Source organism: Schistocerca cancellata, chromosome 2 (assembly GCF_023864275.1).
Source record: "Schistocerca cancellata isolate TAMUIC-IGC-003103 chromosome 2, iqSchCanc2.1, whole genome shotgun sequence".
Lineage (NCBI taxonomy): Eukaryota > Metazoa > Arthropoda > Insecta > Orthoptera > Acrididae > Schistocerca > Schistocerca cancellata.
The window spans coordinates 444805986-445959418 of record NC_064627.1 but is presented as its reverse complement, the minus strand read 5'-3'; the positions used below and the strand labels follow the sequence as shown (position 1 = coordinate 445959418).

Below are 1153433 nucleotides of genomic sequence, written 5' to 3'. Positions count from 1 at the left end.
ATAGACAGCAATGTTCAGTGGTTTCGGAGTTTAGGACGTCAATTGATATCTTACTTTCTCTATCTACGTACTGGATGTTGCATGCAAATCTTTCTGTAGATTTCATGAATGGAGAATCCCAGACCGAGGCACTGCCTGAGAAGTTTGTTTTGCACCGCGAAGCGAAGTCCTATTCAGCACTTCAGAGCGACCGGTACTGGGAGATACCGTGCGGCCGAGCGTGTAAGCCGCTCACCACTGCATTGGCTGAGTCTTGCGTATCGCCTGCGGTGGATCCCATGGATCCCAGAGCGATCACCGTGTCATACTTCGTATTACATGTGGTCCAGTAGCTTCCCAGTAAATCAGATAACGTTACGGTAGAACACTTCAGTTCATATGTCTCTCTGGGCTTAGCGGGCTGGTGTAGCAATGCGCAGATTGTTTTAAAAAAGATGTTTATTTTCATGTTGGAAAGTCCTTCCCGGAAGCGAGGGTTATGAGATGGCGAGCACTCTGTGTAACCGTGAGAAACAACGAGAGCGAAGTCTTCATTCGGAATAATCCGGGCAGTTTGTTGAAAATTTAGGTTAACATTGCAAACGCGGAAAGTGTTGACTTATTTATAGTCATGCCATAGAGCAGAGTTTTATAAAAGCGTTTGACTGGCGCACCGAAAGTAGCACAGACACAGAAGGGAGATGTAATAACTAGGAATAACACGATAAATATATCACCAATCTACGGTTTATTGACACACCACTGACACAAATAATTCTGTTACCGAGCGCCAAGTTGCTGCTCGGTGCGGAGCTGTAATAGTGGTGGATACCACAGGAGAGCAGGTCTGGAGACGGAGGAGGAGACTTATTCACTGGGTGGACTTCCTCTCCACTAGGCAACGAGAACACTTCTCTGCTGGACGCCGAATGTAACACCACTGCCGAGAGCGGAGCAGAGCACTTCCTCACCGAGTGCCGATGAGGGATGGCTTCCTTCCTGCCAGCAACAATCAGCGGCAAATCGTGACTTCTGCTTCACGGTGTGTAGAGTTTAGTAAGATGACGAGAGCTCAGACAAACGAGTGAGGAAACGCAGACGTTATTGATAGGCGCGACGTTAGGATTGAGCAGTTGTTTCGGACCTTGTTAGTTCGTAGAGAGTTAGAAGGCACATTCAGCTTATTTCTTCATGAAGTTGGATAACCAACTTTCTGGTGTAATCACTGAGCAGGTACAGCGAATTTGTATAGATGTTTTACGAGACGTACCTCTCTTTTATTCCGGTTTTTGTCAAGACTTTTCTATCAACAATCATTTAGCTTTTGTACTTGTGGGTTTCAGTCATCAGTCAGACTGTACGATTAAATTCATGTCACTGTTTTCTAATAATATGTAATAAATTATTTTGATTTGGAGTCCTGTTTAATTTGGTAATTAGATCGTCTTCCTGTCACTAATTAAATGTGTTACTAGATGGTCAACCAGCGTCTCATGTTTCATTAGAGCCATTTATAGAATAATTCAGCTAATTTACAAGGACCTATGGACATGTAGTCTTATCACAGCCAACCAACCACCATGCTAATGTATCAACAGTCAGTACTGATGATGATGATGTTTGATTTGTGGGGCGCTCAACTGCGAGGTCAGCAGCACCCATACAAAGTCCCCATTGTTACACAGCCCAATTCTTGTACATAGTTCAGTCTAACCATTGTCACGAATGATGATGATGATGATGAAATGATAGGACAACACAAATACCCAGTCCCCCAACAGTCAGTAACCTCATAGTATTGTTGTCCCCATCTGATAAATCGCTTTATCCATTGAGGCCATTGCAGGCCCTATGAACCCGGCTTGGTGCACACCCTATGAGGTCTCCTTGGCAACAGGTACCCCTGACGTTGGTTAGAAGACGAAATTCTGGTGCGGATTTTGACAGCTCATTTAACTAAATACTCCTTTTGTTCGTTCTTTACGGAGAGCAGATTGGTCAGTAATGACCCATTGTGGAGTCAGAGACTTTTCAGCCAAATATCAAATGAGCTGTAGTGGGTCGTAGGTGTCCCAATTGAAAATATAAGAAAGGGGAAGGAGAGGGTTTCCTGTTCTGTATTTCCCTTACAACGAAAGAAAACTTCCCGAACAGGGAGAGGGTAACTATTTTCTCTTGCGTGTGGGCCAATATAGCCTGGACAAAAATATGAAAGCCTAGAACATCTCTTTTGTTTCCGTGCGCTTTTTTCTGTCACGTATTGAAGAAAACGATACTCACATGAAATTAATGACACAATCCAACAGAATCAAAAACGTTACTTTGTGCTTAATCTAAATCTAATAGTTTATAGTCATCTGTTTTTATAAACAGAAATGAAATATGGAGTTGGCATGGATATATTTTTCAAAAAACTTAATTTTTTTACATTTCCAATTTGATTCAAAACTAAAGTCTCACTTGACATTGTGAATGGCATCCTATAAGTTACTCTGAATAACAATTTGATAATATCTGTAAAACAACTAATTGCATATTAATGTTTATGGATGTAAGGCGACATTGTTAAACAACACTGTACTGCGACTTCTTCTATCTTTGTACTTCTCCAAATCAGCAGTTGTTAAGTAACTGTTATGGAGTAGTACTAGTTGTCATGCAGTTGGCGAGAGAATTAGTTACGGGGGAGTGATTATGAGTTGTTCTGTTCAAATGAGTTCATCGTACCACAATGGAGACCGTTTTGTCACATTATATTGATATATGAGACGAAGAAAAGAAAGAGAATAGCGAAGAAACGGAAGCCAGCAGTATTCGAATTTTAAGAGCAAACCTGATCGTACCACCTAGCCAGTTAACGTTTCCAGCGAGCCATGTTTTCAATGATCCACATTATTGACGAAGATATACGAGAATCAGATGAGTACATTTTAGTGTTAAGTATTATTTCGAACTTTCTTCTTGCTTCACAGACTTAGTGTTATTATACCTAAGAAAGCACCCATGAAGAACAATTGGTATTTTAGAAGCTACAGAGGGGAAGTTCATAATAGTATGCACATAAAGATCGACATGTGCAGGTTCCCCTGTCGCTGCCTGTCGCAGGCTGTACTCGATTGTAAAATTACGACAGACAATCACGGATTCATACTACTGGACACGCTTATATATAGAGCACAGTAAAGGGAGAATGAAGTCTTTCCCGCATTTATTTACTTTTGCTTCATCAGTAGTCTGACTAGTTTATGCGGCCCGCCATGAATTCCTCTATGGCGCTAACCTCTTCATCTCAGAGCAGCATACGCAGCCTACATTCACAATTATTTGTTGGATGTATTCCAGTCTCTGTCTTCCCCCTCTACTGCTCCCTCAAGTACCATGGAGGTTACCCTTGATATCTTAAGACATGCCCTGTCACCCTGTCCCTTCTTCTTCTTCTTAGTGTTTTCCATATGGACATTCCTGCGCCTATTCTTTGAGAACCTCCACATTTCTTATTTTTACAGTACACCAGATTTTCAACACTTTTCTGTAACATCACATCTTAAACGCTTCAGTTCTTTCCTGTTCCGAATTTCCCACTGTCCATGATACATCACAATACAGGGTGAGTCACCTAACGTTACCGCTGGATATATTTCGTAAACCACATCAAATACTGACGAGCCGATTCCACAGACCGAACGTGAGGAGAGGGGCTAGTGTAATTTATTTTATTTATTGATATTTCTTTGTTTGCAACTTGTTTCGGGTCGCCCCCCCCCCCCCCCTACCCGTATTCTCCTGAATGGCACACAGTGGCCTATTCCTCTTTCCTCGGATAATAAACCATTGCATGGCAGGCATTTCAAAATGGCTCTGAGCACTATGGGACTTAAGGGAGGGCGTATTATACGAAGTAGAGGCGACATTTACAGTTTTTTTTTTTTCATTTATAGCTGAAATCAAGCGTTGATTTTAACAACTGGAAAACTTATTGTGTCAGTATTACACATGAAGTGGTGCAGCTGACCCAATTACTCTGAAATTTGCAATATTAATGTTTTGGTTATGGATTATACATTTGACCAGGCGAAACAGTAGTAATCACTTTGAAAGACTGCCAGTTCATTCATTTTACAGGCGACAGGATTACTGTTCTTCAGTGAATTCCTGTATTTGCTACAATGCAACGCATTTAGTTACCAGTTTCCCTAGAAGCAGAAGACAGAATGTCAAACTTCTTGCAGATTAAACTTGTCTGCCGGACCGGGACTCGAACCCGTGGCCTTAGCTTTTCGCGGGCAAGTGCTCTGCTGGCTAAGCACCAAAATCACGACTCACGACCAGGCCTCACAACTATACTTCTGACAGCACCCCCATCTCCTGTCTTCTAGGGCTTTGCCAGCGATAGGCAAATGTCCTGGGTTCAAGTCGTCGTCCGGCACACAGTTTTAATGTGCCAGGAAGTTTCGAACTAGCGCACATTGGGCTGCAGAGTGAAAAGTTCATTCTGACAAAATATCGGTCCGACTGGAAGTTTTCTCACGGCTCCTCAACAGTGACAAATGTTTTGTTCTGTGTTTATATGAAATGACATCCATTTCTATCCATTACGTCAGTTTATACATAAAATAAGCGTTTATGTCTCACGACTTTAGCTTTATTGAATAGAGATACCGAAAAATATCAAGATAGGAAGGATAACATATTAAAAACCACTGATAATAGAGAAAACTTTTGGCATTAACATACTGTCGCCTTAAAATCTCCGTCATTGAACGAGATTTAGATCTGAAGAGCAATGTTTTTTTATGAGTGAAAATTTGAAAACTCGCATTTATCATTGTTTTTTTGCACGTAACCTATATGTATCCAAAAAAGGTATACTAGTGCCACAGAATTATGCTGCATTACTGGAAAAAATAATGAGACAAATTAGAAAACAAATAATTTATCAGGAACGTTTTAAGTGCCGTACGAGAAAACTGACTGCTTCAGAGTTGAGCTAAGAAAGAATTTATTTCAGGTGCCGCTAATAATCAAGCATTACGTTTTATTTGTGATAATACAATTGCAGAAATACAGCGGTAATGTTTTAACTAGTGGAACTGTAGTTAGTCAACAAGAAGCAAGTATTTCTCATCTCTCTCTCTCTCTCTCTCTCTCTCCCTCCCTCCCTCTCTCTCTCCCTTTAAAATCTTTGAGTACTGACTTCTGTTTCTTACACAACTCCATTCTTAGGATCAGACGCTGAAAGTTTACTGTAAAACTTTCAGTGCTGGTAAGAAAGAAATTGTAACATAGCGAACGGTTCATCTGATTTGCAACTGATAAACATGGTTGGTCTTTTAGATGAAATCTGCCACAGCATAAATCAAACACGTTCTTTCCTCTTTTCAATACGTTTCCAGTTTCCCATTCTTCAGTTTTAGAGCAAAAAATTTAATAGTTCTTTGAGATTGACGATTATGAATCATTTTAACCACAGTGCATTTATAACAATGTTTCAACATCATTTTTAAAATGGAAGAAGGCAGTTTTGTGCATCGGAATTACATGGAATGGGAATGTGGGTTTAGCTGGCTGAAAAATCTTGTGGAACAAAGACTTGGACTCAAGGCAGTTGGAACTCCAGAGGGAAACACTGCTTGCCACAAAGAGCATGCACCATAGAGTAATGAATGTTTGAAACATTTTCTTGGTGATTTGCCACTTGTGACAAGTCTTGCTATTGTTCTTCTTCATCTTTTTCTTGTGCCTTTGACCCTCATCGGTGTAGAGTAGGCATGGTTATTAACGAATTTGGCGTGATTATTTTAAGAGAATGGCATAATGCCCTTCATGTAACGAGCCCATTCCCACCTCCCTCATTGCTTCCTGCAAGGTTTATATACACCACAACCTTCTGAGTGTAGTGTTATTCATGAGAAAGTGTGCTAAATTTTTTTCTAAGTTTTCGTTTTATAAACACCTTTACCTTGCTGTAATTTATTTTATTTGTTCCCGACGTGTTTTGTCTTTTACATTAAGGTATCTTCAGTGTTTTTATGTGCGATATTTGTTGGTTTCAAACAGTTCACGTCCTAATTTTTACAAAAACAATCCAGAAATATCGCATATTGAATAAAACTGTATCACTTCAACAAGATAAAGGCGTTTAAATTTATAAAATGAGTCTTTATGTACTTGATCACGATAATTGACACCCAAGAAAACTTCATTCTTCCTACATGTTTGCGAATCGTATATTTGAGGCAGGACTTCGATACCAGCACAGTATTCACCTAGAAATCATATCCAAACTCGCCGGGACACCGACCCTTGTCGTTAATCCACCCAGCGGGTTTGATCTGGGGTCTGCGAACAGCGCGTTAATACGCAGTGCTATCCGTGTGGGTTACTTATAACAACACTAGGGATTTGGAACACAGTACTGAGAACACAACAGCACTATTTACAATGTTCGATATTTCCACTCTCCATATGATGACCCTTAACATTCAATTCGTAATATATAGACAAAAATAAATACTCTCAAACAGAAGACTATTCGCATCTGCTTGGTAACTCCTTAGCCTCAGCCAGTAAATTCCGTAACTTCGTTTCGAAAGGTGTGTTAGGAAATGTTGAGTTTGTGAAACAACTTTACCTATGGTTCGATGCGAGCAAGCGCCGCAGAAGATTCCAGCACTGACATAAAGAAAGTTTTACTGGAAGCAGTACAGTTTAAATGAAATAAACAGAAGACACCACCAGTCAGCTGATCGAAATGTTGGTTTCAATTCAATTCACCTGCGGTCTGTATTTATTTATATATTATGTTACAATATGTTCCAAAACGACGCGCACAAAAACGGGATTTTTCAGGGGTCATACCTCTTATCCTATCGGTGATAGAAACGTGGGGTGAAGTGTTTTGAATAGCCCTGGGGCTAGGGACCATTTGTATACACAAAAGAAGGATCGTCTTACTGTAATTGACCTACAGTACAGGGCCGGTTTTCGAATATTACACACTTCCTCCAGCTTAGAAAAATGGAAAAAACAGGTTGGTTATTTTTGCCTTAGATGCAGTTTACGGCGCGTCTTAAAGGGCTTATGGAAGCACCGCATAGTTCCTGGTCGGTTCCTGAGAAAACCCGAAACAAGCGTTTTTCACAATTTTTTCGCCGTCAGCAGCAGATATCTAAATAACTATCCGCCGCAAACTGCTCTGTTTTAACGGTATTATTATCCATGGATTTATCTGGACGTGCCATCTTCCGTTTACAAAAATATTTATCCGATATCCAGAAACAAACAAAAAACATGGTTTTTGGGTATCAAATCTAGTCATGGATTTGAAGATGGCTATTGTGCAGCAGATAGCTGTAATTTTTACAATATATTCCTAGGATTCCGATCTCGAACAACCATGAAAATTTTCTTGATATTTTATATCCTTTTTCGAGATACAGAGGTTCAACGTTATTCTGCTTTTACAGGTAAAATCCGGTGTCAGACAAAAACGTAGTTTATGAAGTGACGTAGCACGGGAAATATGCTATAAAGTGTCTCCGTCATCATCTGAAAACCCCATGGTGTAGTACTGAAGCACATACAAAATGTTTCTGCACATAAAATCCCGTCTAAGATGTGAAATTATATAGCTCACGTTATTTCAATTTCACATAAATAAACTATCAAAATTTTACTGACCAATACATTTCTTTTCATATGTGTAACATGCCCTGCTGTAGCAGGTAAAAGAATGGAACCAGAGGGAAGAAGCTGCTATCACAGCACAAAAGAGACGAATATGCTTCTCTTCTATAAAAGACTCTGACTGAGAAGTCAGCTGCCTCATTCTACTGTCCCTATCACCTATAAAAATTTTCCAGAGTATTTTGGTATGCGAACATATTCGCGCTTTTATGCTGGTAGAGTAGGAGACAGCGGCAGTGGGAAAGGGACGGATAACTTATAAATACTGTAAGATAGTAGACAACGGTCGTGTTGTAGGAGGACTGAAGGAGCCAATGGCAATATGAGAGAAAGACAGGGCAGTGGAAGTTACACTACTGGCCATTAAAATTGCTAGACCAAGAAGAAATTCAGATGATAAACGGGTATTCATTGGACAAATATATTATACTAGAATTGATATGTGATTACATTTTCACGCAGTTTGGGTGCATAGATCCTGACAAATCAGTACCCAGAAGAACCACCTCAGGCTGTCATAACGGCCTTGATACGCCTGGGCATTGAGTCAAACAGAGCTTGGATGGCGTGTGCAGGTACAGCTGCCCATGCAGCTTCAAGACGATACCACAGTTCATCAAGAGTAGTGACTGGCGTATTGTGGCGAGCCAGTTGCTCGGCCAGCATTGACCAAACGTTTTCAGTTGGTGAAAAATCTGGAGAATGTGCTGGCCAGGGCAGCAGTCGAACATTTTCTGTATCCAGAAAGGGCCGTACAGGGCCAGCAACGTGCGGTCGTGCATTATCCTGCTGAAATGTAGGGTTTCGCTGGGATCGAATGAAGGGTAGAGCCACGGGTCGTAACACATCTAAAATGTAACGTCCACCGTTCAAAAGTGCCGTCAATGCGAACAAGAGGTGACCTAGACGTGTAACCAATGGCACCCCATACCATCACGCCGGGTGATACGCCAGTATGGCGAAGACGAATACACGCTTCCAATGTGGTTTCACCACGATGTCGCCAAACACGGGTGCGACCATCATGATGCTGTAAACAGGACCTAGTTTCATCCGAAAAAATGACGTTTTGTCATTCGTGCAACGAGGTTCGTCGTTGAGTACACCATCGCAGGCGCTCCAGTCTGTGTTGCAGCGTCAAGGGTAACAGCAGCCACGGTCTCCGAGCTGATAGTCCTTGCTGCAGTAAATGTCGTCGAACTGTTCGTGCAGATTGTTGTTGTCTTGCAAATGTCACCATCTGTTGACTCAGGGATCGAGACGTGGCTGCACGATCCGATACAGCCATGCGGTTAACATGCCTGTCATCTCTACTGCTAGTGACACGAAGCCGTTGGGATCCAGCACGGCGTTACGTATTACCCTCCTGAACCCACCGATTCCAAATTCTACCAACAGTCATTGTGTCTCGACCAAAGCGAGCAGCAATGTCGCGATACGGTAAACCTCAATCGCGATAGGCTACAATCCGACCTTTATCAAAGTCGGAAACGTGATGGTACGCATTTCTCTTCGTTACACGAGGCATCACAACAACGTTTCACCAGGGAGCACCGGTCAACTGCTGTTTGTGTATGAGAAATCGGTTGGAAACTTTCCTCATGTCAGCACAATGTAGGTGTCGCCACCGGAACCAACCTTGTGTGAATGCTCTGAAAAGCTAATCATTTGCATATCACAGGATCTTCTTCCTGTAGGTTAAATTTCGCGTCTGTAGCATGTCATCTTCGTGGGGTAGCAATTTTAATGGCCAGTTGTGTAGTTGACAGTGACAGAATACTGCTAGGCAAAGAGTGAAGGTGATTGTGCCAGTGAGAGAGCAATAAAGAGAGGGAGAAAGTTGAACTGGGTGAGAGCTAGCGATAATGAGAACAGAATGTATGAGCATGACAACAGGGAAGACAGAGACAGTGACACTGAGAAGAGGCAGCAGAAGTAGGAAGGAACGAATAAGATAGTAGCAGTAAGAGAGCGCAAGAGGGAGACTGACTGTGAGAGGAGCATTAGTAGTAGGACAGAACGAAGGTGACTGTAGCTGCGACAGGAGAGAGAGACGCAAAGAGATAATGAAAGTGAGTTGGGCTGAATGAGTGAGTGAGAATGGGCAGATAAGAGTGGGTGGGTAGTAATGACTTACGACGGTGGGCTAGTGGATACGAGAGAGTTATAGTTAGGGGAGTTTGAGGGAGTAAGAAAAAAATGTTAAAATGTGTGTGAATTCCTAAGGGCTCGAACTGCTGAGGTCATCTGTCCCTAGACTTACACACTACTTACACTAACTTAAATTATGCTAAGGACAACATACGTACACCCATGCCCAATGAAGGACTCGAACCTCCGGTGGGAGGGGCGCCACAATCCGTGACATGGCGCCTCATACCGCTCGGCCATTCCACGCAGCGTGGGAGTTAGCGTTGAGTTGCATGTTAAAATGAGCGTGAGTGTGTTCGATTACCAAAATTTTTTGGATAACTTTTAATGGTGCCGAGGAAGGTAGAATGAGGTAACTGGTATCCCACTTTTCGGTCTGCCTTATTAACAGGAACATAATGGCTTTTTTTTGTGCTCCGACAGGAGCATTTTTCCGCTGGTATCGTCTACGGTGTAAGGCGGGTAGCGTGTCGCAGTCAGAAGGCGCGAGTTGTCAGGAGAGACAGGTGTTTAATGAGACAGAGCAGACAGAGTTCAGCGCCTCGCGGAGCAGGGCCTGAGCCGCGGCGGCACGCCCACGCTGCGGCTGCTGCCGGCGTCCCCACCAGCCGCCGTGCGCGGCGAGCCCTCCGTGTAGACCAGCCGCCGCACCGACACCGAGTACAGCCACGCGCTGTCCCTCGCCGACAGGCCGCGCTCCTGCCGCACGCAAAGCGCGCTCTCGCAAATTAACAACACAATTCGGAAATGCAGGTCCTTACAAGTGATAATTACTTAATACTTTTCAAATGTTATTCACTTAACCCGATCAGATTAGGGACTTCGGGCCTCTCTTACATTGGACCAGTTTTTTTTTTTTTTTCTTTTTTTTTTTTTTTACGAGGGCGTTCAATAAGTGAGTAACACTTTTTCTTCTCAGCCAGTTTCGATTGAAAACATTCGGAATTTGTTAACAGATAACGTGGAGTCCTACTTCAGCCCGCTGGCGGCGGCATATGTAGCTTTCAAAACAGCGTCTGTAATGGTGGCGCGTAGCATTCAGATAGGTCTTACTGATTACCAGAGCAATACAGATATTCATAGGTGCTTGCAGATTCTCTACGGAGACATAGCAGTGAACAAGAGCACGGTAAGTCGTTGGGCGAGGCGTCTGTCATCATCGCATCGAGGTCCCGCAATTCTGTCCGATCTCCCGCGTGCCGGCCGGCCTCACACTGCTGTGACTCCTGCGAAGTTGGAACCTGCGGACACTCTCATTCGAGGTGATCGACGGATCACAATCAAACACCTCGCTGCGCAACTGGACGTCTCTGTTGGTAGTGCTGACACAGTCGTCCATTAGTTGGGGTTCTCAAAGGGCCGTGCGTGCTGCCTTCCTATTGTTGGAGTCACGAACAATGACGGTCGGGTTTAGGCTTGTTCTCCGCACCTATTCACGCGTTCTCCAACAGCCTATGAGCGTTCAGTAGTGTTCTCAGCGCTCCGCTGTGAATGCCGTAGCTAATTCGAGCATTAAATGTGATCGTAGTAAGTTGTTTAGTGAATTTCGATTCAATCAGTTGCGAGTTGACATCGCTGATTGTGGTGGTAAGTGATAAATTCTGCATAAGCAAGCGAGAGATATAATTTGCAGGATATACGCTCTCCTCAAGAGGAAAGCACGCGCATGCGCGTATCGTAACTGCCGCTTGAAATCGTCAACAATGCAACCCCTTTCCGTGCCTCAACATGCGCGAAACGCCAGCGTTCGTCGATCGGACTACAGCTACCTAACAGAAGACTATAAAGAGCAAAGAACAACCACCTGTGGGGTATTTCTTGTGCGTTAAAAGAGGCGGACCGTGACAAGTTTGGTCGAACATCGTGACAGACGATGAAACAAGTGTTCGTAGTTTTGAACCGGAAACAAAACGGCAATCCATGGAGTGGCGACACAACCACCTATTCTCCGAAGAAAATTTTAAAACCTCACCCTCAGCAGATAAAGTCTTGGCGGCGGTGTTCTGGAACTCTGAAAGGGTTATGTCCTTCCTAATGGTGCAACGATCAACTCTGAAGTGTACTGTGATACCCTCAGGAGACTGAAGAATAACTTCAACAACTTCGCGTCCCCCCCCCCTCCCCCCACCCCAGTAGCTGAATGGTCAACGTGACCGATTGTCAATGCTCTGGGCTCGGGTTCGATTCCCGGCTGGGACGGGTAATTTTCTCCGCCCAGCGACTGGGTGCTGTGCTATCATCATCCTATCATACTCATCGACTGCAGGTCGCCGAAGTAGCGTCCGATTGAAAAACCGACACCCGGTGAACGGGCTACCCGACAGGAGGCCCTAGCCATACGATTAAACTACAAAAAAAAATCTTCGTCACTGCAAGAATGCAAACAAATTTCTCATCCAGAATGAAATTTTCACTCTGCAGCGCAGTGTGCGCTGATATAAAACTTCCTGGCAGATTAAATCTGTGAGCCGGACCGAGACTCGAACGCGGGACCTTTGCCTTTCGCGGGCAAGTGCTCTACCATCTGAGCTACCCAAGCACGAGTCACGACCCGTCCTCACAGCTTTAATTCCGCCAGTTCTGCAAACATCCCCCAGGCTGTAGCAAAGCCATGTCTCCGCAATATCCTTTCTTCCAGGAGTGCTAGTTCTGCAAGCTTCGCAGAAGAGCTTCTGTTGAAGTTTGGAAGGCAGGAGACGAGGTACTGGCAGAATTAAACATGTGAGGACGGGCCGTGAGTCGTGCTTGGGTAGCTCAGATGGTAGAGCAGTTGCCCGCGAAAGGCAAAGGTTCCGAGTTCGAGTCTCGGTCCGGCGCACTGTTTTAATCTTCCAGGAACTTTCAAATTTCTCCTCCGTGACAAAGTAAGGCCTCACACGAGTCTGCGCACCTGATGGAACCTCACATAACATCACGGGATTCTTCTTCCTCATCCAGTCTAGAGTCCGTATCTCGCGCCTTCCGACTTCCATCTGTTCGGCCCATTGAAGAACGCACTCCGCGGGAAGCAGTACATGGATGATTGGGAGGTTGTTGATGCAGCAGGACGTTGGCTCCGACGTCGACCAGTAGAGTGGCACAGTGCAGGCATACAGGCTACCGCACGTGTTGAAAAAGAGGGTTTTCAAGCAAAAACACTAGGGAATAGTATTGTATGCTGGAATTCTCAATAAAACCAACCTGCTTTCAGAAAAAAAATGTGTTGCTTTAATTATAGGACGCCCCTCGTACGTAGGAACATCAGATAGTATGTTAAACATTCCGCCCCAAGCCAAGACCATTGTGCCACAAGACTAGCGCATTGTCAGTATAAAATACATGGTCCGGATTTCCAGTTCTGCTTCGGTACGAATAAAAATTGCATTACATTGCTGGTGTGAAATGGTATCGTGCTCCAAAGTTGATGCACGCAGGTCAGTTCACTTCTTATGGGAAAAACGTCTAAGAGATTAACTGTGATATTCTTGTGGTGTATGGACCAAATGCAATGTCGCACCTAGGTACAGTGAAACTATGCCAACAATTTGACCAAGTCCGCACAGACATGAGTGATGCTGATCGGGGAGTCCGGATCTTCGACCATGCGATATCCTTCTTTTCCACGAGCGGAAAGAACATCTGAAGGGAGAGAGATTTTCCAAGGACGACGAAGTTCACACGGCGGTTCTAAAATGTCTCCGTGACCGAGGAGCGGATTTCGATCTTCGAGGAACTGAATGACTTGTAGAGCTTTCCGACCGTCGTTTATAGAGACTTGGTAATTATGTTGAAAAATAGTCTCATGTACCTGTGTCACTTCGAAGTGTAGTGCAGCACCCAATAAATGTTACTTGGCCTACCACAACACTGTGTAACTTATTTTTTGATGATCCCTTCTATAAGTGTGGTCAACAAATAGTACACTTGAAAAATCAGAAAAACTTTGAAAAGTGAACTGTATGACGGCAGACCATCATGGAAATCGACACCTGCGCCATGTCCATCACCAAACACAATGCACGCATCTTGAATTGGAAGTTTTAGAGCTAGATAATACGGCCAGGAAAACAAGAAAATTCATGACAATTCTCCATGCACTTCATCGCTGCAATGACGTCGACAGGTTGTACTTACCCAGAAAAGCTGACAATAGAGGACTCTTGCAAGTGAGGCAGACTGTGGAACACGAAAAGCATATACTGGCGGGCTGTATGAAAGATATCCAAGAATCAGCTCTCATTTATATCAATAACGGAAAGCATACCAAAATACAATAAACTAAAAATAAATACCGGAAATTTTCACTCCAATAGTGGTCTGATTCCCTGTTAAATAAAGCACTGCATGCGCAGTTTACGAAGAAGATCGAAGGCAAAATAGATAACTATAAGACTTGGCCTTAGCTGATCAACGGAGGGCTAAAGAAGGAAACTGAAGAAATGATTTTTGCTCTACAGGAACAAGCCATCAGAAATAACGTCATCAAAGTCTGAATCGAGAAATGAGCGAAAAACCTAAAGTGCAGGCTCTGGAAAGAAGTTGACAATATAATTGAACATATCTTGAGGTACCACAAAAAGATCGCTCGCACCGATTACAAGCAGAGGCACAATGTTGTGGCACGAATGATCCATTGCAACGAAAACGAACATACGAAATTAGTTTGGACTTCTGCTTCAGACAAATCGAATAGTGGAATATAATACACCAGATCTGGCAATTGTGGAGGAAAAAACACTGCTTATCGACGTTAGGGGTAGCAGAATACAGGAAAAACAACTTGAAAAATTTACCGGTTACAAGGACTTCAAACTCGAACAACACCAACTCTGACGGAAAGCGAAAGTAGTTCTAGGCGCAGTGCGAGCAGTGCTGAAAGATCTTGAGGACTTGAAAACCGTTGACACTGATAAAATATACATCTGCCAGATACAAAAAGCCACTTTACTGGGGTCCGCACTAATTATTCTTTGACAAAACACGCTGTCCTACACAGCTGGGAAATGTCTAACAAGTCATAAAACAAGAAATCCAGCTTAGTGATCTCTTTTGCTGTGTTTACTGTTGTCATAATATTAATATTAATAGCGACAGTAGCATGTATAAAACGTATTTGCACGTGTACAACAGTGATATATTCTGAGAGAGAGAGTCCTGTGGGAGATAAATTTAGGCAGACTGCACCAGCTGAAAGCTTTGGTGAAAGAGTTTGATCTGTTTGGAAGGATGAGTATTTGTTTATAATTGAATAACTAGTGCGTACAGGAACAAAGGCAGACATCGTTGTTGCTGTAATAGATATATCACTGGTGGTCTTTCGAAAGTGGAGATGTCATTCCATTCTTCAGTACAATGATGAACATTATTCCAGAGACGGGTTTTTGCTACTAAAAAGGACTTCGAGAAAGCGTTGGAGTGGTGCAGTGAGACAGAAAGGATTTTAACTGTGATGGGAACGAGTGTTTCTGCTGTGTTGCTCAGGCAAGACCGTTAAAGTTGAGGAGAGATATGACGGACTAGATACACCGCCCGCCCAAAAAGTCCCGTGACTGCTTTTATTCCTGGCTTATAAGCGATATCAGCCGCCCAGCAATTACAGTGACAGCTTAAAGTAACAATAGTAAGCAACAGGCGTGCATTCGACCAGTGAGTATTGAGCAGGCAGTGTTAAGTAGTGAACGTGCGGCCGTAGCGTATTAACGTTGATCTGTCACAAATCGCAGTTGGGAGCACCTCTACATCAAGTGATCAAAGCTTTCTTCAGAATGTTTGGTAGGAGAGAAGAGCGAGTGGAAAGTTCGTACAGAACACCTTGATTCTCGAGCAAAAACAACGACGCGTGGACGCCTGCCGCTGAAATGCAAAACGAAGACAATCCTTTTCTGAGAAAAGCCATGACGGTTGATGAGACGTGCCGTTATCAATACGAACCTACTATAAAACGAGAAAGTGATGAAATTCTTACGAAGGGTCAAAGTTTTGATGACACAAACATTCCAGCAATGTGACACTCGAGGAGAACATCACCCCAAATAATGACTTTGCTGACAGTTACATAGTCGTATTAACTTTCTGTGTGTTGTACTCAAGTGGCGGGAGGGAATGTAGAGCACAAAGCTTACATCTTAAATTTTCTCTTTTTTTTACTCATCCAGTCTCGAAACCTTTTCGGCTGACGGAGTACGTTGATAATATGGCAGAGAAGACAGGGTATATGCAAATCTCTGCGCTTGTCTGCACGTAGCTAGGATAGCTGTGCACAAGATGGTGGAATCTGGTCAAAAAGTAAACACCACAGGTATATAGTACACAGGCGCTAAACACCAATTCCAAGCGCAGTGAGACCTCTGAGACAGGCCTCGCAGAATAACATCGCTATAATCAATAATTGGTATTTGTACAATATTCTTTTTGGGGGGCAAAAAAATTGGAGCTCTTGATGTTTTCGTAGGGCATGGAAAATGCTTATGTTTTCATACAAATTTTAGCTATGTGGTAAGCCTAGTTAACGAAAAATGGTTCAAATGGCTCTGAGCACTATGGGACTCAACTGCTGTGGTCATAAGTCCCCTAGAACTTAGAACTACTTAAACCTAACTAACCTAAAGACAGCACACAACACCCAGCCATCACGAGGCAGAGAAAATCCCTGACCCCGCCGGGAATCGAACCCGGGAACCCGGGCGTGGGAAGCGAGAACGCTATCGCACGACCACGAGATGCGGGCCCTAGTTTACGTTTTTATCTGTAATTATCCCACGGCTCTGTGCTGAGGGAGAGAAATTGATATATGTTCCATTTAGGATTAAAGATGGTAGGGACTTCCGATATTTCGGGCTAATAAGCTCAGGACAATCAACCAGCACTGCTTAGTTTTCGGATGGGCTGCACTTTACTCTATGCCCGTTTTGATAGTGAACACGGCTCAAACCTAAAATTCTCGATAATTCTCTTCTAGTTTATTGGTTTTACACTTAAATATAAATGGAGGTCATCAGTATACATAAGATATTTACAGTAAATTCTACGTAATTTACACATTTCTATGGTCAGCAGCATTTAAGATTTATTAGTAGTGTACGTTATCAAATACAGGCGTATTCAAATTATGGACCCAGTTTAATCAAGTTTTATTTCGTGAAAAATAAACTGCATATGAATAATCTACACTATCTGATCAAAACTATGTGGAGGCCCCTAGGTGATGAAGAACTGACCACTGGATGACAGAGAAACGGGCCCGCGTGTATAAAGGGAGGCAGGAAGTATTGTGTTGTCAGTAGAGAAACAGCAACATGATTGGTCGGTCAGGATAGGTCAGTGATATCGAACAAGGATTGGGTTCACCTGAGTAATAGGTCCTTCAGTGACTTTTCAGTCTTCTAAAGCTATCCGAGTTGCCTTTTGGAGATGGGGCTGTGAAGTGGGAACTCGAGGGAACAACAACAGCTAAACAAAGACCAGTCAAGACCTCATGTGCAGTAGGTCAGGGACGGTCGGGAATTGCGGAGGTTGTAAAAAATCGCATGAAATTAGCGTAAGGAATCACTCGCGTGCAAAATGCAAAAGTACTATCAGCAGTCAAGCTAGTACAATGACTTTGGGTATGGAGTTGAAAAGGATAGATGATAGTAGTCGAACAGCTCCTCATAAGCCAAACATTTCTCTGGTCACTGCTAAGCGATGCTTGAGGTGGTGTAAGAGCGACGGCATTCTACAGTAGCGACCGAGCGGGGCGGCGCAGTGGTTAGCACACTGGACTCGCTTTCGGGAGGACGACGGTTCCAACCCATCTCCGGCCATCCTGATTTAGGTTTTCCGTGATTTCCCTAAATCGTTTCAGGCAAATGCCGGGATGGTTCCTTTGGCAGGGCACGGCCGATTTCCTTCCCAATCCTTCCCTAATCCGAGCTTCCGCTCCGTCTCTAATGACCTCGTTGTCGACAGGACGTTAAAAACTAATCTCCTCCTCCTGGACAATAGCTGACTGCAAACGAGTAATTTTGAGTTACGAATCATACACTGAGCGCCGAAGAAACTGGTGTAGACATGCGTATTCAAATATAGACATATGTAAATAGGCGGAATACGGCGCTGCGGTCGGCAGCATCTATATGAGACAACAAGTGTCTGGCGCTGTTGTTACATCGCTTACTGCTGCTACAATGGCAGGTTATCAAGATTTAAGTGGATCTGAACGTGGTGTAACAGTCGGCGCACGAGCGATGCTACCTCTCCGAGGTAGCGATGAAGTGGGGATTTTCCCGTACGACCATTTCACGAGTGTATCGTGAATATCAAGAATCTGGTAAAACATCAAGTCTCCGGCATCGCTGCGGCTGGAAAAATATCCTGGAAAACGGGAACAACTACTTCCGAAGAGAATTGTTCAACTTGACAGAAGTGCAACCCTTCCCCAAATTGCTGCAGATTTCAAAGCTGGGCCATTAACAAGTGTCACCGTGCGAACGATTCAACGAAACATCATCGATATGGGCTTTCGGAGCCGAAGGCCCACTAGTGTACCTTTGATATCTGCACGACACAAAGCTCTACGCCTCACCTGGGCCCGTCAACACCGACATTGGACTGCTGGTGTCTGGAAACATGTTGCCTGGTCAGAACAGTCTCGTTTCATATTGTATCGAGCGGATGAACGTGTACGGATATGGAGAAAAAAAATGGTTCAAATGGTTCTGAGCACTATGGGACTTAACTGCTGAGGTCATCAGTCCCCTAGAACTTAGAACTACTTAAACCTAACTAACCTAAGGACATCAAACACATCCATGCCCGAGGCAGGATTCGAACCTGCGACGGTAGCAGCAGTGCGATTCCGAACTGAAGCGCCTAGAACCGCTCGGCCACACGGGCCGGCGAAATTCGTCGGCCTCCTTCAAACTGGGCCGGCGGGAGCGACCACAAATGGGGGAAAGCACTTTTCGCCATTTTCAAAATCAAGTCTTTCGATTGCTGAAAGAGAGATCGTGCGAGGAAACTTCCAGAATGTACCGGAAGCTCCTTGTCCTCATGGAACTGAGGCCACAAGCCACTTGTGTTTTGCCAGTTCCTCTGATGGGCTTAGTGTATCGCGTTATGTAGTGGGCTTGGAGCTTGGCCGTATTTGGCCCCACCAAAAGATTTTTGCTCTGGACTCAGCGTCCGCCGGTAGCGGTTAAGCTCTTGACGAGAGGACGCTCTTCTTCCAGACATGTCTGAGCACACACGTTTCTGCTATAGCGTAGATCTCAGTGTTAATCTGGGTTGATATTTATGAGTTATCTCGCATTCAAATCTGTTGGCATCAGCGCCACCAGGAGTAGGGAGTGATTCACTGTATTCACTTTGACAATCGTTGGTGTAATTTAATCATTTCCTGTGACGTTTTAGATCGACCACGTGAGTCTTGTGTTAGCCACGAACCACCCCTGTGGCCATATCAGGAAGTCAGCGGCGAGTTTTGTACTGCCTTCTTTGGACCACGGGTGCCCAGTATTTTAGCTTTCCTGAGTCACCCTGGAAGAAGTCGAGTATTTTGGGGCGCACATAATACACTTAACACTATTAAAAGTAGTTCCAGGTTGAAAATATTCAGTTTATCATAATTATACATAAACGGAATCTTATGGATTGTTTTCCACGGTCGTGTGATAAACTATCACTTCTTGGGTCGCACTGGGACTTGCACTGGACTGTATGCGACCCGCGAGCCACTGCTGTTTTAAACAGTCAAACGTGTTTCGGATTGTGGAGGACTCACACTGTCGAGCGAACCTGTACTTGTGCTAACACTGGATCAGTTGCCTCGTGGTCACGGGTCGCTGTCATTACAGCGGCAATTCAAGTAATTAAAGTGAGCCATGGATTGCCCATTTAAAGAACTTTCCCCGTACCAAATAGTTTATTGACGGCATTATTGAAGTCAGATAGAGTTCGCGACGTTATCGTCTGTTTTCTTAGTTTCTGTCTGTGCCAGTTCCTTAGGTTGAGTGCTTGTCCGCTTTACTACCACAAATCAGATCGAATCTCACGTATAACGAGACTATCCCGCGCTGACGTCTCACATCCGAAACTTTAAACGCGTGTTGAACGTAAGGGACTGTAGTAGGTAACTGATGTTTAACATGTGTGACGAAAAATGTTGAATTTCTGTAATAAATCATTAGTCAATCGTACACGAATTAATTATCATGTTAGTTCATTTCATATTCCTCTCCATCATAGGGTACCCAACCGTTATTGGTGATCTATCAAAGAAAATGCACGCCGAATAAGAATCGTCACTGCGTGGTTATACTGGCTCTTAGCATTTCAACTACATGAGTTTATTTCTTTTGTCAAACAGGTTTAAGAGAGAAGTGTTAGGCCAAATATCTCATTTTAATCAGTCATGACTCAGTGCAACCATTAAATAGGCATTGAACTATTCAGCCACAGCAAGTGAAATATTGCTTTGAGCGCTAACTTATCTAAATCCCTCCTCCGCATGCACTGTACGTAACAGCCGACGCTGCGGGAATCGTGTAGATAAGTAGTAGACAACAATATAGCAATCCTGTTCAGTGCTACCGTCGTTATGACGTGGTCCCCTTATTATGCTCAAGAAAACGTTAAATGCGAAGGATATGAAGACATTTTACAGAACTGCATACTGTAGAGAAACAGTTCGAAGACTATATCTGTTCGCATAAGCATGACAATACACGCTGTCATAAAGCAGCAGCTATGAGGCAATAAAAAAAAATTTTTTCAGGCAACTGTTAACATGTATGATGAACACACTGCCGTCTTGTGAATCAATTTATTCCCGATCAGTTTCAGTTATAAGATCATTTTCATAGTGCTACACATAAAACAAAAGCAACAAAAAATAATGAATTTCGAAATCGAGATACAATTTCACAGGAAATCGCAATGGAAGAGATTTTAAATACTCGCGAAAAATATCTATTACAAAGGCAACATCACTTGCAAATGATAGGAAGACTATTAAATGATCTGAAAAACAGAAGAACACAAGTACTCAGCATTACGGCACTGACTCAGACAAATAGACTACTGACAGTCCAGGTTAGAAGTGTTATCTAGGAGGTCACAAAGCTGATCTGAAGATCATATGGCCAAATACGAAGAAGAAAGCGAAGTACAACATAACATCTTCACAAAGAAGTATACGATCAGTGGAAAATGAGCTATTAATCGAACGTGGATTGTAATTATATACAGTTTTTTATACATCATTTTATCTACATGTCGAAATAAGTGCCGACAACATGTTTTACTCAAGTAAATCTGTAGAAATAGTATCAGCCATAATATAAAATTTGGTTCTGATTCTACAACTATGCATGTCTATTAAAAGGAAAAAATACTAGGACATGTGATCCAGCATATACCACATGGTATTGAAATTTTCTCAAATAGTAAAACCAAACACTCATGTAGTGTAAATTCTAGATGATAAACTATGTATATTATTATGTCCCTGCACAAAATAGTTCGACTATGCAGAAAAGATCATGAAGATTAAATAACAAAAATGGCTGAAATGTCAAGTCCTTAAAATCTCCGATTGCGATTTCCTGTGTAAACTGTATTTCGATTTCGAAGTTCGCTATTTTTTGTTGATTTCGTTTTATGTGTACAGCTCTGTGAAAATGGTCTTGACGGAAATCGATCGTGAATAACATGATTTATAGGACACATTGTGTTCATCACGCATTTCAACAAACGTGAGGCAGCGGTTAGTGGACAACATTCCTGGAATGGACTGGGCTGTCCAGAGTCCCGATCTGAATACAATGGAAGACCATTGGACTAATTTAGAACGCCAGCTTCACTTCAGGCCCCAGCGTACTACATAACTATATTCCCTGGTTTCGACTCTAGGGGGACAATGGACTCCATTTCTCCACAGGCATTCAGACGCCTCACTGAAAGTGTACCCGGCAGAGTTGAAGACATCAGAAAGGCAAAGTATGGAAAACGCCACGTTAATGTCCACTAGTAAGTGTGTGTGGATACTTTTCATAGGATGATATAAATACAGAGAGGAACAGGAGCTTCTAAAATTTACAAACACAGGTTATAACTGTTTAGTGTGTCCCTTATCTGACGCACAGCAAACATCTAAACGGTAGCAGAACTCGTTCAACGTGCGAAGGATTATTTCTTCTGTTACTGAGATCAGCACAGCAGTCATACGGTTCCGCCACAGTTGTTGAGAGAACTGCCTCTTCTACGAAGCCCCACAAGGAAAAGTAAGTTGACGTGCGACCAGGGGATCTTTGTGGTCAGTGCCATCAAGTCCCAGTGGGGGCACCTCCAACCTGCTGGGAAATGAAGTCTTGTCAGTCTTCCGAAATTTAAGGAAAAACCGTTGTTCATACATATCCAGGTACTTTATTCCACTAACAGTTCCCTCCACAAGAAAGAATGGCGTACAAAGATTGTTTTGCGATAAGGTACAGTATAAGTTACGTTTTGGCTTCGATAAATCACTTTCATGTTGCAGCCCTTCACAGGGACTTTGCAGACACAACATGAGGACACTGTATATTCACCTTCCCATTAACGTGGAAGGTCGTTTCGACTCTAAAAATTAATCGCAGGAGAAACGTGTCATATTTCATCTTTATTCACATCTCATCTCAAAATTCAATACCCTTTTCTTTATTGTTTCCAGCAAGAAGATAAACAGGATGTAAGCGGTAAGGTTCGCACAGAAAATGCCACCTCAAAACTCGCCAAAAATTTAGTTGAGTTGTTCCAAGATTTCTACTAGGGCTGTTGCTTAACTTACTTGGGGTGCACACAAAGTTCTCTATAATCTAGTTCTCGTCTGACACACGTGCTAAGCCCACGCTTCATCCTTTGCGGAGGCAGCCAGTTTGTTGAAATGGATTAAAAAGCAACTGACGGTTTCTCTAGTTGCTTTTATTTCAACTATTTATACTTCATTCTTTGCCACTAGTCTCCGGGTCGCAGCTCTATTCTCAAGCGCTGACTCTTGCAATCTGCGAAGTTGCCGAGTTAACAACCAGGCATCACAGCAGGCAACAGTTAGTCTAGAACTGAGAAAGAGGTTGCGACCCCGAAACAAGTTGCAAACAAAGAAATATCAATAAATAAAATAAAAGCAATAAAGTGTAGGTCTGTAATTGTACTTAAATAAACTTTTAAGCTGTTGCATTGTTCAACGGGCAGCTAAGAATGTTAGGTCCATAATCGCTTCACTTGGACACTTCGTCGATACCTTCGACGCCCGTGACTGGATACGGTCAGCTATCGCTACCCCTAGTGAATTGCGAGCCTACAATACTAGAGCGCGCATCTGCACGCCACATCTTAGAGCCCCTTCCCTACATCTTTTACGGATGATTTTCTCACACAGACCACACAGATTCTTTATAACAGACTTTACAATGTATTTAAATAATTCATAAAAAGTGTTCTTTACTTACTTGCGTGTCTTTAATGTTTCGGCTTCAGCAGGATCTATACCGACAGCCTTACCTTGGCCTACGTTCCCCCTCCCCAACGGCTCCCCTCCTCTCATCCTCACCCTTCCCCTACCCTCCCTACCTTCCTCCTCTCCACACTATAATCAGAGAACAGATAGTAAAACAAATGAATGGCTTCATCAAAAGCAAGAAAACTCATATAAACAAACAAGAAGATTTCTTAAAGTTCATCTCGTTGTACCCAATTACCTGCATGTAGAAACATGTAATTGCACACCAGTATTCAGGTTTAGTGCCTATTATCTGTACATCTGACACAGAGGAAATATATATATATATATATATATATATATATATATATATATATATATATATATATATATATCGATGACTATAATATAGGATCATTTCGTATACAGTACAATAAAAAATATATAATGTTAATTACCAAATTGTGTTTTCTATACTAAATGACATTCTTATCAAAATGAAGTCTTTATAATGTTAAAACTGATGTGGATCTAGAAAATATAGAACCCTGTGGGCGTCTAAAACCTAACATACCCGTGCCTATGTGATCACCATAGGGTCCATTACTCGTCTTACGTCTGTGGTACAAAGGCTATCGTGTGTATATGTTATATCAGTTCCACTCTAACGACCATACTTGTGGGTCATATGGGATGCTACTGTCTTAGGATGGGAAGGTGGAGCTGGTGGCCACGACAGAGTTTTTTTATTGCAGGTCTTCTTTTATCCATGAGATATCTAGATACATCTGTGACATGCAGTCACTATATGAACTACCTGACAAAAATAGACTCAGGCACTCAGAACACATGGTCGGACGTCACTTTAACTTCGTCCACATACACTCCATTGGCGGGTATGTAAATGATCAGAGATGCAGTTCTCTGTGATGGGCAGAACGACCACCAGAGTGTATTCATGTTGTTTATCTTTAATGTTGTTATCAGGCCTGGTATAATATATAAGGGAAGTGAACGCCGTCAGGTATAGAGTGGCCACTGTGAAGAACACAGAGAGCCCCATCTTTGAATGAGACAGCATTCTCAGCACCTGACAAAGTTTGAAAGCGGCTTCATTGTGGGCCTCCATTCAACCAGATGGTCAAATAATGGAACATCTAGAGGTGTGAGGCATTCGTGTGCGACAGTAACCCGATGATGGATTGCATGTCAATGTATACTTGAGGTCAAGGTTCAGGTCGAGCATGTTTGACCACCAGAAGGAAAGATCACCATGTTATATGCACCAGGCATATCGTAACTCCTTCACGTCTGCACCCGGCATCTGATGACAAATAATGGACTCCCTGTAACGTAGTGTGTCATCCAACACTGTAGATCATAGACTAGCAGCACCAAGACTAGGGAATTACCGTCCCGTGCATAGGATGCGTTAACACAACACAAACGGCTGTGTTTGGAGTGGTGCTGTGCCCAGAAAGCTTGGATTTCTGATGAATGGCATCACATTGTGTTCAGTGGCGAATCGTGTTTCTACACAGTCCCAGATGTTGAGCTCCATAACTCGTTCTGCCACTCCAAGTGCCATCTTTGTTATCTTGCAAACTGGACAGGTTATCTTTTCTAGTATGGCCTGCTCCATAATGGGAATATTGCGTGTGCAGAACAGGACTTACCAGATCCATTGTGAATGCAGTTAGTGATGAGCGTCTGTTGAGAGCGGATGTGCTAGGTAGCCTGGAGACACCATAGTGAATGGAAGTGTGTCTCGGCCAGCCAAGCACTGCAGCAGGCAGACGTGTGTAATTTATGACGCACTAAGGAATAGCATCTTGCTTAATACTGCATTAAGTATTTTTATGTAACAAACTGTTTTTCTTCTTATCGTTGTGGAATGGAAATAAGGGGAAGGCAGTGAGCCCTTTCCTACTATACACTCAAAGCTTAAATGTACCAATGCTTGACCAGAGACCTGCAAGTCAAATGCATACATTGGATGATAGTCATTGGTGACTTCTGTGGTGACGGGGGTAGAGGCCCCTTTCTTTCGATGTTTTGGCGGTGCACAGGACTGTTACTCCTGAAATTATGTTGTGGTGAACCATTGGGTATGACTTCAAATTCACGACTGATAGTGATTGAGCGATCTCTGATGGAACAACGGTATATTATGGACATACTCCGTCCTTGTGTCTTAGCTCTCACAGTATTGTGGCGTCATTTTTCTACAGAACATTTCTTGTTCACACAAGGCATACGGGGTGCGACAATAAAGTAATGAGACTGATTTTCTTTGCAAGATGTGGCAACCCTGCAGGCTTGCGTAGGCACAATATCTTTGACCTTGGTTTATAAGCTGCTTCTAGGCAAAGCAAAACCTCATTTTGAAGAGGAGGTTATGTCAAGAGCTCAAAGGGAACATCCAGACCAAATAAAGCTCGCATGTCAAAGTCAAAAGTGAAATGCATGTTTGTGTGTTTCTTTGATTCCAAGGGAATTGTTCATAAAGAGTGGGTGCCTCCTGGACAAACAGTTAACCAATATAACTACAAAGAAATTTTAGTGAGACTTTGTAAAAGAGTTCTTCGCGTCCATGCCAATATTGCTGATAATTGGATTCTGCATCACGATAATGCGCCATCCCATACTGCTCTGACAGTACAGCAACTTTTAACCTCAAAACAAATTTCAGTACTACCTCAGGCAGCTTATTCACCAGATATCGCTCCATGCGACTTTTTTCTATTTCCAAGAGTCAAAACAGCGGTCAAGGGACACCATTTTCAAACAACACAAGATGTCCAAAAAGCTGTGACGTGAGTTTTGGAGGATATTACAGAAGATGAGTTCCATAAATGTTACCATCAATATCAGAAGCGCTGGAAAATGTGTGTGCAATCAGAAGGGAACTACTTTGAAGGAGACAACACTAAACTTGACTAAAATGGTAAGCAACACTTTTTTTCACATCAGTCTCATTACGTTATTGTCACACCTGCATGTCTCGGTGAGTTGTTTGCGTGATGTTGAGGTACTCCTATGGCCAGTGAGGTATCCAGATTTGTCCTGATAGAACGTATGTGGGACCAGCTCGGACGTCTATGTTGTCCCAGAACCATATTCAAGATATCAAGGATCTGTTACAACAGTTGTGGGACCAGCTCGGACGTCTATGTTGTCCCAGAACCATATTCAAGATATCAAGGACCTGTTACAACAGTTGTGGGCAGCTTGTCTCAAGAGAGGATAGAACGGCTTTACGAAACCCTTCCCAACTGACTCAGTGCACACTTCCAGGCCAGATGGCGTGCAACATTATACTGATAAGTGGGCTCGTAAGTTTGATTTCGTTTCCCCCTTCCCTCCTGGCGCACTTCACTTCTTTTGTAATGCGAGAACAAGTCGTGATACGTCGAATGCATACGATAAGTTTTGTGATTTTTACCCTTCAATTTATTGTTTTCCATGCCACTCTTTCTGTCTTCTGCCCACCTTATTTCACTACAGGTGACATGATTTTAGTATTTTTATAACACTGTCCATTTCATGTCCATGTGAGGATCGATAGAGATACTCAAAGTACCCTCCGCCACAAACCGTCAGGTGGCTTGCGGAGTATGGATGTAGATGTAGATGTAGATATGTACGATAATATGTCTATTTTCCTTCAGGTGGGCATAATACAACAGACAGTTTGGAGTTTTATCCATTCCTTTGTCCAGTTGATATATTTCACTATATTATACTCCATGTTTCTTTAGAATTGAGGAATTTACTACGATAAACTCCTTCCACCACTCTTATTTGGACTACTGTACCTTTTAAGGATGCATTAATACAACTTGGCTGAGAGTGATGGGGGATCCAACAATCTCTATGCTTCGCCGTAAATGATTTGAATGTGAATGTACTGCTTTTTGCACACACGATTCTCTTCAGGGTTACTGCACTTTTTCGTATGTTTAGTATCTAAATAGCATTGAAGTTAAATATTGATTTCATGTACCTTATGATGCATCTTTAGGTTGTAAACTGGTTGTACTAATAAAGGATTATTCAACAGCTGCTGTGGTTTTGTTTAACAATAATTTATACTTACATCTGTGACTGCCCACAGCATAAAGTGTGTTGTGATAACGTTACTAGTTTTAGGCTCCTGATCTACGTTATAAGCGATCTCTTTATGCAATAAATTGTACTATTTGGTATTGATAAGTTGATAACCCTGCCATAAAACATAAAACCATTAGCATTAATCTTTTCTTTCAGTATGTTATTATTAGTTAAGAGTACTAACAATTAAGTCAATAAAGAAAAAACTTCAGGAAAGAGGAGGAATAACTATAAAAGTTGATTGAAGTAACACTGTAGTATTGATGAAGATATAGGAATATATAAAAAAAATGAAATATCATAAAAAGTATGTTGAAGGACTAAAGTCAGAGCCTACTATTAGATTACAACTGAAACTGAAACAATATCAAAATTAAAAAAAAAAAAAAAGGATTCACAAAAACAAACAAAACATAACAGAAAAATCAGCAGTACCAACGGTCAGATGCTTGTCCAAAATACATGAAGACAATAGTCCCATGAGACTGATTAGTTTCAAGAATGCTTCCACATGTCATATTGCAAAGTCGGGACACTAACACTTAACTGAATATCACAAAATAGAAGACAATAGAAGTATATGAAACTCGTTAACATTAGTCTACAAACTACAAGAGACACATCTCAACAACTGGAAAACTGATTTTCTTTGATGTCCACCACGTTTACAGTTTAATCCCCCTTTGTGGCTCAATTAGCAAAGAACAACTGAAAGGAAGCCAGAAAATGTCCAGTACCATTATAGAAGAACTGATACAAATAACAAAAGTTGTCACCAAGCATAACTAAATTCAGTTTAACAGTTCATTCTATTTATGAAGGGAAGCATCCTAAAGGGAAGCCCAGTCTCGCATACTAATTGGCATCTTAATGAATCACACTGAAAACAGGGTTTTTGCAATAAGTGGAGTAAAAAGAATAGTCTTATACTACCATATATATCTGGACAATCTCGCATACCTTAGAGAGGAACAAGAATGTGTATAAAGATCACACATGCAGAAATGGAACACACACAATAACATTCCATTATTACATTCACCATGGAAATGAGAATGTAAGAAACACACTAACAAGACTTCAGAATTACAAAGCCCATTAACAGACACAGCTTCAACACATTCAAAAATAAACATAGCATTCATCAGACACAATGTAGACCACCTCTAAGCAAAAGTCATTAATAAGAAGACCTGAACATTATCTGCAATATAGCACTAAAGAATGGATACAACAGCAGGATAGTACACAAGACACACAACACCATTAGAATAAGATAGAAACAGAAGATTAGTAAAAATAAAAATAAGCCAGATATACTGACACATAACTGTAACACAAAACGCACACTGACCCCAGAAAACTCATTCCACAATACAAACACAAAATGGCGTAGCATAACATAGCACTGCCATCTCACACATAAAATCAGTAAATCTTCAAAAACAGTAGACAAATAGCAAAATACAAAAGGAGGTTAAAACTACGACTGCGACAGTTTTAAAGTTGAATAGAATAGTAGTTCTTAGGTACATGGCATTACTGTACCTTGGAGCAGTTCTTCATGTTTGGAAAAACCTTACTTTTCCAAAGCAATTTTTGTAATTTCACAAAAAGACAACAGTGTACATAAAGTGAATACTGTAGTTTGAAAACAGAACAAGAAAATATATTAAACTTCTATTACAGAGCTGGCTAGAGGTGAAAGCCTGAAAGTTTTGCAAGGTGCAACACTTTCCCCTACATACAAGAACACTGAAGACAATAATGCACCCATTGCACATATACAGGACATCTAACAAAGGAAACACACGACAAAAAGAGATAAGAATGAATATGGCAATCTTACGCAATATAACGAAAGAAAGGAAGTGCTCACTATTCATGAAGAGTATTTCACATATAGGACTATAAAGGAAAAATAAAAATATGCTAAAAAAGTATATGTCACATTTGGTGATGGTGCAGCCCATGTGCAAAATGGCACCAATGATTCCTTCAATGCACATGTGCAGCCTGTATATCTACAATACGAGAAAAGAGAGGTGTGCTAGTTTGAACATGTCAACAATTCCTGACTTGTTCTAAGGTCTTGCTGACTAAGCTGACTTAACACTGTCCCCATAACGTTACTGAAGTGAGGAGGGCTGTGGAGGGGCGATATATATGCTTAATTGGCAATATCTCTGACAAGTCAAGAGTTGTTGATGTGCTCAAATCTACACATGTATTATTTTTCAAATAACAGAGAAGAAATCAGTTTTGAAGGTGGTGGGTTGAAAGTACCTTGCAGTTTTTGCATTAATGCTAAGGGGCTTTTTTACACTCCTGGATAGAAATGAAGAAGGGGAGAGAGAGGAAGAGTGATGTAGGGGCAAGGCTTAGGTAGGAGGATGTGTCTTGGGAGCGGTGTGAACACATCATGTATTTCCCTTGAATGTTGGCAGTCCAATGGCCAAAGTGCAAATATTATCGAAAGTCGTCATTGCATTCATATAGGCAATTAACTATGATGTGAGTACATGAGGAACATATATGTCAATATCACAGCAACCAGCAGATATCATCTGCATACTGAAAAATTCAAGGGTGAAAGGAAAGTCGAATATGATTATACTCTATTTCAAAATTATTTTAGGCAATACTAGAGAAAGTATTCCAATCTTTAAATTGGTAAGAGAATAAATAATTCGTCTTAATGGAACTTACTTGAAGTATCTTTGTTATGCTGATGACACTGTACTGTTTGCCGCTAATGCAGATAAACTTCAACAGCAAATGGAAGGAATCTAATAAAAAAACTTAGGAAATAAGTTGAAAATCAGTGAGAATAATGTTAAAAAGAAGTATGAAAAGAAAATAGTGCATATCCATACAAATTATCAAAAATAATGCATGTATATATGCATGAACGTTTGTTCCACATATCCCCCTAAACCACTGGACTGAACTCAACCAAATTTGCTACACACGCCACTTACTGTATAATAAGGATCACTGTTAATACAAGAACCACGTGCCTGTGAAAGGGGTAGAGATTCGGGTGAAAAATAAGTGTAACACACGACGTACAAATACCCAGAGTTTATTCATCCAATATCTGACGAAGACAGCACGTAGTGACTTGAAATAAACTTTACACATGATTTCAAACCTTTACGAAACTTTTTGTTGCTGACAGTCCCCACAAAATGATGAAAAGAAAGATTATCGCTTATTATATTTTTGCATTTCATGCAGTAAAAGTGCCACATAAGACACGCCATTTTAAGCTGTTACCTGGTTGATACTAACTCTATCTGCATCACCTTTCATGGAAACTATCCACAAACACTGGTGAATATACCTACAAAATTACATCATAGTACGACACAGTTCAGGAGACTGACGTTCTAATCACTGAGATGTGTGGAAACGAAACAACAGGGCGAAATTCGCTAGAGATACAGGTGAGCTACATGTGTGTGAAATATTTTATATATGTGAGACATTTACACACATGGGCAAAGTCATGGGTAACAAGCACCTCCTAAGCCTACAGATATATTTCAACCAAATTTGGTACACATACTACTACTGTCTGGAAATAAATACCGTGGGGGTAAAATGCAGCGACCTCCTATTGGGGTAGTGGTGACAACATAAAGAGATTAAGGGGTAGAAAGAGAAGATTTTAACTGTTTTAAAGGAAAAGTTAATTTCTATCCTGATTTATCAAAAACAAAAGTGTTGGGAAGTTAGTTACAGAAGAACGAGTTTGCTGTATGAACAAAGTTAACTGCTTCTGCGAGCAGCAATCAATATCTCTGGTTACATTTAAGAGGTAGTTGGCAATTTTCTTTGTAAATACTGAGTTTTACGGAGTTCTCTTTTAACTTGTGGGAAATTAATGTGTTCAAAATTTTTGAAGTGCATTTTAATTTGAAACACGCGAAAATATTAACAAAATATTTTAAAAACTAATTTTGATTTCGGTACAACTATTTTCACAGTACTGTTTATGTGTGCTTCATAGCGAATACATGCAGGCTACGAACTGAATCCTACAGTAAGAAACTCATTAAAAGAGCTAAATAATAGAAGACTGTACCAGTCTTCTGCTGCTCTCCTTGTCGGGTACCAGAAATACGCTCGCCTAAGAAATAACCGGCGTGATTAATTCGTATGTACACACACAACGAAGGAGAAGAATAGGAACACCAAACTGTCAGGTGTAGTAAGTCAAAAAGTGCCATAACTGTTTGTAACCTAAAAGTTCAGTGTCTAATACGTAAAACTAAATAATATGCACATAAGTATGTACATATCATGCCACTGATGTTCCCTTTTATAACGTTACACGTATTTAGACGAGTTATTCGGCTGCATGAAACTGGTACGAGATAAGGTGAATTTGTTGTACGGCTGAACACTAACACGCCCAGGGTAGAGGGCGTGCCATGGCTGATCTGGCTAGGTGACTGGTAGTGGCCAGTCGTGAACGAGGATTGGCAGCATGACTAGAAATGGAGAAAATCGCGGAATGCGCCGCTGGACAACGATAGTTCACTCAGCAGAATGCAGAATGCAACAGCAATGGTGGGCTCTGAGACAAGATGAAATATGGCTTCTTACAGCTCTCTGAAATTCGACAGTAATTGACAGACAAATATTTAAGCAAATCTGAATACGTTTGAGATCTCAGAAAAATGAGGTACATTCAGTGATACAGCGATATTTTCAATACCTATAAAACAACAAATGTTAGTAATGTACAGTGACGACATTTTCACCATGAACCTCTGAACTAACAACTTTTAAACACTTCACGCGCTTTCAACAGAATGTATTTCAGATTGTAGCATTTTTTTATATCTTTTCGTTATTTAAATATTTGTCTGAACATCATATTCTCCACAAAAAAGGACTTTTTGCTTCTATTTTCATTATACAAATGTATGTATGAACATTATGTTTTCCACAAAAACGTAGAACGCAGCATGAATACCTCATTTTGTCATACTTGTGTATTTAATTAATGTATATGTAACTATTTTTGCCAGATATTTATTTAACTATTGACTAAAATTGCTAATATAAAATCATGGTAATTTAAGAAGTGGTCAATAGCGTGTGTTAGCAGACGCCACCATTGTAAAGAGTGCCAGAAGACACTTATATCAAGCAGATATAAATTATTGTTTACACAGTATTTAGCGACAACGAACTGTGATTTAAAGTGAGTGCACTTGAGCAACAATACTGGCTTATTTATTTATGAACAAACCTTTATTTGTAATTTATTGTGAATGATCTGAGTGTCACTGAATGCTTACAAGATTTCGTTTATTTAAATACTGTTGCACTACATTAGTTTAGACCGGGAAGTGGTCAACTTGAGTCAAAACATGTCTGTAGAACTTAAGTACGATGTATTTTTGGTGGGGACAACCTTCAGGCAATGGAAAGGCAGACAGTGGCGAAAGACTACGGGAGTCAACTGGAGACTGAGACTCTTCGAGTGAAAAGCTCGAGGGAGTGGTTCTATACTTTACGTTGAGAATTGGTTTAAGGCAGACCTGCCTGTGGTAGCGTGTGATATTCAGTCGTGTCAGTGATAGACTCTTGGCAGTCAACGGCCGTGACGTTACTTTAATTTCTGAAGGGACTTTATATTACGAGAGGTCTGAATGTGCTCTGGTGTCGGACTCTAAGTTTTCCTGTTGCACTATGGAACTGAGAATAGACAGAGTATGAGTTTCTACTCTTTATCTCGTGTGTATCGATTTGTAAATCATCATATTGAACTCTGAACTATCATGAACTGGTGAATATTTTGAGTATTGTGATCATGAAACAGATTCAGTTTTCGCATGTCTTTGATGACTATTTAATCTGGGGATTCTACCACCATTCTTGTAATGCTCTCGACACAGCTTTACTGCATGTGATAAGGATATTTTCTGTCTGTATTTTAAGTGGATATAGTAGGACCACTTTTCGTTTATTTGAGATGTCCTTTCTTGAATATATACTATCCAACATAATCGTCTGTCGTCAACAACAATTAAAAACGTTAGAATGCAACCCTTTTTATTAAATTATTCATTTATCTTTTATTTAATATTTCTGCGTATTTCATTAATTCGAAATTCGAGCCAATACATAGACTATATGACTGCAAGATCACAGCTACAGGTTATTATTTGCTGCGAGTTAGCTGCTGGGAATGAAATCAGACGTGCGCATCTCGACCCTATGACTAAATCAAGCTATTCTTTTTAGAACAGATCCGTGCATAGCCCAACTACCCACCTAGAATTCCGAACGAGGGACTATTTGACCTCTGCAATATTCTACCCAAGATGTTGCCACCGTCATTTAACCACACAGAAGAGCTGCAACGTCTTGGGAAAAATAACGGCTCTGGTTTCCCCTTACTTTCAGTCGTTCACAGTACCATGACAGCAAGGCCATTTCAGTTGATGTTACAAGGTCAGATTAGTCAATCATCCAGAATGTTGCCTCTCTTCAGGAACCACATGTTTGTCTGACCTTTCCGCTGGTACCCCTCAGTTGTGATTACACGTATGGTACGGCTACCTGTACCGTTGATACACCCCACACGGCAAGATCCGTTGTTCGCGGGGGGACAACTGCTATATTACATCAATTACAGAGAAGCATACTAATGGCCACACCCCATTGGTTCAAATGGCTCTGAGCACTATGGGACTAAACTTCTGAGGTCATCAGTCCCATAAAACTTAGAACTACTAAAACCTAACTAACTTAAGAACATCACATACATCCATGCCCGAGGCAGGATTCGAACCTGCGACCGTAGCGGTCACGCGGTTCCAGCTCCTTTAACCGCTTGGCCACACCGGCTGGCCGACAGCAGTCGTCAGCTTCGCCAGTGGCTGAATCTTGACATCTGTTTGCAGGTGGCGGATAGAGAGGTTACGTGACCGTGAAGTATTGAAGTCGCAGCGCCGTGAAAACAGTCTCATTAGCATCGCAGTGCTAAGAGGAAGGTGGCGACCCAACAGTTTCTAGTCGCCGAAGAGCGTGTCGCAGTCAGAATTGTGCTCGTTTCGTGGAAGTCGGCAGACATCTGCCGGCTGTTGTCTGAGATACACGGACAGGACATTATAACAGACCGCGTAGCCAAAAAATAACTTAGTGAGCTCAAGGAACGGAAACAATCATTACGATAGCTGGATTGTTCAATATTATAGCAAAAACTGTGAGTTCTCTGCATTTTTCGCCCTTTCCTTTCAACCACAGAACTCTCTGCGTTCCCGTAGCGTGAGTCGTCATACGGAATAACAGACACAGACATACACAGGTTTGTGCCTATTATTTTTTGACTCAACGTGACATAAAAATTACTATTTGTAGCATAGAACGTATTTACAATAAATGGGAATCATGAAGAATCACTTTTAACAAACCTCTCAAGAGTACTGAGTATATAATGCAATCTTACTAGTTTTATGAACTTCCGGAGTGACACCAAGAAAGTGCAATCGTAATTTATCCTTCCAGATCCTCTTGTTGTGGCTGATTGTAATAAGTTAGCAAAGTACAGTTTATTAGGCGAGATTGCAGAATTTGTTACTACATTACAATAGATGATTGAACAAAGGTGATGAGCCTATCGAACAGTCGACTGCAGCAACTGAGCCACTCTCTCTTACTGTCAATTTTCTTGTCTCATTTTATCGCTACTCTAAAAATGCTTTCTGGCTGCACATGAGTGATCAGTAACATAAAATTTTTCTCTCGGTTTGATATCATCTCATTATATTCTCAATGAAATTTTGTGTTCTCTCTCTGTTTTGTAGCACACTACTGCTGACTACTGGCGTTTATACGGCTCACGCGAGAAACAAATTTTCATTTCGCTTAAAGCGCAACATATTGTTTTAGAACCTCATTCCCCGATTGCGATTTTTATTCAGAGAAGTATGTCATAATCCTTATGTGTAGGTCATCTGTTATAATGAGGTACTCGTAATTTTTTTTCCGCAAAATTACTCTCAAGTTTGTCACCGATGGCTCCTTTCTTTTTCGGCAAATGTTAGCGAATTTGATGCGATTTCCCCAGTTGGCTCTCCAGAATGTTGCCAGCACTCTAAAAGCCCAGGTGACGCTGTGCAAAAAGTGGAATGATATCTTGTCAGACCAGGTAAACATTTATGGGTTAGCTTAAAAACAGTAGTGGTTTGAATTTCTGCCAGGAGGCAATACAACGCAGAGGTGCCTAATGGGTAGTAGAGTGGACAGCGCCCATAGGGACTTCCATGTCCGAAACAGAAGCCAACTACGCTTTAGTCACGAGGTATACTGGCTGAAAGAACTAAACTTGAACTATTTTGGAAGCTGTAGGGACGAACACATTGTTCACCTGCGTGAGTTGCGCGTTTTTGCGACTGCCGTGGGGTGAGGAAAGGTGACGGTAGTTTTCTGGCACTTACACTTCTCCTAAAAAGTTCACAAGAAACGGCTAAGTTATGTGTGAGGCACATAACTGAGAGAGAGGTAGTGGTTACAAATCTTTTTCCCAGGGGGCCTGTGCGAAAGAGACAGTTGTAGTGAGTTAAAGATGCTTTAGCGAAATGTATGATTTACAGCACAACTGGGCGCTACAAGCAGATCAGTTCATTGCCTTTTCGAACCAGAATCATTGTGCAATATACAAGTATCTGTTGTACAGACCCTATTTATTTTCGTTGAGCTAAATTTGTGAAAGTGCTTGCGTGTGTATATCTATTCAACTTCAACAAGTCAGATAGCGTCTCCAAATTATTTTTTCTGGGGCATAAGAATTATACATTTTGCGTATCTCGAAAGTGACATGACTAGATCATCACTACTTATGGGAGCAGTATTTGATTTTTGTACCACAAATACGTCTTCCAACCTACAATTTCCATAATGGACTCAGTTTGACAGGTAAGAGAGTCCACATGTTTCTTCAGGTATGTCATGTCGAGCTGAAGCCGCTGATTGATGAGAAGATCCCGTAGAAGTGCCAGCCTGCGAGAGTGCTTCATACGCTATTCGAAATGGGCCTAAACACTTTCCTTGGGTAATTTTACCATGGTTTGGGAACAGAGTCATGCAATAGTTTTTCAGTGGAAGTTCCACCATTTGACTGTATAGCTCGTTTATTCTACTGTACAATAATGCATTTGTTTACAATACGTGTTTACAGTGGCCATGAAAGGTGACAATTTTATGGCAATATTCCATTGAATGTATAGTTCGTATATTCTACTGTACAATAATGTTTCGGCCTTTGGCCCTTTTCAGGTACAAAAAAATGGTTCAAATGGCTCTGAGCACTATACGACCCAACTTCTGAGGTCATCAGTCGCCTAGAACTAAGAACTAATTAAACCTAACTAACCTAAGGACATCACACACATCCATACCCGAGGCAGAATTCGAACCTGCGACCGTAGCGGTCGCTCGGCTCCAGACTGTAGCGCCCAGAACCGCACGGCCACTTCGGCCGGCGCTTTTCAGGTACCACGTCGAAAAAAAGATATAGGTAGAGTTGGTGGTCCAGATTGCTGTACACTTCGGTACCTCTAATACCCAGTAGCACGTCATCTTGCATTTATACATGCCTGTATTCGTCGTGGCACACTTTCCACAAGTTCATCAAGGCACTGTTGGTCCAGATTGTCCCCCTCCTCAACGGCGATTCGGCGTAGATCCCTCAGAGTGGTTGGTGGGTAACGTCCTCCATAAACACCCATTTTCAATCTATTCCAGGCATGTTCGATAGGGTTTATGTCTGGAGAACATGCTGGCCACTCTAGTCGAGCGATGTCATTATCCTGAAGGAAGTCATTCTCAAGATGTGCACAATGGGGACGCCAATATGCTGCCGATATGGTTGCATCATCGGTCGGAGGATGGCATTCACGTATCGTACAGCCGTTACGGCGCCTTCCATGACCACTAGCGGCGTACGTCGGCCCCACATAATGCCACGCCAAGACATAAGGGAACCTCCACCTCGCTGCACTCACTGGACAGTGTGTCTAAGGCGTTCAGCCTAACCGGTTGCTTTCAAACACGTCTCCGACAATTGTCTGGCTGAAGTCATATGCGACACTCATCGGTGAGGAGAACGTGATGCCATTCCTGAGCAGTCCATTCGGCATGTTGTTGGGCCCATCTGTACCGCGCTGCATGGTGGTTTGGTTGCAAAGATGGGCCTCGCCATGGACTTCGGGAGTAAAGTTGTGCATCATGCAGACTATTGCGCACAGTTTGAGTCGTAACATAACGTCCTGTGGCTGCACGAAAAGCATTATTCAACATGGTGGCGTTGCTGTCAGGGTTCCTCCGAGCCATAATCCGTAGGTAGCGGTCATCCACTGCAACAGTAGCTGTTGGTCGGCCTGAGCGAGGCATGTCATCGGCAGATCATGTCTCTCTGTATCTCCTCCATGTCCGAACAGTTTCGCTTTGGTTCACTCCCAGACGCCTGGACACTTCCCTTGTTGAGAGCCCCTCCTGGCACAAAGTAACAATGCGGACATGATCGAACGGCGGCATTCACCGCCTAGGCATGGTTGAACTACAGACAACACGAGCCGTGTACCTCCTTCCCGGTGGAGTAACTGGAACTGATCGGCTGTCGGTCCGCTCCGTCTAATAGGCGCTGCTCATGCATGGTTGTTTACATCTCTGGGTGCGTTTAGTGACATTTCTGAACAGTCAAAGGGACTGTGTCTGTGATACAACTTCCACAGTCAGCGTCTGTCTTCAGGAGTTCTGGGAACTGGGGTGATACAAAACTTATATATATATATATATATATATATATATATATATATATATAATGCATGAAAGTGCAAAATGCAGTGGATCAGAAAAGTGTATCATTAAAAAGGTACAATGTAGAATCAGATTTTTTTAATTTAAAATTTAAAAAAATATTATTAAGATATTCAGAAAGTGTCTTGTCTGGCAGAAACAAAACAAACATATTTGACATACGTTGAATAACTATCCCATAAAATGGTCACCAAGAACTGTCTACAAGTGCAGGCACCATTATCTCAAGCCACACTGTCGAATTTGCTATTTGATGTAAGCCAAAGATAAACAACTGCAGGCTGTAGGTGTATGTGGCGTACTCTGTGGTTACTCGAGGGAAGCCATGAAGGTACTAAACAGGAGCTACATAAATTGAATAAGGTTCATGGTGACTGTAAATACATAGTGTAAACAAATACACTTATGCCAGGAAATTTAACCATAGTAGGAAGGGACGGTTATATATCTCGTACTACTTGGAATATGCGATATAATCATGTCTTAGTACATCACAGGTCTGCTGTAAAGCAACATGATGGAGCTACGTGTCGTCGTGCATTGTGAAGTGGACCAATGGATTGTATACAATCGTTCCATGAAAGAGTCTACGGATGTTCACCACACAAACGTTCCATACTACAAATGCAACAGTATATTTCACAGCAGCTGTGCACATAGTTGTATCGGTCAAAATGTAAGATGTGGAAGCAAAGAAAGGGAGGACGGAAGGGAGGATAATGGAAGCCGTGGCGGGAGGGGGGAGTACGGAATAGGTGGTAGAAGGAAGAGTAATGAGATATAGGTGCAGTTCTGACGGGGTGGAGGGAGTGCAGCGAGGAGATGTAGCAGAATAAAAAAAATATAAATGAATATGCGTATAATAGAGTGGGCATGGGGTACTAGGGATGAAGGGGACAAGGAGGGGAAAGGGAAGGGGAAAGTAGGGGGGCAGTAGGGAGATGTAGCAAAATATAGTAACGTAAATGAATATAGGGATACGAGGGTAGGGGTGGAGGGAGATGGTAAAGGAGAACATGATAAGATGGGAGAATAGCTGAGTGAGATGGGGGAGGAAAGGCAAGGGGACAAGAACTGTACAGTCAAGTGGCGGAACTTTCATTTAAAATCTTTCTTTGAGACTGAGGTGGAGTGATTTAGTGGGTCAGTCACAGTACGATGGTGTCCTTGACGGTTCGTCAAACCAGGAACAACTGCGTGCAGCACTTTAAACATGACTGTTGTCAACTCGGGAGACAAGACTTGCCACAGCAAACATATCATGAAGATTTAGAAGAAAACACAATATTTGGCGGCCAAAAACTTTAAACAAACATCTTGGTTAATCATTACGCACTAAAATTGTGTTTTATTCAGTTGCTGTCAGACGGTCCATAAGTAAAAATTATCAATATACCGTAATATTGCACGCAACTGAGGAAGACAGGACTACAAAAATCTTGGTTAATGTTCAAGGGAACTTGAATGAGTGGGCCCAAGTCATGGAACGGAAACCTCGCCAAAACATTACACTTTTTCCTCTGTACTGAACCACATGCTCGAGACGCTGTATGTTAAACGCCTCATTGGGTTTCATCATCTGAAAAGGAGCAAATTCTCCAGGCTACACTCCTCCAGTCAGTTACTATCCAGTTTTTGTGTTGTTCGGTTCACTGAAGACGTGCAGGTTTTTGAATATTTTGCGAGGTTCGCACTTCCAAATGTTCATGGACACAGTTCCTTTCACTCAGAAAATGGACGAGATGAACCCACTTTTACTAACATCAGCAATTGCTGTCGGATTTTAAACCGATTGTGGTTGAATATTTTTACGTCCTCCGTTCTTACGCTGTGTTACGGGGCTGCGAGCAGTACACCATCCCTCGTACACAAGTAAGATAGTCCCATTTGATACACCAACAAATCGGACAACTTTATTGACATCGTGATTTTTATTTTATTTACTTTACACGTCTAGCTCTGTAGGACCAAATTGAGGAGCAAATCTCCAAGGTCGTGGAACGCTTCAGTACATGAAATTACAACATAAAAGTAATAACAGATGTAATAAAATGTTTATGAACCCAAAAAAAGACAAACCCTAAGTTTATGAAAACGAAATCAATAATGTAACATAGGAATCGGCTTAATTTTTCAAGGAACTCCTCGACAGAATAGAAGGAGTGATCCACGAAGTAACTCTCCAGTTTCGATTTGAACGCGCGTGGATTACTACTAAGATCTTTGAATTCTTATGGTAACTTGTTGAAAATGGATGCAGCATTATACTGCACATCTTCCTGCACAAGAGTCCAGGAAGTGTGATCCAAATGCAGATTGGATTCCTGTCTAGTATTAACTGAGTGAAAGCTATTAATTCTTGGAAATAAACTGGTACTGTAAAGAAGAAACGACAGTAAAGACTATATACAGGGTGATGCAGAATTTGCGCACTCGGGCTTCGCAGCGCGACTCTTCACATGCAAGCGAAAAAAAAGCGAAAAACTGAAGGTTGCCACATTTTTGACACTAATTTTAAGTGAGTATGTAATGATAAAAATACTGAGAAGTCACTTTTACGTTAAGTTTGTCTTTAAATTTTGAAAAAGGCAATCGAGTAATGATTTGAAATTATCCACTTAAACTGTATGGTAGTATTGAACTTCGTTACGTGAACAATGGCTTTCAGAGACCTCAACATAACGTCATCAAAGAAATTTAGAGAAAGGCAAGCACTTTTTACTTTGCAGTTACTTAATTTTCAAATTGTATTTCATATTATTGTCTGAACAACTGAGCCTTTTTTACTGACTTGAATAGAATTAAATACTAGAATACGTACCAAACCAAACAGCCATGCGCTCCAAGCTATATGTAAAATAAATAAAGCTTCCGCACTCTTAATTTCTGAATTCTCTTTAGATTTGGATTTTGTCCAGTGATAGATTCTCAAACTTCGGTTAGCATACAAGGAAAAAAGGGAACAAGGACCTTGCTTGGTAACAACGTCTGGGGGCAATAAGGACACAATCACCCTGAATTTAACTGATTATTATTTAAATAAAGTTCATTAATCAAATAACATTCAGTTGTGCTGCTGGGATAGCTGTTAATACTTTCTACCAATGAACAGTCTTGCTTCAGTGCTGTGCGTGCGACGAAACTCAGAGCCGACGACAAATCTGTGTTGCTGGAACTGCTGCTGTTGTTGAAGACGGTAGCATCTTGTGGCGCCACAGTTAATTGCAAGAACGGGTAATCGTAATTAATACAGCGTCTTCCGCCCGTCCACTGTCCTTCCTCCTGCTACTAGTCTAGCCGGCGCGCAGACATGATGGTACACTCTACTGCGAGAGTATTAACACCACACTTCCGCACACTACAAGCGCTGGAACCCGTCTCCTCCTACTCTACGCGCTCTCTGCGCAACAACCCCCTACCCAAAGATTTTACAACGCACAAGCACTGCTATTATCGTTGCTAGTCGATGCAAATAACAATTCCTTTGGCTTTTTCCCAGAGCTTATAAGTTTCACAGTAAAACACAGATAAATACAATAAAACGTCATCAGACTTCTACCTAAATGTACACATACAGTGAAGCAATGTCCTTACTTATTAAAAGAAAGCATTTAAATTACAAATATTTACATACAATTAAAAAAATTATATATCGGTAGCAGGTACCATGCATCCTGCATTTTTGGTGTTACAAACTGTCTACTTCTTATTTGTCTAACCACGTATTTGTAATGTTGAGCGTTACAAAATGATGTAAATTTAGGATACATGTGACCTAAGAAACGTTCTATATTACAGTATGAAATGTCAGAATGAAATTAGCAAATAAAAAAATGCGCCCCAATCGAGGATCGAACCATCGACTTCCTGCATGCTATCCCAAAACTATATCCACTGCACCAACTGCACAGCAAGTCTAATATGTCCTGATAGAGGTATTTACCATAAATATGGTTACAGAGTTGCCAGATCGCCACTCTTTAACGTCCTTTTTTGCCTCATGTACTCGCGAGACGAAATTTTGTGAGGGACCTGTGAGGGATCTCGGTTCACCTGTATAGTGCGAGGCCAGTGTCAGAATACCGAGAATATCATAGCTCCTTCCTGCGCCTTTCTTACTGCACTAATTCAGTACACGCTACCGGTACAGAAACAGCGCTTCACTTTCATGAAATGCGTCAGAGGCCGAGGGTGACACGAGCGCCTGGTACTAGTTCTACAGCATCTTCATTGCTCCAAACCGATCAGCGTACTACTTTAAGAGGATGAGTAATATTTTGTCCTGTGAACTTGTTTGGCTACTTTTAGACTCTCGACCTGCTTAAACATTAGCGTGAGATATTTTCCGGAGAGAGTCAACGAAGTTCTCATTAACATCTGTATGTAGCTAAGGGGGGAAACCAATCTCTGTTTCACTTCCTGAACAGTGGTCGTATATGGGGGTGTGCAACACGTCTCATCTACATCTACATCTACACTCCTGGAAATGGAAAAAAGAACACATTGACACCGGTGTGTCAGACCCACCATACTTGCTCCGGACACTGCGAGAGGGCTGTACAAGCAATGATCACACGCACGGCACAGCGGACACACCAGGAACCGCGGTGTTGGCCGTCGAATGGCGCTAGCTGCGCAGCATTTGTGCACCGCCGCCGTCAGTGTCAGCCACTTTGCCGTGGCATACGGAGCTCCATCGCAGTCTTTAACACTGGTAGCATGCCGCGACAGCGTGGACGTGAACCGTATGTGCAGTTGACGGACTTTGAGCGAGGGCGTATAGTGGGCATGCGGGAGGCCGGGTGGACGTACCGCCGAATTGCTCAACACGTGGGGCGTGAGGTCTCCACAGTACATCGATATTGTCGCCAGTGGTCGGCTGAAGGTGCACGTGCCCGTCGACCTGGGACCGGACTGCAGCGACGCACGGATGCACGCCAAGACCGTAGGATCCTACGCAGTGCCGTAGGGGACCGCACCGCCACTTCCCAGCAAATTAGGGACACTGTTGCTCCTGGGGTATCGGCGAGGACCATTCGCAACCGTCTCCATGAAGCTGGGCTACGGTCCCGCACACCGTTAGGCCGTCTTCCGCTCACGCCCCAACATCGTGCAGCCCGCCTCCAGTGGTGTCGCGACAGGCGTGAATGGAGGGACGAATGGAGACGTGTCGTCTTCAGCGATGAGAGTCACTTCTGCCTTGGTGCCAATGATGGTCGTATGCGTGTTTGGCGCCGTGCAGGTGAGCGCCACAATCAGGACTGCATACGACCGAGGCACACAGGGCCAACACCCGGCATCATGGTGTGGGGAGCGATCTCCTACACTGGCCGTACACCACTGGTGATCGTCGAGGGGACACTGAATAGTGCACGGTACATCCAAACCGTCATCGAACCCATCGTTCTACCATTCCTAGACCGGCAAGGGAACTTGCTGTTCCAACAGGACAATGCACGTCCGCATGTATCCCGTGCCACCCAACGTGCTCTAGAAGGTGTAAGTTAACTACCCTGGCCAGCAAGATCTCCGGATCTGTCCCCCATTGAGCATGTTTGGGACTGGATGAAGCGTCGTCTCACGCGGTCTGCACGTCCAGCACGAACGCTGGTCCAACTGAGGCGCCAGGTGGAAATGGCATGGCAAGCCGTTCCACAGGACTACATCCAGCATCTCTACGATCGTCTCCATGGGAGAATAGCAGCCTGCATTGCTGCGAAAGGTAGATATACACTGTACTAGTGCCGACATTGTGCATGCTCTGTTGCCTGTGTCTATGTGCCTGTGGTTCTGTCAGTGTGATCATGTGATGTATCTGACCCCAGGAATGTGTCAATAAAGTTTCCCCTTCCTGGGACAGTGAATTCACGGTGTTCTTATTTCAATTTCCAGGTGTGTACATCACACTCCGCAACCCAACAAGTGGTGTGTGGCGGAGGTTACTTCCAGTACCAGTAACTAATCCCTCCTACCCTGTTCGAATCACGAGTGGCGCATGGGATAAATGACTGTCGGTAAATCTCTGTATTTCTCGAATTTTCTCGTCGTGATCATTTCACGAGACGTATGTAGGGAGAAATAATAAGTCGTCCTGTTCTTCTCGGAAAGTACACACTCGAAATTTCAATAGCAAACCTCCTCTCCGTTCGATGCACAATGCTTCTCTTGTAACGTCTGCCGCTGGAGTTTGTTGAGCGTTTCCGTAAAAACGCTCTCGCGCCGACTAAACGATCCTGTGACGAAACACGCCACTCTTCGTTGGATCTTCTCCGTCTCCTCTATCACTCCTATCTGGTAAGGTTCTCAGATTGATGAACAATAATCAAGAATCGGCCGAACAAGCGTCTTGTAATAATTGTAATCCACTTCCTCCGCCGATGCGTTACATTTCCTAAAGATTCGTCCTATGAATGTGTCAGGCATTTGTTTTCCTACTATTTCTTTTATGTAGTCATTCCAAAAAATGGCTCTGAGCACTATGGGACTTAACTTCTGAGGTCATCAGTCCCCTAGAACTTAGAACTACTTAAACCTAACTAACCTAAGGACATGACACACATCCATGCCCGAGGCAGGATTCAAACCTGCGACCGTAGCAGTCGCGCGGTGTGTGCCAAAAAATGAAATCGCCAACAGAAATGTAAGTAAACGTATTAATATATTACCTAATCATGCTATTCACATAATGTACACACTGTAACAGATTTATCCTTCCACACAGGTTTATTTTTCTATTCTTAACCCCACTGGCACACACAGCTGATGTACATAACCTATCAGCTGATGTATAAGTAACTGTATAATGCACCTGATGATGGCAGCGTGCTGCCGAAACGCATTGTGCTAGTAAAATTTTAGTAAAAAGTAACTGCAGCAGTATAAATTATTCCACATAATCTCATAATATAGTAGCAGATCTCAAACAACAACCATATAACATGGATAAATTTAAATTCAGTATTTACAGCAGAACTCTTCGCCCTGTATCAGGCCACGGAGTACATCCGACGACACGGACTTTTCAATTGCGTCCTCTGCTCAGACTCACTCAGCGCCCTTCAAGGTCTATGTGTGCTGTACACCGCCCATCCCTTAGTGCAGCGGATCCAGGAAAATTGTCACTTGCTCAGTCTCGGTGGAGCCAGTGTGATGTTTCTGTGGGTTCCTGGTCATGTTGGTCTGCCAGGAAACGAGGCTGCTCACGCTGCTGCCATGCTGCAGTCTTCGTACCTCAGCCCTCTAATTACTATACTCCCTCTGATGATATCCGTGTTGCCGTCTGTCAAGAGGTGACGTTCCTTTGGCATCGCCAATGATCCATCCTTCAGGAGAATAAGCTCCGGCTTATTAAGCCTCTCCCAGCGGCTTGGACGACCACCTCTCGGCACCCCCGCTGAGAGGAGGTCATCTTAACTAGGCTGCGTATTGTGCACTGCCTTTTTATGCATCGTCGTTTGATAAGTGGCGCTACCCCAGCACTTTGTACACATTTCGCCTAAGTCATAAATGTCCGCCACTTCCTGACGGAATGCCCATTTTTTTAACCGTTTACGTTCGCGCTTGGGTTTTCTGTCTGTGTTATCGGCCATTTTAGCAAATGACGCGCGGGCTTCGACCGCACTTTACTTTTTATCCTCCAATTTAATTTTTAGTTTTGGACCTCGGTTTCTGTATGGTGTCTTTTTATCCATTTCTTCATGTCCCTGTTTTTAGCTGTCTTCTCTAATGTCACTTGGGACTGACATATAGTCGTTTTTTTTTTTTTTTATCCCTCGTGTTCTATAGTTCTGACTTGGGCGCGTATGACCCCAGTTGTTTTTTGTGCCCTAAAGCAAAATGAAACAACAACCTCGGACAGCTCTTGATGAACCTCCTATCGGCTATTCGTATCTTTATTTCCCTCCTATTATGGGCTACGTACTCCTGGAGAAAGATCAATGTTTGTTTTCTTCAAACGATGTATTGTCGGTGCTTTAGGGGACAAGTCAGAACATTTCGGTGAGTTGTTTGAAAACCAAATAAACCGTTCCCGATAAACGCTGACAATTTCTAAAAGCGAGTCACAGCATTAAATGGACGGAGGGGTAGTAGGATTTTCACTTCACATCGTTCCGCTATAAATTTCGTGAGATTTATTTGCTGTGCCGAAAAAATTTACTAAGATTTTCTTTGACTTGCTTACGTTGAGTGGGGAGAGAAGGTAGCATCCCTAGGACTGTTACTTTCGTAGCAGTACCCCTAGGACTGTTACTTTCGTAGTTACATCTTTATCAGGGGTTGACTTCTCGTTGCGAACCCTTTAAGCCCTACCGAGCGAGGTGGCGCAGTGGTTAGCACACAGCACTCGCATTTGGGAGGACTACAGTTGAAACCTCATCCGGCCATCCAGATTTGGGTTTTCCACGATTTCTCTAAACCGCTCCAGGAAAATGACAGGATGGTTCTTTTGAAGAGGGCACGGCAGATTTCCTTCCCCCTCCTTTCGTAATCAGAGTTTCTCCTCCGACACTAGTGACTGTGCTGTCGACGGGACGTTAAACTTTAAGCTTCCTTTCTTCAAACCATAACTCCAGCAGTAAGTTTTAACGCTTCACTTTTCTTGAAAGCACAGACCTGACCGGACGCCTTAAGTCGGTACTTTAAACACCGGGTAATGAGGCAACCACGCGTAGAGAAGAGAGAGATTCCTCTGGAGCAGCAGGTCGCTGGCCGACACCTGATAGCGTTGCCGCGCGCCCGCCGCCGCCTCGCAAGTCAGTGTTCTGAAGGGTCCGCTCAGCCGCCGGTGCACGCCGCCAACTTTCGCCATGGCTCACGTCTAAAATGAGACTCTGCATGAGGTGGGGTGAGGTCCGACCTGTGAGGGAGAACATGTAGCTCTCGAATTCCTTGCCGTGTTGACGCCAAAGGCAATTGATTATCAGATAGCTTTCCAATAATGCTCGACTGAAGCCGCGATTTTGTCGCGAAAAAAGTGTGTGTGTGTGAGAGAGAGTGTGTGTGTGTGCGTGTGTATGTGTGGGTACTAAGCTGGTATGCTGCTGACGCTGTAGCATACAGGGAAGCGTGGTTGAGTGACTTAGACGATACGTGAGGACTTAAACACAATTTCTATTTGATGCGATGAGTGATAGCTTGCTCTAATTGTAGAAAAATGTAAGTTAACGCAGTTGAGTAGGAAAAGCAGCCACGTAGTACTCGGATACAGTATTAGTGGTGCGCTGTTTGACATAGTAACGTCGATTAAATATGGAGGTGTAACGTTACAAGATAGACACGAAGCCCACGCCTGCTGCAGTAGTACAAGTTTATATGCCAACTAGCTCTGCAGATGATGAACAAATTGATGAAATGTGTGATGAGATAAAAGAAATTATTCAGGTAGTGAAGGGAGACGAAAACTTAATAGTCATGGGTCACTGGAATTCGACAGCAGGAAAAGGGAGAGAAGGAAACGTAGTAGGTGAATATGGATTGGGGCTAAGAAATGAAAGAGGAAGTCGCCTGGTAGAATTTTGCACAGAGCATAACTTAATCATAGCTAACACTTGGTTCAAGAATCATAAAAGAAGGTTGTATACGTGGAAGAGGCCTGGAGACACTCAAAGGTTTCAGATAGATTATCTACTGGTAGGACAGAGATTTAGGAACCAGGTTTTAAATTGTAAGACATTTCCAGGGGCAGATGTGGACTCTGACCACAATCTATTGGTTATGAACTGTAGATTAAAACTGAAGAAACTGCAAAAAGGTGGGAATTTAAGGAGATGGGACCTGGATAAACTGACTAAACCAGAGGTTGTACAGAGTTTCAGGGAGAGCATAAGGTAACAATTGACATGAATGGGGGAAAGAAATACAGTAGAACAAGAATGGGTAGCTTTGAGGAATGAATTAGTGAAGCCAGCAGGGGATCAAGTAGGTAAAAAGACGAGGGCTAGTAGAAATCCTTGGGTAACAGAAGAGATACTGAATTTAATTGATGAAAGGAGAAAATACAAAAATGCAGTAAGTGAAGCAGGCAAAAAGGAATACAAACGTGTCAAAAATGAGATCAACAGGAAGTGCAAAATGGCTAAAGAGGGATGGCTAGAGGACAAATGTAAGGATGTAGAGACTTATTTCACGAGGGGTAAGATAGATACTGCCTACAGGAAAATTAAAGAGACCTTTGGAGAAAAGAGAACCACTTGCAAGAATATCCAGAGCTCAGATGGAAACCCAGTTCTAAGCAAAGAAGGAAAAGCAGAAAGGTGGAAGGAGTATATAGAGGGTCTATACAGGGGCGATGTTCTTGAGAACAATATTATGCAAGTGGAAGAGGAGGTAGATGAAGATGAAGTGGGAGATATGATACTGCGTGAAGAGTTTGACAGAGCACTGAAAGACATAAGTCGAAACAAGGCCCCAGGAGTAGACAACATTCCATTAGAACTACTGACAGCCTTGGGAGAGCCAGTCCTGACAAAACTCTACCATCTGGTGGGCAAGATGTATGAGACAGGCGAAATTCCCTCAGACTTCAAGAAGAATATAATAATTCCAATCCCAAAGAAAGCAGGTGTTGACAGATGCGAAAATTACCGAACTATCAGTTTAATAAGTCACAGCTGCAAAATACTAATGCGAATTCTTTACCGACGAATGGAAGAACTGGTAGAAGCCGGCCTCGGGGACGATCAGTTTGGATTCCGTAGAAATGTTGGAACACGTGAGGCAATACTGACCATACGACTTATCTTAGAAGAAAGATTAAGGAAAGGCAAACCTACGTTTCTAGCATTTTTAGACTTAGAGAAAGCTTTTGACAATGTTGACTGGAATACTCTCTTTCAAGTGCTGAAGGTGGCAGGGGTAAAATACAGGGAGCGAAAGGCTATTTACAATTTGTACAGAAACCAGATGGCAGTTAAAAGAGTCGAGGGACATGAAAGGGAAGCAGTGGTTGGCAAAGGAGTGAGACAGGGTTGTAGCCTCTCCCCCATGTTGTTCAATCTCTATATTGAGCAAGCACTAAAGGAAACAAAAGAAAAGTTCGGAGTAGATATTAAAATTCATGGAGAAGAAATAAAAACTTTGGGGTTCGCCGATGACATTGTAATTCTGTCAGAGACAGCAATAGACTTGGAAGAGCAGTTGAACGGAACGGACAGTGTCTTGAAAGGAGGATATAAGATGTACATCAACAAAAGCAAAACAAGGATAATGGAATGTAATCGAATTAATTAGATTAGGAAATTAGACACTTAAAGTAGTAATGGAGTTTTGCTATTTGGGGAGCAAAATAACTGATGATGGTCGAAGTAGAGAGGATATAAAATGTAGACTGGCAATGGCAAGGAAAGCGTTTCTGAAGAAGAGAAATTTGTTAACATCGAGTATTGATTTAAGTGTTTCGAAAGTATTTGTATGGAGTGTAGTCATGTATGGAAGTGAAACGTGGACGATAAATAGTTTAGACAAAAAGAGAATAGAAGCTTTGGAAATGTGGTGCTACAGAAGAATGCTGAAGACATAACTAATGAGGAGGTATTGAATAGAATTGGGGAGAAGAGGAGTTTGTGGTACAACTTGACTAGAAGAAGGGATTGGTTGGTGGGACATGTTCTGAGGCATCAAGGGATCACCAATTTAGTACTGGAGGGCAGTGTGGAGGGTAAAAATCGTAGAGGGAGACCAAGAGATGAGTACACTAAGCAGATTCAGAAGGATGTAGGCTGCAGGAGGTACTGGAAGATGAAGAAGCGTGCACAGGATAGAGTAGCATGGAAGCCGAAAGGATGGCGATAATTTTAGGAATATGTAGTTTATCTCAAAGGAGACCACATATAAAACACTAGTACGACCAATGCCTGAGTGCAGCTCGAGTATTTGGAATCGCAGGTCGGACTAGAAGAAATCGATGCAGCTCAGAGGCGGACTGCTAGAACTGTCATCGGTAGGTTCGATCAACACGCGAGTATTACAGTAACGCTTCCAGAACTCAAGTGGGAATCCCTAGATAGAACACGTTCTTTTCACGAAACACTAGTCACAAGCCGCTGGATTCATTGCTGAGCTTCATGACTCCATCAACCAAGGGTCTCCATCCCGGACAGTTGCAGGCTTCTCATAGAGCCTGCTGAAGGCGTAGACCAGATCTCTTGATTTGATCTGTGCACCTGCTCGCTGCTCTTACCCTCAATCTTCCTTCCATGATTATTTTCTCTACACTTTCCCCATCTCTTCTCAGAATAGGGCCAAGAACTAGTGAATGCTTGGTTGACGCGGGAAGAAAGGCTCCTGAGGATAGTGAGTTCCTCAATAATGGACACATTTGTTCTTCTTTCAGTCCATTGATTTTGTGAAACACTATTGAGAGAAATTTAGAGTGTCGACATTTGCGGCTGCCGCCGACATACATGTCGCAAAAGGGTCATGGAGACAAAATAAGAGAAACTAGGTCCCGTACGGAGGTATATGGACGGTCGTTATTCCCTTGTTCCATTTGCGAGTGGGAAAAGAGGAATGGCAGGTAGTGGTACAAGGTACCCTGCACCACGCATCATACTGTGGCTTGAGGAGTATATATGTGTATGTAAACATGACTAATAGCGAAAATTCACAGGCGTGAAGCTATACTACGAGGGTTGACTGAAAAGTAATGCCTCCACCTTCGTAACTCTTTAACAGTTGGCGGCATTGGTATATGGCAGGTACTGGCCTATTCCGTAGCCTCTTCTCTATAGCTCGAGCTGGCGGGAAGCCTTAGCATTGAACGGTTGTGTTGTTACAGTGTAAAGTATGGAACTCTGCACATACGGTCGGTCAATGCTATTTAAGCAACGTGCAGTCACTGAATTCTTGATGGCAGAAAGTGCCACCCCAAAGCAGATTCATCAGAGAATGAAAGCAGTTTGTGGTGATTGTGTTGATGTGAATACTGTGCATCGTTGGGCGAGTAAGTTTAAAGATGTTGAAGCGGGATCATCTGACCTGCATGACAAACAGAGAGTTGGACGTCCTGTGACAGCAACCACAGAGTTTCACAAGCAAAATGTTGACATGTTGATTCAGGACTATCGTCGTATCATTCAGAGAGAAATAGCAAGCACAGTCGGCATTTCACAAGAGCGTGCGGGTCACATTATTGCTTTGCTTGGTTATCAGAAGTTCTATGCACGACGGGTATCCCGGATGCTGACACCTGAAATGAAAGCGCACAGACTTGAAATTTGCCAGGAACTCTTCTCCCGTTACGAAAATGAAGGTGACGCCTTTCTCTATTCAATTGTGACAGGAGATGCTTCTGATGAAGACGTTGCGAGAACTGTGAGACTGTGGTTGCGGAAACAGAGTGTCGGCTTCTTCCGTAACGGCTTCAGGAAACTTGTTCATCGTTGAGAGAAATGTATCCAATTGGCTAGTTATTTGTGAAAAAGTGAATATTGGTAATTAAAGATCACATTTTAAGCATTATTTCTGGGTTTGATTTATTAAAATATTCCCGTCAAAACCCAATTAACGAACTTGGAGGCGTTTAACCCTCGTAGGAAAGACGGCAAAACGTTCCAGTAAATGTAGGTCCACAGAGGCTTCGTTTGTGAGATAATTGCGAATGTGCTGTTACGAAACGCCACTGACCTCAGCATGAAATATTGTCGTAGTCATTACAAGAATATTTGAACTGCAGATTCTCTCGAGCCCTTGAGCATATCCATTACTGCACTGGTGGGGTCCTTTCTCATCGGCAGCGACTCCTTGAGCAGTTTGCAAGCTCTCGCCCAGTGCTAAACTCGCCAACCATTAGTCATTGCGATCCAGGATTCCCTGTATGCCCTTGAACAGTGCGGACCTTCGTCTGGACCCCGGGCCGCATCAGGAGATCGGGGAATGAACTCGTCGATAGCCACGCCTAACTGCCTACCAGTGAACCGACTCTTGAGATCGGTATTCCGGAAATTACGCCGTCAAGTTTTAGATGCCTGGAATACGGAATGGCTTACAAACTACAGGTGATACAGGAGACTACGATTCTGTGGAGGTCCTCCATGCAGACTTCTCACAAGGACTCTACCGTCGTTTGCTGGTTCCGCATCGCCCATACTTGGCTGACTCATGGTCATCCGCTCCGTAGCGAAGACCTACCCCACTCTCGTTGTGGCTCCCGTTTGACAGTGGTCTTCATTTAGCTGGACTGTCCCAACATAGCCACCCTGCGACAGAATCTTAATCTTCCTGACTCGCAACCCCTGGTGTTAGGAGACGATGCCCTAGCGGCTGAATTAGTTTTACGTTTTATTACAGAAGTGGTCATTTACCATTCTCTTTCAGGGAGGGCCATTTAACCTTATCGGCCCTTTGACAGGTTGGCAGATTACTCTGTTGTCTCCTTTGTACAGACCGAGCTACAGCGGTCTGGACTTGGTGGTCCATCCGGGTCCTCACCCCACCTGCCCTTTTACTCTTCTCTTCCCTCCTCCCATTCTCGTGTGATCTCCTAGACTTAGTCGGCTTCTGCCTCTCTGTGCTTGTCTTGCTCTGAACGTGTTGCTAGTCTTTTCCAAGCAATCTCGGAGTACAGTACCTCTGGTAAGTGTCAGGGGCTTCCGGCTGGTACATAGATGGGGAGCACTGCTTGCCTTTCTTTCTCTATCTGGCTTTCTGCTTTTTGTTCCTTATCTCAGCTTCGCTGACGTTGGTAGCCCTTGGGATTTTCTTCCCATGGATTTTGCGCCGTAGGCTATCTCCAGTCTACCGTCACATAGTCTGTTCGAGGACAAAGGGTCTGATGGCCCAGTAGTTTGGTCCCTTTAAGCATCCAACCGACGAGCCAAATGTGGTACATGCATGATGCGGCACCGATACATTTTTCTGCTGATGTAAGAAGAAATCTCACGCTTCGATATAATCGAAGGTGTGTCAGTCGAGCAATGTGTGTAGCTTGGTTTCCATCTGCCCTCAATCCACTGGAATTTTCCATCCGGATAATCTCAGACGAGAAGAATGCAGCATTCACGTTTATATGGTTGAAGAACTGCAGCAGCAAGCTGTACAGTCTTGCCAAGATTTACGAAATGATCCAGCAGTATTGGAATGAACTGTAACTCATTGAAGAAACCAGTGCATAGTTCCATCCAAATACGAGGACAACGTGTGGAGTACGTCCTTCAACGCGTGCGAATGTAAATTGTAACATGTAATACGCTCAAGAAGTGCTGTATTTCTTGCTAAGGTAGGTCATGGATGACATGAGTCATATTAGACGGGGCTTAATCGAAAATTTTACATTTCAAGCACATTTTCACTAACAAGGGCAACGGAAATGGTTGTAACAGAGATTCGGCTAACCTCAAGGATTTCAGCGATAAGTTTTTAAGCCTTAGCGGCCAACACGCAGTAGTGATTTTTGCAGGTAAAAACTTCGTGCCGTACAGTTGTTCGATTCCGGTTCGCTACCTTCTGCCCTCCATGCGCTAGCAACTGGGCTTCCCCAGCACACCTAACAATCCTACTCAAAGAATGTTAATGCAGCACATAGTGAGAGATTTCTGTGGAATTTGACAGATAATGAAGGCAACCAGTGGCATGTTCAAGCTTTCCATCGATTCGTGAAGCGTGCTGGGATAGCTCAGGAGCACACTACCCACGAAAGCTAGGAATCAGAATAATATTCGCAAACCAGAACAGTTTTCAATAATCACAAAATCATAATCCCAGCACATACTTCGTTAAGGAGTGAAAAAGGAAAACATCATCTCTACTGGAGTCGCCAATAGCAGAGACTTCCGGTCGTGCTTCGAGCGCAAAGCGAGGGCCGGAGGCAGGTCGAGTTTGCAGGCTCCTGCTGCGCTTTCCGTGCAGATTAGTGGCTGGCCAGGAGGCCTTGGCGGCTGCTTGATAAGGAGGCCCATACGCAAAACTGCCCTACCGCCTGACCGTAGCGCAGGCGTGCGAAGCGGGTGACCTTCAAGCGAAAACTCGTGACTGCTGATACTAAAAAGGCTTAGTTTTATTTTGATGTCTTCGATTTAAACATTTGGTACATGAGAAGTACACTTAACATTATTTTTTTGTTTCCGAAAATCACACACAGATGCACAGAAGGGAAGCAGGCGGACTGTCTTAGATTGTCACGTAACTAAGGCAATGACGGCGATAGCTTATCCTGCCATATGAGACTGTTCAGAGGTTTAGTCGTGTGAATCTGTACTTTATTAGTAAAAGGACATACACAGACAAATTTCAGTCAGTAATAACACCAGGAACCCCTCCACCCTCCAATTATTTAAAGAACCTATGAATGAAATAGCTTTAAACGTCTCATGACTTTACAAATGTGTTGATATCGGGGTGGCAATCATTGAAATAAAGGAGTTTTTCGTTACGATAGATCTTCTCATGAAATTTCAATGACAATCTTTATCCTCCGAGTGCGAAAATATTTTATTGGTGCCCTAGGGAGAAATGATGATTGTAATAAAATAAGAAGAATCAGAGTTCGCATGGAAAGATTTAAGTGTTTGTTTTTCCCGAGAGTGGAAAAGTAGAGAAATAGCTCGAAAGTAGTTCGAGGAACCCTCTGCCAGGTACTTGGTTGCGAGTTGCAGAATAATGATGTCAATGTAGATATAACATGAAATATGTGTATTCTGCGTGCCGTGGGTTACTCTGCCATAAGATATATACACCGTTTCTAACTTAAAATGCTTCACTCATTATGTTAAAGTTATAACGTAATATTATACCTCTTAAGCATTTGATTACAACAGTCGTTTAAATTTTTGAAATCAATCATTAATTATTTGGAATGCTGAAAATCTTATTTTGCGGATCCTGGAAACCATTAGGCAGACAGTCGGCAACTGGGGCTGGGTGAAGGTTTTAGTCGTTTACTAACATACGTTCCGAGGCGGTTTAGTGGAAGTTCAGTAGTATGTCACTTATAAGGCGGTTCTTAAAATACCTATGATTTTGGTGTGGCGAACACAAGTATTTGGCTATTTGCAGTTCACGTCTCATGTTATTTAAATCTTGGTACAACACACAGATACAACATGCCTTAGGAAGCAACGTGTATAACATGTATAACGTAACTACATCTACACGTTACTCCGCAAGCCACCTGACTGTGTGGCGAAGGATATGCTACCACTAACCGATCCCTCCCATTCCAGTTCCACTCGAAAGTGGCACGTGGGAAGAATGATTGCCGGTGACCCTCTGTATTGGCTCCAATTTTCCATATTTTCTCGTCGTAGTCTTTTCGAGAGATGCACATGGGAGGAAGTAATATGTTGTCTCACTCTTCCCGGAAAGTGCTGTCTCAAAATGTCAATAGTAAACCTCTCCGTGTGACGCACAATAGCTCTCTTGCGACGTCTGTCAGTGGAGTTTGTTGAACATCTCGGTAACGCTCTCGCGCCTACTAAACGATCCCGTGACGAAACGCGCCATTCTTCGTTGGATTTTCTCTATCTCTTCTATCAGTATTACCTGGTAAGGATCGCAGATTGAATAACAGTACTCAAAAATCAATCGAACAAGCGTCTTATAAGCCACTTGGTTCGTGGATTAGCTACATTTCCTTAAGGTTTTTGATCTGAATACCAGTATGGCATCTAACAAAATTATAAACAGCCGACCAGTTGCAACGGACAAAGAAATTCCTTACCTAGGTTTCGACAAATATAAATTTATCTTCTTCGGAAGGTAGCAATTTGCTACCTTCTGAAGAAGATAAATTTATATTTGTCGAAACCTAGGTAAGGAATTTCTTTGTCCGTTGCAACTGGTCGGCTGTTTATAATTTTATTACGTGAAACCGTTGCTGTTGTGCAGCTATGTTTAAAATATTGAAGTATGGCATCTGCTTTTTCTATTATTTGTTTTATGTGCTCATTCCACTGAAGGTCGCTCTTGACAGTTACTCCAAGATATTTTACGACATATACTATTTCCTGAAACTTTTCATCAATAGTGCAGTTATACAATAGTCGATTTCTTTTCCTGCGTACGCGCAATGTGTTACATTTATCTAAGTTCAGGATCAAAGGCCAGGACCTCCTTCCTTCATCAATCCTCTATAGGGTATTCTGAAAATCCATAATGTCTTCTGGCGTTACTACTTTCTTATAGACAACCGCACAGTCTGCGAACAGTCTTAATGAGTTTGTCATCAAGTGAAGAGATGAATATTTGATCCATTGCACTAACAACCTTCTTTTTTCCGTCTTTATGAGTTATGTATCACCAAAGAAATTGTGAAAGCTCCTTCTCGTTTGAAAAATGCAAGGGAAATATCCATGTTTAATGCCTCCATTCGACTAAAGGGTCAGAAACATTTTCTTACACCCTCGCTCCATAGTAAATTGCAGAGCGGTTATCAGCTGATGTAAGACAGCAGTGCGTAGTCTGACGATCAGTAACGGTACACCATAGCATCAACTCCCTTGCTTGCTATTTTTGAGTATGGATGTGTTCTCCACTACCGTTATTCGTACCACCAGACATCAGGTCGATCACGTCACAATTCTGAGTCATTATATATTCAATAAGATATGCAGTATATTTGATCTTGCTCTGGAAAAGCTTTTAGAAAGCGTCGCCTACTTCCATTTGCTTCGAAGGGCGTAATGGAAAGATGTGCCAGACATGAAAGGATAAAATTACAGTAAATTTCTTTTCAATAATTGAAAGAGACATGTACCTTGTATGCAGTGAGAAATTTGCTAATAGCATGGAATTCCAGCACATTTTTCTCTCCTCGCGGAGAGGCTTCATGCAGTATACGCTCCGGCCTAAAGGTTTTTAAACCCTAATTCAATGTGAAAGGTTCAAGTATATGGGGGAAAGAAATACCACACGGTACAACAAGTTCACATCAAACGCCTCAAAGTTATGCAGAACCTTTAATATCCTGACGCCGTTTCTGATATAACTATCGATTTAAATTGCAAAATTTATTCACAGTGTCGAAAATAGAAATCTGCATTAAAGATATTTTTTCATGATATTCAGTTGACGATGATTTGGGTGAGGGAACTAGAAGATACAAAGATAGGTAAGGAACTTTTATTAAGGGCTTGTCAATGCTGCATTTTTACTATGGCAAGTATAGAGAAGAAATTGACTTCTCTAAATATGCAACAAGAAAGTGGGAAATACACTACTGGCCATTAAAATTGCTACACCAAGAAGAAATGCAGATGATAAACGGGTATTTATTGGACAAATATATTATACTATAACTGATACGTGATTACATTTTCACGCAATTTGGGTGCATAGATCCTGAGAAATCAGTACCCAGAACAACCACCTCTGGCCGTAATAACGGCATTGATACGCCTGGGCATTGAGTCAAACAGAGCTAGGATGGCGTGTACATGTACAGCTGCCCATGCAGCTTCAACAAGATACCACAGTTCATCAAGAGTAGTGACTGGCGTATTGTGACGAGCCAGTTGCTCGGCCACCATTGACCAGACGTTTTCAATTGGTGAGAGATCTGGAGAATGTGCTATCCAGGGCAGCAGTCGAACATCCAGAAAGGCCCGTACAGGACCTGCAACATGCGGTCGTGCATTATCCTACTGAAATGTTGGGTTTCGCAGGGATCGAATGAAGAGTAGAGCCACAGGTCGTAACACATCTGAAATGTAACGTCCACTGTTCAAAGTGCCGTCAATGCGAACAAGAGGTGACCGAAACGTGTAACCAATGGCACCCCTTACCATCACGCCGGGTGATACGCCAGTATGGCAATGACGAATACACGCTTCCAATGTGCGTTCACCGCGATGTCGCTAAACACGGATGCGACCATTATGATGCTGTAAACAGAAGCTGGATTCATCATAAAAAATGACGTTTTGCCATTCGTGCACCCAGGTTCGTCGTTGAATACACCATCACAGGCGCTCCTGTCTGTGATGCAGCGTCAAGGGTAACCGCAGCCATGAGGATAAGATGCCTGTCATCTCGACTGCTAGTGATACGAGGCCGTTAGGATCCAGCACGGCGTTCCGTATTACCCTCCTGAACCCACCGATTCCATATTCTGCTAACAGTCATTGGATCTCGACCAACGCGAGCAGCAATGTCGCGATACGATAAATCGCAATCGCGATAGTCTACCATCCGACCTTTATCAAAGTCGGAAACGTGATGGTACGCATTTCTCCTCCTTACACGGGGCATCACAACAACGTTTCACCAGGCAACGCCGGCCAACTGCTGTTTGTGTATGAGAAATCGGTTGGAAACTTTCCTCATGTCAGCACGTTGTAGGCGTCGCCACCGGCGCCAACCTTGTGTGAATGCTCTGAAAAGCTAATCATTTGCATATCACAGCATCTTCTTCCTGTCGGTTAAATTTCGCGTCTGTAGCACGTCATCTTCGTGGTGTATCAGTTTTAATGGCCAGTAGTGTAAACGTACAGAGCCACAAAGGAGCATTAAGAAACTCAACTCATTGATATGGCAATGTCATGTACTAATAAAGATGCGAGTGTTCTAAAGTTAAGCGTGTTCACTAAAATAATAAAATGCAAAGAGGACGGTGATCATTTACAGTAAATAACCATCGAGATTTACCCAGTCGAGTGTGCAATTTCCCTGTGTGAAGGGTGTAGTCAGATGGTAAAGTTGACGTTATTTTGACCTTTTTGCAACGCGCAAAGCTTGGACTCCTTGAAGCAGGTTACACATAGGAAGCAAACACATCAAAATGAACCGACCAGACAATGTTTTGCACCAACAGCGTATTGGCGAAGGTATGTGGGTTTAGATTTAAGGAGAGCAAGGAATTAAAGAATAAGCCACTAAGGAAATAACTTTACTGCGAAATAAAAAAAACGATTGCCAAAATAAAGGCAAGCCTTTGATTGCACATCTTTGCACGCCTGTGAAATCAATATCCACTGCTGGGCAATATTCAGTACCGTGTTGCTGCACCTCGTGCATTGTAACACGCTTGGCGTGCTGCCCACTCGAGCGTGGAGACAGTGCTACTTCAGCCTGTTAGGCTATTCCATGATGGATCTCCTGAGGGCATTCTTACGTGAAGAGTGTTCCTACGACAAAGCACGGCAAGAGTCAGCTCGTGGCAAGCATACCCAGTCGGGTTTATGTCACCAGATACCGCATAAATTCCATTTTGTTCGTTCCTGTCAAGTGGTTCAAATGGCTCTAAGCACTATGGGACTTAACATCTCAGGTCATCAGTCCGCTAGACTTAGAACTACTTAAACCTAACTAACCTAAGGACATCGCACACATCTATGCCCGAGGCAGGATTCGAACCTACGACCGTAGCGGGAGAGCGGTTCCGGACTGAACGTTCTTGTCATTTGGGTAAAGGTGAACACGACGTGGGCACGATATGCTCGTGCATTACTCCCTTGAAAGACGAAGTCATCGACTTTAGAGCTTGACAGTAGGGTAGAGTATCCTTTCACGATACTGCATAGCTCTCACATTACCGTCAATACCAATGACAGGCGTCCGACATCTGTAGATGATATCAACCCAATACATGACTGGCCTACATCTCTTCTGAATACTTGGGACTGCATGCCCAAGACGTGTTTTGGCACCTGGCTGCCTCCACGCTCGTCTACAATAATCATCAGTCTTCAGACATATACTCCACTCGTTGGTGAAGGGAATCTGACCGTGTTCCTCCATGTTCTTATTGTTCCACGTTCTTATCGAGCCACGTTACATTCTAAGTGTTCCCAGCCCACCTCTTTTGCACTGAGAGGGTGGGGGGATGGTGGAGGGCTGTACTGGTAACGGACGGCTAGAAGCCAAATGGATAGTGCTAATGTGGTTGTGTACTATCTGCATAATCACAGCCCTTTCGGTTGCCTGAAAAGGCAGTGCGTAGTTCTGTTGCGTACCCTTGGAGTACCTGAGAGCCATCATTTGCAACTAGAAGTCGTCAGCTATTGTTGTTCGCCTCGAGCGACGGCTAAGGGACAGCTGTTAAATTTTTAGCGTCTCATACGGGCAGCTGAATGTCGAGTAACATTAGTGCTGTAAGCGAATTCGGTGGACTTCTTCCCATGCTGTCAACCCTTCTAACCGTAAAGTAATGATGCGTGCCAGATCTAAGCTTGAAATAACCCTCCGGTGCTCGTTGACGGCCTAAGGAATGTGCACAAACAGTAGTGTGCCATTACAGGTTGGAGATACAGTGCACTCTACTGTACTGCAATTTCAGATTCAAATTTGCTTTAGCTTAACTAAACAAGTAACTGAATGTAGCGATTTCCTATGGTCAATGTATTCAGGAAAAGCTCTCAAATTAAACAAGCACAAATTGTGCAAGTGATGAGGGTTCTGCCAAACTTTTTTTGAGCAGGTTATTTCCTGCATCGCAGCTGTAACGAACATACTGTACTGTCTAAAGCTGAATGACCCGAGGCATTAGACTAATGTGTCGCTTAGATTCTTACATGTTGGTCAGGGAAACAAAAAGGGTACAATGGCTCCCAAAATAATTTTTACTACCATCCCTAAGAAATGAAATTTAAAGAGCAATAGCACCAATCCCAAAATAACAGCAGCGGAGCCTCCAGGCTATTTTGCTCCAACGAATGACAAGCTGATGCATCTGAAGATGATACGGATCCCGAAGTTTGCGTCAGTGTCTTCGGATATGTGGTGTGGTGTCACGCGAAGTCCACTCGCGAACATGGCCAGAATCAACATAATCTCCGATATTAATGGCGCGTAAATCAAGTACGTGCACTATTACTCCACTGACTAGCTAGGAAAAAATCAGCAGCAGACACAGATCAGAATACTGCGCTCATACATCTACAAAACAGTCTTAATAAAAGTCGTCAGTGTAGCTAATATCTGTATGTGTCAAAAAGTCATTGCTCCAAATCAATGATAAATGCACTGTAGCGTTATAACTGCTTTGAGAAAGATTCTGAGATTCCACCACCATTCTCAGTATGTCACATAGAACGGCTTTCCCATCTAGGCGGCTGACCCTCTACGCGTTATCCCAGCCAACAGTTACATACGATTTTTACGTTTCTTTTCATGGTGCTATTCCTGAATCATAGACGACTGAAAGATTTCATGGGATTGCGTAACAAGGAGGAACTTCTATGTGAATGACGGCAAATGCTATGTACTCTGAAACATTTTCTGAGTATTTTTATTTTTGATGAGCCGCTTCACCCAGTATAGGCCATTTTCAGATCTGCTTACCTAAAACTTGTCGCAGCAGCTGTTGCGTGTCGTCAAACCAACAACTTTCGTACACGATATACACGAACAAATTTTAACTTCTCATTCACATCTTATTTTCACTACTGTCGAATCATTTTCGTTTCAGGGTACGTAATGCACTGCCTATTGAGGATCACTTTACTATAGTCTCACATGGTATGCTGCTCTCTGTATCAGATACTCGCCAAATATTTCTTGGGAAAATCTCGCTGACTCGACCAGGAGTGTACCATTTCAGACCTTCCTTTTTCGCTTAAGAGGCGCTACAAAACTGTTCAACGCCTTATGAATACAGAAAGGAATAATGGTAAATACGTAATTCATAATGATATGTGGTTTGTAATTATTTCCTTCAGTAGGTTTAGAAATCTTCTCAGATGGAGTAACAAACCATGGCCTTTTTGGTGGGCTGTGTGTGCACTCTTAATTTGACAACTGGAAATGCCAATGGTTCTGCCATGATGGCAAGATCGTTGCCGGTTCTCACCCAACCATCGAAGTCAAGCACAGTCGGACCCAGCTAGTATTTGGATGGGTGACCACATGGGAAAACCAGGCGCCGTTGGCTCCGGGGCATGTAGTCGATGAAGTGACTCCAACTGAAAGACTTCCACCAAGCTGTTACGCCATATGACATTAGTATTATTACCAGTGGAACCTGAATTATAGACTCCGCACAATTACTCCAAGCTGTTAGGGAAGCAACAGCCAGTTAATGAGAAGTCCTGTCTACATGAACAATTTTAATACAACGGAAATGCAGTAGTTACCTCAGAGGCTGTCTGCTAACAACTGATTTGTCTTAACAGTTGTACACACCAACGGCGCATTGCTAACATAAGTTTTTTAAATTATATACACGTTTGGCTGTCCTCGTAAAAGAACCAGGACCTCTTCTATCGAAGACTTGCAACGTTCCACTGTAACTCCCCACAGTACTAGACAACTGAAAGTGTTGATCACTACCCACCAGCCGGCCGTTGTGGCCGAGCGGTTCTAGGCGCTTCGGTCAGGAACCGCGCGACCGCTACGGTCGCAGGTTCAAATCCTGCCTCGGGCATGGATGTGTGTGATGTCCTTAGGTTATTTAGGTTTAAGTAGTTCTAAGTTCTAGGGGACTGATGACCTCAGATGTTAAGTCGCATAGTGCTCAGAACCATTTGAACCATTTGAACTATCCACCATTGGGACGCTTGTGTTCACCACACTTGTACACAGATATTACTGGTCACAACCCGTTGGACAGGAAATATATTCCCGATTACGCACAAATTTTGGGGCATATTGAAGCAGTGTCTCAAAGATTTTGACCAATTTGTTCTCTAAATACAGACGGAGAGACGTGAAAGAAGAGGAGAGAGATGATGATGATGATGATGACAATGATAACGATTATGGCGATGATGGTGAATTTACGGCTATCTACAGCTTGCTCATCAGCGCGTTATCTGCATATAAAATAAATACACATATGATGTCGAGATCTACGGAATCCTGGAGCCACTGGAGCAGGTTAGGAGCCATCAAAGCAGAAAGTTTTTCATCTGCTCTGACCATCAGTGCTCTGAAATCTTCACAAGTGTATTCAGTACAAAAATTTATTCATACTGGTAGGATAGGAGTGGGTATACTAAAACAATGGGCTCAATGTCCTCCTGTAAACAAACCAGTCACTTGGCTTTGCATCCTTATCTAAACAAACAGGTGTAATTTTTGACACTAATTTAAACGAATTGCTCACTTGCTCTCTTACGTTTATTTAGGATCTAATTAATTATCCACAACTATTACCTTAGTGGCCATAATTTATGATCCAAGATGGCCACCAAGCAGTCCACTTGCACTCTTAGCTTTATGGAAATTTGATTAATCACAAAATTTTTTAGTATAATCTTAATTCACATAATTTATGGTCCAAAAACTGGCGTCCACACCATCACTTGTGTCTTGCGTTCCTCTGATGCCCTGGCCCCTCCCACCATCACCACTCTGCAGGGGAACCAGCGTCAAGAGCTGGACCTAGCATTCACGATCTGTATGCCAGTCGATCAACAGCAGCAGCAGTAGCTAATTCAGTTGATACTGGGAACTTCTTTTTCGTAATTTGCAGCAGAGTATTGCATCTAATGGAATTTCTACAATCATACCAATCTATGACGCCCTCCACCCCTTGCTGTTTATAGTTTTGGGACATTTTGTTGGAATTTTGCCGATTTTCTCACAGTATTTCAAATACCCGATTTTCCATCCTAAGACACACACAATATACGAGACTTTAAATGTTCAACAATTAGCAAAGTGTGACATTTGAACAAAATACACCGATATCCTGCCTCAGAAAATTTCTGCAATGTATTATTTAACAACAAATACACTCCTGCTACTTACCTTCTGCAAGCACACCAATGTTTGCTTTTTGCAACTCTGGGACAACTCGTTACAATTTTGTCGTTTTTTTTGCAGTATTCCGAAGACACATGGGTAAATAAGTTATTTTAAATGTTAAAAAATTACCAAAGTGCGATATTTAAACAAATGACACCAATACCCTGTATTAAACCGTTTCTGCAATGCAATATTACTAAGAAATACGCTCTTGCTACAGACTACCTCTATGTTTCACAGCAAGGAATTTATCCCTGTACTATTAGTGTGTTGAAAAACAGTGATGTCACTATCACCACACCTAAGAGAAATATGACACTATAAGATTATGCTGGACTTGATAGGGTGGGGGCGGGGAGCGAGGGGGGTATTAAATCTCTATTTAAAAGCCATAAAATGCTGGATGTCTCCCCAGCAGAACACTCGCCCCGTCTCTGTGCAGCATTCGTCAGCAGCCACAGCCAGTGCTGCTGCCATCGCACAGTCCTGTTGTTAATTGCAACCCGAGGTGCGCAGCCAGCGCCTCTGAGACGAGGTGTTGTGGTCCGATGGTGTCCCACATGTGCTCGTTTGAAGACAGATATAGTGATCGAGCAAGCCAAGGCAAAATGTCGACACTCTGTAGGGCATACCGTGTTACAACAGCGGTGTATGGGTGCGCATTATTCTGTTGGAAAATACCCCCTGGAATGCTGTTATGAATGGCTGCAAAATAGGTCGAATCGCCAGACTGGCGTACAGATTTGTAGTCAGGGTGCGTGGGATATTCACGAGAGTGCTCCTGCTGTCATACGAAATCTCACCCCAGACCATAACTTCAGGTGTAGGTACAGTGTGTCTGGCATGCATACAGATTGGTTGCAGGCCCTCATCTGGCCTCCTTTTAACCAACACGTGGCCATCATTGGCACCGAGTTAGTACCAGCCTTCCTCGGAAAACACAACAGATCTCCACCATGCCCTCCAAAGGGCTCTCGCTTGACACCACTGAAGCCGCAAAAGGCAGTGGTTTGCGGTCAGTGGAGTACACGCCACAGGACGTCTGGCTTGTTGCTGCCCTTCAAATAATAAATCTGTAACAGTTCGTTGTATCACTGTGGTGCCAGTTGCTGCTCAGATAGTTATTGCAGATGCAGTACGATATGTCAGAGCCATACGCCAAACACGAAGCCGGCTGCTGTGGTCGAGCGGTTCTAGGCGCTTCAGTCCGGCGCCGCGCGGCTGCTAGGTTGCAGGTTTGAATCCTGCCTCGGGCTTGGATGTTTCTGATGTCCTTAGGTTAATTAGGTTTAAGTAGTTCTAAGTATGGGGTACTGAGAGCCATTTGAACCATTTTTGAGCCGAACAGGGTAGTGCGATGTTGCCGTCCGGAGCCCGATCTTAGCCGGCCGGGATGGCCGAGTGGTTCTAGGCGCTACAGTCTGGAACCGCGAGACCACCACAGTCGCAGGTTCGAATCCTGCCTCGGGTATGGATGTGTGTGATGTTCTTAGGTTAGATAGGTTTAGTAATTCTAAGTTCCAGGGGACTGGTGACCTCAGAAGCTAATCCCCATAGCGCTCAGAGTCATTTGAACCATTTGAGCCAGAGCTTTTTGCTGCCGTACATTCTCGTTAACCACCGCTGCCAGCAATCATGTTCAGCGGCTATATTCCTGTCAAGTCTTTCTGCAATATAGCACAAGGAATATCGAGAGTTCCGTCGCCCTGTTACACGAAATCGTTCAAACGCAGTGAGTTGTTGATAATGGCGTCTTTGTCGCCTTGAAGACATTCCTGGCTAACAATAACTTACCACGCCCAGCCTCAAAGCTAACTAACGCTTATGAGTGTTACAGCGCGTATTTAAAGCAAACCAAATTTTCATTGTCATAGTGGCGCTACTAGCGCCACTCTTATGCGACCGTCGTCAAATCTGAATAGACATCAACTTCCATATTTAGAAACACGCCTACCAACTTTCGTTCATGTCGCACAACTTCTTCTTGGTATAGTTATCTTTTTTCCGTCAATTCATATCCTCTAGGAATCCGATAATGACTATACGGTACCACTTGGAAATACCTTAACATAGTTTGCCTTCTAGACAACGTCTCTGCACAGGCTCTCCCTCGTTCCATCACACAGACGTACACTGAAGAGTCTAACAAATTGGTACACTTGCCAAGTATCGTGTAGGGCCCCAGCGAGCACGCGGAAGTGCCACAACACAGCGTGGCATCGACTCAACTAATGTCTGAAATAATGCTGGAGGGAAATGACACCATGAATCCTGCAGGGCTGCCTGTAAATCTGTAAGAGTACGAGGGTGTGCAGATCTCTTTTGAACAGCCAGTTGCAAGGCATCCCAGACACGCTCAATATTGTTCATATCTGGGGAGTTTGGTGTTTAAACTCAGAAGCCACTCTGTAGCAGTTCTGGACGTGGGGGGTCGTATTGTCCTGCTGTAATTACCCAAGTCTGTCGGAATGCAGAATGGACATGAATGGATGCAGGTGATCTGACAGGATGCTTACGTACATGTCACCTGTCAAGAGTCGTTTCTAGACGTATCAGGGGTCCCACATCACTCCAGCTGCACACGCCCATCATTACAGAGTCTCCACCAGCTTGAACAGTCCCATACTGACATGCAGGGTCCATGGATCCATGAGGTTGTCTATAAACCCGTACACGTCCATCCACTCGATGCAATTTGAAACGAGATTCGTCCGAGCAGGCAACATGTTTCTCGTCATCAACAGTCCAGCGTCGGTGTTGACGGCCCCATGCTTGGCGTAAAGCTTTGTGTCTTGCAGTCGTCAAGGATACACGAGCGGGCCTTCGAAAGCCCATATCGATGATGTTTCGTTGAATGGTTCACACGCTGACATTTGTTGATGGACCAGCATTGAAATCTGCAGCAATTTGCGGAAGGGTTGTACTTCTGTCACGTTGAACGATTCTCGTCAGTCGTTGTTGGTCCCGTTATTGCAGGATCCTTTTCTGGCCGCAGCCATGTCGAATATTTCATGTTTTACAGGATTCCTGATATTCACGGTACACTCGTGAAATGGTAGTATGGGAGAATCCCCCCTTCACAGCTACCTGGAGGTGCTATGTGCCATCGCTCATGCGCGGACTATAACACCACGTTAAAGCTCAGTCAAATCTTGATAACGTGGCATCGTAGCAGCAGTAACCGATCTAACAACTGCGCCAGACACTTGTTGCCTTATATAGGCGTTGCTGACCGCAGCGCCGTATTCTGCCTGTTTACATATCTCTGCCTATACCAGTTTCTTTGGCGCTTCATTGTATTTTCTGCTGCATAAAGACCTGTGCAGTAACAATTTTTAGCGACTGGATGATCAGGTACGACTATCCGAGGCCAGGAATGTCCATAGTGCGGCAGAGTGCACGTGCGAAACTGTAGAAACCTTCCTGCCATTATTTACAAGTTCAGTTTTATGTTATAGTGCTATTCTCCTCTTAGGTTAGCTGATAGTAACGTCATCGTTTTTTTAACACACTACTGTTGTAGAGATAAGTTTCTTACAGTGAAACAAAGAGTTGGTATTTAGCAAGAGAGCATTTGTTGTTAAATGTGGCATAGCAAAGATTGTTTAACATCGGATGTCAGTGTAAGTTGTAAAAATATCAAATTGTGCCTAATTGTGAAATTTTTAAAGTATCGTATTTACATGTGTCTTAGAATGGAAACGTGGATATTTGAAGTACTGTGAGTAAATTGGTAAAGCTGCAACAAATTGCCCCAAAACTATAAATAGCTGTGGGGGGAGGAGGTCAGACGTTGGTGTGTTCGCCAAAGTGCCATTGAGCACAATACTCTGTAGCAAATCACAAAACTGAAGTGGCAAATATCACGTGAATTTGCTGCTAGTGATTGACCGACGTACAGAGCACAAATGCTACGTGCACTTCTTGTTGCTGGGCACCCTGTAGAGGCTTGTGGTTATGGGGGGGGGGGGGGGTGTGCACTGCAACTGGTCAGGTGTGTGAGAATATGAATCACGGCGCCTCGTGGCCGTAGTTAGAACTGGACGGTGGCGCTCTGACGCATGGGGGGGGGGGGGGGGGAGAGAGCAAGAGGGAGAGCACCAACAGTAACACACCACACAAGTGGTGGAGGGGAGGCTGCCAATTTTTAATCATAAATTATAGTAATTAAAATTAGAATAAAAGCGTTTTCTCATAAATTAGAATTGCAAGTGGACTACTTGGTGGCCATATTGGATCATAAATTATAATCATTAAGATGTTAGTTGCAGATCAATAATTCGATGCTAAGTAAATAAAACTAAGTGCGCAAGTGAGTTGTATGTTTACATCATGGCCATAAATTATGCCAGTTTATTTATATAATAATGTTAGGCCAAGTGGCTGGCTTGTTTACATAAGAAGAATGGGACCATTGTTCTTGTATGGCGACGTCTCCCTTGTTATAATGTCCAAGATGCCTTACATGAGATATGAAACCAGGGCAAGGTGGTGGTGTTCCCTTGGGTACTGGGACATGTAGGGATAATGCGAAATGATACAGCTGACAAAGCAGTCAAAGAAGTCGATACAGGTGTCGCTGTGATTCAGCATGCAAACCCCTACACTCTGTCATCTCATTCCCAGTGAGAAGGCTCGTGTTCCAGAAAGAGAACAGGTGACAGAGTCGTAAACAACAAACTGCAGTCAACCAGTGTGTGGTTATAATTAAACTTTTCCTATATAACATGTTATAACACAAATACTAATTACCGTACGAGTACCAAACTTGGCAGCATTAATGTCAAGGGACTGAGAAAGAGAAATAATGCAGAATAAATTCAACTGAAACACTTTTAATGTTCTGCTACAGTGAATCATATCGTTACATACCGGTACCGTTACTGCTACAAAAGGGGCTCAGTATGGCGCCCATCAGTGTCCAGAAGAGTCTGAAAGTGCAGGTTTGCATTCTGCACGGCAGAATGAAGCACGTCAGTAGGTATGCTGCCTTCCTCTCTTGATAGGCTGCGCTTGAGATCAGCAGATGTATGAATGTTCCCCTGGTAAACCCTGCTCTTCAGGTAACCCCACAGCCAGAAATCACAGAGAGCGAGAGCAGGTGATCGTGCCGGCCAAGCATTTGGAAACGATCGGCTGATAATTCCACCGTTTCCAAATGCGTTTCGGAGAAGCAGGTGAACTTCACGAGCGGTGTACGGTGGGACACAATGTTGCATGAAAGCTTTTGAGTTTAATGTGTCTCTCTCCTGTAGGGCGGGTATGACGTGCTGGCGAAGCACGTCACAGTAACGCTGGCCAGTCACACTGTGCGTCTTTGGTCCTTGAGCGCCTGCCTGTTCAAAAAATAATGGGCCAATGATGAACGTAATCGTGAAGCCACACCATTCGGTGACACGTTCACCACGCAGTGGACTTCATGCACAATGACTGGACGTGAAGATCCCCACACCTGGCAAATCTGTGTGTTCATCTCACGCATCAGGGAAAAATGAGCTTCGTCTGTCCATAGGATGGTCCAGCCCTTGTCAACTTCAATTCTTGCGTGGAAGTGGAGAGCGAAGTCAACATGTCGTTGTGCGTCCTTTGGGGCTGCTGTACGATATGGATCTTGCACGGATACCATTCGAGAATGGTTCGAAGCTCCCTCCGTACAGTGGACCACGGGATGTGGTGATACAGCACGCGCAGTGCCTGACGATGGGAGTTGCAAGCAGCGTTGTCTGCCACAGCAACAGTGATTTCATCAACCACCTGTGCTGCAACCGGTCGTCGGCCTCTTCCCAGAGCGACACCCTGTTATCCAGCTGATTCGATCTTCTTCATCATCCTCCGCACAGCAGGTGGAGAAAGATGACGCTTCCGTAATCCTTTCTTCTGGGGTATTCTCGAAGTGCAGCTGCAGCATTACTGTTATTTTGACAACAGAGCTTCACCAGTAATACCCTGTTCCTTTTGTCCAAGCTTATGCTGACACTTCAATAAGTGCACTGCAACTGGTCAGGTGTGTGAGAATATGAATCACAATGACTCATCACGGCGCCTCGTGGCCGTAGTTAGAACTGGACGGTGGCGCTCTGACGCATGGAAATCATACACCCCATACTCTGGAAATTAATACTACCAAGTTTAGTACTCGTACGGTGATCAGTTACCGTGTTATAACGTGTTAAATAGGAAAAGTTTGATTATAACCACTTGTTATTTTACCTACATTAGTTTCATGTGCTGCTAAAAGGGCAAGACTTAGCTTGGCTGGAGGCCTGTGCACCATCCTAGCTGCCAATGGGGATTGTTTGAGAAAAATTTTAAAATTTTGTGGCGTGTTGTGCTCCTGTTACAAAATTGGGGGAGAATGTCAATGAATTCTGAGAGGAAGCTTCGGCCCTTGATTTTTATTAGGTGATCGACCATCTGCATGTAGGAGGTAGTTTTAGCTGTTTTATTCAGCTGAATCTCGTTCCATTAACCCATAAGCGCACGCGCGTATTTTTATGACGTTTCTACACGTGTGGGGTACTTTTTAGACCAGTTAGAGAAAAAAGTACTTTCATGAAACAGTTAAAAAACTGGAATGTACGGTACACAAAACATACAATTATATTTAATGACTTTTTAAGATGTAAACACTGACACCTCATAACGACAAAAATTAAATTTCACGAAGAAGGTAGATTCTGGAGATACTGGCTTTCATGTCTTAATCAGAATCATAACTCATACATTCTTTGCAAACAGAAAATTAATATTCTTTACATATTAACCTACAACATGTAGTTTTCGTTTTCTGGTCCTTTTTCTGGGAACATACCACTTCTCCGAGAAGACAGTCTAGCTTTCTTCTTTGTGGCCTTTTCCACTTCAGTGATGGACCTCACAGCAGATTTGATAAGATATGGCCAGTGTTTCAGAGTGGTGCAGACTTTTTCCACAGAATGCCATCCCTCTCTTTGTTGCTTTCTTTAGATATTGCAGCCACGTCCTCTGAATCATCACTATCTGCCACTTGCTTAGTTTTTTATCACTATCTGAAATGTGGTGATTTGCTCCTTCAGACTCATTATTTAACTCATATTCATTTGTACAATGTTCTACATAGGGTGTCATGTCTTTATCATGTTGGAATCTGCAACCTATTCCTAAAGTTGAGGGGCTACAGTGGCTACGTTATCACAGGTACTCAATAAGACAATGTGTGAAACCGGGGAACTTAGACGTTGTTACAAAGACAGTTGGTTGAAATGTATGTGGATGGTCACAGCTGTAGAATTTATCTAATAATGTTACCAACGTATCAAAGCTAGAGCGAGGTATAATTTACACGACATGTGTGCTTACTGGTGAAGTTGTTGTTGTCTTCAGTCCTGAGACTGGTTTGATGCAGCTCTCCATGCTACTCTATCCTGTGCAAGCTTCTTCGTCTCCCAGTGTCTACTGCAACCTATATCCTTCTGAATCTGCTTAGCGTATTCATCTCTTGGTCTCCCTCTACGATTTTTACCCTCCACGCTGCCCTCCAGTACTAAATTGGTGATCCCTTGATGCCTCAGAACATGTCCTACCAACCGATCACATCTTCTAGTCAAGTTGTGCCACAGACTGCTCTTCTCCCCATTAGTTATGTGATCTACACATATAATCTTCAGCATTCTTCTGTAGCACCACATTTCTAAAGCTTCTATTCTGTTCTTATGCAAACTATGTGTCGTCCATGTTTCACTTCCATACATGGCTACACTCCATACAAACACTTACAGAAACGACTTCCTGACACTTAAATCTATACTCTTCTTCTTTCTCTTCTTCAGAAACGCTTTCCTTGCCATTGCCAGTCTACATTTTATATCATCTCTACTTCAACCATTATCAGTTATTTTGCTCCCCAAATAGCAAAACTCCTTTATTACTTCAAGTGTCTCATATCCTAATCTAATTCCCTCAGCATCACCCGACTTAATTCGACTACATTCCATTATCCTCGTTTTGCTTTTGTTGATGTTCATCTTATATCCTCCTTTCAAGACACTGTCCATTCCATTCAACTCTTCCAAGTCCTTTGCTTTCTCTGACAGAATTACAATGTCATCGGCGAACCTCAAACTTTTTATTTCTTCTCCATGGGTTTTAATTCCTACTCCGAATTTTTCTTTTGTTTCCTTCACTGCTTGCTCAATATAGAGATTGAATAACATCGGGAGAGGCTACAATCCTGTCTCACTCCTTTGCCAACCACTGCTTCCCTTTCATGTCCCTCGACTCTTATAACTGCCATCTGGTTTCTGTACAAATTGTAAATAGCCTTTCGCTCCCTGTATTTTACCCCTGCCACCTTCAGAATTGTCAAAAGCTTTCTCTAAGTCTACAAATGCTAGAAACGTAGGTTTGCCTTTTCTTAGTCTATTTTCTGGTTAAGCAGCATCTAAAATTAGGTACAGGTACGCTTTGGTAGCTGTGCGGTCAGTACAGTATGCTGCTAAAGGGGCCAGGGTCGGAGATTTTCTCCACAAGGGACTGGGTGTTGTGTTGTACCTGCTTTCGTATCGTCGTAACTGACAAGAAAATCGACTCCAATGCGCTATCGTATCATCTTTCCATTACTAAGATGGCTGAATGGGCACGATACGGAAGCCAATAAACAGCACCAAAACAAAACAAAAGGTCGGACACCGTACACTCTCCTTGAACTACGAGAGAGAGACGGAGAGAGAGAGAGAGAGAGAGAGAGAGAGAGAGAGAGAGAGGTGAAAAGAGGAGTGTGTATACCTTGTGGATCAGGTGCATGTCGCTCCGTATTTCGTCGATTCGGTGCCTGGTGAGAGCGCAGGTGCGCAGCAGCCGGCGAGCGGTGTGCACGTAGAGCAGGACGGCTGGCGCCAGTATGGGCAGCAGCGCCAGCAGGATGGTGAGTGGCGGCACCTGCTGCGTCGACGGCGCCTGTGTCAGTGGCGCCAGCTCAGGAGCGCCCAAGAGCCGCGAACCGAGCAGCGCCAGCGCGCACGACACCATGCCCAGCAGCTGCTGCTCCGGCCACTGCGACACCGTCCGCCACCTGCGCAACCGCCCCCCAAAATGCAGGGTCGATAGGACACAGCGTGTTGTTCTCAATGGAGAGACGTCTACAGACGTTAAAGTAACCTCTGGCGTTCCACAGGGGAGTGTTATGGGACCACTGCTTTTCACAATATATATAAATTACCTAGTAGATAGTGTCGGAGGTTCCATGCGGCTTTTCGCGGATGATGCTGCAGTATACAGAGAAGTTGCAGCATTAGAAAATTGCAGCGAAATGCAGGAAGATCTGCAGTGGATAGGCACTTGGTGCACGGAGTGGCAACTGACGCTTAACATACACAAATGTAATGTATTGCGAATACATAGAAAGAGGGATCCTTTATTGTATGATTATATGATAGCGGAACAAACACTGGTAGCAGTTACTTCTGTAAAATATCTGGGAGTATGCGTACGGAACGATTTGAAGTGGAATGATCATATAAAATTAATTGTTGGTAAGGCGTGTGCCAGGCTGAGATTCATTGGGATAGTTCTCAGAAATTTAGTCCATCAACAAAGGAGGTAGCTTACAAAACACTCGTTCGACCTATACTTGAGTATTGCTCATCAGTGTGGGATCCGTACCAGATCGGGTTGACAGAGGAGATAGAGAAGATCCAAAGAAGAGCGGCGCGTTTCGTCACAGGGTTATTTGGTAAGCGTGATAGCGTTACGGAGATGTTTAGAAAACTCAAGTGGTAGACTCTGCAAGAGAGGCGCTCTGCATCGCGGTGTAGGTGTAGCTTGCTGTCCTGGTTTCGAGAGGGTGCGTTTCTGGATGAGGTATCGAATATATTGATTCCCCCTACTTATACCTCCCGAGGAGATCACGAATGTAAAATCAGAGAGATTCGAGCGCGCACGGAGGCTTTCTGGCAGTCGTTCTTCCTGCGAACCATACGCGACTAGAACAGGAAAGGGAGGTAATGACAGTGGCACGTAAAGTGCCCTCCGCCACACACCGTTGTGTGGCTTGCGGAGTATAAATGTAGATGTAGATGTATACGACGAGTCGATGAGTTCTTTCCCCATTTGAGGGGAAGACTTCAAACTAAGTGAGGGGTATGATCCATTTTCTTACTCCCTGTAAATGAACAGACATCGTCGTCCATTTAATGGTTACAGTGACGGTGTATAAACTGGAATGATGGTCCATATTGTTCAGCACTACATTCACTTCAGAGATCTCGCCAGCACGAAAGATCTGAAACAGAAGATGAAGCAGGGAAAACCTCATACCGATCAAATCAAAGTGACACAAGTTAAACGAAATGATCGAGAAAGTATGCAGGGGACGGTAGATGAGAGAAGAATAACACTGAATTTCCATAAAGAAAAAAACTTAAGTTAGTTCGCGATGGAGAGTTGCATGCGTGGGGTAATGAGCGTCGGGGAGGGCTAGGAGTTACCTTCTTTGGACTCTGGGGCAGTGTTCCGCAACTTGTTGCTGCACAAAGACAAGAGGTATATGGAAACTCGCAATTGTTGCATTACAAGTCCGTACTGGAATCACAGAGCCAGCCTCAACTGGAAGAACAGTACGTGGTGAAAGCAGCGCTAAGTGGTACAATGAGAACGTATTGCTGACCAGTGGAAACTTTGATACAATGTATAATGCTCCAAACGGTCTCAACTGGGTGGGGGGAGTGGGAGGGGGGAGGGGGGGGTGGGAAGAGATTGGGCCACCTTGCTGGTCAAGGTAGAGTTTGGCAAGCACGAAGACAAGCAGTAGAAACTCTCGCCTTGTGCGTGTGGGGATTATTTTGATGAAATGTAACCCAGGAAGACTAGTAACGAAGGACAACAAAACGGGGCGTAGGATACCGTCGACGTACCGCTGTGCTGTAAGGGTACCGAAGATGAGAACCAAAAGAGTCCTGCTGTGAAATGGAATGACACTTCAGACCATCAGTCCTGGTTATCGTGTCGTATGGTGGGCAACTGTAAGGTTGGTATCCCACTGGCGTTCGGGTTTATCAAGAAACGTCTTCACTGATTCTCGGAGCTGAATTCGAAGTGGGACTCATCAGTGAAGACAATTCTACTCCAGTCAATGAGATTCCATGCCGAATGTGCCCGACATTACTGCAGACGACCTTGTTAGTGCACAGAGGTTAATGATAGTGAGCGCAAGATGTGTCGTGATCTCAGCTCCCTTTCTGTGAGCCGCCTTTGATGGTCCCTGTGGTCACTGAATCACCAGCTGTGCGTCTTATCGATAATAATAATGAATGCAGGGCTCGGGGTGCCTCTGTGACGATTGCTCGGTCCTCACGTTCTGTCTTCTCTCTAGGTCCACCGATTCCTTCTTCAGATGTGTTCGCTTATGGTTTGCCCATTCGTGCCAACATCGTCGAATAGTGGCATCGGTCTTATTCAAATGTCGAGCGATTCATCAACTGTTCCAACCGGCTTCTTTGAGCCTAAATACACGTCGTCTCTCAAATGCTGACATCTGCGTATATTGGCTATGAACTCTTCACGGTTATCAGCCGAGTGGCTTCATCTTCTAGTAGAAACGTTTCAATGGATTGCGTTCCATCATCTTCAGGCGAAGTGTCGGGATGCTGTCTGTCGCGCGCCTTTGATGCCGCTGGACCGCTATCAGAGGCTCTAAGGGTACCGCGGATGAGAACCAGGAGGGTCCTGCTATGAAATGGAATGACACTTCAGAGCATCAGTCCTGGTTGTCGGATCGTATGGCGGGCGACTGTAAGGTTGGTATCCCACTGGCGTTCGGGGTTTTTCAAGAAACGTCTTCGCTGCTCGTCGGAGCTGAATTCGAAGCGGGACTCATCAGTGAAGACAATTCTACTCCAGTCAATGAGATTCCATGCCGAATGTGCCCGACATTACTGCATACGACCTTGTTAGTGAACAGAGGTTAATGGTAGCGGCCCAGCGGCTACAAAGGCGAGCGACAAACAGAATCCCGACACTTCGCCTGAATGTGATGGATACGCAATCCGTTGAAACGTTGCGACTAGGAGACAATGCCACTCGGCCGATAAACCGTGAAGATTTCATAGTTGAAATACGCCGAGAAAGCCTGCAATCCCATATTTGCGTATATTGTTCACGCACCTGTCAGCGAGGCATAGTTACTGTTCAACAGAGTAAACAGAACGAAATTCGCAAAGACTTCATGCGCTGGTATCGACATATCCCTGCTTACTTTCCATCCCAGTAGTACGGTAAAATTGCGCTGCAGCATCACACATTCATCCATCGGCTGCCAAAGTTTACAATTTTGCATTTTACATCGATACTTGTAGGAATATCAATTTGTGACCAATTTGCATAACTCCTTCGTAGTGCGTCTTTTATTTGTCTTAGAGTGTTGTTTCTCAAGAGATGCTGGGTTGGCATAATTGTCAATGGATCTAACATGACGTCTTTGTAAACTTTCCTGAATGTCAAAATTGCAAAGTAACGTAGATGGTTTGCAATAAATGTCATACTTGTACGATACGTACTACGTAATTTGATATGCAGATGATTAGCGTTTATGTGCAACCGCATAAAGTAGGTTGGAGCAATGCCATTTGGGTTGTGTGTATAAAGAAAGATTACTCAGCTGATTTCTCAGCCAGATATTACATGTGAATGTGACTTGCTTATGACAAGATTGTATTATGTTTCCAATATTTCCAATTTCACAGCGGCAGGATTATTCTAGAATGAAGAACTTGCCCGCGAAAGGCAAAGGTCCCGAGTTCGAGTCTCGGTCCGGTACACAGTTTCAATCTGCCAGGAAGTTTCATGGCAGGATTATTATTCGATGACATTGGTGCTCACCTTGGCCGGAATCACATGAATGTCATTTTGAAATGGAATCGATGGGTTCAGGAAGGCCATACTCAATGCCCTGCAGTACCTTAATGGATCAGCACGATTAGCGGTCGAGAGGACGTAGATATTATTTGCTCGGCCGTACAGAATCGTACAGCCACATCATTAACCTTGAGTTGGGAAACGGGCTGTTAGTAGCAGTGGTGACCACTGTCGCAGCTTGCCTTGGTCCGACAGTAGAGAGAGAGGTGTGCCGGTAGTGCTGCGCTGTGCGGTATGAGTTGCACCACGTCGTCCTTTGATGAATCATCGTAATATGGGCCCAGCACCTAACTTGACTGTCGTACCTTGACAGGGTGTTCAGCTGTTGTCCGGGCCAGCACATTCTCCGTATCTGTCACCCATTGAACACATCTGGTTATTGGTTGACGAGAGATGGACCTGCCACCATTCCCCAGTCACTGTGATTGATGAAATCAGCCGTAGACTTGAAGCAGCATGAAATGACGAACTTTCACCTCTCATCGTAGCTGCGTTCGACTCGATGCCCAGCCAGGCTAGAACCATTGTGACTACCAGAGGTGGCTGTTCTGCGTACCAAATTTCGTGCCCGTCATAAACCTCCAATGACATACAAATAAGTAAACTTTCGGTATTTGTTATCCCTCCCAGCGTTGCTGTTTTAATGGCTAGCGGCGTAGTGGTAGACGCCTGTGGAGGAATCAGCACCTCGTAGCCATGTTTAAATTTAGAAGAAGACAGAGTAAAACCATAGATTCATTTTCTTGTCACTCAAAAGTTAGGCACTATGCATATGCAGTGTTGATTGACAGACAGGCTAAATACACTCCTGGAAATTGAAATAAGAACACCGTGAATTCATTGTCCCAGGAAGGGGAAACTTTATTGACACATTCCTGGGGTCAGATACATCACATGATCACACTGACAGAACCACAGGCACATAGACACAGGCAACAGAGCATGCACAATGTCGGCACTAGTACAGTGTATATCCACCTTTCGCAGCAATGCAGGCTGCTATTCTCCCATGGAGACGATCGTAGAGATGCTGGATGTAGTCCTGTGGAACGGCTTGCCATGCCATTTCCACCTGGCGCCTCAGTTGGACCAGCGTTCGTGCTGGACGTGCAGATCGCGTGAGACGACGCTTCATCCAGTCCCAAACATGCTCAATGGGGGACAGATCCGGAGATCTTGCTGGCCAGGGTAGTTGACTTACACCTTCTAGAGCACGTTGGGTGGCACGGGATACATGCGGACGTGCATTGTCCTGTTGGAACAGCAAGTTCCCTTGCCGGTCTAGGAATGGTAGAACGAGGGGTTTGATGACGGTTTGGATGTACCGTGCACTATTCAGTGTCCCCTCGACGATCACCAGTGGTGTACGGCCAGTGTAGGAGATCGCTCCCCACACCATGATGCCGGGTGTTGGCCCTGTGTGCCTCGGTCGTATGCAGTCCTGATTGTGGCGCTCACCTGCACGGCGCCAAACACGCATACGACCATCATTGGCACCAAGGCAGAAGCGACTCTCATCGCTGAAGACGACACGTCTCCATTCGTCCCTCCATTCACGCCTGTCGCGACACCACTGGAGGCGGGCTGCACGATGTTGGGGCGTGAGCGGAAGACGGCCTAACGGTGTGCGGGACCGTAGCCCAGCTTCATGGAGACGGTTGCGAATGGTCCTCGCCGATACCCCAGGAGCAACAGTGTCCCTAATTTGCTGGGAAGTGGCGGTGCGGTCCCCTACGGCACTGCGTAGGATCCTACGGTCTTGGCGTGCATCCGTGCGTCGCTGCGGTCCGGTCCCAGGTCGACGGGCACGTGCACCTTCCGCCGACCACTGGCGACAACATCGATGTACTGTGGAGACCTCACGCCCCACGTGTTGAGCAATTCGGCGGTACGTCCACCCGGCCTCCCGCATGCCCACTATACGCCCTCGCTCGAAGTCCGTCAACTGCACATACGGTTCACGTCCACGCTGTCGCGGCATGCTACCAGTGTTAAAGACTGCGATGGAGCTCCGTATGCCACGGCAAACTGGCTGACACTGACGGCGGCGGTGCACAAATGCTGCGCAGCTAGCGCCATTCGACGGCCAACACCGCGGTTCCTGGTGTGTCCGCTGTGCCGTGCGTGTGATCATTGCTTGTACAGCCCTCTCGCAGTGTCCGGAGCAAGTATGGTGGGTCTGACACACCGGTTTCAATGTGTTCTTTTTTCCATTTCCAGGAGTGTACACTCAAAGACCTGAAAAAAACAACTGACCGTGAAGGAATTATCCGGATGGGACGAAAATCGCCAGATGTGATGTACATACACAGATAAACAAATGATTACAGTTTCATAAAAAAATTGATGATTTATTCAAATGAGAGAGCTTCGCAATCTGAACAAGTCAATAACATGTTGGTCCATCTCTATCCCTTATGGAAACAGTTATTCGGTTTTGCACTGATTGACAAAGTTTTCGAATCTCCTCCTGAGGGATATCGCGCCAAATACTAATAGACTGGCGCGTTAGATTGTCACCAACCCGAGCTGGCTGGAAGGCCCTGTCCATAAGGCTCCAAACGTCCTCAGTTGGGGAAGATCCGTAGACCTTGCTGGCCAGAATGGGGTTTGGCAAGCACTAAGACAAATGGTAGAAACTCTCACCGTGTGCGTGCGGGCATTATTTTGCGGAAGTGTCAGCCCAGGATGGCTTGCCATGAGGGACAACAAAACGGGGTGTAGAATATCTTCAACGTATGGCTGTGTGGTAAGAGTGCCTCGGATGACAAAGGGATCCTGTTATGAAAAGAAATGGAATCCCCAACTATCACTCATCGCTGTAAGGTCACAAAGCGGGCGACAGTCAGGTTGCATTCTATCGCTGTGTCCAATACATTTTCAGCCCTGAAACTCATTGACTGGAGTAGAACTATCTTCACTGATGAGAACCGAATTGAATCCCGATGACCAGCGAAGCCATGTCTGGAGACGTCCTGGAGAGTGGTGGGATACCAATAACATTGTCGCCCGTAATACGGCCCGACAACCAAGAGTGATTGTCTGGAGTGCCATTTCTTTTGAGAGCTTGTTCCCTTTGGTTGTCATCCGTGACAGTGCTTACATTTTAGCAAAATAATGACCGCCCGCACACGGTGAGGGTTTCTACTGCTTGTCTTTGTGCTTGTCAAACCCCACCTTGACCTGCAAGATTGCCGGATCTCTCCCCAATTGAGAACGTTTGGAATACACTCCTGGAAATGGAAAAAAGAACACATTGACACCGGTGTGTCAGACCCACCATACTTGCTCCGGACACTGCGAGAGGGCTGTACAAGCAATGATCACACGCACGGCACAGCGGACACGCCAGGAACCGCGGTGTTGGCCGTCGAATGGCGCTAGCTGCGCAGCATTTGTGCACCGCCGCCGTCAGTGTCAGCCAGTTTGCCGTGGCATACGGAGCTCCATCGCAGTCTTTAACACTGGTAGCATGCCGCGACAGCGTGGACGTGAACCGTATGTGCAGTTGACGGACTTTGAGCGAGGGCGTATAGTGGGCATGCGGGAGGCCGGGTGGACGTACCGCCGAATTGCTCAACACGTGAGACGTGAGGTCTCCACAGTACATCGATGTTGTCGCCAGTGGTCGGCGGAAGGTGCACGTGCCCGTCGACCTGGGACCGGACCGCAGCGACGCACGGATGCACGCCAAGACCGTAGGATCCTACGCAGTGCCGTAGGGGACCGCACCGCCACTTCCCAGCAAATTAGGGACACTGTTGCTCCTGGGGTATCGGCGAGGACCATTCGCAACCGTCTCCATGAAGCTGGGCTACGGTCCCGCACACCGTTAGGCCGTCTTCCGCTCACGCCCCAACATCGTGCAGCCCGCCTCCAGTGGTGTCGCGACAGGCGTGAATGGAGGGACGAATGGAGACGTGTCGTCTTCAGCGATGAGAGTCGCTTCTGCCTTGGTGCCAATGATGGTCGTATGCGTGTTTGGCGCCGTGCAGGTGAGCGCCACAATCAGGACTGCATACGACCGAGGCACACAGGGCCAACACCCGGCATCATGGTGTGGGGAGCGATCTCCTACACTGGCCGTACATCACTGGTGATCGTCGAGGGGACACTGAATAGTGCACGGTACATCCAAACCGTCATCGAACCCATCGTTCTACCATTCCTAGACCGGCAAGGGAACTTGCTGTTCCAACAGGACAATGCACGTCCGCATGTATCCCGTGCCACCCAACGTGCTCTAGAAGGTGTAAGTCAACTACCCTGGCCAGCAAGATCTCCGGATCTGTCCCCCATTGAGCATGTTTGGGACTGGATGAAGCGTCGTCTCACGCGGTCTGCTCGTCCAGCACGAACGCTGGTCCAACTGAGGCGCCAGGTGGAAATGGCATGGCAAGCCGTTCCACAGGACTACATCCAGCATCTCTACGATCGTCTCCATGGGAGAATAGCAGCCTGCATTGCTGCGAAAGGTGGATATACACTGTACTAGTGCTGACATTGTGCATGCTCTGTTGCCTGTGTCTATGTGCCTGTGGTTCTGTCAGTGTGATCATGTGATGTATCTGACCCCAGGAATGTGTCAATAAAGTTTCCCCTTCCTGGGACAATGAATTCACGGTGTTCTTATTTCAATTTCCAGGAGTGTATTATTGACGGGGATCTCCAAACTGCTTGGAATTTTGACGATCTAACTCGTCCATTGCACAAAATTTGGCACGGTATCGCCCAGGAGGACATCCAACAACTGTGTCAATTAATGCCAAGCAGAATAATTGGTTGCGTATTGGCCAGAGGTAGACCAACAAGTTGCTGACTTGCTCAGTTTGTGAAGGTCTTTCTGTTGAACAAATAATCCAATTTTTCTGAAACTGTAATGATTTGTTTGCCTATACATGTATATCACAACTGTCGATTTCCGTCCCGTTCGGATAATTCCTTCGTGGTGCATCTTTTTTTGTCTATGAGTGTATTTAAAAAATCTAGTGTGAGTAAAGGATAATGTTCTGACACTGATGCCCTCCAGGGGGCCGCTTGTTTTCGGAAAGTCCTGCTCTTTCAAAGGCTGGAGTTGTGGTCCAGAGAGGCTGGCGGACCTGCACATCAAGTGTGTAGGAGGAACTACGATGTCACAGTTGCAACACATTGTGGCAGCTGGGTCGGGTCGAGTGGTCGGGTGTATGGACTGCACCTTTTAGCAGCACTTCTCAAATCAGTAATAGAGCGACGCACACAAAGCATAAAGTAAACCTGATGAAATCCTCTCGTGTGTGCCACATGTTTCTCGTGTCTCTTTTGCCGCAACATTTCGACAACGGCATTATCGCCAGGTACTAAATCCCCCAGAAAGCTGCTCATATGCGATAATTACCATGTGATTCTGCCTTGCAAGGGACCTGCAGTCGGTTTTGTGTACACTGGCCATTCACAGGTGTAGATTGTGAGGCTCCCACAAGCTTGCTCACTTCGTTGACAACTATTCCTCTCCTTGTCGAAGATGGATTGTTTCATCATTAATATCCCCGGTAGCAGAGTGGTCAGCGCGACAGAATGTCAATCCTACGGACCAGAGTTCGATTCCCGGCTGGGTCGGAGGTTTTCTCCACTCAGGGACTGGGTGTTGTGTTGTCCTAATCATCATCATTTCATCCCCATCGACGTGCAAGTTGCCGAAGTGACGTGAAATCGAAAGACTTGCACCCGGCGAACACTCTATCCGACGGGAGGTCCTAGTCACACGACATTTATTTATCATTAGTATAATTTGATAATAGCTTGGGTGCAGTTCATTAAGCACAATGGATTGAGATGTGGCTTTTAGCATGTTATATCCTTTCTCGAAAGCTGTTATTGAATTACTGGAGCAAAATCGTGCTACGAGTTTCGAATAAACCTTCTACTTTCGTGAATGTTTCAACCTTGGATGATATTCCCTGTTTGTGAATTACTGTAGAATATTCTGCCGACATAAGAACGTAAAATTCAGTACACTACCTAGCTACCTTTCAAATACTTCCTTTGACCACACCTTGTAGGCCCACTTCCACGGCTGAGGCGCTTGCACGCACACGAAAACAAGCGACAGTAAAACTCAGCGTTGAGTCCAGAGATACTTAATCGCGCATTGTCGCACTTGAAAGAGGTTGTGTTTGGACTTTTATCAATGGAGATGTACCAACAGTGACCTCAGAGTCTGAACTGCCCAGTTTTATTTGGGCGAAGAGCATTTTCACGGACGGCGGCTGGCAACCTGGAAGACTAAGAGCTGATGTTTCTGAGATCATGCTTGCTTTCGCTCTTTCGCTGATTTTGAGGCAGCATATGAGAACATGCCGAGCCTGTAGCTTTTGTATTCGTGCAGTTTTCTGCCAACCCGATAACATTGCCCTAGACTGAAGGTGTTTGTTGCAGGATTTTTGTTGCTCTGTAATCGACGGAGCACTCAATAGCGTACTGAGGCGGAGTGCTACAAATTCGGAACTTAACGTGAGGCTAAGACATCTTTTGGGCTTTCACGGAGATTGCTTTTGTCGTCCTGTAAGTATTCTACGCACTTCATTCTGTACTTCTTCATATACCCTCTGCTGATTTCCGCTGAAATCGCCGATGCGTACTGAAGATATGCCTTTCAATTTTCCTGTCCTTCTTCTCAGTTTTGCGTGGTAGCTTTATGCCGAAACACTCTTTCTGCCTGATGATAGGAATATATATGCCTGTGGAAGACATATCACAGATGAAGTAATTCAGAGGGAACAGTCTCGTCGTCTGACAGGCCCCTCAGGACGCCATTCTCCTCAGACGAATGTTGACAGTTCTTGTCAGTATGTGTACCCTTGCGATATACTCGATATCCGAGTGACCTATCTCACCTGCACCTCACCGTAACGTCCAGCAAGAGTTAGGATGTTCCGAGGCTTGTGGTCATGTAAAGAATGTGACGTACAAGTAACGGCAGCCATAAGTAGGTTTGTCTGAGGATGATTGCAACTCTGCTTCCACAAAACGTTCCATAAGGAAAGCAGCCTTGACTGTTCCCTCAGATTATTAGATATACTGCCCCTTGTACAGGAAGTATGTTGATGCTAGTATGTACTTGTACATGGCCATCACTGCAAAGTCTAACCTTTCAATAATAAGTTCTAATGACTCCTTCAATTAGATTTTGATGAACAAGGAAACTGCTGTGTGGGTTTCTGTGGTTTATAGTCCACTGAGACCTTTATTGTAGTCCACAGAGTGGCGTAGGTGTAGGATCCGACAATGAACTATGTACACTGGAACTAAGAAGGTGATCTGTTTCATGACCATCGAAAACTGTAGACTTGGTGACATAACTGGTGCCGTTTCAAATCAGATATCCAACCAATTTATCCGTAAAAAGCTACAAGTTCACATGAGTAAAGCTCGTACAAGGCAAGGAAGGCGTATTTAAAAGCATGAGCGAACATCTGAAACATCTTGGCTATACTGAAATGCTGTAGCAGCTAGTCTCACTAAACATCTGCTGTGTTGTGCTACATAAACTGCAATCAGTCCGGCTCGCACCTCTCATGGAAGGGAAGGACCTTGATACATAGGTGTGGCTCAAACTCGCACAGTCCTGCGCTGATCAGATTTTGAGCGTCACAGCAAATTATCCTTGGATTCGAAAACAAACTCATTACTCTCGCATGCATTTCAAAATTAAATGCTGACGATGAATGTCATAGGATATTTACCGAAACTTGATTAAATAGATTTTAACTTTTTTCAGATAGTCGAACAATTACTTCCCAGTCAGCGTTCTATTATTCTAATTATCAACAAGAAGAGTAATTTTATGTAACATCTATGTTAATGATGAGTGGAGGTCGTTCTTTACACGGATTGTATAGCTGTGGCTAGTCACAGCTCTAACTTTGAATTAGAGGAAGATAAGCTCAATAAACTAGTTAGAGACTTAACTGAAAGCTACAGACTAAACACTTTCACCCCAAAACTAACGCAAAGAGAAGTTCGTGATTTCCACGAGGGCAACCATGAGTCCAAAATTAAGCCTAATTTCAGATGGTTTCCAACAGAACTTCATCTGATTAAGAACCTCCGATACACTGACGTAGTTACTGGGCAGAAGCAATACCGTGAGAATGAAAGAGAAAACATGTGCACAAAATTGTTCACCTTTTATTTTATCTGACTAGTGCATCAAAGCAACTTTCTGGTCTTTCCTGTGCTAATCATCTGAATACTATAAGTGCTCATTATGGGATAACATTTACAATGCTAAAAATATGAATCCCTCATTCAATAAGCGCTTACAATGATCAATGTCATCCATTGCAGTACAAAAAATACAGTCGACGTACAGAGTGTAAGAATAATTTACTTAGATTCACAAGCTCTCTAAGAATAGACGTAAGAAAATAAGCATGATGACGAGAAGAAACAAGAAGAAGCTCAACTTCACACGCATCGAGAACCATAGTCTATCTAGAAAAGTATAAACAGATTACGCATAGGAATTACTGGTGCGGAGGTGAATTTTTTGTAGTGAGCGCTTCTGCAACCAAGAGATGACAAATAGTGTTGTTTGGTACTTAGGAAACTATGTTTCGATGTTCTTTGATATGTGACACTCGATAAAAAGATTCATCTAGGCAGATATAGCAGACGTCTATGATGGAAGGTTTTCATTTCTCTTTATAGCTAATAGTTCGCTTGTAATTGTAGTACTTAAGTGTATATTATAAAAGAAGGCCACTGAAGCAACCATGGTAGTTATTTATTCTACGCGATGGACAAGCTGATCTAGCGCTCGAGATTGTACTCAGAATTAACATAAAAATAAAACCTATGAGCTTTAATATGAGATTAATTTCTTATATTAAAATGGAACAAGATTTAAAATGTATTTCAAGCGATGGAAAAAAAGGAGGAAGCTTTAAATGATTTTCTGGAAATAGGCTACGTAAAAATTAGGAAAAAAGTTTCACTTTAATTTCATTCCATCTGCTTCTGAACCTGAATCTGAATTCTGGGCCGCGGCTTCGGATATGTAGCGTACTAGAATGAATTGTTCCTCCCCCCGCCCCTCAACAAATGCCTATCATATTCAGTTTACGGATAGTTGCAACTAGGGCAATTGTCTTTGTGCGTACAAATAACTCACTATTTCTGCAATTACCGTCTGTACGGCACCTCTAGTGGCTAATGCCACTGATCAAAATAGAGTACAAACAGATGCCAAGAGGTAGAATAAAGCGAGTGTTAGCGAGCAGTTACTGAGGCAAATGCAAAATACAAAAAAATATCTATAATTCATGTCCTGGAGATCTCTGTACAGCCAGTAAATACTTCGAATACCTTGATCTAGCAAGTACAGAGCACAAGGTTCGTTGCAGAGAACACTAGACATCAGTCTCAACATTAGAACTGTACAGTTGAACTGCATTGTCTGAGGCACACTGCGGTCACGAAATACTGTTGTTGTTTGTTTTGGTCTTCAGCCCTGAGACTGGTTTGATGCAGCTCTCCATGCTACTCTATCCTGTGCAAGCTTCTTCATCTCCCAGTACCTACTGCAACCTACATCCTTCTGAATCTGTTTAGTGTATTCATCTCTTGGTCTCCCTCTACGATTTTTACCCTCCACGCTGCCCTCCAATACTAAATTGGTGATGCCTCGATGCTTCAGAATAGGCCTACCAACTGATTCCTTCTTCTAGTCAGGTTGTGCCACAAATTTATCTTCTCTCCAATTCTATTCAATACCTCTTCATTAGTTATGTGATCTACCCATCTAATCTTCAGCATTCTTCTACATTTCGAAATCTTCTATTCTCTTCTTGTCCAAACTATTTATCGTCCATGTTTCACTTCCATACACGGCTACACTCCATACAAGTACTTTCAGAAACGACTTCCTGACATTTAAATCTATACTCGATGTTAACAATTTTTTCTTCTTCGGAAGCAATTTCCTTGTCATTGCCAGTCTACATTTTAGATCCTCTCTACTTCGACCATCATCCGTTTTTTGCTCCCCAAATAGCAAAACTCCTTTACTACTTTAAGTGTCTCATTTCCTAATCTAATTCCCTCAGCATCACCCGACTTAATTCGACTACATTATCATCGTTTTGCTTTTGTTGATGTTCATCTTATATCCTCCTTTCAAGACACTGTCCATTCCGTTCAACTACTCTTCGAAGTCCTTTGCTGTCTCTGACAGAGTTACAATGTCATCGGCAAACCTCAAAGTTTTTATTTCTTCTCCATAGATTTTAATACCTACTCCGAATTTTTCTTTTGTTTCCTTTACTGCTTGCTCAATACACAGATTAAATAGCATCGGGGAGAGGTCACAACCCTGTCTCACTCCCTTCCCAACCGCTGCTTCCCTTTCATGTCCCTCGACTCTTATAACTGCCATCTGGTTTCTGTACAAATTGTAAATAGCCTTTCGCTCCCTGTATTTTACCCCTGCCACCATCAGAATTTGAAAGAGAGTATTCCAGTCAACACGGTCAAAAGCTTTCTCTAAGTCTACAAATGCTAGAAACGTAGGTTTGCCTTTCCTTAATCTATTTTCTAAGATAAGTCGTAGGGTCAGTATTGCCTCACGTGTTCCAATATTTCTACGGAATCCAAACTGATCTTCCCCGAAGTCGGCTTCTACCAGTTTTTCCATTCGTCTGCAAAGAATTCGCGTTAGTATTTAGCAGCTGTGACTTATTAAACTGATAGTTCGGTAATTTTCACATCTGTCAACACCTGCTTTCTTTGGGATTGGAATTATTATATTCTTCTTCAAGTCTGAAGGAATTTCGCCTGTCTCATACATTTTGCTCACCAGATGGTATAGTTTTGTCAGTACTGACTCTCCCAAGGCTGTCAGTAGTTCTAATGGAATGTTGTCTACTCCCAGAGCCTTATTTCGAGTTAGGTCTTTCAGTGCTCTGTCAAACTCTTCACGCAGTATCATATCTCCCATTTCATCTTCATCTACATCCTCTTCCATTTCCATAATATTGTCCTCAAGTACATCGCCCTTGTGCAGACCCTCTATATACTCCTTCCACCTTTCTGCTTTCCGCCGGCCGGCGTGGCCGAGCGGTTCTAGGTGCTTTAGTCTGGATCCGCGCGACCGCTACGGTCACAGGTTCGGTTCGGATCCTGCCTTGGACATGGATGTGTGTCGTGTCCTTAGGTTAGTTAGGTTTAAGTAGTTCTAAGTTCAAGGGGCTGATGACCTCCGATGTTAAGTCCCATAGTGGTCAGAGCCATTGAACCATTTTTCTGCTTTCCCTTCTTTGCTTAGAACTGGGTTTCCATCTTAGCTCTTGATATTCATACAAGTGGTTCTCTTTTCTCCAAAGGTCTCTCTAATTTTCCTGTAGGCAGTATGTATCTTACCCCTAGTGAGATAAGCCTCTACATCCTTACATTTGTCCTCTAGCCATCCCTGTTTAGCGATTTTGCACTTCCTGTCGATCTCATTTTTGAGACGTTTGTATTCCTTTTTGTCTCCTTCATTTACTGCATTTTTGTATTTTCTCCTTTCATCAATTAAATTCATTATCTCTTCTCTTACCCAAGGATTTCTACTACCCCTCGTCTTTTTACCTATTTGATTCTCTGCTGCCTTCACTATTTCATCCCTCAAAGCTACCCATTCTTCTTCTACTGTATTTCTTTCCCCCATTCCTGTCAATTGTTCCCTTATGTTCTCCCTGTAACTCTGTACAACCTCTGGTTCATTCAGTTTATCCAGGTCCCATCTCCTTAAATTCCCACCTTTTTGCAGTTTCTTTAGTTTTAATCTACAGTTCATAACCAATAGATTGTGGTCAGAGTCCACATCTGCCCCTGGAAATGCCTTACAATTTAAAACCTGGTTGCTAAAACCCTGTCTTACCATTATATAATCTATCTGATACCTTTTAGCATCTCCAGGGTTCTTCCATGAGTACAACCTTCTTTCATGATTCTTGAACCAAGTGTTAGCTATGATTAAGTTATGCTCTGTGCAAAATTCTACAAGGCGGCTTCCTCTTTCATTTCTTAGCCCCAATCCATATTCACCTGCTATGTTTCCTTCTCTCCCTTTTCCTATTATCGAATTCCAGTCACCCATGACCACTAAATTTTCGCCACCTTTCACTACCTGAATAATTTTTTTTACCTCATCATACATTTCATCAATTTCTTCGTCATCTGCAGATTTAGTTGGCATATAAACTTGTACTACTGTAGTAGGCGTGGGTTTCGTGTCTGTCTTGGCCACAATAATGCGTTCACTATGCTGTTTGTAGTAGGTCACCCGCAGTCCTATTTTTTATTTATTATTAAACCTACTCCTGCATTACCCCTATCTGATTTTGTATTTATAATCCTGTATTCACCTGACCAAAAGTCTTGTTCCTCCTGCCACCGAACTTCACTAATTCCCACTATATCTAATTCTTACCTATCCATTTCCCTTTTTAAATTTTCTAGCCTACCTGCCCGATTAAGGGATTTGACATTCCACGCTCCGATCCGTAGAACGGCAGTTTTCTTTCTCCTGATAACGACGTCCTCTTGAGTAGTCCCGGCCCGGATATCCAAATGGGGGACTATTTTACCTCCGGAATATTTTACACAAGAGGACGCCATCATCATTTAACCATACAGAAAAGCTGCATGCCCTCGGGAAAAATTACGGCTGTAGTTTCCCCTTGCTTTCAGCCGTTCGCAGTACCATAACAGAAATACCTTTTTGGTTAGTGTTACAAGGCCAGATGAGTCAATCATCCAGACTGGTGCCCCTGCAACTACTGAAAAGGCTGCTGCCCCTCTTCAGGGACCACACGTTTGTCTGGCCTCTCAACAGATACCCCTCCGTTGTGGTTGCACCTACGGGACGGCTATCTGTATCATTGAGGCACGCAAGCCTCCCCACCAACGGCAAGGTCCATGGTTCATGGAGGGGCACGAAATACAAGGCCGTTCTAAATAATGTCCTCTCATTAACCGGCTAAGCTGTTTGTAATACGAACACTGGACACAAGATAAGAATCATATTCCCATTGTACTCTCTACTCTTGTTCTTCGTCGTAAAGGTTAATATCGATCTGATAGCTAGCTCACTATATGGTATGCACGAACACCTGTCAGATAATACTGAAAAAGGAACTTGCCACGGTTTGTTTCAGCGAAATCACACAATTACAAATACGTATAATGCGGCTACATCAGTTCACTCATCTTGTTTGTACGCGAGGATGTGCTGGAAAATAATGTTTCCGAATTGTTTACGTGAAAAGTCTTAAAACCTTTTTTATAAAGCAAATGTTATTAACATTCTACATATTTATCCTTCAGGCTTACGTATTTGCAATCCTCTGCCGCTAGAGGGCCCCGAATTGCAGTGTGTTACAGGGCGGTGTGTAACGTAACTATGTCGGTGCGTGAGAAACAGCGTGCTGTGATCGAGTTTCGAATTCGAAGAGATCTTCCACACATAGAGCATCCTGTCCTTCAGTATGATAATACCAGACCACACAAGAGCGCTGCGACATCTGCAACAGTCAGACTCTTTCGGTTCATTGTCGTCTATCATCCTACATACAGTCTTCACTAGTCCCCCATACAGTTTTCATCTGTTTCCAAAACTTAAGAAACACGTTCGATGACTTCACTTTGATAGTGATGAACTGGTTCAAACAAAGGTAAGCTTGTGGTTCCGGCAACAAAGCCAAACATTCTACAGTGATGGTATCAATAAACTGGTCTCTCGTTGGGAGAAATGTCTTCGTCGCCAGGATGACTATGTTGAGAAATAAATATGTAGACATAAAGAATAATGAAGTAGTATGTTAATAGGGTTTGTTTTATTTGAAAAGCTTTTAAGATTTTTCACATAAAAAATTCGGAGGGATTATTTTACCTCACGCCCTCGTACATCAATGACAGAACGTCTACACAGTAAAAAATATCATATATGAGGAGACCGGAAACGACTACGTAAAACATAAGGGAGACCGTAAATAATATAGGCCATTGGTTTAATCTAAGTGTTAATTTAGAGTTCCGCGTGTATATGGATTTTTATAACCGTTTCGATGTTTCTTTGTGGTGGCCTCGTTATTATCTGAGTAGCTTACGATAAAATACACGAAAAAAAATTCTTTACGAGTTTTTTCTTGCCCACAGAAGTTCTTTCCTAAAGGAACAAAAACTTCGCTACAACGAAACAAGAGTAACTGGAAGTCCGGAGGAATTTTGTTTGTAGTGCCTTAATCCCCAAGAATTTCGCTACGTAGTAAAAGGACCAGAACAATTAAAAGTTCTACAGAAGATAAAATAACTTTGCATTCATCATTTGAAGACCTTTGTCATGTACTGTGTTATGCAGAAAGAGCTACTGGTATAAGAAGCATACTAACGCACATTGTGTGTTAGATAATGCACTCTAAGGCGATCTGTTGTTAAAGACGTGATGCCCTTTCCAAATTCAATCATTGTGGTTTCTTGTCCGTTTTTGGCGAATTACTGACTTCTGTACCACTGCACAGCCGCTGCTGGTTTAATATAGGTCCTGAGTTTCTTTTAGGTCTTAGGCAATAATGTACAGAGTTTCCCGACTACAGATCAGCATCTGCTAAGTTTCCCAACAACTGGATACATTATCTCGTTTCTGGTTTTCGATCATTTTGGAAAATTTTCGAGCCATCGCCACAAGCGATTCTTCAACAAATCTACTGTCGATACATTCCACAATGAGTCCCAGCCTACAGCTGGTATGATGCCTTTGCTCGGAAAATATCCAACGAAGTTGACACACAAGAAAACAAGCTGTTTCATGACGATACACCCAGAAACTCTCAGTGTTCATCATTTTTTTTTCTGGGAGTCTGTTCACATACACCATCGTATCAGAATGATCGGAATACGCTCTATGGAGACTTTCAAAAAGTGGGAAATTATCGTGGGCTATTGTCTCCCAGTCCTCGTGTAGGATATCGGAATCTGTTCTAGTGATTCGCGACAGTTAATATGAATAACTGTGTGGCTTCTTGCTCATGTTTTCTTGGTTTCTGTTAGATATAAGAACACCGAAGCCAAACCGTTACACAAGAAGAAATCAACTTGCCGAGACATGTAACAAACACTATTTTATGCAACACTGCATTGCATTTTCTCTGTAATTCCGCAATCTCGTGATCAGTTATAATCTCAAAGCGGAAATTACAAAGGAAAAATTAAAGTCTAGAAGTCTGGAAGAAAAAGAAAAAGAAGAGTTTCAAAGAAAGACAGGAAGAACATCCAAAATCCAAAACACAGTGTACGGAGGAGCGTTATGCCCAGCTGTGTGGCCATATTCATCTATCTCACGCTGCATCGAAAGAGAAACAAAGAGAGAGCGAGAGAAACAGACAGACGTGCCTACTGTTGTGAATACATATAACTGCAGTATTCTTACCGACTGGTATAAAATTCTAGAAAGGCCTACCTGTTGTCTGATAGCACTCTGCAATAAAACGTGTCATGACTGTCTTAAATTAAAACAAAATATAAATAAATACTTCAGCAAAGTGCAAAAATACTCCAAGCTAATAATATTAAATGTAGAGTCGATAGCTAGCCAGACAGTGGAATGTTGTTCTACATTACGCCTGTTTATGAAACAGAGCAACTGGCTACTTAGGGGCACCAGTTCAGTGGAGCGTGGTACATATGTAGTCACGCTAACAGCGGATCGTCAAGATACGAACTTCACGTGAAAAGCGACTCCTTATGCTCATCCATGGCCGTTCAACAGGCACACACACTCACAGAGACTCTACAGCGCTCGCATATCTCTTGACTAAATCCTGGCTCTCGGAAGATTTCATCCGGATCTTCTACCGGATAGCCATATCCTCTTTTTATTTATTTGTTTATTTAACCTGACCTGATTAGAGCCACCAGGGCCTCCTTACATCGGATCAACGTTTCATGCCTACAGTACCTTTCTTCACACCATAATTACCTAAGAAATGACAATTTTAATATGACAAATGGTATTAAAATGATTTGAGAATCTATTTTCACAAAGTGAGTAAATAATACTTGTTATGAACTAATAAAGTTAATACAGACAGTTCTTGTGGTACTGCTGTTGCTGCCACTTATAGTGATAATAATAATAATAATAATAATAATAATAGTAATACATATAATAATAATAATGACAATAATAGCAATAATGACTAGCAGAAATAAAAAGAATTTGTATGTTTACAAAATACATGCTTTCTGATAGAGCGAGTTCTGGGAAAGGAAATTTAAGGAGACTGCACCAACTGAGAATACAGGCAAATGAGAAAGATCTGGCTGAAAAGAAGGATGTACAAGGATAACGAGTGCTTACAGGGACAATGGTAATCATTATTGTTGCTCTAATAGATATGTCATTAGCTGTCTTCTGAAGCTGGAGACGTTATTCATTTCTTTAACATGCTGCGGGAGGTTATTCCTGAGTCTGGTTTCTGCTACTGAGAAGGACTTAGAGAAAGTGGCTGAACGATGGAGTGGGACAGAAAGGGTTTTTCTCCGATGGGAACCGGTGTTTAATGTCGAGGAGAGATGGAAACAGTGTACGTTGATAACACAGTAGAGAAGTCAGAGGGTATGGAAATCTCTGCTTTTGTCTGCACGCAGCCAGGAATAGCCATGCAGATGATTGTGAAATATGGAAAGGGTCGAACATCACAGAGATGACGAAGACAAAGACTCATAGCCAGTTCCAGGCACAGTGAGTTTTCCTGTGAAAGACCTTCAAGAAACATCACTACAATCAATAATTCGATGTAAAGTAGGCATGGAGAGATGTTGATGCCTTCTTGACATTGCAGTTACATTATCAGTCCAATTTAGATTTTTGCTTTATTATTATTCCTAGGCTGTTTACTGAAGGAGAGAATTTGATATTTGTCCCATTTAGTATTAAAGATGGTAGAGACTCCCTTCGTGCTAAATGAGCCTAGAATGACCAACCAGTAGAGCTTGGATTTTGGATCGGTTGAGCTTTAACCCTATACCCTGCCCCATTTTGACAGTGCACACAAGTCGGTATTGAACTTATCTATAGCTATGTTCAGGTGTACTGGTTTTGCATTTAGATGCGACTGGAGGTCATCAGCGTACATATGGTATTTGCAGGAAAACAAACTGATGGTACATCATTTACGCACAATGAAAAGAGTATAGGACCTAATACTGAACCCTGGGGACACCCGATACTGCCTGCCTCCATTGTGACTTTATGCTGCCGAACACGAAAGGTTGTTGGCGAGACGTCAGATATGAGCGAAACCTTTCCACCGTACTTGGCGAGAAATTTAGGCTGCTAAGTTTGGCAAGTAAATTGTCGAAGTCGACAGTGACAAAGGCTTTGCTGAAGTCTAAGAAGCACTTGATAGTCGCGTCTTGTGCGTCCATGGTACGTTTCAGATCATCTGTTACCTTTTTTTAAAGCAGAAGTTGTATTTCGATGTTTAAGGTAACCTGATTGGCATTCGTCTAATAGGGTGTTTGTGGTTAGGTAGTTTGTTAGCTCGTTGTGGACTATATTCTAAGGCCTTGGACAGTATACAAATAGGTTGGTAGTCAGAGGGTGCTGAGTCAACGTCGTTTTTATGAATTGGTTTAACCAGTCCCTGTTTCCACGCCTCAGGGAAAACATATGTGGTTAATGAGCGGTTGAAGATATCTGTTATAATGGGCAGTAGTGGGTCAATAACAAGCTAAATCATTTGCACTGTGATGCCATCGTGTCGGTAGGTGATAATCTGATACACAGTATTGCACGTAATTTACTTTAAATGGAATTTTTCGTGGCTGTAGTCATTTACCTCCAGGAAGTAATCAATGAGTCTGTGTTCTGATTGTGACTCAACTGTGAATGAAGTAATGTGAAGTACCTATTCAGTTCTTTGGCTGGGACAATTGGACCAACTGCAGCTTTTACTTTGCCTATACCATGACGACGTAGGTTTTTCCACACGACAGCTGGTCTGTTTCTGTTGTCGGTTAACGTAAGGGCATGCCTAAGTTTTGCGTTTATCACAGCTTTACTGACTGTTCTGCTCCTGCTTGTAAGCAGTATGATTTTGCTAAGCAAAATTTCGATGATTGATCTAATCGTCATCTCACAACCGATACTCATACATGTGCTTATTACCGATGATGATGATGATGATGTTTGGTTTGCGGGGCGCTCAACTGCGTGGTTATCAGCGCCCGTACAAATTCCCAACCTTTGCTCAGTCCAATTTCGCCACTTTCCTGGATGATGATGAAATGATGAGGACAACACAAACACCCAGTCATCTCGAGGCAGGTGAAAATCCCTGACCCCGCCGGGAATCGAACCCGGGACCCCGTGCTCGGGAAGCGAGAACGCTACCGTGAGACCACGAGCGGCGGACTTGCTTACTACCTGGCTCCGATAAAGACCACGTGCAAAATTTATGCTGTCAGTCGTTGGAATGTTACACAGAGTAACGGAATAGTCTGTTCGGGTGGATATATATATTTATAAATTCTGTCAGTTACATAGGGAAAATGCCAGAAATCAGGTTCCAGTACTGTGTTTGATATCAGTATTAGATGATTTTGACAACCGCACCATAAACGTTATAAACGTGCCAGTTTTCATAAAATCGTTATCACGCAAGTCAAAAGTAACTGGAGTGGTCAGTTTGTCAAAGAAAACCAATAGAACCCGAACGGGATGCTGTGTTATGCACTTACATGCAGGAAGTTACTGTGCGATGCTACTGGGAAGAATGGTTCATGCCCTCACGTAAGTTAGGGTCCACCTGCACTTTGTCTTCCACATTTGCTCAGTACCCCAGGAGACCTTTTCCACGTACTGAACTTCTAACGGCTGTTTTTGCACCTTCAGAATAATTTTTGTACCCTCAGACACGTCCTTGGTACTGGTGGTCTCCAAAAAGAATTGCGAATTATCAGAACCCTGGTCCAAATCACTGAGAAACGATATTGCGCCGCGCCGGCCGCGGTGGTCTCGCGGTTCTAGGCGCGCAGTCCGGAACAGCGCGACTGCTACGGTCGCAGGTTCGAATCCTGCCTCGGGCATGGATGTGTGTGATGTCCTTAGGTTAGTTAGGTTTAAGTAGTTCTAAGTCCTAGGGGACTGATGACCACAGCTGTTAAGTCCCATAGTGCTCAGAGCCATTTGATATTGCGCCGCCTCTTATGACCGAGCGACGTAGCGAAACGTATTTGGAAGGATGGTGGTTCAAATCCTCATCCAGCCATTCAGTTTTCTGCGATTTCTTTTGTTAATCGCTTAAAACAAATGTCTAACCCATTGGTTTGGAAGGACAGGGACGATTTCCTGCCGGTTCTCCTTTCCGAGCTGGGGCTCCGTCTCTACTGACCTCTTCATTGACGGGACGTTGAAACCTAATAACCTAATCTTCCTTCCTTTCTTTTTTATCTTACGCGAAAAAAATCTACAGACAACTGTTAACAGATAGAACTGAACATCTTTTACGCTGTATATAAAAGAATATACTTCATCTTGACGAACTTTTCTGAGGAGAGTCTGGAATGAAGAAAGAATGATGATGATGATGTTTGGTTTGTGGGGCGCTCAACTGCGTGGTTATCAGCGCCCGTACAATTTCCCAACCTTTGCTCAGTCCAATTTCGCCACTTTCCTGGATGATGATGAAATGATAAGGACAACACAAACACCCAGTCATCTCGAGGCAGGTGAAAATCCCTGACCCCGCCGGGAATCGAACCCGGGACCCCGTGCTCGGGAAGCGAGAACGCTACCGCGAGACCACGAGCGGCGGACTGAAGAAAGAAGAAGGTGAAGAAGAAGTCTACATTTTTAATTAGGAGGGGGATAAAATACTGGAAATATTTAGGTCAGAAGACACCAAGATATCTAATACTCTTCGAATGGTGACTAAGCAGTCTCAACTCTAGTGAAGAATGGCCTGCTTTTATTTATCAAAGTCATGTCATACCATGAAATTGTATGCAAACTGTTGATTCCGCATCCTCTATTTTTGACAGTTCTGTCTCAATATGCAAGCTTGGTGTGGAAGAGAGTGCAATTAGAAAATGCCTCATATCCCCAAGTGTCATTGTAGCATTTATGTGAATCATATTACAAGACATTAAAGTTCGGACCAACACATTAAACATGAAACACCAGTACAGTCTCTATATCCCACTTATTTTATTTCATAAGATTTGTTGATAGTTAATTTTTATGGATGTTGAGATGACACATTCTCACACTTTCTCCATCCACATCTACACATAGTGCGCCAGCCACCCTATGGCAAGTGGCGGAGTCATATTCTTTCCTCTTCCATTCGCAAGTAGAGCGACGGAAAAACGACTCTCTATATGTCTCTGCACGAACCCTTACGCGGTATGTATTGTGAAGTGCAAATGAACAGTTAGAGCGCATACAGAATCAGTATGCGCTGTAACTGTTCGTTTGAACTTCACAATACGTATATATTTCTGACATTGTTTTTGTATTGTTGGAAGTACAGTTTTGACTATCGGGCTCGATGATTTGAAAATGGGCCCCGGCCCGAAAGTAGTCATCGAGTAAATAAAAAAAGTGAAATTTGCAACTTTGGCTAGTTTCTCGTTGTAATGATTAATAGAAATTATTGACTTGCAATTATTGCAGCGTGCTGAAAGTTCGTAAATACTAGCTACAGTGTATGGTTGTAAACGATCAGAAAACTGATAAATAATTACAGGAACGTGAGCACTGATACAAGAAGCAAATGATTAAGAAATCTCGTCTACGTTTCAGCTACTTTTAAAGCTGACTTTAAGGTAAATTTTTTAGCACATCCCTACAACTAGCGATAAGATTTTGGGCTATTCTCTACCTTTCCAGCTGTTGTTCTCCCGTAATTCTAACGGATTTTCTCTCTCTGTACCTTCGACTGTGTCTTAGACTCTCATTGTGCCACCAGTTTTTCCTCTTTCTCATCTTAGCTTTTGGCAAGATGATCAGACCAGTGCGATTTAGGTGACTTTGACCTTTCTAGAACGCTGCCGAGGTTTGTGACACACTGTAATCTGTTTTCTATAGACTTACGGGCATCTTGGATCTGACTAATTGATGTTACCCAATAGCTTACCATCGTATTTTGTTGCGACGTTAGATTTCAGGTCGCATATTACCCCTTATAACATATTTTACGAGTAGTTCAAGGTAGATGTACTCGTTACAATTCCAGAGCCATATTGTCACTGTAAACATCTCCCCACGCGGTCCATTTGTTGTACATTATATTAACTTTCGAAATGTTCAAGATGGGGATAACTGACCTGGATTTGCAGACAATAGCGCTAAAAACTGGAATTCTTCATTGTCGTTAGCTAATAACCCAAAACCGTCCTGAATTCTCAAATTGTTGAGCTTTTTTCTGTTGTCTCTTACTCCCCTACTATCCCAGTTCGCATAGAACAAAGTTGATAACAGGTTACGTGAGATGTAATCATCAAATCGCGGAGAGCTCCTTCTACGTGGAAGTCTTTCGCCCGTTCGCTGATTCTAAAAGAGGCTGAGGATGTTGCACAGTAATCTTATATAACTTGTCTCAAGACCATGCTCGCATAAGGTTTGAAAGATTAAAATATAATGGACTGAATCGAATGTCTTTTTACAATAGACAGATGTTACACAGAACCTATAAGCCAATTCGAAACCTACTTGCTCTGTGGCCTGTGCTGAAGCAAGAATGGTTAAGATGAACCTAGTGAAAAGTTCATAAATTACAAAGCGAAGACTGATACAGCGATACTTTCAGGTTTTGGGATACTTCCTAATTATGCTTGTATAATTACATATTTCTTGATAGAGGAGTAGATTGAGTCACAGCATTTGAGCTGATTGTTATTTAATTTTCCGAATCTCAAGATTCATAGTATCAAAAGAGGTCATTGTAGCCAGGGACAGTTCCCATTCTCACATTGTCTACTTAAACAGCCCTTCAGTGGAAGTATGTCAAACTCTGACAGCATCATACATGTAAGGGAAGATCAGTCCTTCCCCTATTTTCTCTTATCGTTTGCTATAGTACGCTCTGACGAAGTTCAGCATTTTCTCCTTCTAAATACTACGAGTGTTACCTCCCTTCATTCTTTGCCTGCTTTTAAAAATCTACTTCTAGCTGTCTTTTAGTTTGTCTCCTTCTCTAGGTTCGCCCTTATAAAGACTGCATTGTACTTCTAAATAACACATTTCATTTGTTTACCCACTCGCAGAGTGGAAATACTCTTTAACTTCGTCATGACTTTAATTTATCATTTTCCTTATTTGTTTTAATATTATCTCTCGCGAGTCGAGTCCTTGCATACAGATCATCTGCGAGAGCCTTCCTGCTTGTTTTGTGTACTTACAACTGTGAACTTTGCAGCAATATTGCACTCTCGCGACAGAAATTTTGTATGTCATGGCAAGTATAAAAGTAAAGCGATTAAATAAGCGAGTAATCCTGTTGACGTACGGTTTGGTTCGAGTCAGAAGTGTAAGTACTGTATACGATTCAGTCCCACAAGGGCAGATAGTGGGAAAGGAAGGAATGCCGCTAAGTCGAGAAGAGATCCTTCTATACAGTTCCGGTTAGCTGTTAGTCGGCAGATGTATTGGAAGGCCTCTCTGAACTCTACCGTCCGTTCAATCGCTGCACTTCCTCTAATTCATCTTCAAATCTAGCACTACTATCTGAACAGCATAGCAGAAATATCCGTTCTCAACACACGAAAATACCACTATGTAACATAATCATCTTTTCTAAATCATTATTTGGACCATGAACATGACTTTGGAAAGACATTCCTCAAAATGTCAGATAAATAAAATTAGTATTCAGCTTCACACACTTGTCTACAGCTGCAGCCAATCGCTCCCTCCGTCCACAACCACGATATTTCCCGTCTCACTTGTCTACAGAGCTTTGTCACTGCCAGGAGAAGAGTCGGGGAGGGGGATGACCTCTCATGCAACCCCTTCAACTGTGTTCTGGAGAAAATCGTCAGAGAATGAACTTCCACATTGGCACCAGAAGCAGGACTGAAACTTGGATACAGGAAAGACAATCTTACCGTACCCTGTCCAGCCTTTGCTGATGATCTCACCCTATTGGCCAATAGTATGGAGGAGGCTACTCACCAGCTACAGAGCCTCTACAATATTGTGACAAAAACCAATTTGAGCGTCGACATACAGAAGACTGAGTTCATCACCAGTATCAAGCAGGCTTCTTCTACAGTCCCACTAGGAAACAATATTGTCTGTAAAGTTCCTGCAGTCAAGTACTTGGGAGAATGAATCTCAGCAAGCGAGAGCGAAACCTTGACAATAGACACCAGATGCACCAAGTTAGAGAGGGCCTATCACTCCTGTAAGAACATCTGTACCTCCAAGTACCTATCCAAGAAAATAAAGCTGAAGTACTACAACTCGGTAGTAAAGCCCTCTGCACTCTAAGCCTCTGAGTACCTCTTGATGAATCGAAAGAGCCCACTCAGGAAACTAGAACTTAAAGAGAGGAACATGCTGAGGAGAATACTAGGACCCATAAGAGAGGAAGACGGTACCTACAGAATCAGGCACAATAACGAGCTCTATGAACATCAGGAAGACATAGTCACATGTATAAGGAAAAGACGACTGACATTTTATGGGCACATGATCCACCTGAATCAACCCAGGCTCACCAATAGGATCCTCACAGTGACAAGTAGGGGAAAGCTGTCCAAAGCCAAGTGGATCACCTCTGTTAAATCAGACTTAAAGAAACTGCAGATCCCAGTAAAGACAACCGAGAACCAAACTAAGTACCGACAGGCCATCCTGCAGGGAGTCTTCCCATTGTCTCTCACAAGCAAGAAGTGTACAGGCACCACCAGACCTAAGTAGATGGATGAGAGGAAGGAGGCTCACAGCCAGAAGATGAAGGCATACTGGGCCAAGATAAAGCAGAGGCCCTGTGGCCCCTAGTAGGCCGAAACGAATTGAAAAAAAGCATTCTTGATCTTTATAGTGAATTCCTCTTTAGGCTAACAGCAATCGAGTGAAGTCCTTCTGCTCTGCTCTGGCGACGGTCAACAAACTGATAGTGGTATAGAAAAATTATTTTATAATCATGACAAATATATTCGTGTCTCTAAGTCACCAAAGTTCCTTCCACCCAGAGATAGAATGGGCTATCCCGGAATACTGGAACTCAACGCCGTATCTCATACACTTTTACTTGATTTAAGGTAATTGAAGCTCAATCATCAAGTCTCGTTTACTAGTGCACTCATGACACGTAAAATAAATTTTAGAATCAATGAGATGCAAAATTTCGATTGAATAGTAGAGTACTGGACGACAGAGACTACTCTACGAAGGCGAATACGTTCTTTGTATACTGTACGTACATGCAGAATCAACATCATTCTGTCCTTATCACCACTTAACACGTACGAACGATTATACCAGTTTTCTTGCTTAAGAAATTCGAAATGAACACCAATTAACTCTTTAAAACTACATTCTGAAACGACACAATGAAAACGGAGCAAAAGATAAATTATGGTACAACATGAACGAAATTTCAAAAGCAGATGTTCGTCCTGGCGTCCATTCACGAATGGTAGCGAAAGAACATCGGGCATTAATAATAATAAACGGAAAAGAGGAACAGTGTTCGATTGTGGAAACAAAAATTACTAGCAACTGAAAAGAAAATATAAAATATTGCCACAGACACGTACAATATTGCATCGCCAACCTGTGCTCAAATACTGAAACCTCAGATTCGTTTTTGTCTTAAGTGACAAAGTAAAAATTAATTAAGGAAAAGAAAAACAACAAGGGAATCAATACTGTATCGCCAACGCCACATTAACTGCGTCATACAAGACGTCGTAAATTATGAGATCGACGTCGCTGTTTTGACTGGAGTCATCAGTAAAAACGGCCTCTTGTATCGAATAATTAATATGGATAGAACGTTGCATCGTAAAAGCGCAATGGGAAAGAGCTCTGTATTTAAAAATCTATTAAGCACAGTAATAGACTTAGATATATATATACATAGTGCAACTGTGGTTGCATAAGATCAAAATGTTTCTTACTGACAGTTCAAATGTTCAAATGTGTGTGAAATCTTATGGGACTTAACAGCTAAGGTCATCAGTCCCTAAGCTTACACACTACTTAACCTACATTATCCTAAGGACAAACACACACACCCATGCCCGAGGGAGGACTCGAACCTCCGCCGGGACCAGCCGCACAGCCCATTACTGCAGCGCCTCAGACAGCTCGGCTAATCCCGCGCGGCTTACTGACAGTAGAATGAACCATGTTTCATTGTATTTGGTCAAGTAAAGTTCCCTTCTGGCTGGCTAGCGAACTCATCAATAATTAATGGCTCTAAGCAGTGCGCACTAACTGAAATAAAAGGGGTTTTAACTTCAGACGTACGGAAACTGTTGATAGAGATTACTTAAGAATTTTGCTTCCTTACCATTCGAGAACGCGTAGGATTTTCCGTGAGGTAATGCATCCCTCCTTCAGGTCTTCGTCTTTCATGTTGTAGAAGTTATTCCCTTGAGATTTTGAAACAGAAAATCGTTTTGGGCTGACGTTGCAAAGTAGCAGCTTTGGGGCTCTTAAAAGGAAGCCTCCACGTACTGATATTAAAATGATTGTCCCGTCATCCATATAATATTTTCTCAAGTAGTCGTAGCGAACTACGTACAACGCGATTTCATTTCGTAAACAATTGTCTTGTCACATGTCACTTTGTAGATGCACTAAACAGCTAAGTTATGGAAACAAAGAAGCATAGTTCATAAACATTATCTTTGTTTACTCCTTGGGCACTATTCGCTTACGTCGGAGATAATATGCTTACATTTGTGCACAAGGCAGTGGTGTAGCATTCTTAAAAAAAGAAAAAAATTACTTCATCTGTTCCGTCACATTTCGTAAGCCTTTTAAAAATCAAAGCTTCACAATCAAGACCTCCTTTTCAAGGCTACTAAAATAGCTGCAGTGTGCAAATACCCAACGACATACAATTTTAAGGCTAAAATCTATCGAGCAGGAGATTTATAACCAAACTTAAGCATCATCATTGCGCCCCAAAGTGAGCATGAGCAGTTAAATGGGAGTTTTATTCCATGGCCAGTCTATCATCTCAAATATTTGCATTCTTAACGACAATATTCGATAGTTACGTCGACAATATGTTAGGAGATAGTCCCGTTGTTTTCAGACGACAGTAAACGTATTCGAGAAATAGGCCCCCTAGCTTCGATAGCTCCGATATTGCGTTCAACAATAAACTAAAGCAACCGACTCTACACAGTTCTATAAGATATGTCTTAGGGAGTACTGAAATGCTACAAAGCCGATGAAGGCAGCAGAAGATATCAGGTAACCACACGTAAAGCTTATAGAATGAGTAGTAGCTTACAATATTTACTGCAATAAGATGTGTGTAAAATGCAGAAATACGTGTAGATGTTAAGAAAGATAAGACAAGAGTGCAGTACTGTTCTTTTTCATGTTTCACCTTTGAAGAAGAGCTGGGAACACAAATACTACAAGGCAAGAAAACAATGAAAAAATTCAATAGTGCTATAATTTTCCGCTGGAGATCATAAGATCTTTAGAAGAAACATTAGGCAAAAAAATTAAATTACTTGCTGAAAAAATCCGCTGAACGATAAGGAAAAACAAAATAGTATTAAGAGCTGTACAAATGATAACAAGTCACTCCATTTTGAAAATCTATACTAATGTAAACAAAAGAATTCTGACACCGAAATCATGTACATAAATTTGAAGTGTCATCCATTGTCCAAAAGATTATGTCCAGCTGTGGCTTCCAGTCCTGACTTAAGGATGTACCAAAAGATGAGAAAACTTTGAGACAAGCGCCAGAGATGTTGTTTCTACTCAGATTACAAGAAGCAATTTCCGTAAAGACGTGTAAGTGTAGGTGGTGGTGGTGGTTAGTGTTTAACGTCCTGTCGACAACGAGGTCATTAGAGACGGAGCGCAAGCTCGGGTTAGGGAAGGATTGGGAAGGAAATCGGCCGTGCCCTTTCAAAGGAACCATCCCGGCATTGGCCTGAAACGATTTAGGGAGACGTGTAAGTGTGAGGAACGTTTCTACAGTTAATCTGTTTTGTGAACTACCAGTCTCCGTTGCAACACTTCCGCGTGTCAATAGTCTTCTTATTTATTTATTCATGCGTAAAGATCACGATCTCGTACAAACGTTTCTGAATAATACTGCCATTAGCGATCTCGAATGCGGACACGGGCACTCTACTTACTAGATTGCTGAAAGAATGAAACGTCAACCCTACAGACACAGTGTAATAAGCTGACTACGCGAATCGTATGAATAATTATTCAACGTGTAGGAGATTCTTTTCATTACATTCCCCTCCACATCGATCACATTCAGTTAGTAGGTGTTTCTGCTGTAATGAACTGCTCGCCTGCTAAAATGTGATCATTCTTCAAAGCCCTGTCCCATAGCCCCTTTTTCTGAACCTGGGAAATTTTTTCAGCTATTACAACGAAACACAACCGTGCATACGCGAGACGAGCAGGAATCGCTATATTATGCCACAGTTGGTACTTCACAGCCGCTCGAAGTGTCGAATTAATTGATTTTGCTGTCTGTATGGCTACCGTGGCTATATCAAATAACACAGCCTAGAAAAAATCAATATAAATTAATTATTGCAGGATTTATTTTGTTGATATCTATTTAAACACAACAGGTCGCGCCATTTGGATGCAAAACATTAATAGTAAACTACTCTCGAACTTCATGAGCGAACAGAATCTGATAAGTCAGAGCTTAAGATTATCACAGTGTGTAAGTGTTTACAGTTCAAATTTGAAAAATTAACTAAAAACCAAATGCTATCAGACGCCAGAGCGCAAACTTCATGTGGTCGGAGTTAAATCAGTGACGTAATTCAAAAGGTGTGACAAATTTGGACACGCCGGCCGCGGTGGTCTAGCTGTTCTAGGCGCTCAGTCCGGAGCCGCGCGACTGCTACGGTCGCAGGTTCGAATCCTGCCTTGGGCATGAGTGTGTGTGATGCCCTTAGGTTAGTTAGGTTTAAGTAGTTCTAAGTTCTAGGGGACTGATGACCATAGATGTTAAGTCCCATAGTGCTCAGAGCCATTTGAACCAAATTTGGACACATTTCACTGTAAAGGCTCATTTTCGGCTTTATGGGCAGGAAACTGGAATTTTTCTACGTAGTCCTCAGTGCTGTTAGAAATCTGATCTTAAGTAATGAATGTGTCTTGACGATCTTTCTGTATGAATGACATATTATACGAAGAATAAACTTAATGAACATATTTCCTTTCGGTCAATAAGGCCATTTCAAGTAAACTGATGTTGCATAATCAAACAAGGAAAGGGCCATAGTTACTGAACAAATCTGTACCTTAAAGGAATTATTCGAAACGACGTAGAGAGAAAAGACACTCACACTCAGTTCGTGGTTAAAGTATAGGAGCTCAACGTGTTCGCAGGATAGGACAATTTTGTAAAATAGCGAAATAAGCTAATACAAATGCTGAAAATTTTTTTCCATGTTTTGGTATAAAGGATATCAAAAGAAAATTTCGCCCTGTTGGGAATTTCGTGGCAGTCGAGAACGTTTATATACTTGCAGAGTTCGAAATTAGATTCAAATAACGGTTCGGTTTGACAGGGAGCCGAAAAAGGGTTGGAAATTCTTTCATTATACACTTCTGGTAGCAGTTTCATAGAATGATGAATATGCATACTTTTAAACATTTTCTGCAGGAAGCAGTGGAATATTCTACTTAATTATTTTCATAGACCTAACTATGGCAGAAAGATATAATGATGTATTTTTCCATTTAAAGTACCAGCTTGCAAAATCCAGAGCCACTCTGCTGAATGAGTATCAACCAGAACTCTTATACTGCTTCACCTTATATGTTCGATAACATGCCAGCGCAACAATGCGTGCAGTCCACATACTTCAGAGAGATATAACAGATAATTTAAAATATTAGTTTTGTTACAGATTTTTACGGGTCGTCGCATTTATTCTGCTTGCATTCTGCGTTGGCTTAATAAACGTTTTTTATGACATCATTTAGTTCCCAATCAAACGAAGCAAAAAGTATAGCCGAAAGAACATGCTGATTTCCCAGGCGTATTTCCGCAGTGCGGTTCAAAGATGTAATACTCAAGGAAATTCATACACCACTGTAACTGACGTAGAATAAGGCGACATGCATCACAAGTAAGTTAAAAGTGGACCAAATCGACAAAGAATAATGCATCATCGTCTGTCGTGCAATTGTGAGAATATCGTCTCTGGTATAAGGTACGCGAACAGTGCACTCGGAATAAAAGATAGCATACATTATTTTTTTATTTTGCTTGGAATTTGGCACAAGACGGCTATACACATTACAACTACAATACTTTTCAAACAGTTGTAGCAGACTTCGTTAGTTGATCTACCTGTTCCCTGTAATTCCGTAAGAAGGGATCCAAATGAAATTGATTACCTTAGAAGAGGAGTTTGTGGCACAACTTGATTAGAAGAAGGGATCGATTGGAGACCAAGAGATGAATACACCCAGCAGATTCAGAAGGATGTAGGTTGCAGTAGGTACTGGGAGATGAAGAGGCTTGCACAGGATAGAGTAGCATGGAGAACTGCATCAAACCAGTCTCAGGACTGAAGACCACAACAACAACAACAACACTTTTTTTTCACCACCGGTAGGCACGTCTTTGCCTATCGATAGGGATGTGGCGGTCGGTGAGCTGCGTGTATAACTGGGAAGTCGGCGGCGGCAACCGGGGTGGAGTGACAACAAACAATTGCGGCCTGTATGTGGGGCAGGACGTAACCGAACGTGTGCGTAACAGGTGGGGCTAAGGTAGTCAGTGTTCTGTGACTGACACTGAAACCTTCAGTGAGTACTGTGGTTACGTCGGTGGAGACTGAGGCACTGCCTTCAGAGAGGGACGAGGCCCGCATAGCATGGACGTAATGGTATGTTTCTTTTTATGGAACGTACTAGAAGGGAGCTGCTTCCCGTTCTGTAGTACGAGTCAAAGGAATATTACACCGAAGAGCCAAAGAAACTGGTACACCTGCCGAATATCGTGTAGGGCCGCCGCGAGCGCGCAAAAGTGCCGCAACACAACGTGACATCGACTCGACTAAAGTCTGAAGTAGTGCTAGGGGAACTGACACCAAATACTGCAGGGTTGGTTGGTTGGTTTTGGGAAGCAGACCAGACAGCGTGGTCATCGGTCTCATCGGATTAGGGAAGGAAGTCGGCCGTGCCCTTTCAGAGGAACCATCCCGGCATTTGCCTGGAGTGATTTAGGGAAATCACGGAAAACCTAAATCAGGATGGCCGGACGCGGGATTGAACCGTCGTCCTCCCGAATGCGATTCCAGTGTCTGACCACTGCGCCACCTCGCTCGGTGCTAAATACTGCAGGGCTGTCCGTAATTCCGTAAGAGTAGGAGGGATGGAGATCTCTTCTGAACAGCACGTTGAAATGCATCCCCGTTATGCTCAATAATGTTCATGTCTGGGAAGTTTGGTGGTCAGCGTAATTATTTAAACTCAGAAGAGTGTTCCTGGAGCCACGCTGTAGGAGTTCTGGACACATGGGGTGTCGCATTGTCCTACTGGGATTCCCCAAGTCTGCCGGAATGCACAATGGACGTGAATGAATGCAGGTGATCAGACAGGATCTTTACGTACGTGTCCCCTGTCAGAGTCGTATCTAGACGTATCTGGGGTCCCATATCACTCCAACTACACGCGTCCCACACCATTACAGAGCCTTCACCAGTTCGAATAGTCCCCTGCTGACATACAGGGTCCATGGATTCATGAGGTTGTCTCCATAACCGTACACGTCCATCCGCTCGATATAATTCGAAAGGGGACTCGTTCGACCAGGCAACATGTTTCCAGTCACATCAACAGACCAATGTCGGTGTTGACGGGCCCCGGCGAGGCTTAAAGCTTTGTGTCGTGCAGTCGTCAATGGTACACGAGTGGGCCCATATCGATGATGTATCGTTGAATGGTTCGCATGCTGGCACTTGTTGTTGGGTCAACATTGAAATCTGCAGCAATTAGCGGAAGGGTTACACTTCTGTGAGTCTGAACGATTCTCTTCAGTCGTTGTTGGTCCCGTTATTACAGGATCTTTTTCTGGCCACGGCGATGTCGGTGATTCGATGTTTTACCGGATTCCTGATATTCACAGTACAATTGTGAAATGGAAGTAGGGAAAAATCCCTTATTCATCGCCACCTCGGAGATGCTGTGTCCCGTCGCTTGTGAACCGACTATAACACCACGTTCAAACTCGCCTAAACCTTGATAACCTGCCATTGTCGCAGCAGCAACCGATCTATCAACTGCGCCAGCCACTTATTGTCTTTTATAGGCGTTGCCGACCGTAGCGCCGTATTATGCCTCTTTACATATCTTTGTATTTGAATACACATGCCTATACCAGATTCTTTGGCACTTCAGTATATCTGGTAGGCCTTCTTAGTAATTCCGTATGGAATGGAATTTCCTGCTCTGAATTGCCATCATTCATTGTTTGTTGTCACGGTTTTGCCGCAAACTTATGTTCGGTAAAGTTGGTCCTTGCCTTGTAGCTCCCTAAGCAATATACACTCCTAGAAATTGAAATAAGAACACCGTGAATTCATTGTCCCAGGAAGGGGAAACTTTATTGACACATTTCTGGGGTCAGATACATCACATGATCACACTGACAGAACCACAGGCACATAGACACAGGCAACAGAGCATGCACAATGTCGGCACTAATACAGTGTATATTCACCTTTCGCAGCAATGCAGGCTGCTATTCTCCCATGGAGACGATCGTAGAGATGCTGGATGTAGTCCTGTGGAACGGCTTGCCATGCCATTTCCACCTGGCGCCTCAGTTGGACCAGCGTTCGTGCTGCACGTGCAGACCGCGTGAGACGACGCTTCATCCAGTCCCAAACATGCTCAATGGGGGACAGATCCGGAGATCTTGCTGGCCAGGGTAGTTGACTTACACCTTCTAGAGCACGTTGGGTGGCACGGGATACATGCGGACGTGCATTGTCCTGTTGGAACAGCAAGTTCCCTTGCCGGTCTAGGAATGGTAGAACGATGGGTTCGATGACGGTTTGGATGTACCGTGCACTATTCAGTGTCCCCTCGACGATCACCAGTGGTGTACGGCCAGTGTAGGAGATCGCTCCCCACACCATGATGCCGGGTGTTGGCCCTGTGTGCCTCGGTCGTATGCAGTCCTGATTGTGGCGCTCACCTGCACGGCGCCAAACACGCATACGACCATCATTGGCACCAAGGCAGAAGCGACTCTCATCGCTGAAGACGACACGTCTCCATTCGTCCCTCCATTCACGCCTGTCGCGACACCACTGGAGGCGGGCTGCACGATGTTGGGGCGTGAGCGGAAGACGGCCTAACGGTGTGCGGGACCGTAGCCCAGCTTCATGGAGACGGTTGCGAATGGTCCTCGCCGATACCCCAGGAGCAACAGTGTCCCTAATTTTCTGGGAAGTGGCGGTGCGGTCCCCTACGGCACTGCGTAGGATCCTACGTTCTTGGCGTGCATCCGTGCGTCGCTGCGGTCCGGTCCCAGGTCGACGGGCACGTGCACCTTCCGCCGACCACTGGCGACAACATCGATGTACTGTGGAGACCTCACGCCCCACGTGTTGAGCAATTCGGCGGTACGTCCACCCGGCCTCCCGCATGCCCACTATACGCCCTCGCTCAAAGTCCGTCAACTGCACATACGGTTCACGTCCACGCTGTCGCGGCATGCTACCAGTGTTAAAGACTGCGATGGAGCTCCGTATGCCACGGCAAACTGGCTGACACTGACGGCGGCGGTGCACAAATGCTGCGCAGCTAGCGCCATTCGACGGCCAACACCGCGGTTCCTGGTGTGTCCGCTGTGCCGTGCGTGTGATCATTGCTTGTACAGCCCTCTCGCAGTGTCCGGAGCAAGTATGGTGGGTCTGACACACCGGTGTCAATGTGTTCTTTTTTCCATTTCCAGGAGTGTAGAACTCACGTAACGGAACAGACGTTATTGGTGGTTGCCTATCGGGTTAGTGCGTATGCTATGACGCGAATGTACAGTTCTCAGTACGGTGATGTGGGGACTGGATTATAGTGCGTTTCTGGCATCAAATCATTTTCAGCCTGCTGTGCAGTGTTAACTCTTATCATCGTACCTCACGTGGATTTTTCCGTATCTTTCTGGGCAGCAAGAGTTGTATCGTATAGCATCTGTGTTTCAGATAAGCCTATGGTATCTACCTGGTGTCTGTGTGTACTGTGGACAGAAAGGCTCGAACAAGTATATGAGTGGAAATATACCACGCTGGTGATGTAAGATGCAATTGCATGAGTCATTACGCCGATGTTTGCAAGCTACTTAAATATTTGTTTTGTATCTTGATGATCTTTGTGTCCAATATTAATGAGCTTTTAAATTTATTAATGACTGAATTAGACTGTAGTTTTGGATTTTAATAATGCTATTGTTTGTTTCAGATTTTAGTAATGCTAATACTGGTATTGAGGGAAAATTTTCAAATAAGAATGTAGAGGGCACTCTGTAGGAAACTATAATACAGAGATATGTTTATATAGAACGACGGAAGTACATGAAAGGTTTACTCTAAAATCTGTGTGTGAATAATTCTGAGCTGTCCTCGTTTTAGAGTCATACATGTCCTGTTAGTATTAGGGAGTTGTTATCAATGTGAAATGTGGGATAAATTTTATGTCTGGAAATAAATGATAGGGAACCCGTGTGGTGTTTAAGTGGAGTAGAAGCATCATGAACTTCGCCTTACTGTAACGGCTTATTGCTCGTAAAATCTCCTGCTTCGGAACTTAATGGTATTATATTTTCTATGAAGATCTTGTTATGTTGAGTTTGGTAACACACTAGATAAATGTAACATTAATGTTTTAATAAATATCTCTCCGCTCCCATTTCTCATTTTATGAGTTTAATTTGAGTAGTTGAAGCTCCACGGTACAAATTGTACCCTTTTTTTACTACTGCCTCTGCTGTGAAAACGGAGGAGGGATCTGGGAGGACAGATTGTTTGAACTGTGGTAGTTGTGTAAGCACAAAAAAGCACAACCTATTGATCCATTGGGTACTATTTTGAGCTGCCTGTAGATATTACTAATGCCTTACATGGAACTTCGAAATCATTGTCACAAAACTACGAAGAATGTAATATCAAACTGCAATACTTAGTCGTAATATTGTCTAATTGGCAACTGAATGGGAATTCAAATAGTATAGATATGGTGCAGATATGTCATTGAAGCTCATAAAATAGTGTCTGCTCTGAATAATGAGGGCCATGTAGTTAATTGGCTTTATGGTTCATAATGGTGGTGTGATTCACTGATTGAAACTGATGGAGGAGTTTGTGTACAATATGATTTGAGTCTTGCATCTTCCGTAGAAGGAAAAGTGCCTTTTACACTGCTTCAGTGACAAAAGGTGGGAATTTAAGGAGATGGGACCTGGATAAACTGACTAAACCAGAGGTTGTACAGAGTTACAGTGAGAGCATAAGGGAACAATTGACAGGTATGGGGGAAAGAAATACAGTAGAAGAAGAATGGGTAGCTCTGAGGGATGAAGTAGTGAAGGCAGCAGAGAATCAAATAGGTAAAAAGACGAGGGCTAGTAGAAATCCTTGGGTAACAGAAGAAATATTGAATTTAATTGATGAAAGGAGAAAATATAAAAACGCAGTAAATGAAACAGGCAAAAAGGTATACAAACGTCTCAAAAATGAGTTCGACAGGAAGTGCAAAATGGCTAAGCAGGGATGGCTAGAGGACAAATGTAAGGATGTAGAGGCTTATCTCACTAGGGGCAAGATAGATACTGCCTACAGGAAAATTAAAGAGACCTTTGGAGAAAAGAGAGCCACTTGTATGAATATGAAGAGTTCAGATGGAAACCCAGTTCTTAGCAAAGAAGGGGAAGCAGAAAGGTGGAAGGAGTATATAAAGGGTCTATACAAGGGCGATGTACTTGAGGACAATATTATGGAAATGGAAGAGGATGTAGATGAAGATGAAATGGGAGAAATAATACTGCGTGAAGAGTTTGACAGAGCACTGAAAGACCTAAGTCGAAACAAGGCCCCGCGAGTAGACAACATTCCATTGGAACTACTGACGGCCTTGCGAGAGCCAGTCTTGACAACACTCTACCATCTGGTGAGCAAGATGTATGAGACAGGTGAAATACCCTAAGACTTCAAGAAGAATATAATAATTCCAATCCCAAAGAAATCAGGTGTTGACAGATGCGAAAATTACCGAACTATCAGTTTAATAAGTCACAGCTGCTAAATACTAACGCGAATTCTTTACAGACAAATGGAAAAACTGGTAGAAGCCGACTTCGGGGAAGATCAGTTTGGATTCCGTAGAAATGTTGGAACACGTGATGCAATACTGACCCTACGACTTATCTTAGTAGATTAAGGAAAGGCAAACCTACTTTTCTAGCATTTGTAGACTTAGAGAAAGCTTTTGACAATGTTGACTGGAATACTCTCTTTCAAATTCTGAAGGTGGCAGGGGTAAAATACAGGGAGCGAAAGGCTATTTACAATTTGTACAGAAACCAGATGGCAGTTATAAGAGTCGAGGGGCATGAAAGGGAAGCAGCGGTTGGGAAGGGAGTGAGGCAGGGTTGTAGCCTCTCCCCGATGTTATTCAATCTCTATATTGAGCAAGCAGTGAAGGAAACAAAAGAAAAATTCGGAGTAGGAATTAAAATCCATGGAGAAGAAATAAAAAGTTTGAGGTTCGCCGATGACATTGTAATTCTGTCAGAGACAGCAAATGACTTGGAAGAGCAGTTGAACGGAATGGACAGTGTCTTGAAAGGAGGATATAAGATGAACATCAACAAAAGCAAAATGAGGATAATGGAATGTGGTCGAATTAAGTCGGGTGATGCTGAGGGAATTAGATTAGGAAATGAGACACTTAAAGTAGTAAAGGAGTTTTGCTATTTGGGGAGCAAAAAACTGATGATGGTCGAAGTAGAGAGGATATAAAATGTAGACTGGCTATGGCAAGGAAAGCGTTTCTGAAGAAGAGAAATTTGTTAACAGCGAGTATAGATTTAAATGTCAGGAAGCCATTTCTGAAAGTACTTGTATGGAGTGTAGCCACGTATGGAAGTGAAACATGGACGATAAATAGTTTGGACAAGAAGAGAATAGAAGCTATCGAAATGTGGTGCTACAGAAGAATGCTGAAGATTAGATGGGTAGATCACGTAACTAATGAGAAGGTATTGAATAAATTGGCGAGAAGAGGAGTTTGTGGCACAACTTGACAAGAAGAAGGGACCGGTTGGTAGGACATGTTCTGAGGCATCAAGGGATCACAAATTTAGCATTGGAGGGCAGCGTGGAGGGTAAAAATCGTAGAGGGAGACCAAGAGATAAATACATTAAGCAGATTCGGAAGGATTTAGGTTGCAGTAGGTACTGGGAGATGAAGGAGCTTGCACAGGATAGAGTAGCATGGAGAGCTGCATCAAACCAGTCTCAGGACTGAAGACCACAACAGCAACAACAGCTGACAACGTATTTATTGGTGCAGATCGCATTTCTCCGATACATTTTGTAACACCTCGGTTCAGTTTACAGCGATAAAAGCTATAGAAAGAATAATTTAAAAATTAAGAATAGAGTTTTTAGAAGGGAAATAGTGTAGAAACAGAGTTCAGTAATTACAGATCAAAGTTATAGTATATCAGGAAGCACTTTAACGTCTAAGTACAGCAAAGCCACGTTAGCTCCGTTATGGAAAAGGCAGTGACGTTAAACTCTTGTGATGAAAAACCTATAAAAAGGCCTGATCGTCATTATTGCCGCCCTTTTTTCCTTGATTGTTTCGTTAAAGGACGGGGAACCCATGTCAGTCAGCGAGACAATAATTAGATTGGACTTTATCGTGTTAAGATTCACGATAAACTGTTAGAATATTACGGAGATTAAAAGTGATGTAGTGTACGATCTCTGACTGTTGGTAGCAACGGAGTATTAAGGGGATTTTAGGACTTTAGTGGTAGATTGGAAATTTACGGACATATAGACGACAGGAACTCAAATTATCTGCTGATACGAGTGAATTCAGAGGTACCGGTATTCAGATATTAACGTGTGGACTTTTGAAAGTGTCGTGTGCCGTTAGTTGCGAATCTGGACGTAGAGCGCGTGCATATCGGCATTTGCGGACTATTTAGATTCATCCAGGCTACGAACCTTTTAAATAGGCCATCATTCATCACCATCTTAATCCTTGAATACAGAGTGAACGTGAAATACAAGAGTGTTGTACTTATTTCATTTACCTAATCAGTGAAGGTTTTACGGAACCAAAGCTATTCAGCAGTAAGTCAGCAGCATCTAGCGGAAAGCGTAGGCATTAACTAACACGCTAACTGAAGTGAACGTTGCGTGTTTTACGGACTGCTTAAGATGAACTTTTGTGACTCTTTGACGTCCCCACTCCCTCCGAAAGGTGGCGCAAGCTGTCTTAATCATAAAAGGGGAGAGTTTTAACCGGGTAAATTACTAAATAAAAGCGATATTTACAAGACTCGCAGTCATAGCAAAACAGAAGGCCCGCACCTCATCGGAGAGTCGTCGCTGTCACGTCGGGAAGTAAAGCCGGAAAACCTACCGACGATACGTATCTACGAGCAGTCGTCGACGTGAAGTACCTAAAAAGGGAGCTAGAAGAGAGTTGGAGATGCTTCAATTTCCATAAACAAAGGTATAAACAACTATCGAGTCTACACAGAGCTTTTGTTGATCCATTGGCATAAAGGAAACTTCATTACTGCATCACTGACCTAATCAGAGCCCTGTATAAAATCAATAACATAGAGGAATGTGCTGGCCACCAAGTACCACATGAGTGCTAAAAGTAATCAGTTAAACTTGGGTTACACGATAACTCAGTCAAATCTAAAGGCCGTAAATTCAACAATATACCTAGGAACTACAATTACAAACAGCTTAAATTGGAAGAAACACATAGAAAATGTTCTGGGGAAGGCTCACCAAAGACTGCGTTTTTTTGGCAGGACACTTAGAAAATGTAGCAGATCTACTAGCGAGACTGCCTACACTACGCTTGTCCGTCCTCTTTTAGAATACTGCTGCGTGGTGTGGGATCCTTACCAGGTAGGATTGACGGAGTGCATCGAAAAAGTTCGTATTATGTTGAAATAGGGGAGAGAGTGTCACTGAAATGATACAGGATTTGGGGCGGACATCGTTAAAACAAAGGGGTTTTTTGTTGCGGCGGAATCTTCTGACGGAATTCCAATCACCAACTTTCTCCTCCGAATGCGAAAATATTTTGTTGACACCGATCCACATAGTGAGAAACGATCACGATGATACAATAATAGAAATCAGAGCTCGTACGGAAAGATATAGACGTTCGTTCTTTCCGCGTACTATACGAGATAGGAATAATAGAGAATTGAAGGTGCTTCGACGAACTGTCTGCCAGGCACTTAAATGTGCTTTACAGAGTATCCATGTAGATGTAGATGTAGCAGCTACTGAACTCGTAACATTCAAGGACGGTTCTACTTTATTAATATGTATTCGATGTGGCTAATCTATGTGAAACACGTGTCTAAAATCAAGTCCAAAAATTTCGAGACGGTTGAACTGGAAGATTTATTTTGCCCAACAGAATCAAATTTATCTATATTGCATTCGTTGTTTCGCAAAGCGGACAGCAGAGGGTTTTTTTCTGTTATTGAAAGGGCATGTACACTGATCCACCGAGCTAATTCTGGACTGCTTGATCTGATAAATATCTAGTTTGGGTAGCCTTTAGTCTACAGTAGATACGCTAATTTCGTCAGAATACTGAAGAATTTTGATTGACGGAGAAAAAATGTTTCTAGATCTGAGATATACATAATGTAAAACAAACTGCTTAAAAATGGGCACTTGGAGTAATCTTTTTCGTACAGTTCGTGGACTGTATAGTTCATTATTGTCGTACAAGTATCTGATGTAATTTAAAATGATGCGAGTCTTGAAACAAAACTGGAAGGAATGTCCATATTTAATAATTTTTGGAGTAGAAGTGGGAGTAATACACTGTCGTAAGCCCAAAAAGTATATGCAGACAGCGTTATGTGAATTTGATTTTTCTTGAAGTTGATAAACTGGAGAAGCTGTCAAACGTTTCTTTACGCTTGCGACAACCAAACTGAGATTCTGTAATTTCCTCGATTCAAGCTAGGATTCTAGTCTTTTCTTATCATCCGTTCAAATTTTTTACTGCTGCTATAAGATAATAACACAGCGGGTCTCAATGATTTTTCGTTGAGACGATTAGCGTTGGGATTTTCTATTGGTAGCATGATTTCCATTGACCAATCAGAACTCAGTTCTTATTACATCCATATCCACATCACCCATATCCTTAATAAAATTATAAATGTGAAATTAACTCGGTTAAGTTTTCACGACTAAGCCACTGAACCGATTTCCATGAAATATGATATAGAGATACTGTAGCTTGAACCCCGAGGAAGAACATAGGCTGCTTTAGAAAGAGGGTAGTACAAGATTTTAATTGATTTCAAGAATTTTACGCCAATTATATAAAATATTTACTCTTAAAAAAACTATTTACTCTTCGACTTTTGAGTTTTATCTGTGTGAAAATGCTTTCATTAGTGGACTAGCTGAGAAACCCAGCATAGTCTGGATATTTATTAATAGTTGTGCACGAGACTTCGTGTACGTGGAATTTATTTTTGACTTATAAAACCTCTTTGTATACTACATTTAAAGTAGTATATTGGGTACAAGAATGAAGAGCTTGGCTGATACACTAACATGGGAAAGAGCCACAACTGGTCGTTCCAGCCCCGATCGACAATATTTCCGAACCGGGTCAAAAGCTTGATAGTGACACCCCCCCCCCCCTCGAGCCTATGAGATAGGATACTAAAAATTTAAAAAAAATCGATTTTTCAAAAATGTATCCATTTTGTAGAGTATATCTTTCTGAAGTGTTTGATATATAAAACGTGTGTGTTCGAGGAAAAGTAAGATGTGTTACTCGGTGTTAAATGTGCCAAAGTGCAGTTCCACGTCTCTTCACACAACTGAAACTATTGAGTGAAACTACTGAGTCTTTTTACTTATTTTTATCATTTGAAACACTGACCTACAGAATTTTCCCTGACAATGACAACTCAAACTTAACCTATTCATTTATAACCCACAAATACAAGCCCACCGCAACCTGACTGCTCTACAATGATAATATGACTTCAAATAATTAACACAAGATAAATGGCTCTGAATTGCAAGAAATCCTAGCAATAACCCATACTTTTCATGAATCACTTACTTCACAGAAAATCTTCATAACACGAACTACAGCAATTACAGCAAGCAGCAACTACAGCCACCTAAATAAAAATATTCTAACTACTATAGACTCTAACTACTAGGAGGCATATGGTCAGCAAAAGAAAGATTTTTTGAAGAGCAAACAACGTATTTAGAAGATTTTACCTTATTCATATGACATCCAGTTCCAAAAATTATAGCCGGCCGGGGCGGCCGAGAGGTTCTAGGCGCTACAGTCTGAAACCGCGCGACCGCTACGGCCGCGGGTTCGTATCCTGCCTCGGGCATGGCTGTGTGTGACGTCCTTAGGTTAGTTAGGTTTAATTAGTTCTAAGTTCTAGGGGACCGATGACCTCAGACGTTAAGTCCCATAGTGCTCAGAGCCATTTTTGAACCAAAAATTATATAGTAGTAAATAATTCCACTACCGAAACATTACCAACTACATCCTTCCTCATTTTACAATACATGTCCTACCAACACTGAGTCTCCACTAAGAAAATCAAGTCCAAACCCTTTTCTATCTGCTCGCTAACTGCTAGTCCATCCAACCGCAGAATCTCTTGCCGACGGTGCAGAGCGCTCTCAGCGATATTAATACAGTCTATGGCGATGCCAACATACGAACGTAGAAACAGGCTATTTAAATAGCCCCCTGCTCCCATCAAAAAATTTGGCAAACTGTTTTGGGCAGTGGCCAAGACTAAGTTGTTAATATTTTTTATATTAGCGATATCAAATAGATCAGATGCACACAAATGTTAAGTAATATGCTGTTGTTCAATAAAGTAAAAATTCTCCTCACAGTCCCTAAAGACAGTCCTAATAATTCATCAGAAGAGAAGTTTACACCAGTTTTATGCACAAAGGCTGGGCAATATACACTCCTGGAAATTGAAATAAGAACACCGTGAATTCATTGTCCCAGGAAGGGGAAACTTTATTGACACATTCCTGGGGTCAGATACATCACATGATCACACTGACAGAACCACAGGCACATAGACACAGGCAACAGAGCATGCACAATGTCGGCACTAGTACAGTGTATATCCACCTTTCGCAGCAATGCATTTATTACCCACAATATGCAAGCCCAACGCAATCTGACTACCATACAGTGACAACATGACTTCAAATAATTAACACAAAAGAATGGTCCTGAATTGCAAGAAATCCTATCAATAATCCATACTTTTTTAAGTCACTTACCTCACAGAAAATCTTCATAACACGAACTACAGCAATTACAGCAAGCAGCAACTACAGCCACCTAAATAAAAATATTGTAACTGCTGTACACTCTAACTACTAGGAGGCATACGGTTAGCAAAAGAAAGATTTTGTTGAAGAGCAAACAACGTATTTAGAAGATTTTACATTATTCATGTGACATTCAGTTCCAAAAATTATGTAGTTGTCAATGATTCCACTACCCAAACATTACCAGCTTCATCCTTCCTCATTTTACAATGCATGTCCTACCAACACTGAGTCTCCACTAAGAAAATCATGTCCAAATCCTTCTCTATCCGCTCGGTAACTGCTGGTCCGTCCAGCCATAAAATCTCTTGTCGAGGGCGCAGAGCGCTGTCAGCGATATTAATACAGTCTTTAGCGCTGTTAACATACAAACATACAAACAGGCTACCTAAACAGCATGCTTCTGTTGCACGTCACTGTATTTCGCTCTGTGGAATTCCAATGCGTTTATTTTGTAGCGGAAGCCATCAAACATATACTCAGGAGAGTGGATTATGTCCTGTGGTGGCTCTCCTGCTCCCAGTCGGCCGATCTGACATCCTAATCCCCTTAAAAAAAACTCACAATTAATACTGGGTGGGATTATTTGTCACCAGGAGAATTACAAGTCTCCAGAAAATTTGCACTCATTATTGCCTATTATCTAATAACTTTCGCGTGACATAAAATTAATCATAGGAAACATAACACCAGCAAAGGACAAGAGACAGGCAAGAGACAGGCATCAAAGTTCGTCAAACGTCTTGCTACATGAAACATCAAAATATCGTTGTCTTATACTGAAAAGGCTGTTATTAAGAATAGTACCCAAGACTGGTGTGGTCTCTGGATTTGATTTCGTCTATTTGTCACTGCCTGCTAGATACAACAAAAAGAAGTAGGCCTTTCTAATATTACAGCAATTATAACACACTCCAAATAAACGATTCTGTTCTGGCACAAATGGCCATTTTTATGTACTTCATTTACATAAATAACACGACAGAATATAATTCACGAAGTACCAGTATCAAATGGCTATTAGACCTACTACAAGCAAAAAGTTTTACGTTAGGAAATAGTTTCACACTTCATTCAGACGCTCTTGTTTCTCAAGCATGAGATCCAAAAGTAGTTTTACGAAATTTTTATATAAATTGTTAATCGTCATATTCTTCCATATAATTTGTATGATGTCCCCGTTTCTTCTCTTCCCTCGTTATAACAGACAATCTTGTGATCACTAATTCCGTAATTTTTCCTGACATTGTGAAAACTTATTCTCTGGTTAACTTCACTAACCCTGTCAGAATCACAAGTTGTTATCCCGCGTTTATTTTCCGGTTAGGCTTTATTACATGTTTGTGCGACGCGTTTTCCGTGCTATTCCGAAAATAGAACTTAAAGCGCCTGCTAAGCGGTGAGTGTACAACTGGTAGCGTAGCGATCTGGATAAATTGTCAGTCAAAATTTAATTTTCTTGGACACATCGAGAAGATAATACGTAATCTTTCTTACCTGTTATTTCTGTTGGTCTTTTATTTCCACTCTGGTGGCCTGAATCTACGAATTTTGCTAGTAATTATGACAACGTTGATCTTTCGCACACGCAATCAGCCGTATAAACAAACAGCGATTGGCGTGTCTCCCCCCCCCCCCCCCCCCCCCCGCTTTCGGGTTTATTCGGCTCAGCCAGTACAGCTCCGTCCCCTTTTGTCTGCGGGAAAGTTCTTTATTTCTAGATGTGATGGGGTTTCCCCTGGCAGAGACAACATGCATTCAAAAATCAACTTACGATTCGTTCAGAAAACAACTTAGAATGTGTTTAAAAATGTTCAAAAACCAACTAGGATGCGTTTTAAAATCATATGAATAATCGATTTACCAATGTGCACTGGATGCTAGACGCGTTGTGAAACAAAGTTTTTTCTTCAAGAATATGAATTTGGCGCCCCCTGAAATTGCCGCCCGTTGCAGATACCCCGGTTTGCCGCCCCCTGCCCCCCCGCTCTCGCCCCTCGGCCATAGATCCGGGCCTGAGTCGTGCGAAAAGCAGCAGCTACCACCACTAAGGTCCATGCCCACAATACGCAGCATCTGACCTTGTGCTTTGTTTTTGGTCGTGGCATAAGATAAGCTCACAGCAAAATGTACACAAAATGGTGAACTGTTACAAATAAATGATATCCGTGATATAAAAACTAGCTTGCCTCAGTCACTTAATTTCACGGCTATGATATTAAATTGGACAGAAGTAATTCTAAGCCTCATCAAGTGAAAGGTTTTGAAGAGTGAAGTAATGCACGACGTTCTCCATTAGAGTTACGTCGCGCCACGCTTTTAGAAGGGGTTTCCAAAGAGCGAGTTAAAGCGTGATGTTCTCGCGCTGCAGCAAGTCTCACCTCACAAACTACAATGGATTCTTGAGACCCAGTGGTCCTCAGTCTCTTAACCATTCTGGTGTACTCAGAACGACTCGACCTTTTTCTATACATTTTTAATTGTAAACAAAAGGAAATCAAAATGTAATTAGTAGGCACCCAGCTCACAAAGCAAACCAAATAAATCCGTTATTCCTAGCAAAGAATATAAGTAAAAGGTATGGAAAGAAGCAAAGGTATGTCATTAAGTTTTTAATACACAAAGCGAAATCAATAAATGTGTATATCTTAGCCAAGTAACTTCAGTGTTAGTTTGTGTTCGTGAAGAAAAGATTGTGGTGCATAATTCGGTCACTGACGTGATCTTCCAAAAATACTTCTGTGACTGAGATAAAATAAAATTTTTCTACGAAAGAAATCAAATATAAAAAAACTCGTGGAAAGAAGCAAATCAGTATCGTTAGGTTTATAATACATAAATTAAAATCAGTAAATCCGTACATCCTTACCAAATAAATTCGCTGTTTGTATTCATACTTCTATGATTGACACAAACTTTCGAAAATACATCTGTCACTGAATTAAAAAAGGACTGACGGCGCCATTTATTGGTTCACTGGTGTACTATGCCGTGATGATTAAACAAACTATTAAGCTGAGCAGAGAATTTTAGCTAAAACTTTAAATTACTATATGCTTTCTTCCATGATCCGATTCTGATTAAATAAGTACCTATGAGACACCCCATGAGTAATCATGGGACATTAGCGTGTTCCAACAAATACGAGAGTTGTAGATAAAATTTTAAATCACAATATCTTTATTACTGTGATCTGATTCTGGTCACTTAAAGCCCATACGTTGCCCCAAGCAACGTTCAAGTTAGTAGTAGTACTAGTAGTAGCAGCTTTAGTTATCTGTAGATCTCTTTTTACAAGTATGTAGGACATGTCAGATCATTCACAAGTTTAAAATAATTTAAAATAAGTTAATTCGTATACACATACTTTTTCTAATTAGAGACAATCATTAGATTTACTCCTGGTATACAATACTTTTCTTACTGCACATACTATACACACATTGTTTCATAATACTACACTCACTACACACACAAACACACATACACTGGTGATCTCTGGGCCACTTTCTGTACCACAACGTCCGATTTGCTATCCTGAAAAACTGAGTCAGTATCTCTCTATAATGAGTGAGATGTTGAGCTCAGAAAGAAGAAGAGGTGTTAGCATTGTGCTAAGCATAACTTGGGGGTAAGTATTTACAGAAAAGAAAAAAGAAGGGGAAAAACATAATGTGAAGGTGTTATGTGGATTATTGGATGTTCTATAATCATTATTATTATTTATTTGTATAACTTTTTTTTATAAAATCCGTACTCTGTTTTAGCTAAGTAATCCTTCAATGTATAAAATATATTGCATAACAGGTACTTTTTAGCTACCTCTTTAAATAAGTGTATTTTTGCAATTTCTTTTATCTCTATTGGTAATTTATTGTACAGTTTTATTCCTTGGTAGAAAATGCTGTTTTGAGTTTTATGTTTATTTTTTCTTGGTGAATGTAAGTTGAGTCTATCTCTTGTTGCATTGTCATGGACAGAGCTGTTTGTGCAGTAATTACCAATATTATTTTTGATGTGTGTAACTGATTGGAAATGTATTTACATGGAGCAGTTAAAATCTCCAGTGTTTTGAACAGATCTTTACAATGAGCTCGAATAGTATTTTTGGTTATTACTCTTACGGCTCTTTTCTGGAGTTTGAAAATTGTGTTCATATTTCGTGCATTTGTTCCCCAAAAAAGAATGCCATAGCTAAGAACTGAGTGTACATATGAATTATATGTAACTAAAAGACACTCCATGTTACACACTGATGATAGAATTCTAAGGGTATAAAATGATGATGACATTCCGTTTGCAAGTACCTTTATGTGTTCACACCACTTCCACTGAGAATCAATATTCGTTCCTAGAAATTTTGCATTTTCTTACACAGTCTTTAGAGATGGGATCTACATTTAATTAAAATTGTCATTTTTCATCTTCAAACTGAAATTTGTGGCATTAGTTTTCTTTATGTTCAATGTCACTTATTGTTTATTGACCAATCACAAACTTCTTTGAGAGTTTCATCTGATTTCTGTGCAAGGCATTCTCTTGTTTTCTCAGTGTCTAGAACATTTCTGTCATCATTGAAGAGAATTTTTTCACCATGAATAACACTGTCAAGTCAGTGATGTATATCAGGAATGGTATTGGTTCTAATATGCTACCTTGTGGAACACCTGTATTAATATATTTTGGTTCTGATAATTGTTTTACTAAAAGCTTAGATCTATTTGAAGTATGTATTATCTCTGCTCTGTGTACCCTATCTTCTAGATGTGATCGAAACCAGTCATTAGCTACCTCTCTTATTCCAAATGCTTCTAATTTATTTATTAGAATCTTGTGATCGACTGTATCAAACGCCTTAGAGAGATCCAAAAATATGCCTGTGGCACAGTCATCTTTATCAAGAGCATCAAGTACAACTTTCGTGAATTCTGCTGCGGCTGACTCTGTATTTTTGCCACTTCAGAAACGAAACTGTGATTCGCTTAAAAGATTGTATTTATTTAGGTAACTCATTAATCTGTCTTTCATAATTGCTTCCATTATTTTTGAGAATGGTGACAGCTGGTAATCTTCTATGTCTTCTGCATTACCTTTCTTAAGCAAAGGTACAACTCTTGCCTGTTTTAACTGCTCTGGAAATGTCCCCGGTGTGAAGGATTCATTTATATATTTGTTAAAGGGCCTTGTATAACTCCTATGCTTTGTTTCAATACACACATTGGTACTTCATCTAAGCCTACTGACATTTATTTTTTATTTTTTGAACAGTTTTATTGACTTAATTTTCTGTGGTTGGAAGTACCATCATTGTATTTAGTACAACATTACTTACAGGTGTTATATCTGTTTTGGGGAATGTTTGCTGTAATTTCTCTGCAATAGTTGAAAAATGCTCGTTAACGTAGTTTGCTAAGTGTTGTGGATCATCTATTTCTTTAACCCCCTCCCTAAGCAGCATGTTATTCTGCATTTGTTTGCCTCTCCCCATTTCCTTTTTTATAACATCCCAGACTCCTTTGCTTTTATTCTCTGCATTAAATGTAACTCTGTCATTGCCTTTTTTGCAGCAATCAGCACATTCCTACAGACTTTTTTTATCTATGATAGAAATTTAAGAATTCTGTATCACTGTGCATCTTTTTTATGGAACTGAGGTGTTTAAGTGTTTCGGAGGACTTCTTAATACCTGCTGTTATCCATCTGTTTTTGCGAGATGTTGATACAGACACGCATACTTTTGGAAATGCCTTTTCAAAATTCAATTTAAATAACGTGGAGAATTTAGAGAATTTCATATCACGTTGGTTTCCTTATATACTTCATCCCAGCTTTGTTTTGCTAATTCTTTTGAAAAATTATTTATTTTGATTTCTGATGGATATCGTTTGTAGGATTGTAGTTTAGGGAATGGTTCAATGCCTGATTTTACTGTTGTTATTTGACACAGATGGTCTGATAGTCCGAGATCTTTTACAGCTACATCACATTTTTCCTGTCCATATTTGAGGCCATATGGTCAATTACTGGTTCAGTCATTGTAGTAATCCCTGTTGCACCATTGACCAACAGGGACTTGCCAAAACTTTGAAGAATATTTATGAAGGTGCTGCTGGATTCATTTCTGATACTAGTGTTGATGTTTATGTCCCCACACAGAATTATGTTGACCTTTGTACTTGAGATTTTATCTAGAACTTCTGTTAGTTTATTGTTAAAAGTCTCCACATTAGCACTGGGAGATCTATATACACACAAAATGATTAATTCTTGGTGATATCAAGCCCTGTTAATTCAAAAGCTGATATTTCATAATTTTTGTCTTCACTTACTGTACTGATGTCATGTCTTGATGGGAACTGTGTTCCTTTTCTGATATAAATGCATGATCCTCCACCCCTTGAAGGGGTTGCCCTTTCATACAATGATAATGCTACATGTTGGATTTTTGTGTCTCTACACCAAAGCTCAGTAACACAAACTACTGTGCAATTCAAAGATTGGAGCTCAGCTTCTAATGGTTGTATTTTATTTTTTATTTGTTGCGTGTTTTGATGAAGGATTGTTAAGTCTGTGAAATGCCCCATGTTACGCTTTCCAATGGTTTGTTTTTCTATGTGACATCTGGTATGCGTGATATGTGAAGTGTTAAAATCTGTCTTTTGAGTGTTTCAGTACTTTTAAAACTGCTGGAGATACTCTTTAGGCAGGGGAACTTGTTTTCTGGATTTGTCCTAAAAAAGACTTGCTTTTCCTATCCATAACAACAACTATTTGACCATGTGTGGCCAGAGATCAACCCCCTATACTTTCATGAATCAGCTGTACCAATCTTCCCTTCCCAGTTCTGTTTAGGTGTAGGCCATGCCTAGTGAAACCCCGTTGTTGATAGTCCCGCCGGGCACCAGAGAAACATGAGCAAAGTTGGCTGTCCTCAGAGCTATCCCTAAACCCACATTGATTCGCCTCGCAGCTCCATCAAGGTATGTTCGATTATGACGCCGAAACAACTCAATGAAGTGTACATTGGTGCCATGAGTCGGGGAAGCTATCTTAACCAGCTCACCACATATGTCATATGCCCCAACCCTGTCCAAACTGTTTCCCACCCCACACACTATCACCACATGATCCTCTGTTGTAAAGTACTTACAGAAAGACCCTAAGTCCTCCATCACATGACTTAGCCCTACATTTGGCTTGAAGATAGTGGTGGCCTGGTACGCTGCCCCTAAACGTTCCTGTAACTGATGGCCTACACCTCACCTATGGCTACTACCTAGCAGCAGCTCTTTCTTCTTGCTAACACTTTGTACATTACTAGGCTTATTGGCCTCGGTTGAAGTGTGCTGCGCATTTCCTGCTGATACTGATACTGATTTGGTGTTGATGATAAAACTGTCAGATCGCGTTCTCTTTCTTCCTATTCTCCTACCAGCTGCCAGTTCCCAACCACCCTCCTACCTTCTATCTCGCTTGATCATTATCAGTCCCTTCCTTACTTTCTCCAACTGTGCCTAAAGGGCACAGATTTTCCTTTGCTGTTCCCCAATCAAAATGTTCCTAATGCATACTGTGCAGCTCCAGGAGAGAGCCTCTTCTGTTCTTCCAAATTCTCCCCACTGCATCCCCCCCCCCTCCCAGTGAAAATATTTCCTACAAGATTGGTAACAAATCCCTCTACTCACTACCCTATAACAGCTCCCACATTGCCAGTGAAAACGCACGGAAATTTATCTAGTAGTTTTGGAGAGTATCGCGTTCAAACAGAGAAAGAGCCAGGCATGACAGTGTTAGATAAAATTTTAAATCACGATTTTTTTTTCCTTCTGTGATCCAGTTTTGACTACATGAGGTATATACGTTACCCCAAGCTACTCTCAAGTCGTCTGTGAGAACGGCAGGAATAATTGTCAAGGCATTTAGGAGATTAGTGTGGTCAGACAGACACAACAGTTTTACAGTATTGTTTATTAGTACAGATGTAGATAGAGTTATATATATTCTACTTATACGATTCAACATAATATAATGCTTACATAATCCTCAACCTGTTGAATTCAGACTTCCATTCTAATATTATTGAATGCTATAGTAACTCTGCTGGTAATGTTTTCACGACTAAATCACTGCACCGAATTCACTGAAATTTAGTATGCAGGTGGCTTGTATACGGGGAAGACCATCGTCAACTTTATAAAGTAAAACAAAGAGAAGTTGACACCTAAAAGAACGAAACAGGGATTGGAACATCTTTCTTACTTCAGTGAATATAAGTCATGTTACAAAATTAGTACATTCGTTGCATAATGAATATATTGTATAATGTATAAGCTACTTCGGTAGCATCATGCATAGAAACGCACTCCTGTTTGTGATCCTTCCCATATACGGCTCTGTAGTGACTCTGCACATGTGCTACCATGGCGAGCGTTGGTGAGATGTGATGGGGTGGGGGGATGGGGCGCATATCACGGGCTATGCTTATGCAAAAATGTAGACATATGAGGGCAGCTGACGTTATTGCATGTACAATTATTGACTTCCTCACCATCACTTATCACAACTGAACTACTGATATGTGAGTGGAGCTGCAGGGAACGGCTAGTTATCATAGCTGAGTAAATACCTTTGACTTATTTTAGACATTTTATGTATTATAGGGTAATGCATGGTGTCCATCATTGGGGAAGAATCTGCAGTTGCATTTAGTACTTTCTGCAGTTCTGCATACTTAAATGGTTGACATAAAAGGTGATTTTGGTAACCAGCAGTTGAACTATGCTTTGTTCTTTCAAAAACTCTGGTGTTCAGTGCCATGACAACAGGTAGTGTAACAACACAATAGCTCTTGTACTTTATTTGCATTCTCTATATTAATATTTCTAGGATCATACTTCTTTTATACTCCAGATTCGTATTGCAAACATTATGGTTCTGATGTCTTGGATGACGATCAGTTTGACTTTGTGAAAGGTAAAAGCACCACCAGTGAGGAGGTTCTGAAGTTGCGTTTATAATGGAAGCAAAACTAAAGAAAAGCAAGAGACGTTCATAGGACTTATCACCCTGGAAAAAGTGTTTGACAATGTAAAATGGTGCAAGATGTTCGAAATACCAAGGAAAATAGAGATAAGCTACAGGGAAAGATGGGTAATGTACAATACGTAGAAGTGTCAAGAGGGAACAATAAGAGTGGAAGCCCAAGAAGAAGTGCTCGCATTAAGAAGGGTATAAGACTGGGATGCAGGCTTTGGTGCCCACTGTTCAATCTATATATCGAAGAAACAATGACGGAAATAAAAGAAAGATTGAAGAGTGGAATTCAAATCCAAGGTGAAAGGACAGCAAGATAAAATTAGCTGATGACATTGTTGTCCTCTGTGAAAGTGAAGAGGAACTACAGATTGTGTTGAATGGAATGGACAGTCTAATGAGTACAGAATATGGATTGAGAGTACATCGAAAAAAGACAAAAGTAATGAGAAGTAGGAGACATGAGAACAGCGAAAATCTTAACATCAGGACTGGTGATCCCCCCTTTCAGACTTCGCAGAAGTTCTCCCGCATACATTGCGGAGCTAGAACTCCTGGAAAAAAGGGGACTGCAGAGAAATAGCTTAGCCACAGCGTAGAAAATTGATTCCAGTGATGGTTAAACGGAAGAGTGACGGCACTGTGAGACATTCTGTCTATCGCAAGCCCACTCACACTGATTTGTATTTGCATTCTTCAAGTTGCCATCGCCCATCCCACACCATGGGTGTACTTAAAACCCTTGTACACAGGGCACGCACAGTGTCGGATGCAAAGAATTTGCCTAAGGAACTGACACATTTGAGGACGGTGTTCAGAGACAATGGGTACTCGACCCTGAAAATTAACAGGGCCTTCTCAACTAGAGCCAGGAACCGGGAAGGGGATAAAGAGGAGGCCGTGCCAGCCAAGTCCCTAGCTTTTCTTCCCTTTGTCGGAAATATCTCCTTCAAGATAGCAAGGATTCTTAATCATTTTAATGTGAAAGTGGTTTTTCGTCCGCCTTCTAAGATTTTGGATTTGCTGGGATCGATGAAGGTTGATTTGTTACTGCGGCAGGCGGGAATTTACAAAATACCGTGTCAATGTGGTATGGCCTATATAGGACAGACAACGCGTACAGTGGAAGAGCGTTGTACAGAACATCAACGTTGCACTCGCCTACTGAAACCCAGTAAGTCTGCAGTTGCGGAACATTGTATTTCTAACGGACATTCAATGGAGTACGACAAAACTTCGATTTTGGCCACTGCAACAACTTTTTAGGACTCCATTATCAAAGAATCAGTTGAAATACGCATTGCGGGAAATACTATGAACCGTGACACTGGTTACCAATTGAATAACGCATGGAATCCCGTCATCTCCGAAATTTGCTCGAGACAAAGACGCCAGAAAACTTCGATAGCTGCGGCCAACGACAATACCGACGGCAGCTGAGTACTGCAGTTCCACCAGCGAGGGCGCTGCCGCTGAGCGGTGTGGCCCTACTGTCAACGCGACTGAAACGCATGCACGGCAGTACTATCAGCGCACTATATAAGCTGGAGCGGAGAATGTCTTCGTCATCTCCGGCGGTACCTCGCAATGAGTACTGCCCTTCGATTCGTGCCTGTCACTAATCGAAGTGTTAGGGTTGCAGGTGCCAGCAACAGCAGCAGCAGCGGTCCAGCCAGCCAGCAGCAGCAGTCCAGCCAGCAACAGCATCAGCAGCAGCAGCAGCAGCAGCGGCCCTGGCCCCGTCCGCGGCAGCAGCAGCTGCGGCATTCCTGCCAGCCGTCGCCAGCGCCAGCAGCTTGGGACTCGGGTCCTCGTCTTCGTCCATCTTCGTCCGTCCCCAGTTTTTTCCTCTCTTTTTCGTCCTGTACTGTTTTAGTTCATCCCTGTCGTCATGTCAGCCCCCACCACCACTGCCACTACTACCACCACTGCCAAAGTGTATACTTCGCCCTCCGCCGCCACCACCACCATTTCATGGTGTGCCCAGTCGCCCCCCCTCTTTCCATCCCTCCTCTTCTAACTCTCCCTTCGCTCTCGCTCTTTGTCGCCCCATCCCCAGCTTCTTCCCCCCGCTCCTCTACCTCTGATCCTTTCCCCCCACTCCCCCAGCCTGTCACTGCAGCTCCAGCTAGGGTGGTGGCCCTCGCCGCCTCTTCCGTCTTTCACCTAAAAATGTATGCCACCTACTCCCACAACCAGGCCCATTTCACCTTCTCCCGTCTCGACACCCTCGTCTAAATCCTTGTCATAATGCGACAGCACCGTATCCTGTTCAGCAACATCTATCCCCTTCCCGCCAACAAGAACCTCTTCATGCACACCCTTGCCAGCCACCGCATGGATGACTTCCTCCTCAATGAAACCTTTCTTCATCCCCACCGCACCCTCCACACTTCGCCCTACTTCCTTCAATGCTCCGATAATCCCTTCCCAATAGCGCGTGGCGCAGTTGCCATTCATCGCCACTGCCAAATCCCTGTTCGGCTCCAACCTCTCCTTCCGACCCCACCGAACACCTGATCCTTAGTCTCTTCTTTCCTGGCCTTACCATCCCCTGCGCCACCATCTATGTCCGCCCTAAGACCCCTATTCCTTTTGACTTTCTCTCCCACATTGACCCTACCTTCTCCTCCTACGTGATCGCCGCCGACCTCAACATCCATAGTCGTTCCGCCATCCAGTTACGGTGGTGGCATCGGTTCCTCTCCTCCCTCCAAGGCGACCTCGTCCCCATTCCGCAGCACACCCGCTCCGAATCCAACTCCACTCCTGATGTCGTCCTCTACTCCCCTAACCTCGTTGGCCGCATAACAGTGGATGTCCTGGACCCTATTGGTAGTGACCATCTCCCTGTCCTCCTCACCATTTCAGACGGCCGTCGCCCCCGTCCCGACCCCCATCATGACCCTCCCCCAAAGTACGTCCATGATTATTCCCGTGCCGATTAGAATGTTTACCAGGATTCCGTCTCCACCCAGGTCGAAGGCCACCCCTTCACTTACCACCACCCTGACGATGTTACCCATGCCGCCTCCTTTCTCCAGCAGACCTTGTCTGAGGCCGTGCAGGCCCACGTCCCTTCTATCACCATCCACCCCCACTGTCCTACATTACCCCCACAGGCCGTCCTCCTCCTCCGTGAATCCCGCCGTCTCTACCGTGCATTCCTCCGCACGCGTGATCCGGACACACTACGATGCCACTGGCAACTCCAGAGAACAAATCCGTAACTTGCTCACGGCTAAGAAACGCCGGGACTGGTGACAGACATGCACCCGTTTAAACGCTACCCTTCCTATCAACTCGTCCACGTATTGGTCCGCATTCCGCTGCCTTACCAGATCTAAGCCCACCCCCTACTATCCTCTCCTTCATGACAACCAACCCTTCCCTGACGCCATTAGTAAGGCCAATCACTTTGCCTCCTACCTCTCTGATGTCTTTACCATTCCTGACGATTCCCAGTTCGATTACTCCCGCTTCCCAGATGTCCGCGATCGAACTGACACTTCTGTTCCTCCCCTTGCACCTGGTTTCCGGTACTTGGACAACATTGCACACACAGTACTCAATGACCCTATCACTACACAGGATCTCATCACTATACTCCGCACGAAACGCAACACCGCTCCTGGTCACGATCGTGTCACCTATCGTCACCTTCATGAAGCTCCTGCCTCTTTCCCCTCCACACTGGCCAGGCTCTACAATGTAGTCCTGTCCACCGGCTACTACCCCGACCTGTGGAAAACCTTCCGTATCCTAATGTTCCTTAAACCCGGTAAACCGCCATCCGCTGTCTCCTCCTACCGTCCCATCAGCCTTACCTTGGTCTTCAGCAAGGTCCTGGAATCCATTCTCACCCGATGCATCCACCAGCATCTCCGCCAGCACCGCCTCCTCCTGTTACCCAGTGTGGCTTTAGGCCGTCCTTCTCTTCTGATGACCTTCTCCTTCACGTCACTCATCTCCTCTCTGAACAGCTTAATTCCCGTCATTCCGCTATCTTCCTCTCCCTTGACATTGAACGAGCCTATGACCGCGTGTGGCATTCCGGTCGCCTCTTCAAGCTCCCAACCTTCGCCCTTCCTATTAACTACGTCCGTCTGATCGGCTCCTTTCTTTCCCACCGTCCTTCCTACGTCACCATCCACAACATGGATCCCTACACCTTTTTCCCCTCCGCCGGTGTGCCCCACGGTTCCGTCCTCTCCCCTCTTCTGAACCTCTTGTATACGTCGGACATGCCGCCGCCTTCATCCCCCATTCACCTTCTCCAGTACGCCGATGACACTGCCTTCCTTGCCCTTGCCCCCACCCTGCAGCGCTCCCAACACCTTCTCCAATCGCATCTTGACCGGTTCACCACTTGGTGCAACCAGTGGTTGCTTAAGGTCAATCCTGCCAAATCCCAGGCGATCATAGTAGGCAAAACCACTCCTCCCTTCCGCCTCCTCGATTTCTACATCACCATCTATGGCCGTCCTATCGCCCTCAACCCCACCCTTAAGTACCTTGGTGTCACCCCTGACCGTCGCCTTGCCTTGACCCCCCACCTCCGGATGATCCAGGCCAAGGCACGCTGCCGCCTCTGTCTCCTCAAACTCCTCTCCAGCCGAACTTGGGGTCTGGACCCCTCTACCATCCTCCATACCTATAAATCCCTCATTCACCCTATCCTTTGCTATTCCCACACTGCCTGGATCTCTGCTCCCCCTACCTTTTACAAATCCCTTCAGATCCTGGAATGCCATGATCTTCGCCTCGCCTATCGCATCCGTCTCCCCTCCACCACGTGAATGCTGTATGACCTAATTCCCTTCCCCCTCCTCCTCCTTTTCCTCGAATGGATACGGATCCTCTACACCTCCCGCAAACTCGATCCTCCTCACCCGCTGGTCTCTCCCATCCTCTCCCGCCCCTGTCCGCTGCCGCGCCTGTGCTTCCATGTCCCACCTGCTCTCCATCTCTCCACTCTCCACACCCTTTCCCAAGGTGGCTTCCGCCAGCTCCCCCTCCCTGATGATGCCCTCCTCCCCTCCATATACCCCTCCTACCAACTTTGATCCTCCCTCCCTCTTCCTGTGTTTGTTTCCTTTGGGCACCCTCTCTTCCCTCTCTCCCTTCTCTCCCCCTTCCCTCCCTCCTCCCTTTCTCCCCACTCCTCCCCCGGGTTTCCCCTACCCCCGTCTCTCTACTCCTCCTCCTCTCTCCTCTGCCATTGGCATCTTTGCTCTCCCCTCTCCCTCCCCCTCACCCTTCTTCCCCTCTTGGCAGATCCTCGGACTCGCACACGTTACGTTGACATTCGCGCGCCGGAGATCATCGCCATCAGTGGCTCGTGTGTGTGCCGTCGTGTTTTATGTTCAGTGATCACGGTCACGCTCCATCGTTCCCATGTGTCATCGCAATCATCAATATTTGTGCGTCGTGTCAACAGCTTGTGGTGTGATTTCTCGTCGAGTGTGAACGGCTCCATGTTTTGTATTTTATGTCTACTGTTTTTTACCCACCATTCTGTCATTTCTGAGTATTCTTTCTGTCTTTTATCATTGTCTCCTCTAAGGCTGAAGAGCGGCGTAGAATGCTGCTGCCAGCCTATCTGTTGTATGTGCAGGTATAAAATAACAACAAAGAAAAAAAAAGTCTTCGTCAGTCCTCGTTCGGCTCACCTGAAGATGGCTGGCAGTTGTCCAGCCGAAATATCCTGCAATGAAGTTTACGACGATCGGCTGCAAGCCCGAAATCTTTTTGAACAGTTGATTCGCCGGGAAATTTTCAAATTTTACATGATTCCATTGATTTTAGCTCTGCAGAGGAGTGTGCACTGACTTGAAAGATCGCAGCAGATTAAAACTGTGCCGGATGGGGACTCGGGAGTTTTATCTTCTACCAGCTGAGCTATCCGAGCATAGTTTTGATTTGTCTGAAAGTTTCAGTGGTGGAAGTCTCGTTACGTTTGTGAAATGTGGGAGGTGGGTGTCACCTCTACTGAGTGTAGGAGTGAAGTCGAGGGCGCTCTGTGGCGGAGATGATGTGTGAAAGAACTTCATCTTGTAAAGTTGGGAATGGTCCACAATAGTCGTTAAAGCTCTCAAGTACTAGTAAATACGTTACAGTGTGGGTGCGAGGAATTCTAATCAGTTTTTCCTGTGTTTGCAGGCCAGAGATGCCTAGGACTTTGCAACTTTCATTTAAAATTGATAAACAGCGTTTGTTGTGACCGAAACTTGAAGTGTTTCGCTTTTGATATGACTCTCGTCCTATCTATGAACTGCTGTCCTTTTGCCTTTGAAGAGATCTGTGCGAAAATTGAAAGGAAGTAATTGGTTGCATCGTATCGATATCGACTGTTAGAGAAATATGCCGTCCCCTTCAGCTGTCAGATCTCGGAATCTTTCTGAATGCAGCTGAACTGCTACAAGGCATTTATGTTTCGTATTAAAATAGTAACTGTTTCATCTCCGTCTGGAGGATCAAAGGGACGCTTGGCTTTCGTATTAAAATTGTTTCTGAAATGTAGGAGTGTAGAAAAATGATCCAGGCCCGCAGATGAGGGTTTTCTTCACTAAGGAGGTGTGCAGTTCCTCTCATAACTTACCCCACGCTCGGAGCATTGCCAAGAGTGCATAGATTACGTCCATGAACACGCGAGAGAGCTCTAAAGCTCTAGGCCATTTGCAAGGACGAGTAAGTGGAACGTTTCGAACTCTCATTGAAGTAGTTGTTACTCACTTTTTTCTCTCTTAAATCGATTTTTTAGCTTTTAATTGCTGTGTTCCAGATTTCACGCTATTACCACTACATCTGTTAATACACTGAAGAGCCAAAGAAACTGGCACACACACAGTGCCTCCACCAGCTTGAACAGTCTCCTGCTGACACGCAAGGTCCATGGATTCATGAGGTTGTCTCCATAGCCGCATACGTCCATCCGCTCGATGATGATGATGATGGTGATGTTTGGTTTGTGGGGCGCTCAACTGCGTGGTTATCAGCGCCCGTATAATTTCTCAACCTTTGCGCAGTCCAATTTCGCCACTTTCCTGGATGATGATGAAATGATGAGGACAACACAAACACCCAGTCATCTCGAGGCAGGTGAAAATCCCTGACCCCGCCGGGAATCGAACCCGGGACCCCGTGCTCGGGAAGCGAGAACGCTACCGCGAGACCACGAGCGGCGGACCATCCGCTCGATACAATTTGAAACGGGACTTGTCCGACCAGACAACATGTTCCCAGTCATCAACAGTCGCCAACAGTGGCGGGCGAGCGGTTCTAGGAGCTTCAGTCCGGAACCGCGCGACTGCTGCAGTCGCAGGTTCGAATCCTGCCTCTGGTATGGATGTGTGTGACGTACTTATGTTAGTTAGGTTTAAGTAGTTCTAAGTTCTAGGGGACTGATGACCTGAGATGTTAAGTCCCATAATGCTCAGAGCCATTTGAACCATCAACAGTCCAATGTCGGTGTTGACGAGCCCAGGTGAGGCGTGAAGCTTTGTGTCGTGCAGTCGTCAAGAGTACACGAGTGTGCCCATATCGATAATGTTTCGTTGAATGGTTCGCATGCTGACACATGTTGATGGGCCAAAATTGAAATCTGTAGCAATTTGCGGAAGGGTTGCACTTCTGTCACGCAGAACGATTTTCTTCGGTCGTCGTTGGTCCCGTTCTTGCAGTATCTTTTTTCCGACCGCAGCGATGTCGAAGAACTGATATTTTAACGGGTTCCTGATATTCACGGCACACTCGTGAAATGGTAGTACAGGAAAATCCCCACTTCATCGCTAAATCGGAGATGCCGTGTTCCATCGCTCGTTCGTCAACTGTAACACTACGCTCAGACTCACTTATATCTTGATAACCTACCATTGTAGCAGCACTAACGGATTTAAAAACTGCACTAGACACTTGTTATCTTATATAGGCGTTGCCGACCGCAGCACCGTATTCTGCCTGTTTACCTATCTCTGCGCTTCAGTGTAGTATCTGACTCTGTGAAATACTGTTTAACTTGTTTCTGGCTGTTTAATTCTGACGTCCAGTTGACGCATGGGTATTTTTGACGGTCTTTTACAAACACCTATGAGACACTTTGTCAGGTACGTCTGCTGTGACTAACATTCAACAGTGCTTAAAATTGTATCTCGCCCTTGTCCCGACTTAAGTAAATCTACAATTCTGTGTAGCTTTGTCGCGACGGCAACATCCCAGTCCCGCACGTGTGTTACTTACCATTGCTTCATTCGCCTAAAGTGGTTAGGGAAGGCACAGAAAATATAAATCTGCATTTTCAGCTGGGGAATGAACGCCAGCTCCACATCTCTTCCTGAAGTAACAGTGTTCACAGCAGCCACACAGAGAGAAAGAATTACATGCTGAAATAACGTGGCTCAGCATCTAACAACTGGACATGTTGAATGTGTTGAATAAATCAGTTATTGATTATTCTACCAGTCATACACTGTTGTGATAATGTTAAGTTCCAATATTGTCATTAATACATACTGCCTGAGAAACAAAGTGAAGCGTTCAGAAAGGGAAGAGGAAACGAAATAAAACTTCACAGGTTGAGAGGGTATGTGATCTATTTCATTCATTACAAAATGGAGTCAAATTTACAAGGAATTTCACAGTATGAACTCACTTATCAAAATGACGCTGCCACCCCTCTGAGGAAGGAAAATATATTTGCTTAACAAGAGTGATAGGGCACAAATCGCAGAATATCTGAGTGACCACCATCAAACGTTCATTTCTGAGGAAGAGGATGTGGAACAAAAATGGAAAAAAATTCAGAAACATCGTCCAGTACGCCTTAGATAAGTTCGTACCGACTAAGGTCCAAAGCGAGGGGAAAGATCCACCGTGGTATAACAATCATGTACGAAAGGTACTACGGAAACAAAGAAAGCTTCATCATAGGTTTAAGAGTAGTCGAATCATAGCTGATAAGGAAAAGCTGAACGAAGCGAAAAAGAGCGTAAAGAGAGCAATGAGAGAAGCATTCAACGAATTCGAACATAAAACATTGGCAAACAATCTAAACAAGAACCCTAAAAAGTTTTGGTCATATGTAAAATCGGTAAGCGGATCTAAATCCCCTATTCAGTCACTCGTTGACCACGATGGCACCGAAACAGAGGACGACCGAAGAAAGGCAGAAATACTGAATTCAGTGTTCCGAAACTGTTTCACTGCGGAAAATCGTAACACGGTCCCTGACTTCAGCCGTCGCACGGACGCCAAAATGGAAAATATTGAAATAAACGATATCGGAATTGAAAAACAACTGCTATCACTTAGTAGCGGAAAAGCATCCGGACCAGACGAGATACCCTTAAGATTCTACAGTGATTATGCTAAAGAACTTGCCCCCTTTCTATCAGCAATTTATCGTAGATCGCTGGAAGAACGTAAAGTACCTAGCGACTGGAAGAAAGCGCAGGTCGTTCCCATTTTCAAGAAGGGTCATAAATCAGATGCGAATAATTATAGGCCTATTTCGCTTACGTCAATCTGTTGTAGAATAATGGAACATGTTTTGTGTTCTCGTATTATGACGTTCTTAGATAATACAAATCTCCTTCATCATAACCAACATGGATTCCGCAAACAGAGATCATGTGAAACTCAGCTCGCCCTATTTGCCCAAGAAATTCACAGTGCCGTAGACACTGGCGAGCAGATTGATGCCGTATTCCTGGACTTCAGGAAGGCATTTGATACGGTTCCGCACTTACGTTTAGTGAAAAAAATACGAGCTTACGGAATATCGGACCAGGTTTGTGATTGGATTCAGGATTTCCTAGAAGAAAGAACACAACATGTCATTCTTAACGGTTCAAAATCTGCAGATGTAGAGGTAATTTCGGGAGTACCGCAAGGAAGCGTGATAGGACCTTTATTGTTTACAATATACATAAATGACTTAGTTGACAACATCGGTAGCTCCGTGAGGCTATTTTCAGATGACACGGTTGTCTACAAGAAAGTAGCAACTTCAGAAGACTCGTACGTACTCCAGGAAGACCTGCAGAGGATTAATGCATGGTGCGACAGCTGGCAGCTTTCCCTAAACGTAGATAAATGTAATATAATGCGCATACATAGGGGCAGAAATCCATTCCAGTACGATTATGCCATAGGTGGTAAATCATTGGAAGCGGTAACGACCGTAAAATACTTAGGAGTTACTATCCGGAGCGATCTGAAGTGGAATGATCACATAAAACAAATAGTGGGAAAAGCAGGCGCCAGGTTGAGATTCATAGGAAGAATTCTAAGAAAATGTGACTCATCGACGAAAGAAGTAGCTTACAAAACGCTTGTTCGTCCGATTCTTGAGTATTGCTCATCAGTATGGGACCCTTACCAGGTTGGATTAATAGAAGAGATAGACATGATCCAGCGAAAAGCAGCGCGATTCGTCATGGGGACATTTAGTCAGCGCGAGAGCGTTACGGAGATGCTGAACAAGCTCCAGTGGCGGACACTTCAAGAAAGGCGTTACGCAATACGGAGAAGTTTATTATCGAAATTACGAGAGAGCACATTCCGGGAAGAGATGGGCAACATATTACTACCGCCCACATATATCTCGCGTAATGATCACAACGAAAAGATCCGAGAAATTAGAGCAAATACGGAGACTTACAAGCAGTCGTTCTTCCCACGCACAATTCGTGAATGGAACAGGGAAGGGGGGATCAGATAGTGGTACAATAAGTACCCTCCGCCACACACCGTAAGGTGGCTCGCGGAGTATAGATGTAGATGTAGATGTATGCATGCACTGATTCGGCTGAGTAGGGTGTCATAAAGCCGTTGTATTCTCCCCAGGAACCCACAACCGTTGTAACTGGTCCCTGATATCCTGATACTGGCATTGGGACTGAGTGGACCTCCGAGCTGGTCCTACACTTGTTCTGCAGGAGACAGATCTGGGTATTCGGCTGGCCAAAGGAGTCTCTTAAAATCTCCCAGGCAGTTCACAGGGACGCGTGTCATATATGGACGAGCGTTGTCCTTTTGTAAAATTGCACCACTATACTGTCACATCAGAGGCAACACACGAGGACATAGGATGTCCGTTGAACCGTTAGAGTTCCCTCAGTCACCACCAACCATTACCTGAAGTCATACTCGATGGCTCCCCACACCATGACGCCAGGAGAAACACCGGTGTGCATCTCCAAAACATTGGAAGAATGAGACGTGCGCCGGCCGCTGTAACCGAGCGGTTAACCGCGCTGCTGCTACCGTCGCAGGTTCGACTCCTGCCTCGGGCATGGATGTGTGTGATGTCCTTAGGTTACTTAGGTTCAAGTAGTTCTAAGTCTAGGAAACTGATGACCTCAGATGTTAAGTCCCATAGTGCTTAGAGCCATTTGAAACATTTTAGAATGCGTCGCCATTTATCGGCAGCCTGTATTTCGTATCATTGCACCACGCCTAACACAGCTATCTCGTTGTGGTGTTGACGACAGCTTATGCATGGGGCTGTAATTTCCTAGGCCGGTTGGCGCTAGTGTCAGACCAATGGCGCGGGACGACACATGTAACTATACGGCTCTGTAGGCTAGCCAATCGGCAGCCTAGAATTTGTAGAAGGTGAGGCGAATTTTCTTGCGAAGCTGTGTGGCCCCAGGGCCGATAGAACGACGCGGACGGGCGGTCCGCCAAGGAGTAAAGGTCCGGATGTGAGGAAAATCCAGAAGCTGGGAATCTGGATGGCTATTACTCGCATGTTCCCTGTGCAGGAGATGCTCTAGGAAATGGTGGAGTGTCACTAAATTTAAAGATGGCTAAGTTACAGCTCTTTGAGGTTCGCAGTAACTCAGACTTTAGCGCGAATCTGAATACATCTGCGATCTCCGAAAAACGAAGCACATCAGAAATGGCTCTAAGCACTACAGGACTTAACATCAGAGGTCATCAGTCCCCTAGACTTAGAACTACTTAAACCTAACTAACCTCAGGACATCACAACACATCCATGCCCGAGGCAGGATTCGAACCTGCGACCGTAGCAGCAGCGCGGTTCCGGACTGAAGCGCCTATAACCGCTCGATCACTCGGCCGGCTACGAATCACATCGAAAGACACGATAATATCTCAATATTTTTAAAACTTCAGAAGTTAAAATTTCACAGTAAATAAACATTTACACAATGAGCCTCCGAATTAACAGCTTTTAATCGCTTCTTGCGATTTCAGCAAACGGTATCCCAGATGATAGCATTGTACTATAGCTATCGTCCCTGAAAGCTATTTATCTTTATCTATTTTATTTATTGATTTACGACGCCTTTGACACCGCTTTCATTCTGCAAATGTTTGTCAGAACGTCCTATTCTCCACATTTACACAGTAAATCAATACAGCGTCAGTACCTCATATTTTGTCATACTTGTGTATTTATTTACTGAACAGTTTAGTATTTTACCAGTCACTTTTTTTAAAATACTGATCGCATGTGCTATCAAAAAACTGTACTAATCTAAAACTGGTCAATCGCATGCGTTAGCGGACGTCACAATTGAAGAGAGAAATAAAAGATGCTTCTGTTAAGAACGCATAAATAATTGTTAAATAATGTTTAGTGATAATCTGTAGTCTTTTAACATTAGTGCGCCTACATATGAATGCTTGTAAATTTATTTATGGACAAACCTTTATTTATGATTATTGTAAATTATTTGAGTGTGACACAATGTTTTCAATATTTCTTTTTTTAAATGTTGTTGTAACATACTAGTTTAGTCTGAGAAGTCGTCATATTGAATCAAATCGTATCTGTAGAGCTTGGTGGGGATGGGCTTCAGCCAGCGAGAGTTGGACGGTGGCGGAACACTGCTGGAGTGAAGTGGGGACGGAGACTTCTCCAGTGGAGCACTCGAGACAGTGATTCTGGACACTTGGTATCTAGTGCTGGAACAAGGGAGGCTGCCTATGGTAACGTGCGTGATTCAGTGGTGTACGTGATTGCTTATTGGCAGTAAGCGGGCGCTACAATACTCTTAACTTTTGAAGGGACTTCAACTCATGACAGATCTGAAAGCGCTCCGCTTATATTACGGAACTGAGGACAGACAGAGTATGGTTTACTATTCTTTGTATCGCTTGTGTTAAGTTGTGAGTCATCCTGCTGAAGTCTGAACTGTTTTGAACTGATAAATATACTGCGCTCATGAAATGGACTTAGTTTTCACGAGTCTTTGATGACTGTTTAGTTTGGAGATTTTGCTGTCATTCTTGCATCACTCTCGACGTAATTTTACTGCATTTGACAAAAGTATTTTCTGTCTGTATTTTAACTGAATATAGTAGGACCACATACTGTTTATTTGAGATGTCCTTTCTTGAATAAACATTATTCAACGTAATTCTGTGGCCTACATCAACTACAGTCGTTAGAATAGAACCCTTGTCATTAAATTATTTGTTTAAATCATTATTCGCAGTAAATTAGCAGTGGGGCATGAAAGCAGTCGCCGGCCGTTAACCACGCTGCTGCTACCGTCGCAGGTTCGAATCCTGCCTCGGGCATGGATGTGTGTGCTATCCTTAGTTTAGTTAAGTTTAAGTAGTTCCAAGTCTAGGGGACTGATGACCTCAGATGTTAAGTCCCATAGTGCTCAGAGCCAATTGAACCATGAAAGCAGACGTGCGTGGCTCGAAACCATGACTACATCGAGGTGTTCTTTTCAAACAGAGCCGTGCATAGCCCCAGTACCTAAAGCACCAGTAACTGCAGGTAAAGACGCAACTGGTTTGCTCGTATGAGATGCTGTGTGGAAGAGTAACTTCTCAAGCAGTAATCTTTCGGTACTGCAGCACACAGAATGTTGCAGGGAGTCCACTGCTTGTCCACGAATGGCAGACACAAATGTAGCGGCGTTACGATGTGCTTCGTGCACAATACAACGATCCTCCCTTGCAGCGGTCACATGTGCACGACTAAAAACTTGACGACTAGTATGCCTGCCCTGACATTCCCATGCAGTCCAACGTCGGACCACTGTCACATTCGAATGCCCCGTCAATATAGATATTGCATGATTCGACCAGCTGACCAAATGGAGGCCCACAATGAGGTACGTTTCAAATTCTGGTGCCGATAAAGCTTTCCCACACGGCTACGCGGCATCTCCGTGTCCTTCACATTTATCACCCAATAACTGACGCTTTTCACGCCCCTTATATACCCTGGCAGGACTCATAACAACAATGAATACAAACTACCTTCATACGTTCTAGTTGTCAACGAAAATTGCCGTTATACAGTCACCTACGAGGAGCCTTCAATAAGTAATGCAGCACATTTTTTTTTTCTTAGAGCAGTTTTTTTTCTTTCAGTATTCCAATACACCATATTATTACCAACTATTTTGGCTACAAATCCAATCTTTCAGCCTCATCTCCTTTCAACACGACGGCCTTACTCCACCTTACTGGGAGAGCCGTTACACCCACACGGTACTATTCTACTGATCGACGTCGAAGCCAGCGTTTTACTACATCAATAACTTCCCCATCATCCCCGTACTGCTTCCCGTGGAGTGCATCTCTCATTGGGCCAAACAGATGGAAGTCGGAAGACGCGAGATCTGGGCTGTAGAATGGGTGAGGAAGAACAGTCCAATGTAGTTTTGTGAGGTTCTCTGGGGTGCACAAACTTGTATAAGATCTTCCATTGCCATGAAGAAGGAGAAACTCGTTTGCATTTTTGTGGTGACGAACACGCTGAAAGCGTTTCTTCAATTTCCTGAGGGTGCCACAATACCTTTTACAACTGATTGTTGCACCATGAGGGAGGACATAAAACAAAATAACCTCTTCAGAGTCCCAGAAGACCGCCGCCATAACTTCACTGGCTGAGGATGTGGCTCTGAAATTTTTCTTCGGAGGAGGGGCAGTGTGGCGCCAGTTCCAAGTGATGAACCCATGTTTCATCGCCTGTGACGATGTTCGACAAAAAATTTTCATCATCAGTCTCGGAGTGCGCAAGAAATTCCGTACAGATGATGCTGCGTTTCTCTGTATGATCTCCTATTAGGTGGCGAGGAACGTAGGGAACACACACTTTTGGATATCCCGACTGGTGGACGAGTGTGTGAGCACTATCAACGGAGACGTCCAGTTGAGCAGTGAGGTGTTCGATTGTGATCCGTCGATCACCTCGAAGGACAGTGTCCGCACGTCCCAACATTGCAGAACTCACAGTTGTGCAAGGCCGGCCAGCACGCGAGAGATCGGAGAGGTTTATGTGACGCCCACAGACCATCGCCCAATGACTCACCGTGCTTTTGTACACTGCCAGGTCACGTAGACATTCTGTAAGAACCTACGAATATCTTCGATGCTTTGCTTTCCGCCAAAAGAAACTCGATGGCTGGTTTCTGCTTGGAACGCACCTCCGTTACCTGTCGAATAATCATGAAACTGTAGGGCAGAAGAGAGAATATTCCACGATGTCCCACAGAAAATTCCGCATTTTTGCATGTGGAACTTTCCGAGGAAAAAAGTGTCACATCAATTACCGAACGTCGCTCGTCCATACACACATGAGGTGTGTACATGTACACTACTCGCCATTAAAATTGCTACACCAAGAAGAAATGCAGATGATAAACGGGTATTCATTGGACAAATATATTATACCAGAACTGACATGTGATTACATTTTCACGCAGTTTGGGTGCATAGATCCTGACAAATCAGTACCCAGAACAACCACCTCTGGCCGTAATAAAGTCCTTAATACGCCTGGGCATTGAGTCAAACAGAGCTTGGATGGCGTGTACAGATACAGCTGCCCATGGAGCTTCAACACGATACCACAGTTCATCAACAGCAGTGACTGGCGTATTGTGACGAGCCAGTTGCTCGGCCACCATTGACCAGGCGTTTTCAATTGGTTAGAGATTTGGCGAATGTACTGGACAGGGCAGCAGTCGAACATTTTCTGTATCCAGAAAGGCCCGTACAGGACCTGCAACATGCGGTCCTGCATTATCCTGCTGAAATGTAGGGTTTCGCAGAGATCGAATGAAGGGTAGCGCCACGGGTCGTAACACATCTGAAATGTAACTTCCACTGTTCAAAGTGCCGTTAATGCGAACAAGAGGTGACCGAGACGTGTAACCAGTGGCACCCCATACCATCACGCCGGGTGATACGCCAGTATGGCGATGACGAATACACGCTTGCAGTGTGCGTTCACCGCGATGTCGCCAAATACGGATGCGACCATCATGATGCTGTAAACAGAACCTGGATTCATGATGTTTTGCCGTTCGTCCACCCAGGTTCGTCGTTGAATACATTATCGCAGGCGCTCCTGTCTGTGATGCAGCGTCAAGGGTAGCCGCAGCCATGGTCTCCGAGCTGATAGTCCATGCTGCTTCAAACATCGTCGAACTGTTCGTGCAGATGGTTGTTGTCTTGCAAACTTCCCCATCTGTTGACTCAGGGATCGAGACGTGGCTGCACGATCCGTTACAGCCGTGCGGATAAGATGCCTGTCATCTCGACTGCTAGTGATATGAGGCCGTTGGGATCCAGCACGGCGTTCCGTATAACGCTCCTGAACCCACCGATTCCATATTCTGCTAACAGTCGTTGGATCTCGACCAATGCGAGCAGCAATGTCGCGATACGATAAACCGCAATCGCGACAGGCTACAATCCGACCTTTATCAAAGACGGAAACGTGATGGTACACATTTCTCCTCCTTACACGAGGCGCCACAACGTTTCACGAGGCAACGCCGGTCAACTGCTGTTTGTGTATGTGAAATCGGTTGGAAACTTTCCTCATGTCAGCACGTTGTAGGTGTCGCCACCGGCGCCAACCTTGTGTGAATGCTGTGAAAAGCTAATCATTTGCATGTCACAGCATTTTCTTCCCGTCGGTTAAATTTCGCGTCTATAGCACGTCATCTTCGTGGTGTAGCAATTTTAATGGCCAGTAGTGTATGAAGGTTACACTGACATTCGATCACGTCCTATTGCTGCACCAGTTTCTTTGTGAGGCAGTGTATTTGTTATTGTTACTTAGAGTTAGCACATCATACCTGACAGGTATATATTTAATTAGATAACGAGACTGGGTATTATAGTACGCAGTGTATTGCCTCAATGGCAAAGCGAAGACGCAGGTACGATATACGCGCGTTTGCGACCTGAGGAGAGGGGGCTATGGAGAAGAATAGACAGAGGGGTGAGTGGCAGCGGCACCTGTTGGTAGGCCTGTGAGACAGGCCTACACAATGTGCAGAGGCGAGGCGATACGATACGTGCGTCTGTGTGAAGGCGAGCCGCGCCGGGAAGCGGCCGAGCCGGCAGGCGGCCCTTATCGCGACAGCCGGCGCAGCCAGGCGGCCCAGGAAATTAGCAGAGCTCGCGACGCGGTCGCAGCCTGCTGCCGTGACAGTTCTGCGCGAACGGAACGGGCCGCCATTCAATGTGAGGCCTTTCACGGAGGCATTCACCACGCAAAACGTATCAGGTCTCATGCTGTTTGGTTCACTACTTGTCAGCTCCTGATGGATGTCCGTGTTTAGTATTGTGTAGTATTTGCGGCACTTAAGTAGAACGTACTGAGGCTATATTTTGGGATTGCTTAGTCCATCTATAGTGCACATCGATATTTGACACAATGAAAATGTGACACATGACGTCATATGTCCACAAAGAGAGATACAGCAGAATACTGATATTGCTGTATTTATTTTCCTTATTTTCCTTTTACATACAGCTTCGCTCACTTACGTGCTCCACACATTACAGCAAAAATCTGGTCCTCCCTTTTCCCTGTGTTCATTCTTCCTCTCCTGCCTCTCTGTCCCCTCATCCTCCCATTTCTATCGCTCTCTCTCTTGCTTGCAGCTTTTTGTCCCTCTTCTCTGTCCACTTTCGCCGATTATATCTCCCTTCCCCTCTCTCTGTCCATGTTTACCCTCTCTCTTTGTACATCTCCTCCTCCTCGTCGCCTCTCTGACCATCTCTTCCTCCCCTCTCTACCTGTCCACCCGTCTGCCGCTTATATCGCTCCTCTTTGAGACATCACCCTAATCATCTCCCCCTGATTACATCTCCCTATGCATCTCCTTGACCCTTCCTCTCCCTATCCATCTCCTCCTGGCCCTGTCCCTGTCCATCTCCTCCTTCCTCTTTCCTCGCCCCTCTCCCTAACGATCTCCTGTGCTCCACTCTCCCTCTCCACTTCCTCCTCCTCTCTCTGCCCCCTCCTGTTCCCCTCCCCCTATCCCTCCCTTCATTGTAACCCCTCTCTCTCCCTCTCCTCCTGCTTCCCCCTCTCTGTCCATCTCCTTCTTCTCCCTCTATCCCCTCCACTATTTATCTCAAGTTCCTCCAGCTGCACCCATCAACAGGTGTAAACTGCCCTGCAGAAAGGTCAATGAAGCAGGCCGCTATCACTCCAGCACAACATGTCTATCATGCCAGGCAGTCTGCATGTCAGGAGCTGAAAAACAGTTCCTTGCCCCTGATGTATAGGCAGTATTTCACCTATTGTGCAGGGCAGCCTAAATGGCAGTAGTGGAAAACCATGTTTCCCAAATCTCTCCTCCTGTTTGATCTAGGTGGTTATAAACCCCACACTGTCGATACTCATGAAGCCTGCTGTTTCTGTGCCAGCTTTGGTTGTAACCAATCCTGGGGTTCTGTTGGAGATCCCAGACATACACATGCACATACACACATGTGCATGGACACACATATATGCACATACATGTGCACACATGCAGACACATGTACACATGCAGATTGTCAATTGCCTGATTGATATATAACACTTTTCTGAAAATCGACTGCTTTTCCTTTTTCCCATTTCATTGATTCATCCATTGACGTGTTGTTATTCTGTCTTATCCATGGAGGCACTTAGGTATCAATGGTGAAATGTTGTGCTTAGCTCTTTGGTGTTGCAGTTAGCTGGATGCATGGTATGTCTCATTTTTTCTTTGGTTTGTGACAACCAACCAGCACTTCCCATGAGCATTCGTTTTGAACTATGTCATGGCGTGAACTCCAGTTACTCTACTATCTCTCTTGGTTCCGCTCAGCTACCCGAACGTTGGCTGTTGTGTTCATTTCACGTTTACATAAATCTGTTTGGTGACATTGATATATGCTTTTGGCTTTAATAATGCAGTGCAGATATAATTGGCTGCTTTCATATAGTGTAAGCTTAACATTCCAAAGTATTAGTTACGATTACTGAATCTTTTAGTTTTACGTGCCATTCGAAAGTAGAACATAGTTTTTTGTGAATGGGTTTGAGTCATGTGCCCGTGTGGGCTTGTATATACATGTATTCTACAGCCATTCATGACCTTACTAGACACTAAAACCCCTCTCATTCAGTAACATGTCAATTCGATTGTTTGGCATCATTATTTTATGTATCCTGTAAAGTGATACGTTTCTTTTGTACTTAGTCTCAATTTCGATACCGATAAACGAGCTTCAACGTACAGCCGATTACTCTGTGGAAGGACTGGTTTTCTAATACGGCGATTCTCAAATTCTTTTGGCCCTGGAACGCTTTTCAAACAATAAATATTTTCCAGAGCCATAAAACACGAAAAACCTGGTTTTATGTTCATTCTGCAATTATAATCATTTAATGAAGATCAGTCAAAAATATAGGTACATTATACACTGCAGGCTTCTACGGAAATACACAAAAAACGCTGTTTGATTTCACTGTAAATTGATAAAGGTGTTTCCATTTAAAGGGAAGTTCGAAAATTTTATTTTCGACCAACTGTTTACTGCCAGGCTGGATGGAAGAGAATTGAAGACACATGTTAGATTCAGCATCCAGTCTGTTCGAGCACTTTGTCTTTGTGGTTGCATATGCTGAGAATCCCACTTCACCCAAGTATGTTGTTGGGAATGTGAGAAGAACAGTCAGAGCCTGTGTGGCAAGTTGTGGATATTCATCACTCTCTCTGCACCAAAAATCAAGTGGCATTGTTCGGAACAATGATTCCACGTTGAATCTGATACCATTTCTAAAACTGATTCGCAAGTTTCGTTTGACGTTTCCAGTTTTGTATTCTGTTCTTCAGGAAAATATGTCTTAAAAATTTGCATATATCATGGATAATTGGACTAATTCATCAAATACTTCATTTGATAATTCTGCTGCGTCCCCGACGAACACAGTGCTAAAAAACTTTCTAGTTCTCTCTTATCTACACAAACAATCCAAAAATCCATATTTCTGAGGGCATATATGTTGTTGTGTATGAATGCAGAGTCTCGCGGCGATAACATTGAATACAATGTCCTGGGGTTTCCATCCGCGTCTATTGCTTAAAACTACTCGAGCTTTCGGCCAAGCACTCCTTGGCCATTGTCAAGTGTTAATGACTGCCAGTGGGCTGTTGGTGTGCCCTTATATGCGCTAGCTGCCGGCTGTGACGTCACTGGTGCCCATGACATTGCCATATATGGCCAAAAGCTCGTGTAGTTTTAAGCAATTGACGTGGTTGGAAACCCGAGAACATTTTATTCACATATGTTGTTAGTTTTGAAAACTATTATCTCTTTTGGTAAAGATAGATTTAAAGCGTTTATTTTTCCTAATACATCTACCAAGGAACTAGTCTGAACAACCAAGTCACATCGCCGGCCGGAGTGGCCGAACGGTTCTAGGCGCTACAGTCTGGAACCGAGCGACCGCTACGGTCGCAGGTTCGAATCCTGCCCCGAGCATAGATGTGTGTGATGTCCTTAAGTTAGTTAGGTTTAAGTAGTTCTATGGGACTGATGACCTCAGAAGTTAAGTCCCATAGTGCTCAGAGCCAAGTCACATCGCTCAACCGGTCTTTTAATTTAAACGAAATGTCAGTTAGAAAATTTTGTAATTCAGCTTTTATTGAGTATAATCTTGTTAAGGTCTTACCCAGATAATTTTTGCAATAGAACATTGCACAATAACATTGACTGCTTCCCAACCCCAGAGATACCATGGTTAAATAGATGTGTAGTATAAAAGTCCTCTGTCTACTTCTCAATTGTATTTTGTTTAAAGACGGTGCCGCAACAACTACTACTCTCATTCTTCTCCTGGCGCTTCTCTTGACAGCGCGTCAGGCACATGGGCTCATTTTTTACTGCATATCTTATGATATTACAATCCTGGTGAGATGCATATTGGAATTATGTATTACTTTTAAGCATTCCTTGTCCTAAACTGCTTTCTAAATCTTTTTGCAGCAATTTTTCGGAGAACTTGAACCAAACCGACGCCGTCACTGATCAGCCGCTATTGTAGCAGCCTTACGCAACTGCATACCGCATAATCAGTGTAAGAACGTGCCTTCACTTTGAATTTGTGTTAATAACTCCGATGTCTTTTGTTACGAAGGCAAGACAGGCGATATATTTTTTTTATTTACTTGTCACTATCACGCATCATCTTATTAATTACAGACCGACAGTTGCTGCTCACGCCGATTTCATGACTGCTCCCAACATTGATATAATTGCACTTTCTCTATTTGATCAATTATACATTTACGATCAACGTTTAAAATCTAATAACACAGGAAAAGAGCGATTGTACTCTCTAGTGTCGCTGTAGTGTTTTGTGTCTGCTCTCATAATCTTGACAAGTAGTTGAAAACAATCAATTCTAAAGAGAGAGTATTTAACGTAAGTGATTAATTTTACTGCTTCATCAAGAATCATTGTCACTTTTGGCGACATCTTCTTTACTGCGACTGTTCATCTATGTAGGTTACGATGGCTGAAACTACAGTTTTCAGCTTTGCTCTGTATTAGTGATACCTGTACTGCTGGTTTATCAGTCATAATACAATAGCTCCAATCGAGATTGTTTATTTCAAGAATACTATTCGCTTCGCCCGCTTGTGAAATGAGTTAACTGACGAAATAAGATAGTTCTACATTCACAGTTTTTCACTTCTTAATAAGTGTTCTTTCTTACGTATAAAAAATTCTTCATTCTTGTCTTTGCAGTAAGAGCATATGTTTGTAAATGTCGGTGCATCTTAGCAAGTACCATGGAACTATTCGAAAATAGCTTGCTACATAAAATGCAGAGAGAATCAACAGATCCGAGATCGGTGTAAGATTTGTCACACTTTTTTTCTTTAACCTTTAGTGACGCGTCAGATATCTTATTTCTTCAAACCGCGGGGCTTGAAACCGTTAAACAACGTTTTAGAATCTTATAGTCTTGGTCGGAATCTTGGAGCTTGATGCCGCATCTTCCGGATGAACCATCTTTGAACTTTCGATGCAAGGTTTTGTTACTACTTCGTTACACCAATGCTCTATTCTATCTTCTTAAAATCAACAATTTATTTTTACAATATAGCAAAAATAGAATAATATATTTGTTTTGTAAATAAAAATATTTTCCCTTGCTGTACGCGTTTCGCCTTTTTTCACTTTAAGGCATCATCAGTGGGTCTGTTCTTCACGTTTTTAGTTGCCAACTGTGGTTCCTCTCATCTAGTAACACACTGGAGGTCGCGCTAGCTCTCTATTTACGAAACATAAGTATGCTTTTATCTTTAGAACTTTTTTCTTCCCACTTTTTATTTTGTTTATCCTTGTTGTTGTGATGCACTATCAGTCTTATGTCACTAACATGGACATTTAATCGTTTGATCGAAAACAGTAACTTAAAGACGTAACTACGTTTATTTCGCTGTGTATCGCATAGTGTTTGGTTTGTTTACGAACTATGTCACTGAAGATGCTTTGAAGTGAAAAAAGGCGACACGCGTCAGAGAGAATAAAATACTGTGCAGCAAGAGAAGGCTTTTTTATTTACAAAGCAAATATTTCTGTGCTTGCTGCGGAATATGGCAGCGCAAACAAACTTGGTGTAGAACAATATCGCCAGGAGATACTGAATTTTACAGCTGTAGTCAGTATCAAACACGGATCGAACATACTGCAGTCTGAGAGAAGTGTGTAGATTCACCTTGCCGTATTGAACTGCACGTTGCAATCACGAACTCGAGAGGAAACTGTACTCTGTGCTGCGCGGTGCGGGTTTTTATAGCCCCGGGCGATGAAGGACGGACGACGAAGCGACGAGATCCTCCGAGACGGTGCAATATGTTTGCAGATGAGAGGGAGTGAGAGAGAGAGAGAGAGAGAGAGAGAGAGAGAGAGATGCATAGAGCATAGTGGAATGTTGATGTGACAACGCCCAGTGTGTGTGTGTGTGTGTGTGTGTGTGAGAGAGAGAGAGAGAGAGAGAGAGAGAGTGAGTGAGAGGATGAGGAGGGGGCGGGGTAGGAAGCATCAGTACGACCGCTGGGTACGTGTGTAAAAACAAGTTTCGAGTCGCCACATACCTATTCATAAAAGCTAAATTCTTTTGTTTGTAGTTTTTAATGGTAGCATCAGTGTAGATATATTACGCTAATTGTCGCCAAAATTTCGGCTATTACGCTCTGAGAGAAAAAACAACTTTTGTGAAACCAATATTATATGATATTTATAAAAGTTGTTTTTCTCAGTGTGTGACATGACTTAATGTGGTTTGTTCTTTAGGTTGATATTTTGGCAGAACTCTCGCAAAGGCTTCGTGCAGCTCCAGGACTCCGCAGAGCACACTTTGAGTATCGCTATTCTAATTGAGTAAGTTATTAGCAAACCTGATACTTATATGCCTGTTTTCCTCCGAAATTTAACGTTGTTTTTTTCCGCAATTACATGCTTATGTATAAGCGGCAATTAAATGAAAACTAGACAGTTGGAAAAGGTAAACTTTTTATTGTTTCTAAAGTTCCTAATCGCCATATCTGTTAATATATTTATCCCACTGTGAGACAAGATGGTCAATGCTTTCGTGGAAAAATGCGGTATTCTCCGATTCTGGCCTCCTTGCGTTTCAATTTTTGCAAGTTTCTCAGATATTTGTGCGAAAAGTTTCAGCGCCGATATTTACAAACATTATATCAATGTACTCTTCTTTTCTAGTTTTCGAATGCCGTAAAAAGTAGGCCTATATCGTTTCATTTTTTTCTGTATCTGTGTTGACGCAAGAATTGAAAGGGTTACGCATACAACAGAATTACGCGTGCACTCGTATTTGCAGAAAATCTAAGTTTCATTCAGTAAATAAAAGGATTGTTATATAAATTATTTGGATAAGTGACAGTCTCGCAGTGGGCTGACGAATCGAAATTCTTGGTGTGACGGATATTTTACGCATTTTCGATTTCAGTGTCGAACGTATGTTCGTTATTTTGATGACGTCATTAGTCAACTGTGCAACCAGTAGGTTCAGTATTTTCCTATTCATTTTCTTATGTGATTCGCAATGACACCGTGTCTCTCCACAACATAGATGAATTTCGTAATTCATCTAGCTGTGCTAGATTAGTCGAGCATAGGACATCATTTAAATAGTGTGCAGACACGAAGTCAAGGGTCATTCGGAAGGTTAGAGATCGTTGTCAACACCAGTTTTAAATACGCTACATAAAGTTTTAGCACGACAGACTAAAAAGAAGTTCCGAGAAACCAACTCAGAATTAATGAAATTGCTTTTATAGGACACTAGCTGGAGTACCCGGCTTCGCTCAGGGAGTTGATACGAGAATGTGTGGTAGTTCCAATAACAGGATAAACTTTAAAGTATGAGAGGAAAAAAAAGATTGAAAACGACATTCTAACTAGTAACAATATTTGTTTATAAACAACATTTTTTATTTGTTATCGGGGATATATATCAACAAATTTTTCGAATTTCCTACTCGAGAATACGTATAGCTGATCATGATCATGAGAAAAGCAGGAATTTTTGAGACTGATGCCGCAATATTTTTAAAGTTTGTCCTTGCGCTTTGTTACTTGTAAAAAGATAGGCTAATCTGATTGAGAATTGCAGTCTTTTAATTTTGAATGGGAGTTCAGTAGAGATCAGTGTGTAAGTAGGCTGTTTATGGTTTCTTTAATGTAAGTAGGCAGTTTATGTTTCTTATTGGCAACGTTACGTAGCGCTTTGTACGAAAATCACTGGCTGTGCTGTGTGCAGTCTGTGGCTAGTTTGCATTGTTGTCTGCCATTGTAGAGGGGCAGCTGGATGTTAACAGCGCGTAGCATTGCGCAGTTGGAGGTGAGCCGCCAGCAGTGGTGGATGTGGGGAGAGAGATGGCGGAGTTTTGAAAAATGTCATGAACTGCTGTATATATTATGAATATTGAGGTAAATACATTGTTTGTTCTCTATTAGAATCTTTCATTTGCTAAGACTATCAGTAGTTAGTGCCTTCCGTAGTTGGCAGTAGTGGTGCTCGCTGTATTGCAGTAGTTCGAGTAATGAAGATTTTTGTGAGGTAAGTGATTTTTGAAAGGTATAGTTTAATGTTACTCAGGGCCATTCCTTTGTAGGGATTTTTGATAGTCAGATTGCGTTGCGCTAAAATAATATTGTGTGTCAGGTTAAGCACAGTCTTGTATAAATTGTTCTAAGGGGACGTTTCATATGTATAAGTTGTTCTAAGGGGACGTTTCATATGTCGACCCTTAGCCTAGGATACCACACTGGAATCTTCTGATTTTTTCTTGTAGTTTGTGTATTTAGTGTAGCTTTTGTTTATTGCTAGTGCGTAATTGTAGAGAGAATCTCCTTTGTAGTTGTAGTCTTTCATTGTTGTACTGTAAAACAGTTGTGGCATGCATGTAGATTTGCACCAAGTATTTCGCAGCTGCAATTAACTAGATATTATTTTCAGTGCTATATTAATGTGTTCTCTTATTTTTGCTATTCAAATTGTGCTTTTCTGTGTTATCGTGTGAAATATTGTGACAATAATGGCGTGTGAAAAACGTAACACTCGGCTCCAAAGTAAACTAAGAAATGACAGTGAAGACGAAAGCAGTGTGTTGGCCCCACCATGTAATGAGTTAACTAATGTTCAAAGTAGTAATTTGGTAACTGTGCATAGGGAAATGGAGCGGGCGTCAAACAATGGCGTAGACAGTCAAACAGGTAGTGAACAGGGAAGCATTATCGATCGATCGGTCGGCAACAGCTCGCCTCAGGAATCCGAAATGATAGGGCACAATTTTGCAAATACTGTAGATTCAGGTTTTGCGTCCTCACCGTTTTCTCAAAAAAGTCAAGACACATTTTCAGCTTGTCAAAATGTGAATGTTGCCGGTGCAAATGCACTGCCGAAAAGAGTAGAGGAACAGATTCCAGACACTAATGCATTGTTATTACAACTAATGCAACAAATGGAACAAAATCAGAGACAAACACAGCAACAGTTAGACACAATGGGACAAAATCTTCAAAAGTTAGACACAATGGAACAAAATCAGAGACAAACACAGCAAAAGCTGCAAAAGTTAGACACAATGGAACAAAATCAGAGACAAACACAGCAAAAGCTTCAAAAGTTAGACACAATGGAACAAAATCAGAGACAAACACAGCAAAAGCTTCAAAAGTTAGACACCACACTTGAACAAACACGGGAAGATTTAACTACTGAGTTACATAACATCGAATCGAAATGTCAAAAGGTCTGTAATGACGTAAAAACACAAATTTGTGAGCATTTCCAACCTATTTTTTCGCGGCATGAAAATGCATTACAGAATCACGAAGCAGCCATAAAAGAACTGCAAACTATTGTTCATGAAAATCATGAGACCTTGCAAGCTAAAATGGACTCAGTTGCATCTACCGATTCGGTTACGCAACTTGCAAAAACTCAGGAAAACTTAAAGGACACAGTAGAAAGACACATGGAGGAAATTAGTTCATTATCAGAGAAAGTAGCCGAACTTTCGGATCAGGTCACTAACTTATCTACAAAGGTAGATGATGATCTGAATGACACAAGACCCGTAGCCTTCACTGACACAGAAGAGTATGAACAAATAAGAAAATTCAAACAAAATCAGAATCAAATTAATACGCAATACAAAAGAGAAATGCGGGAAGTACAAGATCAGCTGACACAGGTAATACAAGAATTACGTATTTCAGAGGACACTCGCGCCCCAATAAGGGAAGAGGGACATAGAAATACGGAACAGCCACAAAATAATAACACAGGGCATTTCGGTAATTATGAAAGAAATTGGCAAGGTACACCGAATTTTGAGATGGAACCGCCGACACGACGTAACAATGACCGATATGCTACTCGCCGACACGATGATTTTGACTATAAGCTGTTCATTACTACACGTAAATTCAAAACGTTTAAGAATTCTGCCAACGACATTCATCCACAAGCGTGGCTCCATCAATTCTCTCATTGTTTCCCTCCCAACTGGTCATTGGAGCACAGGTTAGAATTTATGTGTGGCTACTTAGAGAATGAACCAGCTGTAAGAATGCGATCGGTCATTCACGATTGCCACAGTGAAGGAGAATTTTACCATGCCTTCCTTTCAGCATATTGGTCTCAAGCCACACAAGACCGCGTAAAACATAGCATCATAATGATGAAACACTTCGAACAATCTGAATTTTCCAGTCTTGTGAAATATTTTGAAGACATGTTGCACAAGAATCAATACCTGTCAAACCCATACAGCCCCTCAGAACTCATCCGCATTTGCTTAATCAAACTGCCCGAAAATTTGAGACATATTATTTTAGCAGAACGTTGCAAAGACGACATTGAAGCTTTTCAGGGACTGTTACAAGAAATAGAAATTGACACAGACAGTCGCGGGATGCGAAAACAGGAAAACAATCACTACAGGTCACATCCGTCACAATTCCGTGACGACAGAAACGATAACTGGACGCGACAAGGCTATTCTCACCACATAAATCGTGACCAAAATAGACACCACCCGTATGACAACCGTTGGCAGAGTAGTAATAATTACAGGGAAAGATCACCTCTCCGCAATAATGACTATCACAGAGACAATCAGAGAAACAGACAATATGGGAACCAAAATAATTATTATCAAGGGAGACAGAATAACTTTAGACGCAACGGTCCAGCACGCAGTTACGATTCAGGGAGAAATTCTCCACCACATGACCGACAAGAAAGAAACTATCGAATCTACCGACATGACGACAGACGATATGATCGTAATGACAGACCTGAATTGCATCAGAACTGGCGAAATTTAAACAGAGCAGAGCACTCTCATCACGATGAATTTGTAGAAGTTAGGTCTCCAAATCCCAATAACGACGCGCGCCAACAAAGAGAAAATAGGTAATGACTCACTCCACTGGCAGCCACAATACGTACTTATGAAACTGACGACGCAGCTGCCGTAGCTAGTAATTACGTAAAAATGGAAGACATTAGGGACATCTTACTCCAGGAACACGACGTAAAACATAACAACATTGCATATCCTGTGATTCACATTACTGTAAATGACCTATAATTTACGGCAGTACTTGACTCTGGCAGTCCCATTTCAGTAATTAGTGAAACAGCTTTTAGCAAATGCAACAAATCGAACGATTGCCCCACACTTCCGTTACGTAAGATTAAATTACAAGGTGCAATCTTTGGAAAAAGTGTAGATGTACGCCAACAAACCAACTTAGAATTCTTTTGCCAAAGCCACAGCTTCTCTATGAACTTTCTTATTGTTCCATTATTGTCGACGGAAATTATACTGGGAGTAGACTTTTTGAATGAATACAAAGCAATTTTAAGCTTTCACGATGCTGAAATAAGTTTAGAGAAAGAAGGTAAGTCAATAGCTTTGAAATTTGAAGACTGGTTCTCAAACCATGATGAGGAAATTAATCGGCTTTACCTTCTGTTAGATAACAGTTCGGAATTTTCTACGGAACTAGACACTAACAATCACTCTGCAAGTACTGACAGGGATGACATCGACGGCATATTTGAAATTAATGAGTTAATTCAGAATAAAATTCAAACAATTGAGAATTGTAATGACACTGACAGGCAGGACCTTTTTGAGACTTTACAAGCACATTCCACAGTTTTTACTCACAAAACAGGAACAATCAAAGGATTTCAATACCAATTTCGTGTTCGTGAGCATACTAAATTTTGTGTTAGACCATACATAATTCCGGCGCATTATAGGGACCGTGTTAGAACAGAAATACAATCTATGCTTAATGAGGGCATTATTGAGCCTGCAGTAAGCTCATACAACAACCCATTACATGTTGTTGAGAAGAAAAATGGATCGATCAGACTTGTCTTAGATTCGAGACAAATCAATACTATCATCATTCCTGAAACAGACAGGCTGCAGACGATGGAAGAACTTCTTCAAAATTTTAATGGTGTAAAAGTGTTGTCTTCCATTGATCTCAGATCCAGCTTTTATCAGATCGAACTTCATCCAGAATGCAGAAAATACACAGCTTTCCTTTGTTTCGGCGTTTGTTATCAGTTTCGGAAACTTCCTTTTGGTTTGGACATTTCTTCGGCAGCATTCATTCGCGGGTTAAATTCCATATTACCTAAAGTTCTTAAAACGTCACATCACCTTATATGTGGACGATATCCTAATAGCAGAAGCTTCATGGGAACAACATAACCGCATCTTCGACAGTTTGTTACGTATTTTTGCAGAATCTGGAATTACAGTTAACTTGAAAAAGTCTGAATTCGGTAGGTCAAAGGTGAAGTTTTTGGGACATATTATTTCTTCTGAAGGCATTCAGCCGGATCCTGAAAAGTTAGAAGCAATCAGAGCCATTCCTGTTCCATCCACAAAAAGACAAGTCCGCAGTTTTCTAGGTCTTGTAAATTTTTACCGTCGTTTTCGGAATATGCAAATTCTTGTTACACCAAAACTTTGTTCTCTCACTGGAAAAAATACTATTTGGAACTGGGACGAACAAGCACAGTTGGAATTCAATTCTTTGAAAGAAGCGTTACTTCACGCGCCAATACTAGCTCATCCAGATCTGTCACAAGATTTCTGCCTTAGCACGGATTCTTCTAAAGTCGGTCTTGGTGCCCATTTATTTCAAGAAGCCATAGAAAATGACACTACCATTCAGAAAACCATTGCTTTTGCTAGCCGAGTGCTAACAAAATCTGAAAAAAATTATTCCGTTACTGAATTAGAAGCTTTAGCTATCGTTTGGGCATTTAACAAATTCCGTTGCTTTCTTTCTGGTAAGCACGTAAAAGTATACAGTGATCATCGTGCATTACAATTTCTTATGTCTTCAAAATTAAATCATGACAGGCTAAAACGTTGGGCATTGTTTCTGCAAGAATTCCGCTTCACAATAGTCTACATTCCCGGCAAGGAGAACATTGTTGCGGACGCGCTGTCACGCGCACCGGCTGGGCTTGAGAAAAGTAACACAGAAGGCAACCTCGAGAAAAATTTCAGTATTCTTTACATTCAGAAAGTCGCCTTTGAAAACTTCATCACCACATCTTTAAAGGACATTGCTCATGAACAAGATAAAGATCCGATTTGGAAAGACATCAAAAGTAAATGGCATGAAAAGACACACACTCAGATTCGGCATTATTACCTGGTTAGGAACAACATACTGTTCAAACGCTGCACTGTTGATGACAAGCTATGGGTACTTTGCATTCCAGACGATTTTGTTAATAAGCTCATTTGGTACATTCATTTCAGCTACGCACATTTTGGTCCACGAAAATGTTATCATATTCTTCGAATGACTTGTTATTTTAACAATATGGAAAAGAGAATTCGAAGAGTCTTGTCTATTTGTAAACTTTGTCAAAAGGCGAAACCATCTACTGTCTCCCATCGTGCTCCGCTGTTTCCTATCATTCCTTCTAAATTAAAAGAATTTGCTGCTGTTGATCTCTTGGGACCGCTTGTCAGAACATCTAATGGATTTGCGTACGTTCTAGTCGCTGTTGAACTTACTTCAAAATTTGTTTCTTTCACTCCGTTACGTAAAGCCACTGGACGGTCTGTATCCAACGCCTTTGTTAAAAATTTCTTACGTGAAGTTGGACACGTTAGTTAAGTCATTTCAGATAACGGACCGCAATTCAGATCTGCTGTTTGGTCACGCATGCTTCGGAATCATAAAATCAAACCTGTTTTTATTTCATTGTATTCACCACATTGTAACCCGTCTGAACGGATTATGAAAGAAATCAATAAGCTTTGCAGACTTTATTGTCACAGAAAGCATCAGCATTGGGACAGATATTTACACTTATTTCAAAATGTGCTGAATGAAATGCCTCATGATTCCACTGCTTTACCACCTACTCTTGTACTGAAGAATGTAGAACCTCCGAACAGAATCAGAGAGCTTGTACCTTTCCCGAATACACGGAAACTTCGACACAAAGACATAATTGATTTGGCTCTTAAAAATATAAAATCTGCAGCAGACAAAAGGAGAAAACATAACGGTAAAGCAAATGCAAAGAAATTATGTATTGGTCAGAAAGTTCTCATTAAAGCTCATTCATTGTCACATAAGAAGAAACACTTGAGTCACAAATTCTTTCTAGTTTACAATGGACCTTACAGAATCCGACGTATACCACATGATAATTGCGTTGAGGTTGAAACTCTGCGTACTAGGAAGAGTAAAGGTTTACACCACATTTCTCATGTAAAACCATTTATTGACAGATAATCTGCTTTTTAACTTAGTCTTTGCAATTTTCACTTCACGCTACTTGTACAATTTGTCACACTGAGAAACTGTTAACATGCAACTATGTTTTAAAGCTAACTAACCATCCAGTCAAGAACATAGGTAACTTAGACAAGTAATTGCGAATGCATTGTTATTGCGAACAGACGACACAGTGTTGTTATTTATACATTCCTCCTTGTTAGTTGCACGATTACGTAACGAATATACGGCTTACATACTTAGAACATATACCAGCACTGCTAATGAAATTTTCATGCAACATTTTGGTTTGCTTGAGAGTGGATTCTGGATTTGAGGTGCTTTCTGTGAAATGCCAGATGACACAGTGGTTAGTTTATGTGACAGCTACACGATTTTATCACGACGCTGCTAATACGTGACAATTTACAATGTTGCTTTTGCGGTGTATCTGTTTTATATCTGCACAGTTTTTTCTGAATTCTTCTATAAAGTGAGACATGTTTTAGTGGTGACTTTTGTGGTATAGCTACAAGGAAACAGCCTTTTCTGTAGCACAACAATACGTTACAGCACAGTACTTTCTTCATCACGGCAATAAGCGTAATAAGTATGATATCTATACGCAAAGCATTTCACTTTTGTGTATCATGAGGTAAGTACATTGACTTCTGCAGAACTTAGCTTTCGGAGGACAATAACTACGACACTCCCCAGAGATTATCTTACAGCAAGACGCACATTTAGCGCTACAGGACATGTATTTGAGTGATTAATTTTATACGTAAAACATTTATTTTTAGAGATTTTTGAATTACAAAGAAAGTTTTTCGTGATACATTTCATTCCATTGCTGTAAGCTATAATACCTGAGGATACAATTACAATAATCCTCAGGGGGGTACACGTTTACTTTGTGTATCATGTGTTTGGCAAGCACAAGGAGCCCTAGCTAATATGGTATTTGCTTATACAATTTAACACATCGGTACCATATTTCTCTAACACATAAATTACACAGCTATCTGATCATTTAACAGAGAAACAAACATCTTTTTTACTACGTCAGTGACACATGTTTACGCAATTACAGAGTTGGATTACTTCACACTTAAGAAATTGTATTTTGTCTGTACTTTTTGCACTGTTCATATTTTTTTTTGGAACCATTGTGATACTATGAGAGCTTTGAATGATGTATTTGGTATGGGATCATGATTTTTAAAGAACGTTTGAGGTAGATGACACTTTTGACATGAGCAGAGAATTTTTTTAGATTCTGAAATTATTGCAGAAAGCTACGACGTTTTTGAGATTTGACTGAGGTGTTATGATGTTACTATTACGACGACGATGTGTATTATGCTGCTGAGGTATGTTTATGATCAATAAGCTAATGCTATATGAGTTATTTGATTATGCTACGTATGTTATGATGAAATATTGAAGAAGTGTTGACGAATAAGGTAAAGAATAATGAATAGAAGTTAGGGACTCTTGACTTGTGAAAAAGGATGTTGGAAACCGAGAATCGTACTTTAAGAGTTATGAAATGTGTGTAAATGCGTGAATGTATCACAATGCCGGCGAAAATTTTTTGGACACTGTTATATTCATAAGATTTTGTTTCTACAGATTTGTAACGCAAATTCTTGACCTGTGAAGACTGTCACTGTAGCGGAAACTGCTGTCGTAAATATTTCCGTAAGAAAGTTAATTGACCACCTGCACGTGCGTCGTCGGGACACAGCTGTGTCAAACACCTGGAGAACAAGCCATTAGGGTGTGCCTTTCATCGCTAATGCGACACCCTCGTTGCTTGAAAACATATGATTTTTGTAATGCGTTGTGGGCACACAGCTGTGTCAAACACCTGGAGAACAAGCCATTAGGGTGTGCCTTTCATCGCTAATGCGACACCCTCGTTACTTAAAAACATATGATTACTCGCACTTTGTGCTAATTATTGAAATGCTTATGAATTGATGGGAAATATTCATACATCTGCACACCTGATTATGACAAGTGTCTTTCTCCGAGAGTTGAGTGCTACTGACTTACGAAATGCCACATGACTATTGAATGATATTTTTATGCTTTGCTTTTCATAGTTGCTTATTTCATTTAATATCTGGTTTCCAGCTGTGTTGCAGCATTAGTTTTATAAAATAAACTTAGATGCATTTGCTAATGTGAACTCTTTCTGTCAACAGATCTATTAAATAATTATTTTATGATCCACATTCTTTAAAAAAGGAGCACTTGGAAAGGAAAGAACAATAAGAAGGAACTAGTAACAGTAACACATAATTTTCTTTTCAAGTACATGGTAATATTTTTTTACAATCAGTTGTTATGGTGCACCACTTTAATTACATAGACATTAAGATGTGAATAGACATTTCCCTTGTCTGCATTGTTGTTTTTACTGTAATATTTTTTCTGCTTGAGCTATGTCATGTCTAGGTATAAGTTGCTGCTGTTTGCCAGGCATAGTGTTATTGAATTTGACTTTTGCTAATTTCTTAATGCTGCTTGCTTCGCAAATCTGCGTTTTTTTTCATTGCTGCTTATATTAACTGTGTTATGTGATGCTGCATTGCCTCGTCCCTTGGTATATATATCTGAGCTCAGTAGATTTAAGTTAGCTTAAGAGGGGGTAGACTATATAAAAAACTGACTATGGAGAATAGGTAAAGAATGCATTGCGAAGTTATATGAAAAAGATTTGGGCCCCAATGAGTATTGTACGATCAGAAATAATTAGTTTGAAAGAAATATGAATAGAATACAGGAAGGAGGTATAAATAGGACTTTTGGGAATAATGATGAACGAAGGGAGATCTCCATGCAAAATACTGCAGTAAAACAAACCCTGTCCTTTCCTTTTGTGTCATCCCTCTATATGTTTGTGTACCCTTGTGTATTTGTGTTTTTCCTGTCTTTATGTGTTGATGTGTTTATGTGCTGATGAGAGCTATGTTGTAGAATTTTTCTAATACTCTTATTTTCTTTGTAAAGATGCTTAGACATTATTTATTCTGTTTTGTTTTAATGCTCATGTGTGATGTTGACGTTTCAAAAGTGATTCTGATCTTTTATTTTTGTACTCATGTCATCATTCCTGTAACACTGATGTATATGTTTATTTCTATTCTTTTGTAAAGCCTGTACTACAAATGTTATCTGTATTGTTATGTTTTTAATGATGTATTTTGTACCTTTGTTACTGTATTCTTCTGCTATAAAATTGTAATTGACACCGGTTCATCTAATTAAGTAACTTGTACGTTACATTTCACTGCACACATTTCTGATGGTCATAGTATATGGACAATATGTGAGAAGTAGGGACTGTTAGTGTTTGCACGTGTGTTGATAATTCAGCAAGAGACTGGATAACAGCATTGCTGGTTCAAAGGACAATTCCAAAAACTACGTGAGTTTACAAGTGGTGGTTTATGGACTTGCTATTCTGTCTGCAAGCCTTCTAATGACAATTCCAAAAACTTTGTGCGTGCACAAGTGGTGGTTTATGGACTTGCTATATTATCTGCAAGACTCTTCAATGGTGATTGTGCACCTGCACAGTCACAACAGATGGCTGCTGGCCATCTCTACATGGACTACAGTGGGTCTGCATCTTTGATGGCCCACCAATACAATTATTTCTACAAGGACTGCAGTGGGTCTGCCCCTCTGGTGGCCCACCAATACCACAATCTCTACCAGGACTTCAGTGGATCTACTCTGTGATGACCTACCTACCAATATTCATCAACTTCGACTGACTCTGCTGTGGGTTTGCTCTGTTGTGGCCCATTACCTGTCAGCATGTCAAGAGTCAGCACTGTCTTTGCGTTGGAAGGACAACACTACTTCTTCAAGACTGCATGGAAATCCACTACTTCCGTGTGCATTGTCTTTTACTGCTCAGACTTTAAGAAAAGAAATGGCAGTTTTACTCTGATGAATGATCAGGACTGTCTTCATTGACTGTGAGAAAATTTTAGCTGTAGACCAACATTGTATTAATAAGTGTGTGCATTTGATATCTTTGTTATTGTAATTATGAAAAATTTTTACAAATCATTATTGGCCACTGGCCAAAAAAATTTGTAAAATTTTTTGTGGGGAGCATGGGGGCTATGTAAGTAGGCTGTTTATGGTTTCTTTAATGTAAGTAGGCAGTTTATGTTTCTTATTGGCAACGTTACGTAGCGCTTTGTACGAAAATCACTGGCTGTGCTGTGTGCAGTCTGTGGCTAGTTTGCATTGTTGTCTGCCATTGTAGAGGGGCAGCTGGATGTTAACAGCGCGTAGCATTGCGCAGTTGGAGGTGAGCCGCCAGCAGTGGTGGATGTGGGGAGAGAGATGGCGGAGTTTTGAAAAATGTCATGAACTGCTGTATATATTATGAATATTGAGGTAAATACATTGTTTGTTCTCTATTAGAATCTTTCATTTGCTAAGACTATCAGTAGTTAGTGCCTTTCGTAGTTTTAATCTTTTATTTAGCTGGCAGTAGTGGTGCTCGCTGTATTGCAGTAGTTCGAGTAATGAAGATTTTTGTGAGGTAAGTGATTTTTGAAAGGTATAGTTTAATGTTACTCAGGGCCATTCCTTTGTAGGGATTTTTGATAGTCAGATTGCGTTGCGCTAAAATAATATTGTGTGTCAGGTTAAGCACAGTCTTGTATAAATTGTTCTAAGGGGACGTTTCATATGTATAAGTTGCTCTAAGGGGACGTTTCAAATAGTATAAATTGTGTGTATCCTCTGTACTTTCAGTCACAAGTTCGGCTTCGATGAAGTTATTGGACAGCTGTTTGACGATCATCCTTGTTCCGTTAGATAGTTCTGATGAGTTGATATTTCCGAGTAGTGTGATCGGAGATCCGATTTTAAGTCGAAAGCAGCGTAATGGTATTTCTGGTACTTGCACATAGCTTAGAAATTCTGTAGGGAAGTTCACAAGTTCTTCAACTTTACCATCGTGTCGATCGATTCTCTCTACGCCTGGAATTTTATTTTGAATTTTAAAGTGGATATCGTCGACAATATTATTTTTAGTTGCCAAACTTGCCCTTTCAAATAGCCGGTCCGGATTGATGTAGTTGGATGTATTTGGATAAATTTGGTCGATCAGTTCGTTTGCAGCGGTGGCTGTGTTGCAGAAATCGCTGTTGATTCTAATGAGGCCAGCCGTCTGGTCAGTGGGATATGTGCCCTCGCCTATTTGTAAAAGCTGTTGTGCAAAATGTGCTGTTGTTTCGTCTTTCGATGGTTCAATCCTCATAGTTTTTGTTACTCAGAGTATATGCATGTGTGGCCAGATCTGCTGGTGTTGACTTGGGGATAACTGGAAGTGTTTGTCGAAAATCTCCTGAAGGTATTGCGAGGTGCCGGGGCTAGCAGCGTATTTAACACTAAATTCTTCTAGAATCTTCATATGGAAATTATGCTCTAAGCCCCCCTTTTCTAACTCGACTTTTGCTGTTGCACATAGATTAAGAAGAAACGCGAACTGACTGTAATCGACCCTGAAAGTGGAGTAGAAAAGAGTTTGGCACCTGCAATAAATTAATTTGATAGAAATTAATTTGATAAAGGAAAGTTTCATTTACGTAGTGAGAAATGAAAGGGTTGCTCTACCGGTCAACAGAATGAAAGTTCTGTCCAAAATAACAATTTGATTTATTATGACATAACTCAAAATAATAAACAAAACACATGAAACATTTACAATACGTCAAATTGGATACTCAAGTAAATGCTGTGAGGGTGAAGTTGTCCATAAACTAGATTGTCACATTTATGACCAAGCGGTATGTGGAGCCAATTCCTTGCAACTCAAATCTTAAGAGAAACACCCAGCCAACCCAACATTAATTGCTGCTACAGCAGTGAGAACTCAGACAGTGAACACCCAAGACAGAAACACGTTAGAAAAGACGGGAACAGGCGCGCTCTGCTGAGCTCTGATTGTCACGTAGCTAAATTCCCTAATCTGCCGATTCTGCGGACATACATTACCAAGCTGTCTTCTTAACTGCAAGGACACGATCTGGAATACCGGAAGCGATGGCTGGTTGCTTCGACGTCCCGTCGTGGCGATGATAATGTCGCGAGTATAGCCCGAAACAAATTATCCTGATCTGGTTGTTCCAGACTAAAGACATCCTAGTAACACAAATGCGCCTCTGAGGGAGACGAAGAAGGCTCGCTACACAATCACTGACGGTACAGTGATTGATTTTAACAAGCGAAGTGACACAGTAACTCCGATACAATCAACTTTAGCCAAAACTGCTCAAGACGGACAACATAGGCCGCTTGTACGCCGCACGCTCAATTGCCAACTGTACTCGGAAAGTTACGTTGAAGGCGAAACTTCAGCAACTTCGTCAAACAGTTACAATTAAATGAAAGTATCTTAGACAGCCAACAGAAGGCAGGCGGTCCAGAGCAGCGAGAGCTCAGTTGTGTAACCTACTCCGACCGAAAGGCGAGAGCCAACTCACTCAAGAGCAGACGTACAGGCCGAACACAGAACATACCGTCCCCATGACAGTGGCCGTGGTTAAACGTGCCAATCAGCAACTCGAAAACCGACGGAAAATTCCACTCTATTGCCGAAGCACTACTATTCCACCAATGGAGATACTTGGCGCCAATTTCTGCGCCGATTTAACTACGTGACGGAGCTATCCGCTGAGCAAGCCAATCACAGTTATGATTTTGCAGAAAACGCGGGAATTTGCCCGCCAAGACTGCCTGGGAACACAAGGCATTGCAACCCTTCGCTGGTAGCACGTCAGAAAGTGTTTTCACTAAGTTTCTGCGAAGTAACGAAATCTCTAGTCCGAGCCGCTCCTTCAGGCCCCTGTGGGCGTGTCGTCCCCGGCTTATGACAATGTCGACGTCGGGACAGCAGCCACTTGACCCCTCACACCCGTCGGCATAACCCTTTCAAGATCAGCAGAACCCTCCTGTCACCGGACCACCCGGGTGACGAGAGACGCTGCGTGGGGAGTCCGTGTGTGAAGCTATAGCAACTTTTCACCACATGCAATTAGAGAGGAAAATATTCATATCTTCTGAGTTCTCAATACTAGCCTTGTAATGACCATACTCGACTATACTTCCCCAAATCGAATTACTCAGAGTAAGATAGAAATATGAGAGGGGGCTCATGCCACCTCTGAGTTTGAATAGAGCTCGTCCCATCACTCCAGTTTCCATGTCTTATAATGTTCAGTCCATAGCTTCGGGCAATTTTTTATGTGACATTGCACAACCGTCCCAGAAGACAATTTTAGCCTGCTTTAGAAGTTCATCTCGTCCAGCTGCTCTTCAAATTTTACATACCTGGAATTGTTCAAAAATGGTTCAAATGGCTCTGAGCACTATGGGACTTAACAGCTGTGGTCATCAGTCCCCTAGAACTACTTAAACCTAACTAACCTAAGGACATCACACATATCCATGCCCGAGGCAGGATTCGAATGTGACCGTAGCAGTCGCGCGGTTTCGGGCTGAAGAGCCTAGAACCGCTCGGGCACCTCGGCCGGATTTCCTTCAGCAGTAGGTTTATTAGAAGCTTTTTCTCGATGCCGCCTGGTGCGTCCAAGTAAATAATTCCGCCAGTGTTGTTGTCGGTTAGGTCCATGATAAAGTTGTAATTTTCCTTTTGTTTGTCTTGAGGAATGGTTTGTTGTGAGCAGTGTATTGAAGTAGTTCGTTGATGTTTTAGCTTTTCTCCTTTGAAATTTCGAAGTTTAGCTCACTGATGGCATCTTTTCGTGGTGCTTACATCCCAAGTTGTACTAAAGTCTGGTTGCTTATTGCTAAACATTTATTTTCCAGGCGAATGGCTGTTTCATTGAAGAAGTCGCCGTTGTATCTGTGGTCAGTTAAGGATGAACTTGTCGGATTTGGTGCAGTATGTTATCACTCATACTCTCTTTGAAGGAGTCCCATAGCTGTTTTGGGTTCGATGGGTTACATGTTGTTAGAATTATGGCGAAAAAATCTCTCATTTGTTCAGCTGACGCTGTGAGTGAGGATTCTTGTAGTGTTAATTTCCAGTGGTTGTCGTTTTCCAGTAGCCCTAAGCGTTGGTATGCTGCTCTGTACGTCTGGCACAGGTAACCGTCAACAGTCTTGAGATTTGTGGAACTTGGTCCCCGTATTTCATGTAGCAACATCCGGAGATAGAAACATTCGGCGTTATTCGGCTGTACAGTGTATACTCGGCCTAGTGCACCAGTTTTCATGATTCCTGAATGATCTTTTAATGGAATCCTTGTCTTCGTTGTTGAAAGATTTTTCGGTAGGGATGTCAACATATAGCAATGTTTTCGCCAATGGATCTTTTTGAAACAGTTGATAAAAAGTTTTTGAAGCCATTTTGACTATTTTTCGAGCTGTTAATGTTTTGTTTTGAGGTGGTTCGCTTGCAGTTATTCTGGCGGCGTCTTTTGTGAAGTAAACTCTCTGTTCATTCTCCAAATGTACTACTAGTTGTTGCACAGTTATTCGCGTTCGAGTGTGGGAAAACCGAAAATCCACTATTGATGTATTTTCCCATATGAACATTTCGCTGTTACCGTATTGTTCGCTGTTTTTGTCTATTTGAAATACTGCAACGTCACTGCCTTTGTTCACAAGCTTACAGACTGGATTTCACTGAATTGCAGTAGTCTACGTTTATACGTGCTTGAAGCATTTTGTAAAGTAGTTATCTATTTCCAGTTCGTTGCTGCCTCGTATTCGTACTTTTGCTGTGAAGCCACCGTTTTTGGGTGATCGTCTTTTGTATTTGGGATAGCAGTCAATTCCTGTTTGTGTGTCGTCCAAGTATGGTTCAAATGGCTCCAAGCACTATGGGACTTAACATCTGAGGTCATCAGTCCCCTAGACTTAGAACTACTTAAACCTAACTAACCTAAGGACATCACGTACGTCCATGCCCGAGGCAGGATTCAAACCTGCGGCCGTAGCTGCAGCGCGGTTCCGGACTGAAGCGCCTAGGACCGCTCGGCCACAGCGCCCGACGACCAAGTATGTTTTTGGGTATTTTTTTGTACATTTTCCATCACTCAAACATGCCAAATTGGGGTTTAATGGCCCCCTATGGTCCATGATTCATGTTATTCACTATTATGTCGTATAGTTTCGGATCTCCTTGTGGATTGGGAAATTCAGCTTAGATGATTTTGCCTACATCCGTTGGATGAAAATCTGTTGTGTAGCCATATGACATTGCTTGAATGAGGGAGTTCTCGTTTTAGCCATTCGATTATATACATCCAGCATCTAACGATTTTGTGATGAATTCCATAAATCTTATTTGGTTTTGTCTTAAAACTCGGGCTATTGTGTCGTGTCGATGCATGATGGCTTGTCGGCATCTTTGTTTTCTGGCCATGACAGGTTGCAAGTGAATCTTATGAGGGGATCAGGTCGTCTAGATTTTCTTATGTAGGTGACGGAACTTGTGTATCCGTGCTTGTGTCTCGGAGTTTCTATGCATGACGAAGATCATACATTGTTCCATTGTCACCATTATCCCAATGTCGTCAATTTTTCCGTCATTTATGTCTTGCGTCTCGAAGATGATGTATTCCTACGTGCTTAGTTCCTTATGATTCAGTCTTATGTAAAATATCCATTCCGCTACTATTTTTCCATGCATATCTACCAGGAATTGTTGGAACAAACGGCGAATGTTGAGAATGTGATTATCTCATTGTCTCTGATCACTTAGTGGTAAGCGTAGAACGATTTGGAAGTGATTTTTTTTTATTCTTTCTGTGTCTATTTCAGGTTGGATTTGTTTCACAGTAAACTGATACCTGTTCTTTTCGTGTAGAAATATTATTATTTGAGGAAATAATTTGAACGGTGTGTGTGTCTGCAATGCATTGTAGACCTTCTCTTCTTTGTTTTACAATAATATCATGCTTGTGTTTTCGTTGTTCACAATTACAGTGCCGATTTCGTCTATCTGATATGAATTAAATCATCGTTCGTATTCTCCATGTGGTCTTTTGTCTGTTAGAATTATAACTTTATTGTCATCAGAAATCATTCCGTTTAGTGCTGTTTTGAATATGTGAATCAGTTGACTGTATTCGTGTAAGATCCATTGTACATCTCGGACTACTTCTCATCTCAATCTAATGATATTTGTGCATCGTTGATCGTATTGGGGATTCGTTTCTGAGTTTCAGCGGCATGCACATTGTACACTTGCTTTTACAGTACATATTAATTAAATACAATGTTGCGTATTCATAGACTGAAAGACCCGTTCCGCATAATAACGCGATTGCAGAACAGTCACTGGAGCAATAACAATCATAAAAATCTAGGAGTATGAACACAGAGCAATTTAAAGTGGAATGACCGTGCAAAACTTATCGCTGGTAAGGTAGATGCCAGACTGAGATTCATTAGAAGAACCCTCAGATAATGTAGTCCATCAGCAAATGAGGTACTGTATAAAATAGCCGTTTCGCCAATACTTGAATACTGTTTGTCAATACTGATCCTTACCAGACAGGATTGATAGAGGAAATACAAAAGATCAAAAGAAGAGTTGCACGTTTCGTTATAGGTTCATTTAATAAGCGCGAAAGCGTCACGGAAATACTCAGCTAATTCCGGTGGTAGGTGCTGCAAGAGAGGCGTTCTGTATCATGATGTGGTTTACTGTTAGATTTCCGACAGCGTATGTTCTTGGAAGGGTCAAACAATATAGTACTTCCTCTTACACCTCACAAAACGACCATGAAGATGAAATCAGAGAGATTCTAACAAACACGAAAGCTTAGCTTCAGTCGCTCTTCCCGCAACCATCGAACCATTCGCGACTCGAATAGGAAAAGTCAGGAGTGACATGTTATACGAAGGACTCTCCATCATGCACCGTGAGGTTGGTTGCAGAGTATAGATGTAGATGTATGAGAATACCATTGACACGCAATATAAGTATTCAACTGAAGTACAGTTTGGTCAACTGCAGTTCGGTGCGACTGATATCAGGTGTCTCGTTACCGAAGACAGTGTTCTTCGCCCTGGGTCTGATGCAGTGGATGGTACTGTGTGAAGTATTGCTTGTCCGTTGTCTGTGGGTCGAGCGAGCTGACCCGCCTGAACTCCCAGTGGCGAATCCCCGGCAGAAGCGTTGCAACTGGGACATCGCCTCCCACGGCGCCTCTGCAGCTGAAGGCTGACCAGTGGGCGAGCGGAACAAGGGACTGCACCAGGTCGTCGTTCATCTCACGGGGCACCGGCCACTCTGTGCGAAACGCTCTCGGTTGCTCGAAACGGCCGCACTCCGTAATAGGAGGCGGTTCGTGTTGCAACGTTGCTTGCCTAAGAGTACACACGTCACTCGACACGGTCTTGCGCCATTTGAACAAAGATAGCACAGCTGCTACATCGGTAACGTCCACGATATTTTATGCGAAGGCAGCGAAGTCGAATAAAAGCTCATAGTTGCGTGGGTGTCAGATCTCATCTGATTTATGATTATTTTCACCACTTTTTAGGCCATCAAGTATCTGGCATCTTGGAATTAAACTTTCAGACTACTTTCGCGAAGAAAATTCTGCATGAACCGACGGGCGCTTTTTTTCTGAGATTTCACTTAGATTTTAGCATCAAACCAGCATGAAGTCCGTTGTCCTACCTCCTATTCTAGTGTGTGTACAGCAGAGAGCTAACTCTTTGGTGTTCTGGTTTACGCCAGCTCAGAATTCTTCATGAGTGTACACTAACTGCATCTTTGCCATGTAGGCAGTTTTTTGCTCCATGTATTTTTCGATAAGACGATGTTGAAAAGAATCGGTGGAAAACGTTTTTCAACGTGCAATATGTAAATTCTGTTTCGATGTTGTCAGCACCGTTAAGTTTTTATCATATCTTGAAATCTTTGGTTACCAGCGTAAACCGTAGGCCTGAATCACAGTTCCAGGGATCCAGCAAAGCGAAATGAACATCGGCGTGTCGTTGCGATGTAGCGGATTGATACCTAGAGTACAGTTATCATTTCTTTTAAAGTGAATTCAAGTGAGCACGTCAAAACAGGCCTTTCGTTGTTCTGCTAGGAATCTGAATCTCCCCTCTATCATTGTCAGGTTATGAAATCGCCATAGCGAGATAAGTTTGGTCACAAGCTGGGTTACACAAGGTAACTGACGACAAATTGCAGCCCCAGGTGGTAGAGATATTTATCTCTGCGTTGCGGCCAGATAACTGAAACAGGGTACCAGAGAGGCCACTGCAGTCAAGGCGTCGGATCAGACGTAAGAAACTGGCTGCGAACAAACAATTCGTGATTCAGAGGTCCGGTCTGCGTGCCGCATTTTAGTCGGTACCGTTACACAGTTCGCCTTTGATCACATCGCACTGACGTAAATTGGCAACTTCGCCACTGTAAGACCTGTCTTATTTCCAGATTAGTCAATATTTTACTCGACGCAAGGTGACAGGTATGTGCCTTCATTGGAACGCTGGAGTGATTGCTACATGCACTTCCTGGCAGATTAAAACTGTGTACCCGACCGAGACTCGAACTCGGGACCTTTGCCTTTCGCGGGCAAGTGCTCTACCATCTGAGCTACCGAAGCACGACTCACGCCCGTTCCTCACACCTTTACTTCTGCCAGTATCTCGTCTCCTACCTTCCAAACTTTACAGAAGCTCTCCTGCGAACCTGCAGAACTAGCACTCCTGAAAGAAAGGATACTGCGGAGACATGGCTTAGCCACAGCCTGGGGGATGCTTCCAGAATGAGATTTTCACTCTGCACCCGAGTGTGCGCTGATATGAAAGTTCCTGGCAGATTAAAACTGTGTGCCGGACCGAGACTCGAACTCTGGACCTTTGCCTTTCGCGGACAAGCGCTCTATCAACTGAGCTACCCAAGCACGACTCACGCCCCGTCCTCACAGCTTTACTTCTGCCAGTATCTCATCTCCTACCTTCCAAACTTTACTGAAGCTCTCCTGCGAACCCTGCAGAACTAACACACGCTTGCCTGCGAAAGGCAAAGGTCCCGAGTTCGAGTCTCGGTCCGGCACACAGTTTTAATCTGCCAGGAAGTTCCAAGTTATGCGCTCTTGAGCAGCTGGATTAGAGGCATGTACCTGGCAGCGTCTAGAATCTCCTATCTCCCTGATGGCTGCGCTGACACGTCATGGCGTGAACTTCAGAGGACGCCGAATGAATTCAGGATCCATTCTGATTCTTGACGGAACAACTTCCGATCACGGCTCACAGGTATTTGTCGGAGCTCATGTATCTCACTCAATAATATTTTCCATGTGCCCCAGGAGAGGTGACATGACCATGGAGTGTTTCTTAGTTCGAGAGTGATGTGGTGATAAATTGACTTCCTGAGAGTACAGGTCACAGAGAAAGTGTTGTACACAGAGAAACGGATGTACACGATCGACCAGAAGGTTCGCTTATCGTTCGCTAGCAAGAACCTAGGGCAGACGTATCATCCCATCGCAGTACACTAGAACACAGCCCTCCTGCCTGAACAGCGATCCGTTGTTAATCGTGATGTATCGCTCGTATAGTCTGTCTTTTGCATGTAAAACTCTTCAATTATTGTCACAAAAGTTCCCTATGAATCACAGGTATCATGCTGTGCTAAACAACGCAGGGAATATGAAAACAAATTACCGAAGCGCTCGAGTAAAGCAATTGAACTCTGTTGAAAACTCTTCTGCGTCCAGTTAGTTTTCAACAGTATTTATGTTTCATAATCCGTTGAAAAAATGAACAAGAATTTAGTAACGTTTCGTTGTGTAATCTGTGTGTAACGAATAACGGCGTATTTGGTGGCATATGAGTATCTAATCATTTATTATTATTCAGTCTATTATGACGTACTTTCCGAAGCGTCTTCCACTAATTATTGTAAACAGTACATACTTTTAAGAAGTATTGTTGGTTTCAAATGGAGTTTTAGGGAAGTCTAATTCACTGCCTTTGCCGTTTCTTCAAGTGTGTTTCTTCTCCAGTCCTGTCAGTTTTCTCTAGTATTGGAGAAATACCAGGTGCTTATAATTAAACTGCAGCTACTCACGGAAGTCCAGTGTGGGTTGTAATTATCGTATGACATTAAAACTTGGTAGATATGCTTATACGTCAATGCGGAACCGATTAACGCACGAAAAAAATTGGTTCCAATTTTGGCCACAAGGTGCAAATATGGCGCTCTACAACAACTCGTTGATGGTTAATAATCTGTGGTGGTTAATAACAAAATCAACATTTTGTCTTCTAGGTTTGATCTTTTCCGCCCATGTCCCGCTCCCAATCCATTACATATGGGATCGTTTCTATGCGTCGTTCTTACATTCACAGTGCCAGATTTTCACCTGGTGGCCAACACTCAAACAAATTCTTTTCCAGAGTTAGTCGATTCCGGATTAACTCATTGGAATGTCTACCATATCTGCCATACGTTAATTATAGCGATATAAACTGACGGACATGGAGAATGTAAGACTACCAAAACTTTGGCCGAACGCTACCAATTTGGTACCCCAGTATTTCCAAGCTTTTGGATTTCGTTGATTAAAATTTCAATCTTATACTATCTTATTTTCAGTAGAGAAAAATGCCATTGTTACAGATGAAAAAATGTGTGAGTAAATGATGGCTACTGGGCGTGTCTTATATTACTGGAATGTTTCAGATAGCGATTGCAACACAGTAAGCCTTGAGGTCGTGCTAACACAACTTACACCTTCTTTCGGTGTTTGAGAAAGTTCCAATCACAGGCAGCAGGAACATGGGAGCATCATATTGATATATCGCACAGACAGTTGGCTTTAGTGACGATATGGACTCTTGACAACAGAACGGCAAGAAGAGTAGTTACGTGTTCTTCCAGAAGGACTGCACCAAAAGAAGGTCTTAGCATTGCTCGTCCGGCTGTGATGAATAAACGGGTGACAAAAGCAGATGTCGGGACACAGATTATTAACAAGGTGCCATCATGAACCGCCGTGAACAGATTACTGGAAGCTGGGTTGAAATCTCTAGTTGACCTGTGTTGTTTATCGCTGACACCGTACCACAGAGATACACTTGCCTGTTGCAGTCAGTCAGAATCATGTGGGATACTGGGAGGCTTTCTGTGGTATACAGTCAAGAGCCTCGCTTCCGTCTGTGTCAGTTAGTTCGAACTGATAGTGCCCATAGTCGACCAAAGGAAGCAGCGATAGCCGCGCGAAGTGGCCGCGCGGTTAGAGGCGCCATGTCACGGATTGCGCGATCGCGCGGCCTCTCCCGCCGGAGGTTCGAGTCCTCCCTCGGCCATGGGCGTGTGTATTGTTCTCAGCATAAGTTAGTTTAAGTAGTGTGTAAGTCTAGTCACCGATGACCTCAGCAGTTTGGTCCCCTAGGAATTCACACACATTTGAACATTTTCGAAGCAGCTATTTTCGAGAATCATATGACTCCTGGAACTGTGGTGTGGGAGCCTATATGTTATGACGACAAGACTGTATCGGTAGAAGCTCGCCAGTATGTGATAAGAACGCTAATCCCTATTGTCATACCCTTTATGGCCACGGAACCAAATGGAATATTCCAGTATGATAATGCAAGATACCAGAATGCAGTTCACACCACAGGCGAGTTTAGGGATGTTTCGATCACTTACTAGCCTTCCGCTCCCCAGATTGTCACACATAGGGCGTGTGATGTGATGGGAAAACGCATACTTTCATATCAGCTTCCAAACCTTCAAGAACTGGCACAGTATGCGTTTCAGACATGTCAAGAAATTCCACAAGATGACATTTTCAGGCTGTCTGCAACCGTGCCACAATGAACAGAAAAGTGAACTGATTTCAGTGATAGTCATGTCTCATACTAATGTTGGTGATGCACACGGAATGAAGATATCCAAAAAGTTTGATACATACCAAACTGGTGTTTCATGGTTCAATAATTTCCACTTTCATCAATGTAACTGAGGCACGAACAATAACCACTGATTATTGTAAGTTTGATTTGAGAAGTATTCTGCCATCATATCATTTTGTATTACTCTTGACTGTTTCGTTTTGTTTTTAATACAATTACTATTTGTATATCTGTGCTTCGACGTTTATCAACGAAACTGGATGGTTGATTCACTTGCTCTTAATCGGCGAAAGAAACGTAACCTTAGTTAACGACCTCGATGTATGTACTTGATCACCAAGCAAACAGGAGGCGACTCTTTGTCAATGGCGAATCATCATAGTTCGAAAGTACTCTTTGTAATCAACCAATGATCGAGGCTTCAATTATTAGATACGTTTATATTGCACAGCAGTGGTTAACAATTTATGAGCAACACTCGTCAATATTCTGTTCTTGTTAGTACGATTACTAAGGCATCAGAATATTTGACGAATGTTAAGAGAAAAAATATGCTTCATTTATTCACTATAGCAGGAATTTTCCAATGTGGACAGACTTTAACGGAACGTTTTGAGGAATTTCTGTGGGTAGTCCCTCCAGAGCCCCTCTTAAAACTGGTAACACTAAGAAGCTTTCCTATATGTTACATGCACTTTATTAGCAGGTTAAATACGTGGCTTCGCGTTGCGTACCTCACGCCACCATTCAGATAACGTATTACACCACTATACTAAGCTTAATCTAAAATTCGTGACGTCAGCGGTATGACAGTCTGTGGGATCTTGCTGATTTTTTACATCTGATGTCTGTGGAGTAGTTGTTTCTTAATTCTTGACGAACGGAATATTACTGCCTATTGCAAAATTTATGTTTGTAAAATTTCTACTTGTTGGCTATAGCTTTCATGCTACATTTTGTCACGTTTCACTCACCTGTCATTATTGTTGCGTATTGGTATTTAAGTCCTTTAAGTTCTCCCTGATAAGGTCTGCATTTATTTGTACCTTTCTCGAGGCCGAAAATCTCTGTATGAATCAGCATGCATTCCGCAAACAACGATCGTATTGGACTGAGCTCCCTCTGTTCTTCCAGGAGACCCAGAAGGCAGAGGCTACCGGCGCCGAGGCTGATACCCTGTTCCTTGACTTCCGGGATGCGTAGATACAGTTTCGCACTGTCGCCTAATGAGCCAAATACGAGGTTATGGAACATCAGAGTAACTTTGCGACTGGACTGAGGAGCTTCTAGCAAGTAGAAAACACCAGGTAATGCGCTTCTGCCTTGAGCAAACACAATTTTCATACTTTTACTACCCATAAATATTTCGGAGAAGTATCTTCATCTTCAGTGGGTTTTATTTATTGTATGTTGAACAATATACAAAGAATGTATGCATTATGATATTTACCAGTTTTTTATATTGGCAACACGGCTATAATTACTGCCTTCCAGTATGTCATCTGCAGTTATTTAAGTGTTTATCAATGATTTTAACGTAATTTCTATTTTTTAGACCAAAAGTGATATTACCGATTGTTTATTTTTATTTTTCCTGTTGCACTATTGTCAATATAGCATGTTGTTTTGTAAACAAAAATACTCTATTTTCTCTCCGACTAGCGTTTTTTAGGTTAGAGTACAATTTTTCAAAAACTGTGTTGAAATGTATGCTGATTATGATTAGGCTTAGTGAAATGTTGACAGGGGAGGGGGAGAAGCCTATATATGTAAATATGTGTACTTACTTTCAGAAGATCTCCCGTTTTCGCCCTTCTCCACTCAAACACCCTGTAAAAGCACGAAAACGCAGCAAGTACATCCGGCCATGTGTTCTGAGTGCTTCTCTTCTTTTGGCAGGGACTGTATGTACACTACAGTCACGGATTATAGTGTCAGTATGCCTTGTAAAGTCTCGAGTCACGATTTAGGCGACAAAAGGTAACGTCTGCAATTCTGATTGACTGAAATCGTTATTGAGGCTTAGATCTTTAGAACAGTTACTTTTTATCTGGTTATTTTATATGTAAAGAGTTCAGTTGACGCATTCAGCTTGGCGCCAGACCAAGTACTATAATACGATATTGCAGTGCTGTGTTATTCTGATTACGACGTAAAGCTCCTTTGGACATGCGTACATGCATGTTCGAAGGAACTTTGCGTCGTAATCAGCATAACACAGGCACTGCAATATAGTATTTATCTGCGGATAGGGGGTAGGCGACTTTCAAGTACAACGTCTGACCTGTACGGGAACATACATAATGGATGTGCATGTACAGGTCGTAGACGCCTGGTCGCAGACGTATGGAAGTTTGGTTCTGGCCGTGAGACATGCACGGATAGCCAAGTGGTAAGGCGACCTCTCGCGATCAGTGGTAAATCCGGGTTCGAGCCCGGCCCGGCACAAATTTTCGTTGTCGTCATTCCATCCATATTTGATGGCAGGGCTAATTCGCAATTGCGAATTCATTTCATGTATTAAGTACTATACCCACTTAAAAGCCGGCCGCGGTGGTCTAGCGGTTCTAGGCGCTCAGTCCGGAACCGCGCGACTGTTACGGTCGCAGGTTCGAATCCTGCCTCGGGCATGGATGTGTGTGACGTCCTTAGGTTAGTTAGGTTTAATTAGTTCTAAGTTCTAGGGGACTGATGACCACAGATGTTAAGTCCCATAGTGCTCAGAGCCATTTGAACCAACCCAATTAAAACGTACTATTTTGTGCGTACAGTCCGCATCTCGTGGTCGTGCGGTAGCGTTCTCGCTTCCCACGCCCCGGTTCCCGGGTTCGATTCCCGGCGGGGTCTGGGATTTTCTCTGCCTCGTGATGGCTGGGTGTTGTGTGCTGTCCTTAGGTTAGTTAGGTTTAAGTAGTTCTAAGTTCTAGGGGACTGATGGCCATAAATGTTAAGTCTCATAGTGCTAGGAGCCATTTGAACCATTTTGTGCGTACAGACCTTAAAGAGGTGATGGGGATGTGATACAGGAACGTTGGATATCTGGCAACGTAATATTATTTTAGGTTCAAATGGCTCTAAGCACTATGGGACTTAACATCTGAGGTCATCAGTCCCCTAGACTTAAACCTAACTAATCTAAAGACATCACATACATCCATGCCCGAGGCAGGATTCGAACCTGCGACGGTAGCAGCAGCGCGATTCCGGACTGAAGTGGCTAGAACCGCTCGGCCACAGCGGCCGGCCATTATTGTACGTGAGTACATACAGTGGACCGACAAGAAGTATGGAAGCACCGCAAGAAATATACGATTGATCACAAATTCAGATGCCATCTAACTATGCAGGTTGCGATGCTATATCTGACCACGTACGGCACCTGTGCAGTGCCCTCAATACGTTGCAAGTGTCACTCGCGATTAGATCAATCTTCTACGTAGTTGAGAGTTCTTTATGTCGGAGCTAAGTGAATTCGAATATGGGCAAGTTGTTGTTGATCGTATGGTTAGTGCCTTCAAAACCATGATAGCCGATGTGTTTGGTGTTTCGAGACGCACTGTATCGAAGATTTATACCACATGCAGTGAAAGAGGAAAAGTGTCACTCGCGATTAGATCAATCTTCTACGTAGTTGAGAGTTCTTTATGTCAGAGCTAAGTGAATTCGAATATGGGCAAGTTGTTGTTGATCGTATGGTTAGTGCCTTCATAACCACGATAGCCGATGTGTTTGGTGTTTCGAGACGCACTGTATCGAAGATTTATACCACATGCAGTGAAAGAGGAAAAACATCATCCGTTAAGTAACAGCGCGGACGAAAGTGTGTACTGATCGCGACAGATAGTCATCACTGCACTGAAGAGAACGGTGATGAAAAATAAGACGACAATTGCGGAAGTCACTGCAAAATTGAATGTCGTACTCGCGAGCTCTATCAGCACCAAAACAGCATGAAGGAAGCTCCATAAACAGGGAATTTCATGGTGAGCTGGAATTCCAAAATCACTTGTCAATAAAACTTTTATCCTTTATGGATGAGGATTACTGCGACTGTGATGAATAAAGATTTCTTGAAATTACTGCAACCAGTCACCTTTTGTTTTGTTCTTCAGTTTTTATTATCCCATAACCGGTTTCGAACTGCCTAGCGGTTCATGATCAGATGGTACATGTTTATTGGTTGTCTGCAGCAGTGTGGGAGTCGTGTAGCTGTGGCAAGTTGTATAAACGAAACATGTAAGCGCCGAGTGTAGCGAGAGTGCACATTATGAGATAGATTTTGATGCGTTACTTACAGTTACCAGTATCCGTTGATTGGTTGTTGGTGCACACAGTATTCTGGAAAACATATTGAATGTTTTCAAGTGACGTTAACTTTAATGCTCTTTGCATACTTAGCCACAGGTAACACGTTCCACGTGCTTTATAAAAAACGTATATAAACCGAGGAGTATAGCTAAAGTTATGTCAAAGAGTTTGTGATAGTGCAGAGAGACTCTTTGTTCTGCTCTTATAAGACTATACAATGGGACAATCACTGAAATAGAAAGCTTAGCTGAGTAACTTAATAATAAACATCCCAAAATACAATTTACAGCTGAACACCAAACACAACGAGAAATCAATTTTCTTGACCTAAATATAGCCTGTTATAACAACAGACATAACTTCTAATAGAAAACTTACCACATCAGATGTCATTATAAATAACACTTCATGCCACCAAAACCAACACATATTAGCATTTTTTTAGACCAGCTCTCAACCGTGTAAACAATGTTCACGCTGAACCTGATGTAAAAACCAAAGAGTTAAACATTTTAAAAACAATAGCCTACAACAATGCTCATGAGCCATTCTTAGTTGAGAAATCTAATGAAAAGATAAAAACCAACCAAACAGCATCAACAACGCAGCCCACAATACCAGAAGAAACTAAATATATCTCCATGCCATTCCTCGATAACATCTCATACCAACTTGCGAAACTTTTAAACCATACAAAAGTCATAATAAGTTGCCATACAACCAATAAAATACAAAACAAAATAGTTCATAACACTAATACCAACAAAATACAAAACAAAATAGTTCATAACACTAATACCAACAAAATACAAAACAAAATAGTTCATAAGACTAAAACAGCCAAGCCACCTTTTCACAAATCTGGTATATACAAATTAACCTGCGACTGCTGCTCCTGCTACTACGATCCAAGAACACAGAGATCCACTACGTTTAAAAAATTTAAGTAAACCTAGTTTTGCAACCGACCTAGCACAAAACAATCATTCAGAACAAATATCAAAACAAATCCCCATATTCTACACTGTGCAGACAAATAAAAATGGAAAAATGGACCTCCTGGAACAATTAGAGATTTTCGTGCATAGCAATAAGTCGCCCCACACCATTTTAAATGAATAAAAAGACTTGGCAAATAACGCATTTTCCAGAATTTTAAAGAATCATTAATTGAAAAATTAAATAACTAAAACAAAAAGACCTTCCCCTCTCCACACCCCCCCTCTCTCTCTCTCTTTTTCTCTGTTCCACACTGGCACACCAACTTAGCTCTCTCTCTCTCCTTCTAGTGTACACACACACACACACAAAACCTCCTCCTTTCACACATTATTATTACGAGGGCTATTGATAAATTAGGGAACGTTTTGGCATTAAAAAAAACTAAGTACAAGAAATACATTTTATTATATACTAGCAGCTTTCCTCGGCGTTTGTTTTGAACTGCTCTTCTAAGGCTGCGCAAAGTTTGACAGTACCGGGCAGAATTTATGGTTGCTCCACATTCGAGAAAATCAATAAGAAGCACACCTTGCCTATCCCAAAACACTGTTGCCATCAATTTCCTTGCTGACAAGGTTTGCGAACATTTTCGTGGGGTTTTTGGGAGGGGGGGGGGCCTTGTGTGCCCCCACTCCATGGACTGTAATTTTGTCTCGTAATTGACATGTTTCACCCAAGTCTCGTCACCGGTTACGATTCTATCCAGTAATGAATTACCATGTTGAAATGTCAACGTTGCCCTCATTTGCTGTTCTTTATGGCGCTCTGTAAGCATTTAGGGCACCTATCGTGCAGAAAATTTGTGTTAGGTTAGCTTTTGAGTGACAATTTCAAACAACAAAGTCCGTGAAACTTGTGGAAAAGAAAGCGAAAGCTCCGATATAGTGAAGCGACGGTTTTCACGAATAGTTTCGTCAACTTTAACGACAAGATCGTCAGTCACCGTGCTCGAGCGTCCACTCTTCTCTTCATCATGAACGTTGGTTCGGCCATTTTTAAACCGAATGCACCGTTTCCGGACGGAACATTCAGTTTATCACGTTGTTTCCGTACACTTCGCACAGTTCACGATAAATTCCTATTAGGTTTTAGGTTTTTTGCCAACAAAATCCGTATCCCAGACCGCACCTCACAACTGGCGGGATTTTCGACTGCACCACACATTACAAATTAGAATACCGAAAAATGTCTGCACCGTAGTCGAAACACCCTTGCAAACATGTGGGCGGACATCGCCTTGCAACAGAATTGTATCGTCCGTCAACCAGCTGATCATTGACTTTCTGGAACACGGCGCCAATGTTATCGTCCAGAGGCACGTGGACACTTTGCGAAAACTGAAGTACGCCAAGTCCGGACGCCCAGGTATTTTGAAGGACAGCATCATTATGTTGGGGTATAATGTCCTCCCATGTGTTGCCAAAGTTGTTTCGACTATGCTAGGCAGTCCCTACACATCCTCCATGCAGTCCCGATTCATCTCCAAGCGGTTTTCATGTTTTTGGAGCCGTGAAGAAAGTCATTGGTGGCCGTCAATTCATCGTCATGAGCCGTTGAAAAATTGATTTCCTACGTAGTTAAAAGGTGCAGTGGACAGATAGCTATAAAATTAGAGAAGCATTATTGACATTAGACAGCTTGTTCAGTGACGTGCTTGTCTCCGTAACGCATAAATGTATTATGATTCGAATAAAATATTCAAAATTTTTGAAATGAAGAAATTCAATTTTGTGCTCATCTAGGAGTCACAACTACCCTTTTTTCGCCGTTTCATGTTTTCTCATGTTGGATTCCAGAAATTTGTAGCTTGTTTTGTTTTCCCGGTTTCGGAAGAACTGAAATGAAATAACTGAGATAAATGAGTTCTCGCTGTCTTCCCTACCATCAGATTAGAAGACCGTCACTGACGATCTGCTGCTTTCTGGACCGTGATGGTGTCACTTTCTTCCATCTTCTTCTTCTGGTGGTGCCGCCATTTCGATTGCTGATTGAAATTGATTCGTTAAAGAAGAGAACCGAGGGAAGGCTACAGACCAGTATCAGACAGCTAAACGCAAAGCATATATGTCGTCGTATGAAACGAAAGGTAGTCTCAATAAAAGTAGATGGTAAATAGTCAGTCCACAATTTTGGACAAGACAGGCAGTCTCGTTGTGGGACAAGCCAGAAGTACATGGAAAGACATAAAATACGGACAAAGATATCGATAACTATTCTAGACCCTAGAAAGAATTTGATGCAGCTTCCTAAAGAGGGACTCAAGGATACGAATCACAAATTAAGGTAAAGAGCCACGAGAAGAAACGCGCTGCGGGCACGCGGACAGGGTCAGCACGACAAAGATTACCGGTTTAACATTGATAAAACCGTGAGGTTCATCTTTCGCACTGGAAACCGAATAATCAGACCTCAGACACGGTCTGCTTTGCTATGAGTGTTCTGCCGCTAATGACTTGATAAAAACTGAGCGTAACGAAGCACGGTTGCTTCCAAGGTGTTGGAAACGAGCAGACGAATCGCAAACCGTATGTTTCTAAAAGAGCAACAGGTCCGTGCTGTAGCATCAGTGGGGGCGGGAATTCCGACGGCCGCTTAGGCTTCCATCCGAGGAGCTTTTCCGTCCCGCCCACTTGCAGGCCGGCGCTACTGGGGTTGCACCAGGCGTCCGGCCGTCGGAGAGGCCGGTGACCTTGCGCGCAACCGTTGCCTTGGCGTGGATGGTCGAAACCAATGGCCACTGGAATTCCCGCAGTTTTACGCCATTTTGAGGAATTTATGAATTGTCTGATGGGTGAACCTACAATTTCTTCGTCCCCACAATTTGATAGTCCTGCGATCAGGCACCCTATCTCTGGTTAGAGAAGGTTTTTTTTTAAATACCTAACCAAGCGAATTATACTAATTCGTCTTTTTAATAAAAGGATATGCTGCTCTGTGCCTACCACCATTGAACTCGTAATTGCATCAGCAACCCGAATATGTGACTGATAGCAAGCAGTTTTTCTACTCCCTCTTTGTAGTGGGTCTGGACCGCCATAGAGACTTCGACACGTGTTGTAAACGTCTCTGGAAAGTTTATGTATTACAAACTGAGAGAATGGTTTCAGTACCGTACAGAGGATATGAGTGATATTAGACAGAACATGAAAAAATTCTCGAATCTGCTCGAAATGTCTCGTGAAGACAACGGAATGCTCCTTTGTTTTTATTTCTTTTATTTATTTATTATTTTTTTTTTGGCAGTTGGTAGCTACCACACCACATCTAAGCCACAGACAGTAAATGGAACCTTCTCTGTGCGCCGAAGATTGCACGAAGGAGGTGGCTCACTGCATACAGATCCCTGATCTTCATGTAAAAGGGGCCAAATGCTGCAAACATCAAATCTTAAAAACACTGATGAAACGATTCTCCCATATAAATGCCGTTTCCAAGTGCGGAATGAATTGGCTACCATTTGTTTTCCTTGAAAGCTGACTATGTAAGTAGGCTGTTCAGGTTTTTATGTTGGTAACGCCACGTGGCGCTCTATATGAAAATCACTGACTGTGCTGCCGGCCGGTGTGGCCGCGCGGTTCTAAGCGCTTCAGTTTGGAACCGCGTGTCCGCTACGCTCGCAGGTTCGAATCCTGCCTCGGGCATGGATGTGTGTGATGTCCTTAGGTTAGTTAGGTTTAAGTAGTTCTGAGTTCTAGGGGACTGATGACCTCAGAAGTCAAGTCCCATAGTGCTCAGAGCCATTTGAACCATTTGAACTGACTGTGCTGTGTGAATTCTGTGGCTGGTTGTCATTGTTGGAATAGCCGCTATTGTAGTGTTGGGCAGTTGGATGTGAACAGCGCGTGGCGTTGCGCAGTTGGAGATGAGCCGCCAGCAGTGGTGGATGTGGGGAGCATGGGGGTTACGTAAGTAGGCTGTTTACGTTTTTATGTTGGTAACGCCACGTAGCGCTCTATATGAAAATCACTGACTGTGCCGTGTGAAGTCTGTGGCTGGTTGGCATTGTTGGAATAGTCGCTATTGTAGTGTTGGGGCCGGCCGAAGTGGCCGTGCGGTTAAAGGCGCTGCAGTCTGGAACCGCAAGACCGCTACGGTCGCAGGTTCGAATCCTGCCTCGGGCATGGATGTTTGTGATGTCCTTAGGTTAGTTAGGTTTAACTAGTTCTGAGTTCTAGGGGACTAATGACCTCAGCAGTTGAGTCCCATAGTGCTCAGAGCCATTTTTTTGCAGTGTTGGGCAGTTGGATGTGAACAGCGCGTAGCGTTGCGCAGTTGGAGGTGAGCCGCCAGCAGTGGTGGATGTGGGGAGAGAGATGGCGGAGTTTTGAGGGCGGATGATCTGGACGCGTGTCCATCAGAGAGTGAATTTGTAATACTGGATATATGAACTGATATATATACTATGACTTTTGAATAATATTAAGGTAAATACATTGTTTGTTCTCTATCGGCTCTTAGCACTATGGGACTTAACATCTTAGGTCATCAGTCCCCCAGAACTTAGAACTACTTAAACCTAACTAATCTAAGGACATCACACACATCCATGCCCGAGGCAGGATTCGAACCTGCGACCGTAGCAGTCCCGCGGTTCCCGACTGCAGTGCCTAGAACCGCACGGCCACCGCAGCCGGCTGTTCTCTATCAAAATCTTTCATTTGCTAGCTATGCCTATCAGTAGTTGGTGACTTCAGTAGTTAGAATCTTTTATGTAGCTGGCAGTATTGGCGCTCGCTGTATTGCAGTAGTTCGAGTAACGAAGATTTTTGTGAGGTAAGTGATTCATGAAAGGTATAGGTTATTGTTAGTCAGGGCCATTATTTTGTAGGGGTTATTGAAAGTCAGATTGCGTTGTGCTAAAAATATTGTATGTTAGTTTAGTGATGATCAGAATAAGTGAAGAGAGAAATGTCTGAGTACGTTCAGTTTTGCTCATCTGCTTGAAAATCAAATAACGTATGAGGTTTATCAGCACAGTAATTCATAATTTTTTTAAGGAGACGTTTCAACTATTGTATTGATAGTGGAAATTGCTGCAATAAATCTATCAGCCTGTTGCAAATAGCTTGTCTGAGATGGTCAATGTACTCAGGCACTGTTTACTCTCGCAGTTGTTACTTCGCCTCCATGAACCATTGACCTAAAAGCTACATGCAGCCAAGTTAAATTTGTGTGTATGGAGGAAGGTGGTAGGGATGGGAGACAATGGCAGGTATGGGTGCTGTTTGCGCCGAAGCAGTGTCAGTGAACCAAACCTGGACTGAGATAGATTATGCGTGGGGATACAAGATTGGACGGTTATTTAGATTCAGTCGTAAGTAGACTGATAGCTCTCGACTCAGTGGTAAAATATTAGAAAACATCAGTTGTTTTCGAAAGGACTTATTTGTAATACGCTTGTAGAATTATGCTTCAGTATGCTAAAATTGGGAAATCCTCACTAGGTTGGATACACCAAGTTACAGTTTGATGCGGTAAGATTAAAAATCGGGGTCGCAGTTATGACTGTTATAGTGGTAAGGTTATTTTTCCAGACGATTTTTATTTAAGCCCATTACTGTGCTGGTTAACGAGAGCTAAATTACAAGAAATCAGTTAAATTATTACTAACTTCCACGCTCTGGATTGGAGGCAATCTCACGTAGGCTAATGTTTAAATAAATAAAGTTCTTTTTCCAAGCAAGGAAGGTGCCACAACAGTCTCGGAATTTCAGTAGTTAACATCTCAGTGATACACACAACTCCTCTCTTGTAGCATCTGCAACTGGGGATTGAAGGGCATCTTCTCCATGCCGTCGTTCTTGCTAAACACATCCGTGATGAGAAGCGTAGCTCTTTTCTAGATCTTGTTATTTCCTCTTTTTTTCTCTCCTGTATTAATGTCAGTCGGTAGAAAGACAGTCTCGTGAGCTCTTCTTTCCTGAGCCAGTTGCACTTCCTTATTATTCTTCCAGCGTATGTTAATTTCGCATTTGCCGCTTCTACAACCTGTTTTATGTGATTGTTCCAGATACTCATCGCACTGGACATACAGGTTTATTACAAATGATTGAAGCGATTTCACAGCTCTACAATAACTTTATTATTTGAGATATTTTCACAATGTTTTGTACACACATACAAAAACTCAAAAAGTTTTTTTAGGCATTCACAAATGTTCGATATGTGGCCCTTTAGTGATTCAGCAGACATCAAGCCTATAATCAAGTTCCTCCCACACTCGGCGCAGCATGTCCCCATCAATGAGTTCGAAAGCATCGTTGATGCGAGCTCGCAGTTCTGGCACGTTTCTTGGTTGAGGAGGTTTAAAGAGCGTGGAGGCCATGACATGAATTGCCGATCATGATCTCCACCACGACCGATCCATCGGTTTTCCAATCTCCTGTTTAAGAAATGCCGAACATCATGATGGAAGTGCGGTGGAGCACCATCCTGTTGAAAGATGAAGTCGGCGCTGTCGGTCTCCAGTTCTGGCACGAGCCAATTTTCCGCGGGCTACGCGTGAAACTTGCCCGCACGCGTTCAATCGTTTCTTCGCTCACTGCAGGCCGACCCGTTGATTTCCCCTTACAGAGGCATCCAGAAGCTTTAAACTGCGCATACCATCGCCGAACAGAGTTAGCAGTTGGTGGATCTTTGTTGAACTTCGTCCTGAAGTGTCGTTGCACTGTTATGACTGACTGATGTGAGTGCATTTCAAGCATGACATACGCTTTCTCGGCTTCTGTCGCCATTTTGTCTCACTGCGTTCTCGAGCGCTCTGACAGCAGAAACCTGAAGTGCGGCTTCAGCCGACCAAAACTTTATGAGTTTTTCTACGTATCTGTAGTGTGTCGTGACCATATGTCAATGAATGGGGCTACAGTGAATTTATGAAATCGCTTCAATCATTTGTAATAGCCCTGTATATATAGGTAATTTACGGTGTCAGTTATTCCTATTAGCCAATCATCAATTGTGTAACGGAAAAATAACTGTTTCTGCCTAGTTATGCGTGGTACTATACAGTTGTGCACAATCACGATCGCTTGACAACGCCATCAATCGTCCAACCTCTGCAGGCCTTGCCGCATTTCTCTAAAATTTTCCTTACACATTAGACTCTCGCTAATCCGGCCATTCCTTGCTCACATGGGTGCCGATTACCGGAAGTGCCGGATTATGAGAGTGTCTTAAATTTAGTGTAAGCACATAGGGATTATACTCTACTAAATCCAAAGATACATTTATCTACTCTGTGTGGCAGTTGGTCACACTATTATGAAGAGTGCTTGACGCGCTGTGTGTAAACATGCACACTGCGCGCTGAGGCGCTCAGTCTTGGCTTGGCAGCCGTTGAGAATGGAGCTCCCGTTGGATGTTACCGCCAAATACGAGTTGCGCTCAGTTATTCGGTGTTTGAACGCAAAGGGCACTGCGCCGATTGAAATCCGTCGAAAACTCATGGAAGTGTATGGTGAGTCGTGCATGGATGTCAAAAATGTTCGTAAGTGGTGTAGAGAGTTTGCAGCTGGTCGGACCGAAATTCACGACGAACAAAGGTGTGGGATACCGTCAATTTCTGAGGAGACAGTGTTGAAGGTTGAGCAAAGCGTGCGTGAAGATCGACGGATCACCCTGGATGATCTCTGCACGTTGGTTCCTGAGGTTTCCCGAAGCACCGCTCGCAGAATTTTAACGGAAACATTGAACTACCGGAAGGTGTGCGCAAGATGGGTGCCACGCATACTAACAGAGGACCACATGAGGCAACGAGTTGATGCTTCCTGCGCATTTCTTCACCGCCTTGCAGCCGAATAGGACAGCTTTCTGGACTCAATTGCCACGGGTGACGAAACCTAGGCATACCACTTTACACCTGAGACCAAGCAACAATCACGCCAGAGGCGGCATCCTTCTTCGCCAAAGCCGCGGAAATCCAAACAAACACAGTCTGCCGGTAAAGTCGTGACAACCGTTTTTTGGGATCGTAAACGGGTATTGTTGGTCGACTTTTTGCCCACTGGGACCAGGTACTGTGAGTCTCCGAAAATACTCAAACGGGCAATTCAGAAGCGGAGAAGAGGAATGTTGAGCAAGGGCGTACACATTCTCCATGACAACGCTCGCCCACACATCGCTCGGCAAACCGTTGCTCTCCTGCAACTGTTTCAGTGGAACATCTGTCACCCAGCCACCCTATAGTCCTGACTTGGCACACAGTGACTATCACCTGTTCCCTAAGTTAAAAGTACATTTAGTCGGAAAGCCATTCAGCTCCGACGACGAGGTGAAAGAAGAGGTTCATAACTTTCTGAACAGCATGGCGGCGAGCTAGTATGACATGGGCATACAAAAACTGCCAAGGTGTCTACAAGAATGCATCGACAGAAATGGTGATTGTCGAAAAATAGCTAAATGTTCACGCTGTAAACTGATGTAAACCATTGTAGAAATAAACAGGTCTATGTACTTATAAAAAAAAAGGGAGACCTTACTTTTGGGATTACTCTCGTACGTAGAAAACTTAGTCCTTCGTGTGTGCATTACGATAGTATCACTCACTATGAAATATGTCCCAAATTTTTAGTTGTCGCAATGAGGATACGTGGCAGGAGGACGTCTTATCACAAATGGCTGTACAAGCATTACATCGGTACTGCGTGCTTCTGATTGTTGTATAATGTACTCCACGGAGATGTCTGTAGCTTCAGAACCAGCAGAGTGAGATATTTTCATTTTATCTCCCATATCCTCTTCTTCACTTTCGTTATAACATTCCCGTACGCTTTTGATTATCTCTTCATCTGTCAGAGTTTAGTCATCAATAGTTGCTCGTGTAACACCGTACTCAACGCCAATGGTTTTCTGCGAAGAATCTCAGTACAACTTATCTCTAATTTCGATGTTCTGCTTGTGATCTAGCATAACTTGTGTCCTTCTAGAAGCCATGATATTGAACCACAAGGCAAGCCACAATTTCAAACATGTAAAGCATTATTTAACATTCTAATTAACTAATAACATTGTTGCACACGAGAATTCATCGCGGTATGCGTCATCGATTGGAGGCTGGATGTGGGCCGGGTTACTGAGAGGCCGCACTACTAAGGGCCAGATTGGTGAGAGTTCAGCGTGCACTGCACTACACTACACCGACTACGAACAGCCTCACGAATCTTCTCTCATTATTTATGGTCTAATGGTAGCGTCATTACGTAGTAATCAAAAAGTGCTTAGTCGTGGTTAGAACCTCGCAACATCAACGATGGCGGCCAAAGACTTCCGGCATAAGAAGTCCCCTTCGTTCTGTCAACGGTCCTGTCAAAGAGGGCGGAGAAGCGGAAAAAGATTCAGGGCGCTCTCTGCCCTTGGAGTGGGAAACTGCCTCTGAAACGAGGAAGAATCAGCAATGATCAATGGCGTGAGGACGCAGAAGGCAGTGAAAACCACTGAATTAAGAAACAAAAGAAACAAAACAGAAGGTGTATCCACAGGAATTGTGGTCTGTAATTGAAAAAGTGTCATGATTATCTCTCCGGACTAATCCCCCATTCGGATCTCCGGAAGGGGACTGCCAAGGGGGAAGATACCATGAGAAAAAATTTAATAACCAACGAAAGGGTAACGTTCTACGAATCGGGTCGTGAGTGTCAGGAGTTTGAACGTTGTAGGGAAGCTAGAAAATCTGAAAAGGGAAATTGAGAGGCTGAATACAGATGTAGTGGGCGTCAGTGAAGTGAAATGAGAAGAAGACAAGGATTTCTGGTCAGACTAGTACATGGCAATATCAGCAGCAGCAGAATATGGTATGAGGGGAATAGCATTCGTTATGAATAGGAAGGTAGGTCAGAGAGTGAATTACTGTGAACAGTTCAGTGACAGGGTTGTTCTCGTCAGAATCGACAGCAAACCAATGCGGACAACAATACTTCAAGTATACATGCCAACGCCGCAAGCAGAGGATGAAGAAATAGAGACAGTAGGCTACTTGAGAATACTGGACGGGTAATTCAGTATGTAAAGAAAGATGAAAATCTAATAGTCATGGGGGGTCGAAGTGCGGCTGTGGGGGAGGGAGTAGAAGAAAGTGTTGCAGGAGAATATGGGCTTGGTAGGAGGAACGAGAGAGGAGAAAGACTAGTTGAGTTCTACAATAAATATCATTTAATAATACCGAGAACTTTGTTCAAGAATCACAAGAGGAGGAGGTATAGTCTGAAAAGGCTTGGAGATACAGGAAGATTTCAGTTAGATTACATCACAGTCAGGCAGAGAGTCTGAAATCAGATATTGCACTGTAAGGCGTACCCAGCAGCAGATACAAACTCAGATCACAATTTAGTAATGATGAAGAGTTTAAGAGAGTATCCAGGAAGGATCAGATGGGATAAAAAAGTACTAACGAATGAATAAATACACTTGAAGTTCTCTGAGGCTATAGATAGTGCAATAATGAATAGTTCAGTAGGAAGTTCAGTTGAAGAGGAGTGGATATCTCTAAAAAGAGAAATGACAGAAGTTGGGAAGAAAAACGTAAATACAACGAAGGTACCTGTGAAGGAACCGTAAATAACAGAAGAAATGCTTCAGTTGATCGACGAAAGAAGCAACTACAAAAATGTGCAGGGAAATTCATGAATACAGATATACAAGTCACTTAGTATTGAAATAAATAGGAACTGCAGGGAAGCTAAGGTGAAATGTTTGCACGGAAAATGTGAAGAAATCAAAAAAGAAATGATTGTCGGTAGGACTGTCTCAGCATATACACTCCTGGAAATTGAAATAAGAACACCGTGAATTCATTGTCCCAGGAAGGGGAAACTTTATTGACACATTCCTGGGGTCAGATACATCACATCATCACACTGACAGAACCACAGGCACATAGACACAGGCAACAGAGCATGCACAATGTCGGCACTAGTACAATGTATATCCACCTTTCGCAGCAATGCAGGCTGCTATTCTCCCATGGAGACGATCGTAGAGATGCTGGATGTAGTCCTGTGGAACGGCTTGCCATGCCATTTCCACCTGGCGCCTCAGTTGGACCAGCGTTCGTGCTGGACGTGCAGACCGCGTGAGACGACGCTTCATCCAGTCCCAAACATGCTCAATGGGGGACAGATCCGGAGATCTTGCTGGCCAGGGTAGTTGACTTACACCTTCTAGAGCACGTTGGGTGGCACGGGATACATGCGGACGTGCATTGTCCTGTTGGAACAGCAAGTTCCCTTGGTAGAACGATGGGTTCGATGACGGTTTGGATGTACCGTGCACTATTCAGTGTCCCCTCGACGATCACCAGTGGTGTACGGCCTGTGTAGGAGATCGCTCCCCACACCATGATGTCGGGTGTTGGCCCTGTGTGCCTCGGTCGTATGCAGTCCTGATTGTGGCGCTCACCTGCACGGCGCCAAACACGCATACGACCATCATTGGCACCGAGGCAGAAGCGACTCTCTTCGCTGAAGACGACACGTCTCCATTCGTCCCTCCATTCACGCCTGTCGCGACACCACTGGAGGCGGGCTGCACGATGTTGGGGCGTGAGCGGAAGACGGCCTAACGGTGTGCGGGACCGTAGCCCAGCTTCATGGAGACGGTTGCGAATGGTCCTCGCCGATACCCCAGGAGCAACAGTGTCCCTAATTTGCTGGGAAGTGGCGGTGCGGTCCCCTACGGCACTGCGTAGGATCCTACGGTCTTGGCGTGCATCCGTGCGTCGCTGCGGTCCGGTCCCAGGTCGACGGGCACGTGCACCTTCCGCCGACCACTGGCGACAACATCGATGTACTGTGGAGACCTCACGCCCCACTTGTTGAGCAATTCGGCGTTATGTCCACCCGGCCTCCCGCATGCCCACTATACGCCCTCGCTCAAAGTCCGTCAACTGCACATACGGTTCACGTCCACGCTGTCGCGGCATGCTACCAGTGTTAAAGACTGCGATGGAGCTCCGTATGCCACGGCAAACTGGCTGACACTGACGGCGGCGGTGCACAAATGCTGCGCAGCTAGCGCCATTCGACGGCCAACACCGCGGTTCCTGGTGTGTCCGCTGTGCCGTGCGTGTGATCATTGCTTGTACAGCCGTCTCGCAGTGTCCGGAGCAAGTATGGTGGGTCTGACACACCGGTGTCGATGTGTTCTTTTTTCCATTTCCAGGAGTGTAGAAAAGTTAAAAGACCCTTCAGTGGAATTTAAAGCAAAGGTAGTAACGTTAAGAGCGCAATGGGATTCCACTATTAAATGCAGAGGAAGTACGTTGAAGGCCTCTGTGAAGGGTAGGACTTGTCTAATGACATGACAGAAGAAGAAACAGGAGTCGACAGAGGAGAAATAGGAGAGGCAGTATTAGAATTGGAATTTAAAAGAGCTTGGGACGACTTAGACCTAATAGGGCAGAAGGGATGGATAAGATTCCATCGGAATCTGTAAAATCATTGGGGAAAGTGGTAACAAAGCGGGTACTCACTTTCGTATGTACACTTTAAGAGACTGGTGATATACCACCAGACTTTCAGAAAATGATCCACACAATTCCGAAGATAGCAAGAGCCGACAAGTACAAGAATTACCGTACAAATACCGCACAACAGCTCAGGCATCCTAGTTTCTGACAAGAATACTATACAGGAGAATGGGACTGAAAACCGACGATCTGTTTGATGACGATCAGTTTGGCCTTAGGAAAGGTAAAGACACCAGAGAGTCAGTTCTGAAGCTGTGGTTGATAATGGAAGAAAGACTGGAGAGAAATCAAGACACGTTCATCGGATTTGTCAACCTGGAAAAAGCGTTCGACAATGTCAAACTGTGCAAGATGTTAAATTCTAAGAAAAATAGCGGTAAGCTATAGGGAAAAGCTCGTAATATACACTGTGAGCAAGAACGAAGAGGGAACGAAAAGCGTGGGAGGCCAAGAACGAAGTGCTCGGATGAAAAAGGGTGCGAGACCGTGATGTAGCCTTACGCCCCCTACGATTCAGTCTGCACAGCGAAGGAGTAATAATGGAAATAAAAGAAAGGTTCAAGAGTGGAGCTGAAATTCAGGTGGACGGATATCAATGATAAGATTCGGTGACGACATTGCAGTCCTGCTTGAAAGTGAAGAAGAATTGCAGTTTGTATTCAATGGAATGAACCGTCTAATGAGTACAGAATATGCACTGAGAGTAAATCAAAGAAGAAAGAAAGCAATGAAAAGTAGCGGAAAGGAGAACAGTGAGGAAATTTACATCAAAATTGGGGATCTCGAAGTAGACGAAGTTAAGGAATTCTGCTACCTAGGTCTCAAAATAAACCATGATAGATGGAGCAAAGAAGACATAAAAAGCAGGGTAGCATTGGCAAGAAGGGCATTCGTGGCCAAGATAAGTCTCCTAGTATCATACATAAGCATTTATTTGAGGAAGAAATTTCTGGAAATGTACGTACGTTTGGAGCACAGCATTGTGTGGTAGTGAAACATGGACTGCGGGAAATCAGAACAGAAGAGAGTCGCACCATTTGAAATGTGGTGCTACGGAAGAATGTTGAAAATTAGGTGGACTGATTAGTTAAGGAATAAGGGGGTTTTCCGCTAAATCGGCGAGGAAAAGAATATGTGGAAAACACTGACAAGAAGAAGGAACAGGACGATAGAGCATCTGTTAAGATATCACAGGTTAACTTCTATGGTAGTAGATGGAGCTGTAGCGGGTAAAAACGTAAGGGAAGACAGAGACTGGAGTACATCTAACAAATAATTGAGGACGTGGATTGCAACTGCCACTCAGATGAAAAGGCTGGAATTCATACCGTGCCGCATCAAACCAGTCAGAAGACTGATATTTCTCTATGGTGGCCCTATATTTGTAATACTGCTTTTTCGTTCATTCGAAATTATTTTGACGTCTGACAAATATGACAATTTCTCTCCGTTAGAAAGACATGCTGCGTTTTGTCTACTTTAATCTCCTCAATGTGGTCATAAAGTTGGACCGATATTCCATGAGCTCATATTTTATTCACGTAATCAGCAGTTTTCGTTTGTAGCTTAGTAGTAAAAGACACACTTCGTGTCGTAACAGTCTAGTGAATGCACCTCCTGTAGAAGGTGGGTATATATCAAACCACAGGTGTTGGAAGGGTACCGCAGAACAAGGAGAGGGCCCTTTCTGTTGCGCTTGACATAAGGTTACCTTTGACGTTGTTTTAATAAATAAGCTGGAGTCTTAGTAATAATTTGTAAATGCTGTGCACCCTTACATGTAAAATTCTCATGTGATGTCACATGTTTTTGCTTTTTGTTATTAGTTGGTTTTCTGTCGATGGTAGGTACGCAATAGCAGGTCAAGTAATACCAACTATAAAAAGCATAAGGAAAGGGTGTTGGTGGCCGCCGACAATTGTTCGCAGAGAGGTTGAGTTACTTAGAGCTGCCGGCGTTTCTGTACTTAGCTGTGGAGTCATGGAAAAGAGTTGTGCCGGCATACACCTTGATGATTTGATTAATACCTGAACAGAGCATAGTAAACTCGACTGAAAAATAAAGTTTTTCAGTGGTGTCGGAAACAGACATTTGACTCAGAATCTCGTGAAAAATTAGTGATTCCTTGTGACACGCAGTCTATTGGGCTTTACTTTGAATCTTGTTGAGGCACTGGATTATCAACGAGCCAATAAAATAACGCCATGCCCCTAAATGTTAGTCTTCTTATACTAGAATCTTCAGTATTCAAATTATTATAAAACCATCATTGATTTGACGAGAAGCAATAGGAGGAGGAATTCCACAGATCGCAAGGGACGTCATGACTTTTGGTTTGGTCCAGGCCGCAAATATAAGTTAAGAATTTTATTTATAAAGCTTGCATCTGTCTATCAAATGTTACTGTTATTGCTTTATTCAATATGTGTCTCGCCTTTACTGCATTAAGCGTTGGTGTACTAATCTTTATTACACATCACACCTGACAACTTTTTCACATGGGTGGAGACTGTAGTCACTGAAATGACGAGTCCGTTAGCTTAAGATACGTGGGTTCACAATCTGCAGCAACACAGACAACACGTCGTCCAAGGATATCGCAACTGGCATTGTTGAGTCGCAACAGCAACTTACATCCTATTGTTCTTAAGTAATGCCCCAATGGACGTCCACGACGAACTTCTGCTGACGGACATATCTGACAAGACAGGAGTAGCAACTTCCCAAGGCATGCGAAGTTCTTGGGAGCTGTGAAAGTTGCCTGACTAATAGGGGCGCTATATTCTTACGTGTTGCACTCAGCTGCTTCTCAGATTCTTGTAATACTGCCCTTTTCTTTTCGATGATGCGCGTGTTCCAGTTCCTGTCAGTTCAAACCTCAATTTGGCCTTCTGCAACCAGTAGTAGTTAGCGAAGGCGCGTAGCACAGCTCACTGTAGCAACACAACATAAGGTTTTGCCACCGCTTCAGTCGTTATGCACACCAGTAGGCTTAGAAGTTCGACCACCATAGCCGAGTCCTCCATTTCCTCTTCTTCTTTCTGCCCATCTCCTCCACACTTTTTCTGACCATCCCCTCGTCCTCCATCTCCTCCCCCTCTCTCTGTCCATCTCCTCCTCTCCCTTTCTCTGTATCCACCTCCTACTCCCACCTCTGCCTGTGCTTCTCCTAATGCCTCCTTTCACTGTGCATCTCATCCTTCCCCAAACTCACTATTCATCTCCTCCTTTCCCCATCTATCTGCTCAGCTGCACCCATCCTCACATCTACCCCTACCGCCCTTGGAAAGTATTCTGATACTACCTGGCCAACACGCCACTCAGGTCAGCCTAGATGTCAGGCATTACCAACACTTTTTCACCCCCGCTCCCACCCCTGCTATCGGCGGTAGATGGTACTTACCCCTACAGTATTTCTTTGCACACAGTAAGTAGTATGAGTACCAAGTTTCGTTGAAATCGATCTTGTTGTGTAGGAGATATGGGACACATATATGCACACACACACACACACACAGACACACACACACACACACACACACACACACTCACACACACACGTACGCTCCCTCCTCCCCTCCCCCCCCCCTCCCCCCCCCACACATAACTTTAGTAGCGAATAAGAGAATTTTGTTGATATCTCCAGTTCTGCTTGTTTTGTGGTGTCATTTTGGGAACTTTTATCATGTGTCTTCTATAACATAAATAATGTGCGTAGTGAACGATAATTCAGTGTGAATAAAATGGCTGCTGTCGTGTTTAATAAAAGCCTGCAGTATCATAAACAAAGTAAGTGTGCAAATCGCTTCTCATCTATGTTTCTGAATATGAAGGATTCCTTAAAAGTCAAAAAGTCGAAGTTATTCATTGTTTAACGCAAACCCCGAAAATTTCTTGGCTCTTTGTACATTCTCGAGATGTTAAAATACATCTAGAGAAAAACATAGATTGTAATTTTGGCCACAGTCCAAAATTACGGTCATTGATTTATGTAAGTTTTCTTTTAACACAGTATCTTTGATCTTGATAGTGCTTTTCAATTTGTAACTGAAACCTTTCTCATCTACTTTTTCCTTGCCATAAAAGTATTTCTCATTACAGTATCATGCCTTAACACCAGTACAAGTAAACAGCTTACGTTCGAGTTGGTTTCTTATGTTTGATGTGTTTGCCATCGATAGCTCTTCAGTAACAAGGAAATTTCAGACTACACTACAATTTTACAGGGAATTTTGAAAGTAATTGTTATTTTAATTTCTTCAAGTATCTTTTGAATTATTCACTTTGAGTAAGTGTTTAACAACAGAATTTCGGTAATTTTTCTAACAATACCTGTTGATTATTGGACTTCGTATTGCCGCGAACTAAAAAGAAAGTCTTTATTAAAAATACCGACGAATTATCGAAGTTGACTATATCCACATCTGCATCAGTACAATAAGGAAACATGGTTTATCGGATAAAGTAATTCTTATTGTGTAGTGTGACTGAAACTCCTCTCGATTCAATCCACAAACGGAGCGTAGAACAAACATACGTTCATTTTTGTTATTAATATCACTTAACACGCTGTGGTCGGACACCAGCGAAATACTGATAGGTCCAGTTTTGTTTTTTCTCTGCCCTCGTAAGATGTTATGGCTAAGTTACAAGCATGCGCCAGTTCACGTTTTCCAAATCTCCCATCAAATTCTGCCAGGAGGCAGACTGGCCTGTGACCACCCTCGCTGCCCTTCGTCTATACGCACTACATCCGCTAGCAAAAAAATTAAATGAGAATTAGCATTTCCAAAGAATAACTGTTTGGCTTAATTTCACGAAGTGATATAAAAACTACACAGCAGGCAGAGGAACAAAAAATAAGTGGTCACATTTACACATAAATTGATCTTAAAATAAACCGTTGATCACGAAACTGAGAATGCAATACATTCTCCCAATAAAATTACGGGCACAACCAACCTTTAAAAATATCAATGATAACTGCAACAGGCATTGCCTGGCGCAGTTATGAACACATCAGCCCAGAATGAATATAATCCAAAGACTGGCTACCACACAGATATATCCTTATTGTTTCTCGTAAAAGAACATCCGCAGGTGTGTTCTGTAGTGTCTCTTGTTGCATGGTGACTGCTCCGCGTCTCCACCCTTTCCGCGTTAATCTCTCGATACGCGGTAATGCGTGACGGCTCTGGCGTTCATTGCAGCAGACATGCAACTGATTTTGTCAAAGTTGTTAATCAAAAGATTAAGCACCTCGTTGAACAGACCGCTCACGTTGTAGTGGGACGCGAAATTGAAGCGTCACCCATCCACCAGTGTCAGCCCAGTTTGCAGGTGAATATAAGTTTAATTTAGTTTTGTTTATGTATTTTTTGTAATATTTGTAATAGCTGTGAATTATCTAAAGTTTTTGTATTTATTTTTTATGTGTCATGTACGGAGAGAGCGGCGCAACGAACGGAGACAGAAAATTGCTGGCCACTATACGTTGCGGGTCGACAGCCAAAGAGCAACAGAAGATTCTGAAACCGAGTTGTTGCGTCGTGCTTCTAAAAATTGAAAATGAATTTTTTTGTAATGTTTTGTACAACAATGATATCATAGGAAGTTTAATCTTATTGAAAATGTCAGTCCTATCTTGTCAAAGCTCAGGTTCACGTCTGTATGTAGGAAGATAATAAACTAGTGGATGCTACTAAAGTTGAAATACGTGTTCCGAGGATTTATTTATGAAGAATTATGTGAATGAATTAATAATATATTTGACAAGATTATTGAATTTTGACTGCGTTCATCGCGACTTTGAACCTCAAAAGTTTATTCAATGTGGTTCTAATATCGATTAAATCAGATAACGTGTATCAATATAATTTCTGAGGAGAAACAAACGACATCTAAAATTGAAAAAGTTTACGCAAACCAATTGACCCGAGTGACGTAATTCTGCGCTTACGACTCAAATGATGTTTTACAGTTTCGTTCAAGAACCATTCTGAGACAATTTAAAAAGAATATAAATAATTTTGAAGTGGGTTGTAACTGACGTAGGTGACGAAGTCTGCCTCATGTTCATATGTCGAAAGAAAATCATTTATAAAAAAAACTTACGTCGTTACACTACACCGTGGCGACCTTAAAAACAGGACTTGTGTGCAACTAAGGCACACAGGTACGAAACAATTAAAACAACAAGAGTCCTTCGGAAGTCAACGAGAGTCTTCGTGGAGCCTTTACCAGCCAGCGGCGACTTCGCGGGTGTGGGCAGCTGACGGAGCGCAGCCAAGCAGTACGGTCACGCAGTTATTCTACGAGAAGGCGCGTCTGTTGGGCAGCAGCTGAACGCTGCAAACCCCGACAACCTTTTTCTCCTAAACTAACAGGCCCAGTACGTCAGCTGGGGGGCGTTCCTCCGGCTGGTATTAGAGGTGTTGCTGAGGGCTTCGCCTGTCAACGGTGGGCCGGGCGTGGTTGCAGCCAGTGACGTCTCCGGTGTTCGACTCAGCGTCCTGCCGGTTGCGGAAGCGGGGTCGCAGCATCTCAGCGGCTGCATCGACGGCTGTTACTTCTGCAGCCCATAGCAGCACACTGATGACCGAGAACTACAAACTACAATATTAGTGTTCGGTGAGTTTGTTTCAAGTTGGAAGTGGAGTGTTGTACATAGGGAGTGTGCTTTTACAGGATTGTTGATTACAAGTCTGCGTGTGTAACTAGTTAATATCTTACAATAATGTCGGGAAGTGAAATGTCAGACGAAGAGCAATCTATGTCCGATAGGAGCATGAGGTCCCTTTTTAGGGCGATCGCTAAATTGAAACAATCTAACGAAGAATCTACTGCTAGATTAAAAGAGGAATTAAAACAGTCTAACGAAGAATCTATTGCTAGATTAAAACAGTCTAACGAAGAATCTATTGCTAGATTAAAACAGTCTAACGAAGAATCTACTGCTAGATTAAAACAGTCTAATGAAGAATCTACTGCTAGATTAAAAGAGGAACTAAAACAGGAATTAAAACAGTCTAACGAAGAATCTACTGCTAGAATAAAAGAGGAACTAAAACAGGAATTAAAACAGTCTAACGAGGAATCTACTGCTAGATTAAAAGGGGAGCTAAAAAAATCTACAGATAGGTTACAGGAATATCTTAATGAAACCAGTCGAGAATTAAGTGATAAAATAGAGGCTTCTAAAGTTGAAATGCAGGAAAAACTAGTAGGACTTAGTAATAAGATTGCTGATAATTGTAAAAGGTTAGAAGAACATATCCAGGAATCGCGTGAGGAAAAAGCTCGCATGCGAAATGATATTACTGACTTAACCAAGAGACTAGATAATGTCAATGTCTTAGTTGTAAATGAAATAGAGAAAAATAACGATAAGTTACGAGATGAATTTTCTGTGCAAACAGAAACTGTTCGTAGAGAATTATTAGCATCTATTAAAGAGGTTTCTACCAGACCTGTAGAGATTTCTTCAATAGATAATGTAGAATTAGAGACACTAACTCATCGAGTAGAAAAAGATCATACTGAAATAGAAAACATGAAATATTTAAGTACCGAAATATGCAGTAACCTTGAGACTTCCAAAGATAATAACATTGATGAAGGTACAGAGCGTTCACATCGTGAACACAGTGAAGAATCGATATTAGCTAATCGCGTATCCGATACAGAAATGCAAATACAGGAAATTACTAAACGGTTGCAGGAATTAGATAATAATGAAAACATTTCAAGTAGTAGAAGTAATAACGTAATCAGAGACAACAGTCGCATCGTGTTTGCTAGCTCGGACGACAACAATACGAATAAAGAAATCACGGCAAGCCAATCCGATGCAACTCCGTCTCTGCAATCTAAACAAAATCCAACTATGTCTTTCGCAGAATGTTGGAATGATATAACGACAAATTCAAATGTTGCAAATCGATTTCCTGTATTCAAACCAGGAGGCGAACTTCACCCTATAATCTTTATAAAAGCTTTTGAAACTTCATTATCTCCTAAATGGAGTAATGAAAAACGGATTCAATTTGTAATAGGACATTTAGAAGCAGAATGGGCAGTACTGCATAGAACTGAATTTAGGGACTGCGATGATTTTGTTAAGCAGTTTAAACAAAATTATTGGTCAAGAGGAAAACAACAACACTTAACTTTAGAGTTTTTAGACCCTCCTCCATATTCTAGACGGTGTAGAGGTTATATGAATTATTTCAAATGGCATTTAAACCGTGCTAAATTAATTGGAGAACCAATTATTGAAAGTCATCTAATACGAGTCCTAATTAGTGGATTACCGTATTATGTAAAGGAAAGAAAAATGTTATTCTACGAATTATCCATCCGAACGAGAAAAGGAGATCGTGTATTAGTACGATCTCATCCTAAAAGTTCGAAGATAAATAAGGAATGTAGAAAATTCTTCTTTATCTTTGAAGGTCCATAAATTGTACATAAGATTGTACATCCGAAAGCGTTACTTCTTATGGAACCTTCATCAGGTGTAATTAAAGGATTATATAGTGTTGATCAAATGAAACCCTTCATTCCTAAATAAGTTAATATTTAGTATATGTTACAAATGGAAGAGCGTTCATAGTTTATTCATGTGAAGTTTTTCGTGATAGTTACGTGTTATTTTACAGAAATAACAGAAAGTTTAAACAAGTGTTCTACAATAATCTACCGGTACTTCAGAAGGAGAAAGATAACTAAAAGGGGATTTATATGGAAGAAATTTTGTTATTAGGTCAGAAGGAATTTTGTATATTTTATATTTACTCGGATAGTAGGAACTAAAGGGGATGGTTAATAATTTTAGGGACCATGGGCGTCCAGAGCTATATGGCTCACGAGAACATAGCAGAGTGCCTTTAATAGAGATTTGTAAAAGTGTTAATATAGAACACACCAAACGGGGCTCTCTCGCTTGGTTCTCCTAAATAAATTGCCATTACCCAACATAAATTGATCTTAAAATAAACCGTTGATCACGAAACTGAGAATGCAATACATTCTCCCAATAAAATTACGGGCACAACCAACCTTTAAAAATATCAATGATAACTGCAACAGGCATTGCCTGGCGCAGTTATGAACACATCAGCCCAGAATGAATATAATCCAAAGACTGGCTACCACACAGATATATCCTTATTGTTTCTCGTAAAAGAACATCCGCAGGTGTGTTCTGCAGTGTCTCTTGTTGCATGGTGACTGCTCCGCGTCTCCACCCTTTCCGCGTTAATCTCTCGATACGCGGTAATGCGTGACGGCTCTGGCGTTCATTGCAGCCGACATGCAACTGATTTTGTCAAAGTTGTTAATCAAAAGATTAAGCACCTCGTTGAACAGACCGCTCACGTTGTAGTGGGACGCGAAATTGAAGCGTCACCCATCCACCAGTGTCAGCCCAGTTTGCAGGTGAATATAAGTTTAATTTAGTTTTGTTTATGTATTTTTTGTAATATTTGTAATAGCTGTGAATTATCTAAAGTTTTTGTATTTATTTTTTATGTGTCATGTACGGAGAGAGCGGCGCAACGAACGGAGACAGCATCTTCGCTGCCGGGACCAGAGAGAAAATTGCTGGCCACTATACGTTGCGGGTCGACAGCCAAAGAGCAACAAAAGATTCTGAAACCGAGTTGTTGCGTCGTGCTTCTAAAAATTGAAAATGAATTTTTTTGTAATGTTTTGTACAACAATGATATCATAGGAAGTTTAATCTTATTGAAAATGTCAGTCCTATCTTGTCAAAGCTCAGGTTGACATCTGTAAGTAGGAAGATGATAAACTAGTGGATGCTACTAGAGTTGAAATACGTGTTCCGAGGATTTATTTATGAAGAATTATGTGAATGAATTAATAATATATTTGACAAGATTATTGAATTTTGACTGCGTTCATCGCGACTTTGAATCTCAAAAGTTTATTCAAAGTGGTTCTAATATCGATTAAATCAGATAACGTGTATCAATATAAATTCTGAGGAGAAACAAACGACATCTAAAATTGAAAAAGTTTACGCAAACCAATTGACCCGAGTGACGCAATTCTGCGCATACGACTCAAATGATGTTTTACAGTTTCGTTCAAGAACCATTCTGAGACAATTTAAAAAGAATATAAATAATTTTGAAGTGGGTTGTAACTGACGTAGGTGACGAAGTCTGCACTTGGTCATATGTCGAAAGAAAATCATTTATAAAAAAACTTACGTCGTTACACTACAACGTACCAAAGAACCTTAGTAGATATCCTACTCTAACAGACACCGTATGGAAGTCCATCATTGGTCTCCAAGATAAGAGCAAAGGTTGCTCATGGATAATCTATACGGAACAAGATGTATCTATGGAAGTTGTCAAATGTAACTGACATCTTTCACAATTTACTTGTATTTCCATTTTCATTTGTAGCAGCATTAGCTAGTTACCCAGTGTTGGATGGTTGCTTACCAGTTCCAGCCCTGAATAAGTTAGGAAAAGTATTTCTCTCAGAGGCGAGGCCAAACTCTAAATTCATTTATCCAAAATAGTTTCACCGAGGAAATTCGCACCTTAACAGGTAGTATCTATAGCGGAAATAGAGGAGATTCAGTGCACACCAGTCCGTTTAGTCACAGGCTCATTTAATAAGCTCACGGAGACTTTTGTGCAACTCCAGTGGCATACGCTACTAAGTGTTGCACATCAGGGTGAGGTTTAATGTTAAAATTCTGAGAGTGCACGTTTCTAAAAAAAAGTCAAAAAATTGTTGCGTAGTCCTACGTAAATATGGCGAGAAGAGCAAATTAGATTCGAGCTCACATGGAGTCCTACCAACAATTGTTCTTCCTGCGTGTCAGTCATGACTGAAACAAGAAAGGTAGCTAGGAGGAGTATAGTTGCAGATGTCTACAGAGTAAAAATGGAAATTACTTTTTGAGCAGTATAAATACGGCTGAAGTGACGTGTCAGTCAAGTGGTGGACCGGCACGTCTTACATATCATTGGTATTGATTCACTTTACCGTAATCCGCATCATGTTTCAACAGATTGATGAGTATCTAATGCTAATAATATGGGTGATGTCGGTGAATGCAAAGCATCGGTGAATGCAAAGCACAAGCCGCTAATACATCTCTTAATTTGCCTCTACCTCTGTAGTTAATTGCGTGTCCCGTATTTACTGTGCAGTCTGATAGGGACTTGGACGGGCCTCACGGTAGGAGGGGACACGGGCCGCTAGCGGCCAGCTCCCGGAGTTCCCTAGGGAGAATATCCGGTTTCCATCAGCGAAGCCATGTGGACCAGGGACGATAACACAGACACTGAGCGTCGGGTAGGAGTTTACATGACCTACATAGTCTGTCTCGGCACCGGCGGGGCACAAGAAGTCAGGATTCCACACTCAATTGCCCATGTTGGTCATCCTTGTCACTGCCAAAAAAGGACCAGGATAATGAACCGTATTGCATGTTTGGCCAGTGCAGAAAAAATTACTTTTACAAGGCGATCTCTCTGTTCCAAAACTAGCTTGGCGGAATGTTGATTTTCGTTGGTATGCATTTCCTAGAAAGCTGGAGGGTGTCAGGCGGATCAGGAGATATTCATCTCTGCTTTCTCGTGGAAACTCGGCCGCTGTTTATTATTGACACTTTTTTCGTCTTCCCTTGTGAGGGAAGGAAGTGCGACAGCTGGACGCCACCCCACATGGAGTGAAAAATTCTGTTCTTGCAAGGCGGGAAGATAGCTGAAAAAGTATCTGTAAGCTGGAGTTTAAGAAGACATTTTCTAGGAATTTCAGAGATTGGAAAACAGCTCATTTGGTGACGTAAAAGGATATTTGATAAGTGGCAGTATGGAGCTCAGTTTTCTCAGAGTTGTATATGCGGGAATGCTGCTTATTGGATAACTTATAAAATGTTTGCTGGGTGGGGTGTTAAACTACTGGTTACAAATATGTCATAGACCAATGTTTAGCAGACTATCTCTTTGGAGTTCTTTTGCATGTCTTTTGTGCAGAACAGAGAGGAAAGATATAATTTTTGGGCGCTCTGGGTGGACATGCGGAAGCGGACGCTTGAGCTTTGGAGACGTGGACAAGTGGAAGCTCCGACATCAGAGACACTGTAGAAGGCATATTTGCATCTGTGAGGGTCAGCCTATCACATGGTACCTGAATACTAGACTGGCAGCAGGCCACGCGGTATGCAGAAATTGACTTTCCGCCTCATCAACTGTGCTGAGATTATCTTACAGCACAGGCTACTCGGGCAGGAAAAGAGATAGGTGTCTTTCGGTCCATTGCTTCTAAACTTGATTAGCCACAATGATGTAACACGTGGTCGGGGATTAACGGGCTCATCCATGATCGAGAAAAATTTATTTGCATGTGGATTTCACGAGTCTTTTTGGAATGATGGGGCCAATTACTGTACACCCGTCTACGGTTAGAAATTAGTCTGTTGAGATGTCAGTCATTACCATCCCTGTTGTTCCTTGCAGGCTTCGCCAAATCAACCTAGCTCCGATTTAAGTTCGTTTAGATGTTCATAATTGGTAGTTCATCTCACTTTGTATGTTATTGCTCTTTTTAATGTGTAATTATTGATTTCTTATGATTTCTTGTTTATGTGTGTGCTTATAAAGGGTAATTGTAATCAATTTTGTTGAAATTGGGTCAAAACTTTTAATTCGGTAGTTAGATAAATCCTCTTCTAATTACATCTACATTTACATGGCTGCTCTGCAATTCACACTTAAGTGCCTGGCAGAGGGTTCATCGAACCATTTTCATAATACTTCTCTATCATTCCACTCTCGAATGGCGCATGGGAAGAAAGAACTCCTAAATCTTTCCGTTCGAGCTCTGATTTCTCTTATTTTATTATGATGATCATTTCTCCCTACGTAGGTGGGTGTCAACAAAACATTTTCGCGTTCGGAGGAGAAAGTTGGTGATTGAAATTTCGTAAATAGATATCGCCGCAAAGAAAACCGCCTTTGCTTCAGTGACTGCCACCCCAACTCGCGTATAATATCAGTGACAGTCTCACCCCTATTGCGCGATAACACGAAACAAGTTGCCCTTCTTTGCAATATTTGATGTCATCCGTCAGTCCTACCTGGTAAGGATCGCACACCGCGCAGGAATATTCAGCAGAGGACGGACAAGTGTAATGTAGGCTGTGTGTTTAGTGGGTCTGTCGCATCTTCTAAGTGTTCGGCCAACACAGCGCAGTCCTTGTTTCGCCTTCCCCACAACATTATCTATGTGGTCTTTACAATTTAAGTTGCTCGTAATTGTAATTCCTAGGTATTTAGTCGAATTGACAGCCCTTAGATTTGTGCGATTTATCGTATACCCAAAATTTATCGATTTTCTTTTAGTATCCATGTGGATGACCTCGCACTTTTCTTTGTTTAGTGCCAATTGCCACTTTTCGTACCATACAGAAATTCTCTCTAGATCATTTGGTTATTGGAATTGATCGTTTGATGATTTTACTTGACCGTAAATTATAGCGTCATCTGCAAACAGTCTAAGGGGGCTGCTAATTACTTAAAACTGTAATGCTCTTTTTTATGAACCAATACCCTGAACTCATTCACTAGGTCCACTCCATATCGTTCAGCCGACTGCACGACAGGTGGAGCGGTATATCTCGCGGTTGCCTCAGCTGGTGCAGATTATTATAACAGCCAAAAGGCATACATAATATTTTTATTCAATAAATTTATTGTATAATATAGCGTAATATATCCACTGCTCAGTACTTAGTAGACTGCTCCTGTAATTTATTGCAGATTCTGGAGAATGGAAGCCTCTCTGGATATTCGATGCGTCTAAGATAAGAATGAAATACTAAAGGAATGAGTGATATCCACGAGATTGATATTGTTTAGTCCTCTGCCTTTCCTGTTAACACTGTCACTTCAATTAAACTGCCCATCACCTTCTTTTCCCACAGCCTTATGCACTGCAAATTTTTGCAGGTTGAATTTCTCCAGCAAAATAATCGTAGATCCTACTTTGAGTAAAACGCGATGTGATTGCTCTTGAGTAAGATGAAACAAGTTTATGATCTCTGGTCTACGATTATGTAATCTGCATCTTCTACGTCACACGACGTGTCGGAATTCGAAAACGGCAGTATCGTGGCTATTTGACATTGAGAAAGGAAATGTCTGCACAGATGATATTCCCACGCGGACAGGTCGGCAACGTTTGGAGCAACACTGACTGCCAGCAGTTCGCATCTTTTATTTATCGATCTTAAATGTAAGAATCTTGTTTATTTTAGAAAAAAAAATTTTCGGATTCGTGATATGTCCGAAACTTATAAGATGTCATAACCTCTTCTGTCTTCATAAATTCCTATCTTCATAAATCTCTAATTTTAAGATTTTCATTTCTTAATTACTTTTAAGTTTTAAGTATTTAAAGCTGCAATATTGTTAATCCTTTACAAAAATAAGAAATTACAAATAAGTATTATATTCTGTAGATTAGATTAGATTAAATTTACTTTCATTCCAACTGATCCGTAGTGAGGAGGTCCTCCAGGATGTAGAACATGGCAGAAACACAATAATACATGACAAATATTTACAGCTCAAACAAATAAGCTATTGTACCATTCCACAGGTCCGAAGTGGAATGATCGTCATTTTTTAATGAAGAGTATAAGAAAGAACCATTTTACAAATACTAATGCACTGAATTTAAAATAAAAAAAGTATTTTTGTTTATTTACAAGGTAATAAAGGTGTAATACAACTACTATAATACTTATTTACAATGAACGCATTACCGCACTGAAATGGTGCCGAAGTTAGTTTGTACTTACACACACGCACACACACACACACACATACACACACATACACACACACACACACACACACACACACACACACACACACACTTTTTTTTACAATGAACACATTACTGCACTGAAATTGTGCAGAAGTTATATTGTACAAACACAAATCAGTTGGTTTTATTGAGAAATGCATCAATGGAGTAGAAGGAGTTGGCCACCAATAAATCCTTTAGGCTTCTTTTAAACTGAATTTCATTGGTTGTTAAGCTTTTTATGGCTGCTGGCAAGTTATTGAAATTGTGTGTTCCTGAATAATTCTCACATTTTTGTACAAGACTAAGTGAGTTTAAATCCTTGTGAAGATTATTCTTATTTCTAGTATTGATTCCATGAATTGAGCCGTTGGTTTGAAAAAATGATATATTTTTAATGACAAATTTCATTAAGGAATAAATATATTGGGAAGCAGTAGTTAGTATCCTTAGTTCCCTAAACAGGCTTCTGCAGGATGTTCTTGAGTTCACACCACGTATAACTCTTACTGCTCGTTTTTGTGCCCGGAAAACTTTACCATGACTTGATGAATTACCCAAAAAAATAATCCCATATGACATTATGAAATAAAAGTAAGCATAGTATGCCAGCTTTTTCATGTACAGTTTCGTATTGTGAAAGTACGACCTGTCTTACTAATAAGGTGGCAGGTCATTTGTAAATGGCAGCAAATAAATAAATAAAAATGACAGCACGTCGGCCACTGTCTCGTTTTCAGTTCTGGTGGCAGCAGAGAGAGGCGCGCCGCAGTAGTGCGGCCAGCCACGTCACTGGACACAGGAGAGCTGCCATGACGTATTTTCAGACGAGTCCCAGTTTAGCATACGGCGGACGTATCCGTGTCTGGAGGTACTGGGGAGAGAGGACGTTTCCAATTTGCAACTGTCATCGTCATAAGATCCTAGCACCTGGTGTAGGGATATGGAGTGTCATTAGGTAGACAACAAAATCGCCACCGGTTTAGCAACTAATAATTTGGACAGCGATCGTTACATTTTTTACGTGTTAAAGCCGAAGAATGTGCCGTATGTTCGAGATCTCTATTCACTATATTTCAACAAAATAACACATTATCAAGTTTTGCCCATGCTGTGCTGACCTAGACAAAGATACAATGTTAGTGTGTTGCCCAAGCCAGGACAGACTCTAGATTTATCATCCATTGAAAACATATGATCATAAATTTCTGAGAGATTGGAACGTCGCACCCATCAGCCACTACAACTGATGTATTCTCACAGAGAGCTGAAGCACCATGCAGTGACATACCTGTATCCAAGTCCAGTTTGAAACTGTGACGAGCCGGGTGAGGAACACTAATGCAGACAGATGATGTAGCTCTATGCACTATATTTCACATCTTCTATACCAGTGATAGGCAAGAATTCGGCTCACGACAACGGCTCTGGCTCGTGTACCGTAGCTGTGCCTGGCTGCACGCTTCCCCCACCACCAAACCATGCTGTCTGGGCCTGAGGAGCGGAAAGAGGGGAAACTGCGAACGTGGAACATTTAAACGGCAATGCAGCCATACTGCATACCATCTGATCTCCTATCTTTCAAGAGCGCCGCTGACATGCAAAACAAATTTTCAGTATTATTTATTTTTTGTGCACTGCACAAATAATGCAATTTTAATTTGGTACAAACTGACTGCCATACATACAGACGCAGACAGTCTCACAGATTTTCGTACTCAGGTTGTCACGTAATTGTTATCAAGTTTCATAACCGAAGAAAGCCAATCACACACGCACGTTGATAGAGATATTTTACTGCGTTTGCAACGCCCTTATGGCGACGTGGAAACTGTGCCTGAGAAAAACAATGTAAACCTCCTGGACAGTTTTAACGTAAAAAGATTTTTCTTTTAAACAAGAATGACTTTGTAGATCAATCAATTCCATCTGCAAATTCACAGGGACACTTTGACCTGAAATGACACACGGTCTCCAGAACAGGGATAATTTAGAAGACTATCCTTGTAATCCTTTCAAGGCCACAATAAATTCTGCAAACCTCGTGATTTCATTAACGCCATTGAGCTTAGATAAACGGACGATGTTCTTTATCAGAATTTGTCCCTTCCAAAATGCGATTTTTTTTAAATGCCTTCCCATCAAAACAGAAAGAAGTTGTTTCTCATGTTGCAATGTCTCACAGTGAACGACGTTCACTGAAGTCCACTTAAAATACGGGGTCTGCAATCGACTTCAGAAGTTCTAATTTTCGTTCGTGCTCTTCTTAATCCTTCATAAATTGAACAATAGTGGGTTTCAAATCGAATAATCTTTCCAGGAATGCCTCATGATTTAACCGACGTACTTTTATATCGTAAGAAGTTTCTAAGCGATTCGTTCCATTCCATCAACAACTGTTCTGACTCACAATTCAAAAACACGTGCAACTTCAGACAATTTACTATTTGTATCACAAATTTCTTCACGTGGTCCATGCCTGCGAATTTAGCACAAACTGCTTCTTGATACACAAAACTATGAATCCTATCTGTCGATCGTTGTAATTTTTGCTCTTTCTGCGTCAACTAAACCTTTAAATTCTTTCTCCATGGTACTGTAATATTGTTTCATAGCAAATTTGCGGTACCCGACGCTTATTTGACTCCATGCTGAAAATTCTCATCCCACTCTTCTGTAATTCCCATTAATTTTTGAAGGATGGTGAAGATGGTTAACTAGACTGCCTCTATTTGAGCAAACAGCCACTGGACCTGTGAAAGTCCTTCATACCACGAACAAATAGCGAATGGTAAATAGCGCTGACTCCAGGATTCTGACGAACTGAAGAAAGTCGTGCCGCACCACACTGCTAAATGACATGTCGCGCTGTGCCGAGTACTTCCGGGAACGAGCGAAGACAAGACAGGCCGAGCGTCAGCCAAACGCAGTCCGCACTTCTGGCTCGTGTGGAGTTTGCCAAGTCGTGGTCGCTCCTGTTCTATACCCAAAACCGACAAATTTATTCGTGCATTCTCCGTACTATGCTGTATATGCACAATAAGTAAAGCCAGCAGTATATTTATCGTACAGTGAAGAGCCAAACAAACTGGTACACCTACCTAATACCTTGTGGGGCCCCCGCGAGCACGCAGAAGTGCCGCAACATGACGTGGCATGGACTCGACTAATACCTCAACAAGTGCTGGAGGGAACCGACACCACGAATCCTGTAGAGCCATCCAAAAATCCATAAGAGTACGAGGGGGTGGAGATCTCTTCTGAACAGCAGGTTTCAAGGCACCCCAGATATCCTCAATAATGTTCATATCTGGCAAGTTTGGTGGCCAGCGGAAGTGTTTAAACTCGGAAGAGTGTTCCTGGAGCCACTCTGTAGCAATTCTGGACATGTGGGGTGTCCTGCTGGAATTGCCTAAGTCAGCCGGAATGCTCAGTGGACATGAATGGTTGTAGGTGATCAGATAGGACGCTTACGTACGTGTCACCTGTCAGAGTCGTTTCTAGACGTATCAAGAGTCCCTTACCACTCCGATTGCACTCGCCCCGCACCATTGCAGAGCCTCCACCAGCTTGAACATTCCCCTGCTGACATGTAGGGTACATGGATTCACGAGGTTGTCTCCATATCCGTACACCTCAATCCACTCGATACAATTTGAAACGAGACTCGTCCGACGAGGCATCATGTTTCCAGTCATCAATGTCGGTGTTGACGGGCCCAGGCGAGGCTTAAAGCTTTGTGTTGTACAGTCATCAAGGGTACACGAGTGGGCCTTCTGCACCGAAAGCTCATATTGATAACGTTTCGTTGAATGGTTCACACGCTTACACTTTTCGATGGCCCGGCATTGAAATTTGCAGCAATTTGCGGAAGGGTTGCACTTCTGTCACGTTGAACGATTCTCTTCAGTCGTCGTTGGTACTGTTCTTGCAATATCTTTTTCCAGCCGTAGCTCCGTCGGAGATTTGATGTTTCACCGGATTCCTGATATTCGCGGTACACTCGTGAAATCCCCACTTTATCGGTACCTCGGAGATGCTGTGTCCCATCGCTCGTAATCCGACTATAACACCACGTTCAAACTCACTTAAATATTGATAACCTACCATTGTAGCAGCAGTAACCGATGTAACAACTGCGTCAGACACTTGTCTCTTACAGGTGTTGCCGACAGCTGCGCCGTATTCTGCCTCTTTACGTATCTCTGTGTTTCAATCCGCATGCCTATACCAGTTTCTTTGGCGCTTCAGTGTATGAATTTATTAAAACTGCTTCAGGCGTTCCAGAGTTATGATTACATGCTACCCTTTCTCATTCTACGCTCTCCCCTCATCTCGAATTTACGAGGTTTGATGTCTGTCACTAGGTCACCTTTTCAGTAGATAACCTGAGTTTGCACGCTCAAGGATTGCAACCAAAATTCCTCGCAATGATTTAAAAGCATTCAGGGTACTAGATGGCGCCCAGTATGTCCACACCTGTCATATCAATGTAGACCTACATGCCTTCCCTGCCGAAGGGATGGAGTAGCACCAGGACTTTAGCCGCTGCAACTTCGAAGTTTTGTAGCATCGTTGTAAGCCGTTTCCAGCCACAAATCCCCGTCATCTATTTGTTCCCCAAGATACACTTTACAGCCCTTCAAAGTTTATTGGTAACGTCTGAAACGTCCCTTTCGCCCGTTCTCCGAGCTTTCGCGGTGTCCCACGACGTTATACGTGCAATCGCAGTCTGGATCCGCTCACTCGACACAAGCCACGAGGTTGTTGCCGTGCGCCCGTCTAGCACCACCAATTTAATATACACTCATGGAAATTGAAATAAGAACACCGTGAATTCATTGTCCCACGAAGGGGAAACTTTATTGACACATTCCTGGGGTCAGATACATCACATGATCACACTGACAGAACCACAGGCACATAGACACAGGCAACAGAGCATGCACAATGTCGGCACTAGTACAGTGTATATCCACCTTTCGCAGCAATTCAGGCTGCTATTCTCCCATGGAGACGATCGTAGAGATGCTGGATGTAGTCCCGTGGAACGGCTTGCCATGCCATTTCCACCTGGCGCCTCAGTTGGACCAGCGTTCGTGCTGGACGTGCAGACCGCGTGAGACGACGCTTCATCCAGTCCCAAACATGCTCAATGGGGGACAGATCCGGAGATCTTGCTGGCCAGGGTAGTTGACTTACACCTTCTAGAGCACGTTGGGTGGCACGGGATACATGCGGACGTGCATTGTCCTGTTGGAACAGCAAGTTCCCTTGCCGGTCTAGGAATGGTAGAACGATGGCTTCGATGACGGTTTGGATGTACCGTGCACTATTCAGTGTCCCCTCGACGATCACCAGTGGTGTACGGCCTGTGTAGGAGATCGCTCCCCACACCATGATGTCGGGTGTTGGCCCTGTGTGCCTCGGTCGTATGCAGTCCTGATTGTGGCGCTCACCTGCACGGCGCCAAACACGCATACGACCATCATTGGCACCGAGGCAGAAGCGACTCTCATCGCTGAAGACGACACGTCTCCATTCGTCCCTCCATTCACGCCTGTCGCGACACCACTGGAGGCGGGCTGCACGATGTTGGGGCGTGAGCGGAAGACGGCCTAACGATGTGCGGGACCGTAGCCCAGCTTCATGGAGACGGTTGCGACTGGTCCTCGCCGATACCCCAGGAGCAACAGTGTCCCTAATTTGCTGGGAAGTGGCGGTGCGGTACCCTACGGCACTGCGTAGGATCCTACGGTCTTGGCGTGCATCCGTGCGTCGCTGCGGTCCGGTCCCAGGTCGACGGGCACGTGCACCTTCCGCCGACCACTGGCGACAACATCGATGTACTGTGGAGACCTCACGCCCCACGTGTTGAGCAATTCGGCGGTACGTCCACCCGGCCTCCCGCATGCCCACTATACGCCCTCGCTCAAAGTCCGTCAACTGCACATACGGTTCACGTCCACGCTGTCGCGGCATGCTACCAGTGTTAAAGACTGCGATGGAGCTCCGTATGCCACGGCAAACTGGCTGACACTGACGGCGGCGGTGCACAAATGCTGCGCAGCTAGCGCCATTCGACGGCCAACACCACGGTTCCTGGTGTGTCCGCTGTGCCGTGCGTGTGATCATTGCTTGTACAGCCCTCTCGCAGTGTCCGGAGCAAGTATGGTGGGTCTGACACACCGGTGTCAATGTGTTCTTTTTTCCATTTCCAGGAGTGTAGCTGAATGCAGCCTGGTCGGAGTAGTCTAGTTGCGCGCCGCTTTGGTGCCGCTGGTGTCGCGCTATTGGAAAGCGTTGCATTCAGTTTCGTTAAAGGAGAGCCGCGGGACGGGCACACCGGGCACTGCCACGTGGCTTGTGTCGCCACAGCTGCTGCACTGAAATCACACTTTTTGCGATGTGCAGCGAGAGACACAAATTACGCCACGTACTGCACGGAAAGTTTACTCGTAAATGTTTATTTGCGAACCCAGATTAATCCTTTGCACTGCTGTTCGGGTCCCGAGAGACAAGGTTAAAATCATCACCACTCCTAACTCAATAATTATGTGCCATGTACCAATCTAACTACTTTCAGAAAGGTTCCAAGGATTTATCACTACACAGAAAAACGTACACGGCTAACAGATCGTACCCATGTCTTAAATCAACAGGGAGCCAAGTAAAAAAGGAAAAGAAAAAGAAAAAAACTTTTGAGATTTCCTCATAAACCAGTGGAATTTGTTGACTACAATTAAACCTCACGAAGACTGCTTCATTCATAGAAAACAACTTCTAGGCAACTACTGGATCCCTGATCTCATTTGGGAGCCCTGACTCGTCCAGATGACTTGAAATAGCTCTTTCAGAGTTGCACGCCCGAGCACGGGAACATATTTTGGGATTCTTGAAGGTTTTACGTTTTTTTGTAAAGTACCTTGATTGATCTCTAAGGATCATTGACCAGCGACTAAAGAATTACACCTCCAGACATTATTCCAGACGACACATTACCTGCCACCCACAGGGACTGGACAAAAATGTGCAAACACCGTGAGAAACGCATGTTTGAACATAAACGTTGATGCTAACCAAACCTGCAGGTTGTGCTGTTGTATTTGACGACGAACGGCACCTGTGCAGTGTCCGTAGTACGTTACAAGAGTCAGTCGTGATCACAACACTGATCTGCATTATGTGGAAGCTAAGTGACTTCGAACGTCGTCAAATTGTTGGTGTTTCTGAGGTGGGTGCTTCTATAACCAAATTAAACCGATGTGTTTGGTGTATCAAGAGGCACCGTATCCAAGATTTATATCACAAACGGGGAAAAAAGAAAAACATGTAAGTAGGCTGTTTAGGCTTTTATGTTGGTAACGCCACGTAGCGCTCTGTATGAAAATCACTGACTGCGCTGTGTGCAGTCTGCGGCTGGTTGGACTCATTGTCGAAATATTCACTAGTGTAGTGTTGGGCAGTTGGATATGATCAGCGCGTAGCGTTGGGCAGTTGGAAGTGAGCCGTCAGCAGTGGTGGATGTGGAGAGAGAGATGCCACAGTTTTGAGAAGTTACTATAAGCGGACGATCTGGACGCGTGTCCACCAGAAAATGGAAATTAGTAAAGATGGATGTCACGAATTGATATATATGATGACTTTTGAACATTATTAAGGTAAATACATTGTCTGTTCTCTATCAAAATCTTTCATTTGCTAACTATGGCTATCAGTAGTTAGTGCCTTCAGTAGTTAAGAGTCTTTTATTTAGCTGGCAGTATTGGCGCTCGCTGTATTGCAGCAGTTCGAGTAACGAAGATTTTTCTGAGGTAAGTGATTCATGAAAGGTATAGGTTATTGTTAGTCAGGGCCATTCTTTTGTAGCGATTTTTGAAAATTCCGTTGCGCTAAACATATTGTGTGTCGGTTTAGTGATGATCAAAATAAATAAAGAGAAAACTGTTTGAGTGCGTTGAGTTTTGCTCAGCTGTTTGAAAATCAAACGACGTAGAAGTTTAGCAGCACAGTTATTCATAATTTTTCGAAGGGGACGTTACAAACATTAATCGTTAAGTGACAAAGCGTACGAAAGTGTGTGCTGAGTGATCGTGACAGACGGTGACTGAAGAGAATAGTGACCACAGGCGTAAAAGTCACTGCAGAACTGAATGTTGCACTCGCGAACGCTCTCAGCACCAAAGTAGCACGAAGAAAGCTCCGTAAGCAGGGAATTGCAGGACCAGCTGGAAATCCAAAACCACACATCAGCGCTGTAGGTGCCATTAAGAGGAAAATGTGGTGCCGAATGCATAAAACCTGCCCTGTGAAGCAATGAAAGAGTCATTCGGTAGGATGAATTTTACTTTACATTGTTTCCAACATGTGGCCAATTTAACGTCCCAGGAGTGAAATATGGCGGGAGTTCGGTGATGCTTTGGCAGCCATATCGTAGTATTCCATTGGCTCCTTGGGTGCTTTGCAAGATCACATTACTGCCAAGGATTATGTGACCATTTTGGCAGACCAGGCCCATCCCATGGATTCCCCAGCGGTGATGCTGTGCTCCAATATGAAAGGGCCCCTGCTCGCTCAGCTCACGTCGTCCAGGACTGGTTTTGAGAGCAGGAGGACGAATTGCCGCATCTCCCTCGGCCGCCAAAGTCGCCATACTTCAGTAGTATTGAGCTATTGTGGTGTACTTTGGAGAGAAAGGTGCGTGATCGCTATCGACCTCCACCATCGTTACCTCAACTTGCCACTGTTTAACAGGAACGATAGTATAAGATTCCCTTGGAAACCATGCAGGACCTGTACATATACACTCCTGGAAATGGAAAAAAGAACACATTGACACCGGTGTGTCAGACCCACCATACTTGCTCCGGACACTGCGAGAGGGCCGTACAAGCAATGATCACACGCACGGCACAGCGGACACACCAGGAACCGCGGTGTTGGCCGTCGAATGGCGCTAGCTGCGCAGCATTTGTGCACCGCCGCCGTCAGTGTCAGCCAGTTTGCCGTGGCATACGGAGCTCCATCGCAGTCTTTAACACTGGTAGCATGCCGCGACAGCGTGGACGTGAACCGTATGTGCAGTTGACGGACTTTGAGCGAGGGCGTATAGTGGGCATGCGGGAGGCCGGGTGGACGTACCGCCGAATTGCTCAACACGTGGGGCGTGAGGTCTCCACAGTACATCGATGTTGTCGCCAGTGGTCGGCGGAAGGTGCACGTGCCCGTCGACCTGGGACCGGACCGCAGCGACGCACGGATGCACGCCAAGACCGTAGGATCCTACGCAGTGCCGTAGGGGACCGCACCGCCACTTCCCAGCAAATTAGGGACACTGTTGCTCCTGGGGTATCGGCGAGGACCATTCGCAACCGTCTCCATGAAGCTGGGCTACGGTCCCGCACACCGTTAGGCCGTCTTCCGCTCACGCCCCAACATCGTGCAGCCCGCCTCCAGTGGTGTCGCGACAGGCGTGAATGGAGGGACGAATGGAAACGTGTCGTCTTCAGCGATGAGAGTCGCTTCTGCCTTGGTGCCAATGATGGTCGTATGCGTGTTTGGCGCCGTGCAGGTGAGCGCCACAATCAGGACTGCATACGACCGAGGCACACAGGGCCAACACCCGGCATCATGGTGTGGGGAGCGATCTCCTACACTGGCCGTACACCACTGGTGATCGTGGAGGGGACACTGAATAGTGCACGGTACATCCAAACCGTCATCGAACCCATCGTTCTACCATTCCTAGACCGGCAAGGGAACTTGCTGTTCCAACAGGTCAATGCACGTCCGCATGTATCCCGTGCCACCCAACGTGCTCTAGAAGGTGTAAGTCAACTACCCTGGCCAGCAAGATCTCCGGATCTGTCCCCCATTGAGCATGTTTGGGACTGGATGAAGCGTCGTCTCACGCGGTCTGCACGTCCAGCACGAACGCTGGTCCAACTGAGGCGCCAGGTGGAAATGGCATGGCAAGCCGTTCCACGGGACTACATCCAGCATCTCTACGATCGTCTCCATGGGAGAATAGCAGCCTGAATTGCTGCGAAAGGTGGATATACACTGTACTAGTGCCGACATTGTGCATGCTCTGTTGCCTGTGTCTATGTGCCTGTGGTTCTGTCAGTGTGATCATGTGATGTATCTGACCCCAGGAATGTGTCAATAAAGTTTCCCCTTCCTGGGACAATGAATTCACGGTGTTCTTATTTCAATTTCCAGGAGTGTACATTACAAGACTACTAGATGTTGTTTTGAGCGCGAACAGGCTTCCTGCACTGTATTAGGTATAGTAATGTCTTGTATTATTGCTGTTTCCATATTTTTGTCCAACAGCCGTACATCCAGGAGAGCAGTCGGCTGACTCCTCGATTTCTCGAATCCCAAGCATCTTCACGAAATGCTTTTAACCTTCAGCCCTTTCTGTCAGTCGACCCCCGGGAACACAACTCAGGGCATTGCCATGGGTCATTCAATTCTCCCAATAACAGTTTTCTCCAACAAGGAGCTGCTTTTTGCTAGGGCTCTGATCCGTCTACCTAAGGAACTCAGTGTGATCGATGCATAATCATACGCCACCTTCGGGCACTGGAGCAGATGAGCTGATTACTCACTTCTCATTTCCTCATCCGCTTTTCACTCTTTATAATGTGGGTGCTCAGTAGTTAAAAAAGTAGTTCAGAATATGCAGGACACTCTGCTCCACCTAAAAGGGCTGGCGAAGGAGATGTCATTCTGCGGGTACCAGGGCGCTTGGATATTAGGGGAAACTAATTAGCAGATGTAGTAGCCAAGGACGTGTACAGGCATAATCAGACAGTTCTGTATGGCATCCCCTAGATACTGGCTTACTTTTAAGCTACACAGTCACGGTTGTATAGGAAGAAGAGAGATGGGAAGTGACGGACAGTCAGCTACGTTTATTAAAAACAACAGCGGGGATGATACTTACATCCTAGCAGCCACACAGACGAGATGTTTTTCTCACACGTCTCTTATGACACATGGCCTCTTGCTCCAGCGGAAGATCTTCCAGTGTGTGGTGCTCGTGGCGTATAGATCACAGTGCATCTAATGTTGTCTGACTGTGTTTTTTTTATTTTTTATTCAGACATGAGGACAGCGGCGAATTTACCTGCAGATTTGCCCAGTATTTTAGATAAAAATGAAATTAATGTGGTACAGGTTTTAAGACTGTGTGACATGTCCGGTCCTCTCCCTAGAGAACAGTTTCTGTTGCGTTGTTATCAGGTTAACAAGCTCATTTCTGCTTTTTCTAAGTGAACAGTTAGCCACATGTCCCCGTATCATTATTTCAGTTTTCTTTTTGTATTATCAATCTTTCATTACCAGTTCAGACAATCTGATCGTACGCCTCGATAGCTGAGTGATAAAAAAAAATTAAAAAAAGTTATCAGCGCGACGGAATGCCATGCTAAGGGGCCCGGGTTCGATTCCCGGGTAGCTCGGAGATTTTTCTCTGCTCAGGGACTGGGTGTTATCTTTTATCATCATCATCTCGTCCCCATCGACGCGCCAGTCGCTGAAGTGGCATCAACTAAAAAGACTTGCACCACGCGACCGGTCTACCCGACGGGACGCCCTAGCCACACGACATTTCATTTCCTTACCATCTGATCAAATTTCCTGTATCTTAAAGGATGTGTAATAGTGTGATTGTGTGGGTGAACACGAGTAAGACTGCGAGAAAATGAGTGTAATTTTATGTAAGACTATCTTTCACTTCTTTTTAATATTTTAGATATTTTAACCACTTTCGTTTTTACTGATTTCAGTAGGGGCGCTGGCTGAACATTTCAGCATTGAACGGCGCTAAACCAATAACTCACTAAGTTGTTTCCAACACGTGCTGGTAAACGATCACCATGAACGGAAACGCTTTCTCCCTTAATCCTGACCAAAACCCATTTACAAGTACTACAAAATGTCCGACGAATCGTGTCCAGACATAACAAAAGCCCCTGCATCCCTGATACCGGAAACCAATCAGATGTTCACATTATCGAAAAGGAGAGGCGATGGGCGTGGCCACGAAAGATATGTTACACGTTTCGGTGCACGCTCGATGCAGACAAGATAAAAGGTGGAAGTTACTTCTAAATGTCCTTACGCACCTGCATGCGTTTAAAAATTCGTCCCTTTTTGCTGATATGTCGTGAGTGAAGAAGCAGTTTTGGAAATGAATTACGTTGTAAACTTTACTGACAGTTAATTACTTTTCATTACCATTTTTAAGTAAAGGCTTAGAATTTGAAATTTTTTAGGGATCAGTCTGTTGACTTGCCTGATGAGGCCTGCCACGAATTTCTCACTTCAACCAAACTCTTCGTCTCAGAGAGGAGGCATACATTGCAGTCTTAGTCTTGATCTCTTCCACAAGTACCATTGGAGTTATTCCTTGATGTTAAAGACACATCCTATCATTCTCTCCTGTCTTCTTTTCACTATTTTCCTCACATTCCTTTCCGCGACGATTCTGCAGAGATCCCCCTCACTCTTTATTTTATCAGTCTACCTAATTTTCAAAAGCTTTGTATAGCAACATACCTCAACGCTTCGATTCGTTTTTTTTTTTTTTTACGTTTTTCCCATAATCCACGACGCACTTCCATACAAGTGAATATTTTCAAAACTTTCTTCCTCGAATTACGGTTGATGTTTGAAACTGCTAGGCTTATTTTGACCTTCGCCATTGTTAGGCCGCTTTTATGTCCTCTTTGCTTCGTTCACCATGTACTATTTTGCTTCGAAAATAGCAGAACTTGATTACCGAGTAGTAATAATTAAAGTGCAGCTGCTCACGGTAATCGAGTGTTGGCTGTAATCATGGCATGCCAGCGAAACTTGGTAGAAATGTAATGCGTTAGTGGCTAACAGACTTATGCTGGGAAAAAAATAGTTCCAATTTTGGCCACCAGGTGCAAATCTGGCGCTGTGAATGCAAGAGATGTTTCAATATGTATTAGGTTAGAAACGGTATGTGACCAGAAAAGGTCAAATAAGTACGAAAGGCATAATGTGGATTATTATAACTGTCACTTACACAATTGGTTCAATATGAGCAACGAAGACGGCAACGAGATGTGCATCCGTAAAATTACTTGATCAACTGTTGCTGACAGCAGTTACGATGGAATGTCAGCAATGTATTCCTGTATACTGGCGTCCAGATCAGGTAGAGAGCGAACGTGTCTCTGGTAGACGCGTTGTTTCAGACATCCAAAGAGCCAAAAGTCACTTGGATTCAGATCTTGTAGGCTGAGCATCTGGAAAGGCTCTGGAGATAAAACGTTCGTAGAAAATTGCTTTAAGCAAATCTTTCACTGGTAGAGCGACATGACGTACTGCCCTATCTTGCTTGCAGACAACGGTTTCCGTACAGTTGAGTTCTTCCAAAGTTGGAATCACATGATAACGTGCAAACGTCACGGTCACCTAACTGGCCCTCTGGACCAAGAATAGAGGTGCTTCTAAATCCGCACCACACAGTCACATATGGTGAGTATAATGGCTCTTCGTGCACAACAAGCGGTGTAGCAGTGCGCCAGATTCGGTAGTTCTGTGTATTCACTGCACCCTGTAGTGAAAATGTGCCTCGTCACTCCGTAGAACATTGTCCAGCCACATGTCATAAACTTCGATCATTGCCAGAAACCGAAAAGCAAATTCAGGACATTGTTACGGATCACATGCTGCACCGTCTGGATCTTATATGGGCTCGAAGGTAAAACAGAGCGCAAAACTTTCCGTGCTGTTGACCATAGGACGGACAGTTGTCGTGACACCGGATGAGGACTAGCTCTGACCAGGGTGTGGTATTGATAGTTCCGATGCCACAGCGTAGTTGCACGCTCGTAGGTTGGCACTGCGAGAGCGGACGAACTACGCAGACCACAGCGCCCTCTAGCCGACGCTGTGGAACTCAACGTGCGCAGCTCTGCTTTCTCCCCAGTTGATTAAGAGCAGACGACCTAGCAACTTAGCTTCTACTTGTAGAGGGGGCTAGCCAGTATAGACTTTGCCTTTGCAACTTCTAGTAAATGTTAGCTCTGACACATGAACGACTTTGCACCTACGTGCTCATCTATACCAAAAGTTAAGTAATGTGTTTGTATATGTTTATATACTATTAAAGGTGCATAACTTTACTTGCAGTATCGAAGTGCTTTACCTCACCTGCTCCTACTCACTTCCTTCATTCGGCCTATTTTACAGATCTCAGAAGCAGACCACGTGCCGCTTCAAAAAATGGTTCAAATGGCTCTGAGCACTATGGGACTTAACTTCTGAGGTCATCAGTCCCCTAAGAACTACTTAAGCCTAACTAACCTAAGGACATCACAGATCCATGCCCGAGGCAGGATTCGAACCTGCGACCGTAGCGGTCGCGCGGTTCCAGACTGTAGCGCCTAGAACCGCTCGGGCACTCCGGCCGGTGTGCCGCCTTCCAGGCGGGATACAAAACGGGGCACACGTTATCTGGTCAGCTACAGCAACAGCAACCTCGTCAGTAACTTCCACCAGGATAGGACGCCTTCCTCTTCCAGGTACCACACGAGGCTCACGAGCGTTTTCGGATTTCGCTATCATCGTCTTTAAAAGGTTTAATGACATCGGGCGTCTCCTCAGCCTTTCAGTCGCTGATACTCCCTCAACGCATCACTGTAATGGCTGCCGTTCAAATAAAACAGTTTCACTAATGGCGCACGTTCTCTTTTCTCGATAACCGTACTGTTCACTCACGTTATGACTTGAAAAATGACAGCATGGCTGTCATACCGCCGTAAAAACAGTACACAGCGCCAACCTGGTGGCGAGCGAGGTGGCGCAGTGGTTAGCACACTGGACTCGCATTCGGGAGGACGACGGTTCACTCCCGTCTCCGGTCATCCTGATGTAGGTTTTCCGTGATTTCCCTAAATCGCTTCAGGCAAATGCCGGGATGGTTCCTTTGAAATGGCACGACCGATTTCCTTCCCCATCCTTCCCTCACCCGAGCTTGCGCTCCGTCTCTAATGACCTCGTTGTCGACGGGACGTTAAACACTAATATCCTCCTCCTCCTCCTCCTCCAACCTGGTGGCCAAAACAGGAACTAACTTGTTTTCTGACGCAAATCGGTTCCACTTTAACCCATTAGCACATCTACCAAGTTTCGCTGCATGCGATGATCCAGCCCACACTGGATCTCCATGAGTGTCTCCACTTCAATTATAACCACATCTACTTTGTGGTCCCTAATTTACAAAACTTTGTAAGAGTTTATAGATGTTAAGTTAATCGATAATCTCATTTCTGATACTCCTCATTTCTTTCTTCTCTCTTAGGTTTACTATCAGTTCATGATCACTAGAGTGTTCATCCCATACAACGGGTCCTGCAATTATTCCTAACTTTCACTGAGGCTGGCAATATAGTTAGCGAATCTTATCATTTTAATCCCAGTCCTGAAACGTCCTTCAATTTTGGTCATCGCTTCTTCGGTGTCTACACTGAAAAGTTATTGAGAGGGTTATAACATGAATTTACGTTGTGCACTGAGAAGAGAAATGTCCGGGACGCAGCCTCGCCTGCCACGCCCATAGTAGCAGCGAAAGCGCATGCAGCGCAGCGAACAGCGGGCGTACAAGCCGGACGCATGCTGCCGTCCGTGTCATTGCAGCCGGCACCCCGCCGCTCTCTCACGTAGCCGCTACGCACTGAAGTGACAAATGTCACGGCATACCTCCTAATATCGCGTCGGACCTCCTTTCGCACGTCACAGTGCAGCAACTCAACGTGGCATGGACTCAAGTCGTTGGAAGTCGCCGGCGGAAATATTGAGTCATGTTGTCTCTCTAGCTGTTCACAGTTCCGAATGTTCGATGAGATTCAAGTCGGGCGATCTGGGTAGCCAAATCAATCGCTCGAATTGTCCAGTGTGGTCTTCAAACCAGGCGCGGTCCGATGACATGTCACATTGTCACAGGAACATGAAGTCGATGAATGGTTGCAAATTGTGTACAAGTAGCCGAACATTATTTGCAGTCAATGCTCGGTTCACGTGGAGCAGAAGTCTCAGTCCATTCCGAGTAAACATAGCCCACAGCATTATGGAGCCACCACTAGCTTGTACAGCGCCTGGTTCACTATTTGGGTGCATGGTTTCTTGCAGTCTGCGTTACACTCGAACCCTACCATCAGCAACTGAAATCATGACTCATCTGTCCAAGCCACGGTTTTCTAGTCGTCTAGAGTCCAACCGATATGTTTACGTGCCCAGGAGAGGCGCTGCAGGTGATGTGTTGTCAGCAAAGGCACTCGCGTCAGTCGTCTGCTGCCATAGCCTATTAACCTCAAATTTCGGCGCACTGCCCTAACTGGTATGTTCGCCCTACGTCCCACATTGATTTCTGCGGTTATTTCACCCATTCTTCCTTCTCTGTCATCACTAACAACTCTACGCAAACGCCGCTGCTCTCGGTCGTTAAGTGAAGTGAACAAAGTAAGAGCATATGGACTATCAGACCATTTGTGTGATTGGATTGAGGAGTTCCTAGATAACAGGACGCAGCATGTTATTCTCAATGGAGAGAAGTCTTCCGAAGTAAGAGTAATTTCAGGTGTGCCGCAGGGGAGTGTCATAGGACCGTTGCTATTCACAATATACATAAATGACCTGGTGGATGACATCGGAAGTTCACTGAGGCTTTTTGCAGATGATGCTGTGGTGTATCGAGAGGTTGTAACAATGGAAAATTGTACTGAAATGCAGGAGGATCTGCAGCGGATTGACGCATGGTGCAGGGAATGGCAACTGAATCTCAATGTAGACAAGTGTAATGTGCTGCGAATACACAGAAAGATAGATCCTTTATCATTTAGCTACAAAATAGCAGGTCAGCAACTGGAAGCAGTTAATACCATAAATTATCTGGGAGTACGCATTAGGAGTGATTTAAAATGGAATGATCATATAATGTTGATCGTCGGTAAAGCGGATGCCAGACTGAGATTCATTGGAAGAATCCTAAGGAAATGCAATCCGAAAACAAAGGAAGTAGGTTACAGTACGCTTGTTCGCCGACTGCTTGAATACTGCTCAGCAGTGTGGGATCCGTACCAGATAGGGTTGATAGAAGATATAGAGAAGATCCAACGGAGAGCAGCGCGCTTCGTTACAGGATCATTTAGTAATCGCGAAAGCGTTACGGAGATGATAGATAAACTCCAGTGGAAGACTCTGCAGGAGAGACGCTCAGTAGCTCGGTACGGGCTTTTGTCAAAGTTTCGAGAACATACCTTCACCGAAGAGTCAAGCAGTATATTGCTCCCTCCTACGTATATCTCGCGAAGAGACCATGAGGATAAAATCAGAGAGATTAGAGCCCACACAGAGGCATACCGACAATCCTTCTTTCCACGAACAATACGAGACTGGAATAGAAGGGAGAACCGATAGAGGTACTGAAGGTACCCTCCGCCACACACCGTCAGGTGGCTTGCGGAGTATGGATGTAGATGTAGATGTAGAAGGGCGTCGGCCACTGCGTTGTCCGTGGTGAGAGGTAATTTGGTGTTCTCGGGACACACCTGACGCTGTGGACCTCGGAATATTGAAATGTCCCAGGCGTCTAGCTCCAGTCGAACACCTTTTCACGTGACTCAGCTGAGTACAAATGACAGCTCCTCAAATGGACAGTCCTTTTATACCTTGTATACGCGATGCTACTGCCACCTGTAAATGTGCACCTTGCTATCCCACGGCTTTTGCCGCCGCAGTGCGTAGTACCTGTCCTGCCGTGCGCTGTGCTGCTCGGTTCCCCAGTGTCCTGTCCCGCGGCCTGCCGGCTCGCTTTCGCAACTCGCCTGGCGGCAGCCGCACTTGCCCTGCCCGACCGTGCACCTACACAGGCACCACACGCCCAATTTCGTCACACCTCCTCACTGCTCTCATTTGCTACGGTGGCTGCCGGAGCAGCCCTCATATACAATTCGTCACACCTCGTTTCTTTTTTTTTCCTGTGTGTTTTATCTTTTCACTGATTTGACATCGCTTGCCATCCTGGTGGCAGCGACGGTGGGGAGGCGAACTACACCGAAATTACTGACAGATGGCTGATAATATTTTCGGCATGTAACAAGCCTCACCTGGAGAGATGACGAAGACCCTCTCGCTCAGTTTCGAAGAAATTTATTACTTTTCACAGTGTATATACGATTGAAGACGAAGATAGGAGACAGAAAGTATATGAGGATACTGAACGGGTAATTCAGTATGTAAAGTGAAATGAAAATCTAATAGTCTTGGGGAACTGGAATGCGGTTGTAGGGGAAGGAGCGGAAGAAATGGTAGCGGGAAATATGTGCTTGGTAGCAGAAATGAGACAGGAGAAAAACTAATTGAGTTATACAGTAAATTTCAGCTAGTAATAGCGAATACTCTGTTAAAAAATCACAAAGCAGGGGGGGGGGGGAGAGGTATACTTGGAAAAGAACAGGATGTGTGGGAAAATTTCAGTTAGATTATATCGTAATCAGGCAGAAATTTCGAAATTAGATTTTGGGCCTTAAGGCGTACCCCGGAGCAGATGTAAACTCAGATCACAATTTGGGTAATGATGAAGAGCGGCCGGCCGAAGTGGCCGCGCGGATCTGGCGCTGCAGTCTGGAACCGCGAGACCGCTACGGTCGCAGGTTCGAATCCTGCCTCGGGCATGGATGTGTGTGATGTCCTTAGGTTAGTTAGCTTTAAGTAGTTCTAAGTTCTAGGGGACTGATGACCTCAGCAGTTGAGTCCCATAGTGCTCAGAGCCATTTGAACCATTTTTTTGATGAAGAGCAGACTGAAGTTCAAGAGACTAGTCAGGAGGAGTCAGTGTGCAAAGAAGTGGGATACGGAAGTACTGAAGAATGAAGAGATATACTTGGAGTTATCTGAGACTGTAGATATTCCGATAAGGAAGTTCAGATAAAGAGGAATGGGCGTCTCTAGAAAGGACACGCACAGAAGTTTGGAATGAAATACACAGGCATAAGGAAGGTAATTCCGAAGAAATCACAGGTGAAAAAAAAAATACTTCAGTTGATCGACGAAAGAAAGAAGTACGAAAATATTCAGGGAAATTCAGGAATAGAGAACTACAAGTCACTTAGGAATTAAACGAATACGAAGTGCTGGGAAGCTAAAGCCGCCGGAACACGAGACGAGGAAGCTTACGTTGACATACATGCAGATGGGATAGTCAATGTCACGAGAGACAGCCCGCTGACACACAGTATTAGCTGATTAATGTGATTTTGCGCTCTCAGCGTTCTCCAGCGGCAGTTATCGGCTTTATTTGGCTCGCAAACCATACAGCTTGTTCACGAAAATGAGAACGCGAAGAATTCCTATGTTAGCTCTATTAAAACGCACCTTTCCCCCATTGCCCATATGCTAGTCACATTGTTTCTGTCTGTGGTATACATAAATAAAAATTTCAGTGTCTGTGAACGTACAATAAGACAAAAATGAAAGATACATGTCCATTCAGTAGGGACAGCAGCTTTTACAAGTTCATCACACTGAACAAACTCACTGTGGATAGAGAGTGCACTTATATTTATACAAGATCATATTTTACAGAAATTATATCTATTAATTACACAGGAAAGTCCCACAACCATTTATAAAATGTGAAGGTGAAAAAATAATTACATTTAACAAGATGCGAACCCTCTAATATTCTATCCTTAATTCTGTAAAGCCGCGCCTCAATCTGCTACGCTGTGCTGAATCACTATCGTTGATCATCTCATGTTGTATGTTACTGGCCTTTAAAGGCTTTAATCGCCGAAATGTTATTGTTTTGCATTTAATTACAACAAATACTAACAAGAATGGCACATTTTCATGAATCTTCAAGGGGTCGTTGCCTTAAAATGACTAACTCTCATAAACCTGAGTTATAACGCGAAAATATCTAAAGATGAAAATTTTTTTACCGCCTACATGACACTTCTTTTAATTTTATTACCACAAAACGAGACATGCGTTGTGCTGGTGCTTAGAAACGGCATATATTCATAGGGCGTAACGAATAAAAAGAAACCCACGAACGTGGGCTTCTTCTGAACACGAAAAACAGCATTTTGCTTTCTGCTTGTGACGTAGGGAGCCTTCTTACTTCCTACTGGTTCTACTTTACGTGACACATTACCGAAATATCGCAGAACATACTTTGTTTCACGTGACGTAACGGCTTCTAAAAGTGAAATAGCAGGAAGTGACGTCACAAAACTCGTAGAGCGACACCTCAGCGTTAGCTTACTCGTCCCGTGTGCCTACGGCTTAAGTAAATCGAAAAAAAAAGATTGTCGGAAGGACTGACACTGCATACAGAAAAGTGAAAACAACTTTTGGTGAAATTAAAAGCGAGGGCTGTAACATTAAGAGTGCAATTGGAATTCCACCGTTAAATGCAGAGGAGAGAGCGGCCGGGTGAAAAGAGTACATTGAAGTCCTCTATGAGGGGGATAAATTGTCTGGTGACGTGATGGAAGAAGAAACAGAAGTCGACTGGAAAGAAATGGGGGACCCAGTGTTAGAGTCAGAATTTAAAAGAGCTTTCGGAGACTTGAGATCAAATAAAGCAGAAGGAATGGATAACATTTCTAAAGTCATAGGGAAAGTGACAACTAAAAGACTTTAACGTTGGTTTGCAGAATGTATGAGACTGGCGAAATACCGTGAGACTTCCGGAAAAACATCATCCACAAAATTCCGAAAACAGCAAGAGCCAACAAGTGCGAGGATTATCGCACAATCAGCTTAATATCTCATGCACCCAAGTTGCTGACACGAATAATATATAGAAGAATGGAAAAGAAAACTGAGGATCTGATAGATGACGATCAGCTTCGCTGTAGCAAAGGTAAAAAGTATCAGAGGGGCTGTTCCGACGTTGCTGTTGATAATGGAAGCGGGAATGAAGAAAAATCGAGGCAAGTTCATGGGATCTGTCGACATGGAAAAGTATTCTACCAGGACAAATGGTGCAAGACGTCCGAAATTCTGAGGGAAATAGGAGTAAGTTACAGGGAAAGACTTAATATACAACATATAGAAGAACCAAGAGGGAACAATAAGAGTGGAAAGCTAGAAACGAAATGCTCGGATTAAAAACGATGTAACATAGGGATGTAGTCTTTCGCCCCTCAACCTATACATCGAAGAAGCAATGACGAAAATAAAACAAAGGTGAAAGGATGTCAGTGATAATATTCGCAGATGACATTGCTAACGTTAGTGAAAGTGCAGGATAATTACAGGATCTGTTGAAAGGAATAAACAGTCTATTCAGTATAGAATATGGACAGAGAGTAATTCGAAGAAAGTCGAAAGTAATTAGAAGTAGAAGATAGGACAACATCCAGAAACTTAACATTAGAATTGGTGATTACGCTGTAGACGAAGACAAGGAATTCTGCTGCCTAGGCAGCAAAATAATCTGTGATGGACGGAGCAAGGAGAACATAAAAAGTAGTCTAGTACTGGCAAAAAGGGCATTCCTAGCCAAATGAAGTCTACTAGTATCAAACATAGGGCTTAATTTGAGGATGAAATTACTGAGAACGTATGTTTGGAGCACAGCATTGTATGGTAGTGAAACATGGACCTTAGGAAAACCGGAACAGAAGAGAATCTATGCATTTGAGGTGTGATACTACAGAAGACTGTAGACTGGCAATGGCAAGGAAAGCGTTTCTGAAGAAGAGAAATTTGTTAACATCGAGTATAGATTTAAGTGTCAGGAAGTCGTTTCTGAAAGTATTTATATGGAGTGTAGCCATGTATGGAAGTGAAACATGGACAATAAATAGTTTGGACAAGAAGAGAATAGAATCTTTCGAAATGTGGTGCTACAGAAGAATGCTGAAGATTAGATGGGTAGATCACATGACTAATGAGGAAGTATTGAATAGGATTGGGGAGAAGAGAAGTTTGTGGCACAACTTGACCAGAAGAAGGGATCGGTTGATAGGACATGTTCTGAGGCATCAAGGGATCACCAATTTAGTATTGGAGGGCAGCGTGGAGGGTAAAAATCGTAGGGGGAGACCAAGAGATGAATACACTAAGCAGATTCAGAAGGATGTAGGTTGCATTAGGTACTGGGAGATGAAGAAGCTTGCACAGGATAGAGTAGCATGGAGAGCTGCATCAAACCAGTCTCAGGACTGAAGACTACAACAACAACAACTACAGAAGAGAGTTGAAAATTAGCTGGAGTGGTAAGGTAAGCAATAAGGAGGTTCTCCGCAGAATCGATGAGGATAGGAACATATAGAATAGACTGACACTAAGAAGAGATAGGATGTTAGTACATCTGCTAATACATCAGGGCCGGACGCAGTAGCCGAGCGGTTCTAGGAGCTTCAGTCCGGAACCGCGCTGCTGCTACGGTCGCAGGTTCGAATCCTGCCTCGGGCATGGATGTGTGTGATGTCCTTAGGTTAGTTAGGTTTAAGTAGTTCTAAGTTCTAGGGGACTGATGACCTTATGTTAAGTCCCGTAGTGCTCAGAGCCATCTGAACCAATATATCAGGGAATAACTTTCATGTTATTAAAGGGAGATGTAGAGGGTAAAAACTGTAGAGGAAGATAGAGATGAAAAGATATCCAGCAAATAATTAAGGACGTAGGTCGCAAGTGCTACTTTGAGATGAAGAGGTTGGCACAGTAAAGGTATTTTTGGTGAACCACATCAAAGAAGTCAGAATTCTGATAACTACCTACTGGATAAAATCGGAAGTTCCAGAAGGAGTTTCGCGGATATTGCTCTTTTATACAGAGAAGCCGAACCTCTGGAAATATATAGCGAAGTTTAGGAAGACCTACGGGTGATCGAGGATTGATGCAGCCATTTTCAACGTAAACAAATGCAATGTATTGCTCATAAATAGGCAGAAACACCCATTAAAGTATGATTATACGATCGCAGAACTATCACTGGAAGTAGTCACATCTATTAAATACTAGAGTGTGCGTACCAAGAGACTTAACGTGGAAGGACCACATAAAACTAATCGCAGGTAAAGGAGATGTAGGTTAAAATTCACTGGAAGAATCCTCAGGAAGTGTAGGACACCCACAAAGCAGGGAGCGTCCAAAACTCAAGTTCGACCAATGCTTGAATATTACTCATCAGTCTGGGATCCGTACCAGATGTAATTGACAGAGGAAACAGAGAAGTCCAAAGAACAGCATGGCGTTTGGTTCATTTTCATTTAGCAAGAGCTAACGCTTCACGAGATGCTCATGCAGCTCCAGTCGCAGACGCTGCAAGAGAAGCGTTGTGCTTCATGGTGTGGGTTAATGTCAACATTCTGAGAGTCTACGTTCCTGGAAGAGTCAGCCAATACATTGCTTCCTCCTTCGTGTATCCCAAGAAAAGGCCATGAAGGTAAAATTAGATACATTCGAGCTCACACACAGGTTTACCAAAAATTGTTTTTCTTACAGACCATTCGTGACTGGAACAGGAAAATGGTAAAACGACAGTGGTACACAAAGGACCCTCCTCCAAAAGTCTTAAATTGGGTTGTGAAGTATAGATGTAGATATAGAGAGACACATAACCAGCACAGATTAGCCGGCCGGTGTGGCCGTGCGGTTAAAGGCGCTTCAGTCTGGAACCGCGTGACCGCTACGGTCGCAGGTTCGAATCCTGCCTCGGGCATGGATGTGTGTGATGCCCTTAGGTTAGTTAGGTTTAATTAGTTCTAAGTTCTAGGCGACTGATGACCTCAGAAGTTACGTCGCATAGTGCTCAGAGCCATTTGAACCATTTGAACCAGCACAGATTCAGAAAACATCGTTCTTGTGAAACACAACTGACACTCTGACACATGAAGTAATGACTACCATGGACAAAAGTTGATTCCACATTTCTAGATATCCAGAAGGCTTTTGACATCTTTCTTCACAAGCGGTTTCTAATCAAACGACAGACCTCGGCAATATCGTCTTAGCTATGTGACTGGATTCGTGATTTACTCTTAGAAAGGTCACAGTCGGAAATAATTGGCGGGATGTCATCTAGTGCAAACGATATTTTGGGTTACCCAAGGAAGCATTATACGCTATTTGCTGTTCTTTATATAGAGACCATTTAACAGACAATACGAGTAAACCTCTTTGACTGTTAGTAGAGCACGCTGTAGCTTACCGTCTAGCAAATTCATCAGACGATGAAAAACGAATACGAAATGATTTAGACAAGAATATGGATGGTGCGAAAAGACTACTCTGAACTGTCTTGCACATGAGTTCTAAAAGACCTCCTGTAAATTTCGGCTATACTAAAATGACACAAATTTAAGGGTTGCCGATTCAACTAAATACTTAGGGACTGCAATTACGAACAACTTAAATTGGAAACATAACATAGGAAATGTTGAAGAGAAGGCCAATTTAAGACTGCCTTTACTCTTCTCCAACTTCTTGCGGGGTATTGTTGCGCGGCTTGGGAAGCTTACTAGATAGGATTCACGGCAAACATTGAAACAATTCAAAGGACAGTTCGTGTTTTATTATAGCGAAATAGGGCAGAGACAGTTACCTGTTCGATAACTGAGTTGGAATGAATCAACAAAACAGGCGTTTTTCGTAGCAGCAAGATATTTTCACGAAATTTCAGTCATCAATTTTCTCCTCCGAATGTAAAATATGTCGTTGACTGTCAGATATGTCGTAATAAAATAAATCATTGCTGACAGAGGAAGATACAGGTGTTCATCAAGTTACATTCCCTTAGGAATGTATTTCCATTGGGACATGTACTGAAACTATGAAATAGTGCACTGATTACGGCTAGGCAGTAACCTAAATCGATATTTGCTTTAATGTAAACTGAAAGGCAAGGACGACTGATTGCTTTGCTCCATCATTTTGAAAAGTACTGATGTTTGTTTTTCCTACGAGCTACTCTAGGATGAATCAGTCGAGAAATAGTCTGAGTGTGAATCGGCTGAGTGTGAATCGGCTGAGTGTGAATCGCAAAGTAACCATGTAGACGTAGATGAAGAACTACGCTTGCACGCTGTGTTTTAGTGCACTGTTATTGGAAGACAGCTTGTTCTCAAGCAACATATTTCCTTAAAATAGTCTTCGGCATTTAAAATGTTCGCTGGCCGAAGTGGCCGACAGGTTATAGACGCTACAGTCTGGAACCGCGCGACCGCTACGGTTGCAGGTTCGAATCCTGCCTCAGGCATGGATGTGTGTGATGTCCTTAGGTTAGTTAGGTTTAACTAGTTCTAAGTTCTAGGCGACTGATGACCTCAGAAGTTAAGTCCCACAGTGCTCAGAGCCATTTGAGCCATTTGATTTAAAATGTTCACATAATTCTGTATCCTATGTTATATTGCGAGGGAAAGGAAAGGGCACACGATATACAACTAAAGTACGAGTAAAACGCAAGTCGTCAGATAAGCTCATTGGACTTGTTACGAGGCACCCTTAAAAGAACAAGCTGATCGCTTTTTACTGATTTAGGTGAAAAACGGTTCCAGCTGGTCGTATGACTCCATCACTCGTAAATCATGGCAGCAAAGTTGCATTTACACTGTCCAGTCAAATTAATTTGACCATCTGTCAAAGCCTGAATAGCCACATTTTGCAGCGCAGACCGCTATCAGGCGTGCAGGAAGAGAGCTAGTGAGGTTCTGGAAGGTACCGACAGGGATTTGGAGCCGTTACGACTCTAATGCCACTTCCGGCAACGCTAAGTTTCTCTGTTGAGGAGCCACGGCGCAAACAGCCCATTCGAGGTGGACCCACAGATATTCAATTGGATTTAAACCCGGGGAGTTTGGTGACCAAGAGAGTATGATAAACTCACCCTGGTGCTCTTCGAACCACGCACGTCCAACGCAAGCTGCGTAACACGTTCCATTGTCCTGCTGGTAGACGACATTCTGGCGAGGATAAACAAACTGCATGTAGGGGTTGACATGGTCCGCACGGATAGATGCATACTTGTGTTGCTCCATTGTGCCTTCCAGAATGACGAGATCACTCGAAAACTTTCCACAGACCATAACGCTTCCTCCTCAAGCCTGGACCCTCCCGACGACTGTTGCACGGTGTTTCCTTTCAGACATTCTACGCCGAAGGAGCATGAAACGTGATTCATCTGAAAAAGCCACCAGTCGCCACTTGGTGAACATCCAGTGGCGGTACTGGCGTGCAAATTGCAGCCTTCGTCCGATGAACAGCAGTCAGCATGGGTCCACGAACCAAGCGCCTGCTGCAGAGGCCCATAAGCAGCAGTCTTCAAACCCAGCTGACATAATCTGCCTCTCGGAACATCATGTGACCACTGGTATAGAACTTTTAAGTGTTACAGGGTTTGGGTTAGCATCTCACTTTTGTAGATCAGAAATGGAGAAAGGAGGAGTTGCCACATTCATCAGGAACTGTCATAAATTTAAGAACATAGACATTCATAAGTTTTGCCTAGAACAGCATATGGAAACATGTGCAACAGAATTAGATTTTCACAAAAAATCTTTCATAATATTAAGTGTATATCGAGCACCTGCAGGTAACTTTAATCTGTTTGTAAACCACCTTGAAGCTGTACTGGCCCATCTAACAACCAAAAACAAAGAAATAGTGGTTGCTGGTGATTTCAATGTAGATTTCCTTAAAGACTCTCCCAATAAGAACTTATTTGAGTTAGTAACACTATCATTCAACTTAATTCCCACAGTAAAGTTCCCCACTAGGATAGCCACTTGCTCACAAACAGCCATTGATAATATCGTTATAGAAAAGTCCAATGAACAAAATTATATTACATAACCAATAGTCAATGGCCTCTCAGACCATGACATGCAGTTCCTTCTGTTAAATGTTAATACTGAACAGGATATAAAATCTGTTAAATCTGAGCTCAAGAGGGTAATCAGTAAGCCAAAAATTGATTATTTTAGGACACTCCTCAGAGACATTCACTGGACTGATGTTTACAGTGCTAATGGCATGAATGAAAAATATAACATTTTTGCTAATAAAGTGCTTACCTTATTTGAACACTGCTTTCCCCCAAAACTTACCAAGGTTAGAGCAAAGTCTACAAAGAAGCCATGGATTACTCGAGGAATAGGGGTATCTTGTAAAACAAAAAGAAAACTGTATCTGTCAATCCGAAACATTTCCAATGTTGATGCTATAGCACATTATAAGAAATACTGCAAAATATTAAAGACTGTAATACGGATGTCAAAGCAAATATATTACAAGGAAAAGATAGTCATATCAGATAACAAAATAAAGACAATATGGGATATAGTGAAGGAGGAGACCGGTAGAACCAGACATGAAGAGGAACAAATAGCATTAAGAGTAAATGATACATTGGTGACAGATGTGTATAGTGTTGCAGAACTTTTTAACAAACATTTTATAACTGTTACTGAAAAGATGGGGTTGTCAGGTTCGGTAGATGCTGCTATGGATTACCTTAGACCAGACATTTCGAGTAACTTCCATAATATGAATTTGACCCTCACTACCCCAACAGAAATAATGTCCATCATAAAATCTTTAAAATCAAAAACATCTAGTGGGTATGATGAAATATCAACAAAGTTAATTAAAGAATGTGATTCTGAGCTAAGTAACATATTAAGCTATCTGTGTAACCAGTCGTTTATCAGTGGAATATTTCCTGAATGGCTGAAATATGCTGAAGTTAAGCCACTGTTTAAGAAGGGAGATAAAGAAATAGCATCAAATTTCCGTCCAATTTCACTGTTGCCAGCATTCTCAAAAATTTTCGAAAAAGTAATGTACAGTCGTCTTTATAACCATCTTATCTCAAATAACATACTGTCAAAGTCACAGTTTGGATTTCTAAAAGGTTCTGATATTGAGAAGGCTATCTTCACTTACAGTGAAAATGTGCTTAATTCATTAGACAAAAAATTGCAGGCAACTGGTATATTTTGTGATCTGTCAAAGGCATTTGACTGTGTAAATCACAATATCCTTTTAAGTAAACTAGAATATTATAGTGTAACAGAAAATGCTGCAAAATGGTTCAAATTTTATATCTCTGGCAGGAAACAAAGGGTGTTATTAGGAAAGAGAAATGTATCAAGCTATCAGGCATCATCCAAATGGGAACTAATTACATGTGGGGTCCCACAAGGTTCCATTTTGGGGCCCTTACTTTTCCTTGTGTATATCAATGACCTTTCATCAGTAACATTACCAGATGCCAAGTTTGTTTTGTTTGCCAATGATACAAACATTGCAATAAATAGCAAATCAAGTGTAGTCTTAGAAAGATCAGCCAATAAAATATTTGTGGACATTAATCACTGGTTCCTAGCCAAGTCTTTGTCACTAAACTTTGAAAAAACACACTACATGCAGTTCATAACTTGTAAGGGGTGTCCCATGAGTATATGTCTAACATACGATGACAAAAAGATAGAAGAAGTGGACAGTGTTAAATTCTTGGGATTACAGCTTGATAATAAATTCAACTGGGAGGAACACACCACAGAACTGCTGAAGCGTCTTAACAAATCTCTGTTTGCAATGCGAATTTTGTCAGACATAGGGGATATAAAAATGAAAAAGCTGGCATACTATGCTTACTTTCATTCCATAATGTCATATGGGTTTAATTTTTTTGGGGTAATTCATCAAGCCAAGCTAAAGTTTTCCGGGCACAAAAACGTGCAGTAAGAATTATATGTGGTGTGAACTCAAGAACATCCTGCAGAAGCCTGTTTAGGGAACTAGGGATACTAACTACAGCTTCCCAATATATTTATTCCTTAATGAAATTTGTCATTAAAAATATATCACTTTTTCAAACCAACAGCTCAATTCATGGAATCAATACTAGAAATAAGAATAATCTTCACAAGGATTTAAAGTCACTTAGTCTTGTACAAAAAGGTGTGCATTATTCAGGAACACACATTTTCAATAACTTGCCAGCAGCCATAAAATGCTTAACAACCAATGAAATTCAGTTTAAGAGAAGCCTAAAGGATTTATTGGTGGCCAACTCCTTCTACTCCATTGATGAATTTCTTAGTAAAACCAACTGATTTGTATATAAGTACAACATAACTTCTGCACAATTTCAGTGCAGTAATGTGTTCACTGAAAATTTGTGTGTCTGTGTCTGTGTGTGTGTGTGTGTGTGTGTGTGTGTGTGTGTGTGTGTGTGTGTGTGTGGTTGTGTGTAAGTATAATCTAACTTCTGCACCATTTCAGTGCAGTAATGTGTTCATTGTAAATAAGTATTACAGTAGTTGTATTACATGTTTATTACCTTATAAATAAATAAAAAACTTTTTTATTTTAAATTCAGTGCGTTAGTATTTGTAAAATGCCTCTTAGTGTTCATTAAAAAATGACGATCATTCCACTTGGGACCTGTGGAATGGTACATTAGCTTATTTGTTTTAGTTGTAAATATTTGTCATGTATTGTTGTTTTTCTGACATGTTCCACATCCTGGAGGTCCTCCTCACTACGGATCAACTGGAATGAAAGTAAATCTAATCTAATCTAATCAACGTTCGCTGAATGGTTGTTGATCAGACACTGTTGATAGTCCTTTGGTTCATTTTGGGAGTCAGTTGCTCAACAGCTGCACATCTGTTCTCTCGTACACATCTCTGCAGCCGTCGTCCACCCCTCTCATCTGTGGCCCGTGGTGCACCACAGGTAACTCGGCTCATTTTGGATAGCGCCATTTTGCCATGCACGGTATACTTCAACCACGACGGCATGCGATCAGTTTACGAACTTAACCGTTTCGGAAATGCATCCACCTGTGGCCCGAAAGCCAGTCATCATGTCCTTTTGGATGTCAGATAAATCGCGCCGTTTCCACATTGCAACAACGACTGCACCCTTTTCCGTGTCCCTCGGACACGTTTTGTACGTCCTTCACTGCTAGTGGTGCCACCAGCTGTCTGTGAATGGTTGCTGCCCGTTGACGGCGAAGAAAGGCGGTGGTCACATTAATGTGACTCGACTGTGTATATGCTTGTCGTCCGTATGGAATAAGTAGAGTAAGAGCAGCAGGCGTGGAGACGTGATACAGTTGCAGAAATGAGCTATCGGGTTTGGAAGTACCCATGACACTGAATGTTGTTGTTAAATTGTTGGTGTATCAACGCGGAGACGCTTATATCACAGTGTACTGAAGGTGGAGTTCAGGCCAGGAAGAGTGATATGGTGTTTCTGCGTGTTTATTGTACCACGACGTAAGGCCACTCATTCTGATTACCGTGAGCATAAACCAGAATGTTTACACGCAATTCTCGGTGACAAAGTGTTGCCCTTTTTTCATCTTCGTGATGAGTATGTTGTAGACGCTTGTCTTCCAAGATGACAACAGCCGTGTCAACGCATACGGAACACACAAGCACCTTACTGCACCTGACTAGCCCGCTAAATCACACCATTTTAATTCAATAAAAAGTCCGGCATTACTTGCAAGAGCATGTGGAACATAACAATCTACAACCTCGTAATTTTTTAGCAACCATCAGTATGTGGATTCACCTGGATACGGCACAACAAATGAAACCTGTGGGCGCTATTCCTCTCCGAACTGCGGCCATTACGATGGTCAGACGCAGTGATACACAGTGTTATCATGATGTTTCCTGAAATGTGGTTGTTATTGTTGTTGTTGTTGTCTTCACTCTGAAGTCTGGTTTGATGCAGATCTCATGCTACTCTATCCTGTGCAAGCGTCTTGATCTCCGTATAACTTCTGCAATCTTCATCCTTCTGAATCTGCTTAGTGTGTTCCCCTCCACGATTTTTACCCTCACACTTTCCTCCAATACTAAGTTGGTGATTCCTTGACGTCTCAGAATATGTCGCATCAAGCGATCCTTTCTTTCAGTCAAGTTGTGCCACAATTCTATTCTGTACCTCCTCGTTCTTTACGTGATCCACCCATCTAATCTTCATCATTCTTCTGTGGCACTATGTTTCAGAAGCTTCTGTTCTCTTCTTATCTAAACTCTTCATCGTCCATGATTCACTTCCACATGTGGCTACACTCCAGACAAGCATCTTCAGAAAAGACTTCCTAACACTTAAGTCTATATTCGATGTTAACAAAATTCTTTATTTCAGAGATGCTTTTCTTGGCACTGCCAATATTTTATGTCCGCTCTACTTTGGTCATCATTAGTTACTTTGCTGTCCAAATAACAAAACTCATCTACCACTTTAAGTGTCTCATTTCCCAATCTAATTCCATGAGAATTGCGTGATTTAATTCGAGTACATTCCATTGCCCTTTGTTTTGCTTTTGTTAATGTTCATCTTTTATCCTCCTTTCAAGACCCTCTCCATTCCCTTCAACTGCTCTTTCAAGTCCTTTGCTGTCTCATAGAATTACAATATCATCGGCAAACATCAAATATGTTATTTATTCTTTCTGGACGTTAATTTCTACTCCATATTGTTTCTTTGTTTTTTCTTTGTTTTACTGTACTTCTTGCTCAATGCACACTAGGCCACAATTTGTCTCACTCCCTTGTCAACCACTCTCTCCTTCTCACATTCCTCCACTGTTACACCTGACCTCAGGCTTCTGTACAAGTTGCAAATTTGCCTTTCGCTCCCTTTATTTTACTCCTGCTACCTACAGAACTTCGAAGAGAGTATTCCAGTAATCATTGTCAAAAGCTTTCTCTACGTATACTAATGCTATAAACTTGGGTTTGCTTTTCCTTAACTCGATTTCTGAAATAAGACGCACATTGTGATCTGGCTCCCACCTCTGCTTACCAGTTATATACGGAAGTTGCTCGATGTAATTGTTCTAGGTTGCTGTTAGGATCATTGCAACTAAAGATGTGGACCGATGGAATTTTGAAATGTAAACCACATATTATGATCTGATAATAGCTCTATGCTATGTAATTGATTAAAATTCCCGGACTTGTTTGCCAAATGACTCCAGATTCAGGTTGTACAATAAGGGAAAAAAAGATATAGAAAATCTGTAATAAATTCACGCCAATAGCGGACTGGTGTCACGTGGAAATGTTATGTCTCTCCCACAAAAGACCGAAGAATGAAACTATTAATAGTGGTGGTGGTGATTAGTGTTTAACGTCCCGTCGACAACGAGGTCATTAGAGACGGAGCGCAAGCTCGGGTTAGGGAAGGATTGGGAAGGAAATCGGCCGTGCCCTTTCAAAGGAACCATCCCGGCATTTGCCTGAAGCGATTTAGGGAAATCACGGAAAACCTAAATCAGGACGGCTGGAGACGGGATTGAACCGTCGTCCTCCCGAATGCGAGTCCAGTGTGCTAACCACTGCGCCACCTCGCCCGGTGAAACTATTAATATATTGGTAGTTAGCATAAATGTGTGGACTGGCATGACAAGAAAGTAGTCGAACGCGTTTTTCCTGAGGATTAACGTAACGTATTGTAATTTATGCAGAGCTACAGAACACGATGCTTACGTGAGAGGGGGAGGGCAAAAGACAAAATCGAACAGCCAGGATCTCTTTGCTGCCCTCAAAAAATTGAAGTCGGCGCCTTTGTTTATTAGTACAGATAATGTGAATGTTAACATGTGGACTCTTTGTTCCGGTATCATTACACATAAGTTTACACAAAAAATAATTTTTTGATAGTGGTATTAAAGGATCAGTATTGCCTCGCGTGCTCCTAAATTTCTCCGGAATCTAAACTGATCTTCTCCGAGGTAGGCTTCTACTGGTTTTTCTATTCTTCTGTAAGGAAACTGTGATAGTATTTTTCAACCATGACTTATTAAACAGATCGTTCGGTAACTTTCACACCTGTCAGCAACTGCTTTGTTTGGAATTGGAATAATTATTACTATATTCTTATCACTATACTCTTGGTGTCAGAGTATTTCGCCTTTTACATGCATCTTGCACACCAGATGGTAGATTTTTTCATGGCTGGCTCTTCCAACGCTATCAGTAGTTCTGACGGAATGTCGTTTATTCCAGGGACCTTGTTTCGACTTAGGTCTTTCAGTGCTGTGTCAAATTCTTCTCGCAGTATCATGTCTCCCTCTCATCTTCATCTACGTCCTCGTCCATTTCTATAATATTGTTTTCAAATTCATCTCCCTTGTATAGACCTTCTATTAGCTCTTTCCATCTTTCAGGTTTCCATTCTTATTGTTGCTTACTACTGTTATTTTTCCGTTCTTCCACTGTCGAAAGCAAGAATGTGGACCTACAATAATTTCTCGTATATTATCAAGAAGCAGAATTCTATTCTTCTTCTTCTTCTTCTTCTTCAAGTCTTCTTTTGCATTTTCACAGGACCAATCACCGACAACAAAGTCTTTGAGATGAGGATGTTCCACCCACCGTGCCATTATACTAACTACGCCAGGCACTGACAAGTAGTTGGCATATGTATAAAAAGATACGCTTGTAAGGACGGTAATAGTATGTGTACCAACTATAGCTCCGTCACTTAACCAACTGAACTATATTGGCTGCATAGAGGAATCGGCTATGCACATATTACCCGTGAAGAGTAACTTTATCATTAGTTTTGTCAATGACTGTTTTTTCCATTCTTCTGTAATTAAATTGTGATAGTATTTTGCAACCATGACTTATTAAACAGCTCGTTTGGTAACTTTCGCACCTGTCAGCAACTGCTTTCTTTGGAATTGTCTGCTGCTGCTGCATCATTATACATGTAACACTGAAAAAGAATGATATTAATAAGCATAATACTTAGACTATAATGAGAGAGGTGTGAAAAAAACACAAACACAGTTTGAGATTATATATACATATATTATTTATTTAAATATCATACATCGGATGCAATATTTCGAAAAATCATCAGACCCATTCTTTATCTTCTTCTTCGCACCCGTACAGTATTTCCCAAACAAAGCTTTTTGATATGCAATAAATTCCGCGTGATCTCCCTCAAGACAATGGACGCCTCACAATACTGGGGTACACGCGCACATTTAATCTGTTTCTCTTTTGGTTCAGCATTCATATGCAAACAAAGGTACTGCTCCAATTCATCAACATGTACACTACGCACACGGAGGAAGTTTACATCATTGTATGCAGAGTCTATGCTTGGCAACCAACGACTCAATCTCCGTAACGCAAGGCGTAGCGCAGTATCCAGATCGTATAATTTCCTAACTGAGGCGTGCCATAGATAAGCACGCTCGTCACCTGATTTCACACTAAGTGCAGAGTCATCATACACGGTTATAATAGTGTCACACCAGTTAAGGAGAACGTCTGGGAGGGGTACCGGTTGGATAATATTCTGTAGTATTCTGCTGATTGATGTAGCGCTCTGCACGACATATTTCATCCCAGTCGAACTCAGACACAGGCACTTTAACACCCTTCGACGCATTTTAAGTTTCTTTTCTCGCACTCAAACCCCAGTCATGATGTACTTCTATACCCTCATTTACACGTTTCGTTCCACTGGGAATTAAATTGTACGTAGAACCGAAAAGCAAGGGTACTCTCGATGCCTTCTTATCCACAGCATTTGCACTTTGTGCCTGCACTATTACAGGGATGTTCTGCTGATATGGGGCGTTTTGTCGGCAACCAGTACTGTCCTCCATCTTGCTGTTGTTTAGGACCACCAGCAGCATTCAATATGTTGGGAGCAGACTGCTTATCCTCATTACACAAATCGATGAGTGGGACAGACAACAACAGCTTGTCCTGCTGCACCAAGTGGGCTATACGCGCTACAGGATTCCACGTGGTCGCTACAGGTTCAGACGTGCTGGAGGCTGTTGCTGCCGCAGGTCCAGAGGTCGGTGTAGGTCTCGACAAGATGGCAGCCAAGATTGCTACAGGTCCGAACGCAGTTGAGGTCGACATGTTGGCGCTCGACCCTGCGGCCATGGATGCGTTGATGGCTACTGCTGAACAAAGACGACGAAGCATTACATATGGACCAAGAAGCAAAAACAACCAATAATAATAATAATAATGCTAACGACAGGCAAAGATGTGATAGGGGCTACTTACTGTTCCGTTTCTTCCTGTTCTGCAGGGCTGTGTGGATTGTGACTGCTGTTGACACTTCCTGGCTCTTCTTCTTCTTCTTCTTCTGCTGCTGCTGCTGCTACTGCTGGCTGACTGAGCGAGACAAAGGTCCCAGAGCTGCTGAGCCTGCCCTATACCCCCTCCAATGACTTTTCAAGATACCACCATCCTAAAGGCTGAAGTCTAACATGTAACTGTGTAAGGTAGCAGTATTTTGCACCTTACTGTAATATAATTGTGGTGTCACCGCCAGACACCACACTTGCTAGGTGGTAGCTTTAAATCGGCCGCGGTCCATTAGTATACGTCGGACCCGCGTGTCGCCACTGTGAGTGATCGCAGACCGAGCGCCACCACACGGCAGGTCTAGAGAGACGGACTAGGACTCGTCCCAGTTGTACGACGACTTTGCTAGCGACTACACTGACGAAGCCTTTCTCTCATTTGCAGAGAGACAGTTAGAATAGCCTTCAGCTAAGTCCATGGCTACGACCTAGCAAGGCGCCATTAAGCATTTCAAGAGAGAGTCTCACTTGTATCATCAAGAATGCTGTATACAAATGATGGATTAAAGTTAAGTATTCCAGCAGCTACGTACTTTTCTTATAGCATTCATTACGTATCCTGTTCCAGACCTCACGCCAGTCTGCGTTAGATTATAGCGTGCATTTCGGCCTCCTCTAACTACAAGGTGTTGGCACATATGCCAACACATCAATAATAATTGTTGCAAAGACCCGTTAGATATCGGTTATTATGTTTTTTATCAGGCAATCAGCCTATTGAAATTAATATAGGGAGTATCAGACAGCATAAGACGCGTATTAACTTTAAGAAATTCGCATGTTGCATGAAGTCGGGGTTCAGGTGATATTTTCACGGAGTTTGGCTGGAGCGGACGAGCGGCACTGCTCAAAGGCAGGACAGAGGGGTGCGGAGGCTTACAACCGACCATTACGAGTCGGCATGCGAAAGCGTCCCACTGGGGGAGACGCGCCGCCGTAGCAGGTAGGCACGCATTTTGCGCGGACAACAGAGGCAGGCCTTCGAGGGACGGCGCCTCGTTGGCGCTGGGCGTTACGCCGACGCCACTATGTCGAGTTGTGCTGGCGCCTAAGGGAGCCTTCCCACGAATCTTAACGTTTTCTGGGGCTTTCTAAGAAACGCGGTTAAGCTAGTGCAATGACCTTTTCCCGCGCGAGGGCGAACAGAGAGACACGATTGGTGGGTTCAATTTTGAACGGAGTTTCATTTTGTTCCAGAACATTCTAGGCGCAGTAAGGCGCAGAATGTTTTAATTGACTGGAAGAAGCCAGGAAATAATAGTGGGAGCGAACTGTGCTGGTCTAGAGCCACGGGATTGGCCAGCTCGAAAAATAGCGTGGGGGTGCTGATTTTTGCAGAGGGAAGCTTTTGGAGCTGTTGTCGAAGAGAAGCGTCTCAGCTCCTGTAGCGAGCGGACGTCGTGCTTTCGGCTCTGTTGTAGGAGAGTAAATTCTTTTCAGTGTGCTGTGCAGAACTTTGAATAAGTCTGCCAGCTGCAACTGAAACTAGTATTTAGTTAGGGGTACTGTCATGTTTTACTTTAGAGACAGGCTGATTCCGCTAATTACGGTTGAGAATACTGTCTCACCGGAAGCAGACAGGAGCAGAGCAATTTCCTTGAGCCACACTTTATTAAACACGTTACTGGATTCCGCCTTTGGGCTAGTGAGTCCCGTCTTAACGAGTGCGAGACGAATGGAAAGAAAGCAGAATTAGCTTTTGAATAGGAGTTTACGAACAGGAAGCCTGTTCGCGAAAATAAATTCATTTTGTTCCAACTGAGGCTCCTCGACGACGCAGACGCCATCGACAGCTTGCAGACCTGTCCACGACGCTGCATTTGGTAACATGATACTCAGTTTCGGCATTTAATCCGATATTACACACGCCTGTGATTACCAGAGCTCAGTTTTCCAGCCACGCTCTTATTGAGAATTTGTTAATTGCAGTAGGTTTATTGATTGGCGACTCCATGTTGTCTTGTTCACTACGACCAGATAACAGGTATACTTGAAAAAAGAGACAGCATTGGTCTATGTGATTGCCGTAAGCTTAGTGACAACAGTGCATCCTAATTTAAGTTATACAATATAGCACTGAAGATGGTCACTCAGTGACAGAAAATCGATTTTGCGATAGTAAAAAGTATACGACCAATGCTGTCTCTTTTTTCAAGTATGCAGTAGGTTTGTCTGACTTATTTTATGCCGTCTGACAAGGGGAGAGAGTAGAAAACAACGAGTACAGATGCGTTATCCGACCTTAAGAGTTAGTTTTGGAATTTAAGGGCCATTGCCATTACTAGCTTAATTTTATCATTTATAAATGTATGTCATTGTTCAGTTTGATGTCAGGAAGATTGTTGTTCAATAAATGTGTTCAGTGCTATCCTTGTTTGTTTAGTAGTGATCAGTTCCCTGAACACTATTTAGTTATTAAATATTAATCAAAATTAGTGAAGGGGCAGTTTTAATTAACAGGTTGGGTCTCACAACAGGCCTTCAGCCAGAGCCAATGACCCAATCCAGTAGGCAAAGTTAATAAGTAAAAGCATTCTTGTTAAACCCCCCCAACATTTGACTGACCCGCATACGGTCCCTTATCTTCATTTTATTGAAAGAAACCCCTTTCAACTGTATTAAGGGTTCCTATTGGTTCTCACCATTTTTCCCGAGACCGACATCTTGGATTATGTCACGGGAGGGATGTCAGTGCCTTCTGGTGGTGGTACTGTGTATTAGGTCAATTGAGCACCCTGGATGGGGCTACTGCCTATGACAACTCAAATTGTTTAAATAAACAATGAATGCAAAATAGACTTATGTCCATCCTACCCAGCACAGACTGAGTCCTTTTCCTGCCAATTCCAAGGAATGACTGAGGTTAGTGGATGTATCCCAATTGAGCTATTTTCCCGCCAAAATTTTCCTGCAACTTCCTTAGGTTAGTGGAGGTAGCCCAAGTGACCTTTTTTCCACAAAAATTTGAACTTCCCGCCTTTTCTTGGGGATGGGTGGATGAGAATTGAGGGGGAATGGGAGGGTCGTTAGGTTATTGGAGGTAGCCTAATTGACCTTTTTTCCGGCCAAAATTTGAACTTTCCACCATGACGTCATTGCGACGTTGCCACATCGCCGCCATCTTGGAACCGCTATCTTGAATAAATTTCGCAACAATGCAATGTGGGATGGTACGAACTTTGTCCCACTACTAATAGCACATACTTAAGGGAGAAATGAATGAGAGGGCAGAATATTGTGGAATCTAGAACCTACCTCTTTTTTGTTCCCACTTTACAATTTTTAGCTTACACTCCAATTAAAAGTGAATTAACAAAAACTAATTGTCCATTAATTAATGAATAATGAAATAAGTATTTTTAATTAAGTACATAACTTCTGGAATGACCTCCATTTATAAAAATTTCGGTCAGATTTCGCTGAACATACGAACGAAATTCAATGTGCAAAAGAAACAGCTGACCGCTTCTAACACTGGGATTCAATAAACCCAACATTAATCTAATTAACCTACTGCACGGAACTTCTTAACTCTGAGCTTTTACATTTATGACCACTTTTTCGGGGTTCTGACCCAATTTGCAACGCTACCAACAGTATTGCGAAATGATAAACCACAGTTTCCTTAAGTGACGATTCTACCACAGTCGAATTGCGAAAGTTGTGTTGCAGACATTCCTCCTTCATACACGAGGCATAATAGTATCTACTCACAAATAACCAACATTCAAATCTGGTTTAGTAGTAGTAGTAGCAGCAGCAGCAGCTTTATTCATCTGTAGATCTCTTTTTACAAGGATATAGGACATTTCAAAGTATTTACAAATTTAGATCAATTTAAAATAAGCTAATTCGTGTAAACATATATTTACAGACTTCTAGTTAGAGACAATCATTAGATTTGCTCCTGGTATACGATACATTTCTTACAAATAACTTATTAAATAATGTAGTCCCACATTGTTCACTCATATCTCACTATCAGTCACTGCACACACTATACACACATTGTTTCATAACACTTCACTCACTACACACACACAAACACACAAACACACACACACACAAACACACACACACACACGCACGCACGCACACACACACACACACACACTGGTGATCTCTGGGCTATTTTCTGTACCGCAACTTCCCATTTGCTTTCCTGAAAAACTGAGTCAGCATCCGTCCATAATGAGTGAGATGTTGAGGTCAGAAAGAGGAAGAGGTGTTAGCATGGTGCTATGCATAGCTTAGGGGTAAGTATTTCTAGAAAGGAAAAAAGAAAGAAAAAACATAAATGGTAGGTGTTACGTGCAACGTTGGATATTTTATAGTCATTGTTATTATTATTTATTTGTATAACATTTGTTTGTCAAACCCCTACTCTGTTTTAGCTAACTAATCCTTCAATGTATAAAACGTATTGCATAACAGGCAGTTTTAAGTTGCCTTTTTAAATAAGTGTATTTTTGCAATTTCTTTAATCTCTTTTGGTAATTTATTGTACAGTTTCATTCCTTGCTAGAAAATGCTGTTTTGAGTTTTATATTTATTTTTTTCTTGGTAAATGTAAGTTGAGTCTATCTCTTGTTGCATGGTCATGGACAGAGCTATTTATGCAGTAATTACCAATGTTATTTTTGATGTGTACAACTGACTGGTAATTGTATTCACATGGAGCAGTTAAAATCCCCAGTGTTTTGAACAAACCTTTACAATGAGCTCGAATAGTATTTTTGCTTATTATTCTTATGGCTCTTTTCTGGAGTTTGAAAATTGTGTACATATTTTATGCATTTGTTCCCCAAAAAGAATGCCATTGCTAAGAATTGAGTCTACACATCAATAATATGTAACTAAAAGACACTGCATGTTACACACTGATGATAGGATTCTAAGGGCATAACATGCTGATGACATTTTGTTTGCAAGTACCTTTGTGTGTTCACACTACTTCAACTGATAATCAATATTCATTCCTAGAAATTTTGCATTTCTTACATAGTCTACAGAGGTGCTGTCTACATTTAATTTAACATTGTCATTTTTCCTCTTCAAACTGAAATTCATGGCATTACTTTTCTTTATGTCCAATGTCACTTTATTACTTATTGACCAATCATAAACTTCCTTGAGAGTTTCATCTGATTTCTCAGCAAGGAGTTCTCTTGTTTTCTCAGTGACTATAATATTGCTGTTATCGGCGAAGAGGATTTTTCCCCATGATTAATAGTACTGGGACAGTCATTAATGTATATCAGGAACAGTATTGGTCCTAATATGCTACCTTATGGAACTCCTATATTGATGTATTTTCGTTCTGATAGGTGTTTTACTAAATGTTTGGATCTATTTGAAGTATGTGTTACCTCTACTCTTTCTGAACGAGAAATACTCAACTTTCCTTAAATACAATATTCAGATAAATTACTCGTACATACTTCACGCGGTTGCGCTGACAAGTTAGTCTTTTGCGTATCCAAACGCGCAGTACTTTCACGGCAGTTTCACGTTTGTTGCGTGCCGCCTCCGTGGTGTTCCAGGTTAAATGGCCAGCAATGTATGAGAAGGGAGATTAAATCAAGAAGTGCTGGTTGCGTGGTGTACTGTAGGTTGTCATGACTGCTAAGCGTGCGGTGGACTGTTAGCAGCGCTGGCAGTGAGCGGCGTGTGCCCGTGTGCACGGTACGGGTGCGGGCGCCCGTCTCAGCTCGCGTGATGGCAATAGCCACTGGGACACGCGACGCCAGCCAGACTCACGCCACGTCATCGCCGCACTCAAGCCAGGCCATTCTCATGACTCACCCTATCTGTTACTGCTGGACGCAGTCACCTGTGCAGCCTTTACCCGTGTTCTTTCATTTTACGATGTACACGATTTTTGACATTCTGTCTGACCACACGCGTCACGGCCCCGGACGGAACGCTAAAAATTATAATGGAGTAGAAAAACCTGGGAAGGTATCAGTTTCGAAGAAAATGGGCTGTAGGGATCATTTGCAATACAATAACCACAATGTTGGAAGAAGTTAATGTCATGTTTAGATCCTACACAGAGAATAATTTACAGAAAAGAACTATGCACGACATCACCCACAATTCACCTAAATTTAACCAGTCACAACCATAAAATACACTCTAAAACAAAAAAACAAAAACAAAAGAAAAACTTACCACGAAGGAGTTACGCGAATAGGATGGAAATCGTTCGACCTGTCTACATGTACAGACAAACTAGACATCACAATTTCAGAAAAATTGGATGATTTATTCAAGAAAAAGAGCTTCACATATTGAGCAAGTCAGTAAGGCTTTTTTATCTCAGTACTGCCATTAGACTGTTGTTTATTTACAGTGTTACATTTACGCTTACACAATCATGACTTCGGCTAGTGCCATTATCAAGTGTTTTAAGTGTTATAAATTGCCTAAAATGGCACACTGTCGTATTAAGATGCACTAATAGACACAGTGTCTAAGAGTCGATGTATCTGGCAGAGCCTATTGCTTTGTTTCCTTACTGAGTACACCATCTTGACTATACGACAGTATCCCATCATAGGCAATTCAGCGGGCCGGATTGGCCGTGCGGTTCTAGGCGATACAGTCTGGAACCGCGAGACAGCAACGGTCGCAGGTTCGAATCCTGCCTCGGGCATGGATGTGTGTGATGTCTTTAGGTTAGTTAGGTTCAAGTAGTTCTAAGTTCTAGGAGACTGATGACCTTAGAAGCTGAGTCCCATAGTGCTCAGAGCCATTTGAACCATTAGGCAATTCATAACACTTAAAACACTTGATAATGGCACTTTGAAGCCCAAATCATGTTTTTGTAAGTGTAAATGTAACACTGTAAATAAACAACAGTCTAATGGCGGTACTGACTTTAAAGAAGTATATTCTGACTGTGGACCCACATTATGGAAAAGTTATTAAAAATCAGTAAGGCGTTGGTTCATCTCTGGCCTTTATGCAAGCAGTTATTCGGCTTGGCATTGCTTGTCAGAGTTGTCGCATGTCCTCCTGAGGGATATCGTGCCAAATTCTGCCCATTTGGCGCGTCAGATCGTCAAAATCCCGAGCTGGTGGGAGAACTCTGTCGATAATACTCCAAACGTTCTGACTTGGGGAGACATCCGGCAACCTCGCTGCCCAAGGTAGGATTTCACAAGCACGCAGACAAGCAGTATGAACTCTCGCCGTGTGCGAGCAGACAGTATCTTGCAGAAATATAACGCCAAGATGGCTTGCATGAAGGGTAACAGCCGGCCGATGTGACCGAGCGGTTCTAGGCGTTTTGCTGTGGAACCGCGCGACCGCTACGGTCGCAGGTTCGAATCCTGCCTCGGGCATGGATGTGTGTGGTGTCCTTAGTTAGGTTTAAGTAGTTCTAGGGGACTGATGACCTCAGATGTTAAGTCCTATAGCGCTCAGTGCCATTTGAACCATTTTTGAAGGGCAAAATAATGGGGCATAGAATATCGTCGATGCACGACTGTGCTGTAAGGGTGCCGCGGATGACAACCAAAGACAACGTGCTATGAAAACAAATGGCAACCCAGACCATCAGCACTGGTTGTTGGACCGTATTGGTCGACAGACAGGGTGTTATCCCACCGTTGTCCGTGGCGTCTCCAGATTCTTCTTCGCTGATCATCGGGACTCACTTCGAAGCAAGAGTCGTCGCTGGAGACAGCTCTACCCCAACAATGAGATTCTAGGCCGATGACGTGTCTGGAGACATCCCGGGCGGTGGTGTGATATCAACTTGACTGCCGCCCGCCATAGAGCCGGCCAACCAGTAGTGAAGGTCTGGCGTGCCATTTGTTTTCATTGCAGGACACCATTGGTTGTCATTCGCGCCACCCTTGCACCACAGTCGTGCGTCGACAATTTTCTAAGGCCTGTTATGTTGCCATTCATGATAAGCCATCCTGGGCGTCCACTTCTGCAAAGTAGCCTGCCAGCACACAACAACGGTTGCTAACGCTTGTCTTCGTTCTTGTCATACCCTACTTTGGAAGCAAGGTCGCCAGACCTTTACCAAACTGACAAAGTTTGGAACGTTATGAACAGGGACTACCAACCACCTCGGGATTCTGACGACATAACGCGCCAATTGGACCAAATTTGAGACGATAACCCTCTGGAGGACATCCAACAACTCTGTCAATCAAAGTAAAACCGAATAACTACTTGCATAATGGCCGGAAGTGGACCAACGCGTCATTGACTTGCTCAGATTGTGCAGCTCTTTCTCTTGAATAAATCATTCATTCTTTCTGAAATTATATAATCTCCCACTTTCCGTCCCATTCGGATAATTCTTCGTTGTGCGTCGTTTCTCTCTCTCTCTCTCTCTCTCTCTCTCTCTCTCTTCTTTTCTTACAGTGTATCATCTGCGAGCAACAGAAGTTACTGTGCATAGGAGAACTGAAAACATATTTCCGAACATATCTCGTGGACTTGAAGTATACCATCCCAGAAATCTAGTAGTAACATGCTAGACGTTGTCCGCAGCTCGTGGTCGTGCGGTAACGTTCTCGCATCCCATGCCCGGGTTCCCGGGTTCGATTCCCGGCGGGTCACGGATTTTCTCTGCCTCGTGATGACTGGGTGTTGTGTGCTGTCCTTCGGTTAGTTAGGTTTTAGTAGTTCTAAGTTCTAGGGGACTGATGACCATAGATGTTAAGTCCCATAGTGCTCAGAGCCATTTTTTTTGGTAGACGTTGGTTCATTGCTGACGATAGCATTTGCTGCTGAGAATATCATCAAAAACCTGGATCATGAGCAGTTCGAGGTTCTTGAAATTTTCGTATATTACACCAAAAATAAAAGAAATTTGCTCGATTAGCTGAAAGAACGAGTACAGTTTTTCTTAGTCATAGTAACTCCAACTACTATCTGTTGCACGCATCCTTAAAGCTAATGCCTTAACGGAAAAATGAGCGTTAGAGTTGGATGTGGGAATACCGCATTGCTGTCTTGTCAAAGATCCTGATGGACACTGTTTGTTGTTATCCTCTCCCAACCAGCTACGGAGTATCAAGTGTGCATCGTTGTCGTGTGGATGCGAGATCTGCTTGTACAGTGTGGCGTGGCCGGCCGGGTGGCCAAGCGGTTCTAGGCGCTACAGTCTGGAACACAAGTTAAGTCCCATAGTGCTCAGAGCCATTTGAACCATTTTTTGAACAGTGTGGCGTGGTGCAGTGTTGCATATGCGGAATGGAGAGGATGTAACTTGAAGAAGAATGTCAGCTCACATAACACTGAGTGGTCCTCGGAGCTTAGCGACTCCATATGACGGACGCGTTACCATTTACCCAGAGTCTGGCGATGAGGAATAAATACTGACACCTGTACCTCCCAATCAAACACTGGCAGTGAAAATCTCTTACACCCTTACACCACCAGGGTTTGAAACCGATACGTCAATGTCGAACGTCACCGCATAAGCTTGCATTATCGATATATTGATTATTATTACTTTGGAACAGTCTAATCACAACTGAATTAAACACACTTTTGTGCCATACGTGTATCGCCTTTATTTATAAGGCATCTTATGTGGCAGAGTGTTCAGGTGCTACTGCCGCGAAGCGTGAAAACGGAATTTAAAATAGCAGTCATCAGGAGAAGAACGCTTGTAAAAAAAGGAACAAGAACACAACGTGTAGATCAACATTCACGAAATCTGCCACTGAACATGCCCTGCAAAGAATAAAGGCGAAACGCGTAAGGCACAATCATTGTATTTTGTTCACCTATGATTAGACCGTTTGAAATGTTTCTTATAATTCTTTTTTTCTCTGGTTTCTCGTCGTTTAATTAATGATGTGATTCAGTGTAATAAGATAAAGATTTTCATTTATAAATTAAAACCATATAGTGTAAGACAATATTCGGTGAAGATCCGAAGAACATATCTGATACATCGATACTTCTAGAAACTGTACAGGTGGTGAAGGTAAAGCCACTGAAAAGTTCTGTTTATTAGTCATCTTCTTGTTAACTTATGTCTTGTTCGGGGAAGCTCAAGCTAAGCAGACGTAAGTTAGGTAACCTCTTAAATGTAAATCACTTATATCTATATATTTTGTCGAGTCCATCCTTAATCTGAACCACCACCCTGTCGCCTTATCAGTTATTCAGTTTACTTTGTGATTTATATATGTTTCAGACGATGGAGAGTAGACTGAAGTTTAAGAAACTAGTCAAGAAGAATCAATGCGCAAAGAAGTGGGTTTCAGGAGAACGAAGAAATGGAAGGAATGAAGACATACACTTGAAGTTCTCTGAAGCTCTAGACACTGCTATAATTAATAGCTCATTAGGGAGTTCAGTTGAAGAGGAATGAACATCTCTAACAAGGGCAATCACAGAAACATAGAAGCAAGGGAGATAACTGCGAAGAAACCATGGGAACACAAGAGATAATGATGAGGACAACACAACACCGAGTCACGAGGGGAGAAAATCTCCAACCCTGCCGGGTATCGAACCCGGGCTCGCTTGCGTAGAAGGCAAGCACGTTACCACCCAGTTAAGCAGGCGGACATTAATGAGAGAATGCTAGAGAAATGAGAGAATTAAAGTTTTGCAACACATTACCTGCGTTTGACCACATAACATTCGTCTTCTGTATTCGAAAAAAAACTTAAAAAATTTCACGTACATTCCACACAGATTTAACATGTTTATTGCAGTACTACTCTCCTATGTTACAGTGATGTAGTGGAGTACTGTATTCTCAACTATTTTCATTTACATAGATTGCAGATACAAAATGAGAAATTAAAAAATTGCGTAGAAGAGTAACAGTTAACAATTTTAGTTTTTCATTCTTACATATTTGACACAAGATTCGACAATCTTATTGACATACAGTGTGACTCAAAACATTCGTTACAGTTTACTGCTGCTGTTCGTAAGAGTGTGATTTGTAATTGTGGCTCCAAAAAGCGTTGGACAGTAATTAGAAAATAAAAATTTCTGACTCAGGACGGAATATTATTAATTTACATATAATTTACATATATTAATTTACATATAACACTCATCCAAAATATCTAAAATCGTTGAGGAAGTTGCAATCAAACAGTTATTCAAGTTGGTATGTAGTATCTACGAGCCTGGAGGTATACCATCTGACCTTTGGAAAAATTTCATCCACACAATCCCGAAGATATCTAAGGCAGAAATGTAAGATAATTATCGAACAATCAGCTTAACATCTCAAGCATTCAAACTGCTGACAAGAATAATATAGAGAAGAATGAAAGCAAATCGAGGACTAGTTAGAAAGGACAATGAGTTTTGCTTCCGGAAATCTAAAGGTAGGGGCATTTTCTAGACTTACGAACAATCACGGAGCTTTCATTGGATTTTTCGACCTAGAACAAGCGTTTGGCAATGTAAAATGATGCAGATGTTCAAAATTCTGAGAACAAGCTATAGGGAAAGAGAGATAATGTACAATATGTACGAAAACCATGAGGGAACAATAAGAATGGAAGACCAAGATCTAAGTGCTCGATTTAATGGCTGAATGGCAAATGTGAAGAAATCGAAAAAGAAATGATTGTCGGAAGAACTGACGTAACGTAAAGTCAAAGCAGCCTTCGGTTAAATTAAAAACAGTGGCGGTAACGTTAAGACTGCAATGGGAATGCCACTCTTAAATGCAGAGGAGAGAGTTGCTAGGCGGAAAGAGTACATGAAAGACCTTTATCAGGGGGAGGTCTTGTGCGATGAAGAAGAAGAAACAGGAGTCGATAGGGAAGAGGTGGGGGGGTCCCGTATTGGGATGAAAATTTAAAAGATCATTGAACAATTTAAGATCAAATAAGGCAGGATGGATAGATAACATTCAATCGGAATTTCTAAAATCTTTTGGGAAATCGGCAACATAACGGCTATTCACGTTGGTGTGTAGAATGTATGTGACTGGTGAAATACCATCACTTTTTCGGAGAAACGTCATCCACACAAGTCCGGAAACAGCAAGAGCCGACAAGGGAGAGAACTATCGCACAATCGGCTTAACAGTTCGTGGTCCTAAGTTGCTGGCAAGAATAATTAATAGAACAATGGAAAAGAAAGTTGAAGAGCTGTTAGGTGGTGACCAGTTTGGCTTTAGGAACGGTAAACGCACCAGAGAGGTAATTTTGGTGTTGTGGTTGATAATGGAGGCAAAACTAAAGAAAAATCAGGACACGTTCACAGGATTTGTCGACCTGAAAAAAGCGTTCGACAATACTAAATGGTGCAACACGTTTGAAATTCTGAGAAAAATGGGGTTAAGATATGGGGATAGACTGCTAATATACAGGGTTATTACAAATGATTGAAGCGATTTCACAGCTCTACAATAACTTTATTATTTGAGATATTTTCACAATGCTTTGCACACACATACAAAAACTCAAAAAGTTTTTTTAGGCATTCACAAATGTTCGATATGTGCCCCTTTAGTGATTCGGCAGACATCAAGCCGATAATCAAGTTCCTCCCACACTTGGCGCAGCATGTCCCCATCAATGAGATCGAAAGCATCGTTGATGCGAGCTCGCATTTCTGGCACGTTTCTTGGTAGAGGAGGTTTAAACACTGAATCTTTCACATAACCCCACAGAAAGAAATCGCATGGGGTTAAGTCGGGAAAGCATGGAGGCCATGACATGAATTGCTGATCATGATCTCCACCACGACCGATCCATCGGTTTTCAAATCTCCTGTTTAAGAAATGCCGAACATCATGATGGAAGTGCGGTGGAGCACCATCCTGTTGAAAGATGACGTCGGCGCCGTCGGTCTCCAGTTGTGGCATGAGCCAATTTTCCAGCATGTCCAGATACACGTGTTCAACCGTTTCTTCGCTCACTGCAGGCCGACCCGTTGATTTCCCCTTACAGAGGAATCCAGAAGCTTTAAACTGCGCATACCATCGCCGAATGGAGTTAGCAGTTGGTGGATCTTTGTTGAACTTCGTCCTGAAGTGTCGTTGCACTGTTATGACTGACTGATGTGAGTGCATTTCAAGCACGACATACGCTTTCTCGGCTCCTGTCGCCATTTTGTCTCACTGCGCTCTCGAGCGCTCTGGCGGCAGAAACCTGAAGTGCGGCTTCAGCCGAACAAAACTTTATGAGTTTTTTTACGTATCTGTAGTGTGTCGTGACTATATGTCAATGAATGGAACTACAGTGAATTTATGAAATCGCTTCAATCATTTGTAATAGCCCTGTACAATATACACATAAGTCAAGACAGAATAATGAAAGTGGACGACCAAGAACGAAGTGCTCGGATTAAAACGGGTGTACGACAGTCTCTCATCATTATTCTTCAGTCTATACATCGAAGTAGCTATAATGGAAATAAAAGATTTCAGTAGTGGGATTAAAATCAAAGGGAAAAGGATATCAATGATTAGGTTCGCTGATGACATTGCTATCGCCAGTGAGAGTGAAGAAGTATTACAGGAACTACTGGACGGAATGAACAGTCTAATGAGTACAAAATATGGATCGAGAGTAAATCGATGAAAGATGAAGGTAAATAGAAGTAGCAGAAACGAGATTTGCAACGAATTTAACATCAAAATTGGGGACCTCATAGTTACGAAATTCTGCGCCTTGCAAGCAAAATAACATATGATGGACGAAGTAAGGAGGACATAAAAAACGGACTGTCACAGGCAAAAGGGGCGTACCAGGGTAAGAGAAGTTTAGTAGCAAACATAGGCCTTAATCCGACGAAAAAGCTTCTGAGAACGAACGTTTGGAGCGCAGTATTGCCTGGTAGTGAATCATGGGCTGTGGGGAAATCGAACAAGAAGAGAATCGAAGCGTATGAGATGTGGTAGTGTGGAAACGCGCTGAAAATTAGGCGGACTCTTAAGATAAGGAATGAGGAGGAAAAAAATGTGAGTACAAATGTCCTATGACATTGTTGGGACGGATATCGTGAGGGCACGGTTCAGATGCCGTCGGAAAGGGTGCGTTCTCTCCGAGCACATTAGAACCTTTACATGCGGATATGTGAAATTTGTGTCGAATGCGCAGTTGTAAAGTGTACTCGTATGTGGGTGAATGTATGCGTGTATAATGTAGTGTTACATTTGTATTGTATGATTACTGCGAGAGAATTCCCCATCCGAGGGACTGATCACTTTCATCAGTGTCATACACCTTCTGTTCATGAGACACTGGAGAGAGGTTTGCGATTTAATTGATGGCACTGAACCAACGACTGGCGATCAGGAACTTTTCGCCAGAATCTCTCCTCCCCTTACTGTTCAAATACTGGAAGGGCAGATAACATCGTGAGATATTGTGTATTTTCCAACATTTACCAGGGCCGCACAAAATTCATACTGTATCGCAAATTTTAAACTGAATTTGTGCTTCTTGGTAATTTTTAGAAAAGGTATTCTCGTTCAAAAACAAACGTTCCGTAACTGAATTGTGTACTTTTGTCGTAAAAAGCATATTTTTCGGACGATTACGAGCGTTGTGCTCAACGTATCTCGTCGTAAATTCTGAGCTACAGCCGTGTATCCTGTGAATTTTGGCATCAAGACCATATCAGAAAATCGTTCCCTCTCATTTAAGTGTGTGTTAATGGAATATTTTCACTGTTTTCCCCTCTTTGACATGTTACTTGTAAGTCAGTTTTTTTTTAAATTTTACGATCGCGACATAAACTTAGTAGTTACGAACTGCAGCGTTGTAGATTGTATATTGTACATATTATAAGTGTCATACTGCGTTCTATTTAGTGTCCCGCTTCAACATCTTGTGTCGTATATTAAATGTGTTGGCGACACATGAGCCTATTAGTGAGCAGAAACTCGACAAAAGTTCGAGACGCACAGTTAGCTTCAGGGAATCAACAAGTTGAATCCTAGTTATGCCCTTGTTATTTGCACAGACAGCTGTCTTAGGTAATGTAACGTCAGATCTTAATGGAACTTTGTTTCCTGTTATCGTAAAAGTTCTACAACTGCATTTACATCCATACTCTGCAAACCACAGCGAAATGCATATCAGACGGTACATCACATTGTACCAGTTGTTAGTGTTTCTTCCCGTTCGATTCACGTATGGAGCGCCGGAAGAATGATGGTTTGGATGCATCTGTGGGTGACGTAATTATTCTAATCTTGTAGTCCCGATACCTATGTGAGCGATACGTAGGGGGTTGTAGTATATTCGTAGACTCATCATTTAAAGCTGGTTCTTGAATCTTTGTTAGTAGTCCTTCTTCTATCTTCAAGAGAATGCCAGTTCAATTTCCTCAGCATCACTATAACACTCTCCCACGGGTCAAACAAACTTATGACCATTCGTGCTGCCGTTCTCTGTTTACGTTCAACAGCCCGTGTTCATCCTGTCTGCTAAGAGTCCCACACACCTGAGTAATATTCTAGAATGACTCGCAGAAGTAATTTGTTAGCAATCTCCTTTCTAGACTGATTGCACTTTCATAGTATTCTAGCAATAAACCTAGTTTACTCACAACTGAGCTATGTGAGCATTCCATGTCATATAGCTAAATATTTTACATCCAGATACTTATACGAGTTGGCCGATTTCAACTGTGTCTCATTGATATTACAGTCATAGAATATTAAGTTTTTTTTTTATTTTGTGGCGTTCACAATTTTACATTTCAGAACATTTAAAGCAAGTGGCCACTCTTTGGACCGCTTTGAAATCTTATCAAGACCTGATTGAATATTTATGCAGGTTCTTTCAAACAGTACTTCGTTATAGATAACTGCATCATCTGCAGGAAGTGTGAGGTTACTCTTAATAATGTCCACAGGATCCTTAATATACAGTATAAACAGCAAGGGCCCAAATACACTTTCCTGGGACGCACTTGAATTTACTTCTACGTTGACTCCCCATCCAAGATGACATGCTATGTCCTTCCTACCAAAACGTTGTCTATCCAGTAACGAATTTCACTGGATATCCATATGACGGAACTTTTAACGATATGCATATGTGAGGTACTGAGTCCAATACTTTTCGGAAATAAAAAAATACTGCGTCTACTTGACTGCCTTGATCCAAAGTTTTCAGTATGTCACGCGAGAAAAGTGGGAGTTCGGTTTCACGTGATCGATGTTTTCGGAATCCTGCTGATTGGTATTAATTAGGTCATTCTTTTCTAAGTACCTCGCAATGTTTTACGAGATTCTAAATAGATGTCAGGGATATTGTACGGTAATTCTGTGAATCAATTCTACTACCCTTCATGTAGACGGGTATTACTTGTGCTTCCTTCCAACAACTGAGCACTGATTTTTGTTCAAGGGATCTACGACAGATTACCGTTAGAAGAAGGGCTAACTCAACCGAAAATTCACTACAGAATCTGACTGGGATTTCATGGGGCCCTGGAGCTTTGTTCAAGTTCAATGATTTCAGCTATTTCTCGACACCACTGACACTAATAGTGATTTCATTCATCTTTTCAGTGGTACGAGGATTCAACTGCGCCATTCTCATGGGTTTTCCTTTGTAAAGGAAGTTTCTTAAAAGAAAACAATATGTTAAGATAATTTAATGTTAATTGTTTAATGTTCAGACAAACATTGTACCAGTCAGAATGCGGATGCTCGGTGAATGATGTCGCACACAGGATGAGTTAGTTACCGTTCATAAGTAACTCTAAATAGTTGTGACTGATGTTACGTAACTGGGAGTATTATCCCAAATACTGACAATTACGCACCAGAAATACAAAAAGTATCTCAATTACTATACTCTCCTTAAAGACTGTCTCATTTGCAGTAAGTCCTGGACCTATCACCGCTTAGCTGTGGATGGAGTGTCAGCCATGTCAGTGGTAAGGCTGGTGACCCTGTACAGGGAAGGCATGGTCCAAGGACAGTCATAATCGTCAGTTGTTCAAACGAACGGAGAACAGTGATACCCTTTGGGAAACTTGCAACAGAGGATGGGAAGAATCGCCTTGTGCACTGTGTGTGTATGTCTGGAAGCATACATTTCTCAACTTCTTCAACCGGTTTTTGAAAATACGGAAAGGAAGGTGGAGTTGAGGGGATTGGTAAGGGGAGTCAGGTGTTACTGAAGAAGGTGGCATAACTTAGGAGATTGTTAGTGTCAATAAAATTCACCAACAGCCGTGTAACTTTATTGCGACGGCTACCAATTTAAGCATAAGGGTGTACAAAGCAAGCTTACAGAAAGTGACGGGTAATTATAATGCCGCTTAAAGCTTAAAAATGAAAGTAGTGGCGTGAAACCAAACCTCTGTGTACTTCCAACACAATAGACTAAAACATGTGTACATATTTGTTAGTCACAAATTATTTAACCCCACAGATTTACAAGAGAACATGTAAATATCTTAAAAAGATCAAAACAAGACAGTAAACAATCAAGAGCTCCGTTGAAACAAAGCTTGTTTTTTGATATAAAAAAATCCTATAAAATTCTTATAGATAAGGGAATCCCTACCAATCTCCATTTGAAGTCAAATGTCACACAGTAACCAATGAAGTACAATAGTACGCATATTTACAGCCTAGTCACTACACAGATAATTAGTTCTCGCAGCATCGAAAAACAACTTGACCCAAAACCCAACGGCAGTAAACATATTAAGAGAAAAATATCATGCAAAGAGAACGCTAAGAATATTCACAAATACCTTGTGGACCTAGGTTACACAACAAATCGAAATGAAAAGATATGGTTTGATTTCATTTATATCACTTAATAGGTCGGCGTTACTACAGTGAAACAAACCAACAAGGATCTCAAATCCTACTTAACCAAGGCGAGCCCTCCAAGTTCTCAGCCGACAATGTCATACTATTTCGTTAGGGTAGTGCCTTACACTACCAGTAGCCGTCACAATAAAATAAAATACCATCTTAAATTACACGGCTGTTGGTGAATGTTATTGACATTGGCAATTATTTAACCAGCCGATGTCCCCCATCCATGATGGACCAACAGAGATTGAATTAGGAGAGGTGTGGGACATGATGACATACGTTTGCTCCCGCTCCTGCCTGTAGGCAACCCGACGGTCGAAGAATAAATTCGGTAAAATGAGTTCTTAACTTTTCTCCTTTCAGTTTATATTCTATGAATCACTGGAGTCATATATGTCAATCGTATTTGTGTCCCACTTCTACTACCCTTCTCGAAGATGGGTGTGACTTGTGCTTCCTTCCACACAGTGCCACCGTATCCTTTCAACAAATCCGTGCCATGCAGTTAATAGAAGGGCTAACTCAGCGGCAAATTCTGGACGGAATCACAAATATTCCATCAATTTTTTTAACGTCACTGACACTCCTCTCTGTATTATTCATCTTTTCAGAGGAGTGAGGATTAAACAAACGCAGCACTCCTGGATATTCTTTTGAAAACAGAATCTACATTTCTGCTTTTGCTTCACCATTCTCAGTTTCAGTTCCCATGTCATAAGTCTCTCTGGAAATCAATAATGGTGCCACTGACAGTCTTTAAATATGACTGGAATTCCCTTGGATTTTCTGAAAGGTTACCGATAGGATTCTCCACATTAGTACTTGAAACCATCACGTTTTACAATCAAACGGGTTTCATTCAGCATATCTCAATTTGTAACATTTTGCTTTGTTTTACTCCCATTGTGCAGTAGTCGCTAATTTTGGAAGTTTCTTTAGACGGTACACCATGGAACGTGCCTCCCGACCTGGGTGGTGGATAGCTTAATCTACAGAAACCAAACTGGATCGCAGCATCTCGACCGTAAGGGTTGGGTCTAGCAAGCTGCAACAACTGCAGCAGCTCGCAATCGCCTGACAGTGATCAGTCCGGTTTCCAGTTGCTTATGAACAAATAACTCATCCCGTTCCCCATGGTACTCGGAGTGCAGGACCATTGTGGCAAGTGAAATGTTCACCAGACAGTTAGAAAAAAATAGCTAGATGGACTTATGCCGGACTGAACCAACCAGAGATTTTCATATTTTTAGTCTGCAGTGGCAGATGATGTTGAAAATCGTAAATATTCAAGTCGCAAACCGAAAGAAAACTATGGTTACACAATGAGTGATATTTTCCAATCTTGCTCTTCTGGCGTATGTCAGATCCACAGCTATTTCTGGTTCGAAGATAAACTATATACAGCGACAAGGTGGCGGATAAAGTCGTAGTCGAAAGATCGCATGAGTCAAATGACGATGACACTGTACTAATAGCGAATACATGCCATCCTAGGGTCAACCAGTTAGAGAAGGTACGTTCTCTACTTAAAACTGCATATTCTTGATTAAAAAGGGTGTAAAATGTTTTCTAAATGTTCAGTAGTTAAGGTCGTACGCGAAAGTGAACTAACTGTATATGGGTGTCCTATGATACCACCTAGGGAGCAAAGTGAGAACTAAGTAGTGGAATACATTCGATTACCCTTACAGATACTTTCTTATGTGATTACTAAAGCAGTGGGACATCGTAAACGTTAGGAATGTAGCTGGCCCACTGTAGCATATGTCAAGACACCAACAAAAACTGACATATTTTAAACAAAAACCAACTTGACAAGACACCTAAAAATTTGAAAATTTCGCAGATGTAAACTAATAAATAGAACTGCATCGTCGGCAGACTGACCTTTCGATAGTAACAAGGCTGAAAAAAAAAGAACAGAAGCAATGAAGGGTGAAAAGACTACTGTCGTCTGAGCTACAAAAGACGAATCCACTCCCAAATGTTCCCACTGGTGTTACACACCGCAACGTCAGCTTTCTCCCTCCAGTTTGGAGTAGACATGATTTGGTTATATCCAAAGATAATGATGATGATGATGTTTGGATTGTGGGGCGCTCAACTGCGCGGTTATCAGCGCCCGTACAAATTGGCTCTGAGCACTATGGGACTCAACTGCTGTGGTCATAAGTCCCCTAGAACTTAGAACTACTTAAACCTAACTAACCTAAGAACAGCACACAACACCCAGCCATCACGAGGCAGAGAAAATCCCTGACCCCGCCGGGAATCGAACCCGGGAACCCGGGCGTGGGAAGCGAGAACGCTACCGCACGACCACGAGATGCGGGCCCGTACAAATTCCCAACCTTTTCTCAGCCCAATCTTGCCACTTGCATGAATGATGATGAAATGATGAGGACAACACACACACCTAGTCATCTCGAGGCAGGTGAAAATCCCTGACCACGCTGGGAATCGAACTCGGGACCCCGTGCTCGTGAAGTGAGAACGCGACCGCGAGACCACGAGCTGCGGACTATATCCAAAGAAACTACGTGATTTTGACATGAGGGATTAGGGGCTTACAGTCTGACAAGATAAGATTATGTCGTCTGAAGTACTTAAATGCCGAACCTGCTAAAGAAACTACAGTGCTTTGATCAGACTCCTGTGGTTGTCAAAATGGAAATTTCAGACTTGTAACGATTCTTATCTGAATAGTTCAAGAGCCTACTCATCACATCAAAGCGATCACTCAAAGATTTTTGATCACAGGCCACCGTTATCAGCCCAGTTACACCGATTTCGATCACACTGAGAGCAAGCTGCAATGTATCTAAAACAGGAAAGAAGCTGACGCATGATAGACTGTAGCTTTTGGATGAGCACGAGACGCATCACAGTGAGTGAAAATCAGCCACATGTAATGTACACAAACACCCACAATGATGTTGTGAAATACTGTGAAGTGAATTTCACTAAACTTCAAGTACCCTGGAGAAAAGACCCTAGAGTCAATATATGCTTCATTTCCCCTCTGCCAATCAGAGGGATGATCAGGCATGTCAGTAGTTCAGTGCATATCCTCAAAGCTATTTTTACAATGTACAAGACATATTCTCTTAATAGTCCTTTGTCGAATAAAATGCGACTGTTTTAGGGTAACATTTTGTGATGAGACCGTGTCGTTCAATTTTCTTTGCACCTGGCCTGTAATGTGTTTGATTCGCTTGAAAACAAAATAAATAACAGTGAACATGTGTTATGAGTCTGTTGAATGTTATTTACTATCCAGTTCTGCGATTGAACTGTAAAGAGGAATATCTCGAAACATGCAAGTTGTTGTTGTTTCACTCTAGTATATGACACTCCAGCCTTAAATCGCCCTCGTTCACACTCTTTAAAGTTAAGAGACTTTCGCGCAATAACGATTAGTATTCCGTTAAAGAACTGAAGCTGCAACGCCCAAGAAAATGGTTTATGTTACAACTGTAGTTGACGGGCGAAATTAAAGAGAACACAATATATGCATACGCTGGACACAATATTGTCACAGCAGTCGATTCAGTAAGAGGTATTGTGCCAAAATAATATATTCTGCAACACTTCCTTCGAAAAATCTGCCCAACGATTGGAAAAGGGTGGGAATAAGGCACTTATCAAGTAGATAACTACGCTGAAATTAACGGGAAATGATTTTCCCGACAAGATAATGGTGCTAAATTTGGCATGAAACACAAGTATAGCTCAAAATCTTCGATTACTCCGAAATACTTTACGAATAACACTTTTAAGCTTTCGAAGATTCTCAGAAATATACATTTCCTCACGTAGACATACAATGAAATTGGAACAATTGTCTGAGCCTGGCTACTGCTGCCAAAATTTGTAGGAAGCATAGTAGAGACTAAAAGTGATTATATAGTCCGAATAGTCCGGCACTAGCAAACGTATGAAAACACCCAATATACGACTATCAAGAGATACATTCATATTGATAAAACTTATAAAATATAAGGGAGAAACGACGCTACCAACACGTATAGTTCGCAAGTAAAATATTACAGTTTGGAATGTCGAAGCGAAGATTCCGGACACACGTGGTCTCTTTCGATTGTCTAGGAAAAACCAGAAATTTTCTTTCTTACCCATGATCAGTGCATGTAAGGAACTAATGAGGACCTACTAATCCTTTCAGATTCTTTACTAATTTTATGTTCTTGAAAAACCTTGCTGGGCCATATAGTTGGTTTCTTTTCGGCCTTCCAAGCACTTAAATCATGCTTCTGGAGAATGGTAAAACGTTCTTTATCCTTATATTGTCCAATTCGTATGTTTCCAGAAGGTAAATATTGGATTTTTTTTTGTTTTCTCGTCCAGTTTGTGACAGTGTCTAGCAACAGTCTTAATTAAGTCATCGTTTCTCAGCATATAGTAACTTCCTAACTATCTCCCCATTTAACAACTTTTATAGCACCAATATTTGAAGCCTGAAAACTGCTGCTCATTTCTTTAGCTTAAAAATCTCCGATGCAAAACGACTGGAGCGAAATTACTCTTAAAAATGGTTGAAATCTTACGGCTTTCGTCGATTTCACAAAATTTAAGTTAAAGCTCTTTTCGTGAACTTCAATTTCTATATATTTTTTGTTATATTTCGTATTTATATGTTTAAAATGAAATGAAGTATCATGAACAAATCGTGAAGAAAATAGCACAAATAAACAATGAAGTTATGAGGTAGTTGCTGAGTGATTTGTGTTGGTCAGTTGAAGATGACTGTAGGAACAGAAAAAATATATATAAACAGAAATATAGAAACGTCTGGAGCGCCTGTAGTGTGGAGTTTTCAAAACCAAGCAACTGATGCGTGTGAAAATTAACGATCAATGTGTATTATTACTATTGACTTTCAATACAAAAACCATTGAAGGCCTTAATTTTGCCGGCCGAAGTGGCCGCGCGGTTCTGGCGCTGCAGTCTGGAACCGCGAGACCGTTACGGTCGCAGGTTCGAATCCTGCCTCGGGCATGGATGTGTGTGATGTCCTTGGGTTAGTTAGGTTTAACTAGTTCTAAGTTCTAGGGGACTAATGACCTCAGCAGTTGAGTCCCATACTGCTCAGAGCCATTTGAACCATTTGAACCTTAATTTTGATCACTGCGTAATGTAGGAATGCGCATTGGGAATTACTAGCAGAAATATGATGAGAAACAAATGGAATAGGGAATAGACTAGTGTGAAAGACGTAAGTATAACTTTCGTGAAAATGAAGTAGAGTAAGCAGGATATATAGTTGTGTAAGAAGTAATAGAAGGACCAAGGAATTTCTTTGTTGAATCTCAAAAGATTGGGAGCTGCCAAAATGTTGACCTAAAGGAACATAACCTCCATATAATTGAAATAGTCAGCTGGATGTATAGACTGTGTAAGAGACAGTACATGGGGCAAGGAACTTCTTTGCTGAATCTCAAGAGATGGGGAACGGCCAAAATGTTCACCTAAATTAAGACGATAAACAGAAAAACTGCGTCATACATTTGTGTACTGTCGAGAGAGGGAGATAAATAAATCACACAGCTAAAAAATTGTAGTAAAATGCATCAACATAAGCTTAAGGTTGATAATTGTGAACTGGTTGGTACTTAAAACCAATCTAGCATACTGCGCATGAATAGAGGGAGACGCTTATTATCTTCTTCACTGCACAAGTGTTGACCACTACCTGGAAACAGCTGCATCAGTTAAATATACGCGAGTCTGCATACGAAGAGATTTTAAGTGGCATTACCACATCAAACGGTTCGTAGGAAAGGGAAATGCCAAACTGAGATTCATTGGAAAAATCCTCAGGAACTGTAGACCATCCACAAACGAGAGTAGCTTACGATACCGTCGTTCGACCGGTGGTTGTGTACTGCTATTTAATCTAGCGCATTTACCACGTAGCAATGATACAGGAAAAGATGCGAAGAAGAGTAGAGTGTATCGTCAACGGTTCTCTTGCAAGAGCGCAAGCTGGTTTTAAAAGTTTCTAAACTATATACAAAAATGCCCTCAATTACTGTTTTTAATATTCCTGTTTTGCTGTCAGCTCTTTTGTGCTTTTACGCATTCTAGAATCTTTGTCTCGTTTGTCGGAATTTGTAACTATTACATTGTTCTTCTAGCACTAAATCTTCATTTATTCCATCATCTACCAGGTATTCCGTTATAGTGATGTTTGTTTTTAGGTTTCACATTTATATACTATTGTATCAATATGTTTTATATCCTCATACTTTTGAATGAGATCAGTTCTTCATCTGCAAATTGGAGTGATGATTATTATCTATTAATTTTTCTTCCAAAGTTGTAGAGATTGTTTTGTGTATAGTTCACATAATGTAGCTTAAAGGAAGTATTCCCAGCGTAATGATTTTGCGGCTTGGAATCTAGGTGATAAATAATTTTCCAGTTTAAATTTTTAACGCATGAGTTTTGTGTAATATTTGGACTGTCTTGATTATTTTTGGATTTCTACCGCTCGTTATAAAGATTTTTACAAATTGGCTACAGGTACACTGCCATAGGCTTTTTCTGTGTCTTCTCTATATTTACAAACACAATATATATCACAAGGAAAACCTGGAAATCAGCGGTTCAGGTCGTGCTTATAATTTTTTAAACTGTGCTAGCAAAATTAAAAAGCATTTCCACTTGCAAAGATTAACTTTACTCCAAACTGGCTTCAGATGTGCTGTATTTCTAATGATGGTCATAAAGGGTTTACTAGAGCACAGAAACAAAGAAAATTTGTTTATTAATTTGGAGGCTGAACATATGTCTATATGTTTTTGTAATGGAATTTGAGATGAGCTAGAAATGAGCTCGCACTACCATCGTATTTACATTAGTCTCGTTTACTAGCTAACCGCAGGGACAGTGCCAGGTAAGAACTATCGCTATCAGGTTTTTGGATTTCCTTCATTTCCGACAAATGACTGAATCACACTGTTGGCATAGGTTTCAGGGATTTCGCCGACACTGTGGGCTTCTAGGTGATGTTGACTCTGAGTTACTTCCCAGATTAAAGGAACGCTAGAATTTAATGTTCCACCGTCGACATGACTATCTGTAACGCAATACGAAAGACACTTAACGGGAATGACGAAGAAAATCAGCCTTTTCTTAGAATTTTCTAGGCATTCACTTAGGGTGATTTAAGGAAAACACAGTACCACTGGAACATAGAGCGTAAATTTATAAGAGTTGCCATTTGTAACACTACTACACCAGACACATGTTCTTTAATCAAGTACATGTAATAAATATTTTTACTCGGTTGATTAAGGTATTTAAAACAATATTGTAAAAGATAATCGTCGAAAATTAATTATATTTTTGTATAATGCTATGCAAGCATTATAGTAATTTTACTGGGGCATACGTAGGGTTTATACACAATATTAGTAATGTAATATTAGGGATGGGAAACCAGGATGGAAGACCCTCTGCAATAGGTACGTGTATGGATGACAAAGGAAAAGCATGAGTGGGGTCAAGCCCTACACAATGAGTCGAGATATAACTGCCGAGCAATACAGGCAGTCATGTGCTAACTGTCAGCCACTAAAGTTTGTATTTTGAGCTGCCAGTTCATAAATTAATTCAGCGACATCGTGCTGTCACATACACTCCTGGAAATGGAAAAAAGAACACATTAACACCGGTGTGTCAGACCCACCATGCTTGCTCCGGACACTGCGAGAGGGCTGTACAAGCAATTATCACACGCACGGCACAGCGGACACACCAGGAACCGCGGTGTTGGCCGTCGAATGGCGCTAGCTGCGCAGCATTTGTGCACCGCCGCGGTCAGTGTCAGCCAGTTTGCCGTGGCATACGGAGCTCCATCGCAGTCTTTAACACTGGTAGCATGCCGCAACAGCGTGGACGTGAACCGTATGTGCAGTTGACGGACTTTGAGCGAGGGCGTATAGTGGGCATGCGGGAGGCCGGGTGGACGTACCGCCGAATTGCTCAACACGTGGGGCGTGAGGTCTCCACAGTACATCGATGTTGTCGCCAGTGGTCGGCGGAAGGTGCACGTGCCCGTCGACCTGGGACCGGACCGCAGCGACGCACGGATGCACGCCAAGACCGTAGGATCCTACGCAGTGCCGTAGGGGACCGCACCGCCACTTCCCAGCAAATTAGGGACACTGTTGCTCCTGGGGTATCGGCGAGGACCATTCGCAACCGTCTCCATGAAGCTGGGCTACGGTCCCGCACACTGTTAGGCCGTCTTCCGCTCACGCCCCAACATCGTGCAGCCCGCCTCCAGTGGTGTCGCGACAGGCGTGAATGGAGGGACGAATGGAGACGTGTCGTCTTCAGCGGTGAGAGTCGCTTCTGCCTTGGTGCCAATGATGGTCGTATGCGTGTTTGGCGCCGTGCAGGTGAGCGCCACAATCAGGACTGCATACGACCGAGGCACACAGGGCCAACACCCGGCATCATGGTGTGGGGAGCGATCTCCTACACTGGCCGTACACCACTGGTGATCGTCGAGGGGACACTGAATAGTGCACGGTACATCCAAACCGTCATCGAACCCATCGTTCTACCATTCCTAGATCGGCAAGGGAACTTGCTGTTCCAACAGGACAATGCACGTCCGCATGTATCCCGTGCCACCCAGCGTGCTCTAGAAGGTGTAAGTCAACTACCCTGTCCAGCAAGATCTCCGGATCTGTCCCCCATTGAGCATGTTTGGGACTGGATGAAGCGTCGTCTCACGCGGTCTGCACGTCCAGCACGAACGCTGGTCCAACTAAGGCGCCAGGTGGAAATGGCATGGCAAGCCGTTCCGCAGGACTACATCCAGCATCTCTACGATCGTCTCCATGGGAGAATAGCAGCCTGCATTGCTGCGAAAGGTGGATATACACTGTGCTAGTGCCGACATTGTGCATGCTCTGTTGTCTGTGTCTATGTGCCTGTGGTTCTGTCAGTGTGATCATGTGATGTATCTGACCCCAGGAATGTGTCAGTAAAGTTTCCCCTTCCTGGGACAATGAATTCACGGTGTTCTTATTTCAATTTCCAGGAGTGTATTACGTGTCAATGGTAAGAGGAAATGTCTTTGGAGCAGCGAAGCTGAAACAAACCTTTGGATGGAAGTTATTGTGCGTAAATGTTCTAGGAATGAGGTACTCTGTGGTATGTTGTGAGACGTTTCAGTAACAAGAAGATCTAATGTTATGTGGAGTAAGAGTTCTGTTTGAGAGCTATCAATGCTAATGCGTTAAATGTAAATGCTATTTTGGCCGAGCGGTTAAAGGCGCTACAGTCTGGAACCGCACGACCGCTACGGTCGCAGGTTCGAATCCTGCCTCGGGCATGGATGTGTGTGATGTCCTTAGGTTAGTTAGGTTTAAGTAGTTCTAAGTTCTAGGGGACTTATGACCACAGCAGTTGAGTCCCATAGTGCTCAGAGCCATTTGCACCATTTGTAAATGCTATTTATTATGAATTGCGCTTGACGCAATCTTTTACACAAGCTTCAGACAAAGTAAGAAATGAACTTATATTTACATGGATCAGTCTTTTATTTTACTATATTACCGAATAATATGTGAAATTGCTGTTTAAACACTAACACATGTCGCGTCACCTTGGATAGATTCCTGATCCGCATCCTCCGATCTCAAGCTTGGCATCATTACAAAAATGATTCCTTATTAAAGATTCCTTATTAAAGCCCCATATTAAAAATTTGAGGGTAATATAAAAACAATTGCTATTCAAAAAACGGTGCAGTAAAGTAAATGATTTAGGGCCCTTCAGCTGTGTTAAGAGTAGACACTTACTTTTTCTTGCAATTAGTAAATAAATAATTTGTTTAAAAACTCTATGAAAAGTATTTTAAAGTTAAATTTAAAATTCGTTTTATGTGTGCTGCATCTTTCATGGTTATTCTATGCAGTATGTTCTTAGCAATGTTACTATTAACGTTGTTAAGTTCCTTTGCAAACTTACTTAGTGTTTAAAGGAAATGTACTGAACTGATCGGATAATAAATAGTACACGTTACTTTCAGGAAGTAGGTTTCTCTTTGAATCTTCATTGTAGTTCTGATTACTTCAGTAGTGATAATCTGTGGAAACGACTACATTTTTAGGTATTACATCAGTCGTCTTTCTTCGAGGAAATGCGATGTGCTGATTTTCAAACTGTCAGCGTGACGAGTGCTAGGTATGCCGATGTGTTACAGAAACACATCGTTCGCTAGCCTGGCAGATAAACACCTACTGGAAGGTACGACTTTTATGCAGGATGGAGCTCCACCTCGTATTTCTACACATGTGGAAGATCTCCTACTCACATCGATCGCTTAGGATCGCGTACTGAGCCGCCACTGCCGTCGTGCTTGGCCTCTCGAGTTCCCAGACATCAGTCCCTGCGATTACTTCGTACCGCCGTAGCCCTCAGTGGTTCACAACCCCACAACAGGCCACAGCAGCCCACCCACCCCACCGCTGCCCCACACCGAACCCAGTTGTTGTAGGGTTACCTGAAGTCGCAAATCTACCACGAGCGTCCGACCCCATCAGGGATGCTAAAAGGCAACAGCTGAGCGCAATTTCTCACCATACCTACTGATATGCTGTGCAGTGCAGTTCACAACATCGCCTCTCGAATACAGGTATCATTGATGAATGACGGCAAATGTGTTGGGCATTTGTTACAAAGAACGTTGTCTTTGCTAGAAATAAATGCTAAATATTGCTTTTATATAATATGAAACGCCATCTGTTGGTCATTTTGTGCCATTCTTTGGTGTCAATAAAACCCCACGTCGTCTCAAGCATGAATGTCAATATTTATTCTCTACTTAAATTATTCCGTGAAGTATTGAATTTTGAAATGCGTATTCTGTTCTATTTTTCTTTTTACGTTCTTGCTTGATAAAGAAATTAGATTGATTGAATTGAAAATGCTCCATGACTTTTAACTGTGAAATCGTAAATGAAAGTTAATGAAATTCTTTTCCAGTAGACATCATCAAACAAATATGAAATAAACTTTCTAGGAAATTTAATAGTAAACGTTCTCTGTTGTATCTTCTTCTCGGTGAAAATTTTACCTCTTCTTTCTGCTTTGATGGTCATCTCCAATACAGCCGCTGTAGAAATTGCTAGTTGTTGACCTCGTCGCCTAATGAAAGAAACTTATATTTCGACTCGGTGAGATGAACAGTTTGTCAAATAAACAGACAATAACTGTGTTTTAAAATGGTTCAAATGGCTCTGAGCACTATGGGACTTAACTGCTGAGGTCATCAGTCCCCTAGAACTTAGAACTACTTAAACCTAACTAACCTAAGGACATCACACACATCCATGCCCGAGGCAGGATTCGAACCTGCGACCGTAACGGTCGCGGAGTTCCAGACTGTAGCGCCTAGAACCGCTCGGCCGCCCCGGCCGGCAACTGTGTTTTACTTCACTTTTATATTAATGCAAAATCCAATCTGTTAGAACAGGAAGAACAATAAAACTGTTTGCGTCCTCTTTTCATCAAGACGCATCACAAATATTAACGGACTTTTGGGTCACCCAGTCACGGTCAAACTGTTGTGTACAGGTAAAGACTTGGACACAATTTCCACAGGCTGTAATGAGTGGCAGCTCTCTTTAAAGGCCGGTTAATACGCAGATAATGCCTATAACAAAGAGCCTGAACCCGATTATGTCCGATTACAAATCAGTGTTGAACTTATTATACAAATCAGTCCGTGGAAGTATGTATGGCTAATATTAACAAAGAAGCGATATGAGATGGGACGATCATGTACAGCCACTAGTAGGGAAAGGTAATGGAAGACAGATTTGGAAGGTTTCGGGAATAGCGCAGTGGATCGTGTAAATGAAATCGCATACAAGACGTCAGTGCCGCCGATTCTAGAGTACTGTTCCATTGTAGGCGCAACAACGGACAGCGAACGAATTCTGATACATGCTGCTCGGTTCGTAACTGGTAAGTATAGCCCGTCGAAAATGTAACGGTGTCAACGGCCATGCTCAGGTGGATACACCGTTTTTTGTCAGATTACTGAAGGTAACCACCGTAGGGCGTAGAGCAGTATTTGTACAGTTGACCGTCCGGGTACACCGCGAGCCGTTGAAAATTTTCTCATTGCCTTTGCGACATTTGGCAGGAGGGATGGTGGCGCAAAGTCTTTTTGAACAGCAGTCTTTCCACCAATGTACTGGATTCAATTCCAAACCTCTCCGCAGTGTATCAAGAAGTGTGGGCAAGCAAGGTTGTAGATGGCTACGTGCCGGCACTCTCTTCTCTCATCATCTCAAACACGGACATTACGCTACACTTCACACACAAGCGCAACATTCACGTGAAGTTAACACATATACTTACGTAAACAGCTCTCGTACTGTACGAAGGCAAGGCGCCTGTGGGCTCGAGGTATAGAAAAACCTTTCCAATTTCTCCAAGACATTCATGCCATACAATACTTTACTAGTTAACAGAAAAGCTTGCGTAAGTCAGGTCATTGGAAGTCGATGTAGGTCTCCGCTGACCATGTTGGATACATTTACGAAACCTGTACTCAAATGAAACTGTGCGCTATTATGTTGTCACTATCGTGTAGGGATCATGAGATTAAGTTAAGAGAGATTAGGGAACGTATAGGGGCATCGAAGCTCACAGGACACGGAGTTAGTCACCCCAGCGCGCGTGCACATATGAACTGTTAAGCCTTTACACATGGCGCAGAGATCGATTCACGTGCTGAAGCGCTCGCGCATTGCCTCTACGTGAGCATAAGGCAGCAGCGATCAGTGAGACATTTATGTTTCGAGCGGACATGGTGCTTAAACATGAGTAAATGTAAGGACGTGACGAAGTGGCAAATAGGGCAATCGTGTGTGGCCGTGCCCACAGCCATGCGGTGTGTGAAGTTATTGGATTTGTCGGTGTTCCGCGAAGGTGTCTAGATGCAGGGGTGTAACACATGTGGCTACGAAACACGTCATAATTGTGGTTGGAAAATGATTTTGACTGAGAGGTACTGGAGACGCGTTTCACGGTTTCCAAACCCAACAGGAATTGCTGCAGGCAGTGAATGAAGATCCATGCAGACTTGTTAGCCAGAGAACGTTGCGACGGGAGGTGCATGCAATGAACGTATGGAGTCGGTTACTTCGCAATAGGCCATTGCTCACACAGGCACATAACGACGACAACAGCAAAGTTAATCGTGCTGGAAGAATATGCGGCTAGTTTTCTGAACACTCCCCCACCCTATTACAGCTTGATTGGTCAGAACAATCACCTGATTTGAATCGTCATAGGAAGACGGTGGGATGCGTTGGAAGAGCAGATAAAAGGCCGACATGAGCGTACCCGCAACCTGGTGGAGCTGCGCGATCACATTCTCAGCGACTGGCATAGCCTGGATGAGATGTGCTTGCACAAGCTTGTGGACTGACCTCCTAATAGAATCAAGACGATTATCAAGCCCACTGGCGAAATTACACGGTATTAAATTATGACTGTGGTGATTTCTCTAGGGGTGACTAATTTTTTCTGTGGTTAGCTTAGACAATAATTTTACTCTTGCTCAAGAAGCGGATGGAATTAAAAAGAAAACGACAATACTGATACGGCGTACATTCCGCCATATACTATACAGTGGCTCAATTGGACGCTACAGCGCGAATACTTGCATGCTAAGAACACAAAAATGTCTGTAATAAAATTTCATCTTGTGTATATTTTTGCTAGAAAATGACAATTTGTGATCACTACAAGTGCATGCAAGGCCTGTAGCTGTGTGCTGTCCTTTAGTGCAGTGGGTAGAGTTTTCGTTGAAGCACTAGAGTTCCACAGTTAGTCTCCCAGTCTAGGTGGAATATTTTTGTTTTCAAATTTTAGATTGCATGATATGGTATCTCGACTTTTTAATTGTTACAGAACAGTTACAGCACATCTTATACAAAACACTTGCAGCTATTTAATACCAACACAGAGATCTGAGTACAAACGGTTGTACTGTTTCATTTTTAAAGACGCATGACGAAGCTATATTCAGACGTAAGGATAACTTGGATCCCAAAACGTTGGTGGACTGGTTGAGTGAGCGAAGGTATCATGCGTTTCCCACAAACTATGTGCCTGAAGCTCTAGAAAAAAATGGTTCAAATGGCTCTGAGCCCTATGGGACTTAACTTCTGAGGTCATCAGTCCCCTAGAACTTAGAACTACTTAAACCTAACTAACCTAAGGACATCACACACAGCCATGCCAGAGGCAGGATTCGAACCTGCGACCGTAGCAGCAGCGCGGTTCCGGACTGAAGCGCCTAGAACCGCTCGGCCACGGTGGCCGGCCTGGACTGGCATTCAGGAGGACGGCGATTCAGATCCCCCTTTGCCCAACCAGGTTTGGGTTTTCCGTGAATCCCCCCTCCGATTACTTGAGACAAACGTCGGGATGGTTCCTTTGAAAAGAATATGGCTGATTTCCTTACCCATCTTTCTCCTACCCAGCATCACGCTGTCTCTAATGACCTCGTCATAAATGGGTCGTGAAGCCATAATCTTGCATCTTTGTTTCTGACCGGATCGATCCTAAGGAGACCTACACCGTTGCAATGTCCATACTCTCAGACTGGACTCATTTAGGCGGTGCATTAAGTATTTCTAGTAATTTATATTGAATCGCAAAATGCTAAGATTATGATTTTAACAGCTATTGATAAACATCGTTCGTTGCATTTCTTAATTTTACGAATTATGTTTGTCAGAGGCTTAAGGACGTCAATAAATAGATTGTTTCTTGCCTGTCAGACCAACGTGTTGTATTTTGTGCCTTTAGGGTTACACTGGAAGTACTAACGGAACAAGTTTTTAAATTCTACCACAGCAGCATACTGTGAGCAGAAAATATGCGGATTTTTCAGCTGTTTCAAAATACTGGGATGTTTCTTCGTTGGCGTCTCCGGCGCCTGAAATTGATACACCGTCATAGACTTGGACTTACATCTTGTCCATTTCGTTCCATGTGTTCAGTTAAGGGATGCTCGTATCCAAATGGAGGCTGATCTTTGATCTGGGTAAAGGAGATATATGATTCACATATCTTTACGCCATAATGATTTTCAAAACAAGTTTTTGTTATTATTACATAGCGAAGGACTTCGCTTGACTGGTCGATTTTACCAATTTTTTCCAAGGACAACTTATCTTCCAAGGCATTGCCCGGGACGTTCCGGTCGAGTTACGCTCATCTGTTGTGGCTAGGTGATTGTTTTTCCGCATATCCTCTTAGAGTAAACAACGTATCGCGACGTGACGTAGTTCGCAACAATACAGGCGTCTCTGCAGCGGCCAACGCCGTTGCTTAGCGTCAGTTTTGAGTCGAGACGACTGGCGAGCAACTTTGATGTATCTGTCCCCAGTCAGCGGAACGTTAGGAAGACGGTGAAACACAGTAACAGCACGCAGCGAAGATAGCAGTTAGAAGGTAAGCCAGCAACAAACATCTGAGTTCCACCAATTCCGTGTCATCGAAAATATAGGCGTTAAATTAAATGCAACCTTCTGCGCACGCGTGTACGTTTAATGAATATGGAGCTTTTCGACACTGCGGCTATACTGAGGGTAATTTGATTTTAAAAAACAGTCCTCCAGACAATTTATTAATGTTTGTCTGAGGTAGTTTGTGTTACAGAAGTGTAAATGTTATAAATCCTGTAATTAAAGGAAAATCAAAATCATGCAAATTATACACGCTCTTACGAATTGATCTCTGTATTCTCTAGTACATTGTTCGACAAGTGGAGTGTGTCACCTTGGTGTATTGAAACAAACTTTTCCCATGCGCATATCATGTGCAATAATACATTTTTACAAAAATTTCTAACGTTTATAGACGAACTACAAACATTAAGATGCATGTTTGTCAGCAAACTGTTATGGCTCTTATTTTACGGGCATCTTATAAAATGTATGAAATGTGATTTGAAATTTTTGTTTCCGCTTACATGTAATGAAACAAGTTGCGTCTGCTATCGTATTTGTCAGCCGCGGTGGCCTAGCGGTTCTAGGCGCTACCGTCTGGAACCGCGCGACCGCTACGGTCGCAGGTTCGATTCCTACATGGATGAGTGTGATGTCCTTAGGTTAGTTAGGTTTAAGTAGTTCTAAGTTCTAGGGCACTGATGACCTTCGAAGTTAAGTCCCATAGTGCTCAGAGCCATTTGAACCATTATTTTGCTATCATATTTTCGTCAGTGCAGTTCGTATCCTCTACCCCAGTACAGTGCGTCCACATTTTATTGGTTTTTCGTCTCCCTAGTACAGAATAGGCAGAGACCGCTGGAATTCGAGCTGCTTGTAGGTTGATTCTTCTGCCTACCAACACTGGCGGTCAAGTGGCGCTCTGGCACTCTACTCAACACTCCTGTTTCCAGTCGCTATCAGTCTCAAGTTTCAATATTGTGTGCAAAGAACATCTTAATTGAACACATCAATAAATTTAAACTATTTCAAATTCAAATATGTAGGAAGCTTCTGTCATCCTTAAGTCCGCGAGTTACGTCTGCTGTCGTTTAGAAGTACACAGACGCACTGAACACAGCAGCATCTATTAGCTAAAGTTGACGAAATAATTCATATATCTTTATGTCAGAATGATTTCCAAATCCTACATTGATTACGTTAACACAGTGACGGACTTCGCTCTACTGATTTTACTAATTTTTACATTCTAATTTTTCCATGTAATTTTTTCATCTCTTTGCACGATTCGGACGCCAACGGTCCCTCAGTCTCAGGGGTCACTGGGCAGTGTCCCGGATGCCCCAGCTTAGTTACGCGAATGTGTGCGACGGATTTTACCACAGCATTCCCAGGAAATGAATCAGTCATGGATGTTCTGTTTTACGGCCTCCCCGTTCGCCTGGACTAAATCCCCCGGTTTCCTTTGTAGGGACACTAATTTTACTCTGCCGCTGAATATGAAAGAAATGGTAGCCATTTCCATCTCCTCTAGTAACTATGGATTCATCTCAGGCTGAAAAGACCTTAAAGAACCACGATCCAGCTAGTCGCTCAATATTTGGAGACACAGGGAGATCGCCGCGCGGGATTGGCCGAGCGGTCTAAGGCGCTGCAGTATGGACTGTGCGGCTAGTCCCGGCGGAGGTTCGAGTCCTCCTTCGGGCATGGGTGTGTGTGTTCGTCCTTAGGATAGTTTAGGTTAAATAGTGTGTAAGCTTAGGGACCGATGACCTTAGGAGTTAAGTCCCATAAGATTTCACACACATTTTTTGAACCAAGGGAGATCGCCTTGAGCATCTGTCCTGAAGACTATGTATGTTTTGTGAAGTACATGCTGTCAATGATAGTGTGTTCATAATTTTACGCCGGCCGAAGTGGCCGTGCGGTTAAAGGCGCTGCAGTCTGGAACCGCAAGACCGCTACGGTCGCAGGTTCGAATCCTGCCTCGGGCATGGCTGTTTGTGATGTCCTTAGGTTAGTTAGGTTTAACTAGTTCTAAGTTCTAGGGGACTAATGACCTCAGCAGTTGAGTCCCATAGTGCTCAGAGCCATTTGAACCATAATTTTACAACTTGCCGCTCTTACTGAGTGTAGTATGTATGTTTAACTTCTCCACATATACAAGTTTTGTAGCTATTTATGTCCTATGACAGGTAATGTATTTTAAATGACTATTATTTTTCTTGAATATTTTCGACACACTTGGCCTATGATAATTACGTTCACCGCTCAAAAACCTATAGTTGTGGCATACATGTTGTGTAAGAAATAGCGTATACTACAGCATTATTGAGCAGATCAAAATTAGAAAATATTTACACCTAGGCCGGGAATCTAACTCTTGCACTAAAGTATTCTAACGCAGAACTCTGCTCGCTACACTAACTTTGCTTTTAATTTTATTATCATTTTTTTTGGTCGTCCATCGTCACCAAAATCGCCTTCATTGGCGCCGGCCTCTTCCGTTATCATAGACCTTCCTTTATCTTTCCATATAGATTGTTGACAAGTAGCAGGTGGTTATAATTAAAGTACAGCTACTCATTGAGCTCCAGTGTAATTATGGCATCACAGCGAAACTTGATAGATATGCTAATGCGTTAAAGAGGCACCGATTTACGCTTGATAAAAATTAATTTTGGCCACCAGCGACAAATCTGGCGCTGTTAGTGGAAGAAAGACGTATAGAAATACTTCCATTTGTAATGGATTAGGAACGTGATGTGGGCAGAAAAGGTCAAACAACTGAAAAGCGCATAATATTGATTTTATTATTAACCACCACTTACCGGATTTGATCAATATGGGCACCACAGACGTCGACGAGACGCTGTATGCGTAAAACGAAGTGATCAACAGTTGTTCGTTGTTTTGAATAGGAGCAACGTGTTCTTGTATATTGGGCTTCAGATCACATCAGATAGAGGCCGAACGTGTCCCTGGTGAACGCGTACTTTTACATATCCCCAGAGCCAAATGTCATATGGATTCAGGTGATCTTGCAGGCCACGCACGTAGAAAACCTCTGGAGATTACAGGTTCACAGAAGGTTGCATTAAGCAGGTCTTTCACTGGGCGAGCTACGTGAGTTGTTGGCTCATATTGCATGAAAAGTCCACCCCGATAGCTGAATGGATGCCGGCACGGTAGCTCAGTGTGTTCGGTCAGAGAGCTGGTTGGCCTCAGTAATAAAAAAGAACTGAGTGGAAGGGTCAACAAACGAACTTTAGCGGATGTCATGTGACTTCCGCAACGACCAAAGACAATGATAAAAAAAAAAGGTCATCGTGACGGACTGCGCTCAGGGACTGGGTGTTGTGTTGTCTTCATCATCATTTTATCCCCATCCGCCCAATGTGGCGTCGATTGTAATAAGACCTGCACCAAGGCGGCCGGACCTGCCCCGCAACGTGCCTCCCGTCCAATGACGCCAAACGCTCATTTCCATTTCCATTGCATGAAAACAGTGGTTTCCATACAGTTGCGCTCTTCCAAGGCAGGAATCGCATGTTGTACAAGGAGGAGCCGATCACGTGCAGACTTCGCAGTACACGTTACGGGCCCTCTGGGTGTATTTTCCTCAAAGAATAACACGGACAATAAAAGTGCTTGCGAATCCACACCATACAGTGACATACTGCGTGTGCATTGGCTCTTCGTGCACAACACTCGGTTATACGGTACTCCAAATTCGACACTTCTGTGTATTCACTGCACTCAGTAGTGTCAAATGTGCCTCGTCCTTCCATAGACTATTTCCCGGCCACATTTCAACAACTTCCATCCTTGCCAGAAACCAAAGAACAAAATCATTCTGCATACCATGAAGTTTCAGTTGCAGCAGTGTCTGGATCTCGTACGGGTACCAATGCAAAATAGACCGCAAAATTTACCGTACTGTTGACCATTGGATAGACAATTCTCTGATACAGTACGCGCACTAGCACGATCCAGGGGACGTGCTGCATGGTCAGTTACAACAACAGCAACCTCATCAATAACTTCCTTCGGGACATGAAGCCTTCCTCTGCCAGATGCCACATCAAGCTGGCTGCGTTTTCGAATTTCATTATCATCTTATTTAAACCATTTAATGACAGCGCGCCTCTTCTCAGACCTCTCAGTCGCCGATACTCTCTCACTGCTACTTTGTAATTGCTGTCGTTCACAAAAACAGATTTACGAAGAGCGCAAGGTCTCTCTTCTCGATAGCCATACTGTTCACTCAGGTCAAATGACAGCGTGAGTGTCATAAGTCATATGAACAGTATACAGCGGCAAATTTGTGCCTGGTGTCTAAAACTGGAACTAATTGTTTTTCCAGTGCAAGTCGGTTCCTCATTAAAGCATTAGCATATCTACGAAGTTTTGCTACCATACGATGATTACAGCCTACATCTACATCTACATCTACATCTACATTTATACTCCGCAAACCACCAACGGTGTGTGGCGGAGGGCACTTTACGTGCCACTGTCATTACCTCCCTTTCCTGTTCCAGTCGCGTATGGTTCGCGGGAAGAACGACTGCCGCAAAGCTTCCGTGCGCGCTCGAATCTCTCTAATTTTACATTCGTAATCTCCTCTGGAGGTATAAGTAGGGGGAAGCAATATATTCGATACCTCGTCCAGAAACGCACCCTCTCGAAACCTGGACAGCAAGCTACACCGCGATGCAGAGCGCCTCTCTTGCACAGTCTGCTACGTGAGTTTGCTAAACATCTCCGTAACGCTATCACGCTTTCCAAATAACCCTGTGACGAAAGGCGCCGCTCTTCTTTGGATCTTCTCTATCTCTTCCGTCAACCCGATCTGGTACGGATCCCACACTGATGAACAATACTCAAGTATAGGTCGAACGAGTGTTTTGTAAGCCACCTCCTTTCTTGACGGACTACATTTTCTAAGGACTCTCCCAATGAATCTCAACTTGGCACCCGCCTTACCAACAATTAATTTTATATGATCATTCCACTTCAAATCGTTCCGCACGCATACTCCCAGATATTTTACAGAAGTAACTGCTACCAGCGTTTGTTCCGCTATCATATAATCATACAGTAAAGGATCCTTATTTCTATGGACCTCTGGACCTCCGTGAGTAGCTACACATCTGCCATTTTCCACCAGTGTTGACGAGAGTAATTGTTCGTGATTTGAGCCTGTTGAAATTCGAGAACTCTTCTCTTAAAATGAGACAAAATAACGCTTACGTATATTATCGTTAGTAAGCTGAGTTCTTGAAACTGTAGGAAGAGGTCGGTTGGTTGGTTGATTTGGGGTAGGGAACCAAACAGCGAGGTCATCGGTCCCATCGGATTAGGGAAGGATGTCGGCCGTGCCCTTTCAAAGGAACCATCCCGGCATTCGCATGAAGGGTCTTAGGGAAAACACGGAAAACCTAAATCAGGATGGCTGTACGCGGGTTTCAACCGTCGTCCTCCCCAATGCGCGGCCAATGTGCGCCACCTCGCTCGGTGTAGAAACCGGACTGGGATATTGGGTGTAGGGGACAGGCAGGTGGGCAGCTCGGCTACACAGTGTTGAATGAAGACACTTCTCCTGAGTATGACTTCAGTGTCGCCAAAGTGCCTTTCAGTGATGTCCATCTTCTACCGAAAATATGCACAAGATGAATTTTTTTTTTTTTCTAGAGACATTTTCGTACTGTTAGTATACAAGGAATCACGCTGTGCATTTTTATTTACTCTACGTATGTGGGCGTAGGTGATAAAATTAAATGTAAATAATAAATTAACAACATTATTACTCGTTGCCGCAAATGCATTTAATCTCCTATGTAGTCTTTCCTCTTGCGTATTTTACATACAGATTGCGATGGCCATATTCAACAAAGTAGCCATGACTATAGTTCAGGACAGTTCTTTTCCTGTTTAGACAAGGTGAAAATAATGACGCAAATGCCTAACCCGTTCCCCCTCCGCCTTACCTTTTCATCTGTGCAACCCTTAACTTGCAGAGGTCCAGACTTAAAGCGTTTGGTGTGAACATTTCGCTCTGGCGTTCAGTGTGTAAGGATTTGACTGTCTTGGGTCCTCATAGACCTACCGAAAGGCGAGTAACTTGCCCTTTGCTTTCATAGCATAACATTCTAAATTCCTTCTTAACAGCTTTGTCCCATTATTTTGAGCACATTCAATTTGAGCATTTTTCCTCATTCTGAGAGTCCAACTAGGGGCACACATCGAATGCCCTCGTGCATCAACACTATCAAGTACGTGGCGCTGTCACCGTCACCTGGGCTACGCACTGCGTGTTGTTGTTCGCTTCTGCGCTATGACGTCAGCAGGTTGTGGGCGTCCTTCGCCGGCGTGCGTCACGGCATACCTAAGATCGGCGCAGTGGTCTCTCCTCACTGGTGGTTCCACGTTGCAAACGTCTAATCAAGCACTGAATCCCTTCCGTATGCTATGCACTAAATTCTAAATTCACTGAATGGCATAGCCCAGGTACCACTATGTAATATTCTGGTTTGATGTTCTCCTTTCTTTCCATTTAACTGGGCTGATTTACTTTCCTTAGATATTTGTTCTTCCACGAAATTTAGTACTATGTAACCTTAAATCGAGTCTCACGTGTTTCTGACCATTTCCGTAAATTTCTTTCTGTAGGATTTCTGTCTCTGATGTATACTATATATCTTTTTGCTATCATTTCTACAGCCATTCTAGCTATTGGCGGGTTTGATTTTAGGAAAGTAGTCGAGAGTAAATACATTGCAGCCACAAAACAAAATAAGAAGTTTTATTGTTTTTACATATTGTTAGTGCCTCATAATGACAGATCACTTAAAAACGGAGGCAGGCTATAAAATTACGTTTTTAATTAAGACTGAGCAACAGAAGCATAAATTTAAATCCTACCCCAGAACGCTTGTATCACACGAAATATAAAATTTATACTAAATTTCCGCCTCAGTTAATGAGTTCAAAGTGGAACCAAGGCAACATCTTGTTTGAGGAAGTGACTCAGATATTTGATGTCCAAAAATCTTGCCGTTGATATAATCGGTAGGATAGAAACCACTTGGTGCCTCAATGTACGACAGCTAGGTAGTCGCCTCTGGCGATCCACTGTCGAGGAGCAGTTTCTGTAAAGTAGCTTCTGAAATATAGATGGACACACAGTGGGTGGAAATAAAGTAGTTTAACTCTTTTTGCATGTGTAAAAAATTTTATGTTTATAGTGATGTTCCAAAGAGCAGCTATCCATAAACTCTGTTAGCACCAATGGCAACAAACACATTACGCTTTAATGAGCCTCTTCCATATTCTACAACTAAATAAGGCTCGTTTCACCCCATAGACAAAAACTGCTTCGTTCTATAAATAAATAAAAAACGAAACAAAGCTTTGTTTCTCCGTATAACAGGATTGTAGAACGTTATTAACATTTCGTGTGCGGTCGTTGCCAAATAATGCAACAGACTAGTGGCTTGAATAATTCGAATACTATACTTGCTCAACCACTGAGTATGTGATTCCTCTGTGCAGTCACGTCTCATATTCGTGCCACGTTTGCATCAGCTGTCTGCTACAAATGCTTGTCCGGTCTTCAATTTGTGACAAAAGAGGTCTTTGTTTATGTGGTGTCTCTACAAACGCTGTAGTTGAATAACAGACTCACTCTGGCAAAAGATGAAAGGCGAAACAATTTCCCTTGTGATGGTACCGTTCCGCTGAAATTTGGGAACAGTCGTAACAGACAACATTATTCATTACATCCACTGTGGAAGATGAACTGCAACTCCGATTTGAATTGGCGGCTTATGGAACTACAATATGCAAGCATTCGCTTTTAAAATAGAATGCGATGTATTGTGCTACTGATTGCCTCATCTTCCGGTGTAGCTATTAGAGCATCTTTATTTTTAGCATGTGGACCGAGGCACTAAGGTCATTGTCCTCGCAGGAAGACAACGAATATTTAGGCATACGTTAGCGAAATGTGGACGAAACTAAAACATTACCTGACGTCTGGGTGCCTCGTGGGTAACAAGATATCATGCAATGTAAAAACTGTGTTTACTGTATTGTATTATACTGCTCGCGATTTATTTTTTTGTAGATTATTTTATGTTTCTCAAGGAACCACAATTAGTCACTTTGGGTGGCTTGGTAATCCAGTTTTTTAGCCACCTATTGAACGGAAGATTTCCCTTGCAGCTTAAACAAAATATAGAATCAATAAATTAGATTGGCCTAATGCAATTCAAGCAACGAGAATCACACACTGGTATACCCAATAGTACTTTTAAATTGTTCAGAGCCAATGTACGTTTACGTCAAGTAATTACCAGAAATCCTGTGCATCAAAAGCAAAACTGTGAGGTTTTCACCACGGGTACCATGAAACAGCCAGCCTCAAAGGGAAAAGGCCGGCCGGAGTGGCCGAGCTGTTCTAGGCGCTACAGTCTGGAACCGAGCGACCGCCACGGTCGCAGGTTCGAATCCTGCCTCGGGCATGGTTGTGATGTCCTTAGGTTAGTTAGGTTTAAGTAGTTCGAAGTTCGTAGTCTCAGATGTTAAGTCCCATAGTGCTTAGAGCCATTTTTGAACCATGTTCCAAATCGTTTACCTTATCCTAGCGGTTCTTATAGGGCGGTCCCAGACTGCAGCGCCTAGAACCGCTCGGCCACACCGGCCGGCTTCCGGACTGAAGCGCCTAGAACTGCTCGGCCACAGCGGCCGGCTTGGAACATGGAATATTCGTAGTTTCTATAAAATAGGTGCCTCAAACAGTCTAATCAATGAGATCGAAAGATAGAGGATGGATTTAATCGCTTTACAGAAGCTCTTTGTGAGGATACTGACAGCCCTTGAATCCGAAAAGTATACAATCTTTTATGGAAGCTGTGAGACAGGACACAAATCGGGTCTGGGATTTTGTGTAAAGCTCTATCTGTGTGTGTGTCTCGGTTTTCGTCACTTGCTCTTAGAATATCAGTATTAATAATAGGCACGAAGATATGTAAAATGTCTTTTGAGAACTACTATACATCCACAGAAGAAAGCACATCCGAAGTTAAGGATGAATTAGAGGTAGGCGAGGATGCCATCCCGAATAGCAATTTTAAAGTCCTACTGGGCGATATTATTACTACAGTGGGAAGAGAAGAGGTATTCCATTCCACAAGTGTGAGAAACAGTTTTCATTAACTCATCAACAACGGCATAAGGTCATAAACTTTCAAACATCGAAACGGGTAAAGAAATGGAAATGATCGTATGGCGTCAGTGGCCGTGAGTTCCCAGACGGTAAGTTCGGCCGCCAAGTGCAAGTCTTATTAAGTGCGACGCCACGCTGGGCGACCTGCGCGTCGGTAATGGGGATGAAGTGATGATGAGGACAGCACAACACCCAGACCCAGAGGGGGAAAATCTTCCTCCCCACCCGGGTTATCGAACCCGGGCCCCCGTGCTTGGTAGTCCAACGCAGTGACCATTCAGCTAATGGTGCGGACATCGAAACGGGTGTTCATCAACAACAAAAATTTCCAACGGAAGGATATACGGGGTGATTATAAATAAAGGTCCAGCTTCAAAACACTGTAAAAAACGAAAAACAACTCAAAATGACGTCAGATTTAGACGGAGTGTTATGGGAAAAAGGTAATGAAAAGAAAAAAAAATCACGAAACTTTACCACTTGGTGGCGCCGTCAGTGGCAGAATGTGCAAAATAAAAGAAGCGGGGTACGCGGCTGTTCCTCAGTTTGCGCTTGAGGTACTCGGCATGACTGTCTCAATGCAGGATCGCATGCTGCTGGTAAAGCTCTTTTACAAGAAATGTGACGGCGCCAGTGGCTTTCCAGAAGTTGCGGACACTTAAGGGTATGAAACATGGTATTGGTCCGAAGTCTGCCGAGGGTCTGGAGAAACTGGTTACGAAATTCTAAAAGACTTTAAAAATAAAGTGTTCTCTGTTTTGAAGGTGATCTTTCTCCTTCGTCTTGGTATATAATGAAACGGAACGTAATTTTCTCGGGAACGAGAGTTTAAGTATTCTGTAACGAGTGCAAAAGCAAATGGACAAACTACTTACAGTCTCAGGTGAATGTTACAATGAGTTTTGAAACAGAACGTAGAAAATAACCTTGCTCACATGAAACGCATTTGCAAAGTATCTCGCCTGAATAAGTCTGAAAAACCATGTAACGTATAATTACACAAAGACTGTGCAAGTACGCAACCATCTCACCATAATCTTGGACGATGTCTCTCCCATGTGCCCATTCCAGCATCTCAAGACAAGTGTCTATACCAACCAACTAGGTGCGTCCCAGCAGGAAAAAAGAGTGTTCACGGAAGTAGGTGGAAGGGAAGTGTGTCTTCTTTGTCAGCAAGCCATGCCAAGCAATTCTATTGGCTGCCTTATCTCAGATTTTAAGTGACTTGCTTAAGACATACCTTTGGGGTCCTCAACCAAAGATAAAGTTAATCAAACAGACGGAAGATTGACTATATGTTCTTTGAGACATGCATGTGTTTATCGTGTCTAAATCGCTTTCGCAATTGACAGTCCAGTGTTGGACTTTAATAATGATATTTCTTTTATTTTTTGGTGTAATGTCGGCCGTTTTATTGTAAAGAACGTGCTCTATTCTTGACTGCATTTTTGAGACTTTCTACGTTCTCTCCCATTTGTCTTTTTCACTTATTTGTATTTGAAGTCACTTCCGGACTACTTTAGCTGACCAGAACTGGGGAGTGGGTACAATCAGTGTAAACTTAGCACATGGAAAGTATGAGTTTCGTTTATCCAGAATAGGCGAGAGAACACCAAGCGATATTCACTGCCATGTGTATTCTGGGAGCGCTGGGAGTCCATCGTGGATGTTTTCAGTAGTTTTTGTCTCAGTCACTGGAGGTAGTTTCCTCATCATGGTATTTGCTTCAGTGCTGCTCTATCTGACATAATAACCCGTCTCTTATGAAATCGATGTCGATGGGATGTTAAACAGAGACCTTTCCTTTTTAGTTCTTAAGGTTTCTGGGACAATATGACATTAAGACTTCATAAAATAGCTGCTGAAAGCTTGAATTAATTCTCGCTGTTGTCAAAAAGAGAGCAGTAACTGTACTAGTGCAGCATAGTGGACTGCGATACGAGACCTATTGTACAGCAGAAACATTAGGCTTTCAGATATGTGTGTGACTTTCGAGAGAGGTGAAAATAACATAACTGTTTAGTGCCTTAGCGTATGTCGGGGTTTGTACCTAACAATACAACATTTGCGCGAAGTGCTACTCTGCTGCTTTCATCTTAGGAAATCTGTTGCGGAAAGTCATCGTTTGTTAGTGGAAGCATATGGAGAACATGCTCTGTCTGAAACAACTTACAGAGACTGACTTCGACGATTCAGAGACAACGATTTGGAGGTGACTGACAAAATGCGTCCTGGTCAGTGTGGTGTCCTATGAGCTTCTTCAACCAAGTTAATGGAAGAATACTGAACGCTAAGAAGCACCATTACTCAATTTGAATCGCTCGATAAAGACAAACGCCCGCTCTATGCTCACAGATATGACAATAATTCTGATTCGTGTCAATGCCAAACCACATGACCTTGAAAGAATTTCGATAAGATGTCTTACCCTATCCACCACATTCACCAGATATCGCCCGTTCCGATTACTATTTATTTCTACATCTACATCTACATCCATACTCCGCAAGCCATCTGACGGTGTGTGGCGGAGGGTACCTTCAGTACCACTATCGGTTCTCCCTTCTATTCCAGTCTCGTATTGTTCGTGGAAAGAAGGATTGTCGGTATGCCTCTGTGTGGGCTCTAATCTCTCTGATTTTATCCTCAAGGTCTCTTCGCGAGATATACGTAGGAGGGAGCAATATACTGCTTGACTCTTCGGTGAAGGTATGTTCTCGAAACTTTGACAAAAGCCCATACCGAGCTACTGAGCGTCCCTCCTGCAGAGTCTTCCACTGGAGTTTATCTATCATCTCCGTAACGCTTTCGCGATTACTAAATGATCCTGTAACGAAGCGTGCTGCTCTCCGTTGGATCTTCTCTATGTCTTGTATCAACCCTATCTGGTACGGATCCCACACTGCTGAGCAGTATTCAAGCAGTGGGTGAACAAGCGTACTGTAACCTACTTCCTTTGTTTTCGGATTGCATTTCCTTAGGATTCTTCCAATGAATCTCAGTCCGGCATCTGCTTTACCGACGATCAACATTATATGATCATTCCATTTTAAATCACTCCTAATGCGTACTCCCAGATAATTTTTGGTATTAACTGCTTCCAGTTGCTGACCTGCTATTTTGTAGCTAAATGATAAAGGATCTATCTTTCTGTGTATTCGCAGCACATTACACTTGTCTACATTGAGATTCAATTGCCATTCCCTGCACCATGCGTCAATTCGCTGCAGATCCTCCTGCATTTCAGTACAATTTTCCATTGTTACAACCTCTCGATACACCACAGCATCATCTGCAAAAAGCCTCAGTGAACTTCTGATGTCATCCACCAGGTCATTTATGTATATTGTTAATAGCAACGGTCCTGTGACACTCCCCTGCGGCACACCTGAAATCACTCTTACTTCGGAAGACTTCTCCCCATTGAGAATAACATGCTGCGTCCTGTTATCTAGGAACTCCTCAATCCAATCACACAATTGGTCTGATAGTCCATATGCTCTTACTTTGTTCATTAAACGACTGTGGGGAACTGTATCGAACGCCTTGCGGAAGTCAAGAAACACGGCATCTACCTGTGAACCCGTGTCTATGGCCCTCTGAGTCTCGTGGACGAATAGCGCGAGCTGGGTTTCACATGACCGCCTTTTTCCTGATTCCTACAGAGTAGATTTCTAGTCTCCAGAAAAGTCATTATACTCGAACATATTTCGGTGCATGCAGCATGGACTTGTCGCACAGCCCTTCACATCTTTTAAGGATCTGGACAAGTAGCTCTATGGGTGGATCATCTCAAAAGAAATTGAATTTTTTTATCGTGGAATCCATTTGTTACCTAGTAAGAGGAAAAAGGTTGTGGCTGCCGACGGACGCTACTTTCCGTCAAGATTCCTAAACCACTCTATAAAGGTAGAAACGTGCTTGCTGTCCAACAAACGGCTAGTATTAATTCAGGTACCCATACTTGTGACTGTAATTTTGTTTAGACTCAGTTCTTTTCGCTTCTCTTTCTACAAATGATAGTCGTCAGCACTGTTTCTGTATGCCTTGAGCTGACAGTACCAAAGTTCAGATGAACGCTCAGGAGTCTGTGGAGAGATGTAGTGCGACGTCTTTCGGAACTTCGCCCCGACAGGAAGCGGAGAACTGCGGTCTCCGGCGGGCCTGTCAGCATCCTGTGACACTGTGCAAGTGTGTGCTGGTACGTGTGACCCAGTTTTAGACTTCTCTTGCGATCGAATTTCCTGCAAACTCTCAGTATTTTTCGAGTTGTTAAGGGTGATAACTTTTTTCTGGAGCAGAAATTGACGACAAATTAAAGCAAAAAATTAATATTAAATCTCCGACAGCCGGCCGGAGTGGCCGAGCGGTTAAAGGCGCTACAGTCTGGAACCGCACGACCGCTACGGTCGCAGGTTCGAATCCTGCCTCGGGCATGGATGTGTGTGATGTCCTTAGGTTAGTTAGGTTTAAGCAGTTCTAAGTTCTAGGGGACTTATGACCACAGCAGTTGAGTCCCATAGTGCTCAGAGCCATTTGAACCAATCTCCGACATTTGATGCCCAGCCAGGAAACAACATTTCTGAGAATCGTGTTTCAGTAGCCACGTCAGTTAGGTTGTGCTACTCCTTAGTGATTAGGCTGTGTAATTATTGTTTTCGTATCACCTGGTATTACACCAATAATTGTAAACACCGGCCAACCACGTTCTGCTTCTAAAATTGTATGACGTAGACAAGTAAGCTGATTGTAACCCAAGTATAGGTATTTAAACGGTTTATACTCTACACTTGAGAATCGCTGCACTGCCAGAACTACGTAATAGGGAACAACATGAAATCAAAGTCTGGTTTAATCCAAACAATGACACCTAATGCCGCAAATAAACATCATTCAAGAAGTTAAGTTTTTCGTCGTTAGCAGGCACATATCTGTAGTCGTGGTACACAATCAAATTCCAGACTTTTTATTCGCTAAGTCTCACTTAAGTAGCTCCTCAGTTGACGTTCAGAGGTGGAGTGCACCCTATTCCAGTCCTCTCGATAACAACAAAATCCTCGACAGAACACTTGTCCTTCGCATGGCAGTCGGACACACTGACCGCTCAGCTAAGTGGGTGAATTGTGTTGTTTTAAACTGCAGTAAAGCCCGACGGTAAAAGTCCATTCTTCGACGACATTTTCAATGTACAGATGTACACAGTTCTCAGTTTCGTTATAACTTCAGACAGAAAAGTTTTAGCTCAGGCCAGAATTACAAGTGAAAGTCATCACCAATGGACATTAGTGGCAGGACACACGTGTAAACTCAGCTGGCGACACCTGGTGATTGGCTTCAGAGCCTCAGCCTGCTGCCAAAGTGTAACTGTTCTAACGGACAAGTCCACGACATCTTACAGTAATTTTCTATTCGTGACATATGTTGCTTCCTACATACATTCCAGTCTAAATTCTTCATGTTTCTAAATTTGTTTTGTTATTGTTATTTCTCTGGTAACTATGATGCTAAAAGGTACGGAATGGGTGAAACCCTGGTCCGATGTAAGAAAGGGCGTGATGGACCTAATCAGATCAGGTAAGTGAATAAATAAATTATCTGATACATGGCTTGGAACAGCGTTTCTAAATTCTTTCTGACATATTCCTTAGACGTGATTTACCCAGACGCATTATGAATCGCCTTACGTTGCACTGTAACGCCGTTATACTGAAGCCTCATTAGTGACGCATTACTTGACTTTCATTTCTTGGTCTTGAAGTGTCGCGGTTACGCCGTTTCCGTTTCCTTACTAATGAGCCTTTTCGGTTGTTCCCGAGTGAACAGGATGGTGCGAAGCAGGTGAACTGCTAAGACCGCCAAAAGGACACTTTAATGTCCGAATTATTTTCTGTAATGCTACCTCCTTCGTACCGGTGAGGATTTTATGTTAATTTTCAAGTAAGAATGTGAAATATTAACTAAGGAAAGGCGCATCACATCGGCGACTTCAGGAGAATGGCAGTAACATATATAAATGTGGACTTGAGAGTGGATGAAATGACTGATTATTAAATTCTCCTTTTGCATGATTTTATTCTCATGTGATATCTTTGTTTATCATGTTGTTGAAGCATCAGGCTCAGAAATCGTCGTTAGTAAGCGGCAAGCTTGGTGACATAAACCGTGTTATTGTTAAAGTTTAATGCAAAGAAATTGTCTGCATAATAAGGATAATGGTGATGGGACAAAGTTTAAGACGTGGACTGTAGGTTCAACGATAGCGAGCTATGGCGCGCGATAGTTGCATCACCAAACCAATCACTTCCAACGTATTTAAAAGGGTGCAAAAATAACAAATTAATAATTAGTGAGCAACAGGAACAGACTCAGACATATTTAAGACACAAATGAACTATTACTTCACAGTACACTGAGGTGACAAAAGTCATGGGATAGCGGTATGCTCATATACGGATGGCAGTAGTGCCGCGTACACATGGTATAAAAGGAGCAGTGCAGAGGCGGAACTGTCATTTGTACTCATGCGTTTCACATGAAAAGGTTTCCGGCGTTTATGGCCGCGCGGCGGGATTAACAGACTTTGAACGCGGAATGGTAGTTGGAGCTAGACGCATGGGACCTAGACGCATGGGATATTCCATTTTCGAAATCGTTGGCGACTTCAATATTCTACAGTGTCAAGAGTGTGGCGAGAGTACCAAATTTTAGGCATTTCCTCTCACTGCGGACAAAAGAGTAGCCGACAGCCTTCACTTAACTACCGAGAACAGCGGGCTTTCCGTAGAGTTGTCAGTGCTAACAGACAAGTAACATTGCGTGAAATAACCGAAGAAATCAGTGTGGGACGTACGGCGAACGTATCCGTTAGGACAGTGTGGTGACATTTGGCGTTAATGGGCTGTAGGAGCAGACGATTGACGCGAGTGCCGTTACTAACAGCACATCGCCTGCAGCACCTTCCTGGGCTCGGAACCACATCGGTGCGACCCCAGACGACTAGAAAACCGCGGTCTGGTCAGATGAGTCCAAATTTCAGTTGGTGAGAGCTGATGGTAGGGTTCGAGAGTGGTGCAGACCCCACGAACCCATAAGCCCAAGTTGTCAAGAAGGCACTATGCAAGCTGAAAGTGGCTCCATAACGGTGTTGATTGTGTTTACGTGGAATGGTTTGGGTACTCTTGTCCAACTGAACCTCCTGAGGACCATTTGCAGCCATTCATGGAATTCATGTTCCCAAACAACGATGCAATTTTTGTGGATAACAATGCACCATGTCACTGGGCCACAATTCTTCACGACCGGTTTGAAGAACGACGTTCTGGACAGTTCTAGCGAATGATTTGGCCATCCAGATCACCCAGTATGAATCCCTTCGAACATTTATGGGATGTAATCGAGAGGTCAGATCGTGCACAAAATCTTGCACAGACAACAGTTCCGCACTTCTGGACGGCAGCGTGGCTCAGTATTTCTGCAGGGGACTTCCAACAACTTGTAAAGTCCATGCCTCGTCGAGTTGCTGAACTACGCCGGAAAAAAGTAGGTCCGACACGTTATTAGAAGGCATCCCGTGACTTTTGTCACCTCAGTGAAACATACACAACTGATACACTACGTAACCTTCTAGTAGCGAAGCCTAAGTAAGAAGCAGGAAGAAGACGGCTATCTGCGTATCCAATATATTAAGAGATCACAGTAAAAATTCGCATAGATATTAATTATGAGATTCAGATAAAGTCTGTATGACGAACTACTATTTTCATCGCTGATTTCTTTTGTATGCAAAGATTTATTTCAATGCTACTTCAGAGAAGGCCGTGAATTCAAGAAATTTCTTTCTACGTTTGCTGGAAAAATGACGACCAAGTAGCTTCTGTCGAATGATAACACAGATATATGCCACTATTTTTTATCATAGACACCAAGTCTCTGTGAAGAAAGGTCGGATCTTTCTGCCAATTGTTGAATCCACTCCTTGGTAACGGAGAACTTCAGAACACCTGTGTGAACATTCTCATCGTTGGAAAATCTCTTCCTTTCCAATGTTCTTTCAGTTTACCGAAGAGACAGAAATCGCCTTGATCACTCGCATCACCCACGTCTGCATGGCCTTGGTTAAATTCTTGCTGTCGGACGCCACGTTGCATTTACTCCATATACTGCCAGAATTTCACAGTGACTCAGTGAGCAATTTAGACTTTAGGCTACAAGAATAGTACCGTCTCGCGTACAATGGAGTACGTTTCCTGTTGCCCTCCATTTAACTCGCATACTACGGTGCACCTGTTATCCGTATCGCAACCGACCTCTCTGGAAAAATAGGGAACATTTACTCTCTGCAAGAGAGGCGCTCTGCATCGCGGTGTAGCTTGCTGTCCAGATTTCGAGAGGGTGCGTTTCCGGATGAGGTATCGAATATATTACTTCCCCCTACTTATACCTCCCGAGGAGATCACGAATGTAAAATTAGAGAGATTCGAGCGCACACGGAGGCTTTCCGGCAGTCGTTCTTCCCGCGAACCATACGCGACTGGAACAGCAAAGGGAGGTAATGACAGTGGCACGTAAAGTGCCCTCCGCCACACACCGTTGGGTGGCTTGCGGAGTATAAATGTAGATGTACATGTTCTTAGAACGCTGTACTTTAGTTATGCAATGGTCTTAGCGGGGGATGACAAGTGTGACTTACGTTCAGAAATCGTTAAGCATTAATAAACATTTTGCGATCTACGAGAGAAACAGATTCAGGACATCATAACGAGGAAAGTTTGTTACTAATTGAAGATGGTGAATCATACAATTAAAGTGAATATAAATTAGAAGTTAAAAGAGAGTAACAGGTGATGAGTCAGAATACTCAAGAGTAATGATGCGCCACTCGCTGTCAGAGAAACCACAGTGAAGTGCATGGAAACGGGTATGTCCCATTCTACCAATTATTAGAGCTATGGCCGAGCGGTTCTAGGCGCTACAGTACGGAACCGTGCGACCGCTACGGTCGCAGGTTTGAATCCTGCCTCGGGCATGGATGTGTGTGATGTCCTTAGGTTAGTTGGGTTTAAGTAGTTCTAAGTTGTAGGCGACTGATGACCTCAGAAGTTAAGTCCCATAGTGCTCAGAGACATTTGAACCATTTGATTAGAGCTATCTTCTGTTCAATTCGCGAATGAATTGCGAGAAGAATGATTGTTTAAATACCTCTGGGCGTGCTGTAATTAAGCCGATATTGTCTTTGCGATCCATGTGCTAGCGATACGTATGGATTCTTAGACTCAACACTGAAAGTTTGTTCTGGAAAGTTTCTAAGTAGGTTTTCTCGGGATGGTTTTGGGTCTATCTCCAGGGATCTGCCAGTTCACCAGTTCAGTTGTTTCAGCATCTTCATCACACTCTCCCATAGGTCGAACAGACCATTCGTCCTGCCCACCTTTGTATCCTTTCAATATACCCTGTTAGTCTTACTTGGTACAGGTCCCACACACAAGAGCGATATTCTAGGATGGGTCACACGAGAGATTTGTAATCAGTCTCCTTGGTAGCCTGAGTACACATTCACCAAAAAATCGAAGTCTGATACCTGCATTACCCACGGCTGAACTTTTGTGATTGTTCCATTTCAAATACCTTCAAAGTGTTACACACAAGCATTTATATGAATTTACAGATTCCATCTGTGGCTCGTTGATACTTTAATTATAGGATAGTACATTTTTTTTCGTTTTTTGAAGTGTACAATCTTTTAAATCAAGTTACCAATCTTTACACCACTTTGAAATCTCATCAAGGTCCGTGAATATTTGTGCATCTTTTTCATACAGTATTTCATCACAGATAACTGCATCATCTGCAAAAAGTCTGAGGTTACCATTAACATTGTCTGAAAGATCATTAATATGCATCACGAATAGCAAGTGCTCCAACAAACTTCTCTGGGGCACATCTGAAATTACTTATATACGTGTCAATTACTCTCTTTCCAAAATGACATGCTGCGTCCTCCCTAAAAAAAAAAAAAAAAAAAAAAAAATCCTCAATCCAGTCACAAATTTAACTTGATACGCTATGCAGTCGGACGTTTCATAACAAGCATAAGTGTGGTACTGAGTCAAATGCTTTTCAGAAATTGAGAAATTATGCATACATATAACTGCCTTGATGTGTGTCTTTCAGCATGTCGTGTGAGAAAGGTACGAGTTGGATTTCTCATGACCGTTGTTTTCATAGTACATGCTGATTGGCATGGAGGAGAAGCCATTTTGTTCAAGATGTCTCATTACGTTTGAGCTCAGAATATACTGACGAAAAGAAAATCGCAACACCAAGAAGGAGCTGTGCAACATAAACAAAAGTTATAAGACGTGTTTCGACATCTGAAAGATGTCTATTCAAATTTCACCAGTCGCTTAAGAATGGCGCTAGTAGCGCCACTCCGAAGATGCAAACCAGGTGTGCTTTAAATACACGCTGTACCTTGAGACTGGACGTGGTGAGTTGATGTCAGTCGAGAACCCCTTTAAGGACACAAAGACGCCATATCAACACCTCAATGAATCTGAACGAGGTCCTATAATAGCGCTACAAGAATCTGGATGTTCCTTCTGCGATACTGCAGAAAGACGTGGCAGGAATGTAGCCACCTGGCTCCTGTGGTCACGAGAGAGCATCGTCGCCAAAAGACCGGGCTCCGGATGGCCAGGTGCTACTACCGAGAGACCGTCGTGTCGGGCGTGTAGCTCTGGCGCATCGTATTGCACCTGCAGCAGTAATTTTAACAGCAGTTGGCACTACAGTGACACAACGAACTGTTACAAATCGGTTACTTCAAGGACAGCTCCGAGTCAGACACTCTGTAGAATGCATTCCACTGACACCAAACCACCACCATCTGGGACGTCAATGGTGTCAAGCGAGAGCTCGTTGGATGGCAGGATGGAGGTCTGGCGTGTTGTCCGATGAAAGGTTGTCTGCCAGTGATGGCCGTTTTTGGTTAGATGGAGGCCAGCTGAGGGCCTACAACCAACTTGTCATCTTAGACCCACTGGACCTACACCTGGAGTTATGGTCTGGGGTGCGACATCGTATGACAGCAGGAGCACTCTTGTGGTTATCCCATGCATCCTAACTGCAGATTTGTATTCCAGTCTGGTGATCGACCTGTTCTGCTGTCATTTATGAACAGCATTCCAGGGGACGTTTTCCAACAGGATAACACTCACCCACATACAGCTCTTGTTGCCCAACATGCTATACAGAGTGTCAACATGTTACCTTGGCCTGCTCGATCACCAGATCTCTCTCCAGTCGATCACATATGTGGCATCATCGGACGACAGCTACAGCGACAATCATAACCGACATTAACAGTCTCTGTATTGACCGGCCAAGTGCAACAGGCATAGAACTCCATCCTACAAACTAACATCCGGCACCTGTACAGCACAATGCATGCACGTTTGCATTCTTGCGTTAATCAATGTAGTGGTTACATCGGTTATTAATGTACCAGCATTTCACATCTGCAATGGCTTATCCCCCACTTACATTAACCGATCGTGTAATGTTAATCACTTAAATATGTTACATAAACAAATACATTCTCGAAATTTCGTGATACTGCATTAATTAGTTTTTGTGTTGCGATTTTTTTTCGGTCTGTGTATGTTCTACGATTTTACAACAAATGGTCGTCGAGGATACTGGACAGGAGTTGTGTGGGTCATTGCCGCTGTCCGTCCTGTAGACTGGTTTCATCTGTGCTTCCTTACAACAACTGAGCGCCGTTTTTTGTTCGACGGATCTATGATAGGCTATAGCTAAAAGAAGAGCTAATTCAGCGCAAATTCGGCATACAATCTGATAGCGGTTCTATTGGGCGAAGGAACTTTGTTCTGTTTTAGTGATTTCGGCTGTTTCTCAACACCCCTGACCCTAATATCAATTTCACTCCCCTTTTAAATGGTGTGAAAATTAAATTGGAGTAATACTTCTGAGTTTTCCATTGTAAAGGAACGTTTGAAGACGGAGTTAAGCATTTCTGGTTTTGCCTTGCCACCCTCGACGTCCGTTCCTTTCTCGTCTGTGAGTGGCTATACACTAACTTTGGCGCTGTTAACAGACTTTATATACGACCAGAATTCTCTGAAAGGTCTCTAGACAATATTCCGCTACGGTAGTTATCGAACGCTTCACACGTTGTTCTCTTGACAACCAAATGCGCATCATTCATCACCTCTCTATCTGTAGCCCTATGCTATGTTTTACAAAAATGTTCAAATGTGTGCGAAATCCTATGGGACTTAATTGCTAAGGTCATCAGTCCCTAAGCTTACACACTACTTAACCTAAATTATCCTAAGGACAAACACACACACACCCATGCTCAAGGGAGGACTCGAACCTCCGCCGGGACCTATGTTTTACACCTATTATGCAGTACACTCTGTTTCTTTCGAAATTTCTTTACAGTGTGACCCTCAGAGATATCATGTTTAACTATATATGAAGGTAGTATCTGTTCCCGAAAGAACAGATACCATTGATGACCGTGCAGTTTCTCTAGAATGAAATGATAATTAAGTCGACACCCTAGCTGCATGTCCCCAATGATGTATATCAACGCCTGTTTCGCAGCTAGGGTGTCGACTTAATTATCATTTCATTCTAGAGAAGCTGCACGGTCATAAATGGCATCTGTTCTTTTGGGAACAGATACTACCTTCATATGTAGTTAAAATATGGCTACCCGGCCATTGACCTATTTGTGCGAACGCACACGCTATGCCCCAACTCGTACGAGACTTACAAGGGAACCTTCCCATAGCACCTCCCTCAGATTTAGTTATAATTTGGCACAGTGGACAGGCCTTGAAAAACTGAACTCAGATCAGTCGAGAAAACAGGAAGAGGTTGTGTGGAACTATGAAAAAATAAGTAAAATATACAAACTGAGTAGCCCATGGGCAACATAGGCAACATCAAGGATGATGTGGGCACTGGAGCGCCGTGGTCCCGTGGTTAGCATGAGCAGCTGCGGAACAAGAGGTCCTTGGTTCAAGTTTTCCCTCCAGTAAAAAGTTTAAATTTTTATTTTCAGACAGTTATCAGAGTTCAGGCACTCACACACAATCAATTTCGCTGTCCAAAATTCCAAGACATGTTAAGATTTGCTTGGACATATGCAGGATTTAACGGTCTACACACGGAAAAATTTGAAAACGTTAAAAACATATGTTTTGACAGAGCACAGGGAAAACAGTGCGACTGTGAAACTGTTGCATTCATTTGTTGCAGTTTATGTGACACACTCTTATGTTTTCATCACTTTTTTGGGAGTGATTATCACATCCACAAGAAAACCTAAACCGGGCAAGGTAGAAGAATCTTTTTACCCATTCGCCAAGTGTGCAAGTTAGGCGGGTCGACAACATATTCCTGTCATGTGACCCACATGCCGTCACCAGTATCGTATAGAATATATCAGACGTGTTTTCCCGGATCAAATGTTTTCGGTTCCCATTGGAGAGGCACGTCCTTTCGTCTACTAATCGCACGGTTTTGCGGTGCGGTCGCAAAACACAGACACTAAACTTATTACAGTGAACATAGACGTCAATGAACGAACGGACAGATCACGATGGGGAGGTTCCCTTGTTAGTAGACTAATCTGCCACGAGCAATGAGTGTGATGGGCAAACAGCCGTCACGGCAGCTCAGCGTGTTCGATCAGAGTGCTGCTACCCTATGTAATAAAAAAAAAAAAAAAAAAAAAAACCTGAGTGAACGGATCAACGGAGAACCTGACCGGGTGTCATCGAATGTCCGCCCCGAACGAATTCAGCGAACAATATAGAACAAAATGAGGTCAAAGACAAAAAAAAAAAGATGGATAGAGCGTCTGCCATGTCCGAGTTCAAGTCCCGGTCGGGGCACACATTTTCAATACCTCCCTAATGATGTATATTAACGCCTGAAACTTCCTGGCAGATTGAAACTATGTGCCGGACCGAGACTCGAACTCGGGACCTTTGCCTGGCGGAAGTAAAACTGTGAGAACGGGGCGTGAGTCGTGTCTGGGTAGCTCAGTTGGTAGAGCACTTGCTCGGTCCGGCACACAGTTTTATTCTGCCAGGAAGCTTCAAAGAAATGCAATTTACAAAACTGAGAACTATCCAGAACTGTCATTTAACAGCAGTGAACTTTGTAACTTTGAAGAACAACTAGTTAAAGAATAATGCCTAACAGTAATGGAGTAAAAGCATAATTTAAATGAATACTGACTAAATAATACTGTATAATAGTACATTTCTTATGTTTTGTGTACACTGCAAACTCTTCTCACATTTGGAAATTACGTAACAGTGCAGTGTAAAATTATTTATTCTTCGCCAAGTGAAAAATTATGAGCTTTACAGAAATAATGTACTATAACAGAAAATAAGTATTTATGAAAATTTGCATTTCTAAAATCAGTTAAGTTCGCATTACAGTGAGTAACGCAAAACTACCCATTATGCGAATTGTTTGCAAACATCAACTTTTACGTGCATGTGTTCTGTACAAATTATTCTGCTGGTTTTCTGTTTAACTTTAATTCATAGTATTAACTGAGTTTTTACATATGAGTACGAGTCAGTGGCTTCGGTTCTGCAATTCAATGATTAGTTCATAATTATAAATAATCAATAATCGTAAAATAATTTTTGCCCACATTTGCACAAACTATTTCTTACTTTTACCTCCTTCGTCAAAATTTCTTTCGATCGTTATCGAGCGAAAGTAGTCGCGCAGTAATGGTTGTCTGTAACTGCACGTCCACTTATCCGGACTTTCATTATTTTTAGAAAAAGATGCCTTTGCCAAATAACAGAAATGTTAGGCGTACGTGTCATTCAAAAATCCTAATTAACCGGAAGTGTAGGTTCCTGAAGTGCAACTCGCTGCCACCCGTTCTGCAGTCACCAAACTACAAACTGTCTGTTGTGATCTGTCGGTATGACGCTCCCATGTCCCTGATGTCAATGATTCGACCTTTCTCGAAGTCTGAAGCATCTCGAAAAGCTGCATCTGCATTTCCTCTGGACATGCTTTTTGCGACCTCTGCCGGAAAAGTTCCAGTAACGTAAATTCGATCGCTTACGTTCACAAGCACACTTTTGTTGCTTCACTAAAATGTGTACGAAGATTTACATCAGTTATCAGTGCTAGAGAACAGAAATATGCTTTGACTGAACAAGGATGGTGATGGAAAGTGATCGAAGCATTTTCAAAGGAAAGATCGCAGTATAGCTAGGCAATTTACAAAAATCGTAAGGAAACTGTATCTGGAGGGACAGGTGAAGATTTTAAAATAATTCTTCTCATACCAGGGCCAAGTCTCAATCGCTGAGCCTCCTGCACTGACCGTGGCCTCTGAAGGGTACACTGATGAGCAGTTTCGAGTGTGTCTGCTACCAGCCAATGTATTACGTGTCGGCTTCCGTATTTTGTTTACCTGATAATTCGGGTAATTCTTAGATATGTTATGCAGGTGGACAGCCCGCCAGCAATAGCTTAAAGCGTAGTTTTCCTAGGTCGGCGGACGAGAATTGCTGTACCTTCCGGCTGTCACCACATCATTAGGGAACGTACAAACAAGTGACCTGAGATTTTCTGTCGAGTCAGCTAATGAATACGACGACTAGTGGAAGACTCCAGCTAGAGGAAAACTACAGTTCAAGAAGGCCTTCTGCTGCCTCGAATGAAACAAAGTGGATCCTTGTTTGCAGAATTGCCGCCCGTCGCTACTTCATTTCCAGACCCGTAGTCGCCACTCATTGCCTCTGCACTTTGAAATAATATCTTGCATTTTTAACGAATATGTCCTGCGAATTGCACAACGGTTATTAAACACTGATCTTGCTTAGTAATAAAGTGTTTTGTCAGCCTGAAGTGCGTTTCTCACTTCTCACACGATTTATTGGGTCGATAATAACTCAGTACCTGAGACGATATTGATTACGTCAATACAAGTTTAAGTTTCGCTGTTTTGTGGAAATTTATTAATATTCCACTTATAGGAGCAGGGTTCAAGTGAAAATGGTTCAAATGGCTCTGAGCTCTATGGGACTTAACATCTATGGTCATCAGTCCCCTAGAACTTAGAACTACTTAAACCTAACTAACCTAAGGACATCACACAACACCCAGCCATCACGAGGCAGAGAAAATCCCTGACCCCGCCCGGAATCGAACCCGGGAACCCGGGCGCGGGAAGCGAGAATGCTACCGCACGACCACGAGCTGCGGGCTCAAGTGAAAATAAAGTAATTTACATTCTCCATAACACCCAACGCTCTCGCATACCACGCTCCCTATTTAATGCTCACATATCAACTCATTACTACACTATTCGGTGTAACACTGAAAGTTCTTGAAGTGAAACTGCTATATCAAGGTCATACTTTGCTATGTTTCGATTCGATAGTTTGATATCTCTGAGACAACTATGAAGAACTAGTATTGCTTCCTGCAAAAACTGGATTCACGCCAATGGAGACACGCCTGTTTTCTGAGAAAACCCTGTAAACCTTTCTTGTAATCAGAACACTTAAAAGATGAACTAAGAAAAATATAATGAAACATAATTTTCTCTTGTAATGTCTACTTCAAGTCAAATGCTAATAATCAGAAACGTTTCGAGCTTGTGTCATGAATACTGGTAGAGGAAAGGAGTCAAGTGTAACTTCCACGATCAGGAATCAGAATCATTCAGCCATATTTTTTTTAAACAGCTTTCATATAACATGTGTCTGGATGTAACTTAAGCGTTAATGATACCATTCACTGTTATTTCTACGATTTTTTCTCTGTTAATGACATGATTCCAAGTTTAATGGTGACCAACGGAAAAATGCTCCTATCGAAGCACCAGAAGTGTGAATATATTCCCGTTTATTTGAAAGACTCTGACCACAAACCGAGCGAGTTGACGCAGTAGTTACCACACTGGACTCGCATTCGGGAGGACGATAGTTCATACCTACGTCCGGCTATCCTGATTTAAGTTTTCCGTGATTTCCCTAAATCGCTTCAGGCAAATGCCGGGATGGTTCCTATGAAAGGACACGGCCGACTTCCTTCCCCATCCTTCACTAATCCGATGGGAGCGATGATCTCGTTGTTTGGTGTGTGGTCCCCCCCCCCCCTTTCCTCTTTCCCCCCCTCCCCTCCCGCCGCCGAATCAACAAACCATCTGAATAAAAATGGGGTACCAGTTGTCTCATTCTACCTTCCCAAGCACCTTTAAAAATTTTCCGAAATATTTTGGCGTTCGAACATATTCTCGCCTTTATTAACGTGCAACTCACCTCAAACTCCAATAACTTCTCCTAACGGTAACTTTCTCACAACCACTTGTTCGTGCTGTAAGTCACTCATGCCCATCCACTCCCAGTTGCCCTTTCTCACTCACTGATTCACTCCAACTGGTCGTCATTATCTCTTTGTGTCCCTCTGTCATTGTGTCCTGTGTCGCAGCCGCAGTCCTCTTCGTTCTGTCGAACTACTAAAATCCCCTCTCATTGTCACTGTCTCCCTCTTGCTCTGTTTTGCTGTTATATCTCATTCCTTCCTTACTACTACTACTGTCTCTTATTATTATCGTTAGCTATCTCTTCCTCGTTGTCATTGTCCTATATGCTGTCTACCATTATCACAGGTTCTCACCCATCCCCCCCCCTACTCTTTTCCTAGCACTTTTCCGTCACTGTCGACTATGTCCCATTACCATTGCGTCCCTCTCATTCTCTCACACTGCCAGTGTCTCCGCTCTTTCGGTAACGACTGTCTATTATCTTCCAGAAGACAACTTTTCCGTTTCTTCGCCATTACACAGTCTTCTTCTCTCTCAGCATAAAAAAGAGCGAGTATGTTCGCAGTCCAAAATTTTGCTGGAAATTTTTTAAAAGTGCTGAGGAAGTAAACTGAGGCATCTGGTACCCCATTTCGCAGTCTGAATCTTAGAGGAGGAACATATCCGAATTTTTTTACTCGGATAGGAGTATTTTTCCGCTGGTTCCCTTATTTTCCCTGCTGCAGCAGGGCATGTAACTCATGCAAAAGAAATGTACTGGTCAGTAACATTTTGGTAGTTTACTTATGTGAAACTGAAGTAATTCATAACTAATTTTACACCTCTAACACTATTTTACGTGCACAAAAATTTTGCTCGTGCTTCAGTACTAGAACATGGGATTCCCAGATGAGAACGGAGACACCTTACAGCATGTTTCTCCGTGCTACGTCACTTTACTAATTAAATTTTCGCCTCACACTGAAGTTACGTGCGTAGTTTACGTATACAAGTAGGGTAACTTTCAGCCTCTGTCTCGGAAACTGATTGAAGTATGAAGAAATTTTTCAAAGTTATTCGAGACTGGGATCTTAGAAAAACATCGAAAAAATTACAGCCATTTGTTGTGCATACACGTCATGCAATCATCAGCTGGGTTTTGGACTGCTGGTGACAGTGAAAACATAGAAAAAAAAACTTTTAAAGTTTTCGGAATATTCGTCCATGAATTGGTAGTGCCTCTGCAAGTCCCATTAAGCCCATCGTAGACCAAACGATTTGCTACATTTATCTCAGCAAGATGAAGTGTGCAATATGTCTACTTTGGCCCTGTGCTGTGTGATAGTGCCACTAAGACGATCCTTCCGTTGGGTATACAAATGGTCCAAGCCCAAGGGCTATCCAAAATACTTGACCCTACCTTTTCATGACCAATAGAACCCGGAGAATGAGGCGTTTTTATGCGTGACGTTTTGGAATATTACATCTGGCTGAGGGGTTCATAGGTCCTAGGAGACAAATAATATTTCACCTTCAATAGGACCGTGGTCGGCGTAGTAGTGTGTACAAACCAGCCTCTACGATGACTGGGCTGGTGTTTGATCTGGACTCCTATAAGCCTTTGTTTTTACCAGGCGGGTAATGTGGAATAACCATCACATTAAATTATTTCAGAATGAAAACATTCAGGCATTTGTACAGTGAAAAAAAAATCAGTGAAATTTTTCCAAACGTCCCCGCTTCCATATGCATTGTCTTAAATTTTCAGACTCGACGTTTTTCTATAATAATTCAGCTAAATTCCAAAACCTTAGAAACTATGTTAAAAATGATAGAATCGCTATCTGATTCATTTACATTTATTAGAGGATTTAACACATAGTAAAAGTATTTGCAACTTACACGAGAAAGCCGGTTTTTGATAAAAGTTTCTTTGTTGGTTTTAATGCAACAGTGAGATATTTTGAAGTAAGAATTTAAGAATGATTAATGGGTACATTCAGGTACGAGCATTACTCGTATATCTGAACATAAATTATTAATTAGTCAGGTGCCCATTATAGATCATCTTCTTCCCCTTGGTATTTATTCTGTATCTTTACGGCGTCGGCATGATTGGGATTTGGCAATCTCAAAGTCAAAAAACCCTTTCTTGTCACTCCCCCCCCCCCCGCCCCCCCCGCCTCACCCCCTCTGCCTACATGGGACGGATTATGTTTACCCTAACTGCCTGCACCTAGCGTTATCGTATGTGAATGTACACGAATGTTTTGCAAATACTTGCGAAGCCTGTAACTGAAGCGAAACTTGGATACTAGCCCGATATTCACCTAGTCGGATTTGGAAAACAGCCTAAAAACCACATCCAGGCTGGCTGGAACACCGACCCTCGTCGTTAATCTACCAGGCAGATTCGATCGGGGGCCAACACGCGTCCCCGAATCCTAACAACGATATGCTAACGGGTGCGGCCATCAGGGTGCGTAAGTACCTATTATAGACAAGCATTACAAATTTAGTGTACTTTGACGCAGCCGTATAGCCTACGTACTGATACAACACTTATGTCAGCCGTAGGGCTCCTAATTATGAGATCATTGGAAAAAATTGGAAATTAGTGGACCAAACTGCTGAGGTCATCGGTCCCTAGGCTTACACACTGCTTAATCTAACTTAAACTAACTTACGCTAAGGACAACACACACACACACACACACACACACACACACACACATTCCCAAGGGAGGACTCGAACCTCCGACGGGGGGAGCCGCGCGAACCGTGGCAAGGCGCCCTATACCACACGGCTACCCCGCGCGGCCAAGAGATCATTGTTCAACATGGCTGTTCTATCATAAATTTTTCCCTCAGTCACCAGTAGAAATAAGAAAAAAGGAAAGTAAAATGCAGTTTAACGACCCGTTGCAAACGAGGCCACTAAACACGGAGAATAAGTTGAATTCGAGAAAGGATATATCATCGTCAAATGATGCAACCCGTTATTTTAAAAATAGTCTACATTCCAGCACATCATATATTATTTCAAAAAGGAATTAACCGTTTCAGACGTAAGTAAAGTACACCAGTTGCACTCTTTTTAACACAGTTTTATAAATTATCTCGGCTGAAACACTTACGTATGTCATTTTAATTCTTTTTTATGTGTTAATATATGTTGAATGGCATATGAGTAGTTACTTACATGCCCACCAAGGGATTAGCTTTTATGTGCATGATGGTCCTCACTCAGATTTGTTGACAATGTGGTTTTCTCGACGTACTTGGAAGCGAACCATTGCTTCCTCCTTTTGGTATGACAGTACTGTATTTTATACGATTTAATGTTGCCTATATACAAACGGCTTTATTTTTAACTTTTAGCTTATTTTCATTGTTGTCCATCTTATAAACCTAATGACAGCTGGAGATGGACGACACTGGCAATATCTTGTTGAAATTATATGTGACTGTATGAGAAAGCAAACTGGTTTTATAGTTCGTTACCTCAATCGGTAAATGGGGGACTCTTACAGGCTCGCTTTGTTGTCTGTGCGTCTGTCTGTCTGTCTGTCTGTCTGTCTGTCCGTCTGTCCAGCTGTTCAGAGCTATTTCTCTCAGAAAGGAGTAGATGTATCTAGTTGAAATTTATGTCACATACTAGGTCCCTTGGCGGTATAAAACATCTAAACTTGTAAGTCAATGCACTCAAAAGATACGGCCATTCATGTCACATATTTTGAAACTAGAAAATCCGCTCATCAAATCCTACAGGGTACTTTCTGTTTGCCTAGGATCATGAAATTTGGCAGTAGACAAGTTTTGACAGTACAAGTAGAGGAAAAATCCTGACATTCTTAATTTACAATTACTTCACACAGAAGACTGCTTTCTCTCAGGAACGGATGGGCACAACAAATTCAAGTTTATGTCACATATCATCGTCCACGTCCCTTCAGCGGCGTAAAACATTTAAGCTTCTACATCACAGCCAATCAAAGGTACTGCTGTGTCACATATTCTGGCACTCGCAGACCCACTCATCAAACCCTACGGGATACTTCCCGTTGACATACAAGCTTGAAATTTGGCAAGAAGCTATGTTTCATAGACAAGTAAAGAAAAAGACAGTAAATTTGTTAAACCGTAATTTTATCAGATAAAAAATATCTTTTTGACATTAGAACATATACTGCATTCATAATCTACATCTACATCTACATTTATACTCCGCAAGCCACCCAACGGTGTGTGGCGGAGGGCACTTTACATGCCACTGTCATTACCTCCCTTTCCTGTCCCAGTCGCGTATGGGTCGCGGGAAGAACGACTGCCGGAAAGCCTCCGTGGGCGCTCGAATCTCTCTAATTTTACATTCGTGATCTCTTCTGGAAGTATAAGTAGAGGAAGCAATATATTCGATACCTCATCCAGAAAAGCACCCTCTCGAAACCTGGACAGCAAGCTACACCGCGATGCATAGCGCCTCTCTTGCCATTTGAGTTTGCTAAACATCTCCGTAACGCTATCATGCTTACCAAATAACCCTGTGCCGAAACGCGCCGCTCTTCTTTGGATCTTCTCTATCTCCTCCGTCAACCCGATCTGGTACGGATCCCACACTGATGAGCAATACTCAAGTTTAGGTCGAACGAGTGTTCTGTAAGCCACCTCCTTTGTTGATGGACTACATTTTCTAAGGACTCTCCCAATGAATCTCAACCTGGCACTCGCCTTACCAACAATTAATTTTATATGATCATTCCACTTCAAATCGTTTCGTACACATACTCCCAGATATTCTACAGAAGTAACTGCTACCAGTGTTTGTTCCGCTATCATATAGTCATACAACAAAGGATCCTTCTTTCTATGTATTCGCAATACATTACATTTGTCTATGTTAAGGATCCGTTGCCACTCCCTGCACCAAGTGCCTAGCCGCTGCTGCTCACATTCATAATAGAAAAATATTACAGCATGTAAAAGTAATATATAAGTTGCAGTCACGATTTAACGCCATCGGCCTTGGCGCAGTGCTAACCCCGATTCCCGTCAGAACACCGCAGTTAAGCGCTGTCGGGCTTGGCTGACACTTGGACGAGTTACTGTCCGGGACTGCAGAGTGCTGTTGGCAAGTGGGGTGCACTCAGTCCTTGTGAGGCCAACTGAGAAGTCGCTTCATTGAGAAGTAACGGCTCTATGTTACAAAAACTGACGACGGCCCCGAGAGCAATGTGCTGACTACATGCCCCTCCATATACTCATGCCGTGATGTCTATAGGCCGAGGATGACATGGCGGTCGGCCGGTTCCGTGGGGCCTTCCGATGCCAGTTCGGTAAGAGTTCAGTTCAGTCATGTTTTAGTAAAGAAATAAAATATATCGTATTAAATCTTCTCTCTCTGCATATATAATCTGAAGTCACCTGCTCGCTTCTTAGAATTCCCGGAATTAGAATTTTGCCGGGAATTCTAAGAAGCGAGCAGGTGACTTCAGATTATATATGCAGAGAGAGAAGATTTAATACGATATATATATATATATATATATATATATATATATATATATATATATATATATATATATATATATATATATATAGGGTGTTACAAAAAGGTACGGCCAAACTTTCAGGAAACATTCCTCACACACAAAGAAAGAAAATATGTTATGTGGACATGTGGCCGGAAACGCTTACTTCCATGTTAGAGCTCATTTTATTACTTCTCTTCAAATCACATTAATCATGGAATGGAAACACACAGCAACAGAACGTACCAGCGTGACTTCAAACACTTTGTTACAGGAAATTTTCAAAATGTCCTCCGTTAGCGAGGATACATGTATCCACCCTCCGTCGCATGGAATCCCTGATTCGCTGATGCAGCCCTGGAGGATGGAGTATTGTATCACAGCCGACCACAATACGAGCACGAAGAGTCTCTACATTTGATACCTGGGTTGCGTAGACAAGAGCTTTCAAATGCTCCCATAAATGAAAGTCGAGAGGGTTGAGGTCAGGAGAGCGTGGAGGCCATGGAATTGGTCCGCCTCTACCAATCCATCGGTCACTGAATCTGTTGTTGAGAAGCGTATGAACACTTCGACTGAAATGTACAGGACCTGCATCGTGCATGAACCACATGTTGTGTCGTACTTGTAAAGGCACATGTTCTAGCAGCACAGGTAGAGTATCCCGTATGAAATCATGATAACGTGCTTGAGCGTAGGTGGAAGAACTTGGGGCCCAATCAAGACATCACCAACAATGCCTTGATGCTAGTGCTGTAGAGCAATGAGTCGCATGTCAACACAAGCACTGAAGTCAACATTACCTTCCTTCAATTGGGCCAAATGGCGGTGAATCGAGGAGGTACAGTACTTACTGACGGAACTAAAATATATATATATATACTTACTTACTTATCGCGAACGGACCCAGAAGGATCACGCAAAGCTTTCTGACGTCGTTTCTTCCATACTTCTTTCATTAGTTCTCCATGTTTTCTTTTTCTTTCTTCTGTCCATTTTGTTCCTGGTCTCTTTAGTGCTTCCTTCTCCGACAATACAATCCACTTTTCCACCTTATTTCTAAAAGTTTTTCTATCTTTGACATCTTTAAGTTCAGTATTTGCTTTTTGTAAATCTAATTTTACTTGGCTAATCCATGGTGTTGTTGATTTGACTTTTTCTATGTAAGTGAGAATTCTGTTGGTGAGTCGTGTGGGGGGAAGTCTAGTGACATGTCCATAAAATTTTAATCTTCGCCTTCTTATGTCTGCTGCCAGGTTTGATATAGTTTCTGTGGTTCTTCTTGATTGTATCCGGTATCCTTCTTCTGTTAATTTTGGACCTAAAATCTTTCTCATAATTTTGCGTTCTTCTTTTAGTATTTTTTCTAAGTCACATTTTGTGTGGAGTGTGAGCGTTTCACTAGCATATAGTGCTGCTGGCTTAATTACTGCGCAGTAGTGTCTGATTTTTGTGTTCGAGGAGATGCATTTTTTATTGTATATTTCATGTGTCATACCATATGCTCTCTTCATTTTCTGTTGTCTGATCTTCTGTGCAACTTTCTCTCCTCCGGTTGGCTCCAAAATTTCACCTAGGTATTTAAAATGTTTTACTCTATTTATTTTTCCATATTTTGTGTTCAAACTGTGTATATGGAATTTCGTACAGAAAAATTCTGTCTTTTGAAACGAAATTTGTAAACCTACTTTATCCGCGCATTCCTTAAGGATCTCTATTTGTTTGGTGGCGATTTCTTCATCATCTGCAAGTATGGCCAAGTCGTCCGCGAATGCTAAAGAAGATACCTGCACGTTGTCTTTGTTTCTACCAAGATGGATTGGTTTCCAGTAGGATTGATTTTTTAATTCTTTTTCCCATTCCTTAATGACTCTATCCAGGACTATATTAAACAGAAGTGGAGATAGCCCGTCACCTTGACGTACTCCAGTTTTTATGAGAAAAGGTTCAGAGATTTCTCCCCTGAATTTAACTTTAGATACAGTGTCTGTCAGTGATTCTTTGATAAGCCTTAGTGTTTTGGAGTCAAGTCCAAGTTCCTCTAAAATGTTAAACAAAGATTGCCGGTCAATTGAGTCATAGGCTTTCTTAAAAATCTACAAATGTACAAATTATGGGGGCATTTCTAATTGCTTTGTGTTTTAATATTGTCTTTAAATTAAATATTTGTTCTATGCATGAGCGACCGGGGCGGAAGCCTGCTTGATAATCACCAATTTGGCGTTCCAGCTGCTCTTGTGTTCTTTTCAGCAGGCATGTTGAGAGAATTTTGTAGGTGACTTGTAAAAGTGAGATTCCCCTGTAGTTATTGACATTTGTTCTGTCTCCTTTTTTATGTAACGGGTGAATAAGGGCACATTTCCAATCCTCTGGTAATTTTTCTGTTTCCCATATTTTTGTTATTATTTTTGTGAGCTCTTGCAACGTCTTTGGTCCTAGGTTTTTTAATAGCTCTGCAACAATGCCATCTTCGCCAGATGTTCTATTATTTTTTAAGTTTTTAATGTGACATTTGATTTCTTCCTGTGTTGGTGGTAATGAATCCGGTTGAGCGTTGGCACTGATTTCTTTGGGAAACCTTAAACTAGGTTCTGGGCAATTTAGTAGGTTAGAAAAATATTGAGCCAATACTTGACAGTTTTCCTGGTTTGTTAGGGCTAATTTACCATCTGGTTTTCTGAAACATAAATTTTGAGGGATATATCCTCGTATTTTATCTGCGAGAGTTCTGTAGAAGTCTCTTGTATTATAGTTTTGGAAATTTTCTTCTATGGCATCCAGTTGTGCCTTTGTGTACTTCCTTTTTGCTTGCCTAATAGATTTTGAAACCTGTTTTCTAACCTCGTTAAATAAATGTAGACTTTCTTGTGATTTTTTACTGTTATATTCTTGAAATGCCTTTTTTCTCCTTTCCAACGCATTTTCACAGTCTGAATCCCACCAAGGGTGTTTGAATATCTTTTTCAAGGGAATAGTTTCCTTAGCTATTCGCGTGATTTTAGAATGAAATTCTTCCCATGTGTTTGCCTTTTCCTTCTCCCATTCATAATTAAGCTTGTTCAGAACCCTCAGTGCGCGAGTCCACTCGTACATGGCCAATTTGATTAAAAAAACATATTAACTGTCACTGTTGACTCCCGTGTGACTGCAAACGTTGCTCTTTATACCCAAGCATTTGCGTAAAGTAATTTAGGGACACCACGTAAAACCAAAATTTGGACGACTGAGTGAGGATTCAGTCATAGAGAAATGTGTGTTCTGTTTACGTCTGGAAGGTAATTTTGTGCACCGATACCGTCCGGTATGCGACTACTGGGAAAAGGTAGAACGACCAGAGGGAAGCTTTGTGGCTTTGAAACTGACTGGAGCGGCCGGTGGGGCCACGGTTCAAGACGCAAGGGGGGGGGGGGGGGGTTCCCCAGTGTACCGGGTTAGCAGGTAAGGGAGGCGCTTCAAGGTCGAAGCACCCTCCACCTGGGGCTCACAGTGGAAGCAGCACTAGCAGGGACAGTTTCAATAACAGCACTGGAGCGTTTCCTATACAAAACTTTTTGTGTTAGTATTTAGAAATCCGCCAACCGCGGAAGAAAATATGTGTTTGATTAGTAAATTCCTGTTATATCAACAGAGCGGGAATATTTAGTTAAAAATCTACACTCGGAAACTTCTTAGGGAAAATCTCATGTTTGGAGTCCTAAAAATTCTAAATAAACGCCGTTTCTCACTTAAACCATACACTCTCTGGCCAAAAGAATTCGGATACCCCTGCGTAACGCGAAATTGACCATCAGATTTTACGGAAGTCGGACCCGCCACTATAAAAGGAGACGGGAGTGTTGTGTTGTCAATACAGAAGCAGTAGCAGGAGGATGGGTCGGTCACGGGAACTCAATGAGTTCTAACGTGGACGAGTCACTGGATGTCACCTGACTAACAGATTTATTTGTGACATTTCAACCCTTCTAAAACTGGCCTAGCCGACTGTCGATCACGTGACTGTGAAGTGGAAAAGCGAAGGAACAACCAAATCTGAATCAAGACCAGGCAGCTTCTTGTACTCGCGGATAAGAACCGTCGAGCACTGCGGAGGGTGATTGTAAACAATGATTTGAAATCAGTGGAAGGAACCACTCGTGAGTTCCAAAGTGTTGCCAGCAGTCCAGCTAACATAATGAATGTACGTTGGGGATTAGAATGAATGGGCGTTGGGGATTAGAAAGAATGGGGTACGAAGGTCGAGCAGTTTCTTGTAAGCCACACATTTCATGATGCTAAGCGACGCTTGAGGTGGTGTCCACTGGACAGTAGATAACCGTAAACGAGTGATATGGAATGATGAATCAGATTATACCCTGTGGTAATCCGATGGAAGGTTTGGGTCGGGGGATTGCCTGGAGAACCTTATCTCCCATCATGTGTAATGCCAACTGAAGTATAGAAGGAAGTGCTGTTGCGCTATGAAAGTGTTTCTCATGGTTGTCTTGTGATCCCATTCTTGTGCTTACCAAAACGAGAAATGCGAAAGGTCATGAATACATTATACAACATTGTGTGCTGCGTACAGTGAAGGAACAGTTCCGAGACATTATTGTTTCCAGTCAGCATGGCAATGCACGCTGTGATAAAGCAAAACCTGTGACGCAAGTTTTGTGGGCAATAGCATTCCTGCCATGGGCAGGCCTGCCCAGAGTCCAACCTGATTCCAGTGTAACACCTTTAGGATGAGTTAGAACACAAACTTCACTCCGGACTCCATTGTTCTTCCTCTGGCTTCGGCTCTTACGGAAGAAGTGTCTGCCTTTCCTGCAAAGAAATTTAGACACCACATTGAAAGTGTCCACAACAGAGTTCAAGCCTACATAAAAGTGAAGGTTGGACACGCCGCACATTAATGTCTGATAATAGGAGTCCGGTACTTTTGATAAGACAGTGCGTATCGTGTGGACATAGGAGGCGGGAGAGACTTAACAGGGCAAGAAAACGGTCACCAACTTAAGGAAACTGAAATATACTGAGCGAAAGCTCGGACGCCGAACGTAAGCTAATTGATCATTGTGTTTTCCTGCCAACAATGTTTGTTTGTATATTTCTTCAACTTATTATTCCCTTTTCACATTCATAGGCCTATATCAAACACATATTATTGTTTCCATCTTGACTTTCTTTTGTAATCACCTCCTCTTTTGTCGTGTTGACTTTCATTCTATCCTGTTATTTCTTGTCTTCTAATAAATTAGTCGCAGTAGTTTCTTTTATTTTGCATTACCATTGCTGACAAGGTTTCTACAATACTTCCGACTGAAGCTCACAATCAGTGTCACACACATATTACATTACTATAGTCTACCAGTGTGCCTTTATCGCTACTGCAGACATCCTCGCTTTTGTCATCACATTACCTAAATTTTTCCGTAATTGTACTTGTGTAAATCCCACCGATTCCTATTCGTTTTTTAGCTAAACTTTGCTGACTCTCTCTGCAGGCGATCTAATACAAGCATAATGATCTCATTTGGTCGTGTATCAAACAGCATGTTGGTTGCTTTTGTTAACGTAAACAGAGGCAATGGAAGACGAGGGTCTGTTAAACAGAAGGCAAGAAGATACACACGCCAGTCGAGAGTGGTGCATTGTGATTTAGCCCTGATTTTCTCGGTGGTGGAAATAGAAAACAGCAGGAATGTAACCACAAGAATGAGTTACTCTTAAATCTTAGCTGTGCAAAAGCTCAGAAGTTTCTAAGAATTAGGTGGAACGCAAAAACATTTGTTTATTCCTTGTGTAGCTTATAGCTCTTTCGATTAGTTCCATGCTTTCCACCGCTTCTTACCTTGCACTAATGTTTTCGTCTCACCTTACGAAACAGCACAATGATTAAGAGACATAGATTGGCATACATTTGACATGAACTGAATTTAAATCCTTATACGGCTATCCAGATTTGGGGGGTGGGTTCTTCACGAAGATTTATATCTAGATTCGGACTTTCGATTAAAATCTACGTTTACCACTATGCTGTCGCGCTTCCTGTACAAATCTGTGTCAAAACGACCTGCTCTCCAATGTATATTTTCTTCTACCGGTCTGTGTTGTTTATAATGCCAGGGAAAATTTAATTTCCTTAGATTCTTCCAGTGAGTCTCACTCTTCATTTCCTTTAATAAGTTTTACGTTGTCGCTTCAGGCTCACATTCCTCGATATTTTACGACTGTTTCTGTTACCACTAACTGAACACCTCCAATCGTTTGAGAAACAATAAATTTTTCATCTATTTATGCATATTATAGCAGCTGATTTTCGGTGCTTCTGGGCAACATTTGTACCCTAATTACCCGTAATGCGCTACAACTCATTGTGTTAATGGTTCACTACCACTTCCTGCACCAAGCACCAACCATCTGTAAGTCTTCTTGCATATCGCGGCGATTTATCAGAGAGACAACTCACATGTATACAATAGCAACATTGGAGAACAGCCTCGCGAAGTTTTCGATGTTATTCACCTTATCATTTATGTATACAGAAAATAATAACGGCTCCATAACAATTTTATGACGCCGTTTTCACAAATGACATTTCGTCCCGGTGCTGAGCTGCATTTCTTCACTTCAACAACAACTGGATAGCACAGCTATTACCTACTAACCTTCCATCAATCACAGTCAATACCAACAATTCGGAATCCAGAAACAAGTCGCACGGTTACTCTCACCATACGTATAACGTCTCCAAATGAAACCAGAGAAGCTGACGGATGTTGAAAACAATTCGTTTTTCCTTGTGGCTAGAAAATACTACTACAGAAGAAGAAATAACAAACAACGAACTGTGCGTACAGAAAGTAACCTACCTGAGCATCCAGTTCAACAATTCTGGACGTAGCCTCATTTGGCGAGAGATACGATCTCGTACTGCACCCAGAAAAATGGTCAAAAGTGACCGTTTTGGTGGTCCACGTGTTAGGCGTAATGTTGCATGGACATACTGACCTCCAAGTGTTTGGGGTAGACGGAACACTCACTGGTCAACGTCATTCTGATACTTGTCTCCTTCCCCATCTGCATCTTTTCAGGTGTGCATCGGGCCCCGACTTCATTTTTATGGATGGCAATACACAACCGCTTAGAATAGCGCAAGTAGATGAGTTCTTGGTTCGAGAAGACATTCGGTGAATGGACTTAAATCTCACTGGGCGCTTGTGGGATGCCCTGGGAGCCATACTGCAGCAACGTCCACATGCACCAACGACCGTCTGCAGCTGTCAGCTCCGCTGGTGGAGGAGAGGAACCTCCCACCACAAGAACTGCTCACCAGTCTCGAGGACAGCGCGGGACCAAACAGAAGAGCTAACGTTGCCATCCGTGGAGGTCACACACTCTGTTAAGAACCGTGTCCCGCCTGTTGTAATGTTCACGGGACTGTCCTGAACTACGGTGACTTCAGTGTAATTATCGTCTTTGTAGTGTACTATTGCAAGTCTACATTACTTCAAGGGGAGGTCGAGCACATACTACAACACACACACAAATTATTAATATATTAAAACTTGAACATGGCAAATTTTGGAAATAATTATTCTCCTCGCCGATGACGTGTACTTTATACTGACACTAACAAGTATAAGTTCAGCTCTTCCTTCATTGCAGAGTGATAGTTTCACATCAGAGTACAATTGTCTATAAATGAATAACTGTTCTATTAGCACGCTGCCGGATCTGTACTAAGAAGACACCGTCATCATAAGAGATGATTACAAGTTTTCGCTGAATACATAGTGACTGGACTGAACGGCATCCCGCTCGGGCGTGAATAACTTCCCGGCTGCGGCGTATGGAAACAAAAGGGGACGTGTCTGCGCCGATGTCTCTGATTCGTCATTGGTGTGTCTGGCAGACAGTCTTTACTTGCGGTGCCGTTGGGAGGTACCAACTTTTGCTTGAGGCCTCGCTTTGAGGACGACGCCACAATCGTTAGTTAACAACGTCATTTCTAGGCGTCTCACTGTGAGTTTCTTTCAGTTACCTTCTGTACTATAGTGCAGCAGTTCAATCTGTGGAAACTTTCATCGAGCTACATTGCTTAGCAGTGACATAATATGCGAAAGTTACTTTCGTCCTTAGGTTTTGCGCCGCTGTGTATTAATTCACATTTTCAGTGGCATGAGAAATAAATTGGGGCAGTTCTCCTGTGTAATTTTGGCAAGCATTTCAGCTTTTGTTTGTTCCCTCATTTTCAGTTCTTGTTTCGTCCGTCAGGTCTGGACACTAACTTTGGTACTACTATCAGCCTGTACATTCGACCGTAATTTCTTTGGGTTTGTGTGAAAGGCCTTCCGACAATAACTTGCTACGGTATCTTCGTGCATTGCTTCCTTGATAGCTAAAAGCGTTTCATTCGGTATCTCTGCTGTGGTATATCGAGAGGTTGTAACAATGAAAAATTGTACTGAAATGAAATGCAGGAGGATCTGCAGCGAATTGACGCATGGTGCAGGGAATGGCAATTGAATCTCAATATAGACAAGTGTAATGTGCTGCGAATACATAGAAAGATAGATCCCTTATCATTTAGCTACAAAATAGCAGGTCAGCAACTGGAAGCAGTTAATTCCATAAATTATCTGGGAGTACGCATTAGGAGTGATTTAAAATGGAATGATCATATAAAGTTGATCGTCGGTAAAGCAGATGCCAGACTGAGATTCATTGGAAGAATCCTAAGGAAACGCAATCCGAAAACAAAGGAAGTAGGTTACAGTACGCTTGTTCACCCACTGCTTGAATACTGCTCAGCAGTGTGGGATCCGTACCAGATAGGGTTGATAGAAGAGATAGAGAAGATCCAACGGGGAGCAGCACGCTTCGTTACAGGATCATTTAGGAATCGCGAAAGCGTTACGGAGATGACAGATAAACTCCAGTGGAAGTCTCTGCAGGAGAGACGCTCAGTAGCTCGGTACGGGCTTTTGTTGAAGTTTCGAGAACATACCTTCACCGAAGAGTCCAGCAATATATTGCTCCCTCCTACGTATATCTCGCGAAGAGACCATGAGGATAAAATCAGAGATTAGAGCCCACACAGAAGCATACCGACAATCCTTCTTTCCACGAACAATACGAGACTGGAATAGATGGGAGAACCGATAGAGGTACTCAAGGTACCCTCCGCCACACACCGTCAGGTGGCTTGCGGAGTATGGATGTAGAGATCTATAACCCTCTGCTTTGTTTCACACTTATTATGCGTTTCTTTAGGGGTTTCTTCACAGCGACTGTCACGGAGAGTCCGTCCCATCACGAACTGTTCTACTGGATTCGTATCAATCCAGTGCATGCTCATATATTCTTTTAAATTTGAGCCATAGTTCGTCTTCATACTCCTGTTCTGAGTTAAAGGTTTCAATTTACTCACTGAGGTACATGTTACAGAGTTTCTCTAGCAAATAAATCTTTCTGTTTCTTTTAGTTGCCCTTTCTACTTTGGAAATCGTGTATGCTACAAGTGCCTCCTGGTCATTGATACCAGCTTCGATGCAGACAACTTCAAAGAGGTCATGCCTATTTGTTACCATGAGGTCCAATATATTTCCATCACGAGAGGGCATCCGAACTGTCTTTTCTAACTAGTTTTCAGAAAAGGTATTTACTAATGTTCGACAGCATTTGTTATCACGGTTACCAGCAACAGACAGAGCGAGATGGCGCAGTGGTTAGCACACTATACTCGCATTTGGAAGGATGTCGATTCAAACCCGCGTCCGGCCATCGCGATTTAGGTTTTCCGTGATTGCCCTAAATCGCTTCAGGCAAATGCCGTGATGGTTCCTTTGAAAAGGCTCGACCGACTTTCTCTCCATCCCTCCCTAATCCGTTGGGACCGATGATCTCGCTGTTTGGTCCCCTCCCGAGAATCACCCAACCAACCTTACCGGCAACAGAAGTGTAATTATTCGAGTGATAGAATGTTGGATGATTAAAGTATCCTCCGATGATTACAATATGGCTGGGGAACTTACGTACTTGCGAAGTGAGGTTTTCTCTCTGTTTTACTGTGACGCATACCCTGCTAATTTTGTTTAGCACCTGCTCACTTAGTTTCTTGTTTCTTCATTTAGTTACAGCTTGCCCTAACTTTTCGCTTTGGAAAGCGTTCTTCTGGGTACAGAAGGTCGTTTAAATGTTATCATTACTCAGTAAATCTTAAGTAGGCGGCTTTCAAGCGTAATTCTCCGTCGTCTGAAAGAAGAACATATCTCCTGAAGTGCTGTGACGTGCTATTCGACAATTTTCGAAAAAATGTAAGTATGATACCCATTTTGTGTGATTATTTTGGCACTAGTTTCGTAGGTACAACAGAGGAAGCAGTGCATGATCAGAAAGCCCGTCGAGCGCACACATTAAATTTATTGTATGCAAATCCAAAGATTCAATCTGCGTTAGCGATACGTATTTTAGTTAATAGCACTAATTCTTGAGAATTATTTTCCTTTAATTGGGAGCCTTTTTTTCGTACTGTTGAAAATATTTTGCTTCATTCTTTTCTCTAGAGGTATTTAATAAGCTTCACTTTCATTTCCTTGTTAAAATTTCATTAACGTAACGCTTCTAGCAGTTGAGCATTAAAAACATCAAAGGAACGCCGTGCGGCAGCGAAGCGGCATGGCGCTCCGCAGTCGCCGACCGAGCGGCCCGCTGACACCTGTTTCCCCACGGACTCGCCCGAGCGTTTCCGACTCAGCACGAAGCAGCGTCCAGTCGGCTGCGAGCGCGGTTGTTGGGTAGTCTTGTCGCAACTAGCGTGCGGTTAGGTTGTGCTGTCGGATCCGTCTGTGACGTGTGTGTTTGTGCGAGTGTTCTGTTCCGTTTGTCAACGACGATGCTGAGGCTGCTGCTCCGGGATAGTGCATCACTACGGCGCCTCCGGTATGACTGAGGGGTAAGTGCTGATGATTACGAGCGGCAACTGGAGCCGTGAAAAGGTGCGCGGTACCTGTAAGACACTTGATGGCTCAAGTTTCTCTGGAGACCACGGGACCGCTGGTCTTGCAGTAGGGAGCTAGGTCTATTCGGAATCTTGTAGGTGTTCTGGACGACACTCGGGAAGTTGATTTGCTCTAGAAAAGTATTTCCGACTTTTCGTAGATTCCTGTTTGCTGAATCGCTCCCGGAAATCGTGTGATGTCTCAGCGTCTTCTTGTACATGAAAGAAAAGACAATACGATTGTTTACCCGATAGTGTGATCCGTGCTGGTGGGGTAAGAAAAGGTGACGAACGCTGTGTTAACGTTTCCGTTATGAATTCGCGATAATTTAATGTGTTGAGCATAAGGCTGTGCATTAATTTTGTCGTCTGATCTAGTAGATACGCTGATTCAAATGATTGTGCCGGATAAAGAAACTTTAGAAGCACTTTAAACGTAAGGAAAACGAATTGACGGGCGTAAACAGAGCTGTGAAGCTGTGTGATTTATGCACATGGAAGACAGAGATTTGTGGCTTTGTAAGAGAAATCAAAGACAAGTTGTTCCTACCATTATCTGTATACGAGGTCGTTGTTTACGAACGCCAAAAGATATTGACCTATATTCGCCTGTCTGGAACGGAATGTTTCTACTCTTCGTATTGGGTCTTATCAGTGTTGAACGTTCGTGCCGTTTCAAAACTTCGTGCCGAAACGGAGTTATTCTTCTGAACGAGAGGAATAAATGACGCGTTGGAGTGTAGAGTTGGTAACGAATACTTGTACTGATGAGTGCTTGACAGGTGAAATCTTTCGATTTTTCGTAATAGGTTGTAAATATGGTTCAGGGACGTCGCAATAAAGTTTTATCAACGTGGTATTTTGACGTAAATTGTCGGCTTGACATTCTGGAGACACGTTTTGTTTTTTTATCCACTAGCTGCTACGCGATGGATTTTAAATATTGTTTACTTTTGTTGGATGCCTGAGCGTATGCGCAGCCTGTAATAGTATCCAGAGTTGTGCAATGAGCTTATTGTGTAAACGTATAAACCGCCGATTACGCAACTGAATGCAATTTTCGTGAGCCTAGAAAAAGTGCATGTTGCCAGTGTGTAGCAAATTACTGGCGTGTATTTCAAGGGTGACGGTGGTTCTGTGCAGAGTCTGTGATACGTATTTATTGATTTACGAAAATGATGCATTTCTGTCAATGAAAATATTTGTAGTAATCATAAAAGTAAACGGTTAGACGAGTGATACTGTAGGGTTTACCATGTCCTCGCAGGTACACCATTGTTTTCGGAGCTCAGCACTGGCCCCGACATTTTCCCCGTAGGTGGCTGTTGGCGGCAGCAGCAGGTGTCTGATTGCTCCCTGCCCTGTGCCGTGTTCTCCGCGCGGTCCCTCAGACTCGGAGGGACGGACGTCCTTGCGCGGCCTAGCGCCACACGGCACGCCCAGCCGCCCACGCACTCGGCTCGCCCGGGGTGGCGTAGGCTGGCCTCGCTGCGCTACCTGCCCTGCGAGCGAGCAAAGTTATTCAGCTTCATTTCAGGCGGGAGGACTGTACGGAAATGCGTCAGTCGCACACATCCGCAGTGTAGAGGCCACGATGTACAGTGTATGATGAAGGGGATGAAGTGCACTTCGCTGTCGCCGCCTCTTACGTTGCGTGCTGAAGTTGGCAAATCCTTTGACATTGATCGTTGCCAATCGGGTAATACTAGACGGTAGCCAATGAGCATCACTGAATCTAATGATTTCTTTCATCTACGTCTATACCCTGCGAACTAGTGTGAAGTGAATGGCAGAGGGTACGTCCCACTGTACCAATTATTAGGGCTTTTTTCCGTTCGATTCACGTATGGAGCGCGGGAATAATGATTGTTTAATGCCTTCGTGCGTGCTGTAATTAATACACACTACCGCTCATTAATTTCAAAACACCCTGGTATTTCAGATTTACAGCACAAATCAAACGTTATTTCTCGCAAAATACAATTATATTAACTTCCACTATATAATACAATCACAATAATATTTTACTTTCATCAAAGAATCCTCCTTTGGGTTTAATGACTGCCTCACAAACTCGAGGCATACGGTAAATCATATTTGTAGGTATCGTGAATCTATGAGATTCCGCACATCCTTAACAAAATTCCAGAGATGTTCGTTGCTGGATATATTAACTTCCCTACTACGTCTGTCCACTTCATCCCAGACCATTTCAATGAGGTTACAATCGGGACTTTCGGACGGCCGTACCAAACCATTCAGTACTTTCTATTTTTTCTTTAATGCAATGTAGTTCGTACAGTATGCCGACCGATGTTTTGGGTCATTACGCTGTTGTAAGGTGAACCCTTCCCCTATTAAGCGCAATACACTTCGTACTGAAGTATGTGGTGGTACTCCATCCATCCATACACCTTTCCATGCATTTTAAAATATCAACTCCATCTCCGGCAAAACATCCCCAAACCATAATAGAACCTCCACCGTGTTTAACTGTAGGTAGAAAACACTGCTGGTCTTCTTTCCCCTACAAATCGGCGAACGAATATTCTCCTTCTGGTTCCAAAAATCTCGAACTTAGATTCATCCGTGAATAACACGTTCGTCCACTCTTCCGATGCCCAGTTACGATGTTTTCTAGTCCATTCAAGTCTCTTCTGTTTATTTATGTGCCTTGGGAGTTTTCTTGCTGTGACACATCGTTTCAAGACGGCTTCAGTCAGTCTTCTTTTTACTGTTGCAACAGGTATTATCTTGTTCATTTTTACCAGTTCTGCACGAATTTGGGGCGCTGTTTTGAATCTATTTCTCTTACTGATACTTCTGATATATTTATCATCACTTTTAGTTGTTTTACGAGATCGTTCTGGTCGCGGTATGTCCTTATTACTAAGTGTTCTCTTCTGGCGGTGACTGGTGTATTGCACTCCGCCCATAGACACACTACACAGTTTCGCAATTTGGCGAATAGATAAACCTGCTTGGCTAAGTGCTACAATTGCAGCACGTTTTTCTATGGGTATCTCCACTCGAGGAGCCGTGCTAGCGTTGTGCACATTTAAATGTCACGAAGGAACTGACTTGCAGAAACCACATGTTATGTATCGTAGCAATGCTTGCCGTTCGCTGCGGACATCACATCACTACAAGGAAAAACACAGGTGGACCAAATGCGGCATCCGTTGGCAATAAGGTGAACAAACATATCAGATAGGTACATAACGTTTATGTACACAACATTGTTTGTTGGGTACTATTGTATCTCGATTACCACAAACAAAAATCACGAAATGTGTAAAACTGTTGTACTGTTCCTTTCTACCTCAACCGTACCCACGGTATTAAACCTTATATACGGAGAACTAGATGTCATTTATTGGGAGTATTGAAATTAATGAGCGGTAGTGTAATCTTATTCGCACGATCCCTGTGTGAGCGAGACGTTGGGGTTTCTTGAAATTTTGTAAGTAGGCTTTCTGTGGATAGTTTACGTCTATCTTCAAGAGTCTCCCACTTCAGTTTCTTCAGCATTTTTGTGACACTCTCCCACGGGTCAAACGAACCTGGGACCTAGCGTGCTGTCATTCAACATCCTCTGTTAGTCCCATTTGGTGGGAACGGGTAACACGAGTGATTTGTAAGTAGCCTCCTTTTGTAGAATGTTTACGTTTCCCTAATATTCTGTGAATAAACCGAAGTCTACCACATGCTTTACCCACTACAGAGCCTATGTAATCATTCCATTTCAAATCCCTGCATATTGTTACACGCAGATATCCGTATGAGTTTGCAGACTCCAATTGTGACTCGCTAATATTCACAGGATACTACGTTTTTTCGTTTTGTGAAGTGTACAGTCTTACATTTCTGAACATTTAAACCAAGCTACAATCTTTGCATCACTTAGAAATCTTATCAGGATCTGACTGAATACTTATAGCAGCTTCTTTCAGAGACCGCTGCACTATAGACAACTGGATCCTCTGCAAAAAGTCTAAAGTTACTATTAAATTGTCCGCAAGGTCATTAATAAACGCAAACAGCAAGGCTCCTAACACACTTCCTTCTGGCACATCCGAAGTTCCTTCTGCATCTGTCGATGACTATCCACCCAAGATTACATGCTGCGTCTTACTACCAAAAAATGCTCAATCCCGTTACGAATTTCACTTGATACCCCATATGGTCGCACTTTGGACAAAAAAGCGTAGATGTGGTACGGGATTGAATGCTTCTCGCTAATGTAAAGGATACTGGACGGTGGTTTTGGTGAGCACTTCCATACTTCATGTAGACGAATGTGATCAGTGCTTCCTTTCAACTGCTGCGCACGTTTTTTTTTGTTCGAAGCATCTACAATAGATTATATTCAGAAGAAGGGTTAATTCAGCCGCAAATTCAGTACAGAATCTGATAGGAATTCCATCTGACCCTGGAGCTTTGTTCAGTCGTTACGCAACGTGTCACCTGCACGCAAGGCAACAGCCGTCGACATTTATAAGCACGTTTTTACCGGCGAAGAGTTCTAAAATTATGTACCACCTTCAGATAGGCGATCAGATTCAAACGCAAATGCTTCTTTACTACATTTCCTTTCTCTTTCTTATCTCTTACGGTGTATTTTGGGGCTCATCTGTGCAGTCACCAAGAGCCTAAATCTTAGTTGTTTGATGTGCCTTCAGTAGATGACGTTCCAATGCCACGCAGTGAACTTTCTCGATGTTTTCGTTTCTTTTTGCAGTTTTCGCACGTTCTTCAATTGAATTGTTTTCAAAAGCATTACAGCACGTTTTATTCCAGTTACTCATTTGTTTACTGTAAAATGAAGTGACATGAACCTTCATCATGTCTTAGCCAGATTCCATCGCAATAATGCATCCAGATCCAACCATGTTCTGATGGCTATTCCAGTTTATGCATTTGAACGAAACATGTACAGCACTAAAAAACCATACGAACACAATTATGCACGTTAATGGATTCTTCCATTTCTTCTTAGTAGAACAGTTTCATGCTAAATGGTGCAAATGAAAAAAATTGTGTTCTGTTTGAATAATATTTATTGCAAACTGGTTTTCAGTCTAACAGTTCATCAAGTAATATTACCTGAGATGGATTAATAAGGTGAAAACCCTTTTTAACAAATAAATATTATAGGAACGAAACATAATTTGCTTTTCGCCCTTTGAAGAAAATTATTCTGAAGGTCCGCGTCGTTTGCATTATTACTCACGATGTACCATGTCACATCAGAGTCAGACTTGTAATTTTTTTTACCATAACCTCCTAATTACAGAAACTAGATCGTTAGACACACAAGGTTTTCCGTTTCTTAATGATCCCAGTGTGTCTTATCGCCTATTCTCCTGCGGTAAATACTTCTAGAGCCTTTGTTGCGGTACGTGTTGGAAATCTAAATAATAGAGCGTTCTTGTGCGCTTTGTCGAATGTCCCTCAATGCTCTCATGCCAATGAAATAAAATCCTGAAACGTGGGCCACAAGAGTATCTTGTGAGATTACCTTCCACATACCAGGTCCCCCTTCCCTGAATGCGTTTCATGTACGACATCGCGATATTCACTTTCCTACGGATTGTTTAAGGCGTGATAGCTGTCGTATGACTAATGGATGAAATTATTTTGGTTCTGTTGAGTTTTTCACACTTCGTCTGCCACTGGCCAGGTTCACAGATTACTATAATGTAGTTTTCTAACGTTCGTATTCCTAATTTCTAATCTTGGCTGTATATTCCAATTGAAAGGCAAATGGGACTATGTCATAGGAAGAAGCCCAAATGTTATTTTCTTAGAAGTAGATTATAAGGGTGTAAACCGTGCGACGATCAATTCCTGAGACCAAATGCAGTCATGGTGTTGTGTTTGTTCCCAAGATTCGCCTCGACGCCTGCAGAATTTATTATTAGACGCTAAGAGAGATGTAATATTCATGAAAGTTTAGCATGGCGCAGACCTTAAAAGTTCTTATAAGTCTTTTAAAATATATCGTTATTATTAATTTATTCTCATAGAATGATGATAAATCACTGCTTGCAATCACTTTATAAGCCGTGCGCATCCCAGCAACAGAGTGTGCCTTCATTATATTTTTTTAAGACAAATTGCACTTCTAAACATTGTTTTCTTGGACCTAAATGCTGTCGATAAATTTTGTGGCCATAACGTCTCACCTGGTACCGCTACAAGTAGAAGCATTGTCCATGTTGTAAATTACCCATCTTACTCACATGCTCCATTTTTCTTCATTTCATTTACTATAATTCCTCCTTTTTAAAAAAAACACTATCTATAATCACAACTGCTTAACTCACCTACTTAATATCACTCTTATCGTATCTGTTTGTAACTTAGGACACAAGTAGATTTTGCAGTGATGAGGACATAGAAGCGTGTGCTTGTGAATTAATGCTGAAAAACAGTTCACTTTTAATTGTAACAGTGTATAGATCCCCACTGGGAAATTTTGGATTATTTATGAGGAACCAGGATTCCTTACTGTGCTGTGTGTCAGACATCAGCAAGCAGTTAATAGTCTGTGGTGACTTCAGTGTAGATTTTCTAAAGGATTCTGATAGGACAAATTGTCTGGAAACTTTATTTGGATCCTGCAATTTGCTCTCAGTAGTTAACTTCCCAACACGGGTGGATAAAGACAGTAGGTCCCTAATTGATAATGAGTTCTTGGATGAGGCACAAAGCAAGAAAATAACTGTTTATCCAGTAACAGATGCTCTCTCTGACCATGATGCACAGTTGGTCAGGATACATGACATAGTGCCTTAGAGTGTGGATACACCTAGTGGAAGTCAGTCGGAACCATTAATGACTACAGGGAAAATGATTTTAAGAGTAGTTTACAAGAAACAACCTGGGATGAAATTTATAAAGAACCAAATGCCGATATAAAATTCAATCTGTTCCTTGATAAATTAATATCAGTATTTGAAAATGGCTTTTTGCATAAGCCAATCAGACGGGACATTAAACAGCCACGTAGAAAACCATGGATCACTAATGGGGTTGAGGTATCTTGTGAAAGGAAAAGGGAAATGTATCTTTTGGCAAGAATAAGCAGAGACCCTGCTTTAGTTGCGCACTACAAAAACTACTCAAAATTACTAACAAAGGTTATTAAATAATCAAGACTTACGCACATATTGTCAGAAATCAGTACGTCTGACAACAGAGCTTAGGCAATATGGAATATAGTGAAGCAAGAGACAGGACAACTAACCACACAAGATGACACCATTACTACTGAATTGAATGGAAGGGTTATAAATGACAAGTAAAAGGCAGGAAATGTATTTAATAATCATTTCTTAAACCTAGTAAAAAGCACAGGGACCAGCAATTCAAGAGAAAGATCACACCAGTATGTTGAAGTAACTCCCACAAAATTACATCATATGAATGTACCACCAACTTCTACTTCTGAAATTAAGAGGCTTATACATTCTCTCAAGAGTAAAAGCTCTCCTGGTTTTAGTGGTGTTTCCAGTTGAGTGATAAAGATTTGTTCCCATATAATAAGTCCGGTATTGTCCGAAATACGTAATGCATCTTTAACTCGAGGCATTATTCCAGAGAGACTAAAACATGCCATTGTTAAAGCCCTCTTTAAGAAAGATGACGAGAGAGACGTCAGTAACAACCGATCTATTTCACTGCTGACATAATTTCCCAAAATTTTTGAGAAGGTGATATATTCTAGAATAGTGTCTCATCTTAGCAACAAAAATATCCTCAGAAAAATCACAGTTTGGGTTTCAGAAGGGTTGCTCTACTGAGAACGCCAGTTACATGTTCACACACCAGATATTACAAACATTAAATAACAAAATAGCATCGGCAGGTATTTTCTGTGACCTATCCAAGGCATTTGATTCTGTGAATCATACTATACTACTAGATACATTGAAGTTTTATGGGATTGATTCTATAGCTAACCAATGGATCATGTCATATCTAACCAAAAGAATGCAGAAAGTTGTACATAGTAGTAATTCAACCAGCATAATCCAGAGACATAATTCTGACTCAGGAGAAATCACCTATGGGCTTCCCCAAGGCTCAATCTCAGGTCCAGTACTGTTTCTCATGTATGTAAATGATCTACCATCTAATGTACAACAAGCAGAATTAGTTCTTTTTGCAGATGACACCAGTGTGGTAATCACTCCCGGTATACATACAGGAATGGAACAAAGTTCTCAAAAGTATCATTGACTGGTTTTCTGCGAATGGTCTCGTCCTGAACTTAACAAAGACGCATCATATTCAGTTCTGCACCTCCAGGGGTACTGCACAAGTGATAAGTGTAACACATGGTGATGAAATAATACATATGGTAGAAACTTCAAAATTCTGTGGTGTCAATATTGATGAGAAATTAAATTGGAAAAAAATTTGGAACTCCTAAAACAACTTAGTTCAACCACATTTGCACTTAGAACCATAGCAAATCAGTAGGCTGACATATTTTACTTATTTTCTTTCAGTAATGTCATATGGAATAGTGTTCTGGGGTAACTCATCTTTAAGAAAGAAGGTCTTCATTGCTCAGAAACGTGCTGTAAGGATAATATGTGTGCTCACCCGCGATCATCTTATAGACATCTGTTTAAGGAGTTGGGCATTCTGACAACGGCTTCACAGTATATTTATTCCCGCGTGAAGTTTGTTGTAAATAATCCAAACAGTTCAAAAGAAACAATGAGGTACATAATTACAATACTAGAGGAAAAATGACATTCATTACTCGAGATTAAGATTGTCTTTAGCACAGAAAGGGGTGCACAACGCTGCAACAAAAAGTTTTGACCACTTAACCCAGTGATGTAAGATGTAAAACAGACAGCAATATAAAATTTGAAAATAAATTGAAAAAGTTGCTCCTTGACAACTCCTATTCCGTAGAAGAATTTCTATGTTTGTAACGTGTGAAAGTTGGTGGGTAGGAATTGCTAACTTAATATGTATATCTTGTTTTTATTTCGGGGAAAAATAATTATATGCTGATGTTTAAAGGACAAATAGATGTACAAATTAATTTGCAATATGAATGTAAAATAACTCGTTCCACATCATGACGATTTATTGTGCAAATTGATCCATGGAACAACTAATTAACTAACTAACTATTAAAGGCGAGATTATTTTGTTCAGCCACATCTCTGGAATATGTCACGTATATTACAATTGTAATTTGTCTGTAGTTCATTAGTTAATGTGTCAGATATTTTATCTTAGTTAAGTAACTTACATAGCATTTACACTGAAGTAATCACCCTCGTTTTATTCCTAATCCTTAGATTAACATTTTTCATCTCTGGAAACGGAAATACTATGTAGATGCTCTGTTTTAAAATCTTTGATCCAACAAAATTTCTCTGCACCACATGCATATATTTTTACCTGCTGATGGCGTAACAGCCGAAAACCGGTTCGTGTGACAAATAATACAGTAGAATATTGCACCAGTGTTGTGTGTGTTTCATTCATAATTATCCTACTATATTACTTTGGTACGAGTACCATGGACAGCTCTTGATGTACCTCCTATCGGCTATTTGTATCACTGTTTCCCTCGTATTACGGGCTACGTACTGCTTGAGAAAGAACAATGTTTGTTTTCTTCCAACGATGTATTGTCTGTGCTATAGGGGAAAGGTCAGAAAATTTCTGTGTGTGTGGTTTCAGAAGCAAATACACCGTTCCCGATAAACGCTGACAAATTCTGCAGGCGAGTGACAAAGGGATTGATACTTCACATCGTTCCACTATAAATTCCTTGAGAAATCTGCTGTGCCGAAATAATCTACTAAGATTTTCTTTGACTTGCTTGCGTTAAGTGGGGAGAGAAAGTAGCATCCCTAGGACAGTTACTTTGGTAGATACATCTTTCTCAGGGGTTGACTTCTCCTTGCGAACCCTTTAAGCCCTACCGAGCGAGGTGGCGCAGTGGTTAGCACACAGCACTCGCATTTGGGAGAACTACAGTTGAAACCTCATCCGGCCATCCAGATTTGGGTTTTCCGTGATTTCCCTAAACCGCTCCAGGAAAATGCCAGGATGGTTCTTTTGAAGAGGGCACGGCCGATTTCCTTCCCCCTCCTTTCGTAATCCGAGTTTCTCCTACGACACTAGTGACTGTGCTGTCGACGGGACGTTAAACTTTGTTTCCTTTCTTCAAGCTCTAACTCCAGCAGTAAGTTTTAACGCTTCATTTTTCTTGAAAGCACAGACCTGACCGGACGCATTAAGTCGGTACTTTAAACACCGGGTAATGAGGCAACCACGCGTAGAGAAGAGAGAGATTCCTCTGGAGCAGCAGGTCGCTGGCCGACACCTGATAGCGTTGCCGCGCGCCCGCCGCCGCCTCGCAAGTGTGTTCTGAAGGGTCCGCTCAGCCGCCGGTGCAGGCCGCCAACTTTCGCCATGGCTCATGTCTAAAATGAGACTCTGCATGAGGTGGGGTGAGGTCCGACCTGTGAGGGAGAACATGCAGCTCTAGAATTCCATGAGGTGTTGACGCCAAGGGCGATTATCATATAGTTTTCCAATAATGCTCGACTGAAGCTGTCAGTTTGTGCCGAAAAAGGGTGTGTGTGTGTGTGTGTGTGTGTGTGTGTGTGTGTGTGTGTGTGTGTGTGTACACAAACTTAGTTGGTATGCAGATGACGCTGCACTATGCAAGAAAACATCGTTTAGTGACTGTTAGACGATACATGAGGACTTAAACACAATTTCTATTTGACGTGATGAGTGGTAGCTAGCTCTAATTGTAGAAAAATGTAAGTTAACGCAACTGGGTAGGAAAAGCAACCACGTAATATTCGAATACAGTATTAGTTGTGCGCTGACGTAGTAACGTCGATTAAATATCGAGGCGTAACGTTGCAAAGTGGTATGAAATGGGACGAGCGTCCTAAAGCTGGTAGTATGGAAGCCGAAAGGATGGCGATAATTTTAGGAGTGAGAAGCTCATCTAAAAGGAGAACACATATACAACACTTGTACGACCAGTGCCTAGTGCAGCTCGAGTATTTGGAATCCTCGCAAGGTCAGTCTAAAAGAAGACATCGATGCAGTTCAGAGGCGGACTGCTAGATCTGTGTTGCCAGTAGGCTCGATCAACAGGCGAGTATTACGGAGATGCTTCCAGAACTCAAGTGGGAATACATAGATAGAACACGTTTCGCGAAACGCTTGTCACAAGCTGTTGGACTCACTGCTGAGCTTCGTGACCCCATGAACCAAGAATCTCCGTCCAGGACGGTTGCCAGCTTCTTAGAGCCTGCTGAAGACATTGACCAGACCTCTTGATTTGATCAACCAACCTGCTCGCTGCTCTTACCCTCAGTCTTCCTTCCGTGAATATTTTCTCTAGGTTTTCTCCATCTCTTCTCAGAATACGGCCAAATAGAAAGCCTACTGAAAGAAATTTAGAAAACCGACATTATCGGCTGCCGCCAACATAAATTTCGCGTAAGAACCATCAAGAGAAATTAATGCTCGTACGGAGATATATATAGTGATTATCCCCTTGTTCCACTTGCGAGTGAGACCCAAGGGATTGACAAGTAGTTGTACAAGGTATCCACCGCCACACACCAAATAATGGCTTGCACAGTATGTATGTAAATAATTAATAGCGAAAGCTCACAGGCGTGAAACTATACTGTGATAGATGCCAAAACGTTCCAGTAAACAGAGGTCTGCAGAGGTATCGTTTGTGAGATAATTGCGAATGTGCTGTTAGGAAACGCCACTGACTTCAGCATGAAATATTGTCGTAGCCAATGCAAATACATTTGAAGTGCAGATTTTTGGATTAAGTTTGCTTTTAATTAGTTTTTCTTTTCATCTACGGCCGGACGGCTGTTGTGTTTCCACTGATCTCTAGCATGTCCGTTCTTGAAATGATGCGTCCTTTCTCATCTGCAGCGACTCCTTGAGCAGTTAGCAAGCTCTCGCCCAGTGCTAACCTCGCCAACCATGGGTCATTGCTGTCCAGGATTCCCTGTATTCTCTTGGAGAGTGTGGACGCTCAGCGACCTTCGTCCGGACCTTGGGCCACGTCGGGATCCCGGGGAATGAACTCGCCGATAGCCTGGCCAAACTGGACACCAGTGAACCGACTCTTCAGATCGGTATTCCGGAAACAGACGTCCGATCGGCATTACGCTGACAAGTTTTAGGTCCCTGGAAAACGGAGTGGCTCACTATGACTTCACCAAACTAACTACGGGTGATAAAGGAAATTAGGAATCTGAAGAGGTCCTCTATGCAGGCCTCTCCAGGACTCTACCTTCCCTTGCCGGCTTCGCATCGACCATACTTGGCTGACACTGGTCGTCTCCTCCGTAGTGAGGACCCACTGCTCTGTCGTTGTGGCGCCCCTTTGACGGCGGTCCACATTTTGCTGGACTGTCCCAGTCTAGCCGCCGTGCGGAGGACTCGTAATACCGTTGACTCGCTACGCCCGGTTTCAGGTGTCGACTCCCCCGCGGCTGACTTTTTTTTCACGTTTTATTAGTGAAGCTGGCTTTTAGCATTCTTTTTAAGGGAGGGGCCATTTAACCTTATCGGCGCATTGAGGGATTGGCAGAATATCTGTTGCCTCCTCTGCACAGACCGAGCTACAATTGTCTGGGCTTAGTGGCCCTCACCCTACCTGCTCTTTCAATCTTCTCCCTCCACCCTCAGTTAGACTTGGACGTCATTTGTCTCTCTGTGCTGGTCTTGCCCTGTCCGTGTTGCTAGTCTTTCCAAGGCAATTTCGGAGTACCTCTGGTGAGCGGCGGGGGCTTCCGGCTGCTCCCTAGATGGTGCACAGTCCTTGTCTTTCTTCCTCTATCTGGCATTCTTCTTTTTGTCCCGTATCTAGCTTCGTTGACATTGGTAGACCTTAGGATTTTCTTCCCCTGGGTTTTACGCGGTAGGCTATCATTAATCTAGCGTCACATATTCTGTTAGAGGACAAAGGGTCTGATGGTCTATCAGTTTGCTCCCTTTGAGCATCCAACCAACGAACCAATCATCTACTGCCAGTGGTTGGGAAATGTGGTACATGCATGATAGGGCACCGATACTTTCTGCTGCTGATGTAAAAAGAAATCTCGCGCTTCGATATAATCAAAGATGGGTGGACAGAGCAATTTGTGTAGCTTGCTTTCCATATGATCTCAGTCCACTGTTTTTTTCTGACAGGATAATCTCAGACGAGAATACTCACGTTGATACGGTTGAAGAACTGCAGCAGCAAGCTGCACAGTCTTGCAAAGATTTACAAAATGATCCAGCAGTATTGGAATAAATTCGTAACACATTGAAGAAACCAGTGCATGGTTCCATCCAAATACAAGGACAACGCATGAAGCACGTCCTTCAACGCGTGCGAATGTAAATTGTAACATGTAATACGCTGAAGAAGTGCTGTACTTCTTGCTGCGGTAGGTCATGGCTGACATGAGTCAAATTAGACGAGGCTTAATCGAAAAGTTTACATTTCAAGCACATTTTCACTAACAAGGACAACGGAAATCGTTGTAACAGAGGCTCGGCTAACCACAATGACTTCAGCGATAAGTTTTTAAGCCTTAGCGACCAACACGCAATAGTAATTTTTGCAGATAAAAACTTCGTGGCGTACAGGTGTTCGATTCCGGTTCGCTACCTTCTGTTCTCAATGCGCTAGCAACTGGGCTTCCCCAGCACACCTAACAATCCTACTCAAAGGATGTTAATGCAGCACATAGTGTTTTCTGTGGAGCTCGACAGGTAATGAAGGAACCAGAGGCATGTTCAAGCTTTCGTGAAGCGTGCTCGGATAGCTCAGTTAGGAGCACACTACCCACGGAAGTTAGGGTTCAGAATACTATTCGCAATCCAGCACAGTTTTAACTAGACACGCAATCGTAATCCAAGCACATACTCCGCTAAGGAGTGAAAAAGAAAAACATCACTTCTACTGGATCGCCAATAGCAGAGACTTCCAGTCGTGCTTCTAGCAGAATGCGAGGGACGGAGACAGCGCGAGTGAGCAGGCTCTAGATAAGTGGCTGGTCAGGAGGCCTTGGCGGCTGCTTGATAAGGAGGCCCATGTACAGAGCTGACCTCCCGCCTGACCGTAGCGCAGGCGAGCGAAGCGGGTGACCTTCACGCAAAAACTCGTGCTACTGCTGATACTAAAAAGTCTGTTTTTATTTTGATGTCTTCGATTTAAACATTTGGTACATGCGAAGTACATTTAACGTTATTTTCATGTTTTCGAAAATTACACAGTTGCACAGAAGAGAAGCACACGAACTGTCTCAGATTGTCGTGTAACCAGCGCAATGACGGCGGTGGCGTATCCTGCCATACGATACTGTCCAGAGGTTTCGTCGTGTGAATCTCTATTTTATTAGTGAAAGGACATTCATAGACAAATTTCAGTTAGTAATAACAACAGTAACCCCTCTACCCTCCAATTCTTTAAAGAATCGTTCTCCAATGGATAAAAGCAGCTTCAAACGTTTCATGAATTTACAAATGAGATATGTTAAAAATATGACGTTCAGCATTTAAGCAAGAAAAAGTTTAGAAAATGTTTGAAATTATATGGAAAATTTGTTCTAAGTTGCTAAGTATTCTCCTTCTCAAATACTGGACGAATATCGCGAAACTGGGCAGTGTGTGCAACGGATATGATACGTGAATCGGGATGGCAATCATTGAAACAAATCCATTTGTCGTTGCATTAGATCTTCTCATGAAATTTTAATCACCAACTTTCTCCTTCGAATGCGAAAATATTTTGTTGGCGCCCTAGGGAGAAATGATGATTGTAATAAAGTAAGAAAAATCAGAGCTCGCACGGAAAGATTTAAGCGTTCGTTTTTCCCGAGCGCTTGTCGAGAGCGGAACGGTAAAGAAATAGCTAGAAAGTGGTTCGAGGAACTATTTGCCAGGCACTTGATCGTGAGTTGAAGAGTAATGAAGTAGATGTAACATATAATCTGTGTAATTTGCGTCCCCTGAGTTACGCTGCCTTCAGATATATACACAGTTTCTAACTTAAACCGCTTCACTCAGTGTGTTAAAGCTATAACGTAAGATTATACCTCTTACGCATTTGATTATAACAGCAGTTTATTTTTTTAACTCAGTCATTAATTATTTGAAATAGTGAAAATCTAATTTTGTGGCCCCTGGAAACCGTTAGGCAGGCGGTCTGCAACTGGGGCCGGGTGAAGGTTTCAGGCATTTACTAATATACATTCCGAGGCGGTTTAGTGGAAGTTGAGTAGTAATGGCACTTGTAAGGTGGTTCTTAAAATACCTATGGTTTTGGTGTGGCGAACACACATATTTGGTTATTTGCAGTTCACGTCGCATGTTATTTAAATTTTAATAAAACACACAGATACAACATACCTTAGAAAGCAACATGGGTAACAGTACATCACGGATAATGCCTCCCCTCTTCCAGAAGTCGTAACTACATCTACACGTTACTCCGAAAGCCACCCCACTGTTTGGAGGGGGATATGCTACCCCTAACTGATCCTCCTATCTCTGTTCCACTCCAATGTGGCACGTGGGAAGAATGATTGCCGGTAAGCCTCGGTATTGGCTCTAATTTTCGATATTTTCTCGTCGTAGTCTTTTCGGGACTTGCACATGGGAGGAAGTAATATGTTGTCTCACTCTTCCCGGAAAGTGCTGTCTCAAAATGTCAATAGTAATCCTCTCCGTGTGACGCACAATACCTCTCTTGCGACGTCTGTCAGTGGAGTTTGTTGAGCATCTCTGTAACGCTCTCGCACCGACTGAACGATCCCGTGACGAAACGCGCCATTCTTCGTTGGATTTTCTCCCTCCCTCCCTCCCTCCCAATCACTCCTATCTGGTAAGGTTCTCAGACTGACGAACAATATTCAAGAATCGGCCAGACAAGCGCCTTGTAATTGTAAGCTACTTCCTTCGTGGATGCGTTACATTTCCTTAAAATTCGTCCTGTGATCTGTCAGACATTTGTTTTCCTACTATTTGTTTTACGTGGTCATTCCATTTAACGTAACTCTCCCGGCATTAGTCGTAGTGTTAGATACTATTCTCTGCAACTTGTCATCAATAGTATAGTTATACAGTAGTGCATATCTTCTCCTATGTATGCGCAATGTGTTACATCAACTTATGTTTAGTGTTATGGGTTGGCAGGAGAGCCAACACCGGTATACTAGAGGAAGCCGAAAGGCACGCGTTTTAGCTCACGCAGGCTGGCGCGAGGTCTGTAACAGGACAAGGAAATTAGACTTTAGAAAAACGGACGTAGCTGGTGGAATACTTAACTTTAATCCATAAATGGTGAACGTCGCTCTTGACGGTACATTATTCATAATCTCAATAGTAACTGGTAATGGCGCCTTGCTAGGACGTATCAAATGACGTAGCTGAAGGCTATGCTAACTATCGTCTCGGCAAATGAGAGCGTATTTTGTCAGTGAACCATCGCTAGCAAAGTCGGTTGTACAACTGGGGCGAGTGCTAGGAAGTCTCTAGACCTGCCGTGTGGCGGCGCTCGGTCTGCAATCACTGATAGTGGCGACACGCGGGTCCGGCGTATACTAACGGACCGCGGCCGATTTAAAAGCTACCACCTAGCAAGTGTGGTGTTGGCGGTGACACCACATTTTGGATCATGTGCCAGAATCCTCACCATTCATCACTCTGCAGGTCATTTTGGAACTCGATACTGTCTTCTGACGTTGCTACTTTCTTATAGAAAACCGCGTCATCTGCGAACAGCCTTAAAGATCTTCCGACACTTTCTAACAGATCGTTTACATACATTGTAAACAGTAAAGGTCCTACCACACTTCCGTGGGGTACTCCGGAAATTACCTTTACACCTATGTTCTTCCGTTAAGAGGGACGTGTTGAGTTCAAGTAAATCGTGTATCCAGTCGCAAACGTGGTCCGATATTTGGTAAGCTCGCATTTCTTTCACTAAGCGACAGTGCGAGACGGTGTCAAATGCTTTACTGAAGTCGAGAAACAAGGCATCAACCCGAGGGCCCTTGTTAAACGTTATGGATCACATGGAGAAACAGAGCGGCCTGAGTTTCGCAATATCTCTGTTTGCAGAATCCGTGCTGATTCTTATAGAGGTGATTACCGTGCTTATCCCTGTGGCACTGTGACAGTATCTGAGCCCCTTCAACTAATTAACTGGAGATACAAATACATCTCGGAACCAGAATAGCCAAGGGCGAGCGCCTCGTACACAGAGACACGAGACGGAGGCTGGGCTTAAAGCGCCCTCGCTCGCGTTCCCTGCCATTTTCAAAGGACGGAAGGGTAGAGTTCAACAGCCCAGCGACACTGAGGTAACTGCAGTTGCGTCACTGCCTCAGATGGACCAACGTGCGTCAGGGCATCGGACTTGACCTTGTTTAACGAAGCGTTCAGAGATCGGTCTTGCGTGATTTACAGGAACCACGGAACACTTAGATAAGATGATTGGACGTTTTCCCGGATAACAAGCTACTGTATTAAACACTACCCCATTGCATTCGGGACTGCCGTTAGCCAACAGTAGTCTCGCCAAGCTTGATGCTTCTGGTCAGTACAGTACACCAATGAATGGGTTCGAGTCTGCGCTTAATTTTAATCCTTAAACACTGTTTTTTTACAGGAAGGATTATGGGAGCACGTGCAGGTAGAAAGACTTATTCCTTTGAGTACTCCATCTTTATGTAGTTGGCAGATTGGTCCAGAATTTAGCCTCGAAAATTGTTTCAGTATGGAAATAGTTTCACTTTTTGACAAATATTTCTGAAGTGCTTGGTTAAATAATCACCGCTGGTAGACATTCTCCAGATAGTCTGTCGATGCGGAAAGGAAAATACAGTACGCTGCCGTGTTTCGGAAGGAAACCTGTGCGCACTCAAATAAGTGTAAATGAAAAATGGAAAACTATGTATAAGCGTCTACATCCGTGTTATTCACTGACACGGAGACGCATATTAAAATGAAGAGAAACAAACGAGGCCGAGGATTATTCCACCTCAGGCCGAGTTAATAAGCACAGCTGCCGTTTCCCTCCAGTGCGCGTTAGTACACAAGAGTCAATGTCAGTTTGTTTTACGTTTTTAATAACGTCGTGTTTACGGAAATGGTACTCTTCGACACGTTCTTGAACAGGCCTTGAGGAGAGGAAGTGCATGATCGAATAAAAATGCAGTGAGCAATTTCAAAAAGACTTACTGTTGTTCATATCTTTGTAAAAAAATCAAGTTACAAAGGGAGTCGTACTGTTTAATGCCCTGGTAGCTAAACATCATTTGCTTAAGACATTTTTTTTCTGCCTCTGCTCACAAAGAATGCTCCAAACGTTTTTTGGTGCTGTTGAACCATAATCAGTGGGCTTGCTTTGTTTACTGTAAAGATAATTTACTTCCATAAAGAATGAATGCATTCATAAATTTCACTGTCTCCAGAGTGAAATTTTCCCTCTGCAGCGGGGCGTGCGCTGATATGAAACTTCCTGTCAGGTTGAAACTGTGTGCCGGACCGAGACTCCAGAGCGAGACATTTGTCTATCCCGGGCAGATGGTGCAATGACTGAGCTACCCAAGCACGGCCCACGATCCGTCCTCACAGCTTTACTTCCGCCAGAACCTCGTCTCTTATCTTTCAAACTTCACAGAAATCCTCCTGCGAAACTTGCAAGACTAGCACTGCTGGAAGAAAGGATACTGCGGGGATATGGCTTAGCCACAGCCTGAGGGATGTTTCCCAGGATGAAATTTTCGTTCTGCAGCGGAGTGTGAGGTTTGTTGAATCTGTCGGTAGAGCACTTGCCCGCGAAAGGCAAATGTCCCGAGTTCGCGCCTCGATCCTGCACACAGTTTTAATCTGTCTAGAAGTTCCTGGTTTTTATGGAGCAGTAGTAGTTTGTCTGCAATACGTCATTTAAAAATAAGAATGAATTTCCGTTAACGTGCTTCCCATAATTAAAATCGTATGCTAAATTCAGGCGTCACTAGGCAGTGATCCGCCCTAAAGTCTTACACTCAGCAGAAACTCATAATCTAAGAAGAACATGACTAATTACGATACTAGAACTAGTGGAACAGTAGATTCTCAGGAGGCTATTGGGACCTCGAAGGACAGAAGATGTTCATCTCACGAGAAGAGCGAACCCAGAATTCTATACCAAGATAGAATCTCGGACATCATCGCGGAAAAGAGGAGCTTGTTCTTCGTACACTTCCTTAGAATAGACTAGGCAAGTCTAACAGCAAATAACACAATTTCTAGTGAACGAGAGAACCAAAGTACGTTGGATCCAAGAGAGAAAAATGGATCTAGAACAAAAGGGAGTACAGCATCCAGAGATATGCAGGAGCATGATGATTAAATAAAAAATTCAGGCTTTCACATGTTCCGAGGACAGAAATAGACCCAGAACAAAATGTAATTGGACAGAAGAGCGAAGAAGATTGCAAAGTATGAGAATGGAAGAATATCGGACAAGGAGAAAGAACAGAAGAATCGAAGCTGACGCGAATTAACATGTGATCCTCAGAGGGCCAAAACGAGCAGATCAACAACAACTCAGTTTTGGTGGAGTTATTTTCTTTCATACTATAAATTATAGTTTCCCGCTCATTTTTCCCGACCTGCTACAAAATGGCGATTTATTCTCAGACTTAGCGATTATTTTTGTGAATTTTGTTCCTTATAAGTTGTTTAGGTTAAAGCTTTATGAGTGCTACAAGTGAGCGGAAAAGTTAGTTGTGATTCGGGCTAAGTCTGTTTCGGGTAATTTTGTCGTAGAGAGTAGTACTTCTCAAAGTGAAGATCACACACTGTTGCAATGTTTCGTCGGCGTTAATCTATTTCAAATTATTTTCTTTCGACAAATAAGGTACGAGCAAACGAAACATTTTTTTTTCATTTCTTCCGACAGTAAATAGATTTAATGTGAGTACAGAAGGACAAAGTTTCGAGAGTTGTCGTTTACGATCATGCCAGTGGTGATCTGCAGAAACTGCCGTCGAAAACAATAAGGTTCATTAGCGAACACAACGTGAGACTTTTAGATTTATTTTTGTTTTGTGGAAAACATAATTTTCCTCGCAAGGATAATAATGATTAGCGGAGGAACTTTTTTCCAAACCTCCGGGATGCTGCAGTTAATGCGACACCTGATGACTCTGGTAGTTTTCCGCGGAACTTAACCGTGGGTGAGAGCTCTGGTGCCGCGCAACAGGTCACTCGGGCGAAGCCGAAGGCCACACTGATAACAGCCGTTTAGGAATAAACAGGAATCTGCTTTCTCTCCTGTGGATTGCCGACAAGAAATTAATACTTTTTATTCAAGTCAGGCGTATAATTTAAACCCTTTCACAAAGTCCAGCTAAGCTAAATAGCTTAGGGATGAATGTTTCACACTTGACTATTACAGTTGTCCACTCATATTTATTATTGTGCAAGCGGTGAATTTTTAAGCCGTGTGGTAGACTGGACTTCTGTGTGGTCTTCTTTGGAACTCCTACCGTTGGAAATTTGCAGGAGCGAAGAAGGCGGAGGTGGTATATTTTGTGACGTTCGAACCAGGATTGCTCGATTCAAGATTAAATGTTGGAAGATCATTTCTCATTTATTTATGTGTGTATGGTGTCTGTTCTTTCGGGCACGTCCGACAGAACAGACTCCACACGTACAGGGTGTTTGGAAATTCCCGTTACGAACTTCTAGGACTTGAAGAGGAGCGTGAGAGTACATAATATTTTGAACAGGAACCCATTACCGGGTTTGAAGACATGTTTGCTTGGTAGGTATGCAACAGGTAGTCGTGGGGGAGGGGGGGGGAGCGGTGGTTACACCAGATCGGCTGTTGTCATCTGAAGTCTGTCCTACGTCTCTAACTTGGTTCAAGCGTCATTCACGTGTCTGTGAGAGCTAGAGCAACATGGCTGAGTACACGTTTGGAGAATACAGCGACATGATCCTTCCGAATGACTAAGCTCACAGTAATAGAAAAGCTGCTCGTAGCCTTAATCAGGATCTTTATCTACGTCAGATTCCTTCGCGTACCCTTTTCGCCACAATTATGCAACGGCTTCGAGAAAGGGTACTTTCATCATCATCATCATCACGCGTGACTGTGGCGCTCCAACGAGACGCCGCACACCCGAAGTAAATGTAAATGTCGTGTGACTAGGGCATTCCGTCGGGAAGACCGTTAGCCGGATGCAAGTCTTTCGATTTGACGCCACTTCGGCGACTTGCGCGTCGATGGGGATGAAATGATGATGATTGGGACAGCACAACACCAAGTCCCTGAGGGGAATCGAACCCGAGCCCTTAGGATTGACGTTCTGTCGCGCTGACCACTCAGCTACACACCCGAAGTGGAAGAGTCCGTACTGTATCACGTCGAAGAGAACCCGTCAACGAGTACACAAGCAGTTCCTTTGGCTGTTAATGATTGGAGCTGTAAAAGAAGTCATGGTGACGCGTAATAAATTATTTGTTGAAGTGGTTGAGTTACGAATATGTTTTCAGACGTTACCGTTTCCGGACATGTGTTGGATTTCAAAATATTATCTACTCACTCCCCTCCACAAGTCGTAGAAGTTTCTAACGGAAAATTCCGAAAACCGTATATATATGCGGCTTCACGGCAAATAAAGAAACCTTAATTGCGGTTGCAATTGCGGTTGCACTCTTCGTTCTGCCTCTTGTGGGAATCAGGTGAGGCTGCGAGCAATGAGAATGATGGACAGGGGACGCTACGTACGTAGTGCGCGCCAAGTGGGAATTTGGGTTGGTCGGGAAGCGAGCTGGGATTACAGATCTGCTTAAAGCGACTGCTCGCGATAAGCGGGAAATCCAGGTTCGGGGCCCAGTTTGGCGCAAATTCTCACTTGTCACCACTGGATTTGTTTCAGTGCCCTGTTGCAGCTGGTGTCGAAATTTCTCTTTCGTCATTACACAATTACTTCGTTCTGATTTTCTAATACAGCCATAAATTACTCTAAAACTAAGTAGACTTTTCAGTCGTGTAAATACTTTGATTCGCCATATAACCGGGGAAAGAAATTCTGGGCTCCTACAGGTGAGGAAGACGTTAGCCGAAGACTAAAGCAGAACTGGCGGAGTATTAACGTAAGAGCAGTCTTACGTTGGCACTGCGACTTGGAGGACTCGTAATTATTTAACGACAGCGTCTTTTGCCTCTCGAGCCAGCGCTGCTTACGAAGCAAAAACAGGCGCAGGTATTTGCAGAAGTTTTGCGCTGGCGGCGCAAGCGTGCCGGGCTTGTCAAGAGCCCCCCCGCCCCCCCCTCCCCCCCCCCCCAAGTCGGTGGCTCTCATTATGTAAACCGGCGAGGGATTTCCCGCGCGGCTGGATCGAATTCGCGGCAACTGCGGCGTGTCTCCCACAGTACACGCTTCATGGCTTGGAAACCACCGGGACAAATCACTAAGGAATGCTCCCTTGCCCGCATTGAAAGCTCTCCTGCTATCGGAACGTCATGTGCTGCTAATTTAATTCATAAGATACACAAGATGGCGTAAATATACACTCCTGGAAATTGAAATAAGAACACCGTGAATTCATTGTCCCAGGAAGGGGAAACTTTATTGACACATTCCTGGGGTCAGATACATCACATGATCACACTGACAGAACCACAGGCACATAGACACAGGCAACAGAGCATGCACAATGTCGGCACTAGTACAGTGTATATCCACCTTTCGCCGCAATGCAGGCTGCTATTCTCCCATGGAGACGATCGTAGAGATGCTGGATGTAGTCCTGTGGAACGGCTTGCCATGCCATTTCCACCTGGCGCCTCAGTTGGACCAGCGTTCGTGCTGGACGTGCAGACCGCGTGAGACGACGCTTCATCCAGTCCCAAACATGCTCAATGGGGGACAGATCCGGAGATCTTGCTGGCCAGGGTAGTTGACTTACACCTTCTAGAGCACGTTGGGTGGCACGGGATACATGCGGACGTGCATTGTCCTGTTGGAACAGCAAGTTCCCTTGCCGGTCTAGGAATGGTAGAACGATGGGTTCGATGACGGTTTGGATGTACCGTGCACTATTCAGTGTCCCCTCGACGATCACCAGTGGTGTACGGCCAGTGTAGGAGATCGCTCCCCACACCATGATGCCGGGTGTTGGCCCTGTGTGCCTCGGTCGTATGCAGTCCTGATTGTGGCGCTCACCTGCACGGCGCCAAACACGCATACGACCATCATTGGCACCAAGGCAGAAGCGACTCTCATCGCTGAAGACGACACGTCTCCATTCGTCCCTCCATTCACGCCTGTCGCGACACCACTGGAGGCGGGCTGCACGATGTTGGGGCGTGAGCGGAAGACGGCCTAACGGTGTGCGGGACCGTAGCCCAGCTTCATGGAGACGGTTGCGAATGGTCCTCGCCGATACCCCAGGAGCAACAGTGTCCCTAATTTGCTGGGAAGTGGCGGTGCGGTCCCCTGCGGCACTGCGTAGGATCCTACGGTCTTGGCGTGCATCCGTGCGTCGCTGCGGTCCGGTCCCAGGTCGACGGGCACGTGCACCTTCCGCCGACCACTGGCGACAACATCGATGTACTGTGGAGACCTCACGCCCCACGTGTTGAGCAATTCGGCGGTACGTCCACCCGGCCTCCCGCATGCCCACTATACGCCCTCGCTCAAAGTCCGTCAACTGCACATACGGTTCACGTCCACGCTGTCGCGGCATGCTACCAGTGTTAAAGACTGCGATGGAGCTCCGTATGCCACGGCAAACTGGCTGACACTGACGGCGGCGGTGCACAAATGCTGCGCAGCTAGCGCCATTCGACGGCCAACACCGCGGTTCCTGGTGTGTCCGCTGTGCCGTGCGTGTGATCATTGCTTGTACAGCCCTCTCGCAGTGTCCAGAGCAAGTATGGTGGGTCTGACACACCGGTGTCAATGTGTTCTTTTTTCCATTTCCAGGAGTGTACATGCGTTCCAGCGGCCTTTAGTTCAAATTCAAGCCGAGGGAATGGTTGCGCGCAGGGACACCGACCCTTCCCGCGGTCAGATATCTGGCGCTGCCCCCAGGAACGCCAACCCGTGCGTGGGAGCGCCGGACTGGATTGCGGCGGAGAGGCTAAGCGATAATCGGCTTGTCCGCTCGCCAGTCAAGTTCTCTGCAGCGGTCCTTTTACTCTCGGAGGAAGCACACAATGTGTGGTGTCCGAAGTAACAATACTGCTGCGATACGTCCTCTCGGCCTCATTTCGTTGCAGTTCTTGGTAACTTTGACTTGATGATCAGCAGTAGCGCGGTAGTTGCCGCCGTATTCGCAATACGTGTGTTTGTTTCCATCATCTTACAAGCAACCAGGCACGGATAAGTTCAACTATAACCGAGACGTTCGCGGTAGAATTGCTCGTAGCACAGCCTTCCGTGACTAAGCTGTAAACAAGTGATCTGCACCGCGAGGAATTTGCTTCACTGTATCTACAGTGGGTGCTGTAGCGTTAACCTCTCTCGCACTGCCCCTGTGTGCTCGCGACAAGTGAGTAATCATGGCTCCTTACATTCATTTGTGATTTGAATCCCGGAGATTGTTTGTAATCTCTGACACAGTACTCGTTGAAGCCTGTGCTATGCTAAGTGAGCGGGATTCACCTTATGAGAAAGGATTTTCGCATAGATATCGACCGCGTGTACCTGCATGGTGGCAAATCAGACTTACATCCACTCTGTAATAACAATGATACGTCAGGTAAGTTCCAAATGCAATCCAGAATGGGTCAAAAGCAGACCAGAAGATGCTACCAATGTGACAATAATACGGTCGCCAGCCTAATTAGGCATTAACTGAGTTTCTTCCCCGTACAAGTTGGTATATATTCATGCAAAACAAGAAGTTGTAACACTGCATAACATAGTAGAATTTTGGAACCAGAAAATCTATTGAACTGATAGTGTCACGTTCAGTACTGATATGGAAAATCATGAATACATAACACTACACTATAATGTTTACTACAAAACTTTATACTGTCTATTAATCTGATTAATATCGGGCATAAGTTACCCTAGAAATTGTACTTTCATGCCACACACAAAATGTCAATTTTGATAAAGATAAAACACTGATAAATTTTTACTTTTATATTGACTTTAACTTTTGCAGGTCAAACCAATTTAGAACACTTCAGAATTCAAATGAATGAAGAGAGGACCCATAAACCGTTATGATCGCTGTATTTAAAAAAAAAATGCTTACTGAATTTATTATTCATTCAAGATTTCCAGTATATAAGTTACTACTCTTTTCATCTTATTTACTGCTCATTTAAATGCCTTTAAATCTGTCTCGAAATAATAAACTTCATTACTATATCAATACTAAAAATATCTTTCGACTTCGTTAGACCTTCGCTATTCATTTACCGGTTCATTAACAAAACATTTCTTTAAACACGATTCTAATGTAGCTAGTTCTGCAAACAATTATTATTAATACAATTTTTAATTTTCATTTCGGGACACTCGGATTGCACAACGTTTGGAAAGGACCCTGTCTAGGTTAGTTGTGAGCATAATTAAATGATGGAAAAGTTCTGGAAAAATTTGTTATTATTGCACCAAACAAACACAGTTCACTCTCTGATCGATACGAATACAGTACTTAAAGTTTCAACCTGCTAGTACCGATGCGGCGGTTGGCGGGCGGCAAGGTGGTGAGGCGCAGAGCACATATACAACCACAGCTATGGCTCTTGACGTATCGGCACAAAGGAAGTACTTACATGTACAATAGAACAGAGTCGTTGTTACATGTTCTCTAATTTACTCCATAAGTAATCTCCTTAGGGACTAGAGTAGTTACCATTAGTTTGTTGTGTTTCATGTCCATCCATTCAAGAAGGTGCTCTGATAAGGATGATAAGAAAAAAATTTATTTCGTAAGGAAAAACACTTCACCCTGCTTCTCGACATAGTCTTATTTAAACAATATACCCTTGGTCAAGCGAGCCTCCAACTTTCTCATCCAGTCGGAAAAATAGGTTCTGTCATGCACCGCAAATGTCCCTTCTTCATCTGATGAAAATTTCTTCCGAGCAATCCAAAATTTCAAGTTACGAAACAGTAATAAATTACTTGTGGGCTAAGCCGGGTGAATAGAGTGGATGACGAACAAATTCAAAACGCAGTTCGTTTTCGCCATTTTTATCGCTGATGCGTGCGATGGTGCATTATCCTGATGAAAGAGCGTTTGTTGCGTACTTGCCTTGGTCTTTCTTCAGCGAACTCAAGTTTCAGGCAATTCAACAATGAACATGACAGGGTCCAGCTACGCTTTTGACTATTTTCAAGTATTCTGAGTGTTACTTCTTGGGTATCCCAAAAGACAGTGGCCCTCACCTGAGCAGCTCACAGAATGGTCTGTGCCTTCTTTGGCGCATTTTCATCAGCCTTTGTCCATTGTTTTATCTGTCGTTTTGACTCTGGTCTCTAATGATGGATTCAGATTTCATCAACAGTCACAAATCGGCGCAAAAAGTCTTGCAGACTGCGATTTAGCACCACCAAACGCTGTACTGAAATTTTCCGGGCGCGTTTTTGGTAGACTGCTAGCAATCGCGGCAGTCAGCTCGTACACTGCTTCTTCGTGCCCAATTCTCTGTGCAGCATATTATGAGTTCTCTCATTTGATATACCTACGATCCCGGCAATCTCACGAATTTTTATTCGGCGATCTTGCATTACCATGTAATGGATTTTATCAGGTTTTTCCATTGTGATCACCTCAGTTGTATGGCCGGAGCGCACTTAGTCTTCACTGCTTGTCCGACCACGTTTAAATTAATTAATCCAAAAGTGAAAGTTCTTCAGTGATGGTGCTGACTCCACGTGAACTTCAACCAATTCTGTTTTTTATTTGTGCGGCAGTCAAATCCTACAAATGAAAGATGATTAATAACAGTACGTGACTCGCTTTTCTCGGTTTTCAATCGTAATCGACACATTTACTAGCTCAGCGGGTGTCAACGATGAACTGTACCCTTGAAATTCTGTATACAATCCTTGGGATAATGAAGTTGCAACAAAAATGCTTTATTCTTTCATGGAAATTTATCAGAGTTATCAAACCATACTCTTTTAGGTGGCCCACAACAAGCCTGCGGAGCGCCTGTGTAGACCAAATTTGCTGAGTGAGTGTCGAGTTCCTACCTTTTCTGTAAAGAGACTGCGTCTTATTTCTGTGTGTTTTCAGAATATACCCGGTTTTACCTTAGCGCTCTCACTGATACTGGTCTCTAGTCTCCTCCTGTTCCCTTCATTAATCAATTAATTTTAATCGGCTATCAAAATCCCTGCTGGACGTGAAGGACCCAGATGCCATCAGGGTCCAGGTAGTAGGAGAGAGAGAGAGAGAGAGAGAGAGAGAGAGAGAGAGAGAGAGAGACGGATTGCTCCTTTCAAATTGCTGCATGAGCGTAGTCCAACTTAATCAGGGTTCACCTGAGAAGACTGTCTGCGGAACGGCACCTGCCCGGTAAATGGACGCACTGCAATGGCGCGGGGGGTAGATTTCTCAAAGGATGCCGTTATTAGTAAATGAAGTCGCCAGGTACAACTGTGGCGTGAACTGACCAGTCGGCCAGGAACTAATGCACACACTGAAAAATTTGCTACGAGGAAATATACTAGGGGCGTTCGATAAGTAACGCAACACACTTTTTTCTTGAAAGCACGTTATTGTATTGACGAAGCCAGTACACCGTATTATTCCCACTCTTTTGGTTCCAAACTCCATTTTTGCATAAAATGCAACGGCCATTCGCCAACTTATTGGGAAGGCCTGTATACCCATATACTACCACTCTACCGGTCGACGCTGAAGCCAACTTCTTGCTGCATCAATAACCTCACACCGTCAACCACATACTGCTTCTCGCAAATTGCATCCTTCATTGGGTCAAACAAATGGAAGTCGGAAAATGCGAGATCTATGCTGTTGGACGGATGAGGAAGAACAGTCCAATGAAGTTTTGTGAGCTGCTCTCATGTGCGTAGTATTGTGTGAGGCCTTGCGTTGTCATGGACAAGGAGAATTCATTTGAATTTTTGTGACGACGAACACGCTGAAGTGGTTTTTTCAATTTCCTGAAGGTAGCACACTACACGTCCGAGCTGATCGTTGCACCATGAGGGAGAACATCAAACAGAGTAACCACTTCGGAATACCAGAGGACCTTACCAGTAGACTGTGCGACTTTGAACTTGCTGTTTGAAGAAGAGGTAGTGTGACGCCGCTTCGTGGATTGCGGTTTGGTTTTCGGTTCAAAGTGACGAACCCACGTTCCATCGCCTGTGTCCGATGTTCAACAAAAAGTTGTCAGGATGAGCCTCGTAACGCGCAAGCATTTCCTCACAGATGGTCCTCCGTTGCTCTTTATGGTCCCCTGTTAAGCGGCGGAAAGCCCTGCAGGTGCACATCTTTGAGTACCCCAAATGGTGGGCAAGTTTGCAAGCACTGGCAACAGAGATCACCTCGAATGAGTGCGTCTGCAGTCGGAGCTGCGTGCGGCCGGCCGGCCGGCACGCAGGCGATCGGGCAGGTTTGCGCGACCTTGTCGCGATTATGACAACGCCCCGCCCAAAGACTCGCCTTGCTTTTGTTCATTGTCAGGTCTCCGTGAAAACTGCAAGCGTTTATGAATATCTGCGATGCTCTGGCTTTCCGTCAAAAGCAAAACTCAGTGACAGCTCTCAGCTTGGAATGCACGTCTGTTACAGACGCCATACTGAAGGCTACATGTAGCGCCGCCACCTGTCGGAATTCCATGAAAACATTGCGACTGGAGCAGGAATATTCGGCGATGTCCCACGGCAAATACTGCGGTTTTTCAACACAAATTGGCCGACAAAAAGAACTGTTGTTTCACTTATTGAACGGTCCTCGTAGGATCTTTTACGGCTAGGACACGTTTCAGAGGCATATACAGCGCCCAATACGCGTTCAGGTCCCAAGTGTAAGTGCTGACAAATAAAGAGCACTACGCTAAGCAAGAGGAAACAAATTTTACAATTTCGCTTGAGGTCTACCAGAATAATGTTGAAGTCACAGGGGTATTTGCATTCAGCAGCAGATGGTAAATACGAGGATAAATCGAGTGAGTGGCACCACAAGAAGTTGAGAGACGTCGTTTGGATGATAAATGCTGTGAATGAGTCGCTCACAGCCTGATTTCTTACATTCCTCTGCCTCCACGGTTTTACTCTGCCCTAAAGATGCCTGCAAATTGAGTTTGAGCGGAAGTAACGCGGCCATTAGTTTTCCCAGGAGTGGCGAGCAGCGCACAGTCCCGTCTTTGTTCTGGCGGCCGTGACTCACGTCTGCGAGTTGCTTTGCTTGAGAACCGCCTGCTGCCAACCGTGCGCCGGAAAATATCAGCGTTGCAGTCATGCTGGCTTCTCACATTTGCCATATGACTTACGAAACTGATTGCGTCTTGCCTAGTTACTTCAAGCTTGCTGGTTCTTCCTGATGACTGACGGATGTGATCGTTCTCTTTGTAAGAACAAAATTTACACATTCTGTCGAGCTGCAGTTTTGTGAAAAACAAAAAGGGCCAGCACCTGTCTCACAGGTAGGTGTCGCGCCTGTCTTTGATGTGAGCAGCCAGAGCAAGCAGGTAATGGCAATCGACCGCTGCGTTTCTTAGCTTTCGCAATGCAGCCGCGGAGTGCGTACCTTTCACAGTGCTCTTTCAACTGACCAGTCACGAGCTGAACCGGGAACAAACGCTCCTGTAAAAGTATGTGAGAATTCTGCGTTTGTGTTGGCATAAGGGAAACGCCCAGCGGGTTACCTGGACACCTCATACTTATGCAGTTCCCCAACAGGTAGATTAAACCTTTCGTCGGCAGTCGACGTAGATATCATCAGCGTCGAAAAATAACGCAGTTGTGTGCTGCTTAGTGTAACTGTACTGTACGAAGAAGTTTCTTTCATCAGATCGTCATCAACAGTTTTTGACTACAAAACCTCTTAGTTTCCGTGCTATGGGGCAGTCTGTACTGACTTCTATTTCATTTGTGTGTAAGCGTTGTTTCCTGCAAGATTACGAATTGCTTGACACGTGTGTTAACGTTTTCGAGAATATGTCCTGGTATGCGTCGATCTAGAGTTGTACATGGAGTACCATGGCGGCTGCTGCTACTGCACTTGTGTAAGCGTGCTGAAATTATTGCACGTTTAACCTGGGCAGTCGATAGATCGACATGACTACTTTCATAGTTTACACACTCACGTGACTTAAACCCATTGGATTTCACTGAGATGGGGGCACGTCGAAATAACAATTTATTCAGTAATCTTCTTGGGGTTTTTTCGTGTTTCATTTAACAATATGTATGTTTTTGGCTAGGGTTGCCTTTATTCAATAACTGCAAGTGATGAAGAAGCCTTTTTTTCAAGAGTTGTTATCCGGCGTTTCAAGCGTATATAGGACTCACTTTGGCCGTGAGATCAAACTTGTATGCAGGCGAAAATGGAGCCTTTGAATACTTTCAGTGACGCGTTGAGAAAAAGCACTTAACGACAGCTTGCTTTGACTGTTATTTTTTGCGCGACACTACGACAATACGGAAACAAAGCATTTCCTCTTATTATCGCATCAGGAATCCAGTTCTAACCTATGATCAGAAATCTTAACGTTCAAATGGCTCTGAGCACTATGGGACTAAACATATGTGGTCATCAGTCCCCTAGAACTTAGAACTACTTAAACCTAACTAACCTAAGGACATCACACACATCCATGCCCGAGGCAGGATTCGAACCTGCGACCGTAGCAGTCGCGCGGTTTCGGACTGAGCGCCTAGAACCGCTAGACCACCGCGGCCGGCTCTTAACATTCACAATTGCGTAAAAGCCTCTTACATAGTTATCCACGCGCTATTGTTATCTACACTCATTCACCTTGCTCTTTCATATTTTCCGCCATCTACCCCCCCCCCCCCCCCTCCGCCCCGTTTCAGCGGACAGTTCTCGTAGTTTTTCATATCTCTTGGGATCAAACAATAAGACATATGGTTCAACTACATTACGTTCGTTTCTTTACATGTCCAGCCTATCTGCATTTCCCTTACGGTCCTGGGAGCGTCTTTCACTCCAGTCTGATCCATGATTTTTGTTTTCCTATTTCGCTGTAAATTTACCGACGTAGTTCACTCTATTGCCCTCTGAGCAAACAAGAGTTATCGAATGGCCTTCTCATCAAAATTCTGTGATTCAGTGTCGTCCTGTGTCAAAAATGTTAACGCACGCTAAACGGTTTTCTTTCCAGACACACAGAAAGCTTAGTTTTGAAAACCCTATGTAGCGTACCAACGGTTCTGCAGGCCATTTTCATAACTTTATTAATTTATGAGGGCCGGTCACTAGAAAACCGAACTGTCACCACAAGGGGACCAATGGAATGGTGACTGTGAGAAGTAATCACATGCGTTAAGACTTCTACTCGTCTGGGAGACGAGGCGATCCACTCGTAGAACGCTGTCGACCGCCGACGTATCCACAACCGCACCCACTCTTGCACCTCCTCGTACGACTAAAACCGACATCGCATGTCTTTCTTCAGGTCGTCAAAGATGTGACAGTTACGCGTGGAAACATCAGTGCTGTATGGAGAACGTTTGCAGTGTTTCCCAACCCAATCGATGAAGCGTAGCCTTCGTCCGATGGGCAGTGTGGGGACGGCCGTTATCGCGCAACAGGATGATTCCACCCGACAGCATTCCTGAGCGGTTTGGCTTCATGGCGCCTCGCAGTTTCTGCAAATTGCCCGTAGATTGTGGTCAGACGCTCGAGGAACTTGACGAGCAGAGGGTCCACTGCGATCGAAGGAGGTGGTCATCATGACCTTAGCGGAACTAGTGTGAACAGTTTTGGATTTGTGTGACGGGAGAAATACGCGACGTTTCCATTGCTGGCCTTGCCATTTGCCCTCGGGCTCGAAATGGTTGCACCACGTTTCGTGCCCTGTGACGACACACGACAGAAACGCCTACCCTTCCTTGTGGTAACGCAGGAAACATGACTTAGACTTGACGCACTTCTGTCCTTCCGTCAGGTGATGCCACACACACTAAACGAAAATTTTGCGGTAATGCAATTAATGATGGCATGCACAAGACCATGGCTAATGCCGACCTGAACGCAAATTTCATTCTTCGTCATTCGCTGGTCTCCCCGAATAAGGCCATCAATCCGCCCCACCACATCAGGGGTAATGGCTCGACGGACCCGTCCTGCGCGCGGATCTCCTTGCAGTGATGATGTGCGGCCCTACGGGAATCTCCTCTGCCACTCGTGCACAGGCGTCAGGGACGTGCAGTGCTCACTGTACACGGTGGCGATGAATTTCGCGTACTCCAGCACCCATAGCCATCAGAAAACGAACCGCAGCTCTGCGCTCCTCTTTGCTTGCCTCCATGTCAACAGCTGGACGAACATACTAGACCAGTCCGCCAGCAACCAAGCTCATAATCCAATAACTGCGCCACCTGTGATGTGGCGCTACGCCGTTCCCCTGACAAAGCGGTGACAGTATCGGTACATAACAATAGCTTAACTACATCTCCTAATTCGGTTTAAACTAATTAACATCAAGGGGACTACTCGTACCTGAAGTATTTCGAAGTTTTATTACAAGTTGGGGTTAAACCCCCTCCTTAAAAGTTTCAATGAGTATAGTAGCTTAAGTATGTAACTGTAGCGTTGAGCACGAAACGTAAATATTCCAGTCTTAATTATTAATAATCGCGGTAGGTGTCAGGAAATTACGAATCTGAGTCTGAACCGCATTACGCGCGTATTTCTTAAGTACACTTACTGGCCATTAAAATTGCTACACCACGAAGATGACGTGCTACAGACACGAAATTTAACCGACAGGAAGAAGATGATGTGATATGCAAATGATTAGCGTTCCAAAGTATTCACACAAGGTTGGCGCCGGTGGCGACACGTACAACGTGCTGACATGAGGAAAGTTTCCAACCGATTTCTCACACACAAACAGCCGTTGACCGGCGTTGCCTCGTGAAACGTTGTTGTGATGCCTCGTGTAAGGCGGAGAAATGCGTACCATCACATTTCCGACTTTGATAAAGGTCGTATTGTAGCCTATCGCGACTACGGTTTACGTATCGCGACATTGCTGCTCGCGTTGGTCGAGATCCAATGACTGTTAGCAGAATATGGGTTTGGTGGATTCAGGAGGGTAATACGGAATGCCGTGTGGATCCCAATGGCCCCGTATCACTAGCAGTCGAGATGACAGGCATCTTACCCGCATGGCTGTAACGGATCGTGCAGCCACGTCTCGATCCCTGACTCAACAGATGGGGACGTTTGCAAGACAACAACCATATGCACGAACAGTTCGACGACGTTCGCAGCAGCATGGACTATCAGCTCGGAGACCATGGCTGCAGTTACACTTGACGCCGCATCACAGACAGGAGCGCCTGCGATGGGGTACTCAACGATGAACTTGGGTGCACAAATGGCAAAACGTAATTTTTTCGGATGAATCCAGGTTCTGTTTACAGCATCATGATGGTCGCATCCGTGTTTGGCGACATCGCGATGAACGCACATTGGAAGCGTGTATTCGTCATCGCCATACTGGCGCATCACCCGGCTTGATGGTATGGGGTGCCATTGGTTACACGTCTGGCTCACCTCTTGTTCGCAGTGACGGCACTTTGAACAGTGGACGTTACATTTCAGATGTGTTACGACCCATGGCTCTAGCCTTCATTCAATCCCTACGAAACTATACATTTCAGCAGGATAATGCAAGACCGCATGTTGCAAGTCCTGTACGGGCCTTTCTGGATACAGAAAATGTTCGACTGTTGCCCTGGCCAGCACATTCTCCACATGTCTCACCAACTGAAAATGTCTGGTCAATGGTGGCCGAGAAACTGGCTCGTCACAGTACGCCAGTCACTACTCTTGATGAACTGTAGTATCGTGTTGAAGCTGCGTCGGCAGGTGTACCTGTACAAGCCATCCAAGCTCTGTTTGACTCAATGACCAGGTCTATCAAGGCCGTTATTACGGTCAGAGGTGGTTGTTCTGCATACTACTTTCTCAGGATCTATGCACCCAAATTGCGTGGAAATGTAATCTCATATCAGTTCTAGTATAATATATCTGCCAATGAATACCCGTTTATCATCTGCATTTCTTCTTGGTGTAGCAATTTTAATGGCCAGGAGTGTATTTCCGAGACACGGGGGCTGTTTGGATCTGCACATACGTTGTATAACCAGGCATCTTATCACAAACAAGAGATCTTATCACAAACAACAAGGAAGGTAGCGCTGGCCAAAAAAGTGCTACATTCTCTCATGAATACCAGCACAGTTGTTAACTGCTATCTACTGCCCTCTGCTTTCGGTGATTACTGCTTCAACGTATGCGACTGATGTTACCTCGTGTACGCCACGCGCCTGAGAGTCTCGCGGGGTTGAGGCAAGCAGAGCGGGACTGTGGTGTCGCGCGCGAGCTGCGGCTGACAGCCGGCGGTGCCTTTCGGTTCCTGGCGCTGCGGAGAAAGCGTAACGGAAACTTGGCGCCTGTCTCCGGCGTGTCTTCCTGTTCCGACAGCCCCGGAAACCGAACCAAATGCTTTGCATTCGTATCGAATTGGTGCTGCACCAGAGCTAGCGGAGGAAGTTACTTGCAGGGAAGCAGCGTTTTATGTGCCGTGCTAAGTTACACACAGCTTTATGGTAAAATCAAGTTAGTGTATTGTTATTCTTCGAATAACGTAGATCAGTTATTGTTTATCATTACTCTTGAGAATAGTCAATTGACATTCATTGTGCCATGTACAAAGAAGTTTTGTGCAAATGGACATTTAAAAGTAAAACTGACAACTATAAATGTACAGAGTATGCAGGCAGCAAAATAGCCATAATTTGTTCACACAACAGCATTAGACCGACTGTACGATGTATCTCCAACATTTAAATTGCATCATTCCAAAATAATTCTTACAAGTTTCACTATTAAGCCATAACTAATATGATAAATGATAACCACAGATTTCACAATGATTCATACATAATTACTCTCCATTGTAAATTTAAGGGCAAATAACTGTTTCTACCAACATTAGGGTGAAACAATTTTGCCAAAAAGCATTCAGCAGAGGCGCAAAAAATCGAAATCAGCCCGCATCTCGTGGTCGTGCGGTAGCGTTCTCGCTTCCCACGCCCGGGTTCCCGGGTTCGATTCCCGGCGGGGTCAGGGATTTTCTCTGCCTCGTGATGGCTGGGTGTTGTGTGCTGTCCTTAGTTAGGTTTAAGTAGTTCTAAGTTCTAGGGGACTGATGACCATAGATGTTAAGTCCCATAGTGCTCAGAGGCATTTGAACCATTTGAATCGAAATCAACTTCTGCAATTTTGTTATGTTACAAGAAATACTACTGCAACGTAGCATAAAGAGATTTTTACAGCAGTCTTAATTGTTTTATCCAGTATCACATGCATGTAATAAATTTCTTCCGCTGTTACTTAGAGGTATAAACGAACAGCAGAAAGAATATTAAGTAACAACAATTCAGTGCGCGTAATAGCAGCATCTTCTTTTTCTTCATTCAAGCAAGTTACCGCTTATAAATTTCAAAGCAAAGTAACAACCACAATAGAAAGAGAAATGCAAAATTTCGCCCATTATCAGGCAATGATGAGAATCTCTGAATAATGTTTAATATCTACTGAAAATGACAGAGCTGCGTCTTTTACAAGTCTGAGCTTAAAAGGATGAAAGAACTAAAAAAATTGGATAATGTCGTCATACACACTGCCTAACAAATGTGAAGCACCAGGAAGACGTGATCGGATGTCAACGTTATTTCGTACATGTGCTCACTACCGGCGGGTCTGTTGACCTTTCGAGCTGCAATTCTCTGTGACAAACAAAACGACCTCCAGAGTTGATCACTGTTACCCACGTTTAGTATTGTTACAAGGCCTGGTAGGATACACACGGTCCAGTCACAGTAATTACCGCCGCCTGTGTTCGACGTCAACGTGCAGTAATCAGTCACAGGTGGCAGCACTGGCAGTGGAGGGTCCATAAAGCGCGTCGGGGGACGCGCATCATACTGCAGTCGTTGTCGTAATGCGAAAACGGAGCGGTTTATGTAATTTCCAGAAGGGCATCATCATTGGCATTGGAGCCAAGGGTGGAAGCAGTTCCGAACCGGATAAATCTGTAAATTGTTCGCGTGCCGCCGTGGTTAAAGAGTACCGTGCATGGCAAAATGGTGCTATCGAAAACAGAACTAAAACCGAGGCAACTGTGATGCACCAGGGCCATACATGACAGCGGCCAGCGACGGTTATGGAGATGTGTACCGGCGAATAGACGTGCAACTCTTCAGCAGATGACCGCCCGAGGGAACCAAGGGGGTACCAACAGTGTCTCCTCAAAAAACCTTCCAGCAAAACTTGCTGCTTATGGGCCCCCGCACCGGGCGTCTAGTTGGTGCACCCACGCTGACTGCTGATCATCGGCAACGGAGGCTGGAACTTGCACGCAAAAACCGCAACTAATAGTCCATTGAGTGGCGACAGAGCGTCTCTTCAGATGAATCACGTTGTATGCCCCATCGGACAAATGGTCGTTGGCGCCTACTGCTCGAAATGTGTGAAAGGAAACACTGTGGAACAATCGTCGGAAGGGTCCAGGCCAGAGGTGGTAGTGATTTGTTTTCGTGGCATTCCCTCGGTGATTTCGTGATTCTACAAGGCACAATGAATCAACAGAAGTAAGCATCCATCCTTGGAGACCATGTCCACCCCTACATGCGGTTTGTTTTACGTCTCCACGATGGCATCTACCAGCTGGCCAATGCAACATATCGCACTGTACGTGCGTGGTTCGAAGGGCACCAGGATGAGTTTACCGTACTCCCTTGGCCAAAATCCATCGAGAGTTTGTGGAACCAACTCGAACGGGCTCTACGCGCAATGGAACCTCAACCGAGAAGGCTAGCGCAGCTGGACACGCCACAGGTGTCCGCATCCCTGTTGGTACCTTCCAGAACCTCACTGACAATCTTCCTCCACGTCTCGCAGCGATCTGCAAAAGGTTGTTATTCAGCATTTTGACAGAGTGTCTCATTAACGAGACTGGACAGTGTGTAACAGGTGTGAAAAGCGTCAAATGCGTACTGATCAGTGTGAACGACACGGAGATGCGGCGTACTCCTGTGAGGCAACGTTATCAGCACCTCACAGTTAGAAAGCGTCGATATTGTGGGTCTCCATTTGGCCGACTGTTCGAATCGTGCAAGATCTACCATTGTGGGTCGCTTTATTGTGACAGTGGCCTGCGTCGGAAAGTGACGGCAGGCATACTTGTCGCAAGGTTCTAGTCTGACCACCACAAGGGAGGCACGTAATGTAATCTCTGCACCATTTACGTCATTGGTCGGAGACTGGCAGCAGTCTGACAAGGGAATTACCACGCCATTGCGAAGGCTGCCTCTAACACGACAACACAAACGATTGAGTTTGGAGTGGTTCCGTGACCGGAAAGCATACACTGTTATGAATGCTGTCGCATTGAGTTCAGCGGCGAATGGTAATTCTGCAGCGCCCTAGATAATCATCATTGGCGAGTATGGCGGTGACTTGGGGAGGGGTGCCTCGTTTTTCCAACGTTCTGGAGAGGCACAGAGGTGTCTCTCCTGCCGTCACGGTGTGGGGAACCATCCGATGTGATTGCAGGTTACGGGCAGTAGCGACGGAGGGGACTGTGACGACACATCGATGCATCACATACATCTTGTGTCCGCACCTGTTACCTCACAAGCGACAGTATCGTGGTGTCGTTATCAACGTACAATGCTCGGCCACGTACGGCACGTGTGTCTATGAAATGTCCGCGTGATGTTGAAGTACACTCGTGGCCAGCAGGTACCAGGTATATTCCCGATAGAAGATGGGTGACACCAGCTCGGACGTCAACTCCGTCCCAGTGGTAATATCTGTGGGCCAGCTTACCTCGGGAAAGGATACACCGGCTTATGACATCCCTCCCAACCGTGTCAGTGCGTGCATCCAGACTAGTGGAGGTTCAACTTCATACTGAGAAATGGGCTTATACTGCAGAGTTCTTTGTAAATTTGATTATATTTTACAAATACTGAAATAATATCACGCTCCGTCTTCTCCTTGAACTTTCGATTCGTTCATTCGTTCCACCTTCCCTTGTGGGTGCTTCCTTTTTTTTTGTCATACAGCGGGTTTATTCGGTTTATCATCGGTATTTTTCATCACGGCATCATGGGTAATATGATTTAAAATTCTGTGTGCGATGTAGTATACTAGTTTTTTATGACGTACTTAAATGCGGAATTACATTGTCATACTCTTGTGTAGCAGATTTGCTCTCAGTTTCCTTTTTTTCATCCTGATATTCTTAAGTCCTTAACTTCCCATTCAATATCCTGTAGTGACCGAAGTCACGTTACTAGTAGCACGAATCAAGAACGGACTTGAACAGCAGTGGAAGGTGATAAGTTTACCATGTGAACACAGACTTCATGCATAAATCACTGTATACAGTGATGTTACCTGTTTCTGAATGAAAGAGAATCCAGTAAATACATCCCATGAGTTTCAGGTGCACAAACAGCGTGATACCAGACACAAAGACGGAAGAACATAGTTGGTGTCTCCGCTTTATTGCGCCGTAAAGACCAAATGAGTCAGATGCAAGCGGTTCAGTATCTGGACGCTGCACGCACAGTCGTAGTAGCCACGTCCCATGTTCTGGCCGAGCGTCCCATACAGGACAAGCAGAGAGTGCACACCGTGATGTACGAGGAGATGTCAACAAGTAAGTTACACGTTGTTATGGCAGGCCAAGTAACTTCTATTGAACGCTGCGCTACAAGACAGTGGCGCAGACACGTCACATTATATTTCAACGTAGTCATCTAGTCTCTGTAAACGACGGAAGGAACATGTACCAATCCTTCAGTTCCTCAACGATAGAAATGTTGCTTTGGTCACGGAGCCATTAAAGAAGCCCCGTGTTGAGTGTTGAAAAATTTCTCCCCCTCCCTTCCTCCTTACTTGTTTTTGCAGCTTGCAGAAAAGATGGACATCACATCTAAAAAAGATCTGGATTTTTCGAACAGCATCACCCACATGTGTACGGACTTAGCCAAATTGTTGGAACCGTTTCACTGCTGCTGAACGCAACATTGCATTTGGGCCAAATACCGCCAGAATTACACGGCGAATCTTTGTAAAATTTGGACGTTTTGCCCACGAAAATCTTAGTCTCGCGTATTTCAGCTTTGGAATGCGTTTCCATTCGGCACGGTATTTCAATCGCGCACTGTGGTGCTCCTGTTACCCGTACCGCAGTCCACTGTCTCTGAAGGAATCCGGAACATATACTCGCTTCTGACAAAGCACCATCTCGTTGCACGATGGTCTTAGTGTGGGACGACGCGTGTAACATACTTTTGAAGTTCATGTTCGATAATGGTGGACGTACCGTGTTATGGCTGGAGGTGGTAACTCGTAGTGCACCCAGGAACATTGCCAAAAGTGATGGTTTTGGTCCAGGTGTTACGGTGTGGGAAGATATACCATTGCATGGGCGTATTGACCTCCTAATCATTGAACACGACGCACTCATTGGTCAACGTTTTTATAACACTGTACTCGTTGCCCATGTGTATCTTTTTGTGCATGCATTTGGCATTTACTTCATTTTTTATGGATAGCATCAAATAGCGCAGGTGGAGCAGCTCCTGAAACCAGTACATATTCGACGAATGGACAGGCCTGTCCGTTCCCTCGACTTAGATCGCGCCGAGTACATACGTGATGTGTTGGGGAGATGCGGTGCAGCACGTCGATATGCATCAGCGACCGTCCAGGAGTTGCCAGGCGCTCTGGTAGAGGAATTGGACGCCCTACCGCAAGAAATCCATACGAACTTTATAGACAGCGTCTTTGCAGAGTATACGGTGCCGTCCATGCTAATTACACACCCTATTAAGAAATATGCCCCACCTCGTGTAATGTCCAGCGAACCATAATAAATCGCCGTGACTTCAGTGTAATTATTGTCGTTGAATAAAAGTGTCATTTATGTTGTTATAACTGCGTATTTCCTTGAGATACCGTATGTATTATACTGTAGAAGCTCTTTCTTCGTATGGTTCAGGAGTCATCAGACTATGGTACTCGGCAGAGACACATCATGCGGAAGTTAAGTTCAGCCTTAAGTTTTGTGCACCAGTGCACTTTGACAAAGGGCCGCGATGGGAGTTTACACCCAATCTGTCGGGAACGCCTTTGTCTTTTAGTACGCCACATTTTCTTTTTAGGTGTCTTTCTTAAATTTTTTATGTCTGAGTCTGGCTTTTTACCCCTCTGATATTTTTCTGTGAGCCAATTTTGCTCATTTAGTCGGTCATCATTGAGTCTCCGTCTTATTGCTATATCTGAAATGTTTAAACCACCATAGTTTTGATCTCACTGTTTTACATGCCCTGTGCCGGCATTCTGCCATTTGTCGTACGTTATGCGGATATGAATTGGGCCGCACCGATCAAATAGACTTTATAGTGTATCAGCACGATTTGGTAATTGTGTGATACTAATCTGACTGAGGCGATGACACGAAAACGGCGGGAGAATATTGTCCAAAGACATTTGTTTCTTGTCTGTGTCCGTAAAGACTGCACGTAAACGTGCGCAGTGCTGACGCGCTACTGAGGCAGGATTGCGTGTGGCAACCGAGCGGTGGCCGGTAGTCGGGCGATATCGCCGTCTGGAGAGCCGTCTGGGCGGAAATTTCCGGCGGACGATAACGCCCGGCCCGGCCCGGCCGATGAGCGCACCGGGTGTGCTGCTATTGTAGTTTTCCTGCTCGGCTTCTCCAGCAACATTCTGGCGTTCAATCCCTGGTCGACAGTTGGTTCTCGCTACCTTCTTACTGCAGCTGCGGCCACCGTGTCTTATACTGCACATCTCAGATTTGCGTGCTTCTCCACATGTCGTTAAACGAAACAGCATGCAATGCGAAAAATTATGTTCCACTATTGTTATACCTTTTGGCTGGGATAAAATAGTAGTGGCAATGGGCATCACAGTTTGTATAGAAAAGAAAGTGTTAAACCCGACAACTGAATACGGGAAACTTTAATTCGGCATCAGGCGAATGTATAACATCTACATCACTGCTCTGCATTTCACACTCAAGTGTTTGCCAGAGGTTTCATCGAACCACCTTCAAGCTATTCTCTACTGATCCATTCTCGAAGAGCGCGCAGCAAAAACGAACACTTTAATCTTTCTGCGTGAGCACTGATTTATTTCATTATGAGGATCATAACGTAACAGGGCGCCAACAAAATGATTTCACACTATGAGGAAAAAGTTATTGATTGAAATTTCATGAGAAGACCCTACAGCAACGACAAACGCTTTTGTTTTAGTGGTAGCCACTCCAATTCACGTATTACATCCGTGGCACTCTTGCCCTTCTTTTGAACTTTTCTTTGTTCTCCGTCAATCCTATCTGATGCGGATCTCATACAAATAGAGTGTAAGCACTGTATTTAGCAGGTCTGTTACGTTTTCTAAGTGTTCAGGGAATAAATCTGTCTTTGGCTTCCTTTTAGTACGCATGTGGATGTCTTCAGACATTTTAGTCAATTACCATTTTTCGTACCATACAGATATCTTGTCTGAATCACTTTGAAATTGTTTTTTGATCATCTGATGACTTTATAAGACGGCAAATGGTAGCATCATTCGCAAAGAGGGCCTAAAACACTTCCTTGAGGAACACCAGATATTGCTTCTGTTTTACTCGACGTTTTTCCATCAGCTACTACGAACTGTTACCTTTCTGACAGAAAATCACGAACCCAGTTGGATCGCTGAGAAGATACTCCATCGGTACGCTATGTGATTAGAAGTCGTTTGTAAGGAACGATGTCAAAAGCCTTCTAGAAATCTGTCGATAGTACTCATTACGTCGTGAGAATAAAGAGCTAGTTCTGTTCCACAAGAACGATATTTTCTGAATCCATGTTGGCTGTTTATCAATAAATCTTTATCTTCGAGGTAATTCATAATTTTTGAACACAGTATGTGTTCCAGAATCTTACTACAAATCGACTTTAGGGATAAGGTTCAGTAATTCAGCGGATTGCGGATTACTCTTATTTTTTCTTGGCTATTGGTGTGACCTGTGCAACTTTCCAGTCTTCAGGTACGGATCTTTTGACGAGAGAGTGGCTTTCGACGAGCGAGTGGTTGTATATAGTTGCTATGTGTAGAGTTATTGTATCAGCGTACTCTGAAACGGACCGTACTCGTCTATAATCTGGACCCAAGGCCTTGCCTCTATTAAATGATTTAAGCTGTTCGTTACATCGAGGATATTTTCTTCTAAGTCTAAGCGTGAGTAGTACATCCACAACTACTTCTGGAATTACCTCGTGCTTGATCAGTCAAGCTTCTGCGACAGCTCTGAGACGTAAACCGACCGACCGGTGGTGTAAGACAATGGACTCGCATTCGAGAGGAGGGCGCTCCAAATCCTCGTAAAGGCATCCAGATCCAGGTCGTCCGGATTTTCACCTAATCACTAAAGATAAATAACGGGATAATTTCTTCTCCGTCCTTCCCCAATCTGAGCTTGTGCTGTCTGTTACATCCTCCGTCGATGCGCCGTTAAATCTCTACTTCCCATCTTGCCTTCAGGAATATTGCTATAAGAGGTCCATGTTTGAATATTTCATTAGTAGTGTAGCGCTTGACACAGTCACGTCGATTAAATATTTGGGCGCAACATTGCAGAGCGATGTGAGGTGGGACAAGCATGTAATGGCAGTTGTGGGGAAGGCGGATAGTCGTGTTCGGTTCATTGGTAGAATTTTGGGAAGATGTGGTTCATCTGTAAAGGAGACCGCTAATGAAACACTAATACGCATGTCATTCTCAATGGAGAGAAGTCTTCCGAAGTAAGAGTGATTTCACGTGTCGTAGGACCATTGCTATTCACAATATACATAAATGACCTTGTGGATGACATCGGAAGTTCACTGAGGCTTTTTGCGGATGATGCTGGGGTTTATCGAGAGGTTGTAACAATGGAAAATTGTACTGAAATGCAGGAGGATCTGCAGCGAATTGACGCATGGTGCAGGGAATGGCAATTGAATCTCAATGTAGACAAGTGTAATGTGCTGCGAATACATAGAAAGAAAGATCCCTTACCATTTAGCTACAATATAGCAGGTCAGCAACTGGAAGCAGTTAATTCCATAAATTATCTGGGAGTACGCATTAGGAGTGATTTAAAATAGAATGATCATATAAAGTTGATCTTTGGTAAAGCAGATGCCAGACTGAGATTCATTGGAAGAATCCTAAGGAAATGCAATCCGAAAACAAAGGAAGTAGGTTACAGTACGCTTGTTAGCCGACTGCTTGAATACTGCTCAGCAGTGTGGGATCCGTACCAGATAGGGTTGATAGAAGAGATAGAGAAGATCCAACGGACAGCAGCGTGCTTCGTTACAGGATCATTTAGTAATCGCGAAAGCGTTACGGAGATGATAGATAAACTCCAGTGGAAGACTCTGCAGGAGAGACGCTCAGTAGCTTGGTATGGGCTTTGGTTGAAGTCGAGGAGTCGAGCAGTATATTGCTCCCTCCTACGTATATCTCGCGAAGAGACCATGAGGATAAAATCAGAGAGATTAGAGACCACACAGAAGCATACCGACAATACTTCTTTCCACGAGCAATACGAGACTGGAATGGAAGGGAGAACCGATAGTGGTACTCAAGGTACTTTCCGCCACACACCGTCAGGTGGCTTGCGGAGTATCGGTGTAGATGTAGATGTACGACTTATTCCTGAGTACTGCTCGAGCATTTGGGATCCCTATCAGGTCGGATTGAGGGAGGACATAGAAGCAATTCAGAGGCGGGCTGCTAGATTTGTTACTGGTAGGTTTAGTCATCACGCGAGTGTTACGGAAATGCTTCAGGAACTCGGGTGCGAGTCTCTAGAGGAAAGGAGGCGTTCTTTTCGTGAATCGCTATTGAGGAAATTTAGAGAACCAGCATTTGAGGCTGACTGCAGTACAATTTTACTGCCACCAATTTATATTTTAGGAAAGAGCACAACGATAAGTGAGATTAGGGCTCGTACAGAGGCATATAGGAAATCATTTTTCCCTCGTTCTGTTTGGGAGTGGAACAGGGAGAGAGGATGCTAGTTGTGGTACGAGGTACCCTCCGCCACGTACCGTATGGTGGATTGCGGAGTATGTATGTAGATGTAGACCACTACCACCTTGTGATGGTACTTGAATTACGCAACCATTACGGCACCTCAACTCAACCTCTCGATACCAGCAATATTCTACTGTGTTTCTGCAAAGTAGTTGACATATTTCTGAGACAACATTCAGATTTGATTTCATTAATGTAGAGATACTTTGATGCAATGATATTATTCCTGTGTGTATTCTTTCTTTTGTCAGTATGATCTTTGACGCACTTGTAACTCTGATTTTTGGGCGCGTAAGCGATTATTAGTGAGTTGTTAGAGTGTCAGACCTTGAGAAGGTCAAGTCTTGGACGTCATGTTGAAAAGACGTATATTGTAGTCAGCTTATAAAATGTGAACTTCAACAGTGAGGAAGATGTTTTCAATTATGTTTTGTATTGTGAAGTGATGTTTTGTGTGTTACGTGATATGGCAACAAAAGCAAAATTCGGAGTGCTGATTATTTTTTTTACATCACCATTGTGCTAACTTTCGAAGTTTTAATCTTCAAGAATGGTTTGTGAAACACATCTATAAAACTTTAGAATATAGCAGAATAAACCAAGGCCTCTTTGCATCCGAGCTTGGAATCATCACCACCTAGATTCTCGACGATTGAGCCATGATTTTACAACGAGACAAGCGTGAGAAACACGAAAATATGAGTGCCTAATTTATTCATTATTACATGAAATGTCTTTATTAACTGTGCTCTAATGACACCTGCCACATAATAACTTTGTTGTTGCCCGAAAATGCAGTATTTAGCAGCGTGAGCAACACCACAGTCATTATTAAATTTTGACCCTTGTTGTGGTGGGGTTGTTAGAACCACCACCACCACCACCACCACCACCACCACCACAACAACAACATGCAAAAGTTTGACTGTCTTTTGGTAACCCCAGTGACAACTGTCCAGGGTTTCTAGTGCCTTGGTCACAAGAGGTAGCGAGGGTGTTTATTGTGCCAAAGGTATTGATAGACGGCAGTGTGAGGCTGAGCACTTCCGACTGCACACCGCGAGGCCAGCCGGCAGGCCGGTGAGGCCCGCAGTGGCTCTGGCGGCGGCGGCGCTGTTGGCTGGCGTGGGGCGCTGACCCTCCGCAGCTGGCCGCGACCTCCGCGCCGCCACGCGCCTCAGCCGCCGCCGCCTGCAGGCATCCGGCCTGCCTGCGAGCCACCGCGCGTGGCGGCGGGCCAGTGGCGAGCGCTGTCCGAGGCTCACGTGTCCGCCTCGCGTCGGCACGCCTGTCCTGTACGCGTCACTCCCACCTCCGGTATGCGACGCGCTGCTCACCGTTCCGTCCCACTGATGTTGCGGTAAATCTGCAATATTCTTGCAAAGTGTCTGCACCGAGCATGTGCATTCGTATCAGATTTAAGTAGCGCGGTACTAAAGCCGCTTTTTCACGAGTGTCTTGTCTCGATCGACTGCTCACTAGGGATGGCGGTTGTTGCTGAAACAACCGGTTTTCGATAATAACCGCTCGGTCTGAGGCGCCTTGTCACGGTTCGCGCGACTCTCCCCGTCGCAGGTTCGAGACCTCCCCCTGGCACGTGTGTGTTGTCCTTAGCACAAGTTAGTTAATGTTGGATTAAGTAGTGTATAAGCCTAGGGATCGATGACCTCAGCAGTTTGGTCCCATAGGAACAACTCCAGATTAATATGAGTGTGTTACAACCGCTCAAAATAAACTGTTTATGAAATAACCGATTTTTCGTTTTCGTTGTTTTTATTTCAACAATAGACGTACACAGCGCACACAGATTTTAAACCTCTAAGATTCTCTCACACTTTTGTTATATGTATCAAGATACAATCACTCAAAATGCACTACTGGCCATTAAAATTACTACACCACGAAGATGACGTGCTACAGACGCGAAACTTAACCAACAGGAAGAAGATCCTGTGATACGCAAATGATTAGCTTTTCAGAGCATTCACAAAAGGCTGACTCCGGTGGCGACGCCTACAACGCGCTGACATGAGGAAAGTTTCCAACCAATTTCTCATACACAAACAGCAGTTGACCGGCGTTGCCTGGTGAAACGTTGTTGTGATGCCTCGTGTAAGGAGCAGAAATGAGTACCATCACGTTTCCGACTTTGATAAAGGTCGGATTGTAACCTATCGCGATTGCGGTTTATCGTATCGCGACATTGCTGCTCGTGTTGGTCGAGACCCAATGACTGTTAGCAGAATATGGAATCGGTGGTTTCAGGAGGGTAATACGGAACGCCGCGCTGGATCTCAACGGCCTTGTATCACTAGCAGTCGAGATGACAGGCATCTTATCCGCATGGCTGTAGCGCATCGTGCAACCACGTCTCGATCCCTGAGTCAACAGATGGGGACGTTTGCAAGACGACAGCCATCAGCACGAACAGTTCGACGACGTTTGCAGCAGCATGGACTATCAGCTCGGAGGCAATGGCTGCAGTTACCCTTGACGCTGCATCACAGACAGGAGCGCCTGCGATGGTGTACTCAACGACGAACCTGGGTGCACGAATGGCAAAACGACATTTTTGCGGATGAATCCAGGTTCTGTTTACAGCATCATGATGGTCGCATCCGTGTTGGGCGACATCGCGGTGAACACACATTGGAAGCGTGTATTCGTCACGGCCATACTGGCACATCACCCGGCGTGATGGTATGGGGTGCCATTGGTTACACGTCTCAGTAACTTCTTGTTTGCATTGACGGCACTTTGAACAGTGGACTCTACATTTCATATGTGTTACGACCCGTGACTCTTTCCTTCATTCGATCCCTGCGAAACCCTACATTTCAGCTGGATAATGCACGACCGCATGTTGCAAGTCCTGTACGGGCCTTTCTGGATACAGAAAATGTTCGACTGCTGCCATGGCCAGCACATTCTCCAGATATCTCACCAATTGAAAACGTCTGTTCAATGGTGGCCGAGCAACTGGCTCGTCACAATACGCCAGTCACTACTCTTGATGAACTGTGGTATCGTGTTGAAGCTGCATGGCTAGGTACTGATTTCTCAGGATCTATACACCCCAATTGCGTGAAAATGTAATCACATGTCAGTTCTAGTATAATATATTTGTTCAGTGAATACCCGTTTATCATCTGCATTTCTTCTTGGTGTAGCAATTTTAATGGCCAATAGTGTATTAAGTAAAAAGGGAAATATAAGAAAATTTAATCCAGCCACCGTTCACTGCTATTGTCGAAAAGTAATCAGCGATTGAACGTTACAAACAGTTCACCAGTATTATCGTACTGATTCTAACTTTTTAAATCTCTGCTTAAGAATCGTACGAATAGTCACTGATAGAGAATGAGCACTACTGTTGGAGGACTCTATAGTTCGTGTGTTTTCGAGGATTACAGGCAGATAAAGGTATGTTATATAGGCGCAGGCAGCAGATCAGCTATTTTCTTTTTATTCAAGCTTTGAATGAATTGGTAAGTTTTTTATTTATTTTTGTTGTTATAACTTCATTTCTCTCTTAGTAGTTCATAGAAATGACAGAGAAATAATAAGCTTTTGTGTAAAATTTGTAGCGACAGGAGCACTGGCAGACCTTATCTCGACCTTTTCTGGGAACAGATTGCACTGTGCGCAATTTACAGGAAACCAGTCTCGGTCAACTCTTGAGTTTACTAGCTCCAAACTACTCCGTCAAATTGCCCACATTCAGGCCTTCTAATCATCCAGCTTCCAAAACAGTGTGTATTCACTTTTACTGGCGAGTTCCTATCACCAATAATAGAGCGTTCGTGGAAGGTACTGCTACTTCTTGCTACGATGCTTCGTAAGTTTATTTTTAACACACTATTCCTAAAGTACCGTGAACAGCAAGATTGGCTAACACCAAAGTATTGTGGAGAATAAACAGGCACCGAGAAAAGTAAACAACGTCTAAAAGCAGTAATACAAAATCAGTGAAAAAGCTCTTGATCGCGATTATTATTTTGTTAAAACGACAGGTTCCGGCCTGTGCTTAGACCCTCTTCAGGCAGCACCATCAGCTGAAGTTGACGATGCGTGGAACAGTCGGTTAACCTCAGTCGCTGAAACTGCTAAGCCCAGGCCGAAACCAGTCGATTTGATAAAATAACCATCGCGATCAAGACTGGTTTTTTTCACTGATTTTATATAAATTACAAGATCGCTGTTTTCCCAATAATGTTACCAAAAATTTTAAAAGTAGTTAAGTTGTATACCTAGGACATTTCTTACACAATACCAAATATATACTCCTACAGTTGACAATAGAAGGAAAGATCCAGGCTAAAAGAACAAAAGGGCGGAGAAGTATATCTTGGTTAGATAACATAAAGGAATGGGCAAGATTACCTACTACTACTGCCGCTGCTGCTGCTGCTGCTGCTGCTGCTGTTCATAGGATAAAGATACACCGTGCGATTGTCAAAATCCATTAATGGATGAGAAGAATTGTGACATGTACTGAAAAAGACCTGCTGTCATGGCAGAGCCCCTAATAGGGTGGACCGCTACCACATCCTGTTTCGGATTACAGAAAGCCCGACCCTTCGTTTCTACACTAGAGAAAGCTCCCTTCTCCTCGGTACCGGAAACTTGTTCTGGAGTCTACAGCAACGGAGGACGCATCCCACCGGTGCGATCTGACACGCTACGTCACAGGTTCTGTGGAACTGTACACTGAAAGGAATTACCCACGTTTTGCATAGAGTCCATAGTGTCTGTGCATAGATTTATACAACCTCATCTCTTGTTGTTGTAATTCTTTGCAATGCAGCAAACACTCTTCACGCCAGTTTCTGGTGGGCTAAAGTAGCAACTGCCTGCGGACACTCTCATCCTTCCCCCTTCCCACCACACACGCCCCCCCCCCCCCCCCCCCGGCCTTCTCAGTATAGTGAGCAAAACTACTACCTACTATAATTGATAATGAAAAGAAAAAGAGCATGATGCACCTCAGTAATTTATTAGTTAATTATTATGTTACTTTTAATAGTTAATCTTTTTATTCAGTGCATATTTGATAGGAGGAATAATCATTTCGCTCAGCGGGTATAGTTAACCTCTAGGCAGAACGCCTAAAGGCAATGACAAAAAAATGAGTTCACCGAACACTAGATAAAAATGTTTCTGGAGGGAAGAGGTTTCTTCTCCGGTAGAGGAATACAGGCTGACACGGTCTCCATACAGCAGGAATTGTGTGATCGTGTTGTTGATAAAAAAAACACAAAGAAACGCTATAACGTTGCATATGCACGCACTGAATGCAGATCACACACACACACACACACACACACACACACACACACACACACACACACACACACACACAGAGAGAGAGAGAGAGAGAGAGAGAGAGAGAGAGAGAGAGAGAGAGAGAGAGAAATGAATGGAAGGACAGAAAGTACCGTATATGGAATTATTTTGAGTAGGGCAGCTGCTGTTGCCACTAGAGTGACGTTCGTACTCCCTCGCAGAGTGTAAAGTGCGATATACGTGGCGCAGCTCATTAAAACTTCATTGGAAGACATAGTACTCTCATTTTTGTAAAATAAACACTAAAAATCATGTTCGAAAAGAAATCTCTCAAAACAAGAAGCTGGAAGTTTCTTCTAAGGCAAATGCAGCCATCGGCAGGTAACAAGCAGTCTATAACCTTAGGAAGTTCTCACGCACGCTTAATTAATTCTTCATCGTTTCTTGAAGTTTGTAAAGCTTGCTCCACCCCACACCACTCGACTGTACGCGCCTGGAACTTCTGCTCGCAGTTAGGCAGTCATTTTTCACACAATATAGCACGTTATCCACGACGGCAGATGTGAAACTTACTGCAAGTTACTGCGTAGAGGGACGAAGCTGTTCATCTTGGCGCACGTTTGCAACCCATTCGAAAACCACATGAATTATAAAACATAATGTTTTTTATTCGTTTCAGCTTTTAATTATTTTGAATTCAAATAAGGATTGCAGAAGGAGACCACAAACAGTTACAATATTTTTGTATGCGCTCTGTGTTTTTTGAACACGTTGTTTACGCCAGCACTGTGCTCCACTAATTGAGATTTTACTCTTCTTGTAACCGTATTACTTTGGAGAAAGTTCGAAGAGTGATGATGGGAGAAATGAACGTAATTAGTATTTGGCCAACAAATACAAGAAAGCTAATGGGGCACAATTTCTTATCCCTCAATAAGCTTCATTGCCCTCACTTAAACCGCGAACAGTATTCCGAATCGTATAGTGTGCTGCACTTCTTCACTGTTGCTAGATAAGAGTAGGCTGAGTAGCTGGGATGGGATTTGACCCTGTGCTTCCTTTTCGCTTTATTCCCGTCCCTAACTCAAATTCTACACTTGAAACGGTCATTGCATATATATATATATATATTAGTGTGTGTGTGTGTGTGTGTGTGTGTGTGTGTGTGTGTGTGTGTGTGTGTGTACGAAGTAAATATTCCATAATTCGAACCGGGAACAGCTGGCAACATGAGTAACGTAGAAGTAAATATCCTCGGAGTAGTGAAGCAACTTAAATCTCTTAATAAAAGCAAGTCTTCTGGTCCAAACTGTAAACCAATTAGGTTCCTTTCGGAGTATGCTGATGCATTAGCTCCATACTTAACAATCATATACAACCATTCGCTCGACGAAAGATCCGTACCCAAAGACTGGAACGTTGCACAGGTCACACCAATATTCAAGAAAGGTAGTAGGGGGTAATCCACTAAATTACAGGCCCATATCGTTAACGTCGATATGCAGCAGGATTTTAGAGCATATATTGTGTTCGAACATTATGAATTACCTCGAAGAAAATGGTCTATTCACACACAGTCAACATGAGTTTAGAAAACATAGTTCCTGTGAAACACAACTAGCTCTTTATTCACATGAAGTGCTGAGTGCTATTGACAAGGGATTTCAGATCGATTCCGTATTTCTGGATTTCCGGAAGGCTTTTGATACTGTACCACACAAGCGGCTCGTAGTGAAAGTGCGTGCTTATGGAATATCGTCTCAGTTATGTGACTGGATTTGTGATTTCCTGTCAGAGAGGTCACAGTTCGTAGTAATTGACGGAAAGTCATCGAGTAAAATAGAAGTGATTTCTGGCGTTTGCCAAGGTAGTGTCATAGGCTCTTTGCTGTTCCTTATCTATATAAACTATTTGCGAGACAATCTGAGCAGGCGTCTTCGGTTGTTTGCAGATGGCGCTGTCGTTTATCGAGTAATAAAGTCATCATAAGATCAAAACAAGCTGAAAAAAGATTTAGAAAAAATTTCTGAATGGGCGAAAAGTGGCAGTTGACCCTAAATAACGAAAAGTGTGAGGTCATCCACATGAGTGCTAAAAGGAACTAGTTAAACTGCGGTTACACGATAAATCAGTCTAATCCAAAAGCAGTAAATTTAACTAAATACCTAGGTATTACAATAACGAACAACTTAAATTGGAAGAAATACATGGAAAATGTTGTCAGGACACTTAGAAAATGTAACAGGTCTACTAAGGAGACTGCCTACGCTACGCTTGTCCGTCCTCTTTTAGAATACTGCTGCGTGGGATTCTTACCAGATAGGACTGACGAAGTACATCGAAAAAATTCAAAGAAAGGCAGCACGTTTTGTATTATCGCGAAATATGGGAGAGAGTGTCACAGAGATGATACAGGATTTGGGATGGACATCATTAAAAGAAAGTCGGTTTTCGTTGCGACGGAATCTTCTCACGAAATTCCAATCACCAGCTTTCTAGTCAGAATGCGAAAATATTTTGTTAACACCGACCTACATAGGGAGGAACGATCACCAAGATAAAATAAGGGAAATCAGAGCTCGTACGGAAAGATACAGGTGTTCATTCTTTCCGAGCGCTATACGAGATTGGAATAATAGAGAATTGTGAATGTGGTTTGATGAACCCTCTGCCAGGCACTTAAATGTGATTTGCAGAGTATCCGTGTAGATGTATATGTTGGAGCAGAATAAGTGTGGCAGCTGCATAGACGTGGGTTCTAAATTAATAGTTTGTGTATTTTTTACAGACAGAATAAATTTAAAAAAAGTGAAAATCCGGTTCTGTTTATTACATTCAATAACATAAGTGCATGAAGAGTATATTGAAAAGGCTCTGATTGTGACATTTCCACATTTGAATACTACCTGTATGTTCAACGACCATGTAGGGAAACGGGGAGAGAACTGAGCTGTTCTCGTATAGGTATATTAAGTTTAAAAACTGTGTGTGTGTGTGTGTGTGTGTGTGTGTGTGTGTGTGTGTGTGTGTGTGTGTGTGTGTGTACAAACAGGATGATGTATTGTAGAATTTCGTGTAAGAGCGGAAGAGCGGCGCGTTTCGTAATAGCATCGTTTACTCGGCGCAAAAGCGTTACGGAGGTGATCAACAAACTCGAGTAGTAGGCACTGCAAGAGCGGTCCTGTGCATTGCAGAGAGGATTACTGTTGAAATTCCTAGTGAGTACGTTCCAAGAGGATTTGGGAACATTGTTTCGTCTCTCAAAATAACCATGACGAGAAATTACATATCATACAGAGGTTTGCAGACAATAGTTCTTCCAAAGTAATAATTGCGAATGGAACAGGAAAAGGGGCCTGAGAGGCAATGGTGCCAAAAGAACCATTCCCATACACCGTAAGATTGCTTGCGGATTGTTGATGTAGATGTAGAAAGTGTTTTTGTTCGACGGCTAAGTATTTTTCTCTTACTGTCGGGAACCAGTGACGGGTGGAGTTCCGCGCCAGTGCGGTGTTAAACTAAACAAACTCAGAAGAAAAACTTCAAAGAGCCAGGATCGCTAATAAAACATTTCGATAACCGGCTTCGGTAAGACTGCATCACCATCTTCGAATAATATGCTCTACAAATTCACATAATATTCTCCGTGTGTACTGTGTATCGTGTCACATCGCGAATATCCATGTGAAGATCATGGAAATTGCTAGCTATCGGCAGGTCAGATTTAAAATAAACAATATGTCTAAACACAAGGATAATACGCCGATTACAAGTGCTCGTGCTCACACAACACCTGACTACAGGCTCCGTTAGGAATATGAGATGTTGAATTAAATGCGCGATGGCCAGCAACTGAATGCCCTAGGGGTCCAAATTCTTAGAATGCAGGGGGGGACCAAATTCTTACTGATGGTCGTTGAAAACTACACTTTATAGACTGGAAACCCATCGTTGTCTTCTCACGACACAGGGCTGTACGAGTACGTCGCACCTCACTTGTTCCTTTGGCTGATCCCGGCGCCGCACGGACCGCCAAGACAACACAAAGGCGACGGACCGCCACAGTCCCCTGCTGCTGTCGTGAGGGGTGCCGATGTCCCGTTACGTGTCCTTGGCAGTGCTTAGACCTACCTGCTAGCAGATATCACTAAGGTGACAACCACCTTCAAAAAGGTCGAATGTAACGGCCTAATACAACGTTAGCTGCAGCTGGTTTGCAGCCATTACTACGCCAATGTGAGTTCCTGAGTTTATAGTTTCTCTGATAAATGCATGGAATTCAAGAATAATTCCCGTCAACTTCTCTTAGCTTTAGACAAGTCTATAAAGCTTTATTTTAGTAGCGTCATCAGTTTTTGACTATCATGCTTATCTTCAGACGGCTAACTTGTCAGATTACAGTACTGTCAGCAGTATGTCGTCGTCCGCTCCTGCCCTGAAAGAGAATATTTGATCATTTACTGCCACTTCATATGTTGTATGGACAGCAAAAACGTGCTAATGCGTGTGAATCTGATAAATATAAATTGAAATAGATACACACAGTGGACAGCGTTTCGTTCTGCTTCGGTTCTTACGCGTCTTTGCGAAGACGTACAAAGCGTTGCAATGTAAACAGCGCACATATTCTAAACAGAACTCTGACACACAGTCTTAATAATTCTCGTTTCAGCTGCATGCTCAGACGTGTGCTTTGCATTCGATGTTTTTGTTTAATATGCAAAGACTATCCACTAAACAAAGATATCACTCATTTCCCAATAAGCAAAGTTGTAAACTACCTTACGCCAAACAAAGAATGTGTATGGGAAATCCAGCACCTCGAGAACAGAAAAATATTTTCTCTATAAGAGTGAACTTCGTATTTAAGCACTACAGGGCAAGTTGTTTTAATGTCTTTCTTTTTTGTAGTAAGTGTCGGTGAAATACTGAGAAAACATGATAGTCGTCCGATGATATTTTTCCGTTATCAAATGCAGGCGCATATTTTTGCTATCCACACGATATATAAATCGGCGCCAAATCTTCCAATATTCTTGTACATGGTGTTGACGAATACACAGTTTCAGAAAACTGCGACTGTTGCAAATATACCTGAAGAAAAAAACTGAATAATTCACCTCACCGTAACTAAATCCGGGCCTGAGTCCAGTCAGGCAGCAGTGAAGAGTTCTTGCACAGATTTCAAATTAATTCGTACGAAAAATCCTCGCTGACGTCTGGCTATGGACGAAACTAGGTAGTCATACTGAAATAAACCATTCATTAAAACCTGTTGCCGGTTCTCTTTAGGGAATACATTGCTGCAAATAGAAAAGTTATCCATCTGAAGATGGGTACAGTAGTCCAAAACAGGCAGTGACGTTTAAATAAAGCTTTTTAAAAGTAGTTGCGGCTGGTCGAATTCATCATCAGCTCGCAGTTTGCTCAGATTCTTTCTCTTACTAAACGTCTTTCTCTCTTTCTTAACAGAAGTTGCCGTCAGAGTACCTGTTTGATTACTGTGTCCTGCACCATCCGGCATCGTGACTGGCTAATTTAAGAGTTACGTCAATAACTGTCAACTGCAATTGTCAACTAAGCTTCTCTTCGCTTGCACGTCGGAATAAATGTTAAATGGCCCTAATGCGTACCGCCAACTTAACTGGGAGCTTATACAGCTATTCTCGGGACCCTTCTCGCTGGTGGCGTGTCTTAACGATTTATGTATAAAATTGTATTCGTCCATAGGAAGACTTAGTTCGAGTTTTTCGGGCGTGTTTTTGCTTGGGGCACATGGAAATCAGTGCTAATGGGATGTGAAATGTGAGGCCTGCGTGCATTTGTACCATGTGTACTGTTCGTCGCTACATACAGCTCTGTCGCATTTGATCTGTAATTATGAGATGCAGAAGAAACTGCAAATACTACAGTTGGTAGACTGAGTTGGGACGATTTGTCTTCTTAGGTTATCAGCTTAAAATAGAGAAATGGCCACATAAATAACTGCAAAATAGTTGACTTCATCCATGTTCGACAGCACAAATGGTTTTTCCCTTTCAGTTTATAGACTGTAAAGCCCATAAACATTATGAAATGGTGATCGTAATAAATAAATAAATAAAATACAATAAATTCAGGCCTAGTGTAAATCACGTAGAGGTGTTTCTTGTTTACCATCGGCTTGTGTATTATCTGTATGGAAAGATGCGGTTGTGTGGAAAAATAAAGGTGCTCTACGGATAATATTGGTGCATTGTTTGTGAGGTTTACTAGCTGTTTGTAGGTCGAAATACTGCAAGAACAACGTTCTTCATGTTGTCTTCACACATTCACATACCCTTCTAATCCGTTAAGCCGTTATTTGTGAACGAGCATTTTATTCCTTGAATTACAGCCATATGTAGATAATCAGTATAGACCACAAATATATAGTGTTTTGATAGTTCAGGAGTACCATCTGTCTTTTTGTCTATATGTAGATGTTAAATGGCCTTACTTAAAGTAGTCAAAATATCCCCAGTTTCATTATACTTTGCAGAAGAAGAACTGTAACACTAAAGTAGCTCCAATGGCATACTCATAGTATAGCCTTAGGCCTTGAAACTCGCTACACAATGAAAAGTAACAAAACAACATAACAGTACACATTAAATGTGATATGAGTGCCAATTACGCAAATAAAAGCTTTCGTTGCTGTAACGTGTAAATGATCTTACAAATAATTCGTGTTCGATAAAACGGGGAATCAGACACCAAGTCTTAAATTAAACTACGTATAATTCTTTTGCTGTTGTGTGGCAGATGCGTTTTATGTTACATTTTAAAATATCGTTAGGTCTTTGAACGCAATACTGCGTTGCGTCTTGTCTGATTATTTGTACGCATTTTTTTCCCACGTGAAGTGACGGTCGCGTAATTTTTTCAGTTTTCTTAGATGATTTGCTTTGTAATATAAGCAAAACTGTTTTTTCTATTACGTTAAAAGAGTACCTAATACAGTACTGAACCCTTTTCAAGAAAAAAAAGGAAATAACTGTGTGGAAACGAAACCTAATAAGACGGAAAGATCATAATGACGATCAAAGAGATTTCCTTACATTATTTTCAAGTTATCAGAGGTTTTGCAGCGCTATTTATTTCGGCATTGAAGGGAGATGGGACGCACTCTCTACCGAAGTGACACGTTAAGTATCACACGGCGCCACCTTCTTCATTTTGTTTTACGGACGCGTCCTCAGATTTCGAGATCGAAAGTGAATCTGAAACCACATTCGTAGACAAGAACCTTCCGTGGAGCTCCGACTTGCCGGTGACCTCAGAGCCTTTCTTCATGTCACACTGTTCAGAAGTGTTTGTGGAACGTGTTTTTAATTAAGTGTACGGGGTTCGTTTATATTACTCTCGGGTGTCCAGCAGGATGCAGTCGACTACGTACCTAGTGCTCACGTTCAAGTGATACCTGTAGAGTGAGCGTATTCTTTCCCAGTCTTTTTCCCTTAGAGGGTTCCCATATCACCCTACTGTCGTGTTGCTGGCACGTGGTGTTCCTCCACCCCCCTAACAACAAGGACGCGTGCGGCTTAGGGTGGAGTGGTGAATGCCGGGAGCGAACTACGCTCACTCAATTGTGCTGCCGCCCCCGTCGGCCACGGAAGTTGTTCCCAGCCGATGTCGTGACATATGTTGGTCGAGAGCTTCGTACCAAGCCTTTTTGAATGAGGCTACTGTCTTCGATGATCAGGCCGTAGCTGCAGAATCTTAGTCTTCGTAACATTAAATGCTGTTTCCACCCACCTCTGATAAAAAGTGTACAATATTAACTATGGTGAATGGTAACATGGGGCTCCATAAACAGAGTTTTTACCGTATTCCATGCAAATGTCGTAAGGCATGCAGTCTAAGAAAGGTGCAACGAGCAGAGGAGGCACTTCTGAACTTAATCAGTCCACGAAGTCCGCGGCTGCAGAACATTGCGTGGCTGCAGGGGACTCAATGAAATACGTACAAACAGAAATTCGTTTCACGACCGTCTTCTAAAGGACGTTATTGAAATAAGACTGGCCGACGGCCTCATCTTCAGGTGTCTTCACTCGCAGTGAAGCGTGGTCGCCAACTGAAGTCACAACGTCGACAGAGAGCGATTTTTGCGCCCGACGAGGATGTCAGATGCGCTGAGGGACGGTAGTTAGATCCCAGCGTTCGGCGATCACGCCCCTCCCGCTCCCCCTCCCCCTCCCCACCTCCACCACTACTCAACCATACGGACGTGCGGCTGGGTAGTGAGGATAGGAGTGGGCAGCGATAAAAGCATAAAGGAGGCGCTACGTAGCGAAGATGCTCATTCTTCAGGTATCACCTGTAAGATGATGGCAAGTTACGCTGTCGAAGTAACGTGTTTCGTAAGCGACTGCACCGGGTTGGATACCCGAGAAGAATATCAACATTTGATTCGCAGGGAAAGCTTAAGATAATGCTATGTTTCATAGGACAGACGTGAAACTAGGTATATTATGAATTGTATCTTCTGTCTTACACGAGGAAGCATGAGTGGGTAGCGACTGCGTGATAAAAGGTTTACTGTTTGATCAACTGCGCGAGAACAGGTCCAGCATCACCTCGCGAATCGATCGACTGGTTATCGGCGCGCCAGTTTTTATTAGCTATTCAGTAAAGTTTGTACTGAACTGTTGGTAGCACTACATTAGTCACTTTCTCCGAATGCTTTGCTCTCTGTGCCAACTCCTACACATCGTACGTGACAAGTAAGTTAGTAATGAATTGTAATTTTGAAAATGTAATTTTCTGGCCAAAAGGTCTATTTTTCAGCCACTATTTTTTTTTATTTAATGGTTTTCCGGCCGTGCCCATTCAGCCATCTTAATAGGTAATATCAGTTATGACGATACGAGCGTAAAGACAACACCCAGCTCCCGGATAAAAAATGGTGCAAATGGCACTGAGTGCTATGGGACTTAACTGCTGAGGTCATCAGTCCCCTAGAACTTAGAACTACTTAAACCTAACGAACCTAAGGACATCACACACAACCATGCCCGAGGCACGATTGGAACCTGCTACCGTAGCGGCCGCACGGTTCCAGACTGAAGCGCCTAGAACCGCTCGGCCACTCTGCCCGGCACCCAGCCCCCGAGCGGAGATGATCTCCGACCCTGCCGGGAAACCAGCCAGGGCGCCTTCACCTAGCAGTGTGCCACGCTGACCGCGCAGCTACCTGTGTTTCAGCCATTATTGCATATTTATCTGATTACGAACTTCACAATCTGGGTTTCCGACCGAAATTTCGAACACTATAAGTTCTGGAAGAAGAACAACCAAGCTTTCGGCATTACTTTTCACAGTGCCCATATCATTTTGTCGACACTGTCGTTAAAACTCAGACCATCACCAACATTAACATGAGTGATACACGAAGGCCTCCTTGATCTAACAACAAGCGCGAAAAACATGTGCAGTATTTGCAGGAATTGATTTCAAAGTACAGAAATGGAACTATAACAAGTCTTCACTTTTTAAAAAAGTGTTTATTATTATTATCATAAGGAATGAAAGTAGTTTTTGTTCTTTCACGAGTTCCCCATAACGGAAATGAGTATTTCATCAAACCAGACCTATGACCGGTGCTATAAACCTACGTCTCTCAAAATGTGGAGGAAAGTGCTGTAGGGTCAGCTTCACTTCTGTTTTCCTCCGCCTGCAATTGACTTGTCTCAAAAATTGACACGCATTTGACCTTTTTAGAAAAGTGACGGCGTGCGCATTTGATCACTTCAAGAACGGGTAAAATTTTGGAACTGCGTACAGTGGGGATCACCCAGAAAAAATCAGTGCACGCGTATCTTCCTTCGTCTTCACAGCTGAAACCGAAATTGTTTCTCAGCCTGGAAGCTGTATTTTCTGTACAAACCCATGGACATGGCTCAGTGCTATCCATTCCGATTCTCCTATGAGCGTCCGTGAGATTTTTTTAGAGATTTTTTTTAAACAACAGGGCTGTCATAAATGTGCGTCTCAAGCCTTTTCCACATGTCCTCGATGGGAATGGCTTCTGACTTATAACTGGCCATCCGCATCCGGAATGGCTTACCTTTTGCAAGACAATTGTGCATCAAGGCACTGTCGCGCATGAGGGGGGATTCAGGTGCATTACCGGGTGCAGCATTCATCACTTCATCTAACGGAACCTGCTTGAAGCACTCGCCGGCTTCAAGACAATCACGAACAACGGGAAGCTTCAAACGGACGTCAACATTAATTCCACCGATAACATAACCGAACCTTGCCCGAATGTGCCTGTTCCATGACAAGATTTGGCATGTACGCTTCACATCACTCCTCCAGACACCACGCACACGGAAAGTTTGTCTGATCTGTGAAAAACTCTGTTTCCAGTAGTGAAGTTGCAGGGGGGCGCAGATGATGAAATCGTCGTCCATGGACGGGCATTAGGACGAGATGTTGGGGTCCTAAGTTTTTTTCTCGTAACTGGTGCCTTATTGGAGACAGTGGTCCATCTGGTATCTTGTGGAGGTCTCCTGCGGTAACGGTTCGGAGGCGCAATGCAAATATCAATCATATGCGGCTGTTAGGCATCGAAGAGCTCGTCCTACCGACGTTATGATGTGACTTGTCTCATAGTCGAGGGGTGAGGGCACTGAATACTTAGACTACGCGACGACAGGCTCACCCTTGCTGGGCCGGACTACATTTGCTGTTTGTTTACTATTAAAATGCAAAATTGCATGTGATAGGTTTCATATATTGTCCACAATAACTACAGTTTGCCTAACTCGTTCAACCACACTGACCCTGTGTTCATTTTGGTTTGTGGCGTCACTTGAGGCTATAATGCATATCTAAACTTACAGAGCACATGGTTCCTACGACGGTGGATGCTACGAGGTAAGGCCATTGGCACCTGTAGGTAACATACCATACAATAATTTCAAAAGCGTGTCAGCTAATTCTCTCGTAGATTTAATCACGTAATAAGTGAATCATTTACAGTGACGGGGAAGTGAGAATTGATGGTAGCATTTATTGACTTCAGTTTTTGTTCGTTCAACGATTCAGTAACTTAGATTTACAGAAATATCTGACACGGAAGGGCACCAATAGGCTTGTCTATTTCCTACGCAAATGAAGAAACCTTCTTCCCAGTCTCATGTTGTCATGAAAATACTCATTTATTTAAATTACTCAAGAGGAGTTGCTAGCTGTACGTTTTGTCAAGTGGGCGTGGGGCAGAGATGATCATCTGAAACCGGAGATCCTGCAGGATGCTCAGCCAGCGACATACAGTGTGGACAAAACAAAATTGCCCCAGATAATATTTCACGTACCATGAGACAGGCACCAAAGTACATAATCCATATTCGGGGTAGATGATGCAAGTTTGATTGCTTATCGTAATTTGCGTGAAATGTTACCGGGGCCAGTTTTATTCTGAATACGCTATACAAGATCGCACTAACGACTAGGTGCGTAGCTTCAGTCTGTATGTTGGTGACTACATGACTAACAACGGGCTCGATAGTGATGGTCTTCTCTTTAGGCCTTCAACCATCAGGTTGCTCAGCACTACCTCGCCACGAATTTCTGTCTTCGGCCTACTGCTTAAGAGTGGTGTAGGTAGTGCATGTGGTACCATCCGTCATGTGGTTGGTGTATCCCAGTCTGTCTCCTTTTTGTGTTCTTCCCCTCTACTGTCCATGCAGTGATACTTCTAATGACACCATTATATTTCAGCAGATGGCCGCCCCATGTGTTCCTAATGTTTTGGATAAGCTGAAAAAGACATGGAGTCCCTTCCTCCACTCTGTAGAGCACCTCTTCATTTGTTACCCTATCTGCCCAAGATATCTTCAGCTTTCTGCAATAGAATCACATTTCGAAGGTTATCATTTTGTGTTTTTTGTTGCTTCGAGTGTCCATACTTCACTTCCGTACACTCAAATGTCTTTATCAGGTCTTATCTAAGATGTTCGTCTATGTAAGTGGCTATAAATGGTTCCTTCTCGTGTTAAAAGCAGCTTTTCCCCGGTGGATTCGGCTTGCAATATCCTTCCTTGATATTCGAGCTGATGTAGTTCTGTTGCCTAGGTAGGCGAAGGATTGGGCGGTCTCCAGTCGCTCATTGTCATGTGAGCTTTGGGCAACGATGTTTTGCCTACTCACAACTATGGTTTTAGTTTTACTAATTTTCACAGCCTAGGAAGAGCTGAGGTGTGGTTTCCAACTCGGCCAGCATCTGAGTGTTTCGCGTCTTCACTTAATGTTAGATATCATCATCAAATCTCAACATATCAGTTCTCCTGGTATGTCATAAAGTCCAGAGGCTTTTTATGTTGCAGAACTCCTAGCTGTTGCGGTTTTCTTCCGTTAGTCTATTTTTGTAACGTTGGCCACTGCTGCTGCATCAGGCGAAAATGGAGCGGCGTAAAGTGTTATTTGGGGCAGACAAAAGCTGATATGTTGACTATTCTTCTAATCAAGAGTTCGAGTGTTGCAGAATTTCGTTTACAGTGAGCACTCACTCAGTGTAAAAATTGAGAATTGTAGATAAAAGAGGCAACGGATGTCTACTGACGTAAAACACACACGTTTTGCTTTACAAGTTTATGCGGCAGTGGCAGTGGAGCCATGTACAGGGTGAGGGCGTGGTGCGACGGTGTGCGGTTTCACTGCTGGCGAGAGGTCGCCGCTCTCGGCGGCTGTCGCTCTCTGTGAAGAATGCGGCTCTGCAGAGGAGGAAAGTGTGCCGCCAAGCGCTGCTCGCTCGCATATTGCAGGCGGTGGGGAGGCGACAACGCGAAGCAAGCACGCCAGTCTCACGGCCTCGGCGGCTAGCGTGACCGACGAAAGCGATCCTTCTTTCCTTCCCGTGTCGCTCTTTCCCTTACGCTAATCGTTTCGGGCGAATCCTCTACGGAGAGATCGTAGGAGGAGCTAAAACGGCAGCTGCATTGTCACGCGAGCCTCCGATCTGACGTGGGGTAGAGAAACGCCAGGACGGCGCGCCCTGTAAACCACTGACAGTAGACCTTCCCTTTATATTCTCAGCCTAGCGGCAGTTACCGGTTTATCCGGCTTCTAACTGGTTCATCATTGACGAGACAAAGACGTCTGTGCTTCGATGCTACTAGGTAGAGCATGCAGAATAAAAACTTTCAGCGATGCTTACGCCACGTCTAGCGACAAGTGAAAAGCGTATCTGTGTAAAGTAGCAGACGATTCTTTCTCTAAATTCAGCGTATGCGAGGATACATACTGTCACATTAAGCAACCAGCGTTGACGGGTCGGTCTCAGGAACACCCTATAAACTACACTACTGGCCATTGAAATTGCTACACCACGAATATGACGTGCTGCAGACGCGAAATTTAACCGACAGAAAGCAGAAGCTGTGATATGCAAATGATTAGCTTGTCACAGCATTCACACAAGGTTGGCGCCGGTGGCGACACCTACAACGTGCTGACATGAGGAAAGTTTCCAACCGATTTCTCATACACAAACAGCAGTTGACCGGCGTTGCCTGGTGAAACGTTGTTGTGCTGCCTCGTGTAAGGAGGAGAAATGCGTACCATCACGTTTCCGACTTTGATAAAGGTCGGATTGTAGCCTATCGCGATTGCGGTTTATCGTATCGCAACATTGCTGCTCGCGTTGGTCGAGATCCAATGACTGTTAGCAGAATATGGAATCGGTGGGTTCAGGAGGGCAGTACGGAATGCCGTGCTGGATCCCAACGGCCTCGTATCACTAGCAGTCGAGATGACAGGCATCTTATCCGCATGGCTGTAACGGATCGTGCAGCCACGTCTCGGTCCCTGAGTCAACACATGGGGACGTTTGCAAGACAACAACCATCTGCACGAACAGTTCGACGATGTTTGCAGCAGCATGGACTATCAGCTCGGAGACGATGTCTGCGGTTACCCCTGACGCTGCATCACAGACAGGAGCGCCTGCGATGGTGTACTCAACGACGAACCTGGGTGCACATATGGCAAAACGTCATTTTCTCGGATGAATCCAGGTTCTGTTTACAGCACCATGATGATCGCACCCGTGTCTGGCTACACCGCGGTGAACGCACCCTGGAAGCGTGAATTCGTCATCGCCATACTGGCGTATCACCCGGCGTGATGGTATGGGGTGCCATTGGTTACACGTCTCGGTCATCATTCAATCCCTGCGAAACCGTACATTTCAGCAGGATAATGCAACGACCGCATGTTGCAGGTCCTGTACGGGCGTTTCTGGATACAGAAAATGTTCGACTGCTGCCCTGGCCAGCACATTCTAAAGATCTCTCACCAATTGAAAACGTCTGGTCAATGGTGGCCGAGCAATTGGCTCGTAACAATACGCCAGTCACTACTCTTGATGAACTGTGGTATCGTGTTGAAGCAATATGGGTAGCTGTACCTGTACACGCCATACAACCTCTGTTTGACTCAATACCCAGGCCGTTATTACGGCCAGAGTTTCCGGGTACTGATTTCTCAGGATCTAAGCACCCAAATTGCGTGAAAATGTAATCACATGTCAGTTCTAGTATAATATATTTGTCCAATGAATACCCGTTTATCATCTGCATTTCTTCTTGGTGTAGCAATTTTAATGGCCAGTAGTGTATACAGGGTGATTCAGCTGCCCCTACCACTGTCGTTTTATGCAATCCACAATGCTGTACCTGGCCTTGAATAACCACGCGCAAATTTGCATCATTATTCTCCTGCTCGCAAGACGCGAAATATTAGTTCTACAGAAAAAATTATCATGACCTTATTGTACGAAATTTTAGATAAATTTTGTACTGGGATACGTTTTCTCTGGAGTCCACGGTTTTCGAGTTAAAGAACCGTACAAAATTGACCTTCAAACACACCGCCACGCTCATACTCATCCGTCAGTAGACAGGATTTTTAGTGTGTTGTCCGTGGCACATCATAAAAATTTCCGACTACATGAACTGTTCCCGATATTCGACCTTTCGTCATCTCTATTAACTGGGCTATTTCATTAATATCATTAATTTAAACGTGCGATGAGGGTTATGTAATCAAAACGACTTCTCTAAACGTTGCGCAAAAACTAATTATGCTGAAAATTCGACTCAAACTTTTCCCTTATGGGCACGGTAGTTTCGTAGCCAGAAGGGCTGACGAATACAACGATGTAATTGTTTATTTTGCGCTATTAAAATTCACAGAATTGTTAGGTAGAAACGTCAGTTTTAAATTTTGTAAGTACTAGACTAAGCCGGTGGCGCAATAACGCCAGTCATCGAAGAGAAAGAAAAGCTCGAATGTGGGAAATAATTTCTGCAGTCACAAATTTTTGTACAATGGTAGGAGGATGGGCCATCCCATGAGCAACGTCCTGGAGATTCTGCCACTAGGGGCCTAAGTGTGAGAGTGAGTGTGTTGGGGGGGGTGTGTGTGTGGGGGGGGGGGGGGTGTGAAGGTCACTTTTGTACGATTTTCTTGAATAACTAGAAAACTGCAGCATCTACCAAAATCGTATCCTGGCACAAAATTTAATTGCATTAAACTTCCTACAAAAAGGGCACAGTTCTTTTTTCTGTTGGATTAATAGTAGTTAGCGCGTAGCGATGGAGGGACTGTGAAAATATCGCGCGTAGTTTTTGAAGGCCAGATGTAAAATTGAGGGTTGCACAAAACGACAACGGTAGGGGCAGATGAATCGTACAGCCTGTCTCTTGTGACTGCCGATATCCACGTGCAACTTCAGTCGCAAAATATGCACACTAATTTCTATTAAAGATAGTTTCGGCGTGGTACTCACATAACGTTTTGCTTTGCCGTTAGTGTTGCCGCTGTGCTCTGTGGTTGTTCCTGTCGTGATTACAGCCATGGAAATGTGTAGGTGGACATCATGTGTTTATGCACTTCCGAAGCGCAAGTAAAGTGCTTCGCTTCACCACATAATTTTGCTCTAAAAATGCTTTAATTAGAGTGGTCTCGGAATCAGATACCTCCTATCTGTGGCGCACACATCTACATCTAGCCAAAGGTTTTCAATGACGTTAGCCGTCCATAGGCATGAAATGAATCGATTGGAACAGGTGAAAACGTGTGCTGGGCGGGGACTCGAACCCGAATCTCCCACTTAAACGAGCACTCGGCTTAACTACATCGGCCATCCGCGCACACTTCCCATCCGACCCAAATTCCCAGCCTGTTACACACTACTAACTATCCATGAATTACTCACTCGCCATTTCGACTTCTCGCAAGAGATCGAGCTTGGTGTGCAACTACACTGAAAGAATGGATCTTTGATCGTCTCACTTTATTGCTGTATCTATATATCTGGTGTCTGTTCTTTCGCATATGTATATTCTTTCGGACACGCGATATTCTTGTGCATACAGCACCGATACCTGTAGAAATACTGCGTGTACTTGCTGAAGCACTATGTTCGGTCATCTAACTGATGTCTTCTTCTAGAGGTTCTGTTCATTTGCACTACGGGCTGAAATACAACTGCTGGGCCACTGCATCAGTTAAACGAGATTTAGCACAAACACAAGTAAACACTCTTGAATCTGGTGTACTCGACGGTTTTTAAACCGTCTGCGGTGTTATCTACAAGTTAAAAAAAGCGCATAAAAAATACTGTATCGGCATACACAGCATTTGTAAATACGAGCAGCCTGCTTAAACGATACGGTAGAGTTGGCCAGCAGACCAAAATTGCCGGCCGCGGTGGCCGTGCGGTTCTAGTCGCTTCAGTCCGGAACCGCAGGACTGCTACGGTCGCAGGTTCGAATCCTGCCTCGGGCATGGATGTGTGTGACGTCCTTAGGTTAGTTAGGTTTAAGTAGTTATAAGTTCTAGGGGACTGACGACCTAAGATGTTAAGTCCGATAGTGCTCAGAGCCATTTTTTGAGACCAAAATCGCAATTCTTTCAAAACAAATGACTATCGGTAACTAAACTCATATAAACGGGATAAACAATGAGTGACATGAAAACTTACCTCTGTACCCAGTAAAAATTGGTACATGTACGGAATGTTTTATTGGAATTAGTCTATACTAGTATCACCACCTAAAATATTAAGTGTTCCTCCTGAAACGCGCTGCATGTACCATTCCACATTATTTACTGGTTACGCAAGTCTGGAGCGGTCCTAAACGGGCCTCCCTAAGCTGAATAGGCGGCCGTTGTGGCCGAGCGGTTCTAGGCGCTTCAGCCCGGAACAGCGCTGCTGCTACGGTCGCAGGATGTGTGTGATGTCCTTAGGTTGTTAGGTAGTTCTCAGTCTAGGGGAATGATGACCTCAGATTTTAAGTCGCATAGTGGTCAGAGCCATTTGAAACGTTTTAAGCCGAACACCTCGAAGCCTTCCGGCATGCGGGCGTGTCTGGCATCACGCCCATTGGCGGTCGGACGGATAGATCTTCTGCTGTTTAGTCTGCCGGCCTCTTGGAGTGAGTCACGAGCAATCAAGTGGTGACGTCATGCTGGCGATCTTGCGGCAGCCTCCGGGAAGTCTCGCATTGGCTAGCCGCGCCTCGTGCTACCTAGACAGTTTTGGAACGCCGCGGCGCGTGGCATCCCTGACTCAGCGCAGTGAAATACTAAACTGGATTAACGAGAACAGTTCTATCTACGTATGACGCTGAAATATAAGACCTCAATAAAACATGATTTGACAATAGAGTTTTACCTGGGTGGCGTTGGCAGCACGACGATGTTGTAAGCAGGCTGTTTAGGTTTTTATGTTGGTAACGCCACGTAGCGCTGTGTGTGAAAATCACTGACTGTGCTGTATGCAGACTGTGGCTGGTTGGCATTGTTGGAATATTTGCTATTGTAGTGTTCGGCAGTTGGATGTGAACAGCGCGTAGCGTTGCCCAGTTTCAGGTGAGCCGCCAGCAGTGGTGGATATGGGCAGAGAGATGGCAGAGTTTTGAGAGCGGACGATCTGGACGTGTGTCTGCCAGAAAAAGGAAATTTGTAAGACTGGATGTCTTGAACTGACTTTTGAACACTATTAAGGTAAATACATCGTTTGTTCTCCATCAAAATCTTTCATTTGCTAACTATGCCTTTCAGTAGTTAGTGCCTTCAGTAGTTAGAATCTTTTATTTAGCTGGCAGTATTGGCGATCGCTGTATTGCAATAGTTCCAGTAACGATGATTTTTGTGAGGTAAGTGATTCATGAAAGGTAAAGGTTATTGTTAGTCAGGGCCATTCTTTTGTAGCGATTATTGAAAAGTCAGATTGCGTTGCGCTAAAAATATTGTGTGTCAGTTTAGTATTGACCAGAATAAGTAAAGAGAGAAATCTTCGAGTACGTTCAGTTTGGCTCAGCTGTTTGAAAGTCAGATAACGTAGAGGTTTTCCAGCACTGTCATTTATAAAAAAAATTTTCTAAGGGGACGTTTCAATGTTCATACCTGAGCCCGAATTAGGCGTCGCACACATTTCTTGTTGTGCGTTTGTTTCGAACATCGGTCGGTTTCGTCGACCTTCTCGTTTCAGGCCTGTGGGATGGCCACTGAGATCTCAGTGAAAATGAATGAACCGACTCAACTGGCAATGTGGTTAAGTCAGTTGTTTTATAATTTACATAAGCTGTGGTTTAGTATATGTTTGTTGTCTTTATAACTGTAACCTAAAAAAGTTTTTAGCCAATTTCCCTCAACCGTCCGCAGCTAAGGTTTTCCTCTCTTTCATTTCTCAATTCAGTTACGCCATTTTCTTTTCCCCTGTCTTCATTAATTGTGTTCTAGCATGTTTCTCTACCTCTCTCGCCCTTTCTTCAGGGCCTGTTCGAGAACATCTTTCCACACAAGCAACTTACTGTTTGCCGCTCTGCCTTCTCACACTTTACCCACGTACACCTTGACCCGTGTCTGTTTCCGCCACTAATTTTGGTACGCGCTGCATACAAATTCACATTTGGGAGTCCTGGGCGCCCCCAAGCGGCCACTTCCGTAGTTCGGGATTTACACCGGCTTTGCCTTCCTCTTACTCAACTGCTGACGGAGCCTGTAGTTTAAACTACTTGACCGTAAATGATTTGTTGTACTACCTTGCATGATCGAATGTCCATTACTTTTTGCTCTGTTGCTATTTTTTACGTCATAGTTAGCTCTAAATGGAGCTGTCTGTTAGATATAAGAGCAGATCAAATATGACATACTTGTTCAACGAAAGAACAACAAAATACGTGGAATGGTTAATAATATATAGGAGGACGCCTTATGGTCCAAATTTCGCCAGGATAACTAAATCGATAAATAAAATATTTCAATGCTGTTTGTATCATACGTAAGAATAACTGTTTAACCGAAGAGTGTTGTTATGAAACTCACGCATCACGAGACAAATTATCTATAGTTAAGCAACAGTTACTTCTTTGCGAACCATGAAGATGCCTAAAACAATTGGGTGAAAACTGTAACAAAAATTCAGTTTCTAAAGACGAGTAAGACTTAATTCGCGAATAAATGGTTCACTCGAGTTCCTGCTGAGTCATATTTGTCAGTCTGGACGACTTTCTACGTCAGGGGATATTTCAGTAGACCTTTACGTACTGCAATTAGCCCGCCTGAAGTACCTAATGGCCTACTGAAATATCCTCTGACGTAGGAAGTCGTCTAAAGCTCGTGGCTGACAAATCCGGTGCAGCAAGAATTCAAGTGAACAATTTGTTCAAGAACGTCTCTGGAAAAAAAAAAAGAAAAAAAAGCTGCGTTCTCAGTAGTTCCTTGTGTCTCAATGATAAGCAGCACCTTTACAACGGCCACAGCGGATTCCCTACACCATGTCTCGTGCATCCTATATTAATGACCACGACGGCGACTGAACTTTACCCTCCCTCCCCTAATAAATTGAGTGCCTCACTTGCCGTGGAGCCACCCTTCCTCTTTATTAGATTTTCCAACGCGCTTATTCCGATAGGCTCATTAATTATGTTGTCTTACGAACTCGAACTTGCAGCCTGCACCAGACTACAAGTTTTGAGATACTTCATTACACGATTATACTGTAAATATGAATCCGCAGAGGTAACATATTACCTGAAACAATTGGCCGTGAATCGAGCCAGTGTAAAACAGCGGTTCCGTGGCAATACGGGAATGGAGACCCAAGTTTCCTTGATTTCTGCCTTGGAAAGTGTCCTTTACAGTACCTTGATTATATGTTTATCGTATAGTAGTACAAAGTGAACTACAGCTAACATCCAAGAAATTCATAATTTTACATAATAAATAGAATTAAATAACTAAACCTACAAAATATTATCTAAATTCTGTATCCATTCAAGGGCTTTCTCTGTCACTTTAAAGAAATCTTTCAGATAATCAGGGTAAGCTGGACTGCTACAGTTCGAAATACGTCGTGGTAATTCCATGCCGACTGGTCTTGTCCCAGCCCTTACGAGAGTCTGATATTCCTCATGGGCAGTATTATTCCACGTTTCAGACAATTTTTACTAAAGTTGAAATCCGCTGCTTCCATTGATTGTGGCTATAGAGTAGCGGACTGTCCGCATTTTAATCGGCTCATTTTAAGTACAGGCACATTTGAGTGGCTTAGGAGCTGAGGAATTTAATTAATTTTTCATACTCCTTCAGAAGGGCTTTCTGTCTTCGAAGATCTGAACGCGCTATGTGGCTTAGATTAATGAAGCACCGAAACGAGCAGAAATTCTACTGAGCCTTTTCCTACTGCAATTATTTTCGACTGACCTTGGAAAATCAGTTGGATATATCCAGCTTCATGAGGGTATCCTACGTACAGTGCTCGATTTCTACAACCTTTCTAAAATCAAAATCACTTGAAAAATCGTAAAGCGCCATGGTTGCATCCAGAAGAAGACTGTCTAGTCAACAAGTTTAACATAATGCGATGAACGTGTATTGATCCAGATAAGCAAAACATGTCGGCCTTCAAGATAATGACATATTCGGGTAATCGAGGTTCTTCCAAAATTTTCCAGATGTATTCCTCACCATTCCGGCTCCCTTCCCAAATCTGAAGGAGAAAAGACTGACCACCCTAGTTAAACACCTACTGTGGTAGATGGTCTTCACACACGTTTCACATATGAAATCTGGATCACGGCCGCAGACTCACACCTTACAAGGCGTCAAGTTTTCGACAGGCGGGCACTTAGGATAATTACGAATGCTCCTTTGTATAATAAAAACGCCACTATCGGGCAAAGCTAAATATTCCTCTACTGCTTCCATGCACAAAATGTTTGTTTATTACACGTAATTGTCAACTTTTTCTGGTTTCGACCGCTAAAAGGTCATCTTCACATCAGTCATGTGATGCTGCAGCTCGTTCAGCACATCGTAACACTTTAAGGAGCCCCTGTTGTCAAACAGTTTTGTTCGGTAGGGGATGGAAACGAACCTGCTCACTACAAAAAGATGGAGTCGACAGCGGGGAGACAACAGATTTCATTTCCACGTAACATTCGTTGCTCGTGAACTACGTCGCAAAATCGTGAAACGTCTTCAACAGGTTAGTGACAAAAGAAGCAATGCACGGAATGATAAACGTTGTTGCAGTGTATATTGCATATAACACCCCTGTGACCGAATTTCCCGATTTGCAAACGAGACCGAGAACTTTGTTAGTAGAAATTCCAAGCGGAAAACATGGGAAAGGTAGTTTTCTGACGTGTACAGTATAACAGAGACCTTAACAGTACCTCAGTCGACAGTCTTTAAGATATAATTGAAATAAAAGTAATTCAGTGACTGTTTCCTCCGTAATTCGAGAGCATATAGCCTCTAAAGCAACGGTTACGTTCCTTCACGCTTGTTCTGTGCGAAGGTTACGGGATTCTCGTGCGCTATTCTTACTCAAATCAGTGAAGGGATAAATATATCGCAGCAGTTCGTAAGCAGATGTGAATCATTGAGCTACGAACGATACGCACAGGCGGTAGTTCCGCTTAGAAATTCTCAAAGTATATTCCGACCTACCCTGTTGGTTCCAGCTGGATACTGCATCGAAGCATTTCCCCAGAACAAACAGCAATAATAAGACCCGTTTATCTGTTGCTGGGAACCATTTCTTAAGTTTTGCGACTGTAGTACACAAAATAAAAGTATCAATAAAGGTTAGCAGGAGTACTGGGAGAAGATTTAATGTTTCCCTGTATCAGCTAAGGAATGACTGATCGGTGAGTGCCTTTTAAGAAACTCTGGCAAAAAAATATAGCAAATTAATGTTGATGCCTCGTTAAGCTTCTATATGAAACCAAGCCAGAGATGAAGACTCGCGCATCCCCTGCTCTTGTACCTTTCAGACTCTCAACGGTTTTGGAGATGCTACTACTACCTACTTTATTAATTACGAACTACACTGAAGCTAAATGTATACCAGTGGAAAGAAATGGTGCGTGCCTTTTAACGAAACATGAAGGTCCCACTGCAGCGTGAATCTGTGTATGTGTTCAAGGTTTCATTGGCAAACAAATTTGCTTTGATAATTGTGGAGCATGTTTCCAAATTGACCTAGGACGAAATTTTACTTCCGCTGTGGGTGTATGAAAAAATGAACTGAAAAGTGTCAAAAGACCAAGCACGCAAGGGACATGACTCAGCACGGTGATAAGAGTAGTGTGAACGTTATCAAATGGCTGCGTAGCTTTTCAAAAGCGTGTCAGACAAATATAAACTAGTTTAGTTTCGCCGTAGTTCTCTACAGTGTATCAACAGCCCTCGTTCCTCCAATTTGCATGTCCGGTATGTTCACCCTCAAGGGTATGTAACGTGAAGAAGTAGGTTCACAAAAATTATAGCAAGATGAGGAACATTAAGGAAATGTTTAAAAAATCATAATGCTTTACATTTTTCCCAAGGGAGCTTTATTGTGTGGCCGTAAATGGTAAAACATTTTTCTGAAAATGTCTTTCTCAGCCATACTACTGATTTATTTATCTTGATCTAAGGTTAAGCTCTGCTTCCGGGCTTGCAGAAAATAAAAGTGAATTAAAAAGGATCCACCTTCTAGCAAGAACACACAAAACCACATATAACAGAAATCGGCCGCGAGTCTAACTTAATACAGCATGTCATCCACAACACAGGGATGATAGAGCAACGTCTGACTTTAATTTTTGTTTAAAGTATAATCTTTTAAACTGTGTATACCGGTAAAACAGTGATATATGGCCTTTTTTACGCTTAGCGTTTCTGTAGTTGACCAGTCCTGAGCTGTAATTTATTTTTATTTGCTCGGTAAATGTGTTATTATTTTTGTGTTTATAAAAACCTGTGGACATCGGTAAAATTTCGTGAGTTTTGGCCAGGAAGACTCTTCACTGTGCTTTGTTATTTATGGATGTCGTGTTTACTTAAGTTTTCTCGTGCTCGTTGATGAATTCTAGATGTTACTATGTTGCTGTGGCTTATAGACACATTTGATTGCACATTATCATTTCAGATACGCTCTTGACAGTCGTTTGTTTCACTGTTTTGTTTCCAATTGGCTGTCCTGTTGCGTAAGTGTGTTAAATGATCTGATGCAGAGAGCTGTTTGATCACTGATGAATCTTTTTGCCCTGTATTATAGCATTTTAAACTTCGTGATTTTCTGCTGTTGTTAATACGTGGCACGGATGATTATCCTGTTTCTAGATCTGGAGCTCTCTTTCTACGCTACTAGGATCTCCATCTACATCTGTATACATGCTACACAGGCCACCGTATGTTGCATTTATCGCTATAATCCTTCCATCCGACCTGGTGCAGATCCCAAACACTAGCACAGTACTAAACAATGGGTCGCACTTGTGACCTGTATGCGGTCTCTTTAACAGGTGAACCACACATTCTTAAAATTGTCCCAGTAAACTACAATATTTACACGCTTGTTCCATTTCGTATTGGTTTGAAACGTTAGGCCTAGATATTTGATCGACGAAACTGTGTTAACCAACACACTACTAATGCTGTGGGATGACGAGTGTCTTCAAAATATGGAGGCAGTGCTATTTCTTGTCATGCAATTTCGGTTGTTAACCTTAAACACTTGGAGCCACTTTAATTGGATCGTAGCTTCCTTCAAAACTTCTTATTCACACCTTTTCCTCTTAATTCTTGAAGTAATAATTTACCTCTCATAACATTTCTACTTCTCACCTCGGATAGACACTCATTCCTCATAAATTTTCACCTGTATTCAGTATAATTCTGTACCATTCCACATTCTGCCCATCTCTTCCTGTGACGCTCTCATTTCCAGCACGACAATGTCCAACGAATATATTATTCTTTCCAAGGATAGAAAATCGTTCGCTTGGAATGAGCGAAGAAAGTTTTGATCCTTTTTTTCCCCTCAAACAGCTCATGAACCGATACCAGTGCCTAGATGTGTGCAGTACCAGTACCGACACAACCGCGGTGGATCTCCCCCGGCCAGCGTTCGGCAGCCGCCGTGTCACGCTGTGATGGAGGCCGGGCGGCAGCTGCGCCGCCATGCACGCACCATCGCTCGCGGATTGGAGCGGAAAAAGTAGGAGGGGGTGGGGAGGGGAGGAGGATGATTCGGTGGCTGAAGGAGGGGGGAGAGACGTGCTCACAGTCCGCTTGCTACGAGCACGCACTCAACCAAATAGCTCAACTAATGCGCGTACCGTGCAGCAGATCACAATATGTACCCAGATCAAAATGAAGCGACATATGCACTTTGCTGATTCTGTTTCATTTGTAACACAATGAAGAATAATTCCCCTCTTTAAGCGCTTTTTGCACGAGCAACTTTCTTGCCTCAATCACCTACTCATGGCAAGTAAGTCTACCCCAGCACGGGATCATAGTTTCGATTCTTGACAGGGGGAAGTCACAGTTTGCAGCTGTTTCCTCCCTCTTCCCTCCTTGTTTCCGCAAATCTAACGTGCTGTCACCCACATTTCTAAGGTGCCACAGATGCCTACCAGTATTGTAATCATAACAGTAGCCAGTATAAAAATTTGCGGTTCAAAGAAATACAGCACTTGAAAACGTTATGTCCAAAAATTTGCGAAGTACATGTCACATGTACTTGATTTAATAACTATAATAGTAACAAACTCTCACCTATTGCCTATACTAACATATAAAGCCTTGTTGTGCCATGCAAATCTGTGGTTCCGATTTCTTTCTTCTGCCTTTCAGTCTTTCAACTGTTGTCTGAATAGTGGATGTGAGGTTATTAGGGACTGTCCCTCTTACAAAAGAGTCGGAATATCGTAACTACGAATGATGATAGATTTTATTAATGCCTATAGCTAGAGATGTTCTTGACACAAAGACATATGATCAGTTCTCCACAATGTTGAAAGCTGAAAAAATGGAAAAAATATCTTCAAAAATTTAAAAACGTCAACATTCACTGGCTAGAGTAGATATGGACATACAGAAGTATCAAATAATATTTAAAGGGCCTCACCCTTTGTCCCTTGCATGTTTTTGCTGAAAGCCAAATAACATTTTTCACATTCGATAGAACTGACCGTTTCATCTACTTACTCTCTTCTTTATGCACAATGGAGGGTTTTTTCCCTTTGTCCACGTCTTGTAAGACTTAAATACAATTTTGCTTTCGGGTATTTGGCTTTTTTTTTTTTTAGGAAAAACGATATAATCCTCATACGACATTTGGAACGTGTCAAAAAGTCAGAGCAAACAATAAAATAACGATTCAAAGATGAAAAAGCACAAAATGCATTACTATAACACGAGTGAGGGTGGCGAGAAATTGTCAGCCGACGATAGCAGATGATGTCATTGTCCCTCGTTCCTGTGCATGCACGTTCAGAATTTTGGCGCTCTACATTCGCCATGTTGATCACTCGCGGCGTGGCTGGCGGCTCATCTTGCACAATTGTGGTGATGCGTCCCCAGCACTAGAAGTTCAATTTGATCTGAAAGTGGCTCGTGTAAAACAAGCTTTAAATAGCCCCGACTCCCAGCTGTACACTTGGCAGTCTGCACCAGAACAAACTGTCTAACTGTACTTCCAACCCGCTAATTGACTGTGCAGGTCTCATCCATGGGCGAGCTGCGTGTTGAGCAATGTGGGTTTGCGACTGATGTCCTGCTCATCCCAGGAGTGCGTCCTCTGGATACGAACTCAGTACGGTCTTCTTCGACACAACGATGTTAATGTCCCGTCGATGCAAAGGTCGTTAGCCACTATACACAAACTGGGCATGGACAAGGATAGCGAACGATAACAGCTATGTCATTATGTGGAAGCGTTCCATGTATTCACAAATTTCAGATGTGCGATGTACCTACCACTCCACACAGTGATGTGATAGGTAAGGATAAGTTGGAAAACATGCAAACGATAAAGTTGCACTAGTTATACCAAATCACCATATTAATTTCCTAATGATGAGTGCGTAACGCTCTGACGATGCGATAGCATCGACGAACATGTTTAGTGCAAAACTTTTTTTATTTTCCACAGCTGATTTTCTGACTTTTAACACTACCGGAAATCCAGAGATTTGTACGTAGATAATTCTGTGTAAATTGGCATGCTCTTGTCTAATGCTCCAATCAACCACAATGCTAAGGTGATTTTCAAAAATTGTTTTTTATAGTAAAACAAAAATGTCCTTAAGTAACGTAACACGAGGGAAGAGTTAATGTCTGCAGATAGGTCAGTAGTGCGTGGTCAAAGATATGGCTAGTCTCCCATTTCCATGACTACTTCAATATTTTGTAGTTTGTTCCTGTTATCCTTCTGTTTCACCTGCTATAGGCACTAAAGAAACGCACGTTCCGTTTTTTGTGGTAGTGTTGCAATGACACAGCGTAACGCACACTAGTCTAACGCAGTTTTTCCCGCTTTTGGGGCCTTCAGTTGCAGGGGGAACCCTTGAGCCAATGGGTCAGACGTGACTGCTGGCACGCGTGTAGTCACTTAATAGTCATTATGACGTCGTCCATGACGAGACAGAAGCCGTTTTCCAACGCTCCCATCTGCAGAATGCCACGTCAGGTGATTATCTAAATTTTACTTTCAGATGCCACGTCGTTACGGAGCAGAGTCCGTCGCCTGCGGCCTAACATCTACTGTCCCTCACCACTGCACCGCCCCCCCCCCCCCCCATCTACCATTCTTTCCACGTGACTCTGCAACAGGAACAACGCATGTACACGTGTTACCCGCCGGTCGCCATGACGCTGACTCGTACAAGTTTGGAATTCATTAAAGCTTCGTACCTTACGCCGAGATCCTGCACAACTGGGAACAATATACTCATCTACTGCATACAAGAGTTTATACTTTGTGATATGTGCTGAATCAATCGTCGTCTTGTCTTCGCTGACAGTAGGCCCTTTGCCTTTCCCTATATCTTCCTGGCTTGGCCTGTAGTCGCATGACGACGATTCGGTAATAAGTACGAATATATTGTTACGGCGATGCGAGCGCCATCTGGCAGTATTAATACACGTAAGGAGAAAAGCAAAGTTGGTACCACTTTGCACAAAAAAATGCAGGAAAAAAGTAGATGTTTCCGTCTATCTCTGAACTCTAGATAGGGTGACGCAAGGGAATTTGCACCACTGATACTGTATGTTTGAAGTTGTCGCCAATGCTTATGAAGGGCAGTAAATGAGATTAACCTGTCATGTTCGAATTATACATCTGTTTATACTTGTGGTGGAATGACTAGTGTGTGTTAAGACAGAAGTTACTGTTTATTACGTTTTGATAATAAGGCAGGAAAAAACTACTCTCCATCGTATTCTAACACTTTAACGATATTTAAGAATCCGGATCAGTTAGAGTACAAATCGTGCACCAAGGGTCCCGTACAAAATTTAATTTTTTATATATATATATATATATATATATATATATATATATATATATATGCCGGGAAATGAGAATTTCGATGATTTTTGTCTGTTGCCGATGTTGGTGCTGTCAAGATATCAAAATACGTGACATAAATGGCGTGTCCTACGATTGTATTAGCGTAGCTTAATTTTTTTACACCGACAAGGGACCGTAGACCTTAATATGTAACATAAATTTCAACTTCATGCGTATAATCGTTCTTGAGAAAAAGGCATCTTAACAGACGAACGGACAGACAGATGAATAACAAATGACAAAGAAATACATTTTTCGTGTGATGTAACTACAAATTAACAATTTTCGGATTTTTTTACCTTTAGTTCTATTGTGAAATCTCGCTTCATGCCAAATTTCATGGGAAGTGCCAGAAGGGCTTTGATTAGTGGTTTTGCAAGTCTCAAAATAAGTGACATAAATGGCAGTAACTTTTGATTGCATTCACGTAGAAACTTGAATTTTTTGCGTCTTAAAGGGACCATAGACGTTTACTGTGACATCAATTTCAACTTGAACGTGTACAAATTCCTCGGAAAAAAGGTTGTTAACAGTCGAACAGACAGAAGGACTGCAAAGTCATCTTATAAGGGTTCCGTTTTTATGGACTGAGGTAGGAAACCCTAAAAACGATATATTTACTACTAAAGACGCAAGTTTTATTTCGACAAAAATGCTTCTTGTCATATGGAAGACATAAATGCCTTTGGGTGGCATACAGACTGCGCTGCATGTTTGCGTGTGCCAGATAGCGGCGCTTTTCTAGAAATAAATGTTAAATGATGTAGCAGCTTTGAGGGAAAGTCGTTTGATGAAAAATAAATTGTGCGCTGAACAAATAGCATTTGATGACAAGATGATCTTAAGTGTACGTTGTTCTTAAACCTTACGAAACATTGCTGCAATTGTTGCTGAATTTCGTGACTTATGGATACTTGAAAGAACATCGAATAAAACGAATAAATATGCTATATACATCTGAAAATCACATAACAAAGTCGTATTAGTTCCACTAGAATTGCTTTCGTGCCATAGAGATACACTATGTGATCAAAAGCATCCGTACACCTGGCTGAAAATGACTTACACGTTCGTGGCAACCTCGATCGGTAGTGCTGGAATTCAGTATGGTGTTGGCCCACCCTTAGCCTTGGTGACAGCTTCCACTCTCGCAGGCATACGTTCAATCCGGTGCTGGAAGGTTTCTTGGGGAATGGCAGCCCATTCTTCACGCAGTGCTGCACTGAGGAGAGGTACCGATGTCGGTCGGTGAGGCCTGGCACGAAGTCGGCGTTCCAAAACATCCCAGAGGTGTTCTATGGGATTCAGGTCAGGACTCTGTGCAGGCCATTCCATTACAGGGATGTTACTGTCGTGTAACCACTCCGCCACAGGCCGTGCAATATGAACAGGTGCTCGATCGTGTTAAAAGATGCAATCGCCATCACCAAATTGCTCTTCAACAGTGGGAAGCAAGAAGGTGCTTAAAACATCAGCGTAGGCCTGTGCTGTAATAGTGCCAAGCAAACCAACAAGGCGTGCAAGCCCTCTCCATGAATAACACGACCACATCATAACACCACCGCCTCCGAATTATATTGTTGCTACCACACACGCTGGCAGATGACGTTCACCGGGCGTTCGCCATACCCACACCCTGCCATCGCATCGCCACATTGTGTACCCTGATTCGTCAATCCACACAACGTTTTTCCTCTGTTCAATCGTCCAATGTTTACGCTCCTTACACCAAACGATGCGTCGTTTGGCATTTACTGGCGTGATGTGTGGCTTATGAGCAGCCGCTCGACCACGAAATCTAGGTTTTCTCACCTCCCGCCTAACTGTCATAGTACTTGCAGTGGATTCTGATGGAGTTTGGAATTCCTGTGTGATCGTCTGTATAGTTGTCTGCCTATTACACATTACGACCCTCTTCAACTGTCGGCTGTCTCCGTCAGTCAACATACGAGGTCGGCCTGTATGCTTTTATGCTGTACGTGTCTCTCTACATTTCCACTTCACTATCACATCGGAAACAGTTGAGCTAGGGACGTTTGGGAGTGTGGAAATCTCGCGTACAGACGTACGACACAACTGACATCGAATCACTTGACCACGTTCGAAGCCCATGAGTTCCGCAGAGTCCCCAATCTGCTCTCTCACGATATCTAATGACTGCTGAGGTTGCTAATATTGAGTACCTGGCAGTAGGTGGCAGAAAAATGCTCCTAATAGGAAAATCGTACGTGTTTGGGGGTGTCGGGATACTTTTGATCACATAGTTGTTCCTAAAAGAGCAGACAAAATGCAGACGTGTTAGAAATGGGAGCGGAATCGGCGTTTTCCACTAGTACGCGAAGTACACTGAAAAATTGGAAATGTGATGTACTACTAGAACGGTTAATAATTTAATATGCGGACTGATAAGTTGACTGATTGCCTAAAGAGGTCTGAAGTACAGCTTTTGTATGCTTTAATTTCACTGGAGTATGCTCGAATGACTAATTAGTCACTGTCAACAGCAAACCTGCTGCTGTTTCGTCAAAGTGAGTGAGTACTAAACTATACTCTCCCAAAACCTATATGTCCGCTCTAGCCTATGACAGGTGACTTAGTTCCAATCATTCATGCACAGATTAACACTTGCATGTAGCAGGGTCAAACATAAAATCACAGTTATATTTATACAACTATTTAGATCGATAAACTGCTTCTCCATTTTAACTGAATGGCTCTGCATGATTGTAACGAGAGCAGGTTTTATATAGAAAATTTACAGATTTAGAAACTGTTACGAATTATTGAATATATAGGGCGATCTGTATGTGGAAGTGATGATGTTACAGAAACGGTAACTTGAGTTGTCTGTCGTAAGATCAGCTGCGGTGTGCGGAAACATGCCTGTTAAATTCAGCTCCATTAATACATTTATAGCGAAATAAAATCATCACATATATTGTTTATTATTGAAAATACGCTTTGTTATTTAATTTCGGAGAAAAGCTGTCTCACACTACTAATCCGATCGGACACGTGACTTCGGGAAATACGTTCATGAGGAGAACGCGGCAAGCGCCTTACCCCCATTTCCCGGAAGCTCGCCCAGTGGAAGAGGAGTTAGAATAAGGGAACACGTGTCTCGGCTCATCAGTAGATACTAGACCGCCTGTGAGAAAACGACGGTCAGAGTTTTATTTCTAACTGAGATGCTTTTTAGCGCGCCATTAGTTCGTCCGAAGTGGTAGCACAGCAGGTAGCGTCGCAGCTTCACACTCACACGCCGCGGGTTCGAAACCCCGATAATTGTTTTTATTTTTTCATGTATCTACGATGTCGGTAGAAGGTTAGTACTCGAATGTTTCATATTGAGATAAGGGATACAAGGCCGTTATATTAATTGTAAGGTTACAAGTTTCTTTCAAAATAAGTGTCAAACAGTATGAGATTTTCACTCTGCAGCGGAGTGTGCGCTAATATGAAACTTTCTAGCAGATTAAAACTGTGTGCCAGACCGAGACTCGAACTCGGGACCTTTCCTTTTGAATGCTTGGGAGCTCATATGGTGGAGCACTTGCCCGCGAAAGGCGAAGGTCCCGATTTCGAGCCTCGGTCCGGCTTACAGCTTTAATTTGCCAGGACGTTTCAAGTGTCAAACATTTATTGTATAACACATGTGCTTATAGTCATTTCCAGGGGTTACAATCTACTTAAATTCCATATTTTTATGTTTCATTCGTATGTTGATTCATTGTTTCGCACATTAGTGTAGTAATCTTCTACAGACATGGGTAGATAAACGAGAAACATAAAAAACATAATAAAATAAAAAGTGTATCGGGCTGTCGGAAATAATTACCGATGGATAGGGAGAGACACGTGTTCGCTTATTTTGACCCCTCTCCCACAGAGCGAAGTTTCTGGGAAATCATATTACGGCATTTGCCGTGATCTCATCAGTGAACGTCTGCAGGGAATTAGCAGGCTTCAAAGGAAGGAGGATGTCCTTTGCGTGTCAAATGCGTAATAAAGGATTTTGAGCTGCTTGCTTCAGAAAGGATTCCATAGCCAACCATTCCGAATCACTTCTGGCCGTCGGTCTCTCTCTCTCTCTCTCTCTCACACACACACACACACACACACACACACACACACACACACACAAACCGGCACAATTCCTTTTCCCTCAGGCTGTGCACCGCGGCACGTTTTAGGAGAATCGTACGGTAAACAGCGATAACAGGGCCCCCACTGACCGCAGTTCCGCGTTGTACCGCCTCTGCAGTGGTGAGTCGGCTGCAGATCAGCTCCAGCTCCAGCTACGGCTCCACAGTGTACGCTGTATAGCGCTAGCAGCCCGCTGACCTTCGCTGTAGCTCAGTGTCTGGAGTCTGATTTCAGAAAGACCTCCGCTCCGCCCACCTGGACACAGGGCGCTGCAGCACAGACTCGGCGTCACCACCAAACCGAGCCCTGCCACGGGAGCGTTTTCACACCTGCATTCTATGAAGTTTCTTTCCAAATGTTTCTCCGGAAAGGGACATGGACCAACATTTCATATTCTGCACGATTATTACAAATCTACAATGGCTTTATTTTTTACATAACATTGCGGAGCTTTACAGTCCGTCAGTTTCACAATATATGTGAGGCAAGCGTTGATGTGCTTCGTAATATTTTCGTATTTTATTTGTAACAATATCTTCCGAAGAATAGACAATATTTGCCATTGGCGTTATTACGCCGATCAGTCAGAACTTTACGACCACTGCCCCCCCCCCCCCCCCCCGCGACGTCGGATGCTGCCTGATGGCGTTGCGGACACGTGACGCGGTAACAAAAGTTTGTAAGCGCAACAGACACGGACGCGGGATTACCCTAGCGAAGATATGGGCTGCAAATTGTGAAATCGAGATAATCGACTTTGACGAAGTCCTGTGAAACGAGTATCTCGAAATGTGGAAACTGGTCGAATGTTCACGTGCTACTGTCGTGAGCGTCTACGGAAAGAGATTGAAGGATAGTGAAGTACCACTAGGCGCTAAATGTTTGGACGCACACGACTATTCACACAGCGTGGGGTTTGGGGGCTTTTCTACTCTTCAAAGCAGGGTAGGTGGTGATCTGTGGCATCTCTGCCGAAAGAGCGCTGGTGCACGCACAAGTGTTTCGGGGCAGACCGTTCATCGTACATTGTTCAACATCGAGCGCCACAGCAGACCACCCCCACTGTTGACATGTTGACCTAACGATATCGTCAATTCTGATTGCAGTTTGTACAGGACCATCGGCACTCGACTGTCGATCAATGGAAACATGTCGGCTCTTCGGGTGAATCGCGTTTTCGCTACTCTAGGTCGACGTTTGGCTTCACAAACGCCGTCATCGATGTGAACGGCGGCTCGAAACGTGCAGCGCGCCACGAACGCAGGGTGGTGGATGCCGTATTATGCCATGGGAGACATTCCCGTGCGCTTGCATGGGACCTGTGGTAGTACTCGAAGACACGCTAACGGCTGCGAACCACCTGCATCCTTTCATGCTTATGTCATCCCCGACGGCGTTTCCATTTTTCGGCAGTATGATTGTCCGTGTTTGGGAGCCAGAACCGTGCTACAATCATTTGAGGAGCATTATAGTGAACACACGTTGATGCGTCTGATGTAAATCCTAAGGAACCCATCCGAGGTCGCTACGGGCATCATCGCCACGTACGCAGATCAGCGGCCTGTTATTTATCCCAATTACATGACCTGTGGGTAAACAAACATACCAACAAACTGCCGGATCCCTGATACGAAGAATCGGTGATGTATTTCGTTCTAAAGACGGACAAACAAGCTATTCAGCAGGTGGTCATAATGTTTTCGCTCATCAATGTATGTGATCAAAGGGCAAATGTTTATCTTTGTTATTTAAATGGCCTAAGGCCCAAATTGTACATTAGTACGAAGAAGCACTAAAATAAAATCAGGCTGAACGTATCATGGAGTCACTAAAAAGACTCGTAGCAACACTGTAAAGATTTATATGTGTTGAGAAATGGCAGCTTTGTTCGAAATACCTGCCATAATGAGCGTTTTTGGATGCCTGAACACATGAGTGGTTTGTTTCCCTTTGACTGCAGAAGTTGTGTTACGAGCGGATGACGGCACAGTCAGTCTGCTGCGAGAGAGGGCACAGAGTGGTCGGTGGCTGAGGAACCGTTCAAATGGTTCAAATGGCTCTGAGCACTATGCGACTTAACTTTTGAGGTCATCAGTCGCCTAGAATTTAGAACTAATTAAACCTAACTAACCTAAGGACATCACACACATCCATCCCCGAGGCAGGATTCGAACCTGCGACCGTAGCGGTCTCTCGGTTCCGGACTGTAGCGCCTAGAACCGCACGGCCACTCCGGCCGGCCTGAGGAACCGTAACGGAGGACGTGTCGAATAGAGGATGATTTACGCCGAGGAAACCAAATGCAGAAATTTTGAGCCATGCTGCCTCTATAGCCGACCATAATTACGAAAGTGTTGCAGTATAGGATTTTGTGCACGAAATGACCTCTCGATTATGTCCCGTCAGTGTTCGATGGATGGCCAAATCACTCTCTCAAAGTGTCCAGAATGTTCTTCAAACCAGTCGTGAACTATTGTGGACCGATGACATTGCGCATTGTCATCCAGAAAAATTCCATCGTAGTTTGGAACCTGAAGTCCATGAGCTGCTGCAAATGATCCCCTGGTACCCAAACAAAACCATTTAAACACAGTGATCGATTCAGGTGGACCCGAGGACCAAGTCCGTTCTGTATAAATACAACCCACATCAGTATAGAGCCACCAGCAGCTTGCACAGTGCCTTGTTAAAAACTAGGGTCCGTGTCTTCTGGGGTCTGAGCCACACTCTAACCCTACCAGCAGGTCTGATCAACTGAAATCGGGACTCAGCTGAGCAGGCTACTCTTTTTCAACTGTCTAGAGTCCAACCGATATCGTCTAAATCCCAGGAGAGGCGCTACAGGCAATGTCGTGCTATTAGCAAAGGCATTCTCGTCGGTCGTCTGCCCATTAACACCATATTCCCCAGCACTGTCCTAACCGATTCATCATACATCCACATAGATATTTGTGATTATTTCACCTAGCATTGCTTGTCTTTTCGCACTGACAACAGTACGCAAACGTCGCTGCTCTTGGTCGTTAAATGAAGGCCGTGGACCACTGCGTTGTCCGTGGTGAGGGGTAATGCCTGAAATTTGGTATTCTTGGCACTGTGGATCTCGGAATAATGAATTCCCTAACGATTTCCGTAATGCAATGTTCTATGCGTCTAGCTCCAACTACCATTCCGAGTTGAAAGTCCGGTAATACCCGTCGTACGGCCACTATTACGTAGGAAACCTTTTCACATAAATCACCTGAGTACAAATGACACCTCTGTCAGTGCACAGCCCTTTTATACCTTCTGTAGGCGATACCAACGCCATTTGTATCTGTGCATGTCGCTATCCCATGACTTGTCATAGCAGTGTATATTTGAGATGCTCCCCAATATAACTGATGAGAGACTATAGTTTTTTGAGATGCTCTCATGGAGTGAGTGCACTTTTGAAAATGGTAACATAAACAGTGTTCCTCTTTGCTGCAAGTGCTCCTCACCAGTTATTGTAGTGTAAAGATTGCATTACGATCAACAATATTTACATTTGGTATACATGGCGACGTTTTCAGAGGTCTAGTAACTATTCTTCACCCTCCATCTCCAGGTAAAGATACCTTATAATACAAGCAAAGGGTAAATTTCCGATAACTTTAGTACTGTTTGCCTGAATCAGTTTTCACTGTTTATGACAATGCTAAGGAAAGATCATAATTATATAGTAAAGATTCACTTCTGTGCCATTACAGAGCTTCAGATACAATTTCAATTTAAAGTAATGTTTTGATTCATTTACCAACATTTCTATATGTTTCTCCTCATAGTTTAAAAGTAAATCTTGTCAAAACTGTACTGCCACACCTTGCTCTATTGCGTGGACAGCTAGCTGCTTTTGGGGAAGATAGCAAAAATCCCATTTGAAAGCAGCTTAAAGTAAAGAAAAAGGCAATTAGCCGCGCAGTGGCTCCAGGAACATGCAGTTCGTCATTTCGTATTATGCTGTAAAGCAGAACAGAGACGAGTTGCCCGTTACGCAGGAAAGAATCAGTCGTAGAGCGTAAACGAACTTCGTGAGGTGGTATAAGGAAAGCTTATTCATTTGTAAATTTTCAAGTCAGTCAGTAGGTGGATTTTCTAGCAAGACACAGATACAGTACGTGACAGGTAGTATGCTGCGATTGTTTGAGTAGAAAGCCATTCTGTGTATTATTAATTTCCATTATTCGTATTTAATTTCATTTACAGATGGTCAGGTTAAGTTTAGAATTACTGGCATGACACGCATGTAATGTGATACACACAATTAAGTTCGTATTCTAAAGCAGTGTAGAAAAGACTGTTCTAGATCGGAATACGTGTGTGAGACTGTAATCTGAATTTAGAGCACTTGCTTTCACGTTGCTGGTAATACAATGAGGCACTGCATTCATAAACGTAAAAATAAGTTATTCCATAATGTCTACAAGGTTTACAGTAAAGGTAATAAGAAACATTGGCCGGCCGCGGTGGTCTAGTGGTTCTAGGCGCGCAGTCCGGAACCGCGGGACTGCTACGGTCGCAGGTTCGAATCCTGCCTCGGGCATGGATGTGTGTGACGTCCTTAGGTTAGTTAGGTTTAAGTAGTTCTAAGTTCTAGGGGACTGATGACCACAGAAGTTAAGTCCCATAGTGCTCAGAGCCATTTGAACCATTTTTGAAGAAACGTTGTTAAAGTGTTTTGTCACATACCGATTCCAAGTTCAAGCAGATTAATTTCACATTATATCCAGGACCAAAGAAAATTTTCGTATCAGTATGTTCCGAAGTTCCTGTTGATGGAAGCTCGTTGTCTCGGTAGAGCCACAGTCAAAGGTGGCAGAGACGTTCGAGTTTCTCTCATAAAGTTTGAGGCAAACGTCGCTTCTATCTATGGCACTTTAGAGTGGAGGGAGATGGACATGGTGGGAGTTTCGTATCGTTGTCACGACCATGGTATTTTTAGGGATTCATTAACATGTAGTTGAAAGTGAAGCAGAGCGTCTTACTGTTGGTAAATAAAGCCCAGACTATTGTCCCTGGCTACGGCATGAGTCGGATTTGCTGCATCTCCAAATACACCTTTTCTATAATCTCTTCTGTGAAAAAATTGTAGACCCCGACGTTAAACAGTTAATAGGCGTCGACTACATTGAGCTTTGGCGAGTAATGAGCGTGCCGTTATTTACGGGGTTCTGTGTGCCGCCGATTTGCACGTTGTGTTTGTTCATTGTACTACTCTAAAACAATTCTAAAAACTATTTTGTGATAAAAGCCACTCTCTTCCACACACTGCTCCATTCGCATAACTGATCCAAAGTGATTCACTTTGTCCTTGTGTGCTAAAAATTGTAGCAGTTGCTGGTAGTAAGGTTTCTGCTTCAGTCATTTCTACAATTTCAATATTTTGTTGATGTAGGTGCAGCAACTCTTCAATTTCATGAAGAGTTTATTGCATACGTCACAGATGCAGTACATATGTGACTAGTTTCGGACCGACTAGTTCATTCCCAAGCCTGACCTACTGATGCTCACTGACAGTTTCCGATCTCAACGACACACTTCCAAAATTGGCAGTACACACATAACACAGTGACGATGGACAAATGTCGCAGCATACATATACTCACAATACAAGTCAAAATCAGTTTGAGTATATGTACATTGTGAGATTTATCGACTGTCACTGTCTGATGACGCATGTCTTGCCACTTTTAGATGGTTGCTATTAAGATTAGGTGACTGTGACAGATTTGTAATAAACTCTTAGTCATTTCTGTGAGCTCGTACAAACCGCTGTTGGCTGTGCAAGTTTTCAGTTGTCTGCCCGCTCTGTTGGTCGGATTCTGCGGTCTCCGAGGAGAAAGGCGAGTACAGGCTGAGCCGTGCTTCCGTCACAGTAGGCCGGCCACGTGGTTTCCCCTCCCAGAGCCGGCCTGCGGAACTGAACTGTGTAGGCCGTCGCCGAGTGCAGGCGGCCCTCGCTGCGTCTTCGTGAGACCTCATTGTGAAGTGTCGTTACATTGCTGTAAAATAAGTCGGATGAAAATCAGACGCAACAGTTTCCCGGTGCCTGTTATAATCTTCAGTAACAGCTATAGGTTCTATTCTGAAAGGAAGAAACCAGAAAAAGATGCAACAAAAAATTTTTTTAATTGGTAGTAATCTTCTGCAGTTTTACGTCGAAAAATACTGTTATTGGAAGCTTCAGCATTTGCAATAATTTGTAATTGCTGATATCTGTGATACTGGAAATCACATTAAATGTAGTCACGGGTTGTAGCACAGTCAGTCACGCTGTGTAGCGAACTGGCAAGAGTTGCATGTACGCATAACGAAATTCTAACTCAGATCCACTGTTCAGGGAAATGCTTGCAGTGACTGGGACGGAGGAGAGATAACCGGCGTGTTAAATCACAAAGTGTAATGAGTAAAGACACCACAGTCGTTCAGGCATTACTGAGTGTTTTTTGATTGCTCTAGGAGACGGCTGATAGGAACTACAGTATCAAACAGTAGTTCAATTTACTGAAATAATGATAAAAATGTTTGCTTACCTTACTACAACCTATGCCACAAGAATGAGTGGAATATTTGCAACTGTATCTGCACATTCATATTACTTGATGCACACAATTACGAACATTTCTCTTGAAGTACAAGTTCAACATTTATGAAAGCACTGTTCCACCTAAGAGTGGAATAGGACTGTTGCCCTAACTAGATGACGCTGACTGCTTCACCGGAGATGACGAACTGACGCCGACCGAGTCGATGCTCGGTTCCACACTGAGCTCTGTACGATGGCGTTGCGGTGCTGAGAAAGAGGGAGTGCCTTCATTCGTCGTTGTGGATTGCAGCGAGACGTCGCTAATGTCTGTGGTATCGATGCCTGTTGCGAATTTTTTTTGGTACCTCGATCTTTGTAAAATACCGCACAGAGTTCCAAGCTAACGGCATGTGTACAACAAAACGACCAGCGTAGTTTCCGAAAACACCAATCATGATAAAGATCCGTGGACATAAGTAACTAGGCGAATTCGGTTTTTCTACAGTTATAACTTATTTATTTAGTACTGTACAGGCGTCGGCTGAAGAGAATAAGACAGTGTAGGATATGCTGCCGGGTTTACAACTCGATTGACAATTTCTCGCCAGTTAGTTTGTAGAGAGTCATCGGAACATAACACAGCAGTAGTATCTGGTGAACCACGGAGAATGTATGTAAGGTAACTGTTCTGCGTGAAGTACGTTAACGATTTAGCGGGTTCTGTTACTTTCGATCTCACAAAGTACTCGATACTGCGTTTATCGGAGAGGAAGTGTTTTTCGATTAAAAGTTTGGCAACATACCGTTAGATAACAAAAAAGCATCAGTTTAGTATCAACTTTTCCAAACAAAATATTATTAATGTGTATAAATCTCACGTTGTACACTTCACCAAACTGTAAACATAAAAATATCCTACTACATGGTTAAGAAATAACATCTGCAGACTGTCATGTTATCCATGGAAGGTATCCATGCGAGCCTTAGATATCGTTTTTTATTTGATCTTTTTAAATTCACTGAATTGGTGTACTGTCACTCGCATATTGTTCGTTCTGCATCACGTCTTATTTATAGCAAATGGTGTTCGACACACGTCACCTCTCGGCACAAAGAAAAACATCAGACAGTATCTGTTGAGAGATATCAATGAACTCTTTGGAGCAAATGAAGTGTCGTCTTACGGCTGCAAGGCTTCTTTACTATATGCGTCCTCTTATGTCCTGAATACATGTGTTTTTACGTCCTGAATTACGTGGAATCATTGACACTTAACGCTACTTCTTATCTGTTTCATATTGGCTAAGTCAGACTTCGCGATCATCCAGTTGCGATTAATTTACTGACTGTGCTCGCTGCTGTGGTATTGTTTTAAGCATTGTTGTCTGTATATGCCAAACTTCAATTTCTTAGCGAATTTGTACCTTGGTGTCAAATCGGCTTACAGATTCAGGTTGCTTCTTTGCCGCCCCCAGGAAACACTCCTCCAACTGAATGTGCGCCTATTTTCTACGTTAAGCTGAGAGACAGCCGACGAGGATCGTTCAGGTGTGGCATTGCTTTTCCCGAAAAACCAAGGAGCGCCGTCTAACGCATATTTCTATTCGTCCGCAGCTTATGGTCGTGCGGTAGCGTTCTCGCTTCCCGCGCCCGGGTTGGGTTCCCGGCGGGGTCAGGGATTTTCTCTGCCTCGTGATGACTGGGTGTCGTGTGCTGTCCTTAGGTTAGTTAGGTTTAAGTAGTTCTAAGTTCTAGGGGACTGATGACCATAGATGTTAAGTCCCATAGTGCTCAGAGCCATTTGCATAGTTCTATTCGATCGGGTCACTCGGCATCACGGTGTGCTCTACAGTGCTGGGTCAAAATATCTGTTGCGTCTCACATTGCCGGCGTAGTCACTTATAAATGATCGCATCACATGTTGCAGGTCAACTGATTTCTTAAGTGCATCGTTGCGTACCTGTTAATTCCCAGTGCAATGGCACCGTTCGATTGTCTCAGAACGTACAGTCAGTCCAGTGACTTAATACGTCTCCTGACAGCGTATGTTTTTTTAACTGGGAGCCTTTCAGCTCGCATCTGTGTCACGCTATGAGTCACGGTTACGTGTCATAAGCGGAAGAAATGCGTTCCTCAGTCCCAGCTCACGCTTATTTGAGAATGCTGTAGTAGGAGTCACATGTGGCGCAAATTACGTGCACCTTGTATAGGTACATAAAGGAAAAGCCCCGACACGCTAGGATAAAAGGTATTACCAAGGACAATAAACACTAGCGCGGCCAGTGCAAGCGTCGGCAAAGAGAGATTTTGCTACGCCGGAAGGCGAAAGGCAAATGATGGAAACTGTTTTTTTTTTTTTACAGTTGTCAGGTAGACTCTGTCTTTAGTTCTCATGGCGAGAAGATGTATTGCTTGTGATACAGTATGTTGTCTGAACAATAATTTTATGAAAATATGAAGTCTGAGAGTTCGTTTTTGTGCAAAACCACGAAAGTTTTCTTTTCTTCCCCGCATTATCCCAATGTCATGTCACTGTAGCTTCCTGCATTAGAAGAGGAAGTGCGATTAAGAATCATAACACACGGTCAAGAATGAGAACTAATTATGGCGGAAGAAAAACCATTTAACCAACTTGTGTAAATCTCAACAGCAAAACCAATACATGAATCAATGTAAGTTAAAAGTGAAAGACATTGCATTCACTTAAAAATCTATAAGGGATAAAAATTATAAAAAGTGCGAAAAAATAAATTTGTTTATTTATTTTATATTTTTATATAAATTTTCATTGCTGTGGAGAAAGAAAAAAAGAAAGTTGGAAATTAAGATTATTTAATATTTCTCCATTTATTTGAGCCATTAGCTACGAAGGAAGTCCTGATTCCCGGAAAGAGCAACATACTTCACGTTAATGATAAACAATCCTGAAGGAGTGGAGAGTGATGAGAGGGGAGACAAGTAACTTTAAAACTGGGAAAAACGCAGTAGCCGAAGCAGTGAAGGAATTTTCCTATCAAGAAACTAAGAGTGGACCAAGTGGTTTTGTATTGTGTGCTTTTGACAGTTCTTTTCGAAGAACCCAGGAGGTCTCTAATCTTAATACAGTATTAGTAATCGACCAGCATATAACTAACTATGTGCCATGTCACATGCCAAGAGAGACAGTGGAGAAGTCTGAGGGTTGACAAAAAACGTCGGCACAGGGCTTGAAGATCGGGAACCAACCGTCACCGCGTCTCCCTCCCTTGCCAGACGACTGGTGGTGGTGGTGGTGGTGGTGGTGGTGGTGGTGGTGGTGGTGGTTGACGCGTTATTCGTCTCATTGTATTTTACTTTTACTTTATCCTTTTTATTTCAAAGAAGGATAACACATCATTTTAAGACGGTGAACCATCTGTCTATTAAAACTGGGGCCGGTGTCTGACATGGGCAACGACCGGATGTTAATGTCCCAATCATTTGTAGCAGCTTTTGCATGAAATGACTACAAGATACATTAAAACGATCGGCATTTAATCTCAGGACTACTGACTGCTGTTAGCACAGACCCATTAATGACTGGGCGCAATATGCGTTCGCTCATTACGTCCCTTCACAATGATCTACCGACTTCGCCAGCCTGTAGAATATTGCATAATAGGAAGTCTTGTAAATACCCGAACTGGGAGTAAGTAGAGTCCAAATAATGACAGTAGTTCTAAACTGATATCACATTTAATTATTTTAATCTGCAAACGATATATTTTAAACACAACTTCCGTAGTATGTCTGTTCCGTACGACAGACTCCCGGAGAAAAGCCGAAACAAAAGTGAGATCGCGCTCTTACATAAAAGCAAGAGAGAATTTTTCTTTGTTTTGTTCTAGCTACAGGCCATTTCAGTATCGCTAATCATCGATAAATTTCTATCACGATGTCACAATTCTAACGATACCACATTAGACTAAATAACTAGACATTGTGACTGATCTTTCATTCTTAGTTCAAAAGGAAACATTTCATGGTAGTGATGTCCTCCATCATCAGTGTTCGAAGCGCCGTCGTACTGGCGTCCGTTAGCGAACTCGGATAAAATTCAGAATTGATAGGAGGCTTTTAAGAAGAGAAGCATAGAAGCTACTACTTCAAAAAGAAAGAAAAATCGCTTAATCTGTTCTTTGAATTTTAATGTATAGGTTTCCAATTATCATCGAAGTATTTGATTGCAGACTAGTTTTACTGTAGTAGAAAGGAATTGCTTGGCCGCAGCCTACACTAACATTACACATCAAACGTCAGATGAATTCGCAGCTGCGAATAAGGACTACCAACCTGTAGAATGGAATGACGACGGTGAAAAGATGTGTGGGACCAGGACTTAAAACCGGATTTCCCGCTTACCGCGAGCGGTCGCCTTAGGGTTTGTCTATCCGTGTACGACTCACGGCCAGTCCCAAACGTCCAAAAGTCGTCAACCATGCGTCAGCAGGCACTACAATTTACAATCGTATATACTAACATTGTCCTGCCGATTATTTCCACAGCAAAAGGAAAAGCATTGTTGAACTCCTAAGCATAATGTGTTGTTATAAATACACCGCGGCTGTAAATAAATGACTGTTAAAGGGGTGAAACAACCGGGAAGTGTTGACCGGGACGGCTGCTCGGCTAACGCCCGAGCGACTGCTGTCGCGGCCTCGAGCTGTGCTGTGCTGCAGCTGCTGGAAGGTATTTCGCACGCTACACACACGCGCCACGCAATAGCCTACTGGGAAGAGAAAACCGCGCGGGGCCTTCGGCGCTGCCAATGCCAGTCTCTGGCTCCAGGAAATCACAATCCCAAGGGCGCACGCATTACTTGGACAATGCGTAATGCACGATCCCGCCAGAAACTTGAATTCGCGACTTTATGTGCAAACAAAATTTAACCCATATGTACGTATCTCTCACTGCCAGAAATCCTCAGAAAAGACTCCTGTTTTCCTCATCTACAGTTGATTTCGTCCCAATTCTCCTCCGTCTTACAGGACTAGTTCATCCCCCTCTTCAACTTTTCATCAACTGGTATTAGTCAGGTGCCAACTTCGTAATGTCTAACAGCCTTATTCCAGTAAAATTTATGTAAGTTTTGTTTTGTCACTATATACCTCAGTATCTTGTTAACGAGACTTAAACATCTCAGCCTCGACATGTCGTCAGAGCTGAAGCCGTCAGGAGATGAACAGAAAACATCGAAGAGCCCTCCCTCGTGTTTTGTACCCCGAAACGAGAGGAACTTGCTCGGAAACACTTTAGTTGCATATTATTGTAATTAATAAACAATTGTTTCCTACTTCATTTGGTAAGGATTTTCCACAGCTTAAGTTCGCTTAAGAGGTCCCACATTCATCAGTAGTTCTGCTAACATCTCTCGAAGCATAATCGGTCTCTGGCAGTTATACGTCATTTCGAACTTTCGGTATTCACATACACCCTTTCAGTCCCCCGGTTAACGGTATCTGCATGGATTTGGCTGACTGTCCGTTGGAACCGTATTGGTCCGACTAGTTGAACGGCCGTGTAAACCCGCACGCTGCCGACGAATCTCACATCTTGTGGCATTGGCACGCGTCCACTGCAGACGGCCGGCTGACGGACGAATCCCAGTAAAAATAGGATTGATCGGACGTTGTCGGACATACTCGGCGTAAGCGAGCACCTGTTGCTTTTGTCTGGGTGTGTTTCGCTCTTAATTACTAACTACGGACGTAAAGAACCTTGTCAGTCTATGAATGAGAACAGGTCCGGAACATGCAAGACAAGACGTATCACCACCACGACTTAGTGAGGAAGTTGCCTGAAAATTGGACAGGCGCGTGTGTGTGGAAGGTAAGTGGAAACGCTTGTGACAATTTAGCAAATAAAAACATAATTCTGTGCGATCAGATTTATTGAATGTTTGTTAGGTGACGCACTGTGTAAATGCAGTAAGACTGTTCAAAAATTCTAGAAACTATATTTAAAATCAAAATTGAAAAGAACGCCTTAAACCACAAGTTCACGCTATATAACTAGTATCCTCTAAAGTAATCAAACTGCGTTCATTCGTACGCTTTCCCCGAGCAAAAAAAGTCATAAGTTTTTCTCGAATGAAATGGAATGCACTGCACTGCACTGACACCACAGTTCTCGCCGACAGAAGCGCATCTTTTTATCGACTGTGTTAGCTGGAAAGTGAATACAGCTGCTGGTCCTTCCCCTTCCTTGTCAGTTTCGTGTTGAATAACGAACATATACAGTATATTAGAGTACAATGTCAACGTTGTCAGGCGTATCGTTTTCAATGCTTTTTTTTTTAGCAATCTCCATTAACTAGTTTTTACTCCAAAAGCATATTCTATCACTTGTTGAGTCTTGGAAAGACACCTGCTGAAAGTAGTTTGCATTGGTCCAAGTTTCGACGTTGGGAATTGTTTCATCACGTAAGTATTCAGGTCTGTTGCTTTGCCTCGCGACTGAGTGGCCCCCGGCCGTGTGTCTGATGTTCCTCGGCCGCAATGGACGAGCATCGGTCGGCCGTAGTCGTACGACCATACGGACTACCTGTTAATCGGATGGAAGCACCCCCCGCCCCTCCCTCAAGGCTATTATAGCATACCTATTTCAGTGTCCCTTAAAGCCTGTGCGAGCAGCAGTCTGTGTTGTGATCAGCCGGAGTACCACCCTCTGCTGCCCCTGCTACAGCCCTCACAAAAGCCCAGCCGCCCCCCCCCCTCTCTCTCTCTCTCTCTCTCTCTCTCTCTCTCTCTCTCTCTCTCTCTCTGTGTGTGTGTGTGTGTGTGTGTGTGTGTGTGTGTGTGTGTGTGTGTGTGTGTGTGTGAGTGTGTGTGTGTGAGAGAGAGAGAGAGAGAGAGAGAGAGGGGGGGGGGGGGGATATCGTCGCAGAACCTTCTCGCTGTGCAAGATGCGCTCTTGCCGCACGCAGAAGTGGCTGCTTTTGCTTCACGGGGCGTCAACGTCTCTTCAGCTGCGCTTAGGTGAAGGTTGGTGAGGGGAGGGGGGAGGGAACGGTGGAATGGAGGGAAAGTGGGGCGGGGCTGTTCGAGGCTGTTGACTGCTTACTCGGAGAAAGAAGAGGTAGCGCAGCCACACCGCACTTGCTCACTTTCGTTACCGACGTGACATACTTTATCTTAAAAAACAAAACCGGACACCTGTTTTCTACTTCGGGCACTTCCACGATGCGCTCTGACGTGATTTTCCCACCGAGTGAGGGGGCGCAGTGGGTCAGACAAAAGAATCACGTTGAAAAGGAGAGGGATTTTTCTATCCGGCCATCCCGATTTAGGTTCATCTGAATCGATTAAGGTGAGTGAGGGGACTGCTCTTTTGAAAAAAAAAAAGCGCACATTTATTTCCCTGTACAAGAGTAGTTTGTTGAGTCTTGTAAAAAAGAAAGAAAAAAGGTTTGTATCGTAAACAAGTTACCTTGCTTTTTGACCTAGTCTCTTTTGGGGGGACATACACTTAGTCCAGCGATTATCCAGAATTTTCATCCCATCGGGACAATAGGATCTGTCAAACTTCGCAAAATACTCGTTCACGGCATTTTATGAAAATTTCTTCCCAGGAAGCCAAAGTTTCAGGTTAGGAAGTAGGACGGAGTCACTTGGGGCTTAAGTGTTGGGAATAGCGTGGATGAGGAACCACTCCGAAGCCCAATTCATGTACTTTCGCAGTGACCATCACCTGACAAGCTGACACAATGATTTTTGCCTTCTGGTGTGTAACGATGGATTGAGGTTTCATGACAGCCACAAATCGCTGCAAAAAGTCTCGCGAGTTGCGATTAAACATCGCCAGACGTTGTGCTGAACTGTTGTGCCTGATGTGTTTTTGGTCGATTGTGAGCAATCGCGGCACCCACCTCGCAAAAAACTCCTTAGTAGGCGGTATTCTCCGCGCGGGATGTAATGGACTCGCTCAGTTGAGATGCCCGCGGTCTCATCAGTCTCGAGAATTTTTACTCAGCCGTCTTGCATTACCGTATCACGGATTTTGTCAATGGTTTCCGTTGTGGTGATCTCAACTGGACGGCCGGAGAGTGCTTCGTCTTCGGTGCTTGTCCGATCACGTTTAAATTCTGGTCTTCAACGATGGTGCGGAATTAACGTGAACTTCATCCACTTGTGTGTTGTTCTGTGCCACAGTCCCTCCCATCAAATGTTCAATGACTTGGCCTTCCTCATTTCGCCCTCCCTGTCTAACCATCCCCCCCCCTCCCCCCTTCGTCGCCAGACGTCAACTCCTAGTGTTCCTCCCTTCCTTTCCGTTTCACCCACACGAGATTCTCGAACAACGAGACTGATAGACAACTTCCTAAGAAAGACATTACAGAATCCAGTCCGTATTTAGTTTTTCGAATTTATTATCCTTGAGAGATTTTGAAAGTTTTTATGTCAATTTCAGATGGTACTCGTTTGGTTGCAAGCTACTTCTATAAAATAGGAACTTTTTTCTATCGTTTCTCACAGCTCCTTGTTTTTCCTTGCCAGCATGGGTACGTGAACTTAATAATGTGAAGTACTTTTTGACGTGACGGAATGTATGAAATTCTTCTACACCCTTGCAATTGTTTCTCCTCGCAGACATTTGTGATTTTACTCACGGTTGTGAGCTGTTTTCCCGTCAGTTTGTCTATCTGTCGGCGCTTGCTCTGGAGCCATAACCCAAAATACGACCGTACAGGGTGATGCAATGAAATTGAATTTGATTATGTGTCAAATGGAATCGGTACGACCACGCGAAAATAGGACTAAAATTGTTGCAATGACAATTACGCATTTTAGATACGCTGGTTTGCTAGTATTTCACTGAACAATCTACATCTTTAATGCTACTGTTTCTATATATATAGTACTCCATCACCACTAAATTTGTCTTGTGTCGTTCCTTTTACTTATTTCGTTAGCTCAGAGTATTTTCCTCTCGATTTTTTGGGAAACGAAGTTGCAGATGCCAGAGAGGATGAGTTAGACTGGTACTAAAAGTTCAAGACATATCACATACTTACACATCATTAACACAGAATAAATAAGAGAAAATGAAGGACGAACATATTCACAAATACTGTAATAAATGTACAGCAATGAAAAGAAAAGTTTCTAGTCTATATCATTATTATTGCTGCTACACAGCTCTCTTTTATATTTTTTTACCCTATTTTGTTCTCATGCTATCACACAAGCGTTTCAATCTGCTGTATTTTTAATGTTTTCTTTACAATAAGTTTCATGACAAACTAAAACTATTTCGTCGGCTACTTGTCTAAGGTAAGGCAGAATTATTCGAACTTAAATTTCGCACTGGAGGAATCTACACGTCCGCATGTCAAATACTGTCGTCCGTATCCTATCGCCCGCCACCTGTGCTAGCTTAATGGGTTTTATCGCAGTTCAGGTCTACGTTAAATTGGTAGTTTAGTTTTTTATGTGCATTTTATGTTCGCGTGTACCTTCTTCGTGTCTAACACATTCCCGCTTTCCTCATAAAGTCTGCACTTTATATTTCTCTCAGCTACCACAGTTCTGACGCGACTACAGAACTTAAGTCCTGCCATGTGGTACTGCAAATATTGTTCGCCATTACCGAGCTCTGTGATTACTCAGAAGTACACCGTCTTTCTTGTTCGTCTATTTGGCGGCTCAGTTTCTTCTGGCGCGAACGCGTATCGAAGAGGCCATCTGGAGCTTTGGGAATAACAAAGTGCTACTGGTTAGACCGCGGCAGCAGCAATTCACTGTGTGTGTGTGTGTGTGTGTGTGTGTGTGTGTGTGTGTGTGTCCGTCGTTTGGTTAATGGCCCCCTATCTCTAACGTGCATGCCAGTCACGTAGCTGAGGAAACACTATGCGGCCCTCGGTGTTATTGCTTTTAGAGAGACACGAACAGATCATGAGGTAGACTCATGTTGTAAGAACGTCACGTGCACAAGCAATCGATACAGGTATGTGTTTAATACGTTCATTGGATCCAGGTCCACTGTAAAATGTTGCTGCATACGGGAAGACTTTGTCAGCTTAGTTCCTGAGGGACTCTGCGTCGAATTGATGGCAAGTCTGCCGTGTTCCCATGACTGCTTGCCTACCATGATACTTGTGTACCTGCGAAGTATCGTGTTGGAATACAATGCATTGGTGTGTCAACGGAAAAACCTACAACCCACTGGCCTAGAGCCTTGAAATAGTTCAAAATGAATGCCGAATTAGTACGTGAATTGTCATAGACTCAGTCTATAATGGATGCATAAGAATTGCTAGTAGTCAGGTTATTGGCTAGTAGTCAGATTATTGGAAAATTCTTATCTTGTGCTACAGTGAGGGCCACGTATGGGTAGATGACTGCTATATCTCTGCTTACAATCTGCTGCTGGTATAATACTGGAAAGACGTCATTACTGTAGGTCGGCATCACTAACTGCTAATCGTTGGGAGTTGCCTTAGAAGTACTGTTCTTCGAATACATTCAGGACCTCTGTATCATGGTGACATGTTTTCTATCTTCCAGTTGCTTTTTTAACACCACAGATCTTACGAGAGCAAGGAAAAAATCCCTTGGTCTGATAGCGTGTTAGGAAAATGAATGCACTTTGTGTCAAGTTTTTCCATGTTTGTAGTGCGTTTTAGAACTATTGTAATTGTTATTTCGTCTCTTGCGTTAAGCAGTGCACTCACATCTCGTTTTCAGTAAAAAAATCCCCATATTAGCGATATTTTTCATAAAATAGCGAGAACCTTGAGGAGAAGTTCGTTTCCACATGTGCCAATGGACAGCACTCAATCCATACGGCACCCATGTAGAACATTTTTTCTCAGAGTTATTTCCTTATGCAAAATGTACTTTATCATTTCTTTTCTATGACTGTGATGTCAGCCCTGCCATACTCCTTTAATAGGTCAGTAGATTATTGTTCTCTTTCTCGGTGTTCTCATTTCTAGCTGTGGCTTAGGAACGTCCTCCACGTGGATGATATAATTCGATTTATTAACTGTCGAAAGCGAAGCCACGCTCTTCTAAAAAGTCTTCACCAACTTCAGACAGGCTCCGTCGATTATAAGTCGTTCTAAACAAAGGGTTTTATGATGCTTTCTGTGAAAATTTATCCGTCTCAACTGAACACGGGGAGGTCTATTTTAATAATCCATACAAGTAACAGTAATCTGCAGGTCAAGTTGACACTTAATAAACCTTATTTTTACGTTATGTACAACCGTGGTAAATGCAGAATTTCATTCTAATTAACGACGAAAACATTTCCCCTTGCCGTACTACAGGTTAGTTCGTTGACTTAATATTTGACAAACTGACCTATGGAGCAATGTCGTCCAGGTCTTGTACAGTACATTTCTTTCAGGCTTCAGTACTCATACATCTGTGAATTGAAGCCTTCTTTGTGTTAAGCTCTCATGGTAGGTAGCTCGTACGTAATATCTTTGTGTACTGTATTTGTCAGGAAGTAGCAAGCTCAGAGGTGCAGTAAATTTTCGTTGAGAGGTGGGTCGGGAGATCCGATAGTGATCATTGCGAGTCAAAGAACTGTGGACGTCTCTTACAACACAATTAGTTAGAAGTGATATTTACGTAGTTTCTGTGCAGTTATTCTCCACTTTCTCCCATATTTATTCAGTTAGCTTACTGGTTTTGACTGACTGTACCACCTTGAGTAATAGTTGTCAGATGTAGATATAGCTTGTGTGGTAATTATTGTGAGTTCTGTTTGTTTCTCCCCTATAAATGTATAAACTAACCCAAATGGACGATAATGTGTAGCGTTGTTAATTATATTGATGAGCAGCCTGTCGTCACAACTCGGTTCTCAAAATTAAGTACATTCTGGCTTTTTTAAAAGTGCAAAAAAGGTTGATATTTCCATTATCAGAATGAAATTATTATTAATATTCGCAACCGTTCTTCATAAATTGTTCCTGAAATATGTTTACCATATGGATAAGAATACTCCACATATTCATCTTAGACAGCATCAGTGCTTTTGTGTGTCGTATTCTTTTTGTACGCCTCTTGACCCTTTCATAAGCAGTAGATGAACACAAAGTTTTCAATTAACTGGATGTCTTTCTTAGCCATGTTGCTGTATGTAAGCTTGCTCCCTATGCACAGAGCAAGTTAAAATACTGTGTATATGTGGCAAACAGAGACGAATAGAAATCATACAGTAATCTCCAGTCTACAAGACAGTAAAATTTATAAAAATTGTTTGTGATACTAAAGATTTTATATTGAGATGTGGAGAGGCAAGGGGAGCGGTTGCAAGTGGTCTTAGTTCCACTTCTTTGCACTTTTTACTTTCTCTTCAATTAATAGAACTATAGCTGGTACCATAAGATAATGAAAGATTCACCTAAGGCAAGGTCTCAGCACTTCCGCAGAGAAGGGGAAAAATGAGGTCAGAGTGAGACGTATTCTGATTAAACGAGATGGGTTAGTGGCTGATATCCGTAACTTCGGCCACCTGAATTGTGTACGGCATTTGGTTGGTTTCAGCGTCCACGCCTCAATGCAACAAAGGAAATCCAGTGAATGTTAAAAGCTGATTTATGCAAGTTTTCAGGCGTCACTTCAGTTGTTAAACATTCTGTGTTGGCACAATCAATGATTTAAGGTAGTCGATTCTGTCACGAAATCTTGTGTGTCACTGGCGAAAAGATGTAATATTTGACAGCATCCTAAAATAAGGTCTACATATTGGTCAGAAACGGTTTGAAAAACTAGTAAAAGGCTGTTCCACAGTAGGTTATGCAGAGGAATAATTATCAATAAAAATATCCGATTCGTTGCGCCGCCGTTGTGCATGCAAATTCAAGGCGCCCCCCCCCCCCCCCCCCCCCAGATATGGCATCTCCAAACGTGTCCTCGTTTGATTTCCAGAAACCGAACAAGAGAACTATACAAAAATTGAACGTGGGGCGATAGTAAGGACCGAATCCGAGCCAAAGGCTGAGCAGCCTCCTGGGCCATCCTCTAAGCTATGAGAATAGCTGACACTAATTGTATCGGGCAGGCTGCGTGAATTATGGCGCGCATCTGCCTAATTGGCTAACTTCAATGTTAATTAACTCGGAAAAGACGCAACTTATGGAATTTTTCTTCAGTAATTACTTTCCAGCACAACCTGCCCTACAAAGCCCTTAAAACTTTTTCAGACTGTTTCCGACTACCCTATACAATTCCAATACTGGAGATATACAGGGTGTTACAAAAAGGTACGGCCAAACTTTCAGGAAACATTCATCACACACAAATAAAGAAAATATGTTATGTGGACATGTGTCCGGAAACGCTTAATTTCCATTTTAGAGCTCATTTTAGTTTCGTCAGTATGTACTGTACTTCTTCGGTGCTTGTGTTGACATGCGACTCATTGATCTACAGTACTAGCAACAAGCACATCAGTACGTAGCATCAACAGGTTAGTGTTCATCACGAACGTGGTTTTGCAGTCAGTGCAATGTTTACAAATGCGGAGTTGGCAGATGCCCATTTGATGTATGGATTAGCACGGGGCAATAGCCGTGGCGCGGTACGTTTGTATCGAGACAGATTTCCAGAACGAAGGTGTCCCGACAGGAAGACGTTCGAAGCAACTGATCGGCGTCTTAGGGAGCACGGAACATTCCAGCCTATGACTCGCGACTGGGGAAGACCTAGAACGACGAGGACACCTGCAGTGGACGAGGCAATTCTTCGTGCAGTTGACGATAACCCTAATGTCAGCGTCAGAGAAGTTGCTGCTGTACAAGTTAAAGTTGACCACGTCACTGTATGGAGAGTGCTACGGGAGAACCAGTTGTTTCCGTACCATGTAGTGCGTGTGCAGGCACTATCAGCAGCTGATTGGCCTCCACGGGTACACTTCTGCGAATGGTTCATCCAACAATGTGTCAATCCTCATTTGAGTGCAAATGTTCTCTTTACGGATGAGGCTTCATTCCAACGTGATCAAATTGTAAATTTTCACAATCAACATGTGTGGGCTGACGAGAATCCGCACGCAATTGTGCAATCACGTCATCAACACAGATTATCTGTGAACGTTAGGGCAGGCATTGTTGGTGATGTCTTGATTGGGCCCCATGTTCTTCCACCTACGCTCAATGGAGCACGTTATCATGATTTCATACGGGATACTCTACCTATGCTGCTAGAACATGTGCCTTTACAAGTTCGACACAACATGTGGTTCATGCACGATGGAGCTCCTGCACGTTTCAGTCGAAGTGTTCGTACGCTTCTCAACAACAGATTCGGTGACCGATGGATCGGTAGAGGCGGACCAATTCCATGGTCTCCACGCTCTCCTGACCTCAACCCTCTTGACTTTCATTTATGGAGGCATTTGAAAGCTCTTGTCTATGCAACCCCGGTACCAAATGTAGAGACTCTTCGTGCTCGTATTGTGTATGGCGGTGATACAATACGCCATTCTCCAGGGCTGCATCAGCGCATCAGGGATTCCATACGACGGAGCGTGGATGCATGTATCCTCGCTAACGGAGGACATTTTGAACATTTCCTGTAACAAAGTGTTTGAAGTCACGCTGGTACGTTCTGTTGCTGTGTGTTTCCATTCCATGATTAATGTGATTTGAAGAGAAATAATAAAATGAGCACTAACATGGAAAGTAAGCGTTTCTGGACACATGTCCACATAACATATTTTCTTTGTGTGTGAGGAATGTTTCCCGAAAGTTTGGCCGTACCTTTTTGTAACACCCTGTACATGGCTTTAAATCAGTTGGACGTACACTTGGATTTCAAAGCAAGTAGAATTAAAACTTTTCGTTGTTACTGTAGTACGTTTTTCTAGTGGGATTTGTCACACAACAGCTCACAGTCCAACAAACTGATGGTGTTAAATTGATAGTGCGTGTCTGACTTTGCCGTGACTTCGCCAAAATTTCTCCTGCCTTTGGGTCTACGCAGTAACTTGTTTCCCGTTTCTCTGAAACCAAAATGAGCGATAACGTACTCACAGGAATATCTAGGCTCGTTGTGAATCTCCTGAACAGCAGACGTTCAGGTCGTCGATTCCCACAGGGCTGTGGTGTCGCCTGGCCTGGTGCCCTTCACGTGTGCCAGAGGACAGCAGTCACCGGCGAGGCAGGAAGGGCAATTTTGACGTTCTCAGGCGCTTGCAAGGATTTTCGCACGGGCCTCCCATCAGGCGACTTGTTAAAGAGCGCCAGCGTGGGAAAGTGTTCTGCCCTTTCTCACTGTGCATTTTGTTTTTGGAAACAAAACGAGAAAAAAGTTCGTCTCTCACACAGAGCTCTGTGGAAAATGATTTAGTGATATAACCACGGAGCTTAGAGGGGCACACATGGTATGTAAAATAAAACACCCAAGAATGAGGTAGCCTTCGTCACATGAGATCACACAGGATTCGTGCCAGTAAGATTACTTTACGCGATGCACACTGCGAAACATCAATACTTTTCACAGTGACATAAATTTTAGAAGGTCGACACCACCGGTGACAATGAGTATATGAAACAGCCATAAGAAGCATATACTGTTTTACTGAGGTGCGTGTTATGGCTTCTGAATTGCAATGTAGTGGGTAAAAACTACACTAGTGGCCAGTAAAATTGCTACACCAAGAAGAAATGCAGATGATAAACGCGTATTCATTGGACAAATATATTTTACTAAAACTGACATGTGATTACATTTTCACGCAATTTGAGTACATACATACTGAGAAATCAGTACCCAGAACAACCACCTCTGGCCGTAATAACGGCATTGATACGCCTGGGCATTGAGTCAAACACAGCTTGGATAGTGTGTACAGGTATAGCGGCCCATGAAGCTTCAACACGATACCACAGTTCATCAAGAGTAGTGACTGGCGTATTGTGACGAGCCAGTTCCTCGGCCACCATTGACCAGACGTTTTCAATTAGTGAGATATTTGGAGAATGTGCTGGCCAGGGCAGCAGTCGAACATTTTCTGTATCCAGAAAGGCCCGTACAGGACCTGTAACATGCGGCAGTGCATTATCCTGCTGAAATGTAGGGTTTCGCAGGGATCGAATGAAGGGTAGAGCCACGGGTCGTAACACATCTGAAATTTAACGTCCACTGTTCAAAGTGCCGTCAATGCGAACAAGAGGTGACCGAGACGTGTAACCAATGGCACCCCATACCATCACGTCGGGTGATAGCCAGTATGGCGATGACTAATACACGCTTCCAATGTGCGTTCACCGCGATGCCGCCAAACACGGATGCGACCATCATGATGCTGTAAATAGAACCCGGATTCATCGGAAAAAATGACGTTTTGCCATTCGTGTACCCAGGTTCGTCGTTGAGTACACCATCGCAGGCGCCATTGGGTAACAGCAGCCATGGTCTCCGAGCTGATAGTCCATGCTGCTGCAAACGTCCCCACCTGTTGACTCAGGGATCGAGACGTGGCTGCACGATCCGTTACAGCCATGCGGATAAGATGCCTGTCATCTCGACTGCTAGTGATAAGAGGCCGTTGAGATCCAGCACGGCGTTCCGTATGACCCTCCTGAACCCACCGATTCCATATTCTGCTAACAGTCATTGGATCTCGAGCAACGCCAGCAGCAATGTCGCGACACTATAAACCGCAATCGCGATAGGCTACAATCCGACCTTTATCAAAGTCGGAAACGTGATGGGGCGCATTTCTCCTCCTTACACAAGGCATCACAACAACGTTTCTCCAGGCAACGCCGGTCAACTGATGTTTGTGTATGAGAAATCGATTGGAAACTTTCCTCGTGTCAGCACGTTGTAGGTGTCGCCACCAGCGCCAACCCTATGTGAATGCTCTGAAAAGCTAATCATTTGCATATCACAGCATCTTTTTCCCGTCGGTTAAATTTCGCGTCTGTAGCGCGTCATCTTCGTGGTGTAGCAATTTTAATGGCCAGTAGTGTAAATTTCAGAAGCGATCGTAATCGGAAAAAAATAGTAAATAGTCGTAGCCCTCTTTGTCGTTCGGCTTCACCTGAATGTTGGTGGCTCGTGCTTCGACTGGTTGCATAAAAACTGCTTACGGATAAGTGCATTACTATTCAAACCGAGCGATGAGCAGCGAACAAAGGCGATATCTAACAACGTGGCAGGGCTTCTTGGTGTGTGGTCGGCCCTTCCAGACAGGCGGTTAGGCGGCAGACGGCTCAGTAGACGGCTGCTGCGGTCGGGCTGACCTCGAGACACGCGGCACGCGATCCGTGGTCTCTGGTTTGGTGTGCGCCTAAGGGACTGGCACTGCAGAGCCCAGAGCCATTAGATGCTGGATTACAAGCGACACATGTCTGGACGCACAGCAGAAGGGTGTGTTCCTGTTCACTGACGCATTAGTGATGGTAGTAAACCGTGCAGGGCGAGCCACATGCCTTGAACTGCACTGAAGCGCCAAAGGAACTGATACAGGCATACATATTCAAATACAGAGATGTGTAAACAGGCAGAATACGGCGCTGCGGTAGGTAACGCCTGTATAAGACAACAAGTGTCTGGCGCAGTTGTTGGATCGGTTACTGCTACTACAATGGCTGGTCATCAAGATTTAAGTGAGTTTGAACGTGGTGCTACAGTCAGCGCACGAGCGATGGAATTCAGCGATTCCGAGGTAGCCATGAAGTGGTGATTTCCCGTACGACCCCTTCACAATTGTACCGTGAATATCAGGAATCCGGTAAAAACATCGAATCTCCGACATCGCTATGGCCGGAAAAAGTTCCTGCAAGAATGGGACCAACGGCGACTGAAGAGAATCGCTCAACGTGGCAGAAGTGCACTCTTCTGCAAATTGCTCCATATTTCAATGCTGGACCATTAAAAAGTGTCAGCGTGTGAACCATTAAACGAAACGTCATCGATATGGGCTTTCTGAGCCGAAGGCCCACTGGTGTACGCTTGATAACTGCACGGCACAACGCTGTACGCATCGCCTGAGCCCGTCAACACCGACATTGGGCTGTTGATGACTGGCAACATGTTGCCTGGTCGGACGAGTCTCGTTTCAAATTGTTACGAGCGGATGGACGTGTACGAGTATGGAGACAACTTCACGAATCCATGGACTCTGCATGTCGGCAGAGTACTGTACAAACTGGTGGAGGCTCTGTAATGATGGGGGCGTGTGCAGTTGGTGTGATATGGGACTCCTGATACGTCTAGATACGACGCTGACAGATGACACGTACGTAAGCACCCTGTCTGACCACCTGCATCCATTCATTGTGCATTTCATCGGACATGGGCTATTCCAGCAGGAAAATGCGATACCCTTCATGTCTAGAAATGCTACAGAGTGGCTCTTGAAACACTCTTCTGAGTTTAAACGCTTCCGCTGGCCACCATGCAGGAACATTATTGAGCATATCTGGGATGCCTTGCAACGTGCTGTTCAGACGAGATCGCCACTCCGTGGTACTCTTACAGATTTGTGGACAGCTCTGCAGGATTTATGGTGTCAGTTCCCGCCAGCACTACTTCAGACATTAGTCGAGTCCATGCCACGTCATGTTGCGGCACTTCTGCGTGCTCGCGGGGGCCCTAAACGAATTAGGCAGTTGTACCAGTTTCTTTGGCTCTTCAGTGTACTTGAGTAGGTCATAATTTCCTTCGAAACTTCGTAGAAAGTTGTTTCAATGACCTCAGAAGCCCTGGGAGATTCAAAAGTATCGCCCATTCTTGGCACGTTAATTGTTGTTTCTGCGCATGAGGTTCTTCGTCCGTTATAATGCCGCTCTTGCTCGGCTTGTGTTGGTTCGTTCGTAGCCTCGTCCGTCACGGTTTGTGAAGTCTTAAGTCCGCTTGCTTAGCTGAGTGGTAACGTGTTTGCCTATAATACCGCGGGCGCGAGTTCGATTCCCGGCCGGGTTGGATATTTTCTCTGTCGGTGGACTGAGTGTTGTGTTGTCCACATCATCATCACAGACACGCAAGTCGGCCAGTGTGGCGTCACCTGAAATAAGACTTCCAACCCGGGGCCGAAATTACGCAGATACGACCAAAACTGCCAGTGTTTTTTTAAAAAAAGTGTGTAGTTCGTGAAGCGCGAACAAGCACATTAGTGATTCGTTTGCAGTCTTTAGCTGGCAGAAACATGTCGTACACACTTTGACAGCGGCTTTGTACTGTGAAAACATATAGGAAGACAGACTCAACGGTTACAACACAACGGGCATTACGTAGAGAATTCAACGTGCGCGATGTTCCAACATAGGCAACGATTTCATCGGTTGTAGGGAAGCTGGAGACATCTGGAGTACTGAACAGTGACACGGGTAAACATAGATAAACACTGGGTGCAGAGGGTACTGATAAAGTTGGAAGACGCTCGGAGAACTGTGCACGCAAATCGTTTCGTCGACTGAGCCATGAGACGGGTATTTCATATGGCACATGTCAGAGCTGGAAAGAAATCCGCATCGCGACCATGCAGAGTGCACATGATGAAAGCGCTGCAAGACACAGGTTGTGAGAAAAGAATGCGTTACTGTCTATGGCTTCAGGTGTTTCTTGTTAAACGCCCATACATTCTCTCCATAACTTGGTTTACAGCGTTGGTCTGAGAGAGTGTGTAGTTCGTGACGCGCGAACAAGCAAATTAGTGATTCGTTTACAGTCTTTAGCTGGCAGAAACACGTGGTACACAGTTTTCAGAGCGGGTTTGTACTGCGAAAACATGTAGGAAGACATGCATGTATCTTATGTAAATTGAAGGAGGAGGGGGGAGAAAGGAAAGAAAAGGAAAGTGACTAGTGATTTCATTGGCATCGCGACTTAAAGCGGAATCAGCGGCAACGGGTGAAATTGTGTGCCGGACCGGGATTCGAACACAGGATCTCCTGTGTACTAGGAAGTTGCGTTAATCACTTGCGCCACCAGCACACAGTGTTTATTCCAAATGCGCGGTCTATTTGGCACGCTTCTCGGCCGACTCTCACTTCCACGTAGCGCCACCTGTCCGCAGTATCTATGTCCCCCATGTTAGCTACTCGGATATTACGACAGGAGATCAGATGTACTTGTGCATCCGCACTGAAGGAGGTCGATTCGTTGCCCACCGAGGCGAATCAATTATATATGAATGCGTAGTGTCCTTTCGGACGTATTATCCACGAATGACCACCGCACGATGAAAAGGCTGGAGTGTGCTACGTGGTGTCAGCTTCCAGGATTGTTGTCACAATTTTCTTCTGATACGATCGTAGATACTACAGTTTATATGGGCAGCTTCAGTAAATTTGTGGAGCACCTGGACGCCGCCGAACTCACAGAATGTTATTTCCAACAAGGTTGAGCCACGTGTCACACGTCTAAAGCCTCCATACAACTAATAACCAGTTTCTTCGGTGACCGAGTAATTTCAAAAAATTTGCGTCCTCTCCCGATCACCTTACCTAACCCTCCCCCCCCCCCCCCCCCCAACCCACCCCGGATTTTTTTTTTTTCTTGTAGAGATGGAATGGGTGATATCATACTGCGTGAAGAGTTTGACAGAGCACTAAAAGACCTAACATAAGTCGAAAGAAGGCCCCAGGAGTTGACAACATTGCATTAGAACTACTGTACCACCTGGTGAGCAAGACGTATGAGACGGGCGAAATACCCTCAGACTTCAAGAAGAATATAATAATTCCAATCACAAAGAAAGCAGGTGTTGACAGATGTGAAAATTATCGAACTATCAGTTTAATAAGTCACGGCTGCAAAAAACTAACACGAATTGTTTGCAGACGAATGGAAAAACTTGTAGAAGCCGACCTCGGGGAAGATCGGTTTGCATTTCGTATTTAACATTAAACGCATGCGACTCTATCAAGTGTTTGACGCACTATTGCAGGATTTTATCTGTAGATCGAGTCTGTGTCAGTAATGATATTAAAAAAACTGCGGTGATCTTGGCGGTGTTAATTTGAATAAAACACTGAGTTTACTCTGGTAAGCCGATGAATAAATTTCTGGATCTCGGGCCAGAGCTTTGGGTTTATGTCCACGATCTATCAGCGTCCTCTTGGCTCGCCCGCACGGGGGTTGTATGGCGTCGATTTGTCTCGTGTCGTCCGTCGAAGATGGAGCTACAAGTGAAGTACAGGGTGAGGCAGTGAAACGGCACGATTTTGTAAAACCACCAAAGATTTATTTACAAGTAAAATCATAATAGTTGAACATGGATCTCAAGTACAAGAGTGGAAATTAAAGATTTAACTTAAAAACAATCATTTTTTAAATATGGTGTCAGTGAGGTGTCGTCCTTGGTTTTGCACACATTGTCTAAGCCTGAGATGAAATTGTCCCATGACGTTTCGTAGCATCTGTACTGGAATGTTGTTAATTTCCTGTCGAATTCGCTCCTTCAGGTCTTCTTTTGTTCTTGGTGGATTTTCCTGGAAGACTTTGCACTTGAGGTAGCCCCAAAGAAAAAAGTCTGGTGCCGTCAGATCTGGTGAATGGGCAGGCCAGGGGAAATCGCCATTCCTGCTGATTAGACGTCGTGGATATGCAAGTCTGAGCAATTCCATTGAGACATTAGCAGTATGGCTTGTTGCACCATCTTGCTGGAAGAGTGTTTCAGCATCTGGATCATGTCGATCAATTCCAGGCAGACCAAAAATGGTCAACATGTCAGCATAACGTCCAGAGTTTACCGTCACTGTGTTGCCATCTTCATCTTCAAAAAAATAGGGCCCCACGATTCCACGAGATGACATTGCGCACCAGACTGTTACTTTTTCAGAATGGGAAGGTTTTTCATGAAGTTCGTGCGGGTTATCTGAGGGCCAATGTCTGAAGTTTTGCTTATTTACGTACCCACTAAGATGAAAGTGGGCTTCATCACTCATCCATAAGTTATGCACTCTTTCTTCATTTCGTTCAATAACGTTAAGCATTGACTGGCAAAAGCGTATACGGTTATTGTAGTCATTACGTTTAAGGGCTTGCACTACCTGAATTTTGTATGGATGATAGTGAAGGTCACTCTTCAAAATCCGTCTTACTGATCGATTGCTGAGACCAAGTTCTGCGCTGTGCCGTCTCGCGGATTTTCGCGGACTTCGTCCCAACGCTTCGCGCACACGATTAATGTTCTTGGTTGTCCGGATTGTTTTTGTGCTGCCGCCTCTTTTCTTTGTTGTGCTAGCAGTAGCTTCAAAGGTTTTAACCCAAAGGAGAATGGCTTTCCTTGATGGCACGGGAGCCCGTGGCGGCAGGTTGAATTCACGACGAAAGGCGCGTTGAGCACCAACCACACTATCCGCGTTTTTGTAATATGCCTTTACGGCATATGCACGTTGCGCACTCGACCAACGCTCCATGGCTACTGAAACTTCCACCATTCTAGACGCCCAAGGTCACTTCCCCCACTCTCGCAACCCCCCTCCGCGCCCGACAACCACTATCGAAATCGTGCCGTTTCACTGCCTCACCCTGTATTACATACGTTAGACGGACTGGCGCGGCCAGATATTCCGGCATTTAGCATCCATAATTTTCACGTTATTCACCTTTGCAATTGAGAGGAGTTTCAGCGTGGATTTGACTCATCGTGAATGGCTCGCCTGGAAGGCAAGTGACGATATTTTTTTACCTGTTCGGCTCAAGTTGGAGAGTTCTCTTTGTACACGTTGATGAAATGAGGTTCTCGAACGACAAATTTAGAAATGGGCGAATAAACTAAAAACACCTGTTTAAAAATCCAGCGAGTAATGTGTAAATACCCTTTGGTTGCAATTAAATCAATGTAAACAAATAATGGCATTGGTAAGTCCCACTTAAATTCAGTATTGCATTCGAAACTTCACTAAGAAATGAAATGAATGGACCATTAAAACTTGGCAACTAGTTTTTTTGAAAGCAATGAAATAAGAAACATTCACTACAGCTTCACAATTTTCTTGAAGTAAAATACTCTAAGAGGCAGTCATACCTTGTCAAGGACATGCTTTGGATGACTAGTTCCACTGTCTTCACCAACACTGTCCCAACTGCTGCTGTCTATGCATAGGGTTTCCCCGGAGGAATGGTCATTATTCAGGGATATAACGGGAACGATCATTCGAAGCAAAAGAGTCTTGTAAAGATGGGCTCTAAAATGTATACCTGAGGAGTTATGAGCACTCGTTCAGTGGAAGCGATGTGTTCCACAGCAGCGAAGATGAGTAAGTCCTCATAACTATTAAAGTGCGCGCTTTAGAGGCCATGTTTACTGTACATTTTTTTTCACATTTTGGTCCGTACGACCACGTCGTAAAATATGGAAAGCAAAGAGCCTGCAGTAGAAGAAATTTGTTTCACAGTATCGAAAACGATAAAGGGCTCACAGTTCTCAAGGTATGCGGTTTAGAATCCATGTTCACTGGACTGATTTGCTTCCAACGATCGTTTCTGTCTTATCCCTGAATACTGACCACTCCTCCTGGGACAGCCGGAATAAATACTTCAAATTGTAGTAAGGCAGTCACCTTCATAGTCCCAAATAAGCGCCACGCTTTGTATCTCCTGTTTCAAACAGCTCTGGACCACGTAATTGCTCGCGGACAACTGTAATAATTCCAGAAGTCAACATATCGCACCCTAGCAAGAACAGTGACACAGCTCAAAAATGCAGTACTTGATAAAAATCGACCTAAATAATTCTGTAAAGCTTATACTGAAATAATAAAAGCTTCCTTTAAATTTCAAGTAAGTAGTTTTGGCAGTAAATTAGATTATAGTCTATACAGCAGTAAAATGGACATGTAAATCTGTACTCGAATGTAGGGTGTTATCAGGTAATTAATAAATCTTCGAGTTGTCACTTTCCTTGATTTTCTAATTTTTTTTTTGTTATGACCTCTCGTCTAATACTTTTGCCACTTTTTTACCCCAAATAATATATTTTTTATCTGTAATATAATACGACATCCTAACCTCCATCAGACAAAATAAAAAATGAAAAACAAATTGCAGTATACAAATACAAAATCCAGCATTGTAATTTATGAAACTTAATTTAACAAGGAACATCAGTTAGGTGCGATTCAAGGAACATAATTTACGAAAACATAGAATCGTAAGTAGGCTTATGTAATATAGGAATGCTTTCCGCCGAGAAGAGGGATTCAATATGAACATTCTCTATAGCAGAAATTTCCATTTTTTTTCTTAAGCGTTGCAACGTACGAAATTTCATAATATTTACAACAGCTGTAATGGCCAAAACTGTGTCCGTTTCTTCTAGAATGCAAGCGGAAAGAACATTTTAATGTTATATGCAGACACTATATAAACACAGACATTGTAATAATCAGTGATACTGAAAATTGCATTCAAAGTACCTACGCACGCAAAGTTTGACAACTTCGAATTTGTCACTCTCCTTGAACGACCCATGCAGAAATGTCAGTAGCAAAGCTGAAGTGATACGGTTGCTGCTGTGGCGGATCATGAAGTAGCCTACAACAAACTGACCCAAGTGCCCTGAAGTGGACAAATAACGAGATACAAATGTGAAGTTTTCGTGCACGTTGGGGCAATGTCAAAATCCCAAAAATTGCCGATTTTTGACTGTAGTCACTTTTCCTGCCGGCGTGCGATACGTTAATGTTCGTTCAAATAAAGTGGTTTCCTAAAAATGTCGAAATTGACACTCCTAAAGAGAAAAGCCATCGTGCGGAAATCAAAACGGTCCAGCAGTTTTAGGTAAACGAGAGAGCGAAATGAGTGCTATGTCGCAATGCCGCTGTCCCATTTGTGTGTGTGTGTGTGTGTGTGTGTGTGTGTGTGTGTGTGTGTGTGTGCGCTCTCTCTCTCTCTCTCTCTCTCTCTCTCTCTCTCGAAGGAAAGAAGCGATTATTGCTGATGAGGAAAAGTTCAGGCCACTGCGATTCTCTGACACAGTGCCGAGTGTGGCGATGTTCACTGACCTCTAGTGATCGCCACTGAGCGCAAAAAAGAGAGAGAGAGAGTGAACTTCACTGTCTTACGTGACAGGCTGAAGTTCATCGTGCATTCTGCTCTTGCCCCTATTTCTCTGCGTAATTTTTCTACGACTTTCTTCCCGGTTGTTTTTCCTGTTCTCTTTCCGCTTAATCGAGATCTCGCGCTGAGGCCTCTGTTTACCTCGAAGCTATGTTCGTACTTGCGTAGCACTTTCGATAGCAAATAAACCTATGCTGGAGTTGGAAATCTCTTACCCCATTTCCGAGTAACGTATGCTAGGTTCTGTCTTACAACCTGCGTAAATTTTTGTCGCTTTCTCTGGCAAACAAATGTAGAGCCAGTCCGATATTTGCTCAAATAGAGTTTGAAAAGTCACCTAGACACGATTGCGTAATTCGCTGCTCACATCCAATGACACACTTCTGTGTTGTCAGCATTACGCTGCCGGGAAGATAAAACATTCGATGCACAATCGTAGCAATGACTCATTGCAAACATTCTGTACACGCTACATTTGTTTGTTTTACCATCGTCACAGAACATTATAATCTGTCGCTAATACTTAACGTATTTTCTGTCCAAAAGTTCCTTTCCGCAGCACACTTCACGAAGTTTTCATTCCCGATTTGAGCAGGTAAATCTAAGTGCCCGCCTCGACCTTTCCGTAACTTAATATCGTGCTCTGATTCATTGCGTCAGAGGATGCATAATTTTTGGTAACATGGGTTCTAATCTGTTAGTCAAAAGATGTGGTGTCTGTGTCTGAAGTAAGAGAGAAGCACTGGCCCCAACTAGAGAGCGCAGAATCTCAGAGTGCCCACAGCATTTTGCAGACACCAAACCAAAGGAAAAACCGTAAACCTAGATCCAGTGTCCCCATTAGTATATACACCAAATTTATTCCGCAAATGACCATATGGAGGCATTCATTCGATTCACTATAACGAAGCAATTGCTTTCCTGGCATGTCCATGGCAGCAGGATATTGCCATATACGAAAGTCAAATAAGTGCAGCATTGGATTCACGTAACGTCAGATTTCGTTTAATGGCGGTAAGTTCCACATTAGTTAGCGAAGCAGCGCAGGTGCAACATGTTTCTAAGCATGATAGAAACGGCGGTGTGCGCTACTAATGTACGTGTGGCGCTTTGCGATGCTGCCCGTTGTTTTCAGTAGTCATATTTGTTTTGCCTAAAGACTGTGTAAAATAAGATCGTGTAAAATAAGCGTTGCTGCTGCGTTGTCTGGGAAGTCGCCTGTTGAAATCTAACATTTTATTCTAAAAGTAAGTGCCGTGATGATGATCATTTCGTAACGGTACGGTCTTACTCTGACGTACTGTTACGTAAGGATCATGATTTTTCAGTGGGTCCTACACTCACACAAAAACGAATAGGTGAGCTGTGTGATAACTTGAAGCCTTCCAAGATGATAATGCCCCTGCCCTTGTGAATGATTTAACGTGCGTGAAGATAAAATAACACGTCTTTCTTCGCTTCCACATTATTCATATTAGAATGTTCTAGTGCCGCTGCTGAATAGATTATGAAATCAATTACGTGTATGTGACAATATCTCACTAGCAACTCGACAGGAGTTTGCGAGAGGATGTGCCAATTCCTTCTTTGACGGTGTCAATTTTGTGGTAATATTGGAGCAGGAATTGTGAGCATTTGACATTAAAAAATTCATTCGAGGGAAAAAAGATTATGCAAATTTTTTTCCCACCTTTGTGATAATTTTCCCGTACTTATCTACTGTACCTGTTAGAATGAAAGTTTATTCATGGTCTGTGTTCACAATCAAAAATGAAAACGTCTGACCCTTTTATTTCATTATTAGCAACAGTGCACCTTACAGTACCACATGTCTTTATCTTACTACAGTGGTTCTGCAGTACAGCCAATTATCTTAAGAGATTGATAGCGTTATGGTACTTTCAGCTAATTTTAATTAAGAGTCAAGCTTTACCCAGTAAGCATAACAGAAACTTTGCTTCCAACGTAACCATCCAAGGATGGAATTTAAAGTTTGTTTAGCTCTACATGTTCAACTGAAACCTTCGTCTTCAGCTAATTTAATCAATAACCGCGCTCTTTAGTAGGACAAGCCATGAGCTCGGGAAATCTAGTTTAAATGCAGACACTTCGGCGCACTCGTCGCTCTGACTGGCTGTCGTTTTGCGACTGTAGCTCCAAACAATGATACCTCCGACTTTTCTGGAAAATTTCGCTTGAGTCGATGTTTCTTCCCCTGATCTGACCGTTCAGGTTATTTTCTCCATCCTGTGTTGTTGTTATCAGAATGGGACTGACAGTTTTGGATGCTAGAATCGGCCCACCAAAATACTAGGTGTGTGTGTGTGTGTGTGTTTGTGTGTGTGTGTGTGTTTGTGTGTGTGTGTGTGTTTGTGTGTGTGTGTGTGTTTGTGTGTGTGTGTGTGTTTGTGTGTGTTTGTGTGTGTTTGTGTGTGTGTGTTTGTGTGTGTGTGTTTGTGTGTGTTTGTGTGTGTGTTTGTGTGTTTGTGTGTGTGTTTGTGTGTTTGTTTGTGTGTGTGTTTGTTTGTGTGTGTGTGTGTTTGTTTGTGTGTGTGTGTGTTTGTTTGTGTGTGTGTGTGTTTGTTTGTGTGTGTGTGTGTTTGTTTGTGTGTGTGTGTGTGTGTGTGTGTGTGTGTGTTTATTTTTATTAAACAGAACATTTTTGTCGGTGATACATTTTCCTAGATAATCCAGAAGAAATAAACAGGGTAATAAAATGTGGGACATTGGAATTTTAGAAGGATACAAGGAACAAACACTGATAATTCTCTCCCTCCGTGTGTCCATATGTTTGTTTGCTTCCTTGTTTGTTTGTAATTAATACAAATGTACAGCTTTATCTCGATCGTGATGAAATTTTGCACACTTCATCTTCAAGACAAGAGGAAGATCAGTGGCCACATAAGATTTCGCTATATGCCTAAAACGTATATGCATGTAATTTGTAAAGGGGAAAGGTTGTTGCAAAAATTGTTGTTACCAAAAATCTCGAAAGGTTTTCGACCGATTTACTTCGAAGTTCTTGGCCGATTTACTGTAGTGGACTGACAAGACAGCCAGTCCACAGTGACGGGTAACCGAAAGGCACGCGTTTAATTCACGCAGGCTTGCTTAAGTCTGAAACAGGATACGTAATGAATGCTATAAAGAAAAGTACGTAACTGCTGGAATACTTAACTTTAATCCATCATTTGTATACAGCATTCTGGATGATACAAGTGAGACTCTCTCTAGAAATGGTTAATGGCGCCTTGCTAGGTCGTAGCCATGGACTTAGCTGAATGCTATTCTAAATATCTCTCGGCAAATGAGAGAAAGGCTTCGTCAGTGTAGTCGCTAGCAAAGTCGTCCGTACAACTGGGCCGAGTCCTAGTACGTCTCTCCAGACCTGCCGTGTGGTGGCGCTCGGTCTGCAATTACTGACAGTGGCGACACGCGGGTCCGACATGTACTAATGGACCGCGGCCGATTTAAAGCTACCACCTAGCAAGTGTGGTGTCTGGCGGTGACACCAATTTACCACAAATTTCTACACTCAGATAAGGCAATGAAGAAAACGAATGTAAAATTAAATGCCTAACGAAAGAAATATATCGTGGTAAACTGACAGTAATTCCTATCACAGCGGCAATACCCGTCTTGCACACACTATTTAAAGATATAAGAAATCCACAATTTTGTATTATATTTTACTTAAAATGAACACTTCATGGAATTTAAAAATTTTATTTTCAAAAAATAATATACGTACTTTTTTCTCAAAAACTGTTGCTATTTCTAAAAAAATTCTATGTAATCTCTTTATATATAGTAAGCGTCCCCTATGAAGTTTTTTTCAGTACATGGAACAGGAAAATTTTAATATTTTTTAATTGTAATTCTGTAAGCGTTATATAACATTTATGCAAAATTCCATGCACTTTACTCCATTTCTCAGCTAACATTCAGAGTTTCAAAATTTACTCTTGCGACAACATTTATTGGGTTTATACAAACAAGTGTACAAAATTTCATAATTCTAGCTTTCATAGATTCGGAGAAAAAGATAGCAAACTTTAAGAAACGCCATTTTTCAGGAAATGCAATTTAAAGCTCAACCCAAGGTTTTTTCTTATGTCATCTCGTCAGAACGTTCCATATTTGTACTCAGGGTCCTCTTTCTCTCCAAGGCTTCCCTTCTGGTTTCAAGTTTCTTGCCTTATTTCCTTTACCAACTCTTCAACTGACTCTTCAGCTGCAGAGAGGCACTGTAAATCTATTTTTCTCAAGATGTCTCGATTGAAATTTCATACCTTAAACCCCATTTTATGTAATAAGTTCATCCTCCATATGTTCTCATCATTAAATATAACAATCTCATCATAACTTCCAATTTTGATAAGCAGAGCAGATTAAAATACGGTTTTAGGGCATAGTTTAGAGACTCATTTGGATTCTGGGTTTTGCCGTGAATTAACTTTATTAGTTCAGTATCGCCCAGAAACGTATAAGCTGGCTTGACAAAATCCAGAATACAGTTTGGAAGCCTCCCCGTGTGAACGTAGGAGTTGTTATCCGTCTGAACTCGTAGATATTTACACCAGCTAATGTGGCCCGGATGGTGAATGAGATGTTCGTCTATTGACACCATGTGGAAATGTGAAGCTCATACTGCATTTTTCATGTCGCTTGCACTGGATAGGTTCTGGCGTAATTGAGTGATGAAAGAGTCAACACTTGCATAAATCTCCGTTTGTAACACGGGCAAAAAAAAGGAATGCTTCTTTATAAACAAAGCAGCTAGTTTTTTATTGTTTCTAAGATAAGGAACAGAGTCACAGCCGGTCTGGGTGGCTGAGCGGTTCTAGGCGCTACAGTCTGGAACCGTGCGACCGCTATGGTCGCAGATTCGAATCCTGCCTCGGGCATGGATGTGTATGATGCCCTTAGGTTAGTTAGGTTTAAGTAGTTTTAAGTTATAGGCGACTGATGACCTCAGATGTTAAGTCCCATAGTGCTTAGAGCCATTTGAAAAGAAATACGGTATTTCTTTCCCTTGCCCTTGAACTACGTAAAGTTGGTTCCATAACCAAGAATTTCACTATACACAGAATAAAACTAAACACAACAGTTATTGTTCACTCACAAATGCAGTAGCACAACTCACATTTTTCTGTTCTGCACTTCAAACAAACGGCGAGTTACGAAAGCAAACGCCACTGTGATCTGTTGGCCAAACTTGGAACTACGTGATGCGATGCCAAACTGTATCATTGAAGCATTGGGCAGCTCAAAAAAAGCCAGAAATACCTAATGATGCCATTTGGCATCGCAGACGCAGAAAGGGTTAAGCGAGCTAGTATTAAAGAGTTGCTTCAAAAAAGGGGCGTAGCACGATGGTCGCGTCACACATTAAATTATTTTTCAGGCACTTCGGATGTGATTTTACCATTGTCCATGTGTTCTACTAATAAATAAAAAATAAACGGAAAATTAACATTTTTCGTCAGTTTCATGAACGCCCCCCCCCCCCCCTCCTTTAAGTATTTGCACAATACGATTATTATCTAACATACCATTCGCTCCCATAACATAACAAAGTTGACAAGAAGTGTTAGCGGACGGAACAGGAGACAGCAGCAGCAGCTGGTGGCTGTTTTTACGTGTAGTTCCGCAGGTATGCCCGCCACGCAGGTGGCAGGGCGGCTATCAAGTCTTGCGTCCGGAGTGTTGTTTTCGCGTCGCCGTGGTTCACGGCCGCTCCGCACTGCTTGCGCAAGACTGCCACTGCCGCCGCCGCCGCCGCCTCTAGCCTTCACCTTGGCGCTCCGTCTCCGTCTGGCCGCCGTCGCGGCTGTTCCGTACCCACCCACCTGTCTGCCCTCGCTCCTGCTTGCGACAGCAGCTAACGAAATCCTCTTGTTTTACAGGACGCGAGCCACACAACTGGCGCCAGTACCTAACAACCACGGCCGGAGCGACATCATCCTGCACTAGCGTGAGTACCGCAGCTCTCCACTCCTCTGTTACCACGTCCCGATACTCTGACTGGCTCGTCTTTTCCCACTGTGCAGCTGACTGAGCTCGTGTATCGTTATGTTCTGTGTTACAAGTGCCATTAAATGTAGAAAGACCATCAAAAAACTACACAGTAATATTAAGTCGGGCTCTGCAGCGTCTTCTAGACCTAAAGAAAAGTTAAAGCCTTTTGTCTCAAAAGTGAAATTCATCAGTTTAATAAGAGACAGTTGATTTCTTGTCCAACCATTCATTCCAGCTCCTGCCTTTGCACGATAGAAATACCACGGCTCTTCCAAACCTTCGTCAGTGAGCAGGCCAGACGAGTCCGTCTCCTCCGACACATCATTATTGTTTCCAGAATGAATTTTCAATCTGCAGAGGGATGTGCGGTGATCTGAGCGTTAAAACTGACCGGGGCTCGAACCTGGTACCTTTCCATCCCGCGAGTCAACACTCAAGCCACTGACGAGAACAAAGCAAGCGTCATAACACGGTTTTCCCGATACTCTCCTCAGTGGAAGAGGGGCCAAAATATGCGAACACGGGTCTCAGCTTATCCGTAGATACTCGACCGTTCCTGAGGACACTGCAAAGTTTTCGACGTACCTTAAATGCCTTTTAGCGAGCGATAATCTCGGTCCAGGTGGTGGTTCACTGGCTAGCGTCGTGACGTCTAACTTTTGCGCCCCGTGTTCGAAAACCGATCAATGTTCTGTTTTTTGTTTATCTGCCCATGTCGTTAGAAGGTTAGTACTGGAATATTTCTTACCAAGTTAGGAGATAAATGGGCATTATATTAATTGTAAAATTACATCTTGCTTTCAGAAAAAAGTGTCATACAATTATCATGCAATATAAACGTGTGTGTATGGTATTTTTCAGAGGTTACAATCTTTTAAAATTATCATATATACTTTTATTGTGAAACCCAGTTGTAATTTTGCAATTAACATAATGTCCTTTTGCAATTAACATAATGTCCTTGTATGCCCTAGCGTGATAAGAAGCATTCATATAGTAATCTGTTACGGACATAGGTGGTGGTGGGTTGGTGGTGGTGTCGCATACTCCGTGACAGAGCGTAGGAGAACGATGCGGGAGACCGGCACCGCCGTACTAGGCAAGGTCCTAACGGAGGTGGTTTAACATTGCCTTCCTCCGACCGTAATGGGGATGAATGGATGATGATGATGATGATGATGATGATGATGATGATGATGATGAAGACGACACAACATCCAGTCATCTCGAGGCAGGTGAAAATCCCTGACCCCGCCGGGAATCGAACCCGGGACCCCATGCTCGGAAAGCGAGAACGCTAACGCGAGACCACGAGCTGCGGACAACGGACATATGTAGAAATAAATAAATAAAAACAATAATCGTGTTTCTAACACGGGGCACGAAAGTTAGAAGTCGTGATGGTAGCCACTTGCCACCATTTCGGCTGACGTCATCGAGCGTAAAAGGCATAGAAATTACGTCGAAACCCTAGACCGTTTTTTCCTCAGATACGGTCGAGTGTCTATGGATAAGTCGAGACAAGTGTTCACTTATTTTGACTAATCTTCCATTGAGCAAAGGTTCTGGAAACTGGGTTACGGCACGTGCCATGTTTGGCTCGTTAGCCACCCAAGCGCGGCTCACGACTCGCTCTCACTGCTTCACTACCGCCAGTACCTCATCTCCTACTTCCCAACTTCATAGACGTTCTTCTGCACACGCAGCAGCAGAGTGAAAAATCACTCTGGAAACAATCGTCCAAGATGCGGCTATGTCGTGTCTCCACAGTATCCTTTCTTCCAGGAGTGTTAGTGGCGCAAGATATGGAGGAGAACTAGCCTGAAGTTTGGAAGGTAGGAGATGAGGTAGTGGCGGCAGTAAGGCTGTGAAGGCGGGTCGTGGGTTGTGCTCAGATAGTTTGATCGGTAGAGCGCTTGCCCGCGAAAGGGAAAGATTCCAGATTCGAGTCCCAGCACGACACCCAGTTTCAATCTGCCAGGAAAACTCGTATCATCACTGACTTACGAACTTCTTTGTAAAAGCTTTGTTGCTGTTCAGCTTATGCTGCATATGCTTAGCTTAACATAACATATAAATAAGTACAACCAATGAAATTAGATCTTCTCAGCTTTAACTTCCACGGGTGGTAATAAATATTACTTAAAGCTTTTTATTTCTTTATCCATACTGCTGTATTTATGGTTTCCAAGTTTGACTGCAGTCAATTTCGAAAGCACAAGGCTCTATCAGGAATCGATTCACGGTTCATCCACAAAAATATCACTAGAACTTGAGGAAACTGAATATCCGTGTATCAACTTGTACGAAACCAACTGAATTAAAAGGCCCAACTAAAAGTAGCCTTTTTGCTTCTATTGAAATTAAATTGGAAAATATTGAATACAACTGGTTTGACGTAGAAATAAGAAGGGAATAAACAGGACTTAGTTTGCGCCGTAGAACTTTTCGTAGCTGACGTCCTCAACATCTTACACCACAGTCAATGTTAGTACTTCGACCACAGACGATTTTTACACTTTAATGCACACTTACCAAGATTTGTGTAAATGGATCTCTCAGTCCTCAAGAGATTGTTAGACTTAATGGCAAAGTGTAATGAACTAAATTACTTGCCCATTCTTAAAGTGCCCTTGCGCACAGCAAAGGCAAATACTCTTATAGGGCAACGAGTTACATAAAACATATGTAGCGACCATGTTTATTACAATTTAGGCAAGATCACTTATAAGTTGAATGGTATGAAATTTTCACTACACAAGATGTGAACAAATGGGAATTTTGAAAAAAAAAAATTCATATCTGTGCTGCATATTTACAGTTCTCGGGCCTCTTCGAAAGACCGCATGTTCAGTTTGCGCGATAAGAGAAAAAAAGATATTGAAAATTAGTAACAAAATCTCGCCAAAGCCAGACCTGTGTCACGTCGAAATGTTTCTATCCCACAAAGAGGTGAAAACTGGAACTAGCAGTACAATGATTATCAAAATAAAAGTGTGGACTGATATTGTAATAAACTATTTGAACACATTTTGGATAAAAGTTAGTTCAGTATATCAGAAATTAAGAGCTACAGAGAACGATGATTACATGAGGCGATCAGCATAGTAAAAGACAAAAGCGAACTGCTGGGCATCTCTTAGCTGCTTTTGAAAAAAACTGAAGACCGCACCCTCGTTTATTTGTACGTATAGTATAGATATTGACATATGGTCTCTTTGATCCTCAATCAAAATACACGTTTCTTTACACAAGCATACATAAAAATTTACAACCAAAAAATAATTTTTGGTGAAGGGGTCCTAAGCTTCTTCCTTGAAATACTCAACAGCGCCAAAGTATTGTGCATATTACGATATTACGTAAGTGATTTGAAGATAAAAAGAAACAGGGAAGTGTTTCAAGCTCTCGATGTTTTAGATATCCATTCTAAAGCTTTTCTTTCAAATTGCTGTACATTTTAAGCCATCGATGTGGATGGTATTTATTTTATACTAACTAAAGATATTATTGCGCTGTAATACGGTAGCCGCGGCGTAATCCGGCTGTACAGACGTTGCGGAGGGATTCTATCGTACAACGAAAACTGGGAAGCGTTTTGTGGAATAACTGGAACGGCGCGCCGAGTTCTCCTTTCAGTGCTCCCCGGCTGACAAGCAGAAACTTCTGTCCCGCGGGAGAGATTACATCTGAGCCGCGGACAGCCCGCTTGAAGGTGAGTGGCTGGGGGGGGGGGGGGGGGGGGGTTCCGCACACGTGCTGGAACTGTCGCCGGCTACCGCCTCTCCATACTACAAGAAACAGTCAAGCGTTCAGAAAGTACGTGGTGCAGGCTAAGTCTAAATCGTCATAGTTGGCACTGACAGTCGCACAGTCGAGTGCTAAGTTAAAAGACTAATAACATGTTCTCCAATTAAAAATGCGGAGTTGTAATACGCTGCTAAATTTCTTTCGCGCTCAAAGCACTTTTCGAATCGAATGAATCGAAGTATTCATTATTAGGGCTCTGCGTAGATGCAGATAATCGCAGTAGAATTAACTAAATGGATAAAAGACTATTTCCTCTTCCTTTCCCGTTTCTCTACGGGTTCGGCATTTTTATTAAGGGTTGAGGGAATCTTGTGAGAACTGGAGGCCTGATCCCCTTCCTGACATCACACTCCTATGTTGGCACAGTGTGTTGTAAAGTATTCATGAGGATACGTCAAGTATAATGCCCTAAAGATGCAAATTATTACCCTCAAATATTACAAAGTGGATTCCTGAATATAATTCTTCCCACGGGAAAGATATACCAGCATTAACAAACATGGTGAACTTCAGTCCGTGCTCAGTATCTTCAGCGTAACTGGAGGCAAATTGCTCATCTGTCGTCCTGTAAAATGTAGCTGTCGTCAAAATTAATTTCTTCCCAGCTGGCCGCAGGCTCTGACGTGCATGCAGTAAACAGTGCATAACGAAGTAGCAAATTTCAGTGCTATTGAAACTGAAATTTCGTAATACTGGGATGCCACTGGATTTTATGTTCATAGAAAGAAAAAAAATTAAGGTAAAGATTCTGAGATCAACTCTGACTATTTATGGCAAAGCTTTCGGAAGACTATCATTTCTAGAGGGCCGCAAAAGACACTATAAAAATCTCCACACGGGCTTAGAATTCACACAGTATTAACACAAGCTGGCACAAGAACACCATCCGAGGCAGCTCTAACAAATTATTACGTCTTAACGCGAGATTACGTTTTACAGGTGGATTCACGTATTGCCTTCTTCGAAAATGCTCGTAGACTTGTAATGAGCTATCGTTTTTCGGTGTTATGATCCGTACTGCGTCTAGGGAAATTCCTAGGTTTATATTTCTAATATACTTGAAATCTGTTGGACTATGAATCCTAACATTATTCCAGCTTTACCTAAGTTTCTGAAGACTTTTTAATCCTCATGTAATGTTCGATTAGTGTAAGCGCAGATAACAGAAAGCGAGTAAATGCTGCTGATTCCAGGAAAACAGCGAATCGGTGGTGATGTACGAGATTAAAATATCTGAATCTCTGCAACTAAGAGCTGTTCTCACGGGCTACTAAATGGTAGATAAGTGTAATAAAGAGACAGTGGCGACACCCAACACAACAAAACACTCACATTTCCTACATAATAGACGACAACTCCAAACTCCACCACTTAAGTGACGAAAGGTGTGGATGTTGTTATGCGTCTGATAATAAATCATCGTACGTCACACGAAACAAGAGTGTGCCCATCACGTCAACATTACTACTGGTTTCAGGCAGGATATATACTAAAATATGTGATCTTCAGTCGTTCTAGTGATAGTGCGTTATGCCTTTGTTGCGTGATGTCGTGTGTATTTAAAAGCTTACAAGTCGTGAAACTACGTAAAATTAACTTCCTGACGACAGACAACTCTTTTAATCTGAATCTTTGTCTATCTCGGTATAGTCGAAAATATTTATTTCAACTACTCTTATTCCATTTCATTTTATGTCATTCACCCGTAACTACCTTCTCACTTTTTTTATTATCGTTGCTAGTAAAATGATGTAGTCATAAAAATCTAACTAAAACCCCGTGTTCTTAATTAGTTGCATAATTATTTATTAATTACGTAACGAGTCACATCATCATCATCATCATTTAAGACTGATTATGCCTTTCAGCGTTCAGTCTGGAGCATAGCCCCCCTTATACAGTTCCTCCATGATCCCCTATTCAGTGCTAACATTGGTGCCTCTTCTGATGTTAAACCTATTACTTCAAAATCATTCTTAACCGAATCCAGGTACCTTCTCCTCGGTCTGCCCCGACTCCTCCTACCCTCTACTGCTGAATCCATGAGTCTCTTGGGTAACCTTGCTTCTCCCATGCGTGTAACATGACCCCACCATCTAAGCCTGTTCGCCCTGACTGCTACATCTATAGAGTTCATTCCCAGTTTTTCTTTGATTTCCTCATTGTGGACACCCTCCTGCCATTGTACCCATCTACTAGTACCTGCAATCATCCTAGCTACTTTCATATCCGTAACCTCAACCTTGTTGATAAGGTAACCTGAATCCACCCAGCTTTCGCTCCCATACAACAAAGTTGGTCGAAAGATCGAACGGTGCACAGATAACTTAGTCTTGGTACTGACTTCCTTCTTGCAGAAGAGAGTAGATCGTAGCTGAGCGCTCACTGCATTAGCTTTGCTACACCTCGCTTCCAGTTCTTTCACTATGTTGCCATCCTGTGAGAATATGCATCCTAAGTACTTCAAACCGTCCACCTGTTCTAACTTTGTTCCTCCTATTTGGCACTCAATCCGTTTATATTTCTTTCCCACTGACATTACTTTCGTTTTGGAGATGCTAATCTTCATACCATAGTCCTTACATTTCTGATCTAGCTCTGAAATATTACTTTGCAAACTTTCAATCGAATCTGCCATCACAACTGTCATCCGCATATGCAAGACTGCTTATTTTGTGTTCACATATCTTAATCTCACCCCGCCAGTCTATTGTTTTCAACATATGATCCATAAATAATATGAACAACAGTGGAGACAGGTTGCAGCCTTGTCTTACCCCTGAAACTACTCTGAACCGTGAACTCAGTTTACCGTCAACTCTAACTGCTGCCTGACTATCCATGTAAAGACCTTTAATTGCTTGCAAAAGTTTGCCTCCTATTCCATAATCTTGTAGAACAGACAATAACTTCCTTCTAGGAACCCGGTCATATGCCTTTTCTAGATCTATAAAGCATAGATACAATTCCCTGTTCCATTCATAACACTTCTCCATTATTTGCCGCAAGCTAAAGATCTGGTCTATAAGTTTTATTTACCTATATCGAGTGAGCTCGACATTGCAGACGTCCAGAATAATACCGTTTTACACTTGTTATTAAACACAGAATAAAGTCTTCACACGGGAATGTATTGCTTGGGGGTCTGGGGAGAGGTTAGGATGTTTTCACTCTTAACCGGCACAGCAAGACGTCTTAGGGAACATGATACGTCATTGCCGGCAACTTCACAAACACCTAATACTGTAGGACAGACTTACTTGCCGTTAGTCCTGTCATTTTTTATCATTTCAAATCCCATATCTGAGCAGATACACAAACGTAATTTGCCACATCCTTTGTGTTTTGTGTAATGGTACTTAAGCTGGGTTCTCACACATTCTCTTTGCTAATATAAACATCACAAGGCGGTTGATGTGCAAGTGCGAATAGCTATACATTTTCAAGTGTTCGAAAGTTGCTTGCCACCTAGTGAAAAGTGTTGTGCATCTTCACTGCCGATCGATTTTGTGATTACACTGTTGTCTATTACCTAAGTAGCTGCGTGGATTTTTATACTGTACCTCAGGGCTTATTCACTATTCACACAACGGAAGTAAATAGTTGATAAGCACTGAGGTGCAATATAATTGTCAGCTTGGCAGTAAGACACTATTCTCCTGCAAGAAATTTACCACAATACCGGAGATATTCTGGAATCAAGGGACATATTTACACAGTGGAACCCAGGATGCATAGTTGGCGTAAATATTTTTTCGGAAAATTCATGACACTTGGCTGCATTAGAACAGTTTATTAATTTTCTACCGGTTTCCGTCACTGACCGTCATCTGGCATCTGAAAAACCTAAATGACAACAAAACCTCATGTTAGTACTCGTGAAACTAACACTTAATACGATTGTATGGTTCAGAATGACTGTCGTGTAACTTGCAGCGTCCAATTTTTCGTAAGTTAAATTTGTGCATTTCATGTCTTTATGACGTTTTGAACTTGAGGTTCTGTTGTCATTTCTGTTTTCTAACGCTGATTCAGGTGCCAAATGATGGCCAGTGATCGAAACCGGTAGAAAATTATTAAATTTTTCTAGTACAGCCAGGTGTCATAAATTTTCTGATACGTATATCCGCTACTGGCATGTAAAAAACATTCGAAAGCATTTTTAATGTGATGGATGTGTTAATATAAATTCTGTCTGCTATTTACTCGAGTAATTTATAATTTATTGCAGCGTATCGTTCGATATTTAGGAAGGTATTAATGCTCACTAATTGCACTTGCGGTGGAAGAGTCCCAAACAGTTAATCAGGAACAACCTAATTTCAGACGTATGCCCTAACAGACGTAGTGATGGAAGTGCTTACCTGGTACGTTGGTACTGTACAGAGTTGCGTGCTGCCAGGTAGAAACGTACGAGACAGCGCTGGAGAAAAGGGAGAAAACGAACAGCGTCTGCATTAACAGAAAGCAATTTAACTCGCCGCTGATTTGCGTTTTTGCGCTGGCCACAAAAAAGCGTCAGCTGTTGCGTAACGGCGGAGCAATGCCCTCAGCTCCTGGCTGTAGGTTTAGCAGCGAGGCAGGGCTAACCGCGTGTGTGTTTTTCCCTCTCTTACTTCCAGTGCTCTGCACTTGACAGCACACGAGATCTCCTGCCCTTTCCCGCTGGCCACTGCAACTCCCATTTTCAGTGGTGCCTGCGCCGTACTGACAAGCTCGTGGTTCATAATAACTTCCAGGCAGTCTGAGATGCTTTCGATGTATCAGACTGGGTCTGTATTCCGCTCCTATTTAGTATCAGTTCCTGGATCAGAAATTCCGCAGTAAGCTACGTTTTATCCACACCTATTTTTCATGCAAGCGAAAACTAAAGCGCGGTTTGTTGTTTGCATTGTAGCCTTCTGATCAGTCTTCTTTGTGTGTAGCGATACGCATGCCCTTACCTGCATGAAGTTTCAACCTTTTTCATCTTCCTTATCCTTTCTTCATCTTCCTTATCCTTTCTTCATCTTCCTTATCCTTTCTTCATCTTCCTTATCCTTTCTTCATCTTCCTTATCCTTTCTTCATCTTCCTTATCCTTTCTTCATCTTCCTTATCCTTTCTTCATCTTCCTTATCCTTTCTTCATCTTCCTTATCCTTTCTTCATCTTCCTTATCCTTTCTTCATCTTCCTTATCCTTTCTTCATCTTCCTTATCCTTTCTTCATCTTCCTTATCCTTTCTTCATCTTCCTTATCCTTTCTTCATCTTCCTTATCCTTTCTTCATCTTCCTTATCCTTTCTTCATCTTCCTTATCCTTTCTTCATCTTCCTTATCCTTTCTTCATCTTCCTTATCCTTTCTTCATCTTCCTTATCCTTTCTTCATCTTCCTTATCCTTTCTTCATCTTCCTTATCCTTTCTTCATCTTCCTTATCCTTTCTTCATCTTCCTTATCCTTTCTTCATCTTCCTTATCCTTTCTTCATCTTCCTTATCCTTTCTTCATCTTCCTTATCCTTTCTTCATCTTCCTTATCCTTTCTTCATCTTCCTTATCCTTTCTTCATCTTCCTTATCCTTTCTTCATCTTCCTTATCCTTTCTTCATCTTCCTTATCCTTTCTTCATCTTCCTTACTCTTTCTTCATCTTCTTTGCGGATACTTCCGTTTACCTGTTTGATCATGACACCACTTAATTCAAGCATCAGTGTCAATTCTTTTCCTGTGATTGCCGCTAATTTTAGTTGATGTATATGCTGAAATTATACGTCTTCCATTACTTTAATAGGTCTACTAGCGTGATTGTTTTTCGGTTATTATTCCTACTACTGAGCCGCTCCGGCTTCGGACGGATGGTACTAAGTATCTGCTGCTGGACTACTTGCCTGGCGCAGCGGCAATAAATTATGTACACAAACCTTCCTCCTGAGTCAAGTCTATCTGTTAGCAAAACCATACGAAAATCCCTACAGTAGTTCCTGGAAAAAGCCTTCACACACAGTCAGAAAAACGTGGCAAGTGACTGTAATTTATAATACGTATAGATATGTATGGTTTGACGTTACGATTGATAGTGTCAGTCATTTTACTGTAGCAGTACATTAGCTTCAGTGTTCGATGTAATATTAGTTGTGAAGATGACAAGAATGCCTGAAAAAGTGCAGTAAGAGGTCTGCGGCCTTTTATGACCTCACTTTAGTGTCTTGACCGACAGTGGCTTGATTCAAACGAATAATGCACGGCTACTAGACCGTATGGTCCGTGGAATTTCTTCATGACCCAACTACAAGGACGTGATGAAAAATAATGCCTCCGAATTTTTTATGTGAAAACTCTTAATTTTTAAATAAGACAAACGTTATTTACGTTCTACACCTTTATTATTCAAGTCTACATATTTATATCGCAACTTAGTCAATCTGGCGACGAATGCATTTCTAACGACGACAGACCAGTTCGTTGATACCGTCACTGCAGAACGTTTGCCTCACCTCTCCTTGCGTCGCTTCATCAGTATGAAAGGGAAGTCTTCGAAAGTGTTCTTTAAGATTTAGAAACTGATAACAATGGGATGGGACCAAGTTTGGACTGTACGGAGGATGATCCAGGACAGTGAACCCAAGGCGTCGGATTGTTGCAGATGTCGAAACGCTAGTGTGTTGTCTGTCATTGCCATGCTGGAGGAAAGGGCGTTCCGTGAGTGAACAAACTCTTCGAAACTAGATTACAGGATGCTGTTTCTCACGAACCGACATAGTTACGTTACACACCGCCATGTTGCACGCTACAATTCGCTGCCCTTTAGCGACATAGGACTGCAAATACGTAGACATGAAGAATAAAGATACAGACTGTTAATAACATTAGTTTTATTTAAGATAGTTTTAAGAGTTCTTACATAATAAATTCGGAGACATTGGTTTTTAGCCCGCCCTCGTAACGGCTGATACCGAAGGCAACGCCGTATCTACCGACAGCAGTTAACAAACAATTCTAAGCAAGCCCAACACAGACCTCATACCAAATCGAGTAAACACTGTCCTCCGTAACTACCCGGTATCGGCGAATTGTAGGCCAATTTGAGGTAGCAAGTTGAGACGAACAGTTTGATACGGGACAGTTGCGGTCTATCAACTTGGGAAACTACCTTAAATTGGCCTACGAACTACGTAAGCTACACCGCACGCGCGTCGAGCGAGTTTTTCAACATTCTCGCGCTCTCTTCGCACAGATCATTAGTTCTACAGAAAAAAATGAGTAGGACATTTTTTGTAGGAAATTTAATATAGTTTCATTTTTTACTGCGACCCGTTTTCACTGGAGGGTGCGGTTTTCGTGTTATTCGAGAAAAAGTACAAAAACGATATTAAATGTGTTCTATATTGGAAACCATTCGGAATAGGGCAAACGTATGAAGTTTTTTTGTCCAGAATCATTAATAATATCACCCCTCAAAGCATGCACCTTTTCTCCTGATTCACCCTATATACGAGGGCTGTTCAGAAAGTAAGCTCCGATTGATCGCGAAATGGGAACCACAGTGAAAATTAGAAATGTTTTATTTTTAACAGTTAGCTACACCATCCAGCTACGTCTCTACGTAGTTGCCGTTCTGACTAAGACATTTGTCGTAGCGTTGTACCAACTATCCAATACCCTCATCATACAAGACAGCCGCCAGTGCTTTCCGCCAATTCTCTACGCTGGCCTACAGCTCGTTCTCTGTGCCAAAATGTTGTATTCATAGCCAGCGGTTCATGTGAGCAGAAATGAAACGCAGGGGGAGTCAATTACGGGCTGTATTGTGGGTAGTCAAACATTTCCAATTGAAAACGATGCAGGAGCATCTTCATTGCCCCTTCAGAATGCGGCTGAGAATATTGCCTTGTAGAAGAAACTGCACGACAGTTATGTAATGTTGGCTGTATAGCTTCAGGCGAAATTTCTCACCAGGTCCTCGTACTTGGCGGGAGACAATATTCTCTAGACAACTTTACGCGATCACTGTGAGCTCAGAAATGAGAGGAGTGACGTGATGCTATCTAGGGTCATACTAGAGACACTGCCCAACACATCTGTGCAAAGCTTTATCGGATTATCATAGTCGTTTCCATTTCGCGATCAATCGGAGCTTACTTTCTGAACAGCCCTCGTATAATATAAAATCGGCTATCATGACACAGCTATTCGATGCGATGCGGTGTGTGTGTGTGTGTGTGTGTGTGTGTGTGTGTGTGTGTGTGTGTGAGAGAGAGAGAGAGAGAGAGAGAGAGAGAGAGAGAGAGAGAGAGAGAGAGATACAAGAAAAAGCAAATTATAAATGATAAGCAGCCGTGAGGGGGACACGCTCTTCCTTGGTAGAGCAAGTTGGAATGCTAGTTAAAAAAAAAAAAAAAATCTTCTGTTCTTTCTTCTCGTTCTTAGTACTAAAGGTACTGAACGATATATGTAGGTCTAAGTATAAAAATTGATTAACTTTTAATATCAGGAATATTGTCGCATACCTTATTTTAATTGGTAAGTTATACATTCATGCAGCAAAAACTTTAAAAAGTACTTTTGTATAAATACCCTGATTCTGGGCATTTAAAACTGCTTCGGGCAAATTCCCGTGCAACTGCCCATTTGTATATGTCCTGCCCATTTGTATATGTCCTGCCCACTGGATATTTGCTGGCCCACGTTACGGCATGACGTTCGATACATGGTGCGTTCATGATGCTGCAGTTTTAATGGACGTGAGTGTAGTTGTGTGTATGATACGAGCAAGAAGCGTAAGGGGAAGAGTGACGCTTTCTTCCAGCTTTCCCTGGAGTCCTACTCCTTGTACGTTCCCCGCGTACAGGTGTAAGTGGACGAAGTGGCGGCTCCCGGTTGTGAGTTGGCGACTTCTGGGAACTGCAGGAAGAGAGAGACCTATGCGGCCACTTTCCCTGCTACTGCCGCCGGTGATGGCGGCTAATAACATCGCCGAGAAAGTGCCCCGTGGCGGGAAACGTCTTCTGTCGAAACGCACCACTTAATTACGCAGCCGGCCGTGGGGGGACAGGTTTCGCGAGGTTGCAGACCCGTTGTGAGGCAACGACCGGCACTACAATCAGCCAGTAGGCATGGCAAAGTTGTCTCAAGTATCGACCTATCTGCTCTGCGATAAATCGCCTGAGTGATCTAATACACATCTACACTCATAGGACAGCCTGAAGGTGTACTGGCTGAAGGTGCTCTTGCTGCCATTGTCATTTCCCCATTCCCCGTTCTATTTGCGAATGATGCGTGGGATTAGTGTGTAGGTAAGCCTCAATATCAACTCTGCTATTACTGTCATAGGCCGTCTCCATAGCCGAGTGGTTTGCGCCATTGCCTTCGGAGAAGGATCCGGGCTCGATTCGCGATACCCCTTCTGATTTTCTGAGGTACGGATGTCTGGTAAGGTGTCTCCTTAGCCTCACGAGGCCGTTTGAGGAGCTGTTTGAATAAAGGAGCAGCGTCATCGTCAGGATTCATCTGCTGCCCAATAACGGTTGGAGGGTTTGGCTACATGCTGATCACGTGTCCCACGATCACACATCGCTCCTGGTATTGCTACTGCCTTGTCGGAACAGGTCTAGGGCCTAATCTATGACTAATATTTACTTTATCATGGTCGTGGTACATTCGCGTGAGGAAGTAATACAGTGTGTTTATAAATGAATATGGGGGTTTTAACGCTTTATAATATTTATTACATTGAACGTACAGTTATAAATGATATGTCAAATGAAAGAGCAACTCAAACAGTTTCACCAAGAACCTTATAAAAGTTCAATGTGAGCACCACTTGTCTCACGGCACACACAAAGTCTATAGCCGAATTCTTCCCAAAAGCAAGGGGCCCAATGACAGGGCTTGCTTTGCATGGCCTCCACGTTCACTCGACCTAATGCCATGCGATTTTTTCCTTCATCAAGGATCTTGGGTACGTGCATCCGCTACCAGCAGACCTCCATGAATTAAGAAACCGGATTGAAGCAGCTGTTGCTACAGTCACTGAGGACACATTAATCAACTTTTGGGGAGAACTCGGCTATAGACTTCATCTGTGCCGTGTGACAAGTGGTGCTCACATTGAACATTTATAAGGTTCTTCGTAAAACTGTCAGAGTTGCTCTTTCATTTGACATATCATTTATAACTGTAAGTTTAATGTAATAAATATTATAAAGCGTTAAAACACCGATATTAATTTATAAACACCCTGTATTTCAGGCGGCTCCTCTTGGAACGTACGCTCTCAGAAATTAAATAGCAAACTTCTCCGCGATGACCACGACACCTTTCTTGTAGCGTCTGGCAGTGGAGTTTATTAAGCATTCCCCTTACGCTCTCGCGCTTGCTAAACTGTCCTGTGACGAAACTGCACAGCTCTTCGTTGGATCTTCCCTGTCTTTTCTATCAGTCAGACTGGCAAGGTTCACAGACTAATGAATATTACTCTAGAATGGGTCTGATAAGTGTTTCATAAGCCCTTTTTTCGTGGATGCATTCAATTTCCTTTTTATTCTTTCAATCACTTTCCACCTGGCTTCTGCTTCTCGTACAGTTTAAGTGGTCATTTCACTTAAGGTCTCTCGGAACGAATTCTTCCGGCGACTATACATTTGTTACTATTCGGTTTACAGCGTTTTTTTTCTTTTTTTCCAATAACGTCATCGAAAAGTAACGGACTCCTCGCCTATTGTGCGCCTTGTATAAGATTTATTTTCGTCCACAGTCAACTACCTGTCCGTGCACCAATCATCTATCCCACGCAAGTCTTCCAGCATTTCGCTAGAGTCTCCTGATGTTGAAACCCTCCTACAAACAACAAAATCGTCTACGGACGGCCTCATGAAGCTTCCAATGTTGTACTCTACATTATTTATATCTATATTGTTAGCAGTAACTGACCTGTAACACTCCCTTGTGGTACTTTCGAAATTATCAAGCCATCCGTCCACTACGCCCCGTGAAGAGGAACGGATTCAGTGCTATCTGCAAGGAATTTCTGATTCCAGTAACAAATCTGGTCTCACACTCGCTATGTTTGTACTTTATTCACTGAACGATAAGGCGGAACTGTACACATTGCTTTCCGGAAGTCAGAGAACAGGGCATCAAACTGGGCGCCATTGTCGACGGCGCTATCGATATTGACGATTTACTGCACCTGAAGTACCTAATTTAGATATCTACGTTTACGATATATCTGAAAAAAAAATTATCTGAAAAGACCGTTTTTCGAAAACGGATACTATTACTTAGAAACTATGAGAGACCTGTCGTTATTCATTTCACCAAAGACTTTTGTCAAGAAATACTTTCTTTTTTATAAATAGTTTAGAAATGGAGAGAAGTGTGGAGGTAAAATATGCACAGCAAAACAAAGGCTTGAAGCAGTGAACTGATTCAAACGTATGTAGGTTGCAGTAATTCTGTAGTTATGAACTGAATTTCGATAATAAGTTAGTGTTGACAACTACATCAAATCAATCGTCGGACTGATGACCACAACATCAGTTGACAAGATGTACATCCGTCAGTGATTACTTACATCCAATGCGCAATAAAAGTACAGGGTTATTACAAATGATTGAAGCGATTTCACAGCTCTACAATAACTTTATTATTTGAGATATTTTCACAATGCTTTGCACACACATACAAAAACTCAGTTTTTTTAGGCATTCACAAATGTTCGATATGTGCCCCTTTAGTGATTCGGCAGACATCAAGCCGATAATCAAGTTCCTCCCACACTCGGCGCAGCATCAATGAGTTCGAAAGCATTGTTGATGCGAGCTCGCTGTTCTGGCACGTTTCTTGGTAGAGGAGATTTAAACACTGACTCTTTCACATAACCCCACAGAAAGAAATCGCATGGGGTTAAGTCGGGAGAGCGTGGAGGCCATGATATGAATTGCTGATCATGATCTCCACTACGACCGATCCATCGGTTTTCCAATCTCCTGTTTAAGAAATGCCGAACATCATGATGGAAGTGCGGTGGAGCACCATCCTGTTGAAAAATGAAGTCGGCGCTGTCGGTCTCCAGTTGTGGCATGAGCCAATTTTCCAGCATGTCCAGATTCTCGTGTCCTGTAACTTTTTTTTTCGGAGAAGAAAAAGGGGCCGTAAATTTTAAACCGTGAGATTGCACAAAACACATTAACTTTTGGTGAATTGCGAATTTGCTGCACGAATGCGTGAGGATTCTCTACCGCCCAGATTCGCACATTGTGTCTGTTCACTTCACCATTAAGAAAAAATGTTGCTTCATCACTGAAAACAAGTTTCGCACTGAACGCATCCTCTTCCATCAGCTGTTGCAACCGCGCCGAAAATTCAAAGCGTTTGACTTTGTCATCGGGTGTCAGGGCTTGTAGCAATTGTAAACGGTAAGGCTTCTGCTTTAGCCTTTTCCGTAAGATTTTCCAAACCGTCGGCTGTGGTACGTTTAGCTCCCTGCTTGCTTTATTCGTCGACTTCCGCGGGCTACGCGTGAAACTTGCCCGCACTCGTTCAACCGTTTCTTCGCTCACTGCAGGCCGACCCGTTGATTTCCCCTTACAGAGGCATCCAGAAGCTTTAAACTGCGCATACCATCGCCGAATGGAGTTAGCAGTTGGTGGATCTTTGTTGAACTTCGTCCTGAAGTGTTGTTGCACTGTTGTGACTGACTGATATGAGTGCATTTCAAGCACGACATACGCTTTCTCGGCTCCTGTCGCCATTTTGTCTCACTGCGCTCTCGAGCGCTCTGGCGGCAGAAACCTGAAGTGCGGCTTCAGCCGAACAAAACTTTATGAGTTTTTCTACGTATCTGTAGTGTGTCGTGACCATATGCCAATGAATGGAGCTACAGTGAATTTATGAAATCGCTTCAATCATTTGTAATAGCTCTGTATATAGAAAATAGAGTTGTATGAGGCTCCTACTTACCGAGGAACTGGGTTGATATTATCGACATTTCCCAAAATATCAACACTTAACGGCATATCGTTCCCACCTCTACCAACGAGTACACGTCGTCCTACTTGCACGGGGAGAAGGGGGGAGGGGGCGCCTGTGGTAGGTGTACCGCAGCCTCCTCCGCTCGCTGAGTGCGCATGCGCACTCTGCAGAGTTCACAAACCTTCCTGTGGTACCGTCCCGCAAACGCAGCTTTGAAGTGCGAGAGACGCCAAATGAGCGCGCCCTTGGAAGACCCGTGCGCGAAGGCGGCTGCAGCGCAACCAGGAGATGCCCTGCAATGTGGAGCCGCGTCCGTAATGACGTAGGGCGTCCGAGGTCAGCAGTTTCGCAAACCGTGTTCCTTGGAATACAATTTACTTACGCTTAGATTCTAAGGTACATACCGCATTAAAGACGAGGCCATCGCGAAATTGCACATGGTTTAAGACTTCCAAAATATAATGGTTATCGCTTGTTGGTTCGAAATTTGTACACACTGCAGCGCTACAACACTGGGAAGCCATTTCGTCTGTTATAATCTCTCTGCGACGACGAGCAAGTGAGACACCATTCTTAATACCTAGATGCGTCACAAGGAGCCTCGCAGTCTACGAGGCTATACTGTCCCTCCACAACAGGCCTTCTAAATCAGTTGAAAAATAGAGCACAGACACGCCCGGGGAGTGCTACTTTTCACTAAATGTACTAACGCTGTGCTGAAAACACATATTAGTAACTAATGTGAGAAACGGACACGAACAGAATCGTCATAAATCATCGTGACAATTCGACGAGAAACCAGTTCTTGGTGTTTCTGTATAGTCTGTCTGTAAACTAAAGAGTTAGTCGTGGGGGAAGTGCTATCTACAACGTTACAGCTGCCGTACAGGAACATTTATAATTAATCTGTTTCCCGTCTGGTAGTATAGAGCAGCGAGAGGTGATTTGCGTAGATGGTTCAAATGGCTCTAAGCACTGTGGGACTTAACATCTGAGGTCATCAGTCCCCTAAACTTAGAACTACTTAAAACTAACTAACCTAAGGACATAACACACATCCATGCCCGAGGCAGCATTCGAACCTGCGACCGTGATTTGCGTAGATTCTGTTCGTGTTCGTTTATGTTTGGGCAGTAGGTTAAGGAACCGTGAAGTTTTCGAAAAAGATCTTTCCTTCTATCCTGGCGTGTATCGTAGTGAGTGCGATACAAGACCATGTGTAAGAACAGATATATTGGGCAGACAGTTAGGAATTTTAATACGAAATTTAAATAACAGGGTCACCTGACCATTTCCAGATCAACTTTGACAACGCATTTGATTGACAACCAACGTCAGCTGTATCGATTTCGGGCTAACATAACTGTGCTACGTACTACAGAGAAAGGTCTGATGTTCAATGCCGCGGAATAACTTGTAATCTTAAGAATTCTCCGTTCCTATTCTCTTTATACCGGCACACTGAACGCAATGACATGTATCGCAAAAATATTTTAGTTAATTATGACATTACTCATCCAAGTTAAGCAGTGTATGTAACGCAATATTTTCCCTTGTTTTCAGTTTACAGGTGTTGTTCTCTCCTAGTGTTGCTGTGGTTACGTCTCCCTTCTGCTGTCACTTGCCGCTTTTCCAGTTTAATCAGTTTACCAACCACATCTGTTTCGTTTGCGTTATGGGTCGTTTGCGCCCTCAATACTCCGGGCTAGCAAATATATACTATTTTTTAGTTTAACTGTTAAGTGTTCCCGGTCGGGTGACACGAGGGAATGGATTTATGATATTTACGTAAGTAACGTCATGCAATGTTTTTTTTTCTTCACGTCGCTTTTGCATGTTATATGTTTTATGATTTTTGGTTATTTCCGGTGTCCGGTCGTGATGTCGACTTTTGTCCACCACTTTTATTCTTTTGACACGAAACTTTTGTTCCATGACAATATTGAGTTGTTGATAACTTCAGATGCTAAGATTATTTTATTTGCAAATGACGTCCTGTTCTTCCTTACCTAACATTTTTAACAAAACCTTGAGGATCCGCCCCCCCTCCCCATTATGACACAAAATGTTCATCATTACAATTTACACCAGATGATGGAACTTTAACTGTTCCGAAACCGGTCGTGTATGCAACAAAAGATCGTTGATTCGGCAACTGTTGTGCTGTTTCTTTATTTTACAGGATAGACTTGTACAGTTCCGCTACCCTGAGGAACAACTCTTTATATCGTTTCTGTTCTTTTCCTAGTGTGCGTCAGCAAGCTGCATTGTAAGCATTATTATCCACCACGTAAGTAAAGTGATAGATGACGACCGGTTCGCGACTAAATAGACGTACCTGAAACAGTGGAGCGGACGAACGTGTTATCCTTACCCAGTATACTTAACAGCAGCTCCAGCTAAACACGAGTGCCACAGAACAATGAGGTGCTGATTAGTTTTTGTGGTATGGGAGAGTACAAGATCCAAACAGGGTATCTAGATGGTGGAGTCTCGAGCACTCTGCATTCGATTTCTAAAAGAACAGGGTTCCAGTTCACGTCTTTTCCTTGGTTTGCTTAAGTCGCTGAAGGTAAATGAGCATTCGCCTGGCTGCGTTACTTCCCTATTCTTGTCCAATTCGGGCTGTGAGCACTGATCCTAATAGCCCCATTAACGGGACATTAAGCCCTAGTCCACCTTCCTTCCTCCAACAGAACAGGAAATACAGAGGTTGGTTTCACAAGTTGGTCGTCTCCTTACAAAAGTTAACGTTCATGTCGCTTTTTGTTCAGATTCACTGTTGCTGTATAGTTTGCTGGCTAATTGCTTCTATTTCTCTCTTCCCGAACAGCGAGGCGTCGTCGCTTACACGTTTCATTCTCTTGTGTTTTACAAATAGCTTGCTTTACAAACAAACCGAAAGCAACACTTTGCCATACGTAAAAGTATTTTAACAATGCTTTCCATTTCGGTAGTAGTATTCATCGTCACAATGCTAAAGCAATGAGCAGGTCTTCAATGTATCCTTACAGATTCGTCTAATAATAGATGTTATGTTTTCAAGTTCTTTCCTCCCTGCTAAATCACGGAAGCTGTAAGCAAGCAAATTTCAGCAAAGTGGTTTATCTCACCTGTCGTGGCGTGGCGTCTATGCTTTCACGCCCACCCTTCTCCTCCCCCACCACCGCGTCCTTAACCGTCTACTCGACCAGGTGCTTATTGAAGCTGGCGTGGCTGAAGCCAAACAAGTAGCGTTTGCGGTGGCTATCTTTCTAAGGTTTCCCAAGGGCTCCCACCTGCCATTGCGAAATGGTAGTTTTTTTGTCATAAGTGCACTACATGTCCCACATGAGTAATATGCACCATACAAAACGTAGTAAAAATGTGATATGCGAGGGTAATCCCAAAAGTTAGGTCGCCCATCTTTTTTATAAATACATAGACCTGTTTATTTCTACAATGGTTTACATCAGTTTACAGCTTGAACATTTAGCTACTTTTCCACAATCACCATTTCCGTCGATGCATTTTTGTAGACGCTGTGGCAGTTTTTGTATTCCCATGTCATACCAGCTTGCCGCCATGCCTCTTCTTTCGCCTCGTCGTCGGAGCTGAATCGTTGGGACCACAATTAAAGCTGACAGGCACTGTGAGGCTCTGAAAACCTCAAACGGGCAATTCAGAACCGGATAAGAGGAATGTTGAGCAAGGACGTACACATTCTCCATGAGAACGCTCGCCCACACATCGCTCGGCAAATCGTTGCTTTCCTGCAACAGTTTCAGTGGGACATAATCGCCCGCCCACCCACCCAATAGTCCTGACTTGGCGCCCAGTGAATGTAACCTGTTCCCTAGGTTAAAAGAACATTTGGCTGGAAAGCGATTCAGCTCCGACGAGGAGGTGGAAGAAGAGGTTCATAACTTTCTGAATAGCATGGCGGCGAACTGGTATGGCATGGGAATACAAAAACTGCCACAGTGTCTACAAAAATGCATTGACGGAAATCGTGATTATGCCGAAAAATAGCTAAATGTTCAAGCTGCAAACTGATGTAAACCATTGTAGAAATAAACAGGTCTATGTACTTATAAAAAAAAATAGGAGACCTTACTTTTGGGATTACCCTCACACACACACACACACACACACACACACACACACACACACACACACACACACACACACATATATATATATATATATATATATATATATATATATATATATATATATATATGGATCTCTGAACCTGCACTCTCACTGTCGGTTAACAGTTTGGACTCGCATTCGGGAGGACGACCGTTCAAACCCGCGTCCGACCATCCTGAATTACGTTTTCCGTGATGTTCCTAAATCGCTTCAGGCAAATGCCGGGATGATTCCTTTGAAAGGGCACGGCCGATTTCCTTGCCCATCCTTTCCTAATCCGATAGGACTGATGACCTCGCTGTTTGATCCTCTCTCCCCAAATCAATCAACCAATCACTGTCACTGCTACAGAGATGTAAATTTGTGATTAAAAATTCAGTAATAAGTCAAAATCAAAGCCACTTATTTAGGAATGGCATCAATGGAATACAGACGGATGATAATACTTCGTCTCCAATGGTAGATTTGCGCAGGTTCCTGTGTCGTGCACATATCTAGAGGTGAGCATGGAATTCAATGAAGTGTTCACTTGAAAGAAGTTTACTATGATGCTTCTCAGAACGCTGATCCATTCTTACTGGTACTAATCGTCCGTCTGATGATATTAAAAGTATAACTGCGCGAATTACAACGGTTCTATGCGAGTTTTGGGGCGATCACCGAATTAAAAGTTTCACAGTGGTAGGTAGTTTCGACGACTGGCCTATTCGTCAAATACATAAGTAGGATCTCGCCAGAATCTCGCGTCGGGATAAAGATGTGCCTCGACTACAAACAATTTTTTTTTCTTGACCCGTAGCTTTACTTCGGGCAATTAGCGTAGTATACTTAATTAAACGGTCCTCTTAAATATTGCAAACATCTGTCTTCGCAGATGAGTCTGAGAAACACTATAGCTCTGACACGTATCTCGTGACTTACTTCTGCGGAATTACTCTGGACCACCAGAAACTGATCATAGCAAGGCTGAAGTTTCATTTTAAAGATTGAGGTGCTCGAATCCAATCGAATAAAGGAAGATGATTACTAGCTTTGACGTATAAAACGCACTTGTGCTATTCCTTATCTTAGTTCACCTGACTGACTTAAATTTCCAGTACTCTTTTACAAAAATTGAGGTTATTACTCACTTCAGAACTTCTTGACACAAGATTTGTAGAAACACGCTAATGCGTATGTGATTCATAACCTAATGTTTTATGCTTTTAATGCAGCTGCAGTTATGAACAGCGTTCTTCCACCATTAAAGAATGCGACTGGGAGGAGTAACTAGTTCACGGAATACAAGTCGGCTGTTGTCTGATAAGAGCACCGAAAACGAAAGCCTATGCAGCTGGAAAAATTAATAATGAGCTTCCTTAATTTATGAGTATGAAGTAGTTCTACGAATGAGCGACGAAAAAATGTACTTACGATTGTTGCAATTTAATCCATCTGCAAATTGCACAGCAGAATAACTTGCATGAATGTTATCTTAAAATAAATGACACGGAAGATACATATGAAACATGTCTATTCGCATTCGTTGGCCACAAAATATCTTTCGAAACGTTTGCAAAACTGGTCGAACGTACCAGTGAAAACTTCCTTTGCAGTAGGACGACATATTGACGCCACACGTCCTAGCATATCCTATGAGTAATGTACACTGCTGTGCATTACGAACGTGACGGCTGGATATCCTACTGCAGAGCTGGTAGCATCAGTTCCCATTTCTTAGTTGCAGGGGTAAGAGAATTTTCACTTCCCTAAATCTTAGTGACTGGTGTCGTCAGTACTGTCAGCGTTCATCCCTAGTTCCCGCGTTACAGTCCCCACATATTCTGTGTCAACCTGACGTCTGTAGCTGTGATTATAGGTGATATTTTTGATCGGAGCGAAAATAACTCAATATAAAATACACAATGGATCTTTGTCTGAATTTTCATAGCCAAACGGAGAGTAGAATGTGGACAAATAGGGCATTGGATTGACCAGCGTGACGTCTAGTTTCGGGAGGGGAAAAAAAGGATTTAGTTGCTTGAGAGTAATTGGGATAACTATGAAAAACTTTATGTATTTGAGCATAACTAGAAAAGCTTTTGAACAGCGGTTGTTAATTATGTAAATGAAGTGTAAAGAAGTTAATTTTCTCATGGTCTAGTCATCCAAGTTATTTTTCACATAAAAAGTATATATACTGAAAGGCCAAAAAAACTTGTAGAGGCATGAGTATTTAAATACAGAGATACGTAAACGGGCAGAATACGGCTCTGCAGTCGGCAACAAGAAGTGTCTGGCGCAGTTGTTGATCGGTTACTGCTGCTACAATAGCAGGTTGTGAGTGAGTTTCAACGTGGTGTTATAGTCTGCGTACGAGCGTTGGGAAACAGCATCTCCGAGGTAGCGATGAAGTGGGGATTTCCCGTACGACCGTTTCAAGTGTGTGCAGTGAATATCAGGAATTCAATAAAACATCAAGTCTGCGACATCGTTGCGGCCGGAAAAAGATTCTGCAAGAACGTGTCCAACGACGACTGAAGAGAATCGTTCAGCGTGACACAAGTTCAAGCTTCCGCAAATTGCTGTAGATTTCAATGCCGGGCCATCAACTAATGTCGGAGTGCGAACCATTCAACGAAACATCATCGACATGGGCTTTCGGAGCCGAAGGCCCACTCGTGTACTCTTGATGACTGCACGACGCAGAGTTCTGCTGGTACGAAATGGTGCCATGGAGCTCAGGAAGAGTTTCTGAACCTGTGCAGCGCTGGTACTGGAAGGAGGTACAGCAGGATGGAAGACAACGCCATGCGTCAAACAGGACAGGCAATTTAAAGAATCTCCGCGAATAACGGTTGCTGTGAGCGTCTGATCCGGCAGACGGCGGGCGAATTACCCGCGCGCCTCCCCTGGGGGAAAGTGGTCGCCTCGGCTAGCCAATGAGCGTGCTGCTGCCATCTGCACCAGCGGCGGCGGATCGGAAGCGGCACAGCGACACTCACTTTCCCGCGCCAGCTTTCACCGCACAGCCTCCCTGGCGTCGCGAGCGCTCTGCAAAGGTTTGCCTATTTTCTAGGGCAGCGGTGTCCAACATCACAGCTGAGGACGCACGCTGCTTCATAAAATTGTCTTCTCAGAAAGGTGTAGAAAAATACCTAACTGCCAGAAAAATATCTTCACTATACACCCAGAAAAACTGTTGCGAAGCTTTCTCTGACGGAAGAAAAACGTCACGCAAACGCACAAGTCAGACCCTCGCCTTTCGTGGGAAATTTTATTACTGGCGCTGCCAGTTCCTCTGTCCTACTTTCCAAAACCTAGAGTGTTAGCGGCAATGCAACAAAGCATTAATATCACGTTTGTACATAGAATATCGTCCCACTATGTAGTGCACGGGCATTTAGTCATTCGCCATTGACATACTTGACAACAAATCGTTGAAGATGACGCTCCGGCGGCTGGGGTGGCCGAGCGGTTCTAGGCGCCTCAGTCTGGAACCGCGCAACCGCTACGGTCACAGGTTCGAATCCTGCCTCGGGCTTGGATGTGTGTGACGTTCTTACGTTAGTTAGGTTTAAGTAGTTCTAAGTTCTAGGGGACTGATGACCTTAGATCTTAAGTCCCATAGTGCTCAGAGCCATTTGAACCATTTGAAGATGACACTCCAATGTGTGTTTTGCGATGTGGGTAAATAAACTTATCTGGTGGTGGTGGTGGTGGTGGTGGTGGTGGTGGTGGTAAGTCCTATGCGACAAATTACTGAGGTCATCGGACCCAAAGGTTACACACTACTTAATCTAACTTAAACTAACTTACGCTAAAGACAACACCCACACCCATGCCGGATGGATGACTCGAACCTCCGACGGGAGCAGCCGTACGAACCGTGACAAGGTGCCTTAGAGCGCACGGCTACCCCGCCCTGCAAACTTATCTAGTAAGAAGAATATACACTAAAGAGCTAAAGAAACTGATACACCTACCTAATATCGTGTAGTACCCCCGCGAGCACGCAGAAGTGCCGCAACACGACGTGGCATAGATTCGACTAATGTCTGAGGTAGTGCTGGAGGTTGGTAACACAATGAATCCTGCAGTGCTGTCCATAAATCTGTAAGAGCACGAGGAGCTGGACATCTCTTCTGAACAGCACGTTGCACGGCATCCCAACTATGCTCGTCAATGTTGATGTGTGGAGAGTTTGGTGGCCAGCAAAAGTGTTTAAACTCAAAGAAGAGCGTTTCTGGGGCTACTCTGCAGCACTTGTGGACGTGTGGGGTGTCGCACTGTCCTACTGGAATTGCCCAAGTCCATCGGAATGCACAATACACATGAATGGATTCAGGTGATCAGACAGGATACTTACGAATGTGTCACCTGTCAAAGTCGTATCTGGACGTATCAGGGGTCACATGTCTCTCTAACTGCACATGCCCCACACCATTACAGAGCCTCCACCAGCTTGAACAGTCTCCTGCTGACATACAGGGTCCGTGGATTCATGAGGTTGTCTCCATAACCGTACACGTCAATCTGCTAAATACAATTTGAAATAAGGCTCATCCGACAGGGCAACATGTTTCGAGTCAGCAGCAGTCCAATGTCAGTGTTGACCCTGGCGCGGTGTAAAGCTTTGTGTCACGCGGTCATAAAGAGTAAACGAGGGGCCCTCGGCTCCGAAAGCCCATATCTATGACATTAGTTGACGACCTGGCATTGAAATCTGCAGTAATTTGCGGTAGGGTTGCACTTCTGTCACGTTGAACGATTCTCTTCAGTAATCGTTAGTCGCGTTGTTGCAGGATCTTTATCCGGCCGCAGCGTTGTAGGAGATTTGATGTTTTGTCTGATTTCTGATATTCACAGTACACTCGTGAAGTGGTCCTACGGGAGAATCGCCATTTCACAGCTACCTCCGAGGTGCTGTATCCCATCGCTCGTGCTACAACTACAACGTCACTTTCAAACTCACTTAAATCTTGCTAACCTGTCTTTGTAGCAGCAGTAACCGATCTAACAACTCCGCCAGACACTTGTTATCTTTTATATGTATGTATGTATGTCTCTGTATTTAAATATGCATACCTATACCGGTTTCCTTTGCACTTTAGTGTAGAAGAGGCTGGGTGTGTTGTGTTGCGAGTAAAGAAACAATAACAGCAGACTGCATCGGTCAGTAGAGCTCAGTGATTTCGAACACGGACTTCTCATTGGATGTCACCTGAGAAACAAATATGTCAGGGGAAATGTAGCCCTTCTAAAGCTGCCCACGTCGACTGTCGGTGATGTGATTGCGAAGAGAGAACTTGTTAGAACTAAGACCAGGCAGATCTCATGTATTGACGGTCACGGACTGTCGACCATTGCAGAGGATGGCTATAAAAAAAATAGTATGAATGAAGCGTAAAGGATCACGCATGAATCCAAAGTACTATCAGCAGTGCAGCTAGCACAATGATGTGTGTAGCCAGTTGAAAAGAATGGGGTACATTGGTCGAACAACTTCTCGTAAACCACGCATTTCTTTAGTTAACACTAAGCGACGCTAGAGGTGGTTTAAAAGGCAACGCCGCTCGATATTGGATGACTGGAAATGATTCATTTGGTGGCGTTGTGGCGTTCCTATGGACGGGCTTGGGTGAGCGTTACCTGCCATCCTCTGTAGCGCCAACAGTGAAGTGCAGAGGAGGTGGTATTACGGTATGGGAATGTTTCTCAATGGTATAATGTGGTCCCTTATTGCGCTTAAGGGGCTCCGAAAAGGCTCAAAATCATGAAAAGTTCAATTTTTACTTTTTTGCGTTTTCTGAATCGGCAGACTATTACCTTTTAATAGATATATAATTTATTCGATTCCGAAGACTACAACTATTTTTAAATTTTTTTTGAAATGTGTTCTACATGGGCGTGACCCACTGTGGCGCTGTTAAACTGCTGTCAAATGGTGTTATTATTAACGTCCGTGTTCATCAGGTACATTTTAGTGATGTGAGATAAAGTATGTGTTGTGGCTAACCTGTGATGGTTCAATATATATCGCTGGTGTGATTGTCGATTGTTTCATGTTTATTTACTCTGTCGTTATCTCGAAAATATTCGTAATTAATTCTGTTTCTTGAGTCTCTGTTTTGTTGAAGTATAATAATGAGTAAAAGTAAAGTTATTAGAAATCCTCTGAAGGCTTTTAAGAAAAGGAGATATGTTGGAAAGCCAAAGGTACGTGTTATTACTGTAAATAATAACATTCTAACATGGTACGAGCGATGCTTGCTTTAGACAAGGAACGCCTTCGGGCTGCAGACAGGGCTGTAAAGAGTCTAGAAATACAAGAAAGAGTAAACAGGAGGGGGAACAAGAGGAAGCTGGAGGAGGAGTTTGCAGAGGATGAAGATAATCCATCCTATGGACCTGGAATGCACAAAAAAGTTAATCCAATCTTTGTCGCTCGATTCCCAAAACTTTTATTTTCTAATACTAATTACATGTTTTCTAAGGATCTTCCAAACATATTTGTTTCAAACTCTCAGTAAATGTTACACAGTACCTTCTGCATAATTTAACACAGCCTTTTTCCAAAAAACTGTATATTTTTGAATATATAAATAAAAATTGCAAAAAATGTTGTGAATTTTCATTACAATTGAAAAAAAAAATCATCTTTAATAACTGAACTAAAATTTTGTAAAATCCCTGTGTTAAGTTGTAGCCCATATTCCAATAAATAATCTGTAAAAAGTTCAACTTCCTACCTCAAATACTTTGTGAGGAAAGATGTAATTTATAAGCGTTATTTTAACATTGCAAGTATAGGGCGTTCCGGAGCCCCTTAAGAAAACGTTATATGCGTAAGGATATGAACACAAATGGTTCAAAAGGCTCTAAGCATTAAGGGACTTAACATCTGAGGTCATCAGTCCCCCTAGACTTAGAACTACTTAAACCAACTTAAGGACATCACATACATCCACGCCCGAGTCAGGATTCGAACCTGCGACCGTGGCAGCAGCGCGGTTCCGGACTGAAGCGCCGAGAACCGCTCGGTCACCGCGGCCGGCTGCGCGGTGGGCTATCTGTAATCTACAGTCATGGAGACCTGCCTCTTCGAGGAAAAAGTAGTCGTTTTGTCGCTTCAATCATCCAACCAACCAACCAACGCCCGGATTTCTTTGATCAGACAATGTATGTAGAAACTCGGTGCTTAGCCATTTAAGAACCGTGCATACATAGGTCCATAAGACAACGGTTTATCATATTCCGAAGCAATTTCACGCAACTGCTGGAGATCCTGTGACGGCTACAGCAGCACATTCCATTTGAAATTTCTGTCAGTTTAAAAGTAAGGGAAATTAAGCATCTGTGTTTATACTGATTATTACGACATTTAAGTTTGGAAATAGTTATATACCCATTCTTCTCGTCAGTGGATGAAATATCAACGATACGGGCGTAGCAGATACAATTTTGTTTCCCAAATTGTTTTTACTGTCTGTGAGGCACTTCACATCCCTTTAAGAGATCAGATGTTTGTCCCCTCCTACGGCGTGCTGACGCTTGGTTGTGAACATTAGTGGCTACTTTTAGTCTTAACCCATCTTCTGTGATGTAAGTTTGCTACAGAGTAAAAATAGTGCAAGACAACGGCCAGTGAACTCTGCTTTATGCACATTTTCTGGCGTTGAGTGCACATACATTTTATTATACGGTAAGTTTATAAATCATGACCACGTTCTTCCCCAGTTCGTATATTGTGCTACAGATAATTGAAAAGTTTGTTACTGTGGCAATGGAGTTAAGTTACTTCTCTGATCCTTGCCTATTGTAAGTTGTTCAAGCTACTTGGAAAGTGGATGCTTTCCAAACGTGGCTATGTAGCGCAGGCCGCCATTCCTCTTCTGGTTCAGCTTGCAGAAAACGTCTTGCTGCGAAAGAGGAGGGCAGGAGACGAACAGCTCGTCCCGCGCATCAGAAACTCTATTGACGCAGGCAGGGACAGAACGGGATGTTCAGCAGACAGGTAATGGTAGTTACTGTCAAAGATACTGGTTTATATCCTCGATACAAATTGCATTTCTGAAGTGCCGCAAATAGTTCCACAGTCAACACAAAATGCACTTTGAACTGAAATAGTGCTCTTTGCATGCCAGGTTGTACCTTTTTAACAAAGCGGCTGATTTGTTGTTTATCGTTTAAGAAGTCTGTAAATAGTAAATTAATTGGAGTTGTGTAACTTCAAATGCGAAATTGTCTTTAGACTAGGTTCCAGAGTAATTAGTGACTGCTTGATTTCGGTATACTGCATTGCGGTTAGTTTTAACTCCTATATAACGCCAAGCTCTAGTTTATAAAAGCCCGTGCTAGCGATCCCTTATTCTTTGAAATGGAATGGAAGATACTGATTCTAGCTGCGATACTGCTTCCTGTTCTGGAGCGCCAGTAGCGACAGCAAAGGCACAGTCAAACTGTCAGAATCCTCAAATGGCGGAATTTTCTGGCGTAAATATTGAGGGATTTTGCTTGTCCGAATCAGGTCTGTGCGACTTCAACGTCAACAGCAACTTACGCAACGCCGTTAATTTACATGAAATTCATGGAAAAACTTTCAAATTCAGTTACAGTGCTACAGTTTGTAAACGCAAAAAAATGGGCATGGCTCCACAGCATCGCGAGAACGTAAAGTAACAGCACTGGGTTGGATTCTTAGTCGTCTAATAGTAAATGTGATTTTTCAAATTTTTTGTGTGTTCCTACCCTTTAAATTTTGTCATGGTACGTTCTTTCTTCGACACTCGTCTATAATACTTAATAAACAACCACCGAGGCCTATTAGAAAAAAAAACATGTATCAAAAACGTGTCTACAACACACCATATTGTATTCCTGGCCACACAGTCTTTTCCAGGTGTGCGAAGCCGTTGCCATTTGCGGCTCGCAGTCAGTATCGGGCACTAGACTGAGAAAAAGTTTTACTATCCCGTTACGCGGGTGTTAAGGGAGTTCTACAGATGAAGTATGTGTGTTGGGTGAAAACTCCGTTCATAAACTACATTACGCATTTTTTACTTATCAAATGTGTATTAGAAACAACTAGGTATAGCTCATTTCGTACGATGAATACTCTTGTGGAATACTAAAAAGTAGTAAGGTATAATAGCTACTGGTGAACAAACTGATGGCTCTCTATTGGCAGGATTCAAGCGCTTAAATTTTTTATAGCATCAAATGAAAAAGCAGTCCTATTTAAGGCATTTGCTGTAAGCTCTGTTAACTCGTTTTGCCTGCACCAACAACTGATTGGACATCGGTCTAACAAGATATCTGCCAACATCCTCTCCGTCGCTGACACCAATGTCGCACGGGTTTTGAAATTTTGTGAACTGACGGGCCTCATCCCTGAAATGCTGGGGACGGGAGCGGACCTAACGCTTATGAACACCACCGTTTGTGGGTACAGCCTCCGTCATTTCTCCCCCCCCCCCCCCCTCCAAGCTGACGACCATGCTGTTGGGAGCCCCACATGCAAAATCATCATAGTCTGTAGGTCAGAATGTTGAGTGAGTGGTGTCACAATGTGCGTAATATTTTTCGAGAGAAGACTGATGCTGTCAGTACTGCAAAGCTCTGAACGAGTAAATAAATATGTCAGGCAGGCACTCGTCAAAGTCCGCGCGCAAAGCTCTGCCACAAAAGAAACCTTCTCTCTCCTGTTATCCGATTCACAGTTACAGCTAAACTTGCACCTCCGCGTTCGTTTACCGTTTAGATTGCGTATTTTCCATTACGTTGTAGTTCGCGACGGCTGTCTAACAACTTCGCTGTAGAACAGAGCTATTGGTCCTCTGGTTTTGTCAGTTGTTTTGCAGAACGTAAGTGTTGTGTTGTGTTGTGTTGTGTAATGGCCCTGTCAATTTCGCGGCTGTCCGTTCACTGTGAAGGAAACTGAGGATCAAAAGACGGAGCCAAGGCAGCTGGTCTGAGGTGAGCGGACAAGGTGAGGTTTCTGAGGTGAGCGGACCAAGGGGCCAGCTGCTGCCGCGTAGCGGGCGTGGGCGCACCGTTCGGTAACAGGACAGGCCCGGCTGTGAAAGTCCGGCCGGGCCAGAGGAATGCGAGCGGCCGGAAGCGCTTTGCTGCCCAATTACGTCAGCGGCTGCGTAAATCACTCTGTAACCACGAGACGAATGTACGAGGAGGCCCAAGCGGTGCTAGTCGTGGAGCGGGCATTGACCCGCAGCGGTAAGACACCTAGGGTGAGGAGTAAGTGGATAAATGATGATGATAACGATGATATTATTTCACACCGATAACCAGTATCGCTGTAGGAGGAGGGTAGGGATATCAGCACAGAAATTCATTGATTATGTCGCATACTGTAATGTGGATATTCTTATTTTAATTTTGACTTCTCAAACATCGAAACAAGTTTTTCAGAAATCGAAAATACGATAAACGTGATTCCCTTTTAGTGGGAACGATGTACTTGAACAACGCTTGATATCTCTCGAAGAGTGTCATCGTAATAAGACGTGTACTTAACTACGTAGTCTGATTATTTTCGGGACATGTTTAACCTCAGACATTAACTAAACGTCCATCACTACCTTAGATATTAAGAAAGTATATCCTTCCATTAAAAAATTATAGTTACGTAGATAAAAAATGCAGGCTGTTAAATAATGTACTAGGCTCTTAACGCACTATAAATTGCCGAAAATATTGCTTAGGTATCTCGAATCGTTTCTGAAACGGTTACACAGGGTGAGCACAAAGTCTTAACCTGATTATAAAAATTTATAACAGCATAACCGTTTGATATAATAATTTACATTTGATGCCGTTACATAGGTTAGTGTTACTAGTTTTTTTTAAGACCACTTACGTTAGTAAACCTCAACGTGTGTTCCCTTGGTAGCTGAGAGAATGTCGAGGCGGTATTCCAGATCCCGCCAGGTGTTTCGTAACATGTGTTATGTCACAGTACCCACAGCAGCTTGTATCCTAGCCTTCAGTTCGTCATCGTCAGCGACTGATCTTGATATAGCCTCCCAAAAAAGTCAAGGGGCGTATTATCTGGAGAGCGGGGTGACTAGGGTGTTGGACCATTCCTTCCAATCCACCGATCCGGACATTACTCCCCTCTCCAGACATTACGCCCCTAGACTTTTTTTCTGGGGCTACATCAAGGACAGAGTCTTTGTCACACTAGCTGCTGACGTCGACGAGCTGAAGGCTAGGATACAAGCTGCTGTGGTTACTGTGACAGAACACATGTTACGGAACACCTGGCGGGAACTGGAATACCGCCTCGACCTTCTCCAACCTACCAAGGGAGCACACGTTGAGATTTACTAACGGAAGTGGTCTTTAAAAAAATAAAACTAGTAACACTAACCTATGTAACGGCATCAAATGTAAATTATGATGTCAAACGGTTATTCTGTAATAAGTTGTTATAATCAGGGCAAGACTGTGTGCTCACCCTGTACAATTACTCTCTCACGCTGTTAAGAGAGCGCACTTCAGATTTTTAAGCCAAAACGAATTTCAACACATTACTTTAGGGGTTATGCAGAAACGAGATGTAAGTAAGTTACAGGCATGTGAAATAAAGTTACTCAGAAGTAGGATAGGAGTAACGAGGAGAGGCACGAGGAGGAATGGACGGGTGAGGGAAAAGTGAAAGAGAAACCCTTGCAGAGCAGGATAGAAACGAAGAGCATGGAAAACAAGAGAATTCACAGGAAGAAGGAAACTACAAAGAGGTAGGCCAAGGGATAGAGGATAGAAAGGTGTGGAGGTGTGTGTTGAAAAAAAGAGGCAAGCACTGGACCAGAGTGAACACAGAAAGATGATAGGGAGGCTTATGTTCCGCCGGCCGTTGTGGCCGAGCGGTCTTAGGCGCTTCAGTCTGGAACCGCGTGACCGCTACGGTTGCAGGTTCGAATCCTGCCTCGGTCGTGGATGTGTGTTACGTCCTTAGGTTAGTTAGGTTTAAGTAGTTCAAAGTTCTAGGGGACTAATGACCTCAGATGTTAAGTCCCATAGTGCTCAGAGCCGTTTGAGCTTAAATTACAAATAGACACAGCCTGGAGCCTCAAACTGTGGTGGTGACTTTATTTACGGAATGCTTTAGACCTCAGAGTATGTGAACACAGATTCACTCACTAAGCATAATGAGATGTGATTACCCTACCAGTTCATGGAGTGGGCTGTTTCTATGTATTCGCGTAACAAAGCACACGCACACACAGAATCAAATTAAAAGTGTTTTCAGTGTTGCAGTTCCGATCGAGCTTTCCGAGACGGGGAAAGAGGAGGGTGGTGCCGCAGTAGGACTATGGACGACTCTCATTTGTGAGGATGGTGACGGTAGAAGCCAAGTATTTTTAAAACTGCGAAGATAGTCAGTTTTTTATTCAGACAGTATAGCTGTAAAATCAGACTAATACCAATAGACAAGGGAAAAAAAACATTAATAGAAACATGCTACATAGCTGTAGTGCGAAACTGTGCCACAGTACATTAAGATCCATAAAAGTTATTTGAGTATTCAGCGACGATGGATGGATGGATGGATGGATGGATCTATCTTTTTGTAGGAAACTTAATGTAATCAAATTTTGTTCTGGGATACATGTTAGAGGCTATAGTTCACGAATTATTCGAGAAAAACGTGTAAAAGTGATCTTCAAATGGGTTTTTCATCCCAGTACAAAATTTAAGTACATTACATTTTCTTCAAAAAGGTTTTAATCATTTTTCTGTAGGACTAACAGTTTGTGCGTAGGTTGGTTGGGAGAATGAGAGTTTTGAATGCTTTGCGGGTTGCATAAAACCCATAGATAGAGGCAAGTGGATTACCCAAATGGTTCAAATGGCTCTGAGCACTATGGGACTTAACATCCGAGGTCATCAGTCCCCTAGAACTTAGGACTACTTAAACCTAAGTAACCTAAGGACATCACACACATCCATGCCCGAGGCAGGATTCGAACCTGCGACCGTAGCGGTCGCGCGGTTCCGGACTGAGCGCCTAGAACCGCTAGACCACCGCGGCCGGCGGATCACCCAATGACTTCGGAAATACTGCTACACGAAATGGTTGGAAAAGTGGAACTAACGATTGTCTGGAAGCAGTTGGACAAAAAGAAATTGGGTACAGGCTGTAAAGAGCAGCAATGGCCCTTCAGAGCGCAGAACTATTCCTTCTTCGACTAGAAAGACTAAATGTACTTGCACATATAATCGTTTAGTGTTTTCCTATGAGTTTGGTAAATACTTTATGCAGCGTAATAGGAATGTGTTCTCCCAAGAGCAGTACTTGATCCCTATATAAATCGAGAGAACATTTGTGCGAAAATTGAGACAGATGGAAGTATAAGCGGGATTTCGGAAGTTCTGAACCGCACTGGACCTTATACAATCCATTTGTCGTCAGCTTTAGGAGAGTAGAATGTCCTTGTATAAATCGGAGCGTAGACCTGTTTTCGCCTTTTTGCGACATTTGCGCATTTTTCTGGTCGTTAATTTGCGAAATTAGATTTAGAGTTAGTTGTGCCAGAAGGGAACTGCAAATAGAGTGTGATTTCGAGCTGTAAGTCTTTGAAATGCTTCAAACGAAATATTGTGGCGTAGTCAACGAGATTTTGTACCAATGAAAGAATTCCAATTCCTTAAAGGGTGCTGGAGGAGGACAGTAAATCATTATCTGCTAGCAGTCAGATCATAGGCAAGGGTGAAAATGTGATCCATAGTTACCGAAAAGTTAAACTTCAGTCATGGGTTTCCATCTACTGGTTCCCATTAGAAGTAAAATAGTTCTAAACGAGGAAATTGCGGTAAAAACAAGTTAATTCAAATTGTTAATGCTTCATTCTAGGATTTGGAGAATGTCGATGTGAAACTCCACAGATATCAAGATTTCTGTGGTATAACCTAGCTAATACGGAGACATGAAACTGCTGTATGGATTGGAGAGCACACCAGCCTGGAGCGAATCGAGTCATGTGAAATGAGATTCATTAAACACCCACACGCTCTTTAAGCTGTCCGTCATGGACTTCCTTTCGCAAAGATAGAAAGACCAGAAAACCATATCGTAATTACAGCAGTTTCATCGGACGATATAATTTTTTTCCATTTTAGTAAAACAGTCCAAACCCCTTTCTTCGACTTGTAGTTTTTCCATTTAATTCTTAAGTACCGGATCCCACATAACGTTCTCGTGGAATACTTGGAATGGGTTTGAAAAATTACCAAGCAAAACCAAGCGCGCCACTGCTAAGCTAACAACATTAGTTCACTTTTCGCCTAACTGCCGCTAATGTTATGAGTCGCCGTCCCGACGGGACATATCAGCTCTTCACGAGGATGCGCAACCGAATTTTCAGTTTCATGAGTTCAGAGTAGGAGTTTCCAAACCTTTCCTCTCACGGAATTAAAAAAATTTTAAAAATAGAAGGATTTGTTTTATTCAGTTATTACTTCAATTTTAAATCATAACGAATAACACAGAAATGATGAAAAAATTTTTAAAGAGATAATTAGTTTGTGAAAATGTCGAAGAAAAACCGACACATTACTGATAGTTTTTAGCGGAGCACTTACCCATTTCCCGCGGAACATGGTTTGGAGAATCCTGGTTTAGAGCAATATTTTACATTTTCTGAACTTGTGAAGTCTTTTATTTGTTAATTTTGTTCACTGATTTATTTAACACATTCCGTGGGGCATGCAGGCTAAAAGTACTTTTTCATAGAACGAATCATAATGCTCATTACAAACTTTATTAAAGAATTAATGAAAGCTGAGAGAGTATACGTATACATATTACAGAGAACAGATCTCCACTACTGCGGGTCAACACGTAAGTCGCCGAATTGGCGTCAACTAAAGAGTTGCACTAGATGATCGGTCTACTCGACGTGAGGCCCTAGCCACAGGCACACTACTGCGAGGTACTCCTGTACAGAATAATAGTATTGTGCCACGAGGAAACCTTACAACTTAGATTTGAATACTGGGGTCTTATCACTCAACTTTTTCTGTCCTGCTGGAAGCCTGTTGAGAATGAAACCGGACGAATACTGCACACCTGTCTGTACGAAGCTTAAGGAAGTGTTATATCGAGTGCATATTATTTATCTTTCTAGTGTTCACGACAGGAATGTTGTAGTTTCTTCTGTATGAGACAATATTGTCAACAACAGATCCAATGATGAAAATTACGTACTGGAACGGCAGAACTATAATTCCGGGACATCTGAACAACGGTCTGCACGAAGTTACAAACTTGGCAGCCCAAATCAGTTTGAGCCCTTTTCTGGCCTAAGAACACCCTTCGCAAGTGTACAGAATTTCCCCAAAATGTAACACCATAGGAGACAATAGAGTGAAACAAGCAAATTAATAAACCTTACCGTTTCAGTGTCATGGTCGGTGAAAATCATTCTTACAGTGAAAACTGTAGCACCCAAGTTCTGCACAAAATATTACTTTGATACACTATGTAATCAAAAGTATCCGGACACCCCCAAAAACATACGCTTTTCGTATTAGGTGCATTGTGCTGCCACCTACTTGCAAGGTACTCCTTATCAGGGACATCAGTAGTCATTAGACATCGTGAGAGAGCAATATAGGGCGCTCCACGGAACTCACGGACTTCGAACGTGGTCAGGTGATTGGGTGTCAGTTACGTTGTACGTCTGTTCGCGAGATTTCCACACTGCTAAACATCCCTAGATCCATTGTTTCCGATGTCATGGTGAAGTGCAAATGTGAAGGGACACGTAAAGTACAAAAGTGTACAGGCCGACCTCGTCTGTTGACTGACAGAGACCGCCGACAGTTGAAGAGTCGTAAAGTGTAATAGGCAGACATCTATCCAGACCGTCACACAGGAATTCCAAACTGAATCAGGATCCACTGCAAGTACTATGACAGTTAGGTGGGACGTGAGAAAACATGGATTTCATGGTCAAACGGCTGCTCGTAAGCCACACTTCACGCTGGTAAATGCCATATGACGCCTCGCTTGGCGCAAGAAGCGCAAACATTGGACGACTGAACAGTGGAAAAACGTTGTGTGCAGTGAAGAATCACTGTACACTGTACATGCCCGGTCAACGTCATCTGCCGGCGAGTGTAGTGCCTACAGTAAAATCCGGAGGCGGTGGTGCTATGATGTGGCCGTGTTTTTCATGGAGGGGGCTGCTTGCACCCCTTGTTGTTTTCCGTGAGCCTGTCACACCACAGGCCTACATTGATGTTTTAAGCACTTTCTTGCTTCCCACCGTTGAAGACCAATTCGGAGATGGCGCTTGCATCTTTCAACACGATCGAACACCTGTTCATAAAGCAAGGCGTGTGACGGAGTGGTTACACGACAATAACATCCCTGTAATGGAGTGGCCTGCACAGAGTCCTGACCTGAATCCTACGAAACACCTTTGGTATGTTTTGGAACGCCGAAATGGTGCCAGGCCACACTGACCAACATCGATACCTCTCCTCAGTGCAGCACTCCCTGAAGAGTGGGCTGCCATTCCCCAAGAAACCTTCCAGCATCTCATTGAACGTACGCCTGCCAGAGTGGAAGCTGTCATCAAGGCTAAGGGTGGACCAACAGCATACTGAATTCCAGCATTACCAATGGAGGGCACCACGAACTGGATATTCATTTTCAGCCAGGTGTCCGGGTACTTTTGATGTTTTAGTTTACTTTCTAAGAAAGCCCCCCATCGACGCATAGTACCTAGAATTTAAAATGGTCGCGTTCACCGACTGTTAGACCGAAATAGAAGAGTATAATTTCGCTTTCACGAGAGTTCCGTGTCAGTAACTGGATGCATTGTGTTTTGTCGCAATAAAGAGTTAATCTGCTCTCTCGAATTCAAGTGGTGATATTACTTAGTACCCAACTATTAGGTACATTATTTATCGGGTTGTATAAGTTCGTGGCGTTTGGAATGGTCGGTTTTGTTCACGGGCCAACTTACGGCGAGCAAGCAGAGATGCACTTCTGATTTTTGTGACCCTGGCTTAGAGAATGCGGTACCCATACACCCGATATTTTAACGTTCCCCATTGCAAGCAAATGTCGCACGATGGTAGAGTGATCACAGTTGATCACATTTTCCAGTTCTCGAGTATACTGGCGCGGATTATTGTAGACTAATACGTTTAAACCATCTTTAGCAAACTCCGAATGACTTCATGAATGTGGAGAGTCACTAATGTCAAAACGATACTCCTTAAAAAGAGGAAACGCCTCTATCCCCATACACGGCGCAAATGTTTCTGGCTGCCTCCGGTGCTGTTACCCCTCCATCGAACTCCAACAGAAGAATATATCGGAAATTTCTCCATTGACACTCCATTTTCTAGCGTCCACAGCTCCACTCATTGTCTCGAAATGACAGTATGTAAACGCAAAAAGCAACAGTAAACAAAAAATAAAAAATGACCATCTATAAATAAACCCATAGCAACGTGAATACCAACATGCGAAACAAAAACGCTACGAACATATGCACCTGCCTAACGCATTACGTTCCACGAGTTCCTCAATAATACTTATAACCTGAAGAGTATAAATTTTTTGAGTCATCTCTCGTGCTTAGCGACAGATGACTGACATACGGGGTGCCCAAGGAGTAATGGTCAACATTCACGGAGGTAACAAAAACGATCGTTCGAAGAAAAAAAAGCTAGCTTAAGAGTGTAATGGTACTTGAATTACGTAACCATTACGGCACCTCACCTCAACCTTTCGATACCAGCAATATTCTACTGTGTTTCTGTAAAATAGATAACATATTTCTGTGACAACATTCAGATTTGATTTCATTAATGTAGAAGTACTTTGATACATCGATATGTTTATCTTGCAATGATATTATTCTTATGTGTATTCTTTCTTTTGTCATTATGATCTTTGACGTGCTTGTAACTCTGATTTTTGGGCGCGTAAGCGGTTATTAGAGAGTCAAGTCTTGATCGTCATGTTGAAAAGACGCAAATCGTAGTCAGTTTATGAAATGTGAACTTTAACAGTGAGGAAGATATTTTCAAGTATGTTTTATATTGTGATGTTGCAACAAAAGTAATAAAAAAGAAGTCTAACTTAAATTCGGAGTGCTGATTATTTTTTTACATCACCATTGTCCTAACTTGCGTAAGTTTTATCTTCAAGAACGGTTTATGAAACACATCTATAAACGTTTGAATATCGCAGAATAACACCTAGGCCTCTTCGCATCCGAGCTTAGAATCATCACTACCTAGATTTTCGACGATTGAGCCATGAGTTCACAACGAGACCAGCGTGGGAAACACGAAAAGATGAGTACCTAGTTTATCCATTATTTCAAGAAATGACTTTAGTAACTGTGCTCTAATGACACCTGCCACATAATATAACTTTGTTGTTGCCCAAAAGCAATATTTAGCAGCGTGAGCAACACTACAATCATAATTAATTTTTGACCTTTGTTGTGGTAGGGTTGTTAGAAGAGCTATGAGCACTTCTTGTTCTTTGCTGCTGTGAAAAGAATCTCTTCTATTGAACAAGTGCTCGCAGCTGCTAAGGTATGCGTTCGAGCCGACGTTTACTAGGCTTTTCTCCTTCGAATGATTGTTGCTGTCATGTCGGTGAATATTGACCATTCCTACTGGTATATCCTGTATATCATGGAGAGCAGAGGCCCGAGAACAGAACCCGTGGAAGCCCCATTTTCTAACCTGTCCCTGTTTGTTCACACTGGAGGACAACCGACTGCTTCCTGCCACTTTTAGTCGATCAGCGCTGTAGTTACGAGAGAGAGGGAGCGATAGAGAGAGACATAGCGGGAGAGGTGCAGTCTCCTGGGTTCTGGGTAGCGCGTGTTGCGTGTCCGACGGCTTGACCGCGTCCCCAGCTGGGGGTTTCCGTAGCTGCGGGGGCACCCGTCCTCGGGGTCAGGCGGCGTCCCCGGAGCCCCTGGCTGGGTGCAGCGGGGTACAGGTGGTGTGTGGTTGCGCCACGTGGCCAGCGCGGAGGTCAGGGCTCGGCGACGGGACGTGACGCAACGCGGCCGGCGTTGGGCCCTCCCCCCCCCCCCCCCCTCCAAACGTGCTACCCTACTCCGGGCTGGCGCGGCTGCCTGCACACACACAGACACTGACGCCGGACTGCCTCGGCAGTACACGCCTTGCGTCCGCCCCATGCTGCTTCCGGGCTCATCAGGTAAGCCGCGCTCACTACCAACACTTGCTGACGTTCACGGCAGTGAAGCGACTGCACCAACACCTCCGTAGAGAGGACTAGTTCAGCATTTATCAGGCGTTTCGACTGCCACTTAAGAATGAGAGAAAAAACCGACCGGTTAAAATCGATACCGGTACTTTAGTTAGTTCTGAATAACCGGTCTTTTTCGGTATCTGTTGCGTCTCGGTTACAACAAGCCTTTTATTTTTTCACTAATAACTAGGTAAAAAACCGGCATATCAATTTGCCATAGCAGCAGTGGTAAAACCTTTGGTTTTTATTTAAAACATTTTTCAAAAATTAATAATGTTTGTTCGTAGAATTTACACTGTTTCGAAATATTGGGTGGCCGAGTGGTTCTAGGCGCTTCAGTACGGAACCGCGCTGCTGCTACGGTCGCAGATTCGAATCCTGCCTCGGGCATGGATGTGTGTCATGTCCTTTGGTTTGTTAGGTTTAAGTAGTTCTAAGTCTAGGGCACTGATGACCTCAGATTTTAAATCCCATAGTGCTTAGAGCCATTTGACCCATTTTTTGAAATATTGGATTATTATAGACTCTGGAAAAAGCGACCAGTGCTGTTTTAATAACAACGCTTACATTTAGACTAGCAACAAACACATAACAGGAATACTGCAGTGACAGTATTGTGTGTGTGTGTGTGTGTGTGTGTGTGTGTGTGTGTGTGTGTGTGTTGCCGTGTGGCGTGGCTGTTATACGGTAGGCGTGAACGTGCAGTACGCTATATTCAACACCTGACCGAACGTGGTGACGCGATGCTTAGCACACTGGAGTCATATCCGGAAGAACGACGGTTCAAATACGCGTGAGGCCAACCCGATATTTCGTGATTCACCTAAATCCTTTTACGCGATTGCCGGGATGGTTCCATTGAAAGGGCGCGACCGATTTCCTTTCCCATCGTTAAAACGTTCAGAGATTGTGCTCCGTCTCTAACGATAGCGATGTCGACGGGACGTTAAACTCTAATCTTCCTTCCATTAGCCGGCCGCGGTGGCCGAGCGGTTCTAGACGCTTCAGTCCGGAACTGCGCGACTGTTACGGTCGCAAGTTCTAATCTTGCCTCGGGCATGGATGTGTGTGGTGTCCTTAGATTAGTTAAGTTTAAGTAGTTCTAAGTTCTAGGGGACTGATGATCTCAGATGTTACGTCCTATAGTGCTCAGAGCCATTTTTTTTCTTCCTTCCATTCTTTGCCGCCGCCCCCCCCCCCCTCTCCCCACCTCCCGTGGTCCATACGGTAGTTTCTCGCTGTCATCCTCCGACATCAGTCGTATTTCTGAACGGTACTTCCGTTACTTCGGAAGTATCTTACGAACTGCGGTAGCTAAGAAGTACGATGCTCCATTTGCTTTAAAAGATTAAAAACGGGAGGAGATATCGTAGACTCCTGACATCATGTAAGGAGAAAACATCGACAGTGTTCCTTGGAAGAGAAGGTAAATTTGATTGAAATAGCTGTAATTTTATTGGCCTGCTGTAGACTCGGGATAATAAAGAAAGCCTTAATTTAGTGGTTGCCTCAGGGTAAATATTTAATACCATCGGAAAGTCACAATACAGCGAAGTCAACTTGTAACCCTTTGCTCTAGCTGTCGCCGCACCCGCCCTCTTTACCTCGCAGCCTTTTCTAAAAGCAGTGTGACAGATTTCTGCCGAAGCCTCAGCCCTATATCGAACGTTCTCTGCTACTCCTTCACCTCCATTATAATTTTTCTATCTTTATTCAACGTTCACGTTTGTAACTCGAAATTATAAAGACAAAAACTGGTTTTTGAGCGGTTTTAACAATCAAGTCACACTGCAGACGAAAAGGACTGGTAGAACCGAAAACCGTTTTTTTTTTTTTTTTTTTTCTCTGCGATAACCGCCATCCCTACTGCCAATAAGCACTGGCGAATGCAAACTGAAACGACAGTCCGCCCTTACTACTGTAAGGAGACCTTACATAAAAGTTCACTTACTAAATCTGATGTTATTGTTTAATTTTATTGCCGTGTCTTCACGGTTTGCGACACACGGATCACAAAACTTTTTAAAGATCAAGTTATTAAGAACCATTTTTAGATACGAGTACACAAAGTTGGCTAACTATTTCGACTCTGTATGGCCAGCAAGCTGTGTGTACTCAACTCTGAAGATGATCGTTATGGACCGAAACTAACAACCTTACATGGACAGGGTATCGCTCCGAACAGTCGTCAGGATCATTTTCTCTGGTGTTTCGGCAGATATTTGCAATTTCGTCATCGCAACGTGTAGCTGCAAACAGCCCAAACAAATGCTGCTCATCGTATCTGTAATGCGACGCTGTCGTCGATGGAAATGGCCGCCTTGTTTCCCGTCACAAACGAATTGATTCTTAAAGTGGAATTTTATGTGCTCATTCGACAGAGCAGTGCCAGATTAGTGCAGTGCGATATTCGTATTTTTCGGTTGGTATTAGCAGGTATAGTAAAGCACGAAGAATAATCGGTACTGCAGCAGCGACAACAACGTCCTGGCCCGCGCTGACTACCAGCGCGATGCTGAAGCGCTGCTCAGTCGCTGCTGGAGTATTTCTATTTTTCCAGTTTTACTGTTGCTCTTAATGCATATCGATAAAACGAAGAACGTACTAATCAGGGACCGCTTTATAGATTGGACACGTAAAATTCCACTTTAAAAATAATTTTGATTGTAATGGGAAAGAAACCGTTTCCCGTCGATGCTGCGCACACTTATTCAATATGTAAACATCGCTACAGATATTCGGATTTATGTTACGACATGGTCGATATGCCTGTCATCATTGACGATGAAGTGGCGCAGACGGATAGCGAAATTTATGCATTACCTACTGAAGTGTCGGAACGTCGATGCTGTCGATGACCTGAATTGCTGTTTTCAGCTCAGCAATGGTTTGTGGGTTATTGCTGTACACCTTGCCTATAAAATAGCCCCACAAAAAGGAGTCGCATGTGTTGAGATCCGGAGAATATGGCGGCCAAACGAGGCCCATGCCAGTGGCCACTGGATACCCCAGAACCAGAATGCAGTCCCCAGAGTTCTCCTCCAGGACGTCAAACATTCTGCTGCTTCGATGGGGTCGAGCTCCGTCTTGCATGAAACAAATCTTGTCGAAATCAGGGTCACTTTGAATAATGGGGATGCAATCATCTTTCAGAACCTTCACGTACCCTTTGGTAGTCACCGTGCCATCAAGGAATATCGCACCGATTATTCGGTGACGGGAGATTGCGCACCACACAGTCATCCGTTGATGGTAGAGAGACCTCTCGATCGCAAAATGCGGATTCTCAGTCCCCCAAATGCGCCAATTTTGCTTATTGACGAACCCATCCAAATGAAAGTGGGCTTCGTCGCTAAATCAAACCATGCATGTGCTTGTTAATTGCCATCATGCCCCGCGGCCAACCGTGCAGTTTGAATATCCTAAAGGAAACCGTTCAGAAGTTACGACGATTTTATTTCATATAGTTCAATAATCGTTACCCCATATATAATTTTTATCGGTTGATACACTGAAATTAAAGTAAAGAAAATATTGAATTCTGTCAGGTTCGAAACCAGTTGGTAACGAAATGCTATCTAGCTAAAAAATTTCGTTCCCGCGAGGGACCATGCAACATCGCAACTCACTGTGTCTTTCACCTGTTAGGTACTAATATTTACATTGCAGTGAGAGTTTTACACACACACACACACACACACACACACACACACACACACACACACACACACACACACACACACGCGCGCGCGCGCGCTCCAGATATATGGCTTGTGGAGTGGCCAGAGAAAGGGAAACGAGCACCTACCTGTAAATCTTATCTGATGAAGTAGCGTTTTCTATTCACGTTGCTCTCAATACGCAGGAGTTGAGGTGGTTGTAGCTAAAGGTCCAACACTCGAAGTTTTTCCGCTATACTGTATAGGAATGCGAACTGGCAGACTGTGATAATATATGGATCGTCTTAAAAGCAAGCGAGATTACTCTAAGACAGCGCTTCCCAAATTTTTCCCGTGACAGAACGATTTGAAAATTCTCTCTTGGATGGAATACCTTGCTTATTTTGAAGGTTAATAAAATTTTAAAAGTGAGAGAAATTTAATTCATTCAGTGATAGCTTCAATTTTACATTATAAGTAATAAAGCTGAATTAGTAAAATTTTATTATTAGTATCGTCAAAATGTCTAAAAAAAACATGTTATTAACAGTTTCTCGTGGAGAACTTGTTCACTTCCCACGGGAAACCCTGCACTAGGCTAAATTGAAATGTATTTCGTCTGAAAACAACATAACTGACATTTAACCCACCAATGATAAAATTCTCGTGTCTTGCGAAATTCCAAGTGTTCATACAGAGCAAGCCGACGCAATGTCGTCCTTGCCGTCAGTGGAACTGTAGACACAAACAGGTGTGCACTGTTTGCAGTGTTCCAGCACCGAAAGAACATTTTGGCCAGAACTGTATGAGCCATTACGGACGCGCGCACCATTTGGAGGTCTTCTTGCGCTCGTGGTCGCTTGCCGTCGTCCAGAAGCCAGTCAGGAATCGCATCAGCACGCTCACTCCCAGAGTGGCACAACAAAGGTGGAGACGATCTGTTAACACAACATGCGGTGTGTGTGATACTGAGGGGGGGGGGGGGGGAGTGACAGTGCACGTAATCAGCCTCCCTGCTTGACCTGAGTATACATGACCTGTAGACGAAAAACCACTTGCAAGGGGACCGCGTCTACTCGTCATCGCCGATTTTATCCAGATTTATGGTATATGTGGGGTTTGGCCAGAGATCAAAAGTGGTGGAAGTCGGAGCGCCAGATGGTCAAGCGTTTGGAAGGAAATGGCATTTTTGTCGCAGATCGGAAGAGTCACGAGTCGTCATATGTTAACGCAGTTCTGCTGCTTGGAGCAACGGAAAGGGTACATAACAGTAATCCCGTGGTCTTCGGGCGAGTTCCTATCTGGAGGCATTTATTTTCAGTTATTACGTTACTTATATCGCATATAAAAACAAGTAATGCCGAATACTATGTGTTTGCTAATATTTTCACAAAAAGCATGAAAAGAAAAGCAAATGAAAATGTGTAATTGCAAATAACTTTCCGATAGTAAATTGAAATTCAGTTGTCAAGGAACTCGTTACGCATAGTTTGGTCGAAACATTCCAGGGTAGGAGAACACTTTATGAAATTCGAGTAACGTTTGTTTTACTGTAAACACTTTAAAAGAGCCAAGGGTGGAGTTTATAACGTGTGCAAGATACTGAGGAATGGTTCAAATGGCTCTGACCACTATGGGACTTGACATCTCAGGTCATCAGTCCCCTAGAACTTAGAACTACTTAAACCTAGATAACCTAAGGACATCACACACAAGCATGCCCGAGGCAGTATTCGAACCTGCCACCGTAGCGGTCGCGCGGTTCCAGACTGAAGCGCCTAGAACCGCTCGGATACCGAGAAAATAACTGCTTCTCCTATTCATGAGGTGAACATCACTCCAGCAGGGGTAAACCATAAACTGTAAAATAATAAAAGTATAAGATTTTAGACACGAAGATTCGTTGTACTCTCTAAAATTCAATTCTAGAAGGCTGTCTACAAATCTGGATTCTCCTCTGCCTTCCCTTTTGATGACTTTTACGAAAATAAATAAAAATGTTTCCATATGGGGGACTGGATCCCACGATCCTCACATTACTGTTATGTACTGTTTCCGCTACGCTTACAGCTGCTCGGAAACTACTCTCATTGAAATGGCTCATGCGCCCCCCAAAGCTCTGTCGTCTGTACCTGCCACTCTTGTCACTTTAGTTTCTGGTCGAGCCCAGGCTGTATACCATGAACTGTGACGTGGCGGCAAGTAGGCGCGGTTCCCTTGTTAGTCAGTCACTCCGAGATTCTGGGCGCACGACCACAACAGCGGCGGCAGCAGCTCCGACCCGGACCAGCGCAGCTGGCCGGACGCCTAATTGTGGGCGTGCCCGTGAGCCAGGCCAACGGTACACGCGGGGGCGGTGGGGGCGGCGGGGGCGGCGGCAGCAGCGGCGGCGTGTGCAGCCGTGCGGAACCGCCGGCTGGCCTGCTGCTCAATGGACTGCCGGGCCGTCTTGGGGCGGCGCAGCACAGCACAGCCTCACGCGCCGTTGCGGCGCTGCCCGGCCTTTCATTCCTCCTGCTGGCGGCACCGGGACCCCTTTTACCGTTCTCCAGTACAAAAGAACTCAAAAGCGCCGGCCAGCTACTCTCTGCAGCCGTGGAAACCAAGAAAGCTTACGAACCTCACGTGGCCTAACCATCTACTTTCATATTGTCTTCAGTACGGCACTGCATTCTAACCCTTTTCTGGTTGATGGGAAACGTTCGTCCGACTAAAGGAACACGGGGCCTTGAACGGTGGGAGGTCTTAGCTAATATTTGCCTAATGCTAGCTTAGCATGTAGCGAGATGCTTTCGGAACTTGGAGAAAATTACTACGAACCACGGGACGAACCTAAGACATGCACTGCAAATATTGCGGAAATGGAAAGTGCTATTGGTGTGCGGTTTTCACAGAAGGGGTTGGTAGTCAGGAGCTCGTCTTTTTACCCAATCCACAAATTATAATAGCACATTTTTTGTGCAAACGTACATTTTTAAAAGGAACAATCCCTAGTGACATTAACAAACTAAAAGTAGGGTAAATTACAATGTCAGTGGTGTTTATTGCAGAATTCTTGTGCGAGTCTTTCATAAGATACCGCATTTTGAGAAGTTCCCACACCGACAGTTGTATAATACCTGTGGAAGCACAGGCTAAAGAAAAACACAGAAGTTCATACACTCGTTTTCTATAGATTCTTACCAGTAACAAGACAACTGAACACTGCAGGTGTGATCAAAAAATGTTATGGAACGGCTGCTGCACACGTGCTAGCATTTCCTTGCAGATGTCTGTGCACGCTGCAGTAATAAGTCGTTGCATATCATAGGGTGTAGTTGGTACGTCCTTACAGACAGTGTTTCAGCTTTCCCCACAGAAAAAAATCTTCAGGTGTCAACTCCGGAGAACGGGCTGGCCAAGGCGCACCTCCTCTGCGTCCAGTCCAACTATCAGGAAACAATTTGTGAAGACATGCTGTAGTACTTCGTGCACTATGGGCTGGACAGTCATCGTGGTTTGTGCTACAGGTTCCTCCTTACCTGTGTAGGAACGTCTTCTGGCATCCGTGGAAGATGGTTTGTAAGGAGGCTGCGATGTCTGTCTACATTTAGTGTTCTGCCTATGAAACACGGGTTTACGTGCTGATGGTTCACTATCCCACGCCACACATTTACACTCCATTGACGCTGACTTTCGACCTGACCCACCTGACGAAATCGACGGGGATTGTCAACAGACCAATAGTGCATGTTCGGCGATTTACCTGACGATGATTTAAATGTGGCCTCATCATTAAACAAGATGCATGATACATCTGGAGTCTTGTCTCAATGCAAAGGTACGGAAGTCAACACGATTCTCATAATCGTACCCATGTAGTCCTCATGGAGAGAGATGTGATAGGGATGGAACCCATACCGCTGAAGAATGCGTAGGTCTTTTACCTGACACATGCCACTGCTTAGTGTGATTGCGCGGGAACTAACGTGCGCATCAGCTGCAACAGCGGCAAGGACATTAATTTACCCTCCTTCTGTCGTCACTTGTTTCCTTCTGTTACGTTGTTTACATGTTACACACTACCACTTTGACTTAACTGGTTGAAGAGGTTGATAAATAATTTCCGAGGTGATGTGTACTGGAACGTCTTGCGGCATCCATAACGAACCGTATTCTTCCTACAATCTACATACACCATGAGCATGTCGCCGTTTTCTGCATTGGTGAATCGCATCGTCCACTCACGTCCAACTGCTCGGATTGTCACATACAAAGTGACTAAAAAGTCGCAATTCAGTCAAGGAACACACATTCACACTGGAAGGTTGAATGGCTCAAAAAAGTGTCAGTGTGGAAATTTTTCAAAACACGTCATCTCATAAACGACTCGCACTACAATCCAGCAACAAACACCACTGACAATCTGATTTATCCTACTTAGGATTTATTAATATCAATAGACGTTGTTCCGTTGAAGAAAGTGTGTGTTTGCATTAAAAATACGCTTTCTAAGTATTACTTCAATCTGTTTATTGGCTAACAATACGAGCCCCTCACTACCAATCCATTCTGTGAGAACCGCACATGAATAAAATGTCCAGATGTGTATGAATTCCTAAGGGACCAAACTGCTGAGGTCAGCGGTCCCTAGACTTTCACACTACTTAAACTAACTTACTTTATGGACAACACACACATCCATGTCCGAGGGGGGACTCGAACCTCCGGCGGGAGAGGCCGCGCAATTAGTGACATGGTGCCTCTAACTGCGCGGCCACTCCGTGCGCCTTACACCAATAGCTCTTTGCATTTTCGCAATATTTGTAGCGCAGGTTTCAGTTGTTTTACCCCGTGTAGTAGGCTGTGAACAATAAGGTGGGGTGGCGTATTTTTATAGGAGACACAGTGAAAACAAACAACCGTCTTCTGTCTCCAAAGAATGACTGAAGCAACTAAATGTATTTTCTTATACGTCGTGGACATTATGTTCAAACATTACTACGCACCTCAGTAATTCTTCTGTTTTGTACATAATTTGCAAGTAGTGGAATGTATATGTCCCATAAAACTTAACAGAATGTTGAATACATTAGTGTGTGTTATGTGAAAGCCATCTTGTAAAAGTTAGCCTATATTAAAAACTTATGCGCGGTATTTCATGTTTAAAATTGCCAGGGAATAAATATGTTTCGTACTGATTTGTTCTACTTTTTTCCATAATTCCCATCCTGATAAAATCTTCCTAATATTAAAAATTTCGCTCTGAATATCCATCAAATAATGCGTGAGGTAGTACTGAACTGCATTGAGGAAAACACATTTATGGCACAACTTGAGTAAAAGAAAGGATTGTTTGATAGGTCACGTGTTGATGAATCAAGGAATAGTAAATTTGGTAATAGAGAGAAGGGCGTGGGTAAACGTTATTAGAAGAAACCATGGGAGGAATAAAGTAAGGAGGTTCAAATGGATGCACGTTGCAGTATTCTTCGGTTTTGGGGCGTAGCATCAGGTGATTCGTACTTCGTAACGTTGATGGTCTAGTTAAGATTACTCTCCATACGCAAGTCCCTGTTTAGCACCACATCCATAGAAAATGCGGTCCGTCTACAGGGGAGATGGCGTACAAAGCACTCGTGCTACCCATGCTAGAATATATGTGGGATCGTAACAAATAGGTCTAATGGGAGATAGTGGACGTATACAAACGACAGCAGGGATGTTCACAGGCTTGTTTTGCCCATGAGAGAGCGCCACAGGAGTACTAAAAACGTGATGTGGGGAAACGCTTGAAATTATATGCAAGCTATCACACGAAAGTCTACTTAGCAAGTTTCAAGAACAGCGTTAACTGAGCAGTCTATGTATGTGCTACCACCTGCCATGTATCCCTCCCGTAGGGCCTACGAGGACAAGAGTGGTCTAATTTCAGTGGACAGAGGCGAGTGTAAGCACTCGTTCTTCCCGCGTTCTGTATGCAAATTCAATTACAGGAAGCTCTAGGAAGTGGCACCATAGGAAGTACCTTCACCTTTAGTCGTCTGCAGAATATAGACGTAGGTCTACTAGAGGCCATGCGACCAAGGCTGTGCATATACTGTATGATACGTGTGCAGAGCGCCGGCTAGTTGCAAGCATTTTATACGACTCAAGGAGGTTGCGAAAGGTGTTGTTACTCAGCAGGACTAGTAGTTGTATAGAGAAGGGTGCCGACTTTCCAAAATTTCTGTGGGTGCATATCAATGACGGAGCTCCCGAGTCCTTCTAAGCCATTTTCTCAAGAAACAAATCCATAACAATTCAGATTACGTGAAAACAATTCCACTGAAATCTTAAACTACACCGCTGTTATGTTAATAAATAAATAAAAACTGTTGAGGTAGTACGTAACAGCCGGGATCCTTGTATCCCGGATTATTCTTTATTACTGCTCTATATTGGCAAGCAGGTATTTTAAAACAAATGTTGACGATTGGAGTGGGCATATTGTAACGTGTGACTTTTAAGGAAACACGAAAGCAAATAGAAAAGACTGGAGTCCATTCACAGTATAGTGCGACTTTTATTTTGGGGAGTGCCTATCACCTTGCTAGAAAAAGGCGAGCAACGGGGAAGTGTGTTGTGCTTTGGTGCCTTTACGCAAAGACATCTGAAAGAAACAGATATGTTTTAGAGGTCAGACATTTTAACTTCCATCTCAGTGTTTTAGTAGTTCATTACTTTTTGATAAAGGCAAGTGAGATTATTATTATTATTTTTTTTTACTGAACTAAGAATAATGTGGACGTTCGAGCTCCGGCGCACCGCGTAATCGGCACGCATGTCTCCGGATCATAGTGGCAGCATCGACATCTGCACGCTCCGGAATGAGAGAAACTCGGGGAGCAGCAGTATAAGCACACTTAGTCTTAGATGCGTTCACGCTATCCACATTTTGCAGCATTGTATTGCTGTAAAGTGTTGTCTTTAACATTATCCCAATACGCGGAAATATTGAAGAAATATGTAGAATTGCTTCGCTATATTGCTGAGACAGCAGGTGATTACAGTCTATTACTGTTGCAGTCTATTACTGACGTGTTGCCCGTATGTTCCAGGAGGCGTTCTGATGCTTCCCTCTCCCTGAGCGAAGTTAATTTGCTACCATGATTATATTTGTTCGCGTGCAGAATGAAGTTAATCGAACACGTAGATACCTCAGTCAACAGGATTCATTCGGCATCGAATTCATCAGCGTTAAGTTCGTTCGCAGCTCGTGGTCTCGTGCCTAGCGTTGCCGCCTCTGGACCACGGGGTCCCGCGTTCGCTTCCCGTCCGGGTTGGGCATTTTCCCTGCCCGGGAACTGGGTGTTTGTGTTGTCCTCATCATTTCACCACCACCATCATCATCATCATCCTTGACAGTGGCTAGATTGGACTGTGAAAAAAGGAACTGTGTCAAAATTGCGACTTCGTACGGGCACCGATGACTGCGCAGTTGAGCGTCCCACAGACCAAACATCAGCGTTAACTTCTGTGCTTGTGAGGTAGTTTACTTCAGATCTGTTGACCCATTACCCAGTCTGATAACGGAACAGTTGGATTCGAGGGCGTAGCCAGGATATTTTGAAAGATACTTCAAACTGAGGATGAACTTATACGTCTATGTGACTGGCGTGATGCGAGTTCGGTGGTTTGTGAAAATCGTTTATTTCTCGAAAAGAGGGGCGCTCACGTGCTCTGTCTGGGTACATTCATAGCCAGAAGCATAGCGGCTGATCTTTCAGGTGGTGGTCCGCAGTATTAATGTATTAATATTAAGAATTGTTCCTAAAAGTTGCTGTTTTCATAATACTTACATGAAGTATTACTGACTATTTCGACGAAAATACGTTTACGTTTAAACGTTATTTAAAGCTGTGTCGGGATAACATACGAGGAGCATTCAATAAGTAATGCAAGATATTTTTTCCTCTGCCACTTAGAGTAAAAAAAATGCGGAATTTTTTGTAGGGCGTCGTGGAATACTCCTGTTTCAGCCTCCTTAGTTTCATTAAGTTCCGATTGATGGCGACGCTTCATATAGCCTTCAAAATGGCGTCTGTAATGGAGATGCGTTCCAAGCAGAGGAATGCCACTGACAACCATAACGTTGCATATATTCATAAGCGCTTGCAGAATGTGGAAGAACGCTAGGCAGTGAACAAAAGCACGGTGAGTCGTTGTGCCATGTGTCTGTCATCATCGCAACAAGGTCGAGCAAATTCGTCTGATCTCCTGCGTGCCGATCGGCCGCTGCTACCCTCAGGAAATTGACGAAATTTACAAAAATGTAAAAGAGCTTTTCCATTACAACGCAAGGCCTCACACAAGTCTCCCGCAGTCGAGAGGAGCTCGTAAAACTTCATTGGGCTGCTCTTCCTCATCCCCCCTACAGCCCAGGTAGCTCACCTTCTGACTTCCATCTGTTTGGCACAATGGTGCAGTCCATCGGTTGCAGTACGTTGATGATGGGGAGATCATCAATGCAGCAAGACATCGGCTCCGACATCGAGCATGCGGGCATACAGGCCATCCCAATGAGGTGGCGTAATTGAATGGAGATTTTGTTGAAAAACACAATTTTGTAGCCAGAAGAGTGGGGAATAATGTGGTGAATTGGAATCAGAAAAAGGTGTTGCATTACTTATTGCACGACCCTCATAGAAACAACATATCCAGAATTCTTTTCTGAGGAAAACCACAAATTTTTTCTGCTTTCTGTCGTCTTAAAAGTTTTCCGGAAAATTATAAACAGACAGGATTGCAACCGCCCGTTATGAAAAGCCGTCCAGAAGTCGCAACCTCCATCACAACTGACGAACCTTGGTAACTAAGGAAATACCTAGTTTGCTATGGTGTGACGTCAGCGCTATGTCCTTTCGAAAGATACGCAACAAATTTTGTGTTGAAGTCTTTGTTTGAGCTGTAGTTCCCGAACGGTATTGTCATAGTTGGTAGCAGAATCACTGTTATTCCGAGCGGGCTGGGCAGCTGAAGGGCGGCTGTGAGACGTCGCCTCGTGCTTTACATAAGCGGGCAGACACGGCAGCAGGTGTTACACCAACGACCGTCCTTGGCGCGCCCCGTGGCGGCTTCCACTTCCCGCCGTAATGTCGTGCCGCCTCCCAACACGGGGGCAGTGTTTCTCCACTCGTCACGAATGGCAGGACCACTTCCAGGTTGTAACTCTACAGTTGGCGCCAGTACGACAGGTAGGACCTGGCTGTTTACGAACAGTACGTTATTTGAGCTATAGCAAGAAAACATTTCTGGTAAAAAGGAATTTATTAACATATAAAATAAATTTATGTAAAATTATTGAGCCTTTCGGGACCAGTTGTTGACATATTGCCTGTAGGCTTCCGTCTGAGGTTCTTCGGCCGACGTTCGTTTGACAATTCTTCTGACGTTTCGCCAGCACGAGTGACTGGTACTGACACAGGTTCACTCTCCATTGTTGGTGGGGAACAGAAGTTTAGGCTGTGACAGGAGATCGTGGAATCTGACGCGCCAACGTCTGAGGGCTTTTCCCTGGTCATTTATGCTGTGATTCTCCCGTTGCAACCTGCAACTATCATTCGCTGCAGCACGGGAATCAGAGATCCGTTTGGCTTGAGCAAGCGGGCGTGGCGCTCTTCTCCACAGTGTCTGTGAATTTTCTTGTATGGTCGGTCCCAGACGGCGCGCGCTCCGCCACCGCACGCCACAAACAGTGGAGAGTGAAACTTTGACAATGCCATCTCTCGTGCTGGCGAAACGTCGAGAAAGTCGTCAAACGAACGTCGGCCGAAGAAACAGAAGCCTGAAGGCATATGTTATAAATTTGCCTGTTAGACAGTACTTTTATGAAGGTCTGGAGTTTAGCCTTGTGCGGAAGTGAAACGTGGAGGACAAGCAGTTCAGGCAATAGAAGTTTTTGAAATGTGGTGATATAGAAGAATGTTGATTTTAGACCGGTTGATCGAATAACTAATGAATGTTTTGGATCGGATTGGAAAAAAAAAACATTTACGTCACGATTTGACTAAAAGCTGAAGGGTTGGGGGGAGGGGGGTCGATTTACAGGACGCGTCCTGTGGCAACAAGGAATCGTGTTCGGTAATGGAAAGAAGTGATCGGGGTAAAAGTTTTAGAGAGAGACCAAAGCTTGAGTACAATAAGTATATTCAAATGTATTTCGATTGCAACATCAAAATAATGTTCGGAGTGAAGAGGGCGATGACAACAGCAACAACATGTCATCGGATTACAAACATCCGATCTACTCTTCAACTCCTGTGGGAATGAAGACACTCTGAGACAACGGCGGAATGCATTCAAACTGGAGCCAGTGTAGAACAGTTTAGCAGCAATAAGTAACGGCGAGTGCAGGGAGACGACACGCAAACAGGCCCGACAGCACCCTCTCTGGCTTCGTCCGTGTTACTCCGAGCTCATTTAGTCAGCAGGCCTCAAGTAAAATGGAAGAGTGAAAGCGAGTGCGCTGTCGATCTCCAAGGACAGTATATCACCATGTGATTGAGTTCGTTACGGAGCAGTATGATCCGTTTCCGGGAAAGTAATTTTTCGTACAGTGGTGTAAATTAAAGTTCCTGAGGGCTGTAATGTTACAGCAGCGATATGTACACGTAATCACTGGAAAAGAAAGGACAATGCCCGACGACGACGACTTGGTAGCAGCATGGGATGAGAGCTATTTTTCCGCGTGCTTCATACAGTTACAGCGACTGTGTTGCCTCGGTGGTGGAACACTGCAACGGGTGTGGGCCTGTCTGTGTCGAGCTTTCTACTGGTATTAAGTACGCCGTTGCTTCGCATTCCGCAGTCTGGAAACATCAAAAGCTTCATATCACAGTGGGCAATGAGTGGCCAAAGTAGTGTTTCCCTACGAAGGTCGTCCCATACAAACACCACTGGATACAAATGTAATGTTTGTCTAGCGCAGACTAGTTTAATTCAATCAATGGATGCACTGTGTAGCATAACAGAGGGTCGACAGAACAAGCTACATAAAATCCACACCATTACATACTATCATCATTGAATGTTCAGCGTTTTATGACAGTAATTACAAAACGATGCATTTACGACAGGTTTCTATATGGATAGTTTTTCTCGTCCACTACCCACTTCTGATCTTAATAGCAAGGATTTTTTTCTGTGCGTTGTGTCTGTTCAGTGAGGATAGCTACAGATACGATGGCACCTACGGTGAGTGATTGAGTTGATGTACCGCACAGAAATTGAACCGTAAATTTCCTGTTATCACGTACGACGTGAATTCCTTTCCAGTTCCTCTCAGCCCATCATTTGGTCGGTATTAAAGAAAGATACTGTCACATAATTCGTGGACGTACTGGTGCACAGAATTCAAGAGGGGTGGTACCAGACTGTCTGTTTCACGCGGGTTTACTAATAAACGTTCCTTTCGCCCGTTCTTCGGAGCTTCTGTAGCGTCGTGGGAAATCACACCGCCACGGCCTGAATCTGCGCACCCTTGGCTGTGTGGGGCGCGGGAGACTGACTGCGTGACTAGAGTTCCACAGACTTCATCGGAAACGATTATTGGCGGACCCGTATTAAATCTCTGCACTGCTATCCATGTATAATGAGTCTAAGTAATGGTCAGAGTCTCGCTTTGATGCGTGAGACGGGGCTAAATTTTTCACTATTCCAGAGTAAATAACCAAGAGCCCCGTACCCGTACAACTACGTTTAGTTAAGGTTAGCTGGTCAGATCACTGGACTGGAATGTATACAATGGTAACAGTTCGTACACCACCTCCAAGTGAGTACTAGAGCAGCTCTTTCTGCTAAACACGGCAGTAACAACACAGGAATTCTGGCTCTGAGCACTATGGGACTTAATATCTGAGGTCATCAGGCGCCTAGAACTTACAACTACTTAAACCTAACTAACCTAAGGACATCACACACATCCATGCCCGAGGCAGGATTCGAACCTGCGACCGTAGCGGTCACACGGTTCCAGACTGAAGCGTCTAGAACCGCACGGCCACACCGGCCGGCCAGGAATACTGTTCAAAGTAAGTAGGAAGAGAGTCCACCCCCAGTAGCTGAGTGGTCAGCGCAACAGAATGTCAATTCTCAGGGCCCGGGTTAGATTCCCGGCTGGGTCGGAGATTTTCTCCGCTCAGTGACTGGGCGTTGTGTTGTACTAATCACCTCATTTCATCCCCATCGAAGCACAAGTTGCCGAAGTGGCGTCAAATCGAAAGACTTGCACCCGGCGAACGGTCTACCCGAAGGGAGGCCCTAGTTACACGACATTCATTTATTTTAGAAGGATAAGAGTCACACCTACATCATGCTGTGCAAGCCACCTAATGGCGTGTCGCGGAGGGTACTTACGGTAGCACTAACTGACACGCCTCCCCTCTCCCTCCTACTTCCTACTCCCCCCCCCCCCCCTACCTACGCCAGCGCTGTTCCACTTGCGGATGGCGCGTGTGAAGAATGATTGTCGGTAAGTCTCAAGGTGATGTATTTGGGAGAAAGAAATACGTTGTCCGCCGGAAAGTAGTCTCTCGAAATTTCGATAGTAAACCTCTCCGTTGTACACAACGTCTCTTTTGTAACGCCCGCCAATGAAATGTTGAGCATCTCGGTAACGCTTTCGCGCCGACTAAACGATCCTGTGAAGAAACGCACCTCTCTTCGTCGCATCTTTTCTAGCCGACCGGTGTGGCCGAGCGATTCTATGCGCTTCAGTCTGGAACCGCGCGACCACTACGGTCACAGGTTCGAATCCTGCCTCGGGCATAAATGGATGTCATGTCCTTAGGTTAGTTAGGTTTAAGTAGTTCTATGGGACTGATGACCTCAGATGTTAAGTCCCATAGTACTCAGAGCCATTAAGAGCATCTTTTCTACCTCTGTCAATCCGGCCTGATAAGGATCCCACGCTGACCAACAATACTCAAGATTCGTTCGAACAACCGTCTTCTAAGCCGCTTCTTTCGTGGATGAGTTTAGTTACTCCTATATATTTCACGGTAGATGCTGTTTCCAGCTATTCCTGATCAACAGTGTAATTGTACAGTAATCTTTTTCTGTTCCTGAGTACACGTACTATGTTACATTTATGTACGTTCAGGGTCAGCTGCCAGACCCTGCACCATTCATCAATCAGCCGTAGGTCATTCTGCAAATCGATACTGTCTTCTGTCGTTGTTATTTTACTATAGACAATCACATCAGCTGCGAACAGCCTTGAAGAGTATCCAGCATTAACTAGATCATTCAGTCTGTTTAGAGTGTGTACAGTAACGGTCCTATCACACATCCTTTGGGTACTCCGCAAATTACCTTTACATATGCCGATTTGTTGAGTTGTATCTCCAAGGAAATTTTGAATCCATTCTCAAATCTGGTCCGATACTCGGTAACTTCTCCTTTTTTCACTAAAGGGCAATGCTGGACCGTGTCGAATGACTTCCCGATTCACAGAACAACATCTCACTCAGTTTGCACAATTAAATTTATTGGCATGAATTAACTCTGTCCGTGTTCGTCACTTTCATCCAAAGCCATCTCCGGCTAGCTAGTGACTCCATTCTCTATTCTGACGCCTTTTTGTACGAAACAAGTCCACGCTTACTAATCCGCAACACTGGCCGAGAAAAAACAGAAAAGTGCCTTGCCACAGTTTCACGTCCACACCTGTACGACTTGGATATCTCACAAGGACTGCAAGCCGACTGCTTGATTTTTCTGATCTACAAACCTCTGCACGAAATCATTTTACCTTTAGGCATTCAAGGTAATCAAAATCAGAAGCAGATTGTGGGCGTTTTATTGGCCATTCCGTGCTCCCGCTGACACCGCCTGTGCAAGGTGCAGCCTTCTGCGAGGAGTTTAAGAACTTTTAATCATGCAGTGTAGGCTTTCACGGCCGGTATTTGCGATACTGCTGATATTTTATTGATGGGAATGAGACTGTGGTCCAAGGCAAAATTCTCTGGATAACGTTTTGTCCTCCACTGCTGGAGATTTGATCAGAGGCTTTAGCAACTTAAATACTCAAAACAACTCAGAACGCCGAACTCTTTATACGTATCCACGCAACGGTCGGTTCGTTACGTCATCAAGCTGCTGCCTATGGTCTCGGAACCGCACTGACGAATCGTAGAGAGCTTGCAGAGGCGAACAGGTGGTGCTTTTTGTTTTATTTAGCTCTAGGGTCCACAACTTGTCTAATTACAATCCTCCTCCTCTTCTATTGAAATTGATTTGGTGCTTTGCAATTTCTCTGTTCTCTCCACATATCCTAGTGTAGTAATTATTAGATCTTGCTAAAACCACAGTGTCACAGAAACGAATTTGGTGGTTTCCTGATCCTAGTTCGTGATCTGACGTGTCCGTCTTTCCTAGGCGACAACTGCTCTTGTCTTCCTTGAGGCGGGTGTTAATGCTTCTTTTTGTAGTTCCTATGTACACTTGGTCGTAAATACGTAGGATTTTATATAATCCAGCTGCAGCAAGCGGTTAGTTTAGGTCCTCTGCAGCGTTCACATATTCGCGCACCTTTCTTGTTGGTTTAAATGCTGCATCAATACCGTGTTTTCTGAGTACTTTACTGAAGCAATCCGTGATAGTTTTTTACAAATGGAAGGAAAACTTTTCCTTTGATTGGTTCTTTTTCATTACAAACACTGGACCTTTTACGACCTACAACTTGCGTATCTCGTTGTCAGATTTGCTACTGAACGCCATTCTTAAATGATCGAGCTCGTCCTCAAAGTACTGTGTTCCACAGATACTTTTAGCCGGTCTACTAATGTTTTGATCATTCCTGTTTTCTGTTTGGGATAGTGATTGGCAGTTTATAGGAGGTATCTATCAGCGTGAGTAGGCTTTCTGTAGATATTATGCCCTGAAGTTTCGTCGGGTTTTCTAATTACCTGCACATTAAAAAATGAAATTTGACCATATTTCTCCTTTCCCCCTCTAGTGAACTTTATATCAGAAACAGCTGGCAAACTGCGCATTGCCTGGGTATTCATTTTGACTATTTTCTATTAGAAACGAAAACACACAATGAGCTCTGTTTGTAGTGAAGTATCGAAAAAATTTCATTTCCATGTATTCGTGAAAACATCTTCGAAATTATGAAACAGTCGTACAAAGAAGTATGGATAATGTACAAATGTGTAAGTACAGTATCCAAATTAAGTAAAACTGTACGGGACAATTTCTGTACGCTGGGCGCAGATGTTTCGTGTGGCAACAGTGTGATTTTCTAACGTGTCTCCGTGCCAACGCCTCTTCGTGGTCTACAGACAGGCATTGTTTTTGCATACAGCCGTTCGTGCTTAGCAGTTACAGCTGTCAAAAACAGCTGCTAGTTGCCACGGATTTCCTTAACTTGACTCAACTGAACGAGTGACCTAGTATTAAGGATTAAATGTGTCAAAAGTTTATGCATGAAGCGACAATTTTTCACGCATCTCAATGTTTATGACGTCATATCTCATGAACTACGGTAGGTTGGTAGTTCGTCCCCCCCCCCCTCCCCCCCCCCCCCCTCCACGGCGAGTGTTGTCCGAAAGTAAAGAATATGTATTTAGGTTCGGTTGAAATTGCATCAGTGGTTTAGGACGAGATGTGAAACACACGCGCGCACACGCACAGACCGAGATGACAAAAGTCGTGGGATACTTCCTCTTTTAGTGACGGATCTCCTTTTGCCTGGAGTAGTGCAGCAACTCGACGTGGCATGGACTCAACATGTCGTTGCAAGTCCCCTGCTCAAATAATGGGCCCTGCTGCCTCTGTAACCATCTATAATTGTAAAAGTGTACCGGTAAGGGATTTCTCGTACGGACTGACCCCTCTGTTACGTGCAATAAATGTCCAATGGATGGCCAAATCATTCGATCGAATTGTGCAGAGAGTTGTTCAAACCAATCACAAATAGTTGTGCTTCGGTCACATGGCAGATAATCATTCATAAAAATTCCATCGATAAATGGCTGCAAATGGTCTCAAAGTATCCGAACACAATCATTTCAGTCAGTGATCTGTTCAATTGGAACAGAGGACTCAGTCATGTCATGGGAAGACAGCTCACACCATTGTGGAGTCGCCACCAGATTCCGCAATGCCTTTTCGACAACTTTGGTCCATGGCTTCGTGGTGTCTCGAAACCTGCTATCAGCTTTTACCAAGTGAAATCTGGACTCATACGTCCAGGCCATTGTTTACCATTCATCTGAAGTCCAACTGATACGGTCACGAGCCAAAGAGAGGCGCTGCAGGTGATGTGTTGTTAGCGTTGGCTAACTGCTGCCGTAGCCCATTAATACCAAATGTTGCTGCTCGCGTTGGTCGAGATCCAATGACTGTTAGCAGAATATGGAATAGGTGGGTTCAGGAGGGCAATAAGGAACGCCGTGCTGGGTCCCAACAGCCTCTTATCACTAGCAGTCGAGATGACAGGCATCTTATCCGCATGATTGTAACGGATCGTGCAGCCACGTCTCGATCCCTTCGTCAACAGATAGGGACGTTTGCAAGACGACAACCATCTGCATGAACAGTTCGACGACGTTTGCAGCAGAAGGGACTAACAGCTCGGAGAACATGGCTGCGGTTACCCTTGACGCTGCATCACAGACAGGAGCGCCTGCGATGGTGTACTCAACGACGAACCTGGGTCCACGAATGGCAAAACGTCATTTTTTCCGATGAATCCGGGTTCTGTTTACAGCATCATGATGGTCGCATCCGTGTTTGGCGGCATCGCGGTGAACGCACATTCGAAGCGTGTATGCGTCATCGCCATACTGGCTATCACCCGGCGTGATGGTATGGGGTGCCATTGGTTACACGTCTCGGTCACCTCTTGTTCGCATTGACGGCACTTTGAACAGTGGACGTTAAATTTCAGATGTGTTACGACCCGTGGCTCTACCCTTGATTCGACCCCTGCGAAACCCTACATTTCAGCAGGATAATGCACTGCCGCATGTTACAGGTCCTGTACGGGCCTTTCTGGATACAGAAAATGTTCGACTGCTGCCCTGTCCAGCACATTCTCCATATCTCTCACTAATGGAAAGCGTCTGGTCAATGGTGGCCGAGCAGCTAGCTCGTCACAATACGCCAGTCACTGCTGTTGATGAACTGTGATATCGTGTTGAAGCTGCATGGGCAGCTGTACCTGTACACACCATCCAAGCTGTGTTTGACTCAATGCCCAGGCGTATCAAGGCCGTTATTACGGCGAGAGGTGGTTGTTCTGGGTACTGATTTGTCAGGCTCTATGCACCCAAATTGCGTGAAAATGTAATCACATGTCAGTTATAATATAATATGTTTGTCCAATGAATACCCGTTTATCATCTGCATTTCTTCCTGGTGTAGCAATTTTAATGACCAGTAGTGTATTATTCAGCAAATTTAGAAATTCAGACAGTTCTTCTTCTCCATAAGTCCATATAGCGAACATATCATCCATATACCGAGACGAATGTGTGTCTTCTTTGTCGCCTTTCTGCAACGGATGGTAGAAACACCGACCGTCATGGGAAAAATTTCTCTGCTTCCAAACCGACCATACAGGTTCGGACTACAGCCCATTTGAGAGGATTAGGATAACATCAAACTGTCACCTTCAAACTGAAGGAAAAAACCCATCTTCTCTGCAGCAGCAGACAGGGCTATCGCACACGGTCGGCCAGGAAACGGTGTGTCAGAATACCTCTTTGACACGTGGCACGCTTGTTGGCTCAGGCTGTGAGGATTGGCAGAGGTCGCGGCACGGAATTGCCAGGTGTGAACGCGGAGATGACCCGCGCGGCCGGACGGCGGTGATCAGGAAGCGGCCATTACGCTGATCGGCCGTCGCGGCACAATTGACAGCTTCCGCGGATCGCGGCCTGCGCCCCCGGCCCCCGGGCTGCGCTCGGCGCGCGGCTCGCTAATTGACTGCGGCGCCTGCACGTGACGTCTCGCTGACAGCCTGCCGACACTTACAGAGCTGTCGGGGGGGGGGGGGGGGGCGGGGGCGATGGGGCTCTGCCGTGGGAGAGCTCACCTCTCACCGCTCAGCTGCGATCGGAAGCTTACAGAGACGGGCAATTTGCAGCGCGTCTAAACGACCGGCTTTTTTTATTTGCGTGCCTGATTCACATTCACTGCTTAGCCAAAGAAACTGGTACACCTGCCTAATATCGTGTAGGGCCCACGCGAGCGAGCAGAAGTGCCGCAACACGACGTGCAATGGACTCGACTAATGTCTGAAATAGTGCTGAAGGGGATTGACACCATGAATCCTGCAGTACTGTCCATAAATCCTTAAGAGTACGAGGCATGCCAAATAAGTTCAGTAATGTTCATGTCTGGAGACTTTGGTCTCCAGCGTAGGAATTCGAACTCGGAAGAGTGTTCGTGGAGCCAGTTTGCAGCAATTCTGGACGTGTTGGGTGTCGCTTTGCCCTGCTAAAATTGCACAAGTCCGTCGGAATGCGCAATGGACATGAATGGTTGCGGGTGATCAGATAGGATCCTTACGTACGTGGCCGGCCTGAATGGCCGAGCGGTTCTAGGCGCTACAGTCTGGAGCCGAGCGACCGCTACGGTCGCACACGCTCCACACCGTTACAGAGCCTCTACCAGCTTGAACAGTCCCATGCTGACATGCATGGGCCATGGATTCCTTAGGTTGTCTCCATAACCGTACACGTCCATCCGCTCGATACAATTTGAAACGGGACTCGTCCAACGAGGCAACACGTTTCCAGTCATCAACGAGCCAATGTCGGTGTTGACGGACCTAGGCGAGGCGTAAAGCTTCGTTTCGTGTAGTCACCAAGGCTACACGACTGGACCTTTGGCTCCGAAATCCCATATCGATGATGTTTCGTTGACTGGTTCGCACGCTGACACTTGGTGATGGCCCAGCATTGAAATCTGCAGCAATTTACGGAAGGGTTGCACTTCTGTCACACTGGACAATTCTCTTCAATCGTCGTTGGTCACGTTCTTGCAGGATCTTTTTCCAGCCGCAGCGATGTCGGAGAATAATGTTTTACCGGATTCCTGATATTCACGATACACTCGTGAAATGTTCGTACGGGAAAATCTCCTCTTCATCGCTACCTCGGAGATGCTTTGTCCCATCGCTCGTGCGCCGCCTATGGCACCACGTTCAAACTCACTAAAATCTTGCTAACCTGGCATTCTAGCAGCAGTAACCGATCTAAGAACTGCTCCAAAAACTTGTTGTCTTATATAGGCATTGCCGACCGCAGCACCCGTATTATGCCTGTCTACATATCTCTGTATTTGAATACGCATGCCTAAACTGGCTTCCTTGGTGCTTCCGTGTATATTCTTGGGATGGCCGTTGTAGTTGAAAAAAGAAAAAAAAAAGGTTCCGAATGGCTCTAAGCACTATGGGACTTAACATCTGAGGTCATCGGTCCCCTAGACTTAGGACTACTTAAACCTTACTAACCTATAGAGATCATACACATCCATTCCCGAGGCAGGATTCGAAAGACCTGTTTTCATTGGAAAATATGAAACATCCAAACAGATCCACGTAGTTGTTATAAGTAATATTGCTTACTTTCCCGAAGTTATTTGTGCAATTAAATGCTCCACAACTCTTCAACATTTTACTTTAATGCACAGGAATGCACCGACATTATAGTTTCTGCTAACGGATACTGTCTGGATGCTGTTCCGAAACTGGAGTCAGATCGAGCGTGAAATGGAAACCACAGTGGAAATCCGATGAGTCTTTGCACAGAAGCGGTGTCTCTAGTATGTCTGTCGAATGCGTCACATCGCTCTTTTCAGTTCTAAACGCACAGTGAGCACGTAAAGATGCCTAGAAAGTAGTGTCACCCGCCAATACGATGGCCTGATGGGAGATGCAGCCCACATAACATAATTTGTAAGGTGTTGCCTTCTTCACGACAGTAAATATTCGGCCGCACTCTGCAGAGGCAACGATGCTCCTGCAGAGTTTTCGATGGGAAATGTTTGATCACCCAAAATACAGCCAGCCCCTATAGCTGAGTGGTTAGTGGAGCTGACTGCCATGCAGGGAGTCTGGGTTCTTTTCCTGGCTGGGTTAGAGTTCATATCCGCTCGTGGACTGGGTGTTGTGTTGTCCTCATTATTTCATCATCATCGACATCCAAGCTGTCGAAGCGGCGTCAAATGATAAGATTTGCACTAGGCGGGCGAATACTGCCAGAGGAGGTATCCTAGCCAATAAAGCCATACGATCATTTAATTTTCATCGGAAGAGATAAGACGGAGCGCTAGATCACAGAAATCTTCCTACTTTCATATTTCTGGGTTCAGTGTGTAACGCCGGAAATGCATATCCTCCTATCTCTATTGCACTGCAAATTTTTTTCCTTTTTTGGTCACCTGAAGATATGACATTTCTGTCTCTTTGTATAATGTAATTGTTTTACTGTTTGTGTATATATTTATGCATTTATGTTGGTTTGTTTTGTGAATATTATTTGTATTTATACGCTGGGTCTGGCCTAGGGAAAAGTATGCTATCGAACGAATACATCGATAGGTAGTGTGGAGAACGAAAGTGTTTAGGATCTTTGGTAGTGTTAACTCTGCCGCGTGGAGCGCGGGCTGAGCAGGGAGAGTGGCTGGGATGGTGCAGTGGAGCAAGTGTGTTGTGTGAAGCTCCCGCGAGTTGCCGCGCTTTCGGGGTTTGGCAGAATGTAATTGCGCTCGACTTGCGATGATAGTTTCTGACATGGTGTCGCGGACGGGAAGCATTAGCTGGCGCACTTAAAGAGCCCGTTTCGTCTGGTGACGAGAAGAAGGCGCGCCAACATCCAGCTTCAGCAACAGCGACGGCCGACAATGAGTGACTGTCGCCTCCTCCTCGATCGACGGCTTCAAACCTTCAATCAGCCAACAAGGAAGACTGGAAGCACGTAAAGTTTTAGAACTGTATGGCAGACCTCAGCTTTTCAAACTTTTAAAATTGTTGCATCACAAAATTACAGCAACTTAGCATGAACGTTTGTTGCTCATTGTCCCAATTGCTTTACCAAGCAGGGTCCCTTCCTTTTCCGGAATGAACCCGAGTGTCGTTGAAATTCAAACGCCAGCATCATTCGATTTCACTGCTTTAATTTCAAAGTTCAGTTAAGTTATTCATAGCTGTCTACAATATTCAGATTACACAAGCACAAATTAAGAGTGCGAGTTTTGTTACCGTATTTTAGCTTACCTGTGACTGCAGCTCAGCTTGGTACGTACTAAATTTTACTACTGTTAATTGTTCAGAATCATTTAATTCAAGTTCAAAGTTAAATCCCTTATTTCTAAATTGCGTAGATTCAAGTAGCTTTTGAAATGATTGTTGAGGTAGTCCAAGACTAACCGTATTTTACTGAATTTCGATGTGCTTCAGAAAGAAAGCTCACTATTAACTTAAGTCACTAAATTAACTTTAGATTTTCCTGTTTTATTAATTCTTTTGCTAAATTAAGTCAGAGTGTAGGGAAATTTATTACTTCTGACAAACTTTCAGTTTTCACACTGCACGTGTCAACCTTCAGTTGCCACGCTTCTAGTGCTAATTATATGTGTAATAACCTTTCTTTTTCAGTTACTATAATAATTGTCCTTAGGACTGGCGACCGTAATTTCCCCTAAATCTCAAATATCTAATTACCGCTAGTTAATTGTTAACGTAACGGCCGCACATTTACTTTCTTTATTAACTTTACCCCTTTTCAAAATTAATTTCCACCTGTTTCATTAGCATTTTTCCTTTCATTTAGATGTAACCCTTTCCTCCCTCTTTACCGACAGATTAACTTCGGTGACGATTGCTTTTCCCAAATTTCCATTAGGTACACGCGGTTTAATTTTTCACCGTCATTAAGGTCGATAAGTGAGGGGGAGGTTACAAGTGGGTGGGGAATTTAAGGAACAGAAGAAGTAGCAACGAACAGTACATAAATGAATCACAGAAACTGTCGAAATAATAAGACGAAGCTCGCTGTAGATAAGGAGATGCTGCCAGTTATGCCTATCGTGATTTATTGCAGATCTAGCGACTGTGAATACCGCCTGTGTCGAAGAATGGTAAACCGAAGCCGGAGTACCGATCAAAGTCCTGCAGAGGTCAGCAGGCAGGTGTGGGATTCACACACCCTACTTCCCGCGCATAGTTAGGTTTCCTACAGTTTCCGTAAATCACATCCGGCGAATGCCGGGATGGTTCCTTTAAAGTCGTCACGACAAGTTTCCCACCCCGTCCCCGGTATTCTGCTATCCATCTCGGTTTCCTTCCTTTTCTGATTGCCTGCTATACATTTTAATCGAGCCCTAGTAGCTACAGCAGTGTTGCACGTTCACTAAGTATTATTTAGCTTGTTGGCGGGAGGCAAAGGGAGAGCGCACCGCGGCACGTAGAGGTGGAAGAATGCGAGAGGAGCGCCACCCCACACTAATCTGGCGTCCCTGTGAAGCAGCAGCTGCGCAGATTGCAAGCGCCGGCTGCCAACCCCCGTCGGAGGCGCTTCGTTTGGTATTCAAATCGCGCGCAGGCACGAGCGGCGGTCTGTTTCGCATTCCGATATCTGCCACCCCTCGGCCCCTCACCCACTGCTAATCACCTCGTGCAATTTCGTACTCGTCGGATCGGGAATTCCAGCAATTTTATTTTCCGTTCACTCGGAATTTTTAGCAGGTCGGACCAGTATTTTCGTAACATTTTACGCATTTGTTGAAAAAGAGTGCCGTGAAAGCACGAAATGGAAAATAAATGGTCATCAACGTACTAGCGCATTCCATTAGTCTATTCGTGGTTGTAAACGTGCGCTTTTTCGGAAGCCCGTTTCGGCTCGCATTTGGACGATATTATCGTGTCTACTACAGTGTCCAGTTGCATAAATGTGACCACCGCCTATGTTCGACATCACTGTGCAATAACCACTCACATATGACGGGTGGCAGCACTAGCAGTGGAGGGCATATACACTCCTGGAAATTGAAATAAGAACACCGTGAATTCATTGTCCCAGGAAGGGGAAAATTTATTGACACATTCCTGGGGTCAGATGCATCACATGATCACACTGACAGAACCACAGGCACATAGACACAGGCAACAGAGCATGCACAATGTCGGCACTAGTACAGTGTATATCCACCTTTCGCAGCAATGCAGGCTGCTATTCTCCCATGGAGACGATCGTAGAGATGCTGGATGTAGTCCTGTGGAACGGCTTGCCATGCCATTTCCACCTGGCGCCTCAGTTGGACCAGCGTTCGTGCTGGACGTGCAGACCGCGTGAGACGACGCTTCATCCAGTCCCAAACATGCTCAATGGGGGACAGATCCGGAGATCTTGCTGGCCAGGGTAGTTGACTTACACCTTCTAGAGCACGTTGGGTGGCACGGGATACATGCGGACGTGCATTGTCCTGTTGGAACAGCAAGTTCCCTTGCCGGTCTAGGAATGGTAGAACGATGGGTTCGATGACGGTTTGGATGTACCGTGCACTATTCAGTGTCCCCTCGACGATCACCAGTGGTGTACGGCCAGTGTAGGAGATCGCTCCCCACACAATGATGCCGGGTGTTGGCCCTGTGTGCCTCGGTCGTATGCAGTCCTGATTGTGGCGCTCACCTGCACGGCGCCAAACACGCATACGACCATCATTGGCGCCAAGGCAGAAGCGACTCTCATCGCTGAAGACGACACGTCTCCATTCGTCCCTCCATTCACGCCTGTCGCGACACCACTGGAGGCGGGCTGCACGATGTTGGGGCGTGAGCGGAAGACGGCCTAACAGTGTGCGGGACCGTAGCCCAGCTTCATGGAGACGGTTGCGAATGGTCCTCGCCGATACCCCAGGAGCAACAGTGTCCCTAATTTGCTGGAAAGTGGCGGTGCGGTCCCCTACGGCACTGCGTATGATCCTACGGTCTTGGCGTGCATCCGTGCGTCGCTGCGGTCCGGTCCCAGGTCGACGGGCACGTGCACCTTCCGCCGACCACTGGCGACGACATCGATGTACTGTGGAGACCTCACGCCCCACGTGTTGAGCAATTCGGCGGTACGTCCACCCGGCCTCCCGCATGCCCACTATACGCCCTCGCTCAAAGTCCGTCAACTGCACATACAGTTCACGTCCACGCTGTCGCGGCATGCTACCAGTGTTAAAGACTGCGATGGAGCTCCGTATGCCACGGCAAACTGGCTGACACTGACGGCGGCGGTGCACAAATGCTGCGCAGCTAGCGCCATTCGACGGCCAACACCGCGGTTCCTGGTGTGTCGGCTGTGCCGTGCGTGTGATCATTGCTTGTACAGCCCTCTCGCAGTGTCCGGAGCAAGTATGGTGGGTCTGACACACCGGTGTCAATGTGTTCTTTTTTCCATTTCCAGGAGTTTATAACTTATCGGGGGACGCGGACAAGGTACATTTATTGTAATGCGAAAATGGAGCGATTTATCTAACTTCCAAAAGGGCATGATCATTGGCTTTCGGCCAAGGGTGAAAGCATTTCCAAAGCGGCTAAGTTGGCAAACTGTTAGCGTGCTGCAGTGGTTGAAGTATACCGAACATGGCAAAATGGCGCCGTAGGAAAACGGCGGCGAGGCAACTGTGGCCACAGATGACAGGGCTGAACAACGGCTGCAAAGATGTGTACGGGCAAATAGACTTGCAATTGTCCAGGAACTGACTGCCCAGATGATCCAAGGGGCTGCCGACAGTGTCTCCTTAACGACCGTTAGCAAACGTTGTTCTACATCTACATATATACTCCGCTAGCCACCAAGCGGTGTGTGACGGAGGGCACAGTTGGCACCAAAGTCATATTCCCCCCCCCCCCCCCCTCTGTTCCACTCGCGAATCGCGCGAGGGAAAAACGACTGTCTGGACGCCTCAGCACGAGCTCTTATTTGCCTAATCTTTTCATGATGATCATTACGCGATTTAAAAGTTTGTGGTAATAATATATGCTCTACATCCTCGGTGAAGATTGGATTTCGCAATTTAGTGAGCAGCCCCTTCTGTTTAGCGCGTCGTCCATCTGCAAGTGTGTGCCACTTCAAACTTTCTACGAGATTTGTAATGCTCTCGCAATAGCCAAATGTACCAGTCACGAATCTTGCCGCTCTTCTTTGGACCTTCTCAATCTCTTGAATCAGACCCAACTGGTAAGGGTCCCATACAGACGAACAATACTCTAAGACTGGACGGACTAACGTATTGTAAGCTATTTCCTTTGTTGAAGGACTGCATCGCTTCAGGATTCTACCAATTAACCGCAATCTAGAGTTCACCTTACCCGTTACTTGTGTAATCTGATCATTCCATTTGAGATCATTTCGAATAGTCACACCTAGATATTTGACTGATGTTACCGCTTCCAAAGACTGATAATTTATTTTGCACTCACACATTAATAGGGATTTTCGCCTTGTTATACGCTGTAGGTTACACTTACTAATATTGAGAGGTAACTGCCAGTCATTACACCACGCATTTATTTTCTGCAAATCCTCATTGATTTGTTCACAACTTTCGTGTGATACTACTTTCCTGTAGACTACAGCATCATCGGCAAACGGTTTGAAACGTCCCCTTAGAACAATTATACATGACTGTGCTTAAACTAATACACAATATTTTTTAGCGCAACGCAATCTGACTTTCAGAAATCCCTACAAAGGAATGGCCCTGACTAACATTAACCTGTACCTTTCACAAATCACTTACCTCACAAAAATCTTGGTTACTCGAACTACTGCAATACAGCGAGCGCCACTACTGCCAGCTAAATAAGATTCAAACTACGGAAGGCACTAACTACTGATAGGCATCGTTAGCAAATGAAAGATTTTAATAGAGAACAAACAATGTATTTACCTTAATAATCATAATATATATAGTAGTTCATGCCATCCAGTCTTACAAATTTCAAATCTCCGCCATTTCTCATTTCCCACATCCACCACTGCTGGCGGCTCACCTCCAACTGCGCAACGCTACGCACTGTTCACATCCAGCTGCCGCTGCCCAACACTACAATGGCAGACAACAATGCAAACTAGCCACAGACTGCACACAGCACAGCCAGTGATTTTCATACAGAGCGCTACGTAACGTTGCCAATAAGAAAACATAAACAGCCTACTTACAAGTTTAATGGCGCTGTCGTTTATGTAAATCGTAAAAAGCAGAGGAGCTATTACGCTGCCCTGGGGCACACTTGAAGTTATTCTTGGTCTATGTTGAAGTTACCCCGTTCAGGACGATATACTGCTCCCTGTCAAAACTTGCTATCCAACAGCATATGCCATTGGATAGACCGTAAGAGTGCATTTTTGTAGCAAGCGACAGTGCAGTACTGAGTCGAACGCCTTTCGGAAGTCGAAAAATATGGCATCAACCTGGCAGCCGGTTTGGATATCCGCAGCAAACGCCTGGTTCATGCACCCATGCTGACTGCTGTTCAGCGGCAACGGAGGCTGCAATTTGGACGCCAATACCGGAACTGGACGTCCGCTGATTGGCGACAGGTAGCCTTTTCAGTTTATGTGTACAACTTGAAATGTCTGAAAGCAAATACCCTGAAACAATCGTCGGAATGGTCCACGCTGGAGGGCATTCACTAGGTGATTGAATCATTCTGAAGGCACAGTGGGTCAACCCAAGTGTGGATCTATCCTTGGGATAACGTCCACACCTATATGCCATTCGTTTTCCCTCTGCACCATGGCATCTACCAGCTGGACACTGCAACGTGTCACTGTTCGCACTGTACGTGCGTGGTCCGAAGAGCACGAGGATGAGTTTACCGTACTTCCCTGGCCATCAAACTCCCCGGAATTATACCCAATCGACAATCTATGGGATCATCTAGATCGGGCTGTCCACGCTAAGGATCCTCAATCGAGAAACGTAGCGCAGCTCGCCTCGGTACTTTCCATAACCTCAGACTCTTCCTGCACGTACTAACAACCCTACCACAACAAAGGTCAGCATTTAATAACGGTTGTGGTGTTGCTCCCGCTGCTAAATACTGCATTTTCGGGCAACAACAGTCATATTATGTGGCAGGTGTCATTAGAGTACAGTTAATAAAGTCGTTTCATGTAATGGTGGTGGTGGTGGTGGTGGTGGTGGTGGTGGTAGTTAGTGTTTAACGTCCCGTCGACAACGAGGTCATTCGAGACGGAGCGCAAGCTCGGGTTAGGGAAGGATTGGGAAGGAAATCGGCCGTGCCCTTTCAAAGGAACCATCCCGGCATTTGCCTGAAACGATTTAGGGAAATCACGGAAAACCTAAATCAGGATGGCTCATTTCATGTAATAATAAAAAAAAACTAAGCACTCATCTTTTTGTGTTTTCCACGCTGGTCTCGTCGTAAAATCATGGCTCAATCGTTGAAAATCTAGGTCGTTATGATTCCAAGCTCGTATGCAAAGAGGCCTAAGTTTTATTCTGCTATATTCAAAAGTTTTGTAGAAGCGCTTCACAAAACATTCTTCAAGATTAAACCTTTCAAAGTTAGCACAATGGTGATATAAAATAATAATCAGCACTCCGAATTTAAGTTACACTTCCTTTTAATTGCTTTTATTGCAATATCACGTAAACACAAATCATCACTTCACAATACAAAACATACTTGAAAACATCTTCCTCACATTTTATAAGCCAACTACAATATGCATCTTTCCAACATGACGTCCACGACTTGACTTTCTCAAGGTCCGACTCTCTAACAACTCAACAACTAGCTAACTAAGTAATAATCGCTTACGGGCCCAGAAATCAAAGTTACAAGTACGTCAAAGATCATAGTGAGAAAAGAAAGCATACACATAAGAATAATATCATTGGAATATAAACATATCGATGTATCACAAATGAAATCATTTCTGAATGTTGTCTCAGAAATATGTTAAGTAGTTAACAGAAATACAGTAGAATATTACTGGTATTGAGAGGTTGAGGTGAGGTACCATAATGGTTACGTAATTCAAGTACCATTACAACGTCTCGGGCGCTGCAGGAGGTGATTATTCAGGCTTTTGCCAGATGGTCACCTTAATGTGACTGGACAGTGCACGGATGCCGATATGCCGAAATATTACGACCACTGCCTAACGAATGAACGAATTCGTCCTGGTGGCGATGCGAGCACGTGTCGTGGTAAGGAAATTGTGTAACTGAATAAGGACAGAGTGTTATGGTGGGTCCGGAAAGTGGTTGGAGGACGGTGAAACTAAGAGAAGTGACGACTTGTCGCATGTCCATGCCTAGTCACAGGACATGAACGTCTCAGGCTCGCCCGCTCTGCGAAGCAGGGTAGGCGGCCATCCGTGGAGGATCTGACGGCAGAATACAGTGCTAGTGAAGGCCTAAGTGTATCGGAGCACACTGTCCAGCGCACCCTGTTGAGCATACAAGGTTTAGATTTTAAGCTGACAAACGAGAACAACTCAAAAAACAAGCTTCAAACGAAAAAACGTGTAGAATCCAAAGTTGATTACTTTCGAGGGGGACATCTGCTGGTGCTAAAATTAGCCCGCCAACTGAGACCCCTGGGCGTGGGGCGGGAGGCAACTTTAAAATTTCAAGTGGGAACCCCCATTTTTAATTGCAGAATCAGATTCTACATACAAAACTGCGTACATTTTGTCTTAAACATTCGTTGTGATTCTTGGTTTTTGGAGTTGTAATTCAAGAAAATCCATGTTCTCATTTTTGCGTGGAAAAAACTTTGATTCGCTAAAACTAAAACTCTCCCTCTCTGCCCTTAGGGTCGGGCTTCAGAGAAAGGAATTAGTTTTACAAATGTTGACCCAAATTTTAATTTTTTCCGCAGGCTAATTTTAGCACCAGCAGATGTCCCCCTCGAAAATAACAAACTTTGGATTCTACACGTTTTTTCGTGTGAAGCTTATTTTTAGAGTTATTTTGGTTTGTCAACTTAAAATTTACACCCTGTAGAGCACGCGATCGCTACGTGTCCGTATGTTGACCCAGCGAAATCCTCAATTACGACTGCAGTGGGAAGAGATCATCGGAATTGAGCCATGGGACAATGGAAACGTGTCGCCGGTCGGCTTAATCACTTTTGATTTTACTCCTGGTCGTTGGTCTACAAAACGAAAGTGTTACTAATTTATTCACGCTTATGGCATTCGATGTCCATGGCTGTGAATTAAACTGCTTAGAGAGACATAGTAACCAGGCACTCTTTATAAAGCTTTCGTTCTTTCATCCATCTTCAGAGAGCTTAATCCGCAGCTGCAGATATTATGCACAGGTAGCATCTACATTATCATTCACTTGATAGGAAACGGCATCTCAGCGCATTGTATTCATAATTTAATGCGCCCAGCTAGCAACTGGAAGCCCGATGTATCTTCATTCGGTGAAGTGTGGATAATGCATTTAGAAACGTCGTGTTATTCCAGATATGTGTAAACGTGAATGGTCTAAAAGTGGCCATCAGATTTGGGGTTCTTGAAATTAACGCAGCCTCTGTCGCTCTCGGTGCCTGCAGAATGTTAAAGGTGACGGCACTGCGGGCAGGCAGACAGGTGCCTGGGTGCGTTGCTAACAGGTCCGCGCGCGCCCAGGCTGCGAGGTTTAAAAAACAACCCGTGACGCCATGCGTCTAGCGTCTGGTGACTCCGTCAGCTCTCAAACTTGTCCACGACGCAGTGGACTCGGTGTAAGCTGTGAAGTAGAGGGGACGATGATGATTACAGCAGCCGTTCACATCACGGACAAAATAGCACGTAGACTACGTAGCAGCGAGCTAACAGTTCCTGCCTCGCTGAACCAACCATTTCTCTGACACATGGAGGCATTCTGGCAATCAGATTATCATCATCTTCCTGATCTGCAAATACGAGGAAGCATTCTTTTCCCCTTTTTCCATGAATAGTGTGTTCAGCAACGAAGCCAACTATGCTCGTGGCCGTAGCAGGGACATAGCTCTGTCAGCTGACATGTACAGCCAAATCATTGTTAGAGTTGTATTTTTTTTTAAATCTTCATTTTCCTTCAATACCCGTCACAGTTGTGATAATAGTCATTTGTTTGTGGTGGATGGTTTCAGACAGTCACGTCCATTTTTCAAATCACGGCCTGTAATCATACAAATTAGAATTATATAATTAATACCTTCAGCTGCTGACGGGCGTTGATATATATCAACAGGGACAGATGAAAATGTGTGCCCCGACCGGGACTCAAACCCAGGATCTCCTGCTTACATGGCAGACGATCTGTCCATCTGAGCCACCGAGGGCACAGAGGATAGCGCGACTGCAGGGACTATTTCGCGCACGCCTCCCGCGAGACCCACATTCTCACCTTACATGTCCACACACTACATTCGCAGTGTCCCTACCCAACACACTCATTACTCGTGGAAGACATTCTTACCAAGTCCCGTAAGAGTTCGGGGAATATGTGTGCATCCGCACAGGAGGAGGTCATGGCCGGTATTGTCAGAACTATATACTTGTATGGATATGGTGTCTGTTCTTTCAGACATGTCCGAAAGAACAGACACCATATCCAATCAAGTATGTAATCATACAGTTCTCACCATTGTACAAGCGAGTAACCAAATAAGCATTATTCCTCACCATTATACTGTGTATATACAATGTGAATACTTTCAATCGAGCGCAGTTTGCCTATTTTGCTGCGTTCGATTGGAAAGAATTCATATTGTATTCAGCAATTCGAATTTTATCATATTGTATCTATGTAATGGTTAATGATGACGAATAGTGAAGTTTTGTTTACTCCTTTGTACAATGATGGAACTATATTCTTACTTTTAGCTTTAATTCCATGCTTTTAAAATGGACGTGATTATTCGAAACTAGAAAAAAATTACTATTTTCCCAACCTTGACCCATGTTGAAGGAAAATGAAGATTTTAATAACGCTCCAGTAGTATGTTGGAACTTCATAAATAATTTATTTTGCTGTGTAAGCAACAAAAGAATTACAGAAAATGACTTCACGTGCAGTTGCTGTAGCTTTCAGCTAAACTATTGATTGAAAATAAAGCACACTGATGGAATAGTTCCAGGAAAGGCTCAAATGGTGACCGAAAGTTCGGATACAATTGAATAACGTAACGAAGAATGTGGTAGAACGTAAGAGATACGAGAGATGATTACAGGGTAGACACATGCCTATACGAATATTGAAGCTGAAAATACAGTAATTCTATATCGGCGTACCCAAGTTGTTATCAACTGCGATTCAAGAAATGTCAGTTCGTTAAGGCAATAATTTGTAGGTAAACTGCGCAAAGTAGAGAACCTTAATCACACAAATGTTCGGAGGGCCTTATCTGCGCATGATTATTATTATTATTATTATTATTATTATTCGAAGTCTTCATGGGGTGGAGCATTTTCAGCAACGGTTGTGTAACGTGCTCAGTATTTGCAACTGCAGCCGTCATTATCCTCTTGAAGCGAGCACCTTTACCTTGATCGTAGCCAAATGTGCTGGTTCTTGTTCAGTGAAGGCGGCTGCAGTGTGCAGATCGCACTCGGCCATCACTGAGCATGGAACACTTCGTGATAAAACTACAATTGGAAGCTCTCGACTACCCCGTCCAAGTGCGGCGGTCAGCACAAACAACAACTAACGGTCTATATTTATAAAATCGTAGGCTTCCAGCGCCGGAGTCAATTTCAACAAAATACTTGTGTTGTAAGCCGTCTCATTACAAAGTGTCTTAGTCGCCTTGAAGAAACTGCTGCAAGTACAGTTGTTTAGTTCTTTCAGAGTTTGACAACACAATCAAACACACAAAGATGTATTTAAAAGGTGGTAATTTGCTCTATTTTTAGATCTAGAAGACAATTATTTCGACTTTGCTATCTATCGACACCACCACTTCTCACAAAGTAATAACGTCTGCACATAAATCTTGTTTTTAATTCCACGTTATGGACAATTAAAATAAAGAGAAACATTCTCAACAAAGACATTAACATATCAAAAAATCCGTAAACATCCAGCAACGTAAAAAATTGATAAATGTAGTCAAGTATAGGGCGTTTGTAAATTACTTATACTAAAGTAACCTTTAATTGCGAAGTGGTAAATAAATTACAGAAATGTTTGTTTCTTAAAGTCTCATTTCCGCCTAATATTATTAGTTCCCGACGTACCGGCTAGGTGGCATGCGGGAATGCGTTACTCCACCAGTCGTCTTGGGAGTAGTATAACCGTGCAGGGTTTCATGAATCAAAATTCGCTACTACAATTCAGAGACAATTGAGGATTACGTAAGTACTGCAAGCCATCACCTCAAAAACAAACTGTTGTTAATTGGCACAATCGTTTCGCCGAAACTGACTGTGTATCACACAGGACGCGGGTCAGGGCATGCCATCAGTCTCCGACGCAGCAGTTGGGAAAGTTCGACATTTTACATCTGTAGTCTGCGTAAAACAACTAGACGTGCCATAATTGAACATGTGGAAGGTAAACGGAAACGCCTATCACTCAAAACCTACAAACTAGAACTATTGCAAGCTTTAAGAGAAAGTGGCGAAGCAAAAGAAGCTCAGTTTTGCGTAGAAATGTTTAAAAAAAATGCGTACTAAAGATTATTTTCTTAATAAAATTGTGTTCAACAACGAAGCCAACTTCCACACCTGCGATAAAGTAAATCTGCGTAATGTTCTGATATAGAATGAGCAAGAAACGACTTCACGTAATCGAACATATACGGGACTCGGCTAAGGCAAACTTTTTTTTTGCGCTGTAAGCTGCAGCAAACCAACTGTTGCTGGGATTATTGTACATGGACCTGCTTGAACATTATCTAATGCCTCAATTATAACTGGGTATCGGTACAAAATTTATTTTGCAGCGAGATGGCGCTCCACCATATTATCATGGTGAAGTTGTCGCGTATCTCCATAGGAATGTGCAGACTTAGATTGGACGCGGTGGATCAGTATCCTGGCAAACACCAGTGGACTTCTGTGTATGGGAGTGCATTAAAGAGAGAGTTTGTTCCTCCGCTCCGGGAAACTTCGACGACCTGCGACTACGGATAACGCAAGAGTTGGCGCAAAAAGTAAACACAATGAACATTGCTAAATAAAATAGGAAGATATACTGCATTCAGTGCTGTACCAAACATCTGTTTAAGTTATTTGGCTTTTCCACAGTTAAAAGTTACTTTTGTATTACTAATTTATAAACATTCTGTATACAACAACGAGAAAATTTGCAGTGAAGCAAATATGCACTTTCATATTACTGTCATAGAAAAAATATGAAAGAACTACTTCCGGCTTTACAGATGTTCTCACTGTGTTGTTGTAAATACTGTGCTATTCTCGGCTGAGGCTCTTGTATGCCGAGAAACGAGAACCGTTACTCCAGCTACTGTAGCGCCGACACGGTGGATTCTGCTGTTCCTGCCAGTAGGGCGTGAAAGGGGATAGGTGGTGCTGTGGAGAGCAACCGTAGGCGATGGTCTGTGCAGTTTCGGGCTTAATGAGAAGCTTTCGTGGCGTTTGTCTCGTTTACGGGAAAGCAGACAATGAGCGAGCGGCGCGTAACCGCAAAGCCACGGCGTGAGTGTCTCGCCAGCGTTCCCCGGCGTACTTGCTGCTAGACGGCTGTGAATGTTCATCCAGCGTGGAGGGAGTTCGGCTGTAGAGGCGCCAACAAACCAGACAATGGGAACATTTGTCATGTCGAGCATCAAATAGCGAAAGTCATTTCTCCCATATAAAATGGAGATAACAGCATAAAATAGACAATACACTCGCGACTGTATTGCCTACTCCCATTATTCAGTAGGATAGATACATGGCGGTTAAATTTAAATGCAGTTTATTTAACGTAATCTATGAGTATTTTTACATTACATTCTAAAGTTTTTTCGAGAGTAGGAAACGCAAATCTTCCTTTTATTTAACATCCTGTTGACTGTTGTGCATCGTCTCCATTATCGGAAGAAAGTGTCAGGACTCGTTTTTCAGCTTCGCGTAACGACATGTAGCTCATGTTTTTTCACAAATCAAACAGCTGAACTAATTTTCTTATGTTCTTCTCAATCTACATCATACTACGCAATACCCCAAATGGTGTGTAGTGAAGGGTACTTTCGGTACCACTATCTGATCCCTCCACTCCTTTTCGACCCGAGAATAGTACGTGGGAAGAATGATTGTCGGTAAGACTCTATATTGGCTCTAATTTCTCGAATTTTTTCCTCGTGGTCAGTACGCGAGATATATGTGAGGGTAAGTAATATGTTGTCCGACTCCTCCTGAAAAGTGCAGTCCCGAAATTTTAATAGTAAATCTTTCCGTGATGCACAACGCCTCTCTTGTAACGTCTGCCAGTGGAGTTTGTTTAGTATCTCCGTACCGCTCTCTCGCCAGCTAAAAGCGCCGCTCTTCGTCAGATTTTCTCTATCTCCTCTATCAGTCCTATCTGATAGGGATCCCAGATGGATGAACAGTAAGTAAGAATCGGTCAAACAAGTGCCTTATAAGCAACTTCTTTTGTGGATGAGTTACATTTCCTTAAGATTCTTCCAATGAATCTGAGTCTGGTGTCTGCTTTCCCCACTATCTGTTTTATATGGCCCTTCCATTTAAGGTCGCTCTGGATAGTTGTGCCTAGATATTTTACGGCAGAGGCTATCTCCAGCTGTTTCTCATCAATAGTGTAACTGTTCAGTAGTGGATTTCTTTTCCTGTGTCTGCGTAATATGTTACATTTATTTACGTTCAGGCTCAACTGCCAGAGCCTGCACCATTCATCAATTCTCTGCAGGTCGTTCGGCAAATCATTACTATCTTCTAGCGTTGCTACTTTGGTATAGACAACTGCATCACCTGCGATTAGCCTTAAAGAGCATCGGCCGCTTTCTAATAGATCATTTATATATATTGTATACAGAAACGGTCCTATCACACTTCCCTGTGGTACTCTGTATATTACCTTTACATCTGTCGATTTAGTTCCGTTAAGAGCGACATGTTGAGTTCTATCTGCAAGAAAGCCTTGAATCCAATCAAGGTCTGCTCCGACACTCCGTAAGCTCGTATTTTTTTTTCATTAACCATCAATGCAGGACGGTGTCAAATTCCTTACTGAAATCAAGGAACACGGCATCAATCTGAGCGCCGTTGTCCACTGCGCTGTTGATTTCATGGAGGAACAGAGCGAGCTGAGTTACGCAGGATTTCTGTTTGCGAAATCCATGTTGATTTTTATAGAGATGATGCTCATTTTCCAAAACGTCATAGTTCTTGAGCATAAAACGTGTTGCATAATTCTACAACAGATTGACTTCAACGATATAGGTCTATAATTGTGTACATCTGCTTACAACTTTCATAAAAACGGGAATGACCTGCACTTTTTTCCACTCGTTAGGTACCTTTCGTTGCTCAAGCGATCTACGATAAACTAGTGCAAGAAGGGGAGCAAGTTCTTTCGCATAATCTTTGTAGAATATTGCAGGTATCTCATCTGGTCCTGAAGCCTTTCCGCTAGTAAGCGATTGTAGCTGATTTACAATTCCGCTTTCGGTTATCTCAATATTTGCCCTCTCGATGTTCGTACGACGATTGAAAGGAGGAACAGTGTTACGATCTTCCGCGGTGAAACAACTTCAGTATCTCGGCCTTCTCTCTGTTTCCTTCTGTTTCGGTGCCTGTGTGGTCGCTGAGAGAATGAATAGATGATTTTGACCCACGTACTGGTTTTGAATACGACAAAAATCGTACTCACATCACCTCTCAAGTAATTGCGTAGATTGTTGACAAATTAGAACACTTCGACATCCTGACCAGTCAACGTCAAGTTACTCACTGCGTGCCAAACTCGTAACTCACATTTCTTGTAGATTTAAAACTGCAGTAACACCAAGTCATAACTTAACAAAGAGTCAGTCTGATTTGAAAGTCTGTTGATAACTTGCGAAATATTTTGTGGACAAAGATTTTTCGTTCTGAAGAACTTTCTGAAAGAAATTGCCGCCATGTGACTTTAAATTACTATTCAATTATTACACTCAGTCATGATTTCGTCTTTATAGCCATTGTCAAGTGCAAGTTGAAATGTCACAAAATGTCAGAGCTACCTAAATGACATGTCATCATCAAAATAACGTATTTCTGGTCTTATAAACCAGTTGTCGCATTACTGAATATAAGCACATACCGAAGATAAATAATATGGCCGACGCTATGCACAGCGAATATATATCAACAAAGTGTAATGCGTATTTGACACACAATACATTGCTGTCACCTGCATATGTGCGTCCATCTGATGTTAAGTGGCATAAATTTATTAAAAAAAAATTCATCCAGAGCCGGTTCCGAATATCTAGAGGAAACAGGGTTCTGTGCAGCCATGTGAAGATGGGAGGTATTCGCATCATCATTCTAAGTGGGCTGTGGTCAAAGTCTGATGTGCGGATCTAAAGGGGGGAGTGGCTTTCTCCTATGATGGGTGCTTTTTTCTAGGACCTGTCGGGAAGAAACTTACGAAAGTCTTGGCATGCAGCACTCTCCCTGAGCCTGTTCAGCTGAAAGGGCTACACGTGGATTACTATGAGCTCTCGAAATCGAAAGACCATGATCTGTCATTGGTGTAGGAGACAAACCGTACGGATATGGTGTTTAATAGTGTAATTCAAAGCCCTGGAGTAAGCAATTCTTCTTGATCAACGAATTGATTCGTTCCAGTACAGAAAAGTCCTAAAGACAGCTCCCATACGCGGGCGTTTGGCTTAGCAAGTGTGCACACTCTCATTAGACAGAGACCTCAAGTTAGGTTGTGGAAACAAGTTGTTAACCATATGGCGGTGTTTTAGTGAACAGGTCGGACTTGGTGTAGTTTAATTAAAGAAAATGAACTTTTCCTGGGTAACTTGAAGTGTAGTATTTTGGTGTAACTTTTAATCCTTACTGACTTGGAAACTACCGAGGACACTCCTGGGAGTCTACAGGAGGTGGTGCATGACCATTTAGCTCTGTAATTTTTCCTGTCCTGTTGTCGGATCGCGGAACCGTTCTCATAGCAGCTACACTGCAACAGGTGGCGCAGTACTTACCGAAACTGTAACCCTGTGTCGCGGTGCAAGGCGCGGCTGGCGACCCTTATTGAGACATTTAAAAGTCTGGCAGTGCAGTAAACGTTTCCCAGTAAATCCGTAAACAGCACATCCCTATGACTCGTGTGCACGCCTGAGCGCCATGTGAATTCACAATGTTGGATGGAGTTGCTCCTTGAATACACTAATGGCCATTAAAATCGCTACACCGCGAAGATGACGTGCTACAGACGCTAAATTTAACCGATAAAAAGAAGGTGCTGTGATATGCAAATGGTTAGCTTTTCAGAGCATTCACACAAGGTTGGCGCCAGTGGCGACACCTACAACGTGCTGACACGAGGAAAGTTTCCGACCGATTTCTCATACACAAACAGCAGTTGACCGGCCTTACCTGGTGAAACGTTGTTGTGATGCCTCGTGTAAAGAGGAGAAATGCGTACCATCACGTTTCCGACTTTGATAAAGGTCGGATTGTAGCCTAAAGCGATTGCGGCTTATCGTATCAGGATATTGCTGCTCGCGTTGGTCGAGATCCAGCGACTGTTAGCAGAACATGGAATCGGTGGGTTCAGGAGGGTAATGCGGAACGCCGTGCAGGATCCCAACGGCCTCGTATCACTAGCAGTCGAGATGACAGGCATCTTATCCGCATGGCTGTAACGGATCGTGCAGCCACGTCTTGATCCCTGAGTCATCAGATAGGGACGTTTGCAAGACGACAACCATCTGCACGAACAGTTCGACGACGTTTGCAGCAGCATGGACTATCAGCTCGGAGACCATGGCAGCGGTTACCCTTGACGCTGCATCACAGTCAGGAGCGCCTGCGATGGTGTACTCAACGACGAACCTGGGTCCACGAATGGCAAAACGTCATTTTTTCGGATGAATCCAGGTTCTGTTTACAGCATCATGATGGTCACATCCGTGTTGGGCGACATGGCGGTGAACACACATTGGAAGCGTGTATTCATCATCGTGATTGTATGGGGTGCCATTGGTTACACGTCTCGGTCACCTCTTGTTGCATTGACGGCCGTTTGAACATTGGAGGTTACAGTTCAGATGTGTTACCACCAGTGGCTCTACCCTTTATTCAGTGAGTGCGAAACCGTACTTTTCAGCAGGATAATGCACGACAGCATTTTGCAGGTCCTGTATGGACCTTTCAGGATACGGAAAATGTTCGACTGCTGCCCTGTCCAGCACATTCTCCCGATCTCTCACCAATTGAAAACATCTGGTCAATGATGGTCGAGCAACTGGCTCGTCACAATACGTCAGTCACTACTCTTAATGAACTGTGGTATCGTGTTGAAGCTGCATGGACAGCTGTACTTGTACACGCCAAAGCTCTGTTCGACTCAATGCCCAGGCGTATCAATGCCGTTTTTACGGCCAGAGGTGATTGTTCTGGATACTGATTTCTCAGGATCTATGCACCCAAATTGCGTGAAAATGTTATCACATGTCAGTTCAAGTGTAATATACTTGTTCGATGAATACCCGTTTATCAACTGCATTTCTTCCTGGTGTAGAAATTTTAATGGCCAGTAGTGTATATACTGCCCAACCAAAAACGTGAAGCACCCAGAAGGGAAGAGGGAACTAAATGAAGCTTCCTGGGTTAGAGCGTCTGTGTTACAGTGAACACGAAATCAATACAAACTGACATAGAAATTCGCAGGTTGATCCCACTTACAGTATGGCGTTTCATCCCCTCTGCTCTGGATGCGTGCGCTCATTGTGTTAGGGGGAGTGTCATGAATTCGTTGTGTCCTCTCCTGAGGGAAGCTGTCCCATAAGTATTGTAACTGCTTTTTGATATCTTGGACACTGGCACTGGGTGATGCTCACATCCGAGCTGCTCCCACACATGTTCTTTCGGTGACAGATCTGGGAATCGTGATGGCCTCGCAGATAGTTGATAAAGACACGCTCCATGTGCGGATGAGTATTCTCCTGTTGAAAATGGCACCTCGATACTTCCGATTCAGAGATTACACATGCGAACGCAGGAGATGTGACGTACCGTTGCGCCGTCACGATCTCACTAGCCTGTGATCTGACGTCATAGCCGACGGCTCCCGACGCCATGGCGCCATGACTAGCACCGCTGTACCTCTCACAGACATTGTAGGAATTGGATCTTTCACCAAGCATCCACAGTACTCGCCGAAGATGCTGCCGATGCAAAACGATGATTCATCGCTGAACAAAATGCGATGTCATTCATAAGCAGTCCAGGTTTGCTGGCCACGCCACCACTCTACACGCAGTCATATCTGTTGGGTCTTAACGGCAGTGTATGCATTGGATGGTAATTTCCTATGACGCTGGTGCTACCTGCTGTTGCTAGTCTCCGACCAATGTTGCGGGACTGTAAAGAATACTGCGTGGAGTCTATTGCTTGTTGTCGGGTGGCAGGCGCACACTTAGAGGGCTTGGTGGACACTACGGCGATATACCTTTGTGGTCAAACGGTGCGACAGGAACCTGACGACGAATATGCCTGCCCTCGCACACTCGTGCAATCCAACATCGGTCCTCTGCCACATCCGAATGCCCTAATATTCTGAATATTTCACGATTCGACCATTTGGCCAAAATGAGATCCACAGCGAGGTCACTTTCAGACCCGGACAGGAGCTAAAAACGATGTGTCACACAAGTACGCGGTATCTCCGTGTCCTTCAGTGATTACTCAACTTCTGAAGCGGTTCACTTTACCACGCCTGGTAAAATGTTCTACCCACGCCACTCCTATAGAAATAAAGGCAATTTCTAATCTCTAAATAAATGAATGGTCTTTTTCGCGACGTTCCTGAAATAAATCAATGAAAGTCAATTACGACCGATGGACTACGCTCGGTGCAACTTGTCCCGATATCGATGTTGTCGTTCTCGAAGCGCCGTAGAGAAATGCAATTCAGCGTTTACTGTTCGCTCGTCCGCTGAACTAGCGGCTCCCTATCACGCCAGTGCCATCTGTCTCGAACCTTTATGACTAATAAATAAAATGTGTGCGCTTAGAATAGAAGTTTTGTAAGTAGGCTGTTTAGGTTCTTATATTGGTAACGCCACCGCCACGTAGCGCTCTGTATGAAAATCACTGGCTGTGCTGTGTGCAGTCTGTGGCTGGTTTGCATTGTTGTTGGCCATCGTAGTGTTGGGCAGCTGGATGTGAACAGCGCGTAGCGTTGCGCAGTTGGAGGTGAGCTGCCAGCAGTGGTGGATGTGGGGAGAGAAATGGCGGAGTTTTGAAATTTGTAAGACTGGATGTCATGAACTGCTATATATATTATGGCTTTTGAACACTTTTAAGGTAAATACGTTGTTTGTTCTCTATTAAAATCTTTCATTTGCTAACTACGCCTATCAGTGCCTTCTGTAGTTTGAATCTTTTATTTGGCTGGCAGTAGTGGCGCTCGCTGTATTGCAGTAGTTCGAGTAATGAAGATTTTTGGTGAGGTAAGTGATTTGTGAAAGGTATAGGTTATTGTTAGTCAGGGCCATTGTAGGGATTTTTAAGTCAGAATGGGTTGCGCTAAAAATATTGTGTGTCAGTTTAAGCACAGTCATGTATAATTTTTCTAAGGGGACGTTACAGTTTGTCTCAGCAGTAGTTGAGCGATGAAGACTTATATTCGTCTTTTAATACTTACATCCAAATAATACCATAGACAACATTGGATTAATTCTTGATACGACCTCTCATAACTTCTGTTCACGCTTTAACATACAACTTAGTACAGAATTTAATCTCTCTCCAGACATAACCCAATAAATTGGATCCTATCTCCATCCAAACTAATATCCATAAATCGAAAATTAACCATAGAATGAAGACAAAGAATAAATATCGCATGGAACGCCAGTAATGGTATAGTTTTAGTGTTCGTTATCTCTTTGCACAGGAAGTAGTCCTTAATTATTGCGAAAAATTTGGAAATTTGTGGTAAGGACTTATGGGACCAAACTGCTGAGGTCATTGGTCCCTAAGCTTACACACCATTTAATCTAACTTAAACTTACGCTAAGGAAAACACACACAACCATGCCCGAGGGAGGACTCTAACCTCCGAGGGGGATAGCCGCGCGGACCGTGACAAGATGCCCAAGACCGCGCGGCTAGTTAATGTGAATGTTCGTTTTATATGTATATGTAAGATCGTAGGGTTTGGTCACAAAAGGGGGTAATATACATTTTGGTGGCCGTTCTATCTGTCACAGGGAACTGCAGCTCTAATAATTCACATACCCGCCGATGTTGTGTACGTTTACGAAGTTACACTGACATACAGTCATGTCTTGTGGGTGTTAACTTTTATGTCAGGCAGTATACTTTCCCCTTTCCTTCGTTTCCTCTTCCTCCACTAGCTCCACCTCATTTCCGCTCGGCCTCTCCCTCTCCCCCTTCCCCTCCGCCTGTGCGCCTCCCGCTGCCGCCCCCTCGGGCAGGATGAAGCTCCAGCAGGCAGCGGCCGGCGCCGCTGATGCGCTTGCGGCGCCCTGGAGGGCCCTCGATGGAGCGTGACGTCACACCGTGGCGGACTGCCGACGCGGCGCTGCAGCTGGCCTCTTGCCCGCCACTCGAGGCGTCATTCCGGCCTATCCGAGCCGCATCACGAGTTGAGCCCCTGGCGAACACCCGCCTTTCTACCCTGAGCTCTTCTTGCCTGTACCGTGCTATTAGCGGTCTGGTATTAGAAGACCCCTTAGATTCCATAAGGACATTGTAGCCTAGATTTCCCAATCCGTGCCGTTGCAAACGGTGAAATGAATAAGAGCTTAGTCAATTATTGTTCCACTTTTATTAAATCTGCCCCTTTCCTTGCCCTTAGTTGGATGGTCCTTGGCCTGGAGGAACTGATTTTTTTTTTCCTTGATCAGTCGAGTGTAACTATAGGTACACATGATCTCACTCAAAGAACTAAGACGTCCTGTTTTTCTTCTTCGTTTGCTTCAGCGTTTTCCCCACTTGCACCGGATTCGATAATAAGAAACCGCCCATCAATGATTTGGAATATTTTTTTAGGGTTTCGTATCTCAATCGGTTAAAACTGAACCCTTACAGGCTCACTTTGTTGTCGTTCTGTCAGACGTTGAAAAACACCTTTTCTTAGGAACAGGTAGACGTGTCAAGTATAAATTTAGGTCATATTGAGATCTAAGGTAGCTTGACAGTGTAAAAAAATTGAAGCTTCTAAGTCAGTGTAATGAAAAGATACCTCCATTTATATCACATGTTTTGATACTTGCAAACTCACTCATCTAAGTCAGTAGGGTACTTCGCGTTAACCTACAATCATTAAAGTCAACAAGCGGCAATATTTCATAGAACAATTAAATGAAAAAGTCCGAAAAATAGTTAATTTTGTTATAATATCGCGTGAAAAAAAAGTTTTTGTCATTCCGCATCCGACTGTCTGTCTCCTTTTGTTAAGACGCCTTTTTCTCAAGGATGGGTAAACGTATATCTTGTCTGTATCGATAACAGGCAAAAATCGACGAGATCTGGTGTACATAATTCAGTTTGTACGGAACCCTCGGTGCGCAGGTCCTCCTCGCACTTACCCGGATTTTCTTATCTACGACCAAATTCCCCACCGCTACTAACTCAGATGGCCGCAGATATCGGCCACTCTGACGTACGAATGTCGTTACGTCGCCTGTATGTGTATCGTGCTAAGTTCTCTCAGTATTTTGTAGCATTTCAATCGATGGTGCATCGGGTTTCGAAGGCGAAGACGGGTAACTAGGCCGATGAAGGTGTGGAAAACGGCTAAAAGCAGCTGCCAGGCTGGCTCGTGTACTGGCTCAATAGGATATGTGGACTGAATTCGGATCTAGCTCATCTCTCGTCACAAGTCATCGTACTGCGCGTGAAGGGATACGTACAGAAAGAAGTCTGGAATGTAATACGGGAGCCAGGAGAAACCTAAATAAGACACGTGGCTGCACAGTTGGATGAATGTTTCCCAAGAGTTACGCTCAATAACGTTCTTTCTGATGGTTGTGATGATGGTAATGCTGTAGGAAAGGGAACTGACATTTAAAAACTAGTAGTTTTCGATTATGGGAATTCCACTTAGGACAGAATTGGACAAAAATATTGTCTGTTACCAAAGCGCAATTTGTTTTGCGTCTCCAGTAAACGTATTCAGTATTCTGCAACGCCGTCGCTCCGGACAAACAGTACACGTTAACAAATAGGAAAACGCCTTCATGGGTACTGCGTTACAATCATAAGCGCAGAATGTGCGGAAGTAAGAGCTGGCACCTGTATCGGGAAAACGAATGAAAACTCTCGCCTGGAATGTAGTACACAAGTAATTTTCTATTGCTAGTTTCTGCTGTTTCCTTTACGTCTGTCACTGGGTTGGAAAGGACGTAAAGGAAATAGCAGAAACTAGCAATAGAAAACTACTTGTGTACTACATTCCAGGCGAGAGTTTTCATTCGTTTTCCCGATACAGGTGCCAGCTCTTACTTCCGCACATTTTGCGCATAGTTACGCAAGTGCTTTACACAAGTTGCACTGGAAAAAGAATGCCTGCCTTAATATTCCCTTGTAAACTGCTGTAAGAACCAGTTCAGCTAGGACATTTGTACCGTAACTGTATCAGGAAGAGTTATTACCATCTTTGCATCCATGTGTATGATGCAAGAGTTTTAGCCACTAGTAAAAGCCTTTATTCATTTTTTCCCAATGAAAATCTAAATGAAATTGTCGCGGAAACATGTACACACACCACGACAGTAAGTATCTCTGCTCATGACAAGAAGTACATTAACATCCTTGCCAGCATTCTATTAAGAGAGGGAATGTATGTACAAGAAGAAAAATTTTTCTTTAACGGAGGAGCTCAATGTTACTATTTACGTGTTAGAGCAAGCCCGACTTCCTTCTTGTTTGCCTCACATTAACGTATAATTTTAGATGAATGTTAATTTAGTCTGACCGATTGCAAGATCAAATATAGTTGCTTACCAGTTCTTTTGAAACGGGATTATCGTGCTTTCTTAACAAGCTGTAAGTTGACTAAAGGCTAACACTCAAAGTAATATAAACCCCTGAGTTTCATAGTATGGGATCCTGTTGTTTGTATTAGTAGCCTTGCAGCTTCATCCTTGCAGCAAAAAGGAGAAACATGGTTCTTTGTGGCTGTTGATAAATCTGTCACGTTGCACCGTTTTTTTAATTTTTTTTGCCGGTATCTATTTGTTGTCCTTGTAAGATAGAAATGTTTTACATACTGTTTCTTTGATGACATTTTCCCGTTGCGTAGTTTGTCTTATACAGCCCATCAGTTTTAGGTGCCTGAACCCGCCATTTTGATTTCTCTGACGTATGGTACTGGCCTTCAACCGCTGTTGAACGGCCCATTTCACATCTATCGTAGGGGGTGGGGGGTTGGTGACTCATTGCCCTTTGTACTGGTCAGACGACAAAACAACCAGTTGCTAAGTCGAAAGTCTGCAATAAAAATGTGTGTAGTAAAAACAGTGTTGATGCGTAAAATATGTTCAATGTGCAAATGAACAGCCGACGGAAGACAACTAGTTCATCCAGTACTCTTCTCACGTGATTAATGGACGTGATGCTTCTTTATTATTAAATTACATTTCACGTATGATTGATATTTCTTTAAGACACTAAATTGTCGAATAAACATATCAAAATATCAGTAGTGAAATCCTCTAGAAAGACGCTCATGAAAATTTGAAAGGCGAGTTCACCTCAGGGTGACGGCATGATACTTGATTAGGAGTATTTTGTGTTTTTGTTATCGTGACGGGAATCGCTGTTTGGGTGGCCCAGTGGCCGCTTTACGCGGACGCTGACCTGTGCAGGGACTGCGGTGGGCCTCTGAATGCCCGGCGTCGAGTGGCGGGGCCCGTCTTAGGGCAGGTGTCGCCGTATCGACCGGGCCTCAGGTGAGGCGAGGCGCGCAAACGTGTTCTCCACCGCACCGATGCCTCGCTTCGGCAAAACACAACATGCACGCAACATCAACTATACTGGCGTCCTCACGTTGTGGACGCGGCCAATTCAGGCAGCAGCTGCACCGCGTACACGTACTGTTTGTTTGACTGCAGCCACCGCTCAGTGCATGGCGAACGGTGCGTGGTTAACTGTACAGATAATCCTCACAACATGTCCTGTTACCGGACACTGCTTGAGATCAACGGTTGTTCTACGCTACGAAATATCCCTAGATTTCTATCAATTTCATATACACTGAAGAGCCAAAGAAAGGTATAGGCATGCGTATTCAATACATATATATGTAAACAGGCAGAATAGGCGCTGTCGTCGGCAACGCCTAATTAAGACAAGTGTCTGGCGCAGTTGTTACATCGATTATTGCTGCTACAATGGCAGGTTATCAAAATTTAAGTGAGTTTGAGCGTGGTTTTATAGTCGGCGATGAGTGATGAGACAAATCTCAGACGTAGCGATGAAGTAGGGGATTTTCCCGCACAGCCATTTCAAAGTGTACCGGTGAATATCAGGAATCCGGTAAAACATTAAATCTCAGACATCGCTGCGGTTGAGAAAAGATCCTGCAAGAAGTGGACGACGACGACGACGACGACGACGACTAAAGAGAATTGTTCAATGAGACAGTAGTGCAACCCTTCCGTAAATTGCTGCAGATTTCAGTGTTGGTTCATCACCAAATGTCAGCGTGCGAACCATTCAACGAAACATCATCGGTATGGGCTTCAGAAATCGAAGGCCAACTCGTCTACCCTTGATGACTGCACTACACAAAGCTTTATGCCTCGCCCGGGCCCCACAACATTGAACTATTGATGACTGGGAACATGTTGCCCGGTCGGACGAGTCTCGTTTTAAATTGTATCGAGTGGATGAACGTGTACGCGTGTACAGACAACCACATGAATCCATGGACCCTGCATATCAGCATATCAGCAGGGGACTGTTCAAGTTGGTGGAGGCTCTGTAATGGTGTGGCGTGTGTGCATTTGGAGTGATATGGGACCCCTGATACATCTAGATTCGACTCTTGACAGGTGACACGTACGTAAACATCCTGTCTGATCACCTGGATCCATTGATGTCCATTGTGCATTTCGATAGACTTGGGCAATTCCAGTATGACAACGCAACAGCCCACACGTTCAGAATTGCTACAGAGTGGATCCAGGAACACTCTTCTGAGGAGTTTAAGCACTTCTGCTGGCCACTAAACTCCCCAGCATGAACATTATTGAGCATATCTGGGATGCCTTGCAACTTGCTGTTCGGAAGGGATCTCCAACCCCTCGTACTCTTACGGGTTTATGGACAGCCCTGCAGGATTCAGGGCGTCAGTTCCTTCCAGCACTAGTTCAGATATTAGTCGAGTCCATGTCACGTCGTGTTGCAGCACTTCTGCTGGGGCGCTACGCGATATTAGGCAGGTGTGCCAGTTTCTTTGGCTCGAAGAAGCCACTGTTTCATCCACCCTCTCCCGCCTTCCAGTGCAGTATTCTTTTGGCGATTTCTACGTCTAATCTTTCGTTGCCTCTGTACTCTGATCTCACACGCTCTAAACCTGAAATAGCCTTACACGTACACTGTATGCGATGTGGCAATAAACCATTAATTCGTCTGAAACAGGTTAATACACAAGACATACTCTGATAATAATCAAATTAACTATGCTTCCAATTACGAGCAAAACGTTTTTGTTCGGCGTATTAATGTGTTTTATTATGACGCCCTAAGTCACAATCGCTAAACACTGACGTTTCAATATAGCATCATCACTGAAGCGGCTCACTTATTCTAAAAATTCTACTGAGTAACTTTGAATATAACTTGCAAAACTTCTGTTCATTTACGAATATCAAGCAAGGGATTAAGTCACGTTCCGCTATCAAAAGCTTAATGTGTAACTTCCGAACGAAGTTGCCGGTGCTGTGATCGAAGCTGGGCGGCAAATTAAAGACTTCGGTCTGCTGCACGAGCCATAGGGAGGTGTTTCACATCCCCATAAAGTAATAAGTGTCTTCCCAATTACACGATTAAGAAAGGAACAAAATAGTTGAAATTCCACGTAACACAAGACACAGACGTATGATTGACGGACAAATTGCGTTCTGTACTCCCACCACACTGTCCCTGCCCCCTTCTTGCCAGACATTTACACTGCTGGACTTGGGACAAGTAAAGTCGGTGTCATGGCGACAGTGAGGCTACATCCTGCGACAGAAATAAAAAGCCACATCCAGGATGAGTGGTTCTCACAACGTAGGGAATAATGCTAGAAAGAAAGGAAAGGCGAGATCTGAACCCTACAGTAAATGCTGTTATAACGGCAAATAAAACATTCATGCGTGACGAGTACGTAAAAGTTGGCTGACAAAAAAGCTGATAACATGACCATGTGTCAAAATAGCCATATGCTATTTTGTTTTAAGAAATATGTGTATTAAATTATAAAATACTGACTTGTTTTCAGTTATTGTTTACTGAATAGCTTTCTACACTAATAGTTACTGGCTACAGTAAGATAATGTAAAACATTAGATCCGAGAACCGTACCTAAGTTACAAAACACAGTTTTTCTTTAAGATGACATTGATCCACGGCAAACTGGTTCCATCGTGCCCTTTCGGTCGCTGTTACTGACAGTTCAGAATTTTAAGCCGTTATCAGCCAAGTAAAATACGTACTAGGAAACTAAAGTACGTTTACATAAACAAATTAAAGAAATCTACGCAGTTAGCGAACAACTGTAACAACAAGTAAAAGTAAACAAAGTACTCAGCCAGACTTGGAACAAAATTATCGTTCAGATGATTTATATCGATTGATGAGCCACACCAACAAAAATAGTATACGAAATAAGATTTCCTAACAAAATCTCTACTTGGACTAAACTGATGAAGATAATTTCTACCCTACCAAATGAATGAGACGTGTGTGTGTGTGTGTGTGTGTGTGTGTGTGTGTGTGTGTGTGTGTGTCTGTGTGTCGGGGGGGGGGGGGGAAGGAGGGAGGGGGTGATAGGGAGTACAAAGGCATCCTATGGCTACCGGATATATCTTATCACTCACCACATTAACCAGGGAAATGAACAAGATTCGTACCGAATCGGGGCATGTCGTTAAGGATCTGCAGTGTGATACACAGTCCATCCTGGCTTTATTTTTTTTACCTGCCTTTCCTCACCCATTTGGGCAAATTTTGTACTAGGGCCGTGTCTCTGTTGCAGAAAGATACACCATCTTAAACTGGAAGACATGCAACAGAAGTGACGCGAATTCATAGGCAGACGTACAAACGTCTCTTTCCACCATGATTTCAAGCGACTATCTTGCGACACGAATGTCGTCGAATGTCGGATACGTTACTGCTGAATCAAGCACAGGTGACTGCCGAAACTGGATGAAGAATCTTATAGAGCCGTTTTTATGCTACAGAAAAGGCGCTGTAGGTCTAAGAAAGACGGAAATAAAAGAAAGGTGCTGGAGTCAGATTAAAATTCATGGCGAAAGAATATCAGTGATAAATTGATGACAGTACCATTCTCACTGAGAGGAAGGAAGGAAGGAAGGAAGGTTTACCATAGTTGTTGACTGGAATAAGCTATTTAATATGCACGAATATGGTTTGAGACAAATCGTAAGAAAGATGAAATTTGTGAGGAGCATAGGAAATGGAATTCGCGATGAAATTAACGCCACAATTGAGGACCACAAAGTAGACAAAGTGAAAGAATTCTGTCACGTAGGAAGCAAACTTATGCAAGACAAAGTGAGGAGGATATAGGAAGTACAGGGTGGTTTTAATTAAATTTCCTCTACTTGATCCAGTGTAGACAGAAAACTATTTACCGTGAGGATAACTAACTGTATAAGATTGATGTTCAGACTGTACGCTGCACGATTTGCGTTATTAGTAGCGTTTGTGTCATGACTTCCCCTTAGGGTCCGGGACTCTTACGGCGACGTACGGTTGAAACAAGCATCGGTGTTCATTACAGTAGCAGACAGTTAACATGGGTGTGGACAAGGTGATCAGGGCCCCAGTTTTAATGCTGTTTTGTCAAAACAGCGGTAGTGCTGCTACTATTCGCAATTTTCGACGCATTAAAGGAATACCGAGAGGTCCTTTTTACGCACTGGGGTTGAAGAACACGATTCGGAGCCGCGCGGGATTAGCCGAGCGGTTTCAGTCGCTGTAATGATGGACTGTGCGGCTGGTCCCGGCGGAGGTTCGAGTCCTCCCTCGGGCATGGGTGTGTGTGTGTTTGTCCTTAAGATAATTTAGGTTAAGTAGTGTGTAAGCTTAGGGACTGATGACCTTAGCAATTAAGTCCCATAAGATTTCACACATTTGAACACGATTCGGACGTTCAAATTAAGTGGCAATTTGAGAACTGCTCCATGGAGAGGGCGACGGTGAATTGTGCCAAAAATCTTTGAACAAATTACTTCCTTCATATTTCACTGGTCGAAAGGTACTGCAAATGGTTGTGAAATGGTATCTCTGGTGCCGTTCCAGACTCTCGTGGGTGTAGATGGTCGTCACATTGAGCACCATCTGTAACATGGAACGTAAACGTGGTACGCAAGTAACAAATGTTACTCTCTCTTGTGGAAATTAAAATGCTTCTTTCATTATTTCTCTTCCGCGTGTCCTTACAGATGTTTCCCCAAAGTTTCAGTGCCCTAGTATCATTCGTTTTTGATGGAAGCCCTCTTAAGCGGCGAAAGTGTAGTTATAATCACACTGTAGACAAGCATAGACCAAGAGGGTATCCTCCATGAAAAGAAGTCCACCGATAAGATACTCCTGAGAGTACGCGTTTAGAGAACAGCAGCCTATGCAACTGATTCATGGACTGAGAGAAACTTGGAAAAGAGAATTGGAGAGTTTGTGATTTGATGCCATTGAAGGATGTTGAAAATTGAGTGAAATGATTAGAAATCAGGAGGCTCGCAGAAATGACGAAGAAAAGATAAGAAGGGACAGTATGATCGGACATGTACACTACTGGCCATTAAAATTGCTACACCACGAAGATGACGTGCTACAGTCGCGAAATTTAACCGACAGGAAGAAGATGCTGTGATACGCAAATGATTAGCTTTTCAGAACATTCACACAAGGTTGGCGCCGGTGGCGACACCTACAACGTGTTGACATGAGGAAAGTTTCCAACCGATATCTCATATACAAACAACAGTTGACCGGCGTTGCCTGGTGAAACGTGGTGATGCCTCGTGTAAGGAGGAGAAATGCGTACCGTTTCCGACTTTGATAAAGGTCGGATTGTAGCCTATCGCGATTGCGGTTTATCGTATCGCGACATTGCTGCTCGCGTTGGTCGAGATCCAATGACTGTTAGCAGAATATGGAATCTGTGGGTTCAGGAGGGTAATACGGAACGCCGTGCTGGATCCCAACGGCCTCGTATCACTAGCAGTCGAGATGACAGGCATCTTATCCGCATGGCTGTAACGGATCGTACAGCCACGTCTCGATCCCTGAGTCGACAGATGGGGAGGTTTGCAAGACGACAACCATCTGCACGAACAATTCGACGGCGTTTGCAGCAGCATGGACTATCAGCTCGGAGACCATCGCTGCGGTCACCCTTGACGCTGCATCACAGACAGGAGCGGCTGCGATGGTGTATTCAACGACATACCTGGGTGCACGAATGGCAAAACGTCATTTTGTCGGATGAATCCAGCTTCTGTTTACAGCATCATGATGGCCGCATCCGTGTTTGGTGACATCGCGGTAAACGCACATTGGAAGCGTGTATTCGTCATCGCCATACTGGCGTATCACCCGGTGTGATGGTATGGGGTGCCATTGGTTACACGTCTGTCACCTCTTGTTCGCACTGACGGCACTTTGAACAGTGGATGTTACGTTTCAGATGTGTTACCACCCGTGGCTCTACCCTTCATTCGATCCCTGCGAAACCCAACATTGCAACAGGATAATGCACGATGCATGTTGCACGTCCTGTACGGGCCTTTCTGGATACAGAAAATGTTGGACTGCTACCCTGGCCAGCAGATTCTCCAGATGTCTCACCAACTGAAAACGTCTGGTCAATGGTGACCGAGCAACTGCCTCGTCACAATACGTCAGTCACTACTCTTGATGAACTGTGGTATTGTGTTGAAGCTGCATGGGGAGCTGTACCTGTACACGCTATCCAAGCTCTGTTTGACTCAATGCCCCAGCGAATCAAGGCCGTTATTACGGCCAGAGGTGGTTGTTCTGGGTACTGATTTCTTAGGATCTATGCACCGAAATTGCGTGAAAATGTAACCATATGTCAGTTCCAGTACAATATATTTGTCCAATGAATACTCTTTTATCACCTGCATTTCTTCTCGGTGTAGCAATTTTAATGGCCAGTAGTGTATTAAGACGCCAGGGAGTAACTAGCATTGCAGCTGTGGAGAGTATAAGACTGAGATATGAATACGACAGACACATAATTGATGACACTGGCTGCACGTAAGTGCTGCTCTGAGTTGGAGAGTTTGGTACTGTGTTGGAAATCGTGGCGGGCCGCATCATACCAGTCACAAGACCGACGAGAAAAAAAGAATGGTCAGCTTTACTGGCGCCTGATGGGATTTCTATCGGAATAGAACATCTTGCCGTTTCTCGAGTGTGTCTGGTAATCAAGTGTTGTTTTTAGGTTTTAAACAAGTTGGTGTAACGCACTGCTGTGGTTCGAGAAACCCGGCGTCTGTTGGAAAGCTGTAGCAGTGACAGGAACTAATTTCACCCGGGGCGGCAGGAATGAAAAGTACTGTTTTTTTTACATGTCCCTTTCGATTGGCGGAAGAAAACGAGCCCGTGATGGCGGCGCGTGAAAGCGCGTGGGATGGGGAGAATGGCGAGCTGGTGATAATGGAAAGTAGGCAGGCGTGGCCGGTGAATGGAGACTGCGCGCGCTATCTGGCGCGCCGCGGCGCCACCGGTTGCAGCCAATACGTGGATGGCCCACTCGCCCCCGCGTAGGAATAACGAGAAACCTTTGTGCGCCTGCTGGGGCCCACGGCGAGGCTGTGTATATTCGCTGGGAACGCTGGAGGGTTCGGTAAATGTTTGTCGCCCGCTGGCGGGGAGAGTAGCGGCCAATTAAGAGTGCGGGGCTCTCTGGAGAGGAGCATTCCTGTTTCGCTGCAGTTAGCAGTTGTCCAACACGTGGCCACCACTGTAAACGTGCATAATGCATCGAGTAATGTGGCAAATTCAGAGCGACATTTTGTCCTCAGTTTTGTAACCAAGCGATACGACTTCCGCTTTCTACGCCCCTGACATTTTAGCTATCCGCTTGCTTATCTTTTTTATGTAATTTTATTTTAACTATCCTAGTTCCTCATATGCGGTATGCCTTGCAACATCAAAACTTTTCTTGTGTTTAAAGTTGGTATAATGTATAAAACCTAAAGAAAAAACTCACATCCTTGTACAGATGCTACCCTTAGTGACGTTCCTTTGTATCCATTTCTGTAGTTTACACTTCGGTTATTAGCTAGGGGTAATTCGTATAGAAGTTTGATATACCTCTTTAATGTCTATTAATGTTCAATACACCTCAGAACCGTGCACTCCAGTGTTTCGGAAGGAGGACTGAAAGACGTCATCAAGGAAAGTTTGAAATATGAATAGAATTTATATTTTATTATTGTTCATCAGCACTGCGACGGTGCCAAGGGCTTTTGCCAACGCTGTGGTGGGTGACGAATAAATGGTTTGTAAAATTTACCAGAATTAGTCGCTAAGTTCACCTTTCCTGTAACCCCCAAGTGCTAATGCACGAAAATATCACCCACACACAACTGAGCACTATACAGTTCAATGCGCCTCCGTAGGATATGGTTGGACTTACTAATGCAACTGCGTTTTATGTCTAACGGCGCCAACTCGAACCTGTTGCAATCTACCAAAAATATTTTTAAATAAATACAGGAAGAAACTGCTACGCTAGAAATTAGATACGCACTCACAGTTGGTTAAAGTTTTTTTTTTATAACTGAACTTTATTGCTTCTCCCATGAACACGAAAATTAAAAAATATGTAATTCACTGTTTACCCTTGAAAACACAGTTCGATCTAGGATCTGTGTGTAGTGGAGGCCGTCACCTAATTCACAATAAATACTGTGAACTTATCCAAGAAAATCGTTAAATTACCACAGAACCATTAACATTACAAGTTCCACACTGGTTTCCCACGAAATTTACCTGAAGTCCAACTTGTAGAGGGGTGCAACAGCCTAAACTTGATAAAGTTGCCACGAGCTGGTACTACCTGCAATCGACACACCACGAAATTCTCTAAGTCTGTATTGGACGCTTACAAGAAACCTAAAAAAAAAAAAGAGGACTGAAAGACGTCAGCTATGTTGCCGTTCATCAAACACGACGACTCACAGAGACTGACCGCAAGACAAATTTACACCGAACTCCCCGTTGAAAGATGGCCGCCGCCCTCATAAGCAGTCGGTCTACGACCGCTGAAGTCAAATCGACAACTTAATAAGGCAGTTACTGAAATTCGTAATTTCAACATTTAACATACATCGGTTTATACCGAAATTTCCCCAAAAATCTCATGCTGTCATTATTTTTCTTCTATTCGGCATAGTTTCTCTAAATAACATTTTTATGTGGCTGTTACTTGTTTTTCAGATTTTTAGGAGTAAGTATTAATAAATAATTTAAACGATACATCTTAATAATTTTCTACTTCTAGTTTATGGTACTGCCACAACTTTTAGGGTTTTTATAGATATTTAGCAAGAAAAACTCATTTTACTGTGCGAAACGCACATTTCAATGTATCATTTCAAAATGTGTAAACTTTCAGTGAGTCTACTATGATTGTCCGATACAGATCGATGAGATTTATCTGTAGAAACCTTGTTTGTTGTAATCCCACAATGCGATTCCGAGATATTTGCTTTTATGGTTCAGAAAATATAAATAATAATTAACAGCCGGCCGGTGTGGCCGAGCGGTTCTAGGCGCTACAGTCTGGAACAGCGCGACCGCTACGGTCGCAGATTCGAATCCTGCCTCGGGCATGGATGTGTGTGATGTATTTAGGTTAGTTAGGTTTAAGTAGTTCTAAGTTCTAGGCGACTGATGACCTCAGAAGTTAAGTCCCATAGTGCTCAGAGCCATTTGAACTAAATTTACAGTAACTAACAAACTAATGCAGTTATCGAAAGCGCGTCATCACTCGCCCAATCGTCTCCCTTTCTGCTTAAGGTGAGCCTAATAGTTCCTCAGTGACACATAGGGATAAACAGTTACTAATTTCTGAATAAGTTTATTTTTCCATTTCGCAATTGCGATCATTAGAAGGTCTCCATTGACCCCCTTCAACTGGCCGGGTTTTTCCCGTCGGGAAGCAGCACATATCTCCCCTTGGGCTTTCCATGTTTCAAAGACACCGCCATCTGCGGAGAGGTGAACTGGCCCCCCAAGTGCTCCTGTCAAATCGATCTTACATGTCAAAACATGCGCGGCTCGAACTTAAACGCCGCCTAGGCGGTTGCGGTCGCGTGTTTACGTTTGATATCAGGGTCTATCGCTTTCCCAATGGGATATCTCCTTGCAGCATGGGCACTGTTTACACCATAAATTCTTGCTTCAGGTACATATCGAGATAGTACGAAACTCCTGGTATAAAATGCAAATCACCTGGACGAAGAAGCGCTTGCGCCCCCGTTTTGTGCAATGTGTTTGCCTCGCATTGGCGTGGGTTCGAAGACTTGTGAATTTTTTGTCTGCTTCTTGAGGCGTGATTCCGAACTCTCAGACTATTGCTTCCCAACCATACTTATCACATTGTGATCCTTGTAGGCATCACTTTTGACCACAGCCCTGGCCATATTCAAGTCGCATTTATAAAAATTATAGTTTCTCCAGCGCTATCCATTACAAGCTCACGGCAACAAACTACGAAACAAATCACTGTATATACGCTCGTTTCTCCGGCAGGGGACACTGGATGTGGCGATGCTCTATGATTCGTCTACGATGACGTTACAGCCCCACCCCTTGACGCCTGCGCTCTTCTAGCGAGTCAGCGAATATACTGGCGAGCCATTGCAGCAACATGTCAGTAATTACTTAAAGATGACGAGCAGCTGAAATATTGTGCAGCTTCCACAACGTTATCCGACAAAACGCCAGTGAACGAATGAAGCAGTGGCTTAATGTCTCTTGCTGAGAAATCGTAATGCAATCGAAGTTCTTTTTCTCATAAAATATTCAGCATTACCACCAGTTTATACCTTTTCTGACTATCGTACGATCCGTTTTCTCATAGAATATTTAGCTCTGTGAGAAATTTCTACCTTCAACGAGACTCACCAGATCTTGTCTTTGGAACTTTTACACACGTAGCTCGTAATGACGGAACAGCCTTCCCCACTCTACTCTCTTAATACGTGCGCTGTCCAGAGTGAATTATCTACTAGTGATGTACGATGCTGATCTTGAGCATCCGAGTGCAGGTATTTCCTCATATGTACCTTTATAAACGTTGAGATCCCATGGTGACCATAAAAGCTAAAGACCGCTCATAAATTTAAATAGTGCTCAGCAATAAACAACGCATAACAAATTATTACGATAAATGAAATGAAATTAAGATTTAAATGAATAGACTTTTTTTGAAAGGCTGCAACTGTCATTAATGATTCAAATAATGAAGAGCAAGAAAGGATGAAAATCATACACGCAGACAGCACAAAAAATATTTATGTAAACAAATGCGCTTGAACACGAGAATCAACTCTCGAAACACGTTGTGCGTGAAAAACAACGTAACTAGAACAGTTCTTCATTACTTAAATCATAATTACTGCTCTAACATACAAACATAAAGGTAAAACCTCAAGTAGTACGTTAAAATATTCGTTCCCAAGTAACGTAGCAAATATTCTCTGCTCATTGCTTTGCCACTAGTTCCCTTCGTGAAGCAGATACGCATTTAGATTTATACTATTCGTCCACTCTCTCTCTCTCTCTCTCTCTCTCTCTCTCTCTGTGTCTCTCTCTCTCTCTGTGTCTCTCTCTCTCTCTCTGTGTCTCTCTCTCTCTCTCTCTCTCTCTCTCTCTCTCTCTCTCTCTCTGTGTGTGTGTGTGTGTGTGTGTGTGTGTGTGTGTGTGTGTGTGTGTGTGTGTGTGTGTGTGTGTGTGTGTGTGTGTCCCTCCCTGCCACCATATATATATATATATATATATATACAAACGAATGTAAGTGAACTGAAGCGCCTCAGTTATCTGCCTTCAAATTTATCGAAGCGAACATGTGTTCCTTTTTCTGGGTACTACACGACGTCGAAAAAGCTGTAAAATTTCGTAGGTGTTAAAATATTTGCAGAGTTTTTCATCCGCTGTCGGCAAAACTCTGGTAATACTGAACTTTGAAAGTTCGCTTCAAAGCCGTTAGACTACAGGGGTAATCCACTCTTAATATTTATCTGCAGCCGCACAACGTACAAAGTGTTGTTCTGTCCGTTGAAGATCGTTACACATATCTCTCTGAAACACTGCGTAACCAATATCTTGAGTCCCTTTTGTGTTCGTGCTGTACGATGGCACAAGAGGAACAGTTGCGCAAAAAGGCTGTGCCGTGCGTTGGTCTGACTCAGCGTAATAAAGAGCATTTCGTGGAAGAACTGGCACAACAGTCCAGTCTGTCTGTTTCGACAGAAAATTAAGAAAACGAGAGCAGCAGAGACGTTAAAATGACTAAAGCCGTGTCCAGAATATTTATTTTCGGAATTTCATCACCGCTACTGCTTCGTTACAACTCTGTATGAATACAGCGTAAAGGAAATTTTACATTTTGGCGCTGTTCAGCGTTTATATTCAGTTCCGTTAACGAGGCAGCGGAAGACTTCATCGGATTTTCATTAATGCATATGACTCAGATACCAGTTCGCAGGTGTTTAGCGGTCAGTACGGGAGGGTAGCGAACGAAAGAAGTCACATAGACAGCGCTTGCTTCCACAGATCCGCTGTCATTTGTTAACACCTTTAATAAACAGTATTATAAAATCGTATGGGACGCTATATTGACACCGTCTTTGTTTTCCAATCTCTGTACTAGTTTGCTTCCGCGTAGGATGGCTCATTTGTGAGTAAAATTAGTCGTAAGCACTGTTAAGTTCTCATTTTGCGTGTCGACAGAGTACCATGAGTAAGTTAAAGTTTCGTCGGCTTAATGACATGTCCTTTTTTGTTCATGTGTGTTTTTTGTCCGTGACGGAGAAAAAAGAGCCGTAAAACATTCGCCTCATAGCTCGCCGAAGTGAGGTTAGCTATATTTAAACGTAAAATGCTATACGGAAGGATGCGTGATTCTTTATCTATTATGTGAGCATGTTATAGTGCGATTTAAATTAGTTGGAGTCTCGCGTTTGAGGTCCAAAGTTGCGCAGTTCAAAAATGGTTCAAATGGTTCTGAGCACTATGCGACTTAACTTCTGAGGTCATCAGTCGCCTAGAACTTAGAACTAATTAAACCTAACTAACCTAAGGACATCACACACATCCATGCCCGAGGCAGGATTCGAACCTGCGACCGTAGCGGTCGTAGGTTCGCAACGCCTAGAACCGCAACGCCTAGAACCGCACGGCCACTCCGGCCGGCGTTGCGCAGTTCTTTCGACGCTTATTGTGTACAGGCAGCCCACATAGCTCTCTGGTCTTCCCAGTTACAGAAAGTCTGACTCCCACAAAAATAATGTAAAGAAATGTGACATTCACGTTTGATATAGGCCTCTGTAGTGTCTCGAGGAATGTCTGAAATATGTCCTTAATTTTAATTAGGGCTAAGGTTATGCTTTTCTCTTGAAGCAGGTGAAATTTTGGCGACTGCAAAAGATTGTGCACCTACACTCCGGAAGCCACCTTAAGATGTGTACCATTGTCGCTTCTCCTTTTTCCTGTCCCAGTCGCTTATGGTTCGCGGGAAGCCTCCGTGTAGGTTCGAATCTCTTGATTTTTATCTTCAAGGTCTTTCTCGAGATACGCATAGGAGGAGGCAATATTCTGGTTGACTCTTTTAGCAATGTACGCTCTCAGAACTTCAACAGTACACAATGTGATGCAGAACGCCTCTCTTGCAGCGTCTGCCACTGGACTTCGTTAACCATATCCGTGACACTTTCGTGCTTACTAAATGAACCTGTAACGAAACGTGCTGCTCTTCTTTGGATCTTCCTTATTTCCTCTATCTGTCGCGGATCCCATACGGACGAGCAATATTCAAGTATTAGTCGAACACGTCTTTTGTAAACTACTTCTTCTGTTGTTGGGCTAAATTTCCTGGGGATTCTTCCAAAGAATCTGTCTGCCTTCCGCCTTACTGGCGATTACTTTTATGTGGTCGTTCCACTTCAGATCGCTCCGGACGTATATTTCTAGATATTTTATGGAAGTATCTGCTTCCAGTGATTATTGTGCAGTTTTGTGAACATACATTAAAGGGTCTTCCTGTTTAGTATTCGCAGTACATCTGCTTATGTTAGTCAGTTGCCATTCCCTGCAACAGGCATCGATCCTCTGTAGATCTTCCTGCACGAAGACTTCTCTCCGTTGAGAATGACCTGGTGTGCTACGTTTGCTAGGAACTCTTCAGTCCAGTCGCACAGTTGGTCTGATATTCCAGACGCTAGTATTTTTGCAGTAGGCGGAAGTGTGAAACTGTATCGAATATCTTCGGGAAGTCAAGGAACCCGGTATCTACCTGGGCGTCTGTATCTATCGCTTTCTCTCTCATGGACGAACTATGTTTCAAACAACTGTTGTTTTCAGAATATATGTTGGTTCCTTCACAGGAAATTTCTGGTCTCCAGAAATGTCATTAATACTAATAGAAAACTGGCAGGCATAATGCTGTCATTGGAAGTGGCAATACGATGGGTGCTGACAACGCCAGACTCTCATTGGTGTGTTGCCGGCGCGATCAGACCATCGCCCCCGCTGTCAACTGCCAGTTTACTTAAATCTTACTGTAGGTTAGCGACAACGGTAGAGAAATAGTTAAAACACCTTAGGTTCTGGTTAGTGCTTCAGAGCCAACGGGACTCAAACGTCTTTCACCTGTGTTACTGTCCCAGGCCCGTGTGTTGTGTTGTTGTTTTTAGATGATTGTTTCAAAGGCAGACACGAATGAGGTCTGTATTTTACTTTTTTTGGGTTTCTAGAATGACGATGAATAATTATGGAGTATGTTGTCGGTCGCTGTTTAGTGTGTTGTATTTACCAGCTATGGTATCTTCAAGAGTTTCATGGTGCAGGTTTTCTGGTGACTAAAGAAACTACTTTTGGAGCCCCATAAATTTTCCACAATTTCACAAGCTGCGACATTGTCGCGAATAAAACAGTGACCTATATATACAATAAGTTTCCTTTAATTTACGTCTATGTACACAAACTTTTTGTTAACAGATTACTGGTTTCGGTCTATAATGACCATCGTCAGAAGCGAAGTCCTAATGTACTGCAGCCATAGTGGCTGCAGATCTGATCTGATAAAGCAGATCTGATGATGGTCATTATAGACCGAAACCGGTAATGTGATAACAAAAAGTTTGTGACCATAGACGTAAATTAAAGGAAACTTATTTTCCACAATGCTGAAACAGTTCATGGACACTGCAGGTTGGCCCCATTTGTTTCTTTTGGCGTCTTCTTTTCATAGTTTTTGACGCTAAAAGTGCTCAGTTTCTGCTCGGCCAACCCGTCATTGTCCGCTTTCTGTGTTCTTCTTTGCATAGAGCCCTTGAGGGTAACGTAGCCATGCCGTCGAAGTACGTATTCCATGACAGTGTAAACCATCGTCGCAATAGCTTCTTCGAGGACACTGTTACTGGTGGCCTCCTCTTCCCAATTTACTCCTAGGATTCTCCTAAGGGCGGGTGATACTTATTCAAGTGTGCTCGAGTAGATAAATGTGCAGACCCACATATGCTGGTGAGACCATCCTAACTGGTAGAATAGATTCGATTGTTTTCACAATAATAGTTTTTATCAGGGTGGTATTGTTTTATAATGCATGTAATGCATATTATGTAAATCGTTAAGAACCATTTACGAGCGCGGCGTCGATCAAGATAATGACAACGTTGTGTTTCGCCACTTACCTTTGCAGTTGTCGAAAGATGAACAGCAACTTAAGTAAATTCTTCCACATTTCGTAATGCCACGCTATCACTTGTGTAGCCCCTAAGACCACATTACAAACTACATAAAGTATTTTTCGGGTGTTGAACAGGAGTCCACGACTCTCGTAAGCACTTGCCGAACATTTCTTAGGTCAGGTTCTTACCTGGTACCATAGGCAAACGAGTCTGAAATGCGGTAGCTACCTTGAGGGTCGTAGTTACCTGCATTAAATGGTTGTTAATGGCTTTATTATGTTTTACACCTCGAATGCTTTGCCTCCATTTCAAACCTTCTGTCTTGGCTTCAAAATTGGTCCGTTTAAGCTTTAGCATAATGAGGAGAAATTGAGGCAATCTTCTCCGCCCAGAATAACTGACTGCAGTGTAGTATATGCACCAGGTCTCTCTCCTAAGAGTGGTGAGGCGCATTTTCTCTGGTGTTTCGGCAGGGACTTTTTTTTTTCATGTGCTGGAGTCAGTCGAAACAATTGTTGGTCGTAACGTTTTTGATGCGACTCCCAGTCTCAACAGAAAGCATGAGTTTGTTACCCATCAGAAACTAAATTATTTTTAAATCGGAATTTTACTTGTTTTATCGATACATAATAAGAGATTCAGCAGCGACTCAGCAGCGGTGCGTGGTTGGCGGTAGTGGTCGCAGCGGACCAGGGCAGTGCTGTCGCTGGTTGTTCTTAAGAGTTTCACACGTCGATAACACAAATATCGCACTAGACTAATCAATAGCCGCTAAATCGAATCGGCACATAGAATTCCGCTTTAAAAGTAATTTTGTTTGTAACGGCCAACAAACCAACGCTCTCCGTCGACACTGGACGTTGCATGAAAGACATTATCAGCACTATTTGTTTAGGCTGACTACAGCTACACAAAGCAAAAACAAAATTATAAATGTCTGCTGAAGCATTAGAGGGAATGCACCTGACGACCTTACATATATATATATATATATATATGTGTGTGTGTGTGTGTGTGTGTGTGTGTGTGTGTGTGTAAGAGAAATTGCTCTACCAGAAGAAACGAAGATATACGTTACTTTCCGCTTAAAATACAATAAAATGTATTAACAAATATGACAGCGTACGTAAATGATTCCGAATATCGTGTGAACTATTTGATCGGCAAGAAATGGGTTTTCTTTATTTTGTATGCTAACAAGATTGTAATCACAGCTTATTAGGACTAAAAGTAACTGAAAAGCAAGCAGAATCTTAAGCGGTCAGTTTGACGGGAAATGTCAGAGGCACCGTGGCTATTTTTCCTCAAATTTATCGCGACTTAAAACAGTGTCTCCAGCAGTTGTTCGTGCACATGGTTCAAATGGCTCTGAGCAGTATCGCAATTAACATCTGAGGTCATCAATCCCCTAGAACTTGGACCTACTTAAACCTAACTAGCCTAAGGGCATCACACACATCCATGCCCGAGGCAGGATTCGAACCTGCGACCGAAGCGGTCGCGCGGTTCCAGACTGAAGCGCCTAGAACCGCTCGGCCACACGGGCTGGCTTCGTGCACATGGTCTTCTTTGTCTTTCCCTTCGTTGTTGTGAGCTTTCATACACCCATGATCGGTGGAGTCCAGTCAGATCAGGTTCCTGAGTCTTCCTGGAGCCTGTCTGTGCATTGTGCCTCTCCGTCGTCAGGATACTATTAATGTACTGTCGCCGAGCGACGTGGCCGAGCCAAGTATTGTTCTTTGTATTGCCCTGTGATTAACAGGAAGTGGAAAGGGAGGGAGAAGGGAGGGGTGGCGTGGGTAATGGACGTGCGGCGCTGGCACTGCCTTTAGACGGCGCGTAGCGTTACAGATGTTCCTCATATCCATGTCCGTATGACTTCTGCAGAAGCTCTGGGACTGTCGTTCAGTGATCGCTACCTAATTTGCCAGTCCTGTGTACATCAGGCAGTGTAGGTAAAGTTCCTGTTGCAGATATATGAGGGACATTACTGGGCATTAGTAAGACGGCCAATATCTCAATAGGCTTTGGTTTGCAGACAAATAATTATAGAGACCTTACTTCTAGTTTTGACAAATACTATCACTTGGACGAAAATGTGACACCTCTTTATGTAAATGCCTTGTATATATTAGTACGAAAAGCAGTGGACCTGTAACCTCGCTCAGGGTATATGCGGAGCTGCTTTTACGCCTGAAATGTTCTTCATTAAGAACAATGTGCTGTGTTTTGTTTGATAGACACTCTTCAATCCAGTCACAATGCTCGTCGGATACACGCCTACTAGTGCACTAACATCAGACTTCATTGCGTCGGTTGTCATTGACTACAAAGACCGTAAAAGTCGGCCACTAGAGGAGGGCACAATGAAAATTGCAGAAAGCAGATAGATCAATCCAGTTTCTGTTTACAGCATCATGAGGGTCGCATCCGTGTTTGGCGACATCGCGGCGAACGGAAATTGGAAGCGAGTATTTGTCATCGCCATACTGGCGTCTCACCCGGCCTGATGGTATGGGGTGCCATTGGTTACACGTCTCTGTCACCTCTTGTTCGCATTGACGGCACTTTGAACAGTGGACGTTACATTTCAGATGTGTTACCACCCGGGGCACTACCCTTCATTCGATCCCTGCGAAACCATACATTTCAGTAGGATAATGCACGATCGCATGTTGCAGGTCCTGTACGGGCCTTTCTGGATACAGAAAATGTTCGACTGTTGCCCTGGTCAGCACATTCTCCAGATGTCTCACCAGTTGAAAACGTCTGGTTTATGGTGGCCGAGCAACTGGTTCGTCACAATACGCCAGTCACTACTCTTGATGAACTGCGGTGTCGTATTGACGCTGCATGGGCAGCTGTACCTGTACACGCCATCCAAGCTCTTTTTGACTCAATGCTCAGGCGTATCAAGGCCGTTATTACGGCCAGAGGTGGTTGTTCTGGGTAATGAGTTTTCAGGATCTATGCACCCAAATTGCGTGAAAATGTAATCACACGTCAGTTCTAGTATAATATATTTCTCCAATGAATAGCCGTTTATCATCTGCATTTCTTCTTGGTGTAGCAATTTTAATGGCCACTATTGTACATATTTACTATTTTGTTATGCCGCCAGTTTGTTAGTTTACTGCGCGAATGTGGGAACTTCCTACATCTCGGACAAGGTATTTTCATTAGATATTTGCCATATTTGAGATACGTGTCTCAATTTTACGGTCATAGATGCATGGTACAAAGTACGTACGAAGTGCATGGACTATGCTATTCATAGATTAGTTTCACAAGCTATAACTTGCACCACATTGTGTTACGCGTTAATGCTAGTATTTGAAAAACAATGAAATGTAATTACAATTAATTCATGTAGTAAGTATTAAAGTGCTGCAAAATAGCGATAGTAGTATTGAACTTTAAAAAAATTTAGTTTAATGATCGAAACAAAGTTGTCCGCTCGGAAAGTTTTATTTTACCTCTTAGGAGGTAGTTACCCCCTGGTTGGGAACCACTGCACTGGACAGACAATTGTGCAGCGGTGTGACGGAGACCCCCTGCGCGAGCCTCCGAGGTCTGAAGAGCCCCAGGGTGTAGCATACTCGCTGAGACAATCGCGTTCTCGTCGCCTGTCGCCACGCTGCATCTCCGGAAGTGACGCAATGCGCTCGTGCGCCGCGCCGCCTTGACACACATCGCTGCTCCTACCGCTGCCGGAGCCTCGGCTGCTCCCGGTGTCCCCCCGCCGCTACGGGCGCGCTGGACCTTGCGTTTCCGAGCTGCTGCCCAAACTCTGCGCCGCTCGCAGGAAGTGAACCACTGCGGAAGCAGCCGACTGGAACATTCACCTCGAGAGCCGCCTTGAAGTTTGGGTCCTACGCTCCATACTAATCGCGTTACCATTTCGAAAAATCGACAGTCTCTTGTAGTAGGGTTCGAGTGCCTTTGCAGATTTTAGCATCAAATTGATTTGGCGGAGTCTGTTAACAACGGGGATAAATTTCACGGTGTTGTACCTGTGACCGTCAAATAATTGTTACTTATATATGTATATACCGGGTGATCAGAAAGTCAGTATAAATTTGAAAACTTAATAAACCCCGGAACAATGTAGATAGAGGGGTAAAAATTGACACACATGCTTGGAATCACATGGGGTTTTATTAGAACAAAAAAAAAAATACTGCTAGACGCGTGAAAGATCTCTTGCGCGCGTCGTTTGGTGATGATAGTGTGCTCAGCCGCCACTTTCGTCATGCTTGGCCTCTCAGGTCCCCAGACCTCAGTCCGTGCGATTATTGGCTTTGGTGTTACCTGAAGTCGCAAGTGTATCGTGATCGACCGACATATCTAGGGATGCTGAAAGATAACATCCGACGCCAATGCCTCACCATAACTCCGGACAGTGCTGTTCACAACATTATTCCTCGACTACAGCTATTGTTGAATGATGGTGGACATATTGAGCATTTCCTGTAAAGATCATCATCTTTGCTTTGTCTTTGTTATGCTAATTATTGCTATTCTGATCAGATGAAGCGCCATCTGTCGGACGTTTTTTGAACGTTTGTATTTTTTTGGTTCTAATAAAACCCCATGTCATTCCAAGCATGTGCGTCAATTTGTACCTCTCTATCTACATTATTCCATGATTCATTCAGTTTTCCAATTTATACTGACTTTTTGATCCCCCGGTATGTTGTTGACTCTCATTTACTCCTCTGTTACAAAACAATTGTGATCTGATATAAAACGAGAGTTCTCGCAGTTTCATTGTAGTTTGGACTAACATATTTGCAACCATAGGACGCTACAGACTAATCACCATGCAGTCTGTCGTCCATTGTTAAAAGAGTGTCGCATTAGTATGAGGAACTCAGTATTCCTTCGGGGATTTTCTCCGTTACCTTGTGGTCACCTGTGGTTGTGTCAAAGACTTTTCAAATCATTCTTAGTGCCTGTATGACGAGTACTCAGCGACGTAATGCAGTTGCGGCTTTGGTAGTACGCAGAAAGTGGAAGTAGAATTTTTTTTTCTTTAGAATTTTGTTATGGTTACATCAGTGGCTCCTGCTACATTCTTTGGTTTCCACTCTTCATGTGCTCTCCGTTTTCCAATACGCCACCAGTATTTGTGAAGAGCTTCATCGGTATTCCATTGTTTTGGATCGTAGAATTTCTGCCTATTCTTCGATGTTCAGTAGCCAAATGACCGATCGAAGACTGCCCCTATCAGTTGCCCCTACCACTGGGGTCGTGCAACCTGCAACACCTTCAAATATCACACACAAGATCTTCACATCCTCTCGCTCACTAACGGGAAACTATTAGTGGTATAGAAAAAAATGAACAAGACCTTTATGTGGAAAATTTAATGTAGTTAAATTTTACACTCTGATACGTTTTCGCTATAGGCTGTGGTTTTCGAATTATTCGAGAAAAACGCACAGAGTGAGATTCAAACGTGGTTTCCTTGAATAACTCTAAAACCGCGGCGTCTTGCGGAAACGTATCCCAGAACAAAGCTTAACTACTACAAATGTTTTACGAAAATGTCAGTTTCATTTTTTCTGTAGTACTAATAGTTTGCACATAGCAAGCGAGAGAATATGAAAATCTTGCACGTTGGGTTTGAGGTCACTGTGGGCTGCATAAAACCCAGCGGTAGGAGCAGCTGAATCAGCCTGTATAACTGTTTTGAAATTGTGTTTTTGTCATTGTAATGGATGTTTGTTTTTATCATTAATTTAGTTCTATCTCTAGATGATTTTATGTTATTGTCGAGTTACGTTTCAAGTAAAGATTGAGAGAGTTACTCAAACACGGTGAGTTACGGAGAGTAAAAGCGTGCGACACACTCACAGCATTTTACTGAACACCATTTTCGGTAGTGTGCGACAGGAAACCAAAAATGCCTAAAATCCACATCATTTAGTGTGGGTGAAGGTTTTTTATGCTTAGCGTCTTGCAGCTCTAAAATGATGTAAAATATTACATCACGTCTGAAACTATGCGGCCGGCCGTGTTGGCCGAGCGGTTCTAGACGCTACAGTCTGGAACCGCGCGACCGCTACGGTCGCAGGTTCGAATCCTGCCTCGGGCATGGATGTGTGTGATGTCCTTAGGTTAATTAGGTTTAAGTAATTCTGAGTTCTAGGGGACTGATTACCTTAGAAGTTAAGTCCCATAGTGCTACCGAGCGAGGTGGTGCAGTGGCTAGCACACTGGACTCGCATTCTGGAGGACGACGGAGGACGACGGTTCAATCCCGTGTCCGGCCATCCTGATTTAGGTTTTCCGCGATTTCCCTAAATCGCTCCAGGCAAATGCCGGGATGGTTCCTTCGAAAGGGTACGGCCGACTTCCTTTCCTAATACGATAAGACCGATGACGTCGCTGTGTGGTCTCCTTCCCCAAAGCAACTCAACGCATAGTGCTCAGAGCCATTTGAACCATTTTGAAACTATGCTGCTATTTAATTTGTTCGCTGCCCGGAACTGGGCATAATGCACTTCTACAAGAAAGTTGTGTTTGAAACTATATGTGCTAAGTATTCTTAAGCACACTCCTGAGAGTAAAATCTTTTAGGTTGTCAGGGAGAGTCACACAAACATACATAATACTCGTAATTGTACTTCCGTCATCACACTTAGCTTGGACGTATGAACTTGATTATCCACAATTAGTGTTCAGTCTACCGGTCATGTAACACGATGCATTATGGTGGATATGTTTTAATTCTATTTGTTGTGTGTCACGCTGTCTTATTTTGAATTATCTGATGGCAGCAACTTGTAATCGGACCTTCTCTGTATCCTCGAGATAATACATCCGTCATTATATCGTTGTTAAAAGAAAAAATGGCGTATTTGCTGGACTGGCCTGACCGTGTGAACGTCTCAACCATGTCAAATTTCTTAACTGACTGTAATGTTACGTACTCGTCAGATCAGTTCACTCCCAAAAACTGAGCAACAACTCTTCGCCCCACCGTCACGAGTTAAGAAGTCACCCTAAGAAAACTGCCCACAACGAGATTAAATGCTACCTGATGGCTTTGCGGGCACTTGATTCGGTAAGAAAAATACATAAGCGAATCGGAGACGAATGGAGTATCATGCTAGCAATGACAGTGCCGCAATTGTGGAAGTCCACAAACATAAGCTTCTTTGATAAAGGGCAGACTGGTATGGTCCACCGTCTGGGAACGAGTATCTCCGAAACAGCGAAATAAGTCTGCTATGGGCGTGCTTCAGTCGTGAGATGAAGGCTGAAAAAAAGGCGGAACCGCAGGTGTTTCGGACGTCCGCGCCTCCCCACAGAACGTCGAAGTGGGAGGCTTGGCTGTTCTGTAAAGCAGTATAGGCGACGATATGAGGCACATCTGACGGCAGGATACACGTGCAGCTACACGTGTTTCCAATCACACCATTCAGCGCACATTAACATACGGCTCAACAGCAGATCACCCCTAAGCGGTCCCATGTACAGTACGTCTTCTTTCTCTTGTGCCTTTGTGCCACATCGGTACAGTGTCGCCATGGTCATCTACGGATTTGGCATGGTTAGGTTAAAGGATGACCCGTTGCCCATCCTGTCGCCACCCCGTTACTCACTGAACGGATTATGAGCATCCCAACTCTCTGCGTCTTCTGTCATTCATGTGAAAGTTAGAGAAATTTTTCTAAATGTTGGAGAGTCGTGAACTGACAGTGAGGCGCGACTGGGATACAAGCCCCGTATTTAGCTAGTGGGGTGTGGGGAAACCTCCTAAAAACCACATCCAGGCTGGCCGGCATAACCGCCGGGCGGCTTCGACTCTGGGAAATTGAGCTCTAACGGGCATGGATATCCGGATGGGGGCCCATTTTCTCTACATCATTACGGCTACAAAACGAATCTTCATATTTATACGTCCTCTAATAACCACATTGTCATCTTTAGAAAAATGGTTCAAATGGCTCTGAGCACTATGGGACTCAACTGCTGAGGTCATTAGTCCCCTAGAACTTAGAACTAGTTCAACCTAACTAACCTAAGGACATCACAAACATCCATGCCCGAGGCAGGATTCGAACCTGCGACCGTAGCGGTCTTGCGGTTCCAGACTGCAGCGCCTTTAACCGCACGGCCACTTCGGCCGGCGTCATCTTTAGACAGTTTACACATTCAGTTACGAGCACACATTGGTTTACGTGTAAAGAAATCACCAGGAATGTAAGTTCGTGTGGCGATTTCAGACTGAGTAGCCATAAATGTCCTATACACCAGTACATCATGAGGTGGAAAATTTTCCGAACTAGTAGCTAATTAACGAAAATCAGTCTTCACAAACAGTAACAATAGTAATCCATGTTTGACCAGCGGTAACTTCTACATCAATCAGACGAAATCAATACGACCATCATCAAAAATTGTCATTTATGACCGCAGAGCACACAGGATCATAGAGACTGGACCGTGGATCAATGGAAAAGCGTCACGTCGTTGGATGAATCATTTTTAATGTTACACCAGGTCGACAGTAGTGCACAGATGCGCCGTAATCGAGGCGAACGATTGCTCGGAACACGCTCCTCTCCGTGGACGCTGGGCAGTGGGGGCAGTTTTACGCAGTTGGGGGGGGGGGGGGGGGGCATATACCTGCGTTTCCATGGGACCTGTGATATTAACCGTGGGCCCGTTGACATCTGTGATTCACATGAACTTCCCTTCATGAATGTCGTCTTTCCCGACGGCAATGGCATCTGTCAGCAGTATAATCACCCGTGTCACAAAGCCAAAATCTTGCTACAGTGGTTTCAGGAGCGTGATAGTGACTTCCCGATGATGTGTTAACGACGCAGTTCACATGGTCTGAACTCAATGGAATAATCTGAGACGCTATCGGGCGTCAGCTCAGAGCCCGTCAAGCCAGCTTCCCTTAATGTACGGGAACTGCTTGGCCCGTGCTTAGAGATGTAGAGCCACATACCTCGGAAAACCTGTTAATGACTTGTTGAATCTCTGCCACGCAGAATCACTGCAGTATTGCGTTGCAGAGAGGCACGCACAGTCTGCAGCTTGTGGTCTAGGGGGTAGCGTTGCTGCCTGTGAGTCACGGGGTCCCGGATTCGATTCCCGGCCTGGTTGGGGATTTTCTCTGCCCGGGGAGAGGGTGTTTGTGTTGTCCTCATCATTTCATCATCATCATCATCATCATTTGTGAGAGTGACTAGATTGGATTGTGAATAGAAAATTGACTGTCTAAAAATTGGGATGTTGTACTAACGCTGATGACCGCGCAGTTGAGCGCTCCAGAAACAAAGCATCATCAGGGACGAACAGACTATTAAGCAGGTGATCATAATGTTTGGGCTCATTACTGTACGGAGGGTAATTTATCGTTGTCGGTGACACTAGCAAACTGAAGTTCCACAATTTTTTAGTTGGCTGGCATTCTTGTGGCTAACGGCCGCCATCCTTCTAACAAATGCAACACTGTTTTCAAAGAGCCGACGTGCGCCCTAAGTACTAGCGGCGTTCAATAAGTAAAGAAACACATTTTTTCTCGGCAAATTTCGGCTGAAGAAAATGTTGAGTTTTAATGGGACATGTGGAATATTTTGGCTTCAGCCCCTGTAGTTTCATGAAGTTCAGATAGGTGGCGGCGCTATACGTAGCTTTCGAAATGGCTTCTGTAACGGAGGTGTGTTCTAAGCAGATGGCTGTCAGTGTTTCTTTTCGCGGAAAAAAACCAGAGCATCGCAGGTAATCGAAGGCGCTTGTGGAATGTCTACAGAAACCTAACAGTGAACAAAAGCACGTTGAGTCGTTGGGTGAGGCGTCTGTCATCATAGCGACAAGGTCGCGCAAACCTATCCGCTCTCCCGCGTACCGACCGGCCGCTTAAAGCTGTGACTCTTGCAATTTTTGAAACTGCAGGCACTTCCATCAGAGGTGATCGAAAGGTCACAGACACCTCGCTGCTCGACTGGACGTCTCTCTTCGTTGTGCTGATGATGTCGTGTGACTAGGGCCTCCCGTCGGGTAGACCGTTCTCCGGGTGCAAGTCTTTCGATTTGACGCCACTTGGGCGACTTGCGCGTCGATGGGGATGAGATGATGATGATGATGATGATGATGATGATGATGATGATTAGGACAACACAACAACCAGTCACTTAGGGGAGAAAATCTCCGACCTAGCCGGAAATCGAAACCGGGCCTTTAGAATTGACATTCTGTCGCACTGACCACTCAGCTACCGGGGGCGGACTTTGTTGTGCTGACACAGTCGTCCACCAGTTGGGATAATCAGAAGCGTGTGCCCGATGGGTCCTCGCCGCCTAACAGACAATAAAGAGCTTCCGTCTGTTTGGCGAAATAAAGGACGCAGTCTGCAAAAAGCAGTACGTGGTGACTGACAGGTTACTGATGCAAAAAGACGTTGGCTCCGATGCCGACCAGTAGAGTGGTACCGTGCCCTCCCAGTAAAGTGGCGAAAGGCCGTCATATTTAACGGAGATTATGTTGAAAAAATAGGATTTTGCAACCAAAAGAGTGGGGAATAATAGGGTGTATTGAATCCTGGATAAAATCAACCTGCTTTAGGAAAAAGTGTGTTGCATTATTTACTGAATGCACCTCGTAAAATATGCTGCCAAGACTTATGATACTTGGCACTCTAGACCACCGCTCGTTTCACAACAGCGAGACGTGCTGGCGCTGTTGATGGATGAGTGTTGCCGTGTGCTCGGGGCCAAGAGCCGCTTGGCCTCGGCGCCGTGAATGAGGGTCCCGGCAGCTGCAGCAGCAGCAGCTGGCGGTGACGAGACGAGCACCTCCAGGCCTTGACCCGACCGGCGGCTGCCCCCATTCCTCGCGGTCGCCGCCCGCCTCCCGCCACGTGAAGATGGGCCGCGCCACGCCGCTGCCGTAGGCGCCCGCGTCTGCCCGGTCGCTCCTCTCGGCAGCACAGGGCGTTTAAAAAATGGTTCAAATGGCTCTGAGCACTATGCGACTTAACTTCTGAAGTCATCAGTCGCCTAGAACTTAGAACTACTTAAACCTAACTGACCTAACGACATCACACACATCCATGCCCCAGGCAGGATTCGAACCTGCGACCGTGGCGATCACGCGGTTCCAGACTGTAGCGCCTAGAACCGGTCAGCCACCCCGGCCGGCAGCACAGGGTGTCCCAAGATGAATGGTCAGTATTCAAGGACGATCGTTGAAAGCAAAAACGCCTAATAAACAGGGGCTCCAAAGTGCGTGCCATAAGAGCCCTTATTTATCTTCGACACTTCTACTGCGAGGTTTTCGATTTAGATGCTTTCAGAGGTTGTACTATAGACCAAAACAACGCAAAAATGTATTATAAACATCAGCTCCATAGTGCATACCTTAAGCGCCATGAGGACTACTTCAGACGAAGAGATGTTCCACAGTAATGAAAATGAACAAATGCTCATAGCTTTCAAGGTAAGCGCTTTAGGGCCCATGTTTACTCAAATTTATTGATTCGAATTGTCTTTCCTGTCGTAGCCTTGAATATTGGACATCCCTCCTGCATACGAGGGCTGGAACTTCATTAGCTGCGCGGGATTAGCCGAGCGGTCGCAGGCGCTGCAGTCATGGACTGTGCGGCTGGTCCCGGCGGAGGTTCGAGTCCTCCCTTGGGCATGGGTGTGCATGTTTGTCCTTAGGATAATTTAGGTTAAGTAGTGTGTAAGCTTAGAGACTGATGACCTTAGCAGGTAAGTCCCATAAGATTTCACACATTTTTGAACTTCAGTAGTGGCATTTATTCACAACTGATTAAAAATACGTACATGTTTCACAATTCTACTGTCCTTAAAAGTAATCGTATTGCGCATATAACCCATTTCTACTACCGTTAAAGTCATAGCAGACCTTTATCAGCGCCGAGTTGTGGTGATAGTACTAACGAAGATGTATATGAAATTACAATGAAATGAATACCCCTGCTGCATACAGACGTTGATATGTCAACGGGGACAGTTGAAAATGTGTGCCCCGACCGGGACTCGAACCCCTGATTTCCTGCTAACATGGCAGACGCTCTATCCACCTGAGCCACCGAGGACACAGAGGAATAGTGCAACTGCAGGGACTTCTCTCCGGCACGCCTCCCGTGAGACACACATTCGCAACTTATTGTTCCGTGCTATATGCATAGTGCCCCTGCCCATTATACTCATTACATGCGGCTTTTTGCCGATTCCCGTAAGAGTTCGGGCACTGTTTGTGCATCCGCACAGAAGAAGATGGTCAAATGGCCGGTGAGCCTTAACTAGATATCTCAGGAATCATTTCCTGACACTCACTTCAGAACTATTACAGATTCGTCGTGTAATATACAGCTTCATATATATATATATATATATATATATATATATATATATATATATATATATATGTGAAGCTGTATATTACACGACGAATCTGTAATAGTTCTGAAGTGAGTGTCAGGAAATGATTCCTTCACCACTCTCTGGCGTTTGTGCCAAATCCCTACCCATGTTTATTATATTTTGCTTGCTATATTTTAATGCACGGTGTAGGAAGATTTTGTTTTGGGAGGCTAGCTAGTAGGTAGGATCTCGAGGCAGACGCCTCGAACGACACGCTAAATTGTCGCACAACGTGAGAACCGCCGTGCGAGCAAGAGCGGTGTCGTACTGGAACAGAGAGATATCCACCTACAAGGCTTGATGCCAAGAAGCGAATCCTTTCTTATTTATACTTACTGTCTGAATATTAATATAGAGCTCCAACCATCCTGATGTATTACTTGCACTGAGAACTTGTGAATAATTATTTCAATATCGCCCAATTCACCAGGAAATGCTGACTGCAAATATTAGTTACGATCAATGGTTATTCATGGGAAAGATGGACTAATCAAAAAGTCCACCCTGACAGATAAGGCGCCAAGCTGCTACGATAGCTCATGACTAGTGCATGATTGGTTTCCGAGAACGTAGCACGTAAATCTGTGTATAAAACCGGATCTCACGTAAAGACGGAACAGTTGGTTGAGAAAATGCTCTCGAATGACGTTCTTTTGTTACCTTGTGTTACTCTCGCGTGAATTCAAAGATCGTGTGGATATTTTTACTGTGCCTGTTGTGGTGCTCTGGAAATGATTATCACTCGGAAACGTTGCCATGAATAGTGGCAGAATTTTCTATAAATAGAAATAAAATCTAATGGCATCCCATCACTCCATACTTTCAATTTTAATAGCACTGAATTCTTTCCCATTTTCCACTTCGTTATGCACTGTTTACCACATGCACGTCAGAGCTTGCGGCCAGCGGAGAAGAAACCATTTGGGACGACAGCTACATCTTTACAAAACGAAAGGTAAGCAAGTTGCCTCCAGCTACGCTATGGATAGTCAGCACGGACATCATTTTCTTAAAGCCACCGTATTTGTTGGTTCTGGCACATCTTTTTCGTGGGAAGTTTTATATTCAGGAACCAAGTGTGTAGCAGTTTGTGAGGGTAACAATTTGCGTCTTTTGGAATTATACTTGACGTACCATCATGAATATTTTACAATAGGAATCAAGTTTAAGCGACAGAAACTTAAGTCCGAGGAGTATGGCGGATGGCACAACATTTCTCAGCCTCATCGATCGAATAAATCAATCACAGCTTGCGCTGTATGCGTCAGGGTATTGTCCACCAAATGAGAGGTGGGTTCTGGAAAAACTGTCGCAGCTTTTTTCTCCTAGTCGCAGGTTGTTAAAAAAATGAACTGTAATGTAACGAAACAGTGTAAAATGTTCGAAATTGTTGGACATACAGGAATAAGCCATAAGGAAAGACGTGTAGTATACAATACGAACAAGAACTAAGAGGAAACAAAATGATTTGAAGACCACGAACCAAGAGCGCCAATTAAGGGTGTAAAACAGGGATGTTTTTTGTCTTTCCTAGTCTTCAGTCTACTCACATAAGTACCAATGATGGAAATGAAAGGTTCAATAATGGGATTACAATTCAAGGTGAAAGGACAGCAATGATAAGATTCTCTGACATTTCTATCCTCGGTGGAAGTCAACAAGCATTACGGGATCAATTGAACGAAATGGGAATTCTAATGAGTACAGAATATGGATTGGGAGTAAACAGATGAAAGAGAATAGTTATGAAGAGTTGCAGAAATCGGTGAAATTAAGGAATGCTGCTACCTTGGAAGCAAAATAATACACGATGTATCAAGTTTTAGTCAAAATAAATTTACCTTTACTTCCCAAGCAACAAGGAAGTCACACGAGCTTGACGGACGCGATTAGTGAGACGAAACCAGACCCTCTAGGAAAAAGAAAATGATGAGATTGCCGAAACCAAGTGAACTTCAATACGAATACAGTCGCCTTGAATAAAAGTGTAGCAACCAAGGTCTGTAAAAACCATTTCATCCTAAAGTTTCTTCTGTTCTGTCTAGTAGAGACCATCACTTCAGTGAAAGAGGAGCTTCTCCACTCCCTCTCATTTCTAAAAAAATTTACTGAAATACACACTGGTAAAAATGCCTAACTTCGTGCGCTCTTCCGAATGAAAAGCTCACAGTGAACCTATTACGTTTTAGAGCAGTATTTTTATACAGACTCTCATTTCTATGAAATTACATTACCTCGTCCATAGTTTCCATTCGATGCTATTTGTCTATTGATTAATTATCTCACGTTAAGTTACATAACAGTGTTTGAAGAAAAAAAAGTATCCAGGAAAATACTTTTTGATAACTATAAATGCTATAACTTCCTAACATTTTACTGAAAAAATACGATATTAGATAGTTTCTATTAAGAGAACAGAAGCAAATTATTCCGACCACGATTGTTGTTTGTCATGCAGTCACCACTACATCCCCAAAATCTTAATGGTGTTTTTTTCTTCAACGATACTGCCGGAACTTAGAGACGCGGAGAGCATTTGATATTTGTCTTAAGTGGTTTGGCCATCTTGAGTAGCTGCTGATTGGTGTTGATGTTTCTCCAAATATCAGGGTCATGCTTAAAGTGTGTATTTTTAAACCTCTTTTCTACTACGAGACCCACCTGTGATACACATTTGGAGCGCGTAGTAAACGCAGCTCTGGAGAATGCTGATGAAAGATATGAGTTACAGATCTAGACTTAACTTCTAAAAAAATTTCGCTACAAAATGAGCCGACGAAAGTGACAGCTTTGTCTGCTGCTTTTAATCGTGTGATAATCGTAGCGTAAGAGACTGTCGTTTTAGTGTTTCCCTGCTTGAACTACTTCTAAAACAGAAAGGTTTTCACGCATTTTCCGATTCTTATCGCCATATATCACTTCGCCACGGAAGGAACAAATTAACAGGAAGTGCAAATATATCAGTTAAAAATTTACAGCCTTGTTTTACATGGTTGACAATATTGTTCGTTGACGCTTATGTATGTTTCGTTCTATAGGAAAATACAAAATAAATGTTAGTGCAACGTTTCTCAAGCGAAAAGCAGTGAGACTGAAAGATAATGAAGGCCTGTCGGACGGATGGTGACAGTAGTAGCACTCAATTGTACTGAAGCTTTCTCGTTAAGCGGGCTGCGTACTAGCACTAATAATTACACGGTTCAATGTTTGAACTCGCGTTGCACGTATAATTCTTTTCGGCAACCTGCGACAATATTTCAGGTGTATGAAAAATGCTTTGTCGGTAAGATTTCTCTATAATCTGCATGTACTACAATAATCTGTGCGCACCAAATCACAGTGAAAAGAAAGAAAAAAAATTGGGGAGTACAGCTTCCAATATGATCACGTCCAGTAAAACTCGTTAGTGTTCAAACTACACTAGCTTTCATGACAGCTTTGCATAAAGGCACAATACACAATAATTTTTAGATATATAGGACGATGATGATGATGATGATGATTTACCAAGATTTTATTGAGGTGCGGGGAACGGATTTCGCATCAGAGAAAAGCACTCAGTTGTTAAATTATGCATAACCACTCCACTGTTAATTACGTTAGCCATGTTTTACAGGTATATACAGCATTAAAACCACCACATTCAGCAACAGGAAGTGGCAATGTGTATATACACTGAAACAACAAGGTACTTTGCATGCGTTAGCCGTATATCTAGCCCAGTTAAGTGACAGTTGGTACCTATCGGCGCGTATTGCGGCTGCAAATGCTGATGAAATTCCGCTCCATACAGCGTGCAGCCGGTTCCATGGGAGCGCTTGTTCCGCGTCCCGCTGGCTGCCATCCATTTTGCTGCAAATGCGTCAGTAAATGCACGCGCTCGCATCTCCAGGTAGATCAAAATGCGTAACAGAAAGCCTTGTTGGCACGGACTAGAACTCCGTTGTGGAGTGACTGTGAAACGCTCCTGTCTGAAGAGTTTGTTGTGACCAGACGAAACTACCTTCGTCCGGTCATAACTGTGGGTTCTTCGATTGCTCTGGAAGAAGGTTCATCAAACTAGAATACATGAAATATTAGATCATTTTGTTACATAAATGATAAAGGAGTCTACTTAACTCTGACGCAGTTCTTCGCCACATAAGTACTGGATAATTTACGACTATCATTGACTAGCAAAGCATCACTTGACGCACTGATTAACAAACTGTTCTTTTGAGGTTCAATGTTCAAGTAAAAGTTCATCAAAAGATTTAACAACTCGTTGGCCCTACACAGTGATGTTGACTGCGTCAGATGAGATCACGAATTGGGCTGAGCTCTTCCATGCTCGACACTATACTGTCCTCAACCTGAGGGCGCTGGTCTGCTGAGACGGAGGCGTGGTCTTCTGGGGTGCCTCCCTCTGGTTGTTAAAAATTGCAGCGAACTCTCGCTGATGGCCGTGGTATCGATTCGTGTTGCGGACTTCGGTGTAGCACCACTATCTTTGGACGATATTAGAGAATTAGCGCGATTTACAAGAAAGGCCGGGTTTTCACGAATGAGTCGTGTGAGGTATCGAGAGTAATTTGCTAGAGTGTTAACTTCAACACTGCGTATGTCTAGAACAGTGATTCCCGAACTTTTCCTCCGACAAAACACTTTGAGAATCCTGGTACTTTGTTGGAGCACCTTGTTTATTTTGTACGTTAATAAAAATTCAAAAAAATGAGCGAACTTATTTTATTCAGTGATACCTTCTATTTATCATAACTTACAACGCCGAAATCATAATAAAATGTTAAAGTAGTATCTTGAAAATGTCGTAAAAGAACGCTGAGCTGTTATTCACTACCCTTGGAACACACTTCCCGTGCAAAAACAGTGTTCCACGGAACACAGTTTGGAAAACCCTGTTCTAGAATTGTAACTTGTCTTAGGTTCTCTGCCTTCGGGACTGAACTTAGAAGGGGCCCGCGCCTACTGTTCACCACCTATTTCGTCCAAATTCACGGAATATCAAGGGCTTGGCTAGAAATTAAAGTAACAAGAGTGGGAACTCCAGATGGCGAAGAATTTAGAAAAAAAAATTTTTTTTTGGTGCGGATCGGGCGAGACATGTGCCATTTACTTGAGCTTCTTTTCCAGGAAGCGATTGGTGCAGCAGTGTGTCCAGAACGGTAATCCGAGGGGAGTGGGGTCAACACCCTTATCGGAAACACTTTCTATTTTTAAATATGCATTACTTACACGGCAAATGAAAGGAAATCAATTTCAGGATATTGTATTTAACATTTTCATACATAGCTTAAAAAGGAAAGACAGAAAATTTGGGATTGCAAGTAAATTTCCAAGAAAGGATGTACTTACAGCGTCCACGCGGGCTTTGCAAATAACTTTCCAAGAAAGGATTGTAAGTAAAGATTCCAATCAAACACGTGAATCGACAATTCTCATTCGTCGACATCTATCAAAATAATCTTTTTTAACGTCAAAATACTTCCATTCGCATTTTCTCTTCCCAGGCTGCCAGTACCAGTCGACATATAACCGAACCCTGGTTCATCGAGAGGCAAAAGTAGTTCTCGCGATATGACAGAACATGATCAAAATAACCCACTCGTCTACAGTGCAGGATGCTATAACCGTTTCTGGAAAACCGTTGCTAACAGTCTGTGTGTGCCCACAAGAGAGTATTGGCTCATTTGGACCGAGGGTTCATCGTGCAATATTGAAGTGATTCCCCCCACCAAATGCACTCCACCAGTGCAACTTCGCGGTATCTATTTTTACCGTCGGGTGAAGAATTCGATCAAAAATCAAAAAGTTTCAAAACTCTCTCCTGGAGAGAAAAAAAATGACATCCCCAAAAGCTTGCATATTCTGTTGTACGTCACCAGCTATTCTCGCCAATATTTGGCGAAACGAAACATTACGCGTGGTCTGCTGCCAAACTGTACGATGAAAGAGAACTTTCTCTGAATATAAAAAAAGTTTAGTTTTCTATAGAAGCTTTAAAAACTAAACTAACTAAACTCCTCCCGAACAGGCCATTAAGGCCCAACGAAACAGCCATGTAATTAAAAATGCAGCGTTCCTAACATGCGCAAGTTGCCGATAAAATGACTACTCCCCTGTTTTTACGATGAATGTCTCCCCAGCACGTGTGTGTCATTATTAAAGTGTCTATTTCATTTACTAACTCCTCGTGTACGCCTTACAATCCGTTGCTGAAAATTTATTGACAACGCCAAATTATCCTTGGCCTTTCCTTTTCATGAGTTTTAAGAAAATTTTATTTGCAGTGTAGGGCCAAAATTGAAATGTCTACGTTTATTGTTGGAAATAATAGCAATAAAATGCTGAAAATTGGTTATTTCAGAAACGGGTTATTTCGAATCTGATGAAATGTTCCCTGTACGCGACCCTAAACTGTACTTACACCTTCAAAACATCAGTTAATGAAATCTGAAGGGTGATATTGAAAATGTGTCAGGAGAATGAAGACAACTATTTCACCTTAAATTATGACAGAATGATGTTAGGTTTATTAAAGCAAGATAAAAAATATGGATCCAGTAAGACTTCGCTTCATTAGACACGCCAAAGACTTTCCTCTTGTAAGTCCGTAATGTTTCACAATTGTTCCGGTGTACACTATCAAATTATGGAAAAAAATATTAAGCGTCCCATAGCTTTATTAAGATCGAGGAATAATGGCAACAAGATAACCCTAGAATGGTGCCGTCATCCTCAAGGTTATGATCTTACGCCTTTGTTCATATAAAATAATCATGGCACTCATTACAAGTAACTTCCTTTTCATTTGTTGAGTGAAAGAAATTTTCAGCAGAAAACATTCCTCCGTTGATATAGAGACGATCGCTGCTGTTGAGAATATTTTACAATTAAAATCATCGATAGATCGTACAAACCCGGAAAGGGTATGTGGAGATTAGCGAATCTTATTTTCGGAAGGACTACTAAATATCTAAAGACACACCCTTCTGAAAGGTATGAGCTTTAAGAAGACCACCATTAGTCGGGTTCAAAACTTCTTGTACGAGAAAGGTATTTCTACAGTTTACCGTGAAACGACATCGAAACGCAGGAAATTATTTTACTGAAGTCGGCAAGGACTTCAGCTAGAAAACCGTAGCGGTTCTTTTAGGACGGCTGAGACAGTTACGTGTGAAGGTCACAAGTAGTAGGTTACAGGGTTACCGTGTAGCTGATACGACGTGTGTGTTGACCCAACGCCATTTTTGCTCGAAAGAAGTATAGAGAAATTTGAGCTATTTCAAGAAACACAGTTGAGTGAATCTCTTCAAGTGACACTTTTAGCCCGTGAGATGACGAATATAGATTCTGTTGCTCAGGTCACACAAGATAAAACATCGAATCTGGCTCCGCGTTCAGGACATTGATATGATAACGGGTTGTACAGCATTACTGCAGGGTCATTCATATCAGATCGAGCGTATCGCATACAAGCACATCTGCAGCAGCTCTTCCGCAGTGAAAGAGACGCTGTTTATTCGTATTTTTCAGTTACTTTTTTTGTAATTTTAAAATTATCGTACATTAACAGACAAGTCAACATTTTGTCCAATGACTGAAGAGTGATATTTTCTTTAGCTTATGATATGTGACCTGTTAGCGTGCCAGATACGTGTGAAACAATCATTAGACATGAACTCTCCTGGTAGATTAAAACTGCGTGCCGGACCGAGACTCGAATTCGGGACCTTTGCCTTTCGCGAGCAAGTGCTCTACCATCTGAGCTACCCAAGCACGACTCACGACCCGTCCTCACAGCTTCACTTCTGCCAGTACCTCGCCTCCTACCTTCCAAACTTCACAAAAGCTCTCCTGTCAGGAAGTTTCATATCAGCGCTCACTTCGCTGCAGAATGACAATCTCATTCTGGAAACATCCCCCAGACTGTGGCTAAGCCATGTCTCCGCAATATCCTTTCTTTCAGGAGTGCTAGTTCTACAAGGATCGCAGGAGAGCACACTCCGCTACAGAGTGAAAACCTCATTGTGGAATCATTAGACATAAACGGACCGATTATGCCTCAAATATATAGAGGAAATAGCGTAAAAAAATAATTCTCTCTCTCTGTCTCTCTCTCTCTGGTGTGTGTGTGTGTGTGTGTGTGTGTGTGTGTGTGTGTGTGTGTGTGTGTGTGTGTGTGTGTGTGTCTCCACGCGCACGAAGATCTTTTAATTACGGTAACAGACGAGCAAATCAGAAGCAAAGTCCATATATCACCACTGGAAATGCAGTTCTAATCATCGCAATTTAACATCCTGCATGAAACCTCTGTCTCGTTTGCAAGGTATGGGGCAGCTTTTGATTTCTGTTCGCGGCTGCATTTGAAGTTAACACGTGCAAGTCAACGACGAACGCTTCGAAAGTCAGTAATGTTACACAGCTCAAGTCTATTGCGGAATATGAAATTTAAACACTTGGCTCTATCAAAACCAAATTTAGGTCTCACCACATATTTACGTGCTTCGTATTACTTTTCCTCATCAAAATAAAATAAGAGAAATCAGAGCTCGAACGGAAAGATTTAGGTGTTCCTTTTTCCCCTTGCGCCATTCGAGAGTGGAATGGTAGAAAAGTAGTATGAAAATGGTTCGATGAACCCTCTGCCTGGCACTTAAGTGTGAATTGCAGAGTAACTATGTAGATGTAGAAGTCAGCTGCCCGTTTTTATAAAAAAAAAGCATTGTTCTCAGTCAGATCTTGGCGCATTTTATGGCAATTTCGTAGTGTTGCGAATAATGACGTAGTCCATGAACAGCCTCACTACGCACTGGCTTTGTCCACTGGGCGGCTGACACTGGTTGTTTCTCCTAAGTCATCGGCTGCATTTTCTCTGATATTTCTGAAGGCAGAGATTTCGTTTCTGTGAAGTGTACGTGGAGTTAGCTGAAAATGCACCGTTTTAGATGTTTCATGTGACGCTCAGTGTCAAAACGTTTTTTTCTCTTATCACGAGCTACAGTTACTGAAAGTCTCATCCCCAACTTAGTCCGATGCTACATTGGGTACAAGGTAATTTGTTGACGGGGTACAAGGTAATTTGTTGACGGCGACATGAAAAACAATAATAATAATAATAATAATAATAATAGTGACGACACAACTAAAATATTATAGCAGGACCCTAATTCGAGGTTACCCTATTACTGTTGCGTATTCAGCCACATTTCATTTTGTTTGTGGTGATAATGAAAAGGAAATTTTCTTTTGATACACTGTCAAGTGAAAAATCGCACGAGCCGTCTTTGTTTGGGTTAATTCCACTCACACTGAACACAGAATATCTTCCGGAACATCGAAGACACGACACTAAATGTATTCTAACGATCCTAATAGCCCCCTTGTGTTGTCCTCGTCCATAATTTTGTCGATAGCTTCCCATCGGAAACAACATACACACTTGTGTTTGCTAAATAATCTTCAATGAATTCGGTAATTGTTTTGATACTCCTGAAGTATTTTTCTCAAAATCAAAATAACTGAATGGAGCGGAAAAAATCGTATCACTGTCCTTCAGATGCTTGTGATGTACATGTTAATGACTGATGTACTAATATGTATTGCAGGAATGATCATCATAGCTATGCAGCGGGCCTATGTGGCTTCTACAAACTACTGCGTAAGGCGAAAGAAAGGCACTTGATAGGAAATCTTATGCAGCCTATACATTGCTCTAACGTCACATCAAAGAACCGTCCCTCACGGGCGGTGTAAAGGTCGTAGCGAGGTGGTGATGCTCCGTTTCCGGCACGGCGCGGGCCCGCTGGTGCGTAGCGGGCTGCGGCTGCAGAGCCACCTGCTGCTCGCGTGACGTCACGCGCCAGCCAGCCGTGTGTGTTTGGAGGGGCCCGCCACCGCCGCCGACAGTTTGCACGTGGCTTACGGACTGCCGCCAACTTGCAACGCGAGTGCATTAGGGCCCTGGTTTTGTAATACCTGGCAGGGAGATAGCGTTCCAAGGAGTGTGACGGTAAAAGTGTTCTTCGAAATTTGACCTGTTTCTCAACAACGGTAATAATATAGTGCTGGTGGAAGCACGTGCGATATACAGTATTATGCGGAGCTGACACATTTGCTTCCTCGGACTTGGACTGGAAATTACTTTCATTCTTCTCAAGTAATACCTCTGCTCACCGTTTTCGTTTTGGTTACAGACTTTTTCGTCGTCTTAGATGTACGCACCCTAACATCATATCAAATGCTACCAGGAAATAAATGCCGTTAATACACTTCCAGCATTATAAAGTTGTTGGGAATTCGTTTTCAAGTTGTCCTGTAACATTCATTCTTCTTTATGTCACATTAAACCAACCTGTAGAAGATCATTCCAGTCGGTCCTACCCTTATGCAGCTGTGTTTCTAATACATAAATACTTCCGTGGTCATTAGGGCTCTAATTTGCAAAAGACTGTCGAGAGGCGGATATGTGACGTCGTGTGGTGGGTGTGGCGGGAAATTGAAATAGGGGAGGAAGTAGACGTTGTACACTACTCCCATTATGTACACTATCGAGTCACATAATTTTAAGTACTTGCAAGATCGGCTCACTGGCGCCGAGTTTTTGACGTACAGTATTGTGCGCTGACAATTCTCCCAAGCTGTTGTATACGACACAGATAGTGCTGCCTGGTTCCGGCGACCCTGTACTGGTGGGGAAGGTGAACACTGTCTGACCCCGATACCTGTGAACAGCTACCAGCACACGATGTCACTGTCGTGTTACGCGTGACAAGAAAGAAAGGAACTTTCTTTCGTGTGCAGAGCATCAAATACACGTCACTGGTAGGCTGTTTCTGTATCGCTTTTTTTTTTCAGTATAAAAGAAAACGCAAATTCACCAGCCATTAACTTCAAAGTATGTTATTTACGGCGCGTTTCGAAGGCTTTGCTTGGTCATCAGGTGGCAGTTCCAGTGTTTGTACTTCGATCAGAATAACAAAATGATTGAAAGGCACTGAAAAGAGCAATGTTGTCGCTTTTCTTTAAAGCTCACGCCCAACACAGCTGTGGTAGCAGCAGATTGTCACATTCAGTACTGAATTTTTTCGTACGTTTTCCGTTAATTTGAAGCACTGAGTTCGCCTTGTCACTTCGCTGCTCAGTTTCGCTGTCAGCTGCGGACGTTATAAAAAATATCAGCACAAATAAACAAAGCAAACGACGAAAACGAAATTGAAGACATGCATAGTTGCCGTTCAAAATCAAATGGCTCTGAGCACTATGGGACTTCTGAGGTCATCAGTCCCCTAGAACTTAGAACTACTTAAACCTAACCAACCTAAGGACATCACACACACCCATGCCCGAGGCCGGATTCGAACCTGCGATCGTAGCGATTAGTTGCCGTGCCAACGCACTTGCCGCAAGGGTTGCTCCGGTTCCCGTCCTATCACCGAAAATAAGGACTGTCGGGCTTGGCTAGCGCTTTGATGGGTGACCGTCCGTGTCTTCCGAACGCTGTCGGCAAGCGGGGTGCACTCAGCCGTTGTGGGACCAATTCAGGAACTACTTGATTCAGAAGCAGCAGCGACAGAGAGAGAGGGAGAGGGAGAAAGCTGCCCTAGTCGTCGTCTGCAGAGCGATTGGTACCGGCGAGCAAAACAGAAGGCACGTCAAAGCGCGTTGGTTGTTACTATTGAATCTCTTTCGTAAACATTTACTGTCAATAATTGTTATTCTGATCCGGATGTACCTCAAGAGCATTGCTCCTGGAGAACTAACACCGTAAAATATTCTAGAATGTTTTATCACTTTGATTGCGAATGCTTTCGGAGGAATAGTAAAGAGAAATATTTTGTGCCTAGTTGTTCTGTAGTTTCCTCGAGAGTACTAGTTTGAGCTTAAGACACGCGCCGGATGTAAACTTGACCAGAGGTGTTAAAAGTTTTGCGCTTCTCTTGGCTGACAGTGATGCCACATATTTTCTTTTGTCTTATGGTGATATGCATCGCTCTGGTTTGTTCGTTTCCGTATCAAGTCCATAGAGAGCGCATTTATAGCAGTAACTGGGCGTCAGTGAGGAATGTGTCCCAGCAATGTCAGCTGCCACCAGAGATCAGATGGCACGCGAAAAATGTGATGTTGGTCCCTTGGGAGGAAGGGGAACGGAAACAGATTGGCGACATTACACCATGTTCTATTCTCTATGCAGTACGCACTGGGCTTCGTTCGTGTATGTCACTTAGCAAAATAGTAATACGAATAAGACTAGGCGTTGTAACTAGCATACGCTAGATTTTGAGTATTGTAAAGGTTAATAATGTGTATTTCGTCTCTTTCATCTTTGGTTAGCGTGTAGTTCGTTCGATCGCCCCGTACCGTTTGGCAGGCCGGAGCAGGTAGCGGAGAGTGCGTCAACACAGACGGTGTCCCGAACAGGGCATTGACGCGCGGCGGCGCGGGGGCGAACACGTGCGTGCGGTGCGTGGGGCGGGCGCTCTGCCCGCCTCTGCCCGACGGATCGATGCCGTCTGTGCCGTGCCGTGCAGTGCTGTGGCTGGGCCTGGGGTCACACACAACACCGGCGTGGGCCGGCCGGGCAGCTAGTTTACCTCACCCAGGTGCAGCGGGGCCACTGCAGTTCCGGACTCTCTGCCTCCGCCCCACCCCTCCCCCTGCCACCCCGACACACACACACACACACACACACACACACACACACACACACACACACATCTTGGCTCCAATAAGTATCTGGACAAATGTGTCCGCACATTACTACGTAATACGGAACGTGCTGTCAGTCGAGGGGGAGTAGCAACGGAGTGTCTCAGCCTGGAAAACTCAGTAACTTCGAATTTCTACTGATCACCGGATGTTGCATGAATAATAAATCCATCAAAGACATTTCAACCGTTCTAAAGCTGCTCGAGTCGACTGTTGCGACAAGATTGTGAAGTGGAAATGCGAAGGAATATCCACAGCTAAAACAAAGATCAGGCAGATCTCATGCACTGAGTGAGTGACAAGGATCGTAGAGTATTACGGAGGGTGGCTGTTAAAATAGCGTGAAATCAGCGGCAGGACTCACTCGTGAGTTCCATAGTCAGCTGCACAGTGATTGTGCGTAGAGAGTAAAAAAAATGGGGTACAATTGTCGAGCAGCTTCTCATTGGCCACACACCTACGCTGAAGAGCAAAAGAAACTAGTTCAGGAATGAGCATTCAAATACACAGGTATGCTAACAGGCAGAATACGGCGCTGCGGTCGGGAACGCCTATATAAGGCAACAAGTGTCTGGCTCTGTTAGATTTGTTGCTGCTGTTACAGTGGCAGTTTATCAAGATTTGAGTGAGTTTGAACGTGGTGTTAAAGTCGGCGGAAGAGCGACGGGACACAGCATCTCCGAGGTAGCGATGAAGTGGGGATTTTTCCCGAACGACTATTTCACTAGTGTACCGTATCAGAAATCCGGTAAAACATCAAATCTTCGACATAGCTGCGGCCGGAAAAAGATCCTGCAAGAACGGGACCAACGACGACTGAAGAGAATCGTTCAGCGTGACAGAAGTGCAATCCTTCCGCAAATTGCTGCAGATTTCAATGCTGGGCCATCAACAACTGTCAGCGTGTGAACCATTCAACGAAACATCATCGAAATGGGCTTTCTGAGCCGAAGACCCGCTCGTGTACCCTTGACGACTGCACGACACAAACTTTACGCCTCGCCTGGGCACGTCAACACCTACATTTGACTGTTGATGACCGGAAACATGTTGCCTGGTCAGGCGAGTCTCGTTTCAAATTGTATCGCGCGAATGGCCGTGTAAGAGTATGGAGACAACCTCATGAATCTGTGGCCCTTGCATCTGGTAGAGCTTTTTAATGGTGTGGGGCGTGTGCAGGTGGAGTGATATGGGACACCTGACACGTCTAGATACGATTCTGACAGGTGACACCTACGTAAGCATCCTGTCTGATCACCTGCATAAATTGCGCACTCCGACAGACTAGGGCAATTCCAGCAGGACAATGCGACACCCCACACGTCCAGAATGAATCGCTACAGAGTGACTCCATGAACACTCTTCTGAGTTTAAACACCTCCGCTGGCCACAAAACTCGCCAGACATGAACATTATTGAGCATATCTGGGATGCCTTGCAACGTGCTGCTCAGAAGACATCTCCACCTCCTTGTACTCCTACGGATTTATGGACAGCCCTGGAGGAGTGATGGTATCAATTCCCTCCAGCTCTACTTCAGACATTAGTTGAGTCCATTCCACGTCGTGTTACGGCACTTCTGCATCTTGTGGGGGCCCTACACGATATTAGGGAGTTGTAGCAGTTTCTTTGACTCATCAGTGTACATAGTCTAAGCTAAACTATGCTTCAGGTGGTGTAATGAGGACGCCATGGAACAATTTGGGTTTCGCGGATATCTGAAGAACGTACCTGCCATTATGTGCCGTACAGAGAAGTAGAAAGGTGGTTGTGTAGCGTTATGAGTGTGCTTTGTTGTGGTTAGGGTGTGGGCCACTTTCTATGCTTAATAAAATGTTAAATGCGGAAGAATATGAACACATTTTAGAGTATCGTTTATTGTGTGCAGCAAAGGCACATATCGGAGGCGATGATTGATTGTATCAACATAACAATCGCACTATCGCTGTCGGATGACATCCAACATCGACTTCGTTCCAAACCATACAGTCCACCACCAACACATTCTCTGATTTCTGGTCCTGGCGATGTATGACTGCCATTCCTCCACAGGCTTTCAGATACGTCAGTGAAAGTGTTCCAAGCAGAGTCCAAGTCCCCATAAAGGCGAAGGGTAGGAACCTTCCATATTATTGTCCACTAACAGATGTCCGGATACGTATGATTAGATAGTTTAAATTGCCGGTAGAGTTCCCGCAGCGCAGCAAATTCTCTCGTTCTTCCGTTGCTCAATGCGTGTGGAGTGGACATGGCGACACCACAACAACAAAACTCATTTTCCGTTCTTCAACAGGCGCAGTTTAGTTAAGTTTCCGACGTCATTTTCGTAGAGAGTACGAAGCTACCTTTTTACAGCTCATAGATTTAACGTTAGCGTCAGCAGTTTCAAGGATTTGGTTGTTCATGTAGGAGGAAATCAGCAGTTTGCCCTGTGTTTCTCTTCAACACGAGAAGACAATTAAACAGTTCTGCACACAGTCCACAGAACTCTGTTCGTCGTCCCAGTGGACTATTAGGCATTTCTCACATGCCTGGTAGGTGTGTCTCTCAAACCACACAGAATATAATTGCTACAAACCCTTCATGAGGGTACAGAGCTTTGTGAGTCCGTTATGGACGGCGTAGCGGAAGATACGTTTTCTTCCATGTTCATCGTTCAGTCATGTCGTTATGTTCCAGTCAAGTGGAAAAGTGAACGGCCACAACGTACGACTGTGTAGAATACAGCAGTTAAACGATTCATTTGAGCGTGAGAGGAGCTCTACAAAGTTTTGCGCCGTTTTCCGAGGAAATATTTACGGCCTGTTTTCTCTACCGTACCAATCAAGTCGACTTTACAGGTGATGCCGCTACTTACCCTCCTTTCAGTTTACTGCACGAGCCAGGATACATCCCGTACCATTCCTCCAACAAAGAAAAATCCTTGGCAGCACCTTCGTTGGCTTTATCGTGTGGCAGTCGGTAGTGAGCTTTTTCTCATCATTATGGACAAAATTGTGTTCTAGACCAGCATATTCCATTGCAGAAATACCGTCAGAACAATAGCATTAATTGTCCCTTCAGGACAGCATTACAAACGCAGCTTTAGATATCATTATCGTAAAAGGAATACGCATCACACCTTCTGCATCCATACTCCGCAAAGCACCGTGAAGAGCACGACAAAGGGCGTTTCTTATTCTTCCAATTCCTAGCATTGCTTCCTGTTCCTGTAGAGTACGTAGCGTGGGACAAATGGTGGCTCAAATTTGTAATTAGTTATTCTGCGTTCGTAGTCCCTCCCTATGAGATCTATACCAAACGGACGGTTGTGTGGGCTAAATTCCTCACTTAATGCTCTTTCTCTAAACTTGGGAAGTTCGCTTTCACATGATAGTCTGTACCGACTTCAAATGTCAGGGTTTTGAGCATCTCCGTGACACTGTCGTGGATTAAAAAAAAAAAGAAAAGAAAATCTGTGACCATTGTGACCATCCGTGCTGCTCTTCTTCGTGCATGTTGAATACCGCCTGACAGCCCTATTTGGTACTGGGTGTAGCTCACGTGCAGTATTCTGGGACAGGTCGCGCAGGTGTTTTGTAAACAATGTCTTGGGTAAATAGACTGCATTTTCGCAATGTCGTACCAATGAACCGCAGTTTTCCCACCTGCTTTACCTGCGAGTGAGTCTTCATATCCCACAAATTGTTACACAGAGGCATTTTTATGGCTTGTGGCCTATATTGTATTAATAAAATACAATTTGTTTTATATTTCTTAATATTTAAAGGGAGTTGCGTATCTTCGTACCAGTTTTAAATCTTATCAAGATCTGACTGAGTGTACAGGTCTTATTTTCTTCTTCTTTTTCTTGCAATATTTCGTTATAGATAACTGCGTCATTAGCGAAAAGTTCATTTACTATAGATATTGTTTGCTAGGTCATTAATATAAGATATTTCCTGTGCCCGTCCCTGAAGTTACTTCCACAACTGCGAATGACTCTCCATTAGGTGTAACACGATGCCTTGCCAGTTGCAAATTCCATTTGATATTCTTTGCGATCGTACTTCCATTACTAACCGTTGATGTGGTACTGGTACGCTTTTCGGAAATAAAGAGATACAGCATCCACCCGATCACCATGGTTTTCAGGATATCACGAAGAAAGTGGATGTTTAGCTCGGCATGACGTGTTTTCGGATTCTGTTCTGAGTGTCACGGAGTACGTCATTCGGCTCAAGATATCTCTTTACGTTTGAAGTCAGAATGTATTGTAGGATTCTGCAACAGATAGGTTATAAAGATACTGGACGATAATTGTGTCGATAACACCCGATACTCTTACAGCAGACGGATGTGACTTTTACTTCCTTTCAGTTACTGGACACAGTTTTTTGTTTCAGGGTTTCCTTTATATTATGATTTATGGAAGTGTACTTCATATTGCCTCTTGTTCCTATTCATCCTTTACTTCGTAGTGCATGACTAATAAAAAATGTGAGCCGAAGGGGAGTAGAGATGAGAGCCTCAAATTGTAGTGCCGCAAGCAGTGTGAAAAACACTGAGCAGCGATAACTTACCGTCACCGGAAATAAAATCTGGGAGGCTGCTTGATCGCGGCATGACTCTACCGCGTCTGTGTCTGCGTCCAGACGTGAGTTGCTTCCGGCGCCAGTGAAATGGCGCGGAAGCGCGGTGCACGGGCCACGGGGCCAGGAAATGGCTTCTGCGAGGTTAGCAGCCGGCCGGCTGAAAGGGCGGGGGGGGGGGGGGGGGGGCGACTGCGGGCCCTCTGGTGCCGCGCCTCGGGCAGCCTCGCTGCACCAGCTGAGTGGCTGCACTCCGAAGAGGAGTCTGCCTTCTTACTGTTGTGCAGTACTGATATTTGGCTAGACCTCTCCGCGAAACATTCTGCTCGAAGTAGCTACCATACACAATAACTGCAGTCGTTTATGTTTGCTACGGCTGTCATGATTTCTGTGATTCTACAGAGCGTCGCAGTAAAAATCTCATAAATTCAAAAAGTTACGAGGCTGGATTAATAAAAAAATAGGGAAACTTAAGATGCTAGCTTTAGTGCTTATAAGTGTTCTATACAGTACCTACCCCCCCCCCCCCTCCATACACCATCCACTCAGGCACAACGCGCAAAACATTCGTACAAATCATGTGAAACTGCCATAAAAGTCTTTCTTCGGGAAGTTATTGAACTCTCCCCCCCCCCCACACACACACACACACACACACACACACACTGGCTTGACTGTCCGTTATGTTAAAGCGTTGAGCATTCATGTGAATTTCTGCACACTGTCCTTTCGTGGTAGGTTCGTACTGGTATCACAAAGTCTCACCAACCGCGCGATGTTTCCTTCCAGAAAATAATAGTTTCGGTTTTACATTTCAGTCGCGGCAGGTGTCCATGCCCGTTGTTTCTATTTGGAAGTCAATGCGTGTGAGGCAAACTTGACGTAAGACGTTATGGAGGACGTGTTCAACACTCTGTTGAGCAGTGTTGCTCCATTGCGATTTGTGACACGAGAACGTCGACACACAGCGACCGCACGTCCAGTTGACATTGCCTGGCTCGCAACTGAGTGGTCGAGTGTACATCTGTTGTTAACAGTTGTCAGTTAAAGCTGCTACCAGTAGTTACTGCACTGACGTCGCTTATACACCGTGAATAAAATCAATCTGGAAACTTTTTGGGTGGACAGTGTACGTATCGCTTTTATTCGATACTAAAACAGTGACAGCTCGAAAGTGAAATGATTAAATTTCGGGGAAATGGTGAACTATTGGACCCAGAATCAGCAGAAAAATTAATCAATTTTATTTCACTACCATAAATTTACATGATCACACACTGGTAATCTGACCATCTTTATTAAAGTAATAAAATTATTGCACTGTAGTGCCCCCAAAATTAAAATGTTACAAATGCGCTGATCAGGAGTTGTATGGAGGAATTATTTAAAAGAGCCCGACGGGTTAGACCACTTACCACATTTATTTTAAAGACACAAGTAATGCAGAATTGTTTCAGAAGCACTAGCAACAAGTCTTACAACTGTAAATACGCCTGAAAAGCAGCTCAGACCACTTATCAGAAATTATTTTAAAACACCAGTAACGCAAAGTAGGTTAAATGACAATCCAGATTTTGCCGACGAAGAACGCCAAGATTCAGCCTGAAAACTTGATAAGAAGCCGGTATGTAATTACATTCGTCATGGGAAGCCAGTGCCTATTCAGCGTAGGTAGAATACAGTTAGGTGTTAAGAGCTCTAAAACAGAATAGCAACAGTGGTAACAATCAAATAGTATCTTAAATAATTACAAATAATCTAAAGTAACGTACGCATTTAAGAACGCGTGAAATTTATCAAATGAACCAAACACTAGGACAATGGATTAAGTACCAAAACAGCGTAATGTAAGGTGCCGCCCAAGCAATGTAGAATTAGTTATCAAGGAACACCCAAGGCACACACAAGCTACAGCTGTCACTCCCGTTTGGAAATTTTAAAGAAGGATAACTTAGGTATTCGAACTCCCGCGAACCGTGCTAGCATTAATTTGCACGAAAATACACTGATGGAGAAAAATCCATCAAGAAGTAATTATTGTAGAGTAATGAAATTTTGCGAATACATTTGTCCAGGAAACGTAGTTAAGTGAAAAACGCTGCAAGGACACAGGTTAATGTCAGTGCGAGAAAGGCCATTGCAAATGTGAAATGCTGGTACAATAAAAACGGGTATACCCCCGCCCTGTTAAATGGAAGCAAGCAAACGTGCAGTGTAAAATAAGAGTGTCGGATGTTAGTAGTTTGAGAGACGGAGTTTATGCCTGTTGCACTTCGTCCGTCAATACAGGGACTGCTAGATGTGGGTGACGCTAGAGTTGTCGTCCGGTGATGTCCTGAACGCGTTCCATTGGAGACATATCTGGTGATCGAGCAGGCCGACGCAGCACGTCGACATTCTGTAGAGCATATTGGATTGCAACAGCGGTATGTGGGCGAGTGTTATCCTGTTGGAAAACATCCTCTCGAATGCTGTTCACGAATGGCAGCACAGCTGTACAAATTTGCAGTTATGGTGCGTGGGATAACCTCAAGAGTGTGTTGGTGGTGTCATACGAAATCACATCCCAGACCATAACTCAAGGTGCAGCGTCTATGTCTGTCGGTAAACTGAAGAGCGAGCGAGCGAGTCCCCACTCTGCCAACCCACCTACGTCACAAGGCGCTTCTACAGGCTGCTTCACAACGTAGTACCGGCCCTGTCGCGGCGCGCGGTTTAAATCTGTGGCGAAGCCGTGTACAGATAGGTCTCGGCTGCGTTCATTTTTAGACAAATGCATTAAGACCAGAAGGGATAGAAAAAACGATAGCTTCTTCCGAAACACAACATTATAGAGTAAATAATATTAAGATAAGAATGGAAGTCAGGATTACACTACAGACATAGAACCGAATGCCTGTTCATGTCAATGTACTGTATGATCCTCTATTGCTATTCGTAAAACGAACGCCATATAATGCGCTCAATCTGTGTAATATAAGGCTTGTTCTAACTTTGTTTTTGTACTAAAAGGTGGAAGTTTTCTTTGAAAGGCTTGCAACACGAAGAGTGTTTAAAAAGTAAGCAGAAATTTATAATTTTGTGTGTCCGATTTGCACTACTTTTTTGTCACTGTCTTCGTAAACATGTCTCGAAAGTATGTGTACAATGTTATACATATTGGATATTTACTCTGTTGTCAGTTGTCAGAAAGGTTATATGTGTTTTGGTAACATCAAGGATTATTTGTTTTGTATAAAAACAGATTAGAGAAGGTGTATTAAATTTTGTTATAGGAATGGAATAAAGTGTATGAAATTTTTAGAAATGTTAAATATTGCTTTTGGTGAGCCTGATATGGGTGAACCAAGGGCATAGAAGTGGTATAAACATTTCAAAGCATGGATGAGATTAAAAATGCACAGTTAAGAGATCTATAAACTATCCTGAAGAAACAGTTCCTAAAGAATTCGGGAATAGGAAAAAGCACTGACACAAGAGTATAGTATGCAACGGGGAATATTTTGAAGAGGATAACGTTGCTGTAGATTAACAAATAAAGTTCTTACCAAAAAATTAAAATTAATTTGTGAACGCACCTCGTGTATCAAGCTATTTGCTTATAAGTCCAGAATCGATGTACATGTTTCGAAGAAAATTTCAGCAGTGTTTAGAATATCTATTGCGCACATATTTGTAGTAATATGTCTCAGAATCAGGTGAATAATGACCGAGATAGAGATTTAGTGTTCCATAAGTATCAATGGTTTCGCGTGATTTTGAAACTGTCTATAACGATCGAATTCCTCCCAAGATTATTAGTTTTCGTTTGTGGCGATTCCATTAAGCCATGCGGCTTATTTTCGCGTTCGTTCCTTATGCGTCCTATTGGACGAGGCTTACTTTTGCATAAATTTCAGCCCTTTAATTGGGGCTGGTAATATTAGCCAACAGCCCTTTTTGTGTCGCCTCTTTAATACAAGCTGTAATAACATCAGAGACGATCGAAAGCTCGTTTACTCCGCAAATACCTACTCTTCCTCGTATTCTGCACATTTTCTTGCAATGCTAGACGATTATCCATCACTTCTGGATATCGAAGTATATCAGCAAGTATACAAAGTTAACTGACTGACACTGGCAACTAAGGTCCCACCAACAGAAATGACGTATATCACTGCACGCCGATCTACACCGCTAGACAGGCAACGGGCAACAGATTTTGGGTGCCCCTGTAGGCCGGTGGCAGCGTTCTTCCGGGAAAGGCCACTCCCCCCACCAAAAGCGCTGCTCGCTCTTGAGTTTACGGACAGACTATAGCACGCAGACAGGTTGGTTGCAGGCCCTCAGCAGGCCGCCTCAACCAACACGCGACCAGCACAGGTAGCAAGGCAGAACCAGCTTTAGTCGGGAAACACAACAGACCTCCACCCTGTCCTCCAGTGAGCTCTCATTTGATACTAATGAAGTCGCAAGCAGCGGTGGTCTGAGATCTGTGGAACACACGCTACATGGCGTCTGGGTCGGATCGTCCTTGAAGTAACCGATCTGTAACAGTTCGTTGCGCCACTGTGGTACCAACTGCTGCTCGAATTGCTGTTGCAGACGCAGTACGAAGCGCCACAGCCATGCGCCGATCACGATGGTCTTCCCTCTCGTTAGTGCCACGTGGTCGTCCGGAGCTCGGTCTTCTTGCGACCGTACAGCCTCGTGACTGCCGTTGCCAGCAGTCATGTACAGTGGTTACATTCCTTCTGAATCTTCCTGCAATATGGCAGAAGGAACATCCAGCTTCACGATCGTTAAAACACATATTTAAAGCAAATCTCATTTACATCCTCGTGGTGGCTCTGTCAGTGCCACTCTCGTGAAACTGGCGTGAAATTTTAATAGACGTCATCTTTCAGATGTAGAAACGCGTCTACCAATTTTCGTTTGTCTCGCACAACTCGTCCTTGGTGTTGATATTTTTGTTCCGCCAGTGTAAGTTCATTCAATGTGTTCCGCCACTAACAAGGGAACCTCCCCATCGCACGCCCCTCATATTTAGTTATAAGTTGGCACAGTGGATAGGCCTTGAAAAACTGAACACAGATCAATCGAGAAAACAGGAAGAAGTTGTGTGGAACTATGAAAAAAATAAGCAAAATATACAAAGTGAGTAGTCCATGCGCATGATAAGCAACTTCATGGACAGCATATGCCCAGGAGCTCCGTGGTCCCGTGGTTAGCGTGAGCAGCTGCCGAACGAGAGGTCCTAGGTTCAAGTCTTCCCTCGAGTGAAAAATTTACTTCTTTTTTTTCGCAAAGTTCAGATCTGTCCGTTCGTTCATTGACGTCTCTGTTCACTGTAATAAGTTTAGTGTCTGTGTTTTGCGACCGCACCGCAAAACCGTGCGATTAGTAGACGAAAAGACGTGCCTCTCCAATGGGAACCGATAACAGTTGATAGCAAGGTCATAAGTCAACCAATTCCTCCACAGGAAAACACGTCTGATATATTCTATACGACACTGGTGACGGCATGTGCGTCACATAATTGTCTGAAAATAAAAAATTAAAATTTTCACTCGAGGGAAGATTTGAACCAAGTACCTCTCACTCAGCAGCTGCTCACGCTAACCACGAGACCACGGCGCTCCTGAACTAATGTTCTCCTTGAAGTTCCCTTTCTTACACATGGACTACTCGGTTTGTATATTTTGCTTATTTTTTTCATAGTTCCACGTAACTTCTTCCTGTTTTCTCGATTGATCTCTGTTCAGTTTTTCAAGGCCTATCCACTGTGCCAATTTATAACTAAATCTGAGGGGGGTGCGATGGGGAGGTTCCCTTGTAAGATGTAACGCGGCAGACTGGAGCTCTCCATTAACTCCCGTTATATGAAGGTGATAACTGCCACACAGCTCCGCAGTGGGTAAACCTCGGTGAAGTACATTAGCGGCGGAATTAAAACCTGGCTCCACCACATCAAATTTTCCCCAATAAGCGTGGAGACGACGGAATGAAGCGACGACTTTAAACGTCGCTACGCGCGACGTTGCCACCCCCTAACAGGAAAAAGTGTTGCCCTCCAGAGTAATCGCTCTCCACTGCCCTGGGCCGCCTTCACGTGTTGCTGGTTGCCAGCCGACTGCTTCCCTCTGCACTGCCGCAGGCTCCTTCTGTCCTCTGGTGCTCGAGCGACGTCTTCTCGGCCACGATTAGCAACAGCACGCTCTCGCGGCGTGCCCAAGAGCACCGAATCAAAGCACCGCCGCAAGCTAACTCAAAACATATCTATACGAACATATCGCAAAGTATACAACATTTTCCGGCATACACCCATAGAATTGTAATAAAATACGTACGTACATGCAGACGAAGGCTTCAGTAAAAGGCTGTTGAGCACTTAAATGAATTAGCCAAATAACTTCTTTATTTTTAGTTATTAGTTGATTTTTTCCTAACAAAGCGTTTAAGGGATTTGAGAGAGCACTCTCCGTAGAGTAGATACGAGGTGGTAGGAAAGAAGGTAACTGGTTCGTTCAGTACGGCGAGCACGGTACGGCCATGTCCGTCAAATTCCAATGGCAGACTCTGGAACTGATCCAAAAGCGGCACGGAGAGGCCAATTGTCAAAATTTAGGGAAGTCTTCCTCCCACGTACAGCACGTGAAGTGAGGAAAAACGTGAAAATGAGAAAAAACTGAGGCTTACCGACACTCGTTTTCACCATTCCCGAATGGAGCAAGAAGGGGGTGAACTGATAGTGTTACCAGAAGTACCGTCCGCCGCATACCGTAACGGGGCTTCAGAAATGTTGATAGAGCCGTAACCTATAGTGGTGCAAGCATTCTCCACTTTCCACGCAGCAGTAACGTGCGGAGAACGCCTGTAGTTATACAGCAGATGGAGTCCAGTACCACTACTGGGATGTTTGGGTGACCTGGGCGACGTTCTTTGTTTGTACGAGTAACTAAGTGCCCTTCTCTAACTTACGGTCCGGGGAGGAGAATCAGGTTTATGATCATTGCTCTGGTACACTGACAAGCCTGCAGTTTTTAGACCCTTTCGTTATCCTGCTAGGGAGATGCTGACATCATTTTCCATATCCGGGTCAGAAATGCATCCTTCCCCTCCCCCCCCCTCCCCTCCCTCTTTCCCAACCATCCACCCGCTGCTTCCACTTTTTCTGTCAAGACAACGTTAACGTTTGACAGTCACTGCCTAAAAAGCATATGTATTATTATGCGCTCGCTCCCTCTCATGTAGTCACAGATACTGCAGAAATATACAGTTGTGAGTTGGCTACTTCTTTTTTAAAGGTTTGAAAGTACGCGAAAGGACTTCCGTTGTGCCCGAATCATCATCATCATCATCATTTAAGACTGATTATGCCTTTCAGCGTTCAGTCTGGAGCATAGCCCCCCTTATACAGTTCCTCCATGATCCCCTATTCAGTGCTAACATTGGTGCCTCTTCTGATGTTAAACCTATTACTTCAAAATCATTCTTAACCGAATCCAGGTACCTTCTCCTCGGTCTGCCCCGACTCCTCCTACCCTCTACTGCTGAATCCATGAGTCTCTTGGGTAACCTTGCTTCTCCCATGCGTGTAACATGACCCCACCATCTAAGCCTGTTCGCCCTGACTGCTACATCTAAAGAGTTCATTCCCAGTTTTTCTTTGATTTCCTCATTGTGGACACCCTCCTGCCATTGCAATCTACTAGTACCTGCAATCATCCTAGCTACTTTCATATCCGTAACCTCAACCTTGTTGATAAGGTAACCTGAATCCACCCAGCTTTCGCTCCCATACAACAAAGTTGGTCGAAAGATTGAACGGTGCACAGATAACTTTGTCTTGGTACTGACTTCCTTCTTGCAGAAGAGAGTAGATCGTAGCTGAGCGCTCACTGCATTAGCTTTGCTACACCTCGCTTCCAGTTCTTTCACTATGTTGCCATCCTGTGAGAATATGCATCCTAAGTACTTGAAACCGTCCACCTGTTCTAACTTTGTTCCTCCTATTTGGCACTCAATCCGTTTATATTTCTTTCCCACTGACACTGCCCGAATGTGCTATTATAATGCTACGCTAGTGAAGTCAGAGGTAAGTGTTGCTACAAAAGTACTTAGGTCGATCTTAAGTGTGTTTTGAGTCTTAAGTCTTTTTCAGTGGCACACATGACAAAAAATTTGTGGGTTTTTACAGCCAGGACTAGTCCTAATCACGGGTGCAAGTATCTGCAGTTTTATTCGCTTCGACCCAGTTTCAAAAACAGAGTGGGTTTTGAAACTTCGTGGCAGATCAGAACTGTGTGCTGTATCGGGACTCAGGTACGGAGCCTTGGGTTTCGCGGACGGCGCTCTTGCTGAAGGAGCTGTCTAAGATACGCCACGAGCCGCACCCACAGCTTTACTTCCGCCACTGCCTCACTTCTGACTTCCATCCTTCCCAAACGTTCCCCTGCTTACTGTGCGAGACCATCGCCAGCCGCGCTGGGTAGTTCATTCGGTAAGATCATTGCCCACGGAAGACAGGGTTCCGCGTTAGGGTCCCAGCCCAACACACAGTTTTCATTGGCCTGTAAGTTTCAAGGCAGGGCACACTCCTCTGCGGAGTGAAATATTCAGCTCGGAAGAGTGGGTTTTATTCAGAGGAATATTACCCAACTGCAATCATTTTATGACTTCTGCTATGCAACTTACGAGAGTGAAGATAGTGATGTTTCAAACACAATAATCATATAGGCCGTCTGATCAAAAGTATCCGGACACCGTTAGATGTCACGAGGTGGGCGCACCAATATAAAAGGAGATGGGAGAGTACTGTGTTGTCAGTAGAGAAGCAGTAACAGCAGAATCGGTCGGTCAGGGCAGCTCACTGTCTTGGGACGCGGACCACGCACTGGATCTCGCCTGAGTGACACATCGATCACGGACATTTCACTGCTCCTAAAGCTAACCAGTCACACCTCATATTAACGTTCACTAATAGGTGTTCCGCTGTAGGTATCCGGATACTTTGATGAGATAGTGCAGATGAGGGAGGCAACGAAGGAGTTAAAATTGTTCCATGCGGCTTTTCGCGGATGATGCTCTAGTATACAAAGAAGTTGCAGCATTAGAAAATTGTAGTGAAATGCAGGAAGATCTGCAGCGGACAGGCACTTGGTGCAGGGAGTGGCAACTGACCCTTAACATAGACAAATGTAATGTATTGCGAACACATAGAAAGAAGGATCCTTTATTGTATGATTATATGATAGCGGAACAAACACTGGTAGCAGTTACTTCTGTAAAATATCTGGGAGTATGCGTGCGAAACGATTTGAAGTGGAATGATCATATAAAATTAATTGTTGGTAAGGCGGGTGCCAGGTTGAGATTCGTTGGGAGAGTCATTGGGAGAGCCCTTAGAAAATGTAGTCCATCAACAAAGGAGGTGGCTTACAAAACACTCGTTCGACCTAAACTTGAGTATTGCTCATCAGTGTGGGATCCTTACTAGGTCGGGTTGACAGAGGAGATAGAGAAGATCCAAAGAAGAGCGGTGCGTTTCGTCACATGGTTATTTGGTAAGCGTGATAGCGTTACGGAGATGTTTAGCAAACTCAAGTGGCAGACTCTGAAAGAGAGGCGCTCAGCGTCGCGGTGTAGCTTGCTGTCCAGGTTTCTAGAGGGTGCGTTTCTGCATGAGGGTATCGAATATATTGCTTCCCCCTACTTATACTTCCCGAGGAGATCACGAATCTAAAATTAGAGAGATTCGAGCGCGCACGGAGGCTTTCCTGCAGTCGTTCTTCCCACGAACCATATGCGACTGGAACAGGAAAGGGAGGTAATGACAGTGGCACGTAAAGTGCCCTCCGCCACACACCATTGGGTGGCTTGTGGATTATAAATGTAGATGTAGATAGTAAACCAACGTATTATCAACTGTTGCTCCAGCGTGGGTGTCCATTGGAAACGCGAAGGAACCACCACAGCTAAGACGAGGCAGACCTCATGTAGTGACTGACAGGGGCCGTCGAGCATTGAAAAGGATGGTCGTAAAAAAAATGCATGGAATCATCGGAAGGAATCACTCATGAGTTCCAAAGTGTCACCACTGTGCGCAGTGACTGAAAAAGAACGGTGTACAAGGATCGAGCATCTCGTCGCAGGCCACACATTTCTGTAGCCGAGGCTGAGACACCCTGGAAGTGGTGTAGAGAACGACTCCACCTGAAACTGGATGACTGGAAGCGATGACTCTCACTGTACCCTGTCAAAAGGCTTTCCATCACCCGTGCTGCCAACAGCGAAGCGCGGAGCAGGTAGTCGTGCGGTAAAAGTTTTTTTTTCCGGGAAGATATCAATACATTTTACAACATTGTGTACTGCCCACAGTAAAGGAAACGTTCGGAGACGATGATTGTTCGTATAAGCATGAAATTGCACAATGTCATAAAGCAGCATCTCTGCGGCAACAGTTTCTAGACTTCATCATTTCTGGAATGGACTGGCTTGCCCTCGGTTCCGACCTGAACCCAAACTTTTGGATGAGTTAGAAAGTCGACTTCACTCCATACCCGCGTGCAGTACTACGTTCACAGATTTCGGCTCTTGAAGAATGTTATGCCATTCAGATACTTCAATGAAAATGTCCTCAACAGTGTTCAAGCCGTCATAATGGCTGAGGGTGGACACACCCCATATTAACATTCACTAACAGGTGTTTGGCTGTAGGTATCCGGATACTTCAAGATAGTGTAGATTGGGGAGGGAACAGAGGAGTTAAAAATTGTTATCGTAAACCAACATTTTAATAACTGTTGTTTCCTCGGACTGGGCTAACTCTAATAAATTGTGTAAAGATGTAAACACAAAGAGAAAATGAAAGTAAATATAGTTCTATATATTTGCTACACTTGGAGGTGATTGTCTGCCTGTTTAACGAGGTTATACAGCGTGAATTCCAACTGCACAGACAAAATTTCTAAGGTTTTTCTGGATATTTTCTGAGTATTTTGTTATAAGCAACCCGTGGTCTCCTGTGCCTCTTGTAATTATGATGTGTTCCGTTTATTGTCGCATAATACTGAAAATGCGTGTAATATGGTATACCAAAACGTACACCGTACAAGGCGGAGTAATGAGACAGGCTGCAGTGTGACGTCTCTGCCGTCACTGCGGGAACAGTTGAACACAGATTTGTTGTGACGCTCTTCCACTGAATTCAGGGAACCCATGCACCAGGTGCACATCGGCCAGTTCTTTGTCAGTACATTTCCATACTGTTGCATGCCACTGTTACAGTACAACTAGAACTGCCAGAAAATCAAATCCGAGACAGACCCGAGCAGCAACGTATGGCAGTTAGAGAGAGAAAATGTAAGTATCCGTTACTGCTGTCAGCGTTCAGTACCAAGACTGAATTGAAGAAGTTCGTTTCCAAGCAAAGGTAATCGACATTTGCACTGTTGTGCACACTCTTCATCTCGATACAGCATTACCTAGGGATAAGAAATAAAACGAAATGCGGTTCCTCTGTAACGAGTCACGGGACATCACGGGTCCTTCGTGTCAAAATACTCAATGAGGATAATCTGTGAAAACAACCGAGATTTTGTCGGAGTTTAGGGTCATAGTGTATATAGGTAAGTAATTCTTGTTTGCTTGATGGTGATTTTCTGGTAGCGTGCTCCTATTAATTCGGCGCATAACTTGCAGCATTCTCGCCTAGCCATGTAGTCGACTACCTAGGCAGGGCTGTTGTTGTTAGCGGCTGATCTCATTGTGCCGGTAAGGCTATTGGCAGTAGCTGATCCAAGAAGGGGTAGTAGGCTCAAGACCCGTCCCTCGACCCCAGAAAATAGTAAAATCGTACATATTTTTATATCTATAATTTCCAGCACCCCACACGAACCATGGGCGTTGCCGAAGTGGGTTCGCTTGCGTGCTTCCTCGATAAAGATTAACGAACCGTAGGTACAACCACAACGGAGGGGGTATCGGTGGAGAGGTCAGAATAAGCTGCGGTCTCAGAAAAGGGGCAGCACCCTTTTCAGTTGTTGCAGGAATGACAACCCAGATGATTCACTCTGTCCATGTAACGTCAGCCAACAAGTCCTTGTTGTGTTGTTACTGCGTTAGGTTGAAAGAAAGAGGAAACTACAGCCGTTATACTTGTCGAGGACATACAGCTCTGCTGTATGACTTACATATTGCGGGATCCTCATGGGTAAAGTACGCCGGAGATAAAATAGACCTCGCAATCTGACCTTCGGGCGACGGCTCCTTAGGAGGATGTTCTTATCAGGAGAGAGTAAAAAACGACTTTCTCTGGGCCAATACGTGGAAGACTGCTTAAGAGGATAAGTGGTTAGCGAATTTAAAAAGAGAAATGGTTTGTTTGAATGTAGACATATAAAGTACAGGACTATCAACATAAAATCAAATAGGGGTGATGCAGAAATATATGAAGGGGCTGGCACAGGTTAGATTATCACTGAGAGTTGAATCAAATTGGTCTTTGGAGTGGCGATCGCTGCTGTGACAATCAGTTTGTGGATTACACAGCTAACTTTCGGAGAATAAAGTAGCGTGAAAACTGAAACGTCTCGAGATTGCAAGGGATTACAGAAATTACAACTTACGTTTAAACAGAATACTTTTTCCAGTTGCTTGAGTGAGGTCGTGCTCACGTGGACGGGCTCGCGACCTGAAAGGTAACATTACATACAGATCAAGTAGCTCACACACAGGCTGACCATGTCTGCTGTCAGAAACAAATCCGACACTGTTCGTGTGACTACAGGGAGAACCGCCAAACTACAGGAAGCTGAGTAAGAGAAGACGGAAAACGTCCACCAGAAACGAAAAAGAATGACTTGCCGAAAGTTTGCGGAAACGACTGAGAGGAAAAAATTGCCCTCATGTAGACGCTTGTACAGTCTCAGTTTGGGGACCGGTATTCAGTCACAGTGATTAGTAAAATACCGACAACTATGAGCATGCATTTCGATTTTATAACGTGATTGATACGATGTTCTCAAAGTTGAGAGGTTTTTGCTATAATAGATCTTAAATTAAATTGCATGACACATTTACTTCACATTTTTTCGGATTTGTGCTTTTCGAAAGCTCTGTTTTTCTGAACTTCAATTTCTTCGACATTATGCTAAAATAATGTACTATTTACTCATGTGAACGAACTAATATTACATTAAATATTTTGCGGTAGCTAAGAAATTAATTACTATATTTAGACATTTAATATGTTACTAGCCGAGTACCCTGCGTTAGCCCACAATGCATTTATTCCAATCTTGTATTCCTCCCTCCCCTCCCTATTCCTCCCTCCCCTCCTTCCCTCTCTGTCCATCTCTCCTCCTCCCCGTCTCTCTGTACCTCTCCACTTCCCTCCTTGTCTCTGCATGTCATCAGCCCCAACCCTATAAGAAGTTGCTGGTTCACACCACCATAGTTTTCTTTTCAAATAGAGTATGTATGGTTACCAAGTCGATTGAAATCGATCCAGTGGTGTAGGAGGACGTTTTTACTCGTGGGTTGGGGTTGTTTTGGGGAAGGAGACCAGACAGCGAGGTCATCGGTCTCATCGGATTAGGGAAGGAAGACGGCCGTGCCCTTTCAGAGGAACCATCCCGGCATTTGCCTGGAGTGATTTAGGGAAATCACGGAAAACCTAAATCAGGATGGCCGGACGCGGGATTGAACCGTCGTCCTCCCGAATACGAGTCAAGTGTCTAACCACTGCGCCACCTCGCTCGGTTTTACTCGTGGCTTTGCCCGCGTACAGACATGGCACTTCTATTTCACACATAGTTTTACATATATTTCACCTCCCTCTTTAGCGAATTTCGCCCGACAGTTTCTTGTATACGCAGCTCAATCTTCGTGACGTCATATCTTCTGACCTAAGTGACATATAATCATATAATTTTGGAGGTACGCTCAGTGGTATATGTGAATACCATATGCAAAATGTGTCGCGAATACAGTTGGTACTAAGGAAGTGATAAATTAAAACATCGTACCTGATGCGGCAGTTTTAGAACATGGACAGCGAAAGTGTAACAAGCGATAAACTTTCTTCCTTTCATCATATGTGGGGTCTGTCAACAAAAAAAAAGTTTCATAAAGGTTGGAAATTACGTGTAAAGTTTATTGGAAGGCACTAATGGTTCCTAACCTGACAGCGGTTCTTTCCATTTAGTTGCAACAAGTTTGGTTTAAATCGGTCCGATTATTTAGGAGGAGATGTGGAACAAACAAACATGTTTCTATAATATGTCTGAGTTATTATTAGTAAAATCACACAAATCTGTGACATGTTAATAGCGTTGTTGACGGCAAGTTATTGGTGAGAGGAAGACGGAGACAGTAACAAGCTGCGACCGCTCCCAGAACACGAGCCTGGCTTCGACGCAGACTATTGTCCAGACAGGCCTCAGGCTGTGCCAACCGCAGTCGCCCCTCCAGTCGGCAGATACATCTCCCGGACGGCAACAGCACTCTGCTCTTAAGCTCCACAACACAGCCCGCTTCTCTCACGACGACCGGCCCCTCCGTCGCTACGCGGCCAGGCTCAACCTCCCGGGCAATAGTCACCACAGCAATGGAACCGCCTTTCTCCAGCTGCAAGAGTAAGAATTGCAAATACCGGAACCATAGCACACTGTAGCATATGCGGCGTAAAATGCTTAGTCAGATAAATAGTTAATGTGAACTGTTACACAGTTTTTAGCGCAAAAAGTTGCTGAGTTGAAAGCGCTGATATTGGCACGATTTCGCAGATGTGAAACATTGTTCGGGTTATATTTCAGCAGAATTAATGTGCTTCCGAGCAGTCTTTCACACTCGATGAAACTAACTTGGTCCCGATGTTTCTTGATTGTACGAGGCCGTGCTGAGAACTAATGCCACCCAATTTTTAATTCTGTTCTCGATATCGGTTGAGGCGTTACACGTCACGCATATTCCTCGATCGACTTTCCCGCTTCGCTAAGTTACACCCTCTGCCGCTAGAGGGGTAATATGGCGGTGCGTAACATAACTGTGTCGGGGCGTGAGAAACAGCGTGCTGTAATCGAATTTCTAACCGTAGAAGAGTCGTTGGCAAATGGATCACCCTCGTCTTCAGCATGACAATACCACACCACTTACGAGCGCTGAAAAATTCGACGCCTGGCTTCACTGTGATCGATCATCATCCATACAGTCCCGACTTGGCCCCATCCCATTTTCATGTTTCCATAAGGTAAAGAACACCTTCCACTACTTCATTTTGATAGGGATGAGGCGGGGCGAGCAGAGGTGAGCTTTTGGCTCCGTCAACAAAGCAAAACATTCTACAGTGACTGTATCAACATACAGGTCTCTCGATGCGAGAAATGTGTTCGTCGCAAGAGTGACTACTGTATGTTGAGAAATAAACATGTAGACATGAAGAATAGAGATGTAGAATGTTAATAACGTTTGTTTTTATGTAAAGGTCTATAAGAGTTTTCACATAAAAAATTCGGAGGGTTTAGTTTCCAGCAAGGCCTCGTAGTTTCTAATCGCAGTAACAGCGATGACAACAAATCGACTGCCATACTGCGTGCACGAATCCCAGATGACCAGAGGTGCAATACGATATCATCTTAAGCAGCTAGCAGCCTTTATGAAACTATATCAACAAGAACAGTTCTTTCACTTTTGTTTCTCGACCACTACTTAAAATACTTTAAAGTGACATATGTAAATAAGATGTCTGAGTCCTTGTTTAAATACAACCGCATAAGAAAATAACGGGGAAGAAGAAACATACGCTTTTCGTGTGGTATGAAACCGGTGCTCTCCTCGGAACTAATGCGCCGCACTAGTTAAGGTATTTCGAATCCTGTTCTAGAGCCGGTGAGCTGAATTATCACAGGGGCATTAAAAAAAAATTTCCCTGGGATTTCTATGATACAAGTAAGGGACTGTTCTCTGGAGAACGAAACTGTCGTCGGCCTGAGCCATCTTTCCCAATCGGAACTTGTCCTCAGTCTTTGAGGGCACTGATGTAGACTGTAATGTTTCTGCTTCCTGGAAAGAAAGTGCCTGTAATCTTCATATCGCAGCCACTTTCATTATCAGTGATGAATGTTATGTATTGTTCTAATTACGGCATTGCGACTTCAATTAGTTGTGGCAAAACATTGACGGAAAATAGAAAAGTATAGTGGTTTTCCACCAGACAAAAGAAGCAAATAGAATGGAAATTATTAACTGGCTTCCAGTAACCCGCTGCGATAGCAATTTTGTAATTCCCAATTAGGAAAAGAAAACTAAAGCTATGAAATACTATGTTAATAACACATTAGAAATGAATGAAATTGTGTTATAATATCACGTTTCGCAGGAACCGTAGGGGTTTGCCAACCTTTCGGTTGTTTACAGACAATTACAGTACTAAAAAAGAAAGAAAAAAAGGAAAAAGTAATTGGAGCAGGCCAATTTCTGTCGGTTACTGTCTGATTATCTGGTGACAACTAGTAAGTACTAAATTGCGATGTCTACGCTATCTAAATTCGTATGTGTAGTACTGCTTCAGTATTCAGCTTTTTTCACATACTTACGGTTATAGTTAGCAAAGGAAAGCTAATTTATAAATCGTGCGTCAGTCCCCGAACCAGTATTGAAAGAAGAATCCTTTAGTCATTCAATAAATCAATCAGTGGATGTCCACCGCTTTGCAAAAGCTGTTTAATACCTAAACATGTTTCGTACTATGGACAAATTTTCAAAATAAACGAAAGTGGTCGTTGAAGATACACGACTGTAACAAGGTTGCGTAGGTATTAAAGTAATAACACTGTTCTTTTGAAACTGGCGATCTTCCACTAAAGATCTACTATTCTGCAAGCGCAAGATGATGTCTACTCTCGTAGAAAGTATTTAAAACTTAACAAATCCACAAGCATATCCTTCAGACTGCTTTGCATATGACATGCTGTCAAACCATAAAGGTATGAATACGAGCCGACCTGTACAAATTCATTTTCACAATTGACGTAATTCCAGGTGAGAAATGAAAACAAAATAGAAATCGCGCATGTTACCCTTTTTAGGATTGAAATAGAAAAACAATCGTGCTCATTGCATTTTATTTTTACGGAAATATATCGAGACCCACAGAAGAGGACACACCATGTCGAAACATATATGAGTAAATAATAAAAGAAAATACACTGCGTTTTGTGGTGGAATTTAAAAACCCAAATGTAATTCGCAAATGCAGAAAAATGTGAACAGGAGCTTTCAGTCCCAGAAAAATGATTAACGTAGCTGTTTATGTCAAAACCGATTAAAAAGTGTAAAGAGGTGTACAACAGGTCAGAGACTAATTTGTAAATAAGCGGTTCCTTAGCTCCGAACATGTTGAAGGGCTTTAGATTTCACACTAATTTGGCGACTTGCCCTTTAATAACTTTATTTATTAAAGCAGTTTCTCACATGGTCGCATCAGGTTGAGTGGACTTCCCCACATGTGTAAATATACGTTGCGATTACTAGGCATCGAAATCATGGACTCCCACGTCAACAGACAGTGACGCTGTCCATGAACCTGTGGACGCCGTCGCCAAATCATGTTTAGAGACGTAAAAAGATACTCCTGCAACCAAACAGGTGCGGTCATTTGGTTAGCTTTGCAGTGTATCGTGTGGTCGGTTTATTTTGAGGAACAAAGGGATCCGGGAAAACAGACTTAGGCGGCAACGTCGGAAGCTCGGCAGGTGTTGTTCCCCCCGGGATGTCGAGGCAGACGCGGTGCGGGGGAGGTTGTGGTGGTGGTTGTGGTTATGTTGGGGGTGGGGGCGGCGGCTGTGCCACCTCTGCGCTGCTGCCCGACTGCGCGCTCTTGCGTGGCCCTGCGTCGCTTCATTACTTCCGCTCCCCGTATAATTAGGCCCGTTGTTTGCGCAGTAAATACGTTTTCGCCGCCTGACATAATTCTGCATTCATGGCGAAATTTGAATAGCAGACGGTGTTGTGAGTAAATTTGCCTGCGAATGATCATTCGCCTGTTAATTCGCTGTACGTGACATCACATTCGCGAGTGACAGTACTCTCTGGTTGACGCTCTACGCCATGGGACATAACGCGGTTTTTCACTCGGCGTTTCCCGACGAGATGTAATAATTCTCTACCAACAGCCGTTATTTTGGTACTGTTTTATTAGGCAACCAGTTTCGTCGTTCGACTCTACTTATCTTCAGGCCTGCCGCATGAATGCCGCAGAGTACCATACTCGTAATTGGTTCCGTAGACACCCGAACTTCATACCGAGCGGGGTAGCGCAGTGGCTAAACGTTGGTCTCGCATTCGGGAGGACGACGGTTCAAACCCGCATCCGGCCATCCTGATTTAAGTTTTCCGTAATTTCCCTAAATCTTCGCTACTTTCAAACACAACTCCTCTAATGAACAAATGCTCATAACTTTTAAGGTATGCATTTTACAGCACATGTTTAATGGACATTTTTTTCTTGTTTTGGTCCATACTGCCAGCTCCCAAAATATGGAAAGCAAAGAGCTTGCAGTAAAAGAGAATTGTTTCACAGTATCGAAGATAAAAAATCGCTCGTAGCTCTTAAGGTATGCATTTTCGACCCTATGTTTACCGAGACACTTTTGCTTCTAGTATCGTGTAGTTTCAACTGTAGGCGTTTACGCCATTAATTATGATACGCCCCGTACATCGAAACACGTTTTTCAGTTATTGACGATCCACGGTTACTCTGGTGGTTCGTACATACCATTATCGTTCAGCCTTATAAAATATGAGGAGGAGGAAACATATCTGAAAATTATACACTGTATTCAAAATGAATGTAGGAAGAAACAACTGTCTTTCAATGTAAAAACGGAGGTAATTGACTTTAAACAGTTCATTCATGAGAGTATCAAGGTTGCTTCCTCAACAGTTAACTGGTTGTCTGTTTCACATGGCTCAATTGTAATGGTTATTTTAAGGAAACTGTACTACTGTTGAAGGATAAACGGCCGTACTTAGTATAGAATATTATTTCCCTTTAAAAAAGAAAAAACAGTAGAATTATACTATTCCTAAAATTAGCTACACATCATTCACGCAAACAAGGGTTGAGTACATTGTTTATGTCGTGGACCGTAAAAAATCTTCCCTTTAAATTTCCACAAACATTTTTTTCTGCGCGTTTCAGCTGACTAAAAATACAAACACTTAGTTTGGCTTCGATGTGGAAGTGCCAGAACAGTGAAAAAGACCAGTGGTTGCGTTACAGCTTCTGGTTTAGTTGCTTAAAGCCTCAAGATATTCCTGATGTTTATGCTGACCTGCTGAGCTACTAGGCCAAATACTCATAAAATTTTCAGATTACGTAACTGAAAATTCCTCCTAACGTTTGGGCAGCAGTTTGCGCTTTGTTGAGAAGAGAGACTTAAGCTTGTGAAAGCTTTTATTCGCGTTCTAAAGCTTCGTGTGAATCTCCTCACCCAACCACTTTGAAGTCAGACGCATTAGCAAACTAATACCTACTTAAGAATTAACTCTGCAAAAATGCGCCGGCCGTTGTGGGACTGGTGACCTCAGATGTCAAGTCCCATAGTGCTCAAAGCCATTTTAACCATTTTGCAAAAATACACAAATCATCAAAACGGACTCAAAAATCGGGAAGACGTAAGCTTTCCTGGAACAGAAATGAGATTCACTTAAAAGTGGTGAGACTGGGAAATTAGATTTTGTGAAGTGCGTTTCATACAAAGAAGCCGCGAGCGGAACATAAAAGAAATGGTGTTGTTTTCAGGAGATATTTTTGTATGTGAAATTTGTAATAAAATCTCATGTTTACGTACAATTGCTTTCTTTTATATCTCGTTCATTGGTTCTGCGGTTACCGTGTTCTCTAAGAACTTTATAAACAATGGCAGAGTTCGTGCTCTTCGTGCGTTCATTTTTGGGAGAATTTGCCCGAGTTTGTGCAGCTGGTGTGCCACGGGCTGGTAGCAGTTGCCGCTCAGGCGCGTCGGTAACAGTTGCCGAATTCGAGTGTTTATTTTTCCACCGGCAGGTAGAGGTCGCAGAGTTCGGGCAAGCCGGGAAGATTGGGTCCCATGTTAGGAGAATATGCGCGGGAGGCTAAATGTGGAGCAAACGAAATGAGGGACTTCTGTGCAGAATGAGCTGAGGCGTATCCCATGCAACTGCTTCCCGCGCCGCTCCGTATTGACAGCCTCCGGTAACACCGTCATCAGATGGTGCGCTCATGTGATTGTCTCACGCTTACGAGCCTAATCAGCCAGTACCACACCATAGCAGTCTCAGAAAATACTCAGCACATCTCACCCGACGATAAGTCTTCGCCGTTTTCAGCAATGATTAATCCAAGTATTTGCACTGCTTGCTAAACACATTTTCACGAGATGAAAGCGACACAGCCAGCACAAGTCGATGGTGATAGGGGTCGCTAAAGATTTCATCTGCGGGATTGTTTTGAATGTGTGTGAAAACACGCGGAAAGCAGCAGGTGGAGGTCTCTCTCATGTTCGAAATGTCGTGAAAGTCTTTGAAAACTGATTCGTAACTGATTTTCACTTTTTCCATAATGTCCTTAGTTGCTACACGCCGGTCTGGGTACATTAAGACCTCCACTTCTCTTACGATACCCGGTTCTTCACGGAGAGATCGCCTTTCACTTTCTTATTGCTCATTCGGGTTTGCTTGGCCCCTCCGCCACCTAAGCACTGTTTGATATGATGGTGCAATGCTGCTCTACACTCCCACCAACTAAGCACATATTGCTGCAGCGCTATTACCATTCGAAATCAGGAAACGAATTACTGCACGATACTCCATTTTATCGATCGTTTTCTTCTATATATACATGACGACCTTGCAGTTCGCACGTCAGTGCCTGCACATAATTCATTGAAACACTTTCAACCTATTTCTCTACTGTTTCTCAAGACATGGGAAAAATTAACACATCTTTCCGTGCAAGCTCTGGCTTCTCTTACTTTATCACTATGATCACTGCTCGCTATATAGATGGCAATGAACAAAATATTTTCACATTCCGATGAGAGAACTGGCGACTGAAATTTCGTGAAGAGATCTCGACGCATTGACAAACCCCTGATCTGATTATTATCGGTCCAGCTCACGTATCACATCCGTGACACACACACCTCTTTTTTATAATACTACAAAACTTCTTTCAACTTCTTCCAAGCCCTCCATCAGTTCTGTCAGGGAAGCAACCGATATTGCGCAGCAGTACACCAGAAGAGAACGTAATGTAAGCACTCTATTTATTAGATTTGCTGCATCTTCTAAGTGCTCTGCCATTAAAACGAAGTCCTTGGTTGGCGTTGGGCACAAGATTTTCTCTGTGATCGTTCCAATCCAAATTTTTTATAATTGTAATTCCTACGTATTAGCGAGTTCCTCTCACTACTCATTTGGATGACTTCCCATTTTTCATTATTTAGTCAACTGCTGCTTTTCGCACCATATAGGTATCTTCTCTAAATCGTTTTGCAGTTGGTTTTGACATTCTGTGTGCTTTACAAGACAGTAAACACTCTGAGACAGTCCATGAGGGCTGCTCAGATTGTCTTCTAAATCGATTATATAGATTAGCAAAAGCAGAGGGTCTATAATACGTTCCTTGCGGACGCCAGAAGTCGCTTCTGTTTCATTCGACGACTTTTCGTCAGTTACTACGAACTGTGACGTTCCTGACACGAAATCACGAGTCCAGTCTAAAAGTGAGACGATACTACATCGGCGCGCAGTTTCATTAGAAGCGGCTTTTGAGGGACTGTGTCAAAAGCCTTTTGGAAACCTAGAAATATTGTGATCCCCTGCCGATAGCATTCATTACTTCGCGACAATAAAGAGCGAGTTGTTCCATAAGAACGATGTGTCCTGAATGAATGTACGCTGGATGTGTGTCACAACATCGTTTTCGTCGTGATAATTCATCATGTTAGAACAGTATATGTTCCAAAGTCCTACTGCAAATCAACATCAGAGATAGGGATCTGTAATAATTAATTATCAGATTACTCCTACTTCCATTATTGAGTGTTGGTGTGACCTGTGTAATTTTCCAGTCTTCAGATACGGATATTTAGTTCAGTGAGCTGTTGTGCTTCCGAAGCACCTCGTGTTGGCAGCTGTTCTCGATTCGAATTTTGAGACATTTACTGCGTCAAATTTGGTGAAGGAATTTCGCAAAACCGTGCTCAGTAACATTACTTTGGTGGTACTGTCAGCGGTAAAATTGCATTGCTATAGAACAGTAAAAGTATTGGTTGTGTCTTGCCGCTGGTGTACTTCACATACGACCAGAATCTCTTTGGAATTTTTGCTAAATTTCGACAGAGTTTCATTGTAAAAACTATTAAAAGCACCTGACATTGAAGCCCAGGCTAATTTAGAGCTTCTATAAAACAACGCCAATCTTAGACATTTTGCGTCTTTTTTAAATCAGGTTTTATTTAGTCTCCTCATATGGTGCTAGCCCTTAACTCGCGAGGTGACTTTCCCCTAAGGCGGGGTCTATAGAACAGAGATTTAAGGCGCAAACCATCTGAAACTTTTAAATGAGGTAATATTTATTTTTAGAATTATATAGGTGTTGTTTAAATACTTCATGGTTTTATTGCACTAAACAAAGCCAGCAGTATTTTACCTTTTGTCACAAAAAAATCACATATTTTCCTTCGATTTTTTAAAATAGTAAACATAAACAAACTGTTACACCACATTCTGTTAAATTATAGTATCTTCATAACAAGTGCCGCGCTGGATTAGCCGAGCGGTCTAGGGCGCTGCAGTCACGGACTGTGCGGCTGGTCCCGGCGGAGTTTCGAGTCCTCCCTCGGGCATGGGTGTGTGTGTTTGTCCTTAGGATGATTTCGGTTAAGTAGTGTGTAAGCTTAGGGACTGATGACCTTAGCAGTTAAGTCCCATAAGATTTCACACGCATTTGAACATAACAAGTAAATCCTCACGTAAAACTAAATTCCAGGGTTTTAACATGCACAGGAAATTTCCCTAAATAGATACGAAACGAAACTCCGCTACATTGGAATTCAGTGCTGGGATCTACATTTTTCTTTGTCATCTACACATTTGATTTTAACTAATGCTTTAAGTATTTTATTGGAGAAACAGAAAGTTCCCTATAATAACCGTCCTGAAGTTCATCTGAACGATCCTCCGCTAACGGAACTGTGATCACTGGCTATTGCAAAATCGTCACCTTTTTCGTCTATTTCTTGAGCTATACCACTGATTTATTTCTCCAGCCACCGAATAATAATTTCGCCAAACTTAGGGTCGTAAAAACTAGCACGTTCCTGCGGAGAAATTTTGTATTACAATGAAGAAACAGGTACGTAGTTCACAAGGCGATGTTTAGCAGACTCCCAGATACTGTAAATACTCTAAACAAGTAACAAACAAGGCCATAGTGCAACCGACGACAAAACATTGTAAGGTCGGCAGTTTAGGGGGGGGGGGCAGATGTTCGAAATTCTGAGGTTAGGCTATAGGGAAAGACCAGTAATGTACACTATGTACAAGAACCAAGATTTGGAGACGAATAACGAAGTGCTCGGGTCAAAAAGGGTATTAGACAGGGATGTAGTCTTTCGCCCTTACTGTTCAATACATACGTCGAAGAAGTAAAGACGGATATAAAAGAGAGGTTCAAGAGTGAGATTGAAATTCAAGGTGAAAGGTTACCAATTACAAGATTTGATGATGACTTTGTATCCTCAGTGAAAGTGAACAAGAATTACAGGATCTGTTAAATGACGCGAACAGTCTAATGAGTACAGAATATAGGTTGAGAGTAAATCGAAGAAACACAAAAGTGATGAAAACAACGACAAATGCTACATCAGGATTGGTGATCACAAAATATGCGGTTACGGAATTGTGCTACCTAGGCAGCAAAATAACCAATGTCGGACGGAGTGAGGAGTACATAAAAAGTAGACTAGCGCTGGCAAAAATGGCATTCCTTGCCAAGAGAAGTCTACTAGTACCAAAGATAGACCTTAATTTGAGGGACAAATTTCTGAGAATGTATGTTTAGAGCAGAGCATTGTACAGCAGCGAGACACCGACTGTGGGAAAACCGGAACAGAGAGGATCGAAGCATTTGAGATGGTGCCACAGTAGGAGGTTGAAAATTAGGTGGACTGATAAGGAATGAGGTGGTTTTCCGGTGACTCGGCGAGGAAAGGAATATAAGGAAAACACTGACAATAAGAAGAGAGAGAATGATAGAACATATGTTCAGACTATGCGGAATAGAGGGAGCTCCAGAGGGTAAAAACTGTAGGTGGAGGCAGGGATTGGAATACATCCAGCAAAGAGGACGTAGGTTGCATGTGCTCCTCTGAGATGAAGGGGTTGGCACAGGAGAGGAATTCATGGCGGGCTGCGTCAAATCAGCCAGAAAATTGATGACACAGGAAAAGAAAAACTTTCTAGAAATCTAAAAATGTGGAATGAATTTGAGATCCCCAGTCCACAGAGCAAGTGATGTTTCATAAGAACGATATTTTATGAATCCTTGCTGGATCGTTTTCTTCGAGATAATTCACAATATTGGAAGACAATATATGTTCCAAAATACTGCTGTCAATCGACGCCAGTGATATGGGTCTTTATTTCATTGGATTATGCTACTCCTACTTCCTTCCTTGAGTACCGGTGTAACCTGTGTAACTTTCATTTTTTAGGTACGGATATTTCGTCGACCGACCGGTTGTATATGACTGCTAAATATGGAGCAGTTACAACTGCATACTCCGAAAGAAACCTAACTGATGTGTAATCTGTAATGCAAACCTTGCTTTGCTAAGTGATTTTAGTTGTTTCGCTGCACTGAGGTTATTTTTCTCTAAGTTATGATGCCGGCAGGTGTTTTCGATATGAATTCTGGGTGATTTATTGCATCTTCTTTGGTGAAGGAATTCTTTCCCTTTGGTGGCATTGTCATTGGTAATATTATCATTGCCATCGCGCAGTGAAGGTATTCACTGTGTTTTGACGCAGGTGTACCTTACAAACGACCAGAATCTTCTTGATTTTCTACAAGGTTTCGAGACAGAGTTTCATAGTGGAAACTATTAAAAGCACCTCGTCTCGAAGCCCACGCTAAATTTTGAGCTTCTGAAAATTTCGCCAATCTTGGAGGTTTCGTGTTCTTTTAAATGTGGTTTCGTCTTGTCTCTTCATGTAGCGCGCTGCGATATTGTAGCACAGAAGAAAGTTTTTTAGAACTACAAACATTTGGATACAAATACTACAAACATTTAGAGATAGGTGGCCATGATTTTTTTCAAATGCCAATATTAAATCGCAATAGACAAAAGACACTGGGAAATTAACATTTTTTTATATTCATAAAAAGCAAAATAGACTTCGTTCATGAAGTTAGGTCAAGTTTCAAACCAACTATGAATTTTTTTGTACTGTTTAACCCTTTGCCATCTTACTCGTGTGAGTTCGATGGCCAGACACGCACAGGACAGATAGCACCTGGAAAAAACACTTCAGAAACAAAGAGAAAATAGTGTTAAAAGAGTAACATGTTTTTGTTGAACTACTTGTTGCAGGTACGACAAAATTATAGGAAATTACACTAGTGGTTCCTCATTGGCAAATCCGAAAAATGCGCCCGTTGCAGTTTTTGGATCGCAATCGGTTTCTGTTTTTCGATGTAGGGTTTTCAGGGGAATATTAAACTCAATAGAACCTTTTCTAACTGAATGAAGAGCATTTTTACACTACTGGCCATTAAAATTGCTACACCACGAAGATGACGTGCTACAGACGCGAAATTTAACCGGAAGGCAGAAGATGCTGTGATATGCAAGTGATTAGCTTTTCAGAGCATTCATACAAGGATGGCGCCGGTGGCGACACCTACAACGTGTTGACATGAGGAAAGTTTCCAACAGATTTCTCATACACCAACAGCAGTGGACCGGCGTTGCCTGGTGAAACGTTGTTGTGATGCCTCGTGTAAGGAGGAGAAATGCGTACCATCACGTTTCCGACTTTGATAAAGGTCGGATTGTAGCCTATCGCGATTGCGGTTTATCGTATCGCGACATTGCTGCCCGCGTTGGTCGAGATCCAATTGCTGTTAGCAGAATACTGAATCGGTGGGTTCAGGAGGGTAATACGGAACACCGTGCTCGATCCCAACGGCCTTGTATCACATGCAGTCGAGATGACAGGCATCTTATCCGCATGGCTGTAACGGATCGTGCAACCACGTCTCGATCCCTGAGTCAACAGATGTGGGACGTTTGCAAGACAACCACCATATGCACGAACAGTTCGACGATGTTTCCAGCAGCATGGACTATCAGCTCGGAGACCATGGCTGCGGTTACCCTTGACGCTGTATCACAGACAGGAGCGCTTGCGATGGTTTACTCAGCGACGAACCTGGGTGCACGAATGGCAAAACGTCATTTTTTCGGATGAATCCAGGTTCTGTTTCCAGCATCATTATGGTCGCATTCGTGTTTGGCGATATGGCGGTATGCACATTGGAAACGTGTATGCGTCATTGCCATACTGGCGTATCACCCGGCGTGATGGTATGGGGTGCCATTGGTTACACGTCTCGGTCACCTCTTGTTCGCATTGAGGGCACTTTGAACAGTGGACGTTACATTTCAGATGTGTTACGACCCGTGGCACTACCCTTCATTAGATTCCTGCGAAACCCTACATTTCAGCAGGATAATGCACGACCGCATATTGCAGGTCCTGTACGGGCCTTTTTGGATATAGAAAATGTTCGACTGCTGCCCTGGCCAGCACATTCTCTAGATGTCTCAGCAATTGAAAACGTCTGGTCAATGGTGGCCGAGCAACTGGCTCGTCACAATACACCAGTCACTACTCTTGATGAACTATGGTATCGTGTTGAAGCTGCAAGGGCAGCTGTACCTGTACACGCCATCCAAGCTCTGTTTGAGTCAATGTCCACGCGTATCAAGGCCGTTATTACGGCCAGAGGTGGTTGTTCTGGGTACTGATTTCTTAGGATCTATGCACTCAAATTGCGTGAAAATGTAATCAGAGGTCAGTTCTAGTGTAATATATCTCTCCAATGGATATCCGTTTATTATCTGCATTTCTTCTTGTTGTAGGAATTTTAATGGCCAGTAGTGTGCCGCGCGGGATTAGCCGAGCGGTCTAAGGCGCTGCAGTCATGGACTGTGCGGCTGGTCCCGGCGGAGGTTAGTCCTCCCTCGGGCATGGGTGTGTGTGTTTGTCCTTAGGATAATTTTGGTTAAGTAGTGTGTAAGCTTAGGGACTGATGACCTTAGCAGTTAAGTCCCATAAGATTTCATACTTTTGGCTAGTAGTGTACTTTATTAATAGCAATGTGAATTATTCTTCTCTCAATAGGCCTTTAGTAGAACTAATCATGAGAACATACTTAGTTGGTATCTATAAAAAAATTAATTCCCATCAAAATTTAAAAAATGTTTTATGGGGTGGATAAGTATCCTAGAGATGGTATGACCATCTCTCCCAGTCGGCAGAGGAAGACTGCCATAGCGCGTCAAGGAACATGGTGGACGAAAACGTAAATAGTGACGGTATGTTGATAGATCTGTACAGTCTTGAAACGTAAGTTTCTGAAACTACTCAGTCTAACTTACGGAAAAATATTGACATTCTGTACAATATTAAAGTGTGTGAAAAACTAAATCATGAAAACTACTTACTTTTTGTTGAAACGAGTATTTTTTAGGCAACACTCGGACGAATGTGGTTAAAGTTCTAATGTTCTGTACCATGTCAAATGTTTTTACAAAGATTTTAGGCTAGAGGATCTCAATTTGCTCACTGCGTGACAAGCTCGCCCATATTTTATGTAAGTGGCCAGCCAATGACAATTTCCTGTGGCATTCTTGTTGCTACGTTTTCCTTTTCCTTAAGTTTTACTTTCTTATGTAGCATTTTCCTTCTTTTCCTACTTCAGTTTTATTAGGTCTGTCCACATTCGTTCCTTTTAATGCCCCAACACGCACGGACGCGCGCGCAGACACGCGCGCGCAGACACGCGCGCGCAGACACGCGCGCGCAGACACGCGCGCGCAGAGACAGACAGACAGACAGACAGACAGACAGACAGACAGACAGACAGACACACACACACACACACACAGAGACACACACGCGCGCGAAACGAGTGTTAAGGAAAGCGTCAGCGTCTCACTCGCGACAGACTCACTAGTAACTGAGCAGAAGCGGTGTACAGTAGTTAGTTGGAGAACCATAGCCGTTGGCCATCGCTCCCGTGTGGCTACTATCAGTGTTTTACTCTTATTATGTAACTTGTTATTTCTGGATGTGGTAATAATTGAGACTTGAGGGCTGACACGGAGCTGGTGGTGCGTTGCAGGTGGAGAAGGGACGACGCAGAGGCAGGCAGCTCGCGCGGCCACAGGGAGGGCGGCGGCCGCACGCCTCGGGGCTCGAGCAGCGCTCGCCGGCGGACGACGCCGCGCCGCGCCGCGCCGGGCTGTTTCGTAAGGAGGGAAGCCGCGGCCCGTGGCTGCGTTGCGCAGCCGCCGCTGCCTATCACAGCCGCGTCCGCTCGCGCAAGCTCGCCTCGCCTCGCCTCGCAGTCTGCCCTGGAGGCGCTGTCCATCTGTGCAGTCCCACCAGGCTGCCTTCATCTAGTCATACTCTGCGTACCGTGATATAGTTTCACGAGCAAACTTCCGCGTCTACGTTACTGTGCCGTGATAAAAATTTAAGTGCTCGAAGTGGTTATTAATATCGTACTGCAGTGCAGGCAAGTGGAGTAATAAACGCTTATCAGTTTTCGTATAAGAAACAGCGCTAGTGGACGGTGTGTGTGGCTCAGTGATGCGTGTGCGATGTAGCGTCCAGGCGTAGAGGCCACGATGCACAAGCAGAGCGACGGGCAGCAGGAGGAGGTGGCCGAGGGCAACAGCGGCGGCGGCGGCGGGGGCGGCAAGCACTTCCGGGAGCGCACGCTGCGGACCATCAAGCAGTCGCTGGGCAAGTTGTGGAAGCGGCGCTCCGTTACCATCACAGAGTACGACCCCACCTACAAGGTGGCCTACCTGGGCAACGTGCTCACCGGCTGGGCCAAAGGTCAGTACGCAGCAAGCGGCAGTTAGTCGCCAGCGCACATACCTACTCTCCTACACCTGACATTCTCCGATGTCCCGATGCTTCCTACCACTCCGCTCAGCAACGCTATGTTCATCATCGCTACCTATAGCGTCATACTCGGCAAACCACATACTATCCACACTTGTCTACCCGAGTGCCGTGTGTGTGTGTGTGTGTGTGTGTGTGTGTGTGTGTGTGTGTGTGTGTGTAGGAGAAAAAAAGACTTAGTTAGTTACGTGTTCCATAGATCATTTGAACGATTCTCTTATCGAAATGATGCAGAAGGAGTATGTGTGCACTGATCAGCCAGAACATTATTAACACCTACCGATAGCCGGTATGTCTACGTTTGGAACGGATAACAGCGGGGACGCGTCGTGGCACGGAAAAAAAATGTTCAAATGTGTGTGAAATCTTATAGGATTTAACTGCTAAGGTCATCAGTCCCTAAGCTTACACACTACTTAACCTAATTTATTCTAAGGACGGACACACACACACACACACACACACACACACACACACACACACACACACACACACACACACACACACGCCCGCCCGAGGGAGGACTCGAACCTCCGCCGGGACCAGCCGCACAGTCCATGACTGTAGCGCCCCAGACCGCTCCGCTAATCCCGCGCAGCATGGCATGGAAGCAATGGGGACTTGGTAGGTCGCTGCACCACATTCGCACACCCTCAATTCCCGTAAGTACCGGGCTGTGGGCGATGAGCTCTGACGCCACGGTCGATCACACCCCAGAGATAATCGATCAGGTTCGTATTTGTCGAGCTGGGAGGGGGGAGGGACAGCACAACAATTGGAACTCTACACTGTGTTCCTCGAACCGCTCCGTCACTCTCCGGGCCTTGTGACATTGCACATTATCTTGTTAAAAAATGCCACTGCCATTGTGAAACACGATCGTCATGAACGGGTGTACGTGGTCTGAAACCAGTATGCGATACTCCTCGGTCGACATGGTACCTTGCACGAGCTCCACTGGACATGGGAATGTTCCCCAGAGCATAATGGAGGCGCCTCCAGCATGTCTCCGTCCCGCAGTACAGGTGTCAACGGGCTGCTCTCGTGGAAGACGACGAATTCGCGCTCTTCATCCGCGTGATGAAGAAGGTATCGGGATTCATCAGGCCATGCAACGCTCTGCCACTGCGACAACGTCCAGTGCCGATGGTAACGTGCCCATCCATTTCAGTCATACTAGCCGATGTGGTGGTGTTAACACTGGCACATGCATGGGTCGTCGGCTGCGGAGGCCATTCGTTAGGAGTGTTCGGTGGACTTTTGTGTTCACACACACTTGCACTCTGTTCAACATTATAGTCTGATTTTAGTTCCACCACAGTTCACCGCCTGTCCTGTTTTACCAGTCTGCCCGGCCTACGACGTCTGACATCGGTAATGAGGGGCGGTCGCTCAACCTCCCTCCCCCCCCCCCCCCCCCCTCCCCCGATGTCTGGACGTGGTTTCAACTTGGTTTCGCCACGTGATGAAGACCCTCTTCACAGCACTCTTCGAATATCCAAGTCCTGCATTTCCGGATGCTCGTGCTGAGCCTCTGGGTCATCACAATCTGCCCTCGGTCAAACTCAGATAGATCGCGCCGCTTCCCGATTCTACACACGGACAGCAAGCTCACTGATAGTACATGTATCGTGGGTGTGTGTCTGACTAGTAGTCATTCCTCGCCAGGTGACGCTGCTGTGCCCGGACGGATTTATATCGATAGTAGGTTGGTGGTCATGATATTTTGTGACAGGGCAGTTAAACTGCCTAGCTACCTGAAGAGATATATACATGACGTCCGTGGTGAACACCTTATATTACTCTTACTACTCGCTTTTGTGCAACAATATTATTTGGCAAGTGATGAATTAACCCAGAAAACTATTCTGTACGACATTATTGGATGGAAATATGCAAAATATGTCAGGAGGTTGACACCTTTGTTTCCAAGATTATGTGAAGAGCAAAAGTAGTTGAACTTAACTGTATGAGAAGCTCAGTAATATGCTTCTTCCAGTTAAAGTTTTCATCAATATATACAACCAATAATTTGGAGCATTCTATCCTACATAGTGACTCCTGCTCATCTACTACATCAGTTGATGGTATGGCTCTACTTATTGTACAGAACTGAATGTAGTGTGTGGTGGTTTTTTTTTTTCAAAATTTAGCAACAGTGCATCCTCAGGCAACCATTTAACAGTTCTGTAGAAAGTTTCATTTACTGCCTCTCCAGTTGCTTTCTCTCTAATGTGATTACTATAACACTAGTATCGTCTGCAAGAAGTACCAACTTTGCTTCTCAAATGTTAATGAAAGGTCATTCACGTTTACAAGGAATGTGAGTGCAACAAAGCTGAACCTTGCGGTGTGTGTGATATTTCCCCAGTCACGAAAATTTTATATCTTCACGACATTGTCTAAATTAGTCAGCACAACGTTTTGCATTCTGTTTGTCGAGTGTGATTCAAACAGGCTATGCGTAAAGCAATCAATTCCATACAACCTGAGTTTTTCTAAGAGCATATCATAATATACGCAGTTAAACACCTTGAAAAGATCACAAAAAATACCAACCAGCGATACATTATTATTTAAGGCTTGTACTGTTTGATGAGTGAATACATAAACGGTATTATCAGTGGCGCAATCTTTCTGGGATACAAACTAGAATATGTGAAGTAAACTGTTTCCACTTAAATGTGTGACTACTCTTGAGTACATCACTTTTTCGAATATTTTGGAAAACGATGTCAGTAAGGAAATAGGACGATAATTATATAAGACTCTCTTATCATCATTCTCATGAAGTGGTTTCACAACTGCATGGTGATTCAGCATCATTCCCATGAGTCTGTAGATACCATCCAGAAATTTGAATTTCGAAACTTCGTCCAACACATTTTGTGCACTTGTCGTCTAACACAAAGGAGAACTGTTGCCACCATGTAGATTGCAAGTGAACGAAATGTGTTAGACGAATGTTCGAAATTCAGATTATTTGGATAGCATCAACAGACTCGTGGGAATCATGCTGAATCACTGCATGTGTCTTCTTTTGTTGAACCTGGTATAATGATGACATACTGGAGGGCAATAATTATAGCTGTACAGTGAATGTCAGACAGCCACATAAAAAGCAATATGTAATACTAGGAGATTAAATGAACCCACTGAAGATCGAGAAACTTCTCCGAAACATTTGGGTACTAAAACAAGGAGAATGGTGTTTCCTTACAGCAGAACAACATTTCTATATTATATAATAACAAAAGGGGTGAGACAAGGGCAGTGTTCAATACAGCGGATGTATCGCTCACAACTGTACACTCATTTCATGTGTATCTGTAATGAATTTCGTCTTAAATTTTCATCTGATTTCTGAGGAAACGTGTAATTCTGCCTGGGCAAGAAGTATGGAAAAAGTCGTAGGCAATGATTTACAATTCTCGATGTGAAAATGGGACAAGCCCTTTTTACGTTTGTAATAGGCCAAGTAAGAGGGGAGATCAAATAAGAACCGGAATATTACCACCTCGGTTACACGAATCGCAAACATTTCGAAAAATATTCGCACACTTTAGCTTGAATAACAATAGACGCAAACGGCTGGTGTACATACTTCTCATCCCAGATGGGGTGGGGGAGGGACAAGGGAGGGGTGAATGGGGGTGGGGTCAGGAAGCGACAGGAAAGCGGTCTGGCCACCCTCTACCACTGACATTACTAAATCGAGATCCATTTGCCGACTCGGTGAAGATACCGGATAAATACCAGGAAAATTGATGTACTGCGAGGACACATTTGTATTTATTGACTATTCGCTTTTTTGTTTGGATTTAAATCCCTCATTTTATTGGGGAACAGTGCTCACAGAGTGGATAAAATATGTGTGTGTGTGTGTGTGTGTGTGTGTGTGTGTGTGTCTCGACTTCCGTCAGAGGGGGCGTACGTGCCGACGTCAGACATGTGGGGGCCGTGCCGAGCATAACGGGCGTTCCGCTGGCCTGCATACTGCACGCTTCTGCATAGCTCTGCCCCCGCCCTGACCTCGGGCCCTGCTATTCAGCGCGGTGCGGCCCCTGGTATGCTGGTGGAGGCGGGGCGATCTGCAGGCGGCCTGCGCTACGCACCCTCTCGTCGTCTGTAGTCCACACAGCTGTGATCGCCGCCTCAATATATGGTTCTAAACAGCAACAGTAGGCCGGATTCTCTTCGCTGGCCTCCCAGACAAATCAGTCAGTCACATTAAGTCAGCGACAAATAGTGTATTGTATTTGACTCCGTCTGTGAACCTCTAAGGAGCGCGAATACTTCGGTTATGCCGCTCGATCAGATGCAAGCAGGTTCGAATTACGGTAGAGGTAGATATTCGCGTCGCCCATATTTAGTTGGGAAGTGGGGTAGGAGAAAACATAGCGTGTTTCCTCTTTTGATAATTTTCTGTCGTATCTCTGAAGAAATAGTTCTTACTAAAGACATTTTTGTATGTTTAAAGCAAGGTCCATTTTACCGGATGCAGTTACCTCACATAACGATAAAGTTTTTCTGAGTTCTTTACGAAGTATAAAATACATTGCGAGATAATTAGGCTACAAAGTACATTGGTCGTAATTACTACAGAAGGTACAGATTTTTAATCTAAAATCATTTACATAATTTATCTCTTTTTACTGGCTGTTGAGCTCCGTGGCTGTGGAGTATATTACTTTATGTACTTTTATTTAAGGCAATTCACGTCTCGCACTTTCACCCAGCGTAATACGTGTTTGGGTCTTCAGTCAGTACATGCTTACAACATCGACACAAACTGGATGCTTCAGCTTCTCTTTGCAAAATAACAATTTTTTTTGGCTTCTAAACGTAGCGAGTTGTATATGTATTTATGATGTACTGCTATTTAGGTGTATTTGCTTTCTACTGTGCTCGTTGCTTTTCCGATTGCCTCTACCAGTGCCGTACAAACACTTTTTTGCGTCTGTTTTGCACAAAACAGCCAAGTATCCGCCACGTTGTCAAATGACATCTTTGTCTATATCCGAAAATACGTCTACGACCGAAGACTACATTTTTCCTACAAGTTCTGCTGTGGTCAAAGTTTATATTTTACTTACAGTTTCCGTGTGACTAGAAAGAACTGAAATTGTTCAACATGAATGCGCTGAGTATTTTATACGGTTATTTAATAAGAGCGTTTTGACTGTTTAACTTATATAGTATATTACATAAAATAAAAACAATACAGGACATTTTGTAGAATCACCTTTTCCCCTATTTATTTTTTTCTCTCACAGTCCGAATGACAATTGTAAACAATAAAGACAGAACAACAGATTTGCATTATGCGGACTATTTTATATACTGGATGGACTCAAATAGGATTATATTTTTCATGACTTTGTTTAGTATACATAAAATCTTCCCGTTTCCAAAGGTGGGTAAGTGGCAAGTACATTCGGTAACGGACTCATTTATGAAACTAAAAACTACTGTAAGGAAAAAATAATCATTAATTTCTAAAATATTTTAAAGTGTAATTCTTTTGAGACGATTGTATTTATGTATAGTACAATGTCCTCTTCAACGAGAGAGAAATAGCAGCTTGGAGTGGCTTTTAATTTTAAAAGTTGAAGAAATTTCCAAATTTCATCCACAGACGATTAAGGACGTTAGCTTTGAACCAGAAAGCATTCTTTATGGACAATTGCAGTAAATTCGAAACTCGTGTAGTAAAAGAAGGAAGTTGTGGCACAGCACGGAACTGCCTTTTTAACAGATTCGTTCCTTGTCTTGACGGAAACAGGAAAAATAGCTCCACAAAAATGAAAACACTCGTTCGCTTTACTTACTTACTGTAATCTGTTAACTCTTGTTACGAAATAAGAATTATTTTTGCCAATATGTATCGTGCGCGTTACAGAGAGAATTCTCACTAAAAGCGATCAGTCTTGAAAATATTTTCAGCGTTGATGTAAAAATCTTGTAGTCATCTGCTTTCACGCCTTCAAATTTTGAAGACAGAATATGTCTCCATTGGAGTATTCGCCAATGTTGTGATTGAATGTCGAATCCGTAACTGTGGAACTATTCATGCGACTCCTGTGAGTCACGTTCTTTGTTTTTTCTCTCAATGATTGGTTACTACTTTTCTCCTAATGTGGTATTCCAGAGAGTTACTCCTAGGAGACTTCGCAGTATTTTTGCCTGAGCTGCGGAATGCAGTTTTGCTAGTATTCCGCCCCCAGAAGTGGAACCTGTTGTAATCCACGGACTCGGTGAAACAACCAGTGTGGCTGCTTGCGATAATCCATGAACTTCCCGCAAAGGGTATGATCCCTCGGTTTTGCTTCATCCTCACGACATATTTGCTGGCCCTGCCTTCCACCGATTGTGGTTTGGCTGAAAGCGGCTCGCCGCCTGCCTCCTCCGCGGTCTACAGCGCGCACTGCTCCTGAGTCGCTTGCTGGGCGTGCCTGCTAAATACCGGGGGTGGACAAAAAAAAGAAACACCAAAACATTACCACTCCTAATACGATGTAGGAAAATCTTTGACGTTCCAAGTAGCTTCCAGTCGCCTCGGCATGGATAAATGCACATAGTTTATGGTTCTCAAGGGAAATCTTCCTGCAAAATAGTGACAAGCTCAGGTAACGGCGATGGAGGTGGACACTGATCACTCACCGTTCTCTTCAACGTGGACCATAAAGCCCCAATAATACTCAGATCTGAAACTTCCTGGCAGATTAAAACTGTGTGCCGAACCGAGACTCTGACTCGGGACCTTTGCCTTCGCGGGTCCCGAGTTCTGGAATATTCAGATCTGTTGAATGTGAGGGCCAGGAGAGAAGCAACAGTACATCCTCTCGCTCAAAAATCCAGCCCTAAACGATGCGAGTTTTTTTCAACAGGGACCGTATCTTCTTGAAACACAGCATCACCATGGGGGAACAAACATTGTACAATGAGACGGACCTGATGAGCCAAAATGGTCACACAGTCCTCGGCAGTAATGCGATCTTGCAGAGTAACCATGGCGCCCATGCATGTACCACGACATGGCCGCGCCAAAACATCACCGAACCCCCGCCATGTTTTGCACTTGTGACATAAACTCGGCCAGAAGTTAGAAACAGTGTGCAACGAGATTCATCCGATCAAATGACATTTTTCCATTGATCCATAGCCCAGGTTTTATAGCTTCGGTACAACGTTTTCATGTTAGGAGCATTTGCATCACTGACAATGGAATTCCAGCGCTGTGCAGTTCCCTGCTTCTGGAGCTCCCTTCGTGTTCTTTTGGTGCCGACAGTGTTCGTGACTGCAGCTTTCAGTTGTTCAGTGACTTTTGAAGCTGTTGTCGTTTTATTTTTCGTCACAGTCCTCTTCCATGGCCGTCAACGCACTCAGCGCGCACTTTCGTTTTCGTTGTAACTTAAAGAGGATAATGTTTTTCCGCTTTCCCTGTATGTGGCTTTTCGACACGTTACCTCTTGAACTACCAAACACTTCCGCTGCCTTGGTTACGGAAGCACTCACTAATCGAGCGCAATCAATTTCCCTACGCTCGAATTCACTTAGCTGCGACGTAATGCACTCGTAACCACACATGATACTGTTCTGACCACGATCTACACTTGTAGCGTGTTGAGGACATTGCACTGGTGCCGTTCCTCGTCAAATACAACATCATAAAGTGCAGGCTTGGCTAACATCTACATTTATTTTCAAGCATGCATTTCTCACGGTGTGTCCATATCTTAGCCCAGTCAGGTATATTTGATTCTGTGAACACATTTCACACTCCATGACTTGCCACACATGTGCACCGTACCTCTGCCGTGGCCTGTGTAGTACTCAGCCTGGGGTACAGCGAAATGTTTGAGTCACGGACTTTCCAGCCAAACACCAGGCGAGCTGCTAACGGAATAGACGACGTCCAATTGGAAATAAGTCAGAAGGGAATTCCACTTTTAGCATTAGCCTGATAATCAAGGAAAACCTCTCGAAAACATTGGCAGGAACCGGAGGATCGGATCCATTTTAATTTATTTCTGGGACTTTATTACCAATTGCCCCCGACAAATACTAATTATTAAATTTAGTGCGTGCGCTTGTGCGTTCGCAAATTATCCTATGGTTTTGAAGATGCTTCCTTTTGCACAACCATGAAGACAATAAACATACCCTTTCTCCTATTGGCACTGCGCATATACGGAGGTGGACAAAATTATTCAGACACTGGGAGTAATCAGAGTAGTAAACTTTAAATGTTTTTTTTAACTCAAAACATGTATTTTATTCTTCTACATCTACATTTATAGTCCGCAAGCCACCCAACGGTGTGTGGCGAAGGGCACTTTACGTGCCACTGTCATTACCTCCCTTTCCTGTTCTAGTCGCGTATGGTTCGCGGGAAGAACGACTGCCGGAAAGCCTCCGTGCGCGCTCGAATCTCTCTAATTTTACATTCGTGATCTCCTCGGAAGGTATAAGTAGGGGGAAGCAATATATTAGATACCTCATCCAGAAACGCACCCTCTCGAAACCTGGCGAGCAAGCTACACCGCGATGCAGAGCGCCTCTCTTGCAGAGTCTGCCACTTGAGTTTGCTAAACATCTCCGTAACGCTATCACGCTTACCAAATAACCCTGTGACGAAACGCGCCGCTCTTCTTTGGATCTTCTCTATCTCCTCCGTCAATCCGATCTGGTACGGATCCCACACTGATGAGCAATACTCAAGTTTAGGTCGAACGAGTATTTTGTAAGCCACCTCCTTTGTTGGTGGACTACATTTCCTAAGGACTCTCCCAATGAATCTCAACCTGGTACCCGCCTTACCAACAATTAATTTTATATCATCATTCCACTTCAAATCGTTCCGCACGCACACTCCCAGATATTTTCCAGAAGTGACTGCTACCAGTGTTTGTTCCGCTACAGTCTGAACATATGAAAAACAACAAGCAACAAAACACGCCCTATGTAAAAAAGATAGAAAATCAAAATTTACAATGGGCAAAAGAATTCACACTCACCAGTTAGTATTTGGTAATGCGTCCCTTTCTCTGCATTACAACCCTCAGCCTTTGTGGCACAGAATAAACAACCTTTTTCGTCATATCCGAACCGATATTCACCCAGTCTTCTTCTATCAATGCACGCAAATGTGTCAAACTGCTCACATGTCGTTTGTGTAGTCTCTTTTTTAGTTCATTCCAGATGTTTTCGATGGGATGGAGGTCCGTAGACTGCGGTGGGGTAATGAGGCGACGAATCGTGCTGTATAGGATCCACAGTTTGACAATTTCCGCCGTATGCTTAAGATCATTGTCTTGTTGGAAATAAGTCACCCAACACTTCTGGAATGCATGAAACCCCACATCATCACACTGCCACCTCCATGTTTGATGGTTGCTTGCATGTTTTTGGGCTCCCACTCTATGTTTGCTTGACACCACACTAAAACTGCGGCCATCCACATAACTCAAATTAAATTTTCATTCTTCACTCTACAGAATCTTGTCCCAAAAGGTCACATCCTTTCCGACAAATTCTTCTCCAAAGCCATCCGCTTTTTTGGGTTATACTTACTGACGAACGGTTTGCGCCTTGGCACTTAGGCATTGTGCCCAGCACTGTTCAGGCGCATCTGCGCACTGTTCTAAAAGTAACGTCGGTACCAACGCCTTCTGCCAGTTCTGCCGGTATAGCAGGGGGCGTTGTCCGCGGGTCGTTTTTCACCATTCTTCCTCTTGTCTCCGTTCGTGAGTTTCTGAGGACGCCCCAGTCGCGGACGATTGACGAGAGTTTTATCTTCTTTGCATTTCTGGACGATACTAAATATGGTTTCTCGCCTTCGGTTGACGACCTTGCCTGTTTCTGCATATGATTTTCCCTCACTATGCAGCCGCACAATAAGCCTTCACTCCTCCACTGCCGCTTCCCTGCCTTTACGGGCATGGCGCTACGTTGGTCTTTTTTGACGAGACCTGTGCTTTCCTATAGTAAGAGACAGCTGCTTTGCGTACACTGACTCCTTGCTGCCGCTGAGTTGACCCGTCATACTGCGGTTACCTTGTCAAGCGAGGCGGTGTCTGATAACTTTTGTCGCCCGTGGAACAAACGCCTGCGATGGTAACACACAACTGATCGTTCCAGGTAGAGGGTGCGGTGACATTCGCATAGTCGACGTCTTTCGAAATATTCCCTGTATTACGGCACATACGCAGATACAAATTCCGTGTAAGCATCAGTCACAATTGACCGTGAGATAGCCGGCCGGAGTGGCCGAGCGGTTCTAGGCCCTACAGTCTGGAACCGTGAGACCGCTACGGTCGCAGCTTCGAATCCTGCCTCGGGCATGGATGTGTGTGCTGTCCTTAGGTTAGTTAGGTTTAAGTAGTTCTAAGTTCTAGGGGACTGATGACCTCAGAAGTTAAGTCCCATAGCGCTCAGAGCCATTTGAACCATTTGACCGTGAGATACGCATGTGGCCTTTGCCTGAATACTTTTGACCGACTCTGTATATTTAGTCCGACGTTTGTTATGTATTTTCAAAAAACACCGACAAATTGCAAAGCTCCGTACTATCATAAAACAAAATACGTATACAAAGGCAACAGTAAGGCACCTGAAGATGCGGACGGATATTTCATCCTTTCCTTAATCATTGTAGCTCGGATTCTTGACCACCAGCTTCTGGTTTTCTTGCACTGGCAACATCTTGATATCTAAACGTCTTCCGTCAGTTCTAAAATTTACATCGTCGTGGCGCGTTTTAGATCTTAATCTGAGAAATTATTAATTCCTGAGCTGCATTTGTGTTGAAGTGTATCGGGTACCAAGAATCAGTACAAACCAGCGCTCGACGTGAAATGTCCATCCGTAGCGACTATGTAACTGTTCAGGTAGCTTTCTCCTTGCCCGCACTGGTTTCCTTCGTAAAGCTACATCCACGGGTAAAATGGGTGAAGGCACTCAGATCTATGTCGGAGCAATGTCCGTGCAGTTTGTAGTTAATTGGCCTACTTGCCCTCTTTTACGATCCTCAGTTACGCTTCGAAGCGTCATCCACTGTGCGAGTAGTGTATGTTCTACGGTCTGCCCACATGAAATACATATAAGAAAAAAATTGGTTGCACAGAAAATTAAGGCAGTAGAGATACTGTGTCTGTTGATTTACATTCACTGTCCGCTTCTCATTCAGATATAGACAAAATTAATTTTTTTATGCTCCTTCAGATACAGCGGTGCACTTCTCTGTGGGTAGCCTTGCATACGTGGATGCATGACCGCCTCTTCTGTAAAGCGCCTGAGTGGACGCCGTTTAGGGAAAACGGGGTCTGGTTTACGGTCCGTGACTGGCGCCAGTATTTCTGGGAGCAGCGCATTTGCGCGGAACTATTTCCACTCAACGCCAGTTTTAACGCGGTCGGCGGTCTAGATTCTCCGGTGGAGAGCTGAAACCGGAATAATGGCTTGACGAGATTTTTCTTTCTATTTCTTTCCCTTCACGTCCTTCCATCTGCAAAATGACACAAAAAATTTTAATGCATATTACGGTAGATGTTGTAGAATATGTGTGTGGCGAAGATAAAGTGAATTTTATAAATATACACCCACGCCTTTTATCGTCTTGAATTAAGTCTAGCAGGATTTCAGGCTGTTAGATAGTGGGAATCTATGGCCGGCCAGAGTGGCCGTGCGGTTCTAGGCACTCCAGTCTGGAACTGCGTGGCCGCTACGGTCGCAGGTTGCAATCCTGCCTCGGGCATGGATGTGTGTGATGTCCTTAGGTTAGTTAGGTTTAAGTAGTTCTAATTTCTAGGGGACTGATAACCACAGCAGTTAAGTCCCATAGTCCTCAGAGCCATTTGAACCATAGTGGGAATCTATAACTAAGCATGAAAAACACTAGAAATTTCCTGGACAAATCTGCCGGTAAGTAATCAGCCACTTAACAGATCATACGCGTAAAACGTGCGATACTGTTAGAGTTCTTTTTGTCTTTTCCACGTTTTCAGTTTCTTTAAGAACGCCACAGGCACTTACGGAAGCTGTTCCTCTTCCGCTTCGTGTGTGATGTATATCGTTCTTCACCTATTACAAGAGCCAATGCAGGACTAGCAAGGGAAGCACACACTCAGTCACTGAATTTACTCATTGATACGGTTATAGTATATACATAGATGGAACAAATGCTGCTCTAAAACTATACGCTTCTCAAGCGTTTTCGAGAAATGGTGATTCACAGTTTTACGAGCCGTTAGAATATCATAAGAGAGCGCAAGCTGTCGAGAGCAGCAACGAATCAGTTCTTTCCATGTCTCCTCATTTCTGAATATTTCACCAAAGACTTAAATCGTTACAATGAATCATTTTCCTCCAAAAATAAATAATATCGCTGTGGTACATTTGTGGCGACTTGTAATCCGGTAATAATGAGTAGTGATGGAACGAACGTCTTTCAATACATTTATAAGATTATCGCAGATACAGTGTGTATTATACAAAGCAGATATTCCTGGTAAGATCTTCCAGTGATATGCGAATCAGTCTATCGACAGCTCAGAACTCATTTCATCACAATCCCTTGTTACACCTCGAAAACACGTCGCCAAGGATGCAGCACAATGTCATTATCATGCGTATTGTTTATAACAACAAACACAATAAATGAGTTTACTATGGTGGATTTCGTATTTTAACACTAGTCGGACTCTTCTCAAGCGTCCTGGACTTCGTGATGTATCCACGGATAACTCGCACAGATGCCAGTTACGTGGCTTTCTGTAGTTGTCAGATGGGTAGTTTATCACTTTCGATGGTTTTCAGGTGCCTACTAAGATCTTTCAGCACCGCTCGCAGTGTGCCGAGAACCACTGGGATTACTTAAAATGGTTCAAATGGCTCTGAGCATTATGGGACTTAACATTTGAGGTCATCAGCCCCGTAGAACTTACAACTACTTAAACCTAACTAACCTAACATCACACACGTCCATACCCGACCCAGGATTCGAACCTGCGACCATAGCAGTCACGCGGTTCCAGACTGAAACGCCTAGAACCGCTCGGCCACAAGGCGGCTGGGACCACTTACACTAACAGGTTTAGCACAGAGCCGCTGTAGTTTGATTTTCAAGTCTTCGTATTTGGCATGTTCTTAAAGTTGTTTCTCGTCGATTCTGCTATCATCTGGGATGTCAATGTCAATGGTCAACTTTCTTTTTCTCCATACTTATGATGGTTCGTGTGTCGTGTTTCAGCATTCGATCTGTCTGAAATCAGAAGTCCCACAGTTATATTTCTTCTTAATTTTGGGCAATTTTTTTTTTACCTTGTGGTCACACCAGGTCCGTGCCACTGGCAAATGGTAATTTTGGTACATACGTTGCAGTGTATCATTCGTGCGGCACCGTTGTGCTTCTGCTCGTAATCAATCTGAGTGATCTTTTTGCAACGGCTCAAGATCTGGTCAATTCCTTCCCAGCTTCTTTGCAGTGTCTGCAGTTCGCATCCTTTGCTCATTTCTCAATTCAGTCTTTGAACGCGTTAGTGCTGATGACTTCTTCCTGTGCAGCAAAAATGAGTCTTCCTGTTTCCTTCTTTACGATTCCGTTCGACAGCTAAGACCAGATCTTTTTTTCACATGTTTTGGCTTCAACCTTCTCCAAAAACTGGCCCATACCATGCTTTATTGGGCAGGCTGTCAGTCCGCTATTGGAGTACAGCTTTCTGATATTATGGTTCCTTTGCGAAGGTACATGGTGCTGAATAGTGATACAAATATTTTGTGGTAAACTACAGGAATTACTGAAATAAAACTTTTTTCTGTAACCTTTCTTAAAACGGACTAAAAGTATAAAATAACTTCTCCTAGCGCCATACAGATTCCTGACTCAATACAGATAATACTGAAAATCGGTGCGTAAGAATTTTTAATGGCTTTTTAGATACTTGCGGAATTTAAAACGATAACCGTGGGGCGCATGCGATAGATAATAGTAAGGAGGTGAACTATTAAACATCACTTATGTATTGCTCGCGCCCCACGTTTTTTCGTTTTAAATTCTACCAGTATTTTCATAGCTGTTAAAAATTTACTAGCACAAATTTTCAGGGCTATCTGTATGGGTTTAGGAATCTGTATCGTGCTAGAAGTTATTTTACACTTTTTAGTTCGTTTTAAAAACGTGTTATATTAAAGTTTCTTATTTCAATAATTATTTCCTGCTTTTCAGTCTATTTCAAACATTTTGATGAGATTACAACAGAGACGTGTGGTAAATTCCTGTTTCTCTTCACCTGAATAACAAATACATTGCTTGCTACCACGATTATCTCACGAAAAGACCTCGAAAGTAAAAATTAGAGGGGATGGAGTTCACACGGGGACTTAATAGTAACCGTTCTTACCACGAAACAATCGCAAGTGGGACAGGGGAAAGGGGAAATAGCAGTGGTACACGGAGTACCCTCCGGCAAACACCAAACACGAATGCGGGTTAATATTACATTGTCATCCAGTTCTGAGCTATATTGATAGTTTCGAGTCTTAAGTACATCGGGAAGTTAGCTTAAAATCAATTGCAAATTAGTGCTGAAAATACGGACAGTAAAAAGAACCTAATACATCACGTTAAAAAAAAGTGAGTCGAACACATTTCGGGCGTACTACCAGTACACGTCCTCAGGCGGCTGCGTTAACGCCGCTGTTCGACAACAGGCACCCCTGTATCGTGGTTTTACATGCTCTTAAATTTTTGAATCTAGATACCCCGAAAAAACTTCATCACAGCATACTAGACCAGCACTTCTTAAATTTAAGTATGCACTACAACTGTGTGAAAGACGAGCGAAATGGGGTAGATCGTTGGATGTGTGCTTCCCTTGTAAGGTATATCTCCCTCCTCATCACCGATTCAGTACATTTGTTGCTGTCTTTAAGTTGTATATGTGCAACTGGGAGGGTTTCCGACGGTCGTCATTATGAGACCGTAATAAAGGTTTACTTAGATCAAAATTACGAACACGTGTGTCCCGACTGAGCGGCCGATGCCTACGGGCTGTGGTGTGGGTACTGCCTGCGAGCAGACGGTCGACGCCACCACATGAAGGATGGCGGGTATCGCTGAAACAACCGGTTTTTAGATAATATCGTTTTTGTCCGCACCAGTTTAACGTGACTGTTAAAACCGCAGAAAATAACCGGTTTATGAGGTAACGGATTTTCAGTTTTTTATTCGTGTGTTGAATAGACAAATACAACTTAGTCGTTCGACAATTCGCTGCTTTACCCCAAAAGTGATAAGCGGTTGAATACTGTAAAAAGTCACCAGTATTCTCCCACTGATTCTAATTTTTTTTGTAAATCTGCTCAGAAATCATGTTCTAATCGGGGATCATACGATTGTTTCGGCATTGCGAATAGTCAGTACTAAAGGGTGAAAACTGAGGTTAAAGAACTCTGTTCTTCTTGTTCTCAGTTTTTAAGGACTACAGGCAGATAAAGGCATATTACGTAGACATAAGCAGCAGATCAGCTACACTCCCGTTTTACCTATGCTATGAATGAAGTGTTGTTAAGTTTTTAATTTATTACTGTTATCATAATTTTCTTCCTCTTGTATTACTTCATAGAAATGACAGATAAATGTTTAATCTTTTAAAGCAATTGAAACGGATACCCGGCAACGACAGCGAGAAACTACTTTATAGACCACGTGGTGGCCAAGTGTTGTACACTGCACTGCAGATGCTTAATTCACGACACGCGGCAGTAGGAACATATTGTCTCAGGAATGCCGTACCAATTCTTGTGCCCTGCGTTCGTTGTTTGTTTCTGTCGGCTTTGTTATTAACATAGCCCTGGTCGCTTTTCCCACTTTGTACATTACCGCAATATTTCAAACCAATGCCAATTTTACGAATAAAAATTACTCCTGTTTCAAAAAAGGTTTATTTAAAATCGAAACATTGTAGCTCTGCTGTTATGGGTAATTGGTGTTTTTTTACTCATGTATTAGTAAAAATAGAAAACACCGTTTGTAAGCGATACCGAAGAAATACCAAAAAATACTTGTTTTTCAGAACTAAAATACCGGCATCGGTGATAACCGGTCGGTTTTCTCCATTCCTACAGCAGATGCCAGCTGCTTCGGGCTGAGCGCTCTGTTCACACGGCGCCGATGTCAGGGCGACGCGACGCGCAACGCAGTCATAAGTGCGGAAGGCTGTCCACAGCAGACACGATTCAGAATGTCTCTTAGCAGCGGCTCAGACAGCGATTGAGAAATGTTTGCGGTTTGACGCTGCCTGTGCGTATGATGCTGAACGAAATAAACTCGAAGAAACTGCAGAAAAGCACCAGCACTGTAAAAACAGATAAACTAAACTCTTTGATATTAAGTGATTTATAGCAGGACATTGAAAACGTAAATGATTTCGCTTCCATAGTTCTCAGATGTGTTTTTGGATCCGGTCGTCGCAGGTCGACGATACGTTCAGCCATCATCAGAGGTGCTGATGGAATGACGTTTATGCTGCATTACGTGTATATCTTTCTCATAGAAACACCACAAGGCTTTTTGCACGTCTGATTCTAGAATGGCGGAATGATTGATTGAAGATGGCTTTTGTTTTGGAATCTATATGATTGATTGCACGTATGACTGTGTTTCTATATCTGTTATACCCTGAACAAAGTAAGAGCATATGGACTATCAGACCAATTGTGTGATTGGATTGAGGAGTTTTTCGATAACAGAACGCAGCATGTCATTCTCAATGGAGAGAAGTCTTCCGAAGTAAGTGTGATTTCAGGTGTGCCACAGGGGAGTGTCATGGGACCGTTGCTGTTCACAATATACGTAAATGACCTTGTGGATGACATCGGAAGTTCACTGAGGCTTTTTGCAGATGATGCTGTGGTGTATCGAGACGTTGTAACAATGGAAAATTGTACTGAAATGCAGGAGGATCTGCAGCGAATTGACGCATGGTGCAGGGAATGGCAATTGAATCTCAATGTAGACAAGTGTAATGTGCTGCGAATACATAGAAAGATAGATCCCTTATCATTTAGCTACAAAATAGGTCAGCAACTGGAAGTACGTATTAGGAGTAATTTAAAATGGAATGATTATATAAAGTTGATTGTCGGTAAAGCAGATGCCAGACTGAGATTCATTGGAAGAATCCTAAGGAAATGCAATCCGAAAACAAAGGAAGTAGGTTACAGTACACTCGTTCGCCCACTGCTTGAATACTGCTCAGCGGTGTGGGATCCGTACCAGATAGGGTTGATAGAAGAGATAGAGAAGATCCAACGGAGAGCAGCGCGCTTCGTTACAGGATCATTTAGTAATCGCGAAAGCGTTACGGAGATAATAGATAAACTCCAGTGGAAGACAACACAGGAGAGACGCTCAGTAGCTCGGTACGGGCTTTTGTTAAAGTTTCGAGAACATACCTTCACCGAAGAGTCCAGCAGTATATTGCTCCCTCCAACGTATATCTCGCGAAGAGACCATGAGGATAAAATCAGAGAGATTAGAGCCCACACAGAAGCATACAGACAATCCTTCTTTCCACGAACAGTACGAGACTGGAATAGAAGGGAGAACCGATAGAGGTACTCAGGGTACCCTCCGCCACACATCGTCAGGTGGCTTGCGGAGTGTGGATGTCGATGTGGATGGATGTAGTTGTCTGGTTAGTTTGGAGATTGCTCTTTTATCTGCAGCTTCGTGGTATTTTGTGCGTAACTGACGGATAAAATGATGGGTCGAAGATGCAGTCCTCTCTGAGTGCTCTTTACTTTTTTTACGCATGTGAGTATCGAGGGTTAGTCTAAAATGTCTTTAATATAATACGTGTGTTGGGCGTGTACGGCTGTAGCGGTCTGCGTAAGGTATGGTACGGAGAATCCTGCTTTGCAGTGTCTGAATTTTATGCAAACGGCTGTCTGCCGCCATTGACCGAACTGCAGACCCGTATAATGATGTAGGGAGGATAACAGTCTTCTATAGTTTTAGTTTTGTTCAAGTTCTCAGCCCTCCACGCTTGATGTGTCTGCTGCTTTCTGGCGGTATTTATAACCGCCGGTCCAGAGTTCACGCCTCGCCGCCCCTTCCCCGTGCTCTGTGGTGGGGGGGCGCGCGGGTGCGGTGATGGGGAGTGATTCTTATTTGCGTTTCGGCCGCCGCGTTCCCGGGTGTCGTGTTCTGCTTTGATGGAGCTTAATATTGGCTTCCATGCATTCCTCAGTTGTAAGCCCTTGTCCCTTTTATTAAATTATCAGTAACACGGATTTTATTTGCTTCCCTGAAAATACACTCCAGAAACTTACCGGTGGTAGCCAGGACTTTCGTCTACTGGTAATTGGTTTTTTGACCATTTTCAAATCAGTGTTGCGGACTTCGTGGGCTGCATATAAATTAAATAACGTGACAAATGATGAAAAAAATATAGATTAAAAATTGTTGGCGGGATTCGAATCGTCGGCTCGTTCACGATCATCTTTCAAAGCGCGAGAGCTAACAACTCGACCACGACGACTTCTTACGGCCGACACCTTTGCACAGATAGATCAGTTACATAATAGACGCGTAAAACTTCTCTTGAGATTTTCTCGGAATTGTCAGAGTAGCGCACCTTACTAGAGGTGTACAAAGTTTGAAGTAAATTCGTGATCCCCACGTCGTGGCCTCCCCTTCTGAGACTGCCACCCCCACCACTGTCGCAGCCGCATACTCCCCCACCACCGAGCACTACGCGGATCCGTCGAGGCCCGAACACTGGACCGGCAGGTATAAATGCCGCCAGCACGCAGCAGACACACCATTCCATCAGCATCACCTGACGACAGCGGAACGGTTGTTCGAAGAAATGTCGTGGCCCTTAGACAGCTGGATCGGCAGTACACAGAGAATCTTTGAAGCAGCATAATTGTCGGGAAAGTCTAAAATCGCATTTTTGGTGGTATCTTTCCAATTTGCAGTACGTTTGAGGGAGACAACAGTTACAATAGCTGTTTTGGAAGACGCTCACTCAGACATATTGACACCAGTAATTTCGCCAAAAACAATAATTTGCAACAGATACAAGCAAGATAGCCTTCAATACGAGTTTCCTAGGTATGACTTGTTTTTTAACTAGGTGTCCACATCCTATACTCCCAATACAAAAATCATGTAACCACTTTAAATAAGAAATTGTAATCATTATTTTGAAGTATTATTAATGCTAATGATATATAGATTAGTGACAATAGTGTCTTTTTGACTATAGTGTAGTTTGTAATTAATGTGAAACTAGAATCAGAACGTAAAGAACAGATACTACATGCATCACATACCCAGTTACGACCTATCCCAACACTACACGGTCGTCGTTGTCATCATATTCGTTAAAAACATTCTCTGGCTTGAGGTTCAGAGAAAACTGCGTCTTCACTTCAGGCATGAAATCTAATGGTTTCATTAAGTTTCTATCTTTGAAGCTTGGTCTAGGAATTTGGTTAGGCCTTTGTGTTTCAAGGTTGATATTCGCCTTCCACCTACGTAATTGGGCACTAGATTTTGCAAGGCATCTGAAAACTGTGGGAAAATATTTTTGTCTCCCTCGATGTGACTTGAAGAAAATGGTAGTCTACCACGACTCCAATGAAGAATATATTACTACAAAAGACAGTCCATGACAACCTGTTGAAAACTTCATAATTGTAAAATTTCTGAAGTGTACTTTGTTATGACGAACGTCAGCTCTTCGTTTGGTAGTGACGTCGTTAACACTCTTAAAGATTCTGAAATCCTCAGTGTCTGTTTTACAGACAGGAACGCTGAAACCATGGAACATCGGGTTGTGGTGTGGGGCATTCCTTAACAGCTTTTAGCTTTTATAAAGAAATGAGCATCAGTGTATCCAATGAACGTTCCCACAGAAATAAAGATTTGTGCTTTGGATCCATACGGAAGTGAGTATTAGAGAAATCGGTGAGACTGCTTTTCGTAAATGTTCATGCAGGCTGTTCGGAAATTCCCGTTACAAGCTTCTAGGACTTGCAGTTGGTAGTGTGCACATAATATTTTGAATCGGAACCCATGTGCGGAAACGTACCGTTCGTGTTACAACCATCTGAAAACATGTTGGCAACGTGACCACTTTTACAAGTAACTGACTGGGCGTGACCCAGTACATCACTTGTGCGTTTCCACTCATTAATAGCCAAAGAAATGGCTCGTGTACTTGTTGACGGGTTCTCTTCTGCAGTACGTCCTCTTCCAATTCGGATGTGCTTCGTCTCCTTGAAGCACCACTGCCACGTCTGCTGATGGCAAAGGTACCGTTTCTCTAAGCCGTTGCGTGATTGTGGCGAAAATGGTACGCCCTGGAATCGGACATTGCAGGGAACGATCTTAATAAAGGCGACGATCAGCTCTTAAATTACCGTGAGCTTCGTCATTCACAAGGATCATGCCGGTGTATTCGGCGACAGAGTGCTCAGCCATTTCACTGTAACACTACCAGACACGCGCTTGAGCATCAAAGAGGTAGGATAGAGTTCAAATTACGGCAGCCAATCCGACATAACCTCCCCCCCAACCCCCTCCCCCGACCTCCATGACTACCCTGTTGCATACCTACGTAGCAAACATGTTTTCAAACGGCTGTAGCACCGAAACGGTACGTTTTCGAACATAGGTTCCAATTCAAAATATTGTGTAGTCAGTCCCCTCTACAAGTCGTAGAAAATCTGTAAAGGCAATTTCGAATACCGTGTACGTACAGCGTAGCTGTACAGCACTGATAAAGTTGTTTCACCGTGAGATCAGCAGACGTCAGGAGGGTGCACACATGGATAATACCAGAACTGACGACGGTGTGTTTTGGGCTCTTGTGGTTCTCAGTGGCTCGCTTTTATGTTGCCGAGGTGTCAATCCCACTTCGCCTTCTGGATTTACTGATGGTCCACACTAGGCAGCACTGAGACTGCAGTGGTGCGGCCCGCTCTTGGCGCCGGTAAACACGTAAGTCTGCCTCAGCCGGAGGCGCGGCTCGTACTGCAGAACGCCGGCAGTGGTTGCTGCGACCGGGGCGCGGCTAACGGGCCAGCCACGCTGACGGCTTCCGAGGAGAGCGCGCCAGCGACCGTAACCAGAAACCACTAACCAGCGCCTCGGGCGCATTCCGCGGACGCCACACCACACCACACCTCGTCGCGACGCTTCCTGCCCTCCGCCGTCCGCCTCCCGCAACCGAGGCTTGGCGGCACTACTACGGCACACTGTCAGCCAGCGGCTGCCCAGGGCCGGCATTCCTACCTGGGCTGCCCCCAACAACAACTGCCTTGGCGTGCAAGTCTCTCTGGGGAACTATTTTGTGTGGTTGAAGCGAAGTGGTGCAGGGATCGCAGTCACAAGGACGACGGTTTAAATCCCCATTCACGCATCGAGATTTCGGTATTCTATGGTTTCCCTAATTCGCTTAAGCCAAACACCTGAACGGTTTTCTTGAAGAGGACACCGTCAGTTTGCTTTACAAATTTTCTCAAATACGAACACGTCTGTTTAGTTAGGTCTGAAATGACGTCGTGCTCGACCAGACAACAAACCTTACCTTCAGTATCATACTATTGCTCTCAGACGTGAGGACAACGTTGTACAGGAGAGCAAGACATCAGTGGGAGACGGATATCAATTATCGAAACACAGTAAACGGAAATATTAGGAACAAATATAATCAAACGTTCAGTTGAAGCTATGGTTCCACATAGTAAGTGCGAATGAAATAAATATAAGTTCCGTAATCCGCATGCGATTTAACCATGAATCATTCCCCTACCATTGTCACCGGCTGCATCTAAAAAAATCCTTATCATGAATATAGTAGAGTAAAAGCGACAGACGAAATTCATATTTTGTTCGTTTGCTTGTTGTAGGCAAACTAGCGAACGAAATTTTTACAACAGTTTATCGGATATTCCTAACCATTAGCCAGTTATGTAGCTGTTCCTTCCCTTCAAAATATATAATTTTAAGAATGATTGTGAAATTTACGAGAAAACTGACAGATGGCCATATCACCTCCAAGCAGAATGAAAATAAATAGCTCGCCAGCAACTGAATACAGTTCCGTTTCTCAAAAGCGGACATTATATTGCTTGTCTGATGCTGTAAGAATAGAATACGACGAAAAGACTCAGTACAATCTTTTAAAGATAAATTGGTACTCATATAAATAATACTTACTGAGTTGTTTTTTACCTTGCAAAAATATCCCCTCACAATCTGTGTCATTAATTTTATTTTTTTATTTTTTAAATTTTTTCAGCAGATCACAATGGCAACACCAGTTAGCAGATAGGGCTGTTGATAAAATATCGATATGTCGATGTTTTCTCCCACATACGAGGGTCGTTCAGTAAGTAATGCCCCACATTTTTTTTCCTCAGATCATATTTATTTTTGAGAGTCCGAATTTGGCCACAGTGTACATCAACATGTCTTGTCCATATCCTATTTTTCTACGTAGTCTCCATCACGGACTGTGGCCATACGCCAACGTTGTGGGAGAGCCTGAATTCCCTGCTGGTAAAAGCTCTTGTTCTGTAGGCGTAGCCATGTTTTCATTGCATGACTGACACACTCGTTATCTTCAAAGTGTGCTCTCCGTAGAGAATCTTTAAGCGGCCCAAATAGGTGGGTGGCACTAATAATGACATCTGCACGGTTCCAGAATGTTGGAGCAGTGTCTGTGACAGGATGTCCGGAGCGTGGCTGATCATGGAGCTCATTTCTGCATTTCCCGAAACTGTAACTTTCTTTTCGTATCGCCCAACTGTACTCCTATCAACTGCAGCATCACCGTACACTGCAACAATCGTTTATGGATGCTCACCACGGTTTCTTTTTTTGCACACAAGAATTCCATAACAGCACGCTCCTTGCAACGTGAGTCGTATGTAGACGCCATTTTGACGCTGTACTACGGCTCTGCCATCTACCAGAACGGTTCGAAACTTCACCGGCGCACACCATAAACATCAAATGTGAAGCACCAACAAGGAAGTTTGTCTATGTATATTAATAGCTTTTTAAAAAAATGTGGCCATACTTATTGAACGACCCTCGTTTATGGATATTTATCGGCGATATGTTTTCCACTGATGTATCGATATGTCGATATCAAAATGGCAATATCGAGTGCCGATATTTTTATTTTTATTATTTTTCACAATTTTTGATAAATATTTGAAGTTGATGTAGAACATAATTTCATTTTGTGAAGGAGTCTTACTGCTGTTCAAGCTTACAACACGTCCAATCTTTCTCTTTTGACTCTGTGAAACAAGTACAGGGTTATTACAAATGATTGAAGCGATTTCACAGCTCTACAATAACTTTATTATTTGAGATATTTTCACAATGCTTTGCACACACATACAAAAACTCAAAAAGTTTTTTTAGGTATTCACAAATGTTCGATATGTGCCCCTTTAGTGATTCGGCAGACATCAAGCCGATAATAAAGTTCCTCCCACACTCGGCGCAGCATGTCCCCATCAATGAGTTCGAAAGCATCGTTCATGCTGGCTCGCAGTTCTGGCACGTTTCTTGGTAGAGGAGGTTTAAACACTGAATCTTTCACATAACCCCACAGAAAGAAATCCTATGGGGTTAAGTCGGGAGAGCGTGGAGGCCATGACATGAATTGCTGATCATGATCTCCACCACGACCGATCCATCGGTTTTCCAATCTCCTGTTTAAGAAATGCCGAACATCATGATGGAACTGCGGTGGAGCACCATCCTGTTGAAAGATGAAGTCGGCGCTGTCGGTCTCCAGTTCTGGCATGAGCCAATTTTCCGCGGGCTACGCGTGAAACTTGCCCGCACGCGTTCAACCTTTTCTTCGCTCACTGCAGGCCGACCCGTTGATTTCCCCTTACAAAGGCATCCAGAAGCTTTAAACTGCGCATACCATCGTCGAATGAAGTTAGCAGTTGGTGGATTTTTGTTGTCGTTGCACTTTTATGACTGACCGATGTAAGTGCATTTCAAGCACGACATACTCTTTCTCGGCTCCTGTCGCCATTTTGTCTCACTGCGCTCTCGAGCGCTCTGACGGCAGAAACCTGAAGTGCGGCTTCAGCCGAACAAAACTTTATGAGTTTTTCTACGTATCTGTAGTGTGTCGTTACCATATGTCAATGAATGGAGCTACAGTGAATTTATGAAATCGCTTCAATCATTTGTAATAGCCCTGTATATGTGGCACAATAGTAGTAGTCAGATTTCACTGGAGGGTGGCGGTGTGAAGATGTGAATGGAATATCAAGACTTCCGATGTGAAGAAAACGCAACTAGTGTGCTATTTCTTACACAGGCATTCTTCAAAAACAGTTGTTGAAAATGAGGAACAAAATCTCAAGACAAGACTGGTCTTTGCGGTGGTTGGAGACGTGTGATGGGAAACGCTGAGGTCATCGGCTCTCGGTGCTACCAATAGAAACTGCAACATTTAGCTTCAGTACACAATTTTGACACCACAACTGCTAGGTCACTGGCGTTGGCAGAAATGAAAAAAACAGGGACGTTTCATTGCCTCTAATTGTTCGTGTTTTCCTGATAACTCTCCCGTAAAATAGCTGAAGAAAATCAATTTCTTTCAGAGTAAACCTGCATTTTTCGCCTAGTGGTTTTCCATCCGCAGTCACTTCTAAAGGTAAATGCAACACGTGCATGAAACATATCAGCCAAAGATAGAGATGTCAGTCAAAGGAATCGAAAGAAAGTAGCCTTTACCCTCACAAAATTTCGTTGAAATTACAAATCTCGGAAAAGGTGGTAGTGTCTGTCAGTACAAACAATTTAATATTTTACAGGCCTTTCTGAGCATGCAATCACTATAAAATTCACACTCTGCATAGATCAATCTCTGTAGATTAAGAAAATTAAATAATAAAAAAGTGCGACGCAAGGAGCAGCACACGACGGTGGTGAGTGAGAGCTGAGCGAGGTAAAAATACAAGGGCAGCAGAATTCACAGTCACACAGAGTCAAAAATGGCTCTGAGCACTATGGGACTTAACATCTGAGGTTATCAGTCCGATATGTGACGAAACCTACCGACGGGCCCGTCGGACACATTTTATTTTGCCACTTACATGCAGTCACCGTTGTCAGCAAAGTGGTTTTAGCCAAGCGTGAGCGTTTATTGTTTTCCTTTCAATTCTTGCTCTAAGGGGGATGCGCAGGCTGCTAGCTTGCTGATGTACAGCGTATCTAAAAATAAATCAATACTCAAATACACAGCTCTAAAACCGATAGTATATTTATAATGTGCAGCCGATATATTTACAGACAGATACTTCGATATTTTTTCTGTCGATACATCAAATTATCGATACCTTTTCGACATATATAGGATTCACCTTATTTTTTAAAAAATATCAACAGTCCTAGTAGCAGACTATCAGTATCAGTGTACGTACGTCACCTGAAGATAGCCTGACTTTTCAGAAGCAGTGATTTCTGTAGTGGCAGAAAGCAATGAAATTATTTAAATATTTCATTAATTTGGTGCCTGATTTCTGTTGTACAATAAATTTCTGTTGTACAATAAAGTCTTTCCCTTGTTGCTGTTGTCGTTTTCTGTCCCAAGACTGGTTTGATGCAGCTCTCCACGCTAGTCTATCTCATGCAAGCCTCTTCGGCGCTTCAAAACTACTTCAAACAACTTCCATTTAAAACCGCCTACATACGTTAGCCTCCGTCTCCATCTTTAATTTTTGCCATTAGCAAATCTGCGGTACTTTGATGCCTCAAAATGTATCATATCAACTATCCCTTCTTTTAATAAAGTTGTGAAATAAATTTCCTTTTTCTCTTAATTCCATTCAGGGCCTCCCCTTTAGCTATTCGATCTACCCATCTGACCGTGAGTTTTCTGCTATTGCACATTTCAAAAGCTTACATTATCTTCTTGTTTTATACTGTTAATCCGCATTGCACTTCCATACAACACTACTTTCTAGAAAACTTACTTTCAGAAAAGAATTCGTAGCATTTACACTTATATTCTCTCTTTCTCTTCTTCAGAAATGTTTTTATTGCTATTGCCATTTTGCGTTTAATATGCTCTCAACTTCTGCTATCATTAGTTAGTTTGCTGTCCAAATAGCGAAACTCGTCCACTTTTAGTGCCTCATTTCCTAATATAATGCCCCAGCCCCCCGGATTTAATTCCACTACATTCCATTATTCCTGTTTTACTTCGGTTGATATTTATCTCCTTTCAAGACAGTAGCCGTTAGGTTCAACTGCTTTCCAAAGACCTATCCCACTCTATGGCAGAATTGCTACGTCATTGGCAAACCTCAGAGTTTCTGAACTTCAGTTCAATTTCCAAATTTCCCAACTTATCTCACCTATTTTTTAATATGTTCCAATCTATTCATTCTTTTAATTTTCCTCTATATATAAAGTGAAGATAATAGGTGATAAATGAACATCTACGACTTAGGCCTTCATAAATTTGCAATCCCCACTTGCCCTACCATCAAAATCGGCATCTCATTTTTTATAAATATTCCACGTTACTGGACAGTTTGCTCTGTTCAGTTAGCGTCCTACTGGTGTCGAATCTGTTAGCGATAGTTTTGTCGTTGAATAGGAGGCCTCGCGTGAGCAGTTGGCGGCTCGCTTGTGTGATATTCACTCGGCCGCGGAGGTCATCGGCAGTAAAGGCTAACGGCCAATTACTTGTACGCAACGGCGTGGCGGTCGCGTGTTGGGCACGTGGCAGGGGGCCCCCTCAAATCACTGGCGCCAACAACTGGCAGCTTGGCCCTTGTTATCTTACTGCTGGCGCCTCGAAGTGCAATGGCCTCTGGAGTGGCGCCAGCACCGAAAAGTGCCGCTGCTTCTTTCAAATTTGCATCCGCCCCTGCGTCTCCGCTCCATACTATGAGTCCCACTCAGGCTAATGAACAAATTCAAGGAACGTGAACCTTTTTGGTAACTTAAAAAGTACGTCTGATCGGATGATCAGTGCTTTGCCAGCTGTGAGCAAAACTCGCAGTGCCGTAACAACTATTGTCTGTCTGCGATGTCCACCTTGCTACATCTGTTGAACGTGTATTCAATTGTATATCAGTAAATAGTAAATCTTGCCTGGATGTCTCTTTCGAAATAAACGTACTGCTTGTGACGGGGAGTTCAAAATGCCAGTATGCGGTATGTTTCAAACACTTTCACCCGATTTCGGATCACTGCAATTCACACATGACAGAAGACAGAAAGTTCAGAGCTTGGTACATCTAGTTTCTGTTGTTTTAGCTAGTTCTGATACTAGTTGAACTGGGTAAATCTATGCAAAGTTTCGAATCATATCACAGATGATTTACATTCTACGTTTCTGTTCGCTGCTAGTAAACTGACAATTAAATCAAAAAGGTAGTACGAGTAATGCACTAAACTACAGGCCAGTATCATTAACGTAGATATGCAGCAGGATTTTCGAATGGCCGGCCGCGGTGGTCTAGCGGTTCTAGGCGCTCAGTCCGGAACCGCGCGAATCCTCCTTCGGGCATGGATGTGTGTGATGTCCTTAGGTTAGTTAGGTTTAAGTAGTTCTAAGTTCTAGGGGACTGATGACCACAGATGTTAAGTCCCATAGTGCTCAGAGCCAGCCATTTTCGAATATATTACGAATTATCTCGAAGAGAACTGTCTACTGACAAACAGTCGACATTTGGAAAACATAGTTGTTGTGGAAGACTACTAGCTCTTTACTCACACGAAGTTTTCAGTGCTATTGACAAGGGATTTCAAATTGATTGCGTATTTCTAAATTTTCAAAAGTCTTTTGATACAAGCAGCTTCTAATGAAATTGCATGCTTATGGAATGTCATCGTAGTTACGCGTCTGAGAGATCACAGTTCGCAGTAACTGATGGGAAGTTATCGAGTAAAACGGAAGTGATTTCTAGCGTTCTCCAAGTTAGTGTTATAAGCCCTCTGCTGTTCCTTATCTAAATAAACGATTTAGGAGACAATCTGCGCAGCTTCTTAGGCTGTTGCAGATGATGCTGTCGTTCATCGTCAAGTAAAGTAATCAAAAAGATCAAAACAAATTGCAAAAGACGTAGAAAAGGTATCGGTATAGTGCGAAAATCGGCAGTTGACCCTAAATAATGAGAAGTGTGAGGACATGCACGTAAGTGCTAAAAGGAATCGGTTAAACTTCGGTTAACCGATAAATTAGTCAAATATAAAGGGCGTAAATTCAACTAAATACGTGGGAATTACAATTACAAACAACTTAAACTGGAAGGAACGCGTAGAAAATGTTGTGGGGAGGCAAAACAAAGACTGGATTTTCCATTTTGAAAATGTAATACATCTACTAAAGAGACTGCCTACACTGTGCTAGTCCGCCCTCTTTGGGAGTACTGCTGCGCGGTCTGGGATCCCTACCAGGTAGGATTAACGGAGTACATCGAGAAAGTTCAAAGAATAGCAGGACGTCTTGTGTTATCGCGAAATAGGAGAGCCAGTGTCGTTGACATGATACAGGATTTTGGGTGGACATCATTAAAATAAAGGCGTTTTTCGTAGCGGCGGGATCTTCTGACGAAATTTCAATCACCAACTTGCTCCTCCGAATGCAAAAATATTTTGTTGACGCCGAGCTACTTAGGGAGAAACAATCATCATAATAAAATAAGGGAAATCAAAGCTCGCATGGAAAGGTATAAGTGTTCGTCTTTTTCCGCGCGCTGTTCGAGACTGTAATAATAGAGAATTATTGTGAAGGTGGTTCGTTGAACCCTCTATCAGGCACTTAAGTGCGATTCGTAGAGTGTTATGTAGATACTATAGGACTACCGTAATGTCATCACGTAACAGAATTAACTTTTCGTTTCATTTAATGTTTACGTACCATTCTATTGGCAGTTAGAAGGTATCAAGGGCGGCATTTCAAGCGATTACCAGAGGGACTATTTCCAGTTTTGAACTGAATCAGACTAGCGAATAAAAACAGCTTTTCAATCGAAAGGTATTATATTACCCGTTAACGCGTATGAAAAATTCGGCCTCATACGTAATACGTTTTACAGACACTCAAACTAACAAAGTATATGCTTAAAGTTCGTGGTCCGGATTAGTACGGAGCTTGGGACTGTAGTTTACTTGCTGAATAGACCAGGCCAACTCGAGGGGTTTCCAGTAGATGGGGGGGAAGCCATACGCCGTTTCTCTGGAAGCTAATGCCAATATGTCATCCTTGACACCTGAAATGGGCAGTACGCTGATCCCGCTTAGTTGCGACGTCGAAGAAATAAGCCAGTCAATGTAGGGGCCTATTGCTTCGATTGAGGAAGACAACCGCGTCGCGCCGGTACGCATATGTGACAAGTAAATCCACTTACATTTGAAAAATTGACTTCTAGAGGACCTGCAATCAGACCGGGGTATTCATTGTTCGGATACCGTAAGAAATTTTTTTAACAATATTTCTGTAATATCGGCGAAAACGTTTAAGAGTTTTTATCATAATAACCGTTCAACGTCCATCAACAATATAATTTTTGACAGGTTTTTCACTGGTAGTTCTTGACATCGTCAGTTATTTTGCACCCCAAATAACAAAATCTCATCTTCCGCTTTTAGTGCCTCATTTTCTAATGTTATTCTATCAAGATTACAGGACTTGTTCCGATTACAATCCATTACCTTTGTTTTACTTTCGTTGGTGTCCTTTTTCAAGACATTATTCGTTCTGATGAGCTGCTCATCAAGGTACTCTGCCGTTTCTTGAGTGCTGCTCGAGAGTGTGAGATCCCCACCACATCGGGTTGAAGAGAGACGTCGATACAATTCAGTTGCGTGCTGCTACATTTGATACCGTTAACTTCGATCATCACGCGAATGTTAGAGAGATGCTCCGTTAGCTGAAATGGGATTCCAAGGGGGGAAGGCGACGTCCTTTTTGAGAAACACAACTGAGAAAATTCAAAGAACCGGCATCTGACACTGACTGCAGAATGATTCTGCTGCCGCCAGCGTACATTTCGCGTAAGAACCGCGGAGACAACCTTCAAGAGAGGGCTGTTACGGAGGCATTTGGACAATCGTTATTCCCTCACTCCCTTTGCGAATTGAACAGGAAAGGGCATAATCACTACTAGTACGTGGTACGCTCCGTCATGCGCAGTATGACAGCTTGCGGTGTATGTACACTGACATGACAAATCGTGGGCTCTCTCTCAATATCGTGTCGGATCTCCTTTTTCCCGGCGTAGTCCATCAGCTCGACGTGGCATGGACTCAACAAATCGCTGGTAGCCCCCTGCAGAAATACTGAGGCATGCTGTCTCCATAGCCGTCCATACTTGCGAAAGTGTTGCCGGTGCAGTATTTTGTGCACGAACTGGCGTCTCTGTTATGTTCCAGAAATGTTCGATGGGATTCATGTAGGGCGATCTGAGTGGCCAGATCATTCGCTCGAGTTGTCCAGAATGTTCATCAAACCAATCTCGAAAAACTGGGCTTTGTGACATGGCGCATAGTCATCTATAAAAATACCATCGTTGTTTGGGAAGATGTTCATGAATGGCTGCAAATGGACTCCAAGCAGTCGAGCATACCGAACACCCACTCCGATCCATATAAACGCAGCTTTCACCATTATGGAGCCACCGTCCGCTTGCATCTACATCTATACTCCGCGAGCCACCTTACGGTGTGTGGCGGAGGGTACTTATTGTACCACTATCTGATCCCCCCTTCCCTGTTCCATTCACGAATTGTGCGTGGGAAGAACGACTGCTTGTAAGTCTCCGTATTTGCTCTAATTTCTCGGATCTTTTCGTTGTGATCATTACGCGAGATATATGTGGGCGGTAGTAATATGTTGCCCATCTCTTCCCGGAATGTGCTCTCTCGTAATTTCGATAATAAACCTCTCCGTATTGCGTAACGCCTTTCTTGAAGTGTCCGCCACTGGAGCTTGTTCAGCATCTCCGTAACGCTCTCGCGCTGACTAAATGTCCCCATGACGAATCGCGCTGCTTTTCGCTGGATCATGTCTATCTCTTCTATTAATCCAACCTGGTAAGGGTCCCATACTGATGAGCAATACTCAAGAATCGGACGAACAAGCGTTTTGTAAGCTAGTTCTTTCGTCGATGAGTCACATTTTCTTAGAATTCTTCCTATGAATCTCAACCTGGCGCCTGCTTTTCCCACTATTTGTTTTATGTGATCATTCCACTTCAGATCGCTCCGGATAGTAACTCCTAAGTATTTTACGGTCGTTACCGCTTCCAATGATTTACCACCTATGGCATAATCGTACTGGAATGGATTTCTGCCCCTATGTGTGCGCATTATATTACATTTATCTACGTTTAGGGAAAGCTGCCAGCTGTCGCACCATGCATTAATCCTCTGCAGGTCTTCCTGGAGTACGTACGAGTCTTCTGATGTTGCTACTTTCTTGTAGACAACCGTGTCATCTGCAAATAGCCTCACGGAGCTACCGATGTTGTCAACTAAGTCATTTATGTATATTGTAAACAATAAAGGTCCTATCACGCTTCCTTGCGGTACTCCCGAAATTACCTCTACATCTGCAGATTTTGAACCGTTAAGAATGACATGTTGTGTTCTTTCTTCTAGGAAATCCTGAATCCAATCACAAACCTGGTCCGATATTCCGTAAGCTCGTATTTTTTTCACTAAACGTAAGTGCGGAACCGTATCAAATGCCTTCCTGAAGTCCAGGAATACGGCATCAATCTGCTCGCCAGTGTCTACGGCACTGTGAATTTCTTGGGCAAATAGGGCGAGCTGAGTTTCACATGATCTCTGTTTGCGGAATCCATGTTGGTTATGATGAAGGAGATTTGTGTTATCTAAGAACGTCATAATACGAGAACACAAAACATGTTCCATTATTCTACAACAGATTGACGTAAGCGAAATAGGCCTATAATTATTCGCATCTGATTTATGACCCTTCTTGAAAATGGGAACGACCTGCGCTTTCTTCCAGTCGCTAGGTACTTTACGTTCTTCCAGCGATCTACGATAAATTGCTGATAGAAAGGGGGCAAGTTCTTTAGCATAATCACTGTAGAATCTTAAGGGTATCTCGTCTGGTCCGGATGCTTTTCCGCTACTAAGTGATAGCAGTTGTTTTTCAATTCCGATATCGTTTATTTCAATATTTTCCATTTTGGCGTCCGTGCGACGGCTGAAGTCAGGGACCGTGTTACGATTTTCCGCAGTGAAACAGTTTCGGAACACTGAATTCAGTATTTCTGCCTTTCTTCGGTCGTCCTCTGTTTCGGTGCCATCGTGGTCAACGAGTGACTGAATAGGGGATTTAGATCCGCTTACCGATTTTACATATGACTAAAACTTTTTAGGGTTCTTGTTTAGATTGTTTGCCAATGTTTTATGTTCGAATTCGTTGAATGCTTCTCTCATTGCTCTCTTTACGCTCTTTTTCGCTTCGTTCAGCTTTTCCTTACCAGCTATGATTCGACTACTCTTAAACCTATGATGAAGCTTTCTTTGTTTCCGTAGTACCTTTCGTACATGATTGTTATACCATAGCGCCTTGTTGGCAACTTGGGTCTATGGTTCCGTGGGATCTGCGCCATACTCGAACCCTGTGATCAGCACTTATCAACTGAAATCTGGACTCATCTGACCGGGTCACAGTTTTCCAGTCGTCTGGGGTCCAACCGACGTGGTCACGAGCCTAATGGGGGCGCTGAAGGCGATGTCGTGCTTTTAGCAAAAGCACTCGCATCGGTCGTCTGCTGCACTGTCCTAATGGATAAGTCCGTCGTACGTCACACATTGAGTTCACGCAGTGTTGCTTGTCTGTTAGCACTGACCATTCTACACGAACAATGCTGCTCTCGGTCGTTGAGTGAAGGCCATCGGCAACTATGTTCTCAGTGGCGAGAGGTAATAGCTGAAATTTGGTATTTTTGGCACACCCTTGCATCTCGGAATTCTGAGTTCCTTAATGATTTTCGAAATGGAATGTTCCATATGTCTAGCTCAATCCACCGTTCCCATTTCAAAGTCCTTTAATTTTCGCCGTGCATTCATAACCATGTGGGGAACTATTTCACATGAATCACCTGAGTTCAAATGACAGCTCCGCCATTGCTCTACCCTTTGACACCATGTGTACGCGATACTACCGCCATCTGTATATACGCATATCGCTATCCCATGACTTTTATCACCTCATTGTATGTAAATGTAGATCTCATATTGGAAATCGCAAAATGTATTATATTCATCTACTCTTCCTGGACCGCCCACAGCGAGACAGGCAGACAGACAGACAGACAGGGGCTGTTAGCGATGCGGAACAGCAGAGGTGGCGGCGCTATAACTGTGCTTCTGAGGCTGAGGCTGGGGTAATTAAGACGCCCGGCGTGTTTACCAGCGCTGCGCCTCGTAACGACCCCGGCAGGTAATGGGCCACCACATTACCGTGTTTTTGCCTCGCCTACCCGTGGCGGGGGACCGCCGTGGAATCCTGCACGCCTGCTCCTTGTGCTTTGCTCACAGCAACTTCAAAACAAGAAACCCACCGCCGGCTTCCTTATTCCCTGTTCTCGCTCACTGTCTGGCTTTAAGAGGTTCGTTATACGAGCGCCAACTGGGACGGGTGGTATTTCGAGAAATTATGACGAACACTAAACTCCTCGCGGTTCTAACGCGACGATAGCGCCTAGCCGTACTGTACACTACATTTTTGCCGTCGCAGCTCTTTACTTCAGTAAGGAGATGGGCACTATTTTACGTTTAGAATTTGCTCCATAGAAGTACAGGGATTAACAAACCAGCAATAAATTCATTTAAGAAGGTTTATTTCGCTGCTCTGACCGGTTCCGAGCCATTACATCTATCTTCAGATGGCTGCATTTGTTTTAGTACATCGTCAGAATAGTCAAGAACGTGTAATCTGTTCCTGCACTACACAAGAATGTTCCAGTAGTTAAATATTGCTATAAAATACAGCTGCAGCCGACAGACTGCTAGCACTTACGATGCTGTACTGAAATAACTGTAGTCATCTGAACACGGGCGTAATGGCCCGACACAGTTCATACCAGTAAAATAAAGATCCTTTCTAGTGTTTGGACGGTTACGTCCCCCTCAACAGTCAGTCCTTAGTAGAACAACAGCCACGGAGTTCATCATTACCCGTCGCAGATAAAATTACAGAGAAATGTAAGATCTGCTACAGAGGTATTTTTCTCCGTAGAACCTCTCTTCGCAATTGATCAAGACCAGGATTTTCAATAAACATGATATGACTTGGTGGATCTCGTGCAGACACACGTTCCTCAGAGTTTAACGAGCTCTGAGTTTTGATCCAACATCCGCTGATAATCATGCCTGAGGAATAAAATATTATTTACACTGTTTGATAATTGTTAAGAAACAGAGACATTGTTGGACACTAGCATAGGCTATGAGGCAAGTCATAAAACACAGTATATACACAATAGACGTGGAGTAGTATCTTTATTACGAAAAAGGCACAGATTTCACCACATGGGAAAGCAGAGGGAGAGCGAGCATGAGGGTGAGGTAGGCAACTCATTATTCTGCCGGTGAAAGGTGGAATGACTTTGAGATTTCTCGACTTATGGTTTTGGTTATACTTGTTACTGGTCAGTCTCCATTACTCGTCGCGCCTTTCTGTAAACTGGCACTGATTTCATAAATTTATATGTCTGTCTGTTTGGTGGGAAGGACAGAGCGGCGAAATTTGCTGTTAATGGCAGCAGACGACCGAGGCGAGTGCCATTCCTAACAGCACAACATAGCTTGCAGCACCTCTGCTGGGCTCGCGGTCATATCGGTTGGACCCTAGATTACTGGAAAACTGTGACCGTGGTGAGATGAGTTCCGATCTCAGTTGGTAAGAGCTGATGGTAGGGTTCGGTTGTGGCGTATACCCCACGAAACCACGGACCGAAGTTGTCAACATTGTGCAAGCTAATTGTGACTCCATAATGGAGTCGTATGCGTTTACATGGAATAGACTGGGTCCTCTGGTTCATTGGAACCGAACATAGACTGCAAATGGTAAGATTCGGGCACGTTGAGACCATTTGCAGCTGTTCATGGACTTAGCGTGTCGAAAAAAGATGGAATTTTATGGATAACAATGCGCCAAGCGACTGGTCAGTGGAAGTTTCTGAACGATTCGAGCGAATCATTTGGCCACCCAGTCGCCCGATATGAATCCCAGCGAACATTTATGGGACATTATCGAGAGCTCAGCTTGTGCATAAAATGCTGCACCGGCAACGCATCCCCAATTATGGACTGCTATAGAGGCATTACTGCTCAATATTTCTGCAGGGGACTTCCAACGATGTGTCGAGTCAATGCCATGTCAAGTTGCTGCACTACACCACTTAAAACGAGGTCCGACCCGATGCTCGGAGGTATCCCATGACTTCTGTAACATCAGTGTAGATTCCAGTTGCGTCAACCATCAGCATACCAGGCAATTAGTATTTTATGTAGCGATGTCAGACTTTTTATGTAGCGATGTCAGATTATACATCTACATCTGCATTTATACTCCGCAAGCCACCGAACGGTGTGTGGCGGAGGGCACTTTACGTGCCACTGTCATTACCTCCCTTTTCTGTTCCAGTCGCGTATGGTTCGCGGGAAGAACGACTGTCTGAAAGCTTCCGTACGCGCTCGAATCTCTCTAATTTTACATTCGTGATCTCCTCGGAAGGTATAAGTAGGGGGAAGCAATATATTCGATACCTCATCCAGAAACGCGCCCTCTTGAAACATGGCGAGCAAGCTACACCGCGATGCAGAGCGCCTCTCTTGCAGAATCTGCCACCTGAGTTTGCTAAACATCTCCGTAACGCTATCACGGTTACCAAATAACCCTGTGACGAAACGCACCGCTCTCCTTTGGAGCCGGCCGAAGTGGCCGTGCGGTTAAAGGCGCTACTGTCTGGAACCGCAAGACCGCTACGGTCGCAGGTTCGAATCCTGCCTCGGGCATGGATGTTTGTGATGTCCTTAGGTTAGTTAGGTTTAACTAGTTCTAAGATGTAGGGGACTAATGACTTCAGCAGTTGAGTCCCATAGTGCTCAGAGCAATTTGAACCATTTTTTCTTCTTTGGATCTTCTCTATCTCCTCCGTCAACCCGATCTGGTACGTATCCCACACTGATGAGCAACACTGAAGTATAGGTCGAACGAGTGTTTTGTAAGCCACCTCCTTTGTTGATGGACTACATTTTCTAAGGACTCTCCCAATGACTCTCCTAACGAATCTCAACCTGGCACCCGCCTTACCAACAATTAATTTTATATGATCATTCCACTTGAAATCGTTCCGCACGCATACTCCCAGATATTTTACAGAAGTAACTGCTACCAGTGTTTGTTCCGCTATCATATAATCATACAATAAAGGATCCTTCTTTCTATGTATTCGCAATACATTACATTTTTCTATGTTAAGGGTCAGTTGCCACTCCCTGCACCAAGTGCCTGTCCGCTGCAGATCTTCCTGCATTTCGCTACAATTTTCTAATGCTGCAACTTCTCTGTATACTACAGCATCATCCGCGAAAAGCCGCATGGAACTTCCGACACTATCTACTAGGTCATTTATATATATTGTGAAAAGCAATGGTCCCGTAACACTCCCCTGTGGCACGCCAGAGGTTGCTTTGTCTGTAGACGTCTCTCCATTGATAACAACATGCTGTGTTCTGTTTGCTACAAACTCTTCAATCCAGCCACACAGCTGGTCTGATATTCCGTAGGCTCTTACTTTGTTTATCAGGCGACAGTGCGGAACTGTATCGAACGCCTTCCGGAAGTCAAGGAAAATAGCATCTACCTGGGAGCCTGTATCTAATATTTTCTGGGTCTCATGAACAAATAAAGCGAGTTGGGTCTCACACGATCGCTGTTTCCGGAATCCATGTTGATTTCTACAGAGTAGATTTTGGGTTTCCAAAAACGACATGATACTCGAGCAAAAAACATGTTCTAAAATTCTACAACAGATCGACGTCAGAGATAAATGTCTATAGTTTTGCACATCTGCTCGACGACCCTTCTTGAAGACTGGGACTACCTGTGCTCTTTTCCAATCATTCGGAACCTTCCGTTCCTCTAGAGACTTGTGGTACACGGGTGTTAGAAGGGGGGCAAGTTCTTTCGCGTACTGTGTGTAGAATCGAATTGGTATCCCGTCAGGTCCAGTGGACTTTCCTCTGTTGAGTGATTCCAGTTGCTTTTCTATATCTTGGACACTTATTTCGATGTCAGTCATTTTTTCGTTTGTGCGAGGATTTAGAGAAGGAACTGCAGTGCGGTCTTCCTCTGTGAAACAGTTTTGGAAAAAGGTGTTCAGTATTTCAGCTTTACGCGTGTCAACCTCTGTTTCAATGCCGTCATCATCATGGAGTGTCTGGATATGCTGTTTCGAGCCACTTACTGATTTAACGTAAGACCAGAACTTCCTAGGATTTTCTGTCAAGTCGGTACATAGAATTTTACTTTCGAATTCACTGAACGCTTCACGCATAGCCCTCTTTACGCTAACTTTGACATCGTTTAGCTTGTTTGTCTGAGAGGTTTTGGCTGCGTTTACACTTGAAGTGAAGCTCTCTTTGCTTTCGCAGTAGTTTCCTAACTTTGTTGTTGAACCACGGTGGGTTTTTCCCGTCCCTCGCAGTTTTACTCGGCACGTACCTGTCTAAAACGCATTTTACGATTGCCTTGAACTTTTTCCATAAACACTCAACATTGTCAGTGTCGGAACAGAAATTTTCGTTTTGGTCTGTTAGGTAGTCTGAAATCTGCCACCCATTACTCTTGCTAAACAGATAAACCTTCCTCCATTTTTTTATATTCCTATTTACTTCCATATTCAGGGATGCTGCAAAGGCCTTATGATCACTGATTCGCTGTTCTGCGCTTACAGAGTCGAAAAGTTCGGGTCTGTTTGTTATCAGTAGGTCCAAGATGTTATCTCCACGAGTCGGTTCTCTGTTTAATTGCTCGAGGTAATTTTCGGATAGTGCACTCAGTATAATGTCACTCGACGCTCTGTCCCTATCACCCGTCCTAAACATCTAAGTGTCCCAGTCTATATCTGGTAAATTGAAATCTCCACCTAAGACTATAACATGCTGAGAAAATTTATGTGAAATGTATTCCAGATTTTCTCTCAGTTGTTCTGCTACTAATGCTGCTGAGTCGGGAGGTCGGTAAAAGGAGCCAACTTTAACCTAGCTCGGTTGCTGAGTGTAACCTCCACCCATAATAATTCACAGGAACTATCCACTTCTACTTCACTATAGAATAAACCACTACTAACAGCGACAAACACGCCACCACCGGTTGCATGCAATCTATCCTTTCTAAACACCGTTTGTGCCTTTGTAAAAATTTCGGCAGAATTTATCTCTGGCTTCAGCCAGCTTTCTGTACCTATAACGATTTCAGATTCGGTGCTTTCTATCAGCGCTTTAAGTTCCGGTACTTTACCAATGCAGGTTCGACAGTTTACAATTACAATACCGATTGCTGCTTGGCCCCCGCATTTCCTGACTTTGCCCCGCACCCTTTGAGGCTGCTGCCCTTTCTGTACTTGCCCGAGGTCATGTAACCTAAAAAACCGCCCAGTCCACGCCACACAACCCCTGCTACCCGTGTAGTCCTTTGCTGCGTGTAGTGGACTCCTGACCTATCCAGCGGAACCCGAAACCCCACCACCCTATGGCGCAAGTCGAGGAATCTGCAGCCCACACGGTCGCAGAACCGTCTCAGCCTCTGATTCAGACCCTCCACTCGGCTCTGTACCAAAGGTCCGCAGTCAGTCCTGTCGACGATGCTGCAGTTGGTGAGCTCTGCTTTCATCCCGCTAGCGAGACTGGCAGTCTTCACCAAATCAGATAACCGCCGGAAGCCAGAGAGGATTTCCTCCGATCCATAGGGACACACATCATTGGTGCCGACATGAGCGACCACCTGCAGATGGGTGCACCCTGTACCCTTCATGGCATCCGGAAGGACCCTTTCCACATCTGGAATGACTCCCCCCGGTATTCACACTGAGTGCACATTGGTTTTCTTCCCCTCTCTTGGTGCCATATCCCTAAGGTGCCCCATTACGCGGCTGATGTTGGAGCTCCCAACTACCAGTAAGCCCACCCTCTGCGACCGCCCGGATCTTGCAGACTGAGGGGCAACCTCTGGAACAGGACAAGCAGCCATGTCCGGCCGAAGATCAGTATCAGCCTGTGACAGATCCTGAAACCGGTTCGTCAGACAAACTGGAGAGGCCTTCCGTTCAGCCCTCCGTAATGTCTTTCGCCGCCTGCCACACCTCGAGACGACCACCCACTCTACCACAGGTGAGGGATCAGCCTCAATGTGGGCAGTATCCCGGACAGCCACAGTCGTAGTCCGATCGGGGGATGCGTGGGACGAGCTGGCCGTCCCCGACAAACCCCCATCCGGACCCCCACAGTGATGCCCATTGGCAACAGCCTCAAGCTGTGTGACTGAAGCCAACACTGCCTGAAGCTGGGAGCGAAGGGATGCCAACTTAGCCTGTATCCGAACACAGCAGTTGCAGTCCCTATCCATGCTAAAAACTGTTGTGCAAAGAACGTCTGAACTAATCTACAGAGAGCACAAACAATTCGACACAAAATTTAAAAGGTTATTAAAATACAAGATTGCCTAGTAAATGCAGTAATGCTGCTACTTGCGCGCTGCTGACTCACTGCTCGGCGGCGGAAAGAGACTACGTGATTTTACACTATTCAGGTACTAAAACGCGATGCTAGAACTCTCAAATACTATAATACGCCCGAAATTTATGAATTAAACAATGCAAATACCAAAAACACACAAAGAAATAATGAATTAAACTATGTAACAAATAAGTGAGCTAAGGGTATACGACTTGCTGCTGGCAGCTGCTTATCCAACGGCGGCAGGGAGCATACTGTTACTTACGAGAACATACGTGATTTACACAAGACTGACGGATTTTAGACTTTGGTTTTGGAGTACGCTAAGCAGCGAGTGAAAGAGGCGAGTTTTGGAAATTCAGGAACTACTTCTGCGCCCCTGACGACGATAGCTGAGACGGGAGCGACAAGACAACCCGCCGGCGGATTCCGGGGTTGCGACCCCGCGTGTCGCGATGCATATGGATGTTTTCCAGGCCTGGCCTGGCCGGGCCCTACATATGCATGCCGCGGGACGGGCGCGTGCAGCCTTGCGGAAGTGCGAGCGGTTACTCGCCGGTCTCACTGCCGTGGCCACCACTGTCTGTACCGAGGGGACGTCGTGTCCACAAGACTCGCCCGCTCCACCAGTCCTCGGGCAGCTCTCTGTGTGGGTCATTTTCCTTACACTGCTCTCATCCTTTTACTTCGTGCCGTTACTTCGATTCCGTACCTCGAACGGACTCACTTTCTCTCCTTACGAGGAGAAAGCGGCAAGTGCCAAAACCGGATTTTCCAGAAATTTCGCTCAGTGGCAGAAGAGCCAAAACAGACGAATATATGTCCCGACTTATCCGTAGATATTCGGCCGTTTCTGAGAAAATGACTGTCAAAATTTTAGAGGTAGTGTGTGTACCTTTTTGTAAGTAGTGCATCCGAAGCAGTGTCATAGTGACTACCGGCGCGGCTTCACTCTTTTGTTCGCCGTGTTCGAATCCCGATTACGATTACTATTTTTAATTTTTCATTTATATGTCCGCAGAAGCGTACTACACGATTTTTTGCAGTGTATACTGAAGTAACATTGTCCTTATTTGTCTATTCTTTGTCTGGGGAATGAACTAAAAAGGAAAAAAAACAATAAATGAATGAAAAATTCTCTAAATTGTTTTCGGTGAAATTCTTACAGTTTATCTTGATTCATAAACAGTTACAAGCGTCAGTTTTCGGAAGATTGATCAGTTGTGCGTGGTTAGCTACGAAATTATTGCCAACGGGTGGAGTCTTCAGCAATGTTAATGACATTTCTTGTCAGAGCGAGATTCATACAAAGAAACGTCTCTGTGGCAGATCTGGCTTCGCACGATGCTCGTTGTGTTTGGTATTTCCAAGTTTTGAATGTTTCTACAATCGGTATTATCCAAGGGAATGCACCAAATCTTGTTGAAGAATTAACATAAGAATAAGGATTAATAATTTATGCAAGAATGAAATATAAGAATATGAGAAGACTGTAACCACTGAAAATAACATACACGTATATTACATAACAAATGTATGGCACTTACTGTGAAATCCAGTTGTAATTTCACAGTTAATATGACGCCCTTACCTCCCGTTATGGAGTAAGAAGCATTGAAGTAGTAACATGAGCAGATAAATGGAAAAAAATAAAATAAATATAAACAATAATCGGTTTTGGAACACGGCACGAAAACGTAAGTTAGCCAACAGGTGGACTGAACTTAACGCGCACTAGAGGGCGCCTGAATAACGTCTGAAACTTTGACCGTCGTTTTCTCAGAAACGGTCGAGTGTATTAGGATAAGCTAAGACACGCGTGTGCCTTTTTTTATGTCTCTTCCACTGAGCAAAGTTTCTGGAAGATCAGGTTATAGCACTAGCCGTGTTCTCCTCGTTAGATAAAAGTGGTTACGGCTTGAGTAACGGCACAGTGTAGAAAAAAGTTGTGGAGCGAAAGCTGTACAATTGTTACTTGGTGATAACATTCAACTGTAAAAATATGGTCATAAACCTATAAAACTGTTGCTCCGCTAGTTGATGGAGATAAATAAGCTACTGGGCAGTAAGTTACGGGACAAGAAAAGTGCCCTGTAACAGCATTCCGAGCTGCTATCCGGTAGGTGTTTATGGTCAGGTATGCCCCAGGAAAGTGCGACAGGACTGCTGTTATTTTCTACATAGGTAAATGATCTGATTGACCAGGCGAGAAGTAATCTGTGGCCGTTTGCTGACTATGCTGAAGCGTACGGGAAGTTGTCATCGGTGAGTGACAGTAGTAGATCTGAATTCAGTCATGCTGAATGTCTTTGCCCTTAGTTCATCGAGAAATACTGATTTTCCTTGTATTCGAATTGTCCTAGATATGTAAGGAAGTTGTCCGGCCAGAGTGGCCGAGCGGTTCTAGGCGCTACAGTCTGGAACCGCGCGACCGCTACGGTCGTAGGTTCGAATCCTGCCTCGGGCATGGATGTGTGTGATGTCCTTAGGTTAGTTAGGTTTTACTAGTTCTAAGTTCTAGGGGACTGATGACCTCAGCAGTTAAGTCCCATAGTGCTCAGAGCCATTTGAACCATTTTGTAGGAAACTTGGAGGAAGAAGTGAATCGTCATTATGGTTTGCAATTGTACGTCTAGTACGCATCCTTATGTGACTTTTAGCAATACGTGTTTTGTATTAGAAGGAAGGATCAACATTCGCCAGGAACACATGTGTTTGATGCACAACACTGTGAGTATATAGGTTGCTAAATTCCTTTAAAAATGTTTCGCATTTATTCCCCAAGTTTCCAATTTGTTGCACAATCGATTTTGAACTCAGCTATGTAACCACAGCGGTACAACTCAGGTATTCTGTAACCTAAGACAGCAGAAATACTTGGCCCCGTACCGCAGCTGGACTGAGGTTTAGGGAGATAGTCAGGATTTTCTCCAGTACAATGACAGCGTATGGCATGTTTACAAATCACATGCAACACCCATCACTCCACCATCAGACAGAAATCTAGTAAGACCATCCACAATATCGATGTGGAATCGTTAATGACCTTCGGAAGACTCAAATGGAATGCCTTGTAAGAGCAAGCAGCAGCTACACGCCTTGTGCCCTGAACTTTAGCAATTTAGAGCATTACTTTTTAACTATACACGAAAATCTGACAATTCTTTCCTGCAGGCGCACTATTTAAAGTCAAAAGAATAAATAAAGCCTTTAACCACTAGATATATAAATATATGAACATATATCAACAATAAGACGAGTCTGAGAGGCTATCCATATTCTATTTAATCTCATTTTCGTCAAGCTGACGTTGTAGTTTAAATTGTCTTTTCTGTCCTCTCTTGTCTTTCTCTGTCTGATTGTGTTAAAAGTAAGATGGAAGTCTCGTGTACTGTCTGCTTACGGAGTATTGAGTTAAAATTTACCTATCTAACTATGTTTCATTTCGTACTGTCAGATGAAATACCTTAAGTGAAAGGACATCTTTTGTATTACCTGTATTATTTGCCATTTACAGAGGCCGTCTGCGAAAGGCTGGAACCGGACTGTACAGTCACCAAACGATTCGAGCTCCATGTGTGCTCTTTCGTTAACCATTCTCTTGATAGGGAAAGAACCTATATTCGCCAATATCCAAGTCCGATTATTTAAATTCCAGCATTTTCCAGTTAAGAAGTCCATTAAAATGTGCCGACTAGGGTCACTGAACAATGACGACAGACAGCCAAAACGCGACGGCCTAAAGCAGTGTCATTTGCCGTGGTGATGGGAATGATTACTGATATTTCTTATTTTTTTCGGATCATGGATGGTTGCTTATAAAAAGTATTAATGCAATTTATAATCCAAAAAGGTAATCCCATCGCTGTTAGAATGTGCGCCGGAGGACTGTGCCTTGTATAACTTTCTCCATCGAGAGGGCACATTTCAAACTGTTGGATATCAATCTGAGCAGTCACGTTGTCCCTTTCACGTCAGTTACTTAGTCAGCGTAGACATTTTCCCGGACACTGTACTGGACAAGACAGATGAGGAAAGCTAGGAGGATGCCTACGTAGGATGCACCAGATCGTCAGAGCCAAGTTTATGCAGAACTTAGCAGATCCTGGAGCGAGTTTCCAAAGGAGGTGTTACGAGATCTTGAATGACCAACGCATGTGCTGTGTGGCGCGTGTTTCTGAGCTGCCTGTGCTTGTCTCAAATCAAAAGACCTGCAGCGTCTGTGTTTGCGGCAACACCTTGAAAAACAACTCGCAGTCATCTGCGTCTTGTCCACAGCGAAGTTTGACACTGTCTACAGTTCATGTGAAAGATGAAGCTGTTACGAGCACTTGCAGCCGCGCATTTAATGTACAATGCATTGGGATGTAATGCCCGACAAATGGTGCGAATATACAGAGAAACTGATCGCCGTGGATAGAAACTTAGGAGAAACTGGATTGTCCAAGTCACAGAGTGCGGTATGGACGACATTTCCGTTGACCGCACACGCACTAATCTACGCGAGAGACGTCACCTTTGAACCTACCGCCAGCGCCGTCGCACGATCACCGCTCTTCCATCGCTCGCTCTTATCTGTCGGATGATGCCATCACACGCACCGCCGGCGGCGGTGGAATCGCGGTTCTAGGCGCGCAGTCCGGAACCGCGCGACTGCTACGGTCGCAGGTTCGAATCCTGCCTCGGGCATGGATGTGTGTGATGTCCTTAGGTTAGTTAGGTTTAAGTAGTTCTAAGTTCTAGGGGGGACCGATGACCACAGCTGTTAAGTCCCATAGTGCTCAGAGCCATTTGAATCATTTTTCACACGCACCACTAGAGGACGTCAACATCGCATTACGTCACTGCTGCAACTGTGACTGGCCGGCGCGTCCTTCCCTAGTTTCCCAGTTTTTTTTACACACACACACACACACACACACACACACACACACACACACACACGGTCCCAGGTGTGGTCTGAGTGAATTCTGTATTTAAATAGCCATAAACATTGCATTCAGCAATTTCAGTGGCACAGTTCAGATTCTATGTAAAAGGTTACATTAACACATCACAAAAAAATCTTCAAATAAATTTTAAAGTTTATTTTTACGAAAAAAACAACGCATATAAACAGAAAACTGCACGCAGTGACCAAAATATTACATGATAATGTTACTGCTCTGAAAGCTCAAATACCCTGCAATCCAAATTTTTTTGCTTTGTTTTTATTAAACATGTAATAATAAAAATATAAACTCCCCAAAACTTTCAAAAAAATGAAAATTGCTCTAGTACTTTTTAGGCGCTTAGTTTCCTTCTCAGAGGTTGTCTTTGTGCTCGCTGGAAATTTTTGTAGACGTTTCGAGGCAGATTGGCTTCTTGCAACAATGGCAAACATAGTGTGTTTTTTTGCTTACAGGTGGAGCATCTTTTGCGTTTTTCCATTTGCTCTACGACGACTTCCACTCTTTGTTCTGCTACACCCAAAACCAAGGTGAAGGATGCACGAACTTCACAACGTGGGTGATACTTGTTGACTCGCTTTTTATCTGTGGTGAAACCAACGACTTCTTTTCTTAAAAAATGAAAGCGGTTCACCTAAGTATTGTCTTTGTGGGGAAAAATGGAGTGATCGTATTGCATTGTTGGCCGGGAGGCTGTATCGGGGAAGTTCGGCCGCGAGTGCAAGTCTTATTTCAGTTGACGTCACATTGGGCGACTTGCTTGCCGATGTTTGTAGGAATTGTGAAGGACAGACACATTCACCCCACTCTGTCCAACATGCGGAAAAATGCCACTGGCCATCACTGGAAGAGGCTTCGACGAGCAGCGATATTTGCTTCGATCTAATGCATTTCTAGCAGAACCTCTAGCTAAACATTCAGTCTCCACACTTCTAACTTCATCACTTTCATCAGATTTTTCATTCAAGGAATTCGCAAGTGGCAAAATAAATTCGTTTTCACTTTCGCACTGTTCCTGTACTGTATTACGTTCGCTTTCAATTTCATTGACGCTGTCTCATCCAAAATCATTTCCTAAACTGTTTCCAGATCATTTTAAAACAGTAACCTGAAAGTCAGGCTTGGTAACATGAACTGTAGACGTAGACCAGGCTACTGAATCCATAACGCCAAGTCCCAGGTGCGGTCTCAGAGACCGCTAGCACGAAAGAAGCAGTAATAGTATAGGTCCACGTCACATTCAAGTGGATACTGACAGAGGAAACCACAGCAGCTTCGGGAAAGAACAACTAGACAACGCTGTAGTCCCCCAATTTTATCCCTATGCATTAGCAACAGTTAAAGCTAAGTAGGGATGGGAAAAACCGAAAGGTTAAAATCGATTCAGATACTTTTGTTCTATACCAAAGTATCAGTTAACCATAGCACTTTTTTTCATTTCTAAATAAACTGTTTGAAAAAGGAGTGATTTTTATTTGTAAAATTTTCATGAGTTTGAAATATTGCGTTATTATAGGAATTGGAGAAAGTGATCAGTGTTATTACAATAACAATGCTGACAGAAACTAGCGACAAACGCATTGCATAAGAATTAGTGCAGCATTGCCGAGACAATTATGTCACTGTTGCCGCGTGTCGCGGCGTAAGGTACACGTGTACGTGCAGTGTGCGAGACTTGCCTGCACCTGTCCTATACGGTAGTTGCTCGCCATCGTTGTCGGACATCCATTGTATTGCAAAATGGCACAAACACTTGTCTGGAAATATTTTTACGAAGTGACGTAGCAAGTACAGTGCTTCATTTGCTTTAAAAGGTTCAAGGTTTGTTTGCCATTTGTAAGAAACAGTAAGAGGAAGGAAATTATGGTAATAGTGATAAATTAAAAACTTAATTTACTTCATTATAGTATACAAAAAATAGAAAGTAACTGATCTGCTGTCTGTGTCTACATAATATACCTTGATCTGCTCGCAGTCCTTCAAAACGGACAAATTAACAGAAAAACAGAGTTCTTCGGCCTCATTTTTCACCCTCTAGCATTGACTTCCTGCACCGCAAGTGTTGTCCCGGGCTGAGAATAGACTGTCGGAGCGTTGCAACAAACGTGCTACAAGAATCTTAGTTTCTACGAAAGTTTTTAATAGCCTGATTAACGACGCAAATCAATCAATGAACTGGCTCATAGTGATCGGAACGCCGCTAGAATGGAGCAACGTGCAAATCCATACGCCACCAGCGGCTGAGTTGGGAGTAGTGCCGTGGACGCTGACGGAAGGCCTCAGAGGTCTGGCAGGTTCCTCGGCCCCTCTGCCTCCTCCCTGCACAAGGTCACTTACGAGCCGCGCGCGGGCTTCAAGGCCGAACAAACACCTCGTCAGTGACGTCACAGGCTGTTGAGTGGAACTGCTTAGAAACTATTTAAAGTGACGGAAGGAAAAGCTGCCGGGTAACTGTCGCGGTCTGACCATCTTATCAGTTCTCCCCTCCGACGTGCCGTAAGCTGTGGAACGCTGCTTAACTGTAGCTACGCAAGCAAGAGAGAAAAAAACTGTGTCCTGCGCAGTTTTTTCGGATGGCGATGATGAACCTACATATATCACCTTTCCTGGCGAGACATTTAGTCTGTGTATAACTGAGTAGCACTGTGACGGGGAAAACTAGCTCGAAGCTAATGTCAGCATTGGAAAATTAGCTGCTACATTCTGTAAACTGAGTCAGCGCGTCTTTCTCCATGATGTTTTGCAGCTACATAGGAGGCTCTTTATGTAAAAAATCTATTCTTCTCCTCACCCTTTTGTGCGTTTCAGAAACTTGGAATCATGTCAAGAAACTGGAGCTCTTTTATCTGGCCTGTCTAAGGTCCTTTCTTCACATAAAATTGTGACCTGATTAACTCCGATAGATGAAGAAAGACCTTTTTTTACAGCTACTCCTGAGACTTTTCTAGTGAAAACGTAACATGTAGTCCGAACGTAGAACAGTCACCTGCCTAAAAACTTGTTTTTTGTGTTGTTGAGTGGGAAGCGTGCTCATTGTCAAAGTGAATAAAATACTTGTGGGTAAACTCCTTAGGTACTTCATTCTGTAAAATTAACAACTGCTATAAAGCAAAAACGGTCGGTTTTAAATGATTTGCAGCGCATTTTCTCAGAGCGGTAAGAAGTCTTAAAACTTAGTCGAAACATCGGTTTTTATTTCAGAGATACTGTCTGGCATTACAGGATGACGTGGAAGATTGTAAGAAAAAGCTTCCTTTCTGGTCACTCGTAAAATGAGTCAGAGCGAGCGGAACTGTGCAAATCTTGAATGCCGAAAAGTCTGGAACTGCTGATAGATATTGTAAGTTGACTGCAAGAAAAAGGTGGGAGGGGGGGGGGGGGGGACAAAGCAACAATATATCGCCACGTACTTAATAAAATCATCTTCGGGTGTGAGATTCACCGACACATCTCTAACATTATAAAGGAATTCTTCAGCTGTGAAATAGGACTATGGTAAATACCTACCATTATTTTCCGTGGTCAAACATGACCACGAATTGGTAATGAAGAATTCAGTCTAGGTAAAAAAAAAAGGGTGTATGTGCAAGCAAGAGGTTCAGCCCCGATTACAACTACTGTGCTATCAGTTGCGAAATACTGACACATTTTCGACAAAATGTTGTCTGAAATATTTTGGAGCACAGTTCAGCACATGTAGAAGACTTAACGAGGTACATGTATTATAAAGTGGGCAGTTTGTTAAATATTGGATTTCATGTGTCTCCAGTGACTAGTGCTAGAGTCCAGACCAAGATTATTGAAGGTAGCAAATGCGTCAGCAATGGAATTAATTGCACTCTAGGAAATAGCGAAATTAGGACAAAAAGGAACACTCCCACACACTCCCTCCCCCCCCCCCCCCCGCCACACACACACACACACACACACACACACACACACACACACACACACACACACACACTCTATCACATAGAATTAAATGTATGGTAGTCTCTATAATGGCGTCATGAGTGGTGGGTGACAGTACTATTTCCGTGTGGAAATGAAGGCCAGGTTTGTTCGCCAAACATCCCAATATCAGTATAAATTTTACACTGATAGCTCAATGGTATAACACGTTTGGCGCCTCTTTAGCTGCCGCGTGGTGCAGTCATTGGCGACACTGTCGTATGTGGAGATCTCTCCAGAGCGCGGTAGATGGGGTGCTGGCGGATTTGAAATGTACAGTATTAGTTACTCCTGGAGAAATCGTCCTGGATATTTCTCTTCTTAAGGAGTGACTGAATGTTCCTGGCGCATCCTGTAATAATGATCTCTGTGAATTATCATCACACATACGTGAAGCAACGTTTACGTCTGTAGTGACTATACACCATAGTATGAGATCCCAATGTTTGTTTGTTTGTGGGCTATTCTACTGACGTGGTAGATCTCGTCTCCTGTCTCGCTCAATGTGGGCAAGTGAAATTTGGAGGAAAATATTATCTTTGGGATTAATCGTATATCAGCACAATGAGGGAATCTCCTCCACATCTTGGAACAGACGGCTCAAAATTTGTGGACAAATTCTCAGAATGAATAATGAAAGATTCTCTGTCTTCCCATATCATTAAAAATTGTTCTTAAATTTCACAGAAGTAACATTGTTCGTTATTTTAGAAGAGGAATTTTATTTGTAGGTACGCAACTAATAAACTATTTCTGAAACAGCAGTTGGCAGTTCTACACCTAATCGTTTTTAATATACTAAAAGAAGGAGCTCTTGACAAGAAGGATACAACCCAAAGACTAGTCGAAGAAATGACATTAAAAAGATTAAGGTGTAGCTGTGTAACAGCAATTTAGAGAAAAAATATTTGGTTACTTGATCTGAAAGAACGGTGGTACGATACAGAATGGGTTTTCATTCGAGGTAATAGCTGAGAACTATCAATTCGCAGACGAATCCAGAACTGGAACCAACAAAAGCTGGACAGAAGAACAGGGTAGAAACTTCGGCGGGAAGACTAAGCGACGAAGGGAGGAGAAAAAAGCTCACTCACCAGCTGAATAACTTCAGTTAACGAAATTCATTCGAAACTTGCGAATACGGGTGTACACCAGCTGTACAAGTAATTAGTGTCAGATGAAAATTTGTGCCGGACCGAGATTCGGACCCAGAGTTCCCGCTAAACGCGAGCAGTCTCCTTAATCGCTTCGTCTACCCATGCACGCCTCCCGGATCGATCCAGACTTTCATACAACACAATGTCCACATCCCATACTCGCACATATTCCTGTGACTCCCGCACAGGGAGAGGCCTCATTAGTCTCATTTTTCCCAGCTGTGGCATGAAACGTAGGCTGGTAGTGTCTGTATTGAAACTTCCTGGCAGATTAAAGCTGTGTGTCTAGCCGTTAGAGCACTTGCGTGCGAGAGGCAAACGTCCCGAGTTCGAGTCTCGGTCGGGCACACAGTTTTAATCTGCCACAACTTTCATATCAGCGCACACTCGGCTGCAGAGCGAAAATTTCATTCTGGCCAGTGTCTGTATTGTTCAGTTTCTGTATGATCTAACGCAGGGGCGCCCAACGCACGACCAACGGGATATTATAAAATGCATATTTTCAATTTCAAACTCCCTCCATACGATACGACTCTCTCATTGGGCCATCCCGTTCTTAACACTGTCGCTCGTGCTGTAATTCAACCCCCAGAGTCTCGTTCTCATAATAGACCAATGCGTGAGACGCGCTGGTCTATTGTCTTATGGCTACTTCAGTTCCATCTCGAAACTAGAGATTGAGACGTATAATGAAATTAATTTCTGGAAATACAAAGAAATTGCGCATTATTTCTGTGCAATTGTAGTAAAGAACCTTCTTTACGGTAACGCTGATCACTACAGATACGCTGCCAGAAGATTTTCAGGTGGAATGCATATACTTTCAATCCGATATTAAACTAAAACAAAACATTCAATCGTGTATCTTTGTTTCACTTTTACAAATCATACTTGTCAAGAGACAAATATACCTTGATTCACAGAAGCGCTTTCATTTGTAAACACTTACTTTTCAATAGTAGAACACACAAAGAGTAAAAATAGAAACGATAAATCAGACGAACATCTTGAAAACACCCTGAGAATTACAACCACTTTGATCGAAACTGATGCTAATACATTGGGTTTTCAAAAATCGAAGTCAAATGTTACATTAACTCTATGATTTGCGTTTCGTTATATACAAAATTATTAATGAAATCTCTTACATGAAATGCCAAATTAATTCCATTTTGTTTCTTTAGAATGAAGAATTATAAATTCTAAATTACTTAAACATGTGAACTACATACTTCCGACAGTCCCTCCGCACTCGTTCTTTCTTCCAGCGGTTATCGTTTGGTACATTTTGTGCGGCCTTCTTGCAATGTCGCACAGCTAAGCTAAAAGACTGGACACCACTGGCCTAATGCAGTGCCCTTTAGGCATGGCAAAACAACGAGGATAAGGATGTCCCTCCCTGTGCGGGAATCAGAGGAACATGTGCGAGCATGGGATAGGGACTCTGTCATGTATGGAAGTTTGAGTCGGTCCGGGAAGCGGGCACGGGTAGACAGAGTGGTTAAGGATACTGCTCGCCTTTAGCGGGAACTCCGGGTTCGAGTCATTGTCACTCACAAATGTTCATATGTCACTTGGTCATATGTACAGCTGGTGTACAATCGTATTTGCAATTTGCTAATACATTTCTTTAATTTACTACGGCTGTAGATCGTCTGCAGTGTCTGTTGCTTCACACATGTATCTCTGAAGGACAATACGTTAGGCTATACAGGTACTGAACAATGCAGACACTGTCAGCCTGAAAATAACTTCAGTCGTGCTTGCCGATTGGAAATAACGATGTAAACAAAACAAGAAAATCATCCACGTAAGTACCATTAATCACTGCGGTTTGAAGACAGAATGCTTCAACGTGAAGATAACAGGTAGTAGAGAAAAGGGCGGAGTACAATCAAGCACTTACGAAATACAGTACGATGACGGCGAAGTACGTGCCTCTACTGATGAGGCAGGTGCGTCGTAAATAATAAGGCCACTGGCGTTGCTCGTGACGGCTACAGGATGCACAACGCCGCGAGCGCAAAGCCACCGCCAAGTTTGCACATAACTTTGCATGAGCGCGCTTCTCTCGGCTCGGCCTCGACAGCGGCCAGAGAAAGCCATTTGTTGACCGTGGCTGGCCTGGCGGTGGGATGGAACGGAGGGGGGGGGGGGGGAGGAGGCAGTGATAAATCAACGTGCGCGCGCGCCGCTGCGCTCATGTTACGGCGGTCGCGTTTTTTACCCGCAGCGTCTCGCCCGTAGCGAAGCGGCTTCTCCGGCGTTACCTGGGCGGCAGCCAACGAACACGCCCGACGACATAACTAAGCGGGACGTACTGAGAGCCCAGCCGCTGGCTGTGATTACTGCCGGCGCTGATAGTCGGCCACACTGCCCGCCACAGCCAACGTATTATGTTAATCACGCCGCCACTGCATCTCGTACGTAACTTATTTTCGTAGTTACACCAAGACCTCATTACGTAAGCGTGACCTCTAGCAGAATAGTAGCTGTCTCGATCTGGTCAGCTTTTATTTGTATCCTGCTTCGGCGACCGCTAAGCTACAGGTTAGTAATCATGTCGTACTGGTCGAAGTAACATCGTACGATTGCGATCACGTGGTATTTTCGCTACAGCGAATCTACCGTGCGCGTGCAGTGTGCCTTTCATTAGCATTTCACGATGTAGCCACTTTATTTAATTCCTACTCGTGGAACAATATTGAGTTGGACAAGAAGCTTGCAAGTTTCCCATGAAGCGATTGGTAACAACCTAATTTCCAAACGTGCTTGTATCAAATGGCCGCCTTGCTTGTCTGTTGTACTCTGCCAGACTTTCACCTACAATATTATTTTAACCCTAGGACGCCCAAGCCTTTTTTTTCTAACTTGGATGCCTAAAGGGGGGGGGGGGGTTCGGCGAGCCCACAGGTATTAAATAAGTTTAGTGACGAAAGATTACAACTTTCAAAATGGTTTATGTATTTTAACTGAGGCATCGGTTTATAAATGTAGTAAATTGTTATAAATATTGGATTGAGTAAATAAAAAATTGACATATTACAATACAATATACAGATGTGTTCATATACAATAGACTACTCTGAGTCCTCAACTTCAAGTCAAGAGACACACTTCACAATTTTTTTCTGAATGTGTGTTGCACACATGTTTATGACACTGTCCACAATACTGTTTTGGTTTACTTAGATTGTTGTACTTCTGCTTCTTTGTTTTAGCTTTTCGTACACAAATATGGCACAGACCTTTCCCTGCAGGAGGCTGATGTGCCTCTGTTGTCACTTCTTTGATTTTCTTTTGTAGAAAAGTCTCCGTTGATTGAACAATTTGGATAACCCTCTTGCATTGGCACTTCTTTCTTCTATCTGCAATTTCACTAGTTCCATCCCAGCTTGCAGAAGATAAAGTCTCCGTTTGTTGTGTTTCTTTTCATTCCATCTTGGATGTTGCTGGATGAATATGGTGGTTGCATTGAGAGCACAAATGTCGGTGAGAGAGTAAAATACAGATAGAGGCCATCTCTTTGTTCCCCTCTTGCAGGTGTACATACGCGCCATTTGATCAATGGTATCAGTTCCACCTTTAGTGGAATTATAATACGCATTTATCTCAGTTTTATTCTTCTCTCCTCCAACAGTGCCTTTATCTTGGTGCATTGTTGACAACATCAGTAAGTTTTTGCTTGGTTTCGTTTTTGCTGTGTAGGACACCAAAGTTACTGGAGGCCTATGTGCTGGGAACTGCACTAACTCACTGCAAGTTTACAAGATAAATAACAGTTGACTGACATCAACAATCACTTCCTCTGAAAGTAATCGGATTGTTGTGAATATCAAGAATACCAACCAACAAGAAACTAACTTGCATTGTTGTAGAGATGAGAAATACGAAATCCTACTAAGGGAAATTTTCTATAGCATGGAAGCCTAAGGGGGGGGGGGGTTGTTGGACACATAATAAGTTTATTTATTTTTTCATTCAAAGCAGGTATTTTCTATAAAATATATTGACACTAACGTTTCATAAAATAGCCAACAAACAATAACACAAAGGGAATATGTAGTATGAAAGTTACTTGGGTAATTTCAGGGGACATAAAAAAATTGTGGGTTCAACGAAGCCCCCCCCACCATAGGCGTCCTAGGGTTTAGACGAGTGTGATCTGCGACCGGCCGAGAAGCAACACTTAAAAGATCTAATTCACAATAAAATACCCAGAATTCCTTCGGAAGCTACCAAAAACGTGTTCAAAATCTAGATGAAACACCTTCTTTGTGTGTAGCCGCGAATTATTGTTTTGTCCGACGTAGTATTTCAGAAGTAAACTTGAATAAATGTTGTAGCTTCTGTAAAACATTCAACTTCGTTTCGTGATAGCTTGCGTGTTACATTTGAAATCCTCAAAACCATATAGTTACAAGAAGTTGTCATTTCACTTTGTTGCTAGAACGCGATGTCTTTCACCATTTATCGTTTCGTCTTTATAACTCTCGGCGGTCGAGGTGACATCGCACTTCGAAACCTCCGGAGTATACGAGGTCGTGCTGAAAAGTAATGCCTCCGATTTTTTTTTTTTTTTTTTGTTAGTTCAGTCCTCAATGTCGGTTGAGGTATTCAATATCGTAAACGTTACTCGGATGACGTTCCCGCTTCGCTGATTCAAGTAGTAATCCTTTGCCGCTAGAGAGCTCTGAATTGAATTGTAGCGTGTAACATGGCGGTGTGTAACGTAGCTTCGTCGGTGTTTCGTAAGCAGCTTGTCTCAATCGAATTTCTAACCACAGAAAGAGTTTGTCCACATATGGAGCACCGTCTCTTTCAGGATGACAATGCCATACCACTTTAGAGTGCTCCAACGTCTGCAACAACCCTCGTCCTTAGCTTTACAGTCTCGGCTTGATCCCATACTATTTTCACCTGCTTCGAAAACTTAACAAACACCTTCGAGGATTTCACTTTGATACTGATGAAATGGTGCAAGCAGAGGTGAGGTTATGACGCTGTCAACAAAGTCAAACATTCTACAGTGACGGTATCAACAGACTGGTCTCTCATTGGGAGAAATGTGTTCGTTATGAGTGTGACTATGTTGAGAAAAATGTATAAATGATGAATAAAGATGCAGAATGTTATTAAATTTTGTTTTCTTCAAAAATCTTTGAGTTTTCACATAAAAATGCGGAAACATTATTTTTCAGAATGCCCTTGTACCTTTATTAGTAGAGCCCTGTGTTACAGGGTGACTGAAATACATCGTTGCGGATCAGTCTTCCGCTTGGTTTTATGCTCTCCTCTATTTCTTACTGTAGTGTAATACTCTTTCTGTATCTACATACCTACGTAACCTACACCCTCCATAATTTTAATTTTCGGGGTTTATTTAACTTCCCTTGATGCTGTAGCACCTGACGCTTTTCTCATTGCTTTCCAAAGACCTTCTCCTTCATCTATTCGTCCCAGCACCTCTTCATTTCGCACCTTCAATTTTTAACTTGTTCGCACAGCGTAACAAATCTCTTCTTCCACATCTTTTCTTCTTTAGGTTTTCTATAGTCTTTATCAGTTCACTCCCACTATATGAGATGCTCTATGAGAAATCTGCACGAAATATGGGTAGTTAGGGATCATTATTTCCATAGCTTGCTCGTTTCTCTGACCCTAGTCAATTTAATTATTATCTGTGAGGCCACATAAAGCATTCGGCGTATGCAGCATACATTCCCTGCACGGAGACTTTCTTTCGACGTCTTGAGAAAGCTGCGATACCGTTCGATATCGTTCGCATACGCTTCAAAACCTGCGTCAGTGGTTCATGCGTGTATAGAAACTGAGATCGTAACATCAGAAGCTAGTAAAACATTCTTTCATCAGCAAGGTGGCAACGAAGGAGTTTTTCGGATACACGTTTGTTGGGAGGTTTCTCCTTGCTTTTATTTGAGAAATTTGACGAAGTTAGTGAAAGTGTTTCAGATATGTTACATGCCCTAACGGTTGCAGGGGGTACGTTCAGAAAGCGCTAGAGAGAGATTCTATCACGTGTGACAGTGAGCTGGGCTTCAGTTAAATCTTAAATACACCGAAACACTCCCATCAGAAATCTAATACGACAAACGAGCTGGCTGTTTAGTTGAACCCCGCAATGTTGACTATGGCAGTGATGAACAAGGGATGTGAATATATGATATCGTTGCTGAAGTAGGATACTTACCTCAGAAAATAACACGAAATTGTACGTGGTCACAATGGAGTCTACAATTTTTTGTTGTCGGTTGTGGATCTCATAGTGTTCTGTCGCAAATATCGGACGAAAATCCCAGGTTGTGTGTGTAACTATATACCGGATTGCCACACAGAGGACACCCTGGAGTTCCTGGAGCTCAGTGCGCAGGTTAGTCCGTGTTATGTAAGTTACATAACTTGCTGCCAACTGCTACGTGCGAGGCATACCTCGGGGCTCGGAATGTTGCTGCTGCTACTGAGGGATCTGCGGCGGTGACAGTGTGCGCAGGTAGGGAGCATTCCACCTCCAGGGGTGACCACGACGGCCACTGAAGAACTGCTGGCAAAGAAGGCATTTGACGTCCACGGAACGATTTTCTTTCTTTTTGTTTCAGGCATAGCCCATTTCACCAGATAGAATTATTTCACATGCAAACAGGACACTGTACTCTTCTTGTTACAAAATATGAAGCATAATTGAACGAGATAAGAAGATTCGCCGCTCATTCCTGTCTGTCAACCAATCTGTGTGTGTGTCTCTCTCTCAGTATGACAGGGCGGCAAGGATTTTAAGAATAAGGCACACTGCTGAATTGAGTGTTTGTCCACCTTTGGAGCTCAGTACTGCAACGATTCCGCATGGCATCGATTCTATAAGTTCTTCGTGCTTTTTCGGAGGTGTGTGGCACCAGATGTATACTCACAGTTCTCGTCGTACCTTTAAATTACGGGTCAGTGGTTTGTGACGATGGGCTGGCGCCCGATAGTGTTCCGGACGCGTTCCTTCGGATCCAGATCACGATAATTGGGTGGCCAAAACATCAACTTGAGCTCACGCTTCTCAAATCACAGTAGCACGATTCTCGCCTTGGGGAACATATTAACATGAAGGGTTGCAGGTGGTAATTCTCATGTATTCCACAGCTATCATAGTGCTTTCGATAACTATGACATAGCATGGAAAATCAGTTGAATGTCCCCCATAGTGTACTGCCCGACTGGCCTGTGTCCGTAGCGTGGTATATGTTACGAGTGCCCCTTTAACCTGGAGACGGCGTCTCTCAACACGACAATCGATCTGGTGTAACAAGATACATGAGTCACTGACCACGTGACACGTTTCTATTGATCAACGGTCCAATGTAGATGATCTAGTGTCACGTGCAAACGTAATTAACGACGTTGTTAGGTCTTCATGAGAACACGTAGCCGTCCTCCTCTGCTCAACAATGTGTCCTGAACGGTGTCCCCCGAAACGTTTGGACCTGCACCAGCGTTGTACTCTGTCGTATCTGCCACAGATTGGCTCCTATCCTACTTTACGGAGCGACCAAGCCTCCGGCCTCCATTTTCTGTCATGAAGCGTGGACGTTAAACACCTCGTCGCCTGCTAATGGTTCCACTGTCCTTCATCCACTTTCGACAGACGCTCACGGCAGTGGCTCGCGGACAACCGACGAGGTTCGCCGTTCCCAAGGCGCTCGTTCGCAGGATCTGGCCCATAACACCCTGTCCTTTGTCACTGGATTTCACCATTTGTGGCCTGCTCGCACAGAGTCATGGACGCTTTTATTCCCTCCACGCTTCGTCCTTGATGATTTATCGAATACGGATGAAGTATTCGTCGTCTGGACTTGTTGCTTGTCAGGGTGTCTACGTGGACAAGAAAAAAAAATTCCCGGATTTTTCCCGGATTTCCCGGTTAAAAACACAATTTCTCCCGGATGAAATTGCGTATAAAGCTGGTGAAAATACATCCGGGTTAAGTAACAGTATACTTTCCCTCGGAGCTATAAAACGTATCAGTCATTTGAATCGTAAAGGTCTTATACCGGCGGAGGACGTCCCACCACTTTAGGAAACGAAATCCTGGAAAAACAATGCGTTTGGAAAGTTGTTTGATGCGAGACAATTATTTTCGTATTGCGAAAGTATTTACACAAATTCCAAAAATTACGGCACGGTAGCTTCCGAAACTCTAAAATAGAGATTGCGTTGAGCGATGCACTTTTGTCAGCCAGTCATAGCTCATGTCACGTGACCTCGCTAGCGGATGACGGCAGTTATTCAGAGCACGAGGCCTATGAGAAAGACAGGCCGCGGCGCGTATGTTACGAAGTTACGCCGAGCTCGCTCAACTCAGCAAAGTGCGTTTCTACACCAATTAACTCGTAATCAGATGTGTATGTACGAACGAGAATTGCATCATCTATTGGCATCCACTGTTATTAGTCCTACAATGATAGGAAGTCCGTAGGCCTACTAACAGGCTCTAATTTGGCAATTAAAATCGTGTCAAAATGATTATCAGTTGCGTAGAAAAGTCGAAGTGTTCTGGCATGAAGGGACTTGTGACATTGCTCAGTAACACATTATGCACATTTTTTTGAAGGTCAATTACACTTTTTGGCATCGATTGCATAATTTTTTATCTATGAAAGAACAACATTAAATATGAAAACTAACCTCAAGCTCGGTCTTTTTTTAGCGTGTGTTACATGTTAAGTCATATCAAATACAAATGTACCGGTAAAATTTTAAATAGTGGCATAAATGACTTGTCTTCTGGGCCCGACAGTTTTCAAATGGCTGATCCTCAAAGTGTTAAGTTTTGAATGAGAGTTATAACGCCCTGTGATTTAAGAAATTCACTGCACATTCTCACACTTAACATAAATCATCTTGCATGGAAATTTACTTTGAAAGTAACGCATCTCAAGCCACTATTCGTAATATTTTCTGGTGATCTGTTAGAAATTTAAACAATTGTGACGTACTGCATAATCTTCGACCTAAAGCCTTTGACACTTTTCGGTGTCGGCAAACTGGTCTGTGCATTGTGTAAATTACCCATTTTCTATCCAACTAAACTTTTATTTTGGTGTTATTCTCTGATTTATGTTTCATTGCTGCAGTATTATTCAGCAGTAGTGGACTAAAGTTCTTTGTCAGCGTATCTGATCTTACACGTCAAACCTACAAAATTAACTGAAATCTAAAACAATGAAAAATCCCGGAATTCTAAAAAATTCCCGGGTTTTTCCCGGATTTGTCCCGGATGAAAAAATTCCCGGGTTTTTCCCGGATCTCCCGGATGTCCCGGGCCGTATACACCCTGCTTGTGTACTTGCCGTGTTTGCAGTTAAAATTATTAGATACAAGGTCCTCGCCTATTACACAAAACACTGTTCTTCAACGTGACCCAAGCATGTTTCAGCACTTCGGTGCAATCATCAGTAGGTCGTCTTTATTAAAATTTGTGAGATGTGAACAAATTTTGAGTGATACCGAATCTACGAAAATTATTTATTTGTCTTTTCCATTACCTTAATATTTACATTACTCGTTTCTGCAGGATCATTTCTACATGACCATGTACTGGTAGCGCGTCAGCGGCAACCAGACGATGTTGATGTGAATATGATTGGCCCGTTATCACATCACTTTTTATTTAAACGTAATTTTGATGTGCCAAGATATTTCGTACCTAAAATTATTACTTAAGTTTTCCTTGGGCAAATCCGTTTCCTTCTGCGTTCCCATGAACTGTTCAGAAGCACGCACAGCACAGTCGCTGGCCACCTAATAGCCCACAACCATCACCCAACTACAATACAAACAGATTTAAAAATATTAAATCCAGCTATAGCCTATACCATAAACTAACATTAGAGGGAAGCTTCCACATACAGAGAGCGGTAGTAGAAAGAAAAAAGGTTACATATGAATATACTGCACTATGCAGAGGCCACAATATTTGACTCTTGCAAGGAACTTTACAGAAAAGACCCCCCCCCCCCCACCGCTCCCCCCCCCCCCCAACAAAAACACACACACACACACACACACACACACACACACACACACACACACACACACACACACACACACACGAGAGAGAGAGAGAGAGAGAGAGAGAGAGAGAGAGAGAGAGAGAGAACAAACAAAATTCAAACTCCGCGCCAAACTCACCTGAGACCAAGCGATCGCCGACTGAGATAGGGCACTCAATAACAATATCTACGCTGTGTTTTGGCGAAGTGAAAACTGTTCGTTACAAACAAAATTCTTCAAAATATGTGTGGTATTTGTGTGTACTTCTCAGCAACTCACGGGAACGCAAAAGGAAACGGATCTGCCAAAGCAAAAAGTAAGTAATAGCAAAGACATGTGCGAAGTGTCTTAGCACAACAAAATTATGTTTAAACGGGAAGTTATGTGTTAACTCGCCAGTTGTATTTAAAGTAACGTTGTCTGCTTACAGACGACACGCTACGATTAAATGATAATGGCAAACGGTTCTGCAGAAGTGTATAATGTAAAATTAAGACAACGACGAAAACAAACAAGAACTGTTCTCTTGGCCTAATTCTTGGTGGATTAGTTATCACTCAAAATACGTTCACATTTCACAGATTTTAATAAAGAAACCCAACTGATGATGGCGCAGAGGTGCTGAAACATGGTTGGGTCGCATGACAGTAAGTGTGCTTTGAATAACAGGCGGACCTTATATCCAATAAATGGATGAAGAAACGTAAGATTCTAGGTTTTTGGCCAAATATAGATTGTTTTGCTGCTGGTAATGAAAAGTTACGTCTAACATGAGGAAACACATCCTGTGTGATAAAGATCAGGGTTTGACGTTCCGCCGGTAACGATGTCATCAGAGATGTAGCACAAGCTCAGATTGGGGAAGCTTAGGAAAGGAAATCAACTGTGGCCTTTCGGAGTAACCGTCACGACATTCCTCTTTAGCGAGTTCGAGAACTCGCAGGAAACCTAAATATGGATTGCCACACAAGGATATGGACTCACGTCCTTTCATTACGTCCAGTGTTTCATCACTGCTACACCTGGCTTGGTCAGACCATAATGACTTGGATGACGATGAGTCTTCAAGTTATTAACTTTTCATTATCACAGTTTTGAGCGCCAACGAACGGCAGCTATCGTTCTGTGGCCTCCTCCAGTTATTCCACATACTTCAACTGTAGAAAGCTGGAAGTATAAAGCGACGTGGATGGAGCACCGCTTGTTCCCGGTAGAGCGTCAACCGCACAAGATTAGCCACGAAACCGTGACGGCGTTCGCGGTTTCATTTCCTTCCTGCTACATATCTGGGGCAGCTGTACAAAAACATACAGTGGATGTGCTCTGCCTAAACCAACTGTTGCGCACGTTTAGTTAATTTGTCTACTGCTTATTATGTTGATATTTGGACATCGATCGAATGTTAGATCTGGAAAACTTAGTGATAGTATGAACCTTTCCAGCTATGTGTATGTGTCTGCAGTGTGACATATATGTAATCCCCTAATAATGAATATTCGCTCCTTTATAAAATATTGAAGGTTAAGTAAGTGTAATGAGGCGAAGAACAGCTAATAGTTACTAATGCGGGTAACTGATATCACTATTAGTAAAGTCAGCCACATTAACTTGCACTATGTAGGGGATACACATTTCCACCTCGTTAAACATTGGAATTCTAAAATTATTCCCCTTTTCCAACCTCTGGTAAATGCAATGAATATATTAAAACGTACTGCGGGATTTTGATTGGCGCTCCTCGTTGGAGTCTATCCTAATAATTTTGTATTCTCTTTGGTGTTTCACGAAGATGTCTTGGCACATGGATATAGCACAAGTAGACTTTGAAACGTCCCTTTAGAAAAATTAATGAATTACTGTGCTGACAAACCTCTTCCATTATTTGATTTTCAAACAGCTGAGCAAAACTGAACGTACTCAGACATTTCGCTCTTTACCTATTCTGATCAACACTAAACTGACACACAATATTTTTAGGGCAACGCAATCTGACTTTCAATAATCCCTACAAAAGAATGCCCCTGACTAACATTAATCTATACCTTTCACAAATCACTTACCTCACAAAAATCTTCGTCACTCGAACTACTGCAATACAGCGAGCGCCGCTGTTGCCAGCTAAATAAAAGATTCAAACTACGGAAGGCACTAACTACTGATAGGCATAGTTAGCAAATGAAAGATTTTGATAGAGAACAAACAATGTATTTACCTTAATAGTGTTCAAAAGTCATAATATATATAGCAGTTTATGACACCCAGTCTAATTAATTTACTGTCTCTGACACACGTCCAGATCGTCCGCTCTCAAAACTCCGCCATCTCTCTCCCCACATCCATCACTGCTGGCGGCTCACCTCCAACTGCGCATCGCTACGCGCTGTTAACAGCCAACTGCCCAACACTACAATAGCATATACTCCAACAATGCAAACCAACCACAGCCTTCACACAGCACAGTCAGTGATTTTCATATAGAACGCTACGTGGCGTTACCAACATAAAAACCTAAACAGCCTACTTACAACTTTTATACAGTTGATAATATTTTACGCAAATCCCACTGCTATTGTTGTCACTGTTATTTGTAATTATTTTCGCCATGGCATATTTACTTCTGTCTATGTTAATTGCCGTATACTTGACCAATATCTGTTGAAGCAATATTGCCTTGAATTCGCTAGTGTGTAAATAAGATAAACATCAAATTAAAATAAGAAATTACAGGTGCGTGGCACCTGACTTTAATTTGACTCTAAACAAACAACAGTTCACAGTCCTGTGGGCATAAAAATAGTTTTTTTCTACAATCAGCTTCTCTATTTCTTAACAGAGCTATTTCGAAAAAGTAAGTTCGTTGCTGCGGTTCCCCGCAACCTCGTTAGGAGGCGCAATTTCACGGCTGTCAGCAAAGGAACGTTAATCAGCGGTCTCTGCGCTGATCAGCTGTCTGAACTGCTGTGTTAGTGACGAAGTGCTTGGAAAGAATCACTAGTCTCACTGCATCAAGTGAGAGCGTATCCCATCTCTCGTTCAGCACCCCTCTTCATGCAACCGGCAACACATACGCGAACTCGTCACCGTCGCCTACAGTAGACAGCTGTCGTTGAGACAAAAAGTAAAGGTACATGCTCAATCAGTAGAGACATCAGCTTTTGAAAATTCGTAAAATCTAAACCTTACTGCCGAGGACCTGGCCTAGTGGTAGACGTCGTCCCATTTGTCTTAGACACACTGTAGCATCGTTGGGCGTCGATTCCGGACACAGTTTCCTGTCCTCAGTTTCTTCGTCACGACGTCCCCTACAGCCACTCGAAGCTTAACAGAGTTTTTTTTTCAGATCTTAAATCAGACTGTCTTGGTTCCAGATGTTTCATGTTCGTAGCCCGACTGCATTGCCGTGTCCACGTACGCTGCTAAAGCCAGCTACTGGAGTCATAGGCGCGACGAATTACTGCGTGGCGGCGTGTGAACCTCACTACGATGTTTATCACAAAGATTAGTGTAAAATTTATCCCCCAGTGGTAGCTTTAGTCTGCCGCTCAGAATTTTTGTTTCCCACGTCGCCCTAGCCTTATAAATTAGTAGAGAAAAATAAAAGGGAAACGGGTGGACGTCCAATGTAGTTCAATCGTCACAAACTTGCGATGTAGTAAGCAGATGGTGAAGGAGCCTCACTTGGCTAACCCGTCAGCGTAGCTGCGCGGAAGGGCTTGGGAGAACGGGGGGCGGCAAGAGGTGACACGTCCTCCTCCTGAAATCTGTGGTAGGCTTGTATTAAGTTCAGAGTTATCACGTATTTCTAGAAACGGTTGTCTCTGATACTACTCAGCTCCGCGTTGGGAGCTACACACTGGCTTAAGTAACTGCCACATTCTTTGGTTGTCAAGTTGTTCGATTAATTACACACTCTCGGTGTCATGACGGCGGTTTCGATGTTGTTTTGCAATATTGGTGGGTGTGAATTTTTTACAAACATTACCGGAACAGAATACCCGATCTTTTCTCTGTAGCTTTCCTGTACAGCCCTTAGTGATCTACAGAAAAGGACAGCACAGTATAAACATAGCTGCATTACACTCGCATGACACCCGTCCCCAATTCCAACAGGAACAGCGGCTTCGCTTGAGTACACCTTAATCTCAACAGTAAGTTTCGATTGGGTCTGTCATGGCTTCTGGGATATTGTTCAGTTTTACACGATATAGGGATTATAGCGGCTACGAAGAAAATAGTCTAGTCATGCTATACTGTAGGTATAGCTCGAAAGCTCACACGTATACCAGTCTGCTGTAACCTATACTTCATCTGCAGGCACTAATACAGAAAAAATATAATTTTCTGCACTACACGAGAGGAAAAATGGTGAAATACGAATGTCGGAAATGTGTTGAGATCTCATTAAATTATATGATTCTTAAACTGTGGGGTACAACACTGCGCGACATTGAACTCTGGAGTTAGAACTTTTGTAGTTCAGTTGCCATGTCTACACAACTTTCCAGACCAGGAAGACGAAGACCATTTTGGATGAGTCCTGGCTGTTACGAGTTGGTTCTACCAACAAATTTCATAGTTGTTTCCGAAGGTTTTTACACTCATATTCCTGTTAATAATATGAAAAGGTATAGTTTGGATATACTAATGAAATGCTTACCTCTAATATTATGAAAAGGTTAATTTGCTGCTCACCATACAGAGGAGATTTCGAGTCGTGGACAGGCACAACAAAAAGTCTGCTATGGTTATCGGACGTGATCAATCGGTGCAGGAGGCGATCTATGATTTTATATTTTAGTCTTCTTTCCAAAAGCCGTTTATTTGGCAACATCGCTATTTATACACAGTTCTTGGATTATAGTTTCAGCAGTACGTATTCCCATCCTCATATCTTTGAAACCGAACAGTGGCAGCTACGTCATACAAAGCTTACACCTCTCTGTCACATGATGGCTATGCAATATACACAAATGCCTCGACTCTTTCTGTACATTGTCTAGCCCTCATGTGATAGAATGGTGCAAGCATTCTATGATATAGCTACCACTGCTCGGTTTTATGGATCTGGGGATGTCAATACATATTGCCGAAACTATTAACCAGTAATTATGTTTATATGGCGATCTTGACAAATAAACCTGATTTCAGATGAAGACTACAATACCAAAGACTGCTGTACAAGTGAGCTTTCGGCCAAAAAGCCTTCTAATAACGTAGAAAACATACCCGCATTCACGCAAGCACAACTCACATACGTATAATCACTATCTCTGTCCACTGAGGCCGGACCAGGTCTCAGTGGCCAGAGCCGGTGGTCATGTGTATGTCAGTTGTCCTTGCGTGAATGTGTATGTTTTTTCTACGTTAGAGAGAGGCCTATCGGTCGAAAGCTCAAACGTATAGCAGACTTTCTGTTGTGGTTGTCGACGACTCGCGGCGATATCCCTTTCATGGTACTGTCGTTAAACCATCTTGGTATCTTGTATTTTTCCCGCGTCCGGCCATCCTGATTTAGGTTTTCCGTGATTTCCCTAAATCGCTCCAGGCAAATGCCGGGATGGTTCCTTTGAAAGGGCACGGCCGACTTCCTTTCCCATCTTTCCCTAATCCGATGAGAACGATGACCACGCTGTCTAGTCTCCTTCCCCAAAAACAATCCAATCCATCCGGTATTTTCCATTGTTTGATGCTTATATTCAACGTATATCTGTAATCTACTTTCAGAAAAACCTGACTGGATAAGCATCAGACGTTTAAGATACTATAAGCTTTGTTTACTTCCTGTTAATTTATATCCTGGGACACGACACGTTCTCAGACTCAGTTACAAAAATGGAACTTTCGAAATCTTGCATCCCTTGTTGGATAAATTTCTGCGGACGTCGTACCTGTGAGACAGGCCTCATACAAGCTGTTGCTCTAATTAATTCTGAGTACAAGCTGCATGGACTGAGGTGCCCGGACAGTGGTGCAAGAAAAGCAGTCGATATGCCGACAGCAGCATCTCGCCCAATGCTCTTAGAACGGTAGGCGCCATTGTTGGTACTGGTGCAGCACGTAGACGCCAACAGCCCCCCCCCCCCCCCCCCAATCCTCCTCAGCCACCCCGCAGCAGGGTCGCATTTCCGTCCCGCGCGGCCTCAGGTGCACGCTAATTGACGGACGCCTCGGCTCGATGCAATATCCGATACGTGCGCATTCAGTATCGACCTGCTCGCCGCCACCGCCGCGTCGATAGCGACCGCGGGCAGCCGCCTTTGTGTCATCTCTTCACGGTTTTTAATTAGCGCTTGCTTTGGCACGCTGCTGTCTAATTCGAGGAATTGTGTCGATACATTGTGGCCGAAGTACAGAGCGCAGCAAAAAGACTCGGCTGTAAAAAAAAAGGGCGGTTCTTATTTGGAAGAAGAGAACTGGTAGCAATTGTTTCCGCAAAACTTCCTCGTTCTGTACGCTTCTGCTTCTAGAGCTCTACTTCGCTGGTATCTTTTCTTTTTTTAGACCTCAGCGAGTCCAGCTCGCACCATTGTGTTAGGTGTGCAGGTCATGAGATGACTGTCGCTTAAGATAGGAATTGTTACACCTCCATTTAGGAGAATGCCACATATAGCTAATCTATCAACCTCTGACACCTAGTGTCATCTGTAATAATTTCTATGTTGCTATTCTTTCTGCATTGCATCTCTATAAAACATAAATTTTATTAGATCAAAAGCAAACCGGAATAATTTTCATCTGCATATATATACTCGGAAAACTGCTGTATAGTGCATGGCACAGGCTACTGCATACTAATATTATTGATTATTTCGTCCTCGTTACCCATACATTGGTGGCACCTTAATACACTGTTCAATCACACTAGTGTGACCACCTTTCAAAAGCCTGAATAACCACCTCTAACAGCACGGACAGCTGGGAGACGTACAAGAAGAGAGTGGATGAGCTTCTGGAATGTGGAGGGGCCCAAACAGTCGCCTCAGTACCCTACCCCCCTCTGTCGGAAAAGCAGGCATGTGTTGCCGCGCGAGAACAAATGCAACTCAAAGCAGGTGTAGCCCGGAATGGCTTCACTATGATACGAGTATGAATTTATCGACAAATAAAAAGTCAGTTAGTCATGGTTCCTTATTATGTCCTGGTTATACTTCGCCACGATTTTGCCGCAGTGAATATACACTCCTGGAAATTGAAATAAGAACACCGTGAATTCATTGTCCCAGGAAGGGGAAACTTTATTGACACATTCCTGGGGTCAGATACATCACATGATCACACTGACAGAACCACAGGCACATAGACACAGGCAACAGAGCATGCACAATGTCGGCACTAGTACAGTGTATATCCACCTTTCGCAGCAATGCAGGCTGCTATTCTCCCATGGAGACGATCGTAGAGATGCTGGATGTAGTCCTGTGGAACGGCTTGCCATGCCATTTCCACCTGGCGCCTCAGTTGGACCAGCGTTCGTGGTGGACGTGCAGACCGCATGAGACGACGCTTCATCCAGTCCCAAACATGCTCAATGGGGGACAGATCCGGAGATCTTGCTGGCCAGGGTAGTTGACTTACACCTTCTAGAGCACGTTGGGTGGCACGGGATACATGCGGACGTGCATTGTCCTGTTGGAACAGCAAGTTCCCTTGCCGGTCTAGGAATGGTAGAACGATGGGTTCGATGACGGTTTGGATGTACCGTGCACTATTCAGTGTCCCCTCGACGATCACCAGTGGTGTACGGCCAGTGTAGGAGATCGCTCCCCACACCATGATGCCGGGTGTTGGCCCTGTGTGCCTCGGTCGTATGCAGTCCTGATTGTGGCGCTCACCTGCACGGCGCCAAACACGCATACGACCATCATTGGCACCAAGGCAGAAGCGACTCTCATCGCTGAAGACGACACGTCTCCATTCGTCCCTCCATTCACGCCTGTCGCGACACCACTGGAGGCGGGCTGCACGATGTTGGGGCGTGAGCGGAAGACGGCCTAACGGTGTGCGGGACCGTAGCCCAGCTTCATGGAGACGGTTGCGAATGGTCCTCGCCGATACCCCAGGAGCAACAGTGTCCCTAATTTGCTGGGAAGTGGCGGTGCGTTCCCCTACGGCACTGCGTAGGATCCTACGGTCTTGGCGTGCATCCGTGCGTCGCTGCGGTCCGGTCCCAGGTCGACGGGCACGTGCACCTTCCGCCGACCACTGGCGACAACATCGATGTACTGTGGAGACCTCACGCCCCACGTGTTGAGCAATTCGGCGGTACGTCCACCCGGCCTCCCGCATGCCCACTATACGCCCTCGCTCAAAGTCCGTCAACTGCACATACGGTTCACGTCCACGCTGTCGCGGCATGCTACCAGTGTTAAAGACTGCGATGGAGCTCCGTATGCCACGGCAAACTGGCTGACACTGACGGCGGCGGTGCACAAATGCTGCGCAGCTAGCGCCATTCGACGGCCAACACAGCGGTTCCTGGTGTGTCCGCTGTGCCGTGCGTGTGATCATTGCTTGTACAGCCCTCTGGCAGTGTCCGGAGCAAGTATGGTGGGTCTGACACACCGGTGTCAATGTGTTCTTTTTTCCATTTCCAGGAGTGTATTATTTAATGTTGTTGTTCCTTTCCGAAGGAATATGATTCATTGTAACGACACATTTGGTGGAAGATTATTAAGTGGTTGCGCTAATGCCTTTTCGGACTGCTGGCGTTCTCGTAGTGTGTTCGACAGCCTAATAGAAAAGCGAAATGGCTTCAGAAACGCATCATTCTACGGCAGTACTTATTACATCTGAGTAGGTGTTATAGTCACGACCCTTTGGATGTACGCATCCCCTTGCTGGGATAGCGCTTAAGGCTTGTTTCGTCCTTAGCACAGCAATAGTTCTATCTATCATTCTGCAGTGACACTTGCCGCACAATAAATAAAACAGTAACGGTCTTCCTCTTGACGTTCGTCAGATATAGTCTCATGTTTAAGGAAACGATTCGTCGTTTTGCAACGTGGTTGGAATATCGTTGTAATAAAACTAGGTTTTGACACGTCTAAACATTGCTGGCATGTACTGAAACGCACTACTTGCGGATTCTTCAACTATTTCATTGTACCGCAAGACACGTTGCGCCACTTACTGATTTTCCGAGGGATGTCATAACCGCAGACAACAAAGCTGTTGATTGGTCTCGTCAGAACAAGGAGAACTGAAACTGAGTGTATGCCAAATGAATGCTTCGTCCATTCGCACGAGACCGGCACCAGTAGTCCGCCACTGTTACCGCTGTCCTCAGTGACCGAAGTTGGGAGGGGGTCGATCTGCTCTAAACGCGTGACTGAGCCCCCCCCCCCCCCCAAAAAAAAAAAAAAAAACTGCTTGAAGTTTCTGAATTTGGCAGAGTCATGGGAATAACATTTTCCAAGTTTTTCAGATAGTTATCTCTTATATCTAATGTGAGAAAATGATGATAAACATTTTGAACGATTCGCGCGGCGCTTCAACACCACTTTGCAATAATTAGAGGCCTGCAGTACTCTGCAAAAAAGTAGTCGTTTTTACCGCGTCTCTAACCTCTCTCGTTCATAGGTGTGAGTCGTTTCGGTTCGGATATGTAATTCTCTCCTCACTGGACAAAAGAAAGGACAGACTGATCACTGCGAAGTGCCACAAAAAATTCCGCAACGTATAAATTAAAGCAGACTTCTGAGAAATGGCAGCACTTTAAAGAAACGCTTGGTCATTGAATCATTAGGTCTATTATAGAGCTTACATAACGAGATTTGCGTCCTGTGTCATTATCACGCCAATCAATTTAAATTTTGCATGTCCTCAGATAGTCTCTTAAAAGGCACCTTTCGTGCTAAATCCTGTCAGATACGGCCGCTGTCCTTGCCTGTGTAACATTGAAGAAACTGTTGTGTTGGACCTCGTCCGCTTACTGAATCCGCAGCGTCACGTCTTGCCAGGTTTCTCATTAGATCGTAAACAGTGTGTGTCACTTGTGTTGCCGCTCTTAACCTTCGATGTTGGAGAGTTTTGTTTACGTTTGCCTCTGCTTTCAGTCAATACGCCTGTAACAGTACAGTTCTGCACGGACAGCTGTCTAGATCGCAAACGAATTCAAACGCGCCATCGACAGGGTGGTCGTGAATATCCTATAGAACAGCAGTTTGCAGACCTAGGGGTAGTTACACACCGAATGGCGAGAGGAGAAACTGAGATTTGTGTAAGGGTAAACGCAAAGTTCAGTTATGGTTTACTCAGGAACGGTATTTATAGAAAATAACCTGTCACCGCTAATTGCGTATAATTTAATATTTATTACACCATAAGCACGATCAGTGATTTAACATCCACTGCTGGAAAAGTGGTTTGCTCTTGACATTTACATGGACTGCGGTGTCAACCGTCCGAATCTGCGCTATTCTCGAATATTTTGTTCGTGACCTGCTGACCTTTCTTAAGTGCATTTTTTGATTCTCCTCTTATCTCCTGGAACACAGGAAGGGTCTTTTCCACTTACAATCCACTCCTCTGTCCCCTGTGCCCCATCCGCCGCCATTTCATTTTCGTAACGCTCATCATACACCTTCCACTCCAATCTGTTGCCTGTTACTTTTTTTTTCTGCCCCGATAATTCCCGACATTCATCTCACCATTACTGACTAAGCAACGGTTTTCATTTAAAAATATGTCCCTCTACCGTGAGCCAGACTGGTGAAACCCGACAGATTGATTTTAAGCTTTCAGACAGTTTGAAAGTTTGGCTCTTAAGATTCTATTCACCAAAATTACTGCAGCTCAATTTTACTCATCCATTTATTCCTTTCGCCGCCTGTCCAGTGAACTGTGACAAGATAGTATTGTAAATCGTCAATATACAGGATGTCTCAAATACATTCATCCCATTTCTAAAGACTATTTTTTCTACACCAATGAAGACATAAACTTGTGGTAAATGTCATCTTACAGCTAGGGATTCAAAGCTGGTTTCAAAAGATGCATCCTGTTATACAAATATAAATCTTTTACATGAAGCCACGTACGACCATGTGTCCTTGCTAAATTAGGTTTAGGACCAAAGCTCCCAGTTACCTCACACAAATGTATAGAACACCCTCCACCTGACACTTGACGAACGCCCAGATGAGAATGAAACTCGTCCCATAATTTTGCGAGCAAGTCTGAAAGAAGTTCAGCGCTGTTGGTATGCAGCATCGCAATTCACCCCCCCCCCCTCCCAAAAAAAAAAAGAAAAAAAACATGAGATTAGGTGACTTTGGGGGTCAGTGTTGTGTGATCACCAGACCCGTACGTTCCTTATGGTGTGAGAGATCCAACGCGTACTGTCGAGAAGAAACAGCCCGCGTAGTTATGACTGAACTGAATTTGTCCAGACGGAGAAAGCAAAGCGGCTTTTGTTTTGCGTTACCGTCATCTCGACACCTCGCACATTGGATAATGAAGGAACAAGCGAGCTGGTTGCACGACGGAGCCCGCTACCGGCATGCACTTGAACCGACAACTGGTGTCAAGGCTAAACTCTGTTTCGATCCGTAAGTTAAAACGTACCCCAAGTTTGATTTATGTAGCAGATACAGTCATGTAAAATCAGATGAATATTTTTGAACCATCCTACACTTCAGTTAGCACCAGAGGTTGTACGAGTATAAAATATTGAGTGCCCTGTCTTGCAGTAGGTTTATTTCTTATTCAGTTTCTTAGTCAAAGGTGAGCTTTTCATCTGGTGCCATGTGAGGCCTGTTACTCGAATGTTACCGGATATCAGTTCGGGCTTTCCAGAAATTGAGCTGGCCGGGGTGGCCGAGCGGCTCTAGGCGCTACAGTCTGGAACCGCGCGACCACTACGGTCGCAGGTTCGACTCCTGCCTAGGGCATGGATGTGTGTGATGTTCTTAGGTTAGTTAGGTTTAAGTACTTCTAAGTTCTAGGGGACTGATGACCTCAGGAGTTAAGTCCTATAGTGCGCAGACCCATTTGAACCTTTTTTTTTCATATTTTGTTCTGAGTGGAACTGAAATTTTATTACGTGGGGACGTTCAGCAAGTAATGCAACACTTTTTTTTCTGAAAGTTGGTAGGTTTTTGTTAGGATTCCAATACGCCGGATTATTCCCCACTCTTTTGGTTACAAAATACTATTTTTCATCGTAATCTCCGTTCAAGGTGACAGCCTTACGCCACCTTCTTGGGAGGGCCTGTGTGCTGGCATGGTACCACTCTAATGGTCCTCGTCGCAGCCAATGTCTTGCTGCATCAATAATCTCCCCACCATCCACGTGCTGCTTCCCGCGGAGTGTATCCTTCCTTTGGCCAAACAGATGGAAGTCGGAAGGTGCGGGATCCGGGTTGTGGATCAAGTTTTGCGACCTCGTCTCGGGTACGCAGACTTCGGTGGTGCCTTGCGTTGTTATGGAGAAGGAGAAGTCCGTTTGCATTTCTGTGGCGACGTACACGCTGAAGTCGTTTCTTCAATTCCCAGAGGGCGTGTGCGGCCGGCCGGCACGCCGGGCATCAGATAGGTTTGCGTGACGTACTTGCGGTGATGACAAACGTCCCGCCCAACGACTCATCGTGCTTTTGTTCACTGCCAGGTCTCCGTAGACATTCTGCAAGCGCCTATGAAAACCAATAATGCTCTGATTTTCCGCCAAAAGAAACTCATTGGCAGGTCTCTGCTGCTTGGAACGCATCTTCGTCACAGGCTACATATATCGCCACCACCTATCAGAAATTCTTTAAACTATAGGGGCTGAAGAGGTAATATTCCACGATACATCACAACAAATTCTGAATTTTTTCCATCGAATTTGGCCGAGTAAGGAAACTGTTGTCCTACTTATTGAACTCTCCTCATATTATTAGATAAGTTGGCCGAGCGGTTCTAGGCGCTTCAGTCCGGAACCGCGCGACTGCTATGGTCGCAGTTTCGAAACCTGCCTCGGGCATGGATGTGTGGGATTAGGTATAAATAGTTCTAAGTCCTAGGCGACTGATGACCTCAGAAGTTAAGTCCCATAGTGCTCAGAGCCATTTGAACCATTATTAGATAACTGCGAGACTGCATACTACAGTGAGTCTTAGCCGGTAACGAAACGTTTTTAGCAACCTGAGGCTGAAATATACAGGTAACCGCAAACTCTTTCCTTGATTACTAAAAAATTATTTCTAAGGAAGTATGCTAGATAGATGTATGCGGTATGTTGTAAACGATAGCTTAATTCATGTAGTTATGTGTGGTTATATGTGCTCCGCTTGTCGCCCTGTTCCGTCACCGCCTCTGCAGTATCTCTTATTCGCGCCATTGGAGTTTGCATATCAGGAACTGGTGAATCGAACGCTTTATCCTTACTGTAACCCCACATTAAGGGTTAATAGTGGTTATGTCTAGTGCACGTGGTGATAACGATGTTGGACCCTCTCTACCGATACCTTCTGACCGGAAAGATTTCATCAAAGAAGGGCTAACAAATAACCCGCAGTTTGGGAGTACACCACCTTTTTGAAACACTATTCATAGTTGAAATTCCTGTAACTGATAATGTCTGAGCACAAGTAGACGGCTACCCATAAAAACTTAATGAGGTACAAGCTACCATTTGCACCAAACAGCACAGCTGTATCCAGAATATTTTCTTAGAAATAAATTATCACGGAAAGACTTCTTCATAGTCACCCTTAATAATAAACAATACGTTAAATTTTTCTCAGACTTTTTCATTACGTTTCAAAACTCTCGAATTCGGCTGTCCATGGCACGCAAACTTCGGCCAGTCATATAGAGGCGCGTAAGACTACACATCAGAAGAGCAATGGAACGTCAGTTCCATTAATGTATAATTCCCAAAAGCAGTGGACAACAGGGGAAATACGAGCGGTGTGCAATAAGTATTGCAACATCCTTTTGTCTCGGCCAGTTTCTGTTGAACAAATGCGGAACTTCTTGTGAGGCGTCGTGGAGTATTCTAACTTAAGCCCCTACGGTTCCAAGAAGTTCCGATAGGTGGCGGCGCTGTACGTAGCCTTCAAAATGGCGTCTGTAACGGAGGTGCGTTTCAAGCAGTGTTATGTCAGTGAGGTTTTTTCTTCTTTTTCCTTTTTTTTTAGAGTCGCATTATTTATCGAACGCCGCTCGTAATTCGATTAACTGGTGCTTCACTCTGTTTTGAGTATGCAACCCCCTTTAACTAGTTCGCCACTCGCGAATCGCGTCAGTACGCTGGCGTCCCCTGTCTTGCTTCTAATTTACGTCTAACTTCCTTCCATTTGTAGTTAATAAATTTTTGTACCACCTTCCACTTTAAGAACCTGTTTCCTCGTTTACCACTGTTCCATTGCGAATATTGTCTTACATTAAAGATGTAACTGTTACAAACTTAATCCTGTGAAGTCGTAAACTGTAGCCTACAGTTCCAACATCAGAGCTCAGGTAGGTTTACTGTGAGTGTGTGTAACTCTCTCTGACGTGAAGGGTAAATTGTTATAACTTTACTGAGATGTAATGATTAATGAGAGGAGTCATTATTTCACCCTGATGTATGTTGAAAATTTCCTTTCAGAGAGAAAAAGTAACCTCCATTGAAGTGCTTTTATTATTATTATTATTATTATTCACTTAATTACTGCTTTGATTTTATTATTATTACTGATTCAAGGAATTAGTTCTTTAGTATTCAGTCTCTAAGGACAGAGTTTAGGTCTCCGAAATGAATACATAACCAAACAGATCTCACTAGACGACGTTTATGTTCAGGGGATTGTGCGTGGCAGACTAGAGATCTGCTGCTACACGCTGACTGTAAGCTGTACTCTATATCTCTGCCGGTCGTCGAACTCCGTGCTGAATCTGTAGGAATCTTAGTCTACTTTAACTACGGTCCTGTCCGTCGAGGTGCATTTGTTTAAAAGTCTTTAAATTAATGACCGTATAGAGTTTGCAGGTTCGAGCTTCCACAGTTCAAAGAAATGTCTCGTAGGTATGCAAAAATGTTTGAAAGTGTGAAACCATAAGATGTAGAATAATTTACGCAGTACACACCTTGTTTATGCTGCCGAGAAATTGATTTATTGTATTGGCTTATTATTCTCGCACAAAATCAGAAAATGCCTTTCAATTAAAGATGGCACTCCAGCAACAATGCCTTCTCTCTTAAGCCGTAATACATTCATTCACACTCATTGAGATCAGTGGCTAGACTGTATCTTTCCACAGTAGCTAACATCGAACCAAAGCTCTCTTATTTCAAGAAATAGAGAGAGCGTCAGCGATAATGCTGTTTTCTCGCAGTCAGTTGCGCGCGAGTACGCTTCAAATAGTATTTTGTTCGAACACGCGAATGTCACTTTAACCCAACTCAGACTGGTTCAACTGATGATGCAGTAGGTCGGCCGATTCCCTAATATAGAGCATGCAGGGCTACTACAGCAATATGTGAGCGAGTGTTAACGCTGTTGGAACATGCACCGTAGAGTGATGTCAATGAATGACGGCTTAACAGGTCGAATCATCAGATTTCCGTACAAATTTGCAGTGAGGGCGCGTGTGATAACCACGTGAGTGCTCCTGCTGTTATACGGAATCGCAACCCAGAACATAACTCCAGGTGTCGGTCCAGTGTCTCCAGCACGCAGACAGGTTGCTTGCAGGCCCTTATAAACAACTGATCAATGGCACAGAGTCAGAAACATCTTTCATCAGAAAATGCGAAAGACCTCCAACCTGCGCTGCCCTCCAACGAGCTCCCGCTTGGCGCCACTGAAGTCGCAAATGGCGGTGGTTTGGGGTCACTGGAATACACCCCACATACCGTCTGGCTCGGAGCTGTCCTTGAAGTAACCGGTTTGTTACCGTTCGTTGTGTCACTGTGGTATCAACTGCTGCTGCAGATGCAGTACTACGCGCCAGAACCGTAGGCTGAACAAGATGGTCCTCTCTTTCGACAGTGCCAGGTGGCCGTACGGTGCCCGGTCTTCTTGCGATCGTACGTTTTGTGACTACTGCTGCCAGCAATCGTGTACCATGGCTACATTCCTGACAAGTCTTTAGACTGCGCTCCGTGGAGTGACCGCGCGGTTTGAGACGCCAGGTCATGGATTGCGCGGCTCCTACCACCGGAGGTTAGAGTCCTCCCACGGGCATGGGTGTGTGTGTTGTTCTTAGCATACTCTAGGGACCGATGACCTCAGCAGTTTGGTCCCTTAGGAATTCACACATATTTCTTTCTACTGTATCACAGAAGGAAGCCGTATCACACTACCTCGTTCAGATTCACTGAGATGTTGATAATGGCATCTTTCTCGCGTTAAAGGCATTCTTGACTAACATCGACTCAGCACGTCCAGTCTGAAAGGTAACTAACACTCACGACCATTACAGCGTGTACGAAAGCAAATCTGATTTGCATCCTTGCAGTGGCTCTATCAGCGCCACTTGAATGCGGCTGGAGCGAAATTTGAATAGACATCACCTTTCAGCTGTAGAAATATGCCAACCAACTTTTGTTAATGTCCCACAACTCCTTCTGATGCAGCGATTTTTTTCTATGAGTGTAGCTCGTTTTGTACTTCAATTTTCTACTATTTACGATCCACTTTTTTTATTGGACTTCGTGATAAATCGAAAGCGGTAATAGTCGTTTCTGAGTGACAAGCGACTAGAATACGTAATTTTTAAAAAAAATTGTACGAGACTCAACGTGTTTTCCCAAGGCAGTGTGCCTGGTCAGTGTAAAGCAGCGTAATGTTGACATGTGGAGAATGCAGTAAATAGAGTAATAAGCAAGTGTTTCTTTGAGCAAAAGCTGTAGTTGTTTTTTACAGTTGTAAATGGCAGTTCAGGAAGGCTAGTGTTGCCGAAGTCAACTCGTTTACAAGAGGAGCTGAAGAGCTGACATTCTGCTCGGGGGAACGGAAGCGTCGTGACCGCCGTCAGTACACTCGGAGTAGCTGTGAAGGACACTACCCGGCCTTTACGTAGCGGAGTTGTGCGTGGGCGGCCAGAGTTCGTAGACCTCTGGTGGCGCGTGTGTTAAGTCTCTCCGAAAAGGGTTGTCCGGGACCCGCGGCGGCAGCGAGACGACAAAGTAGTTCCCCCACCAGGCGGCTGCCTCGTGACTTCACAGAAGCGCCCACGCGCTGCAAACACGGGCCGCTACGGCGGCTGGTGGATACTTCTTGCGTGTACAAAACACTGTTGCTGCACAGAGTTCGTTGCAAATCTAGAGGACTGTTTTTTGTATGTGATCACCATGCGAGATATATATTCATAATCTATGTTACTAGACGGATAATGCGGTGAACGGTGAACCAGCGCCGTTGTAGGTTGCGTATCTAACCGCTTAAGAAGAAGAGTACGTCATATCAGAATTGACCGAATTAAAAAAAAAAAAAAATCAGGTGCTGTCACAATTCACCTCATTAAGAGGGATGATCCATATTAAAGGTTTAACATACTACGGTGTGTATGCAGGGTGGTCACAAAAGCATGTAAGGCTGTTGCATTGGAGGTTGTACTGAAAATAATAGTTATGGAAAAAATCGATATCTTACGCCGTTTGCGAGCTATTTAGCATTGAAGTTAGCCAATCGGGTTATTGCGTCCGCAAAGTGAAGCACTCGCACGCGCTACAATGCGGCAATGCACAGACATCTGTGTGCCGTGAGTTAACACTTGTTGAAATGCTCATTACCTGTTAAACTGTGCCCGTTTCGGAAGTGATAAATGTAAGCTTGAGGCTACCAAACGAAGAACACGTGTGGCGATACTGCCTCCGGCAGGCTGCCTCAATTTGCGCACGGCACGACTTCAATACAAAATATCTCTGAGACGGCGCAACGTACCTAATTTTTTTCGTAACAGATATTTCGCAACACAATCTCCCCCGCAACACCCTTACAAGTGTTGCAGACTGTTTCTGACCACTGTGTATATCTTGAGGCAGCATAACTCATAGCACGGCAATTATCCAAACCGTATTCATTCAATATTGAGAATGAAAATACTTACGCACTCCCAACATATAATTTCAAATCCTCACGAAACTTTTTCTCTACAATGGTCCGTTGCGCACGTTTTCTCTCGCACGATGTGTTCGTGCATTACCTAGGCATTCACATCATCATCAGACTATCAAGGAAAGAGGCATATCAGCCATGGGAACAGCAGTGGCGAATACCACAGCACGGAAAGGGGGTCTACGTTCGCTTCAGTCCAGCGCACTGTTCCAGTAAAACCATGCATTAGACAGAAGAATCTTCCGAGAAGACATGTGACATCAATTATTCGAATAAGGTTGGGACATGCATATTTCCCTGTGCACCGCTACAGGAATGGAGTTAGAGAGCCCCCATCCTCCCCTCCCCACTGCAGTGAACATTCAGAAGACGGCGGAGACCTTAATCACGCTATATTGGGATGTTGTAAATATGCTCCACACCAAAATAAAACGTGGGGAAACCTTGGAACAAAGCTGATTCCCTTGTCAACTAATATTGAAAAACTAACGAGTCACAACTGTCTCGAAACTAACACAAAGTTGTCTGCAAGAAGCGATATAATCTCTGATGTATCAAATAGTTACATGTATACATTTACATTCGTACCAAAAAGCTGTGTACTTAAATTTTAACTGTCTTCACTAAACTTAAAAAGCGTTGTAATGGCAGCATTGTTTGCAACAAGAACCCAATAAAGTTAAATTTGAAGTGACGTCATCCTCATCGCAGCAGACGTTGCAGCAGGTTTACACAGCCACCTCTGGGTTTTCCCACCATTTTGGTCCGTACTCAAACGCATCCATATGATTTCCGCAAGTTCTTTATTGTCGTTTAGTCATCTTCCATTACGCCATAGTCTTATGCACTCACTCAGATTCAGTTCATATACCAAATGACAATTTCGTGAAATATTAATCGAATATACAAATCAAAATCTCTTGATCTTGCAACTTCAGAACCCTTAACAACAAAGAAACTGATAATTTCGCAAAAAAAATCAGTTAAAACACATGGTTAAACTTCTCAACATGCGCTTAATCGCACATTTTTACATTTTGTTTATGTCCTATTATGCGACTTTCAGTGATTTGGTACAATTAACACAAGAGAATTAACATGGATCACATTACAATGTCAATGTGTTGTTGAGATTTCTGCAATTATTCATATTGAGACAAGCTACAACATCGAATTTTAAGTTATAAAATAATGCTACGATGACATAGCAGAGACTGCGTCAGTATTACAGGCGATAGGGAGCTATGAATGGTGAACACAGCAGTAAGCCGCAGATGTAGAAATACAATGAAGTGTGCCCCAGGGAACCGTGTTGGGACCATTACTTTTAATACCGTATATTAATGACGTGGCAGACAACAGTAACAGTAACTTCATTAGTTTTGTAGGATATGTTGTTATCTATAATTAAGTGCTGTTGGGAAAAAAGCTGCACAAACATCCAGTCATGTTAATAAGATTTCAAAGTGGTGCAAAGATGGGCGATTTCTCTTAAATGTACAAGGTGCATTCAAGTTCTAAGGCCTCTGATTTTTTTTCTCCGGACTGGAAAGAGATAGAAACATGCGCATTGTTTTAAAATGAGGCCGCGTTCATTGTCAATACGTCCCAGAGATGGCAGCACCGTACGGCAGATGGAATTTTACCGCCAGCGGGGAGAATGAGGACTGTTTTAAATACTTAAAATGGCGACGTTTTCCTTACTTGAACAGCGTGCAATCATTCGTTTACTGAATTTGCGTGGTGTGAAACCAATTGAAATTCATCGACAGTTGGAGACATGTGGTGATGGAGTTATGGATGTGTCGAAAGTGCGTTCGTGGGTGCGACAGTTTAATGAAGGCAGAACATCATGTGACAACAAACCGAAACAACCTCGGGCTCGCACAAGCCGGTCTGACGACATGATCGAAAAAGTGGAGAGAATTGTTTTGGGGGATCGCCGAATGACTGTTAAACAGATCGCCTCCAGAGTTGGCATTTCTGTTGGTTCTGTGCACACTATCCTGCATGACGACCTGAAAATGCGAAAAGTGTCATCCAGGTGGGTGCCACGAAAGCTGACGGACGACCACATGGCTGCCCGTGTGGCATGTTACCAAGCAATGTTGACGCGCAATGACAGCATGAATGGGACTTTCTTTTCGTTGGTTGTGACAATGGATGAGACGTGGATGCCATTTTTCAATCCCAAAACAAAGCGCCAGTCAGCTCAATGGAAGCACACAGATTCACCGCCACAAAAAAAATTTCGGGTAGCCGCCAGTGCTGAAAAAATGGTGTCCATGTTCTGGGACAGCGAGGGCGTAATCCTTACCCATTGCGTTCCAAAGGGCACTACGGTAACAGGTGCAACCTACGAAAATGTTTTGAAGAACAAATTCCTTCCTGCACTGCAACAAAAACGTCCGGGAAGGGCTGCGCGTGTGCTGTTTCACCAAGACAACGCACCCACACATCGAGCTAACGTTACGCAACAGTTTCTTCGTGATAACTTTGAAGTGATTCCTCATGCTCCCTACTCACCTGACCTGGCTCCTAGTGACTTTTGGCTTTTTCCAACAATGAAAGACACTCTCCGTGGCCGCACATTCACCAGCCGTGCTGCTATTGCCTCAGCGATTTTCCAGTGGTCAAAACAGACTCCTAAAGAAGCCTTCGCCGCTGTCATGTGAAAAATGTGTACGTCTGCAGGGCGATTACGTCGAGAAGTAACGCCAGTTTCATCGATTTCGGGTGAGTAGTTAATTAGAAAAAAAAATCGGAGGCCTTAGAACTTGAATGCACCTCGTACAGTAATAAAAGATTATGCACTTCACAGAGTGAAAAGTCCTGTGATTACACTGTCAGTTTGCCACAACTGGAATGTGCCCTCTCGTACGAACACATCAGCGTAACAGTTTGTAGGGATATTGTAAATGTAAGTATAACCGACACTCGGTCCTAGGTAAAGCAGTAGTGGACATAAGTTCATTGGTAGGATACTGGGGAAAATGCAGTCGGTCTACAAAGGAGAGTGCATACAGAACTTGTGTATCTTATCACGTAAAAATGCTTTAGCGTGAGGGACCCTTGCCAGATAGGACGAACAGTGGTTAATACACAAAAACAAAAAAGTGCAACGCGAATAGTCTCAGATTTGTTTGACTACGGGAGAACGTCACTGAGGTAGTGGTCATTGTGGGCTAGCAGACGATGTCAACTATTCCGAGAAAGGTTTTTACAGATAATCTAGGAATATGCAACAACTGTGTGTGTGTGTGTGGTTTTTTTACTATCTCTGAGCACTATGGGACTTACCACCTGAGGTCATCAGTCCCCTAGAACTTAGAACTACTTAAACCTAACTAACCTAAGGACACCACACAACACCCAGTCATCACGAGGCAGAGAAAATCCCTGAGCCCGCCGGGAATCGAACCCGGGAACCCGGGCGTGGGAAGCGAGAACGCTACCGCACGACCACGAGATGCGGACAGCGCATATCAGGAAAACAAGTTTACACTAACCGCGCGTAGAGGTATATAAGAAATCATTCCCTCGGTCTCCATACACGAGTGTAACGGAAAGCAGCACTGCGATGAACGTTCAGTTTGGTGTAGATATAGCCGTATAAAATACTATAATCTTTATTTGCGATGTGAAGTACATATCAGTTCCGGCATTTTAATTACTTTACTAAATTATTGTTGCTAGCAGTTAATTCGAAAATTTTATAAACTACTACAACCGCGTCCACAAACTAAATTACCCCCCACCAGGCTGGAGCTGAAGGTACTTCAGCTGAAACATGGGCAGGGGCGCTCTTTTTTTTCTCTTTCTCTGTGTCTCTGTCCGCTTCTGTAGATACACAAAGTGGCTATCCAATGTAAACTGAACTTCTGTTTATTTGCGCCGCCGAATGGCAGGATTACTTAAAATTTTGCCTCCTTGATACTGGCAGCGAAACTTACGAATAGCTGTTACGCACTGTAAAAAACAGCGGAGCCCCCCCCCATCCCCTCCCCCCCCCCCACACACACACACAAAAGTTCGTATGGGCAACTCACAGCTGGCATAGTTTTCTGTAATGACGGAGTATTTGATAGCTACCCCAGCATGTTGAACAACGCACGCGTCATGTCCAGCAGACGTCACGTCTTCACTCTCTCTCTCTCTCTCTCTCTCTCTCTCTCTCTCTCTCTCTCTGCTGTGTTTGGGGTGGTGATGGATGACCACGGTCGATGTAATCCGCATACGCGGCCCTGGCGCTGGCAGCAGCGCCGGCTGCCGTTGACGAAGTGCGGACAGGACGCCGTCAAGTAGCCCTCGACCGGCCGAGCCAGCCCTGTGTGTTCGCGTCGCACACGTAGCCCTCGAATTGCGGCAGTTCGGCCGTGCAGCTGACAGCGCGAGCAATACACTGGCCGCTCAACTGCATGACGCCGCCACGGAGCGGCCTCCCAGCGCCGGCCACCCTGACGCAGCTCTAAAACCCGTCTGCAACAGTATCACCTGCACCCCGTCCACTTCACGTATGAAGCAAGAGGAAACTGGAATCCCCGTAATCTCTCTTAAGTTATTCCCACCGTCTGTGCTACGGACGCACGGTGCCAGCACTGAAATGTTGTACATTCTCCCCCGATTAGAAGCAAGTGCACTACTCTTTTCCAGAACGCATCCACAAAACTTGTACCAGTTTTATATACCGGGTGATCAAAAGGTCAGTATAAATTTGAAAACGTAATAAACCACGGAATAATGTAGATAGAGAGGTAATAATTGACACACATGCTTGGAATGACATGGGGTTTTATTAGAACCACCAAATATTGCTAGACGCGTGAAAGATCTCTTGCGCGCGTCGTTTGGTGACGATCGTGTGCTCAGCCGACTGCAGCTATTGTTGAGGAATGATGGTGGACATATTGAGCATTTCCTGTAAATAACATCATCTTTAGTTTGTCTTACTTTGTTATGCTAATTATTGCTATTCTGATCAGATGAAGCGCTATCTATCGGACATTTTTTGAACTTTTTTATTTTTTTGGTTCTAATAAAACCCCATGTCATTACAAGCATGTGTGTCAATTTGTACCTCTCTATCTACATTATTCCCTGATTTATTCAGTTTTCAAATTTATACTGACTTTTTGGTCACCCGGTACATTCCACCCATTTCATTTCATTTCGCTTCTTTGTGTTGCCTCTAAATATTGAAACGAAGAGACGTGATCCAGATATTCGTTACTAATCTTGTAATCGTATACTGCAGGCCAAATTGAAAATGTTATCCAAGACTTTTCGACATTTCTTTACGTCGCTCCCTGGTGATATTTATGTATACACAACTGCGTCGTCAGGGAACTAGGAGGATGGCATCTACCTGTTCACCTGCATCTGATGTTAGCAGTATATCGTGCCTCAAAGTAAACAAGATGCGTTTCGCACCAATGGCCTTTCCTGAATCCGTGCTGATTCTTTGACAGGAATTCGTTCGCTTCAATTCTCATACTATTTGAGCTTAGAATATGCTCCAGAATCCTGCCAAATGCGGACTTACTACTCTCTCTACTTTATGGCCTTTACCTCGGATATATCCACGTCTGAAGAGCGTGCCATTCAGTACATCAAGCGGAAATACTAAGTCATTCTGCATTTCTTCGTGATCACCGAGCGCCATTACTTTGGGGTTAGGAGGAGACCAAACACCGAGGTCATCAGTCTCATCGGATTAGGAAAGGATGGGAAGTCGGCCGTGCCCTTTCAAAGGAACCATCTGGGCATTTACCTGAAGCGATTTAGGGAAATCACGGAAAACTTAAATCAGGATGACCCGATGCGGCATTGAACCGTCGTCCTCCCGAATGCGAGTCCAGTGTGCTAACCACTGCGCCACCTCGTTCGGTGCGCCAGTACTTTCCCTTAAATCAGGGGTGGCCAAAATACTGAGTCGCGGCCCATGCCTCCGCCCGAGTGCCATAGCGCTCAGCCTCGCTTCATGCTTCCCCCACCGCCACGTCACGCTTTCTCAGCTGGAGGAGGGGCAAGAGGGAAAAACAGCGAACGCGCCGCATTTAAATGTCGGCGCAATCACACTGTATACGACTTGGTTTAATATTTTACATTTCTCATCAACACATCACAAACAAAACAAGTCTTCAGTATTAATTAATTACGCGCGCTGAAGACTTATTATAACTTTTATCTGGTTCACACTGTCGGCATACGGACGGACGCAGCCAATTTCACAGTGATTCGCATTGAAGTTGCTACGTAATCATGACTTCTTGAGTTTCATACGAGAAAAAAGGTCTTTTACACAAATATGTGCATCGAAATATTGTAGCACTCTTCCAGCCTCATTATGGAGAGCCGGTCGCGGTGGTCTCGCGGTTAAGGCGCTCAGTCCGGAACCGCGCGACTGCTACGGTCGCAGGTTCGAATCCTGCCTCCGGCATGGATGTGTGTGATGTCCTTAGGTTAGTTAGATTTAAGTAGTTCTAAGTTCTAGGGGACTGATGACCACAGATGTTAAGTCCCATAGTGCTCAGAGCCATTTGAACCATTTGAACCATTATGGAGACTTGGAAAATCTACCTGAGGAAAGCAATGTAAACGTTCTGGACAGTTTTAACGTAGAAATATTTGTCTTTGAAACTAGAATTACCTCGCAGGTCAGTCAGTTACGTCTAAACGTGTACAATTGCGCTTTCAACTGAAACGGCATACGGTCTGGAAAACAGCTCGAAAAGAGGTGTAGCACTAACAGTGTCTTCAAAACCTTTATAAAACTATCCTTTTAATTCTTGCAGTGTCACAATGAATCTTTCAAACGACTCGCTTTCTTCAACGCCAGTTAGCTGGGAAAACCGGTCTGTCTGTCAGTGTTTGTCCCTTCTGCGGTGAGATTTTCTTTTTAAATGCATCACCATAATATGAGAAAGAAGTTATGTTGCAATGTTTTGCTGTGGCCAGTGTGCAGTGAAGTCCAAAACAAAGTCTGCAATCCATACCGATGTTCTAATTTTCGTTCCTGCACTCCTCTTTCCTTCACTCCTCTTTCCTTCATAAATTCAACAATAGCAAGTTTTCAATGGAAAAATCGTTCCAGGTATGTCCTTTGACTTAACGACCGTACTTTGCAATACTATATGAAGTTTCCATACTCTTAGTTCATTTCCGTTGTAAACTACTGCAACTGATACTGGAATAATGGGAGCGAACTGAGAAATTGTACTATTTGTACCACCAATTTGTTCAAGTGTTCCATGCCTGCAAATATAGCACAAAATGCTTCTTGATGTACAGAGCAATGAACCCCGTGTGTCGATCAGTGTAAATGGTTCAAATGGCTCTGAGCACTATGGGATTTAACTTCTAAGGTCATCAGTCCCCTAGAACTTAGAACTACTTAAACCTAGCTAACCTAAGGACATCACACACATCCATGCCCGAGGCAGGATTCGAACCTGCGACCGTAGCGGTCGTGCGGTTCCAAACTATAGCGCCTAGAACCTCCTCGGCCGGCGATCACTGTAAATTTTTGACCTTTCATTGTCATCTAAAAGTGTAAATTCTTTCTACGTTGTACAGTAATGTCGTTTTTTAGCATATCAGCAGTACCCATCGCTTATAAGACTTGAGAATACTTATCACAGTCTCCTGTGATTCCATTCGTTGTAAAGGGTAGTGACGATAGATCGCTAGACTGCCCCTTTTTGTACAAACAGCCACTGGATCTGTGAATGTCCTTCATACCGCAATCAGATGGCGAATGGTAAACAGCGCTGAAAGCACGATTGAGCCGAACTCATAGAGTCGTGCCGACCGAAAAATGCCGCAACGCAGTGCTAAATGAAATGTCGAACTGTTCCGGGTACTTGAGAAGGACCGAGAAAAGCCGTAACACCATGAGGTGACTCAAGCCACGGGGGACTCCCAATGTCTTGTCGGACCACCTTTTGCCTGGCGTAGTGCAGCAACTCGACGTAGCATGGGCTCCACAAGTCGTCGGAAGTCCCCAGCAGAAATATTCAGCCATGCTGCCTCTGTAGTCGTCATAATTGCGGAACGGTTGCAGGTGCAGGATTTTGTGCATGGACTGGCCTCTCAATTATGTCCCATAAATATGTGGTGGGATTCGTGTAGGGCGATCTGGGTGGCCACATCATTCACTCTAATTGACCAGAATGTTCTTCCAACCAATTGCAAATAATTGTGGCCCAGTGACATGGCGCATCTTTGTTTGGGGTCATGAAGTCCATGCGTGGCTGAAAACCATTTCCTGTCAATGATCGGTGCAGCTGGACCAGTGGGCCCCGTCCATTTCATCTCATTCCAGTCCATCCCACACAGTTATGGAACCGTCACCAGCTTGCATAGTCCCGTGTTGACAAGATGGGTCCGTGGCTTCGTAGGGTGTGCGCCACATTCGAACTCGGCCATCAGCTCTTACAAACCGAAATTGGGGCTCATCTAATGAGGCCACGGCCGGCCGGTGTGGCCAAGCGGTTCTAGGCGCTTCAGTCTGGAACCGCCCGACTGCTACAGTCGCAGGTTCGAATCCTGCCTCGGGCATGGATGTGTGTGAAGTCCTTAGGTTAATTAGGTTTAAGTAGTTCTAAGTTCTAGGGGACTGATGACCTCAGATGTTAAGACCCATTGTTCTCAGAGTCATTTAATGAGGCCACGGTTTTCCAGCTCTCTGGGGCCCAGCCGATATGGTCACGAGCCCAGGAGAGACGCTACAGGTGATGTCATGCTATTAGCAAAGGCACTATTTCCTCGTCTGCCGCAATAGCCCATTAACACCAAATTTTCCCACAGTATCCCAACGGACACGGTCGTCGTACGTCCCTCATTGATTTCTGCTGTTATTTCACTCACTGTTGCTGGTCTGTTAGCAATGACAACACTACACAAAGTACGTTGCCCTTCGTCATTGAGTGAAGGCCATCGGCCATTACGTTGTCCGTGAGGAGAGGTAACGCCTGAAATTCGGTATTCTCGGCACAGTCTTGACACGGTGGATCTCGAAACATAGAATTCCCTAACGATTTACGAAATGAAATGCCCCATGCGTCTAATTCCAAATACCATTCCGCTTTGACAGTCTCTTAATTACTGTCGTGCGCCCATAAACGTCGGAAACATTTTCCACCTATATAAATGTCAAAGCTTCTGTAGACGAAGAACAGTAATCACAATAAATTCATTACTTGTACATAAAAATGCATCTGATTCAGATGTAAGAACTTCTTAACGCTCATTGTGAGAGCTTAATATCATTGGCGTGTTCATATTTCGGTGCCATGGCTTTGCTTTCCGCTGAACATCTGTTCCTTATCCATCACACGTGATCTGCACGTGATGTATACATATTGACGATAAGCAGTATCACCCGAGTACAAATGGCATCTCCGCCAATGCACTGCCGTTTTATATTTACATGATACTACCGCCATCTGTATACGTGCATATCACTATCCCAAGACTTCACAGAGTATACTGATATACAAAACTTATCAAAGTAACTAACTTTCGCATAATGTGTCAGCGCCAGGTAACATCGCTCAACGAAACGTGTACTAAACATAGAAACAACTGCTACGGTGCAGTAAGTGCACTATAATATGAAGGGTAAAAACTAAACTTCGTCCGAACAGGTCATGAAGGCCCAACAGTACTGACCGGCCGCCGTTTCATCCTCAGCCGACAGGCGTCAATGAATGCGGATATGGAGGGGCATGCGGTCAGCACACCGCTCTCCCGACCGTACGTCAGTTTACGAGACCGGAGCCGCTACTTCTCAATCAAGTAGCTCCTCAGTTTTGCCTCACAAGGGCTTAGTGCACCCCGCTTGCCAACAGCACTCGGCAGACCTGATGGTCACCCATCCGAGTGATAGCCCAGGCAGACAGCGCTTAACTTCGGTGATCTGACGGGAACTGGTGTTACCACTGCGGCAAGGCCGTTGGCCACTGTACAAGGTAACTGAAACAAATACGCAATGAGCCGAACAGAATTGATACTTTCATTGAAAGACGATGATGACAGTGTGATTTATGATCGTCCTCTTGGCACTACAACGGCGGGACATAATAGGGTCTGTGATCATAACGGACGGCTATGTAGGCTTTGCAACGCGCTCCGAAATCGGCCACGAGATTTGCAGGGAGTTTTTATGGTAAGGCGTTCAATTCCTCCACCCTGCGGTTGGCCACTGTTGGGTGGTTGTTGGTGTGTTAGGGCGTGCCACATTACGTATGCCCAACGCATTCCATACCTGCTCAATGCAATAGAAGCTGGGGTTAACGTACGGTCCAATCCATTCACCGGCTATCCTCTCATTTGAAGAACTTCTCCACCTGCCCTGTTCGATACGGACGTACATTGTCATACATAAAAATGAAGACAGTCGAATGCACTCCTAAAAGACGCGCATGGGGAAGCAGTACAGTGTCACAACAACGTTAACGGGTGAGTGGAGCGTGTTCAAAGATTCGGACGTCAATACGCGCGTGCAACATTGCGCTTCCCCACACCGTAACACCTGGACCACCAAAACGATCATGTTTTACAATGGTGGGAAAAGTAATACAACTAGGAACATTGTCGAAAATGATAGTTTTGGTGGTGCTGGTATCGTGGTGTGGGGAGCCATAATGTTGCGTGCCTTATTGACCTCGAAATCCTTGAACATGGAACACTCGCCAGTTAACAGAATTATGACACTGTATTCCTTCTACATGTGCGTCGTTTCATGTGTGCGTTCGTTCCAGACTTGATTTTTGTGGGTAATATTGCGCGACCGCATTGGTGAGACGTATCGCAACACGTCTACATTCACCAAGGACCATCCGCCAGTTGTCATCAGCGCTGTTGGAGGAATGAAACGCCCTACCTCAAGAACTCCGTATCAACCTTGTGGCCAACGTGGGAGCACGTCGCATAACCTGCATCACCGTCTGTGGTTATCACACGCACTATTAGGAACCATGTCCCGGTTTGTAATGTCAAGGGAATCATAAGCTGAGGTGTCTACAGTGTAATTGTTGTCTTTAAATGGAAAGCTCATTTATGTTCGTCTCATTACTTATCTCTTTCTGTCACCCTCTGTACTATACGGTACTTTCATTGTACATTCCAAGATTCATCGAGCTATGTTACTCGACAGTGGCGCCTCATGTGAAAGTTGCTTTCGTTCTAGGCGCTTCAGTCCGGAACCTCGTTGCTGCTACGGTCGCAGGTTCGAATCCTGCCTCGCGCATGGATGTGTGTGATGTCCTTAGGTTAGTTAGGTTTAAGTAGTTCCGAGTTCCAGGGGACTGATGACCTCAGATGATAAGTCCCATAGTTCTCAGAGCCATTTGAACTTTTTTTTATCAAATGGTTCAAATGGCTATGAGCACTATGGGACTTAACATCTGAGGTCATCAGTCCCCTAGAACTTAGAACTACTTAAACCTAACTAACCTCAGGACATCACACACATCCATGCCCGAGGCAGGATTCGAACCTGCGACCGTAGTGGTCACGCGATTCCAGACTGAAGCGCCTAGAACCGCTCGGCAACAGCGGCCGGCACTACTACTAGCATATGCTTTGCTTCAGGGGTATTAGGTGTGCCTTTGAGGACTGTTAAACACGTTTGTTAACATTGTACTTGTCATTCTTGTCCTTTGCTCAAGAAAAGTAAACGAAGAATTTGGAAAACCTAAAATGAAGATACTTTTCCGGACCGAGGTTTCGAATCTCTTTGCAATATATTTATTCGTCTCTGTCGCGGTTATTTTGTCTCGTTGTCACAGCGTGGAAGAGGGATATTGGAGACAGTTTGACTTCTGACTGCGTAACGTACAGTACTAAGAATATGAGAGAAACTTATGAAATGGGTGTATAATTCCTTCTCTTAAAATTTCCTGGTAGAAGTTGTCCTCTTTGGTTCTGCTAACATTCCCTGTCGTTCCCCAGAAATTAATGATTTAGAACTACTGAAATGACTTTCAGCTTTTGCTTAATTATTTTGTCTAGTGAAACACGTGATCCCATGAGTTCCCCCTTCTGAACGTCTACACGCTGCACTACTCCAACATCATTTCAGATGAAGTGTCACATGCGAAAGCTGGCAAGAATCACAGTGGGCCAATGTAAACGTAGAAACCTGCTATGTAACTGCTGTTAAATGTACGTCAGCAACGTAACGACAAGATTCAGTCACGCTAATCTGCATGCTGGAAGAGGCACCTGGAAGCAATCAGCGGGAATGTTTGTTGCTGAGCTACGCAGAGCGCGAAAGCAGCGTGTGTATTGTGCCTCTCGTAACCCCGCCAGCAGAAACTTGACCGAGGCTACTTTTCGTCAGTATGTATACTTCACGTGCAGATCACGTGTGATGGATAAGAAACAGATGTTCAGCGGAATGCAAAGCCATGGCACCGAAATACGAACACGCCAATGATATTTAGCTCTCACAATGAGCGTTAAGATATTCTTACAGCTGAATCAGATGCATTTTTATGTACAAGTAATGAATTTATTGTGATTACTGTTCTTCGTCTATAGAAGGTTTGACGTTTAAATCGGCGGAAAATGTTCTTATTTACATTTAAACTTAGCAAAACGTTATACTTTCGTTATTGACACATAGCATGACTCATATTCACAATTAAAGCTTCTTGTTACTAAATGTGAGCAGGTGTAAATGATACCTTTTTTTATTGATGATCCATCACCTAGCTAACTGACTGGACCGTTTTTTCAATGTATTTTTTACGGGTTGCACAAAATGTAATTTTGTTGTACCCTAGCGTATTTTTATGACACAAATAAATAAAAGTTCGTAAAAATAACGTTAGATTGATAAATTAGAAGAATTTAACGTAAGATTATTTGATTAGAAAGGGAAAAAAAGGTAGGCTAGAATGTGTAAGAGCCCATCATCAGTGACTGAGAGGACATCGGTAATGCACTTCGAGCTACTCGCAAACTTTGCGTGGCATACTGATATCCGTTCCTAGTGACTGACTATAGGTAAGCATCTCCGAATGAACGTGAACTAGCTGACTTGAGCTTTCTTCTATGTTATCCTAAGTCGTTGTATTTGTGTGGGGACAGTGTATTTCATTTATAGTGATAAAACGTTACTACTTTTATGCTATAGTTATTACATGTTTAAAGTGCCTATTTAGGGCACATCCACGCACGGCTATAGCTACTTAGTGTCTACATGTGTTACTTTTTGGTGTCGGTTGATTTGGGAGTTGTTAGCCGTCGATCTATCAGTTATTAAATGTTGCTTTGTGGACCACACTCTGCTTCCACTGTATCGCTTATTACTTATAAATTATCAGTGTCACAGCAAATTGGCCTAATCTACAGCGCATTCACGCCGCGCGAAATTTTCAACACAATTTCACTCTTTTACGCCACTGACTTAGTCGAGTAATTTGCTGATCCTGTTAATTAAAGCTTTTCCATGAGGGTGCTGAAATAAAGACTTTCGTAAACGCTACTCAAAAATTTATTACTTTGGCAATTCGACGTAAACTTAATCCTTTCAAGCACAGTAGTTTCGTAATAGTAAAATCAGACAAGCAAAACGATTTCTTGATTTCATACTGGTAAAATTCAAAATACTTTGAAGTATAATTTACAAAAACGTCAGTTGTAAATTTTGTACGTCTAAATCTTCATGCATGCTCCGCAAGCCACTGTATATGGCTGAGGGTACCCTGTACCACTACTAGTCTTTCCTCTTCTTGTTCCACTAGCAAATGGGGCAGGGGAAAACCGGTCGGTTATATGCCTCCGTATGAGCTCTGATTCGTCATATCTTCGTGGTCCCTACGCGAAATGTATGTTGGCGGCAGCAGGATCGTTCTCCAGTCAGCTTCAAATGCCGGTTCTTTAAATTTTCTCACCAGTGTTCTAGGTAAAGAACATCGCCTTCCATCCATGGATTCCCATTTGAGTTCCCTAAGCATCTCGGTAAAACTTGAGGGTTCATGAACCAACCGCTATCAAATCTAGCAGCCCGTGTCTATATTTTTTAATATAAACATTTTATGATTTTTAGTGTTGTGAGTGTGAAATTTCTCAAGCGCGCGCGCACACACACACACACACACACACACACACACACACACACACACACACACACACACGGGTGATGCAGTTGACCCTATCATTGGTTCTATGGAATTTGCAGCCCCTTCAAATAACACATGTAGAAAAAATAAACATGACTTTTTCGTGGGAAATTACTGTAATTACTTTTTGTACTGGCATACGTTTTCTTTGCCGGCCTCGGTTTTCGAATTATTCAAGAAGAACATACAAAGAAGACCTTCAGACGCTCTTTTCTTGAATAACTCTAAAACCGTGGCCTCCGGCGAAAATGTAACCCAGTACAAAATTTGACTACTTTAAATTTCGTACAAAGGCTCTGTTCGTTTTTTCTGAAGGTTAATAGTTCGCACCTAGCGAACGAGAGAACATGAAAATCTCTTGCGTGATTTTCGACGGCATTGCAGGTTGCAAAAAACATATCGGTAGGGGCAGCTGAGTCATGCACCATATTTACACACGCTATCCTTTCACCTGTGGCTTCACCCGCGTTTGTGTATGTCGCTTATATTGCATACATCTCCTCCTCCCCCGCTATATCTGATTATCTCCTATTCCCCTCTTCCCTATCAGCCACGCCGGGCTGCTTGCATACTGCCTGGAAATCATTCCAATACAACACGTTAGTCCTGCAGAGCAGCCAAGATTTCGGACATTACCAACCTTTTTGACAGCTACCCCTCACCCCTACCAAATAAAGCGACAAGAAAGCAAGTTAACATTGCACTGTTCTCCGGTTCTCAGCTATGTTTAAAACTTCATGTCTCTAGTTGAATGGAAACTTAATTTAAAATCGACTGCAAAATTTCTACCGGGCAGACGGACAGACAGACAAGAAAGCGATAAAACAAAAGCGTATTATTAACATACGATGACTGAAAATGGTATATTAGTAATGAAATATCAAGCGTTTCACTGTCTCTACATGTGGCTAAAGGATTGTCGACCTTCTTAGTATTTTTGGTCTTTGTGCGTCCATGTATTCCCCATGTTTTATATAAAAATTATGAAGAAAGTGATACAATGTCAAAGTATTTGGTAAGAAGCTCGCCTTCACGTCACCTCTGTTTCCTGTACGCAGCTCCCTGGAATCGCCGCGGGAGAAGTTTGCCGGCAGCTCAAAAGCGAGCCATTAAATAGTGATGGGGCCGAGTCTCAAAGTTGCCCGTGGGATGGAGGGTCTGGGGGGGGGGGGCACCTGGGATGGGGAGCGGGGTGGGCAGGCAGGCAAAGGCAACAGCCCGCGGCCGGGCCACGCGGCTCATTGTGGCTCCGCAGCACAAAGAATTTCATTACTGCGGCACTAGGACGCCGCCTGCTTTGTCCCCGCTGTCTGAGCGCGTCTGCTGCATTAGTACTTCTTAAGATGTCACACCTCACAACTGCCCCACGTTGAAATAAAAGTTGGCACTTTAATTATCAGGAAAAGCCGGCATTTGAATGTTAAACGGACAAGAACTGCCTCATTGACACCGTCCTGCAACTTGGGCCAGCTCTGTAGACACCTCCAAACCGCAGCGCAGGTTACTCTGCCACTTTGTGACTAATCTCTTAGTGGCTGCCGGCCGATGTGGCCGAGCGGTTCTAGGCGCTACAGTCCGGAACCGCGCGACCGCTACGGTCGCAGGTTCGAATCCTGCCTCGGGCATGGATGTGTGTGATGTCCTTGGGTTAGTTAGGTTTAAGTAGTCCTAAGTTCTAGGGGACTAATGACCTCAGATGTTAAGTCCTATAGAACTCGGAGCCATTTGAACCTTTCTTAGTGGCTACGGTACCGTACTTTACGTCCAGTTTCCTTTTCACACTAACGTTAGAAACCTAGTCAACCCGAGGGGAAGTTCTGCACTATTTCTAGTTTCGCTGTCTGTTTCATAGGTTAGGTACCGGTGATCCGATCTCACATTAATAACTGGCTTCGCACCCGAAGATAACTCGGCTTGTGTTCAAGAAGAAATTGCACTATGGGGCGAAGTCTGAGTGCTTTGATGCTCCTGTCTTCTTTAAATGCTGTACAGTTACACTTCCAACACTCTAACTTAACAAAGGAGCAGAAGTAATCTGCTGGAAGCCAAACTTCAACAGAACTTCACAAGAGATCGCAGCCGTTCACCACTGGGAATACACGTACCAACAAATGTTTTGCATCATGCTTGTATTTAGAAATTCATGGCACAGAAAACAAAAATTGGACCTGAGCCATGTGTACACACTCTTGTCCAGGTCACCAAATTAAAAAAAAATAGTGTAATGACAAATTCGTCTGTTCCCCATTGGTGTTTCTTCGCGGCACTCCTTAGCAGCGTCAACGTGCGGTGGAACGTACCTTCTTTCTAATGCAGGCTTGAATCCGTCGTGGCGTACCACCGAAGAAACCATCAAGCCAGTCCTGGTTCAGATTTTCCCACTCTTCTATGGCGATTCTATGTAAGTCGCGCAGGGTACATTGTCGTTGTGTAAACCCGAAACCAGTTTCAGTCGATCCCATACATGTTCAAAATTAAAATGGCTCTAAGCACTATGGAACTTAACATCTAAGGTCATCAGTCCCCTAGAACATAGAACTACTTAAACCTAACTATCCTAATGACATCACACACATCCTTGCCCTAGGCAGGATTCGAACATGCGACCGTAGCAGCAGAGCGGTTCCGGACGGAAGAGCCTAGAACCGCTCGGTCACAGACGCCGGCCACACACGTTCTATTGGGTTCATCTCCAGGGAACAGGAAGACCACTCAGGACTGGTGAACCTAGCATGCTAAAGGACAGTGTTCACGAGAACAGCACGATGAGAACAAGAGTTACCATCCATCAAGATGAAACTGTCACCAAAATGTTGCCGATGCGATCTCACTATTGGTTGCAGAATCTGGCCCCTATACCGTAGAACAGTGTGATCGCGCGCAACAACACAAGAGGTGCACGGGGGTCTCATGTAATGCTACCGGACGACATCACTCCATCACCAACTCGTTGCACATGGGGGGCAATGTTGGAGGCGTTCAGATTACCGGCTTGTCTCCAAACAAGTTATCTGCGACTGTCCGAGTACAAACATATTCGAATCTCGTCCGTAAACGACACCAGACTCCAGCTCTCAGGCGTCAATTCTGCAGATTTCTTGCTCATATGTAACGCAGTCCACGGTGTTGTTGTGTGCGACTTGGTGCTCGCCTTGCTCGGGAATACAATCGTCTGCCAACAGTTTGTTGCCATACGTAAAAATGGTTCAAATGGGTCTGAGCACTATGGGACTTCACTTCTGGGGTCATCAGTCCCGTAGAACTTAGAACTAGTTAAACCTAACTAACCTAAGGACATCACACACATCCAAGCCCGAGGCAGGATTCGAGCCTGCGACCGTAGCGGTCGCGCGGTTCCAGACTGTAGCGCCTAGAACCGCTCGGCCACTCTGGCCGGCCCATACGTAAAGTCCTGTAGGCGCCCAGAATGGAATTTTAACTCTGCAGCGGAGTGTGCGCTGAAACTTCCTGGCATATTAAAACTGCGCGAGACCGAGTCTTGAACTTGGGACTTTCACCTTTGCGGGCAAGGGGGTCTGCCGACAGAGCTACCCAAGCTAGAGGTGGGTCGAACTCGTTCATTCCCGTGAACTACTTCATTCATTTCACTCTTTGCCGTGAAGCGTTCAAATGAAGTAGTTCATTCGTGAAGTACGGAAGCCTAGCGAAGTTGCCCAGTTCGCCGCTCAGCCGCTGCTACGCTCGCTTCGCCTCGCTCGTACAATAAAGCTTCGTAATACTTCACAATTTTACCAACAGATGGCGGAACTATGGAGTAACGTGCACGCAACGTTTTACGCTCTTACAGCGTCTGAGTTATCTTAAATAGAGCATGGTCGAAGGGGACAAAGGACGTTTCTGTCTGTGTCCAAGTGTCTGAACAATTTTATCTTGGACTCTACGCCCGTGAACGACACCTTGTATTTTAAAAAGTGTTTGGCTCCGTTTATATGTCCACCATCTTTTTTCTCTAATTGTCTTCATTTCTATCTTTTGTGTTTCACTGCGGCCAAAGAGCGGCGTAGTATGCTGCTGCAGGCCTGCCTGTATACAGTTTGCGAAATGACAATAAAGAAAAAAAAGGGGGACAAAGGAGAGATAAACAGAGAAGGCTGTCACATATAAAGAAGGTACTACATTTAATCTTGCTCGACATTTTCTCATGAAGCGCCCAAAAAAGTCTTTATCTGACAAATGAAACATTATTTGTTGTATTCATGAACTGAAAAATAGGGCTACCAACGAAATGTAGTCCAATTTTATGTTCCTTTTAAAATTTAATCCAAAATAGAATGAGTATGTTTAACACTGTCACAAAGTCTGTATACCTACGTTAAGTAATTATTCAGAAGTTTTCCTGTAGATTTTATTTTTGTTGACAATAATAACCCACTAGATTCAAAACGTAAACTGTCACCTGTAGTCATTGGTACGATTTTAGGTAAAATCCCTCTTTCAGTGTTGTTAACAAACCTTTTATTTTCATGTTTGTTGTGCGTGCTCACACAGATAGCCTCTTCGTTTCTATCTTTAATATTCATTTGTCTTCAAGCGCTGCCAACGGTAGGCTACCCGTAGACGCGAAGTTTAACTGCACAAATAGTCACGGGTAATGATGTCAGCACTGCAGGTAGCAGCTGACGCTGCCTACTCCTCACCCCTCACCTCCCCCACCCGTCCTAAACCTATCGTTCCCCACTAACACCGCGTGATTCGTCGACAGGCAGGACAGGGAGGAGTGAAGTGATGAGAGGAGGAGTGACGTGGGTGAGGGAGAGGGGAAGAGAGTGAGTGAACTAGAAAAAAGTGTGGAGTGTGCTATCTGTGAAGAGTTTGAAGTACCAGTTCATTGAAATTGAATGGTTAGTTCACACTTCACAGGAGTGAAGCGTTCATTTGAACGACTCATTCACGAGCTCCCCATCACTAACCCAAGCACGACTCACAACTCGTAGGTCGATCTGTAGGTTCTTAAAGTGCCGAATTCTGTTCTGGAGCACTCGGCCAACAGTTTCTTCGGCTCATATTGTAAATATGGATGCTCCTGTACACCTGTCGAATGTGCGCGACCTGTACAGTCCTCAACAGTACCTGTCAGTGGAACCGATTCCATGTCCGAACCACATCGTTTTGACTCTTGGGGCACACGTCGAGTAACTCCTGTGGTTGATGAGCCTGCTACGCGTAACGTGGTGATGCAGACCGGAAAATTGGTCTCGATTGTCCTTCGTGGCATGGTGGATACGGACTCTACTGTACCACAGAGGTCTCTCATGCGTACCTACTGGTGCTTCACGTTCAGCTGAAATACTGCAATCCATTAGAGTGCTGTGCTCGTAGTAATCGTGTGTACGTTTACAAGCAACGTCAGAGGGTGATGTTCCCATCGGTATGGGAATAATCAGAATAGCAACACCCCAATAGAACATATCGTGTTGGTGCGTAGCTTTTGTTGATGTGTGTAGTTGTATTATGCCGTTCCATTCTACTCGCTATAAATTTTCTCGGCTCACAGTTATTCGCATATCGTATTGCTTATTGTGTTGTTTCGTGGAGCTTGACTTCGGGATCACAGGCGACAATAGTGCTTATCGTGAAAAGTGAAGCAGCCGGCAGCAGAAGGCATTTCATCCTGGTGGCAGTTTGTTGTCTGCAGCTCCCCTTCTCCCCCGGTACAGTGGAAGCTTTCTGGAGCGATGTTCCGTCAACGGGGTGGGGGCGATGCAGCCTGTCACGGCGATAAGGCTGGCGTGCAATAGGCGGAGCTACGGCGTTCATTCCAGCCAGCGGCCGGAGGCCCTGCAGGAAAACAAAAGGGCGGGCGAGGCGCCGATACGGCTGCGCGTCTGTTTGTTCCTCGCGGTTGGCAGGCTCGTCAGGCGACGCGAAGCGAGGCCACGTCACACCTTTCACGCTGGGCCGCTTAACTGTCAGCTGACGCCGAGCAGGGCTGGCACCATCACAAGGCGATTTAATTTCCTCTCCGCAAGTTACAGCCAGCGCGCCTTGTTTATGCAGACAAGCGCAGGCAGGTAGATCGAAAAACACACACACACACACACACACACACACACACACACACACACACCACACCGTCGAGCACAGCGGTAAACAGACTTTAAAAGCTTGCGCCCAAACAGTGTGCGCCGCTACACTGTACTCGGTTCGTTTGCCTGTACCGAAATGACGTGAGATTACAACTCGCACGTTCTCATCACTGCGAAGAGGTGTGACAAGTGACAACGTCAAATACAGACTGTCTAGTGCCACAGCGTAAAGCAATCATGGAATGCATACCAGTCTTCGAATTAAACGAAAACACTTGGTATTCTGTACGATATCGACAACGACAGTAGAATAGCCGGTCGGTGTGGCCGAGCGGTACTAGGCGCTTCAGTCTGGAACCGCGCGACCGCCACGGTCGCAGGTTAGAATCCTGCCTCGGGCATGGATGTGTGTGATGATGTTCTTAGGTTAGTTAGGTTTAAGTGGTTCTGAGTTCTAGGGGACTGATAACCTCAGATGTTAAGTCACATAGTGCTCAGAGCCATTTGAACCATTTGACAGTAGAACTGGATGATTGTTCCTTTATTCTCTTCAGTTTACTCGACCATTCAGATGGCTACCTTCTACGTACAGATTTTATATAAAGTATGAGGGTGCGCTGTAAAGTAATGCCTCTGAATGTTTTATGTGAAAGCTCATAACATTTTTAAACAAAACAAACATCACATATTAAGATTCTGTATCTTTATTCTTCTATATCTTTATTCTTCTATATCTTTATTCTTCTATATCTTTATTCTTCTATATCTTTATTCTTCTATATCTTTATTCTTCTATATCTTTATTCTTCTATATCTTTATTCTTCTATATCTTTATTCTTCTATATCTTTATTCTTCTATATCTTTATTCTTCTATATATTTATTCTTCTATATCTTTACATACTTGCAACCCTCTATTGCTAGAGGGCTTCGAATTGTATCGTATAGCATGGCGGTGTTTATTGTGACTATGTCGGCGCGTGGAAATAACATGCTGTAATCGAGTTTAGAATCGGAAGAGTAAGTCTGCATCAGCAAGACACTGGCAGACCACACATAAGCGCTGCCACGTCTGCAGCAATCCGACGCCGATCATCCTCCATAGAGTCCCACCTTAGCTTCATTCGATTTTCATTTCTTCCCGCAACTTAAGCAATACTTTCGAGGAGTTAATTTTGATAGTGATGAAGCGGTGCTGCCGGCCGGGGTGGCCAAGCGGTTAAAGGCGCTACAGTCTGGAACCGCGCGACCGCTGCGGTCGCAGGTTCGAATCCTGCCTCGGGCATGGATGTGTGTGATGTCCTTAGGTTAGTTACGTTTAAGTAGTTCTAAGTTCTAGGGGACTGATGACCATAGAAGTAAAGTCCCATAGTGCTCAGAGCCATTTTGAAGCGGTGCAAGCGCAAATGAGATTTTGGTTCCGTCAACAAAGTCAAACATTCTACAGTTATGATATCAAAAAACTGGTCTCTCGTAGAGAGAAATGTGTTCATCGCCAGGGTGACTATGTTGGGAAATAAATATCTACACAAGAAGAATTATCTAAAAAACCTTAAGAGTTTTCACATAAATTCGGAGGCATTACTTTTTAGTACGCCCTCGTACATGCCGACCACAGCAAATATTTTACTGCAATAATTTCTTGACTAAAACGTGGAAATTTAAGAACCATACAGCCATTTACTTAAAATTAAAATACAAAATATGTGAACAACCTTGCAAGTTTCTTCAGTTGTACAGAAACTTCTCTTCCTGCTTTTAGAAAAAATAATATTAACGTACTGAACTGAATATTTTAATATGATGACCATGTAAACTGAATTCTTAACGTCGTGTGACACTAACCTGTTTTCATCTTAAACACGACAATCATAATTTTTACAAGGTTGCGAGGTGCCGGGGCTAGCAGTGTATTTAACCCTAAATTCTTCTAGAATCTTCATATGTAAATGATGCTCTAAGCCCCCCCCCCTTTTCTAATTCCGACTTTTGGTGTTGCACATGGATTAAGACGACACGCGAACTGACTGTAATCGACCCTGCAAGTGGAGTAGAAAAGAGTTTGGCACCTGCAATAATTTAATTTGATTGAAATTAATTAAATAAAGGAAAGTTTCATTAACGTAGTGAGAAATGAAAGGGTTGCTCTACCGATTAACAGAATGAAAGTTCTGTCCAAAATAACAATTTGACTTATTATTACTAAAATCAAACTCATAAACAAAACCCATGAAACATTTACAATACATCAAATTGGATACTCAAATAAATGCTGTGAAGGTGAAGTTGTCTCTAAACTAGATGGTGACATTTATGACGAAGTGGTATGTGGAACCAATTCCTTGCAGCGCAAATCTTCAGAGAAAAACCCAGCCAACCCAACATTAATTGCTGCTACAGTAGTGAGAACTCAGACAATGAACATCCAAGACAGAACCACATAAGGAAAGATGGGAACAGGCGCGCTCTGCTGAGCTCTGATTATCATAGAGCAAATTCCCTAATCTGCCGATGCTGTGGACATACATTACCAAGCTGTCTTCTTAACTGCAAGGACACGATCTGGCGTACCGGAAGCGATGGCTGGTTGCTTCGACGTCCCGTCGTGGTGATGATAATGTCGCGAGTATAGCCCGAAACAAATTATCCTGGTCTGGTTGTTCCAGACTAAAGGCTTCCTATCAATAAAAATGCGCCTCTGAGGGACAGTTAACTTTAGCCATAACTGCTCAAGACAGACAACATAGGCCGCTTGTACGCAAAACGCTCAATTGCCAACTGTACTCGGAAAGTTACGTTGAAGTCGTAACTTCAGCAACTTCGTCAAACAGTTACAATTAAATAAAAGTATATTAGACAGCCAATGGAAGGCAGGCTGTCCAGAGCAGCGAGAGCTCAGTCTTGTAACCTACCCCGACCGAAAGGTGAGAGCCGACTCTCTCATGAGCACCCGTACAAACCAAACACAGAACATTCCCGCCCCCACGACAGTGGCTGTGGTTAAACGTTCCAATCAGCAACTCGAAGACCGGCGGAAAATTCCACTCTATTGCCGAAGCCACTACCATTCCACCAATGGAGATTCTTGGCGCCAATTTCTGCGCCGATTTTGCTACGTCACGGAGCTATGCCCTGAGCAAGCCAATCACGATTTTGCAGAAAACGCGGGAATTTGCCCGCCAAGACTGCTTAGGAACACAAGTCATTCCCAAGCCTCGCTGGTAGCCCGCCAGAAAGTGTTTCCACTAAGTTTCTGCGAAGTAACGGAATCTCTAGCCCAGCCGCCCCTTCTGGCCCCTCTGGGCGTGTCGCTCCCGCTCTTATGACAATGTCGGCGTCTGGAAAGCATCCACTCGACTCCCTCACACCCGTTGGCTTAACCCTTTCAAGCTCAGCATAACTCGCCTGTCACCGGACCCCCTGGGTGACGAGAGACGCTGCGTGGGAAGTCCGCTTGTGAAGGAATAGCAACTTTTCACCCCATGCAATTGGAGAGGAAAATCGAATTACTCAGAGTAAGATATAAATATGAGAGGGGGCTCATGCCACCTCTCAAGGTAATTGCATTGTATTTGCGTTAACTGCCACAATCGTGTTCAGGTGCCTATTACGGCCTTGCGCAACACGTAGAACTTACTTCTATTAAGATTCTTAATTGCTACGCTATATACAAGAAGTCTGCTTCATTGTGGATAAGAGTCCTGGGCATCATAGGAAAAGAAATTTTTGTTTATAACATTCAGAATTATCTCTTCTCCTTGAATTCTTATAGGGAACCAAGCGAAGAGTATGTAGTTGACATCGACAACCACTTAATTTCTCCTCTCACAGTAGGGTGTTAAATACTGAGTAGGTAACTTGGGAAGTTTTTACATCTTAGGCTTCATCATTGTGAAGCCCGAGAAACCTTTCTGCTTCCAGTTGGTTCTACGGATGGAAGATTTCCTGGAATCTTACCTTCAGTTATTTGGTGCAGATGGTGTTCCTAAGTCGTAAGTATTTCAAAAATTCATATTTCCGAATCTCCAATATTTTCTGATAAAATGATTCTTCATTCACTACCGGTTTTTGTCATCTTACAACCTGCAGGTGTCATAAAATAATTTACGACAGCTTACGTGCCAAAGTTGACGCTATAGTGAGAATGTGTCAATGTAAGCTGTTGTAAATAATTTTATGATACCTGCAGATATTCAGATGAACCAAGCCTGTAGTAATTATTCTGTCAGCAAATCTTAGCGATTTTCAAATTCGATATTTTCAAATTCGATATTTTCAAATTCGATATTTTCAAATCTTTGTCTTAAATTACTGTGTAGTAACTGTCGTCTTTCCGACGCCGTTTGCTGTCTGATATAATGTTGTCGTAAATCGCTACCTATACGCAGAGATAGTGCTTTGGCAGTATGCATGGGGGCTTAATTAAAATAATGAAAATATTTTTTTTTTTTTAGTAGCTGTCTGTCCGATTACGCAAGTCTCGTAAACGGCTGGCCCTGACTAGTTTTAGTACGCAATCTGGCTGCTTAGAATGACAACAAAGAATGTAAGGAAATTTCTGTTAGCACAATTAATTAAGTCCCCAGCAACTATAAAACCTACGAAACAACAAACACAAGTGTAGCTGTTCTGTATGTGGTAGTATGACTCAACGCACATCTGGCACGGTTCTTCTTCAACAAGACAAGAATTTTTAAATACCAATTATACTGACGTGATAAAAGAAAATTAGAAATACTATAATTGCGCAAGAAAACCAGAATTACACTCTAATACAAGAACACACGCCAGATGCTTTGTTGACTGAACCTGTAATGACACATTATTCAGGTCACTGAAAGAATAAAAGAATAAAAGAAAATACCTCCATATATATTGACGAAATGCACTCTGACCATTACAATATCTCCATTAGAACAACATCTGCTCTCTCTCCCATCAAACCACTGCATAAAACATGGAACAACACTCTCCACTACCACATCTCACTCTGACTTCACGACAAGTAGTGTCCACCACAACTTCTCGGCAAGAACTGCTTGCCGCTACGTCTCAATAATCACTGCCAGTGGAGGCGGCGGAACAATACTCTCTGGCGCGATCTTTGGCGCTGTGGCTCAGTGTAGCCACCTTTCAAGTATTACCTGTAACTCTTCATTTTATGTGACAGCACAGTGTGCTGTTGCCCACTTCTATGTATTTCCCTTCGCTGACATTTAATTTTGTGGCTTATTATGATTTTGGCAAAGTTAATAACAAATATTCCGTGTGTTTCATTATCAATGAAGGTTATGTCCATAACATATCCCGGGATTAGACTGCTGCCGATTCCACCGCTAAAATTTGGATCTTTTTGGTAACTGATATTTTTGTACCATCAGTACTGAGGTTGCAGAGCCACAGCCTACGTTATCGATTAGTAGAATTGATAAAAAAAAAAAACGCAACTTCAAACTCGAAAAGATCCGCGCGATAATAAGCTGGTCCAATTACTCTTTCGTGAAACTTGGCGAGATGGTTTCTCCCCCTCTGAGGGGTAGGGATGTCGAATCGCTGTGCGACCATCGGAACAAAATCTCTAATTAAGGAGGAGGGGAAGAAAATTCGGCCCGCCTTCCAAAGGAACTTTTCTGGCATTCGCCTTAGGAAATTGAGGGATGGACGGGATTTAAACCTCCATGCTCTCGACTGTGAGACACTGTACCACTGTGTCACCTGACTCACTCTGTCAGAGAAGCAGTATGTCTATAAAACGCCATACAAGAGATTGTGCAGGGTGGACAAGAAAAAGTTGATAACAAGGTCAGTGCAGGGTAAAAATACGTCGAATCCAACAAAACGTTTCAAATCGCCATAGTTCGGACCACCTGGTTTGAAGCGACAACCAATAGGTGACGAGCGCGCAGCTGTGTCCATGCGTGTGAAGCATGTGAAGTAAGTGGCCTCAGCTAATACATGTCATGCTATAGATCACAGCTACTGATCGAATTAACTGAAGGTAAAGGTGTGAGCTGTGGAGCCAATGGCGAACTATCCCTGGAACAAGTGGAACACCAAACAATATGATTCCATAAAAGTATGCAGAATTGTTTGGAAATTGGCTGAACACAATGACTGCATCACCACGCCATAGCTAAGAATACAAAGTAGAAGGGAAGAAGAGGAGGAGGAGGATAGAGACAGAGGATAGAGACAGAGATAAGGGAGGGTGGTGGTGGACAGAGAGACGGGGGGAAGGAAGAGGTGGATACCGAGAGGGGGGAAGAGAGGACGTGTGCAGTATATGTGACGAACGCGTACGCGAGTGAAGCCGCGGGGAAAAGGCTAGTTAACAACAAATTTCGTTAAAAATGGCCGTGCCTCCACAATGATGAATTTTCAGTCTGTGGTTGGTAGGAAAATTTCGCTCGATTCGACACCACCTGCCCTTCTCTGACCTCACTACGTTTTATCTCCACCCCGTATGGGAAGAACGAGTAATAGTTTTACTATCTCCCTAACTTGTAATCATTTTACACTGAGTCTATGATAATGATAAGACAATATATTGAAGCATTATTGCAGGTATTCACAGTCGCCTGAAAATTAGAAAGATCATCATCAATTGGAGGGTTCAGCATAGCGCTATGTGGGCCGGGTATCAAATCTTGTAGCTCGAATCATGCACAGTGTACAACAGGCTCCAACGTGGCGTTAGACAATCTTACCACTCCTTTCCAATGTACAGTAATCACTTATAAGGAGATTAATGGCGTAAAAGGTCAGATAGTTCGAGTTGCCTTACCACCAGTTTCGTGGGCCTGGCTTTTATTACAGACGTCTCAATATTAAAAGTATTGCTTGTTACACCATGTAATAAATACGGATAATGATCCTTCTCGAAAATTAACAATTCATTAATCATTCTTCGGTACTAGATACTCCACTAGATCGCGTCTCTACTATTTCAAAATGCAATCGGAGCCATACTTCTGTAAAAAGTTCATAAGAAACAATAAACAAGGTGTAAATGCGTGGAGCGCGTATCTAAGCCACATCGTAGTCACATACAGTACACACATTCATGTCTTCACACACTCTACGGAAATTTCATATCAGCTCATGAAAGTTACGCTACGAAGAACACTGTGTCGAAAAAGTACTTTCGTAAGGGCGTCTGAAGGAGTTAATAGAAGTAAATTAGCGAAATTGAACAGAATACTTTGATGAAGAGGAGCAGCGAGAAGCTACCGCAGCCGTGAGACGCCTGCACGATTGAACTTCCGCGTCGCCGGCACTTAGCGGCGCGGTCGGCCGACGCGTGGGCGGCGGCGGTGGCGGCCGGCCAGCAGCCGGTGTCCAGCGGCAGCTGCTGCCGGTGGGCGGGCCACGCTGCCGTCCACCTACACCCACGCTACGTCACCGGCTGTGCCTCTGGCAGCGGCTCGCGGTCTGTCCTGGCAGCCGGCGCGCCTCAAGTGGCCCCTCCCACACGCCGGCGCCTGCAGCTGCATCCGCTCCGGCGAACTGTGATGTGGCCGGTGGCAGGAGCTGTGACGTCACCGAGCTCCGCTACCTTACTTCGCACTCTCAGCAACTGAGCTGGGCGGTACCTAGGAGAGACCGCCGCTGAGAACGGAAGAGCGCCATATCGTCCACTGCTGGCCGGAGCCTCTGCGCAAATATGAGATTCTCCGGGGAATGTGTCACTAATATAACTCAGTAAGTGACACCGGGCGAGGAATGTTACATAGGAACCAAACTAACATAGAGTGCGCCTCAACAAAGCGTAATAGGATCTCTAATGCCATCAGTATACTCAAATAAATATATCGGACAAGATCGGCAGCACTGTGTGTGTGTGTGTGTGTTCGCTGATGATGCTCTTGTATATACGAAAGTACCACGATTAAGCAAACGCAGGGAACATTCGGACAGAATTTCCACTTAGTGCAATGAAAGTTAGTCCCCTTTTCAAAGTGGATAAACGTAACAAAAACCCCCAATAACTGGGAGGCACAGGCGCAGAGACACACACACACAGAGAGAGAGAGAGAGAGAGAGAGAGAGAGAGAGAGAGAGAGAGAGAGAGAGAGAGAGAGGGGGGGGGGGGGGAGGGAGGGAGGAGGGGGAAGAACCCGATAGTATGAGGATTCAACTTCATTGTGAACATCTTGAGTGTGCTACTCTCGCTTGGATATCCCACGGCATGGGATCAGCCGCCCGTGCTTTGACCCCTTCTCTTGCATACACGTGAACGTTGCGCCGAATGCGTATTGATGGAGTATAGGTGAGCGTAATGGAAGTATGTATACTGCAGCGTTACCTTTGTGTTGTGTGGTGGTGGTGATGGTGATAAGAGAAGCGACGCGATGAAACCCAGTGCTGCCATGTAGCCTACTCCTGTTGAATTACATCAAAGGGGCCGCCGAGTTTAACGTCCACATCCTTCGGAGCGATCGCTACCAACAGTGTTACATGCCCTCATTTCATAAACACTGCGGAGAGGTTTGGAATTTAATCCACTGCACTGCACTGCACTGCACTGCACTGCACTGCACTGACTTAAAGTCTAGTGATCAGAAACTTCATCGCACCACCTCCCTTCCCCTTGCCATCCACATACTTGCAGTTCAAACATGTTATAGCAAGATGTATGAGACAGGCGAAATACCCTCAGACTTCAAGAAGAATATAATAATTCCAATCCCAAAGAAAGCAGGTGTTGACAGATGTGAAAATTACCGAACAATCAGTTTAATAAGTCACAGCTGCAATATACTAACGCGAATTCTTTACAGACGAATGGGAAAACTAGTAGAAGCCCACCTCGGGGAAGATCAATTTGGATTCCGTGGAAATACTGGAACACGTGAGGCAATACTGACCCTACGACTTATCTTAGAAAATAGATTAAGGATAGGTAAACCTTCGTTTCTAGCATTTGCAGAATTGGAGAAAGCTTTTGACAATGTTGACTGGAATACTCTCTTTCAAATTCTGAAGGTGGCAGGGGTAAAATACAGGGAGCGAAAGGCTATTTACAATTTGTACAGAAGCCAGATGGCAGTTTTAACAGTCGAGGAGCATGAAAGGGAAGCAGTGGTTGGGAAGGGAGTGAGACAGGGTTGTAGCATCTCCCCGATGTTATTCAATCTGTATATTGAGCAAGCAGTGAAGGAAACAAAAGAAAAATTCGGAGTACGTATTAAAATCCATGGAGAAGAAATAAAAACTTTGAGGTTCGCCGATGACATGGTAATTCTGTCAGAGACAGCAAAGGACTTCGAAGAGCAATTGAACGGAATGGATAGTGTCTTGAAAGGAGGATATAAGATAAACATAAAAAAAAGCAAAACGAGGATAATGGAATGTAGTCGAATTAAGTCGGGTGATGCTGAGGGAATTAGATTAGGAAATAAGACACTTAAAGTAGTAAAGGAGTTTTGCTATTTGGGGAGCAAAATAACTGATGATGGTCGAAGCAGAGAGGATATAAAATGTAGACTGGCAATAGCAAGGAAAGCGTTTCTGAAGAAGAGAAATTTGTTAACATAGAGTGTAGATTTGTCAGGACGTCGTTTCTGAAAGTATTTGCATGGAGTGTAGCCATGCATGGAAGTGAAACATGGATAATAAATAGTTTGGACAAGAAGAGAATAGAAGCTTTCGAAATGTGGTGCTACAGAAGAATGCTGAAGATTAGATGGGTAGTTCACATAACTAATGAGGACGTATTAAATAGGATTGGGGAGAGGAGGAGTTTGTTGCACAACGTGACTAAAAGAAGGGATCGGTTGGTAGGACACATTCTGAGGCATCGAGGGATCACCAATTTAGTATTGGAGGGCAGCATGGAGGGTAAAAATCGTAGAGGGAGAACAAGAGATGACTACACTAAACAGATTCAGAAGGATGTAGGTTGCAGTAAGTACTGGGAGATGAAGCAGCTTGCACAGGTTAGAGTAGCATGGAGAGCTGCATCAAACCAGTCTCAGGACTGAAAACAACATCAACACCAACAAAAAAATATGTTAAATTGTCTCGCGTGATACTTTTGATGTAATATCGGTCCGAATTCTTTATTTGTCTGTAGGTGGTATGAGTAGCTGTTGTTTAAGCAGTCTGAGTTGGTGCTTTGTATCCAATGCGTTATTTCTTGGTGATAAAAGTTTCGTTGTATTCAGTTAAAATGTTGCCATTTGTATGATAACTCACCCGTTTCTTACATTGCGGATGACCGAGCGAGGTGGCACAGTGGTTAGACGCTGGACTCGCATTCGGGAGGACGACGGTTTAATCCCGCGTCCGGCCATCCTGATTTAGGTTTTCCGTGATTTCCCTAGATCGCTCCAGGCAAATGCCGGGATGGTTCCTTTCAAAGGGCACGGCCGACTTCCTTCCCCGTCCTTCCCTAATCCGATGGGACCGATGACCTCACTGTCTGGTCTCCTTCCCCAAACAAACCAACCCAACCCATTGCGGATGTGACTGCACACAACTTTTACTAGGATTTTCTTTTCTGACGTTGCAGTTTATAAAAAATAAAATAAAATGAGGCCATAAAAGACTAACTATGAAACACAATAAGACAGGCAATGAAGCCTGGTAGTAAGGCATATTTTTTTAGACGGCAAATAACGTAGACCATGGCCAGTCGCAGGGCGGAAAGTACTCGCGACACGGACTTTTTCGCTCCCTGTCTCACCCCCTAAAGCATCCTTCTAGGTTGTCTGCTGCAGTAGACGACATTCTCTCAGAATTACTGTACTCTTGGGAGCGCCAGTCACGACAAAATTATTCACTTATTAATAGCGGCAAGATTGAAATAGACGAGATACCTTCATACTTCAGGAAGAATGTTATAACTATAATTCCAAATAAGGCAGTTCTGTCAGGTGTGAATATTGCCGACCGGTCAGTTTAATAAGTGATGGTTGTTCATATTGACACGAATTATTTACAGAAGAGTAGAGAAACTGGAAAAGTCGACTTAACGGAGGATGAGTTTGGTTCCGGAGAAATGTAGGAACACGCGAGGTAGAACTGATCCTACGACTTCTTGTAGAAGAGTTGAAGAAAGGCAAGCGTACGGTTACAGCATTTAGAGAAAGCTTTTGACAATACATGTCAAGAAGGTAGCCGTCCCACACAGCTCGTAAATATTTGAAGAACATGATTTACCGCCAAGAGCTGCTTATAAACTTTAGTTACTAAACAACCTTTTTAGGTCCACGGAGCATTATCAGGTTCAGAAAAATATTTACGTCGTTATACTAGGGCATACAAAACCTATGGCGTCACATAATAAAATTCATGAATTCGTTACTGTTGTATAATAATACAAATTACATCGTCAAACACAAAATCTACCAGATAGCGGACTTATTCGCAACAACAGTGACGAGTTCATGGATTTTATTATGTGACGCCATTAATTCTATACTGCTTAGTATGATACCGTAAATGTTTTTATGAACCTGATGACGAGCTGTAGACCGTACCTGGTTGTTCAATAACGAAATTTAATCAATATCTCTGGCGATAAATCATGACGAACTTTTGACAATATTGCCTTGATTACACATTTCAAAACTTTGAAGGTAGAAGCGATAAAATACAGGGAAGGAAGGATTATGTACAACTTCTAAAGAAAACTCCGGTTACGAGCAGGACGACATGAAAGGGAAACAGTAATTGAGAAGGGGGTGAGATAGTACTGTTGCCTCTCCACAATGTTATTCAGTCTGTACGCTGAGGCAGCTGTGAAGGCAACCAAAGAGAAATTTGGAAAGAGAATTTGAAATGTGATGTTATAGAAGAATGCTGAATATTAAATAGGTGGATCGAATAACAAATGAGAAGGTACTGAAGCGAATAGGGGAAAGAAGAAATTTATGGTAGATCCTGATCGAAAGAATGACTTGGTTGATAGGACACATCCGGAGGCATCAACGAATCGTCAATTTGATAGTGCTGGCAAGTAAGGGGGGGGGGGGGGGGGAGCAAGGTTCGAATACAATAAACAGCTTCAAGTATGTCATGAGAAGAGCTATAATAATTCTTGTAACGGCATACGTTTTACATGTATTAGATTTCGATGAGTGTTCTGTGTCGGCAGTCTTGATGACATCATGGGCTAAAACTATGGGAGGTATTTCTCATCGTTGTGAATGACAATCTAGCAAACCATGGAGCTCCGCGCGTCAGTAACATCCGATATGAACGTCCAGTACGAGAGTGTGTAACGGCCAACCTACATATTACGGTTGAACAGCTAGACGTCCAAACAAGTCAAAGGTCAGCCAGTCTCGTGTATAAGGGTCCGAAGTGTGTGATGCTCTGCTAACATGCTAGTAACAATGATTAAATGAAGAAAAACTTCATTAGACAGAACCACGAATGGACACTTGCTGATGAGCGAAAGATTATCGTGGCGGGTGAGTCATTGCTTCACTGCAGTGTGTGCGTTTGGTCAAAAATGTTGGAAACACTCCTAAAGACACAACGTGGGAGGGGGGGGGGGCGTCAGGTTTATGTTACGAACTCTGGAGATCGTTTCTTGGCATTGGTAAGAAAAGTAAAATACGTTGGAATCACACTTTTTATATGTTTTCTGGCAGGAAAAATTTTGACATCGCTGTGCATTACCATTTATTTTAAAAAAAATTTTAAGTGATCGTTTAAGAGATGATCTCGAATGAAACTGCCTTTACCAAGAAGCAAACAAAATGTTTAATAGCGCAGTTTTGCCGTTTGAAGCTCACGTATCGCCATCTAAAATAAGAAAACAGCTGTACGGAGACCTTCCTGAAGCTAGAACGCCGGTGATATCAATCTTGCCTCTAAACAACGTGGTTCGTGAGCCAGAAAGCTAAGTGGAGGTTCCCCGCCGAGGTGATGTAAACACGCGGATGTGAGCAGAATGCGTAGGAGCCACAAGGCTGCGAAGCTGGCACGGGCAGGACAGACACAGTGGCGGAGCCTGCCGCACAGAATCCGAATAGCCACAGCGTGGCCTCGCCAACGTGAATCTCTCTTGTAATTCATGACGATCACCTCCACTGCGGTCAGGATTTGGCCTTGTTGAGATGCGCCAGTTTTAAAACGGTTGCAGATCTCTGCGACATGAAGTTTGACAGAAACTGCCTCAGTGAAGACCGCATTGCCATTTACCCCACTCATCTCTGCTGTTGCAGACAATTGAGACTGGTGTTCGATGGTCGTCAGGGCAGGCAAGTTGGAGGGTCCTCGAGTTGTGCGGTGACGACTCTTCGCAAAACTGCCTGTTGTCGACAGATGCATTTGCCCCAGAAGCCAGGGAAGAGATAGAACGAGGGCCATTCCGACATTAGTGCCTCTTAAATTTCTGTGTTGACTTACAGTGTCGTAGCCTGGTTATTTGGCGTAATGCTGATTTTTAAATGTTCCCGGTAATGCCCTGTCTGTTAAATTGTCCTGCGATAGGCAGCAGCAGAAGGGGAGCGTTCCAAAATGGCGTCCGGCATCGAGAGGCCCATAAGAGATCTGTGATTTTATGCCTCACACCTGTACCAATAGCGCCAGTTGAAATCCACCAACGCTTGCGAAAGGTGTATGGTGACGATACAGTAGACATAAGTACTCTGAGGCTTTGGGTATTGTCTTTTAGTAGTGGTGAAAAGAACGTCGACAGCAAATCACATTCCGGTCGATGCTGCTCGCATCCAAACCTGCAAATGTCAGATAGTCGGATCGGTACCGAACGTTGCATATCGACAGAGCATCAGCCAAAGTTCTCATATAGTTTGTGCTATGAGCTGTCGTCCGGGAGAGTGAACGGTAAGTAATAAATAATACCTGACCCATGGAGCGCAGAAAAAGCATAATTGTGAGCGTCTGTCGTGTATAGCTTCCGCAGAAAAGTCGGTAGAGCTTTCGTTTGTCTACCAAGGGTACCGGGTTCCAGCCCTGTTCATGCCATTTTTGTACACTAGTACGTGTGAAAATGTTATGTGGTATATGTTTCGGACGTGTAAAAGGACTGTTCGGTGTCCATAGCAACGTTCTATCGGCAGTCCGCTTTCGCTTCTTTTATTTGAAAGTTGCAAACCTATAGACTACATTTGTGGTTTCACAGAGTAAACGTAAACAATCGGAACAGATGAACAAAGAAACAGTTGCATCGCACATGCCGAAGTATTAATGGTGATAATAATAATAATAATAATAATAATAATAATAATTGTATGTCGACATAGCGCAAACTATATCGGAAACCTGGTTGATACTATGTGCTGACATCCAAGAGTACGTGCGTAAACGGTAAGTAATAAGTAACAGCTGACCAACGGAGCATAGGAAAAGCGCCTTTTGTGTAGAACTCCTCTGGGGAAGTGGTTAGAGCGTTAGTTTTTCGTATCGAGGATCTCGGGTTCGAGCTCTGGTCGTGTCAGAGTTTGTCTTGTGAAACTGTTAATAATAATCATAATAATAGTTACGGTACAAAAACTGACATGACCAGAGCTTGAACAAGGGACACTTGGTACGACAAACAAAGGATCTACTGACTCCCCCAGACGAGCTCTACACAAAAGGTGCTTTTCCTACGCTCCGTCGGTGAGGCGCTACTTACAGTTTACGCACGTTCTCCTGGACAACAGCACACAGCACAAACCATACCGAATTTTCGGTTGTTACTCTGTCGTTACACAAGGTTCAGTACCGATCTCACTGTTTGAGGTTCTCTCTCTCTCTCTCTCTCTCTCTCTCTCTCTCTCTCTCTCTCTCTCTCTCTTAGCTAGCATCTGGCTAATGAGGTAATAGTATCAGAATGGTTGGGAAACACTATGCACGGTATCCCATCATACGGGCCGCTATATCACCCGATCTTAAGCCCGTAGAAAAAGTCTGGGGGTACATGTAACAGCGTGTGAAACGAGGAATCAAGATCCAGGCACTTTGGTAGCTCTGCAGGGTCTAATTACCAGTGCAGGACTTGGTCTGGATATGGCATACTCGAAGAACTTTGTGCGCTCTCGCCCGAAACGGAGTGAGGTCATTAAAACGGCTGAACGTGTGACTTAATCTCTTGGCCAGTGTGCTTAGTCTACAGTCTGAATGAACGAGTCGAGTAAAATACGGCTTTCATATATAAGCAGAACGTATATATATATATATATATATATATATATATATATATATATATATACACGTTCTGCTTTTACGACCTCATTGGACCATTTCAGTGCCGGCCGGAGTGGCCGAGTGGTTCTAGGTGCTACAGTCTGTAACCGCGCGACCGCTACGGTCGCAGGTTCGAATCCTGCCTCGGGCATGGATGTGTGCGATATCCTTAGGTTAGTTACGTTTAAGTAGTTCTAAGTTCTAGGAAACTGATGACCTCAGATGTTAAGTCCCATAGTGCTCAGAGCCAGTTCAATCATTTCAGCCTATCATTTTCTGGTCGTCTTCTTCAGCAGGTTTTCTTTGCGAATTGCTCAGTATCTTCTCATTGGATCCTTTTTCCGTTCCTCGTCTGTAAATACACTTTTTTGTTTCGTTTGCCTGTTTTTGGTTCAACACTTATTTTTGTTTTTTCGGTTTCTTTAAATTTTCTGTATTGTTTTACAAATCGCCGAGGGTTAATTCTAGCTCTTTCATATCGTCTCTGACTTCTTTTATCCATTCTACTTCTTGCTTCATGTCCCAAAGTTCCTTTACATTTCTTCTTAATAATCTGATTTCTGGTGTCCTCACAGTGCGCCCAAGAAAAAAAGATCCTTTTTTTCCGTCTAGTATCTTTACTGGGCTCCAGTTCGCCGTACACCACTTCATTTGGCGTTATCTGCCTTTGTCCATTTTTATAATTTTTTTTATTTATGCAATTTCTAGTTGCTCTTCTCTCTACGTTTAGGATTTTGTCGATTGTCTTCCTGGATGCCTCTGAAAAGAGTTTCATTTCCGTGTGTCACCTCTGGTAGAACCACCGTCTTTTAATGTTTTAATTTAGTTTTGATTGACATATTTTTTTACTATACACTAAAGAGCCAAAGGAACTGGTACATCTGCCTAATATCGTGTAGGGCCCACGCAGTAGTGCCAAAGCACGACGTAGCATGGACTCGACTAATATCTGAAAGTAGTTCTGTGGGGAATTAACACCATGAATCCTGCAGGGCTGTGCATAAATCCGTAAGAGTCCAAGGGGGTGGAAGACCTCTTCTAAACAGGACGTTGCAAGGCATCCCAGATACGCTCAATAATCTTCATGTCTGGGGAGTTTGGTAGCCAGCGGGAGTGTTTAAATTCAGAAGAGAGTTCCTGGAGCCACTCTGCAGCAATTCTGGACGTGTGGGGTGTCGCATTGTCCTGCCGGAATTGCCCTAGTCGGTCGGAATGCACAATAGACATGAATGGATGCAGGTCATTAGACAGGATACTTACGTACATGCCACCTGTCAGAGTCGTATGTAGACATGTCAGGGGTCCCATATCATTACAGAGCCTCCACCAGCTCGAAGTCCCCTGCTGATATGCAGGGTCCATGGATACCTGAAATTGTCTCCATACCCGTACATGCCCATCTGCTCGATACAATTTGAAAAAAGACTCGTCCGACCAGTCAACATGTTTCCAGCCATCAAAAGTCCAATGACAGTGTTGATGATGCCCCCAGGACTGGTGAAAAGCTTTGTGTAGTGCCGTCATCAAGGGTTACACTCTTGGGCCTTTGGATCCGTAAGCCCATATCGATGATGTTTCGTTGAATCGTTCGCACGCTGAAACTTGTTGATGGCCCAGCACTGAAATCTGCAGAAGGGTTGGGCTTCTGTCACGATGAATGATTCTCTTCAGTCGTCGCTGGTCCCGTTCTTGCAGGATCTTTTTCCGGCCGCAGTGATGTCGGAGATTTGATGTTTTAACGGATTCGTGACATTCACGGTACAATCATGAAATGATCGTACGGGAAAATTCCCACTTCATCGCTATCTCGGAGATGCTGTGTCCCATCGCCCTGCGCCGACTATAACACCTCGTTCAAACTCGCTTAAATCTTGATAACATGCCATAGTACTAGCAGTTACTGAGCCAGACACTTGTCTTACATAGGCGTTGGCGACCACAGTGCTGTATTCTGCCTGTTTACGTATCTCTGTATTTGAATAAACATACCTATATCATACTTGTTGTGTAAATAAAACTGCCTTTTCCTGCTGCTAGCTACTTTATTTATCCCATACGAGTTTCACCTTCTCCTGTCCTAAGGCATCATCAGTGGGATCTATAACGATACAGTTTTGTTAATTTTAGATTATTAAACAGTTCACTTCGCGATTTTTTTTATAAAAAAAGTAATTACTTCGGGTTTGCTGATTTGCGTTTCCTCGCATCTGGTCTGGAGGTCGTACTACCACTTTTATCACTGCCGTATAATCACATCTTTGTGTTCTCGCCTTCCACACACTGTTCACCATGTTTCTCACTGTTTTTTTTGTGATGGACTATTGTTCTTTTGTCACTCGATACAACTATTTCGTCGTACGCTGTTTTTGACAACGTAAATATTGCAACGCCATTACGTGTTTCATCTTCTTTGGGATGTTTACCTATTTATTGTCAACCCACCGAAGTATATGTGCGAGACTAACTTCTATTTATAATGTTTATACCGTGTGTGTGTGTGAGTGCGAGAGAGAGAGAGGAGGATGGAGCCGAAGAGGATTTTTTATTTTTATTTTATTTTTTTTTTTTTTTTTGGGTGGGGGGGGGGGGCGGGGTGTACTAGCTGTTAGCGAGTGGTTGAAAACTTTGGTGACAGCTGATTTGACTTTTCATTTCAATATTCTGTGGAGGGGTTATGGATGAGTGAGTGTATAGATGTTGGGTTCTATTATTATTATATTGGACAGTACTATTTTATTAATACTTTTTGCAAGTGTTATTCTGTTATTTTATCTATTAGTGTAAATAATGAATTGAATTGCTTGGCATGTGTACTTGGTCATTCAACAGGATTTTCCCCTCTGCTTTGGTTTTCTGTATGTGGTAATGCCTTAGAACAGGAGAAAGCGAAACGCGTATGGGATAAATAAAGTAACTAGCAGCAGGAAAAGGCAGTTTTATTTACAAAACAAGTATTTACATGCTTGCTGCGGAGGATGGCCACAAAAACAAACTTGTTATACCTATACCAGTTTCTTTGGCGCTCCAGTGTATGTCGACCATGTTAATGTTTGAGCTTTCATCATTTTGTTAGTTCTTACTTGCCGTGCTGGTTTCTCGTCCAAGTTGTGCACTAAAATGTCTCCTAAGTAATCCAAATTTTTCGCCATCTTTACTTTCGTGTTATTGACCGTTACGTGGCGGATTACTAGTGGATCTGCTTCACATTGCCAGAGCAGGGTAACAGTAGTCGTTACAGAATGTTTGAGAGGTTGAATATGGAACCGCTAACAGTATTGAAGCAGAGCTAGGTGTGTAGGGCTGTCAGCGGCGAGTGCAGCAGGTAGCGCAGTAGCTGCCTGCCTGCCTGCCGGCCGGCCCCCCACCGGGAGCCGCTTTTACAACGGCGAGGCGAGGCGGCGGGCTTCGAGCCGTAACGAGCAGAGGCGGCCCCCCAGCGCCGCCTTATCAGCTGCTCTTCCGCTCCGCGCCGGCACAAGTGCGAACGCAGCAGTTTCTCTCCAAAACACTGCCGCCGCCGCCGCCGCCACCACCACTCACTCTCGCCGAGTTCTTCCTCAAGTAAATTCGTGCTGTGTGGAACTGAAACAATGGAGCAAATACACTGCCGTGACAAATTAATCTTCGAGCAATATGACTATCGAGCTCAATGAAATCTTTATCGTGGTGTTTCAGAAATCTCCTGACACTCTTCCCAGCCTGGCAAGCCATGTTACCAAATCCGTTACGAATACCTACCAGTCGCAGAGGGCGCTCTGCATACGGTCAACATAACGTGTTCCGAAGTTGAGACAATTACTATCAATAGGCAGCTGTCACAGTACCATCTTCTTCGCAGTGGTAGAAAACTACACTACTGGCCATTAAAATTTCTACACCAAGAAGAAATGCAGATGATAAACGGGTATTCATTGGAAAAATATATTATATCAGAACTGACATGTGAGCCGGCCGAAGTGGCCGAGCGGTTCTAGGCGCTTCAGTCTGGAACCGCGCGACAGCTACGGTCGCAGGTTCGAATCCTGCCTCGGGCATGGATGTGTGTGATGTCCTTAGGTTAGTTAGGTTTAAGTAGTTCTAAGTTCTAGGGGACTGATGACCTTAGAAGTTAAGTCCAATAGTGCTCAGAGCCATTTGAACCAACTGACATGTGATTACATTTTCACGCAATTTGGATGCATACTTCCTGAGAAAGCAGTACCCAGAACAACCACCTCTGGCCGTAATAACAGCCTTGATACGCCTGGGCATTGAGTCAAACACAGCTTGGATGGCGTGTACGGGTACAGCTGCCCATGCAGCTTCAACACGATACCACAGTTCATAAAGAGTAGTGACTGGCGTATTGTGACGAGCCAGTTGCTCGGCCACCATTGACCAGACGTTTTCAGTTGGTGAGAGATCTGGAGAATGTGCTGGCCAGGGCAGTAGTCGAACATTTTCTGTATTCAGAAAGACCCGTACAGGACCTGCAACATGCGGTCGTGCATTATCCTGCTGAAATGTAGGATTTCGCAGAGATCGAATGAAGGCTAGAGCCACGGGTCGTAACACATCTGAAATGCAACGTCCACTGTTCAAAATGCCGTCAATGCGAACAAGCAGTGACAGAGACGTGTAACCAGTGGCACCCCATACCATCACGCCAGGTGATACGCCACTATGGCGATGACAAACACTCGCTTCCAATGTGCGTTCAGCGCGATGTCGCCTCCTGAACCCACCGATTCCATATTCTGCTAACAGTAATTGGACCTTGACCAACGCGAGCAGCAATGTCGCGATACGATAAACCGCAATCGCTATAGGCTACAATCCGATCTTTATCAAAGTCGGAAACGTGATGGTACGCATTTCTTCTCCTTACACGAGGTATCACAGCAATGTTTCACCAGCCAACACCGGTCAACTGCTGTTTATGTATGAGAAATCGGTTGGAAACTTTCCTTATGTCAGCACGTTGTAGGTGTCGCCACCGGCGGCAACCTTGTGTGAATGCTCTGAAAAGCTAATCATTTGCATATCAGAGCATCTTCTTCCTGTCGGTTAAATTTCGCGTCTATAGCACGTCATTTTCTTGGTGTAGCAATTTTAATGGCCAGTAGTGTACTTTAAGACAACTATCCGCTACAAAACTCACGTAAAACATCTGTATTGTTCACAAGTATACCTAAATACGGTTCTTACTTCCGATTAGAGCCTGAGTTACGTTAATTTCTTTCGAAACTTGTCTAACTTTGCCATGTGGGAAGCGGTTGTTTCTATCTTCACACAGCATATCTTGAAAACTGAAAAATAAATAAATAAATAAATAAAAACTCTGCCCGAACAGGCCATGAAGGCCCAACGGTACCGATCGACCGCCGTCTCATCCTCAGCCCACTAGCGTCACCGAATGCGGATTTGGAGGGCCCTGTGGTCAGCAATCCCGCTCTCCCGGCCCGTATGTCGGTTTACAAGATCGGAGCCACTACTTCTCCATCAAGTAGCTCCTCAGTTTGCCTCACAACAGCGCTCGGCAGACCGGATGGTCACCCATCCAAGTGAGAGCACAGCTCGACTGCGCTTAACTTCGGTGGTCTGACGGGAACCTGTGTTACCACTGTGGCAACGCCGTTGGCCTCTTGAAAACTACTGAACTCAATAAAATAAATTGTCATTTATTATCAAAATACCGGGTGATCAAAAAGTCAATATAAATTTGAAAACTTAATAAACCACGGAATAATGTAGATAGACAGGTAAAAATTGACACACATGCTTGGAATGACATGGGGTTTTATTACAACCAAAAAAAAAACAAAGTTCACAAAATGTCCGACAGATGGCGCTGGACAGCAGGTAACTGCTACCGTGACGGGTGAGAGGAATGCCGATATGTTACAGAATCGCATCATCCCCAGCCTGGCTGATAAACACCTGCTGGAACGTACGATGTTTATTCAAGATGGCGCTCCAGCCCATATTGATAGACGCGTGAAAGATCTCTTTCGCGCGTCGTTTGGTGATGATAGTGTGCTCAGCTTGGCCTCCCAGGTCCCCAGACGTCAGTCCGTGCGATTATTAGCTCTGTGGTTAGCTGAAGTTGCAAGTGTGTCGTGATCGACCGACATCTCTAGGGATGCTGGAAGAAAACATCCGACGCCAATGCCTCACCGTAACTCTGGACATGCTTTACAGTGCCGTTCATAATATTATTCCTCGACTACAGCTATTGTTGAGGAATGATGGTGGACATATTGAGTATGTCCTGTAAAGAACATCATCTGTGCTTTGTCTTACTTTGTTATGCTAATTATTGCTATTCTGATCACATGAAGCGCCATCTGTCGGACATTTTTTGAACTTTTGTATTTTTTTTCTAATAAAAATGTCATTCCAAGCATGTTTGTCAATTTGTACCTCTGTACCTACATTATTCCGTGATTTATTCAGTTTTCAAATTTATACTGACTTTTTGATCACCCTGTACATCACTCGCCAACAGATCTTTCCCAATTGCGTACCATATGGCCGTTTACTACGCATGTATAAGCTTCGGAGGAAGAGACTCTTTGCAGTTTTGTCAGTATTAAACTCGTAACAAGTATGAAGTTCAAAAATTTAAGTCGTGAATTACGACTCGTTGAATCCCCCACCCCCTACAATGGGCACGTCAAGCGGCAGCTTGTTGCTCGTTGTCCAGAGGTCGCCAGAAGCGCGCCGTTCGGAGTGGGAGGCACAGCGTGTGCGTATTGGCTCCAGGTGTGGCCATGGTGGCGACAGACGAGTGTCGTCTGCTGTTGAGCGGCGGTGCACAAGCTCTGTGTCGTGCAGGTGGAGCTTGAGGAAAACATCGCTTCTGTAGACATTTCCATTCTGATTGTGATTCACCGTTAAATTGTGCTGTAAGTTGGAGAGTTTCAAGATTTTCACCGAGTGATGCGGCGCAGTGGTTAGCACAATGAAGTCGCATTCGGGAGGACGACGGTTCAAACCTGCGTCCGGCCATCCAGATTTAGGTTTTCCATTATTTCCCTAAATCGCTTCAGATAAATGCAGCAATGGTTCCTTTGGAAGGGCACGGCCAATTTCCTTTCCCATCCTTTTCTAATCCGAGCTTGTGCTCCGCCTCTAATGACCTCGTTGTCGGCGGAACGTTAAACACTAATCTCCTCCTCCTTCAGGATTTTCCTGTTCGCTGTTGTTCTTCCTAACGGGGGGACCGCTGCAACGCCAAAGTGTGTTTCGCCCAAATAGGTTTCCATCGTTTAAGATTGATTTGAATTAGACCCTGGCGGAGGGTGCTCTTGTGGTGGTAGTATGTTTAAGTGGGTGATTTTCTCGTAGGTAATCGTTTGGCCCAGTATTTTATTTTGCTGGATCAATCTACTCTGTTCATATTCAAGAACTGCGCACACAATTTTCTGTGTTCGGAGAATTAATTTTATATTTAGGTGTTTTTGTGTCAGTTCTCATCAGTTATCTCCTGAATTAATGCTCAGTTACTCATCTCCATCATAGCTGATTCTATCTCGTATAGTTCATTGGTTATAAGCTTGTGTTCTCATGTTCTTGATAAGTTATGTTTAGACAGGTGTGCAGGCCAAAAATAACTCTCGCATGATGTGTCACAGCTCGATGATACTTGGGCTGTACATACAAAGAACAGCTACAGTATAGTACAGAAGCTCACTGGAAGAAATACACAGTGAAACGAACAGAAATGCAACTTCTCTATTCAAAGACAACAATTATATTGAAGTGGCCGCCATGTATGATGGTCCTCTCGACATTACGAAAGGTGGGTCGTGGTTCTTAATAGCGTGTGTGATCACGAAGAACGGCGAAGCACGCTGTGAAAGTGCTCCCATGCTGGCCGCAAGTTTGATAAGGGCTTCTTGGGGTTGGGTACTCAATTCCTCCAGCAGCGTGGTTGACAACTCGTGGGTGGTCATCGGTACATGTGGACGTGCCGCAGTTCGTCTTCCCAACACGCCCCACGCTCAGTGTATGGGATAGAAGTTAAGAGAGCAGGCAGGCCAGTCCATTCGCCGGATGAGACAAGTTGACGGGTCGGTGTACTGTATTCAGATTTCTGGAGGTCAGTACGTTCGTACTTCACTGTGCCTCCCCACATCTTAACAAATGTACCACTAAAACAATATTGTTTGACATTTCTGGACGTACCCCACTTGGCGAGAGGTTCAAGCAAATCTACATCTACATCTGCATTTATACTCCGCAAGCCACCCAACGGTGTGTGGCGGAGGGCACTTTACGTGCCATTATCATTACCTCCCTTTCCTGTTCCAGTCGCGTATGGTTCGCGGGAAGAACGACTGTCTGAAAGCCTCCGTGCGCGCTCTAATCTCTCTAATTTTACATTCGTGATCTCCTCGGGAGGTATAAGTAGGGGGAAGCAATATATTAGATACCTCATCCAGAAACGCACCCTCTCGAAACCTGGCGAGCAAGCTACACTGCGATGCAGAGCGCCTCTCTTGCAGACTCTGCCACTTGAGTTTGTTAAACATCTCCGTAACGCTATCACGCTTACCAAATAACCCTGTGACGAAACGCGCCGCTCTTCTTTGGATCTTCTCTATCTCCTCCGTCAACCCGATCTGGTACGGATCCCACACTGATGCGCAATACTCAAGTATAGGTCGAACGAGTGTTTTGTAAGCCACCTCCTTTGTTGATGGACTACATTTTCTAAGGACTCTCCCAATGAATCTCAACCTGGTACCCGCCTTACCAACAATTAATTTTATATGATCATTCCACTTCAAATCGTTCCGCACGCATACTCCCAGATATTTTACAGAAGTAACTGCTACCAGTGTTTGTTCTGCTATCATATAATCATACAATAAAGGATCCTTCTTTCTATGTATTCGCAATACATTACATTTGTCTATGTTAAGGGTCAGTTGCCACTTCCTCCACAAAGTGCCTATCCGCTGCAGATCTTCCTGCATTTCGCTACAATTTTCTAATGCTGCAACTTCTTTGTATATTACAGCATCATCCGCGAAAAGCCGCATGGAACTTCCGACACTATCTACTAGGTCATTTATATATATTGTGAAAAGCAATGGTCCCATAACACTCCCCTGTGGCACGCCAGAGGTTACTTTAACGTCTGTAGACGTCTCTCCATTGATAACAACATGCTGTGTTCTGTTTGCTAAAAACTCTTCAATCCAGCCACACAGCTGGTCTGATATTCCGTAGGCTCTTACTTTGTTTATCAGGCGACAGTGCGGAACTGTATCGAACGCCTTCCGGAAGTCAAGGAAAATAGCATCTACCTGAGAGCCTGTATCTAATATTTTCTGGGTCTCACGAAGAAATTAAGCGAGTTGGGTCTCACAGGATCGCTGTTTCTGGAATCCATGTTGATTCCTACAGAGTAGATTCTGGGTTTCCAAAAACGACATGATACTCGAGCAAAAAACATGTTCTAAAATTCTACAACAGATCGACGTCAGAGATATAGGTCTATAGTTTTGCGCATCTGCTCGACGACCCTTCTTGAAGACTGGGACTACCTGTGCTCTTTTCCAATCATTTCGAACCTTCCGTTCCTCTAGAGACTAGCGGTACACGGCTGTTGGAAGGGGGGCAAGTTCTTTCGCGTACTCAGTGTAGAATCGAATTGGTATCCCGTTAGGCCCAGTGGACTTTCCTCTGTTGAGTGATTCCAGTTGCTTTTCTATTCCTTGGACACTTATTTCGATGTCAGCCATTTTTTCGTTTGTGCGAGGATTTAGAGAAGGAACTGTAGTGCGGTCTTCCTCTGTGAAACAGCTTTGGAAAAAGGTGTTTAGTATTTCAGCTTTACGCGTGTCATCCTCTGTTTCAATACCTTTATCATCCCGGAGTGTCTGGATATGCTGTTTCGATCCACTTACTGATTTAACGTAAGACCAGAACTTCCTAGGATTTTCTGTCAAGTCGGTACATAGAATTTGACTTTCGAATTCACTGAACGCTTCACGCGTAGCCCTCCTTACGCTAACTTTGACATCGTTTAGCTTCTGTTTGTCTGAGAGGTTTTGGCTGCGTTTAAACTTGCAGTAAAGCTCTCTTTGCTTTCGCAGTAGTTTCCTAACTTTGTTGTTGTACCACGGTGGGTTTTTCCCGTCCCTCACAGTTTTACTCGGCACGTACCTGTCTAAAACGCATTTTACGATTGCCTTGAACCTTTTCCATAAAAACTCAACACTCCGGGAACATTCTACGTATAGTCCAAGGTTTATCGAGCTGTGTTACTGGGAAGTGACACGTCATACTAAAGTTAGTTTCGACCATAAGTTCTGCACACCAGTGTTTTGTAAGGCCAGGAATTTTCCCGCGTTTGCATTTTACTCCGAAGACGTTAAGTTAATGTTTGTTTGTTAGGTTTGTGCGTAAGTAATGTTTTATTATGTTGATGAGCTCTAATTTGCTATATTGTAACTATTAATAATTGTTTTTAAAATTGATAAGAATTTACACACGCACAACCCCACTCCTAAGGTTTCCTGCGCCTCCGTCTCTGTCTCTTACAAAAATTACTAAAAATTCTCACATTCGCGTATGTTATACATCTGTGACGCCTTTAAGCGTGTGAAAAATCTGTTTTTAAATTTAATTAGAGCAACAATTTAATGTCCATTAAAGCTCCGCAGTTGAGAAGTCGAAGGCATAACCTCTGCGCTGTGGAAGTGAATAAACAGTGGCAACCGTAAATGTCAGTACTGTAGAGCTCCCACCGTGTGTGGCTGGCGGGAGCAGTCCAGGCCGCCAGCTGTCAAATGCAAACTCCAGCGAGCTCCAGATCATCCGGGTTAATGCCGACCCGACATTTCGCGGATTACCGAAAAACGCGGGTAGTCTAAAACGCTTTTGTTTCCACAGGGAACTGCAATTTACTGTACTTAACAAAGCATGCCTCATCCTGCATTCGGAAGCCTGTTACATTACCTAGTCGTTACTCACCGGAAACTAACAACTTATTTATAAAATTACACTTAAAACACACTGTTTCGTACGACTTACTTTCGTGTCACTTTGGGAAATTATCTTCTATTTTTTTCTGTTTCTGTTTTTCATTCACCTTCTTCAGGACTATGGGCCTCATTTTCGGGACAGTCAGAACATCCGAATGAGTAAAGCAGTTATCAATCTGCAGATTCTTTTCAACACTAGTGCTGTATTAGGGATGGTCTTGTTGGAAGTGGTAGGCCGTTGCCTTCCTCTGACCTCTACAGTTTAACGTAATTCTGAGACAGGGCGATCTCGACATTTTTCGCATCAACAGATATTGCCGGAGGTGAAAGAAGGGATAAGTGACGGGTGAAAATACTAGGGCCGAAGCTGCATCGACTCAAGATCTTCGTATTTTCAGTCTCGCACTTTACCAATGAGCCACCGAGCCACGTAAAATGTATTTTATCCTGCGTACTTCAGTAACGAATCAGTGCATTCCAGTGCCTCGGTGTACGTCATATAGGTATCTTATGTTGCGTAAACTTCTATTTCTCCATCAAACACACTTTCCTGTACTCTTTCCGCGTCGTTTAGCTCTTCAACTCTCCATTCATAGGCATCGCTATTTAACCATCCGCAGATACACTTACCATCTCTGTTTTCGCAACTAGAATTTTGCATTACAAACGAAAATTTTTGCTCTAGTTATAACAGAATAGTTCGTCCTTTCTTTTTTTCAACATATCTCAACTATACGTAGATAATCCGGAAGCTAATTAAACAGCAGTTTACTGTCGGACTGCAAAAGGGGAGGTCTGTGGCGCGGAGTGATTCCTGTCCTGTTGATGGATTTCCACGACGGTAAGGGTCCTAATCGTCTGCAGAACTTGAAAGAACTGTTCAAGGGCGCATGACGGAGATTCTCAGCAGGATAAGTGTGAGTAAAGATACGTGGTAAAAGTTAACTATTAGAGGGAACAGAATGACAGCTCGTATGTTAAGACATTAGGGAATCATTTATACGCCAGTAGAAGGAAACGTACGGGAAAAATTAAATCGGTAAGCAGAAACTGGAATGCCGGTAAATACACTGCAGTGACAAAAGTCATGGGATACCTCCGAGTGTTGTCTGATCTCCTTTTACCCGGCACAGGGCAGCAACTCGACGTGGCATGGACTCAACAAGTCGTTGGAATCTCCTGCACAAATATTGAGCCGTGCTTCCTCTGTAGCCGTCCATACTTGCGAAAGTGCTGCCGGTGCAGGATTTTGTGCACGAACTCACCTCTCGATTATGTCCCATAGATATTCGATGGGACTGACGTCGACCGATGTGGGTTGCCAAATCATTCGCTCGAAATATTCAAAATATTCTTCAGACCAGTAGAACAGTTTTAGCCTGGTGACATGTTTGGTAACATGAAGTCCATCAATGGTTTCCAAGTAGCCGATCATAACCATTTCCAGTCAATGATCTGTTCAGTTCGACCAGAGGACACTGTCCATCCCACGTAAACACGGCCCACACCATTATGCGACCACCACCACCAGCTTGCACAGAGCCTTCTTGGCAACTTGGTTCCAGGGCTTCGTAGGGTCTGCGCCACACTGGTACCCGACTGTCCGCTCTTCCCAACTAAATCGGGACTCAACTGACGACGCCACGGTTTTCCAGTCGTCTAGGGGCCAACTGGTATGGTCACGAGCCCAGGAGAGCGGCTGCAAGCGATGTCGTCGTGTTAGCAATGGAACTCACGTCAGTCGTCTGTTGCCGTAGCCCATTAACGGCAAATTTCGCGACACTCTCGTAACAGATTCGTTCGTCACACGTCCCACATTGATGTCTGCGGTTATTTCACGCAGTTTTGCTTGTCTGTTAGCACTGACAACTCTAAACAACCATCGCTGCTCGCGGTCGGTAAGTGAAGGCCGTCGGCTACTGCATAGTACGTGATGAGAGGGAGTGGCTTTAGTTTGGTATTCTCGGCACACTCTGGACACTGTGGATCTCGGAATACTGAATTCCCTAACTGTTTGCAAAGTGGAACGTTCCATGCGTCTAGCTCCAACTGCCATTTCACGAATGAATTCTGTTAATTCTCGTCGTGCGGCCACAACCACGTCGGAAACCTTTTCACATGATCACGTGAGTATAACTGACAGCTCTGCCAATGCACTGCCCTTCTATACGTTGTGTATACTACACTGCCGCCATCATTATATGTGGCTATAGCTGTCCCATTACTTTTGTCACTTTAGTAATATACATGACGTGAGTGCAACAAACAATTACTGACGTTTGGCGTAAATGCTGCTTTAGGGGGGAAGGAGTCAGAGGAACGCTGAGCATTCCTACAACAATCACAACAATCATGGTGGCCACGCGATTGCGATAAAATCCATACTGTTGGGGCGGAGAGAAGCTTTTGAAACTCTCAACCATGTTCTTAGTCATAAAACGACTATTCTAGCCACATAGTAGGCAGAATTTTCTTGATGTGAGACGCATTGTTCTTTGTACTCACGATCTAGCAGAAGAGGATTCTTTTCCCTGTAAGTTAAGAATTCCTTCCAGCCGGTTTTGCTAAAAATGCCACGAAAACACTTCTTGAATCGTTTCAGTGCTCCCCCTGCCTTACGTTGGGCTAGCAATGGTTGTAGACGAGCGTTCTCCGGCGTTTTCCACGCCGATATACATTCGTCTGCAAACGTGACTTTCTCGACGAACCTCTCCGATCGTCGGTAATCTTCCGCCTGAAGTCTAATTCCTCCGATTTTTGCCGCCGTGGTGTTCTTTTGCGAGTCTTACGTGAGAGGAGTATTAAGTTTATGTCGACATTCGTCGAAAGTTTATTTTGGCATTCGTCAAAAGTGCGCTCCCGGAATTTCAAAAGTGCACTTATCTGAGATGCGCTTCGCTTCTCTTACAGAGTCTGCCACAGATGATCTCCGGGGTGCTCTCGCGTTAAGGATTCGGTGGCTAAAGTCGACTATTTAGTTCTGTCTCAACTATAAATTCTCCCTAGTGAATTCCAAACAAAAGTGTACTATTCAAGAATCGGCTGATCGCGGATTCTGTAAAGCACCTCTTTCGTGGTTGTAAAAATTTCCTTAGGATTCTTCTGGTTCACTTCAGTGGGCATGTGCTTCGCATTTATGTGATCACCAGACATTAGATCGCTCCGAATGCTTATTTCTAAATATTCTACCTTAGTACTGTTTTCAAGCTTTACTGTCATTCTTGACGTAGAACAATAATAGCATGGAGGTAAACTGTGAGTCCATACACGGAAAGCCTAGAAGTCACATAAATGAGAGACTTGGTTAGACTGCTATGGGAAAGAACATGATAGTTTCTACCTGCGCTATTTTCACAGTCAGCCGTAGATTTACCGTCATGCTCCATCACAGAAGAGCTCACGGGAGCTGCTATTGGAACACGGAGCTCCACGATGGGTGGAGGCTCCCGGACAGTTAATAAGACTCCTAGGTGCTGCGTCTGCCTCGTTCTCCTCGGCCGTTTTTCGCAAGTGGACAAATCGCTTCCTTAATCTATGAAAGCACAAAATAGTGTACTTACAGGATACTGTGGCAGCCACCATACTACGAGCGTGCACTGTCTGAGTTAACTAGTTACAGCAAGCTACACTTTTTTTTTTTTTTTTTTTCGCTAGCTGCTTATATTTTATGACCCACCGTCTAATTTCTTATGGTGGGTCGTATATTGCCACTTAGCCGCTGTGACTGGGTCCGGGGTCCGCAGTGACTGAAAGTAACACCACACCGGCTCCCGTCCCCACTCACACCGTTGCCCGTGTCCCGCCACGTGGAGGCGGGCTCTGTTTAGATCCATTTGATATCTTTTTTTTTTTTGTGCAGCATTAGAAAAACGTATAACTAATACAAAATGAAGTAAGATATTAATAAACAAAACGAAATTAAATATTTAGAAAGAAGGAAGGAAGAGAACTGAAAAGAGAAATTATAGGTATAATATTGCCCGTCACCTGGTTGTGGGCGGCGGCCCGGGTCTTGGAATGAACCTCAAGACGCTGGCCGTTGCTCACCATGCCTTTAACATCTACTATCCTAAAAACTACCTTAACTAGAAGAGATTAGGGTACGTTAAAGCTAGAAACTAAGACTAAGACCTCCATGTCCAGCCTACTAAACTATTTACGATATACAATAGAGAGGTAACTGATTTTGTGCTTGGCTCAAAGTTGCTAATGAAAGGGTACTCGTAGTAAAAGTAATAAGGTAATGACGCTAACGGTTTGTGTTGAGCCTACAAGGCTCCTAGTAGAGTACATCAGGCGCAAGCACCTCCCTGCCCCGCCGACAACACGACCTGAACGGTGGTTTTCCCCGATCTACCATAGGTATCCGTCGGGTTGGGCTCAAAAGAGAGGAACCACAATTAAGATCCTTCCATCCAGGACGTGCGCCGCCTCTTACCAGGGGGGCGTGGGTCCCTTGAAGAGGTGCCCAACTTTAAGCTTCAGATGAGAAGTTCTTAGTATAGTGGAGGTTGAGGTATAGGCTGTGTAGGTTAGTTGTACAAACAGTTCACACTGAGCCAATGAGACTTACAATGATACGTGGTGTGGCAGTTAGCACCTTCCGGCCCCGCCAGCAACACAGCCTGAGCGGTGGTTTTCCCCGATCTACCATAGGTATCCGTCGGGTTGGGCTCAAAAGAGAGGGACCACAATTAAGATCCTTCCATACAGACTGTGCGCTGCCTCTTAACGGAAGGCGTAGGTCCCTTGAAGAGGTACCTAGCTTTAAGCTCTTATTGAACATGGAGATGCTGTTAACTGTTTATATATAAGGTGCAATCTGTTTTTAGGATTGTGTGTGACTTGTGCACCTCTTGTCGGTTGTTCCACTCTATTCTTTGAATTTAACTTGGTTGACACTATGGATCATCCGCGCTGGACGCTTCAATATCTGTGTTGGTGTCCTGGTCTGTATCTGTTTCTTCTTCATCACTCGTGGTGCTAATCATATCTGTGTCCCCCTGGGCATCGTGACGTCTGTTTGGACCGACTTGCCTTCGGTAGGGTCTGTTGCGCAAGTATTCTATTTGTTGGATCTTCGAGATTTCGTCCGTTAGTTTGTTGAGTTCAGTCCACCTTTCCGGGTCGCGTATTATGGCATGTAGTTCGTTCTGTGTGTTCAGGCGATTTATGTGTACTGTGTGTCTTATGTTCGTGCGTTGTCCGCAGAAGAAGACAGTATGTTCAGGGGAACCTTCTTCCCCGCATGTGCATCTATTAGTCTGCTGCAGACTCACGCGGTACAGGTGCGTGGGATAAGGGCCATGTCCTGTGATGAAATGTACCATACCGCGGCTGGGATCAATATGTTTTAGTTTTAGTCTTTCCCGGATGTCAGGGAAGAAGTTGTATACACGGCGGCCCTTATCGCTGTTGGCCCACTCGCTCTGCCAGGTATCCACTCGCCATGCTCTGAGTTGGCGTGTTGTCTCAATCGGTACACCAGTGATCTGCCGAACCTGATCTATTCTCCCCATCCTAAGCCAGTACATTGCTGCGCGGTACCTGATGGTGATATCTATGGGGAAAATTCCCATGACGACACATAGTGCGTCATTTGATGTTGTGTTAAATGCCCCTGTTAGTCGAAGTAGAACACTTCTTTGGCCTCGACGTACAATGGTTCTGTTGGTTGAGAGATTTAACCTGTGGGCCCACGTACTGGCAGCAAAGCATAGTACTGACTCGAAGAGAGCGCAATGGTATGTTCGTGTCACTGACAGGGGTAGTCTGAATTGTTCCGAATTTAGCCTAGCCAGTTTGTGTAGTATCTTTTCTGCTTTGTTTGTGCATATTCGCATGTGTTCGTGGAAGTTCAATCGTTCATCAATGTATACTCCTAGATAGCGTGTGACTGCTAGTCTTTTTATGTTAGTGTCCCCGATTTTGACTATTGGGTTCCTGCGCAGGATACCCTTTAGCAATGTATAAGTTGTTTTGCTTCCTGCTATCTTTAATTTATTATCTGTGCACCATTGGGTTATTGTCCTAAGTGTTCCATTGGCTCTTTCTTCTAGCTGGGCACGGTTATTTGCTGAAACTACGACGAGTAGATCATCAGCATAAGCGACAGCTCCATCTGTCAAGATGTGCTCCTCTAGTAACAATAGGAGCGGTTCTATAACTATGTCCCAGAAGATGGGGCCGCAGATCGACCCTTGTGGACAGCCTTTTGTAATTCGTTTAATCACTTTCTGGTTGTCCATCTGCCAAACGACCGTTCTGTCTCTGCAGTAGTCCATGAAACTATTATACAGAGACTCCGGTACCTGCAGGTGTCTGAGCCTCTTGAACAAGGCCGGCCACCAAAAGTTGTCGAAGGCACCTGAGATGTCTATCATAATTGCAAGTGTGTATTTGGAGGGTGTGTCGTGTACTATTTGGAGTGCTCTGTTAATTGCGTCGTCTATAGATTTCCCTTCCCTGAAGCCATATTGGTGTGGTGTCAGTCCCCGTAGTGTTCGGTGTGCTTGTAGTCTTTTGCAGAGTAGTTTTTCTTGTACTTTACCGAGTGTATTGATAAGGCAAATTGGTCTGTATGACTTGGGGTCTGATGTGTCTTTGTCTGGAGCCTTTTTGATGATAACCGCCTTCGAGGTCTTCCACACTGCAGGCACACGCCCCAGCCTTAATGCATCGTTTAACAACGTTGTGAGAAACGGGATGATCTGCGGTGCAATTTGTTTCAGTACCTCAGAGTGGATACCATCCGGTCCAGGCGCCTTTTTGTTTTTGAGTTCTGAGATCGCTGTCGCCACTTCTTCCTGCGCAAATGGACAGGTGACGGTTGGTGTGGTGTATACTGTGTCTACTTCGCGTCTCACCGCTGCATGTTGTGGTGTGTCTGTGTCTGCGATGTCGTCGGGCAGGAGTTTGCTCAGCAGGAACTCCGCTGTGCGTCTCCAGCCCTTAGTCATCTCACCATCCTCCTGTCGCAGCGTTCCCAGAACCAGTGGGCTCTTAATTTTCTCTGTCACGATTTTGTATGGTTCCCCCCAAATGTTTACTTGTGTTTGTGCTGCTACATGGCTGTTCCAATGGTCTTTCCTGGTCTTATTCAGCTCAAGTTTATATTTATCCTTGGCAAGCCGGTAGTCGTGTAGTCGTAATTGTCTTTCTCTATCTGAAATTGCTCGTTGGTAAAGTTTACGTTTACGTTTTGAGTCTTGTTTGAGTCGTGTTAATTGTGTAGTCCAAGGAATATTTTGGTGTTTTGTCATTCTTTGTGTGGGTATGCAGGTGTTCTGTGTGTGTGTGATGATATCTGTCAGCATGTGTGCTCTGTAATCAACACTGCCGGTGATGTCTTGCGGTATGTGCTCATGTATTTTTTGTCTGACCCTGTCCCAGTCTGTTTTGTCAAATAATAGTCTTTTTGGTAGTGTTTCTGTGTTGACGTTTGGTGTGCCACTTAAGGTTAGTGTGATGATGTTGTGGTCGCTAGCAGTGATCTGGTCATGTACGGTCCAGTCTCGTACGTGGTTGATGGCGGCGTTATTAACGAGGGTGATGTCTATGTTTGATGAACGACCGTTGTGTCCGATGTGAGTCGGGTGATGTCCTTCCTTGTTGAGTACGTGTAGTCTGTTTTCTTGGATGATGTCATTTATTATTCTACCTCTGTCGTCAGTTCTGTCTGAATGCCACAGGGTTGATCTGGCATTTATGTCTGCACAGATGAGAAGTTTTTTGTTGCCAGCGTATTGCGCAACATCTCTGATGAGGTCTGCGTATGGTTTGATGCAATGACAGAATTGGGCGTAAAGCGACGCGATGATCCAAGTATCCCCCTTGTGTGTGACTTCAACTGTAACTAGGTGCTCGGAACAGAGTTCTGTAATTTTCACTGGATGTATTTCTTTGTTTAGGATTATGACAGATGCCATGCAGCCTGTCCTCTCCGCAACCGTCACCGCACTTGGAGGAAAGTTGGGGATATGCCCTTGTCTAGTGTAGGGCTCCTGTATGCACAGAATGTCACTTTTTAGTTCACGTAGGACCCGTGGGAGCTCCGAATTTACAAGTATACTCCGCATAGCATCAAGCTGTGCTATTAGCAGTTTGGGTGTTTAACTGTGGCGTAGCACTTGCTGCCAGTTTGACTGTAATCGAAGTATGTTCTCCCATGAGCCCTTACGTGATCCTTGTAAAGCTTGTCCATATCGAATGGTTCCTCCCTGCGGGCGCACACTTGCATGAGCAGGTCTACTAGGCTGTCTGGATCTGTTGGAATATTCTCCGTTTTGAGAATCACTCTATCGATTTGCTCTGATGTACGGAAACAAACAGATTGGCCGTACGGGTGTAGGGTGCGGATGAGCATCCGCTGTGCCGTCTCTAAGATGTCTCTTTTTTTCTAGCCTACTTAATTTTACATTTATGTCTAGCTTGTCGTAACTAAAACTATCGGTGTCGATGGCGTGTGTTGGCGTCTCTGCAGCCGTGACGTGTCGTGATGGTGTAGTGGCGTTGTTGTGCACCTCTGCCGCGGGCGCTGCAGTACAGCTACAGTAACGCAGACACTTAAATGAACCAGACTGTGATTTATTGATAGTCTTCAACATTGCAGACAGTAAATTCTCGGCTGTCATGACGGCCAGTCAGTGTCTTGATCAACGTCTTGACTCGTGTGAGGGGAGGTTGCCACCCAGCTGGGCTCGGCAGTTGAGGTCGATATTGCGGCGCCTACGGTGGGGCTGGGCTCCTGTTATCACGGGCACCTGCGGGCCACCGTCGGTTCCCAGGGGGAGGCGGGACAAGCCGCCGGATTAGGGGCGACCTACTTCCTGCCAGGGCGGGGCCACCGTCCGTGTGGCTGGCTAGCATCGGCGTAGGGGTTGTCAAACGAGCTGCTAGCCTTTTCGACAATGTTTTGTGCAAAAAATCTTCTTTCTGACAGTGGTCAGGAATCGCGATTAAAATAAGCAAACCATTATACGTCTTTGAGTCTGTAATAACAACAAATTATCAGATTTGTTCCCTCTAAATAGCGTGGTAACGTGATATGACGAAACAAATATACGACTTTAGGCTTCAGTTGGGCATTGACCGAATCCAAATGCGACAGGTGAAAATTTGTGCCGGACCGGGAGTCGGACCTGGACTTCCCGCTTTACAGGAGCGGCCGCGTTAACCGATCGGCTGTCCGACCACGTCCCCCATCCGACCCAAATCATGTCTATTAGACAAAAAAAGAGTCACACTACGGACGAATTATACGAATAGGACGGAAATTGGTAGATGAGATGTGCTTGTACAGACAAACAAATGATTACAGTTTGAGAAAAATTGGATGATATATTCAAGAGAGGGAGCTTCTCAAATTGAGCAAGTCAATAACCCCCGTATGCAAGCAGTTTCGGCTTGGGACTGATTGATAGAGTTGTCAGATGTCCTACTGAAGAACATCGTGCCATATTCTGTCCAATTGGCGCGTCAGAATCCCGAACTGGCTGGAGGTCCCTGCACATAACGCTCCAAACGTTCTGAAAAGGGGGAGAGATCGGGCGGTCTTGCTGGCCAAGACTGGCTTTGGCAAACACGAAGACAAGCAGTAGAAACTTCCGCGTTGTACGGGCGGGCATTATCTTGTTGAAATATGAGCGCAGGAAAGCTTGCGATGAAGGTCAGTCAACAAAACGGGGCGTGGAATATCGTCGACGTGCCGCAGCGCTGTAAGGCTGCTGCGGATGACAACAAAAGGGGTCCTGCTATGCAAAAGAATGGCAACCCAGACCATCACTTCCGGTCGTCGCGTCTAACGGCGGACGACAGTCAGGTTAGTACCCACCGCTGTCTGGGGCGTCTGCAGACACCTCTTCAACCTGAAATCTCATCGATTGGAGTAGAACTGTCGTCAGTGATGAGTCCGTCTTAGACTCAAGCCCCTACTACCAGCGAAGATGTGTCTGGAGACGACCCAGACAACGGTGGGATACCAACGTGACTGTCGCCCGCCGTACGAACCAACTTCGTAGCAGAACCCCTTTTGGTTGTCATCCGCAACACTCGACTATATTCCAGTCTACTATTCTACTCCCAGTTTCGTTGCCCTTCATGGAAAGCCACCCTGGACTTACATTTCAGCAAGGTAATGCCCGCCTGCATACGGCGAGAGTTTTTACGGCTTGCCTTCGAATTTGCCAAATCATACCTCTGCCAGTACTGTCGCCGGGTCCCTCCCCAGTTCGGAACGTTTGAAGCATTAAGGGCGGGGACCCTCCAAACCAGCTCGCGATTTTGACGATCCAAAGCACCAATTGTACAGAACATTTTGGCACGTTATCTCTTAGGAGGATACACAAAAACCCTGTCAATCAATGCCAAGCCCAATAACTGCTTGTGTAGGAGCCAGAGGTGGACCAACGCATTACTGACGTACTCAATTTGTGAAGCTCTTTCCCTTGAATAAACGATACAATTTCCTTTTTCTGGGACTGTAATCATTAGTTTGACTGTATACACATATCACATCTACGGATAGTTCTTTTGTGGTGCTTCGTTTTTTTTTTTTAATTTTTTTTCTTCGTTTTTTCCGCCTGAAAGTATGTATCATATGGATGGTACCTGTTCTTTTGGACATGCGTGTCAGAGGGAACAGACACCATCCACACATATTTCACATTTTGTCTTCTAGCACCACAGCTTATTATGCGAGGTATAAACGGTACAGGAAAGCCATATAATTTTTTTGATGAAACATAGGATTATTTTAATTCCGTCAAATGGTCTCGATAGTTAATAGATTTTTGTCAGTATCAAAGCCAGTTAACGTCAGTAAACAATTACTACAGCTGTACAACAAAAATTTGGTATGCTGATGCTTCTTTTTTATCATTTATTCTGGCAAAGACGTAATAGCGTGGAGCATCGTCAGTATCTGAACAGAATATAGGCTAAGGAATGTGAGGACGCTTACTGTCAAACAAAGATTTTTATTTTCGACTAGAAACGGGAAAGAAAAGTTGTGAGGTGGCGGGGGGATGCGTTTCCAGCGTCTTACGTAAGCATGTTTTCCTTTTCGTATTCGCTTGTTAGTGGCTAAGTACCTCACGGCTTCTTCACTTTATCTTTCATGTTCACTGAGTCACTACGAAAGCTGTGCCGTATCGCTTGTTGTTTCATGGACGGCTTGAAACCAGCCTTATGGCAGCCTGTTAGTCAAAAAGTGCCAGTGTTATCTTCACTTCGTAATATTTAGGGGCGGCTGTCAATATCGTCGTTGTCGTCAGTCTGAAGGCTGATTCGATTCAACTGTCCATGATTCTGTATCTTGTGCGTAACTGCTGCAATCTACATCCATTTGAAACTACTTATTGTATGGAGGATTTGATGTCTCGCTAAAATATTTACCTCCGCACTACCAAATTGACGATTCCTTGATATCTCAAAAAGTGTTCTGTCAACTGATTAATTATTTTAGTTAAGCTGTAACACAAATTTCTTTTCTTCCCAATTCGATTCTGTACTTCGTACTTACTTATTAGATTTACCCTTCTAATCTTCAGCATTCTTCTGTAGCACCACATTTCAAGAACTTCTATTCTATTATTGTCTCAGCTGTTTATATTCCACGTTTCACTTTTGTGGAAGGGTACGCACCACATAAATACTTCACAAGAGACTTAGTAATATTTACGAGGCGTATTCAGAAAGTAAGGTCTTATCAGTCGCTAAATGGAAACCACAGTGAAAATCAACAATTTTTTATTCGCAACAGTTACCCATACCTTCCAGCTACCTCGTAGCATTCCACAAACTTTCCAGTATCCTCATCACAGAAAGCAGCTGCCTGTGCTTTCTGCCAATTCCCAACGCTGGTCTGTCTTTCGTTGTTTGTGCCAAAATGTTGTCTTCATAGCCAGCGGCTTATGTGAGCAGAGATGAACATCGGAGGGAGCCAATTAAAGGCTGTATTGTGGGTGATGAAACGCTTCTCATCGAAAACGCTGCAGGAGCGTCTTCATTGCCCCTGCAGAATGCGGCTGACAATTGTCTTGAAGGAAGAAACGCATGGCATTTGTGATATGCGGGCTGCATAGCGTCAGGCGAAATCTCTCACCAGGCCCTCATACTTCGTGGGAGACACTATTTTCTAGGCATCTTCATGTGCTCACTTTGCGCTTAGAATTGAAAAGAGCGACGTGCCGCGATCGTCGGCAATACTACAGATACTACCCAACATATCTGTGTAAAATTTCATAGAGTTTTCACAGTGGTTTCCATTTCCCTCCAGATCGGACCTTACTTTCCGAATACGCCTCGTAGATTTATATCAAAAAATTCCTGTTATTTAGAGACGTTTTTCTTGCTATTGCCAATGATGCATTTTATATTCTCTCTACTTCCTCCATCAAAATTATTTTGCTGCCCAAGTAGCTAAAAACATCGACATATTTTATGCCTGTGATTCCCCCAGCATTGCCTAATTTAATTCTGTTCCATATTCATTTTTTTCTCTTTTTTGATGTTTGGCTTATATTCGTTTCGATAGTCAGTAATACTAATTCTGTTCAACTAATCTTCCGAATCCTCTGCTGTGTGTGATAGAATTTGTTCTCTGTGGAAAGGAAATCAGTTCATGGAAAAGAAATAACATAGGTAATAATACAAAGAGCACAAGATCACGAATACGACTATTGAACTAAATTAATAAGGTGGAAGGAGCAGCTTCAGCCTACCAAAGGATCCAGTAATCCTAAAGCATGTTATCTAAGCAGAGGTCAAAATCACACCTCTCCCGAAGGCGACGCTTACTGTCTTAGCCACTGCACGATCTCGTTCGATTTCTGTGAACAGTATCGAACAGTTACCAAAGTATTAGAATTTTATTGGTTTCACTGGCCTTCAGTATTTCACTAGGAATTTTCTATTTTTTAGTTGCTGTCACATTTTAAAATTCTTTGAAGCTGGTCTGATTTCTTCGTGCGTAAATCGTGGTGTCTTCTCATTATTTAGTTATACGTTTTTCCTGTTGTATTTTCGCAACTGAGTATTGCATAAATTTATTTCATGGAATTAATTACCCGTTACGAAGCGAGCGGGATGGTTGGGGGAAGCAATTTCGTACACAGCATAGACTGTAGAAGTAGTAGAGTCTGTAGTCTGCGAGTCTAGGAGTGAATGGGCTGTTGATTCATTTCCGGCAATGACAGCGGAATCCACTGTTACTGTCCACGCCTTTTTAAGAAATCCCGTTACCTCACCCACGAAGGGCAGAAAACAGGAGCCTCGCTTCGTTCGACTTATGAAAGTATTTCAGACACTATCAAATAAGATCGGAAGATATAAAAGCAGTAGATCTAGAACTGCTGTAACAAAGAAAGCGCACAGAACGATCAGAGCAGGGTTCTAAATCAAATAATGATCATGGATGGAGGGCGGAGGGCCTCTCTCTCTCTCTCTCTCTCTCTCTCTCTCTCTCTCTCTCTCTCCAGCTGACTACATATAAGAATTTAAACTTTAAAATCACCAACTAGGTACGCGTCCGTATTAAATCTTTGAGGATGCACCATAACCGGTTACGGACTTAAGAAATTAATCTCAAGGCTATTTTACGGTTCTATACCCAGAAACAAGGCATCGTGATCTATTAATGGTTTTTTGCCCCGAAACTTAACAGACGACTCGTGTAGATATGAAACGACGCAGTGACACAGTACGTAGACGCCTTAAGAGCTTTGTTTAGGAGTCACTCAGGTCTAGCATGATCCAGAATTATTGAACTATCGTGAACGAGAATATAGTCTTTGTATAATCGATGTTACACGCGCTTTGTTATTATTACTATGAATTCGATTCGAAAGAAAGTAACAATGAACTTTAGAACAATCTAGGTCCCGTCATTGTTTTCCTTCTATACTTTTAACACTTGTTTTATTTTAATATGATGAAACTACAACACAGCGACAATTTTTGAAACTTATCCTGGAATTTCTATTGAGCACAGAAACGTCGCAAACCTGAGGTTAAAGTTTACCTGAGAAGAGCGTATGAAGCATAAGTATAGTAGCGGGACCGAAGGTAGATAAACAAACTGAAGATGCGCCCGAACGAGGAGACCACCTAGATAGGGTACTTGTTTTGCTCTGGGTGCAGTCAGGCTGTGGATGTACGCGTCATTTTACCTCCTTGTGGACACAAGTGGGACAATGGTACACTAGAGGAGCAGACACAGGGCAAGGCTGTCGGCTTGTCGGGGAGTGTGGGAGTGAGGGGGGCGGGGCGGTGGCGGTGAAAGTGGCCGGCCGGCCGCCTGGCCTGCTTCCGGCTGCAGCTGGCGCCACCCACGCAGTTCCCGCCGCGACGGCGACTCCACTGTTACGACCAGAATTCGCTCGCCTTATCCATGCCGTTGCGTTTGGTATTCATTTCTCACTACAGCCGTTACAGCCGTTACTGCCTTTGGCGTCTACCGGGTAGTTATTATTAAACTTTCCCTACTTAACACGTTATTTTAACACGGACTCTAATTATCATACGAGTACCAAACTTAGTAGCATTAATGTCCAGAGCATGGGGTGTATGATTCCCATGCGTCACAGTTCCGTCCAGTTCCAACTATGGCTACCAGGTGCTGCGAACGGTCATCATGATTCATAGTCTCACACACTTGATCAGGTTTTTTTTTTTTTTAATATATATGAACAGGTTGGCGCTCAAGGACCAAAGACGTGCAGTGTGACTGGCCAGCGTTACTGCAATATGCTTGGCCAGCACGTCATACTGGCCCTATAGGAGAGAGACGCATTGAACTCAACAGGTTTCATGCAAGATGAGGCCCCACCGCACATCCCTCGTAAAGTTCACCTGCTTCTCCGGAACACATTTGAAAACGATCGAATTATCAGCTGATGGTTTCCAAATGCTTGGTCGGCACGATCACCCGATCTCACTCCCTGTAGTTAAGTCCCATAGTGTTCAGAGCCAGTTTTTTTTTTTTTTTTTTTAAATTATAGGCGGCACACACTGCATACGTACATCGTTAAGTGCCTACGCGTTGCGGCTCAGGAGCACAAGCAATAGTAGAAGACGCCTAGCTTCGCTTGGAAACGCCAAGAACATTTTGTCTCTAACAAATGTTGTTCCACATAACGCTACCTATCCACCCCTAGATTTTCGATGCAAATTCTTTGAAACACCTTTTATAAAAATACTGTCTCGATGCCGTCTATTAATTTTAATTTTCAGTTCTTTACGTCCTAGTCATTGAACAGTCACCATTGTAGACTGCTTGTTATGAGAGTCACGTTCTTGGCTCCACGTGCGGAGATACTGCTGCCGCAGGCCTAGCCAGTGCTATTTCCCCCAGCCGCAACCGTAAATGCCCAACCCCCGGGGTACAATGGGTTATGGCGCTACTTTACGGTTCCGGGTAATGACACAGTACTCGTTAGCACAGCGCAGCGCCGCGCCTCTATCGCTTAATGGCCCATCAGGCGCGTGTTCCCGCCGGCGTTTGAGACGGGCCGTCTTTTACAGCCCATAATGACAGCCAAACAGGGCGCTCGCACTTCTTTGCGGAATGTCCACCGTTTCGGTTGTCGAAATGGTGCCAAAAGAACCCGTGTTTCGTCGAAGTAGTGGCAAAATAACGTGCATTTCGTCGAAATAAATTACGTCTTTACAGGTACTTCGCTAAAGTATTACGACGCCTGTGTAGCTACTTTCTCACCTCTACATATTTTATTTTTATTACTGCTGTTACAGCCGAAACGACTTTGTTTAGTTCAAAAAAATGGTTCAAATGGCTCTGAGCACTATGGGACTCAGCATCTTAGGTCATAAGTCCCCTAGAACTTGGAACTACTTAAACCTAACTAACCTAAGGACATCACACACACCCATGCCCGAGGCAGGATTCGAACCTGCGACCGTAGCAGTCCCGCGGTTCCGGACTGCAGCGCCAGAACCGCTAGACCACCGCGGCCGGCGTTTAGTTCCTTAATGCACGCATAATATTTCTATGTTCTGTCTAAAATACGACAAATCACGGTAGTGCTAGCATCACTAGTCACATGTTTCACTTGGACGGGCCGAAAATCAAATTCGTATTTGAGGCAGGAAAAAAAAAAAGCTATCACGTAATACGGAACTTCAGACACAATGTCACAACATGTTGGAAATGCCGAGTCGGAATATATCACAGCGTAATCTCACCAGCAGATCGTGCGAATAACGTAGTGGTAACAACTAGGATTGTTTTCGGGAAGGTGGCCGTTCAAATCCTCTTCTGGTTTTCCAGATATACCTCGTAAGTGGTTGCCTCTGTGTCTCATAAGACAAATACCGAGATGATTCCTTCCACCATCTCCAACGATCTCGACGTCGACGGTACGCTAAACACACATGTTCCTCTCCGCCTTCCTTCAAAGAAACGCAGATCGAATCATACCGTACTTGTTGACATTGTAACTTTTCGGAATAAAAAGGTTAATTTGTTGTGAACTAAATCTGGACTGGTTTCCTATCTTAAACTTCGTGTTGTCGTCCTCAAACATGCAAGTGGTGTAATTTCGGAAACGCTATCTGATAATGTAAGTCGGCAAACTATCTGAAATTATATGACTGTATACCTCTACTGCGTCCGCCCCTTGTGGTCTCGCGGTAGCGCTCTCGCTTCCCGAGCACGGGGTCCCGGGTTCGATTCCCGGCGGGTTCAGGGATTTTTCCTGCCTCGAGATGACTGGGTTTTGTTGTGTCGTCTTCATCATCATCATTCATCCATCCCCATAACGATCACCAATTTAGTATTGGAAGGCAGCGTGGAAGGTAAAAATCGTAGGGGGAGACCAAGAGATGAATACACTAAGCAGATTCAGAAGGATGTAGGTTGCAGTAGGTACTGGGAGATGAAGAAGCTTGCACAGGATAGAGTAGCATGGAGAGCTGCATCAAACCAGTCTCAGGACTGAAGACAACAACAACAACAACAACAACACGGTCGGAGGAAGGCAACGGCAAACCACCTCCATTAGGACCTTGCCTAGTAAGGCGGTGCGGGTCTCCCGCATCGTTCCCCTACGCTCTGTAAAGAAGCATGGGACTTCATTTCCATTTTCCATACCTCTACTGCAATTAGCTTCTACCAAATTCACTAGCAAACTGAAACTGTTAACTAAAGAGACGATCCTGCTTAATCTTGTATTATGTAGTGCCGTGAACAGTGCTACAGTGGGTGAGGTCACAACACGTGACTTGCAATTTCAACACACAGAACTGACTGAATAAAAACAATACATAAAATTACCAACCGAATTTTGAAAGAATAAATAACAAAAATGTTTCTATTAAAATTCCCTGTGAATTTACGTGCGCAAACTGATTAAACAAATTTCCAAACACTTTGATACACACGCAAAGATAACACCATATTGTGAGAATAAAATTGTCTGCGCAAGGAATGATATCTCACATTAACTTTACCTGGACTGAACCTGATGATGATTTTGAAAAAACAATACCTCGACTGTAATATAACTGGCGCTACCAAATTGTTATGGCTTACCTGTGACAGTGGAAACTTGGTGCCGCTCGAAATGATAAACATAAAAAAATGCAGCACAGCAGCAAACGAGCTAAATAAGAAGGAAAGCCTTGTGCGGTGCAATTCAAGGATGTGCGACTGTGTTAAGCAGATCATGCTTCAATCACTATGTTCCGCAAAGTGCAATGCGTCGACACACACAACCAGAAAATAAAATTCGTGAGTAGACGTCAGTAGAATTTGAACTTCCTAAATAACTTAAAGGAAACTAGCCTTAAAAACTGTGTTGTGAATACTGAAACTCGTTCTTTAACTATTACAATGACCTTTACAGTAATTTCTTTCTATAAGAAATATTACTCTGCAATGAGATCAATTATTGTATGGTAAACTAGTGGCAAATCTACAACTTATAGTTGCAAGACATTTTAACAGAAAACTTAGCTTAATACATCTGAACAACGAAACTGACTAATCCGAACCAATAAAGAAAAATTCCACGAAAACTTTCCGTTTTTCTAACACATCATAAACTACGCGCAGGCAAGCAATGCAGCAACAACATTATCTGAAAGTATTCACTTCTCTAATTAATCTTTACCATCCTCTGTATCTTTCTCTGTGCTCTGCAAGCTCTTTAGAGACTGCTCAGTAGAGTGACCAACACACGCCTCATTCACAAGATTCTCACAGAATGCTACGGCAACGGCTCTACCTAAGGTCGCATTGCTAGTACTCAGAATCTCTATGGCGTAGCATACTGACTATTGAAAACCTCTGTTTGAAAATTATCCCGTATATAGATATAAAGGTTGACATATCGAATAAAATCACTTTCCTTGAAGGTCAAAAATATGCTAGAAACCCTTCAAGTTCTGAAATTTTACACCGGAAATTTTAAAAGGGGTCCGTTCGTTCAAGCCGGAAGAAGCGACCAATGCAGACCAGGCAATGGATCAGTAATGCTGTCACTCGCATTATGCTGCAGTTGCTTCTTCACTAGCCATATGCACTCGGCAATATAGGGTATTGTGTCGTACCAACAGCTCGGCATTTTAAACCTTCTGTTGTTAACCAGCCACGTTTAAAACAGAACATCACACTGAGTCACACTACCGTATCTTCTGTGGAAGCATGCTCCCTTACAGCTGTGAAATCAAAAGTCTGATTTCAGGTGTTTCTGAAGCAAGATTTCCGTAGTCTGTGTACTATGAGTATTAGCGTAGGAATACTGTAAGAAAAATCTTATCATAGGCGGATCAAAGCTGCTACTTATTTCATTAACAAAAATGAAGATATATGTTTTACAAAGTAGCTGTAAGATACGACGATATCATACGTTTATTGCCCTGAAATGTGTGTTCCTGTAATACGTCGCTGTAAAGATCGTCTGCAGGAGAAACTCCCCGCAGCGCTTGAAGTTAAATGTGCTTGAAGTAAATATCCTATTTGTAAATGTGTTCATTTTTTCCCCGATACAGTGAGACATTAGACGAGGCATAACAGTGTACACCTCGCACCTCAGAAAGCACATACCGCGCGAGTAAACGTAAGAATGTAAAAAAAAAAGTTGTGCGAATGGCACTCTCTTCGTAAAGTGTTATGCTTAGTGCAGTGTAACGTAGTTAGTAGGTGAGTGCTAACTAAAATGTTTTTCTCGCTGATATGTAGCCTCATTCTCTTATAGTCACAGGCCTTCATAGCACTGCTGCACAACAGTAAAATGAGAAAATGAAGCCGTGAGAGGAATGGGTGTACTGAGCAGCGCAACCAGTACTTTAATGTTAAAACTCGCAAGTCATAGCAATAAATTTTGTTACACACGCCGTGGTTTACGTGAGTCTGAGAAGAAATTATTGCTGACTAAGAGCAGAATTGAGAACGTCACGGTATCTCAGGCACAAACAGAGAATTGAGGACATACAGTGGCAGTCCTTCGAGCGCTGTGATCGGACAATGAGTAACAGGGATGAAATTTCTCAGCAACCTGGTAGAATAGAAACAATGAATAGAAAAAAAGTCACGCAACTGGTAGACAAAAGAGGGCGCCTCATCTGAGCCAAAGCTACAGAAGTGCACGACAGCTGCATCTGAGAAAAAAGGAGCAGCGACTCAGTGTTATGTAGAGAGAGGCGCAATTGTGTTCTACCATTCAGGATCTAGCACAGATCGAAGTGAAGAATAGAGCCATTTCTAGAGTCAGACACGTTTCTACGTACAGATGTAAGCTAAAAGAAAAAAAGGCGACTTAACTGGCTTGCACATTGTCGGTAACTGAGGTACTGTAGTGGCTTCGAGACTGAATTGTCTGCCTCGTAAATATTGCAGGTAATGCTGCTTACTCCGTGTAAACAAGCCGTCCATCTCCGTCTTCTGTGCGTAAAGAGCTCACGAATATATTTGTTCCCATTGTTATAATGGGAGACAGGAATTCAATTTTTTGACTTAGGAGCGAATTGACTCAATTCTTTATGCCCTTGATTCGTATTGTGGAGCACCAAACATCAAAACCTCTTCCGGATATCCAGATTTGTTTCTCCCTTAATAACTTTACCAGACGCTGTTCGGGATGAGTGGAAGTACCCTCTTAGTTACCTACAACAACTAAGATGAGTGTCGCGGGCTCATTACGTCGCATTTTCTTTTTATTAGCTGTAAATATTTGTACTGCAGTTTCATCATTTAGCTATTCTCCTAGCATCATATTTTTCTCCTTTAAATGATAAGCACAAAGTTTTTATATTGATTTAATATCTAAATTGATTTTTAAAAATATTCATGCATTAATACCTGAGCCAAATCTCTCTGACTCGTTTCATATAGTCCCCCCCCCCCCCTTGCTTCCTCTAAAGTTCATTGTTCACGGTATATTTCTGCAATGCAGTGCTCCATTGTTGAATGATATCTGGTAGCTACAAATCATATTAGTTATTAGTCATAAACATACCTAAGAGAAAATTGATAGATGAAGTAATTTTTCTAGTATTGGAAGAATCTCAAAATCTCACAGTTTTCAGTGATGAACATTCGAATGACATACCAAATGATGAAGGTAGAGACGGAGACGACGATCACGTAAGCGTTCTCAGTGAACTAAGTGATGTACATGACTTATCGGATACTTTAAACCTGGAAGATGAAGATGATACCAATAATACTGAAAGCAGTGAACATGTATTTCTGGGGAAAAAATGTATTTGTATGGAATAAAATTCCACTTGAGGAAACAAAAGTTAGGAAACATAATAAATAAAATCTCAAATTGATACATTCAAGCTTCCTCCTTTGAAAATCATTGTAACAGCGACAGACGAATCTGAGCTATACATTTCTTTTGATATTGAAGAATAAATTGTACTGTTTACTAACAACGAAGCTGAAAGGGTGTATAAGAAAGAGAATTTTAAGAAGAGTCGGAGGCAATGTGATGGTGTAGAAAAAGGTGGTCATCCATAAATCAATTTGTTCAATGTAAGAGTAGCGTTGAGCAAGAAGGAAGATGCGTCAATATTTAGAGTCAGAGATTTGAAGATCTTTATGCTTTTTTTGTTTTTTTGTTTTAGCGGTTCGATGATAAAGTTGCAAGAAGTGTTCGAAGAGAGAGAAGTACATTTGCTGTGTTCATACATTTGGGAGGACATAAATCATAATATTGGGAAATATCATCTACGGTAGGAAAATTTGATGATCCATGAACAGTTACTCCCATTCCGTGGATTGTACGCATTTAGGTAGCGTATGAGTTCAAAACCTGATAAGTAGAAAATAGAGTTTTCTATATATGAAACTCTAAAAATTTCTACCCTCTGAAGCAGCTACCATATCTTGGAAACCAGGGAAACGAAAGAGATAAAAAAATATTGGTTTCCGTGTAGTCGCTCATCCAGCAACAGCCTATATCGGTAGCTTCCGAAATATCAAAGTGGACAATTTCTTCACATCCATGGCTCTGGCACATTTCCTATTACAAAATGAGCTCATATTTGTAAGACCACTTCAACAAAATAAAACATCTATAGCTAGATAATTTTTGCCAAAGAAAAGACAGGAGAAACATGCTACAGAACTTGCTTTCACTCGCGATCGTGCTGTGTCATAGTTCCACAAAAAGGGTAATACTAAAGATGCGTCTAAGCCTGCCGTAATAAAGTACTACAGTGAGACGATAGGTGGGTGTACTCATTGGATCATTTGGTGCCTACTTATTCCTGCAAAAGAAAAACAAGAAGAGAGCTCCTGGTAGTATTCATGAACCGAGTTGACGTATTTGATTTCTTTGAATAAAAACCTGACATATCACGTCAATAAGATGAAATGTAGGTGTCAGATTTTTCTTGCCGAACTCCCTGATGATTTGGTTCAATCACATATCAAAAGAACGCCGAAACTAGGACTACGGAAACCTGTTCTTTATTGTATGGAAGATACTGTACATGAACCTCAAGACTCCGGAGCAGTAGTAAAATAAACTCCAGCTAAGAAGAAGCGTTGTTGCATGTGCAACCCTAACAAAGGAAGAATGAAGAACATTGTAGTAACTGCAGAGGAAACGTATGTGATGAGTATTCAACCTCTGTAGCGAAGTGCGAGTGTTGCTGTCGGTACAAACAAGACACACAAACATAACGTCTTCAGGAATAATGTGTACCAACACGATATCAAAATTTATAACAGATATACAGCATCTTTCTTCCTTGGTTTATCATTCAGAGAATTTTAGAAAAAGAAATAAAAATTTTGTTACTTAACCACATTAAATATTTGCATATATTATTCACAAAATCTTTCTGAAATGCTATTTTTTTATTATCTTAGCGGAGAAATAATAATATGAAGGAGAAACATGTCTCACAGACGCACATAAGGTGTCGACCGCGAAAAAATAGCTTAGGTATGCTAGGGTATGGTTTTCCGTGATGCGCCTCAAAGCCTTGGAGCAAATGCCAGAATGGTTCCTTTGAAAAGACTTCCTTGTCGTATCCGACCATATGTTCTGTTTCTGATGACTTTTTGGTTGATAGGTCTTTATTCCCTAAGCTTCCTTTCTTTTTCCGGAAGTGATTTTAGACAAATATGAGAACGGTTCCAGCACAGCACATCACATCACAGTACAGCCAATTTCTCCTTTTCTTTCACTGTTCATGATTGTAGGACGTGCAATTAAGCTTCAATTTAAAAAAAAAATACGTCTTCCGACCGATACAAAATAATGAACTATATTTCGCTCGTTTCCAATACGTACATCGTACTGTTGTTGTGGAACTACATATAGTGTTTTTCTTTTAATTCAAGCAGTTTTCTGCACACTAAATGAATAGCACATTTTGACTTTGTTTTGTAGTGTGTAGCTTCACATATTACACTTCTCGTTGTTTAGGAATAACCTAGTTTTATTTTTAATGTTTTCTTTCTATTAGAATTAAGCTCTTCGTTCTTAGTTTTTATTCTGTAATTAGATAATAATACTGTTTCTATTGATTTCAGGTAAGCTCGTGCAGCGCTTTCTGATGACAACGATCTGCCACCAGCGTTGCAAGCTGAGGTAGCCACTTACGAATGGACGAATAAACACGTGAGTAGTTACTACAATACCGAAGCGCTTGTGCGACGGTGCTGTCGGCTCGCTAACTTCTGTAAGCAAAGAGAGAGTCGCGGAAGTGGACATTGAATAGGAGGGACAGGAGAATTGCATTACAAACAGTACAGATATTACCATCTCGCTGAGGAAAAAATGGTTCAAATGGCTCTGAGCACTATGGGACTTAACTTCAGAGGTCATCAGTCCGCTAGAACTTAGAACTACTTAAACCTAACTAACCCAAGGACATCACACACATCCATGCCCGAGGCAGGATTCGAACCTGCGACCGTAGCGGTTTCGCGGTTCCAGACAGTAGCGCCTAGAACCGCACGGCCACTCTGGCCGGCTCTCGCTGAGATCATGTGTTCTAATGAAGATGTCGAGTTACGGCATCAAAATATCGTATTGGGAAGACCACGACCAGCGGCAGAACACCTGATCTCAGACACGGTCACAACGAATCGCCAGGAGTGTCTTAAGAGATTACAATACGGATCTTATTTCCTGTTACTGCAACTTCTAAAACAGGGAAATTGGTATCAGAGCATTTGACAGAACTTTTGACAGTTGCTGCTTTGTGCACTAAATAGCTACGATACTGTTCAGCCATAGCGTTGAAACGACAGGAGGCTTTAATACAGCAAACGTTTTAAACTCTTCTTCATAACATTTGCAACTTACTGCACAATGTGCCGGAAGGAGGAACAGTTGGTAGCAGGGGGAGAGGGGGGGTGGAAGGTAAAAACCTTGTAAATGACGTTATGGTCGTCTTTTGATTCTAAAATTATTTATTTTTACAACTCACTATTACAGGTTCGGTCGTGTGCCCATTATCGACAGAAAGTAAGTGCTTTAGCATATGTCAAAACCAAAAAAATCATCTGGCATACGTGTATATCATCGTCAATTCGGAAGTTGTCTTTAATTCCACCGTTTTAACGTTATCTTCACGAATCACATCAAATCACTACTTACGTGGACTGCATACAATGGATGTGATAACATGCATATATGTGATGATTTTAGGATCTGATATGTGATAAAGCACAATTATGTTCACTTGATAATGTCTCCATGGCCGAAACAACGTTAGTTGAATTGCACAAATAAATAATTGTGCTGTCGAAAGTTGACGCTGATGTTACTTACAACATTTTACATAAATGTGAAACGCACCTACGAGGAGTTAACCTGAGGGAAACACGTTAATGATCCTCACTTCCTTCTCATTCTTCTGATCCTTCTAATTCTTAATTCACTTCTTTTACTTTATAGTCAACATCATTTTAAGTGCGTAGAAGTGAAAAAACATTGTCAGCACTTCAGGAACATAAATCTTTAACTTCGGTTGTGATTTCTTACATTTAAGTGGTTCGGACGTGTCCTTGTATGTTATCTTACTATGGAGTTCGCACTTGAACTTCCTTGCTCCCGGAAGCGTGGCTAAACGGACAAACATTGTACCGGATGTAGCCTGAGGGCGCAAAAACTGCATAGTCGGGAGAAACGAAATAGATTGTCATACTACTTGAAGCCTTCTTTGTTCATGCCGTACAGTACAAATATCATCCTACCGTAGAATCATGATCCCTTTATCGCGAAATTACGAAACGCTAGCTCGCTTAAGGATTTAATAAAAGTATAATATTAAATTGTTTCTCGAATCTTCTTTCACCATTCTATGAACTTCCGACAGTTCCAAAATACGTTTAACTCTCACATCAACTGACTGTTTCGTCGGTTCTAGGTAGAATATTTTATACATTATAAGTAAAAAACGCGCGATAAGGTGTAATATTCTACAATATTTATTATTTTACACACAGGTTTTAGACTGTTCGGCCATCGTCAGATTGAAAATAAATGTGTGTGGCTGTGAAATTTATGAGGGATCAAACACATATTTCGAAATAGTGTAGCCGTATAGTATCTCAATTGGTTTTAAAGAATCACAATGTCAATATTTAACTTAGGAATAAAACGAGAGGGACTATTCGGTAAAAATACAACTTTAGTTAAATAATTGACTCATTTTAGTCTAAATCAACCATTAACAGTTGTCATTTATGAAAACCAACTAAGGTACTCTGCAGTTGCACTACTCTAAAAGTGTCGATCGTATACTGATTTCAAAGCCACAGCTATCTATCTATCTATCTATCTATCTATCTATCTACCTGACGATAGCTTAGCAGCCGAAAGCTGGCTTTCAAAATAATAAATATTTCCGAATTTTAAAGATTGACGTGTGCCTTTTCATTCATAAAATTTAATTTTTCCGGTTTTAATATCTGCTTCTCATTATATAAAACACAGAGGAAACTGGAAACGGTGTTCAAAGTATGGGAGACACAAAGGAATTTGCTTCGTCGGGAAAAAAAAGTAAAAAAAAAAGACGACGATGTTTCTATCGTGCAGAGGCGTTGTTCGGTCTTATGTAGACGACAAAAATGGAATACGATTCCGTAAGAGGCTATTACGAATCAGGCAGTATCCGCAGGGATTTATCTCTTGTTTAAGATGCAACTGCGAATTGTACGAGAAGAGGGAGTTAGTCTTGGGCTATCCATTGCAGGAATTAACAACCATGAGTTCTTCAGAAAAAAAGAAATACTTTTCCTACTGCTGGAAGTAAGTGCAGAAAGTAATAAACGTAGTCGAATCAATAAAAACTGAAAACGGGAAAATTTTCAACAAGTAGCTAAATTTAGAAATAATTCGGAGAAAAAACATGTTTAACAGTTCGGCAGGAAATGACTGGAGTAACATGTTGCATGACAAAAAAGGACTAAGGACCAAAAATGCACATAAATAATTGTTTCGCAGCTGACGGAATACTGTCCCGAAGTGGTGAGTCATCCGTACTATTCAGGTACAACATTCAATATAGTTAAATTTATGCGAGAGTGCAAATGTCAGATTTATATCTAAACAGCACAGATACCCCGTTTTCCTCTGTTTTACCGTCACTGACCTTGGTTGGCAAAATAAATAGGCAAAACTTTGATAGAAGGCGTTTCTTGAGACTCGTTTGCTTCTCATAATGAAGATACATTCATCAGCCAGAACATTATGGCCACCTACCTAATAGCCGATTTGTTCAGCTTTGGCACAGATAACAGCGGCGACGTGTCGTGACATGGAACCAACGAAGCCTTAGTATGTCGCTGCAGGGAGTTGGCACCAGATCTACATACACAAGTCACCTGATTCCGGGCTGGGGGGCTATGAGCTCTGACGCCACGATCTATCACATCCCGAATGTGTTCGATCGGGTTCGCATCTGGCGAGGTTGGGCACCAGATCATCAATTGTAACTCGCCACTGTGTTCCTCGAACCACTCCATCACACTCCTGTCTTGTGACATGGCGTATTATCATGTTGAAAAATGCCACTACCGTCGGGAAACACGATCATTATGAAGAGATGTACGATACACATTGGTCGTCACGTTGCCTTGCACGAACTCCACTGGACCCAATGCCCACGTGAATGTTCCCCAGAGCATAGTGGAGCCACCGCCAGCTTATCTCCGTCGCGCAGTACAGGTGTCAATGAGCTGTTCCCCTGAAATATGACGGATTAGCACCGTCCCATCGGCATGATGCGGAAGATATCGGGATTCATCAGACCATGCATCGCTCCCACTGCGCCAGCGTCCAGTACCGATGATCAAGTGCCCATTTCAGTCGTAGTTGCCGATGTCGTGGTGTTGACATTGGCACATGCATAGGTCGTCGGTTGCGAGTGTTCGGTACACCGTATGTTCAGACACACTTGTACTCTGCCTAGCATTAAAGTCTGGTGTTAGTTCTGCCACAGTTCGTCCCCTGTCACGTTCTACCAGTCAGCCAAGCCTATGAAGTCCGACAGGAGTGGTGTCCACCCAACCCTACGACGTTTGGATTTGGTTTCACCTTGATTCAGCACTCCTCGAACACCACACAAGTCGTGCAGTATCCACATTGTTCCTGCTGAGCCTCGGGGTGATCACAATTTGCCCTCGGTCAAACTCAAATTGACCCGCGGCGCTGGCCGGAGTGGCCGAGCGGTTCTAGGCGCTACAGTCTGGAACCGCGCGACCGCTATGGTCGCAGGTTCGAATCCTGCCTCGGGCATGGATGTGTGTGATGTCCTTAGGTTATTTAGGTTTACGTAGTTCTAAGTTCTAGGGGACTGATGACCTCAGAAGTTATGTCCCATAGTGCTAAGAGCCATTTGAACCAATACCCGTGCCTTCCCTATTCTACACAAGGTCAGCATGCTCACTGATGCTACATGCGCCGTGCGTCCGTCTGACTTGCAGTCATGTCTTGCCGCTTGACGCTGCTATCGCCTGAACGGGTTTATATCGATAGTGGATCGGTGGATCCAATGTTTTGGCTGATCACTGTACGTCTTTTTGCAATCGATATACTCTCTTAACGAATCATGACCCCTGGTAACGTTAGTCAAAGAACTAGTTCAAAATGGTTCAAATGGCTCTGAGCACTGTGGGACTTAACATCTGTGGTCATCAGTCCCCTAGAACGTAGGTTAGTTAGGTTTAAGTAGTTCTAAGGCCATCACACACATCCATGCCCGAGGCAGGATTCGAACCTGCGACCGCAGCAGTCGCGCGGTTCCGGACTGAGCGCCTAGAACCGCTAGACCACCGCGGCCGGCTCAAAGAACTAGTCGCCCTTCACAGAATCGTGTCGCTGTGCTACTAAACCAATACTCACGGCAATGAAAACGTATCCTTAGTTAAGATGGGAATGAGCAGTACCTACTAGGAGGTATTGTCGCTCCGCGTTCCATTCTCTTTTTGAAAATAGCTGTAACGCTCAGCCAGCAACGAAACGAAAGCTACTGCTAAGAAAATGTATCCACGATCACGTACGAGCTCAAAGTCAGTGGAATGAAGTATGTGCGAGTAAGAGCGCTCGGCACATGATGGTGATACACATCGACGTCCCACTATACAAAAGCAAAGGCGTTTCAGGACGCTGCGTGTGAAGACTGAGAGAAGAAGAAACTGGAGTTTATTCTAGGACTCTGTTTAGTATAAGAGCAGAAACTACTGCGTACATTTCCAGACGTTGCTGCGCATTTCGCTGAGAGCACGCATAAACACACAATTCGAAAAATACATATAACGTGCGTGCAAACCTCATAAAGTTCGTACATTTGGCTACAAACAATATGTACGTCTGGATACACCCGAATGACATCATCGTAACTTCTTGCGCATTGTTACTACTTTTTTAACATCTTAATTTTGCTTCAGCTTAAACAAGTAGTATGCTGTTGTGGCAAACGAATCCACGATGTTACTCGAAATACCTGCTCTACAGACAAGTAAGCAGCAGTTTAAAAAAATCTACAAATTGTCTGGAATTAGCCATTAATCAACGTTCCAGATCAAGTAGAATATACTGAACATAATAAAACTATCGAGATAATTGGATCCTCGATAACTGATACCGATGAAAAGTAGCAGCGTTTGATATGTCTCCTGCCCATCTGTTCTTTTATGATTATTTTTCACAGTACGCCATTTTGCAGATTAGACCGATATTTTTATCCAGATTAAACTGAAGGATCAGCTTTACCAATTGCAAGATTTGTGTCTGCAGATCTCTCTCGCACGTGTGTTCGTAACGGTACTAAATAGTTTCATCCCACGACCGCAGCCACTCAGCCCGGAAATTTTAACAGAAGTAAATTTGTTACTTGATAAATTAATGGTGGACTTAATTCCACAATAACCCAAAGAGAGTTCTGTTTGTTTTCAGTGGAATACCTTTACTGTCGGTGTTCGCACTAATTGGTGGATCTGATTTCGTCGCAGTGTGTTGCAGTACGAGATAAGGTTGACGAAGGAAAAACTTCGTTTCATTGTAGATACTGGGCCAAGTAAAGCAACAAAATTCTACTCCTACTGTTATGGCGTATAAAGACATTTTGGTGTTACAATTTCGCATCTTTTCAATTTCGAAGAAGCTACGGCCGGTGGTTCTCATTATAGTCACACAACAACTGAATCAGTAGTTGAAATGAGAGAGAGAGAGAGAGAGAGAGAGAGAGAGAGAGAGAGAGCGCACCGTCAGATGGAGCGCTCTCCTCTATTTTCTGCTCGCAGCAACACGCGATGCGCAGCGACACGCGACCAGGTTGCGTTCGTCGCTACTACATCTCACACAGCGCCTCACTCGATGTTGGTTTATCGACCTTAATGAGAAAATAAATGTTAGCGCCCTAAGAGTGATGCAAGCCAGTCGCAGTCGACACAAGAAAAGTAGGACGCTCAGTTATCCTGCGACTGCTACGAAAACTACCACTGCTGATACGAATTTGGAGCAAAATGAGCCGCTGCGTGAATGTAATGTTCCCGCATTAGTGGACGATAGAGAAGTAGGTCAGTGCTCTGGCCTGCGAATCGACAGAACACTGCCGGTGTTCCCCTAAGGAGTTACTTTAAAATGGCTCTGAGCACCATGCGACTTAACTTCTGAGGTCGTCAGTCGCCTAGAACTTAGAACTAATTAAACCTAACTAACCTAAGGACATCACACACATCCATGCCCGAGGCAGGATTCGAACCTGCGACCGTAGCGGTCAGTCGGTTCCAGACTGAAGCGCCTAGAACCGCACGGCCACTCCGCCCGGCAAGGAGTTACTTGACGGACAGTCCGCAGAGGAAGTTCGCATTAGAGTAAAATGATGCTATGTAAAATGTTTCATTTCCTTTGCGAAAGCGCGCGCGTGAAAATTATAAGCTCTGATATTTCTTCCTGCAGCTGTTTTTTTTTTCTAATCGAAGGACAAAACTTCCATTGCAGTAACTTACTCATAATACTCAACGACTGCTGTATACTGTCCAGTCATAGTAATGTGACCACCTGTCAAAAGCTTGAATGACCACTGCCTACAGCACGGACCGCTTCAAAATGTGTGGGAAGAGTGTCACTGAGATTCCGGAAGGTACCGGCGGGGCTGTGGAGCCACGTAGACTCCACTGCCTGGCCAGCTGCGCTAGGCTTCTCGGTTGCGGGAGCATGGTGCGAACAGCCCGATCGAGGTGGTCCGTAGATTGTCGATTGGGTTTAAACCGGAGAGTTTGGCTGCGCGGCGAGTACGGGAAACTCATCCTCGTGCTACGCAAGATCATTGCGAGATGTGTGACACGTTGCTTTGTCTTGCTGGTAGATGTCATTGAGCCAAAGAAAAACGAACAGCATGTAGCGGTGCAAGTAGTCCCCAAGGACATATACACTCCTGGAAATGGAAAAAAGAACACATTGACACCGGTGTGTCAGACCCACCATACTTGCTCCGGACACTGCGAGAGGGCTGTACAAGCAATGATCACACGCACGGCACAGCGGACACACCAGGAACCGCGGTGTTGGCCGTCGAATGGCGCTAGCTGCGCAGCATTTGTGCACCGCCGCCGTCAGTGTCAGCCAGTTTGCCGTGGCATACGGAGCTCCATCGCAGTCTTTAACACTGGTAGCATGCCGCGACAGCGTGGACGTGAACCGTATGTGCAGTTGACGGACTTTGAGCGAGGGCGTATAGTGGGCATGCGGGAGGCCGGGTGGACGTACCGCCGAATTGCTCAACACGTGGGGCGTGAGGTCTCCACAGTACATCGATGTTGTCGCCAGTGGTCGGCGGAAGGTGCACGTGCCCGTCGACCTGGGACCGGACCGCAGCGACGCACGGATGCACGCCAAGACCGTAGGATCCTACGCAGTGCCGTAGGGGACCGCACCGCCACTTCCCAGCAAATTAGGGACACTGTTGCTCCTGGGGTATCGGCGAGGACCATTCGCAACCGTCTCCATGAAGCTGGGCTACGGTCCCGCACACCGTTAGGCCGTCTTCCGCTCACGCCCCAACATCGTGCAGCCCGCCTCCAGTGGTGTCGCGACAGGCGTGAATGGAGGGACGAATGGAGACGTGTCGTCTTCAGCGATGAGAGTCGCTTCTGCCTTGGTGCCAATGATGGTCGTATGCGTGTTTGGCGCCGTGCAGGTGAGCGCCACAATCAGGACTGCATACGACCGAGGCACACAGGGCCAACACCCGGCATCATGGTGTGGGGAGCGATCTCCTACACTGGCCGTACACCACTGGTGATCGTCGAGGGGACACTGAATAGTGCACGGTACATCCAAACCGTCATCGAACCCATCGTTCTACCATTCCTAGACCGGCAAGGGAACTTGCTGTTCCAACAGGGCAATGCACGTCCGCATGTATCCCGTGCCACCCAACGTGCTCTAGAAGGTGTAAGTCAACTACCCTGGCCATCAAGATCTCCGGATCTGTCCCCCATTGAGCATGTTTGGGACTGGATGAAGCGTCGTCTCACGCGGTCTGCACGTCCAGCACGAACGCTGGTCCAACTGAGGCGCCAGGTGGAAATGGCATGGCAAGCCATTCCACAGGACTACATCCAGCATCTCTACGATCGTCTCCATGGGAGAATAGCAGCCTGCATTGCTGCGAAGGGTGGATATACACTGTACTAGTGCCGACATTGTGCATGCTCTGTTGCCTGTGTCTATGTGCCTGTGGTTCTGTCAGTGTGATCATGTGATGTATCTGACCCCAGGAATGTGTCAATAAAGTTTCCCCTTCCTGGGACAATGAATTCACGGTGTTCTTATTTCAATTTCCAGGAGTGTACATACTTGTGTTGATCCATTGTGCCTTCCAGAATGACGAGATCACCGAGGGAATGCCACCAAAGCATTCTCCAGAACATAACGCTCCTGGAGCCATCCAACGATTGCTACGAGGTGTTTGCTTTTAGTTGTTTCACGCCGTACGCGCCAACAACCACCTGTCCGATAGAGCATAAAATGTGATTCATGTGTAAAGGCCACCTGTCGCCACTCAGTAGACGTTCAGTTTTGGTTCTGGCGTGCAAATTACCGCCTTCGTCACCTGTGAACAGTAGTCACCATGGGTGCAGGAACCAGGTACCTGCTGTGACGTTTAACAAACCGTTTCCAGGAGACACTGTAGGTAGCCCCCCTTGGTTAATCTGGGTAGTCAGTTGCTCGACAGTTACACGTCTATTCGGCTGTACAGTTCTACGCAGCCGTAGTTCACCCCGTGGCACACCACAGTTGCCTAAGTGCCGGTTTTGGCATACACGGTGTACTTTAACCGCAGCGGCACGCAAACAATTTGAAAACAGCCGTTTAGGATATGCTTCAACCCTTGGCCTGAAGGCTAATGACCATACCCTTTCGGATTTGAGATAAATCGCCCATTTCGCGCCCTACGAGTCCTACTGCACTGTTTTCAGCGTCCACCCTAAACGCTTTATTTACCCTCCACACCTGCCGCCTGTCAGTGATCATTGTAAGTTGACGTCGAACATAGGCGGTAGTCGCATCAAAGTGACAGGACTGGGCGTTATATTGTTACTCACGTAAGCCTAGTACACATTGGTAGACCTACTGCCGGATTTTTCTTTTCTCGTGAGAGTTGTCTAGGCATGTGCTTGTAAATGCGTCACCGAGCGCTGTGGATGGACTCGCATTCGGCAGGACGACGGTTCACTTCCGTGTCGACCATGCAGGTGTAGGTTTGCTGTGATTTCCCAAAATCGTTCCAGGCAAATGTTGGGATGGGTCCTTTCAAAAAGGAACGACCGATTCCCTTCCGCCGGCCGTTGTGGCCGAGCGGTTCTAGGCTCTTCACTCCGGAACCGCGCTGCTGCTGCGGTCGCAGGTTCGAATCCTGCCTCGGGCATGGATGTGTGTGATGTCCTTAGATTAGTTAGGTTTAAATAGTTCTAAGTCTAGGAGACTGATGACCTCAGATCTTAAGTCCCATAGTGCTCAGAGCCATTTGAACCATTTGATTTCCTTCCTCTTCCGTGGATCATTCCGAGCTTATGCTGTTATCTCTAATGACCTCTATGTTGACACGACGTTAAACTCTTATCTTCCTTCCTTCTAGATTTGTTTAAAGATATGTGTCGGACTCGTGTTCTGATGTTAGACAAAAAAAAAGTAGCTCTGTGATTACGTGTTCAAAATGGGCAACTGGTACAGCCCTATATATATGTCGCACTAAATTCCGTAAGTGTGGTCGATTTGAGAACTATATGTCAGTCTCTTGGACGATTCCGATTACTTCCGCCAAGCGTTAGCGTATTTTATCTCTCTTTAATTACTGATCTTGATTGTAAAGGTCTTGAAACGGAGAAATGTTAAAATTTATGGAAGACTGTCATGCGGCTGTTTGTGTCTGTGACGTACTGAGTTCTGGAAAAAAAAAGCATGGAAAGAAGTTGTATTCGAATCATTCGCAATGCAGCATTGCGTGATAGTGGTAGAGATTCAACAATAAATTCGTAACTTAGAAACATCATTTCACATGGGGCACCAAAAGAAATAAACTTCTTACGCTTCTTAAAAAGCTGTGATTTTTTTCCCTTTGTTACTGCTATCTGCTTAAGAACCAAAAGCAACCGGTACGCTCATTTTGACGACACACAAATGGGAAGGAATGAGCACCATTTTACAGGAAACGCGGATTTTCGTTCAAAGCCAGTGGCAAGGAGACACTCACTCCCCACTGAACAAAGTGAATCGTAATGGAAAAGCAAAAACTGGCGTGGACTCTTCATAGACATTCCCAACACTGTCTGGAGGCATTGCCGCCACGCCACAGATGCATATGCTCTCATCCTCTATTGTAAGGGAACACAAAGAAGCCATGATGTTTGATACAATAAAAGCTTCCATCCGTGCGGCACCTTATAGCGATATGAGTGATATGCATTAAGGTGATAAGTCATGGGACACCTCCTATTATCGTGTCAAACCTCCTTTTGCCTGGCGTAGTGCAACAACGCGTCGTGACGTGGACTCAAGTCGTTGGAAGACACCTGCAGAAATATTGAGCCATGCTGCCTCTATAACCATCAATAATTGCGAAAGTGTTGCTGGTGCAGAATTTTGTGCACGAACTGGCCTCTCGGTTATGTGCCATAAACGTTCGATGGGTTTCATGTCGGGCGATCTAGGTGGCGAGATTATTCACTCGAATTTTCCAGAATGTTTTTCAAACCAGTTGCGGACAGTCGTGGCCCTGTGACGTGGTGCATCGTTGTTTGGGAACATGAAGTCCCTGAATAGCTGCAATTGGTCTCCAAGTAGCCGAACGTAATCATTTCCCGTCAATGATCGGTTGAGTTCGGCAAGGAGACCCAGAGCGTTCCATCTAGACACAGTCCACGCCGCTACGCAGCCATCACCAGCCTACACAGTGCCGTGTTGACAACTTGGGTCCATAGCTTCGTGGGGTCTGCGCCACACTAGGGCCCTACCATCGGCTCTCACCCACTGAAATCGGGACTCGAGTTAGCAGGCTATGGTTTTCCAGGCGTCTAGGGTCCAACAGGTATGGCCACGAGCCCAGGAGAGGCGGTACAGGCGATGTCGTGCTATTAGCAAAGGCGCTGGCGTTGGTGGTCTGCTGCTAAAGCCATTAACGCCAAATTTCACCGCACTGTCCTAACGGATACGTTCGCCGTATGACACCTCGATTTCGGTAGCTATTGGGCGCAGTGTTTGAGCCTTGTCGCTCAGTACGAGGAGACGCTTCCATTCGCCAAGGAGATCTTTGCGAGAACTGCGAGAGATCGAGTAGAGAAACTAACCGCGAGAGGTCTGGGTTGCGGCGCGGAGACGCGTACGGGCGGCGAACGCGAGATAACAGTTTGGAGACGTGCTGTTGGCGCGGGCAGGGTGTGGAAAAAAAAAGCCCGTAGTTAGGCTGATCCTGCTGCTGCTGCTGCTGCTTTGCTCGGTTACGATTGTCTTTCGCTGAGGTGGTCCGTGGAGCTTTGGTGGCCTCGTGTCCATTGATACCACTGTGTACGCTGCCTGATCGGACCAATTTCGGTGATTGAGACCGGTCAGCCTTGCTGCGCTTCGGACAAATCTGAGAGTAACGAATCTTCGTAAAATGGCGAGTTGGATCGCAAGTTGGTTGTGAGTGTGTCTCATAAATAGAGCTTAATGCCTGGAACTGTATACGCTGGTTAAAGGTGTCACAAATGTTGTAGGCTCAAGCATACTTTTGGGTGTGACGTTGTGGTACAGATCTGTCAGCTGAATTACACAGGCTAATATGTTAAGATTCAGAACTGTAAATGCTTCATTGCCGTGTCGTGCTTGCTGTCGCTACCTACACTGTACCTCATCAGTGCAGACTGGCAGTAACTTGGTACATACAGGTTTCGTTCTTTTCAGAGAACGGAGTTTAAGCTCATATGCCAACCGCCCCTTTAAGCAATATAAGCTTTCGGAGTTGCCAGCTATTGCTCATTAGTAATGTTATAAACTCAGTATGCCTTAGTGCAACACTCCTCGGGTAATGTAATTCATCGCCTTTCCCTCCATATTGCTAGGCAAGCAGTTCAAGTTGTTTATGGCGGTCCAAATGGTCTGGGCCGATCAGTTGATGGAGAAAGGAAACTGCCCAACGCAGTAACTGTATTAATAATATTGCTGTGACAAAGGAGAACGGGTTGCCGCCTTGGCCATGGATTATGTACGAAGCTGTGAATATAACAACTGGGTTAAGGTTATTATGTTTAAAGTGTTCTGTTAACGTGAGTCGCTGAATTAGCTTACCACTTGGCAGTTGAACTATATTTAAGTATGTGGCTAACAGTATTCTCTTATATACTGTGCGAGTGCGCGAAATTCCTTTAATCACGTCTTAATCTCTGTAAATTACTACTAGCCAGTTACTGAATATTGGTTTTACGATTTTAGTCAGTTGTTTGTCTTGAGAAATGATTGTTTTTGAAATGAAACGAATGACGTCTTATTTGTGTTGGTCTTCGTGATGTTATAATCGGCCACCTTCTTAACGTCAGTATTTGTTAGTCTTAACTTTTAGCACGAATTCATTAACGTCAGTATTTGTTAGTCTTAACTTTTAGCACGAATTCAGGGAGTTGCAAGTAGTTAAAGATGTAGATTGCCTTAATAACTGCTAAATATGGAAAGCAAACATCTCACTGAAAACTCTATTATTCTGAATATTTTCATGGAATTTGTTAAAGTTAATTATGGAACGGTGTTTTAAGACAATTTTTATCTTATTTAAGATCATTATCTTTACCTTTTTTAAAAGAGAGATCATTATTTTAAATTTATCTGAGAGCGTTACAGCTGAGATTTGAAAAAAAAGTTTTTGTCCAAGATTTCATTTTCATAAATGCATGGAATTAGTTAAGGTTGCTATGGCAAATCAAGTTTGCTAATTGTTAAATAAATTTTCTGTTAAAATTTTTTAAACTGTGAATGGTGTCGCTGTTGTTACCCTTCCACACGATAGCCCTTGTCTTGGACCTTACCTTCTCCCTGGTAAAACTCTTACTTGTCTGTTAGCTGAGAACTCTACACAAACGTCGCTACTCCCGATCGTTGTGTGTAGGCCGTCGTCCACTGCGTTATCCATGGTGAGAAGTAATGCCTGAAATTTGGTATTCTCGGCATACGCTAAACATTTCGAATTGGGAATACTGAATTCCCTAACAATTTCCGAAATGGAATGTCCATGTGTCTAGCTCTAACGACTATTTCGCGTTTGAAGTCTGTTAATTCACGTCGTGTCCCCATAACCTCGTCGAAAATCTTTTCACATGACTCACCTGAATATACGAGTAAATGACAGCTCCACCAATGCACTGCCCTTTTATACCTTGTGTACGGTATGCTACAGCCGGCTGTACATGTACATACGCTATCCCATTTTGTCACCTCATTTTATGTACAAACAGATATCTATATTGTAGTAATAGGAAATGATTCATAAAACAAGAAAAGAAAATGCACCTCATCGTGCAGCATTGCTAACATGTAGGTGATAAAATGTCGTGGTCTCTTCTTACTCTACGATCTCCCTTTGCTATTCAACAGCGTATTACTGAAAGACACCACATGGGAGAGAAATTAAAAATGAAGTGTCACAGGCAACAGTGCAATAGCGTCTGTATTTCAGCAGCTGCTCCTGGTTGGACCGGTGGTTTCAACACCTACTGTTCTTACATTTTGAAACATAAAGTACATCAATTAAGGGACCAGTTTACATTTCATTTAACGTTTGACAGGCAATTTCTTTTCTCATTACACAGTGAAACCTTGTTACGAGCTAACTGCATGGCGAGTGCGACGAGGTGAGAGCAGCAGCACCCCATTACAGCTACAAATTTCATTACTGGCCAGAGAGCCGCTGTGTCAGCGAGACGAGTCTACCAGAGGGGCAACAGCTTTCACCGGCCGCTCTGTCCGGGGTGAACCAGAATTTACAGTCTCTCTCTAACTTTGAGCTGTAGGCAGCTGCCGCAAACCGTAACACTTCCCACACGCAATATCGCAGTTAATAGCGGTTCAGAGAAAGGATCACGTCATGGGTTACCTAGCGAGGTGGGGTAGTAGTTAACACACTGGGCTCGCATTCAGGGAACAACGGTACAATTCCGCGTCCGGCATCTTGATTCAGGTTTCAGCGATTTCTGTAAATCGCATGGAGGTAAATTACGGGATACTTCCTTTGAATGAGCACGGCCGATTTCCTTCCCCATCTTTCAAACAATCCGAGCTTGTGCTCGATGTCGGCGGAACGTGAAACCCTAATCTCCCTTTTTTTCCATCGTGGTTTGGTGGCGGCAAAAAGAGAATAATAATTGACTTAAAGTGTTTATGAAATCTTAGACTGCGAGTTCCGTCTCTACATTTCGTAAGTTAAGATTTCGATGTAAGGCATTCACATGAAAGGAATAACAATATACGCACGGCAAAACGGTCAGTAGATAAGCCGTAAAGTGTTGCAGTAATCAAAGAGTAAGGGAAAAAGAAAGGATGGAAGGTATAGGAGACTCCTGTGATGCAGGCGTTCGTTGTCGTAATACAGGGTCACAGCGAGGTGAAAAGTTAGCTGCGCAGCAATAAAAGGCTTTAAACACTATCTCTGTACTTTTTTCAGCCCTAACTTCCTATTAGGTCGTTAACTTTGTATAATGTGTTTACAGTGAGCTGTTTCCAATCAAGAATTCAATCCTGTATGTTCCGCGAAGTTTGCTACAATTCTTATCTACCCTCAAATGTATTCTAAACAACTTCATTTTAATTTTTTTAGACATAGTAATGGTTGAAACCCAGAGATCGCACATGAGGTGAATACTGTGGATATTCCAACAGTTCATACTTCCAATCCTTCGCCTTTGCTATTGCTAAAACTTTGTCGCCAGCAGATCTACTGTCGTAATGGTGTCTTCCTGATTTTTAATGTGTTCTTTATCCACTTGCATACCATTCATCAGAAGCTGTTTGACCCCGTAAGTAGTCGTAAAATGCAATAAAAGTGGCGTATGTAAACTGGGCGTAGACAAGAGGTAAAGCTATGAACTGTAATTTAAAGGCAAACTGATAACAGAAGGCTATCAGAATCACTTTCCGCTAAAGTTACATTTTATTCCAGCATTAATTCCACTGTTTCAGTCGACACTCACAACGCAGTCGAATGTTACGGGTCACCGGATACATAGTGTTTTTGTCTGCGTTAAATTTCACGAGTTAGAAATTCTTTACGTGACACGGTGCATGCACAAACGAAAAAAAAAAATTTAATCCTTGTTGATACCGTCGACGTGTTTTACCGTGACGTTCTATACGCATGATCACTCCTTACTGGGTGCCAAAACCTGCTTGCTTGACTCGACTTAAAGTCCAAAGCTACTTGCATTGTGAGCTCTCTCCTGGGGGCGGACGTTAACCGATACGGTGTGCTTCCAGCACTTTACGAGGTAATTAGAAACACCGGCTATAACTTTTCCGGCATATGAAATAGACCAGGTCTTAACTGCGGCGTCGTTCCCTGCGTGAAGAGGTGAATCCCTGTTTCGTCCGCATTAACAAACAAACTGGCACACAGAATCAATTGGATTTGTTTCGAAACAGTCCAGACACTGTTGACATCATTTCTCATATGTTTGTGCTCGAATTCAACAAATGCAGCATTACTCTTGAATAAAGTATTTTTAGCTGTTAATTCTTCACGTAAAATGTACTGTGCGTGTTCTTTCGATATGTCGCAAAATGCGGACTGTGCTACACCAGTTCACTGTTCGTTAACTGCCGTGCTGTGCACTTTCGCGATGTTTTCAACGAGGTTTGCAGTTTTCGCACGTTCGTCATATGTGTCGTCTACGAGAAATTTTGGCTGCGCATTTATTTCCTGTTGTAAATGAAGGAGCCGTAGACGATAAACCATCGAAAACAAAACATCCTTTTGAGAGAACACTTTCCAGTTGATCCGTTTGACAACATGATTACTTTGAAAAGCCACATTAAGAAAACAAATTCGCAGATCAAGTTCAAACTTGATTTACGGTAACCCTCGTAAATGACTGGCTTACTGTTCTGTAACTTATCATCATGACCATTATTTCCCAACTCGGGTTGTAGAGAACCTCATAAAAATCCTGTCAAGAAGCATCACCTTACGAAATCGATGTAAGCGGGACCAGGTCGATGAAAATTCTGACTTAATGCTCCTTAAATGTTGAATAATTTCGTGGGTGCTTTGGAGTTCGTGAAATCTTGGAGTCTGGCGGAAACCATAATTGGGTATAGACGTCGTGTGTCCTCTAGGGCGGAGGCGGTGTTTGCGTTTGGTATTTCAGGAGCCGGGAGAGGGTGATTAACAGAGTTGATGCTTGTAGTAAGGAAGATAGAAAACCCGAAAGTAAGTAGACATGAATTTAGGATAGTCATTCTAGTTTTCTAGGAAAGTGTCGTCGTTTAGAGGGTGTGGAGACACTCAATCAGCAGGGAAATCGCGTTAGGTTGAAGCTAGCTGGAAAGTTATTGAAGTAGTTGGACTTGGTGGTGCTCTGATCGAAGCCAACAGATTATATTCGTTTCTGTGGAAATTTGAGTGTGGTGCTTCTCTGTAAAACCTTCTTATTGACTTTCAACTGTGTTCCTGTTTTTTCGTTGTGGAGTCTATCAGCGGAAGTTACTATGATACAGTTGGAGGTGCTGTATCAACTGTTGGCTGTATATACATTTTCAACTCCAGCGGTCGGGTCTCTGAATATTCCCGAGCGTAGATACATAGCAACATGGCGTTTGAATACGAGCGCGAGCTGAAAAGTAATGCCTCCGAATTTTTTGTGAAAGTTCTTAAAGCTTTTTACAAAAAGATACTTCATTAATATTCCACATCTTTATTCTTCGTGTCTACACATTTATTTCTCAACATTGTCATTCTGGCGACGGACACATTTTTACCAACGAGAGACCAGATTGTTGATACCGTCATTGTTGCATGTTTTGATTAAGTTGACAGAGCCACAGCCCCACCTCTGCGTGCAAGGCTTCATCGCTATCAAAGTGAAGGTAGGTGTTCTTTAAGTTTTCGGACTGGACCAAGTCGAGACTGTATGGAGGTTATTGGGTGACAGTGAACCCAAGAAGTCAGTGGACCGAAGGCGTCGGCTTGTTGCAGACGCCGCAACGCTCGTGTATGGTATGGCATTGTTACGCTGAGGGATTGTGGACGAACTCTTCGAATACGTTCTTTCAATTTCTTGAGGGTTCCTCATGCATCGACGTAGTTACGTTACACACCATACTGTTACACGCTACAATTCGAAGCTATCTAGAGACAGATAGTTGCATCTTGTGTCAGCGAAGCAAGTGGTACCTCAACTTATATTGAGAACAGAATAAAAAATTCGGAGGCTTTACTCTTTACCACGCCGTCATTTATTAACTGGTCTAACGCGAAATTTATGCTTTTCTCACCATCAATACAAGGCTGGCAACCGTCACTTATACGATTTCACATGTGAGGCATTTTAGAGAATTAATCGGGGGCCGCCAGTAGACGTTTCCGACGATTTACGCATAATTCGCCCCGCGGTGCGGGCATCACCAAGAGTACGTGCACTCTGGCGCCGGCCACGAATGTGACATGACGTGACGCCTCAGAAGCACCAAGGCACGGGCGAAAAGGACGTTTCCACGTGTCGTGGCCAATGAATTTGTCGCCGCAGCACTCTCACGCAGACTTTGCCCCTGAGCTGAGCGTTTTAAAAGCCTCGTCCAACAGTTGCGAAAGATCTGCGCACCCCAGCCACAGTAATTAAGTTTCGGTCATTGATGCATATTACACTGCAATGACTTCTACGGTTACTTAGTATCCATTTTCAAGAAGAGAAGACGGTCAGACTGAAGGCTTGTAATAATTAACATGATTGGAAAGCAATGGATCGAACGGTGCCAAGTAAGCAGTACGGCTATAGGCAAAACCGGCGTTAGCCGCGTCTTCACGACTGCCGGCGTAATTGATTGCAGTGGCCTTTGGCACGGCACGTCCCGCCAAGCGACTGGCTGGTCACAGGGAGAGGAGAGCTGCTATTTTTAGAATGCTGCTAGCGCGTAAAGGCTTACTGAGGATGACGTATTGAAAGTTCAGTATCTTTTTCTGTTAGCTTCTGATCTGAGCACCACATTTACAGTCTTCTAAGGACAGACTGAGCAGACCAGGTTAAGGAAGCTGAAAGTGAAAATGTCGCTACACGGCGTTGAACGAACTATGGAGCAGAGTTCTGCTCTTTACTTTTTTTTTTTTACCGCTTTCAGCTGTGAGGTTCTGAGCGTTAATTATTGCGACTAGCCTTCTTGGTGCTCTGTGCAATCGGGCGAAAAAATGTGATGATTTAAGGCAACGACATTGCATGCGGAAAGAACGAATTTCGAATCCCTGCAACAGAAATTCTCCTGGACTCCAGACATTGCTAAGGCTGATAAAGAGAAAATATGCAAAATTATGATCCAACAAAACAGAATCAAGAGTGAGACATGGAAGCAAATATCAGACAGAAACACTATCGAAACGTACACTACTTTAGAAGTAGAATGGGAACTGACGTACAAGGAAGAAACCGGTTTCTTTGTTAAACCGCGAATACCTTAAACAATAAGGAAACGTAGTGACGAAGAGCAGTGGATGGGACATCACGTAAGCCCATGGTTTGCTCCTACATTATAGCATGAGGGACCCCCAATGCATAACCTTCAAAGCCAGTGCCCAGTTTCGTTACCCCGGCGTCAAACTCTGACCCTCTTTATGTGACCTTTGCTTGAGGGCCTTTCTGGCCTCTTCTAGAGCTAGACGGCCCATTTACAAGAAGTGGACTCCTGTACTTTCTGTTTACTTGCACCCACAGCCCCGCCGTATTACAGAGCCAGACTGTCATTAAATTTATCTTCACGATTTCGGATGTTGTGCTGTCCTAAAGTAATCGCTGTAACCACATAGCGCTGCTAAAAATTTACAAAAATTAATAATAAAAAAATAATAAAGTTACAGATATATTCTGTTCTCAAAATTTTTCGTAAAATCCATGTGCGTCAATGGATATTCATTCCTGTTAATGGAAAGAGCTGTCCTCGTCTCCACCATGTTAACATATTTCGTGTCATACGTGTAATAAGCATTTCCTTTCGGAGTGAACTTTGACTTCGAGCCGTCCTACCACTGAAAATTTCTTATGGCTTACTTACCGGTACTGTGTACCTACAGTTACTTACCTGTCATGTACACCCACTAATATAGTAATGTCAATAGGATATATTGTATTGTTATAATAAAATTAATGAGGACTATACTGCTTGTACAGACGACTAATATAGTATGCAGATACTCTAAATATATCTTCATTCATGTATCAGAATTATGTATTACTCATGTATCCTAGTTATGATTTAGCTTACCGCAGCTAAAAGAATTATATTTACCTGCAGTAAGCTAAATCATAACTGTGAATAAATTTAAAACAGGTGTAATTGTAAATATAGGGTGACACCGCAGTAATATATTAGCAACAAATACCTCTGCATTATTTATAGATAGCACATATTAAAGAAGGCACTCCTTTGATCCTTACGATATGTCCTCAGGACACAGGTAATCGTTTCATCTGGTATCTGATGTTACGGACTCAGACTAAAATAAAATTACGTGTATGTAAGATAAGATCTACGTGTTTTAGTTGTGCTGCCAGAAGGTCGGAAACATCGCATCTTTGGCCACTTTTGCAGCATATAGTAAGATAAAGATGCAAGTGCTACATCGTGCAATTTTTTCGAATGAAATACGTATGTACTTTGAGGCAAATGGAAAAAATGTAGGAACTAGTGTAAGAGATCAAACCACCTGTAATTAAGGAACTTTTTAAAATCAGGAAAGCCGTTAATTAATTTCAGCATTTAGGAAAAAAGAGCTTTCACAAACTAGTAGCAACGCTATTTCGCTCTTCTGTAAAAATTAGAGCGAAACTTTTCAGTCAAGAGACATTTTCGAAACCCAGTAAATCGGGGCGCGCAGTTATCGTTCTACAGGAAGATGCTTCTCTCGCTTAATCTGGCTCAGCTTCCACGAGAATTCACCCGCCTAGCTCTGGGCGCAGGCTGCTTTCGACGACGGAACTCGGAAAGGCTGAAGTTCCTACGAAGCTGCCGGCCTGGGCGACAGTGCTGCATAAAAAGAACCCCCCCCCCCCCCCACACACACACACACACAGTTTTTACTTCACAGATAATGGAGGAGCGGGTTTACATTCACGTGGAAGACAGTGATTGTTAACTTCCACGGTTCTACATCTTGATGAGATTTTCCTCTGTGACGCTTCGTGAACGTCACTTTAGGAGTAAGTCAAGTTTCGTGATAGTCTTTCGCCAACTGCACCTTTACAACTTTCAAAGAAACTAACAAAGAGTTTTATGAAATATAAAAAAAGAGCTGTATCCAATCTTTGTCGAATACAAGAAGCTGATGTGCTTCAACACTCTGCACTTAGTTGAGGCATGTGGAGGCAGCCAAAAGATTATGGATGCTTCAAGATTTTTGCGCTGGTAGGTAGACCAGCGGAGATGTACCACCGTAGTAAGATGCTGTAAGATCTTGACCAACTATATTCTGGATAGAATCCATTCTTTTGTCGAAGAAGTCATCGGTGAACATCAGAGGGGTTTCAAAAAGGGCCGTTCTACTATCGAGAACATCTATGTGCTGCAACAGCTTCTTGAGATGATGTGGGAATATGGCGAAGATCTTGCGTGTGGTCATCACAGATCTGAAGAACGCATATGACTGCATCCACTGGGAGAGTCTAATGAATTACCTAACCGAATTGGGAATATCCAAGAAACTTTTTAGCCTAATTTATGTTTGTCTCACTGATTCAAAAGGCAAAGTGAAGCTTAGAAATAAAGTTACGGAGAGCTATTACATGAACGCAGGGTTCGGACGAGTAGATGATGTGTCACTGATATTGTTCAACCTGGCACTCGGAAAAATAATGAATGTAGCTTTCCATAAGAATGTTGAAGGAATCGAAGTAGAAATCACATGTGTCGCATTTGCCGACGATGTGGCGCTGTTGTCCACAAGGAAGAACTGATGTGAATGGGCGACATCGTGGGGGCGGCAACGAATATAATCTGTCTCCTTGTGAATGAATCGAAGACCGAATATCTGGTGATGAACAGGACTCAAGCCTGTTCAAGACACTCACTCCAGCCTGTAATAGTCAGAACCTGATCATTCAAAAGCATACATTATTTTATGTATCTGGAGTAATATCTACAGAGGCAGCATCGTGTGAGGCGGAAATCAAGCAGCAGACCGATCATACTTCAGTCTGAGTCAGCTTTGTATGACAGGACAGGACAGGTCTCTCAGATGGGTAAACACGAATGGTCTTGGAAATTCATGAATTTTGCTCCCTGCTGAAGAAGAACAGCAGTAAGCCCAAAGAAAAGGTGGAGAGATGGAATCCACGAGGACTTGCTGCAAGTCAGCATAGAGAATCCAATGAAAGAGCAGCTTTTTAGTTGTGTGCGGATCTCCGGGCCTGATCACGTCAAGTAAATAAGTATTACTTCTATATACTTTGCGTGGTTTCACTGAAATAGTAATCGGTAGCGTATCTAAAAATGTTGTACATTTCATGTCACTTTGGTGTTTGAGGATGCCGCCTTAATTGTGTTAGAATTTCAATGGCCAACAGTGAACTTTGTAGTTGGCAGCTGTTATGAAAACGTGCGTTACCGTACACAACCACGGGTCTTGTTCCATTGAGAAAACAACTTTCTCCTCTCCTTGCCCTCTGAAGCTCCCTGCGGAGCTGGCACGAGCTATTACGGAGCCAACATGCGCTGTGAGCACAGAGCAGATGGCAGGTCTGTCCGAGTGTGGCGTGTGGGACAATGCGAACACCGAGCACTGAGGACTGTGGGCGAACTGGCCCTCCATTGTGAGCGCGCTTTGCGTTCGCCTCCGCTATCAGCACAGCTGATTACCTCTCTCTCTCTCTCTCTCTCTCTCTCTCTCTCTCTCTCTGTCACACGCACTGACCTGGGCGGGTATCTTCTAGAGGAAAGCCTGTGAAAGCGCCTTTCATGGTCCAGGCTGTGGGGTGGGCGCACTTTCAAAAAAAGCCTGGAGTGGACTGGAGTGCAGTGGAGTCCCCAGGAGGCGTCCGCCGGCTTCCGTGGCAAACAAAGCGAGTGGCGCCTCAAAGAGAAACACGAGTTTAGGCGCGTGGCGCGCCGGCGTGAACCAGTTTTGCAGAGATGGCTTCCTCCTCAAAAGAGCTCGCTAGCTCGCGTTCCTTCGTTACTGTCAGCATTTCGCGCTTGGCTGAGACTGTGTTCTGCAGTGAAACAGAGTTCAACACGTGTATAATACAATTCTTCCCACTTATTACCGGAGCTACAAGAGCGTGAGTTTATCGGCAGCGCTCTTGAACGCTTCGTATGCCGTATACAAACTACTAGCCATCAATGGAAGACAGTGTTTTCAAGCAGAACACCTACGTCTAGGTCCGCCTGGCATTCGCTTCATACGAATATCAACCGCGAGGGGAAGTAGCACGCAAGCGAAAAGCAGACGATGAGCCTGTGGTTAAGAGTGAGAGTGGCTTCTAACAGAGAGTAGTTGAACACGATCACAGTACCGTACATCAAATGAATAACCTGCATGGTTCATTAATATTCATACGTGCTACCAGCGTGAGGAACTCTTTCATTATCATAGCATCTCATACTATGAACACACGTTCAGTTTTATTTACCGGTCACTGTCGTCGCTACCACTGCTTTTAATAGTTGCTGTCATCATTATCAGATGCCCTTTCTCCGCCACATTTGAGTTACGACCAGTCCAAAGACGTCGCCCCCACACAGTGCAGATAATTAGCTGATTTAATGATAGTTCGTGAGTAACAGCTGTTTAGCTAATTTTTGTTTTACCTGTGAGACGACGACAGTGGCCTGATCGTGATAACAATGTCGGAGAAAAGGACATCTGATGATAAAAGCAGCTGCCGAATCCAGTAGCGGCAGTATTCATTAAAAAAAAGGGGTTGTCACTAATAAATAAGAGTCACTATAACTGCCAATCACTGAAGCTCTGGCAATTCAGTGACAAATATAAATCATTCCAGAAAACTGCCCAGGTATGTGCACAACATGCGACTTAAGGGAGCCGTACAGGTAACTTACGTTGTTTGCCTTTTCTTGGTTTCAAGTATTTGTCCACTACACTACACTACACTACACTACACTACACTACACTACCAAGACACACTACAAATGATAAGAGAAAATTTGTGCACCTGTAAGGTATGCCCACCTGCACAGACCCTTATGCACTGTCGCCTAAGGGGTTGACGTGAAGGAGGAGGAAAAGAAGTAGAACAAGAAGTAGTAGTAGAAGAAGAAGAAATTGTTGATCATACGGAGACTCCTTACATAATAGACTTGGAAGACTAGCAAAGCGAATACGTCAGGCATAAATGAGACCTCACAGGCAATGATTAGTCTCGGTGTGGCGTTGTGCAGGCTTCCAGCAATTCCTGGTGAACTGCATGTAGCTAATGATTAAGCAGTTTGCTGTATCGAATCGTTCGTATCACATTTTATCAAGGGTAGTCTTTGAGTGGCGTATTGTATAGTTAATCATGGGTTGTATTTGAGGTAGTCGTAATAAATAATAATAATAATAATAATAATAATAATAATAATAATAATAATACCCCGTGGAGGCCCGGGAAAAGAATAGGCCTCCGGTATGTTCTGCCAGTCGTAAAAGGCGACGAAAAGAACAAACCACTAATAGGGCTAACCCCCCTTTTAGTGTGATTGATTGGTTCAGGACAGAACTAATGAAGCCTCGGACAAGCGCTGTCATGGTCGGGGACGACGCTTGAACCCTACGCCCATCCACAATGGTAACGACACTGCTAGCCACACGGAAAATGATTTAAATCCAAATAGAGGTGTTTTGCAGGATATGCTTCCTGCAACCACTCTAGAAGGAAAACAAAGACAGAGGATGAGATGGTCAGATGAAGTTAACCGACACCTCATGTTCTGTTATTACCAAGCAACAAACTTAGGAACCAATACAACTGGATACATATCACAAGTATACACAAAATTTATTACCAGATACCCAGAATCAAAAATTTTAACAGAACAACGACTAGCTGATCAGATCCGTATAATAATCAAAAATAACAGGATACCCCAGTCAGAATTAAAAAACATCAAACAACAAGTACAACAAATACTGGAACAAAATAATGTGCAATCAGAAGAAGATGAAAATACAGTAATGGACACAAACATCCCAGAGCAAACAAACAAAGAACACCACACATCAATTAAACAATCAGAGGAAAACGACATCTTTAAGACGGCCACCAGAACAAGCACAAATAGAACATGAAGTGACACACATGTTAGATATAGAAGAAAAATTTCAGCTAACGTATATTGAATACAAAGACATAAAATACAGACATTAGACTATTCTTGCATAGACCACCAAATGATCCGCAAGTCGAAACAACAGTAACAACTATCAACACAATCCTACACAATAAAATAAATGAAAATACAACTATGGAAGAGTTACAACTACTGGTTTATATAGGAGCACTCACTACACTAAATATACACACTAGGCAGAGATCGGAACCAACCAACACACAGAAGAAACCCACAAAACCAGCATGGCAACACAGGCTACAGATCAGAATAGAAAAACTGAGAAAAGACATCGGACAGCTAACACAATTTATAAGAAATGAAATATCAGACAAAAACCGAAAAAGATTAGGTAGAATCTCACAACAAGAAGCGATAGAGCAATTAGATGAAAAGAAGCAGAAATTACAAGCATTGGCCAAACGACTTAGAAGATACAAAAAAGTGAAAATAGAAGGAAACAAAACCAAACATTCAACACAAACCAAAAGAAATTTTATCAGACAATAGATAACACACACATTTAAATAGACAACCCACCAAACATAAGACATGGAACACTTCTGGAGCAACATATGGTCAAACCCTGTACAACATAACAGGCATGCACGGTGGATACAAGCAGAAACAGACACATACAAGATGATACCACAAATGCCCGAAGTGATAATTTTGCAACATGAAGTCACCCGAGCAATTAATTCTACGCACAATTGGAAAGCCCCTGGAAAAGATAAAATAGCAAATTTCTGGTTAAAGAAATTCACCTCAATACATTCACATCTAACTAAATTATTTAACAGTTACATTGCAGACCCATACACATTCCCTGATGCACTTACACATGGAATAACTTATCTGAAACCTAACGATCAAGCAGACACAGCAAACCCAGCAAAATATCGCCCCATAACATGCCTACCAACAATATACAAAATAATAACTTCAGTCATTACACAGAAATTAATGACACATACAACACAGAACAAAATTATAAATGAAGAACAAAAAGGCTGTTGCAAAGGAGCATGAGGATGTAAAGAGCAACTGATAATAGATGCAGAGGTGACATATCAAGCTAAAACTAAACAAAGGTCACTACACTACGCATACATTGATTACCAAAAAGCTTTTGATAGTGTACCCCACTCATGGTTACTACAAATATTGGAAATATACAAAGTAGATCCTAAGTTGATACAGTTTCTAAACATAGTAATGAAAAACTGGAAAACCACACTTAATATACAAACAAATTCAAATAATGTCACATGACAGCCAATACAGATTAAGCTTGGAGTATACCAAGGAGACTCATTAAGTCCTTTCTGGTTCTGCCTTGCTCTGAACCCACTATCCAACATGCTAAATAATACAAATTATGGATACAATATTACTGGAACATACCCACACAAAATCACACATTTGCTATACATGGACGATCTAAAACTACTGGCAGCAACAAAACAACAACTCAATCAATTACTAAAGGTAACAGAAGTATTCAGCAATGATATAAATATGGCTTTTGGAACAGACAAATGTAAGAAAAATAGCATAGTCAAGGGAAAACACACTAAACAAGAAGATTACATATGGGATAACCACAGCGACTGCATAGAAGCGATGGAAAAAAACAGATGCCTGTAAATATCTAGGATACAGACAAAAAACAGGAATAGATAATACAAATATTAAAGAAGAACTAAAAGAAAAATATATACAAAGACTAACAAAAATACTGGAAACAGAATTGACAGCAAGAAACAAGACAAAAGCTATAAATACTTATGCTATACCAATATTGACCTACTCATTTCGAGTAGTGAAATGGAGTAACACATACCTAGAAGCACTCTATACAGTTACACGATCACAATGCCACAAATATAGAATACATCACATACATTCAGCAACAGAAAGATTCACATTAAGCAGAAAGGAAGGAGGAAGGGGATTTATCGACATAAAAAACTTACATTATGGACAGGTAGACAATTTAAGAAAATTCTTTTTAGAACGAGCAGAAACTAGCAAAATACACAAAACAATCACTCATATAAATACATCGGCTACACGATTGCAATTTCATAACAACTTCTACAACCCTTTAGATCGCATAACATCAACAGATACGAAGAAAGTAAATTGGAAAAAGAAAACACTACAGGGCAAGCACCCGTATCATCTAACACAGCCACACATCGATCAAGACGCATCCAACACATGGCTAAGAAAAGGCAATATATACAGTGAGACGGAAGGATTCATGATTGCAATACAAGATCAAACAATAAACACCAGATATTACAGCAAGCATATTATTAAAGATCCCAATTCCACAACAGATAAATGCAGACTTCACAAACAACAAATAGAAACAGTAGACCACATCACAAGCGGATGTACAATACTAGCAAATACAGAATACCCCAGAAGACATGACAATGTAGCAAAAATAATACATCAACAGCTTGCCTTACAACATAAACCTATAAAACAACACGTTCCCACATACAAGTATGCACCACAAAATGTACTGGAGAATGATGAATACAAATTATACTGGAACAGAACGATTATAACAGATAAAACAACACCACATAACAAACCTGACATCATACTCACCAATAAAAAGAAGACATTAACACAACTAATCGAAATATCCACACCCAATACAACAAATATACAAAAGAAAACACGATAAAAAATTCAAAAATACATCCAACTGGCTGAGGAAGGCAAGGACATGCGGCATCAGGATAAAGTTGACATTATACCAATTATACTATCAACTACAGAAGTTATACCACACAATATCCATCAGTACATCAACACAATACAGCTACATCCAAACGTATACATACAACTACAGGAAACTGTAATTATTGATACATGTTCAATTACCCGAAAGTTCCTAAGTGCAATATAACATATACCGTATAGTTAAAAGAAAGTCACGCTTGATCAAGGTCCGCGTCACTTTCCATTTTTGACCAGACATAACGTCTGAGAAAAGAAAGAATAATAATAATAATAATAATAATAATAATAATAATAATAATAATAATGGAAGGAGGTAAAACAGATCCCATACGAAACCTGAGATGCAATCAGGTAGCTCCTACGTGATTGCCGCTAGTTGTGAAGCCTATGCTTCTTACGTGTTATATAAACTGGAAAACTTATGTCCGCAGTAAACACCATTAACAAAGTGTTCCAGAGAATACTTGGGCTTATATCTGCTGAGATTATAACGCCAATAAGCTGCGGCCATCATTACAATGGATTGTCGTTCACAATTTTCACTCTGATAAGACATATTTGCGAGGCACTACAAATATCATTGGTTAAGAGCAGTGGAAAGATTAAACAGCTCATTCTGTAGATCTGAAAGAAGTAGATGTATAGCAACAAAAGAATGTGAAGTCACCAAAGCGTCGCATCTTTTTACCGGACTCCCGTTGTCTCCGCTCGTTGGCCACATCAACTTCTCACAGCTATCTTATGTGACTCAGTTGCATACAAATAAACCTACACACACACACACACACACACACACACACTAGGCGTCATATTTTTTTTTTATCTTGGAGTTACGGTCCCAGAATTAAATTATAAAGAGTTTCCATTCTGACGAAGGTTTTCAGGGATTTTGTCTTGGTTGTAAGACAAATTCTCCAACTGGAAATCCCATTCCAAATATTCCCATTACCATTCGCCTGGTAAACTGGCCAAACGGAACCGGGACTCTGTAATGGACCTGACCAGAAACAGCCCGCTCTACTTCTTGAAGTGAAAAAAAAAAAAAAACACGCATATACACTTGCGTGTGTTGAGGAATGAGAACAGAAAGATCTTACCTCACATCACGTAGATTCACTGCAGTATACTGGGAGAGACATCGATCCTGCCCTGTTACACACACACATTACGTTTAACGTTTTTGACTGAAAGAGTATTATCGCAACAATGAATTTAAGATATCACCAACTCTTCGGTTCCGATCAAGATTTTCGGAAGGTTTCCTTTAAGTTTCCCGTATTGAGACATGAGTGATAAACTCATAATGGATCATGATTTATAATCAAAAACATTTTTTAATGTCAACTGTCGAAACAAGTCGTCAATAATAAATATTAATTATTGCGATCTTGAGTATAAAAGTTTTTTCAAACGGAATGTTTCCGTTGGTCAACAGGCAGATGATAGGATGAAAATGCCCTCCCAAGCGTTCCTCCTCCTCAGCCAACAACCCACTCAGTCCACTTGAGTTAGAGATGAACTATAAAGTATGGATATACAGGTGTGTTTGCTTTCCATTCAGTGATAAGACAAGGTGAGACTTACGCTCCTAACTCCCTGGGAACGCCTCAAGATGGTAGCTGAGCTTAAGGTGTCACCAGCACTCCCTCCAGTTACAAAGATTCCAAGTATTTGAACTTAAGTCATGGCAACAGCCAACAACGGAATAATTAAAATTTTCAGCACCGCTGCCTTTACGCGACGTATGGCGAGGTGGTTGTGGTGGTGATCTCCGCCACTTGCTAACGGGTCTACATAAGAGTGAAACTGTTGGTTTGTGTCGTGCCGTTTTGTCCATTGCCATCTTTAAGAGGGGCTTTCATCTGAGTTAAAGGTAACTTAACTGAACTGGGTGTGGTTTGATTTCCAAGGAGAGATCCACTAAGGACCCTTAGTGCCATCTATGAACTGAAGATTCTGGCGCTACAGAGTGCTCTCTGCACGACAGCCAGAGTTCGTTCGTTGGTCCTGCTTGCTACGTCAGTGCTCAGTGGAAACGAAGGCCGTTGATTTCTTACTGGTCGCGCTTTACCTTGGCTGCTGTTTTTTCCAGCTGCAGCAATTTGCTTTCCCCATTAGGCTCTTTTTTGAGCCACAGACCTGGGAATAAATTGAGATGGCACTCCTCGGAGGTACAGTGGGTTCCTTACGTAAGTATGAAAACGGCACAACAAATGTTCAAGCATTGTACCCGGGACAAGTACATCAACAACACTTTGCGTGCTTTCCCAGAGTTAGCTCAGTTTTATTTTACTTAATTGGAGCCAATCAACAGTCTTCTGAGAGCAGTTTGCGATGTGCGTAACTGATGTGCAAAATTATTACCTCGTTCAGTGATTGGGAGGGGAAAGAGGTGATACGAAATCCGTATCGAGGAGTGTAGAGATAATAATAATTAGGCTTTCGTGTTAATAAGCTTTTGGCATAACTGCTTCTGAAATGCTTTGCAGTGTAATCTGATGGAACATTTGTACCTGCACGTGCCACAAAAAGGCTTTAAAAAAGTAACTGTATACATGATGAAATGCCGGCCTCTGGTGGCCGAGCGGTTCTAGGCGCTTCAGTCTGGAACCGCGCGACCGCTACGGTCGCAGGTTCGAATCCTGCCTCGGGCATGGATGTGTGTGATGTCCTTAGGTTAGTTAGGTTTAAGTAGTTCTAAGTTCTAGGGGACTGATGACCTGAGATGTTAAGTGCCATAGTGCTCAGAGCCATTTGAACCATGATGAAATATTGGCCTTGTTATATTCCTGATTGCTAGAAACTGTAATAAAATAAAAAGGATAAGGAATGAGGTGTTAAATATTTAGATATATTGTCAAAGAAGGTTGAACCATAATCATACGCTATCGCAGATACTTTAACAAGCCTTATATGTTTGGACGCCTGAGAAGTGGTTACCAACATATTGTTTGCTCAAGAATACTCAAATATTTTTTTAAAAATATTAAGTACTGTAGTCTTGCAGAGAATATCTATCTCAAACACACGTTTATGAAGTGACTACGTTAAGTTTAAGGAAAGAACGTGAAAGATAAGCATATTGAGAGCTATGAAACAATAACAGCATGCAAAATATTCAAATAACAGTGACAAGCGCTCCTACTTATACATTTTAAAAATAAATCACATTGTGCATTATTAATGGTCGTAACACAATAACCACGGGTGCCTTGTAATGAAACTTAGTTTCGACGCTACGCATATCTTGATGGGATTGCTTATCATATAAAATAGGGACCAGAATTCAAGAAAAGCGTAAACGATCCAACGCGGCATAGCGGTTGGTAATTAATAATCGTGGAACGTTAGAAGTAAATCAGTTTATTGTAAGATAACTGAAGGAAACTAAAGACGACGGTAGATGTGTATTTTTTGACATGACTTAATAACCAATACATAGGGAACTAAACGTACTTCAAAACTCTCAATATTTGATTAACTGTTTAAGATAATAAATTGTTTCCAACAAATAATTCCATCTAGAAAGATAGTGTTACGTTCTAATATTAATATTCGTAATTTTTATGTAATGAGGTATTGAAACAAATACAGACAAAACTGTAAGCGTACCAGAACATTAGGTACATTGCATAATACATTTTTGTCGGATTCCTAGGCCTTCATATTTAGAGCACTAACCGAATATTCTTGTGAAAAGTCTCATTTGGAAACGTGTAAATGCGTTACTTCACTGGATCCTTCTATTTACTAGTTACAGAATGCTTTAGTGAAAAATGTACCTCTTGAAATGAAAAAATCGCAATAGATATGCATGCTACAGCTTTACCATAGAGCAGAATACTCACATCTTTGCCTTTTGCTATTTACCGAAAATACAGTTCAAATATATTAAAGAGCTGGCGAAATAATAGTGGTATTCTTACGACATGGCACATGTCGTGCATGGTCACTTCTGAGGTTTTCGCTTTATATTTGACGGACTATATATTTTCAGCTACACTGCGACGTAGACGATTTCATTTGTATGCACGATATTTCCACTACTGAATTAGCTAATTTTATAAGGTGCTGCTTATAACGGTATTCGATCTACGTGTTGCTTGATTCCTAACCATGGAAGGAAGATAAATGCTCGCAGCACCTGATGTAAACGACTACGTAAGTCGACATCTCGTAGAATAAATCTTCGCCTGTTCCCTCCCACCCCCCCTCCCCCTGCTTTGCAAGCGAAAATACATCGTCTTCTACGACTTATTAACTCGTGCGTCATGTGGCCTTAGATACGAACAAATACTACTACTTCTTCTCGCTGATTCTTCTTGTTATGCAGAATCAGATTTTCACTCTGCAGCGGAGTGTGCGCTGATATGAAACTTCCTGGCAGATTAAAACTGTGTGGCCGACCGAGACTCGAACTCGGGACCTTTACCTTTCGCGGGCAAGTGCTCTACCATCTGAGCTACCGAAGCACGGCTCACGCCCGGTCCTCGCAGCTTTACTTCTGCCAGTTTTAATCTGCCAGGAAGTTTCTTCTTGTTATGATTTATTTTGTGTCCTCGAACGCGCTTTTACTCTTACCTTGGTTGCCGCAGGGCAAACACTGCAAGACATCGATTGTAGAATGAAGAATGTGTATGGGGCAGCATGTCTGTCGAAAATCACCGTTCAGTGGTGCGCCAAGTTCTGTGCTGATCGCGATTTGACAGAAGACGTCGGTCGATCTGGGAGGCCAGCCTCACCCATTAGGGACCAACTCAAGTGGGAGACACTGTAGAATCTGCCCTATGGTCTTCATCTCTCCCCATGCGATTATCACGTCTTCGGTCCCTTAGAAAATGTCGACGATTCGCGTCGAACGAGGAAGTGCAACAGGCAGTTACAGACTTCTTCACGCGGCAACAGACGTTGCTTTACCAAACGGGTATCTTCAACGCAATGCATCGACGGGATTATTTCCTCAGTGCTCACAGCAATTTTGCCTGAGTGGCATAACGATTCTAGACTGTACAGTCTTCGAACGGAAACTTTTTGATGCCTCCTTTTACAATTTTATGATGATCAGAAATTATATCTAAAATGGTTCAAATGGCTCTGAGCACTATGGGACTCAACATCTTATGTCGTAAGTCCCCTAGAACTCAGAACTACTTAAACCTAACTAACCTAAGGACATCACACACAGCCATGCCCGAGGCAGGATTCGAACCTGCGACCGTAGCAGTCCCGCGGTTCCGGACTGCAGCGCCAGAACCGCACGGCCACCGCGGCCGGCAAATTATATCTTCCACTCGGCAATAATGACAATGATACACAGAATCGCAAGGAAAATTGTTTTCATATTTTGAAGTGACATACAGAGGGCATGCCCATGCTGCCTTAGAAATGGGAGAACTTTGTATATACTTGTATCTCCCATATAATTGCCTAATCCTGGCACTACAACGCATCTCCTAACATTTTATGATCCACACGTATGATTCTCTTGTTCGAGTATTTCCAATCCCCTTCATCAGGACGCCACGAGAGAGCTCTTCCACCTGCCGGGCAAGCGGCGGACTTCGGACAGGGCACAGATTTCACCGGGTGAGTTTTACAACATACCGTGTAGGCAGCGGTGTATCATTCTTTCCTTTTGTCATCACCATAAAACACATACGTGACACCACACTACACGTGCAACGTACGTCGTCCCTACATTAGTCAACTGCTCTCAATCGCACGTTTAAGACCCAATTCTCACATACCGCGTAGGAGGAGTCCATTGTCAACGGAATAAGAAAACCCTTTCCGATTAGACACCTGATCCTACCCCTTGGATTCTCCCAGCCAACCGTGTCATTCGACTCTTTCGCTCTTACTGTAAGCTACGGAACTTGCACGCTGAAGAAGGTTGTTAACAATTAATAATTCCTGTGATGCAGGAAAATTTCAGGATAGGTATGTATTGAAATCCTTTACTGCAGCTGGGAAAAAAATTAGGACTTGTGCAGGACATACTTAAATAATTTACGGAGGGCAGGAAATATTAAGGAAGGAGATAAATATTTGAGTAAACGAAAGAAGTTTACGCTTCCGTTGGATGTAGTAGGTGTGTCTCTTGTATTTCATTGTCGCCTTAGAATCAACGAAGTTGTTCGCGGCCGCCGTGTGCTGGGTTTCAAGTCGATGGCACAGGCTCTTGTCCTCGCCACCGCAACGGGCGCCTGCGGTTCGCGACCCGACACCGGCTCTGCCCGGCAGCCGCCTCAGAGATCGCTTTCCAGACCAGTTCCAGCGTTTTTGTAGCGTCGGGGCGATGGAGACCTCTCCCCTCTTCTCCGTGAAACTAGAGCTGCGACGCTGACCGTTGCCGCCTCTCGTTGACAAACCGTTTATTTGAATCAGTGGAATAGTCGATAACTTCGAAGCGTGGTGGATTCTCTCTACACAGGAGTCAGAAGAGGGAGTTTTTGCTACACCTCAAGCTAAACCCTACGGATTTGCTGCTCCATTTTGCTAACGGAAGATCGTCCGTTAGTGTGTGGACGCGACTGCTTCATTAAAAAGTTGCGCACCGGGATGTTCGAAATGGCTGAAGTAAAATATTGGGCCTTCGTATTCTGAAAATAGAAAAATTTCAAGTGTTTCTCTTTTTCAGGTTTTCAGGGATGGGGCTCCGTGCGAGCACTACAGCTACTTTGATCTGCAGTCTTAAACTGTAGAAATAACTCACAGAGTCGTGTGACGTCGTCGCATGCCGACGCCGAACTCGCGGTCTCCGTGTGCTCGCAGACTGCTGATGAGTTTCGACACCCTCAGAAAGGAGAGCGAGTACACGGGTTCGCAAGTGTAACCGTGTATTCGCGATATTCCCGCTACGTACGCAACCGTTGTGAAAGAAATGTCCGCCATTGAACCATTTTTCCAAATAGTCCCCACACCGGTTCACACATTTGCTCCATCGCAGCACTAAATTTGAGATTCCCCTGCGGTAGAATTCATCCGGTTGACCGTGGAACCACCGTCGGACTGCTGTCTTGGCTTTATCGTTACTTGTGAACTCCCATACGACATTGCAAGCTCCGGGAAATGGCCGATCTGCTTTCACGTTGCATCCATGCGGGAAATGTCGTCAAGCGGGTAGGCCGACCACTCATTGTCATGCAAGACTTCACGGCCTTTGTCGAACTCACACCACCACCACCACACAGTTCTCAAAGAAATCCAGTTTTCCCCATATGTGGGCTGCATTTCCATGTAGATCTGGATGGGCGTTCGTCCTTTACTCCACAGAAAACGAATCACTCTTCGTTGCTCTAACTCCGTGGACTTGAGAAGCACAACCGCCATCTTTAACAACTGACAGCAGCGCCGTGCGGCCGGCACGAACTAAGAAAAGTCCAACGTTGTGTCTAGACTTGTTGACTTTGCCCTTAAGAACCGTAATTTGGCTTAAAAAAAATACTTTCTGATTTGTCCTTCCAATACAATGACATGTCAGCTAACAGTGAACATGTTTATCCATGCATTTATATAGATAACAACTTTTTCGAAAGCTGTAAATTTATTTTAATACCTATTCACAGAATTTCTAACAATGTCAGTGCCATACACACACTTCCGATGCTTTGTCGAGTCCGTAACGATCGTACCAGAAACACGTTATGAGAATGAAGTGCAGTCACGGAATGGTGATCAGTTACCAAAATAAATTACAGAAATGAATGACAAGCTGAACAAATCGCTATTAGCTCATAATCGTAAGTTGCCATGACCAAATGAATGCAGAAATAATGTGCTTCCTTTCACATGTATACAACGATGATTCTGCTTTGTGCTCAGTTTTCGTTTGACGCAGCACGTATGTTTTCTCGTGGGGGAGGTGGAATGAACAAGAATACAACCATTTTGTTTACACTGGACGAAATTTGTATGGTTTTCGTCTACAGCGTGAAACTTACTCCAGATATCACTCCTCCTACAAAGGGAGATATTGCAATTTTGTACTTTCCATCAATTAATTTTCGTCTTACACTCTCCACATTCACACAACATACAGCTTCGTTGAAGGCCAACTGATCCCAAGAAACGGTCGTTTCGTCTTGTCAGTGCTACTTCACAGCAGCACGGTCGTGTTCTCATCTTCCGTACTAAGAGCAGCCCCGGATCTAGTATATTTCCGAACCGGGGCAAAAACTTGATAGTGCCTCCCAACCTTGAGCGTTTTGGAAAGGATGACAATTTTTTTTTTAAAATCGATTTTTCAAACATGTTAATTTTGTAGTGCACATCTTTTTGAAGAGTTTCTGTATAAAACGTATATGTTCGAGGAAATGTAAGACATATTTGGTTTTAAGAGTGCCAAAGTGCAGTGACACGCCTCTTCATACAGCTTTCTTCTATCGCGCGTCACTGTATTTCGCGCTGTGGAATTCAAACATGTGTGTTTTATAATGGAAGTCATTAAAATGTCCTGTGGTGCCTCTACTGCTCCCAGTCGGTCGGTTTGGCATCCTAGCCCTCTTTTCTTATGAACAACAACAATAATCGATACTGGATGGGATTATTGTGACCGAGAGAATAAGTACTCTTCAGAAAAAGTGCACTCTTTATCGCCTATTAGCAAATAACTTTCTCTTTTGTTGATATAAAATGAAATATAGGAAACACAAAACCAGTGAAGTCAAGAGACAAACAAGACAGTACACATTTCCTCAATCCCTAGGTACCAATGTTTTTTCCTCGCTTTCTTGTTACAGCTTTACACGCCTTGCTTTCCTTCCTGCGAAAGAATCTATTACTTCATTAAGTTCGTCAGACGGTTTGATACATGAAAAATAAAAATGTCGTTGTCTAATAGTGAAAAAGTTGCTAACAAGAATAGTACGATTGGTGTGGTTTCTTGATTTGATAACGTCCATTTTGTCACTGTCTGTTAGATAAAACGGAGTGGCCCTTTCTAGTATTGCAGCAGACGTAACACACAAGCACAAGATCGAATAGTAGTACTACGAAATTTCTATATAAATTTGGAATCATCATATTCTTCCATACAATGTGTGTTATGTCCCCGTTTCGTATACTTCCTCGTTCTAACAATCAATATTATCAAATCTGTAACCATTCCTGCCATTGTCATAACTTATTCTCCGGTTGACTTACATAAACCTGCCAGAATCACCGGTTCCCGTCAGGCGTTATTACGTGTTCGGTCAGTGCGTTTTTCGCGCTGTTCCGAGAATAGGACTTAAAACTGCTACTAACCAGGGACTGTACAGCTGGTCATAGTAGCGTAGGGTTCTGTCAAAACTTATCTGTCAAGATTTCATTTTCTTGGACACACCAAGAATGTAATATGTAATATTTCTGACCTTTTATTCCTGTTCGTCCTTTATTTCCATGTGGCAGTCTGAATCTATGGATTTCCCTGTTAATTACAACAGCGCACGCGATTAACCAGATACACAAACGGCGATTGGTATCCACCCACTGGGGTTTATTCGGCCCAACTCGTATAGCTCGTCCCCTTTTGCCTGCGGGAAAGATTTTTATTTCTAGATTCCCCTTGCAGAGACATTACGCACACTATGCACGCATTCAAATTGAGTTTACGATTCGTTCACAAGTTCTCTTAAGATTCGTTCAGATTAAACTTTATTCAAAATGCTCAAAAAGCAGTTGAGACGCGTTTCAAAATCGTATGAATAGTCGATATACCAACGTGCGCTGAATACCGGGCGCTTTATGAAACAAGATTTTTTTCCTACAAGACATAAATTTGGCTCCACCTGAAATTGCCGCCCGGGTATATACCCCGGTTTGCCCTAGATCGGGGCCTGACAGGGCAAGTCACGGCTAGCATTACACGCCTGCTTGCTTCTGTAAGAGAGAACGAGTCGGCGAGTATGAAGCGACCGTAGCGCCACAGTTCGCAGACTCGGCAGTAACAAAGAAAGGCTGTTAGCACTGACGGAACAGTGGCGCCTTGAGTTGTGAATTGTGCCATCCCAACATTACTCATAATCGCTCCGTTTCTGATCGCTGCCTTGCAGGCACGCCGAGGATCAGTTTCCCATTTATCAGAACAACAGAAATTTAACTACATCGTGTTAGTTACTATTTCTGAAATGGTAGGGACCCAGGATCTGGGAGGGGAAAGGTGCTGGGCGTACAAGACAGACATTTAGTACTTTTATTATTTCTTTGTTTATTATGTTCAATTTTTAACAAATGTAATTTCTCAAATCTATCAACATTTAAGAACTTGCCCCAGAGGCACTCAAGACTAACAACAATAATTTAAAAAACGTATCTTTCGAATTATGGTTCTACGTCAGAAACATGTAAGAAAACATAAATTTAAAACAATCCGCCTGGGAGCCAAAATCAGACACATTTGTTAAAAGAATCGAAACACATTACAACTAGCTTTTAATACAGGCGTTAAAATAGCCACTATGGGAATTTAAAGAAAAATCTTTTAGATTCCAAAAAACCTTTTAAATTCACTAAGACAACAAATGTTACCAAGATACGAAAAATATTGAAGTAATTAAATACCCACAAAGTGCAAAAACAGCGTGAACAGATTCACAGCATACTTAAAACGGAGCTAAAATTTAATGCATTAACTACTGTTAGGTTACCGAATTGGGTTCAGGCCATTCATGAAGCAGTTTCTTGGTTCAGCTCAGACTCGAAAACATACACAGGATACACGTTAGAATTATACAATAGATACCAATTACAGATTTCATGCGGATGCTTGCCCTCAGATCAACAAAAAAATGTGCTCGTTCAGCTACAGAAGCAGACAAGCAGTTGAACATTCAAAGGTTTTAAAACAGTTTGAACACCTGATCACTCAGAATGAAATGCAGACATAATTCTAAATAGTCAACGCAAGAGTATTTTAAATATAAAATATATTACAAGGTTTGAATCCCTCAGTATCCAAAATACTACGCAGGCCCAGATTTTAAATAATCTACCTTTGTACTGAATCAGGTAATAAAGGAAGTAGAGGCGGCCAAATTATGGCGCCATTTATAACTGTCTTAAAATTAATTCGGGCCTTTAGCGATTACCAAGGATGCTGATCCACTTTTAAAACGCAGGACGAATAACGGCCACTGGTGAGAGCTACACACGTTGTGTAGGCGTGAACCCAACGCAAGTTTGTTAGCTGGGCTCAGCAAAAAAACAGGCCTATCGTCAGTCGCATCCAATACGTAAATCACATGAAAACCAGATGCTCACCATTCATTACTGCGCCGGATCTCGGAGGCACGAAGAATGCTGGCACGACAACAACCATCAACCTAGGCAACAGAAATGGGAACTGGCCGACTCTGAAGACACAATCCGCGCCCCCAAAGACAAGCAATGATTCTCCAAATGGCGTCGGCACGCTCTCCAGGCGCCAACCACAACATGGGATCACATCTTCGTGCTCGGCGACCGAGCCCTATTACCGCGCGGAATAGCCAGCCAGAAAGAATTCAAGGTTATCCCCTAGTGAGACACTAGGAAGACCGTTGCTAGGAACGACGTTCAACTAGAAGCGGGAATCGATATGAGCGTATGTATGGCTCGATTTTCTGTATTCCGAATTGTATTCATGCATTTAGTGAAGAAAACGCTTCCTGGGCGTGTGTCTGAATTCTACACTGGGTCGCCACTGGTTTAAAAATTCTGTATAAAATTGAAGAAGAGAAAAACAGCAATTGCATCTTTTGAAGTTTTGAAGCAGCTAGCAGCTAGAGAGAGAGAGAGAGAGAGAGAGAGAGAGAGAGAGAGAGGGGGGGGGGACTTGGTTGCTCGCTCTGTAGTTAACAAACTATAAAGCTTACCATTTAGCACTGTTCCAGTACTGAATACCTGTCTGTCAAGCTATGTTACTTCATAGAGACCGAATGACTTCCGGCATCTTCTCGATATGGCTTCCATCTATGCACTGAGTACTTTGGCAGTTAAATTTCTGCGGCGATGAAAAACGGCTCTGGTTGTGTAATAGTGGTTTATTCGTAGTCATGACCTCTTTCGACAGCTGAGCAATTTAGTGCTATTCTCAGCTGACACTGACAAGTTTCTGCAGACCAGATGTCATAAAATGAGCGAGGCAGTGGAGTGACACGTCACTGGACCGGCACTGCTGAGGACGCTGGTTCATATCCCCGTCCGACCATCCAGATGAGATTTTCTGAGGCTTAACTGTCTTAAGGCGAATACTGGGATGGTTCGTTTCAACAAGACGCGATAGATGTTCTTTCCTCCTGCTCCTCACCCTACAATCCATATTTTGGAATTCTATTGACCTCGTCTTCGGCCGAATGTTAAATCTTGATCGTCCTCCCTTTATAAACTAAGGGTGACGCATCTGTGGCTTCATGACACTATCGACATTCGTTCATATCAAACATGAGCGTTGCGCAACTTACTGCTTTCACAAGAAATGTAAAAAGCTCAAAGAGGAGAATGCGACGATTGTGTCCTGAATTCATGTCGGAAAGGGCCGACGCTATTCTTAAACTATACCAAGAGCAGTGTCATTACAAAAGCTGTAAACAGACACAATGGCTGCATATACATTGTTGCATAAAACACGTGGTCATTTTAACGACCACTTCTACAACTAAACAGGCCATTGGTCAGCAAAGTCGCCTTATCTTTCGGTACCCACACATTTTTTTTTATTTTTTTATTTTTGAGGGGTGTTTGTGAAAGGCTGCATGTATGGTACTAGTCCTTCGAACAACTTGGGATGAACAGCGAGGCTGCGTAGCACCAGCAGTGGATGCACCAGCTGACACTGATGCTCATACAGTCACAAGCGATAATGAATAATTGCAAATTTAAGGGCTCTGTTTCACTGGAGGTAAGATATTGAGAGCGCAGGCGATCGAAGGAAAGCAGATTGGTCGGAAAACTGAAAAGAGGGTCACGATAGCGAAAATGTATATGAAAAGATCAATTTCGGAAAGGACCATTCTTTTTAAGTGAATGATATGTTCTAAATGGCCGTACGTCACCTCCCGGAATATGAACCTTACTTTCTGAACAATTTTATATACGCAAACGGAAAAAGTATGGAGGAATAAACAATTTTTATCTGTGGAAAACAGACTTTAGTCACGGTCTTCCAAAAGATCTATCCGATTTCACAAGACTCTACCTTCTACATCAGTGAAGACTAGGGTAAATTTTAACTTACACAACGAAACTCAGTTACCTTGGCGCCTGTTTAAGTTGCCAGGCCATGAGGTTAGAGGTAGGGGTGCGCCGATTCGAGATCACATCAACAAAACGCTTTCTCCGTTCCCCATTTCAACAGGTGCAATTGCTTAAACTACGCAGCCTCTTTTTCTTTACAATGAGTTGCCCAAACGATGGCTCTAGCGTAAGAAGAATGTGTATTTCGCCTTGCACCATAGGCCTCGAAAATCGCCTGTTTTTTGTTTTTGAACTGGTTTATGCATCCCCTTCCAAAACCTTCGGCTGCAAGACGACTCCGAATAGCAATTACGTTGAATGAAGTAAATACAGATATGCTTGAAAAAGTATGGCTTAACTTTGGCTATAATACAACAGTCTGTTGTGAGTCCTGTGGAGGCACACCGAACATTTATAAAGGTGAATGAAAACCTTACTTTAATGTAGTTCCGATTGCAACAAGTTTTCTGTTACCAGTTACAGTTCATTTATTTCCAGGGCGCATTTTAAACGTTTAAGGAGGCCCTGCCCTCTCAGATGGATTTGTGTGTATTGATACGATATAGCCGGCCGTGGTGGCCGTGCGGTTCTAGGTGACTGCTACGGTCGCAGGTTCGAATCCTGCCTCGGGCATGGATGTGTGTGATGATGTCCCTAGGTTAGTTAGGTTTAAGTAGTTCTAAGTTCTAGGAGACTTATGACCTCAGATGTTGAGTCCCATAGTGCTCAGAGCCATTTGAACCATTTGATACGATATTACGTGTTTTGTTATGACTTTCGCGTGACATGTAGCACTGTCTAGTAGAAGACAAAAACAAAACACTGTTTCAACATATGGTTCGTAGTTTTGTGGAGTTGTCTGATTGAAAAGACGCACAATAAAGTAAGAATATGTAAAAGTTTCTTTTTAATTGCCGCTACCAGTCACAAACTTTGTCAACTGTTGTATTATTTATTTAGTGACATGTTTCGAGGATTAATCCCCATCTTCAGGCTAAATGGCATTACAAAAACAACTTTACAATAAGGTCTTACTGATGTTACAGAGTCTTTTCGTAAATGCTGTGGTCATCCTGTGGAAGAAAAGAAAACTTCATAATAGGAGATGTCACTTTCGAAGCTGGACTGATGTTTGCACGAAAATGTTGTGTAACGGTTACTCACTTTGTTCTTCTGGCGTGGCAGTGTCGTTGTGACGTGTTGCGGTGTTTGCATTTCCGTGGCTCTCTTGGTCACTGTTCACAAATAGTCACTAACATAGCAGTAACTTGGAAACACGATCACAAACAGTTCTGTAGTGCAGTGGCCAAGATGGCGGTCGAAATATGGCTGGTTTCGATTTGACTATCGATCTGTCGATCTATGTGGTGGCAGATGTTTACATGTGTTCAGCACGTCTTGTTATTGTATTACAGATGTAGGATGATCAAATACATTACGAATTGAGCACCTGTTACAATGTTATTGAACACATCATGATATAAACTATTTATTTTACATATTTCTAAGCTATTGCTGGGGCTAGAGGCACACGACTGTCATGTATCTTTTATTCTAAGAGTACTGTGGCGAAATAGGAAAAGAAATGTGAATCTTTGAAGTGTGTCATTTCATTCAGGACCTCGTTATTCCCCATGTGGTCATGGATGAATATTTCCATTTCTTCCAAGATGTCCATTTTCCAGCTCTTTTCTAAATTATGCATAGTACTTTGAGATCGTTGTCTATTGTAACACTGTCCAGTTTCATTTATATGTTTCGCTATAGCTGATTTATTCGGTTTGCAAGACCGAAACAGTCAATGTGTTCTTTAGAGCGGGTTTTTAAATTTCTCCCCGTTTGGCCAATGTCATATTTCTTGCGATGACTGCATGTAATTTTATAAATTCTTGCTTTGTTACGTTTTTCTATGGGCTGTGAGATACCATGTATAAGTTGTTTTTCTTTCTTTTTTTAAGGTGTTGTTGGTGGCAAAGGTGATCCTGATGTATGTTTTTTCAAAGTAAGAATACCTCCAGTCACTGTTCCTTTTTCGTCATTTTACATGACATCCAACATCACGTTTTGTAAACGCTGAAGGGAGTGAAGATGACATCTAGAATGAAATAAATGTAAAGAGCACATGAAATAATGAAGTTGCCAACAGTGACACTCACACGTCTGTGAGTACTGCGGAGGTCTTAGGTTGTATCAAAATGAAAGTAGTCTGTTACTGAGGAAATGAGCGGAAAGGAACAGATGGAAGGAACCTGCATCGCCGTTCTAGGCAAGCTGCTAGTGAGGGTGATTTGTCTTCTTCCGATCTGTTATGAAGAATAAAGTGTTCATCTATGTCGTGTCGATGATTCTGATTAGTACGCATACTGTGCAGCTCTTACGGATGAACAGGAGAGGGCAAACTCGGTGCCGGCACATTGCCTGCTCCTGTCGAATAGCACCAAGAGGGCCGCGGAGCTTAATGTCCCCATGCGACGAACAGACCACCACCAACAGTCTCGCAAGGGCTCACTTCATGAAACACTGCGGGAAGGCTAGAAATTTAATTTGGATCAATGGTGCAAAGGCTGGTGGTGATCAGCTACCACTTCATCCCCACTTGCCGGCCAAATACTGGCAGTGAAAAAATTAAGCCATCAGGATTCGAACCGCCTTACTTCAGAATCGAGCGCCACCGCAGAGGCGAGCATTAGCGATCTCGATTAAGGAGGCGCGTCTTTGGTTGCGTAGATGAACTTTTATATAATACCTTTACAATCGGAGACCTTCCCAGTACTGAGAGCCATACATTGAAATAGCTGGAGAGGAATTCTGAAAGCACGGAAATAAGAACAGCTGCAACGTTTACAAGATGACGACTAAAATAGTGTTTTGTTTCTCTCTTACTCTACGTACAATGTCACAGGTTACCCCAAACTTGTAAAACAACACACACACACCCGCCGTATTAATCTACGTAAGTCCACATGACGACGGTGGTTCAAACATCTAAAGTGCCTCTTGGAAATACTGGGTGATCAAAAAGTCAGTATACATTTGAAAACTTAATAAACCACGGAATAATATAGATAGAGAGGTAAAAATTAACATGAATGCTTGGAATGACATAGGGTTTTATTAGAACAAAAAAAAACAAAGTTCACAAAAGTCCGACAGATGGCGCTGGACAGCAAAACGTCAGTGACGGCGCATGACAATCGTGTATAAAAGGAGCTGTAATGAGAGAGAGAATCAGATGCGCCAGCAGTCGCAGCATGTTGACGTTACCTGAAAAGGCGCTTTTCGTGAAGCTGTATTATCAGACGCGTGAAAGATCTCTTGCGCGCGTCGTTTGGTGGTGATCGTGTGCTCAGCCGCCACTTTCGTCATGCTTGGCCTCCCAGGTCCCCAGACCTCAGTCCGTGCGATTATTGGCTTTGGGGTTACCTGAAGTCGCAAGTGTACCGTGATCGACCGACATCTCTAGGGATGCTGAAAGACAACATCCGACGCCAATGCCTCACCATAACTCCGGAAATGCTTTACAGTGCTGTTCACAACATTATTCCTAAACTACAGCTATCGTTGAGGAATGACGGTGGTCATATGAGCATTTACTGTAAAGAACATCATCTTTGCTTTGTCTTACTTTGTTATGCTAATTATTGCTATTCTGATCAGATGAAGCGCCATCTGTCGGACATTTTTTGAACATTTGTATTTTTTTGGTTCTAATAAAACCCCATGTCATTCCAAGCATTTGTGTCAATTTGTACCTCTCTATCTACGTTATTCCGTGATTTATTCAGTTTTCAAATTTATACAGACTTTTTGATCACCCAGTAAATTGTGACTGGTTATAGTAAACTTGTTGTGTCAACCGCAATCGATAAATCACTGTAGAGCGTAAAAAAAAAAAAAAAAAAAAAAAACGTTCGCATCTAAAGCTAAACGCGATTGTTAAAAGAAAAAGCGATGTTGCATTTTGTACATAGGTGCATGCAAAATAGAGAACCTTGTAAAATCGGATGGCTCTTTTTTAAAATACGGCTAAGTGAGAACGTTCCATAAGTATCTGTCTAAAAGCATACAGAAAATAGTTTTGCGAAACTTTTTCACCTTGAAATATTTAGCTAGAACAGAGATTGTAATACTGTAATTAAAAATACTTCTTGGAAAGTATGTTTAGATGGTGGCTAGTCGGTAGGACTCGGCGGCTGCTGCAGCTGAGTGGGGGGAAGTGACGGAGCTGGAGGACCGGTGCAGAGGGGGGTGGAGGAGGAGGGGGTGGCGAGATAAGAGGCAAGGTGAGGGACGCGGCCCTCCAGCGCGCCGCCACGGCCGCCCAAGGCGCAACAGCTGCGTGGCGGCACCCAGACCAGCGAACGCGGCGAAACGTCCGCAAATCGGCGAGACTCTCTGGAACCGGCTTGCTCATGGGAAGAAAAAGCATCACTCTGTCCAAGGAGAGCAGTGAGCGACGAATTCGTCTACGTAACTACCCTGCATTTCACACTTAACTGCTTCCCAGAGTGTTCATAGAGCCACTGTCACACTATTTCTCCACTGTTCCGACCTCGATTAGCACTTGGGAAATATGAACATCTAATTCTTTTCGTGCTAGCTCTACTTTCTCTCATTTTGCTGCTATGGTCGTTTAACCTTATGGAGGTAGGCGTCAAGAAAATATTTTCGCGCTTGGAGGAGAAAGTGACTGAGAATTCGTGAAGATCTCGCTGCAACTCATGTATCATACCCGTGACAATCTCTTCCCTTTCTCATATTATAAACGAGATGCCCTTCTTCGAACTCGATGTCCTCCGTCAATCGTTATCTGGTAATAATCCCTTGGACTGCACCAACACAGGAGAGGACGGACAGGCGTACTGGCGCAGGGCAGACACTTCAACATATTTGTTGCGTTCTTGCGTTCTTTCAGTAAAAGGTAGACTTTGTTACTTTCCCCACAACATTTTCTATGTGATCGTGCCAGTTTTAAGTTTTTCAGAATTTGTAAGTAGGCTGTTTAGGTTTTCATGTTGGTAACGTCACCTAGCGCTCTGTATGAAAATCACTGGGTGTGCTGTGTGCAGTCTGCGACTGGTGGGCATTGAAACAGTCGCTATTATAGCGTTGGGCTGTTGGCTGTTAACAGCGCGTAGCGTTGCGCAGTAGGAGGTGAGCCGCCAGCAGTTGTGGATGTGGGGAGTGAAATGGCGGAGTGTTGAGAGCGGATGATCTGGACGTGTGTCCATCAGAGACAGCAAATTTGTAAGACTGGATGTCATGAACTGATATATATATATATATTATGACTTTTGAACACTATTAAGGTAAATACATTGTTTGTTCTCTATCAAAATCTTTCATTTGCTAACTATGCTTATCAGTAGTTAGTGCCTTCAGTAGTTTGCATCCTTTATTTAGCTGGCAGTAGTAGCGCTCGCTGTATTACAGTAGTTCGAGTAACGAAGATTTTTGTGAGGTAAGTGATTTGTGAATCGTATAGGTTAATGTTAGTCAGGGCCATTCTCTTGTAGGGATTATTGAAAGTCAGATTGCGTTGCGCTAAAAATATTGTGTGTCGGTTTAAGCACACTCATTTGTAATTTTTCTAAGGGGACGTTTCAAATTTAATTTGCAGATATTTAGTTGAACTTGAGAAATTTAATGAATAATTTTTATTACTCGTATGGGCAATGTCACAAGGGGAAAAAAGTGTCAGTTGTCACTTTTCGCACCATGCAGACATCTCGTCTAAAGTGTTCTGCAATTCGCTTTGATCTCCTAAAGACTTTACTAGACGACAAATGAAAGCATCATCAGCAAATAATCTAAGACGGCAGATTGTCTCCTAAATCGCTAATATGCATCGAGGACTTTCATGGGGAGCCTTGAGATTTCAATTCAGTTTAACTAGGTGACGTGCCGTCTATTAGTACGAACTGTGGCCTTTCTAACAGGAAGTCGACAATCTAGTTGCACATCTGGGACGATTAAAAGTCACTTGTAAGAAACCTCGTCAAAAGTCTTCTGGAAATCGAGAAATATGAAGTAAAGTTGAGATCCCATGTCGATAGCAATTGTCACTCAGTGTGAATACACGGTTTTTCTCAAATGTTCAGAACCACTACTGCATATTGATGTCAATGGTATGTTTTTAAATCTTTTAGATACAGTCTCACAACACATTTACATTCTTCACCACTTCCGGCCATTCGTTAGCCATCTACAGGACACGTACGTCATAGGTGGCCTTTGACAGTCATGACTACACACGTCGGCAACGTTTTACACTGCATATAATGCTTTATACTGCCTGTAAGGTACTGATTCTGGACATAGACAATGTATGATCGAAACCGGTAACGAGTGCAAACTTTTTCTGCGATTAAGTAAAGACAGAATGTTCTGCTTCTGCGTGGCTTTTAAACGGTCGGCAGAGGGGTGCATTCATCTTTCACATTACGAAGACATCTTTCACATTACGAAGACATCTTTAAAAATTATATCCATAGTATATAGATTTCAATGGTATCACTAATATGTTAATTTTATCTTGTTGGTGCATGGCGCACAGCAGCAGAAGTAGCAATTAGACTTACACAAGAACTTTGATTGTATTGTTTGGTGAAGTACGTCGTGTTGTGCGAGTGGAGGCTCCCACATCCGTCCTCATAAATAAAAGTACTGTATTTCGGGAAAGTGATCATGCTTTTACACACACCAACGGTTCGGCTAGTGTTAAAAGTGTAAATACTCTAGCCTGATGGAAACCCATTTACTTCATTGGTCGAAATATCGCGTTTTTTGCGTTTCAATGGATGGCATCAGCTGGAATACTGTTTTTATTTATAACATGTGATTCTCGCCACGAAAAATTTAAAGTTCTGTCAGATGATGACCTCAAGATTGGAACTACCTGAAAAATTGAGACATTTATGTTGGTGGTCGTTGTAAACAACAAAATGCATCTTACGGAAGCTGCGCCGCACGATTTTGAGGAGATGCATATACCGAATGGTCAGAAGTAGTCTGAAAAGCTTGTAACGGTGTTCCAGGGTATCTCGTGCTGAGAAATGGTTGTCAAGAAAAGAATTCGATACGTTGCGTTATTTCCGTGTTAATTAATATTTAAGTTAGCCAGTCGCGAAAATTGAAGCGGCCCGCCGGATAAAATTGTCAGTTACTCTCACAGAGAAGATGATACCGCATGAGACTGTTCAGTCTTTGGGTCGGGTTCGATCCTTACTATCGTCCCATGTCCAATTTTTGCATCGCTCTCTTTGTTCAGTTTTAGGAAACCAAACGAACACGTTTGGCAACACCGTCCCTGGCGGACCGCTTGAATTCGCGGGCGCAACGGCCTGATTGGCTAACTTCAGTGCTAATTAACTTGGAAACAGCGCAACATATGGAATTTCTTCCTTAAAAATTGTTTCACAGCACAACCAACCCTCCAACACCTTCAAAAGCCATTCATGCTGTTTCTGATCGCCCTGTATATTCGACGGTTTACCCGCGTACGAATGTTCATCCAAAATTCGTAAAGGTTTATAGTAGTCTGTTCCTCCAGTTCAGCAATGAAATGCGGCGTTAAGGACGTCACAGCCCTGCAGCAATGGGTGACAACATACAGAAACAGAATAGTACGGTATTGGAAGCTCGGCAGTTACAGGTACGAGGAGTACATGACGCCACAGGCATATCAGTCGAAGCTGAGAGCAAACTTAGGCACGGAGAATTAAAGCCTTCGGTGTCTCACTCCTACGATACTAGCCAAAGGCAGTGAGGCGAATGAGACTACTTTAGCGATGTTTTTACGATTCTTAACAGAACCTAACGGCTTCTGTACGCCAGTGTGCTTCTGTGGATGACGCGAGATTACACCACTTAGACAGGTTTGAGCAACAGAGGAAATAATGGGTGGAATCTAGTGGTTCTGCTTCGAATACGGCAAAGTCATCTTCTGGAGATGCAGAAATCAATATTTCCTAGAGTATAAAAGGTATTCATGTTCTTGGTTTCATTACAAAGTATACAATAATATCTACCGAACACTGTGACTCCTCTGGTTCAGCTGGATGAAACGATAACCTGAGGCCTGGATTATGTCTGAGGACGAAATAAATCCTCTCCCATATGAGGAATACAGGTGCTTCAGACATTGAAAACTGAGAGACATAACGTGCAAATTATATTCAGGATGTTCATAATATATAGCACTCTTAGACTTCTACCTATTCCTGCATCTAATGAAATTTGTGACAATACAATGTTTTTAGTTCAGTTAAAAGATTGCGGCAGAGGTACACTACGTGATCAATTGTATCCGGACACCCCCCAAAACATACGTTTTTTATATTAGGTGCATTGTGTTGCCACCTACTGCCAGGTACTCCATATCAGCGACCTCAGTAGCCATTAGACATTGTGAGAGAGCAGACAGTGGCGCTCCGCGGAGGTCACGGACTTTGAACGTGGTCAGGAGATTGGGTGACACTTGCGTCATACGTTTGTACGTGAGATTTCCACGCTCCTAAATATACCTAGGTCCACCGTTTCCGATGTGATAGTGAAGTGGAAACGTGAAGGGACACGTACAGCACAATAGCGTACAGTAGAACAGGAATGGGTAGCTCTGAGGGATGAAGTAGTGAAGGCAGCAGAGGATCAAGTAGGTAAAACGATGAGGGCTAGTAGAAATCCTTGGGTAACAGACGAAATATTGAATTTAATTGATGAAAGGTGAATTTAATTGATGAAAGGAGGAAACATAAAAACGCAGTACATGAAGCAGGCAAAAAGGAATACAAAAGTCTCAAAAATGAGATCCACAGGAAGAGCAAAATGGCTAAGCAGGCATGGCTAGAGGACAAATGTAAGGATGTAGAGGCTTATCTCACTAGGGGTAAGATAGATACTGCCTACAGGAAAATTAAAGAGACCTTTGGAGAAAAGAGAACCACTTGTATGAATATCAAGAGGTCAGATGGAAACCCAGTCCTAACCAAAGAAGGGAAAGCAGAAAGGAGGGTCTATACAAGGGCGATGTACTTGAGGACAATATTACAGAAATGGAAGAGAATGTAGATGAAGATAAAATGGGAGATACGATACTGCGTGAGGAGTTTGACATAGCACTGAAAGACCTGAGCCGAAACAAGGTCCCGGGAGTAGACAACATTCCTTTAGAACTACTGACGGCCTTGGGAGAGCCAGTCCTGACAAAACTCTACCATCTGGTGAGCAAGATGTATGAGACAGGCGAAGTACGCTCAGACTTCAAGAAGAATATAATAATTCTAATCCCAAAGAAAGCAGGTGTTGACAGATGTGAAAATTACCGAACTATCAGTTTAATAAGTCACAGCTGCAAAATACTAACGCGTATTCTTTACAGACGAATGGAAAAACTGGTAGAAGCCGACCTCGGGGAAGATCAGTTTGGATTCCGTAGAAATGTTGGAACACGTGAGGGAATACTGACCTTACGACTTATCTTAGAAAAAAGATTAAGGAAAGACAAACCTACGTTTCTAGCATTTGTAGACTTAGAGAAATCTTTTGACAATGTTGAATGGAATACTCTCTTTCAAATTCTGAAGGTGGTAGGAGTAAAATACAGGGAGTGAAAGGCTATTTACAACTTGTACAGAAAGCAGAAGGCAGTTATAAGAGTCGAGGGACATGAAAGGGAAGCAGTGGTTGGGAAGTGAGTGGACAGGGTTGTAGCCTCTCCCCAATGTTATTCAATCTGTATATTGAGCAAGCAGTAAAGGAGACAAAAGAAAAATTCGGAGTAGGTATTAAAATCCATGGAGGAGAAATATAAACTTTGAGGTTCGCCGATGACATTGTAATTCTGTCAGAGAAAGCAAAGGACTTGGAAGAGCAGTTGAACGGAATGGACAGTGTCTTGAAAGGAGGATGTAAGATGAACATCAACAAAAGCAAAACGAGGATAATGAAATGTAGTCGAATTAAGTCGGGTGATGCTGAGGGAATTAGATTAGGAAATAAGACACTTAAAGTAGTAAAGGAGTTTTGCTATTTGGGGAGCAAAATAACTGATGATGATCGAAGTAGAGAGGATATAAAATGTAGACTGGCAAAGGAAAGGAAAGCGTTTCTGAAGAAGAGAAATTTGTTAACATCGAGTATAGATTTAAGTATCAGGAAGTTGTTTCTGAAAGTATTTGTATGGAGTGTAGTCATGTATGGAAGTGAAACATGGGCGATAAATAGCTTGGACAGGAAGAGAATCGAAGCTTTCGAAATGTGGTGCTACAGAAGAATGCTGAAGATTAGATGGGTAGATCACATAACTAATGAGGAGGTATTGAATAGAATTGGGGAGAAGAGGAGTTTGTGCCACAACTTGACGAGAAGAAGGGACCAGTTGGTAGGACATATTCTGAGGCATCAAGGGATCACAAATTTAGCATTGGAGGGCAGCGTGGAGGGTAAAAATCGTAGAGGAAGACCAAGAGATGAATACGCTAAGCAGATTCAGAAGGATGTAGGTTGCAGTAAGTACTGGGAGATGAAGGACCTTCTACAGGATAGGGTAGCATGGAGAGCTGCATCAAACCAGTCTCAGGACTGAAGACCACAACAACAACATCAGGAGCTGACATTGAAGTTCTGCAGCATGCTGGTTTGGATATTAATCAAACACAAAACAAACAAAAAACAGGCGAAAAGTGTTTGATAATGTCTTCCAACTACTGATTTGTCAACCACTATGTACAGAACTTCGTAAAATTCAATATATTTTTATTCCATATCCGCAAATTTCGTGGTGATCTGGTTTTCCCTTACGTCTACAGGCTCAATAACAACTACCTCTACAAGTGTTGGTTTAACTTCATTAAATTTGGTAAGTTAATCTGCTGGTATCTGCAGATAAAGTACCAGGTTCGTTTAGAGCGGTGAAGCTACAGCTGTAATTTTAAATTTGTTTTGCGAAATCTGTGCAACATCACAATGGAGAGTTCCACACGGCGACGTAGTACAAAATGAGTAATTACGTGTATAGCACTACTGGCTTCGATGTCCTACTTTTCAACCGTATATCGGTACACTTCTTTTTCGAAGTGTATGTTCTCTCTGGAGTGTAACTGTTTTGTGCGGGTTACTGATGTCTAGAGTGCAACGTTTTGCATGGTAATGTGTGGCGATGCCAGAGAAGAGACACTTGAATAGGACCATACAGAGATCTACGTTTTACACACGGTAACAGCTCAATGTCAGCTGACCAAATAATCTACGCCAACATTCCCTTCTGCGCGCCGACCAGATACTGGTAATTAAAGTATATTCCACTTCCACCATTACTAATCACCACCTGGTTTCACTTCGATAAATCATCTATCTCGCCTCCGATGATAACTATGTTCACTATAAATGTCTACTTTCCAGCCAAATTGCGATAGCAAAAATTATTTCTCAACCAGATTTCGAATTTCACAGGCATTTTCCAGTAGTGAAGAGAGAAGCGAGTCAAATAGTGTACTTTTTGCACAAAAGACTTACAGACAAATCATACACACATTTTAGGTTTCGGTATTTAAGAAGTCAGTTAAAGTTTTATTCTTTGGCTGACGTCGACCTAGTATTAACAATGAAAGTGACTGGGCTTTCGTGTGGAAGAACTGAAGTTAAATGCTATTCGTCTATATTTCATACGTGCCGAGCAACTACTAATACGGAAAAGTAAATAAAAGTGAACAGTGTTTTCTCCTCATTGTGACGGCGACAGGGCAAAATATGCAGTGTAGTTCGTAAAGCAGGTACAAATTATGATTCCTTTATTCGACCTTGAGTGTCATAGAGCGGGTTGAAGGCCACAAAACGGCCTCTTTAACGCGACCTACCACATCACTGACGTCAGACGCCGCAAGAGTTAAGGGGTGCAGTGCACTTACCGTGTTAGGGCGGCATAATGTGAGAGCTGGCACTACATTTGCAAGTATAACTTCGTGAGGAGCACGTGTCAACGGATCAACCTGAAAAGCGTTTTTGTTATTCTGATCACGACACATAGGAGAGCAGGATTGTTACATCGTTTGGTGTTGACAGATTCAACGGTACGGGCGTCATTTGGATGCAGTAGGGAGGTGTACGGGGTTATCGCACTGCCCTCACTGCAGTTGTCAGCTATCCCTCGATCAAGCATCACCTCAGCTACCCTTAAGAGTCGGAATGTACCCTGTTTCAGTCGTCCCACCAAGGAAGAAAGCTTCCCCCGAACCAAGAACTAAAGCCGGGTCGTCCGCGTGGCAGTGGGGCGCGTCGACCACTCAGCTATTGAGGCGGACAGAAACGTACAAGAACATTTTACTGCAGTGTTAATATGGTACGTACCATTCGTGTAACAGTCCCGTTCACACGACTGAAACTGACTTACCGTGAAAGTTTTGACGACGCCTGTGGCGGTGGCTTACAATGATCCAAGGACATAAGATTAGTTATTCTACTTTAATAAACGATTAACGTAATCGTAAAGAACTGTATGAAACTGGAATATCTCGAACGGAGCAATTTCAAATTGGCAAGTCAGCAGTTGAAATATGAACTGAGTAATTTTTATATCCTTCGTATTTATGAAATTGTATTACAACCGGTGTTTGAAAGAGAGATTTTTTGTTTTGTTTTTGTTTTTGGAGAGCTATGGGAGATACTATTAAACAGGCAATGCAAATGATATTGGACACAAAATAAAAGAAGATGTCAGCCAGTGAAAAGCGATTTCCCCTCGATTAAAAATGGAGCGTGGTACTGCGAATAAGCTACTTTGAAGATATTGTCATTTTAAGCACATTTTGAATGGACTGCACGGAGGGCACAAAATATAAAATCCTTACGCAAAAGAAGAAATCGTACTTAATTGCACAATTTCCTTCAACGCAACGACACTTCCTGCGCTCGTCCGTGTTAGTCTTCCTACTACAGAGATGAATGATGGACACACAGCGAGGCTGGGCAGTAAAATTTAAATTAATGGAAACTGGAACGAACGCTGATCGGCACAATGAAGCTAAAAGCAGTCCTCTGTATCAGCGCGACACCGACGCGAATTCCTTTCAAAGTTAACGACCCCACCACCGTCACACCAAAATGCAAGCGTCATATCTGCGATATTACGGAAATGAGAAAATTTATCAGAAGACTAGGTGTGTTAAAACATATTTTAGCAATTAAAATTATTTTTGTTGTGAACGGTTTACGTGTTATAAATACCCAATAAATACTTTACCTGTCTTATTATTAAAGAAATTTAGACAGATCCTTAAGCACACAATTTTGATGCATTAAATTAAAACGTAATGCAGTTGCAGTTGTACAGCTGGCAGTTGCCATTACTGGTCGTCGAATATTTAACTCCAGTATTTCTGTGTGATTCGAAATACCTATTAAATATTTATTATTTAGTGTTTCTCCAATTGCTGATGTTATGAATAAGAAAGTACGACTTTGAGTGGTATGTCGTGGCAAGGGAACAGCAATTTTTAAATATCTCGTTTCTGCTGAGTTATCCTTTCCAAATAGACATTTGTTTGGCTTTATTGGGATACCTCAGAGAGTCCCACACAAAAAATAATCGAGAGAAGTAAAGCCTGGCGAACGTGGAGGCCAAGCAGCTGGGACATCTCGGCGTACCATGCTCTCAGTGAACATGTCTTCGTGATGACGCGAGACGGACGTGGCAAGCATGGCAGCGCGTCATTGCATTGTGCTCTATCTTAAGCAAATAGTTTGTGATGCTTTGTTGGTTGTTTGACAGTGGAGGATTTATGCACTTGATTGGACTGAGCTTTAATCAGAGCAGGGAATATCAAAAAAGTTTCTCTATTAATAATGTTGTATAGTGTGCTTAATACAAGCTCTGGGAGTCAGCAGTTTCGATTCACTTGCTACAGAGATTGTCTCTCAAGGATTATACAAGGAATTCCTCGTGCAGTCTTTTTGTCAACACATTACTATCGAGAAACACTGAGCTCTTCCGAGAACGTCAAACTTGTCTTAGCCCAAGTACAGGGTTATTACAAATGATTGAAGCGATTTCACAGCTCTACAATAACTTTATTATTTGAGATATTTTCACAATGCTTTGCACACACATACAAAAACTCAAAAAGTTTTTTTAGGCATTCACAAATGTTCGATATGTGCACATTTAGTGATTCGGCAGACATCAAGCCGATAATCAAGTTCCTCCCACACTCGGCGCAGCATGTCCCCATCAATGAGTTCGAAAGCATCGTTGATGCGAGCTCGCAGTTCTGGCACGTTTCTTGGTAGAGGAGGTTTAAACACTGAATCTTTCACATAACCCCACAGAAAGAAATCGCATGGGGTTAAGTCGGGAGAGCGTGGAGGCCATGACATGAATTGCTGATCATGATCTCCACCACGATCGATCCATCGGTTTTCCAGTCTCCTGTTTAAGAAATGCCGAACATCATGATGGAAGTGCGGTGGAGCACCATCCTGTTGAAAGATGAAGTCGGCGCTGTCGGTCTCCAGTTGTGGCATGAGCCAATTTTCCAGCATGTCCAGATACACGCGTGAAACTTGCCCGCACGCGTTCAACCGCTTCCTCGCTGACTGCAGGCCGACCCGTTGATTTCCCCTTACAGAGGCATCCAGAAGCTTTAAACTGCGCATACCATCGCCGAATGGAGTTAGCAGTTGGTGGATCTTTGTTGAACTTCGTCCTGAAGTGTCGTTGCACTGTTATGACTGACTGATGTGAGTGCATTTCAAGCACGACATACGCTTTCTCGGCTCCTTTCGCCACTTTGTCTCACTGCGCTCTCGAGCGGTCTGGCGGCAGAAACCTGAAGTGCGGCTTCAGCCGAACAAAACTTTGAGTTTTTCTACGTATCTGTAGTGTGTCGTGACCATATGTCAATGAATGGAGCTACAGTGAATTTATGAAATCGCTTCAATCATTTGTAATAGCCCTGTATGTCTCATGCAGTCTTACTTAGCCGTAAATGGCAACTGCGTATTTCTTCCGAGACACTACAGCATTTAGGAAAGAAGCAGCTGTTCAGAGTGCATTTTTTATTCACCGTAGCGCCATTGGTTAGCTTCCGGTGTACCATTTACCCGAGTACCTTATATCCGCTGTAGCGCTAAAGAACAGTTGACGCAAATCTTGAAATGCAATTCTCCATCTACACAGGTACTTCGCAAGCCACCTTACGGTGCGTCATGGAGGCTACGCTGTACCACTACTAGTCACTTCCTTTCCCGTTCCACTCGCAGACAGTGCGAGGGGAAAAAGACTGTCTATATGCCTTCGTATGAGCCGTAATTTCCCGTATCTTATCTTCGTGGTCCTTACGCGAAATGTATGTAGGCGGCAATAGAATCGTGTGGCAGTCAGCTTCAAATGCCGGTTATCTAAATTTCCTCAACAGTGTTTCTCGAAAAGAACGACATCTTCCCTCCAGGGATTCTCATTCGAGTTCCCGAAGCGTCTCCATAACACTTATGTGTTGTTCCTACATACTCGTAACAAATCTAGCAACTCGCCTCTGAATTGCTTCGATGTCTTCCATCAATCCGACCTGATAGGGATCCCAAACACTCGAGCAGTTCTTAAGGATAGGTCGCAACGGTGTCCTATATGCGCTCTCCTTTACAGGTGAACCACACTTTCCTAAAATTCTCCCAATAAACTGAAGTCGACCACTCGCCTTCCCTACCACAATCCTCACATTGTCGTACCATTTCCATATCGCTTTGCAGCGTTACGCCACAATATTTTACGACTTGACTGTGTCAGCCAGGACACTAGTAACACTGTATCCGTACACTACAGGTCTGTCCTTACTGCTCGACCGTATGTATAAAAGTTCAGCACCTGGGTGCCTCAGGCGCGTATCTCGCTTGGGGATTAAACCGACCCTCAGTATACAATATCTCATCAGAAGCATCCGGGCACCTATTCGTGATCATTAATATGGCTTGTTTCCACATTTATGACGGCTTGAACGCCGCTGGGAACACTTCCAGTGAGGTGAGTGGGCGTAGAGGAATGGCAGAGCATCCTTCCTCTACAGCGGAAACCAGAGAAGATAGACATAATAGTGGACCCTGGGGTCTGGAGCGAGGTCGACATTGTAACTGTAACTCATACCAGAGATGTTCCATTGGGTACAATGAGCAGACTAGTCCATTTTAGGAAAGTTATTGTCCCAAAACTTGGGCTCACAGATGCCGCTGTACCAGGGCGTGTACTGTCATGCTGATAACAATTGTTTCCGAACTGTTCCTGTATTATATGTAGTACAAGCTGCTGTAAAATGTGTTCATATTCTTGCACAATTAGCATTTTCTTAAGCGTAGTGAGGGAACCACGCTGTAACCACGAAGAACGCCCGAATACCGTAACACCACCTCGTCTGTACTTCATTGTTGGCATTGGAAATGATGGTAGGTAAAGTTCTCAAGCCATTTCTCAAACCCAAACCCTTACACCAGATTTCCCACGGGAATAGTGAGATTAACCACTCCAAATCACTCTCTTCCAGTCCTCCACTGTCCAGTGATATCGCTCTACACACCACCTCAAGCATCACTTAATTCTGACTGTAGAAGTGTGTGGCTTATAACGAGCTGCTCGACCATTCTGCCCCATTCTTTTTACGTTCCTACACACACTCATTGTGTTAGCTGGACGTATGGCACGAATTTGGAGCGCATGAGTTATTCCTCCAGCTTTTTGCATTCTGTTTTGTACTCCCACCCTCCACAATGCTCGACGACCCATGCCCATCAGTAAATGATGTCTGGCTGGCATTTTTGTAGTTGTGGTTGTTCCTCCTCGTTCCCTCTTCAGAATCACATCACCAGCAGCCGACACGGGGAGTTTGAGAAGGGTTGAAGCTTTTCTGGCGGACTTCGTTATTCGGGTGACACGCAATAACGTGGCCAAGTTCGTAGTCGATCTCTCCGACCGACCCACTGTGCTCTTGCTGCTTTTATACTGACAATACAGCACTCCCCACCTCCTTTTATACTGCCACGTCCACCTCTGACATCTAGTCGTCAATTCCACGTTACATTGAAGTGTCCAGATACTACTGATTAGAAACTGCGTGCACAGTTTCGTACAGTATAGTTCTAAATTAAAACAAATAACTTCTATTCGTAACTCCGCGAGTCGCCGTGTAATGAGTGGCAGAGTTTACACATTGCACCAAATCATTTCCACTCGTTTTCTAATCTGTCTACGGATGGTATGCGGGAACAAAGATGTCGGGACCGCCCCCCCCCCCCCCCCACCCCGTACAACACCGAATTTTCCTTAACTATACCGTCGTACAGTCAGTACACAAGTTGTCTGGTGAGGGAAGCGACGTGTTTGTTGTCTCGTTTTGGCATTCTATAAGCAAGGCTCTCCGCACCTACATTGGCGCTATTAAGCCTGTTTGGTCCACCAGCATTTGCGTCTGCAACTGAGAGTCCTTACAAGGTCTGGTCGTGAGAATTGCTTCCTCCAAGGGCGGGCGGGCAGCGGGCAGGCCCCCTTCCATTCCCTTCCCTTTTCCGTGGGAACCACCTCTCCTCTCCTGACCTCGACAGGTGCTCTTCGCATGGCCTCAGTACGGAACTCGTTTTCCCGACTCCAGCAATTAAAAGGAAAATTAAGCTGCAATAGAGCAACGGCCCTCCCTCCCATAACAGTACAACTCAATATTGTATCCACTATTTTCGTTTAAGACTGCCTCTCTCTCATCAATTTTCATTGTAAGGTTTCATGGATATACTCCTGGACAACGCATTATGGCCGTTCATTGCATCCTGACTAACACTTGCGCACTTGTTCAGTACCACGGAGAAGGAGAGGGAGAGAGAGAGAGAGAGAGAGAGAGAGAGAGAGAGAGAGAGAGAGAGAGAGAGAGAGAGCGCAAGCAGTTATTTTAGGCGTTAATGTGATGCTATGGAGCGCGTTATCGTGGCGTTGTTCAGATGAGGCACTAGAGAGAAACATTTTGTTGACCAATTTAGTACTGTCTCCATTCTTGCGGGGCTTTTTACCGTGTTAGATACCGTCAAGACTTATATACTGCGGCGGTTTATTTAGTGTCCTAAATGATTGGGCTTAACTTATGAAAGTCCAACCTCCAGTCACCGAGCGCGCACTTCCTGCTGTTTTAATTCGGGTGAACCGTCCATAAAAAGGAGCCTAACATGAAAGTCCCAGGTTATGCGCAACGCGTCCAGTACTTAGTTTTATGGTGGCCCTAAAATTTTTGACTGCATAGATGCGCACAAGTCTTACCACAATAAGAGCTCCGCCACTCAGAGTAAATAATACCACACGCAAGGAGTAATTCTAGCTCCCAACAACAACAACAATCAAACTTCAAGTGGAGAGTAAATTGCTCTTTGTTGAAATGAATGGAAAAGTAAATCACTACTCGGCCACTCAAACACTTCCAATCGAGTAAAGGGAGAAACAGTGAGTTGCTGAACAAACCTTCGTTGACTATATTACGCAACCACAATTATAGTCACTGCGCCACGTAATATCTGACTGTCCTTAAGTGAAATTTAATTTATAGCCATTTCTATTACGCTGGCCTTGGTCACGTAAATGACTAATTCAGTCAGGAATAGACACGATACAAAGACTGACTCCAATACATTCTTAATTATATTATTCTTGATACTGCAAAAAACGTCGTCAAGCCGGTTATGTAACTCCGCTTGCTCCATGATGTATGTTTGGGGTCTCCACCACCCACGGCGCACAGTGGACAATATTGCTGAAAACCGGTCAAAATTTCAAAATCTGCTCCAATATGGCCCAAAATGGATATAATGAGGTTTCTGACTCTTTCGATAATGATTTCTATGTCAAAATTTGAACAATTCAAAATGGGGATGGTCAGACAAGTACTGTGTTCACCAGTACTTGATACTGCGTGGCGTCTCGTACTCTTTTTGGTGTTGACATGAAACATATTCCCGACAAACATTAATAAAAGGATTTTCCCCCACTTGCTGCTCCTGTTCCATCACTCAGCAAACGTTTACAACGCAACCACGTAGCTTTGTTATTTTTAAAGGTGGAAATAAAAAAGTGCTCTTCCATGATTTACCTTATCCACCCTGAAACTGAAAATTACTTTAAAGGTGTAGTAGGGAGGTACTTCAAACACGAAGTGCTGATTTCCGTTACAAGGAAATGGAGAACATACTTCAATGTACTACACATGATTATAGATATTTAGTGTTTGTGAAGGTTGAAATTAAAAACAATTCCGTCGTATTTCATCTACTCACGTGTGTCCTTAATTCAAAGATACAAAATTGGGAGCTACCGCAAATGTCTGTGGTTTTTCACAGCAGTTTGTGGAAATGCCAGTAAGATTTCAGCAGTGAATGTTCACTCTGTGACAGAGTGTTGGCGGATTTTAAACATCTTTACAAATTAAAATGGTCTGTCGAATCAATTTCGAACTTGAAACCTTCGCGTTTCGTGGAAGTACAGCTGTGACGGCAGATTGCGAGAAGTTGTGGGATAGCTCAGTCGGTATTGTGGGCTTTGTCTGGGAAGGGCTCGGATTTCGACTCTCGAACCGGCACAGTTTTAATGTTCGGAATGTGGTTAGTATCCTTTTTTTACATCGCACCCCGGCGAAGAAGGTGGCAAATCGAAAAAAGGCAATTTTTATGTTTTCGCTGAAAAATTGTCGAAGTGCTCCAATGTCTTCAAAAATATGGAATTTGCTGCCAATAATACTTGCTTGAAATTTAAAGGAAGCTTACGCTATTTAAATTTAAGTTTTATAAAATTGAGTCTTTCAGTCGCGTTTCCTCAAGTATTACGTTTTTTTGTTGCGTAACGGTTCGCATCGGGGTGCGATATATGATGTTAGAACGAGGAAACAATCAAAGTAAGAGCACACAGAATGAGGAATGCCCTAGTCAGAACGCGAAAACAAATTTTCTCCACTTCTCCACTCCTCCACTCCTTCACTTTGGCCTGACATGGCGACCAAGATACAACGAGGAAGATAAATAAGTGCTAGATCAAAGATGAACGTATGAGCACCAAAAGTTAACATCGTATTGGCGAACATAGCTTAATTTCAACCTGGCGACGGAAATACTGCTAGAAAATTAGATGCCGCAGTAAAGGACGGTGTATTCAGCGTTCTTGTGTTCGTTTGGCTTGGATTCGTAGTAGTGTCGTAACACATACCTCCCACACACATGGTAATGAAAAGAAGCGCAAATAAGCTATCTCGTTTGCAGTGGGAAATATGAGCGCGCGCACACGTTAACGTTGGCGCTCGTCCTGCTTGAACTAGCTGCTCGCTAGTTAATCAGTGGGCCCTCATGTTTACAATCGGACTCTGAGGCGCAGCGGGAGCGCCGTAAATCTCGCCGGCTGTTAATTAGGGCCCCCTTTCCCGCAGTAATTTCCTCTCCCTGCTGCCGAGGAGCGAGCAGGGCCAAGGTACCTTACCTGACTCCAGTTGGCCAAACACTGATGCCTCGTTCACACGGGTCTATAGTCGAAAGCGCCCAGCATCTGCTCTATTTTAGACCTTTGTTTATCTTTTCCTAGTTAGGAATACACACACACACACACGTGCGGACGTCGAGCGAGATTAACGCAAGTGGTGTACTTACGTAAACGATCTCCGATAAAGAGTCGCCAAATCCTTCAGAAACTATGTAACTCTATTGCAATTAACTTTTATCAGAAATAAACAAAATTTCTAAGACTGTATACTAAATAGGCTACCCTGCGAAACTCTGTACTGTGCAGTGTAGTGAGCAGTGCTACAGTGGGTGACGTCACAGTACGTTACTTGTAATTTCAAGACACGAAACTTACAGAGTGAGAATTTTGCGTAAAATTTCAAGCCGAACTTGAGAGAATAATTGTCCCATGTGCTTCTATTTCAATGGCAAGAAAAGCCTTTCCGAAGACGAGAAATTGGTTAACATAAAGTATTGATTTAAGTATAAGGATGTCTTTTTCTGAAAGTGTGTGGAGTGTAGCCATTTATGCAAGATTAGACAAGAACAGAATAGAACCCTTTGAAATGTGGTGCTACAAAGAAGACTGAAGGTTAGATGGGTAGATTACGTAACTAATGATGAGGTACTGGATAGAATCGGCACAGCATGACCAAAAGAATGGATCAGTTGATAGGACCCGTTTTGAGACATCAAGGGATCATCAGTTAAGTACTGGAGGGAAGTGTGGGGGGTAAAAATAGTAAAGGGAGACCAGAAGATGAATACAGTTGGCAGACTCAGAAGGATATACGTTGCAGTAGTTATTCGGAGATGAAGAGTCTCGCACAGGGCGGACAACAATAACAATCCTTCAGTTAGAATCCCTATAAATTTACGTCCGCAAACTGACTAAATTAAATTCGAAACGTTACGTGATGCACACCCGAATGTAACACTACACTGTAAGAATAAGAATGTCTCCATAAGAAATAAAATGGTTCAAATGGCTAAGAGCACTATGGGCATTAACATCTGAGGTCATCAGTCCCCTAGAACTTAGAACTACTCAAACCGAACTAACCTAAGGATATCACACACATCCATGCCCGAGGCAGGATTCGAACCTGCGACCGTAGCGGTCACGCGGTTCCAGACTGAAGCGCCTAGAACCGCTCGGCCACAGTGGCCGGCCCGACAATCGAACTAACTGGCCTGAAACAATAAAGAAAAATCATGCTAAAAATTTGCTTTTTTCAAACTACTCACACATTACGCTCGAGCAAGCAGTGCAGCGACATCACCTAAGTATCTTCACACTTCTCAAATCAGTCTTTACAAAATATTTCTCAAAAGCAACATCGTCTGCGTTTGTATCTCTTTGTTCTGCCAGTTATTTCCAGACCGCTCTGCAGCGTGACTAACACCCGACTCTCTCCCTGTCTTCTCACTGAATGCTATACTGCCAACGGCAGGGCTACTGACAACCAAAGGTCTCGTTGTTTGTACTCACAACTTCTGTGACGTAACATATCAAGTATTGAAGACTTCTGTTCGAAAATATATCCAGTGTGCAAATATGAAGCATAATATAGCGAATAAAAAAGAGCGCTCACATCACTTCCACAGAATACCAAAATAAGCAACAAAGCTAACACTCTAAGCAGTCTGCGGAAGTCCTGCCCCCTCCTCTAAAGCAGACGTGCTAATTGCGACGCATGACCGACTTCTGTGGAGTATAGAGTCACACCAAGGAGCCATCTCCCGTGAGATAATTGGTCCCTGAGCGTGTGGCAATTTAGGTTTCTCGCCATTTACACACGGTCTCGCGGGACCCACAAACATGTAACCATTCGTGCTGCCCTTGTTCCTGTACGTTCAGTATACCAAGTCAGTCTTAGTTAAAATAATAGCTCAGCAACAAGTGACTTGTAAACAGTTTCCCTTGTAGTCTCCCAGTGTCCTGCCAATGAACAGGCGTCTGACACGTGTTTCACATACGACTGAGCCTATGTGAGCATTGCATTTTGTATCCCTACAAGTTTTTACAAGTATTTGTGTGAGTTGTCTCATTTCAAAGAAGACTCACTGATGGTCTTTTCAAAGGGATACTACTACTGTGCTTTTTGTGACGTCCACAGTTTTAGATTTCTGCAGAAATAAAACTGATGGCAGATTAGGCTCATCTCACTTGAAGTTATCCGTGTTGAGATTATGGTGGCAATACAAAAAACATTCCTTATATTGTAAGGTAGCTACGATTTACTCACCGAGCGAAGTGGCGCAGTGGTTAGCACCTGAATTCGCATTGAGAGTACGACTGTTCAAACCCCCGTCCGGCCATCCTGTTTTTGTTTTCCGTGATTTCCCTAAATCGTTTCAGCCAGATGCCAGGATGGTTCCTTTGAAAGGGCACGGCGACTTTTTTCCCTAATCCGAGTGACCGATGACCTCGCTCTTTGGTCCCCTCCCGCAAACCAACCAACCAACCAGCAAATTACTGCCTCCTGTGTTTGTCCTATGATGAGCAACAACCTGCCATATTACTATTATTTTAATATCTTTTTCTAGCGCTCTCTGATAATCAATATTTGCTTCACTCCAGTACAATTAGAGTTAGGAGAATAAAAGTTGAAGAGGAGGTGCGTTCCATCGGTTTTTGCCCTGTCTAGTTCCATAAAATAGCGGATATTTTAGCCCAGAGTACTGTGGTAGAATATAGCAGCCGAAGCTGTTCAGAACAGTGCACACGGCCTCGTTGCTTAGCTTCGTCACAGCGGCAAAGGTTGGACCCCGGTGACCTGGTTCGGGAAACCTCGACCCGCAGTTGCGGCAGTGGGTGAAACTCTGACCGTGTGCTCTTGTGTGTCTCCACAGACCGGGAAGTAGGAAAATACGGCGCGCGCTGCCCGTAGATAATCACGAGGACTGCCGCAGGGCGGCGGCGGCTGCTCACGGCTGTAAAGTGCTCCCATAACTCAGCCTTGGATTTATCTGCGGACAATTTTTGCTGAAGAAAAGAAATAAAAACTTCATTACTGAAACAAGTCCTTGAAATTCCACGAGGCACAGTTAAAGATCCCAAAGAAAGTTCTACTGCTACCATTTGCAATAAAACTGAAATCTTTCACATTTTTGAATCGGCATGATTTCAATCACTGTTTTACAACTTCACTGCACACTGGGTTCTTTTACATCGAGTAGGGAAGTGAGAGTTCCCTTCACATATCTGCGCTTGATTGGTGGTGGTAAGAAGGCGGAAACATGGGTGGGGGGAGTGGTGGTGTTGTTATTATCAGTTTCGCATTTCTCACAGTTTGCTTTATTTAACGAGCTAGCATTTTTAAATGGTTCAGTACCAGTTTCGTAATCACATACGCAAGAGCTGCTGCACGTTATTTCGTGGAAGGTTTCCAAAAGCTCTTTTCAATGTGGAGAGGCAGTCCGTGAGGAATGAAACCAGCACAGCGCGGGCAGAGGAGTGCGCTCCAGGTGCTGAAACGTAACTAAACAGAGAAACTTCAGCAATATAATTTACGCACGTTAAATTTTATTTCACCAACGTATTTCCAGTGGTGTTCAAAAAGTTTTAATTATCACCTGGAAAAATAGTAATTTTTTTATTGGTGTCTGCAGTCGTGTTACGAAGTGAAATCCTCTCATCGCAGTATCGTTGCATACCGCTAGAGGGACCAAAACAAAATGACACCGCCCGTTGACATGTGAAAATAGGCTGCTTCATTTTGTTATGACTTGTGGCTTCTTTGTCGTCATACTGCGAACTGCCGCACGGAGATTTCAGTGCGTACCGCGATTGTAAATATGTACTTGTAAGCAGACAAAAAGTTATTATATAACTACATTTTTCCGTTGTGATCTTTAGAACATTATTGGCCGAGCGGTTCTTGGCGCTTCAGTCCGGAACCGCGTGACTGCTAAGGTCGCAGGTTCGAATCCTGCCTCGGGCATGGGTGTGTGTGATGTCCTTAGGTTAGTTAGCTTTAAGTAGTTCTAAGTTCAAGGGGACTGATGACCTCTGATGTTGACTCCCATACTGCTCAGAGCCTTTTTTTTTTTTTTTTTTTTTCCTACCGCTTCGTATAGGCAGTCTCTCTGAATGCAAAATAGCAATATTATGAAAAGGATAGTTGCTACCCACCATATAGCGGAAATGCTGAGTCGCAGATGGCCATAACAAAAAGACTGTTACGAATGGCTCTAAGCACTGTGGGACTTAACATCTGAGGTCATCAGTCTCCTAGACTTAGAAGTACTTAAAGCTAACTAACCTAAGGACATCACGCACACTCATGCCCGAGGCAGGATTCGAACTTGGGGCCGTAGCAGCAGCGCGGTTCCGGACTGAAGCGCCTAGAACCGCTCGGCCACAGCGGCCGGCGACTGTCACAAAATGAGCTTTCAGCCAACAAGGCCTTCGTCGAACACTTACTTACGCGCAAGCCCACACACACACACACACACACACACACATATATATATATATATATATATTAAAAATATTTTTTTATTAGCTGTAAGTCCGATTACGCAAGTCTCGTAAACGGCTGGCCCTGACTAGTTTTAGTACGCAATCTGACTGCTTAGAATGACAACAAGGAATGAAATGAAAATTTTCTGTTAACACAATTAATTAATTAAGTCCCCAGCAACTATAAAATCTACGAAGCCAACATAGCACAAGTGTAGCTGTTCTGTATGTGGTAGTATGACTCAACGCACATCTGGCACGGTTCTTCTTCAACAAGACAAGAATTTTTAAATACCAATTATACTGACGTGATAAAAGAAAATTAGAAATACTATGATTGCGCAAGAAAATCAGAATTACACTCTAATACAAGAACACACGCCAGATGCTTTGTTGACTGAACTTGTAATGACACATTATTCAGGACGCTGAAGGAATAAAGAAAATAGTGTTTTATACCTCCATATATATATTGACGAAATGCACTCTGACCATTACAATATCTCCATTAGAACAGCATCTGCTATCTCTCCCATCAAACCACTGCATAAAACATGGAACAACACTCTCCACTCCCACATCTCACTCCGAGTTCACGACAAGCAATGTCCACCACAACTTCTCTGCAAGCACTGCCTGCCGCTACGTCTCAATAATCACTGCCAGTGGAGGCGGCGGAACAATACTCTCTGGCGCGATCTTTGGCGCTGTGGTTCAGTGTAGCCACCTTTCAATATATATAACCACAGTCCCTGGCTTCAGCTGCCATAGACGTGTGTGTGTGTGTGTGTGTGTGTGTGTGTGTGTGTGTGTGTGTGTGTGTGTGTGTTTTCGTTTTCGAGAAAGGCCTTCTTCTCAGAAACCTAACTTTTGTTGTGCCCATCTGCGACTAGGCATCTCCGCTACATAGTGAGTAGAAACTATCCTTTTCATAATATTGTTACATTCCATCCTGGATTTTCCGTTGTTTGTATGTATATTATATCATTTAACAAACAAAATTATTCAAAAACACTAACGTCTATTCATACTGTTTAATTTGCCTCGTATATTTTACCTAAAGTTTTACAATACGAACTTCGGCTGTTGAGGTGGTGAGGGAGAAGCCGCAGCTTCGGAACGTCGTGGGCTGCCACAGTGGGCTGCCTGCTGGGAGAAGAGCGGCCAGCGGTGCCGGGGAGCCGGCGCCCGTGCGTCGTTCAGCGTTGCGACAGTCGGGTGCTCACTTGTCGATCGCTCCGTAACGAGATCTAATACGTATACTTACTTCCAAATTGGCATACTTCCAAATTGGCATACTTTGTGGATTTCGCAAAATAAATACGCTAAACCTCGGTTTGCGTGGTAATGCGATATTTTAATAATTCGTATTAAGGTTACTAGTTTTCCTCCCAAACTGACGCATTCAGAAAGCGGGACTCAAGTTGAGAAGGTTTCAGTACTCCCGGGGCTGACAAGAACATTCGACGCAAGCAATGAAGAATGTTCATTTACATATGAAATAAGTAAGCACTTGTCATCAATAACAAAAATTCTACTGACAGCTATTTTCATGATCCGACAAAAAGCACACGTCGTCCTAAGGCCATTATTCCTTCATCTTTCGCGCATACATCCCGTAAAGTGTAGGTTCTTCTTCAGATATTTCGTTTGAGAAGGTTACAGTCATCTACAAGGTGAGTCACTGAGATAATGTAAGCCACCTGACACGGAACTGTCAAGAAACGCTTGTAAGACCATTTTTAGGTAGTGAAGTAACATTTTCAGTCTGAAAAATTAGAGGCAAGGTCCAATTCCATAAGTCGCGTAGACAACATGATGGAAGTAGAATTTGGCAAAACAAAATTGGCAACATTTCCGCTGAAGACTGCTAGCAAGTTTTTGAGGGTGGACACAAAAAATGTGGCCAGGAAAATATTTACAACGCGGGATTGAGCCGTGGTAAGAAAAATCACAGAATATGCTGGGAATGGCCACCGTTGACGTCGATGCAGTGCTGTGCTTACTTTATAAAACTGCGTGACACGCGTAGCAGCTCTACCCGAGGGACAGCGGCGACAGCGTTTTGGTGTTCTGCTGTTCCAGTGTGTGAGGATTATTCGAGTACACCTTACCCTTCACGTTACCTCGCAGGTAAATATCATAGGGGGAGGGCATGCCGGAGTGGCCGAGCGGTTCTAGGCGCTAGTCTGGAACCGCGCGACCGCTACGGTCGCAGGTTCGAATCCTGCCTCGGGCATGAGTGTGTGTGATGTCCTTAGGTTAGTTGGGTTTAAGTAGTTCTAAGTTCTAGGGGACTGATGACCCCAGAAGTTAAGTCCCATAGTACTCAGAGCCACTTGAACCATTCTGAACAGGGGGAGGGGGGGGGGGGGCCGCGGCGGCATCAAGCCCAGGACATGGCACCGCGTGTGCTGGTTTTCCTCATCTCATCTCAGCTCACCGAACATCTCAGACACTCGTCACGACCTTGGCGATTGCTTCGTCTAGCTGAAAATATTCCAATAGTCGTTCATCTTCTGGAAGTTGATCTACATATCGATCAGGCAGTTTCTGAACATAACGGTTACCATTAAGAGTTCGGTGAAAGAATTATGTTTACGATGCGTACACCAGATATCGCGCACCAATCATGAGACTGAGCAACGGCTCTTGAGAGTACTGATGAGGATTTTCTGATGCAGAATGGCCGGTGGTTTGTGCGGTCACACACCTTGACAGGCTGAACCAGAACTCATATGAAGAACTGAAAAACAGAGGGTGCAAAAAATGTTGATTCCACTTCACTCACAAACCGCCGGCAGATCCCATGCGAAAGTTCTGCTGGACGTTTTAATTTATGCGTAACGTTAAATGTGCTACAGCACCGATGCAGGTCCCATTTGATATTGTTTTTACACGATCTCATAGTTCCTACTTTCACGAATAAACGTCGTTAAAATGTTCCAGGCCTTCCTTCACTCGGGCAGTGTTTCGTGTTCATCTCTTTTCGCATAGTTACGGTTTTTATTCACTAAAGAGCTCGTTTTGCGCCATTTTGCCACTAATTTTCCCCATTTGAGACTTAGCTGGAGACTCTTGAACTCTTGCGCAGTCAGCTCTGCAAACGTTTTCCAAGAATTACGCTTCTCATACCACTAGACAATAATCACACGCTGTTTTATCCTGAGCATCATTTTGTGTTGCTGTGAACAGATCAATCAACACGTCTGCTCCTTTCGTTCATTCAAGTGTAATGACAGGACGAAGTACTCGGGACAGAGGATGTGGGTTGGGGTTGTTTTGGGGGAAGAGACCAAACAGCGAGGTCATCGGTCTCATTGGATTAGGGAAGGATGGGGAAGGAAGTCGACCGTGTCCTTTCATAGGAACCATCCCAGCATTTTTGCCTGGAGCGATTTAGGGAAATCACGGAAAACCTAAACCAGGATGGCCTGACGCGGGATTGAACCGTCGTCCTCCCGAATGCGAGTCCAGTGAGAGGATGTGGGACCTGTGCATGTGCAGACGTGTGCCAGCAACCGATTGGTGTATTTTCCGTGATTGGCTGTTCTTCTGTGTAATTATCGCTGATTACCGTAACGATACAAATTCCGTTCGCCACAATATACGGGTGATAACATGCAAATGTGTCTGATGTGGCGGAGAACGAACATAATGTGTTTTTTTTTAAATAAAGGGGTGTTAGTAATAATTAGTAGCAACAGTCTCGTCCACTCGGCTTTGGTTTAATAAATCAACTGCCAAATATTGACTTTTTGTTTGTTTTAAAATATTATTTATGGGTCGTCGTTTTACAAATAGTTTATTTTTCGTTGTGTAGTTAGGTGGTAAGCATTTTTACCGATATTGGTCAATAGTTGATTTCATTCGCAGGTAATTGTCTGAGGTGCGTCGTGGACCACTGGTTTAGAGCAATGAAAACGTAATGTGACACTCAGACCAACTATTTTACCAAAAGGCCTGCGGAACTGTTCTTATTCATTCCGAAACTGTGACGTTCTGACACTGTCTCACCTCTTGTATTGGAGAACGTTCCTCGCAGTTAAATTACGTACGGCACGTTAAGTCCATGCTCTATGTATCTGACGCGCATACTTGTTTTGTCCCATCTCACCTTTAAGCCGTCGGCACACGGACCGTGCATCTCAACGTTGAGCGTGCAGAGTTTCTGACGTCATAGCGTGGAATAGCACGTTCGGGACTCTTTCGGAACATGCAGAGCAATATATAGCATGTCAGATATTCTGAGCGTGCGTCTGATCGTTGACCAATCAGAGGGCACAACGCCACCTACGTCACATGCACACCATCTCCCTTCAGCACTGAGCTGTGAGGCGCCATATTGGCATTCAGTTCAAGCCTATACGTATATATGTCGTTTCTGAGCACCAGCAAATTGAGAATCACTCGAAAACCCATTGCAGTAAAATTATGAGAGTATGTCATTTGAAGGTAGAGACACACTGAGGATCCACCAAAACACATTGTTCTTGGTACAATTTGCTCTAATTAAATTTCAGTTAGTAACAGAGCTACGAGTAAAGCATTTAGGAAGTGGCAGGATCTTAGAATTGACCATAACAGAGTTGTTTTCACTACAGCGTAGTGAGTAACGTTAATGGCCGCCGGCACGGTAGCTCAGTGTGTTCGGTCAAGTGGAAGGATCAACAAAAGAACTTGAACGGATGTCATGTGGCGTCCGCAACGACCAAACACAACGATCAACAACGAACAAAATGCAAAATAAATAAATAAATAAATAAATAAAATAAAATAAAATAAAATAAATAATAAAATAATAATAATATAATAAAATAAAAAATTTTTCATGACCAGATATGTGGTATGATGATGGTTTGCGTCTCGCAAAATCCAAATAATTTTTTCCTAACATTTGCGTGTGTCTTAGGTTCTGATGCTTTATTATTAGTTTAATGTAAGTGTATACTACAATGTTTGATATTATGTAAATAGAAATTCACTTTTCTTTGAGGAGTGAGTTTGTTCGATTGGCTTAATCTACAGGACAGCTTGCGCTACTTATGTAAAGATATTTTGTTCCTTTTTCTTTTGAGTTTCGTAATTCACATGTTATAAAGATTCTGCTCCGGGGAAGGAACAGTGATCAAGTAAGAATGACCCTAGGATTTTACTAAAATGTGGGAAATATAAAATAGTGTTTATGTTATGTGGAGAACTATTGCAAATTTGTGTCGCACTATTTGTAACGGAACTTTCATAAGCCTGTGTTCTTTTTGATTGGACGTGGTACTTCCCTTTTTGTCTTAAAACATGTACATCGATATTGAAAGTTTTTATTTGTGTATATTACAACATAGAACAACGTGACTAGGATATGAACACTGGAGGAAATGTGCGTTTTAACATACCTAACGTGGGAATTTTACGAGGGCCTCTTGAATAAATAGTGTGATTTACGAACTAAAAACATCCCACAACTGCCGCTGGAGTGCGTTGCGATCGCTTATACCACGTTGGTGCCCACGTACCGTATGCGCAAGTAGCATTGTTCCTGAGCGTTCAGCAGCACGCTGAACTCGGCACGCCCACCTTTGACGTTCGACAGCACGGTGCGTGTGCCGACGGCTTAAAGGCCAGCTCGAACGACAACGTACCACGGAGCACCTCAATCCTTCCAGGCCCTCGCACTGTTGTGTGAGAATAGCACCAGACAGATTGGGTACAGCACAGTTGTGACTTCGGCGCTTCCACTGTGAAACGGTGAAAGGCAGCTGCCTCGACCCGAAGCCCTGTAAAAATGGTTCAAATGGCTCTGAGCACTATGGGACTTAACATCTGAGATCATCAGTCCCCTAGACTTAGAACTACTAAAACCCAACTAACCTAATGACAACACACACATCCATGTCCGAGGCAGGATTCGAACCTGCGACCGTAGCGGTCACGCGGTTCCAGACTGAAGCGCTTAGAACCGCTCGGCCACACCGGGCGGCGAAACCCTGTCCGCTGCAGAGTTGTCACACATAATCAACAGAACGTATACATTATATTTTGCATACGAATGGGAAAAAAATCCTCATTCATGCTTCTTTAAGTGGTAAGTGTGTCGCATTGGTCTTTGTTGAGGGTGACTCTGCTGACGTTGCTTGAACCCTCACACGTGCGGTTTTCCTTTCGAAACCGGAAATGCGTGGGGCAGCCGACAGCTGGCTGCAAGGCGACCCGGACGAAGAGAGAGAGAGAGAGAGAGAGAGAGAGAGAGAGAGAGAGAGAGAGAGAGAGAGAGCTGGGAAGGAAACGCTCCGGTAAACTCAACGCTTCCTGTCCGTTTCTCTCCCCCTTCCTGGGGCAGCAGGTTACAATCGCTCCTCGCCATACAGTGTTTGAAATGATACACCTGCCGATTCATGTAAACGAAACGCTACTAGAGTCCTCGACGCTTATGGGAGGTCGTTTTAAAGAAATCCTGCTTCCTCGGTACGAGCAGGACAGGCTTTCGTCCACCAGATCATTCGGCTATCAGAATATTATTTCCTCTCATCAAATCTAGGCCTCAATATTTTATTTATCATTTCATCGTAACGTCATAGTAAGATATCTTAAGCGACAAAACTTGCGAGTGCAATAGGTGACAGGGAATAAATCACTTTGTCTCATATATGTAAACTCTGCATCTGTACGTTATACGAGAGTTTTAATTCTATTTTCGAAGGGAACTGTATAAGCATTATAGTTTGCACGCTTTAGTAACTATTATTATTTCAATAATTTCGCTGTTATGTACTTGCCTGACAGTGACGACACAGACTGGCATGATGCAAAATACGGAGTCTCCGTGGCTTCTCAGCAGTCTTCCGTACAACGCCTCACGCTTGCTAGTAGAGTCTTCCACGAGGTCCATTCATCTACTCCGTCAGCGCTCTCAAGTGGATAAATTAAACCAGTGACTAACGGCGTAGCTCCTCTTCCACCTTCGTGTCACTTGTCCAGTGACTCTCATTAATGAGAATAACCACTTGGCCGGCCGAAGTGGCCGTGCGGTTAAAGGCGCTGCAGTCTGGAACCGCACGGCTGCTACGGTCGCAGGTTCGAATCCTGCCTCGGGCATGGATGTTTGTGATGTCCTTAGGTTAGTTAGGTTTAAGTAGTTCTAAGTTCTAGGGGACTAATGACCTCAGCAGTTGAGTCCCATAGTGCTCAGAGCCATTTGAACCAAGCCAATAACCACTTGAAGAGCACGAGGAGTTCAGGCACTAGTTCCTTAACACCCACAGTAAAAGACCCTCTTCGGCCACCACCTGTTCAGTTTAGGAACTCATGTGGATTTTTAACCCAAACTTCGTGTAAAATTAACAGCAAGTTTCGAAAAAGGACTCGGGTATCGACAAAGATTTGAGAAGGTGTGTGTAGTAAAAATAATTGTAGATCTCGTTAGATATGTGCGTCGTTGCTGACACTGGAGCCATTAGTCGGCGTCTTTACATTTCTCAGTGGCCGTAGTATCAAAAGAACTCTGCTACGTGGTTTCTTGTGAAACAAATGATAAAAAATGACTATTACAGCTTTTTTACGGCTCCGATGCACATTTCTGATAGCACGGGAACATTAAAGGTTTCGTTTATTCTGCTAGCGATTAAAATACAATTCTCAATAGCTTTTACATTAAAGGTGGAGGAAGTTTTGAGCGGAATATCAAGAAAGGTTTCGTGGAGTTGTTGAGGTAGCGCGTATGTTGATGCTTTTGTTCTACTAGTATATCTTTTTTTTCCGTGGCGAAATTGTTCAGAAAACTGGACAAAGTAATACGGTAGACACTAGAACAGTGCCATCATAAAAGAAACGATGTACAGTATATTGACGAACTTCATAGTGAGCTATCACTTGAGAATGGTATAATAGATCTCAATTGCAGTCTTGGTGAATATAAACAGTTTAATAAACAGCACAACCGGAAATTTTGCCCTTCCTAAAATATTGACGGACTATGGACGCAAATAAACAGGAAATAATTACTTATATTAATTTGCTATAGCATTGCGCAACAGCCCCACTTGCTCTAACTACCAGCCGCCCGCGCGTCTATATGTAGATTCATACGCTACACATAATATCACGAGTAGTAATTAAACAGTGAGATTGTTTTGTACAACGATGATCACGAGTGATTCATTGATCGTTTCTGAGGAGCCATGTAGTGCCGCACGCTACCCACACCAGTTGTCGGCTTGCTGTCTAGATGCAACAGCCTGTGTAGTTTCCATTGTGTGATGGCAGAGGGAGGGGTATGCTGATAGAAAGCAAAAAACATTGGCCGGTTTCCTTCTGTGCTCACTAATGCTACTCGCATATGTTTCGTACTTACAGGGTGAGTTACCTGAGTAGTTTGCCGTTCCGAAGAATCATGGTAATTCATCTAATATTTATAAAAAAAGATGAAAATAAAAGATCAAATCTTCTGTGAGATAATTCATCTCAAAGTAAGAAATGAAACGTACACTACTGGGCCATTAAAATTGATACACCAAGAAGAAATGCAGATACATTGGACAAATATATTATACTAGAACTGACATGTGATTACATTTTCGCGCAATTTGAGTGCATAGATCCTGAGAAATCAGTATCCAGAACAACCACCTGTGGCCGTAATAACGCCTGCGCATTGAGTCAAACGGAGCTTGGATGGCGTGTACAGGTACAGCTGCCCATGCAGCTTCAACACGATACCACAGTTCATCAAGAGTAGTGACTGGCGTATTGTGACGAGGCAGTTGCTCGGCCACCATTGACCAGACGTTTTCAATTGGTGAGAGATCTGGAGGATGTGCTGGCCAGGACAGCAGTCTAACATTGGCTGTATCCAGAAAGGCCCGTACAGGACCTGCAACATGCGGTCGTGCATTATCCTGCTGAAATGTAGGATTCGCAGGGATCGAATGAAGGGTAGAGCCACGGGTCGTAACACATCTGAAATGTAACGTCCACTGTTCAAAGTGCCGTTAATGCGAACAAGAGGTGACCGAGACGTTTAGCCAGTGGCACCCCATACCATCACGCCGGGTGATACGCCAGTATGGCGATGAGGAATACACACTTCCAATGTGCGTTCATCGCGATGTCGCCAAAAACGGATGCGACCATCATGTTGCTGTAAACAGAACCTGGATTCTCTTTCCATTCGTGCAGCCAGGTTCGTCGTTGAGTACACCATCGCAGGCGCTCCTGTCTGTGATGCAGCGTCAAGGGTAAGCGCAGCCACGGTCCCGGAGCTGATAGTCCATGCTGCTGCAAACGTCGTCGAACTGTTCGTGCAGATGGTTGTTGACTTGCAAACGTCCCCATCTGTTGACTCAGGGATCGAGACGTGGCTGCAATCCGTTACAGCCATGCGGATAAGATGCCTGTCATCTCGACTGCTAGTGATACGAGGCCGTCAAGATCCAGCACGGCGTTCCGTATTACCCTCCTGAACCCACCGGTTCCATATTCTGCTAACAGTCATTGGATCTCGACCACCGCGAGCAGCAATGTCGCGATACGATCAACTGCAATCGTGATAGGCTACAATCCAACCTTTATCAAAGTTGGAAACGTGATGGTACGCATTTCTCCTCCTTACACGAGCCATCACAACAACGTTTCACGAGGCAACGCCGGTCAACTGCTGTTTGTGTATGAGAAATCGGTTGGAAACTTTCCTCATGTCAACACGTTGTAGGTGTCGCCACCGGCGCCAACCTTGTGTGAATGGTCTGAAAAGCTATTCACTTGCATATCGCAGCATCTTCTGGCTTCCGATTAAATTTCGCGTCTGTAGCACGTCATCTTCGTGGTGTAGCAATTTTAATGGTCAGTAGTGTATAAGGCAAACATTCGACATGCCTTTGAATGATGCTTGAAATCGCGTGCAGCAGCTGATTTACTCATACCTTAGTAACGTGAGGAGACCACTTAGTGAAATCCAGACAGACAGTTATCGCCGGCCGGAGTGGCCGTGCGGTTCTAGGCATTGCAGTCTGGAACCGAGCGACCGCTACGGTCGCAGGTTCGAATCCTGCCTCGGGCACGGATTGTGTGATGTCCTTAGGTTAGTTAGGTTTAATTAGTTCTAAGTTCTAGGCGACTGATGACCTCAGAAGTTAAGTCGCATAGTGCTCAGAGCCATTTTGAGCCAATTACCGTCTAGTACTCTTTGTAATTCCAAGTTTCTAAGTTACGCACTGAACTTTAAAATTTCAGTCGGCGCCTCATTTGCTATAATGATTTCGAGCATCTTTGAGGAGCACGGTCCAGTCACATAAACGCAACAAGCGTCCAGTTTCTTTGTCAACGCGCAGTAACAGTTCACCGACGGCAGCTGGCAGTATGAGCAGTGGAGGCAATCTGACATACAAAAGGGCATGATCATTGGTTTTCGGGCTAAGTTTGTAAACTGTTCGTGTGCCACTGTAGCTAAGATACACCGTGCATGGCAAAATGACGATATCCAAAACCAGCGGCGAGGAAACTGTGGTGCACCACGGGCCATGGACGCCAGGAGTGAAAGACGGCTGCGGCGATGTGTACAGGCGAGGAGGCGTGCGTCTGTTGAGCAAGTGACCGCCCAGATGAACCAAGGAGCTACCAACAGTGTCTCCCCAATGACCGTTCAGCGGACTTTGCCTCCGTAGAAGGCTCCTGCTTCATGCATCCGTGCTGACTTTCGTTCATCGACGACGAAAACCTGGAATTTGCGCGCCAATATCACAACAGGACATCCACTGAATGGCGACAGGTAGTTAAGGCAATGGAGTCGGCATGGTTCCACATCCATGTCTCTACCTTCCAGAACCTCTCTGACATTCTTCCCGTACATCTTGCTGCGGTCTGCACTGCAGCTTCTGACGGGTGGTCACAATAATATCACTGGACACTGTGCTTGCTTTTAGACAAAGAATTTCACAAACCAATTGACTGGTTTTTCAGTTTTTTTCTTTTATTTCCAAGTTGTGTTCATGAGGCATGAACAGATGCATTTAAAAATCGACTGATGTCCTACTCTTAATAAGAGTATATAAATCAAGGGAAAGCAGAGAAGTTTCGATCTATTATGTGATTCGATTGTTTGTCACTTCATTTACATAGTTAACACCATCTGTTCATGAAATAACTCAATTTTCTCTCAAATCACTAACTTTTCCTAACTACCCTGATCACTTCTAAGCAGTTAAACCTTTTTCGCAAAACTATGCAGTCGCACTGTTCAGTTCGATACTCCGTTTGCCCATTTCCCACAATGGATTTTTGCCGGAATGTTCATAGCCAAATGGAGATTTTGGCTATGAACATTGTGGCAAAAATCCATTGTGTAATTTCTAGAGCGTCTTGTTTTCGCTCGGCTCAAACATTTGATCAAAACAACACCAAGAACAAGTTCTGTTGTTGTTGTTGTTGTTCTCTTTAGTCCTGAGCCTGACTTGATGCTGCTCTCCATGCTACTCTATCCTGTGCAAGCTGCTTCATCTCCCAGTACGTACAGCAGCCTACATCCTTCCGAATCTGCTTAGTCTATTCATCTCTTGGTCTCCCTCTACGATTTTTACCCTCCACGCTGCCCTCCAATACTAAATTTGTGATCCCTCGATGTCTCAGAACATGTCCTACCAACCGATCCCTTCTTCTAGTCAAGTTGTGCCACAAGCTCCTCTTCTCCCCAATTCTATTCAATACCTCCTCATTAGTTATGTGATCTACCCATCTAATATTAAACATTCTTCTGCAGCACCACATTTCGAAAGCTTCTGTTCCCTTCTTCTCTAGACTATTTAACGTCAATGTTTCACTTCCATACATGGCTACACTCCATACAAATACTTTCTGAAAAATCTTCCTGGCACTTAAATCTACATCGATGTTAACAAATTTCTCTTCTTTATATCCTCTCTTCTTCGACCATCATCAGTTATTTTGCTCCACAAAAAAGCAAACCTCGTTTACTACTTTAAGCGTCTCTTTTTCTAATCTAATTGCCTCAGCATCACCCGACTTAATTCGACTACATTCCATTATCCTCGTTTTGCGTTTGTTGTTGTTCATCTTATACCCTCCTTTCAAGACGCTGTCCATTCCGTTCAACTGCTCTTCCAAGTCCTTTGCTTTCTCTGACAGAATTACAATGTCATCGGCGAACCTCAAAGTTTATATTTCTTCTCCATGGATTTTAATACCTACTCCGAATTTTTCTTTTGTTTCCTTCACTGCTTGCTCAATATACAGATTGAATAACATTGGGAAGAGGCTACAACCCTGTCTCACTCCCTTCCCAACCACTGCTTCCCTTTCATGTCCCTCCACTCTTATAACTGCCTTCTGCTTTCTGTACAAGTTGTAAATAGCCTTTCACTCCCTGTATTTTACTCCTACCACCTTCAGAATTTGAAAGAGAGTGTTCCAGTCAACATTGTCAAAAGCTTCCTCTAAGTCTACAAATGCTAGAAATGTAGGTTTGCCTCTCCTTAATCTGTTTTCTAAGATAAGTCGTAGGGTCAGTATTGCCTCTTGTGTTCCAACATTTCTACGGAATCCAAACTGATCTTCCCCGAGGTCAGCTTCTACCAGTTTTTCCATCGTCTGTAAAGAATTCGCGTTAGTATTTTGCAGCCGTGGCTTATTAAACATATAATTCGTTAATTTTCACATCTGTCAACACCTGCTTTCTTTGGGATTGGAATTACTATATTCTTCTTGAAGTGTGAGGGTATTTCGCCTGTCTCATTCATCTTGCTCACCAGATGGTAGAGTTTTGTCAGGACTGGCTCTCCCAAGGCCGTCAGTAGTTCTAAAGGAATGTTGTATACTCCCAGGGCCTTGTTTCGACTTAGGTCTTTCAGTGCTCTGTCAAAATCTTCACGCAGTATCATATCTCCCATTTCATCTTCATCTGCATCTGCTTCCATTTCCATAATATTGCCCTCAAGTACATCGCCCTTGTATACACCCGTCTATATACTCCTTCCACCTTTCTGCTTTCCCTTCTTTGCTTAGAACTGGCTTTCCATCTGAGCTCTTGATATTTGTACAAGTGGTTCTCTTTCCTCCAAAGGTCTTTTTAATTTTCCTGTAGGCAGTATCTATCTTACCCCTAGTGATATAAGCCTATACATCCTTACATTTGTCCTCTAGCCATCCCTGCTTAGCCATTTTGCACTTCCTGTCGATCTCATTTTTGAGACGTTGCCTGCTTCATTTACTGCATTTTTGTATATTCTCCTTTCATCAGTTAAATTCAATATTTTTTCTGTTACCCAAGGATTGCCACTATCCCTCGTCTTTTTACCTACTTGATCCTCTGCTGCCTGCACTACTTCATCCCTCAAAGCTACCCATTCTTCTCCTACTTGTTTCTTTCCCTTATTCTTGTCAATTGTTCCCTTATGCTTTACCTGAAACTCTGTACAACCAATCCAGTGCATAGAACGTATATTCTCAGTAAGTACATTAAAGCTTAAAGTATCAATAATATGAAAATAAGACCTGGCTAATGAAACAGCTTGTGCAATCGTTATATTGTTCGTTGCTTGCTGTAGCTACATGTTGGAACCGTGGAAGACATGACTGAAGAGAATAAGCGACGAAACAGATTGGGGCAGGGATTACGCAGCGCCTGATTCGTGTAGCGTTGCTAGGACAGCTGTCCGATGTAGCAGTGAGGAAGTGCAGCAAGTTTCCGGCAGGCAACACGCGGTCACAACACCGCCCACGTAACGCTGTGCGGGCAACGAGGGCGCGGAAGGCCAATTACTGGCCACTACACTGGACTACAGAGCACGCGGTGACCGCGCCTCGCCTCGCTTCGCCCAATTACGGCGCGCCGCAGCTACAAGACTTGTTACGGGGCGCCGGCTACCCGCCGAGGACCCGCGCTCTGCCGTCTGCTGGCTCGCGGAAATTAAGACGCTTCGCGGCCTACTTTCTCGTTTGCTTTTCATCCTGCACGGACGCAGGAATCTTACACCACGCTGTATTACCCGTTTCTTAGCGGCATAATTATTTTAAGTTAATTTCATTCATCGTAAGAGATGTTTTTCAAAAGCCCGAGACTGTGTTATTAACCACTGAACTAATACAGCAGTGCACCAGCTGCGTTTAGTCATGCACAGCTCAACTCGCCTCAGAAATTTATTCACATTTTCAAAGGAAATTGTTTGCGTTAGTATCAGTAACCGCATAAACTGGGTTTAATGGATCAGTTCAAAATGTCTATACATCGCGAAAACTCCGAAGAATAAAATTCTCAATTACAAGCTAGAGAGTGAATATAATAATCCCTCCAAGTGTTTCCCCTTCGCCTTCTTTACCAGTTTCACTACTGTGTCTCCACTGTTACATGGACCGAAGCAATGTTAGGCACAGTAGGTAGTCGCATGCCCTCCCTGACGCTAGCTTCCCCACGGGATGGTGTAACCTCCCCACAGATAAATCCTATAATAATCTCCCAACAGTAAAAAATATAATTATATAATTCACATTCAGTGTAACTGCCCAACAGATAAATTCCGTAACCTGACAATAATACAATGTGACTAACCTCTCAATAAAATTGTCGCTCACTTATAACCTTTCAATAATGACTCTGAATTTAAACTGGTAAATTTTGGACGTCAGCAGCGCTGCGTCATGGCCCTGAAAGATCATCCTGAATAAATTGAAAATCTTACCTCAGTAAGGTCGCGTGATAACGCGTATATATCTGCTCCTATAAGAAATTTTTCTGGCACAGCCCAGTGCAATGCTGGCCGATAGATGTCATGTATAAAAAATAACAACTGATTTTTCTTTACAATAATCAGGATGACCATGGATTGGAGAAATTAGTAAAATCTTTAAATTGAGTTGAGTGATTGTCAAAAGTTAATTTTTATAAGAAAGATTACATTAAGAGATTTTTTAAAACGTTTACGTGGGACTTGATATAACAATAATACATATGCGCGACGGTGCTTTTACCTTATACTACAACGCTCAGCCACCGCCATCGGTCCCCAGGACCGGCCCAGCCAACACTATTCACCAGACTGATAGCTACTACTACTACTACTACTACTACTACTACTGCTACAACTGCTACACAGTTCCTACTGGTGACAACACTGCTCTCTGGTCTGAGATTCTCTTATAGCTTACATATCACAGGCAGCGCGTGAGCAATCCATCGAAATTACATCTGCTCGAGTGTGCTAGCAACAAATTCCTTAATCATGGAACTCTTACAATGGAATCTGTAGAATCTGTATACCTCATCAGTCTGTGTCTAGTGTAAATCGCAAATTAAAACGTGAAAGGTTTTCTAAATGTTTGCGTAGCGTGTATTTGAGGTGCGGCGTGGGTAACAGACCAGTATTTACCTGGTTCGATTTTGGAAACCGCCTAAAAACCACATCCAGGCTAGCCGGCTCACCGGCCCTCGTCGTTAACGCGCGAGGTGGACGGGCTATCCGAGTAGGTGATCTCTCATGAGCAAAATAACTATAGCAATTCCATAAATATGTTCATTCATTCATAAATACATTCCTCTCAATACCTGGAACAAAATCATATAAACACAGACACAGAATATAGAGCATACTATGATGACAGCGAAAACGATAAAAAGGCGACTTCAGAGAAAGGGAAGCAGACCAACACAGACGCGTATGCTGTCAGTGTCTATGTAAATAGTTACACTTGAAAATGGGAATAAACTCCTAAAACACTTTGTGCTGACCGTGAAAAAACGTAACTGCTGCAGTGTTTAGTTATTCAAATGATCAGCGTAATCATTTGTGACAAAAATTCGAAGTATCCTGTATCAACAATTACAGCAGTAACTGCTGCAGATAACAGCGTTAATAATTGGATAGCCGCGCGGGATTAGCCGAGCGGTCTGAAGCGCTGTAGTCATGGACTGTGCGGTTGGTCCCGGCGGAGGTTAGTCCTCCCTCGGACCTGGCTGTGTGTGTTTGTCCTCAGGATAATTTAGGTTAAGTAAAGTGTAAGCTTAGGGACTGATGACCTTAGTAGTTAAGTCCCATAAGATTTCACACACATTTCAATAATTGGCTAACAACCTGCCTCCACAGTGTCACACTAGGTCGAAACGTGACGCTGTCAAATAATTACACTGGAGAAGAAAATCTCAGTACCAATAAATAATTACTGTAGAAGAATGAAATTTCGGGAATAAATTTGTGTAGGTAAGTGATTAACATTCCAAGATCGCAGGTTATAACCCATTGCAAATGTGAAATGTTGTACATTAATAACCGGTGTAATCGCCAGAATGTCGAATGCAAGCATGCGAACGTGTATGCATTGTGTCATACAGGTGCCGGCAGATGCAGGATGACAGTTTGTGGAATGCACTTCCATGGCTGTTGCAGTCGCTCGGTCGGTACAGGGGCGGTTAATGCTGTTTGTGGATTACGTTGGAGTTGTCCGATGATGTCTCATATCAGCTCGATTGGAGACAAATTTGGTGATCGAGCAGACCAAGGAAACTTGTCGACACTCCTTAGAGCAAATGAAATGATAATTAATTCAGTACCTTTTTCGACAGGCATATCAACGGGGACAGTTTAAAATGTGTTCCCCCACCGGAACTCGAACCCGGGATCTCCTGCTTACATGGCAGACACTCTATCCATCTGAGACACCGAAGGCTCAGAGGATAGAGCGAATTCAGGGACTCACCCATTGCACGCTCCCCGTGAGACCCACATTCCCAACTTAATGTCCACACACTACATTCGTAGTGCCCCTGCTCATTACACTCATTACTCGTGGCGGACAATCTTACCGAGCAATGCGTGTGTATCCGCACAGGGGCATTACGAATGTAGTGTGTGGACATTAAATTGTGAGTGTGGTTCTCATGGAGAGCGTGCAAGGGATAAGTCCCTGCTGTCGCTCTATCCTCTGTGCCCTCGGTGGCTCAGATGGATAGAGCGTCTGCTATGTAAACAAGAGATCCCGGGTTCGAGTCCCGGTCGGGGCACACATTTTCAACTGTCCCCGTTGATCTACATCAACGCCTGTCGATAGCTTAAGGTATTGATTTAATTATCATTTCATTCTATAGAGCTCCACGGTCATCGATGGTATTTCTGTAGAGCACGTTGGGTTACAACAGCGGTATGTTGGCGAGTGATACCCACACCGAAAATACCCTCTGGAATGCTGTTCATGAATGGCAGCACAACAGGTCGAATCAACTGCTGAGGTCCTCAGTCCCTAGACTTATACGCTACTTAATCGTCCGTCCCCGGTAGAGATGACTGGTCAGCGCGACAGAATGTCAAACCTAAGGGTCCGATTTCGATTCCCGGCAGGTTGGATATTTTTTCCGCTCAGGGACTGGATGTTGTGTTGTCCCAATCATCATCATTTCATCCCCATCGACGCGCAAGTCGCCGAAGTGGCGTCAAATCGAAAGACTTGCACACGGCGAACGGTCTGCCCGGTGGGAGGCCCTAGTTACATGACATTTATTTCTGCTACTTAATCTATCTTAAACTTACACTAAGGGCAACACACACACACACACACACACACACACACACACTGGAGGACTCGAACCTCCGACGGGGGGAGCCGCGCGAACCGTACAAGGCGCATCAGACCGCGTGGCTACCCCACGCGTCGAACCACGAGAGTGCTCCTGCTGTCATACGAAACCGCTCCCGAGGCCATAACTCCAGGTGTAGGTCCAGTGTGTCCAGCAGGTTGGGTGCAGTCCCTCAATTGGCCGCCTCCTGACCAACGTACGGCCATCGCTAGCATCGAGGCAGCACGAGTTTTCATCTGAAAACGGAACAGATTTCCACCCTGCCTTCCAATGGGCTCTCGCTTGACACCGCTGAAGTCGCAAACGGCAGTCGTCTGGGGTCATTGGACTGCATGTTACGTGGCGTCTGTCGCAGAGCTGTCCTTGAAGTAAACGATATCTAACAGTACGTTGTGTTACTGTGGTGCCAACTGCTGCTCATATTTCTGCAGTACGCTGCGCCAGAGCCGTACTCCGAACACGATGGTCTTCCGTCTCGGTAGTGCCACGTGGCCGTCCTGCAAGAACGGGACCAACGACGACTGAACAGAATCGTGCAACCTGACAGAAGTTCAGCCCAAATTGCTATAATTTCCAGTGGTGTCAGAATGCTATTCCAGCAGGACAACGCGATACCCCATACGTTCAGAATTGCCACAGAGTGGCTCCAGGAACACTCTAAACACTTTCCCTGGCCATCAGACTCCCGAGACATGAACATTATTCAGCATATCTGGGATGCCTTGAAGCGTGCTGTTCAGAAGAGATTTCCATCCCTCCCCCCCCCTCGTACTCTTACGGATTTATAGCATTCATGGTGTCAGTTCCCTCCAGCACTACTTAAGACACTAGTGGAGTCCATGCCACGTCGTGTTGCGGCACTTCGGCGTGCTCGCGGGAGCCCTGCACGATACGAGGCATGTGTACCAGTTTCTTTGGATTTTCTGTGTACATCCATCCATAGATAGCTGCTAATCATCTATCATACCGATTAGATAAAATTACACACAGTTGTGCGAAAGTTTTTGTTCAGTTTTACAACGCATACGAAATCAAAGCTGATCGTGGAGTGCGGCAACCAAAACCTCGGTATTATTTTAGACCTTACGTGCGTGACAAAATAGTACGCACGATATCGGTGCTTAGCGGCTGCCCAGGCATGGTCGTATTTCGTTGGTTGGATATAGATGTGTTGGTTCTCCCACACATATCAGATGACAGAACGTGTTTTCATAAATCGATCATTTATTTTGTACGTTCTCCTTGTTACGTCTCTAATCTTTACCTTAGTAACTATTGCAAAGTAATAGCCGTGGCTCGCCTCACCGCGTATCAATCTGAAATTAATAACCTATGATATTAGCGAAACGACGTACCGAAATGATTTGCTCTGCATCTTAAAAAATTGAAGTCCGAATTTTGAAAAAAAATGTAGGTTTCATTTTATGGCGACTAGGGTCATACTACAGCGGGTTTAGAAGAGTCTGCCAGTTGGTCGTACGCTTTTCATGTGCAGCAGATAAAATCGTCCGGATCTGTGTAATCTCGTCGCGTGAGCCACGTGCTGCAGTCCGGGCGGCTGGCGCGTGGCAGCCGTAAACCTCTGTCTGCGCCGCAGTAACGGCGAACGGGCGGAGGTCCGCTCCGGGCTGCGTTGTGCTCGGAGCCGGCCAGGGCCGCGCTTTATCCGGCAGCGCGGCGCTCCTGACTCCGGCCACGCCAAGGGGATTACCCGGGGCCAACTTCCGTGTGGCGCCCTAATGAATGCAATCAAGATAGTCGCCTGTACCCAGAGTGGCCAGCGAGTTAGCGTCTCTCGTGACCTCACCCGTTGGTGGGAGCTACACCCCAACGTAACAGACTGAGTAGACTATATACTGCGGTCACACAAATGCTCCGCCGTGTCTTGATAAAAACACTGAAGAGCCAGAGAAACTGGTACACATACCCAACCCCGTGTAAGGCCCCCGCGCGCATGCAGAAGTGCTGCAACACGGCGTGGCATGAACTCGACTAAAGTAGTGCTGGAGGGAAATGACACCATGAATCCTGTAGGGCTGTCCATAAATCCATAACAATACGAGGGGGTGGAGATCTCTTCTGAACAGAACATTGCACGGCACTCCAGATATGCTAAATAATGCTCATGTCTGGTGAGTTTCCTGGCCAGAGGAAGTGTTGGAACTCGGAATGCTACTGAAGCCACTCTGTAGCAATTCTGGACGTGTGGGGTGTTGCATTGTGCTGCTGGAATTGCCCTTCGGAATACGCAACGGACAAGAATGAACGCAGGTGATCGGACGGAATGCATATGTACTTGTCACCTGTCAGAGTCGTGTATATAGACGTATCATAGGTCCCATATCACCCCAGTTGTACACGTCCCACACCATTACAGAGTCTCCACCAGTTTGAACAGTCCCCTGCTGACATGCAGGGTCCATGGATTCATGAGATTGTCTCCACACCCGTACACGTCCATCCGCTCGATACAATTTAAAACGAGACTCTTCCGACCAGGCAAAATGTTTCCAGTCATCAACAGTCCAGGGTCAGCGTCGACGGGTCCAGGCGAGGCCTACAGTTTTGTGTCGTGCAGTCATCAAGGGTACACGAGTAGGCCTTCGGCGCCCATATCGATGATGTTTCGTTGAATGGTTCGCACGCTGACACTTGCTGATGGCGCAGCATCGAAATCTGCAGCAGTTTGTGGAAGGGCTGCGCTTCTCTCACGTACGATCTAACAACTATGCCAGACACTTACTTTATGAAGGCGTTACCAACCGCAGCGCCGAATTCTGCTTGTTTACATATCTCTGTATTTGAATACGCATGTCTATACCAGTTTCTTTGCCGCTTCAGTGAACAATATAAATCTTTACGGAATATTGTGCTGAAATTTTCTGAATGACCAAACAGATAATTAGTCTTCTCTCGGAAATATAACTCAGCATTGTCTGTGTTTGAGTTTTACGCTGTTCAGATTTACTTTGGGATCGACACTTAGGCAGGAAGACGAGGAGGCGCGGATCAGAACTGCTGAATTTAGCGCAGAACATACGCTTAATCTTACAGTTCTTTCAACACTCTCATATTCGCAAACTACAAGTACGAAGTTGGAGCTGGCCTCAGTGCGTTTTGGAAGAACTGCACTCTGTTTTCATTTCAGTTATATTTACGACAGCAGACTTTTTAAGCTAAGTAGAAAGTTTACGAAAATGTATTTCCTGATGACGTCAAGGAATTTTCATCAACGGAGAAACTTTTTTGTCATAGAAGACAGGGAAACACGTTACGCGAACAAAGTATAAAGAACATATAACGCTAGCGAAGAAACCCTGCATTTCCCAGGTGTTTATTTACAGCTGTGCGCCGACGCCCGTACCGTGCAGGGTCTGCCCTAGTACTTGTTGCTTATGTCGTCAATTTCTAGAACTGTGTATCGGACAATGACATAATTTTATAGATATAATCACCGGCCTATGTGGATACTGTCTGGAAAATGTGTTGCGAATGAAGTTTGTAGCAAGAAATTTAAACGTCATGCACGATGCGACAGTTTCACGCGCACATCATTATTTATGACGTCACATCTCCTGAACTCTGTGTCGTACAATGACATAATTTTGCTCTTACATTCAGTGGTGTATGTGCAAAATGTCAGTGAAACGTGTCGCCAATACAGGTAGTAGTAATGATATAATAAATTATAACGGCATGCCTCATGCACTACTGCTATTGTATGAACAGCGGAAAAGTACTAAAGGATTAGCATTTTTCCTTTCGTCATTTTCTATGGGTTGTCAACGAGAAAAAATTTCGTAAAGGTTTGAAATAGTATGTAAAGTTCGATTCAAGTCGCTAAGTGCTCTCTTTCTCAAATACTGGATCAAAAAAGTTCGGTAATTCACGCGTCGCGGGCTACGCCGCTTTTTCAGCCCCGCCCCCACCCCTTTCACAGGTAGACCATTCTTACCCCCACAAAGAATGTCGCGTGCGGTAAGGTGTATGTGTACCAATGTTGGTTGAAATCGATCGAGTGGTTTGGATGTGGAAAACACACACACACACACACACACACACACACACACACACACACACACACCTTTTTAGAGTATGTACGGACTTCCGTCTGCTTCAAACAGGAACTCCTTCGGTGATCTCTAACAACAGATAATTTGAGTTAAAAGTTAGGCATGACGAGTCGAGAGCTAATTCGTCACCCCTTGGCTTCATGGCAGGAAACATCTCCACGTTTATAATTAACGTATTGTTATCACAAAACACACAACAGTTACAGCAAATATAATTGACAATCTTGTCGGAGGATCATCCGCAACTGAGCATTATAACAGAGGTTGAAAATACCGCTACAGTTGTAAGGTTCTTTTATTTAGGACGCGACCGGTTTCAGGCTCTTATACGCCCATCTTCAGGTGTCGTAACTTGGTGCTGTGACTCCGAGCGCCGCGGTGGACGAGTCCAAGACGCGGTGTGCTAACATGCTCTGCGCTCGCTGGTCTCACACCACGTCTTGGACTCGTCCACCGCTGCGCTCAGTCACACCACCAAGTTTCGACACATGAAGATGGGCATATAAGAGCCCGAAATCGGTCGTGTCCTAAATGAAGGAAAAAAAAAAAAAAACACCTTACAACTGTAGCGGTATTTTCAAGCTCTGAAATAAAATTGAATCTTCCGCCACCGAAAAATGAAAATAAAAATTACAGCGAACGATCACACAACATAGCAAGCTATCTGAAATTGAAGCGTAGTACAAGCGACAAAGTGGTGTTGTGGTAGGGGTGAAAGAATGACAACAGCAGGCAGTCCCAGAGACTACAAGTTTCGTAGCATTGGACCAGTGCGTGCCGCGCCTCGTGAGCAATCCGTACCGCACTACCTGCTTCTCATCACTCAGTCCGAAAATAATTTTTAAGATTGCAGTGGTTTCAAATTGAGTGTCAGTTCGCAAACCTGCGTAACATCTTGCGCTCACATGAAACAAAACTTCCGGAAGATGAAAACCGAATATCGGAAACACATTTTCGCTAACAAGTTTACATGTGGCCTGTATCGATTTTGCTAGCGCGCGTCAAATATCGTATTTCCGACTGTCAGTTATTTTACACAAATGCCTTCTCGAAAGCAGCTGTTTTGGTTTCCGATTTAGTCAACGCGATGGCTATTTTCCTGCTGTTCAATGTAAACAGTGTCACGGGTCCGTCACGCTCCTAGGGGGGAAAAATAGAAAAAGTTACATCTAACCACCTGTTCGTATTTTAGTTATCAAAGAGGTGCACTGTTCATTAATACAGAGGTCACTGTGAGCTTGGCAACTTTTAAGGGGTCTTACTGCTGCAGACGTCACGGAAGCTTCCATGTGTTTCCCGGAGCCCATTAACGTCGCTTGTTTCACAAGTGTGAGCTGCTTGCGCACGGATCCTGAAGCTGGCCGCTGTTACATGGGAGGTTTACCTGAGACACATTAGGCCACAGTAGACTATCCTGCCTGGGTATTCCCTCTTGTCAAGCTATCTCCGAAACTCTCTCTCGTCTTCTGGGCCAGAAAGTTCCGAGGTTTCCCGTATTGTGGCACATTGCTCGTAATTTTCCAGAGGCCTATCGTGAGAATAACTTCCTGAGTGGAGAATTACTGCTAACACAATAGTCTGTATCACTGAATGCTTGCGACGGAAGATTCACACGTGATTGATCTGAATCTATTACTTGTTCGTTATGGGTAAGTCTGTGATACATTAAAGTATTTGCATTGCATCGCCTATTGTGTTTTTTTTCTTTTTTAAAATTTTTTTTACCTTAAGTGTTTGATACTTTTGTAAGTTCACAGGCTTCCACAGCCATTGCGTATTAGTCTGTCTCACTGTAAACATGAAAGCAGCGAAATTGCCGACGTTTCAACCGACTTGCTGCGGTTCTCTTCAGGGCAGTTAACTGCTGGATACTGGTGAATGCCTATACCTTTATACTGTCTATTTCGGTTCTCGTTATGGCTAACGGCGTTTCACATCTGTGATGTCATTGGATCGTTTTGAAGAGAGGTTGCTATGGAGGGGGATGCTATACGGTGTCTATTGTCTGTGCTACTCTGGGGGTTGACTGGAAGGCAACTCCTGTAGGTGATTCGTAGAAAATAGCATATCGGCAGACTATTACCAGTGCCACTGTAGTAAGTGATTGGTAGACAACTCTCTGTGGTGACTGGTACACAGTAGCAAATATTTTGTTAAATTTGATCCATTATAATAACAGCAGTATCGCTGTTTCATTAATCACATCTGTCTGTTATTATAAAGTTCTGTCTTACTACATAATGTTTTTTTTTTTTTTCAATTCCATTGTCAAATAATATCCTGAGTATTCTTTATTTTGCCTCGAGCAATACAGTCTTCGCACGCACTGTTGTCACCAATGACATTTCATAAACTGTGTAGTACACTGAAATGAAGTTTTTGACTAGTGATAATATATACTGTTGCGTGTATTTCGCCGTATTCTACATATTTTACTGCTGTGGTGCCGAAGCAACTTAGTTTTTAAACGTGCTTCCTAACGATGTTAGCTAACGGTTGAAAGTCATGTACTGTCACAAATGGTTATTGATGTTTGCAGTGAAACGTGCTGCAAAAATAACAGAGGCTTCGTAAATGTGAGGTCCGCAGTCCGATATGTCACGCGATACTACATGGCAGTGCAGGTGCAATTGCCATAGCCCTCACGTTTAGATTATTTGTCGCAATCACGGAATTTTAACAGTAGACAACATCTCTTCTTATATCTGCCACCGGAGCTGGATGAGCATCCTGGTGCACCTCTCGCGCTTACTGAACATTCTTGCTACGAAACGTCCTGCTGTTGAGTGTATCTTCTCTATTTCGTCTCTCAGTCCTTTCTGGCACGGGTCTTAGACTGACGAATAACGTTAAAGTATCGTTCGAACGAGGGTTTTGTAAGCTGCCAACTTCGTAGGGGGCATGTCAATATATTTTGTATTTGAAAGCATCCCAAATGCCTCAACATGGCACACAATTCCATCAAAGGACAAAAGAAGTGCATCAGTGATTCACTGCCTAATCGACATTGGAGTGTTGGCCAAACAGTAGAATACTCATCACTTTGAATACTATAATCTGTTGATTGTTGCCGGCCGCGGTGGCCGAGCGGTCTAGGCGCTTCAGTCTGGAACCGCGCGACTACTACGGTCGCAGTTTTGAATCCTGCCTCGGGCATGGATGTGTGTGACGTCCTTAGGTTGGTTAGGTTTAAGTAGTTCTAAGTTCTAGGGGACTGATGACCGCAGATGTTAAGTCCCATAGTGCTCAGAGCCATTTGAACCATTTTTTTTGTTGATTGTTCTATTTACAGAACTTCTGTTATGTCCAAGTAGTGTTTGTGACATACCGTACTCGCAGTGCCTCTTTTCTGTCTGCAAATGTACAGTATTTAATATTTTAAGATATATTTACCTAGCTGCCACTTCACTAACTAGGTCAAGTGACGCCACAACTAACTGCCTTTCCAGCAAAATTTCTTCTGCAGTACGAAAATAGTGAACATTATGTATACATACCATACAAAAAACTGTCCAGTCTATGAGACTTTAAAAGGACGTTAGACAACTGATGTAAGTGTTCAGTCGATTTGCCATCAGTAGTAACAAAAGACTGATTAGGTCAAAACCAGCACTCTCACAACCACCTGACCACAAATTGTCTGAGAAATATAACTAATCTACATAAATAAAAATGCAAATGTTCGTTAGTGCAAGTTGTTCACCAATTGCTTTGAAATTTTGGCTCAGCGTTGAATTCGGATATGCGGATATGTTTGTGAACCTGTATCTTGATATATACAGTACGTAAATAAATATGTAATATATAAAGGGGAAATGTTGTTACCAAATATTTCGGAAAATTCTTGACTGATTTGATTAAAATTTTTACGGAATGCTCTAATGAATAGTCGGGCGGACATACGATATATAAAGTGAAACGTTGTTAACAAGCAGGTAAGATGTATATGTATGTGGCTTGTCGAATTATGATGAGAATACTGCTACAGAATCTGAAGATGCAATAAGAATGAACAAATCTCAAAGTCAGAGAGAGGAGATGGACAGAGGGGTGGGAGGAAATTGCGATAGAAAGCAGAAAGGGCGTGATGGGCAGGAGAGGAGGCAGGAGGAGATGGGGAGAGAGGAGGTAGGAAATGATGGTCAGCGAAAGAGGGGAGCAAGTGATGTATACTGGGAGGGGAAGGACAAAGAAACGAGTCGACAGAGATGGGCAAAAGGGGGGGGGGGGGGAGAGTTCACGATGTGTGTCCAATTCTCATACACGAGAGAAATGTGTGCTCTGTTTACTTTCTTTTCTGTTTAACCAGAATGAGCCTCAGCAACGCGTGGTGGGGAACAGCTAGTACAAAATAAAGTAAATTGTCCATCAACACACCGAGCGAGGTGGCGCAGTGGTTAGACACTGGACTCGCATTCGGAAGGATGACGGTTCAATCCCGCGTCCGGCCATCCTGATTTAGGTTTTCCGTGATTTCCCTAAATCACTCCAGGCAAATGCCGGGATGGTTCCTCTGAAAGGGCACGGCCGACTTTCTTCCCCATCCTTCCCTAATCCGATGAGACCGATGACCACGCTGTCTGGTCTCCTTCCCCAAACAAACCAACCAACCAACCAACCAACCGTCCATCAACATGTCCACACCGCGGGGGGACTTAAAACGAGGAACGGCAAAATTTGGAACATTCGCCTAAAAGCCACCTTGTCACATTCGTGGCTCGTCTAAGGGCGACGTGATAACTACAGACGCTTTAGAAGTGTGACACCTTTCTCTTGCATAAAACTACGCTATCTATCTGCCATATAAAGAAGTAGCACGTTCGCGGTGGTCAACTCCTGGTTCCCAGTGCGTCCTTGGTGCAGCTGCTCGCTGTAGCCGAGGAGCAAACATGGGCTGACATTTCTTCAGGAACTTCAGCTTCGTCCACCGCACTCCAGTCACCTTCCTTTTTGCAAGCACCGCTTACGCAATAGGTTACTTGCTTCTGATGACGGGCAGTATATATTAACTCGTGTTGCTTCTCCAGCCGTGCAAAAAGTTGGGCACTACCGCGTCCTTGGTAAGCATAAAGATTCCTCGCTGCTTTCATGTACTCTGTTTTACCAACCTTCCTATTTCGTGTCCTTCGTCAGCATGGAGCGATTCTTCTATATTGCTTATAGAATTTGAGTTACTCGTACGGTTAATATTTCTAGACAATAAATTAGAGCATAAATGTGAGAAGGTAATATAATATTCTGGAGAAGTGTCCAGTCTCTTGGAAGATTTTCAAGCACTGCGCAGAGTTGTTCGTCAGACATTTTGCTGAAAGGAGTCCTGAACCATCTCCTTCCAACAGATATACAGACTTGTTGTTGTGTATTACGTATCACTATTTATAATCTTATACTGTTGTTAATTGATATTTGTATCTGTTATGTGTACGATAATATGATTATTATAATAACAACTGTAAACTGTGTACCAATCCATGGCTGGTCATTAATTAGTGAAATGCGCTTCGATAACCCTCGCGAAAACCAAACAGTTCACTAACCATGCAGTCTCTGCACACTGAGTCAGAGTAGCCATTCCTCAGTTTAAAGTCTTTGTGTAGTAGTGAAGTCCAACTTCTGTACTGCCGGTCTACTTTGCTCTCGGGTCGACGACGACTTTGAAACCATGATAGCAATAGTTGTTTCCCTCGCACTGGGATGGTATTAGTTTTGAGTGTCTTTATCTTATTGGTATAGTTTGGCATCATTTCATTCATTCGCTCCATATTTTTACATTTCACGTAGAAAAACGTAGTAGGAAATGCGGTCGGGCAACTTAACACCAATTTAAATCGTACTCACACGTAAGATACTACCCTAAGATTTGTTTCAACACAAGTCTCTTAGGTCACAATAAAGTACAGGTAGCGAGTCTCTGCTGCAACCTACTGACCGGATCATCCAACCGCTTATGATGTGACATGAAAGAATAAAGGACATACGTATACTTTATCTTGGATTCAGAAATGTGGTGCACTTGACGTTTTTGATATATGCCAAGAATTTCATGTTGCAGGTGAAGAAAGATATTGGTTTCGACAGTGACGCTGCAATTAGTAGATATGAGAGAGAACTTTTCTATTTTCTGCTTTGCGCAAGGATAACGGAAGTTACTTTGAGGATTCTAACATAAAGTGGAATATTTACTCCCCCCCTCCCTCCCTCTCTCTCTCTCTCTCTCTCTCTCTCTCTCTCTCTCTCTCTCTCTCTCTCTCTCTCTCTCTCTCTCTCTTTCCCTCTTTCCCCCTTTCCCCCAACCCCCTCCCCGACCCACCCCACCATCCCCGCCCTCCCTGTGAGTATACCGACATTCTTGATATAGTTTGCTTTTATGCTTTTAGTTGCCGCAAGGACGGAATATGCGGAGCAGCTTGGCTGTGTCTATTGATTTACGGCTAATTTCGCCAGTTTGACAGAAATACGTACATTAGCACCATAGTGATGCCATTCCCTCATGGCACGTCTGTGCACAATTTACACAGGCCACGTCAACATGAAAATGAAACCACATGTCATCACGAAATGAAATATTTCGTGCCCATCAATGGCTAAAATAAGTAAAGTCATTGACATGTAGTTGTTGTCACATATGTAACCAAACGAAATGCGGCACAGCACAAATTCTCGCTCTTTATGATACCTGGCTTAGAATCATCTGAAAATCTAGTGCTGAGAGAAACATTATATCAAGGAAGAGAAGGGAAAAAAAACTGCTGGGGTAATATTTCTCCGTTAGCTCATCGATCCTCAAAAGCAGTTTGTCTTGCTTGGATTTTGCTCGATGTCGAAAGTATACTGCATCAATTAACATCTGTGGTAGAGTATGCTTCCACGAGGAAGAAAGAAAGAAAAGGAGATTAGGGCTTAACGTACCGTGGACGAGGATATCATTAGTGAAGGAGCGCACACTCTGATTGGGAAAGACAGTGTGAACGAAAAAATCATGTCCTTTCTAAAGGCAACACCTCAGCATTCATATTTAATAATGTAGGAGAAGCACATACAACCTTAATTTCGACAGCCAGACGGAAACTTGAACTTCAGTCACCTAAAATTAGGATGCACCGCACCCCTCGCGATGCTTCCGTAACGACAGAGCTGTGGGAGTTGACCTCGGTGTGACCTTAAAGCTTGTAACCTTTTTATGCTCACATCAGTAGTTGGTGATTAAGAGTCAGCGGAGGAAAAGACTACAGTGGCATTGGTAAAGCACGTATGGACGTCTTAGCACAGTTGGATATACATATCCACTCCGCTAGGCGGAGAGTATCCCTTACCTGTATCTCTGGTTTTGTGTGTCCTATTCCATTCCGCTGTGGAACGAGGGAGAACAATGGTTGTCGATATGACTCTGTACGATAATATTCATTATCTGGTTATCACAGTTTCTATGCGAGGTGTAAAAATGCGGCAGCTAAATTGTCGCTAGCCTTTGTTGAAATATAGCGTCACGACGACGACGATGACGACACCACGCTTCTGAAGAATTATACCGAAGTTTATTGAGTAACTCTTTTACAATTTCGTATGAGCTACACTAATCTAAGAACTCCAGACACTGGAGCAGTACGCGCCTCCTATAACCACTCGAACTGTCGCCTTATTTGCTGTTTCCTCTAAAGATTTACTGCACATTATACTGGATTGGCGCCCCATTATCCGTGAATAATTGTTGTGGTAATATCTAATGATGTCACTTTTTTCATATAGTATGTGTGTTTAAAGTGGACAGACGCTGTACACGTCCGGTCTACGTGTAGTCTTAGGTATCGAATGACTCGTTGAACTGGAATGCGAAATGGATCGAGCAACTTAGTCCGGAATTCTGGCATTCATGTTGCGTATAGGCATAAACATAAGATATGACTGTTGATACTTGTAAAGAATGGCGATACCATTATCCATCAAGCTTGACATGGTTGCAGCCACGTGAAGTTTGCATACTATTAGGCTGTCACTCGTTGTATGAAAATATAATCATCTCTCCCCAGAGTCATCCTTATATCACTATACAGACTGGCGTATACAGGGTGATACCTTGATGGCGTTACAAACTTTCAAGGATCATGGGGAAGGCTAAATGTATCAATTGGAGGTAATGAACTCTGGTCCAGAATCGACTGAATCAAAAGTTATAAGTGATGATCGTTCTGACACCTCTGACAGTATAATAATGGTACCATTGCTGTTGTTGCTAGGACTGTAGGGTAGACAACTTTCAAATTTGTTAGTATGTCCCAAAACAATAAAGAAAAAAAGGATAGTAAACATGGGCTCTAAAAGGCATACCTTAAGAGGTATGAGTACTACTTCTTCACTATTGTGATACACATCTCTTTTACTGAAAAAGTGCCCATGGCATGGAATGGCAAAGGGTGGGACTCCTCCCCCATCCCTCCCATACAGACACAGCCCATCAGCGAATTCTAGGCCCTTGCAGTCAGGCAACCATGTAATACCCTTCAGCTGGGTGGCAATTAGCTACTACTCTAGAACTTGGTTGCAGGCATATGGAGAGGTTGCCTGTCCACTGGCGCCGAGGACTCGGTCAAGGGTTGTCACTGTATCAAGTGCTGAACAAAGCTGCAGAGGTGACACAGATGGTATTTTCGACCTGGCGGGGGGGGGGGGGGGGGAAGAGATGTTCAACAGATCCTGCGACAATTTAGTCATGCACATGCAGTTTTGCATCCTCAAGTATCAAGCCGCAAGGGAGTGTGAAACAGGAGGGTTGAAAAAGTGTGCCGTTTATGCCAACTACTGAGGCCTTTTCGTGCCTATTGTAAGCGGCAGTATATCTGAAATATTTTCCTCCACCACCCATAAGAAAACCGCCTAATTAAACGCTCATCGTCGCGGTTCTGATCTCCAACGCAGGGGTCTCAAGAGAAGGGCTGAAATGTAGATGGAGAGGGGTGTGTGTAACGACCTTCCCATCGTGTGACACGTTCACGGTGGCGTTTTGGCAGAACTGTGATGAAATTTGGTGCAAGTGTGACGTCATTAATCCCATTACACCTCACATGAACTTCCTGAGTTCTGGCCTTTTTCTTTCTGCATGTGTCGACACTTTGCTGTTTGAAGCGTTGCAGAGCGCCATTATTTTCCACGATTCAGAAGAAAGTTTTAGGCACGTTTGCGTGAAACTTCAAACATACGCGTCGCAATGGAGGAAATTCACGAGGTTTCAAAAAAAAAAATGACAATTCAGCTCTTTTGTGCACTGTAGACGGGATTACAACTACCTACTTTGATTGCGCTAACGTAATAATCATTTGCATATACAGGGTGTTTCAAAAATGACCGGTATATTTGAAACGGCAATAAAAACTAAACGAGCAGCGATAGAAATACACCGTTTGTTGCAATATGCTTGGGACAACAGTACATTTTCAGGCAGACAAACTTTCGAAATTACAGTAGTTACAATTTTCAACAACAGATGGCGCTGCGGTCTGGGAAACTCTCTAGTACGATATTTTCCACATATCCACCATGCGTGGCAACAATATGGCGTAGTCTCCGAATGAAATTACCCGAAACCTTTGACAACGTGTCTGGCGGAATGGCTTCACATGCAGATGAGATGTACTGCTTCAGCTGTTCAATTGTTTCTGGATTCTGGCGGTACACCTGGTCTTTCAAGTGTCCCCACAGAAAGAAGTCACAGGGGTTCATGTCTGGCGAATAGGGAGGCCAATCCACGCCGCCTCCTGTATGTTTCGGATAGCCCAAAGCAATCACACGATCATCGAAATATTCATTCAGGAAATTAAAGACGTCGGCCGTGCGATGTGGCCGGGCACCATCTTGCATAAACCATGAGGTGTTCGCAGTGTCGTCTAAGGCAGTTTGTACCGCCACAAATTCACGAAGAATGTCCAGATAGCGTGATGCAGTAATCGTTTCGGATCTGAAAAATGGGCCAATGATTCCTTTGGAAGAAATGGCGGCCCAGACCAGTACTTTTTGAGGATGCAGGGACGATGGGACTGCAACATGGGGCTTTTCGGTTCCCCATATGCGCCGGTTCTGTTTATTGACGAAGCCGTCCAGGTAAAAATAAGCTTCGTCAGTAAACCAAATGCTGCCCACATGCATATCGCCGTCATCAATCCTGTGCACTATATCGTTAGCGAATGTCTCTCGTGCAGCAATGGTAGCGGCGCTGAGGGGTTGCCGCGTTTGAATTTTGTATGGATAGAGGTGTAAACTCTGGCGCATGAGACGATACGTGGACGTTGGCGTCATTTGGACCGCAGCTGCAACACGGCGAACGAAAACCCGAGGCCGCTGTTGGATCACCTGCTGCACTAGCTGCGCGTTGCCCTCTGTGGTTGCCGTACGCGGTCGCCCTACCTTTCCAGCACGTTCATCCGTCACGTTCCCAGTCCGTTGAAATTTTTCAAACAGATCCTTTATTGTATCGCTTTTCGGTCCTTTGGTTACATTAAACCTCCGTTGAAAACTTCGTCTTGTTGCAACAACACTGTGTTCTAGGCAGTGGAATTCCAACACCAGAAAAATCCTCTGTTCTAAGGAATAAACCATGTTGTCTACAGCACACGTGCACGTTGTGAACAGCACACGCTTACAGCAGAAAGACGACGTACAGAATGGCGCACCCACAGACTGCGTTGTCTTCTATATTTTTCACATCACTTGCAGCGCCATCTGTTGTTGAAAATTGTAACTACTGTAATTTCGAAAGTTTGTCCGCCTGAAAATGTACTGTTGTCCCAAGCATATTGCAACAAACGGTGTATTTCTATCGCTGCTCGTTTAGTTTTTATTGCCGTTTCAAATATACCAGTCATTTTTGAAACACCCTGTACAAACATGAAATACACTACACGTCAGCTTGAGGTTTGTTGCGTGCCGCCTCCACAGTGTTGCAGTTTTAACGGCCGGCAGTGTAGCTGCAGTGCTGGGCCCGGAAACAGCTTGCGGCTGGTGGCCGTGGCGACCGTGTTGTGTTGCCGTGTGTTGTGCAGGCGGCGGGCGCGCCATCGACCGGGCCCACTTTGTTGGAGTAGCCTCCCGGCGCGGCCGGCACGCGGCTGTGTTAATTGATGAGAGACTCGCAGTGCGAGCGCCCGTCGCCGCAATTAATATTTAGGCTCTTAATGGCCCCACCGCCGTTAACACCGGGTAGAGAATTCCGACCAGCAGATGGTCACCGCATGACGCGATAAATCACTCTATGCGACACGGACAGTACAACGAATTCGAGCGATTGGTTGTTTTTCAGTTGCACGTTTAGGAACGCTGCGAAGTATTTTAATCTCGCTAATGGATGGTAGCAACCCATCTGGAGAAGGCGCAGTGGCAACACTCTCGTAATACGCGCTTTTCTGGCCTATCTCCCTCGCCTAACTATTTCAGCAGGTAAGTACCGATAATAGTGAATTCCTGGAAAAACTTTCTCTACAGTTAATCTGATGTGACATGTAAGGATATAACTCGAGTATTTCGTGGAAACACATTACCGAATGGATCGCGGAAGTTGGTGCTGCCATAAATATTTATAGGTGATTTCCTTGAGCGCTGGGTTTCTCCACGAACGTGATCTTCCTTGTGGTTGCTACCTTGCAAGCATTTACGAGGTGTTACGTGATTCAGATGTGACGTAAATATTTTCTCTTGGTTGTGCTCTGTAGCTTTAGTCGATTTTAGAAATGACGTCATGTAATAACCTAACCGCTGTTAAAAGAATTCTTTAATGAGCGAACGGTTTCGCCGAAAGACTATTCGCCAGCACAGCATAAGTTAACTTCGAATACAAAAAAGTTAAGCCGGCCGCTGTGGCCGAGCGGTTCTAGGCGCTTCAGTCCGGAACCGCGCTGCTGCTACGCTCGCAGGTTCGAATCCTGCCTCGGGCATGGATGTGTGTGATGTCCGTAGGTTAGTTAGGTCTAAGTAGTTCTAAGTCTAGGGGACTGATGACCTCAGATGTTAAGTCTGTAAGTAGGCTTTTTAGGTTTTTATGTTGGTAACGCCACGTAGCGCTCTGTATGAAAATCACTGACTGTGCTGTGTGCAGTCTTTGGTTGATTTGCATTGTTGGAATATTTGCTATTGTAGTGTTGGGCAGTTGGATGTAAACAGCGCGTAGCCGTTGCTCAGTTGGAGGTGAGCCGCCAGCAGTGGTGGATGTGGGGAGAGAGATGGCAGAATTTTGAGAGCGGACGTGTGTTCATCAGAAAGAGTAAATTTGTAATATTGGACATCATCAGATGCCTATGAGTAGTTAGTGCCTTCAGTAGTTAGAATCTCTTCATAAACCTGCAATCAACTCTACGGTGCAGTAAAAACAAAATGCTGGTCAAATCAAAGATTGTTTTCATTCCACCATCTGCATCTCTATCCTGGTGTTACCTCTCACTTGTAGTAATGTCTACACATCTTGCTCTCGCATATCTCATGTTATTACAATAACAGGGACTGTGGCAGTTTGATGTTATGAGCGACAGCAAAATTATTTTAAAGAATTGCAAAGATACTGCTGTAAGAACACAGATTTATGTAAATTCTTAATCACTATATATTTTCTATTTTAACAGTGCATTCACCCTCTTCAGTTCAATACTGTTCAAACAGAAAAGACTTAACGATTAAGAATGTGCATATAGGGTAGTCAGATACGGTCTGAAAAGCTGGAACGGGTGTTGCAGGAGTGGTTGTGTTGAGAAATAATTAAGAGAGAAGTTCGATACATTGTGCCGTTCCTGATTACTTAGCATTGGAGTTAGCCAATCAGGTCGTTGCTTGCACGAGTTCAAGGAGCCTGCTAGAGACGGTGTCGCCAAATGCGTCCATCGTTTGGTTTCCTCAGATCGACGAAACCGGCCCTGGACAGATCATGTTAAATATCTCGGAGTCGTTCTAGACGGAAAGCTGCTCTTCAAACCACACGTGAGGGAGAAGCGGGAGAAGCTGCTACAACTCTTGGACTAGCTGTATCCACTGCTCGCCAGCACGCAACAGGATTGTACTCGGAACGGGCCTACGCACGCTACTGTATGATACTGTATGAGAACCCATCCTGGGGCACTGTCACCCCCCTCAGACTTGAAACCACTTCAGACTATCCAGAACAAGTGCTTCCGCTTCATTCTTCATGAATCCAGGTGGGCCAGAATCCTGGACCTTCACAGAGAACTCGACGAACCAAGCATAAAGAAATCTTCAAGTCTCAACCAAATGACTTCCCGACAAAGTTGAAGAACTTCACAACACATAAAGACACTTCGAATACACTGGCTCTTTGGCACCAGAGTCACAGGATTGCTAAATAAACGACAGTAAAATAAAGATGAAATAACCACCATAGTAGAGTCGTAAGACCTCTGAGCCCAAGACGCGACTCAAGAGCATATAGAGATTGCCGGAATCCATTCACCTGCACATCCGAGAAATTCAGCCACACAGATGACAGAGTTTTGGAGACACCACACGCCCACGTCGAAAAAAAGCAAAGTATAAAATGTTTTCAACAATTATATCTCAACACACACTCTCCTGCAACACCCTTGGAAGCTCTTCAGACTGTTTATGACCACGCTCCATATACACTGAGGCGACAAAAGTCGTGGGACAGCGATGTGTGCACACACACACACACACACACACACACACACACACACACACACGCGCGCGCGCGGTACAAAGTGCAGGGCATTGGCGGAGCTATTACTTGTACTCAGATGATTTATGTGAAAAGATTTCCGACGTGATTAGGGCCACTCGACGGGAATTTACAGACGTCGAACGTAGAATGGACCTTCCATTTCGGAAATCGTTATGGAATTCAGTGTTTCGCGAACACAGTGTCAAGAGTGTGCCGAGAATACCCAATTTCAGGCATTACCTCTCACCATGGAAAACGCAGTGGCCGACGGCCTTCACTTAACGACCGAGATCAGCGGTGTTTGCGTAGAGTTGTCAGTACTAAAAAACAAACAACACTGTGTGAAATAACCACAGAAATGAGTGTGGGACGTACGACGAAAACATCCGTTAAGACAGAATGGGGAAATTTGGCATTAATGGGGTGTGGCAGCAGACGACCGAAGCGAGTGCCTTTGCTAACAGCACGACAACGCCTGCAGCACCTCACCTATACTCGGTTGGGCCCTTCAAGACTGGAAAACCGTGGCCTTGTCAGATGAGTCCCGATTTCAGTTGGTAAGAGCTGGCGGTAGGGTTAGAGTGTGGCGCGGATCTCACGAACACATTGAGCCAAGTTGCCAACAAGGCACTGTGCAAGCTGGTCATGGCTCCATAATCGTGTGTGCTGTGGTTACATAGAATGGACTGAGTTCTCGGTCCAACTGAACCTATCATCGTGCTGAAATGGTTACGTTCGGATTCTTGGAGACCATTTGCAGCCATTCATGGACTTCATGTTCCCAAACGACGATTCGCCATGCCACTGGGGCCACAATTTTTCGCGATTGATTTGAAGAGCATTTTGTAAAATACGAGTGAACGATCTGGCCACCCAGATCGCCCAACATAGGACACAATCGAGAGGTCAGTTCGTGCACAAAATCCTGCACTGGCAACACTTCCACAGTTGTGGATGGCGTAGAGGCAGCCTGACTCCGTATTTCTGCAGGGGACTTCCGACGACTTGTGGTGTCCATGTCAAGTCGAGTTGCTGCACTAGACCTGGCAGAAGATGGTCTGATACTATATTAGGAGGTATCCCTTGACTTTGGTCACCTCAGTGTATATTTCGTCGACGAATACCAGAGATGCGACAGCAAGATGTGCAGAAGACATTGCAAGTAACATATAATACCAGCATAGACATACTGAAGATGAGTTTCGTATCTCGAAACATGTAACTTCGGTAACTAATTTAAGAAAGGCAACAAAATTTTGTGACTGTTAGCAGTCTACATCTACATCTACATCCATACTCCGCAAGCCACCTGACGGTGTGTGGCGGAGGGTACCTTGAGTACCTCTATCGGTATCGAAAGTCACAGACTTTCTCTATACGGGGGGCGTTTAGTAAGTAATGCAACATATTTTATTCTCTGAAAGCAGACTGGTTTTATTCACGATTCCAACACACGATATTATTCCCGAGTCTTTTGACTCCAAAATCTTATTTTCCCAATAATCTCCATTCAGTGCGACGGCCTTACGTCACCTTACTTGGAGGGCCTGTTTGCTCGCATGCTACGACTGTATTGGTCAACGCCGTATCCAACGTCTTGCTGCGTCGATAATCTCCCCATCGTCCATGTACTGCTTCCAGTGGAGAGCATCCTTCATTGGGCCAAGCAGATGAAAGTCGAAAAGCGCGATATCCTGGCTTTAGGGCGGATGAAGAACAGCTCAGTGAAGTTTTGTGAGCTGTCGGATGCGCAGTTGTCATGGAGAAGGAGAAGTTGGTTTCCAGAATGAGATTTTCATTCTGCAGCGGAGTATGCGCTGTTATGAAACTCTCCTGGCGGATTAAAACTGTGTGCCGGACCGAGACTCGAACTCGGGACCTTTGCCATTCGCGGGCAAGTGCTCTACCATCCTGACAGCGCAGAAGAGCTTCTGTGAAGTTTGCAAAGTAGGAGACGAGGTACTGGCGGAAGTAAAGCTGTGAGGACGGGGCGTGAGTCGTGCTTGGGTAGCTCAGATGGTAGAGCACTGTCCGCGAAAGGCAAAGGTTCCGAGTTCGAGTCTGGGTCGGGCACACAGTTTTACTCGGCCAGGAAAGTTTCAGAAGTTGGTTTGCTTTTCTGTGCCACTGACCTCGCTGAAGCCGTTTCTTCAGTTTCCTGATGGTAGTACAATACGCTTCAGTGTTGACAGTTGCACCATGAAGGGTGACATCAAACAGAATAACTCCTTAAAGAGTCCGAGAAGGGAGCGTCGCCATGCCTTTACTGGCTGAGGATGCGGCTCGAACTTTATTTCTACGGAGTAGAGGTGGTGTTGCGCCACTCCATGGATTGCCGTTTTGTTTCTGGTTTGAACTGATGTCCCAACGTTTCGTGGTCTGAGATAAAGCTCGAAAAAAAAAATTGTCACGCTCAGTCTAGTAACCCGCAAGTAATTCCTTATTTTCTCTTTATGGTCTTCTGTTAAGCGGCACACACTTTTGAGTTCCCGAACTGGTGGACGAATGTGTTTGCACTAAAATTAGAGACGTCCAGTTGAGCAGCAAGGTTTCTGATTGTGAGCCGTGGATCACCACCAGTGAGAATGTCCGCACGTTCCAACATTGCGGGAGCTACAGGTGTGTGCGGCCCGCCGGCACGCGGGTGGTCGGACAGGTTAGCGGGACCTTGTTGCGATAGTGACAGACGCAGCACCCATCGACTTGCCGTGCTTTTGTTCATTGCCAGGTCTCCGTAGACATTATGTAAGGGCCTGGTTATCCGCCAAAAGAAATTCAGTGATAGCTGTCTGCTCGGAACGCACCTCCGTTACAGCCACCCTAACATATCGAATTTCATGAAGCTATAGGGGCCGAAGCAGGAATGTTATACGATATTCCACAGCAAATTCCGCGTTTTTTCAACCGAAATTGGTTGAGAAAAAAGTTGTTGCATTGCTTATGTAACGCCTCCTTGTATTTTTGAAACAGTCACTGTCAGTGAACAGTCACTGTCAGTGAACAGTCACTGTCAGTGAACAGTCACTGTCAGTGAACAGTCACTGTCAGTGAACGGTGACTGTCAGTGAACGGTGACTGTCAGTGAACGGTGACTGTCAGTGAACGGTGACTGTCAGTGAACGGTGACTGTCAGTGAACGGTGACTGTCAGTGAACGGTGACTGTCAGTGAACGGTGACTGTCAGTGAACGGTGACTGTCAGTGAACGGTGACTGTCAGTGAACGGTGACTGTCAGTGAACGGTGACTGTCAGTGAACGGTGACTGTCAGTGAACGGTGACTGTCAGTGAACGGTGACTGTCAGTGAACGGTGACTGTCAGTGAACGGTGACTGTCAGTGAATGGTGACTGTCAGTGAACGGTGACTGTCAGTGAACGGTGACTGTCAGTGAACGGTGACTGTCAGTGAACGGTGACTGTCAGTGAACGGTGACTGTCAGTGAACGGTGACTGTCAGTGAACGGTGACTGTCAGTGAACGGTCAGTGGCTTTAAAGCGTTGACGGCATCTAGTGGCAGCACTAAAGGATGTGCGCTGCCGTATTGACCCCGGTCCAGCAGTGAGCCCGTTCTGCAGTCTAGAAGTGCATGTTACAAGACGCGAGAGCCCGTGCGGCAGACAGAAGTCCCCCGTCGGCTGTCCATAGACCAGCTGTTTGCCAGCGCGGCCCAGACGGCGCTCCCCGGGCTGCCGGTCGCCCACGCGCCGCGCCGCGGCTGGCGCTTTCATTTGACAGCCGCACAACTCCGCAGCCGGCCGGCCGACGGAAAGTAAGAGCCCGCTACACTCCACGCGTATATTGCTGCTCAGGCGTGGGACGCAACTCTCCGTTTCACAGAGCACACTGACCCCGGAAAATGCGGCTTCCTGCTGCTGAACAACGCCTTTTGGCGGCTCGACTGTACATAGCGGCGCTATTAAAACTCATCTCCCGGAGGGATTTCTCCCAGGACGAACCACGTAACGGAAACCACGTGACCCTTTCTTTGTGAATATATCGGGTGATCAAAAAGTCAGTATAAATTTGAAAACTTGATAAACCACGGAATAATGTAGATACAGAGGTAAAAATTGACACGCATGCTTGGAATGACATTGGGTTTTATTGGAACCACCCTACATATTGCTAGACGCGTGAAAGATCTCTTGCGCGCGTCGTTTGGTGATGATCGTGTGCTCAGCCGCCACTTTCGTCATGTTTGGCCTCTCAGGTCGCCAGACCTCAGTCCGTGCGATTATTGGCTTTGGGGTTACCTGAAGTCGCAAGTGTATCGTGATCGACTGACATCTCTAGGGATGCTGAAAGACAACATCCGACGCCAATGCCTCACCATAACTCCGGACAGTGCTGTTCACAACATTATTCCTCGACTACAGCTTTGTTGAGGAATGATGGTGGACATATTGAGCATTTCCTGTAAAGAACATCATCTTTGCCTTGTCTTACTTTGTTTTGCTAATTATTGCTGTTCTGATCAGATGAAGCGCCATCTGTCGGACATTTTTTGAACTTTTGTATTTTTTTGGTTCTAATAAAACCCCATGTCATTCCAAGCATGTGTGTCAGTTTGTACTTCCCTATCTACATTATTCCGTGATTTATTCAGTTTTCAAATTTATAGTGACTTTTTGATCACCCGGTGTTTGTTGCGACCCGCTACGATTTTCTCTCCTGCACCAATGTTTTCATCTCCAACACCTATATCAAATGTTCTCAGATAATTATTGTATGTTTTGCAGTTTCTGATCACTGTTTTAGAAGATCGACAGCAATACGTAAGAGTGCAAGTAATAAATCTGAGGCCTGCCGGATGCGGCCGAGTGGTTCTAGGCGCTTCATTCTGGAACCGTGCGACCGCTACGGTCTCAGGTTAGAATCCTGCCTCGGCCATGGATGTGTGTGATGTCCTTAGCTTTGTTAGGTTTAAGTAGTTCTAAGTTCTAGGGGACTGATGACCTCAGATGTTAAGTCCCATAGTGCTCAAAGCCAATAAATCTGAAGCAATTTTTTTTAAAAAACTGCGATCCCCCCCGAACAATATTTGGCCCCTGCTGCTCCCCCTAGTACCACTAAAGATGTCCCTTTGTGTCTTAAAAAAAGATTCTCTCTCCCCTGTTCTAGGTAGTTTTTTTTTTTTTTACACACACATATCTACTTCCTCCCGCCTTCCCGAGAACCTCACTTTTGTATCTCATCGGTCCAATGAATTTCTAGCTTCCTTCTCTATCATCACATCTCAAAGATAACGTTTCTCTTCTTTGTAGATTTTCTCTCAAATCATGATCACTTCCGTATTGCTGTACTTCAAACGTTCATCCCCAGACATCACTTTTTCAAATTAAGATATACATAGAGTGCCTCTGGAGGAATGGTCTATATTCTGGCCTATGGCAGGAATAATCATTCGAAGCAAAAAATTCTGCTCTGTAAAAGGCATACTGTGACGCTTTGAACACTTCATCTTCGGTACTGTGAAATGAATCTCTTCCACTGCGTGCTTTTCGCTTCCCATATTTTGGGAGGAGGTAGTGTGGACTAAAAAAAAAGTATATTAAATACAGGCTCTAAAGTTCGTACTTTAAGAGCTATGAGCACTTGTTCAGTAGAAATATTTTGCTCATAGCTTTCAAGTATACATTTTATATAGGCTGCACATTTTCATAGGGAGTGAGCTGCCATTGGTGAAGAGGAAAATCTTATGCACAAAGATAGCCAGGAAAATTCTTAATAAAATACATACATGACATCACTACAATGAGAACTCTTTCCACTCGCAGGAAACTATATCACGTTAGCTTGTCATACACGTAAAAAGAAAATACAAAATACACTAGGGTTGCCCAGAAAGTAATGATCCGACTTTTCTTTCTCTGCCGAAATCAATGCTACGAATGAGAAATGTTACGTATGTATTAATCGAAGGCCCTTAAGTGAGCACGCCAAGTTTTCGTCTCTTCCGACAGATAGCGTAGCTGCAGGACAGTTTCAAAATGGCGTCTGTAGATGATGCACGTTGCAAGCAAATTGAATTTCTCACTGCAGAGAAAGAAACTGTGGGGAATATTCACAAATGCTTGTGCAAAGTCTGTGGAACATCTGCTGTCGACGAAAGTGAAGTTAGTCGCTGGCCACGGAGGGTGAGGTCATCAGATGGTGGTGGTTTGGCGGAGCTCCACGGTTAGCAGTGGTCGGGGAGACCATCTAGGGCTGTCACACTTGACAGCCATGACCTAGCCCCCTGGGACTTCCACCCGTTTGTGCCATCAAAGGATGCCATTCGTGGACGACATTTTGAGGGCGATGGGGAGGTGATTCACACTGAAGCACTGGCTCCGCCACCAGAACAAGGACTCGTACCGACAGAGCATACACGCCTTTGTTTCTCGCTGGAGGAAGGCCGTAGAACGGAATGGAGCACGTGGAAAAATTTTCTGGGCAACCCTCGTACATCACAGCCATGATGATCACAGCAACATATTGTCCTATTCCTGAATATTGAGAACTCCTCCTGGGACAATTTGTATTTGCTACTAACTGATGCCTTTTTAGCAAGAAATACCAGGTTTTCTTGTGCTAGTCTGCTTTCTATATCTTGCTTACTTCGTCGTTGCGTTTGCGGTACCTGAATTCCTTCTATTCGTCTACCTCGAGGACGAAACTTTGGTAAGTATATCGCTAATCTCATTTATTGTACTCTCCAATATTGAATTCTTCCTCCGGTTGACCCTAAATCCACATTGTCTGTATATTAGACTGATCTGATGTTTCCTCGGAGTATTTCTAACTTGCAGAAGTCTCGTGTGCCCGCCAAAGTCACGTTGTAAGTTCTCCACGATATTTCTGTACACAGTCTTTTTGACATCTTCGGTTGTTTCCTGACGACTGAATCAACCGACGATGACAATAAGTATGTTTTCCGAAATATCTTGATGAACTTACGATGTTATTCGAGTGGACAATCGAAAATTCTAAAAGTTAAAAACTCGCAAAATTTTATGATTATATTACGTATTGCGTTGCGACGAATAACTAGAACAACTTGGTTACGTAAATAACAAATTGTATGTTGTCTGCTAACGCGACTGAAATCACAACTGCGAAGACGCTTGCACGAGGAATATTACTGAAGGAAAACGCAGCCGTACTAAGTCTGGGGGCAGCACTGCGACGGCAGAGTTAAACTCTGGCGCTAGTTAAGAGTTCCGCTCCGTGCCGTGTTTACTGAACAGTTACGATAGCAACCAAAATCCGGGAAAAACTTCATTCAGCATTATGCAACACACGCGCATTATACAAAAGAGAATACGAAACTCGAGTGCTAATTTGTCTTCAAAAAGAAACCAAAATTAAGAGCTGTACACCCAATCAAGCATGTTTACTTACAAGTCTTCGGAGAAAAGGTAATTGAACGGAATTTCAGGGAATAATGGTGTGGAAAGCTGCTCTTGAGGCACAAGGAAAACTGAAAGCCCAGTTCACTTTTCCTCGAGGAAAAAGCGTGCCTGCTTGTGATTACATGGTGAAAACTAGCCGGCTTATCGTCTGGGCCACGGTAACTGCCCCTGCTGCCTTTGACGTATCTACAGACTAATTTGTTGATCTCCGGCGTGGAATTTAGGTTTCCCCGGTCTCTGCTTCATACACTTCAGCAATTAGGTAATGCCTGCAGTACCAAAACAACAACGTGGGGCAATTTTCATCATCTTCTTCATCTTTGTACTTTCCAAGAAAAGTTCTGGCAGTGTTTTCTCGATTAACCCTTGATTACTAAACCCTCGTAAAATTTACGACTGCTGTTGGTACCAATTCGATTCACGTCAATCTGGATTTTTCAGTAAAGTATTTAAAACCGGATATTTTTTACTTATGTGACATACCACTGCAGACTTGTAATTAACTAAGGCCTAAATTATAAAATATGATTTCTTTGAATAAAATATGGAGTAGCAAAATTTAAGACGGATTAGTAACAATGTAACATTCTACCCCTCTTTTATGCTCTAGGGTTAACTCACATTTCCGTAATCTACCCTTTCTTTTCTCTTTGACATATGATTAATTTTTCGACTATTCTGTCGTTCTAGCGAACATAATACTAGTTCCTATCCCACAAGAACATTAATTTTCGAATCGTAAGAATTCCTTTCTTTGCCTATTTTCCTGTTTGTTGTCTATGCCCATTCTTCTACGTTCATCGTTTCAGATTCCATTTTCAAGTTTCACATAATCCTGTAGCCTCATCCTTCGTGTCATCGATTAATATCTTCACACCTAATCTTTCGCATGTTAACAGTCGAAGAAATAAGGGAAAAGCTCATAGGACTAAGAGGCAAAGGTTAAAAAAAAGTCGTGAAAACAGATGCATTGAGTTTTAACCCGTGGTTATGACGTTGTTCGACAAATAAACTTCACAGGAGGGACTCTAACTACTGCTCTGAGACTGTCGCCTCTCTGATATCTGAGACTGCTGGGGTGAAGAGGTGAATTATTTGTTAAGCTAACGTTCGTTACTAGAGATCATGATAGTCCCGTGAGAAATATTAGCACTGTATTCTATGTGCCTCGGGAACATTATGTCGAGAGACATTTGAGCTAGCGGCACTGAGTATTAATCCTGAAGTGTAAAGTTCGTCTCAAGCCAAATCCAGAATTTTCGAAAAATATCAGACTCAAGTATCAGAAAACTTCAGGACTATAGTGCTTAATTATTCTCCCATTGGCTTCTGAATATAAAAGATGTGGTTAGAGTTTGTGTATCACATTACTCATAGTACTGGAAACTGCTACTAGAGGATTAGAATCGGCAAAGTGCTATAGAATGTAGATGCTATTAGGAAAAGGTAATGGAAAGAACAGAGAGCGTTTTGTTAAGGTAAGGGTAAGGAATAATTATATCAACACTCATTGATGCAACAGCTGCGAATAGAAAATTGGAGATAGATTAACTAAGTGCACGAAGATAACAGACGAGAAGTGAGACTACATGCTTTTAATATTCGACTTCAGGATAAAAAAGACAACGACGGATGTAATACACTGAAGCACCGAAGAAACTGGTATGGGCATGCGTATTCAAATACAGGGATACATAAACAGGAAGAATACGGCGCTGCGGTCGGCAACGCCTTCATAAAACAACAAGTGTCTGGCGCATTTGTTAGATCGGTTACTGCTTCTACAGTGGCAGGTTATCAAGGTTTAAGTGACTTTGAACGTGGTGTTACAGTCGGCGCAGGAGCGATGGGACACATCTCCGAAGTAGCGATGAAGTGGGGATTTTCCCGTACGACCACTTCACGAGTGTACCGTGAATATCAGGAATCCGGTAAAACATCAGATCTCCGGCATCGCTGAGGCCGGAAAAATATCTTGCAAAAACGGGTCCAACGACGACTGAAAAGAATCGTTCAACGTTATAGAAGTGCAACCCTTCGGCAAACGTCTGCAGATTTCAATGCTGGGCCATCAACAAGTGTCAGCATGCGAACCATTCAACGGAACGTTATCGATGTGGGCTTTCGGAGCCGAAGGCCCTCTCGTATACTCTAGATGACTGCACGACACAAAACTTTAGGCGTCCCCTGCGCCCATCGACACAGACATTGGACTACTGATGACTGAAACATGTTGCCTGGTCGGACGAGTTTCGTTTGAAATTGTATCGAGTGGATTGATGTGTACGGATATGGAGACATCATCATGACTCCATGGACCCTGCATGTTAGTAGGGGACTGTTTAACTTGGTGGAGAGTCTGTAATGGTGTGCGGTGTGTGCAATTGGAGTGATATGGGGTCCCTGATACGTCTAGATACGACCCTGACAGGTGACTCATACGTAAGCGTCCTGTCTGATCACCTGCATCCATTTGTGTCCGATGTGCATTCCGACGGGCAATTCCAGCAGGACAATGCAACACGCAACACGTCCATAATTGTTACAGAGTGGCTGCAGGTACACTGTTCTGAGTTTAAACACTTCCGCTGGCCACCAGACATGATCATTATTGAGCATTTGTAGGACGCCTTGTAACGTGCTGTTCAGAAGAGATCTGCACCCCCTCGTACTCTTTACGGATTTGTGGACAGCCCAGCAGGATTCATAGTGTCCGTTCCCTCCAGCACTACTTCAGACATTAGTCGAGTGCATGCCACGTCGTGCTGCAGCACTTCTGCGTGCTCGCGCGGGCCCTACATGATATTAGGCAGGTGTACCATTTTCGTTGGCTCTTCAGTGTAAGAAACAGCAGAAAAAGTAACCGACTGACAATTAAAACTGCAGAAGATACATTATAGGAACCGAAGAAATTGTGCAATCTTGCAGCCTAGATGAGACAAACATAGACCTATTGTTGCTAAAGAGATGTTTCTTTAAGAAGTATTAAGCTAGGACTGAGGAGGAAATCCCTGAAATTATGCATTTGGAGGAAATTGTAAAGTGGAACATACTTTGAAATTCGTTGCTACAGACGGATGTTAAACATGAAGTGCTGGCTACAACTGACAAGGAACAGTTCCTGCGTAAAACCTTTTCTAGGAAACAACGGGTACGTGCGTCTTGCTTTAAAGAACTCGCGGCTAGCTAATTTGCCGGTGTGAAAGCCAGTTGCACAGTTTTTGGAAACGGTGAACCGCTCCAGTGGCCGACGGCCGGCACAAGGAGCCTATGAAAGAAATTCCTGCCTTGGCTGCTCCTCCTCGACGGCCCGGTGGCAGGAATACCTGAGTCCGCAGGGCTGGCCCGCCAGGTTGTTGACCTGCACGCAAGTGGGTCAGTACGGCGTGCGACCGGCACAGCGCACCGCGGCCGGAACACCGCGGCTTCCGAAGTCGGCGGCGTCGGCGTCGGCCTCGAGGTGCCTCGCTTGTCCGACTGCAGGAGCCAGTGAGTTCTCGTATCGGGAGCAAAGGATGTAACAGTGCTTGGAATCACATATAACTTCTCCCCAATCCCTACCACCTCCAAACCACGCGATCCTGTGCAATATGCCCCCAGAATGGTGCAATAATATTCCAGTAAGCCGAAATTTACTTACTTTCCACATACTTCATACTCTGGTATACTTCTCTGCTGAACGCAATTTCCATTTTACAGTTATTAGGTAAGTGATTATGATGAGTGTGTGGAGAGTGTAGCGTCGTGTATGAGATAATGGTATGGTGTTGATGATGCCATGGCGATAGTGATTGTGTCATGACATGGATGGTGCTGCTGGTGATATCGTGGTGATGGTGATATCGTGCTGATGGTGACATCGTGCTGATGGTGACATCGTGCTGATGGTGACATCGTGCTGATGGTGATATCGTGCTGATGGTGATATCGTGCTGATGGTGATATCGTGCTGATGGTGATATCGTGGTGATGGTGATATCGTGGTGATGGTGATATCGTGGTGATGGTGATATCGTGGTGATGGTGATATCGTGGTGATGGTGATATCGTGGTGATGGTGATATCGTGGTGATGGTGATATCGTGGTGATGGTGATATCGTGGTGATGGTGATATCGTGCTGATGGTGATATCGTGCTGATGGTGATATCGTGGTGATGGTGATATCGTGGTGATGGTGATATCGTGGTGATGGTGATATCGTGGTGAGAATTATGAACATGTGATGGGTTGATGTAATATGATGTTGTGGTGGTATATGATTATGTGTGATGTAATGACACTACTGTGATGATGATTGTGATTGCCGAGAGAGGGGACAAAAGTGAATCCTGATGTGTAAACCACCTACTCTCGAACGACTCAAAGGGAATGTGGAGCATAATTGTCCCATCCGACGGACGGATCATTGTCATCAGCATCCCGGGATCTCATTCCACGAAACATTATGGCGTTCCAAAGCTGCCACTTTGACTGTTCGTGATGTTATAGTGGCATGGAAACGCGAATTAACGACTATAGATAAACCCAGAGTGCGCAGGTCTCATTTACTGACGGACAGGGATTGAAAATAATTGCACAGTGTAGTTGTAAAAAACGTGTGAAATCAGCGGAAGGGATCACCTGTGAGTTTCAAATTACTACCAGCAGCCCAGCTGGTACAGTGATTATGCATATGGAATGGTGTACAGTGGTCGAACAGCTCCTGCTAAGCTACACATTTACCTGTGCTCAAGGGTAAGTGACGCTTTAGGTGGTACGCCACTGGAGAGTGGATGACTGGAAGAGTGATTTGGTGTGATGAATCACGCTATACCCTGTGACAGTGTGATGGAACGGTTTGGGTTTGCCGAATGCCTGGAGAACGTTACCTGCCTTCATGTGTAGCGCCAAGAGTGAAGTGCAGAGGTGGTGATGTTGCTGGGTGGGCATGTCTTTCGTGATTATAGTACGCTTCTCGTATTGAGCTTAAGAAAAAATCTATATACAGAAGAATATTAAAACATTTTACACGTTGTGTAGTGCGTACAGCACAGGAATGGTTCGGGGGCGATTATTGTTTGTCGGTGTTCTATTTAATTTTGTTGAAGGCTGCTATTTGCATAATAATCAATGCTTAAGCTATGTGTGAAGTATGCACGATGAAAAATACACACGTTAACATAATTTAAGATGACAAGATTTTCTTCCTTCCTGTTGTGGGACATGACACAACCGTAATCGATATTTAAGCGTCTGCTAACTGGTAAGTTATTTTGTCAGATTTCTTTCTCATTAAGAGATGAGCTGCCGCTTTCCTGTATGGGCTAAAGTGGAACACTCTACTGACAAATATGTGTGGCGTGGAGCGACTGTTGGTGCAATTTCACAACAATTACGTCTTCACATCGCGTAATTGCTGCATAGGTAAGAACTTGCTCCTGAAACGCTTCTTTTTCTTTTTGTAGAAGACGCTTTCAGTGGCAAGGTCTTATTGCCTTATGAGTGAACCGGTTTCCAGTTACGTGTCCACTGTTACGCACATGGAAAGGTAAAATTCCAGTATTTATGCGGCAAACCGGGTCGACTTCATGAGATGCAACCGATCAAACGAAACCCGAATGGCTACGTACTGCTGCTCTCAGGGCCGTTTACAGTTAGCGATTCCCTAAATCGTTTCAGGCAAATGCCGGGATGGTTCCTTTGAAAGAGCACGGCCGATTTCCTTCCCATCCTTCTCTAACTCGAGCTTGAGCTCCGTCTCTAATGACCTCGTTGTCGACGGGACGTTAAACACTAACCACCACCACCACAGTTAGCGAACGGCGGGAAGAAGCGCAGTGTAGGGAGCGATTACGCGGTTATCTCCTGCTCATGAAGATTAAGTCTCTGCTCAAGCTGGATCTTCAGTTTAGTAACGTTACAACGTGCAGTCTGATACGTAATTACTTAAATTATCTTTTTTTTTTTTTTTTTTTTTTTTTTTTTGCACGATCCACTACTTCGAATCCACTTTTTCCCTTCTATTGTGTCTTCTGGGCGGAGTCTAGCGATCTTCACGTCTTTAAACGCAAACACATTACTGTCCCTGGCAATGATACGGATAACGGCTGATAAATTTGGCTGGCTACTGTTTATTTGTAGTTTCAATTAATCTTCAGGTCCATCCTGCCATTGCCGTCCACGTGGTTTTCTGACGTTAATTTCCACGCTGTACAAAATATTGGCCTGAGAACGCGTCCCTAACCACCTAAACGTTTTTACTTTATTTTCTCGGCAAACAAACCTACTCGAAATAAAATGCCCTTCTTGGTTATCACTCGTGTGTATATTCTGTACAGCGCAACTAAGCTGAGGATTTGTTCCTTTGTGTGCAGTGAAAATTTATATCCTCTCCTCGTAACTGTGCCAGGCAACTGTTGCCTTACGCCTGTAGTTTTATCCCAGCGTAGTACAGGCGTGCCGCAAACGGATGCGGCATTCCACTACAGTAGAGAATGATTTGCGAAAAATAAGCGTAGCAGTCGCGTTTTCAGCAACAACTTCATGAATAGCGTTGCACCAGATATAGCAGTCCACCTCTTGCTACGAAGAGAGCCATGATGCTGTACTTTATTCGTATTCGCTCGGACAGAAGTTCAAATTCTCATCCCGCTACTAAAATTTATGTTTTCTGCTATTCACGTAAATCGCGTAAAGTGAATGTTGAGGTAGTTCCTTTGAAATGGATACGGCTGATTTACTTCCGCATCCTTTCTCCATCCGAACTAGTGCTTCGTCTCTCAAAGACTTGTCGTCAGCGGAGCGCTGGACCCTAAGCTTATTTCTGTGTGGTACATGGGACAAGACACAGGCATCTCACATTGACGTAGTCGAGTACGCAGAGAAGACTGGACGAGATGGTTTCCTCGTTCAGGATGGCTGTTGCAATGTAGGGCGAAACGTCGGTTAAGTTTGATAATATGGCGTCGTTCAGAAACCAGGGAAATCAATTTGTAAAGGAGGTCGTTGACCACGAAACAAAAGAAAAAGTCCCCACTCCTGAGGAAGACATGATGGGCAGTGATACACTTTTTATTACTACCCGAAAAACCTATAGCTAACGCTAATACTGATACATGGTGAAACAGCGCTCTGGTGGACGGTTTGCGGGTTTAAATCACCTCGGGGTATGACCATGCGGTGCACCTGACCTGCGGTCGTTGCACGGTGGCGCTGGCAGCAATCCACACACGTAGAGGTGTGTTGGTGCACGTCACAGTACGGTGAAACGGGGAAGTGTGCAGACGTTTCCAGACGTGCTAATGGTGACTGTGTGTTCAAAATGGCTCAAAGAACACATATTGATAACGTTATGAGGGGCAGAATACTACGGCGACTGGAGACTGGTCAAACACAGCAGGTCGTAGCACGGGCCCTCCGTGTGCCACAAAGTGTGATCTCAAGATTATGGCAACGATTCCAGTAGACAGGAAACGTGTCCAGGAGCTACAGTACGGGACGTCCACAGTGTACAATACCAGAAGAAGACAGATATCTCACCACCAGTGCCCGCAGACGGCCACGGAGTACTGCAGATAGCCTTGCTCGGGACCTTATCGCCGCCACTGGAACAGTTGTCTCCAGACACACAGTCTAGAGACGACTGAACAGACATGGTTTATTCGCCCGGAGACCTGCAAGGTGCATTCCACTGACCCCTGGTCACAGGAAAGCCCGTAAAGCCTGGTGTCGAGAACACAGTACTTGGTCGTTGGAACAGTGGTCCCACGTCATGTTCACAGACGAGTCCAGGGATAGTCCGAACAGCGATTCTCGCCGGGTTTTCAACTGGCGTGAACCAGGGACCAGATGCCAACCCCTTAATGTCCTTGGAAGGAACCTATATGGAGGTCGTGGTTTGATGGTGTGGGGTGGGATTATGATTGGTGCACGTACACCCCTGCATGTCTTTGACAGAGGAACTGTAACAGGTCAGGCGTATCTCACGTCATTTTGCACCAGTATGTCTGCCTTTTCATGGGTGCAGTGGGTCCCACCTTCCTCCTGATGCATGATAACGCACAGCCCCACCGAGGTGCCATCGTGGAGACCTTGAAATAGAAAATATCAGGCGAATGGAGTGATCTGCCTGTTCTCCAGACCTAAACCCCATCGAGCACGTCTGGGATGCTCTCGGTCGACGTATCGCTGCACGCCTTCAAACCCCTTGGACACTTCAGGAGCTCCGACAGGCACTGGTGCAAGAATGGGAGGCTATACCCCAGCAGCTGCTCGGCCACCTGATCCAGATTATACCAACCCGTTGTGCGGCCTGTATACGTGTGCATGGTGAACATATCCCATATTGATGTCGGGTTACATGCGCAGGAAACAGTGGCGTTTTGTAGCACATGTGTTTCGTGAAGGTTTTCTCAACTTGTCACCAATACCGTGGACTTACAGATCTGTCGTGTGTGTTCCGTAAGCGCTTATGCTGTTGGCGCCAAGTTTGTGTAGTGCCGCGTTGTGTGGCACCACATTCTGCAATTATATCCATAATTTATGAGCAAGAGTGTACAAGGATCGATGGGATAATTAAAACATTGACTGCCGCATATTCAACAGGTTCTGATGACAGTGAGCTCCGCATTAATACGCTCATTCTGTTCCCGCACCCGACAGCCTCTGGGAAAATCGAGTAACTCTGACGCTCCTGCCGCCTGTATCTGCCGTATCTTCTGAAAGACTACATAAGTGGTGGACAGCGGTGGTCGGCGTTAGGCAGCGTGCTGGTTAGCAGAGTTTCGTCACCGTGGTCTTTTGCCTTTGTCATGGTTTTCTTTCTTACTAACGAGGACCATTTCATTTAAAAGTTATTTGATAGCGTCCAGTCTTGAGCGCTACAATTAAGCCTAAACCCATGTTCGTTTTGTAATTAGACTTGGGTGAATCACCACAATAATGGCTCTAAACAAAAATGCTTTGGCAACACTGTATTTACAATATACCATAAAGAGCGTAAGCGGGGCCTTAGATGTAGCATTAGATGCAGTGAAATATTCTGTCGCTGCGGGCGCCGTTGAGAAAACAACTGGACACAGAACGGTAATGTGAGTAATCCACAGAATAAATGATTGTAGCTCAGCGCACGACCTAAAAGCTGGAAACTAAGTAGAATTATTTGGAAAATAATCGAGTAGTTTCAAGTCAGTGTATTTTCTATAATAAACCATCGATACTGACTTAAAAATAATGTATTTTCCGAATAGAATTAATGACACTGCAGTTCATAGTATTAAACTTCCTAACAGCTTTAAAAAATATGAACGACAGCTCTGGGACAGTGCAACTAAGAGTATAAATACGAGATTCCCGGGTGACTGTAATACGACGACTGATTATTCTACAATCAAATCTTAATTCCTTCTGTTTAAAAAAGAAAAATACCGGCACGGGTATTTGGAGTGCCCCTTGTTCCATGGCGACTGCTCCACGTCTCCACCGCATCCGCATTAGTATCCCGGGACGCGGTGCTGCGTGGCTGCTGGGATGTTATGTGCAGTAGACATCCAACAGACTTTTACAAAACTATTAATGAAAGGATCTTAGCAGCTGTCTCTCAGCAACTATTTAAGATTGATTATCTTAGTTTCCGAATATGTAATATTTTAAGGAGAAACAAATAAACAAACAAACAAACAAACTGGACCGTTACACAGCCGCGCGGAATTAGCCGAGCGGTCTAGGGCGCAGCAGTCATGGACTGTGCGTCTGGTCCCGGCGGAGGTTCGAGTCTTCCCTCGGGCATGTGTGTGTGTGTGTGTGTGTGTGTGTGTGTGTGTGTGTGTGTGTGTGTGTGTGTGTCCTTAGGATAATTTAGGTTAAGTAGTGTGTAAGCTTAGGAACTGATGACCTTGTAGTAAAGTCCCATACGATTTCACACACATTTGAACATTTGGACCGTTACACGTTCTTCCTCTTGCATAGATACGAAGGAAATCGTATAACTTTTTAAAAGCATGTGGTGCATTGTGGAGCAGGTTCCGGAGCTGAGCTGTTGATCTGCAATCAGATAAATGCACCGGTTGCACTTTCTCTGTTACTTGCCACTACCAATTTCGCAAACGTAATTTTCAGTGGGTATACATCTATCGCCGTGAGGGTATACAAACCGACTTCGTGTCAGTCTGCCTGAACCATGTCGTGTTCTTCCCATCCTGATGCTATTAGGTAATCTGAGGAGAGAGAGTATCTTTCTAATTTCTTTTATCGTCTCCCGTATTCTGGCGGGAGGATATACGACTTTCAGGCGTGGTCAACTGCTGATTATGTTTGATCCCTTATTCGAAGTTACGCTATCTAATAAGTTCGTGGATTTTTAATTCTCGTGGAGAAAAAGCACGTTTTATTATTTATAAAATCAACTAGAATCGATCCAAATACAAGCATTGATTCGGCTGAAATCCGTGAAGATGAAGATGTAATTGTACGAAATGATACCAGTGAAAAACGCTCAAAAAGATTGAACTTGCTTCCTAAAAACAGGAAATTTCGGTTCGAGCGCCGGTCTGAATACAAATTTTCACTACTCACGATCTTCTTTTTGTCTTCTATAATTTGGCACAATCCTATTTCACGGATAACACATTTTCCTCGAAGGTACAATCAAAAATAATGTTTGAGAGCAAATAGTCATGAAGTAACAATGAATATGAAAATTGGACAAAGGAAAGATAGATGTAATTGGAGAAGTGTTTCGAATTTAAAGTTACGCATGGCGAAGTTTGTATTCGTGGCACCTCCATTCATCAGATACAAGCGACTAGCGCTGGACAGCTGGAATAGTCTGCAACTGGTCAGCGTATGGATAGGCGCGCCTGCTGGGTGCCGTCCCAGCGGAGAAAGCCGGGACCGGCGCTCCAGTCAACACACTGCTGGAGAAAATCGGCGTCCAGCACGTTGCGTAACGGCCGCAGAGGTGCATGTGGCAGCCGGCAGAACAGACCGCAGGGTCGCCGGCCTCCGGACAGACCAGCCTCGGAGGACACCGGCTGTGCTTTCTCTTGCGAGCCAACGTCGTATGTTTTCTCCGTGTGCAACTGGCAAATGTTAAGTGTTAGTGACGTAATACTGGATCTGTTAAGTTGCTTCAAGCTTGCCATATGTAAGCCGGTCTCCAGAAAGATCCGCCTGGGTTCCAGAGAAATGTAGGATACCATCGTTGACTCTGCTACTTCTCTTACAAGATCCGTTAAAGAAGGCAATATACGTTTACACCGTTTGTAGTTTTAGAGAAGCTTTTGACAACTGCGACTCGAATGGACTTTTAGAAACTCTGAAGGTAGCGGGGCGAAAAGGTATTTACAACTTGTAGAGAAACAAGACTGCGGTTGCGAGAGTCGAGGTACATGAAAGGGAAGTAGGGATTGAGAAGGGAGTGTCACAGCGTCATAACCTATCCCCGAGGCTATTCAGTCTGTACATTGAGCAATCAGTGAAGGAAACCAAGGAGAAATCTGAAAGCAGAATATAAGTTCAGAGGGAAGAAATAAAATATTCGCAGTTTCCCGATAGCGTGGTAATTGGAAGAGACGAGGAATGGATAGTGTGTCGAAAACAGGTTATAGGGTGAATATCGACAATACTAAAACGAGGCTAATGGAATGTCGTCGTATTAAATCAGGCAGTGTTGATAGATTAGCAAAAGAGATACTGTAAGTAATAGCTGAGTTTTCCTATTTAACCAGCAAAATAGTACACGATGGCCGAAACAGTTTCTGGCTAAGAGAAATTTGTTGATATCGAATATAAATTTGTCAGGAAGTTTCCCTGAAGGTATTTTTATGGAGTCCATACTTGTACGTAAGTGAAGAACGGACGATAACCAGTTCATTCGAAAAGCGAATAGAAACTTTTGAAATGTGGCGCTAGAAAAGAAAGCTAAAGATCAGATGCGCGGAAGACTTAACTATTGATAATGCACGGTATCACAATTGATTCCTTTCGAACATGGCAATCATAACGAGACTACTTCACGAAGCCGCATGACAAAATTTGTTGTTTTTTGCTGTTGATTGTACTGTCTCATTTAGAAGGAACTGCAACTTTTATTCAGTGAACACTAGACAAACGATTTGCCGTTGAATAGCACTTCCTTAAGCACTATATTCACCGCTATTCAGCAAATTTAATTTTCAGTATACTACCAGCAGAAATTAAAGAAATTAATGGTAAATTCCAAGCGTTCAAATCTGTGTTCAAAGTCTAATATTGTTAAGACAGCAAGAGAACAATTTGTAATAGGTGTAGCGTCGAAATATATTGACAAGTGGCGATTCCATCTCTTGTCGAGTAAATGTTTAACTCTGCATTTGCCACCGCATTGCTCTATCAGGATTGAAGAGTCCAACATTTGGACAAGTCGATTCATTTTTAGGGTTCGCTATCTCGAGTCGGCAATAAACGGAATCACTTTGTAGTTAGTCTGTCTGTCCAGCCGTCTGCTAACACCCCTTCTACGCAGGAACGGGCAGAGGTATCAAGTTGAAATTTTTGTCAAATGCTACGTCTGTGGTCTCTTGGCGGTGTAAAAAAAAATTAAGGTTCTAAATTAGTGCAATCAGAAGATACGCCAGTTCGTCATGTTTTGATACCCGCAAACCCACTCACCAAAGCTGTAGGTGAACTATCTATGTACGTAATTATGTCTGTACGGAAGCGTCAGAGCGCGAGTTCTGCCCACACTTGTCAGGCTTTTCTAAAACGCGATGCTCAAGGGGTCGAAAGTCTTTTTAGGGGCACAGTTATTTCGAATTAACGATAGAACTACGTCTTCAGAGCTACGGGGAACTTAACGAGAGTACGCAGCAGCTTACGTAACAGTCCAAAATTTCCGAGAAACACCACAGCGTGTTATTACACAGCAGCCGAGTGAGAGAGAGAGGTGTGGCTGAGCGTGGTAAGTGTGTTTCTCTTTCCCGCTTCACTCCGCCACAACGGCGGTCGAGAGTAATTGCACACGGTCCTGCCCCCCTCTGCCGCGGCATGGAAATTGCCGTACTCGCCCTCTGCTCGCAACCCCTGCATGTCCCAGATGAGGGATGGATTCCTCAGAGAACCGCGTTTCCGGAAGAGCCGCCGCAACAGGTGGCTGGCTGCTGCCGCCGCCTGCTCTTGCTCAACCCCGGCTCTCTCAGGCGCGGCCACATTGCAGGACCCGCTCGCTGTCCGCTCAGCAGGTGACGTCCGCGCATCAGTCCAGGAAGGAAGACTGGGTTTAACGTCCCACCGACATCGATGTCATTAGAGATGGAGCACAAGCTTGGATTGTGTGTTGTCCACAGCTCGTGGTCTAGTGGGTAGCGCTGCTGCCTCTGGATCACGGGGTCCTGGGTTCGATTCCCGATCGGGTTGGGGATTTTCTCCGCCCGGGACTGGGTGTTTGTGTTGTCCTCATCGTTTTATCGTTATTCGGGAAAGTGGCGAGACTAGCCAGTTGTTTTTGGATTTATGCTCAAGTCCTCCAGTCACTCGTAACATTAAAATTATTCTCTTATTAATCGGTGCACGTCAGTTTTGGATAACTGAAATTGTACTTGTGTGGATAAAGTCTTCAGCATTGTCATAAGAGTTTCTTAATCATTTAAACGTTAAATATTAATACCAGAAATCATTTGTCTTGCTGCCCAGTCTGACACAGAATTCCCTGCTCTGTATCTCAACATATTTCCCACGCTCCTGGCATTACAGGATCACGTGTTACTTGGGGAGTGAGCGTTCCATGGGCTTGCGTTGCTACAGCAGCGTAAGCAGTTACATACGATACAATAAATAATGACAGCCTATGGTTTAGTAAACGATGATCCGCAATGTGGCATAAACGCCAGAACCTTTAGGTATGTTTATTATTTACAATGGTGTGTACAGCCTACATGGCGACGTAAACACTGTGGCATCAAATAACACAAAACCCATGCTGGGTCACTGCCGTCAGTAGAAAATACATTTCGGAGTAAGTAGTAAAATAGACTAGTGGCCATTAAATTTGCTACACCACGAAGATGGCGTGCTACAGACGCGAAATTTAACCGACAGGAAGATGATGCTGTGATATGCAAACAATTAGCTTTTCAGAGCATTCACTCAAGGTGGCGACACCTACAACGTGCTGACATGAGAAAAGTTTCCAAGCGACTTCTCATACACAAACAACAGTTGACCGGCGTTGCCTCTTGAAACGTTGTTGTGATGGTTCGTGTAAAGAGGAGAAATGCGTACCATCACGTTTCCGACTTTAATAAATGTCGGATTGTAGCTGCTCGCGTTGGTCGAGATCCAATGACTGTTAGCAGAATATGGAATCGGTGGGTTCAGGAGGGTAATACGGAACGCCGTGCTGGATCCCAACGGCCTCGTATCACTAGCAGTCGAGATAACAGGCATCTTATCTGCATGGCTGTAACGGATCGTGCAGCCACGTCTCGATCTCAGACTCAACAGATAGGGACGTTTGCAAGACAACAACCATCTGCACGAACAGTTTGACGATGTTCGCAGCAGCATGGACTATCAGCTCCGGGACCGTGGCTGCGCTTACCCTTGACGCTGCATCACAGACAGGAGCGCCTGCGATGGTGTACTCAACGACGAACGTGGCTGCACGAATGGCAAGAGGTCATTTTTTTCGGATGAATCCAAGTTCTGTTTACAGCAACATGATGGTCGCATCCGTGTTTGGCGATATCGCGATGAACGCACATTGGAAGTGTGTATTCCTCATCGCCATACTGGCGTATCACCCGGCGTGATGGTACGGGGTGCCATTGGCTACACGTCTGTCACCTCTTGTTCGCATTGACGGCACTTTGAACAGTGGACGTTACATTTCAGATGTGTTACGACCCGTGGCTCTATCCTTCATTCGATCCCTGCGAAACTTTACATTTCAGCAGGATAATGCACGACCGCATGTTGCAGGTCCTGTATGGTCCTTTCTGGATACAGAAAATGTTCGACTGCTGCCCTGGCCAGCACATTCTCCAGATCTCTCACCAATTTAAAACGTCTGGTCAATGGTGGTTGAGCAACAGGCTCGTCACATTACGCCAGTCGCTACTCTTGATGAACTGTGGTATCGTGCTGAAGCTGCATGGGCAGTTGTACCTGTACACGCCATCCAAGCTCTGTTTGACCCAATGCCCAGGAGTATCAAGGCCGTTATTACGGCCAGAGGTGGTTGTTCTGGGTACTGATTTCTCAGAATCTGTGCACCCAAATTGCGTGAAAATGCAATCACATGTCAGTTCTAGTATAATATATTTGTCCAATGAATACCCGTTTATCATCTGCATTTATTCTTGGTGTAGGAATTTTAATGGCCAATAGTGTACATTAATGCTGTCAATCTCTGTCTACTGTTGTAATAGCGCATTTTCGTGAGTAGGTGCTCTGCTAGGAAAACACTCAGGACGCGGCGTCACAGAACCCTCGATTTTTGCGTTGATGCCGGCGGTGTGCCAGTAACAGGAAGCGGTGCCAAAGCCGGGCCGGACTATTGGTGAGAGTGTCTGCCAGAAAGGGCTGGCTGTCTGGCTGGCCAGGCGTCCCTGAGCGGCGAGCCCGCGGCGCGGAACCGTCCTTGTGGCGGCGCGCGGCCTTGCCGCATTCTACTCCTCTCCTCTCCTCTACTCTATTCAGTTCCCCAGGCCACGCGCCACGTGCCGGGCAGGGACCGCGGCTCACACGTTCGCTGCTCTCCTAAACGACGGCCGCGTGGGAAACTGTTTCACTAACACCGTCGTCAGACGAACTCTGCATTCGAACGTCACCGTTGAGCGTACCGAGTTTCTGACGTTATAGCTCGGATAAAACAGGTAGGGGAGTCTTTCCGAACGTGCAGAACGATGTAAAGCACGTAATATATTCTGAACGCGCATTTGAACCTAAATCAGGGAGGTGGAAGAACGCCACTAAACGTCATATGTAGACCATATCATTTCGGGACAGAGTCGGGAGACGCCATATTGGCTTTCCGTTCAAGCGCATATGTGGTGGGTTATAACGTACAGGATGGTTCAGTTGCCCCTACCGATTCCTTTTATGCAACTCGCACTGCGTCTGTATAAAGCATGGTATCCAGACGGGCAATGTCCACGTAATTGGTACAGTTTCTCTCTCAGAGCTTTGGGTGACTGTTAGCAAACGGAATCATATTGTAAAAAATACTGGCGAGGAATGGCCATGAGGTACACGGTATTTGTGGACCGAGATACACTTACTTCCGCCATAATTAATTGCAGTTAGCAATTGTGCAATTAGCGGTGTAGTTATACAGATTTTTTAATGTCTCTGTAAGCTTATTCCATTTATAATACTTAATCTTTCGTGAATGTTTCTGATGTATATGCCGGAAAGTTGTTACTTCCACGCTCCCCATTTTGATATCTCCCGTTAATTTCGTTGTTTCCAATGGTGAGACCGAGCGGGGTAGCGCAGTGGTTAGCACGCTGGACACGCGTTCGGGAGGACGACGGTTCAAACCCGCGTCTGACCATGTGATTTCCCTACGTCGCTTAAGGCAATTGTCTGGATGGTTCCTTTCAAAGTGTACGGCCGCTTTCTTCTTCCATCCTTCCCTAATCCGAGCTTGTGTTCCATCCTAATGTTCTCGTTGTTGATGGGGCGTTAAACCCTAATCTCCTCCTCCTAATGGTGAAATACACTTCATAAGGAAACGTTTCTTAACCATTTACGAAAGTTCAAATACTATCAACGGAATAAACATACAGAGACATCCAAAACCTTTGACACCACCGCTAATTACACAAAGTAAGTTTGGAGGCAATTTTATAAGTATGACAGAAGCAAAGTATGTCTTGGTCCAAAAATACCATGTAATCCATGGCCAGTCGTCACTTGTGGTTTTTACAGTATGATTAACAGTGCTTGCTAACAGTCACCCAATGCTCTGGGAGGGGTCTTACATCGATTATGTGGCTGTCGCCTGTCCGGATACCATTCCTGATACAGACGTAGTGTGGGTTGCATAAAATGAATCGGTGGGGGCAGCTTAATCACCCTGTCCAGCTTACGTCCTGTGAATACATGCCGTTTCAAAACACAAGCAAGGTGAGGATCTCTCGAAAGCCCATCGTTATTGGTACAATTTGTTGTAGTTCAGAAATGGCTCTGAGCACTATGGGACTTAACAGCTGAGGTCATCAGTCCCCTAGAACTTAGAACTACTTAAACCTAACTAACCCAAAGACATCACACACATACATGCCCGAGGTAGAATTCGAGCCTGCAACCGTAGCGGTCGCGCGGTTCCAGACTGAATTTGTTGTAGTAAAATGATTAGAAACGTCATATTGCTGGTTAATGAATATTCTAATTGTAACTTGCATGCTATGAAAATACGCCGTTTCAAAGCAACGACACACTGAAGAGTCATCAATGACGCATTGTTATTGATACGATTTGTTATAATTAAATAAGTTAACATGTGTGTGAGGAAAGCCTTAAGGAGATGGTAACATACAAGAGATGGTCTGTTCGTATCTTACAGAAGCTCATGTACTGCAATGAACTGATATGCAGAGCTGCAGAGTGATGCGCGGCTCGTTCGCGAAGCACTATATCCAAATACTTTTTTCCCCCCTCACCTTCACTTTTTCTATTAGGTTCTGAGACACTCTTATTAATTTAATAGCAATATATTTTATGTTTCGTCTTAGGTAAATATGAGTTCGGTGTCTGTCAGGACTGAGTTTGTTCGATTGGCTTTATCTTCAACAGAGCTCGCACGGCCTGCATTAAAATATTTTGCGCTCACCTGTTTTTCATATGTTCTAAAAGTTCTGTTGCTGAATAGAAACAATGATCAAGTAAGAATGACAGGGTCTTACAAAAATTGAGAAAGATGAAATAAATTTTACCTTATGTGGAGGAATATTCTAAATTTGTATTGCACTGTTGTAATAGAACTTTTAAAAGCCGATGTCCTTACTGAGAGGTAATGAACTGCTCCTTTTTTTCTTATAAAACCACATGCAGAACAGCGTGACTTGTGTATAGAGAAGGATGGAAATATGCGTCTTAATAAAGCTAACGTAGTGATTTTACGCCCTTAAATTTTATAAACAAACCGTGTTATTTGCGAGCCGGATATAACCGACATCTTCCGCTGGAGAGCGTTATCCGGAGTGAGGACTGCTACAAGCTGTCGCATCTAGTTCACTTTCGTTCATTGTAAGAGCTCGTGTACACTGTACTGCGCAGTTCACTCGCGTCATCTGTGGCCGCGAATTGCGGCTGGATCGCGCTGCTCGTACACCACGTTGAGACGCACGTGCCGTCTGCACAAGCAGGGTCGTTCCTGAGCGTTGAGCAGCGCTGTGGAGATCGAGTCAGTTAGTTGCACGTCGAATGCCACGGCTCGTGTGACGATGGCTTAATGACACACCTAAACGGACACCATCCTGAAAGCGTTAGACACAGACGGAATAAAACAGAGTAGACTAGTACCTCGGAAATTTGAAGGTAGCAGTGATAAAATACACGGAACGAAAGATTAGCCGCAACTTGTGCGGTAACGAGAGTGCAGTTTCAAGGGTCGAAGGACGTGAAACAAAAGCTGTAGTCGAGAAGGGAATGAGGCGTAACTGTAGTCTACTTCCTATGTTGTCCAATCTGTGCTTTCAGCAAGCGCTAAAGGAAACAAAAGAGAAAGTTGGACAGGGGATTAAAGTTTAAGGAGAAGAAATAAAAAGTTAGACTTACCGTTGATGTTCGCAATTCTGCCAGACGAGAAGGAACTTGGAAAAACAGTTGGACAGAATCCAGGGTGTCTTGGAAAAACATGAACATTACCAAAAGTAATGGAATGCAGTCGAATTAAATCAGATAATGCTTAGAGCATAAGATTAGGAAATAGACTGCTGTAAGTAGATGAGTTTTGCTATTTTGGCAGCAAAGTAATTGACGATGGCCGAAGTACAGAGGATATAACATGCGTGGCGCCAATAGCAAGAAAAAAGTTTCTGAAAGATAATTATTTTGTTATCATCGAATGTAAATCTTAAGTGTTCCAAAGTCCTTTCTGATGGCCCTTGGGCATTGTAGCCCTGTATAGAAGTAAAAAATGGACGATTAGCAGTTCATACAGGGGGGGGGGGGGGGGGGGGGAAGAGGGAGGGAGGCGTTTGAAATGAAATGTGGCGCTACACAAGAAAGCTGGAGATTATATGGGTAGATCAGTAACCAGTGAGAAAGTACTGAATCTGATGTGACAAAAAATAAATTTACAGCACAAGGACACTGAAAGAAGGGATAACTTGAAAGGACACATCCCGAGGCAACAAGGAATTGATTGGTTGGCTGGCTGGTTGATTTGGGGGACGGGACCAAACAGCGAGGTCACCGGTTCCATCGGATTAAGGAAGGAAGTAGGCCGTGCTTTTTCAAAGGAACCCTCCAGACAGTCGCCTGATGCGATTTAGGGAAATCGAGGAAGACATAACTCAGGATGGACGAACGTGGGTTTGAACCATCGTCCTCAAATGGTTCAAATGGCTCTGAGCACTATGGGACTTAACATCTATGGTTATCAGTCCCCTAGAACTTAGAACTACTTAAACCTAACTAACCTAAGGACGGCACACAACACCCAGTCATCACGAGGCAGAGAAAATCCCTGGCCCCGCCGGGAATCGAACCCGGGAACCCGGGCGTGGGAAGCGAGAACGCTACCGCACGACCACGAGCTGCGGACCCATCGTCCTCCCGAATACGTGTGATAACCATTGCGCCACCTCGCTCGCAAACAAAAAATTGTCAATTTGGTAATGGAAGAAGTGTGACGGGTAGAAATTGTAAAGGACGATCAACTCTCGAATATAGTGAGCATGTTGCTGTAGTTTTGCAGAGATGAAGATGTCAGTGACTGGTACACTATCCTGGAGAGTTGAAGATCACGATTATTTGGACTGAAGATCACGATGAAGACGAAAATCTAGAGAACACGCTCTGACGAGTTTAAAAACTGTATTCAATGCGGCCGCGGCACAAAGTCGCTTTCCGACGCAGTGGAAACAAAGATGATAATGCTGCCACAACGAGGCACATCAACAAATGATCCATTATCACCATACTCACCCTCATTGGAAATTGTTTTGAATCAATAGTAAGTAAGACGCACCGCCTATCCCGAAAAAGATAACTTCCTACCAGTCTGCCAAGTTATATTTCCAGAAACGACTCAACCAGCCTCACAACGGTACACATGTGCTATGCAGTGCTAAGACAAGAGGTCTCAGTACAGTAGAGGCTCGGTTATCCGGACTTGTTACACGAATTCACGTTTATCGGGATTGTCAACCGTGAGCAAATATCTTTGTAGGCTAGTCGCCCGCGTCCCGCCCGACCTCTGCCCAGCGCGTTACGCACATCATACGTGCGTGGAAGACATTTTTTCGACTAAGAAAACTGCCAGTCGCTACGCCGCAGAGCCGTGTCGCGGCTGTGCTTGAAAATGTCAAAGCAAAAGAAGTACAACTGCAGACTTCATAGTGAAGACGAAACATCGAAAAGTGATGAAGAAACTGAAAAATGAACTTTTAAAAGAAATTTTTTATCTTTGGTTTTTACAAAAACGCTACACAGATTTAAATCTTATCGTGGGATTTGCGAAGTGCAAATACAAGGCAAAAAAACTTCAGCTGATGTAGATGCAGCAAATTATTTTAAAAATCGTTTCAAAAAGAGTGTTAACGAAAATTATTATGATTTGGACTTTGTTCACAACGCTGATGACACTGGATTGAACTGGAAGTCGTTACCATCAAAACCTTCAGCTTCACGGCGAGATCGTTCAGCTGTAGCATATAGAACTAGTAAACAGCGAGTAACAATATTACGTTGCACAAACGATAACGGGACCCATAAAATGTCTTTGCTTATTATCGGAAAAACTAAAAATCCCAGATGCTTTAAAAACATAAGGATTCCTTTGATTAATAAAAACCAAAAAAGCGTATGAATGACTACCGAAATATTCATTGATTAGAATGTCAACACTTTCACCGCAGAAGTTAAAAAATTACAAAAAGGAATTAGTAAACAATGCGAAGCTCTATTTTTACTCGATAATGCGCAAACCCATCCTTCGGCTGAACAGTTAAAGAGAAAATGAAATGTTTTCAGTAAAATTTTTGCCTCCTAATGTGACATCCTTGCTACAACCAGTGGATCAAAGTGTTATTTATACATTAAAACGACTTTATATAGAAAACAACTATTACGTAGATTGTTATCTGTTGATAAAGATAACGTAGAAGTAATTCTGTTATTTTCAAGCAAATGAATTTAAAGGAGTGTTGTTACATGGCTGCAGATGCATCAGATTTGACGGAAAGGAATATTTTGTAGTAAGCTTGGAACAGAGTACTAAAAACGGGCCGCGCGGGATTAGCCGAGCGGTCTGGGGGGCTGCAGTCATGGACTGTGCGGCTGGTTCCAGCGGAGGTTAGAGTCCTCCCTCGGGCATGTGTGTGTGTGTGTGTGTGTGTGTGTGTGTGTGTGTGTGTGTGTGTGTGTGTGTGTGTGTGTGTGTGTGTGTGTTTGTCCTTAGGATAATTTAGGTTAAGTAGTGTGTAAGCTTAGGGACTGATGACATTAGCAGGTAAGTTCCATAAGATGTCACACACATTTGAACTAAAAACGGGACAAGAAAATTCAGTAACCGATACGGCTCCTTCTCTTTTGGAAGATATACGAGTAAATAGTCAATTACATACGAAAATGCCAGGAATGTGATGCTGATGATGAGAAAGATTGGCTTACTTGTGACAGTAATGATCATGGTTTTCAGGTCATGTCGGACGACGAAATTGTTGAAAATGTACTGGAGGCTAACGTACAGCAGGAAATGAAAGAAGATGAAACATAAGAAGACATAGACGCAGAAAATGATACAGAACCATCTTATGTGGAAGCATTTCAAGCCTTGGAGAAATCTCTGACATGGTTTAAAAAATAAACAGAGTTTCGTACTGTGACTTTACAATAATTCAAATGAAATCGTGATGTAGCAGCAATGAAGAGAAAAAATTGTTGACGTCAAACGACAGTTACCAAATATTTAACTACGGTGACTGTCGTATGTGACATTTGTTAGGTATTTTGTGATTGAGGTTGCAGTACTGTGCTAAATTTAAAAAAATATGTACGTACCTACGAAAATGTGCCTGCAATCTCTTAATGAACATAATGTTTGTTGATTTTAATGCGGTTGCTTTGATTTTGTTGTTTTGAGTGCATACGTAACATTATGTACCAAGCCTAGAAAGACAATCGTATGACAACGCGGGCGATGTAGGTTATCTTTCTAGAGTTAATCATTCAAAAACCTCTTTCCTCCATACATCTTTGTACCGGGATTTTCCGTTAACCGAATGACTTACAACAATTCATCTGGTTAATCGAGTTTCCGTTGCATAAAGGTTCGTCCTCTGGCCTATTTTCAGGCATCTAAAGGGCTCTCAATGATAAAATTTACCGCGCGTACAACTAGCATACTTGGCGATTGTCCTGCCAGAGTGGCAATGAGTGAGACAACATCAGAAACATTTTACGTGGTACCATGGGTACACAAGGGCTTGTGTTTTCAGTTACATTCCAGAAGTGGCCAAGAGCTCAGCTCGCGGCTTCGCGGACCGTGTCCGGCGACAGGTGCCATAGCGCTCAGCCTGGCTGGCACATCCCGCCCCCCCCCCTCCCCTCCCCCTGCCGATAGACCATGCTGTCTGAGCGTGAGGAGCAGGAAACAACAAACGCGTCGCTTTTAAATGCAATTCAGTCGCACGTTGTACGACTTAGTTTTATACTTCAAATTTCTCAACATCATACATAAACAACAAATTTTCAGTACTATTAAATTATATCTGGCGCGCTAAAAATACTTAGCTTTTATCTGGTACAAACTGTCTGCATGCGGACCATGCGGACAATTTCACAAATTTTCGAACTCAAGTTGTGACGTAATCGTAACTTCGTTTCGTAGTCAAAAAAATGTCTTTCACACATGGATGTTGTTCGTAATACATAAACAATCGCAACCTCATTATGGAGACGTGACTACTCTCCCTGAGAAAAGCACTGTAGACGTTCTGGACGATTTTAACGGTAAAGGGGTTTGTCTTCAAAAAGGAATGCGCTTTCAACTGAAACGGTCTCGAAAACGTTTGTAAGATAAGCAGTGCCCTCAAAACGTTTAGGAACTATCCTTGAAATTCTTTCAAGGCCACAATGAATTCTTCAGACCTAGTATTTTCTTTAACGCCAGTGATCTTAGGGAAATGGACCGCGTTTTTCAGAATGTGTACCTCCTACAACGCTATTCCCTTTTTGATTTCATCCCCATCGAATTAGAAAAAATGTTTCTTACTTCGCATTATATTACTGTGAGCAGTCAAGTCCACTTAAAATGCGCGGTCTATAATGCATTCCGGATCTTCTAATTTTCGTTCCTGCACTCCATTTTCCTTCAAAAATTTAACAACAGCGAATTTTAGGTCGAAAAATCGATCCAGGTATGCCCACTGACTTCACCAACGTAGTTTGCAGTAATATATAGTCTCCATACTCTTCGTTCAGATCCATAGAAAACAGTTGCCACTGAAGTGCGACGTCAGAAATTTTACTTTTCGGACCGCCAATTTCTTCACATGCTTCACTCCACTTTAGCGCAAATTTAGCACAGAGCAATGAATCCTGTCTGTCGATCGTTGTAATTTTCTGCTCTTTCATCGCCAAGTAACCTTTAAATTCCTTCTGCATGGTACTGTAATGTCGTTTCACTGCAAATTTGCTGTAGCCGTTGATTACGCGACTGCATAATATGTATGGAGAGTTCTCGTCACTTGTCCTGTCATTACCATTCATTTTTAAAGACTTTTGGCGATACATCGCTATACGTCTCTTTGTACAAATAGCTTCTGGACCAGCGACCGTCCTCCGCACCACAAACAAATATCGAATGGTAAACAGCGTTGAAACCACAGTTCTGCCAAAATGGAGATGAAAAATTGCCGCAACGCAACACTCGATCGAGTGTCGCGTTGTACCGAGTACTTCTGAGGAGGATCGAGCAAAGCCAAGACAGCCCCGCATACCCTGCATATGTGAAGTTCGGCATGCCGCGGCCGTCCCTGCTAAGTAGCATCCATAAGTCAGATGTCGCCAAAACAATTACACGGGACGAGGGGTAAAAGCTATACTTTGACGTCACGGTATGATTTTAATGTGCCGAACAACATACCTGAAGTCTTCAACAAATGGTTCAGAGACGTAAGGAAAGATCTCATGAGTATTAGACTGAACCAGAAAGACATCTAATCTCTAATCAAAGCACAATTCCTGCTGAGCAACTTTAAGGGCTTCCACTTAAGAGCAGAAGCAGAACAGCAGCTGGACAACGAGAGAAAGGATGTAGAGGAAAACGCTGTTGGAATGCAAAAAAAGGCTTCCAGATATAATTACTCGACGTAGTACCTAATTGCCTACAAGGAAAAAAATTACACATTCATAAAATACATATTGGAGCTCAAACTCACCGGAAATAAATGTAGATCCAATCCGAATTTCTGGTAGCCTTTTTTCGTGAGCGGACCGGCGGAGTTAAGTTTGGCCATAAATGCCGTTGCAGATTCCAGGGCGTCGTTTTGCCGGCGCCACCCCGCGCGTTTGGTATTTGGCAGGAGTCCAGCTGGAGCCGCGGCGTGGCGCCGATGGAATTACTGGCAGTCACAGCCGCAGCGGTAATGGATTGTCGGCGGGCCGGGCCTTGTTAGCCTGCAGCCCGTGTCGTCCGGCCACCAGCCCGCAATTGGCTCCTGGCACGCGCTCGCGCCACTGTGCACGCCCAGCTGAACACACGGAAAACTCTCATTTCCACTGCGCTATTTGTGACAAACAGTGATTCCATTTCTGTGCCATTGGTATGCATGCAACAACCATGCGTACCTAATGCGTTCCTACACGCCGCGCATAAAAATGCGATTTTCCGGTGCTCATACTTCGGTTTCTGTTGGTGATAAAAAGGGTAGGGTCAAGTGTTCCGGGTAGCCCTTGTGGTACGCACCATTTGTATACCCAGCAGAAGTATCCTACAGTACAGGAACAAAGTATGAATATTACACACTTTTTCCTGCTTAGGCAAATGGAGAAAATCGGTTGGTTCTTTCTGCTTTTGATGCGGTCAGCGGCGGGCTTGATGAGATTTTTGGAGGCGTCGTTAGTTCATGAGCGGTACCCCGTAAAGTCTTAGAAAAAGGGTTTTATTGCTATATTTTTGCCGTCACCAGCGGACTACAACGCAGCCGAGGTTTCAAAGTCGGCTGTGCACAGAAACGGCTATAATTTCTGCGATGTATTCCTAAGATCTTGATCTCGACCAACCTTGAAAGTTTTCTTCATATCTTTATCCGTTCCCGAGATCGAGGTTCAGACTTTATTTTTGCGTTTTCTCAATTCCTCAGAAGTAAGCTAAATTTTACTGACCAATAAATTTCTTTCCATATGAGCTACATACCCAGCGGCAGCAGGGAGAAGTAGGGAACCACCGGAAAAATGATCCTATCGGAGCACAAAATATGCGAATATATTCCTATTTATTTAGAATTGAAAAATGGGGTACTCATTCTACCTTCCTCAGCATATTTAAAAATTTTCCCAGAAAATCTCGGCATACGAACATATTCGCGCATTTTTGTGCTGAGACGGAAGGACACAGTGGCAGTTGGAAAGAGGCGAAAATGAAATAAATACTGGAATATAGTAGGCAATAGTTGTGTTATAAAATGCAGGAGACAACTGCAGTGTGCGAGAAAAAGAGGAACACAATGACACAAAAGTGGTAGGAAAAGAGTGATTCTTGTGGTAAGGTCTCATGGGACCAAACTGGTGAGGTCATCGGTCGAAAAGAGTGAAAGAGACAGTGTGGAAGTGGGTGAGAGCCACTGATCGTGGGAGATAGTGTGTGTGACAACGACAACTAGAAAGGGAGAGACAGTGAGAAGAGACATCAGCAATAGGAAGGAAGGAATGAGATATTAGCAGTGAGAAAGATAAAGAGGGAGACGGTGGCAGCGAGAGGCGACTGTGGTGGTAGGTCAGAACGAAGGAAACTGTGGTCATGATACAAGAGACGATGTCAAAGAAACACAAAAGAGATACAATGACTTGAGCTAAATGAGTGAGAGAGAGAGAGAGAGAGAGAGAGAGAGAGAGAGAGAGAGAGAACAACTAGGAGTGGATGGGTATGAGCGACGTACAGCGATGGACTAGTGGATGTGAGTGAAGTACAGATAAGGCAGGATTGTCGGAGTTTGAGGTGATTTGTATGTCAAAAAAAGAAAGAAAGAAAAAACCTCTAATATCTTCGCATGCTAAAATTTTTGGGGCAATTTTTTAAATGTGCTGAGGAAGTTATAATGGGGCAACTGGTACTCCACTTTTGAGTTAGTGTGTTTTAAATAAACAGGATCATATTCGCTGTTTAGTGCTCCTACAGGAGCATTTTTCCAGTGGTAGGTATTACTGCACTCCATGACAGCCCCGCAACTGGGAGGTCAGCGCGACTGACTGCAATGCGAAGGAGCGGTGTGGCGACCACATGCCCCTCCATATTACACCAGATAACGCTATTGGCAGAGGATGACACGACGGTCGATCGGGCCCGATATGGCCGCCTAGGGCCACAATGCGAAACTTTAACTCGTTTTCGCATATAATGGATATGTAGGGAATTGACAGTATTCCGGCATTAATTGGATATGTCTATGTTGTCTACTATGCAACAAAGCGACATCCCGTTGCCTGTTATTTATGCTGTGTGCTTTCCTACAGTCTCGTTGTGTAATCAACTTTCAAATATCGATAGTGACGTGACATTAATTTCCTGAGGGTACAGATATCGATACAGCTACAATGTATTGAGACTTGCCGTTAACCATCTCTACCGGAGCTACGATCACAAGTGACACAGACATGCCTCGTCAACTAGGGAGTGGCGCTGAGCTTACTACGCCTGCGGTAAAGGCGCTTAAGTAGGTAGCCTCAGAGATCGGAGCAGGGAATGAACAAGTACCAGTAAGGGCCCGAAACTATTGGCGCGAATAGGGGCGCGAATTATTTATCTCGAGTCAGTATTTCCAAATATTATGACGACGAAGAGAGCACGTGCGTGCGACTACCGTCCATTGCATTCAGTCGTGCTGAAAACAGTGAAATTGAGACTTCAAAATAAGAGCAGAAATGTATAATGCATTTCCTGACAGCGGGAGTGCGGTAAACGGAAGATCATAGAAGAATGCCCCAACCGTACAGAGAACTCTGAATGTCCATTGAAATTCTGACGTTAGTGCGACCTCCGGGGCAACATCTCCCACCGCAGTTCGCCTTTTTTCAGTAATGAGGGCGTCCACCCACTGGACAATGGTATCGGTAATGTGATGTCGGTTGTCAACATCATATGTCATCGGCCAACGACATCTGTCCTCCCTTGAATCACTTGTGCCCCGTGTTGATCCTTGCAACGGATATGCAGTGCTCTTCGTACACTTGCCCAGTTTCTGAAGAATTTACATTCCACGCTCTCCTTCCGCTGTCGGGAAACTTACTACACGTCTTTGCTCTTCTTATGGAGACTTTCTCATGACCGAGTAGAGTCAACGGTCAACTCGTGCAAGTGATCGCTATGCGGGATTTTATGGCCATTGTACATGACACTTTTCTATTCCTAACGTTTCGTCCAGAACTGCATCGGACATCTTCAGAGATACTCACGGTTCTGCTGATGTTGCCGACTGACCTTATATTACTGCTTTTCTTTACGGCAACCGAACGGAATATCAACGGGTAATGACTAACTTCAACGAAAATGCAAATAGAGACAGTCTTCATGGAAGTTGGGCAGATAGTACATCGTTGGAGGAATTTTTTTATGAACTCAGGATATAATAAATCCAGTGTTATTCAGAACGTCTTGGATTCCAAGATTCATATTTGAACATAGTGTGTTTACTATGTTAGTTACACTGACCAGTGGAAGTAGCAAACGAAAAGAACACCTCTCACACAGGTAAGTTACTATAGTGATATGTGTAACTCGGGAGTAACTTTTGTCAACAAATAGTCCGATACCGAATGTGTATGACAGCAGACAACAGCCCAAGCAAATGAACAATATCGTAAATAAAAATGGCCAGAACGATTGGGCAACTTACAATCTCTATTGTTACAATTAGTTTTCGATAAATGATTTATTTAGCTACATCTAGTTTTGTGACTAAGCCCATCTTCGAACGGCTTGATGGTTTGTAGAGTAACAGCCCTTAACTCTGCTCGCGATGAAGACCAAGAGGGTCGAAACCGGTTTGCGTCAATGAAATAAAGGTTGTGTATATGTATAGTATATGGTGTTTTCTCCGTAATGTATTAGATGGATTTGGGTTCACTCGCGTTAAGAATAAGAAACTGTATTAATCTTCATTGATTGCAGCGTCACAGCAATGCTCCACAAAAAGCTCGCTGGTAGAGGAGAGGGAAGGGAACGATATACGGGGTACGCAACCTTCGTTATTAATTTCAGCTGCAAAACAGTACCTTGGTTTAAAATTTCTACTAACATTGCCGTGCCGTGGTCTAGACAAATCTTTGCATCATTTCGGAAAATGGACCATAGATAATGCTTTCATTCAATGGCTGCAGCTTAGAATCAACTAAGAAGCTTGTAATACAAAATTTCTTGTATGTAGGCAATGCATTATACTTTCGCTACTTGAGCCACTGTTGACGGAAAACTGTTTAAAGTACGGGTACTGCACTTCACAGGAATGAAGTTCTGGCTGTGCGCTGCAGGATTTGCTTTGTTAGTGGTGCCGGTGTGACAACTTGCCATTAGACGCCGGCACTGATACACCGATGTATGGTTGAAACACAAGCATCAGTGTCCGTCACAGCTGCAGACAGGTCAAGGTGGGTCTGGATGAGGTGAGCAGGGAATTTCTCATAAAGCTGTTTTATCGAAACGGCAACAATAGTGCTGCAGCTTTTCGCATTAAAGGAATGTACAGAGATCATTTTTCTGCCCCAGGGTTGTAGATGATGATTCGAAAGTTCGAATTAACTGGTGAAGTGAGAATTACTTCTGGTAGAGGCCGACGGTCGATTCCGCCACAAATCGTTGAAGAAGTTACTGTTGCCACGGCTGAAAATGCTGGTTGTAATACGCGATCTTCAAGTCGTGAACTATCTGAGCATACCATGGTCCACAGTTCGAAAAAATGCTGTGACCAGTTGCGAAATGGTATCCCTAGCGCGGATTTAGACTGTCGGGGATGCTCCGTTTGTAACCCGGAACGTAAACTTGTAACGTAGTTAAAAAATGCAACCCTTTAATGTGTAAATTAAAATGTGTTTCTTTCGATGGTGTATTCGTGATTTCTCTTCCACATGTACTTACAAATGTTTCCACAAAGATTCATAGCCCCACGATCATTCATTTCTCATGGGAGGGGGGAGGGGGGGGGGGGGCGCGGCCTTGAAAAGTAGCCAAAGTGTAAGTATAAACACGTCGTAAATTTCTAAAATGCCAAAGTTGTTCAGTGACTCGGATTTAAACTGTACATCCTCAGACATAGGCTGAGTAGATCCATCGTTGGAACGTTAAGACTGCTCTCCAGTGATTAGGACAATGTCTACTAAAGCCCTGTGGGGTTCAAGCGATCCGGTGCTTAATTCGAACAACACGGATTTGTTACATGTCACAGTGAAATTCCATCCTCGTAAATGCTTGCTAGCCTTGTTAAGCAAGACGCGGTATCGTTTATTTTCGTCCGCGGGCCGTTCTGGGAGTAGAAAGCCCGCGCGAGGTGAGGTCCGTGGGTGTGCTACTATGCCCGGCTTGCGGCTCGTCTGGCGCGCATGCGCAGCGGCGCGGCGGAGGCGTTGGCAGCGTTGCCAGGCGGCCCAGCTGAGTGCAGCGCAACACCTGCACGCCTGCTGAAGGTGAACCGGTCCCCCGCCGCCAGCCGCCAGCCGACCTACACCTTCCTGCGCTCCGACGCAGCCTGACCCCGCGCCCCAGGTGGCTAACCTCCGGGAGGCGCCTCCCTCTCATGTTACGACTGTATGATCGCCACACTGACAGCTTACCCCTGTGCCCATTATAATTATCCGGGCTGTTTTGCCGTGGTCGGTTGATGAATTCTGTGTCAATTCCCAACGTTTCGTCTCCGACTGCGGGAGACATCTTCAAGGGGTTCCGTAGCTCGATGGAAGGTCCAACACACCCACTGGCTCGCTACTGCGCGGACACGGAATTTAGCGTCAGTCTGTAGCGAGCCAGTGGGTGTGTTGGACCTTCCATCGAGCTACGGAACCCCTTGAAGATGTCTCCCGCAGTCGGAGACGAAACGTTGGGAATTGACACAGAATTTATCAACCGATCACGGCATAACAGCCCGGATAATTATAATGGACATGATATTTCCAGCCGTGAAAGTCTACATTTTAGTAACTTACCCCTGTACACTGCGTATGTTCCTCCACGTTCTCATTAACCGCTGATACTTTCCTAATTTTTAATACTGGGAACTGACAGAAATTTACCTTTCAGTTCCTATTATATTATAATCGATTACTGAAATCCTTTTTGTGTTACAAGCACTCAGATATGGAATTAGTTAATTTACATTTGACGAGGTAAACATTTCTAAGCTTTCAGAAATAATCTAGTACCTCATCTCTTGAAACAAGTGCATCAACGACTATTACAAGATAAGCTAAAATACACATCATTGACTATTTGGTCACAACAGATTACAGATTTTAGCCATACATGTTTTACATATTCTCCTATTTCATCTCCTTAGCTTACCCCGTCGTCTCCTTAGCTTACCCCGTCGTCTCCTTAGCTTTCCCATTCACCCTACCTTTCTCCTTCATCAAGTTATATTACTCTTCCATTTATTTCTCCTCTATCCTTTTCTTGTTTCTTCCATTCTCCTTGACTTTTCTCTCTATTTTATTATGTTGGAATTTAAGTTTCTGCAACCTAGTTAGTATAAGAAAGAAGTTAGGACTAGTTAAACGTCTGTCCAACACAGCGGTGGCAAAACTAAATTTGGAATCTCACACGGTACACACTGATTATATTATAAAGTGATAATATAGTATTATACATTACCGTTAGTTACTCTAATAGTGTGTATGTCAACGTTACAAAATTTAAGGGTTCATGAGCAACTAATGCAGGCAGAGTAACAAAAATTGCTCGTCTTACAATTTGGTTCAAAAATGGTTCAAATGGCTCTGAGCACTATGGGACTTAACATCTTAGGTCATCAGTTCCCTAGAACTTAGAATTACTTAAACCTAACTAACCTAAGGACATCACACACATCCATTCCCGAGGCAGGATTCGAACCTGCGATCGTAGCGGCCCCGCGGTTCCGGACTGCAGCGCCTATAACCGCACGGCCACCGCGGCCGGCCATCTTACAATCTGAAAACTCACGTTGATAATTCTTGAGTGTGCTGCTTCTTGATGTCATAATCTTCTGGTTCAATCTCATCCAGCTATAGCTGCAAAGATCTCCAGCAGTTACCTTCGCTAATCTGGTAATAATACGGTGTAGAAGAGTTTTAAGGATATGTACATCAGTTAGGTCGAGGTTCGATACAGCAGAATCATTCGCCTGTGACGAGCAGACCACGAGTTCGATTTCAGGTGATTTTCCTTTCTCTGCTTAAAAAAAAAAAAAAAAAAAAAAGTAAAGCTATTTGTATCTCAACTAGTTAAACCATCTCTGTGGTGTGTTGATCATAATGGAAACTCGTGTACTCTTTTTACTCTGACGTCTGAGTGGTAGTGTGTACATGCAGCTGCAGGCAGTCCAAACAGGACACATCTGATTTGAGTCCGTTATCGATGATCTCCAGTCTGTTTGGGTGCAATCAGCTACTAACGACAAGTATCTAGCGATGATTTCATGGCGCTTTATTACACAAAACCATTACGAATTGCCTGCATTATCTTTACTTTGTTGTCGGGCGTACGCTAAACTATGACAGGAAAATGGAAAAAAAACTTGCTTCCTATCAGCGGCTGTGCAACAGTTTTTGCAATGTGATCATTGTGTAATAGGTAATATATTGTGGGAGTTTCATTGAGTTGCGCCCTTTTTCCGCTTTTTCCTCGCTAGAGGTGCACATTCCGTATTCGGCAGCTGGTCGGCCAGATAGACAACTTTCTCCTTGTCCGGCGCTGTGTCTTTGCAAAAACCACTGGCCTCACCAACTTTCTCTCAGCTGACGGGTGGGACAGCGAGGCGCTGCCGACTAGCGGCCCAATGAGAAACTTTATTCATGTCTTCAAGTGAACAGTTTACTGTTCCATCTGCTTAGTTGAGAAAAGACTACAGTGAATTGTCCTTAATTATCTCGCAATCAGTGAAACTATATTTGGAGTTCGGACAACGACCATTAAAAGCTGAACTTACTTTGATCCTGCGTAACGTTTTAAGTTACGGTACTTCATTGCATTCCGAGAAACTCTCCTTGCAAGCCTGCAACAGACCGAAATACTTGCAGCTCCTCTTTCTCATTGTGTCATATAAAAATAATTGTTTTCAGTTATATTTTTGCCAAATAGTACTTTTTGCCTTAATAGTAGTTTCATGACAAACAGTTTCTATATGGAAGCTATGCCACTTAACAGAATTTAGCAACCTCCAATGTGTAGCATGCCTGTTTCTAACAGCAGCCACATTCCACTATTGCTGGCTGTACAAACCTAAAATTACCTCTATATGGCTCTACTAAAACGAACTCCAGAAAACCCAGCATGTCTGTTACAGGTTTAGGCGGTGAATATCTCAAGGTAACCTTGATTTGCTCGCATAGTGCAATGAACAATGCGCTAGCTTTCGTAACAGGAAGCTGAGCTAAACCCGAATCGAATCGACGCTCTGGATTAACGACTTTGGGTTGGTACATCGACCAGTCTGAATGTGGTTTTTAGGTGGTTTCCCAAGCTTGCTTAGGTGAATGCTGGGCTAGTCCCCAAATACGAAATACAAAAAATTAAAATGCGGTTAGAGAACAAAGTTTTCGCGATTCATAGATAGATGTCGCTCACTACTTCCCCCTCTTGATTACCTTGACGACTGAAGTCAGGAAGGGCAACTGGCCACAAAGGTAAACAATAAAATTTGCAAAATCCTGTAAAAATTGAGACCACAGTAGACGGTATAAACGCTGGAGGAAACAAGTACCTCGAGGTAATCTGATAGGACTGTGATTGCTGTGAAGGCGAGTGCAGCGTGCTCAGCTGCGCCTGCATGCAGGGTGGACGCAACACGCATAGCAGAAGCGCTCGGCGTGGTCCGCACAGTGCGTTCTGCAGGCGCGATTCACATGCCTTTCGTTTCCGAAAAGCCACTTTTATCCTGGCGTCGTCATATGTCGCACAGGAAGAGGCAAGCACGTGGGAAGAAAATGGTATGGGGAAACTAGATTTCCATTCATTGAGTTTTGCTCAGTGTTTCTTCGAGACTAATATTTTCTTGCCACCACATTTAAATAAAGTGTTCAATCAACATCAGAATATATAGTACTGTAATGGAATTTTAAGCTCTGTCGCCGTGCTTGCATAAAATAATAATGAATTGAATAGGGCGTGCCTTCTTCTGTACCTTTCTTTTTCTTTCTTTCTGATACATACACATACGAATTTCGTGTAAATTAGAGATATGGTGTCATAAGATTTTGTTGTTTATATTACAAATGTACTTCACCTTTTTCTTCCATTACATGTGCTCTGTTGCTGCAGCATAAATCAGCCACAAGTCTATATAAGTGCGGTATGTCATTCGCAACACAGGGATGTTACGGGAACGCCAGTATTGAGTTTTTGCTTGTAATATAACCTCTAAACCATGCATTCCGATAAAATAGTGGCATATATTCATTTTTTTCCCTCTACTATTGCTGTAATTACCCTATCCTGGTTGTGCTTGTTTATTATTTGACTCCTAAATGTGTTATTGTTTGTTTAAGGTGACCTGTGGACACGGATCAAATTGCGCAAGGTATCGGTTTGAAAAACAGTTTGGTGTGGTTTGCTGTTTATTGATTTTTGCTGCTTTACAAGACCATTCATTTAAGTTCTCTCGTGCACATTGGTGGATCTAGATGGTACTAGGCTGATGTGGCTTACATGAATTTTTCACTGCATGTTTACGTTTCAGATAGGCTGTTGGCAATTGTTTGTTTCCGCACTTTGTATTCAGTTGACGGCCGCGAAGTTTCGGTTTGTTCAGTTGTGTTTGAGTTCTGTTAGAGAGAGAGAGAGAGAGAGAGAGAGAGAGAGAGAGAGAGAGAGAGAGAGAGAGAAGGTATGCGAGTTCACTGCGTATTCTTAGACTGTTCGCATAATGTGTCGAATAACTTTCCGTTGTAGAGTACTGTTTGATCATTGATGGTTTTTTGTTCATGTTTGATAACTTTTAGGTTGTATTGATTTTCTTCGATTGTTGACAAATGGTGCGGATGATTACCATGTTTTGAGATATGAGAATATGTTGCTATGCCACTTGGTTCTGGCTGTTTTCAGTAAGGTGGTCTGCAACTCTGGAGCGCGTGCTGTCGCATTTCAATACTTTTAGATGTTCAGAGTATCTTCTCCCGAAATTTTACATGTCTGTCCCCAATATTCGTAGGTTAACTGTTATATATGTACTTTGCTGAATTTATCCGAGGTAGTATTGGTTGTTTTTAATCTCTTCTGTAGTGTAAATATTTGTACTGTATTTGTCAACAAACGAATAGGAAACATTATGTTATGTTATCTGCTGCATGATCATTAATGGTGTGATGCTGGAATACTGTAGGGTGTGTTTTGCATCAGTTGTGTTTTTATTTTATGGTTTAGTTTGTCAATGGTGTATAACCATTTTCTGTGGCAGTCTGCTTGATTAAGTTCAGTTAAAAGTAATCTCAGGTAAGGCAGATGCCGGAGTGAGATTCATTGGAAGAGTCCTCAGGAAGTGAAGTCCACTGACGAAGGAGATACTTAATAAATCCTCGTCCTATCAATGCTTGAATATTGCTCGTCGGTATGGCATCCACTACAGATAGGATTGATAAAAAGATGCAGAAGATCCAAATACAAGCAGCACGTTCCGTCATGGGTTCATTTAGCAAGCACGAAAGCGTCAAGGAGATACTCCGCCAGTTCTAGTGTCAGATGCTATAAAACAGCCGTTGCGCATCACGGTGTGCTTTACTGTCAAATGTCAGAGTGTGTGCGTTGCTGGAAGGGTCAGCTAATATATTGCTTCCTCCTGCGAATATCTCGTTAAAACACGAGCTCTCTCGAAGGATTTTAACAGGAGGGAAATGATAGTGGAACACAAAGTACCTTCTGCCACACACCATAAGGCGACTTGTGAAGTATAGATAAATATGTAGGCCGGCCGGTGTGGCCGAGCGGTTTTAGGCGCTTCAGTCCGAAACCGCGCTACCGCTACGGTCGCAGGTTCGAATTCTGCCTCGGGCATGGATGTGTGTGATGCTCTTAGGTTAGTTAGGTTTAAGTAGTTCTAAGTTCTAGGGGACTGATGACCTCAGATGTTAAGTCCCATAATGCTCAGAGCCATTTGAACCATTTTTTGTATATGTAGATGTAGTCTAATTTGGAATGGATACGACGCTCACAGGAAATATTGTTTAATCGGACACACAAGTAGTTCATAAAGCTGTGTCCTTTGTAAGCGGAATGCGTTTTAGCGGTGTCCTGCCATGTACTTTACTTACTTCCACTTCACATTCGTACAAATTGCTGCATCCCCAGGTTTTGTACGAGTCTAGTGATTACACTTGTGACACGTCGATGTTGCAGTTACAGGATGCTACTTTCTGCGTCTTGTGAAGTGCACAGTTTTAAAATCCAGAACATTTAAAACAAGTTACAAATCCTTGCACGGCTTTGAGGAATTATTAAAATATGCCTGGATATTTGCGAATCACAGTCAGGTACAACCGAAATTAACTGTTAATGAATGAGTTACTGTAAGTTAAACATTTTGTTTTCAGTCTTTTAGTTTACAACATATCTAGAGTTTCACAGATGCATTTGGTCTTCTAGGAGGGTATTTCACCGAGTTCTGAAACACTGAAGGCGGGAATTGCTTCCAATCGAAACATAATCAATAATCACTACCCTTTTTTATATTTTATCTTTATATTTTATTTTTTATTTTCACGGGAACGATGGAGTTCAGGCCAGTCCAAAAAGTCCATTCCGTTTTCTTCGAACTACGATACAGTGGTCCCTGTGCTGTTTGAACGATTGTTGCTAACTCAATACAGACTGTCCAATTAGAACCAGTTACTTTAATGTGAGGGGCGTTGTTTTGTCTAGAATAGTTTGAAAAAGGTCTGGGTTCATTTCGCTATCTACCTTAACTACTGGGAAGAGGTCAAAATGAGATTTCTAGAAAATCACTCCGTTATGTGTCGTTTACAGGATGGCACAGTCAGTAATTGGCTGGACATTTTCAGCTGACGTAAAATCTGACTCAATACCCGAAAAAGTGCCCGAAAAAATGGACGCCTAAAATTACACTATTCCGCCGTTGGCTCATTCTGAAATAAAGGGCAACACTGCTATTGAGTACTGATCACGAGTTTGCATATCCTCCGATGCCCTTAGTGGGTTCCACAGAAAGATTCCATCACACAGTTCATGTAACTGTTTGGAAAGAGCTTTGTAAGTCTTGAGATGGGTATCTCAAGGGTAAATAAAGAAGCTGCCAATATTTACGTAAAATTGTAAGAATGTAAGAAGAAAAAAAAGAAACTAAAATTTGAGTGTTGTATGAGACATTCATGTCCTGCTACTATAACAGCCAATTTTGCAGCTCTATTAAACGAATTAAGTGACCTTTCCGGCAAATGGACTTTTGATTATATACGAGTATTATACATGTCACAGAAACTTAGTCACAGTTCTGCTTAACTGTTTTACATGAACAATTTTGGATAGAGTTCTTGCGGTATTCCTTTGCCATTGACAAGATATCTCTTAAAGTGCATGGGCATCAAGTTCATTGTGAACAGCGTTGACACAACAGTAATTAGACTGATTAAGCTGCTGAAGAAACCATTTGGCCTGCTATATTGGTCAACGACAGTTTCTGTACCTAAATCTAAGCCCCCGCGCTTTTAAATGTTTTGAAAATTGCAAGAAACGAATGCTTACGTATGTGGACTCAAATGTGTCCTACTTTGAAGGCGACCACCACTTACCAAATATATTTGATACGAACGAAGGTTTGCAGCTTCAGTTTCATTCATGTAACATATCATGGTGGAGTGTAAGAAAACGTCTGTAATAAACTGATAACCCACTGTCACTCAGTTAACGGATTTTAAGAAAACATGTTACAAAGTAACACAGTTAAAGGACGAAAACCAGCTGCGTTCAAATGAAGAGTGGAAATTTTAAACGTTCTAAGTGCCAATTCGTACATTTGACAGGACAAGAAAAAAGAATTTATTTGAACATTATTTGTATCCAGAAATTGAGAAAGTATTCTGATGCCACAAAATTATGCAGCTCACCTCATTACCAAACAAATGAGACAAATTTAAAAATGAATAATTTATTAAGAACTTCCTAGGTGCCATACAAAGGAACTGTGTCTAAGTTCCAATAATAATATTTTTGTTTCAGGTGCCATTAATACTGATGCACTGGGTTTATTTTGCAATAATACAGGTACAGAAATACAGTATTGTTTTAAGTAGTAGAACTGAAGTCATCAAAAAAATTATCGTATCTTCTAAATTTTTGCGAGAGAATAACATAATTAGTTTAAAGAAAAAATTTCGGGTATTGACTTTCTTGCCTGAGTCAAATCTATTGCCGGGATGAGATGCAAAATTGACTGTAGAGTTCCCTTGTGCTGTTGAGGAAGAAATGGCTCTTCATTACATTTTTCTGACTGATGCTATTGCATCTCTTCCCTTCGCCAGCTTCTTTACTGTTTTAGAAACCCATATTACTTCCTTCTATTTCAAAGATGTTTTACCGATACGAACAAAATCTTACATGCCCTCTGCTTATCACACAAGCTGTACGACAGCTAAGTGGAGGAGGCCTTGACGTATGGCACTTGACAGCACGTACGATGTAAATGTAAAAAAGTCCTGTGTTCATCAGTGGATCCTTATCTAGTAGCGAAATAGTGGACACCAGCTCTCTTTGCTTTTGTTACTAAACGGCATACCAAGAGCTAATAAGAAGCCCATAATCTGAACCTGATTTTTGAGCTCCATTGGGTGGTGGAGTAGTCTCAGTCGTCATTGTTTCGACCGAGATTCTCTTTCTTAATTTCATAATTACAAATATAAGAAAACAGTGTTGGACGTGGATGTTGTGGTTTCATTTACAATTAGAAAGCACATTCAGAAATGGATTAGGTGTTTCTCAGTTTTACGTTATGCTGCATCATAAAAGCAATGAAAGGTTATAGTTTAACGTTCCCTAGATGCTTCGTCATATGGTTGAGCTAAAAACTGCGTAACGTGCTTCAGAAAATTGACGTTAAGGGTGAAAATGAAGATGCAACAAACGCCACCGATACCCATAAAAAATGCATCATTGGTTATAACCAACTTTTGAATCTCACAATCTCTCCATCACTGAGTAGCTTTGGTTATGATGCGCTTACGATAGAGATATAAGAAACATAAAAAACTGCCGCTACACAAGTAGCTTTTATTGTTTTTGCTCCCTGGAGCCATCATCACAATCATAACAGTTAACGTTGAATGTGTAGGTAAAAAATGTATACGTATACGTCGATTCTCCCTGTGGTAGAAAAATCTTACGGTTTCATCGCCTATTCATTTCCATTAAAAATCTCTCGTACTTCAGAATTCCCGTGAAAATTAAGTTACACATTTAACCGATAAGTACTGATAATATCGCTCCGTTACTGTTCCCCATGTTCGTAATGCGGAAAGCGCCTGTAGCGTCTCAAGTAGGCTTCCCCCAGGGCAGCCGTGCTAGGAAAGAACCTACACTACTGGCCATTAAAATTGCTACACCACGAAGATGACGTGGTACAGACGCCAAATTTAACAGACAGGAAGAAGATGGTGCGATATGCAAATGATTAGCTTTTCAGAGCATTCACACAAGGTTGACGCCGGTGGTGACACCTACAACGTGCTGACATGAGGAAAGTTTCGAACTGATTTCTCAAACACAAACAGCAGTTGACCGGCGTTGCCTGGTGAAACGTTGTTGTGATGCCTCGTGTAAGGAGGAGAAATGCGTACCATCACGTTTCCGACTTTGATAAAGGTCGGATTGTAGCTGCTCGCGTTGGTCGAGATCCAATGACTGTTAGCAGAATATGGAATCGGTGGGTTCAGGAGGGTAATACGAAACGCCGTGCTGGATCCCAACGGCCTCGTATCACTAGCAGTCGAGATAACAGGCATCTTATCCACATGGCTGTAACGGATCGTGGAGACACGTCTCGATTCCTGAGTTAACAGATGGGGACGTTTGCAAGACAACAACCATCTACACGAACAGTTCGACGACGTTTGCAGCAGCATGGACTATCAGCTCGGAGACCATGGCTGCGGTTACCCTTGACGCCGTATCACAGACAGGAGCGCCTGCGATGGTGTATTCAACGACGAACCTGGTTGCACGAATGGCAAAACGTCATTTTTTCGGATGACTCCAGGTTCTGTTTACGGCATCATGATCGTCGCATCCGTGTTTGGCGACATCGCGGTGAACGCACATTGGAAGCGTGTATTCGTTATCGCCATATTGGCGTATTACCCGGCGTGATGGTATGGGGTGCCATTGGTTACACGTCTCGGTCACCTCTTGTTGGCATTGACGACACTTTGAACAGTGGACGTTACATTTCAGATGTGTTACGACCGTGGCTCTACCCTTCATTCGATCTCTGCGAAACCCTACATTTCAGCAGCATAATACACGACCGCATGTTGCACGTCGTGTGCGGGCCTTTCTGGATACAGAAAATGTTCGACTGCTGCCCTGTCCAGTACATTCGCCAAATCTCTAACCAATTGAAAACGCCTGGTCAATGGTGGCCGAGCAACTGGCTCGTCACAATACGCCAGTCACTGCTGTTGATGAACTGTGGTATCGTGTTGAAGCTGCATGGGGAGCTGTACCTGTACACGCCATCCAAGCTCTGTTTGGCTCAATGCCCAGGCGTATCAAGGCCGTTATTACGGCCAGAGGTGGTTGTTCTTGGTACTGATTTCTCAGGATCTATGCACCCAAATTGCGTGAAAATGTAATTACATGTCAGTTCTAGTATAATATATTTGTCCAATGAATACCCATTTATTATCTGCAATTTTAATGGTCAGTAGTGTAATTTGCTGTAATAAACATCTAAAGTCTTCGCGAAGAAATTCTAAGAGCTACCTTTGTACACAGCTAGAACGCAGCCACGTATGTTGAGATACCGCTTTTAAATCCAGCGGTTCATTGCATTATCTGGAAATGTGGGAGTTCTGCTACAGCGGTGAGCAAGTGGCTTTCAGAATTAAAATTGCGAACACCGAGCAAGTAGCGCCATTTGATACGAAGTTCAGAGTTGTAATACCTGCTTGTGTAGACAATGCGACTAAAAAAAAGCGCATATGCCTTTTGGAAATACGGCATGCCAGAGATCGGACATGTTTGCGCGACCTTGTTGCCTCGCCCAACGACTCACCGTGTTTTTGTTCACCTCCAGGGTTTCGTAAACATTATGCAAGCACCTATGAATATCTACGATGCTCTGATATTTCACCATAAGAAAGTCAGTGACAGCTCTCTACTTGAAACCCACCTCCGTTACAGACGCCATTCCGAAGGCTACGCATAGCGCAGTTACCTGCCGTAAATGGATGATTTTATAGGGGCTGAAAGAGTAGTAGTCCACTATGTCCCATAACAAATTGCGCATTTTTTCAACCGAAGTGGCTGAGAAAAAAATGTGTTGCATTACTTGTTGAACGGCCCTCGGACATGCAAAAGGAACGGTTGCTTCATTTACGATGCCTTCGGGCATCTGTGTCATGCTTGCGCCTTTCAACAGTCACCGTAGATGGTTTTGTTGGGTGAAACTGGCTGCTCATGTTTATAAAGACTGATAGCGACTTGGAGGAGTCCAGATGGTTTTCTTTACTGAGGTAGTGAGATGCCTCTCGAGACGAAACGGTTTTCTTAAGTGCAATGTGCTAACTTGTCAGTATCGTCAGAATGCGAGGTATTTGCGTGTAGGGCTTGTTGTGGACACATTTTTTTTCACTTGCTGCTTTTTTCTTTATCACCCACTTTCTGCTTGCTTACGGTGAGTCGTTGTTCGTGTTATAGCCTTTTAGCCGCTACGATGGGTCGTGGTATCTTAGATGATAAGTACCGATCATGCCAGCTCTCACCTCCCACCACACCATTGCCACTTTATTTTTTATTTGTTTGTTTTTCTTTTGTTTTAATTTTTCTAGTTGATCATATTTTGTTGTTTGTACCTGTAGCAGAGAGAAACATTTGTGAAATTAACAAAATTGTGGAAAATCGAAATATAAACCATCACCATATTTCTAGCACGAACAAGCACAGAAGATACGAAAGATTGTAGTGGAAGAATGTCCCTTCACGAAGTGTGTATGAAGGTGTGTGTCTTGGAATTGTCCATCTAACCATTGACCACCAATCACAGCTCTTCATCTAAATCTAACATCTGCTCTAGATTTTCTGTTCACTGAACCTTGATGTCTAACACTTATCTTTACAATAAGTTTTCAGTATGTTCTTTTTCTGCTTTGATACAGTTGAGATTAATGCTATTTTTTAGCTATTGTGTTGTCTGTTTAGGGTATTTCTTCATTTTCATTTACGGTAGTGTCTGTGTCGGTATCAGTATCACCACCTGATGCCATATCGGAATCAGTGGTGTTTTACAATCTGTGGATTCATTCCTGTCTTTGCATATAGACTCGTTGTCTGGCTTGGACATGCTATCTATAGGTTGCTATTGGTCTTCGTCCGCCCCCGGTAGCTGAATGGTCAGCGTGACGGATTGTCAATCCTCTGGGTCCGGGTCGATTCCCGGCTGGGTCGGGGAATTTTCTCCGCCCAGGGACTGGGTGTTGTGCTGTCCTCATCATCATCATCCTATCATCCTCATCGACTGCAGGTCGCCGAAGTGGCTTCAAATTGAAAGACCGGCACCCGGCAAACGGTCTGCCCGACCGGGTGCCCTAGCCATACGATAAAATAAAATAAACATATTTGCCTTCGTCTCTGAGCATTGCGTGTATGGTCTGTTCAGTATTATTGAGGCTTAAGTGTGAAATGTGACTGATGGTGATATAGTGTCCGCAGAAAAAGATGTGTTCTGGGTAGCCTTCATTCCTACATGTGCATGTTGGTGTCTGCCTCAGACTCACGCGGTCAAAATGCATGGGATTAGGGCCGTGTCCTGTAAAGTAGTGGATCATACCGCGGCTGGGATCGACATGTTTTAGTCTCTCCCTTACATCAGGAAAGAACTGGCGTAGCCTGCAGTCAATATCACCTATGTCCCACTCACCTTGCCGGTTATCTATACTCCAATTTTTTAAATGGCTTTTCGTGTCCATTGGTACTCCAGTGATCTTTCGAACCTGGTTGTGCCTTCCCACCTTAAGCCAGTACATAGCCGCTCTATACCTTATTGTAATATCTGTTGCGTAGATTCCGAGCACCGCGCAGAGAGATTCCACTGAGTACTGAAAACTGCCGATAGACTAAGTAAGCTGTTCTTTCGTCCTCGCCTCAGATGGTCCAGTTTGTTGATAGACTCAACCTATGAGCCCATGTGCTGGAGGCGAAGCTTTGCCGACTCGAAGAGAGCACGATGGTATGTCCGCGGTAACTGACGGGGGGAGTTTAAATTCATCAGAATTTAGTGTTGCCAGTTTGTGTTGTTTTTCTGCTTTCTTTGTGACAATGCGCATGTGTTCATGGAAATTTTGATTTTCGTCTGTGTGTACCCCAAGGTAACGTGTGGTGACTCCTTGTTTTAATGTTTATGTCCCCTAATTAAACACTAGGGTTTCTCTGGAGGGACCCTTTCAGTTAGATGTATGTTGTTTTTTATCGGCTACCTTGAGTATGTTGTTGTGACACTGCTGTAGTATTGTTTTGAGTGTTCCATTTGCTCTTTCTTCTAGATGGGACCTATTGTTAGCAGACACTACGACCAAAAGCTCGTCTGCGCTTGCGACAACTCCATCTGTCGCTGTTGTTTCCTCCAGTAGTTGTAGGAGGGGTTCAATAGTGATGTCCCAGAATATCTGGTAGTGACGGTTGCCTGTTGGTTGGTTGCAGGGGAGGGCTGCGTGGAGAAGCCGGTGTCAACGCTGTGGCGCAACTACACGGCCAGCGCCAAGGCGGACGTGGCGATGAAGGTGACGGTGACGGGCAGCGGGCTGAAGGCGGTGACGCGCGAGCACGGCCTCACCGAGTACTGGTCGCACCGGCTCACCTACTGCGCCGCGCCAGCCGCCTTCCCGCGCGTCTTCTGCTGGGTCTACCGGCACGAGGGCCGCAGGCTCAAGCAGGAGCTGCGCTGCCACGCCGTGAGTACTCCACTCTCTCTCTCTGAGCACCCACTTCGTACCAAAGCCCCCCCCCCCCCCCCTAACATAGCATCAACAGGGAAGCGCTACATAAATTCCACAGTTTCACGAACAACATTCGCCGGCCGGTGTGGCCAAGCGGTTCTAGGCGCTTCATTCTGGAACCGTGGTGCTGCTACAGTCGCAGGTTCGAATCCTGCCTCGGGACTGATGACCTCAGATGTTAAGTCCCATAGTGCTCAGAGCCATTTGAACAATTTGAACGAACAACATTCATCCGAAAATCAGCTGTACCATGGAGTTCGGAGAGTGAGGTTCCACTGGCATTTTTAGATGTGTTGACCTACAGAAGACTTTGTAAGCTTACCAACCTGCTTTTACGTCGATAGTAGTTCTGCTTCTCTTCGATGCCTGGTTTCCTGCTATAAATTGATTTAGTGACACGTATTTTAAATAACAAACGCAACACTGTAGAAACCCTTAGGGGCGATTAGTAAGTAATGCAACATTTTTTTTCTGAAGCAAGTTGGTTTTATTCAGGATTCCAATACACCATATTATTTCCCACTTTTTGGCTATAAAACCCTATTTTTCAACATTATCTCCATTCAATGCGACCGCGTTGTGCCACATTACGGGGACGGCCTGTATGCGCGCATGGTACCAGTCCACTGTTAGACGTCGAAGCCAACCTCTTGTTGCATCAATAATCTCCACACCATTCACGTACTGCTTCCTGTGGAGTTCATCCTTCATTGGAAATCGGAAAGTGCGATATACTGGCTGTAGGATGGATGAGAAAGAAAAGTCCATGAGAAGGAAAAGTGTAGCAGAATACACTTCACAGTTGATGGTTGCTCCATGAGGGAGGACATCAAACAGAATAACCACTTTAGAATCTCATAAGACCATTGCCATGACTTTACCAGCTCAGGGCACGGATTCCAACTTATTTTCGGAGGAAAGGTGGTATGACACCACTCCATGGAATGCTGTTTTGCTTCCGGTTCTAAGTGATGAATCCATGCTACGTCGCCTGTAACGATGTACTACAAAAAATTGTCACAAACAGCCTCTTAACGCGCAAGCAGTTTCGTACAGATTGTTCTTCGTTGTTCTTTAGGGTCTTCTGTTAGGCGGTGCGGAAGCCAGCGGGCACACAGCTTTGAGTACCCCAACTGGTGGGCGAGTGTGTCAGCACTATCAACAAAGATATCCAGTTGTTCAGGGAGGTGCTTGATTGTGATTCGTGGATCACCTTGAGTAAGACTGTCCGCACCTTCGAACATTGCAGAAGTCTCAGCCTTCCGGCCGGCACGCAGGAGATCAGAAGGTCTGCTCGGCCTTGTTGTGATGATGACGCAGGCTTCGCCCACCATTCACCGTGCTTTTGTTCACTGCCAGGCCTCCGTAGATATTCTGGAAGCACCTATGGACATCAGCGAGCTCTAGTTCCCCGCAAAAAAAAAAAAAAAAAACAACCTCAATTATAGCTCTCTGCTTAGCACGCACCTACGTTGCAGACGCCATTTTGAGGGCTACGTATAGTGCCGCCACCTACAGGAAATTCGTGAAACATAGGGACTTCCGCGGAATTTGTTGCGGGACATTGTGGAAAGTTACTGATATTTTTTCAACCTATAATGGCCGAAAAAAATTGTTACATTAGTTAAGTTGCAGTCTCTTGACGTTTATTGACTACGGTAATACATCTAAGATCAGCTTATATTCAATTTAGACGTATCGTATACCCCAAATCAGCACCTACACAACAAAAGTCTCAAAAGGTGGTGAAATTGTTATCACTGTAGAGTTCTAACAAACATCATGGCGTTGGTTTTAATCACTTAGTCACCTCACATGGTATCTGTACACACGAAAGCAATTATTAATAATGTTTACAGTTTGGTAGCAGACCGACGTGTAAAGATACTGGTGTTCACGTTATGGATCATTACTGCAGACATAAATTATGGCACAATTTGCCGGCCGCGGTGGTCTAGCGGTTCTGGCGCTGCAGTCCGGAACCGCGGGACTGCTACGGTCGCAGGTTCGAATCCTGCCTCGGGCATGGGTGTGTGTGATGTCCTTAGGTTAGTTAGGTTTAAGTAGTTCTAAGTTCTAGGGGACTTATGACCTAAGATGTTGAGTCCCATAGTGCTCAGAGCCATTTGAACCATTTGAACATAAATTATGCTGTCTACCTTCTGAAAATCAACCTAGGACTGGCTATGACTGGTATCAGTTAGCGACACAGACAAGTTGACAGATTAGCCATTAGGTATGACCACTTAGGTAGATGCGCGTAAGATTAAAAGTCAAATTTTTTTGTTATACACGTAATATTGACATAAGAGAGAGACACATCAAAGGACACAAAATTGTAGTAAGGAAAAGAGCAAGTCTGTACTAGTCTAACCTGTAGTACCAGAAAAATTTCTACCTCCTCTAGGATTCAGACCCCACCAATAGTTGATAAAATGAAAGTTTCAAAATCGAATAATTAACGTCTTCTAGTAGAACAGGGCTTTTTTTTTTAACCAGAAATATCTGGACTACGGAGCTATTGTACTGAATTTAGGAAAAGACCATTATTTAGGGTTAAAACAGTCTTCAATATGAGAACTTAGATACGAACAATTTTTTAAATAGGAATTTTCTGGGAAAACTGAAATATTTATGGAGAATAGGAAACTGAAAGTTTTTAAATGTTCAATATTAATTTATTAACAAACACTAGTTATCGTTAGTGATTGACAAATTATACAAGAAGTAAGTCTCACTCAAATACGGCATGATTAGGAAGATAGCTGTTTTAAGTAACTGTCTCATTTGTATTTTCCAGCCAGCCGGAGTGGCCGAGTGGTTCTAGGCGCTACAGTCTGGAACCGCGCGATCGCTACGGTCGCAGGTTCGAATCCTGTCTCGGGCATGGATGTGTGTGACGTCCTTAGGTTAGTTAGGTTTAAGTAGTTCTAAGTTATAGGGGACTGATGACCTCAGAAGTTGAGTCCCATAGTGCTCAGAGCCATTTGAACCATTTTATATTTCCCACAAAATGAGATAAAATAATGTAAAACATTATATTGACGTCACGAGTGGTACAAGAACATGTAGTATGGTTCCACGTTGCTCTATTACAATCTGATAACACTCTTTTGCTTAGTCACAGACAGTACCTAGGCGTCGCCTTCCGCCACCAGCACCCAGAACACAATGAAGGTGCTGTGAATACAATGGCTTCTCGTTCATTCCGCGTCAGTGACAAATAGGGTCTCACCGATCACACCTAAATTTGCTTGGGAAACATTGACTGCCAGCGGCTATGACGCTTTTCCCTAAAAATACGATCTTGGGGGGAGTCATACCACACAATACCCACCAGTACATCAATGCAATACAGCTACAGCCAAACTTATATATACAACTACAGAAATCCGTAATTATTGATACATGTTCAATTACCCGAAAGTTCCTAAATGCAATATAACATATACCGTACAGTTAAAAGGAAGTCACGCTTGATCAAGGTCGGCGTCACTTTCCATTTTTGACCAGACATAACGTCTGAGAAAAGAAAGAAATAATAATAATGCAGACATGAAGAACGTAAAAGATCGTGCACATCTTGTCAGGCTACCGTTTTTGTGTACATTAATCAACCACATACGTAGAATGCTCACGGATAAACGGTTTAAGTACTGCGTTTTTCAGGCAGCACAAGATAAGACTTCTTTCGCCCTACAGGTTTTAGGGAAATGGCGGCTGATAATTCAAGCATTTCCATAATAGCGCTTCAGCAGCTGTTTAACTAAAATTGCAATGCGCGGAGGTGCGGCATCTTGCATAAAAATGATCATTTCCACACATCCACGCTGTTGAGGAGGTGGAAGACGTGGTTGCGCAGAAGACACTCAAAGCGCTTACCAGTGACGGTACTGCTAACAGGACCGGAAGCACCTGTCACTTCGTAAAAGAAAAGAAAAAAAAGAAAAAAATGGCACTATGATAAATGATGCCGTAAACCCGTACCATTCAGTGATTTTTTCAGGATGAAGTGGTACTGGTTGATTTGCATGTGGATTTTCTGTTGCCCATATTCAACAATTCTGTGTATTGACATATCCTGTGAGATGGAAGTGGGCTTCGTCTGTCCACAAGATCTTCCGTGGCCAATCATTGTCCACTTCCATGTGAGCAAGAAATCTAATGCAGCAGTCTCTCTTGCTGGCAGGTCAACAGGAAGCAACTCGTGGACATGGATAATTTTGAATGGATAGAAAAGAAGGATGTTTCGTACTATTTTACGAGGTGTGCTCGCGGGTATGTTCAATGTTCTGGCAATTCTCCGTGCACTATACGTTTACACACAACCACTCGTCCCCTCCTGCATTGCTATGGCCACTGCTTCCACTGACGTCGAATCAAATCGTTTCCTCCCTCTACGAGGTTGCACACCAAAAGCACCCGCCGTTTCGCATTTCCGTATCATTTCTCCAGACCCACGACAGTCATCAGAGCAACGCCTTTTTTGAAGCTCTTCAGTGTCCGTAACTTCTGCAGAGCGACGAATGCACAGTCATCATTCTTGTAATACAGCTTTACAAGCAGAGCGCGATCCCACAATGAGTCAGTAATGGCGAACGTCGCAGACGCGAAAGGAGGAGAAGCCGCGTACTCGGCGTGTTTACACCAATTTCAATGGATCGTGCGCATGACAGGTGTTTTCATTTACGTATTCTGACATATACAGCGCCATCTATTGATCAATTTTCACACTATTTTTTTCTTCTGCCATACATTTTCCCCATTCTCCGATAATATTCCGTTGCAATGTGACGTCATTCCGACCAGTGGTGTTATTTCTACAGCGTTTTGAAAGTTTAATTATAATTACCCTGTATATAACGGCGAAACACGAAGGACAGGAAAAGAGAGTATCAAAGAGCAAGAACGCCGCACACGCTTAAGACAAAAATTAGTCAGCGGTAACGGAGCACCAAGAAGAATGGACAAGGTTACGGGTTTTAAGAACGTACGCGCGCTGGCCAGAGAAAGCAATATTTATAGAAGTAAGTTTCGGGAAGCAGTCAAAACGTGGAAGAATGAGTTGAATTAGAGTAGAGATGAAGGCTACAGGCTTCAGTCTTCGTGGATACCTGCTATCCAGCAAATGAGCACCAAAATAAAGTTACCGGCATACAACCGAGGCTGCTTAACAGCAGTATTATTTTGGATACTGCTGTCAGTATTTATTCAGCGACGGTGGTGCACAATAACAGCCGGAAGATATTTTCCCAGTAACTCCACATCTCCGAAAAAGCGCAGGAAAATACCCTTTTGGAAGAGAACGCGACACTGTCTTCCGACAGTGTTGAGCCATCCACGGACACCAGTGGAATCCTGATTCAAAATGGTTCAAATGGCTCTAAGCGCTATGGATCTTAACATCTGACGTAATCAGTCCCCTAGAACTTAGAACTACTTAAACCTAACTAACCTAAGGACATCACACACATCCATGCCCGAGGCAGGATTCGAACCTGCGACCGTAGCAGGTGCCGGACTGAAGCGCCTAGAACCGCACGACCACAGCGGCCGGCGATCCTGAAGAAGATCACAGCAAGGGAATCAAAAGTCAAGCAATGAAGAAGATTGAGTAGCAGCGTGACTTTGCTAAGGACTCAGAAGATTTTATCAGCAATGTTTATTCTGTTGGTTATCGTGTTGTAGTCTGACGTCTACCTAAAGTTTCAAATGAAACTACATTGACGGAAAAAAAAGTCACAACACCAAGAAGGATTTGTGCGACATAAGAGAAAGTTGATAGGTGTGTTTCTACATCTGAAAGATGATGACTCTTCCAATTTTGCGCCATTCGCATAAGAGTGGCACCAGCAGCGCAACTATCAGAGGGTCAATCAGGTTTGCTTTAAATAAAGGCGTTAGTCACTTTGAGACTGAACGTGGTGAACTGATATTAGTCAAGAATACCTTTAACGCGACAAAGACCCCACTAACAACGCCTCACTGGGTTTGAATGAGAGCCTGTAATAGGGCTACCAGGAGCTGGATGTACCTTCTGCAATATTGCGGAACGACTCGGTACGAATGGAGCCCCTGTACTTGATTGTTGGCAACGGTGTTCACCAGAACGTTGTACAGTCGCAAGAAGACATCTTAGGACGGCCACGTGGCACTACCGAGAAGAAAAACCATCGTGTTTGGCATACTGCTCTGGCGCATCGTACTGCAACTGCTGCAGCAATATGAGCAGCAGTTGGCACCACAGTGAGACAACGAATCGTTGCAATCGCTTCTGCAGCGACAACTCCGAGCCAGACGCCCTGTAGCGTGCATTCCACTGACCTCAAACCGCCACCATTTGTGACCTTCGTGGTGTCAGCCATTAATAACAATATAAAGTTTTACAAGAACTTTTCTCTTTTAAAACAAAGAAACCCCTAATCGAACCAACTCCCGTGAAAGCTGATCGTCATGTGAGTGCAGGCAGTATACCACTTTGAGAAAACAAACCCATGCAGAATTTGGTTTTGGCCAAGTGTAGGGTCTGTATGTAAGGAACCGAATCATTAATTCATTTCTCAGGCACGAGTCTTTATTCTCCAGTGATTCAGCTCGGCCCAGAATAGATTCTGCGTCATGAGAATACGATTTCAAATTTGTTATTTTAAACATTAAATTTGAATTACGTTTTCTATGTATCAGTTAATTAGTTCCATGTTCAATGGATCATTTTGCATTAATGATGTAGAATGAGTAATTTTACATTCTAATTGCAAATTAATTTGTACATAAGGCTACATTGTGAACATTTTTAAGTTTTTTAAGTATGTATATATTACAAAAAATTGCGCAGATGTGAGTTAGTGATTCGTACCTACCACATTTTAAACACTGCAGTAATGGAAATTCTTTTACTGGATAGGAGCAGTTGTCAAGGAGAAAAATTCTCAGTTTGTTCTCAGATTTTACTTCGCCGTCTGTCAGACATTTTGTACCACCGGGCTATTATAAAAAAAAAAATTGCAACATTGTACATCCCCTTTTTTCTGCTAAAGGCAACCTCACTGTGGAGCAATGAATGTCATTTTTTCTTCTGGTTTTGTAATTACGTACGTCATTGTTCCTTTTGAACTGCAGTGGTTTATTTACAACAATCTTAATGAGGGAATAAATATATTGGGAAGCAGTAGTTAGAATGCCAAACTCTTTAAACAGATGTCTACAAGATGGTAGTGCGTGAGCAGCACATATTACTCTTACAGCAAGCTTTTCTGCAATGAAGACTTTCTTTCTTAAAGACGAACACCTCGGAACATTATTCCATATGACATTTTTGAATGAAAATATGCAAAATATATCAACGTCCTAATTTTTCTCTCTCCGTGGTTTGTAATGATTCTGAGTGCATATAATGCTGAGCAAAGTTATTCCAGGAGCTCAAAATGTGTTCCTTCTTTTTTTTAATTTAAAACTTTTTTAATTTAAAACTTTCAAAGTTTTACCATATTTATTGTTTCTTCACTGAGTTACATTTACCATGAGTGTAGCACCCTTATTTGTGCAGAACTGAATATGTAGTGTTTCCATTTGTGAGGTTGAGACCATTCACATAAAACCAATCAATGAACTTTTAAGAATTTTATTTACGATTTCATCTGTTTCTATATGTATGCTTGGATTGATTACAATACAAGCGTCATCTGCAAAAAGAACTTATTCTGCATATTGTACATCAGATGGAAGGTCGTTTACAAATATGAGCAACAATAGTGAATCTGAGATCGAGCCTTGGAGAACCCCAAATGTGATTTATTATCACTCAGAATTACGTCACCGAACATTATCGGGTGAATTACTAAGGGAAACTTCAACTTTATTAGTATGACTGCAGTTTTTTTGTCTTTGTGATGTGGAATTTTTGAATGACGTCATCAAGCATTAAATTAACTGGGCTATAAGACATAGATATTCAGAAAAGTAGTTACTAAGTGAACATTTATGACCTTCCAGTTTCATTAGTAACTCATTTGTTGTCTTATGAAGTAATTCTAGTCAATGGCAAACTCTTTGAAATTAAATTGCTTCATTGATTGAAATTGATATGTCTTAGAAGCATAATGCTCAGACATAAACACAGAAAGGTTGCACTGACTTGTGTATTAAAATTGTTGCTGGTTTATTAATGTTCACAACCCTCCAGAATGTGCTCGAATTACCTTCCAGACTATTTAATTTGACTCCGGTACCGACAGCATCTACAAGTGCGAGGCAGCACGTATACAATCTTAATGTCCCTGCAATCCCAATGTACGTATAGAGCGTGTGACTTTTCCTATGAGAAGAGCTGTTGTCGGTTCCTTCTGTTCCCTAGCAATGCCTGCACGACCACTGCATCTGCTGCTCTTCGCTTAGACGTTTTGGTTTTCGTGTCAGAGAGCTATTTTCAGCCCCGTACTAACATTTCCCTCCAGGGATGTGTCGGCAGATTTACGCATAACGGCTGCCAGCTGGTCTCCTCCACTAATATTTGCACACGCTGCGGTCGTTAAATGAAAATACTGCTCTTCCAAAGATGACGTTAGTATAATCCTCCGGGTATTTGAAGATCAGTAATAAAGAACGAAAGTACAAATTTTTTACTTTCTCCCATCTGCACCGTTACTATCCCTGACTTGTCTAGAGGACTGTTTCTCTGAAATAAATGAGAACGGAGAACATTCTTAAGATTTCTTCATCTGCAGCTATACTGAGGAAGCCTGTGTAGAGAGCATGACGGAGCGTAATTGATACGAATATTAGCGATTCCGTGTTCCGTTCCGTTCGTGGATGGCTCGAAGGGAAAGAATGATAGTCAGCTTTCTCCGTACTCTGATAATTCTAGCATTTCCATAATAGCGCTTCAGCAGCTGTTTAACTAAAATTGCAATGCGCGGAGGTGCGGCATCTTGCATAAAAATGATCATATCCACACATCCACGCTGTTTGGGAGGTGGAATGACGTGGTTGCGCAAAAGATACTCAAAGCGCTTACCAGTGACGGTACTGCTAACAGGACCGGAAGCACCTGTCACTTCGAAGAGGAAAAAAAAAGAAAAAAAATGGCACTATGATAAATGATGCCGTAAACCCGTACCATTCAGTGATTTTTTCAGGATGAAGTGGTACTGGTTGATTTGCATGTGGATTTTCTGTTGCCCAAATTCGACAATTCTGTGTATTGACATATCCTGTGAGATGGAAGTGGGCTTCGTCTGTCCACAAGATCTTCCGCGGCCAATCATTGTCCACTTCCATGTGAGCAAGCAATCTAATGCAGCAGTCTCTCTTGCTGGCAGGTCAACAGGAAGCAACTCGTGGACATGGATAATTTTGAATGGATAGAAAAGGATGTTTCGTACGATTTTACGAGGTGTGTTCAAGGGTATGTCCAATGTTCTGGCAATTCTCCGTGCACTACACGTTTACACACAACCACTCGTCCTGGACGACTACATGAGATACGACGCATACAGATCGATTATTACGCAGACTGCCTCGAATATCGATTCTCTAAATTTACCCATCGGAGAGAGCTTAGCTAGAACAATGCCTCTTGTATTCCAGACTCTACAGTTAAGTTTCTCTGAGCATTTATGTAACATTACAGTATAGGATATAACGATCTCTTATGATTATAGTAATCCTAATTGCTTCGGTGGATGCTGTTAAACCTTACCGATGCGAACTAAAAACATTCGAGCAGTATTCTAGAACAGATCGCTAAAGCGTCTTATATGCGGATTACCTTCGCAAATGTATCACATTTCCCCATAATCGTTTCAACAAGTCTGTCTTCCATGCACGCTTCCTATTACTGGTTTGACGTGTTCCTCCCATTTCACATACAGGGTGTTTCAAAAATGACCGGTATATTTGAAACGGCAATAAAAACTAAACGAGCAGCGATAGAAATACACCGTTTGTTGCAATATGCTTAGGACAACAGTACATTTACAGGCAGACAAACTTTCGAAATTACAGTAGTTACAATTTTCAACAACAGATGGCGCTGCGGTCTGGGAAAAGTCTCTGAATGAAATTACCCGAAACCTTTGACAACGTGTCTGGTGGAATGGCTTCACATGCAGATGAGATGTACTGCTTCAGCTGTTCAATTGTTTCTGGATTCTGGCGGTACACCTGGTCTTTCAAGTGTCCCCACAGAAAGAAGTCACAGGGGTTCATGTCTGGCGAATAGGGAGGCCAATCCACGCCGCATCCTGTATGTTTCGGATAGCCCAAAGCAATCACACGATCATCGAAATATTCATTCAGGAAATTAAATACGTCGGCCGTGCGATGTGGCCGGGCACCATCTTGCATAAACCACGAGGTGTTCGCAGTGTCGTCTAAGGCAGTTTGTACCGCCACAAATTCACGAAGAATGTCCAGATAGCGTGATGCAGTAATCGTTTCGGATCTGAAAAATGGGCCAATGATTCCTTTGGAAGAAATGGCGACCCAGACCAGTACTTTTTGAGGATGCAGGGATGATGGGACTGCAACATGGGGCTTTTCGGTTCCCCATATGCGCCAGTTCTGTTTATTGACGAAGCCGTCCAGGTAAAAATAAGCTTCGTCAGTAAACCAAATGCTGCCCACATGCATATCGCCGTCATCAATCCTGTGCACTATATCGTTAGCGAATGTCTCTCGTGCAGCAATGGTAGCGGCGCTGAGGGGTTGCCGCGTTTGAATTTTGTATGGATAGAGGTGTAAACTCTGGCGCATGAGACGATACGTGGACGTTGGCGTCATTTGGACCGCAGCTGCAACACGGCGAACGGAAACCCGAGGCCGCTGTTGGATCACCTGCTGCACTAGCTGCGCGTTGCCCTCTGTGGTTGCCGTATGCGGTCGCCCTACCTTTCCAGCACGTTAATCCGTCACGTTCCCAATCCGTTGAAATTTTTCAAACAGATCCTTTATTGTATCGCTTTTCGGTCCTTTGGTTACATTAAACTACCGTTGAAAACTTCGTCTTGTTGCAACAACACTGTGTTCTAGGCGGTGGAATTCCAACACCAGAAAAATCCTCTGTTGTAAGGAATAAACCATGTTGTCTACAGCACACTTGCACGTTGTGAACAGCACACGCTTACAGCAGAAAGACGACGTACAGAATGGCGCACCCACAGACTGCGTTGTCTTCTATATCTTTCACATCACTTGCAGCGCCATCTGTTGTTGAAAATTGTAACTACTGTAATTTCGAAAGTTTGTCTGCCTGAAAATGTACTGTTGTCCCAAGCATATTGCAACAAACGGTGTATTTCTATCGCTGCTCGTTTAGTTTTTATTGCCGTTTCAAATATACCGGTCATTTTTGAAACACCCTGTAGCTTCGTAGTATTTAAACACTGTGACGGATTCCAGACCTTTACTACTGCTTTCGCTATGAGATGTTAGCATTTAAGATTTTTTCTTGTACTACATCACTGAAAATCATTGCCCCCTATGATTTGTGGAATGAACATTATCATATTACTTCTTTTATGGGTATGTAAAATCTTATGTAGTTTGAGGCATGTTCTCCATCCTTCAATATGGCGCCTCTTTGAATCTGTGGAACGAAAAATCTAATCTATCTCTCTCTATTTTCTGTTGCACAATACTTGGCATCTATCTATATTTAAAGGGAGTTACCACACAGTAAAGCAACTGGGGATACAGTTCTGCATTTATTTGCAATCATCCAACGTCGCCACTTCTTTAGGCCGGCTTGTATAGCGTATTGGTTTCTTTCAGTCAACAATTGTTTAGCCCAGTCAAATTGTTGGGAAGTTACTCTACACGATCTTAATCATACAAAATACGATTGCAACCAGAATAAAGTTTTCACGACTCACATGCAGGTGTAGTACACGACTTCTCTACCACCAAGGCGAATGAGAATTTCAGCTACAGGAAGTGTATCCACCCACGGAATGAAAGGAAGCAGATGGACAAGCCATAGATTAGTGTTAGCCCATCATTGATAGGCCTTTCCACGCTGCGGCAAATGCTGAAGAACAGGGAAATTGCCATGACAGACCAACGTAGTAATTTCTCTCAGATGCTGCCATCATTGGTGCTGCATGAACTCGCTGTATCGACACGACAGAGGCAAGTGGCGCAGTCATGAAGGTAGTGGACTCGTATTGGGGAAAACGACGGTTGAAATTCTCGCCCAGACCTCCAGATTTAGGTCTTTTGCGGATTCCCTGAATCGCTTAAGGCAAACATTGGAATGGATTCTTTGGAAAGGTCGACTGCCTTCTACAATCTGAGCTTGCTGTGGGTCTCTAAGGGATTCATCGCCAATGGTACATTAAACTACAGTCTTCCTTTCTCAGTATCGACTTTCTCTGCCCGGGGACTGGGTGTTTGTGATGTCCTCATTTCATCATCATCATCATCATCCGTGACGGTGGCTATCTTGGGCTGACAAATTGGGCTGTGTAAGAATTAGGACTCCGTACAGTTGCTGATGACCACGCAGTTGAGCGCCCCATAAAACCAAACAACATCGTCTTCCTCAGTATCGACACCAGGCTCGCAGAGAACGCGTCATTTACTATACCAAACTTCGGTGCCGTCGCAGCTCGCGCTGTCTGTTGCGCTTTCTTCTTCCAGTAACCCACAATGGCATTCCGATTAACAGTCGTTTTCGACTCTGAAAGATGAGATGGATGAGAACTTAATAAACTACTTGCCAGATTCGACGCCTTCATTTGAGTAAAATCTGTGTCATGTTTTATTAGGTTTCACGACACCGATTGCAACATATGGTACTTCTTAATTATGCAGTTCGGTACCAGATGATTTTCTTGGGCGTCACACGTTGTAAGTAAGGATTAAAAAGTCTATGGATTAACAGCCAAATGGAACAAATGCTATACAAAAGACCAGTTCCTCAAAGCAAGTATGCAGAACATACTTATGGCAAGAAGAAAGTATCAGAAATTTTACCGACGTAGATTACAGCAATAGCTATTAAGCACTGCGACAGTGATCAAATAAAGACTGAGTAGAATAACATTAAAGACTGTACACAAAAAGCGACGGTTACAACAGTCGGAAGAGAAAGAGAGAGAGAGAGAGAGAGACTGACAAGAATAGGGGTTGAAGATACTGAACTCAGAGACAGAGTAAGCCGAGAAAGCAACCCAAAAAACATTTGAATTTCCACTATAAAACAGAACACAAGAAACGGAACATCAGTTCAAAATATGCGATACTGCGTTAAACAACTAACAAGAAAAGCACAAACAATCGTAGGATTAATTGATAAAAGACGTTGAACAGCATGTATTCGGTGACTGCGTGTCGATGTTACGAACTTTCAGGGATGATGGAGAAGGGTAAATGTGTCAATCTGAGGTAACGGACCCTGGTCCTCAAACGACCCAATCGCAAATTATAAGCGAAAATCATTCTGATAACTCTGACAGTAAAGCTCTTCTACCGTAAGCTCTTTGCTTTCCGTGTTGTGGGAGGAGGCAACACGGAACAAAACAAGAAAAACGTGCAGTACACATAGGCTCTGAAGTGCATCTCTTAAGAGCTATGAGTACTCCTTCACGTTAGGTCCTGTGAAACGTATCTCTTCCGTTATACAAGAGCTCATAGCTCTCAAGGTATGTATTTGAGATACAGTGATTCCTAGAATTTTGTTTGCTTCGTTCCTGTCATTCGTCTGGACATTGGTAGTTCCTCCTGGGACAATGGTTATGCCGGTCTTGCGCTATGGCAGTGAATCTGGGATTGGAAAGAAAATATGATCTGGAAAAGATCTAGAAAAGGTTCTCAAGGAGGGGCCTTTTAAGAAATGAGAATTTACTACTCTATACTGAACTCGAACAACACAGTGGAAAATATAGAGAAATGAAGGCAATATCGTACTCTCACAGAAGAAGACAGAATCAGAATTTTAAACAAGCCCTCAGGAAAAACGGACGTTTGGAGACTCAGAGTAAGGTGTTCCTGAAGATACCACTGCACGACTGATCCCTGAGGAATGAAAACGCTGAAAGAACGTACGTTTCTTGGAATTTTGATGCGGTCGCAAAAATCGAACTCTAAATAAAGATCATAGCCGCCTTACTCGGACGCTGTATGTCCTGGCAACTTACAGCTGTTTGTACCATTTTTCGACGTCTGAAAGAGTTGTGTGTGTCTCATACCGAATCCAACTAGCAACTCCGTGCTTCCATAGGAACGCTGCTCCGCTAGCTTCAGTAGGCTGCCCTCCTGTGGGGCAGTGCAGGAGCGACACGCATCAAGATGCTCCAACCAGCACGTAATCAGGCTACGCGCCTGGCGCCACATCTGTCCAGATTATTACTCTCACAATTGTCTCACGATATAAGAGGCTCAATAAGATGGGTCGCGAGTTTATTTTGCGATGAGTCGCATCACTTCTCCAACCAGATGATCCAGTGAAAGATCAAAAGAAACAATGCAGCACCTAAGGTTGTGGGATCAACTGGATAACTAAGTGGGAGGAATATAAGCTGTATAAGCAGGAGGAAGTTTTTAAAAGAAGGCCAACCAAAAACAAATTTGAGTAAGGAACAATAAGTAAACAGAGAGATTTGTGAAATCCGCTGCACTGCAGGGACAATGGCAGCGCTTTGTATGCAGATATAACAGTACGGATAATACATAATTCTATCAATCATAAAATAGACAAAAGATGTGATGCGAACACACAGCGCCTCATAGTTGCATTGATGCACTTCGTCGAGATGATGATCTTCAGTGTAAAACATCCAGTCAGTCCTGAAGAGATTGTTCAGCTCATAGTTGGCGCCATGTCGTAGGATTCGTGATCACAGTGGTGGTAAAAACTTCTGCAGTTCACCAACAGTGGTAAGAAAGATATAAAGTACGTTAGCTTTGTCATTGGTACCAGCTGACAAACAGCACCTTGCAGCGCCAGACCTGAACGTGACCTGCAGAGCAGATCGAGACAGGCACCCGTCAATAAGACACTGTGGCATAGGCAGTTTTTTTTTCATTTATTAGAATTTTCAGCTGCCGTAATTGCTAAGTAATCAATTACCTCACATTAACTGCAAAACAATGGAAGAAAAGGATAGGAATTCAGAAGATCAGCGACAGACCGGTAGTGTCTTCTGTCAACGCTGAGTTCAAGTGCACACCCTCCCGCGTCTCACACTTCGGATGGAGTGCAGTCTTCATTGCTCAAAAATTTGCTGTGAGAATAATACGTCATACTGACGCACTACATCTTGTAGACGTCTGTTTAAGAACTTTGGATATTGTGACTACTGCTTTACAGTATATTTATTTCCTCATGAAGTTTGTTGTAAGTAATTCACTGTACTTCAAAAGGAACAGTAATGTACGTAATTACAGTACCAGGAGAAAAAAAATGACATGCATTACTCCACATTTTTTAGCACAAAAAGAGGTGCACAGTGCTGAAACTAAAAGTTTTGTTGGCTTACCCAGTGACTAAAATGTTTGACAGATGGCAAAGTAAAATTTTGAAAAGTACTTCTATTCCGTAGAAGAATTTCTATTACTGTAATACGTAAACGGTGGTGGGTAACAATTAGTAACGCGCATATGTATATTTAAAAAACTCTTTGAAACATTCAGCATACTTACAACTTTGCGAGGTGAATGTTAAATGACTCGATCTAAATCATTGCGATTCATCATGCAAAATGGTTCATGGAACAGCAAACTACCTGACTGGCAGCGAGACTATTTATCGCCCACAGTCTGTGAAGTAGAATAGGTCAGTCGCAGCAATAACACCAATTGATAGTGTCTCTCATTAGCGTTGACAAATAAAGCAGAGTTGGGGACCAGTGGCAAAGCTGACACCCGCCAATTGCTGAAGCAACCACAGGTAGCTGGTCGTAGGGCTCCACGGTCCCCGTCACTCCCTGAGACTGAATCAGTGAAGCCCTCCCAGCCGGACAAACCTAAGGAGCAGCGAGATATACCTAAAAGGACACACCCAAGAACCAAGGCACTGTGGTGGCACCCACACCACCTCTACCTTCAAGCTCTGTGTCTGAGGATGACGTGGAGATACTGGCGTCCACTGAGGACCTAGGTCTCACTGGGCCCTCAGACACAATGGATGACAATCGCACAGGTACTCATCTGGTGGCAGCAGGTGACCCTGAGGCGTGGACTGCCTCATTGAGCGTTCAGTGCCTTCCCAACCTCACGATGCGTCATCCTCCAGTGGAATTTCGGCAGTTTTTTCCACCACCTGGCTGAGTTACGGCAACTGTTAAGCTTTACTCCTGAACTCTGCATTGCTCTCCAGGAAACCTGGTTCCCGGCAATGCGGACCCCTGCCTCCGCGGCTATAAGGGATATTACAGGAACAGTAGCGACTATAATAGAGTGTCAGGTGGAGTTTGCGTCGCATGTCCTGAACTCAGTATGTACTGAACCTGTGACCAATCAAACCCCTCTTGAAGCTGTGGCTGTGAGGATGACGACGACCCAGGAAATAACTGTCTGCAATGTTTATCTTCCTCCAGAGGGTGCAGTACCCCTGAACGTATTGGCTGCACTGATTGATCAATTCCCTAAACCTTTCCTACTTTTGGGAGATTTTAACGCGCGTAACCCCTTGTCGGGTGGCGCCATGCTTACTAGCCGATGTAGGAAGGTCCAAAATTTACTGTCACAACTCGACCTCTGCCTCTTAAACACGGGTGCCTCCACACATTTCAGTGTGGCACATGGCACATATTCGACCATTGATCTCTCGGTTTGCAGTCCTAGCCTCCTTCCCATCTATCCACTGGAGAGCAAATGTCGACCTGTGTGGTAGTGACCACTTCCCCATCTTCCTGTCACTCCCCCGGCGTCATGCCCACGGACGCCTACCCAGATGGGCTTTAAACAAGGCAGACTGGGAAGCCCTCACCTCTGCTGTCACCGCTGAATCTCCCCCACATGGTGCCATCGATGTTGGCGTTGAGCAGGTCACTACAACGATCGTTTCTGCGGCGGGAAACGCGATCCCCCCTTCTTTAGGATGCCCCCGGCCAAAGGCAGTCCCTTGGTGGTTGCCGGAAATCGCTGAGGCAATTAAAGAGCGTCGGTGAGCTCTACCGTGATATAAGCGGCACCCTGCCCTAGAGCAGCTAATAGCTTTTAAGCGGCTCCGTGCCCGCGTTCGCCAGCATATAAAACGACGGAAAGTGTCGGGAGATGAACATGTCGGCCACTGGGTGCCATACGTCGCCTTCCCAAGTCTGGAGGAAGACCAGACGTCTTTTTGGGTACCAGACCCCAACAGGTGTCCTTGGCTTTCACATCAATAGCGTGGCCTCAAACGGCGGATGGAAAGGAAAGTCCTCTCGTTCACTACACGCCACAGTGATCCCTATAACGCCCCATTTACAGAGTAGGAGCTCCTCAGCGCCCTTGCGCATTGCCCCGACACAGCTTCTGGGCCGGGCATTACAAGCGACATCTACTCGTCATCTTCAACGGGATCTGGTGCAATGGCATCTTTCCATCGCAACGGCGGGAGAACATCATCATTCCGGCGCTCAAACCTGGTCAAAACCCGCTTGATGTGGGTAGCTATCGGCCTATCACCCTCATTAACTTGTTTGTAAGCTGTTGGAACGTATGGTGTGTCGGCGGTTGGGTTGGGTCCTGGAGTCACGTGGCCTACCGGCTCGAGGTCAGGGCGGCTTCCGCCAGGGTCGCTCTACGACTGATGATCTTGTGTCCCTCGAGTCTGCCATCCGAACAGCCTTTTCCAGACGCCCGCATCTTGTTGTCGTCTTTTTTGACTTAGGTAAAGCATACGACAGGACCTGGAGACATACCCTTGCCACATTGTATGAGTGGGGTCTCTGGGGCCAGCTCCAGATTTTTATCCAAAACTTCCTGTCGCTCCGTACTTTCCGTATCCAGGTCGGGTGCCTCCCATAGTCCCCCCCCCCCCCCCCCCCCCGTATTCAGGAGAATTGCGTTCCGCATGGCTGCGTGTTGAATGTGTGTCTGTTTTTAGTGGCTATTAACGCTCTAGTAGCAGCTTTAGGACCGTCAGTCTCACCTTCTCTGTATGCGGATGACTTCTGCATGTCGTACTGCTCCTCCAGTACTGGTGTTGCTGAGCGGCGCCTATAGGGAGCCATTCACAAGGTGCAGTCATGGGCTCTAGCCCACGGCTTTCAGTTTTCAGCCGCGAAGTCGTGTGTCATGCATTTCTGTCGGCGTTGCACCGTTCATCCAGAACCAGAACCTTATCTTAACGACGATCCACGCACTTTAGTGGAGACATAACGATTCTTAGGACTGGTTTTCTACGCCCGATTGACTTCGCTACCTCATCTTCGTCAGATTAAGCGGAAGTGCTGGTAGCATCTCAATGCCCTCCGCTGCCTGAGCAACACCAACTGGGCTGCAGATAGCTCTACGCTGCTGCAGCTCTACAGAGCCCTTGTTCAATCCCGCCTTGACTATGGGAGTCTGGTTTACAGTCTGGCGGCGCCCTCAGCGTTCAGCGTTGCGTTTACTCGACCCAGTGCACCACTGTGGCGTTTGCCTAGCGATGGGAGATTTCAGAACGCGTCTGGTCTGGTGACTAGTTTCCTGGTGGAGGCCGGAGTCCCTCCATTGAAGGTTAGGCGTGCACAATTGCTCGCCAGTTACATTGCACACGTTCTTAGTTCTTCTGCGCATCCGAATTACCGTCTCCTTTTCCCAGCCATGGCGGTTCATATCCCACATCGGCGGCGCAGGTCAGGGATTACAATTTCGGTTCGAATCTGATCTCTTCTGTCTGGAGTCCTTCCCGTTACCACCTCTTCTCTAGGTCCATTCACGTACACTTCCATGGTGTACACCTAGGCCGCAGATTCTTCTGGACCTATCACATGCCCCTAAGGACTCCGTTAACCCTGCGACTCTCCGCTATCAAAATGGTTCAAATGGCTCTAAGCGCTAGGGGACTTAACATCTGAGGTCATCAGTCCCCTAGACTTTGAACTACGTAAACCTAACTAACCTAAGGACATCACACACATCCATGCCCGAGGCAGGATTCGAACCTGCGACCGTAGCAGCATCGCGGTTCCGGACTGAGGCGCCTAGAACCGCTCGGTCACAGCGGCCAGCTCTCCTCTATCACTTCCTCTCGATTCTCGACATGTACCGTGTCCATGAAGTGGTTGACACCGACGGCTCGACGGCTTATGGTCACGTAGGTTTTGCGTATGTTCATGGAGAACATGTTGAACAGCATTCCTTGCCAGATGGCTGCAGTGTTTTCACTGCAGAGTTGGCGGCCTTACCTCGTGCTATTTAGCACATCCGCTCATGCCGCGGCGAGTAATTTCTTCTGTGTACTGTCTCACTGATCAGCCTACAAGCTATCGACCAGTGCTATTCACGCCATCGTTTGGTGGCATCCATTCAGGAGTCCATCCATGCCCTGGAACGGTCTTATCGTTCAGTGGTGTCTGTGTGGACCCCAGGACACGTCGGAATCCCAGACAACGAACTTGCCGACAGGCTGGGCAAATAGTCACCGCGAAAACCGCTTCTGGAGATGGACATCTCCGAAATTGACCTGCTTTCTGCCTTACGCCGCAGGGTTTTACGGCTTTGGGAGGCGGAGTGGCATAACAGTACGCACAACAAACTGCGTATCATTAAGGAGACTACGAATGTGTGGAAGTCTTCCATGCGGTCCTCTCGCAGGGAATCAGTTGTCCTCTGCCGGCTCCGCACTGGCCATACGTGGCTAACGCATGGTTACCTCCGTCGCGAGGACTCACCTCGGTGTCGCTGTGGCTCACAAATGACGGTCGTCCACCACTTGTTTGACTGCCCACTTTTAGCCGCTCTGCGGCGGACTTTTAACTTTCACAGCACCTTGCCTTCAGTGTTGGGCGACAGCAGATTCAGGTTTACGTTTTATTTGTGAGAGTGGGTTTTATCGTTTGATCTAAGTTTTAGCGCATGTCCTTTGTCCCTCTGTATCCTCCACCCTAGTGCTTTTTAGGTGGAGATTTTAATGTGTTGCAGAGTGGCTGGCTTCTCCTTTTTATTCTCGTGGTCAGCCACCCATGGTAGTCTGCGCTCTTGTTTTGATCTCTTCATGTTTCTTGCGTCTCTCTATGGTTTTCTTGTCCGATTTTCTCCATTTGTTGCCCCTGTGTCATTCTTGTGGTTTTCTCCTTTCTTCCAGCTGTGTTTTGTATGTCTCGATTATTTTACTCGCACCCTTGTGGGATTATTTTAATCGGAACGAGAGACCGATACCCTAGCAGTTTGGTCCCTCCCCCCTCTTTTAAACAAACCAACCAACCAACGAGAGTTGGGATACAATAAAAATCACTTCTGGGATGACGAAGAGTTTGGTTTAGTAAACAACGGTGCCCACCGGTATATTCTTTGAAATTTGGCGCCATATATTCCGCAGATAGCGCCTACTATGTATTTATGTCAGTTGTATATTTCGTGTGTGTGTGTGTGTGTGTGTGTGTGTGTGTGTGTGTGTGTGTGTGTGTTTTCCCACGATATTGCTGTATGGTCAGTCTTCCGCAGTGGCGTAGCTCTTACAGGCATTGACCAGCGACGTGCGAGTCAGCGGTTCGATTCCCATGTCCTGAGATTATTCACCATTTAATATTTATAGTTTCTGAATGCTTTTAAGGAATATTCCAATTTACTAGAACATAGCACGTGTGCATAAAAAGGGACATTCTCTGCTCAGGATGGTAGTTCAGCACCGTTCCTATTTTCTTGTATGCTCAGTAAACGTGCTCTCAGTGTGAAGCGGACGACCCTGTTACGGTAACTGGTATTTGATCTCAGACAAACGTGAGCATACGTCGTTAGTTCTTGTGAATGATGGCTTGGATCTTGTTCGCTAGTGCTGCGTAGATATAGTGGAGATGCGGATAGCGTGGAAGACTGCGATACTGCCATTCCGCTATGGCCAATGACGTTGAAACAGATGCTATTTTCTATTTTTTTTTTAAAGCAGATTGTGGTGAGAGACTGATCTGTACAGTAGCATGAAGTCTGACATGTTGGAAGGTGACAGTCTGGTTGTCAATTGGCGAAGCCAACGAATGTACCACTACAGTTTGTGTATAACTGCGCATTCCTTACTCCGATTTACATCTCCGAGGAATACCCATATTTAACCTGTGTAACTGATATTGTGCTGCATCAGTAATGTTAACTTCCGCGATCGAAAACTCCTATTACCTTGGAGGTCACGTTCGTTTGTCATTTTTGATTTGGGTACAATGTTCTCGTACAGTTAGTTACGTCCTTCAGTGGTCTTTCCTCGAAGCTCGTATGTCCATCTCCATGACGTCATCGATCCGTCAGCACGGAAACGCTTTGTTTCTCCTCCCCTAAACAGGCCATGAAGGCCCAACGGTACCGACCGGCCGCCGTGTCATCCTCACCCATAGGCGTCACTGGATACGGATACGAAGGGGCATGTGGTCAGCACACCGCTCTCCCGGCCGTATGTAGGTTTCCGAGATCGGAGCCGCCATTTCTCAATCAAGTAGCTCCTCAGTTTGCCTCACAAGGGCTGAGTGCACCCCGCTTGCCAACAGCGCTCCACCAACCGGATGGTCACCCAGCCAAGTGCTAGACCAGCCCGACAGCGCTTAACTTCGGTGAACGAAAAAATGGCTGACATCGAAATAAGTGTCCAAGGAATAGAAAAGCAACTGGAATCACTCAACAGAGAAAAGTCCACTGGACCTGACGGGATACCAATTCGATTCTACACAGTGTACGCGAAAGAACTTGCCCCCATTCTAACAGCCGTGTACCGCAAGTCTCTAGAGGAACGGAAGGTTCCAAATGATTGGAAAAGAGCACAGGTAGTCCCAGTCTTCAAGAAGGGTCGTCGAGCAGATGCGCAAAACTATAGACCTATACCTCTCACGTCGATCTGTCGTAGAATTTTAGAACATATTTTTTCCTCGCGTATCATGTCGTTTTTGGAAATCCAGAATCTACTCTGTAGGAATCAACTTGGATTCCGGAAACAGCGGTCGTGTGAGACCCAACTCGCTTTATTTGTTCATGAGACCCAGAAAATATGAGATACAGGCTCCCAGGTAGATGCCATTTTCATTGACTTCCGGAAGGCGTTCGATACAGTTCCGCACTGTCGCCTGATAAAAAAAGTAAGAGCCTACGGAATATCAAACCAGCTGTGCGGCTGGATTGAAGAGTTTTTAGCAAACAGAACACAGCATGTTGTTATCAATGGAGAGATGTCTACAGACGTTAAAGTAACCTCTGGCGTGCCACAGGGGAGTGTTATGGGACCATTGCTTTTCACAATGTATATAAATGACCTAGTAGATAGTGTTGGAAGTTCCATGCGGCTTTTCGCGGATGATGCTGTAGTATACAGAGAAGTTGCAGCATTAGAAAATTGTAGCGAAATGCGGATAGGCACTTGGTGCAGGGAGTGGCAACTGACCCTTAAGGGGCTCCGGAAAGGCTCAAAATCATGAAAATTTCAATTTTTACTTTTTTGCGTTTTCTGAATCTGCAGACTATTACCTTTTAATAGATATATAATTTATTCAATTCCGAAGACTACAACTATTTTTAAATTTTTTTTTTAAATGTGTTCTACATGGGCGTGACCCACTGTGGCGCTGTTAAACTGCTGTCAAATGGTGTTATTATTAACGTCCGTGTTCATCAGGTACATTTTAGTGATGTTAGATAAAGTATGTGTTGTGGCTAACCTGTGATGGTTCAATATATATCGCGGGTGTGATTGTCGATTGTATCATGTTTATTTACTCTGTCGTTATCTCGAAAATATTCGTAATTAATTCTGTTCCTTGAGTCTCTGTTTTGTTGAAGTATAATAATGAGTAAAAGTAAAGTTGCTGTTGCGACTTTCAATGATGGCAACATTGTAAGGTGCAAGGTATTTAGAAATATGGGAATGAAGATAGGTTCTAACATGGTACGAGCGATGCTTGCTTCAGACAAGGAACACCTTTGGGCTGCAGACAGGGCTGTAAAGAGTCTAGAAATACAAGCAAGAGTAAACAGGAGGAGGAACAAGAGGAAGCTGGAGGAGGAGTTTGCAGAGGATGAAGATAATCCATCCTATGGACCTGGAATGCACTAAAAAGTTAATCCAATCTTTGTCGCTCGATTCCCAAAACTTTTATTTTCTCATACTAATTACATGTTTTCTAAGGATCTTCCAAACATATTTGTTTCAAACTTTCAGTAAATGTTACACAGTACCTTCTGCATAATTTAACACAGCCTTTTTCCAAAAAACTGTATATTTTTGAATATATAAATAAAAAATTGCAAAAAAATGTTGTGAATTTTCATTACAATTGAAAAAAAAATCATCTTTAACAACTGAACTAAAATTTTGTAAAATCCCTGTGTTAAGTTGTAGCCCATATTCCAATAAATAATCTGTAAAAAGTTCAACTTCCTACCTCAAATACTTTGTGAGGAAAGATGTAATTTATAAGCGTTATTTTAACATTGCAAGTATAGGGCGTTCCGGAGCCCCTTGTCATAGACAAATGTAATGTATTGCGAATACATAGAAAGAAGGATCCTTTACTGTATGATTATATGATAGCGGAACAAACGCTGGTAGCAGTTACTTCTGTAAAATATCTGGGAGTATGCGTGCGGAACGATTTGAAGTGGAATGATCATATAAAATTAATTGTTGGTAAGGCGGGTACCAGGTTGAGATTCATTGGGAGAGTCCTTAGAAAATGTAGTCCATCAACAAAGGAGGTGGCTTACAAAACACTCGTTCGACCTATACTTGAGTATTGCTCATCAGTGTGGGATCCGTACCAGATCGGGTTGACGGAAGAGATAGAGAAGATCCGAAGAAGAGCGGCGCGTTTCGTCACAGGGTTATTTGGTAACCGTGATAGCGTTACGGAGATGTTTAGCAAACTCAAGTGGCAGACTCTGCAAGAGAGGCGCTCTGCATCGCGGTGTAGCTTGCTCTCCAAGTTTCGAGAGGGTGCGTTTCTGGATGAGGTATCGAATATATTGCTTGCCCCCTACGTATACCTCCCGAGGAGATCACGAATGTAAAATTAAAGAGATTCAAAGGCACACGGAGGCCTTCCGGCAGTCGTTCTTCCCGCAAACCATACGCGACTGGAACAGGAAAGGGAGGTAATGACAGTGGCACGTAAAGTGCCCTCCGCCACACACCGTTGGGTGGCTTGCGGAGTATAAATGTAGATGTAGATGTAGACCTGACGGGAACCGGTGTTGCCACTGTGGCAAGGCCGTTGGCCAATTACTTTGTTTACTAATCCCAAAAATTCATTCGAGTAGTAGAGTCTTCAAGGAACAGTGTTTCGACAAGTTGCCCATTCGTTATGTTCGTATCAGATGGTTGCTATGTGGGAGGCCCCGACGCTTCCTCTGCTCCCAGCTCGCTACCTCTCCTTGTTTCGTATGTGTCTTGTGTGCCGCTGAGCTTGTGGTGTGGTGCCCGCAGGTGCTGTGCAGCAAGGAGGCGGTGGCGCGGCGCATGGCGACGCAGCTGCGCGCGCGGCTGGCGCAGGCGCTGACAGAGTTCAAGCGCGACAAGGTGAGCCGGCAGAACGCGCGCCTGTCGCTGGCCAACTCGCTGTACGAGAACCCGTCGCTGCCGCGCCGCAAGCTGCTGCTGGCCACCGGCTCGCACAACTACCGGCCGCCGCTCGAGCGCTCCAAGTCGGCGCCCAAGCTGATGGTCATCGAGGAGAGCGCCGAGGAGGACGAGGACGAGGATGACGACGACGAGGAGGACGACGACGGCTGCGAGGCGCGGCACGCGGCCGAGGCGGCGCCGCTCGGCAGGATATCCGAGGAGGACGAGCGCTACTCCCACCTCATGGCCATGCTCGACGCCGACCACGACGCTGAACACGAGCACGACCACGATCCCGACGTGGACGACGCCAGGGACGACTGGGGGTGAGCGCACCAGCTAGCGGTCCTCACACCAGCCAGTGGTCACTCTCGCATGATGAGCTCGTATGCGACAGTGGTAGTTTAGGCCTCCAGCCAGTCACCATGAAATCATCAGATGTCTTGGAGATTAAGAAGCCGCTCCAGCTGTATTTAATCTTTTTTATCATATCGCAACCCGTATCGTGGAACTGAAAACCACATCTCAAGGTGACTTGGTTCCAAGTCATAAGAGGTAAGCAGCCCGGAACGTGGAACCCAACATTCGTACCACTATTCAGTGGTTTATTAGTTTGGTCTGACAACGAATGTTGCGTTCCATGTTCCAAGCTACTCAGCTCTTATGGCTTAGTTACATATCACCTAAGGATGCGGTTTTCCGTGCCACAAACCGGTTGTGATCCGAAAACAAAAAGATCAAATACAGCCAAATAGGCTTCTTAATCCCCAAGATGATTACTCACAGCCGTAGGTCTCCTCTGTACAACGTTTTCAACATCAGTCCACTGCTGGAAGAAGCCAAACAGACTGACGACGGTTGTTGTAACTTCTTCTCCAGAGGCTAACCTGAACCGTCACTTGAAGCAGTACACTATCTGATCAAAAGTATCCAGATATCTAGTTAGTAGACATTAATACGGGACGTGTCCACCCTTCGCCTTTATGGGGTCTTGAACTCTGCTGGGAAGATGTCTTTCTGAAGAGCGCCGGTCGCTGTGGCCGAGCGGTTCTAGGCGCTACAGTATGAAACCGCGTGACCGCTACGGTCGCAGGTTCGAATCCTGCCTCGAGCAAGGATGTGTGTGATGTCCTTAGGTTAGTTAGGTTTAAGTAGTTCTAAGGCTAGGGGACTGATGACCTCAGATGTTAAGTCCCTTAGTGATTAGAGCAACTTTTTTCTCAAGAGCCAAAAGCAGAGATGTTAGCGATGGTGGACGCTGGGGGTCTGAAGCGAAGTCTCTCTAATCATCGCAAAGGTGTTCCATTGGACCCAGGTCGGAAAATGTGGCCTCCCCAGTCCATTTCTGGAATTTCACTGTCCACAGACAAATGCCTCACAGATGCTGCTGAAAGGAAGGGTGCATTGCCATGCTGATACAAACAGTCATCAGTTCTTAAATACTGTATGCACTACACAAAGCTTAAAATTTGTATATATCCTGCCACTTTTAGCGTTCTCTTAAGTGTGATAGCGGGAGCACATTCTAACCGTGGAGAACGCCGCCATTCTTTAACACTACTTTCTTCATGCTGCATTGCTGGTATACGCATGATGGCAGATAACGTTCTCCAGGCATTCGCCAAATACAGAGCGTTCCATCGGACTGCCACAGAGCACAGAATTATTCTTAACTCAGTCACTCTTTTTCCAGTAACCAGCTGTGCAGTGGCGTCACTCTTTACATCACATTAAGCACATTACATCAAGTTCCTGAGCGTGTGCGTCTAGGTCAAAGGTTCCATGTCTGACGTCAGTAGACTTCCGTGAGTGAGGAATGCCCTTAATGTTCGTTCTAGTCTCCTTCTTACATCCTCCTTGCTTCGTTTTTCAAGCATAATGTTGCTTTCACGACGGCAGAATTCCTTCACTCCATCTGGTGCATGGTCCGCAGTTTTGATAAGTTTATCGCTAATCTCGTTTTTGCTTCTCCCCCTTGCTTTCCTCTTTTTTTAGTGTCTGTCATTCAATAAGTTGTGATGATTCGACTCCACATTCCACTCAACAGGTCCTGTAACTGTTGCTGCTCTCCTTGACAGGTGGGAAGTTTATTCTTGCAGGCCTCTTGGACCTCCTGAGAAGAGTAGCCTTTCCTCTGCCATCCAGTACTATCGCTATCATCATCATCATCATCATCAATAAAGCAAACACTGCTCCAAAGTCAAAAAGCACTCGTTAGTCACATGCACCGTGTAGTAGTTCCCTCCCCTAACCCTCCCTTCAGTAATTCCCCCGCATTTCCTTTCGTCCCTGTCCCTTGCCGTCCCTTCCCTCCCCTTCCTAAAGACACCCTTTCTTCCCTTCCCCTCTGTCCCTTTCATTCCCTTTCTGAACCCCTCTTTCCACTCCATTCCTGTCCCTTGCTTTTCATCTCTTCCTATACCTCCCTTCCCTTCCAGTTCCGCCTTTCCCTTCCGGTTGTTCCCTTCCCTTCCGGTTGTTCCCTTCCCTTCCGGTTGTTCCCTTCCCTTCCGGTTGTTCCCTTCCCTTCCGGTTGTTCCCTTCCCTTCCGGTTGTTCCCGTCCCTTCCCTTCCGGTTGTTCCCGTCCCTTCCCTTCCGGTTGTTCCCGTCCCTTCCCTTCCGGTTGTTCCCGTCCCTTCCCTTCCGGTTGTTCCCGTCCCTTCCCTTCCGGTTGTTCCCGTCCCTTCCCTTCCGGTTGTTCCCGTCCCTTCCCTTCCGGTTGTTCCCGTCCCTTCCCTTCCGGTTGTTCCCTTCCCTTCCCTTCCGGTTGTTCCCTTCCGTTCCCTTCCGGTTGTTCCCTTCCCTTCCCTTCCGGTTGTTCCCTTCCGTTCCCTTCCGGTTGTTCCCTTCCCTTCCCTTCCGGTTGTTCCCTTCCCTTCCCTTCCCTTCCCTTCCGGTTGTTCCCTTCCCTTCCCTTCCGGTTGTTCCCTTCCCTTCCCTTCCCTTCCGGTTGTTCCCTTCCCTTCCCTTCCCTTCCGGTTGTTCCCTTCCCTTCCCTTCCCTTCCGGTTGTTCCCTTCCCTTCCCTTCCGGTTGTTCCCTTCCCTTCCGGTTGTTCCCTTCCCTTCCGGTTGTTCCCTTCCCTTCCCTTCCCTTCCGGTTGTTCCCTTCCCTTCCCTTCCCTTCCGGTTGTTCCCTTCCCTTCCCTTCCGGTTGTTCCCTTCCCTTCCCTTCCGGTTGTTCCCTTCCCTTCCCTTCCGGTTGTTCAGAGTTCCTCCACTCCTTTAACCTCTTTCCTCTCCTCTCCCTTCTCCTCTCCTCTCCTCTCCTCTCCCTTCTCCTCTCCCCTCCCCTTTTCCTCTCCTCTCCTCTCCCCTTCTCCTCTCCCTTTTCCTCTCCTCTCCTCTCCCCTTCTCCTCTCCCCTTTTCCTCTCCCCTCCTCTCCCCTTCTCCTCTCCTCTCCTCTCCCCTTTTCCTCTCCTCTTCTCTCCTCTCCCCTTTTCCTCTCCTCTCCTCTCCTCAATCTTTTCATTCGTTCACACATTCATTCATTTGCATTGCACCATAAGATTTAAGCTGGTCATAGGAAAATAGAACCTTTTACAAACTGGCATTTGGAGTTGCTTATTTTAAAAGCGAAGTATACAGCATAATTTCGGTCAGGGAAATAGTTCACTTGTATATTTGTCACGTAACGCTGACTTTAAGACGCGATACAGCTTCAATTACAAAGAATGTAGATTGCTACCGAATCTACCGTTTGGGGGTCTACCAGCCCACCAGTGCATACGATTTTACAATTGGCCACGCTCCATACTATTAATATGCTCCTGCCCGCTGAGCTATGAGGACAGGAGTGTGAGTAATGTGCATATTGTTTGTGCGTACGGCAGGTTCTCGCTGGAGAGTGGCAGCGGTGCGGAGCCGGGCTGTGGAGGCGGCGGGGGCGGCGGCGGCAGCGGCAGCGAGTGCGGCAGCGACGAGGGCACGTGCAGCCTGTCCAGCGGCGCCTCCTGCTCCTCGCCGGCCGCGCTCTGCCGCCACTTCAAGTCCCTCACAGAGGTCAGCACCGCGCGCTCTCCTCGGCGTGCTAATTTATTATTCTGCGCCACGTGATTCCGGATACACTGGCACTGACGGAAGTTACAACACCCACAAATAAATGCCTAGAATCAGTATACACGTGGCGCGTGGTGTGGCCGCGCGGTTTGAGGCGCCATGTCACGGATTGCGCGGCCGCTCTCGCCGCAGGTTCGAGTCCTCCCTCGGACGAGTGTGTGTGTGTGTGTGTGTGTGTGTGTGTGTGTGTGTGTGTGTGTGTGTGTGTGTGTGTGTGTGTGTGTGTGAGAACCGATGTCCTCTCCAGTTTGGTCCCTCAGGAATTCACACACGCTTTTTTTTTCACTATACACATGAAACGTGTCTCCAGTCCCTCTCAGTCAGGACCTTTTTCCGCCCACAATTCTAACGTCGTGTTTCGTGGCCACGTATGTTACACGACTGAACAGTCTGCCGCGAAACACCAATAAATCCAGCAGCTTCACACAGACATTGCGGCCGAGCGCACGGCCAAACACGGTTGCCCCCTTTCAGCTACTCTATCATTTCCTTACGTTTACCCACAATGTCCGTTTGAAAAATCAGTCTCTCACTGATAACAGTGCGCTCGCTGCTGAGCACGTGACTCGATCGCTGCGCCAGCTGTAAAGGCTGAAAAGTTCATCTGTGCTTAAGCACAGGGTCACGAATTTTTTGGTCGCCGAGGTGCAACAGTGCTTTCGACCGAATGGCACGATATGGCTGCTTTTCAGGATAGTATGTATAAATCTCAGCTCTTCTCACACAGCCAGGGAAAAGATTTGAAAACTAAAAAACAGCTACGAACAGAAGTCTCGTACATTGTCTTGCTTCCGATGTATGCCTCAAAATATACAGTTCCAACTCTTAATACTGGAGCGACAACTCACTATTTGCTCTTATGGCAACTAAAATTCTCTTTGGTATCCGTTTTGTACAGTAGGCTGTTCATCTGGGCAGCTTTCCTGTGACTCCTTGAGTCCCGGTCGGTCTGAATTTGGCAGTGACAACGCTCGACAGTCTGGTTCAGATCAGCGCCCTGAGAAGGCTAGTGAGTTTCCGGCAGAGAAACCTGTCACCTGCAACAAGTGGTGTGCGAACGACCGCTCATTCATATTTAAAAGCTCTGTGGTGATTCCCAAACTGGTCTTCAACGTATGAAGCCAGTAGGCAGTCAGAATACTCATTTAAGTCTGTACCTTGGCATTGACAAGTACATCAACAACAGCTACTCAAGAACTATCAATATATCTCCTTCACTTTCGATGACCTTGCAGGCATTAACCCTCAGTACTCAGAGAAAGCTACATACCATTAATAACTGAGGCACTATTTTATGATAGTACCAGTAACATGATCAAAATTTTTTCATACTCCAATACTCTCCAATAATTCTTAAAACAGTATATCAAATGAAAGATCCATATATTTCTGTTTTACTATAGTTACAGCAATCGTGCTTCCTACTAATAGAACGAGAAACTGAGTTTTATATCACAAAAACTCAAGAGAGTGCTCTTAGCGTTTCTGGTGAAAGAAAACTGTGCAAATATCGTATCGAGTAACTCGACCATACAGGCCACTGGCGTCAAAAACATTTCGTTAATACGTTTCTTGTATAAATGTTGGTGTTGTCCTCATCGACATGAAAAAGATGTTCTAGCGAGGTTAAGTATTCAAGTATTAAGAACTATGAGTTACTGCAGCACGATGCATAAAAATTATTTCAGTAAGAGCTAACACGTAAAGTGCCAGAGGTGCTTCTACGTACGTATTTACTTCAGAATTTGTACTTACGCCTAATTCGTTCAGAAGTCTCGAAAATGTATTTTCTTCAGTAAAGTATAGTTTACAGAACTTTAAGGAGTAAAATCCAGTTGTTAAAATGAGTAAAAATGATGAACATATATCTCAGTGAAAGGTCGTTAATCCACTATAGCCGTATTTAATGAAGTCCTTGTAGACTTGCACTAACAGTTTTGCAACATTTTTAGTGGCATCTCTGTATAAAAATTACCAACGCTATTATAACAGCAAATGAGCAATTACATATTCGAAATAAATTATTTGTGGATTATTCCATTCCATTGCGGCATACTGGTACAGTAACCAGCTTCGAATTATTTCAGAGTAAAAAGTCCTGGCTGCGAAATTATTTATTGTCAATGAGGCATCTCACGCTTTTGGGGCATCATCAGATTTTTGAAAAATGTGTGTCATGTCTGGCGCAATAGCTAAAAGAATCCTTAAGAGCTAACGCGTTTGCCGTTTGCTTAGCTACTTGTACGGAATCTTAAGTATTCTTTTAACCATAGCGCGAAATATTCTACACATTTTTCAGCAATCTGATGATGTCAAAAAGAGGTAAAACGCGTCATTGACATTAAATAATTTCGCAACCGTGACTGCTTTTATTCTGAAATGTCTGTGGACTGCCTAATTTTAAAAAAATGTACATGGTTTAAGGAGAGTGCCAATGTGGTTGCATATGAGCCTCTATAAGGACTAGTTCTGCATACTGATTTTGAATAAATGCTGATATATTGCGGACTTTTTTACATTCCTGCTGCTTGTAGCTATTGTAGCTTATGATGCAGAAAACGTTTCATCCGGATAACATGATTTGTCCTTAAATGAATCTGTTTCTGAAGACGGCAATTACATTGCAGTGAATCTGTTTCTGAAGACGGCAAATACATTGCGTATGCGCTATCCGAGATTTGAAATAGGATAAATACCGCCACCATCATAAGCATACACAACATGATTGGTCCTAAGACGACAACTACATTGTATGATGCTCTATCAGCCGCGAGAATTGAGCAGACTGACCAGCCGCCTGGGAGCGTGCTTTGTGTGACGTGCTGAATGGCTGAGGCGAAAACGCCAACCATTAAACCCACATTCTCGTATTACACGGTCGATTAATTAACTAAGAAAGCTAAATACGGAATAATTAGGGCAACTAAACCAGTGTTATAATTGATAACCAAATTGGCTGAAAGTAACTTATGCTGTGCCCTATTGACATCCGGATTTTACTGCTTGTAAACTATACATAAGTGTTTTAGTTGTGATTGTCCTTGGTTTAAAGTATATGCAATGAGTAAATATGTTAGTAAACTCGTGACATGTTAAGACAGAGGGCTGCAATACCCGAAAGTGCTTCACAGCAACATAAAACACAAATTCTAGTCCGGCAAAGGCAAATACTTTGAAGCAAACTGGTTTTGCGATTAAGACGTGCCTTGTTCACATGATGCAATAGGAGAGCAGCAATTTTTGGCTGCGCTCTGGTCAGACCTGTACGTTTACGGGCAGAAAACAAGTAAGCTGCTCTGGCTGTACCTTGAGATCTCACAGATGGTTGGCAAGTTGCTTTCAGCCACTTTGCATAATCCGCTACGTGTGCTGCAAAGCTCGGCCTGCAAGAGACAGAGGAACTTTTGCTCAGTCAGCAAAGCGTAACAACGAAAAAGGGAAATGCGGCTTAGACGTCCCCGGATGGCCCCATAACCCACCCCTGTTGATGACTGAGCGACGGTCAGCTTCCCTTTCGCCTAGGACTCTCACGTAGATCGAGCGTTCTTCCATGGCGCATGTAAGAAAAACTTTAGTGTCGTTTCTGTTGGGCATTAGTACCTCTCATCTTGCCATTAAATCGTCTTGAATAACATTACCCCAGCGAAAACCAGTTAATGTTTTATTCTTACCTGCAGGTGGACTTAATAGAGAAGAAGACGTCCCCGAATTCTAAATAAGCTGATTTCAAGGCCAAAGATTTGTAGTACTCGTCACAGACAAACGACCTCTTGAAAACAGAAGCTGCACTTGCGTGTCACGCTCTCACTCTCAGGCAATTCCAATTTTAGAAACAGTTTTCTTGGCGTACACCTTTCGAGCCACGAATGAAATCGTGTGCAAATAGTGTTTGGGAGACATTAAAGTAATCCACGGAGGCATCCATGTCCGATGAATGAAAACGCCGCTGACAGCTGGTAAAATTTTGTTTTCATTGATCACATTACCGGTTTCACGGTTTACAGCCGCATCTCCAGGTACAAAGTTATTACATTAATCCGTTACTGGTGAACCCAACGTAGTTTGTCGAGAACATTGTAATTGTTTAAAAACTAGACTCACATAGGATAACTGAGAAGGTGAGCATGTAACATAACCGAAGAAATGTTGCCGGATAGATCGAAGCTACGTACTGGCCATTCATCCTGATACAGAAGGTGCAGCTTGCAAAACTAGGCCATGTCTACTCCTGCAGTGTTTCCTGGTGGCAGAAGCATTGTGCCAGAAAGACTCCTCAGAGCACATTGGAACACACGAATGATTCTTTCCGTTGATTTCATGCAATCATTTGCAACCACCCTCCGCAATGCCAGGTGGTTCCTGTTTGTCAGTTCATCAGATCTGCTTGTGTCGGGTTAGTTGTGATCGTTCTTTAGTGTTTCCACTTGACAATCGCATCTTCCACAGTGAACTCGGGCATCTTTTAAAAGACTTCAAATGTCCCTGATGTATTTGTTACTCAGGTGGCATCCAATGACTTGCCAACGCTCAAAGTGTCCTGAAGAGACAGCTTCTCGTGACATCTAGCGATCATTTCCGTACATAGGGGTATTCACATGGCTTTGCTCAGATAATGCATGTGGGTTGTGTAACTTGATAAAACTAAACAAAATACACGAACTGACATCACAGTGAAACTTGCAAGCTCGAACATTCATTGAAATCGTTGCCACCCTGCCCTTGCATAGATAATACAAATAATAATACAGGAGGACAAATACAGAGCATTGTAGCTGGGCACAAAACATAATGGAGCAGAGGCGACAGTCTGGCTCTCTAAGTAACCTAGAGCACAACCTGGCAGGCTAGGGAAGCAACAGCGTGTTTCGAATGGCAAGTTGGAGTTAAAACTCCACACTGGCGAACCGGGTCGAAAGACACTGGCTAGCTAGGTGGCATGAAAAGGCACCACGCGGGACGTTGGTCATTGCATACAAATCACAAGCGGAAAAATGCTGCTATCGGAGCACAAAGAAGGTGAATACGTTTCTGTTTAAAATACTGACTGAAAGGGGGCACCAGCTGCCTCGTTCTACATTCCTAGACCCTTTAAAGATCTTCCCAAAAAGTTTTAGCACGCGAACATATTCGCGGTCTTCTTAACATGTGCAGCTCATCTCTCATTACCCGCTTGTAACTCTCTCTCTCTCTCTCTCTCTCTCTCTCTCTCTCACACACACACACACACACACACACACACACACACACACACACACACAGACGCGCGCGCGCGTTGTCTCCTTGGCTCTTTCTGTAACACAACCATTGTCTACTATTTTTTAGTATTTATTACATTTCCGCCTCTTTCCCATTGTCACTGTTGCCTCCTGTCTCAACGTAAAAAAGCACAAATATGTTTGTATGCCAAAAATTTCTGATCAGATTTTTAAAGCTGCTGAGGAAGGTAGAGTGAACCATCTGGTACCCCACTTTTCAGCCAGAGTCTTCTAAATAAACAAGAACACATCCGCATCTTTTGTACTCCAATAGGATCATTTTTCCGTTGGTTCCCTTCTTTTTGCTGCTGCGGCAGGGCATATCGGAACCGTCCACGACCTAAACAGTGCCTCCCTTAACGCACACCGTAGACCACATGTAATGCAAAAAAGAGCAGCCGATTTGCTCCATTTTTCCAAGCTGAAGGAAATCTGTAACATTAAAATTTTGACCCTGTACCGTTACAACAAGACGGTCCTTCTGTTGTATATACAAATGGTCGTAGTAGAAAGGCTATTCAAAACACTTGACCCTACCTTTTCATCACCATTAGAGCCCGAAGTATGAGTCCCGGAAAGATTCCATTTTTATTTCAGGCGTTGTAGAACATACAGATAGCGCATGCCGTCGCATGGATACCGATATCGGAGCTAATTGCGAAAGCACTTTAACATGGTGCCATTAAGGAAGACACAGTTTTACGTATTCTCCGGTTGGTTATAATTAAAGTGCAGCTACTCTTAGAGGTACAGTGCGAATTGTAATTTTCGTATAGCAGCGAAACTTAGTGGGTATTCTAATAATGTGGAACCGATTTACACTGAAAAAAAAAAGTTAGTTCCAGTTTTGACAACAGGTGCAATTCTGGCGCTGTGAATCCAAGAAAGACGTATAGAAATCTTTCCTTATGTAATGGATTAGGAACGCGACAACCGCCGCTTACACAATTTGTTCAGTGTCAGCATCGGAGACGTCGATGATATGCTGTACAGCGCCAGATTTGCATCTGGTTGTCAACACTGGAACTAATTTTTTTCCATCGTTAATCGGTTCCGCATTAACACATTAGCGTATCTACCAACTTTCGCTGCCATATGAAAAATACAGTCCACAGTGGACCCCCGTGAGTAGGTGCACTGTAATGATAACCAGCAGGTATGGGCACTCGCCCTGAGGCAAGTCCGATAATTGCATTCACTTCTGTCTCTCCGTTGCCATTATGGCAGTACGGGTTGTACAGTGTGTAAGCTTTTAGATGGCAGACTTCTCCCTAGTCCTGAATCTGTAGAAGTCGGTAAACGTCGGGAGGCTTCGGTAGGCACGCAGTTTCGACTGCTGCCAACATTACGTAGCTGACTCTTGTACAAGGTAGCCATTGTCGTCTGGTTCGTTAATGTTCTGCGTGTTTTTATTGTGCAGTTGTGCTAAACATTATCAAAATGAGTAAAGAGGCAGTTGCTGGCCTATCTCGGGAGTTTTTTTAGGAATATGCCCCTGGTTTTATATACTTTTTTCAACACGTTTGCGAAACGTGTTGGGAATAGTGTTAGTAGTGAAGAAATAATAGAACAAAACGTCGTGCCTGACGCGGCACTTTTTCACGCATCTCGATGTTTACCACGTCGTATCTCCTGAATTATATGTCGTAAAGAGACATAAATCGCCAGCACATTTACTGATATATGTGGATACTGTATGGGATTAGAGTTAATAGTAACGAAATAATACATTAAAATCTAATGCCTACTGCGGCAGATTTACGGTATGTACTGAGAAAATGTAGTAAGCGACAACCATTTTTCCTTTCATTATTTTGTGAGGGGGGTCAGCGAGAAAAATTTTCGTGAAGGTTTCAAATTGTACGCAACGTTTGTAGCTGCTCGCTAAGTGCTCTCATTCTCAAATAGTGGATGCATAAATCTGGGTATTTTCGCGCGGTGGCATCTCATTGTTTATGACGTCATATCTCCTCAAGAATGTGTCTTATTTCTTTTTTTTTTGGTTAGGAACCGTCGTGGGCGCACGGAGAACAAAGTACCAAAATTTCATCGCAATCGGATGAATGGTTTGGGAACGCACAGAGGGCAGACATACATACATACATACATACATACATTAATTTTTATATATAGAGATTGACAGTTACGTTATACTATATGACCTGTTTAAGTATATTTAAATTTTATAATTAATAGTTTAACATTGCGGGAAATGAAATAAAATGAGAAAAAAAAGATTGCGAGCGGTGGCAATCGACCCCGGGTCCGCTGCATGACAAGCCTTTACCTAATCAATTGTGCTGCGCATGCCGTAGTGACCTATTTTAATGTACATGACGATTTCAGTTTCGTTTACGAACAACATTTAAAGCAAGTTTTACTTCCAAGCCTTTCGTCTGCTTTCGTGTAAGCATGACGCACAATTTGTAGTGCCAGCACTGCAACTGGTAGGCGTGCCTCCCCCCCCCCCCCCCCCCCCACACGGCGGCTCCACTCCACTCCCCTCGCCAGCCAATGCTTGCTTCCTCCGCTCCCCGCACTCCCCTCACAACTCTGCCGTCTTACAGTTAACCCTTTCATGGATAAAATTCATTTTTTACAGATTTTTAAAATATTAAGGTGATAAGTTTCTTTTCAGTCCCATTATTATATTTTCACCACCAAAATATTTTTTAAGATTTTCACAACAGTAAGTGGGACACACATGTTCCATGAGCCAACGCAAGATACCTTTTCTACTGACTGACTGATTTTGTAATTTTATTTTTTTTAGCCATAAACAGGATTTTGCAGAGAATAAAATAACTACAAATTATACATGCATGTAATCTTTTTATTTGTGTAGAGCCAGTGTAAAAAATATTCATTACATTTCAGTTTTCATGAGACATGATCAATACTTACAAAACTTTACATGCCATGAAACTTGGAAAAACATGATGTGGCACAGAGTCGTACACCACAAGCAGTGCAAACAACTTTTGTTCTCTTCTCTTTAGAGTTTGTGCTGCAGAATCTGCATCGCTTCCTAGTGCCACTGCCTTTCGGTACATGTTTGCCTACGTTCACGAGCCGGACGTCATCTGGCACACTAGAGACTCCTCTCTTTGCTGGGAAGAAAGTGGGCGTTGATCCCCTCTTTTTCCTGGATGAATACCCATTAATCAATTGTCTTGCTAATCTTTACAAATAATGTCTGCTGGGACACATGTGTCCCACTAATTTTATTTCGATTATAAGATAGTACAGGCGCTGAGAAGTATATTCCAAACTGTATTTGTACTAAAAAATGATTATTAAGTTAATAATAAGATGAATTACTTACTTCAGACATCGCTGGAAAGTGAGAAATGATGAAAACTGAAGAATGACACATATAAGTGGCGTTGCAGCGGCCATATCTACACGCCAGTCAACAAAAGTAGTCACCGCTTCTCTATTGCCTTTGCAGTGCAGTCCCGACTTTTTTCTTAGGTTCAGTACAGTCGTCCCTAGATGTCAGCACCGTGCAGAGCTGGGTAACATACAGGGTGTTTCAAAAATGACCGGTATATTTGAAACGGCAATAAAAACTAAACGAGCAGCGATAGAAATACACCGTTTGTTGCAATATGCTTGGGACAACAGTACATTTTCAGGCAGACAAACTTTCGAAATTACAATAGTTACAATTTTCAACAACAGATGGCGCTGCGGTCTGGGAAACTCTATAGTACGATATTTTCCACATATCCACCATGCGTAGCAATAATATGGCGTAGTCTCTGAATGAAATTACCCGAAACCTTTGACAACGTGTCTGGCGGAATGGCTTCACATGCAGATGAGATGTACTGCTTTAGCTGTTCAATTGTTTCTGGATTCTGGCGGTACACCTGGTCTTTCAACTGTCCCCACAGAAAGAAGTCACAGGGGTTCATGTCTGGCGAATAGGGAGGCCAATCCACGCCGCCTCCTGTATGTTTCGGATAGCCCAAAGCAATCACACGATCATCGAAATATTCATTCAGGAAATTAAAGACGTCGGCCGTGCGATGTGGCCGGGCACCATCTTGCATAAACCACGAGGTGTTCGCAGTGTCGTCTAAGGCAGTTTGTACCGCCACAAATTCACGAAGAATGTCCAGATAGCGTGATGCAGTAATCGTTTCGGATCTGAAAAATGGGCCAATGATTCCTTTGGAAGAAATGGCGGCTCAGACCAGTACTTTTTGAGGATGCAGGGACGATGGGACTGCAACATGGGGCTTTTCGGTTCCCCATATGCGCCAGTTCTGTTTATTGACGAAGCCGTCCAGGTAAAAATAAGCTTCGTCAGTAAACCAAATGCTGCCCACATGCATATCGCCTTCATCAATCCTGTGCACTATATTGTTAGCGAATGTCTCTCGTGCAGCAATGGTAGCGGCGCTGAGGGGTTGCCGCGTTTGAATTTTGTATGGATAGAGGTGTAAACTCTGGCGCATGAGACGATATGTGGACGTTGGCGTCATTTGGACCGCAGCTGCAACACGGCGAACGGAAACCCGAGGCCGCTGTTGGATCACCTGCTGCACTAGCTGCGCGTTGCCCTCTGTGGTTGCCGTACGCGGTCGCCCTACCTTTCCAGCACGTTAATCCGTCACGTTCCCAGTCCGTTGAAATTTTTCAAACAGATCCTTTATTGTATCGCTTTTCGGTCCTTTGGTTACATTAAACCTCCGTTGACAACTTCGTCTTGTTGCAACAACACTGTGTTCTAGGCGGTGGAATTCCAACACCAGAAAAATCCTCTGTTGTAAGGAATAAACCATGTTGTCTACAGCACACTTGCACGTTGTGAACAGCACACGCTTACAGCAGAAAGACGACGTACAGAATGGCGCACCCACAGACTGCGTTGTCTTCTATATCTTTCACATCACTTGCAGCGCCATCTGTTGTTGAAAATTGTAACTACTGTAATTTCGAAAGTTTGTCCGCCTGAAAATGTACTGTTGTCCCAAGCATATTGCAACAAACGGTGTATTTCTATCGCTGCTCGTTTAGTTTTTATTGCCGTTTCAAATATACCGGTCATTTTTGAAACACCCTGTATATCCCGACACTCGAACTGGCGCTCAAAGTTAGTGGTACATATGACCCCTCAACCACGAAAGGGTTAACACACTGTACAGCGTGTGTGTCTGTGTGTCGGCAGCTGAGGCAGCCACTATCCGCGGACTGTGACACCTGCGAGCCGGAAGGCAGCCCGCAGCAGCAGCCGGTGGTGGACTGGAGGCCGGGCGCGGAGGGCGCCGCCGACCTGGAGAGGCTGGCCGCTGCGCTGCGCCGCTCGGCCACCTTCCCGCCCCCCAGCAGCGCCGCCTCCGTCTTGGCCGTGACGGCCGTGCCACCCCCGCCGCCGCCGCCCCCGGAGGCGGTAGTCGCCAGAACGCCGCTGGGCGAGCCGGGCGTCGAACTGGACTCTCTGAGCGAGGAAGAGGACGAGGTGGCGCCGGACGCCGCCAGGGACGTGAAGCGCGACGAGGACAACGTGAGCGACGAGAGCGGCTACGCGGAGATCATGCTGGACGGTGCTGGCGCCAGCAGCACGGCCACGGCCACAGCTTCGGCACAGCCCGCCAGGGGCGCCTTCGGCGCGCCGTCGCCCGTGCGCTGCGTCAGGGTCTGACGCCTACTCTGAGTTCGGTCCCAGCAGAGTTCCCCGAAATGGCGTGTCGAGAAATCTGTTTCACCAAAACGGGCGCTCGAGAGTTGACAATCAAAGACTGAACAACTCTTGTCGAAAGTTGTGCCTACAGCCAGATCACAGACTATACGTACTTTCGTGCGTGCTACACGAAAGAGGACAAAAGTAATTACAGCGGACTATACCAGTCGTCACAATTCCAAACTATTAAAATTACAGAAATGGATGTTTATAGAACCAACTACACTGGATACTGCAAGGCAACTGAGCCTTTTACACTTTCCATTTACTCAAAACGAGCATTAATTCAATGAATGACAATGTTTTGGTGTCACTGTTTGTGCAATGAGGTTGCCGTGTGTGGCCCATTTGAGATAATGATCCCTGAATTGTAATGCGTGGTAGCATTCGCTAAGGGAGATGTGGACTCTGTTAAAATAAACCACCTGAAGGATACTCTGTTGACGCATGGGATACACGATCAAACTGTCGACAATTTTTATCTTTACAAAATTAGATACGGCTTCCGTGCCACTTCTTGCAACAATTCACCCATAATTATGAACATCTAATTCAGCACTTACACATCACAGTAGCATCAGACTGTTAAAACCTACCCACATTCAATATATTACTCAAATCATTACACGGATACCTTCTACACAGAAGAAGAAATGGGTGTGTATTTTAAGACTCGACTTTTCCTGAACTATACATTTTTTCTGAAAGTGACAGACCTTCTTGCGTAGTTGTTGGTCTGACGAAACATGTGTAACTGCAAACAAAATGTTTTCCCATTATTTCAACTATTACAGGTGAAATGACATTCTGGGATAACACAGTATATACTGATATAAAAAAGATTCGTAACTGATCAAATTGCACACTTTGAAGTACACACAGCAGCAAAAAATTGTGATTATATATGTTTAATCTGTGGAATCCTCTACTGCATATTGTCAATTCTTCAGAACATTTCAGTGAATAACTAATATTTTGTTGTGTGACAGCGCATACAGACAAATATGAGACATCTGCAATGGTTCACACACTCTACTAACTGAGCATTATTTGTTTGGACAGAGTAAGTCAACATGTTAGATGGGTTGTAGCTGAATATTGCTCTCTCAGCTGGATAGTCCTGCAAATCTGGTTATTGTATGTGTGCAATTAGAAGGTGTATTGCTTCATATATATAAAATAGCATGTGCTGTGATAGGTGAGTAGTGAAAAAAATTGAGTCATATATTAAACATTCCATATTTGAAAGTAGTGTAAATGATTGACCTGATGATAAGTTTGTTGTTGTGTACATCATACTTTGATATTAGTTTATGTTGTAGATTTTTAATTTCTTGTTTCTTTTATTTTGAAATAGTCAAATAGATGCAAGAAAAATAGAGAATGAATTAAAACAGGAAACTAGCCAATAATCTGTGGAATATAATGTGTCTAGTTGCCATTTTTGTCTGAAAATGTGAAGATGTATCTCATATACTTCCTAAAAAAACTGTTGTGCATTTGTGTAACAGAAACCTGATCCATTGTAGGTTGGAGGCTTACTGATAGTTATGGATTAAACTTGAATGTAAACTGAAATGTACAAGCCATATTCCAGCTATTACACCTATTTTGAAGGACATAATTGTTCTCAGGCCACTAACCTGATAATCACTGACCAGTATTTTTAGTTACTCTTGACTGTCACAATCTGTCTGAACTTGCCAACTCCATCACATGCTAGTGTAAATAGTGTTAAGTCTTAATACATGACCCCCAACATTCAAAGTTGCCTCTGTCTGTAGGTACAAGTTTTATAACAAAGCTGTGAAGTATTTTTCTGCAGAGTTCAATATGTTAAACCTTGTACTTCCTGTCTCAACCCTCAGGCTGTTATTGAAATAAGGTAGAAAATTTTATTCCTCATGACAAGAACAGCAGTATTTATTGCTCGTATTTTTAAAGTGGTATTTACGCAAAATAAAAGGTGTTTTAAATTCTAGATTTGATGTAGTGATTAAGCTGATGATGTTGGTGTTTTTAAGGGGGAATTCTTTTATATCCATTTCTAAAATTTCGTATTTTATTACAGTTGCATACAGCTATTTACAAGCATTGTACAATTTAGTTGAGTACATAGGCAAATCTAAATGAGGGAAGCGATGAACCCGGACAATCTTACATAAAGAACTGTTAAAGTTCTGCAGGGCCCTCAATATTAATATTAAATCTGAGGCTCCTGATATGAAAGCAACGTTTGTCTGAATCTCAGTAACGAAACAAGGAGAGATCTGTGAAGATGATAGAAGCAACATAGAATCTTCTATCATGAGGAAGACATCATTTATAAAAATAGAAGGGAGGGATGTGTCACTTTTGATCCAATGCTCTAAATTATTCCAGTATTGTAGCATTTTCTTGATGTTTCATTTTCCTAATTTGTTGTTGAACAGTGATAACATGTATTTCAATAGCAGTGCATACATTGAACAATAATCTTTGCAGTTTTTTTGTGAGACTCACTTCATAAGAAAACAACACATTTATAAAAAAGAATACATAACTTTCTTGCACACTTATCACTTGATATTAAATGATCAGTTCAATTTTGTTTTACATCTGTCACTTTCTCTGCAGATTTTATACGGGTTTAACAATATTAGTGATCACTCTTTTCACCTACCTTACTTGCATACTTAAAACTGGCAGTCCAAGAAACAAACCTCACAACCAAAGACTTTTTGTTGTAGTTCACATTTACATCAGAGAATATTTTTGTTGATTTATCATGTTCATCTGAATACTCATTTACATTTTCATTGTTACAGTGTGGTGAGAATGATATTTGTGTACTGTAAAATTGTATCATAATGAAATTTCTGTTATAGAAGCTGGATTGTTTGTTAAGTTTATTACAATCCTGAACTCTGATTTTAGTGCAAATACTGATTCTGTAAGATATTATTCGATGTGTATATCTAAATAAATATTAGAAAAATAAGGTGTGTCATTAAATACATTTCCTTTTTTTAATTACATTGACAATAGTGACGAAATAAATGTTATGAGTAAGTCAGTACAGAATGGTCCATCATAAGACTACACTGCCAGTGCTTCTGCTAATTAATTACCTGTACTACTTTCAAAACAAACTAGATATTTCTGAGTATTTAAAATATGTAAATACAAGGATACCTATGGTTTCACTTGTTAGGTACTTTTATTAAGTAACTAAAGCAAAATTTTAGAGATAACTAGGCTGAATTAACATCCAGTAACAGTTATCAACCTTCTATATATTACAGAATGAACTGTCACTCTGCAGTGGAATGTGCATTGATATGGGACTTGAATGAAGGACCTTTGTCTTTCACAGGAAGTTCTCTACAAGCCAAGCTGTTCTCCAGCACCCCTTCACTTTCAAACTTCAGATGTTCTCCTATATACTTTGTGGGACTATCACTCTTGAAAGAAAGGATATTGTGGAAAGAGAACAACCTAGGGGATAGTCAAGAATGAACTTTTATCCTGCAGTGGAGTGTTGATTGCATCAACAGATCACATACTTACGTTCAATACTTCACTTTTAAGATGGGTATTGTGGAAGACTCATACTGTTAAAAAAGGCTATAGACAGAGTTACTCTTTCCATAGTTAAACATCAAATGAAGTGCTAAGTAACTGGACTTGCGTTTGGGACAGTGGCAATTCAAATACTTGTTCACCCATCCATATTTAGTTGTTCAGTTTCATTAAATTGGTTAAGTCAAAATACACAACCATTTTTCTTTCCCATTCTTCCTCTAATTAGCTCATTGTGACATAATGTTAAACCTGAATCTTCCTTCCTTCATAAGTTAAAGATACATGAACAGGGGTAAAGGATGAGAGGAAATGAAAGCTACTGGGTAGGGGAATGACATTGTGAGAAGGGAGATATAAAAGAAATAACTGTAAATGAATGAGATGGAAAATAGTTGCAGCAAGAGCACATAAAAGTGGGAAGAGGTTTGTGGAGCTGAAAGTACTCTATTTTGCAAGTGTAAGAAAGTGATAGTTGATGTAAAATGGAGATTATTTTGATTAATAGTGATCACCTTCTGTTACAAAGGTGGGTTAGTTATGCCTTAATTAATATAGTTGTGCACACAAATTGCATCTCCAAAATTGAAAGCATGCATTCACAAAGTTTGTTTGGGATTCATATTAAATGCAGGTGGTTCATCTTTACATTGACTAATTTATGATATAAAATAATGCAACAGAAAGACTCAAGACTACTTTTCACTACCCTAATTGACTACAAAATGGCCACTGCAGCTATATTTATCGAAATTTTTTACCCAGTTACATTTTACAGTGAACAGTTCAACACTGCAGATATATACAACAGAACGACATTGAACACAATGAATAATTTTTCATTTATGAAACAAAACTTGGCATAGAAAAAAGTGGCATACATCAAGAAAAAAGTGAAGATAGGAACAAAAGAGATTTCCACCACTTCGTGTTGCTTTGCATACACTGTTGCAAAATGCTTCTTGAGTTAATCGCAAATCATTTTTGAACCACGTTCTTAAAATTTTGTGGAAATTATTGGAATACAATTTTTACTACTTACCACTAACCAAAAACTGACAGTTTCAAAAACATTCAATGATGATGATCATTAATTTAGTAATGTGGATCATGTCAAGAGGATTTGTTAATCAAATTAATGACGTTTATTTCTGATTAAATCTCTCTCTTTGGACCACTTTGTGCAAACTCAGTTGACAGTTACAATCACGAATGCAATTTAAAACCAACAATGCTGTCGTCTGCTTCATCCACTTTCTTCAATAATGAGAAGTAAGGGAACAAAAACAAGTTCAAAATTATAATTCATTATTTCATTTGCGTTTACATGTTAAGTATTTTACATTCAGAGTTCCAAATATGAACATTCACATGCATTCCTAGCCCGGGGTAACAGCAGACATACTGAAACTTTTAGTGACCCTCAGCCTCACAATTCGCACTATGTACAATTAAAGAGTGCATTTAGAAATTAGAGCAACAACAGCAAAAACACCAAAAGATTTCTAAAAAGACATTCCCGTTTTTCGCCTTGTCCATATTACGATCATTATTAATCGTTCACACGATCAGCTGACTTCGGTGGTTTGCTATTTTCAAGTGCTTGTTCGTATCTTCGTAATTTTACACAGTCAACCTGCGTGGATGTAAATAATGTAAATCTCTCATTTAGATGTATAATGACTGGACTCCAGTAATAACACTGTCGCCTGTGTCAAAGATTTAAATAACACTACTGCCGTAGTGGCACTTAAATGTGCATAAACTCCTAAAATCATGATGTATGGCACAGAACATCGCTTTCGTAAGGTGATTAGACACCTTCAAATCTACAATAAACAGCAGTTCAAAGATCTAATCACAATGGTCACCACTGCTCAACTTATCGAACCTATCGATACGCGCCAGGGACGCGGCGTCTAATTACTACATATATAGTGTCTAACTATGCCGAAGGAAAAAATAACTGCAACACCACAAAGGACGTAAACGAAAGTTGGCAGGCGCATTTCAACATCAGAATGATGATGTCTCTTTAAATTTGACGCCAGTAACATCAGAGAGGCGCTATTAGGGCCACTATGAGGATGCAAATCAAGTTTGCTTTAAACAAACACATTAACTAGGTTTTGAACATGAATCGAACTTTCCGAATAGTTTAAGTCTCCAGTTCGGGAAATCCGGAGCTCTATGCGATCTTTTGATCGACCTGCGATGTAGTGACTTTCGTTGGTACTATCGCAACGACCTGTCTTAGCGTTTCTAATCCAGTACGGATTTTAACAATAAAAATAACTGTGAAACACGCACTGAAATATCGTATAAGGTGCAGGTAATATGTAACGACGGAAAACTAATAAACAAATCAAAGATTGCGATCGTTATTCTCTATAATTCTCGAGCTCTCGATCGTCCCGCGATCTGATGACTTGTGATGGCACTATTTCCGAGACGGCTCAATCCGCTGTAATTTATTATCGCGATACTATTTATAGTCACTTTACTACGATACAGTTCGTTTATTCGGAATGTAATTCTTGATTAGCTGAATGCTGAATGAATTTTGCCGTCTTGTTTTCAAGTTGATCAAACTCTGGTAAAGTTTATATCTGTTATTCAAATATGCGAACTGAGGCTGAATTTCCCATTTGCAGCCTACTTCGCAAATCATTACCTCCTCTCATAATCAAATAAAAATACTGAGTTCAGTCAAGCAATGTTTTTCGGAGGACAACATTTTTGTCTTTGTCTGTTTGCTCAAATATTGATATTAATGTTTCTTACATGCATACATATATATCCATACATATTGTATGCGAACGCGTATTGCAAGTTCGTTCAAACACAATAGGAGTTTGTGCAGTGGTAGGATATAATGCTCTTTCCTCCACTCTTTCCCGAAGTAGTGAAATTCATGCAGAGCCATAGCTTATTGTTGTGTCTAGTTCGTAGTTCACGCGTATCCCTTGCACTCGCACCGCGAGAGTCAAATGTCACGTGATCTTTCGAACAAGCTCGATACTGTATCGAAAGCTGCGGCGTATCGGGTAATCTCAAGCTCGTTTGCTCACCTCTTGCTGTAACGGTCGTGACGTTTGTTACCTTTGAGGTTGGACTTAGTGAGTTGATGTCAGTCAAGAATGCCTTTAACGCGACAAAAACGTCATTAACGATACCTCACTAAGTTTGAACGAAATTATAATTATATTAATACCTTCAGCTGCTAATGGGCTTTGATATATATCAAAGGGGACAGGTGAAAATGTGTGCCTCGACGGTATCTTCTAAGTATATAGAGTTTGAACGAGGTCGTGTAATAGGGCTACGAGATTCTGGATGTTCACTTTATAATATTGCAGAAAGACTCGACAGGAATGTAACCACTGTACATGAGTACTGACAACAGTGGTTACTAGAATGTACGGTCTCAAGAAGACAGGGCTCCGGACGGCCACGTGGCAGTACCGAAACGAAAGACTGTCGCATAGTGAGAGGCATTCCACTGACCCCAAACCGTCTCCATTGGTGACTTCAGTGGTGTCAAGCGAGAGCTCATAGGAGGGAAGGGTGGAGGTCAGTTGTGTTTTCTGATGCAAGCTGGTTCTGCCTCCGTGCCATTGATGGCCGTGTGTTGGTTAGGAGGACGCCAGTTGAGAATCTGTAATCACGCTGTCTGCGAGCCACATACACTAGACATCCTGAAGTTACTGTTCGGTGTGGAGTTTCGTATGACTGCAGGAGCACTCTTGTGGTTACCCCACGCACCATGATTTCAAATTTGTACGTCAGTCTGGTGATTCGACCAGTTTTGCTGCCATTCATAAACGGCACTCCAGAGCCTGTTTTCCAACAGGATAGCGCTCGCCCACATACCGCTGCTGTAACCAACATGCTCTACAGAGCAGATCTGTCTCCAATCGACTATATATGATACATCGTCATACGACAACTCCAGCGTGATCCACAACCAGCATTAACATACTGTTCCTGTACTGACCGACCAAGTGCAACAGACGTGGAACTCCATACCACAAACAACCGTACAATACATCTGCAAGCTTGTGTTCAACATTCTGGCGGTTACACCGGTTATTAATATACCAATATTTCACATTTGCAACGATCTGTCTCGCACTTACATTAACCTGCAATCTTGCAATGTTAATCACTTAAATAAGTTACCTAGACAAATGTATTCTCAAAATTTCTTTACTCTACATTAATTATTTTTTGGTGTTGCAATTTATTTCTCTCACTGTATTACTTATCTTTTGTTTCTGAGTGAAGCAGTAACATCATATCTTTTACTTCGCAAACACAAGTCTTTCTACAAAACTGAAGTCATGACCTTAAAACATTTTTCAAACACTGAAATATAAAAACTTTCAGAAGGTGTTAGCTGTTACGTAATAACACATGCACAACCGTAAAATACTGGGGTACTTATTTGTTACACTTATATCACTCCGTTACATCCAGCACTAAGTTGAAATTCTGTAAGTCCTTATGTTCCATAATTTTATATGTTCTTTCAACATATTGTCACGCTATGGTTTAGCACACCTGCTATGTTCATAACATCCATAACTCTTCCTTCCTTCCTTGCTTGTAGGTAGTACTTGTAGAGCTTTTCCAGCATCTGAAATAATGTGAGCGTCTCTTTCAAATGTGTTGCCATAGTGGAATTATTGCTCTATTAGTCCAGTCTTAGTATATTGTTCAAATATGGTGCTGAAATTACGACCCATCTGAATTCCGTAATGTGTTGTAGATCGCAAACTTCGAAAAAGGGGTCCACTTTGTCGTTTGTGTGGAGTATCAACTTCTTCAACATAGATTATGTGTCGAAGCTGATATTAATGATTATCATACGCCACATGGGAATGGGCACAGCTAGTGCCGATATTAATTTCATGTTCTCATAATGAATTTGACATTTACGTCTCAAATAAAATGTACCTTGTAGCTGCTGTTTATGGGATTGCACGATCTGGGTTTCTCCTTGCAACTGACATGTAAAAAATCTCTAACTTACTGCTTATGACGCTAGTATTCCAATGTTGTGAATATCTACACATTTTCGAGACATTGCACACACTATGAGAGGACCCACTCACGAAACAAACTGAACTTGTTTCGCCAACGCACTCGTAACACTGAACTATACAAGACTATACTGATCTGGCTAGCTTTGACTTTCTTCTCCGTACATACAAGAGGAGAAATACTGAAAACGGAACATTCTTGTAGTACCAAAAGCAACATGATGACGGTCATTATGATCATTGAATAAAAAGTTAAATAACTGTTTTGTGGGAATACCAAATATTAAGCTACTACATTCATAAATTACCCTGCAGATACTAATAAAATGACTCCGCAACGATATATAACACATTGTTTCTGTGACGAATGTCGCATCACTTCAAGGAAAGGAAAGCGGATAGCAGTTTATGTGCTACATTGAAATGCGGAAAGTGTGTTCTCTGTCATGCATCACAGGCACAAATTGAGGATGCATCTCAGTAAACTGGTGAAATTACTTCCACGGATTCATATTGAAAGTAATCTGTGTTTCGGAAAGTCTACTGTTAATCAACGGGAAGAATGCACCAGGAATCTGATTCGCATTTTTTACGCTGTTGCATAATAGACATAATTTCTCAACTGGTTGCCAGTTCACCAAGAAAATCTCCTATAGACAAATGTGCAAACAGTTGGACATTCGAACCAGAAATTATTCTTTAGCCTGTATATTATACACCTTGTACAATACTTAGCAGGCCAGGGTTCTACATAAAAGGGTTCCAGTAAGTCATGCCTCGCTATTGTGAGACTTCCCCAAAATCACAGTACTGGAATAGGTAAACATTTGGCCGACTTCCAAGTCCAAATTATCTTGGACATCCCCTATACTGTAGACAGTTGGCGTCAGATGCACATCGGGAGACAACGAATTTTCCTTCTGGCCAGGACGTGGCGCAACAAATCCTGGGCGGCAGTTTTACCACTGACACATACCGTCGCGACACTCACTGCCGTGAAAATTGTTACCGTGTGATTATTGAAATGACACTAGCGCCCCTAACGGCAAGAAAACCTGTCTTAAGATAATTATTCCTTTTAATTATTTTTCTAGTTAGTTAAAATATTATATTTTGCGTTCCAAGGATAAGTAAATTATCAAGAAACACGAATGATCGTGAAATAAACGTAAAAACATTTGAATCTTACGAATTCACTGACGTAAGCTAGAGTTTATTCATGAAGACATGCTTTCAAATTTTAAGGGCAGCTTACTCCGCTGAAAACAAGAGACAGTAAACATATGCGAGAAGCATCTATGTCAATTATTGTCTGTTCTTATTTATATACGAAAAGCATATATGTCAATATTGTCTGTTCTTATTATGATAGGTGCTTTCCTTAATACTTACCGAGCGAGGTAGCGCAGTGGTTAGACACTGGACTCGCATTCGGGAGGACGACGGTTCAATCCCGCGTCCGGCCATCCTGATTTAGGTTTTCCGTGATTTCCCTAAATCGCTCCAGGCAAATGCCGGGATGGTTCCTTTCAAAGGGCACGGCCGACTTCCTTCCCCGTCCTTCCCTAATCTGATGAGACCGATGACCTCGCTGTCTGTTCTCCTTCCCCAAAAAACAACCCAACCCTTAATACTTAACAATTTTGTCTGGGACCTAATGATTCGCACATTCTTACCGTTCACTCGACTTTCCAACCCACGAATATTTTGGTAAATGTAATTACTTTTGTTTCAGCATCGAATGTGGTAAATATTAATGCCATTCGTAAGTCAAAAGTAGCAACAAGTATAGAATTGGTTTCTTTTATGATGGGGAAAAGTTTTATTCTTTTGACGTTTTATCATCACGTCCATCACTAGCCATTTTTTTGCTCTTAAAAGATTACGCTATTCTTTAGTAAATATCTGTACGTTAAAAGAGAGTCGTAAATAAGCTATCCTGTAATGTACCGTTTCATGTCCCCAAGACTCCTTAGGAATCTAAAGAGGACAAATGTGTTCTATGCCACTACGTAAACTCCCTATTGTTAAAACTGTGTTACAAATCAAATAAACGATACTATTTGCACTCATTCGATATCGTATTCGTAAGTGTAGTTCTCTGTCCGCTTGGAGCCCTGCTGTCGCAATGTGCAACATAAATGACCACGGGTGTGTGTCAAAGACTGATTAGGCAGGATGCGATGGACATAATGCGGCTTAAGTTACTCCGAACGTTGCCCATCAAGCCGCGGTTACTAGGAGATGGGGAGGTAGAAGTGACACAGTCAGAGGCCACGAGACACTACGCCTAGCGACTGGCACTCCCGATTTCACACCAGCTCCCCACACATTCATGCACTGCCGATTCCATCACATGGTGAGATAAAATGGTTAATCCTCTGAGGACGTTAAGTGCAGGGAAACATGTAAAATAATTAATGCATAAGGAATCTCATCAGTAGCCAAAGAAATTCAGTGTAAGTTAGATCACTCTTTGTTTTCGAAGCTCTTTGAGAAGCCTGATCCTGATATTGTCCCTGCTACAATAAACGTACATTTCCATGCAGATTCTCGTTATTTTGGTAAGAGTTTGCTAGTCGCATTACAGCAACAACAAGAAACATTGGTTCTCAGGCCAACGGCACTATGAAGGGCGTTATCGAGCGAGGAGTAGGGGAAGTTAATGCTTCAGCAATTAAAAAAATAAAATTATCTTCTAGTACTGAACTCACTTCCCACCCCACAAATTGGTAGACGTTTCAGTTTGAAGAAAGCCAGCACGGTCAACGAATACCGACTAGTAACAAGTGTTCTCAGAGTCAATTGTTATGAAATATCAAAATCTGTTTCGCCGTTCGCCGATATTCTCTCCGAAACTAAATATTCTGCTTGCGGCTGAATTCTGAAAGCTCCCCGTATCATTATACCTTCAATTCGTGATATTTTCTCTCATTTTACTAGACAATGGAAAATTCATTAAACACGAAAATATAGAAAGTATTTGCACATATTTGAAACTGCCTGGTATCAAAATAACACGTATAAATCATAGATAAGAAGAGTGTAGGGGGTAGCATGTGTATATTGTGTGATTAATAAAGGCAGTTTTTCAGTTTTATTGAGTTTTATGTTGTATGAAAGTGTGCTTCGTTTGCTCTACCCCTCCCTCTTTTATGGAACTGTGAGGCATGTTCAGAAAGTAAATGTACTAGATTTATTATGTACTTTTAGAAAAGGTATATTTGAAAAATTACAGGATATTGATACACTGTTGACTATCTTTCTGCATAATTGCCATAGTGTTCAATGCATGTGGCGAGCTGTAGTGCGAGCTTCTTTATGCTCTCCACGAATAACTCTCCCACCAGCTCATTTCCCCACTTCAGAATCTCTTTCTGCATCTGCTAGCCAGTTGAAAATTTAATTGTACATATGTGTGCCTTCAGGCAGGTGAGAACATGATAATCTGGAGGCGCCAAGCCAGGGGAAAATGGGTTGTGGTTCAAAACATCCCAACCAAAGGAGCCCAAAAGCTCCTTGGTAGTAGTGGAACAAATCCCCCACCAGAGCGTTTTGTTAGTGTTGGTTGCCTACATCAGGGGCAGGTATGCACTCAGGGGAAACCTATTCTCGTTTGACTGACAGGTCATTAACCTATTGTTCTCCTTTGATTGACAGGTCCCACCCCCCTAACTCCTCAGGAAACCTCCAACACACATCCTCCCCTCACTGCTACAGGTACACTTTCATGTCTGAGTTACTGGCATAGCCCCTCTCACTCTTATCAATTTCATTGACTACTTAATTAAATTGATCGATTAATTAACCTCTCCCCCTCTGGTAAACGCCCATGCCCCCCACCCTCCCTATGGGAAATTGGCTGGAGAAAGACTCAGTTGATCGGTCATTTGGAGGGAATTCGAGTTTAATGTATGGAATATTGTTTAAACAATTTAGACAATGTGTGGAATATTGTTTATTTTAAACAATTTAGGGGATTCAAGGTAGTGTATGGAATATAGTTTATTTATTTATTTAAGGAAATTTTCAGGAAATCGATAAGCAGCCCCTCCATCCCATTCCAGCTCCCCTCACCCCCTCTCCTCCCCCCTTATCACCTCTACCTGGAAATTAGCAGCTCTGCGATGGAGAGGAAGGATCTGACGAAGAGAAAATTCAAGGGTATATTGTTTTTCTATTCTAAAAATCAGTTTGGGGGGGCTTGCATTTCTCTTGCTCATCATTCCTTGCTCTTTGGAAAGATGCAGGTCTTGTGAGAAGTAATTACGTGGGTCGCATTTCTTTTTCTATTGCAGATGGAATACTGTCATGAAACACACATCACACGTAATTACACAGTTAAAAAATCTTTCGATCGCGAATCACGCACCGCCTGTCGTCTCCTGCCCACTGGACTGCACAGGACCCTACCGCACATGCTCCCAGGAGTCGGGATGCACCGGTGGTCCCTGCCAAGTGATGACACAGCTGTCAGCTGCTGAACCTTGCGCAGGTGTAACTTCGCGTCCTGCAAGGATGATGCGGCAGCATCCCTTTCATACATGACACATGGGAAATACCTGTCGGGGTATATGTTCACCTAGGCACCATTGCTGGTGCGATGATGCAGAGCTGCAGGTCCAGTGCTGAAAGAGATGTTCACTTAGCGGATCACCCTCACAGATGCAGCTAAAAGGTTCTCAGTTTTATATGATGTCACAGGTGTGTGTAAATAGCAGTCAAGTCTTCCTCTGGATGCACTATAGAAATGTGTTGCAATGCTTCCTAGAATACCACAGGGTGCATTCTCCCTTGCGATCCTAACAGGACATGTGAGATGTCTCCAGCCGCGTACGTGTTTACTCAGCCACCATGCATACCTGCCTGTCCAGCGCAGGCCTAGTTGACAAGCGCGAGATGTTTGCGTAGTGACTCACAAGTGTACGTCCAGCTAAAAGGTTCTCAATGTCATACTGACATCACATGTCATTGTAATTAAGAGCCAAATCTACCTCTTGGAAATAGTAAAGTGCTACAGAAATAGTTAAATGTCGCTTTTGTAGGAGCTCTTGTGATGTCTCAGATTCCCTGCATAGAAATTCCTGTCCTAACAGGACACGTTTACGAAAATAGCCCAAGTAACACAGAATGCATTCTTCTTGATGATCCCAACAGGACAGCTCGTCTCTTACTGAATTTACTTGTCAAACTGCTGCTGTTGCCAGTGAGGGAGCACTGTCCGCTTTTTATTTTTCTGCAGACGAGACTTTCAGCGGCAAAAAACTATTTTGTACAGATCGCCATATTGCACTGACAATTAAACCCTGCAAAAGTGGCCTGTAGATCATCAGATACATCCCACGTACTCACCATGCCGCAGTGCACCATAAAGATGGCCCATGATGGCAGCTGCAGAAGCGCGTGTCAGCCCGAGTGAGGCCAGCCGGCCGTGGAAGAGCGCCGACCATGGGAGGACCTAAGTGGTAGGAGTTCGAACGGTATCACTACTCCCAGAACAAGCACTCATCGTATTGAATCTTCTCAAATTTCCGCAAAGTATACAGGCGACGCATGCAGTCCTGAAGACAACTCAATTCAAACTGAATATTAGTTCACCCTTCACCCACCCAGGGGGAGCCTTGAGCTAAGTCGCCTTAAGGTTGAAGCTTTCTCGGACTCTCTCAACTGGTGTACAAATGATGGGAAAGCCCCATCTCGCAGCAAAGGCGTCCGCTGAGGTGCTGCTTCCGGCCGCAACCTGCTTACTTGCTGCCATGCTTCCTACGGCCATCTCCAGACACACACGAATATTGGCAACCAGGCACATATTTATCAGTATAACTACAATTAAATAGGGTTGTTGCTGCAGTCTGACATCGAGACTGGAAATGTCTCCTCTTTACGGCCGTGGTTCTGGAACGAATCTCAATATCTTTAGAGCACATAATTTTCCACGTAAAAAAATCTTTCATTCCCATTACGGCTATCGATGCGTTAAATCTATATCTCCCTCACGATAGGAAACGCAGTAGCGACCACCAGACACTCGTACATATACCGCGAAGACTGTTGTATAACGGCTGGGTCGGCAAATAAGCGTCACTGTTTCTGGCCCCGAAATATTTATTTGCTTGCTTGCTTTCTACACCCATCTCCCGGCTCTGGGATTTCAAGAATACATGTATTTTCACATGGTTTGCCAGAATATTATACCATTTACGCGATTCTTCTCGATGTCAAGCACATAGCAGTATACGACTGTTCGCTCGAGCAACATAATTCCGAAGAAACAGACTTGAAATTATTTCTCTAGAAACCCGAAATTTTAGCGAGGTGGAGCGTGCTATAATGCATTGAGTGATTAGAGCTTATCCCGTCTGCGAAGACCTTTACGTGAAAACTCGAAAAAATAGAGGAAACTGACATTTACATTTGCGAATACCGATGTCGGTGATGTAACAGATTTCAAATCATCCCTATAATTTACGAACTCACCTAAGGTGTTTCTCATGTCTAGAGAACCAGCAGTCGTGTCTTCCGCCCGGCTTTCACCTGCTAGATGGACACAACGCAGTCGATGTTCTCTGAATTAAATAAAGATGCGAAGTGTGCAGAAGCATTCAACAGGACAATTTACATGGGAGGGAATAATGGTGTAACGCAAACACGCGTCCATATTGAATCTTCTCGAATTTCTACGCGATCACTAAAGCTGTCCAACACATACTAAGTATTAGTTCGCTATTCGGCCGTCTAGAGGACGACACGGCTAAGTCAGCTACATTCTTGCATCCCAACAGGCCGTTCCATTTGGACGCCTCCTGCCGTTAGCGGGAAACATAAATCATTCCTGCCACGCACCCCCAGACATATTTTATCACAGTACTAACAGTTAAATATTACGATCGCGGTCTCAATTGGACGACATTCGACAATAAGCGAAGTATCGCCCTGCTGACGGCTGTGGCCCTGGAAATGGAAATATCTATACAATTCTTGTGACTTGACGTACTTTTCCCTTTGCTATCACAGAATTCCACGTCAAATCCATACCTTCCTTACGACTGGACAAAGTCATTTCCTTTGCACATATCGAAACATACACACATACTTTATAAGCCTGATGCTCAAGGCGAACCTATCACGCACCACCTACTACGAAGCATTGGCTACGAAGCCAATAACTGATTGCCGGCGATATGAAATAATACTGACCAAAAGTCAGCGATGGTTGGACATGTCTCATAATTTTTCTTGCGAGTGGTAGCATTCTGTCATAGAAAGAGAGACGTAATCGTCTTACAGCCGCCAGATATTAAAATCACGATCGCAACAACTACTGTATGTTGCTGTCACAAGTGGTCTTGAATGTACAGGTGCACACAAGTATCCATGTTAAACGCTATACTGGCTTTGTGGTATTAGCTCAGTATGAAATGGTTTGCAGACAAATAGCGCGACACTGAATATAGACATCGATCGCTGGAGCGTATGTTATCATACCAACATTGCTGTTAGACGTCGCCGATGGTGGAATCTCGTAATAATATTACCGAAATTAGAAAGTGATGAAACCTGCAAGAAGGATGTATGTCATGCACTGGAAATATATTTTCTTACAGTAGGATATTAATAGCGCTGCATTCCACACGAATGATAGGTCGGAAACTGAAGCGATTTAAGATTATAGCCTGATTTTAGAGCAGAACCTTGTAGCCATAGGAGTGCGTGTGTTTATGTTCTCTCTTTCGAGTACGCTCCTGGCGCTGATCCCAGACACTAGAACAGTATTTTAAAATTGATAGCGTAGCTGATTTACGTCATATGCTGCGAACTCCATCTGTCTGGAGCTCCAATGTGCACAAAAACCACCAGTTTCTTGTTCTTCTTAATCGTCTGCTATTACAACACTTTCAAATCTGTTACTATTCACCGATAAGGGGTGCTAACCTACTCCTCACGAGCGCATCTGGAGAAATCTTGTGCACTTGGATGGCCGGCCGGAGTGGCCGAGCTGTTCTAGGCACTACAGTCTGGAGCCGCGCGACCGCTACGGTCGCAGGTTCGAATCTTGCCTCGGGTATGGATGTGTGTGATGTCCTTAGGTTAGTTAGGTTTAAGTAGTTCTATGTTCTAGGGGACTGATGACCTCAGAAGTTAAGCATTTTTTTGCACTTGGATGAGCGAGGACTCGGAAAAGTCCACTGATTCACAAGATGCGGAATGCAGCGTAGACAGCTACATTCTGTTGGCTTCTGGTCAGCTGTAGATTAAATCGGTAATGCAGGGCGGGTCAGCCAAAGACAGTGCGAGAGGGTCTTTCAGTCTCTAATTTTATCCTAAGACTGCGAGAATGTTCTGTGACTCCCATCCACATTGAGGTAGATTGTAAATTACGCACCACGCTCGTAGAAATATGTAGAGTGCTGTCTCGTATACTTTGATGATGTATATGTTTGAAAATTAACAATGAATGGACGTGCTGCACAGTCAGTTACCTATATTCGTAATGATACTCGCAAAGTAGAGAATGGGCAGCTTACCAATGATACTGAAATAGGGAAACATGCTGTCGCATCACTGATCGGTGTTGAAATTACTGTAAATTGCTAAAATTTTGGCGCTATCAATTGTGATCCCCCCCATGAACCATGGACCTTGCCGCTGGTGGGGAGGCTTGCGTGCCTCAGCGATACAGATGGCCGTACCGTAGGTGCAACCACAACGGAGGGGTATCTGTTGAGAGGCCAGACAAACATATGGTTCCTGAAGAGGGGCAGCAGCCTTTTCAGTAGTTGCAGGGGCAACAGTCTGGATGATTGACTGATCTGGCCTTGTAACATCAACCAAAACGGCCTTGCTGTGCTGGTACTGCGAACGGCTGAAAGCAAGGGGAAACTACAGCCGTAATTTTTCCCGACGACATGCAGCTCTACTGTATGATTAAATGATGATGGCGTCCTCTTGGGTAAAATATTCCGGAGGTAAAATAGTCCCCCATTCGGATCTCCGGGCGGGGAATACTCAGGAGGACGTCGTTATCAGGAGAAAGAAAACTGGCGTCCTACGGATCGGAGCGTGGAATGTCAGATCCCTTAATCGGGCAGGTAGGTTAGAAAATTTAAAAAGGGAAATGGATAGGTTAAAGTTAGATATAGTGGGAATTAGTGAAGTTCGGTGGCAGGAGGAACAAGACTTTTGGTCAGGTGATTACAGGGTTATAAATACAAAATCAAATAGGGGTAATGCAGGAGTAGGTTTAATAATGAATAAAAAAATAGGAGTGCGGGTTAGCTACTACAAACAGCATAGTGAACGCATTATTGTGGCCAAGATAGACACAAAGCCCATGCCTACTACAGTAGTACAAGTTTATATGCCAACTACCTCTGCAGATGATGAAGAAATAGATGAAATGTATGACGAGATAAAAGAAATTATTCAGGTAGTGAAAGGAGACGAAAATTTAATAGTCATGGGTGACTGGAATTCGTCAGTAGGAAAAGGGAGGGAAGGAAACATAGTAGGTGAATATGGATTGGGGGGAAGGAATGAAAGAGGAAGCCGCCTTGTAGAATTTTGCACAGAGCATAACTTAATCATAGCCAACACTTGGTTCAAGAATCATAAAAGAAGGTTGTATACCTGGAAGAATCCTGGAGATACTAGTAGGTATCAGATAGATTATATAATGGTAAGACAGAGATTTAGGAACCAGGTTTTAAATTGTAAGACATTTCCTGGGGCAGATGTGGATTCTGACCACAATCTATTGGTTATGAACTGCAGATTGAAACTGAAGAAACTGCAAAAAGGTGGGAATTTAAGGAGATGGGACCTGGATAAACTGAAAGAACCAGAGGTTGTACAGAGTTTCAGGGAGAGCATAAGGGAACAATTGACAGGAATGGGGGAAAGAAATACAGTAGAAGAAGAATGGGTAGCTCTGAGGGATGAAGTAGTGAAGGCAGCAGAGGATCAAGTAGGTAAAAAGACGAGGGCTAATAGAAATCCTTGGGTAACAGGAGAAATATTGAATTTAATTGATGAAAGGAGAAAATACAAAAATGCAGTAAATGAAGCAGGCAAAAAGGAATACAGACGTCTCAAAAATGATATCGACAGGAAGTGCAAAATGGCTAAGCAGGGATGGCTAGAGGACAAATGTAAGGATGTAGAGGCTTGTCTCACTAGGGGTAAGATAGATACTGCCTACAGGAAAATTAAAGAGACCTTTGGAGAGAAGAGAACCACTTGTATGAATATCAAGAGCTCAGATGGCAACCCAGTTCTAAGCAAAGAAGGGAAGGCAGAAAGGTGGAAGGAGTATATAGAGGGTTTATACAAGGGCGATGTACTTGAGGACAATATTATGGAAATGGAAGAGGATGTAGATGAAGACGAAATGGGAGATAAGATACTGCGTGAAGAGTTTGACAGAGCACTGAAAGACCTGAGTCGAAACAAGGCCCCGGGAGTAGACAACATTCCATTTGAACTACTAATGGCCTCGGGAGAGCCAGTCATGACAAAACTCTACCATCTGGTGAGCAAGATGTATGAGACAGGCGAAATACCCTCAGACTTCAAGAAGAATATAATAATTCCAATCCCAAAGAAAGCAGGTGTTGACAGATGTAAAAATTACCGAACTATCAGTTTAATAAGTCACAGCTGCAAAATACTAACGCGAATTCTTTACAGACGAATGGAAAAACTGGTAGAAGCCGACCTCGGGGAAGATCAGTTTGGATTCCGTAGAAATGTTGGAACACGTGAGGCAATACTGACCTTACGACTTATCTTAGAAGAAAGATTAAGAAAAGGCAAACCTACGTTTCTAGCATTTGTAGACTTAGAGAAAGCTTTTGACAATGTTAACTGGAATACTCTCTTTCAAATTCTGAAGGTGGCAGGGGTAAAATACAGGGAGCGAAAGGCTATTTACAGTTTGTACAGAAACCAGATGGCAGTTATAAGAGTCTAGGGGCATGAAAGGGAAGCAGTGGTTGGGAAAGGAGTAAGACAGGGTTGTAGCCTCTCCCCGATGTTATTCAATCTGTATATTGAGCAAGCAGTAAAGGAAACAAAAGAAAAATTCGGAGTAGGTATTAAAATTCATGGAGAAGAAGTAAAAACTTTGAGGTTCGCCGATGACATTGTAATTCTGTCAGAGACAGCAAAGGACTTGGAAGAGCAGTTGAACGAAATGGACAGTGTCTTGAAAGGAGGATATAAGATGAACATCAACAAAAGCAAAACGAGGATAATGGAATGTAGTCAAATTAAGTCGGGTGATGCTGAGGGAATTAGATTAGGAAATGAGACACTTAAAGTAGTAAAGGAGTTTTGCTATTTAGGGAGTAAAATAACCGATGATGGTCGAAGTAGAGAGGATATAAAATGTAGACTGGCAATGGCAAGGAAAGCGTTTCTCAAGAAGAGGAATTTGTTAACATCGAGTATAGATTTAAGTGTCAGGAAGTCGTTTCTGAAAGTATTTGTATGGAGTGTAGCCATGTATGGAAGTGAAACATGGACGATAACTAGTTTGGACAAGAAGAGAATAGAAGCTTTCGAAATGTGGTGCTACAGAAGAATGCTGAAGATAAGGTGGGTAGATCACGTAACTAATGAGGAGGTGTTGAATAGGATTGGGGAGAAGAGAAGTTTGTGGCACAACTTGACTAGAAGAAGGGATCGGTTGGTAGGACATGTCCTGAGGCATCAAGGGATCACAAATTTAGCATTGGAGGGCAGCGTGGAGGGTAAAAATCGTAGAGGGAGACCAAGAGATGAATACACTAAGCAGATTCAGAAGGATGTAGGTTGCAGTAGATACTGGGAGATGAAGAAGCTTGCACAGGATAGAGTAGCATGGAGAGCTGCATCAAACCAGTCTCAGGACTGAAGACCACAACAACAACAACATCAATTGTGATGCTTATTATTACAGCCCTTCGACAGTGTCTTTTCCATCCCATCCATCCACTGGTACGCTGTCGGTTACCGCATAATGATTGAATGACATCGTTTGTTTGAGATGGGGAAAGAGTTTTTGTGGGGGGACAACACCTTCTAGGGATGGCTAGCTTCGAAACAGAGCTCACATGCATGATTGCAGAATGAGGAATCAGTCGAAACGGAATGCAGAGCCATCAGCTGTTCCGTCACTGACAGATGAGTTTAGATGTAGAGGTCGTCAATCACCTTCGGACTGCAGTTTGGAAACGCTCCACAATGCCGCCAAACTCTTCCAGTTTCCTTATATTGTAACTGTCTTTTATTTAAAATCATACAGTGTGTGTGTAGTGTGTTATGCAGGCAGCAGTAATAACATCATTAACACTATGTGACGTCTAGTTTTCTGTGAGAGGCATTGAATCAGAATCTGTTAATGCCAGTTTAGAACCTGACACAGACCTCGAAGTTGTGGCAGGAAACAAAATGTGTGGCAGTGTACAAACCGTGTTACAGTAGAAAAAAAGCAATGTTTCAAACAATGACACACGCTCACAGGGAGCGTCTCTTGCGACTTACAGCATAGTCTGTGGGATACAGTCATCCTCCTACAAGTACAGGTGATGAAACTTTAAACTGGTCTGTGCAGTGGATCAATACCTGTTTATTTAATAGGATCGCCACATGTGCTGGGTTCCGGCGTGCATACGGTATTTGTTTTCGATATATGGGAGGAGAGCGATGCAGTAAAAATCTTATTGAGTTCTCTATCGGATGAAGTTAGTGGAGCTTTCATAGTTCGTGATTTTCTCTGTTGGATGGTACAGAATAACGATGATAGAATATTGGGGTGATGGATGTGAATGGGCCCCGAGGGATTGGAATCTGCTTCAGACTGCAGGATCTATATATAGATTAGAGAAGCACCACAATGCAGTAGAAAACTTCTCGTCCTTCTCCAAGTTCCCGTAATGTCTTTTATGCTACCTCTTGTTGCAGGAGTGGACTTCGATTGGCTCTGACGTTACATATCGTGCACAGTTGGTGGAGCTGCGACAACATGTTCCTGTTTCTATCGAATGGTCAAAACACAGTCCTGTCACACTAACTCAGCTTCGACTGTTTCTACATGGGTTCTAAAAGGTGGTAGATATAGCTTTCTCCGACTTATGCTCAGTTCCGACTTAAATTGGAACGATCACATGCTCAAATCTGCAGAAATGGCAGAAGTTGCGAGAGGCATAAGGACTATCTAAAATATTACTGTAGCAGATAGGATCGAAGAAGCTGGCTCGTTTCGTGATATGAGGGTGCCAGAAATATGATTCACTAGTGGCTGTAATCATTAAAGGACTTCTCCATCTGATACAACACAGGTATGTCGTTAGATGGAAAGACTTCATTCCACATACCAGACATCATTTCTACTGGAAAGCGTAGCACTAGAGATCTGGAAAGCTAGTGTGATCTCAACATACGTTCCATCGAACGCTGTCTATATTCAGTGTCACGCTATTTGTCTGCAAACCATTTCATACTGACCTAATACCTCACATTGATTAAAAAAGCCGGTATAGCTTTTAACATGGATACTTGTGTGCACCTGTAGATTCAAGACGCCTTGTGACAGTAACATACAGTAGTTGTTGCGATCGTGTTTTTAATATCTGGCGGCTGTAAGACGATTACGTCTCTCTTTCTATGACAGAATGCTACCACTCGCAAGAAAAATTATGAGACATGTCCAACCATCGCTGACTTTTGGTCAGTATTATTTCATATCGCCGGCAATCAGTTATTGGCTTCGTAGCCAATGCTTCGTAGTAGGTGGTGCGTGATAGGTTCGCCTTGAGCATCAGGCTTATAAAGTATGTGTGTATGTTTCGATATGTGCAAAGGAAATGACTTTGTCCAGTCGTAAGGAAGGTATGGATTTGACGTGGAATTCTGTGATAGCAAAGGGAAAAGTACGTCAAGTCACAAGAATTGTATAGATATTTCCATTTCCAGGGCCACAGCCGTCAGCAGGGCGATACTTCGCTTATTGTCGAATGTCGTCCAATTGAGACCGCGATCGTAATATTTAACTGTTAGTACTGTAATAAAATATGTCTGGGGGTGCGTGGCAGGAATGATTTATGTTTCCCGCTAACGGCAGGAACCGTCCAAATGGAAAGGCCTGTTGGGGTGCAAGAATGTAGCTGACTTAACCGTGTCATCCTCTAGACGCCCGAATAGCGAACTAATACTTAGTATGTGTTGGACAGCTTTAGTGATCGCGTAGAAATTCGAGAAGATTCAATATGGACGCGTGTTTGCGTTACACCATTATTCCCTCCCATGTAAATTGTCCTGTTGAATGCTTCTGCACATTTCGCGTCTTTATTTAATTCAGAGAACATCGACTGCGTTGTGTCCATCTAGCAGGTGAAAGCCGGGCGGAAGACAAGACTGCTGGTTCTCTAGACATGAGAAACACCTTAGCTGACTTCGTAAATTATAGGGACGATTTGAAATCTGTTACATCACCGACATCGGTATTCGCAAATGGAAATGTCAGTTTTCTCTATTTTTTCGAGTTTTCACGTAAAGGTCTTCGCAGACGGGATAAGCTCTAATCACTCAATGCATTATAGCACGCTCCACCTCGCTAAAATTTCGGGTTTCTAGAGAAATAATTTCAAGTCTGTTTCTTCGGAATTATGTTGCGTGAGCGAACAGTAGTATACTGCTAGGTGCTTGATATCGAGAAGAATCGCGTAAATGGTATAATATTCTGGAAAACCATGTGAAAATACATGTGTTCTTGAAATCCCAGAGCCGGGAGATGGGTGTAGAAAGCAAGCAAGCAAATAAATATTTCGGGGCCAGAAACAGTGACGCTTATTTGCCGACCCAGACGTTATACAACAGTCTTCGCGGTATATGTACGAGTGTCTGGTGGTCGCTACTGCGTTTCTTATCGTGAGGGAGGTATAGATTTAACGCATCGATAGCCGTAAGGGGAATGAAAGATTTTTTTTACGTGGAAAATTATGTGCTCTATAGATATTGAGATTCGTTCCTGAACCACGGCCGTGTAGAGGAGACATTTCTAGTACATTGTTCGATGTCAGACTGCAGCAACAACCCTATTTAATTGTAGTTATGCTGATAAATATATGCCTGGTTCCCAATATTTTTGTGAGTCTGGAGATGGCCGTAGAAAGCATGGCAGCAAGTAAGCAGGTTGCGGCCGGAAACAGTACCTCAGCGGACGCCTTTGCTGCGAGATGGGGCTTTCCCACCATTTGTACACCACTTGAGAGAGTCCGCGAAAGCTTCGGGCTTATGACGCTTTGGCTCGTAGTTCCCCCTGGGCGGTTGAATAGTGAACTAACACCCAGTTTGCATTGAGTTGGCTTCGGGATCGCGTGTGTCGCGTGTATACTTTGCGGAAACTCGAGAAGATCCAATACGAGGAGTGTTTGCGCTGGGAGAAATGACAGCGTTCGAACTGGACTAATTTTGTGAAAGTGTGGTTCATCTGTAAAGGAGATCGCTCATAGAACGCTTACGCTCGTTTGTCTGGGATCTCCAGCAGGTGGCATTAAAGGAATACTGCTAGATTTGTTACCGATAGATTCGACTATCATGCGAATGTTATAGAGATGCTTCGTGAACTCAGATTGGAATAATCTTTGAAGTGAAGACGATGTTCTTTTTGCGGGACATTATTGAGAAAATTTAGAGATCTGACTTATGAAACTGTCTGCAGAGCGATTGTACTGCAGGCAACGGACATTTCGCCTAAGGATTACGAAGATAAGACAAATTAGGACTCGTACGGGAGTATATAGATAACCGTTTTCCCTCTTTTCCGAATGTAATAGGACTACGTGGTACAAGGTACACACCGCCGTGCACCTTACTTTTGCTTGTGGAGTAAATGCAGATATAAAGAAGTTACTAGGACTGGTGTATAAGGTAGCTGAAGATGCTTAGGTAGTCTTGACGTCTGAATACAAATCATTAAGTTGAAGGGGGAAAAAATTCCTGAATTTTATTCAAATCTTATTTCTGTTTTCAAGACTAGAGAGTTTAGTATGAAAGCTAATAACGAACTGTAATAACCAAGACATATTTCTGACTACAGAAAATGTTATAACTACGTACCAGTTGTTTAAATAGAAAATCTGACAATATATCTCAGAGCATCAACTGCAGCTAGCCAATTTTTATATAATATGACTCAACAGAAAATATTGAAGACAGTATTTCCACACGGTTCGTATCCGTTTTGGCTGCAGATCGGCGCCGAAACACCTAGTCGCATCATTTGCCGTGAACAGAGCGACAACTAAGAATACTCTAAATATGTAGTGACTACTAAAGCTGTAGTATTTCTCGTCAGGGTCAGCAATACTAAATCTGCAGTTTAGTGGAGTCACCAGACAATGACTGACAGAAATTCTAGACAACTTTGCAATGCAAAAGAAAGGCCTGTATCCAGAATGCAGGAGGGGACAAGTGCCCCGTCTTCCCCTCCTCCTTCCCTCCCCTCGAGGTTGCCCATTGCGCAGGTAGTATCGGCTGATCTTTAAGATAAACAAGTCTAATGTACTGCTAATACATAGAGAGGAAGACTCTTTATTGTATAATTACACGACTGTAGGAAAATCACTGGAAGTAGTTACTTCCATAAAATATGAAGGAGCGTGCGAATGGGGTAATCTGAAGTGGAGCGACCACATATTATTATTCGCAGGTAAGGTAGACGCGAGACAGATTCATTGGAAGAATCCTCAGGAAATGTAGTTCATCAACAAAGGAAGTAACTTACAAGACATTCGTTTGACTAATGCTTGAATACCGTTCGTCAATTTGGGATCCGTACCAGATAGGATTGATAGAGGAAGCAGAGGAGATCCAAACTCATATATACGTCGCTCGAAAAGACTATGAAGATAAAATTTTAGAGCTTCGAGCACACACGGATGTGTACCAACAATCGTTCTTCCCGCCAACCATACGCGACTAGTACAAGATAAGGGGAAAGTAAGAGTGGTACAAGAACTACCCTTCGCTACACACTGGCTTTCAGAGTATCGATGTAGACGTAGATGTGACTTACGTATCTTTCGAGTGTAAATGATTTTATATGTATAGTGTGGTCTAATATTTGTGTTCTCTGATGCTGAGAGGTGTGAGGAAGTTCGATACTGGAACATAGTCTATTCCTCTCGAATAGTGCCAAGGGTGTAACCGACTGTTACTTCCCCAGACACTGGAGGGTCCACGATCAACAGTGTGGCATGCCCCCCCTCCGTGAATCACAGCGGAGACTTTTGGATTTTAATCCAGCACATTGGTGCAACGCCTGGTGATCAGGTTAACGCCACCACTTATCCTCTTCTTGAAGGGGCCTTATACTGACGGCCGGCCGGAGTGGCCGAGCGGTTAAAGGCGCTACAGTCTGGAACCGCACGACCGCTACGGTCGCAGGTTCGAATTCTGCCTCGGGCATGGATGTGTGTGATGTCCTTAGGTTAGTTAGGTTTAAGTAGTTCTAGGGGACTTATGGCCACAGCAGTTGAGTCCCATAGTGCTCAGAGCCATTTGAACCATTTGAACTTTATACTGGCGCCGAAAACTTCAACCAACAGGATTTGAACAGGCTGCTTCAGAGTCGACCACCATAACACAGGGGTGCGCTAATGTACTCAGCTATGCAGGTAGGTAATTAAACGTAGACTTGTAATTAAGAACAAAAGGGTTGCTCTGTGGACACTATATGATAATTTTTTGCTAGGAACGTTCATTACGTGTTCGAATAGAAACTGCTTTTGAACGATAATAGTATTAACACTTTCGTGGGAAAAATTATTGATCAGTTTTTTTAAATGAATGGAGAGCAGATAGTAGTTAACAGATAGGTATATTTATCATACAGAATATCAAATTTCCTCCAACTGTGAAAGTGAGGTCACACAACAAGGTGGGAAGTATTCTTCTCACTGCCCTTCCCTGGAGTTAAACGAGAAAAACTTTTTCAATATATGTCATATTACTTTGATAAATTTACTTCTCTTGTCACAATGATTGTTGACAATTACTTACCGTGAAAATTTCTCAAACATGGGTCTATCAAAGTGGTATTTGACAATACGTACAAACACAGCGAGTGCTCTTTTCTGCAGCTTTGGTACTACAATGACGGCACGTCCAGTAGGTTTCTCCTAAAATGGGTTGATGCTCCCCTACAGCCACATGACGAAAATCTTCACGTACTTTACCCCTTTTTGCCAGAAAGACGTGTTTTTGCCCACGCCTTTTTTGGGATGAGAAGCCAGTGAAACTACACAGAGACAGGAAGAAAACAAATACACAAGGGTACACAAACACATAGTGGGATAACACAAAAGGAAAGGACAGGGTTCGTTTTCAGTGTAACATTTGGTACTGCAGTCCAACCTAAAAATTCATTCCATAGATCTTTCGTCTTATTTCAACATCTGTTACTACCAAAAAAAATCCTATCCAAGCATGCTTTCTGTATTTTTATGTTCACGTATATCTCACCTCATTATTCATTTTCCATTATCTTACCTCATCATTTATTTCCAACAAAATCCTACCTAAACCTGTTGTCCCTAAACCCTACTTTTTTTGCTCACATCCTCTTTCAAAATACCTTTTTTTGGCCAAACGATTTTCTTATAGCTTCTCAATGCATTTTTTCCAATTCATCACAACTCGTTCTCTCATATAGCCTACCCCATATTAAGCTAACTTAAATCTACTGAGCTCAGATGCTAAACTAAGGGACGAGGCAATGCAGCAGCACAAAACAATTAACACAAACATCAATGACAAAAAATTTAAATAGGCAAAGCAACTGCAATATTACAACTAATATAAGGCACTGTGCAGCAAACAAGAAAAATAAATCAGTAGTAAACTGGCTTAGCAGAGTAACACAAAGTCAAATTCAGTAACACTATGCCTGGCAAACAGCAGTAACTTATACTTAAACATGACAAAGCTCAAGCAGAAAAAATATTACAGTAAAAACAACAATGCAGAAAAGGGGAATGTCTATTCACATCTTAATGTCTATGTAATTAAAGTGGTGCACCACAACAACTTATTGTAAAAAAAAATATTACCATGTACTTGAAAAGAATATTATGTGTGCAGTTACTGTTACTAGTCCCTTCCTATTGTTCTTTCCTTTCCAAGTGCTCCTTTTTTGAAGAATGTGGATCACAAAATTATTATTTAATAGATCTGTTGACAGAAAGTGTTCACATTAGCAAATGCATTTTATTTTACTTTGTAAAACCAATCCTGCAACACAGCTGGAAACTAGATATAAAATGAAATAAGCAACTATGAAAAGCAAAGCATAAAAATATCATTCAATAGTCATGTGACATTTCATAAGTTAGTAGAAATTCTCTCAACTCTCGTAGAAAGACGCTTGTCATAATCAGGTGTGCAGATGTAAGTATCTTTCCAAGTAATGAGCGTGTCGTATTTGCAATGCTATCTCTAAAGGAATGTCAATGGCGAGGATAATGGCCTCTTTTTCTTTTTCCACCTAATGGCTTTCTTTTGTCAGACGACTACCTCTCAGCTGGGTGCCCAAAACGCATTACGTCAAGGTCACTTACCTTTCTTACTGAAATATTTACGACAGGAATTTCCACTACAGTGGCAGTCTCATATAAAAATTTCACAGGTCGAGAATTAGCGTTACAAATGTGTAGAAACAAAATCCTGTAAATATAACAGTGTCCAAAAGAATTTTCGTCGGTATTGTGGTACATTCACGCATTTACACACGTTTCATAACTCTTAAAGTACGATTCTTGGTTTCCAACATCCTTTTCATAAATCAGAGTCCCTAACCACTACTCCTTATTCCTTACCTTATTACACATATGCATATTCGTCGACACTTCTTCAATATTTCATCTTAATAAATATGTAGCATAATCAAATTCCTCATATAACATCGGCTTATTGATCATAAACATACCTCAACAGCATAACACACATCGTCGTCATAAAAATAACATCATAACACCTCAGTCAAATCTCAAAATCGTCGTAGCTTTCTGCAATAATTTCAAAACCTAAAGAAAATTCTCTGCTCATGTCAAAAGTGTCATCTGCCTCAAACGTACTTAAAAATCGTGATCCCATACCAAATACATCATTCAAAGCTCTCATAGTATCACAATGGTTCTGAAAAAATATGAACAGTTCACAAAGTACAGACAAAATACCATTTCGTAAGTGCGAAGTTACCCAACTGTGTAATTGCGTAAACATGTGTCACTGATGTAGTAAAAAAAAATGTTTATCTCTCAGTTAAATGATCAGATAGCTGTGTAATTTATGTGTTAGAGAAATATAGTACCGATGTGTAAAGCTGTATAAGCAAATACCATATTAGCTAGGGCTCCTTGTGCTTGCCAAACACATGGTACATAAAGTAAGCGTGTACCCCCCTGAGGATTAATGTAATTATACCCTCAGGTGTTACTGATTACAGCAATGGAATGAAGTGTATCACGGAAAACTTTCTTTGTAATTCAAAAATCTTTAAAAATAAATGTTTTAAGTACAAAATTAATCACTCAAATACGTGTCCTGTAGCGCTAAATGTGCGTCTTGCTGTAAGATAATCTCTGTGGAAGTGTCGTAGTTATTGTCCTCCGAAAGCTAAATTCTGCAGAAGTCAATGTACTTACCTCATGATAAACAAAAGTGAAATGATTTGCGTAATACGCTTATTGTTGTGATGAAGAAATTACTGTGCTGTAACGTATTGTTGTGCTACAGAAAAGGCTGTCTCCTTGTAGCTATACCACAAAAGTTACTACTAAAACATGTTTTACTTTCCAGAATAATTCAGAAAAACTGTGAAGATATGAAACAGAAACACCGCAAACAGTCTGACAAAGTGTACTAGCAATGTAAAGTGAAAAGTTATATGGCAAAGACAAAGTTAAAAGGCAGATTATCTTTCAATAAACGGTTTTACATGTGAAATGTGGTGTAAACCTTTACTCTTCCTAGTACGCAGAGTTTCAACTTCAACGCAATCATCATGTGGTATACGTCGGATTCTGTAAGGTCCATTGTAAACTAGAAAGAATTTGTGACTCAAGTGTTTCTTCTTATGTGACAATGAATGAGCTTTAATGAGAACTTTCTGACCAATATATAATTTCTTTGCATTTGCTTTACCGTGTAGTTTTCTCCTTTTGTCTGCCGCAGATTTTATATTTTTAAGAGCCAAATCAATTATGTCTTTGTGTCGAAGATTACGTGTATTTGGGAAAGGTACAAGCTCTCTGATTCTGTTCGGTGGTTCTTCATTCTTTAGTACAAGATTAGGTGGTAAAGCAGTGGAATGATGAGGCATTTCATTCAGCACATTTTGAAATAAGTGTAAATATGTGTCCCAATGCTGATGATTTCTGTGACAATAAAGTCTACAAAGCTTATTGATTTCTTTCATAATCCGTTCAGACGGGTTACAATGTGGTGAGTACAATGAAATAAAAACAGGTTTGATTTTATGATTCCGAAGCATGCGTGACCAAACAGCAGATCTGAATTGCGGTCCGTTATCTGAAATGACTTTACTAACGTGTCCAACTTCACGTAAGAAATTTTTAACAAAGGCGTTGGATACAGACCGTCCAGTGGCTTTACGTAACGGAGAGAAAGAAACAAATTTTGAAGTAAGTTCAACAGCGACTAGAACGTACGAAAATCCATTCGATGTTCTGACAAGGGGTCCCAAGAGATCAACAGCAGCAAATTCTTTTAATTTAGAAGGAATGATAGGAAACAACGGAGCACGATGTGAGATAGTAGATGGTTTCGCCTTTTGACAAAGTTTACAAATAGACAAGACTCTTCGAATTCTCTTTTCCATATTGTTAAAATAACAAGTCGTTCGAAGAATATGATGACATTTTCGTGGACCAGAATGTGCGTAGCTAAAATGAATGTACCAAATGAGCTTATTAACAAAATCGTCTGGAATGCAAAGTACCCATAGCTTGTCATCAACAGTGCAGCGTTTGAAGAGTATGTTGTTTCTAACCAGGTAATAATGCCGAATCTGAGTGTGTGTCTTTTCATGCCATTTACTTTTGATGTCTTTCCAAATCGGATCTTTATCTTGTTCATGAGCAATGTCCTTTAAAGATGTGGTGATGAAGTTTTCAAAGGCGACTTTCTGAATGTAAAGAATACTGAAATTTTTCTCAAGGTTGCCTTCTGTGTTACTTTTCTCAAGCCCAGCCGGTGCGCGTGACAGCGCGTCCGCAACAATGTTCTCCTTGCCGGGAATGTAGACTATTGTGAAGCGGAATTCTTGCAGAAACAATGCCCAACGTTTTAGCCTGTCATGATTTAATTTTGAAGACATAAGAAATTGTAATGCACGATGATCACTGTATACTTTTACGTGCTTACCAGAAAGAAAGAAACGGAATTTGTTAAATGCCCAAACGATAGCTAAAGCTTCTAATTCAGTAATGGAATAATTTTTTTCTGAACAGTAGTGTCATTTTCTATTGTTTCTTGAAATAAGTGGGCACCAAGACCGACTTTAGAAGAATCCGTGCTAAGGCAGAAATCTTGTGACAGATCTGGATGAGCTAGTATTGGCGCGTGAAGTAACGCTTGTTTCAAAGAATTGAATTCCAACTGTGCTTGTTCGTCCCAATTCCAAATAGTATTTTTTCCAGTGAGAGAACAAAGTTTTGGTGTAACAAGAATTTGCATATTCAGAAAACGACGGTAAAAATTTACGAGACCTAGAAAACTGCGGACTTGTTTTTTTGTGGATGGAACTGGAATGGCTGTGATTGCTTCTAACTTTTCAGGATCTGGCTGAATGCCTTCAGAAGAAATAATATGTCCCAAAAACCTCACCTTTGACCTACCGAATTCAGACTTTTCCAAGTTAACTGTAATTCCAGATTCTGCAAAAATACGTAACAAACTGTTGAGGATGCGGTTATGTTGTTCCCATGAAGCTTCTGCTATTAGAATATCGTCCACATATAAGGTGATGTGACGTTTTAAGAACTCAGGTAATATGGAATTTAGCCCGCGAATGAATGCTGCTGAAGAAATGTTCAAACCAAAAGGAAGTTTCCGAAACTGATAACAAACGCCGAAACAAAGGAAAGCTGTGTATTTTCTACATTCTGGACGAAGTTCGATCTGATAAAAGCTGGATCTGAGATCAATGGAAGACAACACTTTTACACCATTAAAATTTTGAAGAAGTTCTTCCAACGTTTGCGGCCTGTCTGTTTCAGGAATAATAATAGTATTGATTTGTCTCGAATCTAAGACAAGCCTGATCGATCCATTTTTCTTCTCAACAACATGTAACGGATTGTTGTATGAGCTTACTGCAGGCTCAATAATGCCCTCGTCAAGCATAAATTGTATTTCTGTTCTAACACGGTCCCTATAATGTGCTGGAATTACCTATGGTCTAACACAAAATTTAGTATGCTCACGAACACGAAATTGGTATTGAAATCCCTTGATTGTACCTGTTTTGTGAGTAAAAACTGTGGAATGTGCTTGTAAAATCTCAAAAAGGTCCTGCCTATCAGTGTCATTACAATTCTCAATTGTTTGAATTTTATTCTGAATTAACTCATTAGTTTCAAATATGCTGTCGATATCATCCCTGTCAGTACTTGCAGAGTGATTGTTAGTGTCTAGTTCCGTAGAAAATTCCGAACTGTTGTCTAACAGAAGGTAAAGCCGATTAATTTCCTCATCATGGTTTGATAGCCAGTCTTCAAATTTCAAAGCTATTGACTTACCTTCTTTCTCTAAACTTATTTCAGCATCGTGAAAGCTTAAGATTGCTTTGTATTCATTCAAAAAGTCTACTCCCAGTATAATTTTCGTCGACAATAATGGAACAATAAGAAAGTTCATAGAGAAGCAGTGGCTTTGACAAAAGAATTCTAAGTTGGTTTGTTGGCGTACATCTACACTTTTTCCAATGATTGCACCTTGTAATTGAATCTTACGTAACGGAAGTGTAGGGCAATCGTTCAATTTGTTGCATTTGCTAAAAGCTGTTTCACTAATTATTGAAATGGGACTGCCAGAGTCAAGTACTGCCATAAATTTTACGTCATTTATAGTAATGTGAATCACAGGATATGCAATGTTGTTATGTTTTACGTCGTGTTCCTGGAGTAAGATGTCCCTAATGTCTTCCATTTTTACGTAATTACTAGCTACGGCAGCTGCGTCGTCAGTTTCATAAGTACGTTTTGTGGCTGCCAGCGGTGTGAGTCATTGCCTATTGTCTCTTTGTTGGTGCGCGTCGTTATTGGGATTTGGAGACCTAACTTCTACAAATTCACCGTGACGAGAGTGCACTGCTCTGTTTGAATCCCGCCAGTTCTGATACAGTTCAGGTCTGTCGTTACGATCATATCATCTGTCGTCATGTCGGTAGATTCCATAGTTTCTTTCTTGTCGGTCACGTGGTGGAGAATTTCTCCCTGAGTCGTAACTGTGCGCTGGACCGTTGCGTCTGAAGGTATTCTGTCTCCCTTGATAATAATTATTTTGGTTCCCATATTGTCTGTTTCTCTGATTGTCTCTGTGATAGTCATTACCGCAGAGAGGTGATATTTCCCTGTAATTATTACTACTCTGCCAACGGTTGTCATACGGGTGGCGTCTGTTTCGATCACGATTTACATTGAAAGAATAGCCTTGTCGTATATTATTTCTGTCATCGCAGAATTGTGACGGATGTGATCTGTAATTGTTGTGCTCCTGTTTTCGCGTTCCGCGATTGTCAGTGTCAATTTCCAGTTCTTGTAACAGTCCCTGAAAAGCTTCAGTGTCGTCTTTGCAACGTCCTGCCAAAATAATATGTCATAAATGTTCAGGTAATTTGATTAAGCAAATGCGGATGAGTTCTGAGGGGCTGTATGGGTTTGACAGGTACTGATTCTTGTGCAACATGTCTTCAAAATATTTCACAAGACTGGAAAATTCAGATTGTTCGAAATGTTTCATCATTATGATGCTATGTTTTACTCGGTCTTGTGTAGCTTGAGACCAATATGCTGAGAGGAAGGCATGGTAAAATTCTCCTTCACTGTGGCAATCGTGAATGACCGATCGCATTCTTACAGCTGGTTCATTCTCTAAATAGCCACACATAAATTCTAATCTGTGTTCTAATGAACAGTTGGGAGGAAAACAATGAGAGAATTGATGGAGCCACGCTTGTGGATGAATGTCGTTGGCAGAATTCTTAAACGTTTAGAATTTACGTGTAGTAATGAATAGCTTATAGTCAAAATCATCGTGTCGGCGAGTAGCATATCGGTCATTGTTACGTCGTGTCGGTGGTTGCATCTCAAAATTCGGTGTACCTTGCCAATTTCTTTCATAATTTCCGAAGTGCCCTGAGTTATTATTTTGTGGCTGTTCCGTATTTCTATGTCCCTCTTCCCGTATTGGAGCGCGAGTGGCCTCTGAAATACGTAATTCTTGTATTACCTGTGTCAGCTGATCTTGTACTTCCCGGATTTCTCTTTGGTGTTGCGTATTAATTTGATTCAGATTTTGTTTCAGTTTCCTAATTTGTTCGCACTCTTCTGTGTCAGTGATGGCTACAGGTCTTGTGTCATTGAGATCATCATCTACCTTTGCAGATAAGTTAGTGACCCGATCCGAAAGTTCGGCTACTTTCTCCGATAGTGAACACATTTCCTCAGTGTGTTTTTCTGAACCAAGTTTCAGAGTGTCCATTTGTTTTGAAATCGAATCTACTGTGTCCTTTAAGTTTTCTTGAGTTTTTGCAAGTTGCATAACCAAATCGGTAGATGCAACTGAGTCAATTTTAGCTTGCAAGGTGTCGTGATTTTCATGAACAATAGTTTGCAGTTCTTTTATGGCTGCTTCATGATTCTGTAATGCATTTTCATGACGCGAAAAAATAGGTTGGAAATGCTCACAAATTTGTGTTTTTACGTCATTACATACTTTTTGACATTTCGATTCAATGTTATGTAACTCAGCAGTTAAATCTTCACGTGTTTGTTCGAGAGTTTGTTCCAATGAGTCTAACTTTTGAAGCTTTTGCTGTGTTTGTCTCTGATTTTGTTCCATTGTGTCTAACTGTTGCTGTGTTTGTCTCTGATTTTGTTCCATTGTGTCTAACGTTTGAAGCTTTTGCTGTGTTTGTCTCTGATTTTGTTCCATTGTGTCTAACTTTTGAAGATTTTGTCCCATTTGTTGCATTAATTGTAATAACAATGCATTAGTGTCTGGAATCTGTTCCTCTACGCTTTTCGGCAGTGCATTTGCACCAGCAACATTCACATTTTGACAAGCAGAAAATGTGTCTTGACTTATTTGAGAAAACGGTGAGAACCCAAAACCTGAGTCTACAGTATTTGCAATATTGTGTTCTGTCATTCCCAATTCCTGAGGCGAGCTGTTGCCGACCGATCGATCGATAATGCTTCCCTGTTCACTACCTGTTTTACTGTCTACACCATTATTTGCCGCCCGCTCCATTTCCCTATGCACAGTTACCAAATTACTACTTGGAATGTCTGTTAATTCACTACACAGTGGTGCTGATAAGCTACGCTCGTCGTCACTATTATTTCTCAGTTTACTTTGGAGCCTAGTGTTACGTTTTTCACACGCCATTATTGTCACAATATTTCACGCGATAACACAGAAAAGCACAATTTGAAGAGCAAAAATAAGAGAACACATTAACATAGCACTGAAAATAATATCTAGTTAATTGCAAGCGCAGCTGCGAAATACTTGGTGCAAATCTACATGCATGCCACAACTGTTTTACTGTACAACAATGAAAGACTGCAACTACAAAGGAGATTCTCGCTACAATTACGCAATAGCAATAAACAAAATCTACACTAATTACACAAACTACAAGAAAAAATCAGAAGATTCCAGTGAGGTATCCTAGGCTAAGGGTCGACATATGAAACTTCCCCTTTCAACAATTATTCATAACTGTGCTTAAACTGACACACAATATTTTTTAGCGCAACGCAATCTGACTTTCAGAAATCCCTACAAAGGAATGGCCCTAACTAACATTAACCTGTACCTTTCGCAAATCACTTACCTCACCAAAATCTTCATTACTCGAACTACTGCAATACAGCGAGCGCCACTACTGCCAGCTAAATAAAAGATTCAAACTACGGAAGGCACTAACTACTGATAGGGATAGTTAGCAAATGAAAGATTTTAATAGAGAACAAACACTGTATTTACCTTAATAGTCATAATATATATAGTAGTTCATAATATCCAGTATTACAAATTATCAAAACTCCGCCATCTCTCTCCCCACATCCACCACTGCTGGCGGCTCACCTCCAACTGTACAGCGCTACGCGCTGTTCACATCCAGCTGCCGCTGCCCAACACTACAATGGCAGACAACAATGCAAACTAGCTACAGACTGCACACAGCACAGCCAGTGATTTTCATACCGAGCGCTACGTAACGTTGCCGATAAGAAAACATAAACAGCCTACTTACACCAGCGATCAATTGTCTGGCTAGATGGATCCTGTATGTGAGCTGATCATGCTGTCCACTTTCTCTTTTACTTATTTTTCACAAGATAAAACTGTTCACTGCAGCGAAGTCCACCAGGAAATGAAATATTCTGTGCCACCATTTTACAGAACGTCTGCCAATAACATACCTTTCTCGTAATTGATCAAACTTATCGACACCAACCATTATTTTGTTGTATTCTGCCACATCTTCAGGACAAGAAATCTGTGTAGTAGTACCATCCTTGTTTTTCCTTTTCACTGTGGCTGTTCCTCATGGGTCATGAGTTGAGGACAGGAAAGTGACTGGACGGTTATCCATCCATTTTACTGCAGAAATGGCTCCTTTTGTTTCAAACTGGAATTCTCCTCGTTCCAATTTTACTTTTTCCTTCATAAATTTGGGTAAATCAAAAGTATTTACCTTATACTATAGCTTTGAGGAAAAAATCACAACATGTCACACAAACAGCACTGAAAGGCTCCTCTACAGAGCAACACTCAGCTATACAATGCCTCTGCGCGAAGGTACAGCAAAAACGGCGGGAACTTCCGATTGGAAGTAGTACCCTATGCTGTTCACTTGTTGGTAGCACCGTACAGTGGTGGGAACTGTGAATCCCACGGGACTAGGAGCGAGTACATTGTAGTGGGAAGCATGTTTCCCACGGCTCACGAAAGGGTTAAACTGCTGTACCTAATAATATGTCCCCTATCTAAAATGTTTTCAAGATGTCACCATACCCCTAAGTCACAACAGAAAATTGTGTATTGGAATAATTACCTATGAAAGCTACGTATCCATTAGATATGCATGTACTCCACCGTGACTTACATGAAGATTTATACGTCTCCATGTTCTCCTCGACATCTAATGGAGCATCTCAAGAGTTATGCTTGAAAAGGCTTCCTCAAGTTTTTCATTGTTCTACATTACTACTGGAGGAACGTTCAGTCACATAAGACCTGATTATTCCCCATAACGAGTTGCCTGGTGTGGTAAGGCCACGCAATCCTGGTGACCATTTTAATGGGAATGCAGATGTTGCTGAACCACACCCAACCTAGCAGCGTCAAAACTGTCCATCAACAAATTGACGTACCTCAAGAGCAAAGTGGTATGCCACACCGATGGAGGCCCCCAAAAATTAAAGGCCAAGTAGACAATGAATAACCAGTTAATTGAAATACACATAAGCCGAAGTCTCCTTCCTGGAGTTTGATTTACTCCGCAAGATTGAAAGCTATTTAGTCTGCTTCTCAATAAAGAGATACACAGATACACAATATACGCTTACTTGGCAGAATGACAAACTGCATAATAAAAAGTCCAAGTTCTAGATTCACTAGGGATTGAAAGTTTAATAACGCGTCACGGCGACGACCAGATACCAATGTCGATAATTGACCACGCTGCAGAGGCCAAGCCTCGGTGCAGCTCGAAGACGTCTGCAGGTTCCCCCACCTAGCGAAGAGACCCGGAAGGAAAGACGAGGCGTCGGTGATCCGATTGCACCACGATTCCAGGCGAGTCTCTGAACTGAAGAACTGCGGCAGACACCTCGTCCAGAAGAAGTGGTCTGGGACCACCGGATACCGTCCTAAAGACCGTGGAGACAGCAGCATACTGCCGGACCTCTTTGCCCACACGCAACCCCGCAGAAGCGAGTAGGTTCGCGAGGACGGCGACCTCTTGTGGCGAACGTGTTGCCGTCTGCAGGCCACTCGAGCGCTCTGTTTCTGTGCTGGTGCTTGCTGACGGGGCGCCTGCAGCTAGCGGCGTAGGCAACCTGTGATACCGTACTGTCGTGCGGAAGGTCGGAGGGCCCCCAACATGGCACAAAGCGTGGTCCAACACTGTCCTCTAATTACCCAGAAATCCACTCACTATACCCTTGTTCTTCAAGCTAAGGTATTAAACAAGTTTGTAACATATCCAAATAAGAATTTCCATTTCCATTTATGTACCTTTTCAAAAATGTAGGCGAACATCTTGATCATATGAGGTAATTATAAACTCCAGGAAATACTTTTTTTTTTAAAAAAAATCAGTGTAGATAAATGGTTACACACAACGTAACGAATGTTGTTACGATGTACCAGCATGACCAAAGTGAATTGTAAAATAATTTAGATAAGATATCGGTATGGTGCGAATAGTGGCAATTTACCCTAAATAAAGAAAAGTATGAAGTTATTCACATGAGTAATATAGGATAGCCGCTAAATTTCGATTACGCGGTAAGTCACACAAATCTGAAGGCTGTAAATTCAACTTAATACTTAGGAATTACAATAACAAATAACCTAAATTGGAACGATCGCAGCCGGCCGCGGTGGCCGAGCGGTTCTAGGCACTTCAGTCCGCAACCGCGTGACTGCTACGGGCGCAGGTTCGAGTCCTGCCTCGGGCATGGATATGTGTGATGTCCGTAGGTTAGTTAGGTTTAAGTAGTTCTAAGTTCTAGGGGACTGATAACCTCCGACGTTAAGTCCCATAGTACTCAGAGCCATTTGAACGATCGCATAGAAAATGTTGTGAGTAGAATAAACCAAAGACTGCGATTTACTGACAGAACACTTAGAAGGTGCAACAAGCCTACTAAAGAGACAGCTTACACTACGCTTGTCCTCCCTGCTCTGGAGTATTGCTGTGCGGTGTGGAATCCTCATCAGGTGGGACTGACGGGTGACATCGAAAACGTTCAAAGAAGGACAGCTCGTTTCATATTATCGCGAAATAGGAGAGATAGTGCCACAGACATGATACGTGAATTGGAGTGGCAATCATTAAAACAAAGGCGTTTTTCGTTGCGACGGGACCTTCTCATGAAATTTCTATCACCAGTTTTCTCCTCCGGCTGCGAAAATATTGTTCTGGCACCCACCTACATACGGAGAAATGATCATAAATAAGATAAATCAGGGCTCGCACAGAAAAATTTTGGTGCTCGTTTTTCGAGCGCGCTGTTCGAGAGTGAAACGGTAGAGAGACAGCTTGAAGGTGGTTCATTGAACCCTCTGCCAGGCCCTTTATTGTGAATAGCAGAGTAATCATGTAGATATAGATGTAGGCTGGTTTGTAACACCACCGACAGGGGCATCACCGACCATAGTTGCAGAAAGTGGCTGCGAATCAGGTAGAGAGCGCATTTCGTGGAATAGAATTTGCCCACTGCTAAGTGGCAGTGAGTGCGTAAAGAGCTTTCAGTGGTAACTTTCACAAGACAGCGTAATGAAGTGGTACAAGAATTCGAGGAGGAAGATTGTGCACAGCATAAAACCTTCGTTGGGCAGTGCTAGAGACGTATTGTATGTACCAAAGTGCGATAACTTGAAACTAATAGCACGGATTTCACTTTTCGAGAAGATGGCATCCCACCACATTTTCACAGTTGTGTGCGAGAGTACCTAAATGTGTTGTTTTCCACGTCTCTGGATAGGCCATGTTGGAGCTCTGACCTGTCACAACTCGAACGGTCAGCATAGTCGTCGGACGGAGAGTCTAGCGACTTTTTTCGCGTTGGATTACGTCAAGAATAGTGCTAATGTTTCACCTCTACCCCAGAACATCAAAGACTTGCGATTCTGCATCGTAGTAGCTGCTCTTACCATCACTTCTAATATGATGGTTCAAGTATGGGTAGAACTGAACTACCTATTATATGTTTGCCACGTGACAAACGATGGACAATAGAACATTTATAAGCACTGCAAAATAATGTTTGAGAGCTCATCCTTCACATATTGTATCATTTCTTATGTTCTTCTGGAGCATTTATCTGTACCAATTTTTTTAAATCTTTAATGAACTTTATAGGCGTCTTGTATAACAACATGATGCGAGTCCCCTTCCAATCTTGCGCATAATGGGGCTGTCCTTAGACCAAAAAACCTCATTCCTGCTGTGTGATATGTGATGTATCACACACTCATCACAAAATAGCGCTCTGTAGTAAGACTCAGAATTTGGCAAATGTACCAGCGAAGCCCGGCAGAATGCAATTCTCTTTCCCTCATTGTTGTCAGATATGTAGGAGTCCTCCAGATGCGGCCTCCCACATGAATGTAGTGCGGCCTCCCACGTGAATGTAGGATAGTCCAGCGGACTGTGGATCGCAAGGCCGCTAATGAGACATCATTCAGTTAACAGTCAATTATTTTCGGGAATTTTATAATCGCTCTGTCTTCTCCCCAGTGCAGCCTGGTGGCGGCCGTGCTGAGCCCGTATTGCACGGAGGTGCTGGGTAGCGATATGCTGCTGCGGGACCCTGGCGTTGTGTGCTGCTGCCCCATCATAGGAGGGCAGGGCGGCTGGCCCAGCGTCACTGTGGACGTCTGTCGGAGCCTCAGCACTGTCGTTGAGTGAAGCTGCGCTCAGGCTCGGCCCCAGAAATCTGCATGCCTCTGTTTTCAGTTGTCAACATGACATGTAGCCGGTAGACTCAACAGGGACAGAAAGGACAACACGAGAGGTGATCCCAGCATACAGCCGATTACGTGGTACCTGCACTGTGCATGAGTGACGGTACAGACACCCTGCCCTCAAATTGAACAGCTCGTAGACCAGTGTTCCCAACTTGGGGTAATTACCCTCTGAAGGGTAAAATGAAATTTTCTGAGGGTAAAAACTAAACGACGCGATTCTCTTTGAGTCAAGAAACTAAATTATTCTCAAAAGATAATTACTATTATTACAATTTTGTAAGTCTCTAATACTTAATTACTTTTTCTCAATTAGTAACATTAATGTGGTGTAGGCTACATGTTCCTCAGGTAGTCCATCCACTACATACATATGTTATGTTTTGTCCTGTAGATTGATGATGATAAGAGTAAGACATATAACGACAAATGCTAAAAATCTCAACAAAATGTCTTCTCCAAGTTGTAGATAGTACGTGCAGTCGTCCAGAAATTGCTTCATTATTCGCTTTGAAACAGATCAATGAATTAACTGACGGCACGACACAGCAGAACTATAGAAACCTATACACAGTATTATTATTATTATTACTATTACTAGCTGCGGCACCTGGCTTCGTTTAGGGAGTTGATATGAGATTGTGTGGTAGCTAGAATAAAAGGATAAACTTTAAACTATGAGAGGTAATTTTTTTTTTAAACTTGTTCTAACTACTTACAGTACTTACCTATAAAAAACTTTTCTGTTTTGTTATCTGGGGTATATATCTTATCTATAAACAACTTATGTATAAACAACTTTTCTGTTTTGTTATCTGGGGTATATACGTACAAATTCTTCGAATTTTCTACTCATAAATTTTCGACAAACACTTCCAGTTAACGCCAAGTCAGCATCGCAAACGAAATCAGAGTATGCTTTAAAAAAAAAAAAAAAAAAAAAAAGACATCTATGCCACACATACAAATACTGCGACTATAAAAAAAAAAAAAAAAAAAAAAAAAAAAAAAAAGACATCTATGCCACACATACAAATACTGCGACTATCAGAATAAACAACAGCACTTCTGCTCAACAACTTTTACCAATAGACGTAGGCACATAGGCACATATCCTACTGGCCAGACGACTGGCCTTATTAAACTCAACCTACGTATAACTGACCGTGAGAAATTGCAGGAATCTTTGAGATTGACGCTGAAATATTTTAAAATTTGTCCTTGCGCTTTGTTAATTTTAAAACTGTAGGCTAATTTGATTGGAAATTACAGTCTTTTAAATTGGAGTGGCAGTTCAGTAGAGATCAGTAGTATTCTGGGGATAACTAGTGTGTGTCCTTTGTACTTTCCAGTCATAAGTTCGGCTTAGATGGGGTTATTCTATAGCTGTTTGACGATTATCCTTGTTCCATAATATTATTTTGGTAAGTTGAGATTTCTGAGTAGTATGATCGGAAATCCAATTTTAAACCGAAGGTGGTATAGTGGCTTCTGTAGGAATGTTCACACTTTCTTCAACGTTTGTCGATCGATTTCTATATCCTCTCTTCATCGGGAATTTTCTTTTGAATTTTAAAGATGATAGTATCGACAATATTATCTTTAGTTGCCAAAATTGCCCTTTCAAATAGCCATCCCGGAATGGTATAGTTGTCAACAAGGTTTGGATAAATTTGGTCGATGAGTTCGTTTTCAGTAGTGGCTATGTTACAGAAATCTCTGTTGAATTTAATAAGGCCAGTCGTCTGGCCAGTAGGATATGTGCTTTCGCCTCTCGGTAAAAGTTGTTGAGCAGAAGTGCTGCTGTTTCTTCTACCGATAGTCGCAGTATTTGTATGTGTGGCATAGATTTTTTTGAAGCGTGCATTGATTTCGTCTGCTGGTACTGACTTGGGGGTAACTGGAAGTGAGTAGAGCTCTTCCAGTCACTCCTCGCCAGTCTCGTAATGTTCTGTCCGTGACTTAGAGTGATTTTTTATGTGCCATTTTAGCTTGCTTCAAAAGTTCACCCCGTCCAGATACTCTTCGGCTATATTCAGCGGTAGTTGAAAGGCGGAATGGGCAGTTCGTCCTCCTTCCATAAGTGTGGCTGCAGTGCCGGATGACGCCTGTGCAAGTGCGATTGTTGTTTAGCACATGTTTCCGCCAACAACAGCTTTATTAGAAACGGTTTCCCAGTGGTGCCTGGTGCGTCCAAGTCAATAATCAATAATTCCGCCAATGTTGTTGTCGATCCGGTCCATGACAACGTTATAATTTCCTTTTATTGTCATTGAAGAGTGGTTTGTTGTGAGCAACGTATTGAAGTAGTTCATTAATGTTGTGGCTTTTTTCCTTTGTAATTTCGAAGTTAAACACACTGATAGCATCTTTTTGTGGTGCTTACATCCCAAGTCGTACTAAGGTCTGGTTGTTTATAGCTAAACATTTATCTTCTAGGTGAATGAGTGTTTCACTGAAAATGTCGTCGTTGAATTCGTGGTCGGTTCGGGATGAGCTTGTCGGATCTGGTACAGTATGTCATCATTAACACTCTCTTTGAAAGAGTCCCACAGCTTTTTTGGATTCGATGGGCTACATGTTGTTAGAAGTATGGCGAATAAGTCTCTCATTTGTTCAGCTGAGGCTGTCAGTGAGGCTTCTTCTAGTGTTAATTCCCAGAGGTTACCGTTTAACATCGTCACAGGCGTTGAAAAATGAGTTTACCACTTCGAGCCAGAAGCGAAACGGAAATCTATGCAATGGCGCCACACCGCCTCTCCTCCGAAGAAAAAGTTCAAAGCTGCACCCTCAGCCGGTAGAGTCATGGTGACGGTCTTCCGGTACTCTGAAACTGTTGTTCTGTTTGATAGTTCCATCATGGTGCAACTATAAACTCTGAAGTCTATTGTATTACTTTCAAGAAACTGCAAAAAAGTCTTCGGCGTGTTCGTCGCCACAAAAATGTAAAATAGCACCTCCTATTACGTGACAACCCAAGGCCTCACACAAGTCTGCGTCCCCGAGAGGAGCTCATAAAACTTAATTGGGTTGTTCTTCCTCATTCATCCTACAGCCTGTATTTGCATCTTCCGATTTCTGTCTGTTTGGCTCAATGAAGGATGCACTCTGTGGGAGGCTGTACGTGGATGATGGGGACGTTACTGACTCAGCAAGACGTTGGCTCAGACGTCGACCACTAGAGTGGCGCCATGCAGGCTTACAGGCCCTCCCAGTAAGGTGGCGTAAGGCTGTCGCACTGATTGGACATTATGTTGAAAGAAACGGTTTTGTACCCGAAAGAGTGATTATTAATACGGTATATTCGAATCCGAAATAAAACCAACCTGCTTTCAGAATATACGCTATTGGCCATTAAAATTACTACACCACGAAGATGACGTGCTACAGACGCCAAATTTAACCGACAGGAAGAAGATGCTGTGATATGCAAATGATTAGCTTTTCAGAGCATCCACACAAGGTTGGCGCCGGTGGCGACACATACAACGTGATGACATGAGGAAAGTTTCCAATCGATTTCTCATACACACACAGCGGTTGACAGGCGTTGCCTGGTGAAACGTTGTTGTGATGCCTCGTGTAAGGAGGAGAAATGCGTACCATCACGTTTCCGACTTTGATAAAGGTCAGATTGTAGCCTATCGCGATTGCGGTTTATCGCATAGCGACATTGCTGCTCGCGTTGGTCGAGATACAATGACTGTTAGCAGAATATGGAATTGGTGGGTTCAGGAGGATAATACGGAACACCGTGTTGCATCCCAACGGCCTCGTAGCACTAGCAGTCGAGATGACGGGCATCTTATCCGCATGGCTGTAGCGCATCGTGCAACCACGTCTCGATCCCTGAGTCAACAGATGGGGCCGTTTACAAGACAACAACCATCTGCACGAACAGTTCGACGACGTTTGCAGCAGCACGGACTATCACCTCGGAGACGATGGCTGCGGTTACCTTTGACGCCGTATCACAGACAGAAGCGCCTGCGATGGTGTACTCAACGACAACCTGGGTGCACGAATGGCAAAACGCCATTTTTTCAGATGAACCATGGTTCTGTTTACAGCATCATTGTGGTCGTATCCGTGTTTGGCGATATCGCGGTGAACGCACACTGGAAGAGTGTATTCGTCATCGCCATACTGGTGTATCACCCGGCTTGATGGTATGGGGTGCCATTGGTTACAAGTCTCGGTCACCTCTTGTTCGCATTGACGGCACTCTGAACAGTGGACGTTACATTTCAGATGTGTTACGACCTGTGGCTCTACCCTTCATTCGATCCCTGCGAAACCCTACATTTCAGCAGGATAATGCACGACCGCATGTTGCAGGTCCTGTACGGGCCTTTCTGGATACAGAAAATGTTCGACAGCTGCCCAGGCCAGCACTTTCTCCAGATCTCTCACCAATTGAAAACGTCTGGTCAGTGGTGGCCGAGCAACTGGCTCGTCACAATAAGGCAGTCACTTCTCTTGATGAACTGTGGTATCGTGTCGAGGCTGCATGGGCAGCTGTACCTGTACACGCCATCCAAACTCTGTTTGACTCAATGGCCAGACGTATCAAGGCCGTTATTACGGCCAGAGGTGGTTGTTCTGGGTACTGTTTTCTCAGGATCTATGCACCCAAATTGCGTGAAAGTGTAATCACATGTCAGTTCTAGTATAATATATTTGTCCAATGAATACCGGTTTATCATCTGCATTTATTCTTGGTGTAGCAATTTTAATGGCCAGTAGTGTAAATTATTGCATTACTTACTTAACACACCTCGCCTGTACCAAGGCCGTCGGAATTCCCCTTGTATCTTTGTCATATGGAAACGAGCACAGCTTTCGAAGGTTTCATTGCTGCACATGATGCTCTTACGTGTAAATTTAAATCGTGCTGTAGCATTTCCATGTCTTCTATAAAGGCAAGAAACATCCCTATATCATGTGAGCAAGTCTTACACACGGTGCGTGAGTTTGAGCTGGAGAACTGCAGGTAGCAGTGTCAGCGAGGAGCTGCCGATTGGCACCCTCCCCCCTCCCCCTCTACCCACCCCACGTCACACGTCACCGGCGCGGGCCTGCACCTCCCGTCTCCGGCGCTTAATTAATGCCATCAGTGGAGAGAGCGCAGCGGCCGAGATTAAAACCGAGATTCTGCCCGGCAGTGGGTGGCGCGGCGCGGCGAGGCGAGGCGCGGGCAGCCAGCGAGCTGAATGAGTCCGGCCGAGAATAGAGCTGCGGTCGATAGCCGCCAAGGAAGCTCTTCATATGGCCAGCGGCGGCAGCGGCAGCGGCTGCAGACACCACCAGCCGACGCCAAGGAAACCCCGGCCGCGCTCACGGCCGTCCGCGCCACGCAACCGCTCGTGAAAACACAGCGCGACTCCCGGCTTCTTCCGCACGTTTGCTCCACATAATGGCCCACCAACACGTCTTCAGTCCAGCTCCATCGTCAAAGTTTCCTTTCTTCTGTTTTGGTGCCTTGGTGAGCGACTACAGTGGTTGTGCAAGATAATATGAACACGCAACTGGAGAGTAGCGAGTGTGGCAGGGGGTGGGGGGTGGGGGTAGGGGGAGGGAGGCTGGTCGTGACTTACACCGCCGAAACATGTTTCATTAGAAGTGTCTATACTACTGCAACCGATACTGTAATGTGTGTGGGAATGGTATATACACTATGTGATCAAAAGTATCCGGACCCTGGCTGAAAATGACTTAAAAGTTCGTGGCGCCCTCCATCGGTAATGCTGGAAATCCATATGGTGTTGGCCCACCCTTAGCCTTGATGACATCTTCCACTCTCGCAGGCATACGTTCAGCCAGGTGCTGGAAGGTTTCGTGGGGAATGGCAGCCCATTTTTCACGGACTGCTGCACTGAGGAGAGGTATCGATGTCGGTCGGTGGGGCTTGGCACGAAGTCGGCGTTCCAAAACATCCCAAAGGTGTTCTACAGGATTCAGGTCAGGACTCTGTGCAGGCCAGTCCATTACAGGGATGTTATCGTCATGTAACCACTCCGCCACAGGACATGCATTATGAACAGATGCTCTATCGTGTTGAAAGATGCAATCGCCAACCCCAAATTGCTCTTCAACTGTGGGCAGCAAGAAGGTGCTTAAAACATCATTGTAGGCCTGTGCTGTGATAGTGCCACGCAAAACAACAAGGGGTGCAAGCCCCCTCCATGATAGCCACGACCACACCATAATACCACCGCCTCCGAATCTTATTACTGGCGCTACACGCGCTAGCAGATGACTTTCACCGGGCATTCGCAATACCCACGCCCTGCCATCGGATCGCCACATTGTGTACCGTGATTGGTTATTCCACACAACGTTTTTCCACTGTTCAATCTTCCAATGTTTACGCTCCTTACACCAAGCGAGGCGACGTTCGGCATTTACCAGCGTGATGTGTGGCTTATGGGCAGCCGCTCGACCATGAATTCCAGGTTTTCTCACCTCCAGTCTAACTGTCATAGTACTTGCAGTGATTCCTGACGCAGTTTGGAATTCCTGTGTGATGGTCTGGATAGATGTCTCCCTTTTATACATTATGACCCTCTTCGACTGTCGGCAGTCTCTGTCAGTCAACAGGCGAGATCGGCCTGTACTCTTTTGTGCTGTACGTGACCCTTCACGTTTCCACTTCACTATCACATCGGAAACAGTGGACCTAGGGATGTTTAGGAGTGTTGCAATCTCGTGTACAGACGTATGACACAAGTGACACCCAATCACCCGACCACGTTCGAAGCCCCTGAGTTCCGCGGAGTGGCCCATTCTGCTCTCTTACGATGTCTAACGACTACTGAGATCGCTGATATGGAGTACATGGCAGAAGGTGGCAGCACAATGCACCTAATATGAAAAACGTATGTTTTTGGGGGTGTCCGGATACTTTTGATCACATAGTGTAAGTCCTAATTGGAGTAGTCCTGCGAATTGTGTGAGGACGCTGATTTTGGCTAACTCGAAGTTACAGTAAATCATATAGAACATGACTGAAAAAATCCACTGTTTTCATACGCAATACAATTACAGAACTTGACAATATACAATATTCGTTTCTTGAATACCGTGAAGCAATAGTATGAACTGATTTCCTGAGTTATTAGTTCGTGAAAGGGCAAAATACGATAAAAAACAGTTTTGATGATAATACTTCGCTTAATTTTAACCTGAGAATGCACTGCATTAGAAAGTTTCAGACGATTCAGATCCTGTAGTGTCACGCCTCTCACAAGCCTATGCGCCATATATACAACTTTCTTAATATACAAGGATATTGTTGAAGCCGACGGCGAGGAAGAAAACAAAACACCATTTTGCTGTTATACAATTTTTGTTTAAAATTATATGTGAGAAACAATATACATAAGGCATATACCATGTCTAGTGGTTTAAATACTTGTAGCCAGATCGGTAACATTGTAACCAAGCGAAGGCGCACGTTCCCAAGCTGACTGTATCTTTTTCTTTCTTTTTTTTTCCTGTATCATCATGTTTCCGACTGGTTCCACATACTCCTCCGCTTCCCCCTCCCCCGCTCTTTTTCTCCACAACGAATGTCTCTTCTATTCATTCCTCTTCATTTCAGAGTAGTACTTGCACCCCACGTACATTATTTGTTAGCTGTCTTCCCTTATACCTTTTACCCTCCATAGCTACCTCTAGACCCAGTAACACGAAACTTATTGCCTGATCTCTTAAACATGTTCTGTCATCCTGTCGCTTCTTCTTGTCAGTGTTTCCTACATGTTCGTTTCCTCGTCGATTTTATGGTGAACCTCCTCATTTATTATCTTATCAATCCACCTAATTTTCAACATCCTTCTATAGTACCGAATCTCAAACACTTCGACTCCCTTATTTTGTAGTCTTCCCACAGTCCATAGCTCAGTTCCGCAGAATACTGTGCTCCAAACGTACATTCACAAAAATTTCTTTGTCAAATTAACACCGATATTTGATACTAGTAGACATTTTTTTCCTGGAATGTCATCTTTGGCCTTGCTAGTCTGCTTTTTATGTCCTTCTTGCATTGTAATGACCTCATTGTCGCTGTTAGTCTGCTTTTTATGTCCTCATCGCATTGACCGCCAAGTGTTTTTTCCCCCAAGTTAGTAGAACTGCCGGCCAGAGTGGCCGAGCGGTTCTAGGCACTTCAGTCTGTAACTGCGCGACCGCTACGGTCGCAGGTTCGAATCCTGCCTCGGGCATGGACGTGTGTGATGTCCTTAGGTTAGTTAGGTTTAAGTAGTTCTAAGTTCTAGGGGAGTGATGACCTCAGATGTTAAGTTCCATAGTGCTCAGAGCCATTTGAACCATTTTCTTAGAAGAACTTTTTTATTTCATCTGCTTCATTGCACGAAATTTTCATCTTAAGTTTATAGCTAACTCATTTCCGCAGTCCTCATTACTTTCGTGCTCATTCGGTTTACTGTCAATACATAATATGAGTTCATTAGACTGTTCATTCCACATTTTGACCGAAGATGGCAATGTCATCGTGGAATTTATTAATGATGTCTCTTCACCCTGAATTTAATTCTCACTCTTGAATCCTTCTTTCATTATTTTTATTTCCGATATTGCTTCTTCCATGTATAAACTTAAGATAATACAGTACTCTTTCCAGTCCCAGCACTTCTTTCTTGATCTTTATTCATATTTTCCTCTTTTTCTTGTACATATTGTCTATTATCCGCCTATAAATATAGTTCACACCTATTATCCTGAGAATTTCAGTGTTGAACTATTTTACTTATCGAACGCTTTTTGTGTGCTGACAAATCCTGTGAACCTATCTTGAGATTTCTTGTCATGCATATGTAATCAAACGTAACATCAAAACTGCCTCTGTTGTTGCTTTCCCTCCCTCAAATAAAAAATGATCGTCACCTAACAGATCCTCTGTTTTTTTTTTTTATATTCTTCTCTATTTTATTCTCGTCAACAGCTTGGGTAGATGAGCTGTGAAGCTGATTGTGCGACTGTTCTCGGACCTGTGAGCCCTTGTTATCTCCGGGCGTGCATGGATGATATTTTGTCAATTAACCTGAAAGAGTGTCTCCAGATTCCAAACCAAATTAAGCAGTCGCTTGGTTATAATTTGCCACAATAATTTTAAAAACTCCAGAAGAATGTTGTCTCTTTCTTCCGCTTTATTTCATCGCACGTTTTTCAATGCTGTGTGAAACTCTGAGACTCCAATATTCGATCCCTATGTCTTTAATATCCAGTTCCACCTATCACGTCATCTGACAGTTCTTCCGCCTCGCAGAGGTCATCAGTGTACTCTTTGCACCAATCTGCTCTATCGTCTCCATTTAACAGTGAAATTCCTGTTGCACTCTTAACGTTAACGCCTTTGCTTTTAATTTCATCAAAGGTCGTACTGATTTTCCTAATTACTGAGGCAGACTTTATGACAACCATTCTTTTTTAGATTTCTTCGTGTTTTTGCTGCAGCCATTTCACCTTGACTTCCCTGCACTTCCTATTTATGCCTAAAAGACGTATATGACTTTCCCTGACAATTTTTATACTTGGTTTTTTCGTATCTTCATCTCCTGCTTTCGTAAACACATACTTTCCTTTGTCTTCATTTTCTCCTGTCTTCTCCTTTTCGAATAGCTGATCCACTCTATGTAGCGGTCGAGAAATGTGTTTAAATGCATTTTCTAGCAGAGAGACAGCTTCAGCTTGCAGTTTTTGAAGCAGTGCCAGTTTCCAGCAAATATTTAGTCGAGACTTCAACAGATGATTTAAAACTAATCTTTCATCCAATGGAACTGATAGACATCTTAACAACTGCAACGCTCGGTCACAACTGAACCGATTACAAGAAAAGTCTCAGTTTACACCAGTCCTTTCAACTTTTGGCATTCGGCATTCTGCGTTCTGCACACACCGCAGCCCTCCTTTAAGATTGAGAGGTCCTGGCTTCATGACCTGGTAATGGCATTTTTATTATGACGTCATATATGACCTTGAGCCCTGGTGTCATAATACGAGGTTAATGACCTTCAACACATGTCGTCATCAAGATGTTGGATGACAGTATTTTTTTAAAAAATGAGTGTGATGGTGGGTGAAATTGTGCTTCAACAGGAGAAAATGAACCAAATTGCCCCAAAAAGGTATCGACTTGCGCCAAAAATTGTATTAAATGCTTATGGTGACAGTTGAAATTCATCACAGAATAAATATGTTTTCAATCAATAAACAGCTTTCGCCATTTACCTTGCATGGTGGGTAGCCCTGGAGCTTAAAATTATGAGAGAGTTGTCAGTTAATTCGGAAAATTCAGTATAACTCTCTCTGGGCCATTGTTCTCTCGAAGTATCGGTTTCATATACCTAATATGTGCACATTACGTGCAAGAAATCTTTTTCCAAAACGTTTTCAGCCAAAACACACACATTGTATCTGTATTTAATGATGGTGCGTAAAAAACTACTGCGTTAACACAGACTGAAAACTGCATTCACTGAGAATTTTGCTTGTTATTTTCCATTTTAAGTTCAACGTCCGCAATATGCATAAAATTACGAATATGGAATGAGTAGTGAGAGACGAGTATTGACAAGAGATTAACATTGCTGCACGGGGGTAGCTGCGCGGTCTCGGGCGCCTTGCCACGGTCCGAGTGGCTTCTTCCTTTGGAGATTCGAGTCCTCCCTCGGGCATATGTGTGTGTGTGTGTGTGTGTGTGTGTGTGTGTGTGTTGTCCTTAGCGTAAGTTAAAAAAATGTGTGTGAAATCTTATGGGACTTAACTGCTAAGGTCATCAGTCCCTAAGCTTACACACTACTTAACCTAAATTATCCTATGGACAAACACACACACCCATGCCCGAGGGAGGACTCGAACCTCCTCCCGGACCAGCCGCACAGTCGATGGCTGCAGCGCCTGAGACCGCTCGGCTAATCCCGCGCGGCTAGCGTAAGTTAGTTTAAGTTATATTAAATAGTGTGTAAGCTTAGGGACCGATGAGCCCAACAGTTTGGTCCCATAATAACTTCCAAAAATTTCCATTTCCACATTATTTTTCCTTGTCGGCATCTGGACTTTAGGCTGTAGGACCCACGTGTGTTTTGTAATACAACATGCATGTCCTGTTACACTGACTGGACGTCAGAACAAGCAAAACACTCAGCGAGTTCATTCTTGCCGATTACTGCCTCCCTACCTAGCGACAATTGACAACAATTTAGATGTGCAAAAATAATTAATTTGAGGCTCTGTTAAAACTCTGTGCATGTACAAGTGCTGTTTTACGTAAAGTTATTTGGATTAACTCTTTTGAATATGGCGCAAAGATTAAAATGTTCGGATACTTCTGAGCACCCCGTAAACTACCATTTTTGGACAAATATGGCGAAAAAAAGTACAGAGCTTTTGGATACTTCTGCGAACCCTATAAGCCAGCGTTTCGCAACTTTTCAATATTCACGACCGAATTTTCAATCATAATTTTCTTCACGCCGGTCCCCACTTACCTCATGTAGTAGTTTTCAGTTCCTTCCAATACTAAATTACTGGTCCCTTGATGTCTCAGATTGTGTCTGAGCAACCGATCCCTTCTAATCAGCTTGAGCTACAAATTTCTTTTTTCCCCTGTTATATTCACTATCTCGTGGATGTGTTCTAAATGTCTAATCTTCAGCATTATTCTGTAGCACCACATTTCAAAAGCTTCTATTCTCTTCTTATCTAAACTGTTTATTATCCGTATTTCAATTCCATAGATGGACACTGCCCATACAAATATTTTTTAAAAACTACACTTTATTCTATACTCGATATTAACAAATTTCTCTTCATCAGAAACTCTTTTCTTCCCATTACCAATCTACATTTTATACCCCCTCAACTTCGGCCACCATCAGTTACTTTGATGCCCAAATAACAGTACTCATACAGCTTTAACTGTCTCGTTTCCTAATCTAATTCCCACAGAATCACTTGATGTATTTAGACTGCATTCCGTTATCCTAGTTTTTTGTTGACGTTCATCTTATATCCTCCATTCAAGACATTTTCCATTCCGTTCAGCTGTTCTTCCAAGTTGTTTTCTGTCTAATAGAATCGCAATCATCATTGGCGAACCTCAAAGTCTTTATTTCTTCTCCGTGAACTTTAATTCCTACTCCAAATGTTTCTTAGGTTTCCTTTACTGCTTGCTCGAAGTACAGATTGAATAACATTGGGGATAGGCTACAACCCTGTCTCACTCCCTTCGCAACCACTGCTGCCCTTTAATGACCCTCTAAATCTAATGACTGCCACGTGGTTTCGTAAAAACTGTAGATAGCTTTTCGTTCCCGTTTATTTTACCCTTGCTACCTTCAGAATTTCAAAGAGATTACGCCAGTCAACATTGTCAAAAGTTTCCTCAAAGTCTACTGTTCCTATAATGATAGGTTTGCCTTTCCATATGGTCAGCATTGTCTCACATGTTTCTACATTTCTCCGGAATCCTGACTGGTCTTCCCCGAGGTTGTTTTCCAACAGTTTTTCCACTCTTCTGTAAAGAATTCCTGTTTGTATCTTGTCTCTCTCATACGCCTTGCCGACCAGATGGAAGAATTTTGTCAAGGCTATCAGTAGTTCTGACGGAATTTCGTCTACATCTGGGGCCTTGTTTCGACTTAGGTTTTCCATTGCTGTATCAAATTTTTCTCGCAGTATCATATCTCCCATCTCATCTTCATGTACGTCCCAGTTCTATAATACTGTCTTCAAGTTCATCTCCTCTGTATAGGACCTGTATTGACTCCTTCCACCTTTCACATTTTCCTTCTTTGCTTGGGGCTGATTTTCCATCTGAGCTCTTGATATACTGTATTCATCTCTTGGTCTACCTCTACGGTTTGTACCCCTCCATCCCCCACCTCTATACACACGAACTTCCTTCCAATACTAAATTGCTGATCCTTTTTCTGTTGGCAGGATCTGCCTTTCCCCTAGTGATATAAATCCTTACATTTGTCCTGTAGCTACGCCACCTTATTCATTTTCCAGTTGCCATCAATCTCATTCTTTAGACGTTTGTATTACATTTCGCCTGCTTCATTTGCTGCATTTTTATATTTTCTCCTATCAGCATGCTACATGATGACATCCAACAATTTCTAATAGGCCTCGTTTTTTTACCTATTTGATCCCCCGCTGCCTTCACTATTTCTTCTCTCAAAGCTACCCATTCGAATTCTGCTGTATTCCTTTCCCCTGTTCTAGTCAATCGCTGCCTAATACTCACTCAAACTCTTAACAACCTCTGGTTCTTTCAAATTATCCAGGTCCTATCTCGTTAATTTCCAATCTTTTTGCAATTTCTCCAGTTTTAATCTACATTTCGTAACCACTGAATTGTCAAGGTCCACAGAATTTTGACTGAATTTTGACGATGATGCTACTTTATACATTACCAAGAATAAGTTGTTTTTATTGCTATTTCGCAACCATCATCAGCTACGTTTCTTGGCACTTTGTTGGTCTCTGTCTTACAGGTAGGATGTGAAAAGTTGATGGATTAACTCAGGGAATTGGAGGGTAAATGTGAATTCAAATTTTTTATTATGTCAGAATGTATTTTGCTTTGCTTTCCTTTCAATAATTTAATCAATTTTTGAATTCATCCTTTTTCTGTCCAATAAGCTCGTGTCCTCCCTTCATTAAGTGTTATGACGTCCTCCCTCTAGTGTTGCACGCCCGACAGGTTGCTGGTGTAATTACTTTGAAATACTTAATTTACACCCTTTACCTAATTTATTGGGTAAATATAGCGCAAAAAGAACGTTCGGATACTTTTGAGCAGTCTGTAAGTTACTTTGATATGCAATAATTTACACTCTCAACGTAATTTTCTTAATAAACTTGGAACAAAAATGAGCGTTCAGAAACTTTTAAGCAGCCTGTGAAATAACATTTTTGGACACTTCCTAACACGGCGAAAAGAAAATTCAGAGTGTTTGGATACATTTGAGCACCCAGTAAAATACCATTTTTGGATAAAGATGGCCCAGAAAATTCAGAGTGTTTGGATACTTTTGAGCACCCAGTAAAATACCAATTTTGGATAAAGATGGCCCAGAAAATTCAGTACTATTGGATACTTTAGCGCACCATGTAAGTACATTGAAATACTGCAGTTTAAACCCTTCACATAAATCTTTGGACAAGTGTAGCAGAAAAAGGGCGATCGGATGCTTTTGGGCACACCCTTAATCTAACTTTTCGGGAAAATGTGATGCAATAAAGAGAGTCCAGGTACTTTTGAGCACTCTATAAAATATAATTTTTTGGCATAAATACGGCGCAAAAAGACAGTTGGGATATTTCTTAGCACTGTGTAGGTGCTGAGAAATGCTGCAGTTTACACCCTTCACATAATTTTTTGAACAAATATGTCTCAATGAAGAGAGTTCGGATACTTTTGAGCACTCTGAAAAGTATTTTTTCTTGGATAACTACTTTTATACAGGGTGTTCGGAAATTCCAGTTACAGTCTTCCAGGACTTGTAGAGGGGAGTGACTACATAATATTTTGAATAGGAACCCGTGATCGGAGAAATACCGTTTTTGTGCTACAGTCGTCTGAAACAGTTTGGCAGGTAAGTATGCAACAGGGTAGCCATGGTAGGGGGTGGTTACGTCGAATCGGTTGATATCATTTAACGTCCATCCTACCTCTCTGACCTGGTTCGAGCCTCATTCACGTGTGTCTGGGTATCAGAACGACATGGTTAAGTACATGTTTGCGAAATACACCGACATGAGCCTAGTGAATGCCGAAGCTCACGGTAATGGAAGTGCTGCTCATTGACTACATCAAGTTCGTGAACCACAACGTGCAACTACATCGCATACCCTTTTCGCCACAATTACGCAACGGTTTCGATAAATTGTACCTTCACTGTCAGCAGGTAAGACTGTGGTGTTCCAAGGAGACGCCGCAAACGCGAATTTGAAGAGGCCGTACTGCATCACGTTGAAGAGGAACCGCCAAGGAGTAGACGACACATTTCTTTGGGTATTGATGAGTGGAATCGTACAACAGTTACTTGTAAAAGTGGTAGCATTATCAACATGTTTTCAAATGGATGTAGTACGGGAACGTAACGTTTCGGGACATGGGTTCCAGTTCAAAATATCGCCTATTCATTCCCCTCTACAAGTCCTAGACGTTTGTAACGGGAATTCCCTATACAGAGCAAAACAATTCACAGCATTCGGATACATTTGAGCATTTACAATACTGTAATTTTTACACCCTTTACGTAATTTTGTGAATAAATGTAACAAAAGAAAGAGTACTTGGGTAATTTTGAGCTCCCTTTAAAGTACTTAGAAATACTGCTGTTTACGTCTTTCACATAATTTTTTTGATAACTGTGCTTCAGAAAAGAGTGTTCGGATATTTTGAGCACCCTGTAAGGTACTGTTATTTGGATAAATACTTCTGAATACAGAGAAGAAAAACGAGAGCCTTCGCATACTTTTGAGCATCCAGTGAAGTATTGTCTTTTTAGATAAATATGGTGCCAAAAAGTTCAAAGCGTTTGGATACTTTTGGGCACCCTACAAATAACTTTTAAGTAATGTAATTTACACGCTTTATGTAATATTTAGTGCAATATGCCGCAAAAAAAGCGTTCCAGTACTTTTGAGCGCACCGTAAAGTAATGTGTGTGTGTGTGTGTGTGTGTGTGTGTGTGTGTGTGTGCGTGTGTGTGCGTGTACTGCAGTAAATGGCTCAAATGGCTCTGAGCACTATGGGACTTAACTTCTGAGGTCGTCAGTCTCCTAGAACTTAGAACTACTTAAACCTAACTAACCTAAGGACATCACACACATCCATGCCGGAGACAGGATTCGAACCTGCTACCGTAGCGGTTGCGCGGTTCCAGACTGTAGCGCCTAGAACCGCTCGGCCACTCCGGCTGGCAACTGCAGTAAGCTCGGCTTGATTGAACTACCACAGAGTCAGTGTCATAATTTGCCACGTCGGACCGTTGCTGTTCGAAAGCAAAATGGGTACCCACTAGGTAACTCATATTCGTGATACAGAGCGAAGTTTGTGTATGGGATTTGCGAGGGCGTGCTGAAGAGTAATGCCTACGAATTTTTATGTGAATTCTCTTGAAGTTTTTTAAATAATTTCAGACTTGTCCGAAAGAACAGTGGTACATACACTCCTGGAAATTGAAATAAGAAAACCGTGAATTCATTGTCCCAGGAAGGGGCAACTTTATTGACACATTCCTGGGGTCAGATACATCACATGATCACACTGACAGAACCACAGGCACATAGACACAGGCAACAGAGCATGCACAATGTCGGCACTAGTACAATGTATATCCACCTTTCGCAGCAATGCAGGCTGCTATTCTCCCATGGAGACGATCGTAGAGATGCCGGATGTAGTCCTGTGGAACGGCTTGCCATGCCATTTCCACCTGGCGCCTCAGTTGGACCAGCGTTCGTGCTGGACGTGCAGACCGCGTGAGACGACGCTTCATCCAGTCCCAAACATGCTCAATGGGGGACAGATCCGGAGATCTTGCTGGCCGGGGTAGTTGACTTACACCTTCTAGAGCACGTTGGGTGACACGGGATACATGCGGACGTGCATTGTCCTGTTGGAACAGCAAGTTCCCTTGCCGGTCTAGGAATGGTAGAACGATGGGTTCGATGACGGTTTGGATGTACCGTGCACTATTCAGTGTCCCCTCGACGATCACCAGTGGTGTACGGCCAGTGTAGGAGATCGCTCCCCACACCATGATGCCGGGTGTTGGCCCTGTGTGCCTCGGTCGCATGCAGTCCTGATTGTGGCGCTCACCTGCACGGCGCCAAACACGCATACGACCATCATTGGCACCAAGGCAGACGCGACTCTCATCGCTGAAGACGACACGTCTCCATTCGTCCCTCCATTCACGCCTGTCGCCACACCACTGGAGGCGGGCTGCACGATGTTGGGGCGTGAGCGGAAGACGGCCTAACGGTGTGCGGGACCGTAGCCCAGCTTCATGGAGACGGTTGCGAATGGTCCTCGCCGATACCCCAGGAGCAACAGTGTCCCTAATTTGCTGGGAAGTGGCGGTGCGGTCCCCTACGGCACTGCGTAGGATCCTACGGTCTTGGCGTGCATCCGTGCGTCGCTGCGGTCCGGTCCCAGGTCGACGGGCACGTGCACCTTCCGCCGACCACTGGCGACAACATCGATGTACTGTGGAGACCTCACGCCCCACGTGTTGAGCAATTCGGCGGTACGTCCACCCGGCCTCCCGCATGCCCACTATACGCCCTCGCTCAAAGTCCGTCAACTGCACATACGGTTCACGTCCACGCTGTCGCGGCATGCTACCAGTGTTAAAGACTGCGATGGAGCTCCGTATGCCACGGCAAACTGGCTGACACTGACGGCGGCGGTGCACAAATGCTGCGCAGCTAGCGCCATTCGACGGCCAACACCGCGGTTCCTGGTGTGTCCGCTGTGCCGTGCGTGTGATCATTGCTTGTACAGCCCTCTCGCAGTGTCCGGAGCAAGTATGGTGGGTCTGACACACCGGTGTCAATGTGTTCTTTTTTCCATTTCCAGGAGTGTATGTTTAAGGGCGGGTTGGCCAGTGATCTCTTTGGGGAAGTAGCACACCAGGCTCGAAATCTTACGGGAATCGGCGAAATGCTGCGAGTAATGAGGATAATGGTCAAGGGGCACTACATTAGTAGTGTGTGGAGAAGTTGAGAATTTGAGTCTGACGAGAGGCTTGCGACGATAGCCCGTGCAGTTGCCTTGCTCACCGTGTTAGAATGGTACAGTGGTCATAGCATTTGCCTAGTAAACCGGAAACTCGGTTACGCACCCCAGTCGGGCACAAATTTTCAACTTTTCAATCAATGCCCGCTTGCAACCAATATTTGTAATTCCTTTGCGTCTTAACAGTATGTTGATGTCATCACTGTAGAATGTTTGACTTTGGTAACGGAGACACATCATCATCCCTGCACGCGTCGCTTCATCAGTATCAAAGTGATGTCCTCGAAGGTGTCCCTTAAGTTTTGGAAACAGCTGGTAGTCACATGGGGCCAAGTCGGAATTATACGGAGGACAATTGATGACAGTCAATCCAAGGTGTCGGACCGTTGCACATGTCACACCGCTCGTATTTGGTCTGGCACTGCAGTGCTGAAAGAGAGATTGCTCCATGCGTGGACGAACTCTTCGAATTCGAAACTCGATTACAGCACGTTGTCTCTTACACCGACGTAGTTACGTTACACACTGCTATGTTACGCTACAATTCGGAGCTCTCTGGCAACAGAGAGCTGCAAATACGAAGACATGAAGAATGAAGGTGTAGAGTATTAATAATTTATATATTTTTTGCAATTTAAGAGTTTTTTTCACATAAAAAAGTCGGAGGCTTAACTTTTCAGCACGTTCTCGTATATAGCGTTACTCCTAAACAAAAAAAGAAACAGATGACATAGTTGTATAACTAGTGAAAATGTGTGACGAATTTTACTGAAGAGGTTCGCAAATACTTATGGCGTAACGACGGTAGTAGCCGCTTTAAAAAGGGATTGCTGCAATAAACACGCTGTTGTCTTCACAAAGGACGTGTTACGCTTTTCAGCTCGCACAGTTTGACTTTTGACAACCAGCATTGGCACTCAAGTGAAGAGATGTTTATCGGTTTCCAAAGCGAAAATAAGCAAAGCAGTTTTATATGTCGAACGAGCAGTTCGTTTGAAACCTGATTTATTGTATCTTTTGTGACGAATGGTTCCTGGCTGACACAAGGATGGTAGAGCACTAGCGTGTCCTGCCTGAGTGTTGTTTCAACTGCTGCCAACTTTTGCAAGAACAAAGACCCAGTCGCATTCTACACTAGGTCTAAGGAATGTGTTCTCGCAGTTTTTCAACTGTGCGTGTTGCGTCCGTAGTTGGTACGAGGTAGCTGGGCGAACTATGGACACTCCACAAATGTAATAAATGAATAAAACATCAACATTTTTATTTGCAATATTTACAGAATAAAAAATGTGAACATTACTTTGTATCACTGCGGATCTTTGTTCCAGCAGTCTCTCTGAAATATTAACCACAGAATCGACTTTGTAGTTGTAGATTACAACGTTGTGCAATGTTCGTAGTAGTCCCACTGCGAGTCTTCCGAGTGACACTAGGTGAGCGACGTTTTAAAAAGGCGCGAGGACGGATACATTTGGGGGCAGTGAGTGGAAGCGAAGACGTTGTGCTCTGGTGACGTCCGTAGCGCCACGAGTAGGAACACAGCGAACCCTATAGATTGCGTGGCTAGCGCTTAGCCTGCGGGCGGCCTTAGACGGTACGCATTCCGAGGAGTTGAGTGTAGCGAACAGTGTGCTGTGTGTGGTCGATAGATACACCGTCAATACCGCAGTACACAACTATCTAAAACTGAAACTATATGGTTCCAGAGACCTTTTCAAGTCTCAGACATCCATGATTTATATATAGAGACTGAAGCGATGAATGACGATTTGTACCAAGGCCCGGATTCGAAACAAGGTCTCCTGTTCACTAGGGAGATGCGCTAACCACTAGATCACCACGGCAAAGTGGCTTTGCTCAACTGCAGGGACTACTCTAGCACACATGCCTTCTCAGCACTAATTCCTATTCACGCCTCAGGCCACTTGGTATTCCCACTATTTTGCGAATCTTGCAACTGAAGCATGACTTAGGTACCAGAGCGATCTTCATCTAGCGAGATGTGGAAAACCGCCTAAAAACAACACCCAGGCACGCCGACACATCGACCCTCGTCGTTAAGCCACCGGGCGCGGGCAGATTCGATCTGGGACCGGCGCACCTCCCCGTCCCAGAACCGGCGCTTTAACACGTACGCACCGAGCCGAGCCGGCCGGGCGGTTATAGGCGCTTCAGTCTGGAACCGCGCAACCGCTACGGTCGCAGGTTCGAATCCTGCCTCGGGCATGGATGTGTGTGATGTCCTTAGGTTAGTTAGGTTTAAGTAGTTCTATGTTCTTGGGACTGATGACCTCAGAAGTTAAGTCCCATAGTGTTCAGAGCCATTTGAACCATTTTTAACACGTATGCGTATCTGGGCGTGTTTCACGGATCAATAGCTTACAAACGTTACTGGATTATTTATAACAAACTATTGAAGGCTGTTCCAGTACAATGGCTGTGATACTTATAACACCCATGTGTTCGTAAAATTACAAGTTGAATATACATATCGAAAATTGTCACAAGCAGACTACCTTAATCAGTTTCATTAATCGTAATTAACATTGTTTAGAAAGACTACAACTGTGTCACGATTTAAGTAACGAAACATTGCACCAGTTAAGTTCATTTTTCATTCATAGCACGACACATTTCGAGAATTTACTCCTATTATCAAGTTAAATATTTACATTAGTATTTTATGTGATACCTGTGTGTGTGGGTTGATCTGTCTGTATTGCCCTTTTTGTGGTTTTACAGTAAATGGAAAATCAGAAAATATAATGCAAACCATCACTCGCACTGTTTATTTGAAATCAAAATATGGCAGAAATATGTTACGACAATATGGCTTCCCAAAGAGTTTGGATCCGGTTGGAGGGGTTCCATTTTTCGTCGATTAAATTATTTACATTAGTTGTCACTTATAACTTCTATTTTAATACTACTAACTATCTAAATAATCGATTATGCTTCGTATTCTATTCTATAATATACTATTTTGTAACAAATATCCTGTGAAAATGACTCAACGATTGGAGATAATTATGGATTTTCTATAGCTGCTATATGTAGGAGAAAAGTTTAAAGAATCTAGTCGATTGACTATCCAGTTTGTCATTTAAAATTTTACTCCTCGATCTGTGTGGCATACCAAAATTTCTAACTTCTGCGTTAAATCCATTCTATGTGATTCTGGGAGTGATGGAGTATCTACAGATCATCTTCTATGTTTGTGAATGTGTTTCTAGAGTTTTTTTTATGCTTGTCGCAAAGGTTGATCTTGTGAATTGGTTGTGTGTGTAACAGTTGGTGTGTTCAGTGCAACTAGTGTGAAAGCCCTGCCCGTTTGTTCTAGAGAGTAGCTTGAGCAAGTTTTAGATGTATTTTTGTATATTTCTGACTGAGAATGCATCTTTTTTATTGTTTAAGGCGATAATTAATTTCTGTTGTTTGTTATTTGCGACGAAAGCTACTTTCACTTTATATGACCTGAGTACATTTACAATTTTTTTCTTTTTTGTTTTTAATGTTGCCTGCGTAAGGTGTGCTGACTACACATTTGATTACATTATTGGTTCATTCCATAGAGACAGGAGTCTCTCTCTTTTTTGCGGCTTGTTTCTGAATTTTATCTATCATTGAACTGGGGAAGCTATTAGCGAATGCAGTTTCCTTAGTGATGTTTATTTTTTTCTTGTTCTCTTTGTTCGAAAAGAATTGTTTGCTCTGTGCACTCGTTTTGTATGCAGCTTTCTTGTGCCTATTTGCGTGACATGATGTAGCCGGGATTATGGTGCAGGAAGTTATTTTTTCCTGTAAATCTTGAGTTAATGCCTGTTGTGATTTTCCGTGCACAAATCTAGGAAATTGATATTTCTGTTTGTTATGGTATTCAGTTGTGAAATTTGTTTTCTTATGTGCACTCTTGAACAAACATGTAATTTTAGTGGTGTCATTGGTATCACCTTGGACTAAAATTGAGATATCATCTACATATCTCTTGTAGTAAACTTTGTTTTTAAAGCAGGGTTCTTGATTGTTGAATATTTTCTGTTACAGTGGTTCACGATAATGTCTACTCGTACTGTTGTCCCAGATATGGATGTGCCCATGGCTGGCCCAGCTGGTTATTGACAAAAATTGCCATTGGATTTTATGTAATTTTAATTGAGGATTAGTTCTAGTAAGCACAAATTCGATAACTTTAGCTTGTGAACACTTTTGGTGCTTTAGTAAATCGTTCTTTACGACTGCAATGCCTTCTTTAATAGGGATGTTGGAGTGCTTTGATGTCTAATGATAAAATGTGGAATGTTTATTTCTCATATTTCAGTGACTTCCGGTCACTTTCATACGAATAACATACTCATAGACACTTGGGGTACACGTATGATGGCGACAGGAAGGGCACCCGGCCACCTCTCAAATTAGCCATGCCAAACCCGTTAATAGCCACGCCGACCTTGCGACCATGCGTAAAAGAGGCACAAGGGAAAGAAGTAGCAATTGGTCTGTGAAATACATTTTGTGGCAGGTAGATGTGGGTATTGTTCGAATGCATTCGCCAGTGGTGTTGAGTAGAAAAGCCACACAATGCAGCAGAAACGTGCGGAGTCACTCTGCAGTTATCGGACGGCGCTACACAGCAGCTGTAGTAATCCAGATGTCGAAGGAGCGGGTCTAATTGATTGGCTGCTTACTAATACAACGCAACGGAGCCAGTCCGGGGTCATTGAGAACAAATTTATAGAGTAATTCCTTTAGAGAGAAGAACACGTCTGGCCACGATTTGTACGTTGTAGCAATTGTGAAACAACACGGACCAAGCTCACTTCCGTTTGAACGGTAACAACGTACGCTCCTATCACTGCTGTGGCTGTTGTTGTTATGGTCTACTGTCCGAAGACTGTTTTGAAACAGCTCTTCACGGTAGTATATCCTGTTAAAGTCTGTTCATCTCTCTAAAACTACCAAACTAAATATTCCTTGATATTTCAAGTTATCTACCAACCAGGCGCTACTTTTAGTCAGGCTGTGCAGTAAAGCTCTTTTCTCCCCCGTAGGATTCAGTCCATTCATTAATTATCCGATCTACTCATTTAATCTTTAGCATTTTTCCGTAGCACCACAATTTCTATTCTCTTCTCATCTTTCGTGTTAAACGTCCACGTGTCATTTCCATAACAGGCTACACTCCAGAATTTTTTTTTTCAAAAAAGACATTTTATGACTTCACGTGCTAACAATAAACCACGCCATACAAAAATATAAGCTCCATTCGACTAAGATTTGTTGCCAACTAAATCACTCACCTGAGTCACTATTCCCCCATCATTTTGATTATGCAAGCTACTACAGTAATAACTATCATTCGCAGCCTTGTATAAGCATTGCATAATATTGTGTTTAACAGAGGGAATGAGATACTAGGTGGCAAAAGTTGTGTCCCATTGAATTGTGGTATCGCATTTGATAAATGTTTCTTTCGTGTATTGCATGTTTATTTCGAGTATGCTTGTGGCATAAAACAGCTTATACGATTCTGGACGTGTGAATGTGATTTAAATTGCAGCTTTTTTCCGCATCATGTTTATGATTGTCGTTGCTGTTGTGAGCTGCATTGTAGACGGCGTTTTAATTATCTTCGTTGTATCACGGTATTTTTATTACGCTAAAATACGCTTTACTGTAAAAAATTTAGAGAATTTTGGATGTGCAAACTATTTATTTATAAATATTTCTCCGTTACGTTTCTCTGGATTCTGTGATTTTTTTTGTGGAAGTACATGAGCCATTGAGCACAAGTGTTAACATTTCTTCATCATTTGAAAGTTGAAATCCTACATTTTTAAGCTGTGTTGTAGTGGATTGGGATCCATGATCCGTATATATACAGTATCGGCGGATCGGCGCCAGTTGAGAGATATGTACTAAATAAATTAGTAAGAGATGGTACTGATCCTCCATGACGAACAAAAGTAGTCAGAACACTGTTGCAGAAGGAATGACAAAAACACTCGAAATTTAATAGAACACAATCCTCCCCCTCCCCCCCCCCCTCCGTTGATTGGCCGAGTTCTACAGAAGTTCGAAATTTAGCAGAAACTTCAGTGCGAGTTGCATTAATAGTTTCCACTACGAAACTCTGCCTCCAAATCTGGCAGAAAAACCGAAGACGTTCTGCTAGTATGGAAAGTATACCAACGGCAAACTTTGAACCTTTCTCTATCCAATGACATTCGCAATGTGTTTCTATCTTTTATAGTTCATCTGTAATAAACAACTAAAATCTGTTCTTTTTTTTAAATCACCCTTTACATTCGAATGTGACTCTTGTAAAAGTTACAATATTCATTGAGGTAACATACCTTGTGGCCCATGTATTTCGTGCAGATAGACTAAAACACTTAGGTTTGTGAACAACATAAAATAATAATAATCACATAACTGTCTATTAGCTCTACAACGCCCTCACGTTGTCTTATATTCATTACATGAAATTACCGTTAATTTAGAAAGGAACATATCATTCTCCTAATATTTTATACATAAAATACAACTAAATTACGTCTATTTTGTCATCTTGTCCAAAGGTTGCCAATTTACAGTTACAGTGTGTAATACTGCCGCAAAATGCATTGTATATGTAAGGTAACACTCCCACTTGTGGACATGTACGTGAAAGTAGTAAAATATGCAATATACTTTAAAATCTGTATTATAATAAAAGGTGACCCAAAAAAAAACAATAATCGCTGGATTTCAGCAGCAGCAACTACAGTGCACTGGACATAGCTCGTCGCACCGTGCTTCACTGTGGCTGTGTGGAGATTGCTCTCAACACCTATTAGCAAAAATTATATTGAGATCATACACAGAAAGGAATCACAATAAATGTTTCAATATGCACCATGGCAGAACTAATTTTGTTTATTAAGTACTCTATCAAGTTCTTTCGTTTTCGAAGAAAATATTTCTATCTCTTCAAGTATATTCTAAAAGTAAATCTTAGTTGGAATGTGCAAAATTTCTAAACTGCAGGTAATAGCTCCAACTTTGTGACTGTACGTAAAGTAATGTGTACGTAAAGCAGTTCTGTTACGTCTGTAAGGGTGCTCACTGAACTGCTTAGCAAACGCATCACAAAATTGTCTTATATACTGCTGTTTATAATCTTTGTAAGCAATTTTACAATTGCCCAACAGTAAATATTTGTTCTCATTTGGTTAGTTTTAAAGGCAGTGTTTTATTAAGCCATTACCTTTCGAAATTGGCATCTGTAACCTGTGGACAGATGAGGCAGTAGGCTCGCTGTTACATTCCACTGCAGATGCTAGAAAGGTAGCTATTGTGACAAAAGCCTCTGTTCCAGCGATGAAGCGAGCTCTTTTACTACACACTGGTCATGCCGCCTGCTGCCAGGAACGGAACAATGTCGATATGGCATGGTATGAGGGCCAGGTCACCTCAGTCGTCAGCTGCCTAAGCCTTGCACTGTACCGATTCTGTTGTCTAAGTGGCCAAAGGTGGCGTCCTATCATGACAGAGTCGTGTCAGGCGACAACAAATACTGCCACTCTAGCCATGCAGTAGCTATGGTCATCTACATGGTGAAAAAAGCCACGTCAGCCATCGATTGTAGTGGGTCATCTCATCTCAACTACAACTAGACGCTGTCTACATAGTGAGATAATCCACAACATCCATTGACTTGAAGTGGGTCCTCCCATATCAACCGCAGCTGCCTGCATGGTAAAGTAAACCATGACTGCCTTCGACCTGAAGTGGGTCATCCTACTTGAACTGCATCTAGATGCTGCCTAGAGAATAAAATAATCCATGTCAACCATCGACTTGAAGTGGGTCATCTCGTCTCAATTACAACTAGACGCTGCCTACATAGTGAAGCAATCCATATCAGCCATCGACTTATAGCAGTCATCCCATCTTAACTGCAACTAGATGCTACCTATATGGTGAATAATCCATGCTATCCATCAACTTGAAGTAGGTCAACTTATAGCTACAATTAGATACTACCTACACAGAGAAGTAACTAGATGCTACCTATATGGTGAATAATCCATGCTATCCATCAACTTGAAGTAGGTCAACTTATAGCTACAATTAGATACTACCTACACAGAGAAGTAATCCTTATAAGATTTACATGAAGCAGGTCATCCCACAACAACTAGAAATAGACACTGCCTACTCGATGAAATAATCCATGCCAAATGTTGATTTGTAGTCGTTTAGCTGGCGGGGGGTGGCCAAGTGGTTCTAGGCGCCTCAGTCTGGAACCGCGCGACCGCTACAGTCGCAGGTTCGACTCCTGCCTCGGGAATGGATGTGTGTGATGTCCTTAGGTTAGTTAGGTTTAAGTAGTTCTAAGTTCTAGGTGACTGATGACCTCAGATGTTAAGTCCCATAGTGCTTAGAGCCATTTGAACCATATTGTAGTCGGTTAACCTGTCTCAACTACAAGCAAATGGTTCCTGCTTGGTGAAGAAATCTTTGCCAGCGGTCAACTTGAAGGAAATCACACCAACTCAGCTACAATTGGACACTGCCTATGTGGTGAAGTAACCCACTCCAGCCACCAACCATCCCATCTCAACAACTACAGGATGCCACCTACACAATGAATTAATCTGTACCAGTCATTAACTTGAAGTAGGTCATCCCATCTCACCTGCAATTTGACACTATCTAGATGGTGAAATAATTCACATTAGCTGCCGACTTGAAGTGGGTCATCCCATCTCAACTCCAACTAGACACTACCTACACGGTCAAGTAATCACGCCAGCCATCAACTTGAAGTGGGTCATTCTGTCTCAGCTCCAACTAGAGTCTGCCTACACGGTGTAGTAATCCACGCCACCCATGAGCTTGAAATGAGTCATCCCATGTCAACCGCAACCATACACTGCCTACATGGTGAAGAAACCCACAACATCCATTGACTTGAGTTGATCATATTGTCTCAACTGCAACTAGAGGCTGCCTGTGTGGTGAAGTAATCCACGATAGCCATCGAGCTGAAGCGGGGTGTCCCATCTCAAAAGCAACTAGATGCTGCCTCTGCAAGCCACAGGTCCACACACTGCATCTACTACTGATGCTGCCGGGAGGTGAACTATCGCCTTGTAGTTGGCGGCTAGTGCTGCCTGGCATCTACATCTTCCGAGACCATTTGTTTGGTGTCTGCGCTTGGGGCCTCTCACACCACGTCCACTGTTCGCTGTTGAGTCGATGCATTTGGATCTAATGGTATTTCCAGCGTACACAGCTGTTTGCTGACACTGTGTGGCTGAAGTCTGCAGGCCTGATGTAGCTTTGCACCTACTGAAGGCTGAATTCACTCCTTCTATAGCCGCCTGTTCAGACTGGCATCTCTATGCCAGTGGCGATCTCCTGCTGCCCCATGCTGAACCAAGCAGGCACTGTTTCAGTGTCAGCTGTACAAATTCTGTTAAATAAATCATGTTGTTATTTTCACTGCCTTTATTAATCTGTAATGGCTCAGGAACTGATTCTTTGTACCTAGTGCCCTGTCTCGCATTCTACAATGTTATCATGACCTGCTACAAGGTGCATGACACTTGGACTAACGTGACCCTTTTACAATCTTTATTTTATTTATATAAAGGGTGCACAATTTTCTCAGATGTTACATCAAAATAGGGTAGTTTACTTAATTTATTTTTCTTCTTATTTTCCATTTACAGTTTTTTTGTTATAATTTATTGTTAAGCATCAGACGACTGACTCACACTTCCAATTTTAAGCTACACTCCTGGAAATGGAAAAAAGAACACATTGACACCGGTGTGTCAGACCCACCATACTTGCTCCGGACACTGCGAGAGGGCTGTACAAGCAATGATCACACGCACGGCACAGCGGACACACCAGGAACCGCGGTGTTGGCCGTCGAATGGCGCTAGCTGCGCAGCATTTGTGCACCGCCGCCGTCAGTTTCAGCCAGTTTGCCGTGGCATACGGAGCTCCATCGCAATCTTTAACACTGGTAGCATGCCGCGACAGCGTGGACGTGAACCGTATGTGCAGTTGACGGACTTTGAGCGAGGGCGTATAGTGGGCATGCGGGATGCCGGGTGGACGTACCGCCGAATTGCTCAACACGTGGGGCGTGAGGTCTCCACAGTACATCGATGTTGTCGCCAGTGGTCGGCGGAAGGTGCACGTGCCCGTCGACCTGGGACCGGACCGCAGCGACGCACGGATGCACGCCAAGACCGTAGGATCCTACGCAGTGCCGTAGGGGACCGCACCGTCACTTCCCAGCAAATTAGGGACACTGTTGCTCCTGGGGTATCGGCGAGGACCATTCGCAACCGTCTCCATGAAGCTGGGCTACGGTCCCGCACACCGTTAGGCCGTCTTCCGCTCACGCCCCAACATCGTGCAGCCCGCCTCCAGTGGTGTCGCGACAGGCGTGAATGGAGGGACGAATGGAGACGTGTCGTCTTCAGCGATGAGAGTCGCTTCTGCCTTGGTGCCAATGATGGTCGTATGCGTGTTTGGCGCCGTGCAGGTGAGCGCCACAATCAGGACTGCATACGACCGAGGCACACAGGGCCAACACCCGGCATCATGGTGTGGGGAGCGATCTCCTACACTGGCCGTACACCACTGGTGATCGTCGAGGGGACACTGAATAGTGCACGGTACATCCAAACCGTCATCGAACCCATCGTTCTACCATTCCTAGACCGGCAAGGGAACTTGCTGTTCCAACAGGACAATGCACGTCCGCATGTATCCCGTGCCACCCAACGTGCTCTAGAAGGTGTAAGTCAACTACCCTGGCCAGCAAGATCTCCGGATCTGTCCCCCATTGAGCATGTTTGGGACTGGATGAAGCGTCGTCTCACGCGGTCTGCACGTCCAGCACGAACGCTGGTCCAACTGAGGCGCCAGGTGGAAATGGCATGGCAAGCCGTTCCACAGGACTACATCCAGCATCTCTACGATCGTCTCCATGGGAGAATAGCAGCCTGCATTGCTGCGAAAGGTGGATATACACTGTACTAGTGCCGACATTGTGCATGCTCTGTTGCCTGTGTCTATGTGCCTGTGGTTCTGTCAGTGTGATCATGTGATGTATCTGACCCCAGGAATGTGTCAATAAAGTTTCCCCTTCCTGGGACAATGAATTCACGGTTTTCTTATTTCAATTTCCAGGAGTGTATTTGCCCTGAAGGTGGCTATAATTTCGCACTTTACAAGCACTCATCCACATACTTTGTCGTGATATACAAACACAAGTAGGTATCATGTGATAGGTTGTACATCGTATATATGAATATATAAAGGCGAATGAGATTATCACGTACACCTAGTAAATAATTGTTAACACTTATTGCATGAAAGGTGATGGAGTATCTTTGTTATCAGAACAGCGTAATGAATGATTGCCTACGCTAGTAAAGGTTGGAACGACAGTGGAAATGAAATGCCAGGCGGAACTCAAGCCCTGAAGGTGGAAGAAGGACCACACAGGTGTGGTAGTCCAGCTCCACACAGGAAGTGCCAAGACGGACAGTCTGAACACCTGACCGCGAAAACTTAATACAGGGGCGGCCGGCCGCTATTGTTCACTACCGGCCATTAAAATTGCTACACCACGAAGATGACGTGCTACAGACGCAAAATGTAACCGACAGAAAGAAGATGCTGTCATATGCAAATGATTAGCTTTCCAGGGCATTCACACAAGGTTGGCTCCGGTGGCGACATCTACAACGTGCTGAAATAAGGAAAGTTTCCAACCGATTTCTGATACACAAACAGCAGTTGACAGGCGTTGCCTGGAGAAACGTTGTTGTGATGCCTCGTGTAAGCAGGAGAAATGCGTACCATCACGTTTCCGACTTTGATAAAGGTCGGATTGTAGCCTATCGTCATTGCAGTTTATCGTATCGCGACATTGCTGCTCGCGTTGGTCGAGATCCAATGACTGTTAGCAGAATATGGAATCGGTGGGTTCAGGAGGGTAATACGGAACGCCGTGCTGCATCCTTACGGCCTCGTATCACTAGCAGTCGAGATGACAAGCATCTTATGCGCATGGCTGTAAAGGATCGTGCAGCAACGTCTCGATCCCTGAGTCAACAGATGGGGACGTTTGCAAGACAACAACCATCTGCACGAACAGTTCGACGACGTTTGCGGCAGCATGGACTATCAGCTGGGAAACCATGGCTGCGGTAACCCTTGACGCTGCATCACAGACAGGAGCGCCTGCGATGGTGTACTCAACGACGAACCTGGGTGCACGAATGGCAAAACGTCATTTTTTCGCATGAATCCAGGTTCTGTTTACAGCATCATGATGGTCGCATCCGTGTTTGGCGACATCGCGGTGAACGCACATTGGAAGCGTGTATTCGTCATCGCCATACTGGCGTATCACCCGACGTGATGGTATGGGGTGCCAATGGTTACACGTCTCGGTCACCTCTTGTTCGCATTGACGGCACTTTGAACAGTGGACGCTACATTTTAGATGTGTTACGACCCGTGGCTCTACCCTTCATTCGATCCCTGCGAAACCTACATTTCAGCAGGATAAGGCACGACCGCATGTTGCAGGTCCTGTACGGGCCTATCTGGATACAGAAAATGTTCGACTGCTGCCCTGGCCAGCACATTCTCCACATCTCTCACCAACTGAAAACGTCTGGTCAGTGGTGGCCGAGCAACTGGCTCGTCACAATACGCCAGTCACTGCTCTTGATGAACTGTGGTATCGTGTTGAAGCTGCATGGGCAGCTGTACCTGTACACGCCATCCGAGTTCTGTTTGACTCAATGCCCAGGCGTATCAAGGTCGTTATTACAGCCAGAGGTGGTTGTTCTGGGTACTGTTTTCTCAGAATCTATGCACCCAAATTGCGTGAAAATGTAATCACATGTCAGTTCTAGTATAATATATTTGTCCAATGAATACCCGTTTATCATCTGCATTTCTTCTTGGTGTACCAATTGTAATGGCCAATAGTGTAGTAGGGCCGCAAGGACAACCGGATAATACTTCGGAAACTCTGAAAATCTTGGACGCAGCAGAGAGGAACGAAGAAGTGTCACTTCGGAAAACACGCAGGCTGGGTTATTGCCAAGGATTTTTACTCAGAAGCGTACCATTGTACGAGTATAGGTATTTCCTAACAAACTTTCCGCGCTGGATGACAAAAGACTAAAATATGGTTGGTCGACATATGGAAGAATCTGTAGAGAGGGAGAATAGTCAGTGGTTTCGGAAATATGATTCGTTTTCGGAATTACGAGGGTGGGGAGCTGAGCCTTGCTGGGAAGCCAGCGGTAGAGGTACGAAGTCTTCCGTTTTTGACCGCCTGTGTGTGATGGTCGCTCAGTATCAGCATTGTTGATACAGACAGACTTGCTGCCTTTGCTCTCAGGAGAGTTTATTGTTAGAACAGTTAGGCACTGTACTGTTGCGAACCTATACAATTCTGGACTTCACCTCCGGGTTGTAAGTCGTCGTTGAGTACGCAGCGTTCAGTGATTGAGAGCACTTCTGCCTATACTTACGTTGAGACGTTATCTGAACTCCATCCTTGTATCTGGGAGAAGACAGAGAGGAGAAGACAGTATTAGAGTATATTAGTCAGAGGGTCGCCTTCTGCCGTCCTAGTGTTTGAAAGAATTTTATTTTGTGGCTGGAGTTTTTCCCTCGACGCAGACGTGTACGAGAATCAGCACGCCGACGCACCAGACGCAGTACATAAGGTGATATCGCTAATTGCTTCGGCTTATTAGGGGCTATAAAGGCTAAACAGCTGTGATCACGTTAGTTTATTTCAACTGAGGTTCCACACCACTGTAGGTCATTTTGAAAATAGTGTCTTCCTGTGGTTGGTATGTAGATGATGTCAGTCATTTCGAGTTATTTATGTTAGATCGCGTGGCCATAAGAAGGGGCAGAGTGGGCAATTGATTTGCAATTTTAGTTAGGAAATATACACAATTGTACTTAAAGGGTTGATTTTAATCTTTAATAAAATACATTGAGCAACAACGTTTATCATTTAGTAGTATTAGTTGCCTTCATCATTCATTTATGTTTAGATTGTCATTTATATCTTAAGGAGAATTAAGAGATCCTAGGATCTGCTTCAGGGGGTAGTCAGGCAGGGCCAAATCATCATTTTAGAGTTTATTAGCTCCAAAATCAGACTACTAACGATAAATGAGTTTTAGCTGGTAGAATTTGAATCCTAAGATTTGATGATCTTGGTCCATTTACAAGTCAGATAATCAGTCATTTCTGTGCTGTTGCTTTTAATATTAAAAATATTGTCCAGTAATTTTGACGTAGGAAGTAGGAAATTTTACAATCTAAATTTATATAATTTTAAATAGCTTATCGTATAACATGGGAAATCAACATGGAAACAGTAGACAGTATTGGGTTATCAGCAATTACGAATACAACGATTAAATCAGAACTCTGGGTGTGAATGGTACTCTGAGACAAGGAGATTAGCATAGTTGACAAATTCACGTCGCACCAGTCAGAATACTGTTGACAGCCCTGCCCTGTCCATCCCTATCGCCCAAATAAAAGGCGTGCAGTATGAGTTATTTATTGACAGAATAGAAATTTACGGAGAATCAACCTACTGTAAGCAAATACAGTGGGAATGTGCAATTAGATAATGCACATGTGAGTGGAAAGTGATAATAATCTCAGGAACGAAACAGTTTCATAATTGACAACATGTTTCAGGAATTGTGGTCCAATTATTATAATTACTGTGCACAACAACACACATGGCACACAGTTATAATCACAGAGGGCACCACCAAGCAAGTATTCTCCAGATTTATGCCGCATAGTTCCGATCAGACGCCACATAGATGGCACACATAACAGGAACTACATGATGCTTTCACCACAAGACATGAAAATACCTATCCATATGTCGATAGTTACGTTTGACGCCACAGAGGGCACTTAAACCAGGAACTATATCCTACATCCACCAAATAGAGTGCAGATGGCGTTCATCTGGCAGTCATAGGTAAAAGTGGCCGCACACCTTCACTCGCCCAGCTATAGACTAGTTATTGTTGCTGACGAGTTCCAGTTATCCGCAGTTGCCACAGTTATAGCCCAGGAGCTATCAACGAGTGATTTTAGGACAGACAATGCCAAGTATCAAAGTGACTATTATTACTCGAGCCTAAACTACAAAACGTCAGACAACAGTCCAGACTTAACAACTACTCATGTTTGATTCTCTCCTGACTTTCCTTCAGCCAGTAGTTCTCCAGGAACCGACCTCTAAATTATTTGTGTGAGCAACACATATTTGCTATTCCTCTCGTTTTCTCCGCAACCGATCCCTACAGGTGACCGCAAATAAATTCGAGTATGTATGGGAGTGCCCGAGATGTAAGACAGGACAAATCAAACTGCAAAATCCATGTTTTTGGATGTAGCATACTTCCCTCACTTTTTTTAAAAAAAAATTTCGTAGTTTCCTAACCTGCAAGAAGTGCTTATGATCAAACAGTACTTCTTTTGCTACCCTCATCCTGACACTCGTTTCATCTCTTTTCCCGTTTCTGTGGGACAGTATCTCATGCGAGCTCCCACTATATTAATGCCAAAGTTAAATTCACTACCACCACGATCGTGACTCGAACCTAGTGGCACACACTTGTGTGATTCATCCGCGTCCTTTCCAGGTGTAGTCCTGTCCTTCCACTGCTGCTTCACGTACCTCTTAAACGCCTTTTTGATCTTCTTCTCCATTCATGAGTTCATAACGTAATGCTGATTTTGGAGTGTGAAGAGAACCTGAACTACTTCCGTTTCTGTTAGCAATGTTGGGTATATTAAATCGGATTTTAGGAGTTCTCTTTCGATTTTACCTTGGATTTCAGTTGCTAATTGATTTGTTGCCTCTTACAATCTGTCGTCGGTTCGTTTCTCTGTTTTCGTTTTATGCCTCCAAATTTTTTACTCCTTCCCTATTTTCCAAGTTGTCTGACGATTATTCTTATCCGTTTACCTACTCTCTTCTTTAGTTTCTCTTGCTATCTTTTAGACTTTTTTGGTCTTTATCCTTTGCCTCCTGATCATTTTCCTTTATTTCCTCTGCCAATTTGGCAATTTTATTCGTAACTCCCTCGATTTTCTGAATTTTATTTTGTAGACTCTTCCCCGATGCCGTTTTTTTCTTACCTTAATTTATTGCTGTGTCCTTATTTTCTTTCACCATTGCTTGTATCTTTTCTACCGTGTCCTTTCTTTCCCCATTTTCTCTCCCATGTCATTTTCTTTCCTCATTCTCTTCAAAAACGTTACGGTACTGAACTCTTTATCTGACATTTCACTGGTTCTGTCAGGTGAAGCTGTACACAGTCGTACTGGAGTAGCATCTATCATTTTCTGGTGTGACTTCCTGCTCTCCTCTTCCTCTTGGTTGTAAATTATCATCATCGCTTCCTCAGGTTGTGGTATGACCTCTTCTGTTTCTTTGTGTGTTCCGCTGTTCGCTGAACTGTCTGCATTTTCTAATGGGGTGGTTTCCGCTATACCGCCTTGGTGGTTGCTACATATTGTTGTTGACTGTTCTATGGGATATGCCACTTGATTCTCTCCTGGCTCAAACAAATCTATAGCTTTGTCTTGCTTCATAATGCAAATCTATAGCTTTGTCTTGTTTCATAATGCCGTTTGTTTTACAACTAATCTGACATAATTCGCGTCACACTTTGCTTCGTGTTAACATTCAAATTTGATTAAACACCACAACATGAAACACAAATTCACACACACACACACACACACACACATATATATATATATATATATATATATATATATATATATATATATATATATATATATACCCAATACCATTTATACCTATGGTAGCCTACTGTAGATTTCCTCATTTTCACTTTAATAGATAATGCGATTTTAGGGCCCTAGCTGCGGATCCCAAAGTGGAGATTTACACAAAGAATGTTTTAATTCGCCTAACACATTAATTTATTCAATAAACATCTTCATATCTAACAAATTATGAGAGACTGTGGAATGAGGCTGATACGCACAATATGTGCACAGCTCCAAGTCTCTTCCGACCCGCTCTCCTATGCTTGTAGCCACCGACTCTACAAATTTTAAATGATTCTTGTGCCCTGCTACCATATCCCGCCCAGCACTGTATGACCGTCAACGGCGAAAAATGCATACATGCTGGTCAAATAGCTTGGATCCTTCTAGCACACAAAATCCCACCGAGGCCACGTGTCATGGTACAACACCAGTCACATGACGAAACACCTTCCCACTTGTGAAAAACAGATGCCTCAGCTAGATCTCTGCGATGTCACTGACTAAAATATCAATGGCTCGTTTTTGCGCCCAGCACTAGCCTCAAATCAGACGTTCTCTGAACCTGGAAAGCAGCTCATGGTGTTAGGTGATTATTTCCTGCAAACCATGTTTCTTTCGCAAAGCGAACGATTCGGCTACTAGGCAGGGCCCAGCCACCAACCCTCTGGCTAGCCACCAGCATCACAACTTTCTCAAAGACTGAAACCTGAGGCTCCAGGCTGCACTGATGCCAAGGACCACTTTTTCATAGCATTATCAGCCATATCTGTCCCAAATGTAACACACTGTTCTTTCTCGCGAGCACAAAATTCATCCAGCATCATGTTAAATGAAAGAAAATGAACATAGAAAGAGTGCAATATGCCCAGTCACTGTCATACGTTAATAAAAACATTACCCAAGAAAGCCGCACAGTTATCTCTCTCTAATTTCAAAATCAACCTCGAACTGACTGAAGAAGGTCTGCTTAGTTGTTTGCCGCTTTTCAGGTGCAGTTTGTCAATAGTGATATAAATAACAAAGTGCACGTTGTGATAGCAGGGCTGTAGATGGTCTGCTGGGTAGATTGAAATCAGAATCTATTAATATAAGACTTTATGATCCAGATGGTATTTGTTCATTTACTAAAAAGCCGTATCAAGAACAGTATTTTATGCTCATTGCCACTTTGTTGCATATTGATCAACAGTGAACTCCCTTGAGGGTTTCTTTTGCTTTTTTTGCAGGGATCTCTCTTGTTTTCTCAGTGAATTTGCCGTCATCAGCAAAGAGAATATTTCCCCCCACGATTAATAGTACTGGAAAAGTCATTGATGTATATCAAGAACATTATTGGTCCTAAAATGCTGTCCTGAGGAAATTCTATACTATTGGCTCTGATTAATCTTACACTAACTGCAAAACCTTAGACTTATTTGATGCATGTGTTATTTCCATTATTTGTACCTTATCTGCTATGTATGACTAGAATCATTCGTTACCTACCCCTCTTGTTCCTATTGCTTTTAGCTTATTTAGCGGAATCTTATGGTCTACAGTATCACAAGCCTTAGAAAGATATAAAAATACGCCTAAGATACAGTCATCTTTGCCAAGAGCATCAATTACAATTCTTGTGAGTTCTACTACGGCTGATACTCTACTTCCGTCACTTAGGAAACAAAAGTATTCAAGTAGTTCCTTAATCTTTTATAATTTATTGTATTATTTTTGAGAATAATGACAGCAGAGAAATGGGTTGGCAGTTTTCTGTTTCTTCTGCATTACCTTTCTTTAGTACAAATATAACTCTTGCCCATTTTAAACACTGAAAATTTCCCTGATATGAATGGCTCACTATGTTTGTTAGGGGGGCTTGTATACTCTGTATGCATTTTTTCAGTACACACTACTGTACCTAAGCTTAATGACCTTTTATGGTTTAGAGTTTATACAGTTTCGCTGACCACATTCTCCATGGTTGATAGAAACATCATTATAGTTAGTGCATAGTTATTTACATGTCATTTTTGGGAATTTTTGCTGTAATTTCTCTGCAATACCTGAAAAATGCTCATTCACATAATATGCTAGGTGGTGTCGATCATTTAGTGATTTATCCTCCTCTATTTTATCAGTATGTTATTATGACTTTGTTTGTCTCCCTGTTTCCTTTACAGGTACAATGACATTGTGACATTATGCACTGCGAGTTTTCAGAGCATAACTCGTGGTTAAGTGATATGTGATCGGCAAATGCCGTGTGCTGGTGGCCAGATAAGTTAGCTGGCTGTATGCAGCATAATGAGGTGCGGGAGCAGCTGGGCTAGCTGCTGCAGATTAGAGACCTGGAAAGCCCCAAAGTGGTAGGCAGGAGGTACTGTGAGCTTAAATTAAGTGTAGCACGTGGCCAGAGACCGACCATGTTGAAACTTAAAGTTAGGATATTCATCAAAAACACTGAAAGTACTTCTATATATGCTATTAAAATGCAGACAGTATTTAACTTGCGTTAATAAGACGAGCTTACTAAAATTATTTCAATATATATAAAGTCATTATTAACAAAGTTAATGTTTTGGTAACATCTGTGTTAAAATTGTGTACAATATCAGTAACAAGTGACAAACACACAATACAGACTTATGACACGAAGTTGGATAGGGCTTGATGTCAACTGCACAAAACTCATAAAGTAATGCCAAAACAAAGATTTTTCCATATTCACATTAATGGTCAACGTCAGCATGAGTGATTTAACCCATTATTCCGTTATCCTGGTACTGTTTAGCAAGAATTTTTGAAACATTATATTTGTGACATTGTAATTTGAGCAACATGTGAGTGCAGAGCTAAGCTGAGTGAAATTGCTCATTTGACCAGGGTGCTGCAGTTCCATTTGTGGTGTACAGTGTTAAATATTTAGCTAGACTGCAAATTAATTAAAAGTATGTGATATATATGTTTGAAATACATAAATGTAATATGTGCAACCTTAAGAATGGGATTGAAGAATTGTACTGTGCAATATTATACTGCAAATTGATTAAAAGTATGTGTCATATATTTTGTAATACATAAATATAATATATGTAATCTTAAGAATGTGATTCAACTTGTAAATTACTACACTGAGTAGAGTAGTTGGTCACATGACTAAGCTTATCAATAGGCGGGCAGGGCATGGCTCATTGTCTTTGATCTTCCTCTCTTGGTCGATAAGGTTGATTTTTGTGAGGTCTGTGCGCCCAGAGAGCTACTTGGGCTTACGATTTTCTTGGGATATAGAAATATTATAGCCTTATTCGATGCAGAAATACTTCGATGTGCTCCATTTTGGGGCTTAGAAGTATTTTTGAACTAAGAGAGCTAGCTGGCATAGACATATAGTAGGGCGACTGAACTTTTCTGCAGAGGTGAATTTTGTTAATGCATAAACACTAGTACGTATTTGATGAAATGTAAGATTTCGAAGCAGCTTAAGTGAACTGATGTATGGATTCATGCCATTAGTTCATATTCATAAGTGCCTGCAAATGTTCTGCTTGCTCTACGAAGTCACTCATTTTGATTTACTGTTTCCATATTGTGTCCAATAATAATCTGTGTGAGACCGCCATTAGGAATAAATTTGTGTCTTATTTGACTAAATTAACAATTGACATTAATTCGTTGTTGCAACCCACGTTATTATCCTATGGGCTCATACTCTTAACGCTTTTCCTTTAAGCCTCTCAATCCCTTTCTTAAGCTTTTTGTTTCATTCACTAACTTGCCTGATCTAAATTAATATGCCTCATATGAATCTGTGCTTATATAGGTATAAGGGCTCAAAGCAACAGTGCATAACTGAACCCCTCCTGTTCAGATAAACTATACACAGATTTTATTCATGTACCTGCTCTCTGGTTGTTAAGTAGTTGCCAAACAATTTTCATCATTAAATTGTTACCATCTCCAGAACCTCTGCTACATACTGGATTGCTTTGTTATTATTCCCTACATTGTACATTGCTTTGTCATTAAATGAATTTTTTGCAGCAATCAGCATCTTTCTATAAATATTTTTGTATCTATGATAGCACTATGGCTGATTATGACACTTTTCCATGAAACTGAAATTCTTGAGGCTGTGGGAGGACTTGCTAATATCTGCTGTTATACATTCGTTTTTGTGAGACATTGATAATGATGTGGGTACTTCTCGATTTTTTTCAAAGTTTAGTTCAAATATTGTTGAGAATTGAGAGAATTTTGCGTTTCCGTTGGTTTCTCTGTACTTTTCATCCCAAGTTTGGATTGATAGAACTTTTGAAAAATCATGTATTTTCAATTTTGATAAATGCCTACCGCAAGCCTGCATTTTAGAGCTTTTTCCAGACCCGATTTTGGTGTTATGATTTGACAGAAATGATCTGATAGTCCAAGCTCTTTTACGGCTACATTACAAGTTTCCCTGTCCACATTGTGGTCACATGGTTGATTACTGACGCCGTCATTGTAACGAGTGTCCCTCTTATAAGGGGTCCCGCGAAAAGTGTTACAAAACTCTTAATAAAAAGGGATATGAAACCAAATTTATACGTGACATACTTTTATGGTTGATAAATAAAAATACATTAGAAGAGGTGCTGGAAATGATTTCCCCACATCTGTGTGCACAGTTCAACACGGCGGTGCTGTCCGTGAATATTGCTGCCGTAGTACTGGGCGCGACTGCCTGGATTTCCCCGCGGATGCTCTGACGTAACTTGTCGATGGTGCGCAGTTTGTTGTTGTACTCATTACCTTTAAGGTGACGCCACAGAAAAAAGTTAGCAGGCAGCAAGCCAGGTGACCCTGGGCGCCATAATCCTTTGGAAATTACTCTGTCAGGGAAAACTGAATCCACCTCAGCCATTTTCGCTTTAGACGTTGTGATTGTTGCCCCATCTTGCTGGTACCAGCCAAGTGTCAGTTCCTCACCACTAAACTGGTTCAAGAATTCATAAAATAATATCTAGTACACTTCACTGGTGTCAGTAGCCTAAAAAAATGAATGGATCGATGATACACAACTGTATTCCAGGCCTTAAAGCGACAAATCGCTGAAACCAATGGCAGTATGTTAGGTGTTTATAATGGTCTGCCTGTATCAGTTCGTGAATAACTGTAAGCTTGTAGGAACACAGTCCTGCTTTTTTAGAAACTCTTTGAGACGCGCTGCACGGTAGTCCACATAAACGTCGGAGAGATTTGGTGAGAGATGTTAACCTTACCCACACTTTCTTCCGGTAACTGCAGGCGCTCCCACGATGCAGATCTAACAATGTTCCTTTTGTATCCAATTGTTTCACCAAGCCTTGAATGCAGCGTTTAGATCCTTTGCGTCGACCACCGAAACGTTCTAAAATCAGTCACGGACTTGTCTTAAAGGAACCATTATTCAGTACGTTTCACAAGAAACACGCGCTCTCCCACAGAACATCGATACATCATCAGGATCAAACAATACCGCAAAAACAAGTCGCACCGAACACCACGAACAGTAAGCCTCGTTAGAGGACTTTCCATGAAAAGTGAAGGTTTTGTTACTTCTATAACAGTTCCAGATCCTTTGTTTAGTGGCAAATCAGTATAGCTGGCATCTACAAACCTTCGCTGTACACAGTGCCGTATTCAGATAAATCTGTTTTTTATTTTCATGTAAATGCTTCAATGAAAATGTACGTGTACAAATTAGTAGAAATTTGAGACTATGGTCTATAAGCCTATGTGTTGTAAGAGGTCCGAGCAGATGTAATTTAGATGTATTGCTCATGCGCTGCCTGCGATATGCAAGGCATAAGAGAATCGCTGACCAGAGAGCAGTGTTGACTGCAGTACGAACTGTGTAGCTGTAGCAGTAAGTTGTTGCTAGTCTGCTCTGGTCTGGTCTGGTGTACCGTGTTGGGTGGCCGGTAGCGGTGCAGCGATGCCGGAGCCTGAGTATTATTGTATAAGGTAAAAAGCAGCCTCGCGCATATGTAGTAATGTCATCTCAAGTCCCATGTAAATGCTTTTAAAATCTCGTAATAATAATCTTTCTCATAAAAAGTAACTTTTAACAACCATTCATTTCAATTTAAAGAATTTACTAATTTCTCCCATCCATGATCATCCCGATTTTTGCAAAAGAAAAATCAGTTGCTTCCTTTCATAAATGACAAATCTATCGGCCAGCATTGCACAGGGCTGTGCCAGAAAACATTATTTTAAGAGCAGATATATATGCGTTATCCGGCGACTTCATTGAGGTAACAATTTTTCTCTTTTTTATTCAGAATGATCTTTCAGGGCCATGACGCAGCACTGCTGACGTCCAAAATTTACCAGGTTAAATTCATAGTCAATTATTGAAAAGTTATAAGCGAGTGACAATTTGATTGAGAGGTTAGTTACATTGTATTATTACCAGGTTACTGATTTTTTTTTTTTTTGTTGGGACATTACACATGAATGTGAACGACATAATTATAATTTTTACTGTTGAGAGGTTTAGGAATTTTTCTGTTTTGAGCTTACAGTAAGTGAGAAAAGAATTTTGTGGGCACGTTAAATGGGAAAGAAATTTTGTTCTGAGGTTACACTAAATGTGAATGAATTTTGTGCGGAGGTTAAATGGGAACGAATTTTGTTGGGAGGTTACGGTAAATTTTTCTGTGGGGAGGTTACACTAAACTAGAATCATAGTCATATTATTTATTATTAAAAAAAATTTTTTTGTGGGGAGGTTACACTTGGCGACAACCGGCCAGGATCGTATTTTCTTTGTGAATTTCTGAGAAGTAGTCATATATCTGCTCTTATTTACTTAAATGTAGTTTGCATCTGGCGCATCCGTATTTACTAATTTGACACTCTTTCTTTCACAGATCATCGGCAATTTGTTGCTCTTTGTTGTAATTGTGTTTGTTCCATTTTTGCTTCGTCTTTGTTTCATTTTGTGCTTAATTTTGATTTGTGAAAAATACCGCGAAAAACTGTTAATAGTACATCACGATGTGCAATGAGTGAAATAGCCGACTCGAATAGTTTGACGGATAATATTTGCGACACTCAGTATAATAGTGATAATCCCCTAATTACAGATAATCAGTGCATGCCGATCACTAGTAATGATTTTGATCCTAATGATGAACAAACAAATTCAATTATGTCCACAGTAAATGTAACAATTGATGACGCGGCACGTTCTGTTACAATGAACGCTGTCCAGTTTGACACACCCGATTCGCAATATTTACGTAACAAACAGATAATTGTTTCTAACGAAGGTGAACAATATACTCAAAGTACGTCAAATTTATTTGATTCCGATGTAGCGACCAACAGTGCTCATCCGATGGGCAAGCCTTTTTGTGAATCAGAGAACGATCAAATGGTTACACAAAACGTGACAAATGCAGACACACCACCACACAGCTCAGAGAAAAGAGTCGCTAATTTTGGTTTGGATCAAATTATGGCATTATTGCTACAAATTAATGAAAACAATAAAAAACAAGACAACAATTTCAAACAACTTAATGAATAGAACAAACAACTTAGTGAACAGATTACAGCCGTTGCCGTGCAATGCCATAATACTAAAGAACAATTACGTGAGGAAATTAAGGCTTGTGCTAGGAACAGTAGTGAAGAAATTAGATCTGTGGCTCAAGAATTAAATAATACACATGCAGCCACAACTAAATTACTTAGAGATGAAATTAGTGCAGTCGCTAAACAATGCTCTGAAAACGCAACACAGTTACGCGACGAGTTTAAATTAATATCAGCAGAACTTTCACGCACACTGGATGCAAAAGTAGACGCGAAATTTGATCAACAGAACAGCCAAATTGACGAACGTTTTAATCACCACCTACAAAACAGTGAAACGCGTTATAGTAAATTTATACAGGAACAGAATAAAGTAAAGCAACAAGTCATGGGAACAATTACTGCACAGAGACAGGAAGATAAGCGTAAATTGTTTACGAAAGCAAAAACATACGTAGACAACAATATTGCTACAGTATCAGACGAAAGCAAACAGTTGAACTCCGAAATGCATGATGAAATCTCCGATCTTAAAACAAAAACAGACACACACACATTAGACTTTCAGACAATGACCAACAGACTTGAAAAGTTGGAATTAATACAGGATCCCGATGCCATCAGAGCAGACGTTAAGAAATTGAACAAAACCACACGTAAAATACAAAAACAAATTAATGCTTGCGATACTAAAAACGATGATCAGGTAAAAGTACTGACTGAAAAATATGATAAATTGGCCAGTCGTATTGATATTATCGAAAGTAATAATGACACCAAATCAGACGATACGTCACCAGTTTCGTTTAATCAAACAACCGAATTCCAAAATTTACAGCAGACGATCAGTGAGATAGGTTCGTCCAATAATACATTACGTAGAAAACTGTCAACTTTACAGCAAGAAGTGACAGAGATGAAAAATGTTTCAGCATTTAATACATCACAGCATACGACACTCTCCGAACATTTGTCAGACTCACACAGCCAGTATAATTTAGGTAATTTACAGAGAGTACGTGAGTTAGATTCCGAACAGTCACAGACAAATAGATTCTCATACAATCCTGAACCTGTTCAGACATACAGAGACGATAATTTTGATTACAAGCACTTTCTATCCGTGAGAAAATTTAAGGTATATAAAAATGACAGAACACAGATTCACCTCTTGGACTGGATACAACAATTTAGCTTTGCTTTTCCACCAACTTGGCCCGTAACACACAAACTTGAATTTATTTGCAGTTTTTTGGAAGGCGAACCGGCTTCTCGTATGAGACCGATCGCGAGACAATGCTATTCGTTAGAAGAATTTCAGAATGCTTTTCTGTCAGCGTATTGCTCGAAGACGACACAGCGCGGAATCGAGGATCACTTAATTAGTTTACCGAATTATGAGAACTCAAGTTTTTCCACTGTCACGCAATTTTTTGAACACACGGTCCAACAAAACCAGTACTTAAGTGACCCATACAGTGAATATGCACTTATTCAATTATGTATTTCTAAATTACCACGATCATTAAGAGTATCACTTTTAACGGGTCAGCAGAAAGAAAATATTTCGGCATTCAGAGATCTGTTACAGCTTTTGGAAGTTCAGCAATCAGATTATTCTTTCGTAGACAAAAATTTTTCACATCATAACCAAGGCCAACAAGCATACAGTAATTACGATCAGCCACGCTATTTCAATGGCAAGGGTGATCGACGCTCCAGGAATGACAACCACCAGAACTTCAATAACAGACAAAATGTTAATTATCAGTATCGACAAAATTATCAACAACAGAAACCACATTTTGGTAACAATAGACGTTTTTCACCGCAACAGCATGAAAGCCAGCCGGTTAGCATACCTAACCCACAATGTAATGTGCAAGGTCAACCAAGCTTTAATGTTTCGCCGCCTACACGTATAGCGTCGGCTCCGCCAAATAGTAACGCACAGCAACAAGGAAATCACTACGTACAGAAAACACACCATTTCAGCTCATATCGCAATGCACCATATAGTAATGACTGTCATGACAGACGTAAAAGTAATGAGCACAGTTTTCAGCGTACGTTTAATAACAGTCGGTCTTACCAGCAGCAGAATCATCCGCAACAATAAATTATCATGAATGAACCAGACAGTAGATATCATCCCGAACGTAATACGCCGGGACGAAATAACAGGACAGTACAAATAATTGAAATGCCACAGCATCCTCCCGAAAATAACAGCACGTCAGAAAGAATTTGACTAGATACAGTACAGGTTGCATCTTCCAGCAACGCAAGCAATACTTTTGACACAGAGAAACTTATTCACGAAAATGTTAATACTTTTGACGACATCCGAGACACTCTTTTGCAGGAAAAACCAGTTATTCAAAAAACCATTTCCCACCCTGTCACTGAAATAAAGATTGGATCATCCAAATTTTCAGCAGTAATCGATACAGGATCACCTATGTCAGTTATAATGAGAGGCACCCACATGCCTTGCTCATACTGTGGCATCAAGCAGTCAGGCCTGCAAGATGAGTGGTCTGCCAAGCGAGTGGATTCTTTCTTAATTTAACGAGTAACATGAACTCTAGTACTCACACTTCGTTACAAGTTATCCTCCTATATGATTACTACGCAACGGAAACGCATATCTGACTATCAGTGATTTACAGAACTCTGACTGTACACTACGCACTGGCAGTACCACATTTTCTTTTTGTCTTTTATTTGACGGCTTTTATTAACATGTGGCCATCCCACTGAATATGAATGGCGCACACTTTATAAATTCGGGACATTATGACAACATACAATTTGAAGGAATAGTCTACCAATCTTTCTTTTCACTAACTGATTTATTCTGATAGATTCCCTAACCTAAACACACAAATTCTATAACCTACAACAATAACATATGAGAAATTCCGCCCAGTGGGCATGGCTTTACATTAGTGAATCTCTATATTATGGTCTCGTAATTTATTTAACGCTACAGTGCACTTTCTGGATAGGTTGGTGGATCTTTTATTATACCTCACACTTCGACTCTCACAATCATCATCACGAAACTTTCCTCCAGACCGAGCGGTACAGAAGGAACAAGCATAACCCGCTAATCTTTTGAAACTACTTCGCTACACACCCATGGAAACCACACATACCCAAATTACATGACATACACTACACAACAATATGAAATACTACACAGAGAATGGTTACAACATTATCACTTTCCGCTTTCCCACTTCAATTAATATTGATCCCAGTTTCACACGACACTGCCCCACTTTGTAATTCTACTTTCCTACTGTGAACTCTGGAGATAAATGCACGTCTTCCTGTGCAATGCAAGCCATGTGGCGTTGCTGGATAGACGGCCGACTCACCTTACTTCTCTCTCAGAGTTTGAATTTAGCGTCACACGCAATGTAGTATTAAGATATTCATCACACACGCGAACTGATGCCATGGACGAGTACTTCTCTTTATCCTTTGTCTCATACACAGATTGAGACTCACACAGTACTCACCACGTGGAAGTACTCGTCTCTTATTTCAAGTCCTGCACACGCCATTTCTTAAATATTTCAACTTATGGTACACACGCTATTTCTTAAATATTTCAACTTATTGTGCACACGCTAGTAATTCAGCTTAGCTTAAGCACACGGAGGTATTTCAACTTATTGCTACACGTGGTTTCTTTGTGACCGTTGGTCACTTCCGAAGATTACTACAATCCCATTAATATTACCTGCCTGACATTTAATTCTCCCCACAAAAGTTCCTGAAATAGAGAAATTATTATTTCAAACTACTCTTAAATATTCCACATGCATACCATGCCTCCATTCTTTCGTCATTACGTAGCACAACTAAAACAGGTGTTAACAGCACAGGATCCAGCGGCAGAGTGCCGAAACATGGCCGTTCTGGAGGTCCTCTCCCATCTCTGTCGAGGTGGGGGAAGCACCTTGCTATCGTATTGGTCAGCCACATTTCAGGCGCTCAAAGCTCTGGTAAATTTCATCTCTTTGGTCTCACCAAAGGTGGCCAAAGGATCGACTCAAAGATGATCATATATTCACATTCACTATCTGTGGTTAGCAGACGACCATACATTCATTCATTTCAAAAGATCTCACCAAACTGGATGTAGGGATTTATTTTGTGGGAGTGCACATATGATAAATTAAATAAATAAATTGTCATTCTTTCCTACACTGGTATCCGGCTTCTCTGTATTAATTGAAATTGAGTTATTTTACAAAAAAAGTGTTGTTCTGACAAAAATACTGAAGTATGTTGTACCTATATTCAATGTCGGGCGGTACTGTACCCTTTCACCACCGGCTACCCATGCAGAAAAAAATGGCACGGTACTATCCTTGCAATGCGAGGGTAGTTCCGAACATTTTTTTAAGAAAACTGTGTTAGAAGAAACTTAGCAAGTTATCAAAATAACCAGGAGGAGACCTTAGCCCCTGGTGACCTCAAATTGACGACCAAATATTGTTACTTTACCAAATGTTTGACACAGTTGTTGCATTATTGTACTCTCCACAATCCGGAGTAACGTACACATACATATTTACAACAATCCAAATGACAAATAAAACATCACATCATACAAATAAAATAAATAATGGTGAGATAAAAATTGGCTTAGTTACTGGGATCTTCGTTATTTTTATGAGTAATCCAAACTTCACTAATTCTATGACAAATAAAAAAAATACTAATTGTACTCATGAAATTTTAAATAGCTCACCGTCCAAACACAGAGCAAGTAATCTGACATTCATAAATTGCGGGGTAAAAAACTTTACACAGCAAAGTCTAAATACAAAACAAAATCAACAGAAGAAAAAATTTCGTACACCAGTTACATGTAGAATGTCAGGCTCCATACCATTACTCTAAAATATACATCAAACCTACAGAGAAATAAAACTGAGAAGAAAAACAATGAAATATACCACAAGTTACATACTGGTTACGTAATATAGTCAACCTAAGACATCATGTCATACCACGTTAACTTTCATCACTTAAGCAATTGCCACAACTACTCGACAGTGAGTTTAATCTTATCCTTATCCACCAGTACAAATACCTGCTGCTGAGCCAGTCAGTCCATCACTTTGATCAATACACGCAATAAATAGTTAGCAATAAGTACTTGAATCCACCAGTAGCTCTCGTATCTTACTCTACTGCTCATTTCTCTGTTGTTACACATTTAGACGACAAGAACTTGCATTTCGACTAGCCTTCGTTACACTTTAATGTGAAATATCACCACTGTGATAATGAAAATAAGTGGCTTCAGTCAACACACCAACAAGATCAATACTGTCCACGACATCAAAATGCATCAGTTAATTCCGCTATTTGTTGTGCAATGCAAATTATTGTCCCCTGTGACAACCTTACTGACCAATGCAACAAGAGCCGCTACGTTAGTATTGCGCCACTGGCTAATAATTACAGCATCATTGTACCATATATTCTAATAAACATGTTACGTGTACTTGATAACCCAGAACAAACAAACAACAAAAAAAAAACACACTAACTATTCTACACACAAATGTTGATAAAATACAATTACACTTGCTGTCCCTTCAGGAATGAAACATATATAAAAATAATTTACACAATTACAAATACATTTACATTATTCCTTATCTTGCGAGTCACACGGAATCATTTCATTCTGTGATTTTCTTGGGGTCAAAAAAGTTGCTGACAGGTTCCCTAGAAACACTGTCTCGGTGTCAAAGCTCTCCCATGGTTACCCGGACGAAAGTCTTTAAGTCACTCAAATCGGCCTTTTGAACACGCACTGAACAGTAAACTGTATCTCACATTAAACACAAATGTCATAGTCACTCTCAGCGTACCATCCACACGAATCTGGTCGTCCAGAAATGGCCCTACAACTACTATTACCCACGGTTCTGTCCTTTCAGTTCATGGTGTAATTAAAAGTCGTAAGTTCCAACAAACAGCACTTATTCCCGCACCAATTAAGGAAATGTCTCCCACTACAAACGCAAATGTCAATGTCCCACTCTAGTTTCTTGCGTTCATACAATAATTAGTCACCAAACGACAACTGTCCTCTTCAAGAATACCAAGCGTCCCACATGCAATTCACAAAGCACACTGAACGAGTCACTGCCAAAAGTTTATGGATCCCACCGTTCAGTGGTCAAGACAAAACAAAACGATCGTCCTGTCTGCTAAAGACAAAATCTTTTCCACCACTCACAACGTGGAAACACCAGTCCTTCACTTTCCACCTTATGGAGACATACGAGCAGTTGTCTTGTTTCACGGCTCCACAGTCCAGTACTAGTTAATAGTTGCTGGTAAAAAATGCCCGCCGGGCTCTGTCGCGCGTCGTCCTTTCTGCCGTGGCGCCGCCGCGCGCGCCCCGTTGAGCAGAAGAAACCACCCGCTGTTGTCTCCGCGGGATACTCTCCCCAGTCGTAAGGGTGGCGGAACTTATGAATGGCCAGTGGTACGTGCGTGTCGCCCCAGGCCGTTGACCTGCTGTAGCGGGCGCGTGGAGTGTACCCCGTCCGGCAGTGGAGTGGGGAGTGCCGCGGTTCTGTTGCCGCCGTCTGCTTGGCTTATGTGGTACGGGCGTGTTCTGTGTAGCCTCTCAGCGCTACGACACCCAATCAGTCAGACCCTTCCGTGCATCTCGCAACATTACAGACAAAAGGATATTGTTACATTATTTAAATACTCATTGATTACATGTATGATCTATTAGATACATTGGTAATAAAAGAATCTTTGTTCTAAAAAACATAAAATTATACACCCTAGTTTTCTACACATACAACATCAACATTTATCTCGTTTCTATATACAGCCCATACTTGTGCTACTGATTGTACCTGTCGTCCTTCATACAAAACATGAAAGTGTTAAAAAAAAAAAGGAATAAGAAACAATCTATACAGCTCATAATTACAATATCAAATAGTAGACTACTTTAACATCCTATCATAGTGAAAATATTAGAAACTGTTCTCCTAATACTACAATATACAACGCACCTTTGTGCTTGTGACAGACTGAAATTAATACCCCTTGAAAATGTTCCAACAAAAAAAATAAGAAATCATCTACACAGCTCACAATTACCCATCACATGTTATTAAGTGGTAAACTACTTTAACATCCTAACACAATAAACATTTCAGAAACTGATGACTCTAAATCTACAACATTCAATGCACCTTTGTGCCTGTGACAGACTGATATTAGTATCTCTTTATATATTTTACATTTTATTATATATAACAACATTTCTAGGACACGTATGTACCATCCACATATCAGATCCTGACCTGCCATCGAGGTTCATCCCAATCAAACAATAAAACACAATAATGTTTTGGTTATGGATCGGTAGCATCCCCTTTACAGGAGTGTGCGCATTGATCACACTAAATTCTACGACTCTCACTCGCCAGACATCACATTTTCCTTCTCATTCAATCCATTAATACACTAACAGAATAGGTCTAGAAGTCAGCTAACCTTAACACCACCACACTCACGACAACATACCATACCTTCGCTCCCTTATACTCAACCACATAACACATGAAGCTGTTTCGGAGATAGCTTTCCAGTCTCCAAATTCGTCCTTTCACTCTGGCACCTCTCTCCATCGGCTTACCTCTGCATTCCTCCTGCTAAATATCACTTAGAATTGCGACATTTCATCTAAGAACAAAAAATACACAAATTACTCATCCTGCAAAATAACTGTACACATTCTTGGTACCGTTTTAATTAGTTATACTGGTACCAGGCTTCAACCACAACAAAAAATATTATTTTCACCAAATTGCAAATCTTATGGTAAGAATTAGATCTACACTTATATTACATCTTACGTCAGTATTCCACAACGTTCACCATCTGAATCTCATACTCCCTTCATGTCCCTTCACATTGTGCAGTTGTCCTCATCTCTTCATTCGTATTTCGGCTCTCCGTCCGTCCATTACTCCATCATTTCCTGGTCTTCCTTCGCCATTGACATCAATCTCTATTGCAGCATACACAGGCCTCTCTGTAACATACATCTAAGACATCTCGACATTATTAATTCTACTCACCTTTATTTACCACTGTTTCATCCCGTCGAATCTCTTTTTATTAATCACACTGCTTCACGTCGCTTCTTTCCTTAAATATCACCTTTATCTACTACTATTTATCACGTCGCTTCTCTATCTACCATCTTTATCCACTCATTAATCATCACGTCGTTTCTGCTTGATCCTTATTCATATGACAAAAAATACGTACATACACCACTCTGTCGACTCCTGTTCATGACTCATTCGACCAGTCTATTCCGTCATACTTCCTGACATCCCGCCTGAAAATTCTTATGTTCGATTTGACCCTGCACAACGTTACACACCACAAATAAATACACTGACTATCTACCATAAATTGCCTACTTTAGATCTATCCTTAACTTTTCCATAATTTGATGTTAGAAATGTGACGAAGACCACACGATTGTTTTCCTTTGATCGTCTGAATTGTGACAATGATTGTCCTGTCGTGAACGCAATGACTGCCTATCCTCTCTTCGCTCATCATTTTGATTTTCCCTTCTTCTTCCATCTCTGTCCCATCTTCTATTTTCCCGGTTTGACGGTCGATATTCCCATGAATTCTGCCCCCTATTTCCTCGCCATCTTCCATTCCCGTCATTCCTCTGATTCCATGCTCTCCTGCCATTCTGATAGTTTCTGCCGTTCCTATCCTCGACTCTGTCTGACCTATGAGTCGTGTCGCCGTTCACAATGTTGCTCTCATTACCCAGTTCCTGTAACAAGTGCTGAAATGACGCAGAATCGTCTAAGCCTCTGCCTGCTACCACTATATCTCTGCGCAATCTCACTGGCAACTTCGTTATACAGATTCTAATGAGCTCCCCAGTTTCGTATGGCACATCCAAATATCTATTTCGTCTCAGCATTTCCTGATAGCACGCCACTGGATCTCTTATACTACCTTCGTTACAATTTGGCATCATCAATATGCTTTGCTTAACCTGGTCCTGCTTACTTTTCGGCCAGAAGTCATTTAAAAACTTGTCACAAAATATCTTGTAGCTACTACAGTCTTTAATAACTTCCTGCATTTTCGCTCTAGCCTCATCCCTCAAATGGTTGCACACAAACTTCATTTTGAGGAGCGGTCCCCACGATGCAGGTAATGAATCTTGAAATTGAGACAGCCAAAGACATGGATGTTGGTAGTTATCAGGATCCGGAAAACAAGTGAACTTTTGTACCGACACGAAGTGCCTCCTAAATTCTTCTTCCGCATTTATGTTTTCCGACCTTGGGCTATACCCAGTTGGATTTGCCACCTGTTTTATCCGACACAACCGTTCTTGTAACTCTCTGAGTTCGTCTTCCTCTTTCTGCCTATTTTCTTTTTTTGAATTTATCTCACTCTCCCTCTGCAATCTACCTGGTGGTGTGTCACCTTCGCTACTGCATGCTAATTGCAACTGTGCTAGTTCTTCCCTATGTTTCCTATTTATTTCTAATTGCGCCTCTTTAAACTGTAATAGTGATTGTAACTCTTCCTGCTCGGCATAAACCTCTCGCTGCGTACTGTCAGAGCCTGTCTCGCCTCTTACACTGACCTTCTCTACATCTGCACTAATTGTATTCATTCTGACCACTACCTCCGCAACTTCATCCCTGTATTTATTTAGCGCCTCTTCCTGCTGGGTGACTTGAGCTTCCACGCTGTCTAATGCCCCTTGTTTATCTGCAAGTAAGTCCTCCACTACCTCTTTGATTCGCTCATCTGGCAACACGTCCCTACGTTCTGTGATATCCCTCTCTATTGCAATTATTCGTACCTCCAAATTATTGGTTTTTTCTTTCAAGGCGTCACATACTTGCTTCAACGCACCCAGATTCTTCTCCCCCTCATCTAACCGATTATTAACTGCGGACAGACGCTCATCGATAACTGTGTGTAGCTTCCTCATTGCCTCTTTATTTCCCTTATCCATTGCCTCCAATCTTTCCTTAGTTGCTTCAAATCTTTCCTTATTCTCCATATCTCTCTCCTTATTATCTCTATTCATCGCTTCTAATCTTTCCTTATTATCTTTATTCATCGCTTCCAATCTTTCCTTATTATCTATATCCATCCTCTGTAAAAACTGCAGTAGCACACTGTCATTTGCTACTTTCGACGCGCTCACCTCGTTTGCCTGAGAAACCGTAGCCTCGCTAAGGGTAGCTGCACTTTCGCTGCATACCTGACCTAGTCCCGGCTCGCCCGCGTCGTCGGGAAAAGCCCGCGTTTGTGGACAAAGCCCGCCGCATAAAGGATCACCTTGCAGCGGTCCACTGAACAGTTCATCCCCTTCCGCGTGTTTGCCGTCCCCGCTCATTAACAGATGGTCAACAGCTACTTCCTGCTGCACTGCAACGTTCACCCCAGAACCGCTATTCTCCATGGTGGCTACACTTTTCGACTGCGACCTAGTTACTACGGACATTACGCAAAAAAAATTATACCACGATCTTCCAGCCTAGGACGATATAGCAATTAATTACATAAAAAATAAAAGATCCTCACCAATCCAGAAAGAAATCGCAAACAGAAAAAAAATTTACTTCTTAGCGCTATCACAATATATTCCACCAAAAAATAAAAAAAAATCTTAACAGGAAATTCTAACAGCAAAATATCCTGGCAAAAAAAATATCCTGCAAAAAAAAAATCCTGCAAAAAAAATCCTGGCAGAAAATATCCTGGCAACAGAAATTATCCTGGCAAAAACGGAATCCTGGAAAAAACGGAATCCTGGCAATATATATCCTGGCCAAATTATCCTGGCAAAAAAATTATCCTGGCAAAAACGGAATCCTGGAAAAAACGGAATCCTGGCAGGGTCGAAATTATGAGAGGCACCCACATGCCTTGCTCATACTGTGGCATCAAGCAGTCAGGCCTGCAAGATGAGTGGTCTGCCAAGCGAGTGGATTCTTTCTTAATTTAACGAGTAACATGAACTCTAGTACTCACACTTCGTTACAAGTTATCCTCCTATATGATTACTACGCAACGGAAACGCATATCTGACTATCAGTGATTTACAGAACTCTGACTGTACACTACGCACTGGCAGTACCACATTTTCTTTTTGTCTTTTATTTGACGGCTTTTATTAACATGTGGCCATCCCACTGAATATGAATGGCGCACACTTTATAAATTCGGGACATTATGACAACATACAATTTGAAGGAATAGTCTACCAATCTTTCTTTTCACTAACTGATTTATTCTGATAGATTCCCTAACCTAAACACACAAATTCTATAACCTACAACAATAACATATGAGAAATTCCGCCCAGTGGGCATGGCTTTACATTAGTGAATCTCTATATTATGGTCTCGTAATTTATTTAACGCTACAGTGCACTTTCTGGATAGGTTGGTGGATCTTTTATTATACCTCACACTTCGACTCTCACAATCATCATCACGAAACTTTCCTCCAGACCGAGCGGTACAGAAGGAACAAGCATAACCCGCTAATCTTTTGAAACTACTTCGCTACACACCCATGGAAACCACACATACCCAAATTACATGACATACACTACACAACAATATGAAATACTACACAGAGAATGGTTACAACATTATCACTTTCCGCTTTCCCACTTCAATTAATATTGATCCCAGTTTCACACGACACTGCCCCACTTTGTAATTCTACTTTCCTACTGTGAACTCTGGAGATAAATGCACGTCTTCCTGTGCAATGCAAGCCATGTGGCGTTGCTGGATAGACGGCCGACTCACCTTACTTCTCTCTCAGAGTTTGAATTTAGCGTCACACGCAATGTAGTATTAAGATATTCATCACACACGCGAACTGATGCCATGGACGAGTACTTCTCTTTATCCTTTGTCTCATACACAGATTGAGACTCACACAGTACTCACCACGTGGAAGTACTCGTCTCTTATTTCAAGTCCTGCACACGCCATTTCTTAAATATTTCAACTTATGGTACACACGCTATTTCTTAAATATTTCAACTTATTGTGCACACGCTAGTAATTCAGCTTAGCTTAAGCACACGGAGGTATTTCAACTTATTGCTACACGTGGTTTCTTTGTGACCGTTGGTCACTTCCGAAGATTACTACAATCCCATTAATATTACCTGCCTGACATTTAATTCTCCCCACAAAAGTTCCTGAAATAGAGAAATTATTATTTCAAACTACTCTTAAATATTCCACATGCATACCATGCCTCCATTCTTTCGTCATTACGTAGCACAACTAAAACAGGTGTTAACAGCACAGGATCCAGCGGCAGAGTGCCGAAACATGGCCGTTCTGGAGGTCCTCTCCCATCTCTGTCGAGGTGGGGGAAGCACCTTGCTATCGTATTGGTCAGCCACATTTCAGGCGCTCAAAGCTCTGGTAAATTTCATCTCTTTGGTCTCACCAAAGGTGGCCAAAGGATCGACTCAAAGATGATCATATATTCACATTCACTATCTGTGGTTAGCAGACGACCATACATTCATTCATTTCAAAAGATCTCACCAAACTGGATGTAGGGATTTATTTTGTGGGAGTGCACATATGATAAATTAAATAAATAAATTGTCATTCTTTCCTACACTGGTATCCGGCTTCTCTGTATTAATTGAAATTGAGTTATTTTACAAAAAAAGTGTTGTTCTGACAAAAATACTGAAGTATGTTGTACCTATATTCAATGTCGGGCGGTACTGTACCCTTTCAATAAATGAGGAAAATTTCAACGAATGTAACAAAGAGAATACCTATCCTACGTTACCATTAGGCAAAACTAAAGTAAAAGGAGCAGTATCTGGTAAAGGAGTAGATGTAAAGTTACAGACACACTTATCATTTTGTACTGCAGGTCATACGTTCCACTCAAATTTTTGGATTGTTCCCTTATTGACAACAGACGTTATTTTAGGTACGAATTTTCTGGTACAACATGACGCAATTATTGACTTTAAAAATTCCTATTTAATGTTAAAGGATGAAAATGTACAATTAGCATTAGAATTTCAGCACTATTTATCTGCAGAAGAACAAACAATTAATCGGACAGAGGTCATTTCTGCATCACGCAACACGGACTGTCATTCCACATTGTTCACAGATACGTACAGAGCAGTGCAAATACAGACGACGAACGCACGCAACTACGCAAAATTCTTTTACAGCAAGCTCCAGTTTTTGACAACATCCCTGGTACTATGTCCGGTTTTATGTATGAATTTCAAGTTAAGCAGCACGACACATTTAAAGCCAAACATTATCCCATTCCGTATATTCACAGAGAACAAGTTAAGAAAGAAAGAATTGCAAGCTATGCTTGCCCAAGGAATTATTGAACCGGCAGTTAGTCCGTACATAAACCCGCTCCATATTGTTAAGAAAAAGGATGGTTCACTTCGCCTCGTACTTGATTCGCGTCACATCAATGACATTATTATTAATGAAACAGATCGCCCTCAAACACTAGAAGAACTTCTACAGAAATTTCATGGTACTGCTATTTATTCCACGTTAGGTTTGAAATCGGGATTTTGGCAAATTTAGCTCCATCCGAACTGCAGAAAGTACACAGCTTTTCTCTGTTTTGGTGACTGTTATCAATTTTGTAAATTACCATTCGGTTTAACAATTTCTTCAGCAGCGTTTTTTCGCGGTTTGAATAGTATACTTCCGACAGAACTTAAAGACAGAACCACAACGTATGTAGACGACATTCTTATTGCAGAAGCTAACTGGTCTGAACACAATCTGATTCTTGAACAACTGTTGCAAACTTTTCGTGCACAAGGACTCACAGTTAATCTTAGCAAATCGCACTTTAGCAAAACTTCTATAAAATTTCTTGGACATGTAATTTCAGCAGAAGGCATTGCGCCTGACCCGGAAAAACTTCAAGCCTTACGTGACATTACTGTACCTACGATGAAGAAACAATTACGCAGCTTTCTGGGATTTATTAACTTTTTCGTAAATTTATTCATTACTCTGCTTTAGACACCCCTAGATTATGTCAATTGACAGGTAAAAACACTATTTGGTCCTGGGATAGCCAAGCGCAGTCTGAGTTTATTAATTTGAAACATGCCTTGTTGAATGCAGCTCTTTCATCACACCCAGATCTTACTAGAAATTTTTCCATTGCCACCGACGGTTCTAACACCGCTTTAGGCGTACACATTTTTCAGGAAATTGAAGAAGACGATACTACAGGAATTTAAAACATCGCCTTTGCGAGTCGCGTTCTATCACCTGCTGAGCGCAATTATTCTGTTACAGAACTTGAAACATTATGTGTTGTATGGGCATTTACGAGATTTAGGCATTTCTTTATGGAAGACATACGACCGTTTACACAGATCATACAGCTATCCAGTTTTTACTTTCCGCTAAATTTACACACGACAGATTAAGCAGATGGAAAATTTTATTTACAGGAACTTAATTTACAGGAACTTAATTTTACAATTGTTCATATTCCCGGTACACAAAATATTGTAGCAGACGCACTATCCCGTTCTCTCAGCAACAATCAGCAAGACATCGCAACCAACTTCTGCCAAGCAAATTTCAGCGTCATGTATATTCAACAAGTTGCATTCGAAAATTTTATTTCGGTATCATTACGAGACATAGCACAGAGCAGAGCAAAGACAACGTGTGGAAAGAAATTAAACACCTTTGGCAAGATAGGAATAAAGTTACCATCAGAAACCATTATACTGGACGCAATAACATTCTATTTCCCCGCTCTCACCCTGACAGCAACAACTGGTTACTATGTATTCCTGACGAGGTTGTTAACAAATTAATTTGGTATACTCATTAAAGTTACGCACATTATGGAGCCAGAAAATGTTTTCTTATACTGAGACAGAACTGTTATTTTGCCAACATGGAGAAACGTATTCGACGAGTTTTAGCGTCATGTAAAATCTGCCAGTAAGCTAAGTCAGACACGACTTCACATATTCCTCCGTTACATCCCATTGTACCCGTTAAATTGAGACACATGGCCGCTGTAGACATTTTTGGTCCGATTTCCAGATCTGATAGAGGTTTTTGCTACATCTTTGTCGCTGTTGAACTCACTTCGAAATTTGTTACCTTCACTCCGTTAGGCAAAGCTACTGCTAAATCTATTTCGAAAGCATTTGAATAACATTTTCTATTCCATGTATGACATGTATTGAAAGTAATTTCCGACAATGGACCACAGTTTCGATCTGCTATATGGACACGTATGTTACGAGCAAGAAACACTTCTCCGATCTATATATCCAAGTATCACGCTTCTTCGAACCCTTGTGAACGTCTAATGAAAGAAATTGGTAAACTGTGTAGAATATACTGCCATAAAAGACATATTGATTGGGACACACACATACTCTCATTCCAGGATGTAATTAATTTCATACCAAATGAATCCACTATGCTATTTCCGACTGTTGTATTGAAAAATGTTGAACCACCTAACAAAATTAAAGAATTAGTATCCTTTCTTACATCTCGTCGACTACGACACCATGAAATAATTGACATTGCACTCAACAACATCAAACGTGCCGCAGAGCGCCGGAGAAGACAGCAAAACAGGTTTGTACACGCCGTGACTTTCACATTGGACAGAAGATATTAGTACGCACACATTATTTATCCAACAGAGGAAAGAGTAGATGTAGTAAATTTGAGCTTCTATACGCAGGTTCATATCGAATTCGCAGCATTCCTCACCCCAATGTAGTACACGTCGAAACTTTGAGAACCAGAAAAAGCAAAGGCAATCACCATGTCTACAATATTAAACCCTTTATTGAATGAACATACTTTATGATTTATCACACTGTAATGCCATTTCCTGATTTTTATATGACCACTTATGCAATTATATTTATATGAACTCTTACTGATGATTATCGTATTTTTTCTTGGCAAGTGCCCGGCAAGGTAAGGTTAGCAGGTCGCTTTTCTTGTCGTTACACATCAGACCGTGCACATTTTTCCAGATAAACTTACATATTTTATGACCACTTGAGCAATTATATTTATGTGAGTACTTACTGATAATGATCGTATTTTTTCTTGGCAAGTGCCCAGCAAGGTAAGGTTAGCAGGTCGCTTTTCTTGTCCTCATATATCAGACCGTGCACATTTTCCATTTTTCGTGTATGTATGATTGTTTTCCTGTATGCACTATGAAATGTTTAAGATGTAACAAACACCAGTTGACTTTGACATTTTTCCTTATGATATATCAATATCTTGACTATTCTACACTTTTGGCTACTGCATTATGAGACTGTGTGTACATTTTTGCACCTGAAAACTCTCTATGTTTTTGACATAATACGTTTTCTGTCATGCTATGCTGTATGCTTAATTATATCACTAGAAACAAGTTTTTATTTAATGAGTATATGATTTAAATGCAAGATATTAATCCCTATTAATCATTTTCAGAAAGCAATAACGTGCAAAAGAAATAACTTAAACAAACCACAGTGGATTACTATGAAATGGGAATTTCACCTTCGGAATGAACGAAAGAAGATGCAATACCTTGTCATGAAGAGTAAATGGACCAGAATTAACAAGCATTAACAAGAATATACTATACACATCGTATGATAGCAGTCTTAACTAATTATTTTTCTTTCAGAATACGAGGCGATTGATGCAGGCTGTCAGACAGAACTACACATCTTAGTTTTAGTGATGAAATATGCTAGAAATAAGAAACTCTATACTATGAATAGTTGTATGAAGTAAATGGTAATATGAATAATGAAGTGTCTTTTTTGCAGATGATAATGAATGATGATGAATAGTTATATGAAGAATATGCTAATATGAATAATGATGTTTCTCTTGCAGGTGATGATAGTAATGAAGTAAATGGTAATATAAATAATGAAGCTTTTCTTTGCAGATGAGAATAATCATGAAGTTTATATATTTACTATTAGTTAAGAGATGCTATGTAGTTAATTAAGTATTTGTTGCAGTTCGTTTTGACAGTATGTCTTATGTCGTGTGGTATAATGACTGAATGTTTTGGAAAGGACAGCTGGAGTACATACATATTGAGTACACGTTTCATTACCTGTTAATTCAAAGTTCACTACTTTTCAGCATAATATGCGTTTCTTCTTTCAGGTCAATAATCGATTTTGTATTTTTTCTAGGAGAAGCTATTCATGAAATTAATGTACTGTAAGCAGTTAGTCATTAAACCTGTTCTAGTACTTGCATTGTTTTTACCCATTTGTGTGTGTCATTCATGAATGTGATCACATATACTCTACTTGTTTCATAACCTTGCTACAGCTGACTCATGACGAATGACGTTACTAATCATTACTTGCAGCAATAAGTCAAAAGCAAATATTTTCATCCCCCAGCAATTAATTATCGATCCCAACGCAATGCATTGCTAGCACAAAAAAATTGTATTACCAGTCCCAAATAATGCTACCAGTTTAAGAGGTATTTCTAGTTCTGAATATAATACAAATTTCTCAGATGTTTTCTAACCACAGACCTTGAGTAATAGTTACAGTCTGTTACATTTTTAAATATGTCTTATGTCACTTGAATGATGACTCCTGAATAATACTGAATAATGTTTTATAAAACGATATGAATGTTTTGTTACTGGCCAATGAGTGCAAATAATTATTTTAAATATGTCGTATGTCACTTCAATGATGAAAAATGGCCGGCCGAAGTGGCCGCGCGGTTCTGGCGCTGCAGTCTGGAACCGCGAGACCGCTACGGTCGCAGGTTCGAATCCTGCCTCGGGCATGGATGTGTGTGATGTCCTTAGGTTAGTTAGGTTTAACTAGTTCTAAGTTCTAGGGGACTAATGACCTCAGCAGTTGAGTCCCATAGTGCTCAGAGCCATTTGAACCATTTTTTGATGAAAAATGTTTTGTAATATTCAATACTTACTATATGTTTAGTAACTGGCCAATGAATGCCAATGATTACTATAATTAGATGAATTATGTAAATGCTATGCCATTAACTAACTCTTGCTTTGAATGATCACTTCTGAATAATGCATAAAAATGGTTTGTAACTGGCCAATGAGTGCCAATATTTACTGTAATTGGATGACCTATGAATAATGTTCTGTAATACTCCATAGATAGTACAGAAATATTTAGTAACTAGGCAATGAGTGCTAACATTTACTCAAATCGGTTGATAGACTAGTGTAATTCTCAATGATGACTAGTATAGGACTTAATGTCCTTCACCTTCTGACCTAATTACCAGAAATTACTGAAATAACCGTTCGTCCTGTCCACCCTCATGATCATGGAGCACTATATTTGGTTTTGCACTAATTTTAAGTTGGTGAAAGAGTATGGATTCTGCAAGGGTGTGGTGTTGACACATCATGCTGTCCACCACCTTCAACGATGGAGATGTTATTATTGTCCCACTGTTTGGTGTACCTATTGTAATACCAAAATGATAACATTGAATATTAATACGACATTTCAGTGTCTTGGCTACACTGATTAATACTTCAGGGAAGAGAATTTCAGATTGTCTCACGTGGTGTTGTGCTTCTGTAGAAAGATATGGACTTTCAGTGCAGCTACATGCAACCTACTATCCTAGTTCTTATAAAAGGTAAAAAATATATACAGTGCGTGTGCACTTTATGTCAATTCTTAATATGTTTTGTACTCATTGCGTATCCTAGTTCTAGTAACATGGTAAAAATATATACAGTGGGTGTACGCTTTAGGTCATTTGTTAATATGTTTTGTACTCATTGCGTATACATTTTGTCATTGCTTGATATGTTCTGTACTCAGTGCATGTGCACTCTATTTCATTTTATGTTCTGCACTTATACAGGGTTATTACAAATGATTGAAGCAATTTCACAGCTCTACAATAGCTTTATTATTTGAGATATTTTCACATTGCTTTGCACACACATACAAGAACTCAAAAAGTTTTTTTAGGCATTCACAAATGTTCGATACATGCCCCTTCAGTGATTCGGCAGACATGAAGCCGATAATCAAGTTCCTCCCACACTCGGCGCAGCATGTCTCCATCAATGAGTTCGAAAGCATTGTTGATGCGAGCTCGCAGTTCTGGTAGAGGAGGTTTAAACACTGAATCTTTCACATAACCCCACAGAAAGATATCACATGGGGTTAAGTCTGGAGAGCGTGGAGGTCATGACATGAATTGCTGATCATGATCTCCACCACGCCCAATCCATCGGTTTTCCAATATCCTGTTTAAGAAATGCTGAACATCATGATGGAAGTGCGGTGGAGCACCATCCTGTTGCAAGATGCAGTCGGCGCTGTCGGTCTCCAGTTGTGGCATGAGCCAATTTTCCAGCATGTCCAGATACACGTGTCCTGTAACGTTTTTTTCGCAGAAGAAAAAGGGGCTGTAAACTTTAAACCGTGAGATTGCACAAAAGACATTAACTTTTGGTGAATTGCGAATTTGCTGCATGAATGCATGAGGATTCTGTACCGCCCAGATTCGCACATTGTGTCTGTTCACTTCACCATTAAGAAAAAATGTTGCTTCATCACTGAAAACAAGTTTCGCACTGAATGCATCCTCTTTCATGAGCTGTTGCAACCGCTCCGAAAATTCAAAGCGTTTGACTTTGTCATCGGGTGTCAGGGCTTGTAGCAATTGTAAACGGTAAGGCTTCTGCTTTAGCCTTTTCCGTAAGATTTTCCAAACCGTCGGCTGTGGTACGTTTAGCTCCCTGCTTGCTTTATTCGTCGACTTCCGCGGGCTACACGTGAAACTTGCCCGCACGCGTTCAACCGTTTCTTCGCTCACTGCAGGCCGACCCGTTGATTTCCCCTTACAGAGGCATACAGAGGCTTTAAACTGCGCATACCATCGCCGAATGGAGTTAGCAGTTGGTGGATCTTTGTTGAACTTCATCCTGAAGTGTCGTTACACTGTTATGACTGACTGATGTGAGTGCATTTCAAGCACGACATACGCTTTCTCGGCTCCTGTCGCCATTTTGTCTCACTGCGCTCTCGAGCGCTCTGGCGGCAGAAACCTGAAGCGCGGCATCAGCTGAACAAAACTTTATGAGTTTTTCTACGTATCTGTAGTGTGTCGTGACCATATACCAATGAATGGTGCTACAGTGAATTTATGAAATCGCTTCAATCATTTATAATAGCCCTGTATATGTGTATATACTATGTGATTGTAAATTTAGTTAATTCAGAAAAATATGTTGCTCATGGCAAGTCCAATTGACTCACCAACGCTGCCAAATTTTTGCCCCCCCCCCCTCCACCAGTGGAGGGTTATTCCAAGTGTAACCTCCCCACAGAATAATTTTTTATTAATAAATAATATGAATATGATTCTAATTTAGTGTAACCTCCCCACAGAAAAATTTACCGTAACCTCCCAACAAAATTCGTTCCCATTTAACCTCCGCACAAAATTCATTCACATTTAGTGTAACCTCAGAACAAAATTTCTTTCCCATTTAACGTGCCCACAAAATTCTTTTCTCACTTAATGCAAGCTCAAAACAGAAAAATTCCTAAACCTCTCAACAGTAAAAATTATAATTATGTCGTTCACATTCATGTGTAACGTCCCAACAAAAAAAATAAATTCAGTAACCTGGTAATAATACAATGTAACTAACCTCTCAATCAAATTGTCATTCACTTATGACTTTTCAATAATTGACTATGAATTTAACCTGGTAAATTTTGGACGTCAGCAGTGCTGCATCATGGCCCTGAAAGATCATTCTGAATAAAAAAGAGAAAAATTGTTACCTCAATGAAGTCGCCGGATAACGCATATACAGGGCTATTACAAATGATTGAAGCGATTTCATAAATTCACTGTAGCTCCATTCGTTGACATATGGTCACGACACACTACAGATACGTAGAAAAACTCATAAAGTTTTGTTCGGCTGAAGCCGCACTTCAGGTTTCTGCCGCCAGAGCGCACGAGAGCGCAGTGAGACAAAATGACGACAGGAGCCGAGAAAGCGTATGTCGTGCTTGAAATGCACTCACATCAGTCAGTCATAACAGTGCAACGACACTTCAGGACGAAGATCCACCAACTGCTAACTCCATTCGGCGATGGTATGCGCAGTTTAAAGCTTCTGGATGCCTCTGTAAGGGGAAATCAACGGGTTGGGCTGCAGTGAGCGAAGAAACGGTTGAACGCGTGCGGGCAAGTTTCACGCATAGTGATGTGAAAGATTCAGTGTTTAAACCTCCTCTACCATGAAACGTACCAGAACTGCGAGCTCGCATCAACAATGCTTTCGAACTCATTGATGGAGACATGCTGCGCCGAGTGTGGGAGGAACTTGATTATCGGCTTCATGTCTGCCGAATCACTAAAGGGGCACATATCGAACATTTTTGAATGCCTAAAAAAACTTTTTGAGTTTTTGTATGTGTGTGCAAAGCATTGTGAAAATATCTCATATAATAAAGTTATTGTAGAGCTTGTAATATTGTAACTTTAATTTGGTATGCTGAATTGTAATATTGTAACTTTAATTTTGGTATACTGAAATCGGTGCTAATTGACAATGAAAGTGGGTTAAAAGCCGTGATCTGTCTGGGGACGTTAACCGTGGATTACTGGGCAACTGTTTCATCAGATATTTAGTCTAGGTTTACCAAGAAGACTAACATTAATGATAATCTTTTAATAGTCATACAAAACCGGTAATATATATATATATAAAAAGGAGAATTTAAATAAAAGGAAAGAAATCAGTTTATATTTGGAAATTTATTTTAAGATTGTTCATTGAAATTTCAGCATATTATACGTGAGTTATAACTGAGCTGGTGCCTTATTTACGATTGAAAAAAGTGAGATTGTAATCTTACGGAACACATAAAATATGGAGCCAAGATTGGGAGACTGGATACAACACTGCATTCATAAAATAACACACGAAGAACATTGAAACATAAGCAAGAAGAAATTAACCACAACCAACTGATTCAGTTTTTTACCCAAAGAAATTACGTTCATACCACAATCCTGTCCGTCATGTAATTACCACACACTGGTATACTAAATTCATATTAACTCTTTGTGAAGTCTTCGCAAAAAGAATAGCTGAGGGCTACTTTGATGATTACACCACATGTTCCACGTGGTCAACTTGGTTTACACAAAGCGTACAACTCCACAATAATTTTGATAATTAAAATACATTAGATCGAAAAGCAATTGACAAAAGAAAAACCTTGAACTGGTTACTAACGTCTTACTATTAACCTGATGGGTCAAACAGTTATATAAGCACGTGGTACTGGTCTCGCAAAGTACACCCCACGTGGGTTGAACATAAAGAAAAGCATAAAGAAAAGTTGCTATATTAAAAAAATATTCTCAAGACGAGACGTTATAATCTCACGCACATTCGGATTTAAGATTGATGAACTTAGTTAGAGTTACTGATCAACACGTGGTTCCACTTTACTCACAAAGTAGTAACAAAGCAACTACCGCAAAATAATCTGAATTTAACACGAGAATTACACTCCGCTGCACTTTAAGATAGCATTAGATATTTTAGAGCTAAACCTGAAATCAAGGTGATTAAATTTTCAGTTAGGCTGAACTTAAGAAATCCATTGTCCTACGGACTTAACAGACACGCGCTTAGCCGGAGATCTTACCACTTCAGACGCTCGCCACGGCCACACTGCAACTCCCTACTTTCGAGCGTGCTTCCTGAGGGAGGCTCCCAAAGACCAACGGAAGTGGCCAGAGGGGCAGCTTCCTATACCAACATGACAACGGACGGACAGGACCATACTAAGGATAGAAACCTCTTTGCTTTTAGGAAGCGTAGCTACCTGTTCCGACGTTGGTCCTACTGTTCTCTAGCAGACAGCCTTGTCTGCTACCCTCAAGCATGCAACTAGAAATACATATGCTCATTCATCCTCTCACACAAAAGGGAAGGGGGATGACAGTATCTTATCATATACAGTATATGAAAGAAAGCGGATGTAGATTCCGTATGAGACTGTGTGACATGAATTACATATAAACTGTGTTTTAAAGTGTAGTAGTGTGACAGATCGTTCTTGTTTATGTGTAAAAGTAACACGTTCCACTGCTCAGTCTCCTCCCAGATAGTCAGAAACGCCACAGTACATTTAGAAGAGGAATTTATTCCATAAATGGCAACAGATTTAAGAAATTAAACATGAAAGGAATCCAACAGAGACCTTTCATAACCCCAACGCTCCGGGAAAAGACTGTGCAGGGAATTTTCTGGCCATGCTAGGACATTCCCAAGCAGGCTTCTCACACCCTACTTAAACCAAAAGTGTAAAAGAAAAGGCAAAAGGACACCAGCTACTTGCTAAAACACAATAATTTCAACACATCTTTAGAATCTACCAATTTCAAACAGAAAAAAAGAACACAATCTGTGACACCTATTTAAAAGGTAGTGTAGACCTAATTCGGTCAGCAAGTAAAAGCAATGGTTCCTGTGTTATTAATATGAAAACAATTTCTGGTTGTTACCCTTATGGAGTTCACCAGTATTTGCTCATTGCAAGAGCCAACTGATCACAGGAAAATTTATGACTGTTTATTAACAAGCAAAATTTATGAAAATAGCAAAGGTGCCACAGCAATTAAAAAAAGAACATCAAATAACATCGGTATTAAAAAGCAGAACATAACAATGCACAATCTGCAAAAGCAACAAAATGATAAGAGAAAAAACATGTTTTACAAAGTGGTTATCGCAAAAAAATTCTATATCGTATAAAACTAATAATTTGTAGAATTAAAATAACTATGTGGCACTCATTTAATCACTCTACTATATTTCAATTAGCTAGCAAACAATGAGGACTGTGTCATTATACTGAAACTACAATAATTATGTGATTGTTACCCTTAAGGGGTTCCTCACAGTAAATATGCCCCATGCAAAGGCTAATCGATCACAGTTCAATGAGAATAAAAAGCTATCTGACTGATAAACGAAGCAATGCCACAGCAATGAATTTACGAAACAAAATATCACAAATCTAATACATCACACAAAAACAAACATTGATAAATAAAACAGTACAATAGTCAACATCTAAAACAAAAAAAAACACCTATAAATAAAACACCTGCAAAATACAAGAGTCAAAGTCTAAAAAAGATAAATAGAACACCTGCAAAATACAAGAGTCAGTCTAATAAACACCAATAAATCGAACTCCTGCAAAACACACGAGTCAGAGTTTCTCTGACAGAAACACACGTATATGCACTGGACTAAGAACCGTATAATCACTGTTCACTGACACACTCAGTACTTCCACTGTTCCGAGGCACAATATAGGGGAAAGAGGGGGGGGGGGGGGTTTCGTCGCCGCAGCTGTCAGTAGGGATTTTTTTGTCCATCTGTTGCGTGCGATCCCGCCGTCTCTGCCCTCTCATGAAGTTTCTCCCGTGTCACGTCATCTCGATTTGGTTCCATGTTTGTGTTGTCAAATTCGTGCGGTATCCTCGTTTGACACGCCAGGTTGATATTCCTGGGCAAGGATGACACTTAATGGCTCTTCTTTTGTGCCACCCTTAGCGACCAGAGAACATCGAACCATGATTTACTGTCGCTTGACAGTAGGCATCCATCAGGAAATGTCGATAGGCGTCGTTGACGTCTGCAAGTTTCTCTGGGCAGTACCTGTCAAAAGGCTCCACGCCCCTTGTGTTGTTTCACCGCGGCCGTCTCGTCACGGTCGCGTGCGTGTAGTGCGTTGCCAGCAGATGGATTTCCGCGCGGTGGACCGCTCGCCCATCTCAGGTCATCGCCTCGAGGAAGGGTCGCCCGGGGCGGCCGCCCATTAGCTCCAGGTACAAGGGAAAGTGTTTGCCGCGTACCTTCTTTTGTTGTCGGCCGCGCTCCCAAAGTGGCCTGGCTGACAGCGTGTCCTGCTGGGAAACCCGCCAGTTTACAACTAGTCCAGCTGCTCCCGCTGTCTCTTAAGAGTTTTGCCGGTTCGCTTTCACGTTCTCAACTGCATTTACAGAAATTTTTCATCATCCTTATGTGATTACACAATGTCATACATAATACCACTTAGTATTGTCTTTCACAATTTTTAAGAACAAAGTGAGACTTAATATTTTTTTTAAATAAAAAAATTAGGTGAATCGACAATATAAAATAAAATTTAAATGACTTGACAATGTAAAAAAAATAAAAGTGAAATGACTTGACAGCATAAAAATAAGAATTTAAATGAACTGACAATATAATATTTAAATCCACATCACTAATGTGGTTCACTTACATTTTAATAAATCAAATGCTATTTATTAATTCACTAAAATGAATAGGATTATGCCTTGTGCAAGTATAGGTCAGGACAGCATAGGGTTCACATGTTATTTACACACACATACATGCACACCTGTTGTCTATTCTACAAACTAACTACCCATAAACATGCATTACTCAATATTCTACTTCTATCCACTACTAGTTAAGCAAATAAGCTACTTCAATGCTATTTCAACACCGTGTATGTACCACTACAACATTGTTCTAATTCGTCCTCTTCTTGACGCTGGCGGCATACGTCTTGTCACATGATAAATATGGAGAACTTTCCTTAAACATACACATTAAAAAGAACAATGGTTATTTACACGCCAAAACATTTATACCAGTTCGCACACCTGAAAAGAGACTCGCAATTATACATTTATCATACTCATGTATTCACACATAAAACAGTAAGAAAATTTCACCTAAAATTACGTTATCGCAACAATTAATCACGCAGATGACTCTGAGAAGGTTAAAAATATTTGCATTATACAGGTTATATTACATTTTCTTACCCATTTTGCTGCGATTTCGTTCCTTCTTTACGTTACCTTTCGCTTCCAAATCAGTTATTTCGCCTGTGGTGGTTATTCTGGATTCATTTCTCATGAATGGCAAAATTGTGGTCACCTCTATTCTGTAAAACAGTATCATCTTAACATATTGAACTTACAACAGAGACAAAAGATCCGAATCCTCCTGTAGTTTAAATGACAAATGTTTTGCTTTATCCTTATTACCTTAAACCAAGCTTTCCTTCGTTCCCATAATCAAAATTATTTAATCATCCTCTACCTTCAAGATGGAAATTTCCTCAGTACAAATCATATAGGCTGCAGTGCATCCCGCACCAGCGAAAACAGTAAGCTGTAATGCTCTCAGCATCAGCAAAACACATAAACGTCGCTTTTCTAGGACAAGTATTAACGCAGAATAATTTTTTAGGCTTTGGCTCAACATCAATCAAGACTACAAAAAGGATCCATATTTCCGTTCCATTCTCCATTTGCTGAAAAGCTGCTCGTATTTGACTACCACAATAATATTTCAGAGCCACGTAAATTACACAAACCACAATTCTTCTTTCACCTTGAAGGGAATCAATATACTTACGAAATCCACAGACAGCACTTTACGTACTCAGCTATAAACAACAAAAAAGACATATATCATCAATATTAACATATCATCGCATATTGGAAGCCAATGGTTCAACAATCGTATTATCGCATCCTGTTTTCAAGATTCCAAACTTACTCATTCCTTTCTCAGAGTTCTCCTATCTTAAAATATTCATACAGCACGCATACTATAGTAAGAGATCCTCATTTATACTGACAGATATAGAATAGTAATAGATAGATAGTAGCACTGAAAGCAGAAAATCGGAAACAAGGCTACTAACAGCTGGGGACCTGGGTTTGCCAGACCCATAATACCCACAGATCGGATATTCCCCTGAGTTTACGCACTAATTCAGCAACGATCTTGCTTCTCTCAGGAGCGACTCCATTCAATTTACACACAAAAAAAAACATAAACAGCATTTTACTCGTTCACAAAGAAACCTTTTATCTTCACGTTTGAATCAAACTAAAACCTAATTGCACAAAAAAAAATTTAAAACATCACTTCAATCCATCGCATAGAAACAGCTTTATCATTATTTTTACTAACATATTATTCAAAATGCATACGTCACAAATTTAAACTAATCAATTGTCTCTCTTCACCGTCCTCTCTACTCCTCACTGCTCTTTCTACTCAATGTATGGTTTTACATTTGACACATGGTGTAGTCCTTTTGATTTCTTCGATCGAAGAGTTTCCACTTCTATGGCGTTTTTATGGGGAATCTTCCTTATCCGATACGGGCCGTTAAAGAGATTAAAAAATTTCTTGCAGACACCTGACCGTTTGTTAGACAGCTTGTGTGATCTGATAAGAACTTTTTGTCCTACATGAAACACTGTTTTTCTCACGTGTTTCTTATACGCCTTGACTCTGGCTTCTGCTGCACGCTTGATGTTGCGTAAAGCTAAGTCAACAATTGCGTTCCGGCGTAGTCTCGGCTCTAGTGGCCAAGGCACCACCTCTTTGAATTTGCTTGGGGGCTCCTTGTTTTTTAGCACAGTGATTGGCGGAAGCTTTGTTGACGTATTAGGCAACTCATTAATTATGTTCTGAAATCCTTTTAGGTGTATGTCCCACGATCGGTGATCACGATTGCAGTATAACCTACATAATTTTCCTAATTCACGCATAATACGCTCACTGGGGTTCGAGCTGGGGTGAAAGAGAGAGATATATATAGGTTTAATTCTTCTTCTTCGAAGCATCCGCTGCCAGTATTGCGATCTAAATTGTGGTCCATTATCCGAGATAACCCTTTTCACGCTCCCAACTTCATGCAGAAACTGCTTTGCAAATGCAGTTGCCACTCCTCTTCCTGTGGCTCGCTTCAACGGAGTCAGACACACAAACTTGGAGGTTAGCTCCACCGCTACGAAAACATATGCAAAACCTGCTTTAGATCGTATTAGTGGCCCAAATAGATCCACGGCCGCGAGGTCACAAAGTTTGCTTGGTATTATCGGGTGCAATGATGCAGCATAAGTCACTGTGGCCGCCTTTGCTCGCTGACAAGGTCCGCACACTCTAAGTACACCACGAATACGCCGTAGCATGTTATTAAAATAGCATGTCTCTTTCAGTTTTTCACAACACTTCTGTGCTCCGAAGTGACCATAACTCAAGTGTATGTACCATATAATTTTGTTTACGAGTTCCTCCGGAATCACCAACACCCATCTGGAGTCGTCCGGGGCTCGTTTCTTGAATAATATTCTATTGCGCACTAAGTAGTACTGGCGTATTCCTACATTCTCCTTGTCCTCCCACTTCGTCTTTATATCTTTCAATACAGCGTCCTTATCCTGTTCGTCCGCTATACTCCCTAAAGAGGTGGTAACAAAATTCTCGAACGCTACATTCTGTAAGTATAGGATGCTAATATTATTTTCACCCAGTTCGCTTTCTTCTGTGTGAAGCAAACCTATAGGAATGCGCGATAGAGCGTCAGCAGTTCCATTTTTTTGTCCAGGAATGTATTCTACAGTGAAGTTATATTCCTGTAGGTATAGTGCCCAGCGTCCTAGTCTCCCATGCGTGATTTTTGTGCTCATAAGAAATTGGAGTGCACGATGGTCAGTGTACACCTTGGTGGTCCTCCCAAATAAAAAATACCTAAATTTTGAGAATGCCCAAACTATCGCGAGTGCTTCGAGTTCCGTCACAGAATAATTTTTTTCACATCGAGAGAGCACCCTGCTCCCAAACGAGATTGTTTTCCAAGTTGTAATATCATCATTTCCTTCCGTTTGAAACAGTACCGCACCTAATCCTGACAAGGAACTGTCCGTCATTAAACAGAATTCTTGTGTCAGGTCGGGATGCACGAGGATGGGAGCCTCTACCAATGCCTTTTTCAATTTATAAAATTCATCCTGTGCCTGTTGATCCCAGACCCACAAAGCGTTCTTCCCTGTTAGTCCACATAGACGGGGTGTACCAAGTACACTAAAATTTATAAATCGCTTATAAAAGTTACACAGGCCTAAGAATGCGCGCAACTGTTTTTTATTTGTCGGCATTGCACACTCCGCTATCGCCGCAATTTTCTCCGGGTCAGGTTGTATTCCATTTGCTGAGACAATATGGCCTAAGAATTTTATGTTCTCTCGTCCGAACTGTGACTTATCTAAGTTGACTGTTACACCTGCCTTCTCAAAAACATCCAGTAGTCTGTTCAGAACGTCATTATGGTCCTCCCACGACTTTTCCGCAATTAATATGTCATCCACGTAAATTGTCACTCGCTGTTTCAAATCATCAGGTAAAATGCTATTTAATCCCCTTATAAAAGCAGCTGATGAGACATTTAGTCCGAACGGGAGGCGCCGGAATTGGAAACAATTTCCGTAACACAGGAACGCAGTATATAATCTGCAAGATGGGTGTAGCACGATTTGCCAAAAACTCGAACGGAGGTCGACAGATGATAGTACCTTTACCCCGTGGAAACGTTGTAAGAGTTCCTCAAGGCTCTCAGGCCTGTCCGTTTCCGACATAATAATTGTGTTTATCTGTCTCGAGTCTAGCACCAAACGAACCGAGTTGTCGCGTTTTGGCACGACAAGCAAGGGTGAGTTGTACGAGCTTACTGCCCGCTCAATTATTCCTTGTTCTAACATCTTGTTTATTTCCTTCTCCACCTGGGCTTTATATGCCACGGGAATAGGGTATGGTCTAACAGAAAACTTCTGATGTTCACGTACCCTGAATTGGTAAGTAAAACCCTTAATCGCCCCGGGAGTCTCAGAAAATACCCGTTCATGATTCCTAAGTAGGCAATACAATTTCTACCGAGCGAGGTGGCGCAGTGGTTAGCACACTGGACTCGCATTCGGGAGGACGACGGTTCAATCCCGTCTCCGGCCATCCTGATTTAGGTTTTCCGTGATTTCCCTAAATCGTTTCAGGCAAATGCCGGGATGGTTCCTTTGAAAGGGCACGGCCGATTTCCTTCCCAATCCTTCCCTAACCCGAGCTTGCGCTCCGTCTCTAATGACCTCGTTGTCGACGAGACGTTAAACACTAACCACCACCACCAAATACAATTTCTCCTTTTCCCTGTCCGTGGTTCTGACACCCGCGATGCTCTTTCTCAGTGCATCAGCAAAAGCAACATCTTTTCCCTGCTCACCAGACGTAGAGCACGACTCACTTACGTAGTTCACGAGTAGCTCCAGTCTGGGTTGCGACTCGGTTTGAGTTTGAAATTTTAGGCAACTAATTTCTGATTCGGCACGTAATATGCATTCATCAAATACTAAATTAATTGGCTGATCCCCAACATGAACTGTCATTACTCCTCCACCCATGTCAATTACTGCATGGTGGGCATTCATGAAGTCATTTCCTAAAATCATTGCCACATTCAGCATTGGGAGCACAAAGAAATTGTACTCAAACTCTCTTCCCTGGCAGGTAAAATTAAGCCGAGTCTGCCTTCGGATTTCTATGCTCTTACCGTAGATTGCGCCCTTCACCTTTATTCCTCGCACTTGAAAAACGGGCCAAGTCCCAGTCCCTTCGCATTTTTTAAATGCTGCCTCGCTCACTATCGAGAAAGGGCTTCCAGTGTCAATGACACACTTAAAACATATTTCGTTTACTGCAACTGTCACGACTGGATTTACTCCCGAAATTTTAGTACTTGTAGTTTCTTGCAACAAATCCTCTCTAACATCTTCCCTCTCTATATACCGTATGCACTCCTTTGCCATGTCGTTCATTGTTTCCGATTGGGCGCCTTCTGCGCTGATCGTTTGTCATTGCCGGTTTCGTTCATTTCCATTTGCTGGATTATGTCTAGGGTTAGCCGGCCGAATTTCAACATCATGAGGTGCTCCGCCTACAGTCCTATTCCCACCGTATTCATCATAGTGTCGATTCTGGTTGCCGTACCTGTAGCGTTCACGATCCTGTCTACGTCCTCGATCATTTCTGTTGTTCCACCTGTGTTCGCGACTGTCACCCCAGTTTCTATACGGCCGGTCCCGATTATTGTTCCGTTCGCGTCGCGACGACCAGTCACGCCGTTGATTAGTAATACGGCCACGACTGCGGTCGCGCTGCTGTGCCCCGTAATAACTTTGTGCCTGATTAGGCGGGCATTCTCCTGTATTGTATTCCAACTCTTGGAGAAGCGTCTTAAACGTTTCCACGTCCTCTTTGCATCGTCCCGCAAGAATGACGTGCCGCAAGTGCATCGGCAATTTGGTGATGCATATCCTAATTAGTTCCGCAGGCCCATATGGGTCGTATAGGAATTGATTTGCCTGCAGCATGTGGTCGAATATGCGTGCAGGGCTGCCGAAACCAGACTGATTCAAATTTGGCAGCATAATTATGCCATGTTTGACCCTATCTTGTGCCGCTTCCGACCAATAGGCGGACAGAAAGGCTTGTCGAAACTCCCGAGTGGAGTTGCAGTGACGCGCTGCCGACCTCATGCGAATCGCCGGTTCGCCTTCCAAATAGCCACACATATATTCTATCTTATGTGAACTTGCCCAGTCGGGGGGAAGACAAAACTCAAATTGCTCGAGCCATGCATGTGGATGTATTCCTTTTTGCGAATTTCGGAATACCTCAAACTTTCTTACCGTAAGGAAATGTTTGAAATCAAATCCCCGCATTTCCTCCTGGCGAGGCCCTTGAATGTTTCTGTTTCTCTCATGTCTGCCCCTTAAATTACATTCTTCCCTGTCGTCAAAATCTCCCTCGTGGCCGGAGTCCCTCTCTGCACTGTTCGTACGGCTATTTTTAGTGCTATTGGCGAGTTCGGAATCACACGCCATGCGGTTTTCCAGATGCGCCACGCGTTCTTGTAATTCGCCTGTTACAGCTTTGTGTTGTCTGTTCACTTCAAACTGTCCCTTCTGAAATCTAAGAAGCGAACGCACTTCTTCGGTCTCTGCGGCCGCTACCGATGTAGTATTGTTCTCGCTTTCCGTCAGCTTCATCGTGCCTACAGTGTCCGCTAATGCCGCAATCTTATCATCAATTTGTCTCTTGTCCTCCGCCCCAGTCTGCTTCAATTGTTCTATTTGCTGTTCCAACGCGTGGATCGCTAAACTGTTGTCCGCTATTGTGTTGCTAACGGACGTGGGACAATGCGTTTCCGCCTCTTGGACCATCGAGATTACCTGCTGGTGTTCCCTTTGGCATTCTTCCCTCAGCTCTTGGAAATTCCTAAGCAGCCGTTCTTCGCTTTCTTTAGATTCGGTATCGCCCCTCCGCTTGCTCTGTTCTAAAGCTTGCAGACGATCATCGATTTGTTCAAATGTACGGCCTAATTCTTTCATAATATCACTTTTTATCTCACTTGCCAGATTGTTTATTCTTTGTGAGATATCATCGGACACTCTCTGCATCGACTTGTCGACTTTATTTGTCTGCTGGATTAGTTTTTCGTCTATTTGTTCGCCTAGCTCCCGGATCGATTTTTCAGATTTCTGCGTCATTTGTTCGCCTAGCTCGCGGATCGATTTTTCGGATGATTCTTTTTGTTCTCGGAACGATCTTTCTGATGATTCTTTTTGTTCTCGGAACGATTTCTCAAATGATTCTTTATTTTGTTGCAATAAGGCTTTCATGAGCTCTGCGAAATCAATTTGGTTAGTTGGAGGCAAATTAATTTGTGGCTCTGATGTGAGCCCGTTCGTCCTGTCTTGCATTTCGTCTGAAGTATTCCCCATTGCATTTTCGGAACCGCCCGACGCGTTAACATTCGAAATTAAATTATCCCCTTGGTCCATGTTGGTTAGGTTGTCGGACCGCTTACTTTTAGTTTGGTTACGTGTCTGCATTAGTGCAATTTATAACCGGTATGCGACACACTAATCAAAATAAATGTGTCCCACAAAAATTACGACAGCCACACGAAAGATACCCAACCTAGTACGCACTTTTTCACACGCAAAACAAATTTTTATCTTAGATCGAAACAGTGGAATTTACAAGCGAGAATAAAAAACACACAGACATATAAAACACACAAGTATAAAAAACAAAACAAGACAAACAACGCAACGCCGATCAACAACGCCGTGAATCTTTTGAAAGTCTGCTCGGAAACAACACAGAAGTTGTTTGAGCGCTGTAGGAAAAAAATTAAGATTATAACACGCTCGCAATCTAACGTTTCAGAGATTCCAGAGTCTAGCGGAATCACAGAATAGGGTCGCCATGTGTAATATTGTAACTCTAATTTGATATGGTGAATTGTGATATTGTTACTTTAATTTTGGTATACTGAAATCGGTGCTAATTGACAATGAAAGTGGGTTAAAAGCCGTGATCTGTCTGGGGACGTTAACCGTGGATTACTGGGCAACTGTTTCATCAGATATTTAGTCTAGGTTTACCAAGAAGACTAACATTAATGATAATCTTTTAATAGTCATACAAAACCGGTAATATATATATATATAAAAAGGAGAATTTAAATAAAAGGAAAGAAATCAGTTTATATTTGGAAATTTATTTTAAGATTGTTCATTGAAATTTCAGCATATTATACGTGAGTTATAACTGAGCTGGTGCCTTATTTACGATTGAAAAAAGTGAGATTGTAATCTTACGGAACACATAAAATATGGAGCCAAGATTGGGAGACTGGATACAACACTGCATTCATAAAATAACACACGAAGAACATTGAAACATAAGCAAGAAGAAATTAACCACAACCAACTGATTCAGTTTTTTACCCAAAGAAATTACGTTCATACCACAATCCTGTCCGTCATGTAATTACCACACACTGGTATACTAAATTCATATTAACTCTTTGTGAAGTCTTCGCAAAAAGAATAGCTGAGGGCTACTTTGATGATTACACCACATGTTCCACGTGGTCAACTTGGTTTACACAAAGCGTACAACTCCACAATAATTTTGATAATTAAAATACATTAGATCGAAAAGCAATTGACAAAAGAAAAACCTTGAACTGGTTACTAACGTCTTACTATTAACCTGATGGGTCAAACAGTTATATAAGCACGTGGTACTGGTCTCGCAAAGTACACCCCACGTGGGTTGAACATAAAGAAAAGCATAAAGAAAAGTTGCTATATTAAAAAAATATTCTCAAGACGAGACGTTATAATCTCACGCACATTCGGATTTAAGATTGATGAACTTAGTTAGAGTTACTGATCAACACGTGGTTCCACTTTACTCACAAAGTAGTAACAAAGCAACTACCGCAAAATAATCTGAATTTAACACGAGAATTACACTCCGCTGCACTTTAAGATAGCATTAGATATTTTAGAGCTAAACCTGAAATCAAGGTGATTAAATTTTCAGTTAGGCTGAACTTAAGAAATCCATTGTCCTACGGACTTAACAGACACGCGCTTAGCCGGAGATCTTACCACTTCAGACGCTCGCCACGGCCACACTGCAACTCCCTACTTTCGAGCGTGCTTCCTGAGGGAGGCTCCCAAAGACCAACGGAAGTGGCCAGAGGGGCAGCTTCCTATACCAACATGACAACGGACGGACAGGACCATACTAAGGATAGAAACCTCTTTGCTTTTAGGAAGCGTAGCTACCTGTTCCGACGTTGGTCCTACTGTTCTCTAGCAGACAGCCTTGTCTGCTACCCTCAAGCATGCAACTAGAAATACATATGCTCATTCATCCTCTCACACAAAAGGGAAGGGGGATGACAGTATCTTATCATATACAGTATATAAAAGAAAGCGGATGTAGATTCCGTATGAGACTGTGTGACATGAATTACATATAAACTGTGTTTTAAAGTGTAGTAGTGTGACAGATCGTTCTTGTTTATGTGTAAAAGTAACACGTTCCACTGCTCAGTCTCCTCCCAGATAGTCAGAAACGCCACAGTACATTTAGAAGAGGAATTTATTCCATAAATGGCAACAGATTTAAGAAATTAAACATGAAAGGAATCCAACAGAGACCTTTCAAGCTGTGAAATCGCTTCAATCATTTGTAATAACGCTGTATATCTGCTCTTAAAATAATGTTTTCTGGCACAGCCCTGTGCAATGCTGGCTGACAGATTTGTTATTTATGAAAGGAAGCAACTTGTAACGCCGGAAATGCATATCTTTCCATTTCCATCTATTGTACTATAATTTTTTTTCCTTATTTTTGTTACCTGAATATATGACGATTCTGTGTCTTTACATATTGTAATTGTTTTACTATTTGTATGTGTATATATATATATATATATATATATATATATATATATATATATATATATATACACACATTTATGGATTTATGTCGATGTATAATTGGTTTGTTTCGTAAATATTATTTGTATTTTTACGCTGGGTCTTGCCTGCCTAGGGAAAACTGCTATCGAATGATTACATCGATAGGTTGTGTGAAGAATCAAAGTGTGTAGGATCTTTGGTAGTGTTAACTCTGTCGCGTGGAGCGCGGGCAGAGAGATAGTCTGGCTGGAGTAGCGAGTGAAGCATGTGTGTTGTGTGAAGCTCCCGCGAGTTGCCGCGCTTTCGGGGTTTGGCAGCATGTAATTGCGCTCGACTTGCGATGATAGTTTCTGACATGGTGTCGCGGACGGGAAGCATTAGCTGGCACACACCAAGAGCCCGTTTCATCTGGTGACCGTGTCGAGAAGAAGGAGCGCCAACATCCAGCTTCTGCAACAGCGACGGCCGACAATGAGGGACTGTCGCCACCTCCTCGATTGACGGCTTCAAACCTTCAATCAACCAACAAGGAAGACTGGAAGCACGTAAAGTTTTAGAACTGTATGGCAGACCTCAGCTTTTCAAACTTTTAAAATTGTTGCATCACAAAATTACAGCAACTTAACATGAACGTTTGTTGCTCATTGTCCCAATTGCATTACCAAGCAGGGTCCCTTCCTTTTCCGGAATGAACCCGAGTGTTGTTCAAATTCAGACGCCAGCATTAAAATACAATCATTCCATTTCACTACTTTAATTTCAAAGTTCAGTTAAAGTATTCATAGCTGGCTACAATACTTAGATTACACAAGCACAAATTAAGAGTGCTAGTTTTGTTACCATATTTTAGCTTACCTGTGACTGCAGCTCAGCTTGGTACATACTAAATTTTACTATTGTTAATTGTTCAGAATCATTTAATTCAAGTTCAAAGTTAAATCTCTTATTTCTAAATTGCGTAGATTCAAGTAGCTTTTGAAATGATTGTTGACTAACCGTATTTTACTGAATTTCGATGTGCTTCAGAAAGAAAGCTCACTATTAACTTCAGTCACTAAATTAACTTTCGATTTTCCGGATTTATTAATTCTTTTGCTAAATTAAGTCAGAGTGTAGCGAAATTTATTACTTCTGACAAACTATCAGTTTTCACACTACACTTGTCAACCTTCAGTTGCCACGCTTCTAGTGCTAATTATATGTGTAATAATCTTTCTTTTTCAGTTACTATAGTAATTGTCCTTAGGACTGGCGACCGTAATTTCCCCCAAATCTCAAATATCTAATTACCACTAGTTGATTGTTAACGTAACAGCCTTACATTTACTTTCTTTATTAACTTTACCCCTATTTCAAAATTAATTTCCACCAGTTAGCATTTTTCCTTTCATTTAGATGTAACCCTTTCCTCCCTCTTTACCGACAAATTAACCTCGGTGCCGATTGCTTTTCCCAAATTTCCATTAGGTACATGCGGTTTAATTTTTCACTGTCATTAAGGTCGATAAGTGAGGGGGAGGTTACACGTGGCGACCATGACAGGACAATCTTCGAATTTGAGGTTGTTCTGGACACGAATTTTGCATTGTGCAAATCTCGTAACAAAGTACTGGTTACGAAATGGTCGATACGTCAGCGAGAATATTAGTGTGAGGAATCCTAATTATATTTGAGATTTGGCTTTTATATTGAAAATTATTAAAATGAGTGAAGGCAACAATTACCACAATTTGGTAGACTTGGATACGGAACAATCGGTCGAACAGTGGGAAACACGCACCGTAGAACCCATTGTTCAGGGGCAGGTGGCTAGCATGAAAGACGCGACCGCCGAAACGCAACAAAGAGCAGAAATGAAATTCCAAACTTTAGAAAATGTTTCGGAATCGGAAGTGAAAATCAAATCTGAATCCCTTGATGACGAATACGGGGGGGACAATTAAAGAGGAAGCCGCTACGGAAGAAAAACCGGTAGTTTCCGGGAATTTAACTGATTTATTGAATGTTTTGATTAACGAAATCAAGAGTCAATCGGCCAAGCAAGAAGATCAGGCTGCCAAGCAAGAAGCTCAGGCTGCCAAGCAAGAAGCTCAGGCTGCCAAGCAAGAAGCTCAGTCTGAAAAAATTGAACGGATTATAGACAATCAGAACAAAGCTATTAACGTTGTTAACAACAATGTTGGAGTTGTTAACACAAAAGTTGATAAAATCAAAGAAGATATTGTTGTAATTAATACCGAAATCGGTAATCTTAAACAGGAAATGATAGGCGTTCAGGCGGAAATCGCGAGCATAAATACTCGATTTTATTCCGAAATTAGCAGAATCGAGAAAAGTGTAGGAGTTGCTCCGATCATCGAGAGTAAGGTGACGGAACAAATTCAATTAGTGAAAAAAGAGGATCAAAAGAAGGTGGAAACTTTAAAGGCTTTAGTATCCGAAGTAGATACCAAAGTGACGAAGCAGGCTAATACCTGCGAAGAGAAGAAAAGGGAAGTAGAAACGCTTGCGACAACCACTTGCCAAGTAATTACGAGAGTGTCGGAATTAGAAAAGAAACTTGACGAAAAACAGAGCTATGTGCCAATCTATGCACATAGTTCGGAATTGTTGACGAAAGAGGAGTGGTTCGACCCCTTGAAAAAAGGCGGTATACACCCGACGGATTTCATTAAAAATTGTGAAAGAGTTTTACCCAGATCATGGACTAATGAGAGAAAAATTAATGCGGTTATTGATGTGCTGGCTAGTGATGCCAAGCGTTGGGGCTTAAACCTCAACATTACGAACCTGACTTTTGACGAGTTTATAAATTTGTTTCTGGCTGAATACTGCTCAGAGCAAAAACAGCAAAGTGTCTGGCGCGAATTTGTCGTATCGAGGCCTTTCGATGCGAATTCGCGCGGCTCGATGAAGGAGTTTTGTGAGGGCTGGATCCGCAAGTTGGAATATTTGCGTGATCGCCGCACGGAATCCGAAATAGTCTGGGAACTCTACAAGAAGCTTCCAGATGATACAAAACGCTACGTAGGAAGCAATTACAGGACAATCAATGATTTCTTGGAAAGAGTTGAGGACGAGGACAATTGGCGTAATAATCGCGACAGTGGTAGAGGCCGTGGTAACAACAACGGGAACCACAACAACGATAACCATGGGAATAGTGCATACCGCAACCATGGCAGCAATAACAATAGTGGTTCGGGTCGTAATTACAATCGGTACAATGCAAATAATAACAGGAATGACGGAAACCAGTATCATACTAGCGTGATACAGGCTTCGCAGAATAGTAATAACGCCAGAGGGTGTGATCAGCCGCCTCAGCAGCATCCGGGGAGCGTATCTGCTGGGACGAGACCGGGAAACCATTAGCCGCGCCGGTGAGGGGCCGACCGGTCGTGGAGAAATTTTGGAAGCCCAATAACAGGAGAAAACCCAGGTGTCGTCGTTATGAAAATTCCGTATGAAATAATCAACGGCAGGAGAGTGTGCCAGTGTTAGGAGAAAGGAGTGCGCCCACGAATAGTAGATCAGCTGTAGACACAGCAGTAGAAAATACATTCACTGTCAGTGAGAACAATTTAAGTAGTGTTCCGGAAATCGATTATAAAGTGGCAGCTGTAACACCCACAGCGGAACTGGAGATTGAGTTAAAGAATGAGTTGCAAGTGTTGAGAGATCAGATGTCGGATAAAACGTCCGTCATCGAGCGAGGGGATGCAGAGAGGGATGAGGTCTGGTTAAGGCAGGTCGGTCGCTTATACGACGAACTAAGAGATTATAGGGGTCTGTATGGGAGAAGTGTTTATGGGGAGTGCGTGCAGGATTTGCCGCGTCTCGTCCCGCAGGAAGATAGTGTTTGTGAAGTGATAGAAAGTTCTGGCCCTAACCGGCAGACTTTACCAGAAACAGTTAATGTTAATGGGGAGCACGAGCAAGATTCGTCGTGTTTCGTCCCGCAGGAGTTAGATGTTGAAGTAGTAACGGAAAGTTCTGGCCCTAACCGGCAGACCTTACCGAAAGTCGTAGTGGTAGAAGTAGCCGACCCATCCGACGCAAACCTCCAGTTTAAACATTGCGAGGGTATTAAGGAGAAAGATTACGAAAATTTTTGTGATAGCCGGACACGATTGGTAGAAAAGCACATAGATTACAGCGTGTATGAGGTTAGACGATAACAGTGTGGGTTGCGCAGATCTAGAGGAAGTAATTGCAGATACTACTGGGCACATTTCTCCAGGTAGATTGGCAGATGAGATCAATCTGACCAAAATGGAATCAACGAAGGAGACAGTTAGTGAATTGATAGCAAAGCAACACCCACCAGTTGACGAGTTACAGGAAAAGGTTTCGGTATTGGAGGCGAAGCTACAGACTCAGCCTCAGGACAAACGTGTTGAAATTAAAACTGTATGTGAAGAGAGGCTGAAAAAGCCGCCAGATAAGCAGTATTTAGGATCAAAGCCGGATAGTTTTTTGTGGAATGACCTGGATATAGACGAGGATTTACTGTGGGAAAATAAAGAAACAGTCGAGGACAAGTGTAGACAGATAGTAGTGTCTGTTAATATGCACGACCTACAACTAAACGTGTTGATTGACACGGGTGCAGAATTGAGTGCTGTACCTGGAAAAATATTTCAGTTACTGAAAGACAGACCTGGCATCGTAGTTATGCCAGTAACAGGAGTGCTACTGGGAAGGCCAGTAAACCGGTCACAAAACAGATTTTTGTCAACTTCGAGATATGTGGGGCACGATTTGAACAAGAGTTTGTCGTCATGCCAGACTTAACTACGGAAGTAATTATCGGGTTGGATTGGCTATTAAAGTACCGTGCAGTGATTAATTGCGAAAGCAAAACTTTGACATGTACGTCACAAGATAAAACAATAGTAGTTTGTTTTGACGAGGCAGGAGACTGTGTGCATAGGCAATACCAGCCTATACACATTGTTAACTGGCCGGATGCTATTGACGTAGGTATGAATTTGAACTACTGTAATGTGAGGAATCTCGGCATTGACAATATTGGAGAAAGTGATTTGGAAAATATTGTAGACGGTGTTTCAAACGTAACACACGAACAAAGACGAGACCTGTATGAAGTAATAATGAAGAATAAGAGTGTGTTTCCAGACAAACCGAGTATTGGTGTGAAAAAAGATCGTTTGCCAGAAATAATGAAGCTAAGAACCGATGGTCGCATACGTCGTCATGACGCTAAAGCGCGTTTTTCTAAGTTTGCAATCGGAGACTTAGTACTTGTAAAAGCTCATGAGAAATCGAGCGAGATAGACCATGAAATCTCTAAATTAAAGTTTGTTTATAATGGACCATATAAAGTCATTGGTATACCTCACACAAATGCTTATTGCTTAGAGTATCCAAGCTCTGGAAAACTATTAGGTATACAGAACATAGTAGACTTGAAATTGTACCAACCTATGATTGATTAATACCACAGAAGGGTAATTTGTACAGTATGTAAATATAGAGTGTAAGATTTAAGGATGTGCCATGTTGCGATGCTTTTGCCTGACCTAGAGGTCATTAAAGAAGTTGTAATTAATAAGTAATTAATGTTGATTAAATTATTTAAGAGTTACTGAATATTAATCAATTTAAAAATCCAAGCTGCTGGTTTAAGTTTTCAGCTGAGTCACAGTAGATTAAGGAATGTAAATATGCTTTTCTAACTAGCTGTCAGATTTCATGAATGTGTGTTTTACTAGTCATTGCTGATGTACTTAGACGCTATTTTAAGTTTCAGGCTAGTACATGCGTGTGATGATGGGCAGTGTTGAGTTATCCACTGTGATAGTATTGAGGAATTCCTGGAGATTACTCGGGAGTGAGTTTTTCCTAAAGAATTCAGTGAAACGGACGTTCTGGAAATGCCGTTACACAGGCGAGTGAGATCAAGCGTGCCGCACAGGCGGGCGCAACAATAGTGGCGAGGCGGAGCCGCTGTCGGCTCTTGTGCCGCTGTCGGCATTCTTTGTACTTGCGAGTACGGAAGGCGGAGTTGTTTTTCTTCCGGACAGCTGATGTGAAAGAATTCTGCTGTCAATATTTATGATTTTTTTTATCTGCTGAATATTATTTTCTTGGGGAGAGTAATAATTATGAAAAGGTTATATAAAATGTGTATAATATGTAATTAATAATTAATTTGCATATTTTGATCTACCTGTTTTTATGACCATGTACTCTGATTAATTTTGTAAATAGTATTCCATTTCTTGATACTGTTAGGAATTTTGATGATTTTAGAATAGCTAAACCATTTTCTACGTTTTCTATGAATTTTAATATGTTGTCAACCTGTTTTCTTTTGTGTAAGATGACAGAGTGGATTAAGGTTAGGAGTGTCTCCACTCAATTACTATGGTCTAAAAATTTGATTTATGCTTAATTAGACGAATGCTGAATTTTGTTGATGTTTTGAGCATGTGCATTTCCACTGTTTCTTTTTTGGGACATTTTCTGAGTCTGTTTAGGTTACACGAACATCCTCAGACAATGTGGGGCACGTGTAATGCCGGAAATGCATATCTTCCCATTTCTGTCTATTGTACTATAATTTTTTTTCCTTATTTTTGTTACCTGAATATATGACGTTTCTGTGTCTTTACATATTGTAATTGTTTTACTATTTGTATATATATATATTTATGCATTTATGTCGATGTATAATTGGTTTGTTTCGTAAATATTATTTGTATTTTTACGCTGGGTCTTGCCTAGGGAAAACTGCTATCAAACGATTACATCGATAGGTTGTGTGAAGAATCAAAGTGTGTAGGATCTTTGGTAGTGTTAACGCTGTCGCGTGGAGCGCGGGCAGAGAGATAGTCTGGCTGGAGTAGCGAGTGAAGCATGTGTGTTGTGTGAAGCTCCCGCGAGTTGCCGCGCTTTCGGGGTTTGGCAGCATGTAATTGCGCTCGACTTGCGATGATAGTTTCTGACATGGTGTCGCGGACGGGAAGCATTAGCTGGCACACATCAAGAGCCCGTTTCATCTGGTGACCGTGTCGAGAAGAAGGCGCGCCAACATCCAGCTTCTGCAACAGCGACGGCCGACAATGAGGGACTGTCGCCACCTCCTCGATTGACGGCTTCAAACCTTCAATCAACCAACAAGGAAGACTGGAAGCATGTAAAGTTTTAGAACTGTATGGCAGACCTCAGCTTTTCAAACTTTTAAAATTGTTGCATCACAAAATTACAGCAACTTAACATGAACGTTTGTTGCTCATTGTCCCAATTGCATTACCAAGCAGGGTCCCTTCCTTTTCCGGAATGAACCCGAGTGTTGCTCAAATTCAGACGCCAGCATTAAAATACAATCATTCCATTTCACTACTTTAATTTCAAAGTTCAGTTAAAGTATTCATAGCTGGCTACAATACTTAGATTACACAAGCACAAATTAAGAGTGCTAGTTTTGTTACCATATTTTAGCTTACCTGTGACTGCAGCTCAGCTTGGTACGTACTAAATTTTACTATAGTTAATTGTTCAGAATCATTTAATTCAAGTTCAAAGTTAAATCTCTTATTTCTAAATTACGTAGATTCAAGTAGCTTTTGAAATGATTGTTGACTAACCATATTTTACTGAATTTCGATGTGCTTCAGAAAGAAAGCTCACTATTAACTTCAGTCACTAAATTAACTTTCGATTTTCCGGATTTATTAATTCTTTTGCTAAATTAAGTCAGAGTGTAGCGAAATTTATTACTTCTGACAAACTATCAGTTTTCACACTACACTTGTCAACCTTCAGTTGCCACGCTTCTAGTGCTAATTATATGTGTAATAATCTTTCTTTTTCAGTTACTATAGTAATTGTCCTTAGGACTGGCGACCGTAATTTCCCCCAAATCTCAAATATCTAATTACCGCTAGTTGATTGTTAACGTAACGGCCGCACATTTACTTTCTTTATTAGCTTTACCCCTATTTCAAAATTAATTTCCACCAGTTTCATTAGCATTTTTCCTTTCATTTAGATGTAACCCTTTCCTCCCTCTTTACCGACAAATTAACCTCGGTGACGATTGCTTTTCCCAAATTTCCATTAGGTATATGCGGTTTAATTTTTCACTGTCATTAAGGTCGATAAGTGAGGGGGAGGTTGCAAACTGATTTTTCTTTTGCAACAATCGGGATGATCATGGATGGGAGAAATTAGTAAATTCTTTAAATTGAAATGAATGGTTGTTAAAAGTTACTTTTTATGAGAAAGATTATTATTACGAGATTTTAAAAACATTTACATGGGACTTGAGATGACATTACTACATATGCGCGAGGCTGCTTTTTACCTTATACAATAATACTCAGGCTCCGGCATCGCTGCACCGCGACCGGCCAGCCAACACGGTACACCAGACCAGACCAGAGCAGACTGAAGACTAGAGCAGACTAGCAACAACTTACTGCTACAGCTACACAGTTCGTACTGCAGTCAACACTGCTCTCTGGTCAGCGATTCTCTTATGCCTTGCATATCGCAGGCAGCGCATGAGCAATACATCGAAATTACATCTGCTCAGACCTGTTACAATGTGAATTCTTGAGTGACATCGCAGAAATCATGACAGTTTACTTTGGTTTTATCCTATTGGTTGGTTTGCAATGTATTTACCCGCAGAAGCGATAATTTGTAATTAGTGCCTCGCTGGTACTTGAGAAGAGATAGCCGTCACTGGAGTGATTGACAGTCGGTAGTATCTTCGACCTGTTGCTCGGTTTGAAGAGGTTATTCTCTTGCATGGCATGATGGCATGTACCATGGATGCACTCTTTTAACATGTTTTAACCTATTTTAAACCTTAGTTATGAATCCTTTGTGGACTCATATTTTACGTACGTATTGGGGGTTTTTTCTAAGAATTTCTTTTAATTTGTATAGCTTTGATTATCTTAATCATGTAGATAGGTACTATTATTCGATTAAAAATTTTGCTGATGCTCCTGAAGATGGGATAATTGGTAGTGAATGACATTTGTGGATGTCCCGTGAAGAGAAACGTTCATCGGAGTAAATTGTACAAATGCTACGTCATTATCCATGGAATGACCCTGCACTGAAACACGAGGCCCACACACAGCTCGCGGAGCCTAACTGCTGCCACGTTTCAGAAACGCTGCCACGTCGACGAGTTACGTGAGAGCATCCACCGTGAAATCCAATACCCTGACAGCAACAGCCACGAACGTGCAGCGCGATGTTGAACTCTGTATACAGGAGGGGGAAGGTCACTTTCAGCACCTCTCAACGATAAAGGAATGTCATTTACAGATTTCACGTCGTCCTCTATTAAGATTTTTACAGCACTTTTCCCTGGTCTCCTTACAAGTGGGACACCCTGCAGTAGCCCTTGTTGCACTTGTGAGCAACAGTCACATACCAAAACTCTGAAGGATATTTATAAGTATTCTACAAGTTACGATTTCGTGTTTATATTTATGACTCTGCACAAAAATATGTTGGGTTGTACTTGAGGCTCTATCTATAATTCTTGTTAATTTATCGAAAAAAATTGCCGACACTGCCCCTGGATGATTGATAAACACACAAAATTAATTTCTTGGTAACATCAAACTCTTAATTCAGCAGCCAGTATTTCAAAAGTGTGAAGTCTTGAATTAAACTATGTTTCTATTCTAATTCAAATGCACGATTCTCCACGCTTCGAAGTAGTCCTACGGTATGCAGCTACCTGCAGCTCAACCTCCAATATGCAGTATTTTATTTTTTATTGGTTTCATCTTTTGATGAAGGATTGACAAGTCTATGAAATGTCCCATGTTTCTTTTTCCAATGGTTTCTTTTTCTTTGTGTCAAGCAATACGTGTGTCATTTGGTGTGCTAGAATCTATCCTGTGAGTAATTATTTCAGAACTTTTTTAAAGTGCTGGAGATTTTAGGCAGAGGAACCAGAATTTATTCCAAAAAAGACCTATTTCTCCTATCCATCCGTGGCCCGATATCCACTCTCCATCTTTTCATGAATCAATTGTTCCCTTCCAGTCCTGCTTAGGTATAGGACATGCCTAGTGAAACCCGTCTACCGATAGAGCCAACTGGTACCAGAGCAACGTGCGCAAAATCGGCTGCCATTAGTGCCATGTCCACCCCATATTAATCCGCCTAAAGCTCCATTAAGGCGGAGCTGGCTATAACACGGTACAGCTCGACACTGATGCGACGAGTCACGTAAGCTATCTTGTAAAGATCACCACCTGTCTCATACGCCACATCCCTTTACAGACGGTCTTCTGACCCACCCACAATCACTATATGGTCCTCTTTCGAAAAATCTTTACATAAAAGTCCTCAGCCACTTGACTTAGTCCTACATTTGGTTTGAAAATGCTAGTGGCCTCTAAGCTTTCCTGTAACTGAGGGTCTATACCAACTCATGGCAACTGGTTATCAGCAGCACTTTCTTATTGCTAACACTCTGCACATCCCATGGCTTCCTGATCTCAGCTCACGTGTACTGCACATACCTTACTCCTAGCCCTATCTGCGACCAGGGCCGACGCTAGGTTTTTCGGGCCCTAGGTAAGCGTTTTTAGGGCCCAGTTTTTTTGCTTTAAACTTTGGTGTTTTGGACAAAGTCAAAAAATTTTAATGAAAAAAAGACAACATATTTTTGAGAAAATTTTGTAATACTTACAGTTTACATAAATCCGATATTTTACAAAACTATATCCTCTTTCTAACTTTTTTAGATGTGAACTCTTTTATTATCCTGGTATAATTTAATCAGTGGGTTAACTCTGACTCTGTTATGACCAGAGCTACTCCAACAAGCTACTCTTGCCTAATTGTAGTTCTCAAAAATTTTATTTTCATCTCTTGAAAGAAAGCTGCTTGAGCGACAGAAACAGCCAGGGTGCAGAAAATCCGTAAGGCTACCATTATACCTGTAAATAGCCTGTGTTATTAAAATAACACTTCTGAGGAAGGTTGAGATGGTGTAGGGGGGGGAAGTGGCTCAGACCCAGAATTAGTTGTATCAATCTTTTTTAACTGCAAAATTTCTTCTTTCGGCATCCTTGATTGACATCAACTCACTTCGTCCAGTCTCGAAGGTAATTAAGGCTCACGACCGTTAAAACTTGTATTTAAAGCAAATCTGATTTGCATCCTCTGAATGGCACTACTAGCGCGAATCATATGCGACTGGCGCGAAGTTTGAACAGACGTCATCTTTCAAATGTTGAAACACGCCTATCAACTTTCGCTTATCTAGCTCAGTTCCTTCTTGGCTATGAAATTTTTTCCCATCAGTGTGTAAAACATTAAAAAAAAGCAGATCTATACTACCATAATAAAGGGATTGATAGTAGAAAACGTATTAATGGTTGCTCAACTGGGTTGATCAACTGTCAATAAATTAATAGTGCTAATGCCCTGTGAGTATAAATATATTAATGGCTGGTAGAAAAATAATGTTGATAAAAACGGGTATGAAAAGACATTAGGAAAGGATATACAAAAATTAGAGGTTCTAATGCAGTGTGTTTACAAGCGTGAGGACTCTGGGTGAATGAAACAATATTCGCAAAAGGGTTTTATAAACGACATTGCTAACATTGGCTAGAAAGGATGAGCAGTAAAGAGAATAAAAATGAAAATAAAACGGAAAAAGGAGGGAGAGGTAGGGACAGCATATTGCTACTACTAGTTTGGTTTTAATAACAATATTCTGTACAATTGTAATCCAGTCGAATGAACTGCAATAAAAGGAGACCAAAAACAAAAATAGTGTCGGTGGCGAAGGGAAATGCATAGAGGAATGGCGTATCGTAATAGATAGGGAAAAAGGAGGAGGGAGTAGGGGGGGGGCATACAGCGTTAGATAAAACGTAAAAGATAAAAAAATAATAGGTCTAATGTGCAATAAGTAAGATTTAAAAAGCCCGACTGACTGTTTATCATTTCTAGCCCATGTTAGTAATGTCGTTTTAAATAGTGTCTTTCGACTATTGTTTCATTCACTATAAATCCTCACGCTTGTACGCACACTGCATTAGTGATACTAATTTTTATGTATCTTTTCCTAATATCGTTTTATAAGCGTTTTTATAAATATTTTTTCACCAAGAGATATTATGTTTGTACTGATACGGTATTAGTACTATTAATTTATTGCCATTTTAGCATTATTATTACTTTTTGTACTAACAATCCCTTAATTATGGCACCTCAGAGTTACTATTTTTTACTATCTTTTATATTTTCAACCGATTTTTTTTAGTTCTAACTATTTGTGAGCGTTCGGGCTGTTGTAGTTTTTCATTCCCTTCTCCTGCCACATTGACGACCCTTCTTTACCCGCACTCATATCGGTGGCTACTCGCGGCTCACCCCGTCGGAGGTTGTCCTTAGCATAATTTAGTTTCAGTTAGATCAAGTAGTGTGTAAGCCTAGGGCCCGATGACCTCAGCAGTTTTGTCCCATAGGAAGTCATCACAAATTTCCAAATCGGTGGCTAGTTTACCTCCTACGTCATGCTGCCCGTTCGCACCGCTCCGTACCACGCCTTCATGTATGCCTGGCGTCCACAGCACGCGACCGCCTCGCAGCAAAGTACGTGAGTTCCTCTTTCTATTGCTCTGTTCCAGTACTATCAACTTCTACTTGGTTTTTCACTCACATAATTCGAAGCCCCCATATAACTGATTTCCCTTGCCGTGTTCTCTCTTTACTAAACAGACAAACCCTATCGCATATTTTCGGTTATGCCCGTAAGTGATTTAGCGTAAGTAGTTACTTATTTACAATTCCACATGTACTACACGGACTTATACTACATTTCCTCCCTTTTTTCAGTAAATTTGTATCCCTGAAGGTTGAAACATAATTTTATCGAAACCGGTCGTGTATATATACAGGGTGATTATAATTAAAGTTAAACTTTCAAACTGCTGTAGAAATAACACCACTGGTCAGAATGACGTCAAATTGCAACGGAATATTATCGGAGAAGGGGGAAAACGTATGGCAGAAGAAAAACAAATAGTTACAAAAGTAGAAATAGATGGCGCTGTAAGCATCATAATTTAATGGTGGTCGACTACAAGTGACATATGAATCATACAGCAATGAGTAAGGTGTACGTTTGACGTTAAACAAACTGAACTATTTAGTGTGCATGGGTGTACAGGTGTGATACTGTTGGTTACCCATCCACCACGGATTGGTCATATCATATCGGATGGGAAAAATCGGTTTTTAGTGATCGTGAGGGCAAAAACCGCATAAAAAGCATCAATCACATCGGATTTTAATTGTCCCGAGGCCAAAAACCGCACAAGAAGCATCAATCAAAATCAAATCTGAGTATTAATTTCCGTGTGACTGGAGCAAAGCATGTTCAATATACTATCCACCGTTTTCTGCAATAACTTAAAATCGAAAAACAGCATGTTCCACAACTGATGGAAGTGTTTCCGAGGTCACGTTCAGAATGTGTTGCTTAATGCGTGCCTTCAGTGCAGCTAAGTTTGCAATCGGAAAACTGAACACAATATCTTGCATAAAAATGATCCCATCCACACATCCAAGCTGTTGGAGAGCTGGAAAGACGTGGTTGCGCAAAAGACACTCATTGCGTTTACCAGTGGCGGTACACGTAACAGGACCAGAAGCACCTGCCTTTCGAAAAAAATATGGCCCTATGATAAATGAAGCCGTAAACCCGCACCATGCAGTGATCTTTTCAGGATGAAGTGGTACTGGTTGATTTGCGTGTGGATTTTCTGATGCCCATATTCGACAATTATGTGTACTGACATATCCTGTCAGATGGAAGTGTGCTCCATCTGTCCACAAAATCTTCCATGGCCAATCATTGTCCACGTTCATGCGAGCAAGAAATTCTAAAGCAAAGGTCTCTCTTGCTGGCAGGTCAACAGGAAGCAACTCGTGCACATGGGTAATTTTGAGTGGATAGCAAAGAACGACGTTCCGTAGGATTTTACGCATCGTGCTCACTGATATGTCCAATGTTCTGGCAGTTCTCCGTGCACTGCTCCCACTGACGTCGAATCAATTCGTTTCCTTCCTCTACCAGGTTGCACACCAAAAGAACCCGTCTTTTCGAAATTTCAAACCATTTCCTCCAGAGCCACGGTAGTCGTCGGACCAACGCCTTTTTTCAAACCCATCAGAGAGACGTGTGAACAGTTGTCATTCTTGTAACACAGCTTTACAATCAGAGCGCGATCCTGCATTGAGTCAGTCATGGCGAACGTCGCAGACGCTAAAGGAGGAAAAGCCGTATACCTGGAGTGTTTATACCAACTTCAATGGGTCGTGTGCCTGACAGGTGTTTTCATTTACGTATTCTGGCACATACAGCGCCATCTATTGATCAATTTTCACACTATTTTTTTCTTCTGCCATACGTTTGCCCCCTTCTCCGATAATATTCCGTTGCAATTTGTCGTCATTCTGACCAGTGATGTTATTTCTACAGCGGTTTGAAAGTTTAATTATAACCAGCCTGTATAGACACGGGTTCACAGGTAGATGCCGTGTTTCTTGACTTCCGCAAGGCGTTCGATACAGTTCATCACAGTCGTTTAATGAACAAAGTATGAGCATATGGACTATCAGACCAATTGTGTGATTGGATTGAAGAGTTCCTATATAACAGAAATCAGCATGTCATTCTCAATGGAGAGAAGTCTTCCGAAGTAACAGTGATTTCGGGTGTGCCGCAGGGGAGTGTCATAGGATCGTTGCTATTCACAATATACATAAATGATCTTGTGGATGACATCGGAAGTTCACTGAGCCTTTTTGCAGATGATGCTGTGGTGTATCGAGAGGTTGTAACAATAGAAAATTGTACTGAAATGCAGGAGGATCTGCAGCGAATTGACGCATGGTGCAGGGAATGGCAATCCAATCTCAATGTAGACAAGTGTAGTGTGCTGCGAATACATAGAAAGATAGATCCCTTATCATTTAGCTACAAAATAGCAGGTCAGCAACTGGAAGCTGTTAATTCCATAAATTATCTGGGAGTAGGCATTAGGAGTGATTTAAAATGGAATGATCATATAAAGTCGATCGTCGGTAAAGCAGATGCCAGAAGAATCCTAAGGAAATGCAATCCGAAAACAAAGGAAGTAGGTTACAGTACGCTTGTTCGCCCACTGCTTAAATACTGCTCAGCAGTGTGGGATCCGTACCAGATATGGCTGATAGAAGAGATAGAGAAGATCCAACGGAGAGCAGCGCGCTTCGTTACAGGATCATTTAGTAATCGCGAAAGCGTTACGGAGATGATAGATAAACTCCAGTGGAAGACTCTGCAGGAGAGACGCTCAGTAGCTCGGTACGGGCTTTTGTTAAAGTTTCGAGAACATACCTTCACCGAAGAGTCAAGCAGTATATTGCTCCCTCCTACGTATAGCTCGCGAAGAGACCATGAGGATAAAACCAGAGAGATTAGAGCCCACACAGAAGCATACCGACAATCCTTCTTTCCACGAACAATACGAGACTGGAATAGAAGGGAGAACCGATAGAGGTACTCAAGGTACCCTCCGCCACACACCGTCAGGTGGTTTGCGGAGTATGGATGTAGATGTAGATTTAGATATATAAACAATGTTACAACCGAAGGTGATCTTTCAAACCCACCATGCAGCTCAGTTGCGGGTGTTCTGTTAACAAAATCCTATGCTATAATAAAACTGTATACAACATATGGACTGAGAAACATTTTGACAAACAAATGTGATATTACGATCTGCAAGCCTGTCCAGCGGAGAGGTAATACGGAAGAAGCCGCTTATTATGACAACGGTACGAACGCCCAGCCACAGCGCCCTTCCAGAAAAAGCGAGGAGATGAGCCTCGCGCAGTAGCAGGAAAAACTTCCTGCGCCACAGACCGCCAGTCCTCTCACAACCTTTACAGCCTCATAAGGGGAAACAAGAATGAAGGTGCCGTAGCACGCAATCTCTATGATATTGAACCACGTACGCCTCAGAGCACCGGTGACCAGAAAGAAAGAAAGAGTAGTGTCTCATTGTTCATTGGGAAATCCGCGAGGTAGTTTCAGCTACCTAATCGAAAGGGGGTTTCTTCTCCGTGTTCAATCCAGTCTTTCTACTTGGCGTGCGAGAATCGTATCTTTAGTATACGTGTTGGGTGTAGTTGTCTGTAATGGATGTGTGTATAATGTGTTGTCATGTTTGTGTTTAATGATGATAAGAGAAGGGAGAAGGTGAAACCCGATGTTGGGACGGAGCACCAAAGAGCCGGCCGGGGTTAATGTTCGCTTCCGACGGTCGGACCACGATCAGCAGTGTCAGATGCCCCAATCGTGTCCACAGAAAACAGCCAAGTCTAGTAGAAAAATAGTAATAAACGGAGAAGAACGGGAACTCTTAGAAGTCTGAGGGGGTGGCAAGGAAAAGTCCTAAGGTAGCCAGTGGGTCAGTCAGGTGACAGCACGTCGGATGGCCACGTATAGCGATAACGCTATAAGCTGTGAACACAGAGTGATCCGAGGGCGTTACAGAATACCATTGATATGCATAGATCCAAGTGTACACAATACACATATCGGCAAGAATAGTGAAGGCAGCATTTCCCGGCTAGACAAAGAGCGTGGAAAGAGAAGGATAAACGGAAAGGGTCCTTGGCAGGGACGCCGATAAGTTATGAAAAGCCAGTGGCAGGCCTAGGACGCAGTGTGTGACCATATAGGGAGACACACCTCTCTCCCTCCATCCAGTCTTTGGAAAACGATTGAAGAGCAGCGAACAATTAGAACCAATGAGGTGACGAGAGGTCTTCAAAATCACGTAATATCAGGGAGGGGCGGGGCTAAGGGGAAAATCGAACAAAATTCTGAGGCAGGACGCTCCAAGCAGAGAAGTAAGGGAAGTCAGAAGCGACGATAATGAAGTCAGGGGAGTCAGAGACACGGAGAGAAGCAGGAGAGAAGCCAGGCAGGGCTATGCAGAAGTAGATACAGTAGTATGAGGCCTGTTAATGAAATCGTAGGCGGATAGCTGGGTAACTCCGTGTGTCGTATAGTGGGTGCAGGCCCAGTTAATACTGATAGTTTCATTTCAGAGCAGACAGAATGGTGGCAGCGTTATCGTTTCTGTACGAAGACTTAGCCTCTTCGTGGGTACCACTTCTTCAACGAAAGTAGAGAAAGAGTTGAAACTGTTTTCTGAATAAATTTAGAAGCTTGCAAAACACTTTCAGTTGGGGTTACTTTAAATCACTTTCCAATCCCTACCTTTTTGTAATAAGGAATTTAAGGTTATAGCCAGGTCAAGACTCCCCCTCGCACAGGCCAAGCGGCTAATTCCCTTCTCACAAACCCTGTCGCTCTGTCTCAGGCAATACTCACGCTTGCGACGCGACACCCAAGAGCCACTGCTGACAGGTTTGGAATTTAGTCCAGGACACAAACACAAAAGTACTTGCGGTGAAAATTTCTTGCACCACAAGGATTCTAGGCGGGTACCTACGAGTCGAGCGCCACTGCCTAACTCGGCTACGGAGGCAAGTGTAATCAAAAACAAGTTCAAAAATTAATAGTTTAGTTCGTAACTTTCACTACTGTAGATAATGTAAAATTATAAATCACAAAATATGTGATGCAGCCACATCAGTGGTTTTTCCACATCATTTGACGGATATGCCAGGATAGTACTTTAGACAAAGCCAAGGCCGTCGGCGTTGAAGATGCTCGTTGATTGCATTTAATTATCGCGACGTCAACAAGAAAATATGTTCTATTGTTTTCTATTTGTCATCAATGAAAACCCTGTTATCAATGCCACGCCAGTATTTCCTAAATATCAAAATCCTCAGTGGGTGTTGTTGGTACATCAGTGCACCAGCAACGTTTGGAGGGAGACGGAAGCGCTAGTAGTTCCACTGGCTGACGCTGCACGCCGATGGCGCTTTCGGTCGATAGGCGCCCCGGCAGGTCCCAGGTCCGGAGCAGCCGCACACCTGTTGGCGTTCTCGTATTGCAAAAAAGTCGCCAGCACCAGCTAGCCTTCGGATTAAACACCTTAGCGAAGTGCAGCCATACAAAAACGCTGTCGGTGCGCACTCTGTAGCTTGTCCAAATGAAAAAGTGCGGTCGCAAGATAAAGGGACGAAGAAGAATGCTGCCCTCTCCACACTACTAAGCCAATACTTCCGTTCGTACACCTCCAAACGTGTCTATGTTTTACTGTCGGAGTCTCATCTCACACCGTTTGTCAAATATTTAGCTTTCGTTGCTGCCGCTTGTTTGCTCTTTGTGTTTTCCCTGCTATGTCCATCTTGTGAGACATAGCAAAATTACTAATACTCGTTTACAATACATAATCCCATAATTATCCTTCTTTAGTAAGTTTAGGTTATTGTGTTGTGCAAAGTTTTTTATTGGACGCAATTTCAGTGGCTTTCACGAGGAATTCCTCACATACGTAGCTGCTTGTTGTCGGTAACGGTGATGAATTAGTCTGTGATGTACTCGCGTTTGCATTTCTCGTGATTATGAGAGAGAAATTAGGGAGTCAAACCCACTGCGAGATATAGTCTCCACCTCGCAATGAGAACTAAGTGAGCTGCCGAAATTAACATCTTTGTATGACTTGCTGTTCGACATCAATAGCATCGCTGCCTCTCAAAACATGACACGTTGTGGAGAGGTTTGCAAGTTAACGCATGACACTCCTGTAAAACTGACGGCCATGATCTTTACTTTGTAAATTGACAGAGACAGATGGAGGCAGATGTAGACAAAGATGGATGTGAAATATGATTTGTTGGAAGAAACCCCATATTAAGGGAAAAGGAATTGGTGAAAAACGACTCTTTTCAGAACTTCGTTAAAAAAAAAAAAAGAGGAATGGTCTAAGAATACAAGCTTATTACAATCTGTAAGGCCTTCTTCTGGATAAACATGATCGGCTGTAATAAGCTTGTATTCTTAGAGCATTCCTCCTTTAAAAAAATCTCACCACGAAGGAATTATGCGAATGGGATGGAAATCGGTAGATGTCATGTACATGTAAGTACAGACAAACAAATGATGACAATTTCTGGAAAACTGGATGATTTATACAAGAGAAAGAACTTCACAAATTGAGCAAGTCAAGAACGCGTTGATCCATATCTGACCCTTTTGAAAGCAGTTATTCGGTTTGGGGTTGGCTGACAGAGTTGTAGGATATCCTCATGAGGAATATAGTCCCAAATTCTGTCCAACTGGAGCGTCAAATCGTCAAAATCCGGCGCTGGTTGGAGGGCCCTACCCATTAATGCTCCAAACTTCTAAGCTGCGGAGAGATCTGGCGACCTTGTTTACCAAGGTAGGGTATGGAAAGAACGATGACAAGTAGTACAAACTCTCGTCGTGTGCGAGAGGGCTTTATCTTGCTGAAATGTAAGCCCAAGATTGCCTGCAATGAAGGGCAACAAAACGAAGCGTAGGATATCGTCGAAGCACCACTGGGTGTAAGGGTGCCGCGGATGACAACCAAAGGGGTCCTCCTACGAAAAGAAATGGCACCCCAGATCACGATTCCTGGTTGCCGGACTCTATGTCGGGCGACAGTCAGCTTGATATCCCACTCCCACCTGGGGCACTTCCAGACATGTCCTCACGGGCCACCGAGGCTCAGTGCGAATCTGGACTCAAGACAGTTTTACTCCAGTCAATGAGATTTCAGGCCGAAGACGTGTCTGGAGACTCCCCGGGCGACGGTGGGACACCAACCTGACTGCCGCCCACCATTACTGTCTGACAGCCAGAAGCGATCATCTGGGTGCAATTTTCTTTCACTGCAGGATCCCTTTGGTTGTCATCCGCAGCGCATTCACAACGCAGCGGTACGTCGACGATACTCTACCCCCCCCCCCCCCCCCCCTGTTTTGTTGCCCCTCATGACAACCCATAGTGGCCCTACATTTCAGCAAGGTAACGCTCGCACGCACACGCTGAGAGTTTCTGCTACTTGTCTTCGTTCTTTCCAAACCATACTTTGGCAAACAAGGTCGCATTATGGGTAGGACCCTCAAAAATCGTTCAAATGGCTCTGAGCACTACGGGACTTAACTTCTGAGGTGATCAGTCCCCTAGAACTTAGAACTACTTAAACCTAACTAACCTAAGGACATCACACACATCCATGCCCGAGATAGGATTCGAACTTGCGACCGTAGCGGTCGCGCAGTTCCAGACTGTAGCGCCTAGAACCGCCGGCCACTCCGGCCGGCTTAGGACCCTCCAACCAGCGCCGGATTTTGACGATTTGACGCTCCAGTTGGACAGAATTTGGGACTATATTCTTCATGAAGATATCCTACAACTCTGTCAGCCAACGCCAAACCGAATAACTGCTTTCAGGAAGGTCAGAGATGGATGAACGCGTTATTGACTTGCTCAGTTTGTTAAGCTCTTTCTTTTGAACAAATCATCGATTTTTTCCGAAAATTATAACCAATATAATCACTTGTTTGTCTGTACATGTACATCACATTTCCCGATTTCCGTTCTATACAGATAATTGCTTCCTGCTATTTTTATTCCTGTAGAGTTTAGCAGTGGTTGGCACGGTCGCGGTCGCCGATCGCCTACGTTAGTGTGATGTACGAGGGTCGGTCAAAAAGTAATGCCTCCCATTTTTTTTCTACTTAAAGAAATTAAGTTAAGTGAAAAATTTGAATTTGGCGCCATTCCTCAAACCTTCTTCTGCAATCCACTGCAGTAGTAACTTTCTGTGTCAACAGGTGGCAGCACAGCAGAAGTTTGTAAGATGGCCGACATCGATGTTCGTTTGAGACAGAGTTGTGTGATTGAATTCTTGAATGCAGAAGGTGAAACGCCCATACGCATTCATGAAAGACTGAAGAAGGTGTATGGTGTTGTGACAGTGGATGTCAGCACTGTTAGACGATGGGTTCGTCGTTGTAAGGAAGCTGAAGGGCAAACACCGTTGACTGACGAAAAGCGGAGCGGCAGGCCGGTGAGTGCAGTGACTCCACACAACATTCAGCAAGTTGATGACATCATTCGTGGTGACCGTCGGGTGACTGCAGATGAAGTGTGTCGCATTATTTCTCTTAGTAAAGGCAGTGTGATCACGATTATTAAACAATTGGGGTACTCAAAAGTTTGTGCACGGTGGGTTCCAAGAATGTTAACCGATCAGAATAAAGAGGCAAGGAAAACAATAGCCTCCCAACACTTGCAGCGCTTCCGTTTGGAGGGAGATGAGTTTCTGAAAAAAATTGTGACCGGGGACGAAACATGGGTGCATTTTTTTGAACCTGAATCAAAGAGGCAGTCAATGGAGTGGCGTCACACAAGCTCGCCGAGGAAGAAAAAATTCAAAACTGTGCGATCGGCAGGGAAAGTTATGGCAACAGTTTTCTGGGATACAGAGGGTGTGATTCTGGTTGATTTTTTGGAGCAGGGATGCACAATAAATTCTGTTCAATACGTCACAACCCTCAACAAACTTAAAGCACGTCTTCAGCGAGTTCGCCCAACAAAATCAATGGCAGATGTTCTTCTTTTGCATGACAATGCAAGACCACACACCAGTCGTCACACCTCTGACGAGATTGTCAAAATTGGATGGGAAGTTTTGCCTCATCCCCCATACAGCCCTGACCTGGCACCATCAGACTTCCATCTGTTCGGGGCACTAAAAGAAGCTCATCGTGGGATTCATTTTGAAGATGAGGAGGCCGTCAAAACATCCGTGCGTCAATGGCTTAGGAAGCAGAGCTGTGATTTTTACCGTGCTGGGATACATGCCCTTGTTCAAAGATGGACCAAAACTGTAGAGATGGGCGGAGATTACATTGAAAAATGACAAAATGATCCTCAATGTTGTGGTTTTCAACCTATGTAATTGCATTTAAATTTCCTGACAATTAAACGTAGAAAAAAAATAGGAGGCATTACTTTTTGACTGACCCTCGTATATGGTGATGGGTAATGCTTCAGCCATGAAACTTTTATGATCACCATCATTTGTTCTTTCTGTATCACAGTCACTTGAACTTTGTACGTTGTTAAGAACCAAGAGGAAAAAAGGGGGGTGGGTGGGAATTACTGCACAAGTGGACGCGCTTCTCATGTAAACAGTTTAAGATTTTGCTATGCTAATAAAAAGTTGCGGGTCACAACGTTTCTCATATACTGGTGTACACTGCAGTGTGCCTCTGTTTGTTCTGTAGAAGTTGTTTTGTGTACAGTGAATGACTACGTGTTTAGGAGCTTCTGTTCTTTATATTAACAGGCTCTGGGACTCTGATCAACGTCTGTTGACTCTGTGAGTTCGGCTATGAATGAATCTTCTGGGACTCAAAGCTCCAATCGAAATTATGTGAGTTCCTTTGGGATTTCACCAACAAAATCTCAACACAAATCTATAGTCATTATAATCCAGTACCCTGGACCCCAGTCAGTAAGACTGAGTATAGACCTGATCATCGGATTCTAGGATATCGGGCGTGTCTTGAAGAGAAGAATCGGAGCTTCTTAAAAACCCTCAAGACTAAGAGAATATTTTCCACGGGAATATTCAACACAAACATACTACTGAAACCAGGTGAATTGAAACAACTGACAAACACCATGGATAAATTCCGTATCAAAATTCTGGCACTCAGTTGACATCCACTTTGTCTCCGAAAACTACAGAACATATATAAGGGGAAACCAGCCATGAGTATTCCAGAAAGAGATCTCGATCTCTTCGGAACAGGACTCTATAATAGATTTCAGCTCAAAATCAGAAAAGTACCAACACTTACGATACGATATGGTAACAAAGCCCACGCATTAATCAATGCACATACCCCATAAATAACAACAACAGGGAAAACCCTTAGATGATATAAGATTTCTGGGAAGATCTGGAAGAAACCACAAAAAAATCCAACGAAGCACGTGAAAGTGTTACTAGAAAATTTTAATGCCCAATGAGGCAGGGAAAGAAAATTCAGACACAACAGGAAAACACACGCCCCGCAATAGGAAAAACAAGAATGGAGAGAAACTTACAAACTTCTGCAGCAATTTCGGCGTCAAAGTCATGTCAACGCAATTACAGAAACCACGCAAGTAACTACGAACTTGGCCGGCCGCGGTGGCCGTGCGGTTCTAGGCGCGTCAGTCCGGAACCGCGTGACTGCTACGATCGCAGGTTCGAATCCTGCCTCGGGCATGGATGTGTGTGATGTGCTTAGGTTAGTTAGGTTTAAGTAGTTCTAAGTTCTAGGGGACTGATGACCTCAGATGTTAAGTCCCATAGTGCTCAAAGCCATTTGAACCATTTGAACTACGAACTTGGAAATCCTCCTACAACTTCCTAGGAGAATTTCAGATAGACCACATAGCGATTCCACGAAAAGCACCAGAGAAATTATCAATAATAGGAACAAGGAAATGATTTTTCGAATCCGATCACCACCAACTCCAAATTAAAGCGAAAATTATAGACAATACACAACTAAATAGAACCAACAGAATATCCAGAACAGGCCCAGAGTTGCTAAAACTACACAAGGAAGAAGTAACAGAAAAAATTAAGAAAATATACAGCAACGATTGGACACAACTTTTAGAAAAATGAAAGAACTGATAAAATTGGAACTACCACCGGCAAGGGGGAAACACAGGGGGTGGAACATGACATGTAACAGAACCATAGAAGACAAATACAAGTCTGGTAACAATTTAAGTCATAGAACATCCGAAAACCTAACCTAACGTAACCTCGATTCCAAACTGCCAACACACGAAGAGACCGTAAAATAATAAAAAAAACTATGAAAAATAATAAGACACCTGGAGAAGATGGAGTGATTGCGAGAATATAGAAATTGAACCGCGTAAACATTACACCCAAAATACACAGAATCATCAAAAACATCTGGGAAACAGAAAAGGTAGCAGAAGAATAGACGTCAGCGCTTACTGCACAAGAAACAAGAGAAACAGACGCTGATAACTACATAGCGATTACATTACTGCCTGTGAAATACTCGTACAAAAGTCTGTCCAAAGCCCTGTCAAATCGACTACAGCCTCAAATACATCCACTGACAGGACAATACTAAGGAGGCTTCAGAAAGGGAAGATCATGCAATGAACAGATCTCATCCTAAGAACAATGTTGACAACAATAAAGTACTGGAATTCGCCGACTTCAAGAGGGCCTACGACTCCATATATACAGAAACACTTTTCAGCACGCCGGAAGAAATGAACATGGACAGCAAGACCAGAAAGCTGATCCAGGAAATATTAACAAATACATCATCCAAAGTGAAGTTTATGGGAGAGATCTCGGAGCCATTCGAAATAAAGAGAAGAGTGACAATGGGAGATGGTCTGTCCTGGTTTTGGAGAAAATACTCAGGACATGGGACAAATGAGTCAGTGGGGTAAAGATGGGGAGACAGAAGGATAGAACAGTAAACATAAAGTGCCTGGTCTTTGCTGAAGATACAGCTCATCGTAACAAACAACAGAAACGAAGCCATAGAAGACGTTACATGAAATCTCTACCAAAACAGAATTACACATCTCAAACGAAAAAACGCAGCACATGGATGCAAATTCCAATGGCACACACATACGAGTAACGAAGTATAGAAAGATAACACAAGTAAGAAGTTTCAGATACGTTGGAGAGATTATAAAGAAAACAGGACTGAATTTGACATCCAATGAAGAAAGGATCACAAAACTACAAGAATCAAACAGACTTACATGGAACCTTTACAATAAAAAAGTATTTCCATCAATGCAAAATAAAACACTGTACTGCAGTAGTCTTACCAGAGGCCTTTTATGCTTCAGGAAGAACAGTAATCAAGGGAGGAACAAAAATCAAGGAAATGGGGAAACAAGAGAGGAAACTATTGAGGAAGATCTACGGGCAGGTTCGGAAGGAGGAGATCTGGATAAAGAGACCAACAAAAAACTGTACGAACAGACAAAAACGATTACAAACAAACCAGGAAAAGAAGGTCAAAGTTCTGCGGATACATACATAGGGAGAACGAAAATGGACTGACCAAGAAGATTGTTAACATAGTGAAACTAATGTACTGAAAACCAACTGAGTAAAGGAAACTATGGAAGACCTGAAGAAACTAAACATCTCTACAGAAAACAGGACGGAAAGCGAAAAAGACTGAAAAAAACAGAAATTTCAGCGAACACCTAAAGAGAAGAAACTAGGAAAGAAGCGGACAAGAGGGGAAGAAGGAACACAGTGAATATATGAGAGGTTTTTGGGAATAAAGAAGAAAGAGACAGAAAAAATGCCATGAAAATTAACTGTATTTTAGTGCTCTACTTAAGGGGGAAATAAGTATAATAATAATAATAGTAAATACAATCATATGCTCCATTCAGTCGCCTTTAAATTGTGTGTTAGTGAGCGAGGTAAGAGCCTTCATCCATTAAAAAGTGAAACGTGTCCCGGTTGGGACTGACGTAATTCGTTCTGCTTTCTCTCTTCTCTCCTTTCGTATCATCAGTCTCCTAATGGTTTAGATGTAATTTTCCACTACTCCCTCTCCTGTTACAAGCTCTTCACAACGCAATAACGCTTACATCCAACGTCATCAATTACTTGTTGCTGTCTTCCGTGCTGTTTATTTCTCCCCTTTTCCCTCCCCTACGTACCACGTACTCTTAAGTTAGTCACTAATGTTCCATCATCATTCTAGTCAATGTTTACTACATATTCCTTATCACGTCAATTCTGCAGAGAACCTCTTCATCGCTTATCTTATCAGTCAACTAATCAACATCATTCTGAAACACCTCTAGTATAACAAAGCAGTCCCACTGACACTCAAGCTCTTCCTGTTTTGCGACCATAGCAAGAATTATTAGTTCGCAAGTGTTCCAAAGTGGTGACATGATGTTTTAGTCTTGTTGTTGTTGTAGTATTGCATTTTACTGTCTGATAATTGATACTTGTGTTCATTCTACATGTTTCACGTACAGCATGCAGGCGACATGGGAGAGTTGAGATGGCCCTTCACTCATGCGGTTTTCGTTCTGCTCCAGTCATCAATCCTCAAGATAAAACCGCCACCAACCGCGACGAGACCACTGATATTACGTCAAGCCGTTCCGCGCCCGTTATTTTGAAGAGTAATTTAACAAAATAAATGTTCTTTGTGTTAAATATGCATCCAAATATATAATGTAAAATGAACAGTTCACATATTTTTTGGTACTTTTTACATTTTTATAAATTTTTTGTAGCTACCTTTGTGTTATGTTCCATTTCATACAAAATGAGCTGTGTAAAATTCGGCGTTGTAGAATACGGGAAGAGGTGAACCTGAGACTTAAAATTCGGAAAACCCATAAAACTAAAACCATCAGCTTTGTAAAATATTACTTCTGCATGGCAAATTCATTCATTACCCACGCAGGCAGTTTATTTACTCCAACCGCGTCGACTGAATGCGTTCTAATGTCACACATCGCATTGACTGGATGACATGACAGGTCGGAGATACCAAGACACGTAGAGCTATTCCCTTCTACGAGCCAACCCGGACCGTACCAGTAGCCTTTCACTTACGAGAAAAGGCAGCAGTCGTAGCAAGGAAAGTGACTTCATTGTCATTTCGTCCATGCAAGAAAATTTGTTTACTTTCATGGAATATTTGGCAGCTAGCTGCCATCTGTCAAACGGATATTTAAGGTTTTTTCTACAGTTTGCAGGTATGTAAATTAACTGTGCATCAAAATGCCACACTATGCAGGAAGTGATGATTTATTGGTAAAAATCATGAATCGTGAATTCCTCCAAAGAAGCTGAGAAACTGTGTATCCTAGCAGAATTTAAAGTTTCACATAAACAGTGACGACAACTATACAACCATGCTGGAAGATCTTCGGACACCGATAAGCGAGAGGAACCAGATTTTGGCCTACAAATTGATGACCGTTTTGAGACAGCATGTGCTAATGATTTAAATATCACTGTTACTGAAGAAAATAAACCATTGATCAACCAACGGTTGAAAGGTCGGCCCAAGTTAATGCGTGGAATCGATCGGCAGCAGAGCAGAGGCAGCTTGGAAGAGGCGAGAGGGAAGCAGACACGAAATTCTGCATTTCGGTAAATCATTTGTTAATGAATTTATAATGTAAATGTTACACATAAACACTTTTAGGAAAAAGTAAAAGAAGAATCCAGTACTCATTCAGCGTGGTTAATTTTACTCATACATCGGTTGTTTAAGTTGCCATCTTTCAGATTTTTCTCATCATTTTAGTCTCAGACCGAAATGCCGAATTGGTCATTCAAGTTCTAATAGTATTGAGTCAAAGTTACTTGATTTAGTGGTAACTCCAAGAACATCAACCAATAACACTGTTTCAAAAATTCCGTCGCCACAGGTTCATCACGCAAGGTGGTCGGCGAAAGCAATTTATTGGTTGAAAAGGTTTCTGTTCCGTGATGAATTTATCACCACTGCCAGAGGAAGCAATATTTGCAATTTTCTTCTTAGTTTGTTTGTGGAAGCATGGTTCTATGCACCTTCAGAAGCAAAAGCCGCTTATATGGATTTCAGTATTCTTCCCAAGCTTTATAAATATCGGTTTGTCAATTATAATACCTATCCTATGGCTACACACCAACATAAAAATAATATCTGCTACCTGTCTCCTAAAGGTCTCGCCTTTGAATTATGTGATACAACTTCATATCCAGATTGAACCTGAATGTCGAGAAAAAAAAAAACCGTATGCTCTTTAGGTTGTGTCGCAGAATCGGCATGAGTTTACAGGGCATAAAATAAAGACTACCAAAGAATATGGATTTATGAAAGAAAATTTCGTTTTCTCATCATCTTTGCGTTGCACACATTTCGTATGATTAATTTTAGAATTAAGATGAAAATAATTGGTTGATCAGATGACTCACTGTAATATCACTTATTTATATGTGATTTTATCGATATCTGTACTGCAAGTATAGAGAATTAGAATTTGTCTTTTGCAAAATCTAGATATAACATGAATAATACACATTTTAACTGCGAGTTGTTTCAGTTATTGGGAAGTTACTGAGTTTTGAAGTACTACTTGGCATTAAGTAAGTAATTCATTTATTTTTGTAGAGCTGGGCACGTGTTATTTGACTGAGTTTAAACGGAAGGTAAACTACACAAAAATGTATTCAATAAATTACGACATCCCAAGGCAGGTGCGCTGAACAGAAAATACTAGACTATATAATACTCTAACGATAGAACAATAATGCAGATGTCAGAAAAATGGTGTTGATTTCAATGCGGTTTATTTGTCTTACAAAGACAAGTTTCTTTTACGTAGAAAGAATGTTAATCAAAGCAAACTTTGGTACGGATAGTACGCAAATAAACTGATTAAAATTGGATCATAAATTCAAATGACGAGCTCTGAAACTACTTCATTATGCCAATGAATCTCCTAAACCAAAGGCATTAAGGTAAGCGTTTCGTTTCTCACTGTTCCAAAAAATAGCGAACAAGACTATGAAACGTTATGCGTACTTCATTAATATTACTGTGTGACTAAGGATCTGCATTTTTAATAACGTGATATCATATAAAGGAGAGTAGGTTGTTATAATGTTTCTCAGAGACATGGTAAATTTTTCGTTGTGGTATCGTTCCATATTCGTCAGAGTTACATCATCTGGCTACATGGCAAAATTTTATCCAGCAAAATGTAAACGTAAAAAATCTACGAATAACAATACGGAAAGGGATTGTAATGGAGCACCTCACACCACATTTCAAACACGCTCCTCCGTAACGGCCTTATCGCTGGTATCGCTACATGTTCACCATACGGCGTCGCAACTGGAAACGTCCAACTTCCTAGTGTTTTTATTGCATATTATAGTTCCCAACTCGTCCCCTGCAGTTATGTTATCTGGATACATTCTCATAATGATAAGTATTCAGTCAGGTGATTTAAAAGGCACCATTTAGTATTACGAGTAAATTCCACATCACTAGATAACGACCCGAAGCGAAGTTCATGTGGCAGTACATATACTACAAAATTGGTGGTCAAGATACTGATAGCGCTGCATATACCCGCAGTGATCGTATGGGTGTTTGTGTATAGCAGAACCAGATATGGTTGGTTTGTGCGTGCCTCTAAGTGCCGCTGTGATCCGTACAACATCTTTTTCACGCTGGCAAACTCCTCGGTACGTACAAGTAGTGCTTCGTTTTACGGGTACGCAACGTCAGATGACAGTAGGGTTTTTCAGGTTTTTATCCTCCCAAGTTTGCTTATATAGGTGCAGTGTGGAACGCGGCGCTCAGGTGAAGAAATCAAGGAAGATAAATGCTCAAGTCTTCTGGCATCCTGACTTAGCTATTAGTGGTTCCTGGAAATCAGTTAGAGCGAGTATGGATTCAACGGTTTAAACAAAGGCACTGCAGATTTGTTTCCAATTCTTGTCAAATTCGAGATTTATCTTCGTTTCTAAAGATTTCCACACCGACAGGACGTAGTCTTCTATCTTTCCTTCTTACTGGTGTTTCTCTTTATTTCCCTTTCTTATATTCATTTCAGTCAGTTACTCACCACTATCTTCACGACCACAGTCTACATTGATTTCTAGCACCACCACATACGTAAAACTGGCTTTGACCACTAGCAACATTACCAATAAAAAGTTCTACTCTTTTTTTTAACTTTGCTAAATACTAGTTTTTACGGATGCTCGGAACTACTGCGTAGGAAATATAACTTTTACCTATAAAGCAGTCTGCTGTCTTTGCAGAGACGAAGTACGAAAACTATTTATTTGCTCTCAAGAGACTTGCTTGCGAGTTAGGCAGTTCGTTCATGACAGAATGCATGCTCATTATGCGTCAGAGGTTAAAGTGCAACTATGTTGCCGGTAGTTTTTACGTGACGTCTAGTTGTTTGTAACGGCGCGATGAATCACGCTCAATCCAGACGACCAATTATGAGTTGGATGTTGATAGTAAAATAGAATGTCGTTCTTCAATTCTTTCGCTTCGTAAAAAAAGTTAGATGATGTTTTCTTTCACTCGTACAAATTTAAGATTTGATATATTAGTATGCATCGTATGGATAACGTCGTAAATTATAGCATATCTAAAAATTACAGCTAAATGTTTCTGGCAACCAACTTTATAAATATCAGTGCGGATCATTTCTAAGCGCAGTTTAGCGTTCCTCTATTGTAGTGAAAGGATCGTATTTTGTATAAACGCACATTCGGTGTCGGCGTATTTTTCGCGGCATGCTAATATCTACGTCGCCCTGCGTGCTCATGTTGAATGAACAGTCTTGCTTGGCAAAAATACTTGCTTTTTTTACGAATATTACACGATTTTAGAAGGTGTGTCTAGGCAGGAACCTGGGAGCTTAATTCAAGTTACTGAGATTAAAACGAGCAGAAATCATATTCACAGTCTTCCTTGTCAAAATTACTTTGCTGTTTTTTTTTTGCGATTTACGAATGCGTGGTTTAGGTAGGAATCTAAAATCATAGATTAATTTACCAGCAGCAATATTTACGTAAAAGTGTTCTTCCGAAGTCGCACATTGTTACGCCGCGAAAAAGCCTCTTACATTGCAAATGTTCCATTAAGTGATAAGTGAATCTAGATTCCTCGTATTAGTTTCTTAGTTCTCGGACGTATTTGGCCCTTCCCTCCAAACATGTACACTTTTTGACATTTTCTTTACGTCGCATACTGATTACATTAAAACATAAATTCCTACAAGAGAAAAAAATTAACTAACATGATTTACGAAGCGAAAAATATGAAGAATGACACTCTCGTTGCCGTCAACATCCCACTCATGACTGGTGGTCTTGACGTCCCGTGATTCGTCGCGCCGTTACCAAAAGCACCACATGACGCAAACATTGTCGACACCGTAGATTTACTTTTACCGCGTCGAATGATTTCCACGATTTCGAAAAATGATGTTAATAACAATTTAGGGATGAAGCTATTCCAGATTTCGCATTCTTTTCCGAGTGCTTTTTAGATTCTTATGGTTACAGAGATGTAAACGTGCACTATAAGTGTGGTTTCAGTTTGCTTAACACCCCTTTTAGCATGACTCTTTACGCAAGAGAAAAGTTTTGATGTAGTCGAATATCTAGTTATTAGAGTACTTACCAGACACTGAATTTTTGTTGAGACGAAGAGTGACAGAAGCATCACATTACTTACGAAATGAAAGCATAAAAGATGAAAACTAATCAATCTTTTTCGAAAGCATTCTCGAAAACTAGCAGTACAAAGATGATATGCATTTGGATAAAAGTTGCATTTATATTTTATGCTTCCACGAATATCTTTGACACATCATTCAGCGTAAATAACAACGTATTTTTGATTTTTTATTTTCTAACCATTTCCTTCTGCTCACTGTATAGTTACACTAACATCCACTCTGTTGAAATTTTCATTTATAATATTTCCAACAATTTTGTAATTTTTCTTCTCTTCACGTCTGATGATGACGTAAGATTGCACCACCTCCCTTGAACCGATAGCAATACTTACTGTGGCTATTTATGAGTGAATACATTTCACAAATTCCTATACAGCTTTTCGCAAGCGAGCACCGTACCTACTTTTTTTTGTGGGTGAAAGATTTATACTCTCGGCACCTAATAATTTCAAACTCAAGGAGAAAAGTTTAAATTACCAAGAGTTTAAAGTAATAGAAGATCAAATAATCTGGAGGGACGGAGAGTTTGATTGAAAGTAAAATGTACTACATACATATGTCCATTCGTCTTTATTTTAATAATATACAAATAATACACAAGCGCATATATGTGTGTGTGTGTGTGTGTCAAAATTAAATATGTGTGTACCGCTATGTGTTTTTCATGTATGTGAAAAACAAATCAATGAATACGTTATAAGTCATTTTGAAAAATAGTCGATAGTTTTCTTATGAGAGAGAGCAACGCCCAGCGAATTTTCGATGGTGATGAGAGCTGAGAAGAAATCGTGATTGGTCTCCGTTCTGTGGACAGAGGAGCGAAGAATATAGACAGACGACCTTATCTCGCACAATGTGACTGGAGTTGGCGGTTGTTCTGTGATATCTTGCTCGTCGTCATCCCGACAGGCCAACAGTTCAACATTGGTTAGAACACTGTGGACACCGATGTCGTCGTCAACATGAAGAAATTCTCAAAGTTAACTGACCACATCTGGATAGAAGTTTCCACCGTGAGACTTGCGGGACTGAATTCGTTCATTCTCGCGACTCTGATGGCTGTTCCACGCTTTCTCTTTGCGTTACAAAACCTAATTGTCAGAGACATTTCTAAAGAGTGGTAGGGTTGACATTTTTCCAACCTTATTAATCATGGTTATAGCGGTCAAAACTGTTATGTTCACCTTTTCCAGTGCTAACCAGCACAAGTCAAACAATTTTTCTCAGCGAGAGAGTTTTAAAATTTTGTACTGTGTCCTAGTCCTAAGGTTGCAATCTTGATGTCTTGCTGTATGGGAAAAAATTAATTGTACTTGATCTAATCGTGGTGGGTTGTTGTGTACGGTTCAGTCTTCCAAAAACAGTAAAATTCGGCATTTCTACTTTTTTCATATCATTTTTAACCGAGGTCAGCCATTCATGAAACAATTCTGACGGGATCTATGATTTTTGGTTCGAGTGATGATGTGGGGGAAGCCATTTTATTCCCTCAAAACAGCGTAGTTTCGCAGATTTCCTACTATTCACTTTCTGAGATCCGTCCATGTTATAGGCTGCAAGGACATTAGTATGTTCTTGCTCATTTTTCCTCCATGACACTTTTCATGAATGCTGGAGTGCCCTCTGGACGACACTTACACAAAAAAAAGACCTGTTTCGTCTGTGATGAGTATGTTGCGTGGGTCGTAGCCATTCAGAAGTTGTCTTAGTTCATCAATCCATTCAATACAAAGGGAATTCTGAAAGCTGGCATGTCTCCGTAAATTTTTTAACGATCGCGTGCCTTTTTTTTTATTTGAGAGCTATCCCTCATTTGCCGTAAGTCCTTCAATCCTCAGAGACCTTCGACTTGAAACAACTCACGGTAATATGTTGTCCTCTATATTGCTTTATGTTGTGACATGGCAAGACAGCCAAGCCACTATGATTGGTAGCCGAAAGGCACGCGTTAAAGCTCACGCAGGCTGGCGTGAGGTCTGGAACAGGACCATGTAATTAATATAGCCAAGAGCGTACGTTGCTGCTGGAATACTTAACTTTAATCCATAATTGGTGTACATCGGTCTGACGGTACAGGCATCACAAGATAAATAGCAAATGATAATGGCGCCTTGCTAGATCATAGCAAATGACGTAGCTGAAGGCTATGCTAACTATCGTCTCGGCAAATGAGAGCGTAATTTGTCAGTGACCATCTCTAGCAAAGTCGCCTGTACAACTGGGGCGAGTGCTAGGAAGTCTCTCTAGACCTGCCGTGTGGCGGCGCTCGGTCTGCAATCACTGACAGTGTCGACACGCGGGTCCGACGTATACTAACGGACCGCGGCCGATTTAAAGGCTACCACCTAGCAAGTGTGGTGTCTCGCGGTGCCTGAGTCACATTCGTCGACTGGTTTCTTATTTTTTAAAAATCATCGACCATGTAGACTGTAAAATATGGAACTGTTTCGCAATATTTGTTTTGAAAGTATGTTCTCCAAAGTTTCAATAAAGAGCGTTCTTTCATATACTGAAAGAGACTTGTTCCGTCCAGCAATCATGGCGTTCCACAGTTTCGAGAAACATGGACTGACAAAAACACAGTAGGAAAGCAAACTGAATATGAGAGGGAAACAAACGACAGGTGGTCTGAGCCTGTATTATCAGCCACAGAAGTACGGAACTTCAATGGGAATCACAGGAGTAGAGGACTTCAAAGTATTGATCGTGCGGAAACTCTGACTTCAATTACAAAGTTTTTAAATGATCAAATTGTCATTTGACTATATTGTAGTTTATTTAATTACGATCTAGGTTTTTTATGTAATACGTCACTGACATAAACTCAATCACTTGAAAATGGCATAAAAGGCCGAAACCTAGGTTGTAAATAAATAAAGAACAATACGGTCAAATGACAGTGTATTCATTTAAACATTATTGTATGACCGTTGCTCACAAACGTCAAAAAAACTATAAAGTATTGGCAAGATAACCTCACGATTACAACTTCAAATTACCGAGGGGACCAAAACACACCGATTATTTTCAATTTATAGAGTATCTTTCAAAGAATTGAGAAAAAATTTTAGATTATTGAGAGTTTCAAATCATCGAGAGTCAGATTATCGAGAGTCGACTGTGCTTGTTTCTCTTGGTACTTTCTCAAAATTTTCCAATCCTTGACGTGTTGTTGCCGATATGGAAAGTACAAAATGCGTTTGTTTTGTTCTCTTCCGCTTCAGGGTTTTCATATAGAGCACGCCAGAGACCTGTTGGTGCAGATTTCATCTAAGAAGATCGCCACTCCTAATGTTCTGCTCACTCCTCTTTGGGCCATAAGTGAGTTATAGTAGCGTCCAACTAATATCCTAGACTTCATATTGCTGCCTTTTAGTCACTGAATAAGTGATCAGTGAGGTACTTGTCGGAAGGAATCAAAAACTGTGACATGCATTTCCAACTGGACCAAGTGAGGAATCCAGTAGAAAGATTTTCTGCCGAAACATGGTCCCATGTAGCTGTATATCGGAGCAATATTAGAAGGTAGATGAATGTAAGTGTGATTGTTAACAAATATTAAGAATAATAATAAACTCTTTATTGTAGCCACGATAGACACAAAGCCCACCCCATACCACAGTAGTATAAGTTTATATGCCAACTAGCTCCGCAGATGTCGAAGAGATTCAAGACATGTATGATGCGATAAGAGAAATTATTCAGATAGTGAAGGGAGACGAAAATTTAATAGTCATGGGAGACTGTAATTCGATAGTAGCGAAAGGAGGAGAAGGAAAAGTAGTAGGCGAATGGGGCTGGGGGTAAGGAATGAAAGAGAAAATCGGCTGGTAGAATTTTGCGCAGAGCATATCTTAATCATCGCTAATACTTGCTTTAAGAATCTTGAAAGAATGTTATATACGTGGAAGAGGCCTGGAGATACTGAAAGATTTCAGATAGATTATATAATGGTAAGACAGAGATTTAGAAACCAGGTTTTAAATTGTAAGATATTTCCAGTGGCAGACGTGGAGTTTGACCACAATCTATTGGTTATGAACTGTAGATTAAAACTGAAGAAACTGGAAACTGGATAAACTGAAAGAACCAGAGGTTGTAGAGAGTTTCAGAGGAAGCTTCAGATAACGATTGAAAAATATAGGGGAAAGAAATACAGTAGAAGAAGATTGGGCACCTTTAAGAGATGAAATAGTAAAGGCCGCAGAGGATCAAATAGGTAAAAAGATGAGGGCTAGTAGAAATTCCTGGGTAACAGAAGACATATTGAATTTAATTGATGAAAGGAGAAAATACAAAAATGCACTAAATGAAGCAGATGAAAAGGAATACAAGCGTCTCAAAAGTGAGACAGACAAGAAGTGCAAAATGGCTAAGCAAGGATGGCTAGAGGACAAATGGAAGGAGGTAGAAGCATATCTCACAAGGGATATTCCAATCCCAAAGAAAGTAGGTGTCGACAGGCACGAAAATTTTCGAATTATCAGTTAATAAGTCACGGTTGCAAAATACTAACACGAATTCTTTACAGACGAATGGAAAAACTGGTAGAAGCCGAACTCAATGAAGATCAGTTTGGATACCGTGGAAATGTTGGAAGAAATGAGGCAGTACTGACCCTACGACTTATCTTAGAAGATAGATTAAGGAAAGGCAAACCTACGTTACTAGCATTTGTAGACTTGGAGAAATGTTGACTGAAATATTCTTTAAAATTCTGAAGGTGGCAGGGGTAAAATACAGGGAGCGAAAGGCTATTTACAATTTGTACAGAAACCAGATGGCAGTTATAAGAGTAGAGGGGCATGAAAGGGAAGCAGTGGATGAGAAGGGAGTGAGACAGGGTTGTAGCCTATCCCCGATGTTGTTCAATCTGTGTATTGAGCAAGCAGCAAAGGAAACAAAAGAAAAATTTGGAGTAGGAATTAAAATCCCTGGAGAAGAAATAAAAACTTTGAGGTTTGTCAATGACATTGTAATTCCGTCAGAGACAGCAAAGGACCTGGAAGAGCAGTTGAACGGAATGGACAGTGTATTGAAAGAAGAATATAAGATGAACATAAAAAAAGCAAAACGAGGATAATGGAATGTAGTCGAAAGAAGTCAAGTGATGCTGAGGGTATTAGATTAGAAAATGAGACACTTAAAAAGTAGTAGATGAGTTTTGCTATTTGGGGAGCAAAATAACTGATGATGGTCGAAGTAGAGAGGACATAAAATGTAAACTGGCTATGGCAAGGAAAGCGTTTCTAAAGGAGAGAAATTTGTTAATATCGAGTATAGATTTAAGTGTCAGGAAGACATTTCTGAAAGTATTTGTATAGAGTGTAGCCACGTATGGAAGTGAAACATGGATGATAAATAGTTTAGACAAGAAGAGAATAGAAGCTTTCGAAATGTGGTGCCACAAAAGAATGCTGAAGATTAGATGGGTGGATCACGTAACTAATGAGGAAATACTGAATAGAATTGGAGAGAAGAGGAAATTGTGGCACAACCTGACTAAAAGAAGTGACCGGATGGTAGAACACATTCTGAGGCATCAGGGGATCACCAATTTAGTACTGCGGGAATCGTGGAGGATAAAAATCGTAGAGGTAGACCAAGAGATCAATACACTAAGCAGATTCAGAATGATGTACGTTGCAGCAGTTACTCGGAACCGAGGAAGCTTGGACAGGATAGAGTGACATGGAGAGCTGCATCGAACCAGTCTCTGGACTGAAGACCACAACAACAACAACATAATATTTATTGCGGACGTTATTCTGCAGTCCCAACAAATTGTACGACACGCATACAGCTATAATATTAATCCACCAGACCTACTTTATTATTTTTTTATTTATTGCTAACTGTTTCGAGCAATGACTCATTCTCAAGCGGTATCTAGATACCATCAAGCCACTGTAAGTACATATATCTACGTCTACGAGGGTGAGTCAATCAGTATCTGCGGTAATGTTTATAATTTACTAACTGACAAAACGGGCACTGCCTGTGTATTCACTTTGCCAATTTACTTTTAGAAACGGAAACAAAAAAATGATCTGTGTTTGTAGCGTAATATCGAATAAAATTCATTTCCATAATTTCGGGAAAACAACCTTTAAATTATGAAACAGTAGTACAAACAAATATGTATAAGTACGTCTCTTCGTAGCTCTACACAGAACCGTTGCTTTTCGTAGTTGAAAGCTGTCAAAAGAACTGCCACGTGTCAGGGATTTTCTTAAACTGACTGGACTATTAGAGAATCTTAGTAGTAAAAATAAATGTATTAAAAAATTATCCACGATGCTAAATTTTTTCACGCATCTCGGTGTTTATCACGACATATCTCGCTGCCTATGTGTCATACAAAGATATAATTTTGTAGGTACATACAGCAGCATATGTGGATACTGTCAGCAAAATACGTTCCGAATAGAATTAGTAGCAAATAAGAAATAAACTTAAAATTAATGCACAAATCGGCAGTTTTTCGCGCTTGTCAATGTTTATGATGTCATATGCCCTGAACTATGTGCGGTACCATGACGTAATCTTGCAGGTTCAGTCAGCAGCCTATGTGTATACAGTCTGCGAAATTTATTGTGCATAGAGTTAGTAGCACAAAATTAATAAATTTAAACGTCACGCATGATGCGGCAGTTTCTCACGCATTTCATAGTGTACGACGTTATATCTCCTAAACGATGATAAGTAGGTGGTTCTTATTCCCACAGCGATTGTTGTGGGACAGTGATGATACGTGTACCAAGTTTGGCTGAAATCAGTCCAATGGTTTAGGAGGAGATGTGGAACATACACACACACACACACACATACACACACACACACACACACACACACACACACACACACACACACACACACACGTACATAAATTTTTATAATATGTATATATTTATTTCTAACGGTTTCGAGCAATGATTCATTCTCAAGCGGTACCTAGATACAGCGGAGCTAGTATAAGTGCGTACATGTACGTCTATATCTACGAGGTTAAGTCAATAAATATATTCAATCAATTTTTAAAACTCATTACAACAACAGTACACAATTTTTATTGATATAATTTTTCAACATAGTCACATTACTTTTCAATTCATCTTGTGCTGTGTTCCACAAGCTTTCCGATACCGTCTAAAAAAAAAGCTTTTTTGTTGCACAGAAAGCCACATATGCACCGCTTCCTTCACTTGCTGATCGGAGATGAATCTACGGCCTCTTAAAACAACTTTAAGTGGACCATCTCCAGTTTCAGAATTGTTAACATGACGGTCAAACAGGTGCTGACAGGTTTTCACATGGTTACGCTTGTGCTCTTCATCTAGTTGTTTTGGAATTCACCTTGCACAGACCTTGGGAGGCTTAAGCCTACTATGCATGATTTCACATGCAAAACCATGACTAATCTCCATATGGTTTTCAACATCATCAACAGTCACTCGTGTTTTATTTAGAATCAACGGACAGACTTGTCCAGTATTGGCGCCAGTTGTGACTGTAGGTTACGCCCCGATCTTTCCTCGTTCTTCACGCTCGTTCGACCACTTTTGAATTGTTCACTCCACTGTTAAATACTTCGCTGTGACGAAATATAGATCCAGAACTGTACTGAAAGACATAAATTAATTTCCGCTCCCAGTAAATCTTCAGACCATAAAAAAAGAAAAAAACAGATTACAGAACTTCTTGTATGGTGCCAACAGGGGCTGGCATGACCATCTTTACGTCACAACAACAAAGCATACAGTTCTGATAACGATACAACCTACCATAAACGAAGGTAACAGTGCCACCCGGCGGTTGGCGAGCTCACTGAGGCCTAAAACCACCATAAAGACAATTAAAGCAACATTGCAAATACTTACTGACTTACCCTCGTGTATAGGAATAAATCGATTTTCATCAAAGAAATAAATTTAGTAGCGAACCACATCTCCGATACCTGCATCTACATTAAAAAAAAACATGCGCAAATATGACAAAGCAGTTGTAGATCAGATTTTAAACATTACAGTTAAGATCGCATTACGTAATGCAACCAACAGTTATAAATTTTTATGCATAGGTATAGGGTTGGTGCGTAAGTTTGTACCGTGCTCCCATTAGTTTAATAAACACAACAGATACAAATAACAGAGACTTAGTAATATATGTTGGAATGATTACATTCCATTACATCTGGCAGTTCTCGAGTACACTGACGTCTATCATTTTGGATTAATTCGTTCAAGTGTCGTAAAAGGTGCGAAAGGGCGAAGGCACATTCAGTCTTGATATTTTTAGGAATACTGAAGACTTTGTACTCAGAACAAGAAGACCAGTCTTATCGATGCTCTTTATCCAGTCCATTCTCATGGAAAGTGGTCCGTAGGTGATTGAGCCCATATTGTAATTATTTTGGACCTGAAGTGGCCCCAGGGTTGTGTACAAACGTCCCCGGAATGCCACGCTGAGGACGATGATGACAGCTTATTTTCTAAAGATAAAGATCGGTGTGTGCGCTGTCAGAAAACATAATGACCAACGATCCATCTTCTTTCCTACGTACTAATATAAACAGAACGGCTATCTCCGAATACTTCTACAGCACCAAACTGAATTAAAGCTAACGATGGAGGAGATTAAGATGCAGAATAGATATAACAGCAGAGATGTCTTCGCTATTGCAGATGACAGAAAGTTCCCCGTAATCACACTGTCAGATTGTTCAAAATATAGATTTTTAAATGAAAAAAATAGTTACATATCTAAAAAGCGGAAGCACGTTTCTCTACCGTCTTGCTTCTAACGGACTGTAAACTCTCCCGCAACGGCACCTATGTCAAAAGTGAGACAACGCCAAAGTCTACAGGTGTATCGGAAGTTCCAGATCGTAAGTACTTCAGAGCTCAAGTTTTCGATATGGCTGGAATAAAGAAGAAAATTCACACTAACGTTAATGAAAATTATGGCATCCGAAGGCAGTAGCCACACTGGATCTGAAGCTCGAAGACAGATATAATACTCCACGAGAATAAGTGATTAAGGATCTAGACATGTGATGTGCTTGCATAATGACAAGTTTAAACTCTTGTGCGACCAAAAAGGTCAGTGTTATGCTGAGTTCAGGCATTAAAAAGAAATTAAATGAAGTGCAAACATGAGGTTTGTCATTCACGATAATCCGGCTCATATTGGACATGCTTCTACGACAGTGACGTGTACATGAGTCCCACTTACACCGGTTCTACATACGTGTTGCCCCTACCTGTAAGCCAGTTCAGTTCATGGCTATCAGTCATCTATGTATTGTCATGTAGTCGTATCAGATGTGTGATATAAAGTTCACTTCAGTCACATGTGCTGCATTTTCACAAGCGTTAATGTACAAAACCTTAGTTGTAGGCGTCCAGTTTCATCATAAAACCGGGATGTTGTTGAACTACGTATACATTAGAATGCAAGTGGACGTTACCAGAGAGAGAGAATGGGCGCTGGTGAGCGTCCCCAGCGTCGTCGTGTGAGATCATTCTGGCCTCTGGTGCAGTGACGCCATCTAACTGGGCATCCGAACAGAAAGACACTTTAGTTTGAAGGGTCATGTCGACGATATGCGGCAGAAAGCGTCAGGCCGGATAAGAGCACTTCATCCAGTGTCCGCTCTACCAACACATCTGTATGTCATTCTGTACCAGACGCTACTCCGGACCGCACTGGAATACGGCCAAGTCACATATTGGAAGCCTTCAGTGCATCCAAGAGCACGGAATGGCCTTGCCATACATCGGCCCTAGACTTCGCGTTCAAGGAGATACACCGGTTGGCAGAGTCCAGCCGCCCATTCAAAGATTCTAGACCACCACTCGTACCTTCTGCGAAAAGATTCGATTGTTGCTGAACCTGAAAATTCCTATCTCGGGACAGAGAGGATACAGACAAAACTCTCGGCGGACCTACTGGCAGCTGCTACGGCTGAGAGCAAAGAGAAAGAGAGAGGAAGTCGGAAAGAGATGACAGTCCAATTTATTAAGGCTAACACACCAACAGGCCAAAATTAGAGACACGAAGTCTAAACTCCAACACAGTAAGGCAAGAAGAAACTCAGAACAATTCGCGAAAAAGACAGTTTGAGGAGTGTGTGTGCTTGCTGCTCGACAATTGTATCCAGAGGTGTAGTGCTGGTATGATCAGCGGCAGTGGTCAACATCAGGAGTTCAGTGATTCGTAGCTCGTAGCGTTTACTTCTTCTGGGCCGTGCTTATCCAATGGAGACAAATTTCTGTACATAATATTACAGTGTACACCACACGGACGTTAAAAGTGACAGTTATGCAGACCTGACTCTACGTTTTTTTTTCTGTCGTGCGTGCTCTACTCTCCTCGACTATGATCCACGGAATAATGAAAAACTTCCTTCTGCTACAGCTTTCCTCAACTTTGCCATTTTCCGTGAATATCATGGGAACAGATAGGAGAGGTATACAATTGATTCTAAATGGGTACAATAATTAGAGCGTCGAAAATGTTTTATTAATTTATTTATAGAAAACGGAATAGAACAATAGAAAAATAGCACAAATTAGGTACGTATTTTTTAGTGTGGGCACCCGCAGCTGAATTTGTGCATTCTTGAAAAATAAACCGTAGACAGCCGTTGTGTGATTACGCAATTTTAGAGTTGCTTTTGCACATACAACTACGTAAACAAGAATGGCACACGAGGAATTTAGAAATTGGCACACGAGGAATTTAGAAATTCTAAATAATTTTAGAAATTTTCTAAGGTAGCCTATGTCCTTCCTCAGGGTTCAAGCTATCTCCTTATCAAATATCATCTAAGTCGGTTAAAAGGGTGTAATAATAAATTTAAACGTCGTGCATGATGAGACAGCTTTTCACGCATCTCAGTGTTTATGACGTCGAATTTCCTTATCTATATATCGTTCATAGATATAATTTTACATGTACATTCAGTCGTATATTTGAAAACTGTCTGCAAAATGTATCGCGAAGACATTTAGTACTAAAGAAGTTATAATCTACTACGTCATTCCTGATGGGAAAAAGAGTAGGAAAATGTAATAAGAGATTAACTTTTTTTCCTTTCATCAATATGTGGCAAGTATTAGCGAAAAAATGTTCCGTAAAGGTTTGAAATTATGTGTAAGGTTTGTTGCAAGTCACTAAGTGCTTTGGTCATCAAATACTGGATGAATAAAATCTGGGTATTCGCGCGTCGTGTCCTACACTTCTCTTTCACCCCCACCCCGTTGATAGCTAGATGGTTCTCATGCGCATAGCGATTTTTTTCAGTCAGTAAGTGATATGTGTACCAAGTTTGGTAAAAATCTGTCTAGTGGTTTCGAAGGAGACGGGGAACGAATATACATAAATTCACACATTTTTGAATATGCATGAACATCGTTTCTTTTCGTGATCCAATTTCGATTAACTATAGCCACGCTGAGGTTGCCAGCCAAAACCTCATAAAAATCGGTCTAGTAACTTTGGAGATTAATGTGTTCAGATAGACAGACCAGAAAATTTTATTAAAACTTTAAATTACGATATCTTTTCTTCGTAACCCAATTTTTCTTTAACTAAAGGCTCTTCTGCGCCCCTAACAATGCCCAAGTTACCTGCGAAAATCCCACGAAAATTCAACAACTAGTTTTGGAGATAAATGTGTTAAAATACAAGTAGACAGACAGTATTGATTAACACGTACGTTTATGTTCAAATGAGGCAGTACACACCAGGCGGTACTGAAGGTGACCTGCCCATTGGATTTGGATATTAAGCGTGGTGGTTCATCTGGTGCATTTCTGAATGCGTGGTCAGTGTGCCCATCCCATGGTATTATAGTACAGTAACATTTGTTCTACATCTACATCTACATTTATACTCCGCAAGCCACCCAACGGTGTGTGGCGGAGGGCACTTTACGTGCCACTGTCATTACCTCCCTTTCCTGTTCCAGTCGCGTATGGTTCGCGGGAATAACGACTGTCTGAAAGCCTCCGTGCGCGCTCTAATCTCTCTAATTTTACATTCGTGATCTCCTCGGGAGGTATAAGTAGGGGGAAGCAATATATTCGATACCTCATCCAGAAACGCACCCTCTCGAAACCTGGCGAGCAAGCTACACCGCGATGCAGAGCGCCTCTCTTGCAGAGTCTGCCACTTGAGTTTGTTAAACATCTCCGTAACGCTATCACGGTTACCAAATAACCCTGTGACGAAACGCGCCGCTCTTCTTTGGATCTTCTCTATCTCCTCCGTCAACCCGATCTGGTGCGGATCCCACACTGATGAGCAATACTCAAGTATAGGTCGAACGAGTGTTTTGTAAGCCACCTCCTTTGTTGATGGACTACATTTTCTAAGGACTCTCCCAATGAATCTCAACCTGGTACCCGCCTTACCAACAATTAATTTTATATGATCATTCCACTTCAAATCGTTCCGCACGCATACTCCCAGATATTTTACAGAAACAACTGCTACCAGTGTTTGTTCCGCTATCATTAATCATACAATAAAGGATCCTTCTTTCTATGTATTCGCAATACATTACATTTGTCTATGTTAAGGGTCAGTTGCCACTCCCTGCACCAAGTGCCTATCCGCTGCAGATCTTCCTGCATTTCGCTACAATTTTCTAATGCTGCAACTTGAAAGGTCTCTGTTGGATTCCTTTCATGTTTAATTTCTTAAATCTGTTGCCATTTATGGAATAAATTCCTCTTCTAAATGTACTGTGGCGTTTCTGACTATCTGGGAGGAGACTGAGCAGTGGAACGTGTTACTTTTACACATAAACAAGAACGATCTGTCACACTACTACACTTTAAAGCACAGTTTATATGTAATTCTTATATGTAATTCATGTCACACAGTCTCATACGGAACCTACATCCGCTTTCTTTTATATACTGTATATGATAAGATACTGTCATCCCCCTTCCCTTTTGTGTGAGAGGATGAATGAGCATATGTATTTCTAGTTGCATGCTTGAGGGTAGCAGACAAGGCTGTCTGCTAGAGAACAGTAGGACCAACGTCGGAACAGGTAGCTACGCTTCCTAAAAGCAAAGAGGTTTCTATCCTTAGTATGGTCCTGTCCGTCCGTTGTCATGTTGGTATAGGAAGCTGCCCCTCTGGCCACTTCCGTTGGTCTTTGTGAGCCACCCCTCAGGAAGCACGCTCGGAAGTAGGCAGTTGCTGTGTGGCCGTGGCGAGCGTCTGAAGTGGTAAGATCTCCGGCTAAGCGCGTGTCTGTTAAGTCCGTAGGACAATGGATTTCATAAGTTCAGCCTAACTGAAAATTTAATCACTTTTATTTCGGGTTTAGGTCTAAAATATCCGATGTTATCTTAAATTGCAGCGCAGTGTAATTATCGTGTGAAGTTCAGGTTATTTTTCGGTAGTTGTTTTGTTACTACTTTGTGAGTAAAGTGGAACCACGTGTTGATCAGTAACTCTAACTAAGTTCATCAATCTTAAATCCGAATGTGCGTGAGATTATAACGTCTCGTCTTGAGAATATTTTTTTTATATAGCAACTTTTCTTTATGCTTTTCCTTATGTTCAACCCACGTGGGGTGTACTTTGCGAGACCAGTACCACGTGCTTATATAACTGTTTGACCCATCAGGTTAATAGTAAGACGTTAGTAACCAGTTCAAGGTTTTTCTTTTGTCAATTGCTTTTCGATCTAATGTATTTTAATTATCAAAATTATTGTGGAGTTGTACGCTTTGTGTAAACCAAGTTGACCACGTGGAGCATGTGGTGTAATCATCAAAGTAGCCCTCAGCTATTCTTTTTGCGAAGACTTCACAAAGAGTTAATATGAATTTAGTATACCAGTGTGTGGTAATTACATGACGGACAGGATTGTGGTATGAACGTAATTTCTTTGGGTAAAAACTGAATCTGTTGGTTGTGGTTAATTTCTTCTTGCTTATGTTTCAATGTTCTTCGTGTGTGATTTTATGAATGCAGTGTTGTATACAGTCTCCCAATCTTGGCCCCATATTTTATGTGTTCCGTAAGATTACAATCTCACATTCTTTTCAATCGTAAATAAGGCACCAGCTCAGTTATAACTCACGTATAATATGCTGAAATTTCAATGAACAATCTTAAAATAAATTTCCAAGTATAAACTGATTTCTTTCTTTTTATTTAAATTCTCCTTTTTATATATATATATTACCGGTTTTGTATGACTATTAAAAGATTATCATTAATGTTAGTCTGCTAAATATCTGATGAAACAGTTGCCCAGTAATCCACTGTTAACGTCCCCAGACAGATCACGGCTTTTAACCCACTTTCATTGTCAATTAGCACCGATTTCAGTATAACAAAATTAAAGTTACAACATTACACTTCAGCTAAGAAAATTAAAGTAGCAACATTACACATGGCGACCCTGTTCTGTGATTCCGCTAGACTCTGGAATCTCTGAAATGTTAGATTGCGAGCGTGTTATAATCTTAATTTTTTTTCCCTACAGCGCTCAAACAACTTCTGCGTTATTTCCGAGCAGACTTTCAAAAGATTCACGGCGTTGTTGATCGGCGTTGCGTTGTTTGTCTTGTTTTGTTTTTTATATTTGTGTGTTTTATATGTCTGTGTGTTTTTTATTCTCGCTTGTAAATTCCACTGTTTCGATCAAAGATAAAAATTTGTTTTGCGTGTGAAAAAGTGTGTACTAGGTTGGGTATCTTTCGTGTGACTGTCGTAATTTTTGGGGGACACATTTATTGTGATTAGTGTGTTGCGTACTGAGTATAAATTGCACTAATGCAAACACGTAACCAAGCTAAAAGTAAGCGGTCCAACAACTTAAGCAACATGGACCAAGGGGATAATTTGATTTCCAATATTAACGCGTTGGGCGGTTCCGAAAATGCAATGGGGAATACTTCAGACGAAATGCAAAACAGGACGAACGGGCTCACAGCAGAGCCAGAAATTAATTTGCCTCCTACTAACCAAATTGATTTGGCAGAACTCATGAAAGCCTTATTGCAACAAAATAAAGAAAACGCAGAGAGATCAGAAAAATCGTTCCGAGAACAAAAAGAATCATCCGAAAACTCGATCCGCGAGCTAGGCGAACAAATGACGCAGAAATCTGAAAAATCGATCCGAGAGCTAGGCGAACAAATAGACGAAAAACTAATCCAGCAGACAAATAAAGTCGACAAGTCGATGCAGAGAGTGTCCGATGATATCTCACAAAGAATAAACAATCTGGCAAGTGAGATAAAAAGTGATATTATGAAAGAATTAGGCCGTACATTTGAACAAATCGATGATCGGCTGCAAGCTTTAGAACAGAGCAAGGGGAGGGGCGATACCGAATCTAAAGAAAGCGAAGAACGGCTACTTAGGAATTTCGAAGAGCTGAGGGAAGAATGCCAAAGGGAACACCAGCAGGTAATCTCGAGGGTCCAGCAGGCGGAAACGCATTGTCCCACGTCCGTTAGCAACACAATAGCGGACAACAGTTTAGCGATCCACGCGTTGGAACAGCAAATAGAACAATTGAAGCAGACTGGGGCGGAGGACAAGAGACAAATTGATGATAAGATTGCGGCATTAGCGGACACTGTAGGCACGATGAAGCTGACGGAAAGCGAGAACAATACTACACCGGTAGCGGCCGCAGAGACCGAAGAAGTGCGTTCGCTTCTTAGATTTCAGAAGGGACAGTTTGAAGTGAACAGACAACACAAAGCTGTAACAGGCGAATTACAAGAACGCGTGGCGCATCTGGAAAACCGCATGGCGTGTGATTCCGAACTCGCCAATAGCACTAAAAATAGCCGTATGAACAGTGCAGAGAGGGACTCCGGCCACGAGGGAGATTTTGACGACAGGGAAGAATGTAATTTAAGGGGCAGACATGAGAGAAACAGAAACATTCAAGGGCCTCGCCAGGAGGAAATGCGGGGATTTGATTTCAAACATTTCCTTACGGTGAGAAAGTTTGAAATATTCCGAAATTCGCAAAAAGGAATACATCCACGAGCATGGCTCGAGCAATTTGAGTTCTGTCTTCCTCCCGACTGGGCAAGTTCACATAAGATAGAATATATGTGTGGCTATTTGGAAGGCGAACCGGCGATTCGCATGAGGTCGGCAGCGCGTCACTGCAACTCCACTCGGGAGTTTCGACAAGCCTTTCTGTCCGCCTATTGGTCGGAAGCGGCACAAGATAGGGTCAAACATGGCATAATTATGCTGCCAAATTTGAACCAGTCTGGTTTCGGCAGCCCTGCACGCCTATTCGACCACATGCTGCAGGCAAATCAATTCCTATACGACCCATACGGGCCTGCGGAACTAATTAGGATATGCATCACCAAATTGCCGATGCACTTGCGGCACGTCATTCTTGCGGGACGATGCAAAGAGGACGTGGAAACGTTTAAGACGCTTCTCCAAGAGTTGGAATACAATACAGGAGAATGCCCGCCTAATCAGGCACAAAGTTATTACGGGGCACAGCAGCGCGATCGCAGTCGTGGCCGTAGTACTAATCAAAGGCGTGACTGGTCGTCGCGACGCGAACGGAACAATAATCGGGACCGGCCGTATAGAAACTGGGGTGACAGTCGCGAACACAGATGGAACAACAGAAATGATCGAGGACGTAGACAGGATCGTGAACGCTACAGGTACGGCAACCAGAATCGACACTATGATGAATACGGTGGGAATAGGACTGTAGGCGGAGCACCTCATGATGTGGAAATTCGGCCGGCTAACCCTAGACATAATACAGCAAATGGAAATGAACGAAACCGGCAATGACAAACGATCAGCGCAGAAGGCGCCCAATCGGAACAAATGAGCGACATGGCAAATGAGTAGAAAGGACAGTGAAAAGTAGAGAGGACGGTGAGGAGAAAGAATTGATTAGTTTAAATTTATAACATGCATTTTGAATAATATGTTGGTAAAAATAGTGATAAAGATGTTTCTATGTGATGGATTGAAGTGATGTTTTAATTTTTTTTTTTTGTGCAATTGGGATTTAGTTTGATTCAAACGTGAAGATAAAAGGTTTCTTTGTGAACGAGTAAAATGCTGTTTATGTTTTTTTTGTGTGTAAATTGAAAAGAGTCGCTCCTGAGGAAAGCAAGATCGTTGCTGAATTAGTGCATAAACTCAGGGGAATATCCGATCTGTGGGTATTATGGGTCTGGCAAACCCAGGTCCCCAGCTGTTAGTAGCCTTGTTTCCGATTTTCTGCTTTCAGTGCTACTATCTACCTATTACTATTCTATATCTGTCAGTATAAATGAGGATCTCTTACTATAGTATGCGTGCTGTATGAATATTTTTAGATAGGAGAACTCTGAGAAAGGAATGAGTGAGTTTGGAATCTTGAAAACAGGATGCGATAATACGATTGTTGAACCATTGGCTTCCAATATGCGATGATATGTTAATATTGATGATATATGTCTTTTTTTTTTGTTCTTTATAGCCGAGTACGTAAAGTGCTGTCTGTGGATTTCGTAAGTATATTGATTCCCTTCAAGGTGAAAGAAGAATTGTGGTTTGTGTAATTTACGTGGCTCTGAAATATTATTGTGGTAGTCAAATACGAGCAGCTTTTCAGCAAATGGAGAATGGAACGGAAATATGGATCCTTTTTGTAGTCTTGATTGATGCTGAGCCAAAGCCTAAAAAATTATTCTGCGTTAATACTTGTCCTAGAAAAGCGACGTTTATGTGTTTTGCTGATGCTGTGAGCATTACAGCTTACTGTTTTCGCTGGTGCGGGATGCACTGCAGCCTATATGATTTGTACTGAGGAAATTTCCCTCTTGAAGGTAGAGGATGATTAAATAATTTTGATTATGGGAACGAAGGAAAGCTTGGTTTAAGGTAATAAGGATAAAGCAAAACATTTGTCATTTAAACTACAGGAGGATTCGGATCTTTTGTGTCTGTTGTAAGTTCAATATGTTAAGATGATACTGTTTTACAGAATAGAGGTGACCACAATTTTGCCATTCATGAGAAATGAATCCAGAATAACCACCACAGGCGAAATAACTGATTTGGAAGCGAAAGGTAACGTAAAGAAGGAACGAAATCGCAGCAAAATGGGTAAGAAAATGTAATATAACCTGTATAATGCAAATATTTTTAACCTTCTCAGAGTCATCTGCGTGATTAATTGTTGTGATAACGTAATTTTAGGTGAAATTTTCTTACTGTTTTATTTGTGAATATATGAGTATGATAAATGTATAATTGCGAGTCTCTTTTCAGGTGTGCGAACTGGTATCAATGTTTTGGCGTGTAAATAACCATTGTTCTTTTTAATGTGTATGTTTAAGGAAAGTTCTCCATATTTATCATGTGACAAGACGTATGCCGCGAGCGTCAAGAAGAATGTTGTAGTGGTATATACACGGTGTTGAAATAGCATTGAAGTAGCTTATTGGGTTAACTAGTAGTGGATAGAAGTAGAATATTGAGTAATGCATGTTTATGGGTAGTTAGTTTGTAGAATAGACAACAGGTGTGCATGTATGTGTGTGTAAATAACATGTGAACCCTATGCTGTCCTGACCTATACTTGCACAAGACATAATCCTATTCATTTTAGTGAATTAATAAATAGCATTTGATTTATTAAAACGTAAGTGAACCACATTAGTGATGTGGATTTAAATATTATATTGTCAGTTCATTTAAATTTTTATTTTTATACTGTCAAGTCATTTCACTTTTATTTTTTTTACATTGTCAAGTCATTCAAATTTTATTTTATATTGTCGATTCATCTAATTTTTTTTATAAAAAAAAATATTAAGTCTCACTTTGTTCTTAAAAATTGTGAAAGACAATACTAAGTGGTATTATGTATGACATTGTGTAATCACATAAGGATGATGAAAAATTTCTGTGAATGCAGTTGAGAACCTGAAAGCGAACCGGCAAAACTCTTAGGAGACAGCGGGAGCAGCCGGACTAGTTGTAAACTGGCAGGTTTCCCAGCGGGACACGCTGTCATCCGGGCCACTTTGGGGGCGCGGCCGACAACAAAAGGAGAGTAAGCGGCAAACACTTTCCCTTGTACCTGGAGCTAATGGGCGGCCGCCCCGGGCGACCTTTCCTCGAGGCGATGACCTGAGATGGGCGAGCGGTCCACCGCGCGGAAATCCATCTGCTGGCAACGCACCACACGCACGCGACCGTGACGAGACGGCCGCGGTGAAACAACACAAGGGGCGTGGAGCCTTTTGACAGGTACTGCCCAGAGAAACTTGCAGACGTCAACGACGCCTATCGACATTTCCTGATGGATGCCTACTGTCAAGCGACAGTAAATCTTGGTTCGATGTTCTCTGGTCGCTAAGGGTGGCACAAAAGAAGAGCCATTAAGTGTCATCCTTGCCCGAGAATATCAACCTGGCGTATCAAACGAGGATACCGCACGAATTTGACAATACAAAAATGGAACCAAATCGAGATGTACGTGACACGAGAGAAACTTCATGAGAGGGCAGAGACGGCGGTATCGCACGCAACAGATGGACAAAAATCCCTACTGACAGCTGCGGCGACGAACCCCCCCCCCTTTCCCTTATATTGTGCCTCGGAACAGTGGAAGTACTGAGTGTCAGTGAACAGTGATTATACGGTTCTTAGTCCAGTGCATATACGTGTGTTTCTGTCAGAGAAACTCTGACTCGTGTGTTTTGCAGGAGTTCGATTTATTGGTGTTTATTAGACTGACTCTTGTATTTTGCAGGTTTTCTGTTCATCTTTTTTAGACTTTGACTCTTGTATTTTGCAGGTGTTTTATTTATAGGTGTTTTTTTTTGTTTTAAATGTTGACTATTGTACTGTTTTATTTATCAATGTTTGTTTTTGTGTGATGTATTAGATTTGTGATATTTTGTTTCGTAAATTCATTGCTGTGGCCTTGCTTCGTTTATCAGTCAGATAGCTTTGTATTCTCATTGAACTGTGATCGATTAGCCTTTGCATGGGGCATATTTAGTGTGAGGAACCCCTTAAGGGTAACAATCACATAATTATTGTAGTTTCAGTATAATGACACAGTGCTCATTGTTTGCTAGCTAATTGAAATATAGTAGAGTGATTAAATGAGTGCCACATAGTTATTTTAATTCTACAAATTATTAGTTTTATATGATATAGAATTTTTTGCGATAACCACTTTGTAAAACATGTTTTTTCTCTTATCATTTTGTTGCTTTTGCAGATTGTGCATTGTTATGTTCTGCTTTTTAATACCGATGTTATTTGATGTTCTTTTTTTTAATTGCTGTGGCACCTTTGCTATTTTCATAAATTTTGCTTGTTAATAAACAGTCATAAATTTTCCTGTGATCAGTTGGCTCTTGCAGTGAGCAAATACTGGTGAACTCCATAAGGGTAACAACCAGAAATTGTTTTCATATTAATGACACAGGAATCATTGTTTTTACTTGCTGACCGAATTAGGTCTACACTACCTTTTAAATAGGTGTCACAGATTGTGTTCTTTTTTTCTGTTTGAAATTGGTAGATTCTAAAGATGTGTTGAAATTATTGTGTTTTAGCAAGTAGCTGGTGTCCTTTTGCCTTTTCTTTTACACTTTTGGTTTAAGTAGGGTGTGAGAAGCCTGCTTGGGAATGTCCTAGCATGGATAGAAAATTCCCTGCACAGTCTTTTCCCGGAGCGTTGGGGTTATGAAAGGTCTCTGTTGGATTCCTTTCATGTTTAATTTCTTAAATCTGTTGCCATTTATGGAATAAATTCCTCTTCTAAATGTACTGTGGCGTTTCTGACTATCTGGGAGGAGACTGAGCAGTGGAACGTGTTACTTTTACACATAAACAAGAACGATCTGTCACACTACTACACTTTAAAGCACAGTTTATATGTAATTCTTATATGTAATTCATGTCACACAGTCTCATACGGAACCTACATCCGCTTTCTTTTATATACTGTATATGATAAGATACTGTCATCCCCCTTCCCTTTTGTGTGAGAGGATGAATGAGCATATGTATTTCTAGTTGCATGCTTGAGGGTAGCAGACAAGGCTGTCTGCTAGAGAACAGTAGGACCAACGTCGGAACAGGTAGCTACGCTTCCTAAAAGCAAAGAGGTTTCTATCTTTAGTATGGTCCTGTCCGTCCGTTGTCATGTTGGTATAGGAAGCTGCCCCTCTGGCCACTTCCGTTGGTCTTTGTGAGCCACCCCTCAGGAAGCACGCTCGGAAGTAGGCAGTTGCTGTGTGGCCGTGGCGAGCGTCTGAAGTGGTAAGATCTCCGGCTAAGCGCGTGTCTGTTAAGTCCGTAGGACAATGGATTTCATAAGTTCAGCCTAACTGAAAATTTAATCACTTTTATTTCGGGTTTAGGTCTAAAATATCCGATGTTATCTTAAATTGCAGCGCAGTGTAATTATCGTGTGAAGTTCAGGTTATTTTTCGGTAGTTGTTTTGTTACTACTTTGTGAGTAAAGTGGAACCACGTGTTGATCAGTAACTCTAACTAAGTTCATCAATCTTAAATCCGAATGTGCGTGAGATTATAACGTCTCGTCTTGAGAATATTTTTTTTATATAGCAAATTTTCTTTATGCTTTTCCTTATGTTCAACCCACGTGGGGTGTACTTTGCGAGACCAGTACCACGTGCTTATATAACTGTTTGACCCATCAGGTTAATAGTAAGACGTTAGTAACCAGTTCAAGGTTTTTCTTTTGTCAATTGCTTTTCGATCTAATGTATTTTAATTATCAAAATTATTGTGGAGTTGTACGCTTTGTGTAAACCAAGTTGACCACGTGGAGCATGTGGTGTAATCATCAAAGTAGCCCTCAGCTATTCTTTTTGCGAAGACTTCACAAAGAGTTAATATGAATTTAGTATACCAGTGTGTGGTAATTACATGACGGACAGGATTGTGGTATGAACGTAATTTCTTTGGGTAAAAACTGAATCTGTTGGTTGTGGTTAATTTCTTCTTGCTTATGTTTCAATGTTCTTCGTGTGTGATTTTATGAATGCAGTGTTGTATACAGTCTCCCAATCTTGGCCCCATATTTTATGTGTTCCGTAAGATTACAATCTCACATTCTTTTCAATCGTAAATAAGGCACCAGCTCAGTTATAACTCACGTATAATATGCTGAAATTTCAATGAACAATCTTAAAATAAATTTCCAAGTATAAACTGATTTCTTTCTTTTTATTTAAATTCTCCTTTTTATATATATATATTACCGGTTTTGTATGACTATTAAAAGATTATCATTAATGTTAGTCTGCTAAATATCTGATGAAACAGTTGCCCAGTAATCCACTGTTAACGTCCCCAGACAGATCACGGCTTTTAACCCACTTTCATTGTCAATTAGCACCGATTTCAGTATAACAAAATTAAAGTTACAACATTACACTTCAGCTAAGAAAATTAAAGTAGCAACATTACACATGGCGACCCTGTTCTGTGATTCCGCTAGACTCTGGAATCTCTGAAATGTTAGATTGCGAGCGTGTTATAATCTTAATTTTTTTTCCCTACAGCGCTCAAACAACTTCTGCGTTATTTCCGAGCAGACTTTCAAAAGATTCACGGCGTTGTTGATCGGCGTTGCGTTGTTTGTCTTGTTTTGTTTTTTATATTTGTGTGTTTTATATGTCTGTGTGTTTTTTATTCTCGCTTGTAAATTCCACTGTTTCGATCAAAGATAAAAATTTGTTTTGCGTGTGAAAAAGTGTGTACTAGGTTGGGTATCTTTCGTGTGACTGTCGTAATTTTTGGGGGACACATTTATTGTGATTAGTGTGTTGCGTACTGAGTATAAATTGCACTAATGCAAACACGTAACCAAGCTAAAAGTAAGCGGTCCAACAACTTAAGCAACATGGACCAAGGGGATAATTTGATTTCCAATATTAACGCGTTGGGCGGTTCCGAAAATGCAATGGGGAATACTTCAGACGAAATGCAAAACAGGACGAACGGGCTCACAGCAGAGCCAGAAATTAATTTGCCTCCTACTAACCAAATTGATTTGGCAGAACTCATGAAAGCCTTATTGCAACAAAATAAAGAAAACGCAGAGAGATCAGAAAAATCGTTCCGAGAACAAAAAGAATCATCCGAAAACTCGATCCGCGAGCTAGGCGAACAAATGACGCAGAAATCTGAAAAATCGATCCGAGAGCTAGGCGAACAAATAGACGAAAAACTAATCCAGCAGACAAATAAAGTCGACAAGTCGATGCAGAGAGTGTCCGATGATATCTCACAAAGAATAAACAATCTGGCAAGTGAGATAAAAAGTGATATTATGAAAGAATTAGGCCGTACATTTGAACAAATCGATGATCGGCTGCAAGCTTTAGAACAGAGCAAGGGGAGGGGCGATACCGAATCTAAAGAAAGCGAAGAACGGCTACTTAGGAATTTCGAAGAGCTGAGGGAAGAATGCCAAAGGGAACACCAGCAGGTAATCTCGAGGGTCCAGCAGGCGGAAACGCATTGTCCCACGTCCGTTAGCAACACAATAGCGGACAACAGTTTAGCGATCCACGCGTTGGAACAGCAAATAGAACAATTGAAGCAGACTGGGGCGGAGGACAAGAGACAAATTGATGATAAGATTGCGGCATTAGCGGACACTGTAGGCACGATGAAGCTGACGGAAAGCGAGAACAATACTACACCGGTAGCGGCCGCAGAGACCGAAGAAGTGCGTTCGCTTCTTAGATTTCAGAAGGGACAGTTTGAAGTGAACAGACAACACAAAACTGTAACAGGCGAATTACAAGAACGCGTGGCGCATCTGGAAAACCGCATGGCGTGTGATTCCGAACTCGCCAATAGCACTAAAAATAGCCGTATGAACAGTGCAGAGAGGGACTCCGGCCACGAGGGAGATTTTGACGACAGGGAAGAATGTAATTTAAGGGGCAGACATGAGAGAAACAGAAACATTCAAGGGCCTCGCCAGGAGGAAATGCGGGGATTTGATTTCAAACATTTCCTTACGGTGATAAAGTTTGAAATATTCCGAAATTCGCAAAAAGGAATACATCCACGAGCATGGCTCGAGCAATTTGAGTTCTGTCTTCCTCCCGACTGGGCAAGTTCACATAAGATAGAATATATGTGTGGCTATTTGGAAGGCGAACCGGCGATTCGCATGAGGTCGGCAGCGCGTCACTGCAACTCCACTCGGGAGTTTCGACAAGCCTTTCTGTCCGCCTATTGGTCGGAAGCGGCACAAGATAGGGTCAAACATGGCATAATTATGCTGCCAAATTTGAACCAGTCTGGTTTCGGCAGCCCTGCACGCCTATTCGACCACATGCTGCAGGCAAATCAATTCCTATACGACCCATATGGGCCTGCGGAACTAATTAGGATATGCATCACCAAATTGCCGATGCACTTGCGGCACGTCATTCTTGCGGGACGATGCAAAGAGGACGTGGAAACGTTTAAGACGCTTCTCCAAGAGTTGGAATACAATACAGGAGAATGCCCGCCTAATCAGGCACAAAGTTATTACGGGGCACAGCAGCGCGATCGCAGTCGTGGCCGTAGTACTAATCAAAGGCGTGACTGGTCGTCGCGACGCGAACGGAACAATAATCGGGACCGGCCGTATAGAAACTGGGGTGACAGTCGCGAACACAGATGGAACAACAGAAATGATCGAGGACGTAGACAGGATCGTGAACGCTACAGGTACGGCAACCAGAATCGACACTATGATGAATACGGTGGGAATGGGACTGTAGGCGGAGCACCTCATGATGTGGAAATTCGGCCGGCTAACCCTAGACATAATACAGCAAATGGAAATGAACGAAACCGGCAATGACAAACGATCAGCGCAGAAGGCGCCCAATCGGAACAAATGAGCGACATGGCAAATGAGTAGAAAGGACAGTGAAAAGTAGAGAGGACGGTGAGGAGAAAGAATTGATTAGTTTAAATTTATAACATGCATTTTGAATAATATGTTGGTAAAAATAGTGATAAAGATGTTTCTATGTGATGGATTGAAGTGATGTTTAATTTTTTTTTTTGTGCAATTGGGATTTAGTTTGATTCAAACGTGAAGATAAAAGGTTTCTTTGTGAACGAGTAAAATGCTGTTTATGTTTTTTTTGTGTGTAAATTGAAAAGAGTCGCTCCTGAGGAAAGCAAGATCGTTGCTGAATTAGTGCATAAACTCAGGGGAATATCCGATCTGTGGGTATTATGGGTCTGGCAAACCCAGGTCCCCAGCTGTTAGTAGCCTTGTTTCCGATTTTCTGCTTTCAGTGCTACTATCTACCTATTACTATTCTATATCTGTCAGTATAAATGAGGATCTCTTACTATAGTATGCGTGCTGTATGAATATTTTAAGATAGGAGAACTCTGAGAAAGGAATGAGTAAGTTTGGAATCTTGAAAACAGGATGCGATAATACGATTGTTGAACCATTGGCTTCCAATATGCGATGATATGTTAATATTGATGATATATGTCTTTTTTTTGTTCTTTATAGCCGAGTACGTAAAGTGCTGTCTGTGGATTTCGTAAGTATATTGATTCCCTTCAAGGTGAAAGAAGAATTGTGGTTTGTGTAATTTACGTGGCTCTGAAATATTATTGTGGTAGTCAAATACGAGCAGCTTTTCAGCAAATGGAGAATGGAACGGAAATATGGATCCTTTTTGTAGTCTTGATTGATGCTGAGCCAAAGCCTAAAAAATTATTCTGCGTTAATACTTGTCCTAGAAAAGCGACGTTTATGTGTTTTGCTGATGCTGTGAGCATTACAGCTTACTGTTTTCGCTGGTGCGGGATGCACTGCAGCCTATATGATTTGTACTGAGGAAATTTCCCTCTTGAAGGTAGAGGATGATTAAATAATTTTGATTATGGGAACGAAGGAAAGCTTGGTTTAAGGTAATAAGGATAAAGCAAAACATTTGTCATTTAAACTACAGGAGGATTCGGATCTTTTGTGTCTGTTGTAAGTTCAATATGTTAAGATGATACTGTTTTACAGAATAGAGGTGACCACAATTTTGCCATTCATGAGAAATGAATCCAGAATAACCACCACAGGCGAAATAACTGATTTGGAAGCGAAAGGTAACGTAAAGAAGGAACGAAATCGCAGCAAAATGGGTAAGAAAATGTAATATAACCTGTATAATGCAAATATTTTTAACCTTCTCAGAGTCATCTGCGTGATTAATTGTTGTGATAACGTAATTTTAGGTGAAATTTTCTTACTGTTTTATTTGTGAATATATGAGTATGATAAATGTATAATTGCGAGTCTCTTTTCAGGTGTGCGAACTGGTATAAATGTTTTGGCGTGTAAATAACCATTGTTCTTTTTAATGTGTATGTTTAAGGAAAGTTCTCCATATTTATCATGTGACAAGACGTATGCCGCGAGCGTCAAGAAGAATGTTGTAGTGGTATATACACGGTGTTGAAATAGCATTGAAGTAGCTTATTGGGTTAACTAGTAGTGGATAGAAGTAGAATATTGAGTAATGCATGTTTATGGGTAGTTAGTTTGTAGAATAGACAACAGGTGTGCATGTATGTGTGTGTAAATAACATGTGAACCCTATGCTGTCCTGACCTATACTTGCACAAGACATAATCCTATTCATTTTAGTGAATTAATAAATAGCATTTGATTTATTAAAACGTAAGTGAACCACATTAGTGATGTGGATTTAAATATTATATTGTCAGTTCATTTAAATTTTTATTTTTATACTGTCAAGTCATTTCACTTTTATTTTTTTTACATTGTCAAGTCATTCAAATTTTATTTTATATTGTCGATTCATCTAATTTTTTTTATAAAAAAAAATATTAAGTCTCACTTTGTTCTTAAAAATTGTGAAAGACAATACTAAGTGGTATTATGTATGACATTGTGTAATCACATAAGGATGATGAAAAATTTCTGTGAATGCAGTTGAGAACCTGAAAGCGAACCGGCAAAACTCTTAGGAGACAGCGGGAGCAGCCGGACTAGTTGTAAACTGGCGGGTTTCCCAGCGGGACACGCTGTCATCCGGGCCACTTTGGGGGCGCGGCCGACAACAAAAGGAGAGTAAGCGGCAAACACTTTCCCTTGTACCTGGAGCTAATGGGCGGCCGCCCCGGGCGACCTTTCCTCGAGGCGATGACCTGAGATGGGCGAGCGGTCCACCGCGCGGAAATCCATCTGCTGGCAACGCACCACACGCACGCGACCGTGACGAGACGGCCGCGGTGAAACAACACAAGGGGCGTGGAGCCTTTTGACAGGTACTGCCCAGAGAAACTTGCAGACGTCAACGACGCCTATCGACATTTCCTGATGGATGCCTACTGTCAAGCGACAGTAAATCTTGGTTCGATGTTCTCTGGTCGCTAAGGGTGGCACAAAAGAAGAGCCATTAAGTGTCATCCTTGCCCGAGAATATCAACCTGGCGTATCAAACGAGGATACCGCACGAATTTGACAATACAAAAATGGAACCAAATCGAGATGTACGTGACACGAGAGAAACTTCATGAGAGGGCAGAGACGGCGGGATCGCACGCAACAGATGGACAAAAATCCCTACTGACAGCTGCGGCGACGAACCCCCCCCCCCCCCTTTCCCTTATATTGTGCCTCGGAACAGTGGAAGTACTGAGTGTCAGTGAACAGTGATTATACGGTTCTTAGTCCAGTGCATATACGTGTGTTTCTGTCAGAGAAACTCTGACTCGTGTGTTTTGCAGGAGTTCGATTTATTGGTGTTTATTAGACTGACTCTTGTATTTTGCAGGTTTTCTGTTCATCTTTTTTAGACTTTGACTCTTGTATTTTGCAGGTGTTTTATTTATAGGTGTTTTTTTTTGTTTTAAATGTTGACTATTGTACTGTTTTATTTATCAATGTTTGTTTTTGTGTGATGTATTAGATTTGTGATATTTTGTTTCGTAAATTCATTGCTGTGGCCTTGCTTCGTTTATCAGTCAGATAGCTTTGTATTCTCATTGAACTGTGATCGATTAGCCTTTGCATGGGGCATATTTAGTGTGAGGAACCCCTTAAGGGTAACAATCACATAATTATTGTAGTTTCAGTATAATGACACAGTGCTCATTGTTTGCTAGCTAATTGAAATATAGTAGAGTGATTAAATGAGTGCCACATAGTTATTTTAATTCTACAAATTATTAGTTTTATATGATATAGAATTTTTTGCGATAACCACTTTGTAAAACATGTTTTTTCTCTTATCATTTTGTTGCTTTTGCAGATTGTGCATTGTTATGTTCTGCTTTTTAATACCGATGTTATTTGATGTTCTTTTTTTTTAATTGCTGTGGCACCTTTGCTATTTTCATAAATTTTGCTTGTTAATAAACAGTCATAAATTTTCCTGTGATCAGTTGGCTCTTGCAGTGAGCAAATACTGGTGAACTCCATAAGGGTAACAACCAGAAATTGTTTTCATATTAATGACACAGGAATCATTGTTTTTACTTGCTGACCGAATTAGGTCTACACTACCTTTTAAATAGGTGTCACAGATTGTGTTCTTTTTTTCTGTTTGAAATTGGTAGATTCTAAAGATGTGTTGAAATTATTGTGTTTTAGCAAGTAGCTGGTGTCCTTTTGCCTTTTCTTTTACACTTTTGGTTTAAGTAGGGTGTGAGAAGCCTGCTTGGGAATGTCCTAGCATGGCTAGAAAATTCCCTGCACAGTCTTTTCCCGGAGCGTTGGGGTTATGAAAGGTCTCTGTTGGATTCCTTTCATGTTTAATTTCTTAAATCTGTTGCCATTTATGGAATAAATTCCTCTTCTAAATGTACTGTGGCGTTTCTGACTATCTGGGAGGAGACTGAGCAGTGGAACGTGTTACTTTTACACATAAACAAGAACGATCTGTCACACTACTACACTTGAAAGCACAGTTTATATGTAATTCTTATATGTAATTCATGTCACACAGTCTCATACGGAACCTACATCCGCTTTCTTTTATATACTGTATATGATAAGATACTGTCATCCCCCTTCCCTTTTGTGTGAGAGGATGAATGAGCATATGTATTTCTAGTTGCATGCTTGAGGGTAGCAGACAAGGCTGTCTGCTAGAGAACAGTAGGACCAACGTCGGAACAGGTAGCTACGCTTCCTAAAAGCAAAGAGGTTTCTATCCTTAGTATGGTCCTGTCCGTCCGTTGTCATGTTGGTATAGGAAGCTGCCCCTCTGGCCACTTCCGTTGGTCTTTGTGAGCCACCCCTCAGGAAGCACGCTCGGAAGTAGGCAGTTGCTGTGTGGCCGTGGCGAGCGTCTGAAGTGGTAAGATCTCCGGCTAAGCGCGTGTCTGTTAAGTCCGTAGGACAATGGATTTCATAAGTTCAGCCTAACTGAAAATTTAATCACTTTTATTTCGGGTTTAGGTCTAAAATATCCGATGTTATCTTAAATTGCAGCGCAGTGTAATTATCGTGTGAAGTTCAGGTTATTTTTCGGTAGTTGTTTTGTTACTACTTTGTGAGTAAAGTGGAACCACGTGTTGATCAGTAACTCTAACTAAGTTCATCAATCTTAAATCCGAATGTGCGTGAGATTATAACGTCTCGTCTTGAGAATATTTTTTTTATATAGCAAATTTTCTTTATGCTTTTCCTTATGTTCAACCCACGTGGGGTGTACTTTGCGAGACCAGTACCACGTGCTTATATAACTGTTTGACCCATCAGGTTAATAGTAAGACGTTAGTAACCAGTTCAAGGTTTTTCTTTTGTCAATTGCTTTTCGATCTAATGTATTTTAATTATCAAAATTATTGTGGAGTTGTACGCTTTGTGTAAACCAAGTTGACCACGTGGAGCATGTGGTGTAATCATCAAAGTAGCCCTCAGCTATTCTTTTTGCGAAGACTTCACAAAGAGTTAATATGAATTTAGTATACCAGTGTGTGGTAATTACATGACGGACAGGATTGTGGTATGAACGTAATTTCTTTGGGTAAAAACTGAATCTGTTGGTTGTGGTTAATTTCTTCTTGCTTATGTTTCAATGTTCTTCGTGTGTGATTTTATGAATGCAGTGTTGTATACAGTCTCCCAATCTTGGCCCCATATTTTATGTGTTCCGTAAGATTACAATCTCACATTCTTTTCAATCGTAAATAAGGCACCAGCTCAGTTATAACTCACGTATAATATGCTGAAATTTCAATGAACAATCTTAAAATAAATTTCCAAGTATAAACTGATTTCTTTCTTTTTATTTAAATTCTCCTTTTTATATATATATATTACCGGTTTTGTATGACTATTAAAAGATTATCATTAATGTTAGTCTGCTAAATATCTGATGAAACAGTTGCCCAGTAATCCACTGTTAACGTCCCCAGACAGATCACGGCTTTTAACCCACTTTCATTGTCAATTAGCACCGATTTCAGTATAACAAAATTAAAGTTACAACATTACACTTCAGCTAAGAAAATTAAAGTAGCAACATTACACATGGCGACCCTGTTCTGTGATTCCGCTAGACTCTGGAATCTCTGAAATGTTAGATTGCGAGCGTGTTATAATCTTAATTTTTTTTCCCTACAGCGCTCAAACAACTTCTGCGTTATTTCCGAGCAGACTTTCAAAAGATTCACGGCGTTGTTGATCGGCGTTGCGTTGTTTGTCTTGTTTTGTTTTTTATATTTGTGTGTTTTATATGTCTGTGTGTTTTTTATTCTCGCTTGTAAATTCCACTGTTTCGATCAAAGATAAAAATTTGTTTTGCGTGTGAAAAAGTGTGTACTAGGTTGGGTATCTTTCGTGTGACTGTCGTAATTTTTGGGGGACACATTTATTGTGATTAGTGTGTTGCGTACTGAGTATAAATTGCACTAATGCAAACACGTAACCAAGCTAAAAGTAAGCGGTCCAACAACTTAAGCAACATGGACCAAGGGGATAATTTGATTTCCAATATTAACGCGTTGGGCGGTTCCGAAAATGCAATGGGGAATACTTCAGACGAAATGCAAAACAGGACGAACGGGCTCACAGCAGAGCCAGAAATTAATTTGCCTCCTACTAACCAAATTGATTTGGCAGAACTCATGAAAGCCTTATTGCAACAAAATAAAGAAAACGCAGAGAGATCAGAAAAATCGTTCCGAGAACAAAAAGAATCATCCGAAAACTCGATCCGCGAGCTAGGCGAACAAATGACGCAGAAATCTGAAAAATCGATCCGAGAGCTAGGCGAACAAATAGACGAAAAACTAATCCAGCAGACAAATAAAGTCGACAAGTCGATGCAGAGAGTGTCCGATGATATCTCACAAAGAATAAACAATCTGGCAAGTGAGATAAAAAGTGATATTATGAAAGAATTAGGCCGTACATTTGAACAAATCGATGATCGGCTGCAAGCTTTAGAACAGAGCAAGGGGAGGGGCGATACCGAATCTAAAGAAAGCGAAGAACGGCTACTTAGGAATTTCGAAGAGCTGAGGGAAGAATGCCAAAGGGAACACCAGCAGGTAATCTCGAGGGTCCAGCAGGCGGAAACGCATTGTCCCACGTCCGTTAGCAACACAATAGCGGACAACAGTTTAGCGATCCACGCGTTGGAACAGCAAATAGAACAATTGAAGCAGACTGGGGCGGAGGACAAGAGACAAATTGATGATAAGATTGCGGCATTAGCGGACACTGTAGGCACGATGAAGCTGATGGAAAGCGAGAACAATACTACACCGGTAGCGGCCGCAGAGACCGAAGAAGTGCGTTCGCTTCTTAGATTTCAGAAGGGACAGTTTGAAGTGAACAGACAACACAAAGCTGTAACAGGCGAATTACAAGAACGCGTGGCGCATCTGGAAAACCGCATGGCGTGTGATTCCGAACTCGCCAATAGCACTAAAAATAGCCGTATGAACAGTGCAGAGAGGGACTCCGGCCACGAGGGAGATTTTGACGACAGGGAAGAATGTAATTTAAGGGGCAGACATAAGAGAAACAGAAACATTCAAGGGCCTCGCCAGGAGGAAATGCGGGGATTTGATTTCAAACATTTCCTTACGGTGATAAAGTTTGAAATATTCCGAAATTCGCAAAAAGGAATACATCCACGAGCATGGCTCGAGCAATTTGAGTTCTGTCTTCCTCCCGACTGGGCAAGTTCACATAAGATAGAATATATGTGTGGCTATTTGGAAGGCGAACCGGCGATTCGCATGAGGTCGGCAGCGCGTCACTGCAACTCCACTCGGGAGTTTCGACAAGCCTTTCTGTCCGCCTATTGGTCGGAAGCGGCACAAGATAGGGTCAAACATGGCATAATTATGCTGCCAAATTTGAACCAGTCTGGTTTCGGCAGCCCTGCACGCCTATTCGACCACATGCTGCAGGCAAATCAATTCCTATACGACCCATATGGGCCTGCGGAACTAATTAGGATATGCATCACCAAATTGCCGATGCACTTGCGGCACGTCATTCTTGCGGGACGATGCAAAGAGGACGTGGAAACGTTTAAGACGCTTCTCCAAGAGTTGGAATACAATACAGGAGAATGCCCGCCTAATCAGGCACAAAGTTATTACGGGGCACAGCAGCGCGATCGCAGTCGTGGCCGTAGTACTAATCAAAGGCGTGACTGGTCGTCGCGACGCGAACGGAACAATAATCGGGACCGGCCGTATAGAAACTGGGGTGACAGTCGCGAACACAGATGGAACAACAGAAATGATCGAGGACGTAGACAGGATCGTGAACGCTACAGGTACGGCAACCAGAATCGACACTATGATGAATACGGTGGGAATAGGACTGTAGGCGGAGCACCTCATGATGTGGAAATTCGGCCGGCTAACCCTAGACATAATACAGCAAATGGAAATGAACGAAACCGGCAATGACAAACGATCAGCGCAGAAGGCGCCCAATCGGAACAAATGAGCGACATGGCAAATGAGTAGAAAGGACAGTGAAAAGTAGAGAGGACGGTGAGGAGAAAGAATTGATTAGTTTAAATTTATAACATGCATTTTGAATAATATGTTGGTAAAAATAGTGATAAAGATGTTTCTATGTGATGGATTGAAGTGATGTTTAATTTTTTTTTTTGTGCAATTGGGATTTAGTTTGATTCAAACGTGAAGATAAAAGGTTTCTTTGTGAACGAGTAAAATGCTGTTTATGTTTTTTTTGTGTGTAAATTGAAAAGAGTCGCTCCTGAGGAAAGCAAGATCGTTGCTGAATTAGTGCATAAACTCAGGGGAATATCCGATCTGTGGGTATTATGGGTCTGGCAAACCCAGGTCCCCAGCTGTTAGTAGCCTTGTTTCCGATTTTCTGCTTTCAGTGCTACTATCTACCTATTACTATTCTATATCTGTCAGTATAAATGAGGATCTCTTACTATAGTATGCGTGCTGTATGAATATTTTAAGATAGGAGAACTCTGAGAAAGGAATGAGTAAGTTTGGAATCTTGAAAACAGGATGCGATAATACGATTGTTGAACCATTGGCTTCCAATATGCGATGATATGTTAATATTGATGATATATGTCTTTTTTTTGTTCTTTATAGCCGAGTACGTAAAGTGCTGTCTGTGGATTTCGTAAGTATATTGATTCCCTTCAAGGTGAAAGAAGAATTGTGGTTTGTGTAATTTACGTGGCTCTGAAATATTATTGTGGTAGTCAAATACGAGCAGCTTTTCAGCAAATGGAGAATGGAACGGAAATATGGATCCTTTTTGTAGTCTTGATTGATGCTGAGCCAAAGCCTAAAAAATTATTCTGCGTTAATACTTGTCCTAGAAAAGCGACGTTTATGTGTTTTGCTGATGCTGTGAGCATTACAGCTTACTGTTTTCGCTGGTGCGGGATGCACTGCAGCCTATATGATTTGTACTGAGGAAATTTCCCTCTTGAAGGTAGAGGATGATTAAATAATTTTGATTATGGGAACGAAGGAAAGCTTGGTTTAAGGTAATAAGGATAAAGCAAAACATTTGTCATTTAAACTACAGGAGGATTCGGATCTTTTGTGTCTGTTGTAAGTTCAATATGTTAAGATGATACTGTTTTACAGAATAGAGGTGACCACAATTTTGCCATTCATGAGAAATGAATCCAGAATAACCACCACAGGCGAAATAACTGATTTGGAAGCGAAAGGTAACGTAAAGAAGGAACGAAATCGCAGCAAAATGGGTAAGAAAATGTAATATAACCTGTATAATGCAAATATTTTTAACCTTCTCAGAGTCATCTGCGTGATTAATTGTTGTGATAACGTAATTTTAGGTGAAATTTTCTTACTGTTTTATTTGTGAATATATGAGTATGATAAATGTATAATTGCGAGTCTCTTTTCAGGTGTGCGAACTGGTATAAATGTTTTGGCGTGTAAATAACCATTGTTCTTTTTAATGTGTATGTTTAAGGAAAGTTCTCCATATTTATCATGTGACAAGACGTATGCCGCGAGCGTCAAGAAGAATGTTGTAGTGGTATATACACGGTGTTGAAATAGCATTGAAGTAGCTTATTGGGTTAACTAGTAGTGGATAGAAGTAGAATATTGAGTAATGCATGTTTATGGGTAGTTAGTTTGTAGAATAGACAACAGGTGTGCATGTATGTGTGTGTAAATAACATGTGAACCCTATGCTGTCCTGACCTATACTTGCACAAGACATAATCCTATTCATTTTAGTGAATTAATAAATAGCATTTGATTTATTAAAACGTAAGTGAACCACATTAGTGATGTGGATTTAAATATTATATTGTCAGTTCATTTAAATTTTTATTTTTATACTGTCAAGTCATTTCACTTTTATTTTTTTTACATTGTCAAGTCATTCAAATTTTATTTTATATTGTCGATTCATCTAATTTTTTTTATAAAAAAAAATATTAAGTCTCACTTTGTTCTTAAAAATTGTGAAAGACAATACTAAGTGGTATTATGTATGACATTGTGTAATCACATAAGGATGATGAAAAATTTCTGTGAATGCAGTTGAGAACCTGAAAGCGAACCGGCAAAACTCTTAGGAGACAGCGGGAGCAGCCGGACTAGTTGTAAACTGGCGGGTTTCCCAGCGGGACACGCTGTCATCCGGGCCACTTTGGGGGCGCGGCCGACAACAAAAGGAGAGTAAGCGGCAAACACTTTCCCTTGTACCTGGAGCTAATGGGCGGCCGCCCCGGGCGACCTTTCCTCGAGGCGATGACCTGAGATGGGCGAGCGGTCCACCGCGCGGAAATCCATCTGCTGGCAACGCACCACACGCACGCGACCGTGACGAGACGGCCGCGGTGAAACAACACAAGGGGCGTGGAGCCTTTTGACAGGTACTGCCCAGAGAAACTTGCAGACGTCAACGACGCCTATCGACATTTCCTGATGGATGCCTACTGTCAAGCGACAGTAAATCTTGGTTCGATGTTCTCTGGTCGCTAAGGGTGGCACAAAAGAAGAGCCATTAAGTGTCATCCTTGCCCGAGAATATCAACCTGGCGTATCAAACGAGGATACCGCACGAATTTGACAATACAAAAATGGAACCAAATCGAGATGTACGTGACACGAGAGAAACTTCATGAGAGGGCAGAGACGGCGGGATCGCACGCAACAGATGGACAAAAATCCCTACTGACAGCTGCGGCGACGAACCCCCCCCCCCTTTCCCTTATATTGTGCCTCGGAACAGTGGAAGTACTGAGTGTCAGTGAACAGTGATTATACGGTTCTTAGTCCAGTGCATATACGTGTGTTTCTGTCAGAGAAACTCTGACTCGTGTGTTTTGCAGGAGTTCGATTTATTGGTGTTTATTAGACTGACTCTTGTATTTTGCAGGTTTTCTGTTCATCTTTTTTAGACTTTGACTCTTGTATTTTGCAGGTGTTTTATTTATAGGTGTTTTTTTTTGTTTTAAATGTTGACTATTGTACTGTTTTATTTATCAATGTTTGTTTTTGTGTGATGTATTAGATTTGTGATATTTTGTTTCGTAAATTCATTGCTGTGGCCTTGCTTCGTTTATCAGTCAGATAGCTTTGTATTCTCATTGAACTGTGATCGATTAGCCTTTGCATGGGGCATATTTAGTGTGAGGAACCCCTTAAGGGTAACAATCACATAATTATTGTAGTTTCAGTATAATGACACAGTGCTCATTGTTTGCTAGCTAATTGAAATATAGTAGAGTGATTAAATGAGTGCCACATAGTTATTTTAATTCTACAAATTATTAGTTTTATATGATATAGAATTTTTTGCGATAACCACTTTGTAAAACATGTTTTTTCTCTTATCATTTTGTTGCTTTTGCAGATTGTGCATTGTTATGTTCTGCTTTTTAATACCGATGTTATTTGATGTTCTTTTTTTTAATTGCTGTGGCACCTTTGCTATTTTCATAAATTTTGCTTGTTAATAAACAGTCATAAATTTTCCTGTGATCAGTTGGCTCTTGCAGTGAGCAAATACTGGTGAACTCCATAAGGGTAACAACCAGAAATTGTTTTCATATTAATGACACAGGAATCATTGTTTTTACTTGCTGACCGAATTAGGTCTACACTACCTTTTAAATAGGTGTCACAGATTGTGTTCTTTTTTTCTGTTTGAAATTGGTAGATTCTAAAGATGTGTTGAAATTATTGTGTTTTAGCAAGTAGCTGGTGTCCTTTTGCCTTTTCTTTTACACTTTTGGTTTAAGTAGGGTGTGAGAAGCCTGCTTGGGAATGTCCTAGCATGGCTAGAAAATTCCCTGCACAGTCTTTTCCCGGAGCGTTGGGGTTATGAAAGGTCTCTGTTGGATTCCTTTCATGTTTAATTTCTTAAATCTGTTGCCATTTATGGAATAAATTCCTCTTCTAAATGTACTGTGGCGTTTCTGACTATCTGGGAGGAGACTGAGCAGTGGAACGTGTTACTTTTACACATAAACAAGAACGATCTGTCACACTACTACACTTTAAAGCACAGTTTATATGTAATTCTTATATGTAATTCATGTCACACAGTCTCATACGGAACCTACATCCGCTTTCTTTTATATACTGTATATGATAAGATACTGTCATCCCCCTTCCCTTTTGTGTGAGAGGATGAATGAGCATATGTATTTCTAGTTGCATGCTTGAGGGTAGCAGACAAGGCTGTCTGCTAGAGAACAGTAGGACCAACGTCGGAACAGGTAGCTACGCTTCCTAAAAGCAAAGAGGTTTCTATCCTTAGTATGGTCCTGTCCGTCCGTTGTCATGTTGGTATAGGAAGCTGCCCCTCTGGCCACTTCCGTTGGTCTTTGTGAGCCACCCCTCAGGAAGCACGCTCGGAAGTAGGCAGTTGCTGTGTGGCCGTGGCGAGCGTCTGAAGTGGTAAGATCTCCGGCTAAGCGCGTGTCTGTTAAGTCCGTAGGACAATGGATTTCATAAGTTCAGCCTAACTGAAAATTTAATCACTTTTATTTCGGGTTTAGGTCTAAAATATCCGATGTTATCTTAAATTGCAGCGCAGTGTAATTATCGTGTGAAGTTCAGGTTATTTTTCGGTAGTTGTTTTGTTACTACTTTGTGAGTAAAGTGGAACCACGTGTTGATCAGTAACTCTAACTAAGTTCATCAATCTTAAATCCGAATGTGCGTGAGATTATAACGTCTCGTCTTGAGAATATTTTTTTTATATAGCAACTTTTCTTTATGCTTTTCCTTATGTTCAACCCACGTGGGGTGTACTTTGCGAGACCAGTACCACGTGCTTATATAACTGTTTGACCCATCAGGTTAATAGTAAGACGTTAGTAACCAGTTCAAGGTTTTTCTTTTGTCAATTGCTTTTCGATCTAATGTATTTTAATTATCAAAATTATTGTGGAGTTGTACGCTTTGTGTAAACCAAGTTGACCACGTGGAGCATGTGGTGTAATCATCAAAGTAGCCCTCAGCTATTCTTTTTGCGAAGACTTCACAAAGAGTTAATATGAATTTAGTATACCAGTGTGTGGTAATTACATGACGGACAGGATTGTGGTATGAACGTAATTTCTTTGGGTAAAAACTGAATCTGTTGGTTGTGGTTAATTTCTTCTTGCTTATGTTTCAATGTTCTTCGTGTGTGATTTTATGAATGCAGTGTTGTATACAGTCTCCCAATCTTGGCCCCATATTTTATGTGTTCCGTAAGATTACAATCTCACATTCTTTTCAATCGTAAATAAGGCACCAGCTCAGTTATAACTCACGTATAATATGCTGAAATTTCAATGAACAATCTTAAAATAAATTTCCAAGTATAAACTGATTTCTTTCTTTTTATTTAAATTCTCCTTTTTATATATATATATTACCGGTTTTGTATGACTATTAAAAGATTATCATTAATGTTAGTCTGCTAAATATCTGATGAAACAGTTGCCCAGTAATCCACTGTTAACGTCCCCAGACAGATCACGGCTTTTAACCCACTTTCATTGTCAATTAGCACCGATTTCAGTATAACAAAATTAAAGTTACAACATTACACTTCAGCTAAGAAAATTAAAGTAGCAACATTACAAACTTTTCTGTATATTACAGCATCATCCGCGAAAAGCCGCATGGAACTTCCGACACTATCTACTAGGTCATTTATATATATTGTGAAAAGCAATGGTCCCATAACACTCCCCTGTGGCACGCCAGAGGTTACTTTAACGTCTGTAGACGTCTCTCCATTGATAACAACATGCTGTGTTCTGTTTGCTAAAAACTCTTCAATCCAGCCACACAGCTGGTCTGATATTCCGTAGGCTCTTACTTTGTTTATCAGGCGACAGTGCGGAACTGTATCGAACGCCTTCCGGAAGTCAAGGAAAATAGCATCTACCTGGGAGCCTATATCTAATATTTTCTGGGTCTCATGAACAAATAAAGCGAGTTGGGTCTCACAGGATCGCTGTTTCCGGAATCCATGTTGATTCCTACATAGTAGATTCTGGGTTTCCAAAAACGACATGATACTCGAGCTGTTGTGACTTTCAACCGGCGATTGGTTTGACTGGTTTGATGCAGGTCCCCTTGATAATTCATCCCATGGAAAGCTCTTCATCTCTGCATTGCTGCTGCGACCTACATCCACTCTTTTACTGCAGGGTCTGCTCTACAATTTTAACTCCCCAATGCATACCTTCATTACCAAATTTATGATTCCTTCACGACTCAGGGTGTCCTGCCAGCCTGTTCCATCTTTTAGAGAAGGTGCTATTTGGGAACCAAAATTTCTGTTTTCATCAATTCCATTCAGTACATTTTCACTATATACCCGATCTATCCATCTAATCTTCAGAAACCTTCCGTAATACCATAATGCAGAACCTTTAATTTTCTTTTTGTCTGTATCCTTTATTGTCTACGTTTCATTTACAAACAAGACTACGCTTCAAACTTAAATTTGTATTAGATATTAAAAATAGCCAATACGAATGCAAACTTTTAATATATTTCTCTTTTTCAGAAACGCTTTTTTTTGCTTTTAATAGTGTGCGTTTTTGTCTTCTCTGCTTCGGACATCGTCGGTTGTCTGCTGCCCAAAAGACAAAACTCCTCTACTACCTTTATTGTCTTATTTTCTATTCTAATTCCCTCAGCTTATCCTGATTTAATTTGACTATAATATACTGCCCACATGTTATTTTTGATGGTCATCTCTTAACTTCTTGTCAAGATAACATCACTTTCGTTCATCTCAATTTCCCCGTCTGACACTTATTAAAGGCGTAAGACTTGTGGCATATCGACAGCTCAACGGGCAGCACCTACACCTCGTCTTTCACTGAGTAAGACCTTCAGTGCAGGTCTGCTGCTTTTCCCTAACACTCTTTAATTAATGTGGAACTGCACAAAAGGAGTAAAGGAAGTTTCCGTTACATCTCTTACCCTTAGTAATAACTTTGCTCGTTATCGTGATTGTACAATCCACTACCTGTGCCCTCCAGCAGTTCTAGATTCCGGCTTTTGTGTGACAGACGAGAGGGCAACAAGCTTAACTTTAAGGACGGATGAGGAGAGGAGAAGAGTTAAGAGCCTCAGACCTCGTTCGTGTCATGGGCTTTAGAGTCGGAGAACTGGGCCCGCTGGGTAAGGCCGCACTTACTGCAAATGCAGTCACGGAATTCAGACGAAGTGAAACCATGTGGTGGGGCAGGGTTTTGAATTTTCTAAATAAACTAACAAGAAAGCAAGCTGGTTACGTAATCTCTACAGGCCAAAGGTACCGACATTTGTAATGTTTACATAAATGTCTTCAGGGAATTCAAGTCTAATAATAAAACAGTAGCCTTAGAAATTCAATGTTTGCTATTTGTGTTCTTGAGAACGTTTCTTTTTACATTGGTAATTCTTGCTTGTGTAGATATTTTACAGTGTTTGTACGGTAATGAAGTGGCATTGGGATATTTTTAGGTAATTCAGTCAGTTAGTCAGTCATTTGTATGTATGGCTATATGCTGTCCATTTATACGTCATTAAATACGATAACGAAATTAACCCTATTAGTTTGCTACAGTAGACGAGCTACTGGTGTCCCATATACTGAAATTTAGCAACAAAACTAAACTTGTTAGTATCCCACATTACACATGCCATTAGTTTCCAGTCAGAAGTTACACTGCGAAATGGACAGAGTTATCCGGAAGAAATAATTTCAGCTTAGTTTTATAATTTGAATTGCAGTCAGACAGACGCTTATCTTATTGGGTTAAACATCAAAGACTTGTATAGTCATGTAATGAATCCATTTGGAGTTCCAGACAGATTTAATGAAGAGTTCGGAAAGTGAGTTTTTCCTTTATTATTGTATTTGGGAACATTACTACTGTCTTGAAACCTGATCAATTATTTATAACAAATCTCATAAAAAAATGTATCTATGGTGGAGATGTAGCTAATCTGAAGTGAATGATAGAGCGCACAAGATGGCTTTAGATAAGAACTATGTATTGCTGGCACTGCTCGCTTTTGCACTGTATAGAAACATTTCTAAGGAATGAATTATTATAGAACAAAACGTTTAACAGCATAGTAATGTGTGGAAATATACAGTCTTGTTGATTAGTTTGCACCACTACTGTTTACGTGCCGATTTGAAATTCTAGATTCGCATATTATACTGTTCTCGTGGTTTCTACATTATCTTTCACTGACTGTATCAATGCCCATTTGCATTATGATGTACTGTGGAATTTCGAAAAATCGCGATTGCCGCGATTAACTCCTACTGTTATCGTCAATTGTAGTCTTCAACTTATTTGTGCTCTTTTAAAGAAAAAATTTGGTGACAGTAGGCCTATCCTCGTTGAAAACAATCGTTTCCTAATGTCATTGTATAACTGCATGAGAAATGCATTATTTTTGAGAATTTTCGGTCGTTTACAAAACTATATTTTTGTAAGTTACCGCTACGAGTGTTTTTTTCTAACTTATTTCGTAGAAAATCAGTGTTTGTGATTCACAGTGATTGCCAAAGAATAGATCAACCTGAGTTTCGTTGTATATCAACCAAATAAAGGTACATTTTTGAGAATTTGGGAAGTTACCATTGTCCTGCGCATAATCTAATTTCTAGTAAATGGGATTTCTTATTTAGTTATCGTAGCAGATATTCTAACATATTGTGTTACATCTAGTTTCCTCGTAAAGGAGAGTGCATATTATCTATAATTATTGCAAGTACACTCTGTTTTCGAGTTTGCTAATAACTATAATTAACTTCAAAAAGTTTTGGGAAATTAGTAACTTTTAACACAGGTTTTTCTGTTGCCTGAAAAGAAACTCGTTTTGTGTATTTGCTTCAGTTTTTATAGGGAATTTGTATTTTTTTAGCGCAACAGATATAAAATATAATCAGCAGGTTTTGTTTAAAGTTAGGTGTATTAAAGATGGAGTGAGGAGAATGGAAAGAAAAGGGAACGAACTATCGATGTCAGCTGCATCGGGACTTCGTGCGCATTCAGCGGCAACGAGTGAAAATGTGTGCCAGACCAGGATTCAATCCTGGGATCTTCCGGTTAATAGGCAGTTGCGTTAAACACTGCGCCACCTGGACACAATGTTTATCGAAATTACGCGGACTATCTTGGCAAACATGTCGACCGATCGACATTCCCACCTAGAACCATCTATCTGCAGTTCCTGTCCGTATCCTCCATGCCTGCCACTTTGAGATTCTTGCAGGAGGTCGAACGCATCTGTGCATCCATCACCCATTTATGTAATTAGTTTAAAGTTATTTGTTCACTGTCCTGTAATACACTGCACCAGCCAAAATGCAGGCCCATTGTTAATGCTGTTCTCAAACACGGAATGCGTTGGTTGATGTTCGTATCGCCCTGACTTCTTTCCGTTTTTTTTTTTTTTTTTTTTTTTTTTAAGATCTCTCGAGAATCATGTACCTGTGGTACCGGTACCAAATGTACCTCAAGTACTGTCATCTCCTGTTGATCCTGTCTCCTCTGTAGAAAGTACGGGATATGTAATTACTCAGCCACTTGGCGTTTGACTGATAGATCTAGGTGTGCTGTACAGGGAGGCTGGGGACCAGGGAGCACGTAGAGTGTTGTACGGATCCCCAAGTTCGAGGTGTAGTATTTCACTGAAACTGCAACTGATCCAGTGGGACTCAAATGTTCAAATGTGTGTGAAATCTTATGGAACTTAACTGCTAAGGTCATCAGTCCCTAAGCGTACACACTACTTAACCTAAATTATCCTAAGGACAAACACACACACCCATGCCCAAGGGAGGAATCGAACCTCCGCCAGGACTAGCCGCATAGTCCATGACAGCAGCGCCCAGACCGCTCGGCTAATCCCGCGCGGCCCATTGGGACTCAATTCACTTGTTTTGGGAAACCTGTTTTGTCCAGTGTAAGAGAGGCAAACACGTAAGGGTAGAGATCTATTAATCATCGGCAGTTCAAACGTACGGCAAATGATGGTGTCCCTCAGGGAAATGGCAGCAAAAGACAAGTAATGACACCAAGAGCACTCAGTGTGTATGCCTGGGGGCCTCATTCAACATACTAAAGAGGCTATTGCGGCAGCCATTGAGGGAACAGGGTGCAAGCAAGTACATATTGTAGTGCACATTGGAACGAATGATGCGTGTCCTCTGGGCTCCGAGGCTATACTTGGATCATTCCAGCGCCTGCCACAGAAGGTTGAGAAGACCAGCCTTGTGCATGACGTTTCAATGAAGCTCACAATTCGCAGCATTGTCCACTGAAGTGATAGTGGCCCCTCAGTGCTGAGTCGAGTGGAAGGACTGAACCAGAGGCTGAAAGTTCTATGACAAGCTGGGCCACGACTTCCTGGACTTAAGCCATAGGTCTGAGAATTGTTGGGTGCCATTAAATGGGTCAGGCGTGTGCAACACATGAGAGGCTGCTACTCAGGTAGCTGCCAAATTGTGGAGTGCATGCAAGGGATTTTTAGTTTAGTCGATCCAATCCAATCCAGATAACAATAGCTATAGGAAACCCAGAAGTACCAGTGTAAGATCAAAAGGAATGGCTCTCACAGGTGAGTGTATTAATGTCCTTGTGGTTAACTGCCAAAGCATTCGTAACACGTGCCAGAGTTCGAAGAACTTCCGAAGAGCAATAAAGCTCACATAATACCGGGTACAGAACGCTGATTGAAATCTGAAACTGATAGCAGTGAGATTTTTGGGTAAAATTTAAGTGTAGTAAAATTTAAGTGTATATCGGAAGGATAGGCAAATGGGAAATGGCGGTGGTGTCTTTGTCGCTGTAGACAAGAAATTCAAATCCACCGAGACAGAAACTGAAGCTGCATGTGGGATTGTTTGGGCAAGACTCAGTGTCGAAGGTGGACATAATATGATAACTGGATCCCTATATCGCCCACCAGACTCATCTCCTAATGCAACCGAAAACTTTCGAAAAAACGTCAGTTCACTTGTACGTAAATTCCCCGATCATACTGTAGTCATCAGTGGAGACTTTAATCATCCAACAATTCATTGCTAAAATTACAGTTTTGTTAGTGTTGAGCGTGGTAAGACATCTTGTGAAACTTTACTAAATGCCTTCTCTGAAACTCCCAAGAACAGATGGTTCGGCACACTACTAATGATGGAGATATATTGGATCTAATGGCAACATATAGACATGACCTCTTTGAGGATGTCTACACCAAAAGAGATTTCGGTGACCACGATGAGGTTGAGGCAAAGGTGATTACCAAGGTACAAAGGGCAACTAAAACGAGCAGAAATGTACATATGTTCAATAAACTAGATAAAAGATCAGTAGTATGATATCCCAATCAGAAACCTGAGAATTTCAGCACAGGGCAGCAGTATGTAGAGGAACTGTGGCTCAAGTCTGAAAGAGATCGGGCCATCGCGCGATGGATAGATACGTATCCAGTAGAACAGTTTACGGTATACAGTCACTGTAAAGAAAATTCTGAAGAAACAGAGACTTCTGCGTAATGGGTTTAAAAGAACGCATAGAACTACAGGTAGAGAAATGATAAGCGGAACTCATTTGGCTGTCAAGTGGGTAATGCGTGAAGCCTTCAGTGCCTACCGTAGCAGAATATTATCAAATGATCTTTCACAAAACCCAAAGAAATTCTGGTCTATATAAAAGCTATTAGTGTCACCAAAGTTAGTATCCAGTCCCTAGCGAATGAGTCAGGTAGCAAAGCGAAATCTGATATGCTTAATTGTATTAGCAGCGTTCCTCTACAAAGTAAAACCCAGAAAATCTGCCTCCATTTAATTCTGGTACTACTGAAAAGAAGAGTGAAATAAGTGTTAGTGTCAGTGGTGTTTAGAAACAGTTGAAATCGTTAAAATTGAACAAAGCTCCAGGGTACGACGGAATCCCTGTAAGATTCTTTATTGAATTTGCTACTGAGTTAGCACCTCTTCTAACTATGACCTATGTAGATCCCCCGACCAAAAAACCATGGCGAGTAGTTGGCAGAAAGCACAAGTAACATCCGTCTACAAGGAAGTATAAGAGATCCACAAAACTGTCGCCCAATATCCTTGACATCGACTTCTAGAATCCTAGGGCATATTCTGAGCTCAAACATAATGAGATTTCTTGAACAGAATGACCTCCTCCATGCCAACCAGCACGGATTCCGAAAGCATCGATCATGCGAAATCCAGCTCGCACTTTTCTCACATGACATACTGATAGCTTTCGATAAAGGCAGTCACGTAGATGCCATATTTTTGGTTTTCAAAAAGCATTCGACTCAGTACCACATCTAAGCATGCTGTCAAAAGTTTGATCACATAGGTATCAAGTGGAATTTGGGATTAGATTGAAAACTTTTTGGTTGGGAGGACACAGCATGTTATCTTGAATGGAGAGTCATTGTCAGATGTAGAAGTAACTTCAGGTGTGGCCAGGGAAGTGTGCTGGGACCCTTGCTGTTCATGTTGTATATTAATGGCCTTGCAGATAATATTAATAGTAACCTAAGACTTTTTGCTGATGATGCAGTTATCTATAATGAAATACTGTGTGAAAGAAGCTGCATAAATATTCATTCAAATCTTGATAAGATTTCGGCGGTGCAAAGATTAGCAACTTGCTTTAAATGTTCAGAAATGTAAAACTGTGCACTTCGCAATACAAAAAGCATAGTATCCTATACCTATAATATCAGTGAACCATAATTGGTATGGGCCAACTCATACAAATATCTGGAAAGATTAGCAACTTGCTTGAAATGTTGAGAAATGTATAACTGTACACTACACAATACGAAAAAGCATAGTATCCTATGCCTATAATATCAATGAGTTGTAATTGGTATGGCCCAACTCATACAAATATCTGGATGTAACACTTTGTAGGGATATGAAATGGAATTATTAGACAAGCTCAGTTGCGGGGAAAGCAGACGGTAGACCTCGGTTTATTGGTGGAATAGTGGGAAGTTCAATCAGTTTACAAAAGGGATTGCTTACAAATCACTCGTGTGGTTATTTCTAGAATATCGCCCAAGTGTGTGGGACCCGTACCAGGTAGGACTAACAGAGGGTATCGAACGTATACAGTGGAGGGCAGCACGAATGGTCACAGGTTTGTTCAACTTGAGGGAGAATGTTATAGTGATCCTGAAGATACTGAACTGGTAGACTCTTGGCGATAGATGTAAACTGTCACGAGAAAGTCTGCTAACAAAGTTTCAAGAACTGTCTTTAAATGACAACTCCAGGAATGTTTTATAGTCACTATGTATCACTCACATAGAGGTCATGAGGACAAGAATCACGCACGGAGGCATTCAGGCGGTCATTCTTCCTGTTTGCATATTTGAATGGAACGGGAAGAAACCGTAAAGAAACTGGTACAATGAAACGTACCCTCTGGCATGCATTTCGCGGTGATTTGCAGAGTATGGATGCAGATGTAGTTGTAGATGGAAACGAAACACGTCTTCGTAGAGAGGCTGATTCCTCGAATATGATGGTATCTCTTTACTGCGATGAAGTCGTGGTAATTCTCGTATTAGCCGCGCGAGGTAGCCGAGCGGTCTTGGCGCCTTGTCACGGTCCGCGCAGCTCCCACCGTCGGAGGTTCGACTCCTCCCTCGGGCATGGGTGTGTGTGTTGTCCTTGGTATAAGTTAGTTTAAGTTAAATTAAGTAGTGCGTAAGCTTAGGGGCCGAACACCTCAGCAGTTTGGTCCCGTAAGACATTACGACAAATTTCCAATTCTCGTATTCATCCATAACTGAAAGCCACAGTTTCCACAATAGACAGCAGTTTTACTCAATTTTCACAAGAGTCGAAGAGAACCAGGGAATTTCTTAAGATTGCAATGTAAATGATGACAACGAACGTAAATGGATTAATGAGTGAAACAAGTTTTGACTTAGTGTTACACGTTATCGCAGCTGAGTTGATGGGAACAGTACTCCTGTGGTGTGCGGTGCAGTAGGCCTCTGGCCAGTCCCGGCTGCCCTCATGACAGTCACCTACACTGGTGATTAGATTAGATTAGATTAGATTTACTTTCATTCCAATTGATCCGTAGTGAGGAGGTCCTCCAGGATGTGGAACATGCCAGAAAAACAACAATACATGACAAATATTCACAACTAAAACAAATAAGCTGATGTACCATTCCACAGGTCCCAAGTGGAATGATCGTCATTTTTTAATGAACACTATATGAAAGTCATTTTACAAATACTAATGCACTGAAGGTAATAAACATGTAATACAACTACTATAATACTTATTTACAATGAACACATTACTGCACTGAAATGGTGCAGAAGTTAGATTGTACTTACACACACACACACACACACACACACACACACACACACACACACACACACACCTGACGATGTTCTTATCGGTTCTGCAGGCGGATCATATAATCATGTAGACACAATATTTCGGTGCTCCATCTACTCGCCATCTTCAGGTAAGAACGCTATTTGCTAATCTCATCGGAACTGGTTCATACCTTGAACGGCGACTCTTTTATAGGACGCGGAAGACCAACAGCACGTGTGCCAGAAATCGTCGCTACTATCCTCTAACGCAAGAGAAGCTACAGGGTCCCGCTGATGAAAGCTCGTAGCAACTATGAATCGCTATTGAGTACCTCTGTCAATACATTCTGACGGCCGAGTCAAAGACCGTTGTGTCTCAGAGTCTGCAGAAAACTAACACATGTCAATCTCAGCAAAATACTCTTTGACTGCAGATATCTCTTCCTCACTTGATGATAATGTCTTCACTGCAACCCAAAATTTCAAGTTAGGCAACAAGAATAAGTCACTTGGGGCTAAGTCTCCTGAATAGAGTGTTGAGGAATCAATTAAAAGCCCAATTCATGCACTGTCGCTGTTGTTATTGCTGATACATGGGATGGTGCGTTAATCTGGTGAAAATTCACTTCTTTGCGTGCCAACCTTTGCCTTTTCTTCAGCAAAGCGAAATTTCAGCCAATACTGCGATGAAACACAATAGGCTCCAGTTACCGTCCCACCTTTTTCCAAGTAACCTATGAAGATTATTCCTTAGTAATTTCGAAAAACAGTGTCCATCACCTTGTCCGCGGATAAAATGCTCTTTGCCTTCTTTGGTGCACTTTCACCAGCTTTTGTCCATTATTTTGACTGCCGCTTTCAATGTGGTGTGTAATAGTGGATTCAGGTTTAATCAACAATCACAAATCGGATCAAAATGTCTTGTGGAGTCTGCTTAAACATCGCCAGACATTGTGCTGAAATGTATCGCCGGATAGTTTTTCGTTGACTGTGAGCAGTCGCGATCCCCATCTCGCTCACTGCTTCCTCACAGCCAGCTCTCCGTGGAGAATATTATTCACCCACTCAATTGAGATTCCTGCAGTCTCAGAAATGCCATTGATTTTTAATCGTCGGTCTTGCAGTATCATGTCGGAGATTTTGTCATTGGTTTCCTTTGTGATGACCTCAATTGGACGGCCTGAGCTCGCTTTGCCTTCGGTGCTTGTTCGACCACTTTCATTAATCCAAAAGTAAATGGTCTTCAATCATGCTACAGAGTCCAAGTGAACTTAATCAACTGCTTTGATTTGTGGGGCACTCCAATCCTTCAAATGAAAACCTTTAACAACATCAAGACACTCGTTTTTTTCCGTTTTCAATTGCAGTCGACACACTGCCCTGTTCAGACGGCTGTCAAAAATGAACTGTATGCCGTAAACTGTTGAAATTCTTTGTACAAGCCTTTGAATAATCAGGCTTTCCAACCATGAAGGTCCAACAAAATGTTCCATCCGTTCTTGGAAATTTACCAGACTTATCAATCCAGCCTCGAATATGCAATAGAGTGTCATCTACCGTACCGATGCACGGTGAGTCTGCGGATGTTGACAAGGAGGATTTACGCCATCTCGGAGCCACCCCGGACGCGGTAAGCTGGACACAAGAGATAGAACACCTTAAGCTTCTGTTCAGGTAGAGTGGTTACACAGACAAACAGTTCCGTCGTGCCTTCGGGTATGGACCTTCGTCGGAACCAGTAACAGCTGCTCGTAGATCGGTTGCTTTCCTAACGTTTTGTGGGGTCACACCTTCAAAGCTAGGAAGAATATTAAGAACATCCGCTGAAGAGCCAAAGAAACTGGTATCCCTGTCTAATATCGCATAGGGCCCTCGCGAGCACGCAAAAGTGCCGCAACACAACGTGGCATGGGCTCGACTTATGTCTGAAGTAATGCTGGAGGGAACTGACACTATGAATGCTCCAGGGCTGTCCTTAAATACGTAAGAGTACACCGGCGTGGACATCTCTTCTGAACAGCACGGTGCAAGGCATCCCAGATAAGCTCAATAATGTTCATGTCCGGGGAGTTTGGTGGCCAGCGGAAGTCTTTATTAAACGCAGAAGAGTGTTCCTGGAGCCACTCCGTAGCAATTCTGGACATGTGGGGTGTCTCATTGTCCTGCTGGACTCACCCAAGTCGGTCGGAATGCACAATGGACAAGAATGGATGCAGGTGATGACAGTATGCTTACCTACGTCTCACCTGTCAGAGTCGTAATTAGACGTATCAGGGGTCCCATATTGCTCCACCGGTACACGCCACATACTATTACAGACCATCCACCAACTTGGACAGTTCCCCGCTGACATGCAGGGTTCATGGATTCATAAGGTTGTCTCCATACCCGTATACCTCCATCCGCTCGATACAGTTTGAAACGAGACTTGTCCGACCAGGCAACATGTTTCCAGTCATCAACAGTCCAATGTTAGTGTTGACGGGCCCAGGTGAGTGGAGCTTTGTGTCGTGTAGTCATCAAGGGTACACAAGTGGGCCTTCGGCTCCGAAAGCTCATATCGATGATGTTTCGTTGAATGTTTCGCACGCTGACACTTGTTGATGGCCCAACATTGAAATCTGCAGCAATTTGCGGAAAGGTTGCACTTCTATCACGTTGAACAAAAAAAAAAAGAAAATAGGACTCAACATCTGAGGTCATCAGTCCCCTAGAAGTTAGAACTATTTAAACCTAACAAACCTAAGGACAACACACACATCCATGCCCGAGGCAGGATTCGAACCTGCGACCGTAGTGGTCGCGCGGTTCCAGACTGAAGCACCTAGAACCGCTCGGCCGGCTATCACGTTGAACGTTTCTCTTCAGTCGTCGTTGGTCCCGTTCTTGCAGGATCCTTTTTCGGCAGCAGCGATGTCTGAGGTTTGATTTTTTACCGGATTCCTGATATTCTTGGTACACTCGTGAAATGGTCGTACGGTAAATTCCCCACTTCATTGCAACCTCGGAGATGCTGTGTGCCATCGCACGTGCGGCGACTATGACACAACGTTCAAACACATGTAAATCTTGATAACCTGCTATTGTAGCAGCAGTAACCGATCTAATAACTGCGGTAGACACTTATTGTCTTACATAAGCGTTGCCGACCAACGCGCCGTAATTTGCCTGCTTAGATATCTCTGTATTTGAGTATGCATGCCTACAGCAGTTTCTCTGGCGCTTCCTTGTATAATATCAAAAGGTTATTTCGTTCGTCAGACAAAATTATAGCGCTCCTTGGCGCGATAAAGGATGATCTAATGCCTTGTAGTGTGGGAAAACGTACATTGGCCAAAGAATTTGCGCCATTCACGACATATGTGTTGAGCACCATCGTCATACACGTTCAGTACAACCTCAGAAATCTGCCATGGTGCAGCTCTGTCTAACAGAGGGCCTCAGAATTATGTATAATGAGACATAGAGAGTTGCCTCTAGGTCTCACTATTGGGACAGTGTCTTAAAGAAATCAGTCGAAGTTAGACTGGCAGACAACATAAGAAATAGAGGCAAGAGCTGCCTTTGGAGTTGAATGTGGAATCCTGTTTTATCATGAAAATCCATTGTTAAATAGCGCTTTCATTTTTGCCCTCAATTTTTTTTATTTTCTGAAGTCGTGAAATAATCTTTGCAATTTTCTGCAAAGAAAGTTCTTCGATTACTCGTGAGAACGCTCTCAGTTATCTCTTTGCGACAGAAGTGAAGCGTGTTTGCATATCTGATGAGCCGCGCTGTCCTTCAGCCATTGAGAAAGGCAGGCGGTTGTCGGGGGCACGAGGCTGTGTAGATTTGTATAGGGTATGGCACTATTTTGCACTGTGTGTTCTGGAGTCGGCGGGAGGCGGTTCGGAGGTCTGCGACGTTGGACATTTTGGATGAACTCTTTTCGATTACTCTGCCTTGGTGGTAAATAGGCAACGTGAAGGTTATTTCAGTCGTGTGATATAAATATTCGCACGGGTATCTTGTAACATTGCATGTACAGAACTTGCAATGATTGTAAGGTAAAGTTGTATTCATGTGCATGGATCACAAATGCTCAGGTCACTCGCTATCGTAAATCGAAAAATAATTTACACGATAGAGTAATATATTTTCAGTGCATTGCATTACGTACACTCCTGGAAATGGAAAAAAGAACACATTGACACCGGTGTGTCAGACCCACCATACTTGCTCCGGACACTGCGAGAGGGCTGTACAAGCAATGATCACACGCACGGCACAGCGGACACACCAGGAACCGCGGTGTTGGCCGTCGAATGGCGCTAGCTGCGCAGCATTTGTGCACTGCCGCCGTCAGTGTCAGCCAGTTTGCCGTGGCATACGGAGCTCCATCGCAGTCTTTAACACTGGTAGCATGCCGCGACAGCGTGGACGTGAACCGTATGTGCAGTTGACGGACTTTGAGCGAGGGCGTATAGTGGGCATACGGGAGGCCGGGTGGACGTACCGCCGAATTGCTCAACACGTGGGGCGTGAGGTCTCCACAGTACATTGATGTTGTCGCCAGTGGTCGGCGGAAGGTGCACGTGCCCGTCGACCTGGGACCGGACCGCAGGGACGCACCGATGCACGCCAAGACCGTAGGATCCTACGCAGTGCCGTAGGGGACCGCACCGCCACTTCCCAGCAAATTAGAGACACTGTTGCTCCTGGGGTATCGGCGAGGACCATTCGCAACCGTCTCCATGAAGCTGGGCTACGGTCCTGCACACCGTTAAGCCGTCTTCCGCTCACGCCCCAACATCGTGCAGCCCGCCTCCAGTGGTGTCGCGACAGGCGTGAACGGAGGGACGAATGGAGACGTGTCGTCTTCAGCGATGAGAATCGCTTCTGCCTTGGTGCCAATGATGGTCGTATGCGTGTTTGGCGCCGTGCAGGTGAGCGCCACAATCAGGACTGCATACGACCGAGGCACACAGGGCCAACACCCGGCATCATGGTGTGGGGAGCGATCTCCTACACTGGCCGTACAACACTGGTGATCGTCGAGGGGACACTGAATAGTGCACGGTACATCCAAACCGTCATCGAACCCATCGTTCTACCATTCCTAGACCGGCAAGGGAACTTGCTGTTCCAACAGGACAATGCACGTCCGCATGTATCCCGTGCCACCCAACGTGCTCTAGAAGGTGTAAGTCAACTACCCTGGCCAGCAAGATCTCCGGATCTGTCCCCCATTGAGCATGTTTGGGACTGGATGAAGCGTCGTCTCACGCGGTCTGCACGTCCAGCACGAACGCTGGTCCAACTGAGGCGCCAGGTGGAAATGGCATGGCAAGCCGTTCCACAGGACTACATCCAGCATCTCTACGATCGTCTCCATGGGAGAATAGCAGCCTGCATTGCTGCGAAAGGTGGATATACACTGTACTAGTGCCGACATTGTGCATGCTCTGTTGCCTGTGTCTATGTGCCTGTGGTTCTGTCAGTGTGATCATGTGATGTATCTGACCCCAGGAATGTGTCAATAAAGTTTCCCCTTCCTGGGACAATGAATTCACGGTGTTCTTACTTCAATTTCCAGGAGTGTATATAACCTCTCCTTCCTCTCCTTAATTATGAGTAGTTTATTGTCTTTCTGGCATAGATATCGAGAAAATATATATTTTCAAGTTTTTTACTAGACCTTCAATTCATATTAAGTGTACTGAGAATCCAAGAGGTTTTGGTTATCTGTCTGAACAAATTGAAAAGAATATAGTAACTTTGTTTAGCGTTCCTATTAATTATCTTGCTCTTCCTAAAAAAGTTCCTTTATTCTGGAACAAAAGATAGCTACATGCTTGTCGATATCTGTCGCTAAAATCTTTATCCCATCAGTGATAAGTCTGTGTGCGAATCGGAATGCTTGTGACATGTGCTGCCTAATACGTTGCATGGGGGCTTTATTAAATATTAATGAAAATATTTTTTTTTAGTAGCTGCAAGTCCGATTACGCAAGTCTCGTAAACGGCTGGCCCTGACTAGTTTTAGTACGCAATCTGACTGCTTAGAATGACAACAAAGAATGTAAGAAAATTTCTGTTAGCACAATTAATTAATTAAGTCCCCAGCAACTATAAAACCTACGAAACAACAAACACAAGTGTAGCTGTTCTGTATGTGGTAGTATGACTCAACGCACATCTGGCACGGTTCTTCTTCAACAAGACAAGAATTTTTAAATACCAATTATACTGACGTGATAAAAGAAAATTAGAAATACTATAATTGTGCAAGAAAACCAAAATTACACTCTAATACAAGAACACAAGCCAGATGCTTTGTTGACTGAACCTGTAATGATGCATTATTTAGGTCACTGAAATAATGAGAGAGAAAAATAAAAGTAGTTTGTTACCTTAATTTATATTGACGAAATGCACTCTGATCATTACAATGTCTCCATTAGAATAACATCTGCTATCTCTCCCATCAAATAGCTGCATAAAACATGGAACAAACACTCACTACTACCCCATCTCACTCCAACTTCAGCTACAAGCAGTGTCCACCACAACTTCTCGGGAAGAACTGCTTGCCGCTACCTCTCAATAATCACTGCCAGTGGAGGCGGCGGAACAATACTCTCTGGCGCGATCTTTGGCGCTGTGGCTCAGTGTAGCCACCTTTCGTATGCCCTTCCTCCACGGGCTAGAATTTGATGGTATTTTTGCCAGCATTGATGCTGAAAATACCACCAAATTCGTCAAAAAAAATACAGACAAAAATAAAAGATAATATTAATACGTAAATATCATATAACTAGATAAAATTTTGGCTTTGCACTGACCTTTCAATAGCCTAATATATAAAATACACTAAGCAATACAAATTCTTTCATACATGTGACTTTACATAATAGTTTACACAAGTATTATGTGGTTAAACAGTTCAATCAATAGCGTCAGCAATGACGAATATGTACAGGTAAGAGTCTCATAACTTTTCACAAACAGTAATACACAAAAAATCAGTTTATACAAATATTCACATAAAATGTTTTCATAACAAGTAGTTGACAGTTCCAGCAGTAGCACCCAGCATTGTGGAACAGGTGCAGACTCCAGCAGGTGACATCATTTCAGTAGAAGCAGTTCATCAGTGGCACCCAGCAATGTCGAGTAGGTGCAGACTCCAACAGGTGACATCATTTCAGTAGAAGCAGTCCATCAGTGGCACCCAGCAATGTGGAGTAGGTGCAGACTCCAACAGGTGACATCATTTCAGTAGAAGCAGTCCATCAGTGGCACCCAGCAATGTGGAGTAGGTTCAGACTCCAACAGGTGACATCATTTCAGTAGAAGCAGTCCATCAGTGGCACCCAGCAATGTTGAGTAGGTGCAGACTCCAACAGGTGACATCATTTCAGTAGAAGCAGTCCATCAGTGGCACCCAGCAATGTTGAGTAGGTGCAGACACCATCAGGTGACATCATTTCAGTAGAAGCAGTCCATCAGTGGCACCCAGCATTGTGGAGTAGGTGCAGACTCCAACAGGTGACATCATTTCAGTAGAAGCAGTCCATCAGTGGCACCCAGCATTGTGGAGTAGGTGCAGACAGCAGTCCATAATATTCACTATCACTGATCACACTGTTAATCAGCAGAAATTAAACATGTCCTAGTGGCACCAATCATGTAGAAAAAGTACAAGTAACAGTCCATAATATTCTCTATCACTGATCACACTGTTCATCAGCAGAAATTAAACATGTCCTAGTGGCACCAATCATGTAGAAAAAGTACAAGTAACAGTCCATAATATTTACTGTCACTGATCACACAGTTCATCAGCAGAAATTAAACATGTCCTAGTGGCACCAATCATGTAGAAAAAGTACAAGTAACAGTCCATAATATTCACTATCACTGATCACACTGTTCATCAGCAGAAATTAAACATGTCCTAGTGGCACCAATCATGTAGAAAAAGTACAAGTAACAGTCCATAATATTTACTATCACTGATCACACAGTTCATCAGCAGAAATTAAACATTTCTAAGTGTCACACATCATGTTGAAAAGTGCAGGTAACAGTTCATAATATTCACCATCACTACTCAGACAGTTCAAGCATGAACAATAGTTTGAATACACATACAAATGCTTTTACAATGCTCTTACACTAAACATACAAATTCTAATAAACACACAAATGATGTCAGGTAATTGTCATATTAACTATCACAAACATCAGTAAACCTATAATATTTATGGGTGTCAGTGCAAGCCACTACAAACAAATAAAATAATATTTAGGAGATAGGTGGGTAGGATTAGGAAAGGAAAACACACAAAACGCACTCACTCATCTTTCATCCACATTAAGTACTACTGTGTAATTGAACAGTGTTAACTGTTTAAATGCAATTCTGTCAAAATTTCATGTTAATCATGTGTATCAAGTAATAGTGGCAGCAATGTATAACAGTCAATAATAGTTAAGTCAACGTCATAGTCATCATGTCAAGACCAATGTTTGCCAAGCCAGATCAAATGTACTGTTACTGAACAACTGTCAGTGTGCCAAGATATGCAAATACTTCCTCTCTCCAAAAAAATACATACTGCTTAGTGATTTAACAAAGTGTGTGTAGACAATCTTCCTTCCATTTTAGTGTTCTAGTCTGCTATCTTCATCCTCCTTGTTCCATATAGACCAACAAAAAAAAAAATGCACCTCACTTACTTTACCTCTTATACACCAAAACTCCAATCAACTTCATATAATCTCAATACCTCAATAATACCTCTTCAATACGTCGATACATATAAACCTTATTGCCAGTTTTATTTCACTTCCATAACAACTCTTTCCTCTAGTCAGTTTCCTCGAACAAGTACAGATAAAATCCTAATGCAAACCTCCTCATCCCATACAATCCGAAGACACACTGTCAACACACAACCTCTGTGTAATCCATCTGACCAAAATCTTCTACTCATTATGAATTATAAACAAAGAATGCATACATGACCTCTAACAGACTTAGTTCGAATAACTCTCAGTAATTAAGTACAATTACGGAGTGTGAATGATGCTAATTTTTCACAATGTGGACACCACTTCAAGAATTATGGCAAACAGAAGCAAACATGTGGAGTATTTCTTGTGTCAAGTGTCACTTCCTATTTCAATTGCTCACGAAAAATGCAGTGTAATAACTGTGTTGGTATGTCATGTCGTTAGCTTCCTTCCTATTGGCATACATTTATACAGCTTTCATAAAACCTCCAGCTCATGTGACTTCTATGAAGTTTCTTGTACTAATGTCATTCGTCGAATTATAGCAGTTCATTTTCTTATCTTAAAAATATAAAGCACTGAGCGTAAGCAAAACAAGCAATAGCGAGTAAATATACCAGTAGAGAACAGAATGTCAACAAGTGGATGCAGCACAATTCTTACAACGAGGCTCTGCCAAGCGAACAATCTGTAACTAATACCATAGTGTAACCTAAACCCTATGTTCATACACAGTACAACAGCATTTCTATATACCAAATTAAAGAGTAGTTGTGACAACAAACAGAAATGTATAAATATGCAATCCATACGCATAGCAGCAAACATATCTTATGTAATAAACAGGTCATTAGCATCGTATTAGCGTAAGCAAATAAATGTTCATATGTAATTATAATAAGTAAACATGAAGGTGCAAGCAAATAAGTAAACATGAAGGCGCAAGCAGATAAATCACAAAGTATAACTTACATACCTAACCACATCAGCACAATTAATCAGGTGACAATTATAATTTAAATAAATAAGCACAGCAGGCACATAATAAAAAAAATATGACATCAGTGAAAAAGCATAGCAGCCAAGCGATGCATAATATACACAAGTTACAACTCAGTTCATTAATAATCATTGTCAAAATCAGTTAATGTACGCAAGCACGTCGCTTCGCAAGTAAATTCATAGAACATGAAATTTAGCACAAAGTATGAATCACGTAATCGCGAGCAGCAAATTACGTCTAAAGTACGTACCTAAGTGGAAATATGTTACCTGAAAATGAACTCAATGAACAGTTACCCTTTTTTTTAGTTTATTAGTTTCTTCTTGGAAATTACATTCTTCCTGAGAATTTCTCGATAGCAAGTCGTCTTAACGTCGGACACGCACAGAATTTACCTGAAGTTCTTAAATATCTTATAGAACCGTATCCTGAAAAATACTGAATGTTAATAACATAATTTATCAAGTCATTATAACTTTATACTGATTTTATTCGGAGAAAGACTGTGTATTTGTTTACGGCTGTTAGTGCATTCGCACTGAGCGCTCGATCAGCTGTAGGCGCGTGACGTAGGAAGTAATTGTTTGCGGTCAACGACTGCCCTGTGCGGTGCGCAGACTTGACTGTTGCTTTGAGTATATGCCGCCGCCAAAACACAGCGCGGTATGCTTTGTACTCTCCGCATGTTTACATCTAGCTGTTAGTTTCTCACAAGTATGTCATTCCACAAAAATTTTAACGTTTGATATATGATGTATTCCCTTAGAGCGTCGAGATTTAAGAGTTTCTACTTCAACAGTGTTATCATGAATAATTTTGCGAATTCTATATGGACCGCTATAAAGCAGAAAAAATTTGCGACACAAGCCTTTTCCTTTGTGAGACAATCGATGAGACTTAATTAACACTTTCTGACCAACTGACAAAATTTTTAAACGACCAGGATGTTTAGCTGATTTCTCTCTTCTAGCAGCCGCAGATGCAATATTTTGCAAAGCCAGGTTCACAACTTCAGAATGCCGCAGTTTCCGTGAAGGCGGAAAAGGAACGATTTCAGATATGCGATTTGTCGGTGCTTTGTTTTTTAATATCAGTATAGGCGGTAAAGAAGTTGAGTCATTAGGAAGTTCATTCAGAATGTTTTGAAAAATATGAAGATACTGATCCCACGTTCTGTGATTCTGATGACAATAAAGACGACACAGTTTATTGATTTCCTTCATCCATCTCTCTGAAGCGTTAGATTGAGGGTGAAAAAGTGAAATGAAAATTGGTTTAATCGTACGACGCCGTAGAGTACGAAGCCAAATTTTAGAACGAAACTGTGATCCATTATCTGATATAACCTTATCAACATGACCATCTTCTTTAAGAAAATGTTTGATGAAAGCGTTAGATACTGAACGAGCTGTTGCTTTGCGTAAAGGTGTAAAAACACATATTTTGATGTCAACTCCACTGCTACGAAAATGTACGCAAAACCATTAGTAGATCGAACCACTGGACCGAACAAATCAACTGCAGCCATGTCCTTTAATTTTGCTGGAATGATAGGAAACAACGGTGCTCTATGAGAAATTGTTGGCGGCTTAGCCTTTTGACATAATTTGCATTTGGCAAGAACAGATCGAATACGTTTTTCCATATTACTGAAGTAGCAATTTTCTCGTAATTTATGAAAGCATTTTCTGGGACCAAAGTGTGCATAACTGAAATGCGTATACCAAATCAGCTTATTAACCCACTCATCAGGAATACAAACTAACCAAACAGAGTTGTCGACCGATTTTCGTTTAAAAAGAACTTTCCAGATAGATCGCAAAAACGAGGTGTGGCCAAATCGTCCAATCTAACAAAGCGTCTAAGAAAATTACAGACACCAAGGAAACTACGAACATCACGTTTTGTGGTAGGAACAGCATAATTACGAATAGCGATCAGGAAGAATACCTTCTGTAGAAATAATGTGACCGAGAAATTTCACCTGAGAACGACCAAATTCAGATTTTTCTAAGTTCACCGTAATGCCAACTCTTGCAAAAATACGTAATAATGAATCCAAAATTTTGTTGTGCTCACTCCAAGAACGTTTAGCAATAAGAATATCGTCAACATATGAAGTAATATTGTCACGAAGATGAACAGGTAAAATTTCGTTTAAACTACAAATGAATGCTGCAGAAAATATGGTAAGTCCAAACGGTAAATTCCAAAGTCACTTTTGGGTAAAATAGTCATATCCGGTTATTTTTTTTACATGCTCTCTAGATAGATTGATAGTCGAAGAGTTGTTTTCATAAATGCAAAGAATAGTGAAAGAGTAGGCAGCAGTGCAGAAAACTAAAAGAGAAATAGCACCACTACAGCTCGGGGCCCTATGCTCGCTACGGCACATATTCATTAAAGCGTAATGAATCCCCTGAGGACTCTAATAGCTGCACAGAAATTCTAGTTTGTGACTTTGTGGCACATCTGGCGGAAGTGTGTACGTAAATTGATCTAACCATGAACATGGATGTATCTCATTCTTAGAATTACGGAAGATCTTAAATTTCCGAACAGTCAAAAAGTGTTTATAGTCAAAGTTTTCGCCTCGTGGCGACAAAGACCTACCGCGTCTGTCCCAGTCCGAATGTCGATTATTGTAAAGTTCGCGCGCCTGGCGCTCTCTTGTTGCATCCCGTAAATGAAACAAATTATTTTCTTCAAAGCCCTCTGCTATCTGTGATTCTAGATTTCTTCTGCTGTCTTTTCCTACGATTTCGCCTTCAATTTGTTTGACTTGCTTTTTTAATGCCTCAAATTCCCTTTTCACGCGTTCATTAAATTTTCCCTGATTTTCAACATGTTTATTTATGCTCTGGTACTCTTCGGTTTCTGAAAATGGCAATGGAGCTGTGTCATCTGAATCTCTGTCCCCATTTAAACTAAGATTTGTCAATTTATCTGAAATCTCCTCCACTCTTTCCGATAAGTCACCAATTTGTTCTTTCTGTTTATTTACGTCTTCCGTAAGTGTCGCGACTCGCGTTTCAGTATTAACGCATTTAGTGGTTAACTGTTCATACTGTTGTGTTAGGTTATTTAATCTGTCATTTGGTACGGATTCCTCGATTCTCTTAAATATTTCTTCCTTATCTTTTGCACGTTGTAAATTTAACTCTGAAAACTTCTGTACTATCACGCGATCTCTTTCTTCCTGTTCTCTATCCTGTTCCCTTTGTCTAATCTCTACTGCAACTAATCTATTATTGTGAGCATTCAAAATCGGTTGTACTTCTTCTCGAATTTCTTTCTTTAATTCATCTTTCATATTTTTGAAACATGTCCCTATTCGTGAATCTAACCGTGTTTCCAAAGTTCCCATATCAGTTTTTAATTCAGATCCCAAAGTTCCCATCTCGGTTTTAATTGTTCCTATCTCTGTTTTAATTGTTCCTATCTCTGTTTTTAATTCAGATCCTAACTGCAATCCCAGTGAGTCTATCCGTGATTCCATTGTTTCCCTTTGTGAGTCTAACCGTGTTGCCATTGTTTCCCTATTTGTTTTTAATTCAGATCGTAAATTTAATATTGCATTCATCAACTGCTCCATGTTAACTTGTTCGAAATTATTTTCGCCCCTAACATTTCCCGCAAAACTAACTTCCTTCTGCATAGCCGTAAAGCTATCTGTGTTCGATACTATTTCAGAATCTTCTATCGTTAATCTCGTATTCTGTGAATTTTCTGATTGAGAAAATTTTTGAAAAGGTTCCGGACTATTTTCCCGACTTATTACATTGTTTTCCACTTCATTATTCATCACACTGTTCTCCTGTGTTGGCGAGTTCGCCATGTTAACAATTTCGTCATTCTCACTATTCATCATTTTTGCCTTTTTCATTGATCGCGTAATCATTTACAAAACATACAAAACTCGTCACTGTACGAAAATTACACACAATGCCTCCTTATGTCCAACAATACCATTCACTCGAAATGTTTCCCTCAAACACGATTGACGAACAATTGAAATAATTGTACAAAAGCGTCAAACGCGTATACAAGACAGCAAATCAAGATCTAAAAAAAAGAAAATACCATTAGAAGAATGACAATTACCAAATCTACACATGCAAAATACACTACAATTACTAAACTACAAATTACTACTACAATACTACTGTCTACTATTTTTACAATCAGAAGATTCCAAGGGACGATCCGAAGCAGCGGTCGCCACGTGCATGGGGGCTTTATTAAATAAATTTTATAATTATGCAAATAATTTTTTTTGTAGCTGTCTGTCCGATTACGTAAGTCTCGTAAACGGCTGGCCCTGACTAGTTTTAGTACGCAATCTGACTGCTTAGAATGACAACAAAGAATGTAAGAAAATTTCTGTTAGCACAATTAATTAATTAAGTCCCCAGCAACTATAAAACCTACGAAAAAACAAACACAAGTGTAGCTGTTCTGTATGTGGTAGTATGACTCAACGCACATCTGGCACGGTTCTTCTTCAACAAGACAAGAATTTTTAAATACCAATTATACTGACGTGATAAAAGAAAATTAGAAATACTATAATTATGCAAGAAAACCAAAATTACACTCTAATACAAGAACACAAGCCAGATGCTTTGTTGACTGAACCTGTAATGATGCATTATTTAGGTCACTGAAATAATGAGAGAGAAAAATAAAAGTAGTTTGTTACCTTAATTTATATTGACGAAACGCACTCTGATCATTACAATGTCTCCATTAGAATAACATCTGCTATCTCTCCCATCAAATAGCTGCATAAAACATGGAACAAACACTCACTACTACCCCATCTCACTCCAACTTCAGCTACAAGCAGTGTCCACCACAACTTCTCGGGAAGAACTGCTTGCCGCTACCTCTCAATAATCACTGCCAGTGGAGGCGGCGGAACAATACTCTCTGGCGCGATCTTTGGCGCTGTGGCTCAGTGTAGCCACCTTTCAACGTTCCAAAACGCCCATTAAAACGGGATGTTTCTGCGCCTCATACCTCAAGTTATATTTGCAATAGAAGGGTAGAGTCAAGTGTTTTGGACTGCACTTGAGCTAGGGACCATTTGTATACCCAACAGAAGGACCATCTTACTGTAGCTGTCCTACAGTACAGGGTCAAAGTTTGAATATTACACATTCCTCCAGCTTGGGGAAATGGAACAAATCAATTGCTTCTTTTTGCTTTATATGTGGTCTATGGTGCACCTTAAGGAGCTTACGAAGGCAGTATTTAGTTCATGGGTGGTTGCTGAGACAATCCGAAAAACACGGTTTTTTTGGGTATCAAAAACTAGTCGCAATTTCTAAGTCAGCCATGCACAACAAAAATTTGAAATTTGTACGATATATTCCTAACATCCCGATAACCCGCCAGGGTAGCCGAGAGCACCAATGTGCTGCTTCCTGGACTCGGGTAGGGGTTCCGGCCCCAGATCGAATCCGCCCAGCAGATTAACAAAGAGGGCCAGTATGCCAGCCAGCCCGGATGTGGTTTTTACGCGGTTTTTCACAGCCCGCTAAGTGAATACCGGGCTAGTTCCCACGTTCCGCCACAGTTACATGACTAGCAGACATTTGAAAACGTTCGTACTATTTCATGGCTTACACTAACTGCAGATAGCTGGGGTACACTTATTCCGTCCTGAGGGGTTCGGGGTGGCGGCAGGAAGGGCATTCGGCCACCCTCTGCCACTAATATTGCCAAATCCGTTGTAACACGGCCGACCCCGCGTTGAAGCGGGACAAAGACCAACAGAAAAGAAAGATTCGTAACATCCCGATCTCGAACAACTTTGAAAATTTTCTTAATATCTTTACCCATTCACGAGATACAGAGATTCAAAGTTACCCTACATCTACATGTAAAATACAAAGGGGAAGGGAGGCGATTAGTGTTTAACGTCCCATCGACAACGAGGTCGTTAGAGACGGAACACAAGCGTGGA

The 1153433-nt window shown here is 43.1% G+C and overlaps 1 protein-coding gene across 1 annotated transcript; it reads left to right on the top strand.

Annotated features, from left to right (window-relative positions):
* The first annotated feature begins 319041 nt into the window (after positions 1-319041).
* On the top strand, positions 319042-943801 carry LOC126161926 (protein FAM43A). The gene is made up of 7 exons (XM_049918099.1): positions 319042-319184; positions 438408-438475; positions 600787-601508; positions 900874-901124; positions 925693-926153; positions 929661-929829; positions 940321-943801. The coding sequence occupies exons 3-7, from the start codon at positions 601295-601297 to the stop codon at positions 940792-940794; spliced, it is 1569 nt and encodes a 522-aa protein (XP_049774056.1). The 5' UTR covers positions 319042-319184; positions 438408-438475; positions 600787-601294; the 3' UTR covers positions 940795-943801.
* The last annotated feature ends 209632 nt before the right edge of the window (positions 943802-1153433 follow it).

Bases quoted from the DNA above. Each gene is read 5' to 3' on its own strand.
- LOC126161926 (XM_049918099.1), top strand. From the start codon at position 601,295: ATGCACAAGCAGAGCGACGGGCAGCAGGAGGAGGTGGCCGAGGGCAAC. The intron at 901,125-925,692 runs GTGAGTACTCCA...TGGTGCCCGCAG, and splicing joins AGGAGCTGCGCTGCCACGCC to GTGCTGTGCAGCAAGGAGGC. The intron at 926,154-929,660 runs GTGAGCGCACCA...TGCGTACGGCAG, and splicing joins GACGCCAGGGACGACTGGGG to GTTCTCGCTGGAGAGTGGCA.